The sequence below is a fragment of the Chlorocebus sabaeus genome, chromosome 13, assembly GCF_047675955.1.
Source record: "Chlorocebus sabaeus isolate Y175 chromosome 13, mChlSab1.0.hap1, whole genome shotgun sequence".
In the NCBI taxonomy this organism is placed as follows: Eukaryota; Metazoa; Chordata; class Mammalia; order Primates; family Cercopithecidae; genus Chlorocebus; species Chlorocebus sabaeus.
This window is the reverse complement of record NC_132916.1, coordinates 51,927,111-53,080,543: the sequence shown is the minus strand read 5'-3', so window position 1 is coordinate 53,080,543 and position 1,153,433 is coordinate 51,927,111. Positions and strand designations below refer to the sequence as shown.

Genomic DNA, 1,153,433 nt, shown 5'->3' with positions numbered 1-1,153,433 from the left:
TTCTCACAGCTCCACTAGGCAGTGCCCCAGTGGGGGCTCTGTGTGGAGGCTCCAACCCCACATTTCCCTTTCACATTGTCCTAACAGAGGTTCTCCATGAGGGCTCTACCCTTACAGCACACCTCTGCCTGCACATCCAGGGTTTTCTGTACATCCTCTGAAATCTAGGTGGTGATTCCCAAGCCTCAATTCTTGACTTCTGTGCACCTGCAGGCCCACAAGTAAGCTGCCAAGTCCTGGGGCTTGTGCCCCTGAAGAAATGGCCCAAGCTGTACTTTGGTTCCTTTGAGCCACGGCTGGAACTGACACAGCTGGGCTACAGGGCACCATGTCCCAAGGCTGCTGGGGGGCAGGGCGGGGGGTGCTTGGACCTGGCCCACAAAACCCTTTTTCTCTCCTAGGCCTCTGGGTCTGTGAAGCAAGGGGCTGCTGTGAAGATCTCCGACATGCCCTGGTGACATTTTCCTCATTGTCTTGGTGATTAACATTTGGTTCCTTGTTACTTATGAAAATTTCTGCAGCAGGCTTGAATTCCCAGAAAATTGGTTTTTCTTTTCGATTGCATCATAAGGCTGCAAATTTTCCAAACATTTAAGCTCTGCTTCTTCTTGAATGCTTTGCTGCTTAGAAATTCCTTCCATCGAATACTCTAAATCATCTCTCTCTCAAGTTCAATGTTCCACAGATTTCTAGGGCAGGGGTAAAATGTTGCCAGTGTCTTTGCTAAAGCATAGCAAGAATGACCTTTGCTCCAGTTCCTAATAAGTTCCTCATCTCCGTCTGAGTCCACCTTCATTGTCCATATCACTATCAGCATTTTGGTCAAAGCCATTCAACAAGTCTCTAAGAAGTTCCTAATTTTCCCACATATTCCTGTCTTCTGAGCCCTCCAAGTCTCCAGGAAGTTCCGAACTTTCCCGTATTTTCCTTTCTTTTCCTGAGTTCTCCCAACTGTTTCAACTTCTGCCTGCTACTCAGTTCCAAAACCACTTCCACATTTTCAAGTATCGTTATAGTAGCACATCACTCTCTGTGGTGCCAATTTACTGCATTAGTCTGTTCTTATGCTACTATGACAAAATACCTGAGACTGGGTAATTTATCAATAATAGAAGTTTAATTGACTCACACAGTTCCACATAGCTGGACAGGCCTCAGGAAACTTATAATCATGGTGGAAGGCAACTTTTCACAGGGCAGCAGGAGAGAGAATAAATGATAGCAGGGGAAATGCAAGATGCTTATAAAACCATCAGATCTCATGAGAACTCACTCACTATCGCAAGAACAGCATGGGGGAAACCGCCCCCATGATTCAATTACCCTCATCCAGTCCCTCCCACAACACATGGAATTACAATTCAAGATGAGATTTGGGTGGGCACACAGCCAAACCTTATCAAACATTGTACCTTTGTGAGACTACCGTGTTCCTCAACAATCTAATGGCCAAAAGTTCTAACCTCTGTCCATGTTCTTGCCTAATCAAATGTTATACTGGAGCTGCAACAGTGATTATTAAATAGACATGTTTTCCCTACATTTATTAGTCTCTCATTTTTTTGGAATATCTCTGTTGACTCATTTGTTTGTTTGTTTGTTTATTCGAATGTTTTGTGATCCTCAATTTGACTGTTATTTATTCTCTATTTTTTATGTTCAAATTTTTCCAGATTAGACCAGCAGTGGCTCCTTCAATGTGATTTCTGAGTCGTTTTAACATGACTCCCTCCATTAGGCTCTGAGTACTTCCTTGTTTCTAACGCCACAAAATAATTCAGATTTGATTGTTTTTTCTTGGCCACAACCTGTAATCAGCCATTTCTCCAAGGACTCTTGGTTCTTTTTAGAAATGACCTTCAAAAACCCAGATCTGGACTCTAGGTGTTTGACACTGGAATGTTATCACTTCCAGGACACTACTTCTTTATTAAAGGAGAAAGACAAAAATAAAGGAATTTAGTATCCACCTTAAAGAATTAGAAAATATATAGTAATGATATTACAAATATTTCAAGACTAGGAATCATAAAATTTAAAAATTCTTGTAGTAAGGGAGATCAAAGCAAAACCAATGGTCAAACAATACAACTGGAAGAAATATTTGCAATTCAAATGACAAAACCCAGTATCTATAACTCTGAATATATTTATATTCTGAAAAAATAGACAAAACACCCACAGGAAAAATTAACAATTGAGCAAATTCAGTCAACTAGCAAACATATGAAAATACCCAAATTTGCTAGTCATGATAGGAATGCAAATGCCCAGTCACATTCTACCTTCTTAAAGGCAAACCTTTGAAAATGGATAGCTCCCTGACTTAACATGGATATGGGAGAAAGGATGCCCACACATTTGAGAGAAAAGTGAATTATCACATACATTTCAGAAAGCAATCTGGTAACATAAATCAAAATAAAACCATATAAGCCTTTGAGCCAAAAATTTTACTCCTGGGCTTGAAACTGTAGAAATAAAAAGCACCCATAAAGGATCTATAAATGGGTACAAATGTGGTTATTGTTTTACTGGCTGTTGGGGGTGTGGAATAAACCTAGAAACAAATTGAATGCTCATCAATGGGGGAATGCATACCATGAAAGAGTATGCAGCCATTAAAAATAATGATATGAATTATGGATGAATTTCTATGAAGTAATGTTGAATTAGAAAATCAAGATGCTGAAAAGTATATAGAGTCAGTTCCATTTTAATAAAATAAAAAAGACAAAACAAAACTCCTACATTGTTTATGTTTGTGGATACATATGTTTACACAAGCATGGCTTTTAAAGACACCATTAAGATAAAGGAAAAACAAGCCTCAGGATGGGACAAAATACATGCCAATCATATCTAGGAAATGGCTTGTATTCGGAATTTAAAAAGAACTTTTACAATCCAAGAGGACAATAACCCAATTTAAAAATGAGCAAAAGACATGGATATTTCATTGGAAAAGATATGCAAAAGCATATAAAAATATGTTCAACATACGGAACTATTGGGAAAATGGGTATTGAACCACAAGGTGACACCACAACACACCAACTAGAGTGGTTATAATCAAAACAACTGACAATATCAAGTGTTGCTAAGAGTGTAGAAAAACAAACCCTTTTACATTGCTGGTGGCAATGCACAATGGTACGTACACATTGGAAAAGTAGTAGCTTCGTAGTTTCTTTAAAAGTTAAGAATATGCTTATCATATAACCCAGAAATTTTATTCCTAGGTATCTACCCAAGAGAAATAAAAGCATATGTTTACATAACACTTGTGTGTGAGAAATCATTATTCATAATTGCTTGTTCAGAACAATTCATAATAGGCAAATATTAAAAACAATCCAAACATCTATCAACTGATGACTGAACAAAATATGTCCAAACATGGAATGCTACTCATCAATAAAAGGAACAAAGTACTAATACATGTGGCAAGTTAATAGTTCAAAAACATACAAATATAATTAGACACAAAAGACTGCATACTGTATAGTTCCCTTTATACAAAATTTCTAGAAAAGGCAAAATCATAGAGACAGAAAAGTTAGTGGCTGCTGTTAGGGCTGCAGTGGGAGCAGGAATTAACTGCAAAGGCGCATGAGGGAAACTTCTTGGTAACTGAAATGTTATATAACTGGATTGTGGTGATGGTTGCACAATTATAAAAATTTACTAAATTTCATTGAACTGTACACTTTAAATGGGTGCATTTTATAATATGTAAATTATACCTCAAGAAAGCTTTTTAAAATATGAGAGAATACATAAACTACTGGGTAATAAGGTGGGCATTTAGTGATGCTGGTAAATTGAGGGGAAGAAGGGTTGGAATAGCAATTATAAAAAGAAAACTTGGAGATGACAAAATACATATCTTTAAAAATGAAGTGTTATAGCATACAAGTTTCTTAAATATTTATCTGGGTTCATCAAATATTTTTGTTGGTGTTGATTGCTAACAAAAACTATGTGAATAATAGACATTTCATTAAGCAAAAATATATCATTAAAACTGAAAATATTAGTTTTTGAAATTCTCCCATTAAAGTGGACATTAACCTGATACTAACTTTGTTACACTACAATTATTATAACCTTTCTGGGGGGAATCTCAGCATTAACTAAAAGGAAATGCTACCCTCTTTAATGCGAAAAAAAATAAAGACACTCCCAGGCTGGTTATGGAAAGTATGTCCTGATGTGGAGGCAGGGCTAGATTACTCTAACCATCCTCACTTTCTTCAGAGGTTCACACTGGATTTAGGGTTCCTTACAGATTATCCCTGCTACCACCATGCTAACTAGGAGGGGGTCTTTCTTTGATCAAATGTTGAATACATTATCCATTTCTTCTTTTCCCATTGCACCATTGTGACGCAAGTAGAAAGTTCACAGAAAATATAAAAGAAAAGACAGGGACCATATTTTATTCATTTGTGCATTCCTAGAATGGATAACAGTGATTGGCATATATGGTGCTCAGGAAGGATAAATTAATGTAACTGAACAACCATAACCTATAAAACCCCAAAATGTGTACCTTTACTTAAATATATATATGTTTTTTGTTTTTTTTTTTTTTCTTTAGGGACAGAGGCCTATTGAATTCAAGTAGAATCCTCATACAAAGACAAGATTTTACCTAAGTCTCTCTTTGTAGTCTTTGGCCCATCTCCATATGGTATATCCCCACCACCAAGAAGTTTTTTTTGATATAGATACTTCAAAGATCAAAAGAGGGAAATAGAGTTATTGCTTCAGTCTATTCGGGTCTGCATCTGCAGTTCATTTCTTGTAAGAATCACCTTTTCTCCAGTGTATAGATACCAGAAGTTACCTTCTCTATTAAAAGGTTGTTTTAATAGAGAACATGTTAATCTAATCTCCATGTAGACTCTTAACATTCATAAAAGTAATAGATATAATCGGTAACTAAAAAGGACTTGGGGAGGAAGATGTTTCTTCCCATCCAAATAATAACCAAGCTGGACCGTGCTTAGCCCCTGAGATCAGACAGTATCAGCGTGTTCAGAGTTGAATGGCCACAGACAAGGTTGTTTCTGTACATTAAATTTTGGATTTTTACTACTGTCTTTCCCTGCCTATCTCACATCATCTTTCTACACTGTCAGACTCAATGAGTTTCCAGGCATTGTCACTGTAATAGCACAATCGTTTTCCATTCATGCTTTCCCTGCCTTTGTTAACTCCTCAAATCATTATCTTGCTTTTTAAAAGTATTGTCGTCAGTTCACTAGAATTCTAAAATAAAAGAAAACATAATGAATAAAGTATTAATTACCCAGTATTAAATGCACATCTGGGTTTGTCTCCTTGCTTCATGCCTTCTTCCCTCCTTTGAAATCCATCTACCAGAATAAAGCATGGCTCTTTTTGAGTCACTTCACTTTTTCAAAACCTTAAATTTTCACTGAAATCAAATATAGCAAAAATGGAATTACATAGAGAACATCAAAATGGTCCTGCGGAACAGCTAAACCACATTTAAAAATAAATAAATGAGGCTGAGCATGGTGGCTCACTCCTGTAATCCCAGCACTTTGGGAGGTCAAGGCAGGTGGATCACTTGAAGTCAGGAGTTCGAGATCAGCCCGGACAACATGTCGAAACCCTGTCTCTACTAAGTACACATACACAAAAAAATTAGCTGGGTGTGGTGGCAGGTGCCTATAATCCCAGCTACTCAGGAGGCTGAGGCAGGAGAATTGCCTGAAGCCGGAAGGTGGAGGTTGCACTGAGCTGAGATTGCGCCACTGCACTCCACCCTGGAAAACAGAGCAAGACTCCATCTCAAAATAAATACATACATACAGATACATATATACATGCAGGAATTTATAAGCTAACAGATACATTCTTCAATAGATGTGCATGAGTCATAATATGAAATTTCAACTTTTCAGACTCCTTCCTATGCAGAACTCTTTTTATAAGCAACTACTATACAAGCATTTCCCAAGTCATATTCCCCATACATAACAATGAGAATCCTAGACTGGCACCTTGAGGAGTGCTTAATAAAGGATTTTTGCAAATGTGTAGGAAGTTTCCCAAAGAGGGATCATGCAGCAGCATACAGCTCACAATAGATGAGGAGCTTGCCAGCTTTAGATAGAAGAGATAAGGAGAGGGAGCAGTTATAAGGACCCAGACAGGGTAGCTCTATAAGAAAGAGCATCTGAAAGGAGTGTGGCTTCAGTGGAGGGATGCAACAAGTCTGCGGTGACCTGGCTATTTGGAGGAGGGAGTTGAGGGACAAAATGTCCCAAACCCTCTCTCCCCTCACCCTCTCATCTCCTGTAAATGTCCCTGTTGGGCCAAACACAATCAACAACCAAACACAGGGATACTCAGCATAAAGTTTCTGAAGATCAGTATCCTGAGCCTGGAAGAGCACGGTGAAGGGTCCAGAGTGAGTCTGGAAGGGGAGCTATCCAATACATCATGGTTTGCTAATAGTTATTATAAAAAAGGAAATTAAAAGTACACTGCCAAAAGAAATGCTGGCTGAAATAAAGGCAAACTGATACACAAAACAAGATTGTATATAGTTCCAAGGTGTGGAGAAGTATGTAGTGCATACTCTTTCCAAAATTTATTTTTAATTGAACTCTTTATAAAGACACAGTAGAATTGGTGTTTGACAGATATCACTTTATTCACACAGTGGGAGGTTTATCTGACTGTCTCCAACTAAATTGCAAACTTTACAGCAGGATCTATATCTTCTATCTCTCTGTCCCCATTGCCTGAGATATAAATGTTTATTGAATGACTCACAGTGCATAAGTGATTCAATGAGTCAGCTCTGTAGTCTAATCTAATAATCAAGGCTATCTTAAAGCATTTGCAACGTTACCTTCAAGGTCTACTTCTTCCTAGCTATTCCTGATATACATCCTGTACTTTCTCCATCTGGTGCCTTGATAGTTCTGTGTTTTCCCACAAGAGCAGACTTCCTCAAGCTCAGTCTTATTGATATTTAGGGCTGGATAATTCTCTGTTGTGGTGGGCTGTCCTGTGTTTCATAGGATGTTTAGTAGCTTCCCACTAGATGCAAGTAGCACTTCCATAGTTGTGACAACCAAAAATATTTCCAGAAATTGATAAATGTCCCAGGAATGGGGGATAGGGGACTATTGCCCTTGTTGAGAATCACTGTTCTAGAATACCACTACTGCCTTCTTTCCTATTAAATATAAGGTACATCTAGGATATCACCTACACAAAAATTGAGTGCTTCCCAAAAGCACATCTGATGCCTCTCTTTGTAATGTTTCAGCCTTTGCTATTCTGACTTTTGAACTATATTACACCAATCACTTTCCACCTTGAATTTAATTACTTGATTCTTTCATTGGATAAAAATTTATGCAAGTGACATATTACTATATTTTCCAGTTTACCAAGGGGTATGTCTTTTGTAAGCTGTAGCATTTGCTAAATAAATGTTTAAATGGATGAATAATCTTGTGTTGTCCATATGCAGAATTGTTATCAGAGATGACACTTTGTCTTTGCATTAAGTAAAGGGCTTCAGAAAAATAAAAATCTTATTAGCTTTAACATGGCAAACCCCTTTTTGTAATAATGAGCTGGGAGCAATACTTGCTCATTCAGTGGTATTTGAGAGAGGTGTATAAACATGAAAAAAACTAAATTCAGAAAAAAATCTTACCCATGATTTCACAAGTGAAGCATCAAGATTGAAAGCAGAATTTCATATCTGTTTCCTAAGTGTTGTTTTTAACTTTTTAAATTAACACACGGATCCGAATAGAGCATTTAAAAACAAGTTTAAAAGACTAAATGAAGGACTTGGCTGGTTAATATTTACCATAAAAAAATTACCTTTAATAATGAGGCCTATAAAATTGTTTTCATCTTCAAAGTACTTTAAAGCTTTAATTAATTATTGCAAGACTCCTGTGCAATAAATAATTAGGTATTATTATTGCTCCATTTATTGATGGGAAAATTAAAGATAATTGTTTAAGAACTTTCTCCAATTTATTTAGGTCAGCTACAATGTCAAATATCTAATTCCTTTCAGAATAATTTTTTAAAAATGTATAACCTGAGTTAAGAATCATTTTTATGAAATATATTTTGTGAAGTTTGGTAACAGAAACCTCAAGTAATTTCTAACATCAGAGCTACAAATAATAAACTCTCCTGTTTCCACCAAATATTAAATCATACTTCAATCTTCAGTATTCCAGTTCACAAACTATAAAACTTTAAAAAGCGGTAAGTGATTTCTAGAAATTACATTTCCATTCCTTCAGCATCATTATTAGTAACTGGATGAACATATTCTGCAAAAAAAACATGTAATCTTTTAAAATTCTAGCTCAAAAAGAAATAAAGTTCAAAATATAATTTGATGATATTCTAGGATTTAGAAACCTAGCACTTCCCTTGGGAAATAAAATGACAAGAAATTTACTATGTTCTGTCACATTTTCCAATGTATTCAGAAGTAAACTGTCGGAAAAGTTTTACATATTTCTGTCAATTTTGTGTTTGTGAATTTGCTGTTTCTGATTAATTATAGGGTATGCTCACAGATTTAGGGAAACAAATTTCTTGTCCTCTTACTTTCATAAAGTATGGACTTGTCTTTGAATTTCCACCGCTTACTTGTAATACAGATATTCAAAATGATGTCTGCAGCAGTATACTCAACTTAAATGAATCCGTATCTCCTTGAGGGTCTCAGTCATTTCTGTGCCCCTTTTCCTAATTGGTCAGTTAAGTAGCAACTTCTCACCAAACACCCAGTTTATACAATCATAAGTTGCCCTCTACTGAGGAGTATGTACTTCTATGTAATAGGTCAACCTACAACAGTTTCACTTCTTAAGAAAACATAAACATAAACTGATTTATCACTAGCTGCAGAGGGTTACATAGCAGGAAGCATTTAAGAAAGGAAGGAAGCAGGGTGAACAGTGATAGAAGAACTGGGTTAGTACCTAACACTTCAAATAAAAGTTGTTCACTCAGTGTAAAAAAGGTGAGGGGAAGGAATTGACAAGATGGGAAACACTAGGAGATTCTATAGTAGCAGACAGGAGAATATTTGGAGGCAGTCACTGTCAGTGTTGGTTTTTTTTTTTTTTTCACTAATGGGATGGCTCTTGACTAGAGACCATCACCAAGGTCACCAGCCTCTGGCAGGAGAGAGATATGGTTTGCCCCCATGCAATAGCCACTTCCAAATGCTGCCCTGAAACAGCCTCTTTCTTACAATTTCTACGTTTTTAGACATCTACATGCTTGCCACTACTAGGACATTAGTCAGACTGAGTGGGTAAGTGAAGTCAACATGGGAAAGACAAAACACACCTGAGGTGATACAGAAAACAGTCAATGCTAACATATCCCCTAAGATCACACTAAGATGCCAATATAAGAACACTCACAGTCAGAAACATTTTGCTTGCTCTTTTATTTTTTCTTTCAGAGGCAAACTGAGCCTTCAGCGATTGAATAAAAATTTGGCAAAATGTGACTTAAGAGGTACAGGAATTTTAAGCCTTAGATTATGACAATGTCATCTCTATTAAACAACAAACATGTTATTTTGGAGAAATAAAGGGAAAGAGGGCAGGTTGGGAGGATTGAGACAGAAAAAGTATATTGACCACCTACCTACTCTTTAATGTACACCCGCTTTCCATTTTTATATGTGAAATTAGTCATGGGGTTATACCCTACTATAAAGAAGGGTATACAACAGTCTTTTAGTTAGGCAAAAAATCAGAGTTTTATTATAAAGGAAGAAAAAAAATGGAAATTAAGAGGTAACTACAAGTCCACACCACAACAAGCTTCTATCATTGTCCCTCATTGTAAAAACCATTCTTCAAATCCTGTTTTTAATCATTTGTTATTCTCTTTCTTTAGGCGATGGGTTTTATTATCCAATATCCAACTAATCAGCTGTATATCCTTGTCATTGACTTCAGAGGCTAGACTTATCATTCAGCCCTAACTCCTAATTTCCCAATTTCTTTATTACACTATAGAATATCCAATCTCTACTTGGATATGGATATTCTATAGTGTAATAAAGAAAATGGTATGCATTCACAAGCCCATTTTATTTTTGGGAAGGTACACAGGAAGATGACATTTCCCAGGCTATCCTTGCTGTTAAGTTGAAGCCACATGTGATATAGTCCTAAAAGTCTCATTTGATAGTTCATTCTTTCTCTCTTCTATAGCTGAGGCAGGAAGTGATGGACTTAAAGATGGCAGAGCCACAAAATTGAAAAAAGCCTACATACTTTTGTCATTGCTTAGAGGTAAGCCCCCTAGGAAAGCACCCACCCAAACCTACATCAGACTTCATGTTAAGCCCATGAGATTTACAGCATTACTTGTTCCATAGTAAGCCTTAGTTACCCTGATTAATGCAGGTATCAATAACTTGAGGCATCACTATACTGAATTCTCTAGTGAATCAAATACAGTTCATACTAGATTAGTTTTGTAAACAGGACAAATCATGTTTGGAATGACAGGTTTTATTTATATGAATCAGATAGATTGAAATTCAATGATAATTAAAATATGAAGATTAGAGAAATTACATGTAATAGAATGAAGGAGAATATCACATTCAAGAAAAATTCTGGTCAGGCACAGTGGCTCATACCTGTAGTCCCAGCACTTTGGGAGGTTGAGGACAGAGGATTGCTTGAGCCCTGGAGTTTGAGACCAGCCTGGGCAACAGAGTGAGACTATGTTTCTGCAAAAAATTAAAAAATAAAAAAATGAGCTGGTATGGTGGTGCATGCCTATAGTCCTAGCTACTAGAAAGGTTGAGGTTGAAGGATTGCTTGAGCCCAGGAGGTTGAGGAGGCTCCGGTGAGCCATGATTGTGCCACTGCACTCCAGTCTGGGTACAGACTAAGACCCTGTTTAAAAAAAAGAAAAGAAAAGAAAAGAAAAGAAAAGAAAAGAAAAGAAAAAGAAAAGAAAAGAAAAGAGGAAGGAAGGAAGGAAGGAAGGAAGGAAGGAAGGGAAAAAGAAAAAAAGAAAAAAAGAAAAATTAGGGGAAACTCTTCAAGTACTACACAACTTAGATACCATCAAACATTCCTTCATTGTTGTGCACACCTACCATCTACACTAATGACTACACAACTTAGATACCATCAAACATTCCTTCACTGTTGTGCACATCTACCATCTACACTACTAGTTATAGCATCCTTGTGAGTAGAGTTATCATCTAATCTCCGCTTATAATACAAACACATAACATCTTATTTTGTATGGAGTGTGTGTTCAATGATGATGACCATGTTGATAAAGATGACAATGATGATGATGGTTTTAATAGTTGGGGGAAATGTAGACCAGCATTATATTATGGAGATTATGCACAGCACTTCCAAAGAAGGAATTTGGATTTAATTAAAGCTATTTTCCCTTTATTTCATGTTTTTCCACTCCCAGTATAGAATTTCTAACAATGCCAAATTAAGTTTCATTTTCTTTTTCTTTTTTTCATTTTTCATCTTCTAAAAACTTGTGGTGCTTTCATCTCTTACATAGGTATCAAGATTTATCATCTGATCATTTTCACAAAAGCCTTTACTTTTGAGCTTTCCTCTAACATTGTTATTGTGAAAATGAAATAATACATATAAAATCCTAATTGGCATTATCCTTTTTTTGATGTAACAATGTGCCTCTTTCAGAAATGCAAATGTCAACACTTGTCACCTCACTTTTTTCCAGCTGATATGTGAATAATTAATCTTTCAATGTGTCCACACCCTGAAGGAAGTCACAAGAAGGACTCCCTACTCAGATAAAGAAGAGTTCGAGTACATAAGTGATAGTGCTGAGATAAGTCTCCAAGTCCATTTTCAGCACTTAAACACGAATGGCAATACATATACAGTAAGTGGTTTGGTTTGGTTTTGTTGATGGAAATTATAAGGACAAAGTCTTGTTCACTCTGTCATCTGTGCAGAAATAACAGAGATATCTATTCTAGTTGTTCTGGCAGATAACACATTAAAGCCATATAGAAAATGGGATGACTGGAAGAATGAAAAACTTTACACAAATATTATACGCCTCCTTTTAAAATTAGCTTTAGAAAAAACAGAAAACTTGTAATGTTAACTAAGAAAGCAAGTATAAAAGAGAAGAAAGAAAAGGTTAAAAAAAAAACATATCTAGAAGTGAGGTAAAATCATGGACAAAGGTTATTTTTTGTTTTAAATGTAGTGGAGAAAAGAGACCAAAAAATGACGAGATATAACAAAGAACTCAAAGTAATTCAGGCATGTCCTGCTTTACTTTATTCCAATTTTCCATTGAATAAATGGTCATGAAAACAGAAGAGGGGCAGGGTTATCTCAGATGGGAAACAAGCACATAGAGTGAGAGCACAGCATGAACTACAGAAAAGATGGTTGCAAGTACAAAGGAGAAAATATCCTGCCTTAGTTGGTGAAGGACCACTCCCCCTTCAAATTTGTTTCAAAAATTTTTCATGTTTGAATAGAAATACAGCCAGGTGATACAAAATTAAAGGCCTGAAAGGGCCTTTTTGTTGTGCATGTGCACTTATGTTTATTTCCTTGTCCCCACCCCCTACCCATTCACCCCACTCCCACCCTTCTTCCCAGCCTGAGCTCTCACCTTACAGACAGTGCCTGGCACAGGGGAAACTATCATTAAATGTCTGAAGAAATGTTATAGAACTGGAGGTGTTCCTCTACAGAAAGCTTCAAAAAGCTGTTCTTCTGCACAACGATGTCCTATGTTTTGGAAACTGAATTTCTCATGTACGTTTATGTACTTGATTTTCATATATTTGATGAAAATTCTTCTCATATCTTGGAATGTATCTTTAATTTGTCCAAGGTTGCAATATAGTAAAGGACATAATGGAGCAGGAGAAAAGGAGCTAACCAGGAAACAAATTAATTCAGCCAAATCTTCCTTAGTAATTAACAGGCTGACAGATGTCAATGCCAAATCATCCTTATGTCCGCAGAATCGACTTAAGTGTTGCTTTTCAGGAGATGTGCTGCTGCTAACAAAAATATATTAAAGAACCAATTTAGATGTTCATAATACAATGATTTTTGACCTGCTGAGAATGAGGTACAGGCACGAAATAAATATCACAGTTGGCAATTCTACCAAAAGAACCTATCAATTCTGTAGGATGTGTTCCTTAAAAAGCTACAATATCAGAGAGGGTGATTATTTAACATAAAGGAAAATAAGAGGGAGCTCTAGGTTTTTTTTTTACTTCCTGAAATAGATTATGTAAAACATTCAATATCAAATGTGGTTTCAGTGTGCCAAGGAGTTAGACTGAAGAAAGCACAAGGTCAACGGAATGTAATCTTTAAAGTTTACCTGTAGAACAATATGTGGACGAAATAAGTTAGGAAAATATTCAGAAAAAAAAAAAATGAAAGGAATAGATAACAGTACAGAGTACTCTGAAAAAGGAAGAAGGAGAGCAACCCTTTCAGATATGACCTAAACCTACAATACCCCAGGCATACGTCCTTAGGGAATTTTCTGCCTATTTAGCTTACAATTACCCACTGGAGAGATAAGACATTTCTGGCCACTCTCTTAGAAAGAGAGCTTGAGGGGAATAATTTCTCCCTAAGGAAACAGATCAGAACCCAAAGCTTTTTTCTTTTTGAGATGGAGTCTTGCTCTGTTGCCAGGCTGGAGCGCAGTAGTGCGATCTCGGCTCATTGCAACATCCACCTCCCAGGTTCAAGTGATTCTCCTGCCTCAGTCTCCTGAGTAGCTGGGATTGTAGGGACCCACCACCACGCCCAGCTAATTTTTGTATTTTTAGTAGAGACGGGGTTTCACCATGTTGGCCAGGATAGTCTCGATCTCTTGACCTTGTGATCCACCCAACGGCCTCCCAAAGTGCTGGGATTACAGGCGTGTGCCACCGCGCCCATCTGCATGTGCCTTTTCTAAAGGAATTGAAGACTTCCACTTCTGGCCCCACCTCGTGTTTCTTCCTTCCCTCTGATTTTCTCCTGAAATCACTGAAATCTGTTTTCTGCGTCTAGCATTCTACTAACTCTATTCTTACAAGTTAACCAAAACCTCTGTCTACAAAGGATTATCTCTGCCTCAGTATTTTTAGCAATTACCATAAAACTCTATACAACTTACATTTGTATAATGCTTTCCATCTTCCAAGGCTCCTTCATTTATGTTAATTTGCTTTGTGAGAAAAGATGAATATAGCTCTTCCTGCTTTTGAAGATGACGAAATTGAAGCACAAAAGGCTACACAACTAAATCTAAGTATAGAACATACCTCCTGGTTCCTAGTTAATTAATAATATACAGAACTGAAATTCTCTATCCTTGATATACTCCACCCCTGACCCAGCTGTCCACTTCAACCACAATAGTTAATCTAGTTTGTAATTAAACATTAATGAGACCTTTTAATTAATACATTACCATTCAAGAATAAACGCCAAAAGTCTATTTTGTTCACCATCATAACACCTGTACAAAGCATGATCCACGGCACATTAGAGATGGCCAATGAATAGTTGTTGCTCAGATGATGGATGATTTTCTTTTAATCACATAGTGTTTAACTTTTGTCCCTTGCACCTCAGCTATAACTACCTCAACTGTATTACCCACATCTAATTGTACCTCAACTATATCACCTGTAGCTCATTACGTGTAGGTATCTCTGCATGTATGATCGATTTCCTTCCACTAGTCTTTAGTAGTAGACTTAAAGAAAAGTCATAATTACTCATTGGAGAGACAAGACATTTCTGTCCACTCTCTTTGGAGCTTGAGGGGAATAATTCCCTAAGGAAAGCGATTGGAAACCAAAACGAGTTTTTTTTGTTTTTTTTTTAAACGGAATCTTACTCTGTTGCCAGGCTTGAGTGCAGTAGTGCGATCTCAGCCAAGCTCCGCCTCCCGGGTTCAAGAGATTCTCCCCCCTCAGCCTCCTGAGTAGCTGGGACTATAGGTTCTTTTGGTAGAATTGCAAACTCTGTTATCTACTAGTCTGTAGTAGTAGAAGAAAATGCAGACATATCTACACGTAATAAGCTACAGGTGATATAGTTGAGGTACAGTACAGTTAAGGAAACTATAGATAGTTAAGGAAACTTCTTATCTATAAACATCAATAACCTAGTACAGGCCCATGTTCTGTGGTGGTACTCAATAAATATTTGAGAAAATGAAGTTCTTCTCCCCGCAGCCTAGGAAGCTGTTATTAAGGGAATGATGTTTGAAGTTCTGTGATCACTTCTTATAGACAATCCAACCACATGGTAAACCCTTAATGAATTTCAGGACATCATTTCCTTTACCAAAGACATTTTCTGAGTGAGCGAATAATTTTCACTTGACCAGAGGCCATGCCACACACGATAAGAAATATTGCTTCCACCTTTCAATTCAGGTGAGGTCACAGCTTTTCTTAAAAAGAGAACCTTCTAAAGCCATGATTACTGAGCAAGTAAAGGAAAAAGTGAACACTCAGACTGGCCATTTGAACTCTGACATTTCTTGCCAACATAATATTGCCTGTAATTGCTCTCGTCTGGGTACTGAATTCCCTAAAACAAGTGGAGACTTTTTGTGAGTTTCACTTCCTGTATCTACATGAGCATCAAGCCCTTACACCTGAATGTGAGAAATGCCACTGATTAAAAAAAAAATTGACCTAACATTCTATACAAGTATAAGTTACACATTACAAAACTAGAGACTGAACATTTTCAAAAGATTTCCTCCACACCTCAAAGGGAAAAGTGACATTTTCAGTTCTTGCTTCTCAATCAGGAATAAAGTTCTCCCAATTTAAGAATGGAAAACAGCAGTAACTCAGAGACATTGTAAAGGTCAGTAATATATGACACAAAACTGAAGTTTGTGAAGAAAATCGTTACTTAAGAAGAGTAAAACTATCCACTCGACCTTCAAATACACTAATTAAAATGATATCTTCCTTAAAAAATGCTAAGTCAGATACTTCACAAAATAACAGCCTAGTTTCACTGAAATTCAATTTCATATAACCAAGAGGTTCTTAAATGCCATTCAAACCCCTACACAAATGATATCAATAGTGACATAAAGAGAGACCTTTTATTGGTCATATGATTCAAATTTCTGAATTTCCTTACTCCCAAGCTTTATTTATTAAGGGTTAAACTTTGTATTTCTTACATGTCTATCTGAAGGAAGGGTTAAGGATCACCAACTCCTTTTAAATTCCAGACAGACTGCGTTTATTTTTATATCTAAAGAATAGCTGCCGGCCCAATCCATCATTTTTTATTTCAATCACTTGCTTTAGGTCTTTGTGTTTTTGCTCTCAGCAGTCATAAAAATAAGGAAGATGACTTAATTGTTAGCTATTAAATCTTAGCTTAGAACCTACATGTCAATTTCTTAAAATTATTTTAATTTAAAAAAAAATTCTCAACTCATTTATCCACTTCAGATTTGCTGTAATGATGCTTAAAATTTGGTTTTACTATAGACATAAAAATTATGATTTGTAAAAATATCTTAGCTAAAAACTACCTTCCCATCTGCTTTAGCTCCTAGAGAGTACAAAATGTACCCATAAGCCTGAACAAAAGGCTCAAGCCCAACTTCTGAGAACACAAGAGTTGGGTAATTCACGTACCAGGAAGGATGCTGAAGAGGAGCAGAATATGCCACCCCAAAAATATTCCATATTGGCATAAGGATCATTTTGAGCTGAAGGAAATTGAGAAGCAGCAGGAAGAATTCTCTGGTGTCAACTTTCTGCCTAAAATCACAGGATAAATTTTCCTTTGTAAAAGTGACATAAGTTTCCATTTTCAAAGGTGTTCTCTCCTGTACCTGGAAGAGGTAAACAACTCCTATCTGTATGACAAATCATACTAAACAGGCTTTATCTACTATACTAGTCACATTTTCACAATTTACTGTCCCTAGGAGCCCAAATCCCTTTTTTTATTGCTGATTTCTTCTCTGCAATGCATTGCCCTTCATTAAAGTGGTATATAGGCCTCTGGGTCTAACTGCCTTTTGGGGTTTTCACTTCTTTTTCTGAGGCCTCAAGCATATAAAATATTAATATCAATAAAGCAACATATGGGGAAATGAGATCAGCAATATGGTGGAATAGATGGTTCCAGCCCTTGTCATCGCACAGAAATGAATTTAACAAACATCCATGGGCAAAACATCTTGATAAGAACTCTGGAATCCAGGTGAAAGGCTGCAACACACAAACAGAGCACAGAAATTAGAAAAGGCACAATAAGCAGAGTAGAAAGGATGGTTTCACTTCCACATCAGTATTTCCCTAGCCCACTTAATGAAGTGCCCAAAGAGATCTTACTGGCCCAGGAGTTCACCTGTGGAAGAAAGGAAGAGGAAAGTGTATATTAAACTTTATCATGACCCCAAAACCAGACCTACTCCAGTGGAAACCAGAGCCAGGCCTGCTCCCAGAAACCCAGGTTACAGGCTACCTTCCCAAAGACAACAGCAGTCCTGCCCCCACCTGACCAACCAGCTCACCCAGAATCTCTGACTGGACTGATTAGTCTGTAAAGACTGGAAACATGATGTTTTCAAATGAATAGACATGAAGACAAGGTCCAAAATTCACAAAGAATCAGGGAAACACGACACTACCAAAGGAACAACATAAAATGGCAGTAACCAACTGTAAAGAAATGAAGATCTATGAACTGCCTGATAAGAATTCAAAATAATCATCTTAAGTTCAATGAGCCACAAGCGAACACAGATAGACAAATAAACAAATCAGGAAAATGATACAGGAGCAAAACAAGAAGTTCCTCAAAGAGATAGAAATCATAAAAGAGAACCAAACAGAAATTCTACCACCAAAGAAAATAACTGAATTCAAAATTTGTATAGAGAGTTTCAACAGCAGACTGTCATGCAGAAAAATGAATTTATTAGTTCAAATACAGGTCATTTAAAATTATCTACTCAGAGGAATGAAAAGATAAAAAATGAAAAAGAGTGAAGAAAGCCTACAGGACTTATAGAACACCATCCTGCAAATAAATATTTACTTTATGGGTGCCTCAGGAAAAAATAAAAATAAAAGAGAAAGGGGCAAAATCCTTACTTAAAGAAATAATGGGTAAAAATTTCCCAAATCTGAAAAGGGAAATGAACATCCAGATTTATGAAGCCCCCAAAACCCCAGGTGGAACTTAAAGAATAAAGAGATCTATAGTAAGACACATTATCACTAAATTGCTAAAAGTCAAAGAGAGAATTTTAAAAGCTGTAAGAAAAATGTGACTCATCACATAGGAAGGATCCCTATGAAACTATTAACGAATTTTTCAGCAGAAACTTTCCAGGCTAGGAGAGAATAGGATAATATATTCAAAGTGCCGAAAGAAAGAAACTGTTAACCAATAATAATACATCTGGAAAATCTTTCCTCTAATTCCTCTAATAATGAACAAGACATAAAGGCTTTCCCAGAGAAACCAAAACTAAGGAGTTTATCACTATTAGACCTGCCATGCAAGAAGTGCTAAAAGGAGTTCTTCAAATTGAGATTAAAGAACACTAAACAGTAATATGAAAACATATGAAAGCATAACTCTCAATGGTACAGGTAAATATATACACAAATACAGAATAATGTAAAATAGTAATGAGGGTGCATAAATCACTCTTAACCCTAACATAGAGCTTAAAAGGCAAAACAATCAGAGAAACCATAACTACAGAAAGTTGGATAATGAATACATAGTATAAAAATAAGTTAATTCTGACGTTAATAAAATAAAGTGGGGCAGGGGAGTGCAAGTATAGTTTTTGTATGCAATTGAAGTTGTCATTTTAGTAAGTAATGAAAGCTGTGGCAGGGCAAGAATGGTTAGCTGGTTAATTCTTCAGTCCATTATACAAAAAATAACTCCTGTCCTTTTCATCCCTTCCATACTGCCATCATCACAAAGTAGAACTATGTCCTCTGGCCCTTCATGATAGCAAGATGGCTGCAACAGTTTCAAATATTACATCCTCACACAGTAATACTGAAAAGCCAGAACAGGGCATTTTCTCATCTTTCTGTCCTAAATAAGAATGGCTAAAACTGTCTCAGAGGCTACCCAACTGATTTTCCCTCATATCTTATTTGCCAAAATTCTGTCATCCTATGTCCATAACAGAATGAGTCACTTGACTATGGTATGGAATTACCATAAGTGGCCTGGACTAATCAAGCTTCACCTCTGAGGTTGGGGAAGAGACTAGATTCTCCCGATTCTCAAAATTCTAGGACAAAACATGAAGAAAATCAATTAAAGTTTGGATATAGACCACCAAACGACTTTGTGTGTTATGATTGTTAAACCTATCTCTTTGTTCTACTCATCCACAACTTTCCTCCTTTCATTACTTACTAAAAATACCAACTTATTTGCTTAATTCACAACCCCAAGTTTGTAGCATGAGCTTAAAGAGTTCCTACTAGATCACTTTGTGGCATGTCTTATAAATAGGCTAACATTCAGTTCTCAAAAGAAACACATACAAGAACATTAAGAAATGCAGTTCTTCACTAACCTTCCTACTCTTTCCAGATCAGCAATATTATTAACTCAAGACACCTGGAGGGCCGGAAGTAGCCACAACATCGTCCAGCCAATTCTATTACTTTGGTTCTCCAGACTCAAAGATCTTGATGTTTGTGGTATGTTACAAAATTCTCAAGAGTAAGACTCTCATCTCCCACAGGGATACATTAAAGGCAGATAATAAATATTTATTAGATAAATTAATACATTTGTGTTATTCATTTTGTGACTCTTTTACATTCTGACTCAATAAAGATTGCCTTTCAAAGCTCATTAAACATTCTATATCTATTTACACTCTGACTCTCCTTCACCCCAGGGAATCTAGATTCATCCTGAAAAATGACCACTTGTTTCGCATTAGACTACACCATCCTGTTTCACAACACTTCATAGATTTGTATTATATCTTGACATAATATGTTTAGGAATTATGACAGCATTATTTCTTTTAACATTACAGGACTCAAAGGACTGCACTTCAAAACACTTTACCTCGGGCTAATGTGCAAGACATTTCATGAGCTGCCCTTTGCCACACTTTGGGGTCATGGCTTTGACAACTCCATCAGCACTCTACTATTTAGTCTGCAATTTCCTTAGGATTCTCTACATCACTTTGGTGTATCTGCCTATATAGTTTCCTCTGCCTGAAATGCGCTTTCCTACCTGTTCTATCTTTAGGACTTATCCTGAGATTTACTCCTCTGGTCATGGCTTACCACATACCCCAAAACAGAATTAGGCACCCTTTTTTTCTGAGTTCCTTTAACCATGTTTCATTAAAGCTTTGATATGTTTGGTTTGACTTTTTAGCCTGATTGTTTCCATATGTGGATGGTGAAATTTCTGGAGACAAACCTGTTTTTTACTCTTCTATTTCCATTGTCTTTTACAGTCCCTTGAATATGAAAAGTACTCAATAAATATATATATATATATATATATATTTTTTTTTTTTGAGACGGAGTCTCGCTCTGTCGTCCAGGCTGGCGTGCAGTGGCCGGATCTCAGCTCACTGCAAGCTCCGCCTCCTGGGTTTACGCCATTCTCCTGCCTCAGCCTCCCGAGTAGCTGGAGCTACAGGCACCCGCCAGCTCGCCTGGCTAGATTTTGTATTTTTTAGTAGAGACGGGGTAATAAATATTTTTTAATGTAAAATTTTGAATAGTGTAGGACTGGTGATCTGTGTCAACTGTAGCACCGTCCTTTCAATTCTCAGTGCCTAGTAAGATTGTAACTAGTCAGCTTCAGTGACAGAAGCAGCCTAAAGCAAAGTATATTTCACAGTTATCAGGTTGGTGCAAACGTAATTGCAGTTTTTGCATTGTTGAAATTTGCTGTTTGATATCGAAATACATTCTTAAATAAGTGTTGTTATGCCATATATCATTTTAATGTGCATTTCTGGCTTTATGTTGTTTTGCTAATGACTTACTTGCTGTTTACTTTATATTTATTTTAGACTATGGAAATGATGTTAGCCAAACGCAAATTTGGACGATTTTCTTATTTGAGTTCAAAATGGGTCATCAAGCAGAGACAACTCGCAACATCAATAATGCATTTGGCCCAGGAACTGCTAATGAACATACTGTGCAGTGGCGGTTCAAGAAGTTTTGTAAAGGAGGTGAGAGTGTTGAAGATGTGAAGCATAGTGGCCAGCCATCAGAAGTCGACAATGACTAACTGAGAGCCATCATTGAAGCTGATCCTCCTACAACTACACAAGAAGTTGCAGAAGAACTCAACATTGACCATTCTATAGTCGTTTGGCATCTGAAGCAAATTGGAAAGGTGAAAAAGCTCAATAAGTGAGTGCCTCATGAGCTGACTGGAAAAAAAAAAAAAGTCATTTGGAAGTGTCATATTCTCTTATTCAACACAAAAACAACAAACCATTTCTAGATTGAATTGTGACATGCAATGAGAAGTGGATTTTGTACGACTTTCGATGACCAGCTCAGTGGTTGGATTCAGAAGACGCTCCAAAGCACTTTCCAAAGCCAAACTTGCACCCAAAATAGGTCATGATCAACATCACTAATTATCTGGGAAATGAAAATTCAAATCACAATGAGATACCAACTTACTCATTCAGAAATTGGCCATAATTGAAAAAAAAAATAGATGTTGGCTTGGATGTGGCGAAAAGAGATCACTTTTACACTGCTGGTCGAATGTAAACTAGTAAGCCATTATGGAAAACAGTATGAAGATTCCTTAAAGAACTAAGTCTACCATTTGATCCAGCAATCTCAATACTGGGTATTGCCCAGAGGAAAATAAGCCATTATATGAAAAAGACACTTGCACATGCATGTTTAGAGCAGCACAATTTGTAGTTCCAAAAATATGGAACCAGCCCAAATGCCCATCAATCAACAAGTGGATAAAGAAAATGTGGTGTGTGTGTGTGTGTGTGTGTGGTATGTGTGTGTATGTATCATGGGATACTACTCGGCCATAAAAACGAACAAAATAATGGCATTTGCAGCAGCCAGGATGGAGTTGGAGACCATTATTCTAAGTGAAGTAACTCAGGAATGGAAAACCAGACATCCTATGTTCCCACTTATAAATGGGAGCTAAGCTATGAGAACACAATGGCATCACAAGAATAATATCATGGACTTTGGGGACTCGGGGAAGAGTGGCAGGGGATGAGGAATAAAAGATTACACCTTGGGTACAGTGTACACTGCTTAGGTGATGGGTGCACCAAAATCTCAGAAATCACCACTAAAGAACTTATCTATGTAATAAACTACCACTTGTTCCCCCAAATCTATTGAAATGAAAAAAATGCTTTTATTCTTCTGAGCTATAGCAAAATCTATGCCACTCACAAACTAGATTGTATCTTTATGGTGTCTACTTCTTTTCTCTTCAACTAAATTATAAATTTCTGGAAAGTATAGACCAGGTCATGTGCATACATACATCCCCATGTAAGTAACACAGTGCCTTGATCAGAGCTTACAATTCTAAAAATCTTAAAAATCTGTAGTTTATTGAAGTCCATCTTAGAAATAATTTTCAGTATGATCAATGACAGCTAAGTTTATATACATTTGCAGCTTATGCAACATTCTGTGCTATTACTTATGCTTATGTATATAATTACATTTTTAAAAAATATCTGAATGATATTTCCTATATTCTAATTTGAGAAATTTAAATAGAACATTTGATAGTACTTTGATTAATTAGGAAGGGGAAAATGAAGCAAGTCACCACAAAATTTTGTGCCTCAGTTGCTGTATATTTTTACTTCATCTTATTTTTTCTTCTCTAAAATAAACATATATTACTATACGGAAACAAAGAGATATATCTGTTAGGTCATAATTGTAGTTAAATGCTTAAGTGCCAAAGTACAATAATGGGGTGGGGGATAGAGAACGGCCACAGAGAGGAGAGAGAAAGGATTTCCAGGAAGGAGAAAAAAAATTATGTCTTAAAAGTTTCACAGTAATATGTAGAGAAAATATTCTATAAATCCCTAAGTGGATTTATTTTATGTTATGAAATACTGTTCTCCAGAAGAAACTAAAATCCTTTCTCTATTATAACTTGTTTCTACAATTTTATCTCTGCTATTAAAAATATGAAATATTGTATCTTTTTAATATACAGCATTCAATTTGTAGATAATTCTCAGAATCAAAGATAAAACCAATTTCAAAGGAATAAGTAACCATATTAGGATTCTTCTGCAAGAATGTACTTGCTTCACTCAGATTCTCCAGAGGAAGTAAACACATTTTGAATATACAATGACCTATTCATCATTTTGTTAAAAGTATAAATAATCCACTGAAGGGAAATGTGGGGAGAAAAACGCAAGAGTAGTATGCGATTCTGGAATACAAAATTAGTTTGGACAAATCATTAGAAAACATACTGTAAAGAATAATCCTTCGCTACTCCCCACAGACTGAACAAAGTGACATAGAAAGAAATTTACATTTTTGTCATTAATAGAACTCTCCCCCTAGAATAACAGAAAATCTGAATCAACCTCTCAACAGGACAATCAACCATTTCTTAATCTGCATCATCCTAAAATTTCTACAAAATATCTTCATATTTTTAGGACTCTCCAAATGACTGCATCAGAGACTCAAATATTGAGTGAGACTTCCAAATGTCAAAAAGTCCTAGGTGCCACCCACAAAACATTTTGCAAACCACAAGGGCCAACAATTCATGAATGAGCAAAATACAGGTAACAGCCTCTGAACCAGCTCTAAAATCCTTTCAGGTCTTGTGTTTGACATGTTTCTTTGGAGTCTGAATTTATGTAGACTATGTGGTATGGTGTTCTCAGAAGCACCAAGATTTCTAACCCTGAATATTCTCAAGACTCCCAGAAAGAGAAGCTTGGTCCAATTTTACTAACTCTAGAGTGGTTTGGAATCTCAATAGTCCTTGTTCCCTAAAGCAGGAATTTGAAACTAGACCCTTTTAATACTTACCTGGCTGAGCTAACAATACATCTAGGCTAATTTAGCATGTTTGGGCAAGAATATGATAGATTGGCCTTGTAAAACTAGAAGAAATAAACTCTAGATCCACTCCATCCTTTACATACTGCAAGCTTTACTTCAAGTTCAAACATTATTATACATTTGTCTTTTGTTCCCTAAAATGATAGTGTTTACCATTTCTGTCATGAGCTACTCAACATACAGCCTTTATTACACACACACACACAGATATATACATATATATACACACACACATACACATATACACTTAACAACCATTTACTATTGGTCAGGTATTATTCTAAGCACTTTACAAATATTTCAATTAATGTTTATGGACATCTTTTGAGGTATGTGCTATTATTCTCCCCATTTTAAATATAAGAACACTGAGGTACAAAGAGGTTAAATAATTTGCCCAAAGTCACAAAGTTTGTAAATAGTGAAACTAGAATTTGAATTCAGGCAATCCAACTCCAAAGTACACGCTCTTAATCACTATGCTCTCTGAAATTGTCCTCGTTAGATACTATTTTGATTGCATGATAGCTATAATCTCCCCTCAAAACAACAACAGTAGCAGCTAACCAAACAATTTAAATTAATATTTTTGACAAAGGTTCACCCTGTTTGTCGATCCACACTATGGACCAAACAATGTTCACTGTTGAAGCCAAAGTGATTTGGTTTCTCTTAAAATGAATCTATCCTGTTTGATAGCCCAACACTGCTTGTGCCTCCCTTCTCATTGCCAATGCTCCTTTCAGCATCATGCAATTTTCCCTCATGAGGGCCTGCTAGAACTGTAGTTTGTTTATTATTTCCTTACTTGAGTCATCGTCTAATAGAACTTCCCCCTCTGCTAGCTTGAACATGACTTCTTGCCCTCCAGTGCTACTGTGCCTCTAAGACTCCTACCTAACTGGACTTTTGGACTTGCTCCTAAATGGTCCATTTTATCCTGATGTAGTTACTGCCCACTCTTGATGTCTTCCCTCCAACACTGCAGCCCTTTCCTTCTTCAAATATTGCTCAAAACTAACCTTAACAGTGTTTTAATCTAAGAAAGTTTTGCATTTGTTTGTACAGCAATGTATTTGTCACTACCTTAATACATTTTATACTCATTCAGTAATCTCTCAATAAATATTTGTGGAGGGAAAAGAGGCAAAAAGGAAGTAATAGAGATTGGACAAGGCAGAGGACAAGAGAGGGAGAATGACAGAAAAGAACTCTCCTGTAAGGTCTTATTTAAAAGGTTAACTGTAAAGCAAATTTCTATTTTTCTTACATTTAAAATATAGCAAGTTTCAATTGCTCATTCAATCTAAACTTTGACCTCCAAAGACAATTATAACGATTAACCCCTTAATTATATCTATGGCTTAACAGCCAAAATAATATATAACTTAGGATAATACATGCACTTTCCTCCCCCACAGAAATTTTTATCTAATAACCTTGAATTCCAATTTTAAAGCCCAATCTTTTAAGTAATGATTTTTTTTTTATCATTTCTAGAAATGTTACTCCAGGGGGAAAATGAGACCCAAAAAGATAAATGTTAGCAATTAAACTAGAATCTTCTATCTTATGCTAGATGGTGCATTTATAAAGCCACATAGAAAAATATGAATCATCTTTATGACAATTGTTACAAGAATCATTAGTACTAGTCTTGCATTAAGTAAGAAAATAAATTGCTTTGCTCAAAAGTTAATTCAACTATTCCTTTACATATTCGTTAAAATGAACAATATTTTCCATGCTAGAAGGACAGCTAAGGACCCTGAACTTCTTGCAGCAAACAATTAATATGCTTTACTATTACAAAATATCTAAATTTTGACAGTATAATGAGACTAAATATGGCATAGAGCCTTGATTGTTTTGATTGACCTGACTTGTCAAATCAAGTCAAAATCATCAAACAATATTTGACATGGACAAACAATTCCAGGCACAAGAATATTCTCTGTTTCATAATCTATCACAGTAGAGATTTTGAACAGTATAAACAAGACAGAATAAATAATAAAGGCATTATATATAACGGTAATAAAAATCCTCATAGCAAGAGTTACTACTTTCCAAAGTCGATGACATTTTGTCTTTTCAACTTTCGTTGTACAAGAATTAAATTGTCTTTTGTTGTGTTGCTCGTTTATGTACTTTTTTCACCTTTTCTTTTCAGTCAGCTGCCTTTTGAATCTTTTTCTAACAATTTACATTTGTTTTCTTTGCAGGAAGTGTCAGGTAAGGAAGGTAAAACAGATCAACTGCTTTTGCTTTTAGATGTCTTCAAACTCTTGGTAAAGGAGACATATTTATTTTCAAAAATAGTTGTTTTGGTTACAATGGAGTTCATTTATCAACCTCATGGACCTCTGTCAACCACATGGATGAATAGTAACTTGAACATATGAAAAACATTATTTTAAAAAGTATGAAGAAAAAAGAATGAAGATGTATTCAAATCATTATATAAACTATCTTGATGATAAACTGTCTTGTCGAAAATAAAAAATGCAAAAAATTAATTATAAACAATGTTGTCTAATCTTTATATATTTTATTGTAATCTAGCAGTAAAACCAATGCTAATTAGTTACATATAAGAGAGCTTTTCCTAGAAAAACCCATGGCTTCCTTTTCTGCTAAAAAGAAAAAAAATAGATCAGTATCATTTCTGTATAATTGGCACTGCTATCAATCTGTTCCTCTTTGGTACAACCTCCACAGTATAACTTGATAATCTCTTTATAAAAGCTCATAAATTGATGTCAATCTAATTGCTTTAAAATACAGGCTATCTCTCCATGCTTGCAGAATTATTCCTTATCTTGGCAATAATGCCCTTGATAACCTGACCTTGATGAGTTTGAAGCCCCTTACTCTACTTCTTCACCATCTTGTTTACCTTCCCAATCTTATGAACTTCAATTTCTTGGCTTTCCCTTAACTGACTATATCATTTCATACTATTCTTTTTGTTGGAATACTCTTCACCTCCAACTTTCATAGCAAGAGTTCCTACTTTCCAAAGTCAATGACATTTTCTCTTTCCAACTTTTGTTGTACAAGAATTAAATTGGACTAGATAAAATCCTATGCATTCCTTGTGTCCCAGTAAAAATATTAGTTTCTCTGTGAAATCATTACTATTCAAGGAAGAGTGAGTTGCATCCTCCTGTATTATCCAAACATATGCTTATTCATAACTATGACTATTACACCACACATCAAGTTGTGCCACAAATATAGCTTACGTGAGACATACTGCAGTATATTGATGATAGTTTATTATCTAGAATCAGCCCTAGTTACCTCACAGGAGTTTTATATCAGATGATACAGGTAAGTACCCAGCCTATTATATGTGTTTTGTTAAGTATTAAAGACTTCCACATCTATCTACATAAAGTGATAACCTAAAGATACACATCAAATATATAAAATATTTTGACTTTAGATTAAATCTTAAATACATAAGACTGGTTATATGATTCCTGTTTTATTTGCGTGTTCAAAGTTAATTCCTATAAAGTAGGATATATCCCATACACAGTATTTTTAATACTGCCACAGAAATTAAAGGTAGAGCATTTCATCCTTATTGGATCTAAAATAGTTTATTTTATGAATGCTGATAATGGACTTTATATTGGCAATCCTAAGTCTTTTTTAAAGTGTATTTTTGTTCTTTTTTACATTTTACATTTGTATCCAGTCTTTTTCTAGACCTGTGATTTTGAATAAAGGCAAGACAAGCCATAAAACTAATAAAATACGGTCTTAGCCAGAAGAATACTAGTTATGTCAAGGAGAAAACCCCACAGGTGGCATGTTAAAATGAACAATAAAAGAAGAATAAAAAGGGGGATAAAACAGAGGAGATAAAAACCAACCCCCACATTCTCTACTACTGGTAATGAATAAATAAATTATTCCAAAATAAACCTAAAAAAAGAAAACCTAAAGTAAGCCATGTAATAAGTGGATTGAGGGGTTGTGTGCAGATATTCCTACTAATTTAGATATCCAAGACCTTTGATTTCACAAATCCAGATTGCAATATAATAATTATGCAAATTCTTTGGAGGTATCTTTCCTAAACAATTTGGGAAGTTACTATTCTAATGGGGAGGATATGCAACTTGCATATGCAGGCTAAATACAACATTTTTCTTGTAAAGTGTACTTGGATTGGGGGTACATTATTAAAGCAATATCACTTGAAATAAATGTATCAGAAAGCAGATTTTGTTTTTTGCAATAATTTTACACTGACTGGAAAGCTACAGAGATTGAATCATAATTGCCAAGCCGTTCTGGCAAGAATAGCTGGACTCATTATCTAAGCACACAGGTCTAGATCAGCAGAGCTCAAACATCTTTCTGCCCGAGACTCTTGATAGGTCCTGTTCAGAAGGTAAATTTTCTGTATTATTCACAATGAAATGTCCTCAAAAACAATATTGTAAACAAGTACAAAATGAATGTACACTTACTGTGTGTATTCTCTATATATAGTGTTTAAAATTTATGACTTGCAAACCATTTAGAGAAAAACCTATATTACAATTCCAGATGGCTGCTTAATTTTATCATAAAATTTATTTCAAAATCTTTAAACATTTACCACTGATAAACTATATTGGCAAAGATATATGTGATTGATTAAAATTGATGTTTATAGCAGGTGGCCAAATTACACAAATCTGCTTTGCTGTGAAGCTGTATTAAAAACACCACTGGTAAAACTAATCTGCCATTTTAAGGAAACAGTTCAAGCCAATCCAGTAGCTGTTGCTTTTTAAAAATGTTGACCATTTAGCTGCCCATGCCCTACCAACACGCTAATATCCATCTGGGACATAATCCATTAAAATAATCCAAAGATGCAGAATGGAATGATGACCAGACTCTGTCACTTGTTCCTCAAAAATAGCAGGCTGAAAACAGTCCTAAAGCTTTATTTTCCTTACCTTTTTGTTTCAAAATTTACATTATGTTGGAAATTTATGAGCAAAATATCATGCTGACTACAAGAAATACCCAAGCTTTCTTTATATACTCAGATCTGTTACATGCTTGGGTAAGGTTGGTGATTATGTCCTCCATGCCATCTGTCCACTCTAGTTTCCAGAACCCAACAAACACTATTTATAGAGATTGTATCTAGGGGATAACCAAATTATGCAGACTGCAAGGGTCAGAAAATAATTGCCTTGCATTGCCCAGCTCATGCTTGGTAACAGTGTTGATGGTAACAGTAGAGAGATGAGACCAGAGATCAAGATATGTCATCTACATCTGGCTATTAATATGCTGACATCAGCTATACACATGAGCACAGCCAAGTAGACCATTTTGTAGAACTAATTACTTAAAAAATCAGAAAAAAACCCAAATGAAAACAAATAAAAATAACTAGTTTACATTTTTAAAATTATAGATCTGACTTCAGACAAGACATAAAATTTGAAATCCTATCAGGAAGTCTAATGAGCTGGCCAGGTGCAGTGGCTCATGCCTGTAATCCCAGCACTTTGGGAGGCCAAGCGGGGGTGGATCACTTGAGGTCAGGGGTTTGAGACCAGCCTGGCCAACATGGTGAAACCCTGTGTCTACTAAAAATACAAAAATTAGCCTGTAATCCTAGCTACTTGGGAGGCTGAGGCAGGAGAACTTCTTGAACCTGGGAGGCAGAGACTACAGTGAGCCGAGATCACACCACTGCACTCCAGCCTGGGTGACATAGCAAGACCCAGCCTCAAAAAAAAAAAAAAAGAAAAGAAAAGTCTAATGAGCTAATATTTTTTAAAGTTTAAAAGAAAATTTCATCACGTGGAATTTTTTAAACTTAGTAATTATGTGTGTGTATGTGTGTGTATAGTACTTACATAAAGTGTGTATAGATTTGTATAGCATTTTGGCATATATTTATATACATACACACACATAATCATATACAATAATATTTGGGTTTGATCACTCTAGCATTTGATATTGATCACTGTAGCATTTGGCATTGCCACAAATCTTGCTGACATAATTTAAAGCATTTAATGTCACCAAAAAAAGTGATGTTAGGCTTTGGGACAGATGGATTGGTTGTACTTTATAGGATCCTGAACCACCAGGTTTATATACAAGTATAAGATGTTTTGACATTTCATTATCATTTGATTAACTCATTCCACTGTCTGTGGGCAACTTCACATGAATTTAAACATGCACAATGTTAGGTGGGATTTTGTCTTTAAAGATAAAAGTTGTTTCAATTCCCATCTGTCTGAAAACTTGCAACTTTGCTCTGTCTATGAAAGGAATTCTAGCCTTTCTGGCCACAAAGAGAGAAATAACTTACATTTTCTAGTTACCTTCAAGACGAACACCCTCAGCTTCCATTAGGTATTCAAAGCTTTTTGTCCTTTGATTTATTCATTCCACATTTATTGAGTGTAAATGTGTTTATGACAATACAAAACTATCCATAACATGTCTAATTTTATGACTTGTACTTTATTTTATTTTACATTTGGTATATAAACACACAAACACATACGTACATACATAGCATTCAGCTGAACTGACTTGTCTACTCCTCCCCCAGATACACTATGCTCATTCCCATTATTGTGGCTTTCCACATACTATTTCAGGCAAGGGTGACGCTGAGCCAAAACCAACTTAGAATCTCTATCTTTAAGAAGACTGCAAGCTTCTAGATGTAAGGTCTTCTTTGTTAAACTCAGAAAATCACCCTCTCAACTCTTCTCAATAATTGCTTATTGCAAGGTTTGTAAGAAGCTAATATGATGTGTTGTATGTGTACTTTAGATGAATTCTGTATAATAAACCATGACACTGCTACATAAAATATTCTGACGGTTTTGTCCACTATAATATCCCTTATAAATCCAATTAAAACGACTGCTCTGGAAATTGCTAAATTTATAGATTCTCACTGTCAATGTTACTAAGATTATTATTTAATGAAAAGAACAAAATAATTTTTAAGGCAAATTCTTTAAATTTTTTTTAAATTTTATTTTTAACTGACAAAATAAGTGCATCTATTTGTGAGGTATAAGGTTGTTTCGATACATGTATACATGATGGAATGATCTGATAGGCTAATTAGCATATCCATCACCTCAAATATTTATCATTTCTTGTGGTAGGAACATTTAAAATCCTCTCTTTTAGCAATTTTGAAATATACAATACGTTACTATTAACTACAGTCACTGTGCTGTGCAATAGATCACCAGAACTTATGCCTAACTGAAACTAAATGGATACATCCATTAACCAACATCTCCCCTTTCTCCACCCACCATCACCACCCTCAGTTTCTGGTAACCACCATTCTAATCTCTACTTCTATGAGTTTGGCTTTTCTAAATTTCACATATGAGAGAGATCCTATGGCATTTGTCTCTCTGAAGGCATATTCTTTTAATTCTGAATTTGCTATGAGTGTTTGTATAATCCAGAGTTTCTAGTTTTAAACCAAATCATTTCTCCATGCTTCTGGAAGTCAAATCTCTCTCAATATCCCAGCATGATGAGTAACACTTACTAGTTTGAAGAGGGTGCATCTGCATTTTCAGTAGGTTCTGTTAATTACTATTAACTGTGGTAAATGGCCAAGAGATTACTTTAACTGGATGCAGAATATTACATTCTGAACCCCAGAACAGAAGCAGGACATTGCAATGACCATTATTCTTTTAAAGCAAATCATGTTTTCCCTCCAATTGATCCAACCTCCCAGGGCACAGGTTGGCCAGTGCTCTTGGGCTATCTTTTAGCCTGTTTGCTTGTGTTCACTTTTGGTTCCTCGAAGGAAAGTGGATCGGCCAAAAGAGATTTGCACTCCTTAGGGTAGAATCAAGAAAGATTAAGCAGGGCTTCAGAATAAAGTCGGAGACTTAAATTGGAACCCTTTAAATGACACTTTTCTTTCTTTCCCTTTTCACTTATTTAAAGAATAAACAGTGCAGGATAAGAGGGAGAAGGAAAGGACATGGCTGCCGTCCCCTTAACCCTTTCTCCCAGTGACTATCACAGACCAGCCAGGCACATCCTACATGAGCTGGGCACCCCCATGGCATCCTTACTCCATGTTATGTCAAAACATACTATATCACCAGACTACAAGATCTAAAACTTAACCTTAAAATGCTCCAGAGGAAATATGACAGGCATGGGCGGGTTCCTATGTGGTCTGGAGGAAAGTAGGTTTTGTTGCTAAAGATATTCATATAGTTTTAGGTTTAAAATCATCAATGGAATTTCCCTCACATCTCAAGGACATACTGCCTTTCAAAATCTCTGCCACTGACTAATTTACAGTGTTAGAAGTCAGTGTGGCAGTTCCCCTTGGTAGGGAATTGGCTAGACAGTAGCCGAATGGAGGATTTTGGGGAGCTAATCATGTAGTGTTTCTTAATTTGGGTGTTCATTACATTGATGTGTTCTCTTGGTGAGAATGTATCAAGTTGTCCACTTATGATTTGTGCAATTTTTCATTTTAAGTAATATATATATATATAATTTCCAAAAAATAATAAAATAAAATTTGGTTCCAAGTTGAAAACCCAACTCTTTCCCTACTGTCAAATGACTTAGAGCCTTCTCAACCTGACATTTCATCTGCCAGTACATAAATGGCCTTCATGCTAAGAAGTGAGAAGGAAAAAATGATGTAACTACTTGATAATTAATAAAGATTTTTTCTATCCTAGCATTATAAATTATGTATATCATTGAATATAATTAATATCCAGTATTATGAATTTATTTTTCTTTAAGCTGCCAAAATAGTCATAATATTCCAGTATCTCATAATAACATTGTCTTCCAGGGAAATAATTCTTCAGATATTGCAGATCATCCCTTTTCACTGGGGGCAGTTTCTTTCCTTTATCCAACTCTCCAAAGGTTATCAAGAACAAGTTACTAACGTCCGTGATCCTCTGTAACACCAGTCTTGCTAGATTCAAAAAAAAAAAAAAAAAGAAGACTACAAAGCAACAAATTCTATATTAAGATTCCACTTAGACAGCTTATAGAGTAGAGGTGCCATTTGTTCCTTTTTTTCTTACGTCCCCTTGGGCTCCACAAAGGGTATTAGTGGTGATTTCTCTTTAATAAATATTGGTGTTTCACTGCTATTCACTACAGAGGAAATTTCTATATAAAATAAAACTATTTTGTTCCCTAATAAGGGCAGGAGGTATTTATTTTTAAAGTGTCTGCACAAAAGAGATGAAACACGGCCGCCATTTGTGTAATGTGTCTGACGCTGCCTTCGTGGTCCTCTCCTCAGAAGGTAAAACAAGACAGAAGGGAACTGGATTCTGTGAAGAATTCTCAGCTTTGAAATATAGATGCTCCCAAGCCCCCTGGTGGGTGTGGAAGCAAAACTAACATTTTATTTCCTAGGACTAATTTGGTTGTAACAGAAAAATGCAAGTCATGGTGACTTATGGGAAATAAGGGAGGTAGGGTAATCTATAGGCTCAAGAAATGTTCAGAAGGCAGTAGACCGAGTGGTCAAGTGAGATCAGTAGGGATTTGGTCCCTTTCTTTCCCTCAGGTCTGCTTTCCTCTGTGTGGACTTTATTCAGTCAGGCTTAGCCCAGGGTGTGGCAAGATGGCTACTGGCAGCTCCAGGCAGCCCTTTACCTTCAAAAACCACAGTGGAAAGAGCTCCTCCTTTTCAAAAGTTCAAACCTAGAATTGCCTCTGAAAAGTGTGGATTTTTTCCTCCTCTCAACCATGCTTTGTAGGTATGGAAATCGAATAAGGTCATTGGGTGGGCCTGGACCACAGCTACATCTGGATCTAGGTTGGTGGTCTGCCTTTCCAAAACAAAAGCTCTAAAAGCTGGAACAGCATCCCTTTCCAAAAAAGGTGGGGAGGGAACAGTGTTGCACTTGAAGAAAAGGTAGTGGGTTCTGGGTGGGCAAAAGTAGCAGATATATTCAGATGGGTATTTTAAAATACAAAGTTAACTAACTAAGGACAGCAGAAAAATACAGATATTCCAATTTACAAGTCAGGTAGTCACAACTATGTTCAAAGTCCTGTTCTAATCTAGATGAATGTTCCCAGTTTTCCTGGTCCAGAATGTTCTCTGGCAAAGACACTGTTCTACATGTCCAAAAAGGCTGCTCCAAAGACAAAGTCCCAGCTTTGCCTCTTACTTCAGCAACTACCTCTCCAAGCCCTTTCATATCCATCTCAAATCTCAAATTCAACTTATTTCTACTACCCTTTAAATTATCTTTCCTCATTGTCTCTTCTAAACCTTGACTAAAGGCAAAGGGAGTGCTATGTAAAATACAAAAGAAATAAAATACATGATCTAGGTATAAGTTTACACTGTAGATAAAAATTAAGAAAGAAAATCTATATATAATCTCAAAGGAATAAATGAATTCTCCTCCTCCCAGGGACCTATTAAAGTACTAGAATGACATGATAATAACATGGGCTGTTGTCATCATGTGCTAGTACTGTACTAAGAAGAGACTTGCAAAAAAGCAGAATCTTTGATAATGTATCTAATAATAGCCCAGCAGTTAGATATTTCCACAGGGCTTCTAAGGGAAAGCTTGTGGCATCTCCTTCACAAAATATTTTTTGAGAACCAAAAGAGTAATGTTTTTACATAAGTTTGAATGCCGTACCTGGCCTATGATTCAGAGACAGCCAAACTACTCAATGATGGGATCATCTACAAACCAATTGCTATATGAGACAGTCAGGGATGGGCTAAGTTAAAAACTAAAAGACAAATTACAGGGTAAACTCCTGGACTGCTAGAAAACAGAGTATTTTATCCAATTTTGCCTGTTGTTTTTGCTATTTTACTAGTTGTTATATGGCACATTCTCTTTGGGAAAAAAATTACTTTCAGTGTCAACTATTGTGAAAATAAAATGCCCCATAATATCTATGGGATGCTCTCCTTATTTCTTTAGGGATCTGAATATTCTAAGCTTTTAGAGTTTTGTGTGGTTTTCTAACATTAACTCTTCTCTTTTAAAGCTTTGTTTCATGAAGATCTCGACTTTCTTTTTCTCCTGAGGTTTCAAATTTTTCTATCTGTTCTTTCTGCCTAACTTCTGTTTATTTCTGCATTTCTACTTTTACTTATTAAAGTTATAAGATAATTTCAGTGTCATTATTTAAAGATTTTCTGTTGCTTGCATTGTTATTGCATCGTGGTTTTCCTTTTGACTTGTTAGGAAACAAACCAAGGTATGTTTTTTTGTTTTTGCTTTTTTCTTCTTTTATTTGAAAAGACTTGGCAAAATTTCCAGACCAGAGAATGTCATTTAATTATTTTACTACTAGCTAATATTTTGATTTCCTACTTTATCCACTTGGGTTCCCTTGTTTTATACAAATTACATTGCCATGAAATTTTACAATACAAAAGCCACTATATGTATATATTGTTCTAAAAAAAAAAAAAACCTAGTACCTCCTCTGTGTTATCTCTTATCAGAAGTATTGTGATTGTTCACTTGATTTCTCAATTATTCTGTAGATATTTTGAAAGTAGCCACTGTCAAGCATGTTCACCGTGATATTTCAAGCTTCTAACATAGTCCCCAATACATAGTAAATACAGTATATCTTAAAGAAACTAATAAATGAATTAACTAATTAACAGATTACTCCAGTGCTTGGCATACAGTAAAATCTCAATCATTTTTCTAGCAAATGAATGTAGAATATGGAATCCACATTCAATTACTAGTATATGATATAAATATTGTGAGTGATATATGTGAGGTACCCATCAAGATTTAGATATTGCAAGTGAATAACAGTGAGGTACCTATCAAGATTTAGAAAATAAAAGAACAAAAATGCCACCTGAGAACAATCATAGGCTGGGATGTAGCCACTCTTCAAATGGTGTCTGCAGCTTCAGATGGGGAGGAAAAAACAATGATAAGATAGCCATTCAACACTTTCCAGAGTCTTCTGTAACAAATAATGGATACTCTGGTCAGATGTGGCCTTGAGGAATCTACTTCTATATGCATTTCCTGTGTGTTTGGTCAGTGCAAGTTCATTGCTTGAGATTGTTCTGATCTGCTTTTGCGGGTGTGATGGGTCAGGTGTCCGTACTTAAAAGGATGCAAGTTAGACCTGAACAGTGATTAATGTACTAAAGGAAATTCTGCCCTGTAGGTCAATAGTCTACAAGACATTCTTCTCCAAGCACAAGCCTCTGTGTCACCTTGAATTGGTCATCTTGTTATCAAAACACTATGTAGTTTGATTTTTGTAGCTGCTAATAAAGGTTGTACTGCTAACATTCCAAATACTTATTGAGTGTTAACTCTGCAACATTCAACTTAACTTTCTCCATATATATGTATATATATAGAATATGTATGTGTATATATACACAATATATATATATTTCATCAGCTCTGCTTCCTTCTTCTAACTTAAGGTTAACTGTGGTCTGCCTGAAACAGAAAAAGTGCTGTCTGTAGCAAATGTATCTTGAAGGACTGACGGCCACACCTCCTGTTGCTCTGTTCCTATTCTTACACTAGTTTCCCCTCCCATTAAAACTTTTACTTAGTGCTGGCTGCACATGTCACCATACTTCCACATACAAGGCATTGAAAAAAAATGTGTTGAATGCATTGTAAATGCCCCACACCCATCGTAAATTTTTAACACAAAATGCTGACACTATGAACACAGTGAAAGAGCCAAGCTTGACCTCACTACAAAGGGAGGGATATGTGGGGAAGGGAGTAGATTCAATTGCCATACTTATATACTTTTCCAATCTGAGAATAATGCAATATGAAGTAAAGACAGGACCAGGAGTATTTTCCCAGTGTAGCGGATATTTCTTCAATATTGGTTTGGAGATCCAGCCTTAAATGTTCTGTTGATAACTGAGTTAGGTTGAAAGTGGGAATTTTCCTCTATTGTTTTTCTCATCTTGGAAAATGAAGCTAAAATTCATGGAATTGCAATTTTGAAAAGTAACTATGTTTTTGCTCTAAATTAGGATGATTTAAAATTTACTTTGGTAAAGGGAACTCAAGAGAATATTCGATTTCTTGGAAACATACGGTAGATAAATAAATGCTAGTTAGATCAACTTCACCATACACTTTCCTTTAGCTGAATTATGAGGAAATAAGCCAATAAGAATCATGCACTGCTTACATACACACACATGCACACAAAATCCACCCCACTTCTTCCAGGCTCTCCTCTGATGTAATGGTATCATGGAAGGTGAACCAGTCATCACGAGAAGCTGTATTAAGAGAGACAATTCTTCCATTTGTTTGTGTCCTCTTTTATTTCACTGAGCAGTGGTTTGTAGTTCTCCTTAAAGAGGTCCTTTAAATCCCCTTGTAAGTTGGATTCCTAGGTATTTTATTCTCTTTGAAGCAATTGTGAATGGGACTTCCTTCATGATTTGGCTCTCTGTTTGTCTGTTACTGGTGTATAAGAATACGTGTGATTTTTGCACATCGATTTTGTGTCCTGAGACTTTGCTGAAGTTGCTTATCAGCTTAAGGAGATTTGGGGCTGAGACAACGGGGTTTTCTAAATATAAATCATGTCATCTGCAAACAGGGACAATTTGACTTCTTCTTTTCCTAACTGAATCCCCTTGATTTCTTTCTCTTGCCTGATTGCCCTAGCCAGAAATTTCAACACTGTGTTGAATAGGAGTGGTGAGAGAGGGCATCCCTGTCTTGTGCCAGTTTTCAAAGGGAATGCTTCCCGTTTTTGCCCATTCAGTATGATATTGGCTGTGGGTTTGTCATAAATAGCTCTTATTATTTTGAGATATGTTCCATCAATACCAAATTTATTGAGAGTTTCTAGCATGAAGGGCTGTTGAATTTTGTCAAAAGTCTTTTCTGCATCTATTGAGATAATCATGTGGTTTTTGTCTTTGTTTCGATTTATATGCTGGATTACGTTTATTGATTTGCATATGTTGAACCAGCCTTGCATTCCAGGGATGAAGCCCACTTGATCAAACAAATGGAAGAACATACCATGCTTACGGATAGGAAGAATCAATATTGTGAAAATGGCCGTACTGCCTAAGGTAATTTATAGATTCAATGCCATCCCCATTAAGCTAACAATGATTTTCTTCACAGAATTGGAAAAAACTGCTTTAAAGTTCATATGGAACCAAAAAAGAGCCCGCATCTCCAAGACAATCCTAAGTCAAAAGAACAAAGCTGGAGGCATCACGCTACCTGACTTCAAACTATACTACAAGGCTACAGTAACCAAAACAGCATGGTACTGCTACCAAAACAGAGATATAGACCAATGGAACAGAGCAGAGTCCTTAGAAATAATACCACACATCTACAGCCATCTGATCTTTGACAAACCTGAGAAAAACAAGAAATGGGGAAAGGATTCCCTATTTAATAAATGGTGCTGGGAAAATTGGCTAGCCATAAGTAGAAAGCTGAAACTGGATCCTTTCCTTACTCCTTATATGAAAATTAATTCAAGATGCATTAGAGACTTAAATGTTAGACCTAAAACCATAAAAACCCTAGAAAAAAACCTAGGTATTACCATTCAGGACATAGGCATGGGCAAGGACTTCCTGTCTAAAACACCAAAAGCAATGGCAACAAAAGCCAAAATTGACAAATGGGATTTCATTAAACTAAAGAGCTTCTGCGCAGCAAAAGAAACTACCATCAGAGTGAACAGGCAACCTACAGAATGGGAGAAAAATTTTGCAATCTACTCATCTGACAAAGGGCTAATATCCAGAACCTATAAAGAACTCAATCAAATTTACAAGAAAAAAAGCAAACAACCCCATCAAAAAGTGGGCAAAGGATATGAACAGACATTTCTCGAAATAAGACATTCATACAGCCAACAGACACATGAAAAAATGCTCATCATCACTGGCCATCAGAGAAATGCAAATCAAAACCACAATGAGATACCATCTCACACCAGTTAGAATGGCAATCATTAAAAAATCAGGAAACAACAGATGCTGGAGAGGATGTGGAGAAATAGGAACAGTTCTACACTGTTGGTGGGACTGTAAACTAGTTCAAGCATTGTGGAAAACAGTGTGGCGATTCCTCAAGGATCTAGAACTAGAAATACCATTTGACCCAGCCATCCCATTAGTGGGGATATACCCAAAGAATTACAAGTCATGCTGCTATAAAGACACATGCACATGTATGTTTATTGTGGCACTATTCACAATAGCAAAGACTTGGAATCAACCCAAATGTCCATCAGTGACAGACTGGATTAAGAAAATGTGGCACATATATACCATGGAATACTATGTAGCCATAAAAAGGATCAGTTCGTGTCCTTTGTAGGGACATGGGTGTAACTGGAAACCATCATTCTCAGCAAACTATCGCAAGAACAGAAAACCAAATACTACATGTTCTCACTCATTGGTGGGAATTGAACAATGAGATCACTTGGACACAGGAAGGGGAGTATCACACACTGGGTCCTATTGTGGGGAGGGGGTGGGAGGGAGGGATTTCATTAGGAGATATACTTAATGTAAATGATGAGTTAATGGGTGCAGCACACCAACATGGCACATGTATACATATGTAACAAACATGCACATTGTGCACATATACCCTAGAACTTAAAGTATAATTAAAAAAAAAAAGAGAGAGAGAGAGAGTGAATTCTTAAGGAAAGCTCCTTTAAAAAGATCTAACTAAGCCCTGATCAAATAACAGGACTACCACAGGTGGTAGCATATCCATTGTCTTCCAAGATGCTTGAAAACCTAGACTTTCTCTTCACCAGTCAGAAAAAATAATGTCCTACTATACTGAACCATGGTCTAGATGGAGATGTCAATACTATAGCAATATCAAGTAACCTATCAAAAGTCAGTGCTTTTCACAACTAGGAGTAGATTCCTGGAAGAGGGTAAGACTGGGAAAATAGGCACTCAATTAAAAAAAAAAAAAAAAAAAACCACTTCTTCTTTTTAAATAATTTGTTTATTTAGAAATGGAACTTATATATGATTTATACTAATGAGAGTTTTCTATTTATCTTATAGATACTTATGAAACTAGTGTAAGAATAGGAACAGAGCAACAGGAGGTGTAGCCATCAGTCCTTCCAGATACATTTGCTACAGACAGCACTTTTTCTGTTTCAGGCAGACCACAGTTAATCATAAACCCACTCAGTCCAACTCAGTCCCAACTGAGCGTTATTTCCTGTACTTGAAGCTCACACCTGAAATCTCACCACTTTGGAAAGCTGAGGCGGGTGCATCACCTGAGGTCAGGAGTTCAAGACCAGCCTGGCCAACATGAAGAAACCTCGTCTCTACTAAAAATACAAAATTAGCCGGGTATGGTGGCTCATGCCTGTTATCCCAGCTACTCGGGAGGCTGAGGCAGGAGAATCGTTTGAATCTAGGAGGTGAAGGTTGAGGTGAGCTGAGATCGTGCCATTGCACTCCAGCCTGGGCAAGAAGAGTGAAACTCCATCTCAAAAAAATAAAAAAATAAAAAATAACTTAATGATGGAAAGAAAAGAAACTAGATCAATATAAAATATTCAGTAACAAAACTTCTTGCTTAAGAGTATCAAATGTCCCAAACAAAATATGGTAAAAATAACAAAATAGTGTTTCAAACAATCAATTCATAAAAGATAAATAGAAAATTCTCATTAGTATAAAAGACATATAAGAAAAAAAGGCATAAATCTAAGATATCACAGGCAATTTATCTTTCCTCCAAAAATACACCTTTCTTTATTTCCTGGCTCTAATAAGAAAGAAGTTTCAGAGCAGACATTATGTTTATGGAGATGAACATTGTTTAAGGTTCTTCATGAAATTCAGGTCTTTTATGTAAACATTTTTCAGTAATGTGACATAATTTTCTTATATTTATAACATAGTTCCATTTCTAAAAATACTCATGAAAGAGGAATACAATCTTGAAATTCTATAAAATTGCTTGTTATTGATTTGATATAGAAAACAGAAAAAACGTTCAATGTCAATCTTAGCCCAGTACAATCATACACTCACAAATTTGTGAAACATGAGATTATAATATAAAGGAATCTCACTTCAATATTTTAATTTAAGATTGCTTTCATAGAACATCAACTTAAAGTAATCCTATTTCTGCCATCAATCTCCTTGGCTCGTCTATTTTTTCTGTACAATTGATGCCTCTTAATAGAGATGTGAATTTAATCAGCACTGTGGACTTCAGTCAAAGTCTATAAAATAATTGAAAGAAATTAAGTTTTTTGCTTGATTAGTTCAACTCATTTTATTTATGACTAATCTTTTCTGTTAATTTATCATTTTTCATTTCAATTAACTTCAATATATTATAAATGTGGTTATTGGTTATTTTTATCACCTCTAAAAATACATATAAGCTACACGGGCCCTTTACTAGTTTCTCTACTTACACATAAGCCATTCAGTAACTCTCTGAATTAATATTTATTATCTCTTTCTTACAGGTGACATAACCAAGACTGATGAAGTTAGGTGTTTTCTCTCTGATCTTCAAAGTGTGCTACTGTATTTGAGATTATAAAGCAGGGGTGTCAGTCTTTTGGCTTCCCTGGGTCACGATGGAAGAAGAACTGTCTTGGGTCACACATAAAATATGCTAACACTAATGATAGCTGATGAGCCAAAAAAACAAAAAATAAAAAAATCACAAAAAAACCCATAATTTTTTTTAATTTCTTCTTTAAAAAAAAAAAAAACAAAACAGGGTACATGTGCAGAACATGTGTGTTTGTTACATAGGTATACATGTGCCTTGGTGATTGGCTGCACCTACTAACCCATCCTCTAAGTTCTCTCCTCTCACCTCCCCACCCCGCAACAGGGCCTGGTGTGTGTTGTTCCCCTCTCTGTGTCCATGTGTTCTCAGTGTTGAACTCCCACTTATGAGTTAGAACATGCAGTGTTTGGTTTTCCCTTCTTGTATTAGTTTGCTGAAGATGATGGCTTCCAGCTTCATCTATGTCGCTGCAAAGGACATGATCTTATTTCCTTTTATGGCTGCATAGTATTCCATGGTGCATATGTACCACATTTTCTTTATCCAGTCTATCATTGATGGGCATTTGGGTTGGTTCCATGTCTGTGCTACTGTAATAGCGCTGCAATAAACATACGTATGCACATGTCCTTATAGTAGAATACTATTTTGGTATTTTGGGTATATACCCAGTGATGGGATTGCTGAGTCAAATGGTATTTCTGGTTCTGGATCCTTGAGGAATCGCCATTCTGTCTTCCACAATGGTTGAACTAATTTGCATTCCCACCAACGGTGTAAAAGCGTTCCTATTTCTCCACTGCCTCGCCAGCATCTATTGTTTCCTGACTTGTAAATTCTGGGTATTAGAACTTCGTCAGATTGGTAGATTGCAAAAATTTTCTCCCATTCTGTAGGTTGCCTGTTCACTCTGATGATAGTTTCTTTTGCTGTGCTGAATCTGTTTAGTTTAATTAGATCTCATTTGTCAATTCTGTGTTTTGTTGCAGTTGCTTTTGGCAAAACTCATAATGTTTTAAGAAGGTTTTAAAATTTGTGTTGGGCCGCATTCAAAGCCGTCCTGGGCTGTATGCGGTTTGTGCACTGCCGGTTGGATGAGCTTATTATAAAGCAAAACAATAAAAAAGTGAATGCATTTAAATGTGAGAGAAATCATCAATCAGATTAATTTAAGATAACTTTAAATTTCACTTGTTTCAAAAACGGTATTCCTTTTTGGGTGTCATATCCACTTGCTGTGTGTTTCTTCCTTCCCACTCCTCCTCACTTTTCTCATTTTTGGCACCTTTCTTTTTACAGTGACTTACACTTTGCTTCACCTTCTGTAATGCCATATTTTCAAAAACTCATCTTTATCTGTTCCAACCTGTCCTTTCAACTTGAACATCCTTCATCCTGAGACGCCAGATATTTTCCCACTGTAATTTATATACATCATTACTCAGACTTGACCCTACTTGTCACAACTGCCTTTGAATACATTTTTTTAAAAGAGGCCACAGGTAATATTCATGTTATAGTACTCTGTCACCAAGATAAAACAGTTGAGTTCAGACTTCTTTAAGTCTGGTGTTTGCAGTTTATGTTCCTGCAGTACTGTGTTCACATAACCGAAAATCAATAGGAAGTTAATGGAAAGCAAATACCATAGGGAGAATCAGGCACTACACAAAACATACTTACAGAGCAAGAGAGAAAACATTTCAAGCAAATGGGTAAAAACAAGTTTGGAAAGGTGAAGGAAAAAAAATGGATCGGTTGTTTTATATGATGCTTACCTTTAGGGAATCTATAATTTGGCCTTAGGTTCAATATGCTTTCACTTTCTCATATTATAAAAAATGTCTGTTTGGAATACCTTGAGGGAAACACCCTGATTAAGATAATTCACCAGGGTGTACTAGGAGGTTCATATATCTTCGTATTTTCAGAATTATAAGAAATAAACTCTCAAAAGCTTGAGTATATCTAAAATGATGAATGTAATGAACAGCTCAAATAGAATGTGCTAAGCTCAAAGTTGCTCCGGCCATGATGCCTCTACCCAGGGAGGTAGAATAACTCTGCCTTCCTGAATATTCCTATGGGCCAAAAAGCCACTCTTCAGAAAAGGACTTATAAGCATTTGCTGAGTACTTCATATGTGTTCCAAATCAGCACGGACTTGATGCTCCGTATTTCAATCATTAATTGAATTATTAATTTGTAAAAGAGGTTGTATAGCACAGTGGTTAAGACTGTGCATACTGGAGTCAGATAGAACTGAAAAATATATGTACGTAAAGTACTTAATTATTGACTTGGCCCACAATGTGTGGGCAATAAAAGTAATCTAATGTTCTTACCTGACAATATTAGTAAGCTTCTTGTTGCCACTTCAGATTCAGTGGCTTAAAACAAAACAGATTTGTTACCTTATAATTCCAGAGATAAGAAGTTCAAAATAGGTCCCACTAGACTAAAATCAAGGTGTTTTCTGTATCCTTTACTCAAAGCTTCAGAGGAGAATCTGTTTTCTTGCCTTTGCTTGCCGCTAGAGAACACCTGCTTGTGGTCTCCCAACATCTTCAAAGCCAGCAACAGACTGGCAAGTCTTTCTCACATTGAATAACTCTGACTCCAGTCTTTCTGCCTTCCTCTTCTGTATTTAAAGGCCTTTGTGGTTACATTACACCCATCTCAATAATACGGGAAAATATTCTTATTCTGAGGTCAATTGATCAGCAACCTTAATTTCCACCTACAACCTCACACCCCCTTGCCATGAGGTTATGCCAACACAACATCTTCACAGATTCAGGGATAAGGAGGTAGATATCTTTGTTGGCCATTATTCTGCCTACAACGTACTGAGTAGTTAAACAATATTATTTACTCTACTAATCTTAACATTTTAAAACTATGCATGATAGGAAAAAAAACTGACATTTACAAGGTCCTTTTCTAAATAGTGCAGTAATAGCAAGTAATAACAAAATAAACTCTACATGTCTTGTTCATTAAGCTAAACATATTTTTTTACAATTAAAAATTTATAAGAACAATTAAATCTGATTATAAATTATAGAAATGTAGAAATATAGGACAATATATACATTTTCCAAGTTTTCACTGATCCCCTGAAATCCACACAATAACTCCAGAGGTCCCTGGCCTTAGTGAGAAAGCTCTGTTCTGTTGGAGAATTCCATAAAGAGATCATTGAGAAGAATGGATTTCTAATGCTAAAGATGCAACCCAAAATGGCCAAGTATCTCCTATTGGACCTGGTACATAGCTCATACTTAAAATTTTCTAGTTTCCTTGTTATCTTTTCCTTCTTAGTGCCTGAAGGCTTCGAGAAAAGTCTGAGCATGTGAGTTAGGAGGCAGAAAAAAGAAAAACCTAAATGAAATGGTGTAAGGAGGTATCAAATAAAGTAGCATCAGGTTTATTTGATATTTAAAGCCTTTCCATTTAGAATGTTAGATTTCTTAGGCAAGATAATTCTTTGCATTCACTGCATGACTCTGACAAAGCTAGACAATGTGTATTATCCTCTGCATTTTAAGTCACAAGACTAACACTTATTTCAAGAAGAAAACTAATGTCAAAGGCATTAAAAAAAACCAAAATTTAAATCCATACACTTTTGCATTTCTGCCAATTTTTGTTACAAGTAATTATAAAGTGGTTTTTGTTGTTGTTGTTGTTGTTAAATCCACATGCCCACTGGAACAAGTCTACTCCTTTAAACATCTGGCCTAGAAAATACATGCAAAGATACTTTATTTCACTTTCTTAAAGAATCATTCCTTGTCACCCAGACCTGGTCAAGTTCCTTCAGCTTAAACTTTAATGGTTCTCCTTTAACAGTACTCATTACAGTAATAATGAATGAATAAATGTATACTTAATTATTTAATACCTTCCTTCTCCAACCCACAAGAATGTGAGCTCCATGATGGAAGGTCTGTGTCTGCCTTGGTTTCTGCTGTATATCCTAGTTTTGTCCAGTACCCTTTGCCTATACAGCTGCTAAATGAAAAAAATAAAGGATTAACTAAACTTATTAACCATGAGACTCTTTCTAGATTGACTCTGTATGGATTATCTAATTTTACTAAGTGTAACTTTCAGTCTTCTCTTATTACTCTTCCATTTTGCATCTGCCCCTTCTCCAGGTCTAGTGTTGATACTTAACCAGTCTCTCACATGGTTTTCTAACCTAGCTTAAGTTTAATCTCTTTTGTCTTAGAAATTATAAGAATTGATAGAAATATACATAACTAGCTTCTGCCTTGACCTCAGCCTCTTTCTTCTGTGATCTGCTTTCATATGCTGCCCAGAAGATGGTATCTAGTTCCTACTCTTAGGGTGAATGTTGGATACTCCATCTGACAGCTTACACCAAACTTGCTACAAAAAAGGAAAAAAGTTGAATTCTTTATTAGTTAAAACTTCTGAATTAGAAGTACTATAAACTAAATTTAGCTAAATTAAGTGAAAGAGAGAATTTATTATAAAGATATAAGTACATTTTATTAATGACCAAGAACAGGAATGCAGGCTGGCTTTAGAGAAACACTGGAACTAAGGAGCAGAAGACATAAAAATCTCAGAAAATTCCCTTTCTCCTCTCACTTCTGCTTCTTACTGAGCATTAAGTTCATTTATTCCCCTCTTTCTCTGAACACCCAGTGATGTGGTAACTGAGATACCTCTTCTATGGTGTCGTAAGATTACATCTTATTCATTCAAGTGATTCTCCTTGTTTTCAATTTACATTTTACAAACCCGATTTAAAGTCCCAGGAAAATAATGCTAATTAGGCCATCTTGAGTCAGATGGTCCCTGGGTTAAAATAAACTATCATCAAAGAGGAAGAATCAGATTGTGCCAACAGGGCTATTATGGACCCACCCCAATGCTGCTATGGGTTAGCCAAGTAATGAGGGGAGAGTCAGGAAGGAGAAAAATATGAGAGAGGGAACAGCACTCTAATATGTCTACAAAAATAAAATAGATACTCAAAAATCTACCAGAAAATAGAATTTAATGCTTTTCATGTCTCTAGATTAAATATTAATTCATTCACATGCATTAAAGAAAGAGAAGAAGCAATAAATGTAAAGATTTTATAGTTTTTACTATAATAGAATTTTAATTCTGTTCCAACCTGGGCAACATAGCAAGATTCCACTTCTACAAAAGAATTTTTTAAATTAGCCAGTCATAATGCATGTATAGAGTCCCAACTACTTGGGAGGCTGAACTAGGAGACTCTCTTGAGCCCAGGAGTTTGATGTTACAGTAAGCTATGATTGAGCCACTGCCCTCCAGCCTGGGCAAAAGAGCAAGACCCTGTTTGCCGCCGTCTTCCCTACTGACCAATCCACCATGAAAAAAATTATTTTAATTCTATAGACAATGAAATAGAACTAAAATAAGGACAAGATCAAACTAGAAAATATTAACAAATAAATGATACCCTAAAATCTAGATTATAAAGGAGCTCATACAAATAAGATAGAAGGTCCTAGCAAAGATTTCGTTTGAAATAGGAATATGTTCAAAAATTCTTAATTCACAGTAATTATAGTCACAACACTTATAGTTAAATTGATCTTTGAAGATAAAACTGGTAAAAATCAACACATAATTACTGAATTACTCATATATAAGAATGACTTATAGGACTATCAGTATTTGTGAATAAAGAGTTTTGGAAACCCCAGTGAGATGACTAATTAGCAAAGATTGTAATGTCACGGACTGAGAGAGCTACAAAGTTATCACAAAAGAAAGAGGGTTTATCAAGCAAGGGCATGTTGGCATGCAACAAAAGGAAAAGGAGATCAAGAGGGGTAGATTCATAGGGAGTCTCCACCATTATCCTGGAGAGAGGATGTCTAGTCAGCTGACATGAGCTTCCTTGTCTATGTGAGGGATATGTCTGACAATGAGGAAATGATGCCTTAAAATTGATTGATATCACCACAAAACATTTCATTTCCCTGGCTAACACCACGCAGGTGCCAGTATACTCTACTTCCTGACAAACTGCTCAAGTGTCTTTGGAGAAGGCTACATTTTGCTGGTCAGGGTACCAGAGAGGGGAAAGTTACACAGAGATTCAGAAATCTTCACAGGATCCTCCTTCCCTCAAGGCTTTGTCTGAGTATTAATCAGGGCATTTCTGTGAGGAAACTCTCTGAGGATGGAAAAAGAACAACCCAAAAGGATTAGAGGAGAAAATTTACAGAGTTTGCACAGGGGCAAGAATAGTTTCTCTACCCACTAGTCAGAATGGAAAATGGGGCACTGTGTAGTATATGCATAATGGCTTTTCTTCAGTAGCATGACAAAATTAGCTGCTCTAATCCCACCTAACAAAGATTAAATTCAAGACCTGAAAGAACCCATCTGTTTCCGAGTAACTTAACTATGTCCCAGAACAAAGCTCAACAACATTTATAGTAATACAAAAATGTCCATCAGTCAATGCAGTAAATTTCACAAAGCCTGCCATACAAACATAAAAAACCAGGAAAATAAGACTCATAACGAAGAGAAAAAATTAAATCAAAACTGACCCAGAAATTATGAAGATCATAGAATGTAAAAACAAGGACATTAAAACAGTTATTACAACTATATCCAGGTGTTCAAGAACGTAGAGGAAATATTAAGCATTTTAAATAGAGACATGGATGATATGAAGAAGACCTAACTCTAACCAGAGATAAAAATAACAAAGTAAAAATAAGCTTTAATGCTTAATTCAAATCATACATAAAAATTAACTTAAATCATAGCCCTGTGTGAAAAACTGTAAAACTTCTAGAATAAAATATAGTAGAAAATATTTGTGACCTTGGTATGCTATTTATATTGTTTTGTGTGTTATTTTTACATACTACATAGAAAGCATGAACATAAAAGAAAAACTGATGCTTGTACTCCATCAAGATTTAAAATGACTGCCCTTTGAAAGACATTTTTACAAAAATAAAAAGGCAAGCTAAAGTCTTGTACATTTACAGTACACATTTCTGACAAAGGATTAGTTTCCAGAATATGTAAAGACCTCTTACCACTCAATCATAAGAAAAACAATAAAATTTTAAATGGACAGAGAGTTGAACTCATGCATCACATAGAAAGATATATCAATTGCTAATAAGCATATGAAATATCATTAATCAAAAGAAAAATCAAAATTAAGTCCACCAAATGCCCGTTAGAAATTGCTAAAGTTAAAAGACTGACAATACAAAATATTGACAGAAATGTAAAACAGTGAGAACCCTACCATAATGCTGGTGGGAATAATCAACCACCATTTGGAAAATATTTTGTGCGTCCCCTATAAAGTAAAACATGAACAGAACATTCGAACCAGTCATTTCATTCTTATTTACCCAAGAAAATTAATAATACTTGTTTACAGAAAGAACTTGTACAAGTACATCCAACACGGTGATGGGTAAACAAATTGTGATATATTCAAACAATGGGATACTACTCAGCAGTGAAAAAGAGCTAATTATTGATATATGCAACAGCATGGATGAATTTCAGAAACATTATATAGTGAAATAAAACCGGGCATGAAAGACTATATACTGCATGATTCCACTTATATAAAAATCCAGAATAGGCAAAACCAATCTATAGTGATAAAAATCGATCGGTGTTTATTTGGGGCCAGGAATAAGTGCAGGTACTGACTGCAAAGAGGCACAGAATAATTTTTGAATGAAGGAAATGTTCTACATATTGGGTTTTGTGAAGGTCATACAGGGAGTACAACTGCCAAAGCTCATCAAATTATACACTTCAAATGAATGCATTTTGGTATATAAATTAAATCTCAATAAGATTGATTTAATTTTTTAGAGTGTATAGCAGCATTCCATTATCAGACTTAAGCGGCGTATGTGCAACTGAGCTCAATTAGTTCTGAAAACACAGGTGTGTTGCATTATAGAGAAAAATTCAGCAAGCTCACATAAGTTTGGCATTAGTTCCCCTTCATACCAGCCAGAGTAGAAACATGAGATATGGGGAAGAATTTGAACTGATGGCAAAATTTGAACTTTTGGCATCAAAAGCTTGCATTGACAACTATACCACACACCACATTTGGGACCTCAGGAGGAGTTCATGATCAAGTGACTGAGATAAAACAAATCAGTCCTGGTTTGTAGATATGTCCACACAACAGTCTTGTATCATGTAGCTTTCAGTCCCACTATATAATGGCCTTTAAGGATAGGGGAGAAAGGAAATCTTTCTAGTGGGCAGAACTGCATTCACTTTTTTTTCTTTTTTGGAAAATAGATGTCCTATCTACACTGGACAATGGAAAGTAGTTTTCTCATTTCTCTGGATTTCAAAAAAATAAAATAAAATACCGGATTGATAACACAAAGGTCTAAGTAAGAAGTGATAAACCTCTGGGAATGGTAAGAGTTTGAAATTTTTTGTGCCCCAAGTAATTGCTCACAAACAGGCTTCAACTGCAAGGCATTTTCCCAATAATAAAATAGAGAGAATGCTTTCTATGAATATTAGCCACCCTCTTCCCAGCCATTTGAGCTTGACCAATTGGCTCATAAATAAAATGGTCAAAGTGTCAGTGATAGAGACTATGCATGGGCTCAAAAGTGGGGTCTTCTCTTCAATAAGACTATTTTAGCTATCATAGTTGCTAAAAACCTAGTATTTTGCCAGCTGAGTTTGATGCTGATTTCCTTTTGTGGCACTATTATTGAGGGGATCTACTAGCCATGTTGACCATTTCCATCATGGAAGAAAGAGCAGCATGTTTTACCTGAATAAACACAGTAGATATGAATGTGCCATCCCTGTCTGCTCTGCTTTTGTAAAGTACCAGTATCCACAGACTAATGGAATACCTGATTCTCTTTAATGATACCCACATAACTTTGCTTCTGGCCAAAGAACACATTGACCAGCAAAGAATGAGGGAAATGTTCACATCTGTAGAATTTATTGGTCTTACTGTGTACCACATCACCTCAAATTGGCCTGTCTGACATAATAGTGGAATACGCTATTAAAAACCCATTTTGAGTGCTGGCTAAGTAATAATACCTTGTTTGGCTATGTGCTGTCCTGAAAGATTTCATATATGTTCTGAACTAGCAAAAAATATGACAACATGACACTGTCTTTTCCCATGGCCAGAAGACATGGATAAAGGAGCCAAGAAGTGGGAACGGGAGTGGTTCCTCTCTCTGTTGTTCTTAAAGACCCACAAAAGCTTTGGTTTTTATATTAGTCCATTTTCACACTGCTCTAAAGATACAACTTGAGACAGTGTAATTTATAAAGGAAAGAGGTTTAATTGACTCACAGTTCCACATGACTGGGGAGGCCTCAGGAAACTTACAATTATGGCAGAAGGCAAAGGGGATGTAAGGCACCTCTTACATGATAACAGGAGAGAGAGAATGGCGGGGGCCAGGGGGGGATGCCAAACACTTTTATAACCATCAGCTTTTGTGAGGACTCATTCACTTTCATAGGAACAGCATGGGGGATCCATCTCCATGATCCAATCACTTCCCACCAGGTCCCTCCTTCGACACCTGGAGATTACAATTCGAGATGAGATTTGGGTGGGTATACAGATCCAAACTATATCACTTCTCTTTACCAGTTTTTGACTCTGCAGGTTTAGAGGACTTAATTTCTAAAAAATGAATGCTTACACTAGTGGACCTAACACTGATTCTACTGAATGTGAAATTTAAACTATCACTTTGAATTCTTCATGCCACTAAGGCAACAGTCAAAGAAGGGCTGGCTGTACTAACTGGAGTGAATAATATTGATTGTCAAGGAGAAATAGAGTTGCTGCTGCATAATAAAGGCAAAGAGGATTCAAAGGATTCTCTGGATTGCCCCTTAGTACTTGTATATCTAGTGTAAAAGGTTAGCAAAGGAGTAGAGCACCCCAGAAAAGCAAGGCAACTGGTGGCTCTAGCCCTTCAAAAATGAGGTTTCGCATCATCCCATCGAGTAAAGAACCATGACCAGATAAGGCGCCCACTGAGAGCAAATCAAATGGATAGAGAGAGCGCGAAATTGTAAAGACCAATTATGGCCTCTTATTCACTTGTAGAAATGAAGCATGTGAAAGCTAAGCCTATTTCCTTTTCTGATTTATGATAGACATAGTTGCATATATTAACCAGATTTTTTGCCACCATCCTCATCTTTTATCTAATGCAAAGTGTATTAATAGAGATTTACCTTATAATTTGGACTATAAGTTAAGAGACACCAAAGGAGAATTGGAACTGAGTTAGAAAAAGAAGGAACATCACTTAAAAATAGCATAAGTGATTTATAGAACTTTGTGTCTACCCATGTAGGGAGAGAGTGTATACATATATGTATATGTATATATGGCTGGATAAGACATAGTTATATCATATCATGTGGAAGCATGAAGTTGGATGTTGTTTTTGAAGTTAGAATGTAGGTAGAAGAGTAAATACAAACGCTAGGTTGACAAAACATGGCTATGCCAGATTTGTCTTCAACTTGACATCATTACTGTGCCTGTTTTATCATTTTGTCTGCTTCAACAAAGAGAAACCCAAAACTCCCTTCCCCAGAACCCATTTAACTGGATGGCTACAGATTAGTCTGCAAATGACAAGCAAGCTTTTAGTAAAGGTATCAAAGAAGAAAAAAGCATTATTTTCTATCAACAATTAAGGAAATATGCACATGCAAGCATGAGCTTCTATGCGTGACAGCTTTCAAATCAGCCACTTTGAGTACCTCAGGCAGCAGGAATGTTGATTCTTAAGATTCACAGCAGCTTTCGGATGGACTTTTGAGAATGCTCTGTAGGTCTACTGAATCAACAGGGAGACTTTCCTGACCTTCGCTCTGCAGCCCTAACGATGATTATACCTACAATTACTGTATCGAAACCTTTTCTATCTGAATATCCAGAGTGGCTTCTGGTTTCCTGACTAAAACCTACCCATACAGGAAAATACCACAAGTTTGAAATGGCCAAAAACTGACTGATAAATAGTCCTTTAGACAATTTAAAAGGAAAAAAAATAAACAGCAGCAATAACAGCAAAAAAATACACCTCCATCAGTTCTGGTGAAGTCAAAGATCAGGAATTTTTGCTACATAATGATCTATCTGAAGCACTGCAGATATGGGAAATACAAGAGCTATTGGCTTAACTTTGCTTAGTGCTATTCTAAAGAAATAGCTGAGACTGGGTAATTTATAAAGAAATGAAATTTATTTAGTCCATAGTTTTGCTGACTGGAACTGGAAGATTCAAGATTGAGCATCTGGTGAGGGCCTCAGGCTACTTCCACTGGTTGGAAGGTGAAGGAAAGCCAGAGTGTGCAGAGATCACATGTACAGAGAAGAACCAAGACAAAGAAGGAGGAGGTGCTAAGCTCTTTTTAACAACCAGCTCTTATGCGAAATAATAAAGTGAAACCTCACTCAGCACCAAGAGAGAACATTAATCTGTTCATGCAGAATGTGCCCCATGACCCAAACATCTCCCCGAGGCCCCACCTCCCAACATTGCCACACTAGGAATTAAATTTCAACATGATATTTGCAGAGAACAAACATCCAAATGATAGCAACTATTGTCTTAATTTACTATAAGAAATATTTGAAAATACTATTTTGCTCTGGCTACACATTTTTTTGATAAGAAATAGAGGAAAAGTAGCCTACCACATGAGCATGAGCTCAAAGCTTTAGTCAAATGAATGAACCACCTTCATGGTTCTTACTCTCAAGGGAGGATAATCCTCCACAGGCATATCTCTCAACCAGATTTCACAGTTAGTCTCAGCAAATTCATTATTGGTGAGCTTGTGTTACTATACACAGCCTACCATATTTAATATCATAACAATATAATTAAAACATTTTATAAATTATTCATTTTAGATTGTTGAAAATATGGCATTTAATATCAGATGGCATTAAATGATGACTGAGTTAGTAAGAAACAAAAATAAATTTCTCTTCGCTGTTCCAAGAAACATTTCATGCCAGTGACTAAAAATTAGGTTTCTGTTTCAAAATTAATCATAAAATTGATGTTAATTTAGAAGAGATCCTTATGCATATAAAAATTAAGGAAACTACTTCTATGAGTCTTCTGAATAAAGGCTCACTTCTAAGTATAAAAAGTTCAAATTGAAAATGCTCTATGTTTATGATTTTATGTTTAGTTTTAAAAACATTACTCCCACTTAACAGAAAATACTTATGAGTGTCAAAAAGAAACGTTATGGTCGATTACTGCTCCTAGTAAGAGCATTTAAATATTTCATTGTTACAGAGAACCATCATTCAAATCACTGAATATTTATTCCCATTTCATGTGTTAAAAACAAGACTAAATTAAAGAAGTTATTAAAGATCTATTTACCTTGTAAGAAGTAAATGAAGCTTTTCCAACTAAAAATAATCCTGGCTTCTTGCTACATTTTTAGCAAGCTTTGAAATGACATACTGATATGGGAAGAGTTAGACAGCTATAGTGAACCCAGTGTGCCTTTTGGCATAGAGTCAAACGATGTTCTATCAAGCAACACTACTGTCTACTATATAATGTGACACCTAAATCTATCAGTTACTTCATATTCAGCTTCCAGATAAGTTTCACTGTTGACATGTTCCTCTTAGCAGTGACAAGAGAAAGTGTCCAGTAAAAAAGTTCTGAACTGCAGGCTCTCCAGAGGCATGACAACCTAATCTATGCTCAACTAAGCATTTTGGTTAACTGATAAAAATGTAACCAGTGACAACCAATTGTGGGAGAAGTTGATTCTAAGGCAATTGAACAGAGGGCAGAATACCTGAAGTGGTTCCAGAGCATGTTACCATCCAATCTGAAATGATGCATGAACAAGAGGAGCCAGAAAGTGATAATAGCAGAGCAGCTATAGCTGTCAAAGATGGAGCAGGGGAGAACATCTAAGTTTGAGAAAGACTGAACAAATCTACAATTTGCAAATGATCTCAAAGAAGTAGCATTTTCTAGAGGACAGAAAGGGCAAATGCTGAATATTTTCAGTCAGTATGGTTTAGTGTTTTGAAAATTTATGTGATTATATGAGAAAATAATAATTGCCATTTGTTGACAATGATATGTCGGGCATTTATCAAACCGACCTTTTATATCATTAACACATATAATCCCTGTAACATCACCTTAAGATAGTCATTATTATCCTTATTTTGTAAGTGACAAAACTAAATTTCAGAAGCTAAATGACTTTTCTAAGATCACATAGCTATGAAGTAGAAGTTGACATTTGATCCCAAATCTATAGGTCTCAAAGTCCAAGTCCCTTTCCTATTCAAAAATCGAGAACCCTATATGTATCAGAGAACATGTACATATATAAATGTGTTCTATATGAATACAGAATATACACATATTCTTAGATGATTATTCATACACATATCTTAGGACATTTTGATGACTATGCTCAACAGTATGGGGAGAACAAATGCTGTACTGGCCCTTTCTCTGCTCAACCTAGTCACTGCTGTGAAAAACTAAGAGGCATACAATTCCGAAAAAAATGGAGATGCATTTAAGAGAGAAATGGCATTAGGACAGATTAAGAGTAGGTTAAATGACTGTAGTTGCTCTTCTGAGATTTTCATAGTACTGAAACAGTCTTCCCTGGAGAAAGTAAATATTAAATATGGTTTTATTAGACAGAAATAAGTAAGGGATTTTTCACAAGGACTCTTTTAGAGGAAAAAACATCAGCATTTGGTGAAATTCTGGATATCTCTGAAAAAAATAAAAAGTTGTTTGATATTATTTGCCACAAAACAAGCAGCTTGCAGGAGTGATGCAAAGGCTAGATTGGAAGCATATAAAAACTAGCCAAAATGATTCAGAAACTAGAAGCTGATTTCCTAGAGAAAAAGCTAAAAATATACTCCTGTATTCAACAAAGAAAGTTCTGGAGAGTAATAAATACTCTATTGTTATTGTGTTTTTACCTCAAGTTTGAAAAAGGAACAGTGTTTTTTTCAATTTATTGAGGCTAATAATTCAATCATAAACACCTGTTCATTTGCTTTTACCTCAAGCAGCTGTCTTTAGAAGCCCTCTGCTATTTTTAAAATTTCTTTCCTTGCTTTGTTTTAGTCAACCTAGTAGGGGGTTCTGAATATCTAGGATGTGTTTCCCTGATAGCTCAACAGAAAAAAAAACAAAAACAAAAACAGGTGAACAAAATTATCTGTATCTGTAGGTAATATAAGAGGAAACCAGCATTGTTTTCTAACTAACTGAACAATCTTCAGTAACTCATAGCCTTGTAGCCCTGTTTGTGCCTCATCTTCCTCCACTATGAAATAAGGGAATTGGATTAGATGGCATCTACACATTTATCAGCCCTTATTTCTGTGATTTTGTACACCAAATAGTTAATTGTGGCTGACACCAAGAAGGGGATATCTCTGAGAATGTCGCCCTCCATACTGTACACTTTTATTACAGCTCTTGTTTAGTTTTTTAAATAACGAACATGTATTACTTTTTAAAACAGAAACATCAATATTGATTTTTTTATTCTATTATTTTATGGTAAGTGACAACAAAATTCTGTTGCCTTTGGTGCATACCATGGTAAATATATACTAAGCGTCCTCTAGAAATAATCATCTGTCTACATATTTTGAACAACAGGCGCAGTAATCTCTACTCCTTCTTTTACACTTAGAGGGGATCGGTTTCATTGGTCCTTTTAGCGAATAAATACCTCATTCTTTTCACTCTTTTCCTTTGTTTGCCAACTTTATATTATATACTCTCACAAGTGACTCGACTGGGCCCCTCACACTATCTGACCAAACTCAGCACGACTTGAACCTCTAAAAAGAAAATGCTTGCTTTTCCCTTTTGATCGTTTTAAGGGTATGTCAATCTCTGAATATCACTTTCTTGTTCTAGGAAGAATAAGTCTGGCCACCACTGCCAGGTCATTATCAAGTTTCTCTTGCTTTTGTGATAAGCGTTTGGGATTTCAACTAACTGAAGGAGGGCTCCCTGAAACTCTCGCTGGAGCTAGATTCCCTGAATGATCTTCATCTGGCCCACATCTCAGTGCATCAATGGAGCTAAGGCCTGACAGCTAGATTATAATGTTGCCTTTGTGTAACATGAAAAAGTTTCCTATTTGTCTGTCAAATGTAAATTTACTAGGTCTGGTATCTACAAGGGAGCTTTGAGGAAAGAATGCTTGTGGAGGTGGTCTAGTTTGAGTTTTGAAGCAGCAGGGATTTTTGTGTTTTTCTTTAAACTGTAATTTAAACCATTTCTTTACAAACAACTGTTCTTCAAGCCCCCAATAATTAATTTGGCAACTTTCCTTCTTTTGGTTTCCATCTTAATAAACTATGGCATAAACCTCTTTTTCCAGCAATGCACTGGGCATGGATTTGGATAAATAACCCCACAGAGTATCCTGACTCCAGCTCCCACTCAGTCTTGTAAATGGAACAATTTCATGTCATCCAGATGGCTAGGTCTGATGTGTCAACTAAAAGAGGGATTAGGGCACTCAGGAAAGTGACCCTTCCACTCTTCTTCTCCCCCCTTCACTCCCCAGGGCTCTTAAAATAGCAGATGCTATTGTGACCACCATACTCCCAGACACCTACCACCACTGCCTTCCTATGCTTTACAGCTGATTTCGCTTTCCACCATCTTACAGGTCCCCAACCAATCAGAATGAGGCTGTTCTCCCACACAAGAGTTATTTTATTCACTGTGTGTGTTTTCTAGGGCTGCCATAACAAATTACCCCAGATTTGCTAGCCAAAAAAAACAGGAATGTGTTCCCTCACTGCTCTGAAGGCATCAGCAGGACTACAGTCTCTCCAAAGGATCCAGGGAAGTATCTGCTCTTGCTTCTTCCACCTTTGGACAACTCCAAGTATTTCTTGTTTTGTGGCCATCACCCCAATTTTTGTCTGCATGGTCACATGGCCCACTCCTCTTCTGTTTGTCTCCTCCATGTGTCAGTGTGGAATCTCCCTCGGCCTCTATTTTTTGAGGACACTTTTGATGGTATTTAAGGCTCACCTGGGTCATCCAAGGAGAATCTATTCATTTCAAAATCCTTAACTTGGTCATACCTGCAAAGACCTTTTTTTTCAAAGAAGATAACATTTACAAATTCCAACAATTTGGACTTGATATTTTGGGGCAGCCATTGTTCACCTATGACAATCAGCCACAGAAGGTCGAGGCAATAAAAATTGTACCTCTTTGAAACTCTTGAAAAAACAATTTGCAATTTCCTTTGTTAAAGGACTGATATCGGTTATCTACATGTCCATTGATATCATATCACACTAAACTATTCTCTTAATTTTCCTTATTAACCCTGAATATCTGTCCCAAAACAGGGCACATGTTCCATCAATTTTCCCTGCCTCTGAATGATTTCCCTGCTTCCTTCATATGTCTTTTCCACCTCCTGTCTATTCTCTGAAAAATAATATTTATTCTTTTGATTAGTAAAAATATTATATTAAAGACCACCTTTGTCACCCCTAGTATTCTTTCCTTCATCAGATACTTCTTGAGTATCGCTAATGCTCCAAGGTCTCTGAGAGTAACTGACTTTTAATCCCAAAGTCCCATACCCTTAATTTACCCAGGAGTCCTAAGGACTTGCATGAAAACATTCTTGTAATCCATCTTGTCATGGAAGTCCTCAGTATAAACAGGCTTATTGGTAGAGAGGTGTAGCCAAGTTTCTGAGAGCTGAAGATGGCTAGATATCCCCCCTGGTCATCCCAAAATTTTAAGTACCTTTTGGGATACTTGATACATTCCTTGAGGTTTTACTAGCTTCACTAAAGCATGAAGCCAGCCAGTGTGGCAGTGAGCAACTAATGGTGGAATGGAATGGTTTAACCACCTCAACCTGAGGATGGCTTCATAAAAGGGTGGACACCAAAACCAGTAGTCAACTGTTGGTAGTGGATTACTAAGAGGTAGGAAACAAAATGCGCCAAAACCCAGAAGAAAACTGCTCTAGCCTGGAGATCCAAAAACTAGCACAAAGAAATATTCACATGAGCAGCGGTCCCACTGACAAGGAAGTTGGGCAGGAAGCTGTGTGAAGGGAATCTGTCTGTAGAGAAGCCAGGAATCCTTTTCAGCCAGAAAATATTTAAGCTTTTTTTTCAAATTATATACTTGATATAAACTTTTTGTAAAAAACTTGGAAAGTACAGAAATAAATTTTAAAAACTAAAATTATTCATAATTCCTATTACCCAGATATAACCACAATTGATATTTTGCTGTATCTCCTCTAAGTCTTTTTATAAAAGTTCTGAAGTTTATCGTTTTTTATATTTTTAAGTATTTTATATATACTATTTTGCGTGCTACTTTGTTTTTCTCTTAACATTGCATGGAGATCATCTTCCCATTAAGTATTCACTGCAAACATGATTTCAGTGACTGTATAATATCCTTTATGTAACTTTACCTAAGCATTCTTCACTGTTGGACATTTGTTTCAGACTTTATGCTATGTAAATAATGCTGAGGCAAACATTTTAGTGCATAATTCTTTATATGGGCCATTAATTATTACTCTAAGTTCCCAGATATAGAAATACTAGGTCAAGACCATTAATACTTTTTTTTTTTTTTTTGAGACAGAATCTTACTCTGTCACCCAGACTAGAGTGCAGTGGTACGATCTTGACTCACTTCCAGCTCCACCTCCCAGGTTCACTCCATTCTCCTGCCTCAGTCTCCCGAGTAGCTGAGACTACAGGTGCCCGCCACCACGCCCAACTAATTTTTTGTATTTTTCGTGGAGGTGGGGGTTTCACTGTGTTAGCCAGGATGGTCTCAATCTCCTGACCTCATGATCCGCCCATCTTGGCCTCCCAAAGTTCTGGGATTACAGGTGTGAGCCACCGCGCCTGACCCCATTAATAATTTTAAGACTTGTATTATAAATAATTTTAAAATTATAATTTGAAAAATTTAAATATTTTACACATAAAATAATTTAGTTATTAAATTATATATAAATAAATTAATATAGTTCCTGACATATAGAAAATACTAAATTAATGCTAGCTAATTCTTAATAATAATTTGCCATTCAAAAGGATTAAACCAATTGGTATTCCCATTGTCATATCCTTTTAAGTTCAATCTTATTAGAAACACTTCTCTGAATCCCTTTTGAAGACTGAGGATGGGTGTCAAATTCTGACCACCCACCAATACCAACTATCCACCCCCAGGTTCTGTACTGGTTTCAGATATGGCACTTGCTAAATTCAAATTTCTCTGGAATGAACATTCAGAAATGTTCCAATGCATTAGCAATCCCTGTCAACCTGATTCATTAGAGCCATGCCATATGTAGTTTACATTTTTGAAAATAATGGGGATAAAGCAGAAGGACTGACACTCAGAAATAAACAGACGGCACAACATCCACATTAAAATGCAAATTGTTCTACATGGTTTGGTATCCTCTAAGCACACCAAAGGAATAACTTTTTTATTTTATCTAAGCCTTGTCCACTGAGAAACTACCAAGGTTAATTTTCTATTTCATAAAACCCTTATCATACTGTTACTGTGAACATTTGCTTCTCTCTCTCATATTTTGAAAGGCATTTTTGATTTAATACATGGGCTTATGTTATAGTTGCCTTGCACTTGAACATGAGGATGATTTATAACGGTTTCTTACAAGTGTGTGCTGTGCAATCCAAAAGGGCTGACCTTTGGTCACTCTTAAAATTGGGAAGAAATTAGCTCATTAAAAGGCAATATCATATCCCTTATTCGGCTGTCATGAAGTTCAACTTGAAATATAACATATTTCAAGCCTAAACTTATATTCTATTGAAGCATGATTTTGATACCACATTCCATACTATTCTAACAGTAGTTCAATATGTTTTGTGTAATTCTATTAAATTTCACCCTAATATTTCTTATAATAGCAAGGATTCAGTTATACTGGAAGGAAAATCATGTTCTCTTAAAGTTTCATCATGAATTTCTCTCATTTTATCACTAAGTCTACATGTGGCCATTAGCCAAGTCTCTCAATACCGCCATTAGAAATGAGTTCTACCGTATAACATCGTTAGCTATACACACTACATCAATTAGGACATCCATTTCAGTTTGAAGGTCAGGAGTAGGGTTTCTGTCCAAAGGCCCATAACTTTTCTACAGCACGAGCCGTGTGTTCAGCATTAAATCCATATGTTAGATTGTGAACAAGTAAAACACTGCAAATGAGTACACAAGATATAATAAGTAAACACAGATATTAACCTGTGATCTCAACACACATATTCTGTAAACTCTGTTAAGGCAGGAGACACATCTTATTCATCATTATAAGTGCTTCAAACAATGTATGCAGTAGAGATTATTTTTGTAAAAGAAGGAAAATGAGAGAAGGAAGTTAAGGAAGGGAAGGAAGGGAAGGAGGGAGGAATAGGAAGAAGGAGGGAAAGAGAAAACAAGGAAGTAAGTGAGGGAGGAAGATCAGAGTAACACACCACACACGAAACCTTACTTGAGTCTTCCACTCAGCTGCTTTTGGACAGCCTGTCCTGAAACTTTTGTGCCAAGATTATTTGTGCTGACTCATGACCATTGTCATACCAGACCTTGACTTAGTCACCTGGCTTTATTTTCTTTCAGTGATGATTTTGGCTTAGTAATACAATCTTACTAGTTGGGTCTGTGATCTATAGGCCCAATTACTATACCTACTCTGCTGTTTAAATGGATTCTTTTTTTTTTTTCCCCCTCGGTTCTTCTCTATATACAATTGATTTGGTTTGGAATCTTCTAACCTAAGCATTGGTTAAATTTCCGATTTAAACAGGAAGAGCCAAATTCCTTTGTACTGAATATTAACCTCCTAACAATTTCAGCTGGACCAGCTATTTCAAAAGAATCTACACCTAGACCTCTCTGGATCTCTAACTTTTTAACTGCCTGAAGGTAATTATGAAGATCTTCATAGCTTTGCAATAGCAACCAGTAGAACTTAAAAATATCCTTATATGTAATGGGGAATGACTTTTGCAACTGTACAATCAGTAATTAGAGTGAAGGTAGCCTAATGTGAAGAACAGCCAAATGCAAGCTCTTTTCTCTGTGTCCCTCTGTGTGTGTGTGTGTGTGTGTGTGTGTGTGTGTCTTTGACTCTTTCTCCCCTCTCTCTCTCTCCCTGCCCCCCACTTCCCACATGCAAGTGTCTGAGTGTTTTTCTTTAAAGTAGTCTATCTTTGATCATGGAGGAAAGAATATAACCTTGTATTTCAAAACTGAGCTCTAATGTTTATAATTGTGTAACATTGGAATATGTATTTTTTAAATGATTGATACATTGCTTTTTTAAAAGATAAAGCTGAGATATACTCATTGTCAGAAATTTAGACTAAATAAACAAAAGAATGAAAATCATCTGTAACTCACTACCCTGATATAAGTGCTAAAACAACTTTTACCAGGTTTCTCTGTTTTAATGTGTTTTTTTGATTTTATGTGATTCTATGAGTACTGCGTTGTATGTATGTCTTTTATTTTTTAAAAAATAGATGTGTGTGTATACACACCCATATACATACATATAAATGGTTGTGTGTACTCTTTTTTAAATTTGGCAATATCTAGTAGGCATTTTATGATATCAAATAATAACATAATTGCTAATCTTTCATTGCCTTTTTTGCATTGTAACACATGAATGTACTACAATTTACTCAATCCATAAGCTTTGAGTCATTTAGGTTATTTGCAACTTAGTTACTTAACTTCTTGATACTTTATTTCTTCAACCGTATAAAAATGCACAAAAATTTGGCAACCTCAAAGGATAGTTGTGAAATTAAAGTATCTGACACAGTGGTTGGTATGTAATAGATACTGAATAAGAATTAGTTTCTCTTTTTCTTTTCCAAAGTGAGATTCCATTGTCTCCCATATTTCTCCAAAGAGAAATTAACCAAAGCTAAAATGGGATATGAGTAAATACAGTATGAATTGAATAGTACTGCAAATTTGGATAAATAAATAAGAAGAAGTTGTCTTCTCATATTATTACCAGGAACTACAAGCAAATTATAAATGGCTTACTAAACAGAATCAATCTGAATCTGAAATTGTGGTATAAGCATGTTTAGAAAAAACAAATTTAGAACATTTCTGAAAAGTGAAATTTACTTAATACTATATAATGGATTTTTAGAAATTAATTAGAAATTATAAAAGTAGAAACATTAGAAATTTTTAAATTAAAAAATTAGCCTTTCAGCCAGAACCACCATCTTTCAGTAATTCCATCATCTTTCAGTAATTCACCACAATGATGAACACACAGGGAAAGAGGACAGGCACTGATAGATGTTCTCTAGGCTTTTGGGAAAACAGGGAGTTGTTCATTTGGCCCTGTACATGCAAACTTAAGAAAGGTGTTACTGTAGACATCAAGGGAATGAGTCCTGTTCAAAAAGGAATGCCCCACAAGTGCTACCATGGCAAAATTGGAAGAGTCTACGATGTTACCCAGCATGCTGTTGGCATCATTGTAAACAAGTTAAGGGCAAGATTCTTGCCAAGGGAGTTCATGTGCATACTGAGCATATTAAGCACCGTAAGTGCTGAGACAGTTTCCTAAAACACATAAAGGAAAATGGTCAGAAAAAGAAGGAAGCCAAGAGAGACGTTCCTGGGTTCAACTGACGCACCAGCCTGTCCCACCCAGAGAAGCACATTTTGTGAGAATCAGTGGAAAGAAGCCTGAGCTGCTGGAACCTGTCTCCTATGCATTCATGGCATAATAGGTGTAAAAGAAGCAAAAGACCTCTGGACTGTAAAAACATTTCTTTTCCTTAAGTGGAAGTGTGGTGTTCCCTCCTCTAAAGAAATGTTTAAAGCAAATTTTAATTGTGTCCTAATTCATTGCGTAATGACTTTACTATTCACAGCTAATGTTTTTCTTGCAGAAGGATGTGAAGTGGCTTATTGTGCAACAAATTACTCAATTGGTTAGAAAAGAGGCAGATATTATTTATGAAATATTTGTACTGGTTTGATGATAGACCCTCTAAATCATCATGGAAGAAATAATTCACAAAAAAATAGAAGTATTTCAAAATTAAATTTATTTTACTTATTCAAATAATTCATTAAAAACATTATTTTCACACATATCTAAGTTTTTAAATGTGTAATTATATTATTCCTAATGTATTTTGAAGCTTCTATTCCATTCTTATTTTTTATTTCCTAAGAGCTATGATACAGACCATCCCAAAAATCCCATTTCCCCATATCCTTAAGAGCAGTTAATATCAGAGGATTTGAGGGCCACAGTGCTGCTTTCAGGAATTTCATCCCCTTTGATCTTGCAATTCCATGGAAATAAGTATGCATGCCCTTCAAATTTAAAGTAATCAATTAAAGACTTTTAATTTGACACTGAAGTTTTACTTGTGGATATTGGAAGTTAGAGCTAATTAGTAATCAAGAAGATAAAAAACACAAGTCTGAATGTTATGGGCTTCACTTTCCTATAGAAATCATTGCCAAAGCAGAAGCGTCCCTGACAAGACTTCAAATCACGTAAAGAGCAAGAGCTACCTGATGATAATCACATAAACGTAGGTACCCTGAAAAACCACCAGATGTATGTTCTTCTGTGCCATTTCCCTACCCACCTTGCCCTTTAATAAATGAACGAACAAACAAAAAACCGACCAACCAACCAAACAAAAAACAACTAAGAAGAATCTTACTAAAGATCATGCCAGGGTTGTGAGTCACTGAGAGGCAGGACTGGGACAGCCAAGAGCCATATGAAACTCCACACAGGGATGGAGTTCAAAATGAGAAGCAAAATTACTTTCAGAGGTTGGAAGTAGACAAAAGCTAAAGATTAAGATGAACTAAATAGTAGATTTAAAGTGCAAGGATAAGATGACCTTGAAATTGTAACAACTTTGATCTCCATAAGCAAACTTCTAAACATGTCTTGCTCTGTCCAGCAGGAACATGATCATTCTAGGACCCAATAATTGGAGGCAAGTGAGTCAAAAGAAAAATATGATAAATAAGTTATCGTGACAATAGTGAAAATGTGTTGACAAAAAAAAAGAACTAGTTTGTATTTGGGTTAGCATAATGCCTTCAAGTTTAAGCTCATTAGTATGCTGCTGATAAATATGTTTTTGGCCAAAGTATCTTCTATCTTTCAGAATCCTTTTACGTTTGCCTGCTTTCTTCTCTGTAAGTTAATTCCACTAAAAACAAGTTATTTGAACATGAGTTATCTACTTATCTCTATCTCTCTTGCTCTGTATCAATCTATCTATCTATCTATCAATCAATCAATCTATCTATCTATCTATCTACCTATCTACCTATCTAATATTGATCTAATGAGATAGAGAATACAAACCTGAAGAAGAAACTCTGCCTTCAAGGAAGTTACAAAATAGTGTGGCAAATGAACAAATTAAGCAAATAAATGTCACAAAGTGAAGAGTGAGATAGTTTGTGAGGTCAGAGGAAGGAGAGAGTATATTTGGTTGAAAAGATTCAGAAAAGGTTTCAGGAAGGAGATGACATTTCGGAAAGAATCTGAAAATGAGTCTGATTTTTGTCAGGGAGAGCTGGAGGGAGGGTTATTTGCTAATTAATATGCAGTCAGTGAATATTTTTGAACAAGTGGGGCAGGAGTTGGACTTCAGAAAGATAGATGTCACTCTCTGAAGGCAGGGTTTGACAACCAAGAGCTAAGGAATTGCCTTAGTGGCTCTGGTGGAAAATTGATTCATTCCAAGGAGAGAATTTGGTACTTTCGTGTTTCATTTGTTTCCAGCAACTCTCACATATATAAAATGGAAAACAAATTTTATGGAATAGTTAACTATTCCTATCATGTTTCGAAAGATCACAGAAATGTGAACAATCACCTATTCCTCATTGATAATGCCTGGTTAGCATTTGGTTAATCATCTTTCTAGAGAAGTATACTGCTTTTCCAAGCAACTTTTATATAGTTCTTTAAAAAATTCTCACATTTAGCAAGATGGAAATTATGGTATAGACATCAATATCAGGACTTGAACATTTTCCACAGCAGAGTTTAATCTCATATTTCCGAGTCATGTCCAGAATCAAATTTCCAAATCTTGTGTGTGTCCATGTCCGTATACTCATGTGGATATATATAGTGATTTTCTTCTTTTCCTTTTTTTTACAGTGTCTCACTCTGTCACCTAGGCTGGAATGTGCAAGGGTGCAGACATGGCTCACTGAAGCCTCGACATCCCAGGCTCAAGAGATCCTGGGAGATGGCTGAGTGTCTCAGCCTCCCGAGAAGGTGGGATCAGAGGCCCCGCCACCATACCCAGCTAAGTTTTGTATTTTTTGTAGAGATGAGGGTCTCACCATGTTGCCCAGGCTGGTCTGGAACTCCTGGGCTCAAGTGATCTACCTGCCTCAGTCTCCCAAAGTGCTGGGATTCCAGGCGTAAACTATCACACCCAACCTTGCAGTGATTTTCAAAGGTGTCTTAAATCAGACACACAATGCTAGATTATTGAAATATTTAGGTAAAAATTCTAATTGGTTTCCAGACTGAGACATTTTTAAATCAATAATCAAAGAAATTACTATTTCTAGACATGGCACCCTGGGGGATTTCTGGAATGTTTTTGTACACATAACTGTCTAGAGTGTCTAGAGTGTCCTCTGACTCTAAATAGACAAAAGTTCTTCCATCCCTCACAATCTGAATTAGAGGACATCAGAGATCTACTGAGATATACAGACATCGTTGCTCTGTGGATGTTCTAAGGCAGATGACTCCAGTCAGTTCTGCTAAACTTATTGAGAGAATAGAAATCTTCATCAGTCCTGTCTCTGTCCCTTGGGTTTTGCTGATCAAGGATATAAGAACATATCTACTTATTCACCAAGAAGACTCTGGCTTAGGGAGTGCTACATTTTCTGGAACTTTCTTTTGTTAATTGTAGACATATTGTATTCATCGAAAAATGTTTGCATTGACGTGCAATGAAATAAGCAACCAATTTAACTTCTCCAAAATTCCTAACCATCCACACTGCAGGTGCTATATATTTAGGAAATATAATTCATACAATCCTGTTTCAGAGAGTGGGTAGCCCTTTGGAACCATCACATTCTTGCCTAGGCCCAAAATGTAACTCTTGCTGACAATTTTTCAACGGTTCTCTCTCATCGATTTCATCTTGGCATCCAGTTCAGTGCTTTCTCTGCTCTCCTGTACTGCCCAAGGCTATTTTGAGCTTTTGTGATCACTTTACTTTGAAATAGAAGTTGGCCTGTTGTTCACAACACTGTTAAATAACACTGGTAAGTCTCTGTATTTCCCTTCTCTTTCCTGTCTTGCCACCAGATTCAAACTTCATATATGTTTCTTCCCATTTTTAAGGATCAAACTGGAAAACCTGCATCAGAGAGAAAAACCTCACTCTGGGAACAAATCTTCCTTGATGCTTTTCAATTTACTAATTACCCGAAACCTATAGCCCCTCTGCATAAAGGATGCTATAATTGTTTACTTTTTAAGCTATGTTCTCTCTTACCTTCTTCCAAAAGCATTAATATGGTATTAAATTTCACATTATAATCTTATATTATGAATCTAGAATTGCTAAGGCGATTCTAGAAAATGACATTCAGAATTATTATTTAAATTTATAAAAAGAAATACAAATACTGCCATAAAAAAAGAGAAATAGATAAGAGGGGCACATTTTGTCATTTTGAATATATGGATTTACTAAAATCTATAATTGGCTTAAATAATAAGGATGTTAATGCCATAAATAAAATGCTCCATCTCCCTCTCCTTTCTCTTCAACCAAAAGACTAAAGTGTCTTATTACATTTATACAGATAAGTAAAGGAAATGCTTTTATGCTATTAGTATTTTTTGGTTTGGCTTGGTTTTATCTCTTCTAGAGAAATTATTTTGCTTAATAAAATTATTAAAATGCCACCTGAATTTTTACAAATGAGGTAATCTGGCTTCCAAATGTGTGTGCCTGTGTCTTTGGAGTTAAAAAAAAAAAAGTAACTCCAAATTGAATCAACATTTGTAGATCCTCATCTTACTTGACCTCTCCGTCACTTTTGACATTATGATTATTTCTTCTAGCATCTTCCAAGATTTTGCCGTCTTGGTTTAATTCCTATGTCAATGGTTGCTCTTTGTCAGTTTTTTTCAGGTTTTAGCTTCCTCTTTCTTCTTTGAAATATGGGAGTTTTCGCCAAAGTTTCCTGATTTGTACTCTTCTGATTCCAGTAAACTCTCTGTCCTGGAACATCATGGCCAAACCTGTAACTTGAACTATCTGTTCAGTAATGAGTTTCAAATTCATAACTGCTTAGCAGATATCTCTTCTGAGCTCCAACCCATATCTCCATATGCCTATTACACATTATTTATCTCTAAGTCAATAGAACTGAACTGAACTCACCATCTTTTCTACCTCTTTTCCATACTCCTTCAAAATACTGTGATATGTGTCACCATCCACCCAATAGGTTGAGCCAGAAACTGGGCAGTCAACTTCAACCATTCCGTCTTTCCATCCCCCATTCAATCTACCACCAAGTCTCACTGATGCAACCTCCATAGTATCTCTCATACCAATCCTATTCTCTCAGTTCCTACCACTGCTATGTCAGCACAGGCACACATCACTCTTACCTGCAATACCCGATAGCCTGCTAACAGATCTCCCCAGTTCATTCTGAGATTTCTTTATCCACATTCCACACTGATCCTAAATCTGTTATTCTCAACTGAGTGACTGCAAGGAAATCATATAATAATCCCATCTAAGGGTTGGGGAAGGGGTAGGGCGAAAGAAAGGAGACTTCTTTAATTAAATCATATGACAGAGTAATTCAGAAAATCTTATCAAAGATTATAATTGCTTTAGCCTTAAAAAAATCATTATTTTGTACTTCAAAAATTTTTAAAGGAAGACATGTTATTTATATATATATTGAAGGACAGCCTGTAGTCTAAAAGAAAAAAAGGCTATTCTGTGTAAAAGTTGTTAGTGGATCCACATTATTCTTAGAATAAAGAGCCATTTGTTTAGCATGTTTTACAGGTGTCTTCATGATCTGTCTCCTGTTTACCTCCCCCAACTTTCCATCAATGGTTATTAAACCTTTAGGTTTAGTACAGAATTAAAAGTGAGACATTGCTATTTGATGCCATAATGTCTTTGCACATGCTTTGCACATACTTGAAATACCCAAAGTACTACCTCTCTCTGTCTCTCCCTCTCTCATTTGTGTGTGTGTGTGTGCACATGTGTTTCCTCCTGGCTGATACCTTCTTTTCCTTCAAGAAACTCATTAAGTTTAGTTGCCTATTGAAAATCTTCTTTGACAACAAAGTCAATTTTTAGGTTAAAAAATATGCCTCTATTCTCTGCTCTCATCTTTAAATATTGTGTGAATTCCTCTGTTATATTACTCATCACACTGTAATGAAACCCTTGGATTCCTTATCTATATTCCCAATACACAGTGAACTTAAGATTACATTTTCATCACTATATCCTCAACATCTAGCCTGGTATTTGAATAAATGTTTTCTAAAACTATTGAGACTTTTTAATGTTTTATCAAATAAGAAGTAAAAACAAATTCTTTAATACAGGTTTATATTGAACATTTCATATTTGATATTGTTTAGAGGAGCTTATAGCTTTATAACATATCTATTATATACAGAAGATAAATATGGATGTATTAGTTAAATTATTAACTCAATTCTAAAAATTATATAATGGGGCATTGAAGTCTAATGTACTAAAAGGAAAGTCATTAAAGACAAAGTAAGACATAAAATTCCATATATTTTTTATTCTGTAAAAGTTCTTAGTTAAATAAATTAGCAGAGTTAATTTGGTTATTTTCTTTCTTTAATTGGCTTTAAAACTCAAATTTATAAGCCTATGAAGAAAAGATAAATTGCTTCTAGTAGACAGTACGTAAAGAAATTTGGTGAACATAAACTAGCCTAAATAAATTACGTTGCAAATTGTTTGGAAAAAAAATAGCCCACTTAAGGAAGATAAGCTTGCTATTATTAGCTAAGATGGTCCTTTAATGTCTTTATTATGTGTATTAATTACACAACCAACCAATTCGATAGGTCAGCTTGGATTTGTTCCTATTGAACATACAATTAAAAGTTACCATAAATTTTAAGGAATTACAACAATGATATCTTAATGACTATCCTGAAAATATTTTTAAAACACTTGACTTTCTGCCAGGTTGTGTATCATCCTTATGCTAAAGAATTGCACAGGAAGTTTAAGAAATGAAAACAGCCTTTGTTTAATGCTCACCTGGACTGTTACATAATTACTGTATACATAGTATGTAATCAGAATCCAGAATAAGATAACAACTTGCTGCTACCAACACAATCAGAGAAAAGAGTCACCTTCAGGTCTCACAATGCTTGCTGGTCATGGTCAATACCTGGGCACTCGGGGCCGTTGGTACCCAACAGGCTATAAATCAGGGCACAGAGCATAAAACCTTTAGTCTATTATTCACTGTCAACTCTTTGGACTCTCTGTGGCATCTTTGGACTATTTCCTCAACTGTCTAAGCCTCTATCTACTAGACTCATTCATTCTTTAATTCATTTATTCTTTCATAAAAATAAATTGAATACTCACCTTGTGCAGGCTCCATGCATCATACACAGTATATGGGAGATTCAAGATGAGGAAAATGGGTAATGATCTTGCCCTTGTGGATCTCATAGTTTATTTGGGGAAATAAGGCATTCTTCAAAGACTCACTTACATATATATAATTCTAAATTTACCAAGTGCTACATAAGGGAAAAACATATAAAATGATAAAAATGTCTGGTGGGGAAGTGAGAAAGGATTCTCTTCCTCATTTTATTACATTACCTTTCTTAATTCCTCTTAGTTGTATATACTTCCACACTCAGAAATCTTTCAGTAGATGCCATTGACTAAAACCTTGTTTCTCAAACATCTTCATAACTTTCAGGTATGCTGGCTCTGACCATTTCACTATCATTGAGACCTGTTATGAGAATAATTGTCTTCCGTGATGTTTACAAATGGTGACAACACTGCTCAGATGTATCTAAAATGTTTTTTTAAACGTGTATATTTTCAGCTCATGCAGTTTCTGGCAGAAATGACACCATTAGTTTATTGTTCATTTTGTAAATGCAGAGAAGAGAAACTTTTGGTCAGTGAATGGATTAAAGGCAGTTTTGGGGCCTATTCCAAATGCTGAAGCTCTAACAGAGTTGTACAAAACTTATGGGGAAAATGAAATTTTAGTTAAGCCTCTTCTCTGTGAGAATTTGTGACTGGAACTTGACAGGAGAGAAAAAGAATAGTTTTTAAAAGCCCATAGTTCCCTTGAGGGATAATAATAAAGTTATCTCGTGAGAGGTACTTAATGACTGTGCACTAAAAGTAGCCCAGTGCTTATCCTACCACAATTCTATGCCAAGGTAAGGTTCAGTTATACTAGGATGGTATTTAAAGCATCAGAAAGTGTAAAACCAATGTCCATTGTTTAAAACTTGAGCCTGACTGGTTTCACATACGGAGCAAATTCTGTATAAATATTAATTTGACAACTGTCAGTTCCACATATTCAGAGTTAGTGTTATATAAACTGTCAACCCGCAGCCAGGTTGAAGAGGCGGTGGATATACTCTGGGGAACCCATCTTATCAGTCTGCCCCACATTGCCTTTTTAAGTAAACGAGCTGACAGAGTCAAGGGCAAAGAAAGGAGAGCTGCAGATTTCATGGATTCACTCGGGTTAGGATTTTACTGCTTAAGGACAGATGCATCCTTGGCTTTAAGATTCTCCTCTTTTCCTAGCACAAATTTCACTTTTTCTAACACCAGGGAATGATTTTACCAGGGAGGACAAAGGTCAATAACAAGTTCTAATTCAGAATCAGAAGACTTTTCCTAGGGAACTAAGAATATGATATTTTTTCCAGGTAACAGGGCTTTTCTCAACTTTTTGAACCTCTTAGACCTGCAAATTCTATCCCACAGGGAAGCAGAAAAGGCAAAGAACAACAGAGCAGCCCTTAGCCAAAAAGAACTGAGGCCACGCAACTACTAAGTCACCAGTTCATGGTGCTCTTGCTATGCCTGCCTCTGCCCTACCTGTCTGGCCTACTTGACGTTGTGCCAGTTCAAGTATTTCAGATCAAACCACCTTCTTAGTTCCTCCCTAGGACCTTGATCTAGACTGAATGCAGCTTCTCAGCCCCAGGCAAGAGGCTAGGTCAGCTCTTTAGCAGGTACTGGGGTGCCCTGGCTAGTCCAATGCTCCCTGGATGACTCATGCTCGTTCCTACCCATCAGATGCTATAAAAGCCACCGGCACAGTAGCTAGTTCTGGCTTTGAAAACCATAAACATACACCCGGTCAATGCTTTCTGCAGAGCCTTACCCTGAGCATGCAGCTCCACTTTATACTCAGTTGGATCAGCTTAAAACTTTTCTTGAAAGGAGCTCCAAATATGTACTTTATGCTTGTTCTGCTTTCTGCAAAGATTATTTTTCAGCGGCATCTTGTTGTACTGTACCATTTTTTTTAATTGCCACTCTCTTGGTAAAGGTTTTCTACCTCAACCCCACAGAATAGCTACTTAGATATCCTAAAAGTATTAATTATCTATATACATCCTGCCTAACAAAATTGTGCTGCAATAGCATGGTTTATTTGCCAAAGAGTTCTGAGACTATTACCTTGATTATCATTTGTTGGTTAATATTAATTATGGTTTTGAGATGACAGTGATAAGAAATGTGGCATATTCAGCAGATACAGCTTCCTAAAATATCTATAAGATTGGAAAGTACTGTACTATCCAGCGTAAAGTGTTACTTCCCTGTATGAGTGGCTATTTGCAAAGCTGATTTACAATGTGGCAAATAAGAAAACGGGATGATAAACAGCAGCAGAGATGCTGCAAGAATTGCCATGCAGGCACTGTTCCCCAACACCACCTACCATAAATTCTTACAAGATAAAGTGTATACCAGAGTAAGCAGGGAACCATTTTCTTTACATTCCTTCCATTCTGCCAGAACTCTGAAATTAAAATAGGAGAGAGTGAACAGGAGCCACTATTTTGAAAATCAGAGTAGACAGCACTAGACGAAGAGCAGATCTGTGACTGGTCCCAGCTCGTGTGAGCATACGTGACCTTCGGCAAGACTGAATCTCAATATTCTCAGTTGCTTTCTATTCTTTGTTTTATTTTTTAAGGAAAAACAAATACCTTCTCTGACAGTGTGAGGATAATATGAAATAATATATAATTGTCCTGTGTCACTAAAAATGATATAGATACCTGTGTGTGTAATAAAATTACCTAATTTGACAGGTGATTGATAAAGAATACACATAAAATAATAAGATGAATGAAATATAGTAGTTGCATATATCTCAATACTAGATATGCTCAGGGCAAGTTTGAGACTAATCTAATTCCCAATATCGCGAACTCCCCAATTACATGATTTTTTTTTTTTTTTTGAGATGGAGTCTTGCTCTGTGGCACAAGCTGGAGTGCAGTGGCGCGATCTCGGCTCACTGCAAGCTCCGCCTCCCAGGTTCACGCCATTCTCCTGCCTCCTGAGTAGCTGAGACCACAGGTGCCCGCCACCACTCCTGGCTAATTTTTTTGTATTTTTAGTAAGAGACGGGGTTTCACTGTGTTAGCCAGGATGGTCTCGATCTCCTGACCTCATGATCCACCCACCTCAGCCTCCCAAAGTGCTGGGATTACAGGCATGAGCCACCGTGCCCAGCCGGAAATTTCAATGACAGTAGATAGGTAAGCAAATTTGTTATCTTCCATATACCTTATGAAGGGAAATAAGTTTTAAGTTACATGTTCAACTGGCAATATTGAGTGGGATTTAAAAACCAGTAATTTGAAAATAGACTTGAAACCAGTAACAACATACAAGACAATGGAAAGGCATAGAAATCCAATATTATAGAGTCAGTTACTCTTCAGATGTCCCTGAAATGATCTTGACAGAAGAAACAACCAAATGATATTTTCTTAACCTAAACTTGTGAACTGGTGGTAACATAAACTATCAATACTAAACATGTTGGTAAATTTTGATGCTTATTTATATTTTAAATTTTATTATTGTAAAAATATAAATAATCCTGAATATTGAGTGAGATTTCATTTTTTAAAAAATCCCTAGGCCTGGGGCGGTGGCTCACACCTGTAATCCCAGCACTTTGGGAGGCCTGTGGATCACGAAGTCAGGAGTTTGAGACCAGCCTGGTCAATATGGTGAAACCTCGTATCTCTACTAAAAAATACGAAAATCAGATGGGCATGGTGGTGCACGCCTGTAGTCCCAGCTACTTGGGAGACTTAGGCTGGAAAATTGCTTGAACCCAGGAGGCAGAGGTTGCAGTGAGCCAAGTAGCACTGCACTCCAGCCTGGACAACAGACTCTGCCTCAAAAATAAAAAAAAAAAGAAAAAAGAAAAAAGAAAAAAGAATCCCTGGACAACCATTCTTATAGCAACATTTCAAACAAATCCCTCAAAACTTTTTCAGAATGTTTTGCAACTGAAAAGAAATCACAAATAGAACAATACAATAAAAAGGCAAAATCAATTAAACTAAAAATTACTTCAGGCTTTCTTCAAGGTCAGTGAAGCTTGACATGTCAAAAGCATATTTTAGGAGTAAATTATCTGTGAAAGTCCTATGCTGCAATCATTCAACAAATACTAAATGCCCAATATATATAGTACCAGGCAAAATGCTAGGTGTGGAGGATGCATTAGTTAGAAAGATAGACTAAGTTTCTACCTTAGAGCTTATACCAGCAGAAAATATGCAAACTAAACAGGTACTTACAAGAGTTGAATAAATAATTGCAAGAATACAAAGTGCTGCCAAGTGAGTGTTTGAAATAGACACAGAACCACCACCAAAAAATAAAAAATAAAATAAAATTTCTACTGGATGAAGAGAGTTACTAATAGGGACTATGAGTCACTTGAGATGATGATGATGATGATGATGATTGTTATTATTTTGAGATAGAATCTCACTCTATTTCCTCAGCCAGAGTGCAGTGGTACAATCTTGGCTCACTGCAATCTCCGCCTCCTGTATTCAAGTGATTCTCCTGCCTCAGTCTCCCCAGTAGCTGGGATTACAGGCATGCGCCATCATGCTCTGCTAATTTTTGTATTTTTAGTAGAGATGGGGTTTCACCATGTTGGCCAGACTGGTCTCGAACTCCTGTCTTCAGGTGATCCACCTGCCTTGTCCTTGAGATTCTTGATTCGTGAGATGAGAATTATACCATTAGCGGGGGATAAAAAAGGTCAGCATCAGTTGAATTAAGTGAGACTGGTCAGTGGATGTGGAGGCCTTTTCAATTCAGGCAGCATTTGAGGGTTTCTTTTCAGCAAGACTTGTCAAACACCCAGAAGCATGGAGAAAGGGAGCTGTTACCATTTGTATTCCCAGATCTATGAAATTCAGTGATTACAAGCCAGAACAGAGCAATTTCCTAGATGCTGAGCCTTATACGTTGAGTCAGTTCTCTTTAGTCAACACAATTTTCTGAAATTGATAAACTCAATGCAATTGCATCCCTTAAGGCAGAAATAGATTATTTTTTCCTAATGGCAAATTAAACCCAATTTTTGCATTTTAATCATTATATAGGGGGTGAAATAAAAATTCAAGTGGGTTTTAAAGTACAAGAAGAAATTTCAAAGAAACAACACTGCCAGAACAACTTCCTCAAATACATGCATGCATATACGATTTGCAGGGGGACATGGCTATACTCTCTTTTGACTTTAAAAAAACTGGAAGGAAAAGTGTTGGGGGAAGTAACTTTGCAGTTTACGTCCTAGTTTTGCAATAAGTGGCTTTACTTATTGCAAGTTACTTAATGATTTTTAGTCTCAGAATCTTTATTTGTAAACTGGAGTGAATAATGCCTCTGACACAGATTTGTGACATTCTACCTGTGAAATGTAAATCCGTAGCTAACACAGTAGAAACCAAATGAATTTCCTAGGCTCTTTCTCAATCCCCTAATCTTCCCACTTTACTAGAACCAAACGAAGGAAGGAAAGAAGGAAGGGAGGAAAGAAGGAAAGAAGGAAAGAAGGAAGGAAGGAAGGAAGGAAGGAAGGAAGGAAGGAAGGAAGGAAGGAAGGAAGGAAGGAAGGATAAACTTTATATTCTAAAATAAAATAAATTTTATTATTGTAAAAATATAAATAATCCTGAATATTGAGTGAGATTTCGTTTTTTAAAAATCCCTAAGCCTGGGGTGGTGGCTCACACCTGTAATCCCAGCACTTTGGGAGGCCTGTGGATCATGAAGCCAGGAGTTCGAGACCAGCCTGGTCTCGAAAGACCAGGAAAGAAGGAAGGAAAGAAGGAAAGAAGGAAAGAAGGAAAGAAGGAAAGAAGGAAGGAAGGAAGGAAGGAAGGAAGGAAGGAAGGAAGGAAGGAAGGAAGGAAGGAAGGAAGGAGAGAGAGAGAGAGAGAGAGAGAAAGAAAGAAAGAAAGAAAGAAAGAAAGAAAGAAAGAAAGAAAGAAAGAAAGAAAGAAAGAGAAAGAAAGAAAGAGAGAGAGAGAAAGAAAGAAAGAGAAAGAAAGAAAGAAAGAAAGAAAGAAAGAAAGAAAGAAAGAAAGAAAGAAAGAAAGAAAGAAAGAAAGAAAGAAAGAAAGAAGGAAGGGATCAAAGAAGGAAGGAAGGAAGGAGGGAAGGAAACAAAGAAGAAAGGAAGGAAGGAAGGAAGGAAGGGGAAAGAAAGAGAGAGAAAAGAGAGAAGAGAAAAGAGGACAAAACTTGCCTCTCTTTCTAATAGAACGAGAGTCAGAATAAGAGAGGCCTTCCAGTCACAAATAAATTAGTAAAAACAAATTTGCATTTTAGCTATCAAGTGGTGATGCTGTGGACTCTAATTCAGTGACAAATACGAAATGTGTACTTCATAAATATTGGATTAATTGAATGTAACGAAAAGAACGACTAAAGTGAATACCTGAACAGAATAAATAAATGAATGAATGACACCCATCTTAAAGGGTCTTTGAACCTCTACACGAATTACTTTTTTTCATCCTATTTCCTTTTAGGTTATTGGTTTTCAGCTCTGACTACATAATAGAACGTCATGGGTAACTTTTAAAATCACTATGCCCAGGACAACTTGCATCAGAATTTGAGTGGTAGGTGGGGGTGGGGATCAGTATTTTTTAAATTCCCCAGGTGATTCCAATGTACTGTCAAGGGAGATTCATTTTTTCTATACTAGTCGTGTCTCACCTCGTGTATATTCACTTGATGACATTCCTTTTATCCCTACTCTCAGTGCCTTTGAGATAACAATTACTTAATTACTCTATTTTGTCCTAGTTTACTAATAGATGAGAATTAAATAATGCAGCCCTTGTTTGCTCTTGTTTCCTCTGGTTTCTAAGCACAATGTGGAATCATTTGTAATGACAAACATTTTAGATAGATTTGAAATGAATTATAATTGTAGCTGAACAAACCTGAGAGGGTAAATTTCTCACTCTCTCTGCCTCAGAAAACCAGCCACACTTCTTATACCAATTCAATCAGAATCTCTGGAATGAAAACCTGGGCATCAGAATTTTTTGGTAAACTTAAAAATTGATACCTTCAGTTAGGTAGGAATTGTTCATATTCCTATACATAGGTGGCTACCTGCCATAACCTTCAAAGCAATTAGTTCCAGTGGTCAATGGAGAAAGCAAAGCAGAGTAATGAGACCCTCCCCGCCTTTTTTTTTCTTTTTGAGACAGAGTCTTACTCTGTTGCCCAGGTTGGAGTGCGGTGGCACAATCTCAGCTCACTGCAACCTCTGCCTCCCACGTTGAAGCCATTCTCCTGCCTCAGCCTCCTGAGTAGCTGGGATTACAGGCGCATGCCACCACGCCTGGCTAAGTTTTTGTATTTTTAGTAGAGACGAGGTTTCACCATGTTGGCCTGACTGGTCTTGAACTCCTGACCTCAGGTGATCCACCTGCTTCAGCCTCTCAAAGTGCTGGGATTACAGGCGTGAGCGCCCAGTTGAGACCCCCCCATTTAAATATAATCTTGCTGCTTCATTTTGAAATTGGTAACCCTCCAGCCATCACTACTATTTCCTAGACAAGGTAAGGTCAGCATCTTGCCTATGCCCTCTCTGATCTGCAAGATACAAGAGTAGCCTAGACAAAATACACCATTTTAAAATCCAACTTTTCCATATAATTGTACATTTTTTGAACTCATATTCTGGTAGATTAAGGTTGTTCATTAATAGGACTTTTTGCATTTATAATTAAGCCTATTATTAAATATCAGTTTTCTCTTCTAAAAAGCATAAGACTAGCAGAATACTAATTTACATAAATGCATAAATGAGACCACCATACGTTAGACATTTTGTTTTTTTGTTTCAAGACAGTGTCTCACTCTGTCACTTAGGCTAGAGTGCGGTGGCATGATCTCAGCTCACTGCAACCTCCACCTTCTGTGTTCAAGAAGCAATACTCCTACTTTAGCCTCCCAAGTAGTGGGGTTCTACAGGCTCATACCACCATGCCCTGCTAATTTTTATATTTTTTGTAAAGATGGAGCTTTGCCATCTTTCCCAGGCTGGTCTCAAACTCCTGGCTCAAGTGATGTGCCTGCCTAGGCCTCCCAAACATTTTGTTTCTTCTTTTGCAGTCTGTTATCACTGTTTATTTTTCTCTATTCTTGATTCTACTTGCCCCCCCACCCCACATTATAATATTTATTTGATTTTTCCTCCCCATATTTAATATATTCCAACATTTTAAAAATGTAGTAACTATTCCACCATATTTCAGCATATACATGCAAAAATGTATACTTTTACAATTATTTACAACATAAAAATAAAATCTTATATACACTTGTTTGTCAGTCTTTTGTTAGATATACAGTTTGTGAACATTTTCTCCCACTCTGTGGGTTGTCTATTTACTCTGCTGATTATTTCTTTTGCTGTGCAGAAGGCTTTTCTTTTAATTAGTTCCCGTTTATTTTTTGGTTTGTTGCATTTGCTTTTGGGTTCTTAGTCATGAATTCTTTGCTTAAGCCAATGTCTAGAAAAGTTTTTCTGATGTTATCTTCTAAAATTTTTATGGTTTCAGGTCTTAGATTTAAGCCTTTGATCCATCTTGAGTTGACTTTTTGTATAAGGTGAGAGATGAGGATCCAGTTTCATTCTCCTACATGTGGCTTGCCAGTTAACCTAGCATCATTTATTGAATAGGGTGTCCTTTCCCCACTTTATGATTTTGTATGCTTTTTCGAAGATCAGTTGGTTCTAACTATTTGGCTCTATTTCTGGGTTCTCTATTCTGTTCCATTGATCTACGTGCCTATTATACCAATGCTGTTTTGGTAACTGTAGCCTTGTAGTATAGTTTGAAGTTGGGTAATGTGATGCCTCCAGATTTGTTCTTTTTGTTTAGTATTGCTTTGGCTATGCAGGCTCTTTTTTGGATCCATATGAATTTTAGAATTGTTTTTTCTAGTTATGTGAAGAATGATGATGGTATTTTGATGGGAATTACATTAAATCTGTGATTGCTTTTGGTAGTATAGTCATTTTCACAATATTGACTCTACCCATCCATGAGCATGGGATGTTTCCATTTGTTTGTGTCATCTGTGATTTTTTTTCAGCAGTGTTTTGTAGTTTTCCTTGAGATCTTTCACCTGCTTGGTGAAGTATATTCCTAAGTATTCCGTTTTTTTGTTTGTTTGTTTTTTTGTTTTTTTGTTTTTTTTGTTTTTTTGTTTTTTGGCAGCTGTTGTAAAAGGGATTGAGTTCTTGATTTGATTCTCAGCTTGGTCATTTGTTGGTGTATAGCAGTGCTACTGATTTGTGTACACTGATTTTGTATCCTGAAACATTACTGAATTCATTTCTCAGATCTAGGAGCTCTTTGGATGAGTTTTCAGGGTTTTTCTAGGTATACAATCATATCATCAGCAAACAGTGACAAGTTTTAATAGCTGCAAAATAATTCATTATATGCAAGTACCATAAGTTAACCATTACAATGGATATTCATTTTCCTCCATTTTTTGCTAGAATGAGCAATCATTATTAAATTATTAAACATCCTTATACACTAATACTCACATACTGGTGCTTTAACTCTATAGCCTAAATACTTGGTTTGGGATTTCTGGACCAAAGGATATATTAGGGTTTAAAAAATTTTATTTTAATATTTACTGCTAAATGTTCTGTCCAAAAAAATATAATAACTCATATATCCACCAGCAATATTTGGAAATACTTTTCTCTATGCCACCACAAATAGTAGGAAGATATGGGTATTTTATTATTTTGGCCAGTCTAATTAAGTGCATAATAACATGTCATTTTCAATTTAATTCATATTTTCCTGACTCCCAGTGAGTTTGTGTATCATTTAATTAATTATTTGTTTGTTTATTTATTTAGAAATGGAGTTTCATTCTGTCACCCAGACTGGCATGCAGTGGTGTGATCTCAGCTCACTGCAACTTCTGCCTCCCGGGTTCACTCTACTCTGAATCCCAGTGAGTTTGCACATTCATTCATTCATTCATTCATTTAGAGGCAGAGTCTTGCTGTGTCAACCAGGCTGGAGTGCAGTGGTGCGATCTTGGCTCACTGAAACCTCTGCCTCCTGGGCTCAAGTTATTCTCCTGCTTCAGTCTGCCATGTAGCTGGGATTACAGGCATGCACCACCACGTCTAGCTAATTGTTGTATTTTTAGTAGAGACGGGGTTTTGCCATGTTGGCCAGGCTGGTCTCAAACTCTTGACCTCAAGTGATCCGCCCACCTCAGCTTCCGAAAGTGCTGAGATTACAGGGATAAGCCCTGCATCAGGCCTATTTGCACATCATTTTATATATTTGTTGCCCTTTTGGATTTGGGGCCCTGTGAATTGCCCATTCATGTCCTTTGTCCATTTTTTCAGGAAACTATACCCTCAATTATTTTTAAGTATTTTTAGTATTTCATCACTTACAAAAGAAAAAAAGTTCAGCTGTGTTTTTGGTAAATGGTCTTTTTGTTTTTTCTAATTCAAGTTTTGTTAGAAATTCCTGATACATTTTTAAAATGTCATTTTCATCATCTGCTGTTATGATCACATGATTATTCTCTTTAAGTTTAACATTAAATTTTGTATTAAATTCTGGTGACTCGATTTTCTTCTGGGGTTTTTATAGTTTTGGGTTTTACATTTAAGTCTTCATTCTATCTTACTTTTTGTATAAGGCGTAAGAAAGGTGTCTACTTTCAATTTTTTGCAATATGGCTAGCCAGTTCTCCCAGCACCATTTATTAAATAGATAATCTATTCCCTATCACTTGTTTTTGTCAGGTTTGTTGAAGATCACATCGCATGTTCTCACTTATCAGTGGGAGCCGAACGATGAGAACACATGGACACATGGTGGGGGAACAACACTCAGTGAGGCCTGTCGGGGAGTAGGGACAGGGAGAGCACCAGGAAGCTAATGGATGCTGGGCTTAATACCTAGGTGATGGGTTAATAGGTGCAGCAAACCACCATGGCAAACGTTTACCTAGGTGACAAACCTGTACATCCTGCATATGTACCACAGAACTTAAAAGCTGATGAAAAAACATTCTGGTGACAAACTTCCTGATAATGAACCACCATTCATTTCTAAAATAAAAACTTTATCATACTATATGAAGTGACTGATAAACTCTAAGATTCTTCTAATATTTATTTTTTTACCTATATGTTAAAATCTAGGACTAAGCTATATTTTCTTTACTTAAGGGCTATAAAATGTTATATTTATGTTCATATTCATGTATGTATGTGTGTTGTATATGTGTTTGTCTAATATTGTTTTATTTAAAGCATCTCTTAAAATTTTTTTTCTACTGGACAATGTTGAAATTTAAAGTGGTATTCTAAAGTTTCATTATATTAAATAGACTTTAATTTAATTTCTAATATATTTTAGTTCATATGCTTAGTTGCTATATTTGGTGCACAAAAGTTTATTAAAGTGTATCTCTTTCATTAATAGTAATTTTATTATATAATGTCTTTATCCTGATTATTGCTATTATTATTAAATTTCAGCCTCTCTGATATTTATACCACACTTGCTTTATTTTGTTTCCATTTGGCATATAGCTCTGCTCATCTCTTGTTATTATGTATTTCCTGTAAAGGCAGTACGTAGTTGTGCTTTTTTACTTCAATCTGATGGTCTTGTAAAGTGAGATTTCAGTCAATTAACCCTTACTATAATGACAGAAATAAGTTTTTATTCCTTTTTAAACTTTTTTATCACAGTCATTTCTGCTATAGCACTTGTTTCAAGACATGAATTTCCAACATGATTGACATACAAGGGAATGATTTCAGCATAAAATCAATTTTGTATCTCCTTATGAATCATTACCACTTCAGAAACACTAGATAAAGGCAGAAAACTGCATGGTTAGATGGAGCCATACAGAAATTAGTACACAAAACATGTACACGCTCAGACTTGAGCCATCTACCAGTTACCTCAGTCCACAGCATGTGTTAGCCTACATTGTTTTTCCATTCTTTTGAACTCATGAACTTTTCAATACAAAAAACACACTCTTTTAATTAATCTCTCAAACATATCTAAGCATCTGTGTTCAAAACCAGCAAGCCATGCATGTAAAAGAAAATCTTTAGGTATTGATGATATTGAAGATCATCTTGAACTAAAGCGTTTTGAAAGAAAGGAGGGAATATGTATTATCTCCAGAGCAACAAGCATAAAGGAATCCACATGGTGGACCATCAGACACAACTCTGCAAAAATACATGGCTATGTCTTGAATGACTTCAAGCGCTGTGAAATCAATAAGAACAAGGACGAAAGAAATACAAGAAATTGAAATATTGTTGAGCATATGAAGACCAAATAGTGCAATGATCAAAAACAACCTTTCTCACAATCAAAGAGAAAACTTAATCAAAGAGAAAGCACTATCTCTATACAAAGACCATTATCACCAAATCCTGCATAATTTTCTCCTTTCAGTGCTACTAGAGGGTGGTTTGGTGGTTTCAAACACCACTACAACTCCTAAAGCCTTCATATCAGTAAAGCTTTGAGTGTAGAAGAGGAAGTCACAGATTTCCAGAAGGGATACGGAAGTTAATTGAATAACAAGGCTATGCATTGGATCAAATTTTAAATATTTATGACATAGGTATCTATTATAGACATATGCTTCCAAAGAACTGCATCTCAAAGGGAAAACAAACATGTTCCAGGTTTTAAGGCTGCAAAAAGACTGCAGATTTTGACAACCCTCCTTTCACTACTATATAGTAACTCACAAGCTGCAATCCTTCCAACTCTCATTTTCACGAGCAAACTGTAGACTATTTCAAGGTAAATTGTCAAATGTATTGTAACCATTGATGTATTTTTTAACGATTTAACATGTATAAAACTGTTCTATTTTTATTAGGCTCTTACCTTGTATTAATAATATTTAACTAATGAAGTTTTTGAGCGTCCTACTAATCCTGAATAACAGTGACATTTTTGTTCTCTATGATTTTAACAATCATTCACTATAATTAAAGTAGCTTGAAAATCTTATTTACCTGGGAACAAAGCAAATGTTTAGAAAAAACTAAATGAGTGATTATTTTTGGCATGAAGAACAGAGACCAGTTGCCCTTTTGCTGCCTTCACAACTCATTCTTACATCCAAAGCAAGGTTTGATAATTTAGGGGAAAAGAAACAAGTATAAAAGGAATTCTATGAGACTATCTCTTTTTATTACCAATTTAAAACTTCACTTCTAAAGGCCCAGTGACTACTGTATTTATTATTCACTGAATTTGTAATTTCTAACAATGCGTCCAAATTTATAAGGCAGGCCACTTGTTTTTCCCAGGAAGCTTGCCATAATGAAATTACCTTTCAAATTACACTGTTATTATTCAATAGTACTAAAACTCTCCTACTGTGAGCACTAATTTGCACAAACTACCATTGCACTTGGCACCGATAAAAATACAAATATATTTTAGAATGACATTTGAATTTGGAAATATGCCCAATATCGCTCTTTACTCTGAATGGAAAGAACTGCTTGTGGTTCTGGGTAAAAATATGACTGCTTATACCTAATATACTTTCTAATAAGATAATTTCATGTGCAAAAAATCTAGTTACCTATAATCGTGAGGTCAATTTTTTTGTGAATCTTATTTAGGGCTGGGCACAGTGACTCATGTCTGTAATCCAAGCAATTTGGGAGGCCAAGTCAGGCAGATCTCTTGAGTCCAGGAGTTTGAGCCCAGCCTGGGCAACATGGTGAAACTCCGCCTCTACAAAAAATATAAAAATTAACCAGGCATAGTGGTGCATGCCTGTGGTCCCTGCTACTTGGGAGGCTGAGGTGGGAGAATCACCTGAGCCCAGGAGGTCAAGGCTGTAATGATCCAAGATGGCATCGCTGCACTCCAGCCTGGGCAATAGAGTGAGACTTTGTCTCAAATATAAGTAATAATAATAGTAATAATGATAATAATATGAGGCGTAATTTTAGAAGATGGGATGGCAGAGTAGGAAGAACCAGAAATCTATCTCCCTACCTAAAATCTATCTGCCTACTACAATTGTACTAACAGAATTTATCTGATGTAACTATTTTGGAACTGTGGATCCTATTGAAGGCTTGCACCTTCCAAAGGAAGGCTTGTTTAGTGAATTGCTATTACTTTTGTCAACTTTAGTTTGCACAGGAGGAGCTCCCCATCCCCCACACCCAGTTCCTTGGTAGGTAGCAATGCACATGTTCCTGGAGCAGCTAGAATGCAGCTCATGGAAATCAGTGTGACAAAAAGAACTCTGTCCTCCAAATATCAAGATCTGAGCTTTGATTACTGATTGTTGTTTTTGATCTCGGAGGTGCAAAGAAACAGGCAGCTATTGTTTTGTACCTTCTCACATTGCTGCTAGTCCCTTCTACCCCCAAATGAATTGACTTTCAGGGAATTTTAAAGGCCACTGCCTCTTCCCTCTCCCCTTAATTTTTTTTCTTTTTGCCTTTTTGGGAGCCAGACATTAAAGTCTGGGACATTCGAAAGCAGCTGTATATGTGAGGAAAATTAGAAAGTGGTCACTGTTAAAGCAAACTAAATATGGCCTGAGAAGGACTCCGTACTTCTATACTTGAGTCCTTGTGGATGACCTGTAACCTAGCTTAATAGTCATACAAGATTGAAAACCTAATTTAAGAGTATGCAGCTGTAACAATAACTGTCTTGGGCAATCCCAGCGGCCATAGTTCAACCACTCATAGACTGCTAAGTGTTCAAACTGTGTTCAAATAAGGCAAACACCAACCTGTAACCAATCCAGCTGTTTCTGTACCTCACCGCCAATTTCTGTAGGTCATTTCCCTTTTTTTGTCTATAAATCTTCTTCCACTACATGGCTGTGCTGGAGTCTCTGTGAATCTGCTGCGATTCTGGGAGCTGCCCAATTTGCAAAATATTCATTGCTCAATTAAACTCCTTTAAATGTAATTCAGCTGAAGTTTTTCTTTTATCACCACACAAGCCCATGGGAAGGCACAGACTCAGAAAATACCTGAGAAGACCTTAAGTATATATCTCATTCTGATCCTTGACACAGAGATAGCTTAGAACACTCAAAAAAAAAAAAAAAAAAAAAAAATCAATAAACAATGAAATGTAACCAAGAAACAGCAAACACAGGGAAAGGGAGGAGAATCTGGCTTCTAGAGTTACCACTTTATTAGGTTCAAATATGCAAATTTTCAAAAAAAAATCACAGGGCATTCAAAGAAATGGAAACTATGGCTCAAAGGAAAAAATAAATAAATCAACCAAAATTGTCCCTGAGTAACACAGATGGAAGATCCACTAGACAAAGTCTTTAAAACAATTGCCTTAAATATATTTTAAAAACTAAAGGAAGATGTAAAAAATAAAAATCAAGAAAATGATAAATGAACAAAATAGAAATATAAAGATATCAAAACCTAAAAAAAAACCAAAAATAAATTCTGGAGATGGTAAGTACTCTAACTGAAAAAAACAATTCCCTAGAGAGATTCAAAGGCAGTTTTGAACAGGCAAAAGAATCAGTGACACTTGAAGAGAAGACAATGGAAATTATTGAGTTTAAGGAACAGAAAGAAAAAAATATTGAAGAAAAGTAAACAGAGCCTAAGGGATCTGTAGCATATCATCAAGCAGACCAACATACACACTGTGGAAGTTTTAGAAGGAGAAGAGCGAAAGGGGTAGAGAGAATATTTGGAAAAATAATGGCTGAAAAACTTCTGACACTGGATGAAAGACATGAATATAAACATCCAAGAAACTCAAGAAAATCCAAATATGATGAACTCAAGGAGACCCACACTGTGATACATTATAATCAAACCTTTGATTGAACAAAGACAGACTCACTACATACAAGAGATTTTCAATAAGATCATAAGCAGATTTTTCATTAGAAACTTTGGAGGCCAAAAGCCATTGGGCCAATATAGTCCAAGTGCAAAACAAACAAACAACCCACCCCCCAAAAAAATTACTAACCAAAAATTCTATCTCTGGCCAAACTGTCCTTCTAAAATGAGAAACTAAGACATATTCCCATATGGCTGGGCATAGTGATTCACACCTGTAATCCTGGCACTCTGGGAGCCTGAAGCAGGAGGATTGCTTAGGCCAAGCATTCAAAACCAAGATGGGAAACACAGTGAGACCTCATCCTTACAGAAAATAGTAATTAAAAAAGATTAGCTGGGCATGGTAGTGCATGCCTGTAGTCCTGGCTACTTGGGAGGCTGAAACGGTAGGATTACTTGAGCCCAGGAGTTGGAGGCTACAGTGAGCTACAGTTGTGCCACTGCACTCCAGCCTGAGTGACAGACCAAGATCTTGCCTTTAAAAAAAAAAAAAAAGATATTCCCAAATTAAAAAACTGAGGGAGTTCATTACCACTAAAGCTGCCCCAAAAGAAATGCTCAAAGGAAGCCTGCAGCATGAAATGAAAGGACTCTGGACAGTAAATCAAAGACATATGAAAAAATAACCATCTCAGTAAAGGTAAATACCTGTGCAATCATAACATCAAATATTATTGTAATAATGATTTACAACTCCACTTTTTGTTTTCTACATGATTTAAGAGAAAAATACATTTAAAAAATTATTACTCAAAAAACTAATTATTGTAACTTTGGTTGGTAGCTTCACATTTCATTTTCTATATAATTTAAAAGACTAATGTATTTAAAAGAACTATGAGTTTATGTTTTGGGATGCATAATATATAAAGATGTAATTTTATGACATCAGCTGCTGAAATAAGTGGGGATGAAGCTATAACAGAGTAAACTTTTTGTATAGTATTAAAGTTAAGCTGGTACAAATTTAAATTAGAGTGTTATTACTTCAAGATGTTAAATGTAATCCTCATGACAACCATAAAAAAAATAACTACAGAATATATACAAGGAAATGAGAAATAAATATAAACACTTTCCTACAAAAAATCAACTAAACACAAAAGATGAAAATAATGCAGGAACTGAGGGATAACAAAGTATAAGGCATATAGAAAACAAATAGCAAACTGACAGAAGTAAGTCTCTCCTTATCAGTAATTACTTTAAATAAATGTGGAGTAAAACTCTCCACCCAAGAATTACATATTGGCAGAATAGATTTAAAAATACATGATCCAACTAAATGCTGTCTACAATAGACTCATTTTAGATTTAAAAATACAAACAGATGGAAAGTGAAGAGATGGAATGATAGATCAGGCATGGTGGCTCGTGCTTGTAATCCCAGCACTTTGGGAGGCTGAGGCAGGTGGATCACCTGAGATCAGGAGTTTGAGACCAGCCGGCCAACATGGTGAAACCCTATCTTTACTAAAACTATAAAAAATTAGCTGGGGTGGTGGGGCATGCCTGTAATCTCGGCTACTCAGGAGGCTGAGGCAGGAGAATCACTTGAACCTGGGAGGTGGAGGTTGCAGTGAGCCAAGATTGAGCCATTGCACCCCAGCCTGGGCAACAAGAGCAAAACTCCGTCTCAAAAAAAAAAAAAAAAAAAAGATGGAATGATAGAAAAAGCTACACTGGCGGGGTGCAGTGGTTCACACCTATAATCCTAGCACTTGGGAGGAGGTGGGCAGATTACCTGAGGTCAGGAGTTCAAGAGCAGCCTGGGCAACATGGTAAAACCATGTCTCTATTAAAATACAAAAAAATTAGCCAGGGGTGGTGGTGTGCACCTGAGAATTTCTTGAACCTGGGAGGCAGAGGTTGCAGTGAGCTGAGATTGCACCACAGCATTCCAGACTGGACAACAGAGAGATTCTATCTCTTACCAAAAAAAAAAAAAAAAAAAAAAAAAAAAAAAAGTGTGTTTATTAAAAAAAAGAAAAGAAAAAGAAAAAGCTATTCCATGCAAATAGTAACCAAAAGAGAGCAGCAGTGGCTATACCAATATCAGACAAAATATACTTTAAATTCAAAAAATGAAAAAGACATAAAGAAGGACATTATAAATTAAAATGTTCAATACAGCAAGAAGATATAAAAACTATAAACATTCATGCATCTAATAACTGACCATCAAAACATACCAGGCAAAATCTGACATAAATGAAGGGAGAAATATAGTTCTACAATAACAAAGATTTCAGTACTCCCCTCTCAATAATTAAGACACCAATCAGACAGAAGATAAGAAAGGAAATAGAAGACAACACAAACCAACTAGATCTAACAGACATATACAGAGCATTACCCAACATCAACAGCATACACATTCTTCTCAAGTACACATGGAATATTTTCCAAGATATATCATATGGAGAGGTGAAGTCAGCTGCACTTTCTGGGGCCAGTAGGCACTTGGAGAACTTTTCTGTCTTACAAAGGGTTTGTAAAATGCACCAATCAGTGCTCTGTAAAAATGTACCAATCAGCGCTCTGTAGCTAGCTAGAGGTTTGTACAATGCACCAATCAGTGCTCTGTAAAAACACACCAATCAGTGCTCTGTAGCTAGAGGTTTGTAAAATGAACCAATCAGCACACTCTAAAATGGACCAGTCAGTGTTCTGTAAAGTGAACCAATCAGCACTCTGTAAAGTGGGTCAATCAGCACTCTGTAAAGTGGGCCAATCAGCACTCTGTAAAGTGGATCAATCAGCACTCTGTAAAATGGACTAATCAGCCAGATATGGGCACGGACAAATAAGGGAATGAAAGTTGGGCACCCCAGTCAGCAGTGGCAACCTGCTCAGGTCCCCTGCCATGCTATGAAAGCTTTGTTCTTTTGCTCTTCAGAATAAATCTTACTACTGCTCACTCTGGGTCCGTGCCATCTTTAAGAGCTGTAACACTCACTGTGAAGGTCGACAGCTCCATTCGTTTTGTTTCGTTTTGTTTTTGTTTTTGTTTTTGAGACGGAGTCTTGCTCTGTCGCCCGGGCTGGAGTGCAGTGGCCGGATCTCAGCTCACTGAAAGCTCCGCCTCCTGGGTTTACGCCATTCTCCTGCCTCAGCCTCCCGAGTAGCTGGGACTACAGGCGCTCGCCACCTCGCCCGGCTAGTTTTTTTTTTTTAATATTTTTTAGTAGAGACGGGGTTTCACCACGTTAGCCAGGATGGTCTCCATTGGCAGCTCCATTTTTGAAGTCAGCTAGACCACAAACCCAGCGGGAGGAACCAACTCCCAACACAATATGTTAAGTCACAAATTCTCGATAGATTATAAAAGGTAAATATTATGCAAATTGTCTTCTCTGATCACAACAGGATGAAATTAGAACTCAATAACACAAGTAAAACTAGAAACTTCACAAATTTGTGGAAACCGCACAGCCCACTCCTTTTTCCTTTTTTTCATGTCAGACAAGTAATGTGCCTATGTTGTAACACCAGGTTTGAGGGAGGTGCATTTCATCCAAGTGCATGAAACCCAATCATCAGGCTTGTGAACTACAAAAGGATCATACAGCACAGTCTTCAACAACCAATGGGTCAAAGAAATCACAAAAGAAATTAGAAAATAATTAGAGACAAAAGGAAATGAAACTACATCATACCAAAACTTATGGTACACAGCAAAAGTGGTACTAAAGGAAAAAAACTATAGCTATAAACAGTTAATGTTAAAAAACAAAAAAGGTCTCAAATCAACTACCTCATTTTATAACTTAAGGAACTAGAAAAAGAACCAAATTCAAAACTGGCAGAAAGAAGGAAATAAAGATTAGAGTGAAGATAAAGTAGAGAATAGAAAAATAATAGAGAAAAATCAATAAAACCAAAAGTTGAATCCTCAAGATCAGCAAAATTGATGAAATTTTAGCTAGATGAACTAAGAAAAAAGAGAAAAATTTAAATTAATAAAATCAAAAATGAAAGTGGAGATAATGATTCCACATAAATAAAAAGAATTATAATTGGCTGGGTAAAGTGGCTCATGCCTGCAATCCCAGCACTTTGGGAGGCCAAGGCAGGCACGTCAGTTGAGGTCAGGAGTTTAAGACCAACCTGGCCAAAATGGTGAAACCCTGTCTCTACTAAAAACACAAAAATTAGCCAGGCATGATAGCCTATGCCTGCAATCCCAGCTGTTCAGGAGGCTGAAACAGAATAATCGCTTGAACCCAGGAGGCAGAAATTGCAGTGAGCCAAGATCACACCACTGCACTCCAGCCTGAGCAACAGAGCAAGACTCCGTCTCAAAAAAGATAAAAAATTATAAGACAGTTCTAAGAACAAGTGTATGCCAACCACTAGGTAGCCTACATAAAATGTAAAAAAATTCCAGAAACACAAAACCTGCAAAACTAAACCCTGAAGAAATAGAAAATATGAGTAGACTTATAACTGGCAAGAAGATTAAATCAAAGGTAAGAAGATTGAATCAAAAATCAAAAAATATCCTGAAGAAAAGCCATGGACCTGATGGCTTCCTTAGTGAATTCTACCAAACATTTAAAGAACTAATACTAATCCTTCTCGAACTCTTCCAGAAAATTGAAGAAATATGATGGTAGAGCTAAATAAGCATTGACTATATAAAACAACAATAATAACAACGTCTAAGTGATAGATTTAGCAAAAATAAGAAGGAAAGAAATGTAATACGGGAGAGGTTGATTCAAGTTAGGTTTCTAAGTTTCTTGTATATTTGGGATAAGAACAAACGTAGATAAACTTTAAACATTAAATATGCATATTTACATTTCTAGATTGATCATGACATGTGTAAATGCCAAACTAGTAGAGGAGGAACATAGAATGAGAAATTTTTGTACCTGTTCTCCATCCAAGTCGTCAACATCTTTCTCACCATGGTTACCCTACAGAGCAAAGGAAAAGCAGAATGTTGAGAGAGGAGAGGAACAGGTGAATGTGGACATTTCTTTTATGTTAATTTCCTGGTTTATATTTTGTTCAGTTAATAGTAGAATTTAGACTTTACAAAACAACATTTATATACTGTATCCAATTATTATAAACAATGATACATTTATTTCTGAAATAGTTATTAGGGATATATTATATACTGTTTTTCCTGACAGTTTCCAGTGCTAAAGAGAAAATGATTTAAAAAAAAAAAAAAAAACCTTCAACTTTTGAATAAATAAAAAGACTTTCTTTTAAACATTTGCACTGGAAACAAGTAACTTACAAGAGTGAATGAAACATTTCCCAATGGTTGTCCACATGATGGTTCTTTTGTCATTGACTTTAATTTAAAAAGACTAGCAAATATACATGGATTAATCTATATAATAGAAACCTGGAAGATCACAGATTAAGAAGAAATTAAGTGAGTATGTGTACATGTGTGGGCACTTATAGTATTTTTAAAAACCTGAAAAACAGATAAGGTGACAAGAATAAAAACAGGCAGCCGCATAATGTGTCAAATGTTCCATCTCTTTTTAATTATGGGCCCTTCATTTTCCCAACTATCTTAAAATAATAGTTAGTATATACATCATAAAGCATATTCTGAAGAAAAACATTGAGAGTTTTACAGGGAGAATAAAATGTACTTTATAAGTGTGGAATAGTTGATTTAATATCCATACAAACTTACCAAGTTTCAGGCACTTTTTTAAAACAAGTACAGCTGAATGAGTACCTGAAAATAAATATACTAAGCTCATGGACTAGAATTACACAATACATTTGCTACAGGCCACAGGAGGTAAATTGTGATACCAAAAAACATACATGAGGAAGCCCCATGAGCCCTTGTCTGTCTTGCTCATCATTTTGTAATAACTCCCTGGGATAATATGGGTAACAAAGTGGGCACCTAATAAATATTTCTGAATGAAAATGAAATACATAGGAATTAACCAAGGAAGTTAAAGACATGTATAAGAAAAACTATAAAATATTGCTGAAAGAAATTAAAGACATAAAAAATAGAAACTCATCCTATGTTTACAGAGTAGAAGACAATATTTTTAGGATAGCAATACTGCCCAAAGTGATCTACAGATTCAATACAATCCTATCAAAATCCTGATGATACTCTTTATGGAAATAGAAAAATTCATCCTAAAATTCATATAGAATATCAAAGTTCCCTGAATAGCCGGAACAGTCTTGAAAAAGGAACAAATCTGGAGGAGTCACAGTTTCTCACTTTAAAATTTACCACAAAGCTACAGTAATCAAAACAGTGTAGTACTGTCATAAACATAGATAGAGACCAATGGAAGATATAGACCAATGGAATAGAATAGATAATTCAGAAATAAACCCTCATATATATGGTAAATGATTTTCGCAAGAGAGCTAAGACGATTCAATGAGGAAAAGAGTCTTTGCAACAACTGGTGCTGGGAAAACTGGATATCTACATGCAAAATAATGAAGTTGGACCCTTGTCTAACACTATATACAAAAATTTATTTAAATGGATCAAAGATCTACATTTAAAACCTTAAGAAACAGTAAAACTCTTAAGAAAAAACATACGGCAAAAGCTTTATGACATTGGATTTGGCAGTGATTTCTTGGATGTGATTCTAAGGACACAGGCTACAAACCAGAAAACAGAAAAATTGAACTTTATGGAAAGGAAAAAAAATTTGTGAATAATTATGTGAGGCAATGGATATGTCAATTAACACGATTTAATCATTTCATACTGTATGCATACATCAAAATATGTTGCCAACCACAAATATATATAACTTATTTGTCGATAATAAGTTGAGTAGAATTTTTTAATATATATTTTTAAAGACAATATCAGCAGAGTAAAAAGGCAACCTACAGAATAAAATAAAATATTTGCAAATCATATATCTGATAAGATATTAATATATAGAGAACTCCTAAAACTCAACAATGAAAAATGAACAATTTGATTTAAAAGTAGGCAAAGGACATGAGTAGACACTTCTCTAAAGAAGATGTGTAAATGGCCAATAAGTACATGAAAGGTGTTCAGCATCACTAATCATTAGGGAAATACAAACGAAAACTTACATTGAGCTATCACCCCACACTTGGTAAGAGGGATACTACACATTTTTTTTTTTTTTTTTTTTTTTTTTTTTGAGACAGAGTCCCACACTGTCGCCTCAGCTGCAGTGCAGTGGCATGATCTGGGTTCACTACAACTTCCGCCTCCCAGGTTCAAGCAATTCTCCTGCCTAAGACTCCCAAGTAGCTGGGATTACAGGCCCTGCCACCACACCCAGCTAATTTTTGTTGTTGTTGTTTGTTTTTTGTACTTTTAGTAGAGACAGGGTTTCACTATGTTGGCCAGGCTGGTCTTGAATAACTGACCTCGTGATCCACCCACCTCGGCCTCTCAAAGTGCTGGGATTACAGGAAAACTTCTTAAAAAACATAAAAAATATGTTGACAAGAATGTGGAGACATTGAAACTCTTCTGCACTGTTGCTGGAATACAAAATGTTATAACCACTGTGGAAAACAGTATGGCAAGTCCTCAAAAATTAAAAATAGAATTACCATATGATCCAGAATTTCCAATTCTTGGTATATACCCCAAAGAATTGAAAACAGAATCTTGAAGAGATATTTATACACCCATGTTACAATAACATTATTCACAATAGCTAAAACATAGAAGTAACTCAAGTGTTCACCAATGGGATGAATGGAAAAGCAAAATGTGGTACATGCCTGTAGTCACAACTCCTAGGGAGGCTGAGGTGGGAAGACTACTTGAGCCCAGAAGTTCAAGGTCCCCCTAGGCAACATAGTGAGACCTCATCTCTAAAAACATTTAAAGAAAAATTTAAAAAGGAAATATTGATATATGCTACGACATGGATGAACTTTGAAGGTGTTATGCTAGATGAAGTAAACCAGTCACAATAATACATATACCGTATGATTCCACTTACATGAGCTAATTAGAGTAGGCAAAATCATAGAGAAAGAAAGTAGAATAGCAGAGGAGGCAATAGGTAATTGTTTCATGAGTATTGAGTTTCAGTTTTACAAGATGAGAAGAGTTATAGAGATGAATGGTGGTAATAGTTGCATAAGATTATGGATATACTTAATACCACTAAACTGTACACTTAAAAAATGGTTAAGATGGTAAATTTTATGTTATATGTATTTTATCACAATAAAATAATTGGAAAACATTTCCCAGAAATAAACAAACTTGAGAAAAAGATAATAGATTAAATTTTGGCACACTCATAGAATTTAGGGTTAATGTTTGTAAAACACATATTTTGTAGCAGATACTGGGAATATTGATATACACAAAGTCTATGGAACAGGCATAGTCTGGTGGAGCAATAGCCATATCTGCAGATTATTACAATCTAATATAATAAATTATGATAGAGGTGCATACAAGATGCATTGAGAGCTGCATAGAGGTGCATACAAGATGCAATGAGAGCTGCATTAGTTAAGATTACGTGAGCGGCTATAATAGATAAATTCTGAAATCTGTGGTTTAACACAATAAAGGTTTATTTCCCACTCTCACAATGGTCCTATGCAGGAGTTACTGGTTGAGCAGCTCTCTTCTAAGGAGACTCAGGGGGCCTGGGCTCCTTTCTCTAACAGCTCTACCCTCTTCAACATGTGGTTCCTGAGACCTCGTTGAGAGGGTTCTTTAGATCAGCCACCTGAATGTGGAAAACAACAGGGAAAATCACAACTGGGAGGAATTTACCCTCCAAGCCTGAGAGTGTACACATTGTTTCCATTCACCTTCTGTGGCCATTTCAAACAACAAATGAGGCTGGGAAATGTTTTGCTCTGTGCCAAAAAGGAGAAGAAATGTGTTTGGTATTCTGCAGCACAGTCTGCACAAAAGTAGAGAAACAAAGGGAAATTTCACAGGGGCATAAATTCTTCTAGCTCTTGAAAGATAAGGTCCATTTTCCAGGTGAACAATGCATATCAGAGCATTTCAGGCAGAAGTAAGAGAGTGTGAAAAGACAAGGAAACACATACAATGACAAAAGAACAGTCTGGAGTATCGCTGGGAGAGTTGGTTGTTTAGTATGGTTGGAGTGTAAAATTCAAGGGTGGTAGGTCGAGAAACTTGAAAACTAGCAACAGGATCATTTAGCTCAACTCCAAAAAACTTACTGAATACTATGTTCAAACATTTTAAGGGTTTGAAATGAGGGAAAACATTAATAAGTGTCATTTCCAAGGAGCTTCCAGTTTAATGGAGATCACAAAAAAAGAGAATCTTGTTTTTAAGAAAAAAAAAAAAAAAGGGTGAAGACTCTATGTATTTTTAAAAAATATATAGAATTTGTAGGATTTTGTGTCTGATTGGATGGGAAGTGGCAGGAAAGATAAGAAGAATAGAGAGACGTACAAAATGACTTTCATAGTTATTTCAGAGACTGGGTAGCTAGGAGAGGGGATACAAGAATAGAATTCTGAGGGTGGGTAGGATCAATTAGTGAATGAAATTAATTGTAAAAGATTTGAGCTCCAAAAACTTATGGAACATTCACCTTAAGACCAGCAAGTCTTAAAATTCACATACATAGGTGTGATTAAATTTGCTGAATCAATCTCAACTGGAATCAGGCTCCATCAGCTGTTTCTGTGTCTTCATTCTATTTGTAGCATCTCATGTTTGAACTTCTTCCCAGTTGGACAATAAAACATTTTCTAATTCTATAACTTAAAAAAGCAACCCTCCTTAAAACTTCGTTTAGTTGTCATTCCGTTAAACAAAAGACTTAAAAATTAAAAAATATTTTAAAAAGACATCCTCACCTCCTCTATTATACATTTCTGCCCTATCACAAGAGTGAAACTGCTTTCATTGTATGTCATTATATTTTAATTGATGAAATTCATTGATTATTTTCACTAAGTCTATTAGATTTATCTGGGAATATGGCACTGATCATTCTTTGAGACTTAAAAAATTAACCAGGCACAGTGGTGAGCACCTATAGTCCCAGCTGCTAGCGAGACTGAAGCAGGAGTACTGCTTGAGCCCAGGAGATTGCAACTGCAGTAAGCTGTGATCCCATCACTGCACTCCAGCTGGTCAACAGGACAAAATTTCATCTCTAAAATTAAAAAATAATAATATAAATAAAAAGATAACACTATCTCCTACTTTGACTTGGGTGAAATTGCTCTCTCCTACTGTTTTTGCTGATTCTTCTCAGTTTCTTTGGATGGCTCTTCTCCCCACTTCCATAATTGGCCACCTGTTCTTCTGTTTCCAAATGGCAACCTCACATCTCTGGCCTCAGCATGAACTTTGTCAAGGACTCTATCACCCTTAAGCAGACTCAGTGCTCAGATTCCTCCAGAGGGGAAGCCAGTGACCCAAACAAATGGGGAATAGGTATGCACACATACTGAATGAAGAATTGGAATCCTGGCCAAAGTAGCTGCTCCTCAGTTCCATTTGATATTTGTTGTGTCAAGCAAATTTATTCTTTAAAACTCAATTTTTTTATTTGTATATAATATGTTAAAGTAGCCCATTTATTAAGATCTATTTAGGAGGGAAAAAATACACAATCCATTTTTGCATAACATCATGGATATATTTTATACTACATAACAAATCTCTGACATAAACAAATGACTCTTCAATTAACGTTTATTATCCTGACTTCTGTCATGACCTCTGTACAGAATCAGAGTTCCAGCTATAAACTGGATATATCCATTTTGTTACCACATAGGTACGTCAAATTCTACACACTCAGGCTGGGCGCAGTGGCTCACGCCTGTAATCCCAGCACTTTGGGAGGCCAAGGCACATGGATCACGAGGTCAGGAGATTGAGACTATCCTGGCCAACATGGTGAAACCCATCTCTACTAAAAATACAAAAATTAGTCAGGTGTGGTGGTGTGCACCTCTAGTCCCAGCTACTCAGGAGACTGAGGCAGGAGAATTGCTTGAACCCTGGAGACCGAGGTTGCAGTGAGCCAAGATTGTGCCATTGCACTCCAGCCTGGTGACAGAGCGAGACTCCATCTCAAATTTTTAAAAAAATAAAAAAATAAAAAAATTCCGCACACTCAGCATTGAGATATGTGGAATCTGGCAAGTCCAGTTTCTAGTCTCTTCCTGAAATTTGTTTTAGGACATATTTGAAAAACGTATTTCAAATCTTTCATACCCATCACTTTCATCTATATATCAATAATAAAGTCTAAAGGTAATAATTAAGCTAAATTCAAATCTCCAAATGACAGATGAAATTAGATCATTTCAGTGTATTGAACCATCCATACATAAGAATAAATAGTAATAGTATATGTAGTAAGAACAATAGTAGGCAGTTATCTTCTATTACTATTACTATGTTAGACATTGTATTAAAAGTTTTGCATGTGCCGGGTGCAGTAGCTCACACCTGTAATCCCTACACTTTGGGAGGCTGAGGCGGGTGGATCACCTGAGGTCAGGAGTTCCAGACTAGCCTAACCAACATGGTAAAACCACGTCTCTACTAAATACAAAACATTAGCTGGGCATGCTGGCGTATGCCTGTAATCCCAGCTACTTGGGACGCTGAAGCAGGAGAATCGCTTGAACCCGGGAGGCAGAGGTTGCAGTGAGCCGAGAATGCACCACTGCACTCCAGCCTGGGCAACAAGAGTGAAACTCCATCTCAAGAAGAAAAAAAAAAAAAAAAAAGTTTTGCATGAATTAATGAAAGAATCCTCACAACAAGTACAGCAGAAAAATAATTATCCCCAATATATACATGAGCAAGTAAAGACTCACATAACTTCCCAGTTTGGTCTTAGTGATAAATGAATAAGTTCTGATGTTATTATTTGACTTCATATATCCAGCCATGCCTAAACCTAGGAAACCCCTGTAACTTTTATTTGAGGACACACCATTTTGTTTTTTTTTAATGAGTTCAGATTGGAATTATGTCACTTCAAATTAAGAGAGGCCTAAGAAATACACCTTGGAAAAATAGGTACCTTTTACAGAGTACCTGAAGTAGCCGGACATGAGATATTGATAAACTTATGAATCAGTCACAGGTTAGGAAACACCAAGTGATCATTGCCCCCATGGAAACCATTCTAAGACACGTTGCTTATAGTGTGTTACAGATGAGGTAACCACCACCCTCCAGAATATTTTCCTATATAGAACTTTAGTTCCAAGGGATAAGGGAGACAGCAGTGGGTAAGTGGCAGGGAGAAAAAGTGGATAATCCTTGTTGATTACTTGAGAACAACTTAAATTCCTCCACCAACTTTTCTACCAGACACCGCCAACATACCCATTTTAATATGTCAGACACAAAAGGGCATGTACAAACAATTCACAAAAGAGAAAATAATTGCATAACCTCTCTCGTAATGTAAATGCCAAATAAGGCTAGTTGCCATTTTTCAGTTATAAAACTTATAAAATCATGTAGCAATCCTAGTGCTGATCACAAAGTGTTGTCTAGCTTTCTTCCTTTTTGGTACATGGTGGATTTGCACTTCCAGGCAACTTATAAGTGGGTGAAGCCAGATGACTTGTTATGACTAATGGGATTGTGAACTAAGTGATATTTTTTACTTCTGGAAAAGAACATTGAATAGCAGATGCAAAACCTTATACAGCTCTCCTGCGTGGGATTCCAGAGAAAGGATGATAGAGAACAGAGCACCCATCTAGCTTGCAAAAAAATATGTAGTTTGAGCAAGGTATACATCTAAGTTGTTTTAAGCCAATGAAGTTCTGAGGCTGCTTGATACTGTGGATGACCATAGCCTATTTTGACTGAAATTAAATATAAAAAGTGACAACAGCTTATTTTTAAATACATTTTAATTTAAATACGTTTTAATCCAAGGTGGATTAAAATGTGCATACTTATGTCCCCTTACTGGCAGGATAAATTGGGGGAAACTTTTTGGAGTATACTTTTGCAGGATGTCCTAACAGATAATTTTTTTTTCTCTTGGTAATATATCTCAATATAAAAAGGAAAAAGGAAAGAAGTATTAGCACTGATAACAAAAGTTCTGTTTTCAAGGAAGTTCAGAGACAAATTTATCTTAATAAATTTCCAGTATATTCTAAGTTAAGAGAACCCACTCTGAGATCAAGCCCTTGATTATGAATCCATTCTCCACATCTTTTTGGCTGTCATCTCACAATATTGGGACTCACAAAAAATGGGGCTCACAATATTACCAAAATTAATTGGACAGAATAAACACTTAATAAATATTAGCCACTAATATGATTATTATGTAAGACCTTATATTCTGTCCCCCAGCTTGTTCAAGGCTGCATGCTCTGTCTTAATTCATATATTCATTACTGATACTTCATTTATTTATATTGGTACATCATTACAAATTTATTTTAATTCTATCCAGTCATTTAGGAAATAGAGCCGAATACTGCTGAAAGCATTGTTGAAAAACAATCTTTCCTCCATGTTCAACTTTGGGATAACATCAAAATATACCTTACTACTAACAAAAGTGACAAAAGGTATATTACTAACAAAATACACTTTTTTACTAACAAAAGCGATTGGAGACTATGACTTAGACACTGGCAGCGTGAACTTGTTAAGACTTCACCTCTGAAATGAACAAATTTTCCCCTTCCCTTCTGTCCATAAGTACAGCGAGAAAGCAGCAGACCCACCACACTGTAGCAGGGTCCGTATCAAACGGTAAACAGCATACAATACATCCCTTCTCCCAGCACGCAGACTCAAGGAAAAGAGAAGAATGGGCTGCATTGATTATATCTAACTAATCCTAAATCCACCAATCAGGTAACTTTCTCCTTCTCCTAAGAGTAGGTGGATATGAGGGCTGGATCGAGACTAAGGATGTGACCCCAGTGTAAATCCTTGCAAAACTACTGTTGTATGCTGACAGAAGTATCTCACTTAAAGACCAAAATGGGTTTTGAGTTTCCTCAGCAGCTGTAGACCTGGATTTTTTATTACTGGATGCATGTGGTTTATCATTCATATTGATAATTCTAAAGAATTAAAAGAATTACACAAGCAAATCAACACATGTTCCCATTAACTTGTTTCTTAATACATCCTGTTTATTCTCAACCTAATGTAGGGCTCTCACCACTTTCAGTACTTAATCTCCCTCCCTCCCTCCCTCTCTGCCTCCCTCTCTCACTCCCTGTCTCCCTCCTTGGCCATTTGTTTTTCGAACATGCTGTTTAGATCTCTGGAGTGAGCACACGAAGTCAATGAGTTCTTTATGTTCAAAATCATTCATAGCTGTTCACATTCACTGCCCTAAATTAGATAATTCCTCCAAAACAATAACTAACCCTGGCTTGAATTTGATGCTCTGCCTGGTTCTCTTGAAATATGCTTCCATTAGTTTATGCCTATCTTTGAAGTTCCGATTTTCTCATTTTTTGAGCATTTTTATTCAGGACACAGGATTTTCTGTGGTGACTCTTCACCAGTAATAGCTTTGTCACCTCTAAACCCATATAGCAATTCTTTGAAGAATTTATGATGCTCTTCCCCTCTCAAACCTATTCATATTTTCTGTAACCATTTGGTGTAGCTGCCTGATCATCAAGGCGTGGTCCACCAGGTGCTCCTCCTATATATATATATAGGAGAGAAGAGAAAGTAAATGGATCCCAAGACCCATTCCTGCCCAGAGGATGATATTAGTGATGTAGGACAACCCCAAATTTGCTTAAACTTTCAGTTGTCTCTCTTCCATCAAAGATCTAATCCGAATCAGTGTGGAATCCTCAATCACATATCAAATTCTATTTTATGTAGAATTGGGAGATTTTTACATCTATCAATTTGAGCCTTAGGGCATTTCATTAGTTAGCAGATGGCATGCAACATGATAGAAAGTGCATTAGATAAAAAGTAGAATTGACAATTATGAGAGCTTTGTGTCATGTTGTGCTTTTTATTTGATTGTTAGAGGCATTCATTATTTGTTCAAAAGACCCAAAGCCTTTAGATTTCAAGGCTATTAGAAGAAACTCTGATTTACTAGTTTAAATTAAAATGTTTTTCAAAGGCAAATATAGTAAATCATCTTTATTTATTGAAATCAGGTGGTAGTTCATTATATTAGCCTATGTATTTTTGAATGTTTGAAATATTTTATAACAAAAATAGGTTGTTTTTTAATTCCAAACTTGAACACAGTCAACCAACAAGATGTTAGGTATCAAGGAGATAATTATACCCTTTTCCCCTCCCTAGTTCAGAAACAATTGGGAAATCGATGCAGAAATCAGATGAAGATTCTAGTGTCATCTTTATTACTTGTGAAAACAGCTTGGAAAATGTTGCGTTAGCTCTTTGACCAAATGGCCCTGCCAACCCTGACTCCCAAAATTGACTCTCATATCCAGATCCAGGCACAGGAGCACTTGCAGAAGAAAAGCTCTTCCACATGAGAGAGAAGGGCCTAAGTGAACCCTCTCTGCAGGGAAACAGATCTGAAAATATGGGCACAGACTGCTAACGTGAGTAGGAAGGGGCAGGAGAGAGGTTTCTGGGGTACTGGAAATGTTTTATTTCTTGATCCGGAGTGATTTCATGGGTTTATAAACATGTAGAAACCCATCAAGCTGTATACTTAAGATTTGTGTATTTTTGTGTATTTCCCCATATGTATTAACCTACTAGCATTGCAATAACAAAATGTCATAGACTAGGAGGCTTCAACAACAAATTAATTTTCTCACAATTCTGGAAGCTGTAATTCCAAGATCAACATGTCAACAGGTTTGGTTTGTCCTGAGGTCTCTGACTACCTTCTCACTGCATCCTCACATGGCCTTTATTTATACATATCCCTGTGTCACTTCCTTCTCTTATAAGGGTATAAGTCATCTTGAATTAAGGTCCCACCCTATAGGCCTTAATTAACTTTAATTATCTTTTTAAAGGCCCTATATCCAAATACAGTCACATTGTGAGTTAAGGCTTCAACGTATGAATTTTGAGACAGAGTTCAGTCCACGACACCATTTATATGGTAAACTGTACTTCAATAACAAAAATTTTTTAAAAAGCAAATGTTCATAAAGAGTTCATTTACATTTAATGTAAATGACGAGACTGAATTTACTATATGATAATGCATTAGTCCATTCTCACACTGCTGTAAAGCTACTACCTGAGACTGGGTAATTTATAAACAAAAGAGATTTGTGTTGACTCACAGTTCCACATGGCTTGGGAAGGCCTCAGGAAACTTACAATCGTGGCGGAAGACAAGGAGGAGCAAGGACCTTCTTCACATGGTGGTAGGAGAGAGAAGCAAGCGGGAGCAGGGAAACTGCCTTATAAAACCACCAGATCTCATGAGAACTCACTTACTATCACAAGAACAGTGTGGGGGAAACCACCCTCATGATCAAATCAACTCTCTCCCTCAACACGTGGTGATTACAATTGAAGATGAGATTTGGGTGGAGACATAGAGCCAAACCATATCAGATGACTTTAAGAAAACTCATTCTTTCCTGAGAAAACTGTGGGAAAAGAGTACAAGAGAACTGGAAGCCTATGCAAAAGAAGGAAGGTGCCAGAGGGACAAGGGAGGGTCAGTGAGAAGGGTAGATCTGGAAGCAGGGAGTAGCTTTTCCTGCTTTACAAGTAGGATTTAGTTTGGAATAGGCCAAAATCCCCTGTCTGGGGCCAGCTGGTGGACCCAGATGGGGCCCATCACTTTCAGTAATAGAGAGGGAGAGAGAGAAGAGAGAGGAGAGAAGTGGAAAGTGGGTGTGGGCTTGAGGGGAAAGATTGGGGGCAGGTGTGAAAGAGTAGTAGAAAAATGGTAAGAAAGAGAGAGGGAGAGAAAGAGAAGAGGAAAGAAGAGGAAAGAAAAGGAATAAATATGACTCTACAAGAGGTAAACACATGGCTTAAAGTTAAAGGAAAAAAACTCTGGATGCCAGATCCCTGGGTTCATGTCCCACCTCAGCTATTTAAGAGCTACGTGACCATGGTAACATCACTTAATCTTTCCATGCCTCAGTCTCTTAATCTGTCAAATGAAGTAAAGAATACTACCTGAATTATATGATCATTTACAGACACAAAAGAGCTAATATATGTACAGTTAGCAAATGTCTACTATTATTATCACTCAAGTTCAAGGTTTCCATCTAGGATTCAAGAAATAAGAAATGACAACCTGCCTCTGTGAAGATTCAGCAAATGTGTACAGCCTGGGAAATAGTCTGTTCCTTTTTCACTCCCTTGTTTGCTTTTCCAGCTGGGCTTAGGGTGTGTATAGTTACGGCCAACTCTGAACATAGCAACCCTAGAAAGATTGCTCAGCGTAGCTGTGCCGAGGTGACTGGTATATATATATATACAGCAGTTCTCATGTGATTTTACTTAAGCCTGTTAGCTCCCACCATAGACCTAATTTTCCATCTAGGAAATGTTGATATCCTGCTGTTCCATGATAAGGCTAAGTGAGAAGTCTGCAGTCCTCAAATGTAATTTTTCTACATGAGTTATCTTGCTTGATTTTTTCATTGAGGCAGCCAAAAAAAACAAATCCAGCAAAGACCATTTTATTCCCCTCCACTTCACTGTGATGCAGGTTGATAGACCACACTAACCCCTAAGGAGGATCATTTCTGAAATGTGAGAATGCAGGTGTTTTGCTTATTTTCTACATGGGCACTTTTCTCTCTGCCAGTGCCTGTCTCCAGAGATGACAGCACTGCAAAGAAACGGGGAGCTGAAAAACCACAGGTAATGTTTACTGTGTGCATTTATTAAAAGGTGTTAACAACTAATTGCATAGCATCACCCACTTAAACACATTGCAAAAAGTATTATTACCATGAGTCTGAAGAATGCTTCCCTGGCATAGATTTTTAATAGCTTTTAAAAATAATATGGCCCTATAGGAAATGCCAAATTTGTGGCCTCATCCAGTGCATTTGGGAGACGGGATGTGGTTCAGCAGTTATGGGGGCTGCCGTGAGTCATCTGTGGAGACAAAAGTTTCCATGGTGACCTTCCCCATTCATTCAGTGTGAGGCCTCCATATACTCATGAGGATTAATGACATGGCATTAACACTGATCATCATAATGAAGAGAGTTGTCTGAGACTGGGGCAGCCCAACCCTGACATTTTCAAGGAAATAGGATGGAAGAATTTAACCAATGTGTAGAGGAAGAAAATATTGAACTACAAGGAGAGGAAATCCATTTCTTCCTTTTTTTATAGAATAATCTTCCTGCCAGAATAGAGTCTGCTGCTGACAGACTTCTATACTCTCCCCTCTGAGAATTCTCTTAATATTACGACAGAGTGGGGGTGGAAATAAATAACCCCAAAAATATTTCACTGTACGTCAAAAGAACCAGGACTAGAGAATAAGGGAAAGGCACAGACTTAAATTCTACTCAGTTGTCTTATTTGTTTGTTTATTTAAACACCTTAAGATGTTCCTTAGGAAATCCTTTTAGGGAAACTCGTTTTACTGAGAGACGTGCCTATTCTATAGCTTCATGGCACTACTTTTTTTCCTTTCAGGGAAAAAAAAACCATTCTTTTCACATTGTGCTAATAGCAACATTTTATTTTAGCTCACAGAGATGTGGGGCATTGTACAAACTGATAAAGTGAAATGTTAGGAGCCTACGATCTAATTCAGATGCCAGCCTGGGTACAATTGCAGACACAAAAAGAGATTATTACACTTTCCCAGAGCAGGATGCAGATACTCATAGGCTCACAGAGGATTGTGCCTTGTGATTTAGTTAGTTGTTTGCATGGTTATGTCTTTTATTAAATTTCAAGATTCCGTAGAGCAGGAACTTTATCTTATTCACCTTTGGCATAGCCAGCTCTACCCCTAACACACACACATAAAAATATACACAGGCACACATATACACAAACATACCTACACACACACATACCCGTAGCATCTTACTTTACACCCCACACACTGCGTTACTACCTACCTCTTAAATGAGTGGATTTCATCAGCAATGTAAAACCTCAAATGAGACAATTAAGCACTTGTACATGAAGTTTTAGAAACTCATATAGTAAAATTATAATGGTTTTTAAAACTATGTAACACTGTTTTGCTTTTTTAAATGTTTAGACAAGTGGATTGGACACAAATGCAATAAAGCCTGAGAGGCAGTAAATGAAAAAAAAAAATCATGAAAAAAAAATCAAGAGACTCTAAAGCAGCTGGACTATTCGGGTTGATTAAATAATGTCTGCAGAATGCTGATGACTGGACCTACTCTGGCATTTGTTAATCCAGCAAATATTTACTGAGTACCTATTTTAATAGTTATTTGTTCTGTGCCAAACACTATCCCAAGTGCTTATGCATATTAACTTATTTAATCTCTCCTAAGAGGTAAACACTATTATGAAAATATCTATTTTTTAGGAAAGTAAACTGAAGTAGGAGTAATGTCAGTAGCTTGCCTAAATTCACGTAAATAGTATGGAGTGGAGTTGTAAGCTGAACCAAGCAGGCTGGCTCCAGATCACAAGCTCTTAACCGCTAAGTGATAATGCCAACCCCTGGTCTAGAAACTGGTAATATAACAATAGTCAAACGGTACATACATCTTCTTGCTTTTCATAAAGCTTGGAGTTTTGAAGTGGAGACATGCTTAAAACCACCAGTTGCAATCACAAATGGCAAAGTGCCACAAGAGACAAGGAAGGGACTCTAGGAACAGGTTAGTGCAAGTCATTCTAACCTAATGATTATGAGGCTAGTTATAATAGGACAGTGAGATAGGCAAGCACCACTTTCGTACTGACCTTGTTTTCTATTTGTCTTTGATGAGGAGGTATGCATAACTCGGCCAGAGATATTGAAGGAAGGAATCTTTCCAAATGGTTTCTCAGGTCAGCTGATGAACTTTGAGAGACATACCTCTGGGAAGCAGAAAGTTAACATCTGACTAGAGAGACGCGATCACACCAGCTTGAAACTGTCAGCATGGACTGTTGGGAGGGACAGTGTTTGCAAGAGGCCAAAAGTACAGAGAGAACAGCACAGTCAACAGAAGATCCTGATAACCTTTGCTAAGGTTATAGTGAGTGCCATGGATATGAGAAACTTTGGGGGAACTGGGTACCTGCTAAGAAGGTGTCTCTAAAAGTCAGTTTAAATCTCGGTGATTAATTAAACATTTTTATGCCTCATTATAGTAGTTAAGTAGTTTCTATGTACCAAACTCTATGGTAAGTCTTGGGAGAAAAAAATTATTGTTATTATTGTTATCCTGATCAAAGTTATGACATGAAAGAGCTGGCATAGGAACCAAAACCTAACTTATTCCAAAGCCAGTTCTTATGGTACTGTGGCTTGTGACCAAAATTCTTGCTGGGGTTTGCAAATGAAGCAAGTTAATACCCGTTCATAAGTAGGAACTAGTGACTCATTGGATCTGAGTAGAGAGCTTGACACAGAATTATCCTGCAACTCTCAGAAGTAATTTGTCACTTAATGCCACTGATGCCCCTGTACAGAGGGTGAGAGTCAAATCTATGAGGACACACTAGAAACAAATGTAAGATTTTGTTCCCATTTCAAAGTCTGTATGAATTTCGAGTCTTAGTTGATTAGATTATTTCATTCAATATTAATTATGGCAGAATATCTAGGGACAGGGCAAAGTAGTAATCAGGAGAAGATCTAAAACTGAGGAGAAACACATTTTAAAATGTCAGGGAAATGGATACACACAGATATCAAGAGAATGGACATAAATATTGCAAGCTGGGAGTTGTAGAGGCCCCAGCAAACAGCTTCTGGATGATCAATAAAAATGCAAGGGGAAAAGCAAAATGTGTGCTCAAACAGGGAAGCTATGAGAAATTGTCAGGAGAGTCAAAGAAATGGAGAAAGTGGAGAGGAGACAAGGCAAGACCTATAGCTGGGTCTGAACCCTGGCCTGAGGCAACTTGCTCTTGCGCTGCTAGTTCTTGAGTTCCTTTTCCCCTTGCTGAGAATGAATGAGCCATGGCAGGGTACCATACATGCTAAGAACACAGGGCAGTAACCAGGAATGAATCAGTGGGTGAGGGCAGGAGATGATACAGCTGAGTTCATCAAAATGGTTAGTGGGGATACAAAAGTGCTGTTGCAGTATTTTTTGCAAGTCCACCTCAAGAGGCCAAAATATTTTCGATGAAAATGCCGTTGGTTTTTACAAAATGATGACTGAAAAATTATTCTTAAAATATTTTGAGGACAAAGAGACCCATTTGCAAGCCCAAAACATTAAAGCTTTCTAGGACTTTCCTTCTACAGCTTTGCAACTGCCTTAGGACTTGCTTTCTGAATCATTTCCTGACCATCACTCGTTTCATGCTCCTTTAACAGACCAAAAATGTGGCATATTTGGGCATCATCTGAAGTATATATTGGATTAGGCATCTATAGGTACATTACCCATTTCCTAAATTGTACCTTTATGTTTGATTACAATTACTTTGTGGCTTATCTATTAATCTATCCTGCATCACAGCTAGGATTGCTAAATAGAGGGAAAAGGGATTCTAACATCCTTTATAAAATATGGCAATGCTTAACTAAGTATATTTTCAGTTCCAGGCACAAGTCTATTTAATTATACTATTCCTTTTGTAAGTTAGGTTGAACATAATGTTATTTTACTCAAACAATGTACTTAACTACTTTGAAAATCTATACCTCAATGAGTTTCTAGAAGAGCTCTCTAAAACTAACCAGTTCACTAATAATGTGGTACAAAAATAACTTCCTTATCTTAAAAAGAGGAAGTATTTTTGTCACCTCTAGTAACTTGGGTGGTGCTTTTGGGAATTCTTACGAAGTAAGAATTTCTTTCCCTACGTGCAAACCTCTATCTGCAGGTTACTGCCCTTGTCCTTGGGGCTTCTGGCTGGCTTATTACAGATTCGACGTGTTGTCTTTTGCCCTTTTGGTTCCTGTCACTGTCTTCTCTTTTCCATTCTTTTTCATGGTATCTACTTGGTTCTGGAATATCTTTTTGGTTGGTTTTTCCCCTTTGTACAAAATGTTGTCTCGTTTTTTCAGCATTTCAAAAGCCCTCCCCGGTGACTTGAATTTAAAGAAAGCTGCAGAGTGGTAGCTCAGTGGAAAGCTTAGAATGACAGTGAAATCCCTAAACGGGACTATTCTTTCTGAATAGGGAAACCTACAAATAAAAGCTGTCTGCAGCTGGGACTGTGTGCCAAGACAACTATCACTGAAATGCAGAGGAAATCAAAAACATAAATAAAAAACAACCTTGGTAGAAAGGACTCAAGTGTTAAATTGGTGCCAAGGTAGAAACCTGGAAAAGGCCAGCTTCATGGTAGTTGGTTTATCATCCACAGGTAGTTTGATGTGGTGGAAGTTTGCTTTGTCCCAGAAATGTCATCCCCATGAATGCAAGGATGCTCAGCAAGAAGCTCTAGGCCAGCTTAACTTCCTGAAAAGAACTGAAGGTCCCTAGGCATCTCTCTTTGATTTTCTTCTTTGTATACAAGGATGCTTGATTTTTTATTGGCAGAGTTTTTTCACCAGCAAGTCTTTGGAGTAGTCAGTTTCAATTCCGAATTTCTCCCCCTCCTCTTCTCATTCTTTCATGGACCACAACTTCACAGAATCCCCACTTTTTGCTCCTTTAATCCCACTCTACCTGCTATTTCAGCAAATTTTGACCTCCAATTGAATTCTGCCTGACATACTTGCATAGTTTCTCTCTTTTTCTCTTTAGTTTACGCCATACCATGGGTTATTACTTGTTTGCAAGACTGGGCAAATCCCAAATCTAAATTTAGTAGCTACACCCAGGCTGCCAAAAACATTTGAATAAAAACTTTAAAAAACACTCTACAAATGCATGGCTAATGCTGTTAAAAATTCATGTTCACCTCCTCAGCAGGACCATCCATGCTGCTGGGCAATTCTTCTATGTGTTCCTCTTTTAGCTCCCTCAACTATGAGGCACGGATGTTATTTCAACTTTTTGCAAAGCTTTGCAATCCTCTTTATCCATCTATGCCCTATTTTTTTCTTAGAATATGCCTTTGTATAAAGAAAAGTGAGGTTCTCTGTAGCACACTAGACTACAAATTATTTCTATCTACATGGTACATCACCTCCTTTCTGCCAGCCTCAGTGAAAAAGCACTCTTTCTAGTGCATTTTATTCGGTCACCCAGTTTCTGGCTTTCCTTCAGATCACACTACCATGCTTATTTCTCTTAATTTAGCAGGAAAAACAGTCTCTCAAACATAGATTCCTTTTTAACTACTTTCTCTGTTTTCTCCTTTATTTTGCTGTTAAAAAAAAATAGGCTTTACTTGCCATCTTCATTTCCCCACTCACTTCTTTAAATTCATATTAAATGTAATCTTTAATCATCATTAAAGGAATGAATGCACCTATTTTAAAATATCTACATTGGAAAATACCAATTTCCAGACATATCTCTGCACACTCTCCCATTTTGCTACTCTTTGCCCCCTCTTTTTAACTCTTAGGCCAACAGAACACTGTCATTTTAATGTTTCTCTCCACTACTGGATGCATTTTTTATTGCCTCTTTTGCATAAGGTTGATTCTCCAGTTTCTGATAGAGGGAATGGGCACTCTGAGTTCTCATATATCTGAAAATGTTGCTGTTTTACCCTCAGGCTTGATTGAAAGGTGATCAGGGTATGCTTCAGTGATGAACAGCAGTTGCCCCTAGAATTCTGAAGGCATTACTCCACAATCTCTAGCATCTAATGTTACTACTGAGAATTTCAATGGTATTTCAATGGTATTCATTTACATGGTCAATTTTGAAGTTGATTTTTGTATAAAAATTTTCCAACGTACTCAAAAGTTGCACAAACAGCAGAAAGAATTTTTTTCCTGAACTATCTGAGAATAAATTATCAACCTAAAACCTCAATACCTGACTACTTTAGTGTGTATTTCCTATGAATAAAGACATTTAACATTCTTTTACAGTAATAAAATGCAGCCATCAAAACCAGAAGATCAACACTGATGCAATACTATCACTTAACTCTTTTAACTCTTTAGGCCACCTCTTTGAATCCTATTCAAGTTTGACCAGTTGTTCCAACAAGACTTATATTTAAAAGCTCCAGTTCAGAATCACCCTTTGCAAGTCTCTTTAGTTTTCTTCATCTGGAACAACTTCTTCGACTTTTCCTTGACTTTCATAACCTTGACACTATTGTAGAAGACAGGTCAGTCATTTCGTGGGGTTTCGCTCACCTTGGATTGTCTGATGTTTCCCCATGATTAGATTCAAGATACATATTTTTGGCAGGAATACCACAGAAATGGTGCTGCAGCCTTCTTAGTATATCATAATAGTTTTAAAATGCATGGTACATGTATTCCAATTCTTTTATTTTTAAGTATTTCTGGATCATTACATTAAGAGTGTATCTCATGTAGACAACACATAGTTGCTGTTGAACTATGAAGATAAATCTGTGATCATCCTTACATACCTGTGTTTCCTCTGGCTAGTAGGGCTTAACACATTTGTTAAGCAAATAATAGTCCTTTGTTATCTATAGGCCAATCTTTAAAAATAATTGTTTTACATATTTGGTCCAGTTTTCTAATAATTTACAGAAAGGGGGCAATTCTATGTTAGTTACTTCCTCATGAAAGAATGAATTTGCCATTCCATTTCTCAAATTCTTATATGTTGTACTTTCTTTATCATTCACTTCAAAATGTTTTTAAATATTTCTTCTGATTTCACCTTTGACCCATATATTAATATTATTTAGAGTTGGTTATTTAATTTTCAAATATTCCAGACTTTCCTAGACAATGTATTTTTTTCTAATTTACACCCATTGTGGCTAGAGATTATAGTCAGCAATACTGCAAGATTTTAAAATTTATTTAGACATGTTTAGCACATCAACTACATTGGTGAATGTTCTATGTTCACTTAAAAAGAATGTATATTCTGCAGTTGTTGGATGTATTCTGTTGATGTTAGTTAGACGAAAGTATCTGATAGTTTTGTTTTGATATTCCATACAGTTACTGTTTTCTTTGCCTGGTTGTTCCACATTCATGAGAGAAAAGTGATATAATTATTGGAATTGCCTATTTCTATTTTTGGTTCTGTCAAATTTTGTGGGTTTTTTTTTTTTTCATTGAATTTGAAGCTCTGTTATTAGTACATACACATATATAATTGGTTTTAATTTTTTAAAAAATTTTGTGGGTACATAGTAGGTGTATATATTTATGGAGTACATGAGACGTTTTGATACAGGCATGCAATGTGAAATAAGCGCATCATGGAGAATGGGTAATCCATCCCCTCAGGCATTGATCCTTTGAGTTACAAATAATCCAATTATACTGTTTTTATTTTAAAATGCACAACTAAGTTAGTACGGACTATAATCACCCTGTTGTGCTATCAAATAGCAGGTCTTATTCATTCTACCAGCAATTTTTATACCCATTATTCATCTGCACCTCCCTTCCCAGTCTCGTGCCACTCATTCCAGCCTCTGGTAACCATTCTTCTACTCTCTATGTTAATAAGTTCAATTGTTTTGATTTTCATATCCCATAAATTAGTGAAAACATGTGATGTCTGTCTTTCTGTGCCTGGTTTATTTCACTTAACCTAATTATCTCTAGTTCTATCCATGTTGTTGCAAATGACTGAATCTCATTCTTTTTATGGCTGAATAGTAGTACTTTGATGTCTATATGTACCACATTTTCTTTATCCATTCATTGTTGATTGACACTTAGGTTGCTTCCAAATCTTACCTATTGTAAACAGTGCTGCAATAAACATAGGAGTGTAAATATCTTTGGTATACTGACATCCTTTATTTTGGCTATGTACTCAGCAGTGGGATTGCCAGATGATATGGTAGCTCAATATATATACATTTTTTTGAGGAACCTCCAAACTGTTCTCTATAGTGGTTGGACTAATTTACATTCCCACCAACGGTGTACAAGGGTTCCCTTTTCTCTACATCGTTGCCAGCATTCATTATTGCCTGTCTTTTGGATAAAAACCATTTTAACTGGGGTGAGATGATGTCTCACTGCAGTTTTGATTTGCATTTCTCTGATGATCAATGATGTTGAGCATTTTTTTATATGCCTGTTTGCCATTGGTATGTCTTCTTTTGAGAAACATCTAAGCAAATCTTTTGCCCATTTTTTTTTTTTTTTTATCGGATTATTAGATTTTTTTCCTGTAGAGTTGCTTGAGCTCCTTATATATTCTGGTTGTTAATCCTTTGTCAGATGGGAAGTGTGCAAATAGTTTCTCTCATTCCATGGGTTATTTCTTCACTTTCTTGATTGTATGCTTAGCTGTGTGAAAGTTTTCTAACTTAATGTCATTCCATTTGTCTCATTTTGCTTTGGTTACCTATGCTTCTGGGGTATCGGTCAAGACATTTTTGCCCAAACCAATGTCCTGGAGATTTTCCCCAAAGTTTTCCTGTAGTACTTACAGAGTTTGAGGTCTTAAATTTAAGTGTTTAATCCATTTTGACTTGATTTTTATATATGGTGAGAAATAGAGGTCTAGTTTCAATTTTCTGCCTGTAAAGATCCAGCTTTCCCAGCACCATTTATTGAAGACACTGTCCTTTCCTCAGGGTAAGTTATTGACATTTTGTCAAAAATGAGTTCACTGTAGGTGTGTGGGTTTGTTTCTGGGTTCTCTATTCTGTTCCATTGGTTTATGCATCTGTTCTTATGCCAGCACCATGCTGTTTTGATTACTATAGCTCTATAGTATAATTTGAAGTCAGGTAATGTGATTCCTCCAGTTTTATTCTTTTTGCTTAGGATAGAATTGGCCATTCTGCATGTTCTGTGGTTCCATATAAATTTTAGGATTTTTTTTTCTATTTCTGTAAAGAATATTATTGGTATTTTGATAGGGATTGCATTTAATCTGTAGATTGATTTGAATAGTGTGGCCATTTTAACAATATTAATTCTTCTAATCCACGAATATGAAATATTTTTCCATTTTTTGTGTCCTCTTCAATTTCTTTTATCAGTGTTTTATAGTTTACAGAGCTATTTCACTTCTTCAGTTAACTCCTAGGTATTTAATTATATGTGTAGCTATTGCAAATGGGGTTGCATTTTTATTTCTTTTTCACATTGTTCACTATTGGTATATGGAAATGCTATTCATTTTTGTATGTTGATTTTGTATCCTGCAATATCACTGAATTAGCTTATCAGTTTTAATAGTTTTCTTGTGGAGTCTGTAGATTTTTCCAAATATAAGATTATATAATGCCAAACAAGAATAATTTGACTTCTTCTTTTCCCACTTGGATGCCCTTTATGTCTTTCTCTTGTCTGATTGCTCTAGCTAGGACTTCCAATACTATGTTGAGGAACAGTGGTGACAGCGGGCATCCTTGTCGTGTTCAGATCTTAGGGGAAAGATTTTCAGTTTTTCCCCATTCAGTATGATACTAGCTGTGGGTCTGATGTATATGGCTTTATTATGTTGACGTATGTTCCTTCCATCCCCAGGTTTTTTTAAGAGTTTTTATCATGTGGTGATGTTTAATTTTATTAAATGTTTTTTCAGCATCAATTGAAATGATCATATGGTTTTCCTCCTTCATTTTGTTGATATGATGTATCACATTGATTGGTTTGCATATGTTGAACCATTCTTGTATCTCAGGGATAAATCTCACTTGGACATGGTGAATGATCTTTCTTATGTATTGTTGAATTCTGTTTGCTAGTATTTTGTTGAAGATTTTTGTATCAATATTCATCAGACATATGGACCTGTAGTTTTCTTTTTTTTAATGTGTTTTTGTCTGATTTTGGTCTCAGGGTAACCACTGACCTTGTAGAATGAGTTTGGAAGTGGTCCCTCCTCCTATATTTTTCAGAATATTAATAAGAGTATGAGTAGAATTGGTATTAGTTCTTTAAATGTTTGATAGAATTCAGATATGAAGCCATCAGGTCTGAGGCTTCTCTTTACTGTGAGAATTTTTATTACAGCTTTAATTTCATTATTTGTTATTGGTCTGTTCAGGTTTTGGATTTCTTCATGGTTCAATCTTGCTAGGTTGAATGTGTCCAGGAATTTGTCCGTTTCTTCTAAATTTTTAAATTTATGGGCATATAGTTGCTCATTGTAACCACTAATGGTCCTTTGAATTTCTGGAGTATCAGTTGTAATGTCTTCTTTTCCAATTCTGATTTTATTTATTTGGATCCTCTGTCCTTTTTTTCTTAGTCTGACTAAAGGCTTGCCAATTTTAACTTTTTAAAAAGCCAACTTCTTGTTTCATTGATGTTTTGTATTTTTTTCACTTCAATTTCCTTTATTTCTGCTCTGATATTTATTATTTCTTTTTTTCTACTCATTTTGGGTTTGGTTTGTTGTTGCTTCTGTAGTTCTTTAGGATACCTTATTAGATTGTTTTCTGAAGCTTTTCCTCTTTTTTTGATGTAGGCACTTATAGCAATAAACTTGCCTCTTAGTATTGCTTTTGCTGTGTCTCATAGGTTATGGTATGTTGTGTTCCTATTATAATTCATTTCAAGACATTTTTAAATTTCCTTCTTAATTTCTTTATTGACCCACTGGTCATTCAGCAGCATATTGCTTAATTTCCTTGTATTAGTATAGTTTCCAAAATTCTTCTTGTTATTAATTTCTAGTTTTGTTCCATTATGGTCACAGAAGATGCTTGATATTATTTCAATTTTTTAAATATTTTAAGATTTATTTTGTGATGTAACATATGGTCTATCCTTGAGAATAATCCATGTGCTGAGGAAAAGAATGTGTATTCTGCAGCCATTGGATTACATGTTCTATAAATATCCACTAGATACATTTGGTCTATAGTTCAGATTAAGTCTGATGTTTCTTTGTTGATTTTCTGTCTGGAAGATATGTCCAATCTGAAAGTGGGGTGTTGAAGTCTCCTGCTATTATTATATTGGATTCTATATCTCTCTTTAGCTCCAGCACTTACCTTATATATCTGGGTACTCCAGTGTTCATTGCATATATATTTAAAATTATTACATTTTTTGCTGAATTGACCCCTTTATCATTATATAGTGATCTTCTTTGTCTCTTCTCAAAGTTTGGGTCTTGAAATCTATTTTGTTTGATATATGTATAATGACTCCTACTTTTTTATGGTTTCCATCAACATGGAATATCTTTTTCCATCCCTTTATTTTGAGTCTATTTTTTGTAGGTGATGTGTGTTTCTTGTAGGCAAAAGACCAATGGGTCTTGTTCCTTCCATTCAGCCAGTCTATGTCTTTTGATTGGAGAATTAAGTCCATTTACATTCAATGTTATTATTGACAAGTAAGGACTTACTCCTGCCATTTTGTTAATTGTTTTCTGGTTGTTTTGTGATCTTCTCTTCCTTCTTTCATTCCTTCCCATCTTCCTTTAGTGAAGGTGATTTTCTTTGGTGTTATGATTTAGTTTCTTGCTTTTTATTTTTTGTGTCTCCATTGTATGTTTTTTGGCTTGAGGTAACCATGAAGCTTGCAAATGCTATCTTATAACCCATTATTTTAAGCTGATAACAACTTAACACCATTTGCATAAACAAAGACACAAGCAAAAAGAAAATAAATAAAAAATCTATGCCTTAACTTCATTGCCCACCCCATTTTTAAACCTTTTGTTGTTTCTATTTATATATTATTGTACTGACTATGTCTTGGGAAGTTGCCATAGTTATTATTTTTGATTGGTTCTTCATTGAGTCTTTTTACTTAGGATAAGAGTAGCTTACACACCACAGCTACAGTGTTATAAAATTCTGTTTTTCGATATATTTATTAATACCAGTGAGTTTTATACCTTCAGGTGATTACTTATTGGTCACTGATGTCTTTTTCTTTCGATTGAAGTACTCCTTTTAGCCCTTCTTGTAGGACAAGTCTGGTATTGATGAAATCCCTCGGGTTTTGTTTGTCTGAGAAAGTATTTATTTCTCCTTTGTGTTTGAAGGACATCTTCACCAGATATAGTATTCTAGGGTACAAGTTGTTTTCCTTCAGCACTTTAAATATGGCACACCACTCTCTCCTGGACTGCAAAATTTCCACTGAAAAGTCTGCTGCCAGACCTATTGGAGCTCCATCATATGTTATTTGTTTCTTTTTTTCTTGCTGCTTTTAGGATTCTTTCTTTCCCCTTGACCATTGAGAGTTTCATTATTAAATGCCTTGAGGTAGTCTTTGGATTAAATCTGCTTGGTGTTCTATAACCTTCATGTACTTGAATATTTATATATTTTTCTAGGTTTGGGAACTCTCTGTAATTATTCCTTTGAATAAAACTTCTACCCCTACCTCTTTCTCTACCCCCTCTTTAAGGCCAATAACTCTTAGATTTACCCTTTTGAAGCTATTTTCTAAATTCTGTAAGCACGCTTCATTGTTTTTTATTCTGTTTTTCTTTTATCTCCTCTGACTGTTTATTTTTTAATAGCCTGTCTTCAAGCTCACTAATTCTTTCTTCTGCTTGATGACATCTGCTATTAAGAGACTTTGATGTATTCTTCAGTATGCCAACTGCATTTTTCAGCTTCAGAATTTCCGCTTGATTATTTTAAATTATTTCATTCTCTTTGTTAAATTTATCTGATAGAATTTATCTGAATTCCTTCTCTGTCTTTTTGTGAATCTCTTTTTAATTTCCTCAGTCCAGCTATTTTGAATGCTCTGTCTGAAAGGTCACATATCTCTGTTTCTCCAGGATTGGTCCCTGCTGCTTTATTTAGTTCATTTGGTGAGGTCATATTTTCCTGGATAGTGTTGATGCTGTCATATGTTCTCTGGTGTCTGGGCATTGAAGAACTCAGTATTTATTGTAGTCTTCACTGTCTGGGCATATTTGTACCTGTCCTTCTTGGGAAGGCTTTCCAGATATTTCAAAGGGCTTAGGTTTTATGATCTAAGCTGTATCTGATTTAGGAGTTGCCTCAAGCCCAGTAACACTGTGGTTCTTGCAGACTCATAGAAGTACTGCCTTGATGGTCTTGGACAAGATCCAGGAGCATTCTCTGGATAACCAGGCAGAGGCTCTTGTTCTCTTTCCTTAATTTCTACCAAACGAACATAGTCTCTATGTCCAAGCCACCTAAAGTTGGAGTAGCACAAGCACCTCTGCGGCCACCACTACTGTGACTGCACTGGGTGAGACCTGAAGTTAGCACAGCACTGGGCCTCGCCCAAGGCCTACTGTAACTACTCCCTGGCTACTGCCTATGTTCACTCGATGCCCTGGGGCTACACAGTCAGCCAGTGGCAAAGCCAACCAGGCCCGTGTCCTTTTCTTCAGGGTGGCAAGGTCCCCTAGGACCCATGTGGGTCCAGAGTTGCAGTCCGGTAGTTCAGGGACTAGAGTCAAAAATCGTAGAAGTCTGCCTGGTGTTCTATTGTACTGTGGCCGAGCTGGCACTCAAACCACAAGATGCAGTCCTTCCCGTAATTTCTCCCCTTTCCAAAGGCAGAGGAGCTTCACCCCATAGCCACCACCACCCCAGGCTACAAGCAGTACTGACAGACTATCTCCAACGTTCCCTTACAGCCCAAGGGCACTAAGTCAGCCTGTGGTGAATGCTACCTTGCCTGGGACTTACCCTTCAGGGTAGTGAGCTCCTCTGTGGCCCAGGGAAGGTCCAGAAATGCCATCCAAGAGTCAAGTGCTAGAATCAGGGACCCCAAGAGACCACTTGGTGCTCTACCCCCCTGTGGCGGTGCTTGTACCTAAGGTGCAAGACTTTACTTTTCCCTCTGCTTTTGTCAAGCAGGAGTTTTGACCCATAGCCATCCAAGCTAGTAAGATGATGAGTTTCACCTGAAGTCAGAAAGTCTCAGAGACTCACCCAAGGCCCAAGACATAGTACCTGTGTATCACTAATGGTCATTCAGGGCTCAAAGGCTCTTCAGTTAGCAAATAATGAATACTGCCAGGACTGGATCCTCTCCTTTAAGGCAGTGGGTTCCCTTTGGGCCCAAGGTATGTCTAGAAATGTCTGGGACCTAGGGCCTAGAACAAGGGACTCTTGACTCTGGCCTTGACTCTATCCTGCTGTGGCTGAACTGATATCCGCATTGCAAGACAAAATCCTCCCCGCTCTGTCCTCTCCTCTCCTTCAAGTGGAAGAAAGGGGTCTCTTTTGGAGAGACTTGTGCAGCCTAGGGTTAAGGGAGAGCTGGTGGTGTCTGGCTCAGGGAGTGCTAGCATTACTCTACCCTGTACAGCCCTGCCCCAGCTGGTGTCTCAGTATGTACTGCACCCACCCAGTCCACTGTTCTGGGCCTAGTTCAGCACTAGGACTTGCCTAAAAGTTGCCTAGACTGCCTTTCAAGTTTATTTGGAGACATAGAGCATTGTAGCCCTTGATGTCAAGGTTTGCAGGAACTCAGGTTTCAACCGTTGGGATCAGCAATTCCCCTCTGGCTGGGGCTGGTTTAAATGCTCCCTATGTGGATGGACATCAGCTAAGTTTGATGTGATATTCCTTTCTGCTCTAACAGAACAGCACTGAGTTCAATGCCTCACAATTGCTGTATTCTCCTCCCTGAGCACTGAGAGATGCTCCCCACACCACACTGCCAGTTTCTGTGGGTAGGGAGGAAGGCATTGGGATGCGGGACTGTGTTTTCTATTTCTTCAGCGTCTCTTTCAGCAATAAAGTTAAAACCAGATACTGAGTTGCTCACCTGATTTTTCATTCTTCTGAAGATTTTTTTTTCTGTGTAGATAGGTGTTAATTTGGTGTCGTTGCAGGGTAGTGGGACAATCGTTAGAGCCTTCTATTCTGCCATCTTGCTCTACCTTCCCACATATATAATTGTTATACTTCCTTAATAAATCAGCAGTTTATTATTATGGAATATTCTTCTTTATATCTGATAATACTCTTTGCGTTGAAGTCTATTTTTTTCTGGTATTAAAATAGGCACCTCATATTGCCTAAGTTTATTGAATGCATGCTATAATTTTTTCCATTATTTTCTTTCAATCAATCTGTATTTTCTTAACAAAAAGTTTTTCTCTTATAGACAGGGTATAATGGGGCCATACATTTTTATCCAGACTAAAAATCTATATATTTTAATATGGCTTAAGCCCAACTTAATTAATAACTATATTTGTTATAAATAGATTTCTTCTCCCCATTAAAAGATGGAAATCCTTAGCCCAGATTTTAAAAATCAAGACCCAACTATAACTTGCTATTTCTTTTCTGTTTGTCTCACCTGTATTTTTGTTCCTGTCTTCCTTATTTTCTGTCTTCTTTTAGGTTAACTGATGTTGTTATAAAATATTCCTTTGAATTCCTCTGTTGGCATTTTAAATATACATTTTTTACATTATTTTTAGTGTATGCCGTAGGGTTTACAATATTTATTATTAAGTACCACAAATCTACTTACGGTTAATTTTATAATGTTTCTAATAAAGTGCAAGAATTTTGAAAAATAAGACTTCTGTTTATTTACCCCTGTCCTTTTTGCTATTGTTGTCATATATATCATTTCTACAAATATTTCCTCAATCATAGAGTTTTGGTCACTGTCATATAGCTTTCAAAAAAAATTAATTAAGGGCCAGGCATGGTGGATCACACCTGTAATCCCAGCACTTTGGGAGGCCGAGGCGAGTGTATCATCTGAGGTCAGGAGTTCAAGACCAGCCTGGGCAACATGGCGAAGCCCTGTCTCTACTAAAAATACAAAAAATTAGCTAGGCATGGTGGCGGTTGCCTGTAATCCCAGCTGCTTGGGAGGCCGAGGCAGGAGAATCGCTTGAACCCGGGAAGCGGAGGTTGCAGTGAGTTGAGATCGCACTACGGCACTCCAGCCTGGGCAACAAGAGTGAAACTCTGTCTCAAGAAATAATAATACTAATAATTAATTAATTGAATACAATTTTTTATTTAACCACATATTTACCAAGCATTGGTGAAAAGGACTGGAAATATGGGGACTGAAGCACAGATCCTGAACTCTGTAATCTACCCTTTTTCTTTTCTTTTTTTGATTTCTAAGGCTAGTCAAGTGGAGCAACGGGGGTAGAGAAAGAACAAAGAAATCTGTAACTGGTTGTGATCAGTTAGTTGTAAACATTACTGTACTTGGGTGAGCCTCATCTACCCTTCTTGTCATCCCATGCAGAAACACAGTTTCTCTCTCTGTGTTGCATGCTTCCATTTTTATTCCGTCTTAGTGAAGACTTTGTCAATGAGAAGCAAAAGCTAGATTCTGAAATGTTTTATTTCTATTGCTTTAAATATTCAGTGCATTCTGTCTACATGAAAAAATATATATCATATTATTGTTCTTGCTTAATTTTGCTGATTCTTCCCCTGACCATATTTTGGGGTCTGAAATCCAAACCCTCTGTCTTGTTATTATCCATTAACTGGTCCCTGCCTCACTGATATGCCTTTCTGCTTTAGCCAGACTGTACTACTTGTCATTTTCCCCGAATTCATCCTTCAGTTTCCGGCCCTCTGGTTCTCCCTCTGTAGGGAAAGCACCTTAATCGGTTAGACTATCTGGCAAAAAGCACCTGTGAACCCTCAGTTCAAGCATCATCTGCACCTATAAGCCTTCTGGTTCACCACCTGCCTCCCAGATAGGAAAATTCCTACCTTCCACTGGGCCTCTAGCATGTCCTGCATATTTTCTTGTCTTTGTTCTCTTAACATTTAAATGCACTTATTTGTTTACCTGACCTTTATGAGCATTTTTAGATCATAGAACATACTCTTTCCTCTTTTTATTCCATGTTTCTAGCACAGTGCTGGCACTGGAAGATACTGAATGAACAAATGACTGATTGGCTGCACATATGAAGGAAGGAAGGAAGGAAGGAAGGAAGGAAGGAAGGAAGGAAGGAAAGAAGGAAGGAAGGAAGGAATAAATATAAAAGCTTGTATATATTAAATTGTAGTGGATAATTTTAAGGTGATAAATATTTTAATAAGGAAGCAACATCTTAAACGGGATGAGTTAAATTGAGATAAAAATGTAGGGATTATCATGAAAATGGAGTAAGAATTGACCAAAGATCCTGAGATTTCTAAATATAAACTGAACCCTATGTACATATTTTTCTTATTTTTCTTAGGAAATATAGATTAGCATGTAATCTATAGATGTTCAGCACAGAATTTCCACGGACAGTTGACCAAGCAGAAGAGGCCAGAATGAGAGAGTTCAAGGGAAGGAATATCTTCTCTAGACACATAAAATGCAAATGTGCTTAATCATTTCAGAAACTGGTAGAGAAAGATTTAAATTCCTAAAAAATATAAGTCCAAGACAGAGGGAAAACAAAATAGTCTTTTAGAAATCAGTGTTTTAATGATGAATAATTTTGACCAATTAAAGTTTAGACTAATTGCTATGGTGATTTTGGAAAAGAATGAAGCTAATGAGTTTCTGAATGTCAACTGCAATTTTTGAGTACTTTTAATGTGCAATCTTTTTATCTAATGGACAAAGCACTGAAGACTCCCTCTAAATGTATTCAAACTGCATATTGGTTTTTACAGCTGTATTTTAGTATAGGAATTATATTTTACTATAATATCCACTCCGTTTTTTGGAAGTAAAGTCTTAGAAGGTCTCCTTTAGGAGTGTCAAATCATACGATCTCTCAGATTCCAAAAATAACTGTGCTCCACATTGCACAGGATAAGCATCTTGTCTGATATACTAATCCTACAATCTCGAGGAAAATAGTTGACCGATTGCTTGACCTAGCAAGTCATTCAGATAACTCTGCTAGGAGCATTGGCCCTGACATTTTTTTTTAACATAAATTTTTGATTCATATCAATTTTCACTGAAAGAAACTTTGAGGAGAATGCCTAAAGATTCTGAATTCACTATAGTTTCAATGTCTGTCTCAGGTAGATAGAAGGCAATCCTTTTATTTCTTCGTTTTTGCAGAGGCAAGTAGGCAAAATAATAATAGTGATATTTTGTCTTTTCCTTCTTGCTTTTCTAGATATTAATTACTATAAATGTAAAAGTATAGCACAACTACCTATATGTAAATCTACTTCTGTCTAGACATTTACCTGAAGATCAATAGTTAGAAATCCATACAAATGATGTGCATACATAAATAATTAGTGTTCATCCTCACACTTTAGGATTTTTGCAGTTCATTTGTTAGTATTGATGTCTACAGAGAAAGGAGTGAAATGACACTACAAAGTCTAATGCACCAATCACATGAGCCCAATCATACATGGGAGAGAAGTAACAAGCTGATTCTCCTCGTTTTCCTGCCTGCATTTTCCCTTCTTGATTTTTTTAGTACCAAGGTAATATTTGATATTGGAGGGAAACGCACCAAAATATAAACATGAAGAGGAAAAAAAAAAAAAAAAAGGGCATCAAAACAAGGGTGACTCTCTGTGTCTGCATTTCAGATTCACCCTGCCAATTATTTCAGGCCCAGGAAACTCAGAGACACAAAGTTCGCCTACTTCTACATTATTTTCCCTTTAGTTGTCAGGATGTCAGACAACATGAAAATAAACACTATATATATATATATATATATATATATATATATATATATGCAATATTTTATTTAGTTAATGTTTTATTTGTTCAACATTTGCTAAATCAAACTGCTGTAGAAAAATACTTGCCTTGTGATTTCGCTTTCTTTCTCTACCCTGCAGCTGAAAAACTAATGAGAAATACTACTAGTTCTGAGGCTTTTAGTTAACATACTTTGGTGAACTGGTTTAAGAGCTTTGACCTTTTCCTGCCTAGCCCAGGGGTACTGATCTATAAAATCAACTGTGCTTAATATATACACATACACAATACAATTAGTTTAGCTGAGTGCTAGAGCGCATTAAATTTAACAAATGATATGTAGATAATGGTCCATATTATCTACAAATCTATTAAGATCAATTATATCTAATTGTCTGTCTTTTACTATAAAGATTCATGTACTTTTTCCTCCATCAGTATTTGAGGGGAATACACAAATTTTAAGGAAGAAACACTAGCCCTCTCCAGTAATAGCTGGTCATCAGAGCAACAGTACGCTGAAGTGATAGCACTGAAATTTCTCAACATAGCAGCTCAGTATATAGAAAAATATTCAAAACATTTTTCTGTACACATTTAAAGAATTTTTAAATATTATACCACGAGTATCTGAATGATAATTTTATACTTTAGAAACCGAAGAACTTTAAAGATTTTACAGGCAAGCCTCTTCCTTTGACATAAGAGAAACAAGGCTCTGAGAGATGAAATGACCTGTCCAAGGTCAAACCTTGAGCTCCTGAAGGAGCCAGAAATAGAAAACAAAGACTTCTGGTATGAGATGGATTCATCAGGCTAACTCCTGTTGAGATGTCAGAATGTTTTCATTGTCTTTTAAAAATCTTACTTTATTCCCAGCAGTTTATGTTTATAAAAGCAGTCTTTAATGGATTATTTCCTCACCAACTCTCTGAAATACAAACTTTTCTTTTCAAACTGCAGGATTTTCTTTTCAATAAAAAAGGTACTTTCTGTTGAAGACTTACGGGTTTTGCACATTATGAAAGAGTAACTTCGCCCTTAGGCGTCCCGCGTCCACCGATTCCTCATCTCTGGTAGCCGCATGGTTGGTTGGAGTCAGAAAAATAGCTACAAACTTCCTAGTACATGAGAAGATCTGGCTCGACAAATTCAAATATGAAGATGCAGAAAGGAAATTCTACGAGCAGATGAATGGGCCTGTGGCCAGCACCTCCCGCCAGAGCTCGGCCCTGGGGCCTCCAGCGGCTCCAGCCGAGACCACAGCGAGCTCTTCCTTCAGATCGTCAGCCTGAAAGTGGAGAACCAGAGCCTGCGCGGCGTGGTGCAGGAGCTGCAGAGGGCCATCTCCAAGCTGGAGGCCCGGCTGAACGTGCTGGAGAAGACAGAAGAGCTCGCCCGGCCACGGTCCACAGCCCCGCAGACCCAGCACATGTCTCCCATGCACCAAGTGGAGCTCTCCCCGCCCCCCACTACACCCCAAGCCAGGCAGCAGAGGATAACGAGAATGATGACATTGATCTGTTGGCAGCGACAATAAGGAGGAAGACAAGGAGGCAAGGCGGCTGTGGGAGGAGCGGCTGCGGCAGTACACCAAGAAGGCAAAGAATCCCTCGCTGGTGGCCGAGTCCTCCATCCTGCTGGACATCAAGCGTTGGGACGATGAGACGGACGTGACCCAGGTGGAGGCATGTGTGCGCTCCATTCAAGCTGGATGGGCTGGTTAGCCGGGCCTCCAAGCTGGTGCCCGTGGGCTACGGTATCCGGAAGCTGCATATTCAGTGTGTGGTGGAGGACAAGGTGGGGATAGACTTGCTGGAGGAGGAGATCACCAAGTTTGAGGAGCATGTGCAGAGTGTCGACATCGCAGCTTTCAACAAGATCTGAACCCTGAATGTGTGTGTGAGGCCCTACCACAATTAAAAACAGACTGGCAAAAAAAAAAAAAAAAAGAAAAAAAAAAAAAAAAAAAAGAGAGAGAGAGAAAAGAAAAAAAAGAAAAAAAAAGAAAAGAAAAAAGAAAGAAAGAATAACTTCAAATTCGGAAATTTATTTTAGAAACTTAGAAATACTTGTTGACTTATATGTCACTTGAAACTTAATTTGCCATTCAAGATGTTCATTCATCAATGATTTAGGAGCACTTCATTAATTTCAGAAGTTTAGCCAGGTGCAATGTGTAATCGCAGCACTTTGGGAGGCTGAGGTGGGTGGATCACTTGAGCCCAGGAGTTAAGAGACCAGCTTGGGCAACTTGGACCCTCTCTCTACTAAAAATAGAAAAAATCTAGCCAGGTGTGGTGGCTGCACCTGTAGTCCCAATTACTTGGGAGGTTGAGGTGGGAGGATGACTTGAGCTGGGAGGTGAAGGTTGCAGTGAGTGAGCTGAGATCGTTCCACTGCACTCCGGCTTAGGTGACAGAGTGAGACCCTGCTTCAAAAAAAAAAAAAGAAAAAGAAAAAGAAAAAGAAAAACCAAAAAACCAAAGTTTACATTCACAAATGAAACATTGGTGTTTGTTTTTCCCCCTCTCCTTTTAAAGTCCAGTTGGTATTTGGTAACAAATAGAAGATTAAAAACTTAGTTAGGGGAACAGATCTTTTAAAAATAAGAAAGCAAATGACTATTCATATTCTTCAGGTGTTTTTTTAAAAGATTTAGAGAAGGAGTCCAAAATATGTATTCTGTCAACTGACTGGGGCTCACTGGCTTGATTTGCGCAGTAGTGTTTTTTTTTTTCTTTTTTTGAGAGGGAGTCTCGCTCTGTTGCCCAGGCTGGAGTTCAGTGGCGTGATGCGCCACCTCGCCCGGCTAGTTTTTTGTGTTTTTTAGTAGAGACAGGGTTTCACCGTGTTAGCCAGGATGGTCTCAAACTCCTGACCTCGTGATCTGCCCGTCTCGGCCTCCCAAAGTGCTGGGATTACAGGCGTGATCCACCGCACCCGGCCACATCTTAACAAATACTATTAGTTTAATTTTGGAAGAGTATTTTGTTGATTATGTAGGACATTTTGTCTAGTGATTTATCAGACACTAAGCAAATAATGCAAGTTAATTGAGAATATTGTCTGACACATTTTAGTGCTACAAAATTTATAATTTGATATTTTAAAATGCATTTATAGGTGCAAATGCCTTACAATGTACTGAGAGTCTGTAATGAATCTAATAAACACTATAAATTTAAAGATTAAACCATAGGCGATCAACAAGGCCGTCAAAAGGCCCTCAATTAACAAACATATTAATTGATCTTCCTGTATGACCCAATTTAATTGGTATTCTCTCTGTTATAGAGTAAGCAGTGAGTTACACACACACACACACACAAACTAGCCTGGTGTTCTCTATTGAGATATATGCACAAGTGATTGATGTAAACTGAGTAATTGTCAGCCCCTTCCCTATGTAGAGTGTCTCTAGCCATTGTTCAGTAGCTGCTCTCCATGGGATACAGCTTTGTATGGAAACCTCTAGTCTAACAGTTATCATGATGCCTTTTATTACGATCACAAAGCATTTAATTGCACAGAGCAACGTAGAAAACAGAGTTTAGTTCAAGACAGATCATAATCTAAGAGAGCACTGATGTGGGAAACAGAACTTATGCAAGCAACAAAATAATAAGCAATGAATCATTATAAAGATAAAACTTAGTAGTTTCATTGTATTCCTGTTCAGGGTAAATGCGTTTTGGACAACTCACCTTTGATTGCTAAATGCTTCATAGGGCCATCAGGTGATATCATCTCCTCACTGAACTTTAATTACTCCAGAGATTATACTTTCTTCGCACTGCATCATTGGAAAAAGAGGTGTGATGGAATGGAGAATGCACTGAAAAATAAGGAAATACAAGAGTTCTTTCTGTACATGAACAGTACATATACACAGCTAATTACCAAAGAACTTCTCCCCCTTTATACAGTAAGGATGACTATAATCAACAAGCATTTCTTGATTTCTTTAAAGAGCTAATTAAAAATATAAGAACAAAAATCTTTTGGAAAAGGACAAATAACACAAAGAAATATATACTCAAGGAAACAGTAATAGCAATGATGATACTAATAATAAACAGTCTTTCCTTTTAAATCTTACTGTGATGCCCAACTTCTCGTGTTTTTGTAAAAATCCTTTGGCACTTATCAACAAATCTGTGTTCCAAGAAGAAAATAATAATCTGGGCAATTTTCAGGTATTTGTATATTACTATGACAATAGTTTATCAAAGAGAGAGGAAACTAGGTAGGAATTTAACTTTTTTCTTGGGATGTTTTCTGAAAAAGACTAATATATTTTAGTACTTAAAGCCCAGAATGACAGAGTCAAACAAAATATATCAATATGAAAACTGGTAAACATTTTAAAGGCTATTATTCTGTGATAGTGAACACCTTAGATTTGTGTGTGTGTGTTTGTGTGTGTGCTACTTAAGAGGAAACAAAATAATTGTAATTATCCAATGAAAAGTTTGCCCTGAAATAAGGATTGTAACGGTTATAAGCTGCTAAGTTTTACTCAAATTAGTCTCAATTCTGCTTTAGTGCAACATAGGGTTTGCTAAAAATCTCTGTGCAATGCAAAAGAACACAATAAAAATCGTAGGCCTTGGAGGATAATACTGAAAACATTTGTCAGTGGAACATTTATAGAAAGAAGGAGCTAATACATGTTAGCATAGTTTTACATTCATTAAATGATTAAAAAATACATACATACTGCAAGAAATATGGCACTTTATCTTGAAAACCACCTGAAGTTTGTTTGTGGAAGAGTTGCAGCTTGTATTAATAATAGTGAAGCGGTGGAAATGGACAAGAAGTTGTAATAGTAGATGTGCATGGCCTGGGCCACTGATTGTCCTTGTGAGGTGTGCGTGTGTTTTGTGTGTTCTTATGAGACTCAGTTCAGCTGTGAATGGTTTCTTGCATTCACCTAGTTGGTCTAGCAGATGAAGTAGTGCACAAATAAATGCAAATTTTGCCTTACGCTAAATTTGTTTCCCAATATATTAATTGCATTGAAACAGATTCCCATTTTAAAAATCATTATAGCAGAACTGACTGTCTTATGTTGGTCGTATTCAAAGTTGTATTGGTATTTACCAGAATATAGTAAGAAAATAATTTATCTGAGGCTCAGTTGTTTGACCAGACAAAATCTCAAATAGTAAGTAAACAAAAGTAAATGGGCCTGTCAAACCCATATGTAAACCATAGTATAATAGTGCAAATAAACATCAGACCAGTGGTTTCTAAACTTCAGCATGATCAGAATCAATGGCAGTGTTCATTAAAACTCAGATTTGCCCCATCCCCAGAGTTTCCGTTTCAATATTTGCATTTCTAAACATTTCCAGGAGATGCTGATGCTGCTGGCCTGGGAGAAAGAGCCACTGATTAGAACTGATTGAGAACCACTCGGTAAAACCATACTAACTACTGCTGAAAGCAGTTTATGACACTGTCTCGGACTCACACAAGCAAGAAAATAAGTTTTCATCATGGTTACCAATGAGAATGTGATTTTCTCTTCAAAATGATCCCAATAACCTTCCTCCAACTTTCTCTGCTCCATTGCTAGTAGTAAAACAGACAACAAAAAAATAAAGACAAATTTAATATTTAGGATCAGTGAAATGTGGTGGGCATTTTGATTACCTCCAAACAAGTCTTTGTCACTGTTCATTGTGTAGAAACCGTGCATTTGTTGGAAGAGTTGACCTCTTCCAGGGGTGCACCTTGATTAGAATAAATCAGGTTAATCTCATTTACCCTAAGCATCCATGATTGATTCCTTCAGAGAAATATTTAGAACTTCAATTCAATGGCTTGAGTAGCAATTCTCTCTTTCTTTTCTATACACCTGAATGGAGAAACAGGTCACTTCAAAAGTTGCTGGCAGCCGTTTTATAACCATAGAACAAGCCAGACTTAGGGCAAAGCTACAACTGCAAAACCAGAGCCAAAAGAATAGCAGGGAAATAGAGCCAGATTCTTCATTGATCAAAAGCTGAAGCCCATAATACCACGAAAACTTTAATCATTTTCACTTTTTAAGCCAATTTGAGTTGGGTTCTCTGTTGCTTTAACCAAAAACAAAACAAAGAGAAAACAAACTCCTACTTAAAAAGGCAGAGATAAAGCCAAGAAGAGATGAGAGCTAATAAATAAATCAAGCAACAAGCATATTGGAAGGATCCACAGTCTCCATAGAAATCCATTGATAAGCTTTCTACTTAAAGTGAACTTTAGCTATTTGTAGATGCAAGGACTAACCAAGATCTTGCTAATAAGAATTCTGAAACCAAGTATCAGCAGTTCCAGGTAGTAAAGCCTGGATAAGCCACCAAAGGGATCAAAAGACTCAAAACTGTGAGGCTGCAAAGCATTTAGAACAATTACATATGAAAACTAATCCCATAACCCCCTAGTAAGACCTCCAGTATCTATACAGAGAATGAATGTAGTCTCTATTCCTAAGTGCAATTAGTCATTCTTTTTTTTTTTTTTTTTTTTTTTTTAAGATGGAGCCTCACTCTGTTACCCAGGCTGGAGTGCTGTGGTGCAATCTCGGCTCACTACAATCTCCACCTCCCAGGTTCAAGTGATTCTCATGCCTCAGCCTCCTGAGTAGCTGGGAATATAGGTGTATGCCACCACGCCTGATTAATTTTTGTATTTTTTAGGAGAGACAGGATTTCTTCATGTTAGCCAGGCGGGTCTCAAACTCCTGGCCTCAAGTGATCTGCCTGCCTTCACCCCTGAAAGTACCAGGATTATAGGTGTGAGCCACCACGCCCAGTCCAGTTAGTTATTCTTAATGTCTTTTGGTCAACTTCATAAAGCCTCAAGTACAAGAATCTTTCTAACCTATTATCACACACAGACACCTGGACTGAGCATATCCTACCTATCACAATGGAGATTTGGGACAAAGAGTGGACCAAATTAGTCAGACACTTAACTTCCTCCCAACTTTCAAAATCCCACCTTAACCAGAGTTACTTTTGACTGAATGTGCTCTATTCTCACCAATAGAAAACAAACAAAAAGCAGAGTCATGGGAAGTAAAAGACTTTTCAAAAACATAGATTTGATTTGTCAGTTTGCCTATCAGAAGAGAAACTCTTTCGTTGTCATTTGGTCTCAGTGCAAATTAATCCCGGTTAACCAAATGCTAAGTAGAAAGAGCATGATCTTGGGAGTGAGATAAAACTGAATTTGAAATCCCACCTCTGTTATTTGCCTTTCAGCAAATATTATCTTTCTTGAGTAGCAGATTGCTCATCTGCAAAATGGGGATAATATATAATTTATAGAGAGTTTTTGTGTGACAATTAAAAAAGATAGCATGCGGAAAGCACCTCAGTGCCTGCTACATAATACATTCACAATATATGAAAATTTCCTATCTATCCCTTACCCTAAATACCTCAATGACCCCCTAGAACAAAATACAAAAAGCTATATTTAGGCTATATTTAGGTCAGGCTTTTGGTGGAAGAAGACACTCTGAATCCTATTGGCCATAGGAGCTTTGCAGTCATTCCTGTATTGGAGGGGTTGTCATCTTGAGAGTATCCCAAGCAGTACTGGGCAGAGCACCCTTCACTGAGAATCCCCTGGCAAAGAAAACCATAATAATAGCTGGGACAAGGTTCAGGTATATACAAAAGGAATAGCAATGAGTTCTCTAGAAAGCAGATTCCTACACAAAGTGTTTCCTATTAACAAAAAGGTAGAAGCTTTTGATAGGCCACTTGAGCCCGTTGATTTCTGACAAACAGCTTTCACATTTGGCAGCAGGACATGAAACCTGAGGGCAGAGTGTGTCCATGAAAAGTAAGTCATCAAACAATGAAGCTGCAGGAAAATTATATGGCATTCTAGGACTCATTTATCAGCACTGTCTCCTGGAATACTTCTACGAGGCTGTTGAAATTGTGGTCCAATTTACTCCTGCTTGCCAAATAGTAATAATCACAAACTGCTGAGTTTAAGAAAAGGGAGACCTTAACAGCTTTTGCATATACCATTCCTGCTGTCTTTTATGTAATAAAACCCTCACTATTGAAAGCTCTATCTGTCAAAAATAATGTACATTTCCAGCTCTATATTTACAAGGTATGTATTAATGGAGGGGTGCTAGAGCTCTGTTTTGTTTTGTTTTTCTAGTTGTTTTAACCTTATTTTGGAGGCTGAAATGTACTTTTTAAAACCTTGTCTGAATGATGGGTTGACTTAAGAAAATTGTAGAAAATACACTGAAAAGCAGAATGGGTCAGGTAATAGTTTTATGATTTTACTGCCTGCCACTGTCACTTCATTGTTCAAACTGTATACCTGGGTATTATTTAGAATATGTAATGTTATGAGAAAAATTAACTTCATGGGAAATTAATTTCTAAAGCATTTAAAAATCTCTATTTACAATAAATTTTTAAAATTCCATTCACCTATAAGAATATAGAAAGATTAAAGAAAACATTTGTGTTTGGCATCCACAGTTGATTTTTCCAATGAACATAGTTGGATTTTCAGTTGGATTTACCAACTAGATAAATCTGGGCAGATAATGCAACAATTCCACATCATCAGGTATGAAGATTAGAGAAGAATCAGTAATTACCACACAGATCATTTTGAAGAACAAATAAAATAATAAATATAAAAATATTTTCCAAATTTAAAAGTACTAAGGTAGTTTTGGAATTTTTGAATATTCTAAACTCAAGCATTAGCTCTGCTACTTATACCAGTGGGATCTTGAGAAGTAATTTACTCTGTCTAAACCCAAGTTCTGCATCTGCACACTACAAAAAAAAAAAAACAAAAAACAATAATAATGCCTATCTTATGTATCTTACAAGTTACTATGAAATTCCAGCAAAATTGTATTCTCTAAAAGAGCATTGTCAACTGTAAAATCTTATAAAATCCTTAATGAATAGGCATTCTTGTTATTATGAAATACACTTTGAAAAAGCCCTGGGGCCAGGCACGGTGGCTCATGCCTGTAATCCCAGCAGTTTGGGAGGCCAAGGCAGGTGGATCACCTGAGATCAGGAATTCAAGACCAGCCTGACCAACATGGTGAAACCATGTCTCCACTAAAAATACAAAAATTAGCTGGACATGGTGACTGGCACCTGTAATCCCAGTTACTCAGGAGGCTGAGGCAGGAAAATCACTTGAGCCCAGGAGGTGGAGGTTGCAGTGAACCAAGATGGTGCCATTGGACTCCAGCCTGGGTGACAAGAGCAAAACTCCATAAAAAAAGAGAGAGAGGGAGAGAGACAAATAAAGATAAAGAAAGAAAGAGAGAGAGAAAGAGGGAAGGACAGAGAGGAAGAGAGAAAGAGAGAAAGAGAGAGAGAGAAAGAGAGAAATAACCCTCTCAATTACACTAACACAAATTCTTGATAGAGAGACACTTCAGTTGTATGTACTGTATTATAAACTCTGTGAAGTTAGGGATTCAGACTTTTGCTTATTGATGCACCTTTAACTCTTAGAACAATGTCTGATACAAAGCAGGTATTCGATGAATATTTATTCAATAAATGATAGTGTAAATATATAGAAAATATATTGAAGTTGATATGTTAATAGTGACAGGTTGGAAAAAGAGATAATGATCTGAATGTTACTGAGAAATCAACTGACAAGGAGAGAGGAATTTTTCTGGAGGGCAAGAAAATAATTTGAGAGAAGGCTGTGGATTTTTATTCCATGATTTACATTGGGAAAGAATAGCCATATTACACTTCCCTAGGGACCAAGTAATACATTGGTTTTCTTCCACATATGTGAGACAGGAAACTAACCAATGAAAATAAACTAGAAGCAAGCATTCAGCAAATGAGATCATCTCAAGAAAGAATATGTGATGCGCTTGCTCATGTTGCTACCCACTGGCCCTATACCCTACATCTTCCTCTGCCTCAATACCTAAAGTTCACTTAAGTAATCATTGTTCATACTAATTATTGAATTCTCAAAGAAAAGGTAAATTATATTCAGTTTTGTCATTATTAATACAGAAAAGCATGGCATAAAATGTTTTCTAAATACTCCCTACAAAAAAGAATCATTTCTTTTTTTTTTTTTAAAGATTGGACCTTGCTCTGTCACCCAGGCTGGATTACAGTGGCATGACCATAGCTTACCACAGCCTCCATTTCTGAGGCTAGAGCAATCCTCCTGCCTCAGTTTCCTGAGTATCTGTGACTACAGGAATGAGCCACTGTGCCTGGGTACTTTTTATTTTTATTCTTTTATTTTTTGTAGACACGAGGTGTCACTTTGTTGCCCAGGCTGGTCTCAAATTCCTAGGCTCAAGCGATCCTCCCATCTCAGCCTCCCATAATGCTGAGATTACAGGCACGAGCCGCTGTGCCCAGCCAAATCATTACTTTTTAAAGTTGTGACATTTACATCTCCTTTCTTTCAAACATATTAGTTAAGCATCTATTATATGTTAGGAAATGTATACAATTCAAAGAAGAAATAAATATTCTCCATATTGTAATGGACTTTCAGTGAGAAAGATTAAACCTCTTTTTCAAAATTCTTTTATCCAGTTCATCTGTATTTCTAGACCACCAATACTTGTGTATCAGGTTCACTTCCTGTAAAACTAAAAACAGCCAAGTTGTATTCATGAATTCTTTTCTAGTAGCTTCCAGTGCACATTTTAACCAAAATATTATAATTTTTCATTTACTTTTCTTTTTCCCCAACAACTACACTGTGAGTTTATTAGAAAATAAACATATGCTTTGTTTGACTTTGTTTCTCGAATATGCAGCATGGTTTCTGGTTATAGACATTAAATAAATGCGGAAGAAAGGAAGGAAGTTATGAGGGAAGGGAGGAAGAAAGGAAGAAAAGAAAAAAGGGAGCAAGGAAGGTGGGAAAGAAAGGAGGGAGGGAGATCAAATCCGCGCAAATATGTGTCACAGTCTACCCAAAATGACCACATGAACTGAACCTGGAGAATTTTTAATAGAACTAAATAAATTGATTGCAAACTTCACGAGAGATGTAAGAGCATACAAAAGGAAAAGAAACAAGGCAATGGAGGTAAGTTTTGAACTGGGAATTGGATCGTGTCTATCTCTATGCTCAAGTTAACCTCATGTATTTTCTGTCACAGCCTACTGAGCTGGACAGAGTCTACGTTCCTAGCACAAGTCACAGCCAGGAGAACTCAGATTTCCGTTGCCAAACCAAAGCAGAACCCTGTGGTTGTTACCTCAGTAGCACAAGCAGGAGGTGGGCAGCGCTAAACCGTCCTCTCTTTGTGTTTACCTTTTGGCCTGAACTATCTGGATAACTGGCTTAACCTTTCATTTTGCCTAGAATGTGAGGAACTGGTAGGTCTGTAAATAGAAATGTGCCCAGTGTTAACCCACAGGGCCAATATCTTTATTATAACTCACCTCCACATTCTAAATAAACAATAACCACTAGATAATGACTGGGAAAAGTTCTGCCGAAATTACACGCCTGCTGCTTCCAGACTTGAGAAACAGAAACTCAAAAGTGATTTACAGGAAAACAAAAGCACACATAAAAAAATGTAGCCTAGTGCAGTCCTACAGAGCAGGTTTTACTGGTGTCGCTGCAATCTTACTACTACATCATGTTAGTGCTCTGAGGTTCTGCACCAAGGGCATGCCCCTCTGGAACTGGGGTGACTTCTCTCCACTGTCCTGTCCCAAGGGAGCATTTCACATTAGTATCTGTTAGGACAGCTGGAAAGACATCATTTTACCAAAATAAACTTTTGTTATTAAAAGTTATGATTGTGCCTTCAGTACAGCTCGGTATGTGGTGTGTCAGCTTTGCTGTGCATGATTTTCCTATTACTATTCCAGGAAAGCTCTCTGTCAGGTGACTGCCTGCAGGGTAGGAAAAAAAAAGTGTAAAAGGAGCATTCTAACTTATAACCCAGAAGATTAAAACAAGAAGAGGAAGAAAAGATTAAAAAAAGAAAACAGCAAGGAAAACCTGAGATCCCATGTCTTCCTGCCCCTTAGGAAAAGGTAATGTCTACCTGATTGTGTGGCTTAGTTTACATATGCAACACTTATTTTAAAGCCCACATGAAAATAAATTGCTGCACCCAAAGAAAATTTAAATGTACTTAAAATGTGGATGCTTATTGCCAAATTGCACTCCAAGAAAATGCTTTACTTTTATGACCCCTTCAGTCTTCACCAAACTGCATGTGAGTCATCCTCCACACTGGCTGGTGTGCATCTCTGGAATGCTCTTTCTACCCCCACCACCCTCTCCTGGCCACACCCTTTGTCTCCCTAAAGACTTAGCTTAAAAGGTCATTACTCAGAGAGACCTTCCTTGAACTTTCTGCTTGAAATATCTTTCTGCCCTCCTGGGGATCCCTATGTGATTTCTTCATCAAAATTATTACATATTGTAACTACTTAATTTAATTCCTTGCTTCCCTCTATTTCCTTCAGTAAAATTTAACCTCCCAGGAGAAACATATCTTCTGTCTTGTTAATCATTGCCTTTTCAATACCTACCTCACTGCTTGACACATATTAAGTGACTAAATTATTTTGTTGAATGAGTGAACGATACGCACTAGTGTTAAACAGAATACAGTTCATTTATGGGCCTTGCCATTTATATTAGTCCATTTTCACACTGCTGATAAAGGCATACCTGAGACAGGGTGATTTATAAAGAAAAGAGGCTTAATGGACTCACAATTCCACATGGCTGGAAAGACCTCACAATCACGGCCAAAAGTGAAAGGCACATTTTACATGGTAGCAGACAAGAGAGAAAATGAGAGCCAAGCAAAAGAGGAAAACCCCTATAAAACAATCAGGTCCCCTAACACTTATTCACTACCACAAGAACAGTATAGGGAAACCACCCCCATGATCTAATTATCTCCTACAGGCCCTCCCACAACATGTGGAATTATGGGAGCTACAATTCAAGATGAAATTTGGGTGGGGACACAGCCAAATGATATCACCCTTTGTTTACTGCATTATCTCGAGAGAGTTATTTACATCCCTTAATTATTTTGTGTTCTTTCATTTGTAAAGTAATAGTATTTCTAACCACATAGAAATTCTGTGAGCATTAGATGAAATAACGTTAAAAAGCATTATGTCTAACAAAAAAGAATTGACAATAGCAATCTATGATTATTATTGCCTAAACCAGGAAGAGGGCAGGAGGATGAAGTGCGTGAGTGAATCCATCTAGGTTCTTGCTGGGACTTGTATATGGGAAGTGAGGCAACTTGAGTTATTGATTGCCAGTTTCTTGGAAGCAGAAGACCACCACCTACCCAGCCATGATTTGCCTATAGAAAGAAGAAATTGCTGAGAATACTTCTCCCTGAAGATATTTAAGGGATAAGATTTCCATAAATTATCTTTATTTAACTCTTTCTGAATCCTGTAGTGTCTTCTTTCTGTAGCATGTGCCTGCAAGGAAGCAACTATAAAACAGTCATGAAAGGAATAAGCATTTGTGTCCAACTCCATCCTACCACCACTTTTCCTCCCATTGCTACATAGCTAGAGAAGTGTAAAGGTTGGGAGAAAAATTCTGAAGCAGAGTAATGAGTTGCTCTATTGTCTTTAGGAAGGGAGCCAAGAAATCTGATGGAGGCTCGTATTTGACTCAGGGATATAAGTACTCCATTGGAAAATGTAGAGAATTAAAAAAAAAATTAAACCTAAAACTTTCTTTTTTTTTTTTTTTGGGAAAGAGTCTCCCTCTGTCACCCAGGTTGGAGCGTAGTGGTGCGACCTCGGCTCACTGCAGCCTCCACCTCCCGGGCTCAAGTGATCCTCCTGCCTCAGTCTCCCTCCAAGTAGCTGGGACTATAGGCACATGCCACCACATCCATTAATTTTTGTATTTTTAGTAGAGGCAGGGTTTCATCATATTGGCCAGGCCGATCTCAAACTCCTGACCTCAAATGATTCAACCACTTCGGCCTCCCAAAGTGCTGGGATTATAGACATGAGCCACTGTGCCCAGCCAAAAACTTTTAATTTATATGTAAACTACCATCATATAATTAAAGAATCTTTTGGTGATGAATTCCATTATAAATCATCTAAGCAGAAATTAAGTGTCACAAGAAGAATGTAAATTTTATTTTAATTTTGAAAAGGTATGCTCATTATCATTTAGTAACCAAAATAAAGTTAACACAAATTTTTAATTTTTATTTAGCAAAACTTTTAAAATAGACCATTTTTATTGAAATTGTCCAGGAATTTGCTTCATTTTCCACTGTTGTTCTGTGGAGCTCTTATCAAACTATGGTGGGTAAGCTCTATTTCATATTCTACTCACAGGTCTACAAGGTTCTTGATAGAACTCAGATAATTAAATGACATACTAAGGTCAATATTTCCACTGACAGTAGCTCTGGGTCTGCCTGAATATCCAAAGTATTTGGAGGTGGGGGTAGGCAGTGTTTGCACAGTTCTTTATGGACAGAGTACTTTGATTTTCCTTGAAGAGGTTTCTCTTATAGTCCAAGGAGTCAACTTTCAGCTTCTACTAAGGGTCCTCTCAGTCATAGCATATCCAACACTCCTTTTTTATTATACTTATTTTGTTACACTCCTTTTATGACCCTGAGATAAAACGGATGATTAATGCAACCTACCAACACACATAATTTCAAGAAAGGAAGCAAGGAAGGAGGAAAGGAGGGAGGGAGGATGCCCTAACTATACAATTTTAGAGCTGTAACAGGAAAATAATTTAAAATAATTTACATTTCATCATGTAAGGACTTGTGTACACCAGAAGATGTATAAAAGTTTCAAATGCATGTGCCTACAGGAAATGAATAAGATATAATTTGTGACAAGTGAGGTGAACTCATTTTGTAGAAGCCTAGGGAAATGAAACAGCAAACATGGGCATGAACACTAGAACAACAACTTGTTAGAAAAGATATATTATAGGTAGAATAATGCCCCTACCAAAAAATATCCACACCTTAATCCTTGGAACATGTGAATATATTATGTTACCTGGTAAAGATAATTTAAGGTTGCACAGGTGGAATTAAGATTATTAATTGGCTAACCTTAAAAAGAAAGATTCTTCTGGATTGTCTGGGTGGGCTCCATGTAATCATGAGGGTCATTAAAAGTTGAAGAAAGACTCAGAGCCAGAGAAAGAAATGTGGAGAGAGAAGCCAGGTGAGAGTGCTGCAGATGAGAGAGGGGGACGGCTCACCTTTGCTGGCTTTGTGGATGGAGGAGGCCACGCATTAAGGAATGCTGGCAGCCTCTAGAGGAAACACAGGAAACAGATGCATCCCTAGAGCCTCTGGAAAGGAACAGTGTCCTGTCAAAACCTTGATTTTTGCCCAGTGAGACCTGTGTCAGACTTCTAACCTGTAGAACTATCAGGTAATAAATGTGTGTTGTTTTAAGCCAAGTTTGTGAAGATTTGTTACAGCAGCAGTAAAAAAAAAAAATTGATGCAATAAGTAAAACAGACTAGTATTAATTCTATGATAAAAGAAAGAGGGACATAACCTTAATTGAAGTACGGATGATAAGTCAAGACAAATGACAAATTAACATAAGGGAGGAAAAGAAAATATAATACCCTCACAAATGAGCTGAGCTTTATAAAGTCAAAATATTTCCTTATATCACTGCATGGAATGAGACAGTGACGTATCATGACAGAAGGCACAGCTCATCTCTGGAAAGCCTACTATATGTCAAAGCATATATTAGGCTTTGGTGCTTAAATCTTGAAGTATATCTAATGAAGATGGGGAATAAAGGATGAATTAAGAGGAAATATAAAATACACAAACAGCCCACCTATAAAATAAGAATCTATAGAGAAATTGTAAAATTATCCTCCAGGACATTTAGCTGAGTCAGTTTGAAGAAGATTGTCAACCCCAAATTATAGAAATAATTTCACTGTGCTCTGTGCACAGCAGATTAATTTATCAATGGATTCCAGAATAAATAAAAAATACATAAGTTAAAAAATATGAAATATTTTGAAGGTTACCTTTACTACTGAGATGTAACAGCATCCTTGACATTGCTGTTTCACTGTTAATTTAATGATATTCTAAATCTGTTAAAAATGAGCCACAAATCTCCTATTTAATATATTTATATGTAACAGCTACAAATGTAGACCAACACAAGTGACTTGTTGAGATGACTCAAATACCAGCGCCAGAACTAGGGTAAACCTAGGAAGCTCCTGGGACAAAAAAATGTAAAGAGGTATTTACATGATTCCATGGGTGGTTGATTCCTTGAATTTTGCACTTTGGTTGCCTCACTTGCCTCACCCTAATTCACGTACTGTTAACATAGTTAATGTGACATTGTGATGTCATTTTCCAAAATGGTGAAACACTGTTTATAAAATTTGAAACAAAACATGCTTTATTTGCACTGAAGCTACACTCGTAGAAAATTCTTGAAATGTTCTTAATTTCTAGTAATGTATTGTTTTTGTTACCAATTTCTAACTTAATTGTCTTGTGAAACAGCATGGCTTTTTAAGGGCCTATTATATGCTTTCTGTGTCTCCAATAGAACAATGTGTATTCTGCATTTGTGGTATGCAGAATTCTATACGTGTTGATTAAGTCAACTTTGTTGATTTTATTTTCATCTCTTTTATATACTGGCTTTTATTTTCTTCACTTTGACCAACTAAATATTAAAGGGGTGTATTAAAATTTCTCATTTTGATGTTGGATTTATCAGTTTATTTCTATAGCATTTTTATGGACTTTTGCTTCATATAATTGTAAACTATTGCATTAAGTATAGGCATGTTTTAAAAGCCTATATCATTGTGGAGTGCTCCTCTCTATCTCTAATGATTCAATGTTATTTTATCTGGTCCTAACATACCTACACCTGCTTTTCTTAATCGACATTATGTCCAAACTTTGATTGTTATTATGTTTTAGCTGAACCTTTTTCTACCTTATTACAGCCTACTTCCAGCAATATTTTACCACTTCACATATAACACTCTTATGCTCTTATATCTCCATGTGTTTCCTCTCCACCTTTATGCAATTGATGACATGCATTTTAATTATGGCTAAGTTATAAATCCCCCAAAAGCATTGTATAACTTTTTTAACCATCGATTATCTTTTGAAGAGGTTTTGATGAGAAGAAAACTTATTTTTTAGGTACCTACAGTGTTATTTGTGGTTTTCTTCATTCTTGTGCCTAGATAATCTGAAAAATCTGTATTTTCACATTATTTTTGAAATATATTTTTGCTAATCATAGAACACCTGGTGCACACGTTTGTTTTTTCCCATAATTCTTTAGAAATGCTACTCTACTATCCTCTCAGATTTGCCAATGCGAAGTCTCGTAGCATCCCTATCTTTGTTTCTCAGTTGTAATATCTACTTTTTCTTTGCTCTGATTTCTTTTAAGATTTTCTCTTTATCACTTACTTTAAACAAGTTGATTATACGTAGGTTTATGCTTTTTTTTTTTTTTTTTTTTTTGAGATAGAGTCTTACTCTGTCATCCAGGCTGGAGTGCAGTGGCACGATCTTGGCTCACTGCAACCTCCACCTCCCGGGTTCGAGCAATTCTCCTGCCTCAGCCTCCCGAGTAGCAGGGATTACAGCTGCCACCAGTCCCTGCAAATTTTTGTATTTTAGTAGAGATGAGGTTTCACCATGTTTGTGAGGCTGGTCTCAAACTCCTGACCTCAAATGATCCACCCCCCTCGTCCTCCCAAAGTACTGGAATTGCAGGTGTGAGCCACTGTGCCCTGCCAGGTTTATGTCTCTTATACTTTGAGTTCATTGCTTTTCTTTGAGCTTGTGGGTTTGCAGCTTTCATCAGATTTGGGAAATTTTTGGCCATTATTTCTTCAACCATTTCTCTGTTCCTGCTCCTTCAGAGACTACAATTACAAGTGCATTAGAAAACTTGAAATTGTCTCAGAGCTAACTAGCACATGGTTCATTTTCTTTTTAAGTCTTTTTTTCTACTTCTTTCATTTTGGATAATTTATATTGCTAAGCCTATAAATTCACTAAACTTTTGTTTTTTTCTTCAGTGCTTGGTCTGCTGTTAATACCACTTAGTGTGTGTTTCGTCTCTGACACTGTAGTTTTCATCCCTAAAAGTTCTATTTGGTTCTCTTACATCTTCCAATTCTCTTAATATCATGTTCAATCTTCTGCTATTTTTAGCATGTAGAGTTTAAGTATTTTAATATTCTTGTCTGGTAATTACTACATCTTTATCCATTCTGATTGGTTTATCAGTTCTGATTGACTGATCAATTTTGATGAACTGATTTTTTTTTTTGAAATGGAGTCTCACTCTGTTGCCCAGGCTGGAGTGCAGTGGCGCGATCTTGGCTCACTGCAAGTTCCGCCTCCCGGGTTCACGCTATTAGATGCCAGGAGCTGTTAATTGCACCTTGTTGGATGTTGAATATTTTGTATTCTGAAAGTATCATGAGCTTTTTCTGAGATGCAATTAAGTTACTTGAAACAGTTTGACCATTTGGTGTCCTGCTTTTAAGACTTATTAAGCAAGAACAGCACCATGTTTGGTCTAGGGTTAATTATTCCCCACTGCCAAGACAAGATCCCTTACCCAAAGCCCTGTGAATTGTGTGGTTTACCAGCCTGCCTCGTGGGGAACAAGCACTTCCTCCCATTCTGGGTGAGTGCTGAGTCCTGTTCCCTTTCATCATTTTGGGTAGTTGATAATTGATCACTCAATTATGATTGAGATTTTTTTCTTCAAATACATGCACTGATCGGTAATTTGCTGAATATTAAAGGGCAATTTTTCTGTAGTTGTCCAGTTTTATCTGTGTGTGGCTATCTCTCCTTTGGTGCTTGAGTTGCCATGTTAACCTTTTTTTTTTTTTTTTTTTTTTTTTTTTTTATTTATTATTATTAAACTTCAAGTGGTAGGGTACATGTGCACAACGTGCAGGTTTGCTACATATGTATACTTGTGCCATGTTGGTGTGCTGCACCCATCAACTCGTCATTTACATCAGGTATAACTCCCAATGCAATCCCTCCCCCCTCCCCCCTCCCCATGATAGGCCCCGGTGTGTGATGTTCCCCTTCCCGAGTCCAAGTGATCTCATTGTTCAGTTCCCGCCTATGAGTGAGAACATGCGGTGTTTGGTTTTCTGTTCTTGTGATAGTTTGCTGAGAATGATGGTTTCCAGCTGCATCCATGTCCCTACAAAGGACACAAACTCATCCTTTTTTATGGCTGCATAGTATTCCATGGTGTATATGTGCCACATTTTCTTAATCCAATCTGTCACTGATGGACATTTGGGTTGATTCCAAGTCTTTGCTATTGTGAATAGTGCTGCAATAAACATATGCGTGCATGTGTCTTTATAGCAGCATAATTTATAATCCTTTGGGTATATACCTAGTAATGGGATGGCTGGGTCATATGGTACATCTAATTCTAGATCCTTGAGGAATCGCCATACTGTTTTCCATAATGGTTGAACTAGTTTACAATCCCACCAACAGTGTAAAAGTGTTCCTATTTCTCCACATCCTCTCCAGCACCTGTTGTTTCCTGACTTTTGAATGATCGCCATTCTAACTGGTGTGAGATGGTATCTCATTGTGGTTTTGATTTGTATTTCTCTGATGGCCAGTGATGATGAGCATTTTTTCATGTGTCTGTTGGCTGTATGAATGTCTTCTTTTGAGAAATGTCTGTTCATATCCTTTGCCCACTTTTTGATGGGGTTGTTTGTTTTTTTCTTGTAAATTTGTTTGAGTTCTTTGTAGGTTCTGGATATTAGCCCTTTGTCAGATGAGTAGATTGCAAAAATTTTCTCCCATTCTGTAGGTTGCCTGTTCACTCTGATGGTAGTTTCTTTTGCTGTGCAGAAGCTCTTTAGTTTAATGAGATCCCATTTGTCAATTTTGGCTTTTGCTGCCGTTGCTTTTGGTGTTTTAGACATGAAGTCTTTGCCCATGCCTATGTCCTGAATGGTACTACCTAGGTTTTCCTCTAGGATTTTTATGGTATTAGGTCTAACATTTAAGTCTCTAATCCATCTTGAATTAATTTTCGTATAAGGAGTAAGGAAAGGATCCAGTTTCAGCTTTCTACTTATGGCTAGCCAATTTTCCCAGCACCATTTATTAAATAGGGAATCCTTTCCCCATTTCTTGTTTCTCTCAGGTTTGTCAAAGATCAGATGGCTGTAGATGTGTGGTATTATTTCTGAGGACTCTGTTCTGTTCCATTGGTCTATATCTCTGTTTTGGTACCAGTACCATGTTGTTTTGGTTACTGTAGCCTTGTAGTATAGTTTGAAGTCAGGTAGCGTGATGCCTCCAGCTTTGTTCTTTTGACTTAGGATTGTCTTGGAGATGTGGGCTCTTTTTTGGTTCCATATGAACTTTAAAGCAGTTTTTTTCCAATTCTGTGAAGAAGCTCATTGGTAGCTTGATGGGGATGGCATTGAATCTATAAATTACCTTGGGCAGTATGGCCATTTTCACGATATTGATTCTTCCTATCCATGAGCATGGTATGTTCTTCCATTTGTTTGTGTCCTCTTTGATTTCACTGAGCAGTGGTTTGTAGTTCTCCTTGAAGAGGTCCTTTACATCCCTTGTAAGTTGGATTCCTAGGTATTTTATTCTCTTTGAAGCAATTGTGAATGGAAGTTCATTCCTGATTTGGCTCTCTGTTTGACTGTCACTGGTGTATAAGAATGCTTGTGATTTTTGAACATTAATTTTGTATCCTGAGACTTTGCTGAAGTTGCTTATCAGCTTAAGGAGATTTTGGGCTGAGACAATGGGGTTTTCTAAATATACAATCATGTCATCTGCAAACAGGGACAATTTGACTTCTTCTTTTCCTAACTGAATCCCCTTGATTTCTTTCTCTTGCCTGATTGCCCTAGCCAGAACTTCCAACACTATGTTGAATAGGAGTGGTGAGAGAGGGCATCCCTGTCTTGTGCCAGTTTTCAAAGGGAATTTTTCCAGTTTTTGCCCATTCAGTATGATATTGGCTGTGGGTTTGTCATAAATAGCTCTTATTATTTTGAGGTACGTTCCATCAATACCGAATTTATTGAGCGTTTTTAGCATGAAGGGCTGTTGAATTTTGTCAAAAGCCTTTTCTGCATCTATTGAGATAATGATGTGGTTCTTGTCTTTGGTTCTGTTTATATGCTGGATTATGTTTATTGATTTGCGAATGTTGAACCAGCCTTGCATCCCAGGGATGAAGCCCACTTGATCATGGTGGATAAGCTTTTTGATGTGCTGCTGAATCCGGTTTGCCAGTATTTTATTGAGGATTTTTGCATCGATGTTCATCAGGGATATTGGTCTAAAATTCTCTTTTTTTGTTGTGTCTCTGCCAGGCTTTGGTATCAGGATGATGTTGGCCTCATAAAATGAGTTAGGGAGGATTCCCTCTTTTTCTATTGATTGGAATAGTTTCAGAAGGAATGGTACCAGCTCCTCCTTGTACCTCTGGTAGAATTCAGCTGTGAATCCATCTGGTCCTGGACTTTTTTTGGTTGGTAGGCTATTAATTATTGCCTCAATTTCAGAGCCTACTATTGGTCTATTCAGGGATTCAACTTCTTCCTGGTTTAGTCTTGGAAGAGTGTAAGTGTCCAGGAAATTATCCATTTCTTCTAGATTTTCCAGTTTATTTGCGTAGAGGTGTTTATAGTATTCTCTGATGGTAGTTTGTATTTCTGTGGGGTCAGTGGTGATATCCCCTTTATCATTTTTAATTGCGTCGATTTGATTCTTCTCTCTTTTCTTCTTTATTAGTCTTGCTAGTGGTCTGTCAATTTTGTTGATCTTTTCAAAAAACCAACTCCTGGATTCATTGATTTTTTGGAGGGTTTTTTGTGTCTCTATCTCCTTCAGTTCTGCTCTGATCTTAGTTATTTCTTGCCTTCTGCTAGCTTTCGAATGTGTTTGCTCTTGCTTCTCTAGTTCTTTTAATTGCGATGTTAGAGTGTCAATTTTAGATCTTTCCTGCTTTCTCTTGTGGGCATTTAGTGCTATAAATTTCCCTCTACACACTGCTTTAAATGTGTCCCTGAGATTCTGGTATGTTGTATCTTTGTTCTCATTGGTTTCAAAGAACATCTTTATTTCTGCCTTCATTTCGTGATGTACCCAGTAGTCATTCAGGAGCAGGTTGTTCAGTTTCCATGTAGTTGAGCGGTTTTGATTGAGTTTCTTAGTCCTGAGTTCTAATTTGATTGCACTGTGGTCTGAGAGACAGTTTGTTATAATTTCTGTTCTTGTACATTTGCTGAGGAGTGCTTTACTTCCAATTACGTGGTCAATTTTGAAGTAAGTACGATGTGGTGCTGAGAAGAATGTATATTCTGTTGATTTGGGGTGGAGAGTTCTATAGATGTCTATTAGGTCTGCTTGCTGCAGAGATGAGTTCAATTCCTGGATATCCTTGTTAAATTTCTGTCTCGTTGATCTGTCTAATGTTGACAGTGGAGTGTTGAAGTCTCCCATTATTATTGTATGGGAGTCTAAGTCTCTTTGTAAGTCTCTAAGGACTTGCTTTATGAATCTGGGTGCTCCTGTATTGGGTGCATATATATTTAGGATAGTTAGCTCTTCCTGTTGAATTGATCCCTTTACCATTATGTAATGGCCTTCTTTGTCTCTTTTGATCTTTGATGGTTTAAAGTCTGTTTTATCAGAGACTAGTATTGCAACCCCTGCTTTTTTGTGTTGTCTGTTTGCTTGGTAAATCTTCCTCCATCCCTTTATTTTGAGCCTATGTATGTCTCTGCGTGTGAGATGGGTCTCCTGAATACAGCAGACTGATGGGTCTTGACTCTTTATCCAGTTTGCCAGTCTGTGTCTTTTAATTGGAGCATTTAGTCCATTTACATTTAAGGTTAAGATTGTTATGTGTGAACTTGATCCTGCCATTATGATATTAACTGGTTATTTTGCTCGTTAGTTGATGCAGTTTCTTCCTAGCCTTGATGGTCTTTACATTTTGGCATGTTTTTGCAATGGCTGGTACCGGTTGTTCCTTTCCATGTTTAGTGCTTCCTTCAGGGTCTCTTGTAAGGCAGGCCTAGTGGTGACAAAATCTCTAAGCATTTGCTTATCTGTAAAGGATTTTATTTCTCCTTCACTTATGAAACTTAGTTTGGCTGGATATAAAATTCTGGGTTTAAAATTCTTTTCTTTAAGAATGTTGAATATTGGCCCCCACTCTCTTCTGGCTTGAAGAGTTTCTGCCGAGAGATCTGCTGTTAGTCTGATGGGCTTCCCTTTGTGGGTAACCCGACCTTTCTCTCTGGCTGCCCTTAAGATTTTTTCCTTCATTTCAACTTTGGTGAATCTGGCAATTATGTGTCTTGGAGTTGCTCTTCTCGAGGAGTATCTTTGTGGCGTTCTCTGTATTTCCTGGATTTGAATGTTGGCCTGCCCTACTAGGTTGGGGAAGTTCTCCTGGATGATATCCTGAAGAGTGTTTTCCAACTTGGTTCCATTTTCCCCCTCACTTTCAGGCACCCCAATCAGACGTAGATTTGGTCTTTTTACATAATCCCATACTTCTTGTAGGCTTTGTTCATTTCTTTTTCTTCTTTTTTCTTTTGGTTTCTCTTCTCGCTTCATTTCATTCATTTGATCCTCAATCGCTGACATTCTTTCTTCCAGTTGATCGAGTCGGTTACTGAAGCTTGTGCATTTGTCACATATTTCTCGTGCCATGGTTTTCGTCTCTTTCATTTCGTTTGCGAGCTTCTCTGCATTAATTACTCTAGCCATCAATTCTTCCACTTTTTTTTCAAGATTTTTAGTTTCTTTGCGCTGGGTACGTAATTCCTCCCTTAGCTCTGAGAAATTTGATGGACTGAAGCCTTCTTCTCTCATCTCGTCGAAGTCATTCTCCGTCCAGCTTTGATGCGTTTCTGGCGATGAGCTGTGCTCCTTTGCCGGGGGAGATGCACTCTTATTTTTTGAATTTCCAGCTTTTCTGCCCTGCTTTTTCCCCATCTTTGTGGTTTTATCTGCCTCTGGTCTTTGATGATGGTGATGTACTGATGGGGTTTTGGTGTAGGTGTCCTTCCTGTTTGATAGCTTTCCTTCTAACAGTCAGGATCCTCAGCTGTAGGTTGTAGCTGTAGGAGATTGCTTGAGGTCCACTCCAGACCCTGTTTGCCTGGGTATCAGCAGCAGAGGCTGCAGAAGATAGAATATTTCTTAACAGCAAGTGTACCTGTCTGATTCTTGCTTTGGAAGCTTCCTCTCAGGGGCGTACTCCACCCTGTGAGGTGTGGGGTGTCAGACTGCCCCTAGTGGGGTATGTCTCCCAGTTAGGCTACTCAGGGGTCAGGGACCCACTTGAGCAGGGAGTCTGTCCCTTCTCAGATCTCAACCTCCGTGTTGGGAGATCCACTGCTCTCTTCAAAGCTGTCAGACAGAGTCGTTTGCGTCTGCAGAGCTGCTGCGTTTGTTATTGTTTACAGTGCCCTGTCCCCAGAGGTGGAGTCTACAGAGACAGGCAGGTTTCCTTGAGCTGCTGTGAGCTCCACCCAGTTCGAGCTTCCCAGCAGCTTTGTTTACCTACTTAAGCCTCAGCAATGGCGGGCGCCCCTCCCCCAGTCTCGCTGCTGCCTTGCCGGTAGATCACAGACTGCTGTGCTAGCAATGAGGGAGGCTCCGTGGGTGTGGGACCCTCTCGGCCAGGTGTGGGATATGATCTCCTGGTGTGCCTGTTTGCTTAAAGCGCAGTATTGGGGTGGGAGTTACCCGATTTTCCAGGTGTTGTGTGTCTCAGTTCCCCTGGCTAGGAAAAGGGATTCCCTTCCCCCTTGCGCTTTCCAGGTGAGGCAATGCCTCGCCCTGCTTCAGCTCTCGCTGGTCGGGCTGCAGCAGCTGACCAGCACCGATCGTCTGGCACTCCCCAGTGAGATGAACCCAGTACCTCAGTTGAAAATGCAGAAATCACCGGTCTTCTGTGTCGCTCGCGCTGGGAGTTGGAGACTGGAGCTGTTCCTATTCGGCCATCCTGCTCCGAGTTGCCATGTTAACCTTAGCTGCATTCCTCTTCCTGGATTCTTAGCTTCATCTCCTTCACTCAGGAAGTCCACTGGTCTCCATTTGCGTTTCCCCTTCTGATGGCCTGGAAATTATCTTGAGGAAAATCAGAGGTCTCACCTCATTTGTTTCCTGTCTACCAGGGATCACGGTTCTGTGTTGTTTGATGCCAATGCCTTGAAAACTGTTCTTCCCTATATTTATCTGGTTTTTCAGTTGTTTCAGATGTAAGGGTAAATCTGTTTCTGCTGCTCCATGTTGGGCACAAGTGAAGTCCACATACTTTTTAAACAATACGTATCTGGCTTTTTTTAATACTTAGTTTTTCAATAATGAACTTTACAATAGCAAATCTAGTCTATTTACATTAATCATTATTACTGGTATATTTGGACATGTTTCTCCAACCTTAACTGATTTTTTGGTTATGTTTACTTTTTCTATCTCTTTTTAATGCTTTCTCCTAAAAAAACAAAAGTTACTCCCTATTAAGGCAAGAAATTGGCAAATTCTTAAGTTCCTTAGTTCTCCACAAAAATCTCCATGACTTTTTTTCCTAGACTTTTAATTCTGAATTATTATTAATATTTTTCCTCTTTTTATTTGACTTTAAATAAAGGGCCAAGACAAGAACAAACTTTGCCAATCTATTCAATAACCTTTTATTCAAATATCTTTTGCAGCATCTCTTGAATTTTTCTTTCCACTAACTTTATCCAAAACTGTTGTCTATGTGAGTCTCCGCATGGCAAACCTGTTGAGGCTTTCCATGCTTCCAAATATTTTTATTATGCTGACATCTTTGAAGACAATTTGGCTTGATAGGAAATTCTATATTTTAAATTATTTTCCTTCAGAACTTATAAAATATCCCTTCATTATCTTCTTGCGTATAGTATTTACTGTTGAAAAACCTAATGTCTGTCTTACTTTAGATTCTTTGTTGGTCTTCTGACCTGGAAACCTTTATATGTATATATGGCATGAATTTGGCTATTCACTCCTTTTTTGTAATCTTTCAAATATCTTCCTTAGTTTTAAATTCACAATCTGTCTTACTATTTCTGCTATATGGATAGCTGTAATACAGAATATTGTTTAGAAATGGCTGCGCTCCTTAAATGTTCTGTTGTATTGTTCTACGAGCTCTTTTTCACCGGGACTGGGTCCCAAGCTTTGCTGCTCATTAGAATAAGCTGCACAACTTTCTTAAAATCCTAAAGCCAGGTCCCACTCCATAGAAATTAAATCAGCATGTCTAGGAGTAGGAGCCAGGTATCAGTGTTTGTTAAAGATGTCCAAGTGATTCCAATTGGCTGTAAAATTTAGAAACTGCTTCTCTAGGAGTATCAGCCACATTGTCAGGCAATGTGTATGTTCGAATGTGTCAGCCCAATGTGTCTGACAGTGCAAGTAGGGGATTGATGACTCTTAAGATGAAGAGCCAGAAACACCAAAATATCCTTTTTCTTCCCCACCCCCAAAACCGCAGGTCAAGTCTTCACTTTCCACTCTTCACTGCCCTAAATAGAATCAGCATTTGGAGGACATATACCTTAGATTATAATTCCCTATTCCTAGGTTGTGAGAGAACCACTTCAGAATCACCAGGCCACACCCTAAAGCAATTAAATCAGAAGCCGTTAGAATGAGACCTAGGCATTAGCATTTCTTAAAGTTCCATTGGTAATTTCACTGTTCAATAAGATTGAGTAACACTGTCCCAAGAATTTGGAGAATGAGGGGCAGAGACACACGTGCTTGAGGTCAGATTGTCTCTATCTGTTTTTCATAGCTCCTCAGAAGGAAAGAACCCCTTTAGTGCCCAGAATTTACTCCTGAGATACTGGGTTAAGAATTCGGAGTGGGGATTTGGAGTGGGCACTGTTTGTCACAAGATAATGGGGGTAAGAAGAGCAGGAACAGGACTCCAACTGTACTCTTTCTATTTTATTCTCTGTTTTATGGGGTGGCATCCTATCCAAGCAAAAGTCACCTTCACACACACACTCATATCCTAAAAAGTTGTTGAGAGGGCAATAGTGTGGGAATACCCTGGGTTTTTATCACAATGCTCTTCACTGACCTATTCTACTTCCTAAAGTTTAAAAATAGAAGATGGATCTAGCAGTTGGGTGAGGACTTAGTTGGGTTGAAATTAGCATCAAAATCAGTGCATATTAAAACGTTTCCAAAAAATAAATAAAATCAAAGCTTTGTACATTATAATAAACAGAGTTGAGCTCTGAGTTCAGATGAGATTTTCATGTCTTTGAATATTTTGTGGGGCATTTGAAAGTCATGTAAAATGTGGGACAAATAATTTTGTTATATAGAACTGCCCTGCACACTGTAGGAAATTAATCAGCCCTGGTTCCTGCCCTTCCCCTAAATAATAATAATATATTGTGTCAAAATGTAAAGAGTGTCTAAAGCTCTGATAAATGTGAACCCTTTTCTAAAAGCCACTGAAAGATGTTAAAGATTTTTAAAGAAGAAAGATGCAAGGTTCTATTGAACAGTAGTAAATGGGACTATGCTATCAGTTTCTTAAGGGACGCAACATTTGGTATGAGTCTACTATTACCAGAAATTAATGAGGAACATGGAAAATAGTAGACAATAAATACACGGGTAGACAGGTGATGAGTGGAGAGAAAGAGAGAGAGAATATAGGTGGCAGGAATACCATTTGGGGGCAAATATAATTATTAAGTTAATTGTTAAATAAGGCCCAAACTAAAGTAATAATAGTAGAATAATGAGAACAGGACAGGTGAGAAATTTTTTTAAAAAAATAATCAATAAATCCTGTGAAATAGTGCAATGCTGTAGCTAGAACATTAATTCTGTTGCCCAGATAATCACTGACTTAGGCAATAATTCCTTAAGCAGAAAGAAGGCACAGTAATACAAGAAGTTCAAATATAAAGCTACTAAATTCTTTGTACAAGGTATTCATAGTTTCTCAAACATGTCTCTGTCTTTTTGTTGTTGTTGTTTGTTTGTTTGTTTTGTTTTGTTCTGTTTTGAGATGGAGTCTCACTCTGCCTCCCTGACTGGAGTGCAGTGGTGCGATCTCAGCTCATTGCAAGCTCTGCCTCCTGGGTTAATGCCAGTCTCTGCCTCAGCCTCCCAAGTAGCTGGGACTACAGGCACCCGCCACCACGCCCAGCTAATTTTTTGTATTTTTAGTAGAGACGGGGTTTCACCCTGCTAGCCAGGACGATCTGGATCTCCTGACCTCGTGATCCGCCCACCTCCCCCTCCGAAAGAGCTGGGATTACAGGCGTGAGCATGCGTCTGTTTTTACATTACACAGGAGCACACTCACATATATAATAAAACATTAATAATTACCTGCTCAATTTGTATACATAAACAAGACTTTATCTCATTCACATAATCAAGCTACTAAAATCCTCAACACTTGCAGTTTCAACAATGAGTCTGTTAGCTGTTATTGAATGAGCAGTATGTGTTGTATATTTATAACAATTGTAAGTTGTTTTCCTAATTGTACACTTTACAGATGTAGATTTTGCCAATTCTCTTTAGAATGATCGTGCTTTAAAAACAGGCACTGCTGGGCAGAGTGCCTCATGCCTGAGTCCCAGCTACTTGGGAGGCTGAGTTAGGAAGATCGCTTGAGCTCCAAGATTGGAGGCCACAGTGATTTTTGATGGTGCCACAAAACTCCAACCTTCATGACAGAGTGAGACCCCGTCTCAAAAACAAAAAACAAAAAACAAACAATAGGGGCACATATACATTGTTAATTACCAAAATCAATAATATGTATATTTAAAGGAAAGTTTAGGATGTGGCAAAAGAGTTTGAAGGATTTTAGATATAAAGGATATTTCTTCATAATGTAGAATAATGTAGAAATGATTTGAGTAAATGTAACAGTTTGAGATAACAAAAATCATTGGAGAATGGGAGATTAGTGGATTAGGAAAAAAGAAGAAAACAGTCAAGAAAATTAAAGACAAGGAGGTGATAGATATCAAAGCAAAGAAGAGGAAACTCTTAACAATCACTGAGAGCCAAGGGAGAAGACTGGGTGTAGTTTAGAAAGAAAAGCAGAGAGGATTATAGGCAGCTTGAAAAAAAAAAAAAAAAAGAGAGAGAGAGAAACAAGAATGAACAGAAGGCTGGTCTTGATTGCTGGTAATTTGAACACCTGGTAGAAGGATGTAAAGAATATGGGCTTACTGAGGAAAAGAAAAAAAAATAAACATAAAAAAATTAGTGAAAAGAAAATAAGTAACCAAAGAGATGTTAGTAAATTTAACGTTTTTCTGTAGAAGTTATTGAGGAAGGCAACGGAATAGGTGGTGTGCTAGAGAAATGATAACTGAACTCTGAAAAATAAAATAAATCACTTAGAGAATTCAAAGTACAACAAAACTCAAAAGGAGGACATAAATCCTTATGACACGTTTTCATATCGCATTTCCAATTAGCAAATTTATTTAATATATCTGAATCCAGAACGAATATAGGCTTTCAGCAGTGTCAGAACAAAAGTACCTGACCCTGACATGAAACAGGGGAACCTCTGCCTGTGCTCACAAATCAGATGGAAAAAACTAAATGATAGCAACAGGTGGGAAATAAACATTAATATTAAGGAAACTGTGGCAAAGAGTTGGATAATGGGACATTTCCAGCACATTTGCTTGGCAGGGTCATCAAAATGTGGCATTTTGACCTTAGCACCACCCACCTCACCTTCCTTCCCTTTGAGGCCCTCTAACCTCCCAGGTTCGCTGCATTCTAAGAGCTCTATCTCTTTTCCCCAACGCTTGCACTTGGAGTGATCTTCATAGATAATCTCCATTAAAATATTAGTTGACAAGAGATTAATATGTTTTGCATTTAAACAGAAAATAGTTGTTCAAACCCTTTTAGAAACTAGACAAATGCATCAAGTACTGGTGTTCAAAAAAGCAGCTGAAAGGATTTAACAATGTCAAAGATGCTGGCCTTGGCCAGCCCCTTTCATGCCTATCTTTAAAAAAAAAAAATAGAGTGTGGCGGCTCAGACCTGTAATCCCAGCAATCTGGGAGGCCAAGGCAGGTGGATCACTTGAACCCAGGATTTCAAGACCAGCGTGGCAACATGGCAAAACCCCATCTCTACAAAAAATAAAGAAAAAAATTAGCCAGCCATGGTGTCATGTGCCTGTAGTCCCAGTTACTTGGGAGGCTGAGTTAGGAGGATCATTTCAGCTGGGGAGGCTGAGGCTGCAGTGAGCTGTGATCGTGCCACTACAGCCTGGGAGACAGAGTGAGACCCTGTCTCAAAAAAAAAAAAAAAAAAAAGAAAGAAAAAAATATAATATATGCCATGCCCTTCCAAAGGAATATTTTATATCCCTATAAGGTAGGGTAATTTGAGGAGATTTTAATTAAATCTAAGATTTCTCATCCCTCATCACCCCACATTCCTGATTTGTTTATCATAAAATTAAGGCATCTGCCCTTACCTTATGGAATTATACACAGCAGGAAGAATTCTGACATGATGGACAGTTTTCTAGGAAATAGGAAATAAATGACTAAAAGAAGGAGATGAGGTAGAATAGATCAATGTGGGTACAGAGAATATACATTTTCCAGGCTAACAGCATTTTAGAAACTAAATTATTTTGAGGGTTTAGTTAACTGTCAAAATGTAGAAAATGGAAAATAATTGGAACAAAGGGGAAAACAGCCTCAGTGGTAGAAAAGCAAACAGAGATGAAATGGTATTGTAATAATAATGTTTATGTTGTTTTAAAATAACTACTGACAGCAGAAACTGTAAAATATTTCTTCCACTCCGTTCTCCTCTTGCATACTTTGTGCCTTTTATCTGTTCACAATGGCAGATAAGCTTGTTCCCATCACATGAGTAATTGAGTGTGAACATTATTTGAGCAAATAAGGCTTTCTGCAAAAAAAGGTGCCGTATTGCTTATCGGTGGATACTATCACACATACACATACACACACGCACGGCACATACACAAAATTCAGATAATAGTTTGTGAAATTGATTAGAATATTTTATAAACACCCTTGAGTTAAGTATCACAGAAGCTCCTCCTAACAACATCTAAAGAGAAACAACATAGTGAACCTACAAATCCTGAGATTTGACAAGTATATGTAAAACACTGATTTCAAATAGTGTTGTGACCTCTAAACATTGATTCTCCTCTATTTTATATCTCTCCAATAACACATCTGATTTTAAAAAATAAATTACATATACATAATTATTAAATTGTTTGGAATTAAATGATCACTTTCTTAAAGATATTTGTGAAGTTATAATCCTATATATTATTCTAAAATATTGCTCTTAAATGCAGTTTAGGTTGATTTTTTTTTCTACTACTAATATAGTTTCGATCTCTCCTATTTTTCCAGGACACTGCTTCTGATACTTTCTTTCTTCTGCTTTTTTTCCAATGTTGATTCCCTCTCCTTGAAGTAGTGTACCATCTTTTAATTGCAAGGTTTTGTTTCTATCTTCTTTCCCTATTCTCTCGGTCTAATCCATGATCCGCTCTGGATCATCTATGTTTTGCTCTCTGAATATTAGGGAATTCCTAGTAGTTATAAGTAGGTTACCGCAAAAGTAATTGTGGTTTTTGCCATTAAAAGCAATGACAAAACCGCGACTACTTTTGCACTAATGTGATAACATTGCAAGCTGATTCTGGATTGTAATAGGCTGGGGTGAGAATGCAAAAGAGCAACCACTAGGGAAAAAGGCCAAGTGGGTTAATAAGTTAACAGGATTGGTACTAAGATCTCCAGCCCTAAAATTATGTGAAGCTTTCACTCAATGGTCTGTTTTATATTTGATGATTCTCTGCTTTGATAATTTCTCAAAGAATGCTTTTAAAAGAGAACACCAGCTGTACTAAGTAGTTGATAAGGTGATTGTGTTAGTCTGTTTGCATTGCCAAGGAATATCTAAGACTGGATAATTTATAAAGAGAAGAGGTTTATTTGGCTTATGGTTCTGCAGGTTGTGCAAGCATGGCACCAGCATCTGCCTGGCTTCTGGTGAGGCCCAGAAAGCTTTTACTCATAGTTGAAGGCCAAGGGGAAGCAGATGTGTCACATGGGAAGAGAGGGAGCAAGAGAAATACCAAACAACCAGCTCTCACCTGAACTCATTACCAAAGGGAGGACACCAAGCCATTCATGAGGAATCTGCTCCCAAAACCCTAAAACCTCCCTCTAGGCCCATCTCCAACAATGGAGATCATATTTCAATAAGAGATTTGAAGGGGACACACATCCAAACCATATCAGTGATGATGCACATGTTGCAATTTGTCTTTTCTGAACCTCAGTATTTGAGGAAAGTCAGAATGAACCCTTTTATTGTAGTACCATTTATTAACTTTAATAATTGGGTGCTGGGTAATTATCCTCTTGAATCTTATACAAAAGTAGTTGATATGCCTCTTCTAAAACAGACTGTTCTCTCAGCATTGCCTGCACTCCCAGCCAAACTGTGTAGTATTAGGGCTCTAAGGACCTTAATACATAACAGAATCTTTCTTGAGTAGGAATAATCTCACTTGACCAGAGGATACTTTACTAGTTTTCTAGTTATTCCATAACGAATACCACAAATTTTGTGGCTTAAAACAACAGAAATTCATTGTCTCATAGCTCTGGAGGCTGGAAGTCTAAAATCAAGAAGTCAGCAGGGCCATGCTCCCTCTGAAGGCTCTAGGGGAGGGTCCTTTCTTGCCCCTTCCTAGATTCTGGTTGTAGTGGACTATCCTTCAGTTTCCTGGGCTTGTGGTAAAATAACTCTAATCTCTGTTTCTGTCTTCTCATAGCCTTATTCCTATGTCTCTGTGTCTCTGTTTTTTTATACTTATAAGGACTCTAGCATTGGAATCAGGGACTCCTCATATCCAATGCAACCTCCTCTTAACTTGATTACATCTGCAAAGATCCTATTTCTAAATAAGGTCACATTAGTAGGTATCAAGGTTAGGACTTCAACATATCTTTTTTGGTGACACAATTCAATTCATGACAAATTTCTTTCCTTTTTATTTCATTTGAAATCACAGTGATGAATTATCTAATACGATGTTATGTACACCGTTGATGTTTAATTCACAGCATTTGATTTCAGTTGCTGTACTTATAATGCTTTTTAATATTAGTCATTTTGGTAATAATGGTAATAATAATCATCAGAGAGAAAGGGTATTCTGCTTTCATCTGTAAAACACAAGTTGAAATACATGTTTTAGTAATGAGGTCTTATATGTTGCTCAAATAATAATTTCACTTTTATTTTAAATATATTTTTCGAAACACAACAACCCATATAGGAATGTTACTTACAAAAAGTTACATCGAACTCTGCTAAAATATCTGGGAGTTAGTTGAGTTACTATCTTCAAATGAATTAACACTGCTTTGAAACAAAGTAATGTAACTCAAATTTCCCTTGAATGGAGAGCAGATGTAAGATCTGAATATTCAATAACCAATGAGCAGAAAGGGTAAACCTCTCTTTTATTTGCTTCCGTTAATTGTGCTAATTAAAGTTAGAACTCCCACCATTAAAATGACCTGCAGCTGTATTGTGCTTGTTGCTGTTGTTGGTGTACACTGAAAATACTCCAACAGAGGGCACCAAGAATTGCTTGTGATCAGCACGCCCACTCAGTTCTGTCACTTTGGAAGATTGCAGACAGCATAACTAATAAAGTTACTGTGCTCTTGTGTAAGAATAATAACATGTTTGAAGGCAGTGTATTAACCCTGTTGTAAAGTATTGATTGTACTCCACAGTAAAGGAAATGAAAGAACAAAGATAAAGTGTTTTTAATTCTTACCCTGTTTGCTCTTGCTTGTTTTATTCCATTTCAATTTACACCTTTATTCAAGAACACTAAAAATGTATCACCCTGCCTCAGAGGCAGTTTTATTTTTTATACACAGTTTTGTAACAATTTGATGCTTTGAAGAATAGATGTATAATCTAACTTAGAAAGTGATGAATAAGAAAGATCGTCCAATCTCAAATAGCTGTGAACTCCATTTGCTGTGTTTACTATTACAGAAAAAAAAAGAAGGGAAGGAGAAGGAAGATGGGAGGAAGAGAAGAGGGAGAGAAAGACAGAAAAGGAAGAGAAGAGAGAAAACCAGTAATGGGGAACATTGTTATTCCGTTTTACTGTTTGTTAAGATTTTTATTTATTGTGCCATAACTGTACTAAGTTACAACTCTGATTGTAAACTCCTAGAGAATATAGGAATAAACAAACAATAAATACTTCCAAAATCCCAAGTTTGAAGTTAGACGTTTTTATGTACTAATCCTCATCAAGGACTATTAATGCTAATAATATGTTCATGAATATGAATATTGGTGCAAACCAGTACTCCTTGTATATAAGGAGAAAGTTCTTTGAAAGGTGGGTAGTATGAGAAACAGGAGTAATGAAACTTATTTGGATTTTTATAATTGAAAATGGGAAATTTTTGAAATTTATGTTTCAAACTGTGGAATTTAAATTTATAACACTACTCTACTCCCTTGTTACCTTGTTACATATAAAAATGAAATATACCTGAAAATAAATAATATGTACATATTAAGTGCCTCTATATTCAACATGTCTGCAGAGTATAGCTCAAGAGTGTTGATGTGTAAAAATAAATTGAATTCCTGGTAAATGTAAAGAATGCACACACTTTAAAACTGCAAAGTTTTTTTAATGAAAAAATTATGACAGGATAATGCACCACATAGGCAGATGATGGATATTTCACCCATTATTTATTAGACATAAACTAATCTTTTAAAGTCAGATAAAATTATCCTTCATTGCTAATGAACATCACTTAAAATCATCCTTATATGGTGATCTAGTAAGTGTAAAATCACTCACCTTTTCTGAACCACTTCTTTTAAAAGCAGAGTTTCTGTAATTGCATTCCCATATCTTTCTCTTTTCTCTCACTCTCTTTCTTTCTATCTCTTGTCCTTCTCTCTCTCTCTTTGAAGACATATCTGTAAAGACACTTGGCATCTCATCAGCAAAAACAGCAGCTGGAGAAAGGCCTTCCTACGTGCTCTGCCAAAGGAATTGCAAGTTTAGGTGGGGTTTTAATAGAAATCAAGGATTTACTGACATAACGTAGATTGCATGCTTTCATTCTATCTGTTATCTGTGCCTTTCTCTTTTAATAGAAATGAAATCAATTATAGAGCAGAAAAGATCAAGGTTTTCATTGAAATTCCTGTATTATAGTCCATGAAGAGGTAAAAACTGCCAAATACATATATAAGACAGGCATTTACACCTCAGATGACAGTAGTTCCACTTAATTTCTCTTTTTAAATTTTGTAGGAAACAAAGTAATGCAACTCAGGCTCTGTGAAAGCTGACCCAAGCTAACAAATCAGCAACATCATACATAGATCGGGGATTTTTCAAAACAATTATTATTACAATTAACATTTTCTTGGAACTACTAATAGTTACCTGCTTTTTTACATTTCTTTTCTTTCTTTCCTTCTTTCTTTCTTTCTTTCTTTCTTTCTTTCTTTCTTTCTTTCTTTCTTTCTTTCTTTCTTTCTTTCTTTCTTTCCTTTCTTTCTTTCCTTTCTTTCATCTTCTCTCTCTCTTTCTCTTTCTTTCTTTTTCTTTCTTTTTGAAACAAGGTCTCACTCTCTCACGCAGGCTGAACTGCAGTGGCATTCTCACAGCTCACAGCAGCCTGGCAGTCTTGGCTCAAGTGATTCTCCTACCTTGGCCTTCCAAACAACTGGGATTACAGGCATGAGCCACTGCTCCTGGCTTTTACATTTCTAATTTGGTTAATAAGGTATTGATTTCATACATACCTCCATAATTTGGACTTTAAAAAATACAAACTAAACAAACATCCCCTGAATCTAGCCCTGAAGATTTCTTTCCCAAGGTGCTGACAGTTCCTCAATGTGCAAGTACTCTATAGACATCCTGTATGCACCAAATATAAACAACAGTTCAGCACATCAAGAATCAAACCTATAACCAGAAAGAGAACTGTAAAAATATCACACTTGGTAGAGCTCTGTTGAATATATGGGATGTGGGCATTATAAAGCAATCAATTTACTCTGTGTTTTATTCAGGACTAATTATAGGATCATAAAAATACATAGAGAGAGCTTGTCTTATCTGTCAAAGTCAGCATTCATATTAAAATAACTTTTTAAAATTTCAAATTAAATCATATTCCTTACGGTAATTTTAGGAAACAGGTTTCACTCAAGCATGGTAGATTGAACTCTTCCATTTACTTCCACTCCCCCTAGAAATGGAAGTAATAGAAAATAATGCTAATAAAGAATAAAAGCGCAAGGACAAGAGAATTAGAGAGAAGATAACAGTGGACAAGAGATTTGAACAAATTTTAACATTTTCTTAGAACTACTGGTAGTTATCTGGCAAGAGATGTGAAAAGTAGATGGAAGAGTGGTAATCAAATTGTCGGAGCAAGATGAAATCTAAGACCTACAAAGGAGAATACTAAAAAGGAGCTACCTGATTCACCCTTCCAAATCCCAGAAAGACTAGGAACATTGAGGGCTGCAGTACTGGTGCAGTCCACGGTATGCCATGGAACCCGCTGGCACTCAGATTACTGCCTCCATGGCAGCAGAAAACCTTAGGTTTGGTCATTGAAATGAAGGCATTGGATGAAAAATGAAATCAATTAAGTGAAAGGCTAAACATTGAATAGTTCTAACTCCCACCTCACTAACCACCAATTGTTCCATTGCCAGTGTCCAAGAACACCAGCATTAAATCTCAACACATCTGAGGAAAAACCTCCAACATTTAACACAGAGAACAAAACACAACGTTTGACCATTTACCCTCTCACCAGGAGCATATGGTAATTGCTCCTGTTTTTGGAGCAATTATGGGCCTGTTTTTGCCCGTGCCCTCTTCACTTTTGGATATTTGTAATTATTTAAAACGTTTGTCTTTCAAGAGTTGAAAAATATTTTATTTCGTAAATATTAATTTCATAGATTATTAATGACATGAGGCATTTTTTGTTTTTATTATTTGTATTTCTTACCCCCTATTTGCTTTTTAAATGCTCTTTGTCCCTTTTTACAAGTGGCTTAGTCATCTTTCCAATAGATTTCCAATAGATTTGAGAATTCTATAATGGGTATACTTGGTATATCCTTCATAATAAAAATCCTAGTATCAAAAACTAACTCCTACATTGTCCTACAAAGTATTCTTACTATCAGTTTTTTAGAACAAGAATTGAGGCAGAGTCTTTATCTGGATGATTTATCAATCATCCAAAGCCTAATAAGCAATAAAGTGGCACTGGTGGGATCTGAACCCAGTTGGTTTGACTCCAGCCTCTGCTTTTAGTACCTTGTATTCTCTGAAATGTGAGTTATTCATCTTATTCTCCAATCTGTTGTTTATTTTCTGAACTTCGATATTGGCAAACTAGCTGGTTTATTGCTGTTTGGACAACTAATTTTTTGGTATTCAAATTTGTCCATCAAATGGCTGAAGTTGTTTTCCTTATGGGTACTGCTTAATGGGAAAAAAAAAATAGCAATTTTCCACACCAACACTATATCAAATATTTTCTTATATTCCTCCCAATAATGTTATAATTTGATGCTTTTTAAATTTACTCTTTATATATTTTATTTTCTAATATAGCCCATTTTCAATATCATTTATTAGATAATTTAGCACTTCCTCATTGGGCTTAAAATGTTTTTTTTTCCTATGTTCTATATAAATGTTTACTTATATTTTCACATTTGGTCTCAGTGAAAATAATTTTCAAACTCAGGAGGTTAAAACCTACAAACCTTGTAAGAAGAAAATTCAACAAGCCTGTATTCCTGTGAACATGACAAATAGTAGAATTTAAACTTACTGTCTCTATCTTTTAAAAACTTTTTAAAATTTTGAAATAATTATGGATTCACAGGAAGTTGCAAAGAGAGTACAGACAGATCCCGTGCAGGTTCACACAATTTCCTCAGTGGTTACTTCTAACACAACGGTAGTACAATATCAACTAGGAACGTGACATTGGTGTAAAGTGTGTGTACATGTCTATGCCATTTTATTGTATATGTAGATTCATGTAATTACCATTTAATCAAGATACAGAACTACTTCTTCACTTTAAAGACTTCCCTCCTGCTATCCCTTAATAGTCACATTCACTCCCTTCTCCTCACCATCCGTAGGCCTTCGTAACCATTAATTTACTTTTTATTTCTGTAATTCTTCATTTTGAGAATGTTAGATAAATGGGACCATATGCTATGTGACCTTTGAGTTTGGTTTTTAAACTCAGCATAATACTTCTGGGACTCATCTGGGGTGTCATATGCATCTATGGTTCATTCGTTTTTATTTCTGAGGACTATTCTGTGGAATGGACATACCACAGTGTGTTTAACCATTCAACTATTGAGAGACATTGTGGCTGTTTCCAGTTTGCAGTTATTACAAATAAAGCTGCTATAAACAATCATGTACAGGTTCTATGTGCACATAACTTTCATTTCTTTGGGATAAATGCCCAGGAGTGCAATTACTAGGATATATGATAAGTGTATATAGTTTTTCAAGAAGCTGACAAACTTTTTTTTGACGATGCTCTAGTAACATTTGTGAAAAAGACTATCCTTCCTTCATTTAATTGTTTTTGCGTTTTTATAAAAAATCATTTGGCCATACTTGTTAGGCTATCCATGGATTCTCAATTCTATGCTATTGATGCGTATGTCTATCCCTCCACTAACACTACACAGTCTCGATTAATTTAGTTATACATATCTTGAAATTGGGAAAAGATATTTCTCCCGTTTCATTCTTTTTTTAAAAAATTGTTTTAGCTTCTTTGCCTTTCGATATGAATTTAGAATAATCTTGTCTTTAAAAGCAAATCTTGATAAGATAGGATTTTGACAAGAATTGTGTTGTATTAGAACATTGGTTTGGCAGAATTAATGTCTATTCTGTGTTAAGACTCTCAATCCATGAACACATTATATCTCTCCATTTATTTAGAACTTTTAAAATTTCTTCTCTTCATTTTGTAGTTTTTGGCATACAAGTCCTGTACATGTTTTATTATGTTTGTACCTAATATTTTTAGTGATTGTAAATAATGGATTTCTAATTTCGGTGTCCATATAGTTATCATTTTATGTAGAACATCATAGCATCACTAATATTAAAACATTTATTTATTTATCTTTTATTTGTATGTTTTAATGTTTTAAATTTCCTTTTCTTTTCCTTTTTCTTTTTCTTTTTTCTTTTTTTTTTTTTTTTTTTTTTTTGAGACTGAGTCTCGCTCTGTCGCCCAGGCTAGAGTGCAGTGACGCGATCTCGGCTCACTGCGAACTCTGCCTCCCGGGTTCACGCCATTCTCCTGCCTCAGCCTTCTGAGTAGCTGGGACTACACGCGCCCTTCACCACGACTGGCTAATTTTTTTGTATTTTTAGTAGAGCCGAGGTTTCCCCTTGTTAGCCACGATGATCTGGATCTCCTGACCTCGAGATCCACTTGCCTTGGCCTCCCAAAGTGCTGGGATTACAGGAGTGAGCCCTTAAATTTCCTTTTCTTAATGTATTGACCTGGCTAGAACTTCCAGCCCCATATTCAATAGCAATGGTGAGAGCAGACATAATTGCCTTGTTGTTAATTTTAGGAGAAAAGCATTCAGTTTTTCACCCACTAAATATGATGTTTGTTATAGGTTTTCTGTGGGTGTCTTTTTATCAATTTGAAGATGTTCCCTTGTATGCTAACTTTCCAGACACTTTTCATAATGAATAGGTGTTGAATGTTGTTAAATATTTACTGTATCAGTTGATAAAATTGCATGATATTTCTTCTTTAGCCTGTAAATATTGTTAAATGGATTGCTCTCTTCAAATAACTAGATTTTTCTGCACTTTTTTTTTTATTTTTGTGTTTTTAATTTCGTTGGCTTATGTTCTTCTCATTATTATTTTTTATTTTTTCTTATTTCCTTCCTTTTGCTTGCTTTGAGCATATTTTTTCTTGTTTTTCTAGGTGCTTGAGGTAGAAGTTTAGATTGTTAATTTGAGGTTTTTTCTTTTCTTTCTTTCTTTTTTTTTTTTTTTTTTTTTGAGACAGAGTCTCGCTCTGTTGCCCAGGCTGGAGTGCAGTGGCACAATCTTGGCTCACTGCAACCTCTGCCTCCTGGATTCACACCATTCTCCTGCCTCAGCCTCCCAAGTAGTGGGACTACCACGCCCGGCTAATTTTTTGTATCTTTAGTAGAGTCGGGGTTTCGCCATGTTAGCCAGGATGGTCTCAGTCTCCTGACCTCATGATCTGCCCACCTTGGCCTCCCAAAGTGCTGGGATTACAGGTGTGAGCCACCACACCCGGCCTCTTTTTTCTAATACCATCATCACTAAGTATCAATGGGGGATTGTTTCCAGGACCCCCTGCAGATACCCAAATCCACAGATACTCCAGTCCCTTTTATAAAATGGTATAGTATTTGCATTAACATGCACATTCTCCCAAATCCTTTAAATCATTTATAGATTACTGACAATACAAAATATAATGTAAATGCTATGTTGCTATGTTAATGTTATACTGTATTGTTTAGGAAATAATGACAAGAAAAAAAAGATCTGTACATGTTCAGTACAGATACAACCATCCTTTTCTTCTGCCACAAATAGTTTGGATCCAAGGTTGGTTGAATCCATAGATTTGGAACCCATTAATATGAAGGGCAGGCTGTACTCGCATAAACATTTATTGCTATAAATTTCTCTCTTACTACTGATTTACCTGTGCCCCACACCTTTTCAAATGCTGTTTTTCATTTTCATTCAGTTCAATGTATTTTTTATTTCCCATGAGACTTCTTTAACTCATGAATTATTTAGAATGTGCGTTGTTTAGTTTCAAGTTTTTGAATGTTTTCTTATAATCTCTTTTGTAATCAGTTTCTAGTTTGAGTTGATTTTTGTCAGAGAACATACTGTATATGATTTCAATTATTTTTAATTTGTTGAGATTTGTTTTATGACCCAGGATATGGTATATTTTGGTGTATGTTTTGTGGCATTTGTAAAAAGTGTATATTCTGCTGTTGTTGGGTAGAATGACCTATAAATCTCAATTTGATCTTACTGATTGGGTGTGTTGTCGAGTTTTTCCAAATCTCATCTAGTTTTTCTATAAGTTATTGATAGAGGAGGTCAAAAACTCCAAATTTGATTATGGTTATGTATATCATTTCAGTTCTATGAGTATTTGCTTCACATATTTTGCAGCTCACTCTCCAGTAGCATTAAGATTCCTGTGTCTTTTGGTGGATTGACCATTTTATCATTACATAATGTCCTCCTCCATCTCTAATAACTTTCTTTGCTCTGAAGTCTATCTGATGTTAATACAGCTACTCTTGCTTTTTAACAAATTGATTTATATGGTGTCTTTTTTCTATCTTTTTTTTTCAACCCACCTATATCATTGTATTTGAAATGAGTTTCTTGTAGACAGTATAGTTAGGCCATATCTTTTTATGTATTCTGTCAATATCTGTCCTCTGTATGTGTATATAATTTAAATTTCATGTAATTATCAATATAATAGAGTTTAACCCTGCCATTTTAGTTTTTGTTTTCTGTTTGTTGTCTCTCTTTTTCATTTCTCTGTTTTCTTTGCCTATTTCTGTAGATAACTTGAACATTTTTAAAACATCTATTTTGATTTATGTATGATATTTTTCAGTGTATTTCTTTATACATTTTCCTTAGTGACCATGCTAGGTATCACATTATACATCCATAACTTATCACTGCTTACTAGTGTTGATATTTTATTTGATTGAGTGAAGGGTAGAAACTTTACCTCTCTTAACAACCCTTCACCCATTTATAATATACTGTCTTAAATATTTTCTCTACATAAATTTAGAACCACATCAGGCAGTATAATAATTATTGCTTCACCTGTCAAACACAATTTAAAAACTCAAGAGAAGAAAAATTATTACAATTAAACATTATCTGTATGCTGTTCTTTCTTCCTTGCTGATATTTCAAGATTTGTCATTTCTCATTTCCTTCCTGTTAGGAAAGTTCCGTTAGCCATTATTTGGGCATAAGTCTCCTGGAAAAAAATTCTTAGTTTTTCTTTACCTGAGCATGACTTTGTTTCCACTTTATCCTTGAAGGATATTTTTGCTCAGTACAGAATTTCTGGTCGACAATTCTCTTCTTTAACACTTGAAAAATGTTGTGCTACTTCCTGTGGTTTTCATGGTTTCTGAAGATAAATCTACTCTTGTTTGAATTTTTTTCCCTACGGTTAAGCCTTCAAAAATTTTTCTTTTTCTGTAGTTCTCCTATATTTGACACTGATGTGATTTTGTCTGAATTTCTTTGAGTTTGTCCTGATCAGATTTGACTCATGTTCTTGAGTCATCTAAGTCTACTTTAAAAATTAAATGTATAGTCAAAAACTTTCTGACAAAGAAAGCACAAGTCCTTGATGACTTCACTGGTGAATTCCATCAAACCTTTAATGAAGACATAATATTAATTGTCAGAAGAATAGCTAATAGATGGTGGACTTAATACCTAAGTGATGGGATAATATATGCAGCAAACCACCATGGCACACATTTACCTATGTAACAAACCCGTATATCCTGTACATGTACCTTTGAACTTACCTTTGTACATGTATCCTTACCTTTGCACATATATTCTGTACATGTACCTTTGAACCTTCTTCACAAAAGCAAAGAAACAAAATCAATTGTCCACAGAATCTCCTAGAAAATTGAAGAAGAAGGAATACTTTCCAAGTCATTCTATTTTAACAATACTATGTAAATAACAAAGCCCAATAAATATTTATGAGAGACATAGATAAAATAATTCTTAATAAATGTTAGTGAAACTGAAATCAGTAACATGTAAATAAATTAACGTAATTCACTATATTAACAAACTAAAAATGAAAAACTCTGTGAACATCTCAATAAATACAAAAACAGCATTTGCCAAAATCCAACATCCATTCCTGACAAAACCTCTCAATTAACTTGAAATAGCAGGAAAAGTTTTACTGGGGACAGTAATACAGGCCTGTAGTCCCAGCTACTTGAGAGGTTAAGGCAGGAGGATCGCTTGAGCCCAGGAGTTTGAGACTAGCCTGGGCAACATAAGGAGACTCTGTTCCTCACCCCCAAAAAGAGAAAAATCATCTAATGAGGGCCACAACATACAATTAACCTACAGCTACTTAAAGTAAAACACTGAATGCTTTCAGATTAAAATACAAAATGATAACACTACACTAAATGGAGAAAGACAGAATACTTTCTCCCTAAGATCAGAAACAAGGCTATGATGTTTCTTCTCATTGCTACTCTTCAACATTATACTGAAAGTTTTAGTTAGCACAGTAATGCACAAAAAATTAAAGGCATCCAGAGTGGAAAGGAAAAAGTACAATTATCTGTATACTCAGGTGATGTGGTCATATAGAAGAAATATTTTGAAATTTATTCTAAAAATTACTAGAACTAATAAATTAGATTAACAAGTATTTAGTATACAAGCTCAATGTACATAAACAATTGTTTTTCTACATGCGATAATGAACAATCAAAAGTTGAAGTTGTAAAATACCATGTACAATAGGATGAAATATAAAAAAGAAAAAGGAATAAATTTGACAAAAGTCATGCAAGAGCTGTACACTGAAAACTTCAAAATATTGCTAAGTGAAATTAGAGACCTAAACAAATGAAAATATATACTATGTTCATGGATCAGAAGCTTAACATTATTAAGCTGTCAATACTCACCACATCTAGATGTAGATTCATTGCAATTCTAATAAAAGGTACAACAATATTCACTTTGTAGAAATTGACAAATTGATTCTAAAATTTATCTGGAAATTCACAGAACCTGGAATAGTCAAAACAATTTTGAGAAAGAAGAACAAAGTTGGGTGAATTATATCACCTGATTTCCAGATAATATAAAGATATAATAATCAAGACAGTGAGATAAAGATAGAAAAATAGATCAAAGGAAGAAAATACAGAGTCTGCAAATAAATACACATAGATATAACCAATTGTGTTTTGGCAAACATGCAGAAGGAATTTACTGGAGAAAGCATACACTAGTCCCCCTTTTTCCACAGGAGATATATTTCAAGACTCCAAGTGGATGCCTAAATCCATGGATAGTGCCGAACCAAATGTATACTGTTTTTTCATACACACACACACACACACACACACACACACACACACACACACACACACATATATATATACCTACAATGAAGTTTTAATTTATAAATTAGGCAGAGTAAGAAACTAACAGCAATAATGAATAATAACATAGAACAATTATAACAATATACTGTAATGAAATTTATGTGAATGTGGTCTCTATCTCTCTCTCTCAAAATATCCTATTATACCATACTCACCTCTTTTTGGAACTTGGTTTACCATGGGTAACTTAAACCTCAGAAAACAAAAGTGTGGATAAGGGGGTATTACTGTACTCTCTTCATCAAATGGTGTTGAAAAAATTGGATAACCATGTAATATTATAAGTTAACCTCAATCCACACCTCATTCCATATATGAAAAGAAAATCATGGGCCTAAATATAAAACCCAAAATTACAAAAATTCTAACAAGACATGGTAGAAAATTTGTGACAATGGGCTAGACAAAGATTTCTAAGATTCAACACTGAAAGTACCATCCATAAAGCAAAACAGAAAAATTAAAAATGGGAGTTTATCAAATTAAAAACTTCTGCTCTTCAAATGGCACTGTTAAGAGAATGAAAAGAAAAACCAAAGACTTCAAGAAAATATATGCATATTATATATTTAATAAAGGGCTTCTATATACAATTTATAAAGAGTCATCAAATCTCATAAATAAGGAAAAAACAACCATATTAAAAATAGATATAAGCAAAATAAGGCTGGAACATCTTTTATGAAAGAAAGCAAGGAGGTGCTCTAAAACAAAACACAATCCTTTATTGATGGAATTGTGTCAAAGAAATACAGGAACCAACTGAAAGAGTACCCACTAGTCAAAGCTGGATCAATTTGAGCATTAACAACAACAACAACTTAGATTACTTACAGATATATAATCCAGAGTGTAAAATAAAATTTTGTCTATCAGTTTCTATTGATATGAATAAATGATCAAATAAATAATAGAGGGAAAGAGATGATAACTCTCCTGGGCAGAAGAATTCCAAATAATGTATGTAATTACTTCACCCTCAGGGAGGGTGAGCATAACTTCCCATTCATTAGGTGTAGGATGCACACAGTGACTTATTTTCAAGAAGAACATTATGGAAATAGAAAAAGAGAAGGGTAACTTTACAGTGGACAAACTTGACAAATACTACCTTAATTGAGTGATCAAGGTTCGTATTGACAGTGATAAGTCAAATAGATAGTATAAATTCTTAATATGATATGATGCAAATGGAACTTTGTCATTGTGCTCTTCCTCCCAAACAACTGTAATCCCAGTATAACTATTAGAAAAATACCAAACAAACTCAATTAGAGAAGCATTCTACAAACCACCTGATCTGTACTTCTCAAAACTTGCTAGGGCCATCAACATCAAAAACAGAGTCTGGGAAGTTGTTACAGACAAGGGGAGCCTACGGAGAAACAACTAAGTATAATATGGTATCCTAGATGGGATCCTGAAAACAATATAGAAAATCAGGTAAAAACTAAATAAATATGAATAGAGTATAGATTTTAACTAATGATAAAATATCAATATTGATTCATTAATTAGAACAAAGGTACCATAGTAATGTAAGATGTTAAAGGAAGCTAGGTACAGGATATATGAAAACTCTTTGTACTGTATTTTCAGTTTTTCTGTAAGTCTAAAACTATTCTAAAAAATAAAATGTATTTTTAAGGAATGGATATAAAATTTGAATAGTTGTATCTCCAGAAAGATATATAGATGAAAAACCACCACATAAAAAGATCCACACATCATTAGTCATTAGAAAAACATAAATAAAAACTATAATTAGATACTACTATATACTTATTTGAATGTCCTCAAATAAAAGGCTGACCATACCAAGTGCTGTTGAAGATGTAGACTAACTGGAAGTTTCATAGACTACTCATGGGAATGTAAAATGGTCTAACTGCTTTGAAAAGCAGTGTGACAAGTTCTTGGAAAGTTAAATATACACCTACCATATAATACATGTATTCTACTCCAAGATATTTACTGAAACGTATGTCCTTATATAGAAATGTTCACAGTAGTTTTATTTGTAATGTCAAAAACTGGAATAAACCCTAACTGATTCATGAATAAGTACATGGATAAAGAAATTGTGTCATATCCATACGATGTAATACCACCCAGCATGACAAAGAAATAAATTTCCAGTGCACTCAATGCATGGATGGATCTCAAAATGATTATACCAAATGAAGTCAGTAAAAAAACAGAAGTATACAGTGTATGATTGCATTTATTTAAAATTCTAGAAAAAGCAAATATTCTATAGTGACAGAAAGCAGATGAGTAGCTGCCTGGGGACAGGATGTGGAAAACAACCAGGAGGGATGGGAGAAAGGGCTGACAGAATTTTGAAGAAACTTTTGGGGGTGATAAGTATGTTCATGATCTTGATTGTGTTGATGTTTTCACAGGTGTATACATATGTCAACATTTCTGAAATTGCTAACTTTAAATTTGTGCAGTTTATTGAGCAATATTTTATCATTTCTCTGAGTTAATCTGGAGATTATACCAAGATAGAAAAGTTCTCTTTTAAATTCGTATTTTTTCCATCCATACCAAATGTCATTAACACATGATCTCCATTTGCTTAATTGATATAATCATATTATCACTTGATACACAGCTATTCTCATTGCATTTCCATAATAAAGATAAAAGTTCATTACAACTGTTTTAAATAGGGCAATATTTATGTATGTTTAACTACCATGTGGGAAAAAAGCATTGTGTTTCAAGAGAAGGGCTCCATATGCATCTAAGTTCCTTAAAGATAATATTCATTTGAAGGAAGGAAGGGAGAATGAAAGGGAAGGAGGGAGGGAAAGAAGGTGAGAGGAAGGAAGGAAGGAACGAAGGAAGGGAGGGAAGGAGGGAGGGAGGAAGGAAAGCTCTAATATAGATCAAAAAATGTACTTTATTGCAGTAATAACCTGACTTCTGAAATCCCATACGTAGAAAATATAAAATGTTTTCTTTTATGATCAAAGAAAGGAAATATAAATGCTCTAGATATGTATGAGGTATGGTCCTAAATAGGAGTTAAATGGACCAGGACAGTAAACAATTACATGATTCACAGAGCAGGGTGGCAGAGCAGTAAGGGCCATCTATAAAAAACTTCAAAAACAGCTGGATTATGGTAGAAAATCACAGGACTTTTAGCAGTTCTTATACAGTGACAGGCATCTGCTGTTTGAGATGTGTTGATAAAATAAAACTCGTACATTTAGCATTTTGTTTCCTTCAGTAATAAGGAATCGTATCTTTTCAAATGGATACTCCTGTTTGCTCTCTGGTGTTTGCCCCTCCTCTCTAACAGAAATAACTTCAATTCTACTTGTAATAATTCACAAGATGTCCTGCATTATTAATTCCTGATCAATTTCTAAGCACAGCTGACCTTTAATGAAATTCAAATTACTGAATCTTTAAAAATAGAAATAAAGAAAAAAAGTTGAGTTGAAACAAGAGCAATTCTAAAGAAAATCCAAGTCTATAATCTCTCCTGAACTCCATGGGTCTAGATGTGTGTCAAAGTTAAGAACTTTTAGAATTTTAAAACAGTGTTGTAGTACACATACTATAGATTATATATATGCACCATGATGAAAGACATGTTAATTTTTGCATGGAAATGTAGGATTACCCATAACTGTGCAAAATAAGAGGTTAGAAGTAACCTACTGTTTAGCCATGGCAGATTTGCCATCAAATGAGCTTCAGAAAAACTTCTAGTATTCACATCATTCTGGATTTCAGATTTGCAGATAAGGCTTTGTGAACCTATAATTTTAACACCTTAAGAAGAGAAGAAAGTCATAACATAAAGCGGGAGAAGTTTAAACCTTTTTTGAAAATGCATGCATTTTCACAGATTCCCTTAACTTTAAAAGTTCTAATAATATAGAATTACAGCTAAGAGTTTCACTATCATGTTTCAATTTTGTTTTTCCAGGGTTTTTCCAGAATGGCCCTGTAGTTTCTGAAAAGTGTAGCCATGGATTTATGAAACCAATGTGCATATTTTGTATATTTTATTATTTATTATTATTTATTTTTTAGAGACATGGTCTGACTATGTTGCCCAGGCTGGCATCAAACTCCTGGGCTCAAATAATCCCCCTGTTTCAGTCTCACAAGTAGTTGGGACTACGGGCATATGCCACCATTCCTGGTTACTTTGTGCATTTTAAACTAACAATTATAATCAAATAACAGCTGGCCTAGTTAGTGGTTTGAAGGGGAACCAGACAACAAAGAATATAGATGAATAAGTGTCTGTCTACCAGTGCTGCTATTTTTACAGAAAACCTTTCAAGAATTATAAATGGTGGTGTGTTAGGCAGAATTGCAAGAAATGTAATATAACATTTCAGATAGTATATTTAAGAATACTTTTATGTATACTTGCTACACTATATTTAAGATACCTTACTATGTTTCCTTTACATTGGAACCTATTTTTGATGCTGTGATTAGGGTCTGTGTAGGACAACCTTACAGATAAGACTATAATACTGAAATCTTTTAGGTCTAAAACTTAGTACATTGTATTGAGGCCCAACTGCCTGCTATTCCGTCAGAAACTTGTTAATAAAATAAATAAGAAAGAAATCCAAGTGTTTTTCATTCTGATCAATAACGTACTAGACATTTCTTTTTTTTCTTTTCCTTTTTTTGTTTTCTTATACTTTAAGTTCTAGGGTACATGTGCACCACGTGCAGGTTTGTTACATATGTATACATGTGCCATGTTGGTGTGCTGCACTCATTAACTTGTCATTTACATTAGGTTTATCTCCTAATGCTATCCCTCCCTGCTCCCCTGACCCCACAACAGGACCAGATGTGTGATGTTCCCGTTCCTATGTCCAAGTGTTCTCATTGTTCAGTTCCCACCTATGAGTGAGAACATGCGGTGTTTGGTTTTCTGTTTTTGCCATAGTTTGCTGAGAATGATGGTTTCCAGATGCATCCATGTCTCTACAAAGGACATGAACTCATCCTTTTTCATGGCTGCATAGTATTCTATGGTGTATATGTGCCACATTTTCTTAATCCAGTCTGTCATTGATGGACATTTGGATTGGTTTTCTTTTTTTTTTCTTTTTGAGACATAATCTCACGCTGTGGCCAGGCTGGAGTGCAGTGGTGTAATCTTCACTCACTGCAAGCTCCGCTTCCCGGGTTCACACCATTCTCCTGCCTCAGCCTCCCGAGTAGCTGGGACTACAGGTGCCTGCCACCACGCCCAGCTAATTTTTTGTATTTTTAGTAGAGACGGGATTTCACCATGTTAGCCAGGATGGCTCCATCTCCTGACCTGGTGATCCGCCCGCCTCAGCCTCCCAAAATGCTGGGATTACAGGTGTGAGCCTCCACACCCAGCCAATGTACTAGACATTTCTATGTGTGATGGTAGAAATTGTTAGCCCAAGTTTCCCTTAAATTAAAATATGCACCTATTTTTTCAATAGTTTGACTTAATTTTAGCATGGTTTTCATACGTAACTAAAAAAAATTGATAAAAAAGAAATACTCGGTACACAAAGTAGTTTGAGTGTCCAGGCATGGTGCCTTACACCTGTAATCCCAGCACTTTGAGAGGTCGAAGAGGGTGGATCACTTGAGGCCAGGAGTTTGAGACCAGCCTGGTCAACATGGTAAAACCCAGTCTCTACTAAAAATACAAAAATTAGCTGGGCATGGTGGCGCAGGCCTGTAATCCCAGCTATTCGGGTGGCTGAGGCATAAGAATCGCGTGAACCCGGGAGGCAGAGGTTGCAGTGAGCCAGAGATGGGGTATTTGTAAAAGTAAGGTATTTTCAGAATGTTGCGTTCCTATTCCTACTTCTCAGTAAATAAGAACTCATGATATCCTGTGAATCATCTAAAGAGCAGATCTTTCTCTTCGTTTTGTTAACATTCTTTCCCTCCAACTTCAAAATATTTACCCATATGAAGAAACAAAATAATTATGATTAACTTCAAAATGTAGTAGACAAAGAGCTTTCTCTCAAGCATCATTACCTAAGTATTAATAGTTGGGGTGGAGAAAGGAAGAGAGGAGCCAGGCTCAGTGGCTCACACCTGTAGGCCCAGCACTTTTGGAGGCCTAGGTGGGCGGATCACCTGAGGTCAGGAGTTCGAGACCAGCCTAACCAACATGGAGAAACCCCGTCTCTACTAAAAATACGAAATTAGCTGGGTGTGGTGACACATGCCTGTGGTCCCAGCTACTTGGGAAGGTGAGGCAGGGAGAGTTGCTTGAACCTGGGAGGCGGAGGTTGTGGTGAGCCGAGATCATGCCATTGCACTCCAGCCTGGGCAAAAAGAGCGAAACCCTGTCTCAAGGAAAAAAAAATTTAAAAAGGAAGGATTACTATTAAAACCACAGCAACAATAAAACCACTCTGTTCCAGGCCCCATGTGAAGTTGTTTCACATACTATTATTTAATCTTCATCACCATTCCTCAGATATGTCCTCTTAAATATTTTGCAGATAAGTTTAAGAAATGTAGCCAGGTTACAGTCATGCACTGTTTCTCTGTCTCTGGATTGGTAGCTTTTTCTTTGTATCAAACTGCTTTCTTTTTTCTTTATTCTGTAAAATATTAAGGGTGTAGAGTCATCTAGATATTTTTCTTAGGCGTTGGTAGAATTCTCAACTAAATTCTCCGCTAAAAGCTCAAAGTATACAGATACTCCCTAAAAGTGTCAGACAACAAGCCTATCTGATTATTCCAGAGCTGTACGAAGTAGAGTATAGGAAGTTGAATGAGGAGCTCAAACACTTCATCTGTGCGATTATCTACACACAGCCAGTCTTCTAAGTGGATTTTAGCTTTAAATATAATCTAATCTACAATCTGGGGTTCTTGATGCCCATCATCTTTCTGTCTCCCTGTTAGTCTTGGGCTTTCTGAGACTGAATGAAGTTGGTAGTGCTTAGGAAGCAGAGTCTCTGAAATATTATTATGCCCTATTGCAACCTATATTTCTGTCTCTTTGACCAGAATGTTCAGGCAACTGCAAGTAGTGCCCAGATGTTTTGGGACATTTGATTAGCAAGAGTTATTCCTCAGAAAGTGTGAGGGATTTATTTTGAGATGTCTGCTGTTACTCTGACTGCTGCTGTAAAGCTGTGGGTTGTTCTTTCCTTTTTGCCATAGGAGTACTTTATAATTTCAGTAAGATTCTCTCTGCATGAAATAATGGACTTTAATGTAGATTTCCTGCAGCAATCCTCAAATACTTCTCTGTGGGATTTTACGTTTCAACCCATTCAATGTACTCATATCACTTTTAAATTCATTTTTACTTACATTTTTATAATGTTCACCCTGACTAGTAATTTCAGCCTTACCGTAGATATTTTTTGTCATGTTCTCTCTAAATCTTAAAGCCCTAGAACTCTGAACCATAAGGCAGAAAGTACTCTTCTTCTTGGACCCTAATTCTAATATGGAATGACAAGTCTTAGATCATAAAATATTAAATCAAAATGAAAATTTTCTTCAATGTTAACATGATTAGATTGGCTTAAAAATCAAACAGACTACTTTTTGCTAACTTGCATTACAGTCTGGCTGGAGGTGGAACAATATTCTGATTTCGGTATAAGCTACATACATATATTTTTCCAATTCCTGGACTGGTTCTTTCGGTTTAAGCTTTTAAATTCTAATTCCCATTTCAATAAACTTTATTGGCATGGCAAGGAATGCAAGCATGGCTAGAATCCATAAATTATGTTTGTGACTTTAGGGCAGCAGGCTTCACAGAGGTAATAGGATTTTTTTTCTTGCCTCTTCATTTTCCAATAAGTAAGGGAAATGGAAGAGAATATTTTAGTCCTAGAAAGACAGGGCAGAAGAGAGAAAAAATGGATTTCTCAGTGGGGCTGCTTTTTGAAGTGAGCCATGAGCAGGAAACAAACATTGTCTTTAAAGAAATAAAGAAAATCGCAATTCAATATTTCATTTCAAAATAAAATGTATATATAGGAGAATATCCAGGTTCTGTGAGGTCTGAAATTTATACAAATTTGTGGATCCTTTTTAAGAAAAAGAAGTTAAAGTTACAAATTCAAAATGAGATTAATAGTATTTAAATTCATAAAAGAAATGACAATAAATTAAACATTTTTTAAAGCTGACAAAATGAACATTACAAAAAATCAAGAATAATATAATTTTTTAATTAATTCATTGCCTAATATACTTCTTTAATACTTTTTCGATGGCGTTTTTGGTTGCATACTGTTGGTCACTTTATTATATGACAATCCTGTATTTTCTATAGCAGCAAAAGAAAGATAATTCAGTCTGTCTTCTAGCCTGATAGATCAAAATATGTTTTAAACAAATGATAGTTTAGAAAACTTTCTTGCAGCTTCACAATCCATTTTCAGTAATATCACATCAAGACTCGTCTATATTGTTGGCATGCATAAAATATGTAACTTTAAAAACAGACATGTATGGTGTTCAATGTACTGCTATAGATTTGTACCCTATCATCGCAAGAGTTCTATACATTCTATTTTGCATAGTTCCCATCTCAAAAAAGAGAAAAAAATGTGGTTCATTTATAATTGTACCTGCTGCATTTTCCTGACAGAAGAGGACTTCTATAAAGGGAAGAGTAGTCATCTTCCCTTTAATTTCACATGTTTAATGTTTGGAAAACACTGACTAGGTCCTGGCTCATTTCAAACCTTTCTCCATCACCTTTAGACCTCTAGTGCTAATTACTGTAGAGCACGTGCATATAATGATACAGTCTCTGGTCTTCTATCTTCAGATCATCACATTGGATAACTCAGCACAGAGTATTTCTGGTAAACATTTCTGTATCCAGACAACCAGAAACTTAAGTGTACCTAAAATTGCAAACCATTAAAATTCTTTCCATTAAACTGAGGTTTCTCAACCTGAAACTACTGACCTTTGAGGCCAGAGAATTCTTTGTTGAAGGAGGAGTCATTCTGTGAATTCCAGGATGTTTTGCCGCCTCCCTGTCCTCTACCCAATAGAAGCGAGTAGCTCTCCTGACCACTGCCCTGGTTGTGATACCCCAAAATTTCTCCAGACATTGCTAAATGTCTCCCAGGGGGCAAAATCACCTTCAGTTGAGAACTACTGTTTAAACAAATCTCACTACAGTCCCACCTCATCTTATTAATTAAATACCAAAAATGCCCACCACTATTCTTATACCTAAATATGGCACAGGAGAAGTTAATGAGGAAAGAGACAAAGTCTTTCTGCAGGTACAATATCTTTATTTGCAAATTTTACCAAAAGTATATGATCATACAAATACATTGTTAGGGCTTCCCCAGAGTTTTGGAAAAGGGTCCAAAAGCCAAGACCAACTTTCTTTCTCCTCCAGCTCTTTCATACTGACAGGTCTTGCTGCCTCTAAAGATACTGCTGCCTCTAAAGATACTCACTTCAAGTTTCCTGGTCTAGACAATTTTATCTTCCCCTTTAGGAAACAACTGAAAATTGTAGTCATAACATTATCAAATTTTAAGTTCTCTGGCACAGTAAAGTGAAACTTGAGGAGGTAAACTTTGAGCCAATGAATTAAATTCTTGTGACAAACAATAATTGAGTATCCTGAAATAAAAAGTGGTGATCTACTGGACAGTGGTTACAGCCCGCACTGAAGTGGAGGAAGGCAGTTGGTGTAATGTCAGACTCCCCAAATTGCAGGTACAGAATATAGTAACCTCCTCTGATCTCTTCTACACACTGCCATCACACTAATTTTCTTAACACTAACCTGCTTTGAGACAAGTTTGATGACTTCCTGTTGTGTAACAGCCAAGTCAACACTTCTTGTCTTGGAATTTAAAGCAGTTAAGATCCTCCTGCAATCTGGTACCTTTCTCCCATAATTAATATTAATGATGTATTAACATCATTCACCCTATTTTACAGACAAGGAGTCTGAAGCTCATGCAGTTAGGAAAAATATTGCCCTGTGAGACATTTTTACAGATTTACATCTGGCTCAGCAACCTGTAATCACCCTTGAATTAAAGGTAAACAGTAACTTTATTTTGGTCTTCAGATCCTTCCTTTCAGGCCACAATAACTCCAAGCCATGGAGTCAAATCTGTAAAAGATCTTACTCAAGTGATGCTGTATTTTTTCATTATCTCTGTATTGTTGGTGGGAAGTGGGGAAGATTTTCAAGTCCTTCATAACCAACTTCATGCTTCTAGGAAAAAAAAGGAATTTTCACTGTCAAATAAGAAATAAATGTTAAACTGAGAAAACATGTTTCTTTCCTGCAGTGTTATGTTTCCCAAACATAGTTGGCAATGGACTCTTTTTTTCATGGAACAATGTATCACTCGATACTAGTATTATTTGGAAAACAGTTCAGTGAATGCTGGTATAGTGGTAAACACATGAGATTTGGCACCAGGCAGTTTTGTGGTCAAATCTTGGTTGAGATCTTTACTAGTACTGTAGTTGTAATAAAGTCAATTAACCTCTCTAAGCCACTGAATCTTATCTGTAAAACTGGGATCAAAAAACCTGCTCTAGAGTATTATTATGAGGTTCAAGTCAGCACATAGAAAGTACCTTGTACAGTGCGTTGTACATACTCCATAATTCCCCTCCTATTAATGTTTGAGTGTGTTATTTGAAAGGGCCTTAGGAGGCATAAATCGGAAGCCACAGGGAAGACATTTATACTGAGTTGTAATTCTATTCATTTTTACTTAATGTGTGTTGATTGACTTTGTAGGGAGAAAGAAATCTGCCTAGATTCGTTGAACCCCATGAAATCTTCAATAGCTATTTGTGTGAAAATTACTTGGCTCTATAATAAGCAAACAAACAACCTTTTTCTAGTAGAGAGTAATTTGCCAGTATTTAATACAATCTTACATGAAATAATAATCTTCTTAGTAAGGTTATATACCAAGTATTAACCGCGGTTGTGTCTGAGTGGGTAGGAGTTGTGATGTTTTACAATTTTATTTTCTAATTTTTCTAATGAACATGTATTATTTTTATAATAAGAAAAAGAGTTATTTAAAAAATTTCCAATAATAAAACCCTGAGTTTTTTAATGTCAATGCTCTGGTACTGCTTAGGCTTCTAGTAGAAGGAGATAGTATCTATTTAGAAAGTACAATACACACTGCAATGCTTCCAAAATACAAAAATAATAATAATCTTTAGAACTAAAAGAGATCTTAAGGATCATCTTTTCTGGTGCTTTCCTGTGAAATATGCAAACTGGATTGCTGGGTGTTTAGGATACCTGTGAGCAGTTAGTTAATGATAGAACCAGGACTCCTGTGCTTTTCAATATGTTTATGTGTAACAAATACAGACCTGAGGGACTGGGAGAAGGAATTGATTAAAAGGAATGTTGACAATTCATGCATTGTCAGTTTCATTATTCATACTCTAATTCCATCAGATTTATCCTACTAATCTGATCCTAACTGCCTTGTTACTTTGCTTCTTAAAACAAGTTCTTAACGGCAAAAATTTGAAATGTTATAGTCCGTCTTACAATTCTCCCATATCCCATTCTCTCTTTAAAATTTTCTTCCAAATACTAAATCTACCTCTTCTCCGCTATCCATAATGTCTTATACTATTCTTGGTTGCTTGAAATCTCTACCTCAGCTCTCACTCAAACTCTTTCCATTTCAGCGTGTTCATAATTCTAGTTATTTTTCCCTGCTTCCCTTGCTCTGGCCAACTCCAAATTACACTTCAAGATTTACTTAAAATCTTGGTCCTCTTTTAAGCCTTTACCCAATGCCCGGGGCAGTGTTGGCGGTTCCTCCATGCAATTATCACTTATTAAAATTACAATTGTATTTCTTCCCCCAACCGGCATATGAGTCAGACAAGTCTTATTCATTTTAGAAACAAGTTAACATATAACAGGATGCTAAGTAGATAGTGGCTGAAGAGTGAATTAGCCTCCCCAGGGTAGCTCATCTCTGCTAGTTATTTAAAGCAAAATGATATGATGAAATAATTTTAACTGAGATGTAAATGACTGATGGACCTTCTGCTTTGTCCTCACGGGGTCATTTGGATGTCCAAGACACATAAAATGTTGGCATTTTAGGCAAAGTGACTCTGGAGAGTGCCTCTAAACTCATAATACATAGGCAAACAGGCCATCTTGGTACACAGACAGGTCTATACTCAAAGTATAAGGCAGCTAGAATAGCCTGGTACAAGAAACTAGTGAGTTAGCAGAAGGAAAACACTGGGCAATCCTGGGAAGGGATTGGGAAGTTGGGGGAGAGAGGGAGAAATCAGAAAACCTGGCTGAAAACAATTCGTATTGGAGTCCTAAAGCAGTAACTGACAACAGGGATGTAGGATGGTTGTGTCTTGTAGAGAATTGGTCACTAAACTGCTCATTCACTATATTAAGTTAAATACAGCAGCTTCTGTGGTTGACATCAGAATAAATTTCATCCTCCAGTTTCACATTTCAGTAGCAGAAACTGACAACCCAGATCCCAAATTGTCCCCATTAGAAGTGAGAGAAACAGATGGGAGGGGAATAAGCAGAGTGAAGATATTTGTCACCCACTCTTGCTAGAAAATGACAGGAATTAATTGCCTCTTCATCTGTGTTTTCACAGCAGGTTGTTTGTACCTCCATTGTGCCTATCATTTTTGCATTTATTCTTATTTTTATTTTTATTTTTTACATAGCATTCTCCGTGTTTGCTGTACTCACCATTAGACGGTAACTTATGCTTTTGGAGGATGATATCCTGCATGCTATCTTGGTATGGGGGGTACAGGCATTGCCCAATATAGAGCATTATAAATAGGATGGAAGGGATGGCAGATGCAGAGAGGAACTGCCATACTAGAAAGGTATGGGTTAGCACAATGTTAGTGGAAGTGGGGGTAGGGGGAAAGTGGGTAATTGGATAAGCTGGAGTATGGGAAACTGGAGGTTGAGGGTTAAGAGAAAAGAAAAGGAGATGATGATGTCAGACCATTTGCAAAACCTGGTTTCAAATTTACTCACATTTTCTGTGATTATTGCCGAGAGTTTTGCAGAATCTGGTGTTTCAATTTGTATTGAAGTCGTTAGGGCCAACTTTTCAATTTATTCCGCTGCTAAATAATTAATCTGCCCCTTGGGCTCTTTAGTAAACTGATCAGCAGCTGGGTTGCTACTGGACAAAATATCTCTGTGATGGGTCTTGTCACTTACCACCAACTCAGATATCATTTTTCTTTGAAAAATCATACCTTTGGATTTAAATCACATAGTTAATATCTTTTAAATGCAGGAGTATGCTACAATAATTTAAAGACATTTCTGATGGCATACCTAGTCTCCTCAAGCATGTCCATGTGCTATGATTTATAGATTCTGTGCCTACATTTATTCTTATTCACAGTTTTGGTAAAAATTTGGAGAACCCAGTTGGTCATTCTAAACTCTTTCTCTCATCAAAACTCAAAGATAAACGGCAGAATGTCACATAGAACTGAGAGAAACTTAAAAGCTAGTTTCATTTTATGATTTAGAGATGAATAACCTTTGATTACATTTTAACCAATAGCCTTCAAAATGCAGAAAACACTCTTGCTCCCATTTCACCCTAAGTTGTTAATTCGCCACTTGTTTAACAGGTAGTTAATAAGCCATGCTTAAGGATTCCCTCTGAAATCTTGGATAAGACACCCTACCCTCCTGTGACCTGGCATTTTTCAGCCAAAAAGATTTAAGTAGGAAGGCAGAATCTCTTGATTCATTCTGTGAATGTATAAAACTGAAGTACCAGCCGGGCTTGGTGACTTAAGCCCGTAATCCCAGCACTTTGGGAAGCCGAGGCGGGTGAATCACAATGTCAGGAGTTCGAGAACGGCCTGGCCAACATGGTGAAACCCCGTCTCTACTAAAAATACAAAAAATTAGCTGGGCGTGGTGGTGTGTGCCTGTAATCCCAACTACTCCGGAGGCTGACTAGGAGAATTGCTTGAATTCGTGAGGCACAGGTTGCAGCGAGCCATCGCGCCACTGCACTCCAGCCTGGGGGACAGAGCCAGACTCTGTTTCAAAACAAAAACCTGAAGTACCTGTTTACTTGGGATAGTTTTCATTATTGGTCTGTAGACTTAGTTCTTGGTTAACAAAAATGAAATCAATACATTACAATACAAATAAATAGAGAAATTAAAGCGAAAGAAAAACGAGGGTAGAATAGTAAGATAATACCATTGGAAGTTCAGTATATAACAATGCAGACCAGTAAGTCGTGCACAATCACTGTGACTACAAATTTAGATCTCAGTTTCCTAACAGCCAAAGTGAAAAAGGAAACCCAGATAGCTACACTATAATTTATAAAATATAAACACCCAGGATTTTGGAGAGAGAGAGAGAGAGATTTTTTGAGATGGAGTCTAGCTCTGTTGCCTAGGCTGGAGTGCAGTGACGCAGTCTCTGCTCATTGCAAGCTCTGCCTCCCAGATTCACACCGTTCTCCTGCCTCAGCCTCCCGAGTAGCTGAGACTGCAGGCGCCCGCCACCACGCCCGGCTTATTTGTTTTGTATTTTTAGTAGAGACGGGGTTTCACCGTGTTAGCCAGGATGGTCTCGATCTCCTGCCTCGTGATCCACCTGCCTCGGCCTCCCAAAGTGCTGGGATTATAGGTGTGAGCCGCCGCGCCCGGCCGAAAAATTTTTTTTTTAATGTATGAATAACACATTCTTTTTTTATACTGAGTTAAAATGTTACTTTTGATAACATTGTTACATTGAATCTAATCTTGGTTTGGGAGCAAATACAATAAAAATCCCTCTTTTTGCTGATATTTTTCAGATATTGCATTATTAATTATAACAATAGCAATTATTCTTTCTAGACCATTTATAGGCTTTACTTGTTTGTTTATTGTCTGTCTCCCTCCACTAAAATGTAACTGTGGGCAAAGATTTTTGCCTACGTGGTGCCCTGTTATATAAGCAGTATCTAGAATAGTACCTGGCACCTATGAGGCACATAGTGAATATTTACCAAATAAATGAAGAAATAAGGTTGTGTGGGGCAGGCTGGCAGGAGACATATCTTAGTCAAACCACGCTGAAATAAGAGTGTATAACCAGTAACTGAATCCTAGGGCCATCAATCTGATCATGATTTGTTTACTAAGGTATTTTACGTTGAAAGACAGCATAGTGAATAAGAGATGTGAACTTAGCTTTCCCTTCTTGAAGCTGTCTAGGAAAGGGGAAACCTCAAATACTCTGAGATCTAAGATGACTTACACCACCCTAAACTGTTTTAGTATGCAATCTCACTTTATCCTAGATGCCTTGGATTTATTTATTTGTCATGTATTTATGTATTTATTATGGAGACAGGATCTCTCTCACTGTGTCACCCAGGCTGTAGTGCCGTGGTGCAATCTTGGCTCACTGTAGTCTCTACCTCCCTGGCTCAAGTAATCTTCCCACCTCGGCCTCCCAAGTAGCTGGAACTATAACCATGCCTGGCTAGTTTTCGTATTTCTATTTATTTATTTATTTTGATAGAGATAGGGTTTTGCCGTGTTTCCCAGGCTGGTCCCAAACTCCTGGGCTCCAGCAATCTGCCCAGCTTGGCCTCTCAAAGTGCTGGGATTACAGACATAAGCCACCGCGCCTAGCCCCTGACGCCATGGATTTAGATACAAAGCTCTCAATCTTCCAGCAGGTACTGAGTTCTGAGTATCACACAATAATTTATGAAAATAAGTCTTCAATATCTCTAGATGTAAATGTATGATGTTAACGGCTGTTTGTTATGCATAAATGATAATATTTCCTATTCAGACAGAAGAATACAAAAAGAAGGAAACCAGTAAGTCTGCTTTCTTGATCAGTATTAGAGCCATAAACAAGAAAAATATTAGAAATAGAATAAAGGAAAAGATGGACTTCAGCATCTTGAATCAGAACAATACTTTTAAACTATTCAAATGGCCATAGAAATTAAGATTTTCTTTCTCTGTTCAATCATTCTTAAGCCTTCTTTCAAGGGATTTCTTCCTTCATTTTCTTAAAATTCAACATCTTCTCCTGCCAGATTTCTCCAAAGCTACTTTAGAAAGTCTGCTCATGCATTCATTTCTCAACTACATTTAATTGAACAACTATATGACCACTGTTTTATGGGCAGGGATATAATGATAAACAATACAGAATCCTTAACTTCCATGACATTAGAATGACAGTCCAGGAACCAATGAAACAAAAGTTTGATTCTTAAAGAGGCAATGATCCTCACATTAATGACCAACAGACTCATCATGACCTACACATGCAAACATGCACATGGGATGACATGGGCTTGGTCCTTGTAGAACATAGAGGAAATACAGTCTCAGCTTTCTAACAGCTTACAGTCTGTAGAAGACATCATAATGAGAGTTATGACAGGAAAAATGCCAAATGTAAATGATGACTAATCATCAAGGTAACTACTGACAAAGGTTATCTCCTAGTTTATGTCTTCCTCTGATGAAGTAATACAATGTCAAACTAATATATGATTGCTAGCATTCATAGTAAAGGAACTGTAATAGAATGTTAAGAATTGTTTTCACTGTGAATACAGAGAGGACTGAAAATATATTCAATATGGTTTTTATAAATTTGCTATCACAGTTTACCTTTGTGGAGTAATACAATATATTCTAACCATTCTAAATTAGTGTTTTTGGAAACAGTGTATTTTTTTGAGGGTACAGACTCTGGAGTCAGAGTACCTGGATTTGTAGTTTAGCTCCATCATTTACTTAAGCAAACTGCTTAACCTATTTGAGCAACAGTTTTCACATCTGTAAAGTGGTTATAACATTTTAAGGATCAAATGAGGTGATCCATAATACGTATTAGCTTTGGATTGCCATTGTAACAAATTACTGCAAATTTAGTAGCTTAAAACTACACAAATTTATTGTCTTTCAGTTCTGGAGGTCAGAAGTCAGAAATGGATTTCGCTAGACTACAGTCAAGGAGTCAGCAGGGCTGTGTTCCATCTGGAGGCTCTAGGGGAGAATCCACTCTCTTGACTTATCCACCTTGTGAAAAACACTTGTATTCCCTGGCTTATGGCCCCCTTCTCCATTTTTCAAATAAGCAGTGTAGCATTTCTTCTCTTCTATCCTTACATCTTCTCTCTCTAACTCCAACTCTGTTGCCTCCCTCTTGTAAGGACTCTTGTGGATTACACTGAACTCATGCAAATAGTACAGGAAAATATTGCAATTGTGAGATTCTTAACTTGATAACATCTGCAAAGTTTCTTTGGCCTGTAATGTGACATATTCACAGCTTCCAGGGATTACATCACCAATATCTTTTTGAGAGTGGAGGTGGGGAATGTTGTTATTCTGCCTACCACCCCCTGGAAAGTATTTTTAAATATTAGCTAATATTATTTATTATGTATATTCACATTGTTCACCAAGCTTCTCTAAGGTGTATACGAAATAGTTAAGTGGCTATTATACATCAGGTGGAAACTGAAATAAAACTATGTTTTGACCAATTCAGCCTCTGATTCTTTTCCCAGACTGTTTTAACTTGTTGTTCTTTGACTTTCTGCTCAGATCAGTGGACCATTAGTTTATATCAGCTGTAGTTGTCAACAAGTAAAAAAGTTAATTGACTGTTTCATTATGGCCCCAGAGAAATTGTATGTGATTTTAATACTCCACTGTGCTCATGCAGCTATTTCTTAATGAACTCTTCTCTGGGCTTATTTAGACAGTTGCGAAGCTTTAAATGCTTATAAACTGATGTTATGAGAAATCTGTTGTGTACTTTATGCATCTTCCAACAAGGCTTCTTAGGTGATTAAAAAAAATTATCAATAAAATTGAGAATTCATCCCTAGGATGGACAAGTGTTCAGTCAATGAGAGGCACACCTTAGTCAGATACTAACAGCCAGCTACTTCCCAGAAAGCCTGTTTAAGGAAGAAGTTCAAGCTTCACAAAGCGGTTTACCCCTCAGGCCTTTTTTTTTTTTTTTTTTTTTTTTTTTCCTGCCTGCAACAACTATCACTTTCTTTCAAATCTAGCTCAAAACTAGCCATATCCCAAAGTAGTTTCTTCCTTCAGTTGCACTTCACCATGACTTAATGCTTTGTTTTCTACTCCTTCACATTTAGGGTACATATATATGCACACACGCATATACATACATACATATACATACATATATACATATTTATTTATTTATTTATTTATTCATCTTCCTCTTCCCTCAGGTGGTTTGTTGTCTCTTATTTTTATATTTTTATTTTTGCCTGTTAAACTGAGATGTAAACTACTAATTCTCCTGTATCCCCCACAGAGTAACTAGCACTGTGCTGTGCACTTAATAAACGCTTGCAAATGACAAAATGAAGTTTTGGCTTTGGTTAGAGATGACTTCAGCGTGGAAATGAGCCCCTATGTTTGTGTGTGGGTTTTAATGGTTCATTTTCTTGTCAGACTTCCCCTGGTTATGAATGCTGTGGCAGCATCAGCAGTATAAAGGGAGGATTTTATTGGAGAACATTTGGAGGATTAGAAAAATCTCCAAAGCTTTGGGAGCACCGCATCTTGTGTTCAGACTTCTATTTCTTTCTGTCTCAAGACCACAATAAGCAGAGAAGAAAGATGGCAAGATCCACAGGGTTCCATATGTGAAGCCAGCCCCCCAGCCCCACTCAGAAGTAGGTGGGAGGAGGAAAGGAGCATAATCATTAGAGAATTTATTATTCAGCTGTGTTAATTCTCATCAGGCTGCAACTTTGCATATGAGCTCTTAACCCCACAAGATGTATTTATTATTGAATGCATGATGTATTTAATTAGTTTTAAGTTATCCTCTTTCCTGGTTTTTACCAAAATAACAACAACAAAAATTCCCCATGATAATTTATGCATTTAGAGCAAAAGAATTCGAACAGGATTCAATGGGAGGCTGTATAGCCAGTACCTTTATACCTCTTTACCTATAGTGAGCCATGAAAAACATAACACATTTTGGTGGGTATAGAAAATACTAACTAGTATAAAGGGAGAATAAGGCACCATTTATTGTCCCAGAAAAAATAATTTGTCAAACACATCCTGGGTTACTGTGAAGACCAGGCATTTTTTCCCTCAGAGTTTATTCTTCTATTAACATCATTAGACTAGGTTTTTTGAAAACGGGGAGAGGCTCACCAGTGGGAACCTACCAGCTCTGGAAGTGACTGTCACCGTCCCTTCCCTCCACCTCAATCTAATTCACACTTTTATGATTGGCTTCCTTTTTGACCCATGCTTGTTAATTATATCCAGCTGTAGGCAAATTGCTCTTCCAAATTGGCAATACTGAGCTCTCAAGCTGCTCACATTTTCTGCTTCCCTTGATAAAACCTTTGGAGCATGCATTTTCTTGACTAGTGTTTCTGAACTAATCCTCAGTTATGGATATTTTAAGGGTTCAAGGGACTTGCAAAATAACTCTGGTTGTGAATACAGTGTATGTCTTTCCATCTGATCAGAAATTACCTAAGACCATAGAGGAGAATTTCCTGAGAAATGCAGGCAAGTGGCATCACTATTCCTCTTTTTCCTGCATACTCTGTTGTCAAGGTCTAAGAGCCTAGCTAACTGGACAGGTCACAGTGCAACTCCAGGGAGGAGTCAGGCTTTGTTCTACAGTCCAAGGTTACAATGCCCATCCAAGGTGATAGCTTTTAAGGGTATGACAAGCACATTTTTCCACTCTGGAAGTCCCTGCTCCATTCATGGGCTTTATTGTCAGAAATTCCCTGCCCTCTTGTCCCCGGGGATTCTTTTGACAACACACACACCCATGCAAGAAGTTTCCTGTAAGAAAGTGCTTATAGGTGTGTTTTTCTTCTTTCAAAGAGAAAATAGAAGCTTATTTCTACCTACCAGGTCAAGAGGCTCTGCAAGAAGAATTGGCTTGAGGATTTTGACACCTGACTCAAAAAAAATTTTTAGAGATAAGAATTAGGTACATAGGAATGGGAAGAAAATGAGATTTAGAATCTGAAGACCCAGGTCAGAGTTACAGTCCTGCTATTAGCCAGCAGCATAACCTTGGGCAAGTATTTTAATCGCTTTAAGCTTTGGTTTTCCTTCTCAGTTAAGTGAAATTAATCATACCTGTCTTGCCTCCTTCACAGAGTTGGAGTGAGGATAGATCATGATCTATCATATTCATGTGGGTGAATATGCTTTACAAACTAAAAAGCATAATATAAGCAATTAGTTATTATTAATAAGCTGAGAATATTATCTAATTGCTTATAAATACATGCTGTGTGTACACTCATGATCTGCCACCGGGTAAATAAAAAAACCTTACTTCCGCTCAATGCAAGTTTGTGCGCAGTCCTTCAGTGAACAAAGAAAATAACATTTAGCAGCTATTATCAACCAGGCCCTTTCATGTCTATACTTTTTTTTTTTTTTCTTGAGATGGAGTCTCACTCTGTTGCCAGGCTGGAGTGCAGTGGCACGATCTCGGCTCACTGCAACCTCCATCTCCTGGGTTCAAGTGATTCTCCTGCCTCAGCCTCCTGAGTAGCTGGGACTACAGGTGTGTGCCACCACGCCCAGTTAATTTTTGTATTTTTAGTAGAGACGGGGTTTCACCATGTTGGCCAGGATGGTTTTGATCCCCTGACCTCGTGATCTACCCACCTCAGCCTCCCAAAGTGCTGGGATTACAGTTGTGAGCCACCGTGCCTGGCCTGATGTCTATACTTACAAGCAAATCTGCAGCAGTACAAGTATATATATATATATATATATATATCTCATTTAAACCTCTAAAAATATTATTACTTCATTTTCACATGAAGGAAATTAAGATACGGTGGTACTAAATGTTGTTTAAGGCAATGTTCCAAAATTCTGTTCCCTGGAACCCTGGTCCTGAGACCTACACCTCTATTAAAGGGTTCTGTGGTCCAAAACTGAGAAACAATGCATTTTTTTCCTTCCCCAATAGACTTATAATGCACAATACCATATTGGAAACCATGGGAAAGATCCTACAATAAAGAAGCTTGCTATATTGAAGAAATCTGTTAAACTTTGCTCAGTCCAGAGTTCTCCAAGCTAATTTAATCTTGAGGCTGTATTTTTGAATTATACTTATTTAAATCTGATAGAACTGGGATTCTTCAGAAAACACTCGCCAAACGCAGATCTAAGGTTATGATTGGAGTTAGCGTGTGGTAGATCTGCAATCAGAACACAAAGCTGTCCTCTTTCAAAAGGAATACTGTAACCATATGCCAAAACAATAAGAAAATAGAGAAGAGCTGCCATAAAATGTTAGTATACTACATCTATTGCTAATTATATTAATACTATGTTCTGAAATTTTTTCAGCGTTCTTTCTTTCTTGGTCCTAGTACACAGACTTTTGTCTTCTGCTTTTGTTTATTGTCATAAAATATACATAGCATAAACTTTATCATTTTACCAATTTTTGAGTAGTTTGGTGGCATTGAGTCCATTCACGTTGTTAGGCAACCATTACCACCAGCCCTTTCCAGAACTTTTTTATCTTTCTAAACTGAAACTGTAATGTCTTCTGATTATTTTACCCAACATTTGATCATAATCATTTTTCCATCTTGCAATTTACTTTTTTGTCATAACTTTCATTTCTAGTGGCTATGAGATATTCTACTATATAATGCTTATGAATCTGTCTATTGTAGAATATTTATATTCTCCACTTTTTTGTAAATGATAAAAATCTTACTGTAAATAACATTTTTCATATTTTGGATTATTTACTTGCAATAGCTTCTAGATTAAAGAATGTGAAGATTTTAGTGATTTTTAATGCAGGCTGACTTTTTTTTCTAAAAGTTTAACCAAATTTATACTTCCATTGATTCATGTATTCATTTATTCTTTCAAATAAGCAAAAATCTACTGATTCCTAATATTTGCCAAGCACTTAGCTATGTAGAAGACCCACAAGGTTTCTACTCAAGCGATTTCAATCCATACTGGCAGCATTAGTTAGGCACAAAAGGAATAATGTACTCACCTAAAAGTTTTATTGCATTCTTTTGATTTTTAGTGAGAAAGCATCTGTGTTGGTTTGCTGATTTCTTTTGAGAACTTCCTTTCTTCTCTTTGCATTGCCTCCCCCACTTCTCACTTAAGTATATGCCTTTGGGTAAGTTTACTTAATATATAACCTTGTTTCCTTATTTGTCGAATGAGAATAATAATTGTACCAAAGTCTTCAGAATTGTTGTCTGAACTCAATGAAACACTGAAAATCTTGATGTCTCAATGTGACATTGTATATCCTAAGACTAGAGCCTAGAACATTTGAAGAACTTTCTAAACATTACCTACTATTATTATTACTTCCATGATAGAGAAAGTAATAAAGTTTCAAGAAATGAATCTTCTACCAGCTGTCCCCCAAAATGGGCAAGGTAAGAATTGTGTGTACTTTGTCCTGGCACTGTGTGAAAATCTTTAAAGAAGTTTTTTGTTTGTGTGTTTAAACAAACAAATTACCACGTCATAAACTTCTTTTACATTTCTTACAAGAGTAGAACAGATGAATTAGTATATAGACGGTAGGATTTTGTTTTTTTTTACTGGGGCAAATTGCTGCTAAATTTTAGGAAGTTCTACTGTCCTCAAAAAGAAAAATATGTCCCTCAGTTTTTTGTTACTTGGGATCTAGGAATGTTCTCTAATTAAAGAAATGGAATGGTGATGGTGTGCTGAAAGGTATAGGTTAATTAGTTAAAAAAATATCCACATTGTACCCTAAGGAAGGATGAACTTAACTGTGTTGAACTCAATTGACAAGTGTTGGGCTAAGTCAGTGTGCTAATGAGCAGGCTACTACTCTCACAGAATTTTTAAAAGTCTCTTCTGCCTGATATGTATGTGTGTATAATATGTATGTATACATGTATATATTTGTGTGTATATTTATTACGTTTTTATTTCCACAGGCTCTGTCATAAGTCTGCTCATTAATAGCATATATTTGATTAAAAGAATATGGGGCTTGGTAAATTATGTGAATGTTATATTAAAATGAATTTCACATTGTCTTGATTTACAAAGGCTAAGATGTCTGAGAAACTGACAGATGTCAATCAACAGACTATTGTTTTAGCAATTGTACATAACACATAAGAATTCTGAATCAAAGTTATTATGTTATTCAATTGTGACCATACCTATTTTTTTGTGATATTTTACCAAAATGAATAAAGTATGTACCATACAGTCTTACCACAGAAAGTAAGGCAGGGTGGCATATGGCGAAACCACTTCAAGCTGCTGAAGTAGTTAACTGTGAAATATTTTACTGTCATAATATAGCATTATTTTCTGCCAGATGAATCATTTCAAAGAAGCTGTTTTCATGGTCAGTGTAAAAGTCCTTTTGTTAAATACTTATGCCTTAACTAGCTACTAGATATAAAATAATAATAATAATAATAAAACCACACACAAACACACACACACACCCTTTCCTACAGACCTAGGTGCAGGGAAGGGATAATAAGCCCGGATGCAGTTCTTAGGTGAGAAGTGGAAAGGCGCCGGAAGGTTTCAGAACAACAAGCAAAGTCAGTGAAGCAGAGTAAATCCAAATACTTGGCAAATGACAAATAAACCAGAAAGGAGACACGCCAGCCGTTCACGCTGGAAAGTTACCGATTGTTTATTCTGGTTCAAGTTTTATTTATTCTATGAATAAGGGACAAGTTTTCGATGGGGGTGGGGTGTCTTATTCCCTATTACAAGAATAAGGAAAGGGGAGTTTTCAAGGCGGGCGGGTGTTTCCTCAGGGCACTTCCACACTCCCCTATCGGCAACCGCTCGGGGGGACCTCCACCTTGGGGACGGAACCACAGGACGCCTCTCCTCGGACGGCAGGGGTTTCTCTGCGCGCGTCGTCGGTCGTCTGGCCGCACGGCTTACCGAACTCTCGCCTCTCAAACTCTGATTTCTGGCACAGGGCAGCGAGCTGCGCCGGGTCCCCTTTCCCGCCCGCATCCCCCCCACCACCCTGCGAGCGGCGGCTGGCGGCCGGGCCCAGGCAGCGAACAAAGGCGGCGCGGGGCGCGGGGCGCGGGGCGCGCGGCCGGCGCTGGCGCGCGTCCCTCCGGCAGGAGGCGGCGGCGCCGCCGCGCCCGAGCCCGCATTCCTCAGAAGCGCCCGGAGCCCGCGGGGCGACGTCACCCCCGGCTCCGCCCCCGTCCCTCCCCGAGCAAAGTAACTCTTGACTAACAGGAGCAGCCTCCGCCGAGCATGGAGAGCTGCCGCCGCGGCCGGCCGGCGACGCTGGCGACGCTTTCGCCCCAGAGGTAGTTTGGCGACCGCGAAGAAGGAAAAAGTGCGGGCGGGCGGCTGTCCTCTCCCCGTCCTCAGCCCGCGAGGCCCGGCCCGCGTCTCCGTCGTGGATTTCGCGGCGATCCCCCCGGCAGCTCTTTGCAAAGCTGCTTGAAACTTCTCCCAAACTCGGCATGGATACGGCGGCGGCGGCGCTGCCTGCTTTTGTGGCGCTCTTGTTCCTCTCCCCTTGGCCTCTTCTGGGGTCGGCCCACGGCCAGTTCTCCGCAGGTGAGTGGCCGGGGGGCGTCCCCGACTAACTCCCGGAGTCCTGGGCTCACGAGGGGTGAGCCAGGTCCCCGCCAGGACTGGGGACAAGGATCGTGGGGAGCTCTCGCGGTCCGTCGGGGGTGGGGCATACAGGGTACAAGGAGGGCTGTCCCCAGAGTTCGTGCCAGGTGGGACGTGGGGCACCCATTGTTCCTCGCCGAAGCTCGCTCGGGGCGCACGCTGGCACGGTCGAGCCGGAGACTGTGGGGACCTGCTGGCTTCGGCATCTCGCGTGGCCTGCGCCGGGCTAGTGGGGAAGAGAGAAAGAAAAAGTAGTTACGACTCCGGTGACGGCGCTCTGTTGCTTGTGCTGCGGGCTTGTTGCTGTCTGCCACTTGGGTGTTTAAACAAATTCCCCGGGAAGCCATTGTCAGAAATGTGGAGATTCGAAGGGACTGACCTCGGCGCGCTTTGCCAGGTGCTTTTTGTCCCGGGAATAACCTCCCCTGACTATTGTCTAACTACTTCCCCGTCCCTCTCCGAGTCCCATTTCTCCTCCCCCAGCGCTGGGTTGCTCCTGGGCTTGCCCTGTCTGGGCACTGCCTGGAGCATGTTCTGTGTGTGTGTTGGCGGAGCCCTGTAAGATGTGTTGAAATGCGGTTCTAAGGACCCACTCCGAGCGTTCATGGGGATCGAGGTCTGGGCGCCCGGCGGAGGGAGCCTGACTCGCGCTTGGGAGCCCGCTCCTCGGGCAAAACCACCGGCAGGCTGGCCCCGCGCCCCCCGGATCCGGCCAGGCGCTGGAAGCGGACTGTAAATGACTGCCTTCCGCCGGCGGAACCCAAAAGGAGACATGTGGAGCGTCTCGCAGTAGCCCTGGGCGTTCTCAGTCAAGCCGCTCAAAGAAGTATGTGAACCCCGGGTCTCCTGGTCCCGCCCTCTGTTCCCCTCCAGTTTTGTTATCCTTCATGTAGGTTGGTTGCTTCTTTCGTTCTCTCCTCTGGGGGCTCTGAAGTTTCACCAGGTGGACGCTGGGGAGCGGGCTCCCGAGCACTTGTCTACCTCCCGCCTGTCCTGACAACTTTTCTGGCCAACCTACCCAGCTTAGCTTGGCTGGCAAGCGCATCCGCTGCTGGGGTTCGCGGTGCAGATGGAGACGCAGAGGTGGCCAGAGGGTGATGGAGAAGACGGGAAAAGCGACAGCCGCGCTCCTGGCTGAAGCCGCAGGACGCAAAGAACTTACTTTGTACCTGACAGTTTATCACGTTGTTGTGGCTGCCCTGTTTCCTGGAAATAAACTCAAATTGTTGTTTTCTGAAGTAATCGTTTATTTCTCTTCCATTTCCCTCTTATCCCCGCCCCCTTTAGAACTCTGTAAAGGGAGTTAAACAACAGATTCAGGTGGCAGCGTGTGTCGTACATTCAGGCAGAGATTATGAAATGGCAGCATGCAGAGGAAAAGCCCTGTATATAGGTGATGCACGCAGAGGGTAACAGCTCTGTGCAAAGAATGATCCGACGATTTAATTGAATTCTTTCTGGAGTAAGCATTACTGCATGCATCTCTGACATATAATGCCCGTTAGTATTGAAACCGTGCTTGATGTAACTCATTATATGCAGGCAAGTTGGAGTGAGTATTGATTTCTGAACAGTATTTGTCACTGCACCGAGAGCCTACGCTTGAAAAGGCTTGTAGTTTGTTAATTGAAAGTTTGAACTCTACCAGTTGCATGATTAAACTTACATGTATTTAAGAGTTGCAACTATTAATGTCGCCACAGCTGATGGATATATTTTCAGCAGTAAAGAAACTTTTCTTTTTCTCTTTTTAAATGTTATTTGCCCTTTAATTAACAAGTAAATATTATGTTTCCTCCAGCTGAATGTGCAAATGAGCTTTTCTGATACCTGGAGTTTAGAATGTACAATAAACAATTGTGTTCTTAGATATCTAGTTCTAAGTACTTTAACTAAATATGCCTGGCTTTTCTTTAGTGACAAGCGTAACATTTGACATTATGTTGTATATTTAATTAATATAATGTGCATTCCTGAAAAGTATAGTAATCACACGATTGCATCTCAAGATTTTGCCCGTTAGGAATGTATGCCCAGAAATGAATGTCTTTTATTCCCAGAGTTTAAAGTCAGATTGCGGATTTGCCTTTCTTCACAAATTATAAGTTTGTTTTGTTAATACTTCCTTTTTTCTGGCTATCATAAATCATTTGATTTTTTTTGTCATAAAATTCTATGGCAGTCAGATTTGTTGCAGACATAGATTAGAGATATATTGGAGATTGGAGGTGTATTCTATTTTTCTGTTTTTTCTTATATGTTACTTTAAATAGTGAACTTCTATTCCTTTTGAGAAATTTAAATAAATACACTTTAAAAGTTCAGGACAAATACATGTTGAGAATTTAAAAATATCTTAAGTATGTCTTTCAAATCATATTCATTGAGATCAGTTTACTTTCTGATATCATGTGGTCCCTAATGTAGTAAGCTTCAAAAGCAAATTTTGAAAGGCTGAGCATTGAAAGTATATGACATATGTCATATACTTACTCAGTTTTCTTTGTTTAAACCAAAAATGCAAGAGTGTTTTCATTATTGTGACTTTTTTCTTAGCTTTTGCAGTTAAAGTGTAAAACTGCTGCACTGTGAGCCTCTTTAAAACCAGAACTTTCTGTAAATCTCAACTCATATATTCTTTCAGTTTCATCTCTCACTTAAAATGACCCCCATGTCATATCTGAGGAAACCGAGGCATAGAAGAATAAAGAAGTATTAAAGTTTATTCACTGGGTTGTATAGCTATGATATCTTGATATCATAATGTAAGAAAGTTTTCTATAGGACTTAGATGACTGATGAAACCAGATGCAGGTAAGGTGATTTGGAAACTCAGCTTTCTCTTCTGTAAAATGGGGATAATAATACCCGACTTGACCTTTCCACATGGTTTTTATGATTAAATGAAGTAATTTATGGGAACTAGCACTGTAAATCACAAAGCATTGTGCAGCTATCTGGGGTGTAATCATCATTAAGTGCCTTAATTTCGGCTTTTTACTGCTTCCAAATTCTCTCTCCAGTAAGTGCAGGCTGTTCAGGATTTGTGTGTGTGCGTGCGCGCACGCGTCTGTGTGTTTTCACTCAGCTAGTCGTTCATCTTAATTGTTGTTAAACATAATTATTGTTAAACGTAAACATACTAGATTGGCCAAACCATAATTTTATCTGCACAATGATTGATTATCCTTAATTTTTTTTTTAACTTACCTTGTATAAATCCTTACTTGAGTTAGACCCGTGGAAGAGTCACTATTAACATTCCTAGTGTTTCTAACTACAGAAAAAAATATTTTTAGTCAGTTTCTTTAGCTGTTTGTTTAACTGTTGGTTCAGCTTTTCAACTGTGTGTTGAGAATAATATGTAGCTTTTTAGATGCAGTCTTATCAATGACCTAGAGAGGGACCATTGTCTCTCTTGTATGATAGGAGCCTGGAAATACAGCTCGAGATCCTGCTTTGTCTATAGTTCCTGACATGTCACCCTGTTGATGTGCACTCACCTGATGCTTAGGACCCTGTAACTCATCTAAGCAGCACCTGAGCAATAGCTGACTTCTTGTTGTCTCTTTATGTGAAATTAATTTCTCTTATACTTTTTACCTGCTCAGAAGATATATTGGAGCCAGCTCGCTTTAAGGTTTGCCTGTTAGTTTTTTCGGTTTGGATTGGCTAAATATCCCTCAGTCCTTCAATTCATTAAAACTCCACATTCTAATCACTAGCAATCATATGTAGCTGGACATTTCCAGAACTGTTTTTTCTCTCTCTAGTCCCCTTGTATCTGACTCTTGATTTTCCTAGATCGCGAGATGTAGTTTTGTGTCTGGCCTACCCAGATGGAAAGAGGCGAGTCTGGCTGCTGTTTGGACATTGGCATGTGTACTGCTGACAGCTCTCTCTTTGTGTTCATAAATGTGAATTTGAAAAATAAATCAACCGCTCTGCCACTCTGCCCCCTCCCACACTCCCTCCTACTCTTCTCTAGCAAAAACAGAGCCCCACATACATATACACAAGATCACAGCCCTTTTGGTTTTGCCAAATATATTTTAGTGCTGTACATGTCCTTAAGAACTGGAAATATGACTCATCCACTAACCAAAGCTAATGCCAGCATTCCCACCAACTCTCATATTTCTAGCAATGATGGTTTGTTACAGGTTTTTCTGGCCTTTAAAGGAATATTTAATTCATGTGATATGATTCCATATAGAAAAAGTGTGTTGGCTACTAATATTTTTAAAGTGCAGTGTACCAGGTCTACTCAAACTGGTATTAAAAACAGTGTAAATCATGCTAAATAGGGATCTATGCTGCTCCCATTTCCCCTACTTGCTTTTCATGGAGGGCAGGAAGAGAGATGCTGGAAGATTGAGAGCAGGAAGCATCAAGAGAGTTTATAGATTGTTCTTAAGGACAAAACAAAGAACACAGGGATTCTGTGTGTGTGCATGTGTGTGTGTGTGTGAGAGTATGTGTGTGTATGTGTCTTTGATCTTTTACTTAATTTTTAGAAGAGGAAAAATAGTCCTATTTTTGGCTTGTTTATTGAAATCAGCCTTTGCCTTTGCCCAAACACATTTATTTCTAGTTCTGTCAATGTAAAAATTTCCCTCTGTGTATTCCTCTCAGTCTTTATGCTTTGATCATATGTATCTGGTCTGTGTTCCTTTATCAAATGGTGTTTCTTTTTGCCTAAAAAGATGTAATTGCTTTTGAACATGACTTGTTTTTTTAATCAAAACTCATGCTGTTTGTCATAGTACTAAAAAAAAAGCACAAGACACCAATTCATGATAGGTCTTAAAATAGTATTTGATAACAAAGTAAGTGAATAATACATTAATCAGGCTAATTTTTATTTCAATTGAAGCAAAAAGCAAATGTGCGTATCCATGAACTAATCTTTTAATGTCACAGAACGTTCATTTGTTGCTGTCTCTGAAAGTCTTTGAGTTCCCTTTTATAAATGGGGATAGACAATTTCAGAACCATATTGCTTGATATTTTGAGATAAGTGAGATGAGTTACATACAACTATGCTTTGGAAAACATGTTATGATGTTTGACGTCATTGTGAACTCTGAATAGTCTATAAACTTCACACTCCACATTAGTGCAAATGTGTTTTGTGAAAATACTCCTAAAGAAATGTAGTTTCACATAAAAGGTTTTTAAAGTTTCATGAAGATTCTGTTGCGGGAAGTATGTTTATTTTCCTTTTGTATTCTTGTGGGAATTCTTTTGATCTGTATTTAATATTTTAATAATGAAAACTAAGTGTATGTAATTTTAAAACTTAGTTTTGTGAGGTTTTTTTTTTAGATTGTTGAGGTTCTGGAAAACACTGGGCCCGGGATCTAAAGATCACATTGATCCTCTTGTGGAACATTGCCATTTCCCCACTTAACTCTGGTTGAATTTTTTGGCATTCTCTTTTGTGTGTTGATAATCCCTAAAAATTACAAGTGGCTTATTTTGTCACTTAACAGTTGTTTTAGGATCAAATTAAGTTGTCCTAAATGGAATAATCCGTGTTTCCACTTAATATGATTATTGAGCTCTGATAATGAAAATGATGAACAGAGCAATGCTGGCTGAATCCTCCAACAGGTGTCATTCTAGGAATTGTTTTAATAAGGGAAATTCAGAAACAAGGCCAAATAAAATAGTGTGTAGTGGAGTTATTGTTTGTCTTTATTTTGTTGGGAAATGTGAAAGATGTAAGTATGTAGTCCCGTGTGTGAATACATACACACACACACACAAACACACCCCTCTTAACAATGCTAGGACTTAGTTGTAGAAACATTTAGGTTAGAAGGAAGGTAAGGGCATCTAGAGATGGTATCAAAACTCCATACTTACATTTTTGGAAAGAGTAGTGACAATAGATCATTACTTTATTTCATAGATGTAGAAACAAGAGGAAAATAAGCTGTATATAATCTATACTGTATACTATACTATACTGTTATACTTTAAGGATAAAATAATAAATCTTTCTCCAGATTGGTGTCTATATATATAAACCCTTCCCAGTGCAGCCTGTTCCTTAACCAGCTGCTCATAGGCTGATTCTCCAAATGTTGTTCAAGGCTGCAGCTGACCAGCCACAGAAATTCCCCTAATCCTTGTTGGACAGTGGAGGTGACCTAGCAGCTGCTTAAGTGGCAGACTGGCAACAGTTTCTTGATGTGATTTTTCTTAGGTCATTCAGTAAATTCAAGAGTAGAGAGGAAGGCTTTCTGGGGTCCTCACTACCCACCCAGGGATTGATGCCTGATTGCTTCATGGTCATTGTATTCCTCGCTGCAAGGTGTCCTGGGATTTTGTGATTCATGGACCAATATAATTAGCGTCATCTGGAAACTTGTGATGATCTGTGATCATCTCTCAGAGCCACCCCAGATTTACTGAATCAGAATCTGCATTTTAATTAAATCCCCAGGTGATTTGATAGAAGATTTAATTCTGAGAAACACTGCTCTAGGACAAAGGAAGCTCAGCTTATAAAGATTGTCACATGCACTTTACTGTAGAATTTCAAGAGGATTGCAAAAGGATTAATTATAACCTGTAATACATTTCCTTGGATTTTATATTTCTTTTTCCTTTCTTTGTCTCTTTCTTTTCTTTTGTTTTCATGGAGATGGAGTGTCGTCCTGTCACCCAAGCTGGAGTGCAGTGGAACGATCTCGGCTCACTGCAACTTCTGCCTTCTGGGTTCAAGAGATTCTCCTGCCACAGTCTTCCAAGTAGCTGGGATTACAGGTGCGCCACCATGCCCAGCTAATTTTTGTACTTTTAGTAGAGATGGGGTTTTACCATGTTGCTCAGACTGGTCATGAACTCCTGAGCTGAAGTGATATTCCTATTTCAGCCTTCCAAAGTGCTGGGATTACAGGTGTGAACCACTATGCCCGGCCCTCGGAGTTATATTTCTGATCAGTATTTGCTTGAGTATTATTTAACATTCCAGACACATCAAAACAACACTACTATAGAAGTTTTTTTAAAGAATGCTCAGACGATTTTGAAAAAATATTTTCATAAGAGACTAAAAATAAGACTAGTTTTGGTTATGAATATTTTGTATAAGAATATTTAAAGATAAACATACTCTTTAAGGAACCAAACATGCTATATGCAAATCATTTTTAGCATAATGTTATGTTGATACAGGAAATACTATTCCCTCTGATATTACTAGTAACAGTCTCTTGCTTTATAATTCTCTTTTTCATCTAAGTGTAATTTAAGATCTTTGTAATAAGGAGCTCATTTATAGGACAGTCAAATTTAATGAATGGGAGTTAGTAGGTAGAATGCATTAAATATAACTGGTGTTCTTTTTATTATCTTTTGTGCTCATATTTAAGAACAAATTCTTGTCAGTTTTCTCAAGAGAAAAATTATGATGTAATAGACAGTGTACACTATTCATGTCAAAACACAATTTTACTTGCATTTTATAGCTTGCTTTAGCATTCTTTTAGAAAATGAATTTTCCCAGAAGACCTAATTGCCTTCTTATTAATGAGCCTGTAAGTGTTTTTTGTTATCCATTTACTATTCTAAGTGTGTCTACTTGTGCTAACTGTTTCAACAGTGATGTCTCTGATTAAATCACAACTGCTATATTTTTTTTCCATTCACTACTGGTTCAGAAAACACTGGCATAATGACATGGTTATGGCAGAGACTAATAAAAAACACGAAGTAAAAATTAATAATCACCCATTACGGTTGGCTTTATCATGAGATCAGAAGCTGGAGTTTGGGATAATAGCAACATTCTCTACATTTTTGATACTGTAAATAAAAGTCTGCCTAACCTATATTGTCTTAAACATAAAATATATAATTTATTGAATTAACTGTAAATCAGTATGATTTCCGTATGTACTTAATTTAGATGCTGATGTTTAAAGAAAGAGGTTTAATAGGAGACTGATCACTGTTAGAGGAGAAGTAGTGATGGAGAAACTCTGAGAGGGCACTTTCATATATCTTCAAGAGTTTTACAGTTACTTTTTCTAATTTTACTCCAAATTCTAGAACTTGTCTTTTTTACTAGTCCTGCTTTTATTCTTATGAGCAATAATTAAGTTCATTTATTTTCTTACATGTTGGAGAAGAGAGCTTTTCCCAAAGCAATTGCCAAAATAGCAATATGAGCTGCCATTTACTGAGAGCCCATGACCTGCTAGGGCCTGTGATCAGTGTTTTACATAATTTTAAATCCTCACAATATCCTTTAAGATGAGGATCATCTCCATTTTACAAACTAAGGCCTAGAGGGGTTAAGTAATAACTTGTCCCAAGTGGCTATATGAGTCACTGGCAGAGTCAAGATTCGTTAATGAATGTACACAAATGTTAAAAGATTAGGCATTTCTTTAGTTGCATCTTGGCAAAAAATGTAACCCAGACTGGTTGCAACAAAAGGTGAATTTGTCTCTCCTAACTACAATTCAGGTGGAGCTTGATTTAGAAGTTCACATAATTCCAGAGACATGATGTTTCTCTGCCTGTTCAGTTTAGTTCTAGGGTATTCCAGGAGCTTTTTAGGCTACATATAGAGGCATGATGACTGTGGCAGCTCCCACCCAACAAGATCCCAGGTTCAAGTCCCTTAAGGAAATGTGAATTATCTGCTGGTTGCAACTGATAAGACTCTAAGGTTTACAGTGATTGAATCCAGTAGATTATGTATCCAACCATTTAATCTAAGGCTCTGACTGAGGGGAAGTTAGTGGTTGATTGGCTTAGCCCAGGGTTTATAAACTTTCTGATGGGGAAGAAAGAAGGTGGGAGATGATGGGGAAGAGACAGTGGGATCAGATGGTTCCCTGTTGTGGACTACTAGTTGATCTCTAAGTGGGAAAGGGTAGAAGAGAAAGAGAGGAAAGAGGCAATTTGTGTCTGGCAGGCTTGTATATATTTACAGATCACCTATTTCTAATCTGAGAGTATTTGTTGGCTTTCCTTTTAAGGACTACTTTAAAGCATGAATTTATATTATTTCTGTTATTTTATTTTCCTTGCCTCAGTATTGAATTAGTCTAATGTTAAAAATTTGTAGAATGTGGTGTTAAAAACGACCTTAGAAATTAATGACTCCTTCATTTGACATAACTTGCCCAAAGTCACACAGGTAGGAAGAACTTGAGCTCAAATTAAAGATTTTAATATATAGGTTAGTGTTCTTACTATATATATATATATCATATACCAATGTATTCTTTCTCTTTCTCTCTCTCTCTATATATATACACACATATAATTTTCCTTAAGCGTAATCTATATAGATAATTCTCATTTAAGATAAAAAAATTTTGGTTTGTATTCTAAATTTCTGAAACAATATTCCAAATATAAACCTGACTTAATGATTGGATTTGAATAGTAATCTGAATATAAGGTGATAATATGTCTGTGAATGCAGGAGACCATCTTGGATAACTGCTTGGTTTTCAGATGTCATGACAGAATTTATACATGTATGCATGTATAGGTGTTTGCTTGTATGCATTTATTTATTTTTAATAGAAAGCAAAGGGTAAAGTAAGCTATAGTAAATGATATTGACACAGACAAAACTTACTAACTCTACTATTTTTGAAAAGCTCAAGAGATGATGGTGATTTTATTTTTAATTTTGATCTTCTAACCTCTGCTGCCTAACTTTATTATGTATATTTGAGCAACATGGGATTATTAGGAAGAGTTCCTATAAGAAATATCTTGGGGTACTGAGTAATGAATAAAATATAGAGAAGTAGCAGCTGTTTGCCTAGCTACCTCCTCTCCTAATGAGAGATTTACCCAGGCTGTTTTAATCACATGTTAGTGCTAGTGGATTTGACTGAGGACCATGGCTGTGCCAGTTGAGGCCAGGGGATAGTCCCCAGGCACTTTAAAGGTCTGTAATGGCCCTTCAGTGGTCAGGGCAGCTGGCCTGGCACATAGGGGTGAAGGCAGTGGTTGAGAAGGAAGGTTTACTGACTTCATCATACTTCCCTCTGTCACTGGAGGCTTGTTTTCATACACTTTTGTCTATTATCATAAATAACTTATTGTAATAACTTACGACTCTTTTTCTGTCTTATTTATGTCCTTATGTGATGACTGTCAGTCCTAAATGATGAAGTTTGTAATAATTTGCCCTAACCACCTGGTCGGTTGGAGCAGATTGCTATCTAGTGTTGACTCATTATGCCCCTTTATCTAAACCAACACTTAAATGCTCAGGAAATATATGAATGAGGTGAAGGAGCTGGCAGCAACCTACTTCAGAGCCAAAGCCTTTGGAGATCTATGCAGGAGGCTGTTGAATGCCCAGAGCGTTGGCCTTGCTACAGGATGACTTTTGTTCCAGTCTTAAGCTCTGTCACTTTCTGAGATTTGGGAGCAGTCCTTTCTGCTTGATCCCTCATTTCTTTATCACCAAAATGAGAATATTACAATGAAGAATGACTTTAATGTCTTGTCTAGTCTACTGAACCAGACACTTTTAAGGTTAAAATGAATAATATATGTGAAAGTAGTTTTACATTTGTAAACTACCATAAAAATGTAAATTTTGTTAGGAATAGAAACTTTGACGATAAGGAAAGTATTGCCGAAGGCACAAAAAGTATATATGCTGAAGAATGGAAATGAAAACAATAAATGCTTCATATATTTGCATGTTTAAGTGATACATTGCCTCTCAATGTTGGGGAAAGTGGTATAATAAAGAAGAGTGAGCATGGTTCTTGTGAATAATGGATGATTTTGCAATCATGTATCAAAAAGTGCAGTCTCCCCCCCAACTTTTTTCACATATATGTACTTCCTATGTATGTATAAATAAACTTTAATGCTACCAAGTAGTTCAGTAGCCCTTCCGTATCTCTGGGGGATACATTCCAAGGTGACCAGTAGATGTCTGAAACTCATATAGAACCCACCCTTATATATATAATACTATGTTGTTTCAATTGACAGTGGAAATGGCTACTGAGTGACTAACAGGTAAGTGGCCTGTACAATATGGACACATTAGACAAAGGGATGATTCACGTCCCGGGTAGGATGGAGTGAGACAGCATGTGATTTCATCACGCTACTCAGAATGGTGTGTAATTTAAAAGTTATTTATGTCTGAAAATTTTTTGTTTTCTTTAGACGGAGTTTCGCTTTTATTGCTCAGGCTGGAGTGCAGTGGCATGATATTGGCTCACTGCAACCTTTGCCTCCTGGGTTCAAGTGATTCTCCTGCCTCAGCCTCCCAAGTAGCTGGGATTACAGGCACCCACCTCCACCATTCCTGGCTAATTTTTGTGTTTTTAGTAGAGATGGGGTTTTGCCATGTTGGCCAGGCTGATCTTGAACTCCTGACCTAAGGTGACCTGCCCGCCTCAGCCTCCCAAAGTGCTGGGATTACAGGTGTGAACCACAGAGCCCTGCCTGAAATTTTTCATTTAATATTTTTGGACCACCGTTGACCAAGGGCAGCTGAAACCACAGAAAGTGAAACTTTGGGTAAGGGGGTCTACTGTATTTGTATTTCCTCCAGATATTCAATATAGATTATGTGATTATAAAATGAGTTGTTAAAGAAATGTAAACATGTTTTAAGTACTTATATATGTCATATATAGAAAGCTGTGTGTATACTTTTTTCCTTTTAAAATTTTTCATGATGAGCTAGAACATGCTCTTGTCATCAGAGCTGTTCTGCACATGATTCTGATGAGGTTTATATTCTTTGATTTATTCTTTCACTTCATGTATCTTTGAACACCTTACTATGTGCCCATGCTGTGCCAGGTTTTGAGTGTGCTGGCAAGTAAGCCAGCAGTAACTTGTCCCAGTGCCTGTGAAGCATTTGTAATGTTAATGACTTTTAAGGCATGGTAATATTTGCATCGCTCCCCACTTCTAGTGATTCAGAAATGAAGTGTGGGGCTTTTTTGGTAACTGACCATATATTTTGTATCTGACCATACTCCTGAGATGTGGCAAGTATCAAAGCTCTGTCTGTCTCAGTTTGCTGATTCACTTCAGAACTTGCCTAGGATAATTCCAGTCCATCTGTAGTCTTTCCATGGTCTTGAAACTACTCAAACAAGTAAAAGCCTACCGAAAAAGAATTACAAAAACATTTCCACAATGATAGTAAAATTCCACCAAGTGGAATTTCCCGAAAGTTGAGTAATCCGAAATGTAAACAAAGTCAGGCAGAGGAGAGAGCACATTTGTTTTCTGGAGGTTTGCTGTCACTAACTCTCCCTCTGGAAGCAGGATCGGGAAAATTGGTGGACAGCCTCTTAGACTACGGCGTATGTCAGTGTGCATTTACAACCTGAACATTCACGTGCAGAATCCTTGGTGGTTTGGCTGCAGAATCCTATTTGCTCTGACCTGTAGCTGCTTATGAACTGCCTCTGTTGCCTGGACTTTGATCAGCCCTCTCTCTGCTATTGCTTCTGTAGCCCATTGCCCTGTGTAGTAGGCAGTGACAAGAGAGGGAGGCCAGTGGCTGGCAGAGTCCTCTCAGCCAGGAATGAGGGTGGGCTATGACCATCACCTAATTGCCCTGGCACCTGCATCCCATAAGGCACTTTTTGGTCATCCATTATGAAGGGGACAACAGTAGTTATTTAAATACACTCATGGTCTTACCAGGAAATGGGGATTTTGAACTTCAGTCTTAAAGGAGGCCCACATGGTCTCTAGTGTGTGAATTAAGGAGAAAAAAGCAATTTTGGAGAAGTGTAAATTTTTTCTAAGCCAAATTAAAATTACCAAATTACATATACCCAAGGTTCAAATATAGAAATTTAAAAAACTATTTTGTGTTAGTTAAGTCACTGATATTTTATGCCCATTTTATGTTTAAGTAAAAGAATACTTATCAAATACTGATCTCCACACATAGTATAGAGCATAGTGTTTAAGAACGCGGACATTGGAACTTGACCGCTTGAGTGAGAATATACGTTCCAACATGTTATTACTACATGATCTGACCACTTTCCTTCAGTTTCCACATCTTCAAAATGGGAAAGTACCCATTGCAGATAGAAGTTTTGAGAAATATTGAGTTACAGTGCTTAAATGAGTGCCTGACACACTAATCAAATTTGTCCGTTTTTGTTATTATTATTGTTAATGAAATTGCCAGTGTTTGCAGAATATCTAATCTCATGCTGTTCTCTTTTAAAATATCTAACTACATTATCTTTTACTTTAAAATAAAACTACCAGAGAATAGATAATAGGAAGCCTGAAGTAAATCAACTCAATATGCTGATAGCAAAGACCACAAGCATCACTTTATAGAATATAATCCAGTGTTTGTGAAAACAAGAGGTAAATTTATTCTTTTACTCTGTCATCCAGGCTGGGATGCAGTGGCGTGAACATAGCTCTCTGCGGCCTCAACCTCCTGGGCTCAAGCAGTCCTCTTGCCTCAGCCTTCAGAGTAGCTGGGACCACAGGCGTGCGCCACCATACCTGGCTAATTTTTAAAAATTTTTTTGTAGAGATCAGATTCTCACCATGTATAAAAACCTACCCAACATCTTTGGAAAATGCATTTAAAATTCTCTAGGTAGGTTGAGGGGGGTGGGAAGTTTTTGACCTACAATTTCTTACCTTCTAGAACGATTTAATCTCAGATGATAAAATATGAAAATACTAAATTGGAAATAAGGTTAAAATAAGAATTGACCAGAAAGTGGAGGAATGAAATCTCTGCCACTCCAAGCAGTGCCCATCCCGGTAAGTATTATGTCCTATCTGGGAGTAGCACTCAGATTTAGAATGAGATAATTAGAATTAATCATCAAGATAAGAGGGATCTCTTTAATGCCTAAGAATGTTGGTATATTGTTTCCCCAATGGTTATAGAATGAGGAAGGAATATCAGCATTGCTTCTGTTTGCATTTGACACATATGCTAAACAAATGCACTGGCCTTTAGAACATGTGTTTATGAATTCTATATAACATTTTTCTTTTTGAAGGTTGTCTAGCTGTTTAATTTTCCTTAGTTCACAAAGCAATGAGGTAGTTTCAAATCTATTTGAACCCCAAGACTTTTTCAAGCTGCTGTCCTCTGAGTAAAGCCACTTAGTCCTGGCACATGTGGTGGAAAGGTCTGGCTAAAGTTTTGACAATTATTAGCTCATTTGCAGAATTGCTCTTTGGCCTGTCAACACAGAGGAAAGCCTTTCCAAACTTTGAGAAGGATTTTATGTTTGACTCGAGCTTTAGATTTCTTTTATTTTTCCAACTTTTTAACGCTATCTTTTCTAGCTTTAATTGACACAAACTTCTCTTTTCCTTGTGTAACACTTGTGCAGTCCAGATATTAGAAACCCCTGTTAACTTTCTCACCAGAGAAGCTCTTTGCACTGCAGGCTGGAATCTCACTGAGATAATGTCCTTACAATGTCCTTACAGTATTTGCAACTTTGTATTCTGACTGGATGCTCCTACTAACCTAGGTCTTCTTTGTGATTGTGGTGGCAGCAACTGTCTGCATAAACTCATCTTCAGTTATTTTTTATTTTGTGTATTCGTTTATCTTTTTTGAGACAAAGTTTCGCTGTTGTTGCCCTGGCTGGAGTGCAATGGCATGATCTCGGTTTATTGCAATCGCCACCTCCCAGGTTCAAGTGATTCTCCTGCCTCAGCCTCCCGAGTAGCCTCCCAAAGTTCTGGGATTGCAGGCGTGTGCCACCACGCATGGCTAATTTTGTATTTTTAGTAGAGATGGGGTTTCTTCCTGTTGGTCACGCAGGTCTTGAGCTCCCGACCTTAAGTGATCGGCCTGCCTCGGCCTCCCAAAGTGTTGGGATTATAGGCGTGAACCACCGCCCGGCTACTCATCTTCATTTAAAAATTAAATTTCTTAGGCCGGGAGTGGTGGCTCACGCCTGTAATCCCAGAACTTTGGGAGGCTGAGGTGGGTGGATCATGAGGCCAGGAAATCTAGACCATCTGGCCAACATGGTGAAACCCCATCTCTACTAAAAGTACAAAATTTAGTTGGGCGTGGTGGCGCACACCTGTAGTCCCAGCTACTCAGGAGGCTGAGGCAGGAGAATCGCTTGAACCTGGGAGGCAGAAGTTGCAGTAAGCCGACATTGCGCCACTGCCCTCCAGCCTGGTGACAGAGTAAGACTCCATCGCAAAAAAAATAAAAAAAAAGTAAACTTCTTAAGTTGTTATTTTGGTGTACTGTTTGAGCAGATTCAGTCTTAATAAAAGGAGCATTAATAAAACTTCACAAATTCTATGGCACATCTAAATTTAAATATGAAACAGTTCTAAAAATAGGGATATATACATGCTTGTCCTGGACCCCAGAATCATGGCTCACTTATTATTTGGAAAGCAGGCTGCTACATATGTTCATCAAAATAATACCTAAAGGATACTGAATCAGAAAATGAGTAACTGAGAATGGGAGATCTATATAATGAAAACACTAGATAGTAGTATGCTTAAATATGATAATGTACATGAGAAGCCATAAATTTTAACCAGTGTGATTCAGGCTCTGACTTTCAATCTATTTGCACTAGGGTATTGGACAAACCCACAACCAGGAAAGGTGAGCGCCGAGATCGCCAGAAGAACCCAGGTGCTCTGATTGCTTACTCCTTAGGCAACATTTCAGATTTTGCAAAGTACATTGTGCCCTTTCCCAGCTAGTTCTTATCAGGAATACAGATCCCAGGTGAAGCCTGCTAATTGCTTTGAGGGCTGTTATTTTTACCTTTAATTTAGGTTCAGGAGTCTGTAGGGCAATCCTTTGAATTTCTCAGTTACTTACTGTTCACTGAAGTATCCATTTGAGATCTTTCCTGGACTCCACAGTTTGTTCACAATTTGGCACACCATTGGCTGAAAGTACTCTATCCTTGCTCCTTGCTCATTGACAGTTATACTACAGGCTGCTTCCAGTTGCCAACACATTTTAGAAAAGCATATAATTTTGTTAAGAGTTTTTCCTGTTGCTTTCAAATGTAGTCAAGTAAAGGGTAGGGGACAGAGAAGGGGCAGGATGTCGTATCAGCATTTACCTTTCCAGAGCCTAATGCTTTGAAAGAATAAGAGGTGTCCTTTTAGGTCAAGACTCTTATTGTTCTTGTGACCTGATTTATTGGCATTACAGTTGCATCACATGTTGTCTTTTATGTGAGCAATGACAAAAAGGATATATCTATTCTGTACACTTTTGCATTTATGACAGAATGTCAAATATAAGATCCTTCAAAGCTTGTTAAAACAAGTGATATCAGTCTGAGTTGTTAATATGATCTTGTTGGCAACACCTTATTGGGGCAGGAACCATTGATTTGTGCATTTATAGGATTGATTACTATCCCTAATAAAGTTAGTCTGGTAGGCAAAAATAGCAAGCCCTTGTCTCTACACACACAAAAAAATAATAATAACCAGGCAAAGTGGTGCATGCTTGTAGTCCCAGCTATTTTGGATGCTGAGGCTGGAGGATTGCTTGAGCTCAGTAGTTAAAGGCTGCAGTGAGTGATGATTGGGTACTGCACTCTAGCTTGCGCAACGGAGAAAGACCTTGTCTGTAAAAAAAAAAAAAAATACATAAAGTTAGGCTGGTGAGCTAGTGGTCTCTTCATTCAACAAAATATGTATGACAGAGTTTATCTGATTTCTTTCATGTTAGTTGGGTTAAGTTAATCAAATAGTAAATGCATGCTCATTGTGCCAGGCAGTGTGTATAGCACAGAGGGCAAGATGATGTAGTTGACTAAGTCCCTGCACTTAATGACCTTACAGACTATTTAGAAGATCTAGAAATAAGTAAGATATAATTAAGAGTGGGAGGTATAAAAAGTACCATCAGGCCATCAATTGGCAAAATCCTTATGAATGGGCACAAAACGTACTTGGGAAAATGAGGAAGTAATAGTCATGGTGGTAATGTTTAATAATCTGCTCTGAAGCCAAAAAGTTCAGGTTTTTGTTTGTTTGTTTTGAGATGGAGTCTTGCTCTGTCACCCAGGCTGGAGTGCAGTGGCACGATCTCAGTTCATCGCAACCTCTGCCTCCCGGCTTCAAGTGATTCTCCTGTCTCAGCCTCCTGAGTAGTTGGGATTACAGGCATGTGCCATTATGCCCAGCTAATTTTTGTATTTTTAGTAGAGATGGGGTTTCACCACGTTGGCCAGGCTAGTCTCGAACTCCTGACCTCATGATCTGCCTGCCTCAGCCTCCCAAAGTGCTGGGATTACAGGCGTGAACCACCATGCCTGGCCAAAGTTCAGGTTTTAGCACTTGTCAGTTTCCATGGTATAAATACTGCCACCATGGCTGAATTCAAAGGACCAATGTGACATCACTGAACACAAAATTAGGAAGAGATGCATAGTAACACACTCTTATTTAGTATCTCCACCATACGGATAAAAGAGAAGTAAATATCCTGCAAATATAATTAATAGTAATATAATTAGAAAGAGATAAGTTTTGATTTATTACCTCTGTTTTTAATATAATTCATTTAAATGTAAGTTTATACAATTTAATTTTAAATAACAGTTGTGACTAATAATTGACCCACAAAATTCCTGAACATTTTAGCAACTGACTTTCAGGAGCTGGTGTAGGCTGGTTTCAGCCCACTACTCCATGCCTTATAATTTGGGATATGGGTGTGAGGAATCCAGTGAGATAATCCTCTTTAATTATGGGATCTTTCTGTAACACTTTCCTAATTGAACAGTTTAGTGTAAGAAAACCTGGTCCATTGTGAAATTACTGGTGGGGGTTTGGTTATCAAGAAACTTTAGGTTCATTGATATAAAATGTTGATGTCAGAAGGCTTTGGTGCATCCACTGTGGAGCTTAATCTCAGGAATAAGTCCCCAAGAAGAAGACTGTTTTTCTGTTTAACTCAGATTTCCCCACTGTACAGGATTGACTGTCCTTGGTCTCAGGTATTGATGTGACTATTCAAGCTATCTTTAAGGACTGTTACCTTAAGCACTGCTAGGACTATGTAAAAGATAAACTTTTCAATGTCTTTGAATTATGGACATTTTTCATGCTAAACACCATATTTCCCAAATACTACACAGTAGGTAGCGCGTTTTCAGCAAATGTTGCTTGTAAGTTACTACATAATCTTTGTACTAACAAACCTCTTGTGGCTCACAAGAGCACCCAATATTTAAGTTATTCAGAAATATTGGAAGAATCAACATGTCAGTAAAAGTAGGTAGATTTTCATCCAATTCTGATATACATTGCCACTTTGATGGAATTTTATTCTGGGTGTATGTATGTGAAATTGTTAACATCTACAAAATATATATTATTAAATATAAAGCATGTTTTTTATCTTAATACTGCATTTGAGCTTTTGATTTAATTGTCTTTTATCATTATTTTCTACTGAATTATCAGTTACTTGTAAGCAGTTATTACTATTTATTAGCTAAAGTTACTTTTGATTATTTCACTTAAATTTTAAAATTCTTTCATTATTTAATCTCTATCAGTGTTAGAAAAGTGGAATGTTGTTTTAATATACGCTCTTATAATATTTGTTTATGTAGGACAAAAATATTTCATGTTCCAAAAAATGTCATGTAAGATTAATGTAGCGCTAAATGGAAATTCCTGTGCTCCACATGCTTTGTTAGGCTCTGCCCACAAAAAACCTAGTGTCTAAAACTAAGATACTCACATGTTAAGGTATATTGTAAAAAAATTCTTGAAATTGGCAGGTTGTGAATATGTTGTATATGTATTTTTTTTCCCTTTTAATGGGAAGGGTGTGTGTGTGTGTTTGTGCGTGTGTGTTTTGAGTTTAGTAATATATGACAAAGTGCTGACAGTCCCCAAGTGACTTATTACTTATTTTGGGAAAATGGATTTTCTCCATATGATTTCTCTTTGTATATCTTATATAAAATCTTTTATCTTGTAGTTGGAAAAAAATTTACTTTGCCTTATATATGAACAATTTCAAGAATTTGGAAGCATTCCAAACTTTACAGTTTAAACATAGATTTCAGACTGGGCCCGGTGGCTCACGCCTGTAATCCCAGCACTTTGGAAGGCTGAGGCAGGTGGATCATTTGAGGTCAGGAGTTTGAGACCAGCCTGGCCAATGTGGTGAAACCCTGTCTCTATGAAAAATAAAAAATTAGCTGGGTGTGGTGGCACGCACCTGTAGTCTCAGCCTATGTGGGAGGCTGAGGCAGGAGGATCGCTTGAGCCCAAGAGGCGGAGGTTGCAATGAGTCAAGATTATGCCACTGCACTTATCCCAGGCAACAGGGTATAGATTTCACAACAAATATTTCCCAGACTGTGCAAAACAATATGTAGATTTTTAACTCTTCTCAGTTAGTATAGTCCTTCTCCTTGAGGAAACTGAGTGGGAGAAGACATAGAGACAAATCATTTTCAGAATTAATAAAGGTATAGTACTAAGTTGATTGGAAGCTTTGTTTTCTGCACTTAAATGGTTATATAATAGGAAAAAGACATGTGTTCATATAAACTCTCAGGGACTTATTTTTAAAAATCAATCTCTACTGTATGACCTGGGGTCAGTAGATGTTAAACTCAATCTCTTACCTTTATGCCTATAATACTTTAACAATTAATTGATATTCAGAGTGATGGCTGAATTAGCTAAGCATAATCAAAGATGTAATTATGCTAGGTAAATTGTAATTCATAAGGCTGGAAAGCTTACCAGTGGTGGCCACAGTGATTGAAATGAGACTCCCCCATCAACATCCCCCCCAAATTTTCAGTTAATCACATGATTATATTAACAAGGATGACCCATTTTAGAGCATCTGTTTTTGACAGACAACTTCTAATTTGTTTTACTCTGTATTTCAACATTCTGTTTATTCAGCAGGGCCTGATAAAGATTTTTAGTTCATTTCTCACTATATTTAGCCACTCCTTCACTGCAGCCTGATGACATAATGACAATACATGAGCATCAGGATTTTACCTGCCTCTGCATCAGACATTGAAGCCATTGGTATATGTTTCTCTAGGCTGTTTACATGTCTTGCATGAGTATTTCAGAGGTAAACATTGTATCCCTTTTGAATGTTTTGAGTCCACCAACCTATAGGGACATAACTTTAAAAATTATTTTCAATAACTACCATTTCAGTGTTTACTGGTCCTAGCATTGAGCTAAGTATCAGCTCATTATTTTCAAATTGTATGTAACCACCCATTTGGTGAGTACTGAATTCAATTCAGTAAGTAGCAACCAGCTTAAGGAAAAAAACAGACCAACCATGAAATAGAATATAATATAACAAAAACAATAAAAAAGATAATCATACATTTCCTAGAGGAAGAGAAAAGTATTGTTTCATGAAACTTTGGTTTTAATGGAATAGATTTATATATCTTTATGTGTCTGTGTACTGAGTCACAACGCAAAGAGAATTTCTAATTGTGGGTCCACCCAAAAATGTGGGAAAGCTACTATACTTGTTTCATACAGTGTTCACTATAAATCCTATTCACACAACTTTATAAGCACCAAGTTTATTCTCTTAACTATTATGTCGTGGCATTTCCTGGTACAGTGCAAAGAGCACAGAGTTTGCGTAATTTGGTAAATGAGTAATTTAACTTGTATTGCCTGTTTCCTTATCCTCAATTCATGTGTAATTTGTAGATGTTCACAGGGTTGTGAGAATCCAACTGGGTAATTTATGTTGGATATTCTTTTCCAAATTGAGCTACACATAAGTAAGTTACTATGATTGTAATGCCTTGCTCTTTGGCTCTTCAAATACTAATTGACTCCCAGGTTTGACTTGAGAAGGCTAGATTGTCTTTTAAAATATTTTTCGAACCTGAAGATTTACAATTCAGTGTTTCACGTGTAGAGATCAGTCCTGTTGAGTACTTTTTACATAGTCTTTTGTTTCTTCTTTATGACAAGATGTTGTGAATAAAGCTAAGGTTTTTTTATTTTTTATTTTTTATATTTACTTTTCCTATTTTGGTGTTACTCTTGACAAAAACAATGGAAGGCAAATGTACTTTGGACATACCTGTATGAACTCATTATTCACATTTGTCTTCAAATAAAGCTGCATATTGATTTTAAAACAAAATAATACTACGTAAATAAAACTTGATTTAAAATTTATGTTGAAATACCCATGGTGATACTCAATGGAACATCGAAATAATTTTGATGAATAAAAATATATCCAAGACTTAAAAACAACAACAACAAAGGAACAAAAAAGATACACAAAACCTCCAATCAACTGTAAAACTTGTGAGTAGAGCTATTTCAGTAATTGAAAATAGCTAGCAGAGTAGCTGTCTGCTGCCTGTCTTCTCTCTCTCTGCCATTCATTCTATTTATCTATCTATGTGTGGGCATCCAGCTGAGTTTTTTGTCAAGATAATATGATTTTATTCCATATTTATTCTGTGGCCTAATTCCAGAATATAATTATAAAAATATATATTTTGCATTTTATATATCAGTGTGGCATAACCTTGTAATTCAGTATATATCCTGAAAACTTTGAGTTATGCACATTGTCATACTTAGATATATTTCTCAACCTTTAGAGGATCAGACAGTTATCTGGACAGAGGAGCATTGATGCCACTGTTCTCCAGCATTCCCTTAGCCTCATCTTGCTAAAAGCAGAGGAGGACATTGGGATGCAAATAAAGTAGAGGAAGGGCTCTTTGCCAAGTGCTGTTTATTGAACTGAGTAAATGTCTCCCCCATGGGTTGGAGGGAGCTGGTTCGTTTAAGTGGGCAAGAAAAGCCAGTATTCTTCCCAGTGATGAGGTTTCTTAAATAAATATTTCAAATGTAGATTCTCTGGGCTGTATCAGTGAGAGGCAGGCCTGAAAAGTCCCCTCAGTATCCAGGAACCCAGGATGGGAAGGGCTCTGTTTTGAAAGTGCAAACTGTCCATAGTTTGGATGGGAGAGTGCTTGTAATGGAAGCTAGGCTATGATTTGTCTTTTTAACATTGTTGACAGAAAAAGAGTGTTAAGGAAGCAGGATGACTACAGTTTCAGGGGATTTATTTACAGCTCCTAAGAAAATTGTTATTTTTTTTTTTACAATTCAGACATAAACAGTATGCTAATAGCAAAGTATCTAAATCTCCTCTTGAGAAAAATCCTTTAGGACGTATTTTAGTCAACATGTTGTTAAAACTACTTATTGTTAAAAATACTTCATAATATACACAACATATTATTTTAAAATGTTCTACAATTCAGATTTTAAAGTGATTTTTAGTCTTCTCACTCCACCTCCAGTTACTGAGATTTTACTGTTTATTTGTTAGCTACATCTAATAGAAAGGAAAAAAAAAACAAACAAACACCTTTTTGATAGGTGATAATTACTTAAAATTTGGATCCAAATTAAGAGGACAGAGCTCATCAAAATAGGGATGTATTAATACTGGGATGTGTAATAATGGGAGAGAAGGTATAAGAATGACAGAGTAAGAAATTTTAAAAGAGGGGAAATAGGATGAATTCAGTCAAAACAAGGAAGCCAAGGTGTTTAAATGGGTGACCCTCTCATTTTAATGTTTATCTGATTGAAATTTGACATTTTCTATTTACTCATTTCAAACCAAGATAAAAATCTCAAGTATTTAGAGCAACCTATTTTCAGTCTAGTTTGTGTTCAAATTATTATTATTATTATTATTATTATTACTATTATTATTAAAGACAGAGTCTCCCTATGTTGCCCAGGCTGGTCTCAAACTCCTGGGCTCAAGGGATCATCCTGACTCAGCCTCCAGAGTAGCTGGTATATTAAGTGTGAACCACCAAGCTCAGCGTAAAATGGTTATTTTTAAAGTATATATAGCCAGGCATAATTAAATTAAAAATAGTTTAAAAGTGAGCTTAATGTTACTTATTTCCTCCTCTTCCTGGGATCATAAAATGATTAATGTTGAAATTAGTGTTCTGCTACTGACTGGATCATACATGTTTACTTTTTCCCTCTAATGTGAATACTTGCTGGTAGTATAGCATATAGCCATCTTCAATTCTGACAGTTGACATAAGGCAATTTTATAAGTGATTAATCACATACTATTGTGCATGTGGGAGGGTTTTGGCTTAGAGTTATTGTGGTGTACTTTTTGGATGTTATTTATTTTGTAAGTAACTTTATGTTTGTTACCTGTAATGTTTTACTGATTCCAGAACCACTTGGCCTTCTTTGGTTTATGTAATGCCAAGCACAATTATATTTTGAGTAAGATTTTGTGAGAAAAATTATATTCTTCTTGGTTTATAAATAATTGTATTAGGAGACTAATTCTAAAAGCCACACCTGAAAATGTCACATTAGTTTATTATATACATCATTAGTTTATTTATAACATCATTAGTTTATTATAGCTTTGTAACACTTTTGCTTTTCGTAAACCAAGAAGCAGTTAGAGTTGGCTTATACAATATTTGTTTAGAAGATAATAAATCTTACAGGATGCTAATAATTTTAAAAGCTGCATATGTTGTTACTAATGATCAAGCTGAAAGAAATTATATGATTTCAAACATGACTGTCTTTCTGATCGTTCAGGACAGGACCATGTAAGGACAACATCTGGACCTGATCTCACATTTCAAGGTCTTAAAGTTGTCACTTCACTTTGGTTTAATATTTTATCTTAAAAATAGTTGTTCATCAAATATTCATTAAATGCTAACCATATTTACAACATTCTGTGAGGAACCTTAGGGTTACAAAGTGTATGACAAATTCCTTAGATATAGTATATAATAATCAGAGGAGGAATTTTATAATTAATATTCTCTATTCTCTACTTTAGTACTGGACTGGGTTTTAGGACTAGCCCCCATTCCGCTCTACTTTTCTACCTTAAGATTTAGGAAAATGTTTTTTCTGATAATCACGTTGCTGAAATCTAAGATGGACTTCCTCATCAAGTTTACCTTTTTCCCTCGAGATTTTGAAGGACACTGTCAGTCTTCAGCTGGATATTGAGCAACTTCACTGTGGCATGCCTTAGGGATTGAGGTCATAGTCCTTTTCATTGTGGACTTTTCTTCCTGGACTTTTACAGTCTAGGGTAGATGGATGTGAAACATATACTTGTCAATATGTAATCCTAAGTTTGGAAAGTCCAGAAAAAAAAATAGGGGTTTTAGAAGAATGTGTCTTACCCAAGGAGTGCATAGGAATTTTGACATTAGGAAAGCTTGGCAGGAGATACAAGCAAAGAGTCCCACCTGTGTGGAGACTGGAGCGAATGCAGTGCATTGCAGCAACTGAGAGAAGCCCACCCACCGTGGCTGGGGAAGAGTCTGGTGGGAGTGGCCAAGGCTTCAGGTAAAAGCCAGAACATGCAGGACCTTATAAATAATGGTGACGACTTTAAGGAAAAGACATGATCAAATTTTCATTTTGTAAGTATTGCCCTTAGCATAGTGTGATATAAAGGGTTTGGAGGGGTCACGTGGATTTTGGTGAAACCAGTTAGGAGGACATTGTTGCAGTCTAAGTGATTGTAGGGTGAGAGAAGTGTCCAGGTAAAGGTATTTTGAAGGTGGGAGTGATGGAGCTTGCTGGTAGATTTGTGGGGACTTAGTGAGAGGGAAGGATGAGAGATGCTGCCTGAGTATTTGGTTTGAAATGTAACATTTAAGGAACATTTTATTTTAGGCCCTTGCCTCCACGAGGATTTAAAAACAAATTTGTGTATTACCTTTTCCTTACAGTTTACATAATTCCTTTTTTAGGCAACATGGCTATACATTCTTTTATCTTTTCCCCAAAATTACTTCTCTTTATATTACGATTTACGGTATGTGTCTATGTACATATGCATTTGTTTAAAATGTAGTCATTTAAAATTCAGTTCTAAACAACTGGGTCCTTACCCCAGGCACCTTTCTATATTGATTCTTCTTTAACTTCCTTGAGTGATAAGCTTTGCTGTTTTTGAAGTTCTTTGCCTATTCACTTTCTCTTCTTTAGACTGTGTATGAATGGATAGATACACACACTCACCCACACAGATAGTTTGTTTTGAATTGCACAGCGTTGATGTATAAGGAAGAAATATTTTAAAAATTGTTATATTTTCTTTAATGGTTTGTCTTAGAAAATGAACACATACCTGAGAGTTGAGAACTGAGTTTTTTTTTTTTTTTTTTTTGGGAGCATCCAAAGGCTTTACAGTGTGACTGCTTACTAATGTCAGAAAAATAGCAATTCAGCTCTTACTTTCTCCCCTATACTTTCAGGACGTTATGACAGTTTTAATGTGAGTTGTAAAATGTAGGGAGGTATACTTTAATTCTCTTTCACGCACATAAATCAAGTTTCAGTCTCTTTTGGAAATGTTTACTAGAGAAAACATCATGGGCAGATTTTAAAATGCTTTTGGATTGCATGACGGCGTGGTGCCACTTCCATTGAAGTCTTGTAATATTTTATTTTCCTTCCCAAAGAGTCAAGATAAATCCTGTAAACACTTTTTCTCCTTTTGTTGTTTTGGTTGTACTATTGTGTTTGGCTCTAGCCTTTTGCCCCTGGGGAAATAGAAGTGTTTTTTTACTTCAGTGCTCCTGCTGAGTTCTCCAGCTGTTGGGCAGCAGTTTCAAAGTTGTTCCCTATTTACACACTGCAAGTCTGGCCAATCACAAAGCTTCCTACATCTTATCTGAAGTATAGTGTACTAATTTCAGGGATATATTTTGGAGGAAAAATATTATCAAAATTTACTAGAATGTAGCTTCTTTTATCTTTTAAATTTAAAATCTAATTTAGCTAAAACATTATATCCTTAAAAAATGGTTATGGTGAACGTCAGCATAACACATAATCTTATAGAAACTAAAGCAAATTTATCAATTAGCAGGTTCAAGTAACTACACTTTTTTTTTTTTTTTTAAAAGATAAATGGTCTTGCTACATTGCCCAGGCTGGAGTGCAGTGGCTATTCACAGTTGAGGTCATGGCTCACTGCAGCCTCAAACTCCTGGGCTTAAGTGATCCTCCTGCCTCAGACTTCCACAGACACCTGTTCTAGTAACTACTCTTTATCTATTTAACGCTAACCAATGTGGTAAACCACTAGTGTGTACCAGGCACTCTGTTACACTTTGCTTAGGTTTTGCTCTCTAGGAGCTTCAGTCTGTTTGGAGAAATGGACATGTTGGTAAATGTTATAACTCACATAGGAATGAAGTGCTTAGAGAAGACAGATGACAGAGTTACTGACTGTATCTGGAGAAGTTGGATAAAGCATCATAGATGAGGGGACAGTTACCTTTGGAGTTTCCAGATGAAGAGATGGAGGAAAAGTGCCTTGATGACACCAAGTCACCCATTGTGCTTGGTTACCACGTGGTTAAAATAAATCATTTGCATTTGGTGATTTCTAAACTCTCTTGCTGGTAGATTTTTTTTGAAATCTATGAATTGACCACAGTGTTCAATGAATTGACCACAGTGTAAGTATAGTTGTTTCTCTGTGTGTGTGTGTGTATGTGTATGTGTGTGTATGTGTGTGTGTGTGTATGTGTATGTGTATGTGTGTGTGTGCGCATATGTGTGTAGGGGGCGGGGGGTACTTCTAACTGGGCTTGAGACATTCATATGTGATAAATTTTTAAAAAGTGCAGTTTTAATTTCCAGTTTTCAGTGAATTTTGGTCAATAGAATTTGATCTTGGGAAAAAGTAAAGGAGGTGAATGCTGACTTTCTTTTGTAATAGAAACAGCCAACTCATTCATTCATTTAACATCTATTGTTGAGTGCCTACCATGTGCTAGATATTGTTAGAGAGCAATAAAAATACATATTCCAGCTTCTAAAATACTTACATTTGGGTGGCATGTGGGACACTACACTCTGGATTGGGGGAAAATATGGGGTATGGGTTGCCACAAAAATTAGCAAACATCAGTCTCTCCTGCCCTTTCCAAAAAGTACGAGGGGGTTGTCCAAGAGAAGGGAGAAAGCAGGTCTAGGCTTGGAAAGGCTAGGTGGAAAGTGTGACACTAGCAGGGGGTTTTTGGAAGGCAAGGGTTTCCATATGCAAAGATTGGGAGATGGGGCATTTCAGCTGAAGAGAAAACTTAAGACTATTTTTAGGCCAAACAGTCCAACTTGAAGAGTGGGTTATATTCAATAGAGTAGTAGGGGATGAATTAGATACTGAGCATGAAAATAACGGCTATGAACTTGTCCTCATGCCAGCTGCTGTGGCAAGTGTATTTACTTATTAAATCTTTCAAAAATGCCGTAAAATAAATATTATTGTCTCCATGTTCCAGCTTCTTTAGGGCCCACGTGAGTTCAAACTCAGGTCTGTCTGATACAGAAATACTTGATCTCAACCACCATAATGTATTAGAATTTTCATTTTTGGATGGTTAGGCTGCAAGGTTCTGTTGAAAATTTTGAGTAGGCAATCGCTTAAATATGTACAGTGTAACAGTATGATAAATCCCATAATAGTGTTAGATTTGGGGTATTCTGGGAACATGCTGAAGAGGCAAACTACTCAGTTGGGGGTGGATGGATGGGATTTGCTTAGGAAGGTATATCAGCATTGAGACCAAAGACATACAGCAGTTATCAGAGCCAATGAGGAGGGTTTTCTTGGTAGAGAGGGCAGCATGTGAAGGGCCCAGAAGTAAAGCACTGGGAACTGCTACTGGTGTCTTTGAAGATTCTGTAATAGAGATGAATGTGGCAATTTGTTGGGGCTAGATCACGAAACCCGTGGGTGTGATGCAAGGGAATGATGACTTTATCTTGGAGGCAACCTGATGATGTGGAAGGGTTTTAGGCAGATAGGCAGGGGAGTGATAGGATCAGACTGCCACAATTAGAAGATTATGTTAAATTCATTTAAGCAAATGTGAACAGTAGTGAATCAGTTCCCAGGGGAGCTTTCATTGCCAAGTATTCTTCCTGCCTTGAAGATTAGCCTGTTAGTTACCAAGCAGCTTTCGTTTTTAGTGTCTGTGCTGTGGTCGGTAACTTTTGCTGCTGTTGTTCTGCTGCTGTCCGCCATTCCATTCTCCATCTATCACGCACACAGAACCCTGACCAGGATCATGAAGGGCGATTGAAAAGGTAACAAGAGAAAAAAAATGATAGATTAATGTAAGCCTGATGTTTGTTTTAGTGGCAGATTTTGGTGTTCACATGAGTACCTGAGCCTGTCTAAATTAATCTTATGTTCTCATCACAGTCTTCTAGCTCGAGAATTGGCCGCAGGTAAAAATAATTGGAAATTATTGGTGTAGCCGAAACTGCATTACAGCTGCCAAGTGTGGATACGCGGGAGCCAAGCTGCTTTTGTCTGCTTCCTCATAAACATTCTTTCCGCATTCTTTATCAGCACATAATCCTGAGACACAAAAAGCCTTTGTGTCCCACTGGGAATGTGAGAAAATCAAAGCTATCTATTGGTTTTGCTCCTGGTTAGGAACCACTAACACTTCTATATTAACCACCCAGGTTTTGAATCAAGATAGATGTTATCAGCAAGATGTGTCCTTCATTTTCTCTAAAGATATCATTATTCCAATACAAGAAATCTTAAAGACAGACTGCAAATGTCTGTTTTCATCCACCTGATGCTGTGATTTGTGGATACTTGTTAGACATGTAAATTTAATGGAGCATAGCCTAATAGTAAGCATTTATATAGAACTTCCCATGTGCCAGGCACTTGATGTATATTAATACATCCAATCATCACCACAGTCATATGACGTAGCTATTATTATTTTATACTGTTCGTTATACATTGAATTGTATTCCCCAAAATTCATATGTTGAAGCCATAACCCCCAGTGTGATTGTATTTGGAGAGAGGGCCTTTAAAGAGGTCATTAAGGTTAAATGATGACATAAAAGTGGGCCCTAATCTACTATGACCGATGTCCTTATAGAAAGAGGAAGAGACTCCAAGAGTGTGTGTTCATAGAAATAAAGACAGAAGAGCAGAAGGTGGCTATCCAGAAATCGAGGAGAGTCCTCAGAAGAAACCAGCCTTGTTGGTATCTTGATCTTGGACTTCCAGCTTCTGGAACTATGGGAAAATTAATTAATTATTTAAGCCTTCAAGTCTGTGGTATTTTGCTATGTTGGCCCTAGTATACTAATACATACACATTTTACTATGTGGGAAAATGAAGGCACAGAGAGGTTGAGCGACTGGCCTAAGGTCACACGGCTATAAAATGACAGATTAGGATTCACACCTGGGGAGTGTGATTATGGAATCAATGCTGTTAATCACCATGCTGTGCTGCTTCTCATGAAGATAGAACTTCCCAGTATTGGGGCCTGGGTGGTATGACCATATACTGCCTCTGGCATTTTTCCTCCACTTATTTTCTGTACCCAGCTCTCTGCGTTCTAGTGTATAATACTCATGGACTGTTCACCTTGGGCTATACTGTGTAGGAATGATGCATCTGCAGAATCCTTTACTCTTGTCATGGTTGGCAGTTTGCTCTGGCTTGAGCAATTTCATGGCTCAGAATGAGTAGGGTCAGCAAACACTGTTAACATTTTTCTTGTCATGAATTAACTTTTCAAATAACAGCAAAACTCAGCTTCATTTTTTCCCCCAGCTTTAGTCTCATCGATTCAGTTGAAGAATGCTTTTGTAGTCTGTTCTTGACTGTCATCTTTTGGAAAAGATTTTTTTTTTTTTTTTTTTTTTTTGGTGAAAGAACAGGGAGAAGGAAAGAGGAGAGAAGAGCAGTTGTTTGAGTTAAAGTGGCCATGTTAACACCTATGATTGGTCTGATGAATTGAGCACTTTTTAATTACTTAAATATGTTTAGTATGTTACATGTTTTAAAATAGTCTTTAAAATGTAGTAGTGTTTTTTTGGTAAACAGTTAAGCTTCAGCATACCCGCAGAAATGATACAGATGTAAAAATGCAATACAATGACCATTGAGGGTGAGTAAGTGTGGGAAGCCTTCCTGAAAATGCAGATGCAGAATGGATTATACTGTATACATATCTACGTTGGGGTTGACCTGGGAAATTATAAAAAGTTTATTTTTGAGCTCATGAAACATTTCCTACAAATTTACAATTGTGTCAGTTGTATAGGAAAACAAAACTTACAATGAATACATGGACTCTTTTCCTGATCCTCCTTTTAATGAGGTAATTAAATGAAGAACAGACAATGTGTATGTGGCCATGTGACTTTCATATAGTATAATTTAATGCAGATACATGGGCACACATGAAAAGAATAAAATTAGATTCTATTGATTTTATATTTTCCTTAATTTTATATGACTGAGAGAGTTATATGACAAGTATTGTTTAATTTCTGAAACCACGTTACCATCACTTTCGTTATTATGATTCAGGCCTGAGCATATGCATCATTTCCAAGTGAAGTTTGTTCCAGCTCATGGATCAACCCATTATCTGCTCTGCTTGCATGACTCTTACCAGGATAAGAAGAAACAGGAGAATGCATTGAGCTTTACTCTTAACTGTGAAAATAAACATAAACTGCCTTTGGAACAATTTATGCAGTTTTTCTCCATCATGAAACCAATTTGTTATCTATTTCTGCATATCAGTAAAAATGTGTTCCATATTCAAAATATTTCTCTTTATATATTACTTTATTCAATACCTGAAAGTGCACTCCTCAACTTATGGCACTAATATTGGTTGCTGTGGCAATGTTTTCAGAAGTTTATGATTTGTGGAAAGTGTACTAGAGAATGACATGAATTATTAATTAATTATTTTTTAAGTATGTTTTTTTCTCCTATTAATGGTAAAAATAAAGACATGTAAATTATGAGGAAAAGAGATTATTTTAATATACAGTAGAGATTTTTTCTTTCCCATTAGAGATCAGTGGCTTTGTAGTTTTTTGGTTTTTTTTTTGAGTAAACTTATCCTACTTTTAAAAGACTCTATTTATTGGTACAAGCTGAAAAAATATTTATTGCATTTTCTTCATAGTTGAAATTTACTTTTAAGAATTCCCTTTAGGTTTCAAAGAATTAAATGACATTTAAATTTATTTATTGCAAAATTTCAGTACCATTATGCCAACTTATGTATGACACTTTTCTTCTTGAACCATATACCTTTACTACTTACTGCCAGAAATGCTGAATACGGGCTTATTGGCAAAACTAACCATAAATATGGAGGTTTTGCTGTGAGCGCTCCAGTAAGCAGTTTTAGTGTGTCATTATCCAGCATATTCAACAAGAAAGGTGAGGTGGAACCCTTATTTCAAAGAAAATTATCTGCTGTTGTTTATGTTAGAAACAGCGTATTCTATTGGCTCTTAGGAAGTAGGCATCTGGCTTGTGAATGCCCGGTATCTACTCTCCATTCTGATAACAGCATCCAGATTTTGCTTTGGGAATTGTGATGGTTAATATCTAGTGGCAGCTTGATTGGATTGAAGGATACAAAGTATCCTTCAATATGTGTCTTTGAGGGTGTTGCCAAAGCGTATTAACATTTGAGTCAGTGGATTGGGAGAAGCAGACCCTATATCTGGGTGGACACCATCTAACCAGCTGCCAGCGCAGCTAGAATGGAATTAGCAGACTTGCTGAATTTTCTGGCTTCATCTTTCTCCTGTGCTGGATGCTTCCTGCCCTTGAACATCAGACTCCAAGTTCTTCAGCTTTTGGACTCTTGGACCTATACCAGTGATTTGCCAGGGGCTCTCAGACCTGTGGCCACAGACTACAGGCTGCACTCTCAGCTTCCTTACTCTTGAGGTTTTGGGACTTGGACTAGCTTCCTTGCTTCTCAGCTTGTAGATGGCCTATTGTGGAACTTCATCTTGTGACTGTGTGAATGAATACTCCTTAGTAAACTCCCCTTCAAGTATACAACTATCCTATTAGTTCTGTCCCTCTAGAGAACCCTGAGTAATACAGGAATCTACACCTCATTGAATGCAGTTTTGGGGGCAGAAAGGTTTGATACCTTTTCTTATTGGTGATAAGGGTCTCATCCGACCACTCTTGTTACAAAAGACAGGTTAACAAGAGAAAAGCATAACAAATTTATTTAATCAAGTTTTATGTGACCTGGGAGTCTTATGAAATGAAGACCCAAAGACCCAGGGAAAACTCTATTTTTATGCTTAGGATTGATGAAGAATAGACACTCCCCATCACTCTGTTACTATTAGATCATTCCCTTTTGTGAACACCTGTCTGTTCATTCTTCTTGGCCTTTCTGTGGTATTGCTTTCTCTTGGGTATGCTGCAGGACTCCCCCCTGGAATGAGGCTCTTTAGGGAAGGATGGAGAAGGGAGAGGGTGACCTTTCTAGGTTTTATGGCCTGTTTTGGAGGAAAGGAGTTGCCTTGGGGAAAACAAATTTTGTTTTCTGTGGCTTGCTTCAGGGGAGATAGAGGGATAAGAGACAGAAGGGTAGCAGAAAGTCAGAACAAGGCTTTGTTTCTGAGGCTGTTTTTGAGGCCTTCCCAATTTCCCAGTGTACTACAGTGCCATACTTCTGTGTCATTTTCTGAAGCCCAACACAGTCTTGGAGGGACTTTCAGTCAAGTTGTCCTGCCTTCCTTTATCCAGGAGGTGGGTTCCTGAGCTACATCAGGAAAATAGGAGTCCTACTTCAGAAAGCCATCCTCTCACAGGTAGTGAACATTGCAAAATTTAAAATGTGAGTGGGCATGCAGCTTTCCTGCCTTGTGAAGCAAGCAGTATAAGCGAATTAGAGAGAGGAACTGGAGTGCTCTGTCATGTTAAAAATCCCTGGTTCAGTTGTTGTTGAGAGCTAGCTTCTTTCTTGTGTATCCTGCAGTTTAATTATTCAACAGTTCCTTTGATTCCACAAAATACATTTTTTCTTTTTTCTGAGCTAGTTTGAGTTGAATTTCTGTCACAATCAAAGTGATCTCTATGTCAATTAAAGATTTTTTCTGTGTTCACATTCACAAATCCTCCCTCCCTCCCTCCCTCCCTCCCTTCCTTCCTTCCTTCCTTCCTTCCTTCCTTCCTTCCTTCCTTCCTTCCTTCCTTCCCTCTCTGTCTCTCTCTTTCTTTCTTTTCTTTCTTTCTTTCTTTCTTTCTTTCTTTCTTTCTTTCTTTCTTTCTTTCTTTCTTTCTTTCTTTCTTTCTTTCTTTCTTTCTTTCTTCTCTCTCTCTCTCTCTCTCTCTCTCTCTCTCTCTCTCTCTCTCTCTCGACAGGATCTGGCTCTGTCACTCAGGCTGGAGTGCAGTGGCACGATCTCAGTTCACTGCCACCTCCACCTCAGCCTCCCCAGTAGCTGGATGCTACAGGCACATGCCTCCACGCCTGGCTAATTTTTGTATTTTTTTGTAGACAGGGTTTCACCATGTTGCCCAGGCTGGTCTTGAACTCATGAGCTCAAGCAATTCTTCAGTCTTGGCCTCTCAAAGTGCTGGGATTACAGGCATGAACCACCTTGCCTGGCCATATTAATAAATTATTTCAATAATTATAAACAGAGTATAGATATAATTTTGTTTTCTGCCTTTTTGAAGTAATGTGATTTTTTCCCCTAAACTTTTTCTTCATGTTTGTCATAAAAAGTCTGTATAATATATTAATAGTGTCATAGTTTCCCACTCTACCCATGTTACTAATAAATACTTGGGATTTCCAAGCAGGAGAGGGATGTTGACAAGGTCCAAGAATAAACAGAATGGTGCTTCTGCTGAAACTATGTTATTAGGTAATAAATTAATAATAATCAGACAAGCACCCCCTTTTTATTAGTTTTTTGAACTAATTTAACTAAAAAGCTGTCACCCCCTTTTTATTATTATTATTTTTAAAACAACTAATAACAGAATTTTGTGCATTTTTAGTAGTATTCTGTGGGTTAATTTCTAACAGCTGGATTATTGAGAAAAGATGAAACTAATGAACATACATTTTAGAATTCAAATAAAATTGAACACAAATGTAAACTCTGCCAGTCACTACTTAAGTGGCATTAATTAAACAATTGTTTGCTTCTTGGTCAAAATGAGGATAGCTTGTCTTCAGAGTTCGTTATAAAAATGAAAAGATGGTATATAGATTTTAAAAAATGTATTTATCAAGAAAGACTGCTGATTATTCTTTGTTTCTACAAGTATTTTTCATAGAATCAGACATTGCTTGTCTGATTATTATTGATTTATTACTTAATAACATATTTCCAGCAGAAGCACCATTCTATTTATTCTTGGACCTTGTCAACATCCCTCTTCTTCTTTGAAATCCTTTCTTTGGTGGTGATTACCTTCAATCTTGGTCTTTAGAAGAGCTACTCCATCGCTCTTCCACGGGCTCTTCCTTCATTCACTAGCATTCCTCATGGGGACAGCAACTTATCTCTGTGTCTCTTCATGACTGGGAACTTGCCTTTGTAATAACAGTGATTGTTAGGTATTAGGCATGATCTGTGTGTGTGTGTGTGCGCGCACATGCATTTTCAATGAATGATTTACTAGGTAAAACATTTTAATGATATAGATCTATAGAAGGTTACATTGGTATGGGATGCCAGGAAATTTTTCCATTCACTCTGTTTTCTTCCCAGTGAAAGAAATGGTTGAAAATCTGATGGCAGCAGAACTACATGAAGACTAAATAGCACAATAGCTGGTTACTTGCTTAGAACCTGATGATAAATTTGTGATGTGTACTAATATAACCAATTGTTCTAAATTTAGAATGTCATTACTTAAGTGATTTTAAAAGTGATTATGGGTTGATTGCCACAAAGTCATAGGTTAACATTTTTAGAGGCAACTAGGTATTTCTGATAATTTTCCTAATCATACAGTTGAATTGTAATTATATAGCTTGTATTTATTTGCAGGTAGCATTAAAACTTCATATAATTTACGTTTTATATATGGACCTCATTCTTCCTTTTCATTGTGGGTTCAGAGACCTCAGTCTAATGCATTTGATCCCATGTGCCTCCTGTTAAGACTGTCTGCTTGTTAAAATGAAAATTTAATTTTTATGATGTTTGTATGTGTTTTGAAGCAAATTAAAATTATAGTAGTTAGAGTTGTGGATTTGATTTGCATTTTCTGAAAGGAAAGGAAACTATTGAGTTTAAAAATGTGATTTGATTTGAACAAACTATGCTAATTAAATTTATTTTCGAGGACACTATTAGCAGAAAAAATATAAATTGATGCAATTTTCCATTGCCTCATTTTGTATTTCAGGAGTATAATTCAATATTTTTTCAACACTTTGTTTTTAAAATAAAGCATTAACAAAATTTCAAGTGACTTATTTGTGTTTTAAAAGTTTACTTTATAAAAGATTAGTTAGGAAATAGTTTCTTCCCTAGTTTACTTGTAACCATGGGAACAAATATATGTAAGTATTATCACTTGATAACTGGCTCAACAACAATGAAATTAGCATCACAAACTTAGACTTATTCAAATTTGTTGAAACTAGTATAAAGCCTGTAGGTAGAAATTTATTGAAGGTTAATAATTTACTTTAAAAGTTAAGATTACAAACAGGATTGAAATTAACCTGTAGCAAGCATTACGTTTTCAAAATAGTTGTAATTTTACTGTTAGGAGTTTAAAGTCTTGCTAAGCATTTATCATTAAGGCTTCTAGAGAAGGAAGTAAAAAGAAGGGTTAGTGGTACTGAAACCTACTATTTTTGAGAAAACATAGGTTTGTGAGAAGATCACTGTACTTTAGTCTGTCTTCAGCATAATTTAGGACCAACGGTGATGAATAAGTCCATTAATACCAAATGAGAAAAAAAGGGGGATTTTTGTTTGTTTTATTTGATAAACATGGTAACCATAATATGGTGTCTATCTAGGATTTATCAGTTAATTATATTTGAAGGGCACTTTGGTCAGTAGCTAGGATATGTTTCTGAGGAATTAAGGGAAACCAGGGATGCATAACAGAACCACGAAGAGGGGAAAATACTTTGGAAAGGAAATGACTGACCCTGGAAATTATTAGGACATCCTGCCCAGGATGTCATTACTAAATCTGTGTTCCATTATTTTTATAAAAAGATATCATCTATACACACCAGAGGACAATGGCAAGTAGACATAATTGGGCTGTGAACATTTCATATCACGTTAGCCCAGTACTTTTAATTAGAGTTTCAGTTTAATTATAGTATAATTCTAAACTAGTTGCAGGCACTGACAATCTGATGAGGGAGTGCAGAGATTTTATTTAGGACAGCTTGGTTTTTCATATCAAAGGATAGCCATGATTGGGTGCAAAATGACATTGAATGCATTGTGTAATGTCTGTGATCTGAGATTAGGGAAATGTGTGAGTTCCTTTAGTCACATTAGAGTTCCATTACTATGTTTTGTACCTTCCCTTGTTCACCTTCTGAATACATAACTCAGGTTCAATATTACTACACTTAACCTATGCAAATTTATAATATCAGAGGGAGAAGAAGATGAAAAGGAAATGAAAAATCAAAATTAATATTATTTTTGAGTTAAATTATTTTTATAAGAAATGTGCTGCTTTTTGCTTTTAAACACAAAGTAGCAGATGTAAATGAATTAATAGGATAAAGCAAGTTGCTAGAAAAAAAATACTTCTCATAGGAAGTAAAATCAGAATTATGTTATTGAATTAAATTATTTTAATGAAAGACATGCTGCTTTTTTGCTTTTAAACATTTGGAGTGGTAGAAACAAGATATAAATTAATTTGTTGGATAAAAAAAGTTGTAGAAAAAATATGACTTTTTCGGCCTTGATAATGTAATAAGGTACTACTTTGCTCAAACTTTTGAAAATAAATAGATAAATTGCTGGGCCCGGTGTTGGTGGCATTACTACACTGTTGAGCACTTATGTCTAAATATTTAAGAGACATTCAGATTGGTATAATTTTATTTCATTAAGAATCATGCAGCTAAGGAAGTTAGCCCTTAGTTGGCCCAGCTAAGAAAAAAGGACAATGTTGATGCATCAAGTGGTTTTATGAGCAGGATACCACCTGGTTCCGTGCTCTGACTTCATTTGTTGTTGTCTGGAATAATGAGAACTCTTCATTGGCTTAATGCCTTTGCTTGTAAGAGACAGATGCTATCTGATCCCTCCTGTCAGAAGAATTCCCAGAATAAGCCATTCAACCAAGAACAATTGGTGTCTTGTTGATTGCAAACAGTAGAAGAGGGAATTCTCTGTATTTCCTAGCACCTTGCTTTTTTGGTTGGTGTGTGTTCATCAGTAGCAGAAACTGTTCACTGACCAACGAACTGAAGTGGCACATGGGTGGCTTTTGAGGCACTTTTCTGTGATTTGGCTGTTATTACTTTGAGTTAACTGCTCACTATCTAAGATGTCCACATTGCTACTTTACTTTTAGCCTTTCCATTGAGTCTGTTTCTTAAAGTGTGTTTCTATTCACCTCTTCTGGTGTATACATTTTATTTTAAACAGGTCTCTGTTTCTTGTCCTGCTTTTCTTTCTCCACCTCCTTTTCCTCCCATGTCTCATGACCACATCTCATTCACAGGCAGGGTTTTCTTTAAGGCTGCTCCCATTTCAGAGTAGCTTACGCAATACATTGTGACTAAGAACAAATATATTACGGTGCCATATGGACTATGAGAAAATATAAACAGAGACGCAACTTTGAGATATATTTCCAAATTCACTGTAGGCTTGGGGGGATATTACAGCCCTGTCTATTTCACCTGTACTTCACGTCTTAAAAGATCTGGGGAATGTTTTCCAACATCATTCAGCACAGTTCTAGGTCTCATTAGGGCCAGCAGAGTCAGTGTTCTTGTTTGAAATGCTAGGGGCAAGTCCTAAAAACAAACGACAAAAAAGAAACAGTGTAAATTGCTAATTTGTGTTAATGTCTGAAATCCATGCAAGCAGGATTCATTCATTAGTTCTTATTTATTTATTTTTGGGTTAGCATATTTGGTTAGAACAAAATTCAGTTCTGAGAAGAAAATGTACAGTGGCCAAACAGTTCATTTTAGAACCCCCCTTCATTTGGTTAGCAAACCTTTGTAGTGTGCTTGTTTTCTGCAAAATGCTATCTATATAGTCCTGGAAAAGATAAAATAACTCTAAGACCCAGTTCTTTGAAGTATGTAAGTCTTGTTGGATACTCTTAAAATGTATATTCATGAAAATTCTTGGTAGAGGATGAAGACTACCTATCAACAAGTTAACAATATTATAATTATAATATTTTAAATCAGAATATCTCCAAGGCAACTGAGGAATGATACTGAATGAGGTCAAGAAAGAGGGAGGTAGATTTATAACTGGAGGAGAAAAAGATGTGGAAGGGATTCTTAATGAATTAGGAGGTATTGATACCACAATCCCTGCAATACAGTGTTACAGTATTGCATGGGGAAACACATCATTATAATAGGAAAATAATCAATCAGTTGGTCACTTAAAGAGTGAGTTTCCGTTCATTTATCTCATCTTAGTTCATCATCTCAAAATCTGCATTGGTTAGTCTCTTGGGGAGTTTTGCAAATTGTAAACATCCATCAATGTAAAGCAATTAAAATGCAGAGGATTTGGTATGCAACATTGCAAATATGAAAAAAGATATAAAATTTCATATTCTAAATCTTGGCAATGAGGTAAGGTAAGTGGCCAGTTAACAGTTGAACCTAAATAATTGGCTATGTATTTCATGTTAACAGCTGAATAAAATTAAGGACTTTGTATGAATGAAGAAAATACATTTTTAAAATTCCTTCAAAAGATAAGGGGTAATTTGAACTTTTATTTTTTTTTCTCTCTGAAATGAGAATTGAAAATGCAAACCTGTTTGGCTCTTTATGGGTCTTACAGCTTGTTCTCTGGGCTGTAATATGTATAAAAGTAGAAGACTGTCCAGGGTATGGTGTGTGTATCAATCTAGTAGTGGGGTTAAGTTACGTTGGTAAGAGCGTGTCAGAGAATGACTTAGGGAAGAGGGGTTATAGCACTGAGTAATGAGAAGTGAATCTGGAGAAGCAGTGAAAGTATTTTTAATGGCTTGAATAGTACAGTGGAAGATTTTAGGTTTTGTTCCCTGTGATGTATGAAGACTCAGAGTGGACCTTGGCCATGGGTGACTGATGTGGTATTGGAAGCATTCTGATAAAATGGGCAGAACACTGGACTGGAAGTCATGAACTCTGGGTTTTGTAGCCCTGGCTTCACGTCCAACTATGTATATGAACTTGTGGAAGTTAATTCACCTTTTTGAGCCTTAGCGTTTCATCAGGAAAATGAGGGTGTTAAACTGCTTTGTAAGATGCCTTACCTGTTGTGTGAGGTTATTCTGTTAATTCAGTACTGAGAAGAAACTGAAGGTGTGTGGGTGAGCTAGGGACTAACTAATTCATATGTGAGGAATAAGGACATAAGCTGGAACCACATCTAAAATTGAGGAGGAATGGATAGAGTAGGGAGATATAGTGGAGGTGGAAATGGTAGTTTGTTAGGGTGAATGTTGATAAAGAAGAGAGAGTCACAAATAACTTTAAATTTATGAGCCTAGGGGTTTGGGAGGACAAAAGTAACACTAGGGAGTTTAAGAACACTTGCTTATTGTTGGGGGAAGAAGAGCTCAGGTTTTCACATGTCCAGGTTTAGTTGACATGTGAGTGAGATGTCCTGCAGGCATCTGGAAGAACAAGTGTGAAAGGGGAATGAGAGAGGTCAGGCCTGGTGATGACTCCTGGGTTTCAGCCATAGTCAGGCTGTCATTAGAACAGAAAGCGAATGAGATCAATGAGCTCACTGAGGAAGGAATCGGAAAAAAGAATATTGGCATAAGGTGTGGTATTGGAGTGGTAGTGGGGGCAATGCTTTCGTGTAATTCAGAGCCAACATGTGTGAAGTTGGAAGTCAAGGGCAAACAGTTAGAGAAATGGGAAAGGCAAAGGGTATCTGAGAGATTGAGAAAGCCACTGAGTTTGGTTATGAGATATAGTAAGTGGATTCTGAGCAACTGCCTTGAGCTTTGAGCTATTTCTTGAATATTGAAGTGAAAGAAATAATTTTGTGGAGGAAATGAAGATTATAAGAATAGAGTCCTTATTTTATCCAAAAACAAGAAGTTAGACATTCTAGCAAGTAGGAAAATAGTGTTAAGTAAAATTCAAGACACTTAATTTGTTTGCTGTGAGAAAAGAAAAGCTTTTCCCCCCTTTTAATCCTGCTTTCAACGAGCAATTAACTATCCCCTCTAATTATTTCTCTTTCAAATCCTACCTATACTGCTTTACCATCTATCCAAGTGAAGCATCTCTCTTAGGAAGGCAGAGAGAGAAAACCTATGTGTGAAACAATTGAACACTGTTTCTTCTTTCTGTCCTATGAAAAAAGATGGCTTTTAATTATGATCTTTTTAAAATCAGGTTGGTTTTTTACTAATGAAAATAATTGTCAGTGTTTAAATTGTATATTTGAACATTTTCTCTCTACATTTTTTAAAATCACAAATATCAGCTACATGTTACACAGTTTTTCATTTCTTAGTCTTTTTGAATGAACTAAGTAGTCGTCTTTTCTTTGGTGCTTTTAAATACTATTAGTTGAAACATGGAGGTTATTCTTCTTGAAGTTTAGCTTTTGAACTTCATTTATAGGGTACAGAAAAGAAATTGCAACTTTGTGGTAAATGTTGACTGCAACCATGAAAACAATGTTACCTTTCTTCAAGATCTCTTGCCTAGCTATAATACATCTGCTAGTTACTAAGTGTAACTGTGTATATTTTCTTTAATAGACTTTGTTAGCTTCCCGAAATAAAATTAGCTTGCTTTATTTGTCATAAATTTGTTACTTTTTCTAAAATTCAGTTCAGGGTAATTTCACATCAAACTGGGTAAACATTTTTATCCTTCTTGGCTTTCATGATTGCTCTGACTTCTTCATAAAATTTGGAAATCACGTTTTAACTTTTTATTGCCTCTTTATTAAGTGCTTGGAAAACACATGGAAGCCCTTTTATTTTACAAACTGTGGTAACGTCCTAGTAAGATTTTATTCTTTTTCACTCTCAATATTGATTTTTTCTTTTAGAAAAGCAATTTAGAAAGTACCCATACTTGTTGAAATTAGTCATCATCTAGATCTTAATATCACATATCTTAAGTTCCCCACTAACTATTCGCAGATTTCCAGGACTTAAATATGTGCTAAACCTGAAAACTATGAATGTGTTTGCTAAATCAAACCAAAATGAAATTGTTTTCTTGACTATGAATGAGACTAAATACGTTTAAAACACTACTCAACCACTGTAAAAAGAGTGTTGAAATAAAACTAAATATATATATGGTATACACTTACTGAACTAAGCCTACTTTATTAAAATGACTTTATGATTCTCCAGTGTATTGTTTATACATATTCTTTCTAAAGATTCATGCTTAGTTGATAATTCATACTGCTTACATATTTTTGGATTGGTTGACCTCAGACAACAAGGATGGTTTCTAGCACACAAGACATTCTGAACATATCATGAGCAAGATGCTACGCAAGATGTTTTCTTTGTTTTCTTAAATATTTAACCAACAAATAAAAAGAATATATATTCAAGGTACGAATATGATGATTTGATATACATATACATGTCTAATGATTACCACAATCAAATCAATTAACATATCTATCTTCATCCAGAGTTACCATTTGTGTGTGTGTCCCAAGATATTATTGAGGGTCTGATTATATGACTCCAGTAAAAATGATGGAGATAGGCTCTTGATATGAGGGGAAAAGTGCTGTAAACACAAAGACGACCTCATGGGGTGAGGGTGTAGTTCTTGGGCAGCAGAAGTGAATCTGTACTGTGAATGTCCTCTTTGGAGAATTACAGAGTGACATGATGACTTACCTATAATGGAAAACTTGTTTTGGTAAGATATCCTTTCTAAATGTTTTTTAAGTAAAAGAATTCTAAGTGCTGAGTTCGAAGACTTAGTAGAATGCTATCGATAGAAGGATTTTAGTGTCAGTATTAAATACTGCACAGATACTTGACACTGAACATCATGTATAATGGATATGGCCATATACTGTCTTTTTTAAGGAAGTGCCATCTGTTTTTTTCCTCCGAAATAAACTTAACATATTTTTCTCATTAGTGAAATGATGGCTCTCAAATAAACATCCCAGCCCAGTCCTTTATGCTTCAGCCCAGCCTGTGCTTCAGATTTATCTAAGACCATAACCCACAGTGATGCCCAGGAGTACCTCAATCTCAGCATACTTAAAAGCAGTTGTATCATTTGTGCCCAAGATTATTTCTTATGAATTTTGCAGAGTTTTAGTTACCTAAGCCTGAAACTTGCTGGTTGACCTTGGTTCTTCCTACCTTCCTTACATCAAATCTTGCACTGTCTCTTTAAAATCTCTCGTACCTGCGCCTCCTGCATTTTCCAGTACTGCTGTAGTTAAGATCTTCAGAGTGTCATTCCTAGACTGTGGCAGTAGTCTCCTGTCTTCCGCTTTGGTTGCACAAATAACCTCCTCTAACCAATCTATCTTTCACTGTTGTCTCAAAGTGATCTATCTGAAATAAAAATCTAATCATGGGAGTCTTGTCTTAAGTGTTCACTGCCTCCCTATTGCCAATAGAAAGTAGCTTTACCTCTTAAATATTTTCTATGTGCAAGGCACTCTTTAAAAATATTATATTGTATAATCTTCACAGCAACTAAATAAGGTACTTACCTTTATTATCACCATTTTACACATGAGGAAACAAATACAGAGAAAATAAGTACCTGGCCCAAGGTCACATAGCTGATAATAACAGGGCCAGGATTTGGCCCAAGCAGTCTGATGGTAGATGCCCTGTGTGTAAACACTGTGTAATGATGCTTCTAATTTCTTAGCTTCCCATAAAGGCAGGGTTTGAAATTCAAAAGTGAACCAAGAGAGGATGGGCCCATTTTATATCATCCTATACCAATGAATGTGGTCTACCTTGCCACATTGTGTAACGGAGATTGTTTCACATTTTATGGTATAAACTTAATGCTGAAAGGCAGTAGTTCTTATCTCCTGAGTTGGTACAAGTACTAATAGTTCTTAAGCTATTTATTACATTGTATGGCTTCGGTTTCAGTTGAGACATTGGGTGTTTTTAGATGTATTCGCAACACTCATACGTGATCTTTTCCTTTTAGCAGCATCTTTTCCTGCCCTTGTGTTGTTGACAGTTTGGGGCATACATTTTGCTGCAGAGAAAAAGATAATGACAGTGAGCATTGGTATGAAGTTATTTCCCTTCTTGTTTCTGCCTGAGGCAGTTGTGAGTTTTCAGTTGCAGAAGTTCAAAAAACTTATATTTTGATGAACAGAGCCATTGAAAACTTTATTTCTTGAAGTTAAGTTTGATTTGAGAAAAGGAGTATACAGATACTTATATAGCCTTATTTTGCCAACTCCTTGCCATTTATTCAGTCCACAGATTGTTCTAAGCATTTATTTTATTTTCTGAGGTCATTGTTTTTTTCTCCTAGGATCAGGTGAGTTAGGAAGATCATTTTTTTTTTTTTCCATTGAAGAATGTAGTGTTTTCTAGGACATAGTTCAAACTCTTGTGAATGTCTTAAGTCAATTTCTAATGTTTCTTTCATATGAGAACCCTTCTTCTATTTGATGACAGCTATCATGTCCCATGATGTCACCTCTGCTTTAAATAAACATTCATGTTTCTCTTACAACATGACTTTCAGGATTTTTTTTTTTTTTCCCCCCCACCATCCTGCTCTCTCTTTGAATTAGGAGACTCAAGGGTATAATTGAATATGGTTTAGTGTTACCTAGCAAAACACTGGCAGTGATGTTACAAATAATTTAGTTATCAGTCCCTACACCTTGTTTTATTATTTCTTGAGCCTAAGACAGTGGTTATTGCGTGATGATCTGTGGCCCTCTTAGGTTAAATGGAAAGGAGTGATTCATGATCAGACTAAAAATTCAGATTATACAAAATATGTCAGGTTTTGTTTATGTTTTACTTTGTCTTTAATGTTTGTTTTCTACTTTGTATTATAGAAATTGATGCTCATTCTAGAATGAAAACAATGAAGTTTCAAAAATGTAGCTTTTTAACACAGTAGTAGCTTTACAAGATAGGTTTTGTATGCTGATGAGCAGGAGATGCTGGTTATCTGAGTCTTGAGAACATTTGTTCAGGCATTTTGTACTCTGAGAGGCTAAGATCATGGAAATTAAGAGTTTTGAAAGTTCTCAAGTTCTCTAAAGGATCCTTGAAAAATAACTGGGAGGTGAGTCATTTAATATTTCTGAACATCTGATTTCTGATCATAAAAATGAATTAGGAAAATTACCACTTAGCATCCATTATAGTAAACATTGATTTGGAAAAGAGTCATCATTGGATATTAAATTGGAGGTAGTAGAAATTTGACAGAGAGCAGGATATTTGCATGGTCTTAAAGCACCTCCCTACAGACATTTTATTAATTGCAAGCCAAAAGAAATGGTAACCATATAGTGGAAAAACTGAGTGTCAAAATTAATATCACTGAGGGGAGGCAGACAGATATCATGTGCCTTCAGGTATGATGCTGTAAGAACACAAAACCACTTTTGTAGCATTCCGACAAAATGCATTACCTGAATCTCATCATGAGGAAATATCAGACAAATCCAAATAGAGAAATTGTCTAAAAAAATGCCGGGCCTATATTCTTGAAGATGGCAGTATCATGAAACACAACAAAGGCTGAAGAACTGTTTTGCATTAAAGGAGATTTAGAGATGTGAGTTGCAACTAAATGCCATTCAGGATCCTGGGTTGAATCCTAGACTGGAAATTATACTTAAGAAGGACGTTATTGAGAAAATTGGCAGTTGAATATGGACTGTGAATTATATCAGGTGTCTGAAAAATTTTAAAATAAAATAACAAATAAATATTTTAGAATTTGCAGGAAATACTGTTGTCTCATGCAACAACTACTCAGTTCTGCTGTTGTTCACACTGTTGCCACAAATAATGCAGTAAAGAAGGGGCATGATTTTGTCCCAGTAAAACTGAATAGATAAAATCAGGTGGCAGACTAGATTTGCTTCACAGGTTTGCCAAACTCTGGATTGTATAATTGTAGTGTATCAATGTTAAGTTTTCTTAATTTGGTATCAATATTGTGATTATGTAAGAGAATATTGTTACAGTTTGGAAATACATATTATTGAATTATTGGGAATTAAAGAGCAAGTTGTATGCAACCACTCTCAAGTTGTTTTGAAAATATGTAGAATTATATGTAATAAATGGTAAATAGATGTAAAGATGGGAAATACATAATAGAAGATGCTGAAAATTGGTGAACTTGGGTAAGGGATATTCAGGAATTCTTTGTGTTATTCTTGCAACTTTTCTGTAAGTTTGAAATTATTGCAAAATAAAAAGATAACAAATTCAGGGAGTTCCCTAAACTAAATGAGGGGGGTGTCAAAAATTCAGGGAGTTCCTTAAACTAAATTGGGGGGGGTGTCAAAAAACAAAACAAACGAGCAACACACAAGTGCACACACTCACGTGCCGCATTTAGCTCGGGTGCACCCACCTGTGACATCACGAACCATGTGAATAAACAGAAGCAGCACAACCAGGCTTCTGCGGCACTGTTCAAATAAAACACAGGAGTTCATGAGGAGAAAACCTCAGAGAAACAAAGAACAGATTAGAAGCAAAAGTTCAGCAGAATCACCTGATTTCACTTGGCTTTATCCTCTCTGGAGGGAAGAAGCAGCCTTGGAGAGATGGCAAGGTGTGGCTGTGTTGCTGTCAACTTCTACTTTGCCCTATTGAACTGTCTCCTTCATCTCCCCATTCTCCAGCCTCTCCTCCTCCCCCTCTCGTATCCTCTCTCTCTCTCTTTTGTTACTGCAACTGCCTTTTTTCAGTCTTCTTATTTCTTTGGCTATGTTTTATCACCTGCTCATAAGCTGGCACACAGACTTATTTGCTTCTGCTATGTTCTTGTTATACATTAGCTCAGTTAAAATAATTGAAGAGAAACCATAATTGGTATGACGATATTCAACTCATTTGAAACCCAGCCGGAAATACAGTATGAAAATACCCAGTGTTAACCTCATACACACCCCACATATACCTGTTGGGCCACTAGTTTGTGATTAAAAATAAAAAGGAATGTATTTTATCAGTGAGTCCATTTGCCTGGTCCATTTCACAGCCAGGACACATTCTCTTTATTGATTGACCTGATTTTGTTGTGGTTTTTTTTAAAAAGGTTGTTTTGTATCTAGTGAATGCATTTCTGATTTAAATTTTTCATTACTTTATAATTGCTTTCCTTTAAGACTTCTCTTTTCTCCTCTGTAATATCCCTGTCCATCTCTATTGCCCCAAACTCTTCCTGGAAAGTTTCTATCATTATTAGATTTTTTCTGGAACAGGATTGTTTAGCCTTTTATTCTCATCTTCCCTAATAGCTAGAATCTTCTGCCTGTTCACTTCCCCCCATTCATTTCCTGCCTCAGTTTCTACTTCCAAATGTCTTGAAAAGTAAAATTTTATTTTGTCGACTAAATGTAAAAAGAATCTCAGAGTACTTATATCAGAAAACTGGATGCCCTGTACATGCCTTGACATGTGGCATATTTATAACAGTGGTTGGGAAAATGTTGAATACATATATTTTCTGACTGTTTTCAACTATTGGCCATGACTGTCATTTACTCCCAGGAGTATTAAATTCATTTAAAGCCCAGAGAACATTGTTGCATAAAATTAACTTTTAAATTATGTCTTTCAGTGATATTTATTGAAGGCGTTATCATATACTCTAAGAATATTTTGATTCTCTAACTTATAGAAGGCAACCTAGCTCTTAAGGGTAATGTGATTTTAACGTTCCTTGTCTGGTTTATTTTCAGTTTGGTGACTTACTCTCTCCTGAAAGAAAGAAAAGAAAGAAAGAAAGAAAGAAAGAGAAAGAAATTCACTACATGGTTAAATGCAGTGAAAATGTGTACTATAGTTTCTTTTTCTTTCTTTCTTTTTAACTGTAGATGTTAAGCTGTATATCACAGACTTGTAATAGTTTACAGGAAAGGCTTCTTAGCCATAAAAAAAGAGATATATTGTTTCTTCATCTAGATAATGCCTCATTGAACCTGTAAAATCTGTATGTTAAGACTTACTTAAAAGAAAAATTCTGCACAATATTGATTTCTTTTTTTGTCTTCCCTCTTCTGAAATAGAAAAAAGCTGCAGGCAAATATTAACTGAAACATTCTCTAACTTGCAACACCAAGTTCTCTTACTTGAACTTAAGTGTTTTTGAAAGACGACAGAAGTGCTGTAGTAAAGCAGAAACTTTGTTAGAGACCTAAAGTGAAAGGCACTAGGTTATTATGAATAGTTTTGTGAACTTACATTGAATGGATTTTAACATGACTACTTTTTTTTTTTTTTTTTAAAGGCTCATTAGAGGTTAAGAAAACAATTTCATAGAAAAAGTCAAAGCTCAAACAACACTTCATAATTAGCATTCAGGATGCAAAAACCCTTGAGAATTCTAGAAAACCTTAGAACATTCCAATAAACTCATATATATATATCTCTATATATATTTATGAATATATATATTCATATGTATATATATATTTATGAAAACTGAGACCCAAGGATGAATAGCTCATTGTTTTAATGGGGTCTGAAATAAACCATGAGTTCCCCCTCCCCAACTACAAGTTATATAAGATGGTTAGTTTGTTATTCTGCTTAGGAATAACAGGATGTATAATGTTTTCATTGTTGTTAGTTTGTTGTTTTGTTAGTTGTTGAAGTATGTATTATACTAGTTTTCTATGGCTGCTGCAACAAATTGCAACAAAGTTAGTAGCTTAAAACAACACAAATTTATTCTGTTACATTTCTGGAGCTCAGAAGTCAGGTGAGTCTCACTGAGCCCATAAAAAGGTCTGCAGGGCTAGGTTCCTTCTGGAGTCTCTAGGGGAAGATTCATTTCCTTGCCTTTTCTAGTTTCTAGAAGTCACCTGTCTTTCTTGGCTCATGACCCTTTTTCTCTCTCTTTAAAGCCCACACTGTCATCTCTTTTCTTTTCTGCCCCCCTCTTCCACATTTAAAGACACTTGTGATTGTATTGGGTCCACCTTGGTAATCCAGGACACTCTCCCCATCTCAACGTTAGCTGATTGTCAACCTTAATTCCCCTTTGCCATATAACCTAACTTATTCAAAGTCCCAGTGATTAGGATATAGACACTTATGTGTGTGGGGCATTATTCAGCCTACCACAAGTCTAATCTAAATATTCACATTAAAATAAAAATATGACTTGAAGCAGCCAAAGTCTTATTTGTTTGGAGGCATAGGTATCAAGTTAACTTGATCGTTTTGCTCTTCTGTTTCTTCTCCTATCCTCAACCCTCTTGCTAGAATATCTCTTTAAAGCTACTCCAGGGTGTTAGTAAATAACAATAATATAGGAAATGGCCAGCATTTTGTTTCATTGGATTTGAAATGGATCTCTGTGTTGGAATACATATTATTTTGGAGGTATTTTTAGGTTATTGGAAGCTGAGTGCATCAAACATGCTCTCTTTGTGTGCATTCTTACTTTATTAATTTGTAACAGCAGCTTCCTTTGGCATACATCTACAGCTAAGTACACAAGATAACCTTTTGTTTCTTGATAGATGGCTTAATATATGCTTTCTAGCTAGATAAAATAAATGGAGGAAAGCACTTCCTTATAGTAGTCATTTCTGTTTCTTCAAGGTTAGATACTGGTTTGTTTTTGCTCATCTGGCCATGGATATAGTGATCTTTTTTTCCTACAAATGTGAAGAGTACATTTATCATTGCTATCAACTAAATACTTTGTTTCAAAAAGTTGTGAGATTTCTTTATCGATGGGAACTTCTGTGGAAAAGAAACTTACCCTATGTTGGTGAAATAGAATACACTAAGTTTTTTTTTTTTTTTGAAAAGGTGTTTAATGTGCATATTGAATTTCCCTGGCTTAGGGCAGTGTTTTCATTTGGTACAGAGATTTCAGGAAATTATTTCTGGTTGAAATAGAAACATTGGAATTTGTCAAAGGGTTAGAGAAATCTCTGACTAAAGCAAAGTGCCAAATACTAGTTAGGTTAGACTTAATTTAGGAGAAAATAAAACAGAACCAATAGAAATTTGCTTCTTGGGTGGGTGGACATGTATAAAAATGAATTACCAACAAGGAGGCAAACTTTGGGTGCTCTCCCCAGAAGTCATGGAATTGCTGGAGGTTTTGGTGGGAAATTCTTTTTTGCAAATCTATTTTAGAAAAAGTTTTCTACTCATGAAAATTTATATCAGATAATATTTAACAGTAGTATAAACTTGAGAACAGAAAAACAAAATCAGTCTAAACAGGGGCAAGTTGCTTGAAAATAAACATTACTGGTAAGAAATGTTATTGTATTGTATTTTTAGACTCTTAAATGAAGGCCCTGATAAGCTTCCATTGAAGAGTTTAGTTAACTAAATACTTGAAATTCAGGATTTGTGTGATGCTGCCAGACTGCAATTTTGTCTAAGATTGTGTGTGTGTATGCGTACATGTTTAGTAACATATGCATATCAGCCTGTTAACATTCCTACAAAATGTGAGCCTCAAATTAGTTTGTATTGATGGCTCAATCAGCAGTTGAAGTGTTGCCCTCTCCATTGTCAACTAAGATTTCTCTAATCAGAATAGTCTTTATTTATTTATTTGATAAGAATTTGTGTGTCCACTAATTGCCATGCATTATGCTAGATGTTAGATGTAGGATACTGAATATAAGCAAATGTGGTCCTTAACCTCATGGAGTTTATAGTGACACACAAGTCAAGAAATCAATTAGGTAGTTGGATATATAGGTGTAGAGGGCAAAGGATTATGTCTAGATTATGGACTTCTAAGAATTTTAATGGGACAGTTACATTTGCCTGTAATTGAAGCTATTGATACTAAGGAAAAATTTCAACATTTAATGGCCAATGAGAGGACTATGAATTTGCAAAGGAAACCTACGAGTGGCCAGAAAGGTTGGAAGAAACTAGTAGGTTTACATAATGGAAGCCAAGAATGTGAGAAGTAAGTGATCACCGTTATTGAATTTTGCTGAAATATCAAGAAGAGTGAGGACAGAAAACATGCATCGCGTTGGTGATATGAAAGTCATCAGTGACCTTAGACAAATTGGCTCCAATGACACAGATCTGTAAGTTTTCTTACGGATGGGATGTAATTCTTCTGGGAGCTGATATCTAAACTTACTGGAAGTGAATATTTGCTGTTTTGTAGAATTCTCGTCTATATGCAGGGTTTACTTTCTTCTTTTTGTATGTGATATTTATCTTACCCTCTCAACATCAAACTGAGTGACATTAGCAAAATAGGATTTGCCACTGTTAACACTGTACTGGGCCAGTTCAGTCACTCCTGCTTATAATTTTAGCACTTTGGGAGGCTGAGGCAAGAAGTTTGAGATCAGCCTGGGCGACGTGGCAGAATCCCGTCTATACAAAAAACACAAAAAAATTAGCCAGGCGTGGTGGTGCTCACCTGTAGTCACAGCTACTTGGGAGACTGAGGTGGAAGGATCACCCTGGGATGTCAAGGCTCTGCAGTGAGCTGTGACTGTACCACTGCAGAGCCTGGAAGACAGAGTGAGGCTCTGCCTCAAACAGACCAACAAAATGCAGTTTACTGTCTGCCCTGATATGAGCATAATTTTCTTTAATCCTCATGTCCAAAATATAATAGCAAAAGCTTCTTTTGTTATTTTTAGTATCATTCAGTTTTAGTTGAATCTCAACTTCAGTCTCTGATATTTTCTAAGGGTTTATTCATTTGTGTATTATTATTCTCTTACATTTCATTTAAAATTTGGGTATATTAAATGCCTTAGATGAAAAATATTCTGTGCATTGCTTTGAAGCATACTCTGCCTTTTCTGTTGATTCATTTTCATTGTATAGTCAATTAAAATGAGCCATATTGTGTATTGTATGCAATATTGTATATTGTAAAATGAGTACTCACAAAATCAGTTTTTCTCATCCCAAATTAAACTAATTTATTTTTAAATGTCTAAATATCTGGCCATCCCTACTATCCCCCTTTCTATTTTATTAGGAACCTAATTGTCTTGTGTTTCTAGACTCTGCCATTTCAAAGACCTGAAATGCATCTACTCACAATTGTTACCCTGTGCCTGTAGGAGGCTCTTGTACATTATGCATAGAAAGTGCTTCAACTGTAATTGCTTTATTTTCTAGATTAAGAAAATCTATTTGTTAGAATATTCATCTTTGACATTCTTGCCTATGCTATTGTCTTCTTTAAGCTTCAGAACTAATTTGCTTTGCACTTAGTATGGATTGTCTGACACATGAATTAACAGGTAAAATATTGTATATCCAGTGTGTTTTTTCTTCTATTAGATTTCTTTATCTGTAATTGTGGCATTGACAAAGACTTGGCAGTAGATACTATGAAGACAGATTCAGCCAAGTAAACTGACAGTAGTTGCTACAAGAAAACATTCAGGAAAAAAACATATAGTAATTTTTTCCCTTAGTCTGAGTAACAACTGTCAGGACTTGCTTCATAGGCAGGCAAGCAGTGCAGTGACACAGGATCCCAAATTCAGACGAGGGTCCACATTTGGGGTTTAATATCCTGTTATTGCTGTCTTGAAATTTTTATTAATTTTATCTTTGATTTTGGTTTTATAAATGAAGCCCCATGAGACAATGGGCCAAGAGCTTGAGGCTTGGACCCTCTGCTCACATATGATCTGTCTCCCATGCCTCTTGCCTTCCTGGGGTGGGTTCTTGGCTACCCTATCTACTTTCCCCACCCATCCCAGGGACTATCTACCCTCTGCTCCTAGTGGGAGCTTGGGCACAGGTGTGGGGATGGTTGAGTTTGGTAAGTGTTTACTGAATTATGATACAGGGCCCCAGGCACCTGTGAGGGTCTATAGTCACCTCATGGATAGTCCCATGCCCAAGAGAGCTTGTCATTCAATAACAAATAAAAAATAATGTGACAAGTTGAGAGAGACACCTGGGAAGAAAGATAAAGGAATTATTTTTCCTGGTGTTTGAATAAAAGGCTTGCATTTTCATTTTGTTCTGGACAAGTGACAAAGTGGGCCCTGACAATTGTTAATAGTGAACTAGTGCCTGGAAACAAACTACACCTTCGGAACTTATTGATTGGTTTCCATAATTTTTACATTTTTTTAAACATAGTATATGAATAGATTTGGTTGTACTTAGAACTCTAAGGAATTCCCAAATATTTTATAATAAGAATTGTCTTTCCAGAGATTACATTGTTTGAAATTGAGCTATTTGTATCTTTATAGTGGTAACAAAAGGAATTTGAATTTAAAATACGGATTTGCAAAATTAATATCAAAGTTTTACAATTATTTTTACCCTGAAATTGTTGAAAAAACACAACTTGTTTAATTAAAATTCTTCGTGATCTTTTAAAATTTTCATGTTATTTCATGAGTTAGTATGTGAAGACTTTTTTTACATAAAGCTTTTCTATATCTTCACTGCCTTTCCCTGGGTCCCACATTCATTTCAGCCTTGCCTTTACCCTCAGTTGGTTTAATTTACCGAACTGCTCTTGTTGGAAATGATACATTTTATTTGACTGCTTTATTGTAGGACATATTTGCATTGCATCAGGACTTTGAATACATCAGAGTCGTGCAGGGTTGTCCTTGGCAAAATCCCAAACCTTTATTCAGAGCAAAAAACAAACCCAAGAGAGAGAGAGCAAATTGTCTTTAATCTTTCCATCCATAGCCTTTGTGACCTCTGTTATTCCCACTCCTGTAGACCTGCAGTGTTTTTGTTGTGTTGTTATTGTCTTTTTTTTTTTTTTTTTTTTTTTGTAAACTCAGTGATCTTATTTTCTGCTAAATTAAAAAAAAAAATAACATTGGTGTTCCGGCTCGAATCTTCTCCTTTGTCACAAGTTGGAAGAGTTGGTTGTGGTGGTGTTGCAGGTACTCACTGGGGAATGTGCTGGAGCTGTTGTGTGACCATCTGTTGTATTTTTTTAAAAACTAAAATAAAGCCTTTAGAGGGCTCCTGGTGAAATACATAATAACATGTTAAAATTCTTAATTTATGACTTTTGATGTAGTGTTCTATTAGCACAGCAGATTTCAGAGATCTACTTTGTTGATTTTTTCCAAATTAACATTTTCCTTCCTTTTATATCTCCTAAGGCAGATCATACAAATGGATATTTTGGGTTGTTAATGCACTCTTTTCTTACCCAAAAGTCCTAGGGACCTTAAGTAATTTACTTTGCCTTCTGTGCCAGCTTTCATCTAGTTTATGACTTCATATTTTCTTTCCATCTAGAGACTAGGCTGCCTGTTTGACTTAATAGTTGAATTTATGACTTTTTACTTGACTTCACAGTTGAAGCAACTGTTTAGCTATATAAAGAGATTTTTTTTGGTGTATTTTTTATAATTTGGCTCATTGCCTAAAATATTATGCAATAGTGAGTAGGTGCTTTGCATTCCAGGCATAATTTAGTTTATCTAAAAGTTTGTCATGTAATTCATGGAGGAATCATTTATTTAAAAGTAAAGTTTGGCCGGGTGTGGTGACTCATGCCTGTAATCCTGGCATTTTGGGACGCTGAGGCAGGTGGATCGCCTGAGGTCAGGAGTTTGAGACCAGCCTGGTCAACATGGTGAAACCTGTCTCTCCTAAAAAAAATACAAAAATTAGCCAAATGTGGTGGCAGGCGCCTGTAATCACAGCTACTCGGGAGGCTGAGGCAGGAGAATTGCTTGAACCCTGGAGGTGGAGGTTGCAGAGAGCCAAGATTGCGCCACTGCACTCCAGCCTGGGTGACAAGAGCGAAACTCTGTCTCAAAAAAAAGAAAAAAAGTAAAGATTGACTTTTATGGAGAAGGCTGAGTTATTTTGCAGAAACTAAATAAAATTTGAATAAAATACTTCAATTTCTCACTTTCTAATAGCTATATTAATTTTATGTTACCTAGAAAGGTGCATATCTTTAAAGTATGAATTTGTTTTATATAAAACTACTTAATATAAAATACCAATGTTACAGAGCTAAATGCTGATAGGGGGCCTTGAATGGTTGGTAAACATTGGATAGATGTGGCATCAAGGTGCATTTCACAGGTAAATTGAAGCCTTTGTGGTTTGAAGAAGTGAATGTACATCACAGGCATTCAACATGTGTAAGCAGAGACCCCCAGTTCTAAACAGGTTATTAACCCTGGGAATAGCACATTGGAGGCTGCCATGTGATCCAAACACTAGCATCAAACAGACTTAATTTTAACTGTTGTAAGAGAGATGGTGGATAGTATAAACAAGCAGAGAGAATATAGGACAAACTTGGAAGGGCAGTGCTTGACTTTTCTAGTTGTGAATAAATTCTGAAACTTTTCTTCCACACTTTATCTGCATTTGTCATATAGGGGGCATCACTTTCTAATGTATAGTTTTTTAAATGTTTTACCTTTTGTGATGATATGTTTATTGAGGACAGGCATATATTGTTCCTTTTTTATAGTCCTCTAAATAACCCAATTAATTAATTTTCCAAGTGTCATGCACGGTGTGATAGATGTTTTTGGTGCAGCTAGATGTGGGACTAAAACATATTTAATGTAGAAATTAAAATTTACCTATTTTTGACTGGGCACAGTGGCTCCCATGTCTGTAATCCCAGCACTTTAGGAGGCCAAGGTGGGCAGATCACCTAAGGTCAGGAGTTCAACCCAGCCTGGCCAACATGGTGAAACCCTGTCTCTACGAAAAATACAAAAATTAGCTGAGTGTGGTGGTAGGTGCCTCTAATCCCAGCTACTTGGGAGGCTGAGGCAGGAGAATCGCTTGAACCCAGGAGGTAGAGGTTACAGTGAGCCGAGATCATGCTATTATACTCCAGCCTGGGCAACAAGAGCAAAACTCCATCTTAAATAAATAAATAAATGAATAAATAAATAAATATACCTATTTTTTTCCCTGATAGTCTTCCATATTCTATTCTGTTTTCACTTCATATTCCTCATCCTTTCTAGCCTTTCTCATCTTTCTCTGATGTCCCTGCACTCTCTAGATCTATTTAGAGCCATTAAAATATGGGTAGTCTGAATTGAGATCTGTAATAAACGTTAAGTTACATCATGGGTGTAAGAACAAAGGAGTGTTACTATCTCATTAATTTTTATATTACTTACATATTGAAGATAATATTTTGGCCATATTAGATTACATAAGTATTATCATTAATTACACATGATTTTTCCTTTCTAAAATACAACTTACTAGCAAATTTAAAATTATGTAGATTTAATTATATTTTTATTGGAGAATGCTAGAGTCTTTATTGATTTTTTTTCTACTAACTCTCTTAGGACACCTTTTTGCCTATTCTTTTCTGCTCAAAAAATATTTTCATGGGTGCCTGAAATTAGAAGACTGACAAATCTAGTCAAGCACAGTGGCTCACACCTGTAGCCTTGGCTACTTGGGAGGCTGAGGCAGGAGCATTGCTCGAGCGCAGGAGCTGGAGTATAGCCTGGGCAACATCGCAAGACCCTGTCTCTTAAAAAACAAAGAAAAGAAAAAAATACCAACAAATCTTCTGAAAATTGTCTTCAAAAATGATAGATGTAATATGAAAATGTTAGATGTGATATTATTCATCAATGATGCACTGATAAATGCAATCACAAACATGCCAAAATAAACAAGTCAAAATAGACCTTATTCTATATAATTCCAGTTACACATGAAATGTCTAGAACAGGTAAATCTGTAGAGCTGGGAAGTGGTTGCCTAGGAGAGCAGGGAAGAGGAAGTGAGAAATGACTGCTAGTAGGCACTAGGTTTCTTTTAGGAGAGAGAAATGTAAAATCAGAGAGTGGTAATTGTTGTACAACTCTGAATATGTTAAAAGCCTCTGAATTGTACATTTTAAAAGGATGAATTTTGTGGTATGTGAATTATATCTTAATAGCAGTTAAAACAAATTTGCCTTATCCTTTATTAAAATCAATTTAACTTTCCTAGAATTTAAGTGTATGTTTTTGCTAATGTCAATAGTGGCCAGGTGCTTTCATCTCAAAAAATGAAAAAAATAGGTCAATGTGTGCTGAAACTTTTGTAAGCAGTTAATTCCTTTTTAAAATTGGTGTGTGTGCAAAATTTATTTCAATGCAATTTTTCCCCCAAGGGTACTTGTTAGGCAAATGTATTTAAGTGTCCTTTTAATGCATTTTATAGCTTTAGTTTATTCCTTTATTCCTCAGTGATGTTCCAACATCTGATGAATCATGGCTTTTCATTAGGACATCTGGATTTCACACAGACATACACACACGCAAATTACAAAAGATAAAACATTTTTCACAAGGTGGTTATATATATCTATACTACAAGTATATAAATATGTATTTTTTTCCTAACAAATCTTGACAATACAGGGGTTGGTGTGCTGAAGAGAAACGCTTTGATTAAATTGATCCATTTTAAGAAATGAAAAGAGGTGAATGTAAAGGAGTATTTTAAAAAATAATTTCTTTTCAGCTTAATTTTTTTCTTCTACTATTCTTCCTTAAAGATGGCTGTAAACTGGAGTATCTTAAGTTAATATTGTTTTTATATTTACACTTCTAAGTGTTCATTATTTTATATCTGTCCTTCATTTTGAGATGGCTGATTTTAACCTTCAAAATAAATATATAAATAAACCAATGTAAAACTAATATAAACTTCGATCAGCTTGACCTTAACTAAGCAAATAGTGGAGAAGTGAAAGTTTCTTACAGAAGTTTAATGTCTTAAAATGAGGAGAAGCCTTTTGCTTTCACCTGCTCCATAGCTACACTGGGACAGCAGTTGTGTCTCCATTAAATTAGGTGTGGTTTGATTCTCCAAAGTAAAGAATTTTGTAGACACTTGACTTATGTCAGTGACTTAATAGGGAAGGAACACCCCCAAATTGGCAACTCTATTTGTCTTTAGTGATTACTTCTTTTGGAAGGAAAAGGGCATTCTTTCCTTTTTTTTTTTTTTTTAAAGACAGGTCTCACTTTGTCACCTAGGCTGGAGTGCAGTGGTATCATCACAGCTGCTCACTCACTGCAGCCTCAACCTCCTGAGCTGAAGTGATCCTCCCACCTCAGCCTCTTGAATAGCTGGGACTTCAGGCATGCATCACCATGCCCTGCTAATTTTTTATTTTTATTTTTAGTAGAGATGAGATCTCACTGTGTTATTAGGCTGGTCTCCACTTCCTGAGCTCAAGCAATCCTCCCACCTTGACCTTCCAAATGCTGGGATTGCAGGTGTGAGTCCCCATGCCCGGCTGGAAAAGGGCCTTCTTGATGATTTTCAAACCACACCTGGGACATGCAATGAATCTATAATCAATAATGTATTATGACTCTCCACTATTGATATGGTTTGGATCGATGTCCCCACCCAAATCTCATGTTCAAATGTAATCCCCAGTGCTGGAGGTGGGGCCTGGTGGGCAGTGATTGGATCATGGGGGAGTTTTCTCATGAATGGTTTAGCACCATCCCCCTAGTACTGTTCTCCTGGTAGAGTTCTCATGAGATCTGATTGTTAAAATTGTGTGGTACCTCCCCCACTCTTTCTCTTGCTCCTGCTCCTGCCATGTGAGATGCTGAGTTCCCTCTTTGTCTTCTGCATGATTGAAAACTCCCTGAGCCCTCCCCAGAAGCAGATGCTACTATGTTTCCTTCCTACTAAGCTTGTGGAATCCTGAGCTAATTAAACCTCTTTTCTTTATAAATTACCCAGTTTCAGGTATTTCTTTATAGTAATGCAAGAACAGACTAATACAACCTCTTTGAATTTTTTCCCATTAATTATTGACAACTGTTATCTTCATTGTAATGTTATTATCCTGATAGATAAGTACCATGATTGCCTTGTTTATTAGAAATGGCATCCCATGAAGGTTTATTACTTGAAGGAATGTGAAGAATGATAGCAACAGACTGTGAGCATCTTCTTGCAGTCTACAGAGGACAGGGCCAGACTTCTGGCCTGTGCTGTTTCACTGGTTCAAATGACTACATTTGTGGTTGCTGTGGGTGTCTGTGTTTTAGTAGCAACTTGGGGTACAAAGCTGTCAAAGCCATTACTTCAGAATTCACAGGTGATCCGCAGAGATCCAGGTGGTGGGAGAATGGCTTTCAAGGTGAAACTTGGTGAGGTGGAAAAAGGGGCCCTGGTGGTTGTGGGTTTCTTGCTTGTCTTCCTTTTTTCTTTTGTCCCGTTGTAAGCAGTGGGCATAAAAGCTATGGGCTATACTTTGCCAAGTTTTGGTACCATGCCCTGACCATTATAGAAGCCCGGTATATTAATTTAGTGTGATCATATAACTATAAGAAGATGTTTTTGATTTATTGGATATTAAAACTTGAAGGAACATAGAGATAATGAAATTTATCCTACTCATTTTCCAGATGAGGAATCTGCCAAAGATTCCCAACACACTTACCATTAATATTTTTCTTCCTTTGCAATAGATTCCAGATACTTTCAACGTATAGTACACATATTTAAGCGTTCCAATTTTCAAGCCATGAAGATGACTTTTAAAGTGTGTATATAATTTTAGTGTCAATGCATGTATTTCCAAAATTCTGTGAGCTTTAATAATAGAAAGAATATTTGAATGGCCATGAGAAATGTTAATTGTTTTGTGTGAGTGACTTTTTACTGGTGACAGAGATGAGTATAAGGAGAAGAATAAGGAGAAGAGCAGAATGGATTTCTTTCACGTACGTAAGCAAACAAATACACTGAAAAATGCTCTGTTGTTCTCTCAAATGGTACGGTTTCCTTTTTATTCCTCTAGCTTTATTGAATTTTAATTGACCAATACAAATTGTATATAGTCAAGGTGTACAACATCATGATTTAATGTATGTATACATTGTGTAGTGATTTCTACAATCAAATTAATATACGGTTCACCACACAGTTGCCATTTTGTGTGTGTGCGCGCGTGTGTGCGCGTGTGTGCGCACATAAAAAGGACACTTAAAATCTGCTTCAAATGGCGTGGTTTCTTATTATTAGCAATTAAATGTGGTAGACATTTATTTCAAGTCATATTATACAAATGTGTAGTTTATACTCTTCTGAGATTATATTTTAAATCTTTTAGTCTAGAGTTATCTTCCATACATTCTGGATTTATGGCTGCATACTCATATTTGTAAGGAGAGTGTCATCTTTTTATTAACTTATATTATAATAAAGTGAATAAACCAGCTGGCTTAATCTTAAGAATAAGCAATCCCTGTCAGATGATTGACTCTTCATCTGCTCTGTGTGTACTGGCCCTGTTTCCTTTTTTTGCCCCAAACATTTATGTATTTCCTGATTTTTAGTTTGGATGGAGGTGGGTGGGGAGATCGATTTTGTTCTTGCTATTCATCTTGACGGTTTGTACCACTAAAGTAAGAGATGGAAAGAAATTTTCTGAATGCTCAAGTCCCTATGGAGACCATAGTGTTGACTCAGTAGAGAAAGTTGAGAATACAAATCGGGAGACTGATTTTCTTGCCTTCTCTACTATTTGTACATTTGACAGTATAAGGTGTTTGAGGGCAGTACATGTGGAAATGTTAAGGAGTTAACATTAATAGTACTGTGTCTAAACAGATGGCGTAATTAGCCCGCAATGGGGAAGAACAATGTTTTCGTGTTTGGATAAAAAGGGCACACTGTAGGGGGTAGAATAAGAGGTTCCAAATGACAGTACCTTATGAAGATCAGGCAAGTGACAGTTTTCATGATTTAATCACATATCTGTGCATACGTGAACATATATATAATCTCCAGACCTACTTTTATCTAAGTAAACTCTTGTCATTTTTAGGAAAAAAATTATCTGTATGTGAATGCGTAAACGACTATTAATTCAGCTTAGTTAGGGAGACGTGGCTAAGTATTGTGGAGGATGCAGAAAAGAATTTGGTCTTTGTATTCAAGTAGTCAGTTTTCTGGGACAAATTCATAAGCACAATGGCGAATATAGGACCTGGCAAAAATGTATTGCAAGTGATTAGCTATATGATTACTTAGCCAACTCCAGTATTCTTCATAAGGGAAATATTTTTAGTAAGACAGAGAAAGGAGTTGATGGACTAAGTGTGTCTGTCTCTTCAACTTATTCAATATTGTTACCTACTTCTCTATGTGGAATGAGGTTTGCTTTTGTCAAATCTGATTTATTCTGAACTTGGTTATAGATTTTTATGCAGCACAAAAAGTGATGCAACAAGCAAGAAAACATAATCAAGTAAATAAAAGAATATGGTAAACCTTCCTGTTTGTATACTTTGAAAGTATTTTCCATAGTAAATTTGGAAGTTGAAATTGGTTGTATTGTGTGCTATTTAGATAGATATGACTCAGATTTTTATAGTAATGTAAATTTTGAATATTACCTCATATTTTGGCTAATTATTAGAGAGATATTTGCAGATTTTCCCCCTTGTCAGCCCATCTGCTCCTATGGTACAGTCATAATGCAGAAACATTGACATCTCAATTATTTCCATGGCAACAAATTGATGTCAGGATCCTACATTTGACTTCACTGCAGGACCAAATAGGATTTGGATTACAGGGGTGGGTTGGGAGTTGTTATTGAAACACAAGTCTTTAAGAAAGGGAAACAGAAACATTTTGGGAAATGTATTTTTCAAATTTAGACTTACCTTTAAAGAGGAAATTATAAAACCACACATGAAGTGAATAAATGAATGATCGTCTCTCTTTCTATATGTAAAAAGACAATGAAGGACATTTGCTTTCTCTGTGACAGTTGCAAGTAAAACTTTGAATCTGATCTAATGTTTGCTTAAAAACCGAAAAGACCCAGGCAGTTGTCCATAGTCCAAGTTCAGAACTATCATACTTTTAGTTAAGTAATGTATATGAATAAAAGTATGTGGTACCTCAACCTTAAATTATGTAATCTCTGTGTCTTTTGTTTAGAATATGATAATTATAGTTATCTTCCATACTTGAGGAACTGCATAACTTCAGAGTGTTTTGGTACTTTGCCTTCCTTTTTTTATGTCATTTTTGCTGCATTGAAGAGTATCTAGTATTTTATTAGTTACTCCTGATATGGTTTTACTAATTTTTTATTACTCAGGGTAAACAATTAAATTTGATTCCTACTAACAAACTTTGTTGAATCTACAAATATTTCTGATACTCTTTTGTTCTGTAACCCTTGGTGTGTAACTTGTCATATGGCTGGTCTCATATTCAAGTGCATTTGGGCTTCTGCCTCCCTGGTTAGGATATGAAGACAGGAAGTGTGTCTTTGTTATACTCATAGTGCCTGGCACATAGTGGGTACTTTAAGTTTATTTGTTGAAAAATAGTTATGATCTCATAACAAGAGTTTGTCAGGGCAGATTTTTAGAGTATCGATGATGTCACCCCATTCCACTACTGGATCTTGAATTTTGCAGGGTTAACATTTTGATTTATCTGTTTTGAGGAGCCTGATTCATGATAAAACAAACTGAAAAGAGACTGACTTATCATGAATAATTGGTGATAATTCCCTGATTCTATTAACTTCTTTCGATGACTGATTTCACTCTGGGGGATCACATTGTAGATTATATGGCTCTTAGATGAACCAGTCTTAGAATTAGGTGTTCCTAAATTACGTGTTCAAAAGTGTTGTGGTTGCTGTACAAATTGTCTCTGGACAATTTTTCTGTCCGGGTACCTGATAGCCATCTCTAGGAGGAAAGTGTTTTCTAACTCTTAACTGTGCTGGACAAATACCACCAAAAATTATGTCCTTTCCTCTTCTAAAATGACTTGTATATCTTCACCCTCCCATTAATTATTAAAGACATTAGAGTGTGAATATTGTAAATTTATTTATGACTGTTGGTCTCCCTATTAAAACAAGAGGGAAGGAGAGGTAGAGAAATGTGCACTAACTTGCTTCAAATCATTCTCTGAAATAAGTGGAGGAGCTGGGATTTGAATCTGATTCTGGAGTCAGGTCACTTGCTATTGGGCTCATATATAGATTGATAGAACATTTTTGAAGTAGGATATGCTGCTTATGCTTTAATTTTAACTGCTTTTAGTATTAAAAGGGGAGCATCTTTCCAAATTCAGAGCATATCTCACTGTAGCCCCTAAGTGGGAATGGTAGTTTTCTACCTGCAGTATACCTGCTTTCAAGGTCAGGAAGGCAGAGAATTAACATGAGACTAAGAAGAAAATGAGTGTATTTAATGATAAGAATTTTTAATGAGATTTCAGATCAGCAAATGTGCCCATTTTGGATCTGTTTAATTTTTTTTTTCTGTGCAACTTAATAGCATTGCAGTAAAAACTTGCTAATTTAGATGACTTATGGGCAGCACCTGTTTGAATTAACTGACAGTCTGAATCACATAATAATTTTATATAAAACAAGTTTTATTATTTTTGTGATACTTAATTAACATCATTTAGGATCTAGAAAAACTAAACTTCTGGGTTACTTAGAATAGTTTGTTTTATATGCTGTTAATTAACTTTTAAAGTATTTAATATTTTCTACTTAGAGATTGACTCTTTGCAAAAGGCTTTTATGTACAGCCCTACATTTAATCCCCACAGGAAACCTTATTGTTCAGATTAGTCAATTTGGCGTAAAACGAGAACAGTAAAATAATTTCTTCAGGACCAGATGGCTGGTTATATAATTCTATATCAAGTTAATATAGCTTTCAAAAAGTAAAGCAACATAGCTGAGTAAACTTGTCATAAGCAGACCCACATTTCAAGAAATATTCAAGGGTTTCCTTCAGGCAGAAGGTAAATGATACCAGGTAGAAATATGGATCTACAAAAAAGAACAGTGCTGAGATACCTATATTAGTAAATGTAACATTTTTATTAGGTATATGTCTTTAAAGGATAATTAGTGACTCCTTACAGGTATGGGGTTTCTTTTTGGGATGATGAAAATGTTCTGGAGTTAGACAATAATGATGATTGTATAACCTTATAAATCCACTAAAATCCACTGCATTGTACACTTGAAAATGATGAATTTTATGGTATGTAAATCATATCACAATACAAATAAATAACAAATGTTTTAAAATAATGTATTGATAAAGCAAAAAGATGGCTGGTTGGCATTAGCCTGGCCTAAAGCCTGTGCATTTGGGATGTTTCATTATTACATCAAAAATCTTTGCTGTTTAGATAACTCTTTTTAAATTTTCATCAAAGTTTGCTTAGCAGCATCTGAACTGTCTTAGTCTGCTCAGGCTGCTATAACAGAATACCATAGGCTGGGTAACTGATCAACAACAGAAATGTATTTCTCACAGTTCTGGAGGCTGGGAGATCAAAGGTCAAGGTGCCAGTAGATTTGGTATCTGGTGAGGGCCCTTTTTGTGGTTCATAGAAGCTGTCTTCTGGCTATGTCCTCACATGACTGAAGGGGCAAGGGAGCTCTCTGGGGTCTCTTAAAACTAAAGGTTTTGCCCTTCATTGAAGACCGTTGCTGTTGCTTTATTCCATTAAGGGTTGCAAAATGGGGGTTTTCTTATTATATATCCATATATTACTGTGTTTTGTGTCTTTGTCTTATTCTTCCTTATCCATAGAGTATCTGGAATTATTTTCTATATAAGAACTTTGCTTTACCTGCCAGGGCTATTTGGTTACCTGGAATCACAGTTTATACTGGCAAGGTGGAATAATTTTCTTTCTTATGTATCAGTTTTCAGCATACTAAGTTGGTGCCCTGCATGCATCATAGTTTTCAGTTTCTCCATGTGATTCTTACATGCAGCTTGGGTAGAATAGCACCAATATAGAGCTTGGATACATCCCAAATTCCAAAGTTTTATTACTTCTTATAAAAGCACATTTACAGGGTGGCTATTTAGTTTTTTGCCACATTATATATCCTCTTGCCAAACTTTATTAGAGTATATGGATTTCTTTCGAAGCATTTCTGTAGGAGTGTTTTGGGAGGTGCTTCCTTATATTTGTTCATCTACAAACTAAGGTAAATGAATTGTAGAAGAAACACTCCAAAGGCAACCAAAAAATAATGTTAACATTTGTTCAGGATTTATTTTGTGCCAGGCTTTGAGCTTGGCCCTTTACAATCGTTAGCTTATTTACCCTCATAACACCTCATGAGATAGGTAATCTAATTCCTCATGCAACAGAAGCTAAAATTTATCTACTCATCTAAAGTTATGGGTCCAGCAAAGGGCTGGGTTGGAGCTAAGGGGTGCAGGGTTTGGGGCTAAGGGGTGCAGGGGTTGGGAGATCCAGAGCCTATGCAGTGAGTCCCAATTCTCTGCTCTTCTCAGAGTGGGATATTTCACATATCGAATCCCATAACCTCTGTAGATTTATCTATTTCCATTCTGAGATAAAGAAATGGAATGACTGTTTATAATATTCAGATTCTGCCATAGGAAAATGTAAGTATATACAGTTGCCTACAGTAGTGGTATTTTGATTACACCAATATAGCTAGCATTTTCAAAATGGTTATAAGGTGATGGACACAATGCTATTTACGTACCTTCATGATAGCATTTAATCACTAAATCTGCGGGTTAGCTGTTATTAACTCTGAGGAAATAGGCTTAAGGAAATTGAGTGCTCAATGTGACACAGTGAACTTGGAACCAAAGTTCCTCTGACTATGTAGATCTTTATTCTTAATCACATTATGCTGACTAGGCAGAGGAAGAGTTCATAGGAATTGAGAGTGTTTGGAGAGTAGCCATCTCCAGAAGCCAGTTTAAGGTTGTTTTCCATCCAAAACAGAGACCTATATAGCAATAACAACACAAATTTTATACAATACGACCCAATTACCTCGATATGAAAACATGGTCATATCTCTATAGTGTGCTTGTTTTCATTTTTCAGTTCCTCCCTGGTGTTGGACAGTGAAGGAGTAAGGTGTTAACTAATCATGATCAGTTCGGAATTTTGCTGTGATTTTTCAATAGGTGTTGCTCATTATTTGGAAATGAACACTCAATAAAATTCCTTGCTGTGTCTTGCATGATTTGCCTCATTATACTTGTAGAATGTGAATTTAAGAAAAGTAAGCTTGGATTATTTTCCCCAGCGATTGAAGCTTAGGTTGTATAGGTATATAATTTTACCATATCAAAATATTTGATAATTAAAAGCTTATAAAGAGAATGTAATGCATCCCTAAAAACCTCTTTGGAAGTGAAGACACAGTCAATAACCAGCAATTTATTAACTGGGGAAAAAGTACCAAATGGACTTGTGTATATTTTAAGTGAAAAGAAGAGAGGACTCAGATGGATGACCATGTTTAGTTACAGGGGAGGGTGACCTTTTATATGCGAATTGGGAAATACAGAGAAAGTGAAAGGGGACCAAAATGAAAACACAGGAACTAAGATGAGCAGAGATGAATGGTGGCACTGGAACTGTAAGAAGCGTTTGAACAGGTAGAGTAGTGCTGGAGACTTTAGGAGAGGGCTCAAGCTGCCATGTGACCTGTCCTCAAATAGTTCTAGAATGACTAGCATATATTTTTACAAGACTATAAGCAACTTGAGGGCAAAAATAAAGTGTATATATCTTGCATCATGAAGAATAAACATGGTGCTTGGCATTTGCTAGGTTCTCTTTATGTGTATATGTGAAAAGCATATTTTCATCTTATTAGAGGACTGTGGTAAAAATTCTATTGAAAACCATGCTATAATGTAGACAGCTAGACTTAGTTTGGTGGTTTCCCAACTTTTTGGTCCAAGTACCCATTTATGCTCCTAAAATTATTACTGACAGTCTAAAATAACTTCTGTTTATGTGGATTATGTCTATCAATATTTACCATATAAGAAATTAAAACTGAGAGATTAGAAAACTAATAATTAAATATCCATTACATATTAGCATAGAATGAATTTTTACAGGAAATAAAACCCCTACATTTCCAAAATAGCAACAAACGAAAAAATTTGCTGAGAAGGCTTTTTAAAACATATTTTGCAAGTCTTCAATTTCTACCTTATTAGAAGACTAAATTTTTGTATCTCCGCTGCATTCAACCTCGTAATATTTTGTTTTGTTTGAATATATTAAAAAAAAAGCTCACCTTACACAGATATGTGGTTGGATAAAGGAGGTGTGTTTTATAGCCTTTTCAAATAATTGTGTATATCCTTCTTTGATGCTATACCAAAACTCTGCAGATTATAATTTCTTAAGAGTTTGAATCAGACTCTAAAACTTTGTCAGTGAGCAATTTGTACTGTTTTGTTAAAATACATTGGTGTTTTTTGTAGTTTGGATGGATCTTTTACCTATGCATGATTTGGTAACATCATGTATTGGTCAACTGGAAAATATCAACTCACTAAGTTATTTAGATGTTCCCCACATTGGCATATTTCGTTATGTATCAAACAATCAGATTTTTAATATCAAAGCAGTTTGAGAGTTGGAAAGCTGTCAAGCTCAGGATGGTGGATTAAATTTTTTAGTATATCGTTTTTGGCTTAAAAGCTCAAATTTTATCATTGGCAACAGACATTGTCAGTTATTTTTCTTGTGGTGACAGGCTTACTCCTTTTCTCATAAATGTTGGTCATGACCACTTGGGAAGAGTTTGTCTTCAGTGCATCAGTCAAGTAAAAATGGTGTGTCATGAAAAGAGTGGCTAGTTCAGCTCGTATCTCAGTCTCTTAAGTGCTTTCCTTGAGATAACCAACCCATCTTATTTTGATATGCAACAGAAATGCTTTATGTATATTTTCCTTCATCATACAGAATATTAAAATGACATACACAATGATTGTGATTTTAAAAATTGATCTTACAGGTTTATCAAAGATGTTATCAAGTGAAACTGCATTCTATTTACTATGATTGCATGCCAGTGAAGAGTAAAATGACTGCCAGTAAAATTTGTTGCCCTTGTCTTGATTCTTGCTAAAGGAATCAACAGTTTTACCCACCAAGAGTTTCATTGCACCATCAGTGGAAAAGGTAAATAGTGTTTTAATATGACATGGAAATAGTTTTGACCTCACAGACCCCTAGAAGGGCCCTGAGAAACCCTCACTTTGAGTATCCTTGGTTTGGGGCAGGGGAGGTTATTGTGTACGATAAAGCAATTATACTTGTATGTAAAAAAATCTCTTTTGGTATATATTTCTAAGAGTAGAATTTCTTCCATGCATTAGAACAAGTGGTTTTGTTTAATTGATTCATTAACAGCTTTGAAAAATTAAATTGCTATTACAGAGAAGAGGATAATTTGTTTTTAATTTTCAAGTAAATTAAGTACAATAATGCCTCACAGTGAATTTCTTAATAGTGATCTTGTTCATCGTCATAACTGTGTGCACATCCTTAGACACAAATATGGTTTAAGCAGGTGGCATATTTCTCTCCACTGTCAAAGTATTAATATCGTTTCTCTGCTTATACAGTTATTTATTTATTTTTGTTGTTGTTGTTGTTGAGACAGAGTCTTGCTTTGTTACCCAGGCTGGAGTGAAATGGCGTGATCTTAGCTCACTGCAACCTCCGCCTCCGCCCCAAGCCGGGGTTCAAGTGATTCTGGTGCCTCAGCCTCCTGAATAACTGAAATGACAGCTATTCATAGTGTGCCACTATGCCCGACTACTTTTTTTTTTTTTTTTTTTTTCATTTTTGGTAAAGATGGGCCTTCACCATGTTGGCCAGGCTGGTCTCAAACTCCTGTCCTCAAGTAATTCTTCTGCCTAGGCCTCCCAAAGCACTGGAATTATAGGCATGAGCCACCACACCCAGCCAACTTACAGAGTTCTCTGTCTGATTTTTGTGCTACTATAGTTTTATCTCACAAAGTAAGCATTTGGGCAAAAATAGCCTCAGTGTGAATGTGTTAGACTTTTCAGTTACTGAGTTAACATAGCACCTAATTCACATGCAAGTATTAGATATTTATTCCTACCCTTGGTTAATAGTCAATTAAAAAAATTACACCTTAGGAAAAAAACATCATTGTTTTTACCTAGAGAGCAGAGATGAGATTATTTTCTTAGAATTTCTGCTGGGACTTTCTACTGTTGTATTTTCCTCTTCGTTTTTTTATCCAGGTTTCCCTTTGGAGAAAAAAGCAACATTTAAGAATGAGGTAGAGCCCTGAAAAAAAAGTGCCCTTCAAGATGTGTTAAGAATGGTTATAGAGATTGATATCAGACACCATGAGTGAGCAAAATAGTAAATTCTCATAAAATCATACATGAGTATAGGTATTGAGCTCTTTTAAATAATATCAAGTGATATAGATGAAGGAAGAAAATGTTAAAAGAGTTTTAAATAAGACTGTTTTTCAGTGGTATACAGTATGAGATTTGTGAAGCCCTTTCCAGATGCATGTGTGTTTGCTTATGTTTAAAAAATCACTTAAGTGCAAACATTTAAACACATTTTATAAAACTGGTGGGCCGGGCACGGTGGCTCACGCCTGTCATCCAAGCAGTTTCAGAGGCCGAGGTGGGCGGATCATGAGGTCAGGAGTTCGAGACCAGTCTGACCAACATGGTGAATCCCCGTCTCTACCGAAAAAAAAAAATTAACCAGGTGTGGTGGTGGGTGCTTGTAATCCCAGCTGCTAAGGAGGCTGAGGCAGGAGAATCGCTTGAACTCAGGAGGTGGAAGTTGCAGGGAGCCGAGATCGCGCCATTGTGCTCTAGCCTGGGTGACAAAGCGAGACTCCGTCTCAAAAAAACAAAAACAAAAACAAAAACAAACAAACAAACAAACAAAAAACCTGGCCTGGCATTGGACAGTAACACATAAGAAGGCTGATTTCATCTTTGCCACTTAGAGAAGACAAAATATTTTGTTAGGTAACCCCTCTTAAATGCTCTGCTTGGCTAGTACTTTTTGTGCTTGGTCCGTGATTAGAGTTTAAGTTGTAAATGGTATTCATAATTTCTTGTCTCTATCTCATCCCAGATTAGAAAATCTTTGATTCCTGTTGGCAAGGAGCCAGCATCTTATTAATACAAAGCCTTGTGCATAAATTATTTCCAGTAATTATTTAGTGCCTAATATGTGGCATGCTTTGTGCTGAGTGCTGAGGATAAAAGAGGAATAAGGTAAGATCTGTATAGTTTAGCAGAGGAGGATGTGAGTGGGCAGAAAAATGTTATGAGTTCTATAATAGGAATATGTATAGGGGAACTTGGTTACAGTTCAGCTTGAGAGAGGGTGTGAAATGAAAAGACCAAACATTCTTGGCAGAACAGCTAAACAGTTGGAATTATAAACTCAGATGAGTTAATAATTATAAGTAGCCATCATTTATTATCTCTCCAGAACTCCAGAACGAAGGTTATAAAAAATGAATAGTTCTTTATTTAGTTCAGAAGCATTTGTGAAGTATCTATAGCATCTGTAACATGGCAGGCCCTAGGGACGCTGGCATGAATAGTGGGCCATCATCTACTGGGAGAGTCAGTATAGCGTGTACATGCGTTAGAGGTGAAATGCATAAAGGGGTATCTAACATGGCTGGTGACTGGCCATGTGAACAAGATGTTTGCTTTTGCCACAACATAAAGAAGGATATTTCTGAGTCATGGAGTATTTTATTATGTTTATTTGGCCCCAATATTTCCAAATAAAAAGAGGCCTTTGCTTTTGGGCTACAGGCGTTTCTTATCTTTAGGAGGCATGGGCCGGGTGCGGTGGCTCATGCCTGTAATCCCAGCACTTTGTGAGGCCAAGGCAGGTGGATCACAAGGTCAGGTGTTTGAGACCAGCCTGACCAATATGGTGAAACCCCATCTCTACTAAAAATACAAAAATTAACTGGGCTTGGTGACGCATGCCTGTAGTCCCAGCTACTCAGGAGGCTGAGGCAGGAGAATTGCTTGAACCTGGGAGGCAGAGGTTGTAGTGAGCCAAGATTGCACCATTGCACTCCAGCCTGGGTGACAGAGTGAGATTCCATCTAAAAAAACAAACAAAAAAAAGGTATGATTTTGAATTTGCACACTGAAAAATGGCAACAGCTTTCCCCCTACTTTAATCACTCATAATAGATTAAGCATGGGTCAGATCTCACTGCTCATTAGCTATTGGGTCCGACCACTAATTATTTAGTGGGTCTCTAGATCAGTTATGTAACATCTCTAAATCTTACTTTCTTTTACTGTAAATTAGAGCTAAAAAAAGTAGCCAACTCCTAGTGGTTTTGTGAGCATTTAATGAGATGATCTATGTAAAGTGCTTAGCATGGTGCCTGACATATGGTAGAGACTTGTTATATGTTAGCTATTATTATTTTCCCTTAAAGTACTTTAATAAACTGCATATCATTTAATCCTCAAAATAACTCCAAAATATGATTTTTCTTATTTCACAGGTCAGGTAGAAATCTTGGCATTCTTGCAGGGCTCTTCACTACCAACCAAGATAACAGCTTGCTTATTCAAAGGAGGAGCTGCTTTTAGTGTTGGTAATGATCTCATAGAGAGTGAGGCTATCTTTTTTTCATTAGAGTGGGATAATAAACATTTTCTAACCCCCTCACCATGTGCAAAGCACCGTGCTAAGTATTTTAGAAATAAGAAACTTGAAACTGGAATCATCCTTGTCCTTAAGAAGCTTACACTTTAGTATGATACATAAGGTAAATATTTAAGTAACTGTGCAGAATATACTGTATAGTTTTGGAGAAAAAAAAAAAGTGTTCCTTAGCTTTGTCTTATTTAAGCTTTAGATATTCTGAGGGGTAAAAAAGCACAAGATTGCCGTTGTTAGAAAAGACCTTTGTTAAAAAGCTGTTTTGAGCATTTTTCCCCTACTGTTTTCCTTAGTTTTATTTGCAAGCTGGAGCAGGTATTAAAGATGAAGTGTTCTTGTGGGAGCGGTAGCCCAGAGCGCTTGAAGCATTGCTAATTTCAAACCTTGTAATTTAGTTAAATTGAAACATAACTGCATTTAGATGAATGGGCTGCTAGTTTTCCTTCCCAAAGCAAACATGCCAACCTCTCATTACTTCTTGTCTGTGCTACGGCTTCTGTGCTATTCAGATCTGCTCGTTTACACATAATTGACATGTAACAGTGTCACAGATTTTTTATTTTGCAAAACGAATTTTTTAAAAATTAGGAATGCTTTCCATAGCATGCCATATCAATTATTCTACATTTTGAAGTGAGAATGAGAGAGTGATCCAGAAACTTGGTGTTTTTGTGGAAAGTGGTTTGTACAGTACTTGGCTCATGCTTTTACAGACCTGGGAGTAAGTGACACAGTAGGTCTGATTACAAATACAGTTTATCTTCATTTGGAATCCATGACTTCTATTAAATTTAATTACTTCCCCCGTGGCTTCTATTAAATTTAATTAATTCCCCCTGCAGCTGGCATGGTAGAGGTGCTGCTGCTAAATGAAGGTGATTGCTAATTGAGGGAGTTTTCTGAAAGAGGTTTTACCCTTTCTCTTGTTTATCTGGAAATCGCTTATCCAGTCAGACATCTCAGAACATTAGTGAGATGTGCAGGTTGCAAAGTCATAGGTGAGTTCATCACCATTACTTAGAGAATGGTAGATTTTTTTTTTTTCTTTTTCTCTTGGATCTAATTCTGCAATTAACATGCCTTTTGGTGGGAGGCCAGTGTAGGATTCTAAGTGAAGAAAACTGGCCCAGTCTTAACTTGTACAAGATGGAACATGTTAGGCCTTCATACACATGGAATTTTCTAGCAACTCTGTCGAGGTTAACTGTTGCTCAGTTTCAAAAACATAAGAAAACAGGCAAAAGAATTCAACGTCGTGAGCAGTTTATTACCCATCCAATAGTCATTAGTTGGTGCACTCCATCAATGACAGTAAGCAGTCTTATTGTTAATATGGTTTATCTGGTCATACAGCTATAATGATAATGTAAATATCAGTATTCATTCCTAAGGCAAAACAAGAAAACTCAAAACATTAAAAAAAAATCAAATATATAATTGCCATTGCTTTGCTTCTAAAAGTTGGTCAAATGTTAGGAAGAAAAATGTATACTATAATTAGAACTACATGCATTTAATGCATTTTTATTCTCATCCTTTTATATATATATGTAAGTATATATATGCATATATACTTTATGTGTAAGTATATATATATACTTTATATAAATTACCAAGTCTCAGGGAAGCTCTTTAGAGCAGTGTCAAAAGGGACTAATACAATAGATGATGCCTAAAGCTGAAAAGTCACGAAGCAGCTATATAAGCAAATTATACACATACTTTATATGTAAGTGTATTATATATATACTTTCATATATATGTAAGAAAGGATGAGAATAAATACTATTATATAGTATTTATATAATATACTATTATATATAGTATCTATACTATTTATATATATAAAACAGCAAGAACCCATCTCTACTATTTTATATATATAAATTCCCCTCTATTTATATATAAATACATATATTTTATATATGCACACACACACACACATATATATATAATAGAAGAGATGGGGTCTTGCTGTTTTGCCCAGCTGGTCTCCAACTCCTGGGCTCAGGCTTTCCTCCAACGAAAATGCTGGGATTACGTGCCTGAGCTACCGCACCTGGCCCTTTTATTCTGTAATAGCAAGGAGCTCTCATTTTTTTGAGCATTAGTGTGTGCCAGAAATTATATGTATACTATACACACATACTTTATATGTAAGTATATTTATGGTATTGTATATAAATGTCGAATATATGTACATTAATTTTTCTAGCAGTGAAATGAAGTATTTTATACCTGAAGAGTTGAGATTCAAATTCTTATCTTTTCCCTCAATAATTTCACCTGCTCATGTAAGTGGTGTGTGAAAATCCTGGCTTTGGAGGAAGATCTATTGTTCTTTGAACAGACAATAGATACTCTTTTGGCAACAAGCTCCTTAGGAAGCTACTTCCCTTTTCTTCATAATTTCATTTCTGTTTTTTTTTTTTTTTTCCTACCTTTCTGGACACTCTTGTTGGCTCAACCTGGGAAGTCATTATCTCTTACTTACCATCTATAAACTCATTTGTTACTCTAAATTTATTACTCCAGTCCTGAGCTCTCTTTGAGCCTGTTAAAGAAAACCACAGCTGGACAGTAGTTGAAGCAATAAAAAACAGATTTTATTCAGGAACTATTGCAATAGAGGGAAAGAGAGCTCAGCATATAAGTGGGCTTACTTCTGAATACAGCATGGACAAGTGGGGATTTATAGCCACAGAATCAGCATCGGGGTTAGTGAATGGAAAATTACTAAGAGGAAATCTCAGAGGAAAAAGGGGATTCTGGTTTGACAGACCTAACAGGATTCTTACTAAAGGCAAGCCAGAGTGATGAGAAATCACCTGGGGTTGGGAGTGGGGGGAATGAGGAATTTGATTAGATATATAATAGGTTGGAGGACTCTCACTAAACTGATAGGCAGGATTTTGCTAACATTGTGCTATTCAAGTCTGGCATACTTGGGGTCTAGTTGAGAAACGGGCTTAGAAGAGCCTGAATAAATTCTGGTCTAGGAAGGCCGAGAGAGGTGGCTCACTCCTGTAATCCCAGCACTTTGGGAGGCCGAGGTGAGTGGATCACAAGGTCACGAGTTCAAGAACAGCCTGGCCAATGGTGAAACCCCATGTCTACTAAAAATACAAAAATTAGCTAGGTGTGGTGGCACGTGCCTGTAGTCCCAGCTACTCGTGAGTCTGAGGCAGGAGAATTGCTTGAACCTGGGAGGCGGAGGTTGCAGTGAACCAAGACTGTGCCATTGCACTCCAGCTTGGGCAACAGAGTGAGACTCTGTCTCAAAAAAAAAAAAAAAAAAAAAAAAAAAGAAAAAAAAATATCTGGTCTAGGATAATGTCTCTGTCAAGCCCCAGAACCTTTCACTGATTCCATATCTCCATTTGCTTATTTCCCAGGCATAGCAAATTGAAATCATTACATTCCTGTACAAATCTGTATTTTCTTCCTCCAGCCTTACCTGCCAGCTTTGACTCAGTTAGTGATTGATATCAGAAACCTGGGAGTCATAATTCCTTCTCTCTCTCTGCCTCACCTTCAAGTATTAAGCTTTATTTAGTTTAATAACAGATCTTTCTACTTTATTGCATTTCACCCCAACCTCACCGTTTTAGTCTGTGCCACTTAGATGACTATACTTGCTCCCTAATTTAGTGTTCCCTCAAATCCAGGCTCCAGATAACGTGTACCTTTGGATTATAATTGTGATAATTTTACTTTTCTTTTCCCACTTCGTTCCTCTTCCTCTTTCCCCTTTCCTCTCTTCTTTCCTCCCCTATTTTTCTAGTCTCCGCATCCATCATTCCCTCCTTCTTTTCTTTTCTCCATTCACTTCCTCACCCCTCTTCCCTCGTCTCCTTCTTACCTCTCCCTCCTCCAGGTACCTTGCAGATAGAATCATAAAGACTTGTGTATTTCAGTAAACTGTGTTGCTTATTACTGATTTAGACTGAGCATATTTACAGACGGTGTACTAATAACCATGTGAAATTCCAAGAAAATTATGTTTTTCAGAATGACCTCAATGTTCCTGCCTGCTACCATTTAAATAATTAATCTTATTTTTTAATCTTTGTGAAGTGTACTGTGTTATCATATTATTTTAACGTGATTTGTCAGCTTTATTTTAAGATGGTAACCAATTACTAACGTTCTGAACTTTACAGTTCTGATAAAAGTGCACGTATGTTTGTGCTTCACCAATGCTATACAAAATCAAATTCCTTTTACAATAAATCTTAGTTTTTCTTCTCAATTAGTCATTAAGTTTCCTGATTATTCTTTAGCTGATACTGTATTAATGTACTGGCTATGTTAATTACAGCCATGAAGATGCAAGGGTCCATCGGTGAATGAATTAGACTTTTTTCCTTAACCCTTTATATGCCTCTGACTGTCCTCAGTTGTTCTGCTCAGGACATAGTAGAGGCTGCATAGTACAGATTGTACTACCATTTTTGTACAAGTTTAGTTTGAAGATACTTTTCATTATGTATGAGGACACACTTTTATTCTTTGGAAGCTCATCACTGTGTGGGAAAAACGAGATAGGTGTTTGGTAGAGTACAAGTATACAGGGCCAGAAATAATTAGGTATATTTTATGGGCACTGGTGGCCAGTTTCCTACATAGGAGGGCTTATGGGTGGCCATATAGTTGTAGGTGGGAGGGCCGTGGACTTGTTTTGAAGCTGCATTTGATTACATGCAAATGTTTACCTATTTGAAATGTAGTTTACCTGAGGTGAGTATGGGGTCTAGGGGGAGGTTAGAAGTTGGACCGTAGATCTCTAATCAATGCTGATCCCACCACCATTGAAGGAAAAGAAGGAGGACAGAGATAAAATGATGAAAGAGGGAGCTACAAAAGGAGGTAGGCAATGTATTGAAAAATGAGATGACTGGTCCCAAAGCTAGAAGGATTTAACCTGACAGAGTGGAGGGAATTCAGGGAGGAAAGTCTACCAGCTTTACTTCATTCCAGAACTCTTTTGCATATTTAAACTTTAAACAAATGTACAGCTCTATTCAGAATTTTGTAAAGAACATTATGAAGTGTTTTGAAGACATGTCTACCAGTATTCGTCTTTACTTGTCTTTTCTGATATTTATTCAAATATGGAGTTAACGCCTGAGATCTGACTTTTGATGACTCCTAGGTCGGTCTGAGTTTGGAAGTCAGAGGTCTCTGGAGATTTAGTTTTGCTTGTTATTTACATGTTGGGCTTGTAGCTACTGAGTGTTGGTGTCCGCTGTGGTCTCTTCTGAACTGTTTTTCTAGGCTTTCTTTTCTGATGGCTTCTCTTTAGAATGAGAGTGCAGACCATTTGTGCCTTCCTAATCTTTTGTTATTACTGCAGTAGTGACCAAAACCAGCTGTCTATCTCTCTTTCATGTGTAAACCATTCTGTATATATCCTCTTAAATTGCTAATCTTGTGGTTGACTCTTAGAAGTGAATCTTGTGAATCCTTGTTTGCGGACTGTGTTATACTTTTGCTAGTTTCATGGAAGATAGATCTGACTCCCAAGCTTATGTTTATTAGCCTTTGTCTGCACTATTTAGAAGAGAGACTAGCTGGGAAAGAATGAAGGGCCTTAATGTCAGGCCTAGGGGAGAGGGGCCTTGAGGGCGGGCCCTGGTCCTTGACATGAAAACCAATGCTGTTTGCCAATTGTTTTAATTTTCTAATCTTTGGGTTTTTTTGTTTTTTTTTTTGATTAATAAAAGAGCACTTCAAAGACATTTAGACCAGGCTAAACTATCTCTTTATTGGTTACTTTTGCCTAGTAGAATGTTCTCCCCACAACTGCCCAAAGTTTTCATTTCACATCATGTTTTTTCAAATAGCGCTATTTACAGACTAATTTGGGTGATTAAGTCTCCTTAGAAAACATGGAATGCTTTGCAGAGGTTTAAGTGGGTACCCAAACCATTTATAGAAAAGGAAATATAAACCTTTAAGCAGATTTTTAAAATAAAGCTTAATAATCCTTATAACAAAGAAATGCAAATTAGAATAATAAGAAATATCATTTTTTCACCTCTAAGATTGGCAAATATCCAGAAATTTGATGTAGGTCTTTATTAGTATAGGTTTTGGAAACAGTAATTCTTATATGCTATTGTTTGGTGTGTAAGTTGGAACACACAATGTAGGGGGTAATTTAGCACCATCCATCAAATACAGATGGGTGTATCTAACAACACCGTCTCTGGGAATTTATTCAAAATGTCTACGTACAAGATGCTCATTGCAATATTTTTTTTTTAATAGTAAAAGATTGAAAAGCCACTAAATGTCCATCAGCATGGAACTACTTAAATCAATTGTAGTCCATTTATACAGTGGAATACTCTCCAGCTGTTAAAAAATTTAAAATAATGAGGCAGTTCTTTCTTTATATACTGACATGAAAGGTCAAGGCATTTTATTAAAGATAAAAAATAAAGATGTCTGACAGCACATATAATGTACTACCTTCTATTAAGAAGGAGAGAAATGACATATATTTCTACTTGCTTGTGTACATACATACATGCTTACAGATATACGTAGAAATTTAGGATGGATTCACAGAATACTAAAGGCAGCAGTTCCTTGCAGAATGGGAAAATTTCACTATATTGCATTTAGTATGTTAAAACAATTTTTTGAAACATACAAATATATTTTAAAAATTAGATTTAAAAATCATACTTTAGCATGAGTTAATTACAGTGTTTCCTTTCTAACACTCATCTGAAATCAGGCAGAAAGACTTTTGATTGAGAAAGAAAGAGGATCTAACCAATTGCAGAGCATTGAATCCTTAGGTGAGGCAAGCTCTCATCCATAACCTACCATGAAGACAGTTTGGAACCCTTGAGAGACAAGAAATTAAGTAGCAGGAGCTTCGCAAGACAATGGAGGTGAAAGGATGCCAAAGGCTAATTTACACCACAGTTGTCTCTGGGTAAATATGGGGATTTGTTCCAGAACCCCTTTGCCTATACCAAAATCCATGTATACTCAAGTTCTACAGCTGGTCCCATGATATCCACATATATAAACAGTTGGCCCTCTGGATATGCAGGTTTTGAGTCTCACAAATACTGTATTTTCTCTCTGGTTTGGTCGAAAAAAAAAATCTACATATTTGGACCTGTGCAATTCCAGCTCTGTTGTTCAAGGCTCAATGGTACTTTGAATATTTTCTACAGGAAGCTAACTCAAAGAAAAGGAAAAGATAGGATGGGATATTCTTCTTTCTTATCTATTCTTCTGCTTCTAGTATGAATCAGAATGTAAATCACAATCAGAATGTGAATGTGAAATAATAGCTTGGAAATAGCACATGGTTGAGGTCCATTAAAGACCAAGTATATTTAATTATCTACTCTGGGAACCATTCAGATATTTAGAAGTCCATCTATCTATTTGCAACTGCATTTTCACTTCTCAAACTTTTGGAAGACTAATTAGGGGCAGCGTATAATTATCCTCAAGGTCACAGATTGTCATTCATAGTAATTGGTAGGCTTTACTCCTTGGTGTTTTCCTGATACTTTCTCTTTACCCCAAAGCACAGATTTTGAAATCTAAAACCATAGCAGAAATCATGAATAAAACATTTTGAAGGAGATTCTATTATCTGAAACCTACTGTAATTTTTTCATGCTTGAATTAGTTCTATGTACAAAGGATTATTGTTTCAAATTACATTAGTGGAAATAGTTTTCCATTTTTCTTAATGAATTATTTTATATAAAAAATATATTGACCAGACTCTGTTTTTGACTGGGGACTCAATGGTGAATCAAAGTTTCTGCACTCATTGTATTATTTGTCGTCTTTTTGGATACAGGTGTTATCTACCGTGCTCATTCATATCCCCCCAACCCCTTTAGTAATTTCATTGTAAAATATGTGAAGCAGGAAGGGGAAGGGGAAATGTATAACTGTTCAATCAATTTTGCTCCTTAATGTTTGATTCCCGTCTAATAAAGAACTTATGACCATTTAGTGGAATCCTGATCTTCTAAGGAATTTTTCCATTTTTTAAAAGCAATTCTTTGATCACTCCAAAGTACTTTCTAAGCAAATTTCAGTGTTTCCTTGGTATTATTCCACTATGTAATGGAAAGAACCTAAGTTTGGAGTTCTGATTGGAATACTGATCCATCACTGAATAATTATATGGTCACTTTTTTTCCTCTAAACTTCTGTTTCAATGGGAAAGCAAAACTAGTTCCCAGAGTTCATGCAGATATTGGAAGTATCTTTTTTGTACCAGGAATACTAGGAGCTCTCTGTAAATGCTGACCATTATTTGGTGATTAATTCAGAAGCAGCTGATCAGTAAGAGCTTTAGTGGTACTGTATTCGGCAGTGTGTTCAGGTTTCAGTCTTGCAGCCTGAACTCCTTTGTCTTTAGGCCTTTCTCAGCCTAACTTGGCACCTGGGGCAGCTCTAGTTCACTGTTTGTATCTTTTTGTAAGTTGATACTCCATTGCATCTGAGGTGCATAACAGCTCTTTGATTCGATCCCCAAATCAAAAGAGGTAAGATGAAGGCAGATGAAGAGAGCTAGAAGTAGTTAGTTGGACAGAAGAAGAGAGATGAATGCTGACTGGCTCTCTCTTCTCCATTTCCTGCCTGTGGCAAGCAGCCAGCTGTTTCCTTAATTCAAAATTCTGTGTGCCCTGGCAGTGATAAAGTAGATTCTTCTTACAGAATTCCCTACTGGCGATTGCCATTTCAAAGAAGAAACTTACAGTAGAATTATTATGGTTTAGAGTGTTACTGTGTGTATAAGAGTAGGTAGAATGAAGAGCCAAGGGTTGGCATCCATTCAAAAGTGGCACGCAGAATCTTCATTTATTCCTTTACTCCTTGGCAGAGGTAGAGATGTCAGTGGAGGTCACCTACCGACAAGACTCTCTTTCAGAAACCTCTGTGATGTTAGGTGGGTTTGATTGAGTCAGCCCCAATGTATGCACAGTCGACCCTTGAACAACACGGGCTTGAACTGCATAGGGCTGTTTATATGCAGATATTTTTTCATGCAAATGGTGATTGAAATTGCAGTCTCCTGGGATGGGAAACCCGTATATGGGGAGAAGCAACTTTTCAGATGTTCAGGTTCTTCAGGGCTGACTGTGGGACTTTAGTATGTGCGGATTTGGGTATAAGCTGGGATCCTGGAACTGATCTCTCCTGCGTATGCGAGGCATGACTGAGTCCTCTTGAACCCTGACCTTCTGGGAATTGTGACAGCTTCTGGCCGAAGGTGGGAGCTGTTTCAAGTTCCATGTATTCATGCTCCTCATGGTCCATTTGCTATGCTATACCTCAGTACACCCTTCATCAGCCCTGCCCATGCTTTTATTTTGGGTGTGCCTTCATTATTTCTCTGCCTGCTACTCATTTAGTTTTGTCTCATTCTATTCTTTCTAGCAAGAATATCTTTATTCTATACTCTCCTCTTGCTTTGGGTCAGCTTAATTATGACCTAAATAATGGCTAAGCTTTAATTATGACCTAAATAATGGCTAAGGCTTTGAAGTCCACCTGTTTGTTTAAAAATATATTTAATTATGTAATTTATTTTTATTTATTGTGGTAATGTCACTGGAAGTGTTCATATCCCAGACCCCAAAAGTGGGTTCCTGGATCTCTCAAGAATTCACGGTGAGTGGCACAGTATAGTATAGTGAAGGTAAAATAGTTTATTAGAGACTACTTAATTGCAGAGTAGGGTGTCCTCAGAATGCAAGAGGAGGCACACCACCATTTCAAATACAGTGTTTGCTTATGTGGATAGGTTTTTATGTACTCTTTTATGATGGTTTGTGATTAGCTTGTGGCAGGCTATTAGTATTGTTACTTTCTTATGTTACTCTTATCTTTAAAGCAAACCCTATTCTCAAACTAAGAATGGTTTTTGTTCTTAAAGTACTAGGGCATTTCCATAAGTTCTGGATCTTATACAGTTAGTTAACACTATTAACTCAGTCCCTCAACCATGAATATCTTGTGACCAAGAGTGCTGAACCCCAGGGAATGTAACCCAGCAGATTTGACTTTTTCCCATCTTTATTCAAGATGGAGTCACTCTAGTTAGGATGCCTCTGATAGTAGGAACACTTAACCATCATAAATTAAAAACACAAGATTTCCCTCTTAAACAATTTCTAAGTGTACAATACAGTATCGTTAACTATAGGCACAACGTTGTACAGCAGATCTCTGGGCCTTATTCATCCTGCGTAACTGAGGCTTTATACCCACTGAACAGCAGCTCTTGTTTCCCCTCTCTTCAGACACTGGCAGCCACCATTCCATTTTCTGTTCCTATGAGTTTGACTATTTAGATAATTCAAAGCAAAATCATATCAGTCACAGAAGGACAAATACTGCCTGGGTTTTAATCCCTTTCCTATCTGGTGATCTTGGCAAGTTACCTGGTACTCTGTGCCTTTGTTTCCTATAAAATGGGAGGCTAAAATAAAATAATGCATGTGAAGTTCTCAGCATATCAGTTTAGAAAAAAAAAAAATCACTCAACAGTGATTGTTAGCTCTTATTATTTAGCTGCCACTGCATCTTTTAATTTAAGTCCCATAAATAATCTCAATTGATGAAATTAGTGTCAGTATATACTCAAAGCATGGAAAAGAAAAGTTGTTTTAGAGAAAGTAGCTTTACACCAATTTCTAAAGTAAGCGACAATGTCAAAAGTTGTCTTGAGAAACTATATGTGTCTCTGAATATTCCTCCTCCACAAAACTTTCAAATCTGATTTTCTTTAAGCTCCAGTAGGTGAAATGTATTGTAAAAGTTTCCTTCAGTTGGATTATTTTACTTGTTAGTATAGTTTTAATTGCTAGTATGGTTAATTTATTATTTTCCAATCTTAATACAAAAATTTAAAACTGCAATTTAAAATGAAATTTAAACTACTTACCAGTCTTTTGGGGGCTACCTTGAGATTTTAAAACAGTGCTTTGGAAAAATGTTGGTTGAGACCCAAACAGCAACAAATTATCTTTTTTGATTGAAAAAAGGGATTGATTTTTTTCATATCTTTTGTTGCTTTACCTGGGATGCTCACAAACTTTTAAGAGGTAAAATTGTTGTGCTATATATATATATATATATATATATATATATATATATATATAAAAAATACATATATATATAAAGATATATATATAATACATATATATATATATATTTTTTTTTTCCTCATTCTCATTTTGGCCAGTTGACTGAATAATTTGGTCAATTAGTTGAATTCTTTAATTAAACTACGTCCTGTTATAATGCCAAAATGTTTATTTCTAGTGTGGTTTATTTGAGAACTCACTTTTTTATTAGAACACCTTTGATAGCTAGAAAGCACACAACAACTTACTTTCATTATAATTTCTGAGTTGGGGCTTTTCTGAAAAGTTTTGTCCAGCTTCACCCAGGGGCCAAGCTGTTATAGTCATGCCTTGCTCTCCCGCCCTTTATTCATCATCTCTTTGTGACTGGTCCCTTAAGAGAAGTCTCCAACAGTTCTTTGGGTTAGCATTTTTCTTTCAAGTAACAGATAAGGAACTGCTTTAAAACCATACACCAGAAAGATAGAAAACTATCATTTTCTTCTCCTTTCATCAGCTGACCCACATTGTTCTGTGCGACTCTTGGTCTATGCCCAGCCTCTTCCTGGGTGCTGTAGTAAATTCAGATTTAAACCACTGGTTAGTTATGTTGAGATGAATTCCACATCAAGAAAAAAGTTTATTTTTTAAATTAAAAAAGTAATTCCACATTATTTTTTTCATCCCCAAAAGATCAACTAGTTTAGGGGAAGCTGTTTAATTACACATTCATTTGACTTACAGTTTTAGACTGTCAGGATGTCCCTTGCAAACTAAGATTTTGAAAATCATGAAGTTTGAAATTGTTTTAAAAAATTGTAGAACCTATTTGGGAGCATATCCAACATTGCATTTTCTTGATTTTTGTTATAAAGAGAGCAGACTGTGGAGGCTCACATATGAGGAACATTTAAGCCAGGCTCCCTCCCTCCCTCCCTCCCTCCCTCCCTCCCTCCCTTCCTTCCTTCCTTTCTTCCTCTGTCTGCTTACCTGCTTGCAACCTTGACCTCCTAGGTTCAAGTGTTCCTCCCACCTCAGCCTCCTGAGTAGTTGGGGACTACAGGCATGTACCACCATGCTCAACTATTTTTTTTTTTTTTTCTTATTTTTTTGTAGAGACAGGGAACAGTGGCTGACAAAATAGCCTTGCTATTTTGCCAAGGCTGGTGTTGAACTCCTAGCCTCAAGTGATCCTCCCACCTTGGCCTTTCAAAGTGCTGGCATGAGCCACTGTGCCCAGCTAAATTCCTTTCCTGAAGTGAAATAATTCTATTTATTCGAGTTTATTCTGGAATGGACCAGCATAAAAAAGATTCCAGTACTTTAATTTTGATGCTTAGGTTTTTTTTTTAAAAACTAATTATATTTATTGAGTTCTTTGAGTGCCAGACACACTCCACATTTGTGGTCTCATTTAATACTTCAACAATAATATATGAGGCGAATTCTATGACTGAGTCATATAGTGAGTAAATAAACTGAGATTTCAGAAGGGTAAGCAGTTTGTTCCAAGTCATATGGCTATTTAGTGTTGGGATCTGCTCTGCTATTATTCACAGCTATATTCAGTTGCCCTGGGTGTTGTGTATCTTTCCAAAAACGTTGAAACGGAGATTCAGAAGTATTCAGTTATTCGTATTATGAGTCATTTTGAAACGGAGTAGAAAGATCATTTAGGAAAGTCCCATATGCCTTCTTGTCTGTCTATGGCTGGTTTGCTCAGGAGAAAAGTCCACAATTATACAATTGTACTCAGAGATCATATTGTTTGTATATCTACCTGCCTCATCAGAGACGTTGTGAATTGTCCCAGAGACAAGATAATCTTTTTGTTTCCATTCACCTGGGCTGTTTTGAAGGCTAGCTTGTTATCCTCCTGCAGGAGTAATTTTATCCATGTAGTTCCTAGACTGCTGTCTAAATGGAAACAAGATGGATTTGTCAGCCACTGTTGCCTAATGATGGTTTTAGGATAAAGTATCTTATCCCATATTAGCCTAAGAGATCTCTGACTTGGGATTTGGGGTGATTTAATACAAAATCATTCAAAGATTTCTTTTTGTCTTTTCTTTATGGCTTTTGGACTGTGTACCTATGACTTTCTCTCCTGTGCTCAAGTATCTTCTTAGTATCTGTAAGTAAAAGTTACTTATAAATGTCTGTTAAAAAAAACTCTTAGAGGCTGGGCATGGTAGCTCACCCCTGTAATCCCAGCACTTTGGGAGGCTGAGGCAGGAGGATTGTTTGAGCTCACGGGTTCGAGACCAGCCTGGGCAACATGACGAAACCCTGTCTCTATCAAAAATAAAAAAAACTAACCGGGTATGGTGGTGTGCACCTGTGATCCCAGCTACTTGGGAGGCTGAGGTGGGAGGATCACTTGAGCCTGGGAGGCAGAGGTTGCAAGGTGCTGAAATCTGAGATTGAGCCACTGCAGTCTAGCCTGGGTGACAGAGCAAAACCCTGCCTCAGAAACAAACAAACAAAGAAACAAAACACAAAAAACCTCTTAGAAATGTCCTGGAATAAAAAGAATGAAATCCTGTCATTTGCAACAGAATGGATAGACGTGGAGTTCACTGTGGTAAATGAAATATGCGAGACACAGAAAAACAATATCACATGTGGGAGTTTCCAAAGTTGATCTCATGGAAGTGGAGAGTAGAATGTTAATTACCAGAGGCTGGGAAGGGTGTGTGTGGGTTGGCGGGGTGGGGAGAGGGGATGAAGAGAGGTTGGTTGATCGGTACAAACATACAGTTAGATAGAAAGGACATGTTCTCGTGTTTGATAGCACAGTAGGGTGACTATAGTTAACAACAATGTATTGTATATTTCAAAATAGCTAGAAGATTTGAAATGTTCCTAGCACAAATCATGGTAAATGTTTGAGTAGACAAATATCTTAAATACTTTGATTTGATCAACACATGTTGTATACATGTATCTAAATATCACATGTACCACAAATATGTACAAACATTATGTATTAATACAAATAGTTCAAGGAAATATGATGAAAATTGAATAATAAAGAATAAAGGATAAAATATCTAAAATAATATTAAAATCAGGGTAAAATAAACTATAGCTGCAAAATCGTAAGACAATTACATGAATATATCTGGATTAAGGAAATAAAATTTAATATAATAAAACTACTGAATAAAAATTAATAATAAAAATGTAAAAATAAAATTGAATAAACTACATTGAGTTAGGGGTGTGTGTGTGTGTGTGTGTGTGTGTGTGTATTTGTGAACACAACATGCCTGTATGGTAGGGGTAACATTGGTTTAGATTCATTTTGTACTTCATACCTGTGTTCAAAAGACTCAGCCGAGCCCTCTGTGAGGATATTTTGACTTTGAAAATCTGGAATTGATGACTCACTTAAAATAGTTTTATCTTGGGACTGAAACAGGGACATAGGCATATTTTTGTATGATTCACATCAGAGCTGATAATCTTAATGGTTTGTAATGGGCTTAAATGATTCTACAATTTTATATAAAGCATGTTAAATTGTCAAGGCTCATTACTACATAACTATAAATGGACAGAGTTTTATAATAAGAAAAATGTACATTTGTTTAGCCATTGTCTCCTAGGAACTTCTTTCTATTATTACATTATTGCATTTGCAAAGACACCAAAGGTGCAGTTTGATTTATATATTTCAGTAGTAATTCCTAAAAGATTTAATTTATATCAGGTTTTTAAACTTGAAAATGGAATCTATTCAAAATATATCCGAGTATTCGTACAATAAGAAGTTATCACAGTCTACCTATTTTGTAAACGAGGAGCAGTGTTTATTTTTCATTGGGGTTTTTTATTTTCTGTTTTGAGCATTTAAAACAAAATCCTTTGAAAATAGTAGTTGGTGATCGCAATGGTTTATGACAATTTTAACAAATTGTATTAGAAAACTCTAAGGAGCTGTGTTTTCAACCGTACTTTTTCTCCTCCTGTCTTCCCTCCCTTTTTTTCCTCCTCTTCCTTCCTTTCTTCCTTTTTACATTGGGATAAGAACATAAATTATATTACATCTTTCCACTATGTCTAAAAGAGTTGGAGGTGGAGAACAGTACATTTTCCATGAAAATGTCAGCCTGCCACATAGCTCTGCCTAGTAGCCAAACTGTTATTCATTTGGATTCTCTCTTGGCTTTACATTTGGAAACAGTTTTAGTGTTAGGTACTTATGATTGAAAAGGAGATCTCATGCTGAGCTTTTATTGTGTTGGATGCACTTAAAGGAAGTTTTGTAAAAGACCATTGCTTCATTAAGAAAGGAAGAAAGAAAGACAAACAATTAGATCCAGCAAATGGTAGGATTTTTGATAGTTTAATATGACCATGTCTTGGGCATTTTCAGTTCATAATGAGGCTTGCCCTAACTAAAATGGCATTTCATTTCTGTTGATATGCTCTTGACATTATTGGTGACATCTGCTAATAGTTTACATATATATGTACATATATATAGTATACACATATATAGTTTATATATATATGTATATATTAAATTGATTTCATTCTTACATCATCAGCTATGACGACCAGTTGAGCTGCAGAGATTGGAATCTAGTGTTTTATTTATTAAAAAAGACATTTTCAGACTGCTTAGCTTACAAAGATATTTTGTATTCTTTTTCAAAATATATTTTATTTATCATGGATGCTTGTATTTTTAAGGCTGCATATTTATTTAAAACTTATGAAGAACCCTGGAAAACATTCCCAACACAATACAAAGTCCGCACATTTGCAAATAATTAAGAATATTTGGCCGGGCGCGGTGGCTCAAGCCTGTAATCCCAGCACTTTGGGAGGCCGAGACGGGCGGATCACGAGGTCAGGAGATCGAGACTATCCTGGCTTATACGGTGAAACCCCGTCTCTACTACAAAATACAAAAAACTAGCCGGGCGAGGTGGCGGGTGCCTGTAGTCCCAGCTACTCGGGAGGCTGAGGCAGGAGAATGGCGTGAACCCGGGAGGCAGAGCTTGCAGTGAGCCGAGATCCGGCCACTGCACTCCAGCCTGGGCGACAGAGCAAGACTCCGTCTCAAAAAAAAAAAAAAAAAAAAAAAAAAAAAAAGAATATTTGGCCGAGCACGGTGGCTCATGCTTGTAATTCCATCTCTTTAGGAGGCTGAGGCGAGTGAATCACTTGAGGTCAGGAGTTAGAGACCAGATTGGCTAACATGGTGAAACCCTGTCTCTACTAAAAATACAAAAATTAGCCATGCATGATGGTGGGTGCCCGTAATCCCAGTACTCAGGTGGCTGAGGCAGGACAATTGCTTGAACCTGAGAGGCGGAGGTTGCAGTGAGCCGAGATCACACCACGGCACTCCAGCCTGGGTGACACAGCAAGACTCCATCTCAAAAAAAAAAAAAAAAAAAAAAAAAAAAAAGGAAATAAAATTTTAAAAATCACGCATTGACTAATAAAGATTTCTCTAAATGTTTGTATGTGGGATGTGCTTTTTCTTTTTGGAAGACACCAGGTATGTTCACGTCTCCAGGTTTCTGCCTGGGCGTGCGTGGTGCCAGTTCAGAATCTAGCACACAGTAGGCTTCCAAATCCAAATTTTCCTGAATTAATGTCTCATTTTTCCTTATGTGGCTTGTTTTTTGCGAGGACAAATTCCTGCTTATATTTCAACGTCAAATCTTAAAGTCACCGTTTCGTGACTTTTCTTGTTCATTATTTTTTTAAAGCAGAATTAAATTTCTGTATGTGTGTTTTATACACTCTCATGCCAGCGCATAAGCTGCTTCATTAGTTATCGTGTCCTCTCTGTCTTTTCTGCTATTATTAAAGGTAGGTATTATATTTTAGTCTCATCGTATCATTAGTACTTAATATATTCTCTGATATAGAATGAACACTTGATAAATGCTTGTTCAATCAAGTAAAGTCAAAGACTTCAAAAGATGACTTGGGAGGACAACTAGCATCTATTGATTTCATAAAATATGTTAGTATCTTAATTAGTTACTTTATAATTCAATGCCCATATAATCTTTTAAATAATCTTTGGAGAAAGGAGACACTGTTTCTATTTACGGTCGAGGAAACTAAGGAGCTAAAAAGTACAGAATTAGGCTTTCTCCGCATCTGTCTCCTGTCAAAGCTGTATTAAGCTGCTTCCTGAGATTTTGAATTTCTACGGTTTTAGAGCCATTTCTTTCTTAACTCATTGGTAAGTGACTTGGTGGAGGGTACAATTTTCAAAACCAAGTTTCTTCCCTTAAATTCCTCATATTATATAAGCATACTCATTCAATATTCATCCATCAAGGTGATTCTATTATTCCCACAAGGAACCATTTCATCATCACAATTCCACCTAAGATCTCTTACAAACTGCTGAAATTTTCATTCTGATCTTTTATAAATAAAATTTCATGCCGAATAAGTGAATTCAAAAATGATAAAATGCCTATAGTTTAAAATTAACTTTATATTGCATTGATGATTATACAAATATATCTCATTATGGTTGATGTTCTCAGTCTATTTGATCTTTATTGTAAGTCTCTCAAGGTAGAAATTATCTACTTAATAATGCACACCTCACTGAATAGAGTAAGTTTACATTCTGAGTCACTAAGACAAACTTCTAGAAGAGCCTCTAGAATTTTCTTTTTTAAACATAAATGCCCCTTTACAACATTTCTCTGCTCCCATGGCTTGCCACTGGAATGCAATGGAATGAATTGTAAAAAGATATATATTTTATGGATTAGATGATGGTGAAGTTTTTAGTTGTCAGATTTTACTTTGCTGTAACTTTGGAAGTGGGACTATTACCTTTGTTTATTGTAGTCTAATTAATAGGACAAGACCAGGAAGTATGAATCTTTATTTTTATCAAAAAACCAAGAAAGTTTTTATATTGGCTATTAGCTCAGTTGCTTGGAATAATGTATTAGTCACTTGGAGGTTGTAGGCTTATCACCTGGTGGACCATAGCTTGAATTCTTTCTTGAGCACATCTTTGACATAGCCCCTGTCAGCTCTGTCACCAGGGAGGTAGGGCAAGGCTATAAGGATGGAAGTATACATTAATTAGCTACTTTGGAAAAGCAACTCGAAGTTCAGACTTCATGACCATAGAATTCTAAGAATTTCCAGTTGGAAGATACCTTAGGGTCATATGTTCCTGTCCCTCCTTTTAAGGATAATGAAATTGACATGCACAGAAGCTAAGTGACTTACCCTAGTTTGCTAATAGCATAGGTTGGATTTAAGGTCTTAAATTTTCTTAACAAATGTGCAGATCCTTCTTGATTTATGAAGGGATAATATCTTGATAAACCTATCATAAATGAAAAATATTGTAAGTTGAAATACATTTAATACACCTAACATAATGAAAATTACAATCTAGCTTAGTCCACCTTAAATATGCTGAGAACGTTTACATTGGCTTACAGTTGGGCAAAGTCATCTGACACAAAGCCTATTTTATAATAAAGTGTTGAATATCTCATGCAATGTATTGAATACTGTATTGAAAGTGAAAAGCAGGATGGCTGTATGATGGCTGTATGTGTACTCTAAGGACAGTTCGTACTGAATATATATCACTTTTGCACCATTGTTAAGTAGAAAATTTGCAAGTCAACCCATCATAGGTTGGGGACCCTCTGAACTCTAGTCAGGGTAGATAATTGAAATTCATTCTGAGTATTCAGTTGTTTGTAGGTTAGTTAACTTGTTGGTGTAACTTGTACTTGCTGTTAGTTTGTCTGGAATGACTATTTACCACAGATCTTCACATTGACATGTTTCTTCCAGTCATCCCAGTTCCTCCTCCCCTCTAGCACTCTGTATGACATTCCTAGATCTAACTGACATTGCTTGTGGAACATAGACTCCATGAACATTTCATTGTTTTTGCTGAACTCAGTATACTTAGAACAGTGTCTACATTTACTATATATTTATTGAACAAGTTGAAAGAATGGACAACGATAGGCTTTAGACCTTACTAGTCTACTAATGATACGCATCTTTAGATTGCTATAATTGCTTTCTCCTAAGCTGGGGTACAATGCTTAGCCATGGAATCCTGCTATAATTCTGAGCAGCTAATTCTTCAGTTGAAGAATGGACTCAGTCTTATCCCTGAGTGAATAACTCCATTGAATTCTTAGGAAGCAGACTTGTCATTTCACAGTGTCCACAGATTCTCATATGATTTCTTTTTTCACTGTGCATGGAAAGGATGATGCCACATGTTTTTTTGTTTGTTTGTTTTTTTGTGTTATTTTATTTTATTTTTTTGAGACGGAGTCTCTCTCTGTCACCAGGCTGGAGTGAAGTGGCGTGATCTTGGCTCACTGCAATCTCTGCCTCCCGGGTTCAAGTAATTCCCCTGCCTCAGCCTCCCGAGTAGCTACCAAGCGCGCACCACCACGCCAAGCTAATTTTTTGTATTTTTTAGTAGAGATGGGGTTTCACCATGTTGGCCAGGATGGTCTCGATCTCCTGACCTCGTGATCTACCTGTCTCAGCCTCCCATAGTGCTGGGATTACAGGCTGAGCCACCGTGCCCGGTACAAACATTTTGTTTTATATTGTCTTGCTGATGGTTGTGGTTGGTCGTGGCTGGTTGTGGCTGTGTGGAGGTTACATGGAGGGAGGGCTTAAGGAGAAGGGACTACTTCTGGTGTGGCAGTCATCCAGGAATTGAAGACGATATCTAACTTTACTTTGAGGAATACAGAAGTAATTAATCCATTCATTAAATGTATTTAAATGTATTTAATGAATGGATTAATTAAATCATAAAAAATAAAAATAATGTTCATATGTTACATTGTCTTTCTCCAGGAGGACATACTTCATTTGTCTGGGAAGGAGCACAGACATTATTGCTTTCTGATGTTGTGACATACCTTCTGTTTGTCAGCAATGGCACAAAGAAATGTGCTTACTGATAGGGTTGATAGGAATGACTCTTCAGCCATGAATGTAACTACACCGTATTTCCTGTGTTCCTAAATAGAAGGCAGGCAAGGGAGTGGTGTGGCTTAGAGTTTGGGATCTGGAGTCGGACTGCCTCAGTTAAAATTTTGGAACTATCATTACTGGCTGTGTGAACTTGGCTAAATTACATAACACCTCTTAAAGTATTCTTATTTGTGGAGGTAATTATGGTGCTTTCTTTAAAGAGTTGTTGTGAGGGTTAAAAGAGATAATGCACACAAAGCACATAAGCACTCTCTGGCACATAGAGTGGCACCGAGTGTTCGCTATTACTGTTACTATTAATAAATCAATGCTAGCTCTACACCTTTAACAAGTGCCTATTCAGTACTAATGCACATTAGAACACATGATGGGGAACTACATTAAAGGAAGATCATAATCTTTCAACTTACTCGTGTGTTATGTTTTGAAAAGGGAACTTATGCCTCACCAGTTGCAGTGTTGGCTGTGTGGAAGATTTCATTATCGAAAGACTGAAATTGAGGAGTACCAGGAAAAGTCAAGGCCCTGAAATCTTAAGTCTTATCAGTTTTTTGAAAAAGTGTTCCTTGATAGTTTTTACTTGAGTAGGGACATTATATATTTAATTTCAGGCAAATCAAGGAAAAAACCTTTATAAGTCGGCTTTATGCAGAAACAAATGTTTTTGTTTCACTTTTCCCACCAAAACATGGGTTATAGAAAAGCCATTTTAATTACAAATGACAAGATGAGTGGCAAGATGTTCAGTAAAATGTTAGAAATACAGTGTTTTTCATTGAAAATGTTACATCTTGTTCCTGTATGATTTTAAAGATTTTAAAGATTTCATTCATTGTTTTCAAAGCAAAGAGCATTTGAAGGAGCTTGGTTTGTGAAGGGGTCCTAAGAGAGTTAGAAGAAGTTATAAGGATTAAACTGTATTTGAATTTTTCTGTTGGGTGCTGAAAAGAATAAAATGATAAGGTCCAGATGATGCTTTCAAAGGGATTATAGGGATTGAATAAAATACTGTAAAAATAGCTTTAATAGAACAGTAGAAAGTGTTAGATAATGAAAGAAAAATAGAGTCAGTATTCTCTGGGAGATGTTACTTCCAGCGGCAGACCTCAAGGGGAGCTTTTAAAATGAACTGATATTTGAACTAGGCCTAGGAAAAAAGTGAAGCTGATAAATACTGATATGAATTGGAGGCACATGAGGGAAAGGCATCCTCAACAAGTGACTTGAATGTGCGAGGACTAGAAATCAGAGGAGTAATTATGGGAAGAAATCAGAAGAATAATTGTGGGAAGCAGAAAGTCATGGTTTATTTCACCAAGAATACTAGTCCCAAGAGATAACATGCGCACAGAGGTTTCTATGGTGATATTAGTTTTGGAAACATTGGGTACTCTATCTGCCTCCTGGAAAGTTTTCAAACATTACAGATTAAAGATTCTGAACAGTCTTCTAGTAAGAAAATGTATGTAATGTTATTTATGCTAGTTTATTTAATTATGAAACCCTCTTTTTAAGCAAAATACATAAAAATGCTATGAAACAATTTCTTGCCGATGCTTATTGCGAAGTGTTAGCCTATAAAGGTAGATGGAGTCAAGGTGGTAGAGTGCCTGAACGTCAGAGTGAAGAGTCAGTGGGTGGATCTGTGGACGCTTTCTCATGAAAGCTTCCCAGATTTGTGGATGAGCCATGATCTGGTGTGCTTTTTAAGGAGGGTTAATCTGGAGACTGTGTGTGAGATGGGATGGATCAGAGACTTGGAGGAGATTTGTAGGGATGCATCCAACCGTAAGTCTTTTTTAGTAGACTAGGCTTGAGGTAATGTTGGTTTAACCTGGGATAGTTGTGATAGTAGTAGAAAGAAAGTTATGAAAGGAAAGGAGTAGATGGAATTGGAAACTATTGTTCTAAGTGAAGTAACTCAGGAATGGAAAACCAAACATCATATGTTCTCATTTTTATGTGGGAGCTAAGCTATGAGGATGCAAAGGCATAAGAATGATACATTAGCCTTTGGGGACTCGCGGAAAAGGGTAAAGGGTCGCGAGGGATAAAAGACTACACATTAGGGCCAGGCACTGTGGTTCATGCCTGTAATCCCAGCACTTTGGGAGACTGAGGCAGACGGATCACCAGGTCAGGAGATCGAGACCATCCTGGCTAACATGGTGAAACCACGTCTGTACTAAAAATACAAAAAATTAGCTGTGCGTGGTGACGCATGCCTGTAGTCCCAGCTACTCGGGACTTGAGACAGGAGAATCGCTTGAACCCGAGACGTGGAGGTTGCAATGAGCCGAGATCGTGCCACTACACTCTAGCCCGGTGACAGAGCAAGACTCTGTCTCAAATAAATAAATAAATAAATAAATAAATAAATAAATAAATAAATAATTTTTTAAAAAAGACTACACATTGGGCACAGTGTACACTGCTTAGGTGATGGCTGCATCAAAATCTCGGAAATCACCACTAAAGAATTTATTCATGTAACCAAATACCACCTGTTCCCCAAAAACCTATGGAAATAAAAAGAAAGAAGAAAAGAAAAAAAAAAAAGAAAAGGAAAGGATAACTGGTAGTTCTTTCATGTTAGTTGTATGTGACTGATACATGGTTTTTAGATTCTTAAATGCATTTTTTTTCACATTTTAACATATCTAAAATCAAGAAGTTTCTTAGCATTAGTCACTGTTTAATTGTCAGCGTCCTTCATTCTTAATGGTACATAAAGTCAGATTTACTGAAATACTGTTGTTAAGGATGTTTTTGAGGTAAAGCAATGCAATAGTCTGAGAGTGACTTGGGGCTTAGCAGTTTCTAACTGCTGTTCTCTTTTCTGGAAGAGAAGTGACACCACAAGAGTATCCTCCACCTTTTGGGCCAAACGAGATGCTGATTTGGATCAGAGAAAAAGGGTGAATGAACATTAGAACCAGAATTCCCTCATGACTTTTGCTGTTCTTCATAGGCTTTTTGACCTGTCAGTAAAAGAGAAGGAATCCTTCTGAACTTCCACATCTCACTTATTTTCTTACTAGCCTGATTTTATACAGCTGTGAATAGTGTAATTTTAAGCAAAATGCTACTTTCTTGAGAGTTGTGGGCTTCAACCTTCATCTTCCAGATATTAACTTGACCAGATAAGCGAGCCTGAACTTCCTGTCTCAAAATGACTTTTCCACAACCAATATTCTTTCTCTGCACTATATCTTTGTCTGTAGCTATAAAAATTAACCTTAAAATTTTTTTTTATTTATTAATGTTTTAAGAGACAGGGTCTCACTCTGTCACCCAGTCTGGAGTGTAGTGTTGTGATCATAGCTCACTGCAGCCTTGAACTCCAGGGCTCATGTGATCCTCCCACCTCAGCCTCCCAAGTAGCTGGGACTGCAGGCACCTGCCAGCATGCCTGCCTTTTCTTTTTTCTTTCTTTTTTTTACTTTATGTAGGGACTAGGTGTCTCTCTGTGTTGACCAGGCTGGTCTTGAACTCCTGGCCTCAAGCAATCCTCCTGCTTTGGTCTCCCAAAGTGCTGGGTTTACAGGTGTAAGCCACCGCACCCAGCCGTAATAAACCTTTTTTTTTGGCACCACACATTATTTGCTATAGTTCTCTTAAGAGTCAATTAATCTGTTATTTTTTAATTTTTTATTTATTTTATATTATTCATTTCTTTCTCGAAACAGACTTTCGTTCTGTCACCCAGGCTGGAGTGCAGTGGCGTGATCTTGGCTCACTGCTGCCTCCGCCTCCTAGGTTCAAGTGATTCTCCTGCCTCAGTCTCACGAGTAGCTGGGATTACAGGCAGGTGCCACCACTTCTGGCTAAGTATTGTATTTTTAGTAGAGATGGGGTTTCACTGTCTTGGTCAGGTTGGTCTCGAGCTCCCGACCTCATGATCTGTCCGCCTCTGCCTCCCAAAGTGCTGGGACTACAGGCGTGAACCACTGCACCTGGCCAATCTGTGTTACTTCTTAAAAAAGATTCAGATAAATTGAAATATGTGTTTACTATTATACATTATGTTCTTATGGTCTAAAGAACTCAAGAAATAGTTTTAAAATCGAGAACACACACGCTCATACACACACATAAAACCTAAAACAAAACTCCCCAAAACAAATATAGATTCAACAAAATACTATAAAAAACAATAAAGCATATTCAGTATAAAATTCTTAAATTGTTCTGACATATACATTGTTTGTATACCTGCGCAAATGTTACTGTCATTAAACTAATGATCCTATTTTCTTCTTCTCAAAAAAAGTCCTAGAAGTCTGCTTGTGATGGCTTGATGAAGTTTAGTCACTTTATAGAAGGTCAAGCTTTTAGGAACTTTTCCTTTTTTATTTTTAGATTGTTAATGTGGCTAGGTCATGAGAAAACTCAAAATAGTTTTTCTTCATTATTAATCACAGTTGTTGCATTACTAACCAGTGGTCAGATCCTGCACTAAGAACGAGAGACTAAAATTACACATAGTTTCTTCTTTTTTAAATCAGAGATGCTGGACTTCCCAAATTTTTGTCAGGCAGATATATTCATTTGATTTTAGGTACTTAGAAAAAGTTTATTCATGGACAGAGTTTATAATTGCTAGAGATAGCGGAACCTGTTTTAAGATGACTGTATGCCCATTTTGAGTTTGAACCACATAGATTAGGGAGCGAAGAAGAGTCATTTTGAAAATTTTAGTGTTAGCTCAGTACCGGTAACTGACCAGGTTATTACATTAGACATTTCAACCTCTTCTATTTTTTAATATTTCTAAACATCAGAAATGCTCATTTTTTAAATATATATCCATGAAATGTTGAAAACTATTTTGAGTTCTTTGGGAAAAAAGCATTCTCCCATGCTGTAACAAATGGAACCAATAATGTGAATCTTTTGATTATAAACAAAGATCAGACTATTTGGAAGGGAAAAAGGAGTATATTGGAAAGGTACATGGGAATCTAATGAAGTCCAAAGATGAAGTGAATAGTAAACAAGAAGCCATGGAGAGCTCAGGAATGCAGGCTGACCTTTGGAACAACTAGAAATGGGACACAGACCTCAATGATATCTTCATCTCACTTCCCTATTTCTCTTTGTGTGTTGGGTTCATTGTTTTTTTCTTTTTCTCCATGCGGTAGTATGACCATTGAGTTTCCTAGTGATTCAGCTTTTCACAGTAGAGTTATATTTGTTGGGAGAAGGTGGACGAGAGTGAGTTTTTACTGATTAAAGATAGCGAAATCAATTTACACATACCCATGCATGTGCACACATGCAGAAACTAAAATATTAAATTCATACCTGAAATAACATACTAAAAATGTGTGCATGAGGAAAAATAACGCATCATGAAAAATTAAAACATAACCTTTCAACAACACAGTTTGAAAATATACAACACAAAAATACAGTTGTAGGCAGAGGGATCTCCCTGAAGAAATACAAAGCAGCTCTGTTGGCTCCTGGTTGCTGGCCAGGGCTCTTAGGTGGATGAGCCTTTGTATGTTGTTTAGCAATGTGTGTTTCTTACTTGAATGGGCCTAGCCCCATGAATCATGAATTGTCAGTTTATTAGAGTAACGTGTTCTTATGAGTCGAATCAAAACATTAACAAAACTCAAACGCTATTTACACCAGAAGGATTTTAAGAACACAATTTTAGCTTCTTTTAGATTGATTGTGGAACTCGAAGAAATATTATTTCATGATAATTCCATCATTTATAATTAACTCCTCTCTGCCATTTGTATGCTGATCCTTGTAATTCTGGGTAAAAGAGAAGAGCAGTACATTTTGGGTATATTGTGTAAGGTGGGAAGTGGAGAGGTGCTCTCTTGGGGAGTTACTGAGTCCTTCCTTCCGGAAATGAATTCTAATTCTGGAAAAGTGAATACTCATGAAGAGTCATCTTGAATGATTTGTGAAAAATCTTGTTCTTATATTCAATGAATTTTGAATCTTTGTCAGAGGAGTATTACCATTAGATTGAAAAAAGGAAAATAAACAAATAATAAACACTTAAAAAATCTCCCTATTCTCTTATTCTCACTTTTAGGAAAAGAGACTGACTAATGTCTTCTGCCACAAATACCAATGTTCTTAAAAATATTTATGGGACTGCTTTTGGCAACCAGCCCTATTTTTTATTTTCATATCCCTTTTTGCTCCCATCTTTCCAAACTCATAAACTCCCAAATTGTATTTTCCAATTTTATTCCATGTGGTAAGATTTTTTCCCCCAAAACTTTATTGCTTTATAATTTTAAGATAAAATATTCTAATACATTTCTTTACCAATTGATGTCCTAAAAATACAGTGAATTTTTACTTGTTTATAAATGACATTAGGAAAAATATACCTGTCAGATTTGATCAATGTTGATTTTAAACAATATGGAAAAGAAAGATTGTGTTTTTTATAAGCAACTAGAAGCTAATGTAGGAAAGATGATATTGATGTTTAAGACATGCTGGCAAACCGTAACATATAAATATCAAGTAGGCTATTTTACCGGGGCACAGAAGGTCTCCTCCAAATACCAAAATTGAATTTCGTCATTTTATCCAGAGTTGAAATTGATTATACTGAGAATAACTGCTTAATTTCTATCTTTATCTCTGCCACTGTTTTTTGGTTCAAATCTAAGCTTCATGTTACACTGTTCTCCAGATACACTGTGTGGCTTTTTGTCTATACTGTCCCCACCACTAGAATGTCCTTCTTCAGCTTTAGTTGACAAAATCTTGTATGTTTATTCTTACTACTGTCATTTTCATAAGTTCTTCCTGACCGTAAATGGCAAATGTAAAATTCCTGCTGCTCTCTAAATGCTCACATCACTTGGCTTGTACTTTCTGTTGTATTAATAATTACCACGAGTTGCTTGGGTTGTCATTATTTATTTCTATGCCCAGGCTTCTCCAGGAAGCTCTAAGGATTCTGAGGGCAATGGTAAAATCTCATTCATCAAAGCATGTTCCATATACCTAAAGTAAGGTCTGGGATTTAGTAGGTAGTAATTAAACACTTATTGATTGAAAACCAACAGTTGAGTCACAGATTAAAAAAGGAAAAATAGATATTTTAGTTTTCTGCTTGCAAGAATTTCAGGCAAAATTGTGCAAATAATTCAGTTTAGAGCTTTGGGTTTATTTTATTGATTAATTTCCCTATGCATAGAGAAAAGGATCATTCCAAGAATTTTAACCTCATTGAGACAATTTATATTTTTTCTTTCAATTTGATTCAGTTATTTGGGATGACTATTTTTCTCGACACACTTTATAGCCAAAGACAATGTTCTCGTTCCTTTTTGGGGGAGAACAGGTAATACATTTTAAACAAAGTGCAAGGTAGGCTGAATACACTCGAAAAAAGTTTGGAAAGGTAGTGGTCTAAACTCACAACATAGTAGATCTTATACATTTTCAATGCTTTACAGAGCTAGAGGGGATCATTACAGTAAAGTATTTCTGAGCAGGGATAGGCATAAAAAATAGGGATGGAAAAAAAGAATGATGTAGACAAGAAGGTGGTTGAGATAAGTTCAGAGACACCTAAGCAACATTTAAAATTTGGTGGAGGTGTGATTTGTTCCTCAGTTTCCCCCTTGCTGCTTTTAGTAGTGTTCTGGTGCTGAGGAGGAGGCTCAGGATCTGGATACAGTGGATGGATATGGTAGATGCTTTAGGATAGTGGTCCACAACATTTCTGGAACCAGGAACTGGCTTCATGGAAGATAGTTTTTCCCCGGAAGAGGGTGAGGGGTTGGGGGCTGGTTTGGGGAGGATACCGTTCCACCTCAGGTCATCAGGCATTAGTTAGATTCTCATAAGGAGCTCGCAACCTAGATCCCTCACATGTGCACTTCATAATAGGCTTCACACTTTTCTCCAAATCTAATGCCTCAGCTGATCTGACACATGAGGCAGAGTCCAGGCAGTAATGTTCATTCGGCCAGTGCTCACTTGCTGTGCGGCTCTGTGACCTGGGGATTGGGGACCTCTGCTTTAGGACATGCAGAACAAGTTTGTAATGAGGACTGGGACCTCTAGTTCAAACCACATTTTTCCTAAAGGTAACATTTTATTTGGGGTATTTGGAATTTTGAGGAGAGGAGTGCGGGGGGTGGGGTGGTTCGAAGGAACTGTGATTATGTTACAAATTAAACCTAATGGATTTTAGATGGTTAGACTTTTATGATGAATGGAATTCATAAAGCCTAGCATTGGTAAAGATACATGTCAACTTTTTGATGAGATACAGTGTCTAATAGAATGTTAGCATCCATCTTTGCATCTAAAAATAATTTAAAAACAAATAAATTCACTTGCACCTAGGCATTTTTACTTTCTCTTTCATCTCTCTGTATATAGGTGGGAAGTAATGTGATACATTGCCCAGAATGTCAAGAGTGTGAGAGGAACACACACAAAGTGGTTGCTGAGAATGTATCTGGGAATTAGACATGAAAAGGATCACGTTCCTTTTTCTTCTCATACCATGTAAGAAAGATTCCCTGTGGAATTCTGCTTGTTTCTCAGGGAGGAAAAGCAAACTCTGAGTTCCTGGCAATATTATTAGCAATGAGAAAATTAAGGAAGAGGTACTGAGTGACAACAATACCATGATGATCAAAGACATTTTCTTGTTATTAAGCAAATCGAAATGGAAGGCCCAGCTTTATTGCCTAATTATTACGTTAGTGAAGTCAGAATGATTTATAATAGTGATAGACCCAGAAAGAACCTTTAATGACATGCCAACACATTAGTTTTCTTGTATTAAAGTGATCTGTACCTGTTGACATTATTAAATGACTCCCATGCTTTCCATTCTAACATGATTGCTTTTGAATTTGCGTTATTAACCATTATATTTTTTCTATGTACAAATAGTGTATAAACTTCTCTTTGGAGGTTCTGATATTTAATGGTCTATTCTTGGGAAAGGTTGCAGTGAGAATATTATGATCCATAGGGCAATTCTGAAATTACAGTTAGTGCTCTATTGTCTTCCTAGGCATGACTTTCATAGTGGCTTATCTTGTCCTGGTCTTTTAACTTCTTGGCTCTCTTATTCCTCACACATACCATGTATCTTTAATACTTGACCACTTGTTAAAACTAATGAGATTGTTTTGAAAATGTAAATGTTAGCCCAAGAAAAAAAAGGAATTACTTTCCATGGCATGTAAGAGTAGTATACAAAAAAAGGGGAAAATATAGATTTTAGATAAAATGTCCTACTTTACAGTATATATATACACATAAAATTATATGGGTAATTATCTGAGGTAATTATAATAATATAGTGATATTACCTATATAATTATATAATTATTATATCTATGTAATTTTATTATATATAATTATTATATTTTTTATGTGTATAGCACAACACCAACAGTAGATCTGGTTTTAAACCTGAGTTAGTTTAGCTCTTTAACAACTCTTACCCAGACTATTGCTATCATATCTTTAAGTTTTGTCTTTGTCCCTGTGGATGGCCTTCTACAATCTATCCTGTATACTATTTTTAATGTGTTAAAACAAGAATCTCACTGATGTACCTCACTACAAGGCAATCCAGGATACTCAGCATGGTATAAAAGCCAGTTGTTTACCTCTCCAGTTCTTATCTTAGTATTCCACTCTTCAACTTGATCCTGCTCATCAACAAAGTTAATGCTGCATTAATCGTTAATCATGCTGCTTTTGTACTTGTGTGTGTGTGTGTGTGTGTGTGTGTGTGTGTGTGTGTGTGTGGTGGTCGCCATTCTTCTTGCAAAAATTAGTTAATATGTCAGATCTTCTGTGAAGTCTTTGTTGACCATCCACCCAAGTATAAGTGCTTATTAACTATGTATCCTATTGCTGCCTGTACATATGGCATGTATTTCTCATACTGTAATTATTTACTTCTATTTCTCTAGTCCTGTTTAGGACAGCCACTTTTCATCTCTGTGTTCCCCAAATTGAGTGTAGTATTGATACTTTGCTAAATGTTTATTGAATTAAATTATTTCCCTTAACTAGATTTAGTGAGCTCTGATGTCACCTACAAATATATTATCAGCCCCAAACATTTAATCTCAACCATCAAAAATTTTGCACAACCACCATTTTTATCATGTATATAGGAATGGAATTTTTTTTTTTAATTTTCAGTTATTTTGAATAGTAATTTATTTAAGCCTTCCTATGTGTCATGGACCCTGCTGGTTTCAAACAGATTACTGTGATTGAGTGAATAAACATCAAGAATCTTTTATAGAGGGATTTAATATTATTGCAATCATAACTCTGGTTGGATTAGGGTTTGTTTATCATGCCATTATCTTCAACAAGGCTCATCCGCTGCCTCTTGGGTTCAGGTGCTGCTCAGTGGCTCCAGCCTGTTCTCTCTGAAGAGAGGAGAACTTAACAAATGGACATTATCCTCAAGAGTCATCTCTGCCAGAGGGCTTGGTGGAAGTGATTTGTGAGAATAATGTGTGTGTGTGTGTTTTTTCTCACTACATATCTCAAATGGCATGTTTTTCACCACTGAAAATAGGAAGATGGTTCTTTTGTGTTTTTTAAAAATAATAGCTAACTTATTCATTAAAAGAACAAGCATTCTTAATTGTGGCAATGGTTTTGTGGCCTTGGACGTTAAGAACAAGTGATATTTTTATATGCTTCCTCATCCAGATTTTTCTCAAGATTAAAAACTAAGATTCCTAGAGAAAAACCTTTTTTTCTTTCAATTTTCACAAGAAGCCTTGCCATTGGAGAATTCTGAGATCGTTGGGAGGAGCTTTGTACAGTGATCTGTAGACAATAGCTCGACTGTGTTTTCTGCCAGATTGTGCCAAACCTTGAATCATATGAGCAAGTGAGTGCGAATTAAAGAAATTTTATCAAAAAAAACCACACAAGATTACCTGATTTTGTAATACTTCCCTAATCTAGACTTATGCTTCTGAAAAGTCCCTGCCATTTCTTCATTCCGCGATGTCATCAAGACCCCTGTTACTTTTGTTTGAAAAGTACACAAGTTTTGGAATCAGATAACACGTTTCAGTTCACCAATTAATAGCTATCTGACCTCCAAATCACTGAACTGTTCTTTAAAGCAGTTTTCTGAGGTGTAAAATGAGAACTTTTTCATTGACCTTGTTTGTAAATATTAAATGAAATTGAATGTTTATATTAAATAAAATGTTAATGTTTTATATGAAGTGAAAAAATGGAAATTAATATTCATAAATATTAAATAATATATAACTTAAATGAAACATTTGTAAATATTAAGTGAAAGTACCACCTACAGTCTGAACACATAATATGTGACTTAATAAAACTGTTTAGGTTACTTTATGAAACAAGCGTTTGGTTTCACATATTCTGTGTATCACACTTAGTAAAACTTAGAAATGGCATTGTTACATTAGATCAACTGGACAGAACAATAAAAGAACAAGTCTCCAGAAGATAAGGTTTTACAAATAAGTAGTGGCAAGGCAATCCAACTTCTCACCTATTTGACTCATTTTTTTAAAAAATTAGGTGAATGATACACAATAGCGGCTCTCTTTAAGTTTTTTTCACTCTGAGGTTATTTCATTTGTGCATACTAGCAAAAAATGTTTAAAAAATCAAATCGGTTGACAGAGGGAACTTGAATAGTTAAACATTGCAGGGTGGTGTGGTGTGCAACAGGGAAAGAACTGCCGCATTAGGAAGAAGGGGTCCCACGATGGAGACACTCATTTACTATGAGTCTGAGAAAGTCAGTTCACCTTAGACAGTCTGGGGTGTGAAAGGGGGCTGTGATACCTTTCCTACCTGGAGATAGGGAGCTGATTCAGGTAAAATCTTGACATTCCTTCTGGTTCTGAAACTTTAATACTAGGAGTTAGAGAAAATGCGGACTTTTTCTATATCTATTTATTTACTATTATAAGTATATTTAGAATGAATAGGATCTTGCCTTAGAATTTGGAGAGTATCACATGGAATTTGTTACTCTATTCAGTCCTTCTTAAGGACTGAATGAATCTACTTTTATTTTTCTCCCAGTTGTGACCCATGAGCTATCAGAATCCCAGTACTATAGTTTCTCTTTTCTTTTAGTGATGTATTAACTACTGTTAGTCTTTTTTTAAATAGGGTTATTAAGGTCAATTAAGTAGTAAAGAAAGAAAATTTAGAAGTAGACATTGGTTTGAGTAAGAAAAAGGCAACAAAAATAAAACCATGTTTTGAAAAGTTGGATCAGTATAGAAAGGTAATCCTCATAAAATGATCATTCTAGGTAAGCATCACATACATACACCCATGGACTTCTTACTAAACTGACCTAGGTTGTGGTGAGCTGTGCTTAAATGATTCTTAAAGTCATTTTCAATTCTGATTTCTAGTGGTTATGTTACATTCAATAGGGTGTAGCCTTTGGAAAGATCTCATATCTCAAACGTGCTGTGCCATTCCATCTGAATAGTCCAGTGATTTCAAAGACACCGTGGAGGAATACCATTGATATCAGAGAAGTCCTGCCCTTTCTTAAGATGAAGAGTATGAAAAATATCCAGGCAGATGCAGAGAGGCCATCTGTCTTGAGACTCTAGAGGACATTCCTATACTGGGTGGAGAATTGTACTAAGTGGGCTTGGGAATCTTTCGCAACTCCTCACATTTTTTTTTATTATTATTTAAAATAAATGATCATTTAGAATAAGTAGAGCTCCATGTTTTCCTTGAAAACTAGGATGGAATTCATGAAAGAAGGGGACCAGTGAATGTTCTCTTCTGCAGTGGTCTGTGCAGTACTCCATGCAGACAAACACTTGACAGATACCCTTGATATTTCCTTTCTCTTCCTTTGTGGGATTGCTTTGAACTGTACAGGAGACAGTTTAGAATATCATTGCCTTGTCCTGCTTTAGGGATATGTAGGCGGGCTTAAATACAGATACCATTCTCAAATAGCTGGTTCTAGTAAACTAAATGCCCTTCCTGAGGAAATATATGGGTTGTAGATGCTGAAATAAACTAGGTTAAAAATATTTATTACACAAAAGAGATGCTAACTGAAAGAGGCACGCATCCTTGTTCTCCCAACAGTTTCTCACTTGTAAATGGCATCTCTAAAGGGTTGTCCAAATTCCTAGTGTGGGCATGTAGAGTAGACAGCTGAGTCACAGCTGCTAAAATGAGACCATGCGTCCCTCCCGCTCATGAAGGGAAGAAATAGGGAGAAAGGAGTGAAAGAGAATTGGTGCCAACAGCTTACTTAAAATTCACTGGGTTGAGAAGCCTGTGAGATTCCTAGGCCAACAGGAAGCCATTACTCTATTATGTGGAGTGTCTAAAGCATGAAATCTGCCTTTCCTTAGAGAACTCTTATCATTGGCCATAGTTTGTACAAAAATGTATCTTCTTTCTCCAGAGATCTTTCCTGTATTGCAGGAATGCCAGTGTTCTCTGGCATATGATATGAGGCTGCTGGCCTACCATTCTAGTTTGCATTTTTGACTTGGTAATACCTGGCCTGCTTGTTGACTTTCTCCTGAAGTTTGATGTTTCTCTTCCCCTCGCAGTACGTATTTCCATGCATCTGAAAAGAAGTTTGGAAATGCCAGCTTTGCTTGGGTTTGAACTATGGCTTGGTGCCTTACTAGCAATGAGACCTTAAACAAATTACTCAAGTTCTCTCTACCTTAGTTTCCTCATCAATAAAATGGGAATGATAATAATGCCCAACTTTTTAGGTTGTTGTGGGGATTAAATACATCGTTTCATATTAATGTACCCCCTACTAAGGTGTGGGGATTAAATGAATTGTTTAGTTTGCTTAGAACATTGCCTGGCATGTCACCACTCTGCCATCAGTGGCTGCTGAATATCCTGTATTGGAAGTAGCATTGAAGATGGTTGGAAAGAGATATTAGTTTACCAACAAATTAACACTCCGTCTCATAGGAAGAGCACTAATAAATTAAGATCTGCTCCATATCACCATTACTAATATTGTTTTAGAAATTTTTATGGATTTAAGTAATTTTACACATATACAGAGGAAAACAAACAGTATTATTTAGACATTATGAATTTATACTTAGAAGGCCCAGTAGCATCAATTGTAAAATTACTAGATTTAGATCATTAGCAAAATGATTAGAGACTGCAAATTTTCAAAAAGAGGTGACTTTTCCAAATATCATTAATAAACAATAAGAAAGTATAATGTGGGAAAGGCTAGAAATAAATAGAAACCAAAATATTAGCACTCACTGCTTCTGGTTTTTGGGAATATATGTGATCTTTTAAATAAATTTAAAAAGCCCTATTGTTTACTTAGTACTTACTATGTGCTGTGAACTGTGTTAAATACTTTTTGTATTTTAAAAATAACTATTGGTTTTACACTTCATTTGTGTTTTGACCAAATATTTTCATTAATCCCCTTTGAGATCCATAAAGCTTTCTGAGTTTTGTAAATTGTAGTGCAGCTAAAGATTGTAATTGTAAAACTGCATTCCAAATGGCACGTATTGTAATTTGCTGCTACTTATAGCTGCTCGAGGCTGTCAATATGTAGAGAATAGATTTGATCATAGGACTGAAGTAAAACTGCTCTCAATTTAGGAGTGAAAAATGTAAAGTCCCCACCTACTTTCTCTGTGGGAAAAGATGTTTCTATTTTCTGTGTGTGTTGATATTTTCTGTATTTAATGTAGATAGTAATGTTGACTAGTTTACATCTAACTCTTATTCCAGGTAACATTGAGATTTAGAAAAAATACAATATGGCTGGCACCCTGAGTTTTTGGAGAGCTTAACTTTGTGTCCGAAATGCTTAAGAAGAAGAGTCTGTTCATTTGGTGTGGTTGTGATTATGATTATAAACTTAAGGCTGGTAGGCTGAGCATGGTGATTCATGCCTGTAATCCCAGTACTTTGAGAGGCTGAGGTGGGTGGATTGCATGAGCTCAGAAGTTCGAGACTAGTCTGGGCAGCATGGCAGCACCCTATCTCTACAAAAAATACAAAAATTAGCCAGGTGTCGTGGCATCCACCTGTAGTCCCAGCTACTCAGGAGTCTGAGGCAGGAGGATCACTTGAGCTCCAGAGGTTGAGGCTGCAGTGAGCCAGATTGTGTCACTGCACTTCAGTCTGGGCTACAGAGCAAGACCTTGTCTCAAAAAGAAAATAAACAAGCAAACTTAAGGCAGATAAGGAAGTCTTGCCACTGAAGGCCCAGCCTCAGCCAAGTTAATGACTGGGCAGGAAGTCAGCTCTCACCCTCACTTACCCTGCAGTTCCCCTCCCCTGTGACTTCTACACCCATATTTTATAGTACTATAAAGTTTTCTTTGACTCACACAGTTTTCACTTCACCCTTGGAGATGCAATTAATGCCGTTGAGTCAGATTCAGTAGACTTTCACTCATTGCGCTGTTAGGGTCTTTAAAGAAATCACAAATACTCCAATTTAGGACTGCCTGTTGTGGAGGTTACCACAGCCCGATGCAAGGCCACATGAGAAATCATTCTTAGCGATTTTTAATGTTTTGGTAGAAATAATATTTCTTGAAAACATGACTATGTTATTGCCAGTATCTTCCCAGCAAAAAGTAGTTTTTGTCTCTTTTACAATATGCTCAGAATATATGAAAAATCTTCATATGAAACATAGTCAATCCCTTTTATAGATTACTAAAGGGAACTGAGGGTGAACTGCAGAATCCTATAAATGGATGATGCTCGTTTTGGGGGTACATTTACTTGTTGACCTGATCACAGCAGGGAGAGGGTACACACATTTCCTTCTAGATGCAGCAGTCTTTCACTGGTTGGAGGTTAAAAGCTGTTGAATAATAACCTAAATGCATTTCATGAAAGAATCTTAGACAAATACAGTTACTTGGAATATCAGCTAATTGCTTGCTCTATACATGATTTTCATGTCTTACTTCCTCCAGTGTGACTTCCTCCATGTACCTTCTCGATCTGAGTAAAATCTATGGTAATAACCAAATTGTAGACTAAAATTAATCATAATGGTTAGGGCTAAAAGGAGGGGTTAGGAAAGGACTTGACCTTGGATGGTATTTTCTTATTTTTCTTAGTACATTTAACATGTGTATTAGTGTATTATCACACCGCTGATAAAGACATACCTGAGACTGGGCAATTTACAAAAGAAAGATGTTTAATGGACTTACAGTTCCACATGGCTAGGGAGGCCTCATAATCATGGCGTAAGGCAAGGAGGAGCAAGTCACATCTTACGTGGAATGGCAGGGGGCAAAAAGAGCTTGTGCAGGAAAATGCTTCCTTTTAATAACGACCAGATCTCATGAGACTTACTCAGTATCACTACAACAGCATGGGAAAATCCTGCCCCCATGATTCAGTTACCTGCCATCGGCTCCCTCCCACAACACCTGAGAATTCAAGATGAGATTCGGGTGGGGACACAGCCAAACCATATCAACATGTGACTTTACAAGTTGATTGTATTGTAGGCCACTAATTGAAAATGCTATTTCTAGGAACAGATTTTATTTTACTAATGTCAGGCTATGAGTAAAAATATTGAATTAAATAATGTTATGAGTAATAGTAGCTAGGTAGTCACAGTCATAGTTCAAACATTTCATAATGAAAAAATATATATTTACATCTTGTGGCAAAGTTATAAACCCATCCCTTCCAGATAAAGCAGCATCAGAAATACTTATGATGTGTCTACCTCGATTACACATAATCTATTTTGCATTCTGATTTTATCTTCAGAGAAGGCCTGCAGTTACTGAAATGATAAGTGAAAGGGAGCTAAGTTATGTAATTAGATGTCAGGAGAATACTAGGAAGTTATACTTATAGACATTTTTTAGATAAGTTTATTGTTGGCCGACTTAAAAGGCTATTGGTGTAATCAATCTTATCTTGGATAGCTTATCACAAAATGTTACTTCCCATAAGTAGTTTCCCTGTGTTTATTTTCTTAATCCACTAAATTGCTAGCTGAAATAGTTCATGGCTAGGAAGGGATACTTTTATGTCACAGATCTCCCATGGCACTTTCTTCTTTCCACTTTCGTCACTGATTCAACATCTCTTTACCTCTGTAACATCTTTGGATCTTTTTATTCTGTCAGTAGTTTGGCCAGATAATTGCCAGATCCTATGTTATTTCTTAAAATACGCTTTGTCTTAATCAATTGATAATGTTGAATATTCAGAGTCTCCACACGAATTATTATGAGATCTTACTGTTACTCATTAGTCCAAAGTTTGAGGGTATATTTGCAAGCCATTTTGCTCTCAGTGCCCTTTAAGTTTGTTCTTTCAATTTTTCGCTCTAGCCATTGGGTTCATTAACAAGACCGATAGACATTTTGCTTTTGTTTCTCTCAGTGTTGATAGCCTTAGCTTGTGTCTATAGGACTCAGGACTAAACATATGCCAACATTTATGTAGGGTAGAAGTGAAAGTGCTGGATTATAGGGCAAGCATATTAACAACTTTGCTAAATGAAACCAAGTTGCCCTCAAACAAAGAAAGTACCAGTTGTCCTTCTGTTGTTATCTCCTCTATGATCAATACTACATATTATCAATCCTTTGCTTTTTTGCAAATGATGTGGACAAACTCTTCATTTTCATTGCAATTTGCCCTTACTCGAATAGTGAAGTTGAGAGATTTTTTTCCTAAGTTTATTGGAACCTTAATTGGGGTAGTGTTTTTTTTTTTTTTTTTTTTGAGACAGTCTCACTCGGTCACCCAGGCTGGAGTGCAATGGCATGATCTCGGCTCACTGCAACCTCTGCCTCCTGGGTTCAAGCTATTCTCCTACCTCAGCCTCCTGAGTAGCTGAGATTACAGGCACCTGCCACCATGCCCAGCTAATTCTTGTATTTTTAGTAGAGATGGGGTTTCACCATGTTGGCCAGGCTGGTCTCGAACTCCTGACCTCAGGTGATCCACCTACCTCAGCCTCCCAAAATGCTGGGATTACAGGCGTGAGCCACTGCACCCGGCCGGGCAGTTTTATTTTTAATAATTACTGGCCAGGATGTCCTTGTCAGAAACACATTGTAATAATTTATTTTATCTATTTTTAGTGACTTGAATATTTCAAAATATAAGGTGTGACTTGAGATGAGAAGTGAGTCATGAAAGCTATAATACTGCAGAGAAGATACCAGACTTCAAATGCTATCTTCATACTGCTAGTGCTTTTAATCTATTATGCAAATCTTATTTGCCAGCTTTCCTCCCCCATACTTGAAATTTAAAAACTTCTTGCTTTTTAGATTTTATTCTGAAGGACCGTGTTCACCTTTTTCAATAAACTTTGCAATTTGATAGATTTAAACTTGGTCATTATGTTTTGGAGCAAGGGCTGGAGGGAAAATTAAAAGAAGTTGAATAAAAGAGTTTTATAATACTTCAGTGAATCATTTTTTCTTCTTCTTCTTTTCTTTTCTTTTGACATGGTCTTGCTCTATCAATCAGGCTGGAGTACAGTGGCGCAATAGCTAACTGCAGTCTCAAATTGCTGGGCTCAAGAGATCTTCCCGCCTCAGCCTCCCAAGTAGCTGGGACTACAGGTGTATGCCTCTCCTCCTGGCTAATTTTTAAAAATTGTTGTAGACGTGGGGGTCTCGCTTTGTTGCCCAGGCTGGTTTTGAACTCTTAGGCTCAAGCAATCTAACCCCTCGTCTTCCCAAAGTGCTGGGATTACTGGTGTGAGCCACTGTGCCTGGCCCCAGTCATCTAACTCTGATGAGATCAGGATATTTCAAGTCTGGAGATCTTTTCATACATACTGTTCTTAGGAACCACGAACTTCTGATATACTAGAGTTTGAAACAAAAGAAGGTTAACTTCTTATCTCCATTAAATTGTTGCCTATGAGTTGGACAAGCTTGATCTAGATGTTTTCCTAACTAAGATACTAACTAATGATGACTTAAATGTGCATAACACTTAGCTTCTAATATCATAGGATATTGTGGAGAAATTTTCAAATTAATTGACACACGTTTCTAAGTAGTAGTTGGAAGTAGAAATCAGAAGGTCAGTCCAAATAGTTTCTTTGGTGGTATAGAAATGAGAAAATGAAAACACGCACAAACCTGAATCTTGGTGAGATCCAATGTAAAATTGTATTCACTATTCCCCCCTTTAACACTGTCTTCGTTGGGTTAGAATGGCCATTGACTTACATGTCACTTAAATGTCTGCACAAAGCAGTGGTTTTTGCTGCTTGAGAAATCTTTATGTGGTGATTCCACTAAATGGTAACTATATGCACTCTCCTGAGGGAGGAAATTTGAGGAGAGTTACTGTGATTCAGGTTTCAGCATTGATTTGGTCAGAAGTTGGCAGTTTTAAAGATTATCTTAAAAGTTTCACTAAAACTCCCTTTAAAGCCCAGAGTACTGTCTTTATGAGAAAGGGAGCAAAGGTCCTCTACATCCAGGGTTCTGATGTCAGTCAACGTTAACAAAATGATTTGCTTATGTTTGTGTGAGTGGCTTGTTTGTTCTGGACCAGACAGAAGGCTAAACTGACATTAAATTATGCTTAGAATGAGAATAACTGGTTAATGCATCCAGTAGCAATAGTTAATATACTGGTTGTAATGAGGATGATATCCAATTATCTATTCTAACTGAAGAAAATGGCAGAAAAAACCATCATTCTTTACTCTTAAGAATTGTGTTTTAAGAAGTTTGAAAAACCCAAACACTGGCCCATACACCTTCTATGTTAACCTAGTCTAGAAACATTTTGATACGCAAGGGGTTTTATATTAATGAAAAATATGGGAAGATAAAGTTTTATTTATATATATATATATATATGGAATTATTATTTTTGAGATGGGGTCTCACTCTGTCACCCAGCCTGGAGTGCAGTGGTGTGATCATGGCTTACTGCAGCCTCACCCTCCCAGGCTCAAGTAATCAGTCTCCCGATAGCTGAGACTACAGTCACGCTCCACCATGCTTGGCTAATTTTTTTAAATTTATTTTTTGTAGAGGTGGGGTCTCCCTATGTTGCCCAGGATAGTCTCCAACTCTGGGCTCAAGTGAGCCTCTTTAAAAAAGTGTTCTTTTTTTTTTTTTTTAATTTCAAGATGCATTTTAATTATTTATATAAATTAACTGGTTTTCTATTTTCTTGAAGTGTACTTCAAAGTCCTACAAAACTTAATTGTTGACCTCCTTAAAATGTAGGTGAGTGTATTTAAATTTCCTTTGCCAGTCTGAAGTAAAACTTTAAATTCAACCCCTCAAAGCAGGCCTTTGCCCTTCCTCTAGGAGGTTGGGTCATGGAATTCTGTTTTACATCCCTTCATAAAAGAAAAATGATCTGTCTCCCATCATACTTGAACTAAGTCAGGAGCAACTACTGAAATAAGCTAGTGTGTGTCTCATATGGGTGAAGTGGAGCCCACCAGTAATCAATAATCTCTCCAGGAGAAACAAAACAAAACAAAGATATGTTTAAATGTGAGCTTGGGTGGTTTTCAATTTTACCAAAATGTAAATATGGCTTCAGTTGAGAATTTTATTTTTCACTACATTTAGTCTGTATTACTTTGTTCAATGAGTTTCTCTATTGTGTATCTAACACTAAGCGAAAAAGACCTTTTGCTGGAATAGTTAAAAGTATAAAAAGTAGGAAAAGAAACTTGGGTAAATATACTCACTAATGATCTTTGGGAAAACACCTGGTTTATTATCCTACAGTTTGTGCAAGGGCTGCTGCAAAAATAGAACAAAATTGCTTTTAATGTTTTTAAAGATAGAAAATTCACTGGTTTATACATGTTTTAGGGGGAGGTGAGGTGAAAAGTGAAGGTTCCCAAGCAAGAGTGATAGGACAGTGTTAATGATCATATAAATTTTCAGCCTTAAGTCACCCTATTTAAATACAATTATTTGTAGAAATTTTAATTAGCTAGACTTTTATAGCTTTTTCCAATAAAGACCCTTTCCTGTTTGTGATATCAGAGATGTCTGAGAGAGGTTGACATATTATATGGTTCAAAATTTACCACATTTTTATTCTCATAGGATGCAGCACCAACATGATACCAAATGGGTGGAATGGGGAATACCTTCTCTTGAGGTTGTGCCCATTGGAGGCAACTGTACTGGATAATTCTAAAAATGGCTAATCCTGCCTCACTTTTAGGAGACACTTAATGTAGTGTTTAAGAGTAAAGAACCCATAGTGCCTAAGTTCAGCCCCTGGCTCTGGTACTTTCTTGCTCTGTGACTCTTGGCAAGTTTTATTTTTTCTGCTTTGGGGTACTTTTCACTAACATGTTCCTTTTACATTTTCAAAAACTCTTTTCATCTGTGAAATCATTTCTATGGGTATTTGGCATGTAATTAATTACCCATTAGCTCCATAATGAGGTTGGATGAAGTCACATACATACTGGCAAAGCTGCCCAGGTCTCAGAGGCTTATTTTTGAATTCCAACTTGTACCTGAGACCTAAAAATTAGGTAAGATTTGGATTGATCACACTTCGGGATCCCCTGCTACAATGGATGTGTGGTTACCTGTATTTAAAACAAAGGACTGCTGACCTTTTTCCTTTTAATAGCTGCTTCCTTGATTTACCTAACTATTCTTCATTTTATTTCATTTATAGAAAGAGCACCGAACTAGTGAAGCATAGTAGGAGATAACTCGCATGCATGTATACATGTATATGCTAGGGCATGAGGTATTTCCTATTGTGGTCTTACAAGCTGGAAGCATTTGGACTGGAGGCCCTTGAAAGTGTCTCTAGTTCTCACTTTTTCTAATTTCACTTTATTACTCATACTGCTTGCCAGCCAGACAACTGATTTGGTTTCAGATGTAGCACTATCATTCTCCATTTCTGGTTCTGTTGCTTGGCTGTGGCTCACCACTACTCTTAACATGTGAGAAAGAAAATATGGAGGTGATGCGGAAGTTAAAGGTTCTTGGTTGTAAGCTTTTAAGCAGACTATATTCTGCCTACGGTTTAAGATCACAGTGATCTAAACCAGGGGTTGGTGAACTTTGGGCCAAATTCAGAATGTGGCCTGTTTTGTGAATAGAATTTTAATCAAGTACAGCCATAGCTATGCCCATTTGTTAGGTATTCTTTGTGGCTTCTTGATATGATGACAAGAGTTTTGTAGTTATGACAAAAATGGCATGGCCCACAAAACTGGAAATATTTACTACCTTGCTTTTTGTACATGAAGTTTGCTGATTCCTATGCTAAAGGAGGGTATTTACTGACTGTTTGAAAGTATATATGATGAGTGTTCAGGTAAAACTGATTTTAGCAATATGGTAATATTGCCTTTATATAAACTATCTTTAGTTTTTCTGTGTATATTAGATGGAAACCATATTTCTCTTTTTGTTAAGGGCTTAGCTGTTAACTGTGTGCATCTGTATAGCATATACAGAATAAACTGGGAAGAATAAAACATGAAAAAATAAGGATGCTTTTTTAACCAAAAAAAAAAACTGTTGGGTGTTAAGAGTTTGACATGCATTATGACTAATCTAACACCACTGTGCTATAACTGTTATTATTTTGATTGCACTGGGGAGGAAATTGAAGCTCAAAGAAGTAAAATATGAAAGCTATATATGTATTTAGCCATTACTCCAGGCTGTGTTTAGATATATTGTCTCTCTTCTATCACTTGTGTGGATGATGTATGACCCATACTTAAAATTCTTTCAGCCTTATTAATAGAGATATAAGGGATTTTAATGTTGTTTCTCTGTAAAGATGAAGGGGGTGGAATTGAACTTGTTATTACACTCTGGTTAGTTCAGTGAAGATTATTTAGTTGGAGTAGAGCATCTGCTTCGAATAATATACAATTTGAATGGAAGTCTTACTAGCTAAAGAATCTTGGATTATATAAACATATATATTCTTGGCTAGAGATGGAACTCTAGGGATGAACAATTAGATAATTAACAATTGTGTTTGAAGTGAGTTCTCTCATCATTAAGAGCTATTTCTACCTATCAATAAATAATGGGTCTGGATTTCCTGAAATGTATCTCTAGTTCTTTTTCCTTAATGAAGGAGTTAGACCTAAATAATATTTTCACACCCTCATTAACTACAAGCAGGGCAAAGGATACTTTCAGGAGCTCAAGTGATTATTATTTAAATAACTCCTATTCATACATTTTCTGTTTTCTTCTAGTAGATCCTCTTTGGTAATGAACCAGAGCAATGTGTTATGACCAGTGACTCATAAATATGCCCTTAAAACTATTTGTTACTTGTATCGACTTGGAATTGTTCCTGTTTTAATTTCAGTACTTAAATTGGAAAACAAAACTGTTGCTTGTCATTACAGCAGGTATAAAGTACCTAAATATTTATCTTGGTATGCCAGTTTTTGTTTTGTACCTTCAGTATTCCCAGAAGTGTAGAGTTAAAAGGAAAAAAAAAACTATTCAGATATGCCAATATATTTCAGAGGAAAGATGAACTTTATTTAAGACTATTAATTTCTGGCTGGGCACAGTGGCTCACGCCTGTAATCCCAGCACATTGGGAGGCTGAGACGGGCGAATCATGAGGTCAAGAGATTGAGACCATCCTAGCCAACATGGTGAAACCCTGTTTCTACTAAAAATACAAAAATAATGGGCATGGTGGCATGAGTCCCAGTTACTCGGGAAGCTCAGGCAGGAGAATCGCTTAAACCTGGAAGGCGGAGGTTGCAGCCAGTCCAGATCGTGCCTCTGTACTCCAGCCTGGTGACAGAGCGAGACTCCGTCTCAAAAACAAACACAAAAACAAAACCCACTGATTTCTGTACTTCTGTAAGGTGTTTTTCTGGGAATAAACTATATTACCCAGATTATCAATAGAACTGCATTTAAGATATTTAGTAATTTTCATTCTTTTAAAATTTTTGTGAAAAATATTGGCTTTTTTTGTAATGAATTTTGGAGATCATACCGACAAATTTATATGATGGTTTCTGATTAGCATAAATAGATGACAAAGTTAGTTTAACTCAGTATTGCATGTGTCCTAATGTGACATGTAATTAATCTTTCTCTGTGTCCTAAATGGAAGAAAGATCATTCCAAGTTGATAATCACTTACGTGAGCAAAGTTATGTATCACAGCTTCATTCACTATTGCAGAAGGTTAATTTGTCCATTTTTGAGGATCATCAAGCAACTTTACCAAGGGGATATTGTATTTGACAACATATTTTGTTTTGGGCTTTCTTTCTACTTGAAAAAACTACATATATTCCAAAAATTTAAGAAAATACTTTGTATCTTCAGCTAAATAAAACTTGTTCTTTACAAACAGTAAAGAACCATGAAAGATAATTCTATTTTGTTTCTTGCTACTGTACTCAGTCAGAAAATTAAGAATCTAGAGGTGCCATGAAGGGGAAAATGTGGAAGATCCTAGACAATCTTTTAAAAGAATGTCCTTCACAGCTCTCCAGTGATCTACTGACTTCTCATTTTTCTTCAGTTCAACTTCGTTTAAATTAAGTTGAACCCAGGTTTTATTGAAAAGTTTGACTTCAGAAAGGACTTAAATTTAGTATTCATTTTTTTCCTGATTCTGCAGAAAATGTCTCTAGTTCCATGTTCTCTCACAGAACTTTTACCCTCTCTTTAAATAAGCACTGAAGAATCTAAATGCCAGATGTTTAGGCAATATAGTTTTGGGGCCGGAGTACTTGCTTTTCTTTACTTTTTATGTTTAATCTTTTTGGTGTCTAATACTACTTAGTACCACATTTTTCACTGAGCAGTTTAGGAATAAAATGAAATTCTGGCAAGTTCAAATCAGCTTGATTTTTATTTTCAGATGAACAGGTTGCCAACCCCTTAAGTGGCTTGCTATCACAGAAGCAGACCATTTTGGTGATAGATCTGTCCCTTAGTTGATTGATTGGAGTAGAGGAATTAGCAATCTGTGACATGCTCTTCAGAAATAATTTTCCTCCAAAGGTCAGGGAACTGTGGTCACCATTTCTCTGGCATGATTTGCAGCTACTCATTGTAGCCTTATCACCAGTAGCAAATGCAACAGCAGAAAATGGAACATTTCCGTGCTCATTTTTCTTTCCCTCTGCCTCACTAAATTTCTTGAACACCAATTTGGTATTACCTCTTTCTGTTCTGCCATCTACCATCCAGCTCAGTGAAACTTTAAATTCATAAGGTATGTTTTAATTTATGAATTAGGCCTTTCCTATGACATTTCTCTTTTAAATAGATTTATGTAATACTATACATAAAGATGTCTTGAACTCAAGAATGTGTATCGAGGACTATGTATAATAGAGGACTTGGTGTTGAGACCTTTCTAGTGAGTCCTAAATGGTCAATAGGAACTGTATATGTTTGAATTAGTTCAGGATATGTTATGTGCTGTTCTCTGTTACAAGGTTGAAACAAATTATTTTCCTCTGTTTCCCTCCATTCCTGTTTTAACTCTACATGGGTTATTACCTTTTTTTTTTAAATGTGTCTTGAATTGCCTCATACTCTTTGATAAAATCTTTTAAAGATTTTAATACAGCTGTAGAACAAACTCTAAACTCCTTTTGCTGACATCTGAAATTTTTCATATTTACTTGTTTCTTCCTAGTTTCCTACATATTCTGGATGCTCATTATACAGAATTATTTGAGATTTCACAACATATGATGTTCCCTTAGACATATGCTGCTGCTCTTGCTTTTCCTCTACTTTTAATCCCATTTCCATTCTGGGTTGCCTCTGTTTGGTATATCCTTCCTCATATTCACTACGAGTAACTCAATGAAACCTTCCCTAAGCAACCCTAGTGTGGGTAGCCAATTCTTTTGTGTTCTTTGGAATTTTCATCATATTATTATCCCACATAACAAATTGTACTTATTTTAATATACATGTCTCCCATAGTTTGTCTCATTTATCAGTCCAGTATTATTATTTTTGTATTTCCTATCGTCTACTCCAGTATACTGTATTTGCCCTTAACCTTGAAATACGAAATTATTTACAAAAAGATTTGCGAAAGATTTATTAGTATGCTATATTTTACACCACTTGGATTATACCTTGTTGTAAATTAGAAATTAAAAATTATTTTGAAAGTTTTCTTGTTACTCAAGTCAAGTAGACCAGTAATAATTTTCAAGACTCCTTTGACAAATTTCAGATAGGGAAGGGATGTACAACAAATAGCAAGGGTTGACCCACTTATTTTGTATAGCTACTCCTAGTTGTTATTGCTAATCAGAATCCTGTAGTCTAAAATTAACAGTGGCTATGAAGGAGAGCAATTAAGGCCATTTGTCTTTCAAATGAGTCAATATGGGTCCTGCTGGTAGTTTAAATTTATATACAAAGGGCACTCACACTATTATAAAGGGTAATGGGGGCCCTGAAGGCCTGTGTTACAAAGCAGTAAATTATTTTAGAGTTTGATAGCAAATTATATTTTGAGAAAAACATTCCCCTTGCTATGTGAAGATACATTTCCTAGCAACCTATTTTCATTGATTAATTTTAAATTAAAAAGTACATCTTTTTTAATGAGAGCATTTATAAAAAGTCTATTTTAAGCATATTTAAAAGACAATATGAAGCTTTTGAGTTCTCGAGTTGGGTTGTTTTATAGGATTTCTGTAGTCATAAGAGTGATTCAAGAATACGCTCAACATATTCTCCTTTTGGAAAAGATTTTAGAGTTTATAGTGCCAACATGACATCTCTGATGTTTCCTGCTTTGCTGTGACACTCACCCCTCTCTGTCGTTGGTGAGGAGTGTAACTTTCACTCATACTCAGATTACCAAACTTTTGATGAGGAAAGTAAATTCCTTTTTTTACAGGGAATTTACAGCATTGGGGTTTACTACTCCTTAGTCTGTTGCTTGGTCAGAGAATTCACTGAGTTTCTTCGCAGAGATCCCCATGGAAACTAAACAAATAAGCTATTTGAAAGGAGACAGGTTATTGGTTTTTCTCATTAAACCCACTGCTGGATTTTCATTAGTTCTAATGCATTTCTTTCAAGATGAGACATATAGGCCAGTTCTTATTTTCATGATTTGAATAAACTAAATATGTTGAGTCGTGTGTGCCTGTACACATCAGCTAAGAAGCAAAAATAATCCTTCTACTTTTGCAATACAATTACCCTTGAAAATTAAGCCAGAAAAACCATGACTGATGCAAAGGGGAAATGCTACCCCCATTTAAAAAGACTAAGTTATTAAATAAAGTAGGAACGGTGAAAGTGATTATAGGCTAATCTGATTGGTTTTATGCTTGAGTCACCCCCTACCTTTTAAATCATAATTGTGTATGAAAGTAATCTAAATAAAGCATGGAAGATATCACAGACCTCAAGCACTTTAGACCCTAAAAAGCTTTATGTTTCATTGGCTATTATGAGATTTCAAATAGTTCTTTTAAAGCAAAGATGTTGGTAAAATTTAAATTATTTCACCTTTTTAAATTTGCATTGTAGAGGAAGACAACTTTCACTCTTGTTCTTCCTCTGCTTCTCACCGCTAAAGTTATTAAAAATGATTTAGGCTCTAGGTGGTTTGTGAGGCAGGAGAATAGGGTCTGGAGGCAGGGAACCTAAGGCTGATTCACCTGACGTCCTAGAACTAAATAGAAAGGAAAACCCCAACTTTCCAGTTTCCCTTTGCAAACTTCCTCCTTTTCTGAGTGGTGATCGAAAATTGAAAGTACCTCTGATTGGTTGCAGAAAGTACTGTAAAGTGTTGATTGTGGGCCACCACTTCATTTATATGAGGTGAACACCAAGTGGCCAATCAGAAGCCTCTGGGGAGGTATTTGGACCCCAGAAGATTCCGTATCCGGGCCCTTGAGCCGCTGCTCGTGCACTCCCACACTGTGGAGTATATTTTCATTTTCAGTAAATGTCTGCTTTCGTTACTTCATTCTTTCCTTGCTTTGTTGTGGGTTTTGTCCAATTCTTTGTTCAAGACGCCAAGGACCTGGGCAAGTTGCAGTGAAGACCCTCTACCAGTAACACTTTGTATATTTCAAGAAAGCCTGACTTATGCATGTATCTTCTATTATTTTTAATGATTCAAAATCAAGGTTATGAGTAACATACTATATATATCAATATAACATTTCCTTCTCCGGAGCTTTCATTATGTTTGGAAAATCTGTGTAGAATGTAACAGTAGTCCTCTTTTCTCCTAGGTGGCTGTACTTTTGATGATGGTCCAGGGGCCTGTGATTACCACCAGGATCTGTATGATGACTTTGAGTGGGTGCATGTTAGTGCTCAAGAGCCTCATTATCTACCACCCGAGATGCCTCAAGGTGAGAGTCACTCTGTTTAGTCAATGTTAGGGGAACAGTTTTGGAGTGTCTAGGATTTTCTTATTTTAGGTGTAACAACAATAATTTAATGGTTATAATAAGCTAAATTGCTATGCTACTGGATCACATCTAAGAGCCTTAAAGTATTCTCTGCCTTTCCCTTAATAACTTTCTGTAATTCTGTATTCCTCAAGAATCCTCACTATACCTTTGTTATTTCTGTCTTTGGAAAAAAAAAAAAAAAGATAAGTATTAGTGTTTTTTTTTCTATTTAATAAAAACCCAAGTTACAAACCAAAAATCAAAAAATAAAACAGAATAAACAAAAAAAAATCCTTTCCAAAAAAATCTTAAATGTGGGATCAGCTCTTTTCATCGTTATTCAATTAAATTACATAGGTTGGATCCAGTCAAACTAAAGGGAAAGAATTTTATTACATTGTAGGGAGAGAGGTTGTGTCTTTCTCCCAGTGGTCATGAGCATGCCAGTGACTCTGAGGGGAGGCAGCATGGAGACAAAAGTATCTAATGGAGATCTTTTATGTGGGAATTGTAGAGAAATAGAGGAAAAATCTGTTCTTTTTGTTCGTTTGTTTGTTTGTGTTTTGAGATGGAGTCTCACTCTGTCACCCAGGCTGAAGTGCAGTGGCCTGATCTCAGCTCACTGCAACCTCTGCCTCCCGGGTTCAAGTAATTCCCCTGCCTCAGCTTCCTGAGTAGCTGGGACTGCAGGTATGCACCACCACGCCCAGCTAATTTTTGTATTTTTAGTAGAGACAGGGTTTCACCATGTTGGTCAGGCTGGTCTCAAACTCCTGACCTTGTGATCTGCCCGCCTCGGCCTCCCAAACTGTTGGGATTACAAGCGTCAGCCATCGCGCCCAGCATCTTTTCGTTTTTTAGCTTACTTTGTTATATCCTTTGATTTTGGGTTTTGTGAGATAATATAATTTATAATTGTTTAAGCCAGTGTGCAGTGTGTTTCATCTTTCTTAGGAAAAACACACGATTAACATAGGATGTCAATATTTACATACCATTTCATACAATATTGGACTAATAGTTGTGCTTTTCAGTTCTGCATGTTAATCTGGAGCAAATTCCAAGTTCTATGCATATATGCTTAGCAATAACATTAAATTGTAACATTGAAAATATAAACAGGAATTTAAAAATACAACATCAAAGAGAACAAACTCTTTTCCTTCCAATATTTAGAAAGAAACAAGAATAGTACATGGTACATAATTATATATTATATATAGTCATGTATATATAATATATATCATTATGCTATTATAATATATAATATAATGTGCTGATTACTTAGTACTAGTAATTTAGGTTTCAGAGTGTATTTTAGTATTTTTATTATGATTAAAAATGGTTTAGAATTAATTTTTCTACAAAATGAGTAACTCCTTCTTGAGTGTGAATTTTAGATGCGACAATTTTAAACATAGCCATTAGAAGTGAAAATGTCAGTTCTGGTTATTGAAGAGTGAAAATTCTATCAGCAGCGTCCCTGAACTTGCTGATTAATATGATTTAAAAAACCAAAAAGTGAAAACATCAACAATAAACAATTTATCATAATCATGCAAAGCAAATAAAACAAAGCCTAACAGTTACATTTCTAAATGTAATTATTGGTTTGTAAATGAATATGGTAAATATTTACTTGAAAAAATGTTTATTGGTTCCCCCATGATGTGTACTTTTATAGGAGAACGAATTAAATTTGCTTTTTACTCTGAATTGTCACCTTCTGCGACTGAGTAGGCAAATGGTTATTTTTGAGGCTGAACTGAGCCATAATTTCCTTTGCAGAGGGAAAATTGGAACTGTGTGGTTGACACTCTTTGCTTCTTATATTTCACCCCTACTTTGTCAGCAGACTCATTTAATTTTGTGCATAGATTTGTATTTTTTCTTTCAAAGGTATGTAACCTTATTTTCCTGGTGCATTTTAATTAAACTACTGTAATTTTTTACCTGCATTTTCTCTGTGGTATATTTAGACTGAACTTTTCATATAAAATTAAAGGGGGTGGGCTGGGATGCACACATTTTGAATGTTTATCATCATAGAATAATAAGAAAGATGTTGATTTATGGAAATGTTACCATTGCTAATTACCATTGATGGTGGGTAATGAATAGTTGAAGAATTACTGCTCAGATGACCTTGTTGGCTCACCTTTGATGAACAGCTTAATCGGTGGTTACAGTACAGGATGATATGCACAGAAAATGAAAGCATTTGAAATTCAGCCATATCTTCCAATTAATAGTACATTAAGTAATTAATCATGCAGAGGAGGGAAAAAGGTCACGGCCACTTTGCCGAATGAAACTGTGTTTAGTCTTCAGAGAGGTGAGAGAAAGCACTCATGTATATTCTTCTTTTAGTCATCTCTTTTTATAATAGATGCTATTGTTTTCATTTTCCTTCTGATATTCCTTTAAAGCGCTGACTGAACATTCCTTGCTCATAAATTGGCATAAAGGAGACATTTAGATTTATCATACTAAAATGTTACGATCTTTTTATTGTCATATAAATTAACAAGCATGCTTATTTTCTTTATGTACTTTAAAAACACACACAAAAACAAAACAAACAAAAAAACCCAAATGTTTGGCAACTCTATAAAAGCTGGCTCTCCAAACCTAACTTGTTATTGAACTGTGTGATACTTGGTGCTGTTAACTGGCTTCTGTTTATTGACCTTTTTGGACTAAAAGCCAAGAGTGAGTGAAAAAAGACAGGATGAATAAATAGAATGAAAGAAGGTTGAAGATGGATAGTAGAGAATAATAGACAAAAAGAAAATTGTTTCTATTCATGACGAGATACAGTACCATCAATCATTGCTTAAAATGTTCTGCAGCAGTTCATACTTACTACTTACCACACAGTCCCACATACTAGTTTGGTCAGATTACAATGATGATGACTGAAAGGTCTGCCAAATAGAATAAAAAATAGCATACAAAAGAATAAGTACTTCGTAAGACAGTTCTAATATCCCCAAATCATATGAAACTATGGGCACCTACTTAACTCAGTCGTCAAGGAAATGCATATTTAAAACACAGTGAGAAACTACTGTAAAATCAGTGGAAAAGTGAAAATTTTAATTCCAAATGTTGGTAAGAATGTAGAGTAAGTAAAACCCTCTGATACCACTGTTGGAGCATAAATCTGTACTACCTTATGACCAACAAATCCATTCTTGGGTATAAGCCCAGCAGGACTAAGTATACATGTTCCCCAAAAGACATGTGCAAGAATGTTGATAGCATCAGCATTCATAATAGTTCCAAGCTGAAAACAACCCAAGTGTCTGTTAGCAGTGCAATGTATAAATAAATGATGGCATATTCATAAGGTGGAATATTGTACTGCAAATAAATGAAAGAACCATTGCTTTATACAATAATATGAATGAATTTCACAAACACAATCTTAACGGAAAAAAAACCAGATGCAAGAGAGTATATATTGTTTACATTTATATAAATTATGTAAGTTTCGGAAACAGGCAAAACTAATCAATGATGTTAGAAATCAGCATATTATTTACTTGAAGGAGGGTTTGGGTAATGATAGTTAGTGCTTGTCAGGTGGCATGAAGGAGTCTTCCAGATGCTGGTGATATTCTATTTCTTCATCTGGATGGCATTTTACAGTTTGAGGTGTGGTGAAATCTGTAAAAAGTCATTGAGCTGTGCAATGATGAGTTGTGTACTTTTCTTTATGTATCTATCTGATATGTCAATGTAAATTGAGAAAAAATAAATAAAACCAGTACACACAAGCCTGGGAAACTAAAATAATAAATAAAATGTCATGGATTAGAACAAAAGATATAAAATAGAAATCCTCAAATGGGTCCAAACTTCTTGTTTTCCTACCATACTGGATTCTCTCCTCCCTACTAAAAAAACACTGTGTTCGTTGATATCTTTGTATGGGCCTTGTGTTGTTCTCTTCCCTCTGCTGAAATATTTCTGTGTCTACTTATCCATTCATCAATCTCTTACCCATTCTTACTGTGTCTACTCATGTTCTACTAGCTTTGTGAAGATCTTCCTGACTGGCTTGAAAGTCTATTTCTTCTATCCTCATATCAGAATATGCAGCCCACTGTACTATGTACTACTTAAATTGTAACTATTTTTATAGTGTATTTCTTACATGTCCTTCTGTCCATTAGACTATAAGGTCCTTATGAACGGCCGGGCATGGTGGCTCATGCCTCTAATCCCAGCACTTTGAGATATCGAGGTGAGTGGATTACGAGGTCAGGAGTTTGAGACAAGTTTGAGCAACATGGTGAACCCCCGTCTCTACTTAAAATACAAAAATTAGCCAGATGTGGTGACAGTGCCTGTAATCCCAGCTACTCAGGAGGCTGAGGCAGGAGAATTGCTTGAACCTGAGAGGTGGAGGTTGCTGTGAGTTGAGATCAAGCCTGGGTGACAGAGAAAGACTGTCTTTTTAAAAAAAACAAAAAAAAAACCCTTATGAACATAGACCATTTTTTTTTGTCTTTTATTTCTCAAAAAAAAAAAAAAAATTTAATTTTTCTTAGACAAAAATGTCAACTTCTGTAATGTAAGTTTTAAAATATTTTTGTCAAGAATTAAACAAGCTCCTCTTGTTAGAAAATTAATTGAATTAAAAAATACCCCATTTACCAAACATTATATTGAGTTGAGATTTTTATGTAATTAGACCTTCACATAAAATTATTAAGCTTTGACCTTTGTCTTTATGAATATTACTTATCTATTTTGGATACACTTAAATGTTGTTAATTCTACCAAAAATTAACTTTTTTTTTCATCTTTTTGTGTACTCTTTTCATATTTCTTTGTCTCTTTTTGTTTTTGACTTTTGCTGGCCAAATCCCGATCTTTTGTTCCTCAAAAATCTATTGTATATGTATTTTCAGAACCCATAGAGAATAAGAGCTGTTGCATGGAACTAGAAATCGTTCTTTGATCTCAAAGACATGTGCATTCTTGACCTTGTTTGTCAATATTTTTTATGCTTATGACCTCATGAAGCAAACATATTTGACCATTTTACTATATGTTCTGTCCTAGATCTGAGAGTAGGGATTGTGATTGACATCTCAATACATTTATCTTTGACTGTAATTACAACTGCTTTTTATTTTTAACAGGTTTTTGTAAAATGGCTAATTGAATTTTAGTTTAGAGTCTCTAGAGAACTTATTTGATAGTATTTAAAATTATGACTGAATTGTATCCTACCTTCAGTCTAGTGTTTTCACTGATAATAATGAAAATAATTGTACAGAGTTCTTTATTTAAAATGCACACACACTATATATATAGTAAAAAATGAAAGCCCTTTGTCATTAAATTACTCTGAAGATTGAAGTAAGGAACCATTCCTCCTCCCTTATGAAACTGAGTGAGTTCTGATTCAGTAGGTTAGGGCCATATGTCTCTTAAGTGTTTTTCGGAGAAGCCACCCTGATGGAGCCAGGGTGGTATAGAGAAAGGGGTAGGGGTGAGAATGTAGGGGATTATAAAACAGATAATTCTAGTACCATTCTTCAATTATTTATTTGGAGAGATTTAGTGCGCTTTTTTATTCAGTGGGGAGCATGCATGAGTCATATGATTTTGAACCTGGCTTTCTTCTGATAGTGTGATTAAGTGAAAATTAAATAAGACATTGGTGTCCATAATTTGATTCATACAATAAAAGGTATAGGTAACATTATTTCAGCTAAGTTTTCTAAGTAATGATATTAGTTTCTTAGTTTTATAGAAGATTTAGTAATAATTTAATTTAGTAATAATTTGTTAAAACAATGTTATATATGCCATGTAACACATTTTAATACATCTGAGAAGAAATTTCAAGGAAGTTCTTATGTTAACTTATACTTTCTTTCTCTCTGGGAACAGTGATCAGTTACCAAAAGTAGTGGATCACTGTGACTAATATTTTCATCCTCCATTATAGATGATTAATGAAAAAGCATAGGTTTTTTACAACGTTATAACGGCCAAAAATCTCACACAGCTGAATTAACAGAATTATTTGACAGTATATCTGCCAGAGAGAAAACGTGGCAGAGAGTGGTAGGATAAAGTTCTGTGCATGTAGTACTGGCAACGAATATTGACTTGCAATATTATGGCTAGTTTTGTATTAGAAGTTTGGCCACAATGTTGGTTTACTTTCTTTTTGTCATCTACTTAGCATTGTCTGTTAACACAACCAAAGAGAGTGTGTCTGTGAACATGTGCAAGTGTCCTAAGGGGAACTGAGAGATTTGGTGGTAGTGGGGAGAGGAAGGGCTTAACAAGAGGCCATTAACACAGATGGGAAAACCTCCAAAAGTACTGGATATAGGTGTTAGATTCTAAGGAGCCTGAAAACTGCAGAGGTTTACAGCTGGAAGGTTATGCATCATTCAATGATTTCAGATTTTTTTTTTAAGTAATAGAATTCTTTTTTTAAAAAAATAATATTTTCTACCGCTTTAATATTTAAAATCAATCACAAGGAATGAATGGTCCTGGAACTTACTTGTTTTATAATCCCCTACATACTCACCATCTACGCCTTTCTCTGTACCACCCCGGCTCCATCAAGGTGGCTTCTCTGAAAAACGCCTAGAGACATATGGCTCCAAAGGGCAGTTTGAAAACAATGATGTTGCAAACTCAAGCACTTTTAGATAAGCATCTCTGAGATTAAAGTACTTACTACTATTAGCTACCATTTACTAGTCCCTTACTGAGTTTTACTATACTAGGGACATGACATGTCTCTTTTAATCCTCACAAGAGCCTTATAAAATTGTAGTGGAGTGAATATCTTAACAGCATATCTACCAGAGACAAAACATGGCAGAGAGTGATAGAATAATTGTCACCTAGGGACAGAATTGGAACTTAGATCTGTCTGTCTAATATAAAAGTTACTCTTGTTCCAGTACCACTGTGCTTCATCATTGTAGTTGAGTTGACAAATTTCCTTGACTTGGGCATGGGCATTTATTTAAATCCACTATATAATGAGCTATATAATTTATTTCATTTAATCCAGAATGATCTTCTACCACTTTATTTAAAATATTTCTTTCCACAAATTGAAAGTTTTAAATGACTGTTTCTTACCCTTCGTGGGAAATGGAATCTGAGACTTGCTGTTGTTTGGAATTGCTGCCAAACTTCAGGATTTTCTCTATGATATTCTCATCCCTTGGGGAGACGTTTTGCCCTTCCTTTGGTTTACCTGTATGTTATTTTTAGTTATTTGATAAACACTTGCTGCATGTCTGTTTAAGCAAACCTTTAGAAACACACATATTATCTGCTGTCTCATTAAAGCATGTATGGTAAAAGAAAAAATCGTGGACGAAAGGAATCAGACTAAAGTCTAGGGTTTGAAAATAATTTTAAGTCTTTGTTTGCAGTGAGGTATTTTAGGATGAGAATTATGGGCTTATTTTGATGTGCTCTTCCAAACCATGTTATCATCTGGCTATTGATGCTTTTGCCCTCTGCACAGAGGAGATAGTTTGCCACATTTGAGTTGCTTATTAAAAACAGTGGGAGTTGGAAGCAGTGCAAGGTGAGAGAATGAAAGGCTGTAATGGACTACTTGAAGGGTGAGCCACTTAATGAAGGCTGGTTTTTAATGTAAGGACTATTACCCTAGCGGACATAAATGCAACATGAAAAATGTCTAAATTACAGTGGACAGAAATGGCATGCTGAGACTGGAATTTTTTCTTGATATTTCAGGCACATAATGCATCTAAGTTAGATACGTCCTAATATATTTCAGGAGAAAATAACAGCCTAGAATTAAAAAAAAGAAAAAAAAATAATATAGGTGTCAGTGCTAGATAATTTCCAACCTCCTAGATGAATTAAGATAAGAATACACAGCAATTTCAAAGACTATATAGTCACCTTTAACATATACCTTAAAATCAATAGATAGTCCAAAGACTCAAAATTACTTTTCCTTGGTAGCAGTGTGACTGAAAATAACAGTTATGACCTTATACTTCTCCTCTCCAAAAATAAACTTGACTCAAGATAGCTAGGTACTATCTCAGTTTAAAAGCTTATTATCTTTCAAACACAAGAAGAATGCCAGGGAAATACATACACACACACACACACACACACACACATACACCAAAAAAAAAAAAAAAAAAGCAAAACCCAAGAGAAGGTAAGTAACTAGGAATTATTAAAAATATATATGATATTAATTATCTCATATAGTTAATGTGAAAATATGGAGTTATGGTTATATATTAGATTATCATTACATATAAAAGATGCTTTAAAATCTTGGAAGAATGTTAGTTTTCCAACCTAGTTCCTGCCAAGAGTACTATAGTATGTTTTAAAGACCTCTACTCCCTCCCCAAAGAGGAAATTATTGGCTGAGATATATTTTTCAATGAAAAGTGCACATCTTCTAAATTTACAACATATGACAACTTAGAAATGCTCACAGCATCATGAAATCTCCACCTAGCAATGCTGATTGAAAAGATGCTGGCTTGCTTTTTCTAGGTTTATGAGAATAAAATTAAATAGGACAGTTTTACAAACTTCATCAGGCTGGTTATGTATTTCTGTATGTTCCTCCCACCTCAGTTATTTAAGAGTTGGAGATTAAATAGGAAAGTAGGGTGGCAAATTTCAGTATTCAAAAGTTATGTTTTGAGTGTGTGATTTTTATCCATGTTAGGTCAGACTTATTGGATACTTAAAAAATGTTTCTCTGACTCCTTCTGTGTAATCCCAAGCATTTAAAATATGTTATTTCACTTAATTCTCCCAAAATGCCTTTGGAATATGTATTCACATCATTCTGTAGATGAAGGAACTGAAGTCAGGTGAGCTTAAGTAAATTCCCAAAGGTTTTATGTCTTAGGAAAGGCAAGGCTAGGAATCCAGATATGTAGAGATCTAGGAGAAGGATTTAACCTTTGAACTTTATAAAACAAGTATATGTAGAGATCCTTCTTTAGAGACTGCAGCAAAAAGAATCAGGGCTGACTTGAAGGGGTGGCAGAAGTTGTATCTCTTATGCTTTTTCCAGTGCAAGTAATGGGAAGCACAACTAGAAATGTGTTTCAACCATAAAGAAGGCTACTTTCACATAACAAAAGGTCCAGAGTTGGCTTATTCAGTGGCTCAGTGATTTCATCAACAATTCAGATTTTTTCTTCTCTCTTTCCTTCTCCATTCCAGTAGGTCATCTTTTTACCTCAGGCTATCTCCCTTTAAAGGTCTAAAATCTATGGCTATTCCAGGTACAAAATTCAGACACAACAGTATCCTGAAGAAAAAGAGGTTCTTAGTTGTCTCCTCCTTATGTTTTATACGTATCAATAAACAAACACAAAAAACGTTTCTGGGATACTCTGATACAGATATGGTAGTATAGATCTGTAGGCAGTATTTCAAAGCTGTGGGATTTAGAAGAATGCACAAATAAAGCATTTATTAAAACAACATTGTATTCTCTAATGCGCAAGCTTGTCTAACCCGTGGGCTACATGCTGGCTTTGCATATGGCCCAACACAAATTTGTAAACTTTCTTCAAACATTATGAGATTTTTTGCCCCTTTTTTTTTTTTGTAAGCTCATCAGCTGTCATTAGTGTTAGTGTATTCTTCTCCTTCCAGGGTGGCCCAGGGAAGCCAAAGGATAGGACACCCCTGCTCTAATGCGTTGTTTAGCCTAGCATCAGGTTTCCCTTAATTTCACACATTTACTGCATCTGTACCATGAAAAGCAGAAAATCTTCCTACCCCTAGTAAGCTTACCTTACCTTTCTAACCTGCCATTGTTACTCACAAGAATTTTTCATTCTCTCTTGTTTTCCTTATGATTTTTATGACATGGAATAAATACGGGAACATACTGTATTTAAAAAACTCCAAAACTAAGAAAGAGTCAAGCGTTATACAGTGTGTATGTGAATGAATATATGCTAAAGATAGATTAATTTATTATTGGGGTAACCAGCAGGCTAGTACAACTGGTTCAAAAGATTATAGGAATAAGGGAAACATAATCAGTGAAAGAAAAAATTGTGGAATAAGATTCCTAAATTTTATACTAAATGTCCAATAAGACAATCAAAATGAAACCATGAGGCTATTTTTACTAACAGACAAATCATTTTCCTCTGTACTAGACAAAATTTGTTTGCATTATTATAATGTATCATTTGTGTTGCTATAAATGTTCTACAAGTTAAGTCTTTTTTCACAGAGTTGTAAAATATCTTAATCAGTGGTAATTAGTGACTCCGATGAAGTGACATACTTTTAAATATTAGCTAATCCTTTGGTGAAGGATATATAGTCATTCTTGTGCTGGGTCCTAAGTTTTGAACGTTTTTTCTTAAAACTTCCGCCTTAGGATCATAAATATTATCCAAGGATGATTCTTGTTAAAAACAACAAAAAAGTGGTCTCCTTTAGTTTTTGTCTTATTTATTTATTTATTTATTTATTTATTTATTTATTTATTGAGACAGAATCTCACTCTGTCACCCAGGCTGGAATGCAGTGGTGTGATCTTGCCTCACTGCAACATTCGGCTCCTGGGTTCAAACGATTCTCCTGCCTCAGCCACCTGAGTCACTGGGATTACAGGCATGCACCACCATGCTCAGCTAATTTTTGTATTTTTAGTAGAGGTGGAGTTTCACCATGTTGGCCAGTCTGGTCTCAAACTCCTGATGTCATATGCTCTGGCTGCCTCGGCCTCCCAACGTGCTGGGATTACAGGCATGAGCAACTGCACCCAGCCTGTTTCCTTTAGATAGGTGCAGCAAGAAGTGTTTATTGACATAAACCTTGTAGTAGGATTGAAATATCCAGTGCTATGCAATATTAAACAATTAGTAAGAGTGGAAAATTAACATCTATTTGAAGATTTCATTAGAAATCTAGAATTGTGTTTTCAGTAGCCTTTATTACTTCAGAGTATTTTAAAAAACAAATCTTGGTTTTTTCTTCTTTTCAGAAGCTTAGGAACCAATTCAAAATAGCCATCTCCTTTAGGAGTATTTCCCTTGAAGTATTTATAAATGTGGGTGAATTCCTTCCTCTTTTATGTCTCCCAAATCAGCTGAGCTTCCTGGCTTGCCAGGGATTAACCATGTCCTCTCAGGCTGGGACCCTATAAACTCAGACTAGGCAGATTAGGTAACAGACCCAGTTACTGGGAGGGTTCTATAGGTATTGATTGGTTCCACGTATGAAATATACAGCCTTTGTCTCTTTGGTAAGCTTATCATATGTGTTTTAGTAAAAAAGTTCTTAATCAAACAATTTGTACAGTTGATTTGTCAAACTATATTCTGTTTAAAAAAAAGGCCTCTTCTTAGTTATTTATCCAGTTAACTGCCATTGAAAGAAAAGTAGAAAAAATGTATTACTGAATATCTTAGATGTAATTAGAAGCGGATATCAATTAAAAAACCTTTATTAAGTCAAGGATTAAAGTTAAATCAAGATAAATGAAAAGCTTTATTTTTATACATACCAATCAAAAACACAGAACATTAAAAATATACTGAAAATCTCCCAAATAATCCAAAATTGATTCACCTCATGAGTTCATTAAGTTATATTTAATTATTTATTTGTTGAATTTGGGGATTACAGTTTATTTCATGAAGTCATCAATCCCAGAAATTCTGGCTAAGTAACCTGGTATATTCTAGCTGATGTGTAGGTAATGTCAGCTCTGAAGCTTATACCTTTGAGGCTGGTCCTTGAAGACATCAAAGTTAGAAGTACCTGATCTAGTACTTTCTATTGAGGCCAGTATTCAAGGACTTAATTTGTGGAGCCTATAGTTGATAGCAGAGCCTTCAGGCAAATATGGGAGGAATGCAGAAACCACCTGCTGAATGACGGAATGATTGTGATTAATTTATTATGGTAATCAACTGTATCACACTAGAAAAGAGAACAATTCTCTATCAGGGTATGACTTACTATTTAATAAGTATTTGGTTAACAGCTCCTCTGAAAGTAGCAATATATGTACAGTGATTTTATTAACAGCTTGCCATGTTCTTCCTGTAAATTGAATTATTTTGGACAAAGATTTTATATTACCTGAAAAAAATTAATTCACAGAAAGTTGAACTTCTCTGATTTGAAGTTCTTTTTTATGCAAGCCTTATAATGTTGTTGAGCTAATTAAAAAATATGGAACATAACAAACAAATTTAATTATTTTTATTGTTGCTAATCTTATAAGGCAAGGAAATGAATCCCTGTGGTTGTCCAAAGACCTATAGGAAATCACAAAGGCAGATTAGAAGAAAAGTCTTCTTGAAATTTTTATTTTTTCTGAATTTATTGTTTTATCATGCAAGGAAGAATCAGAAGAGTTATCACAGGAGATTGGTCACTTGATTAAGACAGGTGCCTAAAAATAAGGAATAATACCAGTATTTTAAAATTATTAATGTTTATGATAATATTAATTATATTAATATAGTAATTAATTTTAATATTTAAAAATAAAATAGAAGGTAACACAATGATAAGGAAACTCAGCTCTTCCAAGAAATAAAGTTGTCTTTGTTTTTAATCATCAAAAACGTAATAAAATCAACTTAATGTGTATAATAATATCCTGGAGAGATACCCAATCTTTCCTCAGATTAAACACAAGATTAGGAATAATTTTTTGTGACCTCTTTTTAAGAAGACACTGAAAATACTAAGATCAACTTGTTATTTTAACAGAGAGAAAACCTAATTCCAGTGTGGCATTAATATAATATTTGACGGTGAAAGCTTTAAAAAAATAAAAAAATTTTTTTTTCTGGTCACCAAACATTTGTTTCATGATTGCCTTGTATTCAATGCATTTCTTTAAATTCATTATGTTCTGCACACATGCCATTTGTAGTCACTCTACGCTTTTGAAAATACCTGTACTATTCTGATGTTTTACTAACTGTTGTATTTGAATGTAACTCACAACAAACTCTTTCCACTGGTAGTTTAATTTACATCAAGCTTATTCAACCCATGGCCCACCAGCCACATGTGGCCCAGGATAGTTTTGAATGTGGCCAAACACCAGTGTGGCCTAGGGCAGCCAAAAGGTTGGACACCCCTGATTTACATGTTATATAGAGTTTTTGAGTCGTAAGTAAAAATAATTTCTCAGGAAAAAAATAGAAATATTGTCCAAAAATCTTTGTATTGAGATGTATCTCTATTAACTTACATGTTGAGAGGTATCTCCATTAAATTTGGTTTGTAAACCAAGAAAAGGTTTTTATTGATGAAAATATGGACAAGGGCAACATTTTTTAGGTTATCGTGCATATGGAACATATCAACTAGAAGTCCACCTTCAACCGGTTGTCAAAGTGAATCTTGAATGAGAAGGAATATTTATTAGGAAGGGAAAAGTTAATGTGAAATTGTGTTTTTGATTTAATTGTTGGTAATGAGCAAGCCTAAAAGGGTAGGAATTTATTTCCTAAATTAGCATCCAAAGCAACAAAAATATTATCCTTCTGAAAAGTTTAAGAAGTAAATTCAATAGTAGCTGTATAAAACAGTTGGGTATTTAATTTTTCTCATGTTTCTAGTATATTACTTTATATAGGGCTAAGATATAATTTAACTTAACATTTTATAGAAAATAAAAATGTGTTTAAACTGTCAATATTTTTTCTGAATGTAATCTACTAATGATTTTGACTTATTACTTTTGTGGCTACAAACAATGATACTTAAAACAATGTTAAAAGGTATGCTATTGTTCATGAAACAACACTGTTCTTGACAATAGAATTAAGAAATTGATGCTTAAAATTAAGAATAAGGTGAAACAATACTACCATTCAGTGTTGTGCAGTTTAGCACTGTGTTTGGCACATGGACCTATGATAAATAACTGTTTTATGAATAGCTCAAAAGCTTAAAAATATAAATATGCTTTTCTCAACTTTCTTCTTGAAAGCATATCTTAACTATGTTGGAACTCAAGTTATTTTTGAATGAATACATAAATGGAATGATAAATTTACATGAAGGAAAAAGGAATATTTTAGAAAATGATTTGAATTTAACTGCTCTTAATGTACTATACTATTGCAAAGTGGCCTTTTGAAGCTTTTTAATGTAGATGAATGATGGGATGAATCTGGTCAAGTGGATTCACTGAGTGGGTTTAATTCCAGCCCTGTATAACACTATAATAATATTCTACTGTTGATGTTTATGTTTTTTTTCCTGCATGTTGTATGAAATATTTGGAAGTTTAGATCTTTGCCCCAGTATTGGAAGATTATATTTCTCATGTTAGGTCTTAGAGTTAAACTTTGCTATTAAGGATGTTATTGTGACAAGAACATCTTGCTTTATGTAATAGGCATTGATTTTGATTTTTTTAAACTGGATTATTCAGGCATATTCATTGCCATTGGAACTAAGAAACAGACTCTTCTTAGGTTAGTAGTGGTGACTATTTCTTCTGTTCTCTTTGACTCAAAATTAAAGTCAATGAAGAAAAGCCAGTGGGAAGAGCTGACTGTTACCATATGTCACATTCCTTATCATAAAGTCTAACTTTCTCCCTCATAATAAAATTTATATAAACCCTTTAAAAAATAGGATGGCATTTATGTTACTTTCTTATTTTTGCAGGCTGAACAGTTTTTTTTTTTTTCTTTTTTACTGAACCAGTAGCAGTGGTACAAAAGTTGTTTTGAAATTTCAAATACTCTACATCTATGTTTAGGAAATGGACACCTATAGGTCCCAAGAAATCATTAGAGTGGAAGAAATAAAGATAAATGGATGGTCAATAAAAACAATTTATAATATTTGCCTGGGTGTGGTGACTAACACCTGTAATCCCAGCACTTTGGGAGGCTGAGGTGGGAGAATCACTTGAGGCTAGGAGTTTGAGACCAGACTGGCCAACATAATAAAACCCCATCTCACTAAAAATACAAAAAAACCCAAAAAACAAACAAAAACAGTAGCCAGGCATGTTGGTGTGCACCTGTAATCCTAGCTACTTGGGAGACTGAGGCAGGAGAATCTCTTGAACCCAGGAGACAGAGGTTGCAGTTAGCTGAGATCACGCCGATGCGCTCCAGCCTGGGTGACAGAGCGAGACTCTGTTTAAAAAAAAAAAGAAAAAAAAAAAAAAAGATAATTTTCATATAGGTTTTCTTTATGCTGCTTTTTAAAATATTTACCGTCCATTTTAAAAAAGATTTAAAAGGACATGATTATATATAGTTGAAAAGATAGTATTTTATAATAGAAGTCGTAGTTATTTGTGCTCAATTTTCCTAGTATTTTTACACACAAAATCTCCAAACTCAGCTATAAACCATTTTGGTACTAGCACCATTATAATACTTTTAACATTACTGAAATTGATGTTTTCTTTTCTTTTCTTTTTTTTTTTTTTTTTTTTGAGATAGGGTGTTGCTCTGTTGCCCAGGCTTGAGTGCAGTGTCATAGTCATGGCAATCCTCCTACCTCAGCCTTCCTAGCAGGTGGGACTACAGGTGCATGCCACCACACCTGGCTAATTCTTGCATTTTTTGTGGAGATGGGGTTTTGCCATGTTGCTGAAGCTCGTCTTACACTCCTGGGCTCAAGTGATCCACATCAGCCTCCTAAAGTTCTGAGATTACAGGCATGAGCCGCCATGCCTGGTCTGAAATTAATTTCTGTTAAATCTTAAAGAGACCCCAGAGATTATCTCTAGACTAAACTTTCATTTTACAAATAAAGAATAGTGTGGAAATAGGCAAAGTGACACAGGAACCTGAGTAACCTGAATTTAAATCTGGGTTTTATTGCTCGAGATTTGGTCATGACATATAACCTTTCTGAGCTTCCATTTTCCCATCAGTAAATTATGAATAATGACAGTTCTCTCTCTCTCTCTGTAAATGTTGTTGTACCAGTGAAATGAAATACAGTGTGCAGCATCTGGTAGTATCTGGGATGTAGCTGATGGTGAATGAATACCATTTGCCTCCTTCCCTCTGGCCCAAGGTGACATGGCTGGTTAGTAATCTCATTAATCTATAAGAAATTGATCTGAATTCCTTTCACTTTTTTTTAAAAGCGAGGAATAAATTGCATTTTCTCATCACAATTTTTCAGTAGCTCATTAGGAATTATTTTATATCCAATTCTGAAAATTACCTTTGTTATATGATTGCTCACTGAGTACAGTTGCTTTGCACTCTAACACATAATGGTATCTAGAAATGATTTTTACAACAAAGATATAACAATGAGGTATGGAAATAGTTTGGGAAAAAGTTTATTATTTCTCAAGTCTTAAGACTGTTTTTATGTAGTTATTCCATGTGGGTTATTGAATTACTTTGTGATCATTCTAATTAAAAAATTTTCTAATGAAATACAACCTTTTACCTTGAATTTTAGTTAATGTTGACAGCAGCTGCAGTCTATGGTGTCATAAGGCAGAGGAAGAAGTTATGCAACAACATTTAAAGCTGAGACACTGGAAAAATTGTTAGAAGTATCTCACACTGCAAAATCACAAGCAAGCACCAGCAAATATCTAGATTTGGAAAAAAAAATGGGTCTCAAACTGTCTGATAGAGTTTGTCATATTTTTAAAAATCTGGATATTCTATTGCACAGATTTTGGTTTTATGTCTTACAGTAGAACATGTAAAGATACTTACTTGGATTCTACATATTTGAGTAATTTTTTAACCTGTTTTCAGATGTTTGGGCTGTGCCCAGATTGTTAGCTGTGAATTCTTATTCTAAAATGAGAAACCTGATTAGGTTGTCTGTCTTACCTATGCCTTGGTTACCTCTTCTGAAGAATGAGAGAAGACTGAGTACTCTCTGCTTTTTGTAGGTCTCTTTTACATAGTATGATAATTAATGTGTTTTCAGTTACTTTATATGTCAAATGCAGATTCTTTTAAACCTGCAGCTCCAGAGATGTGTTTGGAGAGTGTATAAACCCTTTAAAATTGTAATATTGTGTGTGTGTGTGTGTGTGTGTGTGTATGTGTGTATACTTGGAATATTATGCTTGGAAATAATATATGCTTGGAAAACCACATACCTTCCTACACAAAACCATATACAAATACCCACACATACATATATTAGACACAGAGTATCAGAATAATCACACAGAATAGTAGCACAATTCTATAGAGTACAACACTGAACAGGTCCCTAAGGCACTGTGGAGGGGGTAGGGGGTTACATTTATAAAGGAAAACAAAACTCCCACTTTGCTCATCTCCTAGTCTCGTGTCTTGTGCTGATGCAATCAAAGATGATACTTTTTTCTACAAAGTCTCCTCTGCACCCTTTTAGTTTTGTTTTCATCCTTTCAAGGAGAGTTAACTGTATCTAGAGTTTAAAGGATTTAAAATTCTTTATTCTCAAAGAATTATAGTGTGAATTTTTTTTTCTCCTAGGACTAATATCTGTAGGTTTTTCCTGTTATTGATAAACGCATCTGTTTTATGTCCCACTTGCTATACTATTGGGATGAAAGCCCGTTTGCTAGGGTTTACATCCAGGCTGAATAGGATTTGGAAAATCACCTTCATCCTTTTTCTTCCATATACTTACCTATTGTCCATGGGAATGCTTACATAAATTACTTTGAGTATTATGTGTCTCATTTCCTGCAACTTAATGTTGATTATTACAAATACAACCATAAGTAAAAACAAACCAATGAGCACACAAATATTATTAAACAACAAAATATTAGATAGCAAATATTATTAAATAACAAAATAAACACTGAGAGAGTTTGCCGTCCATTCCTAAAGTGAATGCCCTGGAAGATCGAGGCTTTTTCCCTCTGTCTAGCCAACTGGTGTTAGAAAGGAACATGTGACTTACCAAATATTTCGTAAGTCTGAGAGTATGTACAACTTGTAAAGGATTTGATATTTTGGGGAATGTAAAATTTTGTTCCTTTTCTTCAATATCTTATGAAGTAAAATAAGGCAACTGAGGCATTTCTACCAAAGAACTTCTTATTTTGGAAGACTCAGGCTCTAGACTCTAGCACTTACACCACATGATGTGGACAGATTGTCCTCTCTTTCTTAAAGGTAAAATCAAGACTTTCCTATTTGTCCTTCTTTTCCCAGAAAGTAGTTGTAAGGACCAAAATAATATATGATTGTGAACAAACTTTGAAAACAGTGAAAGTATGTTTTTATAATCCCATGAAGTAACAAGAGTACTGTGTAAATAGGTTGATACTTGGATCTTTAATTATTCCATGTCATTTTACTAGTCAGCACTTCAAAGAATGAGACTCAATCACATGGTTCATGGCAGTGCATCATATAACATTTATTCGATTCATAATATTTTATCCCATGACTATAGGTAGTAATGGCAGAGTATAGAGATAGAGGAGAAAGGAAGAACCAGGTAAACTGGAGTATGAGCAAATAAAGTAGCTGAAATTGGGGTCACCAGTTTCCAAAAAGAACAGGGAATAGGACATTTAGTCAGAAACTAGACAGACTAGTAGGAAGATACCAGGAAGATGAGACAAGTGGCAAATAATTAGGTACCCTTTCCTTTCCTTTCCTTTCCTTTCCTTTCCTTTCCTTTCCTTTCCTTTCCTTTCCTTTCCTTTCCTTTCCTTTCCTTTCCTTTCCTTTCCTTTCCTCTCCTCTCCTCTCCTCTCCTCTCCTCTCCTCTCCTCTCCTCTCCTCTCCTTTCCTCTCCTTTCCTTCCCTTTCCTTTCCTTTCCCTCTTTTCTTTTCTTTTCTTTTCTTTTTTCTTTTCTTTTCTTTTCTTTTCTTCTTTCTTTCTTTCTTTCTTTCTTTCTTTCTTTCTTTCTTTCTTTCTTTCTTTCTTTCTTTCTTTCTTTTCTTAGTAGTGTCTTGAATAGTACTTTACTGTGATGGACATTCAGTAATTAAAATAGCTTCTTAAAGTTTAATCTCTAAGGTCATTTTAACCATAGCAAGTAACTCATTTTGTTATTTTCAATCTTACTTGAACTTTGCATAGGGTAACAATTATATTGAAGTGGAGATAAAAGTAGAAGATATTTATGCATACTTGTAAAAACAGCATTTATAAGAAGAAAATAGATGAAAGCAGGAAGTGACAAAATTCTGCCTGTAAAATTTATCCAAAAATGAGATACGTATATATTTTCAATTACATGGCATATTTCACATAGTATTATTTGGACTTCTTTGAAAGATTATGCATATACATTAGCAGTAATCATTTTAGAATCTAATATTTATAGTCAGATTCCTGAAAGGTGTTTTTCTCAAGACTCTATTTGTATTTTCAGTGGAAAGATTTTTCATGCTTATTTTTTTATTTTAACATTTGTACATGTATATGAATGAAGTGAAAATGAATTAGAAAACATGAAAATTACACATGTCTCATAACCAAGAGAAAATCAACATCAATCTTTTGATGTCATTTTTTGTTACCTCTAAGTCTATGTTTGTGTGCGTTGTTGTTTGTATGTACATCTCTGTGTGTGTCTGTGTATATTTATATATGAAATCATGACCAGATAGCAGGCCTAACTTATGTTTTACTTGATTATATTTGTTTTCTAGTTCATAAATGTAATAACTTCTTAATTACATTAGAGATGAAAGTAACTTATGGTTTATGTTTATTGAAATATAACTTTCACCTTAATATTTGTGGTTAAATTCATTCTATTTTTGTGAAGATATGTGAAACACAGCCTACAAAGCAAACCGTGATCACAGATTACTTCTGAAATATAATGCTTGACTATTTGGAGTTAAGCAGAGCAAAGAAACATGTGCTCTTTTTCAACATTAAGAAAGAAAGAATTTTAATGTGTTTAAAATTCAACCTAATTTATATGCTTGTAACAGTTCTGAAGTTGATTAAAGTCTGTAGAGTGAATGAAAATTACATGTAGTTCTCATTTTAGTTGACCTTCCATGTTAATTAGGACATGTTTTTTTCATTTATTTTGTAGTTAAGAACATTTTCTTTATCTAGTAAACTTTGATTCTGGTTTTTTTTTTTTTTTTTTTTTTTTTGGTTGCTTCTTGCTTTAATGAAGTTGATCACTTTCATATCCCTTTTAACTTTTCTCAAGTTGCTGAATATGATTTTGAAATACAAATCAAAGTACTATGGTGTAGAAGATTTAGGCATTTCCAGTTATCTATTACTTACAAGTCAGTCATATATTCATTTAACAAATATATGTTTAATGGCACATGATATGGTTTGGCTCTGTGTCCCCACCCAAATCTCATCTTGTAGCTTCCATAATTTTCATGTGTTGTGGGAGGGACCTGGTGGGAGATGATTGAATCAAGGGGTTGGGTCTTTCCCATGCTATTCTTGTGATAGTGAATGGGTCTTACGAGATCTGATGGTTTTAAAAAAGGGAGAATTTCCCTGCATAATCTCTCTTTGATTGCTGCCATCTATGTAAGATGTGACTTGCTCTTCCTTGCCTTCCACCATAATTGTGAGGCCTCCCCGGCTACATGGAACTGTAAGTCCATTAAACCCTTTTTCCTGCATAAATTACCCAATCTCAGGTATGTTACGTCTTTATTAGCAACGTGAAAATGGACTAATACAGTAAATTGGTACCAGGAGTCGTGTGCTGCTGAATAGATACCCGATTTGGAAATGCTTTGGAACTGGGTAACAGGCAGAGGTTGGGATAGTTTAGAGGGTTCAAAAGAAGACAGGAAAATGTGGGAATGTGTGGAACTCCCTAGAGACATGTTGAATGGCTTTGACCAAAATGCTGATAATGATATTGACAATGAAATCCAGACTGAGTTGGTCTCAGATGGAGATGAGGAACTTGTTGGGAATTGGAGCAAAATTGACTCTTGTCATGTATTAGCAAAAGACTGGTGGCATTATGCCCCTGCCCTAGATATTTGTGGAACTTTGAACTTGAGAGAGGTGATTTAGGTTATTTGGTGAAAGAAATTTCTGAGCAGCAAAGCATTCGAGAGTGACATGGGTGCTGTTAAAGGCATTCCATTTAAAAAGGGAAACAGAGCATAAAAGTTTGGAAAATTTGCAGCCTGACAATATGATAGAAAAGAAAATCCCATTTTCTGAGGAGAAATTCAAGCCTGCTGCAGAAATTTGCATAGGTAATGAGAAGCCGAATGTTAATCACCAAGACAATGGGGAAAATGGCTCAGGGTATATTAGATGTCTTCATGACAGCCCCTCCCATCACAGGCTCAGAGGGCTAGGAGAAAAAGATGGTTTTGTGAGTCAGACCCCGGGTTCCCCTGCTCTGTGCAGCCTGGGGACCTGGTACCCTGTGTTTTAGTTGTGCCAGCCATGGCTGAAAGGGGCTAAGGTGTAGCTCTGGCTGTTGCTTTAGAGGGTGGAAACCGCAAACCTTGGCAGCTTCCACGTGGTGTTGAGCCTGCAGGTACATGGAAGTCAAGAATTAAAGTTTGGGACCTCTGGCTAGATGACCACAGAGGATGTATGGAAATGCCTGGATACCCAGGAAGAAGATTGCTGAAGGGGCGAGGCCCTCATGGGGAACCTCTGCTAGGAAAGTGTGGAAGGGAAATGTGGGGTTGGCATCCCCACAATGAGTCCCTACTGGGACACCACCTAGTGGAGCTGTGAGAAGAGGGCCACTATCTTTCAGACCCCATAATGGTAGATCCACTGACAGCTTGCATTGTGTGGCTGGAAAAGCCACAGACACTCAATGCCAGCCCATGAAAACAGCCAAGAGTGGGGCTGTAGCTTGTAAAGCCACAGAGGTGGAACTGCCCAAGACCATGGGAACCCATAGCTTCCATCAACATGACCTGGATGTGAGACATGGAGTCAAAGGAGCTCATTTTGGAATTTTAAGATTTGACTACCCTGCTGGATTTTGGACTTTCATGGGTCCTGTAGTCTCTTTGTTTTGGACAATTTCTCCTATTTGAAAGGTTGCATTTACCCAATGCCTGTACTCCCATTGTATCTAGGAAGTAACTAACTTCCTTTTGATTTTACAGGCTTATAGGTGGAAGGGACTTCCCTTGTCTCAGATGAGTCTTTTGGTCTTTTGAGTTAATGCTGAAATTAGCTGAGACTTTGGGGGACTATTTGGAAGGCATGATTGGCTTTGAAATGTGAAGTTATGAGATTTGGAAGGGGCTGGGGATGGAATGTTATGATCTGACTCTGTCCCCACCCAAATCTCATCTTGTAGCTCCCGCTCCCATAATTCCCACGTGTTGTGGGAGGGACCCAGTGGGAGATGACTGAATCATGGGGGCAGGTCTTTTCCATGCTATTCTCATGATAGTGAATAGGTCTCATGAGATCTGACTTTCTTTTTTTAAAAGGTTGTTTCCCTGCACAAGCTCTCTTTGCCTGCTGCCATCCATGTAAGACATGACTTGCTTCTCCTTGCCTTCTGCCATAATTATGAGGCCTCCCTAGCCACATGGAACTGTGTGTCCATTGAACCCCTTTTCCTGCATAATTTACCCAGCCTCAGGTACATCTTTATCAGCAGCATGAAAACGAACTAGTAGAGTATGTGTGCCAGGTATTCTTCCAGGCATTTGGGCTAAATCCATGAACAAAATAGACAAAATTCTTTGCCCTGAAGAAGCTCATACCTTGATGGGGAAGAAGATAATAAAACAGTTATCAGTAAAATATGCAGTGTTTCTAAGTACCGTGGAGAAAATTAAAGACTTAAAAAATGTGGAGGAGTATCCATGCAGTTATCTAGGGGAAAAGCATTCCAGGCATAGGGATCAGCAAGTGGAAAGTCCCTGAACTAGGAGCATGGCTGGCATTTGAGGAAGAATAAGATGACCAGTTTGGTTTAAAGAAAGAGTGGAAGGTGTCATCATAGAAGATAAAGTCAGAGTAGTAATAGGGGACTGATTGTATATGGCTATTATCAGGACTTCACAAGGTTCTAAATGGAGTGACATGATTTTATCTTGACAGGGTTATACTGAGTGCAGGATGTGGAGAGTAGACATTGGGATGGGGCAAGGATGGAATCAGGTAAACCAGCTATTAAGCAGTTGTGATAATCCAAGTCAGAGAAGATTATAACTTGGGGCCACGATATAATCAGAGATGGTTATTATGTATTAGGGTAAATTGAATTTGCTGATGGATTGGATTTCTGATATGAGAGAAAGACAGGAGTCATGGATGAGTAAATATTGTTTTAGCCTGAGCACTTGGAAGGACATAATAGTCATGAACTGACATGGGGATGAATGTGAGAGGGGCAGATGTTTTGGAAGAACAGGAGTTAGGTTTTAGAGATGTTAAGTTTGAAATACTTAATTGATATGCATGTCTGATTATTAGGGGAGAGGACCATGCTTGGGATGCACACTTGGGAGTCTTTATTGTATAGATGGTGTTTGAAACCATGAGACTGGATGAGATCACAATGGTATAGGTACAAATAGAGAGCAGAAGAGTTGCAAGGACTAACACATGCATATTACTCCACTGTTTAGAGTTCAAAGATTTAGAGAAATATACAAAGGAAACTAAGCAGTAATGGACTGTGCCATAAAAGGAATATGAACTATATTGGCAAATATATCAATAAATTTTGAGAATGATTCAGGTGAACTTAAGAGTAGAATGATTAAACATCTGTCTACCTTTCTATCTTTATCAGTGAAAGAAGGAAAATTAACAAACAAGATGTGAGATTAATATTAAAATGCATGCTGGAAAGCGACTGGAAAATCAGAGGATGGGGGCTACATCTGTATTTCTGAGACCTTTTTCCCCTTTCTTGTTTTATATAGTAAGAAAAATAGAATATAATTAATTGCAATGTAAGATAAAAGATAATCAAATATTAATAGAAACAATTTTGTTGCTCAGGATAATAACTACTGCTAGTACTGAGACTAAAGGGTACTCATAGGCAGGCAAAGATTTGTGTCATAAACAGAAATTTAGAGTGATCACTACCGTAAGGGTGAATGAATGATAGAGAAGCCTGCATTCTGGACCACTGTGCATAGATACATATTGATCGTATAGTTACCTTTAGCACTTTGCAATGTTATCTGTTATTATTAGCATAATGAAAAATCAGAATACTAGGCCTAGAAGAAAAGATAATTTCAAGCAACTTTGAGGCAATGTTGTAAGATAGTTATGAAACACTTGTTCTCAAAGCTGACTGCTTTTTAGAAAAACCGGACATTCTTTATAATGGACTAATGCCACACCCCCAGAAACTTTTGCATGTTTGGTTTGAGTAAGGGCTAGTATTTAAAGTCCCCTGGTTAATTTTAATGTACAACTAATGATAAACATCAACGTAATGGAAGCCAAGGCAGTGTGTGTGCTTTGTGTCTACCATTTGTAGCACTTTGTGTTGCAATAGGTTATCCTGATTTTGTTTGTAGATTATTGCATATGCATTTGTGTCTAATTGGTATCTGTGTGCTGCACATCAAAATGTGAACTAACACAGCTTTGCAAAGAATCAAGTCGAAGGACTAAACCTTGCAATTGTATTTAAATAGTATATAGAAAAATTCTAAAAAGAGTATGTGACCACTAGGAATAAATCTAATTGGTTGGTTAGCAGTTTTAGCACAATATCTTTGATAGGACCTTACATGTGCCACATAGACTTTGTGCTTTTACTGGGAAATGCTAACTAAAAAATATATTGGAATGTTTCCAGTCTTAGGTCACCATGTTTTTTTCTTTTTTTAATTACCTTCCTCATTAGTTCCCAGTATTACAGTGTATGGTACATTCACATATACACACACATACTCATATATACCAGAGTACTCTGTTCTGTTCATTTCCTCATTCCATTTTTCTCTTCAAAATGTGGCAGGGCAGAATGAAAAAACTCAGGACACTGACTTACCAGAAATGTGTTTGTGATGTGCCAAAAAGTTAGACACTTTTCTGAGAGCTAGGTAGGGTTCTTGTCCATATACTGTGGAGTAGCCATTTATACCAGTTATTCATGCCTGTAAGAGTATCAGGTGTGGGCACTTAAAATACAACATAATGAAAAAATAACTGTCCTTATTATCATTATCTGTCCTCAACAACCTAAAATCAAGTATTAATAGGAAAGACCAACTACAGGTATTGACCTTATTTACCCTTAGGTTTCTGGCCTGCTTTTCAACTCTTTGGAAATTCTTCTTGAAGATTAAATGAACAATGTATACAATGTGCCTAATGTACCTCTGTCGCTTTATCTTTGGTTTTTCTGATACATTGAATGTTGGAATAAACTGAATCCTAATTTTTGACTTGATTCTTTTGTTCCTGAGTGTTCTTGTGGATGAACATGATTTTAATTACCATACCCAAAACATTACAAAACATTTCCTTTCTACAGATTCTCCCTCAATTCTACTTCTTCACTTCTAATTTATTTTTATCACCATTTCCTGGTATTCTTGTGCCATGCTTTTGAGGTCCATTCCTTTGTTATGCTATAGGCAACTGCTAGCAGACCTATTTCTGAAAAGCACTATTTGACAATTTAAAATAAAAGTCTTACAGTCAGAACTTGGAAATAGAACGAGAATTTGGGCTTATAGCTAGGGAAATCACTAAGTTGATATGAGAGAAAAAGGACTAACTGGAAAGGACCAAAATAATGGACAAATATGGGTCAACTAGGCAAATGTTTATTTCATGCTGTTGTGTGCCTCAGAGCTCCTAAATGTCTAAGCAGCTTTTCTTGTAGTAAAATGCCATTGAATTTATAGCTTAAGCAGAGTAATTAAAAAGTTGAGAAATTGGTGATGAAGAATGAAGTCTGGAGTGGCTTTTCTCTCTGTTTCTCTCTTTTTTTTTTTGAGACGGGGTCTTACTCTGCCACTAGGGCTGGAGTGCAGTGACACAATCTTGGATCACTGCAGCCTTGACCTCCGAGGTTCAAGCAATCCTCCCGCCTCCCCTGCCCTCAGTAGCTGGAACTACAGGTGTGCCTCATAGTGCCTGGCTGCCTTTGGCCTTGCTTTCTTGAGATTAATACATTCATTTGTTTTTCAGGAAAGATAAAGATGGTGGTTGGTTTGGTGAGTTAGTAGTTAGGGTGCTTTCAGTATCTTAGAGTTGACTCTACAACCATGGTTGGAAGGAAGGAGGCTGTTTAACCAAGGTATGAACTACAGTTGAAATATGCTGATGAAGTGTGAGAATGATAGCAGCAGATTATAATGGATTTTGAAGTGTTCCAGGTTTTAATAGTAACTGATAGTAGAACTATAGTTCAAAATCATAATGACAACATTGGAACTGTAGTCAAAATACTAAATCTAGATTGCATTAAAACCTTTTATGAGAATATGTAACATTAACATATGCTAACAAGCTATCAATTTGAGTTAGAAATGCTTGGCAGTAAAAGTGTTGTTTCATTTGATTGATACTGAAGTAGCCGTTTGTTTTCTACTAACTTCACATTATGGTACAGATAGAGGCCACACGGATGAAACAGATGAAACTAATAAAATGAATTGGCAGTATAATAATTGTAAAGGGAAAGAATCGAAGACAAAGCAAGTGTTTTTTGAGTTTTTTTGCTGATTGGCTGGTGAGAGTGGAAGAACGTGGGAAGGCATGGTATAATTCTTAGACAAATCCTAGTATTTCTGTGTATTCAGTTTCATTTCACTGAGTTGTCTGATTGTAATTGAGTTGTTCATATTGTTCTCTTGAAATGTTTTGAGGCAAATGACATCTTCTAAGAATTCAATTATAGTGAAACAATAGCCACAAGACATAGTAAACTTATTGCTGATGTTAACAAAGGACAAAAAGGGAAAACATGATTTGTCTTTAGTAGTGTTGGTGCTATTGCTTGGAACCAAATATTTAAAATTATTTGCAAGGCAAACAGATTTGACTTTAATGATGAATTTTGGTAATAAATCATGAAGGGAATCTTTTAATCTTTGAAGTAATAAGCTAAGCGTGCTTTTTTGAGAGGTGAATTGACTTTAAAGAATGGTAATAACAAAAGTCTAAAACAAATTTATAATTGATGATTTTTGATAGGACTTTTATATAAAAATTTGAATTATTGTGTGATAATCTTGAATTTAAAATCTAACAGTTTTACTGGTAGAAATTTTTTTATGAGAAAAGTAATGCCCATTAAAAATGCTAACATGATATGATGAATTATCTTGATGTTAAAAAGGCACTGCTTCATGAATAATATTACTATGAAAAAATACTTGAGACCCTAAAGGCCTATAAAGGAGAAATATTTTATTTAGGAAATGAAAAAATATATATCAGGGGCTATAGCTTAGGGAACCCTAGTTCTATTCCCTATTTTACTGTTTATTCTGTAGCTGTGAGCAAGTAATTTAACCTTCCAAAATATTTTCCTCATTTGGGTAAGGAATGAATAATACTTTCCAGCTACATCAATAACAGGGATGCCCTGGTGGATGATGATGTTTATAATTTAGTATATTAAGCTCTGTGGGTGGAAGGCAAGCACTACAGTATGAACACAAGCTGTTATTGTCGAACCACTTTTTGTTTTAATACTTGTTTTAAAAATATTTATTTTGATTCTGTTGTGTGCAAGGGAACAAATGATATGTCCTTTCTGTAGACTCTAAGCCTCTGAAATGCAGCTTTCATTTTTTGCTCATTATTGTATCCTGTCCATTAAAACTTTGCTTTTAATCTTCTACATCGTAAAAAGTTAACAAATATGGCCGGGCGCGGGGGCTCACGCCTGTAATCCCAGCACTTTGGGAGGCCGAGGCGGGCAGATCACGAGGTCAGGAGATCGAGACCATCCTGGCTAACACGGTGAAACTCCGTCTCCACTAAAAATATAAAAAATTAGCCGGGCAAAGTGGCCGGCGCCTGTAGTCCCAGCTACTCGGGAGGCTGAAGCAGGAGAATGGCGTGAACCCGGCAGGTGGAGCTTGCAGTGAGCCGAGATCGCGCCACTGCACTCCAGCCCGGGCGACAGAGCCAGACTCCGTTTCAAAAAAACAAAAACAAAAACAAAAACAAACAAACAAACAAACAAAATTAACAAATGTTTCTTTATACCATAAATATTTTGAATAGTTTCAATGTTTGAATGGTTTCTCTTACAAGACTGTCAGCTTTAGAAGAAAGGAACTTCTGTTTGCTACTGTCCTCTTACCTCCCATCATTAGAACAAAGTGCTCAGTTCTGGAACAGATTTCTTCACAAGCATAGCTATAGAATATTCTCCAGAAACATGGCACTCACATCTTTGTGGCATATGCCATGAGAGCATTTATTAAAATATGAGAGAAAGGATATAAACTAAATAAATTTCTAAAGCTTTTTAAAAATTGTTCAACTTTCATAATCCAGCTTCTCAATACATGTGAGTTCAGAAGACAGTAATTTCTATAAATATATTAACATTTAACCTACTAAATATAATTCTTTGAACATGGAATACAGCTAAATTTCTTTACATATTCTTTTGTATGTCAGGAATTTAAGAATAAAGAATAGTCAGTTTTCACATGCAGTATTTTGTTTTACAAGGTAAGAAGCTAAATTAAACTCCTGTTTATCAGACTGGGGTCTGATATATTTTTAATGTCTTGTAAAATGTCTATATTGTTTTTGTAAAATGTCTATGTATATTGTTCTTATATCTGAGGTTTTACCTAGGGTTCCCTGCCTTTAAATGTTATTTACATATGGAATATTTTCATTTTCTCTTCAAAGCTCTTCAAAGTTAAACTGTACTTTGGAAAAGAGCTCACTCTCTATAATCATTACTGCACTTCTCAAAACTACCACCTTTTCTTCAGGAATATAGAAGTGGGAAATGATTCAGTAAAACTTCAAGGAAAGAGTGGTGGGACAGTAATGGGGAAATATCAGTATATAAATGTACTTTCAGGATAACTTCTTTCCCTTGGTAAAATGTGTAGTATCTCTTTTAAAGGCAGGAAACTTGACTTGTGAAGTGATGGTAGAATTTAAATTGCATGCACAGCCAAGACGCTTTAAAAGAGCGTGAATGTGGATTAAGTCAACTATGTAGTTTAGCTCTTGGATGATTTTGTTGTTATTGCTGTGTGTGGTTTGTTTTTTTTTTTAAAGAGTGAAGTGTTTTATTCTTCTATAGACTCTGAATAATGGAAAGACTTCCTGGTGCCTGAATTTTAAGGACCATTATTGTAGTCTATAAGTGTATTGTACTTTGGAACTAGAGAGTACTGTAGAAACCTAGTCCAAATGCCTTACTTTACAGACATGGAAACTTAGTTGCAGAGAGGTAGCAGTACTTGCTTGGGGGACAGCACATAGCTACTTGGAGTTAAGTTGACAATTGTCATGGCTCACCCCTCACTCTAGGTTTTGTGGTCCTAAAGAGTTAAAGGAAAATAATTTCTGACTCAGATACTCCTCATTCCAGTTAGTTGCAATCTTGAGTTAGTAGCATTTATTTTGTGTTAAAAATAAATTGGAAGTGAGTTGACAGGAATGATAAAGCTTCATTGGGGGAAAATCAGTATTATTCAAAGGAAGCTCCAAGTAATCAGAGGAAGCAACCGGTAAAAAGCAGGATCTTGGTCATTGGCCTTGTCACAGATTTGTCTGCACTTTGACTTTTTTTTTCTTTTTTAACAGAGTAGTTTATTGTTAAGACATCTCTCCTTTTATTAGAATTCCTCTTACATGAATTGATTTTGTTTTGTTTGTTTAAATAGAGTGAATGCTGAATATGGCTCTATCCCTTTCTTTTTATCTCTGTTCCTTCTTCAGTTTATATTCTCTGCTCTCTGTCACCCTAAGTTTATTCTTTAAATTTAGTTTCTGCTTTCTGTTGTCCCTGTGTGTGAACCTTTGCTTTTCATGTCTATATTTCAGTGAAATTGGGACCTGTTAATTTTCTGACACCTGTAGATTTAAATCCAGTGACTTACAAAATAAACTCAGCAGTTTTGGAATGAGAGGACATCTGTGCATTTTGCCTTATTTTTATTGTGACCATGGGAAGGGTATGTATGCACATTAGAGAGTCAAATTTCAAAAATTAAGTACTGGATTTGCTTCATTTAATTTTTTTATAAAATTGAACTAACATTGCAAATCATTAAAGTGAGAATATTTTTTTCCCGAAGGCTCTCTCAAACTCTCAAGTAGGATATTACTGTGTAATTTTTGTAGTAGTTAATGGTTTCCATTTTGGTACTGCTATTATGTGCTAAGAAACCTGTGTTTGATGTAGGCACCTAGTATTAATGAGGCCCAAGTTAGTGGTTTGATTTATATATGAAACAATTTAGAAGGAGAAATGCTCTCTATCGCCATACTTAATATTGTCTTGTATTGTAATGTTGGCTTTCTGCCAACACTTGACTAGGAGATTAGTCAAAGGTCAGAGGTGATCAAACTTGACCGTTTAGATCATTTTGGAAGCTAAAAAAGCAAACTGTGCGAGGCCCGTCCTGAGACCACTTAAATTTAAATGAGGGCCAGAGTATTGGTGTTTTTAAAAGTGCTCCAGGTTATGTCAGGTTGGATAATATTGGATACATTAGGTTAAGTCACTGAATTTGTCAATAGTTGGTTTTGAGGCTTCTACTACTTTGGGCCCAAGTGGGTATTCTAATGGCTAGTTTTACATATTCCTTGGATTCTAGAATCCTGTGATATTGGAAATATCTCTTTAAGTAAATGCTGACAAACTAGTTAGAATTAAATGGGGAGGGTTTGGGATGGAGTCCTGGATAATTCAGGATCGCCAATTGTCTATGTTGGAAAACTAGCATGCAGAATATAGTAGAACTACATTTAAATTAACCATGCATCAACAGATATTTATTAAGGGCCTACCATATACCAGGCATAGGGGTTAGAGAAGTCAACAGAGTAGTAAAATATTCTTCCCTTATGGAGTTTACATCCTTAAGGTGGCACATAGAGACCAAGGTAATATAATGTAGTAGGTCCAACCCAGCTTGCTTCCCTGCAGCACTGGGATTGCTGAGCATCAAATGAGAAGTGTGCTTGGTGTTGGGAGCCTATTTCTAGGAAGACATCTATCTTCTAACACCGGAGTCATCCTCTGAATCCAAAGAAGTGAATACTGTGAGAGGTGAGAGGGAAGTAACATGATGAAGGGAATAGTAGATCTGTGTTTGCAATCTGACTTGCATGCTCATTAAATCTAAAAGCAGGCAAACTGTCACCGTGATTCTAATTCACTCTCTTTTCTGTTTCATGAACCCACGCAGTTGGTTTTATATATGTTCAATGCACACTTGACATGCCTGTACATCCTCATTGTGTATTAATGCTGTAAATACGTAAGGCATTGTTGTCACAGTCTCTGGGATCATAGACCTGATTCATTTCTCAACTCTGTATCCCGAGGTGGATAAATTACCTTAATATTAAGTGTTTCTTTACTCAGCCATAAAATGGATACTGTGATATCCACTTCATAGTGGTCTTTTGCATGTTTGAGATGTGTAACCCTTTTATCCAGTACTTGATAGAAATAGATGCTTAGTAAATGGAGATGTTTTTGTTAGTATACAAAGAGCCACAATTTTTATTTAATACTTAAAATTGAAAAATAGAGAAATTATTAAAACTTTAACATACTGTAATAGAAGAGATGCAAAACATGTTTTTGTACATTCTTTCATTTAGGGTTTAAAGGTTTTAATTAAATCTGTTGTATTAGTTGAAACTTTCTTGGATAACTACAGTGTTTTTCCTTAAGCGATCCAAGTTTTCTATTTTGCTGTTTTCCAAAAGTATCATCTAACACCTACAATTTAGTACCTAAAGAGCTAGTTAGAGTGGCATAGTACTCCCAAAAGTATCTAAGGCTCGCTTCATGTTTGTGCTTACCTTGAACTTCTTTGTGTGACCCTTTACTGACAAGTTTTCCTAATGGTCATGGCTAGTTCCTCAGGAATATTCTGTGGAAAGGCTTCTCTGTCTTCTACTAAAATAGTTCATTCCCTGTGACTTATCTGAACTTAGAGGAAATCTGGCTCAGTTGTCACCTAATGTTTGCAGAAAGATTCAGAGATTAGTAAAACATGAGTCTGTGTTGCTTGAGACTGTGTCACAAGTATTACATCCATAGCACTTCTGGGAGCATTTAATGAGCATAGTCAAGAATACCTTAGCATTTGGATGTCAAACCTGATTAGGTTTTAAACCAGTCTTATCAGGGTTTCCTTGTTACTGATTTAACTTAAACATTGCATAAGATCATTGGCTTGGAAACCATTCAACTCTCCAGCCAGGAGAGGTACCTGTTTTCTGTGTTCTAAAAGTTCAAAGACAAGGCTGATATTGATAACAAATTATGTAACAAACTCATAAATCCAGTTGAAAATGCTATCATTAGCTGAAGCTATGCACACCATGGCTGGTGGGCGTATAAGATTGAGGAACTTATGGCATGTTAGTATGAATGTTCACTTGACTAGAAAAAAATAATCCCACCTCCACTTCATATCAATTATAAAAGACTTTGGAAGGCCTTTTATAATCTAATTTTTTATTCTCTGGAGGTATTTTTATTATACCACTTCATTTCTTTTCAGTTAAATATTACCTCAGCCTTTCTTTCTCTTATCTCTTATTCAAATGATATCAAATCTCAAATGACATTTCAGGCACTTAAACTTTAAACTCAGAAATGACTTTTAAACTGACCAAATGACTTTGATTGTTTGTGTCTATAAAGATATACATATGATTGCTAGGAAAATTGAATATACAGACAGTACCCCTAACAAGAGCCTGAATTTGGCCTATGATGTTTACAAGTTTACAAGTATTTATTCACATCTACTTTGTGTTGTATATTGTGCTAGATTCTGTAGGACACTTCCAAGAAATTAGAAGAGTTTGAATCACAGTGCTCATTAGACATTCTTTGCCATTTTCAAAATATATCTAATGCAGATATATGCAGATATAGTCTACTTTGCAAACCTATTCTTAAATTTACTATGAATAATACAGAAATGTAGCTTATCAAACTCATACCGTAACTGGGAAAAGATGAAGTCATTGATTATATTACAGCACTGTTTATAGCAGTACTGTTTAATAAGCTCAGATTTAGATAGACAAGATGACAGGAAAAGGAAAGTTTTAAAAACTTGATTGACAATATTAAACACTTCATGGGCCTTTGAGTTACCCTACTAGGAAAACCAGTGTGCAGGAGAAAGGTTGTTGTGACTATTCATTACTATATTTTTCTTAAAAATGTACAAGTTTAGGCTGTGTTTATATACGTGAAATCCTAGGTAAGGTTAATAATTATCCATATACTTTAAAATACCCAAGCATTGCTGCTTAGGAGGAGGTTATTTATTTATTTGTTTGTTTGTCCGTTTCATTTGTTTGGAAGTAGTCAATGATCATTACTGTTAGTAAAGCTTACTTAATGCCTCATTAAGGCCTCTGCTTTCCTTTGTGAATGTTACCAATAGCTTAGCAAGACTTGGGAGATATTCATGACAATAAACTGAAGTGTTTGCAATCAGATTTCAGATCAATTATATGTTTCTAAGTATATGTTTTTATATATAAAAATTATTCAGTAAATGTAATGCAAACTTCTGTAACTAACTGGCAAGTTTAGGTAGGGATCATATGTCCCCCATAATGGGACAAGATAGAAAACATAATTGTTCCAATGCCATTTGCTTTTAAGAAATATATTAAAATTTAAACTTAAAGTTGAGAATGTATAAGAAAAATTATGCCTTGAAGAAACTCATCAAGACTCAGAATCACAATTTCGTTAGAAGTTTGTTATATATCACAGGGTAAAAAAACGTTTTCATGTTGGGTAATATAATTTTATAAAAATTGAATTATAAAATTTGAGTATGGTCTTTTTTTTGGATAAATGGCTATGTAACAGAATTTTAATAATAACACCCAAAAGTTCAGGTTTTGGCTGTGCTAATTACTAACTCTGTGGTTTTAGTTCTCTCAGCTATGAAAAAATGAGACAGTAGAATATCTATGCCTTCTACTTTTGAAATGTAGCATCGACTGATATGGTGACTAACTGTGGATATACGTATAGAAATGCCATTTGGAAGAGCGTCTTCTGTCAAAAGCAACAAGTAAAAAGAGAGTGCTATAAATCTAAATTCTGGGCCTGAAAGTAAACACACAGAAAATTTCTCCAAATAGATTTACAAAGAGGGCCTTCCTTTTTGATGGGTTTTAAAAAACTGTTTGAGTTGTTTTGAGAATGTTTTTACTTTGCCATGATTTGATTTGTCATTAGTGGTAAACCTAGTAGATAGAAATGAGTGATCAGCAAACTGATTCCCAGATGAAACAGGAATGATGTTTATGTCTGTTTCCAGTGAGACTGCCATTTATGAGCCAAGACATAGGGGTGTGAAGGAGGTTTCCAGACATGCAATATGAATGGAAGCAGGTACTGTTTTATCGAGTAGTTTAGAATAGACCGTTGATAGGACCAACTCTTTGATTTTGAAAGGTATTCAAGTCAACTTAGGTTAAATTATATTGTAGTTCCTAATTAACCGCGGCATTCAGAGACAATGACAATTTATTATTTATGTTATGTGCATAGCAAGTCATTGGGGGACGTGTACTGTGTAGTTACCCACAAACTCATGTTGACTGAGGCTCTACATTTTGTGGTTGCACCATTTGGAACACAGAACTTTATATTAGTGGCAAGAAAAGATGGTGACTGGAGAACCTTCATGGGTGTTCTGAAGCCTTATATAAGGAAGTAACACATGTCACAGCTCATGGTCACAAGTGACATTATACCATCTAACTGCAAGCAGGATGAGAAATGTGGGCAGCAGATGAGTGCATCATCATGTGTAACACAAAATAAATGTTACAAAAGAGGGTTTCCTACCTCTTTCTACCATTTTAAGTTTATAGAGTTAAGATAATTAAAGCCAATATGACTTACATTACTGTATTTGCAATGATTCTTTTTCTTCCTAGTTTGGCTTCTCTGTTTTGGTAGAACTTCAGTTCATGAGGACCTATTTCATAATAGTCAAAAATGCATCAAATTCTAATTTATACTGTGTCATTGGCACATAGACATCTCTCTTTCGGGGAAAGTATTTGTACCAGGCTCTCTTTGTTGAGAAAATTTACACATATTTATATTTATATTCTGTACTCTTTTCTCTTTGCAATTTATTAAAGGTATCTATGCCTCCATTCACCAATGCTATTTTATTTTATATGAGCCCTTTTCAAATTTTAATCTAACATTCAAATTTCATTTCAGCAAACTGGAAATTCAGGGGTCCCTCATCTGTCTTTTTAAAGGTAAAAACTAGAATTTCTTTTGTGCTTTAGCAAAAAGCTGTGGAGCCAATAATTCTATTTGTTGGTAAATGAGGAATCAAGGGTTGTATTTAGAATTCACTTTTCCTTGTTTTGAAATCCTCTACAGAATAGTATATACTTAAAATGATCTTATTATGTCTGTGTGTCATAGATTGAAAGACAAATTGAGTACACAAATTCATATAATTTGGATATATATCCCTGCCAAACCTCGTGTTGAATAGTAATCCCCAGTCTTGGTGATGGGGTCTGGGTGGGAGATGATTGTTCATGGAGACAGATCTCTCATGAAGGGTTTAATACAATTCCCTTGGTGCTGTCCTCACAATTGTGAGAGAGTTTAAAAATATGTAGCACCTTCCTCCTTCCTCTCTTGCTCCCACTTTCACCATGTAAAATGCCTGCTCCCCCGTTACTTTCTCCCATGAGTAAAAGCTCTTTGAGGCCTCCCCAGAAGCCCAGCAGACGTGCTCAGCACCATGCTTCCAGTATTGCTTGCAGAACTGTGAACCAGTTAAACCCCTTTTCTTTATAAATTACCCAGATTCAGGTATTTCTTTATAATAATGCAAGAATGGCCTAACACATAAAGTGTTCCTTTTTGTGCTGTAAGATATGAAAGATAAATTTATATCAGTGCAAATCTGGTTTGTATCATACTCTGTTAACTTGTTGAGATAGTATATGATTGGGTAAGAATAAGCTGGAAACTGTGGAATGTGGTATTTGCACAACATTTGATTGACAAAAATGCCTTTATTTAGATGAACTAAAGAGCTTTTAAAATATATTACTTAAATGTAGTCATGTGCCACATAATGATGTTTTGGTCAATGATAGACTGCATATATACAATCCCGTAAGATTATACTACTATATTTTTATAGTACCTTTTCTATTTTTAGATCTATTTAGATCTAAAAATATCATTGTGATGCAGCTGCCTACAGTATTCAGTATAGCACTATGCTGTGCAGGTTTATATTGTAGGAGCAATAGACTATATCATATGTAATAGACTATACCTATTGTATAGGTTTGTGTGAGTAACACTCTATGATGTTTATGTAATTAACACCCTATGATGTTTACACAACTACACAACTACAGTGACATTCTTAGAAGCTATCCTCATCATTAAGCAACTCATGACGTATATGCATTTAGTTGTATTAACTGAAATTTATACATTTTATCATTTAAAGGATCATCCGGTGTGCTTGCATAGAGTCACACCTGTGCTATGAAAAATTATAAACAAAGTAACAAAAAGTAACTGAATACTGTTTGTTTTTTAAATATAGAAAGGGAAGTTTAGTTACACTGAAGAAAACAGGTAACTATTCATAGGCACAAACTTAAAATGAGGAGAACAGATTCTCTCATAGGTGAATATTTTTCTTTCCTGAGATAGTTATTTTATATGTATGGTTTTGCCTAGGGACTACCCAAGTATAGAGTTTGTAAATTGAATGGTTGCAGTAATTTCTGGAATCCCCACAAACTGTGCTAAATATGAAACGTTCTAAATGGCTGGAAAGCTAGTCCTTATAAATTTAGATACTCAATACTTAGACATATTTATTTCAAGTTAGTTAATGATTCTTAATTTGCTCTGAATTCTTAAGTGTAAGAAAGCTATAATGGGGCAGTGGGAGACCTACATTCCATTTTCAGTATTTCAAAACAATGAAATATAAAGTAATTGAAATTATATTATTTCTGAATTATGACACAGGTTATTTCATGTTACTCAGGAGCTCTGTTTGGTAGTATTTACATAACTAAAACTAAAAGGAATTTTAATGCTAGCGGTGCAATGTTGAAAACAAACTAAGGCTAGTTTTGGTTGTATAGGGTGTGGAATAACATTGTCACCTTGCCCTTTTTAGTTTCCTAACTATTAATTTCATCAATGTTTATTTAAAAGCATATAAAAGTTTAATTGATGCCCATATCAACATGAAGGGAGTCACATATTGGGTCCTGGATTATGAACATTTTGCAAAATTAGTCTAGGAATTCTGCTAAGGAAAGTAGAAGACATGGAAGAATGGGTTTGGAGGTGAATTACTGGCTTCATATTCACCATACTTATTAGATTAATACTCTTTATATGCTTCTCAAATGCTAATTAGCAGTTTACCTTCACATTATGTAATAGCAGCTATCATCACATCTCAATGTTTTGTGACTACTTTTTTGGCTCCAGTTGATGAAGTTTCAAAGAGATGGTGTTCAGTGTGGAAAAGTGTTGGAAATCTGTGCTCCATACTGGCCCATGATTTTAAGAACGTTAATGTCTCATCTGAAATACAGAGATTAAATGAGGATTAAGTGAAATGATAATGTGTCAAGGTTTTAGTACTCTGGCCTTATAAATATTAGGTCAGTTGTTACTTGTTTTTCTCACTTACAGTGAACAGGTCCTGGGAAATAGGAGGAGTTAAAGTTTCTTAAACTTTTTTGTTAGAATGTTGTAATTTTATGAAATGATCTCTTAAGTACTGTCATTCTCAAAAGATCATGGGATGTCTTAAGTGCTTTTTTCTGTTACAAAAGCTTGATAAAATTCAACTCTGAGCAACAACAAATATAAAATTGCCTATAAAGAGAACTAGTTTTTATTTTGAAATAGATGTTAATTGATGAAGGCCTTCTAACTTGCACCACTCAAGAAGCAGTGAATTGAACTAATGCAGTGCAAAATGCCTGTGAAAAAGACCAGCGTTCCTTTGACTCTAGACCAAAGGATAATCTCACCTGAGCAAGCTACTGAATTATTGCCATGCACCCTATGGCTAATTATTCACTTATTAATTGAGCTAGTAGGCAAACGCTCTTTCACAGATGTGTTATGGATTTTATTTTATTTTATTTTATTTTATTTTATTTTGCTTTACTTTACTTTACTTTACTTTACTTTATTTTATTTTATGAGATGGAGTTTCACTCTTGTTGCCCAGGCTGAAGTGCAATGGCACGATCTCTGCTCACAGCAACCTCTGCCTCCCAGGTTCTAGTGATTCTCCTGTCTCAGCCTCCCAAGTAGCTGGGATTACAGGTGCCCGCCACCACACCTGGCTAATTTTTGTATTTTTAGTAGAGACTGGGTTTCATCATATTGGTCAGGCTGGTCTTGAACTCCTAACCTCAGGTGATCCGTCTACCTTGGCCTCCAAAGTGCTGGGATTACAGGCGTGGGACACTGCATCTGTCTGTGCACCTTTTATCGAACTACAAAAACAAAAAGATAATTTTCATTTTTGGATTACTATTAAATGTTGTCAGACTTTAGGGAAAATGGAAGTATACCACTATACAGAGAATAACTTTATGTTATACTAAAAGATAGAAAATACTGCCTTTTCTATCTTTTATGGCTCACGCCTGTAATCCCAGACCGGGTTTTGCCATGTTGGCCAGGCTTGTCTTGAACTCCTAACCTCAGGTGATCCACCCGCTTCAGCCCCCAAAGTGCTGGGATTACAGGTGTGAGCCACCGGGCCTGGCGGAAGTTATCCTTTATAACAGTCAACTATTGGGTTGTATGGTTGCCCTTCAGAGATCCTATGCTACATTTGAGTGCCAGTATCCTGGAGGAGTCTGTATCTTAGTGAAAGCAAGGGCAAATAAGGTATTATCTACAGTATACATCCTATTTAACTGGCTGTCATGATAGAAACAGGGAGCAATAAGTATCACATAAGTAAAAGCTGTTATCACCATATATATCATTCTCCCCACTTTTCTCCTTCTGCCTTCAAATCTGAGCAGTCTATTATAATTTTAGGAGCTGCTCTTCCTAACTGAAATATATTGCTGCTTTCCAGCTGCTGCCTGCAGATACTTAAAAATTGAAACAACCCTTTCATTTCCTATTATCTTTCTACCAATCCGTGTGCTGAGATAATGCACTGGATGTTTTTGTCATTCAGCTGAGCAAGGGTTGCATGATTTATCAAGATAATTATTTGCTTTGAAACGGCAGACTTAGAAAGACATCTCTCTTCTAGGTATTCTGCTACTGAAGATGGCACTGCATTATTAAGTTATTGTACTATACTGTCCAGTGAGAATTTTTGGTAGACAAAACCTCCCAGTATTTGGAAAATACTCAGAGCTCTGCTAAAGGTTCTCCTTTTCATGTTTTTCCTCTTATTGTACTGTGTCTGAAACTTTGGGATGCATGACCCCATCTATTAAAATTTCACTGTGGTTGGAGCAGTGTTTTCATTCAGCTGCCCACCGTTGGGTTACTCTGAATAGATAGCAGATATTGAACTCTTCAACTGCCACAAACCCCATGGCCCATGGTGAACTGAAAGCAAGGGGGTCTGTATGCAGAAGGGAGTGCAGGAGCACTGCCATCCCTCACCACTGATGGTGTCTGAATGGGATTGTGCAGCCTGGCCTGAATATGCCCTCTCCTTCAGGGCCAAGGACCATTATAGTAAATTGTGGTTATTATAAGTCAAATGGAATTGGGTCTCTGGTTTATCATAATTGTTTTGAATTTCATTTGACTGTTCTGACCTCTCTAACTTGTGAAGGAGGTAGCCAATTTTGATGTATTTTAGTATTAAAGTTATAAAAATATATCGAATTTAACTTTGGGATAAGCTCACAGATCTGAAGTAGAATTGTCATTGATACAGCTTTGTTGAGTGGGCCTATCCTGGGTAGATGCTAATGTTTTTCATGGAAATTTGCTGTGTGAGTAGGGATAGCAAAAGGGGTGATTGAATGATATAATGTCTATATAGCATCACTACCACTTACTATTAAAATACAGCAGCATGTTATCTATTTACAAAGGTGAAGCTGTGTCAAGTTTCTAGAAAGGATGCATTGATAAAAGCAATAGTGCTAGGAATGGAAACACTGTAGCTTTCATATTTCTATCATTTTGAAAAACAAAGACAGTTGCTCTTGACTATGAATATTTATAATTATTTGGGTGGTGTTGATTTCTTCTGGCTACAAAGAGCTAACTAGTCTATAAATATAAATAGACTGAGGCTGGGAACAGCGTGTACAGTGACAGTGGCCAGAAATGCTAAATCCTTAAGACTTATAGTGGCGCTAGATGTCTGGGATCTGGGGTCCCCGCCTAGGCCTAAAATGTAGGTCTCCTTCCCGTGTCTCTCTCCTGCTCTTGCCTTTCTTGCCCTCTCAGGAAAGTGACTATTTCCTATATCATGTTATACAACTTGTAAAAGGCAGTTGGTAATCAGAGGTCTATGATCTCTGTATTTGTTTCTTCCCTGTGCTTAATATTGTGATATCATATGAAACTATTAAAATCTGAACTCTGATCTATGGCTGATTAAACGGTTCCCGAGATATACCTACCGAGTGAGCTGGCTTGAAACCCAGATTTAAAATAAGCATAATAGTAGCTAAATGTCATTATTTCACTAGGTAATTGAAAATACAGGCCAAAGAAAAGGTGAAAGAGAAAAATTTTTTCTGTTTCTTAGTTTAGGAAGGATGGATCCCTGTGCTCTGTCTTATCTTAATGGACTTCCAGCCTCCATCCTCATTCTTAAATTGTGTCTAGAAATTCTCTTTTCTACCTCTCTTAAGCTTCCCCAGTATTCAAGCCCCAGCTCCACCATGGAGTTCTGTCTTTGTGTCAAGTTTTGGAGTTTATATTTCTTCTACTACTTCTTTGAAACAGCATTGCTACAATTGTAGAACTAGAGAAGCTATATGCTATGTTAGAAAAAGCATAGGACTAAAAGTGGACTCAGGGGCATGGCTTACAATTTCAACTCTGATCCTGGTTGTCTCAGTGACATAGAATGAATAAAATAATTCCAGACCCCTGTTTTTCATACTAGTTTGGAAAGTGATCTGAAGTAGAAATGTAAATTTATGCATCATCAGAATGAATTGATGGCTGAAGCATGAGGTGTGAAAAATTGTCCATGAAACGTTGCAATTTATGATATGAGAAAGAAAAGAAACCTAAATGAAAGCCATTACTTGAAGGATGGACAAAGGAAGAGACGTTCATAAGGAAGTTGAAGAGGATCATCAGAGAAGTAACAGGAAAAAGAACAATAGTTGTTTCGTGAAGGGCATGGGGGAGGATTTCAAGAAGGCAGAAGAATTGCCAATAGTTCTCGTTGCTTTGGAAAGATACAGTAGGATGAGAAATGAAAAATGTCGGATAGATTCATTAATTAAGGGCTCATTGGTGACTTTGGCGACACTAGTTTCAGCTGTCGAAAGGGGCAAGAATAAAGTTGCAGTGATGTGAACTTGCCATGCAAATGAGGAAGTCCATTGATTATACCTTCAATAAGCTTAATTAAAGAAGAGGGAAAGAGTAGATCTGGACTTGAATTTTTGTTGTTGCTGTTGTTGTTAAGGTGGAGGAGATTCTATGCAGGGGCCAGATTAGTCAAGGGGGTAGAGTAAAGAAACAGGAGAGGAGGGGGATAATTGATGTGGGGAGAGGGACTGGAAGAAGATAAAAGGAAATGAAACCTTGCAAATAGACAGAAGGGTTAGCCTTAAACAGGACAAGTAACACCTGGGACCTAGACGTGTCTCTTTTTGGCTTAAGTTAAATATGTTGTGTATAGACTGATTTTCCATTTACTTACTTTCCCCAAAGCTATTTGCTTTTTAGTTGTCTCACTAGTTTTTAACAATTTCAGAGAAGGATGACTACAGGAAAACTGCACTCAGCAGCATTCTTAAATTGTGAAATTCTAGTAGAAAATATGTTTATGTGTAGAAAAATTGGGAACTTTGGTAAATAATATTTTTTGAAAAATTTACTTGAATCTTCTTCTTCGTTCCCCAGTTTCTAGAATTTTACAGTGTCTATGATACATGCACATATACCCACATGCATGTGTGTGTATATTATTATTATTCAGTAAAGAGAGGCTATTTGACACACAATAGGCCCTCTACAAATATGTATTGAATGTGTGTTAAAGGCACAAAAAACATTTTTTTCTCTGCATAAGGAAGGAAAAGGAAATTAAAGGACTGACTTAATGTCAAATCTTAAGTATTTTTATTCTACTATTTTAAATTTCAAATAATTTAGATAGCATGGATAGGAATTTATTTTTTGGTAATCTTTGATAAAATGGTTTGCTAGGCAGCTTCACCCTTTATTCTCACTTTTGGACATTGCATAATTACTGAACTCAGTTGTTCTGCATGTAGGTGTAAGAAAACTTTCATCTTCACATCAGAATATTTGGATTGTGAACCACATTTAAAGAATGTTTAAGTGCTGTAAAACAATGAAGTCAATATACCCTTAAGAATTTTAGAGTTAGCTGTTACCATAAGGGAAACCAGCTTTTGGTTTCTGCGAATATAATTGTAACTCTCCAGTAAAGTGTTAACATTCATTAAAATTTTTACTAGATGAGTGCTGATTTCTGTAAAATATTTGCTGATGAAATAATTTCCTTTAAAAACAGGCTATAATTTGCATGTAATTAGTTCAGTGTGACCTTAAACAGATAAGGGCTGACCACTGGAGGCTGAAAGCATGTGTGATTAAAAGTTAGTCTAGATGAAAGTGGCCTAGGCTTGAATGTGAGCTTCATCATGTATTAGCTGTGTAATCTTAAGCAAGTTAGTTTATATTCCTAGGCTTCATAGTCCATGTAAAACAGGAATAATACTAGTGCCCTCATACTGTCATAAGAATTGGATGAGTTAATACTTATAAAATGCTTAGCACATTGCCTTACTCTTTCTAATCATGTTAGCCATTCTTATTGCCAGTTATATGGATGCTTATGTTAGGTGGTTAAAGATACATGAATAAAAATACAACAAATTTAGAATGTGTTTTGTAAAGAAATGCAATTTATAAGAATGAGTATTTTAGGAATACAATTTTGTTTGTGGGGAAAAGAGTATTTCCATATATAGAAAAAATAAATATGTTAAAATATAAACATTTTTTCTCTGGGTGATGTGATTTTGAATGCTTTTAATTTTCTTATGGTATTTTTCCTTTTTTTGTATTTTCTGTAAGGAATGCATGTTACCCTTGTTAAGTATATGTATCAAATGTTATAAAATGATACAGATCTTCCCATATATGAAATATTTGGACACTAAAAGCAAAGTAAGGAGAATAGGTCTTTTTACATTTCACATGCAATTCCTTTCTAATAAACTGAAGCAATTTCTGGATTTAATCAATGAGCATAGTAATTAAATGGGCATTTTTAGCAGATTTTACATTCTGAGATAACATTCTTTTACCGTAACATTTTTTGCCCCTCTGCAGTACAATTTTGAGATGGCTCATCCTGATATCTGTAGGTTCAAGGAGTGAAAGCCAGAATTTTAGCATGGAAATTGCTGAGTAAAGAAGAATAAAATAAAAATCATAAAACAAACCACACCATGTATAAATGAAATTATTTCTGGAGGGTTTTTTGTTTGTTTGCTGTTCTTTTGTTATTAACCATAGATAATCATGGAATGATTTTAAACTCCAGCATTTCTTTGTGTAGTATTTTTTCACTAGAGTTCAGTATTAACATGATTATTAATACCAGTGTGATTGTGTTCTTTTCAGGCTTATTTTTATATTTATTTATTTGTTTATTTTGAGACAGAGTCTCTCTCTGTCGCTCAGGCTGGAGTGCAGTGGCGCCATCTCGGCTATCTGCAAGTTCTGCCTCCCAGGTTCACGCCATTCTCCTGCCTCAGCCTCCTGAGTAGCTGGGACTACAGGCGCCCACCAACACACCCAGCTAACTTTTTGTATTTTTAGTAGAGTCAGGGTTTCACCGTGTTAGCCAGGATGGTCTCGATCTCCTGACCTCGTGATCTGCCCGCCTCGGCTTCCCAAAGTGCTGGGATTGCAGGCATGAGCCACCATGCCTGGTTATGAGAGTGCAAATATATCACAAACACTCATCAAAGTCTCTCTAGTTATTTACATAGGAGGAAATAGGGAGGGTAGGAGGAAGAACTTTTTCCTGTGAATGTTGATATGTACTAATATATGATCCCCCAGAAAATCAAGAGATCATATACTAGTAGCTATATGAAATAAGGACACACATGTGTTCTTCACTTGTGCTGTTTCATTGAGTCATACCAGTCCCCTAACAACACAGTCCAACTTTTAGTTACCATGATATGTTAACTGTGAGTAATTGCATGAAGGACTAACCTTATTCTTAGGTCTTCAGCCCAAAAATCACTACATAAATAACAGATGTACAATCATGATCAGCGACTAATCACATAACTTCCTGCAATCTGTTAGTGAATGGTCACTGCCCATTTGTTGTTCGGGTCAGGCGCAGACAACAACCATTTACTTGTGTTACCTCTGTCTCTCAGTGATAAGCTTACATGAAATTTTATAAATATGGGTAATTTACAAAGGAATTGGTTGACAAAGATGAAAGTGAAACAAACACAAGTGATAACTTTGGAGGTAAAATTTGAATCCAACCAAAATGGACTTACAGAAGAGTTTGCTGACTAAGGAAATGTTGACTATCCTGCCATTCAAGAGACTGTATGTATGTGGCCAGAGAAACCTAGTTAAGGTGAACTTATTCACATAAAGAAGGAAAGTGGTTGTGACAAAGGGGAAAAGATGTCCCAGAAGAAGCAACACTAGTAAAATATTCAAATTAACCTGTAGAGATATTTCACAACATTAAACATGTAAAGGATTAAATGCTAGAGGCTTATTACAACTTAGTAAGGAATATGACAATTTTCTGAGGCCTAAAATATATGCTAGCTTCCTTATGGTAAATTTAACCAAGAAAACAAGGGTAGCATTATTCAAATTACTCTTAATTTTTAAATTCAATTTTTATTTCTGAGATAATTATAAATTCACATGCAGTTATAAGAAAGAATACAGGGAGTTTTTGTGCACCTTTATCCATTTTCCCTCAAATATTTTATATTTTGCATTAACTGTAGTACATTATCACAACTTGGAAATTGATATTGATAAAATATGACCTTATTCAGAATTCATCAGTTTTATATGCAGTCACGTGTATGTGTATTATTTCCAGTTTTATCATGTGTAGATTCATAGTAACTACCACCATGATCAAGATATATAGTAGAATTTTTTTTGTTACCCCAAGGATCCCTTGGGCTACCTTTTCGTAGACACAGCCCCCTCCCCTTGTTCCTTCAGAACCACTCATCATTACTTCTCTGTAATGTCGCAATTTAAGATTGTTATATAAATGGAATATATATGCGTGTAGATGTATGTATGTATACTGAATGTATGTACTATGTACCTTTTGGGTTAACTTTTTTCAATCTAGATGATTCCCTTAGGATCCGTGGAAGTTGTTATGCATATTAATAGTTCCTTTATTCTGCTGAATAGTATACCACTGTATGCAATTATTGGTTTAACTGTTTTCTCATTGAGGGACATTATTGTTTCCTTTTTGGCTATTACAAATAAAGCTATTAAAACACTCGTCTATATGTTTTTGTGTGAACAAATATTTTTATTTCTTTGCAATAAATGTACAAGAGTACAGTTGCTATCTAGCATGGTAAATACTTGTTTAGTTTCATAAAATACTGTCAAGCTGTTTTTCCTAGTGGCTGTACCATTTTATATTCCCATCAGCAATGTATGAGTAATCCATATTCTCGGCATCTTCGCCAGCATTTGGTGCTAGCACTGTGTTTTATTTTAGCTGTTTCAATAGTTGTTCAGTGATCCCATTGAAATTTTAGTTTGCATTTATCTAATGACTAATAATCTCAAATATGTTTTCATGTGCTTGCTAAACAACTGTGAAATGTCTTTAGTGAAATATCTGCATTTGCTAAATAAATAGTTTTTTTTTAAGTATTGCATGTTCTTTTATTGATAATTTTCAATATTTTTAATGTTGTGTATTTCAGTATGGTAAATAACTGAGTTTCATTGTGTACCTCATTTCTGTATACATTTGCAAAAAATGACAGTTTTTTAGTGTTTTGACAAAAATTTTCAAAGGACATTGAACAATCTATTTTATTGCTTATTATAAAGATTTATTTGCACAGTTTCAACTGGCATATCATTTCATATTCCTACACTACTGAGCAAAGTGAAGACTGTTTGCAGTCATTATAAGATGTTATATCTGCTTTGTTAGGGGGTACTGCTGTGGAAATTCATAGCCTTTGAGAATTTGATGTCTCATTTGGGATCTGTATATGAATAAGAGTTGTCCAGGCAGAGACAGAGGGGAGAGTGGTCCTCCATTCAGAGGGAACTGCATGTGCAAAGACTTGGAGGAATGAGAGCACGTGGCACTTTAGAGGAAATAAAAAAGTTCAGTATGGCTGCAGCATAGACCAAGAAGGTCAGTAGATAAGCTTTGAAGATAGGAGGGGCAAGTCATAAAGACATAATCTATGTTAAATACCTTATCTTTATACTAGGGCCAAGGAAGAGGCAATCAAATCGGGACTGTACAGTGATCCCTCTAGCTGCAGAATGGAAAATAAATTATAGGATAGTGCAACTAAAGCACTTAATATGTTATGGTAGTGTTTTACATTTAAAGTTGTTTTAGTGTTTATGTTTGTTTTAAAGTTTCTGTTATTTTTACTAATGGAATATTTCTTTTTTTTGTTTTTTTGAGACGGAGTCTCGCCTGTCGCCCAGGCTGGAGTGCAGTGGTGCGATCTCTGCTCACTGCAACCTTCGCCTCCCGGGTACAAGTGATTATCCTGCCCCAGCCCCTTAGTGGCTGGGATTACAGGTGTGCACCACCACACCCAGCTAATTTTTGTATTTTTAGTAGAGACAGGTTTCACCATGTTGACCAGACTGGTGTCGAACTCCTGACCTCGTGATCCACCTGCCTTGGCCTTCCAAAGTGCTGGGATTAAAGAATTGAGCCACCATGCCAGGCCTACTAATAGAATATTTCAAATGATTATATACTAATCAGAAGGCCCAATACAAAAATGTAAAACTAACTGGAGTTGAGCTACATTGAAGAAAATTGAGATGGATGACCTGGACCCCAGAAATCTGATTCCCTCTTTCAACATCCAACCAGACCTTGACCCTATCCCTCTAAACCCCTACTACCATGTTCCTGGCAGGCTAGAGTGGACTGCAAGGAGACCCTTTGTCATTTCAACTATGACATTTAGCTTTTATTTGTTTCATGTAAGTTTCATTGCACAATTTCATTTTTGAAAAGATTCTCCATGAACAAAATGTTTGAAAGTTTTTGCCCTTAGGGTTTTGGGAGTTCAGACTGGTAAATTCTAATTTCAAGAAGGGGAATTTTAAACTCTGGGGTACATTTTTAGTAAGAACTAGGTGAGAAATTGAACTATCAGGAACATTCATTTAATCAATTTACTTGTGAAAATTACGTGAGAAGCTGATGATCTATACTTTAGGATATTTTTTCTTTATTTTTGAAGCTGAAGTTCTTTAACCTTTTCAGTTATCTATCAAATATTCCTTCAGATATTTAAGGAATTATAGTGATGATTTTCTCTCTCTTCGTTTGTCTGAACATGTCCTGTTTAAATTCGCAGTTCATTTCCTACCACATAATACACACTAACCTCCCTGCCTCTATAAAATAAGAATACTGTTGATGTGGATTTGCAGATGTCCTTCTCCTGTATTTATATCACTACCACTTATTTTGACACAATAATGCCACCTTTTATTTACTTAAAGTGCCAAGATTAGGTTTAAAATCTCATTCATCAGGCCCTTGCACTTCAGAGTAGAAGGTGGTCGAAGTTAGAACTCCAAGACTGAATGAGTCTTGTAGACTGGGGCTGTCTCTTTTAGATTCCTGGCTAATTTCAGGCTTTGTCTCACTGTTATGGTTCAGCACCTAGCGAAGTATCAGACATACTTGTTTGTAGAGTTACTTAGAAATTGAAGAAGAGTTGAAGTAAACTTTCATCACTGTTTTTTTTTTTTTTTTTTTTTTCTCAGCTTCTTTTAGGTTAGAGGACTAAGAGTGTGACATTAAACTGGAGATAGACTCATTTACTTGCTCTAAAGAAGTTAATATGGTTTGCACATTTAAAGATCTACTAGCTAACAGGTAATAGAAGCTTGCTTAGTGATAATTTTTCATTTTAAGAGTAAATATTAAATGGTGTTCAAATCCCACATATTTTGGCCTCATGGAAGTATAGGCCCAGTGTTTGCATTACTTTAAGTTATTCTAGAGTAACTAGAAATGCCAATTGTTATGTTGAATTTTTCTTTAAAAAAATCAGCTTAAATATTTACAAAGCACTGTGTAGGTCAAACAAAACATATCTGGGGGCAGATTGCACCTTTCATCTATCTGTTTGGAGGCCGTGATCTAGCATACACATTACTGGATTCTATCAGTGGTACTGGATTGATGAATACCTTTCTGTACACTGTACACTCTACCCTCTGTTTTCTTTTCCCTTTTCCTTTAAGGGCATTTGATGCTGTTGATAAGTCTCCTGTCCTTCAACTTTAACAACATTACCTTCCTCTACTTCTTCTACTTTTGCACTCCAACATATATAATACCTGCTGATTGCTTCTTACAAAACACTGAAACTTTTAAAATTAAGAACACTTTCATATCTGACCCTAATTGCTACCTTTAATACCTTCTACCTTGCTGTGAGCTAACCCATGGGTGCCCTGTAAAAATCTAGTGTCTTTGATCCTCCAACTCCTTTTTCTGGCCTGTTATTTCTGGCTCTCATCCTGTTACTTGGAGTTTTTATTTCTCTCATCCTGCCTTCCCCATCAAGTGAATGCATGTATCAGTCCATAGACATGGACTTAGTACATAGTTTTGTTAGTATGGATTGCCTCTCAGTGCAGCTCCACATTCAAAAACTAGTGGGTGGATTGCCCATATGTGCTAATTTTCCTGGGACAGTAATGGTTCATACCTGTAGCCTGGGAATATTTATTAATAGTGCCCTATTTCTCTGTGCAAAACTCTGTGTTTTGCTTTGGAGGAAGACTTATGTGGTCATCTGACCCATGAGTCTTCTATAATCATTAAAGAGTTTCCACAGTTGGCAACCTTGCCCAAATCCCAATGCTTAAGTAGATTTTAAATGCTTAAAATGTCCTTATTACCCAAGTAAAACAGAATAAATAGACTCTAATGCCTATGCCCTTTCAACAGCACTTCTTTTCATCACAATTTTTCATGTATTTTACAAATAAAACCCACGATAATTACTTTTTATTCTTTTTTTTTTTTGAACAGTGTGAATATACTTCTGTCTTTCTCTCCCCTATAACAGAATCAGCTTCTGAGGATATGCTGGCTTGTTTTTAACTAAGGTGGTAAGACAGCAGCAGCTCTTTACCTAAAATGTTGCAGTGGGCATGTCTCACCTCACATTTCATTTGCTCAATTATTTATATTTGGTACAATAAAAGAAAAGAGAAGGCAGAGATCACGAAAGCATTAAACTACAATGAATTTCTGTGTTTTCCTGTTGATATAATCTCTCATTCATCTGCAATTGTATGTTCAATTATAAATCACTATCCAGGGAGTTTTAGTTCTTGAAAAAAAAATCTACTAGGGAATATTTATGGGCAAATATATTTCAGTGTTTTATTTCCTGCTTACACTTGATTAAATGAATATGCAGAAGAGGTGAGGAATAGTAACACTCCATGATTTTAGGTTTGCTATAGTTTATTTTCCGTTGCTCTAGGTTGACAGTGAAGTGTTGTTCATGTTTCTGGACATCAGATTTCAGTTCTTTAGGATTCTCTTGGGAATTTTGTCTTATGCCTTATTCATACTTCTTTTTGTGATTTTACCTTCATTTCTTTCTTTTCTGGTAATTGCCTTCTTATGTGGAATAAGGGAGGGCAAGTATAGTATGGAAATCTCTGTTTGCAAAAGCCCTTAGCAATTACTAACATTCTTAGATAGGTGAATTTTTATTTGCTTTCTTATTTAATAAGGATGCAATCATTTCTATGCTGTGGTGCCTACATATTTTTATTCATCGGTAGCCAAATTAGTGATGATTTTGCTTATCAGTGTTCAACAGGAAGTTTGATTTTGTCCACCTCCAATTTAGAAGTTAAACAAATTGTCATAGAGCTTTCAAGTTTTCATACATATCTTATTAAAGAAATAGCTAAAAATACTTAATAAGTAACTGAAAAGTAATTCTCTTCAATTTGACCATTATATTGGATTATATTTCCAGTAAAACTTCTCAAAGAATGGAAAAAGGGAAAAATAAAAATCGATCATATGTTTGTTAACAAATTAGAATATTTCAGTTTACAAAAGGAAACTTGGATTGTCATTCTTACAGAAATTTTTTTTTTTTTGTAAACTTATGGCTTTAGTATTCACTATGAATAAAATACAATAAACTTAGTTTTTAAGTGCAAATATGTTTTAAAGATTTGGGGAAGGGTTTTTGATATGCTACTATAATGAAAAGAAATTATTTTAATATATCTAACAACCATTATATTTGCAAGTGAAAGACACTTTTTATTGGCCTAGAGATGGTAGATATTGAATTCGAAACTTCATCTAGTAGTCTCCATCCAGATTTGACTAAAATAGCTCATTTTTGTCAGAATTTTACATTTTGGGGCTTTGCTTAATCAGATTTGTTCCTTAATATTGCATTCTTTCACATACTGAATTGATTAATTGGGAAATTTATTTGTGTTTTACATAAATAGGTACATACTTGGAAATAATGTAGCCTCATTTCATGTTTCTATAATAATAATACATTAATGACTTTTGAATATTATTATTCTCCACAGCTTTTTATAAAAGTATATGTGTTGTGTCAAAGCTGCAATAGATAATCTATACTTGAAAGTCATATCTTAACTTTTTTTGTCATATCCTTGAGGTAATTGACATAATCTGATTCCCATAGGTATTGTATTTCTGGTAAAGCAGGATTTCAAGAACTTAGAATAAACTTTATGAACAAAAAAATCAACGTATTGGTGTTGGTATTTTATGGAATATTATGATGGTTGTACTTTAAAATTTTGATTACAATGTAGAGATTGGAGTGTTATAAATATATAAAATATAGGAAATTTTTAGATTTCTTAAAAAGTTTGTTTCCAGATAATTTAACTTAGTAGCTCAATTTGTAATGGGTTGGATATTAATGTCTTTCTCTCTTTTAAAACCATATTTTACACAAGGAAAAGAACAGTAAGTGAGCTTTAAAAATATCTGAGATATTAGATTGCTTTACCTTGGATTTATCTACTACTGTCCCCTTCCCCTCATACACACACTCACATGGGGACTTCTACAGTTTAAATGAAAGACATAAAGGTCCCTGGTATAGGTATGACTTTCCTGCTTCTTAAAAACATATAAACAAACAAATGAAAAAAAATCAACATAGCACATTGACCCTTCTTCACTGTAAATTCATCTCCAGTTTCTGCAAGTTTAGAGGACCCTAGGATCCTGCAATTAATTTAGTCAATTCTTTCATTGCCTGAATTAGCAGGATTTGTGTGATGCCATATGATAAGAGAGAAGATATAAATAGTCCTATGATAATATTCTCACAGTCCCAAGGGTATAGAAGTTCCCTGAGTTAGCATGTTTCCAAGGCCCCTCTTCTCACCTCTCTTCCCCGTGTTCCCTCTGATGCCGTCAAGCTTGCTGGTGAATCACACAGGTTTCTTTCGCAGTTAGAGATCAAGGTTAAAATATAAATTTTTATTATTGTTTCTAGTGAGATAACATATTATTCATTTATTAGGAGCTTTATATACTGGTGTAGAATCTCAATCCAAAACATTTTATAAAATAATATGAAATAGAATGGTTTTCCTTTTCTTTTGCTGGCAATACAATGCAGATTCCATGTCTCTCAGTAAACAGGCAAATCTTAGTGTTTTTAGTATTTTAATCAGTTAAAGTATTGTCACTTAAGATCAGACTTTTGTTGCATGTAAATTATGTTTTCATTCCTTTCCTATTTTTATAGGGATGGCAAGCATGAGATTGTCATTTGTTATAGACTTCCTATGTGTCAAGTCTTACGTTTAGTGCTTTGCTGATGTTTTCCAATATATTCCTGATGGTAATCCTGTGAGGCAGGCTGTATTATCTCTGTTTGACAGATGAAGGGGCTTTCTTTCAGATGGGGAAACAACTTGTTCAAGAGTGCACGTTTGACAAGGAAGGGTCCAGTAATTAAACTGGTTTGGTCTTACTCCGTTTGTATTGAAGGGAACATTTACAAGCTGTGTAAATGTTTTGTCTTTCTTTGAGATCTGTCTGTTTACTGAGAGAAATAGAACTTTCACTGGATTAATTTGTTAGGCAACTAAAAATTAAAGTAATTCTATTTCATGTAATGTATAAAATATTTTAGATTGGGGATTTATATCAGACTGTTAGTAAAGTTTTATTATACTATAGAAAATTGGCTGAAAACTTCAACTTTTAAAAATGACAGGATTACTTAAGATCGCACAAAAATAAAAGTCTGCTTCTCAATTTTCATCTTTATCAGTTTCCTTCTTTAAATTTCCTTTCTTTAATATTAATATTTTTTCTACATGTCACTTACATTCTGTGCTTTTCAGATTTTTAATCTATAAAATGTATGGCACAATCAAATGATCTCCCAGGTCACTAAAAATCATAGAATTCTGTGAGATTGTGGCCGGCCACTCAGAGCATGGCAGAGAAGACATCAGTAATATAATATTCTTGTATCCTTCTTTTCTTTCCTGCTTCTGATTGTTATTCATTGGAAATTTTTTCAGAAAGCAACTGTATACCAAGGTGAAAGGAGTTTCTTTCTTGCAAGATAAATAAGACATTTACAGCCTGAAATATATACCTTTTAAAATATAACTTAAAAAAATGGATACAAGAGGTATTAAGAAAAAACACCTACCACTTTCCTTTGTAGTTAAAGAAGATTGAGTGCTTCTATTTTGAGGATTGGACATATTTAATTCTAATGGAAATAAGTCTTATACATTTAGATTCATTATCTCACAGCATTTGGTATAACAGGCAAGGTTTCATTAAACACCTTAATGGGGAACAAGATGTATCAGTGAGAAGGGATACAAATGCATGTAGTATATATTCTCCTTGTATGGTGATTAGCGCGTATATTCTCTCTCCAGCCTGAGTTATGTACTGAAGAGGAATTCTGGGCTGCACTGGAGGAGAAATAAATTGGAAAATATTCTTGCTTCTCTTGAAGCTAAGCTTCACATCATAACTTAATTATTTGTGTCTCAGATGTTGGGATTTTCTCAAATGTCAGTGATTCAATTAGCTGATACTTATTGATCCCTGACCCTGTCTTTAGTACAATGCTAGATGCTGTGGTTTGAAGTAGTACAGGGTATTGCCGTCAGCAAGATGACTTGTCTTCTTGAGGAGATCGTGAACATACTCAGAATAATTAAACAGATGACAGGATGAGAGCAGCTACTGTTTGTTTGATTCTTACATTATGCCACTCTCAGAGATTTTGTTTAATATATGTAGTGGGAACAAAAGTGCATCTTTTTGCCTGCATCTAAATGTGTAATTCCCTTTGGTGTCATATCAAAAAAAGCATATATATTCCATATTAAAAAGTGCTTAAAATAGCATTCACTGAAGACTCCCTCAGATGTATGTGTATGAATGCATGTATCTATGAATTTATATTTGAATATATGTATGATATATAATAAGTGGAAAAACTTGCTTTAAAAAACTCTGACTTCTCAGAGTTCTACATCACATAGTAGTTACTCTGATTTTGTGCATCTCCACTAAAAAACAAACAAACAAACAAAACTCGCTTGGCTTTTATTGAGACCTACTTTTCCCCCCTATTCTCCTACATTTAGGATAATTTTCTTCTGTTCCCCAAGTAACTTTTTGCCTTTTATCATATAATCAAATTGTTTTTTCTAGATTAATTAAAAAAATTTCTCACCATTTTTTCTTCTTTCTACAGAGGTACCAACAAAAGCTGAGCAGTGCAGACAAAAGTCCTCTTTAGAAGTGAGGGGTAGGCCAGGCGCAGTGGCTCATGCCTGTAATCTTAGCACTTTGGGAGGCTGAGGCAGGCAGATGACTTTAGCTTGGGAGTTCCAGACCAGCCTGGGCAAATGTCAAAACCCCATCTTTTCCAAAAATACAAAAAAATTTGTCAGTATGATAGTGCATGCCTGTAGTCCCAGCTACTTGGGAGACTGAGTTGGGAGGATCAACTGAACCTGGGAGGTCAAGGCTGCAGTCAGCCATGATCACCATGATCTGCCAGGACAACAGAGGGAGACCTTTTAAAAAAAAAAACCATGAGGAGTGATTGGAGAGGGTGGATAAAAGACTGAATAATCATAGTCTAATTTTGTTGAATCAGGCTGCAGACAGCCTACATTTTAGGGTATCATCTTATGTTTTACACTATTTTGATAAACACAGATCTCCAATTGTTAGCGAATTCAGCATAAGAATCCTGATGTGACTTGAGTTGACCTTTGAAAGATGAGTATGATTTCATTGACTAAATGGTGATGGGAGGGTTTCTGAGAGTGGGAGCAGTATTAGGTGGATGGTGAGAGGATGGCATAAGAAACATATTCACCTTGGTGCTGTTGATCAGGATATAGCCATTTACCAATTTAGAATAGAGAATCCATGTGAGGAAGTTTAGCTTCGTTTTGGGTGAGAAGACCAAGGCAGTATTGCTGAGATATTAGAAGCCAAAGCACATTCTATCAAATGTTTGGAACACTTGATGGAATAAACATGTTCTATGTATGGCCCCAACATTCCTATAAGGCAGATAGTATTATCTCTCTTTTACAAATAAAGAGCCCAAGTCTATAAACAGGGAAGTGTTATGAAAATCACTTAACTTATAAGTTATGGTACCAGGATCTGAACCAAGGTTGATCTGACCCCAGAGTTCATCCTCTTAGCTATAGGCTTAGAAAAACATACAAAATTGCAGATGTTTCTTAGCTTAAGATCTGTCCTGTTTATTTCAGCTGGACTTGGGAGATATAAGGACTTTGGCTTTGTATATTTTGTCAAGCAGCGAAAAATGCAAACAACTCTGGTTCACATAATTTATGAAATGTTTTTGGATAAAGCATTTAACAGCTGACTTTCTATTTAAATTCCTCATTCAAATGGAGTTTGTTAATAGAACTTTGTGCTATAGAGTTAACCTTTATGAATAATTTTTTATTTAAATTTATTAATCTTCTAGTTCTTTATTTTTGTCTTTAAATGCTAGAAAGCCTTATGATACTCTTATTAATGATAACAAACTATCTATTGATTCTTTTTTTCTTTTCCTTGTCTTTGAAATGGAGTTTCACTCTTGTTGCCCAGGCTGGAGTACAATGGTGCGATCTTGGCTCACTGCAACTTCTGCCTTCTGGGTTCAAGCGATTCTCCTGCCTCAGCTTCCAGAGTAGCTGGTATTACAGGTGCCCGCTGCCACACCCAGCTAATTTTTGTATTTTTAGTAGAGACAGAGTCTCACTATGTTGGCCAGGCTGGTCTTGAACTCCTGACCTCGGGTGATCCATCTGCCTTGGCCTCCCAAAGTGCTAGGATTACAGGTGTGAGCCACCATGCCCAGCTGATTCTTTTTTATTTTCATATAGACATATATATATCATCTGTCTTACTACATTACGATATCCAGAACAACATTAAATAAAAAGATAGTAGACATCTTTTGTACATTCTTGATTCTAAAAGAAATGTTTGTGAATTTTCACCAATGAAAATGTTAACTAATACAGTTTTTGGTAGCTATACTTTTTCAGAATAAGAAAGATTTAATTCAGACAGTCTCTACCCACCCCACCCAAAAAAGTTTCTTCTTTGAAAATTTTCTGTAATAAGCCTGTTCTTTAATTTTTAAATTGTTTTTTAGAAATAAGGCCTTGCTATGTTGCCTAGGCTGGATTCAAACTCCTGGGCTCAAGTGATCCTCCTGCCTCAGGCTGTTAAGTAGCTGAGACTACAGTTGTGTGCTACTATGCATGACTTAAAACTGTTCTTTTTTTAAAAAAAAATAATTTGTAGATATTTCTTTTGAATTTATAATACGTTTTCCCTTGGCTCTACCCTTTTAATTTTGTTCACAATATAGATTTTCTATTTTGTTCTAAAAGTGAGAATCAATTTACAATACATTTTTATATAATTTATGAACACGCATTAGAGAGCCAGCACACAGCTATTCAGGGTGGTGATGGGACGGAGGTATGACTACATAATAAGCCTTTTTTTTTTGGTCATAACTGTGTTTAGTTTAAATGCTTCAATACTGAGATAAATAACCAGTACCTGGCTTTAATCCTCCTTGGATCTGGCTTAGCAGGCAATTACAATTGACCAACTCTATTCACAATTTTATGTATAATTGGCTTTCGGGGCTTTGGTGAGGTAGAGTAGGCACTTACAGAAACCTTGGTCTTTGTAATAAGTAGAAGCTACCTTCATGTTAATTATTATTATTTAATTTCTAGAACTTAAAAATAAATTTTTTTTGGTGCTGAAACCTGGGATCTATATCTCTCCTCCCCTCCCCTCCCCTCCTCTCCTCTCCTCTTTTTTGAGATGGAGTGTCACTCTGTCACCCAGGCTTGAGTGCAGTGGTAAGATCTTGGCTCACTGCAACCTCTGCCTCCCGGGCTCAGATGATTTGTCTGCCTCAGCCTCCTGAGTAGCTGGGATTACCAGCGTGTGCCACCATGCCCAGCTAATTTTTGTATTTTTAGTAGAGACGGAGTTTCACCATATTGTTCAGGCTGGTCTCGAACTCCTGACCTCAGGTGATCCACCAGCCTCGGCCTCCTAAAGTGTTGGGATTACAGGTGTGAGCCATGATACCCTGCGGTATATACCTTTTTATGCCTTTCATTGTTATACAAATAATTCAAAGTTACTTATCACAAAGATAATTGGCCACATAGCAAAGAGAAATAAGGAAAAATGACTCTTGAGCTGTAGGAATGCAAATATAGTTATAAAATCAAGTCCATGACAAATAAACCTATATTCTCTAGGCAGTAAGTCCTACATTGCTGTTCTAGGTGAACTTAAATGAGATACTAAGCTTCCTGGTAATCAACTTGAAAAGGAATCATATAATTAGTTATTTAATTTTCACTTTACTATTTTAAGGGAAGGAAAGCCTTTCCTAGCATCAAGTTGTAAAGCTGCAGGTAAAGAGAAAGGCACAGAAAATAAAGTGATGATTCTTCACATGTTTTAAGGAGGTTAATCCCTTGAAGCATCTTTTTGAAAAAATGTTTTTCTCCAGAAAAATTAAAGAAAGTTATGGATTTTCTTTCACAAAAACTAATTTAGGCCTGTATAGACATAATTTTATTCCAATGTGCCTTTTGGACTTACTCTTTTCTTAATCTACAGTTATTGGTATTGTATGTGACAAATTTTCTTTGAGTCTATTACTAAGTGAGTGAAGGCAATGCTTTTCAAACTACAGTGTGAATGCAGAATTATCTGAGTTATATGAAGCTTTATAAAAAAGTTACATATTTTTACTTTATGAGTCTAAAATTAATATACATATACTTAAGATAATCATTTCTTAATCATTGAGAAATACTTCAGAGGCATTATTTGCATTTGTGTTTACGTTACATTTTCTAAGTGAAAGGACGAATTGTATCACATTTCAGAGTACATATAGAAAAAAAAAAACAACCATGTGGCAGTTAACACATACCATAAGCATGCAAAATTTATAATAAGCTGTGAAATACCAGTTGACATCATATTGACTTTTTTAAAGCACAGATATTGTGCAGTTCCTGATTTTGTACATATTAACTTGGAAAAGTTTACTAACAAATATAGTAAATATACAGAGAACTGTTTTTATTAAGCAGATTTAAACTTTTCCTATTATTTTAGAATGTACTATTAAATTTATTAGTCTATCAAAAGCATGAATCAGTGGCTAAAAATTAGTATTAAAGAAAAATAACAAAAATTATGATGACATTAACTCAAATGATGTTTCATTATGATTAAAACCAAAAGAATCAAACCTAAAAGTGAAATGTAAAATATAAAACAAAGAAGTACCTATTTTCTACTCTTAAATCTATTTGCATTTTTGGTTCCACAAAGCATCACTTTATATTAAATAACAAAGGATACTAATTTAAACTGTATTGATTTTATACATTTGTTGTATGAGTAAACTTATGGTATGTTAATACTCAGATATTTATCTGTGCAAAGTTCAACTTAACACTGCAGTCTGTGAGAAAGTTTTCTTTTTCAAAGCTTGAGATTTTACTCATGTTTGAGAAACACTGAATCAGGAGTTTACCCTTAAACTCTAAACTCTTTCCTGAAAGCCCATAGGGAATTAACAGAGCACGCTTTCTTGTACATTTAGAGGTTGTTAAGGTAAAACTAATAATGCTTACCCAGTTGCTGGGTCTGCTAGAATGGGGGGATTCCATAAGGAAATCAGTTTACTGGGACTGGTGTCTGAAAGAAATGTTCATCAACGGAGAAAGTCTTGACGCCCTGTCTGGTTGCCATGTTTATGCTATGGGCCATATGGTTATATTCTGAGAGTTTGGACCAGTGAACTCTTAGCTATTTTTAAAAATTTGATAGAGATCCAAGAAATAGTTTACACTTACACGAAGTGACTTGTTGTAGGAGGCTGTTTTAGCCAGCCTCCTAAAATCCAATGCTTCTTGAAGTTTTCAATAAATCTTTTAAGTTTATCTAAGAATCAGATTCCTCAGACTTCTGCATCTTCTTTTTGCTTAGCTCTTTAGCAGCTTGCCCCTCTTTCACCACCACTCTCTTTTACTGGTTTTATTTTGGATGGGGTGGGGTGACGGTAGTAATTTTGACCTTTGGATTTTAGTCCAAATATTGATTCTGGGCAACTAGAACAGTGGCCAAAACTACCTCCCTTACTAGCCCTAAAAAACTTGGTTGTGGAACTGCTGCTACCTATAAAAGAAGAATCAGATGTCCTATGGTATTATTGATGTCCCTTGTGGGACCTTTTCTAAGTCTCAATAAGTCCTTAGGGTCAAGCTGTTTCTGGAAGCCTGGCAGAAAGTTTATCTGCAGCAATTTGTCACCATGAACTTACTTGTTAGATTCTCATTTATTTACTTATGTTCATTTTCTTAGGTACAGAAAGATTTTTTTTTTCTGTGTTCCAGGAAGCAATTTTTGCCAAAGCTACTGTGGAGAGGAAAATTATGATTGTGTTTCAATCACAATTAGTTCCAATTTTGCCTCTCCAGACACATATGTCAGCTTGTCAGTTTTTCTTCCCCCAAACACATTGTCTTTTAAATTGAATGCTCATCCGGATAAATATATAATACACTCAAAGGGGAATTTTGGTCTTATATTTGGGAAAAATACATTAGTAGATGGCTACTCAGATTCAAGATGTGTTTAGTGAGGGTCGAGAGGTGAACATGCTTCAGATACCTGAATTAGTTACACGGGCTTGTTAGTGCTAGATTAAATGGCTTTAATTTAACAGCTGATAGATTCTGTTGTGGGTTCCTGGAAGTCACCCAAATTGTTAATCACTATTGAAATAACATTTTGGTAAAAAATAGGAAAATTTATGATTGTAAAAGTTAGCTGTGTAAGTTAGAAGTTTAGAATGAATTTCATTTCCCTTGTCCTCTGTAGCATTTTAGTGAAAAAAGGTTTGTAATCAGATTGCTACATTCCATGCTCCATAATAAAATACAGAGCAGCATTATTTTGATAAAGTAAATTTACTGTTATATTTTATTTATAAAATATTTAAGATTTTTTTGAAAACTTCAAAAGCATAAAACATAATAGCATTATGGGATTTATATGTGTAAATGCATCTGTAGATGATTTACAAATACGTTTGTAGCATCTTTGCTGGGATGTCTCAACAAAATTAATTCCTCCCTTCATTAGAGTGTATTTGTTATTTTTGTTCATGGCAGTTTTTCCTATATTTGGTGAATCTCTTGCCTTACATAAGTTTTTATGGCCCCAGAAAGAAGTAAAAAGCTGACCTTTTCAGACATCTTTAACTAGGATATCAATAGATGACCAAATCACAATTCAGAATACCTATAAGAACATTGATTAGGAAGCTATTTAGTAGGAGGAGACATCATAAAGATTTCATTCTGCAGAGAGGGGAAGCATAGACTTCTAGGGATGGCAAAGCACAAGACCCAACCTGAGTGCTGTTGGGGGGGTTGGGATATACTTGGGTTATTATTTGGGCTTCCTAATGTTCTTTAATACTTTTTTTTGGTTGTTTTTGTTGAAAGTGATACAGTGGATTCTGCTGTTTACATTGAAGAACTTGAACTGATCTTTCTCCCAGACTTGATCTTCATCCAATGTACCATGGCTCAGGGAATGGCACACTATTTATTTGGTTGTAGTAACAAGAAATATAGTTGTACATTCTGGATACCTGTCTCTTGTATATCCTACGCATCACCAATTTTGCTGTTTTTACCTCCTATATAGGTCTTGATTGACTGCTTCACATCACCTCCATTATCTATTACTGTATTTAAAAACATTTTTCCTCTATTGACTGCCGCAGCTACTATCTTCCTGGTCTCCCATACCTACTTTGCTCACCATCCTATCACTCATCTGTTTTATACATTGTGGCCAGAGTAATTCGCCAAAGTGAAAATCTGACTTGTGATAGCAACCTTCATCTCATTCTTTTCTGTGTTTAACTATAACTTTTAAGATAAAGACAAAACTGTTTATCGTTGCCTGCAAGTCCTGCTTGGTCTGTTTACTTCTTTCATCTCTATCGTCATCTTCCCCATTTTCTCCTCTGCAGCCAAACTTTCAGTCTCTTATACTTGGCCCTCTTCTAGGTCTTTTGCACAAGTGGTTTATTCTGCCTGAAATGATCTTCCTAATAACTCTCTTTCATTCTTCAGGTCACAGCTCAGACATCACTTTTTCAGAGAGACTTTCTCACCTTCCTGATGAGGTCATATCTCCCCATTATATGATTTCATAGCCAGACTGTCTTGTGTAGAGGTCATCATAGTTTTATTTGACACACACTTTGTTGATGCTTTGATTACTTGTGTGATGCTGCATCCGTGCAGAAGAAGCCCCATGAAGGAAAAGTACTGAAATGGTATCTGTTAGAGTACTTCAGATTCATCCTCATGGGTTTTCTATGCGATTTAAACAATCCTTTTGCCAATGAACTACTTGTTCACTTTGATAGGTGGCACAGTATAGGAGCTAAGGAAGATAAGTTTAATGTTAGATTCAAATTGAGATCTGAGCAGGTTACTTAACCCTTTTCCACTTCACATTTTCCTGTACAATATTTAGCACTTTACATATTCAGTAACTTTCTCACTGGAGGATTGGTTGAATTAAATATTTTTACTGTCTTAAGCTATTCTTTTAATGATTTATATGCCAGTAAGTCACCATCAACACTTCCATTGATGGAGTATCAGCTTTCTGTAGATCACTGCACAGAAAGGCCTAATAAGAGGTAATAGCCTTTAAGAAGTTTACTGCTGAGCTTGGAAAATTCTACACATTCTAACAAATACAAAGTGGGAAATGTAAAGTTTGTTAATTAACTAAAAAGTTGTATAATTGGACATAAGAGCTTATGAAGAAGGTAGAAATAAAGGTTCTTAGGGGAGAAAAGAGAATACAAGCTTTGCAAGACGGAGGGGCAAGCCAGGCAAAAATGCTTATTTTCTTCTTATTATAAACCATGAACTGTTATGAGCTATGAGTTCATGCTGGTGGTTCATGGCAAGTTAACATGGCATGGTTTTTATGGACCAAGTTTGTGAGGATTTTTGAGCATCAGATGGAATGTGTGGTTCTTACCTGTGCTTGAGCATGCAGTTAATTGCTTCAACTAATAGAATTGTGTTGTTACTGGTGAATGTGTGTCACCATCACTGAAGCAAGCACTACTAGTTCATAGTATTTGCAGAGTTTAATCGCTGCTTGTAGGATCACTGTAAAGCAAAAGAAGTTTTTGTTTGTTTGTTTGTTTAGTTACATAAACAGTTCTTAGGGAGATACTTGATAATATTGTAGTTAGAAGAAGAAAATGTTTGAGATATATTCTTGCTCATGGTTATTCTCAAGGGAGAGAAATTTGATCCTGTCTGTGTACTTGAGTTGCATCCATTTAGCTTATAAATGTTAATGAAAACCTGAAAGTATATCTCAATAATAGATTGAACGATGTGACAGTGAAATTTTTGAAACTATTGAAAGTTTATTCTTCCCTCCTGTAAGAGAAAAATTACCTCCCATTTTCCCAGTGCCTTGGGGTGGGGGAAGGACACCTGTGCTTGATTGTTGGTCTGAGATCTAACTGTTACTTGTTTTGGCTGAAGTTGTTTTTTATTTTAGTTTCTACAGTACACCCCAGAGGGAAGCTTTAAAAAATTAGTGTGGGAACTAAAACTCTACAATTTCTCAATGTTTGTGTTTACCCATTGAGCCTTAAGTTAGCATTTATGAAAACATTAAAGTACAATTCTCAGTTGCTCTCAGGGCAAACAAAACAAAACAAATCAAAACAAAAACACTGTTGGAATGGAGGTCACTTGCATCCTGCAGCTTTTCTGATTATGTTTAAAAGGAATGTTTTGTTGAAGGAATATCTTCGGGTGATTGTATTTGCTAAGATGAAGTTGAATTACTTGTGTACAATAATCATAGAAGCATTTGCGTGCTCTTCCTTTCCTCACCGTTGTTCAATGTGGGATTTCAAAATTGACCAGGTGTGTTTTGGCTATTTTTTAAATTTTGTTTTTCAAAATAATAACTGCATTGCTAGCACTGGAAGTAGAATAGCTTATCCCAGAGACCTGAGATATGATTTAATATTATACTTTGCTCAATTATTGGGGACCATTAAATAATTCATTAAAGCTGATTTAAGTTAATGTAGATTCAGGGGACTTTACAAGGGTTTCAGGTTTTTTTTTTTTTTCTTTAAATATGTATTTTATACTAAAACCTTGAGGTATAGGAGATTATCTTGTGACCAAAAGCACCAGTCTCAAAATTTGAGGAGATGACACCATTCGCTTTTACTTTTTTATATCCTAGGACCTCAGTTTCTTTTATTATATTTGTATGGTTTGTGAAGCTACTGGTGAGATGAAAAGTAAAATAACCCTGTTTTCTCTACCGCTCTGTTCTCCTCTTTTTTCTCTTATCTTCCCAGACTTAACATTTTAAAGTGTAAGCACTTATTTCATCTCCTTCCTTCTACTACTTGAGCTCTTTTCTTCATTTTGCTATGCTCAGTCTTTCCTTTTTGTTGTTGTTGTTGTTGTTGTTATCATTCCCTTTTGCTTTTATTTTCCTTTTCTCGTTTTAGAACCTCTAAGGCAGAACTGTTTCAAACAAGCAGACCGATTTTTGGTTTAGGTGATACTACTTTGTAAATAAAAAAACAAAAAGATGTTTTTCCTTTGACAGTTCCCACTTCTGTAATCCTCACAACAATCCTCTCAAACAGTGCTTTTATTATATCTCGACATTTATCTGTTCCAAGCCTCCAATTTTCATCAGTAAAATGGTAGAGAGGAGATGTGGTGGAAAGGGACAGAATGTGGCTGTTAATTTAGGCCTCTGACTTCAGAGCCTGCATTCTTAACCATTTCTTTTGTTTGTTTGTTTGTTTGTTTGTTTGTTTTTGAGACACTGTCTCACTCTGTCTCCCAGGCTGAAGTGCAGTGGCGTGGCCTTGGCTCACTGCAACCTCTGCCTCCCGGGTTCAAGCGATTCTCCTACCTCAGCCTCCCAGGTAGCTAGGATTACCGGTGCACGCCACCATGCCCAGCTAAGTTTTGTATTTTTAGTAGAGACAGGATTTCACCGTGTTGGCCAGGATGGTCTCGAACTCCTGACCTCGTGAACAGCCCTCCTCAGCCTCCCAAAATGCTGGGATTACAGGCGTGAGCCACCGCGCCCGGCCTTAACCATTTAATAAACAGGTATCTGCTTTCATTTGGATAATGGGGGAGATTATATTTTTCCTTCCTTTTGAATATTTCATGGAGTGTCTTTTATTATAATTAAGAACTTTAGTGGACTTAAAGTTTAATAAAGGAAGAAACTTCTTTGGTGGCCAGTTGAACTGCCCCTGTGACCTGATTATCCTTGTTCCTGAGAACTGAGTTGAAAAACTTTGTTCAATCTGAATTCTTCTCTAATTGATCATTACTTGCCATTTACTTACTTAGGAGCAGTGACCATTGTTACAGTTATAAAATTGAATAGTTACAATTGTTATTAGTTTTGAGTCACAGTAAGGTCTAGTTGTTCTTCATGTACTTCTTGTACTAAAAGTACTTTAGTTCTTCTAGGTTATAGTTGTCTGAAAGGTGGGAACTTTCAGAATAATAGACTAGTTGAGTTGGAAGGAAACTTACATCATTCAGTACAACTACAGGCATACATTGTTTTATTGAGCTTTGCATCATTATACTTTGCAGATATTGCATGTTTCACAAATTGAACATTTTGGTAATTCTCACAGTATTTCATTTTGTGTAACAAAATGTAACATTTTGGTAATTCTCACAATATTACATACTTTATTATTAGTATTGTATCTGTTATGGTGATCTGTGATCAGTGATCTTTGATATTACTGTTGTAATTTTTTCATGCACCACGACCAGCTCCTGTATAAGATGGTGAGCTTAACTGATAAATGTTGTATGTATTCTGACTGTTCCACCTATGGCTGTTCCTGTCTTTCTTCCTCTCCTCAGCCCTCCGTGTTCTTGAGACACAACAATATTGAAATTAAGCAAATTAATAACCCTACAGTGGCCTGTCAATGATCAACTTAACGGAATAACTGCAGGTCTCTCACTTTTTTTTTTTTTTTGAGACGGAGTCTGGCTCTGTCGCCCAGGCTGACTGCAAGCTCCACCTCCCAGGTTCACGCTGTTCTCCTGACTCAGACTCCCAAGTAGCTGGGACTACAGGCACCCGCCACCAGGCTCGGCTAATTTTTCTAATTTTATTAGCGACGGGGTTTCACCATGCTAGCCAGGATGGTCTCGATCTCCTGACTTTGTGATCCACCCGCCTCGGCCTCCCAAAGTGCTGGGGTTACAGGCATGAGCCATCATGCCTGGCCGCAGGTCTCTCACTTTAAATCAAAAACTAAAAATGATTAACCTTAGTGAGGAAGGCGTATCAAAGCTGAGACAGACCGGTAGCTGGGCCTCTTGTGCCTGTTAGCCAAGTTTCGAATGCAAAGGAAAAGTTATTGAAGGAAATTGGAAGTGCTACTCCAGTGAACACCCAGATGATAAGAAAGTGAAACAGCCTTATTGCTGACGTGGATAAAGTTTCAGTAGTCTGGATAGAAGATTAAACCAGCCACAGCATTCCCTTAAGCCAAAGCCTAATCCAGAGCACGGCCCTCAGCATTGAGGCAAGACCCTCTACTAGCAAAAAAATAACGACTTGCTGAAGGCTCAGATGATCGTTAGTATTTTTTTTTTAAGCAATAAACTATTCTAAAATTAAGATATATATTTTATATACCTTATATACCTTTTTTTAGACATGCTATTGCACACTTAATAGACTATCATATTGTGTAAACATAACTTTAATATGCACTGGGAAACAAAAAATAAAAATTTGGTACATTCAGACATAATGCGACTACTTAGTAGAATGTTTTGACTTTGATAATATTCATTTATGTGGAAATCATAGACGTGTTGTGCCCTCATTCTCTTTAGACCTTCAGTTCTGGTCTTTAATGTTTAACAGTGTTGAAGTGTATCCAGACCAGGTGGGAATTGTTAGCATGATTTTTAGTCTTCAGGCAGTTTCCAGGGGCCACAGGCCACACTACCTTCTCTTACCTTTAGTTGTTCATTTCAATCTTGGATATTTTGAAAAGGTGAGTGATGATTACAAAATTGGCCACAGGACAAAGACTTTATTGCCTTTTGGGGTCATGTTAGATTATTTTCTCTTAAGTTGCTTTTCATTTTAACAACTGCTTCTCAAAACTTTTCACTACCATGTAACATAAAAGTTATGCAGGTTGGATAGCTGTTAGGAGAGTGCCGTGATTTCAGAATTTGGAGAAATCTTGAAACAAGAGTTCTTAAACGTAGATCTATGAGTCCTTTAAAATTGTTGGTGAAGTAAGTGTATGTGTTTCTGGGAGTGGGCGTTGAGGCAACAATACTTTAAATTTACTTCAGATTTCAAAGAAAGAGTGAGAGAGGGAGGGTTAGAGAGGAATAGGAAGGATAGGACTGAGAAAGAGGACTGACTCACATTGGGATGAAAGGGATAGGTAGAGTTGTGAAGGGAAGGGTTAAGAAAGATTATGAAGGTTAAGTGCCATTAAGTTGGAAGTTTTTAAAAGTACCATCCTTTAACATTGTCATCTCGTTTTTAAACTTTGGAAGTGTTCTCTTCATACATTTTCTAGTTTTATTTTCTTTACTGTTTGTTGGAGGAAGGAATGAATATGTCTAAAGGAACGAGTATTGAGGACCCATCTATTCCTCTTGTCAGTGTGCCTTGGCACATCATGGAGGCAGTCTTGTTTAGTCTGCACACTGGACCTCAGTGGGGTGGGCACTTCAAGATGAGGAAACAAGACAGAGAGAGGTTAAATTATTAGCCCAGGATAGACAAGTAAATAGATGTGTAGGAAGTAGGGAAAACTGGAGTACTGGAAGGTGCTGGAAAGGAACTCAAAGCCTATTATAAAATTAGCCACTTTGAAATAGGAAACAGATGGCACTAATCCTTTTAACAATTTATGACATAGTTTTGCTGTGTCATAAAGATGAAACTGGCAATTTTCTTTGTCAAAGTAATGGCCAAGTACTTGCTTTTTGTCTCTCTAAAATGTAGTAGGGGAAGGGGATTAAACTATAGAACAATGCTTGGCCAAGTGTCTAAATCTTAATGTGTAGCAGGTAAATTCCATGAGGACACCCACTTCCTAAGAAGGAGAAATGTGCTACTTTCTACTGAAACTTTCATTTTAGTTTTTCTGTGTTGCCTGAAGGTTTTTAGAAGCTATTGTCTGAAATCCATACACTTTTCTGTTTTCAAATGTAAGCTGGCTACCTAGAACAAATACAAAGCACTTCTTCAGAGATCAAGAGACATTTTATCCTTCGGACTATGAAGGAAACAGGTTTATATTTTTACAAGGCAATGGGAGGGACATTTTAAGGAGACTAAAGTTGTTGAAAGTAGACTCCTACAAAGATGCAAATTCAGTTCATTTGTTTTGGAGTTTGGGGGGAAAGTCTACTTTTTCTTTTTCTGACATTTTGTAATATTTGCCTCATACTGTCTTAGAAACGAATTGTATGATGTAGGGGATAGACTTCATTAGAAGAGAAACATCCATCTTAAGAAATAATAGAATGTAAAAGCTTGAAGAATTAAAAATAGACTATACAAAAAGTGATGACACTGATGCCCGTTTAACCAAATTAATGGAATGTTTTAGGGTTATTCTTAAGATTGAGAGCTTTGCTTATTATCATTTCAAATTTTACCTTTTTTTTCTCTTTAACTATCTTTGAATAAAAAATACTTAAAAAAATATTTTTGCTTACCTTCAGTGGAGCTTGCCAAGTTTACAGATTACACAGCCCCTCTGTTAGGGGCTGGCGGGGCCAAAGAGGTTTCTAATCTTAAAAAGCTTGTACTAGGGTTCTGGGAATGCACAGACAGATATGGTACATTTTGTACATAAAAGAGCATTATGTAAGTGCTATGGGAATGCAGTGCAGGAAACACAAATAGATAGTTGTCCGACTTTTTTATAAAACATTCAACTTCAAACTGAAAACTCCAGAACTTGTTCTAGATTTTTGGATGAACAACATACATGAAATCCCACCTTTTCATAGAGTTTTTCAATTAAGTAAACAAATTCAGTAAGTGGCAAGTGCTATAAAGGATGTAATAAAAAGTGATATGTTAGAAAGAAGCTTGGAAGGAACTACTTTTTTTAACCGACCTAGGAATGCTTCACCAATAGATGAATGATGAAAATCAACCAGCTGAGGACAGAACATTTCAAACAGAGGAAGGTCCAGTGCATGGAGACTGAGACAAGCATAAGCTTAGTTGGGTTTTTTTTTTTTTTTTTTTTTTTTTTTTAAGAAAAAGCCCGTTGTATCAGGAACATCTTATGTAAGGGAAGAGAGGTGTAAGAAATAATGTTGGAGAGGAAGGCAGGCACTAGATCATATTGAAGCTGAGGGGTGGGGCTAGAGTTTGGATCTTATTCTCAATGCAATGTGAGGATGAGAAAGATTTAAAAAAATTAACCTGGCTGCCTTTCAGAAACGATTGTAGGGCTAGTAGTGTGGAAATCATAAAACTTGCTAGGATTCCATTCTATTTGTCCTCCTGAGAGGTAATAGGAGTTTGGTAAAACTAGTGATTATGAAGAGACATGAATGGATTGAGGAGAGAGCTTGGAAGTAGAAACAATGAGACTTGCTAGTTAATTAAAAGAGGGGAAAAATCAAACTGCTTCCTAGTTTGATTACTGAGTCCTTAGTTTTAATAATTGATTATATTTGTTGCCACTTAATCAGATGAAAAAAAATGGTGGTGGGAGAAGAGGCTTGAAAAAAGAAATGAAAAGATGAAAGATATGAAAAGGAGGGTAATGGCATTGCCTTCAGCACAAAGGTAATAGTAACAGAAGTACTTAGAGACATTAATTTTATAACAGAAAAAAAAAAAAAAAAATCCCAGATGGGCTGAGACCCAAATAGTGATTTCACTTGTCACTCTTCTTTCTACTTAGAGATCCTGATTATTGCTTCTTAAGCTGTCTGGGCATGAAGCAATATTATTGTATAATGTCTTTAGTTTTTTTACACCAACAGTTTCTGGCATGTTCTTTGTTACTACTGGGAAAATCTCACTCAATGCCAAGAGCTAGCTGTTTTGCACAGTGCGTTGGTGCTTTGGTAGCTATTCAAAATGGTCTTCAGAACACATAAAAATACTTTTCTTATGAGGATAGAATATTACTTAGTCCTCTGTACTCTTCTGCTCATACGTAACAATCTGATTCTCTGATGGTGGGAGACTAGAGTGGAAGAAAGCCCTTTGTGATGGTTGATTTATGTGTCAGACTCAGCGATATTAGCTTAAACATTATTTCTAGGGGTGTGTGTGTGAGTGTGTGTGTGTGTGTGTATGTTTCTGGATGTGATTAACATTTGAAAGGTACACTGAGTAAAGCAGATAACCCTCCCCAATGTGAGTGGGCCTCATCCAATCGCTTGAAGTACTGAGTTGAATAAGGAGTAAGAATTCCCCCGTGTCTGACTGTCTACAAGCTGGGACATCAGTCTCCTGCCTTTGGACTTGGACTCAGATTGGAACTTACACCATAGGCTCTCCCGGTTATTGGACTCAGACTTGGACTTGAACTGGAATTTATACCATTGACTCTTCTGTTTCTCAGACCTTTGGGCTCGGATTGGAATTATACCATCAGCTTTCCTGTCCTGAGACTGGACTTCTCAGCTTCCACAATCATATGAGCCTATTCCTTATAATAAATCTCCTGATATATATATATATATATATATATATATATATATATATATATATATATATAGTGTGTGTGTGTGTGTGTGTGTGTGTGTGTGTGTATCTATATACTCCTTTTCTCTGGAGAACCCTGACTAATATATCCTTTGTACTAGGGTAGAAAGTTTCAGCTTTTTTCATCTTCATTCTTCAGGCATCCAACACTCCGGTGAAGGATTTTGTTTTCTGATTTTATAGAGTACATCTTTATACCCTGCAGAGACTGAGTGAGTGAAGTAGATTCAACATAAATAAAAGCACTAATAATGTTCTCATTAGAGCAGAGTGATAAAAAGGTTTATGTATATTAAAATATAGGGTTCTCTACATGTGATCCAAAGATCTCTGTAGACCCTCATACTCTTTCAGGTGATCCATGAGGTCAAAATTGCTTATCAATAACACTGAGATACAGTTTTCCTTTTTTCTCTTTTATTGTCTCATGAATGAATAGAAGAATTTCCCAGAGGTTACATGATGCATGATACTACAACAGATTGAAAGATTAAGTAAAAATGAGAATCTAATTGTCTTCTATTGAGACAGACACTAAAGAGATTTGTAAAAAGTAAAACAATGCTTATCTTCTTGCTATCTTTTTAAATTTATTTCGGGAAATGGTTATTTTTCATGAAAATATGATAGTAAATTATGAGATCATTGCTAATCTTAAACAAATTATTATTTTTGAATTTTTTCCATTTTAATTTCTAATATGGTCAATATTGATATAACTCAGAAACAAAAGCTGCTTGATATCCTTAATATCACAAGTATAAAGGGGCCCTGAGACTAAAACATTTGAGAACGTTTGTTTAATAGAAGATTTCTTATGTATACCAGCGTGGCTCTGACAAATACATTAAACATGTACTTCCAAACATTATACTTTTTCATTAAATCCTAATGTTTGAAAGCAACTTAAACTAGTTTTATTTGTTTTTCTTTTTGTTGTTGTTTTGACATTTTCTGGTTATACATCTCACATATAGTTAGAGCTACTGCTGCCTCAATTGTTCACGTTATTAAATAGTGTCTTTGCCTCCTCTTTCAATTGGTAATCTAATCAAGTAACAAGTGTTTAGTAGACTTCTACTGTATGCAAAGCCCTTGTTAGATAGGGTGCCAGTTATCAATTTATTGCCCCGGAGCTTAAAATTTATCCTTCATTACCTGCTCTGTGATAGCAGCACTTGACCCTGTAAAGCGGTTCTGCTTTACAACTGGCGCAGTGTTAAGCTTTGTCAGTAGAGGGCACTGGAGAGACACTTAAGAAAGAAGGAACATCTATTCTTGGTTGAATTGTCATCCTAGGGTTGTTTTTTCTTGGTGGTACTGTATGGTGGACAGAGCTGTGTGCATGTAGCAGACATAGTCGCTCAGTGAGCTTGTCACCAGACCTGGCCTGGTGACTGCCTTGCTGTGGTACACACATACCCCAGGCCTCATGCCACTCTGTTGCAGGGAGAATGTGGCCTGTTTCCCTTGCTTCCCTAGAGCGGGACCGGCTCTGGCCTGAGTGACCCAGCAGACTTTATCATTCCGGGAGCTGCAACGGCACCTTCTTTAAGGAAATCTGATTCTCAGCAACCTCCCCTGTCTACATTGGTTTCTTTCTTGGTTTGATTATTCTTTAAGGTTTTCTTCATAGCTTTAAAGTTTCTACCTTCTTATAGGTAGTAATTCTTCATATTACATTTTCACTGTTAAATTTACTGTGTGGCTTCTCTCTTCTGATTGGACTCTGAATAAGTCAGATGCTTTCTAAGAGAACATAATTACCCTTCTGAGGTTGACAAATGATATCCGTATAAATCATTTAAAATTGGCACAAAAGCAGTGTATAATTGGGGGCCAGAATTAGACATTTAGAAACTGTGAGACAGTTTGAGGAAAGAAAACTGGCATGATGTGTGGAGAAAATAGTGAGGGGTCTGTCGGACTGGAGAAGGTGGTTTGTGAAGAGAAGTGGGAGGTAAAATGACCAAAGTTACTTTGGGATAAGATCATGGAAAGTTGTGAATACTAAGCAGAGAAGTTGAAATTTTTCTTTTAGTTTATAGGGCACATTCAACAGATTTTGAATAATAACTGACAATACAAATATTATGTTAGTGTACTAAAGTATACCAACACATACATATTTAAAGGAGTTTTAGAAGAAAGTATGGAAATCTATTTATAATTATTTTATTTATTATTAATCGAATTTCCCATATAAATACCTTATTCATAGAAGTGTAGCTTAATGATAAAAAATCACTAATATATAAAATCCATAGGGCATTATATATTCATCTAGATACAAGATTATATTATTTTCCTTGGCCATTCTTTTTAGTAAAAACTGCCATTTGTTTTAAGTCTTCTCTGCCTATTTTTTAGTGAATTGGAATAAGAAGTACTCAATTTTTGTATTGTGTTTTTTGAATGCCAAGATGCTGTTAATCTGTAGGATACAAATAGGATTTATTTTTAAAAGACTAAAAATACCCACCTGTGTTTATTTACTAAGTATTTATCATTATTCATTTGATTATCCTCTTGTACGATAGTATTCATGTAGTCTGTTTTAATAAAAAAGTGCAAATCTAATTCCTATTCATTATAGAACTCTCAGAAACTGTACATATGCAAAAACTTATTTGAAAACCTAGAAGACAATTACAGCCCACCAGATAATATGCCATTAAGATTTTGCTATATATTTTTCTAGTCATATGTACAAGTTTATGTGTGTGCATATGCGAATATACACACATTTATACGGATGTATTTATTTAACTTAAATATGTTCCATAAAATGTTTTAAAATAATATAATTCTTAATGACTGCATTATTGTTCATTAAATTGATTTGCAATAATTTTGCAAATTACTGATTATTGAATATTAAGAATACTTAATTTTTCTCTATTTTAAATAGTGTAATGAGTTAGGCATCTTTTAAACCTGTATCTTTTACACATACCTGATGGTTTAATATACATTTGTAGACATGGAATTCCCAGACCAGAAGGCATATATCTCTTTTTTTTTTTTTAATATATTTTAAGTTCTGAGATACATATACAGAACCTGCAGTTTTGTTACATAAGTATACATGTGCCATGGTGGTTTGCTGCATTGGGTATTTCTCCTAATGCTATCCCTCCTCCTGCTCCCCAACAGGCCCTGGTGTGTGATGTTCCCCTCTCTGTGCCATATGTTCTCATTGTTCAACTCCCACTTATGAGTGAGAAAATGTGATGTTTTGTTTTCTGTTCTTGTGATAGTTTGCTGAAAACTATGGTTTCCAGCTCCATGCATGTCCCTGCAAAGGATGTGAACTCATTCTTTTTTATGGCTGCATAGTTTTCCATGGTGTATATGTGCTACGTTTTCTTTATCCAGGCTATCATTGATGGGCATTTGGGTTGGTTCCAAGTCTTTGCTATTGTGAATAGTGCTGCAGTAAACATACGTGTGCCTGTGTCTTTATAGTAAAATGATTTGTAATCCTTTGGGTATATACGTAGTAATGGGATAGCTGGGTCAAATGGTATTTCTAGTTCTAGATCCTTGAGGAATCGCCACACTGTCTTCAACAATGGTCGAACTAATTTACACTGCCACCTACAGTGTAAAAACATTTCTATTTCTCCATGTCCTCTCCAGCATCTGTTTTTTCCTGACTTTTTAATGATTGCCATTCTAACTGGTGTGAGATGGTATCTCATTGTGGTTTTGATTTGCATTTCTCTAATGACAAGTGATGATGAGCTTTTTTTTCATGTTTGTTGGCCGCATAAATGTCTTCTTTTGAAAAGTGTCTGTTCATATCTTTCACCCGTTTTTTTTTTTTTTTTTTTTAGTTTTTTTTTTTTTTTTTTTTTTTTTTTTTTTTTAAATTTATTTATTATTATTAAACTTCAAGTTGTAGGGTACATGTGCACAACGTGCAGGTTTGCTACATATGTATACTTGTGCCATGTTGGTGTGCTGCACCCATCAACTCGTCATTTACATCAGGTATAACTCCCAATGCAATCCCTCCCCCCTCCCCCCTCCCCATGATAGGCCCCGGTGTGTGATGTTCCCCTTCCCGAGTCCAAGTGATCTCATTGTTCAGTTCCCACCTACGAGTGAGAACATGCGGTGTTTGGTTTTCTGTTCTTGTGATAGTTTGCTAAGAATGATGGTTTCCAGCTGCATCCATGTCCCTACAAAGGACACAAACTCATCCTTTTTTATGGCTGCATAGTATTCCATGGTGTATATGTGCCACATTTTCTTAATCCAATCTGTCACTGATGGACATTTGGGTTGATTCCAAGTCTTTGCTATTGTGAATAGTGCTGCAATAAACATACGTGTGCATGTGTCCTTATAGCAGCATAATTTATAATCCTTTGGGTATATACCCAGTAATGGGATGGCTGGGTCATATGGTACATCTAGTTCTAGATCCTTGAGGAATCGCCATACTGTTTTCCATAATGGTTGAACTAGTTTACAATCCCACCAACAGTGTAAAAGTGTTCCTATTTCTCCACATCCTCTCCAGCACCTGTTGTTTCCTGACTTTTGAATGATCGCCATTCTAACTGGTGTGAGATGGTATCTCATTGTGGTTTTGATTTGCATTTCTCTGATGGCCAGTGATGATGAGCCTTTTTTCATGTGTCTGTTGGCTGTATGAATGTCTTCTTTTGAGAAATGTCTGTTCATATCCTTTGCCCACTTTTGGATGGGGTTGTTTGTTTTTTTCTTGTAAATTTGTTTGAGTTCTTTGTAGATTCTGGATATTAGCCCTTTGTCAGATGAGTAGATTGCAAAAATTTTCTCCCATTCTGTAGGTTGCCTGCTCACTCTGATGGTAGTTTCTTTTGCTGTGCAGAAGCTCTTTAGTTTGATGAGATCCCATTTGTCAATTTTGGCTTTTGCTGCCGTTGCTTTTGGTGTTTTAGACATGAAGTCTTTGCCCATGCCTATGTCCTGAATGGTACTACCTAGGTTTTCCTCTAGGATTTTTATGGTATTAGGTCTAACATTTAAGTCTCTAATCCATCTTGAATTAATTTTCGTATAAGGAGTAAGGAAAGGATCCAGTTTCAGCTTTCTACTTATGGCTAGCCAGTTTTCCCAGCACCATTTATTAAATAGGGAATCCTTTCCCCATTTCTTGTTTCTCTCAGGTTTGTCAAAGATCAGATGGCTGTAGATGTGTGGTATTATTTCTGAGAACTCTGTTCTGTTCCATTGGTCTATATCTCTGTTTTGGTACCAGTACCATGCTGTTTTGGTTACTGTAGCCTTGTAGTATAGTTTGAAGTCAGGTAGCGTGATGCCTCCAGCTTTGTTCTTTTGACTTAGGATTGTCTTGGAGATGCGGGCTCTTTTTTGGTTCCATATGAACTTTAAAGCAGTTTTTTCCAATTCTGTGAAGAAGCTCATTGGTAGCTTGATGGGGATGGCATTGAATCTATAAATTACCTTGGGCAGTATGGCCATTTTCACGATATTGATTCTTCCTATCCATGAGCATGGTATGTTCTTCCATTTGTTTGTGTCCTCTTTGATTTCACTGAGCAGTGGTTTGTAGTTCTCCTTGAAGAGGTCCTTTACATCCCTTGTAAGTTGGATTCCTAGGTATTTTATTCTCTTTGAAGCAATTGTGAATGGAAGTTCATTCCTGATTTGGCTCTCTGTTTGACTGTCACTGGTGTATAAGAATGCTTGTGATTTTTGCACATTAATTTTGTATCCTGAGACTTTGCTGAAGTTGCTGATCAGCTTAAGGAGATTTTGGGCTGAGACAATGGGGTTTTCTAAATATACAATCATGTCGTCTGCAAACAGGGACAATTTGACTTCTTCTTTTCCTAACTGAATCCCCTTGATTTCTTTCTCTTGCCTGATTGCCCTAGCCAGAACTTCCAACACTATGTTGAATAGGAGTGGTGAGAGAGGGCATCCCTGTCTTGTGCCAGTTTTCAAAGGGAATTTTTCCAGTTTTTGCCCATTCAGTATGATATTGGCTGTGGGTTTGTCATAAATAGCTCTTATGATTTTGAGGTACGTTCCATCAATACCGAATTTATTGAGCGTTTTTAGCATGAAGGGCTGTTGAATTTTGTCAAAAGCCTTTTCTGCATCTATTGAGATAATGATGTGGTTCTTGTCTTTGGTTCTGTTTATATGCTGGATTATGTTTATTGATTTGCGAATGTTGAACCAGCCTTGCATCCCAGGGATGAAGCCCACTTGATCATGGTGGATAAGCTTTTTGATGTGCTGCTGAATCCGGTTTGCCAGTATTTTATTGAGGATTTTTGCATCGATGTTCATCAGGGATATTGGTCTAAAATTCTCTTTTTTTGTTGTGTCTCTGCCAGGCTTTGGTATCAGGATGATGTTGGCCTCATAAAATGAGTTAGGGAGGATTCCCTCTTTTTCTATTGATTGGAATAGTTTCAGAAGGAATGGTACCAGCTCCTCCTTGTACCTCTGGTAGAATTCAGCTGTGAATCCATCTGGTCCTGGACTTTTTTTGGTTGGTAGGCTATTAATTATTGCCTCAATTTCAGAGCCTACTATTGGTCTATTCAGGGATTCAACTTCTTCCTGCTTTAGTCTTGGAAGAGTGTAAGTGTCCAGGAAATTATCCATTTCTTCTAGATTTTCCAGTTTATTTGCGTAGAGGTGTTTATAGTATTCTCTGATGGTAGTTTGTATTTCTGCAGGGTCAGTGGTGATATCCCCTTTATCATTTTTAATTGCGTTGATTTGATTCTTCTCTCTTTTCTTCTTTATTAGTCTTGCTAGCGGTCTGTCAATTTTGTTGATCTTTTCAAAAAACCAACTCCTGGATTCATTGATTTTTTGGAGGGTTTTTTGTGTCTCTATCTCCTTCCGTTCTGCTCTGATCTTAGTTATCTTGCCTTCTGCTAGCTTTTGAATGTGTTTCCAATGAACACTTACTAAGTCAAAGGGAATGGAGTAGATTGGTGATTTTCAACTGGGTTTCTTGTAGCTCTACAAGAGTGTAGAGACTATTACAGAACTGGGGCCAATAGTAGTGGTGATTAGCTGACACCTTAGTTGGTGAGACTCCAAATGAGGAAATCTACTATGTCCTGATCCTCAGCTCTAGGGAATTTTTTTTTTTTTTTTTTTTTTTTTTTTTGAGACGGAGTCTTGCTTTGTCGCCCAGGCTGGAGTGCAGTGGCGCGATCTCGGCTCACTGCAAATTCCGCCTCCCGGGTTCACGCCATTCTCCTGCCTCAGCCTCCGAGTAGCTGGGACTACAGGCGTGCACCACCACGCCCGGCTAATTTTTTGTATTTTTGGTAGAGACGGGGTTTCACCGTGTTAGCCAGGAGGATGGTCTCGATCTCCTGACCTCGTGATCCACCCGCCTCGGCCTCCCAAAGTGCTGGGATTACAGGCGTGCGCCACTGTGCACGGCCAGCTCTATGCATTTTTAACTTTAGCCCTCATACTGACACTACAAACTGTCCTCATTCCCTGAACTGAGGTTCAAAATTAGTATGTTACAAGTGATCCCATAACTTGTATAAATGATGATCTTCCAATATGAAATTAGAAATGATTCCATTATCTGCACTCTAAGCACATCTCCCTGCAATAATATTCTGGATAATGAAAAATAAAGGTGTACCCTCTATGTAAACCAGGCCAATAAAGTATCACTTTTGTGTATGTGTGTGTATATGTTGTGTGTGTGTGTGTGTGTATATATATATAATATAATATTAAAAGACTTGTGTCCAGTAATACCAGAGATTTAGAGTGAGATCTGGATTTGAACTCAGCTTTGAGTGTTACTAACTGTGCCTCAATTTCCTAATTTGTAAAATAGGATAACAACAGGTTGTTGTGGAGATTAAATGAATTAATACATAATGTGTACTTTGAATGCTGTCTGTTACCTGGTAGGAATTCAGTTCATCTACTTAATTGATTGCTATATTTCTATGGCTGTGTTCTGGAAAACAGTCTTTTTAAGTTAAATTTAATGTTCAGAATGGATTGGCTTATTTTTGTTGTTATATGTTCCCTTTGCTTATGTATCTCTTTAGCATTATTATTTGTAATGTCATTTCAGGTTCCTATATGATAGTGGACTCTTCAGATCACGACCCTGGAGAAAAGGCCAGACTTCAGCTGCCTACAATGAAGGAGAACGACACTCACTGCATTGATTTCAGTTACCTATTATATAGCCAGAAAGGACTGAATCCTGGCACTTTGAACATATTAGTTAGGGTGAATAAAGGACCGCTTGCCAATCCAATTTGGAATGTGACTGGATTCACGGGTAGAGATTGGCTTCGGGCTGAGCTAGCAGTGAGCACCTTTTGGCCCAATGAATATCAGGTAATCATCTGTACTTTTCTGGTGTATATTTTGATGTCATCAGATCTCACTATATGTGTAATACATCAATGTAAATATGCATCTCATGGTCATGAGAGATTTCCCTCTTGCCTTCCCCACCCCCATTGTTGGGGAAGTGTCATACATAGATATAAATATGCATCCCGTGGTAATGAGAGATTGCTCCTCTTTCTTCCCCACCCTGTTGATGAGGAAGTGTTTGGAGACATTGGCACAAAACCTTTAAACTAGGGAAAATATTTCTACATGTTAAAAAAATCAAGTTTAGGTCCAGAATTTGTTGGTAGTTTGACAAAGAGCTACTTATTGACGGATTCTTTTCTATAGCTTTGTTCAGGAAGAAATAGCATTTTTGATTTTATTGTAATCTTCAGACTGGACTGATTTACTGACTTTTTGAAAGTAACATTTGGGAAATAAATGTGATATAGAGTTTCATGAACTATGTTAAGGGGGAGGCATTTTCATTAATTATTTTAATTTTGATTAATTGAATAATGAATTAAATTTTGTCAATTAAATGACATGTAAATATAAGCCAAAAAGGATAAGTTATTCACAAACCTTGGATGTTTATTTCAGAAATGATTCATTGAATTATGATTAAATCAGATAATCAATAGTGTCAGTACCTACTTTACGTTTCTGTGACTGAGTTTATATACTCTTAATAAAAAGGTTCATTTACTAGTTTGGAGAGTTTGTTCAGTAATCCTACTATGAGGTTCAGTCCCTGGATATTGTTATTTCTTTAAAAGGTCAATTTGGTGTTAGACCTTGAGATTTAAACTTTTAAAGGACTTGTTTATTTGTAGCTTGTTATAAAGCCTAATGAGAATACATTTATGTAAAAGTATATTTTATGATGGTCAGCAAGCAGTATCTAAACTAATAGTTTTATTTCTGCCTTTTAAAAATGAATTATTTAAGTGAAGTTTGTCTTTATTCTTGAAGAGGAAAAAAGAAATGCTTTGCTTTAATTGCTGTATTTTGAGTTGAGTTTTCTGTTTTATTAAAAGCCTCCTACATTGTAGGCATAGTTCCACAGGTAAGATTTTCAGTTCAAGGTTATCTGTTTATTGAGTTTTCAATGGATTTTCATTAGGTACTAGTTGATTCTGTTATTCCGGAGCGTAGGGATGTTTCTCTTCAGTCTGGGAGAGCCATCTGCTTTTTCAGGGTCCACAGCCCCAGGAGGGCTGCATATATGATATGGTAGGTAGGTGGATGGGAGTGTGTAAAACGAATGCTAGAGCACTTGTTGCAAGATCAGTGGGCTCAACTCTGACAAAAGTGGGTTGATGGCTGTCATCGCCAGGTCACTCTCACAATGCATTATCATTATACTGCTTTCATGAGAATCTGTCATAGGAGCTTAGCATAGCACTAGAAAGAAATTCTGATTCACAGAATAAAATTAACAACAGAGTCAGCTTTCACAAACAAATTAAAACCTCCAATAAAAATTAATCTAGCAGACTCTTTAAAAATGTAGATTTTGAAGTCAGATTGCCTGTATTCAACCCTGTTCACAACTTGTTTCCTGTGTAGATAGTTCTTTAAGGAATCAGACTGTCAGTTGTACTTTAAAACAACAACAATAACAACATAGAAGTAACTGTTGATAAATCCAGCAAGTAATATATCTATGATATATTTCTTTTTCCTGGTAGCTAAGAAATAACATACATGTAGTTATTTTTTCTAAGTTGTTAAAGATCTATCTTTGAATCATTGATGTTAATAACATTATTTTCTTATGGCACAAATTACTGCAGTGTTAATTCTACTGTTAAGTTACAGTACTTTGTACAGGATTAATAATTCTTTATTCAGTCTCATTTTGCATGACAAAACCCCCTTCATTATATGTGCTTGTGGTATATTTAAGCAAGAAGTGCAAAAAGTGCCTGGGTGAGTTTCAGCTGGGCTAGTGACATCATTTTGGAGATGTGTTGTCAGACAAAATGATGACTAAATAAATACATGGAAACTATGGGTAAATGTCTCATTGTTGCAGATTAAAATTTGAGCCATAGATAATTTCTTAAGTGATTAGTTTGCTCTCACATATTTGTCCTTAACCTGCAAAGCTTAATCAATGAGAGCAAACAACAGAGTACTTTTTATTCATGTGCTTAGTGCTCAGTAAATTACTTGATTGATGTTTTCATCAATTTAATCATTTAGATTATTAGTTGTACCTGTACATTAGTTATTAGAAAACAACCAACATAACATAAAGTATATTTATGTGCTTTTTTTGCTCTTGGAAAGTAACAAGAAAAACATTAAATCTCCCATACATTTTGTTAGCTTACAAAGTCAAATCCTGTCAAATGTTTGGTAAGTACTGGTTTGCTGGCAAAACATGGTAGAATTTTTTGATGGGTGTTTTAGGTGCTGATGTCTCTATATTTAAAGAGAAACTCAACTGCTTTAAATACCAGATATCGGAGGCCAGTTTTGAGATTCCATCAGGGAAATTTGGAGGCTTGATTTCTCTTCTTGTGTAAGAAAGAAACCACCTCCTATGTATACAGAGGTATGTGTCAGACTTGCTTTTTGGGGACAAACTTAACCATTTGAAGTTCCTTTTCTCTCTTATTAAGCCAGTTCAAATAGCTGGATAAATTTTCAGAGATATTTCATATAATTTTTGTTAAATTTCTAAGTAAAAACGTATTAAATAAAATAATGTTATCCTTAGTGAAGAAACAAAACCATCCGACTGCCTTGACCATAAAACAATGTAGCTGTGACCCCTGTGAAACAACTAACTTCATGTGTTGAACATCTTATTAGACTTGCCCAAATGAATTAACTTCAGAATGTGGTCAGACTTAACCATGAATTAATACATTGAATTTCATTATTTAGTATTTCATACTTTAACTTTGTTTTTATCATGATTTATGGAGATCTGTTTGTTCGTAAAATAATTGTTCTTCTTCAAGGCTTTTCCAACTCAGGAATGGGTGAGAATACTGGCTCTGTCGAATAGCAGATTGTGTTTTTCATTCCAGCCATCTTTTAGTAAGTCAAGGGCATTCTTTGCCTTGACAACATTTTCACAGAGGGATATGTTCAGTTGTAAATTATTCTTTGCTTTATCAATTCTAGGACTTGCCTCAATAAATTTCTCAATAATTAAAAGGCACGTTTATTCTTAAGATTGGGAGAAAATTATGACAAAATGCAAATTCTGAAGTACTGCTTGCTTAGAAAGTCTACCGGGTAAACTTCATGATATTGAAGTATGTGATGTATTATATTAAGTAATATATGTTAAAAATACCTAGTTAAAAAAAGAATAGCTTTCAAAGGTCACTGTTATTATTGCTTTATGTTCTTTATTTTCGTAAGCTGTAGTCATTTTATTTTGTTCTTAGCCTTGATTGCATGGTGCTGTGGAAAAAAAATAATAAATAAGTGCTATATTTTAGTAGAGAAGCACAGATAAACCCTTTTGGAAGTTTAGAGAATAGAGAGATTGTTCTTCTGTCCAGGAGAATAAAAGAAGAAACAAAAATCTGATGGAGGTTTGATATTTGAATCTTCTCTTGAAGATTGATGAGGAAGGATCAATGTACACAGGGTGAAGACTTTGCACAGAAAATCACAAAGGCAAAGTAATTTGAAATTGTAGTAATTGTTGGGAGTCATTGACACGTTTAGTTTAGTTTTTCCTTTTTGTCACAGTAGTGATATAATCTTGGTCTGCTTAACAAATTTGCTAGTCATTGTCCATTTGTATTTTTTGTTTAACTTCTTCTTTTGAAATTTTTGGATCATTCCCTAACTTGTTGGTATTAATTAGCTTAGTGTGGTTCTTAAAGAGTATCCCCATTTTCTTTTATTTTGAAAGCATGGCATTCTTTTCAAGTTTTTTATTTATTGTAACATCTACTATTAGACACATACTGTGAGGTCACATCATGCTAACTCCTGGGGGTACACAAGCAAATCCCTTTTCTCATGAAGTTTGCAGTCTAGCTTTGCACTGTAGAAGATAAAAATGTAAATCAGATGTTTACTCTGCTCTTAAGGAGGCTAGTCCAGATGGGAAATGTGAGATATACATAGATATAACTTGAAATACCATAGCGATGGTTAAATGGCATGAGAGAGGTAAATATAAAATGTAGTGGGGAGAGCAAAAACAAAAGATAGTTTAGTTTCTAAAGTAATTTGAAGTGGAAATGAGACTAGAATTCTTTTCTGTCGATTCCTCTATTCCTAGATGCTTTCCACTGTACTGTGTATTTTTTTTTGTAAATTACAATTACTTAGAACCAGCAAATGTAAATTTTGCTTTTTGACATAATCATTGCAGTGATCCACTAACATATAAGGAACAAACTGTTTTTCACCTATGTTTTCAGAACAATCAATGTCTTTTCAGCTTAGTATACTAATTTAGAAATTATCGTATTACATTTGTTTTAGTTGCTATAGTTGAAAGATGCTATTCTATGTATTTTATGAACCACAAATAAGTACTGTAGATTCTTATATTGATTGCTAAATAGAAGTAAATAGGGAACCCCGCAAATCCTTAGGTATCATCTCCATGTTAAATTTCCGCTGAAGATCAGCATACCTCTAAAAGCATAATTTTCTCCATTCTGGAAATCTGACCTGTCTTGTAGTCATAAAACTAAGTTCTGCTTTGGGATTAAATCCATACTTTCTTACTGAACAGTGAGGTTGTTACTAAATGAGGCAGGCAGACGTACGTAACTTGCAAAACTATTAGTGGAAACCTAATCTGCTGTTTTCCATTAACTGGGTGCACATCATTAATCACAAAAATGATGCGTGATGAAAACTACAGGGGTTTGGCCAGAAATTGGAATGTGATAATAGAGCAGAAAGTGCCTTTTTCTCCCCCAATACATGGAGAAACAAACACAACTTTTGCAATGCATTTTCTTCTTAACATTTTTCCATCAGTTTGAAAAAAACGTAAGAATTGACAGGCACGAGATCTTCTGTTTTTGTCTCCTTTTAAAAGGGTTATATTAATGTATATTATATTGATATTTTGGCAGTAGAAAGATTGTTATACTCCAGATTCTACTGGCTTTGGATCTGAAAAGATTGGGGTTAAACCAAGTGACCATTTTTACTTGAATAAAAAGCCTCTAAAAGATTGATCTTCAGGCGCAATAGCCTATGTAAGCAGAACATACTCATGAACCATCCATGCAAAAAGTAAAAACCATCCATGCAAAGAGTAAAAAGAGGGGATGCCCCCCTCTGTCATAGCTCTCAGAACTCTTCCAATTTTTTTTTGCTGATCTGCATTCATCCGCATAGAGACCCACTTTAGAAAGGCAAGCAGCAGGATTTTTTTTCCTCTGGATATATCATATAGAGGTAACTTCCTGCATAAGCATTGTAAGTGACTCTGCTCATCATCTTGTATAGCAGTGTTGCGGATATTGTTTGTTGTCTATTTATTAGTCATTCTCCTCGCTTTCTTTCATAGTGGCAGGAGTTCCAACCAGCTTACTTGCTTTCCCAGCTTTTTTGTAGGTAAGGATGGCTATATGTGACACAGTTCTGGTCAATTAGTTAGGAAAGAAAGTCTGCCAGGAAACTTCTGGGAATGATGTTACTCCCTGATCATAAAGAGAGTGCTGTTGTATGAGAACATGGCTCTTGGTGCCATTGTGGTCATTTTGTAACTGTGAGGAAGGAAATAGCTGACAAACTGAGGGTGACAGAAGAAGGCTTTCAAGGAGCCTGGGTCCTATTCTCAAAGTAATAATATTAATAATAATAATAATATTAATATTATTAATAATAATGATAAAAAACTATTATTTAAAGAATTTTTAGATGAATATTCTCCTGCGCAGCCAAAAGCAATGTTATACTTCATGTTGTGTCTTAAGCTTTCGAGCAATACTACTTGTCAGCACATACTGTTTGTGGGTAGCACATGTAAGACATATGGTAGAATTAAAAAAATATGTATCTATCAATGAATGAAGCAATTTTTATTTTTCAATCTAGTTGGAGAGAGAAGACACACTTAAATACTTGAAAATGTAAATAGGTCGGTAAGACAGTGGATCACTGACTAAAGGGGCTAGAAAGGAAGGAAGGAAAGATGATCTATTGGGTATCTACTGTGTGTGGGATACTAGGCTAGAAACTTTCGTGTTTGTCATCTTTTATTTGTATTAATATTTGAACGTGTGCTAAGTAAATGTTTCTTACCTTCATGCACAGTTGAAATTGTGCTTATTTAGTGGTGCAGCAATATTATTTCTCATTTTTTGTCTTTAGTAAAATAGTATGATTTTTATGAGTTTGGTCTTTAGCTATATCAGTGACTTCTGAAGTTAGCCCCAACTAGATAGACTTATTTTAGTTACGGCAACAGGATTTACCTAACATGGTCATTGTGGCTTATTTTTACACTGACAAAATACCTTTTATTTGATATACAATTTTTTTTTATTTGTATATATACAAATTATTTTTTTTTATTTGTATATATACAAATATATACAATTCTCTTTGTTGCAAATAGAGTACCCCAAATGGGTTGAGAAGGCCCTCATATTATTATAGTTATTGTTTTCTTAAGACTTAGAACCCTGTGAAGGTGACTTGTCTCTGGTTCCTGATGGTGATTTGCTTTTATTACAAAATGTCTGCTCTACTTTGACCTTAAATGGTTATTGTTGATTCATTGATGAAACTTATGGTTGTGTAAATAAATTTTAACTGATGAACAAAAGAGTCCTGATAGTTAACAGAACAATTACTGTAAATATGTAATAAGCCTCTTTTTATTCTGCTCAGTCATACTGCTTTTATATAGGGTGGTGGGAGCTGCCACAGTACCTTTCATTGTTTCTTTTGAGAAACATTTCCATAAATTAGTTCAATTCCCTTTTAGTAACTGAAAAATAATGAGCGGTCAGGAGAAATAAGCATTGTTTGTTCAATGCATGATTTTTTCTTACTTAGGAGTTTGTCTTATCTAAGGGGAATGAGGAAGACAAATGCTAAAAGGAGCAGTGGAAGAGATGCCAGTTCTTTGCTTATGTACTCAACTAGCACTCACTTCGGTTTGCTGAATCTGAAAAAATACATTTCTGATTTCTTGTTTTGCATACTTCTTTATTAATTATTTAGCATACATTGATCAGGCAGATAAATGTGAGAACCGTTTCCTTCTAATCAGTTTAATGCTGTTTCTGACAATGCTATACCATTTCATATAATACATGACAAATAGACAACAATTTAAAATTAATTTTTTCTTCAATTATGTTGTCTGCTGACTTCAATAATTAATTGGAATTGGTCTAGTTTTAGGGCTTTCCAGTTTTTGAACAACTTGAATTTCTGTGTGAACTCTTTGTCCATTTTCATTTCAAAGACTGATTTTTCTTCACTTTAGTCTATATATAATATGTGAACAAAATATTGGTGTTATAAAGGAAAAACAAAAATGAATATTTTTTTATTTAAAAACATTTTATCTAAAAACTTTTGTGCTGTGATGATTTCAGTTTCAATTCTTAGAAAATAAATACATTTTTTTAATTTGAGAGAATGTGGGAAGAAGGAAATGTACAGCAAATGTCAGACATTTGTAGTCTTTTCAATTTTGTTATTCTTTACATAATATTACCTAGAATCTAATTATTCTGTTAGTAGGGTTAGAATATGAAGGAAAACAAACTTTGGACACTAAATTTTACTTATATAATCTAGTGGACAATTTATAGTTAATTTTAGCTGTCTTGATTTTCAAAAGGTGTTCTTAAAACTGCCATTATAAAACTAGCTACTACATGTTATTTCTGCATTTAATTATAAATAGTCATTGCACACACCACTGGAATTCCCTTATGAGAATTAGATTCTTAATATTCTTTGAATGATCTGTTAAAAGATCATTCTTCTCAGTCCTCTGGAAGCAGTAAATCAATTCTCATTTTATGTTTAAAAATAAGGTCTATAGTCAAATTTTTACCAAGTAATAATTCAATAAAATAATAAAGAACAAAAAATTTCTAGAACCTAGAGACAAAGTTTAGTGCAAGCTTAAATATCTTTAGATACTGACATTTTGCAACAACATCACAAATATAATAATTAAAAACAGCGTGGTTCTCTGGGCTTATATTTATTAAAAGACACTTTTGGTTTGCTTGTAAACTTTAGTAATATAAGACTTACAAAGAGATGAAGTCAGTTTAGCTCCATAAACACCAAGATGAATTTCTGTGTTTTGTTTTTGGTGGTGGTTTGTTTGTTTTTTCTTTCATTTAGTCCCCTCTTTCTATGTCTTGTGGGGATGGAATGAGACCCACTGTAAGCAGAACAATAAAGATAACCAAATAATTGTTTTTCTGGTACATATATTAGACATTGTGACATGATGTGTGAGAATTAGAAGTAGAAGGTCTCCTTTTCTTTTCTTTTTTTTTTTTTTTTTTTTTTTAATGGTGTTGGAGAAAAACGTAGAGGCCATTTTGTATACTGGGTAAAGGTTTGGATTAGTTGTCATGTGACCTGTGTTTACTATCCATTGTCACATGTTCATGTCCATTCTGTCAAGGCCTCCTTGCTCATTGAGTGACTATGTTGTGGGACTTCTTGAATTTCAGTCCCTGCAATATGGGATGATAGCTAGTCTACTGTGATTTATTAGGTTCACAGAGTTGTCTATTTAAAGCTCTTATTTAAAAATTACAGACACCAACTAGACCTAGTTAAGTAGAAAAGAGACAGAATTGAAAAGATTTGGGAATCACTCACAGCATTTAAGGGAAGAGGAATTCCCAGCCGAAAGAAGGCACAGGACCCAATTAGATCTGAATAAAACAGAAACACTTTCTCTCTGAAGGACTGCTGTACTGACTTATTTATTTTATCCATTTGGTGAGTGGATATTGAGCAACCTAATCCATGCCAGGCACCCTTCTGGGTGCTGGGGTTGGACAGTGCTGAATAAGTCTCAAGGATCCTATAGTCCCAGGAATTCTACTCTAGGGGTCAGAGCTAGTGGGGGAGAAAATCTGGATAAATAAATGAGAAAAAGATTAGAATACAGTAAGTACTAAAGAAATAATTAAAATTAAAAAAATATGAGAGCAGAAGTCTTAGAAACTGCATTAGACCAGGTGGTCTAGAAAGAACTGTCACCTGGAGATCTGAATGAGAAAAACGAACTAGGCATGCAGAGATCAGGGGAAATATGTTAGAGACAGAAAAAAACCAAGGGCCTAAATATGGAAGGAAATTGGCATTGCAGAGGGACGGAGATTGGTACAAAGGTCAAAGGTTACCTGTTTCAAGATGAGATGGGCAGATTCCAGTTATGTGGAGCTTTGCAATCTGAGGAAAGAATCCTAATGCTTTCAGATAATTTTTATCAAGGGACCCTATTTACTCATTCGTAGTCTTATCTTGTACGTGCTTCCCATTTATATTTTTCTTTAGTCTTTTTTAATTATTTACTCTGCTCCCAGCTCTGATTGTGTCTGGTCTTGATAACGGTAATTTCCTATTTTCTCTCACCTTAAAATCTATTATAAGTCAATTACTTGTTGGGGGATGCTAATTTGCTGATATTGAGCTCCTCAGATTTTGCCAGTGTTTCCTTTAAAGTCAAAACACTCAGCCTTCGTTTGAGGTCCTTCATCATTTAGCATCAGACAACTACTCCAATCTTTCTACCATTCTTTTTTTTGTAGGATGTAATGTATGTGTGTCCTGAAATGGCTTTGTTTCTTCCTTTCCCTTGTCCAAGTTCTGTTTGTCCTTTAAGACCCAACTTTATGTCTACTTCTACCATGTAGTCTTTGCTTAACACCTCCACACTCAGTGGTCACTCCCTTCTCCTTGGATGTGTGTGGCCTGCATTGCTCATTAGACATTTTGTTTGTTATATATATTTCAGGTATTTTTCCTCCAATAGTATTATCGGCCCTCTTTTAAAAAGATCTGGGTGTCCCATAAAGGCAAAATGACAATTAGGTGCTTTGCATTTCAGAAAGCAATTGTATAAATTTAAAAAAATCATTCTTACAATAGCACTGTGGGGTCACTGGGAAAAGTACAACTATTTTTATTTTAGAGATAAGGGCTGAGAGAGGATAAGTGACTTGCTTAAGGTCATGTTTCTAGTGAGAATAGAGCTAGCTCTCCTCTCTCCTGTGAAATTCTAGTCCCTCTCTCCTGTGCCAGGCTGTATATTGGTGATGATTTTCCAGTCTTGGTGTCAAAAGAAAATTGGCTTGCTGATTAAGTATTCAATGATGGTATAAGAGTAAAGTTAGAATTATTTTATATCCATACACTTTCTCAGGAGACTTATTCTTTCATATTATTTGTTAATGTTTCTTTAAGAACACTGAATGGTTTCATGGGTTGTGTATCCAAGAATTGATTGAATGTAGCTGAATACTTCATGGAATGCTCAGAACTTTGGTGAACTGAAGTTCAATTCATTTCCACAACCACATGCTGAGTTTTTACTACACGCTTAGCACTAGTCTGGGTTTGGGGACAAAACCAGCAAAAAGGTATGAAAACAATTTTATACTTTTCCTTAGGGAATATAAAATCCACTAAGACAATTGCCCATAAATCGATAATTTTTAATGGAAAATGATGGTTAAATAAGACTTGGTTATACTATTATCGCTAACTCATAATATTTGAAAATGCCATAATTAAACAATGAGGGGAAGAAAGACTTCTGAGAGAGATAAAACATCCACACTGGCAGCCTTGTATTTTGTTTCATTAAATGTCCAAAGAGTTGTTAGGGCTCAGAAAACAATCTCCAAAATGAAAGCCTCCGGAGCAGTTTCAGAAATAAAAGTTTTTCTCTGACCTTCTCCTTCCCTCCTGTCTCTCACTTCTACTCCCCCAAGGCTAGCCACTGAAACTATAGTTGGCTTCTACAGGAACCTCTTCCCCATGGCAGAGCATAGAAACCAGAACCTCTCTTTTTCTTCAAAGCCAGCCGTAACACCTGAAAACAATTGCTCTAACTTTCACCTGCCTTTCTGTGAAATAACTGGCCACGAAGAAATTATCTGACCTATCTTGTTTGCATGTAGGTCAAAAGACCCAAATACTAGAAAGGGTCCTGCCCTGTACCCAGAAGGAAGAAATGCTGCACAAAGTGGCCAAGAAGAATGTGGACAGGCCTTGCTGGGTTTCCCCACCTCAGTCTACTAGCATTGATTAGATCCTACTCTTCATATGAAATCATATTTCTACATGGGTGTCCATACAACATTGAAACTAAGCATAAAAACTGATTTTTTGCCATATTTTTGGGTTTTCCTTCTGAAGTCTCCTGTGTTGTGTAAACTATGATCAAATAAATTTGTTATGTTTTCCTCCTGTTAACCTGTTTTTTTGTGATAGGAGTGTTGGTCATGACCCTTAGATGGGAAGGAAAAGGATTAAAATATTAATATTGCAGAGAAAACAGTACTAATAAGGGAGCTCCAAGAAGAAAGAAACATGTGGGCTCTGGGATCCGATAAAAATTGATCTGGTACTTGAGAGGCTGAGGCAGGAGGATTGCTTGAATCAGCCTGGGCAACATAGCAAGACCCTGTCTCTTACAAAATTGAGCTACTGTGGTGGGCATAAAAATGGTGGGTGTGTAAAGGCAGGAGTAAAAGGCACTTGAGGTTTCCCAATTATAAGGCATAGATAGCAGTCTCAGGCAGTCAGAAATGAGAACGATCATACTGTGTAAGGGGACAGCCATACTGCTCTCTCTGGCCCGCATGGAGGGTCTTGAAATGAGGAGGGAAGGGGTATGCTGAATAAGTTGTACCTTGTTGAGAAGTTTCCAAATCTGGGTTGGGAGATTTGTCTGACTCCTCGGTGCTTGGACCACTCAGAAGACGCTAATCAGCAGAACAATGTGATGACAGTGATGATTTTTATAAGTCAATCTGACGACTGAATTTAGCAGATCAAAGGGGGCCCATAACACAGCATTTACTGGACATCTACACACTGTACAATTCAAACCCTCTCTGTACAAACTAGACCCATGAAGTTGCACTGTTCACATTTTTAGGTGATGACCTGTGCAGGGCAAGTCATATTTTTGTTACTTAGTTCCCTTTCTCTTGGGTAGAGAATTATTTATTTTGTTATGAAAGGTCATCAGGTTTTTGGCATACAAACTAATATTTTTTAAAAGTCTGTTCAAAGATGATTTTGTCAACAGAATTGCTACATTTTGTTCAAGTTTTGTTCTTTCTGCTGGGATCCCGGGGGAACTTTCCCTTACAATAAAGGCTGAAGGATGTCCAGATTATGCTCTTCTCCTCCATCTGCCTGTTAAATCCTTAATCTCCTACACCTGGATGTTCTAATCCTTTATTTGCTTTAAGTACCAAGTGGTTCCAAGTCGGACAAGTTCTATGTCCAGTATGCCAAGTAAGATTCATTGTGCCATAGAAGGGCATGCTACTCCCCAAGATCTCCTGGAAAATAAAGTGGGTTGCTGTTCACAAATGGACCTGCTGGTTTTAATGCAGCCCAGTTAATAAATGGCATTCACTCAGTGTACAGCCAAGAGTACCCCATTGATTGGCAGCAGGAAGCTCCTTGTTCATGTCGAGAGTTCCTTTTTGCGGTGCCGCTTGCCTCTGAGAATTGTCAGTGGGCTGCCTTCACAGTGCAGCAAAAGGTCCTTTCTGCTTTTGCATTGCCATTTGCTTCCCAATTTGGAGCCAGTTGAGTTATTTAGTTATGGGCCTGAGTTGTGTAAGGTACAGCATTTTTAAATGAGTTTGTTTCTGGATCTTCCTTGTTCAGAGTTCTTTTTTTTGGAAAAACATCAAGTAAAGGATACAGAAGGCAACGTTATCCTCTGCTTTTTAGCTATCACTCTGCTAACTGAAATTTAGTGGACTACCCTTGTCAAGAGGTTATGCCCTGTATTGAGTTTCAGCCTTGGGTCTCACTCTAGTTCAGAGAGAGCTCATGTTGCAGAAACAATCCTCTCACCTCAGCTAATAAATCCTCCTAACAAATCATCTCTACACCCGTTGAGACCATGTATGTCTATCAGCTATCTTATGGAGTGACCAGAAATCAGAGAGAAAGAGGGCACAATCTACTTCCCCTGTTATCTAAGTCAAAACTTGGTCATCTATAACTGACTGAATAAAGCATGTGCTTGTTGGGTGAAGACAGAGTAGCTCACTAAGCTTACAAAAGAAAGATGTAAGAGAAAGGCTGTTCATTGTCCAGTACCTTTGCATTTCTGATTAGCCTTCATACAAATGGATGGCATTTTTTTTTGTAGGCACCGAGACTGGAACTTTTCATATTATTTTTCAATCTTATTACCTCTACTAGAAAGAGAGTGGATTAGGGAGATTATTTAAACCATTATTTGTGATCATATTGTTGGGAGGGTGTGAACTGGTACCAAGGAGAATTGGAAATTTTCTATAAAAATGGTGTTAATTTGTTAACCATGAGGAGGAGAAATTTAAAAACCTGAATATTTTAACTCAGAGGGAATGGTTTGGAAAATATGAATTAGAGTGGCATTTACACTTCTTATTACAACCTGGCCACACATCATTATTTAATTCTTAAGTGTTTTTAAGGTTCTCTCCTTCTGTAATATAAAACAAAGAGGCTGATGTGAAGTTATTTCAGCTGCTGATGTAACAGACTTCGGCGGCAGTAACTCCAGCGAGGGGAGGTCAGCAAGCTGCTTTATGTAGCAGCTACCACACTTCAGCATGGCCATTGCCTTGTGTAGGGTCCGAACTGTGGTTGCAGACCAGGACTCCTGTGTCTGGTCTCTAATGCTTCCCTACTGTCTAGATGATCTGCATTGATTTTTGATTACTCCTGGACTCTCGGCTCTCCCACCCCTCTCTGCCTTCAGCTTTGTTCCAGGAAATCCCATTTACACCCTAACTTTCACTTCCCACTCCTCTTCCAAGAGGAACCATGTCCCTATTAGGAAAAGATTTTGTTCTTGCACCAGAGGTTAAGAGAATTGGAAAGTAGGAGAGGTGATGCCTGTACCATGTCCTTTAGTTGGTCTCAGTTTTTAAAAAGGTCTAGTGAATGCTCAGTTGGATTAGACTGTGTGGTAAGTGAAAAAAGAATGAGAAATGTTAAATCTTTGAACTAAGAAGTTGTTCTCTAGCAGGGTTGTAATTGATAACCTATTGGCTTGACTATTGAGTGGTGAAGCATTTAATGTAGAGAATAGCAACCCTATCATTTACAATATTATTTATTTAAAAGTGGCATGTAAACTTAACAATGATCTGCCTTCTCCGGCATCTTTGATTCTTTTCTCCAGGCCTACTCCAGTGTACACCGTGTGTCCACTGATTCCTACCTGTCTCTCTGCAAATATGTAAAGGTTTCATTCAGCTGCAAAACTTGTTGAAAGTTTATGAAACTTATGAAGAATTGATGTCCAGAAGGACAATGAAAAACTTTGTCCTGTCTTTCTGGACATGTGTTCTTCATAGCTAGACTTCGTGGGGTGGTTTTTACTTAACGCTTCTAGTTCATTTCCAATTATTGTCTTGTAACTTGGTTGCTGTTCCTTTCACACACCTGAAAATTTCTGTCTTCTGATGAGATATCTCTGACTTTTCCCAAGTCTTTATTCCCCTTGTCTTCCATGTAATGTTTGAGATTATTGGACTCTCCTTCTTTCCTTAGATCTAAAAGCCTGTACTACCCTTTATTTTTTGGTAAACTTTTTTGATCATTTTCTCTTTTTTCTCCTTTTTAAAAAACTTTCCTCTAAATGCAAGCAGTTCATGTGTTCAGTTTTCCTTTATTAATATTTATTTTTGGTGAAATATTTTATAATACATGACTAATCAGGAAATATAAAAAATAATATTTATGTATGTTTTATGGAAATCAACTTAATCTCATCAGAACTTCCTAAAAGTTTCTCTCCATTAAAACTTTCCTTCTATACCAAGGAATGTAGTATTTTGAATTTTTTTTCATCATTTTGTTTCTTTTTTCTTTAATTTACTTTAAACAAATATTTTGTTTTATACAATTAACAAATGCTTTATAAATGATATCATGATTTGTATATTTTTTTGGCTACTCAATTTTTTTTCCCAGTCAACATCCAGGATTTTTATGTAGTGGTAATCATTTTTTCAGTGTTGTATAGCATTCTGTTTTTGAATAAGCTAAAATTGATTATTCAGTCATTTGTCTATGGATATTTGGGTTGTTTCCTGGTTTTCTAGTGGTAATATTTTAAAAAATATTGTTATGAGCATTCATGTACATGTGTATGATATTGCTAAGTAGTGATATTGCTAAGTCATGTGGTTTATGTATTCAACTTGATAAGTTGATTCTAAGTTGTTTGCCAAAATGATTGAACAATTGGCATTCCAGTTGGCACTATGCATTTCTATTGATGCGTATGCTGAGTAACCCTTGGTATTTATTTGCACATTTTCAGATTGTTTTTCCTATTAGGTAAGGATAATATTGTGGTCCAAATTTGAATTTTTTCTGACTGTCATTGAGGTTGAGCATGTTTTCAAATATTTATTGTTTGTGTTTCTACTCCTGTCAGATTTTCATTTATGTCTTTTGCTCAGTTATCTATTGGTTTATCTATTTCTTATCAATTTGGAAGCCTTCTTTTCTAGTCTAGATAGTAATCATTTGACAATAATACATGCTCGTCTTAGCTTGGGCTTATTTTTTCACTTTCTTATAGTTCTTTGGACAAAAAGCCTTAATTTTAATGTTGATGATTTTATTGATTTGTTTTTACTTTACAAATACAGAAAAAGTGACTTTGTTAAGAAGCCCTTCCTAACACTGAGTTTATTTTATTCTATATTTCTTCTAAAAGTTTTATGATTTGCCTTTCAAATTTAAATATTTGATGACTTTGGGTTTGATTTGATATATAGCCTAAAGTAGGGTCTTTTATGATACTCTTCCTTAGTGCTGGATTCATGCATATACATTTTTTCTGTGTCTTTTTCTTCGTCTTTCTGTGTCTCTGTCTTGTATGTGTGTGTCTATGTGTGCATGTGTGGGTGTGTATATATATGTATATATGTGTATATATATATTTTTTTTCTTCTGAGCTCTGAGCCCTGTATCTGCCTGCTAGAAATTTCCATGTTGATGTACATCACCTTAAACTCATCATATCTAAAACAGAACCAATTTCTCACACTTTCTTACTCCCCTTACATTTAACTGGCATCCAGATTCTTTAAACATGTCTGTTGAAATGAGTTTTTATCTGATAGTTTTTTATTCCTACTACCACCCTATTTCATGCCATGTGACCTGAACCTCAGACCTCTGAAGTGTTTCAAATATACTTCTTGCACGTCTGTTTTCCCCACACAGATCATGTATAACTGACACCATATTAGTATTAATTTTTCTGAAGTAAAACTTTGATTCTTTTAATTTTTTTTTCTTTTGAGACAAAGTATCACTCTATTGCCCTGGCTGGAATGCAGTGGTGCAGCCATAGCTCACTGCAGTCTCCATCTCCTGAGCTCAAGTGATCCTTCCTTCGTCAGCCTCCCAAGTGGCTGGGACTACAGGCACATGCCACCACACACGGCTAATTTTTAAAATATTTTTGCAGAGATGGGGTGTGCCTATGTTGACCAGGCTGGCTTTGAACTCCTGGCCTCAAGTGATACTCTTGCTTCAGCCTCCCAAAGTGTTGGGATTACATGCATGAGCCACCACACCTGGCTGATTCTCTCAAATGAAAATAACATTATTAACTCCTCTTTGTCATGATAAAGTGGCTGATCCCTAAGGCTCTCTCTGTTTCTTGTCTAGCCCCAGTTCTGTTTTATAACATCTGTCTTCTTAGTTTCTCTTTAAATTATCTTGTGTTTTTGTTTTCACTTACTAGCTTATTCCAATGTATCCATTGCTCTACTTCCTGGCAAATGGAAATCCAATCCATTCTATCATTCTTTTGGCATTCATGATTCTTTGAGTTATAACCTTCTTGAATGTTTTTGGTGAAATAAAGGTACAGATTCTTATATTGTCCTTTATTGCCTGATATGGTTAGGCTCTGTGTCACCACCCAATTCTCGTCTTGAATTGTAGTCCCCATAATCTCCACATGCCAAGGGCGGAATAGGCGAAGATAATTGAATCATGGGGATGGTTTCCCCCACGCTGTTCTTGTGAGAGTGAGTGAGTTCTCAGGAGATCTGATGGTTTTGTAAGAGGCTTCCCCCTTCACTTTGTTCTGCCGCCCTGTGAAGAAGACACCTGCTTCCCCTTCGCCTTCTGGCGTGATTGTAAATTACCCAGTCTTGGGTATTTCTTCATAGCAGGGTGAGAACAAACTAATACATACTCTATAGCATCCATCATAATACCTAGTACATAACAGATAACTAATAAATACTGAGAGATTGATTAGTAGAAGGATACTAGTCTTATTCAATGAAATTTTATTTGGGTTCTTCTGGGTGAATTCTTTTAATAACAATTCATTTGTGTAGTTAGAGTTTAAAATATGCTATTAATTTTATTATGGCAGAAATGAAACATTTGAGTTTTGCTTAGCATAATTGACAGATTCTATATCTTTCTGAAAGATCCAATTTTCAACCTGCTTGGAGAGCCTGTCTTTCCTAAATTACTTGATTTTTAGATGTTAACTATAAATATTTCATTTCTATAGGTTTTCTTGATTTCGTTTCTTTTTGTATGTTTCTTGACTTTCTCAGCCCGAGAAAAGTAATGCTACCATAGCAATAATACATTTAGGTTCTAATAGACTTGTTTTCTTACATTTCCATTTTATAAAAACAAGGCAAGTCAAAGTACCTAGACTAACTATTCAAGCCTGGTGTGTTTATGGACTCTTTGTAGAAAAAAGGAAACTTTAAATCCTCTAAGCTACTAATGATGTAGAAGGAGAATCCAATATTATTTGGTGATTCATGTAAAGAAGAAAAATAAAGGAAGGAGAAAAATCTGGTTAAAGTCACTTCCATTAGTCAATGTTATTTCAGATATTAATTGATCTGCACTAAAATGACAGTGATAAACCAATGAAATGCTGACTTTGAAAAGGGAATTCTTCAAAAATCTAGTAAAAAGCATATCGACTCTTTCTTGTCTTCTTTTTCAAACTTATTGTTTAGGTCATCTTTATAGCATTCAAGGAAAGAATACTTGGGTAGAATAAAGAGTTATTTTTATCTTCAGGAAAAAATTATTTAAGAAATATGGAAGTAACAAAATAGGCATGACAGAGAACTGCCATTTGCCAATGCTTTTTGAGCAGCATGCTGGTATATAATCTATTTCTTCTTCTTCTTCTTCTTCTTCTTCTTCTTCTTCTTCCTTCTTCCTTCTTCCTTCTTCCTTCTTCCTTCTTCCTTCTTCCTTCTTCCTTCTTCCTTCTTCCTTCTTCCTTCTTCCTTCTTCCTTCTTCCTTCTTCCTTCTTCCTTCTTCCTTCTTCCTTCTTTCTTCTTTCTTCTTTCTTCTTTCTTCTTTTTGTTTTTTTTTGAGATGGAGTCTCGCTCTGTCGCCCAGGCTGGAGCACAGTGATGCGATCTCCGCTCACTTCAAGCTCCGCCTCCTGGGCTCATGCCATTCTCCTGCCTCAGCCTTCTGAGTAGCTGGGACCACAGGCGCCCGCCACTGAGCCGGGCTAACTTTTTGTATTTTTTTTTAGTGGAGATGGGTTTCACCATGTTATCCAGGATGGTCTGGATCTCCTGACTTCTTGATCCACCCACCTTGGCCTCCCAAAGTGCTGGGATCACAGACGTGAACCACCGCGCCTGGCCTATAATCTATTTCTTAAACTGCCATGGTGAGTTGGAGTGCCTTGTTTCTCACAAGTTTTGTTTTATTAAAAAAAAAAAAAAAAAGTTTCTTGTCTCTTTTCTCTTCTAGGTTTTATCAGTCTGTTATTGTCTTCCTAGCAGGACTAGGGAGCATATGCTGATAGTATGTGAAAATGAAGTCCTTGGGAATTTAGCATTCTTCTGAATTATCTGCAACAAATAAATCTGGAGATGCTTTTCTTTGTGCACAGTTGCATTTCTTTAAGCAGGTAATACCGGTTATTAAACTTAGCAATTAGTAGAGTTATATATGTTTTAATCTGAAGGGTTTTAATGATTATTTTCTCTAACAACCTGATTTTAGAGACTCCTAAGAAGCCAATTAATTCTGTGTGTATCACACACAGAAAGGGTTCTTAGTGAGCCTTTCCATTCAACTACTTTCAAAAAAACTTAAATGTTTTATGCATTTTACAAATAACTTTTTCTCCTAAAGTCCAACCAAAGGGGTGTTTTGTATTTATTTATCATTTACATCCATTGAAATTACTTATTCTTTATGATATAATGAAAAATGGGTAGTTATTTAAGCTAAAATATAGTTGGTAAAGTTGGGCCTCCCTGATGTTAAATGCTACCACCTTCAGTGGTGACATTAATGAAAGAAAACTTGTTAATTTGTGAGTTATTCTAAAATACTTTCTCTCATAAAGAAGTTGTATTTCTCCTTCTAACTAGTATACCTAGGTTTTGCTTGGCAAGACTATGTGGAAAGAGGTCTTATGTCACCCCAGCTTAACAGTGAAGAACAGAAGGCACTGGTGCGGCTGTCTTGGTCTTTTTAGGTAAACCACAGGCAAAATATGGAGCACATTTAGAATAATGTTAATGCTCCAAAATTGCATAAGTCATGGGCTCCAAAATTGCTTAAGTCGTGGGGCTGTGGCACAACCATCTTATTCCATGATTGTTTTTCAGTCTGACTGCAGTGTTGCTTTTGTCTTCATAAGGTAAACTCCTCTGTTGTTTCAACAGGTATCTAGACTTCACATAATTGTTAAATGAGTGTTGTAATTAAGGTAATCAGCCCTTGGAACTGCAGTCATTGTGAAAATTGTAGGTTCTTTAAATTCTGTGTAAAAATAGTGTAAGTGTTTTAAAGAAAAATGTTTCATTTTAAAAACAGAAATTTGCTTGTACAACTTATTTTAATGGAATAAAATTAAGCAACAAATCTTCATTCCACAGTTTTAACAAGTCTTGTAGCTTAAGATAATCAACTGTAGCAGGTATTATTTTAAGATATTGAGGTAGCAAAGAGTCCTATCTACTTAGAGAATGTATGATTTATAACAGAATACCATGCACTAATATTGAACAGCGTCAACCCATATGACATCATTTCATTACAAAGGTAACCTAGGCAGTAGAATGGAAGGGAACTGATGAGAAATATAGTAGGACTAATACACTAATGGATATGATCTCCAAGTGTTTATTCTCTGTCTTGCTTCTCACCTATAAGGCCGCTTTCACTCCCTAAGGGCTTCTCAAAGACTGACAGAGACCTCAACTCCTTAAAGCAATGCCAGTACTATGGATTCATAGGAAAACTTCCCAGAGAGTATAAGGGGTAGAGTTTAGTGGAATAAAAAGGACGACCAGCTTTGGAAGCTGTAGTTAGGAATGGGAGACAATAGGCAGAGCTGGAGTTAACCTGCTGATTTAGAGACTATAGGTTAGAGACGGGGATGGAAGACCTGAAATACTGGTGATGTAGACTGAGTGAAGTCAGTTGATTTCAGAAATGGCTTGGATATGGAACTGATAGGAGTAGAAAGTTATTGGAGTGTGAGTTTAGGGAAGGAAGGAAGAGATGTTGTTTGGTTTTCTAATTGTACAAGTGTAGTAAATAATGATGTCATCCATTGATACATGAGTTATTTGAGAGGAGACAGATTATGTAAGTGTGTGTTTTTTGTATGTGTATGTGTGTGTGTGTACACTGTGAGTTGTGGGGTTGAAGATGCTGGTTTAGGTGACTAGGGGCCAGCCATGTGCCATTGACTCAAAGTTTGACTATCTTAAGGGTTAGGAGAAAGATCATAACTAAGGAGCCATTAGCATAAAGATACTGATAGAAGTGAGAAGGAGCTAGTATTGCCTAGGAAGAATAAATAGAGTATGAAAAGGGCTCAAGAATATCAACATTTATGATAGTTTATAGAAGAGCCAGAAAATTGAGCCTTCAAAAGGGGCCAGAGAAGCAAGACATAACGAGTTAAGTACAAACCACAATATTGAGTGGAGTGACAGGAAATTTAAAGGAAGAGAATGTTTCAAGAAAGGAACAGGTAAGACTGACAAATCCTACAGAAATCTCAAAGAAGTTAAAATTTAAAAGATTTATTGACTTTAGCCTAGAAGACTGGTTTTAACTTCTTCCAAATGCATGTTTTGGGTAAATAAACAGAGCAAAGGAAATATAGCTAGTTCTGACGCAGATGATATTCTGTTTCTTTCCTGGCTTTTTTTTTTTTTCTTCTTCTTTGAGAAAGAGTCTTCCTCTGTTGCCCAGGCTGGAGTGCAGCGGCTCACTGCAAGCTCCGCCTCCTGGGTTCATGCCATTCTCATGCCTCAGCCTGGGACTAGGTGCCTGCCAGCACGCTTAGCTAATTTTGTTTTTGTATTTTTAGTACAGACAGGGTTTCAACATGTTAGCCAGTATGGTCTCGATCTCCTGACCTCGTGATCCACCCACTCCAACCTCCCAAAGTGTTGGGATCACAGACGTGAGCCACCTCACCTGGCCCCTTTCCTGGCTTTTTATGATGAGCTTTTCTGGTTTGTCTTTGGTTAGCTTTTTTGTTTCTTTATTTGTAATTTAGTATCAGGAGCTTACAATAAAGTTATCTGTATTATATGCTATTCTTAACAGAAGGCCAGTTTTTGAATGTGCTACAAAATAACCTACCTAAAGCAGGCAAGACAATGTAAATCATTTTATTTTCGCTTGTATAGATCCAGAACGTAAATCACTGAGGTAATATCCTCATCCTAAAAGGAAAAGTAAAGTAACATAGTCTTCCAGCGTGGAAGAAAGGCAGTCTAGTTATCAAATAATATATCAGCAATGATGATCTCCAACTCTAAAGTAAACTCAAACAGTGTGTGTAGTCAGATGAATTAAAACCATATGTTCATTTACTATATGTGATAATTAGATGTGCATTTATAGAATTGCTTTCTTCTGAAAAGGAAAAAAAGACTCTTTTTATAATGTAAGTAAATTAATGTTATTTTAATAATGAAGATACTATATGCCTGAAATTTTAATGTACTTTAAAAATTGATTGGATCATAGTGTGAAATCACATGTTAGTGATTAATATTAATGCACATGCTTAACAGTTATCTCAGCTTCTTACATGTTATCTCATATTTTAAAGCAAGTAACAAGTGCAATGTAAAATTTACCAACACTCCAATGTGATACATACTTTTACCTATTTTTTTTTTAAAAAATTAAGAGAATATTGAAAAAATATCATTTTGGTTTAAGCATTTGAGCAAACAAAATAAAATTTCTGATTTTAAGATTTAAAATAGATAATGTATGAGTAAAAACATTATTTTGGGAAAAAATGAATTGTATTAAAAGAAATACTGATTTTTTTTTACAGTTGGACAAATTACTATATTTTTGTGGCTTTATTAAAAATAGAAATAGTGATATCCACCCTCCATTAAGGAAAACTTTCACTTGTTTATTCAAGAAATATTTTTCAAGTGTCTTCTTCAGGCCAGGCACTATTTTCAGTACTTAAAATGTAACAATGGATCAAAGAAACAAGTCTTGACTCTGAAAAAGCTCTTCTGTTGGGGAAGGTGGTTACAAACCAAGAGCAGTTAACATTGTAAGTAAGACTAGATGGTAGTACAGCTGTGGAAAAGAAGATAGAGCAGTGTGGCAGGGATGGGGGGTATGTGTTGAAATCTGGGAGGTAAGAACCGATTGTAATTTTAAATTGAGTAGTCTGAGTGGGCTTCATTGAGTTGATTCTTGAGCAAAGATATAAAGAAGACGAGGGTGTATTCTGAATAGATATCTACTAGAAGAGCCAGGGCAAAGGCCCTGTGGTGGAAGCATGCCTGTCCATGGGTTGCAAGGAATCACTGTGGCTAGATGGGAGCAAGAAGGGGAGAGGAGAAAGAGGAGAAAGAGGTTAAGTCAGGGAGGGAATTGAGCCAGGTCACTTGGAAACTTGTTTTGCTTCGAAGGACTTGTCCTTGACTCAGAGGCCATGGAGAGTCATTGGAAGCTTTTGAGTAGAGAGACTTGCTAGGAACTTGATTTCAGTGATGTTAATCGTTTTTTATGTTCTTTAGAGCACACTCTGTAAGGATGTAAGTCTAAACTTTTCTTTTCTTAGCCTTTGCAACAGTAAGCTATACAGTTACAGTGTAGCCTACTGGCCATGAATAGAATTGCTATGTGACTTTATAGTGTCCTGAAGTTTAAGGAGTATTAGCTCTGCATATGTCCTGTTTCCAGAATCTTAAAAATTTAATTTTGGAGAATCAAGGTTTATTTAAAATAATCACCGTAATATGTAGATGTGGAAAACTAACTTGCCTAAGGTTACTGAACTGGATTTACGAGAGGTAGAGTTAGGGTTTGGGTCTCCTGATTATAAATGAGAATGAGAAGCAAGAACCAAAAAATATCAACCCTGATCAGATTTGTATTTGCTGCTTTACTTATTTTGTACCAATCAAGGCTCAATTTTCCCCACTTAAATGACATTGCTGCATCTTTTACACATTCCTTTGGCCAGTTGTGAGTAGATCATTGCTTTTATTACTTAGTGTTACTTTTTAATTACTCTGTAAAAAAATCCATCCTCCTTTTCCTTCTTAGTACCAATTTAAAAAAAATCTTGCTTTGTACTCACCTGAGAAATACTTATAGTCCATTTCCAGCCCATGGTTTTTCCATATCCTGTAACAAAGTTTGGCAAATTACCACCAGCAGGTCAAATCTGTCTTGTGGCTTGTTCCTATCTCATGATCCAATAATGGTTTTTACACTTTTAAGTGGTTAGAGGGGTAGGAAAGAGAAGAATCATACTTTATGACCCATTAAAATTGTATGAAATTTAATTTTGGTGTTCATAAATGAGGTTTTATTCGCACATAGCCGTCCTCAGTCCTTTACCTATTGGTTGTGTTGTTTGTGGTGCTGTCGGGCTACAATGACAGAACTCAGTACTTGTGACAGAGAGCGTATGGCCTGAAAAGCCGTAACTATTTTCTATTAGGCTTTTAAGGAAAAAGTTTGTCAACCGCAGTTGTCCTAGAGCAATGCTTCTCAAGCTTTACTATGCATAGATTGCCCAGGAGACGTGTTAAAACTCACATGCCTAGACATCACTTCCAGATACTCTGATTTCATCAATATAGGATGGAGCCTGAGACAATGCATGCTACCAAACTTTAATTCACAGATGATGCAGAGCCTACCTGATGCAGACTGAGCACTGCCCTGATGTGAGCTTTCTGGAACTTCTTGTCTATCTTAGCTTATCTTGCCCCATCTTATAGTAATTCATTGATTTTGAAGGAAGAAGGTCAAAAGGTTTTCTCTGAATTAACCTTATAGAAATCGAGTCCAAGCAGTGAACTTAGTCCCAGCATACTGAATCTTAGAAATTTGTTCTGATTATATATTATATTTAACATATATCTGAGTGTATTTGAATATAAAAATATCCATTCTTCCTTTTCCAATCTTTCCTTCCTACGTAAAATCTACTTGATGCTCTTGTTTATCCTGTAACTTAGGCGTCTTTGAAGAAACCTTCCTGTTTTATACAAACGATGGTTAGTCACATTAATCATGTTTTACACATTAATTTTCTCAGTGATCTCTTCCTTATCTAGGGAAGCTTTTTTTTTTTCTTTTTAACAGTTAGAACAGCTGATACTATCAAGTTTTTTAAAAATTATTTTAAATTTGAAGGACAATAGTTTGAAAGTATTCATATGTTGACACAGTTTATTGCATAGTTTGTATTTCAAATGTAAGTTAATCATATAGTTAAATTTTGAAAGAGAATCACATATTACTGACTTAAGGATTTCCAAACCATATAATGGAATCACATATACAATTATGTATCTGTTTATGTGGAAACAGATATGTTTATCTGTTTCCTTTTTCATACTGTAATTCTAACCATATGTATTTTTTAATTACTCTGGCTTTGTTCCTAAAAGTCTATGGTTTCTTTTTGAGTTGGTCAGCCCTCTGTTCTTTACTCATATTTACAAGCTTATCATTATGTCTACATTCATAAGTTATTTAATAAAACTTATTTGAATTTGTGATAAAGCAGAAGTGGAATGTATATTATACACATACTATGAAAACTTTTCACTTAGCATGCCTTAAGTCATTATAGTGGATAAAAAAGCAAAAATTGCCTTTTTAGCCAATGTGAAATTTAAGTAAATCTTAAACTTTTGTTGGTTACTGCAGATATATTTTTAGTTATTATCAGATATACCCTCTGTCTACCAAAATGAGAGAGATGAAGTGCAGTAAAGTTTGCATCTTGTCTTGAAACTGTAATGTGGTAAATTAACTTAATAAAAATTTAGTATGCAAAATGCAGGCAAACATTTCCAGAATTCACTAATTGTAAATGGAAACAAGATGCTAGAGTCTGTGAAGCCCAAGAGGACTCTAAAGAATACCAGCTTGGTAATTCAGGTGACAGAAGAGAAATCGACATCAAATAGCATTTCTACTTCAGGGTACACTGGAGAAAAAAAAAAGAAGGACTCCTTTATGCATCACTCCAAGAGAAATAGGGAGTAGAAAACTGTTTGGAGGAAAGGCTGTGATTTTATCAATACTGGCCACCTTCGAAAGACTGATTCTTAGCACCAGGGTTAGGAATAACAAAATAATCTGCTCATAGAAGGCAGAGCAAACATTGATTTCTTCTTTTTAAGAATATTTGTTTATATGATCAAATTCACTCAAATAAACCATAATCACAGTGTGCACTGAAATAATGTACTTAGTTTACTAATATATCAAATATAAACATTTTTAATTGTCCTTGTGGAAAAATATGTAATATGATGGAGACGGGGAAGCATAAAAAAAGCAAAGATTAAAAGAAAAAAGAATCATCGATAACTATAAGCACAAAGGCTCCATCCCAGGGATATCAAGCAGGTTTCCATCTGATCACAATGTATGTGCAAGGAAATGAGTCTATGATATGATTGTGTGTCTCTTTTGTGCTTTTGCACCTGAGTTGTCTGTACTAGAGAGTTGCAAAACAAGATTGAAATGAGTTGTACCTCTTTTCCTCAGATAGCTTTATTGGTATTGTTATTTAATTATAATAAACCTAAGAACCTGTAATTCAGATAATTCCTGGAAAAGTATGTTAATTGGGCATATTGGTTTGGAATAGGTCTGAGCTTTGCAGTCTCTAAAATGTTATAACATGTTTTACTTACTTCATGAGATAGACTGGTAAATGATGTTTGGTATTTCTGGTAAGGTCTTATAAATCTCAGTCCAGTTAAACAATAACAGAGTAAAGGTTTATGGAGGTGTACAGTAGAGGATCATTATTGCTGTGGTTTGAATGTATCCTTTCCAAAATTTTGGTGTTGCCAATGTGATAGTATTAAGAGGGAGGACATTTAAGAGATGATTAAGTCAGGAGGGCACCTGCCTACACAAATAGGTTTAAAGCCCTTATAAAAGGTGTTGGCTTATGGGATTTTGTGTTGTTTTGTTTTGCCATTCACCACATGAAAACACAGCATTTCTCCTCTCTGAGAATGCAGCAACAAGTCAACATCTTGGAAGCAGAGAGCAGCCTTGACCAGATAACCAAACCTGCTAGAAATACATTTGTTTTAAATTACCCAGTCTCAGGTATTTTGTTATAGCAGCATAAAATGAACTATGACAAAATGGTGGCTACCTCCACTTATTCTGTACTGATGTATGTATTGCATTATCTACTTTGACTTTCATAACAATTGGATGAAGTGAAATATGTTCATTTTATGAAGAAAAAAGCTAAAAGTCTTGGTGAAATTTTCTTAACTGGGGTCACAAAGCTAATAAACACCATTTGACTGTTGAACCCCAAACCATCTCACTATTTGGGTATTCTTTGACCACCAAGACACTTTTCTTTCTTTAACAAAGGTTATCAAAGTTCTGTTTGCAAGATAAGCGTTCATTTAGGTGCTGGAATAAAAATATAAATTACCCACAGCTGTTGCCCTTGTCTAGGTTCTGTCTTGTAGGGGGTTCAAATAATTATAAATAATTAGTCAACAAATAATTACATTAAAATTCAAATACTATAATGGATATATGTCAATGTACTAGTTAACACAGAGTAGGATTGTCTATTACCTGTGACTAGCAAAGGAAGAATTCATAGCACAGATGCCCTATGGACTGCATCCTGTTTTTAGGAAAAGAGGAGGAAGGTCATGACAGAGAAAATAACATATAGAAATCCACGGAGTTCTGAGAAATGTTCTGGAAGTTATATTTCTTTGTGTCTCGTGCCTGGGGAAAATAAATGTAAAATAGTATCTGAAATAGAAAACAGTATTTCCAAAGGGAAAATACGTTAAGCTCTAATTTATTCACATATTAATTTTTAGTTTTGATAAAATTGCAATTAGGATAGCAACGAGATTGTTATTTAATATATTTTAAAAATATTCTGTTCTTCATCTAGGTCAGTATTCTTCAAAGTCTTTTTTAAAAATGCATTTGGATTTTTCTAAATAAATACTATGAGAAGATTTATGTTTACAATATATGGCATAATTTCCATGAGAAATGTGTGGAATATAATCAGGAAGTCAGCAATACAGAATTATCTAAAACTTATTCATATATATATTACTGATATTTGTTTTATTTTTCTATGAGCAAAATAATTTTTCTTTGGGTATCCTCAATTGCTTTTTACAAGTCCATATAATATATAGTAATCTATCTTATTGATACCTATGGATTTATTTAATTAAAATAGTTTTTTTAAGTTTTTTATTAGTAGCCAATGATACCTTCTGCAAAGAATGCCATTTTTATCTTTTCATTTCTAACAGTGGCATAGTTTATTTCTCTTTCATGATATATTGCATTAGCGCTAACTTCTAAAACCATAGGTTTTTCTTCAAGTGGTTGAAGGAGTTAAAAGTTATGGTAAGAGAACTTTGACCTTTTTCAACAACAAGAGTAGTTAAAAACAAATGCCTACCAGGGCCACACTGTAGCATAAATATGTGAACAGAGACAGCTGTGAGAACATACAAAATGACAGAGCAAGAGAAATTGAGAGTATATTGTGTTAAAACGCCACGCCAAACAAACACAACATAAGCTTGCATCTGTAAGCTTGATGCAGGTAAAGGACTGATGGAGGCAATCCCAGTTGAGAAAGGGCATAGTACTCCTGAAGAGATTGCTTATTATAACCACGACAGTGGGAGTAATATCGCTGCACTGTAACAGCTGCTAAATTATTTGGTATCAATGGGTATTGCTTGCAAAACAACATGGCCCAATGAAAGAACAGGGATTTTGAATTAGTTCAAATTATAGCTCAGTTCCTTACTAGTATTGTGATCTTGGACACATAACTTATAGTATTAGTTTTCTAATTTATCCCATAACAAATTGCCAAAAACTTAGTGGTTTAAAATTACCACATTTATAATCTTTCAGTTCTAGGTCAGTAGTCTGACATGGGTCTCATTGGTCTAAAACCAAGGTGTTGGCAGGAATGTGTTCCCTTTTAGAGGCTCCAGGAAAGAATCTTGCCTTTTCCAGCCTCAGAAGGCCATCTACCCACCTTCTGTCTTCAAGACCAGCAACAGTAGGTTTGAGCCCTTCTCCCATTGAATCCCTCTGACCTCTTCTCTAGTTGCATTGCTTCTGAGTCTCATTTTTTCTCTTTTACTTTTAAAGACTCTAAAGATTACATTGGACCCACCTGGGCAATCCAAGATTATTGTCACATTTCAAGGTCACCTGATTGGTAACCTTAATTCCTCTTTGCCATATAACAGCATTCCCACATTCTGGAGATTCACATGTAAGCATTTTTCAAGAAGCCATTGTGTCTACTGCACTGATCTTTTAATTTGTTTCCTTATTTATAAAGTGAGACTTTTCTGAAGATTAACAGCAAAAAAAGGTAAAAGTAAATGCCTTGTTTAATGCCTGGCATATAGGCAGAATTCAATAAGTATTATCTGATGTTGTTTCTTGCATTGCTTTTCCTATTACACTCTTAGTTTTCGGCTTATAGTTATCCTCTGTTTTAAAAATCAATCTTCAGATATTTTTCAGTGATTAAGAGTTTCATTCAGTATGTTGCTTTTACATTAACAAACATACAGAGTATAAGTTTGAATAAGTTAGAAATTTTGAGAGCTTAAAAAATTAAATTGCTAATATGTAGAATCCTTAAGCAGCACCATTTCTCTGTCCTAGAGAACTGACTCCTGTTCCCCTAATCTCTACACCAGCGTTTCCCAAGTCTGAGGAGATATTCTGAGTACTTGGTAAACTGAAATCTCTGTGTCCCATACCAAGGGTTTCTGACTCGATAGGGCTGAGGAAGGACCCGAGAATCTGCATTTCTAACAAGTCATCAGTATATGTCATCAGTGGATACTGATGCCTTTGGTCTGTGACCACAGTTTGAGAACCAGTGCTATAGAAATAATGGGGTTAATTTGGCTTTCTTCACATGTGCAGTTAAGCGTGTCTTTGTTTTTTGTTTGTTTGTTTGTTTGTTTTTTTGACTGCTAGCTCTCCAAATACTGACAAAGTCTACTTGAGAAAGCCTCAAGTAGAGTTTTAGAGATTTGAGTGAAGAAGCCATATCTCAGTGGGATGACAAGTCAGTTGGAGATGATAAAAAATAGAAAGTAGGTAGGGAGTAGAAATTTGAATAAGAAGAGAATGTTTGGACAGTAGCCACAGGATAATCATGATCAGAAGGCTTTTTAAAAAATGAAAGAAACTTCTTGAGCATATTTATAAAAGGCTAATGGAAAGGAGTAAATAGAAAGGGGATGTTAAAGATACAGAAGAAATTGATGACAGATGGAATGAGATCCAGGAAAAGCAAATAGTCAAATGCATAGAGTTGGCCATGAACAACTAATGTCAGCTCATCTTCCAAGAATGACGGAAAGGAAGTAACAATAGAGAGGATGCACAGAAGTTTTTAGCTTGGTGAAAAGAAGTTAAGGGCAATGGTGTCTGCTTTTGATGGTTTGTCTTGATGAAGTTTGAAACAAGAAAGTGGCTATATTGTGGTTTGTGATGTTGAGTTTACAGGTAAGAGAGGAATTTAGATGATCAACGGTAGGGTTGAAGGTAGATAAAAGTTTGGAAGTCCCTCTGAGGTGAAAGAGCAGAGAGTGAAAGGAGGTTTTGGATTATCATGCTTGGGAGAAACTTCTTTTGCTCATGAAAGATTAACTGCTGCAGTTGTCTTTCTGAGCAAGAGTTTTCGGACACTGGTCTTCAGGAAACACAATACTGCTATTCCTGATAGATGAGAAAAAAATGAGGTGCCCCCTATGTTTGTCCCAATTTATAGGCTCTTGGTAGTATCTGGGCCTGACAGAGGGAGAGGAACCTAAATAGGATCTAGCACTTTCACTTGACGGAAGGAGACTGAGATCAGAGCTGGGGAGGTTGATGCAGTGAGATGTTGTAGGGCAGGGAGCTGGAGAGAAAGAAGATGCACAGAAAGAAAGACCTCCAGAGATTAACAGAGGGGTCATTTCAAATTGGAATATATATCAGGTAAAACTTTAAGAGGCAGGATAGAAATTCACTGAAAAGCAGTAAGGCAAACAATTCTCAAAATTCACCTAGATCTGGGAACTAGTTGGCATTCCCACCAGCCAGGCTGGAAAACCGTCATAATACACAAAGTATTGGATAGAGTATTCAAAAAGATATTGCCTTATTAGTGGGACCAAATTGGCTTTACTCCGAAGGCCACACTAATAAAGCTTTAAATTAATCTTTATGAGAATTACATTAATTTACACATAACAGTGTGCACCCCTCAAAAACTTGTTATTCCTTAAAGGAATACAACAATATATAGCATCAAACAATATAAAATCTGCATGCAAAGAAGCAGAATAACATGAACTGTAACTAGTAGTGGGAAACAATCAATGGAAACATACTTGCGAAAGGTGGCGTTGACTAGATTAGCAAAGGTGTTAAACAGCTATTAAAAATATGTGCCGTGTGCTCAGGAGAGAGGAAAATATGAACATAATAAGGAGAGAAATGGAAGGTACACAAATGAACCAAATGGAACTTCTAGAGGTAGTTCCTATACAAGTCATAGCAGTAGAAATTATTGAAAATGAAACTCAAACAGAAAAAAATGTGAAAAAAAGATTCATATAATCTCAGTGCTCTGTGGGGCAGTATCAAATAGTCTGACGTGTAATTGGGCTTCACAGCAAAAGGGAAGGAGAACAAAAATATTTGGAAAAGTCATGGCCAAATATTTTCTAAATTTGATGAAAACTATAAATGCACAGGTTGAAGAGCACAATGAACTCCAAGCAGAGTGAATGTAAAGAAAACAACACCATGACATCACCTAATAGAGTGGCTGAATACTGGTGTAAGGAGAAAATTTTAAAAGCAGTTAGAGAAAAAAGACAGGGTCGCCACTCACTGCTGTGGGAAGGGAAGGTACATAATAGAGGCAGGGCAGGAGCCCAGTCTTCAACCTGAGTTTGGTTTAGAGAGACAACAGCTTTTAAAAGTAGGTGACTCTGGGTCCTGTATAGAGAAGGATTTAACAACAGTAGGATCTTCCAGAGGGCATGTCGATCAGGGTTGGAACAGGGCAGGAAAAGGAGTCATAAGATTAAGTAAAACTTTCTGGTGCCTCAGATTAAGGATTGAGGTCATAAAAAATGACCTCAATATTTCTAACTTTCCTGTGACCGACCTTCCTTCCTTCCTTCCTTCCTTCCTTCCTTCCTTCCTTCCTTCCTTCCTTCCTCTCTCTCTCTCTCTCTCTCTCTCTTTCTTTCTTTCTTTCTTTCTTTCTTTCTTTCTTTCTTTCTTTCTTTCTTTCTTTCTTTCTTTTCCTTCTCTCTTTCTAGAATTTTTTTTGAGACAGCATCTTACTCTGTTGCCCAGGCTGGAGCGCAGTGTCACTATCTTGGCTCACTGCGACTTCTGCCTCCTGTGTTCAAGCAGTTCTCCTGTCTAGGCCTCCCAAGCAGCTGGGACAACAGGCACATGCCACCATGCTCAGCTATTTTTGTATTTTTAGTAAAGATGGGATTTCACTATATTGGTGAGGCTGGTCTCCAACTCCTGAACTCGTGATCCACTTGCCTTGGCCTCCCAAAGTGCTAGGATTACAGGCGTGAGCCACTACACCCTACTTTTTTTTTTTTTTTTTTTTTTTTTTTTTTTTTTTTTTAGACAGAATCTTGCTCTGTCACCCATACTGGAGTGCGGTGGTGCAATCTCAGTTCACTGCAAACTCCTCCTCCCAGGTTCAAGTGATTCTCCTGTCTCAGCCTCCCGAGTAGCTGGGATTACAGGTGCCAGCCACCGTACCCGGCTAATTTTTGTATTTTTAGTAGAGACAGGGTTTCACCATGTTGGCCAGGCTGGTCTCAAACTCCTGACCTCAGGTGATCCGCCCTCCTTGGCCTCCCAAAATGCTGGAATTATAGGTGCGAACCACCACGCCCGGCCTCCTATGACATTTCAATATAACTGGCTCAGATTTTCAGATCATGACCAGTGTGGCCTGAGAACATTAGAATTTGCTACAACATTTGCACAGGGATGGCAAAAGTCAGTTTTTATCTGTTCTTGTGAAATTTGGGTATGAAGACAACAGTATTCCTCTTAGTATATTTTGTGTGTATGGGAGAGTATTGGTATGTAAACTGAGAATAAGGTCTCCATTTGTTTCATTCAACTTTATATTCTTTTCGTGTAACACAATGCCTAGCCCATAACTTGGGACTTAAGATATTTCATGAACTTCTCTATACTGTTTTAATTGATGGCAGTTCTTTAATACCAGAAACAAATTAAAATTTTTAAAGTTGACAACAGACCCCACATACTTCCCAGTCAAGCATAGTAAGAATGGCAAAAACTTTTATTAAATAATTGTATAGTAGAGCCCTACAGAAATTTGCACTCTAGTTTCCTTAGCTTTACAGGGAAGGTGATGCTTCTGACCTACTTTGTATGCATTATGAACAATAATTATAAAACATCATGTACTTTAAAAAATATCCTATAAGTACATCTTTTCTGTAAGTATCATGCAGATTTTAAAAAGGAGGTCATCTTGTTTTTGTCTTTTCAAACTCTAGTGAAACAGAGAATAACCTTTAGGAGTTTTGTTGCAAAGTAGAAACATTCATTCTTGCACTGGACACTTTTCATTGATTGAACATTTGAAGCGGGGTACCATATGAGACCGAGTTGTAGAAGAGAGAATTTCTGTCCTCTCAGAACAAACACACATTGGTCAGTATCTATAAATAAATCAGTATGTGAAAAGTATCATGTGATTAGTTCGGGACATGTGCCCTGATTGTGAAGGGTGGGTGGGGCCAGGGTGCTGAGCATGGAAGTGGAAATCAAATCTACGTAATGTGGAAAAGATGACCAGGATGAAAGGCATTCGAATTGTTAGTATTTACCCTGGTGACAGCAGGAGAGAGACATCATAGTCACAGGCATTGGCTTTAAAAGGTGCTTTGGGATTTGAGAGATGGGCGTTTTTTGTGAATTACAGAAGTCCAAATTAAGTAGGAGTTGGGCTTTGTTTTGGAACAGAAATTGAGAACATAAGAGGCTGAATGGAGCCAGATTGTGAAGAGCTGTGAATGCCAGCCTAATAAGTTTGAGCTGTATCCAGTTTTTGAAAAAGAGAGAAACAGAGAGAACCTCAAATTTTAACTTGCAATGAATACCTTCAGAGTCTTGCTTCAGGGAAATTTAATTTTTTTGCCATATGTAGGCCACATGGAGTCAGGTAGACTTATTAGTGGGTCATTGTGGTAGTCTAGGTATAGTGAGCTAATGGCCTAAAGGTGAAATACAATGCAAAAGAAAAATGAAGGATAGATACCAGAAATAGTCTTAGAAACTGGTGATACCATACTAAAAATTGAGTGGATCTTTGGCTAAATTGCTGCTTTGTGGCTTCTTTCAAGGGCAGTTTAATTATCTCTAACTATTAAACCTATTTTCTTGATATAATAAATGCTCGTGATTTTAATTTTTGTGTGAATATGTACATTGCTTCTATTTATATTATTTTTCAGTCTATATACTTGTATCTGAAAATGACAGCTTAGGAATGGTTATATTTTATAGGTTGGGACATTGCAAATTATTTAATTTATCAGACAATGTTTAGGAATTTATAGTGGTAATGATTTACATATAAAAGTGCATGCTTTTTAAAAAGCCCTCTCTTTCCCCCAGCATTATTACTCCTGAGATATGAGAAGGAAGAATTACCTTATATGTGGCTTTATAACTGAGACATTCTTCTCATAAATCAAAATGTACTAATTGTATTTTGAGCTCTCCTAAATCACTTTTGCTCCTTGGTTAATATATATTTCTGAGTCTTGTTTGTTGACTAGAATGGGCTGTATTTCAGAGACTTCTGCTTTTTGTTTCTGTGTCACCTTGTCATTTTCTAAATTGATTGGGGCACCCTTGGAGGAAATGGTCTGTGAAGGACAAGTGTGCACCAAAGACTCTGTAGGCAGGGCAGGTAAGGAGGGAGCCTTGGCGGTGAGCACAAGTCAAACACAAGCTGGGTTCTTCCTGTCCTCACCTTCCTGGAGAAATCAGGACACTTTGCTGCCGGAAAACATGACCTGTTTTAACCCTTTGTGGTGGGGGTGTTTTGTTGCAATACTGCTGCGGGAAGGCACCACCCTTTCCTGTATTCTACGTAGGACTCATACGTTCATATTTTTTACACTTATTCTGCCCTCTAATCTCTTTTTTTTTTTTTTTTTTTTTTTGAGACGGAGTCTCACTCTGTCGCCCAGGCTGGAGTGTAGTGGCCGGATCTCAGCTCACTGCAAGCTCCGCCTCCCGGGTTTACGCCATTCTCCTGCCTCAGCCTCCCGAGTAGCTGGGACTACAGGCGCCCGCCACCTCGCCCGGCTAGTTTTTTGTATTTTTTAGTAGAGACGGGGTTTCACTGTGTTAGCCAGGATGGTTTCAATCTCCTGACCTCGTGATCCGCCTGTCAGCTGTCCCATTCATTTTCATCCCAACTACCATTCCTTTTTTTTACACTTATAGCTATATTATTGCCTCTTTCTTTATTTCACAAGTTGTGGTATGATAAATAAGTGATGTTTGTACACTGTTTTTGCAAAAAAGCTCATAGTGCTTTCTGGAGGTATCTACTAATTAATCTTCACAGAATCCCTATGAGGTAGCTAGGGCTGGATAGGGTATTCAGCACACAATTCACTAGACCATGCTGCCTCTCTATTATGATAAAGGATTATTATTATGTTAAAATGTTTATACACTGAATACATACATTTGTAGAGATTGATGTAAACCAAATCTCTTGGCAAAAATGTGAACATGCCTGTAGAATAAAATTGCAAATGTAAAGCAGGTTTTATCAACTTCTGGTGTTTAAAGAATTATTACAGATCTGCACATTAAACCTCTGTTGGATACCTTGTTTTCGTTATCTTGCCTCTTCGGGAGTGACAGGGAGCAATGACCTACTGAACTTCTGGGATTTCAGCAAGTGACAAACTCAGATTCTTGATAGCATTATTTAAAAATTACAGCAAGCTCCTCTGGCTTGTGTGTGACTCATCTACATGTATATAATAGCTTAATTGACTTATATAATTAGTATTTTTATGTTTATACACTGATAGTATTTGTGGAAACCTAGTCAGGTATTTTATGCTTTAGTAGAGTTTGGTGTGGATTAGCTGCATTACCTTTTCTACAAAAGCAAATACCCTGAAGAGTTGTCTCCCTTAGGGAGGGAGCTTCACTCTGTTCAGTCGACAGCCATGTATAGTCCTAAGATGCTTTAGTAGTGTTTCCCCCACTGTAGCATATGAATTCACTGGGGAAAAACACAAATAAACCAGGCAGCAGAAAAGAAAAGCTAGAGAATCAGTTCTTTGCTAATCTTATGCTATCACTTCCCTTTTTTTTTTTTCCCTCACCAAATGAGTCCATGTTGCCTTTCTCTCTTTACCTTCCCGTTCATTTCTTTTAGCTATTGAACATGTTGAAAACTGCAGCTGCTCATGGACTCCAATTTCCGCTAAATTTTCAAAGATAGAAGATGAATTCTGATAGGGCTTCTTGGAAATTGAAAGAAACTTGAGTTTGTGTATAAGTATATGGCCACTGGCCTGCACCTCTCTGCCTTCTATTAGGATTCCAAGAGAGAATTTGGGTTTGGAATTGGTGAGATGGTAAGTGCAGAGATAGGGGGTATTCATTAGTAGGCACAGGGCCTCCAGGAAGATAGGAAGTTCTCTAATCACCAAGGTAGAGTGCTGCTTCCAGGGAAGGATTTGTGGAAAGTAACAAAATATATATGTAGTCCCTGATTCTAGGCATAGGGGTGTTCTTGGAGGTTTCTAAGATGGAGAATAGGGTGATAAAAGTGAAACAAAGGGAAAACTAACTTATCAACTTAACCTCAGAGGCTTCCTGTTTGACTCCTGAACCCTATATCTTCAACCTTTGCCCCTTTCACATTCATTTGGAAGGAATATTTGAGGGGAGAAAAAGGAGTGGGGGAAGGATAATTATATTCTTCATAAAACACGCGTAAGATACAAGTCATTTTTGGATAAGTGAAACCTAAAGATCGTTTTCTTTACCATTAGATCCTAAAGCTCAGTCAGCACCTCCTGCCTTCACTTTATTTGGAGAAGTCCACATCTGGCTGTCCATGTTCTCAGATACTGGCCTTGCCTCCTTGGCCTTGGCCTGCCCTTTGATTCCTGACCAGCTCTGCAGGGTTCAGCAGAGTGGATCATGTTACGGGGGTCAGCAGGATATCAAACTGCCTTTCTGTACTGATGTAGAGAAATAGTTGCTGCTTTGTGCTATAATATCACCCAATGTTTGCAAATACAGATTTCTTTTTCCTCCTATAATCCTCTTAAAGGGTCAAGATAAGAAATCACTATCACCTAGATTTTTTTTCCTAAAAAGTTTGATTCGATTAATTAGGAAAATATTTTTTGAAAATAATTACTCAAAGAATATGCTACAAAAGTATAAAAATAGACTTTAAAAATATTTGAAGTCCCAAACATCTAACTACAATTAATTTATTAGCGTTTTCCAGATTTTTCTAAGTATATGTTTCACATACTGTGTGTACTCTAACATATTCTGTTTGGAAATTTAAATGTTTTAATTAAATAATGTTTTCCTACCTTATTTTGAAATGGTTTTTGTGATCATAATTTTCAAAGCCTGGAACATATGTGTAAGAAATTATTATAGTTGACCAAGTTATTCTCCTAATTATTCCATGTTTTTTTCTCTTAAATTTTACATATATCTTTAAAACACATTTTATATTATTTCCATAAACTCCCCAAAGTTGCCTTTTGAACTCAGAAAGTATGGCCAATGGGCTGCATTGTTAAGTTGCTTTCTGAAAGCATCATGATGCCACAAGTTACTTTTTAAGCTTCTGCTTTATTAGATAATAGTATTTTCTTTGATAAAATTTCCTGACAGGATGGTCACAAGGAGGGGAAGGATGGTGATAATTTTCTGACTACTGAGATCATATAGGAACAGTCTTTTACAATGTATTCACTGACATTGAGAAGCTACTAGGACCTCATTATTGTGTCGAGTGCCAGCCTCCCAGGGATGAATATGCAAAACTCTGTCCCTAACTTTGCAGGTCCAGAGGAGACTCTGGCATAGGATACCTGGTTACCAAGAAGCTTGCTAAGTGCTGTCCTGGAGTTTTGAGTTGAGAGCTGGAGGAGGAGATAATAAATTTGATAAGGAAATAGAGTAGTTTAACTCAAGCTGTGTTTTCAGATTACGAGATGGGGAAGAGGTTAATTTTGTTTCTGTTGATATTATTCATACATGCATGAATTAAAAAAATGATGCTAATAAAGGAAAACATCAAAAACTCTTAACACAACTCATATACATACATGCATGCTCAATGGGTCTGTTCCAGTAAGTCAGTGATTAACAAAGACTTTACTGCCTGATGATGGGCTTTTCCAGGCTGATGGCAACTAATATTTATAAATATGCTGTCATTGAGATGGAAAATGCCTTGGGATGGAATGTGATAAGTTGTTAATAATAAATGCATTAGCTTTGATCCACAAATATTTTCTTCCACTCATTACATTAAAATTTTAGAGGTAAACATGTAGCAAAAATTGTGTGGCTGTTTTTGTCAAAATTAAAATAGATAATATTTTAATCTTCATTTTGGGGATGCATTTTTTGCATTCCCCATTATGCCTAACTTTCTGAAATAATGCTTCAAAAGGCATTTGGTAAAAGTGTTTTCTTCCAGTGGCTTCAAGTTAAAAAAGGGAAAAAAGAATGGCTCTTTGGTTAACGTCTGGAGTATATGTCTACTTGGCTTCCAACTTCATTGATCCCTGTTGAAGTGGCTGTTGCCATAACAGATTTACCTGATAAGCAATTCTGCAGTTAGCTGAGGAAAACAGTTCACTGGGGAATGAGTCCCGTTACTTTGTTTTTAATTAAAGGTATCTAATGCTGGAGTGCCTGTTGTTTTCCCATTTTCTTAAACATCACAAATCAATATTTTTTTAAACTTCTCTTAATCTAGGGGCTAACCTATGTTAATTTTTTGTTGTTGTTAATTAGAATCAAGCTATAACACATTCATAGAACAGACATACATGGTAAACAATTTTTCCAGGCATTGTTTTTTTTTTTTTTAATTTACCCTCAGTAGAAATTTGGGGGACTTGTCCCTCCAGGGATTTGTCTGAGTTCCAGCTCTGTTACATCTGTTACAGTCAACTTCTAATGGCTCACACTCTGAGCTTCTATATAAATGCTTAAGCTATAATTCAGAGTGATTAATGACTGAGTAGGAAAGCTAAACACACAGCACTTTGTGAACTAAATACCAGATCAAACCAGTCTGGGTTCTACCCCTATCCCTGGCTTCTTTGTTCAGGACCCCATCCTGGACTGTTTTTACTGATTAAAAGTCATCTCTCTTTTGATGTCTGCATGTGTTGGAGTGTAACAAGAGCACTGACCTGAGAAATGAGGAGTTTGGTATTTGAACCGAACTTGAACATTGTCTCTAATACATTTTATCTCATTGGATGTATCTCATTATCATAGCCTGTTAAGAATTTTTTATACTAAGTTTTTCAGCCAGTGCATTAGACGTTTTTTATAGTCTTGTGTGTTTCAGAAGTATTAGTTATGTTTACTTTTAAGTGTTTGATAATAATATTAAATAATAAGTAGACTAAATCTAAAGACCAAGCCCAGTGGGACTTGTGCAGGATGGCATCTTCCTAGTTGATAACAATGCATTAGTCAATTCTTTTCCAGTATAGAGGTTAGACTAGTCATAAAGTGACATTACTTTGTTATTATCCAGTTCTCATTTCTACACCTTGCCCATAAGTGGAGGGCAAGAGATTCTTTTAAATGCTTTATTGAAATGTAGACATATTAAGACCTGGCAGGGTGCAGTGGCTCACTCCTGTAATCTCAGCACTTTGGGGGGCCAAGGTGGGCAGATCACGAGGTCAGGAGTTCAAGACTAGTCTGGCCAATATAGTGAAATCCTGTCTCTACTAAAAATACAAAAAATTAGCTGGGTGTGGTGGTGCGCACTTGTAATGCCAGCTACTCAGGAAACTGAGGCAGGAAAATCGCATGAACCCAGGAAGCGGAGGTTGCAGGAAGCTGATGTCGCATCGTTGTACTCCAACCTGGGCTACAGTGTGAAACTCCGTCTCAGAAAACAACCAAAAAAAAAAAAAAAAAAAAAAAAGACCTGCATTGTTTCTTTTACTTATTATTATGGTACTACTAGCATTTTGGGGAAAAGAGCCAGAAAGTATTCATTTAAATTGTCAATAGAATTTCACCGATAATTTAGAAACACTGATTTGTGGGCTTTTTCTTTTTAAACAAACTCAATTTATTCCATTTAAAAAATATTGGGGCTGTATTTGTTCTCATGTTCTCATATCATGTCCATTTTTGTCAGTGTTAGCAAATAGTAAATTAGGTTATTCAGCCCCTCATTCAACAAACAGTTTTAAGTACCTCGGATGGGCCAGGTACTTCTGCAAATTTTCTCCATACTATAGAATATTCTTTGTTTAGACTAGAAGACTGGAATTAATTCAAGACAGCTATTAATTCAAACCTAAGCCTTTTGCTGAGGTCGATTCATAAATCATGTTAAAATGTTAGTCTAACTTCACATAAATTAATATGTGTCCTTTCCCCAACCTTCACTTCTTTGGTCAGGAGACCAAAACTCAACATGGACTTCCCACCCCAGGTATTGATCTCCTTTCAGAATCTGCCTCCGTATTACTGTTTCTAGAGTCAGGGTCAGCAGGAATATTGTTTTGAGAGAACAGGTCACATATTGCATTAGAGTAACATATGATTATTTTCTGATCTCTCTTCTTTTTAACTTAATCTCAGTGTTTTGACAGAGCTCTTGCATGCCTGTTCCCTAATAGAGGACAAAAGACAATCATTCTCTTATGACAGTTTCGTATTTTATCTCAATCTAACAGTGGCTTGAATTGACAACTACTTGTACAAGTAATATTATTTTATTTGGTTCATTGTACTATGACTGACTTTTATTTAAAAGACCCATTCTGCAAATTACCTTGGTTTATACTTAATAGGTAGTTTTTATAAGCTTAGCTCCAAGTTAAACGTTCACTGTGTGTTTTGTTGAATTACTTTCTATATTAACTTGAGTAGACAACTGTTTTCACATTAGTGAGACTTTGTTTTTTTTTTTTTCAAACTGACATTGTGGTGCCAAGCTATAAGGAGTAGATTCTTCAGTTAGAGGTCACTCATTTTCTTTCAGTTAGAGATTTAGAAAAACTTTTCCAAGCTAGTGCTCCTGTGGTATTGCATGCTACAAAGTGGGGAGGCCCTTTGGGACATGGTCAAGTCTTTTTTTCAAATTCTCAATTTTTGAAAGAGTATATATATCTCATATACACAGTTTCTTAAAATTTAGGGTTTGTTGAGACACATGGAAAAAATTTAAATGCCACTGATGAGTAATTTTATGCTGTATACTTTTTCAGGAAATAGTCTTGCACTCATTGGTGCCCACAGCTTAGAGAAATAATATTTGGGGAAGATTATTTGAAAGATATGCAGCTCCTTCTATGTTTCTTCATTATCTAAAAATCTATCCCCAAATCAAGCCAGATCTGCAGAGACTGGCACAAGGAAGACATCAGTTTACCTCCCAATGGAATTGTTTTACTGAATCGCATTACACTGGGAGCTGCTTGCTGCATTCATTGCCAGAAAGCTTAGAGCCAGTTTATGGCTCTCTAATAAGAAGTATATAAATGTTTATGGTAAACATATTTGAGCTTTATTTCTGGCTCTAATTGATGGCTTTATTCCCATTTTTTTCTTTCTTCTTTCTGTCCAGTTTTACACTTCTGGAATTTTCTTGTGGTTAATATATCCTTTCAGCTTCCTTTAATGTTTTCTAGAATGGAAGCAGAATCTAAATAAACAAATACAAAACATCTGTAGTAGAAAAGGATAATGAGAAAAAAGTGATATTTTTGAACTTCTGTGGTCAAAGACAGTATTTCTGCTTTCTTAAATAAAGTGGTCTGGTAAATGCTATTAGTAGACAAGTAAAGAAATTTGTATTTAAATTACTTACAGATACCACAAAACTTTATATATGTTGCCTCAAGTAGAATCTTAAGCTCTTGTTACTGAATAATTTAGTAAATTGGCATTTATAGACATCCTATTTTAACATGATTTTAATAGTCAATCACTTAATATTTAATTAGTTAATGTTCTCTTATGTGCATACTTAAAATTTTTTTTAAAGTTTACATATATCATCATACTGATGTGAAAATTCTATAAAGTAGGCATGGTTTATATATTGCCCCCATTTAAAAGGTGTGATTGTGTTATGACTTGCCAAAAAACAAAAGGCAAAAAATATATCATGTGGCAAAGAAAAATAAGACATTAAATTTTGAAAGAACCTTACGAGTCAGACATAATTCATCAAGTAGTTTGCCTTTTAGTTTTATGAAATATTAATACTGAAAGGGACCTTAGAAAGTATTTTGTCCAGCCTTCTCATTTTATGAGTGAAAACAACCAACTAATTTTAGAACATTCAAATAAGTATTAGAACTCCTCAGTGGAACCATATTTATCCCCTGTATAAGTTCAGAGTTAAGTAGTCTAATGTATATTCTCAAATACTACCATTAAGAACTTTAACACCTGGTTCAATGTTTTGACCCCTTTAACCTCTCATTACTGTAACCATTATTAAAACGAAACTAAACATTACTGTAACCATTATTAAAACGAAACTAATCAGTTAGCAATTGATTAGCTCTTTTTTCTTTACAGCCAAATAGACCCCAAATGAAAATCTTGTCACAGGCCCTTGAACTCTCAAATGAAAATCTTGCCACAGGCCTTTGAACTCTTTCTTTTACTCTTTCCATGTAATATTATGGAATTTGCCTGCTGGTTATAAATAGATAAATAAACAAAAACACAGCCAAACAAATAAATGTAAATAGATTAACATATCAGGGCTCTGAACACTCAGCTTCACATAGAAAAAGGTAAGCAAACATAGAGAAGTAATACTTGCAGCATTGTGTACAACATAAGAGCTTGAGTCAGAATCCTTTGAGTTCAAATCCTCGTTCTCTGTCATTTCCTCTAAGCTTGTGAGTCAATAACTGTAGCTTTGTGTCTTCATCTGTAAAATAGGGATGAAACTTATATCATAAGTGTTTTGTTATGATTAAAATGAAAGTGTGCATTGTACAGTGCTAGTGAAGTATAAGGAAATATGCATGGTAAGTGTTCATTCTAGCATTTGGTATATTGCAATTGCACAGATTTATTTTTTCTTCTCTTTGGAAACAGGAACATAACTTGCTTATCCTATAATTGAGTTATAGTATTATAAGATGTTTTCAAACAGGATTCTATTGATGATTTTAGTTTTCAGAACTCATCAGCACCAAAACGTCCATTTTAATTTATATTGTTTTTTTTTTTTTTTTTGGTTAGCTGAGGCCAGAAATTTGTCTTTTGAATTTTTTCTTGATAATCTAAAATGGTTCAAACAGATATTAATTTTAGCCAGATTTTCACCATTTCAGTTTATACTCTCCTGTAATCTGGCATACAAATTTAATATTGAGACAACATACTTGTCACTTTTTGGAGGCATTTCTAAACCATTTGTTTGGATACAGAGAAAAAATGCTTTTAAGTTTATTTATATAGTGATCAATGGAACAACCTCAGTTTTTAAATCTGGGTGTAAATGCTGATGATTGCTTCTGTAGATCATCTGCTCAAGGAGCTGTGATGTAATTTTAAATTTAATTCGTGAAATTGTAGATCCCAGAAAGTAGTTTATTATGAGATGCATAGTAAATTTTAAAATGCCCTCAATAGTATTTTCACAGTATGTTTTCAATAATTACTAACTTGTTTTCATAGCTCCATAATAGACTTATGAAAACACTGGTTTATAGTTGTAGTTTTCTGAATTTTAGAGAATGTGAGGGTTTTTCAGTGCTGGAAAATGGAATTTAATTTGTCAGGGAAAATTCTAGGCAGAGCAAGTAAACCCTGTATTCTGTGTTGCAGGAATGCAGTTCTTCCAGGAAATTTGAGGCAGTAACAACAAAACAACAACAATTTAGGGTTATAATTTTAAAACCTATTGTTTCTTTGAAGTGGTGGATCATTATTTAGACTTGCTATTCTATTAGCAAATACTCATTTTAATCATATTGTAAAGGTATAATTTAAATATTTTGAAGAGGAAAAATCTGTACCTTGCATAAAAGAGTCTTGATCATTTAGTTAATCTAGTAGACTCTGTTGTTTTCACTCTTACCATATTAATAAATTCAATGAAATATATTCATTAATAATAAAAAGGCACATTGCTTATCCCTATATGTATGTATTTGGTGAAAAGGGGGAGTATAACTTTTTATAAGAGTTTTTATTTTGCTTGCTGAACAACTGTTTGATTTTGACAGTGAGGAGGAAGCATGTAAAATTCACACTATTCAGGTGCTTTTGAGACATTACAGTGATAAATTACGACTTATGTATTGACTAATTTTCCATATGTCCTTTACTGGAATGTTTCTTATTAGGAAGTTCATGAGTGTACTCAATGGAGATGACCCTAGAAATTTCATTCCTGAATCTGAAATGGAAGGACTCTTGGCCCAGGACACTTAGACATGTTTTGGTATGGAGTTCAATCTTCAGGTGATTGTAGTAGAAGATGTTGCATCTTAGACTGTATGTCTGATGGAGTTTTAGAGATTCGGGTTCATAATGTGGGGACAGTGGATCTCAGTAGGTTGTTTAGTTTTGAGCTTCAAAGTCTTGTAAACTCAATTTTACATAGGAAGAAGGATAGATGCTTTTCATAGAATGGGTATAGGACTTTGCAAAGATTAAATATGACTGCTTTCTGTAAACAGTTGATAGTTATACAAAATAAAGTCCATCTATTGTTTTTTTTCTTTTTTTTATTATACTTTAAGTTCTAGAGTACGTGTGCACAATGTACAGGTTTGTTACATATGCATACATGTGCCATGTTGGTGTGCTGCACCCATTAACTCGTCATTTACATTAGGTATTTCTCCTAATGCTCTCCCTCCCCCCTCCCCCCACCCCATGACAGGCCCTGGTGTGTGATGTTCCCCACCCTGTGTCCAAGTGTTCCCATTGTTCAGCTCCCACCTGTGAGTGAGAACATGTGGTGTTTGGTTTTCTGTCCTTGCAATAGTTTGCTCAGAATGATGGTTTCTAGCTTCATCCATGTCCCTACAAAGGACATGAACTCATCCTTTTTATGACTGCATAGTATTCCATGGTGTATATGTGCCACATTTTCTTAATCCAGTCTGTCACTGATTCCAAGTTTTTGCTATTGTGAACAGTGCTGCAATAAACATATGTGTGGATGTGTCTTTATAGCAGCATGATTTATAATCCTTTGGGTATATACCCAGTAATGGGATGGATGGGTCAAATGGTATTTCTAGTTCTAGATCGCTGAGGAATCACCACACTGTTTTCCACAATGGTTGGAACTAGTTTACAGTCTCACCAACAGTGCAAAATTGTTCCTGTTTCTCTACATCCTCTCCAGCACCTGTTGTTTCCTGACTTTTTAATGATTGCCATTCTAACTGGTGTGAGATGGTATCTCACTGTGGTTTTGATTTGCATTTCTCTGATGGCCAGTGATGACGAGCATTTTTTCATGTGTCTGTTGGCTGCATAAATGTCTTCTTTTGAGCAGTGTCTGTTCATATCCTTTGCCCACTTTTTGATGGGGTTCTTTGTATTTTTCTTGTAAATTTGTTTGAGTTCTTTGTAGGTTCTGGATATTAGCCCTTCGTCAGATGAGTAGATTGAAAAAATTTTCTCCCATTCTTGTAGGTTGCCTGTTCACTTTGATGGTAGTTTCTTTTGCTGTGCAGAAGCTCTTTAGTTTAATTAGACCCCATTTGTCAATTTTGGCTTTTGTTGCCGTTGCTTTTGGTGTTTTAGTTATGAAGTCCTTGCCCATGCCTATGGCCTGAATGCTATTGCCTAGGTTTTCTTCTCGGGTTTTTTATGGTTTTCGGTCTAACATTTAAGTCTTTAATCCATCTTTAATTAATTTTTGTATAAGGTGTAAGGAAGGGATCCAGTTTCAGCTGTCTACATGTGACTAGCCAGTTTTCCCAGCTCCATTTATTCAATAGGGAATCGTTTCCCCGTTTCTTGTTTGTGTCAGGTTTGTCAAAGATCAGATGATTGTATTGGTTTTAACCTACATTTTAATGACTAATGGATGTGTGGATAAATCCGTTACAATCACTCATGCAAAGCTTCATTATAGTTAACACTAAGATCCTTGCTTTAGGAAATTGAATTATTATATAATAACAAGTACTATTCATATGATAATTCTTTTAATTTTCTTGATAAACTACACATTAAACCATTCAGTTCAATGTTGATTTTAAATGTACTTGTTCCAACTCTTCGAAGTAAAGTAAATAAACCAGTCAAATGTGCTAAAGGCACAAGCAGAAGAATTGGCCAGAGATTATGCATCTATAGTCTTGGAGGAGAACCAAAGATACTATAATCACAATTTGCCAAGTCTGACTAATGACTCCTTTAAAGTTGAGAACAGCAGTGTGCTGCTAGTGTTTTGTGAATGCTTTAAACTTTGATTGAGAAGGGGGTCTTCTGAGGTTAGGCCAGGCTGCCAGTAGGGATTTGCACCTGATCAGACCTTTCTTTTTTTGAGTACTTAATAGCTGCTTCTGCCAGAAAACCAGATCAAAGAATAGCAGGGGAGATTAGTACATTGGTTTTATCAGCCATTTTCCAGCTACAGCTCTTATAAAGCTGATAACAGGATGGGGTGAATAAAATCATCTGCTTTCAACCTCCCTGCAGTGCTTTCATCTTGATTTAAGAACCAAGGAGGACCATGTCTACAATGGACACCTGGTCGGTCCCCTCTCCATCCCTGTCAGAGTTTAAAGCACTTAACTGGTAATCACTGCTCTGATTCTGGAGTAGTCAGGTACCATGTTTCCTTTGCTTTTGACTTGGCAACTGCTGTGGCTCCTTCAGCACCTGGTCCTCTGCCAGCCATCTCAGTTACCTTGGATTGATTCCAGAAGACTTTTTTGAGGTTTGTATTTCTCCTGGTCTTATGAAGGCAAACGGTTGCAGCCTCTATCCCCTCCCTCAGTAGATGACAGAACACACATAGCCTTTTGTCTATCCTTTTTTTTTTTTTTTTTTTTAATACCTTCAAGGCTACTCTTGATGTTAAGGACCTAAACAAAACAAATCTTACTTGCCCAAAGTGGACAATTGAAGTAGTCGGAGTCACAGCTTTTTAAGATTTTTTTTTTTTAAGACCTTAGCTATCCAGTTCTGCCCTCTCCTTTTATATAGCATATGTGCAGCTAAAAAACAAAGCAAGAGTTAGAATCTTGGTCTCTTAGTGCCTGATTGATACACAGATTTCTCCATAACCAAGTGATATGCTTGGTATATTTAAACAGAATGATTCCTGGGATGGTTTTAGCTGAGAAATAAATTAAAATTTTCTGAATAGCATTTTGAAGAAATGTATACTATCTGAAAAATTTGCAAAAATACATTCTAAAAGTTAAGACTACTGGGTGCTGCGTATTGTACATTCTCTAAAGACACATATGTAATTGATGTTTCTTACATTGCTAGTATCTGTGTTGTGTTGTATATGGAAAATGCTTGGAATTGAATATGGTAGAATTGCAGTTTTAATGGAATATGCTTACTTTGTAATACATTGACTCTCCTATTATATTCAATGTGTACTAATTATTTATGGCCACTGTATGTGCCTTTGTAATGTTAGGGGTTGAAGTATAATAAATTGTAAAATACCTTGACCTTTGAACTAGTAGAACTCAGTTAAATTTTTATTTGTCTCTAATTTAATGAAACATTTGGAATGCTATTTAAGCTATATGTGTCACTTTTCTCATCCCGGAAAATGTGTCTATCCATTTTAGATACTTTCTAAGGTTTCCTCAGTTTGAAAATCCTAAGAGAGGACTTAGAATATAATCTTACTGCTCAAAATGATTATATTTATGCTGACTACATATTTGCATTTTTCTTTTATTTTAATAATACATGGTTGATATTGTTGTAATTTATTGATGTCAAAAACTCCACCAAAATTATAATATAACTATGAGAAAGTACAATCCCTTTTACAGCTATCTTGTTTTATGAAGTGGTTTCCAGGAAATGATCTTAGCCCAAAAGCTAGAACTGCCTATTATGGGATAAGGATAATCGAGTAGCAGGTACAATCAGCAGAAAGGAAAGTGAATTTACTTGGTTTGAAGCCTTTCTTGCAGTCACAGAAAATGCTAAATTGATTTTGTTTTTCTCCATAGAAAAACTGCAGCATGTTATATAAGAGGAGTTGCTTTTGGAGACTATAATACCTTTTACAGACTAACCAGTGATTTTAGGAAACATTTTTGTTGGAATTAGCTGGAAACTTTGTAGTTGGAATTGACTCACCTTTCATCACAATCTGTCTCTCCTCCTTTTTTTTTTTTTTTTTTTTTTTTTTTTTTTTTTTTTTTTTTTTTTTTTTTTTTTTTTTTTTGAGACAGAGTCTCGCTCTGTCGCCCAGGCTGGAGCGCAGTGGCGCGATCTCGGCTCACTGCAAGCTCCGCCTCCCGGGTTTACGCCATTCTCCTGCCTCAGCCTCCCGAGTAGCTGGGACTACAGGCACCCGCCACATCGCCCTGGCTAGTTTTTTGTATTTTTTTTAGTAGAGACGGGGTTTCACCGTGTTCGCCAGGATGGTCTCGATCTCCTGACCTCGTGATCCACCCGTCTCGGCCTCCCAAAGTGCTGGGATTACAGACTTGAGCCACCGCGCCCGGCCTCCTCCTTTTTTTCATATTAAAATCAGTTGATGAATTACATTGTCTTTGTAATGTGTTTCATATCCAGTAACCGTCTCTATTTCCACCAGCATATGGATTTCTATATGCCATTCTCCCAATTAAGTGCCCTCCCCTTTCATCAACATCCAAATGTAGGGCACCCTGCAAGCTGACGTTAAATGCATTTTCTTTAAACACTTCAGCTGACTTTGGAGAATCAAAATCTTTTTCCTGATTTTAAAGCCTCTCTAATTATACCTTTTAAAATTTTATTATTATTTTTTACCCATCCTGTTAGTTCAGTTGCCACCCTCTTTTGGGCCTCTCCAGCTTCACCTGACAGTCTCTCCTCTGTGTTTCAGCAGATTTATGTAGATATCTCTGTCATAGGCCATATGATGTCCTCTTGTAGCTACCTTTATTCTATCTAGTCTCTGGCTTTTTGGCTGCTGGGATTGTCTTTATTTTAGCTTTGTAACCCATTGCCCTGCAGCAGTGCCTGACACATTACAGATGCTTTCTAACAGAATTTATCTTCTCTTGATGGCAGGATCCATGTATTCTACTCTGTCCTGCCTTCTACACACTGCCTTGCACAGTATTGGGCGTAAAATTTGGTGCTAAAATTAAGAATTGCCCCTTAAACTCTTATCACAATTTAAGTACTTAGGTATTCTTGATTTATGCTATGTGTTGTTTTTTGTTTCACCAATATTTACCTGTTTAATTATTAGTATTATTACTTAAAATATCCTATAACTTTTCTTATAAATGTAATTTTGAAAACTTAGTATTTCTTCATGGTTTTCACTGACAGATTTACAGCATTTACTTGTGGTTTTTGGCGTGCAATTAGGCAATTTAATCCCTATTTTAATAATAGAAGCGTTAATAAATATAATGAATGAAATAGTTATATTTTTGCAGGATATATAGATGCTAATTCTCTTTTTACATAAGATTGGTAAACTCTGGAGTTTTAGAACTGAATTTTAGAAACCGTTTCATTAAACTGCCTTTATTTTATTGAAGAGAATAAATTCCTGCTCTCTGGTACTTTGCTAGAACTAATTAACCCTTAGCATGTGAGATATGAGACACTCATTACCAGATTGTTCTCTCTTGATTTTTACTTGACAAGGATATTATTGATTGATGTGATCTCCCTTTCTGTATGTGACATCAGAGTGATAGCTTATTGCATATTATTTCACCTGGATCATTTCTTTCGATGGGAGTAATAGTACAGGAAATGATTGAATAAAATCATATAATAGATGAACAGTCACAAGTCATCTTCATTAAGAGTTCATATTTACAATTTATTCGTGGAAAGCCAATGGTAAGACTAATAATTATTCCCTTCAGGAATGTTAACCATACAGTTTCTGGTTTCCTACCAAGGTAAGAAAAAAGCTTGAAAAGTGTCTCTCAATTGAATATTTAAATCCTCTGTGTTTGTTGGTAAACTCATCAAGAAACACTTTAGTTATCTTAGTTTATCTTAAGAGAATATATAGCTAGCAAAGAATAAAATGGTAAGAATAGATTCAATATATTGAAAGTATTTTACTTTAGATGGCTATATTTAAAGGGGACTTAGTACTCCAGATAAAGGACTGATTTAGAGGTAGGTGATCAAGTGATAGTACAGTAATTTTACTAGAGCTATTGTATTTTAGAGATTATAAAACAAATGAATTGTTCAAAGTAATTTTACTGTTCACTGGGGCACAATGATTATTACAGAATAATGACTTTTTGTTGACAAGGCAGTTGGAGAAATATAAGTAAACCATTTTACATTTTTCGTCTGTCTTTGATGCTTTGTCTTTCTGAATATGGACCCCATTCCCAAGAAAGGCTGAAATCATAAGCATTTCTAATGGCTCTGTCTTCTTTCATATAAAGTTTAAAGAATGGTTCTCTCACTTTTTCTGCATTTTATGTTTCCTCTCACGTAGAAAATATGTCTTTTTGTGCTCAATAATTGATGACCCTTGGAGTTTAGTGACAAATGTGGGTTAATTTAAGTCATCACCATCAATTTAACAAGCACCTTTGGTAATACGTTTTTCACTTTAAAAAAATTGTATCATGAAGCAAAATGTGTTTCTCTGGGAAACAGCAATGATTATAAGATAATCACACACCTCTAGGGCATAAGAATGGGAAAGGTTCAGGTAAATGTATCTATTCATTTGACATAATGATTATTTCACAATAACTGAATGCTTCCATTTCAGCCTTTCCCACCACCACTGTCCCATTCCTCCCCATTCTCTTAGTCTGGGAGAGGAATAATATAAATTTTCTTGTGTGCTAAAATATGATACTGGTAGTTTTATGATGGTTCAGTATATATTTTAGCTGAAATGTGCATTTTCTTATAATCACTAGAAAATAAGAATGGTCTCTTCGCTCTAGTAGTTGATGTAATAGTGAAAAGAGATGTATCTTGAACTCTTTTGTTCAAGCCTTTCCTGATAAATCTTATCAGATCTCCTTTTTCCAGAAGTCTCCAATTTAAACTCATATTCTGCTCCTGCTTATAATTTTGATGTACATTCATGTGTTTGTAGGTTTTTGCTATTTGTAGAATATTTAAGCTAATAATTAACATTGTATTCAATATTTCAAAGACTGTTAAGTAGCCACAGTTCCAGGATCAGAGACAAGGGATTATATATGTTGTTATAAATATACAATGTTATGTTATATATTTACAACACATATACTATATATTGTATTATGAACTGTATTAATTACAATAATTGTCTTATGAACAAGAACTGTGGTGTCTTGTGGCTTGTTTAGTCAATTACTCAATATAAATTTTTTGAGGCCGTTTTTTGGGAATTATTGGTAATAGCCAAATATTGGAGAAGGAGTTACACAGTTTTAAAGAGCATTGGCTTTAAGATCAAATCCAGTTAGAATAAAATCTCAGTGCAATCGCTTGCCATCTCTTTCCTTGTACAGCTTATTTATTGTTTCTGGACTCAACTTTGTTCAAAAGTGCGTAAGGCAATGTCTGACGGATAAGTGCTCAATAAATAGTAGTAGTTTGTTTTTTCATTTTCATGTTTGCCATTGTGTACTTAAATTTTTTTGGAGTATGTGTGTTGGGTGGATGGTTGAATAGAGGTGGTTATTAATAGCTTTGTATAAGAAATAGGAATAAGCACACCCAGGCTTTGCTTCTAAATTCTCAGAATAATAGGAGAGACTCAAATTTCTTTATCTAGGTCAGTATAAGTGTTTCTTTTCAATAGACTGAAAGTCTTTGCTGAGAGCTGTCATGTGTAGGAACCCTTACTAAAGATATGACCTTCATAACAGGGACTTAATAGATAAGAATTGATTGAATGACTACTCCATGGTAGAATAGATCGCTTGTTACCGCATGACCCCCTCTGAATAGCCCTATGTTTCAGAGAATGAAGAGGGTCTGTGGGAGGCTGAAGCAATGTTCTTAGACTTATACATTAAGTGGAGACCCTGGGTCTTAGTCCAGGTTGGTCAAGGATGAATGATAAACTAAGTAAGGAACCCAGGCTTCCTTTACAAAGTCAATTTTAATCATGTTAGAAGATAATATCATGTTTATCAAGTTACATAATTGGGGCTATTTTGGGTTAGTATGTTTTACATATATGTGTCCATGTGTTTTTATTCTCTATTTTTTTTATGGATATAAGGTACAAAAATAAAAGAGAGATATTTCCCCCCAAGGGATACATGGGTTTTAAATGATACAGCAGTCAATAGGTTTTGGTGAAATAATAAATAAGATAGAAGAAATAAGATAGAAGAACTAAAAGAGAGGACATAAAATAATTCATATTTTGTTGACTCATCTAGTGGTTTCTCTTCTTGGTAAATTGGTTGAAAAAATGAGTTATATTTTCGCCTGTTCAAAGATGCATTTATGGCAGGTAGATAAATCACAGACTTTATCCTTTTTTCCATTTACTTTATACTGACTCATCACTGATGCACACCCAGGAAAATAACAAATGAGCATTAATATATGAGCCTTTTTGTTTCTGCTTATTTGTGAAAAACTTAAATATCAAATTAACATTGAATTAGCTATGTGATTTCATATTTTTATGAGATGAATATAATGTTCAATATCATAATAAACAAGTTTCCTTACAGTTGATGATTTCTAGAATAAAGTGAGATATAATTTTCACTCAGATTGTTCAGAATTTTTGTTTTTCAGAAATTACTCTTTGCTATATTCCTCCTTCACACCCCACATCAGTTTTGGACGTTTACTTCCATACACAAGCCCGGTTGGTTAGGCTAGCTTGGAAACATTGTTTTCAGGAAGCACACAAAAGCTTCTGAGTTGAGAGCTGGTTCAGCACCAGTTTGTTTTTAATTCTGACTCGCTGTGAGCTTTGCTTGGATTCTTCCCTTTGGCATTGTGTGTGCTTAGATGTGTATTCAGTATTCTGCACTTTTGGACATATTGCCTTCCACTGTTGGTGTTATAGTCTTATGATTCTATTCTAGGAAAGACCTTAGATTTTGTGGTCCAAAGATGAAAATTGATAGAAGAAGGAATTGTGGTCTGGAGAGAGTAGATAGCATAATCAAGATTCAAACTCAGGCTTGACCTCTAAATTCAGTGTTCCTCATCTAATTGCATGCAACCTTATTCTTTTAAAACTGCGTAATCCAGTGCTTTTCAGACTTTTCCACATTGGTATACTGAGCCTCATCTGTCTGGGTCCCCAGTCACTGCCAGACCACTGGAAAGTGAAGGGAAACATACATTTGGTAGGCATTTGCTATGTGCCACTGTGAAGCATTTAGTGATATTGTCAAAAATTCAAGCAAGAGCACTTACTTCTGTGTCCTTTCCCAGCCTCAGGACCTTTTGCTCTTCTAGTAGTTTTAGCCTTGTTTGATTCTTGTTCTGTATCCACAACCTACTGCTGTCCTTTCTGCAAGAAAATGTGTGTGCTAGCTTAGTCACTTCATTCAGCTCTAACAAAATGCCATCAACAGGATGGCTTGTAAACAACAGAAATTGATTTCTCATTGTCCTGGAGGATGGGGAGTCCAAAATCAAGGCACCAACAGACTTGGTGTCTAATGAGGGTCCATTTTCTTGTTCATAGACAGTGCCTTCTCATTGTGTTCTCACAGTGCAGAAGAGGCAAGGGTCTCTCATGAATAAGGGCACTAATCCCATTCACAAAGGTGGAGCCCTCATGACCCGATCGCCTCCCAGAAACCTCACTTCCTAATACCATCACTTTGGGGATTCAAATTTTAATGTAAGAGTTTTGGAGGGACACAGATATTTAGACCATAGCATGTATGAATTTTCAAATTTTTTATGTCTCTAAAATACCCTAAAAAGGAATTAAATTTTGTACCACCTTAGAGATTTAAGTACATTCAAATTTAAATTTGTAGTTCAGAACACAATTTTGAAAGATAATTCCATTTGATGAGTTAACTTATATATGACCCTGCATAGTAAGCAAAGTGCAAGAACTGTGGCACCAGACTATCTGGGTTAGAATCTGGTGCTGCCACTGAATAGCTGTGTGACCTTGGGAAAGATACTTACCTGTCTTTGTTTCTATGTCTTCATCAGTAGTATTGGCCGCTACCTCACAGGGTTGTTACAAGAACCAAATGAATTAATATTTTAAAGCAGTTGGAAGTTTCTAGTACATGATCACTATTATCTATGTGTTTGTTAATAAATGACTAATTAAAAAGTTATTTATATTTATAATAAGTTTTCTTTACATTGAAAGATGAGTCTGTTTTAAAAATTAATTATTCATCTTAGTAGACTGTATGTATATTTGCCACCTCATTTATAATAATAAAATCAGTCCTAAATCATTTAGTTTTTGTGGTGATAAAATGATATACAGAGTAGGACAAGGCGTATCAGATAATTGTGTAGATCTTTGAGTGTATTCAAAGTTTGGCTTTTAAGTGAGCTTGTCAGTTCGTTTCTCTCAGCTTCATTTTTAGTATCTATAAGATGTGACTATTAAAAGCTGTTCTACACACCTGTGTTAGTTTTCACACTGCTGGTAAAGACACCTGAGACTGGGAAATTTTTAAAAGAAAATGCTTTAATGGACTTACAGTTCCAGTTGGCTGGGGAAGTCTCACAATCATGGCTGAAGGCAAGGAGGAGCAAGTCACATCTTACATGGATGGCAGCAGGCAAAGAGAGAGCTTGTGCAGGGAAATTCCCGTTTTTAAAATCATCAGATCTCGTGAGACTTATTCGCTATCACAAGAACAGTACGAGTAATACCTGCCCCCTGTGATTCAATGACCTCCTATCAGGTTCCTCCCAGGACACATGGGAATTGTGGAGTTACAATTGAAGATGAGATTTGGGTGGGGACACAGCCAAACCACCTAGCAAGTGTTTTATGGGGATCAAATGAAATAATGTTCATGAATATACTCTGTGAGCCAAGTATGGTGGTGCATGCCTGTAGTCCCAGTTATTCACTGAAGTGGGAAGATTGCTTGAGCCCAGGAGCTTAAGTTTGTAGTGCACTATGATCATGCCTGTGAATAGCCACTGCACTCCAGCCTGGACAACATAGCAAGACCCTATCTCTAAAAACATAATAAAAATAAAAAAATATTTTGTAAGCTGTAAAGATCTATCCAAAGTACAGTTCTTTGCATTTGCTGTAAATCTATGATGGGAAATGCCTACATAGAAATAGCAGAACTACATGTATCACTGTTTATCTGATATCAATATTTAAAATAGTGGACTGTTTTTCTTTAAAGAAAAACTTATCTTTGCTTATTTTTAATTTCCTTGTTAGCAGTGGGTGCTTAGTACAATACTCCAAATAATATCACTCCTGAGTTTGGAACAGACATAAGGGAGGCAGGTATCTTCTTCCTTAACTGGACCTACATCAGATGTGGGGAGGACCCCTGATCTTCCTCTGATTTTTCTTCTTTTGTAATGTTTTAGTTTTGCTGCAAATCTCCACTAATGGGTATGGTTTTTTTCTTGTTGTTATCAGGGTAGTTTGCTTGATCTGGTAGTCTGCTTCATACCAACCTCCTCTATCCTCAAGGACCTCCTTGGAAAGAAATAGCTGTGCTTCTTCCAGAGCAAAGTGATTCACTACTCTGGCCTTTCCACCAGTGGTGGTCTCTAACTTTGATGCTGCCTAGGAAATCCTTAGGGTCCCAGTGCCACCTTCACAAGGTGCTCTTTCATGTGAAGACAGGAGAACCTCTTCTGTGTCCTCATGACAGCAGAGAAACTCCCACCCACTTATCAGGCACACCAGTGGTGTGCAAGAGAGGCTTGTACTGACTCTCAAGTGTTAACTGTTAAATTTTTTTGAAGTTATGATCTTGTTGTTAACACAGTAATTACTAATTATATTATGTAAGTGATTAATCCAATAAATTGTTTTGGAAAATGTACTAAATATTTAAAACATCACTTTCTTATTATTTTGCTGCATTTTATTATTACCTGTGCTCTTGATATTGCTTTATATCTGCTGTATTTTTATGGTAGATAATACTGTATAATGGTGTGCTACTGCACATCTCTCCCCACTCCACATTCTTTAACTTCATGCTAGTAGCCTGAAATTGGCCATGGTGAGATCATTTCTACCTCGGAAATCAACAAGTTCCACAAACCGTGATCTATCTTTCCCCGCCATTTGTTGAACATTTACCAGCAGACCACTGGGCTTGCTGTATTCTGATCTCTTCTCGTTCTACTGCTCAGGCTACAATAGCAAGTGTTCCCTCATTAATAGTCTCTATAATGAGAAAGAAATTGCCTCTTCTTTCTTAGGACTTTCTACCAAGTCCTCCTAAGAACTCTTTCATGAAATATTTATCCAGAAGTCAGTTGCCAACCTCCTCTTCTCATAGGCACCTCAGTCTTGACTGATTCTTCTGGAATCTTCCCTGTGTTTGACCCAGGGAACGTTCCTGTGGGGTAAGCACTCGCTTCCCTTCCTTCATTGAGGCAAGGAAGCTCATCACTATCAGTACTGGACTTCTCTGCCTAGTCCTCAGGGCTCAGTTCGGATTGCTGGGTGTATGAAGGTGAAGGACTGTGGTAGGCCTAGGTCTGCCACCTCCCAGCAAACACTCAAGGAATATTGGCCCAGTTTTTTATGAATTATCTAGAATGTAAAGCAATTTATTTATTTATTTATTTATTTAGTCATTGGTTTTAGTCCCACTTAAAAATTCTTGGGGGGGTGGGGGGAAAGAAGTATTATTTAAATTTGTATTATAAAAAGACTGGAAGAGTATTTCATTTACAAAATTTATTTCACAAAATAGACTTTTCATATGAATGCATCACATTAAACAGAAAGGTAGGAATTCCTGATGTCTAAGTCTTTAGTCCTAAAGTAATTTTCCAAAGCAACTGAGAGTTTAGTTGGTTTTGGAGACAATGTCTGTCATTCTCTCCCTCTCCCTCCTTCTTTACTTTGCCCCCTCTATAGCTCTGTAGTTGGGTCTAGTTTAGGGTTTACCTATATGAAAGATAAAGTAAGTAAACACTCTGTTCTTTTCTTTGGGAAGTTAGTGTTGTTTTAGTGTTTCTAGAAAACAAAAAGAAAAGGCCAAAAATTTAGGATAAGATAACAGATATTGATGATCAGTGATTACATCTTAAGTTTCTCAATGTGATTCTCTTGAGATAAAACATCTTTTTTTTTTTTTTAAAGAGAGTATAGTTCATAATATATTTCACTTCCGTGAACGTATTTGTTTTAATAATTTAATGTTGAGGCTGTCTCACATTTTGAATCTAGGGAGAAAACAGGTTGGAAACTACACACAATTGGTGTATCAACAGTTTTGAGTTGCAGTATAACTTTTCATTATGTGGTTTAATTTGTCATCCATAAAATTGGGGTGAATCCAAACCTGGAAAGTAATATTTGACTGTAATAGCAAGCCATACAGCATTGCTTGATCCACATAAAGCACACTTGATCAGTTTTGTCATTTGCACATGTGGAGAGAGTTTTCTCAGGCTGAGTAACTCCCGGTATTGGATTCTAGGCGTAATCATGTCATTCTTGCTTGTTGGTGAAATGAAATAATTAACCCACCATGTAAGGGCCCAACTTGGCGCTGTGCTTAAGAGTAGAGCCTGCATTCTTGATTCTTGTGGAATTTATGTCTTATATGGAAATTTTCTTGACCTACCAGTTACTTCTTTTTGCTTTTGATTTAACTGTTAATATATCTCCAAAAGCTATTGCCCAAATTGGTCAAAATTCATATTTAAAAGTTCTGCTGTTCAATGAGCTAGCCACTAGCCAGATGCAATTATTTAAATTTAAATTTAAATGAAAAATATATTTATTCACTTGCACTACCCACATTTCAAGTGCTTGATGCTTGCAGGTGGCTGGTTAGTGGTTACTATATAGACAGATATAGAACATTTTTATTGTGGCAGACAGTTTTGTTGGACAGTTTTGCTCTAGACAGAAGCTCTGCACATAGTACTTCCCCTTTAATAACTATAGACATCTGGTCAGTTTTTACTGTGTTAAAAACATGTTGCTAATTCAAATTTGGAGACAATGGGTTTCATAAAGAAATTGTAATAAAATATACCTGTCAATGTGCAATGTAGTGTTTCACCTATGTTATGTAATAAAATACCTTAAATGCTAGCTTGTTAAATTTGCTGTTTTTTGTTATAGTGTTTTTTAACATTTTTTGCCCTCTGGAACATTATTCTCAAATTTTAAATCCATATAACTATTGGAAAATCTGTATGAGTATTGATTTCTTCTTTTACGTCTTTAATCATATGAACCAAAAGAAATACAAAAATGAATCATCTAATATATTTGAATAAAAATTGAAGGGTTTTTCTTTTTTGAAAGTTTTATTTGGAGCACTGAGGTTGGACTATAAAATAAATAAAGACAACATGGAATTTAAATTTGGATGGGTAAAATAGAAAATGAAGTTTAGAGGCTTGACAGATTGACAGATCAAGAGGGGTAAAAAAGAAACGATTGCTATATAAGCTCAGGATGAAACACTAAGTAGAGACCTCAGCGTCTACCTAAAAAGAGATGGAAAAACTAAGAAAATGCAAATCAGTTTTGCAATTAAAATTTTTATTTTCAGATCTTAGAGGACAACTATATCATTAAATGTTAAGCTTACTAAAGCAGTATTTTTAAGGTGTCTTTAAAGTAACTTACTACAACTTCATATATTTTTGCAGCATCTTCTAATGTACATGAAAGTTCTGTGACCACATGCTTTAATACTGGAGTTGAACTGAGAACTAAGTTTGTTTTGAAATAATTTTTGTTGTACCTGCTTCCAAATTTGTTGTGGTAGTGATTATGTGAGTCTTTAATTTATTAGGCGATTAGGAAACTGCTTTCATAAATGGACAGTATACAAGCATCTTCAAGAAGAATGTTCCGCTTCTCCAGCTCCAATTGGAAAAGTGGTAATCTCCCTCCCAGCCTTCCGGATGGCTGGCATCTCTTCCTAACTTTCTTACCTGAACACCTCTTTATAGGAGGCTTACCTACACGCCATTTGCTATGCTAGATATTGTGGGTAGCAATGATAAAGGCCATTTTCTCCATTTTATTTTTGGGCATCCACATGGTTAATGCCATCATCATTTCCTTCAATAACTGCAGTGATCTCCTTAATATTGTCTCTGCTTCTGGATCTTGCTCTCCCACAAACCTCTTCTCACAGTCCTCTGCTTATTCAGATCTTAATTCAGATTATGTCACTCCTCTGCTATAAGCCGGTTCTATTACATTTAGAATAAAATCCAATCTTTTAAAAAATAGAATTAAAAATTATATATTTTAGGAAGCCATGTCATCAGAAGTGTAATCCAGAGAATAATATACTCTCTAGGTCTAAAAAAAGATTTTCTAAATTATACAATTATATTTCGATAAATACTTATAAATATTCAAATTTCAGACATTAGTAAAATGAAAAGTGAACTCATTTCACCCATTTCATCCAATTTCTCCCCCAAGGTGACTACTGTTAATTGGGTCTATATAGTTTAAGGCCTTTCCTATGAAATTACAACCATGTTGTACATTTGCTTTACATATGTTATGGACTGGAAAATGAAAGCAATTGTGTGGAAGGGTTCTTATGTTACAGAAGGAAGTCACTTTTTTTTTTTTTTTTTTTAGTTTCCTTTTAGCTTTCTTTAAATGAAAAGGAAAGAATGTTTTAAGTTATATCTTCCACTGCTAGAAAAGTAGTATACTTAGAATTTTTTATGGTCCTTTCCTAGGGATTTATGATTTTCACATAAAAGAATGAAAATTGAACACACGCTGAATTATACTTCTAAAACATACTTGAAATTATTTGCCTGTCTCTATTACTGTTACTAAACCAGTGCAAACTTACTATAAGTAATGAAATCAATGGAGAAATACCCAGAAAGTGAAAGTAATCCATAATCTCACACTCTTTGCTTTCTAGAGATGACTCCTAATATTTTGACGGGTGGGACATACATGTGCATGTATGTATGTGCATATATGTACATGCATATATGTGTGTGCATATGCATATTAAACTTGGTATTCAATGAACTCATAATACATAATGTTTTGGTTTCTTTAACTGGAATATTGTGAAGAGCTTTTCTCTTCATATTCTATTTTTAAGCAACCTGTCCCACTCTGACCACTTCTCACTCTTAGTTTAGTGGTTTTGAGCCGTGGCCTACTAGTGTTCCCTGGCAGTGGTATTACAGGTATTACAGCTTATAGGGCGGAGCCTGGAGCTATGAACAATTGCCCATTTACTTTAAGGTGACACACAGATGTTGTCATTTCCTGTTTGTTTTTCATAATATAAAAGCATTTTGGAAGCACTGCTAAAAATCCTTGCTTTCCCAGTCTCTCACCTCAAACATGGACTTCTCCATACTTCTGCCAGCTTCCCTTGTTACCTCTTTGAGGCTCTTCTCACAGCAGACTGATCTTTTGAAAACACATGTCAGATATCAGGAAATTAGGAACTCTACCCCAAATCCTCCACTGGCTTCTCAATGGAGTCAGCAAAATCCAAATCCAATTGTCGACTAGCTCCACATTAAATTGTTTTCTGCTCTCTGCCTCCCTCATTCAGCTTTCTGATTCTGGAATGCTCCAAGATCATTTGTGTCTCAAAGTCTTTGTGCCTATCATTCTCTCCGCCTGGAATGGCATTCCCTTCATCTTCCCATTCTGGTCTCTACTCATACTTTACCTTCTCAGAGGCTGACCTAATTACCCTGTCTCTACCCGTCTGTTCGTTAACTCCTTTGCCTACTTGCCTTAGCACTTTGGTCACTGTTCCATATGCTTGTGTAGTGTCTTTCTTCCATACTAGCCTGTTCTCCATGAAGGCATCAACTTTGTTTTATGTTGTTCATCTCTTGTACATATCAGGTGCTTGAGAAATAGTTATCTAATGAAAAAGTACGTACACAATGAAAAAAGTGCACAGTGAAACTAACATTTTTATTCCATATTTGTTTCCTTTATTTCATTTTCTCAGTGCCTTGGATTTTTCTAGTCAGTTATCTCTAATGTTAGCATGAGCACTTCCAGAAGAGGTAAGGGAGAGATATTAGCTGGTTAAACCACACATGATTACTCTGTCATATCAGTGAGTATGCAACATATTTTTATCTTTTTAACATACTCAAATGGATGTTTTAATACCTTGCTTGATTTAACATTATATTTTGGTCTTTATTATAGAAATTTTAAGGAATTTCACATAACTACTATTTTCTTATAGAAGAATATAGGGACAAACAGAATGGTGATTTTCCTAAACGCCTTATTTCTTAAAAAGAGTAAAATTTAGTTTATGTGTAAAGAAAATGATTTTATTTCCAGACACTTTCCTCCCCCTGTGCATCTCTTCAAATTATCACATTTAAATAATTCTCAGTGATCCTAATTGATTTCTGAATGAAATATATTCTGGCCATTTTTCTTTCTCCCAGGATTTATTATGAGCCATGACAATAAAGTTTATGTCCATTTACAAATCAAAGAACCTTCATATTTTTAAGAACTGAAACTTTGAATGAGATTAGTTGAGTAAATCATGTTTTTTTTTTTTTTTTTTTTTTTTTGGTGACACACAATATAGAGAAAATTAAAAATGAATTTCCATCACTCTCCTATCTGTGAAAACTGAATTTAGCTTAAATTGAAAGGGGTGAAAAGTTGGCATTTTATTACATCATTTCACTTATAAATCTTAGAGTGAAGAAAATGTTTATAACATTATTTTAAGTCTGAAATTAAATTTAAGTGAAGCCTTTCTGAGACTTTTATTTATTTTAAACACTTGTTTTGTTGTTGTATTTTGGATTAAAAAATTACATACACACATTTGTTTTCCTGAATATATAATGTGTTTGATCTCTGCATAAATATATATGTTAATATAGCACTACAATCTAAATCTTTCCACATTATTGTACAAGTAGGTATGCAATAAATATTTCTTGATTGGTTGACTAATATCCAAGCATGTGTAGGTATACTGTTACATGTTTAGGTCTTTCTGATGAGATTCCAATTCTTGGATCTGGTTGTTGTTACCACACTAACCTTTATAAGGTGCAAATCACGTTATCCCTCATGTAAAACCCTTTAAAGGCATTACAACACCTTCCAAAAAAAAAAAAGGCAGACTTCTTTCTGTGGCATAGAAGTCCATGCAAGATAAGGTCCCAGCTTCCTATCTCCCAGGTGTTTATTGCTTTTTTTTTTTTTTTTTTTTTTTTTTTTGTCTTTGACGGAGATTCCCTCTGTCTCCCAGGCTAGAGTGCAATGGCGCAATCTGGGCTCTCCATAGCCTCTGCCTCCCAGGTTCAAGCAATTCTCCTGTCTCAGCCTCCCTAGTAGCTGGGATTACAGGCATGTGCCACCACGCCTGGCTAATTTTTTATGTTTCGTAGAGACGGGGTTTCTCCTTGTTGGTCAGTCTGGTCTCAAACTCCTGACCTCAGGTGATCCCCCTGCCTCGGCCTCCCAAAGTGTTGGGATTACAGGCATGAGCCATGCCATCTCCCAGGTTTTATATCTTCTGTTCTGTTCTTCCTAACTAGATGTTCTATAAAATTGCTTGTGCCAATAGTTCATTATGTTTCCTCTTGTCAATCTTTTGCAAATACACCTTATTTGGTCTGTAATGCCCTCTTTTTTTTTTTTTTTTTTTTTTTTTTTGCAGTAACTGCTTGGAATCTTTTTTATTTATTTTTATTTTTATTTTTTTGAATCATCATCTGCTTTCCCAGATAGAAAATAATTTGCCTAGGGCTGGGCGCGGTTGCTCACACCTGTAATCTCAGCACTTTGGGAGGCTGAGGCGGGCAGATCACGATGTAAGGAGATTGAGACCATCCGGCCAACATGGTGAAACCCCGTCTCTACTAAAAATACAAAAATTAGCCGGGCGTGGTGGCGGGCACCTGTAATCCCAACTACTCCGGAGGCTGAGGCAGGAGAATCGCTTGAACTCGGGAGTCGGAGGTTGCAGTGAGCCAAGATCGCCACTGCACTCCAGCCTGGCGACAGAACGAGACCCCGTCTCAAAAAAAGAAAAAAAAGAAAAAAGAAAAAAAAAAAGAAAATAGTTTGCCTACTCTTTGTCTTGTTCTACGTTATTGCTCTACATATGTCATAGATGTTTACCTTCTAAAAGGTGTGGCTCTGCCTTTTATCCATCTTCGTATCCCTAGCGGCTAGAATATTTAGTGTGTGCTCACTAAGTGCTGGGTGAATGAAAGATGTTTCAAAGGTTGCTTTCTCTGAAGTCTTGCTATTTTCCCAGATGGATTAATTTTCTCTCTCCCCTGAACTCTCTTAGTGTTCTAACTCTGCTTTATCACAAATAACTGTGCTATAGTTATTTCCTACCATGCTTATCTCTGCTGCCACATTGTGACTCTCTTGAGGACAGGGACCAAAAATTAGGTATTTCTTTCTGTCAGATGTTAGTCCAGCAAATATTAGACACTCTATAAATTTCTTTTTGTTGAATAAACACATGGCTAATTGTTCAAATTTTTAAAAATTGGTATTTTATACAGGCTTATACTTTTGTTTTAGCTGGCTATCTGCTAAAGAAAACCTAAGAATGTACTTACGGATTTTTTTTTTTTTTTTTCTTGAAAAAGAGAATGTTCTGAAGGAAGAAAACCTATAGGATTGAAACTGTCAAGTAGCTTTTAGCTCAGTTTGGAGATCAGCCTAGATGAGTGGTTCTCACATTTTAGCCTGCATCAGTATCACCTGTAGGAGCTGTGAAAACATGGATCAGTGGGTCCCACCCACAGAGTTTTTAAGAAGTTTCCAGGTTTTGTTGATGCTGTTGGTGCCAGGACCGTGTTTTGATAACTTTTGACCTGATCTGTCTTAGCAGTATTTTTCAGCCTTCAGCATCTTGATAATTTGTTCGTACTTTAATGCTAATATGTGGAGTCAGTACAAAGGTTAAACAGGTTAAATATCTCCTGATGTCTTTGGCAAAGGCCTTCTGTTTTCATAGACAACATCTAAAATCATTTGAGTGGCTCTTTCAGTACTCCTAAATCATTTTAGGTTAGTTTTTATTCTATACACTATTAAAGTAGGCACTTGGTCATTATAATGTCTAGTGCTTTCCCTCTCTTATGACTAAATATTGCCAATAAAATTAATGCTTTCCCTCGTCTTTTTCATCATCTCCCATATTGTGTTCTCAATGAAGATGAGTTTCTCTCTCTCTATCAATCCTTAAAATCTGATTTAGGGCCGGGCGCGGTGGCTCACGCCTATAATCTCAGCACTTTGGGAGGCCGAGGAGGGTGGATCACGAGGTCAGGAGATGGAGCCCATCCTGGCCAACAAGGTGAAACTCCGTCTCTACTAAAAATACAAAAATTGGCAGGGTGTGGTGGCGTGCGCCTGTAATCCCAGCTACTCAGGAGGCTGAGGCAGGAGAATCACTTGAACCCGGGAGTTGGAGGTTGCAGTGCACTGAGATCGCACCACTGCACTCCAGCCTGGGCGATAAAGCGAGACTCCGTCTCAAGAAAAACAAAACCAAACCCTAATTTTATTCCACTTATATTGTTTTATATGGGTAACAAAATTGGTCTATGAATCAGGCCTATTTTAAAAGTATAGTTTCAAGCCATTGTAATTGTACAAAAAGTTCCAAGGATTTATTTCTCCCTAGTATTAAATTCTCTGCTTCAGCCCATTTTTACTGATTGCTGGACACCCAGAGAGGTTATAGGTATTCTTCAAAAAGTTGGTGATATCAAAAGGACATCATTTCTTTCTTTTTTTGACTAACTTGTGAATAATCTCTGAGTATTCTAGATGAAAATATTTTGCCTTACAATTTTTAGCAAGATTCTTAAAGTCTTACAAACTTCATCTTTTGCTGATTCATGACACATGAATATTTTCTTAAGCATATTGGCAAAAATTTGAGTTCATCTTCTGCAAAGAATTAAGTGAATGATATACTTTTAGTGTCTTCATCTTAAATATATGTTTTAAGAAAGAAAGACATATATATATATGCATAGTTATGTGTATGCACCCATTATTTTTAGTTGTTCTGGGGTATCTTCTAAAGTTCCCCATTATTTTCTCCTGTTGAACCTGACCGTCAAACGTATTGTTTGTAACATCTGTTCATAATTGTTTTTCAATTTCAGCTATGCTTTTACTAGCTAAAAGCATTAACATCATAAATTATATAATAATATGTAATTATATTTGTACTATTTAAATATTATATAACTAAAGATATCACTGTTCTTGACTATTTGTCTTGTAAAATAAAACAGAAAATAAAAGTTCACAGGTTTTCTATCCCTAAATTAAACTAAGAGTGTGCAAAATAGTTAATCTTACAAACTTTATGTCAAAACCTTTCCCCTCTGCCCTCCAACCATAACTGTTTTTTTTCAGTAGGGAAAGTTCATGGTACTTTTGAAATTACTTAATTCCTGAATCAATATTATGTAAGTAGAGAGTTCTCTTACTACAAGAGGTTTAAACAAAATAATTACTTATTAATATATTTGAATTTGTGATGTGAAAACTCAAGTTTAGCATCTGGCTGAACTTTGCCTGGATGTAGACACATCCATTTATCTTATCTCTTCACGCAAAATTAATCATCTGGTTTACTAAAAGGTTGCTTTTCTTTGTAAGTGCATAGTGTCATCAGATTTCCTATGTTAATAGATATTTAGTATGATGGTACATGTAGTCTGAACTACTAATTTTAATTTTCTTGAGTTTCATAAGTGTAAATTAAAGCTCTTGAGAGTCGTTTAAATTTGTTAAGAACAGACTTACTCTGTTAGTTTGAAAGCATTTTTTTTCAGATATAGTTGTGCAGGTGAAGTGATGTACTTGTGCTATGTGTAAGATTGGACTGTTGGTGCTAAAATTTAAAAGGTTCTGCTTGTGGATTGTAGGAAGACAAATGGCACATCTCTGGAAGCAAGGAAAAATAGTACTGTAATTCAGTGTCATGTTGATAGAAATAGAAACCTTAACCAGTCATCTTTTATTTTTGTCCCAGACAACTAACTATAAAATATAACCCAGATGGTGGAGCTATGATAGTAAAGATACAGAAATGACATTTTGCTAATGAATTTTCTGCTGCTCTTTGCTTCCCCACTTTCAGTTTTATACCAGATCTTTTATGGTGTAAGTTGCTTGCTTATGTATCTAAGGACAGATCCATAGGATGAAAAATGTGTTTAAGGGCATTTTTAGATCTTGAATTATTTCAGTAAACTTTCATTTTCCTCTTATAATTGCCTTTTTGGTTTTTCCTCTCTTTTTGCTAAACTCATATTCTAACATAAATTAGACTGAGCCATGAATAGTGGGTCCTATTTCAATTTTTTATTTCTGAGTTTCATATTTAAGGCATTTGGAATGTATTATTATGCTCTGCCTGTCTGTCTGCCTATACTGGAATTGGGAAGCCTCAAAAAGAGCAGGAGGTTGGCATACCTTATACTGTGGTCTCTAGTCTCTGGCAGCTTCACCACAGGCAGGCCCTGAATTGAACTGGCAAAGGGGTCATGGAAAGGGGCTTTAGTGATAGGGATGTCAGACATTAGGAATGAGCAAGGTAGTGAGTTTGTGGTGCTGCTTTTATAGCACAGAAGAGCTAAAAGGTATATCTGTGTTGAATTAGTTTCTGGCAAAGGTCAGGAAAGGGGCTGACATTTATGAGAAACCTCCTAATTTGTGTGTAATGTGTTTTAATCCTTGCAATGACCTCTTGAGATCAGAACTGGGACCTCAGTTGAGATCTGTGGCTCAGAGTTGGGGCTCTGCTGCTGGGAACTCTGGTGTGCACTGTATTGACTGGGTGTATGTATATGTGTGTCTCTGTCTTACCTTGAGGGTCTATATCAAAACCTTTTTGAGAAAGCAAGTATATAATCCCTTCTACCCCCAGAGCCATTTTAATGTTACAGATAATATGCAGAGAACACAAGAACTTTTTGTGGGTTTATATTGTTAAAGTTATTCATTCTCAGTTCAGGTTTTGGGTTTGTTTTCAGACGTGAGAAGTCTGTCTTAGTCACTTTAAGACTAAGAAGTCATGTGTTTTTGATACGTATAAACCTGCATCAACATCTATTCTAATTAAAAACACCGTTGATAATCATTTACAAGTGCAAGATTTCAGGAATGCAGAATTAATTTAAATAACTAGTGGACTATTACTATAACTTCAACATTCTAGCATATGCTCTGAAATGATTATTGTTCATTCATTTGTTTAGATCTTCTAGATACTTTTAGTGATTATATTAGGGATAGTTAATTCCCTGGGCTAATTTGAAACATAGGAATGTACTATGCTTGCATATTCATTTCAGTATGGAACTTTCTGAAAATCTCCTTCTTTGGGTTTTTCTTTTATACAGCCTACTTTGGTATGAAGTCTCTTAGGTTTTATTTTCTCCTTTCGATCTGTGGTCCTGACTTTTTACAGTTACATGGACACTGCCATGTGCTTTGACTGATGTTCTGTTGTTTAGTAGGCAAAATACAGTATCATTCTTGAAAGGGTTGCAGTTGGGTGGTGCTGCAGCTGCTTTTCAAGCCACTGCACTGTGGTTATACCTGATGTCGTTCCTATTAGATAATGTGGTAGTCCTTCTCATCATGTAGGCAATTGGTAATGCTAAACCTCAGGATATTTTTGTAATCAAAGCCCTTGTAATTGGATACGTTGATGTTTTATTAAAGAATACCTGGTAACATTACAGTGTTAGCATTCTAAAATTAATTTGTGACTGTAATATTAATTACATTGAAATATGGATACATAGAATTATGTGGACATGTGTGTGTATATGTGTGTGTGTGTATATATATATATATGAAAGTGAAAGAATATTTAAACCTGTACAGTAGCTCCTCCTGAGTGGCAGATGTTGTAACTATGCAAAAGGCCTGTATGTATTCAGGTAAGAGACTGTTGGTTTCTAGAATCTCTGGAGTCCTAATTACTCCCTGTAGACAGTAAAATCCTTATGTGAAGTCTTGATAGGACTAATCTTTCTAAGGATCCAGCCATTTTTAATCTCAGGACATCTTAAGGAAAATTATGCATCTGAGTCATAGAAGTGCTAAGGATAGCTAAAATCTAAAATTTCATAGGGGTTAGATGAAGAATCAATTTGGACTTGATTATATGTCTTAATTGCCTTCCATATTTAGTTGGCATATAATTAGAACCCCCTCATTACTTTCTCAAGTAACTCTAAAATCAAAGAGTTTACAAATAGTCAAATAGTTGACTTTAGCACCTCTAAACTCAAAGAGTATACACATATTTCCCTTGCTTACATATTTTATCTATGTATCTTTTTGTGATTGCAGGTATATATCTCCTTCGGGAACTAAATAAACAAGTAAACAACTGATAGGAAAAGGTTGATAAGAATTCAGCAGTTTCAGGGTCTGAAGGCCTTGACTAAAGGCCTTTTCACACTTTAGACTCTTAGAAGTAGACTATTACATGAGTCAATAGGCAAACCAGCCTGACTTGCAGGGGTCTGATGAAGAGAAGCTCCTTTTCTCTAATATTTTCTGCTGATTCTTAGTTGAGAAACCACAATTCCAAATTGACAGTGTCTATGAGAGGAGCTACAGTGAGTGACAGTAACTGCTAGTTGTACATTGCACTTTTGGTATCACCTGTCAGTTATGTGTATCTTGATCTTTATGTATGAATGAAAATAGAATATTCACATTTGAAAAGTAACTAGATTCTAGAATTTTAAGTTTTCATGTAGCTACTGGACTTACTCTGTAGAAAATCTTCTGGGGCCTATCAGCAGAAATTTATGCCTTAGAGCATTATTTAGCTGTTCAAGGGAGGTTTGTGTTTTCATGATTTCTAATATAGTTTGGGAAAATTATCTAGAACTTTCTCAAAGGAGTGTCATTGTATTATTTCAACACAATTTTGTGAGTTCAGTAAAAATGAGCTAAATGTCTATTCCCATATTTCCCTTTCAGGCAAAACAGTTAATCCATCTATTGTTTTCTGTGACATATTGGGACTCTTTGAGCCCTGACTCTCAACAGGATTCATATGGTTCAGTGATGTTGTGAGGAACATGACAAGCCATTGCCCTCAATGAGTTTATATTTTAGTAAAGGAGATAAACATCAAATGTTTACTTAGAGTTAATCATGTAATTATAATCATGATCTGTTCATGCCTATAGCCTACAGACACTTTTTCCCAAATGTTCTCTAAGAGAGAAGATATTAATTCCCAAGTAACTTAGGTCAATGGGTGGTGTATTAGACCATTTTCATGCTGCTGATAAAAACATACTTGAGACTGGGAAGAAAAGTAGGTTGAATAAATTCATAGTTCCATGTAGCTAAAGGCCTCACAATCATGGTGGAAGGTGAAAGGCACTTCTTATGTGCCTTGGCAAGAGAGAATGAGAATCAAGCAAAAGCAGAAACCTCAGATCTCCTGAAAACCATCAGATCTCGTGAGACTTGTTCACTACCATGAGAACAGGATGGGGGAAACCGCCTTCATGATTCAATGATCTCCCACCAGATCCCTCCCACAACATGTGGGAATTATAGGAGCTACAATGCAAGATGAGATTTGGGTGGGGGCGCAGCCAAACCATTTAATGTGGGAAATGTCTTTGTACCTTTTAGTTGTTTTTTTTTTTTTTTTTTTTTTTTCCCTTTCAACCACATCATCATCCTTATTATTAGCTTCCACTGGACCTGAAATCATTTTGTCTACTCATCATGAACTTGGGCACCAGCATAATTTAAGAGTTGCTATCTCCACTTTCGAGGCTCATCATCCTACTGACAACATCAGTATATGTGTGGAAAGCACCTGGATAGTTTTTTCACCTCACCACTTCCAAAGGTCACCCCTCTGTTTACTACTATGGTTACACGGATGTTGTAATATTGCACAACTGTTCTAACTTTATTCATATGTATCATACTTCCCAAGCATAAACCTATCTTCTTCTGCTATACTCATTTTGCTTAGATCATCCAGTAACTTCACGGAGAGCTCCAATCCATCAAACCATCTGTCTTTAGCTAGTTCATCAACTTAACTTGCTTATCATCAAATGAAATCAAAATTTGATTTCATTGTGATAACTTTTGTTATACAATTGCTGTTTCCATAAACTCTTTACTGACTTATTCTATCCACTTTTTCTGGGCTTAAATTTAAAAAAAAAAAAATACTGTTTTTTTTTTTAAATCACACCACCTGATAGATTTCGATCACTAGAAATTCAGGGTTATCAATTTCAATTGGGTTCAAATATAACTGGAAATTCTACCGCTATATTTTTCTGTTCAGTTCTCTTTGTTCTTCTACTCTGTATTTCAACTCCTTTCAATTTTCTCCAGACTTCAACCACTCTTTCTTTTCACCAGTCCATTACTTATAGCTAAGAAAATTGTAGCCATATAATGGAAACTTCCTTAGCTACCAGTCCTAGAAATTACATTTTTATGTATCTTCTCATTTCCTCTTACTATAAAAAAAGGCAGAGAGAGCCCCTCTTACAGCCTGTAATTTGGATTTTATCCTGCTTCACGCTAACAGTTATCACTTCTTTCATGTATGTATGCAAATATTCACTACCAAATTGAATTATCCTCATCAATATCTAAACATGTTTAAGTGTTTCTTACCTTAAGAGTAATAAGAAAAATTAAAAAAAAAAAAAAAAAAAACTAACCTTTCCTTGATCCTATATCTTCTTCTATCCTTAGTCAAATTTATCTTTATCCATTCAGACAAACTTCCCTATCAGCATTCTTAACCTTGCTGTCTCTGTGCCTTCACCGTGTTCTTCATTGCCCAGTATGGTTTCACTTCTATTCTTCATACAGACTGCTCTTTCTTTGGGCACTTCTGATCTCAATGGCACAAATAAGGGGCATTTTCAATAACCATTTTATGTAGTATTTGATCCACATTGGGTTCCTGACATCTCTTCTCCTTTAGACACGCTTTTATTAGCTTTTGTGATGCCATCTACTTCCATTTTCCTTTTGTAGTTCTACATACTTAAATATATATTTTTTCATTTCCCTCTGTCCTCATTGTAGCCTCATCTTCCTCAGTCTTGTCAGAGTTGAAAGTATAGAGCAAAGAGAGAAAAAGACTGAGGATACATCTTGTGGAACTACAATGTTTAAGTTTCACATGGTAGAATTCAATTATATGTAATGATGTTTTATATATATGCACATCTATGTAATGTGTATACACACACACACATATATACACACACATACACACATATATATAGTCCTGTTATCATTTGTTGAATGTCTACTTTTTGATAGACAGTATTTGAGCTTTGAGGACACAAAGTTAACTACAGTTCCTAAATTAGAGGTCGCACCTTGTTATGAGAGATGCAGATGCATGTGCTTTACTGGTACTCATAGGGTTGGATCTGTAGCGTTATTCTATCTTTGTGTGTGTTACAGATGCCTATTTTATTTGTTAATGAAATTTGGGCATCGATATTTAGAAACAGGTTTTGATTTGGGCACATTTTTTCCTTGAAGGCAGATGTGTGATTTATTTTGGATGTTACCAAAATTTAATGTTTAAATATTAAAGTAAAAAACAGGAATTTAAGGAGATTTATAGGAATCAAATACTAGTTTATTCGTGTGTTTCCAAACTGGGATTGGGGGGTTAGGTTTTTATTGGAAGGAGAAGGGAATGGAAGAAATATGATTTTAGTACATGTATCTTTTATGGCTATTTTCTGCTCATAACAGTGGTGCCCCTTAACATAGGATGTTTACTGTGTGTGAGGAGATGTGCTAAATGTTTTATGTGCATTAACTCATTTAATCTTCCCTATAAAATTTCCTTTATAGAAGAGGAAATTGAGGTTTACATTTTACATAAGCTAAAGTTACAGTTAAAGGGTATGAGCTAGGCTGGGTGTGGTGATTCATGCCTGTAATCCCAGCACTTTGAGAGGCTGAGGCAGGCAGATCACTTGAGGCTAGGAGTTCGAGACCAGCCTAGACAACATGTTGAAACACCGTCTCTACAAAAATACAAAAATTAGCCAGGCGTGGTGGCATGTGCCTATAATTCCAACTGGGGAGGCTAAGAATTGTTTGAACCTGGGAAGCAGAGGTTACAGTGAGCCCAGATCATGCTACTGCACTCCAGCCTGGGTGACAGACAAAGAGTCTGTCTCATTAAAAAAAAAAAAAGATGAATCAAATATGTATCTGACTTTGGAGCCTGGGCTCTTAACACTATGATAGATTGGAAGAATATTAAGGGGAGTTTTTTTTTCAGATTTTTCTAGTATCTGTAATATCTTATATTACATATTTCATGTATTATTTAATCATTTCACATATACCATTCAGTCTTCACAAGAAACCCGTGATGTAGGGAAAGGCAGTGTTGTCAAGATGAGACTACAGAGACCCAAGTTATTAATAACTTGTTTGGGTTACATGTGTTACTAGACCAACAACCAGACCCCAGGCGTCCGGACACCCAGTTCAGCTTTCCATTATAGGAGACATTTCTGGACTCATTCAGTTTGCTAGAGGAAAAAGTTGTCCTTGTTCTTTAGGATTTCCCATCTCCCCCAAGTGTAATTCAACTTTATGTCACTTATTTAGTTAATAATCCAAGACTGTTGCTGGAGTAGCAAAAATTTGATTAGAATCATCACCTTTGGTGTTTCAGGTAATGGAGTGAAGTAAAAACGGCTTGGAAAGCAGAGCCCGTTCATTCTGCTACCAGGCTGGCCTCCTGGTTGGTTTAAAGTTGACATCTGGTGTGGCTTTCATTGCTCTCTTCTTCTGGGAAGCCTGGTTGACTACTTGACATCAAGCATTAGATCTGACCTGAGCATTAGCCCAAGCTCGCTTTGCGTAATTAAGCTATTGAGATTTGTTTCCCCTGACTGGACAGAAGAGCCCTACAAGTTGAGGGCTCTGTTGAAGTGATAAAGCTGATTAGATCTTTAGCAGTAAAGGAATCTGATCTTAGAAATTTCTTCTAGCTCTCGTTAATGAGGCAAAGACAACGTTTAGCAGGGAAAATGAGGTCACTAAGAAGAGAAACTTTTTTTTTTTTTTAAATAAAAAACCAATTTTGCCTCCTTTAAAATCAAGGCCTCAATTTATTGTCCTGAATAAAGCTCAATTTAAATGAACACATACGAAACTTATTCTCAGGGGTGTAGTAATCTTGTTTAAAGTACGAGATTAAGGTACAACAATTCAAGAAAGTGAAGCTAAGATAGACCTAGAGGTTAAAATAATTTAATGAATACTGACAACAAAACAAATAACCAACAATGATGTGTATTTATTATTAGAATGTAATTTTTTTCAAAAATGATTTTTAAAAACTTTTTTTCTGTAACTTCTCTTTGCTTAAACCACTAATCAAACAAATAAAACTTATTTTCCTAAGATACATTTATACAGACTTCAGGTATTAACACTGTTGACAATCACACTTTTTAGTTTAGACAGCACCTTTCCGTATGCTATTATTTAATCCTTAGAAAAGTTTTTTTGAAAGCTGTATTATATTCACATTATGGGGCTAAGACTTAGCTCTAAAAGTTTCAAATCTCAAATTTATGTGAATCCTTAAGAATCTGTAAACAGGAGGGCTTGGAGTATAATACAGGTTTTTTTCACTCCTGAGAAAGTGGTCTATACCAGAGTTGTCTCAAGTTATACATTATTTAAAGTCTTTGATCCTATCCTCATTTCTTGCTAAGCTCTTGTTCCAGTATTTAGAAAATGACATAGGAATTACGTTCTCACCAAATACATTTATGTAAAATATAAATCATATGCATACACATATTGTGCACCCTCCTGTGTTCATAGATAGCCATCCTTCCATCATGAAGCATTCTGCTTACCACAAAGACCCCATCCTCCATCTCACTTTCATTTTATTCCAGTAAAACATCAGTTTTCACAAAGGGCAAGCTTGGAGTGGAAAAGAAGTAACACAGGTGGTTTATGATTGGGACAGTTGGAGGGGAGATGAGCCATCCATTCCGGCGGCTTACCTTGTCTCATTGTTACTGACTTTGGGGTGGTTGTAAGAGTATGGTGTGAGACTGGAAAGGGTTTAATGGAACCATACTGCTGTCTTGTCAATATAATGTCTAGTCAGTGTGCTAGTTAAAATGAAATTCATTTTTTGATTTTAAAATTTACTAAACATTTTAGACATTTAAAGGAAATTTAAACTCTAAAGTCTACTTAAATGAAATACTCTGTGTCTTCTTTTTCTTGAGAGGCAATGTAGTAAAGTTTTCAAAAACAACCTAGAGGCAGGATAGCTCGGGCCATTCCCGGCTTCACCACTTGTTAGCTTTTATGCCTTGGTTCAATTACTTTTCTTTAAAATGATCATGAAAATAATACCTACCTCATATGATTGTAATGAGGATTAAATCAATTTATGTGTATGTATGTGTGTGATTGTGTATAGCTTGGGACAGTCTACTTTACATAGTAAGTGCTTGACAAATGTTACTTATTATCAGCCCAGTTAATCAAGGTTCTCCTCCTCCACCAGAGTAAAAATGTCCTGGCAGAGTTTACCAGAGAATACCTAAGAGCTAACCCCAAGTGATGCTTACTAGTTTCGGTTTCTCTTGACCTCTTTCTTATATTAGATATTATTTGCCTTTACCTATGTCTTTTTGGAAAAGTCAGCCTCCCAAATTTTCAAGTTGCTGTTCTGTTTCTGCACAACTGCACCAAGCTTTCATGGTTTTCACCTCCTCCTACTAGAGGTTTTCACCACTTCCTAATAGAGATTTCCAGGCTGTACTAAGCTAGAACCATAGCCTGATCTCAGAATTGGCAAATACTCCCATGGGAAAGACTAAAATGGCTGGAGATTATTAGATAACATCAGAGAGGCTCTCACCTCCTAAAATGTGTGTGCGTCTGGATGCCATTGTTTACATACATATCTGAAATCTTTAAATTATTGTTATTGTAATATGCCTGGCCTTTTCTAAACCTTTTATTAGGAATGTTGACCTGCTTGAAACCTCCTGGTACCACCCTTCCTTTCTTAACCATTCGATGTTGACTTTATATCCGTTGGTGGCCTTTTCAGTCTTGACCTTTCATTTCCAGTAGTTTTCTTCTCTTATTTATCTACTTATGCCATCTTACTCACCAATCACTTTAACTTTCAAATCAGTAGCTTATTCCCTTCCATGGAGTTAACTGATATCCTTCATCAGATAACTTTGAAATTTATACCTTTATTTTACACTGATAATCTTCTCTTCTAAATCTATCTATCTAGTTATTACTTAAGCATTTTCCCCTGTGTGTATCATAGGCAAATCAAATTTGAAATGTTCTAAACATACTTCTTTACTTTCTCCCTTGTTTTGTTTCCCTTTCTGTATCAAGTTTCCTTGAAACTTCAGCTATTTAAAACTCAGATTATTTTATTAATGTGTTCAGTGGTTTGCATACTGCTTAGCACATAGTAGGTGCTCCATGTATGTTAAGTAAACAACAAAAATGGAGAAAGTCAATAGGCAAAAGTTTACTTTTAAAGAGATTTTCTATGTCTGCCTAGTCATTCTGTTCCTATATATTTCCTCTTCAGGAAATATAACAATACTTGATAATAGCTACTTAAAAAATGTAAGCTGTTTAACCTCTGTAATGTAATTGTTCTTCAAATTTTGTTTTTTGATTTGTTTACGTATACAAGATTTAGGAAATTACTTACATTAAAAGGTTACATTTTTAATTCTTACTGAACAAAAATTAGATTCACTTTTGCATATATTTAGCTATTCCCCTCCACTGTAGACATTCTTTGAAAATGATTGTTGTAAATCTTTTCTGTTTCTTTTTGACAGGTAATATTTGAAGCCGAAGTCTCAGGAGGGAGAAGTGGTTATATTGCCATTGATGACATCCAAGTACTGAGTTATCCTTGTGGTAGGTTGTGATTAAGAATTGTATTTTTCTGTGTCCTTTCAACACTTGCCTTATATTGGCAGTGATGACTGTTTGTGTATCACTTGGTTATTGCTGTCTCTCTTGTTATTGTTAGTCCTAGCCTTCTATTGAGTTTTAAAAGAAAACTGATATATTTCTAGAGTTTTTGAATTAAATATTTTTCAGACTTGTAACTAATTGTATACATATTAGGAGATTCTTTTAAATTATTTCATTACTGAGAACAAAATGTACATGCAAAGGCAGCTGTCAAGAGGCCTTGTTCATTTTTTTGGAACCATTAAATTGTCTAGGAAAACAGAGAAGAATAACAAATCAGTTCAACAGAAAGGAAAATATAAAGAAGCCTCATGAAGCTATTTGATCTGCTAAGTTGAGGGCTGGGTTGAAATTAAGAGAAATAATTAGTTCATCTTATTCCAAATTTAGGACTACTTTTTTTCCCCCTCTGTCATAATAAATACCTGGCTAACTCATGAGGTCAGGAGTTTGAGACCAGTCTGGCCAAAATGGTGAAACCCCATCTCTACCAAAAATAAAAAACATTAGCCAGGCGTGGTGGTGTGCACCTATAATCCCAGCTGCTCAGGAGGCTGAGGCGGGACAATCACTTGAACCTGGGAGGTAGAGGTTGCAGTGAGCTGAGATTGCACCATTGCACTCCAGCCTGGGCAACCAGAGCTAGACTCCGTGTCAAAAAAAGAAAAAAAGAAAGCAAACGAAACAAGAAACTCGGTTTATCAATACACAGTTTTGTTATGCCCTTAGATGCACATTGGTTGGCCTTCAGATGGTGTACCTAAATTTGTGTTTACATCACACTCCATGAAAAACAATTACTGCCTGCATTCAATAGAGCCAGAAAAAAAACAGCTGGCATAAATTCAGTCTTTGCTTGTATTTCCCAACAGCAGCATTTTATAGGGCCTGTGAATTCTGGATTATCTGTTCAGCAGTCCTCTCTGAGAAGCATCTCTAACACATTGTAAGCAGCAGGCAGGGGCCCCTTGTGAGGGCCAAGGCCTGTGCTCCTGCTGAGTGCTTGCCAGACTCTAGTGTGCTTCAGAATCACCTACAGCTGTGGTAAATCACGGATTGCTTGGCTCTTCCCCTGGTTCTGATTCAATAGGTCTGGGGTGGGGCCTGACAATTTGCATTTCTGATTCCAGTGCAGCTGATGTTGCTGGTCTAGAGTTCGTAAATTGAGAACTGCTGCTTTAGCTCATGTTCTAACTCAAGAATTCCTTATTTTAAATCTCTTCCTGAGAGGTAAGGCACTAGAGAAAGATGTAGCCAGTAAGGGTCAGATTATATATACCATGTGGTGGTTGGTAAGAAAAAAGAGAACAATGGTGGTTGGTAAATTCTAAGAAAAAAGAGAACAAAATCATCTCACTTAGAGTTCAGGTGGGTTTACTAAGTTCTTTCAGTCTGTAGTTTAAGGGAACTGTGCTTTTATCTACTGTTTATTTTTCACTTCTTGAATGATAGGTGTTAAGGAAAGGCTTTCATAAGTATGTAGAAAATTGTGAATTGAGCACAACAGCAGTTTTAGGGTGATATGGTCCTCCATGAGCTTTTCTTTTTACTCATGAGCATTAGCTTTGGCTGTTTATATAAATTTCCTTTCAATGGGAAACATGGATAAGGCTTCAGTTTTAAAAGGCAGTTTCAGAGAATACTTGATAGTCATGAATCTCACTTATATATTGACTGCAGTCATGATTTTTGTTAGTTTAATATGGGTATTTATTTTGGATTCATATACTATGGTTATAATGGAATAGGAATAAGCTTACCTGTTTCTATTTGCAAGACACAAAAATATTCCCTTGTTCTTTGAAATGCTAGAGGGTTATAACTACTGATTTTTTTTTTTATAAAGATGTAACTGCTTAAAATGTAGCCTAATAAGTTCAATGGCCGTGTAACTGTCAGTAGTTTAGAAATCATTATATGTTTTCATTATATCATTATATTAGGCTCTGATTTCATGTCAATTGGATCTCTATTGGTTGCTTTGACTTGTAAGCTTGTAACTGTTTTATTACCATCCCATCCGTATACAACATGCCATGACAGCAGTTCAGCAGCAGTTGTTGAGTGCTCACTCTGGAGAGAACAATACTCCAGCAATTATGAACAGTAAGTAACAGAGCTCCTGAGAAAAAGAGAACCATGAGAGTCACAGAGGAAATGGTGTCTTCCAGCACAAAAAAGCCCCTCAGTTTTCTCCTTTCTGGTGTTAGTCTTGACCAAAGGTAAAAACACTAGCGATAATATTCAGCTGCAGAAAAGTAACATGGCATGTTTTCTGCATGTGAAAACAAATACATTTTTTTTCCTCCCTTCACAGATAAATCTCCTCATTTCCTCCGTCTCGGGGATGTAGAGGTGAATGCAGGGCAAAACGCTACGTTTCAGTGCATTGCCACAGGGAGAGATGCTGTGCATAACAAGTTATGGCTCCAGGTAAGGCCAAGTTGGCAGCTGAGCTAAAGGGTATACTTTATGTTTTTAAAAAATTACAACAGGACTGTTTGTGGTCTCATCCTTTTGAGTGTGTGCGTGTGTGTGCGCGTGCACATGCACGCATGTAGGGGGACAGGCTGTCTGCATGAGTTTAATTCATGTTAGAGATTTCCTTTTCTGAAATAAAATACACAGGAAATAATAAGTATTTTCGTTATTATCTACTGAAACGTAATAATTCTCTCTGTTATATTCAAACTGCAAAGAAACTCTAGATCCATTTGAAATATGAATAAGAATGAGATATTTTCTTATTTAATAATATTCTTAAAACCAAATTTATAAGAGTTAAGTAGGAACTGTCATACTCTGATAAATTTTTTAAAGTGTTTTAAGAAACCCTTGGGAATACTTCAGGAAATATGAATTAGAAGAGAGCCAATTAAATTTTTGAGTTTGAAGGTTAATCCCAGATCTGAGGTGAAGACATTTGCCTTGCACATATTAAGTCCTTAATATATTTGTGTTTAATTATGATTTAACATACATGTTGGGGGAACTGCAAATGGTGCTTATAAGCAGATTTAAAAGAATCAGAGAGAACTAGAGACTAAGAAATATGCCTTGCCTTCAGGGAATTTATAGAAAGTCTACCTGTCAGTGCTAGAGTGCTGGGGGCTGGAAAAAGCTGAGAGCAGCTCTAAAGCCAGGAAACTGGGCCTAAAAGAGATGGCTATTGAGCTAAATATTTGAAGCTAGATGATATGTAAGTAATAATATTCTCTGAGCGCCTCTATTATTATTTTTTAAGTTCTCTGCATCAGAATGAGGAAAATGATTTAATTAGTTGTGAATTTTAAATTCATGGGAATGCCAATAGAGACCAAAAAAAAAAAAAAAAAAAAAATCCTGATAAGATGAGCTTAGTTTCTTTAACATAGACATCATGATTTATTTTACTACATCCTTTAGATAGGTGAAGGTAGTGTTGGGGATAATTATTAGTTTGCGGGTGGTTTTAATGAAGGTTATAATAAATGAATATTGAAATAATACCTTATAGTGTCTGATATTGTGCTGGGTGTTATATGTGTGTTATTTCATCAAGTTCTTACAGCATTCCAATTGGAGGTTACAACAGGTGTACTTCATATTAATCTAATTATTACTACTTTTATAACTTATTTGATTTTCAGATATCAGGATACCATATTTTGTGTCCAAATATGAAAAGGAAATGAGAGTCCTTTTTTTCTGTGATTATGGTAATTTCTCCTACAGAGATTGAAAAATAGGATTTTTCCTGGAAAGCGTATTATATGATGTGCAACCTGTCTTATCAACTAAATGTCAAGTCAGTTTTCTTATTTCTCTCTCTGTGCCTAAATAATAGTTTAAGAATAATTTTAGATATATGTTCTAATTGTTTTGCTGTGATTTTTTCATTTAGATGGGAACATTAGCTGGCATTTGGCTTTAGTTGTGAGCTATATGGTCTTTTCTTGGAGACTAGAGGCTCTGTAGGTCTGCCCTTGGTTTTATGCCTCAGGATTTAATGTGACATTGAAATGAAAAGGGTTTTGTATCCTCAGTCACCAGCTGCCTTATGGCAACAAAGACTTTCTGGACCCTGCTGGTCTGAGTGGGTGGTAGTCCAAACACTGCTCATTTTTTTTGTTTGTTTGCTTTCTATTTTGTAGATAGTCTATTTCATGATGGTTTTAAAAAAATTTTCCTCCTGCCATTTTTTCTAACAAAGATGAGAGGTAAAATATTCTATGAGACTTCTATGTTGCTTTCTCCCCTACCTCACCTCCTCACCTCTCTTTTTTTCTTTCTTTTTTCTTTCTTTTTTTTTTTTTTTTTGGTGTTTGCTACAGAACGGTGAATTTGTGTATTTCTCTTCCACTTTGACATGGACATTGCCTTGTTCTTCAGTAGTGTACATATTCACCTTAATTTATTCAAAAGCTATTTTACCTTTTTCAGTAATACCACATTAATTACCTTAACTTTTTCTTTTACGTCACTCTTCTCAATGTACAAGAAATATTGAAATCTATCAATTACTTACATAGGGTGTTTTCAAATTAAAATAAAAACTTTTACTATGAAATTATGTGAAAATGAACCAGATAAGAGTGGTCATTATATATCAATCAGTTAGAAGGTGGCAGTGACTTAAAAAACTTGCCCACCTTTTGCTGAAAGTAAAAAACATAATAAAGCAGGATCCAAAGTGAATCTACCAGCTAACTCATGCAAACAGATGTCAGATTATTTTCATTTCATGTAGAATAACAGCCTAGAGTTCAGGAAGCCCAGTTCTTAATTCTAACTTTAACTCTAACCCTCCTAAACCTTTTAACCCTGTTAATTGCAGTGGCCTTAGAGATTTCATTTATGTGTTCTGGGACTCAATTTGCTTATTTATAAAAGGAGATTCTGAGTAGACACTAAAATCCCTTCCAGCTGTAAGATGCTAAACGAAGTGTTTAGGTTATTTTTGGTGGCTTGAAACATGGCCTTGATAACCTTTTTGTGTGGAAGAATGAAAAAGTCTTGTTATTCGTTTTGCATGGGGAAAAATGGTACCTTAAATTAAGTATCATTGTGAGAACAAATGCTCAAAATATCTGCTGCTAGTACTGAGAATGAATGTACTTGGAACACTCAATGAAAGGTCATTGCCATCTATCACAGAGGTAATGGAATAATACAGCAGTTGTTACACCTGCCATGGTCAGGTAAAATACCAAATGGCAATCAACTTTGTATGTCCTCCAAATAACTTACATTATGTAGTATTGAGCTTCAATTGGCAAAATGTTGTCTAAATATGGGCTAAAGTAGCAAAGACTAGAAAAACAACCAATTTTCTATTTAAAAGGAAAAATGATACACTATAACTCTGTGAAAGGTGTACAGAATGTAATACTTGATCATATTTGATATTTAAAATAATTTATTGTGTAAAAACTGAATAATTTATCTTACTTGTGTATTCCTTCTAGGTTATAATTAATATATCAGTCATTGTTGTCTAAAATGATATATAAATTTAGTAAATTGAAAAATGCAGGGAAAAATGCAAACGATGAGTGGCCTGAATTAATCTAGGATAATTTCATAATGCACATTATGGTGGTTCTGAAAATGTCTATAGGAAATGATCTTTCTTGTAAGAATTGGATTATACAATTATAGAGTATTTGAAGTAGGTTTTCTGTATTTGTAGATATGTAGGAAACCATGACAAACTACATAAACCAGATCAACCTTCTTGTACATGCTAAATGAAGTAATGATACATAAAACAACATCAAATGTTTTTATAAGTCTGAGTGTCAGTAGACTAAAAATATGGTGAAATCATGAGGTTTTCTGGAACATAGTTTTTAAATGTATATTATACGTACATTTATGCACTAAAAGAAATTTAGAATAAAATCTTTAGTCGCCCTTAGAGAATTTCCAGATTATTTTTCAATTGAGAGCTCAGTGAAGTTGCATGTATTCTTGATATAAACATAATATTTTTTGGTTAATGATTTGTAAAATTTTCCACATGAACAGATATTTTTCAAATCTTAGTTGTAGAACTAAGCCATTTTAATTTTATAGTAGTGCTCTCCTATCCTTGGGGGATACATTCCAAAAAGCCCAATGGATGCCTGAAACCGCACATAGTACCAAACCCCACATATACTGTTTTCCTACTTATACATATGATCAAGTTTAATTAATAAATTAGACATATAACAACAATAATAAAATAGAGCAATTATAATGATATACGGTAATTAAAGTTATATGAATGTGATCTCTCTCAGCATCTGTCTTTGTACTTTACTCACCCTTCTTAGGACGAAGTAAAATGATAAAATAACTCACATAATGAGAATAAGTGAGGTGAATGATATAGGAAGTGTGATGTAGCATTAGGCTACTATTGACCTTCTGTCAATATGTCAGAAGGAGGTTTGCTTGGGGCTATCCTGGATCATTGAGCCATGATGATTTTGATGGTTGGGATATCAGAAACACGCAATGTCGATGACTGACAAGTGAGGGAAGGCACAAGATTTCATCACACTACTCAGAGTGGAGTGCAATTTAAAACCTATGAATGGTTTATTTCTGGAATTTTTCATTTAATATTTCAGACTGAGATTGACAGAAGGTAACTGCAACTGCCCAAAGTGCGACCTTGGATAAGGAAGAATTTCTGTATTTCTGAGAAACTTTCAATGATATGGAATTTGTGATTCATAACTTGAAGCTATGATAAAGCTCTACTTATGGGAAATAAAATCAAAAGTGAAATTATAACATGTAATTTACATTGGAATGAAATAATAAAAGCATCTGGTTATATTCCTGAGACATGTCAAATAATTTTCTTACAGGAAAAATAAAAATTAGATTGTACAGTTTTATAGGCTAGAAATGTTGGTTATTTATTTTTACAATTTGAATTTATTTTTGAATTATTTTCAATATTTATTGAAAATATTTAAAATTCAAAACTTTTCAAAAATATTCAACTATTTCAATATATGAATATTTTTAATATTTTTGAATTATTTTAAATTTTTAATATAAAATTATCAATACATACTAGTTGTACATATTTATGGGGTACATGTTATATTTTTGGAACAAGCATACAATGTGTAATGATCCAATTAGGGTAACTGGGGTATCCATAACCTCAAGTATTTATTATTTCTTTGTGTTAAAAACAGTCCAATTCCACTCTTTATTTTGAAATATATGATAAATTGTTTACTACAGTCACCCTATGGTGCTACTGAACACTAGATTGTAACTCTTACTATTATGAACACTGGATAAAGTGATTGCAGGCAAAAGCAAATATATAGGCAACAAATGAACATATGGTGTAGCAGTTCCATACCTAAGTATTTACCCAAGAGAAATTAAGACATGTTCCCACAAAAGGACTTGTACAAGGAAGCCTATAACAGGTTTATTAATAATAACTGATAATTAGAAAAAAACTAAATGTCCATGAACGGGATAATAGATAATTTGTCTCATTCGAACAATGAAATACTGCTTAGCAATAAAAGAATAAACTGCTGATAATGCAACAGCGTGAATGGATCTCAGCAACGTTAGGTTTTGGAAAGAGGATAGACACCAAAAGCTTATATACTTTATGATTTCATTTACATGAAGTTTCAGAAGAAACAAAACTAACCTATGGTGATAGAAATCAGAACACCTGTTGCCTGTGGGGAATAAGGATTGATTGGATGTGGGCAGGGGGAAATTCTCTAGGGTAATGTTAATGTCATATATATTGACTGGGGTCTTGGTCTATGAGTGTGCATACATTTGTCAAAGATTAAGATCTGTCCAATTTTCTCTCTCTCTCTCTCTATATATATATATATATAGTTTTTACCTGATTAAGACACAAATGAGAAAAAAGTGAATAAGTGACACATTTTATCAAATAACAAACTTACTGGCAGTGCTAATCAAGCCATAGATGGTAATAGCCTACAGGCATTACTTGCGTTTTTGTCCATCTTGTCTATTTCCAGTGATTTGATTAGGTTCAATGGTAATTTGTAATCATTAGTCTAACTTGAAATAAACATGTTCTGAGTTTCTGCTTTAAGAACACCGTATAACTTGAGGATATGAAAGGGTTGTAACTCGGGTTGGACTGAAAGTTTTGTATTAGTATTCTGTCATGAAGGTCCAGTATAAGTAGACACCTACATGGTAAATCAAATAGAGCCTATTGCTGCAACATCTGTCAGACCATATGCTTTGGCTTCAGGTTCAGTGTAGAAACTAAAATACTAATGACCCCATCCATCATTACAGCACTTGGCAGGCATGCATCATTGAATTGGGCAGAGAAATTCAACAGTGGAGTTATTGAAAGTAGGGAATTGTGTGGGTAGATTTGGTGGCACCATTTGTTTTGGTGAATTGAAATGAGGCTGTTTAATGTGTGACTGGTAATCCTATGCAGATTGCCATCAAAGCTGTGGCAATTGGGCCAATCTGTCAGTAATCGCCGCAGGTGCTGGCACTGTGCCTCCTCCATGGGCCTGCCAAAACAGGAGAGTCAGCCGCTGCTTCGCCCTTGGTGAGGCTCATCATTGCTAGAATAGTGTGATACAGCTAGTTGCTCAGCCAAAGGAAATGTCATTCCTTATGGAGCAACACATAATTTAAGCAATGGCTTGAGAGTACTAATTGGAGAGTGAAATCAGTAAAATGAGATGCAAATTGCTCTCAAAAACAACTAGAGAGAGGCTGACCCCCTACGGTACCAACCGTTGTCAGTGAAAGAGCAGTGAAAGTGGTTGGTCTAAAACTTCTGACCACATAGTGTGTTACCTGTTCAGGGAAACGCCGAAGCCTTGTTCCTGTACTCCATGCAAACATCATGACATAGTCGTGGGAATCTAAAGCATGATTTCTAAACAATTGAGTTAATTGGGAAGCACAGAAACTTTAGATGATGACAACATAGCACTACACCCTTTCGGAGGCCAAGTAGTTATGGCTCACAGTGCTCTTTCTGATGCCCCCATGCTGTAGCATTTTTCTGTGCTTATTTATATTGCCATTTGGCAGGCTCAGATGTTTGTAGCATATTTAATTTCTGCAAGAGATTTTACTATCCTGACACTATTTATTTTAGGAAAAAAATTGATAATTTTCCATTTAATATAATGAAGGTAAGCTTCCTGAAGAAATTATTGCATGCTTAGGAACTGCAGTTTACAGTGGGAAATTCTTTGGAAACTAATTTGAGAGGAGGTTTTTAAAATCAACTTGATTAAATACATAATATGTGATCAGCTCACACTAGGTAACATGCATAAAGAAAAAGCAATGCAATACAATACAGTAAAAGTTGCTCTAATGTCTGGACGTGGTCAAAGTTCTGATATTTTCTAGGTAAAAGACTTTAATAATGGCTGACACACTTCTAAAATATTAAAATAACAAAAGGTAGCATATAATTACAAAGAGAGTGAGTAAACTTGAAGAATGATGTCAGAATTGCTAAAGGCACATGGCACAAATATATCTTGAGATTTGTAGAAGACTACGTAAGTGACTTATTACCTTGTAATGTAAGGAATATACAAATGGATTTAATTTGCTCTTTATAGATCCTGAAGTATAATAATGACATGATTTGAAGCTTATGGTGAGAGCTATAAGCTGATTATAAGGGAGAACTTTGTAATTGTAGGGCTATTGGAAGCTACAATGAGCTGCTCCAGGAGGTAGTAAAATTACAATTAGTCCAAGTATCCAAGCATAATCTGGAGAAGCACATGCTAGAGATGTAGAAGACATGCAAACCTGAGGCTAACTACTTTTTAAGATATTTTTGGCCCTGACACGTGATTCTATAACTGCGTATGGGAAGTCTGTATAGAATCTAAGGACTGTACTATTTCAGAGATGAGCATGAGCAATGCAGACTGGAGTGTTTGGTGAAATCATTAGAGAAGACTTGATTGAAACTTTGAAGTGTACATAAGACTTGAATAAGCAAAGGTGGGCATGGTTACTACTGCAAATTCAGAAGGCAGAAAGAACACCATATGTATGTGTGGGGACGTGGGATAGGAACTGAAGGAGAAGGATCTTACTGTAGTGGAAGGTTCACCATGAGGAGTGGAGCTAAGCAGAGTTTGTGGAGAAGTTGATACTAGACTGTGCTGGAGACTGCTGGAAGAGGAAGAGGCTTCTGTTCTCAGTACAGTCATCAGGGAATGAGGGCCTGATTCTGGACAGTTTCAGTGGAACTGGAAAATCCATGAGTAGGAAAGGGGAGGACAAATTGAGAAACAAAACGGTTTGGGGCCTGGTTTGCACAATTTTATAGAATTTGGGAAGATGTGAGAGTGAAATAATAAAGACAGCTTTGTACATTTTCTTAAAAGTTTATTTTTAAAAGATAGTCAATAAGTTTGTTTTCTCAGTTTCTATTTTTGGAGCTCTTTTGTCTATTAGAACCAGGTTGTTTTACTTTTTACCTTTTTCTACTTTCATAATTTCATGTAAGTGATCCTCAGTAGGAGTGAAAAATGAGGAGACATTTCAATTCCTTTTGACTCTTTCTAGCTTTAATAAAAGTTTACCAAGACAATTTGAAGCTTGTGACCAACTTAAACCTCTGAGTGGCCCAGATGTCACTGAGGAGAATTAGTCTATGGGAAAACTGTTGGTGCCTTCAGCCTTGGCTGCTTCTGTAACTTCTGGCTCACAAGACAGGAGTGTGAGGAGTGCAAACCATGTCCCTTGTGCTTTCCTAGTTTCTTGTCACCTGGTCTAAACTTTAGCTGACAGATGAGTACTAACTTGTTAATTCTAATTTTCTCTGCTTATCTTTTGTTTAAGCAGTAGTGATTTTGCCATGTATATACTGGATTACAATTAATTCTGATCCACTTAAGAGACCATGTTCTCTTTGGTAGCTAAGGGCCAACACTCTTGGCAGTCCTGCTTTTCCTTGGGCCATCGGTATAGTCTAATTCACGGCATTCTCTTCCTTCTGCATAGCTTTATATAAAGAATTCTGCTTATAGGTCTTGAGATAAAGTCACCGATCTCATAACATGGATTATAAGGTTTTCCTTCTATTTTCTGGCATTTTGGATATGTAACGATGAGCATCAGAAAGTTTAATCATATTTAATTTTTAGAATTATTAAATACTCCTGAGGTCATTTTGGTTGATTTTGTGTGGCTTTCAACCATAAAGAGATCAATGCCTTGCAGATATAAAGCTTTCTTTTCCTTCTTTAATAATTTATAAACTCTGAATTTAATGTCTACAGATTATATAATTGATCATAAATGAATAATGTGTATACTATTCTTTACCTTCCTTATCTGTTCTCGGAACAGGACTATACAAGCCTGGCAGTCATGGAAGTTCAAGGATTGCTTTTTATCGATATCTAGAAATAATTTACTTCTCTTTCTGTGCAAGAACAATATGCTCTCCTACTGTTTGTAGAACTGCCCCTTCAGTGTGTTTCTAGGTGTGTCATGTCTAGCACTTTATAACTTTCCCGTTGAGCACCTGGGATCAGTGTTACAACATGAGCATTGGCAGGTCTGGTTTCTTCTTTATGAAAAGTAGTCTGCTAGAAAGATCTAAAATTTACAAAGTTATTTTATTGTAAAATAAAACAGAGGTATAGAAAACCACACAAAAATAAAAACTATTATGACTCACTATCGGGTAAACATCACACAGGACAAGAAAGAGAGCTTGCCAGCCATCCCAGAGGCACCTTCCATGTGCTCTGTGCCAGGCATAACAGAGCTGTCTCCCTGCCTCTACAAATAACCACTCTCATGAATTTTAACCCTTGCAGTTCTTTGCAGCTATGTATGCATCCCTAGACACCATAGTCTTATCAATTTTTAAAAATAGACATCTTTTTAAGTCACTTTTAATCTGTAGGTTTGTCCTTTATTCCTTTCCTCACAATTTATCTGTTGAGCCTAAGATGTTTGACTTCTAGCTTCCCCTGTCCACATTTTGCTGATTGCATACTAATGCCCTCTTCAGTTCCACATGTCCCTCTTTCCTCTCTATTTCCTGCAAATTGGCAGCCAGATCCAGGGTCAAGTTTGATCCTTTGGCAATGTCATAGGTGGTGCTTGGTATAATAACAGGAGGAACAAAATGTGTCATCTTTCTTTTTGTGGTCTTGGCAGTCTCTGATGATTAATGCCCATATTTATTCCTGGGGGTAGAAAATTGTGATAGTTTATCTTTTTTTGTTGTTTATTTCTTTTGTATTTGTTTAGTTGCTGAAAAGATACATACCTCCCCTAATCTACTATTTGGTTACCCAGTAACACAATTCATTAAGGAAAGGGTAAATACATTCTCCAATCTTTGCTATATTTATTAGTTTTTAATACGAGTTGGTTCCCTGTTATCCTGCAAATATGACTTATTTTTTTCTTCTAATATCATTATAAACTCATGGATTTAAACATATGTAATGGAGTTTAATTTGTTGCAATTATTATTTCTATTAAATTTTAAATTGTCCCATCTTTGCTTAGTGGGCACCTCTCCAGGTTTGCTCCTGATTCTTTTTGATATGATTATAGTAGGCTTTGAGAGCTTCCTTGGTACCTGGTACTGTGAGATGTTTCAAATATTCCTCTGGATGTGGGATCAGTCATTTTTCAGTGATGCCCTGTTTAGTTTTAGTAAGAAATCATATTTCAAGATCATGATGTGGGTTCTGAGGGATACTCATTTCTAGATCTTTTCAGTGAATAGAGCTAAAAAATATATACACGTATATTTAATGATAAAATACCTAATGAGTTCATAGGGATATTTCAAGTTGAAGCCTAAAGTTTTTTACTGAATGTTTATCCTATTACAACTTTTCAAATACATTTTATTTCCACACCGATATTCTTGGTTGTCAGTGACACAAGGGAAGATGGATTTAGAATATATCATAATTATACATTGGTTTTTATTTCATATTATTTTGAAACTTGTACTAAAGCTCCATTGTCAGCGTATAGCTATTGCATGGATAATATACTCTCTTCTACTTAGTTCTTATTTAGTCTTACTTCTAAATGTAACTATGTTTTTAATATTCAATATTAGTCCACCTGTCATATCTAGTAATTTTGAATGTCAGAGACACCTCTTCTGCATTTCAAATTTCTTAGGAACTGCTCATGGGAATAATATTCCCTGAGTTCTTAGAGGTTGATGATAGTTTTTTTTGTGCCCTGGATACTTAAGTCAATTTTGCAGTATATAAAATCTTTCATTCACTTTTTCTTAAGTAACTTAAATAATGTTACTTCATTTTCTTTTACAGACGCAATAGGTACAGTCAGTCACCATAAAGCCTTGGTGGCTGTCTGTACCTCTTTCTTCTAGATATGCAAATAATTTTTGTTTCTAATTAATCTTATCAGAATATGTATCACAGTAAGTCACTCTGAGTTACTGTCATCATGTATGTGGTATTTTCTTTACGTAGTTTATAAACTTTTTTTTTAATTTTAGAAGTTTTTTAAAAAATTATAATTTTTAGTACTTTATCTATTCCCTTGATCCTATAGAGACTTCTGTTTTCTCTGTGTTTGATCTTTGCCTATCATCATTGATCACTTTCAAATATTTTTATTCTCCTTATTCTAAACATTAAAAATTACTCCTTTTTTTGCTTTTGTCATTCTTCAGGAATCATCTGTTGAGTTTACTGTAGTTACTCATGATTTCATTTTTTTTTCTCTCTCTATTTCTTTTCTTTTCTTTTTTTTTTTAATTAGACTTTAAGTTCTGGGGTACGTGTGCAGAACATGCAGGTTTGTTACATAGGTATACACATGCCATGGTGGTTCACTGCACTCATCAGCCTGTCACCTACATTAGGTATTTCTCCTAATGTTATCCCTTCCCTAGCCCCCCACACCCTGACAGACCCCAGTGTGTGATGTTCCCCTCCCTATGTCCATGTATTCTTATTGTTCAACTCCCACTTATGAGTGAGAACTCATAATTTCTAAAATGATATTTCTTTAATTTCTAATTTTCCTGAATTGTCATTTCATTTCTGAGTTTTATTGTTTAAATTAATATTGTTTCATATCATGAATCATTTCCTTAATATGTTTTAGCTTATCTTGAAATATTATGTTGTGGTTTTGATCTGGTTTGTGGACATATTTTTCTGACTGACTTTCATTGACACTAAGGATCATACTCTGTTCCTTATTTTCTTTTAATCTTATAAAATCTTTATGTGGGTTTGATCTTGATACTTTTAAGTTATTCATTTTTATGTGAAATAAGTTTTCCTGAAGTTTTAAAATGAGGTGGAGTTCAGGAAACTTTAGCTGATTTTATAGATTTCCCTCCTCTGTTGCTTTGAGTTATGTTTTAAAATATGGCAGCTTGCCTTTTGGGATTTCTGGGATTTCCCATTTTTGTTTAGTCCTTCTATTTCCACACTCTCTTGTTAGTCTGTCTGTTTTTATGTGACAGGTTCAGAAAGATTAAAAAACTATGCTACTGCCATCAGCTTCTCAGAATCCCTCAAATCTGATGGTTTCATTGCATTTGTCTTCTGGCTTCACCCGCCTTCCCTCTCACTGTGAATTGCATGGTTTTATAGTTGTGGACTCATATGCTTCACATTTCTGCTTTCTACAGTGCAGTGTGAAGCAACCAGCCAATCCCATTATGTTTCTTTGTTTGACTAAAATGTTCTAAGGTAGCAAATACATGGTTACCAAAACGTTGCCTTCTATAGATACTTGATTAGGAATATATCTAATAGTGACATTTTACATGCCTCTACTGCTACATCATGTCATGGACTAGTAGTGTCTTCTTTGCCACTGGCAAGAAAGGTTATAGATACCTTTAATCAGATTGAAAAATAAATTTCAGTAAACCCAGAATCAGAACCAAATCAGAAAGTTCATCCATAAAAATCGGATTCTCTAGAAGCACTTCTGGTCCTAAAATCATCTCTATCCCTCAGGCTTCAAGAAAGTAAAGCAGAACACCAGTAGGAGATAGATATGATTGTATTAAAATATATATATGTGTGTGTGTGTGTGTGTGTATGTGTGTGTGTATATATATATCTACATAATTATAAGATTGTATATAGTAGGATTTTATTTACAAAGTTGAAGAGATTTACTGCACAGAATTGGTTTATGTGCTTGTGCAGATTGGCCAGGAAGTCTGTAGTCTGTAGGGCAAACCCTTGGGGAAGGCAGGCTAAAACATGCATGCTCATATTGAAGGTGTTGTTCATTAGTAGAATTTCTTCTACTTCAGAGAAGCTTCCCCTCTGATCTTAAAGCCTTTTAACTGATTTAATCCAGTCCACTCAGATTATCTAGGATAATCTAATTTACTAGATTTTGGATTTTAAGTCCATCCACAAAATGCCTTCACAGGGTCACCTAGTTTGGTGTTTAATGAAATAGCTAGAGATTGTAGCATAGGCAAGTTCACACATCAGAAGACTGACACAGTTATCAAACAGATTATTTGCTTAGATATTGTTTGGATTATCATCTTCATAAATTGTGATTATCAGTATTTGCTATGAATACTTTTACACAGTAATCTCATAAAGTTTTCTCATTGTCACTGTTGAATAAGCAGGTACAAATACATATCTCCAATGTTAGATGAAAAGGTAGAAATTTGAGAAGTAATGAGAAATTATTCAGCTCACAAACAGTTGCTTCAGGGCTAGAACCTGGATATCATCCCCAGCAGACATGGTTCTGTCTACTTACACGTGCTCTCTCTTTGTGGCTCCTCTTATTGGTCACCTTTTCTCCCTATTGCAAAGATACCCATGCTTCTTAGGGTGAAATTCCTTTTCTTGTTTAATGGCTGACTTTACATTTTGTTACACTTGATTAATAATTCTGATTCTAGTATTTGCTATCTCCAGCACATTTTTACCCTGCTTTATTTCAGAATTATAATATTCACCACCTCTTTCTATCTCTGTCAAATACCATTTACCTTCTTCCGTCCTTCCATTGCCAGAAAGTCAGTACTTTGATGTTATTATTGTCATTTCAGTGTATTATTTTCCAGGAGAAAACTATTTACTTACTCTACTGAAATAAGTATAATAATTTCTATGACCATAAATAAGAATAAGTGCTTCTCTCAAAATGATAGCATAGTATTTTTAATTTTAGAAATTTTTAAATTATTTTAAGTTTTCTATTAAATCCTTTCATGTTTTTCAAATTGTCTTCAAAATTATTTCATGATTTTAGAATTATAGAATTATTTTGTTCTTCAATAATAGTGACTGTGATGATGATAATATCTTTGTCATCCTGTGAGACTGAAAAAATTTCATACAAATCTTATAGAGCAGACAAACTCCAGTAAGGAACTCTCAGGTCCTTGGGATTAATTTGGCTGGAATATTGTAAATTTCATGTCAGCCTCAATTGGTCATAGTTGTGCAAATTTACTTTGGAATTAATTTTGACAACTCATATGCAGTCTTCTTGATGCTGTTCAACAGGGACCTAAATACCAAACATAAGAAAATAGGTTCTTTCTAAGTCTTACAATTTTAAGAAGATGAGAGAATCATATATCATTATGTTCCCAGGAAAGTCAACGAAGAAATAAACATATAAATAAATGTAATTTGATTATTTTCAAGTCAGTAGGCTTGAAATAATTTCGGCATGTATTGTCAGTGTGGCTCTTTTTGGTCTGAAATGAAACTGGATTAATTTTATTCCTCAAACTTTGAAAAGAGACTCTGAAGTAAAGTGTAGCGTATTTTAATTATATCATATTTCTTTTAGGATACCTTCAAGCTGAAAGTAATAGAAAACCAAATGTATTATTTCATTTAACAAAAAGTCCAAAGAAAAGTGGGCTGTAATAATTATTGGTGTCATTTCAGAGATCTAATCAATAACTTCCTCTGTCTCTCTACCTGATATGCCATCCTAAGTGCGTCAGCATATCCCTTAGATTGGACTGCCTCATGGTGATAAGTCAGCTCTTCCAGGTTTAGTCATGACAGTAAGCAAAAGCAAAGGGAATCCATTTCCTTGTATGTCTCCTTAGAAGTGAGGAAGCCTTTTTAGGATAACTTGACCAATTCTTATTATACCTCCTTGGCCAGAATATGGACACACACCCCATTTTTAAAACATGTCACTATTAATGGAAAGAAGACTCACGTTAACCTAGTGTTGATGGCCCAGTGTGTTTCCACGTGTAACATCTTGATGCATAACCTAGGGATCTTGTTAAAATGCAGATTTTGATACAGTATATCTAAAGTGATCTCTTTACTCTGCATTTGTAACAATCTGCCAGTTGATGCTGATGCTACTGTTCTGTAGACCACATGGCAAGGTGTTTGGCTAATACCCTGGCTGGTTGAAATAGATGTTGGAGAATCAACCGTTATTACCACTATATTCCACTAGGAATGGAACTTGTCAAATGAACACTGCATGCACTGTGCATGGTGAAGCTTGCTGTAGTTGAGGAGAGGAGTGATAACATTGAGGATTACAGTGACTTGCCCAGGGTTACTTGGTGAGTGACAAGTTTTATCCAGCAACTTGTATTGGAGAAAAAATAAATACAGAAGCCTGAGATGGATTGGGGGGCAGGGTGGGAAGGAGGGAAAAAAAGTAGTGCTACATTATAATCCCTTAGATCATATATTTGTGTGATTCATTTTTCAGTACTTCTCAGAGTTGGATATATATTTGCAATGGAGAAATCATATATAAAAACTCAAAGCAGAATAAAGAGCCTATAACTGAAAAACATAACAGAGGCAGAGAACTATATGCAAACATTGCTTCATAAGAGAGAAATTTACCATTACTTCTTACATTGTCCTTCACTAGCACTGCCTACTCTGATAAGTTGATGGTGTGTAATCAGGAAAAGACCTATTATTTTGGATTTTAAAAGGAAAAGTTATTTTTGACTTCTAGAATGTACATGTTTTAAATTGTTACCTTTAGCTCTAATGAATTATATTGGAAGCCAAGTAAAGAAAGCAATGTCTAATATAGATTATATTAGCCCATTGGAACAATGCCTTGATTAAACCTCAACACCAAATAATCAATTTGTTAGACAGGAACTGTAATCAAAATGAACATAACAGCTTTGGTTTAGTTTAGAGGAAGGTCTGCTGGATTCTAGGTCATCAGACCTAGTTTTGAGTTTTAGTCCTGCTAACAGGCTATGCATAACATTTCTAATCTTAACTTTAATTGGATATGACTGTATCACAAAAGTTCATGAGAGAGAAGCCACAGAACCAGTAACAGCTGACATAATATAAGGTACATGGAGGTGCTTATTAAATGACTATTGAAGATAAACCTGAATATTATGACTCTGTTAATTTTGTTAGTCATTTTATTTCAAGAAATAAATATTACATAAGTATTTCGTACTCATTAGTTGTATAATATACATCCTATATAAGCATATGTATTTATAGTTATATTAGTATATTAATACACACATATAAACATCATGTAACATATCAACTTGGTGATATCTTGACTGGATGAGCTTAAGTATACCCCTCAGCCTCTCTGAGTTGTGGTATAATTAATTACTTCTGAAATAGCTTGGTGTCAGTGATCCCTTGGTGTCCTTGAAATTCAATATTTTTGTAACCTCCCTTTATTATTAATTTGGATTGATGATTAATATGTATTTTATTGTAACTTATAAAAGCCTGAGGAAGATTTATGTGACTCTTGTCTCTAAAATGTTCAGTGAATTTAATTCATTTTAACAAAGTGCTTGAGCCACCCACTAAATAAAGATAATATATATTAAATCTTATGGAGGAAAAAAAAAAAATATATATATATATGAGACATGAAACCCTACCTTCAGAATGATTTCCGTATACAAACAGATGAAAAGACATTTATAAATATATCATAGTAGAAAAGATTTAAGATAGAAAAGCCAGTTAATAAGTTTTTATAATCTTTTATAGAGTTTTTGAGGCAGTATCCTTGACCCTGTCAGCAGGAGTAGAAAGGGAAGAGTATATATGAGCTGATGGAATGTGAACTTGGGGCAGAGGGGAAGGAGCTAGATACCATAGATCAGGTCACTGTGGAAATCAAGTAGGAATGTGTGCAAGTTTTTAATCTCCATTTTTGGATAACACAAACATTTTCCCTAAGAACAAATGACCAGTTTCTGCAAATGTCAGTAGTTTTAGAATAGTTGATAAGATAGTGCAAATTCAATATTGGCAATGCATACACAATAGAAAGTTGAAAGAATCTGGAGCCCTTTCAGGCTAGAGAATGTCTCTTTGAAATGGCTGCTGTAAAGTAAAGGGTCACAAAATAAGGTCTCACTGCCAATGTAGAGGATTGACGGAGTGAGAGACTGAATTGTACGGGCTGTTGTGTTTCGAGAGGAAACTCTCACAGAACAGGAACTTGGATGTTGTAAGGTTGTAAAGGAGGCTGTTGGGGATCACTGAGGCCAAAGTGAGTTTGAGGATCAATGAGAATATTCACAGGACTGGGTTAGGGAGGATAATTTGATCTGTGAATATTCCCACTGATGGGAATGATATGTGGGCATGCTGGGAATTCCCAAAGGTGAGAGTTGGTTGAGTGGGAAAGTGGAAGAGTTGTCTTCAAGTTAGGAACTAGGAAAACGGTGGCTCTTCCTGAAAGAAGGTGTAAGGTACTATAAAATGTACCCTGCTTTGAGATAGAAGTGGTGTGAGAGGAACGCCAATTATGGTGAAAAGATGGAATAATGATTATTGAGAAGGAAACATTAAAGATACTCAGAATCTCTTCACAAGAGAAGGGTTTTGAAAGGCATAGTGTGAAAAGACTTGAGTGGGTGTGGACATGTGCAAGAGAATTTGGAAGTCAGTGCAGGCAGTGGGAATTGGCTACTCTTGCAGAAGAACTGAGAAATACATATGGCAGGGAGCAAGGAGACAGTTTGAGAACACACCTGGTAAGATAAGCTAGAGGAAGCACAGATGAGGTTGTATAACAAAAGTAAGGAGCAGGGAGTCATGGTGGGCCTTCCAATTAGGAAGATTGTATGGAAATGATGTGCTAATTGAAAAAAAAAATACAGTCTGAGGTTTGCTTGTATAATGATTTTTTTTGGTGTATGTAGTTTGTAGGGAAAGAGTTTAGGCTGATTTTATGGATTTATATTGAAGAGCTTTTGAATATAAGCTGCTTTTCCAGTTCCTTATTATCCAAGGGAATGAGCAGGGTTCTTGCTGCAAAAATCATGAAATAGGTTGGTAAGCAGAGGAAAATTAGCAAAAGCACTGAATAAAATATAGCAAAATCCTCATTTGGATTTGATGTCCTTAGGTATTTTTGTATGCATATGCAGAAACATGTATGTATTTACTACATAATATGCATATGCATGATTTAAGATATGGAGAAGGGTATTTAAAGATATAGTGTATTTAGGATTTAGAAAATTATTAAAATAATACAGTATCCTCTTTATTATTTACTTTAAAAATATAAATAATTTCAATTGTACAAAAAATCATAGAAAACAATAAAACAGCAATTAATGTACCACCAAAGTAATTTAATAGAAATTAACAGTTTATATTCTTGTCTCATGTCATCTTATTCTTAAGGAATTTTTTAATTAACATTTAAACATGCATACGTGTAGTACTAATCAGTGGAATGCTGGAACCAATGAATACCAGAAATTTGTTAGGTTTTCAGGAACTTTGAATGATATGACACTGATAAACTGAAGTTGCTATAGTGGAATATTTACACCACAGAAATGGACAAATACTACAAAATGCCATTTCATGTTTCTTGTTGGAGAACTAACAGTTCCAAATTTTACCAATACATTGCTGGGTTTTCTTTGCCTAGTTTAACTGTCCCATCGTATTTTATTGAATGAATAAAATTCAGTTTATTTATTTGCTACTCAGAAATATTTGGATATTTTCCCTATTTCACAATCACAGATAATTTAGAGTTCAACATCTTGTACATATCTCCTTGATCCCATATACACTGGTGGTTCACATGTGGAAACCTAGAAGAATTGCCGGGTCCAGAGGTTTATGCGTCCTTAACTTTACTAGATAGTAACAAATCATTTAATAAAATCACTCTAGCAATTTACACTTCCAACAGGAATGTTACCATTTTTGTTTCCCATATACAGCCCTATGAAATGATATTTCAAGTAGTATGAAAGATACCAGAGGTAGTTAGCATTTCACCAACAAGAAACGAGATTGAGGATCATGACCAATTCTTTCTCAGGGTTATGGGTTTTCTTTGTCCTTTTTACTGTCTTTGACATATAGAAGTTTTAAAATTTAGATTGTCAATCTCATTTCATGGTTGTTAGACATACACATTTTCTCGTTTTTATACCTCATTCATTTTTTGATGGAGTTATCTTTTTTTTCTAATTGTACTATAGAAGATCTTTACATATTCTGGATATTTCTTTCTTTTTTTTTTATTATACTTTAAGTTCTAGGGTACATGTGCATAACGTGCAGGTTTGTTACATAGGTATACTTGTACCATGTTGGTGTGCTGCACCTATCAACTCGTCAGCACCCATCAACTCATCATTTACATCAGGTATAACTCCCAATGCAATCCCTCCCACCTCCCCCCGCCCCGTGATAGGCCCCGGTGTGTGATGTTCTCCTTCCCAAGTCCAAGTGATCTCATTGTTCAGTTCCCACCTATGAGTGAGAACATGCGGTGTTTGGTTTTCTGTTCTTGTGATAGTTTGCTAAGAATGATGGTTTCCAGCTGCATCCATGTCCCTACAAAGGACACAAACTCATCCTTTTTTATGGCTGCGTAGTATTCCATGGTGTGTATGTGCACATTTTATTAATCCAGTCTGTCACTGATGGACATTTGGGTTGATTCCAAGTCTTTGCTATGGTGAATAGTGTCGCAATAAACATATGTGTGCATGTGTCTTTATAGCAGCATGATTTATAATCCTTTGGGTATATACCCATGGCTGGGTCATATGGTACTTCTAGTTCTAGATCCTTGAGGAATCGCCATACTGTTTTCCATAATGATTGAACTAGTTTACAATCCCACCAACAGTGTAAAAGTGTTCCTATTTCTCCACATCCTCTCCAGCACCTGTTGTTTCCTGACTTTTTAATGATTGCCATTCTAACTGGTGTGAGATGGTATCTCATTGTGGTTTTGATTTGCATTTCCCTGATGGCCAATGATGACGAGCATTTTTTCATGTGTCTGTTGGCTGCATAAATGTCTTCTTTTGAGCAGTGTCTGTTCATATCCTTTGCCCACTTTTTGATGAGGTTGTTTGTTTTATTCTTGTAAATTTGTTTGAGTTCTTTGTAGGTTCTGGATATTAGCCCTTTGTCAGATGAGTAGATTGCAAAAATTTTCTCCCATTCTGTAGGTTGCCTGTTCACTCTGATGGTAGTTTCTTTTGCTGTGCAGAAGCTCTTTAGTTTAATTAGATTCCATTTGTCAATTTTGGCTTTTGCTGCCATTGCTTTTGGTGTTTTAGACATGAAGTCCTTGCCCGTGCCTATGTCCTGAATGGTACTACCTAGGTTTCCTTCTAGGGTTTTTATGGTATTAGGTCTAACATTTAAGTCTCTAATCCATCTTGAATTAATTTTCTTATAAGGAGTAAGGAAAGGATCCAGTTTCAGCTTTCTGCTTATGGCTAGCCAATTTTCCCAGCACCATTTATTAAATAGGGAATCCTTTCCCCATTTCTTGTTTTTCTCAGGTTTATCAAAGATCAGATGGCTGTAGATGTGTAGTATTATTTCTGAGGACTCTGTTCTGTTCCATTGGTCTATATCTCTGTTTTGGTACCAGTACCATGCTGTTTTGGTTACTGTAGCCTTGTAGTATAGTTTGAAGTCAGGTAGCGTGATGCCTCTGGCTTTGTTCTTTTGACTTAGGATTGTCTTGGAGATGCGGGTTCTTTTTTGGTTCCATATGAACTTTAAAGCAGTTTTTTCCAATTCTGTGAAGAAACTCATTGGTAGCTTGATGGGGATGGCATTGAATCTCTAAATTACCTTGGGCAGTATGGCCGTTTTCACGATACTGATTCTTCCTATCCATGAGCATGATATGTTCTTCCATTTGTTTATGTCCTCTTTTATTTCACTGGGCAGTGGTTTGTAGTTCTCCTTGAAGAGGTCCTTTACATCCCTTGTAAGTTGGATTCCTAGTTATTTTATTCTCTTTGAAGCAATTGTGAATGGAAGTTCATTCATGATTTGGCTGTCTGTTTGACTGTTACTGGTGTATAAGAATGCTTGTGATTTTTGCACATTAATTTTGTATCCTGAGACTTTGCTGAAGTTTCTTATCAGCTTAAGGAGATTTTGGGCTGAGACGATGGGGTTTTCTAAATATACAATCATGTCATCTGCAAACAGGGACAATTTGACTTCTTCTTTTCCTAACTGAATACCCCGATTTCTTTCTGTTGCCTGATTGCCCTAGCCAGAACTTCCAACACTATGTTGAATAGGAGTGGTGAGAGAGGGCATCCCTGTCTTGTGCCAGTTTTCAAAGGGAATTTTTCCAGTTTTTGCTCATTCAGTATGATATTGGCTGTGGGTTTGTCATAAATAGCTCTTATTATTTTGAGGTACGTTCCATCAATACCGAATTTATTGAGCATTTTTAGCATGAAGGGCTGTTGAATTTTGTCAAAGGCCTTTTCTGCATCTATTGAGATAATCATGTGATTTTTGTCTTTGGTTCTGTTTATATGCTGGATTACGTTTATTGATTTGTGTATGTTGAACCAGCCTTGCATCCCAGGGATGAAGCCCACTTGCTCATGGTGGATAAGCTTTTTGATGTGCTGCTGGATCCGTTTTGCCATTATTTTATTGAGGATTTTTGCATCAATGTTCATCAGGGATATTGGTCTAAAATTCTCTTTTTTTGTTGTGTCTCTGCCAGGCTTTGGTATCAGGATGATGTTGGCCTCATAAAATGAGTTAGAGAGGATTCCCTCTTTTCCTATTGATTGGAATAGTTTCAGAAGGAATGGTACCAGCTCCTCCTTGTACCTCTGGTAGAATTCAGCTGTGAATCCATCTGATCCTGGACTTTTTTTGGTTGGTAGGCTATTAATTATTGCCTCAATTTCAGAGCCTGCTATTGGTCTATTCAGGGATTCAGCTTCTTCCTGGTTTAGTCTTGGGAGAGTGTAAGTGTCCAGGAAATTATCCATTTCTTCTAGATGTTCTAGTTTATTTGCGTAGAGGGGTTTATAGTATTCTCTGATGGTAGTTTGTATTTCTGTGGGGTCGGTGGTGATATCCCCTTTATCATTTTTTACTGCATCTATTTGATTCTTCTCTCTTTTCTTCTTTATTAGTCTTGCTAGTGGTCTATCAATTCAGTTGATCTTTTCAAAAAAACAACTGCTGGATTCATTGATTTTTGGGAGGGATTTTTGTGTCTCTATCTCCTTCAGTTCTTCTCTGATCTTAGTTATTTCTTGCTTTCTGCTAACTTTTGAATGTGTTTGCTCTTGCTTCTCTAGTTCTTTTAATTGTGATGTTAGAGTGTCAATTTTAGATCTTTCCAGCTTTCTCTTATGGGCATTTAGTGCTATAAATTTCCCTCTACACACTGCTTTAAATGTGTCCCTGAGATTCTGGTATGTTGTATCTTTGTTCTCATTGGTTTCAAAGAACATCTTTATTTCTGCTTTCATTTCGTTGTGTACCCAGTAGTCATTCAGGAGCAGGTTATTCAGTTTCCATGTAGTTGAGCGGTTTTGATTGAGTTTCTTAGTCCTGAGTTCTTGTTTGATTGCACTGTGATCTGAGAGACAGTTTGTTATAATTTCTGTTCTTGTACATTTGCTGAGGAGTTCATTACTTCCAATTATGTGGTCAATTTTGGAATAAGTGTGATGCGGTGCTGAGTAGAATGTATATTCTGTTGATTTGGGGTGGAGAGTTCTGTAGATGTCTATTTGGTCTGCTTGCTGCAGAGATGAGTTCAATTCCTGGATATCCTTGTTAACTTTCTATCTCGTTGATCTGTCTAATGTTGACAGTGGAGTGTTGAAGTCTCCCATTATTATTGTATGGGAGTGTAAGTCTCTTTGTAAGTCTCTAAGGACTTGCTTTATGAATCTGGGTGCTCCTGTATTGGGTGCATATATATTCAGGATAGTTAGCTCTTCCTGTTGAATTGATCCCTTTACCATTATGTAATGGCCTTCTTTGTCTGTTTTTATCTTTGATGGTTTAAAGTCTGTTTTATCAGAGACTAGGATTGCAACCCCTGCTTTTTTTTTGTTCTCCATTTGCTTGGTAGATCTTCCTCCATCCCTTTAGTTTGAGCCTATGTATGTCTCTGCATGTGAGATGGGTCTCCCGAATACAGCAGACTGATGGGTCTTGAGTCTTTATCCAGTTTGCCAGTCTGTGTCTTTTAATTGGAGCGTTTAGTCCATTTACATTTAAGGTTAATATTGTTATGTGTGAACTTGATCCTGCCATTATGATATTAACTGGTTATTTAGCTCGTTAGTTGATGCAGTTTCTTCCTAGCCTCGATGGTCTTTACATTTTGGCTTGTTTTTGCAATGGCTGGTACCGGTTTTCCTTTCCATGTTTAATGCTTCCTTCAGGGTCTCTTGTAAGGCAGGCCTGGTGGTGACAAAATCTCTAAGCATTTGCTTATCTGTAAAGGATTTTATTTCTCCTTCACTTATGAAACTTAGTTTGGCTGGATATAAAATTCTGGGTTTAAAATTCTTTTCTTTAAGAATGTTGAATATTGGCCCCCACTCTCTTCTGGCTTGTAGAGTTTCTGCCGAGAGATCTGCTGTTAGTCTGATGGGCTTCCCTTTGTGGGTAACCCGACCTTTCTCTCTGGCTGCCCTTAAGATTTTTTTCCTTCATTTCAACTTTGGTGAATCTGGCAATTATGTGTCTTGGAGTTGCTCTTCTCGAGGAGTATCTTTGTGGCGTTCTCTGTATTTCCTGGATGTGAATGTTGGCCTGCCCTACTAGGTTGGGGAAGTTCTCCTGGATGATATCCTGAAGAGTGTTTTCCAACTTGGTTCCATTTTCCCCCTCACTTTCAGGCACCCCAATCAGATGTAGATTTGGTCTTTTTACATAATCCCATACTTCTTGCAGGCTTTGTTCATTTCTTTTTCTTCTTTTTTCTTTAGATTTCTCTTCTCGCTTCATTTCATTCATTTGATCCTCAATTGCTGATACTCTTTCTTCCAGTTGATCGAGTTGGTTACTGAAGCTTGTGCATTTTTTACGTATTTCTCATGTTATGGTTTTCATCTCTGTCCATTTGTTTATGGACTTCTCTGCATTAATTATTCTGGTCATCAATTCTTCCACTCTTTTTTCAAGATTTTTAGTTTCTTTGCGCTGGGTACGTAATTCCTCCTTTAGCTCTGAGAAGTTTGATGGACTGGAGCCTTCTTCTCTCATCTCGTCAAAATCATTCTCCGTCCAGCTTTGATCTGTTCCTGGCAATGAGCTGCGTTCCTTTGGAGGGGGAGATGCACTCTTATTTTTTGAATTTCCAGCTTTTCTGCCCTGTTTTTTCCCCCATCTTTGTGGTTTTTTCTGCCTCTGGTCTTTCATGATGTTGACGTACTGATGGGTTTTTGGTGTGGGTGTCCTTCCTGTTTGTTAGTTTTCCTTCTAACCATTAGGACCCTCAGCTGTAGGTCTGTTGGAGATTGCTTGAGGTCCAATCCAGACCCTGTTTGCCTGGGTATCAGCAGCAGAGGCTGCAGAAGATAGAATATTGCTGAACAGTGAGTGTACCTCTCTACTTCTTGCTATGGAAGCTTCCTCTCAGGGGTGTACTCCACCGTGTGAGGTGTGGGGTGTTGGTCTGCCCCTAGTGGGGAATGTCTCCCACTTAGGCTACTCATGGGTCAGGGACCCACTTGAGCAGGCAGTCTGTCCGTTCTCAGATCTCAACCTCCGTGTTGGGAGATCCACCGCTCTCTTCAAAGCTGTCAGAGTCTTTTGCGTCTGCAGAGGTTTCTACTGCTTTGTTGTTGTTGTTGTTGTTGTTTAGCTGTGCCCTGTCCCCAGAAGTGGAGTCTACAGAGACTGGCAGGCCTCCTTGAGCTGCTGTGAGCTTCACCCAGTTAGATCTTCCCAGGGCTTTGTTTACCTACTTAAGCCTCAGCAATGGCGGGCGCCCCTCCCCCAGCCTCGCTGCTGCCTTGCAGTTAGATAGCAGACTGCTGTGTTAGCAATGAGGAAGGCTCCCTGGGCGTGGGACCCTCCGGGCCAGGTGTGGGATATAATCTCCTGGTGTGCGCATTTGTTTAAAGCCCAGTATTGGGGTGGGAATTACCCGATTTTCCAGGTGTTGTGTGTCTCAGTTCCCCTGGCTAGGAAAAGGGATTCCCTTCCTCATTGCGCTTCCTAGGTGAGGCGATGCCTCGCCCTGCTTCAGTTCTCGCTGGTCGGGCTGCAACAGCTGACCAGCACCGATTGTCCGGCACTCCCCAGTGAGATGAACCCAGTACTTCAGTTGATAATGCAGAAATCACCTGTCTTCTGTGTCGCTTGCACTGGGAGCTAGAGACTGGAGCTGTTCCTATTCGGCCATCTTGCTCCGCCCCCCTGGATATTTGTTTCTTGATGGGCATTTCCTTGACAAATAACTTATCACTATTTGTGACTTGTTTTTTTCCCCTTTATATATGATGTCTTTGAACATATAGAAGTTACAAACTTTTTATAGTTGAATTTTTTTCGGTCATTTCCTATTAGTTTATGCTTATTACTCTTGTCTGGGATATGCTGATATCATAAATATGGTTTCCAATATTTCATTTTGAAATTTGACAGGTATACTTTTAAAGTTTAGGCTCTTTTGACTAATTCTCTAAAATGTATAAATTGGCTGTCATTCATGCCAAAGAGAGAGTTGTTTGCAAAGAGTACAGATTTTGGTTTGACTCTAAATTATTCATCATTAGTTTATTATCTGTGGCCAGCACATGCTACACATTTGGAATACAGAGATGCACAGGCAATGCTCTTCCTCTTCTGGTGGGGACAAACATACTACAGCACAGGCAGTACAGCTTAAGGGCTAAAAGAAGCTTGTATATATTACTCTGAGAGCATGGGGGCAATGAATCATTTGCCTTGGAACTATTAACTCTCCTGTTAATTCAGTTACTCTGGTGTAGTAGCAATTTATGGAGAACTGAGATTACTACCATAGTGTCAGCCCTACACCTTTTAGAGCAGGGGTCTCCAACCCCCAGGCTGCAAACTAGTACTGGTCTGTGGCCTGTCAGGAACAGGGCCACACAGCAGGAGTTGAGCAGTGGGTGCGCAAGCATTGCCACCTGAGCTCTGCCTCCTATCATATCAGCTGTGGCATTAGATTCTCATAGGAGCACGAACTCTACTGTGAACTGTGAATGCAAGGGATCTAGGTTGTGAGCGCCTTGTGGGAATCCAATGCTTGATGATTTGAGGTGGAACAGTTTCATCCCAAAATCATCTCCTCACTGTTCCATTAAAAAAAATTGTCTTCCAGGAAACTAGTCCTTTATGCCAAAAAGGTTGAGGACCACTGCTTTAGAGGATACCACTATTTACTTACATCCTTTTCCAGATTGAATGACAGTGGAAAAAATTTGTAGATCTTTTGCAACAAGAATAATTTATCCACAGATATTCCTTGCTAAGATGCTTTATAGATTTATGAAAAGGGTAACAACCTGTTTTTAAAGATTGGTTTCTGTTTGCAGAGACGAAATGGAGAAGATATACCAGTAGCCCAGACTAAAAACATCAATCATAGAAGGTTTGCCGCTTCCTTCAGATTGCAAGAAGTGACAAAAACTGACCAGGATTTGTATCGCTGTGTAACTCAGTCAGAACGAGGTTCCGGTGTTTCCAATTTTGCTCAACTTATTGTGAGAGGTAAGATAAAATTGTTTTCAATTTACAAAATTGCATGACTTTATTAAAACAAAAGCAACTCTGTAGCTATTTTGATTGATTTTTAAACCATAGTGTTTCTGATGTCAAGTCACTATAAAAATATATCATAAAATTTCTCAGAATGTGTGAAGGTAAAATTAAGACTGTAGTTTGTAAAATTTTTGAAGTTTCTAATAAGTGTTTGCCATTGAAAGAAATCTATTTTATAATGCTCTAAGTGGACTAAATATATCACATACCTTATTCCATATTGTCATCACCTCGTTTGTATTTTAACTTTAGATCTAGTTCTTCCTATTTAAAACAGTTCTGCAGATACTACCTTTCTTTGAAGCATTGCAGCAATGATGTCAAGGTCCAAGTTTCTATTTCCATGTAGTCCTACAAATTTTATTGGTATCAAAATCCAATCGTGAATTTTCACTGATGCATGTCTCTTATAGAATCTTAGAAAGTTAGAACTACCAAACAGTCCTCACTAATATTCTTGGATACTAAAGTTACTAGAAGAATGTCAAGGATTATGACATATCAGTATATATTTGTAGTGAATACTGGAAAAATACAAGTACAAAACACATATTACATTCATTTCAGATGTATAGAGTCCCTCTTATATTTTAAGCACTGTTCTAGGTTGTAGATATTAGAGATACGATTGTAAATGTAATACAACGTCCCTACCCACATGGAGCATCATATTGAGTTATGTTAGGCAGACTATATAGACAGGTGTTGAAAACGTAGTATCAAGTCACAGTATGTGCTGTGAAGGAAAAAGAGACACAAAAGGATGGAAATTGATATTTTAGTTAAGGCGTTCTGGAAAGCCACTCTGAGAAGGCAACAACTGAGCTGAAAGCTTAAAAAAAAAAAGGAGACTTCAGCCATATGAAAATCTAGAGGTAAAGCAGCTCCATTGAGTAGGATGTCAAGCATCAGTCAATATTGATACAAACGAAAATAATCATAACCTGTTTAAGTCTCTTCAAGGAGAAGTGTGAGACCTTAGCAAAAATATCTAAACTGGGGCTGAGACTGTAAACATACCATGAAAGGCATTTGCAAGTGAGTTTTCCTTGAGTAAGGATCTGAAGGTTCAGAGAAAGCTGCCCAGTTAGGAGTATGGATGTTGGGTCAGGGGCAAGAGAAAGAAACACCAGCAAGCAGAGAGCACAGCACATGCCGAGGCCTATGGGCTGGAAGGAAAATATGAGATATGTCCATATTCTAGTCAATATATTTTATAATGCTTGGCATCAAATATCATTTACATATATTATTCAATGTTGTCTTGTTTTTAATACTTTAACCTTTGATATTTTTAAAGAAAAGAAATTTGAAATTCAGACTTTAGAGCAAATTAAATCTAATGATTGACAGCCAGAATATAACCCATTGTTTCTTGATTCTTAGTGGTGAGCTTATTCTTTTCCACTACAGTTTTCCTTCGCATTAACATTATTGGATATTGCTATCAACCTCTTGTAAACTTCTGTCTTGGAAGACTCTATGGCTCATTTTTTTTAAAACTTTGTAGATTAAATATGACTATTTTCAGTGTACTTCTCTGATGTCTCCATAGTCAGCTCATATCACCTGTACAAGTTCATGAGATCACAGCTTCAATTAAGAAAATATGATAGTATTTGACTCCCATGTTTAGGCAGAGAAACAATTTATCACATGTTCACACATGTGTCTTTGTCAAGTCCCATTTCAGCATCTCTCTCACCTGAGCCTAATTTTGGAAGCCTGAAGGTGTCCTTGGGTAATCTTCAGGGTGATTAATATGCTATGGATACAAGAATGTGGGTGTGCTACTGAATTATCATGCTCACTGGATCTTCTTTACCATATATGCATTCACAATTTGCAACCAGTGAAGGAGATGGTACCTAAATAGTGTACCTAGAATGCTTTTGAATAAGTTATGTATAATACATAGTTATATGTGTTCTATATAGTTATCTATACATTTTTTTCCAGAAAAGTCACTACTGATGTATTTCTCAAAAGATTGTAGAAGACCTGTTGATGCTTTTATCCAGGTGCTCCCCTTTTATGTATAGTTCCTTCTTTCATGCAAACATTTTCTGCCTGTTTGTTTTAAAAGAGAATCATTTTGTCATTACTAGATCTCTTTTGTTTATCTTAATTGATAAGTAGATTTTATTATTTTATCAAAGCCTGGTTTTCTTTACCTGGAGACAACAACATTACAATGCTGTTCCAGCAGTATTACTTATTAAATTAATAATTATTTCAATAAAATTTATAAAAAAGAGGATCCTTAAATTTCATTGAAAAATTTGACCCATTTTTCTTTTTCTTTTTTCTTTTCTTTTCTTTTCTTTTTTTCTTTTTTTTTTCGAGACAGAATCTCACTGTCACCCAGGCTGGAGTGCGGTGGTGCAATCTCGGCTTACTGCCACCTCTGCCTCCTGGGTTCAAGCAATTATCGTGCCTCAACCTCCCACGTAGCTGAGACTACAGGTGCGTGCCACCGCACCCAGCTAATTTTTGTACTTTTAGTAGACAGGGGGTTTCTCCATGTTAGCCAGACTGGTCTTGAACTCCTGACCTTGTGATCCACCCGTCTCAGCCTCCCAAAGTGCTGGGATTACAGGCATAAGCCACTGCACCCAGCCTTATTTTTCCTGTTTTTAAAGACAGTCCTGCCATAAGTTTTGTGATTTTTATGTTGGAAAGGTTGAGTTTAAAGATGATGGCATTTTGAATTTGTTATCCAGAGTCTGCTATCATTTTAGAAATATGTTTTGTTAGTTTTGGCAATTTTATTTTTCTTTCAACACATTCTAGGTTATTCTATATTTAATACTTACAGGTGATACTTTGCTTGCTGTTTTATTTTGAAACCAATATAGAGGAATACGTTTTCTTGTTTGTAGAGATAACCACCAAATAAATATTGCTACCAAAAACATACCCTCAGGGGTCAGCTGTCCTGGTGTTGAAACAGTGCTGAGAATTAACTGTGCTGACAGGTCCTATCTCTCATTGGCACTTTTAAAGCTGACATCCTGTTACATGGATACAAAAGATGGTAATTTTAAAGGAAATTTTTGGGGCAGTGATATGAATAGTCTTTAATAAGAGCTGGCATGGTATTGCCTGTTGTCAAAGATGACCCAAGGGTAAGAGTTTATTAGTGCATTTTCTCCTAAACTGAAAGTGACAGGGCACGCTTAAGGCTCTTTTGTTGCTGTTTGTTACAAATGAAAATTTCACTGCAAAATTTTCATGCTGAAGAATATTGATCTATGTTTTCCTACAGCCAGAGGAATAAAAAAAAGTACGCAGAAACAGAATTTACTTTGTTATGATTTTAGCATTGCTTCCTGATCATTTTGAATAATGATAATGTCTTCAGCTTATGGAGACCAATCTTTATTGACCAAGAAGTTTTTATAGAGACGAGATGAAGAGCAGATATTTTTGCTCAGTGTTTTACAAACTTGAAGTGTAAAAAATTTGAAATACAAGTTGAAGTCATGTTTATAAGCTTCAAACTGAAAGCACCAACTTTGTAGTCTAATTATGCTACAGAATATTTTGCCGTTCCTCACCTCAGTTGTGATCTCCTCTGTCTGTTTCCATCTGTCTAAATCGAAGACCCACTTACATCTCAAACCAACTGACCTGAGTAAACTTCTATAAAATTCTCTGATTGCCACACCTCACACTCAATTTCTATTCCAAATTGTTTGTTATATTTTTATATCTATCATTTTTACCTGTGAAACTACAATTACATTTTAAGTACTTCAGTTTGAAAGCACAGTTTTTGGTTTGTCATTGTTAATGGCTTGAGCTTTAAATTGTAGTGTCAATTACTAGTCATTATCAAAATGCTCTGGATACAAAAGTATTTAGTTAGTATTTTAGTCTGTTCCTAATGAATAATAGTGACCGCTATAAATGGGGATTAGTATCAATCACATTACCTAACCTTACTCAGGGTAGTTATCCAATCTTATTCAGAGTTGGTGTTTAATATCATAAGAAATTCAGACAGATGTCATTACTTTCCGTTGTAAGACAATATAAACTAGCTTATACATAAGAATATTTACTAACTTTTGTGACTGAGTAATGCAGGATAGGCTTTGGGGTTTGTTGATCAAGTCATTAAAGATCTACGTTCTTTCCAGTTCTTCACTTTGTAGTCTAAGATTTTGGCTTCTATCCTAAGCCAGGCCCACCTCCTAGTCATAGGAGAGAAATATGACTACATGCTTCCTTGGTCTTATCCATTTAGGGGTAAAGAGGGCAGTACCTACCACAACTATCAAAAAAACAAACAAACAAAAAAGCAAATAACACATCACTGGTTATTGGATAAACAACTAGTATGTCCAGTAGACAGCTTTTGTATACAAGACTCCAGAGCATAAACAGTGTTACTCAGAGATAGTTCTTTATTTCACTCAGATAAGATAGTGACTGAGGAAATAATGTCAAGAGAAGGTACAACTTAATCTTGAAGGACATACAGAGTTTGGAATATCACACTATTGGAGAAGGGTGTTACCATACTAAGTCAAGTAACAGTATGAATCATAGGTAATCAGTAGGATCATAGCTTATTTGGTCAATGGTGAACTGTTCATGGAATCACTTGCTTTATATCAGTTATTTGCTATGCATATGGAGAAGGAAAGCAGTCAAAACCTATTAGAACTTTTCAGATTCTGCTTTTACTGTAATTGTAGATTATGTCCTATCAGAGCCTGTCTAGTTCATCTTTGTTTGCTTCAGCACCTAGCACAATATTTACATGAAGAAATTCAGTACTTTACTCAAAATCAACAAATAAAATTGTTTAGTTGAAACCAGAGGAGTGGGACTGACCCTGGCATATGTAGGGGATGAGCGATGAACCAGATATGTTTTCTCGCCTAGAGATGGAGTCAAGTTTGCTGGTATAAAGGAAGTGATGATGACAGTTGCTTTTTGTAGTATCTAAACCAGACTCTTTCCTTTCTCAAGTGGACTATTAAGGGTGACTTTTCAGTTTAGTGTAAATATTTTTTAACTTGAAAAATAATATTGATCTGACCAGTATTCTATTCCAGTATTCTAATCTTTTTGCACATAAAATTAAATCCTTTTTTTTTTTTTTGGTGTTTTTATATAAGAAGCCAGGTCATTTGGGAATTGGAAAACACTTTATGAATACTTTTGCTAGTTGGTGGCTAAAGGCCATGGAATTTCTAGCTTGAGACCTTCAGCAGACTGTTTAATATCATGCAGTATTGGTTTTTAACTAGTTTTCCTAGCACAGCTTTCAGGCTCATGAATTCATATAAAGATCCTTTTCCTTAATGGTGACTTGAGATCCCTTTTCTTCTATTGTGAAAACCGGTCATCTTGACAGGAAGTTTGGAGTTATCTTGGAGAATGTAATTTAAACGGCTATGTTTTCCTAAAAATTGAAATATAATGAACATTTCAGAACACACTGAATCACATACTAATTTTTCCCCCACCCCCAAACCCCTAAATATTTTTTAAAAAGCCTATGCAGCCAGTGGATACCAAATGTGTCAAATTTGGAGGAGTCTCCAAATCTATTTAAAAATTTTACTTTGCTCCCCTTGAGTATGATAAAAGAAACATTTGGAGTCTCCTCTCATTCATAGTACCTACTTATAATTCAGGTGATTCAGTGTTCAGGATGTCTGGTACATATTTAAATTCTAAATGAGCAAAAGAGTGCTAGATGTTCTTATTTCAGATAGTATATTGTGGTGCAACCGGAAACTGGATACTCATTTGAATTGTTCATGTAGTCCATTAAGACATACATTTTCAAAGCTGAAAAGCATTGAACAATGATAGTATCTATGTTTATTTAAGAATAGTAGAAAAATTATTGTTTTTAAATCTAATATGAATATTCACTGTGACTTCATATTATTACTGAAACTCTTCTTGATCCACTTCTGTACACCATTATGCCAAATACTTTTTTCTATTAATTTTCTCCTTTTCTGAGTTTCCTTATAGCTACTCTATAAGGATGGTAAAGTGCAGCAGTTGTTTTTGTCAGAGTGATTTTTTTCATTTTATTTATTTTTCTTTCAGTTTGTTTTTAAAATAAAAATGCGATGAGAGTTCTTTCCTTAAAGGTTTCTTAGTTTATTTTCTTAGGCAATTCGTGTATTGAGTGAGTAGGGTACTGGTCACTGCTCTTTGGAGTAAATCTTGGGGGAGTTTGCTTTTGATGGAGCTTTCATCTTAAGAATTTGAAAAGGATCAAGGAGGAAGCAGAATCATTTGCATAGTTAATAATTATTTCTATTGAACTCAAGAGAATTTTATTTCAGACTGCTGACAGTAGGCCTGTACACGTTTTCTAAGTTTCAATTCTTTTCTCTTGGAGTTTGTGATAAATGTAATTTGGGCACATTTCTGTGTACCAACGGACTTTAATCTACTACATGGACTGAGTGTCTTCATAGTTTATATTCCCCTACCTGTTAATCATTTTTTTTTCTCTCGCCCCAAACCAAAGATAAAGCAACAGTGTCCATTCGAACTAAGACTTTTTAGTCTTTCTGGGTTTATTTGCAACTTCATTGAAAAAATCAGCTAGCAGCCTTTATTGAGTTCTTAATGAGGTAATAGGCAAGTGTGTGTTACTATGTTAGTATTCAATAAAGACAAATGCCAAATAAATCACATACATAGTCTCAGTGCTTAAGAATCTCATAATTTAATTCTATAGGAAATGTAGAATTATTGAGTATCATGGCACAGAATTTTGACTTAGGTTTTGATCACATTCTAAACTCTGTAAGAATAAAAAATGTTTCCTAACAAATAAAAAGTAGTCTACCTATTTACTAACTTCAATGAAATAGCAACTATTTCATTGAAACCCCTTATTAAGCACCAATTTGGCTTAATAAAAGTTACACTGGGAGAGTCTTATAGAATGTTGATTGAACAGAAGCTCTATGGTTGACAAATTGGAATCAATCAGTGAGGGCAGAGAGATAAATCAGAGTGTTTAGTGGTATAATGTGTAAGGATGGCAATAGAAGTGTTGTAGTAGGACATTACTTCATTAGTTTGAGTTCTTGAGTCTCTCCCACTCTCCCCTCCACCTCATCTTCAAGAGAGTCATTAATAGCAGGCTTCCCTACCAGTAGATGACTTACAGGTGAGTTTTTGTGTTTAGCTTTGCAGTTAGCATAAATTATTTGCCACTTAAGCAGTACATCTTTTAAAAAGCTAGCTAATGTACATTCTGCTGACCAGTAAAGCATGATCAGGAACTAAGAATTAAACTGTTACTAAGAATTAAAATGTTTGTAAGAATATAAACAAGGAAATACACAGAAAACAAACAAAAATGCATAAAATGTTGTGTAGAAGCCTTACAAAGAAAGCAAATAATATGTAATTATTTATTAATGTGTCGATCAAAACCGGCTTGTTCCAAGTTTATGATAGTACCACAGAAATTGCCTCCTTTCCCATCTGTGTTAAGATAAATGATATTTTCCCTCTTTCTAGGAAATACTTAATCTGACAAAAATTAAAACCAAGTATAAGGTCAACACAAATGAATACAGATAAATAATCTTTGTTACTCCTCAGCATGGATTGTGTTTAGTTCATTATTATTAATTTTTAGAAAAAAAAGTGAAATATTGTAATATTTCAGTATTAAAAGTGAGAATTTGGGGACAGAGAGCGGGACAGAAATTAAATAATATGGCAGAAAATATGGCGGCTTTCCTCAACATATAAATGTACAACAATCTCTTCTTGTTCAGGCTTTACCTTAACTCTGATGTTTGTTTTTAGAGAAATTATGGCCTATAGATGTGTTCTTATCTCTTACAAGATATATAAACACGGCGACTTTTACACTTTAGGATATAATTTGTCTTAGTTACAGGCGTATAACTTTCTTTTCTCTCCAGTTTCTGCTGAGCCCTAAACTGAGAAAATATTTTGTTGTTTTTCTTTATTGTTGTTTGATTTGGAGTCATAGATTTAGCTATGATGACACAGAATCTGTCCTTGTGTTAGACAATGAAACAACAAATAGGTAATTACTTGTACCTTCATTAGGAAGAAATTTTACCCACCTGGTTATTTACATATTGCTGATTGCCCCTGGATTTTCATTAGTCTTTCTTATACATATGGAGGTACCATGGCTACTCTCATGTTGCCATGCTACCTCCTCCAATAGTTTCCCTTCACATTAAGGAAAAAAAAAAAAAAAAAAATCACAGTCCTTTTTTTTTTTCTAAGTGGCCTTAAATGAAATATCCCCTGGCTGCCACTCCAAATCTGTTCTTTATCACTCACCTCCTTCCTTGATCCACAGCAGGCAAAGCTGGCTCTTCCAAGTATACTTCTGTCTCTGGACTTTACACTTCCTGCTCTTTCCACCCTCACCTGTTTTTTCTTGAATAGATGCATGCTTTTAAATTCTTATTCCTTTCAGCTTTCTTCTCATTTCCGCCCCCCAAAATACCTAAAGGCCAAATGGCAATTATTTTCTAGTACAGAAGGGAATTCATTGATTTTATTTTACCATTTTTTTTTTCCTCCAGAGTTATTTAGGTCAAAGTTTTTGAAAGATCTTTATGTAATGCCTACTATCAGTAAGTATATGAAGAACAAGACAGTGGTCTCAAAGATTTTTGTGCTGTTGGAAATGCAGTGAATAGAAATCTGTATGTCTGAAATTGGTTTGTAATATGTATATAAATAGATTCCTTTATTCCTATTTTATTGCATTGCTTTCAAGTGCCCAGCACTTTTCTTTATTCTCACTGCCACCACTTGTCTCTGTCATCATCTTCTCTTTCGTGTACTTGTATAAAAACCTCCTTATTGATCTCCCTCGATGAGCACTTACCTCCTCCAAGGCAGTCTTCACACAGAAGCCAGAGTGACTGTATGACACAGTAAGTCAGAATATGCTCCCCCTGGCACTGGCAGCTTCCTGTTCATGCGGTATAAATTCCAGATGCCTCATGACAGCTCCAAGGCCCTGCTTGCTCATAGGCTTTTAGCTGTGCTCACCCCCTTCAGTCCTTCATAAGACTCTCCTTTGCTTACCAAACTGTAGCAACACTGGTTTTCTTTCACTTGCTTGAGCATACCATGATCTCTCGTGCCTTAGGGTCTTGGTTTTTTCTAATTGCTCTGCTCCTTCAAAATATAACTGCATTCATAACATCTGCCTCCTCCATGAGACTGATGTACTTAGGGACCCTTTCCTTTTGCACGCTCATGATTGGATCTCTGTAGCCAATACCATGATCGAGGTCTAGCAGATCTCATCAAATATTTATTCTCAAAGAAACAAAAATAGTGAGGTATAAAGTGCCATATGAATGACATGAATTTAATGTGTAGAATGAGGAGGGCAGCTACGTGGCTGCTTTCTAATGGTCAGGGAATGTGCTGAGGAGGAGAAGAAGTTCCAACTGACCCTTGATGGGTGGGTAGCATTTGGATAGTGGAAGATAGGTAAAGGCATTCTGGGCAGAGGGACTGGCACTGGAAAACATGTTCTTGTGGACTTAGCAGTAAATTTTGACCATAACACAATGTTTTCCAGTGAAAACATCTGAGATAATCCTGAAATTGTACTTTGAGCCCTTGCTGTGGAACAATTTGAGTGCCAGACTAAGAAATATAAATGGATTGTGTATTTAATTTGGGAAGCTTTAGGAGTTTTGAAGTAGGTTACTCACATGTTATCTGTCTCAAAAAACCTGGATAGCAGATGATTTGGAAAATGGTGCATTTTTAGGGAGTAAGTTAAGGGGACTCTTACAATTTTAAAAGCTATAGATGATAAATGTTCCTAGGGTAGGGTAGGGTTATGGTAGAAAGAATGAGTCAAGGATGAGAGATGAGGCAGCAATGTTGGTAAAGCATTGTGGAATGACAGTAGGAGGAGGAGTCAAAGGAGACTTCTAGATTTTTGTTTGGGATATTGGATAAAATATGGTATTATGGTCAGAGATTGGAAGCCTTGTAGAAGATGTCATTTGAGAGCATAGATGATAAGTTTAATTGTAAACTTTTGATTGGGGTGCTAGGAACATATCCAGTTTTAAAATCTTCAGGAATGTAAGCGTTAAACTAATCACAGGGCATTAAGTAAAGACTCAATACATGATGAAATGAATAATAGGTGCCTAGTGTATAGAAATCATTTGTATTCCCTAAGCTTCAATTTCATAGCCTTTAGCTTATACTGTTGAAATTTTTCATGTTGTTAAACTTTGGATGAAAGCAGAGGTTTTTAACTAAATGGAAAATTTACAAAGAGAAACCAGACAGAGTTTAATATGATGTCTTTTTTTATTGCTGACATTATCTGCATATAAAAACACATGTAAGATATATCACGTGTAAATGTTTCCCTCACTACTTCTTGTAGATTCCTGACTATATTTCTGGTTGTCTGTTAAGTAGAAATATTTTTCCTCTTCTTTGTAAAACTTTTTGCTTCATAGAAATAAAGTGAACTCTCTAAAGGCTTCTCTACTTTCTCTGCTCTTCAGAATTTTATTGCTCCTGATAATAATGCTCCTAGACCTGTCTCTTTCTTACATTAATGTTTTAAAGGGTTGGGAGAGGGAATATATATATATATTTTTTTTTGGGGGGGGGTAGGACTTTTGGCTAACAGCATTTCTCAAAGAATGTCATTCACTATAGTGAGTGGTTTGAAAATATTTACTTAAGGGTAGATAAAGAGTCCACACCTGACATAATCTTCCTATGTTAAAATCCCCACTCAATTTGACATTTCTGTGTACTGTGCAGGATTGCTAAAAAGTAGTTACCATGACCAGACTGGTTGATGCATGGTAATGATGTAAAGCAGGGTGTTTGGAATTCAACATGGATGGTGGAAATGCGAGATGTCAGAGAAACCATATATTAAAGAGATTTTGAATTGGAAACTGAATCCCAATCTGCCACTGAGAACATTTTGATCATTTTGATTTATTAAACTTTTATAACAGCATTCAGATGGAGCTGAATTAAAACCTTTAGTCTTGGATAGTTTATGGGATACCAACCACTGTGTTACTGGTATCATTTTGAAGCTTCTTTTAGCCTCAGTGAAAAGGGGAAAAAATGGGTGGGTAAGATACTTATTTTAAAAGGAAGTTTTCACTTATATTCTTGTATCTAACTTTAAATCCCTCTTTTGTTTGCATTGTGTCACTGTTAAACATATTTTATGATTTCAACATATTAGATACTTTAAGGTTTTGAATTTTACTATGAAACATTTTTGAAACTCTAATAATTTTCAGATTGAAACACTGCTTTTGTATATATGGTACAGGCTATCTTTTTAGTGTATATCTGTACACTCAGAGGCTTCTGTGTCTGTCTTTGTCTATGTTTGTGTTGCTGAGGTTTATAGATAAATATTCAAATAGAAATACTAATGAAATTCTGAAGCCTAACTTGCAAGTAAAAGAGTGCATTTTCCTACAACTATTGGAATTCTGTACATCGGATTTTTTAAAAAATCAGCCATCAGCATCAGCAATCATGGATAGTCTTTTCTGAACAGTAGCTCCATAATAAAGAGAAGTCAATTATTATTAGAGAAGCACTGTAGGTGAAAGGCAATATAGATTCACACTTGGTTTTGTAGCAGGGAGAGGGGACTTAGCTGTGAATCAGGTATGATGCAAAAGATGGATGAGACAGAGTTCAAGAAGCAGTAATGTGAGAGTCCAGGACAATCATTTCAAGCTGTCTCAGCAGTAATGATGGATGGTTTGGTGGCAAGAAGTAATAATACCAGATGATGAAAGATGCATCTCAGCACCTTGAGCCCGAGCACACCATCTACCTGTTGGGGTTCTGGGGTATGATGATTCCTGATTTGCAACTAAAGGGGTTTGCTGCACTTAGCAACCTAGATTTTTGGCGGCTGTGAAGGAAGCAAGTAGCATATCAAACACTCCTGCACATTGTAAATTTAATTACCTCATATTTATGCATAGTAGTTGTTGACAGGAACTTGTAAGCTATGCTAATATGGAAGGTAATTTGTTACCTCCAGAAATCACTTTCCATGTGTCTTCTGATCATTATCATGAAACATGATAAATGATCTAGCCCATGAGGTATAAACGAAAATGAAATGGATAATTGGATTCTATGTCTACATTGTGGCTGGAATAGTCACAGCAATTATAATTGAATTTACCTCATAAAAATGAGTTGGCAATACATCAGTGACCTTTCATCATTTTGAGCCTATGGTGTTATATGAAGCTACTTTTGAGATGATCACAAAAAAAATGTATCGTAATTCTTTTTAAAGAGTAATCTTTAACACTTAAATTTTCTATTTGCCTGCCTAAATATTTTTAAGTATCTAGTTTATCTACAGAGAGTTTTAACAATTAATACTGATAATTCTTTTTTATGTGGAGAGTAAAGTGCTTTGTTGTTACCAATGCCTTGACTGAATGAATGGCGTAGGAACAGTGTAAGACACTCTGAATTTTTTTTTTTTTTTTTTTTAATGAACACCTTTTATTATTACCAGCATGTATCTTTCTGCTCGGTGATGGAAGTGTGCCCTCTTGTTGAATGTGTGTGTTCTCTTTGATTCTTATAATGTGTTTCTGATATACCAAAATAAAAAGAGTTTGTTTTAAATATCACCAGATCTTTTTCTCTTTACCTTTTTTCTAAGTCCCTTTAAATAATATTATTTTATCATAGACATAAAAGTCCTATATATTCATTGATTTGATTACCATGTTTGAGGATCATCATGTGTTAATTATTGGATTTATTGCTAATAAAATGACTAAGATACACACTCTTTAGGGTGTTATAGTGCCATATGTAACTATGGTAATATCTAGTTTTAAAATTATAACATAATTTCTTTTTTCTCCACCAGGCTCTTTTCATGAGGGTCCAAGAAGCAAATAAAGCTTCTGTTTATGTTTTCATATTTCTAACTAAGAAAGTCTATTCCAGATTCAGTTACTAATGAGTATATGGAAAATGAGAAGCTGTCTGGAAATGTGACTTTTCTTTTGAATGAAATATGTCAACAAGCAGGACATGTCCCTAGGGACATTTTTCCCCTCTCTTATATTTTTTTAACTTGAAATTTCTTTCTTTCTTTTTTTTTTCTGTGACACAGAGTCTCACTCTGTTGCCCAGGCTGGAGTGCAGTGGCACAATCTCAGCTCACTGCAACCTCTGCCTCCCAGGTTCAAGCAACTCTCCTGCCTCTGCCTCTCAAGTAGCTGGGATTACAGGTGCCCCCCACCGCTCCCGGCTAATATTTTCGTATTTTTAGTAGAGGTGGGGTTTCACAATGTTGGCCACGGCTGGTCTCAAACTCCTGACCTCAGGTGATCCACCCGTCTTGGCCTCCCGGAATGCTGGGATTACAGGTGTGAGCCACCACGCCTGGCCTTTGCTTGAAATTTCTTCACTTTCTTTCCTTTTGTTTTTCTTCAACTTTTAAGTTCAGGGGTACATGTGCAGGATGTGCAAGTTTGTTACATACATAAATGTGTACCATGGTGGTTTGCTGCACAGATTGTCCCATCACCTAGGTATTGAGCCCAGAATTCATTAGCTATTCTTCCTGATGGTCTCCCTCCCCTGCATACCTCCATCCAACAGGCCCCAGTGTGTGTTGTTCCCCTCCGTGTATCCATGTGTTCTCATTATTCAGCTCTCACTTTTAAGTGAGGAATGTGGTGTTTGGTTTTCTGTTCTTGCATTAGTTTGCTGAGGATAATCGCTTCCAAGTCTCTCCATGTCCCTGCAAAGGACATGATCTAATTCATTTGTTTGGTTGCATAGTATTCCATGGTGTATATGTACCACATTTTCTTTATCCAGTGGGTCATTTATGGGCATCTAGGTTGATTGCATGTCTTTGCTATTGTGAATAGTGCTGCAATGAACACACACATGCACGTACCTTTATAAAAGAATGATTCCATTCTTTTGGGTGTATACCCAGTAGAGGGATTTCTGGGTCAAATGGTATTTCTGCCTCTAGGTCTCTGAGGAATTGCCACAATGTCTTCCACAAGAGTTAAGCTAATTTACATTCCAACAGTTTATAAGCATTCCTTTTTCTCCATAAGCTTGCCAGCATCTGTTGTTTTTGACTTTTTGATAATCACCATTCTGACTGATGTGAGATGGCATCTCTTTGTGGTTTTGATTTACATTACTCTAATGATCAGTGATGTCGACTTTTTTTTTTTTTTCATGTTTGTTGTCTGCGTATATGTCTTCTTTTGAGTAATGTCTGTTCATGTCCTTTGCCTACTTTTTAATGGGGTTGTTTTCTTCTTGTAAATTTGCTGAAGTTCCTTATAGACTATGGATATTAGACCTTTGTCAGAAGGATAGACTGCAAAATGTTTCTCCCGTTTTGTAAGTTGTTTGTTCACTTTGATGATAATTTCTTTTGCTGTGCAGAAGCTCTTTCGTTAGATCCCATTTGTCAATTTTTGCTTTTGTTGAGATTTCTTTTGGTGTCTTCATCATGAAACATTTGTCCATGCCTATGTCCTGAATGGTATTGCCTAGATTTCCTTCTAGGCTTTTTACAGTTTTCAGTTTTACATTTAAGTCTTTAACCATCTTGAGTTAATTTTTGTATATGTTGTAAGGAAGAGGTCCAGTTTCAATTTTCTGCATTTGGCTAGTCAGTTCTCCCAGCACCATTTATTAAATAGGGAATCCTCTTCCCATTGCTTGTTTTTTCAGGTTTGTCAAAGATCAGATGGTTGTAGGTGGACAGTCTTATTTTTGAATTCTCTGTTCTGTTCCACTGGTCTATGTGTTTGTTCTTGTATCAATACCATGCTGTCTTGGTTACTGCAGCCTTATAGCGTAGCTAGAAGTTGGGTAGTATGATGCCTCCTGCTTCGTTCATTTTGTTTGGATTATCTTGGCTATTTAGGATCTTTTTTGGTTCCATATTAATTTTAAAATAGTTTTTTTTTCTTTCTAATTTTGTGAAGAACATCAGTGGTAGTCTAATGGGAATTCTATTGAATCTGTAAATTACTTTAGGTAGTGTGGCCATTTTCATGACATTGATTCTTCCTGTCCATAAGCATGGAATGTTTCCCATTTGTTTGTGTCCTCTCTGATTTCTTGGAGCAGTGGTTTGTAGTTTTCCTTGAAGAGGTCCTTCACTTCCCTTGTTAGCTCTATTTCTAGGCATTTTATTCTCTTTGTAGCAGTTGTGAATAGGAGTTTACTCAGAATTTGGCTCTATTCTTGCCTGTTGTTGGGGTATAGGAATGCTAGCAGTTTTTTCACATTGATTATCCTGAGAATTTTCTGAAATTGCTTATCAGTTTAAGAAGCTTTCAGGCTGAGACAATGGGGTTTTCTAGGTATAGGATCATGTCATCTGCAAATAAAGATAATTTGACTTCTTCTCATCCTATTCAAATACTCTTTATTTCTTTCTCTTGCCTAATAACCCTGGTCAGAACTTTAAATACTATGTTGAATAGGAGTGGTAAGAGATGGCGACCTTTTCTTGTACTGGTTTTGAAGGAGAATACTTCTAGCTTTTGCCCAATCAGCATGATATTGCCGATATTGGCTGTGGGTTTGTCATATATGGCTCTTACTCTTTTGAAGTCTTTTCCATTAGTTTATTGAGAATTTTTAACATGAAGAGATGTTGAATTCCATTGAAGTCCTTTTCTTCATCTATTGAGATAATCATTTTGTGTGTGTGTGTTTAGTTCTGTTTATGTGATGAATCACATTTATTTATTTGTGTATATTGAACCAACCTCACATCCCAGGAAAGAAGCCAACTTGATCATGGTGGATAAGTTTTTTAATATGCTGCTGGACTCGGTTTAACAGTATTTTGTTGAGGATTTTTGCATCGATGTTCATTAAGGATGTTGGCCTGAAGTTTTATTTTGTCTGTTGTATCTCTGTCAAGTTTTGGTATTAGGATGATGCTGGCCTTACAGAACGAAGTGGGGAAGAATCCCTCCTTTTCCATTTTTTGGATTAGTTTCTGTAGAAATGGTACCAGCTCTTCTTTGTACCTCTGGTAGAATTCAGCTGTGAATCCATCTGATCCTGGGCTTTTTTTTTTTTTTTTTTTTTTTTTGGTTGGTAGGTTATTTATTACTGCCCCAGTTTCAGAATTTGTTATTGGTCTATCCAGGGATTCAATTTCAAATTGAATTTCTGAGTTGATTGAACCACAGAGATGGCAACCACCCCTTCCCTGGGGAGCTCTGTTCTTCTTAGGTGGACTCCAGCCTGTCACCACTGTCTGGCTGGAATTCCAAGCCACTTGGTCTTAACTTGTGAAGTACCCTGGAAGTGGGGTCTGCAGAACAACACCGCTTGGCTCGCTGGATTCAGCCCCTTTCCTAGGAGTATGTAGGGACCCTCTCCCACTTTGCTGGGAATCCTGGGACCAGAGTATATGAACTCCTAAATCTCTGTGTGTACTTAAGCGACTGTTCAGCTCCGTGTATTGGACCTAAGGCCCTAGTAGCCTGAACTTACAAGGGCATCTCCTGATCCTCAGATTGCAAGTATTTACGGGAGAAGCATGGTTTCCCGGGCAGGGTTACATAATTCCTCACCACATCACCTGGCTGGGAGTGGGGCTTCGTTTGGCTCCATGTCTCCCCCAAGTGGGCCATAGCCCCACCCTGCTTTTCTTCATTCTCCGTGGGTCGAGTTGTTTGCCTAGTCAGTCCCAGTGTGAGAACCTGGATATTTCAGTGGAAGGTGCTGAATTCACTCTCTGCCTTCATTCCTCTCCTTGAGTGCCACAGATGGCATCTGCTTTTATTTGTCCATTTTCCAGGGCCTATATATCAATTTCTTCACTTTTCATACTCATTGGTAGTGATATTCCAACTAATAAGATTATTATTAATTTTATTAATAATAATCTTGCTACTTGAAGCAAGTTTTACATAAATATGAGTAAGAAACACATTTGTGAGATTTACACCTTAAATTTCAATGATTCTTACTATTGTGTTACTGGGATCATTATCTTGTCTCTTTAGAAACAATGCATTTACTTTAAGTTGCTTGGCTGCTATTTTTAAGTGATTCCTGCCCTGACAAGTACCATGATAGTCATTACCTACCATTTTATTTTATATTTTTAACTTTTAAACTTTAATTTAATAAAAAAGTATATATATTTTAATAGAGATAGGGTCTCACTATGTTTCCCAGGCTGTTCATGAAATCCTGGCTTCAGGCGATCCTCCCATCTCAGCCTCCCAAAGTGCAGAGATTACAGGAATGAGCCGTCACGCCTGGCCAAACCTATCATTTTATAGCAGATTCTCAATACAGGAGCAGGAGATGTGTGTTCCTTTCTAAATCAAGTGTAGTTTATGTTTAAAACTAGCACTACCACACATGTCCTTTTTTTAGATTCTGATATACTACTATAAACATGCACACACTCGTGCACACTCACATGTGCATGGACGTGCTCTCAACCTTGATTTCATCATGCCTTTGTTAGAATCTAGGCAGAACCTGGCATAAGTGTGGTTTATGAAAAGTGAAGAAATTATTCTGCTATTCCTCCTGCATTTTTCTTCCCCTCTTCCCTGAACATTTTTCTTGGGTTTTAGGTCAAGAATTATGAATTGCCTTTGTAGATCTAAGAAAATTTTGGGAGTATTTTCAATGTCTTTAATAATATCATGAGATTCTTTGAATTTCTGCACTCCCCTGTTTGTAGAAAAAATAAATTACATAGAATTTAATAGCATATCCTGTTTTAAAGTCATAGTGCTTAGTAATCAAAGAAAGTCCATAAGCTCTTATTTTTAATTTAATATGAAAATTAAAAACACCTTCCAGGGTAGGTTCAGTAAGGTAGGTTTTTTTAATGTCCCAATTGTCTTCGATTAAGTACAAAGAAAATTTTGGACTCTCTGTCTTTCTTATTTCTGTTCTTTTCTTTTTCCCTTTCCTTTCCTTTCTCCTTTCCCCTTTCCCCTTTCCCCTTTCCCTTTTCCCATTTCCCTTTCCCTTTTCCCCTTTCCTCTTTCCCTCTTCCCTCGTTCCACTTCCTTCTCCCTTCTCCTGTCTCCCATCTCCCCTGTCCCCTCTCCCGTTTCCTCTCCTCTCCTCTCCTCTCCTCTCCTCTCCTCTCCTTTCCTTCTTTCAGACCACTCTATTGAATTCTCATTTTCAGACTGATAAAATAGGATTAGAAAACTTTTATTTATTTATTTATTTTATTTTATTTTATTTTATTTTATTTTATTTTATTTTATTTTATTTTATTTTCGAGACAGGGTCTCTCTCCGTCACCCAGACTGGTTCACTACAGCCTCAGCCTCCCAGATACAAGCAGTCTCACCTCAGCCTCCCAAGTAGCTAAAGCTGTAGCTGAGCACCACCACACTGGCTATTTTTATCTTTATATTTCATAGAGCCAGGAGACTTGCTATGTTGCCCAGGCTGGTCTTGAATGCCTGGCCTTAAGTGATCCTCCTGCCTCAGACCCTCAAATTGCTGTAATTATAGATGTGAGCCCGCTGCTTGGCCTAGAAACCTTTAAATGTATGCTGTGGAGCAAGTTTGCTCTATTTTTGTATCTTAAGTAGGGATGTAATCTAAATATCCTTTCTTGATAAAAGTCAAATCATGAGCTAAATCCCCTTGTCAAATGACTCATTTGTGGAGTAACTCCATTTCTACATTTGCTTACCTTACCTAGAGAGATGTTATTAGATGAGTTCAGAATTTTTCTCTGAACTAACAGTGGCAATGCAATCAGAGTACAAATAATATCAAGATATTAAAGACCTAATTTGGCATTATTCCAGTATAATGTTACATAAAGGAAATGTATTCTCATAATAGACAGATGCTCTGGGAAATGTATGAACTATCATATTTAGATGAATTCAAATAAATAATTCTAAAGAACTTATAGTTACAAAGCAGAAAAAAGTTTACTTGATGCCTTTATGTGGCATAATCACATCACAATATATGTAACATACAAAGATGGCTGTAGAACTCAACTGCTCCTTCTAACCTATACCTGATCCGTCTTATACGCAAAAACATTTGAATGCCTAAACTTTTGCAGATAGCTATTCTTCATGTTTCTTTTGATTTCGGGGATTCTTATGCTTTAGAAGCAAAAGATCTGGTGCAATGAAGCATTTAATGAAAAACATAGATGCCCATGTTTGTGATTGATTTAGGAATTTTCAAGAGGAATTTTGAAGGAATTAGATTTTGCCATATATGCTGATTTTAAATGTTAAATCTCAGGATGAGATTCCGCTTGTACTTAGTGGCTTTTGTAGGGGTTGGTGGATTTTCTGGTTAACAATTTAGTTTTTTTCCTCCCTTTCCCTACCCTTTCCCTACCCTTTCCGTACTCTTTCCCTCCCTCCCTCCCCCCCTCCCTCCCTCCCTCCCTCCCTCCCTTCCTTCCTTCCTTCCTTCCTTCCTTCCTTTCTTCCTTCCTTCCTTCCTTCCTTCTTTGGTATATTGTAGGCATATGGAAAAGTGTATATTAAATATATAGTTTGATAAATGTATAGCTAGTTGAATATTACCAGCACCCCAGAAGTGCTACCTCATTCCAGTTAATAACCTCCTCACCCAGAGTAACCACTGTTCTTGGCTTATAACATTAATAAGTAACAAGTATATGTCATCTTACATATGAATAGTTTATACTCTTATCTGGTTTCTCTTATTTATCATTAAGTTTGTGAAATCCATATTGCTGCATGTAGCTATGCATCATAGAATATCATTGTTATGAAATCTGTTGTGTGACTATGCCACAATTTATTCGTTTTTCTGATGATAGACATTTGGTTCTTTTTCACCTTGAGCTATTTACAATAGCAGTATATTAATATACTAGTATATGACTTTTCAGGAACAGAGAGGCTCATTTTGGGGTAGCATGTACCTCAAAGCGGAATTGCTAGGTCATAGAGTATGCTGATTTTCAGCTCAAGGAGGTACTGGCAAAAAAATTGCTTAATTTCTCATACAATTTATACTACACCTTGCAAACATAAAGTTTCACATCTTCACCAACAGTTGACATTATCCTGCTTTCTTCCATTTCTAATTATCTTCTTATGTTAATTCTTTTATTTGTTCATAAATGCATTCATTCAACAAATATTGATTGTACTCAAGACATAAATGTAATTCAAAGGGAAACAATTTACAGTCCTTGCCTCAAGAAAGTCAGTAAGTAAAGAAAGAGGCAAAAAATATAGGTAAATCTCTTACCAGAAAAAAGTGCATTTATTTCAGGCTGAAGAGAGTGTGGTAAGAAAGGTTTTCAGAGGCAGTAATAACTGAACTGAGATTTGAAGATAGATAATTTTGCTAAGTGTATAAATGGCAAAAAGATACTCTAGGAAGTATAGGGTAAAGGTGGGATTTTATTATTATTATTATTATTATTATTATTATACTTTAAGTTCTGGGGTACTTGCGCAGAATGTGCAGGTTTGTTACATAGGTATACACGTGCCATGGTGGTTTGCTGCACCCATCAACCCATCACCTACATTAGGTATTTCTCCTAATGCAATCCCTCCTCTAGCCCCCTAGCCTCCCCAACAGGGCCTGGTGTGTGATGTTCCCCTCCCTGTGTCCATGTGTTCTCATTGTTCAACTCAAGGTGGGATGATTTTAAGAGAAGAGTTTCCCATGGAAAACACAAGTTGTTAAATGTGAACATATAATTGGACTTGAAGAGTGGTAACATATGAGGTTGGACAGATGAGCAGGGGGCAGATCATGAAAGGGCAGTGCATTTTATTTTAGGAAGTTTGCATCTTTCTTGGAAGTTTACCTTTAGCTGCCTTAATAGGACATAGAATTCCATTTATCACCTATTGCATGATAAAACAACATAAAACTTAGTGGCATAAAACAATAACCATTTTATAATGCTCACAGCTTCTGTGGGCTGTAAATTTGGCTGATATGTATATATCACTCTAATATATTTGGGTCCCGAGGTGAGAAGTCTCAAATTGAACAGCTAAAGGTAATTTAAACTCCTGGAGGCTATAATCGTTGGGCACAAGTCTGGCACTGGAGTTGGGATAATGCCACTGGCTAATTGAAAATTGGAAATGGTGGCACCTAGAACAAGTGTTCTAGGTTCCAGTGAACAAAGGGAAAGTTACCTTTTTTTTTTTTTTTTTTTTTGACTAGCCTCAGAGGTCTCATTACATCACTTCCTCTGTGCTCTACTTGCTGAGCAGGCATAAGGTCTTTCTGGATTGAAGGGGATCCAGCCTCTCTATGCGAGTGCTATCAGCGAATTTGTAGCGTGTTTTCAGACCACTGCAGTGACTCATGTTATTTTGTGCCTTTATTCATGTTCTTTTTGTTATCTATTGTAATAGTCACAATATCTATCTAATATAGTTTGATTGTCCCCCCTCCCCAGCCGTTCTGACTGTAATTTGAATATCACTTAGGGGACACCTTGGTTTAGAGAGCACAGTCTTAACCATTGATCTTTTTCCTCACATAATTGACATTGGTTTTATAAAGAAGAAAATATACAACGAGTACATTTATGTCTCTGTTTCACATAGTTTGCATTTATACATTAAAATAAAATAACTTTTGAAAGTAGATTTTAAAATATTCAGGTACAAATTAGTGCCTTTATAGTTTAAGGAAATTATTATGCCGTATAGTAATGATACATCTGGTATACTTCTCTGATTAATTTCCAAGTTTAGTCTCTTGACATTTGTTCGATGTCAGACTTTTATTTTAAAATCTGGACATGGACATTTAAAGATAGCTAATGCATGAGGGGCTTAAAACCCAGATGACAGGTTGCTAGGTGTAGCAAAACATCATGGAACATGTATACCTATGTAACAAACCTGCAAGTTCTGCACATGTATCCCGAACTTAAAGTAAATTTTTTCAAGCAAAAAAAAAAAAAAAAAAAAAAAAAGAGAGAGAGAGGAAGAGATTTAAAAATGTAAAAAAATGTAATTATATGGCGCTGGAGCAGGAATTGATACCCTTCAGTTACAATATGAAGAGCTCTCAGCTATCAACTTACACTAGTGCATCATTTTACAAAATTTCATACCAAAGAAACATGGTACCTTCTTCTTTTTCCATAATATTTAAAATAGTAGCCTTCCTTTCTCAATTCTTTATTCATCTTACACCCACTGATTGAGAAAATATTTTCAAGAATCTTCAATATCTATGAAAATATTAGTGCCATTTTATGTCTTATGGTTCTTTTCTCCAGCAAACTTTCAGCTGATCTGGCTGAGTATGGAAAAGGATAGGGAATTTGAAATTCACAGAAAATAATATGTGAATAGTCTGGATTGGTAGCCATTTTATGTCCTTAGTTTTTAAAGGCATGGTATTCATCAAAGTAGACTAGGAAGCTCTCTTGCTACTTAGGAACAGTAGCTGTGAAAGAAGATCCCAACTCCCTAGCTGTGTAATTGCATTACTCGTGCTCTAGAAACTCTTTTACTAGTCTAGAAGCTTTCTTTTGCTGTGCAAGATGGATTATAGAACTAGGCTGCCTTCCAGTATTTCATATTTTGGATGATATGGCTTACTTTGATATTATGAAGGTGTGAAAGTGAGTGTGTTCGAGGGGAGTTGAAATAAAAGGTCTTTTGCTGGCTCAGCTGACACACTGGTATAAAATGCCTTTGAACAGGTAACTATTTACATGCTTAAGCATCTTAAAAATATTATTAACTTGTTATTTTGTCAGATGAGTCTGTAATTATTGCCTACCTTCAGCTTCCATCTATTTATAAAACTAGGTGTGGTGATTTTGATAGCACTTTGACTATTGAGGACAGGTATTTTTGGTCCCTAAAGGAATGCTAATGGAGTTAGATGATTAAAATAATTTTTCAGAAGTCTTTATAGTAACCGTATTGATATATCTGCTTTTACTGCATTCTCTTTTTTTCCCCCATCATTAAGTCTATATACTCTCCAATTATCCATGAAAACCTGCCTTTCTTAGTTGAAAGACTTATTGGAAGTACATAATAGCCTGTCCTCTGGTTCCCAGGTCACGTCTACCTGATGTTTTTATATCATTGCCACCAGGATAGCTTACCTAAAGTCAGTGACTCCATGTAATGAACTCATTTCTCCTGTAAAGTTTTTTCTCTCTTAATTTAATCCAATAAGACACATGGTTGTTTTTTGTTTAATTCCAAAACTGAGGCTATTTTTGACAATTGCTAATTTATGTCATTTGATGTCCCTGAGTAAATATATATTGGGAATTTTTATGTTATAAAACTTAGTTGGATCTATATAAGCTAATGACAAATTTTCTTTGCTATGAAGATCTTAAAGTCTCTGAAGATTTATGGTTTTTTGATCCAAAGAGAGGCTTATAATTATGACTGCTCTGGAGTTAGTAGTACATATATCAATCTTGTTATCTAGTGGAATTTTATATTGACTGAGGTCTTGTTCCATTAGTTTTACTATGTCATCACAATTCCTTTTTTATGAAAAAGTAAATATATTAGTAGTATGTACAGGGATGTGCCTGGACAAGTCATCGTGACTCTGTACCCCACATAGACATGTAGAAATAATAGGTAAATAATAATTCCCCTGATTAACTTAGGGTAAATAAAGTCTTGCATTTTACCTGACTGGAAGCCAGGGTCATTGAGTGGAGGATGCAAGTAGTGTGTCCTGTTTTACTGCAGGTCTGAGTCATTACATTTTAAAATGGTCATCAATTGTTGGTTTCATGTACTTAATATTGACTTCATTATTTGGTATTGACTTGAAATGATTACAAAGTGTGTATTTATAATGAACATATGCTTGTACATTGTATGTTACAAAGACAACACAATGGAGTGTTTAGACCTGGGGAGCAAGTTGGCAAACTTAGATTATGTTTGATTATAACTAAGTGTCACAAAAATCTTCTAATTATGTAGTTTTAAAATTTCTTAAAATTTGGAATTTAGGCTGATGACATTTTACAAATGTATTTATATTCTAGATGTGGAAGATTCAAGATAATTTTAATAATTTTTTTCATTATATATACATGTCACATATATTTACATATGTGTAGGTCTATATATGTATACTACACACACACATCTATAAGTAGAGATTATATTCTCATTATAGAGATTTTTGCAGTAGAATTTTTTTTAAATTGGTATCTCCTTGTTTACTGGATTCAGCCATTGTGTCTTAATATGTATTAACATAAAATGAATGTAAATAGTGTTATTGTACTCCAAACCCTTTTGCCTATAATCTAGAATGGAATAATAGCCAGTACTATATAATCTAGGCATATTCAACAAGTAACTGGGACATATATTGCCATTGACAAACACAGTTCCCTTCCTTTCTCTAACCATATTTTTAAATATGTCACCTTTTTTTTTTTTTTTTTTTTTTTTTGAAGAGTCACCTTTAACTCTAACACGCAATTTTTTAAAGAGTCACTTTTAACTGTTTAAGGTGACTGAAGATATGGTGAGGACATCACCTGTTTATGGCCCTAGACTTCAGTGACCTGAACAGAGTTAAAGGCTTTCCTGGTTTTATTGCTGACTTGATTGTTATTCCTGGAATCAACTGGATGTTCTTTTCTTGAAATACTATGAACAGTTTGAGCTCTGTCAAAGCTGAAATGAGGTATTAAATGGCCAAGAGAAAAATCTCTGTATTTATTAGCTTATGACTCATTCATAGGGATTCATAATTTTCATCATATCATGTTTTGCCACCATGTTAACTGTAGTACTGAGAGAGGCTTTTGTAAAGTTGTTAAAATTATTGTAATAATTTATAAATCTAAACCAATCACTACATGGATATTAATGAAGAAGAGAGTAGTTTTGGACAAAATGAGACACAATTTTTTAGTTTCCCTATAGTTTGATTATGAGCTAAAGGACAGATAAACTTCACTTTTTAAAATTCCATCACCTTTTCATCCACCCTAAATATGAACCTAACCTTGTTTTAGTTTCTGCTGACATCTAAAACAGTGTGCTGCAGCTGTGCCTTTTTATTTCAAGCAGGTAATAAAGTTATTGCAGCAATGTTTTCAAATCAAGGTGAATAAAACGCCATGGTAATGCATAGGATATAAAATTCAGTATGCAAAATTTGCAGTTTCATTGCCGAAATGATTCTTCTTACTTCAGCACTTTAGGGAGCAGGAAAAAGCCATGTCATAGACATTAAATACTGTAATTCTACAGATCTTGCATTTCAAAAACTGAATACATATCACACAGGGACTTGAGAGACAAAATCATTGTTGAATATGAAGAGCAGCATATTTAGCATCAGAATTTTCTCCTACCCTGAATTAAATTTTTGTTCAAGGGACACACACACACACACACAGACACATATACACACACACATGTATTAGTCCAATTATATACAATTTATTATGGATCTTGTATATTCAACTTAGTTTTAAAATACATAAATTGGAGTGTTTACTTCACATGGAAAATACTTAAAACATTTTAATTGATGTGACTTGTTGAAAAGGCGAAAAAAAATTAATGCTAGAATTGTAGCTGTGCCTTTTTTTTTTTTTTTTTTAAACAAGCTGGGTAAATCATTTGATTCCACTTGGTCACTAAGCAGTTGCTTAGAATGTGTTCTTTTGTTCCAGTCAACTAACTCATTTAATTAAACAGTAACAATTTGTAGGCGCTATGTATCAGTGTCAGGGCATTTGGCTTGCTACATGGTTCAAAGTGTGAGGTGTTAAATCTTACTTTTAAGGGCTTAATGTTAACACCTGAAAACTAAATAAGTACATAAATAAAGTTTTGGTATTGTGTTCTCCAAGTGTCCATTCTTACACTGAATTGTACGTTTTAAAATATGGAATAGGTAGAATTTATGTAGTATTTTTCCTTCCTTCCTTCCTTCCCTCCTTCACTCATTCCTCCTTCTCTCCTTCTCCCTTCCTCCCTTCCTCCTTTCCTCCCTTCCTTCCTCCCCTCCCTTCCTCCCTCCCCTCCCTTCCTCCCTCCCCTCCCTTCCTCCCTCCCTCCCCTCCCCTCCCTCCCTTCCCCTCCCCTCCCCTCCCCTCTTCTCTTCTGTTTTTCTGATATAGGGTCTCACTCTTGCCCACGATGGAGTGCAATAGCATGATCCTGACTCACTGCAGCCTCAACTTTCCCAGGCTCAGGTGATCTTCACATCTCAGCCTCTCGAGTAGCTGGGACCACAGCTGCCACCACACCTGGTTAATTTCTGTATTTTTTGTGAAGATGGGTTTTCACTATGTTGCCCAGGCTGGTCTCAAACTCCTGGGCTCAAGCGATTTTGCTCCTCTCAGCCTCCTAAAATGCTAGGATTACAGGCATGAGCCACTGCTCCCAGGTGATAAGTTTTTCTTACAGTGGCCTGGGTATTTGGGGGCATTGTTAAGGCAGTCATTCATTCTATAATAATAGTATTGAACTTTGTCAGGTGCTACAAGAAACACTGGGAATGTAACGATGAGAATGTTTTATGGGCACATAACAAATTGTATTGAAAAACAATGATAAAAGAAAAAGCTGTCACTCATGGTCCTGGAGTTCCCTGGTCACTGCTATTAACTTTTTGGTATATTTTCTTCTGTTTTTGGTAGTTGCTGATTTTGTTTTTTCGGGGATATACTTTTTATTTTTAAAACTGAAAACTAATGATATTTTTAAGTTGTTTTCTGTTGAGAAGTTACACCATGATTTACCTCCCATTTTCCCATCATTGATTATTTTGATCACGTTTTTACTTTACTTTTAAACAAAGACTGAAAGTATCTCCTTATGATAAATTTCACAAAGTGTTATTACTTTACACATGTTTATTTCTTGATATATAAATTATTTTCCAAAAATATTGTTATCAGTTCACTTGCCTATGAACAATTCATGTACTCACATGCCCATTTACATGTGTTTGCCTGGCCACAGTCAAGCCCATGTTAATAAATGATCACTTCCACAGCCACGGAGCTTGCACTCTCCTCAATATTCTGCTCCATTGCCCTTTTGAGAAATGGAAATATAAGTGATGTAGATTTAGGTAGGGATAAGTGGTGAATTTATTATTTTCAACATTGTTAAAATTATTTTCTATATTGTTGAACTGTTCAAGAGGAACCTATTACTGTTTTGGACTAGAGAATTTTTTTTTTTGCTTCAGATTTAGTAAGTTATAATTAACAAATAAAATTGAATATATTTAAGTTGTACAATGTGGTCTTTTGGTGTATGTATGCAATTTGAAATAATTATCAAGCTAATTAACATCTCACCATTTGTGGTGAGAATATTTAATATCTACTCTCATAGAAACGTTGAAGTATACAATACATTATTATTAATTATAGTTACCTATACTATAGTTATAGTAGATTTCCAAAATTTATTCGTCTGAACAAATTCCGTACGCTTTGAATGTTTCTCCGTTTCCCTAGAAACTCCCCGCCCTGCCCTGCCCTGGTCCCCATGGTAACCACCATTCTACTCTCTGCTTTTATGAGTTCAAGTTTTTTAGATATCACATATAAGTGAGATCATGCAGTATTTGTCTTTCTATGCCTGGCTTTTGAAAAATCGCCCCCAGTAGGGAGCCACTGGGAGAGAATGAAGAAACTCTGTTTAGCTAAATATAATTAATAGTAATAAAAATATAGCATAAACAAGCATATGTAATATCCCATTAAATGGACACTTTATTATTTGTAAATCTTTTTTCCCCTTTTATCTAAAATTTTCTACCTACTTACCATTGTGAAATCATATGTGCTTATTCGATGGTTCTCAGAAGTTATTTGTGTGTGAAATATTGTAAACATAGGTAGTGAGGCACAGTACACACTCTTTCCTTAGTTCGTCATAGCTATATGCAGACATCTATCTAATTTTCATAGAGATCGTAATACATAGTGGTAGCTCCTTCTGATTGATACCTACATAGGTGCTGGCATAGGGGCCTCAGGTCAGCCAACATCCAAACTTTGTGATGTCTTAGCATTAACTTTATTTGACCAGTACAAGCTTATGAGCCACCTGAGTAATATGATTTGAAAAACGTCTCCAGGCCAGGCCTGGTGGCTCACAACTGTAATCCCAGCACTTTGGGAGGCCGAGGTGGGCAGATCACCTGGGGTCAGGAGTTTGAGACCAGCCTGACCAACATGGTAAAACCCCATCTCTACTAAAAATACAAAAATTAGCTGGGCATGGTGGCATATACCTGTAATCCCAACCACTTAGGAGGCTGAAGTAGGAGAATTGCTTGACCCTGGGAGGCCAAGGTTGTGGTGAGCCAAGATCATACCACTGCACTCCAACCTGGAAAACAGACTAAGACTCTGTCAAAAAAAAAAAAAAAAAAAAAAAAAAAATCTATAACTTGAATTGATGGTTTAAAATATAGACTTTAATATAATAAAACAAATTTAAATTCTATTACTGTACAAATATATAAATAAAACTAAATAGTTGTTTATATTAAAAAATGTATAGAATTTGCTGACTACATTGTGAGCTAAAATATGAGCTAAATTTATGATGAGTTGTTTGAGTCCTAAGGAACTTGTGAGGATTGAAAATTTGAAGTATCAGAAAAATAACAGTGTGAAATCATGATAGAATTCTCATAAATATGTCTGGGTTGCAGTTTTTAAACTGGCATGGTAGGAGAAACCTTATTATATCTAAAAATTTTCAAATGTACGCTTCTTATTTTAACATCTAAGAAAAACTTAAAGTGTTATCGTACATATGATATTTAATGTTCAAATAAATTGCTTCTAAATATGAATAACCTGCTTTCTGTTTATTATGGGAGCAAAGGTCATCTTTCTATTCATCAGTGATATTAAGTTTCTTGAAATGCTCAAGAATTTATTGTGTTGCCAAGTTGTTGACAAATTAAAATCATTCAAAAATTATTGTAGTGTAGCCAATAAATGCCTGAATTCGATGGTCCAATGATGTCATTCTTCCTCCCCTTAACCTCCCTCATGTCCATTTTCTTGCACTTCCAGTAGGTAGTGGGAAAGAAAACTAAACAATGAGAAGCATTGTGAATTTGTTGTCTAACAGGAACCAGAACTGGATAAAAATTTTAGTGAGGTAAATTATAAAGAAACAGAGTAAAATTGACTTCAGAGTGATTCTTTCATTTAAGTAAACAAATGGTAGCAAATAAAAAATATTCCATCTCCATGGCAAACATTCTAGTGTTGAATGTGTTAATGGAGCAATAGACTCCTATAAAACATAATTTTCATCATCTCTGTTATTCCCTTTTACAATAAATAGTAAAAAGAAAAATATGGGCCGAGTGTGGTGGCTCACACCTGTAATCCCAGCACTTTGGGAGGCTGAGGTGGGCGAATCACGAGGTCAGGAGTTTGAGACCAGCCTGGCCAATACAGTGAAACCCCGTGTCTACTGAAAAATACAAAAACTAGCCAGGTGTGGTGGTGTGCACCTGTAGTCCTGGCTATTTGGGAGGCTGGGGCAGGAGAATAGCTTGAACCCAGGAGGCAGAGGTTGCAGTGAGCCGAGACTGCTCCATTGCACTCCAGCCTGGGTAACAAATGAGACTCCGTCTCAAAAAAAAAAAAAAAAAAAAAAAAAAAAAAAGAAAAAAGAAAAAAAAAAGAAATATGATATAGATAAATTATTAACTTTTAAATAATCTGCTACTCTGAACCCAGCTCAGAAACTTTCCTAGGTGAAGTATTTTCTGCTCACAAGTGTTCTACCAAACTGGAGAAAAAGTGGAGTTGAAATATCTGACAGGAGGAAGGATGAGATCATAGTCCATGTCTGTAGTAGGCTGAAAAATGCCCCCCAAGTAGATTCTAATCCTTGGAACCTGTGAATGTTCCTTATATGGAAAAATGATGTTTGCAGATGTGATTAAGTTAAGGATGTTGAAGTGGTGAGAAGATCCTGGATTATACATATGGGCCCTAACTGCAATCACAAGCATCTATATCCGTATGGAAGGCAGAGGGAGATGTGACTACAGACAGGAGAGGAGAAGGCAATGCGAACAAATGAAAGGAATTTGGAGGGATGTGGCCACAAGACAGGAATACCAGCTTCCACCAGAAGTTAGAAGACTCAATTAACTGATTTTTTCCTAGAGCCTTTGTAGGAAGTACGGCCTCTGACAGCTTGATTTTGATCGAGTGGTACTGATTTCAGATTTCTGGCTTCCAGGACTTGGAGAGAATTTCTGTTGTTTTAAGTCACCAAGTCTGTAGTAATTTGTTGCAGCAGCCATCGGAGAATAATGTAGTATCATTGCCTCCTTCTATAGTGGTAGGACTAATTCTAGGATACTTTATGTCAAGGCCCCATTGACAAATAAAACCCTTAGGAAGGAGGTAGGATTGAAAGGTATTTAATTTATCTAGTTGGGAAACTAAATGTAGAAGTGTTTTTTGCCTTGATATTTACTTTGTGCTGACTTTTTCTGGATTTGTAGCTTCTATTTCTTATTCTGCATTTTATTTATTAACTGAATTTTGGTAAGTGACACATGTGTTTGTAAAATAGCATTATATTAGGAATAATGGAATGGGAATATTCTTTCATAATGATTTGCTTGATTTCAAGACACTTTTAAAAATTATTTGAAATAAAAGCAAATAAAACCATTTGAATATATAATTGGGGTTTTATAATAGGTTCAGTTCTGGAATAATGAATGTAAGTCATTAATTGAAAGTTAATTGGTAACATCGGCAAAGTTTATCTTATAGTTTGGGGATTGCATGCTTCAGTTGATACCTCCTGTACAACTGGAATTTATTCGCACCACACCTCTGGGTCTGGTTGTGTATTAAGTTATGAAGAATATTAATGTTACTGTAGAACAATTACTTGTTCATTTGTGAACTGATTAAGATTCATGCATAATTTATGGAAATGAATAGAGATTTTATAAATAAGCCCCATTGTTCTCAAGGGCCTGAAAACAAAATACATATGCTAATATAAAGCTACTTTTTACCTCCAACATAAAAATTTAATATGTAGTGGTATATTAACCTCATTAATGCTAGATTTTACATCTGAAAATCATGCTATTAATCAATATATATGCTTTTAAGTCTCTCTTAACATTGCCACATTTCCAATGAGCAATTGCTTTGATTGCTGGACCGCCCCCATTTTTGACCTGACCATGGCAAGTAAGATGGAAAACTGGCCAGAGTGAACTACTACCCTTCTGACCAAGTCTTGACTGATTACATCGAACTCATTTCTTCATGTACAAACAACACTAGTGTTGAATATTAATTTTCAATGTTAAAATGTATATGCTATATGGCAAAACAGAACAAAGCAACCTAGCATCACACAGGGCTTGTTGGTGTATTTAGGAGTTGAGTCTAAAAATTCTTCAAATAATGCCTAGTGCACGAATGAGGAAATTATAATATGAAGAAGTTAAATAATATATTTAAGATTACACAGCTATTAATATGTAAGCATTTTTTCTAATTAGGTTTCCAGACTACAAATTTTTGTTTTCTTTTATATGTCACTTCTGTAAAAATAGAAATGTTGGAATTAATGTTATGCTTTACTTTTTCACTTATTTCTCTTCTTTCTTTCACTTGTTTCTTATGTCGTGGTATGGCTATTTTTTCTTTCCTTCCTCTCTCATCTTCTGCTCTCCTCTTAGGTTTTCTCCTTATTTTCCATAGCAATAGTGTGCAGGGTTTTGATTAGTGAGATTCAACATTTGATATACACACATAAGTTCAGTTTTCAGAATATCTATAAATTTATGATTAACCATGTTTTGTTATGTATAATTCACTTGGCACATTGTTTCTGTTTATTCTACCCCTACACTGGGGTAGAACCCTAGTGAGCTGTAAATTTAGCATTCTTTCCTACTTAAATTAGTTAGTATATGAGCCATCTGGAATGAAAACAAACATTGCACATATGAGGTAACTCAGTTTATTCACAAAATACAGACTGCTTCTTAAAATATGTGCAGCATTTAGGTAATCTCGGAAGACATTTACATTTTTTTCTATTATGTTCATTTCTCGATTCAGTTTCATTTTAGTTTAGGGTTTGAGAATACATCAACTTTCTCCCTGTCTATGAAAACTTTTTAAAACTCTGAGTATAAAAGTTGTTAGAGCAGCTGGTAAAATTTCATGGTATGAAATGTCTAGTTCTGTCTTTCTGTAGTTCATAAATGAAAATTCTAAACTGTTTATTTCATTCAAACTCTTTTCTTTTGTGAATAACTTCTCCATTGAATTCAGTTGTGAAAATGGAAAGAGTTCACCTGCTATGCAATTTTGACTACATATCGTTTAAACAATTTGCAAACCATCAGGAATGGATGTTCTAGTTAAAGTTTATAAATCATGTGTTAACCACTTTTCTATAGAAATTATAAATGTTTGCACTTCATATAGCATATGTTATCATCTTTGATCTTTGTTTTTGTTTTAAACATGAGCACAGTGAATCCCAAGGTCATGTGGTTCTACCAATAATTAGTTTAAAAGTTATTGCCATAATGAGCCATGAATACTTGTGAGGAGTAACTTATGTCCTTCAAGTGATTTTGGACAGAAAAGTATTGATATAACATTCGTGATTTATCAGTCTTTTTTTCTATATAAATTTCAGTTTGAAATAATGAATTCATTGATTTCTTTTTACAGTGTCTCCCCTACAATGTTATATGGATACCCAATGTGTAGGACTGCCTAACAATTAATAGCTACTCAATTAATGTTTGTCTATATGAATTTTGAAAGAATCTTCTTGAAAATTACTTTAGCCTGTGTAGCAGTACAGACCAGGTAATCTTATTCCTAATTTTAAGGTTGTTTGTAATTGAGAGGCTTTTAAGCTAGAAAACTATACTTTTATACAGTCAGGTTTAACAAGAAAATCCTGGTCTGCACCTGAACATTCTTGTTTCATTTAAAATGGCATACGAAGGTTAAACCTGTCTACAGGCCTTGTTTGCATTATATTTTTTTCATGCAATGCATTGCCACTGAAATAAAAAATCCGACTAGAAAGATATTGATTATGTGCTCATGACTTCCCTCTATTTGTGCCTTCTTCAGTCCACCCCATACCTGAAGTGGGTTGGGATGAGGGAGCATTTTGTGATTGTGTTTAATAGTTTAACTTTATGTGTTTTGCTCCAACTCTTAAACTTTTAAATCAATTTTTGAGCAATTACTACTTTATTAAGATTAACACTTTCTTTAGGTCTTTTGACTTTCCCAAGAAAAGTGAGAAGTGTTCCATGAATTCAGAGAACTTCTTGACTTATTACTCCTTTTGGAAAGACCATATGAACAGAGCTATAGCTGTTGAGTCCTTCATAAAGTTCAGTGTCTCATAAAGTTCAGTGTCTCATTTCAGTGACATTGTTCTAATGAAAGAAAAAACGTGCCTTAATATGTCATTCATAATTTCTGTAAATTCAAACATTGAAGTAATGTTTTCCAAAGTTTCTTTCAAGCAAAATATCTTAAGATATCAAAAATTAAATTATAGTGTGCCTTTGACATTTGAGTTTAATAGTTGGTGAATTGCCTTATCTTATGCTGCTCCCAAAAGCCAGTGATGTTTAGTGATTTGTGATTGTGCCTAGGTGTAAATTTAAGTTTGTCATACTGTGAGGCAGGTTTGTGGAAACAAGTTATCACCCGGCATCAGTTTCTGAGTTCAGTTATGCTATTCTTTCTTCCTTTACTCATCTGTAGAAACAGTGAAGAAGTAGCAAGGAAAGCAAACAGAAAAATACCTCTTGGTCATAGTTCATGAATGAAATAAATTGTGAAAGATCAACTCTACCCTCTTAGAAGCTAATTAGAGCTATCCATATCTAAATATTTTCTTTTTATTTCCTTTGTACACTGTGCCTTTACAAGTTTATCTCCTGAAAAAAAAATGTGTTTTCAATAAAAGAAAAATTATGTTAAAATGGTCATATGTACCTGCAAACTTATGTGTCCTGTCAAAGTACAATTGTCACATCATGCATGTTCTAGTTTTCTTTTAAGTATTTAGTATGCATTTCTAATAAATGATCTATTAAGCATTTAGGCCTTATTAGACATTAATATATCTGTGATTATTTTAAATTTTACTAATTGAAGTGCACACTCATCTCTCCTAGAACCACCAAGACCCATTGCTCCTCCTCAGCTGCTTGGTGTTGGGCCTACATATTTGCTGATCCAACTTAATGCCAACTCGATCATTGGTGATGGTCCTATCATCCTAAAAGAAGTAGAGTACCGAATGACATCAGGATCCTGGACAGAAACCCATGCAGTCAATGCTCCAACTTACAAATTATGGCATTTAGATCCAGATACCGAATATGAGATCCGAGTTCTACTTACAAGACCTGGTGAAGGTGGAACGGGGCTCCCAGGACCTCCACTAATCACCAGAACAAAATGCGCAGGTAAGACTGAGTAGCAGGCCTTTCTAACTTGTGAAGGAATCTAGCATAAGACACATTAATATATGCAGTATTGAAGGTTCTCCTTATTTGATATATGATATAGTCACACTAGTAAGAGTTCCAATGAATTAGGTAAATCATCACCTTCATTATGTCATAATTTGACTGATTTGAGAACATGGGAGTGCTTCTCTATTATCAATCCATGATTATTATGAATCTAGAGTCTTTTATTGGCATGGTAATTTTGGTGAGCCTGCTACATATTCAGTCCAAAAATCTCTGATAGCTGTAATTGAAAGTATTATTAGGAGAAAAGATCAATTTAGTTCAAGCAAATACCGAATACTTTTTTTACCATGTGGAAATTCTGTCCCTCAGTAATTTTGTTATAGTCAGCGTAAAGGCCACATCTTATTATATGGATAAGAAAAGTTAGTCTGGACGATGCCTCGGTGAGATAACTGTTTTCTTCAGAATATCCTGTTGTTGAGGACAACCTCGGGAGCTTGACACCCGGCTGCAGAACACAGGGAGATTTTCCTTACATTTTAAGCCTTTCTATTGCCTTCCTCATGACTAAAACTGAGTAGTGAAAATAATAGCATATGGAGAAAACACAAAAAATAAAAATTAAGAATTATATATAACCACACATCCTCGTTCTTTACCATGTTATAATGGGAGGAATTGTTAGCTATGAATTAAAAGCCAAGAGTTTAAATATCTAAGTTACTTGAGTACAGTTTTAGTGGTGTTTATTTTGTCTTTTGTTTCTTGAGCATCTGTTTATCATTGACAGTATCGTTGGGCTACCCACCAGGGGTACTGAGCTACAATCAAAGCAAAATCCATTCGGTTACCTGATGTATTAAAGAATAAAAATTCTTTAATCCAGAATAATACTTATATATCAAAAGCTCTTGCTGAAAGATATTCACTAATAGGAAATTTAACTTCTCAACTGTTAGCCTGAGACTTAGATGATAGAGAGTCCAATAATTTGCTGATTGCTGTATACATTTATCTGGTGGTTGAAAAGGAGCTTAAGATAGAAGATGTTGGGTAAATCTCCATGGCTCAGCCTAAATCTCACAATTTGCTTTTCAAATATTCTGTATGGCTATGTCCTTTCAATCGAGGTCATGTGACAAATTGTTTCTATGATAGAAGGTAAACTTTCCAAGGGAGAGGCAAGTTGACTCCATAATCTCAACTACTCAGAGAAATCATTTAAAGAGGAAGCAATTTGGAAACTAAAAAGTAGTTCACTCTCTATTCCAAAGTTAATATCCCATGCTAATATGCAAAATTGAATTATGGAGTCAATTTACTAAAAATATTGCATACATATATTTTCTAATAAAATTATACTTTTCTACATATACATAAATTTATAATGTATATATAAATTGTAACAATGTTGACAATTTGGTGTTCCATTGGTTTCTCTCTTGACTTCCTTTGCCCAAACTGCTTTCTTCTAAGTATTTCACCTGCTTTATTTTTTATTTTTGTCAAAATAGATCTTTAAAAAATTAGCATTACCACACAGTATATTGTTAATATAATGTAACTTTTGTTTAACTTAGGAATTATTTGAAATTGGTTCCAGATGTGAAAGCCGTGGAGATTGCATGTAAATAATGTTGTGTTTTAAAGCCAGTTATACTGTGTTAAGTGGATAAAACATGTTAATGAATATTGATTTATCCCTATGTTTATGTTCTGAGTGGACATTGGACTGTTTAAGTAAAAATATTATTATAAAGTGCTTTGAAGTATTTTATTCTGAGAATAGCCTTATCTATGTGAGAGGGGATAGAGGATAATTAACTTACACTCATAGCTGCTTTCTTGTCTCACTCGGTTGTCCAGGCTAGAGTGCAGTGGCGCGATCTTGGCTCACTGCAGCCTCTGTCTCCCTCACTGAAGCAATTCTCCTCTCTCAGCTTCCCGAGAAGCTGGGTTTACAGATACGCGCTACCATGCCTGACTAATTTTTGTATTTTTGTAGGGATGGGTTTCACCATGTTGGCCAGGCTGGTCTCGAACTCCTGATCTACAGTGATCCGCCCACCTTGGCCTCCCAAAGTGCTGGAAATACAGCTGTGAGCTACCGTGCCTGGCCCATAGCTGCTTTCTAACTTATAAATGCCTTGATATTTTGGAATTATACTAGTCTTTTTATCTGATTCCTTTTCGGAGAAACATTTAATTTGTGTATTCTTTGTGACATAAAATGCTTTCAGGCTCAGTCACTTGTAGTTTTACTCCCAATGGTATTAAGTTTGTTTTTAAAATTGTCTTTCACATGTAATGAGTCTTTATCACACATGTTTACTATTGCTAATTAATGTCCTCATAAAGTATGTCTGCAAGATTTTGGGGGAGGGAAGTACTTATAGACTAGATTTTTCTGCAAATTTGAGAGGAACCATGGTTACTATTTCATCAGGAATGTGTACTAATCTTGCTCTATTATTAGAAAAGAAAGAGAAGCTTATGTAAGTATATGTTGTATTAATTTTTAAACAGTCTATAAAAAGGAGACATGGAACATAATTGATGTATATAGTATAATTAAGTAAAAAGTCAATGTTAGTTAGCATTATGATGTATGTCCATCTACTTCCCTTCTTTAAGATCCATTTCTCTTTCCCCAAATTTCGGGTCCCCCAGACTTGAAATTACCAGTACCACTATTGGCCTCAGCCTAGAAGCTCGTATCAACGAATAGAACACAGTTTACATTAACTGTGATATTAACTGAATTTTACTACAGATTGCAGAAACTTTAAATGCTTCGTAATCTTGGGAAATACCTCTGAGACTCCAAACATAACCTTTGGAGGAAGTTACCATCTAATTCTGTTAAATTCTGCATGCCTAAATACTGGTTCTATAAGAGGAACTGAATACTAGATTTATAAACCATTCTTTTTAAATTAGGACTGGGACTATTCCATGTTACAGCTGTAGAATTTGCCATTTATATCATCTGAGTGAATAAATGTTGATTATTTTGAAGCAGCTATTTTAATAGTCTAAGCATGTTAGACTAGGTGGCTTTAAAAATAAGTACCAATCAAAAAGTAAATTACTTACAATTTACTGTTTTTAAAATTCCATTTTAAGGTATTTGAGGCATTGACCTTTTATTTCTGATAATAGTAAATGTTGTTTATCTGACGGAAATCTGTCAATACATAATTTTCCAGCAAGTCAATACAAAGGTTTTCCTTATTTATATTAATAAATTTTACCTTTTCAAATGAAAATGTAGATTTTTTTTGTGGCTAAGTATTGATTAATGCTACTGTAGAATCAACATATGAAATGAATCTATCATGATATTTTATTTTCACACCAATCCTGTGAGTTAGATATATTATTTTCTCACTTTTTAGTTGGTAAATTTAAGACCCAGGAAACAAAAACAAAACACTGACTTGTTCAATATCAGACAGATGGGCCTCAACTCCTTTCCTCAGACTTTAATGGCCTTAATACTTTTTCCTCTTATTCCTATCATAGGTGATTTCCTCCCTCTTATAATAGTATAGCATGAGTAAATAATAGCACAACAAGTAAGATCTGGAGGAGATGTACATTTTAAAAAATGGAGTCTGCATGGCTAACTTATTCTCTGAGAAAACATAGGTTAATATTTGCAACTTCAAATTTATTGAAAGCCCAATTGATTAGTGCTTAACTCTCAAATATATGCTGTGGTTTCAATACTTTAAACAGTTAAAGTATGGAAGTGTATTATTTTATCCTTTTCTGAAAATATCCTGTCTGGTTGCCAAAGCTGTTTTTTTTTTTTTTTTTCTTTCCAAAGTGCATTATAATCATTTGGTAACTACAATTAGTTGCTTCAGGGTCTCTGACTTAGGAGAGGTGGTAATTACAGCCTCCGAAGACTGAAGCCACTGAGGCCTACCACGTGCTTCTCTAGGAACTTGAGAGATATGATTATTTCACTGTTACTTTATACCCTGACCCATGCTATTGTTTACATAATGTTTCTTCAGGCACTTCAGAAATTTTTAAAAGGGTATAAATGCGAAGCTGTCTTAAAAGGGAAGTAATTTAAAAACTCCAGTGAATAATCAGAGAAAGTATGCTTGCTTTTTTTCGGTGTGTCTGTTTCCTCTGGGTATACCATCTGGTATAGAAGCTAGGCAAATACGGTTTCTCTTTCTCTTATTAAATGGAAATAAAATATGCCATCATCAGAAATTGTCTGTGTTGCATGCTTTGGCAATTGCATGTTAAAATTGCGCTTTTAAATTGCCTTCTGCTTCTGGGTAACCCATTGTGGAACTGTTTTATGATTAACTGACATTTTAGCAGCATCTCTCTCATAGGGAAGGTCAATAGTTCAGAGTGTCCAGAACATAATACATTTACGCGGTTGGGAAAACTACTCTCTACTCTTATATTGAAGTTCAATGCTCTTGGCAATTTTCAGTGAAGCATTTAGATCTATGAAGCAGTGAAAAGGAGAGTATCTTATTTTAAAAGTAAGCATTTACTAAAAATGCATTTTTTTTCTTGTCCTAAATCCAAAATGGAAGGAAAAACAAAACAAAATAATACTCAGGCATATATAAGAAACCACAAAGTGAGAAGTTAAATTTTAGCTTTTAGTCTATAGCACCATCAGCAAAACGGTACCATATATTGATTTTTGCTGTGGTTTAAGATAGTTATCAATCACAAAGACTAGTAACCGTTAACACTCAGCCTAGAGGTTAAAACAAAATAAACAACTCTTCCAAGAATTGGTTCGGTTTCACAATATAAGGATGACTTACTATTTGATTTAAATTGTTGGCTTATATCAATGCTTGCTTTAAATTGTTTTGAAATGTATGAACTGCTTATATATGATCTTTATATGGCTTTTTATTGTTTATGAGCAAGAAATTTAAAAGGCAATGCTATTATTATTATTGAAATAAAAAAAACTAAAGGTAAAAAGCCCTAGGAAAAGTAATGGAAGCAGTTCTTCAATTTTCTTAGGAATCTAAGAATAAAATCCCATTTTAGATTTCTTTTTTGTGAGTAAAAACCTAATTTTTGGTTTTTAGATTCTGTAGAGAATATTTCTGTTTGAAAAATATTTATTCAGAAAAGAACTTCTGTTGGCTTCTTTCTTTGTTAACAGTACTGTGTTAATTAATAGGTCTTCAAAGTTATACAACCAATGTCTCGCACTTAAGCTCCTAGGAGTCACTAGGGACCAGATCTATAAAAAGAGTAAATGCAAAGTGAAATGAACAAAATGAGAGCAAACTACATGTTTTTACCTCCTAGTAAACACTGGTGATATTTTTGGGTTTCTGAAAATAGATGGACAGGTGGATTACTGGCTAACTCTGCACTTGTGGTAGAACTGAGGCTGGCAGGAGAGCTGCAGCTAAGTATAACATAATCTACCTGTTGCCTAGTTGCTTGTATGATACAGACTGACATTACTAGATTTGTTTGTAAAAGGATCATCCCATCTCTGGAAGTTAAGGAAGGACTAGAAGCAGAGAGATCGTGAAAACATGCTTACATATATATAAATATAGTTGTAGTCTACTCCATAGCATCTTTTTCATTTCAAATCAGAAACAGGAAATCCATAAATTCCTAGAAAATATTATTCATAATAATCAGGAAGGTACTTTTATAAGGGGATTTTAAAGATATGTGATAAGTGAATAACTTCATTGTTTGAATTACTTTTTCAAATATGTGAATTGTGCAATATTAATACACATGAAAAAATGGTATAATACATTAGATTGGAAGGGAAAATCATGAGAGATTGGAGATAACTTCAAGAGCTACTGTGTATCAGATGGGATGTTTAATTATTTCACAAATTTTAGTGAGGGCCCAAGTTGTACACATTGCCACACACAGGACTGCCGAAGATAAAACATTGAGAAGACAACATTCCTACTCTTAAGGAATTGACAGGCTAGTGTTATAACCATAGCAAAAGATCAGATGTCTGTAGATGTGTGGTATTATTTCTGAGGACTCTGTTCTGTTCCATTGGTCTATATCTCTGTTTTGGTACCAGTACCATGCTGTTTTGGTTACCGTAGCCTTGTTGTATAGTTTGAAGTCAGGTAGCGTGATGTCTCCAGCTTTGTTCTTTTGACTTAAGATTGCCTTGGCAATGCAGGGTCTTTTTTGGTTCCATATGAACTTTAAAGCAGTTTTTTCCAATTCTGTGAAGAAACTCATTGGTAGCTTGATGGGGATGGTATTGAATCTATAAATTACCTTGGGCAGTGTGGCCATTTTCACGATATTGATTCTTCCTATCCATGAGCATGGAATGTTCTTCCATATGTTTGTGTCCTCTTTTATTTCACTGAGCAGTGATCTTTGACAAAGCTGAGAAAAACAAGAAATGGGGAAAGGATTCCCTATTTAATAAATGGTGCTGGGAAAATTGGCTAGCCATAAGTAGAAAGCTGAAACTGGATCCTTTCCTTACTCCTTATACGAAAATTAATTCAAGATGCATTAGAGACTTTAATGTTAGACCTAATAACATAAAAACCCTAGAAGAAAACCTAGGTAATACCATTCAGGACATAGGCATGGGCAAGGACTTTGTGTCTAAAACACCAAAAGCAATGGCAACAAAAGCCAAAATTGACAAATGGGATCTAATTAAACTAAAGAACTTCTGCACAGCAAAAGAAACTACCATCAGAGTGAACAGGCAACCTACAGAATGGGAGAAAATTTTTGCAATCTACTCATCTGACAAAGGGCTAATATCCAGAACCTACAAAGAACTCAAACAAATGTACAAGAATAAAACAAACAACCCCATCAAAAAGTGGGCAAAGGATATGAGCAGACATTTCTCAAAAGAAGAGATGCATACAGCCAACAAACACATGAAAAAATGCTTGTCATCACTGGCCATCAGAGAAATGCAAGTCAAAACCACAATGAGATACCATCTCACACCAGTTAGAATGGCAATCATTAAAAAGTCAGGAAACAACAGGTGCTGGAGAGGATGTGGAGAAATAGGAACACTGTTACACTGTTGGTGGGATTGTAAACTAGTTCAACCATTATGGAAAACAGTATGGCGATTCCTCAAGGATCTAGAACTTGAAGTACCATATGACCCAGCCATCTCATTACTGGGTATATACCCAAAGGATTATAAATCATGCTGCTATAAAGACACATGCACACATATGTTCATTGCGGTACTATTCACAATAGCAAAGACTTGGAATCAACCCAAATGTCCATCAGTGACAGATTGGATTAAGAAAATGTGGCACATATACACCATGGAATACTATGCAGCCAAAAAAAGGATGCGTTTGTGTCCTTTGTAGGGACATGGATGCAGCTGGAAACCATCATTCTTAGCAAACTATCGCAAGAACAGAAAACCAAACACCGCATGTTCTCACTCATAGGTGGGAACTGAACAATGAGATCTCTTGGACTCGGGAAGGAGAACATCACACCCTGGCGGCCTATTATGAGGAGGGGGAGGGGGGAAGGATTACATTGGGAGTTATATCTGATGTAAATGACGAGTTGATGGGTGCTGACGAGTTGATGGGTACAGCACACCAACATGGCACAAGTATACATAAGTAACAAACCTGCACGTTGTGCACATGTACCCTAGAACTTAAAGTATAATAATAAAAAACATAACAAAAATATAATAAATGATACAATAAAAATATAACAGTAATCCAAAGAATAGAGAGATAATTTCTGACCAAAAATAATTTTTCCCGAGCACTATTAATTTTTCTAAACAAAGTTGGTTTAATGTTTCCGTTGAACAAAGCCATGGCCTTATCCATAATTCCTTACTTGTGAAATAATGCCATAAAACAACGTCCAGGCAGTAGTCACCATAAGGATGGTTTGCCTTCCCTCTTTTCTTTCTACTCACAAGTAGGAAATCTATATGGACAGATGGAGGTATTAAAATGAAAGATATAGTTCATATTCTAATTTAAATCATCAAAGTTGTTTGTGTTGTTTTTAAACTTCTGGGGTTCATGGGAGTATAAAAATGTTATTCTAAATTTCTATGGAAATTGAGAGACAGAGACAGACAGACTGACTTATAAGGTAATCAACACCTGTACATTCTGCTAATGGTCTATTATGTAAGGAGTTCCCAGCATAAGAGTCATGAAAGTTGAACAAACATGAAATAGCTTTTCCCAGTACCTTTTGGGTTTTACCTCAGGAGTAGGTTGTACAGTTAGTCATACATTCCAATGCATGGCACATTTCCTTACAAGTGGTATCATCAGTAGCAATGTAATTATCTTTACTAATAGAGTTGGGTTGTTTTCAGCTTAAAATTGTGTCATCTGACTGACTTTTTGGTAAAAAGCATTTGGTAACCAGTGTTAATGACACCGTATTTATTTATTCATAGTACTGTACCACATGCTGAGTCTGTTAACTGTACCATTAAGTACTCTTTTTATTGGCTTCATTTGTTTTTATTGAATTCTGTATAACTACAATAAATCTTCAGGTGTAAATGATTTGAATAACAGCATCAGTCTCATGAAATGTTCTTTCCCCTCAAGTCGTGGTTTTTTATTTGATATCAGGAAGTAGAAATGGCTTTAAAAGTAAAATGGTGTATTTATAATATCTTGAATGATGATAACACCAGGAGGATATGATGAAGACAATGACCTAGATAGAATTTTAAAGATGTAGATCCAGGCATCAAACTGTAAGGGATGTGTTAGTCACAAAGACAGGTTCAAGAGATCCAGCCTGTGAGTTTGAGACTTTTCTTTGATGGTGCCATTGGGGTCACTATGAGGTATAGACTTGCTCTTGATTTTCTTTCTCTTTACCTAGATAATTTACTTCTGTCTTCAATTTTCACTCCTAATTCATATCTTTTGTTGAATTGTGATTTGTTTTCTTTGCTTTGAAATACGAACGAAATCTCTAAATCAGGTTCTGACAGAAATAAAATGCAGTCATATTTTCTTGGTAGAGGTTGTTGGGGGAGGAGGACAGCTTCATATTTATCTTTTGGTCTCACTTATCCATACCCATCCTAGGTATAATTAGCATTTTGGGGGGGGTATTGGTCATTCTGTGCCATTTATTGATGGAAAAAAATGACATATGGATGAATCTCATTATTTTCATCATTTAATTTGACTCATACCTACATGGAATCATCAGTTTAGGATCTCACTTTCTGGTCTTCATTGTCTTCCTACAAGATACGGCCTTATCATAGCTAATAATCACCAGAGGATAACTCTTCAATCCTCTTTTCTTTCCACCAACCTGAATGTAAACTGCAGAAGGAAAAAAACATATTCAAAGGAAAGAGAAAATGAGTGAATTCTAATCCCATGTCTTCTAATTTATAGTAGACTTTGTGAACCCAGTAAAAAATGAACTTCAAAGGGCAGAAATTCATGCCGTTTATGTCACCCTAAGCAAGATCTGTGCAAATTCAGCTGTCACTACATATGATATGGCCTAGAAATCATTGAGTGATGTCCATTTTAATTGTCTCAGCCAAACCATCTCAGTGAAGTTGAGTTTAAAGAACTCATCTTTCGTTCTTTGGCTATGTTATTATTTCCCACTTCTACATAGTCCCTCACTACAACAAAATCATAATAAGCAATCAGAAAACAGTGTATTATTACCTGTTGGTTAAATTATTTTAAGCAATTGCTATATTCTGTCTTGTTATTCAACCTACCCAAAATTTACTGAAAATCATATTTTTGTTACACATGAACTTATAAGACCTTTTGCTAATACAAGGAATATACACACATATGCATATATATATGTATATATCTGCATACACTCTCCTTTTAATAGTAATTAATTTTAAAAATTTAGATACCACCTTAAAATATTAGTGAAGAATATTAAAGCAGAGTCATTGTTCCAGAGTCCTCCTTCCTGCTTCTCCATCTCTCTCCTCCAGCAAATTTTGCATTTCATGCATGTGTGTGCATTATGCATGTTTGGATGTTGTACTTTTATTTGGGGTAGGGGGCAGATACTGATTTAGAGTTTTCTTTCTACAACAGCCAACTCCATTCTGTTTAGGTGGAGAAAATGTGACATGAGTGAACTAGCTATCCGTAAGCTTGATTTCTTTGGAGGGCCCTTGCTGGAAGTCCCATATTCTGTAAAGACTGCACAGAGTTTATGTACCCAAATTATGTATATGTTATGTATATATAAATTATGTATATATTAAAATAATGCAACAAATGTTGCAACTAGAATTTAGAAAAAAACTCATTATTTTAGAATGTTTACAAAACTATTATCATTTTTGTCAATGCACTATTATTTTTCTCTGTGCCTGAGAGTATTTTAGTTGTAAAGTACAAAGTATATACAGTTTTATATTCTGCTTATTGTAATTGCCATCATGCCAACCCATTTCCTGTGTTTCTACAGGACATTATCACCATCACTTTAAATGACTGCTTAATATTCTGTTGGATATACACATATATATCTGAATGTATATAACCATTCTTATGTCACTGAAAGTTTAGACTAACTCCCACGATTGGCCATTGTAAACACTGCGTGAAGATCATGAATGTACCTTTTTTCCACATAACTGAAAAGTTCTTGACAAATACTGTTTAACTACTTTTTGAAAGTATTGTATCAATGTGCTTTACTGACAACATCAAGGTCAGTCATATGGTTTTAGTGCAAGAAAGTGCTTTATAATTAATCAAGTCCAACTCCTTTATTAATCATCATTCTGGGCATTTAGTCTCAATAGGGAAGTGATTTGATCAATATCAAACAGCTATTGTATGAGAAAAACCAAGACTATCATTTGTATTGCATTTTTCAACTTTTCTTTTACATGAGTATCTCCTGTATTCCAGACTCTGTCTAAATTACTGGATATTCTAAGATGAAAACTCTGTTCTGTAGCTACTCAAAGTCTAGAGAATATGATTACAGTAGCTCACAAGTACTGAGTACTTGCTATGTGTCAGGCACTAATGTAAACTCATAAATGCAAACTGAGGCTGCCTGAATGCATTTCTATGTTGAGCTGCCCAGAAAGGTTAGAAGGTAGACATGCAAGTTAATAATTAAACCAATAAGCTGTATAATAGATGTGCTTTTAGGCTCTATGAGTGCACAAAACATCTCTAAAATATGAGTATAATTTCATGAAGCAGCCAATCAGTAAAATTGGTTATCTTAAGGTTTGAGAGCCAGTAAAGTCTAGGTTCAAATCTCGCTGTAATCCTTACTAATGTACAAATAATTTAATCTAATGTTTCACTTCTTCATCTATAAAATAAAAATCAATAACTGATCCTGTCCAATTTAATATTTTTGAGCTAGTTGGGCATGTACTAAAGCTTACAATGAATTCATTAAATTTACAGGAATTTTGTCAGCTGGTTTTAAAATGATTATTTTGAAATAAATTATATATATTTACAAGTATATTTTAAACAAAGGAACATGCACTTAAACCTCCTAGTTATTTTAATATATTACAGCATTATTTCTATTCTTGGGTTATTTATGTTTATTCTATCTGTACGTTGGAAATACTATATAATGATCCTCTAATTCTCACCTCTTCCTAGTTTTTACCATAGTGACAACATTACAGCACTGAAATTTTAAGTGCTACAAATGAGGGTTTCTTTTCCCTCCCACTCCCTTTTCTTTCTGGATAGCCACAAACATGTTTACAATATTAAACATTTTTCCTTTACGTCGATGGAGATGACTCCTGCAGAGTGCTTACTTAGCACAATGTATGACACATAAGAAGTCCATAGTAAATATTAGCCATTACTACATTAAAAGTCATTTCATTAAATATATTTTTTCTTTAATATTTTAAAAACTACAAACATGCAGAAATCTGAAGGAATTATACGGTGAACACTCAGACGTCCACCACTATAATTTACCTTTGCGGTATGTACTATATCACATGTTTATCTACCTTTACGTCTTTTTATTCATCTATCAGTTCATCTTAATTCTTAAATAATACATTAAAATATTTTATGTAAGGGAATACATTTTTTAAATAATGAATTGTTTGAATTTTTATTGGAATGCTTAGAATAATTTGTGTTTTATAAAGATTTCTCTAGTGATAGTTTAAGAAAAGGACTGAAAGGAGATTTCAGAGAGATTAGAAGGCTGCCACTTCAGTCTAAGCAAAAATTGATCAGTGCTTGAACTGAAGCAGAGGAGATACGAATTCCAATGAGGAGACAGGTGTTGAAAGAGATTTGATAGGTATCAGTAGAATTTGGTGACATATTGGAAGTGAATTCTGGCTTGGAACATTAAGATATAGTGACAGGTTTTAACTTGAAGGGCTCAAACATTGGGGAAAGTTTTAGAAGGAAAATCTCTGTGCTTATTTTTAGAAACGAGGCATTGGGTTAGGCAGTTATTTTTCTGGGTTTATGGTTCATAGAGAGGGCAGAGAGCAGGATATACAGATTTAAGTGTCATCATCATTTAATTCTTCTTGTGAGAGTCATGAGTATACTATAATTTCCTTGAATTGGAAGTTGAAGTAAGTTTCTTTCAACCACATTTTTAGAAATTATAATCTTGTAGGAAAAATTGCATTGTGTATGTTAGTATCTTATTGCATGAACTATTCTGATTACTCAAGCCTCCCTGCACAAGGGCAGAAACTGGTAATGATTTTACCCAGAGACAACTTAAAAATATGTGGCAGACTGTTTTGTGTTCACAAGTATTTAAATTTGTTCAATATGTGATTTATGAAGAGTGATCGATTTGTTGAATTGTGATTTCTGTAGCTGCATTTTAATTGTTCCCTAGAATGGGTAGCTCAGAGCATTATATTAAGGGCAGAATCAAATGTAGTTTACTGTTGGTTTTCATCATCCAATCCCAGGCATACTTGCAAGTAAACTAATGTGTGTTGAACACATTTCTATATTCTTCCCTTTGTTGCTCTCTTACTTCTCATTGTCCCTCACCCTAATGGTTCCTGGTGCTCATATGCTGTATATGCACTCTTCAGGTGTCTCCATAGGATGACAGGAGAAGGACCTGAGCATATGGCCCCATGATTAGTAGTGCTGGTGTGCCCATTCTTTGGAATATATTGGTATGCGTGTAGTGTGTGTGTGTGCATGTGTGTGTGTGTGTATATGTATCTATACTAGATATAGAATGTATGTGTACATATGTATGTACATGTTACATACATGTACATGTGTGCATATGTATGTGCACATCATATACATATATAGTATGTATATTGATATACATATATCTGTAGTATGTGCATATATATATATACACACACACACATACTAGATATATCTACATATCAGTATTATCTTGATATCTTACTACAACATCCAATTACAACAACTTATTTTTAACTTTTTTTTATCAAGTTCTACATGTGAGTGCTTTGGTAATGAGCCAAAATAATTACTCTGATTTTTTAAACACTTGAGTAAAAAGCCTCTGTAGGATGAACTTAAATATTTAGACTTTCCAAGGATTTTCAGTAGCACAGAGGAGATAAAGCACCTATCTCCCTTTCAGTGAAGAGAAGAAAATAAATGTTTCTATCCTTTCAGATTTTACTGGAATGTTACTATAAACTAAAAAGTAGGTCAGCAAGACAGTTGTTTTATTAAGAACAGCAGTACAAATATCATCTTAGGAAGATGACTGTACAACTGCCTGTTATTAAAACAAAGTAGGGAGAATTGTTAGTGATTCATTCCCTAAGTTGTTCAAGTCTTTGCGTATGATGCTAATTAACCTGGGTAGGTTAATTTGATTTCTACTTTTTTAGCTGATTTCCTTTTATCTCAGTTGTAACATTTTTATAATTATGGTTTTGTAAATAATCAGTAAGCCCATTTTTAAAACTCTGCCTAGTCAAATCAGCTATTAGTTGTATAGTGAAAAGATTTTCGAAACATACTCCAGAGTTGGTTGATCAGTCCCTTATTTTTTAAGAAGATGAGTTAGAAGTGCCTCAATTAAGAAATTGGCTCTAAGAGAGTCAAATTTGGAATTCTAAGCTTTTAGAAACATATTTTTGACAGAAACGTGTATACATATACTTGTAACAATAAAGTTAAAATTGGGTTAATGTTACCTTTATCTTAAATTTAACATCAAGAATTGATCTAATGAAGAAATTCATCCAGAATTAAAAATATTCTTCTATAAAACAATAGGGCATACTTATAGCCCTTTAATATACAAATCATCAGAAGTCTCTAAATAATAGAGAAATCAATGTCTACTTCGTGCAGCACAACAGCAAAACAGAGCTGCTCCCTTATTACAAACAGTACATAGTAGTTTAATTTTCATGGGACTAGTAACGCATTTGTTGTATTGTGGTTTTTAGTGAGGAATATTGTATATGTCCTTAGTTAAAAATATATTCTCAGCTTGGACAGGTGGCATTTAAAGAGTATGGAGTGAGAAATGATTTGGCAGAATAACAAGGCATATTACAAGTGCCTGCCTTGAAAGGGAAGAAAGAGAGTTAGACATTTTCCATTACTACCCACTGTTAAGGTGCTCGCATTATCCCCTAAACAACCTCATGCTTGTGGCAATAATCATGCACTGTCAGGTTTTTGTACTAATATGAAAGTGCAGTTCAATCTTTTTGACAAATACTGCATCATTTCTGGCTTGGCGAATTTTTGCCACTCAAACCTAGTTGATGTATTGGATCCACTGTATTGAAGAAAGTAAAATTTTACTTGAAGTGTTTCTTCTTTCCATTTCTCACTCTTCTCTCTACTCCCCCCAGACCTCATTCTTTCCCTGAGTTTAGATTCACCCTACTTCCTTTGTAAGGTACATCGTTATACATTATATGGGAGAAATGTCTTATGGTGAAACTGAAGGAAGCTTTTCCTGGAAATGATAATTTACTTCTTTTATTATTTTCTCAACTGTGTATTTGCATGTGTATCCATATGCATCACTGCACAATCTAAGTGTTAACAGTTTTTTTTTTTCTTTCTTTCTTACTAGGACTTATGTCTAAAAATGCTAGTTTGCAATATCTATAACCCTAGCACTTTAAAGTCATTCATAATCTGTCAATTGATATGAAATATAAACATTCTACCTGTTTACTTTTATTATTTTAGTGATAAGTTTTGTACTCCTTAAATGTTCTCTGCAATTCTGTGTGGTTTGGGAGGAATTGTTTTAATTTCTTCTTTAGTGACAACATGTGCGTCTATCATGGAAAAAAATGAAAGGTAACAACATTGTTAATTTAAGAGATGACCATGAATTCTCAGTGCTAGCTCCCAAAGTGGCACTCCTAAGAAAGAGGTCATTTCTCAAGTAAATAATATGCCAGGTAAGATCTGTTTGCATTTTAAATAAAGTGATTGATTTAGGAAATATTACATCTAGAAAGTGCAGGTTCAAATCAATAGGTTTTTTTAAGTCCCCCAAATAAGGTTATAAAGGAATTACCCATGTCATGAGTTTTTTTTGTTGTTGTTCTTGTTGTTGTTTTAATCATTCTTTCCTAGTAAAGTAGGCTGTGCTGAGTAAAAACATAGAAATAGACTTATCAATGCAGAAATGGATAGGTATAAATTAAACGTAGATGTAGAGACAAAGGTGTAGATATCTTCTCAGTCACTTATTTGTGGCCTGCAGGGGAGTTTAACTCATTCCCAACACTCAGGCTCCTACAGGCAGTATTCAGGATCTGCCTTGGTCATTTTGTGGTATTTGTTGCATGAAGTTTCTTATTAGGCTTTGTGTTATTCAAAATTAAAATTTTACATATGATAGTCCAACTAATAATTTAAGAAATCATATTGCCATTATTAAAACTTGCTCACAGTCTAATTTAAATAAAATTTGAGTAAAAAAAAAACACAAAAGGAAGATGCCTACTATAATTTGAAGATATTCATTCGCTAAGATTTCAACATTTGTTTTGTCACCATTAATTTATTTTGTTTTTCAAATAAAAAGTAAAATGTATTATCCCATATTGTTCTGGAAAGTGCCTGGTGTTTATCATAAAATTATATATATTATTTGTCTCCATTGTAATAGTGGCCTTAAAATAATACACACACACACACACACACACACAAACACACACACACGCTTTTGAAAATAACATGTTTAAGTGGGAATTGGAAAGAAATTAAATGCTTAAGAATAACGAGATGGTTTCATAAGTTCTGTTATGTCTATGCATTAAGCATTTTTTAGCCATTGAAGTTATTTGTATAATGTCTTAATCCAATAATGAACATAATACAATGTTAGAGAATCAAGGTATGGTGAAATAACGATTAAAAATACCCTATGTGATAATTGTTGAGATCAGGAAATAATTGTATGGATAATTTTCTCATTTATTAACTTTATTTAAAGTCATTCCATCAGTAAAAATAAATACTTTTGAAAGAGAAAATTTGCAGAAAGAAAGTAAGAGATTGATCTGTAGCAATAAGCATGAATTTAACTAACACATGGCTTACTCAAGCTTTGTTTTTTTCTTTTAAAGATAGGTTTTTCTAACTTAGGCTTGGGGCTGTTTTTTTTTCTATTGTATATGTTAAAATATACAATGTGTTTTGATATACATGTAGATGCTGAAATAATTACTACGGTCAAGCAAATTTGGATAGATCACCTTCAGTAGTTATCCTTTTGTGGGGTGTCAGAGTACTTGAAATCTTTTGCAGTGCTTTCAGTTTACAATAGGATATTATTAACTATAATCTTCATGCTGTACATTTTTGTCTCTCCACTTAATGTTCCTACCTAACTGCAGATGTATAGCCTGTAACAGATTTCTCCAGATTTTCTCCCCCTCCCTACTCTCTGTTTCTATTTATGTGACTTTAAGAAAAAAAGATTCCACATTTAAGTGAGGTCACAGTATTTTCTGCCTGTGTCTGGCTTATTTCACGTAGCATAGTGTCCTCCAGCTTTACCCACGATGTCACAAATGGCAGGATTGCCCTTTTTAGGGAAGAATTGTATAGATATATGTCACAATTTCTTTATCCATTTACCCATTGATGGACATTTAGCTTGTTTTCATATCTTGGCTATTGGGAATAGTGCTGTAGTGCAGCGGTCCCCAACCTTATTGGCACCAGGGACCGGTTTCATGGAAGACAGTATTTCCATGGACTGAGGAGGCGGTGGGGAATGGTTTCAGGGTGCAACGCTGCTACCTCAGATCATCAGGTGTTAGTTAGATTCTCATAAGGAGCACACAACCGATTTAAAACATTGTGCACAGTTCACAATGATGTTTGCGCTCCAATGAGAATCTAAGGCCGCCACTTATCTGGCAGGAGGTGGTGCTCAGGCGGTGATTCTCCCTTGCCTGCCGCTCACCTCCTGCTGTGCAGCCCAGTTTCTAACAGGCCTTGGACCAGTACCAGTCTGTCACTAGGGGTTTGGGGACCTCTGCTGCAGTGAACAAGGGAGTACAGATATCTCCACAAGGTGCCAATTGCTGAGTCATATGATAGTTATACTTTTCGTTTTTTTGTAGCACCTCCATGCTGTTTTTATAATGGTTTTATGAATTTACATTTCCGCCTGCAAAAGAGAACAAGGGTCCCTTTTCTCTACCACCTCACCAACACTTACGGCTGTTTATATTTGGAGCAAAATCCTTTTTCACTTTCATTTCAATCAAAATGCTTGAAAGAATTAAATTGAGCTGCTGCTTATTTGGGAGATGTCACAAGATTTACTTCCTAAGACTTTGTGAGAAGAACACATTTTCTGGCATTTGCTGTTCATCCAGACGCATTTTCATTCCAGTGACTTCGTCTGGAGATTTTAACTTCTGAGTACTACTCTTATTTTGCTCAGCTTTTAGGATAATGTTTTAAATAAGATTTTTAAAGTTTCTCAAAACTGAAAACATTTTTACCTCACACTAGAACTGAGTTAAATTTTTATTTAAAAGTAGGTTTTTGGTAACAGTAAAAGTTTTTACAAGTTTTTACTTAATAGTTAATAAAATGCTACCAGGTCAGGTGCGGGAGGTAAAATTGGTCCTAAATTGAATTTGAGGAAGGCATATAAGTAGAAGTAATATTAAGAAGGTGAGTCATCAGTTGTGTGATAGACCTATTACTAATAAATACAACTATGTTGTAATTACAAGAATCAAGTTCATGAAATGTCTATTCAACTGTAAAATCGTACCCTACTAGAGCAATGATAGGGAACCTTACTGCAGTTGGACTGCCTGGTATGCAATTTAACTTAAAATTATCTAGGAATTATTTTTATAGGAAATTTTGCTATAATCCACCTAGTTATATGAACTGTATTACTCGTGAGCAGCAACCAAGTAATTCAAACTGCAATTTAACCCTAGTAATGGAGGGAAGTAATATGGAAATACTAAAATTGACATTTTACAAAGTCGATCCCAATATATCTCAGATGAAAAAAAACTAGAATAATGCATGAGAAAACAATTTTATATATTCTTTTTGTTCAATTTAGATATAAGTCATTACAGATATTCTGCATGGCAAATATTAATGCAATTAACTTTTTTAACTTCTGAGATTATTTTTAATTTAAATTTGTATGTTTAAGATTTATTTTGTTTGTTTAGAGTGCTTGCCAGCAAACGCTGTGTTAAGGTCATCTTAACTATTAAAATTGGATTTTTTTTTTCTGGCTGTGTACATATTTCTGTCATTTTGCTTTCTCATCAACCAGTTAAAATATTTTTTTTCTGTTCATGTGAGTTTTTCATTTATATTTCTGTATAAGTCATAGCACAGGCTGTGTTTCAAGTAAAACATCAGACCGATTTTAAGGAAGTTTTTTTTTGTTTCTATCATTTTTAATCATTTTGAGGGAAGTTGAATATTTTTCCACAAGTGCTATACTTTATTCCTAATACTTTCCAGATGATATTGATAACTCCAGGAACCCCAAGTAAAAGAAAACATAATATCAATGTTAATTTTATAGAATATAAAATGTAATTCAACTAGCCTTTATTTTGTTTACATATTTACATAGTAATACGTGTTTAATTTACACCCTTCCTAATTTCAAGAATAATTCTAAGCTATTTGCTAAAACACGAAAGGATTTAACAGAAGAATACTAAGTTGATAAGTAATTTTGGGAACAACGTGATACTAAAGGTAAAATATAAAATAAATGAACTTGGGGGATAATGAGAGTAAACAAAAATTTATGTTTTTAGAGTTTTGTTACTAGAAGAGAGTCTTATGTTATTAGAAGACACCATAGATTTGATGCTAAATTTACAATAATAAAAGCAAAATCTGTATCAATTACTACTCTATTTATTATTTATAATATAGCAGCTAATGCTTACCAGTCACTCATAACATTCTAAAAACTTTTTCCAGCATTTGATACGATTATCTTATTTAGTTATTGCAAAGACCCTGAAAAGTCCTGATGTTGTTATATTTTACATTTGCAGAAACAGAATCTCAAAGAAGTTAAGTGCCTTTCCTGAAATCACACAGCTATTAGCTGGTTGAGCTGGGAAGTCTGAGTCCAAAATCCCTGCTCTTATTACAGAATAAACATTTTTAAGGGGATGAAATATTAATAAATCAGAAAAGCATACCTTGTCTTAATTCTAAGGATAAGAAAAAAAAAAAAAAAAGTCTGTGGGGATTTTGCTTGGTTCAAGGATAAAATGGAGCCTATCTAAGGGAATGTCTGTAATGCATAACCTTCAGGCAATCCTCGTGAAGATATCTTTGCTCTTTGGTGTTACCAAATTATTTTGTCTTAAGGCTACGAGCAAATTGACTTTCTAAAAGCTGTGTCCCCTATGAACAGTTAATACTAGAGCTAAGGGGAAGACTTACTGGTCAGAATTATAGTAACTTTATCCTTACATGTATCTAGAAGAAATACTCTTGTAACTGAGAGCTAAATCTAGAAATTCTTCTATAATGCAGAATTTTGATAAATGTCCAATGCTATTTTTAGTTTTAAATATTTTTTACATGTATGTTTTACTTTCATATAATCTTTCACTTAACTATTGAACTACAGTTGTTCTGTGATATAAACTATTTTTTTTTTTTTTTTTTTTTTTGAGACGGAGTCTTGCTCTGTTGCCCGGGCTGGAGTGCAGTGGCCGGATCTCAGCTCACTGCAAGCTCCGCCTCCCGGGTTTACGCCATTCTCCTGCCTCAGCCTCCCGAGTAGCGGGGACTACAGGCGCCCGCCACCTCGCCCGGCTAGTTTTTTGTGTTTTTAGTAGAGACGGGGTTTCACTGTGTTAGCCAGGATGGTCTCGATCTCCTGACCTCGTGATCCGCCCGTCTCGGCCTCCCAAAGTGCTGGGATTACAGGCTTGAGCCACCGCGCCCGGCCGTGATATAAACTATTACAAAGAATATAGATTTGGCATTAGTTTCATTAATTTTTAATAAATGCTTGAGTATGATAAATTTATTACAGATTTATTCAGGCAGAGACATATTTGAAAATTTGTAGGAAAAAATCATGTTATGAACAGCTCCATAATTTTACTGTCCTAATTGTATATACCTTTTGAGTCTACTTTATATTATGTTTATATTGGTAATTACACATTCATATAAATACCTATTATAAATTTATATAGGAATAGTGCAAAGCCATGGTTAACTTCATAATCCAGGGACACAGGCTTACCAAAAGACTGAGATCTCATCATAGGATAGAATGATTTTCCTCCTCCCGATATAAAAAGTAAAAGAAAATAACCAAAACCTCTATCATGTAAAAAGAAAACATTATTAACTTTTGGTGAAATTCATACCTTTCTTCCTGTGTGCATACTGTATGTAAAGAGGAAAAAGGGGAAGAATTAATGATTGGATAAAATTAATGTACATAATATACTTTATATGTACTACTTCCTAATAAAAATTATTTCTTTTTTATGTAACAAAATTGGAAACTAAAGTAAAACTGAAATAATTACCGTGGATTAGGGAAAATTTTCCCATCACATGTGTTTCTGTCATTTCTTTTGTTTCTTCCTTGATTTAAGTTTTTTAAATGCAGTAGGCCAAAGTCTTGGGTGATTTGATAGTAGTTTTAGTATAATTTGCACACATAGAATTCACAGGAGATATAATTTTATGCAAACCTGTAAACTTTCAACTGTGAAATTTCTATGAAGGACTGTTATTTTTCTTATAATACGGGGAGACCACTTTAGTCAATGTGGTCTTTGTACTTCCATTGTGATAATTTAGATAGCTTTTATTTTCTGAAATGTGTTTGAAAATGTGGAAAATATTTGAATATTTCCCTGTTTTTTTTTCCCAGCAAATTTCATGTCTCTATATATATACATTCTAATGTATATTACATTCCATATAATGTATATTTTCTGCCATTTTTCAAATGTTCTTTTCCTCTGGCCTTTCTTCTACCCTCCAATAATTTGTTAAATGTTTTTAATCCCCCCCCCAACCTGTATTTTAATTTTGTGCATTTTAAAGCAGTACTGGTTATATGTACTTCAGCAAACCCGTTTATGCCAGCTAAAGATTGAAAAGGAGAAATTAATTTAAGATTTAGTTCTGTGTTTTTTAAAACCTTTTTAAAGATGAAGATATTAATCTTGTGTTACTAGTATTGAAGCAAACTCATATTGTTTAGTTCCTTATAAGTTAGAGGTGTTGGAGAGTTAAAGTTTTTTTTGTTTTGTTTTGTTTTGTTTTTTTGAGATGGAGTCTCGCTCTGTCGCCCAGGCTGTAGTGCAGTGGCAGGATCTCCACTCACTGCAAGCTCCGCCTCCCGGGTTCACGCCATTTTCCTGCCTCAGCCTCCCGTGTAGCTGGGACTACAGGCGCCCGCCACCGCACCCGGCCGATTTTTGTGTTTTTGGTAGAGACAGGGTTTCACCATGTTAGCCAGAATGGTCTTGAGCTCCTGACCTCGTGATCCGCCCGTCTTGGCCTCCCAAAGTGCTGGGATTACAGGCGTGAGCCATCGCGCCCGGCCGGAGGGTTAAAGTTTTACCAAAGTAAATCATAATAGAATTGGACAATTTAATAGTAATGTCATATACAAAAGCCCAATTAATAACCCTATACGACCAGTAGGTGAAAATTTTATTTTCTTAATAAAGCATCTGAAAATGAACAGAGGGTCATACTTTTAAGAACTAGGATTATAGGGTCATGCTTTATTCATGAACAGTAGACATATTTTCTCTATAGTGAACTAAGCTATACTTCTGAACTTGAACGATTGTATTGGTGTTACCTATATCTCTAATTCATCATTCATGTTCCTTTTCAAATATCTTTACCTTTGTATAGATATTTATGTGTAAACACAATACTTGCTATGTAATAGTTTCCATTTAGCCATTAATTGGAGATGCATAATTAGAGTGGTGATGGGATATCTTCTAGAAGAAAATGAGAAGGAGTGAGGGATTTGGGTGTGTCGAAGGAAGATGATAGAGAGGACTGGAAATAATTCTTCTAAAATGAGAATTCTTAACATGCATTTCCATGAATTGTATTTAGGCCACAGGAGAACTTGTACAAGAAAGTAAAATATATCCCATTTCACTACTCTCTAATTTAGCATTTCCTTTAATCGCGAATAGTCCACAAACTATAGTAGTGTTAGTAGCAACAATGACTTCATCTCCAACAAACATTGCAGATATTTTTAGGTCACATTACAGATGTTTCAGATAGCTTGGAATATGATTTATTGTTCACTACTTTAAAATTACAGTATTTATTAGACTTTCCTCTATTTAATGCATTGATAAAGTAATATAGTTATGCATTATAGTTTCTGTTGGAATTCTCTGCATTTTAAGCATTTTTTAACCTTATTCTCACGAAGGGACTAAGCTTCAGTAGACTGCCAAAGGGATCCATGGTATAAAAAATATAAAACCGTTGCCCTAAGAAGTAAGCTAATTCAGTTTGTTATTAACCTTTATTCTATTCCAAATGTGACAACATTTCTCCATTTTATCTGCCATCATGCATAAAGTTATAAGGGAAATTGCAAAATATTTTTCTACCAAGCCGTTTAATCATGCATTTGTCTTTTTATAGAATAAATCTACCCAACAGAAGGGGGAAAATGAAAAATTGTTAACTCATTTAAGCACATCCCAGTCCAAAAACAGTTGAAACATCACAATGAAGCAAAGGTAGAATGATAACTGCATTTACAAATATTTCTTGATAGGAAAAAAGTATTTTATTCTAATAAATAGAAACATATTAAGCATAATGTTATTTATATTAATAATGAATATTAAACATATTAACATTAAGTATTATATAAAAACATTAACATATTAAACATAATAAATAAGAAGTTAGGTTTCGTTTTGATCTTAGTAATTTAAGAGTAACAACTGGCACAGTGTTCAAGTAATAAGTAGCACCTAGTATTGTGCTAATCACATAGAAAAACAGAAAAACAGAAGGCACAAAAGCCTGTCAGTGTTGATGTCCACATTGCTGTTTTCAGAGGATTTGATTACTATCTCTAAGCAAGATTCTGTACAGATCTTATCAGTATTTGTGGCTTCCTGCAATTTGTTTTACTACTCAAAGTTCACGATTAATGGACCTCTCCCTAATAGATTTAACTAAGTATGTCTACTCTTTCTTTCGTTAATTGAGCACATGAAGTATGTGGCCCATTCTTAAGTTGAAATACAGCCTTCAGCAAGGATTTGGCAATCAATTATTTCTAAATACATTTGGATTTATTGCTTTCACCTCAGACTCTTTCTGTATATGTGAAAAGTGTTAAGACAGTTTTAGGGAATGTATGAGCTGTACCCACATTCTGGCTTTCCCAACACATACAGACATGGGAAGGCCAAAAAAGAGCTCAGTGTCCTCTCTTTTTCTCTTTCATGCACAAACGTATAAACACACACAAAGATACAGAGGACAAAACAAGATAAAATGGAGTAAATTTAGATTTAAAAAAAAAATGTAAGATTCAGTTCACTGGTAGCTGTATTATATATCATATATTTTTAGTCACACATGTAAGATTTATGTCTCGAATATAAAAAAGTTCATTTGCTTGTAAAATGTAAGTCTTATAGTTCAACATAATAGATAAACATCAAAACTAGTATCCTCATTAGGTTGTATAATGGTATATTGGCACTTACTGTTATTTAAATGTCATCCCCATTTCCTTTTTGTAGTGCTGATGTTAACCTTGTAAGCTCTAAATTGTCTGGAAGTTAATGGTCTGTTATATGAGTTTAATAGTTCTTAGTGAAAGAATATTAGATTATATTATGCAGTTTGAAATGTAACTTGATCTCTACCTCATAATCATAAGTAATGACATAGTCTTGGTTGAAATTAGGGATGTTTGGTTTATTTTCTGCTGATGCTGTCCATAGTATAAATGGTAATTTGTATTTTTTTTTGTTTTAAATTGACAAATATGTTTATTTGCCCATTCATTACACCCAAGTTTATGAGGGTTAGAAAAGAGAACAAATATGAGCATATAAGAGTACAGTGTTCTTTTTGAAAATCAAACTTTGAAATTTATCTTATTAAAGTTGGTAAATTCACAAGCATTATATTCTGTCAGGACCCACATATACCCTTGTCTGGCTTTGAGAGAGTTTTATTTTTTTAATTTTATAAGCGTTAGATTTGAATTGGAGCTAATGTAACTGACAAGAGGGAAATAGAAGCAATTGGCTTGCACTAAACAAGTTTGAATGGTTGTTAATGTGAATGACTTTCAGGCAGTGAATGTCAGAGAACAGTAGATTACTTTCTTTACCTCAGGCATTTTAAACCATCTCCTGTGGTAGGACTGACATAATTTCTCTCTCTCTCTTTCTTGAATCTAGGAAGCAAAGTAATTGGAGTCTGGTAATTTTGGCCTGTGGGTGATGAAGATAAATCATAACGAGCTGTGGAATACACACTGACAATTCACATAGGGCTACTAGAACATGAAACTTTCAGTAATGCATTAATCAAATATTGTTTCTTTCTGATTTATATTCAAGAAAGCCACGGAACTGTTAATTATGAATGCAGTTATCATTTGTTATTTTTGACTAAATTCACATGCAAAACAAATTGTTTCAAAATATAAGCCATTTTGTTCTTAAACATGGGCTAAGAAGTTTTATCTTTTCTATTATATGATCTTGAGTGAGCTTATTTGTTTAACCGAAATTATTTGAGGTTTTAAAATAATAGAGGTGGAAGAGAATAAAAGACCATCTGGTCTAGCCCCTCTCCTTAAGGCTTATAAATGTATAAATCATCTTGAGCAGATGGAGGCATACTCACCTAAAATTTTATAAAAATAGAGGTTCTACAGCTTTATTCAATATCTTATTCTTGAATTTTGCCACTAAAGTGTTAAAGGATCCTATTTTATATTCAGTTTATTTTAGTATTAAGTTCATCTTCTAACATGTTTTAGACTTTGGAAGATTAACTTTAATGTTTTTATTTGTCAATATAAATTTATATTAAAATACATATTAATACTTATTTCTAACATATTATTTTCAGTGCACTGTGCTAAGGATTCACCTCCATTATTGCATTCAGGTCAACAACCTGATGAGCTTCGGTTTGGTTATCTCCATTACAGATTTAGGAAAGCAAGATTAAGGATAGTTAAGTAATGCGGCCAAGCACATGGCTAATGAAAAGAGTTGCTGTAACTTAAATTTTTTTACTAAACTTTTTCCTTCTGACCTACCTCCTCAGTGTTAGAGTACAAACTCTTTCTCTCTTAGGGCAAAATTTCCATCACTTTGTTGTTCTTCCACTTTGTATCATCTTGTAGTCCTCTTTTCTCAGGTAATGGGAGTATATCTTGTGTTTTTCAAACTTTCGTCCATTATCATCTATACCAGCCATTTTAGAATTTGTTTCCTAATTTCTTCTGATGAAATTTCTATACCACAAATATGCTGTGTATCTGTTTATGTATGTGTGTAAAAAGAGTAATATTTTTTTGTCCCCTTTAAGCATCAGTTACCCCCTTGGTACTGATATTGCTCCCATTTAGAATGAATGTAGTGTATCACTATTACTCTACCTTTTTGATTGCATAAGTATACAATTCTTTTACTTAATATGAAATGTTAATTTGCTAAGAGTATGAAGAATATTAAAATATCAATAGTAATTATCCTATTTTTAAGTTACGTGAGCTATCCAATGGCCTGAAATAAGAATAATTTTGAAGAAGTATATAGATATCAAGATATAAATGAAGTTTAATTATTTTATAATAATATATACTTTTTGCTACTAAAAAAACCTCAGGATGTAAGTAAACATAATCCTGCCCATTTTACCTGATTTTAGATCTTCTGCTAAATTTTGTATTTATCCAAATGTATCCCATCTTACAATAAATCTGTATTGCTCTCTGTTTTGACATCACAATCTATTGCCATGGAAGTGATTGATGGCTTACATTTATCTTCATGTCTTCAGAGTAGGTTCATAAGGAGACTATCAGGAAGAAATAGACTTCATTGGTGCCAGCACCAGCAGACTTCGAAAGATCATGTACAAGTTTTTACGTCCATCTTTATTTTTTTTTAAATACAAGAGTTGCAAATTGGCACCTTAGACTTTGCTTTTCATTCTGTAATTTCCTTCAAAACCATATTTGATTATGATTCTTTTTAAAATATTCAAATAATGGGTTTTCCACAACTTTCATACTTTAAGTATAAAACGAGCTTACAACCCAGGCAGGAGTAGGAACTGGCAACTGATAGGTTCTTCTACTGGGAAAGAAACCAGAAGATGATGAAAATCACTTGGCACTTATATATGTAGTTTGTAGAAAGTTCCTAGTCTGGGACTCTGATTTACTTCTTTGTATCAAAACATGATAAATTGAATCTAGAAACTTGCTATATCCTTTTGGAATTACACCTAATATTGAATTATTCATATAGAAGAAATTGATCATTTAGGTTTTATAATTTCTTTTTTTCTATAATGGTTCCAGTTTCTTTTTTTTCATGAAGTTTTTTTGTTGTTCTATACTGAGTTTTGCAACCCTTCAGATATAAAAGAGACATTTCTATAGTGTCTCTTGTCACTCAAAACTAATTTTGATTTCAATGACTACCCAATATATGTTCAGAAATTAAAATAATTTCTATATAGTCAAGTAATTAAGGGAAGAGTTTTTGAGCCCTAAAATGATTTTGATCTGTATTCATCTTGAGGAGGTAAGAACTTCAAAAATTATTACCCATGAGGGAGTCCATGCCAACCATCACGTTTTCTAGGTACATGTAGAAAAGAATGATACTGAATATAGGAGTAGAGGAATTAAACAAGCTTCCTATTCAAGTGAAGATTTTTAAAAAGCTGTAACTATTAACTATTTGATAAAGGTTTTGAAAGGAAATGTGAAGTGGCCACTGTGCAGCTATGGTTTGAGTGACTTAATGGATCACGTATTTGGCAGCAGTAATGCTTCATGTGGTTTTTATATGAAGGAAAAAAATGAAAAATAGGAACAGAAACCAGAAGTTTATGTAGACCTACAGAAATTAACTCTTCAGTTATTTATTTTATTTTGAAGTGTCTTTGTATTGTGGATGAAGCAAGCATTCAGACTTTCTTCCAGGGCTCTTGACCCTCCTCTATTAAATGTGTGTCTTGTTTCCTTTCCAGAGTACATACAGCCTACTCAGTAGGAACTAGAGAGAGAAGCCATTCACTTAAAAAGTTGTCATTTCCTTATAGATACTTTACATATTATTTTCTTGAGTATTTATATTTAACACGCTTGGAAAGGAAATAAAATTAGAAATTTAAATGTCCGTGGAATGTTTTTAACCATTCACAAGATGTATAATAATCTATAATAATCCAAAACAAATATCAAGTCACTTTAGTAGTTAATGTTATTCTTTATAGATTTGTGGTTATTTAGTCAACTGTGATGTGCTTCATAATATTGATATATATTAACAGAAGATAATAAAAATCATTTATATGTTTTAAGAAATGAGAGAATCCTGAGATTCTTGAAGTATCTTTCCCATTTAAGAAAAAAGTGGCAGCAAGTATTGAAAGGATGCAGTAGTGTTTAAAGACATTTTATGAAAATCAATAGCCTATGCTCAGACATGAAAGATTATTAATTCTCTAGTGGAGTCTAGAACAGCTTCCTGTGATCAGATACATTACTATCCCTGAAGCAAAAGCAAGAGGGATTATTAAATACTATAAAGTGCCTCATCACAGTTCAGAATTTGAATACATTTTTGGTCTTCAGAGCTTTTATTCCTGATGTCGGACAAATCATGATGGGCCTGTGTTGACTCACTTGCGATATGTTATTATTATACCCATTTTAAAGTTATAGAACCCCAAAGAAAAAGGAGTTAGGTAACTTCTTTTGGGCCACACAGTTATTAAAATGATTCAGACAGTCTGACTTTACAATTTGTGTTCTTAAACATGATGCTACACTGCCCGTAGGACAGAGATGCATGTACATATACATATAGACACATGTATAAATAAGCATTTAGAACTATTTAGAAGTGGATCCCAAAAATTCTATACATTTATATAATTTCTTTAAATAAAGGTTATTTTCTTTTTTTTTTTTTTTAATTTATTTATTATTATTAAACTTCAAGTTGTAGGGTACATGTGCACAACGTGCAGGTTTGCTACATATGTATACTTGTGCCATGTTGGTGTGCTGCACCCATCAACTCGTCATTTACATCAGGTATAACTCCCAATGCAATCCCTCCCCCCTCCCCCCTCCCCATGATAGGCCCCGGTGTGTGATGTTCCCCTTCCCGAGTCCAAGTGATCTCATTGTTCAGTTCCCACCTACGAGTGAGAACATGCGGTGTTTGGTTTTCTGTTCTTGTGATAGTTTGCTAAGAATGATGGTTTCCAGCTGCATCCATGTCCCTACAAAGGACACAAACTCATCCTTTTTTATGGCTGCATAGTATTCCATGGTGTATATGTGCCACATTTTCTTAATCCAATCTGTCACTGATGGACATTTGGGTTGATTCCAAGTCTTTGCTATTGTGAATAGTGCTGCAATAAACATACGTGTGCATGTGTCCTTATAGCAGCATAATTTATAATCCTTTGGGTATATACCCAGTAATGGGATGGCTGGGTCATATGGTACATCTAGTTCTAGATCCTTGAGGAATCGCCATACTGTTTTCCATAATGGTTGAACTAGTTTACAATCCCACCAACAGTGTAAAAGTGTTCCTATTTCTCCACATCCTCTCCAGCACCTGTTGTTTCCTGACTTTTGAATGATCGCCATTCTAACTGGTGTGAGATGGTATCTCATTGTGGTTTTGATTTGCATTTCTCTGATGGCCAGTGATGATGAGCATTTTTTCATGTGTCTGTTGGCTGTATGAATGTCTTCTTTTGAGAAATGTCTGTTCATATCCTTTGCCCACTTTTGGATGGGGTTGTTTGTTTTTTTCTTGTAAATTTGTTTGAGTTCTTTGTAGGTTCTGGATATTAGCCCTTTGTCAGATGAGTAGATTGCAAAAATTTTCTCCCATTCTGTAGGTTGCCTGCTCACTCTGATGGTAGTTTCTTTTGCTGTGCAGAAGCTCTTTAGTTTGATGAGATCCCATTTGTCAATTTTGGCTTTTGCTGCCGTTGCTTTTGGTGCTTTAGACATGAAGTCTTTGCCCATGCCTATGTCCTGAATGGTACTACCTAGGTTTTCCTCTAGGATTTTTATGGTATTAGGTCTAACATTTAAGTCTCTAATCCATCTTGAATTAATTTTCGTATAAGGAGTAAGGAAAGGATCCAGTTTCAGCTTTCTACTTATGGCTAGCCAGTTTTCCCAGCACCATTTATTAAATAGGGAATCCTTTCCCCATTTCTTGTTTCTCTCAGGTTTGTCAAAGATCAGATGGCTGTAGATGTGTGGTATTATTTCTGAGGACTCTGTTCTGTTCCATTGGTCTATATCTCTGTTTTGGTACCAGTACCATGCTGTTTTGGTTACTGTAGCCTTGTAGTATAGTTTGAAGTCAGGTAGCGTGATGCCTCCAGCTTTGTTCTTTTGACTTAGGATTGTCTTGGAGATGCGGGCTCTTTTTTGGTTCCATATGAACTTTAAAGCAGTTTTTTCCAATTCTGTGAAGAAGCTCATTGGTAGCTTGATGGGGATGGCATTGAATCTATAAATTACCTTGGGCAGTATGGCCATTTTCACGATATTGATTCTTCCTATCCATGAGCATGGTATGTTCTTCCATTTGTTTGTGTCCTCTTTGATTTCACTGAGCAGTGGTTTGTAGTTCTCCTTGAAGAGGTCCTTTACATCCCTTGTAAGTTGGATTCCTAGGTATTTTATTCTCTTTGAAGCAATTGTGAATGGAAGTTCATTCCTGATTTGGCTCTCTGTTTGACTGTCACTGGTGTATAAGAATGCTTGCGATTTTTGCACATTAATTTTGTATCCTGAGACTTTGCTGAAGTTGCTGATCAGCTTAAGGAGATTTTGGGCTGAGACAATGGGGTTTTCTAAATATACAATCATGTCGTCTGCAAACAGGGACAATTTGACTTCTTCTTTTCCTAACTGAATCCCCTTGATTTCTTTCTCTTGCCTGATTGCCCTAGCCAGAACTTCCAACACTATGTTGAATAGGAGTGGTGAGAGAGGGCATCCCTGTCTTGTGCCAGTTTTCAAAGGGAATTTTTCCAGTTTTTGCCCATTCAGTATGATATTGGCTGTGGGTTTGTCATAAATAGCTCTTATGATTTTGAGGTACGTTCCATCAATACCGAATTTATTGAGCGTTTTTAGCATGAAGGGCTGTTGAATTTTGTCAAAAGCCTTTTCTGCATCTATTGAGATAATGATGTGGTTCTTGTCTTTGGTTCTGTTTATATGCTGGATTATGTTTATTGATTTGCGAATGTTGAACCAGCCTTGCATCCCAGGGATGAAGCCCACTTGATCATGGTGGATAAGCTTTTTGATGTGCTGCTGAATCCGGTTTGCCAGTATTTTATTGAGGATTTTTGCATCGATGTTCATCAGGGATATTGGTTTAAAATTCTCTTTTTTTGTTGTGTCTCTGCCAGGCTTTGGTATCAGGATGATGTTGGCCTCATAAAATGAGTTAGGGAGGATTCCCTCTTTTTCTATTGATTGGAATAGTTTCAGAAGGAATGGTACCAGCTCCTCCTTGTACCTCTGGTAGAATTCAGCTGTGAATCCATCTGGTCCTGGACTTTTTTTGGTTGGGAGGCTATTAATTATTGCCTCAATTTCAGAGCCTACTATTGGTCTAATCAGGGATTCAACTTCTTCCTGGTTTAGTCTTGGAAGAGTGTAAGTGTCCAGGAAATTATCCATTTCTTCTAGATTTTCCAGTTTATTTGCGTAGAGGTGTTTATAGTATTCTCTGATGGTAGTTTGTATTTCTGTGGGGTCGGTGGTGATATCCCCTTTATCATTTTTAATTGTGTTGATTTGATTCTTCTCTCTTTTCTTCTTTATTAGTCTTGCTAGTGGTCTGTCAATTTTGTTGATCTTTTCAAAAAACAACTCCTGGATTCATTGATTTTTTTGGAGGGTTTTTTGTGTCTCTATCTCCTTCAGTTCTGCTCTGATCTTAGTTATTTCTTGCCTTCTGCTAGCTTTCAAATGTGTTTGCTCTTGCTTCTCTAGTTCTTTTAATTGCGATGTTAGAGTGTCAATTTTAGATCTTTCCTGCTTTCTCTTGTGGGCATTTAGTGCTATAAATTTCCCTCTACACACTGCTTTAAATGTGTCCCAGAGATTCTGGTATGTTGTATCTTTGTTCTCATTGGTTTCAAAGAACATCTTTATTTCTGCCTTCATTTCGTTATGTACCCAGTAGTCATTCAGGAGCAGGTTGTTCAGTTTCCATGTAGTTGAGCGGTTTTGATTGAGTTTCTTAGTCCTGAGTTCTAATTTGATTGCACTGTGGTCTGAGAGACAGTTTGTTATAATTTCTGTTCTTGTACATTTGCTGAGGAGTGCTTTACTTCCAATTACGTGGTCAATTTTGGAGTAAGTACGATGTGGTGCTGAGAAGAATGTATATTCTGTTGATTTGGGGTGGAGAGTTCTATAGATGTCTATTAGGTCTGCTTGCTGCAGAGATGAGTTCAATTCCTGGATATCCTTGTTAACTTTCTGTCTCGTTGATCTGTCTAATGTTGACAGTGGAGTGTTGAAGTCTCCCATGATTATTGTATGGGAGTCTAAGTCTCTTTGTAAGTCTCTAAGGACTTGCTTTATGAATCTGGGTGCTCCTGTATTGGGTGCATATATATTTAGGATAGTTAGCTCTTCCTGTTGAATTGATCCCTTTACCATTATGTAATGGCCTTCTTTGTCTCTTTTGATCTTTGGTGGTTTAAAGTCTGTTTTATCAGAGACTAGTATTGCAACCCCCGCTTTTTTGTGTTCTCCATTTGCTTGGTAAATCTTCCTCCATCCCTTTATTTTGAGCCTATGTATGTCTCTGCGTGTGAGATGGGTCTCCTGAATACAGCAGACTGTTGGGTCTTGACTCTTTATCCAGTTTGCCAGTCTGTGTCTTTTAATTGGAGCATTTAGTCCATTTACATTTAAGGTTAATATTGTTATGTGTGAACTTGATCCTGCCATGATGATATTAACTGGTTATTTTGCTCGTTAGTTGATGCAGTTTCTTCCTAGCCTCGATGGTCTTTACATTTTGGCATGTTTTTGCAATGGCTGGTACCGGTTGTTCCTTTCCATGTTTAGTGCTTCCTTCAGGGTCTCTTGTAAGGCAGGCCTAGTGGTGACAAAATCTCTAAGCATTTGCTTATCTGTAAAGGATTTTATTTCTCCTTCACTTATGAAACTTAGTTTGGCTGGATATAAAATTCTGGGTTTAAAATTCTTTTCTTTAAGAATGTTGAATATTGGCCCCCACTCTCTTCTGGCTTGAAGAGTTTCTGCCGAGAGATCTGCTGTTAGTCTGATGGGCTTCCCTTTGTGGGTAACCCGACCTTTCTCTCTGGCTGCCCTTAAGATTTTTTCCTTCATTTCAACTTTGGTGAATCTGGCAATTATGTGTCTTGGAGTTGCTCTTCTCGAGGAGTATCTTTGTGGCGTTCTCTGTATTTCCTGGATTTGAATGTTGGCCTGCCCTACTAGGTTGGGGAAGTTCTCCTGGATGATATCCTGAAGAGTGTTTTCCAACTTGGTTCCATTTTCCCCCTCACTTTCAGGCACCCCAATCAGACGTAGATTTGGTCTTTTTACATAATCCCATACTTCTTGCAGGCTTTGTTCATTTCTTTTTCTTCTTTTTTCTTTTGGTTTCTCTTCTCGCTTCATTTCATTCATTTGATCCTCCATCGCTGACATTCTTTCTTCCAGTTGATCGAGACGGTTACTGAAGCTTGTGCATTTGTCACGTATTTCTCGTGCCATGGTTTTCGTCTCTTTCATTTCGTTTGTGAGCTTCTCTGCATTAATTACTCTAGCCATCAATTCTTCCACTTTTTTTTCAAGATTTTTAGTTTCTTTGCGCTGGGTACGTAATTCCACCTTTAGCTCTGAGAAATTTGATGGACTGAAGCCTTCTTCTCTCATCTCGTCGAAGTCATTCTCCGTCCAGCTTTGATGCGTTGCTGGCGATGAGCTGCGCTCCTTTGCCGGGGGAGATGCGCTCTTATTTTTTGAATTTCCAGCTTTTCTGCCCTGCTTTTTCCCCATCTTTGTGGTTTTATCTGCCTCTGGTCTTTGATGATGGTGATGTACTGATGGGGTTTTGGTGTAGGTGTCCTTCCTGTTTGATAGCTTTCCTTCTAACAGTCAGGATCCTCAGCTGTAGGTTGTAGCTGTAGGAGATTGCTTGAGGTCCACTCCAGACCCTGTTTGCCTGGGTATCAGCAGCAGAGGCTGCAGAAGATAGAATATTTCTGAACAGCGAGTGTACCTGTCTGATTCTTGCTTTGGAATCTTCCTCTCAGGGGTGTACTCCACCCTGTGAGGTGTGGGGTGTCAGACTGCCCCTAGTGGGGGATGTCTCCCAGTTAGGCTACTCAGGGGTCAGGGACCCACTTGAGCAGGGAGTCTGTCCCTTCTCAGATCTCAACCTCCGTGTTGGGAGATCCACTGCTCTCTTCAAAGCTGTCAGACAGAGTCGTTTGCGTCTGCAGAGCTGCTGTGTTTGTTATTATTTACTGTGCCCTGTCCCCAGAGGTGGAGTCTACAGAGACAGGCAGGTTTCCTTGAGCTGCTGTGAGCTCCACCCAGTTCGAGCTTCCCAGCAGCTTTGTTTACCTACTTAAGCCTCAGCAATGGCGGGCGCCCCTCCCCCAGCCTCGCTGCTGCCTTGCCGGTAGATCACAGACTGCTGTGCTAGCAATGAGGGAGGCTCCGTGGGTGTGGGACACTCCCGGCCAGGTGTGGGATATGATCTCCTGGTGTGCCTGTCTGCTTAAAGCGCAGTATTGGGTTGGGAGTTACCTGATTTTCCAGGTGTTGTGTGTCTCAGTTCCCCTGGCTAGGAAAAGGGATTCCCTTCCCCCTTGTGCTTTCCAGGTGAGGCAATGCCTCGCCCTGCTTCAGCTCTCGCTGGTCGGGCTGCAGCAGCTGACCAGCACCGATCGTCTGGCACTCTCCAGTGAGATGAACCCAGTACCTCAGTTGAAAATGCAGAAATCGCGCCAGTCTTCTGTGTCGCTCGCGCTGGGAGTTGGAGAAAAGGTTATTTTCTTAAATAACTATTGTATATTACTCTTATCTTTTTGTCGCCAGTGTGACATGGTTTGGCTGTATGTCCTCACCAAAATCTCATTGTGAATTGTAATCCCCACGTGGGAGGAAGGGCCTGGTGGGAGTTGATTGAATCATGGGGGTGGACTTCCCCATTGCTGTTCTTGTGATAGTAAGTTCTCAGAATATCTGGTTGCTTTTAAGTGCATGGCACTTCCACCTTCACTCTCTCTCACTCCTGCTCCACCATGGTAAGATGTGCTTGCTTCCCCTTCACCTTCTACCATGATTATAAGTTTCCTGAGGCCTCCAAGCCATGCTTCCTGCTAAGCCTACGCAACTGTGAGTCCATTACACTCTTTCTTGATTAGATAGTTCAGGTAGTCTCAGGTAGTCCTTTACAGCAATGTGAGAACGAATGAATAGCCAATAGGGAATATGTTTTTTATTCTCCAGATTATTATCAAAGCTTGTATTTAGCTGGATATTTAAGAAATTCCATGTTTTTTTTTTTTTTAAATTTCAGGTCTAATTTATAAAATATTAGCTTATATTGGGAATATCAACTTTATGACATATAGATTAAAGAAGAATACATAGATAATGAAACACAAACACTCATGGTAAATCATGAGAAAAAAATTAGTCAAAACTATAAAATTTAAGTTGTAAAAAACTTATTAGTTGCCACATCAGTACAGAACTTGTGTTTCTTACACTTGGTGTTTATACCCTGGAATGGATAGGTGGACAGCAGAATTATGTTTACTGGTGTCCACCACAGTAGTTAGGAATGCTTCCCAATATTTTTAGTACTGATCTTGCACTTTTTAATTTATCAAAACTTTTGTGACACTTTGGAGCAATGACTGATATCACGTCTGAACCAGGTATATACTGGAGCTTGGAATATCTCATAACACTAGAAAATAAGGAAGGTTTCAAATATCACTAAAGTTCTGTCACATGAATTGAGGAGCCAGCTTGAAATTACTACCACTAGCCAGTCTAAGGTAAAATAAAAAGATTGAAACAAAGGAAGAAACTGTAATGGATTGAATCACATAAAAATATGTTTTAAAATTCTTAATATTAGGTTGGTGCAAAATATTAGGTTGGTGCATTCATTGAACTTAATGGCAAAACCCACAATTACTTTTGCACCAACCTATAGAGTATAAAATTGATATCACTGATAATCTTTGGAAGATTGTAGGAAACCAACATATTCTGAAACCTATAGAGAAAGAAATATTTAACCTGCCTTTCCTAAATTAACCATAACTCAAGATAACTAAATAGCTGAAGAGTGAAGGCTCCATTTTTAGATTTATTCCAACTAATGAATAAAGACAAAATGGTAGAATTATAATATTTCCACTAAGCAAAACTTAATAAAATGGATTTAGGTGATCATTAATGGTTGTTAATATTCCAAAAAAGGGAACACTGAACATTCTGAGCCTCCTGGTAGAAGTATACAACACCTATGAAATATTTTTGCCAAAAATATTCAATCCTGAATCTTATCAAACTTCTAATATAACCACCAGTTTACAGGATATTCTGGGCACTGAGAGATGTGTAAATAATACTAAGCAAAGAAATCTAGAATGTAGGAATCTCTGTTATATAATGTATAAATATTACTAGGATGTACTAATACTCTAATACTAATACTCATGCTTCTTTAATCACTAAAGTGCTATATGAGAATGAGGGAGGAGAGAAAGGACTTACAGATTAAAAGAGACTTAAAAGGCTTATCAATTAAAATGCAATGTATGTACATTATTCAGATCCAAATTTGAACAAATTAACTAATATATTTAATGAATCTAGGTACATGTGGGTTTGTTACATTCTTCTATCTACTTTTCTGTATGCTTAACATTTTCCAAAATAAACATAAAAATGAAATATAACTTGGTACCTCTACCTGTATTTTCATCTTGCATCACTATGCAATTAACAAATTATGTGAATTTATAACAGCTGGAAATTGGGTTATCATTTTCATTATTTTTGAAATTATCTCTAATTGCATTTTATTTCCTCTTTGATGAAGTAATTCCTTACATGAGCCATTAAAAAAAAATCTCCCATTGGTTTTGATTATTGTATTACATGTGATCAAAAAATGAGGTAGTGTCATTTGTACGTTTTTGAAAAATTTTAAACCTCACTAACCAGGTTCATGTTGATATTTTTTGTTGTTTACAAAGATATAGACACTATTAAAGAAGAAATTCTTATGTAAAATATAATTGTTTACCATCAGTAAACCTTCTTTGTCATTTTATTATTAAAGTCAGCGAGATCATTTTAGGTTGCAGTGATTATTTTAGAGATACTAATGGTTGACGTCAATAAAACTGAATGTTGCTCATTTTTTTTCCTAATATTTTTTACTATTGACATTTGGATGCTGTATGCTTCAATAGAGATTCATACTTGTTATACCTTCATTATGAATTGGATTTTCTCTTTTGTCAATATACAAATTCTCAATTTTAATTATTAATATATATCAATTATTTATTAACAAATACCTAGATAAGATGTGACATGCAACTGAGATCACTACATTATTCACAACAATTAATAACTCTTAATATTAAGTCTTAGGAAATAAACCTGTCTTAGCTTTTTCTATCCTTCTTCTTTAATTCTTCTATCACAATCATGGCCTGCTCTAATCATAAATCTGTTCTTAGCTAAAGAATACATGCTTCTGAATTCCTAAGCTTCCATCATTATTATTGATAGTATTTGTGGAGTTTTACTTTTTTCTTGGGACCATAGAGAGTGAAGCACATTTTGATAAATGGGAAATCCGACCTATACCTTTATACTGGATAGTATAAAAGCCTTTTTAGCTGTTTTAATATTTCGAGGGAAAAGGCCATTTTGTCTTGGGAATATTGAATGTATAAATTTCCGTAAAACAAAATGATTAACAAAGTCTTGCCCAATTTCATGCTTTTTATTTAGCAGGTATTGTATCTAAAACATTGTCATTGTCTGTCAGAACAGTGTTATAATGCCTTTATCTTAAATTCTTTATAAACTAGCTGATTCTTGAAGGGGAGAACAGTATATTTACTTACATTCATTGTTAACTTGAAAGACGGATTTCAAACTGTAGAGCTGCCGTGAAAACGTAATGCTACTTGTAATTTGAAAAGACCAGACACCTCCTGAAAGTACACTTTTACACCCAAGTAATTTAAATCAAATTCTGGAAAACACTTTTTTTTTCTTTTGATAGCATATATGTAATATGCCTTAACTAATAGGAAAACCCGCATGCTGGAGAATGATGAACATGATTAAATAGATTAAATTACTTTTCTTATACTATGTATTAATAACTTTCTCAACCATGTCCCAGTGGCTGCAGCACATGTGCTATACCTTACTGAGGAAATTGCCTGCTTTTTTTTTTTTTTCTTTTTTCTTTTTTTTTAGTCAGTCTTCACTATCTTGCCATTTTTTACCATTATCATCTTAACTTAGTGAAATCCTGATTTTCTCATGTGTTGGTCTTACTTGATTTTGATTTCACATATCATACACATCAGTTATTTCTATTTTGTCTTGTTAATCCACTAATTTCTTCACATAGTTTATTTTTCTTCCCAAACACATTCTTGTTCACCTTGAAGGCAAAAATTGTCCTAGGTTCTGGATCATTTTCCTCATGGCTCTCAGTTGTAGAGAGATGGAAGATACGTGACAAATTCTAGTTAAACTGAATTCTGTAATTTAAAAAAAGAGGTGTTACCGAGTCAGTCCTACAGATGTTTGAGTTCCAGACCATTCCAGACAGGTCACCAGGTACTGCCTCTAGACTTAGATGATGTCCCCTGATAATTCTGTCACTCTTCTTCTGCAAGTTGCTCCACCTTTGTGAGTCACATCATATAAATGCTATTATTTTAATACTTCCTCTATCACGATCCATCCACTGTAAGCAGACCTTATTTATTTTTAATCACCCTTTTGCCACGTGGGTCTGCTTTTTCCCATTACTTTTCACTTTATCACTGTCTTAAGGAACTTAAGTAGCCAAATGGATAACCCATTTTCTTGTTTTTCTGTTTTCATGAGCACCCATGCACTGTTCAGACCCTTTGATTTCTAGCGTTAAACTTACCAATTCAAACTCTTCCTCCTCACTACACTGATTTTTTTTTTTTTTTTTTTTTTTTTTGGCTACCCAGCCTCATTGTAAAACCCAACTCCTCAGTCTCTCTAAGGTTTTCTCCTCCCCACCCTGTCAGGATCTGTTCTTGGAGTATTTCACCAGTGTACTCACTCCAGCTAGGGCACCTCTCTGCTGATATCCCTCCTTTTGTCAGACTTCATTGAATAAATCCCACAATCAATGGGACCTGAAGTCCTGTCACTGTGCTGATTGGTTCTAGTAGACATCTAGTTTACCATCAGTCCTTTGACTCATCTCTTTCCACTTCTTATTTCTGAGAGCAGCTGGTGGCTCTAACAATTCCCCATTCTTTAAAGCATCTAACCACTCTCTTAACTCTCAGCTACAAATCTTTCCTTTGATTTTAGTGAGAAAAATCAAAGGCATTTAATGTCAACTCCACAATGACTGTTTCTTTCCTCAACAAAACATTTTTTAGAATGTCCTCCCTTCTACCTTCTTCCTGACTCTGTGGCACTTATATCCTGTGCCTTTTCAGAGATAATAGCCCCTTCCTAGGCCTCCTTAATCTTTGGTGCTCTGGTCTCTGCAGGGACCTTTTCCATCAAACAATTCATCTTAGATATTTCTCTTCATTAAAGCAGCCACAAATATTCATGTTCTTAAATCTCGTCAAGGAAAAAAAAACCTCTGACCCCAGTTTTCCCTGATTGTACTCTATTTTATTTTTCCTTCATTAATAAAAGTTTCAAAGAATTGCCTTTTTATCATTCTTGCCTCTATAGTATTTACTCATTAATTGTCTGTTATTCTGTTTCCTTGATCACTCCATTCAAACTTTGTTTTTAGAAGTTTGTGATAACCTTCTCGTAGGGAAATCTAATTTTTCTTAGATACCACCTTCTCTACAGTGGAAGCCTTTGTGTAACGTACAAGAAGCATAGATTTATAGAATCTAATTTATTTGAATGTTACTTATATTTATGCTACCTTCTGACAAATAGGCGCGTATTTGTGTGTGCGTGTGTGCTTTTTTTTTTTTTTTTTTTTTTTTTTTTTTAAGAACTATCTGATCTGCAGTTTTCATCTATGAAGAATTTATGGTCTTTCCTACTACTTCTTGCAGTTGTATGTTTAACTGTGTATGGGCTCTTTTACCATTTATATCTCCTCATATTTAGTGATCATCTACTAAAGAGATGTTTAAAGCTACATAGATTAGGATTAAGGACTATCTTTAAGAATGCCTTAATTTTTCTCCACCTTTCTCTCCTACCCTTGGCTTAATTTTTTGTGGCTGTATACATTCATAAAATAAAATCTGATAGAGCAATCATGTAGGATTTTTTTGATATAGTTCCAAGTACATTGCACATAGACAAAAGGAAAGCTGAAATCCATAAAATGGGGTAAAAAATACTCCTCCTCCCTATTTTGAATTTTTAAATTTTTTATTTGTCTTGAAATTCTGGTTTAATTTGCAACAGATCTAGAAATTCAAGTCAATTTAACAGACATTTGTTGAATTCGGTAAGGCTTCACAGCCTGACATCTCAATCAAAATTACTTTTTTACTTCATATTCCTTTAATATTTTGTTTTTGTCCTACAATCCCCTTATAACATGATATGCTATATTTGAGTTATTGTCAATAATAATAACTGACATTTTAAGCCATAATTGTCTTTGCCAAATACTATGCATGCTAATCACCTTACATACTTTATGACTAATCTTTTATAAAAACCTAAAACCCAAAACAAATGTTTTCATCCTCCTATAATGATGAGTAAACACAGAAAGTTTAAATAAATTTCCCCAATTCTGTAGCTAGAGCCAGGATTTGACATTAAATGTGTGTTTTTCATAGTGTTGCCCTTCCCTTCTTCAGTAATTTATACTTAAACAATTGGGACTCCTCAATGAAAATGCAATATCCAGGAGGAAAGGGATAAACAGATGTTTATATAATGTTATAACAGGGCACATTTTCAAAGCATGAATAGCAGTCAGCTGTTTGAAAGCATCAAGGAAGCAGAGAAGTCTTGACAGAAGGCGTAACATTTGGAATGCCTCTAGAAAGATGAGCAGGGAAGGCCGGAGAGGGAAAAGGTGGTATATTCCTGAGTAAGGGGACGATGAGTTCAAAGTATGGGCCCTTCAGGGTCCAATGAGGCTAGAATGTAGGACATATACCAGTTACTAGGTTTTACTTGTTTGCTTCATAAACAATGGAAGAGTTATATAGTTCCTCTCTTGAATCCAGTTTTGTTGGAACTGTTCATTTATTTGACCTATTGCCTACTATGTATTTGTGTAAGTCAAAAGGAATAAAATCAGAAATAATTTTATGTGATATTAAAAGCTTTAAAAAGCAACACTAAGCCCAGTGCAGTAATTATAGATCTGTTACCCCACCCCTACTCTTACCCCTGGAGTTTTGACTCTTTGGCTTACTGATGTATTGATTGTAGCTAAAATCACAGCCAAATCCACTAAACTTCTGGCATTCATTTTAACCCAAATTGATACTAATGAATGTCTTAAGACTACATTGTGCTTCTATCTCATGAGCAGACATTATATCTGTTTCATCTTCCAGTAGAATAAGATTCACTTAGGTTTATTGAGGAAGATTCCGTAATTGTAATGAAATCCTGGCATGTTATAATTCCCAGAACACTATTCCCCATAGTGAACATCTACAGTTAGTTGGAAGTAATCTCAGTTCTAAAGGCCTTCAGCAATGACTACCTCTTACCTATCATTTACATGCACACAAATACAGTGCTGATTTAGTTTGGCAGGAACAAGGAGGAAGAGAGGAGTGATGAGAGCAATATGAATGGGCATCCATATATCAAATTAGTTATATTACAAACATTATATACAGCTTCAATTTATTGAGACCTTACCAAGTACTAGGTTCTTTACCAAATACTCTGCATGCAGACCTTATCTATTTTAATTCTCACAACTACCCTGTGATGTATGTATTATTAAGCCCATTTAAAATAAATGAAGAAATAACCTTAGCAAGATTAGGTGTCACACAGTGACTACTAGATTAGAACTGGACTATATGCCTATCTAATTCCAAAGCTATCTACTGCATATTTGCAACATTACAATGTGACTGCAATATAACAACTATTCAAAAGTTAAAATATTAATTAAGTTAGACAAATCTAAAGCACCATTTTAGTACATTTCAGGTTTAGTATATTTATTCTATTTTGGAATTATTATCAATATTATTATTGTTTCATTAACCATCATATGCCATATTTTATTATTATTATTATTATTATACTTTAAGTTGTAGGGTACATGTACACAGCATGCAGATTTGTTACATATGTATACATGTGCCATGTTGGTGTGCTGCACCTGTTAACTCGTCATTTACATTAGGTATATCTCCTAATGCTATCCCTCCCCTCTCCCCCCACCCCACAACAGGCCCCAGTGTGTGATGTTCCCCAACCCTGTGTCCAAGTGTTCTCATAAAGATTTTCTTATTCAGTGACAGTCTACACCTTTATATCAAGCAGACTGATTTGGTTCATGGTTCTCTTTGATGAAAACGTATCAGTCATTTATGTAAGATATGGTCGATGAATTCCGCTTTAAATCATGGAAACAAGTAATTAAATTCTGTCATTTTCCCAAACCTTGGCTTTGTTCTTTCCTTGGAAAGACATAACATGATCGTAGAGTAAACCAAGTTTCATTCCTCCAAAGCTAATGAACATGCAGATAAATTTTCTATACACTAGTGATTGTTTTTACTAAGTACATCATTGTAGCTGGACACATAATTTTTAAGCAGAACTTTTTTTTATTTTTATGTTTTGATAACTCTAAAATGTTTTAAAAGTTTGCAAAGGTAAGAAAAGAAAGGCTAATGTATTCTTTTTGGGCAATCAGCCAATCCTTGAGTTCTGCTCTGATTGGTATATTGAAGAAATGCTAATAGTGTATCTGTAACCTGTTAAAGAATATTCAGGTCTCTTCAGGAAAGGAATAATAAAATGCTAATGATCAACATTAACCATTTGAATTGGAAAGTATTATAGAGGAACGTTTCTGTCCTTTCCCTGTCAAAAGAGGATCACCTTCTACGGTAATCCCAATACAGCAATTACTCATACCTTCCAAATTCATGCTTTAGTAGACATTCTTTGAGGGAAGAAGTATATATTATTACTATCTGGAATTTCATAATGCTTTGCATAGCATTTTATGTAATATATGCTGAAGACATTTTTCAGTGAATATTTTAAAATTCCAATAATCAGGAATTCTCTACCTCACAAAGCAACCCTTTTTATCTTTAGGCAGCATCTACCTACTTAAGTAAAATGTATTCTCCTCATCCTTCTGGTACTAAATACCAAAACCCTGCTTCTTCTACCATGATGGCTCAACACATACTCATCGTTCAAATAAATTCATCAGTGCCCCTCTTAAAATATGACATGGACAAGTGAACTTCACATGCTGTGGTTCAGCCAAATATGGACTATGATTGCTTTTCACCTCCCATTTTCTGGTCACTAAGATTACATTCTTGCCAGCCCTATCTTAGCTCAAGTTTAGCAGTCAACTCAAATTCTTTTGTGGTTTTTTTTTCTCCATCACATTGCTATCATACAAATTTACCTTTGAACCTTCTCCACAATAACAAAGAATCTGTACATTTGAAGATTACTGAAACAGGGGAGAAAATAGAGCAGGCAGAAAAGCCTTTGCTTTATTGGTTGGAGAGAAGGAAAGGAGACACTTGTAAACTTATGTTAATCATTTTTGGTCCATCAGATATTTTATTTTGTTCCTCGCTTCAGTTTTTATTGTTTTATCCTGTGTTGTTTTCATATGATCTATTGTTGAGCCAGGATATCCTCACATGTACTTGTATGATAGAGTTTTAAAAACATTTGCAGCAATCTGCGGCCAACCCTCATGTTAATGATATGCTGCTGATAGGAAGAAGTCTCTGTATGAGTATTGAAAATTATTGAGATTTACTTATTGGATTCATTTTATTTATTCAGTTTGATTCTTATTTTAATGATATTAATTTTTTTTATTTTATAATTTAAGGGTAAAAAATGTATAAATATTTGGAAGTAGCTACATCCATGGTAGAGAGACACTGATGAATGAGTTTGAATATGAATATCTGACTGTCTGTCCTGAAAGGAGAATTAAAGTTTTGCTATTTACTACCAAAGATGATGAATGGCTTTTCTGAAACCATAAAATGCTACTAGTTTCTTGTAATTCCAACTAAAAAAACTCTGTAGAAAGTTATTGTAGCTATTTAGCTTTAAGCAGATTATTATTTTACCAGAATATTTTGCATTTCTAAATATTATCATCTTTATTCATAAATGTTTCCAATATCTGTTCATATAATCTCTGTATAAATTTCACATACTATACAGCATGCATTTATATATGGTAACTAATAACATTTACTACTTAGAACACAGTTAGAAATGAATGCAATATTCATTTTATACAAAGACAATATCTCAGAAGATAACAGGAGAGCAAACTGAGGTAGAAGAATGAGCTAATTAGATTGGAATAAGAGAAACGTTCCCACTTTAGTTTTCTAGTGCCTGTTTTACAGGCTATTCATTTGTATTAAAACATGTTCCTAAGTGAAACAATTATATGATACTTGTAGATTTTGCAAACAGGATGTGAAATTGTTGAGTATTATACACTGCTCCACGGAATGATTTTAAATTATTAATTTTGTACCTTGACATGGTGTCTTATGTGATATTTGGAGATTAGAATGCAAACAAGAATGATTTACCAAATTGGGGTGTGTGTGTGTGTGTGTGTGTGAGTGTGTGTGTGTATATATATATATATACTGTATATATATATACAGTTTTAAAACAGTATGTAGACTGGGCATGGTGGCTCACGCCTGTAATCCTGGCCCTTTGGGAGGCTGAGGTGGGCAGATCACGAGGTCAGGAGATTGAGACAATCCTGGCCAACATGGTGAAACCCCATCTCTACTAAAACTACAAAAATTATCTGGGCGTGGTGGCATGTGCCTGTAATCCGAGCTATTCAGGAGGCTGAGGCAGGAGAATCACTTGAACCCAGGAAGCAGAGGTTGCAGTGAGCCGAGGTCATGCCACAGCACTCCAGCCTAGCAACCGGGCGAGACTCTATCTCAAAACACACACACACACACACACACACACACACACACACAGACACACACACACAGAGTATGGTAAAATACAATACCAACAAGCAACAAATTATTTAAAGAACTACATTGGAGTTTTGAATTTTAAAATCAGGTTTATTGAAATATATAGAGTAAAATTGATCTTGTTAGTATATAAATGAGTTTTTGTAAATACAGAACATTTTCATTACCCCAAAAAATATTCCTTCATGCCCCTTTGTAGCCAAATATCAGTGTCACTAGCCTTTTTCTCTCCCATCCTGCAGTGCCACTGTCAGAAAGGGATTGAACCACTAACCCTGGATCTGCTGAAAGGCCCTGATTTGGCTGATCTAGGGAAAGGGCTACTTCTAGACCCTTCAACCCCACTTAGCAGGCTGGGGTACCACACCTGACCCAGCTGTAGGTGAGATTGCATTTCTACAGAGAAAGATGGAGCTGCCATCAGACTAATGGAGGAAGAAACATTTTCCAGAATACGGCTGTTGTTCTCTAAGCAGAGTCTTGGAGTGCTGGGAACATGAAGTAATGGGTGCCCACATTATACTAATTTGATAAAAATCAGTTAATAACTTTCAATGAGATAGTTAAAAATCATTTTTTAAGATAGAAATGACTTCTTAATATGCTAACTGTAAGATATGTATGTTGCAAGATAATAGAATACATACTATGCCTAATGGAATAGAAAATATTCAAGGCATAAATATAATCTGAAAAAGCTTATGGTTAATTTTTTTTAATAAAAGTAATCTTTTTTGATGATTTTTATTTCCTCAAAACAATACATTTTGCATTCCGGTGTTTTAAATCTCAAGAATAAGAACTCAATTATTTCTTCAATTTTTTTTCTTCATATTCTGAATTTCACCTATATATATATATTTATTTTTTATGGGGGAGTACACAGTAATTCAGTTTTGAACTAAATTAAAATAAACTCAGGTCCCTTTGTAAATGAAGGAGCATTAACGTTTTTATTAAACTGCGTTATTGAGGCAAGACTGACATGTAATAGCTGTATATTTTTAATATATACAACTTTTTGAGTTTGGACATAAGAATATACTCATGTACCCATCACCACAATTATACCATAAATCTTTCCATCAACTCCACAAGTTTTCCCTCACCATTTATATTATTATTATTATTATTACGTGTGTGTGTGTGTGTGTGATAGGAACATAAGAACTACCCCCTTAACAAATTTTTAAGGAACAGTAATATTACAAATTCACCTGTAGCTTTCTTGAAAAGCAGTGCCTTTTAATTGTTCATACCTTCATTTCATTAGGAGTTTCTTCTGTCTAAAAGCTTATTCCGATTGATTTTTCCCTAAGCGCCTTAAACAATTGAAAAATCTTGTTATTGTGTAGCTGTTGGGAAGTCAACTTTATTTTAAACAGCATATATGATGGTTAAAATTTAGCCCCTACCACCACAGTATTGCCCTTCCTGAGAGAGAGCTGTTGTTGATTTTCCCCCTAATTTTGGGACACATGGTAGAGAATCATTGAACATATGTTATTGTGACAAAATCCACACATGGATATTTATGAAACCATAGAAACCTTTTGCAGTTCTCCAGAAACCTGTGATAATGACATTCTAGTTATCTTTGGTTATATTTTTGGTGCAATATATGCATTTATTCAGCACTATTAAATACCTACTTTGCAGCAAGTATAATTTAAATCCTGAGAACTCAGTAGTAAACAAAGTCCTTGTCTTCATAGAATTTATATTGGAGAACAAGCACTACACAATAATTATATAAGAATGCCATGTGAATTTTAAGTGCTATGGAGAAAAATAGTGCTAGGTGAGGAAATGGAAAATGATGGCAAGATCTTATTTTGAGAAAGACGATAAGGTGGTCAGAAAGATCAGTCCTCTCTTAGGGGATTACTGAAGTGAAAAAGATAAGAAACAAGCCATGTGACTCTGTGGGAGGAATGTTCCAGCAGAGCAAACAACATGCCTTAGACCTGCCGTGGGCAATATTTGATGAAGTAGGGCAGGGCTACCCGAAGTGTGCTCACCATGTTGATCATTTATTACAAATACACAAAAGATTTAAAGCAATTTAATGTAATATTTGTATACATTGAACTGGCAATTGATACAAGTTGCATTTCTTACTTTTTTATTTCATTATTTGGTAAGTTATTGTTATTCTATTTTACAAAAGTTTAGGCTCACACTCAATTTAGGGAGGGGGCTTGTCCTTCACTATAGAGAATCTGAGAAGCATCATGTTTGAGGAAGAGAAGAGGGCCACCTGGGTGAGTTAGGAGAGAGAAGACCTTAGTTCACTTAGCTGTGGTGGGACAGTGAGGATATTCTCTTCTCAATGCAAAAAGAATCAAGCTGGGCTGCTAAGAGTGAAAATGGGATGAAAAATAAGAAGAGAGGAGATATAAAATAGAGTCAATAGTTCAAGGAAGTAGAGTTCTTGACTGTGAAGAGCACCCACCTCAGTCTAGTCAAAAATTGACTACTCGGGTGTAGTCAAAAATTGAATGTGAACTAGTCATTATACTCTTGTCATTGTTATGAAATCCAGCCACTTTCAGCTGTTTTATTACAAGTGCAGAGTAGGCAGAGGATAAGATTTAACTCAGATTTGAGTTTCTCCAGCAAAATATTAAGAGGGGAAAAAATAGCTGAGAGCTTATGAAAGGATGTGATTAGATTGATTCGCTTGGAATCTAAGCTGGGTAAAGAGCGAAGTGAGGGCAGGGGATGGCCAATGAAAGGCCAGCGGACTAGAAGTGCCAATGAGGCCAGTGAATCCCTGAATGGGAGCACTGGAGTCCATGAACTGGAAGGTAAGGGCAATAACTCTGTGAGAGGAATGCCTAAATTGGTGTTTGGAAATGGTGCAATTATTGGTAATGACGGGGATGGAAAAGAAGTCATCTCATTGTGGTAATATTCTAAAACACTAATAGGAAGCCTCATTTTCAGACTTATGTAGGTCAGAGTAGCATTATTAGAGTACCATGTTTTAGATGAAATCAGTTACCACTTGAAATAAAACATTCATGTATTATGATATTTAGCATTTCAAATCAGATAATTACAAAGGTTTTCATCAAGTCTTTTTCTTAAGTGAATGTATAGTTCCCTTCCTTTTCTGTATATGATGAGAGGTGAACTTATTTGGAGAGGAACATGTGGAGATGAGTCAAAGTACTGGGAGAATGGAAAGGGTGGGGAGTTGCTGAGTTATTATATTAGTGTCTGCTATCTTGTAGTTCAGTGTCAATCTCTTGCTGTTGCCTTTAACCTCTCTTCTGCCTGGAAGGTGAAAAAAGGCATTTATGGAGAGATCTACATTACAGAAGAGAAAAGGGAGAAGTGTAATAAGTCTCAGGACCAATCAACTTTAGACAAACTGTTGAATATTTCAGTTCCTTTAACATGGATGAATTTTGAAAAGTATTTGAGAAATAAGTCAATATTTTAGATCAAATACCATAAATATCTTAGTTATATTACAATAATTTGAAATTATGTGAAGAAGCAATGTATCAAATTGTCTCTACTTGGTTTTGGTTTAAAATATAGCATGCCCTATATGTGATAGTACCAAAGTTTTCTTTTGTGTGTAGAAATGCATTTTATATACATGACACCAGGATACTTAGATGATAAGGCATTGCATGACTAGAAGGACAATCACTCCTTATTAAAATTAATCTTTATTTCTGTTGAAATGTAAGACTTACTGGTATTTTTTTTTCTGTATACATTCTAATTTTCTTGAGTCCACTTCTTTATTTAAAAAACTTTTTGCTTTAAATATTTACCTGTAAGAATATGTTTGCATTTGGAGGAGATATGTCTGTGGAAACTACACATATGTGTGTGTTTATAATATATATATTTTATACACACACACGCACACACACATACACGGGAGTATTTATTGTCTTAACTTCCAATGGAAGGCTATAGGGTACTTCCAATGTTTGACTTGTCTAGCTGAAAGTTATGATGGATTTCTTCATCCTAGATGGTATGTATTCCCTTTACTTCATTACACTTAATCTATCTGTGCAAAATCTTACGGCCTGTGGTAGACTTTATACTCTACAAGACAGCTTCTCAGTTTCTTTGCAGGCCTCTCAATTTGAATTTTAAAGTAAAAATGAATAAATTTGTGTTGCTTGTTTATACTTTGTTCTGAAAGAATTCTGCTCTCTGGTTCTAGGGTGATAACTAGAAAAAGCAAGGTCATAGATTGTCATTTACAATGACTGTATTGTATCTATGTGGTCTGTGTATATATATACATATATGCATATAATGATAATATATAACTAAATACACATATACATTAAAGTATAATATGTGTTTATGGAGTAAGAGAGGAGAGTTGGTTGTTGATTATCAGAAATAATTTGATGTTTGGAAGGAAGAAATATTTATCTTAATTTAGATGGGCAATATATTGTACCATCTGCTGCTTAAAAACGAACAGTCTTTTAAAATTGAAAGCAAAACCAGAAAATAATTTAAATATTCTTCTGGCTTCTATATGATGTGAGGATTGAACACATTGCTAAATTCATCCCAGTGGGTCAAAAGGGCAGTTTGAGAAACCCAAGCTCAAGATGAAATGGAACAATTCTATAAACAAAGCAAATAAATACAAAATGCTTTTGCTATCAAAATTGAGTTAATACATCTCTAGCTGCTCAAAACAGTTGCTTTAACATATAGTGAAGCTGTTTAAAAGATAGTCAAAATGCTATTCCTCAGGTTTGCACTCAGATCAATATTTTTTTATATTCCTTTTGCTGTTGGAGGACTCCATACTCCAAATCTCAACAGGATTTTAGGTGAGGAGTTTTGTTTTGTTTTGTTTATGCTTTCATTTTTCTTTCCAAGTTATATGTGAATGACTAAAGTATTCTAAAATCTCCTCACATATTTATGTCTTTTAGAAGAGCTTATTTCACAGTGTTCTTTGTAACTTTTATGAAGGTAGGGATATAACAATTTGTTCCGCGTTAATCTGTAATATATATTTTTTCCAGTGTTTGTTAAAAGATATTATTATTTGTCAATAATTTGTACTGAAATTTTATGTTTCTTGGTCAAGACTATTCCCCTGATCTTTAAGGAAATTTGTATTACTATAACAGAATAAATTTTTAGTTATACATTTACAAGGTTTCATTTACAGTACAATAATTCTGAACACTTTAATAAAATATCAAGTAAAATAAAATAATCTAGATCTTCCTTTGTACTTCAGTTCCATCAAGAATCAACTCTTGCTGTGCATAAATTTTTCTCACCAATAAAGAAATCAAGTTGTGTTTAATAGGTAATCAAAATTCATTATGTATAAAGGTACAAGTTACTAGGTTTACCAGAAGAAAAGAGAGATATAGAGATAGTCTTGAAGCCATAGAAATAATTCTTCCTTATACGTGGCACTGAACAAAGTCTTCTGCTTTTGGGTAAAAGCAAAATACTGTAGTTCTCCTTCATCTTTGGATGACTAATCCTCTACATTTAAGGGATATTAAGGATATTAAGGATAAGGGATATCCTGCCAATATAAACAATTTATCTAAAATGAAAACTAGGCCGTTGTGTGAATTTAAAAGTATTGTCTAGTGTGAAAACTGAGGAAAAATTAAGTCTGAAAAGTCAACTGCCTATATCTACTTTCTTTATTTTGATCTGGCCTTTTCTTCTGAAAATGTTTATCTATAAAATGGGCATCCTGGTGACGGCAATGATGATGACGATAATTCTGATCATAAATCCAATAGCTCAAATAATTCATCCTTTCTTGAAAGAAATATTTTTCTATAAATTGTTTGGGAATTACCTATGTATAAATCAGTGGTTAATGTATTCAAATCAATTTTGTTGCAAGAATAAGGGAACTAAAGTCACTATAACAGCAATTCAAGCTAGGGATGGGCCTGGTAAAGTGAAGGTGTTGTAGACAAGTTCCTGACATTTATTATGAGATATTTGACTACTAAAAAAGCATACTTCGAGGTATTTATTTTAAAGGTAATGCTTCAGAGTAAAGGGAAAAATTATTGTTTATATATTCTTTAATTTTCAAAGGCCACTTGTACAAATTCTATTTTACCCCTATAGGATTTTAAATATATTCTCCTCAATTTGTTGAGCTGACTGTAAATAATGCCTTAGGCTTAGGATTATTCTTCAGAGAAATGTAAAATAACATGTTTAGCTGTCATAAATGTTATCCATATAGGTTGCCAGGTATAGAATGAATTCTAAACAATGTGAGTGCTAAGGAGTCTGGAAGCAATGTTGCAACTTGTGTATCTGGATGCAAGATAGGGGTGCAATAGCATTTTATACAGGAGATGAGCAAACATCTTTCTCCAGTGCAGAGGAGGAGATTGGATGACAGCATCTGAGTAGTCCAACAGTGTTCCCAGCATTTGTTGGCACCCTGCTTTCTGGTGTCTCAATTTTCTTTTTAATTAATCAATGCCAGTGATTTGGATTTTAAAAAATGTTGCTAGCGAAGTAAAAGCAAAACCTTGGCACTGTTAAGTATATAATTGAAACCAAGTTATTAGTATCTGACACTGTTTAGATTTGGAGAAGTAGAATAGAGTCTATTCTCATGGACTCTTCAGTACTGCGTGGTTTACTCAGAGCTCCTGGATGTTGATTCTGAAGTCCAGACGACTCATCAGAAACTGGCAATGAAGGACAACCTGGATTTAGATATGTTTGTACATTCAGATTAGTGTTAAAGAGAGACAGAGATTGATGGAGAGAAAAGGGGAAAGGAGAGAAGAGATTTATTGACTTCATTGACTATAATTAAAAGGAACCCTGATCATTCAAAAGAACTTCCTCAAAGTTTCACACTTCTTTGTTCGTGTTAAAACCTGTTTTTGTATCTAGGTTCTCAGTAGGGTACCTTTAAGCAAAAAGAAGAGAGGAGCCCCTTAAACTATAGTTTCATGAAATTTCACTCATTTTATATTAGTGACTTTGTGTATGTGACATTTTATTCTTAAAATGTCTGAGATAGCTTTTAGCTATTGGGCTCTCATCACCTCACAGATGGACTATTGCAGCTACTTTTTAAATACTGTTTTTAACATTCTTGATTCCCATACTCTAAACCTGCAGAGGTTTACCACTGCTTGCAGGAAGTTCAAATTCTTCATCCAGTGTTTAAGATTCTCCATAATGTTGTTGTCTTCTGTCCATCTAATTTTACCTCCCATTGTTTTCTGACCAGATCATAAACTCCTGCTAGACACATTCTCTTTCATTCCTCACTGTCCTCTGACCTCATGCTGTTTTTCTCCAGGATGCTTTAGCTCACATTGTTCCCCCCTTCTCTGAACTTTCACTGATAGATTCCACTGTGTGTATTCCTTTATGGCCTATACACCATACCTCATTTTATTCACCCCTCTTGGGGGTGCGTAGGCCTCCTGATTTTTCTTTGTATTTCCCACGTGACTTGTATGGTGAGGAGTGCTGTCTGCCGAGAGAGCGCTCAAGTGATTATAGAACATGTCCATTAAGTTTCCCAAATAGAAGACTCTTCATATCCTATTATGCTGCCACTCTGAAAACTAAACAGAGGTTGTGAAAGGCTCAATATTGCTGATGCTATAAAGACAGGACACCTAGTTGCTTGAAGTCCCAGATGATTGATAGAAATAGTTTTTGAATAAAAAAGTGAAATTGATTGGCAAATGAAATAGAAATAAAGACAAGTGAGGGTGATTTAACTTAATTGAAGAAGAGATCAGAAAAATCAGAGCTGTTTTTTTTTGAAAAATAAGACTAAAAAATCAATATGGTGAACACACCAAGGAGAATTTCAGAGGAAGATTTAGATAAGTCCATAGGACAATAATCTTTAAGGTGTAGCAGAAACATTGAACCTTCTTGAATAAGGAATGAAATTATGGAATTGTCACACACATAAATCAGAGTTCATGAGGATTACCCCATCCTTGTTGATCACTGCTCAGTAAGCCAGGTTGCACATCTGTTTTTTCCTGTTGTGAGGCAGGAAATAATTAAAAAGAGAAATAATCAGATTTGTAACTTAATATGGTTTGTATAACTACTTTATATTCATCTGGGGCTGGCCAGAAAAACATCTCTACTAGACATCCTGAAATTATTCTGACCATTCTCCAGTATTTATAGTGAAAATACATGTTCAATATAATATATCTTTTGTTTCATAATGTTTAAACAAGAACATGTGGATTATTTCCAGCTTTAATTTGGGGACCAGGTATATATTACCTCTTTTAAGGAAATGTCATTTGGCACAGGTCCAAATACACAACCTCCCTTGATAATAATAAGCCTTTGGTTTTATAAAGCTGTATGTTTTGTAAATCAAATATCTGTGTCTTTCTAAATATGTGCCAGGTGTTTATATTTCAAATGGGCAAGAAAAATACTTGATGTGGGATATACCTGTTTTGTGGGATGATCTTCATTTATTTATTTTTATTAATACTTGCCATTATTTGAAATAATTCATAAGAGCTATATAAGCTCTACCTTTACTGCTTGGAATGTTTCATATGACCTACTAAATTTTGTATTACTATATTATTTTAGCTAGTGGGAACATTTAATATAATTACTTTGGCTATTCTTTATTAGATTATGAGCCTCCCATTACTTCTAAAAGACTATTTTGGATGCTGTTTGAGTTCAGTAAATAACTATGTATTGCTGCGAAGATGTACTGAGATTTCTGTTTTAAGTGGTGTCTGGATAGCAGCCCTGGACACAGCCTTCCAAAAATTTCCAGTAAATTGACTATGAAGACACGCAAAGAAGTATCTGTTCATAGTATGGAAAATATAGACTGATTGTCGGCTTACTGCCAGAATTTGGGAGGAATTCTGAAATTGTTTTCCTACATTTAGTTACATAAAATTTCAAAACTATAGCAATTAAGATAATCTTGTAGTGGACACTTGCATACCCACCACCTGTACGTTACTATTATCATTTTATTCTACATGCTTGTCTCCCACTCTATTGATGGAACTAGATTTTCAAGTGCAATTGATGGCTTACCAATGTACACTTTTGGAAATAGAACTAAGTTTGCCCTAAAATGCTGTAAAATGCTGCATGGCTCAAAATAAAAGGTTTATTTAAACTGGGAACTGGAAGCTACTCATATATTGTATAAATTTTACTTTTCAAAGCAAACCCCTTCTGCAAGTACCTATCTGTTTTCATATGTATTCAGAAAGTGATTAAATGATAAATAGGGAAGAGAGAACATGGTTATATTTTGTCCCCTGCAGAGCATAGCTCTCACAAGTGGAACCCTACAAACAAAACATATAGGAAGAGGCTAGGTAGTGGTTTATGCAGCAGTATCTAGTTTTGTACTCATTCCAGCAGTTCTGAACATTAGTGCACTGAACTACTGGAGAACAGTAAGGTCCACTTTAGAACTGTGGATGATCCCTAGAGGATAGATTCTGGGGTTTGGATAGAAACCATGTACGTGGACTAGCCATCCAGCTCTGAGCAATGGATTCGGACATCACAGAAGGGCATATAAAGTGGGGCAAAGAGCAAAGAATGCATTTTCTTTGTTGACTATCACCCAAGTTCAGTATAGCTCCACCCTTATCTAGAAATACAGAAACAGAAAGAAATAAGATAGGGGTTTTTTAAAAATACAAATACTTCAGAATTATGCTACAACAGTAAAATCCTAAAGAAAATACAACTGCATCTACAGTGTTTTGCAGTCAGATACCTAGCCAAGAATTTTGTACCACATTAAATAAGTCTTCACATGAGAAGGCAACAAAAAGGCATTTTTTAAAAAGCTAAAGTTGAGGAAATATACCCTTATGCAACTTCATAAAAAAATACTTGAATCAAAAGTAAGAGCCTAAGGATGCCATTTTATTAAATGAATTGTGCATCTTCCCTTACACATTCTGATCCTAGATCACAAAAACATAGAGGGGATGTGTGTTTGATCAGTAGATAGTGCAGCTCAAGGAAGCACCTTAATCCCTGTATGTAATGCTTTTCTTAGATGTTTTATTTCTTCATTTTTTGATGTCATATGTATTTGTCTACCTAGGATGCCATAACAAAATAGTACAAACTGGGTGGCTTAAACACCATAGTTCTGGAGGCTGGAAGTCTGTGTGGTTCCTCTTAGGCCTCTCTCCTTGGCTTGCAGATGGCCACTTTATCACTGTGTCCTCACAGTGTTCTTTGCTAAGCATATTCACATCCCAGATATCTCTTTCTCTTCTTATGGGACACTAGCAATATTAGAATAGGATCCCACCCTCAAATCCTCATTTAACTTTAGTATCTCCAAATGAAGTCACATTCAGAGGTACTAGGAGTTAGGTTACAGCTTCAACATACGAATTTTGGGGAGACATAGTTCAGTTCATAACATCATATTCATTGGTATATCAGATGACTTCTTAAAACTCTACCAGATGCTATTTTTTTTTCTTTTTTTTTTTTTTTTTTTTTTTGAGTACTTGATTACAATGGCCCAACCTCTAAATGTAAACGTGATTGTGGCACTCAGGGTAAATCCAGTGCACATCTCATAGACTTAGTTTCACTGTTATAAATCAACAGCATTTGGAATTAGCAGCATTTTGAGGCTCAGAGGACACAGGGATATTGTAGTGCAGGATTTAGCTAAGAAGGCCTTGTTTCTAAAACAGAGTGAATGGAGCAAAGTCCATGAGAATGCAATGGAGCAGCCTGGCTATACACCTTTCAGGCTCACTCCCTAGGCTGAATCCCAACCACATTGAAAAACAGTTCTGGGAATCCCCAAGTTTCATGTACTTGTGATAACAAGCCAACAGTGAACAGGCATTTCTGTTGTACAGGCAGCATAAAGTTGCTTAGACACAGCAACTCTTATATCTAAGGGAGCCAAAGTGAAATGTGGATCATGGCACAGTGGCTTTACCAAACCAACAGGGAAGAGCACCCCTGCTCTTGGGTCCAGCCCTATCCTCCAGCCAGTCCTCCAGCTGGTCAAGAAACAGAGTTCAACAGTAGTTCAAGGAACAGTGAGAGTGGAAAAAAGGAAACCCCCACATATTCACTATTTTTTTTGTGAACACACATCAATCATGGTTAGACCTTGCCTTATCTGAGATTAATAGAGAAGAAAACAAAATATGGTGATATATTAAGGTCCTCCAGAGAAATAGAACTAAATTATTAGGAGGGATGTGTGTGTGTGTGCGTGTGTGTGTGTGTGTGATTGAATGATTAATTTTAAATTGGTTCACAAGATTATGAAAGCTGGTAAATCTGAAATCTGCAGGGCGTGCCAGAAATTCTTACAATAGTGGATGTTGCAATCTTGAGTCTGAAGGCAGTCTAGAGGCAGATTTCTTCCTCTACTGGGGACCTTGTCTTTTCTCTTAAGGCCTTCAACTTATTGGATGAGGTTCACCCATATTATGGAGGGGAATCTGTTAACTCAAAGTCTACTGATTAAGTGGTTGATTTGTTTATTTGTTGGTTGGTTTTAAGATAGGGTCTTACTTTGTCACCCAGGCTGGAGTGCAGTGGTACAGTCACAGCTCACTGCAGCCTCAACCTCTTGGGCTCACCTACTTCAGCCTCTCGAATAGCTGCGAGTATAGGTGTGCACCACCGTGCCTGGCTAATGGTGGTATATTTTGTAGGGATGGGATTTTGTCATATTGCCCAGGCTGGTCTTGAACCCCTGAGTTCAAGTGGTCGGCCTGCCTTAGCCTCCCTAAGTGCTGGGATTACAGACATGATGAGCCACTGTGCCTGGCTCTGCTTAAGTGTTAATCACATCTACGAAATACCTTCATTGCACACCTAGTCTAATGTTTGACCAAACCCTGGTCACCATAGCCTAGTCAAGTTGACACATAAAACTGACTATCACAGGTGACTATAAAATGTTCTGAAATTTAAGTTTTGAAAAATACAGTTATCACAAAGCAGAGTAGAACAAGATGTTTAACAAATCTCTCTAGAAAAGATCATTTTTATATCATCAGTAGAATTCAAAAAATACAGGCTCTGAGACAAGAGATAAGACAGACCAAGGAGCAGTTCAAGCACACGAATAATTTTTAAATATATGCATGTCCTAAGAAAAGCTATAAATATACAAGTATGTTTGTTTTGTATTATGTAGATGCATTTGACTATGGAAATAGAAATATATCCTTCCTCACAAATATTTCCTCTATTGCTAATTATCGGTAAATATATTTATTTGATATTGCAATAACAGTATTATTAGACCCACTTAGGGCCAATTACAAGAAAAAAAGCTCATAGGTTGTCAAAACTGTTTTGTCACTTTGGTTGCAAGGGGCAGAATTTTAATCTTAAAATGTTGGAATTTTATATTGTTCTTATAAATTTGGGGGAAATAAAAGATAAGGAGTTGACACAAATATTTGAGGGCCCACAACATCAATGTATTTCTTGTTGTTGTTTAAAATCTTTCTTTAGGGTAGGTGTGGTGGCTGATGCCTGTAATCCTAGCACTTTGGAAAGCAAGATGAGAAGATCATTTGAGTCCAGGAGTTCAAGACCAGCCTGAGCAACATAGCAAGACCCCTTCTCAGGGAGAGAGAGAAAAAAAAGTCTTTCTTTAGTTATTATTTCATTCAGATAGTTATGAAAGTATTTTTGGTTTTTGCTTGCTTGTAGCTTTTCTGTTTTCTACCACACAATAAAACCCAATTTTAATTTTGGCTTTGTGAAATGTGTTTTACCAAAACATAAGTCATATTTCTTATCTTCCAAAAAATTTAAAAATATTAGCTCAGATGTAATTTTGATCATAAATGATTAACATGTAAACTTAAGTTGAATGTAACCACTTCGTATGGATGTTTCAAGGTAAAAAAATGAAGTCTAAAATATCTGTACACTTTTAAAATTTTGTCCATAAAAATGAGAAATACCAAGATTCCTTATATTCTCAAATTTATTTCATCATTTATATGTCATATATGAAGATGTGTTCGTTTTGATATTTACTTTAGATATCAAACTAATACAAATTTTAAAGCTGGAATAAATCTTAGAGATCCATTGTCAGGATTGTATCTTATAAGTTACATCATTCTGTTCATCTTGTCTAGACCAATATTATTATATAGCATAACACAAGAAAAAAATCGTAGTATAAATTACATGTCAAAGTTCTGTTTGTTTTTCAACATACAATTTTAAATAGATGTTATTTATCTCTTTCTGTATAAATACCCTAAGCAGAAATTGTCAGCATGCATGTATCTTTTTTCTGGTGGAACTTTTGACTAATGAGTTTTTGTTAGAAATGTAGCAGTTCTACTTCTTTTTATAGTTGAGGTGTTCATGTGAGTCAGTATCAGTAATTTTTGAGTGTCTTTCTGTAGAAAGTTGCTCTCTTACTAGAATGGAAGATGTTGACACCTAGATGTTTAAATGGGGCTGATGGAAAAAAATCAGGACAATTTTGTATTTTACGTGGCAACAGGGCATTATAAAAGGACATGAAAGATGGCTTGTCATATCCATTAGTTTTTGCCGTTTTATCTATTAGACTTGCAGTAGCATATGTAGAACACAGGTTGTGTGTGGTGGGAATAGTTTGTGGAGGATATTATGAGTATGATATTCACATGCTAAATGAAAGTCAAGTATGCCATAAATTTCACTAATGCCACTTATGTTTTCTTCACACAGTAGTAGTGTCATTTGTGTAATACAGGAAAGATTTACAGTACAGCCCAACATGACTACTGTTCTCTAGTGTGGGCCCCGGTTGGGGAAAGGGAGAATCAAAGGAAGAGACTGTTACTGATGGCACTGGTTTTCATTTTTAAAACACACAGCCTGTAACTATTTGACCTTTTGTCTTATATAGTATTTCAGTGTGCTTTTATTTCATTTTATTTTATTTCATTTTACTGAGCATTTTATTTCATAGCTCTAAGTACAAATGTGGAAATTTTAGGAGCAAAGCGGTTTGTAATTATTTGTCTGAAAAAAAAATTGATTTGACCTTTAAAGACATAGTTTTTGTGCATCAATGGGGCTATTGTTTAAATAATTTATAAACAAATTATTAACTAGTATGATGTTTTTCTTAAAGAGATCAGAGCCAAGAACAATAACAAAAAAGTGATGACTCACTTTTCAGCTTCCAATTTATGTTACAAAATATTATCACAGCATTCATTGGCTCTAATTTGACATTAAAGAAACACAGTGAATAAAACAATCTTTGAAAAGTTATTCATGCTTCCTTATAAACAGAGAGATGGTGGTTTGGAGATACCCCTTTTAAAACTGAGCCTTATTAATTTAAAACAAGCACAATGATACAACTGTACTTGACTTGAAGGAGGGCATATTGTTCTGCAGGCGTCCTAATTTTATTTCTGGTCAGAGGGACACTGGAAGATTTTCAGCCAGAACTGCAGTGGGAGATGAATTTTTGTTATATGCTGAGATGCTCAGATGCCTGGAAATAGGAAAGAACTAATCTTACTGTTGAAAAGTAGTTAATAGGCTACCTGTTTCCAAATATGCACCTGCCATCCCTGACCACCACCACCACCCCAAGTAGATGCAGACTAGAGCATTCATAGTGGTCGCTCATCTGATGTGACTTCCCATAGATTTTTATTGAATCAGGCATGGTTTTTGTAGCCCTCCCCACCCCTCTCATGTTTTGCTACCAGAGAAGTAGTTTTTCAAGCAACACACAGCTTGTATTTGGAAGATTTCCAAAGTCACAATTGCTTCTTTGTCTTCCAGTGACTTTGAAAGAAAGCCATGGCATGAATAGAATGCTCAAAGCTCTGTCCCTGCACAATCTGTAGTCCTTTATTTCAGCTATGCTTTTTCCTGCTTCTTGGGAATTGATTTTACTTTTCAATGTACCACACCCCTTTCAATTCTCTCTCCGTAAAATGGAAAAGAGAAAGAAAATGGTGCACAAGGTGTCTGAGAAGTAAAGCAAAAAGTAGCCATGCGTAAATCCATAAGGATATGAAATGGATGGAAAGTATAAGACACAAGACAAACGTTACTCATTCATGCAACAATAAATTATATAATTTTAGAGAGGAGGCACTAGCCCAGAACTTTGCAGCATTCAGACCAAATTCCTTAGACTATAACTCAGTTGTTCGACTTTTTTTTATATCGGTACTTCCTTATTCCTTAATGTGTCTGTTTTCAGAGCCTTGAGTATCTAAATCAGAGGTGAAATCTCTCCATTTCTATTCCAAAACGATTCCATTTTTTGGACAAATAGTCCCTGAGTGTTTAATGTGATTGCCAAATGAATGTTCAAAATGTGCCTTGAAGATTTACAATAAAACATGTTCAAGGCTCACAAGTCTTACGGTGATCAGGATTTATTTGTTTAACCAGCATTTCCTAAATAAAACCCTTTTACTCCATAATACCTATTTTTATCTCACTACTTTGGATTAATGTGTAGATAGAGGATTGTACATATTCAAAAATAAAGGGAAAAAATTGTTGGACTCGGTGAGAGAGGAATATAGGGTTAGGTGAGCAAGGCTTCTAGGTTTCTAGCTCGTAACTCAGTGGGCCCATTCACTGAGATGAGACACCAGAGTATGTTTTTAGGACTTTCATATATGCCCTGGCAACAAAATATGTCTCGTATTCTTGATTTGAAGAAAGACAGGCTTTCTGTTCATTGCAAGATTTATTATTGAGGGCCTATCCTTTGAGAAAATATAATGTTTGCAGAAATATATTTGATATTCTAGCCATGTAAGGAAATGAAACTTTAAAATATGAGATAGAAAAATTATAACCAGAATAATTAGAACAAATTACATTCCACATCAAGATGCCTTACTGTTTAGACTTAAGCAATTATTTAATGTCTGCAATATTGTTATCAGAAATCATTCTATAACTTAGAGAAAATATACCATATCGTAACTCTAAGTGTATTCTTATATCTTTTTGCCAAGCAATACAAGCAGAGTAGTACATTCAGAACTGGCAAGATGATTGTCTGAATGTGACATTATCTGATGACACTCAGAAAGCCTTTAAACATAAAAGATATAGAGAAATGCTTCATTGCTTTCCTTGGATGGCATTTTTTCCTTTCAGCCTAAACAAGATTAATGTTCTCAACTGACATGATGACATATCTAGCCGTGAAATGACAATAAAGTATATACAAAATGGGAGTAGGGACATGCTTAATAAAATACAATACCTTAATTTTTTTCTAAATACTGTTAGTTTGAGATCATTCTGAAGGTAATGATGTTCAACTTGTAAATGTGTTGCATATGCCATTGTGTTTATACATTTGTGTGTATACACTGTTTTTATTAGGAGTGATATATCACCTCACTTTTGCTTGCCTCCCATATCTCAGAAAAGTGATGGCATTTCTTATTCTCTTCAGTTCTATTTAGCAGATGTTTACTGAGTATTTTGTTGTTGTTGAAGGTACTGTGCAATATGTTTCTAATATGAATGTAACAGAAAGAACCTAAGAACATCAATGAAATTTAGGTGAATACTTAATTCCTGGTGATCAAAGCTAATTGGTGATCTGATAAAAAAAAAAAAAAGTCTAGCACTATCATGGAATAACAGTAGAATCTGATGTAATAAAGCAAGACATAGTTTTATTTTTTAGACAAGTCACATTATTAATGAAAACATGCACCACACATGAGTAACATTGGTGAATATTACCTCTTTCTTGAATAGCAGTGATGAGATAGATGGCTTACTCTGAGAGGTACAGAAAAATCAATTGAGGAGATTATTGAGTTTAAGTATGTAATAGATTGAAAAGAAATAAATACATGTAGTCAGAATTACAAGCCAACTTAAATAGATAATTGATAAGTCAAGGCAAATTGTATAATATTCAAAGCAAGAAAGAAGATCTAGAATAGTCAAGATCTCTATCTGTGCAAATCATGGTTCACATAAGCAGTATGTGCAATTAGTGGAAATATGTCCTGATGAAATCAATAAGCCCCTGTTGGCCTTACTTTTCAAAATGGGCACTAGTAGCATCTTTGATAGAAAGAATTCTTGTTGCAGTACATTGAAGTATTGGCTCATGTCATTTCTGTGCAACACTCATTTATCATCTATTTCAAATACATCTTTTTGGTACTTCATATTAGCTTGTGAACATACAAAAGTATCCTTCCCATCAAGTAACTCTAGCATTAGAAAAGAATGACTGCCTCTGGAGAGTTGAGTGTATAGCTTGATTTCTTCATCTGTAACAGAAAAATCCTTTCAAAAGTATTTACTGTATCTTAAAATGTTGTTGGAATTCTGTATTCTTTCTTCTAGCATCTTATTGTTATTTCTGCCTTAACTGTTTAGAATCCAGAAGAGGTTCAGCAAAGTTTTCTTGTGGTTTCTCCTTTCTCCTCTGAATACACAAGTACTTTCTTTTAGAAGCACAGTATTTTGCAGATTTTGCTCGCAATGAATTCGCCATGAGGTGCCAAAATGATGTTCACCCAAAGTATTCTGGGAATCAAGGGAAGAGAATTCATACTGTGCCTGTGTCCATTTGAAGGGCAATTTGGATAGGAGTGGTTTTGGTAAACCAAGGAGGAAAAAGAGGAGGATCTTCTAAGCTGAACCACAGTGCCTGTACTTGTATAAGCAGTGAGCTGGAGGGTGGGGTGAAATTCTAAAGAAGAAGATGGAAAGATAACTCGAGATCACCTTGTCTGACCTGCTATGCAAACTATAGATTTTGATCCTCATGTATTACATTACTGATTCTTTAACATTGAAAGCTGCTTTAAAAAATGAAATTAGTATGAAAGTTCAATAAATACGTTATAAATATATAATTATCTTAAAAGTTTATAAAATTTCCTTATAAGCCAATAAGTGAAAGAGTATTTTGATAAAAGCAAAAACTAAATCTCATTGGTTTTAGATGACAGCAGCCATCATATATTGGCCTCAACTTCTCATTAATTTCTACATTTTGTTTTGGTTTCATGGTGTCTGGAAAATCCTTAGTATAAATAATACACATAATTTTAACAGGGTATATTGATAGTTTATTTTGAAATCACAGGACAGTCTCTTAGTAAGCTGATCCACAGGCTTGAAAGAGGAATAATTGGAAATTATTTTAATGCTGAGTCATTAAGAAAATTTAACTGCTGCTTACCATGCTTACCAGGCAAAGAGTTTAATTTAGATGGAGTATGCCAATCATTATTAAAAGATAATATTTTGAAGTAATCTCAGATATTTCAATATTCTGCTCAGACATTCAGAGTTTGTAAACAGCCATTTTTCCTTTAGTTTGCATGCTGAGTCTGAAATGCAAGTTCTAATTTCATCAACGACACTTTCCCTACAGGTAACATTGTGACCTTGCATCAAGAAAGTGAGCTTGGTTGGCTACATAAAATCCTAGGTCATAAGCAGGCCAAGACATTGCATCCCTGTTGTAGTTGTTTAGGTATAAAGCTAATATAGTACATATCCAGTCTATATGGGGAAAACTATAAAACACTGAAGAAAGAAATAAGAACACACTTAAATAAATGAAGAAGAGATATTCTGTGTTCATGGAATAGAAGATTCAATGTTGTTAAGACATAAGTTCTTCCTAACTTCATCTTAAGATTCAACAAAATCTCAGTCTAAGTCCCAGTGTCTATTTTGTAGATAATCAATAAACTGATTCTAAAGTTTATATAGAAAGGCAAAAGACCTATAATAACCAACATAGTAGTACTGAAGAAGGAAAACAAGAAGTTGGAATACTACAACTAGCCAATTTCAGGAATAACTGTTAGACTACAGTAGTTAGGATAATGTGGTATTGGAGAAATACTAGACATATAGACCAATGAAATGTATCAGAAAACCCAGAATAGACGCATACAACTATAGTTTACTGCTCTGTGATAAAGACATAAAGATGATCCAATGAAGAAAGTAGTGTCTTTTCAACATTGCAAATTAGCAAAACATCATACCACTCTAAACCTATTAGAATGACTAATATCCACCAAAAAAAAAAAAGAAAAAAAAAATGAAAGTACCAGTTGCTAACATGGATGTGACACAAACAGGAATTTTCATTTATTGCTAGTGGCAATGCAAGTTCGTACAGTTACTTTGACATTTCTTACAAAATTAAACGTAGTCTTAAGATACTATCTAGCAATCACATTCTTACCTAATTGATTCAAAATCTTATTTCTGGGCCGAGTGCCATGGGTCACCCATGTAACCTCAGCACTTTGGGAGGCCAAGATGGGAGCATTGCTTGGGCCCAGAAGTTTGAGACCAGCTTGGGCAATATAATGAGACACTGACTCTCCAGATTTTTTTTTTTTTTTTTTTTTAATTAGCCAAGTGTGGAGCTGCACACATGTGGTTCCAGCTACTTGGGAGGCTGAGGTGGGAGAATCGCTTGAACCCAGGCGGTCAAGGCTGCAGTGAGCCATGATCATGCCACTGCACTCTAACCTAGGCCACAGAGGGAGACTCCATATCAAGAAAAACAGAAACAAAAGCACTTATTTCTGCAGAAAAACCTGCATACAAATATGTATAAGCAGCTTTATACAAAATCACCAAAAACTGGAAGCAACCCAAACGCCCTTTGGTAGGCAAATGAAGACAGAAATGGTGGTATATGCACACAGTGGAATACTATTCAGTAATAAAAAGGAATAAAAAGAAATGAGCTGTTGCTTGTCTCACTCATATGTGAACAATGAAAGCATATGGACATAGGGAGGGGAACATCACATGCTGGGGCCTATTGGAGGGTTGGGGGGCAACGGGAGGGAGATCACTAGGACAAATACCTCATGCATGCGGGACTTAAACCCTAGATGACGAGTTGATGGGTGCAGCCAACTGCCATGGCACATGTATACCTATGTAACAAACCTGCATGTTCTGCACATGTATCCCAGAACTTAAAGTGAAAAAAAAAAAGGCCTTAAAATAGGAAAAAAAGAAATGAGCTATCACACTATACATAAGCATGGTTGAGTCTTAAATATATGTGGCTCAGTGAAAGGAGTCAGTCTGAAAACACTAAATATTGTATGATTCAAATTATATAACTATTTTTTAAAACCCCAAAGGCAGGCAGGCACATTGGCTCATGCTTGTAATCCCAGCACTTTGGGAGGCCGAAGTGGGTGGATCACAAGGTCAGGAGTTCAAGACCAGTCTGGCCAACATGTTGAAACCCCATCTCTACTAAAAATACAAAAGTTAGCCTGGGATGGTGGTGCATCCGAGTGATCACAGGAGGACGAGGCAGAAGAATCGCTTGAACCCGGGAGACGGAGGTTGCAGTGAGCCAAGATTGAGACATTGCACTCCAGCCTAGAGGACAGAGTGAGACTTCATCTCCAAAAAAAAAAAAAAAAAAAAAAAAAAACCAAAGGCAAGTGTATTTGTCTGTTTTTGCATTGCTATAAAGAAGTACTCGAGACTGGGTAATTTATAACGAAAAATGGTTTAATTGGCTCACAGTTCCATGGGCTGTACTGGAAGTATAGTGACTTCTGCTTTGGGGGAGGCTTCAGGAAGGTTCCAATCATGGCAGAAGGCAAAGGGGAAGCAGGTGTCTTACATGGCAGGAGCAGGTTAGGGGAAGGTGCTATATACATTTAAACAACCAGATCTCATGAGAACTTACTATCATGACAATATCACAGGTTATGGTGCTAAACTATTCCTGAGAAACCACCACCATGATCCAGTCCCCTCCCACCAGGTCCCGCCTCCAACATTGAGGATTACCATTTAACATGAGATTTGAGTGGGGACACAAATTCAAGCTATATCACCAAGTCTGAAGAATTATATGACATTTTTTAAAAGGTAAAACTATAGAGACAATGTGTGAGTTAGGATTGTACAGAAAAATTGAAACAATAGAATGTTTCCATTTGTGGAAAGGGATTAATTATAGAAAGCGGCTCATGAAATTATGTCTGCTGGTAAATCCAAAATCTGCAGTTTAGCAGGTTTGAGAACCAAGGGAGTCAATGGTGGCTCTAGTTAGAAGGCTGGCAACCTGGAGACCCAGGAGAGCTGATGGTGCAGTTTCAGTTCAAAGGCCAGCAGGCTCATGACTTATGGAGGAGCCAGTGTTGCAAATGAATTTTTAAGGGCAAAAGTTGCAGATAAAATCTGAAGGCAGTCTGCTGGAGAATTTCTTTTTGTTGCAGGAGGCTGGTCTTTTTGTTCTATTCAGGTCTCCAGCTGATTGGATAAGGCCTATCCACATTATGGAGGGCAAAATGATTACTTAAGCATATTTTAAATGTTAGTATCATCCACAAACAACTTTTAAACTTTTAAGTTGACAGAAAAAAAAAATAATAACCCCAGAAGGTAAAGGGATCAGTGGTTGCCTGAGGTTTGTGGAGGAGAAGATGTTTGAATAGGTGAGGCACCGAGGGATTTTTAAGGACCATGAAACAATGATACTGTAATTGTGGTGTAGTGGATTGACTGATGACCCCCAAAAGGATATGTCCACATCCTAATTCCTAGATAATGTAATTACGTTACATGGCAGAAATGTGAATATCACCTTATGTAATATCTAATGTGTTAGATGGATATGTTTATATGATTAAGGACTAAGGACAGATGTGATTAAGAATGAATGAAGAAGACCTGACGTGGTGGCTCACGCCTGTAATCCCAGCAGTTTGGGAGGCCATGCGTGGGTGGATCACCTGAAGTAGGTCAGGTGTTTGAGACCAGCCTGGTTAATGTGGCGAAACCCTGTCTCTACTAAAAATACAAAAATTAACTACTCAGGAAGCTGAGACAGGAGAATCGCTTGAACCTGGGAGGCGGAGGTTGCAGTGAGCCGAGATGGCACCATTGAACTTCAGCCTGGGCGACAGAGTGATACTCTGTCTCAAGGGGGGAAAGAAAGTTTTAATGAAGGGGTTATTTGAAACTATCTGGGTGGGCTCTGAAGGACTAATTCAGCCAGGTAATGAAAGTCAGCATCCACAGTGATAAGTTATGTTGTTAGTATATGCTCTTGCTGTGGTATGATGAAAATGGCACTTTACCTCTCTGGTTTCCCTCCCCAAAATTCATAGACTCAGTTTATAATCACGAAAAAAATTCAGACAAATTCCAATAGAGGGACATTCTGCAGAATACCTAATGACTATTTCTCATCAAAACTGTTAAGGTCCTATAAACATGGAAAGTCTGGGAAACTCACAGAACTGAGAAGATGAAGGAGATATGATGTAATTAATTTTCTTGGTTGGGAACCTGGAACAGAAGAAGGACATTAAGTAAAAACTAAGTAAATCTAAATAAGTCTGAATAAAATGAGGAGTTTAGTTAGTAATGATGTACCAATATTGATTCATTAATTTTGACAAAGGTACCATGTTAATGTAAAATGCTAGTAAGAGGAAATGCTGTATGGATATATGGGAACTTTGTACTATTTTTGGAAATTTCCTGTAAATGAGTAACTATTCTAAAAATTTATTTTTACAAAAGTAATGTTCTTCCTTGAGCAATGTTATTGGAGTGTACATGCAGGCCTGACCTTTAAAAAAAAAAAAAAAAAAAAAAAAACTACAAATTTCCTCCTAAGCTGTGTATTAGTTTCCTACAACTGTTTATCAAAGTACCACAAACTGAGTGAATTGAAATAACCTAAACTTGTTCTCTCACAGTTCTGGAGACCAGAAGCTCAAAAATCAATGTGTCTGCAGTGCCACGCTCTCTCTAAAGGTTCCAGGGACAATGCTTCCTTGCCTTTTTCAGCCTCTGGTGACTCCTGGCTTTCCTGGGCATTTTTGGGCTTCCAGATGCATCACTCTAATCTCTACTTTCATCTTCTCATGTTCATCTTTCCTGTATTTCTGTTTTCTCCTTTTCAGATTCTTAAAAGGATGTTCATCATTGAATTTAGGGCCCATCCAAATCTAGTATGATTTTAAGATCCTCGATTACCTCTGCAAAGAGCCTTATTCCAAATAAAGTCCCATTCTGAAGTTCCAGGTGTCGACATCTGTTTCAGGACCCACTATTCCACCCACTCACACAATGCCATATCTATAAAGTGTTCAACTCTGCATAAACTGGGCAAAAGAAGCCTGCAGAAAAATAATCTACAGTGCAATTGAGTGTATTATTGGTGTTAGAATAATAATGTTAGAATTTTCTTAAAATGATTATAATAATAGGTAATAATTTTTGAACTCTTACTATATGGTATTCACTGATAAGCATGCTCTATATATATTCTCTTTTAATTTTCATACTGCAGTTATCCTTCATTTGTAGGTGATAAAACCAAAGCACTGAGTAGTGAACAAACTAGCCTAAAGTCATACAGCTGGTAAATTTCTTCCCAGTGTTAACAGCATTTATTGTCATTAAAACTGCAAATAAAATGTATATCAAACATTTGCAGAAATTCAGAATCCTTCTGTGGAACCTGAGGATTCTACTTGAAGGTTTAAAGTCATGAAAGAGAGATTTTTCAGCTTTTGGTATGAAGTTTTGTCAGTCTCTTTTGCTGAGGGGTTCTTATGATAGAACTCAATAGTGCCTTTTTAATTTATAGGGTTTCAGGTAAGAGTCCACCTCTGTTATCCAGCTATCTTCTAATATACTCTTATCTTCTCTATTAAATGTTTCTCTCTGAAAATGATTACTTTCTTATTCAGGCTTCCTCCTCAGTAGCATAACCCCAAACTCCACCCCACCACTATACATGCACACATGTGCTATTTTATTCATTTAACTTGTGTCTTCCCCCAAAGACTTAAAAATTCCTTCTTAATAATGTAAAAACTTACAAACTCTGCTACAAGCAGATGTAGCATTTCTAGAGGCTATTAAAAATATGTAGATGTCAGGTAAATGTATATGATGAAGTAAGTGATTCAAATAGAACAATTAACATATGGCAGTAACAATTATATGTTCATATTCCTGGCCAACAGCATTTGGTAGATATAATTACCTTACAGGTGTTAACTGCCCTTTCTGGAATGAGACATCTCTGAACACTAGAGAAACACAGTTAAATGACTGATGGTCACAAATTGGTAAAACTTCTATTGACTCATTTTTTAGACAAGAATCAGAAAACTAAATTCAGTTTTTGGAGTATAGTGCTAAGTTCAGAAAAAGTAAAACTTAAACAGGAGAGCAGGTGTGGTGTAATCTTCAAGTTGATTGCTGGGATGGGAAAAAAAAAAAAAAAAAAACCCCTCACATTAAAAGACATTTAAAATTCACTCAACATTTGGAAGGTGCGAAGTCCAAAAAGGCAATCATTTAGGGAGAAGGAAGCAGCTGTTATGACTTACTCCTTTGAGTTTCTTTAAATTACCTTAGTTTCATATGCAAAAGAGTATTACCATGCTTTTTTCAAAAACAAAAAGTTTTCTGTGCAGATAAGTTTGTACTTATGTTTCTTTATAGCCTTTAGATTATTATACTAGAATGAAGATAAATATAATTTTAATGTTACTGTTTATAATGTTTCAATCATTTGACCAGAAATATTTGAGAACCTAGATAGCCACCCACACACATACACAAATTATGTCATTCAGGTGTTGTCATATTATTTTATCAGGTGTTTATTTCCTACTGTGAACAGTAAATGTTTGTTACTTCCGTTTAACATTTGTATCGCTTGCAGCTATCTGTCCAGGGAAATGTTAAATGACTCTCAGTCCCTACTGGGAATGATATTGTCTGATTAAAACTGTAAATTTCCTGCCTCTATTCTACATTGGAGTCATCTCTAAATCTCTGAATTTGAGCTATGCACAGCACTATAATTTAAGGCTTATGTATGTTACCTTTATTTTTTTATGTTATGTTTTCAAAGTTTTTGATTTTATTGTTTTATATAGTAATAGTTTTACAACTATTTTGTAAAGTTCTTGAAAACAAGCATGCCTCTTCTCAAATACCTTATTTATTGCTGAATAGTAGTGATTACTCAATAAATATTTTGATTGATTAATAACATATTTCAAATAACTATTTTCTAAATTTTTTTTCTTTTCCAATTCTGAAGGAAATAAAAGATAATACACAGAAGCGGATTGTTATGGGGAAACATGTTTATTGTGCTATAGTCCTCTTTTCCCCTGTAATGAAAAGTTAGGTTTTTAGTAGTAGAAATGTCATTTTAGTGAAATATGCCATAATTTTCCTTTAGCATTATATTCCCTAAAATAATTGAAATTAAGTACATGTTAAAATACTTTCTTAAAAAAATTTGAACTGGAATGTAAGTTTTGACTTCTTTGAGATATTCTCCAACAAACTTGATGTTTCATTTTCTTCTTTTTCTTGAGCAGTTAAGAATATTATGCTTTTCTGCCTTTATCATGATTAATATTCAATAAGTAAAGAAATTTTTCCATAAGCAATACATACATAAAATACAACCATCAGCAAACACTTTTAATCTTCCCTGGTTTCTGGCTTATGAGTTCAGTAATTCCTTATCATTTAATGTTTGTCACAAATTGCCACATGGCAGTGTGTATGCATTGTCTTTTTGATAGATTTCCAGTAGTGGGATTACTATATTCAAAATAAATAAAGAGCCTCAAATTGAGATAAAGATTTATGTTTCATGATACTCTCATTTTAGATTGGAAACATTCAGAAGTTTCGGAGGTGGGAATTGTTAAAGAAAAGAAAAAAGTTGTCCTTCTACATAGAATACCTTTAAGAAAAAAATTTTACATATTATTTGAAACATCAAAATTAATATTAGTAATATAATATCAATTCTAACCATGTCTATAAGAATAGATTTGCATAGGAAAAACTAGAACTGACATGCAAAAAATTAATATTAGTCATGCTTGAAAGTAGGATTAAGTTTAAAATTATATAATGACAAAATATTATCAAATTGAAAAGTTACAGGAAAATTAGTTAACAATGTTTATTTCAGTTAACTTTTTTTCAGATGTCATTGGATTACAAAGGAATACTGAAGAATCAGACTTCTTCCTGAAACACAGACTGGAAAAAATATCTAAACTTATTTTTAATACAAAGAGGATAGGAAATATTTTGTGTGATTGTTGTAGGAACCAAAGAAAATGACACATAAAGCACCTAAATAATTGCCTGGTATATAGCTGTTGCTGAATACATCCAAACTTAATTTTTAAAATATGTCCATTGGTTCATTTGAAAATACAGAATATCTAGCATAAATATTTTAGAAGCTGTTCTCATAAGCATTGCAGTTACTGGTTTACTGTTACACTTAATCTCATCATGATATCCTGGAGTTAACGTGGAAGGAGAAGTAACCATGATTGAGAAAACTATATAAAACAGAAATCTTTCTCTTTTGCGATAAAGTCAATTTGGTCCTTGAGTAAATTTATTTTTTTTAGCTATTATTTTATCAGAGACAGTTTTAGCTTACCTCCTGGAAATAACTGTCAAAGTCAGCAGCTCTATTACAAATAAATCCTTTGAGAAAATATTTTCAAGTTTCTATTATATAGTTTTGAATTTTTCATTATACCTAAAGTAGTTTGTGAAATATATTTTAGCAAGAAGGTTAATATTCAAAACCTTTTATATTTTAGGAGATGTTTGCATTCTTCATTGGAGAGTAAAGTTAAGACTTAAGTAACAATATCTAAAACAATTCATTTTGATCTTTGAAATTTAATGTAAAGAAACAGGAATCAAAGGAATGTAAGGTTTTTTTTTTTTTTTGGTTGTTTTTTTGTTTGTTTTTAGTTTTTTTAACACTTCCATGGCTTGTGTTGTTTGTTGTTTGTTTTGTTACATTTAAGTTTTTTAAGTATGTTTTTATTACTGAAGAGATTCAAGACCCTGTGAATATACTTTACTAGCTTAGATTTCATTTAATTATGTTAGTCTAGCCAATAGGTGAAATTTAAATTTCTGCATGTCACTTAATATATTCACCTGGCTTTTTAGAAACAGCTGATTTATGCTATTAGAGTATTTAAATAATGTTTCTGACTGTTCTTTTCAAGACTAAATAGAACCTCACTTGAGAGAAATCCATTAAATGAAGTCAATTGGCAGATGTTCTATGGGAAAGAAAATTCTATTGCAGTTCAGACTTCCAGTGTTCAGAACTTCCAAAAAAGGTTTTACAAGATAAAGCTAAGGAAAGCCGATAACCAAGGATTAAGAGGAAAACATTCTTCTCAGATTAAGACAATAGAATAAATAAGAAGCAGCTGAGGAATATGTGGCAGATTTCTCAAGTGGAAAAAGGTTAATGTTGGGGGTCTTCTCAGGATGAATTTTAATACTGGTAGCATGAAATCTATTAATGAGTCAGAAGACAAACTGGAGATATTTTGCTGATGTCATCATTTTGTCTCGCATACCAATAACAAAGATAGATTAAGAACATGGCTAAAAGAAAAACCATATTTTTTTTTAAGTTCAGAGGTCATTATAAACATCAAACTCAAAACAGTCCTTTCCAAACATGTGGCTTTCCTTGTTCATGGTTCAAAGGAAATTGATAAGGGAAAACTTCTTTAGCTTTACTGTTAATATAAAAAGTGGTGTAAAATTCAGCATTATTCCCGTTTTTCTGAATTCTATGTCCTGTATTTGTCAAGCAGAAGTGGCCATATTAGAGAAAAACTATATGCATGCGTAGTTTCTTCCAAAATTGGGACTGAATGGCTAAGGCAGGTGCCAGGGTATTTGTGCAACACAGACACACCACCGTAAGTCCACGGTGACCTAGCTTTGTTCCCATTAGGTGCAAATCATGCTATAGATCCCTTTTTAAAAACTCTGATGGATAGAAGAGCAAATGAAGTTTTGAATCATGGGTCACTATGACTCTTATGTATTGGTATTTTTGTTGTTTGCCTATGAGCATTTCATAATCAAAGAATCTTTGGATAATGAGTGGATTTCTTGTGTCTTCCATAATGTGGATGACTTCTTGTTGAGTTTGTGCATTTATTGGTTCTTGGATCGTATTACCCTGTCACAAATAAATAAATTATAAAATACAAGAATTTTTAACATAATATGGGCCGAGTGCGGTGGCTCAAGCCTATAATCCCAACACTTTGGCCAATGTGGGTGGATCGACCTCAGGAGTTCGAGACCAGCCTGACCAACATGGCAGAACCCCATCTCTGCTAAAAATGCAAAAATTAGCTGGGCGTGGTGGTGGGCGCCTGTAATCCCAGCTACTCAGGAGGCTGAGGCAGGAGAATCACTTGAACCCAGAAGGCAGAGGTTGCAGTGAGCTGAGATCATGCCACTGCACTCCAGCCTGGGTGACAGAGTAGGACTCTGTCAAATAAATAAATAAATAAATAAATAAATAAAATGAATATTTATATCCTGAAAACTAGATTGCATAAAACAAAAGCTGTGTAAATCTTAATTGATAAAAATGAATTAAGCTGCAAACTAAAAAATACAGAAAACTCTAGCATTTAAATATAGCAGATTATAAAATGTTGTATTAGGGGAACAACTATTTCTGTTGCCAATGGATTCAAACTTACTAATTTGAGATTCTTCTAAAGTTTATGTCATGCAATTGTAAATGTTATACTCCTTGTGGAAGCGTTACCTAATCAATTTGATTTGCCCCATTGTTATTGAATATATGTTGGTTAGCCCTCCAAATTATAATCTCTCTAACACTAACATAGGAAAATGGCTTTCAAAGTGGATTTTACAGAACTTATTTCTTCTTAGAGGAGCTTTAGGGGATATTGAATGCTGTAATCCATAAATCTGGAATTGGCATATCTTTGTTCATCAACATAGCTTTGCTATTCCCATTAATTAGTTTATATATTAATGGGAATATTTTGTAATTAGGTTTCAGTAATGAGAATTTTATCTCTTCATAAATGATTGCTCAACACAAGATCTTTTCTCTACCTGCATTTTACAGACGAATGAATTGAGGCTTGGAAAGATGACATATCTTGCCAATGTTCACCTGGTTTATTCGTGGATCCAGATTGGAATCCGACAAATTCCACAACTCTTCTCTTATCCATTGCACCGTACAGTTGATTGTTGGTATAGGTATAGGGATGTGGATTTCCTTTGCAGTCTTAGAAAGAATAAATTATTTTTACCCAAGCTTTGGATTCTTGCTTCTTTGGTTGCACCATATCTTATCTGCCAATTCTTATCTGTCCCTCTTTGGTTGTGACACATCTTATCTGTTTAAAAGATTTTGTGAAGACATCTGATTTTTCCAGAGATATATAGTTATCAGTACATTCACATGTATCTGTAGCATGACCTTTTCATAATCCAAGAATAAATCAAATGGCCTGATATTTCAGATAAGGGTCAGATTATATCTGTACTACATTTCAAAGATTAAGTATAGATACAACTAATTAATTCTAAATTAAAAAAAGATAAGAAGCATAGAAAATTCATTTCAAAGAGGTTGTAGGTCATAAATCTAAATTTAGATAATACTGTGTCCCTGTTAACCTTAATCCATCCCTGACCAGAAATTGATATTGTAAATAAAAGACAGATTAGACCATCAAGTATAGAAGATACAATTAGAAGCATCAAGTGTAACAGAAGTAGAAGAAATCTTGTAAAATGTGATAAATGATTGAGACAAGCTGTGATTTTCACATATATTAACAATAGTCTGTGATTCGTTTTGGGGAGGAATGTTGAGGAGGGCTTTAGTGAGGATTCAGAGTGAAGTGAAGAGGTGTTTACTTGTGACTGTATACCACTCTGTGTGTTGATTTTGCAGATAAGAAACACATTTTCAAGTTAGTGACTCGTATGCATTAAATATGGGAGAGTAAAAGAAGGATGTATTTAATAGGAAATTCACTTATTTCCCATCTGTATCTGACTATCTTAAAATAAGACTTGTTCACTATAATACTATGTGAACATTAACATTCAGATTTTAATTATAAGTTATAGACTAATAATAAACTGTATATCATACATTACTTTTTGAAATCCCTTTTATATCTGTTATTCTAAGTCATACTCATTTTAACCTTGAAAGCTTGTAATATACGGATTAGCATTCCCATTTTATTGATGGTAAAAAGCATCTATAAAACTTTAGTGTGAAATTTATCTCTTCACTCTCTTAATTACTCTTATATGGCTTTTATTATATACCAGGTGCTTCCTAATTTTATTTTTATGATCAACTTTTTAAAATAAAATCATTACTCTTGTAGCTGTATACCTATCTGTATGTTTTTGGCATTCTGTACATTTTTACCGAAGTGTGTGTTTCAGTTGTACCAAGGAGACATGTGGGAAAGTGGAGAAAGGGTGAGCACTTCCAATTTTATATGTGACTATAGAAGGTACATTTCCTAGAACGCTTGCTACAGGAAGTGGGACCTTGGTTCTGAATGTCCTACATGTTTGAGCCAGAGGATCCTAGGGGACAAGTGTGTTTGACTTAGAAACCAAGACTAAATGACTGTGTCCAGTCAGGGATGCTGAGCTGTTCAGGCTGGCTGGAGACCTGTATGATTGTGGGGTACGGTGCAGGTGCAGTCCAGTAGCTGGAAGTTGGCCAGAATGCTGAGTGCTTGGTATACGTCCTGGGATGATTGACATTATCTTGAATGTGACAGAGAGTAGAGAAGTGACATAATGGGATTGCATTTTAGGAATATCATTCTGGGGTACTGTGTTTTGGTTTAGTTTTTTTTTTAATCACAGATTAAGACACATGTATAAACAGAGGAATGACTGAAGATGAACAAAGTCTGTGATACTTACATATATGGCACAAGTTGACATAAATGCCACTTGTACCTGCCTTTCTTTTTGCTCCTGACATGCCTTTATTTCAGTGGCCCCTCTGACATGCCTTTATTTCAGTGGCCCCTCTGGGTCTGCTCTGCCTCTGGGTCTTTACTCTGAGCTATATACCTATGATATGTTTTGCTCTGTGTCCCCACCCAAATCTCATCTTGAATCGTAATCCTCACATGTCGAGGGAGGGACCTGGTGGGAGGTGATTGGTTCATGGGGGTGGTTTCCCATAGGCTGTTTTTGTCATAGTGAGTGAGTTCTCGCTAGAGCTATTTTTTTCTTTTTTTCCTTTGACACTGAGTCTTAGTCACCCAGGCTGGAGTTCTGTGGCATGACCTTGGCACATTGCAACCTCCACCTCCTCCCGGGTTCAAGTGATTGTCCTGCCTCATCCTTCCAAGTAGCTGGGATTACAAGTGCATGCCAACAGCCAACATGCCTGACTAATTGTTTTGTATTTTTACTAGAGACAGGATTTCACCATGTTGGCTAGGCTGGTTTTGAACTCCTGACCTTAGGTCATCCACCCACCTCGGCCTCTGAAAGTGCTGGGATTACCGGCATGAGCTACCACACCCAGCCGAGCTGATGGTTTTAAATTGTGGCACTTCCCCCCTCACTTGCTCTCTCCTGCTGCCATGTAAGACATGCCTTGACTCCCCTTCCCCTTCCGCCATAACTGTCAGTTTCCTGAGGCCTTACCACCCATGCAGAATTATGAGTCAATTAGACCTTTTTTCTTCGTAAACTACCCAGCCTCAAGTAGTTCTTTATAGCTGTGTGGAAAAGCACTAATATAACCTGGAACACACCCCACAAACCTCTAAGTAATCAACTCCTGCCTCTCAGACTTCAAAATGCAACTCAAATGATCTTTCTTCAAGGAAGCCTTTCTTGATGCCTTATTATCAATAAAGATTTTCTTGTTATATGTCGTCATAGTTTCTTACAGTTTTCTTTAATAACATTAATCACAATTTTACTCAAACACTGTTGGATACCATAAAGATACATTCTGTTATATATGTGTGTGTGCACTTATGTATATATGTGTGCATGTGTGTATACTTTGTATGTACTTAGAGGACTGTGACTTCTTCCCTGTGAGGTATTTTTTAAGTACACAGAAGCATTTGTTTACTGAGATTTGAAAATCATCTTGCCAAGGCAGGAGAATTGGTATTTATATTTACAACTGTCTTTCAATATACACAAGGAATTCGTTCTAGGACCCCCATGGATAACAAAATCTGCAGATGCTCAAGTCTGTTACACAAAATGGTGTAATATTTTCATATAACCTGAACATATCTTCCTATATACTTTAAATTTTGTCTAGATTATTTATAATACTTATAAAATGTAAATGCTATGTAAATAGTTGTTATACTGTATTTTTATTTGTATTTTTTAAATTTTGTTCCAAATGTTTTCAATCCATGGTTGGTTGAATCTGTAGATGCAGAACCTGCAGATATTGAGAGCTGACTATATATATGTTATTTTGTATATATATATATAATTACTTATATATATTTATGTAATTTATAATACTAGAAATTATGTATGTGCACAAAACAACAGCTAACACTGTTAACACTGGTATAATTCTTTCAAGTTTTTTTCTTCTGTGTACATATGTGTATTCTATCTGTATATAGTTACTTGGCACAACACCATAGATACATTTTGTGTCCATCTTTATGTAACTAATATGCTAAGTATTTTCTGGTGTAATTAGAAACAAGGGGAAGGCTGATAGAACTGGAGGTGAAGAGATTAGTTAGGAGGCTGTTTCATTCCTCTTCATGAGATCTCAGAATTGTGAGGATGGATGATTTCAGAGTAACAAATGGCAAGATTTGGAGTTTTATTTGATGTAAATGTATGGGAGAGGGGAACAACTAGCATATGCAGGATGACTTTCAGGTTTGAGTGAGTAGGTGACTGTAGAAGGAAGAATCCTTTGGAAAAAGAGATAGGAAAGATGACTTCAGTTGCTGACATGAGTTTGAGTTGCCTGTAAGAAATCAAACTGCATTTACCCAGTTAATCAGGCTATTCTAATTCACCAACGAAGTGAAAGCAAAAGAATATGGCCTCTGAACTCTATGTGCTAAACTATATTTAGCTTCCATGCTAGGAAAGCTTAGTGAATTATTAAGGAGGATTATGATTCCTCTTCCCCTGGAGATATTTTGTAAGTACACACAAGCATTTTTGTCTGCTGTTTTGAAAATGAACTTGCCAACGCAGGGCAATTGCCAGCCCAGATAACCTGTCAAGAGCTCTTCCAGACATCTGAACCTGTGATACTCAGATTTATGTTTCCTCTGTCACATGCTTTTAGTGTACCACAGTTTTCATAAGTGTGTTCCCTTTGCTGAGCCAATAAGAATTCATCATAATTTACTAAATTATGTTCTCTCCATCCTAAAATCAAATGCTGAGATCTCATATTCACATAAAAAGTCCTAATGATTCAATACCTCATTTTTCTTTTTAATGTGTTTCCATCCAAGAAAGTTATAATATTCACTTAAAGAAACTCTATCATATGTACTAGCCCATGCATGCAGTTTTTACATATTTTTACTTATTTTTTTCCATTCTCTTTACTAAATTTCTCTTCAGTGTGATTCAAAGTAAGTGCTGAAATAAATGTTCAGTGTCATTAAAATAAAATACACATTAAGAATGCTATAGGAAAAAGTTTGGATACTAAGTAAAAGTCAGTTTCTAAAATTAACATATTTGTTGAGCAAATCTGTAATTAGCCCTCACAACCAGCTCTCTGTCTTATCAAGATTTACTTCACTATTCATGCTCAGACGTGGATAGTAAGAGTAGTAATAACATTAGAAGAATAAATTCATTAAAGCTATAAAATCTTTTTCAGCCCCCTCCCCTCCATCCTCACAGGTGAAATTGAGCATTCATTCAATCATAAGTCATTCACAGGTACACCTGTTATGTGTTAGCTATCATGCTAGGTTCTGGAAATATAAAAATAGAAAAGAAATGAGAAGTGCCCTCACTCCAGTAGTAGGGACAAGCATATAAACTGATCATCTAATAATGCAAGATCCATACCCATATCACAAAGCCTTATAAAGGCGTCTAACTGAGCATGGAGAAGATATGGAATCAAATAAAGAATCCTGGAGAACACCTGAGCTGAGCGATATTAAAGGATAATTAAGAAGAGTTAGCCAGATAGGGTGGTTGGGTGAGAGAGAGGAACTCTCATAGAGGGAGGTGTGTTCCTGTGACTTAGAAAACCCAGTTGTAGGTACATTTTAAGTGAACATAAAACTGTATTTCAAGATAAAAGTGATATTTGTCTCCTATCAGAAAAATGATGTTTTCACGGTCATTTGTATGCAGATTGAAGAGGAATATTCTGAGATACAGTTTAAGTTTTACAGCTAGTCTGTTTTTTCTCTGATTCCTTATTTCCTCTAACTTAGTAACTATTTCCATAATTGCAGGTCACTAAGAATGATCTCTAGCAGATATTTAATTACTGGTAGTTCTGGATGTTTGGATCTAAGGTTAAACCAGAAATAGTGAAGATATGTTTTACTGGAAATCACTTTTGGCAAACAGTCAGCATCTAAGTTAGCAAGCATGTCTGACTCAAAAGCTTGAGGGTTAAATTTATTAGGCTATAATGATAAATAGATTTTTACATGGTCTTTGTTTGCATTCAGGAGTTGAAAATTTTTTTGATACTTGGCTATAGCATTGGATGCATTTTTAAATATGCCTACCAATAGGACATCACTTTCTTTCTCAAAAATACAGAAAACTATTGTGATGTTGATATAGGTTAAACTTGCAAGAATTGTGTCATTTGAACTGGTGATCCTCACCATCAAACATGGTGATATATAGGTCCTGACATTCAGTAAACTGAAAATATTGCTGAATTGGACTATTTGGACACACCACCTGAAACAATTCGAATGGTCTTAAATAGCATTTGTGTCAGCAAGAAATGTGTTCATCTCAGCCTTCATTTTGAAAACCCATGTGAGCTTGTTTCCACTTGATAGTCAACATACTTTAGTTTGGCAAGGCAACCTTGCATTCATTGCCTATTTTTTTCACTCAATACACTGAAAATACATGGTTAGATTCACTGTTTTTCATCACTTCCTTCAACACTGAATCAAGATCAGATAGTACTGTGCTTGACTCTTGGCTCTTCTCAAATGAATGAAATATCTGTATTGACATTTTTTAAAAATTTAATTCTATCTTCAAAGTGCCAACTTTCCCTTCTGCATAAATATCTGTGCTCCTCTAGTGTTGAATCCACTGCCTCTTTCCTGCATATGTAGTCCTGGTTCTATGGGATGACTGGTACCAAAAGACATGGAGCCTTTTGCCCTCAAGCTGATTCTACACATCTATCAAGAGCATATCCTCTGCACATCAGTGGCTTGTTCAACTGTTAAATGATATGTCGGCTACTACTTCCAAAAGACAGGGATTGATTACTTTTCCACATTGTATGGCTCCTCCACCTTGACATTAGACAATGTCTAGCATTGTTCATTGATGTAGATGTTTTGTCAATAGCGTGTCTTGATTCTTTGAGTGCATAATATTTATCATTAATTTTCTCAGGGGCCAACTCAAAAGTAGTGTTGATAGGTTGGGCATGGTGGCTCACACCTGTAATCCTAGCATTTTGGGAGGCCAAGATGGGAGGATTGCTCAAGGCCAGAAGTTTAAGACCAGTCTGAACAATGTAGTGAAGCCCTGTCTCCGCAAAAAAATAAAAATAAAAATAAGTTGCCTGAAAAAATAAAATAAAACAAATTGGCATGGCGATGCATGCCTGTAGTATTAGATACTTAGGAGGCTGTAGCAGGAGGATTGTTCAAGCCCAGTAGTTCTAGATTAAGGTGAGCTATGATTGAGCCACTGCTTTCCAGCTAGGGCAACAGAGCAAGACCTTGTCTCTCCAAAAAAAAAAAAAAAAAAAAAAAAAAAAAACAAAAACAAAACAAAAAAAACATATATATATATATAGTATATACACTTGCTTTACTTATGAGAGAATCAATTGAAGTCTCTGTTTTTCATCCTTTCTCATTTTGGGGGACTAAAATTATCCATTATATCATGGAAAATTTTTTGTTCTTTTTCTATAAACAGTTGTTTGCTTTACTACAGAGGTTACTGGGCTTGTTTTGAAAATGGTGAAAAAGTCAATAGATTTAACCCATTATTTCAAAATATTTTATTACAAACAGTTCACTGAGCTTCAGGTATGAATGGATCACCAGTATAAGAAAAATCCAAGTTTTCAAGTATTTAAGTTGTGCTTGCTTTCTTGTCTATCGCTGCTTGTTCTAGCACAAAGAGATTCACATTATATTTTGACACTTGACTCTGTCGTTATAGTAAGGAGCTAGCTTACGTTCATTACCATTGTTAGTCTCTGATGAACCAATTCTGAGACACTGATACCTTTTTAAATTGTCATATAGCAAGAAAAGAGTAATAAGTTTAAAAAGACATTTAGTGTATGTAAATAATGAATACAACTTAAAAATAAGATAAGACAACTGGACCAGAACAATCCTTGTGGCAGGTGTCAGCCATTAATAATGTAACAGTTATTAATAATGTATGTGGGTTACATTGAAAATCATAATTAATCTTACACTTCAAACTTTTGAAACGTGTAAAAGGGCAAGTATGACAAGCATGGGGCTCATTTAGAAGGCTGATTAGGCTGTTCATTTGCATTTTGTTACTCTAATATTGTTTTAAAAGCTATTTTAACAATATAAATTAAATATAATCATTGACACATAGTAGTTGTTATTTGTAATATTTTTGGAAATTATAATTCTGTTCTGTGTATTATGAGGTAAATGTTTATGTTCTCCCAAAATCCATATGTTGAAGCCCTCTACCCCATTGAGATGGCATTTGGAGGTCAGGGTTTGGGGAAGCAATTAGGTTTAAATGTAGTATAAGGATGCAGCACCTGTGATATTAGTGTCCTTCTCAGAGAAGGAGATGTGAACTAGCTCATTCTCTGTCATGTAAGGATAAAAATAGAAGGTAGCTGACTGTAACCTGGAAGAGGTACCTCACCAGAACCCGCCTTGCTATCACCCCAATCGCAGATTCCCAGCCTCCAGAACTGTGAGATATATATTTCTGCTCTGGAAACTACCCAGACTATGATAGTTTATGTAAGCCCAAGCAGACTAAGACACTGGAAAATTCTTCATATATCGTTACTTACATTTTCCAGATTTTTTAATGTAAACTCTGTACAGTGTTAAAGAGAACATTGTTTTTGCATCTGTCAAAATTGAATTTGAATTCTGGCCAGGTGAGGACAGGTTATGGCAAGGTACCTCACCAAAGGTACTATCAAGAAATTATTCAATCCCCTATCAGTAAGTTACTCAATTTCCTCTTTTGTAAAATTTAGCAAGGGAAATCTGCCATTTAGAGTTCTTATGGGAATTAAATGAAATAATATATATATAAAGCGTTTTCCATGGCACATAGTACGTACTTTGTTGCCTCTACTCTCTTTTTCTGCACGAGGTACAATCAAAAGTCAATTTTTTTCTTCTTTTGTTATTTTATTGCATTTTAATTGACAATGCCTTACCTATTTTTTATTCATTAAAATAACTGTATTAGCTTGTTATTTTAGCTTTATATGAGGGAAACACTAAACTTAGTATGATTTTTAAAAAGTCAATACGGACACTAAAACAATGTTGGCACTTAAAGAATGTGCTTTAGAAATAACTAATTCTGAGTAAAATTGTGTGTGTGTGTGTGTGTGTGTGTGTGTGTGTGTGTGTGTGTTTGCTATTTACGGATTTGGTTTGTTTTTGGCATGGCCTGGGACATAATCAAATGGTTGAGAGATCACTTTCTGATCCATGTAAAATTAAAAGCAAACTGTAATGATGAGATGGTTGACAAATGAAAAGAAATATGATTATGTCAAGGAGAAAATAGAGGCCTCTCGTGACACAGTCCTTGGCATGTCCCCATGTAGGGGACTGCTGTCCTGCTCATCAGGAGGTGCCATCTCAATTATGCCTCTCCATGTGAATCCTTGTCCAGTGATGCAGATACACACTGAGAGAATCAGGTTTTCTATTGGAGACACCTGAAAATCCTCATCTCTCAAAGTGTCACAAGTATTATGATTTAATACAGATATTTTTGTTACATTTTTAAAAGAAGTTTGATGAAATAGTGTGTATGTAACTTAAGGCAAATTGATATACAAACACTTTTTCTTTAACTTTGATGAAATAACTGATCATTCTTTTACTTAAAATTATATTGTTTTACTCATATACAAATAATTTTAAAGATCTTGAAGAAATACAATTTATTTCTCCATCATTTTGTACATTTTACAGCTTTGGGCTAGAGGAATTAATACATTCTTCTGCTTTAGGGGAAGTGTTTCAAAATATTTTTTAAATATGTATTTCTGCTATACATTATTCCTTGGTGAGTCAGAGAATTGAATTACAGTTTTCCTTAGAAAATGTATACAAAAATGTATTCTCAAAGCATGTAAAAGAAGTAAAGGAAAAGAGATGAAACTGTCATACTGTAATTGCTGAGTATTACATTTTCATGATTTTCTTAAGGCCCTCCATTTATGCCATAAAATTTTTCTAAAAACAGACAATTTATATACTTATATATGATATAATACTATATGAGATAAGCATATATACTAACGAATTATGAGTAACCTCAGTTGTTGAAGTATAATTACATGGATTGATTAATTTGGGTTATTTATCAGAATGCATTAGTAAATGTCTAGCTATGTTGTCCTGTATTTAAGATAAATCATTATAATTTCAAAACAATCTAAAAATTAGCCATATGGATATTTCTTTAAACTCAGTTTTGAAGAATTTATAGTAAAGTACCTCTGTTAGACCCTCAGATCATTTATACTTACAAAACTCTTTTTTATTTACCTTTACAAAAAATATACTAAAATATTCCAAGAAAGAATTAAAGTATATCGGAATGTTATAAACAGCTACAGTTTGATCATGACATTTGGGTGCTAGAAATGTTCTTGAGCTCTCATTTATATTGAAGATAAATAAGCAACTAAATTTTTAAAACAATTCTCCCTATAGTTTTACATTCAAAAGAATTATTGAAATATTCAGTAGTAATGTTTAATGATATATTGAAAATTTCACATGTAGATAAAAAGACAGTTTGCATTCATGTATGAAAATGAGTGGGTAGGCCCAAGAGATTTGGTTTAGAGGAAAAGCTTTGTGTTCAGCAGCATTGTCTATTCTTTTGTATGGTTTTCTATATGTTAGATTTCTATTAGATTTTAGGGTTTTTTTTTTTTTTTTTTCCGGTTAGCTGTTTTTCCTGCCACCTTACACACACATTTTTTCAACCACCTGAAAATGGGCAAAGTAATCCAGAAATCATGCTTTTTTCCCAAAATTATTTAGCTTGACATTTTGAAAATTAAAACTCTATGCTTTTATTTTCTACAGAGGGAGTAGAAGATGGATAAACATCCAGACACTTAATTGGGTTTGGAGAAAGAAAAATAAACAACAACAAAAAACTAAACAATTCTTCCCAAAACTCTCCGGCGTTTTATTCTTATAAGTGATAATGCTAGTAGACCACTAATATATAACTACAATAAAGTTAATAACCACATTTTATTCATAAAGTTTGCCGGATAATTTTCTATGTACTCTGCATTGTAGCATCTTATTTTATCCTTAATTCAACTCTATAAGGTAGATACTTGTTTTTTGTTTTTTGTTTTTCTCATTTCATAGATTTGGGAAGGATATCTGGATGTTAAGTAACTTGCACTAAGTTACCTGTAGTCTGATTCCACAGCCTACTCACTAAGGCATTTCATAAACATGTATGACCTTTTAAGCATGGAGGAAAACACATAGAAGCCGGGAAATACTCTTGTGAAACTTGTTCTGGGCTATTATCATAATCAGGTTGGTAAAATTAAAAGCAGTGTACAATGGGACTTGATCTCCGGAATGATAGAACTTAAGTGACATTAAACTCAAGGTAAATGGTAATGACTCAGGCTCTAAAGAACTAACTCCTTAGGTCTCCATGTGAATGAAAAAGATGTTTAATGTGCATTTAATGGCAGCATCTGTTCTACACTGTAACCTGAAACAAAATCAGTTGTTTATGAATTAAACTTAATTTATGCAGGGCATCTAATTTTTAAATGGGAATATCAAGTAATCTAAGACACCAAAGATCTGTTCTTCCTATGCTATGAAAGTAACATCCATTGATTTCAAGAATTTTCTTTCTCTATCTTCATGAGGTTTATTTTGATATTTTATGCTCAAAGCCCTTAGATTTCATAACACCTCCTTTAGGGTAAAATTGTTTAAAGTTAATATATTCATTGCTTTCTTACTCTACGCTTAGCACTGAATAAGAAATAGTGAGGCAATAAATATGTGTCTTGCCCTGGAGAAACTTGCTTTCTAGTTGAGAAATCAAGAAAAGTATTTGAAAGATCAAGAAACAATAAAAGGCAGTTAAAAACGAATATCATTAAACTAGTCTAATATTCATGATAAATAAAATGTTTTAAGTACTCTTCAAATTTTCATCTTTATGTGTAAACTTTCTTCTGTCCAATATTTTTCACCTTTGAAAAATGTCAAAGTTTCTCGATGACCTTTTCCTCTTCTGTCAGTTGATCTCACCAAGTAATTTGACATTTTTGTTATTCTAATTAATATTTTTACTTTGCTTCTTTAACATTAAAACATGTTAAGGCTTTTTCTAGAGCATTACCCTGGTCAGTTGTTTAAATCTCATTTTATAACGACATTGAGACATAAGCTTTTTTTGATGGCTTTTCTGTTACCAAAAAGTAACCTTCAATCAATAAAAACGTGTAGGTCACTTATATGCCAGGAACTTACTGACTGAAGAATACACAATGATCCGTTCTATTTATTCAGTCAGTTATTTATCAGCCCAAATATATATTGAGCAATGATTTTGTACCAAGTATTTTAGTGTGGAAAGACAGAATATAGGCCTGGCGCGGTGGCTCACACATGATCCCAGCACTTCGGGCGGCCGAGGCAGGCGGATCACGAGGTCAGGAGATCGAGACCATCCTGGTTAACATGGTGAAACCCCGTCTTTACTAAAAATACAAAAAATTACCCGGGTGAGGTGGTGGAGGCCTGTAGTCCCAGCTACTCGGGAGGCTGAGGCAGGAGAATGGCGTGAACCTGGGAGGCGGAGTTTGCAGTGAGCTGAGATCGCACCACTGCACTCCATCCTGGGAGACAGAGTGAGACTCTGTCTCGAAAAGAAACAAGAAAAATAAAGACAGAATATAATGAAGGTAAGTAAAATATAAATGATTTTAGATGGAGATAAGTGCTTGGGAGAAAAATGAAGAAGTAAATGGATATCGAGGAAAGCTTCATTAAGAAGATGACATTTGAATAAAGCCCTACAGGAGGCGAGGAAAGGAGACACATGAATATCTGGTAGAGTAACATTCTAGGCAGAGAGAAAAGCATGTGCAAAGGTCCTACTTGGGGCAAGAAGCATAGCTGGCATGTTTGAATGGAGCGAGCAAGGCTGAGTACTAGGTGATGAGGTCAGTGAAGGTGAGATGGGGTGGGGAGAAACAATCTGCAGGACCTAGCCTTCCACTCTTACTGCCATTCAGATGGGAAGTCACTGGGGGCTTTTTCAGGATCCCTGTAAAAAAACTGTGGGAAGACAGGTCAAAGAGGAAGCAGGGTTCATTTGATATGGTATGGAGAGTTTCACTGATTGCAGCCCCAGGTGATAATGGCTAAAATGAAATAAATAGCATTGGTGGAAGTCATGATCAAGTGGACAGATTGTAATCTAAACATGATGCAAGGGGAAAAAAAAGAATTGACTGATGAAATGGATGTGATGTGTCAGATTGAAATGGGAGAGCTCTCTGACCCCTATTGCAGGATGTGCAACAGGGGTGTGGCTCAGCTGTTCAGCTGAAACCCCTTATAGGAGGGGGAACGTGCAGATGGGCAGCTGCAGGAACCAGGGCGAGCATTTTTGGGCTCCAGCCCCACGGTAGCAGCTAGGGTGTGTGCCTGTGACTCCTGAAGCCCCAGTAGGTATGTTACTATGCTCCTTTAGCTCTGCTATCTGCAGACAGCTTAAGTGTTAACCAGCTCAGTGCCTTCTTGATACCCGGGTCTTTGTCTGGTGTCCAGGAAGAAGCAGGTCACACAAGGACTTGAAGTATGGTGAATGAGGGGGTTTTATTGAGTGGTAGTGGCTCTCAGTGGGATGTATGGGGAGCTGAAAAGGGGATGTAGTGGGAAGATGATCGTCCCCTGGAGTTTGGCTGTTTCATGGCTGATCTCCACTCCAGCCTTCCACAGCCAAACTCCTCAATGTTCAGACACTCCTTGTCTTCTCTCCTTCTCTGCTGCTCCACTCTTCTGTTCCTCTGTTCTTCTGCTCATCTGTTCATCTGCTCATCTGCTCAAGGAACCTGGGGTTTGGGGTTAATATGGGAACAGGATAGGGGGGCAGGGCAGGCCAAAAGGCAACATTTTGGTGCGAAAACAGGAATACCTGTTAACATTTAGGGCCACATGTTTCCAGGCTTGAGGGTGGGGCCTTTGCTGGGGAACTGCCCTCTTCTACCCAGTATTTCCCTGCCTCTTTTCTATATCAAGATGAAGGAAGGCCTTTGGAGGTTTCTCAGGTTTTTGAACTGAAAAACTGGAGTGATTTTACTCAGATAGGAAAACCTGGCCAGGGGACATGCTATGGAATCACATTAGCTTGGATTTAGAGATTTTGTTTGAGATACTCATTAGACAAATAAGTTGAAATATTTGGTAGGTAATCAAATACATGAGTCTGGAGTTCAGGAAGAGGTTTAGCTGGAGGTTAACATTAAAAAGTATTTTCCTTCCCCATGCACACTTTCTTCCACCTGGAACGAATGAATATAGTAGTAGAGAAATACGGCAATTTGAATAGAAGTTCTTTCCTGTCTAAAATGGCCGGGAGGATTTTCTGCAACCTTATTATTTCTGAAGGTCCTTCGTACCCCCTCACTTTACAATGAAAGCATGTGGTCATGTTTTGGAAAAGAGCTGATTGGTAACTCCCGTGGGGAAATGCCCTATTTTTCCTGTCTTTTAAATTTTTATTTACTTCTTTTTTCCAATAGTTTTTTGACTTTATTGCATAAAAATACAATTTACCTGCCTGTGAGCCTTCACTTTTATCACATAGGGAGTTACATAAGAAAAGGAGTCATGTCTTATTCATCTTTGAATCCTAAGCAAATGATCTGGTCTCTGTAATTTCTTGCTAATTACTTGATAAAGATACTTGTTCTTGACATTATATGGCTACTAGGCAACTGATCTTGGAGTTTGTTCTATTTTTTAAAATCTGCTGTATATTGCAAGCATATTAGCTGCTTATTTTAACATTTACTGAGCTCTATTTCTTCAAGATTCAGTTTACATAAACCATTTATCTCTAGATAGGGCATACCTGTTAATATAGGAGACCCAAACACCCAAATGAATGGAAGACATGATGCATTAAATGCTTTAATAGAGGTACAGATTAAAACGTTGTTTATCACATTGTTACTTTGTCAGACTTCCTGACCAATCTTTCACTGAAAGAATAGTATATTCTAACTGGACACTGAAGTTTTTCAATAGGGAGATCAATAATGGGGAATGTATTCTGATTAGATGGAATGAAATAGATAATGGTATATGTTGGACAGTGCTACATTAGTTTGGTAGCAGATGAATACATTGGCAGGAGTGCAGGGCACTGGGAGAATACATGAGATAAAGTGGTACTGTGTGTTAGAAAATCTTTGGGCTGTAGGGCAAAGGAACTTTACTGTATTTTGTTCATCCTGGGAAATCTCTAACAATTGTTTGGATGTGCACAGGTTATTAGAATTGTACTTTCAAAGGTCTAGATGAAGAAGACACTACAAATATTGATGGTAGCAAGATTCCCTAATAGTTCAGGTGAGAGAAAGTTAGGACCTGAATTAAAGAAAAAGACATAGAATTGCTAGTTATTCTATTAAAGGATGTATTAAGTAGATTTGGTAACAGATGAGGGACTATGTGGGAAACAGAGGAGCCAATGGTGTCTTTAAGGTTTTAGTCTGGAAACTGACATCCTTAATAGAAGCAGGAAGGTTAGAATGAGGTGCTTGTGAAAGACGATGATGAATCTTGTTTTAAACAGTATGTTAGCATCCAGATGGAAATCCACAGGCAGTTTGAAATTCAGAGCCAGAATTCAAGAGCTAGGTTGGAACTGGTAATATAGATTTGGATATAGAAAAAAATGTGAATACTAAGTATATTCATAGAACAAACATGAAATAATCCCCTAGTTCTTTTACACTTTTACACACTTCCATCTTTGTTTACTGTTCTTCTGTGAATATTTATACAGATTAGAACCTTCTACATAACACTTCAAAATGTAGTCCTACCAGGACATATTTATGGAAACAAAGGAAACCAGTCTTCTAGGTTGTCATTTCTATGTGTTGTTAACATTTTATGATTTCCTGTGGAATGGAACCCTTTGAAGACAGTAGTAGATTTTAATAGAAAATATCTTCATTAAATACCTCGTATAAAGTATTTGATACATAAATTGCTTTTTTACTTTTACAATTTAAGGGGATTTTATTTTCTTTTAAGGCCAGTATAAAACACACTGGAACATTTGACCAATTCTATAGACTGGCTTGAGCCAGTCCATGCTCTAACATTTATTTTTGAATACCTTTTCCAAAGTAAAGAAATGAATTATTTAGGTATATATCAAGAGGAATTTCCTTTTATTTATTTATATTTTATATGTCATCATATATAGGAGTTATTCAGCTCTGACATATAATCAATTAGAATAATGAAAGAGATTTCATAAGGAACGAAGGTCAACTAATGTTCAAAAAATTACAAACATGAAAAGGGAAAGGTGAAATTTTGACACTGGAAAATATTAGGCTCCTCTAATGTTTCAGTGTATGGATGTTTATTAAAATGTTTATTAAAATTTTTCTGGACAACCTCAGACCTTAAAATTACTGGACATAAAATACATAGCAGTACTATAAAAGCTTTTAAAGTGAGAATATTCATAAGGCTGAGTTTGCTATGATTGTAAATAGTCCCTAAGTTATTTGCTAACTTTCAAATGACTATATTTATTCTAGTAATTAAAAAAAATTTGTCTTCATTCCATTATCTCAAAAAAGATCATGAATCTTCCATTTTAATATGTGCTCAGATTTTCCAGGTAGAAGTTAAGGAGTTCATTATTCCTATCTCTGTCAATTTCCTAATTTACAAATGAGCTGAAGCAATTAATCCTTGCAAGTCGCCTGTATTAATTATAGTCTAAGGCAGGTTTATTTGCAGTTTTGTAATTCTTTTTGTCACATTTTCACTGTGTTTACTATCTCAGCTTGATGCTTGTTGACATGCTGATTCATGTTTTAGTGCACTAGATAGGTTTTATTCATCTAGAGGAATGAGTATAAAGAGGTCACACCTTATAATCACACTAACATTTCTAGTATGTGCAGGCCATATATCTCCTTTTAATTTAATCTCTGAAAAATGTACAGGGATTTCTGCAGCTAAGCTGTACAAATCAATAAAATTTATAATCAAGGCTGTCTAATCTCTAAACCTAATATAGGACTTCACAACTATTGATTATAGGTGAAGGATCCGCAAGCTGTTAATCATGCATGAAGGCATAGAATAAATGGTGACTTCAGAAAAGGAAATGGACAAATAATCATCAACCCTGCAGTCCTTATCTGTCTTTCTATTCCCTGAAGCAAGCATGTTACCACTTACATTTTATAAAATCAAATGAGGTATAAAAGTGTGTATCCATAGTCATGCTGACTTTTGTATACTATATCCTGTTTCTGTTATAATTTACAATTGTCCTCTTTATCTTCCAGATGTGTAATCAAAAGCAAATCAGTCTTTTTAATAAGTTTCTAGAAGGAAAGAAGGACCTACGTTGACATATTAAAATCATAATCTTAGGAACAAAATGAGAAGTACATACTTGGAATATCATTATAATGTAATTTTAATGGTTTATTTGGGGGTGAGGAGAGGAGCTCCATGTCACAAGATAGTCTCACTTAAAACTGGGCCCTCTTAGCATTTTATTAACTAATATACTTCATGATGATTTTCCTAGACTGAATTGACTGACCAATTCAAGGGGAGATATAAAATATTTACAAGGGAATTATGTAGTTGAAAAAAACATGTACTATTTCTGTACCTCAGCAGTATTAGAGGGATTTGGAGATATATATATATATATGTATTCTGTCCTATTCAAGAATGAAGAAATTCCAATTATATTACAGATTTTCTTATGTATACCTGCAAAATCATATTGATGTAAAAAATTTAAAAATTTAATAAATGTTATGTTGTAGTGCTGGAGGAGTAAGTTACTGGTAACCTACTATAGTTTGTAATAAAGTATTGATATGTCTTATTATTTATAGGATTATTATTATTCCAATATTTAGTTTATTATTCTCTGTGGGAGCATAGTGAGGAAATTAACCCCTCCTCAAAGAGCATACAGCAAACAAAGACAAAAATATATCCATTAAAAGTCATTTTAAGGTATATACCATACTACCATGATATCTGGGATATTTAAGCACTTAATAAGTGTTTTCTATTATTAAAAACAGGATACTACTTAAGTTGAGCACAACATATTAGTAGAGAAATGCAATTCTTATATTACTGTACTGTTTTATTGTAGATACCACTGATAGAATCTTCACATAAATATTAAGCTAATTTACCAAATAAAGATATTAGAAATAATGCCTGTATTAAAATGTTGAGTAACAACTAACCACAAACTATTATCAGTGGCACGGAGCACGCATGTATTAATTATACTTATAGGATGGTTGACTAGTAGCCTCTGATGATCTTGACTGGCTTACGTATCCACTGATGGACTGGCTATTGACTGATACAGGTTGACTTATGCTGGTACGACTCGGGCAACTTGGCTCTGTTCCACATGTATCTCATATTCTAGAAGAGGTATGAGCAAGCAGGAGAACAGGGGACTTTTTGAGATATAGGCTGACAACTAGCACACCCACACTTTTGCCTTATTCCGCTGACCAAAATAAGTCACACAGCAAGGCCAAAATCAAAGCATGGGGAAGGAGACCCCATTTGGTGTGAGCAGTTGCAAAGTCACATGGCAAACAGTGTGACTACAAGAAGAAATGAATAATTGGAGTTATTTCAACTGCCACAGAGAACTGGGTTTTTAGGTTTCATTTTCATTAGCTTTTAAGTTTGAAACATATTGAAATTACCTGCTTTATTGTTCGGAAAATAAAAATTTCCAAACATATACTATGGATCAACCACTATACTTGGCATGCAAAATATTACCTCATTTTTCAGAATAACCTATGAGATAGGTAATTTATCTTCTTTTAGGGATAAAGGAAGCACTGAAAATCCCTCTTAGAATTTTGTCATTGCTATGTACAGCTCCTCTAAAGTCACTTTACTTTTTACACTGTGTATTATGAAGCAGTGTTTTCCATATTACATTTTTTTAGGGTTGTACACAAATCACTCTATCTTTTTATGTCTATGATTTATACTGTTGCTAAAAAAAATTTGTGAAAAATAAAGCTTGATCTTACAAAAGTAGATTATTCTCTTCTTATTTTCTTCTATAAACTAAGAAAATATATTTTTTATTTTATATTTTCTCCAAGTATGGACAGTTACCTATTTTTAAGATTTATTTAAATAACATATGAATGTGATGTGCAATATCAGAGATGAATCAAAGTGGATTCATTGGTTGTAGTTACATATTTTTCCACAGTCTAATAACATTACCAAAAAATGTTAAGTGAAAAACATAAAAGGGTCTCCAAATTTTCAGTCACCCTCATTTTGGGAATTAGGTCTGATGATAAGCTATTTAGTGGAATTTATCTGTCTATTGGTAAAAGAATTATCTTTGCCTTTTTTTCCATGTCACTTGGGTAATATTGTCCTTTAAAATCAAACAATTTCCTTGGCATTAATGCAGAGAGAATCCAAGTGTTAATTTTATTAGAATTAGCTGATAAACTTCAGTAAGAGTGTTGAAAGCAGTGGTGATGTCCTGTTTTGTTTTAAATTGATGATGTGCTTAGTGTGGTTCTGATGGCACTGGGTAAATATTACTGTGATTCTGCAGGAAAGCTGAGTGAGCCATCCACCCTCTGTCGCTTTATATCCCTCGAGTCCAAGCATGTCATTTCAGCAACACAGCCAGAAAGCCTAAAGAGCTGACAGTTGGCTTGTGATTATTCCTGGACCTGAGGCTCCCTCATGTTACAGTACTAATCAAGTCATCTCACCGACTTATCATTAACTCAATTTGACCCATGGGAGCAGAGATGAAATCTTTTTGGCAAGACTAATGTTGCTGTAACATTGAAAAGATGTGAAATGTAAAACCTTGATTATCCTCAACCCTTACCATGAGGAAAAGAATAAAAATTGCAAAGCACCTAAAGGTAAGAGTAAAGCACATTGTCTTTTGAAGACCTTAAGTTTTCCTTCCCCAAGGTGCAGCACTGTTTTCTTTGCTTTTATTTTCCCTTTTTTTTTAATTTCACCTTTGTCCAGAAATTTCATCTCAATTCTTTTTTATCTACACTAACAAATATTTTCTCTGGCAGTCAGAAAATTCACTTTTATTGTATTTGTTTTGATAAATGGAATGAAAGTTGTATTTTGCAGGCAGCTTCTAAGATTTCTGATGAAAAGGCAGCCAGGAGCACGAAGCTCCTGTCATGCTTCAGCGTTCTTAGTTTGTGTACATCTTTGACAAGATCTTTCTCTTTTTTTTTTTCCTTGGCATGAGCTTTGGGACATCTTCTATTTTTCTCTGACTGACAGCTGCATAATAAGTTTTATCATTAAAAACTGATTCTAGGAAAATATGATCCCTGCCTTCCATTCTCTTAAAGATGCTAAAGCTTTTGTTTTCACAACTCTTTCAGAATAACTAGAAATTATCGCTACAAAAGGACAGGGATATTGACCTGACATGTCCTGAGTTGTTTAGCACGTGCCAAAAACAAAATTAAATTCCCTTTTATCTGTTATCTAGAACCATATATTAAATCATCTTGCTCTTGAGAGGTGACTCAAAGTCAACAGGTTCTGTTTCTTCATGTTGTCTTTACTTTTATTAACCTTTAGAGAATTATTAGGTAGTTCTTCATTTTAGCCTATCAAGTTGGGTTAAACATTTAACACATAAATTATTACAGGCATAAATACCATACTTGATCTATTTAGAATTTAAGTGAGGGCAGTGATATGTTACTTCTTTATTTACTTGCTAATTATGTAATACTGGTCAACGACTCAATATATAAATTTTCTGCCATTTCTTTATATTTCATCTTGATTTCCTATAGCCTTTCTCACTGTAACAATTAAGAATTAGTTGGACAATAAAAGGCGAAAAAGAAGTGGGAAAGGTTAGTAAACCTTGCTGATCAACATTTGACAGGGAAGATAAAGAAAACCAGGTAATGTTGACAGTTCCTATTGAATATATGTATTTTTAATTTAATAGTTAACTGTTCCTTGGACGTACTGGAAATGAAATAATGGAAGAGAGCCTTATGCCTTTTGTTTGTAGATAAGAGCACATAATAAAATAAGTCAAGATTCATCAGCTAAAGAGTATAATGGGAAGAGCACTGGATTTTACTTCTAGTTCCAGTCCTTTTACCAGCTTCTTAATGTTCTATCTGCACTCCCCCTAGCCCCTGATTTTGTTCTTCAAGTATATGAAAACACACAGGACCTTCAGCCGCCTTAATTCCTCTGCTCAGGCCTGTGTCATAGCTTTTACCCAGTCTTCACTCCATGATTGATGGGGTGTCCAAGGGAAATAAACAATCATGTCGTGAGTTATTAGTTTCTGTTTCTGGTTGGGCCAATAAACCCCTTCCTCTTCCCTCTTTTCCACTTATCACTAGAAATGGAAACTAAAAACCATGGCTTCAGGCTGCTAAAAGCCTAAAGCAAAACAGAACAGAACAATAACAACAAAATGAGGCAGGTTAGACAAGCTTGAGTACACTGAACACAAATTTCAAAAAATGAAATGTAGAATGACCTGAAAAACTGACATCATGGTGTTTCTATTTTAAAGTTATAAGTCAGGCCGGGAGCGGTGGCTCAAGCCTGTAATCCCAGCACTTTGGGAGGCTGAGACGGGCGGATCACAAGGTCAGGAAATCGAGACCATCCTGGCTAACACGGTGAAACCCCGTCTCTACTAAAAAATACAAAACACTAGCCGGGCGAGGTGGCGGGTGCCTGTAGTCCCAGCTACTCAGGAGGCTGAGGCAGGAGAATGGCGTAAACCCGGGAGGCGGAGCTTGCAGTGAGCCGAGATCCGGCCACTGCACTCCAGCCTGGGCGACAGAGCGAGACTCCGTCTCAAAAATAAATAAATAAATAAAATAAAAAATAAAGTTATAAGTTGACAATTTATAAATGTATAAATGTATGGGATACAAAGTGTGTTAAAATTTACGAATACAACAGGAATAGCAAAGTCAAGCTACTTATCCATCACCTCAAACACTTAATATTTTGTGTGGTGAGATCTGGTTTCTGGTACTCACCTCTGCTTTTGACTTAGTGGGTCTTTTTAGAAAAGTCAACTTACCTTCATTCCAATTCCTTTTTTTTTTTTTTCCCCCTGAAAAAATGGGGCAGACACTAGATTTTATGCAATTCTCTTTGGTCTCTCTTGTGAATGAATTTGTAACATATGTGCTTACTACCACCTTCCCTTCAAGCTCACCTGCCCCCTGTCATGCTCACTAGCACACGCTCATCTCTGTCTCTGTTCTGTTTCCTTCTTTCTCCCTCTCTTTCGGAGCATCCTCTTCTCTCCATTTCTCCTCTGCCCTCTCCTTTTTCTTCTCTCTTTTCTCTTGCCCTATCCTTATCTGTTACCTTCTCTCTTGTTCTTCCTCTTATCTCTGAAAGGATAGGAGTATCCCAACTCCTGACTTAGGTGAACTGATGCCTCCACTTAGACCTCTTTCTCTTTTTAATGCTCTCCAAGTTATCTAAAACACATATATCAGTTCAAGTGTTGCTTGTATGCCTTGCTTCCCAGTCAGGGACATTGTCAAATTGATCTTTGCCTCCTTAGTTTCTAGTATACTTTTTGGCCAACAGAAAGTAATAAATAAGCAGTAAGAAATTGTTGGATCATTTTACCCCCCAATCTGTGTCTCTTCTTGAACTTTCTCTGTTCATTTAAGAGAACCTTAATTTTCTTTGTCATGTGGTATGAACACATTAGCTATATTGTATCCATTCACATAATTCAAATCCAAGTAAGCACCAAGTTTTTCTATTGTCCTTCCACATCAGTAGCCCCTATCCTGAGTGTTCCTGCTGTCCACCTCCTTGCTCTCTGCTAACACATCACATTCTTTTGATTTCTCTACATTTAATGTCTCCACAGTTGACACAGCTTCCAAATTTATCTTGTTAATGTTATTTTACTATGTTAACTTCCTGCTCAGAAGCCCTAGTGACTTCTTATGGTCTATTAGCTAAGTTCGCCTCTTACCATGACATCCAAAGTTTACCCCTTCTTTTCCCAACCAAGCTTTCCTGCATTATCTCCTATATGATTCTTCAGCAACCAAGTGGGATTACAAATTTTCCCCAACTGTGTTCTATATTGTTATTCATCTCATTTCTTCCATTTTTTGTATTATTTAGCCAAATGAAGTCTAAAGATCTTGCTTCTATCCATTGAGACCTAACGCAAATGTCTACTCCATTTGAAAGGTGGAAGTTATTTATCCCTCTCGAATTCCTACAGCATTTTATTCTACTTATATGCCACTTATAAATACACTGTTTATCTTTTTTTTTTCCTTAGCTTATTTTAATAAACAAAGGGAAGCTCCTTGAGGTCTAATATTGTGCTTTATTTACTTTAGTACCTTCCAGAATACTTAATACTTAGGATAGTACACTGTATATAGTAATAAAGTCTCTTGTTTCCTTATAGACGGATGACTTGATCTAAACATTTAAATGTAACCACTCATTGCATGAAGATCACTCTATTACTGTGTTTCTTTTTTCTTTTTTCCTTTTTTTTTTTTTTTTTTTTTTTTGAAAAGGAGTCTCTTGCTCTGTCACCCAGGCTGGAGTGCAGTGGTGTGATCTTGGCTCACTGCAAACTCTGCCTCCACGGTTCAAGTGATTCTTCTGCCCCAGCCTCCCGAGTAACCAGGACTACAGGCATGCACCACCATACCTGGCTAATTTTTTGTATTTTTAGTAGAGACGAGGTTTCACTATGTTGCTCAGGGTGGTCTCGAACTCCTGAGCTCAGGCCATCTGCCCACCTCAGCCTCCCAACGTGCTAGCATTACAGGGGTGAGCCACCACGCCCAGCATTGCTTTGTTTCTTTCCAAGTTTTAGATAAAATTTTGTCCTACAGCCTTTTCCAGTTCTTTCTTTTTACTAGAAATGCAAAAAAAAAAAAAAGTAATAATAATAATTAATTTAAAAAAAAGAAATATATAAAATTACAATATATGGAGTACCCAATAAAGATTTGAAAAAAGAAAGTCAAAAAATTGAGGAGGAAGAACATGTAGCATATTCCAAAACAATTGACAGATAATGAATTCATGACTGTGTTCTCCATTGTTTCACCACCATTATGGTTTTTTATTTGTTATAAATACGATTTACTATAGTACCTCTATGAGTGACTGACCCTGCTAGGTCATATCTTGAAGTTATTTAATACTTATAGTAGCCCTTATGGCCAGCTCGTAAATATCAGTTGTTTCCAAACAATATCTTTTTGCTTTCAGTTATTCTATGGCAATTCAAGTAATTATTTTGATTTTAAATGTTAAATTTTTATTTATGTATTTATACCTCAGAAATTCAATGCAGTTGTTGGTTAAGCATGAGAAATAATGGATTAAGGTCAATAATTTAGGCAATTTTATTGTTGGATTCTTTGAGAAAAATTTCTTTGAATAGATTTTGTAGTAGTAGAACCATCTCAAGTCACTGCTGTTTATAAATATTCTAATATAAAGATGCATATACATATAGTTATCAACACATGTCTAAGTGAATAGTATTCAGAGAAGTTTGTGTGGTATACACATTTCATATGTATGTGTATACACACACATAGAGATATACATGTATGTATTGCATATGTGTATATTTATATGTGTGTATGTATACACACAACCCTGAGAAGTTTCCAACACAATAAAAACTGAAAAAATTTAAGGTGCATGCCAATTAAGAAAAAAATACAGTTATTCAATAACTCCCTCTGAGTTATTAATTCCACACAGCTCAAAACAATCAAGTTTTGATTTTCAGTCTGTGTGTGTGTGTGTTTACTTTGGTTGTGTATATGTTTCTGAAAACTATCCTAAAGTGAGTGCAGAATTATGTCTAAGTCACTATTTTATCAACAACAGGGCCCTTTAAAGCATACGTTCAAACTGCGGAAAAAAATGTCAATTTCAAATAACATATTGACTTTGTCAATTCTTAGAAAGCTGTTTCTTTCCACAACTCTTTGTTTTTCTATATCAGTTAATAAAGTATTGGTCACTGAAATTATGATTGTGCTTTATATACATTGTGTAGGACTAATAAAGCTACTCTATCCCGATTTTAAATGAGTTTTTAATAAAATGAGTGCCAAAGTAAGCAGCATTTAAAGACACCAAAATAAAATTCTCACTTAAAGTAAATCCTATGCATTTTCTGCATAGCACACAATAAATAAATCATTTGCTCACTCTTAGATATGTAAGAATTGAGGATGCAGAGCTACTCTGTCTTCTTTACAGTATGTAAGATGTCTAGGCATGCTTTCAAAATGGTATTAAAATGCAGAGTAAGTGCAGACTAAATAGACAAAATAAAAAGAACTGACGAGAGAGAGTGATGACTTAGAAACAGAGAAATTTATAAAAGGGGAAAATGTCTGATTTAAAATGAGGGATATGTTAAAACAAGTGTATAAGTGCTAGACCTGAAAAAATAAAAAATTAAAAAACTAGGGGATTAAATATTAGTGGTGTTTTCTCTCATTGCTATATAGGCATTATTTGTTCATATACTCTGGGTATTTTCATGGGAAATCTTATTTTCTCATTCTGTATAATTTTACAACAAGGTATGGCTGAATCTGGCCATCACTACTAAATAGTATCTAGTTGCTACCTAGGAGGAGCAAGATGTCAGTTTATCTGGGAATTTTTAGGGTGATCCTAGTTCTCATTGCCTGGTTAGCTGGTGGGCAGTCATAGCAAAGACTGTGTTTTCAGTCTAACTAGACTAAATTGAAAGTATCATCACTTTACTCTTGTGTCTTGTGGGGAAAATCTTAGCATAGAGCTAAACATATAAAACGATTTTTAAAATAATTAGAAAGTCACGTCTTTCTTCCAGGCTGTGAAAATGTCTGAAATGAAATTTCAGGTAACGTCTGAAATGAAAACGGTAAAGTTGGGAGGCTGGATACTGTGAATAGTCATAAGACTGGCAAATAACATTTAAAACCTAAGCATTAGATTCTACCGAAGATTAATTTGCATATATGTAGATTTTTGTAATCTACGATTTTAAATTAAATGGCCACCAGAGTTCATTTCAGATTGCACATTAAATACATTGAACTAGAATCCCAGTTTGGGCTTGCCATCTGTGTAGCATGCTGATTATTTTTACAGAACTGTGATTTTAATCTCAAAAACAAAAATTTATAAAAGCCCCCAAGTCAGACTTTTTTTGTTATTTTCCCTACTGATTTCCATTTAGCAAGAATTTGACTATCTTTAATGAGTTAAGAGAGGCATCGGAAATGCCTTGACTTTTTTCCTTTTGTTAAATCAATGAATTAAAGTTTTTGTTATGCATTAGTTTCTTTACTGTGTAGATGTTGCCATGGCCATGACTTTCATAGAGTACTTATGTTCATTAAGTTAGATGATTAAAGTTAGTCTTGAATGAGGAAAGAATACACTTGGGAAACAGTGAAGGACGGATTCTAGTCTTTGGAGTGTTCAGTTCTGCCAGTATTTTCCAGCTGAATGGAAAATTCACCTCCCAGTTTGGTTTGGGTGACAGTGAATGCATTGTCAGACCTGAATATTTTCTAGAAAAAGAAAGAGATCAATAAGGAAAGAAGACAATGTGAATATCTACATATGTTCTTGTAATTTTTCTCCATTGTTTTTTGCTTTGATGAATAACATCACTATGGAAATAATTAATGTTAATTAATATGTGTGTCATTTCTTGTAAATGGTAGTATATTATTGCTACAATTAGAATAATTAGTATACAGCATAGCTTAGTGACATGATAAATCACAAAGTAGAATGTATTGACTCTTATCCATTTTGATATATTAGCTAATTCACTTGCTCAATAAAGACAAAAGAAAGGCAGAGAATTGTGTAGTAACAACAGAAACAACTATAAAGGCATGGTGGCTACATTTTCAGGTTTTTATTTTTCTGACAAGTTCCTGAGTACTGTGGGTTGTTGACGTTTTATATTTCTTTTCTTCTCCTGTTGTTAAATCTTAATCCCTGATTGAAACCTTCAAGAATAGGATCATGACTAAATAAAGCAAATGAAAATCAAACATGACTTCCACATTTTTCTAGATTTGCATGTGCTATATTATACTTGGTGTTTTACTTTTCCAAGATTATTCATGATATAATTGACAGCTGTCTGCCACTTTGATTTATTTTTCAGAACCTATGCGAACCCCAAAGACATTAAAGATTGCTGAAATACAGGCAAGACGGATTGCTGTGGACTGGGAATCCTTGGGTTACAACATTACGCGTTGCCACACTTTTAATGTCACTATCTGCTACCATTACTTCCGTGGTCACAACGAGAGCAAGGCAGACTGTTTGGACATGGACCCCAAAGCCCCTCAGCATGTTGTGAACCATCTGCCACCTTATACAAATGTCAGCCTCAAGATGATCCTAACCAATCCAGAGGGAAGGAAGGAGAGTGAAGAGACAATTATTCAAACTGATGAAGATGGTATGCGCATACTTTGCTGTTTAAAAGGGGGGAATTCTCTAACAAGAATAATGTGATTGCTTACAATTTACCTAAGATTGCCCAATACTGAATTGGTTTCTGAAATCATGTAAATGTTATTAATGAGGTCAACTTTGGAAAAAAATTGCCTTTTACAAAACCTAATATTCTTCAGACAAGCATCCAAATACTCAATGAAATGTACTTCTGTTGTCCTCTCTTCTTATACAGAAGTGGCAACTACACTAAAAACTTAAATGAAGGAGTTTTTTAAATCAAATGTTCAAAAATAACTTTTACTATCCATGGCACTATATCAATTGCCTATTGGTAAAATGCACTTGATAAAAAACTTAAGGTTTTTGTATTTTATAAACCAATAGTAGCTGTTTTTATTTTTCTCATATTTGAAAACAACACTGTTGGGCTGGACGTAGTGGCTCACACCTGTAATCCAAGCACTTTGGGAGGCCGAGGCAGGTGAATCACCTGAGGTCAAGAGTTCAAGACCAGCCTGGCCAACATGAAGGAACCTCGTTTCTACTAAAAATACAAAAAATTACCTGGGTGTGGTGGTGGGTGCCTGCAATCTCAGCTACTCAGGAGGCCAAGGCAGGAGAATCACTTGAACCCGGGGGCAGAGGTTGCAGAGAGCTGAGATTGCACCATTACACTCCAGCCTGGGCAACAAGAGCAAAACTCCATCTCAAAGAAAAAAAGAAAAAAGAAAAAGAAAACACTGTTTATACTGTTTACCCTTTCTATTCATTTTAGATGGTTTTATGTGAGTATAAATATAAAAGAAAGCAACAGTTCATTTCTGTAAGTCTAATATAATGGCCTTTATTAGACATTAGCAAGCTGTTCTTTATATATCTTGTTGCCATCCAAGTAACTAAACTGTACTTTGTCTAATTTCTGTGTGTTACTTCTTAATAAATATGAACAAATATTTATATTAGTATTTCAATGTTCACATACCTGTTATAGCACTACAGTATATTATAATTTGAATGAGAATATATTTCCTAATTTAGCAAAAACATATAGAAATTCTGCAAATGATAATCTAATAATAACAATAAGTCACTCTTTAGATGTAAGATATTTCCTTTCAAAATTTCCTTTTAAGAATTAAGGCACGTAGAAATAAAAGTGTGCCATATGGTAAACTAAGGAAAAGCTAAATTAGGTGTTGGTTCTCATCTTTAAATGAAGGGCTTTAAGTGATCTGAGGTTCCATCCCCTTCTAAACTCTAAACTTCTCCTTAAGTAGCTTGACATTAGGGATATATATATTTGTTGTTGTTTGTTTGTTTGTTTTTGTTTTTGGGAGACAGTCTCACTCTGTCCCCCAGGCTAGAGTGCAGTGACTTGACTAGGCTCACTGCAGTCTCCACCTCCCAGGTTCAAGCAATTCTCCAGCTTCAGCCTCCCAAGTAGCTGGGATTACAGGCACCCGCCACCATGCCCAGTTAACTTTTGTATTTTTAGTAGGGATGGGGTTTCACCATCTTGGCCAGGCTGGTCTTGAACTCCTGACCTCAAGAGATCCACCCGCCTCGGTCTCCCAAAGTTCTGTGATTACAGGTGTGAGCCAACGTGTCCGGCTGGACTACATTTTTATTTGGGTTTCATAAAACAGGATATATTTTATAACCACGTATTCCCAAGGTCCCTCAAGTTCTGAATTTTAGATCAGGTGTGTCTTTTTAGCTTTCCATAAAATAGGTTATTATGCTATAGTTTCTACAAATACTTATAATTTCAAACTCTCCCACTCTGAAAGTGGAAATGACCATCATTTCATTTGCCTTGCTGTTTTTGTTGCAATAAGAGAAGTGAGAGCCCTTTAACGACATTTAGCTCAAAATTTGAAGGAAACAATATAGTTCGGAAATGATACATGGAGTTACTCATGTTCCTAAAATTTCTGAGAATAAACCTAAGACTTACTTATGATGAATGTACTTTTGTCATGTTTGAGGTAACCAAACATAATTACTTTAGACACTATGTTTGAACTGGCACCTAATTGAAGCAGCAACAGCATTTAGACAACACCCCTTTCCTAATTTATAAACACACAAACATCCTTGTATGTTACTCCTGCCACACGCACACAACTCAATGCGTATTTATGCAAGAAAGAATGATTAGGGATAATTGTTTCATAGGCACATGATAAAAATGAGAAGTCTAAGTACAGATTCAAAAGCTCCAAAAAATCTCTATCTTTTCTTTTAAAATGGGATAAATGTTACAAGGTCTCTGTCACACTATGCACTTTGTAGTCCATGTTTTCAGTTATTAAAGTATGTTCACATGTTTTATTGCCTACCCTTAAAAAAAAAAAATCATGTCCTAATTGGTAATGGTAGACTCAGTTACATAGTTTTGTGCTGCTTTAGCCAGTCACTCTCTAGTAATACAATTCATTTTGATGGTATTTTTTGATATGGTTTGTTAGTTTACCCTTCTTTCCCACAAACAAAAGAATGCAGCCAGGCTTATATAATCTTTTTCATATTGCATTAAATTTTTAAATGCATTTTTCAGTATGTATATGACTAGACTAATAATCAAGGAATGAGTTGCTTTGGAATTTTAAATTATGCCCTACATTAATCAAACTCATGACTATAGTATTTATTTTATCTAAAATAGTTTTGTAAAAATGCAATGGCATTAACTATTTTTCAAAATATTTTGAATTCTAATTTTAATATCATTTTCAATCCTAGTTTTATTTTAATCTCTGATTTGAAGAATTTTTTACCAGTTTTAATGATATTAAGTTTCATATTGTTATTTCATAGTATTGTCACAAACTAGTCCCTTCTACTATGAGCGTAATTTTTTCTTTTTGTTTTATATATAATATTTAATGATTGATATGTAAACTCTTCCACGAAGTATTTGCAAGTAACTCCGTCTTCAGATCAGCGCGTGAGCTTCACTTTCTACATAGAATAGTTGACTTGACGTGTCTTAATGTTCCTGAGCGGGGAAAGAAAACCTAAATCATAGTCTGTTGTTGCAAAGATCGATGGATTATGATGATCTGATTAAGTCAGTGTTACTAAATTATTGCTGCCCTATATACATAGAAATAGAATAAATTATCAACCAACTAATAAGAGGACATAATTTTATAAAAAGAATTCTAGGGACATCCATAAATCATGAGAGCAAAACTAGAACCATTTCCCACCAGAGCCCTAAGGTAGAATTTATATTTAATTTATTGCATACATTTTTTAATGCATGAGTTTTTGTTTTCATTTTTTATTCCAGCATTCATAAAAATCAATATTATGAAGTTAGCTCAGCAGAAAAGCCTGGTTTGGGGACATTTTTTTGAGACTACAAAGCTATTTTTAAACGTACATTTATTACATGTTAAAGGCTATAATGCTTATCTAATATAATCTTGCCCCACCCATATTTTATTTCCCCCTCTCTTTTCCATTTTGAGAGTTATATTATAAAAGACTTCCAAAAAAAGTAGCTGAAACAGCTGTCATAAATCTCTCAGGCAGGGAAACAAAAGTCAGCATTCTGTTTCCATTAAAAGTTGTTGATGTGGAAATGTGAAGTGACATTCCTTGCAATCAGTAGACTGCCATGATAATGGTTTTAGTAACTTCATATAGTATTTACACAAATCATAGCTACAGACAGACATTTTCTGTCTATAATTGTACATATGGTCTTCCTTCAAATGTAGAAAGTTACTGAATCTAATTTGTTTGTGCTCACACCTCACCTCACCTGTTTATGTGTGTTTTTTAGTTCATCTAAGTGTAGTTCCTTCTCTCATCTACTATGCTCATCCAAGTACACAACAAGTAGTATGACACTCTCTTGTCCACAACTTTCCCATGAACTTTTCTCTTACAAATGCAACCTATAGGTACTTGTAGTGAATTCTATTGTCAAAACAGAAAAAGTGTAAGAGCATAGAAATACAAAACTTCTTGGGAAGATACTTTCCCATTCTACCCCTTTTTCAATGCAGAATTATACAAATATTTTAAACCATCCCTATTATTGAACATTGTTCAGTAAAATAAATCCATGCCATTTTATAGTATTTGTAGGCTAAATTGTGTTAGGTAAACATAGGCAGTTATTATAATTACAATGCCATCAAATCAACATTTACTCATTAATTGGATATTTTACTCCTTTTTCCCTCCATTAGCCACCTTCTGTGAGAGAAATGTAAGGATGAAGAAATATCTTTTCCTTCAATATAATCATAAGTGTATGTCATTTGCATATAATGGAAACAACAGGTACTCCTGCAAGACAAACCAATACCCATGGCATCCTTAGCAGTAGCCACAGATGTGCAGAGGGGCTCTCACTGACCCTCTGCCTGGATCAGCAGCACAGCCTTGCTGATACTGTGGAACAGGGAGGGAACGGATGCCACCTTCTGTTAACTTCTGAGTCTTCAGCTGACAATGGCTTGAACATATCCTCTGAAGTTTAGTGCTGGCATCTTTTCTGTTTACTGTGGGTTCCTTTCCTCAATGTATCACATTATGTTGCCTGTCTCAGAGGTCATAATATCATTCATAGTCTCCTTGTAGATTGAAATAAATCCTGCTCTCATGATATATCATTCAGAATTTCTTGATGCTCCTAGTCACAATGCAATGTATTTCCCTTGATCCAGTGATTTTTAATTTATTTCAATCCTCACAAAATTGCTATATACTTTGAAACCACATTTCTAGATAATGTCATGTGTGAAGTTCACTGAAACGTTAGATTAAGGGAAAATATTAATTAAAAAGTATGCTTTGCTTGCCCAACATTCAGTTGACATTTTCAAAAAGAAACACATTTTTGAGCCAAGTGGGATAGATAGTATATATTTTAAAACATCAGAACTAGAAATGGGGTATTTTTGTGAATAAATAGCAGCTAAGTATTTAAATAAAACATATAAAAGAAAACAACATGATAACAAATAATTTTTTATCTGGTATTTTGTCAATAGATGCTGGTGCATCATTCAGTGTTGCCGTTGGGTATGGCCAGGTATATGACATTTGCAAATAAGGACTGAAGCGAAGGTTCTGCAAATATGGTCATAGCTGGGGACACTTCAAAAGTAGTTGTGCAGATTGTTGCGTTCTAAACAAGTCTGACATTATAAACTAGTTAATTCTTAGCTTTGAAAAAGTGAATTTCCTTTAAAAGGCTAAAGCAGTGACGTTTGAACCTATCAATCTGTAATAACTCTTTAAATATGGTAATAATCAACACTGCCTTTTTAAAATTGCAGAACATTTAATAAGTATAGCTATAAAAGTAAGGTTGGCTATTAATGGACATTTCAATTCATTGCTATGTGATTCGGCTTTCCAGACCAAAGAGTGCTAATTTTATCATAGTTTTTTTATTTTATCAACTTTGTTTATGGAGAATCTTTGGGGCATTCACATAATTTTCAAAAAAATCTTTCAGGGAAATACAGCTCTGTTCTTGAAACAAATTACAAATAAGATCTTCATGTCATTAGAGGTATACAACAGAGAAAATTAGACTACATAATTTATGCAGCTCTCTAAGGTGATAGAATATTCTTTTGAATAAAAATAACTTTGCATTTCTACATTTTCTGCATCAGAACCTTATAGATTTGCTTTAAATTCCCATATATCAAAGTAAAATCAGAGAACTAGTCATATAGTTTATTTTGTTTCTAAGGACACATTTTAATTTATTTTTCTTTATAATTATTTTTAATCCTGTTTATCTAGCTTATTTAATTTACTTTTTCTGTTTCTCATGTAAGCATTTTCATAACAAAAAATTCATGTGTTTTGTAGTGCCTGGCCCCGTACCGGTAAAATCTCTTCAAGGAACATCCTTTGAAAATAAGATCTTCTTGAACTGGAAAGAACCTTTGGATCCAAATGGAATCATCACTCAATATGAGGTATTGGGAGAACAAGGAAGTTAACTGAAATGTGAATTGAAGGAATAAAAGGGAGAAAGAAACGAAAAGTTAGAGAGAAATATGGAAAAGACATAAATGCGGATTAGGGGATTAAAATCATTTTTCTCCTTTGTTTTAATTTACAAATTATTTGATTCCAAAATTAAGCATCAAAATAAATAAATATTTTGTAAGGCATCTAGAATTTTCAAATTCTAAAAAAATGCATATTTTTTGTTGCTGTTTTGTTGATTTAGGGAAGCAGGATAGTCATTATCAGATATGATGGTTATAGTAATAAATAATCACATATTAAAAAACCCTCATTTTCCTTTTTATAAAATTAAGAAACTCATATTGTGATTTAGGAGAAGCCATTGAATTTCACTTGTTTCAGAGTAAGGAATAATCTCCAAAAAGCAAAATAGATATTAAAGCTGACTTTTCCAGAGCTTTATTTCAGCTGTGAATATAAATCATTATCTTTTCAAATATGAGAAACTAAAAAAGAAGAAATGAAAGAATCATTTAAATTACACGAATGTGTAGTTCCGTTCCTACATAACGTTGATTAGAGCATAAATGCTTAAATTTCTAATGGCTACAGAGTGAATTATGGAAATGAGAATCACTAGTGCAATGTTATATTTTGCAACTGTGTTCGCATATTTGAGTACTATTTACATGAAATTTGTTATATAATTTGAACAAAGTATAGAATGTATTAATAATAAGAATTTGTTGAACACTTTCTGGTGTTTCATATGCATTCAAGTATATAGCTATAAGATTTTTTATGTACGCATAACTTATTGAGGTTTTTTTTTGGTGGAAGAAAATAGGTGTATATTGGTTTGGTCAGATATAACTCCAGGTGTATCTGTAGATAGGTAGACGATTGATTGATATACAGATAGAACTTGAGCATGACAGAAATAACAATCTCAACATGAGAAAGAAAAGAAAAAATTACCATTGACTCCACATGGATGCCCTTGCATACTGCCTTATTTATAGAGAGTTTATTTACAATTTCTTATGATGGATACCAGATCAGTAATACATGTATTTCTTAAAACAGATCAGCTATAGCAGTATAAGATCGTTTGATCCTGCAGTTCCAGTGGCTGGGCCTCCCCAGACTGTATCAAATTTATGGAACAGTACACATCATGTCTTTATGCATCTCCACCCTGGAACCACGTACCAGTTTTTCATAAGAGCCAGCACAGTCAAAGGCTTTGGACCAGCCACAGCCATCAATGTCACCACCAATATCTCAGGTATGCAAATGAATAAATTACAAATAGGATTGATTATGGCATTGGTTTGTAATGGTGCATCCTGGAGAATCACATACAAACCAAGTGTAGTCCATCTTGATTGTCAAACCTTTAATATAGTTATGCATAATTGAAAGCACTGGAAAGAATTATTTGAATATGAATTATGTGTCCAAACCAAAACGCATCTGAAATAGTCACTTTTGATTGACAGTGGTCTTAAAAAAATTATGCTAAATCTGTATTAAAAATCTTTTAAAATTCATTATAAATCCTAATAGATCTTATGATACTTTTGAGGAGTTGATAATTATTATGGTGTCAGACCTTTACTCTAAATGAATGTTATCAAAGAAATGGTAGAAGATCCTTTCTCTAGCATTATAGTACTATATACCTTGTTTCTGTTTCATTTTCCCTGACACTGTGATAATTTTAAACAAATATGGGCTTTTCTTTCACACTTAGAAATCTTACATAAATATATGTAAGTTTCAGAATGGGAACATACAGGAGAATTTTAGGTTGATAAACAAATTAAAGTTTACATTCTATTGTATTCACAGTTGCATAGTTTGTATTTGACTAGATTGTTTACAGAGCTTATTTCTCCTTCAGTCCGATCATCAGCTAAACCTGATTAAATTCTTGCAAGGAATTAGCTTTGTAATATGGCCTAAATCTACTAAAGCTTATATAATGTTTTTTCTTATTTAAGATTACTAAAATAAATACATATTGTATATGTAACTGAAGAGTTAAATTTGAAAAATAAATTATTTAAAGGTCAGCCACACAATGTAGAAAAGCACAAATTTTTGATTTTGTAAATTCTTTTTGCTCATTTATGTTCATTTTTATTATAGTTCTACATGGCAAATATTAATGATACATCATTAATACCCATAAAATATATCTTTAATTTTTTTAATTTATACCATTTGCATCAAAAAGAAGACATGTACTTTCCAAATTATTTTGAATCTAAAATGTTATTTGCAGATGTGTTGAATATAATACAAACTTTAAAAATGTATATCATGCATAAAATTAGCTATTCCATTATAAGTTATAATTCCTTGGAAGAACATTTTGTTTATCTTAATATTCCAATAAAAAAACATTTAAAATATCATCCATTATATTATAAAATAATAATGTTTTAAAATTGCAATTTTCTTTCCTGAGAACAATTACAAATCATGAATTTAAAGTGTGTATTGAATCACTTTACCAGAAAATAGGACTTGGTGATGTTACGATGTACTGAGATAGGTTTTCTACCCTCTGGAATTAGCAGTAGTGCTATAATTGAGTAAGATCTTTCAAGAGAGACAGCTACAAAATTTGCATAAACTTATAAAACTGAGAATAAATGTAAATTTTTGAGAACCATGAATGTGTTTGTGTGTGTGTATGTATGTCTCTCAAGGCTCAGAAACTGTGTTTGTGTTGAACATAAAGTTTATAAAAAGGACCAGAACATTCATCTAGTTTTTTCATTTAATTATTCAACTTCAGTTTCACTTGTATTAACCCAAGTGCAATAAGTACTTGATCGTACTTTAAAAACTTGGTTGCAATCACGTTATGTTGAGAACAATTATTAATCACATTAAGATTAATAAAATTTATGGTTAGTGTGATTCTCAGCATTACTTGAACGTTTCAGATAATTTATTGTTAAATTTATTCCCTGAGTCCAGTAATTACATTGCTCAGTATTTTAAAAAAAAGTAATTTAAATGACAGTGAAATCAAGTTATTGGAGGCATAGTGGTTGGGGGAATTATTGATATACACACATACATTCACATACACATATATACACACATACATACTACATATTGTGCATGTATTAAATTAATATTTGTTGGTTTTGCTTCCTAAAAAAAACTGTCAGATAATAATCAATCTCTTTCTAATGTCACTGCTCCTTTTCTTCCATCTGGACAATATTTTAAACAGATTATTGAAATATCTTTCTAAGTGGTATCCCTACCTTCAGATGTATCCATCTTCACTGTATTTCTATATCTATTTTTAATCCACAGATATTTCCTTCTTAAATATTTTCACAGTCTTGTATCTTATAATCAGCAGGACGAAGTCTAATGATCCACTCGGTGTTGGCATTCAGGGTCCTTCTTTGCATGACTCCTCCCATCCTCCACTTCTCCCCATGAAGCCAAAGTTCCCAGCACAGCCAACAGCTTATAGCTATTTAAACATACCATGCCCTTTCATATTTTGTTATCTTCAGACATTCTGTTTCCTCTCTCAGAATTTTAGTTCATCCTTTCTCTTCCTGATGAGTTTTTACCCTTCTTTTTAATATTTGGCTTAAACATCATTAGACACCCTAAGCATTCTGATTTCATCATCCCACTGCCAATACTAATGTAAAAAGTGTGACCCCCCACCCCCAGACCATCATCATCAACATCACCAGAGAAGTGTCTATAAATAAACATTGCCAGGTCCCTCCCAAGAAATACTGAATCAGAAACTCTAGGAGAGAGGGGCTATAATCTGTGTGTTAGGAAGCCCTCTAGGTGCTTCTGATCTTACAAGTTTGAGAACCACTGTTTTGGCAAATGGTCTTCCACTTTTGGCCCCTAACATTTTGCTATAATTTTTTGGTTTTAAGACTCTTTTCATAAAATGTGAATTCCTACTTTTAATTCTATAAATATCAGAGACATGCTTTGTCTTTATATTCATAGCATTTCTCATAAAACTTGGCACATAGTATATATTCAGTAAATGTTCAACGAATGGATAGAGATAATGCATACATTTCATTGAGTATATACTCCTTAAACAGCTTTCTACATGGAAGCCATCCAAAGCTATTTGAAGTAACTCTCCCCCTCAAGATCCCAGTCCCCAATTAAGATTATCAAATATTGTAAAAATTTATAAATTTATTCTTTTCAAGAATCTGGCACCTAATATCTCCGATGAACAAAAACTAAGATTTCCATTCTCATTCACCACCCTTCTTGATATGTTTCTCTTGTGACCAGAGTTGTGAAAAACATTAGGATAAGAATACTGGGTCTTTCTACACTATAAGATCATTAATGACACTGTTTAACCAGGCAGCCCTTGACCTCAGCTCCTGCTGTTCATAGCTCCTGATCTCCATTATGTGACTCCATAATCACTGCTTCCGAGTCTTCTCGGTTACTACCTTCCCTCCCTCCCATCATTACTCACTTGAAGGTCTCAGGAAACTACAAGGAGAGCATCTTCACAAAATATTTGGAATCTGTGTCATAAATTGCCAGATTATTATTTAAATTTCCACAACAAATCTTGATTTTCTACCTTTTGATGTTTTAAGTTCCCAGAGTTGAAATTCATTTGTTATGTTACCCTATAAAACAAGATACATTGTAGATAATTAGGTGAATTGTTTTTTTTTTTCCTAACTTAAGATCGTCTCTTCATTCTGACCTATAATATATTACTGTAAATTAATTGAACCTTTTTTTGTCTCATTCATCACTCATCAGCTCCAACTTTACCTGACTATGAAGGAGTTGATGCCTCTCTCAATGAAACTGCCACCACAATAACTGTATTGTTGAGACCAGCACAAGCCAAAGGTGCTCCTATCAGGTAAGAGGAGAAAACTGCAATAGTTCTGCCTTATCCACAGGTATATACTCGCAAGATGCCCAAGTATGCCTAAAACCAGAGAAAATAACAAACCCTATACAGACTGTACTATGTTTTCTTCTATATGTGCAAACCTGTGATAAAATTTAATTTATAAATTCGACACAATAAAAGATTCACAACAACCAATAATAATAAAATAAAACAACTATATAATAAAAGTGAGATGATTGTGTTCTCTCTCTCTCTCAAAATATCTTATTGTACTTACCTATCTTTGGATGAGTTTGACTGTAGGTGATTGAAACACAGGTAACTGAAACTGAAATATAAGAAACTGGGCGGGGCGGGGAGGGATTTTTCGTTTTCTGTAAGAGTTAAAGAAAAAGGAGTCAGGGGGAGAAATGTTTTCTCAAGGTTGCTTAGCAGCTAATAAAGTGGCTCATTTCTAAGAGACATTCATTGGAGAATTTCTGTCAGAAAGTTTTATTTTTGTTTAGTTTAGTTTGGTTTGCTTTGGTTTGCTAGTTTTTCATTTGGACAAAGCCTGCTGATAGACCTGTAGTTAAGAGCAGAATTCTAAGGGCATTTTTTAGATATTCATGCACTGAACCATTCACCTCTCTGTGCAGTTTGACTTAAGAGCATTGCCCTTTTTCCCCCGTCTAGTCCCATTTCATTTCACTTCCTCTCTTGGTATCTGTGTTGTAAGAGCTTTGAAGATATTTGTCAGAAATAGGATGAGAAAATAACTCCTGTCCAATGCAGTAAATCAGTTATGAATAATTTCATATGAATGATTGAAAAATAAAAAGCTTTGAGGAAATAAAAGCAAAATAGTTATAACACATGAAGCCTATGGGACCTTTTAATTCCTGAATTGTTCCTTATCAAGCATTCCATAGTAAACTGAATGTTCAGTTTGCCATTTTCTTTATCTTGTCAACAGTAAAGACTCATATTATCTAACATCCCCATCTTTCAGAAAATTGTGAGCCATGTGCTTTTTAGGAACTGAATCAAATTGTTTCGACCATTTTAATTTCTGCACATTTGTGATTAGATGAATATCCAAAACTTAAACAAGTTTCCATTAGAAACATGTGATTTTGTGGGCATTTCATTATCAAACTTCTAATGAGAAACAAATAAAGGCACAGAAATCCATGTAGGCACTTCATAATTGGTTTATATCAAGTCATTTGCACATTCACTTGAAAATAAAACTAATCTTTGTTCTTTGTGTAAAAGGTATACATTTGACTTCATGAGCACATATTAGCCATTCAAATAACTAAAAATAATCTTATGTCACTGGAAATGAAGAAATATTTTTCTTAATTTAAAATAATGAATGTATTGATAAAATAATACAAGTCATAAAGGAAACTCTTGAGTCTTATCTGGCTAAAAATCATGAGAACACTATACCAGAGAAAAAGAGATGGCTGAGGGTGTACTTATAATATAAACACTTATGAAACACTGGCTACTTGAAAATTCAAAGTAAGTATATAGTGCTGTTCATGAATCAGTGATCTGTGAGTGAATCTGATTGCTGATCCAAAGTAGAAAGAGAAAATGCCTGCACTTATCTTTTTCTATTGACAAGTAATCAGGGTCATTCACATGTTCTTACCTGGGACAAAATTTACTTTTTAGGTGTTCAGTTATGTTACTGGTGCTTAAATCAGCTACCAGCTATTTGCATTTATCTTTTAAAAGTTAGATATTTGGGTGAATTCAACTTTGTTTTGCATAAGTTGCAAACACAGCATATTTTTTATTATTTTTGCATAACTGTACGATATAGTGTAACTTGCATTAACTATTTATTCATTTAATCAATTTTTTTCACAAACATTGATGATCATTTATTATGCCAGTCACTGTGCAAGGTATTGTAAATCAAAAATAAAATGACCACAGCAAAACGCAGAATCTTTGCCCAGGTTTGTCATAGACTATCAGATGTGACTGCAGCCTTGTAAATCCTTTGCTCATAGCTCATGTTCAAGAATTTTGTGAACTCAATATGTTATTGATACATGTTTGTAAATTTAAAGTCTTTTACTTTATTACCTTTATATAATTTCTAATGACCAATTAGAAACACTCCTCTTTGTATTTGTTGGCAAGATTTTTGAAATTTTCTGGAATTGAGCCAGTGGCTGAGAACTTCAAATTATACATTGTTGGAGATTAGTGCTCAGAAAAATAAATTTAAATCCTGGAATATTACAAGAAGTAGTCATTTAATCATATATAAACAAATAACAGATTTTTTTGAAGTGAATTTTACCACCAGGAAAATAAAATCTGCTTTCTGACTGATATGCTAATCCCACCAAGTCCATCTTTAGTTTTTGTAATGACTCGCCCAGTTCACCCACAGGTGGGTGACAGGTGATGGGACCAGACAGGTCTAGTCAAGTAATCTGACTTCAGATGAGCCCTGCCTCCTTTACCCTCCGAATCCTTCAGTCAGGTAGTGCTGTCTTCCTTTCCTCTGACCACATTCCTACTTTCCGTCTCCCTACCAGCAACTGTAACCTTATCGTGAGGCTTATCTAATCCAGTGCCTTAATTTTTTGAAAATGAGGATTCAGTTTGATATAATCAATTTTCCTACCATTGAATTTATGGCCTGGTATCTCAAATCTTTGATTGGATTCCCATCACTCACTTCAAATGTACTTGAAGCAATTTTACTTTCCAGTCAATTTTTTCTTTGTTTATGTCAGTCTATCAAAATTGCTTCTCTGCTAATGCTCGATGCTATTCTACTCTGTGACCCTTCCCCCTGCCACCCCTGTTGCCTTCCCAAATAAACCAGAACTACATATTACCCAACTAAATCTTCTGAGAGCATCCAGGAGTTAGCTTACTGGCTGTCATAGAACCTAAATACTGTCCTTCCCTAATTATAGCATTACTAGCCTCTGCCATTTTGCATTTCACCATCTATTCATCCTACCTCCAGTGGAAATATGTATTCCTTCTGCTTGGTCTTCCTAATAGCAAACAAACTCCAGTTCTACGATCCTCTGACATAGCAACTAGGAAATCTTGGTATACAGAGTTAGTTTTATTAGGAAAGCTGAAATCGGCAATGGTTTCTATAAATTTGTTGATTTAATAGCATTCTATATGTGCCAGGAGCTGAGCTGCATACTTGAAATAGATATCTTACAGCGAATAGTATGTGCACCCATGTGAGTGGTAGACTCCTAAATTAATGACTGGTAACAATGATGTATGGTAAGTGCAATCATAGGAGCTAGAAAATGTGGTGCTAGAGCTGAATTTGTGAGGAGAGGAAGAAATGAGCATGGCCAAGGGTCACTTGATGCATTTACGAATTGCAAATAGCTTAGGTCATTGAGAGTGAAGGGTCTGTGGGAGAACTGACAGCAGCTGAAGCTGGAGAGGTGAACAGGGAGCAAAGGGAGAGGCTGTTTAGTGCCAGCCCCAAAACTGAAGGTAGGCACAGAAGGACCGTAAGCAGAAATGACCATGGACAGTTTTACATTTTTAGAAAGCCCCCTCTGATAGAAACATAGAGAATGGACTGGGGATAATCCAGAAGGCTGGAGTAGTCCCTGTGAGAAGTGCTAATGGGCCGTATCAAGAAAGTAGCAATGGAAATGCAGGAAAGGCTGTGCCTCCTACATAAGGTTTTAGATCAGTAGAATGTGAAAAGCTTCGTGGGAAGAGAGTTTAAGTGGAGACTTTAGGTGAGAGAAGATGGTAGCTTTTATATTTGAAGTGATAGCAGAGCAAAAAGACATCTCAGAATTCAAGGTTTTGTTTTTTGAGGTTATTAAATGATAACAAATACTTTAGTATTGCTACCCAAATCAAAAAAGTAATGATCTCTCTATGAAAAGAGGGGTTATTTCGTAAATTTTGTCTGCCTCACCAATATTTTCACCAAGTTTTAATCTCTAAGAGATCATGGTGTTTACATAAGAAGTAATGACCACAGTGAAAAATCCCATTCTGCAAAATGCAGCACTAAGTTTCACAAACCACGTTGTCCTTCTGTTACCCATTACTGCCTCCCTATGCTAATGTAGAACGTGTGCAATGCAGTGCTGGCAAGTATGGTTCTTTGACAAAATTAATTTTTGATTTTATAATCCTTCTAAAAACTGAACATTGTTGCCTAACTTAAGTAGAACTTTGAATCTCCTTACCAACTTTTTGAGATCTATCCTTACAACTGTCATCACTTGACAATCATCACTGTATTCAAAATGAATATTGTCTACATTTAGAATCAATTCCCTAGAATACATAATTCTTTTTCTTTTTTTCTAAAAGGTTTCTTCAAAAATGAATTAAAATTCTAACCTGGGGAAATATAATTACAAATTATAATGCATAGAACGTCCCATTTATTAAAAGATTGACCCAATGTAGCTGTGTTTTCAAAGAATGAAAATAACAACAGCATACTGTGAAAACACAGTTTCTCTGTGGTGAGGCTGTTCATTGTAAAGTTAATAAATGAATATGTATTGTATTTCAGCATTTTCCAAATAGAAACGCTACCAATTTTGAGCTGCAGGAAGCTACTCATTCTAGGGTTACTTTGATTTATGGAGAACATCTAATTTGCATTTCATAACATTAAGCACTACCTATTTAGTTTGATAATTAAAATATAGTCATGAAATAAAGTCAACACCACCATTTTTTCCACAGTTAAATTAGGAAAAGAAATTGTCCGATATTCTAAGTTCACTGACAGCTTAACAGACAAATGTATGTTAGGGTTGTATGTCTTCCTTGGGTCACATAGCTTTAAAATTTGGGGCCATCCTCATCCACCTGCAGAATAGTCTGTTTCATTACATACATTTAAATATATCAAATAGTTCTGATTTTCCTAACCACTATCCTAACCTAGAGCTTACCTGAATTCCAAATAAAACCATCTTGAAATTTAACCAGAGATTGAAATAATCTTTTTGCCCTCTTTTATGGGCATAAAGGTCATATGGTCCAATTAGATCAAATAGATGTTATTTTAATTTTATGTTTATTCTCTAGAATCATAGTAGGTAGAATCGTTAGAATTTTTCTAACCAAAAATAGGAGTAGGTATGCCCTTCTTGTTAAATCTTCTTTCCTGTCTCTAGAATTCCATAGTCCCAACCCACAGCTTGCTTATGACCTTATGAGAAGCCCTGGGCCAGACCCATCCTAGCTTAGCAACTCTTGAATTCCTGACCCACTGAAGCTGTGAGAGAATAAATGTTCATTGCTTTGAGCTACAGAATTTTATAGTAATATGTTATGCAGGAAAAGATAATACATGTACCCACGTAGTATAAATATTTTCTTTCTTCAGATTTCTGCCCAATGGATACTTTATCACATAGGGATTTCTTGACCAACCCATATAAAGTAGCACTCTGCATTACCATCGTTTCCTCTTTCCTTTAGCCTGATGTATCTTTCTTTAGAGCACTTATCCCTTCTTGATATGTGTTGGTTTTCTGAATTTAATTTTTTATTTGTATCTCCCCACTAGCATGTAAACTTCGTGAGAACAGAGACTTTCACTACTATCTTCATTATTTTAACCTCAGTACTTAAAATAATGCATGACATGTAACAGATACTCAGTAAATATTTGGTGATCGAATGAACTGGAGCTAAAAATGTAACAGCTACATTATGTAGTAAGCTTATAATCTGCTAAAGAAAAGACATATACCTAAAAAACTATTTATAACAGTATAATATCAAACATATTTGTAATGTACCATGTTGGTACTTGTAATGTGCCACATTCACATACTGATGTATCATATAAGCAATAAATATTATAAGACGGCAATGCTAGGCCTTTTGTTTTTTCCACCCCAGAGTTTTTGAAAATACCATATATGGTTCTGATCAATGGATCTTTTTCATTATAATTGTTGTCATTGTGTTAGGAACAAGATTAAACATGCATCCATGTGATTATGACTTCTACCCCCATGTCACCCTTCAATCATCCTCGCTTCAAAAATTACTCCATTGTCTTTAGAAGACAGAGTACTGAGGAATGAGATAGTTCAAGAAGGCTTCATGGCAGAAGTAGAAAAACTAGACAAGAAAGTTAGAAATTCTTGACTGTATGTTTAGTATATTTGGGTAAAAATGGTCACACCAGCTTCAAATGGAAAATAAATATCAGGAGATAAAACAAGAATGGAGATATAAGGTAAGGAATGTGGTAATTTATCAACCCCAGTATAAAAAGTACAGTTTGACTTATGAAGGAATGGAAGAAATGAGGATAGAGAGAAATAGTATATTAAAAGGCATTATTAAGAAAAATTACAGGGAGATAGAACTTGGTTAAAGATAGGAATTATTAAAGTTAATGCCGGGATTTTGCGCTGTGTTTATTTGGTAACTGTTAGTTCCTTTTACAGGGAGATTAGTCATGAGAGAAGTGACTTACGTGTTTCAGGTGTGTAAAGGTAAAAAACAGGGATTGGAAAGACAATCAGGGATGACAGTTAAATCTTTACCCCCTGGGGCACTAAAATATTGGCAGTAGAAGCAACCATAGCTTTGGGACATTGAGAAGATTGTTTGTAAGAGAAACAGTAAAATATTGGAGCTAGATAATTTCTCCTAAAGCCTTAAGAAGACATTTTAGATTAAATTTGAGGTTGTTTATATACCACTGTATAACTTGTTATTTTGCTATCACCAAGAGGTTGTGCAAGCTAAAACTATAACCATGTTCACAGAGTATTTACTTAGTAATGGGTTTTTTAAAAAATCTATGGCAGGCCATTATAGGTAATTTGGGGTTCAGCCTCATACTTTGTAAGCATTAAATTAAGAATACTGTCTACCGTATGTATCACATAGTCTCTTTTTGAGTTAACGGCAAAATCCCCTTATCCATTTTCTTTCTTAGTCTTACAACTAAGGGGAAATTATATGACGAGAAGTCATTATTTGGCCTATCTAAAACCAAAAAAAAAAAAATGACTACATACCAATGTTTAATCAAATTAGATTACAAATGATGCTCAACTTTGGATGGTTCAATCTATGATTTTTCTTTAAAATGATGATGCAAAACCACTGAAATTTGAATGTACTTCAAATTTTGAATGTTGATATTATACTGGGCTAGTGATATGTAATACATGAGATATCAAACACTTTATTATAAAACAGGTTTTGTATTAGATGATTTTGCCAACTGTAAGGTAATGTAAATGTTCTGAGCACATTTAAGGTAGGCTAGGCTAAGCTATGATGTTCAGTAGGTTAGGTGTATTATATGCATTTCAATTTACAATATTTTCAACTCGTAATGGGTTTATTGGGACATAACCCCATCATAAGTTGAGAAACATCCATATAATGTAGTAAAATACATCATTTTAATTTTTAAAGAAATAAAGAAGTCATATTTTGTGTAATGAATGAAGATTCCTGAACCCATATATTGATTTAACATAATTTAAATTTAACAGAAATATTTTTGAAGTTTATTAAAAGGAATGGGGAATATATGAACTATGCATAGAGTGATTAAAAATATTATGATGACTTTGGAATATTTTTAATTACTAAAGTACTGAGCTCACATAATATTTAGATCTAGCTAGAGTTTAGTACCATTAGGTAATTAGACAACCAAAAGAATGAAGAAGCACAAGCCCATTTCATGTAATTAGTCAACTCACTTCTAATGCGATTTCTCATTTCTTATTTCTGTCTTTTAATAAATTTGTATTGATAAATAAGAAAATAACAAGGACAGAAACAGATTTAAAAATTGGAAATGTGATTAGAGAACAACCTCTCAGATTGAACAATGAAGTAAAGATAGTTTCTTTTAAACATGGACTATTGTGACTTTTTGTTATTTTTATAGCTGTTTTTCACTAAATGTAAATACTTCTTAAAGATTCACCATGATTACAATTGATCTCTGTATGAGTTATAAAAATGCCTCTTCAATGGGCATGAAAAAAGGTAGAAATAGATACACAAAGTGATGCATTTAGAAAGACACCTACTAAAGACTGAGCTCAACTAAGGAGAGTAAAATTCCAATAGAGGATTTTGAGGGATACTGGTACAAGGAAAGGTACTTTTCATATTTTCAGTATCCTGAAAAGGTAGCATGCTGAGGAGGTCCAGAACGGAAAGATAGCAGTACAGCAGACAGGTGTGTATCAAGATTTTAAACTGAAAGGGGTATTTCTGGGTGATGTTATAGAAAAGTAGTACAATTTCAGTTTGGTTTGGGTATAATAGCAAAAGAGAGTATGAGAGATGACTTTAAAAGACTCTGAAGTTCTACCTCTGGGTAGCTGTCTCAGTCATTTTAAAAGCTTACCATGGACAGTCACAGGTTCATAAGTGGACAGAGTTTAAAAGAAAGTATATAATTTAGTTTTGTTTTTGTTTTAAACTGTATCAAACTTGAGAGGGGCAGAAAGCATTCTAAAAATGGTAGAACACTAGAAATTTCAATAAATAAAAGTGAATATAAGGTCCGTGAAAACCAGGTTTTTTTTTTTTTTAACCTCTCTGTCCTCAGAGCCTGTGTGATAACTATTAAATATATAATTGTTGAATGAAAATGAATTAATGGATACAATGTCACAGGAAGAAAGGTAATTGAGAAAATTCTTACTCTTCAAATAATGTTCAGGATTTTTCAGGTGAAAAATGTACTTTCATGAAGAAAGAAAAAAAATATATTGGAAATGTCCTAAGCAAAAATATCAACAGAAAAGGCAAAAGCGGTGTATTCATTTCACAAACACTTAAATGCCTATTATCCTATTTGAAACTATATGTTCAAGTGTGGTTTCAAATAGGATAATGGGCATTTGAGTAAGTATGACATGTGAAAATGTAATGGCTATTGTATCAGCTTTTGGAGTTAAACATATCTGAGGTTAAAAAATATCTAGAAACTGAGGTGAATGTTATATCATGAAGACGTTTCTCCTGGTATAGGTGGTGGTAGAGTGGAAGAGGTAGAGTGGGATGATCAGGTTATCTCCAACTAGCTTTCCATCTAATGTCACTCATCATGCAAAGAATGTTTTAGAAAGTATGCTTGGAAGCCAATTCTCAGAAGTCTTTTTGTATATATATGTCTTAATCTGCTGAGGCTGCTATTACAAAGTATTAGGTGGCTTAAACAAGAACTCTTTCTCACAGTTCTGGAGGCTGGGAAGTCCAACATCCAGGTGCTCTCGGATCTGGTTTTTGATGAGGGCCCCTCTTCTAAATCTAATTATTTTCCAAAGGCCCCATCTCCAAATACTATCACTTTGAGAACTAGGGTTTTAACATGAATTCTGGGGGAATGGGGCACAAATATTCAGTTGGTAACACTATAGTATAAAGTAGAGAATGAACAAAGTGAGGCTCCTGGTTTAAGTTTTAATGGAGCTGAATTTCTCTGCTTCAGTTTCAGTAGTAACAAAAATATAATACTTCATTTCCGTAATGACCATTCAAAGAATAAATGCATAATATTGGTAGAGAAAAGATACATAAGATTAAAGTGCATTGCACTGTAATTTATATTTGTATATATGTGGAAATCGTTTTCTTAATTTATTCTTTATGAAACAAGCATGTCACTTGTATTTTAGAACTTATAAAATTGAAATAATTTATCTTTCATTTCATTGAGAATAGGGCCAAATCTGAAAGTTCAACCCAAGGCGTTGATCTTTATTTTCTATGGCACCATACTTAAGGCTCTTTCCCAAGGAACCTATTGCACCTTTTCTTCCTTCACTCTTCTCCAACACTGGCAGTTTACTTTGCTCCTCATAGATCTGAATAGACAAGCTGTCTTGCATGAAGTATCCTTAATTTGTTATGTAGAATCTCTGTCAATGTAATAGAATTAGTTAAGATTGAACATTCATTAGATTTTCTGTTTTGTTTTTTTTTTTTCTAAAGGTATGGGATAATTAATGAGGAATCTATTTTTAAGGATTAGATTAATGATTAACAAGGATAGGTAATTATCATTATTATTCTTTAGGGCAAGAATATAAGGTTACATTTGTTTGGAGAGCATGTATGAGGCAGTTTATATGCATATGTGGGTACATCCACAGGACAGGCAAATTTATAATATACAAATATGAATTATAAATTTAAAATAAAACGTAGCATATGTCAGCTATGATCATTCTCTTCTTTCTCCAGGGCTATGCTTATGTATTTTCTATATCTTAAAATTGACAAGCGCCTGCTCCATGGATGCCTCAGAGACCATGCATCTTGTCGGTAGCATACTTAGAAGCTTAGCAACCCAACTTGGCAGAGGTATAGGGAATGATGCAGCACATATAATTTGAAATAACATAGACTTCTGCCTTGCTTGCTCAAATCTGAATTTGTGACACTAATACAAGTTCTGTTCACTTTTTATAGGAAACGAGATGGATAACAACCTACTGATTTATTAGCAATATTTTAATGGAAAATGGGAGCTTGAATAATTAGGAAGAAAAGAAAATCTTTATCAATTAAATTATGATTTAACTCTTTCTTTTGATGTCCTTTTGTTTAATCTATGAAGATCTTTTATTTGCAGGTATAAGAGTTTATATTAAATTAGAATTTTATACCAGAGTCTAAACTGTTTTAATTTTCATAGACACATGTTCAATGTATCTCTCTCTCTCTCTCGCTCTCTCTCTCTCTCTATATATATATATTTCTCCATTCCCCTCTCCTTCCCACTCCTCTACCTACCCACCTCTTTCTTTTTCATGGAAATCTTTTGAAGAATATATTCTATTCCTCCTGGAGATCCACTGAATATCAATGTGCAGCCCTACATACAGTTTATGTTCAACTTACATGAGCTACCACATATATTTTTCCAGAATTTTAGGAATTTTAAAACATTTTAAAATATATTTATAATATATAAAATATAATTATGTCAACTTTCATGGTAATATTTTACCTGAAAAAATTGTAACCTAAAGAATTTTCTACTAAAAAAGAATATTATTAATATACCAGTTTCAGAGTTGTTAAAACATATTGGTAAAGATCAGGGGGATCTTTATTTTAAATTTGCCTTTTGGTTGTTGTTGTTGTTGTGTTTTTTGTTTTGTTTTGTTTTGTTTTCTCTCTCCTCTGTAAAGTAATTGCAATTATAGAAAAGTTTTAAGACTTAAAGATATCAGAAGGTTTAGGTTAGAGCTTTAATAGGCCAAATGCCATCTGTTTCTACAATTTGTAACATTTTATTATTAACAACTCCAGAAGAAGGAGGCGGTCTATTTCAGTTGTGAGGACAGATTTCTGTCCATCTGTGCTCGTATTGCCGCATGTCACTTGTATTTTAGATCTACATAGCTCTGAGCCAATGTAGATGCCATGGCAAGGTCAAGAGGTGGAGAAGCCTGTCAGTACATTCTGTCTCTATGGCTGTGACAACCACAAATGGGTGCTTCTAGCACCGCCCTGAGGCAGTCATTCTGTTAGACCTTGGAGCTGGACTTTCTGTACTCTCATTTCAAGGGAAAATGTTAACTTTAAACATTTAAAAATATCAGACAAAGAACTGAATCTATGATGTGTCTCTGGTTAATGTCAGAATCCTTATTAGGGTGGCTCATTCCTCAACATTTAAAAATGTTGAAAGTCCTAAGGTGATTGTTCTTATTTTTATCAGTTTCTTTGTAACTACGGTGATGTTAGGGACAGCAGCATCTATGTGAATTTTTTATTTTATTGCGAAATAGCTGAAAAGAGTGTAGCAGGTTAAGACTGACTTTAAATACTTTGAAATGTTGTATGTTAATAGTCAACCCCTTAAACCCCTTGTTCCTTAAAAAAAAAAAAAAAAAACTTAGTATCTCAAATCTCTAAATATGTCTGTATATATGTGTTGATATGTTATTGTTTTTTTTTTTCTTTTCTCCAAAGTGCTTATCAGATTGTTGTGGAAGAACTGCACCCACACCGAACCAAGAGAGAAGCAGGAGCCATGGAATGTTACCAGGTTCCTGTCACATACCAAAATGCCATGAGTGGGGGTGCACCCTATTACTTTGCTGCAGAACTCCCCCCAGGAAACCTGCCTGAGCCTGCCCCATTCACTGTGGGTGACAATCGGACCTACCAAGGCTTTTGGAACCCTCCTTTGGCTCCACGCAAAGGATACAACATCTATTTCCAGGCAATGAGCAGTGTGGAGAAGGTGAGCTTCCTCCAGGATTTGTTTTTTCCCTGCTTTGAAGAAAAGCTGAAGTCAAATTTTATAAATACTCAGTAGCATCTGTCAAGAAAAAAAAGAAAGAAAGAAAAAGAAAATTTGCATGTAGGGGGTTTTGTTCTCAACAGTGTGCACAGTTTGGGGCCTCCTGTAGGGCTGAGGCCGCACGCCAGTTCCATTTCACAGGGTTCCTGTTTCCTAGTAACTGCTTCTACTGGAGGCTTCCTCAGGAAAGCCCACAATAGCAATTGAGAGTAAAATGATTTGAAAAGGTGGGTGTGCTGCTTCCGGGACTCCACCCCCAGTAACGATCCGGCATTGTGTTGTCTTCCTTGCTCAGTGGTGGCACACTTGAAGAGATTAAATTTACTGCAGGATAAACAGAATGTGTGTTCCACAGCAGGCTAATAAAACCTTATAAACTTTTCAGGGTTTTCAAGCCAAATAGTAAATAACAAGTAACAATCCTCTGATTACAAAGTAATAGGGCGCCTGTGGTATATCTGACGGAACCTAAACAAAAGGCAGCCTGGCGATGACTGGCTGCTGAGCCATTACAGAAGGCTTCTCTCTGTTTCCCTGGTTGCCCCTCCTTTTCCCATTTTGGACACAGTTGTTTTTGAACACTGCCGCTGATCCCAAATGAATATTGAAAAGGAAAACACAACAGGACATTAGAAACGACCAGCAGTTCTGTATGTGAGAAAACAACCTGGCCTTTCATGCCTCATGCTGTTCTCTTTGGAAAATTTTCTTTCCTAAAACTTACTGTTATGTATTTATTTATTATTTATTTATTTATTGGCAGACAGAGATAGAGGGAAAACAAATGTTGAGGATAGAAATATTCACTATTCAAAATTCAATAGAATGGTGACATTTTAATGGACTTGAAGCCGTATAGGAAATTGCTGGGTTTCTGTAATTGAGTCCCTAAGGTGAGCACCTGGGAGTGCTACATGATATACAATTGCATCAGTATATTATATCTTGGAAGAGCTTAATTGGAAGACATAACAATCCGTTTGCATTTATGCAGGGGCTGTGAGAGCTTTGGGTATTGATTAGCTGCTTTTGAATGAAAGCTTTGTTGTTTGCTTGCCTATATGGTTGGCTTGTAGGTAGCAAAGAAAAAGGTCACAGCATCTTCTAAGATGTGCTCCAAAGTCAGAGGCTGTTCACGGTTGAAGATACTCTTCTCCTCTTCTGGTTTACCTCTAAAGAACAGGAGTCTTTAGAGAGTAGTCCAGTGTCCACTTCCTGCCCATGCATCATTCCGTACCACTGTTACAACTGAGCTGCTCTAAAAGCAGAACACTACGCAAGTTATTAGTCCATTCTGGGTATAATGTAGCATTGAGCAGGAAGCATAGTTTTGTCTGAGGGTGTTCATCTTTAGAGAGCTTCCAAATTAACTTTGGTTATTTGGTCTGTTATACCAGAGGGGTGTTAATGAATGTCTGTTACTTATAAAGGATTTTCTCTGCATTCTTTAAAAGCTTCTTGATATGAATTTTCTCTTCCAATTGTTAATATATCTACATTGTGGTTTAGTCAAAGTACAGAATAGCAACAATATATTTCACAGTTATCTTAGCAAATAGTTTTTTTTTGAGACGGAGTCTGACTCTGTCGCCCAGGCTGGAGTGCAGTGGTGCGATCTCAGCTGACTGCAGCTGCCTCCCAAGTTCTCACCATTCTCCTGCCTCAGCCTCCCAAGTGGCTGGGACTACAGGCGCCCGCCATCACGACTGGCTACTTTTCTTGTATTTTCAGTAGAGACAGGGTTTCACCATGTTAACCAGGATGGTCTTGACCTCCTGACCTGTGACCCACCTGCCTCGGCCTCCCAAAGTGCTGGGATTACAGGCATGAGCCACCGAGTCCGGCAGCAAAGAGTTTTAAAGTTGATGTGGCTTCTACCAACAAAGATTGGTAATGCCGATAGAAAGTTAACAGCAATTGCTTTTAGGAAATGAAAATCCTTTTGGGCCTTTATGGCAATGTGAAATAATCTCTTGTAGGTTACCATGAAGGTCTCAGGCCACAAGTAATAGAAGTGCAAAATTTTATTTTTAATTACTAACTCCCCCCTCACTGCTTTATTTTAATTTAAAAATAATTTTAAAAAATGCTTAAGTGGAAATTGTAAACTCTTTTATAAATTATCAACATATAGAACTACTCAAGATGGAGTTATAAATGCATCTTGCAAACAGATCACCTCTGTTTTGTTTACTGGCTTCGATACCTTTTCTCACCTCTTGTATATTCAAGGATGTACACTGATTCAACTAAGTCCTAAAGGAGGAAGAGTGGGGCCAAAAGTAGCTGGTGGGGACATGTGTCTCCTACTGTCACCCTACAGCATTAAAAATAATAATGACATTTTTTCTTGTCCTTTCCTATTGCTTCTACTTTGTATATCCACTCTGTCTAGCAAGAGGAGGAAAATTATCTATGCTGAGAAACGTTTAACTCCTAATAGCTAAATTAAAATAAGAAAGAAGAGATAAATTACACCGCAACTATGATGCAATGTTTTGATAATCTTTCTAACTGCTATCATTTAGCTCTTTAGTCATGCTGAGATCCAAATGAAAGTATGTAATGTTCAGCTTTGGTCTGAGTCTACAGTTCTCAGATGAAAATTAAATTTATATTTGGACCTGATTTTTATTACTTTTGCAAATACATTTTTCTTTCTGATAGTTTACAAAGTACTGTATATGAAAATAGAATGCTATACTACTTGTCACAAACTAACCTGTTTCATTGCGAGGTAAAAACAGATATTTACATCTCTATAAAAACTAAAATATTTTTCAAAATTTCTGTTTTATATTTTTAAGTATCCCTAGGGAGGCATATTTTTAAAAGTTTTCTTAATATTAAAATTCTGTTGTTTATAATCCCTTTTTATGACCCCAGATGGATCTTTATAATAATTATAGTTTATGAAACAGGAAACATTATCTATACATTGACTCTTTTTTTTTTTCATTTTTCCTCTATCAGGAAACTAAAACCCAGTGTGTACGCATTGCTACAAAAGGTAAGAGGTTTGTGTTTTTTGCTTGTTTTAACTACACTCACCACCTTTCTAAAATGGAAGGACTTTGTTCCCTGCTTCAGGGCTAATTAAATATGGCATTTCTATTACAGTTAGTTCTGTGACTCACTTGGGTGTCTTTAACAAGTATTGGCGTGCTACTTCCCATCCTCTAGTACTTGACTGAAGGAATCTTGTTATGATAATAGGAAAGATCTAGAAAACCTTAGAAGGACTTATTTCTGCCATTTAGTGTCTGATGGTCTTGTGCTGCTGATCAACCAATATCTTAGGAAAAGGTCAGCAATAGCAGATGAAAATAGCAAGTCACTTGTTTAAAAACCTCTATTACTTTCCATCGTAGGCAATCAAATGTAAAACCAAGCTAATTCATGCTTATATAAGATTATAGGGATAGAGACTGGTCCATATCTTCATCAGTAGTACAGTTAGATTGAAGATTATTTACGGCCGGGCGCTGGTGGCTCACGCCTGTAATCCCTGCACTTTGGGAGGCCGAGGCGGGCGGATCACGAGGTCAGGAGATCGAGACCATCCTGGCTAACACGGTGAAACCCCGTCTCTACTAAAATACAAAAAATTAGCCGGGCACGGTGGCGGGCGCCTGTAGTCCCAGCTACTCGGGAGGCTGAGGCAGGAGAATGGCACGAACCCGGGAGCGGAGCTTGCAGTGAGCCGAGATGGTGCCACTGCACTCCAGCCTGGGCGACAGAGTGAAGACTCTGCCTCAAAAAAAAAAAAAAAAAAAAAGAAGATTATTTACTTTTTTTTGAAACTTACTGTGAGAAATCAGATCTGTGATGGCTAGCTAATAGTCAGGGCAATTCCTCCTGACCAGGCATATTATGACTTAGCTGTTTAGTTTCTTTGACAAGAGAAAACATTTGCATCTTTGAATGAGTATTTAGAGTTCCAAGTGGGGGAAAGTCTCCTGCATTCTCTGTGTTTTTGATTCTTCGTTTAAGAGTTACTTGATTATGCCAACAAAGGAGAAATTGCTACTTGGTGTGTTCTAGCAAGAGAAACATGAAAAAGTTGTCTGCATGCAGACGTGGGCCTCCTCAGAGGCTTGGTTCTTTGGTGTTTGTTGCCAGAATTAGTAGCACATCCACATTTGCGACTAGTAGTTGATTCATTTGGGGTAAAAATGAATGGCAATATTCTGTTTATACTGGCAACTTTCCTTTCATTATTTTTCTCCATCTAATCATCAGTCTGCTCAATCAGCATTTGTGCTTTACTCCTGATTTGTAAGGCAATAAAGAAAGACTTTCTCCTTAACTCTTGCGAGTAATAAAGCAGCTTTGTGGAAGAGAAAATATATACCTTTTTCAATTCACATATGAAGATTCCTTTTGATAGTTTTATTTTAAAAAGCAATTATTAAAGAGAATATACACAGATATATATGATGTATAAGGATTTTACTTTAGCTTACGGATTAGGAACGAGAGTTGAAATTTTTGAAAGATAATAGAAGAAGGCATTTAGGTCTATATCACCTGTGTTTTTCCAGATTTAAAGTGGAACCAAAATTGTCAAAGGGTCCCACATTGACCTCTGAAGTTCTTTAGACATGTCATGCTATGTTTCTGTAACTGAGAAATGATAGCTAGATATTATCCTAACATAACTTTTTTATTCAGTTATTTCATTATTTGCTCTTGCCTGAGATGTCTGTGTTCTTTTCTCTCTCTCAATACAAATTAAAAAAATGACAAATATCATATGATATTTAAACTATAGGAGGATTGAGATCCTGGAAACAGTCTTACCATGTGGCATAAAATAATTGCCAGAAACTTTGAAGTGGTAAAAAACATAGTTCATTATTTGTCTAATAATCTAGCTCTGCTACACTTCTGGGTCTCAGTAATGCAGTGTGATGTACTGAGTAAGAGAAAGGACTCTGGCCTTGTACTATCTGATTTCAAATATTGACTGTGTCCCTTAGGAGTTTTTTAGTATTGAGAAAATTATGTAAACCTTCATTCCAAAAATTAAATATTAGAGTACCTACACCTTCTTATTGTTGTGAGGATTAAAATAACACATATAGGCCAGACACGGTGGCTCCTGGCACTTTGCAACACCAAAGTGGGAGGATAGCTTGAAGCCAACAGTTTGATACCAGCGTGGGCAACATAGCAAGACCCTGTTTCTACTGAAAATAAAATAAAATAAATACTAGCCGGGCTTGCTGGAGCTCGCCTGTGGTCCCAGGTATTTGGAAGGCTGAAGTGGGAGCATCACTTAAGCCCAGAAGTTTCAGTGTGCGGTGAGCTATGACTGTGCCACTGTACTCCAACCTGGGTGACAGAGTGAGACCCTGTCTCTAAAATAAAAAAATAAAATATATATGAAGTGCTTAAATAGTGCTTAGCATATTATAAATAGTACATGTGTTAACTATCTTATTATACTAATAATTTTATACTTAAGTGGAACATAATATAGGTTAGACAGTTATGAATGAAATATGTATAAAAACAAAACTAAATGTTCATGATTGAGATTGCGACAACAGGAGAGAAACTGAGGGGTTTTTGTTGGTTTGTTTTTTAATGTTTCTGACCAGATCTAATATATTTTCTTCTCTGAACAGTTAGCATTTTTTCCACATATGAAAAGCCAACCCTGTTTCTACAAAAACTAAAAAAAAAAAATTAGCCAGGCATGGTGACATGCACCTGTAGCTCCAGCTACTTGGAAGACGGGAGGATTGCTTCAGCCTAGGAATTTGAGGCTTCAGTGAGCTATGATTGCACCATTGTCCTCCAGTCTGGGTGACAGTGTGAGACTCTGTCTCAAAAGGAAACAAACAAACAAAAAGAAATGAAATGAAATGAAAACAGAAAACTACTGCATTTATTAAAGTAGCATCAACTTATTGCCTGACTACATTTTAAACTAACATGCAAGTATGGTCAGCTTTGGTGTGAAATTTTTCAATATGAAAATAAAAAGTTTTCTGACAGGACATTTTCAAGACACATTTAAGAGTCAAAATAGCATAATCATATGACTGGGAAGAGGCATGAAAGAACCCTCTGGTGAAGGAACGATTCAGTATTTCACAGGTGCATATGTAGGTAAAAATCTGTTGAACTGTATGTTTAAAATGTGTGCACTTTACTCTTATAAATTTGTGTGTGGATATGTAGGTAGATAAGTAAGGTATTTCTCAGTATTAAAAAATGAATTAAACATTAAAAATTGCATGACCAGAGTTAGAAACAGCACTGAGTATATTATAGGGGAGTCTGGAGTTTGAAAGGCTCCCCTTGCTAGCTTCAGTGAAAGTTTCCTCTATGGGACAAGGTGCATTTTCAGTACATAAGCCACTTTCAATGAGAAGGACAACCCTGCCCAGGAATCCCTGGGCTGAATGGAAAGGGTGTAGAAAGGACCTTTCTTCATCCTGGATGACTCCTACGGGCAAGTCTTGTGTTCCACCTGTCCTACAGTCAGACCCTCTCCTGCCGTGCCCCTGACCCTCTTTCCAGTGTCAGTTGTGCATACTGAAGAGCTGGAACCTTGCTTTCCTAATATTCTTTGTATTTAGATCAGTTTTGCTGAAAAGAACCTAGTTCTGGTGTCCCTCCATAAGACATTCCAGTTTGCAGTGTGACCTTTTACCACACAAATTTTCTGTTCAGGCCATATGCAATAGTCTGTTGCTTTTTTCTCATTTTTTTGAAAACTTAAAATGAATACTTATAAACATTCCAAATGTAGTCTGGGACAAAGTACCTTGAACGAAATGCGTGTCTCTCTTGCTCACTCTCTCTTTCTCTGGAAATTGTTTTTCTAACCCCTTTATTTAGAAAAAGTTGTATTTTATATGGAGAAACCAGAGTTCATTGTTACATATTCATATCATCTTTATAGAAAATAAAACATTTTACTAAAACAAAAAGAAAATGCTTATTTAGCCAAGTTTGAAGCTCTCTCTCTCTATACATATGTATACATCACTATATGCCGGGGACAAGTATAGAGTGAGAGTCGTATTAGATACAATAAATATTTGTTGAGTTGATAATTGAATTTGAACAAAATGTAAGGTAGATGCTTCAGCTTTCATGTTTAATCAAACAAGTTACAGTACTGTCTGCAATTATGAAAAGTGTTTATATGTGAGTTAAGACAAATTTATTAACTAACTAGAGTTGTTTTTATTTCTTTAACTGTGAATTTATATTGTGATATATATGTCATATTCTAATATAGAATACTTTTGCCAAAGCTAAGACTTTATTTTAGTAACAAAGCAGTTAAAAATATTATCTATAAACTAATGTGAATTAAATGAAATTGAGTCCTAGTCTGTGTCTATATCGGTTTTATTCAAATGAGTTTTCTTCTGCTGAATTCTGTGATAGGAAGACAGTTTAGCTCAAATTGTCTTTTCATTGTAATCACTGCTATTCTTATAACTATATTCTATAGCTTCTTTGCTTTCCTGGTACTCACATTTCAGTGTGAAGGACCTATTCAAGTGAGTTAACCAGAATGAATGAGTTGATGTATTAGAGCACAGGGGAACCCTCCCCTAATATTTCAATGTAGGTTCTTTCTATTTCCCATAAGTGTTGGCTGGCTGAGAAATAAAGAGAAAGAGTACAGACTGGACATGGTGGCTCACACCTGTAATCTCAGCACTTTGGGAGGCTGAGGCAGGCGGATCATGAGATCAGGAGATTGAGACCATCCTGGCTAACCCAGTGAAACCCCATCTCTACTAAAAAGACAAAAAAATTAACTGGGCATGGTGGGGGGTGCCTATAGTCCCAGCTACTTGGGAGGCTGAGGCAGAATGGCGTGAACCCGGGAGGCGAAGCTTGCAGTGAGCCGAGATCGCACCGCTGCACTCCAGCCTGGGTAACAGAGGGAGACTCCATCTGAAAAAACAAAAGAGAGAAAGAATACAAAGAGAGGAATTTTACAGCTGGGCCTCCAGGGTCACATCACATATCGATAGGACCATGATGCCCACCTGAGCCTTAAAGCCAGCAAGTTTTATTAAGGATTTCAAAAGGGGAGAGAGTGCAAGAACAGGGAGTAGGTCACAAGATCACATGCTTCAAAGGACAAAAAGGAGAACAAAGATCGCATGCTTCTAAGGGCAAAATCTCAAACTCCTGATAAGGGTCCAACAAAGATCACAAGGCAAGGGGCAAAAGCAAAGATCACAAGACAAAGGGCAGAAGCAGAATTACTGATAAGGGTCTATGTTCAGGGGTACACCTCTTGTCTTGATAAACATCTTAGACAACAGAAAATAGGGTTCAAGAGCAGAGAACTGGTCTGACGTCAAATTTACCAGGGCAGGGTTTTACCCCATCCTAGTAAGCCTGAGGGTACTGCAGGAGATCAGGGCATATTTCAGTCCTTATCTCAACTGCATAGGACAAACACTCCCAGAGCGGCCGTTTATACACCTCCCCCTAGGAATGCATGCCTTTCCCAGAGCATTAATACTTGCTAGGAAAAGAATTTAGTGATGTCTTCCCTACTTGCACGTCCATTTATAGGCTGCCTCCAAGAAGAAAAATATGGCTCTATTTTTCCCAACCCCGCAGGCAGTCAGACCTTATGGTTGTTTTCCCTTGTTCCCTAAAATCGCTGTTTTACTGTTCTTTTTCAAGGTGCACTGATTTCATATTGTTCAAACACATCTTTTAAAATCAATTTGTATAGTTAACACAATTATCATAGTGGCCTTGAGGTGACGTACATCCTCAGCTTATAAAGATAACAGGATTAAGAGATTAAAGTAAGACAGGCATAAGAAATTATGAAAGTATTATTTGGGAACTGGTAAATGTCCATGAAGTCTTCACAATTTATGTTCGTCGGCCGCAGCTCCAGCCGGTCCCTCCATTCGGGGTCCCTGACTTTCTGCAACAACAGAGTCCAAAGGGAATCTAGCTATTATTACCTCTTATTACTTAAATTTGAGATGCAGGACATTATGATGAGAGATTAAAATTCTATCAAGTGTCATAAGGATGGACATAACTAAGTAGCATAAGAATGTACCATGTTTTGCTAATGAGGAACCCTGACTTCACTGGTGGATGTCTTTAAATTTTACAGTCAAAGTAGAAATAATAGTTCTGAATATTTTTATAGTTCTCAAACGTAGATCATTTTGAATTCTTTTTTTTTTTTTTTTTTTTTTGAGACGGAGTTTCCCTCTGTCGCCCAGGCTGGAGTGCAGTGGCCGGATCTCAGCTTACTGCAAGCTCCGCCTCCCAGGTTTATGCCATTCTCCTGCCTCAGCCTCTGGAGTAGCTGGGACTACAGGTGCCGCCACCTCACCCGACCAATTTTTTTGTATTTTTTAGTAGAGACGGGGTTTCACCGTGTTAGCAAGGATGGTCTCGATCTCCTGACCTCATAATCCGCCCGTCTCGGCCTCCCAAAGTGCTGGGATTACAGCCTTGAGCCACCACGCCCGGCCAACATTTTGAATTCTCAAAGTTGGTGACAGTTCGCCCATTACTACTGTATATCTGGAATACACTGTGTCTGACTGGTTTCATCTTAATTCACTTCAAGTTGGACCCTGGAACCTCTCTTTCTGCTCTCATTGCTAGTATAAGTAGACTCTTCTCCACCATGTTCCTAGAGAAATAACCAAGTCACTGAAACAGAAAAGATATGAGGTGAGGACCTTCAAAGGTTCATGATCACTATTTTCATCCCAACCCCAAGTTAGATGGAAGTTAAATATTTCTTTGCTTTAAAAGTAGCAAACTATTATTGTTTGCATATGAAATATTACTAGTCTAATTATTTTTGACAGAATGATAGTAACTGGGATGCTAGGATAAAGAGAGAAATGGAAAAAAATAGAACTGACCTGAAGATGATTCAAGCATTTTGCTATTATAGAAATTAAACTGTTTTATGAGATTTCTGACCTATTACCCTCTCTTTCCTGAGAAGCCTGTTGCAGGTGCCTTACATTTATGGCCACATCTACAGGAGAGAAGCGATGACATTCATTCATAAACTGATCAAACTGTCACTGTTAACTGTGAAAAGGATAGAGTTTCTAACTGAATTTATAATGCTGTAATCACATACTTAGAAGAGACTGGAAAAACATAAATTGGTACAACCTAAAGGAAATAATTTATAATCCATTTCAGAAGAAAAATTCACTAAGGTGGGTGGTTATATCATCAATATTCAAAAATCAGTAGCGAAGCAGCAACAAAACAGTATTTTAAGATGATGCCATTTATAATGTATCTTTAAAAATTAGAGTAGGAATATGTCTGGTGAAAGATAGGTTACACCTCTGCACTGAATGCTACAAAACCTTATTGAGAGAAATTAAACAATACCTAAATTAATGGGAAGACACACCATGTTCATGGATTAGAAGATTCAATATTGGCAAAATGTCAGTTCTCCTACATTAATGTGTAGATTTAAAGCATTCAAAATCCCAATTTTGTTAAAAAAAAATTGACAATCTGATTCTAAAGACAAAATGCAAATGCAAAGGAATAAGAATATGCAAGGCTACTCTTAAATCTAAATACAGTTCCTGGATGTTATCAAGGCCGATGATAAAGTTATAGTAATTAAGACAGTGTAGTAATAGCATAAGAATAAAAATTCTGACCAGTGAAAGAGAAACTCTAGTAATAGATGCACACACACACGTTCACCATTTTTTATGGCAAAGGTAAAACTGTAGGGAAGAGGGGAAAGGATACTCTTTTCAATAAATGGTACTTTTTCCATATCTATATGGAAGACATTATATCTTGACCCCAACTCACACTATATAAAAAATATACGGCTACATGTAAGAGTTATAACAATATAGCTTTTAGAAGAATATAGGAGAACATCTTTTATGATGTTACAACAGGCAAAGATTGATGCCTGCATCCTCCACCAAAAAAAAAATAAAAATTTCAACAATTTTTTTAAAAACATAATAGGCAAAAATTTCTTAGATAGAAGACAGAAATATGCTGAACAAAAGGAATAAATGATAAATTCTACTTAAGACCTCTTTCTTGTCGAAAGATACCATTATGAGAGTAAAACAGAATTTACAGAGGAGAAAATATACTTATAATAAATATATCTGAAATAGGGCATATCAAAAACGTATTGAAAAAGTATTAAAACTAGTGCGAGACAAGAGACAACCCACTAGAAAATGGAGAAAACACTTGAGCAGACACTTAAGAGAAAAGGAAATACAAAATGATCAATTAACCTATGAGATGGTGTTCAACAAGAAAATACAAATTGGAACCACAATGTGATTCCAGTACACCTATACTAAAATTAGTAAAATGAAAAATGGCAGAAAATACCAAGCCTTAAGAAGGATGTAAAATAACTGGAAATCTCATACCATCCTGCTGGTGGGGGTATAAATTTGTACAACCACTTTGGAAAACTGTCTAGCAAAACGGACTGAAAGTAAACTAACCTATGTCCTAACAATTCCATTCCTGGGATACTCACCAAAGCAATATGTATGTCGATACACCCAAAAACATGTAGTACAAAATTTATAGCAGCACTATTTATAAAAGCAACAAACTAGAAACAGCCCAGCAACAACCAGTAGTAGACTGGATAAATAAGTTGGGTATATTCACATAATGCCATGCTCTAAAGCAAAGAATACAAACTATGACTACACAAAATAATATATATAAATATAACAAACATTATTTGAGTGAAAGCCAGACAACAAAGAATATACACTGTATTGTTTAATTTGTAAAAAAGAGATAAAATAACTAATAAAAGTTAAAAGGTATATGCAGTAACTATATAGATGTATTATGATTTAAATATTATATTATCTAGAAAGGTATCTGTCTCAGGGGTTCCCGAGACTACCCTCAGATTTGGTGATTCACAAGGAGGACTCAGTCATCCTGTGAGTTGTCCTGTTCTTATGGCTATGACTTATTACAGGGAAAGGATACAAAGCAGAATAAGGACAGGGAGAAGTCACATGGACAAAGTTCAGAGGAAGCCTCTTCCTATGGAATCATACACGACATGCTTAATTTCTCCAGGAAGGAACTGGGACAGCACATGTGAAATGTTGTCTATCAAGGAAGCTTATTAGAGACTCAGTTCCTAAGGTTTTTAGTGGGGACTAGTCACATGAACCCCTTCTTGCTAGCATCTGCCAAGATTTCCTACTCCCAGAAGGAAACTAGACTTTTAGCATAAAGCACAATTTAGGCACAATGAACCACTCTTCTCAGGGAATGATGGGAACCCTTCCAAATCCGAGTTCCCGGACATCAGGCCAAGGTCAACTTTGCAAGCAGCCCTTTCCAAGAATTTCAGTCTTAGTCCTGCTACGTTAACTCTTTTCTGTACAATATCTATATCAAGTGTCTCAAGGGCTAGTTAAAAGAATATTTGAAGAAATTAGAGAAAATCCCAAAAATTATACATACAATTAAGGAAGTAGAAAATTTGGATGTATGAAAAATAATTATAAAATTAATTATTGACACTAAGAGAGAAATCTGAGTGATGATTTAAGGACCTCCTTTAGATGAAGAGTTATAACATAGGATAAAGTCACCCATAGCCTTTATCTCCCCCTCTAAGTAGAGAATATGGGCCTACTTTATTTGAACACTTCTGAATAGGATTTCTTGAAAACAATCTTTAGAACCTTCTAAGAAATGACAGCTCATTTAGTCATTTGCCATTCAGATTGTATACCAGCTTATATAATACCTTGATTAATTCATTATTTGCTGAACAATCCTAAAAATTATGTTTATGCATTCATAATTTTACTTTCTACACCCAATATGTATGCAGTTCAGGTTTTCAAACTCTTGAGTAAATAAGAACAGGTATTTAAAAACATATATCTGGCCAGGTGCCGTGGCTCACACCTGTAATCCCAGGACCGCCAAGGCGGGCGGATCACAAGGTCAGGAGTTCGAGACCAGCCTGGCCAACATAGTGAAACCCCGTCTCTACTAAAAATACAAAAAATTAGCTGGGTGTGGTGGTGGGCACCTGTAATCCCAGCTACTTATGAGGCGGAGACAGGAGAATCGCTTGAACCTGGGAGACAGAAGTTACATTGAGCGAAGATTGTGCCATTGTACTCCAGCCCAGGCAATAGTGTGAGACTCCATCTCAAAAAAAAAAAAAAAAAAAAAAAAGCGTATTTCAGGTATGTTCAGGTATGGATAAAGAAAACAACAGAAAGATTAAGGAATAAAAATACATGATGACATAAAGTCTGTGAATTGTGGTGGTAAGTAGATATAGCATTGAACAGAATTTTAAGGAAATGTAGAAATCTGACCTTAGGCCCCTTAAAAACCTGACCTTAGGCTCTTCTCATTGACTACTCCTTAACCATTAGCTATGTGCTGAAAAAAAGCTGGGAAACCAGAGAAATTAAAGGGGAAAGAGGGAGGGAAAAACAAAGTGGAAATATCACAGAGGCATCCACTGGTCATTCCAAAACTGCAGTATTATGCTCACTATTAGCGACAATCTAAATGAAGAAAAAGAGAAGAAAGGAAAAGAAAGACCACATTGCTGGGGCTTACACAAGTCTAATTCCAAGATTAAAAAAAAAAAAAAAAGGAAGGTGGGGGGCTTATGTCCTGAATAATGGACACTTCTGGTAAAGGAGCCAGAAAAACTTTAAAGACACTTTAACCATGGCCAGATATGGTGGCTCATGCCTGTAATCCCAGTGCTTTGGGAAGCTGTGGCAAGAGATCCCTTCAGGCCAGGAGTTGAGATCAACTTATGCAACACAGTGAGACCCAATCTCTACAAAATAACGTTTAAAATTAACCAGGCACGGTGGCACACACCTATAGTCACAACTGCTTGGGAGACTGAAGCAGGATGATCACTTGAGCCCAGGAGTTTGAGGCAGCAGTGAGCCATGATCACTCCACTGCACTCCAGCTTGGGCAACAGAGCAAGACCCTGTCTCTAAAAACAAAACAAAACAAAGCAAAAAACAAAAAGCAATGCAGGAAATGTTTAGGCAACAATCATGGCAAATACAAAGACGTTACGAAAATGAAGAGGAGATAGGAAAAAAACCATGTATAAATGGAAAAGGACACTGCTAAGGAATTTAGTAATCCCAAATTCATGAATGGTTATAATCCAATAGAAAAAATATATCCAACTCTATACCCATTACTTAGGTCTTAAGCCATATTTAAATTATAAATATGAAACCAAGTATCACAGGGCCAGTTCATTTATATATATTAGTTGTAGATCATTTTCAGGTTAAAATACCCCTTTTTAATTGTTGCTATTATTTTAGTATGTTTTTCTTATTCTTTGAGTCCTATAGAAAGTGCTTTCAGGGCTGTTTACTGGACAAAGTGAATTCAAATTGTTCTTTGTCAAAATAAACGTTGTACCTTTTCAGTTCTCTAAAGATAATGATCAAATTTGACTTTTAATGAAATAGTTTATTAAAATTGAAAGTGCCAACTTTTAAATATATGGAAAGAGAAAGATGGACGTGATAGGATTTTTTTTTTACTCTCTTATGTTTAAAGTTATTATTTATTAAATCAAACAACTCAGGGATTTAATTTGAATAGAGATAAAAGTCATACAGTCTTACCACCACAACCTTTTAGAAACAAGAATCCTAGGATCAGGGAAGTTAAGTGTCTATTTAAAGTATCATTTCATATCCCCGTGACCTTTGGCAAAGCAGGATTATAAGCTGGTCCTCCTGACCCCCTAGTCTATGGTTCATTCTTCTCTGTGCTAAGGGTTCTCCATGGTCAAGGCTGTCTGATGGTAGGGATATGAAATTAAACATGAATGAACCTGTCCTCAAGGAGCTTTTATTCTTTTAAGTAATATGTGAAACAAGTAAAGTATGATACAAACGTGCTATGTTCAAAATAAAAAAGACAAAGTGCCTGGAAAAGTGTAGTGAGCAATGCTTGTGTCCCACTGCAAATAGCATTAGCCTTGGATTCAGACTAGAATCTAGATTCAGATCCCCCCTCTGCTGTTTATTGACTGTTAAGATTTGAACAAGTCATCTGAACTCTCCGTGCTGATGTTTTGTTATTGTATATAAAATAAAATTGGAGTTGAAAATTATTAATTTTCAGAACTAACAAAAGAGCAGGAATAATAGATGTGAAATTTCTAGTAAAGTACATGTGAGACATTTTTAATACAACTCATTGCTATTAATACTATTATTCATAATTGCTTTTGGTGGAGAAGCTAAGAGAAGAATTTTATGGAGGAAGTAACATTAAATCTTACTTTCCAAGATGGATGTTATTTTGACAATTGGAAATGAAAGGGAAGATAATCCAATTAGCAGTAATTAGGTAGAACAAAAGCTATAGGACTAGAAAACATGCTTTACATCTAAAGAATAGAAGTTTTCTGTCTCATTCATATCAATGCAGGGAAATAAAAGCTGGAAAGTTTATGTTCATACTGGACAGCACCTTGAATTTAAATTGCATTGCAAAGGCAACAGTAAATCACTGAAAGCTTTTGAAGTGAAAGCAGTTTAATCCCAGCTATATGTAACATTTTGGGTTAAAAAAATCTCAATGGCATATATGTTAGATTGATGTAGTGAAATAGTAGAGGTAAAGAAACAAGCTGAAAGTCTGGTGTAGCTCTTTTTTTCTCAGCCTTTTCTCTTTTCTCTTTTTTCCTTGACAATTCATCTCATAACCATTGTGGTGGGGCAGAGCATGGTAGGACCTATACCAGTGGGAGAGGGGAGAAGCAGCAGTGGCCCTACAGACCTTGTCAGAGCCTGAGCTAGATGGAGGAGGCAGTCTCACAAAGTATCAGCCTCGTGTGGCATCTCAGAAATCAATCAGATTCAGAAGCTTGTCTTCATGGGGACGGTGGGTGGCACGACTCCGTGTGGGAAGTAAGAGCTTCAGCAGGGAGAAGAGTGTCCACATGTGGAGGTGAACTGCTAGGGTTTTGGAGCCCAACTAGGGCGAGTGAAATATCAACACACTAGGCAATCCACCTTGGGAAATGAGAGCCCAAGTGTAGTGAAAAGGGGACCTGTCAGGGACACATGGCATGGTGTGAGGTGTCAGAGTCCAAACAAGATGAAAAGCTTGGGGGTGGGGAGTCAGACTCTGAGGGAGGTTAAGAGGGTGACCACGCAAGACGGTGGCCCATGCAGCATATCAGAGCCTTCTCGGTCTAGGTGTGTGAACTTCCAGGAAGAGGTTGGTCATGTGCAGGGTGCCTGAGTCTGCATGGAGTGAGGACCACAGCCACACAGGGAAGGAGGTGAAAGCAGAGATGGAAGAGATTATGTGTGTGGCAGGGCAGGCGTGGGAGGGAGAATGTTCAACAAAAAACACAGGTGAAACTGTGTGTATAGGTGTCTGTGTGTGTTTGTGTGTGTTCCATACACATAGTCCACTGAGAGAGCCTGGGAGCAACAACATATTGGTGGTAAATATGCCTAACATCCAGATTTTGGTGTCTGAATACCATTATCCAATAAAAGTAACTGGGGCTCTTTGGATAAACGGCTCATTCCAGGACTGGAACAAGAAAAGTACAGCATAAAACTAGATTTTTTTTTTTTTTCCCATAAAGCGCTAAAAAAAAAATGAGGGCATATCAAGAGGACACAATTGCCAACCTCAAGGTGCCCCCTCATTGGCTGAACCAGAGGCCTATTACTTGAGAATCAAAATGAAGATTGTGATTGATTATAACACTGAATAAAACAGGAGAGCACAAGTTCTTAGTGATATAAATAAATATATAGAGAAAGATGGATGAGAAACTAGATATTTACATAGTTTCAAAGTAGCTCCCAAAAACTTAATATTTATAAAAGGGAACAGATTAACCTCACATTGGAAGAGCCTAGCAGATGCTTTGACCAAATGATGAAGGTGAACAGTATCCATGTTGGGAAAGTAATTGTGGTTTCCCACTAGGATGCAAGAAAAGTACAGCATCACTCTTGTGATATTCAGGGCAAAGATGCATATCCTTAATCTAAACATTAAAAAAGCAGACAAATCCAAATTGAGGACATTCTACAACATAACTGAGCTATAATTTTCAAAAATGTAAAGCCTCGAAAGTGAAGGGAAGGCTGAACTGTGAAGGCTGAATGGGACCAAAGAGATATAACAACTAAATATAACACGTGATTCTGATTAGATCATTTAGATACAAAGGACATCATTAAGACAATTGCAAAATTTGAATAGGATCTGAAGTTTAGACAGTAATTTTTCTTAAGTTTGAACATCATTTTGTGCTCTGTAGGAAAATGTTTTTGTTTATGAGAAATACTAAAGTATTCTGGATAATGGAGGCATCTGCGCAATAACTTACTCTTCATGTTTAGTAAAGTGAAAATAAAAAGAGTAGTGTATTTGCAAATTTTCTGTAAGTTTGTGTGTTTTTCCAACAAAATGTTGGAATTTTAAAGCTGTTGTACTAAAATATGGAGAGGAGGTGAGTGATTTCGTTAAAAAATAAGCAGTAAGGCTACGGAGGATGTGATGGTGGAGTACAAGTTAACATGTCTCGGTGTGTATCTATTGGAACAAGGAAGCTGAAGACTTAAATAAGATGCTGGACTTCTGTCCTCAACCAACCACACTAGGAAGAAGTGATATCAGTCACAGAGACAGAAAAGACTAGAAACAAGGGCTGAGATTTAAAAGAAAAAATCATTTATTCCATTTTGGAAAAGCCAAGTGTAAAGTACCAAAGAACAGCTAAGATAAATGCAATTGGAAAAACAGAAATAAAAGTTTGGACAATGTCTGGAACTAGAGAACTCAGACTGGGAGCTTTGGGAGAGGTAAAAACATATAAACAAGATAATATAGAAAAACGAGGAGAGCTCCTTGGAGGACACCTATGTTGAGACAGTAGGAGGAAGAAAATGAGGTAGGAGAGAAGCTAGAATGGAAGTGACCGGATTGAAAGGTGCATAAACAGTGGAGTGCCTTGTCACAACACTGAGGAAAGGAAGATATACCAAGAAGAGGCTTATAAATGATAGTTAATAGTTTTAAGCAGCATAGAAAGCTCAAATAAAATAGGATGAGAAGAGGCAACTGGGTTTGCAAATTGTAATATCTATGAGTTTAGAAAAGGGAGCATTCAATTAGAGTGGGCGAAAAGATAGCAGATAGAAGCAAGACTTTAGCATGACTAGGAGCTGAGAAAATAAAGTGGTTGGGGAGACTTTCCTTTCCAGAAGTGCATTACTGATAGAAAGGAGATTCTTTAATTTAGAAAAGAATTATTAAGCATGGTAGAGACTTGAGCATATTTTATTTATCAGAGGAAACCTACCAATGGAGAAAAAAATATTGACTATATATAAGAAAGAATAACTTTCTAGACGAAGTAAGCAGTGATAGAATTGGACGAATGCAGAAACATATCTTTTAAAACAATTGGGAATTATTGAACCTGTGAGAGCAAATGGACAAATGACACCAACAGAAAACATTGAGAAGTGTGTTGGATGATCCATTTAAACAAATTAAATGAGGTCCTGTGTGGAGAATACAAGTATCAGATGTGGAACAAGAGACCAGGAAATGTCTAAAAGTTTGAAAATTCTTGAAGGACAATGTGAAAGAATTTAAATCTAAGAACAATTAGCATACATCCTGAAATAACATCATTTTGAAAATTTTTGAGCATGTGAGAATCATTCTAAAAAATTCTCAGTATAGGCTGTATGCCGTGACTCATGCCTGTAATCCCAATACTTTGGGAGGTGGAGGCAGGAGGATTGCTTGAGCCCAGGAGTTCAAGACCAGCCTGGGCAATATAGCAAGACCCATTTCTATAAAAAAATTAAATTAAAAATTAAAAATGCTTTGTGTAATACTTTGTTTCCTGGCTTCTTGAAATTTGTATCTCTGGTGGCAGCCAGTACCTAAAGAGAATAAAGACATTGGCTTGACTATTAAAGAAACATGTTAATTAAATAATCAGTATCATAATGTTTAAAATAAATAGTCATGTGGTTACATATTTTGATGCAAGAGAAGAGATATTCTGGGAGTTATGTTCATTGCAGTTGAGACAAGTGGTTCTACCTGTTGATTCTTTTAGGCAAGAAGTCACTGAGAAGATATGCTTCAAGAATGGAGTAGAAGGGTTTATCTAAATTGTACTAAAAATCAAGAAAGGCTTTCCATTTATAACATAGTCTGTTCAAAACCAGGATTATTTTAACATGTGAAAGGGAATTTGGTTAGCTGCATATTTGAAAGCAAAAAGGAGGATAAGTCTCAGGAAAAGTGTTTGTGATACATTAAGAACATGGAGCAACACTAGAGAGTCACTTGTACAATGAGACAGGATCATTGTGCAACTTGCATGCTCATTGTCTTTAGGTTCAGTTCTCTCTACTGAAAAAATACTGTTTGAGATTGTTTGATGTTGATTTGCTCTATCTTTTTTTTTTTTTTTCTTGAGACGGAGTTTCACTCTTGTTGCCCAGGCTGGAGTGCAATGCCATGATCTCAGCTCAGCGCAACCTCCGCCTCCCGGGTTCAAGCGATTCTCCTGCCTCAGCCTCTGAAGTAGCTGGGATTACAGGCATGCGCCACGATGCCCGTCTAATTTTGTATTTTTAGTAGAGATGGGGTTTCTCCATGTTGGTCAGACTGGTCTTGAACTCCCGACCTCAGGTGACCCACCCGCTTTGGCCTCCCAAAGTGCTGGGATTACAGGCGTGAGCCACCGCACCCAGCCTATCTTTGTATATGTAATTTATATGGTGCCCTAATTCATTACACACTCATGCACACACACAATTATTTGTAAATTAGCAGCTAAGGATTTTTTGCATGATGCCATCAAGAATTTATACTGCAATTATTTTTTTCTTAAGCAAACGATCTTAACAAGTAACATTTTTGTGGCTGGATTTAAATGTGCTGAATCATGCAAATATATAAATTATATTAAAATTTACTTAAAGGATCTTCAAAAGTATTTCACTAGAATACTTTTTGCTGGGCCTCAGCTCCACAGTTTCTAAATCACTGGGCCTGTGAAGAGGCCCATTTGCATTTCTAACAAGTTTACCCCGACACTGCTAGTCAAGTCAATAGCTGGTCTAAGCAAGTCCCATTCACCCACTGCCAGTGATGGGTTTAGCGTTGTAGATGTAATCCAGTCTTGCCATGAGAGATCTAAGGCTACATCTTCTTAGAATGTAAGCCTTCAAAGAAATGTTTTCCTTCCTGATTTATAAACAGAGAAGTGGTAAGGACAGTCCCCAACTTTTCCTTTTTACGTAGGGGCATTGTTTATCAGGATATGGTGTTCAGAAAGTTGAGCAAAATTGTCTAAACAAATTAGCCAACTCAGAGCCCTAACAACCATGAAGTTCTGAGATCTCCATTGCTGGACTTCCTTAACTTTATATATCTGTATTTAGAAAAAAAAAAAAATCATGGAAATCACTGCTAGTAGGTAATCTGTTATTTGCAACATATAATGTCTGAACTGATATTAGGAATTTTAGTAAAAATAGTGGCTCATTTCCAATATGAAGTGTAAAGATTCAGGTATTTCACAAATGATATCAAGAAAGCACTTACAGTTCATGTAACCTAATCATTACCATGATATTTTTTAAATAGTGAATCTCCTTCTTGGTGTCAGTCTAGAATACCAGAAACACTTTGGCTGCCTTGCCATAGGTACTTTGGTAGAACTTATCCTCACTGGCACCAGATATAGCTGGAAATCAGTAACACAGACAGTACCCCTAGAAGGCATGGAAAGAAAAAATTCCAAAAGCTAAGGCATACATGTGTGCATTCATTTTTCATTTAATATCAGTTTATTCATTCATTTGATAAACCTAAAGTTGATGTATAATTACTGAAGATTCATATAGTCTGGAGTTTACCTCTTCATTTTGTATATTTATATCCTGGGACTGTCTAAGTCAGATTATTATTTATTCAGAATATTACTTATGGTAAGCAATGATGATAAGTCCTTCCTCACTCCCTCTAAAAATCTTTGACTTCAGTGCTAGCTTGCATTTTAAACATGTATTCCAATATTAAGAAAAAAATCACTTGTTACAAAAGAGTAGAAGTACATGGAAGATTTTATCCAAATACATAAGACATACCCGCACTGATCATGTTTTGTCTAATTTATCCATTCTTCTTTCTTTTGTGGTCTATTCACTAATTACTTGATGAAGAATTTGTTTTTTCAAAAGCATTTTCTTCATAATCTTAATTTTGTCTGATGCTACTTCTGTCAAATCTTTCACTGGTGCCCTTTTCTCTGTGCAGATGGATGAAATGCTTTTATAAGTGACAGACATTCAAAAATAACAAACCTGAGAAGAAAAAGAACAGTCTATCTGTCAAGAAGTTACAGTAAAACTGTGGAAACTCCATTTGGTTGTACTCCATGTGTTTAGAAATTGTTTGACTGAATTCATTCCCATCATAGTCACCACTGGTGAACTTGAGAAACTCCACAATCTCCACTCTTAAATTGTACTCCTGTGTTTCATTCCTCACAGAATTTGCAAAAGTAGAGGGTGGTTTAAAAGCAAGGGTTAAAAAGTAATAATAATAATACATATTTAAATGGGTTTCAGGGTCTGAAATCCTTAATTTCTTAAATTGTACTAAGATGCTTTATTTTTAAACTACTGCATGTTGAAGGAAATAGGAAAGCATTAACAATAAATTTTCAGATACTTTTTTACCACTTTTTTTTTTTAAAGGGATGGAAGTTAGGATTAACTGTGGTAGGTTAGCCTAGCCATTCAGAAACTTTGGGCAGGTGTGTGGCTTTTCTTGGTCCCTAGGATGGAATTAGCTTGGGAAAAGCTGCTAGCCCTTCTGAAAACTTCTCATCAATGAGCAGAATTTTGTAGTTTTTCCTCTGAGTGCCTGAGCACTCTTGCTGACAATCACACTCTTTTCTCCTGCAAGGGAACAAGTGTGTATCATTCTTCCTGCCTGTTGGATCTATGCACAAGTTGTCAAAAATTAATCTGATTTAAAGTTTTTCTTTTCCTGAACTCAGAAGGGAGGAAATTACAGAAAAGTATATTAGTAATAGACTACAGCCCGAGGGAAATGAAAGCATATCTAAGCAAAGCCAAGCCAGGAACAAGTACAATTTTAATGACATTTAAATCAATGTTCATGAATTAGAACTGACTTTTGTTAGGCACTAATATTTCCTGCTTTTCTGTCAACATCCTTATCATTATAAATTCTTTTTTCTTTAAATATAAAGGTACTACAAAGCTAATAGCTAATAGATTTTTTTCAACCTGTTTGAAAGGCTAAATTCTCTCTTTGCCTTTGAAAAACTGGAGTAGAATAAAAATGTTGTATTGCCACAATGGATTCAAAGGCTGATGAGTGGTCAAATTGTTAATTATTCAGGAATTTCTTACTGAAATGAAGAACTGTCTAGATGGACTGTAAAGTTCATGAAGGTATCAACCTCCTTATAATTGTCTGTGCCTGATATTTAAGATATGTATTCATCTCTTTGGACTGGCTTAATTAATTAATATTGTTATTCAGAATATTATTTACTACAATAATTCATAATTATTCTTTTCAGTGCCCTGAAGATGTATCAGTGTTTTTTTCTGCTATGTTTTAATTTTATTGGCATAATTTAGAAACAATGTGGAGTGGTCATTTTTCTTTTAATCTAATACAGAAAAAGAGAAAATGTTTATGAATAGAAAGAAGTTCTGCCTTTGCTTTTGCTTCTGCACCCCCATACCCTCTTAGAATGGACAAAATACAGAAAGAAACCTTTTGCCTGAGTTCTTAATTTCATTACATCTTATATTAATTTTCACCTTTTTTGTGAGAAAAATAGGTTTAAAAAGTAGTTGATTTTTTACCTTGCCTCTACCTACTGGATAAAGAGTAGTGTGATTACTGTAAATAGAGGAAAGAAGTGATATAGAAGCCCATGACTTCAGGAAGCTCATGGTCCAACTCATGACACATAAATAGATCTGAAAAAAACCAAAGTCTAGAAAAAAAACCCTCAAAAATGTGTGTATGTAATATAAGGATGTATACTATATGTAAGTATTCTACTAAAGAGATAGCAAGTTTTCAAGAACAGCGATGATGACTTGTGGAAAATTTCTGGGAAGTCATTAAATCTCATCTACATCTTAAGAGGTCAGTTTAACTTTCAACTGGGACTGGGCATAAGCAGAGGCAGAAAGGTTGTAACAAACAGGCTGTATGAGGATTTCCCCCAACAAATTTATTCATTTATTCAACAAAAATTTTTAAACACTCCCTGTGTACCAGACATGGTTCTAGATGACAGCATTAAAATGGTAAACAAGACGTATCACTTCGAGGAGCCTATATTTCAGATGGGGAAACCAACTACATATATATGTATACACACACACACACATACACGCCCACACACCCACATATACAAATTAAGTAATCAAGATAGTTTTGAAGTTTTGATACATAATTCAGTGAAGAAAAAAAGAGCAGTATAATGTGATTTTGAGTGAGTTTCCTGAGTAAAACTAATTTTGAAAGGATTTCAGATAAATCTTCACTGAGTTGATGTTTCAGCTGAGACTTAAATGAGAAAAAAAAAAAAAAAAAAAATAGCCTGTCATATAAGTTGCCAGAAGAGCTTACCAAGGAGAAGGAAGAGCAGATGCGAAGGACTTGATACAGGAACAAACTTTGGATATTCAAGGAATAAAGAGGATCATGAAGGCCTGGTAAACCATGATAGAGCATTTATATTTTAAGTGTGAAGGAGAGCCACTAGAGCATATAAACAGGGAATCATGATTTGATTTGTGCTTTTAAGGATCACTCTGGATACTCCATGGAGAAGAGATTGTAAGCTCGTCAGAGTGTATTTAGAGCACATACTACTACAATGGTGGCTAGGACTAAGGGAGTGGCAGTGGCATGAGAGAGAAATGGGCGTATTTAATACTTTTAGATACAGATACATAGTACTTGTTGATAGATTAAATGTAATGTAGGAAGGAAAGTAAAATGAAGAATGATAGGTTTTTCTCATGTACGACTAAGTGGATGAGTTTGCTATTTCATTTGGTTTTGTGACATTGTGCAAAAAATAAGCTGTTTGAAATCTAAGTAAGTTGAAATCTATGAGTTCTTTCATGGATAGGATGAGGATTGAAAATGTTGGATTTGGTATAGTATCAAAATCAATAGTCATTAGAAAATAGAATTATTGAATTTTCAAATTTGAGTTACTTAGCATTATATATTCCAAATATTTTCCTAGTTTCTTTTGCAGGTGTTTTAGGGACTTCAAGAGCACTTGCCCTACTTTTGTAATAAACTATTTTTAAAATTAAAAGCAATGCTTAAATATACAAATGTGTCATATACAGAATACTAACAAATATGTTCCCTTAAATTTTGCCATAAAGTTTCTTTATTCCTAAACAGATGTAAAAAAAAAAAAAAAAAGTTTTTTTTTTCTTCTCCCTCTGTTATACATATAACTTGAAACTACAATGTCAGTTACTAAGATGATAGTATGTAATATATTTAGATTCCATATATTGATAACATGCAACCAAATCAAATATTAAATAGTTTCTATAATATCACAGCTATCATTCTCTTTTTTTGCCCCCTCAAGCAACAAAATGTGTTATTTTTAACCCTATGCAACCATCTTTCTTAACCCTTGGTTTCAAATTTAGAACACTTCTTTTCACTGATTGGCTTTATAGTAGGAAATGCAAATGGTATTGGTCATAAGTAAGTTTAAACTTATAAACTTATTAATAAAATAGTTATACTCCATTTAGTATTTATTTTTCAAAATGATTTCATATTAAAAAGTTTGGATTCCCTGACCTAAGTCAATGCCCTCTTGCTATGGATGAGAAGACTGATGTTTATTGATGATTTGATTTCTGAGGCAGGACAGACAGTTGAAAGTATAGGAACAGAAATCAATTCCCTGTACTTTTTTCAGTGCACTACATTTATTTCACACTGTCCATGTAGAATCATCAGTTAAAACTCATATATGTTCAACCCCTATTTTCGTATCAAGAGTAATATGAGTATATAAGTACCAGAGGTCTATCATAATAATTTCTCTAATGTGATTAAAGAACAAGCCAGATATTTTTATTTGATAGAGTATACTGATAGCATCGAACTGAGGATGTCATTTGTTTATTAGGGAGAATTTTATAATTTAGGGTTTTGTTCAAATAATATCAACGGTAAAGTCTAAATTACTTATTGCCTTTAATTCTAGGAATGTTGCATTGAGTGACTAATGAAACAGAAATAACTACTACCCATGTAAGATCTTCATATACATTTATGTCAGAGCAAAGATGGCAAAATACTTGATGAGATTATCCTCCCTCACAACCTTTATTTTAATGCTGTCAATCAAAACTGAGCCAGTTAACATTTCTACAGAATCATATTGTATCAAATAGATAAGTTATTTGTAATAATGATAATTCTTGGTTGGGGCTTCTGCGATAGGCTGAATAATGTCCTCCCACAAAGATGTCTACATCTAATCCTCAGATGCTGTAAAGATGTTAAGTTCCATGGAAAAAGAGAATTCCCAGTTGTGATTAAGTTAAGGATCTTGAGATGGAAAAGTTATTCTGCATTTTCCAGGTAGAATGAGTGTAATCACAAGAGTGCTGATACATATGAGGTAGCAGAATCAACAGCAGAGAAGGGATGTGATGACAGAAGCAAAAGTGGGAATGACCTGCTTTGAAGAAGATTGGGGCCATGAGCCAAGGAATGCAGGCAGCTTCTAGAAAGTGGAAAAATCAAGAAAACAGATTTTCTCCCTTGAGTCTGTAGAAAAACAAAGCCCTGCTAACACCTTGATTTTAGTCCCATAAGACTCATTTACGACTTCTCTTTATGTATCTCTCAGATATATAAAATGATGAATTTGTGTTGTTTTAACCCATAAATTTGCTGTAACTTTTTATAGCACTTATGCCTAATGAATACAAATTCTGGCACCTGCAAGTGTGGTCTTACTGTAATTGATATCTAAAAACATGAAAATGACTTTGGAATCAGACAGTGGGCAGAAGCTTGGAAAAATTTTGAGGCACATGATACACAGCCTAGGTTGCCTTCAACAGAATGTTAGAAATATGAATGTTAAAGTCTGTGTGGCAAAGATGCAGAAGAAAATAAAGAACATATTGAAACCTGAGGAGAGGGTATTCTTGTTAGGTGGCCGAAATTTAGCTGAATTGTGCAGTTCTGGGGAAAGCCAAATTTATAAATTATGAATTTGTATATGAAGTAAGGTGATTTCCAAGCAATGTTGAAGGTGTAAACTTTCCAGACACACACACAAATGTATATTACATATACATACTTTTATAAAACTATATATATAGCTATATATACACAGACATTAATACACAAATGTGTATTACATATATACCCACTTTTATAAAACTATAGACATATAAAACTATATATACACATACACATTCACACATATACACACACATATACACACACATATATATTATATATAATTTGTTGATACTATTATCTTTATGTAGTGGCAGTTCAACCTTCACTTTGATTATGAAGCAGGCAAATGCTACAGAAAAGTCTTAAGTATTTCTATCCTTAGCAATTAAAAACAGGCCTTTATACTGAATCTCTATATGAAAAGGATTACATTAGCTTTATTGCAGTATTATGGTGACATGATTTCTGCCTCTCTTTTTTCTATATTTATCCAGTTGCAGGGAAAAAGTATTAAAATCCAGTTTGGCCTCACTGAAGCACATTTGCAGAGTGTTATAGAGCATTGGTTTATGATTATTGCTCTATAATAGACAAAGTATTCTTTATCCTCTATCAGTTTAGTGACTGAAATTATGAATTCTATTCAGTTTTTAATGAAATGTGGATTACTTCAAAGATTATCTATCTGATTTAATAAATGCACTAGAGTAGAAAGTTAATTGGATCTTTCTTGAATGAATGGTGACCACTATGTGTGATTGATGGGAGTGAAAGATAGAATATTATATTCTTTGAGTTTGTTTTATGTGTTTAAAACTTTTAGATTAGAAAATTAATTTTTGTGTGATCAGTTTTCTCAAAAAAATTACATAGCTCCTATTGAAGTTACAAAAATCATGGATAAATTTTAATTCATTTTAAAATAAAAATATCTTAAATTTTGTAAAAATGGGTTATAAAAAATGCCACATACTGGAACACATGTTTAGTTTATTGTGTTTTTAGTTTGCAGGCAGAGAAAATGAATTTTACTCCAAACATCTGCATAGTTCTAGATTTGTCACCTCCTGTTTTTGATACAGATCTCAACTGAGCTTCTAATTTTGGAATCTTGCTCCAGTTCTTGTATTTCCTGTTCAGTATTCAACAGCTCATTCTGTATTAACTGGTAAAGAGGTTATCATTTCGGCTTGGTTTATATAGACACTCTATATTCTTCATTGTTTAACAAAATGTAGAGATTCAGGTGCTTGCAAATATGATGGTAGAGGTGACAAAGTGATCCTCATCACATTTTGTATATCGTTAGTAATGGCAGTAAGAGGTTTACAGTATGAGTATTACTAACCCTTATGGACAAATACAGATTATCTTTTAGTTAACAATGTTACTCTTCCTGAGCAATGTTCATGTGTGCAGGTGTGCCTTCCATATTTTCAATTCAGACAATGTTGTAATTGCTGACTGCAGCTGTTATTTACAGCACCTGGCTTTGCATCTGTGCCTCTTACAATTCCAATCTTGCCCTTTGTTTGAGGATAATTCCCAGTTCTTGTATACCTCCTGCTATTTGCTGCTATTTCCCAGGTGAAAACCCAACTGGGCTATGCTTCTAAGGTAGGGATAGTTTCAGTGTCCTAGTAAATCTTTCCTCTGTTCACTCTGATGACCATCATCTTGGTTTTGACTCTTTTATTTAAAAAAAAAAAAAAAAAAAAAAAAAAAGGTTGCTTTGTATTATGCAGCTATCATTTTTCTGACAAGTTCAGCCACTGTGGAGACAGTGTGAAGTAAATGTGACTCATTGTTGGTGGTCTAGCAATGTCTAAAGACTAGAGCAAATAAAATGTTAGTAAAGAGAAGGAAAACAGAGGATAAAAATTAAAGTTCCTAAGAAGTATGTAGCTAAAATTTCGCCTTATCTAATTGAGGCATTTTCTCTTGACTTTGCCAGCACAACACTTCTTAGCAATGGTAATAACAACAACCTCCTTATTAATTTGCTTTTTTTAAATTTAGAATTCACATCATCATGGTAACAACAGCAATCCCTTGAATATATCTTTGTTAGTTGCTTAATTTCCTACACCTAACTCTTCCACCAGCTGCTAAATATTGGGACTATTGGTCATGCATTCAGAAAGTATTATGTGCTTCCTGTCTATAAGGCACTAAATCAGATATTGTGCTCCAAATAAGAGGGTCGTAGGAGGGAAGGCATCCCACCTGTATGCAGTTACTACGCAGAGCAGGTTTGGGATAAAAATAGACATTGGCCACATCTTTGTTAAATCATGAGCTGTGACCCTTCTCGTGACAGTTCCCCAGTTCTGCCAAGATACGTTCTTTGGAAGAAGTTGCTTCACTTTTCATATGGGTAGAATATATACAGTCCAAGTTATAGATTTCCTATAACTTAGAATTTACTAACACTTCCTTTAAACAAGTACATGATTATCCAAAATGTATCTAGGCTGTTTTTGATCCCAGTTTTATAAAACAAATCACTAATCCAATGTTGTGTTTTAAATAGAAACTTTTCTGTTTGTAATTTCAGTTGGCATTCATTATATATTTACTTAATGTGGGCATCTCTTTTTAGACTTATTTACGGTCGTAGACCCTATCTATATTTCTACATCTACCTGAATATAGAAAAATACACTGTTTTTAAAATTGTTATCATCCTAAAATAGTGGTCTGAAGCTTGCATTTTTGAACTTAAAATAGTGTCTTTAACTTATTTTCAAGTATGAAATTATAAGCATTCCATAGCATGAGTGTATGAACATTTAGTTTATTCAATTTTATTCAAATTTCTTGGGATTACATGCAATGATGCAATGAACATCCTTGGCTAAGATCTTTATATTCTCTGTTATGGGATAAATTTCTAGAAGCAATATAGTCAGGTTATATAATATGTATATATTATAAATAATTACAGCCTCAAAATAATTATACACATTTACATTCCAAACAATGTGTTAGAATACTTATTTCTCCATATACTTATCACTACTAATTAGTGCCAATCTTTAAAAGTTTTGCTTGTGTGATGGGCAGATATGATTAACATTTTGTGATGTTTCATCGTAACATGATTCAGTTAATGATAACACTGCCTATTGTAAAATTGTTGCATGAAGAATGAAGAGACAGTCGTAAAATTGTTGCATGAAGAATGAAGAGACAAACACAGTTAACTATTCAACTTGTGTGGTGCATTTTGTTGCCCTTTGAAAAATGAAAAAAATCAAACATTTAAAGTTTTTTTATTGATGGTTGCTCCTTAAGAAAAGCCTGGAAATACTTTAGTTTGCTTTGGAATGTCTTTAAGTGCATAGTGGTTCTGTCGCATTTCCTGAGCTGCAGTAGATTCTAAATCATCTTGATTTAAGACAGGCTTTTTTGTAATCACTGGCAGTCTCTGATTTCAGATTTCTGCAGACATTGTCATTGAGTGGAGCAGTATCTCTAGAAGTTATAAGAACTGTACTTTTTTACTCTTAATAAAAGTAAAGTGTGTCAAAATAATCAAAGTGGAAGAAAGCATGAGTAGCCATACAAATAAATTAGATTCATTAGATAAGCTAGTTGGTAGAGGCAAATGTGAAGAATATTTTTAAGTTCACTACTAAGATAAATTTTTTAAAAAATGTTAACTTAAAGTTGCTGTTTTTAAAATTTGCATAATGCTTTGAATGACAGTAAGACAAATGTCATTACAATCATAAAAAATGTATATAAAGTACATTAGTATTTTAAATTTCTCCTGGAAAAAAAAATTGCCACATCTCTTCCAAGATATATAACCAAGTTAGAAAAACAAGTTAGATAAATATGCATATTACCAGTTAAGTTCAGTTCTACTTCTGCTTACCAGATGTTTTGATAGAAGTCTTTTTCAGTGTTCAATATGATGCCTGTTTCTCACATTGCTGTGAAACATCTAAGCTCTATATTCTGTTTGTTGATAAATAACATATGGTTTTGAAAATCAGTGTTAAAACCACACAAAAATTTTTAAAGTGAAAAAATTAAGTTTTACCCTCAATATAATAATTGTTTTAAAAATCTTTAAAAAATAATGTTAAATTTCACTATGATATATACAACTGTCTAAGAAGTTTATTACAGAGACAAACAGAAGAATGTTATACATTGCTGAACTCAGGATTACTTCCTTTTTTTAGTTTTAGAAGAATTCAGTTTTAGATTTAACCAAATAACCAGTAACGTATATATCTCCCTGATCTGTTGTCATGAGCATGAAATTTATTTACTGACATGATGCTGAGAGGTTTTCTACAGATATTCCAAATCTGACTGGGTTTTGCTCCATTTTTCTTTTGCTAATCAAGACTTCATTGAAATAAATACATAGTAAAATTCTAATAATGCTAGAGTCATTTCCCAAATGTCTTGATGTTAAGTGAATAATAAACTCCAAATCTGATTTTGTAAATATTATTTTAAGATATGCATTCTTAAATCTTGATAGGCAGATGTTCTAGGAGGCTCCAAGAGAGCCCAGTTGGGTAACTCTCTCAGAGGACTGACTTGCTCCGTATTTGCATCATGCTTTTGTTTGGTTTCATTCACAGGCACAGTTGCCCATCATGCAGGGTATCACAAAATGACCTAAATTAACTTTTCTGCAGGAAGTAGAAGAATCTCAGGAGAGGAGAATCCAGTTTTAAATTCTCTTAATCTGGGATGACTTAAATGACTTAGTATATAATGTCTCTTGTTTCTCTAAAAGAGAGTCTATCAATGACAGAGGCCTAAGTCTAGAGATCAAGTATATAGTCCTGTTGACTGAGAAGAGGCAGAAAAATCTGATTAACCCAAAGGAGAAAGGGGAGGGAGGTGGCAGCACAGTGAACAAGATTTGCACTCAAGCACAACTAAAAGAATAAGTTAAGGAGGGCTGGGTGTGGGGTCCCAGTACTTTGGGAGGCCAAGGCACTCAGATCACCTGAGGTCAGGAGTTCGAGAGCATTCTGGCCAAGGTGGTGAAACCCTGTCTGTACTAAAGATACAAAAATTAGCTGGCCATGGTGGTGCGTGCCAGTAATCCCAGCTACTCGGGAGGCTGAGGCAGGAGAATGGCGTGAACCCGGGAGGCAGAGCTTGCAGTGAGCTGAGATCCGGCCACTGCACTCCAGCCTGGGCGACAGAGCGAGACTCCATCTCAAATAAATAAATAAATAAATAAATAAGCAAATAAATAAATAAATAAATAAAAAATAAAAAAGAACGAGTTAGGGAGGAGATGGAAAGAAATCGGTTCATTTATTTTCAAAATGATCAAGGATGAGTGAGTGGCAGGTTCCTTTAGAATTTTTGATGTATCTATTTTTTACCAACTCTTTATTTTCTACATTTATTTCAGTATTTTAGTTTATTAAATACTTGCAATGTTATTAAACATAGAGAGACTGAAGAATAGAAATATGAGTAAGATATGTGTATTAATTTTAGGGCACTCACATCCTAGTACTTTTCTATGTTCCTTTTTTTTTTGCCTTTTTCCATTGATGAAGGTTATCTTCTCTCTTACTCATGGCTAGTAATTTTCACTTTTTCTCTTAAAATTATTTCATTGTTGTTGTTATCTTTTCTTGCCTACAAAGTTACTATTCTCTGTACAACTCTGTTGCTAGCAACCATCTTATAATTCGGTTGTATCTTATCAGTAAGACCAAATTTGGTTTCTAAAACATCTCCTGGGTGTAGCTGCTCCCATGAAGATGACATAGCCACAGTGAAGTATGAAACCATATAAAACTCAGTAGTTTATTGGGCTTATTCTCTCACAGCCGTGGGAGAGGCTTTGGTTGCCTGTGTCTCTTTCTCATATTTTGAGGCATGCTTACATTATATAAAATATCTCATATCTTGAGGTTGGGAACAGAGGTTTCCCAACCCTATCAGATCCCAAATACAACAACTGTTTGTAAGACCCTCTGTACTATGAAAAAGCAAAAATCCATTGCATTCCATTTACCAATGTACATCATTTCAAAAGATAACTAAATTTACCTAACTTTTAATATTAAAAGAGTCAAAGAAAATAAAATATATGCTTATTGCCTAAACTACTGAACACAACCACGTTAGAAGACATAAAGAATACTCTGATGTTTGCCGCTATTCTGAGAATCACAGAATGAAACTCCTAATTATGCAGACTGTCCTGCAGATCTCAGGATGTCTATCAGCCCTGCTCTTTCCCAATAAACATTATAGAGCCTTACTCTAATTGGGAGACCTAAGTGTTCCTACACATTTCCTAGATGACTCCAGAAGGCACTATCTGCTATACTGAGAACCATTGCTATAGAACTTTACCTTCCATACCTCTTCTTATTTGTAACATCTGTCCCTGGTAGCTCTGAAGAAGATTTTGCTCTCAGTCTTCCATGAGCACATAGAAACTTGGAATATTTTTTTCTGTTTCCTAAAATAGAACATAGATATGCTCACACTTGGGAATATGATATATTTTTATGAGTATATCTTCAAGTGGCAGATCATAACATGAAATCCCAACTTGCCTCATGTTGTATCATTACCATGTTGTCATTTCGTGTCCAGATGACATTGGCAGTAAGCAATGAAGGATTCAGTATTGTTTTGATAGAAAGAGTATTAATGTAATTTTTAATTTTATTTTATATTTTATTTTTGAGATGGAGTTTTGCTCTGGTCACCCAGGCTGGAGTGCAATAGTGCATTCTCTACTCACTGCAACCCCTGCCTCCTGGTTTCAAGTGATTCTCCCACCTCAGCCTACCCGGTAGCTGGGATTACAGGCACACACTACCACACCTGGATAATTTTGTACTTTTTGTAGAGCCGGGGTTTCAACATATTGGCCAGGCTGATCTTGAACTCCTGACCTCAGGTGATCTGCCCACCTTGGCCTGTCAAAGTGCTGTCAGGCATGAGCCACCATGCCCAGCCAATATAATTGTTTTTAACACGCAACATCTTTTGAATAGAAAAACATTTGAAACATCAGAAAACGACCACTCCCTAAATTTTCTTTAACCAGCATAAATGGATGTAAACTAAGTAGCTTGCAAATTTTCATGTCTGTCTCACTTTCATCTTTCTCCTTGATAATATGTTTTCTGACATTGCTGTGAAACATTTAATATGACTTAAATGTGTATCTTTAACAGATTTTTCACTTTTCAGTTTAAACATTTCACTCAATCCACAAGTATTTACTGAGGACTTACATATTTCACAGAACACCATTTGTTGTTTCAATCATCAAATCTTGAACACCTACTTCTGATTGCCTAACACTTCTTCTTCAAATTAACAACAAAACAAACCAAAAAGACTGTCCCATACAACTACTACATTCTCCAAAGAGAAGTTGTAAATTATAAAACTTTAACAGTCTTATTTTTTCTTTGATGGCCTACTTAATAAATCTAAAGGGACTATAGGTTTACAACCTTGGAGTGCTTGCTTTTGATTTTTCTTTCCCCTGTATCATTCCCTAAACCAAAACATTTACAGCACTGTGTATATTTAATAATTTTGTACTACCTACATGAAGATATAAATGTGTGAATGAATACAGCTTGTTAAACATGAAAGTATATTTCTTCAAAGAATATTTTACAGATTCTTTTTCCTTAGCAAAGGGAAGTTGCATTAAACCTTGTGATGGTTGAAATGCTACTAATCAAAAATTGGTCATCGATTTGAATACATCTTATAGTTTTTCCATTATGTTGTTGCTTTATTTCTGAAAACACAAGGGAGAAGTTGATTGGGCTGCCTTAGCTGCCTTTTTCTATAGTGAGAGGCATGTAGACTTTAATCCCTCTAACTGTGCACGTAGATGTTTCTGGTGAAAAGAATGTACTGCCCTTTGTATAAAAAACATAATAATGTAAGTTTGAGAATGGTTTAGTCTACACAGTTAATGACAACAGACACAGCTTGTACTGGAGGACCAGTTTGGATTTAAGAAGATGGTCTTAAGTGTACAGAAGTGTATCTTTTCATATAAAGATATAAAGAATAGAAATATGAGTGATACCTGAGGTGTCCACATCCTCTTTGGCACTCAGAGGACTCTAATCAAACCCAGTGTTGTAAACCAGTACTAAACTATTCCTGACTTGTGAAATTCATCTTTTATCCCCTATTTTTTTTTTTCTTGAGACAAGGTCTCATTCTGTTACCCAGGCTAGAGTGCAGTGGCACTGTTATAGCTCACTGCAGCTTCCACCTGGGCTCAAGTGATCCTCCCCCGTCGGTCTCTCAGGTAGCTGGAACCACAGACACAAGCCACCACACTCAGCTAATTAAATAATTTTATTTTTTATAAAAACGAGATCTCTCCACTTAACCCAGGCTGGTCTCAAACTCCTGGGCTCAAGCAATCCTCTCATCTTGGCCCCTCAAAGTGCTGGGATCACAGGCATGCACCACTGTGCTCAGCTATGCCAGTTTTACCTTTTAAACACAAAAGCTTTCATTAAATGTAAAGCCACCATTTCATTTCACTTCCAAATCCATGTATCAGTAAAATAAAAATTTATTTGAATGCAGTAATAGCAGACATATGCTGTTCTAAAATCCTCAGAAATCTGGCAGTGAAAACTGTGAAGATAGTTATGATCTCGTGAAGTTTGAATATAGTGCTAAACTCTTTGGAATGAGAGATTTGTCAGCTGAATTTTCATGCTCTAAATCTGACTTCAACAACTTTCACTTTCTGCCAAGATGTATCCTTTATACCTCAGTATCTCCTGATATTCCCTAACAAAATCCACTGTCACGCGGATGGATCATGAGGTCAGGAGATCGAGACCATCCTGGCTAACACAGTGAAACCCCATTTCTACTGAAAATACAAAAAATTAGCCAGGCGTGGTGGGTGGGGGGGGGGCTCCTGTAGTCCCAGCTACTTGGGAGGCTGAGGCAGGAGAATGGCGTGAACCCGGGAGGCAGAGCTTGCAGTGAGCAGAGATCGTGCCACTGCACTCGAGACTGGGTGACAGAGCAAGACTCTGTCTCAAAAAAAAAAAAAAAAAAAAAAAAAAAAACCACTTAGGTCTGTAATTTGTGCCAGGCCCCAAGTGCTACCCTTATATTCCAAAATCAGTAGTGCTTTTTCCAAGTTATTACTCAGGGAGTATAACCAACTAGAAAAAAAATTTAGAAATACTAGAAGCATGTTCTCCTAGATTTCCCACATCTATCCTTACCAACTTCCCAAAGAGCCCTTCACCTACCTTCCTATCAGCTATTCAGACATAAAAACAGCTTCTTTCTTCCTGGGAAGATTACATAATTTAGAACTGGCTTGGGGTATACCTCTGGGTTATCAAAAATGATTTTTAAAAAGTATCTGTCATTCAAGAAAATAAGATCTGGGGTCAGGTCCAGGCAGTGTTGTCCTGAGGGTGCTTTTCTTCTTCATGTGGCTGATGTTCCCACAGTAACATGTGATATAATATACACTAAGCTGATATTGCTTCAGTAACCATGTCTATGTCTGTGACAGGTGCTACTGACTCCTTTCTTCATGTTATTGATCTAAAATATTTTTTAAAATGTAGAATCTACAAAACCTTGGAGGCCTTTCATCCTTGGTAGCTGGAATTACTGCATCTTTTCATCCTTCTTAAAGAGGGGAATTTTTCACCCTTACGGTTAAGTTGACTGTTCATATGCGATGTTTACTTGACTTTATATATCTAGTTACAATCAATGTATAGGCTGTTAACACATAATAAATACTGACTCATAAATTTGATTTAAAATTTCCTGGATTATCTAAAATCAGAGTTTAGACACACTCCTAGAAGTGTGTCAAGCTGAAGCTATTAGAGCTGTGGCCTTTACAATCCTTTAACAGAATAACCCATCTCCTGTTGTTGATCTGGATCGCATAACTGGCAAAACTAGTGCAGGCAGCATGATTCTTCACACAGAACCAGACGCCAGAAAGAAGAAAACCACAAAGGGGCTGAAAAATACAGCACAGAGCCCAGCAGCAAGAGGGTAAGGTGGAAACCAACCAGCAGTGATTGGAAGGGAAGATTAAGTCAGGAGGCAGGGCTCTGAGGGCATCTGAAGGTGAGAGGCGGCAGCCGGAGGATGCCACAGGAGTCTGCATTGTACAAGAAGCTGGACATTAGAGATAGGTCACAGGTCAAAATCAGATAGATTTTTGAGATCAGAGCAGACACAGCAAACCAGAAACACTTGAACTGTTCAAATAGTACCTGCCTTCCACAGGAAGTCCTTGCTGTTGTGACTGCGACTACACTGGTCCACTGAAACCTGTGACACTTGCAGCTTCAGAGCTTATGACAGCCGGAGGACCCTGATACCGGGTGAGGGTGCAGGAAAGACAGGACATGAGACTGAGGATGCTGACTCAGACAGGTCACTGGATCGTTCCAGTGTTTTTCTTACAGGGAAAGAGTATAGGAGGCAATGCATCTCTTTGTCTTTGTCACTTAAATTTTAGTGTTCTCTAAACTGTTCTAAATTAGTTCAAGATCTACAAATTGAAAGCTAAAGAAGGGGGATAAGTAAAGTCCAGCTCAAGCAGTTTTGATTGTAGAAATATTTGGAGGTATTTGGGTTGTTAGGGGAAAGGAGCATAGTTAATTTTAAAACATGGATTTGGAGTTTGGTTATTTGTCATTTACTCATTAGTTACTTTCCTCCCCAACAATAACAACAAAAGATAATTACCATAGTCTGTTCTTACATGGAACACTGAGAAATTTTATGTAGACGTCGAAATTACTTCATCAGTTTCTTCTGTGAATGATTCATTTCACATTTCCCAGTCTTATGTAAATCACTCTGCAGCATTTATATAGCATTAGTGTCACACAATTTGTATCATTATTGAACATTTATTTTCTTTTCAAACAAAGTGCAAAGTGCCAGAGGACGGGAAATATATCTTTAGCTGCAGTTTGAAAGAAAATGTACCAAGCTTGGTGTCGGATGACCTGGGTTCTACACAGCAGTTGTGTACTCTTAGCCAAATCACCTGTTCAAATCTAGGTTGCCCAAACTGTAAATACACTTGAATGAGTGATTTTCAAGAATATGAGGCGAAATGAAGTCAGAGCATTCAAGGCTGAGGTGTCTTATTTCTGTTTCAGCTACTGTGTCTGTGCTCTCAGTGTTTCATATATCGGGTTCCTATGTGTATCATTTTTAAAAAAATTTCTACTGCTAATAAAGGTTTCACAGATATGCAGTTTCATTTGATTTAATCATTTTCTCTATCATGTCATTTAGTGTATTTTTTTGAATGTAGTAAGTGTCTAATAAATATTTGTTGGGGAAAAAATGAATGCTATGGTTCAATCATGCAATATTCAGATGTGCATAACCACTTCCATGTGAAAAGTTTAGTATAGGCTGTAGAGAATGACATTTTAGGCTTTTGAGGAGAATTATTTTTATGTCAGCTTGAAATTCTTCTTGAACTTGATTTCTGACTTGGGGGCAAAAAAGCAAGCCTGATGTGCACAAGCTTTATACGGAGAATCAACTGCTTTTAAAAGAACAATCCAGCTGCAATCTGATTAGCCAGGTAGGGCTTGTTCTGTGGAAATGAAGAAGGCCTCCTTTTTCAGTTAGAGTCACGCATATAAAGGCTTTGATAAGATTAAAATAATCCAAGAAAGCAATTTCAAGATGCACAGCTAGAAACAGGAACTAAGAAATATCTATATCTTACAGGACACAGCTAAGGGAAGAATCTGGTTTTAAGGACCATCTACAGATAATGTCAAGATGTACAGATAAATATGAGCAACTGCTGATTGAGCTAGAAGCACTGCTGGTTAAGTTATAAATCTTGTGATTTTTACCCTTCAAAATGCCTCTTTTCTTGCCGCTTTATATTTTTTTAAAGAGATGATTATGTTGTCACTTGGAGGTTGTGATTTCCTGTGACTTTAGTCACCTTTGGTGCCCTGTCCAGATCCCTTTTACCAAGTCTGTAAAACCCCCAGTTTCCGTCAGTGTTAGCTGCTAATGGCTCACAGCCCCCACTTCTCTTCAGAATCACCTGTGGCTGAAAAACATTTACTTTGCCCAAACCTTATGCACCCACCTCCCAACACTATTAGCTCATATCTGATGACTAACTGCCATGGAGAATACAAAAGGCCAAGGCCCTCACTTCATGATTAGGTCAACTCTGGGGCAATTCATGCTCTAGAGCTCCCCATGACATCAGGCGGACGTTAGACTTACACTAATACCACATTCTCACTTAGCTGCTTTCCCTTTCCTACCCTACTTTCCTCTCTCCTTTTCACCTGACAACACTTCCTTAATAAATCATGTGCATCCAAATCCTTGTCTCAGGCTCTGCTTCTAGGAAACCTAACCTAACACAGTGATATTTTTGAGAATAGATTCTTCCTTCTTTTATCTTTCATCTTCAATCTCCAGCACATCTGGATCATGATCCTTTACAAGTATTTTGAAGAGTAAGCAAAGTAGGAAATTTGGCTTTCATTTGGTGTGTTAGTTGGTCCTTGCATTGTTATAAAGCAATATGTGAGACTGGATTATTATTATTATTATTATTATTATTATTATTATTATTATTATTTTGAGATGGAATCTCACTCTGTCACCCAGGCTGGAGTGTAGTGGAACTACAACCTCTGCCTCTTAGGTTCAAGTGATTCTTCTGCCTCGCCTCCCCAGTAGCTGGGATTACAGGTGCCCACCACCACGCCCAGCTAATTTTTGTATTTTTAGTAGAGATCGGGTTTCACCTTGTTAGCCAAGCTGGTCTTGAACTCCTGACCTCAAGTGATCCACCTGCCTCGGCCTCCCAGAGTACTAGGATTACAGGTGTGAGCCACTGCACCCAGTCAGAGACTGGGTAATTTATAAAGAAAAGAGGTTTAAATGGCTCATGGTTCTGCAGGTTGTGAGGAAGTGTAGTGCTGGCATCTGCTTTTGGTGAGGGCCTCAGGGAGCTTACAATCATGGCAGAAGGTGAAGGGGAGCCATGTATCACATGGCAAGAGAGAGAGACAGGAGGGGGAAGGTCCTCACTCTTTAAACAACCAGATCTCACAAGAACACTCATTACTGTGAGGATGGCACCAAGGCCTTCATGAGAGAGCCAACCCCAAAAACCAAAAACCTCCCACCAAGTCCCATCTCCAGCATTGCGGAATACATCTCAACATGAGATTTGGAGGGGACAAACACCCAAACTATATCCGTTGACCAAGAGCTGATCATGGAAGATGGATAGTTGAAGTCACAAGCAGTCCAGCACAATTCTAACTTTACCATGAATCTGAATTCTTAGCTCACTAAAGACTTAGGAGCATGGCAGAATGGGGGGTAGAATTATGGTCATGTAAAAATGGAGTCCGTTTAACATCCTAACCTTACATCAGAAACCATCAGAGCATCGTATCAAACAAAAAAAATTGTTTTCACTTATGAAAAATACGAATATTAAATCAACACAATTTTGTTGCACACTTACTCTCTGCCTAGGCTAGGCATTGAGAAAATATTAAAAATATGTAGGATATGTTCTATACTCTCAAGAAGTTGTGAATAGTGAAAGAACCTGATAGATGAAGTAATAATTTCATGCAGTGTGCCTAAACATGAAATAGAATTCCATACAAAGTGACATTTAAATGGGTAGAAGAACTGGAGACCATATCCACACTGGTAACAGCATGGGCAGAGGTATGCAGTTAGACATGAAAATTAATGCAGTGTTCAAGAATATATTGAGGAGTTAGTAAGAAATTAGGCTAAAATGTATGTTGATACAGATATGAGAAAGGGCTGTAAGACTCAAGATTGACTTTATCTTGAGAGCAGGGTGGCAGCTATCAACAGTGCTAATGCACTTTCTCTTCTACTTTAAAAATTAAAACAGGATAGTAACCTTAAAAGGTGTTCTGAAACAATATTCTAAACAACTGTTATCACTTTTGCTTTTCCTTTTATCAAGTGCTTACTTAAATATTTCTCATTATTGCAATGATTGTGACTTGTAATTATTTGTAGTTACTAGTTTACCATGAGCTTTACCCACATTTTTATGTGTTTTAATTTTAAGCGGCTAAATATTATTATAAATAGTGTATGCACTATAATTTACATTCCTCATTTTCATTTTCTCTGAAATCTTTGTAGGCTATTAAGCAGAACAATGATAGGAACATATCGAAGTTTTAGAAAAATGACACCTTAAAAGCTGCAGGTAGATTAGGATGAGTAGGACTTGGAGTCAAACTTCAATAAGGAATGGCTACAATATAGACTAGGAAAGAAGTGATACCAACCTGTCCGTGTCCTCATTTGTAAAAGAAGATACAACTGGGTGCATTGGCTCATGCCTGTAATCCCAGCACTCTGGGAGGCCAAGGTGGGCAGATCACTTGAGGCCAGGAGTACAACACAAGCTTGGCCAACAGGGTGAAATTCCATCTCTATTGAAAACAAAAATTAGCCAGGCATGGTGGCACACACCTGTAGTCCCAGCTATTTGGGTGGCTGAGGTAGGAGAATTGCTTGAACCCAGGAGAAGGTTGCAGTAACCTGAGATTGCTCCACTGCACTCCAGCCTCGGTGACAGAGGGAGACTCTGTCTCAAAATAAATAAATAAATAAAAATACAGCAAGCCTCATAGGTGCTTGTGAAAGCTAATTGAAATAATATATTAAAAGAGTTTGGCATTTACAAAACTCTGAAATGATCATTCATTTAACAGAGGAAGCTATGAACATTTTTTTTTTAAAAGGTCAGTTTGACTTTTAGGCACCTGATTTCCTGAAGGACTCTTTGAACTCTTTGAATGTTGGTACTGTTTTATGCATTTTCATGTGATAACTAATGGCCTGACTTACGTTCTTGCCCAATATACATATTTCTTCAAATAATGAACTAATGAATTCCCAGGCAATAAATACCTTTTTGTTAAATGGACAAACAATTCTGTTCAGTGGGAAACTTGCTAGTAGAGTCTGCTTTTAAAGGAATTGCTGTATGCACTAAGAAATAATGAGGAATTAAAAAAAACTTTGATCATAATATGGTGATAGGTATTTTCTTCTCCGGCCAGTGAAAGTGTGCGTTAGCTATGTACATTATGGGGCCAAACTAGTGATTGTTGCTAATTAGGAGATATGTAGTTCGGTATATCAAGAATCCCAGTTTTCTGGGCACTGTGAGCTATAAGTCAAGTCATAAAAAAGAGTGAATTGTCTTTTTCATATATAGCACTGAAATTGACTGGAGTTAATTATTTGTTTAATGTCTACCACTCCTTCTAGACTACAGGCTGTGTCACACACCTCCCTCAGCATCTAGCACAAGTGGATTTAGTAATATTTATTGAATGGATTAAGAAATACAGAGTGAGTAAAATAGGACTCTGATTGGGAGTGTTGGGTCAACCACAATTTTGGTGTGATATATTCTACATATCACAGTGAGAAGGAAAATGATATAAAATTAATAGCCTCCTTAAAGTACTATACAAAAAGAATGCTTCTTATATATTTTCAAGCTGATGTAATCTTGTCAAATATATAATATGTTACATGCTAGTACTTTCTTAATCCCTAATAGTAATACCAGTAATTGTATATTAAGTTCCTGCTATATGCCAAATACTTCTAGTTACTTTAAATGTGTATTCAGTAAACTTCAGAGCAAGCCTAGAGAGCAGAATTTAGTTATTTTACTGTAAAGATGAGAAAAGTGGGTCTCAAAAGAAGCAGATAACTTCTCCCAGATCACACAGTACTTTTTCTTGGTACCTGGAGTGATTTTCATCCCTCTTTCAAATGCAACCCTTTGGCCATTAGGAAGTAGCTATCACAACTGTATTTTTTTTTAACTTAATGTAAGGGAAAGACCACTTTACACATATACAAATAGGAGAAAAGTAATGTTTGAACCAAGTTGCCAGGCCTTCTGCAGCTAGTGTTTACATGAGTGAGTAGAGAATTGTAAGAAGTTCTGGTAGCAGTAAAAACAAATAACAAACAACGGAACATGAAGAGAAGATGTTGTCTACCAACATCTGTCAAATATGGCAGATGATCATCTTTGTCTTATTTTGTTCAGTCTCCCTCACTATCATCACTTAGGCCTCTCTCTCTCTTGCCATTCATATCTCTTGGGATTCTCTTAATTTTTAAAACTTATACCTTGAAAAATTCTGTTTAAAAATACATTGGAAAGCATATGGATTTTAGTAGGCTGAATAATGGCTACTGGAAGATACCATGTCCTAATCCCAATAAGCTATAAATGTTACCTTTTAGGGAAAAGTGGTCTTTGCAAATGTGATTAAGTAAAGGATCTTGATGAGGTAGATTTTACTGGATTAACAGTGTGGGCCCTAAATCCAGTTCCATGTATCCTTACAAGAGCAAAGCAGAGGAAGATTTGACACACAGAGGAGGAGAAATCAGTGTGACCACGGAGGCAGAGACTGGAGTCATGTAACCCCAAGTCAAGGAATGCCAGCAGCACTGGTAACTGGAAAAGGCAAGGAATGAGTTCTCTTCTAGAGTCTCAACAGCAAGAGTAACCCTACTGACACCTTGATTTTGGCCCAGTAATACTGCTTTGGGCCCCTCTAGTTCCCAGAACTGTAAGAGAATAAATGTGTGTGGTTTTTAGCCATCAAGTTGTGGCAGTTTTCTGCAGTGGCCATGAGAAACGAATACAGACATAGAAAATTATTTTATGACTTTTTCTCTTACATGCAGTTGTTTAGTCAGCATTTGATCTTATTAGAGCTAGATAGAACCAGGGTTTTCTAATCTACAAACCATTGATTTTCATCTTGATTTAAATGTGTTTACTTATTCCTCCTCTATAAGGTAGGACAATTTTGCAAAAGACGTATAAGAATGTGTTGTCTCCTTTCAGGTTCAGCCTAAAAAATCTTGATATGACAAAAGTTAGAGAAAACAATCTGTCTGAACCAGAGACTTCGGAATATGAATTCATACAAACTAATGAAGGAATACAAAACTTGGCCTCACAGGGAGAAAGTAGTGTCTTATGCAAATCTGTGTTGTCAGCCGCATTCCAACATGCAGAATGCAAAAGCCATGTTTCAGTTTGTTGAGGATTTGGAAATAGCTTGAGATAATCTTAATTTAAAAGGACTGGCAAATTCTTTCAGCTTTGTAGAATTTATTCTACATATGTCAAAGACACACTTCTTGTACTGCAAATTAAACTAGTAGTGTGTGATCTTAGTTGAAAAGGTAAACATTACAATTTACATTCTATTCTCTCATATTCATTCTTTTGGCACATGTTAATAAATTGCAGAACTGTATTGCTGATCCTGAAAAATCTAATGATAAATTCTAGGAATTATCAGTGATTAAAAATAGGCCTAGTTTGTTGTTGTTGTTGTTGTTGTTGTTGTTTTTGAGATGGAATCTTGGTTTGTCGCCCAGGCTGGTGTGCAGTGGCACGATGTCGGCTCACTGCAACCTCCGCCTCCTGGGAGATTGCAATTCTTCTGTCTCAGCCTCCCAGGTAGCTGGGATTATAGGTGCCTGCCACCATGCCCAGCTAATTTTTTGTATTTTTAGTAGAAATGGGGGTTGGCCAGGCTTGTCTTGAACTTCTGACCTCAAGTGATCTGCCCACCTCAGCCTCTCAAAGTACTGGGATTACAAGCATGAGCCACTGCGCCTGGCCATAGGTCTGGTTTTGTACACTAAGAAAATGTCAAATTACTAATTTTCATGCTTAGTGCTAAATTTACATTTATCTTAAATGTAAACATGTAATAGGGAACCAGTAATTTTTTATTTTCCTTAAAAATGATCCTGGCAAATAAGATAATTGATTTGTAAGATCATGGTTTGTTGATGCCATTGCAACATAATCTTACACTGAGAACATCATCTGTTATAGTGCAAGTAGCTGTGGCCATGTGCTTAGAATAGACTTAGTTATTAAAGTACATTGTGATATGATAGAATAAGATTTCTCCAGATGTTTACAAAGCTCCTACAAGGAATTATTTTAGTCTGTTTCTAAATTATTTTAGTGTGTTCATCTGGATTGAAATGTTATGTGCTTAAAGGATTGAGTTACTGTGATGACTTGGAATATTTAAGTAGCTTTGAATTGTGCGGGTATGTTAAATGCCTGTTTGGGAAAGAAAAATAGTATGAGTGAACAGAGATTAAAATTTGTGAATTATCTGATTGCCCTAGAGATGTCTCTATTTGAGTTAAGAATAAGAGATTGGCTGGGTGTGGTGACTGACGCCTGTAATCCCAGCACTTTGGGAGGCCAAGGCACGTGGATTGCTTGAACCCAGGAGTTCAAGACGAACCTGGACAACATGGAGAAACCTCATCTCTACCAAAAAAAAAAAAAAAAAGAAAAAAGAAAAATAAAGAAAAGAAAAGAAAGAGAAAGAGAAAGAAAACATTAGCCAGGCATAGTGGAATGTCCCTATAGTCCCAGCTACTCCAGCGGCTGAGCTGGGAGGATCGCTTGAGCCCAGGAGGGTGAGGCTGCACCGAGCCAAGATAATTCCACTGAACTCTAGCCCGGGAGACAGAGTGAGACCCTGTCTCAAAAAAATAAAATAAAATAAGGGATCAAATAGTCCTGTTTTAAAATAGGCTAGGTGAGAAATGATTGTTTTTTTGTTTTAATCATATTGTTTAAAAGAATACTTCCCAGTAGTGTTTTATTGGGAAACCATACCAAAATAAGGAACATGCTGGGGGCAAATTAAGTGGTGAAGAGAATCTGAACATTAAGAAGAAAAACCAGGCAACACCAGCTCCAGGGCAAAAGGAGAGTTGAAAAAATTAGGAGGGGCTGACACTGCCAATGTAGCATCCAGAGAGGTTTGATGAAGAAAATTTGACTTTAGGGAGTTGTGAATTGAAGGTCAGAAGTGAGTTATGTGTAGAACAGGATTTTACATCAAAAAAACAGAGGAGTGGTATCTGAGGTCTGCTGCCCTCTAAAAAAGAGTGTTGGTTACTGCATCTCGTTTAGGCCACCCAAATTCCCAACAGACTGGTGACCACTGATCTCAGATAGAGGTGCTTTGCCTTCTTTCCATTCCTAAATTGTAACACGAATATGGCTAGGCACCCATTTGGCTCTTGCCCAGAACTGGGTCTTTTCACTCAGCTGTGCCGAATGAGCAGAAACTTTATTATTTCTGAGGCATGTTGCCTAGAAGACTAATCTTTATGCTTGCAAATCTGAAGGAATTATTATCTTGCAAAAAACTAATAAGAAAAACAGAATAAGGTCTGTCATTTCACCTGATTCTTGTAACTTCAGCTTGAAGTTTCTAATTTCAAGAAAATTAGAAATCACTCTTCAGCTAAGATTTGGGGAAAACTGTTAATAGTCACATGTGATGTTATTGACAATTTATTGGATAGCTTTATGGATCCTGTTTCTCAAATTATACTTGGTTTTACAGATTTTAGCCTTTGGTTTGACTCTTCTTTTGCCCCATTTTTCTTGGCTGCTCCAGCTCCACTGCTGAGTTCACTAAAGGTCAAAGAAGTGTTCAATATTTTTAAATCAGAAAATGCGGTGAGGATGGGATTTTGTAATTTAAGTTTTTAATCTCTGTATCTGAGCATTTTGGTTCATGCAGTGATCCCAAGTAGCTGAGGTGAGCCAGGCTGCAGTATCTTAACCTACTAAGTATGTGTAAACTTGATAGAGAACACAATTTTCCTTTAAATATCTTAGCTCTCTAGTCTCCCAAATTGTGAAAACATATTGGAGGCAGATTGTAAACGAAATATGTTCATAAAATATAAATTCAGTGATATCCATGGAAAGAGCAAACTCAGAGTGAGGCAGATGGAAGAGGAATAACTCGGATCATCCAGGTGGGTTAGGTGTTCCAGGAAATACCGAGGAGCCCCAGGCAGCTGTGTGCTCTGGCAATACTGGAGGACAGTGCCTCAGTGATCTCTTCAAAATCAATGAAGATTTTTCCTTTACTCCGTAAGCTAGGGGTCATTGACAGTAGTTGGATTCATTTGGAGTGAGGTGCATAGAAACTGGCTTTTAGGAATTCAAAACTCTACGTGGAATATGTGAACCACTTGGATTCAGTGCATTTGAAAATAATCGAAAAAGTAAATACACTAAAAGTCAAAGAAAAATGAAGTCACTTGCTTAAAGGTTGCTGAGTATTAGATTTTAAGAGAAGAAATGTAGGGGAACAAAAGTTTTCATGGCAAAAAGACAAAACAAGCACCACTCTGTCCCCCCACCTTCCAGCCCCTCTACCAACACACACAGTGTTTTATGAAGTGGTCGCAGGAGAATCTGAAGCAGCCATAAAAAAGAAAGGAGGGTGAGAGATCCAACTGTGCCACTAACAGGCACTTAATTTCTTCTGAGAACTAATTTATACCAACTACTCTAGCTTTTGAAATAGCAGGCAAAAGCCAATTTGCATTTACGTTGTAAAACTGTTTTCCAAACAGTGGCGTACAGAATGTTGGTGGTCCAATCTCTAATGTAAGCGAGGGATGTGGGGATTAAATATTTTCTGAATTCTTACTCTTTGCTAGAGAGTCAAGAAAGGTGCTGTTATGTACCCTCCAAGAGGAAATAAATGGAAAACACAAAGGAAACAAACCTTTATAAGCTTTCTTCGACATGATCTCATATAATCCTTAGAATATATATGAAAGAATATTACTACTCCATTTTATAGACAAAGAAACTGATATTCAAGTTATGTAACTTCCCCAAGTCTATACATTGGTGAATGGTGACTTCAGAAAGCCTTGCTCCTTCTAAAACTCCCGCCTACCTCTATTAGGCTGTGATTTAGAGTTCAAATGAGAAATACAGCCAACAAGTGCATAGAAATTCCGAAGACCCTTGGGGGATTGAGGGCTGGAAAAGGCTTTGTGGAAGAGATGAAACTTTCTTATTAAAAGGGTCCAATTTAGACAAGGGGAAGATGTTGAGTATAAAAAGGTTGATTATCTAGAATTGGACCACCTACAGCCCATTGAAGTATTTTGGATGTAAGCGTTTGTTAGATACTTTGAGAATTAGAAATTGTGAAATGTAGTTATTAGATAATTTTAGACACCCAAGAATCATTTAAAAATAAGGCTCCCATCTTTTCATTCACTCAAGGCCAAAAAACATTTTAGGATTAAAAACCAATCTCAAACTCTAAAATATTTATTAATAATTTAGACTTTATACTAAACTATCTTGGAAAAGCTAGAGCTCAACTAAAATCATTTTTAAAAATCTGGTTCATCTGTTTAATATTAAGGCAGTCTCTAATTTAGTAAATAAACACCTCTGAAAATTGCAGTGCAACCTCTATTAATGTGATTTAAACCATGTTGTATGTTCTCCTGAGATATGCCAGATTAATGAATTATCGAAGCCTTGGTGGAAAATGACCTGCTCAAAATGAAAATGGAATTCATAACTAAAAGCATCCCAAAAAACAGCTAGTCTTAACCCTTCATTTTGTAAATAAGATCAGTGGGAATAGGTTAAAAAGTAGACCATCTTTACTATTTTAGATCACATCACATTCTTATAATTTGAGCACTAGTAAAGGTTTTATTTGTTTTCTATTTCTTTCTTTAATATTCAAATGTGATTTTGTTCCTGTTTGTGCTTTGAATGGCATGTTTGGATGACTGGCCCAGATCTGGCATTCTGAGTTTGTGCCAACAAAAATGTCAAGTGCATTTGCCTTTTAATTACATACAGTGCCTGGATTTTAATATTTTAGATTTTTCCCTGAAGAAGAGACTTTTCTGGTCCTGTAGTTTGTGGAAGGGAAAAAATGTCACTGACATTATTATGAAGCTTTTTTCCCCTAACATCTCCATATATCCACATTTATCATTTCAGAACAATTTCACTTTGAGTCAGGTTTAGTTGTTCCGTAGCCTACTTTCCTATGAACACTATGTTTAGATATATAATTCCACACTGTTTGAACTTTTTTCTCTTAATTCCCATTAATGTTCAGCTCAGCTTGTTTTACTCTTAATAGGCCATTACTACTTGGATGTCACACATGTAATAATCAGTATGTAGAAGGTGTAGTTTCTTGTGATTTACACTCCTTTCCTTCCTTTACGTTTGGCATAAATGTGAACCAGCTCATTATTTTCCAGGGTATTTCTTTTTTACTTCCCCAAATAAAATTTTAATTTCATCCTATTGTTATTCTCTGACTTTTGTTATTTCAGGTGAGCAAAAAATTCTTATTTGTCAATTAAACAACTCCGTAATCTCTGAATTCCGTTTAGCACCCACTACATAGACAAGGCACTTAAAGCATTTTTGCTTTTGAGATGATACAGTTCCTCAACTTAGTAAAAAAAAAACACACACCACCTACCTCCGTGTCTTCTTCAGAAAGGTCTTCTCTCAGCTCCAAATCTAACACAGTCACCAAGACACTCTACCTTGTCCTTCTATTTTAATTCTCAGTATAGAACTCCTCACTATCAGGTGATCCTTGTTTACTTGTCTGTCATTTACTAAACAACACAGACATGTAAACTGCACAAGAGTGGAAATATTCTCTGTTTTGTTCAGCAATTCTTTAAACCCTAGAAGTGTGCCAGACACATGCCAGGGACACCAAATAATTTATTTAATTAATGAAAGGAAGGAAACAAAAAAAGTAAATGTTTTCTTTGTGGGTTTAAGATGGGGCATGGAACATTTTTTTTTTTTTTCTTTTTGCTTCTAAGGCTTCCTCTCAGAACCCTCCCAGGTTCCATTCATTCGTCTATCCATTTAAGTCTGCTTTTATTTCTCCCCAAAAGGATTTGATGTGACTGACTGCCAATTTATGTGTATTAATATCTCCCCAACCTTTCCTTTCTTTTTCTTAGGTAGTAGTTGAGGTTGACACCTCTATTGTATCCCCTACTTCACCCCCGTGTTTTGAAAAGGCAATGTTAAAAATTACTCCTAATATAGGTAGCTAATCACATTTCTCCCAAGTGAAAGTGCCAGATGGGAGTCAGGAAGCATGGGCTGTATTTTTAATTGTGTCAGAAGTTAATGCTAGAATTATGAAAAAACCACTTCCCTCTCCTGAGTTTGTCTTTCTTTATTTGAAAACCACAGTTGGACTTTTTTGTTGAATGATTCTAAGAAATGTCTTAGGATGTCAACAAATCAGATACAAATTCATCCCCCTATGGAGGAGCCTTATCTGTGCCTCTTCTGTAATACTAGTAGCAATGGTATATATTGCAGTATTCTGCTAATAAGTACAGTCATTTGAGTAATTACCATGTTCTTCTAGTTTATACAATCTCTAAAGTAAGAACACTTGTTCATCTTTCTGGTTTTTTAGCCTAGTACAGTGTTTTATACCCATCAGATATTCAACAAATACCTACTAAATGATAAATAATAACAGATTCTTGTCTCTGTATTTTTAGAAAGTACACTTCCCTCCATCTAATGCTGCTTCTGTGATGCTATAATATTTATGGTGCAGAAATCCAGATTTAGAAAGAGAACTTTATCCGAATCTGTTTATACATTCCCTAATACTTACTGAGACTTTATAAAGTACCAGATATTGTCCTTAGCATTTTACATGTTTCAGTACATTTAATCTTTGAGTCAATCTAGAAGGTAGACTCAATCTCCATTTTACCAATAAGAAAAGTGAGGAGCAGTGGTTAACTTACCTAAGGTCAACTTGTGACAAATCTGGAATTCAAACTCTGATTGATGGTTTTGTTTTATCAAAAAAAAAAAAATTTAAGGCCACCTGACAAGAATGTTCACTATTAGTGTTTTTCCAGAGATGACTGAAGCTCTTTACCAATTGATGCTACAAAGAGCAGAATTTTTCTCTTTAAAGAATGCTGTAGATTTTATAAATTAGTTCAGTTAACCCTAGCATTAATGTATTTGTTTCAAAAAAAATTTTAAACTTTAAACAGTATATTATAGTTGATAGATGCTCTTATATAAGTAACATACTTTGACAAATTATGAGCATTTTTCATATTTTACCTACTCATTGGACAAATATATATTAAAAGTTAATAATATATTGGTAATTATGTAAAAATCATTAACCATAAAGACATGAATGAGATTATATCTTTGCCCTCGATTTGCTCCAGACTTAGTGTGAGTTGTAGACTTGCTGAGAAATACTTGCAATACAATTTTTATTTGGGTTACGGGAAAATAATTGACTGGTGTTTAGAGGTGAGAGGGTAATTAAGGGAAAGGTGTTAGGAAAACTAAAGAACATAAAAGCCCATGATCCATCTTCCCATTTTGGAAGTCTGGCAAATTAAGTTCTCAGAGGACCTCTGCAGAACAGTCCTACCCTGGATAGGACACATCCTTGGATACATTACTGAACTTACAGTGGCTGGTGGAGATATAGATAGATAGATAGATAGATAGATAGATAGATAGATAGATATAGATATAGATATAGATATATATAGAGAAAATATATATAATGTATATATATATGCACCAACCTCATTTAAATTATATCTTACCACTTTGTATTCTCAGCCTTCTTGATTTTTGTCACTTGAGCGGTAGTATATATATATATATATGTGTATATATATATATATATATATATATATGGAGAGAGAGAGAGAGAGAGAGAGAGAGAGAGAAGGAGAGAGAGAGAGCTGAAAACAGTGAGCAACAGGCAGAAAGAGAGGTTGGTAATCCCTGAAGGGGGATGCTAAAACTATATTGCCCTTGAGACTTTTATCTTCAGACTGGTAGTAAGAGTGTTGCCCAGCCTGGGACTCCCATATGGAGCTGGCAGAGTTGGTCTGAGGTATGGGACACCTCATGGCTACTGGTAGGAGATGTAAATTATCTTTGAGATGAAAGCATGATCAATTTAGGCCTGCAGGGTTCCCACAGACTAACATAAAGCAATTAGCTCACAATCAAAGGTCACCAAGCATTCTTGAAAGTAACTCACTGTGAGAGTTAGCAGAAACAACAGATGTAAATCCTCAAAAAAGCTGCAGGTATTGAGATTGTCAAATACAAATAGCCTTGTACAAAACCTCTAAAGAAATAAAGTGCAAATCATAAAGATTAACAAGGTGCTATCAGGAATAACTAAACACAGAGCTGTTTAACAAGAACCAAATGGAACTTGTAGGAAGGGAAAGCATAATTGTTCAAATTTAAAAGTAACTCTTTGGATAGACTTAATAGCAGATTGGGCAAAATGAAGAGATAATTTATTAGCAAGAGTTTAAATCTGAAGAAGTTACCCAGAACAAAACAGAAAAAAGGGCTAAGATGCTCAAGAAGAAGAGAACTAGGCCTGGGGATATCTCCATCATATATACAATATATTACAGAACTATAGTAATTGAAATCATGTACTTAAGCACAGAATAGTTTATTTCCTCTAAGAATATAATGGAAAATCCAGAAAGTGACTCATGTACTTATGTAATTTTGATATAAGACAGAAGTGGCTGTGTAGATCATTGGATCAATTCAAAAGTTATGCACAGGTAACTGGATATGTATGTAGGGAGGGAGGAGGACCTGAAACAGCTTTCTACTATACATCTTGGACTCTTTTAAAACTTTCAAATAAAAAAGAGGATTTTTTAAAAACTCAGGTTTGAAGGGGACTTCTTAAAGAATAGACCCTAACCATAAAAAAGATTGATATATTTGACTTCATTAAAATTAATAACTGTTATTCATACCATAAGTAAAGTGGGAAGAAAAGCAACTGATGGCTTTCAGGACACATTACCCCAAAATATGGCATCTTAGCATACTGAATATTTTAACCTGAAAAATATTTGAAAAAGTGACAGAAACAGGAAGATCTCTCTGACCTTCCCTTGAAACAGATCATAAGACCCGCATATGAGAAGTGTCCTCCTTATAACAACAGGAAAAAAAAAAAAAAAAAAAAAAAAAAAAGCACCCTTCTTTCCGAAGATAAGGGACACAGAGAAGAATCTGAACAAACAGGCCTTGCTAAGTTTTCTGCGGTTTACTGTACTAGCTCATACTCTTTACCCTGTCGTCGTCCTTTATAACGTCACCCTTCATCAAACCTACTAGAAAAACACTCGGGTTTAACTGTTGCATTAGTTCTTCATTTCCTTATGAAGTCTACCATGTCTTGTAAAACTTATATTAGTAAATTTGTATTTTTCTCTTCTTAATCTGTCTTTTGTAATAGAGGCCCTAGCCATGAACTCTTAACATCTTGAAAGGAAAAGATGGTTTTCATTCCTTATGCCGTCTGATAGGAGAAGATATTTGTAATACAAATTTCAGTCAAAGCTATATACTGAACATTTCAGAGAAAAAAACAGGTAGAGATATTTCAAGTATCTCAAAAAGTCATTTTAGTAGTAATCAAATATGTATTACATATCATTTTCTACTGCTCAAGTAGAAAATCAAGAAGGCTGAGAATACAAAGTGGTAAGATATAATTTAATATAATTTAAATGGGGTTGGCATACAATGCTGGTGGGTATATAAATTGGTAACAGTTTCGTGTATTATCTTGTAAAGTTTAATATTTACAATCTTTGTTTCATCAAAATGAGCTGGATACAACCCAAGGACCATAGTTTGCCAACTCCTAAAATGGAGTAAACAGTATTTGAGAAATGGTGGAAGGATTTTAATGATAAGAGTATATGAATGGAAGTGTCTCAGAAGACGAGGTTGAAAATGTTGATTGAAGCCTGCTTGTGAAAGGCCTTATGTGTCATAACTTTTGCCTTTTCCTCTTATGTAAAGCAATGTAGTCATTTCTTCACATTTACATTTTAGAAAACTCATCCAACTCGCAATATATATGACAAATCTGCGGTAGTCAACATGGGAAGCAGGAGGACTAGTGAAAAAACAAGATTGGGTCCTGAAGGCAGTCGATGGTGGGGTGGAGAATTCAGAACCAGTTTCAGAGAGAACTAAGGAGATAGAATCAACTGTGTTTAAGAAGTAAGACAGTACACTAACGCTGTATTTTACCTAATTGAATGAATTTAATGGGAAACTTGATGAAAAATTAATATGCACATTAAAATATTTCTTCTTCATTACTATGAAACAATAATATTTTACATGTTTTTTACCATTATATACATTCCTAAAACATACTTATTTTATTTCTTTCTTAAAACATATTTCTGTCACTTCAGAATTTTATATAGCATTTTGAGCTGTGTTTTTAAAACCAAAACTAATTTAGAGACTCTTAAGACTAGAAGATGCCTTTAGCAGTGTAAAATTAATTTCCAATATCTTCAATATTAATCTGTAATTTTATTTCTTAGTTGTTTAAAGTCTTCATAGACTTTTGCACTATTTTCCACATCGGAAATATTTGGGTCGCATCCATATCATTATTAAAGGAGAATAAATTATTTTCCAATTTACTGTTAAAGCACATGGCATTTAGCTGCTCTCTTTTCTCACCAATAAAATCTCTGGTAGACCCTGTTTTAGTCAGTGATCTAATACTGGGCAAGTTTCATAAGATCACATGCGATGAGGAAGCCAGATTACTTAAAAGGATCATTGAGTTAAATAATACATACTTCAAGACGCCCATAAGGTTTAGGCTTCCACTGTGGCAGCCTGTGATATAAATAACACGTGCTTTACACAACCTGTCATTGTATATTTATATAATAGGGAGCTAAGATTTTTTTAAAAGCTGTTTTTCGATAATTTCATTTTTCCTATTCATAGTTTTTCATTTCTATATAATAGACCCAAAGAACTGACATCTAGGTTATCTCTACCTAGAGCAGCAGCATCTACTCCTATTTCTACTATCCCATGTGTTTTAGTTTACAGAAACCTTTCACACCATTATGTTACTTGATAGTCCTAAAAGCTACACAAGATGGGTAATGTTATTAATTTTATTTTATAGATGAAGGCATTCACTCTAAAAGATTCTCACTTGCTCATTGTCACACAACAGATAAGAGAACGAGATAAGAATCAAAACGGGGTCTTGCTGATCCAATCCCTTGTGCTTTCGGTGACACTGGACTTTTCTTGCACATTGGTTTGGTGATAGGTGGTGACAGATGGTGGAAACGGTTAGCTCTATAAAGGAATGTAACAAAGGGCCTTGAAATTTCCAGAGACAACTCAAAAATGTTTGCGTCAAGTTTACCTTATGTTAATATTCACAACAGTAAGAGATTTGTCTGATCAGAGACATCCTTGTGTTTTTTAAGGAGATAACTGATTTTCTATATGCCAATACAACCTACCTTAGGCAGGCTTACTGGCATTCTTTCATTTATTCAACTAATATTTTCTGTTGTATTGCTCCTTTTTAGGTCCTACTAGAAATTCAATGGTGAGAAAAATAAATATGGTTTCTGCTTTCATGGGCTTTACCTTAACAGCAATGGGAAGCTATTGGAGGGCTCTAATCAGTGCAGTGATATGATACAGTTGAAATCCTAGAAAATACTTGTGCTACAATGTGGGTTTTGAGGTGGAATAGGCAAACAGTATATTCAGAGATTAAACATAGGTGGCTGCTGTGTGATCTGGCTGAGAGATGATACTGATCTGAGTGAAGGTAGTAGCAGTGGGGATGGGAAAAGTGAAGACAAAGAATATTTAGGACGTAGTAATTTTGTAACTAATTGTGTAAGAAAGTGACTGTGCATTCCAGTTTGCCCAAGGTAATTCCAGTTTTTGTTTTCCTTCAAAAACATCCCAATTTGAACGATAAATGTTAATCCTAGAGATAAGCAAAGTGGAGGATTCAAGAATGATGCATACATTTCTGGCTTGAAGAACTGTATGAATAGTTTTGCCATTTACTGAAAGTGGATACACTTGAAAAAGAACTGGCATGAGATAAGATTATGAGTTCAGGTTGGACATGGTGGCTTAAGGTGACTGTCATACATTGACCTGAAGACATATTAATCACATGACTCCTTGGGTCAGGAATTTGGGTTGCAACTTTCAGTCAGGGATACATCGATTAGAGAGTGATCAGGTATCAGGACGGTAACTAAAGAGATGAAAATGGATAAGATCACCAAGCCAAAAAGTATGGAACACAGTGTCAAGAGGCTTAAGTCCCTGAGGAACTCAAAGGGGCACCTATTTTTAAGGGATGAGCAAACAAAAATCTGGAGAGGAGAGACCAGAGTCCAAGAAAACTAGGAGGTACCCAAGTTCACGGAAGTCCCAGAAAAAGGGTATTGCAAGAAAGAAGGAGTAGACAGGAATGTCACATGCTATTAAGAGGTCACATAAAATAAGAATAGAAAAGTGCACATTGAATTCAGAAACTAGCAAGTCATTAGAAACATTGGTTGTGGTGGTTTGGTGTGGATGGGGACATAGCCTGCTGGTAGGATTTTAAAGAATGATTGGGACATGAGTGGGAACAGTTTCTCAGATCTATAACTGAGAAAGGAAGAAAGCGCTAATGAAATACCAGGAGTATTTGCAGAATTTGAGTGACATTAATATATCCGAAGACACCATAAGATTACTTAATACATTGTACTTAGAGGCTTCTATCTCTAATGTCCATTATGAAAGTAGAAGAATGAATTTGTCTAATCACAGCTATTAAAATAGTTATAATTTTTAAGGTAAATTTGTGTGACTTTAAAGCTATTTCATTTTTAAGTACTGGGAGCAAGGACACAATTGATGAAGTCACTTTAGCTATTTTTGCCCCCCAAAATGCATTCTAGAAATTTGCTCAATGAAAATAAAATTGTGCCTTAGTTTTTTTTTCTCACTGTACGAAGAATTATGCTGCTCTTGGCTTCTGAACCCGGGGGATTCCTTATATGTTCTGTGACAGATTAAAAAAAGGTAAAGATTTATGGTCAAAGAAAACGTGAAACAGGTGCTCCACATTGTCTTTATGTATGTGCATAAGTTACAAACAGAAATCAGGGGCCCCACCACTATTAATAGCTTTTTGCTCTCTTTGAAGAAAATGGAAAATACTCACTTAGGGGCTACTGGTTGTATTTCCTTTAATGAATCTTCTAAGCTTGAATGATTTTAAATAGGATATTTATGTTCCCCGATTATAGCAGGCCAAGAACTTTAAAAGATACATGTTATTAAAATATCCAAACTAATAAATCTATGCAGACATATTTAGTGAAAACTACTGTTCATGGTAGTAATAGTAATGATAATAATAAATGCCACCGCTAAAGACTTTGAGGAGAACTCACAATTAAGGAAAACAACCACCAAATCACATGTACTTGGAGAATTTGATTAGACTTCTATACTTCAGTTTAATAATTATGTTGAAGATTAGTGAACAACTCTTGGCACAAGAATTGTCATCATGACAGAAAGGCAGCCTTACCCAACTCAAATAAATAACTTAATGGGCTTTTTTTCCTTCATTAACCACATGGTAAATGTGAATTGAAGTCCAGTCTTTAACAAAGACATATAGACTATGACTTTAAAGTAATATCTCTGATTTGCATAATAGATTATGAAAGTCTCAATGCTTTGTACTCTTGGTACACTTGCAAGCGTTTTAGTATCTATCTATGTTAAAAAAGTTACTTTCAGATTTGGCTTTTTATTTCTGGAAATATGTTTACATGAATTCATTAACCTATCTGTATTACTTGTAAGACCTTAAAAATTTCTTCATCCCCTAACTTTGAAATTGTTTGACCCATCACCCTCATGTCAGTTTTGTTATTTTATTACTAAATCTAGGTAGTAGTATTAAAGCTACTGTTCTTACTTCATGATGATAGTTTATATTTGCACCTACATAATTATATATATTATATTTGTACCCATATACATTATCTGCTTCTGGTGGGGAAGAAGCATCTCTGAAGATTTTTGTAAAATGTAGCATATGCCACTCATAGTATAATATATTTAGAAAATTATACCGTAATAGCACATATTTTATTTTAACTGTTATGAAAAATGCTGACCTCATTAAGCAAGAACTGCTCTTCCAGAGAATTTTCAGAAACATTTGATTCTATAACTCAGATATGTCAGAAAATCACTAAGGGATCATTATCATTAGCCCCTGAAAGCCAAGTGTCTCACAGAACCTGAAGAAAGTAGTCTTTGATTAGTGAATAATGATGATTTGTTGCATGGACTAAGACTTTTTTTCTAGGGATTTCTACATCAAACATTCTGTTTCTCTTCCTATTTGAAGTAGTATCTCTGCCAAACCAATGTAATTTAAGATTTACAAGCAATGACTATATTCCTTTTAGGTTTTTTCATTTAACTTTGTAACATATTCCACCTGTGTTCAATAGCTACATATATAGAGATATAGACATATGTATTTATTTCTAAAGTTGCCCTGGAAAGGAAAAGATCTCTAACATATTTACTACATGTTTTGGTAAACTGAACCATAAAATAATTTGAAAGCCTTGAGGTACCTCTGTTCATAATTATGAGGTTAGAAATTCCCTACAGCCAGAATATATGGAAAGTGTCAAGTCAGAAAGGGAATCTTCCTTAGTTTCCCAAAATATACCAGCCAAAGGCTTGCTTTTTCAGCTTGAGAATAATAGTTACCAAATCTAGTCTATGGAGAAGTTTTCATGCAATTGAAATAAGATAAATTAAGACAGTTATAGTGAATTGTTTTACAAAGTTAACAGTTCTGATGCTTTTATTTGAACTATGTCTTTCTCACCGGTTTAGCTTTAAATTACCATTTTATATAACAATATTTACATTAGATCTATTTATTCTGTCAGATTTCTTACTTTGAGAAATTAATAGTTAACCTCAACAGTCTCCTTTTGGCAGAATCTGTGGCTGGTGGGAAAAGTGGAGCAGATACTTGGATGTATAGAACTATGGGTTGGGGGAGTATAGAGAAGCCAAGAGGAGAAAGTAAAGAAGAAAGGATCAGAATGTAGACAAATGGTTCATTTTTAAGAGCTAGTTAACAAATTGTCCATTGGAAAGATACGAGGTTAGGTTTAGAGATTTCTTTGTGTGTCTGTTCATGTGGACACCATCTCTTGACTCCAAGTGTAAGGCGCTGTGCTGGGTGCTTCAAGGCAGTTTCCCAAATGTGTCTAATCCTGCGAATCACCTGGACTCTTGTTACACCAATTTTTAGCAGTAGGAGCCATGGATCTGGAAACATTGAGAAATTGTGTGTTAAAAGACAGAAGATATATTAGATTTTTTCTTTGCTCTTGAGCAATTTATAAACTATCCTTATCTTTCTAAGCCTCAGTTCTTTTATCGATAAAGTGTAGGTAGTAATACTTTCCTTGTCAATTTTCAAGGTAAATGAGGTAAAAGGAAGATGTCCTCAGAGAGTTACTGGGGCTTGTAAAGGAGTTACAGTTTATTATTTTAATTCATTGTGTGTATGATGAGTAGTCAGATGGTTTTGAGGAAGAAAGGAAGTTAGGGCATACAAAGAAGTTTTTAAAAATAATCATCTTCTCCAAGTTGTTTCCCAAGTTTATTATCTGGGTTTTATTTAATAAAATAATTTGAAATATTCCTTGATGTGTCTGTTTTTCTTTGCCTATTCTTCTCTTGTGCCAACTCGACTATTCATCTCAAATTATATATATTAAATCATAAACTCATGCTTCTAGCAGTTATACTAGACATTTATTAAACCTAACCCTTCTGTCCTAGACAAGTGTCATTAATACTGCCTTAAAGCACCAAGCATACCACCAGGCATTTGAGTCAAGAAGCATTTGCTGAATCGACTGATAAACCTCTAAATCTGACCCCATTTCTTTCCAATGTACTAGTTGCTAGAAAACCTTATGTTCTGACTTTCAAGGACACTTGGGGAAAACTAGTTCATCATTCTCTTTGATATTTATTTTGGAGGTTTGTTTTATTTTTTGTATTAACAAAACCTCTTGTCAGAAAGATTTCCTTACCTCGACCCTAAATCTCATATTGTATTTTAGCATGCTTCTGTATTTACATTGTGAAATTATTTTTATTAATATACAGTAAACAAGTTGTGTTTATTGGGGGTGATTACTGGGAATAATTTTTTTCTGTGATTGTTAGCTTCTTTCAGTAACTGATTTTTTTTTTATTCATTTAGCAGCAGCAACAGAAGAACCAGAAGTGATCCCAGATCCCGCCAAGCAGACAGACAGAGTGGTGAAAATAGCAGGAATTAGTGCTGGAATTTTGGTGTTCATCCTCCTTCTCCTAGTTGTCATATTAATTGTAAAAAAGAGGTAAGGCCTAATATTGTCCGGTCCTGCTCACTTACCATTTATGTCACTGGTTTTAAAAACCTGTTTTTTTCAAGATCCTTTAAATTAGAACAAACAACAAGAAGAAACTTTTAATTTTAACAATGTTGTCAGCACCTGAGTCTATTGGACATGCTGTCTAATAAATTCTTATTTGGTTATTTGCAATTTAATTCTGGATATAAAACATATGCTTTTTGTTAAGTTGATCTAGAAATTAATATCTGAATTTAAATTTCTCAAATGCAAAGGTACTTGAGATAATTTATCTTGTATTTGAAGTGTTATTATTAACAATGGCAAAATATGGATTTATTGTGATACTTGGGCTGTGGTCTAGGAATTATTTTGTGCTCTTTTAATGTATTTTTCTACATCTTGGCTACAAATATAAATATTATTTAGTAAATATAAATAATATAAACATTATTTAGTAAAATTGTACATTAAATATTCGTTGACTAAAAATTTTAGCCTTTTAAAATAGAGAGTAAATTGTTTTAATTGAACATTAATTTTTTATACTATATCAACCAATATCACCATCTTCTGGAATTACTTGAAGATATTAAGACCTACTGGAATTTAAACTGAGCTTTGCTCTGGAGACCAAAGTATATTCCTGATGAAAAGCCTTTCAAAGTACACAGTTTTTGTAATTTCAGCTGTTTTACATTATATAAAATGTCATAAATCTGTAAGGCATTGTCTTGGAAACTAATATAGCACTCTAATCTTTCCCATTGTGTATTTGGGATAATGCTACAATTTGGAAAGACTTTAAAAAAATCTTTATAAGCAAAAGTACAGTCCTAAAATAGTTTGGTGTATAGAAGTGGTTGTAATCAATGAATTCTATTGAAAAATATAATAAATGATGTTGCTTATATTACATTAAATTATCCAGTTTACTATTATAGTTATTTTATACTTGAAATAAAGCATTAACATTATAGATAAGACTCATACTACATGTTTTAATGATTCCATCAGAGTTTATTTTAATATATTGCCTCTTTACGATTATCCCCTGGAGATATATATGTTGGAGAAGACACATCTGCATTAGAAACATTAGGTATGCATTATAGTGTTTTGTGTTAAATTAGCTACATACGTGCTTTCCCCAAATAGTGCTTTCTCTTGCTGTTGTCTCCCTCTGTGGTTGGAAAATACATCATATGTGAGGCAAAAGTTTTAAGTATTTTAGCAATAAAAATTTGCCAGTAAAGATCAATAAAAATCACCAAATGTAACCTTCAGACCTTATGTCTCTGTTTAGTTTAAATTTGTATTTGGAGACTTAAGTAAACAGTTTAGAGAGCAAATTTAACTAAACGTTGCTTAACAATGTTCTTCAGATTGTATATAAACATGAAAGTGACTTCTAATTATGTCCTCATATTCAGTTAGAATTGGGCTAAACTATTCAGTTTTATTTGAAAGCATTCATTTGTCTTGATAAACCTCCCTATCCAGGCCTCTGATTTAGCAATAATGAAAAAAAAATTGAAAAATAAACTTCCTAAAGTATGCTAAAACCATCACTAAGCAAGATTTTGGGGGAAGGTAAAATGATCTGACAGCTCTCTAAAATTGTATAATATGACAACTTGATTTTCTGGTTCATATATTAAATGGTTAAGTTAATGAGCCTCTCTATTAAAATATTTAACATTTGAGCTTTCATAATTATGCTTTGATTGTCTTTTGATAGAAAGTATGCTAGGGCTTTTGCTTCTGTTCCTCACCATCACCTTTATGTCCAGGAAAACCTACACTTTTATAGAGAGATCAGGTTTCATTATTTAGATATGTTACCTTCTAATATATAGTATCTATATCTACATTACTTGAATTTCTTACTTACCAAAGCAACTTTGTAATGACTTTTACTCATATGTACCGTGTGTCACACATGTAACATGTATGCTTTAATTACAAGTATGTTTATCATACATATAAAAAAGTATAGATATAGCAGCATTGCATTGGATATTATCATCAAGTACAGCTTAAAACTATTAATATAAAATGTTTCCCTTTTAATATATAAATTTATAATAAAAATAATGGAAAAACAAGTTACTTTAGTCTCTTATCTACATTTTAGTGGGATAGTGTTAAGTTTGACTTTATCCCTCACTGGGATGAATATATGTAGATATATTTCTTGTGGGGAAAACAGTTCCATGTCTTTTTGGTTGTTTTGCAAAAGGATGGTGTGTAATTCAATTGAGTAAAGTTTTACAGCTAAGGATATATATAAAGTAAGTTTTTAGGCTAAGAAAAGGGATATTGCATCTTTCAAAACGCAATGTCATTTTTTTAATTTAATCGCTATTCAATTATTTCCAAATGTATGCCATTTTTCATTGGTTGTGTATTATATTTTACATGCACAGCATGAACACATTAATAACTCAAACATAAATTTGAAATTATGTTTCAATACAGTAAATGTTTGTGTATATTATGTTCACATACATCTACTGTAGAAGTATCTTTGTGTATATATAGTATATGGTATATATGTATATTCACATAACATATGTATATACTTATGTACCATTAAGATATAATAACTTGTTTGTAGAAATTTAGGTGTTATTCTGTATATATGATATATTAATATGGTAAATCTTTATGTTTTGTATCTAAAGAAAAATAATCTATATAGTACACAAGTTCTATGCACAGCTGTTCCATCTGTCACATATTTAGATGGTAATGGATATTATGCTTAACTGCATGTTGAAAATACACAATCCATTTAATTTTTCAATTCTTTGGCAATAAGAAATATCAGCATGTTATTTTTTCCAAATTATGTATTTTAAATTTTATTTTTAATTGCATATCTGTCTGTTTAATTGCATGGCAAAAAAAAATCTAACAATGCATGAGCAAATTGAAATGCAAAGCAAAAAAAACATGAATTTTATTTTCTTTTCTTTTATTTTTTAACGCACATTTTTCTGCTTTATTGAATGTGACAGAGTCACGCTTTTCATTCACCATTGCTTCTCTTTTTCCACTGTCTGTGATTTGCTTGCCAGGAGGAGCTACTATTCTTACTCCTACTACCTGTAAGTAGAAAATGGGTGATGTACAACTTTACATGTGTTAAGGATGCAGTATCCCTTTTCAAAAACAAAACAGAATGTTTGCAATTTTGGTGACATTTAAAAAAAAGTTTTTTCAGACTCTAAAACTATAAACTTTATTACCTATTTTGCCAATCTTTTTAAAAAGGGATATTGTATTTCTGTTTGTCCAGCTACTTTTACTTTATTTATAATTTTCCATAAGTAGCTTTAGTCTAGAGCCAAAACATCATTTATTTACTAAAGTTAAACCTTTACCTTATCTTAGCAATATGACACTTCACTCATCTTGTAAAGAAGAGATAGTGGTTGTAACTCACAAATCACTATCTTTATGTAGCATCATTATGTCTGACAAAATGAGCCAAGTGGTGTATTTATGGAACACTCAAAATGCCTTCATAGGATGCAAATTAGTTCAGGTCTGCATGTGATAACATCTCTCTCTGTATTTCTAGGAATCCAGGATGGGTTATAACTTCAGAACATCTTTGATCTGGCCATTAAGGCAATCACTGTGCTTTTGTTAAAGAAAAAAAAAGTAGAAAAATCATGGTGTTGCAGCAACAAAGAAATAAAAATTATTTTTAGAGGAAAAAAAATGAGTTTATTGTAACTTAAGTAGGACAAATGTTTCCTAAAACTAGAGCCAAAAAAACCTTTGTCAACTAGAAACTAGGAACAGATATAGGCACCACATTGCTCCTTTTCTCTTCCAAAGTCTGTAACTCTTCCGAGACTCAAGCATGGTTTGTTCATTTGGATAAGGATGGAGAAGATGATCCATTCTATTTCCTGAGTCATTTTCAGCTTATCACCTAATATGCCAGAGTAGTTTTTCATCCAAATCAAGGGAACATTACAGCAAGGCATTCTTGGACTTTGCTTGACCAGTATTTGATCCACCACCTTTCAAGGTTTAAAGATTGAAATTAAGTATGTTTGGGGCACATATCCCACAGCATTTAAATCACTAGGTAAATTTAAGCTAGCTTTACAACAAAACCTTTGTAAGAGTCTCCATTCTCCATGACTATAACACAGTTCTGCCAACATTTTATATATTATAAAAGTTTTGCATCCTAAAATCTGCTAAACCAAGCAGCTGTACACTAGCAGTGCTCCTAACTTATTGTGATGAATCATAATATCCTTGTTAAATTATGTTTGATGAAGCCAGAGATAATCAACTGTACCGTTTCATACAATGATGGAGCACTTTCCCCCTTTATGGCCCACCCATACATCCACCTGCAGAAGTTTATGCTGTTGGCTGCTTTGATAATGAAAGTCATTTGCACATCTGTCAAACTCAAAGTAGTAGCAAAATGAATTGTTTAACTGTTTTGAAGTGCACATTATATATGCTAGTTGCTCAGGAGGAGACAAAGCATCAAACACACTGGAATCAATAAGTATTTCATTATGAGACTGTCAATAGCTTAACATTAACCATTGATGCAGCTCTGATGTTAAAATGGGATTCCCTTTTTTGATGGATAGACAATATTTCTGTGTTCCAGACAATGTAACAGGTTATACTAATATTATTGTAGTACATAGGGTTACTGGCAATTTTAATCATAACTACAGAGATTATCACAGAGATATGCTTTTAAAGGCTGCTTAACCATACCTAGTGATGCTTATCTGGATTAGAGGGGTTTTTAAAGATAAAAATAGATAAAAATCAGAGTAGAGCTTAAAAGAAAACCAGATGTGATCTTTGAGCTAATATTCATTGGCATTGTCATAGTAACTATCTGTTTTTGATCAAAACACTTAACACTGATGTTAATTTTTCTTTGTTTTAGAAGAACCTGAATGAAAGCCTACCTCACAGGGTTGTTGTGAGGATTAAGGTATAAAAACCAAGCTGATAATTCATGGCTGGCAGATATTAACAAAGGTTATATTCCCCCATAATTTGTCAACTAATCTAGGTTTGTGAATCTGACAACTTAAAGTCCTTCATTGCATGAAAATTTAAACCTGTCATGTATTTAACAAATTCATTACTTCTTGTTTTTCTCCAATCATGAAATACATATAAATTACACATATTTTAAAGTAAAGCCTCAGGGTTTAAATTTGTCTTTTCTATTGACTTTGATCTGCCCATCTTCAAAATTTTAACATTATTTTGAATCCAAATTTCAGTTTGTTTTTTATTTCAGTGCTATTTTTATTCAATTCAGTCTCTCATATTTTTGAGAAATGAATTTATTCTTCTTATCCTAGAAACAAAGATTGGAAGTTATTTCCTAAGGCAATTTTTGCTGTTTTAAAATTTACAAATGGCAGAATATTTTTTCTATGTATTTTGCTGAAATTTATAACAACTAGTGTTCAACTGCTAGAGTAAGTAGTGGTGTATATTAACTAGTGTTCAACTGCTAGAATAAGTAGTGCCACTTTGAAATGTGGCAATTTAAAAAGTGTAAGCAACCAGATACAGTGTAAGAGCTTAGGCTTTAGAACCAAGTCATTCTTCATTGCTTATTAGATAAATAACCTTGGGCAAGTTATTTAACTCCCCTGAGCCTCATTGAACTTATCTATACAATTAGAATCCTTGTGCCTTTTTCAGCAGATTGATCTGAGAATTGAGTTAACAAATGAAAAGTGCCAAGTATATAACAGGCCTAATTCATCAATTCAACAAGTATTTACTGAAGCCTGTTACATGCCAGACACAGAGTCAAGTGCCAAGGCTATGCAGATCATCCTTCTCTTTGTGGAGCACATAGTGGGGAAAACAATTGAAAGATATTCGCACTTTTCAATCAACAACACTCATTACAGGGGAAGAATGTGGTAGTATAGAAAATACCTAGCCTAACTTGAGAAAGGCTGTTTTAGAGTCAGTCATGTAAAACCTCCCTAATGAAGTGTCTGTTACACTGAGACAGAACAGATAGAAGTTAGCCAGATATTACAGGCAAAAAAATGTTGCAGGTTAAAGAACAAACATCCTGTATGATGGCCTAGCGGGAAGTTTGGAAAGTGAAAGTCCATAGGCTAAATGTGACCTTATGATGTTTCATGTGGCCCATACACTGTTTTAAAAAATAAAACCACTCGAAAAAATCAAGAAAATTAACATCAACAGTCAGATTCATCATGACTTGTCTTAAAAAATAAATAAATAAATAAATAAATAAATAAGCCAGAAGTTCAACACTGGGATCAAATACCAGTAGTCACTTAGGCAAGTTGCCCCTAAACTGCTTTCCGGTTCTTCATTACCCTTCCTTATGGTATCTTGCCACTGACAGCAGCACTCATTTGTTTTACCTGTCTGAAACCTACATATTCATAAAGAATTTTTACCCTCAAACCTAGAAAAAGATTAATAGCTCTTTGAATGTACAGCGTAAATGTTGCTAATAAATGATGGTGGTGATGGTGTAGTGGTAGTTGTGTTGGTGGTAGTGATAGTTCTTGTTACACTTTGTTGTTGTTTTCTTATTACCAATACTGTGATTCTGTGATTATCGTTATTTATTATTTCTAAAATAGCCATCTCCATCCTCAAATCTTAGCTTATGACTATCTTAAACAACATAGTGTCAGATCTGCTGTGTACACGTGTCGTGTGTGTTACGTATGTACCGCCTTGAGGCTAAGTACTATAATTCTCAGAGAAAAATATCCTACACTGGAGCAGTCCTCCAATTGCTAGATTTATGTTTTAAAGGAGAAGCCTTTATACATAAACTCAGTCTATTAAATGAGCCTTTGTAGTATTTGTAGTACATTTACTCTGGTTTGGATATTAATAAGAGGATCAGAAGAAAATGACTTAGATTATAATCTAGTGGAGGATTGGTGTTCTTAAAACAACTACAGAATATTTCCAAGGCAATATAAATTGCTGCCATAAACTTAGTAACACAATTTGCCTATTACAGGCTTTTAGAGTACTTTTATTTATATATAAATTTTCTTGTTAGTGTGATTTAAATATTTTATGTGCCTTTAATAGCCCTTTTCCTTGGATGTTTCATGTGTAACATTCACAAAGAACTAAAATATATTTTACATCCATGACATGTAAGATGAACATGCCAATATTTGAGTAGTTCATAATTCTAATGCTGTTATTAGCTAATCTCTTAAATCATATGCCTTTCTGCATTTATAAAGCATTGCTGTAGTTAGTTGATAGTATGTCATGTGGTTCTAATTAGAAAACACATTTTTAATATTTGACCATGTGAATATTCCAAGATGATAATTTGCGTATCTTTCCATACTATTTTTTAAAACTTTTCTCAGTACTTTTCTTACACAGTATATGATTTAATCCCATATATTCATGTGTACTTGAAATTTTCTAGCAGTGGTTTATTCTAAGTCTTCAGATTAGCTTCTGATAAATGCTGTAAATATATTGCTAAATATATTAATGCTACATATCACATTTTTAATAATAGCACAGAGAATGAAGAATGGGACATGTCTTTGTTTTAATTTGGTGGCTACAGTAAAACAGATTTGAAAAGTTAGTCATGTTATTTCTAAAAGGAACTAAAAGTTGGTCAAAAGAATTAATTACCCAGGAGGAATATCAAAACTTGGCTTTAGCTTAAATATTTATTGAATTACTCTAGTAAGGAGGTATTTATTTTGCTTTTAATAAATATAATTATATTTTATGATATTTAAGAGAATAAAATATAGGAAATGATGAGAGATTTGGGTTGACAGCTTGAATATTGAAATATGCATCTGACAAAATACTTTTATAGCAAGGAACAAATATAATTGTTTGAATGTCAAACTTAATTCCTGAAATTGTGACCAGTGCTTGGGGTTTCTAAACTATGTTTGTAACATTATCCTCGGGCTCACCTGAACTACTTATTGCTGGTGTTAACTCTCCTTCAAGCCTCAAACACTAAGGATTCCGTTTTGTATTTGCCTTGGCAGCAAACTTGCTAAAAAACGCAAAGATGCCATGGGGAATACCCGGCAGGAGATGACTCACATGGTGAATGCAATGGATCGAAGTTATGCTGATCAGAGCACTCTGCATGCAGAAGATCCTCTTTCCATCACCTTCATGGACCAACATAACTTTAGTCCAAGATGTAAGTTTTTCATTAAAGTTTTAATAAATGATGTTTACGGCTCATTAAGTTCACTTTGAATTCTGCACATTACCTTTTGAATAATGAGAGAGAGTAAGGAAGTGAGGGGAGAAGCAGCTAGAAAGAAGAGAAAGAGATGGAGGATATTATGGAATTTACAAGAAGGGTTCTCATGAGGATTGATACTGGATTTAGTTTAACTTCAAACTCTATGAATTTTATTACTGTATCACAAGAGATATTCCAAACATATACCACTCAGTCCATAGCACATGTCATTGCTTTAAGTGAAAATACATGATTGCCTACAAAAAGTTAGTTCATGTCAGAATTTATAATTCTTTTTCCATTTGCATCTTCCTTTGTGTAAGATGAAAGTCTCTTTTGAGATAAGAGGAAACGGTAATTCTGGGAATTATTGACATAGGTAAAATCATGCCGTTAAAGTAGTATATTGTAGACTCCTGGAGAATTGCAATACTGAAAAGTTAACTCAGGGAAACGTTAGTCTACATGCTCTTAAGTATCTGCTGTGAAGTCCAAAAGTATATTTGAATTGGGGGATTTGCAAGGAACAGTGAAATTCATCCATCCATCTGTCTTGAAAATTCCTAATGTTGGTCTATGAAGGCAAGGCTTTTAAACTATTTCCACTGAAGTACCGTTTAAAAGCAGATGACTTTAATAATTACCCCAGAATCAATATTACTGTTTATTTTCAAATTTCATATGAATGTTATATTCTGTTCTATAGTGCATCTGTTTAAGTTAATTAAGTTTAAGTGAAATTGCCTAACTTTGTTTCTTCAAATCCTCTAGTAAATTGATGCTTGAAGCAGGCAAATCAAGTATATCTCTTGAGTATACTGGCCTTGTATAACTTGGGCCTTATGACATTTGGCTCAGATCTCAGAGATATGCACACCCCAATTTGGAAAACATGGGTATAAGCAAAGAAACAATAGAAGTATTATCTCCTATACAAACTATGAACATATGTAGTAGTAAGATTGAAAACAAAGTATTTGTAGGTTGTATGCTTGTATGTCTTTTCAGAGAGGGAAGGTTTTTTTTTTTCTGAATTGTTCAGCTTGGTGAAATTTTTCAGTAACTATTGGATCTAAAATGAAGCCCATCATTTTCTATGTATATATGTATACCAAATTAGTAGTTAGGAATGCTATACATGAGTCATTTTGGAATTTAGTTATAATCATGAAAGGGCCTTTCAGATCTATTTTATTTTTATTCACTATAGATAAATGATGGAGAAAAATGTAAAATACTATTACTGTTGAAAGTAAGTTTTGCTGAAAATAAAGATGTATCATCTCCTTAACTAATTCATTTAATACTTAATCACTTAAGGGTTTGAAAACATTCATGCTTCCCAAACTTGTCTATCTATTGCCTATGTTAGGACCTTATTTGAAAGTTTGAATTGCGCAGTGTAACTATAAATATCCACTTACGAACTTAGAGAAAGGATTAAATCTATTTCCCACAGCTAACTGAAAAAAAATTATTTGGAATGAATATGAGATAATTATTTCTTTAAATACCTTACACTTGATAAATCTAAAATACATGTTTTTTTTCCTTAATTTTTGTAATGTCAGGTTGGATCTTCTGGCTTTTTAAATTAAACAGAGTTCTGAACTATAATTATAGATACACCTCTCGATGTTTAGATATAATGCAAACTGGGAGAGAAAATTTTACATTTGCAGAATACAGTAATCTGAGAAAATTTAATAATTATATTTCTTAAAAAAGCATAAATCTATTTTAAAGAAAAAAGATTTTAAAAAACAATTTTAGAGCAATATATTCCTTCATAAGCTTTGTTTTCCTGCAGTGCCCAATGATCCACTTGTACCGACTGCTGTGTTAGGTGAGGCCCTAAATCTTTATCATCTTTTCATTGCATGGATCACACCTCCTTGCATGGGTTTGCCCACATACAGATTATTTACAGTGCAGGAGGCAGCTTGATTTTGAATATAGCCATAGTATTATCAAAGAGAGCAACTGTGTTCAACCCAATATCAGATCTAGTGGATTTCAAATTAGCAAGGCATGCTATTTAATGTATTCTTTAATTCTTGATTGTTAGATTTGGAGCAGAAGTACAATGGCCCTTAATGTATAACTAATATTAACATGTCAAAATTAGTAGAATGAAGCCAAATGCATACATCTCAGGGTCCAGTGTTGCTTGAATAACTAGTTTATATGTAAAAGTCTACCTAATGGAAAGGAATGTTTCTAAATCCTCCTAATTTATAACCACAAAAGAACAAATTTACAAGTGAACATTAGGATTATGTGCATTTGCTTTAGCTTTTGTCTTTATTAAGACTATTTTAATGTAGGTAAAATTGCTAAAATCTTGATGTGGGGTTTGACATTCTACATGAACCTTATCTGATAAGTAATGTTACCTTTCAAGAAATTTAGAACAAGCTACTTGGGTTACCACTGTATAACATCTAATACAACTGCTATTGCTAATGACAATTAAGGCTTTTACAGATGTAAAATTATATTATTTTTTACATCTACCTATATATTTAAGAATGGAATGGGTTTCATTCCACTTTGTACCCTATTCCTTGACTAATTATACACCAATGATTAGTAACCAGCTTGCCTGTATGTTCACAGGTTCCATATCAATTTTACCAGGGTTTCTAGTTAAGCTTTAACCAAAGAAATATGGAAATTATCAGATAAATAGATCTTGTAAATTCCCAAATGTCATGTTTGTTATTTATATTTACTATTTCTTGTGAACATAAAACTTTAACTCATATTTTATGCTTGTATTTTTGTTATCCATACAATCAATGTTAAATTGAATTTTTAAAATATTTTGGAACAACACAACTAACTCAGGTAGAATATACCTCTCATTCACTAAAATAAATATTTAAAATTATAATTTTATAATTACTATGAAGGATATATATTCTTAAATAATCTGAAAAGTCAATGTTCTTCATCTCTACTTGCACTCTCCTTTTGATGTCCACCAATAATGGTTAAGAAGTGAACTGGGGATTTGCCCCAGGAAGTGATCTGATCACACAGGGAGGAGCCATAAATGGTGATCACTGGGGATCATTAAGGACACATCAGATGCCTCCAAAAATGTCGTCTTCTGCTAAGCACTGTAGAATGCTGTCAGTATAAAGTTAATAAATTTCACTTAAAATATTGATAACTAATTGGAAAAAATTAGTTGCTTCAATGCTAAGTTTCATTACAATAATTTTCTACACATATGTAAAGTCCAAGTCTCATTCCTCCTGTAGATTTACAATATGAACTCATAAAAATACCTTACATCTTTGTTTTCCCATCTGTAAAACAGTATAATAATTCCTACTATACCTTTTTCACAGGATTTTATTATAAAGAGAAAATTAGATCATGTGTATGAGTTTTATAAACCATAAATAATTATTATAATAATTTTTCCTGTGAAAAAGGATTTTCATGTTTAAGGAAGGTCAGATTTAACACAATAGAGTCATGAAGTCTAGTTATATAAACATTCATTATACATTTTATTTAATTTTGAAAGTCAAGCTGGTTTTAAAAATATATTGGCATTCTTTAAAAGCTAACTATCTCATTAATCATATTAGATGTAGAAATGATATGTTGTATTTTTCATCATTCTTAGGATTGTGGTCTTTAGAGTTTTGCATCCAATCGTTTTTGTATTTATAATGCAGTTTCTGAAATCACTTCAAATATTGTTTAATGCTAATGCTTACTGATTTAAAAGGGCTTAGAAACTTTTCATATTGACTCATATTTTTGGTTTTTGTGTTTTACTGCTTCATTGGGTTTAAGTTCCTATAACAGGTAAGTGTATTGCAAAGAACTCTAGAAAACCTTTCAATCAAGGATGTATTTCAAGTTATTATTCTTAAATGTATAATAAGAATAACGATTAGTACATGTACCATCACTACTAGTCACATTATTAGGTGGTTTAATGAGGTGGAAATGTATTGAGATTAATAATGCATATGTGATGATTTTAAAGACCTTACTGCTCATTGTACTACTGTATTAAACTTTAATGCAAAACAAAAGGCACTGTCTATTTTATATTAGGACACAATCATCTGTAAGATTTGGAATATGGGTGAATTCTGTGTTTCTCACTAAGCCTTTTTCAATTGTAAATATTCTGCTACTCCAGCAGGTAAAAGTGAGCTCTGGGGCTGCTCCACTGAGCCCTGGCTACCTTCCTCCAGCTTGAGTGATTGCATTTTGCCTCTCTGACGTTATCTGTTCTCTTTACTTTTTATCCTTAACTGTATATTCTGCAGCAGTGCCCAAATCAGTTGCTTCTGAATTTAATTTTTCTGGGGAGATGTATTTATTCTTTATGTCGGTCTGTTGATTGTAATATTTTAATAGAAGTAGATCCATTGACTTCGGTCTCATATTGAGAATAGGAAACTCATGAATCATGTTTATTAGCCAATGTTTTTGTGTAGAGGGGTGGGAAAAATCTGAGTAAAAGACATGAATTCACTTAGGTGGTTAGGTCACAACAGAATCTATCAGGGATTTTTTGATTCAATGTGGTATTTTTAGGAATGAATGCAAAAAATAAGCATTCAGCTTAATAAGAGGGAGTAAAGATAAATGCAATCAAGCTAAATTACAGAGGCACACAAATCTGATCGTAGGGTTCTTTTTTTTTTTTTTTTTTTTTTTTTTTCCCTTCTCCAGGAAGAAAAAATGTTTATCATGGGGACAACAATTCATTTTTTGCCATATCCTATTTGTAGAGTTGGTGATAGAACAGGCAAATGTACTAGCACTTGAAATATGTTTATCTGTTAATTAAATATCGTTCTCTACAGTATGCATTATCGTTAAAAAAAAAAAAAAGTTCCCCTAAGAGTGTATTTTCTTTTCTGTTAATGAATATGACGGTATAATGCTTTTCAAAGTAACACCCCTTAAAACATTTGTTTTTTTTTTTTTTTTAATTGGTAAGTTTAAATGTGATAAATATGAGCATGCTTCTCATTGTAATGTTTAGTACTTTGGTCATTAAAATACTGTTTATTCTTCATAGGCAAAAATGTTCTTGTTCTTTTCTTCTTATGACAGAAAAAGAATTTAAAGTTTCTTTTCTTTTAAAGCTAATGACACAATTGGGAAGGGACTTACACTTAATTGTGGGTGGTCAGGGATTCAGTTGACTTTTTAATTCATTCATTGGAATGTTTATTGAGTGATTTATGCATCAGGCACAAGGAATAGAAAGAAAAATATTCTGTCTCTGTACTCTGTGTTTGGAATTTAGTGAGGAAAATAGCCAAGTAAATAAATGATTAAAATATAGATTAAGTGAAATGACATGTAAAAATGAATAAGAGGTCATGGGAACATAAAGAAGGAGCATTGTAACTCAACCTGGAGGGGCCAGAAAAGACTTCCAGGGGAGGAACCCACATTTTGCTCCAGAAGCACACCCTGCTTTCTCTCACAGCGTGGCCAGGAGACTCAGAATATGTTTGCAATAAAAACAATAATAGTAATAAGTCAAGGTGGCAAAGGTTGAATATAATTGCACGTGTAGTCTGGCTAGCAGACAGAGTGGCATCAGGGGGTGATCATGTGGAATGCCCATGTTTCCTAGTGCAGAGTGTGCTATGGTAAGAAGCCTCAGAGAATAGGGCCACAAGAACAAGAATAGCAGCCCTTTGGGGATGGGCCACCTAGATAGGGTGTCTCTGAGGGAGGTTGGGATATGGGTGGGAAGGAGTTTGGTCAACTTAATCGACCATGAAAATACCCCTCCACTTGACAGCTGGGTCCTCTGGTCCCACTCTATACTGCTATGACTGCAGATACAAGAAAAAGAACTCAGCAAAATTTCCCACTTAAGCTTTTAAAAGAAGGTCTATCAGATGTCTCTCTGCATCTCACAGGATCTGTTTTCTTGCTGATCCACACATAATATACTCTCACCCCAAACCTTGAGTTTTGTCTTTGGGGATACTGCCTAGGCCTATAGTGTGTGATATTTCTTTCCCAGAATTCCTCTTATTATCAAAAAGATCTTAAGGTCTTAAAATCCTCATTGCATAAATATATATATTAAACAAGATAACTTTGTTTCTTTTTTAACTTCTGAAATCTGAAAAATGCCAGATGAGAACCACAGTGCTACAGCAGAGTCCAGTCGCCTTCTAGACGTACCTCGCTACCTCTGTGAGGGGACGGAATCCCCTTACCAGACAGGACAGCTGCATCCAGCCATCAGGGTAGCTGATTTACTGCAACACATTAATCTCATGAAGACATCAGACAGCTATGGGTTCAAAGAGGAATATGAGGTGAATAAGTTTCGATACTGTATTGAATTTGATTTTTAACTAGGATACTCAGTGGAATTTAATCTTTTTTCCCGTCCTTAACACAACAAGGAGGGGATTGCTCTGTAGGCTCTCTAATCTAGTGTTTATCATGGGAATGGGAAGGGAATGGGGAAAAAGCACTTCCCAGAGATATATCTGAGTCTAAATTTATTACAAGAATCTTTAATGTTGGATTCCATAATTTATTTTACTATGGTATTAAAAAACACTTTGTGTATCTTCTCATGCAAAAATCAAGTAGCAATACACTTCGGTTCCCATTGTTCCATTACAGATTCTATCATTTGAATGAATCAAGTAGCAGGTACTTCTCTGCCTCTCTGTTTGTTGACCTTATGATTGAGAAATCAAATGAAGCTTTGTGCTCTAAATGTACTACTTGCCACTCTCAGTTTAATTTTATGGATTATTGGTTGAGGGTGGCTGAGAAAAAAAATAGAGCACTGCAAATCTGGTAAACAACACTGAGAAGCTGAAAGAAGGCAGTGGGAAATATTTCTTCCAACCTTATTTCCCCTTCCTACTCAAACCAAAATACCAGGACTTATCTTACAAAGGCAGTGATTTAAAACCAAACATTCCAACTAATGTAATATAGCAAAAGGGAAATAGTTCCTTTGCCACCCTTCACTTACTGAGAAATACCAATCTGGGGCATGGAAGGAAGCCAGCCCACTCCCCATGAACACATCACAGTACGCACACATTTAAAGTGAAAGAATCCAAGTAATATTTTGCTTCGAAAAGATCATCCAAAATACATCCAATTTCATGAAGAATCTTTTAAACTCCATATTTTATCTATTGATTACTTGAATACCTTAAATTAGGAGTGTTAATTATCTCTGAATTTTGAAAGTTGATTTTAGATATATGCCAGAAACACTATGCCATGGTAACAAAATAAGTACAAGGAATTAGACTATTCTGTCAGAGCTGGTTCTTTTTGTTCATTTCATGTGTATTCCTGTGTACATTGCTTCAAAGACCATTGGCTCTTTGAAGACCCCATTTCCTGTGTTGAGCAAAGTTTAAGTTCTTTTGCAAAATGAAATTTACACCCATTTTAAATTGCTGTGTATGGTAATTAAACTAGTCAACAAATTCATCTGTTCCCAGATTCTTGGAAAAGGGGACTCTATTTTAATTTTTATATGGTCCCTTGTTGTAAAGACTCAGTCCTTTTCATGATCTTCAAAGAAACTCAAATGTGATGTATTGCACACAATTTAATGAATAATTATGGAGGGAAGCAGGTTTTCTTTCTACTGTTATAAATGCTAAATGATGCACATTTGAAAGATACTCACTAAAAGTTTTTTTTTTTTGCAGTTTTGATGCATTATCATTCAATATGTTTTGAAAAGAATGACACTTTTCTACTTCTACCTTTCGTTACAGTGATCTTAAATTTAAAATACTTTCAAGGTCCATTTTTTTTTCTCTAAAGTTATTTTTTTTGTCTTTAATTTGACCTCAATACAATTTAAGATGAACAAATATGAATCCAACAAAGCAGCTCTGAGGTCTGAGAATGAAACTTGTTTACTACTGTGGGATTCCTTTCCTCTCTGAGAAAGTGGTTTTTACTATTTGGGGCTTCCGAACAGATAACCTGATTTTTAAAAAGGAATTAAATTCGGTCTGCTTATTCATTTTGTTTTCCCAGAGCTTTTTTGAAGGACAGTCAGCATCTTGGGATGTAGCTAAAAAAGATCAAAATAGAGCAAAAAACCGATATGGAAACATTATAGCATGTAAGTTCCCATACAATTCTTGGTGAATGTAAATATTATATGCTTATATGGTTTTAAACCTTAAGAAAAATCCCAGAGAGTGGTGTGTCTGTTTATGAAGTAATCTATTTCATATTAAGATAGCATTTACAGTCAGGCTCAGGGGCTCATGCCTGTAATCCCAGCACTTTGGGAGGCCAAGGCGGACGTATCACCTGAGGTCAGGAGTTTGAGACCAACCTGGCCAACATGGCAAAACCCTATTTCTGCTAAAAATACAAAATTACCCAGCTTGGTGGTACATGCCTGTAATCCTACCTACTCAGGATGCTAAGGAAATAGAATTGCTTGAACCCAGGAGGTGGAGGTTGCAATGAACAGAGATTGCTACTGCACTCCAGCCTGGGCAACAAAGCGAGACTCCATCTCAAAAAACAACAACAAACAAAAACAACATTGGCTATTAGCAGTGATTCTGAAATTGTCATCATCCTAATTAATCAAATTGACTCAGCTGCTTCACCCTGTGGAGATAACTTGCTGTTTGATTTCATGTTTGTACATAAATGCATAGGGTGTTACTGAACAGCTAAGACTATCAGGATAATGAAAAAAATAAGATACTTTCAGTTATAAACTGTTTTAACACCCCCATCAAACATATTCAAGATTGGGGTGTTATTCTTTCCACATGCCTTTAATTCTTACTTGGAGGCACTGTCTAAACTCCAGTTGTTCGGTTATTATTTATCATTAGGGACTTCCTCCTGAGTAAGTCCTCAAGATATACACGGGATAATAAAGTCATTATCAGACAAAACCACAGATCAGTAAGGAAAGTAGCAGGTAGTTTAACTTGTAGCTGCTAATTTACCTAGACCACTGTATTCTGAATTTAAATTATTTTAAAGTATCTTATGAATAGCTCAAAATCTAACCTTGATTTTCAGGGAGTAAGAAACTCAAATTTCAGGAATTCAAAATTCACTTTTTAATTCTGTGGCTCATTTGCTGTAAAGTGCAGAAGAAAAGGATCCAACCCATTTAAAGTCATGACTAAGAAGCAAAATTAGAAGTTAAGTCTAGTTCAGTTATGTGGACAATTATATGACTCAAATGATTACTTACCAGACAATTTCATGTCTCCTAAACACCAACTATGAAGGTTCAAGTCAGTGAAGCTTTAGTCACAGAGTATTATAAATGTAATAGCAAGGCTCACTAAAGTTCTTATATTTCTTCAAAGGACTGATTTGGTAGTAATATACTATGGATAGACTATGGGCAACCACTGAATTCTTTAGTCTCAACCAATGACATTGCCTCAGAACAGGGAGAAAATTTAACAGCTTATATTTATTATTTAAAATTTTTAGATGATCACTCCAGAGTAATTTTGCAACCCGTAGAGGATGATCCTTCCTCAGATTATATTAATGCCAACTATATTGATGTAAGTATTTTTATAGTTAAGTATGTCTACTTTATTGACTGATATATATGAACCTTTTTGCCCATTACCTATAAAGCGATTGCTAGCTTTTTAAAATTTAAAAGTACAAACTGTACACTTTTCCTTGTTCTACGTCCTAGTACTTACTGACGTTGTTGTGCTTTCTTTCACACCTGACTTTGGTTTGGGCTGTAGATTTGGCTGTACAGGGATGTAAGTACCACTATATGTAAATAACAGCACCCTATTATAAATACAAACGTTCTTAATTACAGTTATTACTAATGCTCTCTTACTACTAGTTATTTCTGCATGCTTCACCTAATTAGCTTCATACAATGTATCTCTGTTCGTTTTTTTGTAATTCTTTCACATGCGTAAAGATCTATTTTACTTCCTTCCCTTTTCTTGTGTAGAAAAACAGGACCATTTTTAGCTTTGACAATTTATTATGTACTCGAGTTTTATTTGTTGATGATTTCTGTTTCTGGCTTTTATTCTTACCCTTCCCTAAACATATGTGAGAAGCTGGATAGTATGATGTGTATTAGTGTGACTGAAATTTTACTTTTTACATTTGACTTCTGATGTTAAAATGAGTAGGGAGACTATTTTGTGATGTGTTATATTGGCTTTTAAAGTAAGAAAATTACTCAGGCAAAATAATTACTAAATTTCAATTGTAAAATACACATATCACACATATATATCGAATCACAGAAATGAAAAAGTTTGCTTCGATCATATATTTCACTGTTAAATTTTGATTGCATATATATCTACATGCAAATTCTTTATTTAAAGGAAGTAATTATCAAACAAAATATAAAACATTCTTAAAGGGCAATATATTACATTACCTATAAGAAGGACAGGCTCCTTGTGTTACCGCCTGGTTCATAATCACACTGGGGAGCTTGAGAATGTTACTTCTCTCTCTGTACCTCAGTTTCCTTATCTTTGCAGTGGGGATAATAATAATAGTACTAACCTCATCACTTTGTTGTGAGAATTAAATGAAGTCATGCATGTTGAGCATTTTGCCCAATGCCTAGCACTCATTAAACTTCAACTTTTTTCTTTTTACAATTAAAATCTAGGTGTGCTGTAATTAAATTGATTCATAATATGTGTAATTATAAGACAATAGGTGGGGGTATTAAGTATGGCAGCATATGTATACTTTTAGAGACATAAAAGATATGAAACCTAGGACCCAACATTTTCTAATTTCCATAAATAGGAAATAATTTTCTTTACATTTATTAAGTTCACATTTTAGAGTTTATGTTATGAATTGTATGTATTTAGTTGAATTAATATATTTTATAAAGCATAGTATATGAGTATATGGGTTCAATTTCTGATCATAATCTTACTCTTATTCATTAAATTTATCAAACATGTCATTATGTAAAACTAAGCTAATGGTCTAATTTTTAGAATAAAATAATCAACAGTTCTATGAAAAATTTGTAATTGTTCTTACCTATTTACTTTAACCTGGGTTTTCTGCCAGGACATGTACACTGGAGCCTTGTGATAAAACTATTTCATGGTTCATACTGTAGGACTGTATTTTAAATAAGACTTGTTATCCGGTCTTTCTGTTAAGACCCCAGTGTATTTTGGTCTATTTCTATACAATTTCATAATTTTCCCTCTCCCATTAGTTCATTATATGTAAAACATATAAGTATATACTTCGGCAACTGGTATTTTTTTAAGAACTGCAAATACATATAAAGCTTGGAAAAATTTTTCCATAAAACATTGTGCTATTTTCCATAAAACATTGTGGTATATTAAAAAGTTGAAATCTTCCAAATTTGCAACGTCATACTCCTGCTATTAAATTTTAGGTTGGAGATCTCAGTTCACATGTATTTATATGTGTATTGAGTTGCCCACACCAATAAGTGGACAAATTGTACCACAGACTTTCACTAAGTCTCATTTGTAAATATGCAACAAATTCAGAACTTAGGATCATATCATCAACATTTTTGCAACTTATGCTCTGTTGGTATTCAAACCAATTGAGAGCGACTAACAATCTATTCCTCCTCAACAGAACTTTTAGCACACTGAAAAAAAATACTAAATTTTTACTCAAGATAAGATGCATTTTTAAAAACTCTTCTTTCCCTATATATATGTGTGTGTACCTATAATTATGTGTGTGTAAATTAACATTGTGAGCACGCACAAAATAGTTTTTGCATATCCCTGAATGTATTGTCGAAAAGGAATATTCTCTAAAAATCTCAGCAGGACTTTGATTGGATGCACACATGCATTGTCCAGCTCTAACATTGGAATGTTCTGTTATTTTTTTTATGGTTCTAATATGTCCTCGTCCATTTGTAATGCAGTGTGTTGTACTTTTGGATGATAAAATGAGAATTAATATTTTTAAACACTATTTTACCAGGAATGAATGACTAAACATTTACATGAAGGCATAAACATTTTAGTGAAACCAAACAAAATCTATGAGGTTATATTCCATGGCAAACAAAAATAAATTATACAACATATATTCTAATCAGAGCCTTTAAAATATTTAATTTTTGTTTCATGTTTACCTTTCAGATAATGTAGGTTTGAGAAGTGAACTATGTGTTCACTACTCATTTCTGGACTTTTTATTATAACTTAATCTTAACAGGTGGTTGTCTTCATCTTTTTATGCCTTCATTCATTTATTTCTGATATTGATGTAAAATGATAACTAATTTGTTCTCCTATTTTAGGGCTACCAGAGACCAAGTCATTACATTGCAACCCAAGGTAAAATTTTGCCTTGTTAAATGTTATAGAAAAAACAAACTTGCTTATTCATCTATATAGTGGTTTTTATTTTTTTTAGTTTTATCTTAGTAACAAAAAAATCAGCCCTTCTGATTAACACTGCTCCTTACTCTTTTGTACTGTACAAATTTGTTATGTGTGTAAAGCTTATATAAATTCAAGCTTGATTTACTTTTAATTAAAAGTAAAAGAAAAGCTGGTAGTGGTTATTATGATTTGATCCTTGTTATACAGATAGGTCAGAGCACTAGTCCATAGTGCCAGCCAGAGGAATTACTCATTTTTGAGAAAAGGAAAAAGAAGTCTCATATAAGAGGCCTGTCTTCTTGCAGCAAGTTTGTTAATAGTACCCGAGACCAATATTGTTATAATGAGCTATTATACTGAGCAATTTTTTGACAAGTCAAGACTGAGACAAAACAAAGAGATGGAATTTAGTCAAGTTAATTCTTCATGGAAAATAATAAGAAAGTAGAGAGATCTGGTTATACTGGTACACTGGGGAGTAAAAGTATCCAAACAAACAAAAAGCATCTGTAGTTATCTCTCTAAATTGACTGCTGGCCCTCAGAAGGGAAACCTGTACATCTATTTTATATAAAAGGAAAGTAAAACAAAAGCTAGGTTTACTCTTTTGACAAGGGTCATTTTTCTATGTTTTCACGTATGTTTGGAGTAATTGAGTTCAGTTGTATACTCTTTAAAGTTAGAAAGATCAACCATAGTATGAACAATATTCAGTTTTATGGTATTCAGTAGAGAATAGCCCAGCAGCACATGCTTTTGCAGTTTGGAGATTATATAATGATAAGATTAGGGTATGTCCTTACGTGTAAGGATATGTTTTTTATTGATCCCTAAACATGCACTATTTATAAATAGTGGGCACTTATTTAATTGGTAATATATGCTGTCTGGTTGATGGTGGTATAAGAGTTCTAGTTTTTACATATATTTGAAGATGTGTTAAAATGACTTAGTGACCGATATAAATACCCGAGAAACTAGTGATAATTTCTTCTAAATTGGGAAGTATAGAGGGCAAATTGAAAAAAAAAAAAAAGAAAAAAAAACTTACATATGCTTATGGTTTTGCCTATTGTGGGAATTTAGATATGAACTGGATTTAAGTATTTTCAGTGACATTTTGCGCTAGACTTTTTTTTTGGAATTATTTACTCTGCTTCTTATCTTAGCTAAACTTCTTACTAACTACAAAAGTCCTTTGATAACATAATATTCTAATTAATTTCTTCATAGGTCCCGTTCATGAAACAGTATATGATTTCTGGAGGATGATTTGGCAAGAACAATCTGCTTGCATTGTGATGGTTACAAATTTAGTTGAGGTTGGCCGGGTAAGAGGAAGAAAAAGAATTTTTTTGTCATAAAAATGAATCTAGTTGAGAGGCAGTATATAAGATACTCAAAATAGAATATCATCCAATTGTTTAAAAAAATTTATAGGCACAGCATTTTAATTGAGTACTTCTAAATAGACCTTGAATGGCTGAGAAATTATTTGATTTCTCATTGAGTAAACAATATAAGCTTTAATTTTGTACTAGAATCTAATTGCATTATCAGGCTTGTATATTTTTTGCGAGACTATATGAACTCTGTTTATTGTATAATAGATTTTTTTTTCTCATTTATAGATTTTTAACTGAGTTTTAATTGTGACCTAAAGAGTTATTGCTGGAATTAAATCACCTTGGCTAATTAGTAGTATGTATTCAGGTCTATCTATGTATTCTTTTTGTCACTTAGGTTAAATGCTATAAATATTGGCCTGATGATACTGAAGTTTATGGTGACTTCAAAGTAACTTGTGTAGAAATGGAACCACTTGCTGAATATGTAGTTAGGACATTCACCCTGGAAAGGGTAAGTACTCTAAAATTCTATTTTAAAAACTTATATCAAAACTGTTTTTTCTCTTAAAACCTTTGTCAAGTTCTGTTTTCATGATGCTATAAAATCCATTCATTCATGTATTCATTCCACAAATGTTTATTTAAGAGTTTACTATGTGCCAGACATGTTTCTAAACTTTGGGACACATGTTAAAATCTCCTCTTGTCGATCTTATAGCCGATTGAATTAAGACAGCAATAAAAATAAATAAATCAACTAATATACATCATGACAAGTGCTATAGAGAAAAATAATGTTAGGAAAGGAAGTAGGGAATATTATTGAGGCAGGGGGAAGAAATGGTTTACAATTTTGAAAGGATGATCAAAGAAGAACTCATTGTTAAGGAAGTAATATGAGTAGAGACCTGAAGTAAGTGAGGGAGTGACGGGTTATGTCCAGGGCAGTAATGTTTCTGACAGAAGGGAGAGTCATTTCAGAAGCCTGGAGGCATGTGTAAAGATGTTAGAATGCCAGACAGTCAGCAGGCCAAGATGTTCAGAGATCCATAAGTGAAGGGGAAAGGAATACAAAATGAAGGCAGAGAAATCACAAAATTGGATAAGTGGTGCTTTGTAGGCCATGATGATTTTAGTTCATACTAAAATTGAGTTAGGCTGCCATTGTAGGGTTTGTGAGCCCAGGGATAACATGGTCTGATTTTTATTTCTAACAGGATCACTCCAAGTGTCACATTGCAAAGAATAATGTGAGGTGGCTGGTGTAGTAGACTGAAGTGGAATATAGTAACAGTGAAATACATTTTGTGGTAAAGCTTGGTAGATTTGACCACATAAAATTGTGAAATTACCTGTGGCACAAAATTTTATCAAAGGTACATACACACAAAAGAACCTGGTGATTATTTATTAATGTCCTTAATTTATAATGTTAATACCGGTAGAAGAAAAAAACACTAGAATCTCTGAAGAAACACAATTGTTAACATGCCTATTAAAAATGTTTAACCTAGTGTACTGATATACCATTTTGTCCTTTCAAATCAGCTAGAACTTTAAAAAATAATCCTCATTGAGTGTTAGAATGTGTTGAAACATATTTTTATACGTTACTGATCAGAGTTAAATTACTACAAACCTTCTTTAAATCAATAAAACAGTGTATCTCCAGAGCTTTAAAATATTTATGTCCTTTGAGAAGTTAACTTTCATGAATCTTTCCTAAGGAGTTTATTTAAAATATAATGAATTCATTTATAGCATTAGAAACCTATAGATAACCATAAATGGCCAACAATAGAGAAATAGTTGAATAGTATTTTATAAAAATATTTGTGAGTTATCCCACCAACACGAAAAAATTAGGCAAAATATTAAGTTGAAAGTAGCATTATACAGAACAACATAATCATGATTATTGTAACTATAAAATATGTATGAAAATTTCTTAGATAAATCAAGTAGAATAAAATAAGCAATTGATATGGGAGATTTCACAGAGAACCATTAAGCTTGATTTAATGAATAACTAGATCATATTATTAAAAAGAAAATGTAGAATATACAGTCTCTTAAGTTCATACAAGTCTTATAAAAATCAATGATGAACTTAGTAATAAGGAAAATCTGAATATGTAACAAAAAGTTGAGATATTTCCAAAATCCAAGAGAAAGCAATAACAAACCACTGACCAATGACCCCAGAAATTAGCCTATTAGAAGTTACCAAATCCTCTTCTGAATAATCCCTGAATGATTTCCTCAAAACTACAATTACATTGTATAGATCAACAGTTTTACATCAAAATTTACCTCATTATTCTGTAAGAAAAATTTACACCCATAAGTGATTTCTGTTTTGAAATGTGCTCTGAAAAGTTGTAACATTGAAAAATCAGGAAAAGTAGAATAGAACAAAGGAAAAATTAAATATAAAAAAGAAACAAATGAGAAAAAAGAAATAAAAAGCTTGTTTATTGAAAAGATCAATAAAGTAACTAAACCACTATCAATTCTAAATGAGGTACAATGAAAACAAAATACGCAATATTAGGAAACACAGAGGGACATAGCCGTTATACCTGCTATTAGAAAAGCTATAGAAAATATTATGTATAAACCTAAAAATATAACTTTTAGTCTAGGACACTGATTTTCTAGCAAATGCTAATTCTCAAAAATTAGATCACGAAGAGTTAGAAGCACAAATAGATGGTGGAAGAAAATAGAATGATTGTTAAACTTTATCATTAAAATTGAGCTGTGATTTTAAAGTTAAAAGTTCCTTTATCCTTTAAGGAATAGCTAATGTCTATGTTTTAAAAGTTAGCATAACGTACTTGGAATCCTAGGCAACAGAATCATCCAAGCCCGGAAGGCAGAGGTTGCAGTGAGCCAAGATGGCGCCACTGCTCTCCAGCCTGGACAAGAGAGGGAGACACTCTCTCCAAAAAAAGAAAAAAAAAAAAAAAAAGAAGGTTAGCATAATGGTGATAACAGAATCAGATAACGATAGCATTCCCTGGAGCACTCATTCTCTCTTTCACAATCTCTTTCTTCTCTGTCTTCCCCATGCACACACACATTGCAGACCAGTTTCATTCAAGAACATGAAAACATTCAAAATAAAATATTGAAAATTCGGATCTAGGAGTGAATTAAGAAAATATCACTGCATGAGCTATTGTTTTTTCCCTAAGAATGCAAGAAGATTGCAACTGTAGTGGGAAATCTAACAGGATATTTCATTATGTCAGTACATTAAAGGACCAAAGCTGTATGACTTTATTAATAGATAAATGCATTTAATTTTATTTTCAAAATATTTATAGTAATACTCTAATTAGGGAAGTTAAGAGACATCCTAAACCATGATAAAGGTGATTCAACAATACCTAGTAGCAGCCATGTTAAGGAATGAAGAACTAAAGACTATTCGTTTATCATAAAAAACTAGTATAAAGATTATATTACTGCTTCTACAATCAAGAATGTTATGTGGATAATCAGTGTCGCTAATATTAAACATTTTTGGAAGTTTTAGCAAATGAAGTAAGGCAGCAAAAGGAATAAACTGTGTAACTACTAGAAAAGACAAATTATTTTAAGATGAAAGGATTTATACCAAGAAAACTACAGATAATATTTTTAAATGGGATGTCTAAACATTTATTTAAATGATTAAATCTGCATAAATAGTCATAAGTTATAGCTTATCTTTATATTAGCGATAAGCAGAAATAAGAAAATATTACTAAATAATTTTTAAAAATAAAAAGTGCCAAACTATCTCAGAATATATTTAATAAGAATGATACAGTTCCTGGTTGAATAAAAACACAACCGTGTACTTATGGATACACATAATATGTGAATGAGTGCAGACATGCACCGTGTTCCAGAATATAGGAGTACTTGATATTAATAACACTGTATGGATATAATACAATCCTATTTGGAAAATCGTTGGATTTTTTTTTTTCTTATTTAGAACAAGAAAAGGGGGGGGGTTAACCATATATTTGAAAATCACTCAAAAAAATTTTTAAAAAAGACGTTAGGGAAATAGGCGCTGACATATGAAAATGTACTAAAAAGAGCAAATCCTATAAATGTAATAGAAAGATAAAGGGAGCAAGGCCCATCCAGCAACTCTAATAAAAGAATTAATATAGAAGGAGTAAAATAATACCTAAAATCAGGCCTTGAAACAATTTTTGACCTTCTTCACTAGAGTTGAAAAGTAGCAAAAGGTGATTTTCCATTGGGGTGATTCCATGGTGATGCTTATCAATGTGATTGTTACAATTGTTTGTTCATCCCTGCTTTGTGTAGGGCATTGTGCTAGGAATTGGAATTAAGAAAACCTTTAAGAAATGATCACTAACTTCCAAGGTTTTGGTGATACTGGTCTGTGTAAGATTGAATCTAAAGATAAACTTTTCCTCAATTTTGTTTATTCCATGTAATGTGTCTACCTTTTCTGATTGAACAAGTGAGACTGAGAGTTTACAGATGGTTCACAGTAGAATTTGAATTATATAGATTATAGTGGGATTTTGTTTCCTTTTGCTACAAATGTGAGTTCTTAAAAATAAATTATGCAGTATTTAATCTATACTTTCCAAGCTATGCTACCTCAATCTACAGCCTTCAGGATTTCTACAGGAAGGAGAAAGCTTTGAAATGTGCATTTATGTAGGGTTCTCTTAAATCAACCCAATGGGAGAGCAGCACAACAGCAGATGCTTCACTTCTTTCATTTTGTATTTGTGTTACTATAATACTGTGCTGAATTATTTCACAGAGCTAAGAAAAATAGTTTGCCCAAAGAACAGTTTAGCTGCCTGTATATTTTCACAAGCCAATCTAGAGCAGCACTGTCCTGGAAAATCCCTACATGCTATGCTTCAAAACCATTTTCAACATGGATAAGCAAGGCATTAAAATCTCTTTGTGAGGTGAGAAGCTGGAAAGTTGCTTTTATACACCACTTGAGAACTCAATGTGTTGGGTCAACAGGGCTGCATTTTAGCTTTCCCATTTCCTTCTTTTCCCCTAATAATTTAATGTGTTGTCATTTCCAGCAGAAACAAGCTGTCAAAGTAAATAAAATTTACCCAGACTTTTAGAACTGAGCAAGACTTCTAATTTTCTTTCTTTGGCAGTTGTTTGACAATAAAGGTAAGCTCCTAGTCCATGTTAGGCCTTAATTTTTTTTTTTTTTTTTTTAATTTTAAGAAAAGGCATAGTCTTTGGTAAAGTTTGTATTGTTATCATTGTCAGTTGGGTCTGTACCCACAATTGTGTTTAATGGCTTTATTTTGGCCATTAAAATGGCTTTTGAAAACATTTATTTCCATCTTTGCACAGAGGGGCTACAATGAAATCCGTGAAGTTAAACAGTTCCATTTCACGGGCTGGCCTGACCATGGAGTGCCCTACCATGCTACAGGGCTGCTTTCCTTTATCCGGCGAGTCAAGTTATCCAACCCTCCCAGTGCGGGCCCCATCGTTGTACATTGCAGGTGAGTGGTGGTCCAAATGGTATTGACTTTAAGCAATCAGCTTTTTTTAGAGTGTCAAGACAAGGCTTTTGAGCACAAAAGCTAATGTGTGCTTACAAAGTTCCAGCTTGCTTGTATTATAGATAAAGTAAAACAGCAATAAAAAAAAAAGTTGTCTGTAAGTAGTCTATAAAACAGGAATTTAAGAAATACATACATTCATCCTAATGTGTGTAGTGTTATCCACAATTTAAAGTATAGAAACTCTGCCTTTTAGTGGCAACATCTGTGTTTTTTGTTTTTATCACTTTTGCAAATCCCATATTATATAGAATGCTAGGTTGAAATAGACATTTCTTGCCAATCTAGAAAATTCCCAATAGAATTCCAGCTTTTAAAACTAAATTTCAGACATACAGAGTTACTAAATGGTCTAAATTGCAAGGATTTGTGCTGCAAAACAGCTATTTAAAAAAAAAAAAAATCTAAAGACTTCACATTAGAGGACCTTGAAAACTGCATCAGTGAGATTCAGCAAATATGTGCCAAAAAACACGAACATTATATCCAGACTTTCTTCTGATTAGAAACTTCTCTTAAAACAAGCATTTATAGATACTAAAAGCAAATTACATGGCCTCATTTTGAGGTGTGACCAGAAAAATAAGTACTGAATCTGAAAAGCGTTTCCTAAATGATGCTGCATACCATTCTCAAATGCTCTTCCCTCCAAGCTTCATAATAGGTTGTACCTAATTATGTTTTGCTATCTGAAAATCCAACCTAGTCAGGGTTTAAATAACCGTGTGTAAAAGAGGGGGAAAAAAGTGAGAATGAAATAAAGGTAAAACATCCCATAGGATCAGATACTATGTACCCTGAAAACAAAAAAATAATCTTCCTTTCAATCCTCCTCATGAAATCTGATGTACTCTTAAATTACATTCCTGTCTCTAACTCTGGGAACAGTGATTGAGAAGATGGTAGGGGACAAAAATAAATAGAGATAGCCACAATATCTTTTGCTTAAATTTCTAAAAGAACAGTGAGTTTAAGAGAAGTGACCAAATCTGGATAACAATGAAATAATGTTACTAGGCTATCTAAGCACTTAGAAAATGAGATAAATGGGTTTTCAATGTAAGGATTTCTTGATTTATCAGAGAGGTTTACTTTCTTATGAATTGCTTGCTTCAGAAGTGCTCCAAGAGTCTCAGATACTCTCTTGAAACAGAAGTGTCATTTTCCACTTACACTGAAGTATCTCTGGACTACAAAGTGAATTTCCCATTCCCTCAAAAAATCTTTATTTTGTTTTCTCCATTGACTTCTATATATAAAATTGGAGAAACATTCCCCAGGGGCAAAATAATCACACTATATTATGATTAAAGGATACAAAATACAGTAAGATAGAGGAATACATTTTAGTGTTCTATACCACTGTAGGATAAGTCCGGTAAATGATAATGTTTAGTTGGAGAGAGCTAGAAGGAGGATACTGAATGTTCACAACACAAATGATACATGTTTGAGAGGATTCATATGCCCATCACCCTTTTCTGATCACTATACATTATATGTATTGAAATATCACTATGTACCGAAGAATATGTACATTATTATTTGCCAATTCAAGAATAAAATATAATTTTAAAAAATACCTTAGAATTAAGTATAGTAAGGTAGTGGCTAGCCTTGTGACTTGCTGGGAATCATATTCTACACTTAATAATTCATTTTCCTTTCTCTTCAGATCATGATTCAAATAGTCTTTACACTATTACTCTCCTCTCTTTATATAACTGTCATTCTCTTGCCCATCCCCACCATTTGCATTTCCTGTGAATCATGGCTCCTCAGATTTCCCATTTAAAGGTTTGGGAATTAATTTTCTTTTGCCTTGGTAGTTACAAGAGGCGAACACAGTGAGTGAGCCAACATTCTCACATTGTTGCCAGAGGACACACAGCTAGATGAATCTAAAAATATTCAATCTGGAGTTAAATTCTGAAGCATGAATCTGCCACTTGATCAATTCTATGAACTTGAAATTATGTGTATTAAATTAACATAAAATGAAAATTGTGAGAGAGGTATGGAATTTAAATAACGTTATTTTCAATTTGAAAATAATTTCGAACTCTTGTTCCAATCTTTAGTTTATACCAAAGCAGATACTCTGCATGAAGTTATTTGTACATTCACAAGCTTTTACACAGCATGGACAAGTGCTGTGCCTTGCACTTTGTTAAATCAATTTGATTATACCTATCTGACAGTGGAAAAGGTCCTTCTTTAGGGTTATGAAGACTAACATGCATCTTGCAATTTGTTAATTTTTTTCAGTGCTGGTGCTGGACGAACTGGCTGCTACATTGTGATTGACATCATGCTGGACATGGCTGAAAGAGAGGGTGTTGTTGATATCTACAATTGTGTCAAAGCCTTAAGATCTCGACGTATTAATATGGTCCAGACAGAGGTATGTAGATTTAGCTGTAGGGGCTTTTTTTTTTTTCTTTTTTTGCAAACAAAGAGTAGATGTCTCTCATATATACTCTACTCAACCGAAAGAGTAGATGTTTTTCATATGTAATCAATATTAGCTCAGTCATATAGAAAAATATTGGTGTTTTAATTCATATTTCCATATAGAGAACATTTTCTGTATTCCCTAACTTCGATGACAGAGAAGTGATACTAAAACTAGTACAAAATTTTCTTTTTCATTCTTTTGGTAGGAACAGTACATTTTTATTCATGATGCCATTTTAGAAGCCTGCTTATGTGGAGAAACTGCTATACCTGTCTGTGAATTTAAAGCTGCATATTTTGATATGATTAGAATAGACTCCCAGACTAACTCTTCACATCTCAAGGATGAATTTCAGGTATTAACTGTTTCTAAAACCTCTTTTATGACTTACTACAATTTGTTCTGGGCACTAGGAATCCTTTTAGAGAAAGTCTTTCAAGTCCCTTTGATCCTGTTTTAAATACAATACATATCTCTTTCATTATACGTATTATATAGTCATTTTTCTATTAATGAATTTGTATCTACTATATCCAAAGTGACAAATAAGTTCAGACTTAGGGAAGAACAAAGGGGAAAGTTATCATAAAAGTCAAAATTAGGCCAGGCACCATGGCTCACGCCTGTAATCTCAGCACTTTGGGAGGCCGAGGCGGGTGGATCAGGAGGTCAGGAGATCGAGACCATCCTGGCTAACACAGTGAAACCCCATCTCTACTAAAAATCCAAAAAAAGTAGCCGGGCATGGTGGCTGGCACCTGTAGTCCTAACTACTCAGGAGGCTGAGGCAGAAGAATGGTGTGAACCCGGGAGGCAGAGCTTGCAGTGAGCCGAGATCACATCACTGCACTCCAGCATCAGTGACAGAGAGACTCTGTCTCAAAATTTTAAAAAAGATCCAAATTAGTGGTGATTTGTGTGTATTTATAGCCTTTTTTCATGCAGCCATACAGATTTTGACATGGTCACTCACAGTGTGATGAGATCAAACACATTAATTACTACTGAGTCTGGGTTCAGTGGCGGCTCACACCTATAATACCAGCACTTTGGGAAGCCAAGGCAGGCAGATCTTGAGGTCAGCAGTTCGAGACTAGCCTGGCCAACATGGCAAAACCTCATCTCTACAAATAGTACAAAAGTGTGCCTGTAGTCCCAGCTACTCAGGAGGTTGAGATGGGAAGATTGCTTGACTCTGGAAGATTACTTAACCGTGGAAGGCTGTGGTGAGATAAGATATCACCACTGCACTCCAACCTGGGTAACAGAGCAAGACCCTGTCTCAATAATAATAATAATAATAAATGAAGTTTGTAGTAAATACTATTTAAAAACAGCCCTAAATGTTTTCACTGCCCTTAAAACATCTCTTAATGTGGGTGAAAATAAATTCAAGAGCAGAGACCAAATTATTTGATTGTTGGTCCAGTGCTCTTTCCAACATGCCATAGCTTATCTTCAAATATGGCAAGCCCAGATGTTACTACAAATGATACCGTTTCCCACTGTGATGAAGGGTCATCATCATCATGGACTTCCTGATTGTATTTTCTTTGGTTAAGGCAATGCATTTTGAAGGTAGCAGTGTTGTTTAGTGTCCCTTTTCCTTTTAAGAAGAGGAGCACAGAACAATGTGTGTCTTGTTTCTTTGTCCCTTCTCAGGTTTCATTAGCTTTAACTACAAAGTCTATCAGCCTGTCATAGAAGCAAATGCCATTGCCTTGCACAAATCCTTAACTTTCTACTTGGCCTTCTAAAAGCCTGATGGATCTGTGTTACACTGCTAAATGGGTCACACTATCTTTTAACCTGGGTTCTCTTTTCTTTTTAGACTCTGAATTCAGTCACCCCTCGACTACAAGCTGAAGACTGCAGTATAGCGTGCCTGCCAAGGAACCATGATAAGAATCGTTTCATGGACATGCTGCCACCTGACAGATGTCTGCCTTTTTTAATTACAATTGATGGGGAGAGCAGTAACTACATCAATGCTGCTCTTATGGACGTAAGAGACTGCCCTCTTTGTTAGTGTAGAGTGCTGTGTGAAAAACTACATAATGCAACTGAACACTGGCTAGTTTTCTTTTCGAGGAAATTAAAATAACCTAAAAAGGAAAAGTGGAAACTTTTATTGAAATATATTTTTTTGGAAAATGATGTTAGATTTTCCCTATAGGGATTCTTAAGAACTATCGTTATTATAGCCTTATTGTAGATTTGAAGCTTAATTGTCAGTTATTATATTCATATAGTAAATACTGCAGATTATAAATGTCATCTTAATTATTTTCAGAAAAGAAAATCATGCCTTATCTATTTTGAATATAATTAGAAATGAATGTTTTAAATCACAGCATGCCAAATCGTACAAAAATTGTGTTAATTTGGGAAATTTTTATTTCTGACATTTAATATTTCAGTAATTTACAATTAATTTGTTGGCCATTAATCAATAAAGACTATTATAAGTAACTAGAGAAGGGATGGATGGTATTAGGTTAACATATCCATCATAATGAAAGAACGATCTTGCCCCATTCAAAATCTTAAACTGCAGCGTGTTGTAGCCCATAGACAAAACAATATGGAAAGAAAGTTTTTGTTTTAGTTTTTTATGTTGTTGTTGTTGTTGTTGTTTTTGAGAGAGTCTCACTCTGTCACCCAGGCTGGAGTGCAGTGGCATGATCTCAGCTCACTGCAACCTCCGCCTCCCAGGTTCAAGCAATTCTCCTGCCTCAGACTCTTGAGTAACTTGGACTACAGGAGCGTGCCACCACACCTGGCTAATTTTTTTTGTTTATTGTTGTTTTTGAGACAGAGTTTCGCTCTTGTTGCTCAGGCTAGAGTGCAATGGCACGATCACCGCTCACTGCAACCTCCGCTTCCCATGTTCAAGCTATTCTGCTGCCTTTCCCTCCTAAGTAGTTGGGGCTACAGGCATGCACCACCACACCTAGCTAATTTTTTGTATATGGTAGAGACGGGGTTTCACCATGTTGGTGAGACTAGTCTTGAACTCCTGACCTCAGGTGATCCACCTGCCTTGGCCTCCCGAAGTGTTGAGATTACGCCCGGCCTTTTTTGTATTTTTAGTACAGAGGAGGTTTCATCATATTGTCTAGGCTGCTCTCGAACTCCTGACCTCATGATCCGCCCACCTCGGCCTCCCAAGGAAAGAAAGTTTTAAATTATGACTTTGGCCACTTTACTTTGATTACCTTAGAAAGAAGCAAGAAAGCTATCAAGGTTTAGAATCTTTTTAAACAGTTTACTGCCTTCATTTCCAGCTTTTGCCTTTTCTCCTATGAAACAATAGCAAGGAGAAATTAGAAGCCACGGTTCATTTCTTTCTGACTATAATCAGGCTTTCTAAGTTGTTGTTCCTATTAAGCCCAAATTCTATTTCTACGAGCAGTCTTCACCAGTTACTTTACTCTTTTTGGTGCCGCAAAGTGGAATAGTCTAAAGGCAGGCTCTCATCCTTGTTGTGACTGCTCTTGCCTGTGAAAAACTGTCATCCTTGCTGTGATCAGAGTCTTGCCTGGCCATTAATCACACCCACTGAAATCACATTAAATCCTAATTATACCTTTTATTTTTATATTAGATGTCTGGAAAGGCAAATATACTAAATACAGAGATGGCATACAATACTTTTTCATTTCTGCATCTAAATATGGAATGAAAAAAAGGATGTCTGAACAAGAAAAGGAGAAAATAATAATATTTAGAAAAGCATTGATGCCTTTGAATTTTTTGCCATTGGCATCTTTATCAAATTTTTCTCAAGTTCCAGATTGTCTCCTTTTCTTTGTTTTTGTTCTTTTTGAGACAAGGTCTCACTCTGTAGCACAGGCTGGAGTGTCATGCATGATCACAGCTGACTGCAGCCTCAATCTCCTGGGTTCAAGTGATCCTCTCTCCTCAGCCTACCAAGTAACTAGAACTGTAGGTGCATGCCACCATGCTCAGCTAATTTTTATTTTTTATTTTTTGTAAAGATAGGGTCTTGCTTTCTTGTCCAAGCTTGTCTTCTTTTCTGTATGAAGGTTGAACTTTGTAATCCACCTGCTCTTACTGTCTGGTTAATCCCCTGTGATTCAAAAAAGACATTTCATAATTAAAGATGTTCTAGGGATTTAGTGGTGCAAATGAACCTTCAGAGAAGCCCAGCTGTACCTTCGGAGAAGTAAAGCTGGTTTGATTTACAAGAATAGGGTTTATTGTTCAATACTTCCTCTTTCTCCCTACCCTTTATTCCCATCATTAGTGTGATATCTTTTTGCCAGGCCTATGAGGGATTAGGAGGTAAGGCCAAGGATTCTGTAATTTCAAAGCCTTACATATGTTCCTGCATTTAGAGATAAAAAGAAAAGGAAATTTTCGGTTGTCTTCTCTCTTGTCAGCTCCTCCTCATGCATGTCCCCTCCCCTGTGGCTCAAAAAATGAGTAGATAGCCATCAGTCTGCTTTGACTTACCTTTCCATAGAGCAGACATTTGATTGGAAAGAGAGCTTACTTTTTCTTAACTTTTCTCATTATATTAGTTCATTCTCACACTGCTAATAAAAACATACTTGAGACTGGATAATTTATAAAGGAAAGAGGTTTAATTGACTCACAGTTCCACAGGGCTGGGGAGACCTCAGGAACCCTGCAAGAATGGCAGAATGGGAAGCAAACCTGTCCTTCTTCTCATGGTGGCAGGAAGGGGAAGAAGTGCCAAGCAAAGGGGGAAGCCCCTTACAAAACCATCAGATCTCATGAGAACTCACTCACTATCTGGAGAACAGCATAGGGGAAACTGCCCCCCATGATTCAATTATCTCCACCTGTTCCTGCCCTTGACACGTGGGGTTTATTACAATTCTAGGTGAGATTTGGATGGGGACACAGAGCCAAACAATATCACTCATGAGCCTTCATACCTTTCTTAGGAGACCCTCATCCCAGCTGCATGTGTAACTTGGTAAGGTTTTGAGGTCATTTGGAAGTAGCCAGGTAAATTATTATTGTCATCTACCGAGATTTATCCTGCAGTCTTCAGCCAGTGCTGAATGCCATGTTTAGCAGCATTTCCCGAATGGTGGCAGCATCAGTGAAGTCCAAGAACCAGTTCCTGTTCTGATGTTAAGATTCTTGAAGGACTTAAATAGTAATGTGATACAAATGAGCTATAAGATCATTGAAATTTTTTGTCAGCATTAGGGAACTCTATAATCTACTAATTATTACTATTATTATTGCGTAATTAGTTTAATTCAAATAATTAGTTTAATCAAATGACATTGTCCAGGTCAGATAAATATTGTGTTTACTACTTCTCCCTTTGGAAACAGATAATATATTATGTTCTAATCAAGGAGCACTTGGTAAACAAGGAGCTATCTCCCTGCTTATGCGGGGACAGCAAGTGTATTGTTGTTACTCTTTGGTGCTTCAGTATCTTAAATGGTTGAAACTGTCATTATGACCTTTGATATATGTTAGAAATGCCCAGGAAACTGTGGAAGGTGGATTGCCTGCGAGATTTGCAGAATATCCTGGTAGTGTCCACATAATGTAAAAGCACAAGTGTTTGAGCTATTTTTCTTATTTGGAGTGATTTTACTTGCACGCACACATACTATCCACATACCCAGATGATTGATAGACATACCAGGGGTTTTGTGCTTACTTTGCCTTCAGCCTCTCAAAGACTGATTGCGTTTAGAAAATTGAAATTGCCCAACAGGTACCTTACAGAGGATGTTAACCTCAGAAGCTCTTTAGTTTCTTCTTTTGTGTTTGTCCTGTATTTACATCTTTCAGTAAAGCAAAAATTCAGGTATTGACTTGAATTGCTTGGAGGCATTGAAGTCTTCCACCAAATTGATTCATTACTGTACTACTTCAGTTCATTACAGTGGTCTGAATCTCTTTATTCATGGCTTAAGCATCACTCTGGTTCCCTCTGCATGTGAAGCTATTACATCATACTGGTCCTACATTGAAGTGTATTGTATCTATTTGTACAACTGATCATACATTTTAAGTTCTTATGTTTCTCTGTCTACCTTGTTTCTTCACAGAGCTACAGGCAACCAGCTGCTTTCATCGTCACACAATACCCTCTGCCAAACACTGTGAAAGACTTCTGGAGATTAGTGTATGATTATGGCTGTACCTCCATTGTGATGCTAAACGAAGTCGACTTGTCCCAGGTTAATTACAACTTAATAGCGTAGTAATGAAATGTTAAAATCTGCTTTATACTGTCCTAATTAGAAAAAATAATGCTTTTTTTTTTTTTTCTTTCAAAACATTCATCATTTAGGGCTGCCCTCAGTACTGGCCAGAGGAAGGGATGCTACGATATGGCCCCATCCAAGTGGAATGCATGTCTTGTTCAATGGATTGTGATGTGATCAACCGGATTTTTAGGATATGCAATCTAACAAGAGTGAGTCACTATTGGATCCTTTGAGCTGATCTAGAATAGGTTGATCATAACCAAGATGTGGTATGATTTTATTCAGACAACAGGGAAACTAGAATTAATAAGCACTATATCTTCCACCTCAAAGCTAGTAACCATCTTATGCCTTAGTACTCAAATAAAAACATAAGAAAGCAGAAATGCTGGAAGCTAGGTTTTTTGGTCAGTCACTAGAGTAACATATTCCCTCTGGAAATACAGATGCACTGGCTCAGTCAAGTTGGATAGCCTAGGCCTGGCCTCTGAGTGTATGTAGACTTATCTTAAGGATGACTGCATGTTTTATTAGTATTGACATCCAGCCCAGAAATGGCATGTCATAAAAAAAAATGAGAACATTGCAAAAACGATAATGACAGAGAAGCTGTACTGCAGGAGGAAAGAGACATGTTGGATCAACCGTTATAGAAGGGTTCCATGTCACTGTTCCAAGTTCATGATTGATTCTCCTACCTGCAGTTTCATCTCCCTAAATGTCTCAACCTCTGGCTCTACACAGATCTAAAGGTAGAATCAGTGCTGCTACCGCCATGCCTTTTCCCAGCAGCAAAGTAGTAACTGTATCGTCTTTCCCTCACTCCTCATCTGCTTTCCACTACATGACAAATAAAATCTGGGTGGGGAGGATCTTCAAAAAAAAAAAAAGTGCTAATAAAGGCCAGGCGCTGTGACTCACGCCTGTAATGCCAGCACTTTGGGAGGCCAAGGCGAACAGATCACAAGGTCAGGAGTTCAAGACCAGCCAGGCGAATGTGGTGAAACCCCGTCTCTACTAAAAATACAAAAATTAGCTGGGCGTGATGGTGCATGCCTGTAGTCCCAGCTACTCTGGAGGCTGGGGCAGCAGAATCATTTGAACCCGGGAGGCAGAGGTTGCAGTGAGCCAAGATCATACCACTGCACTCCAGCCTGGCGACAGAGCAAGACTTCATCTCAAAAAAAGAAAAAGAATTGGAAAAGAAAATATTAGTAACTTTCATGGAATTGAGCTCTTTTTAGAGAGAAAGATTACTCTGTTTTTTAAACCACCAGCTCTGTGGGTATGTATTATTTTAAGTGTGTGATTAGGATTGTCATGTTTCAGTGTCTCTCATATCAAAATGACTACATGTGTGTCTGGTTAATAAGTCTATATGTGTATAACTGTGAGCAGGGAATGTAATCATATCGACTCCTATTGCTCATTTCAGTGGCGGAAAAAAGGGTAACTTCAATCATTTCATAATATTCATGCATATCTTAGATGTTAATTTAAATGGAATCTCATTATGTCTGCACATCTGTTACATTATGGTTCTAGTAATATTTTAGTTGAAAAAAACAGAACTGCTGAAGACAGTAAGGCTTGTCTGTTAATTGAGCAGTTTATGTGAAAAATATTCTAGGAACAGGAACTGAAATGTTATATTTTTGTCAGCATATTTATTTATTTGTTTGCTTACTTATTGAACTGCCTCTGTGTTTGGTATTCTGGTCCTTATTAGTACATGATTTTTTTTTTTCTGTTCTCACTGTCAGCATTTAGTATATTTAATATATTTCACTGCATCAAATATTAAATATGTACCAACAAGAAGTTTGTAGAGTACCAAGTAGGGCTTCTCAGCTACCAAAAGATCCATGGGCCCTTGCCAATCTGATATGATTTACTCATATATTACTTGTTCTTCCCGATATTTTTATTTCAAGGTTTAAGGTTTTGATTCATTCTTTCAACAATACTACTTTTGGGGAAGTATTATGCAAAGTTCTACTGATACAGAGTGTAGGAAAAAAAGATTTCCGTGTACTTAAGGAATCTTAATTTTTTTCAGGAAGAAAAGCATTACGTGAAAATTGTATAATCCTTTTTGTATAAAAGTGATGCATTTTACAGCAAAAGAGTAAAGAATATAGAGTGTTTAACTGAGCGATCTGACATAAGTGTGTGATCAGAGATGACCTCTTTGAGAGAGTATTTAAGCCAAAATTTAATGAATCAATAGAAATTACTTGGGGGTTGAAGTAACCCACCATCCTGGTTTGTCCAGGGCAGGAGCTTTCCCAAGACACACAAGCTTCAGTGCTAAGACCAGAGAAATCCCAGGCCAACATGGGACAAGTTGGTCATTCTATTTGGGATTGAGAGGAGCAAGCAAGAAAGAAGTATTCAAGGCAAAGGGTACAGTATATGCAAAGTCCCCAAGTCAAGAAGTGACTTGATAAATGGATTAGAAGAAGACCAACAGAAAATTGAAGAAGGGGGTGGAGCCAGATCACATCAGTTGTTTTAAGACATGACAACAAGTTGGATTTTATGCTAAGATCATTTGAAAGTCATTAACCAGGATATGACAAGATTGTATTTGCAGTTCAAAATAATCATGATGCCTATAGTAAGAATGGACTGGAAGGAGATCAAAGTTTATTCAGGGAGCTCAACTAGGAAGTAATTATCAGAGCCTGTGACTGGTAGTGTATTGATGTCAGTGGTGATAGAGAGAAAGCAACGAATCTGAAAGTTATTTAGGAAATGTTATCATAGTAATGAATTACTGGATACATAGTGTGAGGGAGCAACAGGTGTAAAGGATGATTGCCATGTTTCCTGCTATTATCACTTGTAATGTTTTTGTAGTAGCATGTACAAATTGAGGATTTATATCAGCTAGACTCAATCCAGTGTAGATGCTATTTGTATTGTAAATTGTATGCACCTTTTACTTTTTTGTAAGAATTGTAGTCCCAGCTTATTTACATAAAAACACTTTTCCCTCTACAGCCACAGGAAGGTTATCTGATGGTGCAACAGTTTCAGTACCTAGGATGGGCTTCTCATCGAGAAGTGCCTGGATCCAAAAGGTCATTCTTGAAACTGATACTGCAGGTGGAAAAGTGGCAGGAGGAATGCGAGGAAGGCGAAGGTCGGACGATTATCCACTGCCTGTGAGTAGGGCAGTGCAGCCCGTCATTCATAGGGCCTTGGTGCTTATTTTCTCATTTTCAATGTTAAAGACTTTCCGACTTGCATCTTATGGACCTCCCATAGATGTTATTTTTAAACAGTCTTCCTGTCTCATGAGTCTATAATTAACTACTAAGTTTATTTTGTGTATTTTCTAAATATTGATTATTATGTAGTTATATTATTTAACTCTTTGGAACGCCACTCTTAACAACTTCAGATTTACACAGTTTACAAATATATCAGAATCTCAAAGTCTAGAATGCAGCAATCTATGTCTATAGCATATTCCTAAGTGTAAGTTACTGATCTAATTTCATCCTCAAGTTTCCTTGTACACTCTGCCTCTCTGCCTTGTACACATATAAAGCAAAATTAAGACACAAATGGAAAACAATTACAACTACAATGTCTTATTTTCTCAAACATATATGATAGTGTGACCTGTGGTCACTTGGTGCTGCTATCTAAAATTCTTGTGCTTTCTTTGCTTTCAGAAATGGTGGCGGACGAAGTGGCATGTTCTGTGCGATAGGTATCGTTGTTGAAATGGTGAAACGGCAAAACGTTGTCGATGTTTTCCATGCGGTAAAGACGCTAAGGAACAGCAAGCCAAACATGGTGGAAGCCCCGGTGAGTCACAGCATCTTTGACTTGGAAGGCATCTTAGAGATTAGTTAGTCATATACCTACTTATTGATTTGACTTCATACACACATAGGGAATCAGATGTGAAAATGAGACGTTGTGGGGACTTTCCTGCCTAATTAATAGATTGCTGAGCACCCCCCTCTACCCACAGACACTTAATCACATATCACATAAGTGAAACTATTTTCATTTCGTTTGGAAATTTGTAGGATTTTTTTTTTCTGTTATAGCCAAAAAATATTTGCTGCAGTAAACTTTGGTAAATGGTCCTATAAGAATAAATCCTGTATCAAGCTGTTTGTCTAAGGGATATAGGTTTCATAAGTACCTTAGACAGCCAGTATTTTTAAAGGGCAACTGAAATTTAGTTTTGTCAATATCTATAATTATTCATTTTCTGATCAAATTATAAATGGTTAAACTATCATTATTAAGTTTTCAGCTTTTACCAACTGTAGAGGGCAGTTCATATCATGCTACTTGAGCTTGTCAAGGCTCATGAAGTCAGAACATAGCTTACAAAATAAGAGCTGATAGGTGTGTGTGTGTGTGACAGTTCATCTAGGTGAAGCTGTATGCAGAGTAAGAAAGAAAGCTACACTTATCTAACACATTTTACTTCTAACGAGAGGTATCTGTGGGTTACACGTATGTATGTGCATGATGGGATCAGGTTGGGAGCAGCTGTGTAGTGTATGCTCACAGAGAAGTAAACCAGAAAAACCAAGGCATCATTGTTGCTTGCCCTACATTTATCAAGATGATCAGATAACTAGAATGAGCAATTCAATAAACCTTTAAAGTATTTCACCACTTCCTGCTCGTGGATTGCTCACACAAGAGTTGTGTTACTTCCTGAGACAAAATCTGAAGGCTTAGGTTTATACTGTTTCACTTTTGCAAGAGGTACTAGACTTCCACCCTTTCTACAGGTGCCCTCAAACTCCTTCTCTACACCGCCTCATTTCCCTGGGTTGCTGCAGCTGTCTACACAAGATTACATTGATTTCGATTGGGGTGCTGGCTGTGGAGATGAGAAAGGGGGATGAATCGGAGAGATTTTTGAGGGAGAACTCTCAGATTGTCTTAGCAACTGAATGAATAGTGGTTGTGTCTTTAAACTCTTTGCAGTTTGAAGATTTCTTGATGTAAACTGCCTCCATTTTTCAGATCAAGTCTTAAAGTCATCAGTGGGATCACTTCTGACTTCAGAATTCAACTTTTACCTTCAAATTTAACTGACTTCCCACCCTTTTTTAATAAAAATAAAAAAATCTATGTTTAAACTCTGCCATTCTGGAACCTTCCAAAAAGTTACTGTTTTCTTTTACATTTGTGTCTCATGAATCCTGAACACTCGCCCTCTGATTTGTGTTTAATCAGCGTTGATGATTAGTTTAGTGGGCTATGGAGCTGAGCTGACAAGTTTGGTGAGGAGATTTAGAGTGTAGACAAAATTGCTGGAAACTGCTTAAAGAGACATAACTATTTCTAGGCACATTTTGGTTCCTTGAATGCACTCGCCACAGTGGTAGGTGAATTTGAATCATACCTACTTGGTAAATAGTGTTGGAATGATAAAGACCTCTTAAGGAAAGTTTTATTACCCTAGTTTATTGCTGGAGACACCTGGAACTTCTCTTCCAAAATAATATGCCTTTTAGACTGTTATCCAGCCTGAATTTTACCCACTTGAATGAACTGAGTTGGGAATTTTTAAATGAATTGCATATTATAAGTAATAGTTTATTATATAGTCTCTGAATTTTTCTAAATTCTTATTATGGAGCAAGTCCATAGATGGGCTTAGAGTAAAGGCTGTTTTAACTCAAAAATTTTATTGCCAATATGTTGTCTTAAACATATAAAAGCAGCAGAAATAAATGTTCAGGTATAAGTAGGCTCAAAATTTAAGGACCACTAACCATTCTTGAAAAATTTGCTTAAATACTCTGATGGACAAAAACAGTGTCAAAAATTAAGAACTTGAAATTGCATAAATGGCTGTTTAAAATGGCTGACTTTTTTTTTCTCAAGGAAATCATCAGAAATATATGGAGAAAAACATTTGCAGTTGATCATTATAGCATTATAAAATAGAGAAAATAAGAAAAGCAACTTAATAGTCAAACAATACATATGTTTGATTTTTATGTGGTATTAAAAGATGTTAAATAACATGGAAAAAGAATTGCAACAGTGTTAAATTTTAAAAGTTACATTTAAAATTATATTTTGAAGTATATATAGTTATATTTATTCTAAAATAATTATTTCAACCATGCACAAAAAGAACTGAGGCAAACTAAGGTGATATTTTAACAATTTCTTCTGATGATAGAATTATAGCTCTTTTTCTCATTCTTTATACTTGTTCAGAATTTGTATATTCTTTAGATTTGTACAGAATTGTTCTGTAATGATCAAGTATTACTATTATAATCAGATAAAAAATTTTAGACATTTAAAAAATTGATGGAAAATATGAGTCTAAGATAAAATGTCTTTTTAATATAAATTTCCTTTTTCTTAAATGGATCATTAGACTCAAGTATAAAATATGTATGCCTAGATATTAATCTCATATATAGAAAAAATAAATTGTAATCCTTGAGTTATCTAAATTGGTTGTCAAGTTTCATTTGGTAACTGTTATTTAATGTTAGTCTCTTTCTTAACTGTTCTCACTGTTTGTGTTTTGACATCTTTCAGGAGCAATACCGTTTCTGCTATGATGTAGCTTTGGAGTACCTGGAATCATCTTAGTTGGGTGAGACTCTTTAACGTGCATCTATGAAGAAACCTGTTCATCTATTGAGCCAGCAACTGTTGTACCTGTTACACTTGTGCAGAAAGATTTTAATGTGGGGGGTGGGAGACTTTTACATTTGAGAGGTAAAAGTATTTTTCTTATGAAGTTGTGTATCTTAATAAAAAGGACTGAATTAGTTTTTATTACTATATTAAAGCATCAACATTTCATGCCACATAAATTATATTTAATAAGAACCAGATTGAAATGAGAACTTATTGGTGTTTGTGCAGTGAACATGCCACCTTTTTTCTCATGGTTTCAGTAGAACAGCTACCATATGTTGCATGAGTTCATACTTTCTACGTGGCATTTTTCTCCCTTTCTAAAATGAAAGCTGATGAATCTTAAAAGGAAGAAGAAAAGAAAAGCTGTGCAAATTCATAGTAAAGTTCATTTTTTATATGTTTCCAGTGTAGCAGATCTCTATATAAATATATAAATATATATAACTGGCTTATTTTCTTTTAATGTGCAATGATGGCTGGATCATTTAAAGTTCTTTTTAGAAAATAACATAAGCCAAAGACTCAAGTGTAAATATGTCTATATGGAGAAAGCACATTATATTTATTGGTTACTTACATTCCTTTTTTGATGGCTAAAATACTACCACCACACAATCATCTTTTTTTTCCTGAAAAAAGCTTTTTCTTTAGCTAAAATGAATTGTAAACGATTTTTGTAGATTATTTTTTGTATGTTTTAGTGTAAGTAGAGGATAAACTTTTTATTCATAAACCAGGAAGCAATGTTCTTTATAGTGATTCTCTTGTGTACATGCTTGTGAATTAAATTTGTGTAAAATCCCTTGGCAATTGGGTCTTTTAATATAGGACCAAATTAAAACATTTTACTGAAAATGTATAGTTTTTCACAATTTCATTAGGTAAATAATGGTTTGGTGATCATACATGAGAAATGTACACATTAAAAGGCCTTGCTGACAACTTACACAATGTTGAACACAGCCTTTAAGCATCGTTTAAATTTTAAAGGAATTGATTTTTTCAGCCTGTGGCCCAGCACTGGTCAGGAAAACAAGATGGCAACATATATGCTTTCAGGGTCAAATTTTAGCAAACTGTAAACTGTTAGGGTGATAAAATGTTTCTCTTGATGTTTACATGCACAAGCTTTGGATTCTGACTATAAAAAGTGTGAACAAATCAATGCCAGATTCCTGTTTTGCGCATTGTCATGGGATTCTTAAGTGAACATTTCTAAATGTGGTCTTGTTCACATGCTCCATGTAGCTGTAACTTCACGTCATCAGCTTGCAGTTTGTAATTGACTAAAGCATTCCAGTGTCCTCTTTCTAGATTGCCAGCTCATGACATGGTGCTTATAAAGATTTAATTAAAGTAAGAATGAAATAAAGTTTTTATAATTATAATAGTTATTGTTTGCACATCATTTTTTCCTCTTAATGTTCATGCATTCACTACTAAATGAGTAGCTTATTCCTACACTCGTTGATACAAATAGGCCACAACAACTCTACTCAAAGTAAAACTAATTTCCAACCTCTAGTTTCTTTTATTTTTATTTACTTAATTGAATGCCAAAATGTCCAGTAGCTGGAGGTGGAAAAGGCAGGGAGATTGACATCATTTTTTCTTTGTTTGTTTCTATATTTATCCATGTATGTAACATTTCCATTTATGTATGTCACTATCCATTTATGTATGTCACTATCCATTTATGTAATACACATCTTACTTTTTTCTTATAACCAACTTGACAAATGGTACTTATCATACCTATTTTACAGATGATGAAATGGAAGCTAATGAGAAGGTACATGATTTGTCAACAGATTCATTCTTACTTAACAGCTATGTCTTTACTGCTAAACACATTGTTTCCCAAATGTCACAAAGATAGACAAAAAAAAGAAAATATGTGGCTTTTAAAACAATTCAGGTAAAGCAACCTTTTCCTAGGAAAGCTGATTTTCATTTAAACATGGAGGCATTGAACAAAAAAAATCCACAAACTCGCCCAAGATTTTTTTTTTTTTATCCAGTAATGTTTATTATGTTATCCTATAGAAGATTCTGTTTCACTGTGTGACCCTGACTTCATTTCTACTCGTGATTGCACCACACACCAGCAAAATTATCATGAGCACAACTGTCCACAAAGCTCAGAGGTCTATGCAGCCTCTGAAATTCAAAGAACAAGCGTTCTCTTTCTTTGTAACAGGAAATTGAAATATCATGCTTGCTATTGTTTGGGCACCACAGAAGCCACTTTATCAGGAGACAGTGGGAGAGGGGTTGCCTGTTGCTCTCAAAACTCATATTCAAAAGTTCATATCTTATACCCTTAAGGGGCTCTGTAAGTAGTCTTGTGCATGACTCTGTTCTCCGACACCCCTGGCTGTGTCCCTCTGGGCAGATGTCCTGGTGCTGGCTGGGGATGGGGTCCCCTTCCACTGGCAGAGCTCTACATGCTTTTCATAGTTTAGGGCTTCCTAGTCCTTATTTAGTTATTCCTTAAATGACTGTCATGTCATTGAATTTTACAGACCCCCATCTATAATTATTACTAAGGAAATGTTGGAAGTGTTTGGGCCAGAGACACACACACCAGCAACTGGGAATTTTTGAGTTTTAAAACCGTTCTTGAAAATAAGTGTTAGCTCTCTTAGAGCTGTCTCCTAGCCTTTTCTAATACTTAGGCTTCGGAGTCTGTATTCGGGTTCTCTAGAGAGACAGAACTAATAGGATAAATATATAAAGGAGTTTATTAAATATAAGCTTACATGATCACAAGGTCCCACAATCGACTGCAAGCTTGAGGAGCAGAAGAGCCAGTCTGAGTCTCAAAACGGAAGAACTTGGAGTACGATGTTCAAGCGCAGGAAGCATCCAGCACAGGATAAAGATGTAGGCAGGGAGGTTAGGCCAGTCTTGTCTTTTCACGTTTTTCTGCCTGCTTTATATTTGCTGGTAGCTAATTAGATTGTCCCCACCAGGTTAAGAGCGGATCTGCCTTCCCCAGCCCACTGACTCAAATGTTAATCTCTTTTGGTAACACCTTTACAGACATACCGAGGATTAATACTTTGTATCCTTCAATCCAATCCAGTTGACACTCAGTACTAACCATCAGAATCTTTAGATAAAGGTGTTGCTGTGTTGCAGCCAAATGATCTCACATTTAAAGATAAACAAAACGGGAGATATTTTTTGCCTGGACATGGAGAGGCCACATGTTTATCTCCACACTGATGTGCTGATGTGCTGATGTGCTCATTCAGTCTTCATCTTACCACAAGAATCTCTTGAGTTCCAGGCATTCATGTCGTAAACTTGGAATTCAGACACCAACAGCTGCTCCTTCTCATATCTACTCTGTTCCCAGAAAATGGTGTAAAGGAAGAGGTTCTTGGCATCTGAATTTAATAGATACCAGTAAATACTAAAATGCAGAAGAGCAGCGGCTGGTTGTAGCTCAACTGAAAATATGAGATGGGTAGTCTACTAGCTTTGGAAGACCACCTTTGACATTTGCTTTTTTTTTTTTTTTTTTTTTTTGAGATGAAGTTTTGCTCTTGTCGCCCAGGATGGAGTGCAATGGTGCGATCTTGGCTCACTACAACCTCAATCTCCCATGTTCAGGTGATTCTCCTGCCCCAGCCTCCCAAGTAGCTGGGATTACAGGCACCTGCCACCACGCCCCACTAATTTTTGTATTTTTAGCGGAGACGGGGGTTTGCCATGTTGACCAGGCTGGTCTCGAACTCCTGACATCAGGGGATCCACCCGCCTTAGCCTCCCAAAGTGCTGGGATTACAGGCGTCAGCCACCATGCCCAGAGATTTGCCTAACTTTCATAGGGGAGTGACAATTGAGCATTTATATTTAATTTCTGTGCACTTTGGCAAGCATTCTTTTTAATAACAAAATAGCCAGAAATCAATAATCCATCACATATCCTGGATATAATATGTAATATTTACCGTATACAATGTTTTCATAGGCAGAGACTCCACATCCTTCCTAGACTTATTTCAGTGTTTTAGTAAGCACCCCTATTTAATGTGGAGTCTTGTGTGCCATTTCATTCAACACTAAGTGAAGATAGAAGGCAGCTGGCTGTGCCTCCCTTAATCATTTCTACTCACATATTACTTCATAGTCTCACAGGTTAGGGAGGTTTGGAGTAAAAGACATATCTGAATTTGTTCACACCTCCTGTCTATTCAAGCAGTCTGCAGAGTATTTGAGTATTATTATATCTCTCTGAAACTAAAAGGAAAAGCTCTGTCTTGGGATCTACTTTAAGTAAGCTATTAGTGGCTTTTGGAATATAAATTCTCCAAAAATCAATGGAAATGTGGTAGATATATATGACACTTCTGAACTTCCAGCTTCCTCCAAAGTGAATTGAAATGCTAACCTGGAAGATAACGAACAACGCAGAGACCCTGTTGTTACCAAATCCAGAAAGACACCAATAGAGAGTTTCTAAACCACTGAAGCAAACATAGGTCACTATGGAATATCTGAAAGCTCCCTCTTTAATGTTAAGACTATGTTGAAACTAATCAACTACATCAGAATAAATCAGCACTCAATTTTCTGTGTTAGATGTTAAGTATTCTCAATCATTTAATACAATTGGCAAGTCCATCATCATGAGATATTATCTGTCATAAAATGCCTTCCACCTCATGTTCTTTGGGCAGATTTGATTAGTCTTTTAGGTTGTATTAGTCTTGATTCAGTCAGGAATATGTAGCACTTAGGCCATAAGAATCAAACCCTTGGTATTTAGATGTAATCTATGCAGTCTATTCACATATAGAATATGAAGAACAGGAGTATCTAAATTGGGTCACCAATGACTTCTTATTTTGTTTTTATATTTATTTTATTTTAATTCATTTTATTTCTTGAGATGAAGTCTCACTCCATCTCCCAGGCTGGAGTGCAGTGGCATGATCTTGGCTCACTGCAACCTCTGCCTCTTGAGTTCAAGTGATTCTTCTGCCTCAGCCTCCCAAGTAGCTGGGATTACAGGTGCACACCACCATGCCTGGCTAATTTTTGTATTTTTAGTAGAGACGGGGTTTCACCTTGTTGGCCAGCCTGGTCTCAAACTCCTGACCTCGTGATCCGCCTGCCTTGGCCTCCCAAAGTGCTGGGATTACAGGCGTGAGCCACCATGCCCGGCCTCTTTTCTTAAATAGAAATTAGAATGTACAGATAGGCAAAGGCCATGCATTTAGACGATGCTGCATGGTTGAGGAGACAAAGTGTAACTGAGAAAGTAGAGAAAAATATGAATGTCATGGCATCCACCTACTATTTGTTGAGAAAGCAGCGGGAAATTCATGCCTGCAAGACCAGCAGGGACCGTGAGTGTGGGAAGTGGGCCATGTATATTTAAGAATGGTCACTCAGGTCATATTATTACAATGAACGTCCTTAGCTTGTGTGTTTCCTAATAAGGAATATTTTTCATCTCTACAAAATATTCTGCCTCCTGGTTTTATTAAAACACATGTTCCTATTGATTAAGCTTACATTTTCCCACTAAATGGATACTAGATATTCTGCCACATTCAGCTGTACTGAAAGAAACACAAAAAATGTGAGTGATGGTAAATGGTACCTGCTGTTTGACATGGGGACAAAAGGGAGCAATGTGGGGAGGGCTGCCCCCACTGGGACTCGAAAGCACATTGAACACCTGCAGCAGCACTACCTTCCAGCAGCCTTTGCTGTACAGGGATATGGACCCAAACATGGCCCAGTTCCCAAGAGAATATAGAAATCAAAATGTTTAGATTAATTTAGAAAGTTCTCGAATGTAGGTAACCAATTAAGTTTAGAAATATAGACGAAAACAAACCTCTGGTCCAACTCTGTGTAGGACAAACAAACCCTCTCTGAAGGCTACACTTGCTGTGGTTGTGTAAGAGCTTCATGCTCCCAGTCTGTGACCTCCGTCATGGAATAACTGGTTTTACTGTTTTGACATTTTTAAAACATTGAAAAGAAATATGAGTTTTAGCTGTCTTAAAATAGCTATCATAACCATTTTCCATACATGTTCTTTTTTCCTATTTGCCTTGTTTCCTCACGTATTTTTCTGTTTTAAAAATGCATGTGGATGAATCTTGACTCCTAAGATAAAAAAAAAAAAACAACAATAACAAAAACAAGATCAGCTTCTCTTTCTGCTCCTTTGTACCTGGACTAACCTCAGAAAAGCATATTTCAGAAAATAATTCACACATTTTACCTAGTAAGCACTCCCCAAAATGATGAGTAGGAGATAATTCTTCTGGAAATAATAATACTGAGAACTCAAAAGGGGAGCAGTTGTTCTGTGAGCCGTGGGATGGCCAGAACCATTTTAGTCACAAGTGCAGAATAGCATCTGTGGAAGCATCACATTTCCAGATTGTGATGATGCCTGGTGACTTCCATGGCAGGTGTAAAGCAGTGTGGGCTCTTGCCAGCTCACAATGGGAACCTGAACTCTAGTTCTATAAATCTAATTACCTGAAGCACAGTCAGCAGACTGAAATTGATTTCTCTTCACTTTCATGTTATATTCTTGGAATGATAAAGTGAGTATGTATTCATTAATTACTTATTTTTCAATGTCAAGTTTTTTATTGCCTGTGATCAAATGTGGTCATTGAGGAAAAAGAATCTCATTTTCTCATAAGAAATTAGAGGATTGGCTTTTTTCTCATGAAATTGTAGAACATCAGAGGTATCTAGAAATTATCTAATCCCATGCCCTTGTTGTTAAGGTTAAGAAATTAAAACCTAGTGAAGTCATATGTCTATCTAAAGAGGGCCATCTAATAAATAGTTTAAGCTTTGCAGGCTATTGGCTTATGTTACCTTGTTGCCAGGAGACCTTCCCTTGAAGATTTGCTGAAGAAGTTCTTCAAACAGGAAGTAAATGATAGAAGAAGGAGTTTTCAAGTATCAGGAAAGGAGAAAGAACAATGGATAGTAGAATTATGGGTACCTACAAAAACATTATTTACATTTATTTATCTCATAAGTCATTTTTGATGATTGAAACAAAAAAATTCCAACACCATCTGAGACTCAATAAAATGATAGTTAAAAGTAGGAAAATAAAGACATCTAAGTAGAAGTAAGATTTTTATACTTCATTGGACATAGTAAAATATTGATACCACTAGATTGTAATACATCACATGTTACAGTATAATCATCAAAAACAAACACTGACAAAAGTATATGAAAAAATATGCTCAAATGCACTATAAATGAATCAAGATGGAAGCCCCTACATGTTCACATAACCCACAGGAAGGTAAGGAAAGAGAAACAAATGAATAAGAACGAGAGAAAATAAACAGAAAACAAATAAATGACAATTGTTAAAATATCAATAATTACTTTAATTTTTCTTTAAAAGCCAATAAAACATAATTTGACAGACTGGATAAAAGCCAACTATAAAGAACATGACCCACCTATATAATACATACAAGAATCTCAGTTCATATTCAATGAAATGGGTAGGTTGAGAGTAAAGGGAAGGAAAATGGTGTACACCATGCAAACAGTGAATTTAAAAAATTATGAGTGACTATAGTAACATCTGTTAAAGTAGACTCATGCAAAAAAAAAAAAAATTACTACAAACGTAGAGGGTGATTAATGAGAAAAGGATCAATCCACAAGGAAGACACAATGGTGCTAACTATACACACCAAAACACAGAGTCCCCAAATGAATCAAAAACTGATAAAGAGGAAATTAGAGAAATCTACAATTGTAGTTGGAAATTTCAAATGCCCGCTTTCTGCAACTGGTAGAATTACTAGACAGAAAATCAATAAAAATACAGAAATCTACAGTACAATCAATCACCAGATCTAATTGATGAAATATAGAATACTCAGCAACAGCAAAATATACTTTATTCAAGTTCCTATGGAACATTTAACAAGATACATTATATCATGGACCATAACATAAACCTCAACAAAACATTTTTAAAATAATTCTATAGAGTATGGTCTTTGGCCATAAAGGTATCAAACTAGAATTAAATAACAGAAAGACAGTAGGAAAGTCTCTCAATACATGGTAATTAAGCTATACTCTCCTAAGTAATTCATGAGTTAAGGAAAAAGTTTCAAAGAAAACTTTTTAAGGACAGAACTGGAAGAACTGTAAGTATCAAAATTTCTGAGAGACAGCTGAAGTAGTCCTGAGCAGGAAATTTATAGCATTAAATGCTTATGTTTGAAATGATGGAAGCTCTCAAATCAATTACCTAAGAACCTATCTCAAGAAAACACAAAAAGAAGGAAAACAAAAGCAAACAGAAGGAAGGAAATAATAAAGATAAGAGCAGAAATCAAAGGCAATGAAAATAATAAAACATTAGAGAATATCAATGAAAAAAATATTCCAAAAATATTGATGAAATTGATAAATCTCTAACAAGACAGACAAAAATTAAAATTAAAAAATAAATATCAAGATTGAAACAGAACATCATTACAGATACTGCACACATTAAAAAGATAGTTGAGGCCGGGTGCGGTGGCTCACGCCTGTAATCCCAGCACTTTGGGAGGCCGAGGTGGGCGGATCACGAGATCAAGAGGTCGAGACCATCCTGGCTAACATGGTGAAACCCCGTCTCTACTAAAAATACCAAAAAAAAAAAAAAAAAATAGCCGGGCGTGGTGGCGGGCGCCTGTAGTCACAGTTTCTGGGGAGGCTGAGGCAGGAGAATGGCGTGAACCCGGGAGGCGGAGCTTGCAGTGAGCCGAGATGGCGCCACTGCACTCCAGCCTGGGCAACAGCGCAAGACTCCATCTCAAAAAAAAAAAAAAAAGATAGTTGAGCCAGCAATCCCATTACATCAATCCCATTACAGCAATCCCATTATACCCAAAAGAGAATAAATCATTCTGCCAAAAAGACACATGCACTTGTATGTTCATTCATATGCTGTTCACAATAGCAAAGACATGAAATCAACCAAGGGGCCCATCAATGATAGCTTGGATAAAGAAAATGTGGTAGAGACACACGATGGAATACCATGCAGCCATAAAATAAAGGATGAAATTATGTCCTTTGCAGCAATACGAATAGAGCTGAAGGCCATAATTCTAAGCAAATTAATGCAGGAACAGAAGACCAAATACCACATGTTCTCACTCATAAATGGGAGCTAAACATAGAGTACACATGGACATAAATATGAGAAGAATAGACACTGTGGAGTACTATAGAATGGGCAGGACATTACAAAACTATCAGGTACTATGCTCACTTTTGTGGTGACAGGAGCTGTACTCCAAACTTCAGCACCACACAATATTCCCATTTAATAAACCTGCACATATACCTACTGTATCTAAAATAAAAGTTGAAATTTAAAAAAAGAGAATACTGAAAAAAAACTTTATATTAACAAACTGGACAATTTACAAAAAAATGGGCAAATTTCTGAAACACTGCTAACTGTTAAAACTCAACTAAGATAAAGCTGATATTCTGGAAAATATATAAAATAAAAGCAACCCAATAAAAGCAGTACAATTAAAGAAATTGAGTTTATAATTTACAAATCACAAAAAAGAAATACCTGAGCTTAGACTGTTTCATTGGAAATTTCTATTAAACATGTAAAGATTTAGCACTAATTCTACACAATCTTTTCCAATAAAACAGAAGAGGAGAAAAACTTTTGAACTTCCAAGATCTGGACAGGAAAGCACACAGATTACAGCTTTGCAGAGGACCCAGTTAAGGTATGCCTAGACTTCCTATCCGCAGAAACTATGAGATCATATATGTATATTGTTTTTAAGTCTTTGAGTTTGTGTTAATTCATTACATTGCATGGAAAACTAATACAAGAGGAAGCGAAAGCAGAAAAAAATATAATTAATATATATATAAATATACACTACAAACAATGAAAGAAATACACATAGCTCCTATAATCCTCATTTCTGTAACGGGCCATAAACCCATGGTTAGTATTTATGGTTTCCCTTCTATGGGATACAGGCCCATTGCCCCATTGCCCTCAACTAGCACGTGAGGGTGGGGGTAACCGAAATCTTAATATCTGAAGCATCTAGAACTGCTTTTATTGGGCTGCTTTTATTTCCTGTTAACCATTAGTACTGGACATGAAAATACCGAGAGGTTTCTTCAGTTTCCTGTGGTTACTATAACAAGTTACCACAAACTTGGTGGCTTCAAACAATGAAACTTTATCCTCTCACAGTTCTGGAGGCCAGAAATCAGACATCACGGTATTGGCATAGTTGATTCCTTTTTGAAGCTCCTAAGGAAAATCTGTCCCATGTTTCTCTCCAAGACTTTTTGGCTGCCGGTGGCCTTGGACATTCCTAGGATCTTTAACATTCTTGACTTGTAGACATATAACTCTAATCTCTGCCTCCAGCTTCTCATGGACTACTCTTCTGCATTTCTCCCCTTCTGATCCATGTCTTCTTCAAGGACACCCGTCATCAGATTTAGGGCTCACCCTGGTAATTCAGGATGATCTCATTTCAAGATCCTTACCTTAATTAAAAGTGAAAAAGAAAACAAAACAAAACATAAAAAACTCTTTTTCCAAATAATATTACATTCACAAGTCTAGATAGCCATACCTTTTCGGGGTAGGGGGTGGGGAGCACCTTTCAAGCCACAACAGAGGTGTTCCAGAAAAGCCCGTAAATTCTAAACAGTCATCCTGGCCCCAGGAACAGTATACTTGACAATTAGTATCAATCACCCAATCAGTACAAAAACCCGACAGCCCTGTCCACTCCCATGTCTATTGTTTAACTCAAAAGGAGCCTTGAAGCCCAGGCAGCAGAGTCAACTTCCAGGTCAATGAAACCATTATTGGGTCCTCTGAGAAATAAAATTCCAAGATCAATAAAGCCAAAATGTCAAAGATGGAAAGCAGAAAACTGTGATTGCTTCATTGGTTGTAATATTGAAAAGAACCTCTTCTACTTTCATTCCTTGTTTCAGCTGCCTGTATCACGGATCCAGTCAAACAGGGCCAGGAAGCACAGGCACAGCCATGTGAGGGACCGATCTGGATTCAGGAAGTCACCATTTCTAGGAGGCCAGGGATACATGTGCACAAGTGTGTGTATGTTCGGATACACGCTTCTAACATGTTTCCAAAGATATGCCCTACAACATTTATGACCTACCAGATCATCCAACGATATCCAATATAAAATCACAAAATTTTTGGACCACCCTCCAGTAGTAGATGATCCAAATAAACAAATCCTATGTATTGAATCTAGAGAAAAAAATATTATGTAACCTTTAATCCCTGAGTCCATAATCTCTTTTTCAAATGGAAAAAATACCCTTTGGCATATAGTCCTTTTCTTACTGTTGGGGTATTAAGTTAGTGCAAAAGTAATTGTGGTTTTGGACCATGAATTTTAAACCAGGCTCAAATACATCTTTATTAATCAAATTCAGAACCATTATAATCAACACATTTTTGCCAACGATAAGTTTGTTTATTCCTGTAGTGTAAAAATTTGTAGTGGAAAGCATTTTCTGCATCCTGCTAGTTGTGGAAGTGTTTTCCCTGTATAATGTTGTTGAGATATTTGAAGAAGAGGTAGTCAGTTGGCAAAGGTCAGGTGAATATGGCGGATGAGGCAAAACTTTGTAGCCCAATTCATTCAACTTTGGAAGCACTGGTTGTGTAACGTGCAGTAGGGCATTGCCATGAGAATTTGACCCTTTCTGTTGACCAATGCTAGCTGCAGGCATTGCAGTTTTCGGTGCATCTAATTGATTTGCTGAGCATACTTCTCAGATGTAATGGTTTTGCTGGGACTCCAAAAGCTGTAGTGAATCAGACTGGCAGCAGGCCACCAAACAGTGCCCATGACCTTTTTTTGGTGGAAGAAGTTTTGGAGTTTCTTTTTGGTCCAACCACTGAGCTGGGCTTCTCCGGTTGTCATATACTATACACTTTTTATCACATGTCACAATCCGATCAAGAAATGGTTCATTGTTGTTGCATAGAATAAGAGAAGATGACACTTCAAAACGACGATTTTTTTTTCACTCAGCTCATGAGGCACCCACTTATTGAGCTTTTTCACCTTTCCAATTTGCTTCAAATGCCAACGACTGTAGAATGGCCAATATTGAGTTATTCGGCAACTTCCCATGTAGTCGTAAAAGGATCTGCTTCAATGATTTCTCCCAGTTAGTGGATGTCAACTTCCAATGGCCAGCTACTACACTCCTCATCTCCAAGGCTCTCTTCTCCTTTGCAAAACTTCTTGAACCCCCACTGCGCTGTACGTTCATTAGCAGTTCCTGAACCAAATACGTTGTGGATGCTGCAAGTTGTCTCCACTGCTTTATGACCAGTATTGAACCCGAATAAGAAAATCGCTCAAATTTGCTTTTTGTCTAACATCATTTACATAGTCTAAAACAAACAGCAAGTAACAAGTCATTAGCAAAAAAAAAAAAAGCACATAAAGCCAGAAATACCCATTAAAATGATATATGGCATAACCACATTTATTTAAGAATGTATTCCAATATCAAATGGCAAATTCCAACAATGCATAAACCTCATTACGTTTGCACCAACCTAACAGAAGTACGCAAAGGAAAAGGAATATGAAACAGTGTTTAAATCAAAATCTTGTGCTGTCTAAAATAATGCCCATGGAAATAAAACCAGAGAAGGAAAGCAGAAAGATCAACAAAATATATACATGAAATAAACAAGACAAATGTTGGATAGTGATATGTGCTAAGCAGAGTGATTTCAAAAAGGGTGATGTTTCGACAAGTAACCTGGATCTCCAAAAAGAGTAAGGGAAAGGATCCTTTCAATCCACAGCCCTAAAATAGGAAGAGGTTGGATGTGTACAAGAAAGAGCAAGTGGCTAGTAAGGCTGGTGCACACTGACAGTAGTACATGAGGTCAGTGAAAGTGGTCCACAGTGCCCGGAGCTTTGTAAGTCAAAGACAGGATTTTGAATATATTATTCATAACTGTCTTCCATTCTCTACATCCTCACACTGCATAATCCAGAGCTTAATTTATTGCATTGCAAATGGTAAGTTTCAATAAATGTTTATTAGATATAATTTAAGCCAGGCCTAGAATCCAGGCTTCCTTCTTCTCCTGTGTTTTCCCTACTACATCATACAGTGTTTTTACTTCTAAAAAATCAGACAAATAAATGAAACCCCAAGGCATCGGCTCCCGGGAACTTTCCAGGATTATCCTTTGAGTACACTGGATAGCTCATTCCCCTAAGTACTTTGGCACTTCATTTATAGTATTTCTGAATTCAATGAGTTCTTTAGTAAGTAAATTGACTCAGGACCATGAGAAACAAAAAATAAATCTGGGCCTAAGGAGACTATGGCATGTATCCAGTTCAATATCACGGATTGAACATAAACAAAATCTTCTTCCATTCCAGTCCAAACTCATAAATGATAGCAACACACAAACATATTTTATAAATATAGAGCCTACTGTGAAAACTAGAAAGATAAATCTCATAAGTCAGAAATAGAGAGGCTTTTCCAAAAAGAAAAATGGAGAAAGCCATAGCAGTGAGCAGGGGCTGAAACTGTGTGACCTGGGGGGTGCCAGAGAAGATGGGAGAGAATAGAGCCAAACTGTGTCTGCACAGCTGGGGCCTGAAGCACACCAGCCAGGAAACAAACAGATGCCCTTTACTGAAAGATCAAGATGGACTGAGTCATCCATCTGTACCCATCAGAGCCAGATAGCCTCGAAGCATGTCACTCATCTTGCGTTAAGAGTACTGAAAGTTTACTAGACTTCCAGCACTGCCATTACAACGTATTGCAGAGTGGGTGGCTTAAAACAACAGAAATTTATTTTTTTAGTTCTTAGAGGCTAGAAGTTTGACATCAAGGCATTGGCAAGGCCATTTTCCCTCCGAAACCTGTAGGGGAAGAATCTTTCCTTGCCTCTTCCTAGCTTCCAATCGTTGGCATTCCTGGCTTGTAGTCACGCCACTCCAATCTCTACTCCCATCTTTACATGCTGTTCTCCCAGTGTCTCTTCTCCTCTTATGATATTAGTCATACTGGATACTGACATAAGTCACACATAGTATCACCTTGTTTTAACTTAACTAATAGTATATGGAATGACTCTATTTCCAAATAAGGTCACCTTCTAAGGTATTGAGGATTCAGACAACTTATATTTTTGGAGGACACAGCCCAACCCACAAAAGACAGCAATATAAAACACACCCAGCCAAATTATTCAAGTTGTGAGAATAGAATGGGGATATTTTCAGACATATTCAACCCATAACACTAATGTATACAGAACCGCATTCCCAGCTGCAAGAATATCTTTTTCTTCCATATTTAAATATCCATAAAATATGGTTTTATTGGATTGTAAATGTTATATAAATGTTAGACTGTGGGTATCCTGATGCTGCTTGCTGTTTTTCTCAATATGTTTTTGAGATTTATTTACATTGGAAATCTAGTTCATTTTAAAAAATTAATGTATAATAATTGATTGTAGAGATATAACCTGTTTTATCAAAACTTTCTCTTATGGATGAATTCTCTATTTGCCTCGTAAGCATCAGTCTCTGCCCTTCTCTACTTGGCTCTCTGTCATAAGAGGCTAACTTCTTGGATCTGCATCACCTGGGGTCCCTTGCTCTCTGCCTTAGAGGAGTTGGTTTGGCCAAGGCAAGGCACCAACAAAAGATCAACTGGTGGGGGGAAAGAGACATGGTACATTCTCCATACTGGTCCATATTTTTTTTATAATGGCTGCAATTCCTCTACCAATGTCCTGGGAGGCAGTCATTTGCTGCATAGCCTCAGCTCTCCAGGTTCCAGTAACACTGCTTTATTCTTGTCTCCATTCAGGCCCAGGGATGATAACAACTTATAGCTTTTGTTACTTTCTGGTTCTTTTACCAACCCTTATTGGTCCCCCAGCCTTTCTAGTACTACTGTAAATGGTCTTTTTTAAAAAAAAAATAATAATAATAACATATCCCTCAATTAACTATTTGAGTATACCATCAATTTCCTGCTGAACTCTTGACTTGTACTGTAATTGGTTCCAGAAGTTCCCCTAAAACACAGTTCATCAAATCTTATATGGAGTTGAGTCACTTATATATTGGATGAGTTGCATAGACAGACTTTTTGCCCTGGGGAAATTGAAACCTGGAAATCTGAGGCAAGAAATGGCTGGTACCTTTACTAAAACACATCAGCCTCTGGCATGCATTGTGAACCTACTGACCTAGCAAATGCTTTCTTTTTAGTTTCCATCAGCAAATATAACCCAGAACATCTCACATTTGCCCAGAGGGTCAGCAGTATAGCTTTGCTGTCTTTTATCAAGACAATATCTGATCTCTGTCATGTTGAGGTCTAGACTAGAGCAGTGATCCTTAAAGTGTCATCTGTGAACTGGTTTCTGGTCCATGTTTCTTATTTGTCCCCAATGAATTAGGAAGTTTGCACCAGAATGTGAACTAGACCACTAAGCACACTGGCTTAGCTGGCAATTTTTTTCTTACAAAGATTTTTTTGATGAAGGAGTAGTGCATTGATTTATATTCTGGTGGAAGCTCCTTACCTCATTGTCGCAGGCACGTAATTTGGTCTAGAGGGATCTTGATTGTCTCAATATCCAATAGAATACCATGTTGGAGCATATTAACTTTACCATGTCATCAGGAAGAAACTAACAACCTGATGCCTTAGGAAGACAAACACATGACCAGGGAAGGGAGACAAACCACATGAAATTTCATAGACTTGTGATCATATGAGGTTTCTAGTGTGACAATGCTGTGAAAATGACAGAATATTCCTTTTCAAATGAGGGACAAGTTGTCTCACTTTGCACAACCCACAGAAGAAAGAGCTCTAGCATTCAGTATGTTTCACTGAAATTGGGACACAACAAATTCCATATTTGGGTATACTACTCTGGCCCATCCACCAGGTAATCTGTTCCAAGGGTTATTTAGAGCAAGGTGGGGTTATGCAGCAGGTCCAGGCTTCTGCGTAAGCTGACCCATCACTTAGACCTGTGACCTAGAAGAGTGAATTGTACTTGAAGTATTTGTGGCAGAAAGGGATAAAATCTGTTGCCAGCAACAATGACATCACAATGTAGACCCCTGAGGTTTTAGAATAAGGCTAATTCCTCTTTTGCAAACTACTATCCTCCATTAGTAAGGTTGCTTTTAATTTGCTACTTGGCCATGGTAGAGAAGGAGCAGCTGACTATGATATGGAACATCAGTGACTATAGGAACAGAGCTACCATCAAGAACTGAGTGCTATCTGACCCATAGAATTATAAAGTGGGATGTGTGCAGCAGTTTTTCATGATTAAATGTAATTGATATATATTAATATAAGACTGAGTCTAAGAAGGTCAAGAAACCATAAGTAAATTTCAGGATTGGTAGCTCAGATTTCTCTAGCATCTGCTCCTGCTCTTCACCTTCTCTTCTTGAACTTATATCTATGACATCGCTGAGATGCTAAAACAATTGTAGTTTTGTTAGCTACAAGATGAGCGACATGTCAGTACCACTTCCACCCTTCTTGTTTTGCAGGGTCTAGAGCAGTGGTTGGTAAACAACTCCCCATGGGCCAAATCTAACCTGCCACCTGTTTGTTCTGCTCACAAGTGAAGAATAATGTTTACATTTTAAAATGGTTTAGCAGGGCCAGGTGCAGTGGCTCACACCTGTAATCCCAGTACTTTGGGAGGCCAAGGCAGGTGGATTGCCTGAGATCAGGAGTTCAAGACCTATCTGGCCAACATGGTGAAACCCTGTCTCTACTGAAAATACAAAAAAATAGCTAGGCATGATGGCAGGCACCTGTAATCTTAGCTATTCAGGAGGCTGAGAATTGCTTGAACCTGAGAGGTGGAGGTTGCAGTAAGCCGAGATCATGCCACTGCACTCAGCCTGGGCATCAGAGCAAGACTCTGTCTCAAAAAAAAAAATTAGTTTGGGGGAAGATCAAATGAAAAATAGGAGTTTGTAATGTATAATCATTATCCAAAACTCAAATTTTAGTTTGGTTGCTTTCTATACTACAATAGCTAAAGCCTAAAATATTGACTATCTGGCTTTTTATAGAAATGTTTGTCAAATCTGTTCTTGAAGCCTCCGAACTACATTGCCTAAAATGCTTACCAGCAGATTAGATTCTGGTAATGAGAGGGGATTGCAAGAGCTTTAGAAGGGAGAAAAGAAGCAGAAGGTAGTTATCTCCTATGGCGTGTAAGAGAACTGCATGCGCTTTGGCAGATGGCTCATAGGAGATTTTGCCAGCAGCTTCTAGGTATTAGCTTGCAAATTCACCACAGAAGCTCAGCCCAGATCACAAGTGACTCCCGCACTTTATGGGCTCCTGAATTCTGGTATCAGTTTCCGCCCAGGCTTTGCTCTTCCCGCCTTCCAAAGTCTTGTGTAAGCCTCACATTCCTATATTTAGTCCCTTCCTCCTCGACATACCTAGAGTGGCTATGTCTTTTTTTGTTTTGCTCTGTTTTTGAGATGGAGTCTTGCTCTGTTGCCAAGCTAGAGTGCAGTAACGTGATCTCGGCTCACTGCAACCTCCACTTCCTGGGTTCAAGCAATTCCCCTGCCTCAGCCTCCTGAGTAGCTGGGACTACTGACCCATGCCACCACGTCCAGTTAATTTTTTGTATTTCAGTAGAGACGGGGTTTTGCCATGTTGGCCAGAATGGTCTCGATCTCCTGGCCTCGTGATCCACCCGCCTCGGCCTCCCAAAGTGCTGGGATTACAGGTGTGAGCCACCATGCCCGGCCTAAAGTGGGTATGTCTTATTTATGTATTTATTTATTTTTGAGATATGGTCTCACTCTGTTGTCCAGGCTGGAGTGCAGTGGCATGAACATGGCTCACTACAGCATCGACCTCCTGTGCTCAAACAATCCTCCCAACTCAGCCTCCTGAGTAACTGGGACCACAGGCGCAGGCCACCATGCCCCACTAATTTTTTGTATTATTTGTAGAGATGGGGTTTCGCCATGTTGCCCAAGTTGGTCTCACATTCCTGGGTTCAAGCGATCCACCTGCCTCGGCCTCCTAAAGTGCTGGGATTACAGGTGTGAGCCACCATGACTGGCCTAAAGTGCCTATTTCTGATTTTCTACCCAAACCTTGAATAAGTCAATAAGAAAACCACTAAATAAGAAATATAGGGTAACTAGTACGTAGCTACAGCTATAAGAAGAACTGTGTGTTCTGTGAGAGCACATAATGGAATTCTTACCTATTCTGGGAAATAAGGTAAAGTTCCCCTGAGGAAGTGAAAACTGATATTAGATCTGAAAGAATATGAGGAAGCTCTTGCAAAAGACTAGCACTTCCAGGACAGAAGCAATGTTAGAAGTATGAGGAAAGGCATGCAAATAACGCTTTGGCAGGAAGAACGTCGGTTCTATAAAGAGAAAAATGTGAATGGGACTGAAACTCAGAAAGCAACGTGCCAGAGAAAGCTGGAGCTAGACAGAGAAGCTGTCCCATACAGGACCTTCCAAGCTGTGGGAGGGATTATGGTCTTTCTCCCATAAGCAATGGGGGCCCACGACTCTGTTTTTCTCTCTGTTGGTCACACAAAACTTCATCACAGATGATATAAGAGATGAGGCTTGACTAATGGGTAGAAGAGTTGTGAGAGAGGAGAGTACTACAAAAAAGGCACAAGATAGAAATTGTATACAAATTCGTTTAGCAGGATCGGCGTGGAGATTCCTTTAAAAACAAAGCACAAAGGACCTAACATTGACAGGAGTTTGGACTTTATTTTGTTGTCAATGAAAAGTTATCCAGGCAACCAAAAAGGGCACTTTTCTGGAGACTTTTTTCTCTGGTAGAAGTTAAACTGAAACATCAAATTTGAATTAAGGTTGAGAAATACTGTTGGCGTTTGTTAATGATTGTGTTTTGTGGTTCTTGAAGTGAGACAAAGGCTTAAAAGTACAGGAAATTGGTGGCTTTGGTAAAGTAAAAACTGAGTTGTTTCATATTAAAAGGGGCCATCGCAAGGTTTGTCTTTATGCCATTACTGTAGCAATAGAGGAACTAGATCATGGCACTTTTGAACAGTAGATGAGAAAATGCCAAGTCTCCTCAGCTGTGCCTGCAGGTACCCAGGTCTGGCAATCTTAGGAAAAAGGCAAAGGAAAGAAGGCTCAGCGGAATTTGACACCAGGCCTTCAGGAGACATCAAAGAATCATTTAAATGTGAGTTTAAAAGTACTATTTATTGTCCGAGAAAGAATAACATCATGTATACACTTATAATGACTAGGTAAGAAAAAAAGGAAGTATTATTCTAGCAGACTTGGTGAATATTGCAGGTTAGTTTCCCCAAAAAGAGACCCGGAAACGGAGATTAGCATGCAGGCGGTGTATTGTGTAATGTTCCTGAGAACTACACATATGCCAGTTGAGGGAAGCAGGATTGAGCAGAAAGAGTTTAATCACCAGGCAGTTCTAACAGGGCTTGGATGCCTCTTCAGGCTTGCCTCCACTGGGGCAGAGGCCAGGCCTTTGTGTCGCTCCATGAACTGGTCATTGGCTGCAGGGCTACCCAGAGGCAAAGGACAGAACCTTAAGTGAGGAAGCTTCCAAAAACCATAGGTGATATCTGGAGGGGCTTTCAGCTAAGTGTGGTCAATAGTCAACAATTCTGGCAGCTGAGTGATGGGTGCATGGCTTTAAAGAAAGTTCTGGGTATAACGCTATAGCATTCACTACAGTTCACTCCTGTGTGTCTGGATTCTTTTACTTCATATAATATAGTGAATTCACCCTATCTGGAGGTAGCTCCTACAAGATTATGGTTGGTCTCTACCCCCAGGGACATATACAAGAGGAAGATTAACAGTACAAACTACAAACTCCAGTGCTGTGGTTAATTTCAAGGATATTTATCATTTTAAATTTGCTTCACCTTAACTAGCTCCTCTGCTTGTCTTGACGGCTCCTGTGGTTGAGTGATGCAGACCTTCATCCACGAGGAGTGAGAGCTCCTAAACGCCATGTATTTCTCAAGCACGGCTGCTCTACTTGACTATTTCCTGTTAATAGTGGGCACCAACAGACACCCCAGTGCATCACTTGGATGCCCAGTGAATCTTTCCCTGCCCGGATTGTATACCATCAGCCTTGTCTCCCCCTGAAGATCAGGATCAATTATACCTGCAAGGATGTTGACACCATTCTTTCCTCACTGAGCTCTAGGTATAAAGAGACTAAAGTGACCTGAGGTCAACTTTGACTTAATATTTAATGGGACTCTCACTGTGTCCTTTGGTGGGAGGGAGTGTTCCTAAATCTCTAAAGCCAAAAGAGCCTAGAGTTAAAGGTACAGAATGCAAACTTCCAAGTAAGTCACTCCGCTTGATATCATTGAGGCCACTCTTACTTCCACCCCTTGGTTCCTGTCGCAGTGTATTTACATATTGGGAGCGCAACACAATATAATGAATATCAATGTGTTAAGTGTCACAACATGAAAGATAGTTCCCTATTATCCAAGCTGGTGCTTTGTTTGTACATCCAAACTGGTGTTGCATCTGTACTTTTAATAAGTTACTCTATCACTCCATTAAGCTGGTGGTTTCTGGGTAGTATAGAAGGTAAGAGGACCAGTGAATCCCATGACCATGAGCTTACTGATGAACTTCCTTTGCTTTTAAATGGTTCCATTGGTTTTATTTACTGTTATGTGGGATCCATATTGGTGGATCAAAACTCTATAAACCTTTGGAGAATGGTACTGGTTAAAGCCCCTCAAGCAGAAAAGGTAACCCATACCCAGAATAACTGTTGATTCCAATCAGCATAAATCACTGGTTATTCCAGCACAGATGAAATCCAATATACTCAATTTGCAACCACCTGTCAGTGGCTGTCACCCCAGCCATTTAGCACTGACTAAGAACAAAAGCTGTGTAACCATCAGTTAGCTATATAATTCTGTCCACTTGGTTTCAGTGGACATTCTCTAGCATTAATATGCAATATAAGGATTGTCACACTCTATGCTTTCTCTGATAATTCTACCCACAGATATATTCCCCAAATCTCCTTGTCTGCAATCTTACAATTTTTTTTCATTCCAAGGCCTCAAACAAAGATCCCAGCCACTGGTCATTATCCTTGAATACATGCATATATGGCTACTTATATTTTCATGCGAAGTACATGGCCAGAGGCACTGCCCAAAACTTTACTGAGTGCTATAATTTCCTCTAGCCACTGTCTTTCAAGGCTGCCACTAAGTTGGCCTGCAGTAGAATAGCAGTCTATTGTCAACGTGCACCCATGTGCTGAACCAACCAATTTATGAACTTTGCTTGGCCCTCTGCCTCCTGTGTCAGCTGGCCATGAGAGACTTTTCATTTACTATAGCCATTTAATGAGAGAAGGGTACTGGTGCAACAGTTTTGGATGGCACAGATTTCTGAACTATCTGATTGTGCAGTTAACTTCACTACTATTGCTTGCTCCAAGTGATACCAATTTCATTTTACAATGGATAGATTACTGCTAGGTCTGCTTGACTTTATGACTTGGTGGGTCTGAAATAATCCAACTCAAGGTGGGTAGCTCTGTCACTGTGCATCCAGGTTCAGGTGCTCCATTTCTACCAGGACCCAGTGAAAAACCACCATCTATTTTTAGAATGATGCTCAATCATCTAAACATCAGACAATATGGAATTGCTCCAGAACCCATACTGTTACTCTTCTATTTGGAGGTACCCTAAATGCCATATGGCATCTTTCCCACCACAGATAACTTTAATATAAGAGGGTCTGCTAGATCGCAGGGCCCAAGCAGCAGGAATGCTTGTATGCACTGCAGCTTGGAACTATTGCAGTGCCCTTTCCTGCTCTGGACCCCATTTAAAGTCAGCAACCTTCCTTATTGGTAAACGGGATGATATAGTTTTCCCAAGCATGGCATATATATTGCCTCCAGAATTGGGAGAGTTCTGCTAGGCATTACACGTCCTTCTACTTTAGCGGCTCAAAATGCAATTCTTAGTTCTCTAATTTGGACAGTTCTTTGTTCTTTATATTTGTATGTCTCAGTCTGACCTACTATTAAACTCTTTTTTTCTTTTTCTTCAAATTGATGGTCATGACAGGATTCCAACCAATCCCTGCCTCTTTTTTTCTTTGAGACGGCGTCTGGCTCTGTCGCCAGGCTGGAGTACAGTGGCCCAATCTTGGCTCATTGCAACCTCCACCTTCCAGGTTCAAGTGATTCTCCTGCCTCAGCCTCCTGAGTAGCTGGGAATACAGGCACCAGCCACCACATCTGGCTAATTTTTGTATTTTTAGTAGAGACGGGGTTTCATCACGTTGGCCAGGATGGTCTCTATCTCTTGACCTCATAATCCACCTGCCTTGGCCTCTCAAATTGCTGGGATTACAGGCGTGAGCCACTGCGCCTGGCCTGCCTCTTAAACTCTTAAAATCTTTACTGATGTGGCATGTCACTGAATCTTTGTAGAGTTTCTCTGCTGCCATCAGAAGTGATTGTTTCTTATCAAAGCCTGCAGTGTATTTGCCATTTCTTGTTCATCAGGTCTAATTAGCATTTTTTCATTAAATTGAATTGAACGAATTTGTTTTTTTTTTTTTTTGAAATGTCCAAATGTGCAGGTTTCTTCCAGCTATATTACAACAGAGTGTCAGAAATACTGCAGCTCTAGGGCAAGATCACAAATATATGCTATTGCTTATCTCAAGTGAATATGAACTACTTTAGGTCCTCTTCCCTGATAGACATGAAAATAACAAATTTGCTAGGTCAATGGCTATATACCATGTTCCCAAGTCCATGTTAATTTGTGCTAGTAAAGATAATATATCTGAAATGCCAATTTTAATTGAGGTTGCTACTTAATTGAGTTTGCAGTAACCACTGTTACCTAGAGGATACATCTGGTTTCTCTAGGTGCCAGATTGGTAAATGAAATAGAGATATGATAAGGTGCATCTTCTAGGTGTCTAAAGGTAACATTACTGTATGCCATTTCCCCAAATTGCAATTTTAAACATTTTAATGAGATATAATTAACATATCATACCATTCACGTATTTAAACTGCATAATTTAATGTGTTTTACTACGCTCACTGAGTTGGGCAATATTAGTCTTGACTTACTCTCTTGTGAGGAAGTTTCAGATAAATCCCCTTGATTTCCCCCACTACACATAGTTCTTATCTCACAGATCAAGAAACCAATGTGGAGCTTTTTCCAGCCACCAAGATATCCATTGAATCAAACATTTGGAGACTAGAGAAATGACTACAGGATGTGTCCATGGAATAAGTGATCTCACTGTGAGTTGGATCTGGGACAGGACTACACTTAACATATTACTCCCATATCCATCAATCTAATGAGGGTAGGGAATGTGGATACTTCCTACAGTCCTCTAATTATTTTGAGTATTCTCATTTTTCTGATGTACAGGTACTTGAGTAAATGGTAGTGGTTCCCTTTGGAGAGGGACCAGGGAAACTATTATCTATATACCTGCCATGGTGCTGCAGGTTCCTTTCTTATGGTCAATCAGTCTTTCCTTCAGTCAGTGGTTTCAGACCTAAGAACTAGCTCAGGTCTGGAAACTGAGTAGTGAATTGTGACTTGCTATCAGGGTAGACTATGAACTCTAACATGGTACTTTTCAGCTCTTTAATTATTTCATTCACCATTCATTCTGACAGTTTCCATTTGACTTAGTGTGAGTCATCACTTTTTCCAAGCATCCAAGCATCCTAGGGCCAGTCTAGCTGTATAACAGTACCATCTTCCAGGGTTCCTGCCGGTGTATTAAATCTTATGTTGGAGAGTGATCCCATATGATAAACGTGTCCTTGCCCAGTTTTGCATTCCATCCCTCTTGTTATAGCACTGTCAAGATTCAGGCTCATATGTAATCTCCCAACTACAACCCATACATGTTGCCTAGGTCCTTTGGTACCTTTGGTATATAATGACTTTCTTCCTTTAGAAGGCCTTGCACTTTCCTGGCCTAGTTATGGCTAGGGATTATGGCTTGGGTTATAACCCAATCCCAGTTATTTTCTAGCAGTCAGTAGAATAAGTGGTGCTATATCTTGAGTAGAGAAACTGGGCTTTCAATTAAAAATCTATACATTGTCTTCAAAATAAGGGGAGAGTGATGGTTATTAAGGGTGAGAAGTGAGACATTTCCGCCTTCTATGGGTTCAGAGAATTACTGAAATTCAGGATCCTTAATATATTGTCCCAGGATTTCACATTCCAAGTTTCAGGGTCCCCCTGTTTCTCAATCAGTGCTTTGACCTTGGCATATCAGACCTGACAGGGTTGAGAATGCAACCTACTTTGGAGTAGGTTCTCTTATAATTAATTCCTGGGTCTCGTGCTCAGCCTTTTCTACTCTGTAGCTGATGGAAATGAGATCCTCTATGTGATATCAAGGAAAGTCTTGGACTTTACCATTTTACCTTCTGTTGGTGATTAATCACCTTCATCTTTCCACTGTTTTTCCAATATGTCATTTGTCTCATCAGAAACTGTCTGATCCTATCATTCTTATAATTATTACTTCCCCCAAATATCTAAAAATCCTAAGCTATTACACCTGCCAGTGCATTACATTTCACAAGTATCTCATCCCCATTCATCACTGGTATAAGTTTTAATTGTACTGAAAATATGTGCCAGGGGCTGTGAGTGCTTCTTCTACCTCCAGTTATGGTATCCTTATTACCATATGACCCACAGCGAATCTAGCTCTAAAATCACATTTATGGGGTTTGCTTCCTATGAACATTCCCAGAACCAACTCTCTTATATTGGATTCCCCAGAAAACAGACTCCACGACTCTGGGATTTAAGTGCAGATTTATTTTCAGTGCATTTACTAGAGACTAACACAAGTAAGGGATGAGGGAGGCAAGATTGGGCAGAAGATAAAATTGAACTGCAATGAATTGCACCAGAGGCTTCAACCAATCCTGTGGAGCTTCCTGTAACTGGGATATCCCTTCATGATTGTCTCTGTTGAGTCAGGGGATCAAGATCTTTGTACCACAACTCTGACTACTCGTTAAATTCAAGCAGCCTTCAAGGAACTGTTTTAATCTTGACTGAGGCAACTTCTTTCAACCAAGGACAATTCCTAGAGATAAACTCAACTGGGAGCCATTGGCACTAACAGTCCTAGCAGCTTAGGGAATTAATGCATTAGTTCTGAACACTTAACATTTATATCAATTGGTGTGTTACTAAATAATCAAAAACATGACACAATGTATATTCAATGTTTTAGATAAGAAAAATATGCAGAAACATGTATTCTTGTAAAATTGGTATTACTAGAAGTAAGTGTAAAGATAAAAGAACAGAAACACCAAATCTTTGGGGCCAGTCCAACTTTAATGATTAATATTTTCCCTGCAGCTAAATTTGACTTTAAAGGAATCCCTGCCCACCATACTGTGTTTGAAAACCCAGAGGAGACAGGCATTGAGAATTTTATAATAATGTTATAATCAACTTTGGGCATAGGAAATTTTTCAAAACTGACACCTCTGGCATTAGGAGTCTTGGGCTCTTATGGTAACACAAGGGAGTAACTCTCTTATAATTTCATCTCAACTTTTGAAGAATTTGGGCTAGTTTTGTTTGGCCACTTAAGACATCTCATTTACATAAATATAAGAGGAAGCATAGACTAAATCCTGTCTGCCACCTACTAGCTGATAATTTTCTTAATCGCTTCCTTCCTCAGTTTCCTCTTCTGTAAAATAGGATTAATAATGAACCTACCTCATGAGTTTGTTTTGAGAATTAAAAAGTTAAACACAATATTTTTTTACTAGACTGGCATAACTCTGTCAATGATAGTGGTCATTATTTTGTATTTATGGAGATGTTTCACTGTACCTTCATATACAATCTTGGTAATTTTATGGTCTCTTAGCAGATACATATGATATTAACTACGTCTTCTCTGTTAAGTTGTTCTTTACTGTATATTTCGGATTTCACATATAACTATTGAAGCAGATATAAAATTGAGATTAAGTGTGGAGTCTGTGTCCAAAATAGTTCATTTGTGCCAGGACTGACACCAGAAATCTAGACCCTTGGTATCAAGCTAGAAAACTGGACTTCCCAGCTCAGATTTTGCAATATCTTGGTGTTTTTAAAGATCATGAGGATTATTTTATATTCCTTTGTAATTATTTATTGCATAATGCATTGAAGTCTATATAGTATGAACATCATCATTATAACTTGTTTATAGAGTGATTTAATCTTAGGGTAAAAGTGAGAAAAATTTTCTGCTTGCTTTTAACATGTTTGTTTTGATCTTGCCTTCTTCATCCCTTGATTATATAATATCTGGACCAAACAGCTTGGATTTCTGATAACTGTCAATTAAAAGAATTTTTTAAAAGAGCTGTATACCTTTCAGAAGAGACTGCAAAAACATGATTTAAATATTAATTTAGTTAAAAGCAACTATCTTCTCTATCCCACCTCATGCTGACTGTGGGGCTTGTGGCCTTGTACTGGTGGAGGACCCATTCATTTATCTTCCCTCCTTCCTACGTGACTTAAAGGAAATCCGAAGCAGCACAATGGAGAGAAGAGATTAGAAACAAGCGTGTAGATGTTTTATTTACTTTTACTTCTTTGGTCTTGCTCTTTTATTTTCCTTTGGCTACCAACATCCAATAGACTGTCGATGCCTGCTTTGGGGCAGACATCCAGATGCCAGCTTGTATCACATTTAGATCCTTGGAGGACTTGTGGGGACTTCTACACAGCACAGTTTTCTGATATTGATGATTTCTTCTCTGACTGACTTCTGGTCATGCCTAACTCAGATCCAGCACCTGGGAGTTTTTCCCATGGTCTCTACCTGCTGACCTTCCATTGACCCAGAAGTCCACCTTAATAAACAGAGGCCTTCAAAATGGATTAATCCTGGCTCTGTCATGGCAAATTGTTGAAAGTGGTAGCCAAGTATGGCTCCCTGTCTTCAAGTTCTGCCATCAGGGGCCGCTTCAGCTATCAGTTTAACTCCAGCATTATGCAGTGCAAGGCAGATGTCTCATTCTACGGTCATGCATGCTCCCAAGCTTCACAGGGTACCAGTGAAGCTACTGAGAATTCTCTCACTGCACTTCATCTTAGTGCAGCCAGCCAGAGCTTGTCTGTGAGTTTCTGAAGCTCAGCAAGTATAAGAGACAGATGTGTCATCTCTGGATTGTTCTCTTGGGCAGCATGACTCTTGGAAGGGGATTGGGGGAAGGAATAGGGAAGATGAGAAAAGGCAAAAGCCACAGTCCCCTTTACCAATCTACTAATGACTACCTGAAAAGACAACACAGCACTTTACTTTCCAAATTCCTAGCTTCCCTTTATATACTTTGGATGTAGGTGATGGTCTGATGACAGTGATATGGTTTGGCTGTGTCCCCACCCAAATCTCATCTTGAATTCTCACTTGTTATGGGAGGGGCCAGGTGGGAGATAATTGAATCATGGGGTCAAGTCTTTTCCATGCTGTTCTTGTGATAGTGATGAGTCTCACGAGATCTGATAGTTTTAAAAAGGGGAGTTTCCCTGCGCAAGCTCTCTCTCTTTGCCTGTTTCCATCCATGTAAGATGTGACTTTTGCTCCTCCTTGCCTTCCACCGTGATCATGAGGCCTCCCCAGCCACGTTGAACTATAAGTCCATTGACACTCTTTCTTTTGTAAATTTCCCAGTCCCAGGTATGTCTTTATCAGCAGTGTGGAAACGGACTAATAAAGATGGTAAGACTGATATACTTTCCGAAAAGTTTTACAGAGATGTGTATATTGGCCCTGCTTTAGAATGAGTGGGTTCCTATTATTTATAGTTTATAACTTTGAAAATTGTATTGGAAATTTAGCCATAATTATGAGAAATCAAGAAAGGTCCAGTTTATCTGTGGAGGACATTGGATAATTTAACCTTTTTCTTTAAATTTCTCATTTTTTAAAAAAGGAACACTAGTAGTTCCTACAGTTGTTTTGAAGCTTAAACAAAGTAATCCATGCAAACCTATAGTTTTTCAGCACAGTTTTACAACATAATAAGAATTCAATGTTAGCTACCATTATATAATATCATATATCTAAACATAACTTTGATAAATATACATATATATTAATTCATCTAGTTAGCATAGATTTACAAAACTAACTGTTGTAAGAACTTTGGGAGGAGTAATGAATTTAAAGAGAGAGTTCCGTGAAACTTACATTTTAGAGGAGAGAGTCAATTAATAAACCATAATGTTAGAATATGATATATCAAACAAAGACACAGGCTACGGAGAAAAGTAAAGCAGGGAGCGTGAGTCAAAAGTTTGGAGAAGTGCTGCTATTTTAAGTGATGGAAGAACTCACTGATGAGGTGACATTTGTGCAGAGATGGGAGGTAGAGAATATTATTCAGCACATCAGCAGAAAACATATTCATTAAATTCAGTAGTACAGCCTCCAAAAGTTAAGTACTATTTATAAGTCAAACAGGTAACTAAGCCTTATACCCAATGAAGAAAAGTTATCTTAAGTTGGGTAAATTAATTCACTGTTTCAGGAGATGGTTTACACTATATACATAACTTAACACATAACATAACAATACATAACATAATTTTCTTGCTTCTTAGCATGCTTTGTGATATTTTGTTGAAAGTCAAATATGAAGTAATAGAAACTGAGGGAAATAGGACTTTAATGTGAGACTCTCTGTTAATCTGGCTAGGAATCGAGCTGTGTTTAATGTTTGCTCTAGTTATAGGTGCCACACATTTAGATTCCTCCCGTGTCCTTGTTTTCATATTTCTGTTGTTTCTGAGCCTCCCTAAGAGCTCTTCCTTAGACAGAAGCTGCACATTGCAGCTCTGTCTGCTGTTATCTGTTGTGACTATACTGAAGTTCTGTTGGTGTGGCAGTAAGGTGTGAGCGAAGGGAGGTGGACTATAATCTTATGATTAAATCTCAGTTTTTCAAACTGTGTCCCTGGGCTTTGACCTTCGCAAATGTTTCTTGGCTTTCTTCTTTTCCACTGACGTGGAACAGGAAGACTAGAAGGAGCTAGAGTCAGATGAATTCCCTTCCTCTTAGCTGGGATAAGGCTCTGGTAAAGTCTTTCCCCTTGGTGGGGAGTATGTCTTTGTTAAAAAGAATAGCCTAAGTGTATTTTTTAATTTTTTTATGTTTTTTGAGACAGAGTCTCGCTATGTTTCCCAGGCTGCAGTGCAGTGGCGCGATCTCGGCTCACTGCAACCTCCACCTCCCAGGTTCATGCCATTCTCCTGCCTCAGCCTCCACCACGCCCGGCTAACTTTTTGTATTTTTAGCAGAGACGGGGTTTCACCGTGTTAGCCAGGATGGTCTCGGTCTCCTGACCTCATGATCCGCCCACCTTGGCCTCCCAAAGTGCTGGGATTACAGGTGTGAGCCACTGCACCCGGCCCCTATGTTTATTTCTAATGGCTACATTTTTTCCTCCCCATATCAGAACCAGGATGGAATATTTTTTGGCTCTTCACTGTAGAAACCCAATAAAGTTTCTGGAGGTAAAACCCATTAAACTATAGGGGCAAGATCTTAGTTGTAAAGTAATTATTACTTAAAGTATAGTTTACATATAGATATTTAGAAATTGTAAATGTATACCTCAATAAATTTCATGAAAAAAACAAAAAACAAAAAACCGTGTAATGAGCAACGTGATGAAAAAGTAGAATGTTTGCAACATCCCAGAACTTCATTCACGACCACTTCTAGTCATTACCCTCTCCAAGTTAACTATTATCCTAATTTCTAACAGCGTAGCTTACTTTTGCCTGTTTTGAGCTTTATATAAATAAAATAAAATAGGAGAAATTCCTTTTTGTTGGCTTCTTTCAATCAACATAATGTTGGTGAAGGTAACCTGTGCTGTTGCATCTTGAAATAGTTCATTCCTCCTCATTACTGCATAGGATTTCATTGGATAAATATAATACAATTTGTCCATTCTATTGTGATGAACATTTGGATCGTTTTTAGTTTTTTATCTATTAAGAATAGTATTGCTATGCACTAGAATACAGGCCTTTTCATAAGCGTGTGTAGTTGTTTCTGCTAAGGATTACACTGAGTATACACCTAGGAGTGGTATATACATGCTTGCCATTAATAAATAATGAGGGCCAAACAGAATTGCAAAGTGGCTGTAATACTTCAAACACCCCTGAGCAGCATGTGAGTTTCAGTCACCTGCGCACTCACCAATACTTGGTGTTGTGTCTTTTTCAGTTTAGCCATTGTGATGTGGAAAAAGCTGTTAACACAATTAAAAACCTGTTAATTGTAAGTGTTAGTTCCAGGCAGTCCTGAACTCCAAATTTTGTCTCTCTAGCACTTTGGTATTTTCAAAAGTGTTTTAGGTTCTCCGCCTCCTCCCAGATGGCCTCTCATTGTGCTCTAAAATTTGGCAAATGCCCTGAAGGAAATATCTGTTTTCTTTCTTTCCAGTATCTCAGATCCTCAAGTTCTATGTGTCTTAGCAGTTCTCCAGAGCCTTCAAAAAATATGTTACTTATTTATTTAATGCAGATGATTGTAGTTGTTCTCAGTGGAAGAACTGGTCTGCCCTAAGCTGAGCTATCACACAGCTTGTGTATGTGACAGAAGTGAACACGGAAGTCTTATTTGATGATCTTTATTTATTTGTTCCTAGAAAAACTTACAATGGCTTTTCTGAAAGAAAGAAGTTACTATGATCTTGTTTGCTTTGTTTTTTAGAGAGAAAATTCTAACCATAATAATCTCCAAAGATTATACTTCTTCTAAAGTAGAATCAATATAGAATTAAGGTATTCCAAGATGTATATATTTCCCAGTCTAAAAAAAGTATGATTAATTCATACTTTTAGCTTTCGGTATAACCCATTCTCAGAAGAGTTGAGAACCGCACTTATAATCTACAGTATACATCAAATACTCTGAGTCCCTCTACAATTTAGTAGAAAGGCAGATGGATAAATGCTTTGACATTGTTTTGCCATCCACAAGCATATCACTAAATGTATTTCTGAAAGTGTTGAAAAGAGCAGAGCACACTGTAATTTTATGAATTGTAACTACTGTATTTGTGTTGAAAGCTGATGGGGGAAAAGAAGAAAATAAACAGCTGTAAATGTGCTTTAACCAGGAGGCTGTGGGGTTTAAAAAAAAAAAAAAAAAAAAAAAAAAAAAAAAAAAAAAAAAAAGCCAAACCCAAAAACCATGAGAGTTAGTTGCCTTAGGATCACAACACTCATAGAAATAGTGAGTCAGCAAAATGAAAACAAGATGACTCATCAGGAGGAAGGAAATAATGAACAGATATAGGATACTTTTTGTTTTTCTAGTTTTACATTTTTCCAAATACTTTGGAATTTAAACAAATAAAATCTACTCAAAGGGTAAAGATATCTTCTATATCTCTTAAAAATATCAAATGTCACACATTGCTATTCTATTATTAAATTTCTGTTTCTAACCATAATTAGAAGTTGCTGAAAATTTAAAACATACTATACTAAAACATAAAATAATCTATAGGTTTCACAATTTAAGAAGAAAAAAAGGATCTGGTACTGCAAAGAACTTGTAGGGGTTTTGTCCTTTTTTCCTTGATCAAAATGTTACATATAGGAGACATTCATTATCAGTGGTCCATAGGAAAATTGTTCCCCTCTCTTGACCCTGGCAATGCTCCTCTTTTTGCCCTTCATAAAAAAAGTACCTCTGCTCCTTATGGAATAAATATTTAGTGCTACTATTTATTTTTCTGTGCCTGCATCATTGGGTGAGGAGTATCTGTTACACATGGGGATGTGATTAAAACTTAATGGTTAACAGGTGCCAACCCTTGCCAAGAACTCTCTTTATGTGCCCAGGAATCTTTGTGTGTAGCCATCCTGTGCACTCCCAGATCTCAGAGCTGGTACTTAGACCCAAGTGCATATTCTGAAGTTGGGGAATGACCTGTACCTACCACATTGTCAGTTTCTAAGGCACTCTGGCACTTTTTAGATCACTAGGCCTGAGAATTGGTATCAGAAACAGAGGGAAGGCTTTCCTCCTACATCCCAGGAGAGATGGGTCTTCAAAAAGAGAAATGCCCTCCAACTTCCTCAGTATGGAATCAGGGAAGTTCCAAGGCCAAAACTGTTTTAGACTCAAAAGGCTAAAGCATTTTTAAAATTATAATACTAAAGCACTGTTATTGCATAATATGTGGTGTACAGTGAAAAATAGGTGATAGTAACAGTGAGCATTTGAGTGCCTTAGCTTGTACAACAGACATGACATAGGAATCATTATTAACCCCATTTTGCAGATGAGAAAATGGGGACACAGAGATATTAAGTAAATTGTGTAAGATCATAGAAGGCAGAAGAATTGCTCATAGTAAATAATTACCATTACTGATGGTCAAGTTCAGAGAGTGGTTGGATTAACCAATTTCTGCTATTCTGATGGCTGCTAGTGCAGATATTTCCAGCATCACGAGAAGGGATAAGTCCACCCCTCCAGAGACAGTCTGTCAAAGAACTCCATGCAAAAACTGGCCAGGGCTGTGAGCTCTTTAGGTGCATTTACTCTCCCAGAATGCGAGTCTGTTCTTGGTCAGCTCTCGTTCCAGTTTTTCCAGTTCACAGATCAAAAACTATGTTCTTTTCCTCCAGGCTAAATAATCTTGTGATTATTTTATTTTAGAGACTCGATTGCCCTTCCCTGTGACAAAACCTTAAGCAGGGCTTTCTTTGCCTTTTCCAAAAGTTTTTCTTATTTTATAATTTTCTCACTGAATGGAATTCAAAAGATGATACAGTGAGCAACTAGATGTAACATGATAATGATGATGATGATGATGATGACAGGGATGATGATGATGGTGGTGATGGTGATGTTGATGATGATTTCTGCTACAATAGAATTTTGAACCAATTCATAGTATTTAACATTCCAGATATAATAGTATCAGTCTCTTCTCTCTGTTTTGAGCTGTAACTCAATAAAATAGTAGTAAACATAATTACATGGAGCTTGGATAGATGAATTTGAAGTTTATTCTGGTTGTAGAAGAAAGAAGAGTGTTAATTTCTAAGTTACCAAAGAGCTACACAAAGCTCTTGTTGCTTCATATTTGCTGCACACACCATGTGTTAAATGTTTTCTTGCCACACAAATCTTCCCTGCTCAAGTACTCCTAAGAACACTTGGCGGTTGTTTTCATTCCATGGGCATTTTTTGAGTGCCCGTGTGTGTTATATATAGTGTTGGGAGACACAAATGTGAATAAAGCAGAGTCTCCAAGGAGCACTTTTGATCTGTCTGGGTATTAGTCTGTGAGTCTGTGGGTGGGAGATGTCTAATAAAGAACAAGATCCCTTCCTTAACTAAATTTCATCTAACAAATGAAGACATACATACCAAAAAGTGAGATCCCTGATTTTCAATATTTAGCAAAAAAGCATCTAGGTTTAATAGCTAAAAATATTTTGAGATGTAGAGTTGCCAAATAAATACAAGATATCTAGTTAAATTTGAATTTCATATAAACAATGAACAATTTTTATTTTACTTTATTTTATTTTGTTTTTGAGACAGAGTCTCACTCTGGTGCCCAGACTGGAGTGCAATGGCATGATCTCGGCTCACTGCAACCTCTGCCTCCTGGGTTCAAGCCTTTCTCCTGCCTCGGCTTCCCAAGTAACTGCGACTACAGGCATGCACCACCACACCCAGCTAAGTTTTGTATTTTTAATAGAAATGGGGTTTCACTCAGTTGGCCCAGTTGGTGTTGAACTCCTGACCTCAAGTGATCCACCTGCCTTGGCCTCCCAAAGTGCTGGGATTACAGGCATGAGCCATGGAACCCAGACAACAATTTTTATTTTTACTTACCAAATTTGCCCAGCCTAATAAGGTGAATTTGTGTGCTATTTTCTGTTTATGTTAAATTGTATTGTTTTTGAAGCAGCAATGACACAGTAGAAAAGGAATGGGGTTTGGAATGAACCAGATATGAGTTAAATCTGACTTTATCAGTTATTTGCCAGGTGGCAATGGAAAAGTAATTTAGCTGTCTCTGAAGCTCATTTTTTTAATATATATAAATGGTAACAATTACACTTGAGGGTGGTTGAAATGGCTTATTAATAATATATAAAAATGACCAGCATGTTTCCCGAACTGTATGACTTCTACTGGCCAGTGGTAATAATCATTAATGATGATAATAATGACTAACATTTATTTAACACTGCATCTTAAGGAGTGTAAACGTATTATCCATTTCATTCTCCCTATGACTTCTTAAGTTAGATAAATATTTTATTCATTGAAGATGGGATAGGATTTGAACCCACTCATAATGTCTCCCTCTACATACTATTTAGAAACATAGTCTGCATATTATAGACCAGATATGCTATATATATGTTACATATTATAGACCAGATAACTATAGTCATAGTCTAGATATTATAATATAAAATATATGTAAGTAATAAGCAGACATGAGCTAGGGCCTCGCTTTTCAGACTAATACATTGGAAAAGAGCTCTCTAGAAAAATTTGATAGACGTAATGGCTCTTGGCACTGCCTTTGGGCCAAATTAGCATATTCTTGTTTGCTGTTTTCATCCAAATATTTATTCTCCATTCAACAGGGTTTACCTTTGAAAAGTGTAAATTAATTTTTAATTTTTTCCTTTCCCTAAATGCTGAAAGTGATTGTAGTCCTCGGCTTCCATTTTATTTTTAGGACATCTACATCATAGGTAGAATGATCCTATTATTTTTCCTCTTAGCCATCATAACCAGAACAAGTTTCCCTGAATTCTGATATCTTCATCAATGCTTCCGTCTCAGACTCTCACTTATCCCCATCCCAGAGAAATTACTTTTTAAAAATCACAAAAATTATTTAAACCTTCTCACTGCTTCCTAGTGAGGAGTGGAGGGAAATTTGGGACATGAACAGGGGCATAATGAGAGTATAGAAACCACCAGGACTTTAAATGTTAAAATCAACAAAATATGCAAAATGCCTTGAGGCAATGTAATATCACTGTCTCACAGAAGGCACAAAATTACTAAGAGAAATTTAAATGATGTGCTGGAGAATGTCAACTACATTTGGAATGGAGCTTTGGATTTTTATAGGAATGGAATACACATTTCAGTCATTAAAATGAAACACTCTGAAATTGTTTCAGATTGAACTTTACATAGGCCGAGGAAGAAATTACAATTAAATATATAATGCCTAGTTTATAATTTATGACATGAACCATGGGGCTTTCTGAGAAAGGAAGTCAAATACAAAGTTTGTCTCTAGAACCCCTTCCATTCCTAGGGTATCAAAGTTTTGTACCACAATTGCCCCTCCATAGCCACCCCTTTAAAATCTTATGGGGATGATGTGGGGATGATCTTCACAGGCTTCTAGAAGGTGAAGTATAACCGAAAGCAAACAGATACTAACTCTTTGCAGGGGTCTGGTTTTGGGTGTTCTTCCTTACTTGCCCGGAAACAAAAATCATGATCCCTCTGCTTCACCACACCCTCACTGCTGGGGTTACCTCGAGCTTCACTTGGTTACCACATTCTGCTTTTCTACTTCTGATCTTATTGTGTTTCTCTTTTACTGATTATACTTCCCTTCAGATAGAGGTATTTTGTTTCTAACTTAAGCCCATTTCTTTGCTTCTTTAAGTGATGATTTGAATGTGGCATTCTTGACCTTGGTTGAACCACCCAAACAGTTAGCGAGAGGGGCCTAGACCCTTTCTGGGGAGTCTCATGAGACATCCACACACGAACTGGGCCTCTGTAGCTCCTGTTTAGAGATGCATAGTGTCTCAAAGACAAACAAACAGCAGGATTCATCACCTCCTTTTGCCCTGCAGATAGTAAGGGCCTCAAGCTTGACAAACAAGAATAATTCAGCAAACCCCATTTGCTACCTCCAAATATCTCTAGATTCTAATCTTCATGTTTTTTCGTATCATGTTTAATAATACAACACACAACAATTAGAGTTTTTCTTTAACTGTGGAAAGTGACTACTTCCTTCAGTTTTAAAAAAAAAGCATACCTGCTCTCATAATTATCATATTAGAATCTGGGTAAATGAGACAATGGCCTTACTTCTGAATAAACTTAGTCTTTTCTATGCCTCTTCCTTTTTTACAATCCTGCCATTCTCTTCTCACACCTCTGAGACTCAGTATATTCATTTATCATTGCTTTGCTCCGATAGGGAGAATTGGAATATTATATCAAAATAATTTAACAACATAGGAATTCACATGATGCAACTGGTATAGCAACTCTATGATATCAATAGGACCACGTTCCTTCCATAATTGCTTTTCTATTAAATACATTTTTAATTTTAGAATAGTTTTAGTTTTGCAGAAAAATTGCAAAGATAGCACAGAGGATGCTCATATGTTTCACATCCAATTCCTCCTGTTGTTAATGTATTATGTTAGTGTGCACATTTGTCACAACTAACAAAAATATTGATACATTATTTTTTTTTTCAGATTATCTTAGTTGTTTCCTAATGTCTTATTAGAGTTCCAGGATACCATATTTTACTTACTTTGTTATGTTTTCTTAGATTTACCTTATTTTTGATGATCTTGAAAGTTTTGAGGAGCACTGGTCAGGAATTTTGTAGATTGTGCCTCAATCTACAAAAGTGATTTGTCTGATGTTCTTCTCGTTATTAGACTGGAGTTATGGAATTTTGGGAGGAAGACTACAGAGGTAAAGTGCTATTCACATAATATCATATTGATAGTCGCAGGAGGCAGACAAATGTGTAGGCAGATAGGGTTGGGTCCCCAGTGAACCTTGACCTTCAAGCTGAAGACAGTTTAAAGCCTGAAAGTCAAGCCGTGAGTCAAATCCACAGACCAGATTGAGAGCCTCTCTTCCCATTTGGCTTGCTTTCCTCTGATTGATCTTCACCCTTCACTTATTTTATATGTATCTACTTTTCCCTAATTAGTTTTTTACACTGTCATGGCCACTTTTGAATGGCACCTTTGCTTTAGCCTTTTTTGCACACTCACAAACCAATCAGTATACACTTCCCATCTGAGCCCACAAAAGCCCTGGCCCAGGCACAAGGAGAGTGAGACCACCCAACTTCGGGTTGGGGCCACCCTCATATCCTCTCTCTACTGAGAGCTGTTTTGGTCCTCAATAAAACTATTCTCCATCTTCCTCACCTTTTAATTGTTAGTGTAACCTTATTCTTCTTGGACACGGGACAAGAACTTGGGACCAGTCAAATGCAGGAGGATGAGTGTGCAGTTACAGTGGCCATGGGATTTACACTAGAGTGCAAGCCAGGTGCAGCCCAGTGACCTGAGTAGACCGGGCATCTCCAGCAATGAAACTGGGTCCGAGGAGGGCCTGGCCAGAGGTGTTGCTGGCTGGAGGTCTCCAGAAGGGAAAGTGGCCAAGAAAAATCCTGTGTCAATATTGAGGGTACATGCTATCCACGTGACTTATCACTTTTTGATGTTGACTTTGATTACCTGATTAAGGTAGTGTTTGCTAAGCTTCTCAACTGGAAAGCTAAACTTTTCCCACCTTTCCATACTGTACTCTTTGGAAGGAAGTCATTATGCACATGTCACATGTAAAGTCTGAGGAATTATGGTCCATCTCCTTGAAGGAGTCAATATCTATGTAAAATATTTGAAATTCTCCTGCCTAGGATATTCGTCTATTTTCCCTCATTTATTTATTCAGTCATTTCTTTATATTAGTATGGACTCATGAATATTTTGTATGTAGGGTTATAATCTAATACTACGTTATTAAGTTTTTGCCCAAATTTTTCCAGATTTGGCCACTGACACTCTTTCAGTTGGGTCCTATGTCCTGTTCACATACCCAATCAATATTTCTGTGTGCTTTGTTTTATTCGTTTTTTCAAATATTTCCTTTCTGGCACTACAGAATACTCCAGGTTTCTTGTATATTTTTTATACTAGTTCTAAAAGCAACCATTTCTCCAAGGAACCCTTGTTCTTTTGGAGAATGGTGTAATCAAGATCTGAGTCCTATATGTGCTCATTGTTATTGGGGTGTTCTTGCTTGTAGGCCTTTTCAAATGTCAGGGCAAAAATATATATATGCATATATAGCATCCCATATGCCCAAACACATTTATAAATATTTTTATGCATATCTGCATATATTAAGCTAAACATGAGTCCATAAGGATATTACCACATGAAGCATTATAGTTTTCTCCCCTTGCTTATCTCTAGCTTCCTACTCTAATATTGAGAAACCGGGTTCCTACCATCTGCCATCTATTTACTTAATTGTTCAATACCAGTATACATGTGTAACAATAACAGATTTGTTAAGTAATACCTCTATGGGAAACAACTTTACCTTCAAGAGTACAGTGCTTATATGCAGTTCCTTTCGCTTTTAGTCTTACAGAATCCACTCATTTTCGAAGTTATTTAAGTCAACACGTCTGCTCCCTTCAGTGAGGTTTGTTTTGTATCATTATTCCTTTTTGCCATCCTTAGCGTGTGAGTGTGTATTTATGGCTGCAGGATGGTTGTTCCATTTCCTGGTCTTACGTTACTTATTCTTGTCAAGAACAAGGAGTGAAAAACTAGAAAGTTTTTGTCACAGAAATTTTATCTTTAAAAAAGTTTTCTAAGAATTGCATGTGATATTATCCACTTACCTCACATTGTCTAGAGTTGGGTCATGTGGCTACCTGCAGAGCAATCATTGAGAAATAGGCAGGAAGTAAGATTTTCTTAATTGGTTTAGGGTCAGCCAATTAGCAGTGTCTGCTACTGTTACTCTAAAAGAATGGAGGTCATGGGAATAACATTCACTCCTTCCTTCACTTAACAGATAATGTGTCTCAACTATATGCTAGGCAATATTCTAAGTGGCATGTAGAAGAGAAAATATTTTTTCATGACACATATAATCCAATTTAGGAGGAGACCAAAAATGAAGTGAACAAATTAATAATTTCAAATTGTCATGCATACTATGAAGAAAACAAAATGCAGTAATTAAACAGTGACTGAGGTGGATGTGAGATATGAGCAGATGACATTAAAGAGTGGTCAGAGAAGGTCTTTTTAAGAAGATACCCTTTGAATTTAGTACTGAATGATAAGGAGAAGTCAACAACAGGAGAATCTACATGAAGACATTTCCATTCCAAAGGGAAAATTCATGAAAACTCCCAAGCTAGGGAAGCATTTGGCTGGTTCAAAAAACAGAAACTAGTTGAATAAAGCTAGATAAGCGTGAACAAGGAAGAGAACGAGATGATTTGGGGTTACAGTGTGACTCAGAGCCAGATCATGTAACAACTTTAGACCATGAAAAAGAATTAAGATTTTATTTCAACTGCAAGGCAAAAAATTAGAAAGTTTTATGCAGGAAGATAAGTGACATAATTTACATTCTAAATGATTACTCTGTGGACTGTATGAAGAATAGATTTTATGGAGGCAAGCATGGAAGCTGGGAGAATAGATAGGAATTTTCCAGAGAAAAGATCATAGTGATGTGGACTAAGGAAGTAGGAGAGAAAATGAAAACTATTGGGCTTCAGTTTATGTTTTAGAAGTTGAATGGACTGTATTTTCTAATGCTTTGCATGTAGAGTAAGAACTAACTTGGTGGGTAATGTTTTTGCGATAAGGAAGGCTGAGTAGTCGGGTATCTGTTGCTACCAAAAAGTGTGACTTTCAACTACTACTTTATTATCTCATATTGTTTCTGTGGGACAGAAATTCATGAAGGCCTTGAAGGGTATGTCCTGGCTCAGGGTGTTTCATGTAGTTGTATGCGATCAAATGGTGGCTGGAGCTAAAGCAGTTGAGACCAACTAGCTCTCTCTCTCTCTCTCTTTCCATAAGTCCTTAGGAATTCTCCATGTGATCTCTCTGTGTGGGCTAGTTTGGACTTCCCCCCCATATGGCAACCCAAGTATACTCAACCTGCTTCATAGAAGAGTCTATGGCTTCAACGAACAGGATTGAAGCTAAAAACATTGTATCACTACAAGGTTCTGAGTGTATCACCTACACTCAGAAGTCACTCAATATCATTTCTACATCATTCTATTGGTTTTAAGTGAGTTTGTGAGTCACAAGCCCACCTAGATTCACAAGAAGAGACATCAGACCTCCCCTCTTGATGGAAGAGTGGTAGGATTGTATAAGGGCAAATGGAATGAAATATATCCTTGCAGTCATCTTTGGAAATATAGTCTGCCACAGAGTGACCTCTGACCTCTATTTACATCTCTCCTACATGCAAAATACACTCATCCTCCCACCCGAGACCTGCCAAAATTCTCATCCCATTACAGCATCAGGCTTCGGTTCAAAGGTCAGGATCTCTTCATTTAAATCAGGTCCACTGGCAATTAAAGGTTGTCAGGTGTTTGGATTTGGTCCCTTAAATACTGCTCTCCACCTGAAAACAAATGAGCCAAAGAGAGGTCTTCTCTTCCCCACGTAGACCCAATGTACAGTGGTGGAACAGGTGTACAAGAGCTGCAATGGACACTCTCACTCAAAAAGGGGGCAAAAGGGAGGCACACAACTGTCACAGATCTGTGGCAATTCTGGAATCTAGCCAGACACACAATTACAGCTCTTTGATTAGATTTTATTTCTACCTCCTGTGAGTTGTTCTCTATGTGGCTTGGTCCTCTCCCTAGGCTCCTGTTTTCTATCTTTGGAGTCATCTTTCCTTTTCTAATTAAAGTCTCTTGTGTTTGCTGTTGATTAGTTTTCTCTTCCTGCTTTCTGCCTTTAGAAGTTTCAGAGTCCAATGACCTCTTTTAATTTTGAATTTTCTCTAATACAATTCTTAAAATTGTGTAGGTTTTTTGTGCATTAATTTATGATTTACCTCATTTGACAAAAGCCATACCCACATATCTCTTTCAGATACACCCTTTTCTGTTTTGGGTTTACCTGTGAGGCTGCTGAGGGGCAATGCTTTTATGATTCTTAGAAACTCTTTTGTTTAATTGAAAAGATCCATGAGGCATACCCTTAAGGCACTTTAGAACCTTTTTGTCTGTCTGAAAAGTGTCTTGAGGGTACGCCTTAACTCTTTCTGATAATCTCATAGTCACATTTTGGATTTGATCTTTGGCCTGAGACACATTCTTATTTTGGAAACTTTTGCGAGCTGAAAAGACTACTTTTGGGATCTTTGTAAATTATTCAAATTTCAGTTCAAACTCTGAATAATTTGTTTTTTAGTTCATGTCTTTCTCTTCATTTTATTATAAGTGGCTGGAAGAAACTAGGCAGGCATCTCAACATTGCCTGGAAATCTCCTTAGATAGATCACCCAGTTCATTACATACATTTTCTATTTTCCATGTTACCTCAGATGACAGTTGTGTTTAGGTTTCTGTTGCTGCATGAAAGGATATCTTTTCCTTAACCTTCTGATAATGTTCTCACTTTCCTCCGGGTTTTGATTGACAGCCTCCTTGAGACCTTTTAAAATTCCGTTAAGTTTTTCTCCAGGCCCTTTAGGCTTTTGTTAATAGTTCACAGGGTTCTTCCAACTTTTGTCTGATCCCAAACCCAAAGTCACATATTTCTGAAACATATTATGGCACTCCACTTTCAGTTCCAGTTATCTATATCTACATAACAATTTATGCATCAAAAACGATAATAATTATTTTATTACCTCATAGTTTCAGCCACTCCGGAATTGGGGAAGAATTTGACTATGTAGTTCTAGCTGTGAGTTTCATAAGTTGCAGTCAGACGGCGACAGAAGCTGGAACAGAGGGCTGCACCTCTCTCTGGCTCTTCATGCAGTCTTAGTGTTTCTCTATTGGTCTCCTTGTGTGCTTTAGTCTGGGCTTTCTTGCAGCGTGGTGACTGCAGGGCAGTTGAACTGCTGCAATTGCAGTTCAGAGATTCAATGTGGGAGTTCAAGCAAGTGAGAAAGAAGATGAATTAATTGCTTGTAATCATTGAGCCTCAGAAGTTGTCTAGCATTATATCTGCTACATTTGATTGATATCAAGTGTGTCATAAGTCTACATAGATTCAAGGAGAGGAAAATTATATTTCATCCCTTGACGGAGAAGGGAAAGGGCATAAAGGGACAATTTCATTTGGTACATCTGTGATTAGCACAAGAAGTCTTTGTTGGCCAGGCATGGTGGCTCATGCCTGTAATCCTGGCACTTTGGGAGGCTGAGGCGGGCGGATCACCTAAGATCAGGAGTTCAAGACGAGCCTGGCCAACGTGTCAAAACCCTGTCTCTACTAAAAATACAAAACTTAGCTGGGCGTGTTGACGCATGCCTATAATCTCAGCTACTCAGGAGGCTGGGCTGGAGAGTTGCCTGAACCTGGGAGGTGGAGGTTCCTATGTTTCCTATGGCCTTCCTATGCAGTGAGCCAAGATCGCGTCACTGCACTTCAGCCTGGGCGACAGAGCAAGATTCCGTCTCAAAAAAAAAAAAAAAAAAAAAAAAAAAAAAAAAAAAAAAAAGTCTTTGTTAGCATGCAAAGATACAGAGGTGGTGGAGCTTCTGAAAGGGGCAGCTCAGGGTCCTCTGAGAAGACAACCTCTCTGCTACCTGGGAATACACATTAGAGATAATTTCTGTAGTAAAATATAGATAGCATAACATTTCCCATTTAAATGTACAATTCAGTGGTATTTTATATTCACAATGTTGTCCAACGACCACCACTCTCCAACAGTTAATTATTTTGGGGGAGGACCAGGTTCAGGAAGAGCTGAACCATATTCAACCACAGAAAGAAACCACAGCTCCCATAGAGAAACTGGAATAAGATGGGGAAACGATTTGGGACTGGGGGCCTGCCCTTAGTGCAGGGTTGGGGAGGGCTTGTTCTGGCCACTATGCATTGATAAGGAACCCTGCCCTTAGCAGCCACAATGGCACGATAACGCCAGGCCATCCCTGTGCAGTGGGAAAGCATCGATTGCTGGGATCAGGACCAATTTTTCACAGTGACGCTTTACAGCAGAAGCCAAAATAATGAAGATCATGGGCTGTTTAAACTTCTCAGTTCTCTTTGAGTACAAAGGTTGGCCTTCCTATGCTTAAGTAAACAGTTTTGTTGCTGAGACTAAGTCATATGAAACAAAACGGGCTTCTCTCTAATCAAGTGATGATCAGTTGAAAAAATAAAGTGAATATGACCACATTTCCTGTAATGTTGTATAACTAATCATACTGGATGCTTGTAATTAGGAATGAGTATACTGATCTTCAAAAACTAGAGAAATTTGACTTTGAATTTACCTTTCAATTTAACATATTCTGAATAACTGTGTTACTGGGATGGGGTTATTACATTTCTGACTCCCAGTAACTCAGACATTAGAAGAGATAAGGAAAGTGACAAACCCGTTTTTATTCTACTATTATTATAATTCTTTGCTGTCAGGAAAGCCAGGTTGTTTTGCTTCCTTTCTGTAAGAAATTGTCAGTTGATAGGCAAAACTTCAAGAATAATTAAAGAAATAGGATAGGTACATTCCCTTGGGAAAATCAATCTTCCGCAAATGTATTCAAATGAATTCAGTATCCTTTCCTTTTAATAGTGCTTATCTAGGTGAAAACATTTATTTTAGATTTTGTTATGGCGCCCAGAAAACTATGATGCCTCTTTAAAAATAAATTATAGGGTAAAAGTCACAGAGGAGGATGATTGAAAATAGAAAGTCTCAGGAACATTCCCTGTGTGTCTCCCTCTGTCTTCTGTGCACTCAAAGCGTGGCAAATCAATCTCAGAACACTTCCTGTTACCTGAGACTCTCTTGAAGTGTCTTCGTAAATGTTTAATGCATCCCTGTCTCTTATTCAGTATACCAGGAGGAGAGAGATTTGTTTTTGGCAGGGGTTGGCTTTGGTAAATGCCATAGGTTAAATAAGCAGGTGCTATTGCATCTGTGTAAATTGGGAAGATTTGACAGCTGCCCCCAGAATACTGGCCGTTCTCTTTGGGAAGCCAGACTTTGACACTTGGATTAAGGCAAAATGAATGTCAATTTGTCTGTTTACCTCACCTCGTCCTCCACAAAAACACTAAAAGATTGTTTTTATCAATATAAAGATCCCTGCTTTGAGAATCCTCAAAGCTGTAGTGTATGTGTTTTGAACTGGAGATGGGATGGCAGAGTTGTTTAGAGGACTGACATAAGAATAGTGATACTGATAGCTACTACCCTGCAAAGGTTTACCATAGACTGGTGCACTTTGGATGTATGCTATCTCATTTAACTCTCACAGCATTCATAAGCATTTGTAAATTTTCATTCGTAAATTGTATCTCCCCTGGGGGACAAACAATTACTATTTTTTTTTAAAGATGAGAAAGCCAAGACTTGGAGAATTTATTAGTATTGTTTTATTCTTTTGAAAAACAGCTTTATTGAGACATAATTCATGTATCACACAATTCATCCATCTAAAGTGTATAATCAATGATTCTTCTTATGTTCGCAGAGCTGTGCAAGCATCACCATGATCAATTTGAGAACATTTTCATCACAGGAAAAAGAAACACTATAACCATTAGTGGTGATCCCTCCCTCCCCATCTATCCTCTTCTCCCTACCCCATCCTACACACTTACCCCAGGCAATCACTTATCTACTTCTTACCTCTATAAATTTGCCTATTCTGGACACATTTAAAAATATTCCTCCTACTTAACTGTAATTATATATCTTTTGACCAACCCCATCCCTGCTGCCTTTTAGCCACCCATACCTCTGGGAAGCATCTTCTACCCTCTAATTCTGAGAGCAACTTTTTTAGATTCCACATATGAATGAGATCATGCAGTATTTGTTTTTCTGTGCCTGCTTTATTTATCTTAGCACAATATTCTGACCTGGAGAGTTTAAATGACTTGCTGAAGCTCTGCCTAGTGGGGTGCAGAGCTGGGACTATATGGCTTCATCGTCTAGGACTCTACCTACTACAACATATCATGTTGTAAAACAAGCAGACAGGAGGGATAATGGAATGGGTGAGCTTTCGTGCAGCTACTCATCAACCTTATTTAGTACCTATTTATTTGGAGCAATTTACCATTTAGTAAAACATGGAAGGAGTTAGATTTGCATAGCTGATTTTATATAGTTGCCCCCCAAGGTGGAGAGTAAAGGAAAGTAGAAATTGCTCAACACTAAAGTCCAAAGGTTTGGATTTCAGTTTCAGCTCTATTACAAGCTAGTTAAGTGAACGTGGGTGAGCTACTTAGGCTCTTTCATGACACACAGAGAAAACAAAAAAGAAAGATGGAGACAGCATACTTCAAGTTCCAGAAGGCTTTCAATTTGTGGTTCCAGTTTTTACCTGATCCACAACAGCATACTTGCCTTTAACCTAGTCTGAACTCTTTTTTTTTTTAATTGTCTGATAATCTTTTTTTAAATTATTATTATACTTTAAGTTCTAGGGTACATGTGCATAACATGCAGGTTTGTTACATATGTATACTTGTGCCATGTTGGTGTGCTGCACCCATCAACTCGTCAGCACCCATCAACTCGTCATTTACATCAGGTATAACTCCTAATGCAATCCCTCCCCCCTCCCCCCTCCCCGTGATAGGCCCCGGTGTGTGATGTTCCCCTTCCCAAATCCAGGTGATCTCATTGTTCAGTTCCCACCTATGAGTGAGAACATGCGGTGTTTGGTTTTCTGTTCTTGTGATAGTTTGCTGAGAATGATGGTTTCCAGCTGCATCCATGTCCCTACAAAGGACACAAACTCATCCTTTTTTATGGCTGCATAGTGTTCCATGGTGTATATGTGCCACATTTTCTTAATCCAGTCTGTCACTGAGGGACATTTGGGTTGATTCCAAGTCTTTGCTATTGTGAATAGTGCCGCAATAAACATACATGTGCATGTGTCTTTATAGCAACATGATTTATAATCCTTTGGGTATATACCCAGTAATGGGATGACTGGATCATATGGTACTTCTGGTTCTAGATCCTTGAGGAATCGCCATACTGTTTTCCATAATGGTTGAACTAGTTTACAATCCCACCAATAGTGTAAAAGTGTTCCTATTTCTCCACATCCTCTCCAGCACCTGTTGTTTCCTGACTTTTTAATGATTGCCATTCTAACTGGTGTGAGATGGTATCTCATTGTGGTTTTGATTTGCATTTCTCTGATGGCTAGTGATGATGAGCATTTTTTCATGTGTCTGTTGGCTGTATGAATGTCTTCTTTTGAGAAATGTCTGTTCATATCCTTTGCCCAATTTTTGATGGGGTTGTTTGTTTTTTTCTTGTAAATTTGTTTGAGTTCTTTGTAGGTTCTGGATATTAGCTCTTTGTCTGATGAGTAGATTGCAAAAATTTTCTCCCATTCTGTAGGTTGCCTGTTCACTCTGATGGTAGTTTCTTTTGCTGTGCAGAAGCTCTTTGTAATAATTTTAATCTTTAGGTTAATCTAACTGGAATTGGTTGCTGTTATTTCCAGCTAGCACAGCAGGAAATACTCAATCTGGTACAATATGGGTTTAACCACATCAAAATTTAGAAGCTCCACCCACTTTGTAGACACAACAGGTTCACAAATAGAGTGTTCTGCAGACTCAAGGTTTATACTTACATTTATGAGATTTATATTTACATTAGTCTCTTTGGCTGGTGGGTGGGGGTGAGATGCTCTTCCTGGATTCCTTATTTTCTACAGGAGAGGAGGAAAACACTTGGGATGCTCCAATGCTCTTACGCAGATAATGATCATTAACTTCAGCCTCTCTGATCAAAGGTACAGCTCTTTGTGGGATAATACCTCTTGCATAAGATTTTATGGGCCACGGTTATCACTAATTATGTATATACTCTCAGGGTTTTCTTGCTTTAAATGGTCAGTTATAAAGACCTAGTCTAGAAGAAAATTTCTCTGAAAAATATTAGTTACCAGCAGGGTCAAGTTGATAATCCTTAAATTATCTTTCTTTAGGATTAGAATGCTAATTGCAGGCATGCGTTACACCTGGGTTTGTTTATTTTTAACGTGGCAAGTCTGTGCCTTGGAGCCTTCGGTGTTTTGTTATTAACGGGCCACTCTCTATGCTGGGATTAGGATCTATCCAAGAATATACCTAAAGAAAAATGGCTTCCGAATTTACTCTAATTGTACATGATTCTCAAAAATCAATACTTATCCTTGCAATGAGGACTTTCACTAGTGTATTGATTAGAGGTCTCTCAAGTAAGAGTGAAATAAGCTGACACATGCAAATGTAAGTAGTAGAAAGGAGAAATGTATTAGAAACCTATTATAATATCTCATGGAATCCAAGGAAATGCTGAACCACTAGACTCTTAGAATGAGGAAGTCAGGGAAAGTAGCAGCTTCCTCAGAAGCAGGAATTTGTGGCTAGTTTTATCTTTAACGACACAATTGATGATTTCCAGTATATCTTTTAGTTCAAATCCTAAATTCCTGGGAAAGAGAATGTGATTGGCCCAGCTTGTTTCAGGTGTTGGTCTCTATTCAACTAACCATGGTCTTGAAAGTGATCAGATGATATAAATGTGGCTGAAAGGGACATCCCTGCTGATTACTACAAGAGAAGGAGAATTCTCATGACTAGGAGCTGGGCAGATAGATTAAAAGTACCTAAAACAAAGGTCATAAAGAGGAACTTTGACACAGGGAAGCACTTCTCACTGCTGATTTTGGAGTTAATGTGAAAGACTAGGTTCAGTACTCACACATTCCAGATTCTACTGCCCTGGTTCCTGTCCTGTTTTCAGCATCCTATCAATTCTATATATCTTATTCTTCCAATAAATTCCCCATATTTCTTTAATTATTGTTGGTTTATGTTGCTTGCAACCAAAGGATCCTAACTGATATAGAAGTTGGTACTAGAAGCACTTATTGCCTGCCTACAGACCCAAAATGTAACTGGGGGACTGACTCCATTCTGCTCTCTTTGACTTCCACCTACATCTCAGATAGTGTTGAAGACCAATCCATTTTATAATCTTTCTCTTATAGTTTGTGAGACTTGGGAAGACCTTAGCAACTGAAAATCCAGTACTTTGTCAAGCTTAGTTTTCTGTGGAAATACAACTCCTAAAAACTTTTTTGGTTTGTTTTTCTCCATTCTCTTTTTCTAGACCCTATATACTGAATTTTAACATCAATGCTTTTGCAGAAGCAAAATCTTTGATTCTAGTCCTTGTCTTGAGGTTTCTGATGCTTCTCAGTGGACTTGAGCCTAAGTGTACTGTCCATTAATATAATTGTTTCTATTAGGTTGGTGCAAAAGTAATTGCGGTTTTGCCATTACTGTTAATGTGTTTTAAAAACTACAATAACTTTTGAACCAGCCTAATAACTTGTCCTATGACTCAAAGCAATAAGAAATAATTCCCTGGTAGTACATTATTTGAGGTCCTTGGCTGCGAGCAACGGAAACCGACTCTGGCTTAAGCAAAAGGAAATTTATTTTATGGATATTAGAGAGTTCACTGGCTCTGCCAGAATGTGGAAGTATGAAATTTAGAATCTAACAGCACAGCAAGCAGTAATTCACTATTTTGTCTGATCATTGTCAGCCACTGAAATGAATAAATTCTATCCATTTCATTTTTCTTACTCTCTTTGTCTTACTGTACTCAATATTTAAGTTTCCCACAGAGAGGATACAGTTCTAGCTTTGATCAAACCCCTCTTAAGCCATGCGGAAGGACCTCTGTATCAACCACTGCAGTGAACAGAGGTTGAGATAGGAAGGTACCATTAATCGTCTTCACCTTATCCCAGGCAGAATTCCAGTTGCCTCTCTGCCATGACAGGAGGAACCACAAACAGAAATTGGGGTTTGATGGAGGACAGTGGTGGGGACTGGGTAGGCAGTGATTTTTTATTGTCATATAACCATAATTGTTTTCAATATAAGTATTTTATTATAAATGTATATGTGTATATATGCATATATATACATATCTATATAATTATTTCTAACTCATTCTCTAGGTTTAATTTTTATAGAGGTATTTAATTATAATATAAAAAAATTAATTTTTTTCTAACTCTCTAGATTTCATAACATAAAATCATATTTTTAGTTAAACAAATATAGGGCTAATTTTATAACTTTGAGTAGACTTGCATTACCCAAAAAATAGAAAGTTCTGACATCTAGTTTTAAGGGGAAAAACCAAATTTGCTCATTCTTTTTTCTTTTATTATTACTTTTGAGATGGTGTGTTGCTCTGTCACCCAGGCTGGAGTGCAGTGGCACAATCTCAGCTCACTGCAACCTCTGCCTCCTAGGTTCAAACAATTCTCCTGCCTCAGCCTCCTGAGTAGCTGGGATTACAGGCATGTGCCACCACACCTAGCTAATTTTTGTAATTTTAGTAGAGATGTGGTTTCACCATGTTGGGCGACTGGTCTTGAACTCCTGACCTCTGGTGATCCACCCACCTTGGCCTCCCAAAGTGCTGGGATTACAGGCATGAGCCACCGCACCCAGCTGCTCGTTCTGTTTTCTTGTGTGCTTCTACCTGAGAAGTTTCTTTTCTGGCACAATTGCTATAAAGGTTGATGTGTAGCTCAAGTTTCTCTCTCTCTCTCTCTCTCTCTCTCTCTCTCTCTCTCTCTCTCTCTTTCTCTCTTTCTCTCTGACCCTCTCTCTCCCCACCCCTAACTCCCTCCTGCCCCAAGCAGAATATAGAGCCCATCATCTTTATTTGCCCTGCCTTTACCTAGTAAGCATGACCAAATCAGGGCCCAACAACAATAGGCCTGAAAAAGGCCTGTGAAGTCTGTGAATGTTCCTAAGTGTAGAATCTGGAACTTCATCTCTTTCTACTGTCCATACCAAGCCACAAACTTAGGGGATAGTGGTTGGAAGCTCCAATTTTAGCCCATGATTACGCATATGGTCTTTAGCCCATGATTACATGTATGTCCTTTAGCGTAGTTGTACCCAAACAAACAAACAACAACAAAATGATACTATACTGTAATCGTTTTGCTTTTATGTCTGTTTTCAATTTTGTTTTTTTCCAAAGGGGAAGTATGATAAACCTCCTTCCACACCCCAGTAAAAGCTTCAAAAGTGTTTTCTGTGGTTCTTTTAAAAGTAAATTTACTAAAAATAGGACAAAAATGGATCATCAGTGAAGAACAGTTACAATGGGACCTCAGTCTGTATAAGATTAAAATTATATAAACTTGATTCTAAAAAAGGTTCAATATCAATAATTAGCAGCTTTTCAGATTCACTAGTAATATGTAAAATCAGGTCAAAGTGTGTTTCTATTCAATTACTCTTGTGATAACCATAGCATGTACACATAAAATATTTTACTTGGCACTTTATCTGTAATATTACTTTGTTTCAAACAAAAGAGAACTTTATGAAGATTATATAGTTACCTCCTGGCTCTACTGTAGAAAAGTATGTAACTTTACTATAAAGTGGGAACAAAGGAGGCAAATGGCATTTACATACATTTGAAAGTTCCTTTCATTCCTTATATTAATGTTTTGGTCAAATGGACTACATATGTGATGGTAGTCCCTTAAGATTATAATACCATGTTTATACTGTGCTTTTTTCTATGTTTGGATATGTCTAGACACACAAATAGCACTGTGTTACAGTTGCCTACAGCATTCAGACAGTAACGCACTATACAGGTTTGTAGCCTAGGAGCAATAGGCTGTACCTGATGGCCTAGGTGTGTAGTAAAAGTACACACCTAGGTTTGTGTAAGCACACTCTGTGATTCACACAACAATGAAATTACCTGAGGCTGCATTTCTCAGAACATATCTCTTCATTAAGTGACACATGACTATGTTTCATAATGAATTCATCCCTTAGGAATTTACAAAGTGGCAAGAAAAAAAATCTATGTTTTTCTTAGTATCTTCATAGACATGCCTTTCCAGGAGAGCTATACAGGTTGAGCATTTCTGATCTGGAAATCCAAAAATCCAAAATGCTCCAAAATCTGAAACTTTTTGAGCACCAACATGACAAAACAGTGGAAAATTACACGTCTAGCCTCACACTGCAGTCAAAACTGAGTCAAAACTTTGTTTCATGCACAAAATTATTAAAAATATTGTATAAAATTACATTCAGGTTATGTGTGTAAGGTGTCTATAAAACACAAATAAACTTTGTTTTTAAACTTGGACCCCATCCCCAAGATATTTTATTATGTATATGAAAATATTCCCAAATCTGAAAAGAATCTGAAACACTTTTTGTCCCAAGCATATCAGATAAATTTTCAACCTGTATGAGACTTGGCCTCCACCATTTTATGCGCTGTTTGCTAAGGAGTTTAGGAGCAATATTTTCTTCCAATTAAGTTCTAGCAAACACACAGTCCTTGATCATCGTTACCAATCAATACTGGTATTCTGAAATAGAGTACTTGTGATTGAATTCTAATGCATGAACTATAAAATGTTACACAGGAGAAAAATATTCAGCTTCTTTATGAGGTCGATATTTACTTCACATACAGATTAAATAATGCTGTGGTGATTAAAAGCCTGAATTTATAGTTTACTTCAACAGAGAAATCTCTCAGTGAGACAAACACTCTAGCACTGGCCTGTGTCCAGGTCTGGTCATGATTCTATTCTGTCATCTTGGGGAAGAGAAGGTAAGAATGTAGGTAGAATTTAACCTGGTTTGGTTTCACATTATTCAATTAAATACAACAAATATGTGAAGGCCATTCATTTGTTTTTTGTTGTTGTTGTTGTTTTTTAAAAACAACAACAACAACAACAAAACAGATTTGTTAGCATAGTGCTGGTGAAGGTATTTGGAGCTATTGAGTGCATCCAACCCAAGTAGACCCAAATCTCCTTCACCTAAATGTAGAATTCAGGAACTGAGGATAAAGCGTGCAAATGGACATATAATAAACATTCAGCAAATGGAAACTCTGAAAAAGAAGAGAGAATTTTGAAAATAAAGATTAGAAAAGGCTTCATGGAGGTAAAGGAACTAGAACTTAAACGATGAGTATAAGACATTTTTTTTCCATCCAGTATCTATTTCCCCTTTTATGAGGAATTACTTGATGCGCCGCTCTGTGTCTAAACATTTCATGTCCAATGTCATAATGGTCCTGTGACCTAATCTGGCCAGCAGAGCGTTACATTCACTTGGCCACTGATGTCATTCAGGCATGGAAAAATATCCTAGTCAGACCCCTGAGAAAAGTAATTAATAACAATCTTTTCTCACTGCATTAGGGATACAGATCTGGAAGAGCAAGTCATCTACTTTACTTAGACAAGAAGATTCATGGTAGAAGCATTGGAATTCAGGCTAAGATCTGGAGGTTTTAACTTCAACATTAAAGCAGTTGGACTTTGTAAGGCAAAACAAACAGCATTTGGCCTACAGGCACTATTATAAAATACAAACAGGTATATAAAATCTGTCATATTTACAGGAAGATTATAGATTTTCCTCTTATATTTGCTTAACACCTTAAAACTTTTTTCAGTTGTGTATTATGTGTATTAATAATTTAAGTTAGGCCATAGAAGTAGGTCATATTCCAGATTAAGAGGTTTGAGAATTCTCAAAGAGAGGTTTGGGTTTCTGGTGGCACTTCTCAGACCAATTCTGGATACAAGGCATCCCTGGGTCTAAGATAATATGGAAGCTTGGAAATAACAAAGTAACTTACACAGCTCTTCAATTATCTCAGCCTATGTATGTGACTCAGAACTTGAGTAAGATGTAGACTGACTTCCAAAAGTTCCTCCCAAAGTTAACTCAGCCTATTCCCAGGAATGAACAATGACAGCTTGGAGGTTAGAAGCAAGATAGAGGTGGTGAAATCTCTTTCACTGTCTCAGTTACAATTTTGCAATGGCAATTTCAGCCTCATCTGAAACAAGACAAGTTCCCTCCACTTATGAGCCGTAAAATCTAAAGCAATTTAGTTACTTCCTAGAAACAATGGGAGTAGAAACATTGGGTAAATACACCTATTTTAAATGGGAGAAATTGGCCAAAACAAAGGGGTTACAGACTTCATGCAAGTCTGAAATCCAATAAGGCAGTCATTAAACCTTAAAGTTCCAAAATGATTTCCTTTGACACCATGTCTCACATCCAGGTCATGCTGACGCAAGAGGTGGGTTCCTATAGCCTTGGGTAGCTCTGCCCCTTGGCTTTGCAGGGTACTGCCCATCTTCTGGCTGCTTTCACTGGCTACCATTGAGTGTCTGTGGCTTTTCCAGGTGTGTGGTGCAAGCTATCGGTGGATCTACCATTCTGGGGTCTGAAGGACGATGGCCCCCTTCTTATAATTCCACTAGGCAGTGCCCCAGTGGAAACTCTGTGTAGGGGCTCCGACCCCATATTTCCCTCCTACATTTCCCTAGCAAAGGTTCTCCATAGGCTTCTGCCTCCATGGTTAACTTCTGCCTGAACATCCAGGCATTTCCATACATCCTTTGAAATGTAGGCAGAGGTTCCCAAACCCCACAACTGGAGTGGAAGGATAGAAATAAGCAGAGGAGGAAGGCTAGAATGAACCATGAAGTATTGGATTAGAGTAGGCAATATCAGTGTGAACTTAAGTTTACATTCTTATATAAATACAGACGAAGACATGTAGAAATATTTTATGTGTGTATACAGTGATCAAAGCTGAAACAATTTGAGCACTAAATAAGTTTTAAAAGTTGTGTTAGATTATAACTTAAAGTATAAAATATATATCCATGAACCCATGCTGATATAAATAAAATCATGATTAAATAAATACATAAATGAAGGAGAAGACAGAAAAATCTCCTGTAAAATTCTCCAAATTATTTATGTAGATATTCTTCCCTCAGGGAGCTACAGTGTAAGTTCCTACCCTTTAAGTGTAGGCTACACTTAATGACTTGCTTTCATGGAGAACAGTGTGAAAAGAGGGGAAAGGTAACAATACTGTGGAGAAACTTGGTAAACACTAACTTAGATAAAGTTAACATTATCAGTAATAAATTATGTTGAGAGTCTATAACTTTGATATGACAGAATGAGAACTGTAATTTACCTCTGTGGTCTTCCTCCCCAAACCCATAACCCAAGGTGAACCATGAGAAAAACATCAGACAAACTGAAATTGAGGCACATTCTACAAAATGCCTGACCAGTATCTCTCAAATTGTCAAGGTCATCGGAAACAAGGAATGTTTGAGAAACTGCCCCAGCTCCCAAGAGCCTAGGGAGACAAAATGGCCAAAGGCAATGGGATATACTGAATGGGATCCTAAAAAGGAAAACTGACATTAGCAAAAAACTAATAAAATTTTAGTGAAGTATGAAGTTTAGCTAATAATAACATCTCAATATTGGCTTCTATGTTGTGACAAATGCATCATCATAATCTAAAGTGTTAAAACAAAGGCGACAGTTGTTTGTATGGGTATACAGAAAATCTCTGTACTATCTCTGCAACTTTTCTATGATTCTATAACCTATTCTCAAATTAAATAATTATCTTAAAAAATTATGGTTGCTGTATTTTATAAACTCCATTTCAAATGTACAGTCATCTAATTATCTTCCCTAAGGCATGGTGATAGTAGAAACAGATTCTCCAATTCCTTGCTCTATTCAGACAGCTTTATTCTGGAAATAACATTGTGGGAATGGATAAACATATTCAATTACTTTTGAATACGTGCTATCAGAAAACAATACTTACGTAATAAGATTGTAACTGTTTATAGCAAGAATTTTCTTCCCTAATAACAAATTCTTGAGGATAAATATGTAATTCCTAAGAATGAAATAAATACATCTTCTAAGACAATGAGCTTACAAAATGATGAGGCTTATTGCAAGGCTCTCAGAGTTTAATTGGAAAACAGAGACACTGAGAAGGTAGTCTGAACTATGACTATAATTCTTCATAAAAAATCATTATCTATAACAAGTCTTTTACTTAATTTAGTCTTAGCTAGTTTATATATTTAAAAAAGGAAATTAGATGCACTAGAAAGTAATGAAAGCTAAAGTTATTATTTTTCTATAAAGTGAATCTATAAATCTCTTCTGTTGTTACCTTTCCAATACCTTTGAGATTTTTTTTTAAATTTTTTTACTGAGAGTTTCTCAAGATATTAAATTTTGTGGGTAAGTGTAATAGTCCCTGCTCAGATTTTTCTGTTACTGGATCTATGACTTTTCCAACTTTGAAAATTATCTTAGACAAATTGTGTATCTTTATCTTAGTTTGTAAAAGAGGAGCACTTTTGAGAAACAAAATGTCCTCAACCATGTATTGCTGACCTATCAAGTGAACAAAGTAGATTCTTCAGGTTTTTAAAACACCTTGGAAATAAGAATCCTGACCAACCTGCATCCATCACCATTCTCCCTTGTGTGTGTAGTTGTTGTTTTATGTTTGTGTGTTTGTGTTTGTTGTCATCTCTGTAACTTTTCCCCATAATCCATTTGACTGGGACAGTTAAATATGCCGTTAATATTACAAAACTTTGATTACCTAGTGCATTAGTCTGTTCTCATGCCACTATAAAGATACCCAAGACTGGGTAATTTATAAAGGAAAGAGGTTTAATTGACTCACAGTTCTGCAGGACTGAGGAAGCCTTGGAAAACTTACAATCATGGTGGAAGGCAAAGCAAACATGTCTTTCTTCACATGGCAGCAGGAAGGAGAATGAGTGCCAAGTGAAGGGGGAAGCCCCTTATAAAACCATCAGGTCTCGTGAGAACTCACTCACTATCACGAGAACAGCATGATGAAACTGCCCCCATGATTCAACTGTCTCTACCTGGTCCCACCTTTGATATGTGGGTATTATTACAGTTCAAGGTGAGATTTAGGTGGGGACACAGAATCAAACCATATCACCTAGTAACTTCAATAAACTAAATGATTAAAGAAATATATATCCTAAGTTGAATTTACTAAACTAGATAATTTGTATTTAATGCATATTTTAATATTTTATTTTTATAATATATACTTAATATATTATTTAATTTTTAGATCTGAAATCTAAAAGGAAACTTGATTTTTTTGTAAACATTTGGCAACTTATCAGTGCTTAATTTATAATAGATAACTATTTTAAATGTTTTAAACTCTATTTTTAATAATGCAGGACTGAATTGTTTCCGTGAGGTTCTAAAATGTTATCACATCAAAACGCAAATGACATCTTTAAGTTTCTCTCGGTTATAAGAGATAACAAACGTGCAAAAAAAAAAAAAAAAAAAAAAAAAAAAGAGAGAAAAGAGCTGTTAAAGTGGGCATACCCTTTCTACAGGCATATTGCAGTTAAGTTTTTCACAAATGCTGTATAAAAGTCAGAGGAAAATGTTAGAGTTACATCACAGGACCTCCACCATTTAAAGAGAAAAACTAGAAAATCTCTTATGAATATAAGGGCTTCATTTTTTATTTCATGGTTCTGAGGAAAGGTTGAGTCCTACAGCAAGGGAAAATGTCAGGGCAGAATTCATACGGTAACACCAACATTCACATTGCACTTTGCAAGATATTTCAACCTGTGCTCCTGTTCCGTGGCACCAAGCAATAGGCAGAACCTAGTGTAAAAAATACACAGATCCACTCATTTGAGTAAAGTCTTCTCATGGTGAGCAGGCTCATCTACCTGACTGCTTTTTACCCTTTAAGATTCATCTGAGGAACACTCTTCCTGGGGAGACTGCTTCCTAATTCTTGTAGTTCCTGAACAGTATACATTGGATTGTGATTCTTAACTTGTGGGCATGGTCGGCTAAAATGTAATGTCTCTAAGGGCTTATTTATATTCTCAGGGCCTTGTATAATGACAAGTGTAGAGGAAGAGTTCAGTGGTTTACTGAAAGAACAATTAAACATTAATTTAGACAAAAGGATGATCAGAAAAATAAACTGACATGGGAAGAAACATGAATCCTATATTGAGCTTCATTCAAAAGGAAACTAAAAGTGCTGGGAGGCAGGAGCTTCTTTGAAAACCAGGTGGGGGCCGGGCGCGGTGGCTCACGCCTGTAATCCCAGCACTTTGGGAGGCCGAGGCGGGCGGATCACAAGGTCAGGAGATCGAGACCATGGTGAAACCCCGTCTCTACTAAAAATAGAAAAAATTAGCCGGGCGCAGTGGCGGGCGCCTGTAGTCCCAGCTACTCGGGAGGCTGAGGCAGGAGAACGGCGTGAACCCGGGAGGCGGAGCTTGCAGTGAGCCGAGATTGCGCCACAGCACTCCAGCCTGGGCGACAGAGACTCCGTCTCAAAAAAAAAAAAAAAAAAAAAAAAGAAAACCAGGTGGTGATGAATGAACACGCTCATAGGCTGTTGAATTTTGACAAAACAAACTGTTGTGTTATTGTAGGATTTTATTTTTTTCAAGGTTATGAAAATCATTCATATTCATTCTTATAAATTAAGAATGAAACCCTGTCTTTACTAAAAATATAAAAAAAATTAGCTGGATGTGGCACCAGAGCAAGACTCCATGTCAAAAAAAAAAGAAGAATGTACAGATGGTTGGAGACAGAAGAGAATAGTGATCAAGGTATTTCAAATGGAAGCCATTTATGGCATTGGAAACATTGATGGTGGGTGTACTATGATTTCGTTAATCACACATCCTTTCCTTCTCTTTTGGGTAATTAGCTTACTTATTTTCTTTGAGATATTTCCTCTTTCAACTCTTTTTGTGATTTAGCTGAGATAACTGCCTAATAAAATCCAAAGTAGAGCCCATGAACCTGAAATTATGGCAAATTAGTGTATTTCATTTTCTAGTCATGATGATTGGTTGAGACATATACCTGTGAGCCAAGTTGGATCAATCAGAGCTTATCCTGGGACTTTTCCCAGTATGACTAGGAGAAAGTAGTCTCTTCCATTGCACTTGAATTTATGAGATACAAATCTTGAGCTGCCAGGTGTCACACAACAGCAGGATCTCCCCAAAATGTTGCTCATGCAAAAACAAAGCCGAGCCTAATGCCCTAATGATATTGTATGTTTCCCCAGAACAAGTTTATTCTGTAGGTAGAAATGCTGTAAACCTTTCAATGATGAACCAATAAATGGCACATTTTGGTTAATCCAAAATCACAGGAATGATTCCTATAAGCTTATTTTTTTCTTCTTTAGAAATAAACAATGAAAAGAAAGTTTCAGAGAATGGATGATTTAGATACCAGTTAGAATAACCTCTAACGTTTCTTCTTCTTTCTTTTTCTTTTCTTTTTTTCTGATACTATCTACTTGGAGATAAGGGTTTACTCTTTACTCAGAGAAATATTACATTACACTCAGATATTATAATATAGTTTTAAGCCTCTACTGTTGAAGTTTTTTTCTCTGCTTGTGATTTTTTTTTCTTTTTTTTCTTTTTTTTTTTTTTTTGACATTCAACCAGTTCTGCTTACTTTTTAGGAAAGCAGCTATAGATAATTTAGCAAAGGAACTGGTATCTTATGTAAAGTTTGCTTTGAGCCATTTTTCTTTTTCTTTTCAACAATACTTCTCTTGGGATAGAAATCATTGGCACTAATGATGCTAACCATAACTTAATCATCATTTGATAGTCAAGTCCATCTCTATTCTTTAGTAGAAATTTTAAGAAGGTGCATTAAGCAAGCCTGGTGTGAGGACAAGATTTTTTTTTTCAATAGGAACTTCCCTGTTTGAATTATTAGGGTAATGTGAAATACATTTTCTTTTCTTTTCTCCTCCTTTTTTTGGTCATTAAAGTAATAAATGCTTCAGTTGATGGTATAAATAAATCTTTGTGTGTATCTGATTATATCTAAATGTGAAATTGCTACATCAAATTGATTTCAAGATAGATCACAACAGTTTGTAGTACATATGAGTGACTAAATATTGCACTATTAACAGTATGAATTTTATGAATTAAATATTTGCTTTTTCTGTCAGGTTGTTTTTTACTCTGATTCCATTCATTTGGTTAATTTTGCTTTAGATATTTTGAAGCTATATTATTTAAAGCTGTGAATTTTCTTCAAGAATTGGTCAGCTTTTCATTATTAAACAAATAACCTTATTATCTTTTATAATCCTTTTTTTAAATCTAATTTATCTAATATTGATGTAGTTTCATGAGCTTTCTTTTACTTAATGTTTTATGATATATATTTTCCCATTTTTCATCTTTAGACTTTCTATAAACTTGTAATTAAATTGTATATTTTAAGTAAATTTATGTGTTTAAATGTTATCTGCCAACATTAGTTTATTACTTGAACTATTAAACTATTTACTTTTTATTTGTATATTTATTTCATTTCAATTATTTTAAGAGTATAATTGAGTTTATGTATACCATCACACTATCTGCTAGCAATTTTGAGGTTCTTTTTCTTTTCTTTCTCGTCTTTTTTGGATTAATTTTATCATCAATTTACTACATTTTAGTGGCTTTCCTAGAAATTACATGTGTTTTTATTCATTTAACTCTGGTATTAAACATTACTTTTGCAATTTCTCTAGAAGTCTAGTGCTTTAGAATATTTTAACTTCATTATCAGTTTTGCTTTTGCATTACTGCTATGTTTTACAATATATTGCATGAATTATATATAGTGCAAATATATTCTGAACTCCACAAGCCATTAATCATTGTTTTGGGAACTCAATATATTCAATTCACTGACATATTCACCCTCTTCATTCCTTCCTGTGGTCTTGACTTTCTATCTGAGATCATTTTACTTTCGCGTGAAGAACACCTTTTATAGCATCGCTTTTAGTGAGAGTTTACTGGTGATGAATTTTCTTAGTTTTTGTTTGTCTGAAAATGTCTTTATTTTGCTGTTGCTTTCATGCTCCTCTGGATTTAGAATATCGAGTTGGTAGTTATTTTCTTTCAGCATTTTAATGATACTATTCCACTGTTTTCTACCCTTATTGGTTTTTGTTAGTAAGTCAGCTATCATCTTATTGGTGATACTTTGAAAGTGATGATTTCTTTTCTTCAGAGTGCATTTAAGATATTCTCTTTGACTTTGGCTTTTTGACGTTTTAGTATGATGTTCCTTAGTGTGCCTTCTTTTGCATTTATCCTCCTTGGTGGTGCTGGCAGGTCTTGAATCTGTGGATTGATGCCTTTTCAGCTTTGGAAAATCTTCAGCTATTATATCTTAAAATATTTCTTCTCCCACTATTATTTCTCCTCTCATGTTGGGACTCAGTTTACATGTAAGATCTTTCCACTATGGCTGAAATATCTCTCTGGAGAGAGAGAGAGAGAGAGAAAGAAAGAGAGAGAGAGCAGATCTTTCCTATGCTCCCGTTTCCAGTTCAACAATCCTCTCTTACTGTATGTCCCATTTGCTGTTAAAACCAATTATTGAATTTTTAATTTCAGTTACTGTATTTTTTAACTCTAGAATTTTCATCTGATACTTTCTATAGATGGCGGTTCTTTTCTCTTTCTTGTCTTCTAGTTTTGAACATGTTTATCAAAATTATCTTAAATTGCAGGAGTAATAATTCCAATATCAGAATCACCCCATGAGCTTGTCTCTGTGGTCTCCCTTCCCTCTGTCTTTCTTTGTCCTATCTTTTGGCATTTCTATTCATTTCATACTTAATTATAGATGTTGTATTTTTAAATATTATGGAAGTTCTGGCTGCTTTTCTTCAACAGGAGGATTTACATTTGCCTCTATCTGGCAGCGAGAGTAGGGGCAGACCACTTTAATCCAATGAGGGATTGAGCTAATTTTAGTCTAAGCTTCAGTTTTTGTAAAGCTTGTTCTATTTATAGGCAACCCTTTCTCTTAGGAAGCAGCCTTCAGGAGCCCCAACGGAGAACATAAGCATTCTCCTACTTATACTGCTCCCTCCTTGGCTGACCCTGGCTTCCCGGTTCTGCAAGACTGCTGAAAGCATTCCTTGGCTTCTTCAACTTCATACCAATCATGCTCTTGTTTGTGTCTCACACAATCAACCCTGTAGTGCTTTCAATGGGCAAAAAATTTTTAAGGGGAAAAGGTGGTGCTAAGCAACACATTTCTCTGACTTTGCCTGGAGGACTTGCTAAGTCCCAAAGTCCAATTTATTTTGGTCTCTTTTGCTGTGTGAAACTGCCAAAAACTCAACTCAGGTTCTCTCCTCCTGAGCCACCGGTTTTTGCTCTGCTTCTCAGACTCTCTCAGTGCCAATTACTAACTCATAAAAGCTTTGAGGGAAAAGAAGTGCAGAATATGGAGTTCCTCTAATGGTTCTGCTCTGCTTTACAGGATCTTGGCCTCTCATGTTCTGTACCCTGACAGCTCTCTTGTTTCTTAAAACAGTTTTTTAAAAAAGTATACAGCTCTTCCACGTGCTTTTAGTAGGAAACGTGATCAGATACAAGCTCATAGCCAGAAGTAGAAGTCTTTGAATATTTTTATTTTGCATATTGACTAATAAGTGACCTTTACACACCTAAACCGTTATTTATTTGAAGTATATGCTTTTTTTTCTATTTTGTTGAAACTCCTTTTTGATTTACAGGAGTATTTCATAAGGTAGTTTTCAAATATATTATTAGTTTTTTCCTTGAAGACTTCAATTAGTACTCAAAAATAGTTATTTTCTTACCCTTTTCCAGCCATTTTCCTATTTTTCCCCCCTGGTTTATTTTTATTTAAATTTAATTTTAAAATTTATCTAACTTTAATTTTGCTGCACGGAAAGTTAGGAAAAAAATTTCCCCCAATTATTTAACAACCGTTTGTTGAAGAAAACATTCTTCCCCACTGCGTTGGAATTTTACCTTTTTCAAATAGTAAATTATTATATACAGTCCGGTTTTTTTTTTTTTTGAATTCTCGTTAATCTATTATTATACCTATAATGTGCTGTTCTAATGATGGAACTTCAATAATTCATTTTACTATCTGATGCTTCAAGTACCTTCTCATTGCTCTTCTTTGTCAACCTTGTCTTGGCTGCTCAAATCAGGATGTTTTTGCCTGAGTGTCAGAAGTGATTACGATCTGGTCTAAAGCAGTAGCAGTAGGGATATAGAGCAAAGACAGAGTGAGTGGTACTGAGTATTGTCATCTATAGGGCCTGATGGACTTAACGGGTAGAGAAAAAAAAATGGCATCTCACATGATTCTAAGCCTTCCGGCTTGGGAAACTAAGAGAATAGTAATGTCATTAATTAAGATCGAGAATACAAAGAAGATGATTATCACAGAGGGAGTGTCATCTGTTGCGAGAGCAGAAGCAGATGGAGCCTAGGTAATTGTAAGAGATTGCTGATACGAAATGGCTGTTTGGCTAGTAGGATAGAAACTTGACTTGGGAATATTAAAAAAAAAAAGTGAAATCCAGCTTGCATTAGATATCAAATGAAATTTATTGTGGTATCAATTCTAACAGATTCATGATTTTTAAGGAGCAGTCCACAGAAGCCTCTTTCATATATTCATCCACATGAAATACACTACTAGGCTGTAAACTGTGGGGAGGGATATGGAAGGCAGACAGATCAAGGGTAGGAAATTTTTGGACAAAAAGGTTGCAAGTGAGGAATTTGAATCTAACGATAGTAAGCCTGTTGATGTGGTCAATCGTACATTCTACTTTTATAAAGAAAGAAATAAATCTGGACAGATTATTGAAAATGTCAAATAGGATTATGAAGAGTTGAAACAGCTTTATAAGCTCCATATCAAAACTAGGCAGTATTTATCTTTCTAGGTCATTTACCTGATGGCCATGGTAGAACTGAGATGTCCCCTGACCCTCTGTATCTGGCTATGCTCTCTGCAGCCTAAGGCCAAAACAGTTTATAGACAAGAGCCTGGAGTTTAGTTACTAAAGAGAATGTGTAGCTTCCTGACATCTTTCAAGTGTATACATACCAACCAGTATTCTTTTTTTTTTTTTTTTTTTTTTTTTTTTAAGATAGGGTCTTGCTCTGTCATTTAGCCTGGAATACAGTAGCATGTTTACAGCTCACTGTAGCCTCAAACTCCTGGGTTCAAGTGATCCTCCTTCCTCATCCTCCTCACAGCTAGGACTACAGGCATGTGCCACCATGCCTGGCTAATTTTTAAAATTTTTTCGTAGAGACAAAGTCTCGCTATGTTGCCCAGGCTAGTTTTGAACTCTTGGGCTCAAGCAATTCTCCTACCTCAGCCTCCTAAAGTGCTGGGACTACAGGTATGAACCACTGTACCCAGCCTCAACCAATATTCTTTGACTTTACCTTAAAGAGACTTAGGAACTACCACCTTTAATTGTACATATTCTAAATATTGTTTCAGTTACATGCAAAAAATAGAGAGGAACAGGATTTTGAAGAGATCGATATTCATGAGGTTTCTCCTGCTTCCTTTGATGCTGGTAATTTCTCCTCCTAAATTTCAACAAGATCAGAATTGTGGAATTGTGAACTTGGAAGAAATTACAAAATTGATTGGACTCTTCTACTTCATTTCCATTTAGTAAATAAAACAAATGAAAATCAGAGAAGACAAGGCTGAAGTTAGCCTGTAAATCAAAAGCAGAACTAAACCCAGAAAACCCAGGTTTCCTGACAAGTAATTTTAATACTTTCTACTATAGTGTAGAGATTAGAAAAATCATTTTAACATACTTTGTTAACTTACTGTATCACTTTGCATATTCTATCCCTACCCTACCCTCCTTTAAGATTCAGCAAAATTTTTAATGTGGAAGAATAAAAAGTGGTTTCGATACTCTCTCCAGAGTATACTATCAGAATTCTAAAAAGAGCTGACACAAAGCACTTTTATTACCAATTTTAATGTAAAGGCACTGACAGTATGCAAATAAGGCACAAAGTCAAGCTTTAGAAATGAACTAGAGAGATAATGAATTCACACGGTGCCATTTTTAAGATTAGACTTTAGTCCTATGTTCCTGTTCTTTGTTGGTGGGCAAGTCACAAGCAACTCTGACCTCAGTTTTGCTGCCATAGTAGATGCGCACCTGGATTAACAACGGGCAGAATGAGTTACTTAGCACGTCTCATTTTTTGGGCAGTGTCTGTTCACCCCACCCCCATCCTGTTCAACTTCAATGTCAGAAGGAAATGAAGCCACAATGTGAACAAAAAGAGCTGTAACATTTTTTGTCTCCTGCCTCCTCCCTCCCTCTTCACTGTCCTCCCTATATAGAGCTACTCCACCCCACTCTGACTGTAGTGTGATATTCCTGCCTGCCTGAGGAAGAAATGGTGAGCGGGGGCTGTAATTGCAGACAAGTGTCACCCAGAAGCCACAAGTTTCTGTGAGCACCAGGTCTACAAACTACCCAAAGCATAGCAATGGCATTATCACTGGAAGAATTCGTCCACTCTCTTGACCCCAGGACCCTACCCAGGGTTCTAGAAATCCAGGCAGGCATCTATTTTGAAGGTAAGCACTCTTCAATACCTTTACTGGCTAGAACATTCTTGTAAAGTATGCACTCTTGAAAATTGGAGGGGGGGAGTTTTAACAGCAAATATATGAGTTCTGGTAAAGGAAAGGCGATCACAAAAGAGAGAAAGTAATGAACTGACCAATGAATGGTCAAAAGCCAATGGTGTTGGAGAGGGGAGAAACTAGACAGGACTGTGGGATAGACAGAAATAAGAAACTGAGTGAAGCTTCTTGAGCTTTCTGTAGGCCTTGAATGGTGAACTATTTCTGCGTTTGCTTTGAAATTGGTTGCAATCAAGAATAATAAATTTAGTTATCAATATTTATGTTTCTATAATATAAAAAATAAAATTGAGCTTGCTAAAACAAAAGCAACTCTCAAAGGCACAGTGTTTCGGAAGAAGTATTTCCCAAACTTTTAGCTTCTAAATGTTGCTTATACCAATGTTTTTCTCACTCTGTAGTGGCCTAACTCTGAATTCCTTAAATAATGAACATTTTAATTTGAAGGTATAGAAATTATTGCTACAAGATAATTTTTTAAAAATTGATGTTGAAAGCTCAGAGTTCAATTAACTTATTGAATAAGATAGTGAGTTTTGGTGTAACTTACTATGTTAATTCAGGTAAAAGAACATTAAAATCTCCAATATACAACCTAGAATCTTTACATGGTTAGTTTGAATACACAGAATACAATGAATAATTTGCAGGTGTACTTCTGGCCTCAAGAGTGGTACAATTGAAGTAATTGTAGAATCAGATCAAGACAAAACTACCAGGAAAATAGTTTTGGTAGGCAGGCCTTTCCTGTTCATAGACAAAATAATGTATTACATATTATGTTGCAAAGTGAAAGAAAGATTAACATGTCAGCTCCAGTTTAAATATATATATACAGACACACACACACACACACACACACACACACACACACACACACTTGCAGGTGATGAATTGATATGGGTTGTTACCAGCTTAGCATACAGTTTTATTTAACTAATTTGTAAGTTGATTTTTGGAATCAGACTATGTTTTGCCATGTGTAATCATATTTTCAGTGTCTCTATTTCTAAGCCAGCCCCAAATCATTTTTTGTCTCATGGTTCGTGTTTTTTAGGCTTTATTTAAAAAGTCTTTCTTTATGTCTACTTTAAAAAGATATTTTCCTATATTGTTTTTATCAACTTTACAATTTTATATTTTGCATTTAGTTTTCAGTCTATTTGGAGGACACCTATCAATTGTACAGGGATCAAATTTTAGTTTTCTTTATACAGTTCACCTGATTCCCAGGTACCATTTGCTAAGCTGATAATCTTTCCGCCATCGATTTTTGTTGCCTCCTTTAAATCATATTATATGTTCACCTCTGTATCAGTCTGTCTCTAAAATATCTCTTCTATTCTTTTAGTGTATTTTGTACTTAATTGCCCCCAAACACACTATTTTTGTAACTATGGCCTTGGAATACGTGTTAATATAGAAATGATGTATAGACTGATCCCTGTTTTCAATCCTTTTTTCCTAAACTGGCTTAGATATTCAAAAATTTTAAAAATGTTTTTATAGATACATAATATATATACATATTTATGGGATACATGTGATATTTTGATACAGTGTATAATGATCAAGTCAGAGTAATGGGGATATTACTCATCACCTCAAACATTTACAATTTCTTCATGTTAGGAACATTCCAATTCCACTACTCTAGTTATTTTAAAATATACAGTAAATTATTTTTAGCTATAGTCACCCTATTGTACTAACAAACACTAGATCTTATTCCTTTTAACTGTGTTTTTGTTCCCATTAATCAACCAACCCATCTCTATCCCCCTCCCACTACCCTTTCCAGCACTTGGTAGCCATCATTCTTCTCTCTGTCTCCATGAGAGCAGTGTTTGTTTTTTTTTTTTTTTTTAGCTCCCACAAATGAATGAGAGCATGTGATATTTGTCTTTCTGTGCCTGGCTTATTTCACTTAACCTAATGTCCTTCTATCCATGTTGTTGCAAATGACAGGATTTCCTTCTTTTTTATGGCTGAATACTATTCTACATTTTCTTTGTCTATTCATCCCGTTGATGGACATTTCAGTTGATTTCATATTTTGGCTATTGTGAAAACATGTGGATACAGATATCTCTTTAATATACTGCTGTCTTTTCTTTTGGAAATATACCTAGCAGTGGGATTACTGAGTTGTGAGTAGTTCTATTTTTTTTTTTTTTTTTTTTGGTGGAAACTTCACATGGTTTCTCATAGTGACTGTACTGATTTACATTCCCAACATCGGGTATAAACGTTCCCTTTTCTCCACATCCTCTCCAACATCCATTATTTTTTATCTTTTTGATAAAAGCTGTTTTAACTGAAGTGAAATAACATCTCATGACTTATTAAATGAGTTTTTATTAAATCAATTGATTCTGTAAGAAATCTAAATGGGATTTTTATTGGATTTATTGATTTGGTAGATTAAGCTGGAAGGAATTGACATTTTATGTTGTTTTAAGAAAGAACATAGTATGTCCCTCTGTGTGTCCAGACTGTCTTCTTCATACCTTATTATTTTACTACTATGTTGTACTTCAATTAAGAGGGGAAAAAAAGTAAATACCTTGATAATTCTCACAATGTAAACACATTCATATAACCAACACCCTGGTCCAGAAATAGAAAATTCAAAGTATTCCAGAAGCCCTATCCTGTGCTCTTTCTCAGTCATTGTCTACTATCTCCCTCAAGGGTAACCATCATCATTACTTTTGTCCATTTATGACCCTTACATAAATGGAAAATTACAGTATGTATTCTTTTCTGGTTGGTATATCTATTTAACATTATATTTGTGAAACTAATCCATGCTGTTTCATATAGTTCATTCATTTTCAGTATGTGTGTTATTCAGTATGTATGTTAACAATTTAAATATTAATTCTACTGCTAATAGGCATTTGGATTACTTCTGGCTTGGAGTTTCCAGTAATTTTGTCATGAAAATTCTTGTACATGTGCGCCTACATGTATATGTATTAAATAGGGCATAAAAGTAAATAGGATTGCTATGACATATTGTATGTGTACATAAAGCCTTGGAAGGTAATGAAAAACAAGTTTCTTAAGTAATCCAATTTACTTTCCTACAAGCAGTATATGTGTGTTCCAATTAACTCATTTGCTTAGTAACACGACGTTATCCGTCTTCTTAATCTTAGTCATTCTGGCAAGAGTATAGTGGTAGCTCATGGTTTTAGTTTTTATCTCCCAGATGACTAATAAGATTGAGCACCTTTTCATATATTTCTTGGATTTTTGGAGATACTCTTTTTTGCAGAGGTGGTTTATATCTCTTGCTCATTTTTCTGTTGAATTTTATACATTTTTGTTACTGATTTGATGAAGTTTATGTCTATATATATTTGGGACACTTAATCCTTGTCAGTTTTCTGTGTTGCAAATTACTTTCTGAATCTATAGCTTCATCTTTTATTTTCAAAATTGTGTCTTTTAATGGATGAAAGTTTTCCACTTTAGTGTTAGTGTAGTCAATTTGTATTTTCCTTTTTCTGTGTTGTCAACAATTTTTTTCTTTACCCTGAGTTCATGAAAATATCTATTATCTTCTAGAAATCCTATTGTTTACCCTCACTTTTAGATCTGCAGTCTACCTGGGTTTATGTTTTTGTACATGGTTTGAAGTTGAGAGCAATATTTATTTTTCTCTTCTATAGAGTCAAGTGGTGCAGTGATATTTATTGAAAAGCTGCCTTTTTTCTATCATCTTACTCTGTTAACCTTACTCAGAAATAGTGTCCGTACATGCCTGGGTCTTTTCCCTTTTTTGCTGTTCTATTAATCTACTGCTATCCTTACATCAATTTTTCCTGTCTTAAGTAATGTGGATATGCAATATCTAATATATATTTTCTATTAGATTATATATTATAATATGCTACAGAGCCATGGTTCTGAAACTTGGTTGTGCATTAAAAATACCTGGATTGATTTTAAAATATAAATGCCTAGGTTTCTCCTCAAGAGATAAAGATTTAATTGTGTAAAAGGTAAGGCATCACCATTAGGTTTTTGAAAATCTACCTGATGATTATAACACACAGTCAAATTTGATAACTACTACTTTAGAATAAGTTTTCTTGATTTATTATTCCCTTTTAAGTTTGGCACTTTGAATTTTCACATACATTTTAGAATTAACTTATCAACTTCCTCAAAATTCCTCCTGGAATTTTGATTAGCTGTGCATTGGTTTAGAGAAAATTGGCATCATTTTAAATTAAGTCTTCTGCCCCCACTAATCTGGTACAGCTTTCTAGTTATTTAAGGCTATTTCATTTCTGTCGATAACATTTTATAATTTTTGTGCAGATCTTGTATTTTTTCAGATTTATTCTTAGTACTTTGATTTTTTCATGCCATTTTAAATGATATCTTTAAAATCATTCATTTTCTCTTTGTTGTACTTATCGAATTTTAAGAATATATCTTTAACTTATTTTCGATATGTTATGTGTACATTTGTGTTGTCTGTGAATACTGATGGATTTTGCTTCTAGTATAATACTGAATAGAGGTAATAATAATAAAAAAATCTCTGTATTTCATTCATGACCACTGAGAGCAATTTTCAGTAATTCACCGTTAAATATGTTTGTTTTAGGTTAAATTAGTTCTAGTTTTCTAACAGGTTTTAAAATCTTGAATATATGTTTGACATTTATCAAATATTCTCTTTGTAACTTTTATGATAATCACATGGGTTTTTTACATTTAAAAAGTGTTAAACAAGCTTTTAATTGTGGAATACAACCAATTGGGTCATATTTCACTGAATTTGGCTTACTATTTTTTTTGTGGTTGTTGTTAGAATGTTTGTATCTCTTTTAGGGAATGATATTGGCTTACAGTTTTGATTTTTTGTAATATCCTAGCCAGGCTTTATTATCAAGTTAGTTGAACTTATGGAAATTCTTGGTTAGTCTTTTGTTATTTTCCTAAAGATTTTATGTAACTTTGGTGTTATTTCTTATTTAAATATTTAGTAGAATTTTCAATGAAAGCCTCCTGAGCTGAGATTTCTAATATAGAAATGTTTTAAATTATGACTTCAATTTTTTAATAGTAAAGTATTTTCGTCCATGAGCATAGTTTATCTCTTATTTAAAAAAGAGAATAAAATATCTTCTACGTAATTTATCACAGTTTAAAAAATTGTCTCTATAGAGTTCTAATGTATGCTAGGCTAGTTCCTAGAATGCACACACACATACTTATATCATGTGTGTATATATATTGCTATATTGAGATCATATTTTGTCTGTTTTCCCATTGGTTGTCACTAAAATGAAGAAGTGCAGTTCAATATGATTCGTAATATTTATAAATTCCCTTGTTAATTCTATCAGTCTATTTTTTTTCCACTGGTTTTCTTAAATAGATATTAATATCAGAAACATCAAGTTGTGTCTCTTTCATACCACAAATGTTTTTTTCTTACCTTTTTTATTATAGACTAGAGCCTTCAGTATTATATCAAGCAATAGTGGAAATCTTTGTCTTTTTCCTAGGCATAAAGAAAATCATCTAAAGTTTCTTGTTAATATATTATGTACTAAATTTTGGTGTTTAACCTTTACTCAATTAAGGAAGTTTCCAACTATTCTTTGCTTTCTAGGTGTTTTCATAATAAATAGGTATTGAACTTAATCAATGCTATTCCATCATTGATTAAGATAATAATGTGATTTACTTTCTTTAGTGTGTTTATGTGAGTTAACTTTAAAGATTTTTCAAATGTTGGAGGATCCTTTCATATAAATATATATATTTTCATATAAATATATAATATTTGAATATATATTTTCATATAAATATATAATATATGAATATACATATATTTTCATATAAATATATATATATTTTCAAAAACCATATACTTTTTGAAATACAATGTACGAATTTGACATTATATTTAGGATTTTTACATTTAATCATAATTAAAATGAGCCCATAGACTTATTCATTTTAGATTTTAAGATAACATTAGCTTCCGAAAATGAGTTACATAAATTTTGTTATTTCTATTTTCTGAGATAATTTTCTAAAAATAAGTTTAACAATCTTTTTAAAAATTTGTTAGAGTGCTCCTGGATGACCTACTAAACATGGAATATTTTTGGAAAGAAGCCAGAATTTGATTTTGTTAATACTCTTTATGTCTTGTATCTTTTATTATTTCTGATTCAGTCTCATTTGTTTTCTCGTTTGTTTGTTTTCCCTCTTGCTCCTTTTCCAGCCTCTTATGTTGAATCGGCAGCCATGTTTAATACCTTGTTTGCCTCTTGATAAGTGTTTACATCTATAATTTTTCTCTAAGTATTTTTAAACTGTTTCCTATAAATTTTGCCATGTAGCATTTTCATTATTCCTCAGTTCTAATTATAATGTATTTCTTTTTAAATCCAATAGCTATGAATTTTGCTTATTTAGTGATCAGATAAGATTTTGTTTGCTATCCTTTTGCTTTTAATTAATAATTTTATTGTATTTTGTTGGAGATCGATAGTCTTTCTTTGGAATTGATTGTGGTTTCCTTTACTTTGTGGTATGAAACATGTTCTACTTTGGAAATACTTCCTGTGTGCTCAAAAATAGTATGATTTGTTTTTTGGTATAACACCTCTCTTTATATGCCAAATAGCTTGAGTTTTTATTTGTTTTGTTCAGATCATTTCTCTCCCTGCTTAGTTTTCATATGCTTAGTCTGTCATTTACTTTATCAGTTGTACATCTGTCTAGTTCACTCTTCATTTCTGTCTTTTATTTCATCAGATTTTTTTTGAGGTTCAGTTGTTCCATGTGTTAGAGAGTTACATCTTTTTACTACATTATCATCCTTTTTCCTTGATGATTTTTTTTTCTTTAGGTTCTATTTTGTTAGACAACGTTACTACTTCAACTATCTTTTGGTATATCATTTTCTAAGCATTTGTTTCCAATATTTTGGGGTTTTACTTTTTGTTTTATGTGCAAGGAAACATATTATTTGTCCTCTTTCTGCCTTTTGTGTCAGTTCAGGCAATGGAGCCAGGTACCAACCATCCTGTGGTGATGGTGACTCTGTGACACATTTTGGGGGATGGGAGGTTTGAGGGAATTTGAAAAAGGCTGATGTCAAATCATGTGAGGTTCTCTGGTATTGGATTGAATACTCCCCATTGACAACCACAGTGGTAATAGGGAGAATGTTCTTCTCAAGAACATGTTGCTCAAGCATTTATTATTTTAAGAGCCCTATTGATGTTAAGCATTTATGTCCTATTGATGTGAAGCACAGAATTGTGGGTTATAAACTCAGGACTCTGCCTCCTGGATAAGTTATAAATGAGAGGTGATTCCATGGTCAACTTAAAACATTGAACATTTGTCCTCTGTTACGAAAAATGGGTTTTATTATAACCTTGAGGTAGGATGTGAAGATTAATTGAGCCATGGTATATAAAGAATTTAGCAAAATGACTGGCCCAGAGTAATCTTCCAGTAAATCGTAACTATTATTATTATTACCTTAATGCTGGCATATTGTAAAGAAACTGGGTAATTATTTCAAAAATTAAAACAAAACTGATTTGAATTTGTCTGCTGCTGCATACACCAACATAAATTAAATGTGAAGAAAAATAGTAAAAAGTAAAACATAACAATGAAACCAATTAAAGAAACCACATAAAAATGTGAGACTGAAATTTTAAAAAGTGAAAAAATTAAATTTATAAAATAAAAAACTTCCTTATTCCAAAAAAAAAAAAAAAACCCAAAATACATAAATGTGGAAGAAAGACTAACTCTACACTAGGGGAATATTTACGTAATATAGAGCAGACAGACTATAAATATCCTAAATGTATAAGGAGTTACTAACAATAAACAAAAGTGAATATAAAGATGTAAAAGGCAGTTCACATAACACACTAATATTAAAAAATTCAAATTTACTATCAAAAATGCAATGAAACAATAAATCATTATTTCTTTTTCAGGTCACAGGTATTAAAAGATTCACAAAAGTCATTGTAGACGTGAATGTGTGAAAAAGAGCCAAGGCACACTTGGTAAAGTGTAAACAGTTACAGACTTTCTAGGTTGCAACTGGGTAATATGTATCTACAGAGAAAAATGTTTATAAACATCCAACCTTTAGAAATTAATTTTAAATATAATTACAAAAAGCAAAATAATGATTATATTAGAATGCTCATAGAAGCATGTTTTATAGAAAAACATTAAGCAAGCCTAGAATGGAATAGCTTACGTACATTCTAATAATGCAATATCAGGCATTGTCAAGGGTCTAGAATTATAGTTGGGAAAAAAAGTAAAGCCCTCCCCTCTTGGAGCTTATATTCTAGTGAATGGGACAAATGACAAACCAATGATAGATTTAGAATATATACAAGTGTCACGAAGCACCGACTGGAGAGTAAAGCAAGGTGAGGTGAAAGGTGATCTTTTGATAGGGTGACCAGGGCAGATTATCTCTGATGAGATGAAATTTGAGCAGGGACCTGAATAAACTGAGGAAATAAACCCTGCCCACATCTGGAAGAATTCCCTGCTGAGGACAGAACAAGTGCAAACTACTGAAGAGCTTGCTTTGTCTGAATAGGAAACAAGGAGCAGTCAAGTGGTGCTGAAGGCAAGAACTTGGGGGAAGGCTGGTAGGAGAAAGACTGAGGCGTGGGCAGGCCCAGACCTTGTAGGCCTTGAAGGCTAGAGTAACACTGAATGTGGTGCACAGTGGGGCTGGGAAACAGGTAGGACCCGTAAGATAATGTGGTCAGGGAAGGCCACTCTGAAGAAATGATTTTGGAGCAGAGACTTGAATATTGAGAAGGAATCAGCCAAGGAAAGATCTAGGTTCTGGAGTGTTCCAGAGTGAACAGACAGTGCAGACCTCTGGGGACTAAAAGGAGCTTCGTCTGTTTGAGGAAGAGAAAACATATCCCTGTACCTTGAGCATGTATAAAGCAGGGAGAAGATCATATGAGAAGAAGTTTAAGGAGTGGGCAAGAGCATTTCAAGGAGTTTGGGTTTTATGAGATGCTAATGACCAGTTTGAGGCAGCAGACTGACAAGACCTGTTTGCCATTTGAGGAAGATCATTGGCTACTTTGGGGAGAACAGGCAATAGGTAGGCAAAAGTGGAATGACATATTAGGAGACTGCAATAATCTAGACGAGAGGTGATGGTGCCTTGATTTAGTGTAAAGAGAAAGGAACAGCTCAAGAGATGCTTTGGAGGTAGAAATGTCAGAACTTTCTTTATCTTTTCTTTTTTTTTTTTTCTTTTTAAGATGGAGTCTGTCTATCACACAGGCTGGAGTGTAGTGGCACAATCTCAGCTCACTGCAACCTCTGCCTCCCGGATTCAAGCAATTCTCCTGTCTCAGCCTTGCGACTAGCTGGGACTACAGGTGCCCGCCACTAGGCCTGGCTAATTATTATTTTATATTTTTAGTAGGGATGGGGTTTCACTATATTGATCAGGCTGGTCTTGAACTCCTAACCTGGGGGGATCCATCTACCTTGGCCTCCCAAACTGCTGGGATTACAGGTGTGAGCCACCGTGCCCGGCTGAAATGTCAGGATTTTCCAATGGATTTGAAATTGAGGTGAGAACATAAAAAGACTAAAGGATGAATTCAAGATTTTGACTTTAACCACTGGGTAAATGTTTGTGTATTTGAAAGAGTCATGAAGACCAGGGGAAGATGAGGTTTTAGTGAGAAAAACGAAAGTTCTGTTTTGGACATATTAAATATAAATATATATTACTCAGCCAAGTGGATATTTCAAGTTAGGCAATTAAAAATCCGGTTTGGGCACAGAGGATGCTTGTGGTTGGAATGCCCCATCCATTACTTAATTGATCAGTACTTTATTTGATCAAAAACCTCATCAATTTAAAAAAAGAGGATGCAGCTTTCCATATGTGTATTTCTCTATTGATATTTATATTCATTCCAAAGCATACATAGTAATACAATTATAAAAAAGATAAAATTGATAATATCTTATACAATTTTAATTTTTGTTAATAATATACACTATTTTTCTCACAAAAGCTATTAACTCTATTATAACAATTAACTAGTTTTAAAATTAATATATAATAATTGTACATATTTATGGGGTACACTTAATATTTTGATTCATGCATACAATATGATCAAATTAGGATAGTTAGGATACCGTTCACCTTAAACATTGATCATTTCTTTGTGTTGGGAGTATTCCAAATTTTTTCTTACTGTTATTTTGAAATAAACAATAAGTTATTATTCACTATAGTCACCCTACTGTGCTACTGAACACTAGGCTTCATTCCTTCTATCTAACTGTATTTTTGTATCCATTAACTAACCTCACTTCACCCTCTTCTCCTCTCTATGTTTTCTAGCCTTTGGTAACCACCATTCTACTCTCTTCCCTCCATGAGATCAGTATTTTTAGCTGCCATACATGAATGAGAATAAAACATATTAACTATTAATCTATTTTTAGTGGAAGTCATATTATTGGAAATGTTACATATTTTTATTGCTGAATATTGTTTTGGAAAAGGCTGATTAGCGTGTGACACAGTGATTCAAATGGTTCTAATTAATTTATTTTAGTTTTTGTTTTGAATGACAGCTATTGCAGATACCTCATCAAGGTCCAATATACATTATATGTAATCTACTCATAGAGCAGGTTTTTCATTAATATTTGTGGCTATCACTCTATATATGAACTAATCTTTATAAATTTCATGTTATGAAATAATCTTCCTGAATCTGATTTTGGCAGTTTCGTTAGATAGCAATTGTACACAGACAACGACAAGATTGTGCTAATAGAAGACATGTCACTCTGTCATTTTCTTCTTGATAGGGCCTGCAATCTTCAATTCTCAAATGTCTGTTTTGGCATCTTGTGACGTTATGTCTATTTTGTGAGAGTGAGTATAGATAAAATTAGATTATAACAATTCTTAAATCAACTTAACTTCAACTGCATTATGTTGTAGTATATTGAAAGTAAATGAGTGAATTAAAACATTTCTTTTAACTCATTTTTTGAAATTCCCAATCTGTCTCAGTATGTGACTTACCATACATGTCATATGACTATCTGATGCAAAGATAAACTAGGATTTTTAATATCAAATACTAGCAACTTTGAAATTAAGTAATAGTAAATCTTTCTGTTAAATATTAGTATAGTTTAGTTTTCTTATTTCTTTTATGTAGAAATGAATACGAAGTTCTAATATTTTCTACTTTAACCTCACATCTTGTAATACTCTATGGAATATATGGCCCAATTTAGAGATCCCTGCAAGGAGCTAACACAATTGCTGTCATGAGTCCCTCTCAGATTAAAACTCTGGGTAATTATATATGACCTATGTCACAGATAAATTGACTTGTGCTATCTTGTCCTCTTCAGTTCTTTAAGCGAGCAGTTTATAACCAAAGAACAAATTTGAGGAAAAAAATGGTGTTCATCTATTCCACTTTTCCACCTCTTTTGAGTACATGGTATGCTTGTACTTCCCAACCCTTTTGTGGTCACATGATCACATGACTTGTACTGGCGAATGTACTGAGAACAAAAATAATATGCATAATTTGGTACAGATGCTTTAAGAACCAGTTCATAATTAAACATATTTCATCATGGTAGACTATGTCAAAATGAAATCTTCAATAGCCTGTGTTGCTAAGTGACTGCAATTAGCAGAGGTCATGTCCTCACCCACCTGTATTGGACATGTAGTGAAATAAGAAATACACTTTATTGTTTAATCTCTAAGATTTTGAGGTTGTTATCTTAATGTAAGCTACACTTCTCTCACTGATACAATAAACTATTTTTATTATGACTGGAACTGAAGTTATTATCAATTTTAAAAAATTAGAAACCAAGCATGTTTTAAAGAGAGTCATATAATGTCAGGGAAGTTACTTGGGTAATAATGCTACCACATGTTCATAAGAAAGTGATTTTATCACTCTATTCAGGAAGCATCTGTTGCTTCTTTAACTACGCTTCATATTGCAAACGTTACCATTTACCACTGTTGACTTTGTACATGCACCCATTTTGGTGTTGATTTAAAAATTTGGCAAAAAACACAATTGGTTTGCATTATGAACTTTTTTGATGAGTTGGATATTAATTTTTTTTTTTTTGCTTTAGAAAAACACATGTGCATGGTTGGTAATTTTATAAATGCAAAAATGCAAAATTACCCATAATGCCACCTAACAGAGAGAAATATGGTTAACATTTTGATGTATTCTCTTGTAATTTTTATAAAAATATGAATTAACTTTCAAGAAAAGAAAATTGATGCCCAAATCCCTTTTCCCCGTGCTTTATAGGGAACCTCATCATTTCCCACAACTTCCATTTAACCCCTTAGTTCAAGCCATCATAATTTACTGCTAGGATTATCAAAATCTCCTAAATGCTCTTCTTTCTTTCATGTCTAAAATCTATTCTCAACATAGCATCTATAGTCATGGATGTCAGATTGTGTCACTCCTCTGTTAAAAACCCTCTATTTTTTCTCAAAATAAAAACCTTATATGGGTAATAAGGCTCTACATTGTCTCTGTGTTGCATTATTTATCTGACTTTATTGCTTATTAATCTGCTTCTCCTCCTAGCCACACTAGCCACTTCACTGTTCCTCAAATTTGGAGATATTCTCCTGCCTTAAAGCTTTGTTCACACTCTTCATCTGGAAAATTCTTCTTCAGGACATTGACTTGACTAACTCCCTTCTCTATGAGGTTTACCCCAGCTACCTCTTTATTCTTGCAATTTTTCTAATCCCCTTTCCCTGGATTCCCTGTCTTCTATATTCTGGTCTTCATTTTCTTCTGTACTGAAGCACCTGGCTCTTTCTTACGTGTAAGTTATGTATAGCATGTTTTTATGTCCTCTCTTATTAGATTTTTCTTACAGTTTTATCGAGGTATAATTTATATACCATAAAATTCAACCACTGTAAGTATGCAACTGAATGGTTTTAAGTAAATTGATAGAGTTGTATAATCATCATCAATTTAAGATCATTTTCATCATCTTAAAGAATTAGCCTGGGTTCTTTGCCATTAATCTCTATGGGCATTTCCATCTCCAGGCAAACACTGATCTGCTTTCTTTCTATAAATTTGCCTTCTATAGACATTTCATATAAAGTAAGTCATACAATATGCAGTTTTTTTTTAAAATCTGGCTTCTCTCACTTAGTATGTGTTTATGGTTCATCTATATTGTATCATACATCAGTATTTTGTTCCTTTTTATTGGTAAAGAGTATTTTATTGTTTGGATATACCACATTTTGTTTATCTAACACCAGTCGATGGACACTCAGATTGTTTCATGATTGGAAGTATTATGAATAATATGTCATTTTACATTTCTACTATTAATGTATAAGGATCCCAGTTTCTCAATATCCACACTAAGACTTGGTATTTTCTCCTTTTACAGCCAGTGGTATCTCATTGTAGTTTTAATTTGTATTTCCTTAATGACAACTAATGTTGAGCACTTTTTCTTATGCTTATTAGCACTTTATTTGTCTTCTTTGATCAAATGTCTCTTCGAATCATTCACCCATTTTTAATTGCATTGTCTTCCTTTTATTGAGTTATAAGAATTCTTTTTGTATTCTGGATATCTGATTTGCAAATATATTAGATATACAATTTGCACTTATTTTCTTTCCTTGGTGGCTTGTGGTTTCATTTTGTTTATGTTGCCTTTTGAAGCAAAAAGTTTTACATTTTGATGAAATCCAATTTATTTTTGGGGAGATTGGGGGGGCATGATTTTGGTATCACGTTACCTAACCTAAGAGCACAAAACTTTTCTCCTCTGTTTTTCTGTTGGGGGTGCCCAAGATGACCCTCACTAACTCTCTAGAAGGACTCGAACTACATAAGCTATTATACTCATGGTTATGGTTTATTACAGGGAAAAGATAGTCAACAAAGGAAAACGGCAGTATAGGGCAGAGTTCAGGAGAAACCAAACATGAGCTGTCAGTTATCCTCTCCCAGTGGAGACATATGGACAGTGCTTAATTCTCTTAATGATGATGCATGACAACATCTACAAAGTGGTTCCAACCAGAGAACTTCATCTGTGCTTTCACGTCCAAGGATTTTTGTGTGGAAAGTCTCATAAACATGGAGTGCCCACAGGACTGACCTCAGCTACTCAGTCTTCAGCCCCTACAAAGGTCAAACTTGTACAGTGTGGTCCAGAACCCCAAGTGAACAAAAACAGGAATTTACCAGAAGTCATGTTGTTAGCATAAACTTTCCGGTGTGGCCCAATGTTCCAGATACACAAAAACACTTTTATGCTCCAAGGACTGTCAAGAGCTAATTCTTTCTTTGGAATATATGGGGGTTGAGTACTCCAAGTCCAGGGAGTTAACCCTTTGCTACATGGTTTTATTTTGAGAGGGTTTTATCTCTTATCTTTGGGTCTATAATACATTTTGAGTTAGCCTGAATTTTCTTCATCTGTAAATCCAACTGATGGAAAAACTAACCCAACTATTAATCCATTTACAAAGCATGCTGGGAATGACTCAGGAAGAAAAGGCTATCTCTAATTGGGAGAAGTGATGGAGTTAACCAAAGAAATATCTGGGTGGATGGTGTTTCAAGTTGAGGGAAACATCTTTAGCAAAACGTTATGGTAGGAAGGTGTTGGGATGTTATAGGAAAAGTGAGAAACCAATGAGCCTGGAAGGAGGGGGAGAGTGATCAGAAATGATATGAGAGACGAAATGTTGGAGAAGCACATATGGCTCTTTTGGACACTGTAATGTCCAATGGGGAAGCTGTAGATACCAAAGTAAATCAGCCAAAACCACCTAATCCAGTGGTAGAACTCTTTTCTTAACTATGAATTTAGAGAGCATAAGCCACTTATTTTTACTGTTTATTAAAAAGAAAAATGTTGATGAAGCCATACACACATTTGTAAAAGTCAAAGCATAGTTGTGTTTAACTCAGCCCAAAAGTATGATACTCCAAAGTGTTTCTTGTAACAATTTGTGAATGCCAAGAAGTTGTCATTTCCCTCTTCAGAGTTAAGATTTTTAAGTACTGTATTTTGCATGTATTAAATGTTAACAATTTCTTGTTTCAGCAAAAAAATGTTAAAATCTTGGAAATTATTCCCTAATACTGTTTATCTCCCTTCATTTCTTTCTTCTTTTCTTTCTTCTTCTTTCCCTCTTTAGTTTCTTCTAGAAAATGAATAAAGCAAGATCTTTACCCTTAAAAATTCCAATGACTAGTGAAAGTAGATAGTTGTTTTTTATTTTTTATCAGTATTAATAATACAATGTGAAAGGTGCTCTGTCATAAACTGTTTGAGAACACTGGGGAGAGTACAACTCACCACTCAGAAAAGTCAGAGAAAGCTTAACAAGAAGTGGTGATAATTCTGCTAGGACTTGAAGCCCAAATAGAAGATAACCTGGTAACTAAGAAACTTTCAGAATGAGAGAAAATTGTTTAGAAGGTTATGCAAGTTTTAAAGTTCAAAAGGGGGTTCAAAAACTTCTCAGGGAATAGTAGAAAATCAGGTCATTTATGGTCATATTTTAAATGGCCCTTGAATAATAATGAGGATTTTGAATTTCTAATCAATAGGCAACTACAAAAATACATTATTTCTATAATACATGTTACAGACTGAATGTATTCTCTTCCACTCCAATTTATATGTTGAAACCCTAGTGCGACTACATTAGGAGATGGGGTCTCTAAGGAAATGATTAGGTTAAAGGAGGTAACACAGGTGAGGCCCTGATCTTATAGGACTAGTGTCCTTATAAGAAGAGACGCAGAAAGTTCTCTGTAAACATGCACACATGCATGTACACACACACACAGACACACATACACAGTCAATGAGGAAAAGCCATGTGAGGTCACGTGAGCACAGACAGAAGGCAGCCAGTATGCATGCCAAGAAGAGAGGCCTCACCAGAAACTGAACCAATGAGAACCTTGATCTTGGACTTCTGGTCTCCAAAATTACGAGAAAATAAATTCCTGTTATTTAAACTACCTAGTCTATGGTATTTTGTTATGGCAGCACAAGGCAAAAAATCATCTCAGATGAGTATGTTAGACATCCACTGTAGTAGACGTTTACTAGAAGGGTGTGAGAAAGAGATAATAGCAAGGAGTTAATAGCAGCTGTGGAGACAGAAACCATGTTCCCTTTGGGTAGAATATTCTGAACTTGACAGTTTATGAAAGGCAGTGAGCAAGAGGGGGATTTGAAGAGTCTAGACTAGTAGTATGGCAGATGATAAAAACATTAATTGAAAGAGTAACTAAAAGAGGGGGTGCATAATTCAGTTGTATTCCAATGAGTTTGAGGCCTTTATATGACATTCACATGCAAATGAACCTTAGCTGAAAATGCTCATCTAAAGTAAAAGGAATGTAGAGTTGTCAGGGCTGACATTATGGATTTGTAAATGAGTGAAAGAAGTCTTGTGACTTTAGGAATTGTCCTATTGTCCATGTGCCACATCAGAAGAAATACTTGGGTCCCAAAGAACACTGACATGGGAGGTGTGGATAAAGTGCAGCCTGTAACGCAAAACGAACAAACCAAACAATCGGTCTCTGTGTTGGAAGAGAGGCAGCAGAGAGTAGGGTAGTTTGTTGATGAAAAGAAATGGCAGAGAGCACCAGATAGAGAGAATGTCAGGAATAAATGTTTGGTTTTAGCAGGTGATTTGTAGTAGGGTATTAATGATAATTAAAGCTGTATATATTGAAGGCTTACTATGCGCCAGGGAGTGTGCCATGTTCTTTGTTAATATACATTTGGGTGTGTAAGCACATATCTTATATATATATATATATATAACACAGATGCTCCTCAATTTATGATGGTGTTATGTCTTGCAACTGTAAACTGAAAATATCATTGTAAACTGAAAATATCATAAATCAAACCTGCATTGAACACACCTAACCTACTAAACATTATAACTTAGCCTAGCCTACCTTAAATGTGCTCAGAGCCCTCACATTAGCTTACAGTTGGGCAAAATAATTGAGCACAAACCTTATTTTATAATAAAAAGTTGAATATCTCATGTAACGCATTGATACTGTACTGAAAATGAAAAACAGAATGGTTCTATTGGGTACTTAAAGTATGGTTTCTACTGAATATGTACTACTTTCAAATCATCATAAAGTCAAAAAATTGGTAAGTCAAACCAAGTATGGGAGTGCCTGTATATATATTTTATATGTGTATGCCTATACATAAATATGTGAATCTATATAATGCAACATATGTAATTAAATAATGTATATGTTTGTCTACATGTAAATTTAGTGTTCATATATATATATACACACATATATATTTACTCTTATTTAAGTTAGTTAATTTATATGTTTATAAATATATTTAGCCCTTAAAGATCTCTTGTGAGATTATTAATATTATTTGCATTTTTTTAGGGTCTCCTGTTTTTCATATCACCTACCTCTGCCATAGGGATAAAACTTACAGTAAAGTTCATTATTGCTCTGCTCTACTGAAGAGTTTGAATGAGAAATCCTATAGGAAATGCTATCATCATAGAACCAAAAATGTTTTCTAAGATATTTTAGGACAATTTATTGATGGCAATTTGGCTACACAAATTTAGTTGCTGAAGTAAACACGCATAAGAAATAACTAGTAGTAACTACATTTGTCTTGTCTTTTAATAACATTACTAATTGCAATTTGATAAATATGACATTGAAGAATTAACTCTACAACTGATTGAATAAGTATATTGAATAATGATACTTAGTGAATTATGAATTATATGAACATGACTTTTATGGATCTGATGCATCTGAGAGTTTATTGCCTACTTTAATGCTCATATACTTATTTTATGGCTAAATGAATTTAATGTTTTCGGGCTCAATTAAACCAAGCAGTGATGCTGTAGTAAAATCACGGCAAATTTGAAAATCACAGTATTATATTCTACTCGTGTGTATTCATATTTCACAGGTCTTAAATACTTAGACAAAACAAAAGCTTTTTTAAAAACTTCTTAAAATTTACAACATTGATATTGTTTCATATAGATTCAAGTGGAATGAAATTATATAGAGTCTAATGAAGTCTGGTCTATCATATTTAAAAAATTAATTTCAACTAAATGAAAAGAGAGCACCAGTATTTTTCTACATGAGCTTGTATTTGTAAAGATTCATTGAAGACAAACATTACATTTCTAAAGTAGAATTTTTTTTTTTACATGTTTAAGATAGGCAGGACGACCTAAACTCACACATGTTGGAAACTGTAAACTTTTTATATCTAAGGTTGTAAAGTACATAAAATTTATTATATCCTGAAACTTACAACACTTTATTAAATAATTTTAAATTTGCTCTATTTGTGTCAATTTTGTATGGTTGGACACTAAAATGACTGTCAGAATAGAATTTGGAAACCTTAAATGTTCAATTTCAGTTACATGCAAAAATAGTAATTTTAGCTACATACTTAAAAAGATAATCTTGTTTCAAGGGACTTTTTTCCTTTAAAAACTTTGAGACCACTTTTTTTTGCTGTATAAGACGACACTTCAGCTACTGTATAACTTGTGTACTGGAATCCCTTCAAGCAATATATACTAGAAGTCAATAAAAAGTTAACTTTTTAGTGTGGACATTGTATTTTTAAAAATAAAAATAAAAATCTGAAGTTTAAGAATGCAAATTTGAAGTTTAAAAGTTTAGTGCATTTTTGTGTATGTGCTTGAATGGAACACATTTCTCCCTAAAATTTAGCTTAAGCTTAAGCAGGCCTTATTGTAGAGAAAAGCCCTAAAACAGGTGCTTTAAAAACAAGCAAACAAGCAAATAAGCTTAGATAAAAGCAATTCCAGTTGTATTATTTTCAAAAGCTGTAGAGGAAAATACTTTTTGTGTTATTTACTTAAGTGAAGATGTGCCAAAATGTGGACATTTTTGTACAATGGAGTATGTGACGTACATTTATAATAGAGTGTTCATACTTAAAGATACCTAAGTTCTTTGTTGTTAAGCACCAACTTTGACCATGCAATACAAAGCTACAAATTGGAGTACTGGAAAATGTTTTCTCCTGTAATCCTATAAATATAAATTATATATGTGCATCCTTCATTTTGTAAGTATAAACAAATAATGAGGAAAAGATTAAGTAAAATTTTATTTTTTATTTTCTGCTAGACTTTCAAATGCTGTGAAATGAAAATTTTGGTTCATTTTTAACAAGTACAAATTATTGGTCAATTATTTAACATTAAAACATTTACTAAAGAGAAATCAAAAGCAAGACTTGCTTTAAGATTCGTAGTTTTATGGTTTTCTGTATTATGATACTGGTAGATTTTGTTAGGCATTGCTAAATGACTAGTGAATAAGTGTTGAGATGGGAAAGAAAATGACTTCAAGTTAGCATGCAAAAAAAAGATGATAAAATCTGGGGTTTAGAAATGTCTGCTTTGATGCAATGTTTAAGCTCTTGAATTTAAAAACTTTACATTTTAGTTGGAACATCTAATTTGTTTCACGCTCAATAAGTACTTGGAATCATTGCATCTTTTAAAACCAAAATTTTAAGAAAAGTTGTGAAATGAAATGTCTTTAGATGAAATACTTTTTCACAGGAAATAAAACTTTTTACATGGAAATGGTCAGTCATTATTTAAAAATACATTTTGTTATTATTTTTAAAAATAACTTACTAGAAAAAGTTTTTATGGGAGGCAATTTTCAACTACTCTATATAAACAGATTAGCTCTCTGATTTCGTAGTTCTTACAAAAAATAAATAGGACTCCAGAAGGTTTTTGCCTACATTAGAAGGGTTGGTTTTAGTGATTCAGCATTTATGTCAGTTAAGGAAGGAACACCTGCCCCATCAGCTATGTGTGAATTCTAATCTTCTAACCACAGACCAAGTGCTTTTTTTTTTTTTTTTTTTTTTTTTTTTTTTTTTTTTTTAAAAAAAAAGAAACTTGTCTTTTGGCATCAGGAAAAGCTTAAAACATATTCAGAAAAGTATTTTTTTTTCCCCTCGGGACCTGAAATCAAATCATGTGAGTTTAGAAATAACCGTTCATGAGCAGAAACCACCTTGATTTTTAAAATTACTGACAGTTGTCCTAACTCTTCTACCTAAACACAGCATATGTATTTATTCCAGTATTTTAAATAAAAATCAGCATCTATTTGGCTTCCTCAAAGAGTTTGTTGAATTTTTAAATAATGGTAATCTGAACTAATCTTAGATCAGATACAGTCTTGCCCTCCTTTTCTCCCTCCCTTCCGTCCTCCTTTTTACTTTAGACAAATGAGAATGGATAATTTTAACGTATTCTGACGCAGATTTACTTTGAGTACCTGCTGTGTGCTGTGGTGAAACATGATACATGGAAAAGGGGAACATATAAAATAAAACTCCCAGCCATCAAATTTTTCATTCAAAGACAAGACACATAATAAAATTAAGAGGATAATAGAGATGGTACCTAAAAATGGCAGATCAACTGTACCTGCATTGCATGCCTTAAAAATTGAGGAAAACTAGGTGACTGGGCTATACCGGGTGGAGGAGTCTGGGCAGGGTGGGCTCCGCAGGTGGGAGGAAGTCAGGTGCCTGAAGAGGGTTAATGGGGGTTAAGGGTGGGCTCCGCAGCTGGGAGGAAGTCAGGTGCCCGAGGAGGGTTAATGGGAAAATACCGAACTGTAGAAGTGGCCTAGGCAAGGCCGGGTTGTAAATAGTTGAAGACCAGCTCAGTGAGACCTCGGGTTAGGATCCAGTCCAGCAGCTCCAGCTGGTGGAAGACCAGAAGCAACTTCTCCACCCTTCTTCCCCAACTGCACTAAGTCTTCGTTTTCTTTTTCTTTCTTTCTCTACACCCTGCTCGCGAATAATTTGCTGATTTTTAAAAAAAGTAATGTTCTACATTTCTAGTAAATCTGTTTATTTTTTTTTTTTCAGAGCGACACAGCATTCTAGATCACTGAAACTAATCTCATTTTACAAAGGCATTTACACACATTTTTAGAAAATTATTCCATTCAGCCATTATCAATAAAGAGAAGATTAAAACTTTATTTTCATATTAACAGGATCAACAATTATCTTTCTTCATGATACTTCAATATGAGGAAACAGATAATCACTGAGTAAATGAGTGTCCAAGAATATTCATTTATCCAGCTGACACTCTTTGAGTGGCTACCTAATACCTGTCAGGATGCTGAATTTGGAGCAATAAAGACCACACAATCATCATGGCCCTAACTCTCAAAAAGTCCAAGCCTCCATTGTAGAGTTAGACATAAGAGTTACAAAGGCATTTTTAAGATATGCTATTTGTTAACCTACGCTCAATAGGTTAGAGAGTCGTTCCTGAATTGATATTGTTTCTGTTAACAATAATTAGATCACCTAAATTTTTATGTAATATACCTCAGAGAACATTTTCCTCTGTGCATTAGAAATAGTATTCTTTTGAAAAAGATTTTTTTTTCCTAAGCTGACATCTAGCAAATTACTTCTTATTGTAATGGAGGCTTTACGTTTAAATGAGTATTTTAATTCACAAAGATATAAACAAGAATACAATTTTTAATTTCTGCTGTTCAGAATGTTCTCGTCTTCTGACTGGGAAAAAGAAGCAATTCATTAAAAACCTGACAGTGCAGATTAACTACTGATAGATGCCATTCATCTGACAAGTGACCTATAGCATTGCATTTTTACTGCTGGGCTTCATGCTAGTTGCTTTTCTAATTCAGATCCCTTTGAAAGACAAAGCAAAATTGTTCCAAAATCATCATGTTTTTATAAAACCACAGGCTTGCTGCTCAGTAGTATTCAGAAATTTCCATTTATTAAAGTAATTTATTGAGAATTATTAATCTCATCTTATTTATTAAGAGTCACTAGAAAAAAATTCATGCCAGACTTTCTGGAGAAAATGACTTTTGGTTCAAACTGACCAGAATCCATTTTGTCATTCACCCTAATTTGGTTATTTTTGGTCGATACCGATAGCCTTCAGTTCTTGAAAGTAGATGATAGCTATCAGTCTCTTATCCCACAAACTTGAAGGCCTAGTACAACCAAAAAACAAATGCCTAACATCAAATTTTGCCAAATGTAAAAAGCATTTTTTTCTTTTTTGCAAATAGACTTAATAACAGCTATATGGCCATGTGTCAGCTTGATGTAGTTAGTCCCAGCTGTCTTTTGAAGCTCTCTGACAGTACCTTGCCTAAAAAGTTCATAAGAGACTTCTGCAACTGTGTTTCAGCAGCAGGATTCAGCTACCCTTCTAGTTAGAATCAGGTAACAAAACTGTTTTGAATCGGCTGCTGAGCTGGAACTGTAGAGCATAGGGCCCATGTTGGGTTCTCAAGATTCTTATACCTCTTTGCAAGAACAGGAATGCCTATGTTATATTTGCAACTAATGAACACATTTTGAACACCATTGATTTCACCCATGAAGTAGCCTTACTAATAACCATTATTCTAATTAACAAAGCCTGTATTAATAGGAAACAAAAGCCTGTGATATCTCCACTAGTTGTTTTAAGAGCATGGACCTCTGATTAGTCTTTGCATGTTGTCTAGCCACCCTGGATTTTATTTCTGATTGGTGTATCTCAGATGTGAACTAGTATTTTCCTGATCCTTTCCCTGTGGTTAAAACTCTTGAACAGATACATACAGGCATACTTCTCTTTTTTGTGCTTCACAAATATATATAAACAAGTTGAAGGATTGTGGCAAACCTGTATTGAGCAATTCTATTGGCACCATTTTTCCAACAATGTGTTCTCCTTTTGTGTCTCTGTGTCACATTTTGATAATTCTTGCAATATTTCAAACTTTATCATTATTATATTTGTTGTAATGATCTGTAATCAATGATCTTTGATATTCCTATTGTTATTGTTTTGGGGCACCACAAACCATGAGCATATAAGATGGCAAACTTAATAAATGTTGTGTGTCTGACTGCTCCCTTGACCAGCCATTTGTTCCCCATCTCTTGCTCTCCTTGTGTCTGCCTATTCCCTGAGACACGACAATATAAAAATTAGGCAAATTAATAACCCTAAACTGGCCTCTTAAATGTTCAAGTGAAAGGAAGAGTCATACTCTCTCACTTTCAATCAAAAGCTAGAAATGATTAAGCTTAGTGTGGAAGGAACGTCAAAAGCCAATCTAGGCTGAAGGCAGGGCTTCTTGTGCTAAGCAGTTAGCCAAGCTGTTATTGTAAAGGAAAAGTTCTTGAAGGAAATTAAAGGTACTACTCCAGTGAATACATGAATGATAAGAAAGAAAAACAGCCTTATTGCTGATATGAAGAAAGTTTTAGTGGTGTGAATAGAAGATCACATCAGTCACAGCATTCTCTTAGCCAAATCCTAATTCAGATCAAGGCCCTCAACATTAAGGCAAGACCCTCTACCAGCAAAAAGATTATTACTCTCTGAAGACTCAGAGGATTGTTAGAAATTGTTAGCAGTTTTTAGCAATACATTGTTTTCAAATTAAGGTACATACATTATTTTTTAGACATAGTTCTACTGGATACTTAATAGACTACAGTATACTGTAAATATAACTTTTATATGCACTGAGAAACCAAAAAATCTGTGTGACTTGCCTTATTGTAATACTCATTTATTGCAGTGGTCTAGAACCAAATCTGCAATATCTCTGAGATATGCCTGAATGTATCTCATTATCTAGCTGAAGTGTTTTAAGTAAATTATAAGGGTATTATAATAATCTTAAACATTTATTTCCACATATGTCCAAGATGCTCTATTGTCACTCTGAGTGGAGGCAGATCTAGCCATAGTTAATTGTTTTCATTTAGTTTTGTTTTCACACTATAGCTTTAACTAACTCCTAAATCCATACGCTATTCCAAGTTGATTTATGTTGTCTCCTGACTCCTTTACCTGCTTAATGTGCTACAATATTTGCAAACCTAACCAAACTTCACAATTTACGAAGGAACTTTAAAATATTACATATTCGTGGGTTTCACCATGGAGAATCTGGTTGAGAATTTTGGAAGATAACCCAAGAAGCTGTATTTTAAAACTTTCTCCAATTGATTCCAAGGCAGTCTGTATGCAAACAATTGTTGAAAAGGAACTAGACAGGACCGTCTCTGCTTAAGGATGACCATTTGATACAAGAAACAATATATCAAGAACTGAACTCTGTGCTTCCTTCCCTATTTTTCTGCATCAATGATTCTTAGTGCCCTATCATTCTCCTAATACCCCAGCACCTCGATCTGGAAGTCAGTTTGATCTAATTTTTTTCACTTGAAATTCACCAGTGCCTGGTGGTGGATCGTTTTGATATTTGCAGCTGTCATCTTATTTAGACACTGTGCATGCCTGGTTCACTCTGTAACACATCTCATTGCCTCTAGTGTCTCTTGTACTCTGTGACAACTCAGGAAAAATTTCTTACAACAATAATGTTGTATTGCCTGCATTTCCAATATATTCTTCTTGGGTTTTCTCCAACCACTGAATTTTTATTTTGTAATCAGATCATGTAGGAAAACATTGGATGTCAGATAATATTTTAGCACATTAATTTGTTCAAATCTTAAAAGTGGTATTTTTACCTTCTGGAATGCCCTTTCTATCAATATTAATAGGCAAACATCCAGACTGACCTCATTTAGCTATAATCACATGTCAACTATGTAGAGGATTATACTTCGATTTGTTTGTTGCTAACTTCATTGGCATGAGAGGACAATCAAGGTGACACATGACACATAGATGATCAAATTACCAAAGCTCTGAAACAGTCTACCAATTGCAAAACTGCAGCTCTCATTTTTGTTTTTAATCTTTTCATAGCACTGTGCTGTTCACTACAGTAGTCGCTAGTCATATGTGGCTGTTTAAGTTTAAATTAAGTGAAAGTAAATGCATTTAAAACTTGAGTTCCTCCATAACATTAGTTACATTTAAGTGCTCAAGAGCCTCACGTGGCTATTAGCTGCAGTATTGGGCAGCTCAGATTATATTTCCAACATTGTAGAAAGTTTTACTGGACAGTTCCATTGTGGAGTCCCTCTAGAAGTCTCAAGGTGGGAAGAGGCTCACATTTCCAATATCAATAAAACCTATTTGCATCTCTTGCTGCTGTGTTGACTTCCCTAATGGTTTTCTGCAGTTTTGGGGTTTCTACATTGTGCTGAGGCTTCTTCTACTACTTCACCTTATATGCACATGCTTCTGTGTTTGACAAAGACTTTCTCTATCACTAGTGTCAAAAGTTGCACACATACACACATCTATTTAATTTAAACAAATAAAATAAATTCTTTATTTTGAGATGAATGCAGATTCATATGCAGTTGTAAGAAATAATACAAAGAGATCCCATGTATCCATGACTCCAGTGGTTCCCAAATTTTTTGGCACCCGGGACCGGTTTCATGGAAGACAATTTTTCCGTGGATTGCAGGGGTAGAGGTTTTTGGGATGTTTCAGGTACACACTATGTTTATCATCAGATTATTAGATTCTCATAAGGAGCACACAACCTAGATCCCTTGCATGCACAGTTCACAACAGGTTTTCTGCTCCTAAGAGAATCTAATGCCTACTGATCTGACAAAAGGTGAAGCTCAGCTTTGTTGGCTCTTTAGCTGCTCACCTCCTGCTGCGTGGCCAGCACCAGTCTGTGGCCCAGGGGTTGCGGACCCCTGCTTTACTCAATTTCCCTCAATGGTAAGGTCTTACAAAACTATAATACAATATTATGACTAGGGTATTGACATTGTTATAGTCAAGAGACACAATATTTATATCATCACATCACTCGTTGCTTTTTTATAGCCATATCTACTTCTTTCCCACTTTCCCACCTTCTTCTTAACTCCTTTCAAATTTAAATTCATAATCCATTTTGAGTCAATATTTGCGTGTGTATAATGTGAAGTTCAGTACACTTAACTCTTGAACAAAGAGGTTTGAATTTCATGGGTCCACTTATATGCAGATTTAAAAATATATATATAGGAGATTTTTCTGGAGATTTGAAACAATTCGAAAAGAACTCACAAACCACGTAGCCTAGAAATACCTAAGATAAAAAACTAAGAAAATTAGGTATGTCATGAATCCATACAATATATGTAGCTACTAATTTATTTTATCATATACTACCATAAAATACACACAAATCTATTATAAAAAGGTAACAGTTTTCACAACTTGCACATGCCTTTACAGACCGTATATGGTGCTAGTCACAGTTGAGACAAAGGTAAACACATGTAACAGATGCAGTGTTAAATCACAACTACATAAAATTAACTATAGTAATATTGTTCTACCATAATAACTTTGTAGCCCTGTTCTGTTGCTGTTGTGGTGAGCTCAAGCCTTGGAAGTGTCTGATTAAAACACCCTGTCACTCTAATCATCTCCTTTTGAGTACTCATTCTCTCTTACAAATTGTGAATTGCAGTAAAAAGTGAGCTCATTCTCGTGTACGTTCCATCATAGTGCTATACCGTAAACCTTGAAAAACAGCATGACACCTACAAAGTGCTATTAGTGATACTATTGGTACTCCCAAAAAGTAGAGAAAAGTCGTAACATTGCAAGAAAAAGTTGAATTCCTTGATATGTACCATAGATTGAGGTCTGCAGTCGTGGCTGCTCACCATTTCAGACAGATGTTATAAACAAAAGATGTAAACTTATGATATCAATAAATGCAATATTATGAATGCATTTTCTATTCCTTATGATTTTCTTAGTGACATTTTCTTTTTGCTAGCTTATTTTATTGTAAAAATGCCTTATGTAATACATGTAACATACAAAATATGTGTTAATTGACTTAACATTACTGGGAATGCTTCCAGTAGCCTATTGGTAGTTAAGTTTTGGGAAAGTCAAACGTTGTAACATGGATTTTTGACTGCACAAGGCCAGGGCCCTTAACTCCATACATTGTTTAAGGGTAACCTGTACTAGGTTAATTATTTTAATTTTATGGATATCCAGTTTTTCCACCACTTTGTTGTTGTTCTTTAAAAAGCTTGCTTTTGAATTGCTTTTGTAGCTTTGTCAAAAATCAGATGGGCTTATTTCTGTGGTGCTGTTTTTGGGGAGTACATTTTGTTCCCTTAATACGTGTATCTATTCTCTGCCACTAACTATACAGTTCTGATTACTGTAGTTAAATATAAGTCTTGACTTGGGTAGTTGAATTCCTACCTCCTTTATTTTTCTTTTACAAAATTGTCTAGTTCCTTTGTCTTTCCATATTCAATTCAGAATGATCTCATCTACATTTACAAAAAATTTACAAAAATGTTGATAATAATTGTATTAACCTGTATATCAATTTGAGGACAATTGACATCTTTACATTGTTGAGACTTTCAATGAATGAAAACAGTATGTCTCTCCATTTGTTAAGATCGTTAATTTCTCATTCAACATTTTTTTAGTTTTCAGCATACAAGTTCTGTACGTGTTTTATTACATCCACGACTAAGTATTTCATTTTTTGAGCAATCACAAATATTTTATTTTGAATTTCATTGTCCACATGTTCATAGCTAGTTTTAGAAATAAAACTGATTTTTGAATGTTATCCTAGTATCCTACAACTTTGGTGAACTCACTTAATTGTTCTAATAGTGTTTGTTGTTTTTAGATTCCTTTGGATTTTCTGTGTAGATAATTATGTCATTTGGAAATAGGGACTGTTTTATTTTTTCCTTTCCAAGGTGTATGACTTTTATTTTATTTTCTTGCTTGATTTCACTGGCTAAAATTTCTAGGACTGTTTGCGTAAGAGTGGTTAGAGCAGATAGCCTGGACTTGTTTCTGATCTTAGGGAGAAAACATTCAGGTTTTGACCACCAAGTATAATTTTATCGGTAAGGTTTTTGTTTTTGTTTTATTTGTCCGTTTTATAGATTCTTGTTACCAATCAGAGCAATTTCTCTGTACTGCTAGTTTTTCTGAGAGTTTTTTTTTTTTTTTTTTTTTTTTTTGAGACAAATTCTCACTCTGTCACCCAGGCTGGAGTGCAGTAGCACAAACTCGGCTCACTGCAAGCTCCGTCTCCGGGGTTTTCCTGCCTCAGCCTCCCAAGTAACTGGGATTACAGGTGTCTGCCACCGTGCCCGGCTAATTTTTGTCTTTTTAGTAGAGATGGAGTTTCACCATGTTGGCAAGGCTGGTCTCAGACTCCTGGCTTCAAGCGATCCACCCGCTTCAGTCTCCCAAAGTGCTGGGATTACAGGCATGAGTCACCACTCCTGGCGTGAGAGTTTTGTTTTTTAAATAAATAGGTGTAAAATTTTGTCTAATGATTTTTCTGCATCAACTGAAATTATCATTTGTGCTCCCCCACCACGCTTTTTTTAGCCTGTTAATATAGTAGATTACATTGATTGCTTTGTTGATATTGAGCAAGTCTTGTATTCCTGGCATTAACCATACTTGGTCATGGTGTATAATTCTTTTTATATATTGCTAGATTGAATTTATTAAATTTCTCTGAAGAATTTTTGTCGATATTAATGAATTGGTTTATAGGATTTTTTTTTCTTTTTCTTTTTAATGAGTGCTGTTTGTTTGGTTTGGGTATAATGGCAATACTAGCTTCATTAGCTAAATTGGTGAGTATTCTCCCATCTAGAATTGTTGAAAATATTTCCTTAGAAATTTGGCTGATTGTCTCCACTGAAACAGTCAGGGCCTGGACATTACTTTTTTGGGAGTTTTATAACATGAATTAAATTTCCTTAATAGTTATTGGACTGAACAAGTTATCTATTTCATACTGGATGAGATGTAGTATTTTTTATTTTATTTTTTTGTGGAACTGGTTTATTTCAACTAAATTGTCAAGTGATGTGGTAAAGTTGATTCCCTTATTACATTTTTGATGTCTGAAGGTTTTGTAGTGGTACTCTCTTATTGATAACTTGTGTCTTTTCTCATTTTTTTCTTTTTCAGAATTGCTAGTGTTTTGTCAATTTTATTGATATTTTCAAAGAATCTTCTCTTTGTTTCATTGATTTTATTTTTTTTCTGTTTCTTTTTCCCTATTCTTGAATTATGAGCTTAGATTGCTCATTTGAGGCTACTGCTCTTTTCCAATATAACTATTCAGTGCTAAAAATTATCCTCTCAGTACTGCCTTAGTTATTTCCCACAATTTTGATATGTTGTATTTTCATTTTTATTAAGTTCAGTGTGTGTGTATATAAATATATGTATGTGTATGTATATGCATATCGATATAAATATGTATTATATGCATATATAAATTTTTTTTTTCTTAAAGTTTCTTTTTCCCTCATGGATTATTTGAAGGTATTGTGTTTAGTTTTCAAATGTTTGGGGAATTTCTTGGTATCTTTCTGTTACTGATTTTTAGTTTAATTCATTGTGGTCATAGAATATTATGATTCAATTATTTTAAATTTTTTAAATTTGTTGAGATTTGTTTTACGGCACAGGATATCTCAGTATACGTTATTGTGGGTATTTGAAACCAATGTGTATTTTACTGTTGTTAGGTAAACTGTTCTATAAATGAAGATTTGATTCTCTTGTTTGATGATGTTGTGGAGTTCTTCTATATCCTTACAGGTGATCTGTCTAGTTTTTCTATCAATTATTGAAAGAGGAGTGTTGAAAGATCCCACTGTAATTGTGGATTTGTCTATTTCTCCTTTTAGTTAGAACAGTTTCTCTTTCACATGTTTTTCAGCCCTGTTCTTTGGTTGGTGTATACGTACTTGGGATTCTTTATCTTCCTGGTAAATTGACACTTTTATTATTATGTAATGTTTTTCTTTGTCTCTAGTAATTTCATTTTTTCTAAATTTTACTTTATTTGGTATTAATATTGCTGCTTCTGCTTTCTGTTGATAAATATTCACATGATATTCATTTTCCATCCATCTTCTTTCAATCTGCCTATTTCATTTGAAGTGAGTCATAGCATGTCTTTGGGTTATGTTTTTTAATTCATTCTACCAATCTCTGTTTTTTAAAAAAAGGATTTAAGTTGTGTACATTTAATGTAACTATTGATGTGGCAAGGCTTACATCTCCTGTTTTATTTTTAATTTTCTGTTTGTTCTCTGTTTTTTGTTTCTTTGACACTGTTACAGCAGGAAGCAGTGTCTCATTATTGCCAAGTGGATTAGAAATCCCAGGTTTCTCCTTCAGCTCTATGACACCTTAGGAAGACAGGATCCTCATTATTATGTGGAGTGGGAGTGCTGACCCCCCACTATGGCTTCATTGACACTACCCATGTTGGGAGGGGTACGAGCATTGCCTTATTACTCGGCACTTGGCCACCCTTTACATCATGCGGTAGGGAAGCTGCTGATTGTGCTGGGCACAAGGCCCTGATTTTTCAGTAGACATCCTCTGACATCACCTCAGTGGGAAGGAGAAAGGACGTATCAGTGCTTCTGAGTGGGAGTGGAAGTCCAGGCTCTCCTCCTGGTTTCCCTGACAGTGGTTGAGGAACTGTTATTGCCTTGAAAAGATATAAGACCCAGCTCTCTACTCTGCCTTTTCTGACACCACCCAAGAAAAAATGGGGGAGTGCCTTGTTACAGCCTGGCAAAGAGCGAAGCCTCACTTCTCTATTCAGCCCTTATTGGTGTGGGTGAGCACAGAGACAATGTTTTTCTCTTTTTTTTTCCTGTGATGTTTGGGTAGAGTAGAATGGTTGTTGTTTAACAGGTTTTCTGTTGTTGTATAGGATGTTCCTTTCCTATAATTCTTTAAGATTTTCCCTCTAGAAGAAAGAAAGGAACAGTCTTTAGAAAAGAGTACCTATATCTCCTTTTCTATAGCACAGAAAACTTTTTTTTCTTTCTTGGCTACTGAGTTCTATCAAAAGTAAAAAATAAATAAATAAATAAATAAATAAAATAAACATAAAAATCTTAGTAGCCTTAGTCAAAGCTCTTTGTGCCTGACATTAGTGTCTACTAGCTTATTTGTTTTTGTTTTTTTATATATTTGTGTGTGTCTTCTTTCTCCAGCTACCTAGAATGTAAGTTTCTCAAGAAAAGGGATCTTTTGGCTTTTATAGGTTATTTCTTTGTGTGTATATCTTTTGATAATATCTGGTTTTGTACTCTTAATTGGATGATATTAGATCCTCAGTAGATGATAAAAATTGTTCAATAAGAGGGAGTATTGAGTATTTTTAAATATTATATCTCTCAGTTCAATTTGTTATGAAACTTTATGCATTGGTTTCAAACGTACAGAAATATGGGGAGAGAGAGCTCATCCACCAAAGGGCAATTTAATTTTTTAGAATCTTTAGAATTTATTTATTTTAAAATTTCTCAGTGACTTTTTTGAGTAAAACATTTTAAAATATTTGTCTTTCTTCAAAGTAAATGATAATGAAATTCTATCTGTTTTCCACTTGATCTGCTAAGAAAAACATTCAAAGAGAAAATTTGACTGCAAAAATAAACTACTAAGTAACATAACTATAAAATTATGTTCATCACTATTTATTTTAGAATTTTTAGTTATTGAATAAAACTATAGACACTATGTGTAGGTAGCTTATAGTTAATAGTGCACTTTATAAATGAATATGGTAAAATTTAATGTATTTTTAAAAACAAGCTAAATTATTAATCTATCTTTATTCTTTCAATTAAAGAATCTTCAATAAATCAGAAAACTAGGGAAGAAAAAGCAGAGCTAAAAAAGATATGAGGAAGAAAATCTAAAGTATAAGTCAAGTACAATGTTCTACAAATAACAGGAGTGTGAGTTACATCACTGCATTTCCACTCAAATGTAAATATTGGAGATTTTCCTTATATTATCAATGCCTTTCTGGGACTCAAGGATCCCACTCTGTTACAAATGACGAAACTTATTGAAAAGAACATTCAAATGCTGTGCAACTAATATGAGACTGATAAAATTTTTTCACTTAATTAAAAACTTCACTGCCAAATAAACGTAAAATGAATGTGCAAATAATTTTAACTCATTAAATGAGGGAATCAGTGAGATGTTAAATCCAGTTCAAACACACATACATACACACAAGCAAAAGTAAAATCAGAAATGCCAAAATGAATTACAGTATAGTCAAACCTGATTATCAACCTTAAACATGGAACGTTAGTGTACCTTTTCTACAAGGCATAGATCAATTACATATTTACTGGAAAAGATCATTTTATTACAGTGGAAAGTAATCATTTATGTTACTATGGATAAGAATAATTTACATTTCTATCAATTTTCTACAAGGCAGTACAAGCTGTATACCTCTGTAGAATCAGATAATTCCCAAAAAGGTCTGCTAGACAATATTTAGCTCTGCACTGAGAGGATATGTAGTAATCTTTTTTGTACTTTTCAAGTCTTGGACAACTTTTTTCCTGAAAAGTTTTAACAAAGTCTTGAAACATGGTATTTAGTAAAGGGTTAACTCAGCAGGCTTTGGGTGTTCAAACTTTATGTACATTCCAAAGAAAGGACTGGTCTTGACTGGCTCCTTAGAGATACCTTATAAACCTTTGGATCATCCTGCACGATGAGTGTTTTGTATACTTTGGATGTTTGACCACTCTAACATCTGTTAGCATGGATAGCTCATGCTAACAAGGTGATTTTTGATGAATATCTGCTTTTTTTAGTTTTGTTTGTTTTGGTTTTCACCTGAGGTCCTTGGCCACACTGTTTGAGTTTCACTTCTGAGGGAGTGCTGCATATTTAGTAGTTAAGGTCAGTTGTGTGTGCACTCCATGCTTCTGTGATCGACCTCCAGTAAAATCCCAAGACTCCAAGGATCAGGTAAACTTTCCTTGTTAGCAACTGTTTGTAGATGTTGTCACCCATCATTGCTGGGAGAATGATGCTCTGTGCATGTGACTCCACCTGGAGAGGACAATTGGAAACCTGTGCCTGGTTTTTCTTGGGCTCTGCCCCATGCACCTTTTTCATTGGCTCATTTTAATCTGTATTCTTTCTCTGAATAAATTGTAACCACGAGTGTAACAGCTTTTCTAACTTCTATGAGTCCTAATCAATCATTAACCTGAGAGTGTATATGCAGACATCCATATGATATGCAGACATCCATATATGCAGACGTCCATATGTACATGATACATATGGATAAACATAATTTTGCTGGACGTTCAAGTAAGTGTTGATGGAGGCCTTCAACAAACAGAACTGAGAGGCTGAGACACTGGTCTTGTTTCTTCAGGTTGATTTAGTATTTGTTAGGATGGTCATTTGTCAAAATCTACAGTGACAGCTTCCTGAATCTGATCACAGGGGATGCTGAGTAGGGTGTTTATAGAAATCTCTGGACTTCTGCACATGACGTCTTCAAATCAGACCCAGCTCATTTTCTCCAAGATGCCTCTCTATTGAAATCACCTCTCTGCTCCTTGGTACTCTCCCAGAAGATAGTCTAAGATTCTTTTATTCCCTTTCAAACTAACTGCAAAGCATAAATTCTATGACCTTCCTCAAGACCTGGCTTTTACTTCTCTCAATAAGAAACAGCTCTTGTAAATCAAAAGCTTTGATTTTAAAAGTCTTTTTTTTCCTGATCTGGCACAAAGAGTAGATTTTGGAAATAAAACATAGTATTCTTTATTTTTTCTCTTTGTACTAAAAAAAAATCCCCAATTTTTTTCAGCAGGGTGGTAAATTCCTTTATGTCATGCACTGTGCTCCCCTTGGTCTATAATCTACTATAGATCATCTTTCATTATTTGACTCTTATATTCATATGAAAAGATTTTGACAATTGTGAAAAATATTGTTCAATTTCAATAAAGCCTATCTTGTCAAGACAATTATCTCCCTAAGTATTCAAAATGTCTTTGAATCTCAGGGCTAAACAATGACTAAAACTTTCTTTCTTCCGTGGGGAAATAATCCTTATGTCTTGGCTTTAATGGTAGAAGGGACACAGGGGAAGAATCTAGCTATTGATGAAGTATTATTTCCCTACATTTGCTGCTCAGCTTTAAGACATTTGTACTTTTTCTACTGTAGGTATTACTTTGACCATTGATTGGCAAAGTCAAATGTTGCTAATATGAAATGGCTGGTTTTTCCTCACACAAATATTTTTAGTTTTCTGGCAGGAAACTTCCTTTGGACATCTCTGAGTGCTACTATTTAGTCATTCCTGGAACACTTAAGTACATATATTTTTGAGAAGTAGGATTCCATGTCCCACAACTCCAAGGATGCCATTCACTTCCATGTAAGTTGTGGTTCAAGCAGTTTTATAATGGGCAACCTATGCAGTAAGCAGTGGCCCTGAATATACTCCAATTGTTTGACAGCTTTGTTTGTTAGAAAGAACAGCTGTCTTCAAATATGTTAAGGCTTCTACGTAGAAGAGTTAAGATAATTGTTTTCTGTATGATTTCAAAGGCTAAAAAACTGTTTGAGTGTGTATATCCCAGATAAGCACAGATAAAGGTTAATAAAATGAAGAAATTTTTAACAGTAAGAGCTGCTCAAAAGTAAAACAGATCACCTTAAAATAATGGAATTCCATCACTGAAGATGTTCAAATAAAATCTGGACACCTGCCTGGTACAGATACTGTATAGGGACTCAGTTATCATAATACATTAACAGGATAAAAGAATATTTAAATTTTCCTGTCTGAGATGCAATGATTCGCGAGATCATTAAAGCTGCTAGCCCTCAGAAATGTAAATGAAATTTAAACTCATTCTACAACTGCCATTGGGTTGTATACAATTGTGATTATTATCAAGTTAGAGTTTTATGCCTCAATTCAGACAACTGACCTGGAATAAATGATTGAATGAAGAGTTCTGTATTCTTCTGCCAGATTTCATTAGACCAAGCCTTTGGGAGTAAATTAGCCCAATTTGAGGATTAAAGTCTTTAAAAATATTAGCCAAGGGGCTTAAAGAAAGCAAGATGAGCCATAGTGCAGGACTGGGCTGGGCAAAATTAATACCTGGCAACTGATGGATAGTCAACTGATGGATAGTCACCTAGAACTTGATGTTAAGGATTATTAGGTCATATCTAGAGTCAGCTCAAAATATACCTTGGATGATTAGTGATGGGAGGGACAAATGGTAGAATATACTGCACATATTTGCTGTCTCTCTCATGGAGACTACTTGGCCTGTTATTTAGGTAGAAGGCATAGAATTCATCTCCTGGGGCTGGGCAGGGTGGTTGACACCTGTAATCCCAGCACTTTGGGAGGCCGAGGAGGGTGGATCACTTGATGTCAGGAGTTCAAGACTAGCCTGGCCAACATGGTGAAACCCTGTCTCTACTGAAAATACAAAAATTATCTGGGCATGATGGTGAGTGCCTGTAATCCCAGCTATTTGGTAGGGTGAGGTAGGAGAATCACTTGAATGTAGGAGGCGGAGGTTGCAATGAGCTGAGATTGTGCCACTGGACTCCAGCCTGGGCAACAGAGTGAAAAAAAAAGAAAAAAAAAAAAGAATTTACTTCCTAGGAGATTTCACCTGCTTATGGCTTTAGAACTGAGCTGTGTAGGTTCAGCAACCCAAAGCATCCATGGTCAATTAGGATCAGCATTAACTCATACAACTCAGAAGAATATAAGGTAGAAATCAGAATGCCAGTCCAATAACTTGCAATTAGGATTATTACTCTCAAATTGATTAAAATTCCTGTGTCTTTTAACTAGGACACTCAGGCTGCTATGTCATTGAGATAGATGAGTTAATAACACTGATTAAGACTTTATGTATTAGGTTATAACTTTCCTTTTTCAGGATATTGAAATTTACTCTAACTTTCTAACTCCTTGAGATTACATCCTTGTTTCCTGCCTTGACTGTGGTCATATGTTTGCACTTAATTCCTTCTGGAAGCGTTTCCAAAACTATCTGTGGTGAAGACCTAACTCATTTTCCTTTTCTGATCCATCATGAATTAGTACTTTGATAAAATGCAATAAAATGAGTTATAAAAATAAAATTAAATACTGCAAAATATAAGCATAATTTCAATGAATGACCTCCAAAATTTATTTAAAAAGTTAAGCCTTTACTGTTTCTTTTCTTTGCTTTGCCTTGCCTTGCTTTCCTTTCCTTTCCTTTCCTTTCCTTTCCTTTCCTTTCCTTTCCTTTCCTTTCCTCTCCTCTCCTCTCCTCTCCTCTCCTCTCCTCTCCTCTCCTCTCCTCTCCTCTCCTTTCCTTTCTTTCTTTGGAGTCTTACTCTGTCATGCAGGCTGGAGTGCAGTGGTACAATCTCAACTCACTGCAACCTTCACCTCCTGGGTTCCAGTGATTCTCCTGCCTCAGCCTCCCAGGTAGCTGGGATTACAGGCACCCGCCACCATGCCCAGCTAATTTTTATATTTTTAGTAGAGACAGGTTTCGCCACATTGACTAGGCTGGTCTTGAACTCCTAAACTCAGGTGATCCACCCACCTCAGCCGCCCAAAGTGCTGGGCTTACAGGTATGAGCCACTGTGCCCAGTCTTTATTCTCAATTTCTAAACTAAAATTTGCAAGCAGAATAGTTAATGGAGTGTTTAATTAATGCTAACAACGTTAGGGAAATATATAATAGCATGAAGCTTTATTTTGTATGTATTGTGCGAACACACTATACCCCATTAGGGTCCCTGTGTAATCAATGCAATCAGTACATTTGTATTCATTAAATGGAAATACAGAAGAAGTTTATAATTTTAAATGACTATAGATGTCTATATTAAATTTATTTAACATTTAAGATATAAAATGTAGGCAGAGATGTTGATGTGTATAACATGTACTTGAAACCAAGTCCTTCCTAAAACAATAAGCCAACTTGCAATGCAATACTGTTTATATATAAAATTATGATATCATTTATGTCATTTTGAGGCTTAAAATTTGGGTGAAATATGGGAAATATTTGATCAATAATAGTGTCAGAAGATATACAATCACTGATTTGTTCCACAATCATAGACAAATGTTTTGTGAATACACAGGAGGGATATTTATTTCATACACATACCCTCAAATCCCTTTGCTCTGATAATGTTGACTCAATGAGCCACAATGATGACTTCTATCATGACAACCACTTGTAAGCCCTCTTAGTACAGTTTTATTTAATCTATTAAATTAATAAATTTGCCATTAAACAAACACATTTTTAGCTAGTGCATGCTAGTTTCAGCTATCACTGAAACTTAGTCATTTGAATTTCTTGCACATCACTCAGAGTGATTGAAATGTTGTGCTTTTCTGGGTTTTGACCCTAGTACTATTTTAATCTGATTTTATTTATTTATTTATTTATTTATTTATTTATTTATTTATGGCCCTCAAGCCCCAGCATTTCCAATTTGTAGGAACTTTTATTGCTTCCCCGTGTTGAGATGTTTTAAGTAAGACTCACCAACATTTACTACAGTCTTTTGCATATTTCAGTCTTTAGGTTTGACTTCCTGGATAATACTTAAACCCCCAATTCACAAGAAAAATCCTGTATTCTTAGAGGTTAGAGATATTTTACCTTAGTTCTTAACACAGCCATAACTTTTCTTATTATGTAATCCCAATGTTTTGCCATCTTAATACTGATGTTTTGGGGATGAGAGAATCTCTATGGTCTGGAAGGATCATTCCCTAGCATTACTCAGATGTACCTCTTAGTGGTGTATCTAGTGTCCAACTAGAAGAATCCACCCTTAGTAAAGCTGAAAGTTTGCTTTTTCATATCTACTTATATGTACATTGCATTAAAATATCATGCTCACTTATTTTTAGACACATTCTTCATAGAGTGGGAATGACATTGTCTCTGCCTTACAGAAAATGCAGACCATCTCTTTATGGAAGACTGGCCACATAAATGTCTATTGCAACCTTGGCCTCTTTTGAACTTCATTCCTGTGGCTGCTTATCTAGAGGTTCATTTGGAAAACTGAATTTATCACTATAATGGTCGCAATGTCATATCAACTTCCATGTCTAGGTACACAATTGCCAATAAAATAGTTTTACACTTAAACATTTCCTTTAGAGGGATGCTCCTTCTTGATAATTTGTGCTATCCTGAAGCAAAAAATAATCACATCTATTTATAATGAGCAACGATGCATCTCCACTGGCAACCCCACTGGATATGGTTCTGTCAGACACTATCAGCCATACTTTGCAGTTATAATTTCCTAACTTATAAAAACATATCTCAGAAGATCACATGAGCTCCCTCTTTATGCAAACTTAACAAGTAGAGATTCATATTATAGAACCACTACCCTCATTACTCCTTGTCTAGGGAATTCACAATGTGGCCAGCTTGTATATACTTTGCTTGTATATTAGATATCAAACATACCAAATAAAGATATAATCCATTCAAAAACCTTTGACTTGACCATGCCTTTAAACTGCTTATGTAGAAGGACCACTATTATATTCACAAAAATTGTCATTTTACAGTGAAACAAAATTATAACAACATTCACTAATGATCTAATAAGTGATAAAAACTGTTTTACTAGCTGTGGGGAAGGTATACATATAGTTAAGATAATATCTCTTCTCTAGGAAATCATAATAATTCCAAAATATACATAACACTCCAATTGAAGCAGTGATAATAATCACATAAGGGCTATAATGGAGATACGCATGAAGTGCTATCAGAGCACAGAGGACAGAATTAATTCTTACTTACGTGTAGGAATCATGGAAGGCTTTGAAGAAAATGATGAATATGGGCTGAAACTTTGGAATTGGTTGGACTTTGAAAAGTTGATGAGGATGTAAAGGGATGGGTGGCCTGGTATAGTGGCAGGGGGTGGGAGGGCAGGCAGTAGTGGAGGGAGAATGCATTTGAGTAAAGGGGAGAAACATCCAATGTAGTTTCCTCTTTGCTGACTGTCATACATTTTTAACTTTGGAGGGAAGGTGGAAGAAAATCTATTGAACCAATTGTTTTGGCTGCTCTGATGTGATCACAACATTGCTTATATGGATTGTCAAACAAGGGATGAGCTCATAAAAGGATATTAATGTGTCATTTTTATTGAGCAAAGTAGCATTACAGAAAAGGTGATTTCAAAGGCACATGGCTCTTTCATTACAGCCTTCAGGGGCAATGTTTGATCACTGAAAACAGGCTGCTTTGTTCCAGCTTTCTCTGATGTTTGGCATTATCCTGAATACATATGCTCTGACTTGGAAAGAATCAGTCTGTAAAGATTTAATAGATTTGAGATTTGCATATTCAAAATACATGTTTTATGGTTAAAATGAAATGAAAGCCATTTTAATATGTATGTCTATATATACACAGATATATTTCAGAAACACATCTCAGCAATTTTTTAAAAGCAATTACACATATTATGTGTTTGCTTTGAGATAATGAAAGTTAGCTATTTTTAAACTCACCATTTTAATTTATCATGAAGGAAAAAATATATTTTAAGACACATTATATTAGTGTTAACAAAGTACAAGATTTCCAGTTTTAGGGACTTGAGCTTTGCTATATGTCCCTGTCACCTATCATAGACATAACTTTCTAGTGCTGGATGTCTCTGAACACTTTCTTTATTAAAAATGAGTTAACAGCTTTCTTGGTTGAAGAAAATTGGAAGTCACAAAATATTAAAGAGAAATTATAAAAGATTAGCATTTACAAGATGTTCTTTTCCTTATGTGACTGAAATGAGTGACCTTTTTTCTTCCAAAAGGAAAGACTTGCTTGGAAAAAGACCTGCAGAGTCAAAAGCTTTTCTTGTGGTGACCAAGGCTCATGAAATTTGTTTTTATAGAATTCTCTGGCTTCTGTTCCATGTGAATTGGTATGAAATCTCACACAAATTTATCTTTTTATTTTGAATTACAATTGAACCTTTAAAAGAAAGATGACATTCCAACTCAGCCAATTTGATATACATTACATTTACAATTAGATAACCATTGCACTGAAATTAAGCCCGACAGACTTCAGCTGAGATAGGCTAGGTTAAATTATGTTCCATTTAATGTGACAAAGAAAAATTTTACCTCTTGCTCCTTTACTTAAAATCCTTCCCTTTCCCTCTCTCCACTTATAACATCCTGTAACTCAATGACGCCCAGTGTTTTCTCTGCTTAACACATTCTCCCCTCTCTGTTAGTTTTGCAACAATTTCAAAACAGAGACTATTTTGTTATCCATTTGTTGCCTAGGCCAACGTTTGCAAACCTTAATGTACTTATAAATCATCTAGGGATCTTGTTAAAAACACAGGTTCTGATTCAGCAGGTCTGGGGTCTAAGATTCTAACAAGCTCTCAGGTGATGCAGTGGACCAAGGTTTGTATAGCAAACACTTAGAGTACAAATGACCTGTCTTTAAATGTGTTCTTGGACCATGATAACTGGAATTGTAGATTATCTGACTTTGAGGTTGCTTCAGACTTTGAATTGCTTTTTTATTTATTGATAATGAATAAATAATGAATGCTCTGAACCATCTGGACTCCCTCTACTTCTCTAGTCTCTGTTTTTACCACTTCCTCTTTCTTACTTTACATTTTAGACATAACAAAGAATTTGAAGTTTCCAGAATGTATCAGGCTCTTTCACACGTCAGTACCTTTTCAAATACTATTTCCTCTGCCTGTCCTGGTGTCCTCTGACTCTTCCTTTAAAACTCAAATCTGCCGCCATCTCCTCCATAAATCCTTCTGTAGTCTCTTTTTCATGTAATTGCATGATTAAATGCCTTCAGTATACTCCCACAATGCCCTGTATTTCCTTTATTACACTTTTCTCATAATCTGTCGCAATTGTCTCCTTAATTGTTCTTTCCCTTCAAGACAATGCTTCTGGGGGGAAGCAATTTTTATCTCTGATTCCTTTTGCCAATAAACAACATAGTAGGTTTTTTTTTTTTTTTTTTTAATCAAAGTTTGTTGAATGAATGAAGAGGGGAAGTTGATGTGTTGTAGTCATACAAGAATGTAATGCGATATTTCATCTCATGAAGTTTAAAATTGAATTGGGAGTCATAAAAACAAACATAAAAAGTTAAGTACAGGCTGAGATAATACTAAAGATATAAAATGTTAGTATGTGATTAATTGCCAAATGAGGATCATAGCAAATAACCATTCAGAGTCAATTGGAGGAAAATGTTACTGTGGATTTATTAGTATTTTTAATATCTCAATTTGTTCCACAAAGGACTTGAGCCTGCTGATAACACTATGTATTAAAGTTAATGAAAATACGAGCACATGTGTAGTTAAGGGAATAGTATGAGACAAGGAGAGGGTTATGGAAATATGTACTCAAAGCTTGAGGAATGGATAGATTATCTTTAAGATGTATTCTTTAGATGTATTCTTCTTGTCTGCAAAAGTACTTCTTGCTAAGATATGGACAGTAATGTGGGTGTGCTGGATTTTCATACCCACTCTGCCTGGGAGACTGACTTCTGTGGGGACATTAGCAGCTCGCTTGTCCTCTGGCTTCTGGCAGAATTTGGTTAATGGGATGCCTTTGGAGAAGAGTGAGGTCAGGACATTTGTTTCCTTTGGTTGCTTAGAACTGTCTGTGCCACTTTTTAAAGATGGCCCCTATGATAAGCCTCCTGAAATTATTCTAATTTGAGTGTGCCCTGTCACCTACTGGGACTCTGGTATGACCTCAGAGTTGATGTTAGATCTACATTGGATGTCAGGCTTAATGACTTTTCTGACAACCATTAATGCCATAAAAACGTTTTAGGTGCATGCTGTATATCAGGAACAATTCTATGAGGAGGTGGTTCAATACAGAAAAATTCAGAAAACAAATTAGCAAACCTAAAATGCTGTGCTCATATACTTTACATTTAGTATGGCAAAGGCAACGCAAACCATTTTGGAGGTCAGGAACAATTGATATATATAAAAGCTCACAGCTCTATATACCAGCCTTAAGTTTAGTGTTGAATTGTAAAGCAATAATATGCCAGAGATGTCGTTTTTAGGTTGTTTCCTTTTCACTGGGGGTAGATTATCCAGAATTTTTGCCTCTGCTCTTGCCTGTTGCTCATCTGCTGGTTATTTTACTACTCACTGTCCTTCCGTCAGGGAATATTAAAGGAAAATAAGTGAATGAAAACTTAGCTGTAGCACCTATGATAAAAATTTTGTCAAGAAGGAGACTGAAATCCTAAAATGAAGCTTTTCAGTTTCTCTGGGTTGGTCTGCCCCCTATCGCCATAAAGATATTCAGAATGGTTTCTAGCTTGTCAAAAACCAACAGATAAATATGGGCAAAAAGTTTTACTTTCATGCTAATGAAGAGAACCAGATCTAATAAATAAATATGATCCTGTTAATATGAAGCCCTAGTGTGCAACCCTCTGTCTTTTCATATCCGATTGTATGACAACCTTGTTTGCAGTTGTTACTTAGATCATTGTTGAGTCATATAAGCTTAATTTTGTGACCCAGTAAAAACAGATCAATAATCTCAGTAGTGGGAGATATGTTTGTAGTTTGACCATGGTAAGATGAGCTAAGGGTGCTGAGGAAACCATAAATTCAATTTACAAAAATAAAGAAAATAAGATTATTTATACTTGGCCCAGTGGAAAAAGTGAAAATCTAATATTTTTCTGGTCTATGCTGTCCATTTTGCCAAGCTTGATTAGATTCCTGTTTAGTAGGTAGCTAAGACAGGAACTGAATTAAAACACTTTATATTAAGCTTTTGAGTCTACTTTGTTTTTCACTGTTTTCTTTTTAAAAAGCTGTTTTAACTTTTCTTTCCTTTTAGGCTCTATTTATGAAATGTTTGGAAATGAATGCTGTTTTTCAACAGGAGAAGTGATTAAAATTACTGGTCTCAAAATTAAGAAGATCATAGCTGAAATTTGTGAGCAGATGGAAGGTTGTGAGTCTTTACAGCCATTTGAACTGCCTATGAATTTTCCAGGTACAGCATATTGCAACCACTTATCATTTGTACAACTCTATTGTTAATATGATGCATATATACACAACTGAAAACAAGAAAAAAATGGTCTTTTTTTCACTCTAGGACAATGGGTGAAAAAAATCCAGAATTGTTATAGTTTGATCATTTTAAGAACAAATGGAAGGCAACTATTTTCTCCTTTTTTAAAGTGAAAGATGTTTATCTTGTACTTAAGAAGTAATCTTTTTGGTTAACAAACATTTAGTGAGTTCCAAATCTATACACACCGCTAGTTGTGCTAAATAATGAGAACCAAGAAATCAAAGATATATTTTCATAAATTCTGTAGAACTAAGTAATATCATTTAAGCATATCCACCCTGTTTGCTATTCTTACTGTCATTACTCTGGCTCCTTGGATCACCGTTGACCTTGCCTGTGTAATATTACTGAAAAGTCTCCCTGGTCTTTTTTTATCTAATTGACTCTACTCAGCCTTCCAAAACTAACTCAAGTATCATGCCATCTAGAAGACTTTTGCTGACCCTCTAACCTAATCTAGATTTCTCTTTTATGTTCCCACAGTATCTTGGGCCTCATAGCATACACCTCATTGGATAGTCATTGATGACTTCCTCATTTGTCATATTTTTTACACTAGGAGTTGGCAAACATTTTTTTATAAAGAGCCAGATAGTAAATCTTTTAGACTTTGTGGCCAGAGGGTCTCTGTCACACCTATTTCACTATGCTATTTGTGTTGTAGCACGAAAGCAGCTCTGGATAATACATAAACCAATGAGCACAGCTATGGCTCCATAAATCTTTATTTACAAAAACAAGTGGCAAGCAGGATTTGACTCATCAACTGTAGTTTGCTGAACTCTGCTCTAGACTAAAACTCCTTGACATGAAATATGAACATGTGATTTTGTATTTCTGATTCAAAAACCAAGCATAATTTTTGGCAAAATTGAGTGTGTGCTCAGTAATTGTTAACTGGAGGAATGAATGAATGACTAGTAGAAGAGAAAAATCTCACAAACCTTTACAATATAATATGTTTCATGGTGCGATGGAAGTATACTCTGTCCTTTGTGGGGCTTGAAAAGGAATATCAGACTATAGTTGGTTGTGTTTCAGAACAGGGATTCTGGAGCCATTGTACTTGAATCCCAGCTCTGCTACTTCTTAGCTGGATAACTTTGACAAGTTATTTACCTTCCTTTCATGTAAAATGGGAATAATAATACTATCTATCTCCTAGCATTATTGGGAGGGCTACGTATTGACATATATTTAGTGCTTAGAATGGTACATGACATACTGCAAGGTGCATTAAAAAGTGTCAGTGCATTAAAAAGTTTTACTACCATTTTTAAGATATTATGACTATCATTGGAGGAGTCAGGAAAAGCTTTTTAGGGATGTTTTAATTGAGCTGAAGTTGGAAGAATGAAAATATATTAGTTATATTGAAGTGAGGATTTTTTCAAGTGCTCTAGTATCCAGTTCCCTTTCAAGTGAAACTTTACACGTTGTTCAATTCTATGTCTTTCTTACTTGTCTTTTATAACAATGATTCTCAAATTTGGCTGCACATTAGAATCACCCAGGAAGCTTTAAAAAATTCTGATGTTCAGGCCACTTACATGAGATATTCTGATTTGTTTGCTCTGTGGCAAAGTCTGGTCATCAAGGTTTCTGAAAGCTCCCAGTGTGATACTAATGAGCAGCCAGTGTTGAGAACCATTACTTTATAAGATGCCTCTCTTAAGTACTCTAATTAGATGTAACAATTCCCTTTTTAAGTCACTATAGTCTTTCGTGCCTTAATCATTGCATTTGTCACATTTTGCATGTAATTGAGGTTATTTGTGTACTTGTCTGACTACCACCATTTGTCTAATAGATCACAGGGTTGCTGAGGGCAGAATCTGAATCTTATTTATTGCAATAATCCCCAAGGTATTTAGAAAAAGATGAACATAATAAATAGTAAGTTAAAATGACTAGAATCTTTTGGTAGAAAGAGTTTTTCTTATTAGAATGGTGCAAACACTTAGTTTTTGGCTAACAGTTTAACTTGGGGAGTTGCCATTTAGAATATTCTTTTGAACTTCCAATTGGCATGATAATCTTGCATCTATTAAGTAACAATTTGAAAATGATGTTTATAAAACAATTTTATTGAAAAGAATAGGGTGAAAATGGAAGGGTAAAATGATTGGCACTGGTTAGGGTATAGTTTCTTTTTTCAAAGAGAACTCCTAGATAATGACGAAAGGGATCCCAGATACAGGGATAATTCTTCTACATGGGCACTAGTGAGAAAGATAGAAATCAAGGACACTAATATTATTCAAAAATTTTAATAGCCGCATCTCTTATTTATGCTATATTTAAAACTATTTAAGTTTCCAATTAGATTTTCAACTTAAAAAGTCAAATAGTATTTTAAAACATTCTTCCTTATTTGTGAATTTCCCAAATTTCCTTTTGATATTGATTTCTAATTTTATTGTATTATGGTCAGATGACATATTTTGTATGACTCAGTCCTTTTAAATTTAGTGAGACTTTTTTTTTAGACTAATATATGATCTAGAGAATGTTCTGTATTCACTTGAGAAGAAAGTATATTCTATTTTTGTTGGGTAAGTGTTCTACAGATGTCTGTTGGTTTATGTGTGTTGTTCAAGTCTTCTATTTCTTTGTGTATCTTCTATCTAGTTTTAGTCGTTATTGAAAGTGAAGTGTTGATGTTTCCATCTACTATTGTTGAATTGTTTATTTTCCCTTCAATTCTGTCAGCTTTTGCTTCATGTATTTGGGGGCTCTGATGATAGGGGTATATGTATTTGTAATTCTTATCTCTTCTTGATAGAGTGATCCTTTTACCATTATATAATATCTTTTGGCTCTAGTAGCAATTTTTGTTTTAAAGTCTATTTTATCTGGTATTAATATAGTCATTCCAGTTTTCTTTCAGTTAATATTTGCAAGATCTCTCATCTTTCATTCTTTTACTTTCAAACTACAGACAGTCCCCGACTTATGATGACATGATTATATTTTTTCAAGTTTACAATGATGCAAAAGCAATATGCATTCCATAGAAAGCATACATCAAATTTTGAATTTTGCTTTTACTAACTGCAGGCTAATGTAAGTGTTCTGAGCACATTTAAGGTAGGTTATGTTTTGAACTCCTTTGGGTAAATACCAAGGAGTGTGATTGCTGGACTGTATAGTAAGAGTATGTTTAGTTTAAAGAAACTGCCAAACTATATTCCAAAGTAGCTGTACTATTTTGCATTCCCCCAAAAAATAAATGAGAGTTTATTTTGTTCCACATCCTCACTGCTATTTGACTTTGTCAATATTTTGGATTTGGGACATTTTATAAGGAGACACTTATGGTATCATTGTTTTAATTTGCAATGCCCTGATGGCATGTATTCAGGATGTGCTTTTCATATGCTTGTTTGCTATCAGTACATCTTTGGTGTTCAAGTCTTTTGCTCTTTTTTTTTCTTTTTTTTTCTTTTTTTTTTTTTTTGGTGAATTTAGCATTTTCTGCACCTCTTTATTTTTCCAATATCTTAAACTTTTTTTTTTAAATTATACTTTAGGTTCCTTTTGCTTATTTTTTTTAAATTGGGTTCTTGTTTTTCTTGTTATGTTTCAATAATTCTTTGCATATTTTGGGTAACAGTCTTTATCAGATTTGCCTCTTGCAAATATTTTCTCCCATTCTGTGGCTTGTCTTCTCATGCTTTTGAGAGTATCATTAGCAGAGAAGTTTTTAGTTTTAATGAAGTCTAGGTTATCAATTCTTTCTTTCATGGATTGTGCCTTTGGTGTTGAATCTAAAAGTCACCACTAAATCCAAGGTTATCTAGGTTTTCTCCTATGTTATTGTCTAAGAATTCTGCATTTTACATTTAGGACTGTGATTCATTTTGAGTTAATTTTTATTAAGGGCATAAACTATGTGCCTGGATTCATTTCTTTGCATATGGGCATCCACTTGTTCTAGCATCGTCTGTTCAAAAGAGTATCTTTACTTCTATTGTATTTCCTTTTCCTTTGTCATAAACCAGTTAACCATATTAGCATGAGACTACTCCTGGGCTCTCCATTCTGTTGCATTAATCTCTTTGTTTATTCTTTCACCAATACCACACTGCCTTGATCACTGTTGCTTGGTAGTAAGTCTTGACATCAGGTAGTGCCAGTCCTTTAAACTTGTTTTTCTCCTTCAAAATGGTGTTGGCTATTCTGTGGCTTTTGCATCTCCATATAGATTAGAGAATTAGTTAATATCCACAAAATAATTTGCTGGGATTTTTACTGAGATTGTATTTAATCTATAGATCTAGTTTGGAATAACTAACATCTTGACAATGTTGAATCTTTCTATGGATGAACATAAAATATCTCTTCATTATTTCAGTTTTCGATGTTTCTCATCAGAATGTTACAGTCTTCCTCATGTTGAACTTGTACATATTTTGCTAGATTTATATCTAAGTATTTTATTGGGGGGGATGATAATGTAAATGGTTTTTTTTTTTTTTTTTTTTTTTTTTGAGACAGAGCCTCGCTCTGTTGCCCAGGCTGGAATGCAGTGCTGCAATCTCGTTCACTGCAACCTCCACCTCCTGGGTTCAAGTAATTCTCCTGCCTCAGCCTCCCAAGTAGCTGGGACTACTGGCGCCTGCCACCACAACCAACTAATTTTTGTATGTTTAGTAAAGATGAGGTTTCATCATGTTGGCCAGGCTGATCTCGAACTCCTGACCTCGTGATCCACCCACCTTGGCCTCCCAAAGTGCTGGGATTACAGGCGTGAATCATGATGCCCGGCAGTATTGCATTTTAAATTTCAAATTTTCTTCTTTATTGCTGGCATATAGGAAAATGACTTCTGTATCAAACTTATGTCTTGTAAACTTGCTTTACTTTATCATTTATTCCAAGTGTAACTTTGCTATAATTACTTACTACTTCTAGGAGGTTTTTAATGATTTTTTTCAGATTTTCTACATAGACAATCATTTTACCTGTGAACAAAGACAATTTTATTTTATCCTTCCCAATCAATATCCCTTTCATTTCCTTTTCTTGTCTTATTCCATTTGTTAGGACTTCTAGTACAATATTAAAAAGGAGTGGTAAGAGGCGCCATGCTAGCTTTGTTCCTGATCTTAGCTGAAAAGTTCTAACTTCTCAACATGAAGTAAGATGTCAACTATATGATTTTTTTAAAAGATGTTATTTATCAAATTGAGGAAACTTTTATTTCTAATTTGCTGAGAGGTTTTTTTAAAATCATGAATGGATGTTGAATTTTGTCAAATAATTTTTATGCATATATTGATATGATCGGGTGATTATTTTTTTCTTTTGCCTGTTGATGTGATGAATTACATTAATTAATTTTTGAATGTTAAGCCATCCTTACACAAATATGGATAAAACCCACTTAACTGTGGTGTATAATTTTTTCTATGTATCCTTGGCTTTGATTTGATACTACTTGGTTGAGAGTTTTTCCATTTATGTTAATGAGAGATGTTTTCTTATAACACATGTGCCTGGTTTTGGTATTAGGATAATGCTGGCCTCATAGAATGAGTTAGGGACTATTCCCTCTGTTAATATTTTCCAGAAGACGTTGTAAAAATGTGTGTAATTTCTTCCCTAAATATTTGTTAGAATTTACCAGGGAATCCATATAGGCCTGGTGTGTTTTGTTGTGGGAGGTTATTAATTATTTATTCAATTTATTTAATAGGAATAGTCCTATTCAAATTGTGTATTTCTTCTTGTGTGAGTTTTAGCAGATTGTATCTTTTGAGGAGTTGGCTTATTTCATACAGGTTATCAAACTTGCGGGCATAGAGTTGCCCCTGGTATTCCTTTATTATCCTTTTAATGTCCATTGGATTTGTAATGATGCCCCCTTTCGTTTTTGATTTAAAAATTTGTGTCTACGCTCCTTTTAGCTTAGTTAGCCTGGCAAGAAGCACATCTATTTTATTGATCTTTTCAAATAAACAGCTTGAAGTTTTGTTGATTTTCTTTGTTGGTTCGCTGCTTTCAGTTGCATTATTACTGCTCTAATTTTTATTTTTATTTTTTCTGCTTACTTAGGATGTAATTTGCTCTTGTTTTTCAAGTTTCTTAAGGTGGAAGTTTAGATTATTGATTTTTACATATTTTTTTCTTTTCTAGTATATACATTTGATGCTATAGATTTCCCTCTAAGCACAGCCTTCTCTGTTTTCCACACATTTTGATGTTATATTTTTATTCTCAGTGAGTTTAAAACATTTTAAACATTTCTCTTGAGATTTTGTCTTTAATCAATGGTTTATTGAGAAGTATGTTGTTTAAAATTTCCAACTATAAGTGTGCTTTATGGCTTAGAATGTGGTCTATCTTGGTGAATATCCAGGTGAGCCTGAGAAGAAAGTGTAATCTGGTGTGGTTGGTTGGATGACGTCATCTATAGATGTCCATTATATCCAGTTCATTGGTGTTTCTGTTGAGTTCAACTGTACCCTTAGTTTTTCTGCCTGCTGGATCTTTTCATGTCTATAACGGGATGTTAAAGTCTCCAGTTACAATAGTGGATTCACGTATTTCTCTTTACTGTTCTCTAAGTTTTTGTTCTATTGACAGATGTGTTGTGCCCATAAACATAGATTTGTAATTGTTATTTATGCAATTTTAAATCAGGTAGGACAAAAGATTTTCAAACAAGACTATGTATTTAAACTGTCTTTTATATTTACCTCTGTAGTTATCTTTATTAATATTCTTTATTTCTTCATATGGAAGAGAGTTCTGTCTTGTGTCCTTTTATTTCAGCCTGAATGATTTGCTTTACTATTTCTTGTAGGGAAGGTTTGACAGTGTCACACTTTCTCAGTTTTTATTTATCTAGAAATTTCTTAATTTCTCCTTAAGTTTTAGAGGACAGTTTTCTTGAATAGAGAATTCTTGGTTGATAGGCTTTTTCTTTCAGCATTCTAAATATCTCATCCTACTGCTTTTGGCCTCCATAGTTTCTGAGTAAAAATTGGCTTTTAATCTTATTGAGGATATCTTGTACATGATGAATGGTTTCTATTTTGCTATATTCAAAGTTTTTCATTTGCATTTGATTTTTGTTTTCCTTTTTTTAAAATTTAATTTTTTTTCTTTTTAAGTTCTGGTATACACGTGCGGGACATGTAGGTTTGTTACATAGGTAAACGTGTTCCATGGCAGTTTGCTGCATCTATCAACCCATCACCTAGGTATTAAGCCCAACATGCATTAGCTATTTATCCTGATGTTTTTCCTCCCCCAATACCCCCAATACCCCCAAAAGCCCCCAGTGTGTGTTGCTGCCCTCTCTGTGTCCATGTGGTCTCATTGCTCAGTTCCCACTTATAAGCGAGAACATCTGGTGTTTGGTTTTCTGTTCCTGTGTTAGTTTGTTAAGGATAATGGCTTCCAGCTCTATCTATGACCCTGCAAAGTGATCTTGTTATTTTTTATGACTGCATAGTATTCCATGGTATGTATGTACCACATTTTCTTTATTCAGTCTATCATTGGTGGGCATTTGGGTTGATTCCAAGGCTGTCTTTGATTTTCAACCATTTGATCATCTTGTGGTCTAGGCATGAATCTCTGGGTTTAGTCTACTTGAAGTATATGAAGTTTCTTGAACGTGTAGATTGTTTTTCATCAAATTTTGAAAATTTTTGTCATTAGTTTTTTTATATATTCTTTCTATACCTCTCTCTCTCCTCTCGCCTTTTAGGAATCCTATTATTCATATATTCTTATGCTTTATGGTGATCCATAGGTCTTTGAGACTCTGTTCTTTTCTTTATACTTTTTATTCTGCCTCTGAAGGTATAATCTCGATTGAATTTTCTTCACATTTGATTTAGATTAACTATTTGGTAAGACATAATTTTCATACTTTTGTTCTAGTTATGTAGACGTGATTTTTTTTTTAGTTCTTTGCATATATTTAAAATAGCTAATTTAAGTTTTTCTTCTCTAGTAAGTCTGATATCTGGGCTTCCTTAGAGATGGTTTATGTTATTATTATTATTATTATTGTTATTTCCATAGATTTGGGAGTACAAGTAGTTTTTGATAACATGGAGAAGTTCTTTAGTGGTGACTTCTGAGATTTTAGTGCACCCGTCAACAAAGCAGTGAACACTGTACCCAATATGTAGTCTTTTAATCCTTCACCCCCTCCCAACCTTCCCTGCTAAGTCCCCAAAGTCCATTTATCACTCTTATGCCTTTGTGTCCTTGTAGCTTAGCTCCTATTTATAAGTGAGAACATATGATATTTGTTTTTTCATTCCTGAGTTATTGCAGTTAGACTAATTGCATCCAACTCCATCCAAGTTGCTGCAAAAGACATTATTTCATTTCTTTTTAAGGATGAGTAGTATTCCATGGTGGGTATCAACTACATTTTTAAATCCACTTGTTGGTTGATGGACAGTTAGGTCAGTTCCATATCTTTGCAATTGTGAATTGTGCTGTTATAAGCATGTGTATGCATGTGTCTTTTTCATATAATGACTTTCTTCCTTTGAGTAGATACGTAGTAATGGAATTGCCGGATTGTTCTACTTTTAGTTCTTTAAGGAATCTCCATACTATTATCCACAGTGATTTTACTAATTTACATTCTCATCAGCAGTGTAAAAGTGTTCCCTTTTCACTAGATTTATGCCAAAATCTATCATTTATTTTTTTTTTGATTTTTTAATTATGGCCTTTCTTTCAGGAGTAAGGTGGTATTTCATTGTGGTTTTAATTTGCATTTCCTTGATTATTAGTTATGTTGGGCATTTTTCATATGTTTGTTGTTCATATGTGTATAGTCTTTTGAGAAATGTCTATTCATGTCATTTGCCTACTTTTTGGTGGGGTTATTAGTTTACTTCTTGCTTATTTGTTTGAGTTCTTTGTAGATTCTAGATATTAGTCCTTGGTTGGATGCATAGTTTGCAAATATTTTCTCCCACTCTGGGGGTTGTCTGTTTACTCTGCTGCTTATTTCTTTTGCTGTGTGGAAGTTCTTCAGTTTAATTTGGTCCCATTTATTTATTTTGGTGGCATTTTCTTTTGGTGTCTTAGTCATGAATTATTTGCCTAAGCTCATGTCCAGAAGAATTTTTCTGATGTTATCTTCTAGAATTTTTATGGTTTCAGGTCGTAGATTTAAATCTTTGATCCATCTTGAGTTGATTTTTGTATAATGTGAGAAATGGGGATCCAGTTTCATTCTCATACATATGGATTGCCAGTATTTCCAGCGCCATTTATTGAATAGGGTGTCCTTTCCCTAATTTATGTTTTTGTATGCTTTGTTGATGATCACTTGACTGTGAGTGGCTTTATTTTTGGATTCTGTATTCTGTTCCATTGGTCTATGTGAATATTTTCATACAAGTACCATGTTGTTTTGGTGACTATAGTCTTGTAGTATAATTTGAAATTGAGTAATGTGATGCCTCCATATTTGTTATTTTTGGTTAGTATTGCTTTGGCTATGTGGGCTCTTTTTTGGTTCCATATTAATTTTAGGATTGCTTTTTCTAGTTCTGTGAAGAACGATAGTAGTATTTTGTTGGGAATTGCATTGAATCTGTAGATTCCTTTGGGCAGTTTGATCATTTTAACAATATTGACTCTTCCCATCTGTGAACATGGGCTGTGTTTCCATTTGTTTGTGTTATCTATGATTTCTTTTAACAGTGTGTTTTAGTTTTCTTTGTACAGTTCTTTCACCTCCTTGGTTAAAATGTAAGGTTGGTTTTTGTTTTTGTTTTGGTTCCTTTTGCAGCCATTGTAAAGGGATTGAGCTCTTGGTTTGATTCTCAGCTTTGTCATTGATGGTATAAAGCAGTGCTACTGACTTGTATACATTGATTTTGTAACCTGAGACTTCGCTAAATTTGTTTATCAGATCTAGGAGCTTTTTGGATGAGTCTTTAGGTTTTTCTGGATGTGCAATCATATCATTGGCAAATAGCAACAGTTTGCCTTCCTCTTTTCCAATTTGGATGACCTTTATTTCTTTCTCTTGTCTAATTGTTCTGGCTAGGACTTCCAATACTATGTTAAAGAGAAGTGGTGAAAGTTGGCAACCTTGTCTTGTTCCAGTTCTCAGTGGGAGTACTTTCAACTTTTCCCCATTCAGTGTGATGTTGGCTGTGAGTTTGTCATATACGGCTTTTATTATATTCAGTTAAGTCCCTTCTATGCCTATTTTATTGAGGGTTTTTATCATAAAGGGATGCTGAATTTTATCAAATGCTTTTTCCACATCTATTGAGACGATTATGTGATTTATGTTTTTAATTCTGTCTATGTGATGTGTCACATTTGTTTACTTTTGTATGTTAAACTGTCTCTGTATCCCTGGGATGAAACCCATATGATAATGATGTATTATCTTTTTGATATGCTTAGATTTGGTTAGCTAATATTTAGTTGAGAATTTTTGCATCTATATTCAGGGATTTTTATCTGTAGCTTTCTTTTTTTGTTATGGCCTTTCCTGGTTTTGGTGTTGGGGTGATACTGATTTCATAGAATGCTTAGGGAGGATTCCATCTTTCTCTATTTTTTGGAGTAGTTTCAGTAGGATCGGTTGTAATTCTTCTTGGAACATCTGGTAGAATTCAGCTGTGAATCTCTCTGGCCCTGGACTTTTTTGGGTTGGCAGTTTTTAAATTACAGGTTCAATCTCACTGCTTGTTATTGATCTGCTCAGGGTTTCTATTTCTTTGTGATTTAATCTAAGAGGATTGTATATTTCCAGGTATTTATCCAATTCCTCTGGATTTTTCTAGTTCATGCATGTAAAGGTGTTCATAGTAGCTTTGAATGATCTTTTGTATTTATGTGGTATCGGTTGTAATATCTCCAATTTCATTTTTAATTGAGCTTATTTAAATCTTCTCTCTTCTTTTCTTGGTGAACCTCGCTCTGCAGGGACAGCTTCTATTGATTACTTGCCCTCCCCCACTGTGTACAGGTCATACTTTCTTGTTCCTTTGCATTCTCATAATTTTTGTTTGAAACTGGATATTTTAAATGATATCATGTGGCAATTGTATAATCAAATTGTTTCCTTTTCCCAGGACTTGCTGCTATTAGTAGTTGTTTGTTTAGTGAATTTTCTTAACTAAATCTGTAAAGTCTGCATTCTCCATCATGTGTGGCCACAGAAGTCCCTGCTTAGTTAGCTTAGTGGACAACTGATGTCTGAACAGAGATTAACTTACACAATTGAAACAATGTTTTCAGTATGTGTTGAAGGACTCTGTTGTTCATTTGGGACCATTCTGTCAGCATTCAGTCAGGCAATTGAAAATTCTAGCTTAGCCTTGAATTTGGGCTCAGGAAGAGCTGCAGTCAGCCAGAATTGAGAGGTAAGGGCTTGCGTGGGTCTTTCTTGAGTATGCAAACAGTCCTGGGCATGTGTTTAAAATTACTGATGTGACTTCTGGATTCTTAGGAGTATGTTGGAAATTTTCAATGTCCTTATGGACATCTCATTTCCCAGATATTCTTTTTAAGCTTTTGGGTTAGCCTATTATTTTTTTCCCCACCAGTGCAGGTAGCCACAAAAGTTAAACAATTTTCTTTTATTATTTTTGGCAACTGCTCTGAGGAAAAGCCTTTCCCCAATAATGAGTTCAAACTGAGATCAAAGAGACAACAATGCAAGTATGATCTTCCAGAGAGCCACCAGATATGTTGAATAATAACAATTCTCTGGGATTGAGCTTTGAAGATACTTCAGTCTCTTACTATTTTCTCCTGTGACTGTCAGGATTATGATTTTTTCATGATTATAGGTTGTTAGTTTTCAAGGTTACTGTGGACCTGAGTGTGGGGGAGGAGAGAATGAGAATACAAGTTAAAGTGCCACAAACTTTGCTGTTCTTACCAAGATTCAGCCATTTTTCTTCAATAAATGCTTCCCAGATTGCTCCAATTCTTGGGTTAGTTTTTAGAGTTTTGAAAAAGATTGACCTGCTCTTCTGTATTAAAGTATATAAACTCATATATCCTCAATTTTATGATAATTTAAAAGTATTGAAGATGAAAATACTTTGGCAAGAGTGCACAGAATTACTTCTTTGTAAAAAAAGAAAATCTACTGAGGAAAGATACCCAGCCTTTGACCAATAAACATAGCTTTGTAGATGCAGTTTCAGCAAATGAAAGCTCAAGAAAATGTCAAGAAGGTAAAGGTTTTCAGAGTTTGACAAGCACACTTTCAGGGGACAAACTGGAGGCTTTATTTATTTATTTATTTATTTATTTATTTTAACTAAAATGCGAATGGGGAACTACACTCCAAATATATACACCACTGGTTGCATCCTATATTAATATTTTATTTCCATATGTCTCTTTTGTCACCTCAAAAATGTTTAAATATTTTAAAATAATAAGCAATCATTTCAGTAATGAACGAAACAAAACATACTGCTTTAGAAGCACAACTTGTTCTTTTAGAAAACAGCCCTTCTAGCTGTTCATTTTATGAGCTAGAAAACATGCCAATCTGGCCAAACAACAAAAATATATCCTATTCGGTAGTTGATTGCATTACCTGCATAGATTGGTAAATCATGTCATGTGTGGTTTACAGTGAAGTTCCAAATTTCTGGATTACCTCCTGGAAAGACTTGTCCCCCTTTCAGAGTGTTATGAAGCATGAATAATACATGTATTCTCTTAGTCATGAGAAATAGCCTGAGAGTGTTTCAATACTATTTTTATGATGAACACGGATTTTTTTTTTTTTTTCCCCCAAAGAGCAAGTTCACTTTTGTCTCTAAATGATATGGTCAAGGAAGACTGTAGTTGCATCTATAAAACCACCCTTAAAATTACAAGGCCGGATAAAGACATTTTTCTGTTTTAATATTTAGACCATACTCTATGAATTTTGTTGCTGTGTAGGAATTTTGTTTCAGGAGGTAGCACACGTGAAGAAATACTTGAGATGGAACATCCTCTACTACCCTTTACCCTATCCTGTCCATAACACACACTCAAATGAAGATATAAATGATGTGCCAGACATTGTTCTTAATACTTTTACATATAAAACTTTTCTAAATACTTTTATGTATATATAAATACTAATTGAATTCAGACTTTACAGATGAGAAAACAGAATCACCAAGTAATTTGCCCAAAATCACATAGCAAGTGGTTATGCTGAGTCTGCCCTAGCACTGTCTAATAAAAATATAATATGAACCTCATATGTGATTTTAAATGTTCAATATCCACATTTACTACTTATGTAAATGTTCATAATAAGTTGTGTCTAAATTCAGAAACTTAAAGCAATGAACATTTATTATCTCACATAATTTATGAGGGTGAGGAATCGGGAGTGCTTTAGATGCTGTAGTTCTGCCTCAGGGTCTTTCATGAAGTTGTAGTGAAGCTGTAGGCAGGGAATGGAGTCTTTGTAAACTTGACTGTGATTTGGAGATCCATTTCCAAGTTCATTCACATGACTGTTCTGGGAGGCTTCAGTTTTTACCACATGGTCCTCTCCATACGGTTCTCACTAACTTAGTGTTCTAAGAGTGAGAGCAAGCCCAAGACTGAAACCAGTCTTCTATGGCCTAATCTCACAAGTGACATACCATCACTTCTACTATACTCTTTTGATCAGACAGTTCAATGCTAGTACAGTCTGGGAGGGGACTGAACAAGGGTGTGACTACCAGGAGGGAGAAATAACTGGGTACCATCTTGGAGGCTACCTAGCACAGAAATCTTTAAAAGTTAAAAAAGAAAGGTGACATTAATTTTAATATGTTTTATTTAAAAATGTGTATCTAGGATATTATACTTTCAACAACTTATTGATATAAAATTATTGAGATATTTTATATTCTTTTCATGCGAACCCTTTAAAATCTGATATATATTTTCCACTTATAGTACATCTCAATTTAGACTGTCCTAATTCAAGTAGCCACATTTCAAATGCTCAGCACAATGGCTACATTAACGGTACTCTATTGGAAATAACAGATCTGAACAGTATGTATAGATCCAGGTTTGTGTTCTGAAGCACTTCTTGCTTAATCATAAAAAAAAAGAGGTGATATTTTTGTCAATTAACATCAATGCCATAATAAGGAATTTTTCTACTGTATATAGTAGGATTGTAATGTTAAAAAGATTTGAACTAATATCACTGCTAGAACAAGAGGAAACAGAAATTTTTAGATGAATGTTAGAAAATTTACTAAATTCACTAAATATAAAATTTCTTTCATATGTTTCATGGATTTAAACCATGTATTAAAAACAAGCTTCGGGCCGTGCTTCCTACTTAAATTAATTTCTACCAGATACAAGGATTTTATCTATCAAGTTGTCAAGAAACTCTTAAGCAGCCAGGCAGCTACTAGACTAATACCACTCTTCCACGAATTACATCACTAAGGAGACAGTGAGCCCGAGGTGCACAGCAGGCAGCATAAGCTTCATATCTCAGAGGTTGACTTTGACCCCCAAGACCCCCAAGGTGACACAGGGGATTGCTGAACATGTAATTGGGGAACCCTGAACTTACAAGCCCCAAACATACAAGGGGTTGCTGGCAAACTACCAACCTTTGCCCACCATGAAAAATTATATTTATTACCCTGGAATGTAAAATAATTCCTTTGAGGCGAGGAGAAAGACTTTACTATCCTAGAATGTCTCTGGGGAGGGAGATAGTCTCTTTCATTTTTATACTAGTTGAAAAGAAGCCTGCTCCTCTAGCTCCCGAGGCGTATAGAAATGCCACGGAGAATTCTCTTCCAATATGACTATATCCCTTAAGCCGTAAGACTTAAAAAAAATCATCTTTATTATACATGTGAAAAATTCAGAAAAGTATTAAAATAACTTATGACAGAAATTGAATGAATAGAATTGTTTCTGTAAGAAATTAATTAAGGATAAATGGCTAAAATTTATAAAGTCTGTTCCTTATGCCCAGGTAATATGTAATATATTAACATTGTTAATTGTAACACGTTAACAATGACCATTGTTTCATTTGGAGAATTATATACTGCATTAACAGAAAATATGTATTACATTCAATCATCATTCATTGTATTTTCATCTACTATTGAAATGATCAATCTTTCATCCTTAACTATTTTATGACTGTAGCTGATTTTTTTATTTGACTAAAACACAAGTTTTAAAGGACCTGATAGGAAAATTATTACGCAAAAAAAATATACATTTCCTAACTTTAAATAACCTTTAAACCTTCTGTTTTTTAGGGACTTTTGTTAAAAGAAGCAGGGAATGTAAGTCAGAAGTTGCTACTGTTTTTCCATCTGGATATTATGATAAAACATGACTCAGAGCAGCTCTAAATAAAGCTCCCTGCCTTTTAGATAAATCACTATCCAAGGAATCAGGGGCTGCTTTTCCAAATTTTCTGGGTCAAGTTCCCTTAAGGTACCTATTTCCCACTGTGCTCACTTAAGCAAAGTAAACTCAGCTGTGTCTACCTTACAACATCTTTTCCTTGACAAAAAGGAGTATTTTGTATAAACTATGCAAGAAAATGAATTAATCAGTGTGCAAAATAAATTCAGGTTTTTAAAGTAATTTTAAGGTCTGTTTCTTGGCCTAATATTTTTTATCTTGCTTTTTAGTACATGATCAGATTATTTCTCTGAATCCTTGGTCTTTGGATAACTACCATATATATTAGCCAAAAGACAAACAGATTTTGCAGTTCTAGGCTGAAATTATTCTGTTACTCACCTATGTGCATTTTAATATCAGATCAGAATTCTGTCAGAAAGATCATTTTAAAGGAGACTGTTCCACAGCTGGTGCTGTTCTATAAATTTTCCTGGTATTAATGTTTTATTTCCATCTTCTAAAATCTATCTCATCTCTCCTGGTCCTTACCATCCCTCTTTCTTACAGGCACAATTCTAAAAGCTTTTTATGATGTTACCGTAACAGTACCAGCAGGGAAGGACTCTCATGAGAGGAACCAGATTGCCCTTAAACAATTGGATCTTCTGTTTCTTGCATCTTAACTGAACATTGGTAGAGCACATTTCTATAACTATACACAGTCATATTTTGGGTATTTAGAGTTTCTGCCATTGGAATGTAAGCAGAGTTTCCCTATACTTCCTGACCTCCAATGCACCATGCATGGCAGCCTCCCCCACCACCAACACGCAACACTAGAGTGGTACACTTGTTGTAAGTGTGAACCTTCATTGACACATCAAAGTTTTATATTTGGGTTCACTTTTGGTGTTGTACATTAGATGGGTTTTGATAAACGTAGAATGACACGTATCTACTTTGATAGAACCCACCCTAAAAATCCTTTGTGCTTTGCCTACTCATTCCCCTCTCTTCTCGAACCCCTGGTAACTACTGATGCTTTTCCTGTCTCCATATTTTGCCTTTTTCAGAGCATCATATAGTTGGAATCATATAGTGTGTAGCCTTTAAAGATTGACTTCTTTCACTTACTAATATGTATTTAAGGTTCTTACATGGCTTTTCATGATGTAATAAGTCATTTCTTTTTAGCGTCAAGTAATATTTCATTGTCTGGATATGCCACAGTTTATCCATTCACCTACTGAAGGACATCGTGATTACTTCCAAGCTTTGGCAATTATGAATAAGGCTGCTATAAACATTCATGTGCAGGATTTTGTGTGAAGATAAAGAACCCAAGTTCTAAAGCTATAAGATGTATTTGTTTTTGTGTTTTACGAGTAACACGTGCATCTTGTAGACAATTAGAAAATGGGAGAAAATGCAGGGAAGTATATAAAACTCACTATAATATCATCACCAGAGTCATCCAGCATTAATGTTAGATACATTTATTTCTGTTGTTTTCCAGTGCATTGTACACGTGCATACATATAGACACATGTTTTAGTATAATGGGGAAAAGAATCTTATTCTGAGGACTTGCCTGTGTCATTAAATATTCTTCAAAGCATAATTTTTATTTTCTAGATAATAGTCCCTCATATGCATATTCTGTAATTTATTCAATCCATCCTGAACATGGCCATTTATACAATTTGTACTGTGATGAACAGCCTTTTAAACTAAAATTTTGTCTGCATTTCTGACTATTACAATAATCTTATATACATAGAAGGAAAAATGCTTTTAAAGATCTGATACATATTGTCAATCACATTTCATAAAGGCTCTGCTAATTTGCATTCCAACCAGGAACTTTTGAGAGGGCCAATCTAACTGCTTTTTTGAGGGTGTGACTTAATTGTTTGTGTTTCCCATCTCATTTTTTTGAGTTAATAGCATTATAACAATTTCCACATAACAACATTCACCTGTTTAAAATATACAATTCAATGGCTTTTAGTATCCCTGTCTCCATTTTTTTAGAAACATGAAATTTTAAATCTTCAGCATCCTTGAAAATGACAGGGCCTGACAGACCTAGCAGAGGGTCACACTGTCAACGATGCCCTGTAGTTAGGTAGGGGAACCAAGATGTGCTGTGCTTAGGTGAGTGATGAAAGGGAAGAGTTGTTCTTATAAAGGTGTTTGTTTTGACCTATGTAACTTCTTTCTAGAATTGTAAGTAAATATGGCCAGAAATGAATGAATTTAAAAACTTTTAGAAATGAGTTGTTAATTGGTTGGGCATAGTGGCTCATGCCTGTAATCCCAGCTCTTTGAAAGGCTTAGGTGGGAGGATGGCATGAACCCAGGAGTTTGAGGCTGCAGTGATCTATGACTCCACCACTACACTCCAGCCTGGGTGAAAGCAAGACTCTCCCTCAAACAAATTGAAAATTTAAAAGAAGAGGTGATAATAATTATTTGCAAATAGTAACATTACCCAGGAAAACAGAGTATCAAATGAGACAAAATATTGAAACTTGGTAACACGACATGATGAACAAATACGTAAAACAACTGTAGGTACGTAAAGGAATATATTCTTCCTTATAAGAATACATATAGTATTAATTTCCCATTTATAAGCACTTAGAATATATAAGGGTAACATATTTTATAACTTTAACTCATTTATTTATTTAAAAAGTATTACGCAAGTTTATTTATTAAAAATAAACAGACTTATGTGCTTGAATCAGAAAACTGAATATTATAAATATATCAATTGCACGTGAATTAATTTATATTCAACATATTGCAGAATAAACTTTCCATATTATAATCATCATTATTATTATGTTGCCTCTTGAGAGAGTAATTGTAAAAATCACTTGGGAGAATAAACAAGTGAAGATATTCAAGCAAATATTTTAAAAATAAGATAAAGAGGGAGTACTTGTCCTGCCAACATTAATGCCTGATACAAAATTAAAATAAATGGTACTATATGTTGGTTAAGAAAATCAAAAACCGCATTAATAAATTACTTTAACAACAATTGTACTAGTAGTTGTAGAAGTGTCATAGCAATGTTTTTAATTTGACTCCAGTGCCATGCACTTAAGCATTTGTTTATAGCCCAGAAACAGACTTTAATGTAGAGTATTATTTTCTGTTTGATAAAGTTTTTACCACACAGTTGGGTTTAAAGGAAGAATTATTTAGTACATTGTTCTAGTACAGTTAATAATGTAACAAACAATAGATCAAATTGGATCATCAACATTATACCAGATAGCAAAAGAAATTTGAAATAGATGAAAACATTAAATTTTGAGGAAAACTATCTTATGTCTATATTTGAAACAACTTTCAAGTTGTAAATATAAAACCATAAAGTAACAATATATTTGAATACATAAAATGAAATTTTCTGTCATAAAGGAAGAAATGTTTAATAACAAAGGAAAATAACTCAATTTTTAAGACTAAATGTCACTAAAATGAAAAACAAAAATCAATAAAAATTCTGGTAGAACACTAATAGGAAAATGAACAGAGCTTAGAAGAAATTCAAATGTTTATAATTATGTAGATATCAGTTTGTACTAACACAATAACAAGTTTTCCACCTATATAGCTAGCTAAGCTTTTGCAATAATGAAGTTGGGAAAATATTATCAAAGGATCACTCTTAAACCTAACTGAGGAGTGTATCCTTCCTGAAAATAAATTTGATAATAGATTGAGTAGCTTCTTTGAAAATATATGTAATATATTTTGAATTCCATCTACATCTTAAGCATGTACAGAAATAATGATTAATGACACAGGTACACTTAGTCTTGGTTCTGCCATCCTGGAACCAGTACTCTGCTGAGAAAAGAGCCTTTATAATGTTTAAAGCTTTAACTCAGTGCTTCAATTTGTCAGAATTAACTCCAAAGAAATAATCATTTTAGAATCATTTATAATAGTAAAATAATAGAATCAACTTAAATGCCCAACAGTGAGGAATCAGGTAAATTATGATATATTCCTTACAACATATTCATCTATTAACAACTATATTTGTGAAAAATATTCTAAAGCATGGGGTTTATTTGGGATTCAGTATTAAATGAGACAAGTAGGATTCAAATGAAGTGTCTATAGTAAAGTTTTTGACATTGCTTAAAACATTTTTATCTCTCTCTATATTTATCAAGTTAAAAAGTTCAGAATTTTAAAAGCAGCTGTTTCAGTCCAGTGAGAATGAGTGATTTTAATTTTATTTTAAATTTGTTAAATTTTTTTCAGAATATATGTAAATATATGCATACATATATACATACACTACACACATACACACAGAGAAACACAAACACACAAATAAAAATTTAGGCTGGGTTCCTTGGTGTGTTTCGGTGCTTTGATTTAACAATTTTCTCATTTATAAAGTAGGGAAAACATTAATAGTATTTACCTCACAAAATTCTTCAGAGGATCAAATAAATTAAATAAGGAAATTAGCTTACTACAGACCATGGCACATAACACAATAACAGTGTTAACATTGTTTTTCTCATTATTATAATCTTTTAAAAATTTGGAGGAGCTCCTCTTTTCATGAGCCCCAGCATGGGTAGGCCTTGAATTTTCTCATTGCAGCTCTATTCTCCTTATTAGGAAGTAACTTCCTTCTGGCATTTTGCAGTAGTTGGTCTATTATTCTTAGTTTTTGATGATGTGATAAGTTTTCATCATTTTCTATCATTTTTGGTGTCTTTTTGTGTATACTTTATAATGGAAGATCAGGGACGGCCATGTCCAGGGCTGCTAGACAGCCAGCATTTAAGCCCCTCTTAATCAAACACAAACCTTGGAAAACTCCAATTTGTTTATCTTCAATGTCTAAAGTGATCAACAATAGCAGCTCCAAACGCTGTGATTTTTCCTGGAAGCGACTGTCTGGGCCCATCTCTGAATAGTTTTGAGGCAGTTCCACAGGAGTTACCCACACAAGATCCCCCAGTGCTCTGAAGAAATTCATTTCAGAGCTATTCAGGAGTTCCTGCGGACCAGGTACCAGGTCAAAGCTTCCAGAGAGGACTGTCAGGGGCCAGTAAGCTCCTTTCCAAGTCAAATCCACTGGGATAGTGGTGGGTTAGCCAGTTCAGGAGCCCACTGCCGATTTTAGGCGGCATTTTCAAATTCATGCTATTGAAATTAGTTTTTATTGCCTAGTAATATGGAACCAAAATAATGTGCTTAGAGAGAAAATGTTCCTTCTTCTTATGCTGGTGAATTTAGAATAACAAAAATTTAGTTTTCTTTATTGTGCAAATCAAAATCTATTTAAATCCTAAGCCCTGATGTTCATTTAATACTTATGGTTACATCGGGAAATTATACCTTTTCCTAATTTGAATTTAATGTAAACTGATTTTTAATTGTTTTGTATAACCATGGGTAACAGATTTTTTGAACACTGCATGGTAAAAATCAGCAAATATGTCAGACAAAGCACAATGTTACAAGGAAACACCATAGCATATGTTGACAGTTATAGAAGAATTGCTGCTGTTTTCACCCTTCACACCAGAATAATTTTTTCAATATTTACCTCCCATGTGTAGAGAGAGAAACATATGGGGCTTTACATAATCATGAGCATAAACAGGTGGCTACTTAGGTACATTTAATTTGCAGGCAACATCAATACTGAACAACACAATCAGCTCCACATGGCTCCCAAACTCTTTCTAATAACATTCCATTAACAAAATTAAGATCATTAAAACAGAGGGAGGGTATAGTACTCCCTTAGTTGGCTTCAGCTACCTTTCAGAGTCATGGATAAAATACATTTTCAAAAATGCCTTGGCATTTTGCTGTTTCCTTTGTTCAAGGGAACTTCAGTAACTGTGTATAATGTATACTTTGTGAATAACAACAAGCAGCATAATATTTGCATTTAAAATGTGCTTACATCTTTTATTCTCCCTATAATCTGCTCATTATGGGCATAAAATTATGATGGTTAAATCCTAAGTAATTTATCAAAGCATGGGGTCAGACAAGCTCCTCAAAGCAACCTGGAAATATTTCTCCAAAGGCAGTCCACCTAAAGTGGTCACCTGAAGCTCATTTCCATATTCAAACATGCTGGTGAAATCTGTGGAAATTATCATTGCTGGAAATTTTTGTTCAATCTGTGCCAGATGCTGAGCTGTAGATTCCATATATTTTGTTATCTCGATTTTGATCCAGACTAGAATATCTCGTTTGTCCTCGCTGGCATTGAACTTCCTTAGGTACTAATTTTTCTGACCTTATAACCATCCTACAATGGCTTAGAATCCAAGAGTAAAGGCAAATGAGGAGATTTAATAAACACTATGTTTTTAATCATTTGGTGCTTACTAGGTGTTAAGTACTATCTAATCATGTTACCTATATTAGCTTATTTAATCATCACAATGACTTTATGTGATAAGTGATAGAATTTTTCTCATTTTATGAAAAAGGAAATTGTAGCCATGAGACTTTGAATTCCGAAGTTTACACATGAAGGAAGCGACTGAGGCCAGAATTAAAACCCAGGCTAATAGGAATTGGAAAGCCATAATCTTAACCACCGCACTCTAGTTGTGTTCCCTTTATCCTGAAAGTTCTACACTGCCCAAAAGCACCTAGGGCCAGGAATCCTGAAAATTCTACTACCTAAAATCACCTAGGGCTAGAAACAGCAAATATGTGTTATTCTGAAAATCTTCTTAACAACGCTTTGTGAGAGGTTTGGGGGTGCCTAAGGTCTGTGGAGTTTCTTTCTAGCCCTCATACCTCTATGTGTCTTCTCAAAACCCGAGGAGGAGTGCTCTGCAGAACTAATGAGCATCCAGGGAGCTGTGTTGCCAGCAAGGTTATGAAAATAACAATTTCTCACATTCTCTCTCCTCATCCTAGGTCTATTACTCTCTCTTCCTGGGAGAGAGGAAGTTTTAACATGAACAAGTATGTGCATGATGTGTGGCACATTTATTAATAAGCTATGATTATAATAAAGCTTTAGGCCTAGATATCAGATTATATCATTTGATCTTAAGAGCTAACATTATTAATACATTATTTGTTAAGTATCCCAAATGTGTTAGGTTTTGCAGTCATTCCTTTCAAGGAGTTTAAATGTTACTAGGAAAATTTGTTTGTTTTCCCCATGCAATGGTTGAACCAAAGAGGTAAAAATGAATTGAAAGATTTTACAATATATTCTTTTACCTCTGCAGGTAAAATAAATATGAAAACCTATTAGTAGCTATTGCAGATAGTTTCAATTCAATTATTATCATTATTACTATTCTTATTTTGAGATGGAGTCTCACTCTGTTGCCCAGGCTGGAGTGCAGTGACATGATCTCAGCTCACAGCAACCTTTGTCTTCTAGGTTCAAGCAATTCTCCTGCCTCGGTCTCCCTAGCAGCTGGGACTACAGGCACGCACCACACACCCAGTTATTTTTATTTTATTTTTTTTTTTGTATTTTTAGTGGAGACGGGGTTTCACCATATTGGCCAGGCTGGCCTTGAACTCTTGACCTGAAATTATTTGCCCTCCTTGGTCTCCCAAAGTGCCGGGATTACAGGTGAGACCCACCACGCCTGGCCCCAAATCAGTTATTAATGTAAAGACATGTGAACATAAGCATTCTATAGTTTCACTTAGTTTCCCTCAACATTTTAAGAAACTTCATCACCATGTTTGACATATGTTCTGCCCTCCCAAATACTGTTAAGTTACTGTGTATCATTTCTTTATCACAAACTTTGACTTCCCCCACACTGCTTATTTCTGCTCTTGAAGACTCTTCTATGAAAACAGTTGGAGTCACTCATTAGTTGATGATGTTCAATGATCTATAATTGACATCAAAATCTGGAGACTCTTCTCAGTTCAGACATTGTTATTTTATATTCCAATACTTTGAGGGTTTTGAACGTTTTGCTTTGATGGATTTGTGGAATATACCGACCTGAACATCCTTGTTATTATATATTTGTCATATATAATTCTCATTTCACATGTTTCTGTGGCTTTTCTATCATTGCGTTACATTCCCAAGACAATTTTTAGGTTGGTATATTCTACAAATGTATCTTTTTCAAGATTACCCCAAATCCAGTGTTTCCATTAGAAGTTCTAGCTCAAGTATCTCTATTCATCTTTAGATTGAAATGGTGTGCATGAAATAACCCATCAAAGCCTTCAAAGTAGGATGAGGAGATCATTATTGTTCTTCTCACACTGTGGCATCTGGGGAAGGCTGATCCATATAAAGAGAGGGCTGGTTGGTAAGACCTATAAACATGTTCTTCTCATGAGCAATGTCCTTGTAAGTCATACATGCAACAGGGAGGCAAGTCTGGCTTGTGGCAGGATGCAAAACTTGGATGTCAAAGTTCAGATTGAGATTCCAGAGCTATGACTACCAGTTGTAAAAATTGCAACTATTTTCATATCCCCCTATAGTAATAATATTTCTTTGATTGTCCTCAAAAGATTATTGTAAGGATAAATGATGCATATGAAAAAGTTTTCAAACTTGTAAATTTCTAAACAAATTTCAATTGTTGTAATTACTGTTAATAACAACTGCAAATCATTAAGAATGGGTTAAAAATATAAACTCCCTCAAAACCTAAGATTCAAGGAAAAGACTTGAAAGAATACCTCCATTTATTAATTAATTTTTAACTGCTCAATCTATTGCATTTCCCATGATTTTGTTAGTTAAGTGACATGTTTTTTAAGAGCAATGTCTCCTAATTCAAAAATAACAATAAAATTCCTTTTAAGAACTAACAGGCCAGGTGCAGTGGCTCACACCTGTAATCCCAGCACTTTGGGAGGCTGAGGCGGGCAGATTACCTGAGGTCAGGAGTTCAAGACCAGCCTGGCCAACATGGCTAAACCCTATCTCTATTAAAAATACAAAAATTAACTGGGTATGGTGGTGCACACCTGTAATCCCAGCTACTTGGGAGGTTGAGGCAGAAGAATCGCTTGAACCCGGGAGGTGGAGGTTGCAGTGAGCTGAGATCGCGCCATTGCACTCCAGCCTGGGAGACAGAGCAAGACTCCATCTCAAAAAAAAAAAAAAAAAAAAAAAAAAAAAAAAAAAAAAAAAGAGAGAGAGAGATTTGACAATCCAAGGTGGAAATAGATATCTATTTTCATCTGTTAACTTGTTTTATAAAGGTTGCATATTGGCTTATTTTAATAACTTGATTACTTAACTCTTAGAATGTGTCTTGTCTTTATTTGGAAGAATAACAAAGCATATTTTTCCAAGTATAAAACTATTGTACACTTTGAGAAAAAAATGAAAAAAAATGGTCACACATTTAGATCTAATCAGTCCCAATGGTGCTTTAGTTTATATTTAACTTTCTTCATTGTGAAACTGAAGTTCCAATATGGCATCATATTAAGACAACAACAACAACATGCCCTAGTTTTATGGCTTTCAATGGCTGTTTTAAAAAAGAATTATTTGGATTGGCTGCAATAGTATATGAAGAGATAAGTTAATCAAATATTTTTCCTATATTGTGCCACTTCAATATGCTAAACTGTGTACTTCATCATCTTTCAAGGAAAAGCACACAGATTCACAGACACATTTTTCTTGCAATAGAAACATCCAGCAAGACAGCTCTGAATAGCGTGATTAACTGAAATAATGGTGGCCCTTAGGGTTTTAGTCTTTTCCTACTTCATAATATTTTAGGTGTGTTATTACCTTAGGTGAGCTCTATTCCCCAAGAAAGATGACGCCAAATTAATTCTCTGTGACTTATGTCATCGATACAGCTAGGATAAAAATAAAACTCTGTGTCTCTATCCTTTATGAGATTTTAGGTAAGTATTTTTTTTTTAAAACTTATTTCACAAAAACTGCTGAATTTTCTATACCCTGATAATGATTGTGGACTCTTAGATATAAATCTTCACACACAGACAAATGAGATTAAACACACTCAGGCACAGACACACACGCAAATTCATTTACCGTGGTGAATTCAAGAACACTATTTTATTGAATTCTCCCTGATACAAGATGTAATAAAATGAGAAATTCCTTCAAAGTAAATGTGTTTTTCCCTTACTTCAGTCAAGCATACCATGCAGTGAATGATCACTGTTCCATTTCTAAGTTTTTAGGATAGGTTGCATTTGCTACCTTGCTCATTCCTGCCAAGATTCCATCAGTCACAGTTTTTCAGGAAGTTTATGTCTAAAAATCACCAAAATTCCTTTTGTTTGTATGAGTAAAAACGACTTCAAAGATAACAGATTAAAATAATCTTTGAACAGTAGCCAAAAATATACAAAAATGACACTATAATCTGGCTAAAAATGATTTGATACATAGATGAATTTCATTGGAATACACTTGTTGATGAAATAATAAAAGATTTTTTGAAGCTATATAATTTTACTAAGTTTTTAAAAATATACTATCTTCTTAGAGCATGCTAGTGTACAATATTCTTAATTACTTTTGGTTAAGAAAGCAATTAACTAATTTCTGCTTTGTTCTCATTTTCTCTGGAATTTATTAAAATCTATTCAATAAATGCATTTCTGAAAGTGATACAAAGCAGATGTGCCCATAAAATAAAAATAAAATAAATCAAATGGAACCACTTAGACATACATTATACAAAAAGCTGTATCTTAAGCAGTAAAATTTTATTGTAGTAGTTGATTATCCTGATAGAGAAAACATTTTAAATACTGAAATTGGTGAAATAGATATCAATGAAATAGTGAAAATAGTGCAATTTTCTAATGGAAAAATTAGAGAAGTAATGAGAGAAAATGAGAAGAACAATTGAAATATAGTCAAGAGCAGTCAGTCCAGAACAACTGCAGAACCTGGTGTTTTCAAAGAGGGTTATGTGATGTAGTATGTTGTGATTTATTAATGTGTGTTTTCCACAAAGGTTTTATAATCAAAGAAATTTGGGAAATTCTGCATCTCATATTCTTCTCTTGAGAGTCACAGTGTATTTAAAGTTTCTAAGAAGTCTTACATTATTTGGACCTGTGCACATACTTTTCATTGTGGTAAAATACACGTAACATGAACTTTACCATTTTAAAGTGTACAGTTTGGTGGCTTTAAGTACATTTAGAATATTGTGCAACCATCACTGCTATTTATCTAGTCCAAGCTATATAGCTTTATTTTATTTTATTTTATTTTATTTTATTTTATTTTATTTTTTGAGAGACAGAGTCTCACTCTGTTGCCTAGGCTGGAGTGCAGTGGAGTGATCGTGGCTCCCTACAACCTCTACCTCCCGAGCTCAATCAATCCTCTCACCTCAGCCTCCCAAGTAACTGGGACTAAAGGTGCATGCCACTATGCCCAGCTAATTTTTGTATTTTTTATAGAGATGGGGTTTTGCCATGTTGCCGAGGTTGGTCTCAAACTCCTGGCCTCAAGTGATCCTCCCACCTCAGCCTCCCAAAGTGCTGGGATTACAGGCCCAGATATATAGTTTTTTGATCATTAATATGACTACAAATCCATTCCCTTTGGGAATATCTTTTAATTTTAGTGTGTCTAGAGCATATATTCATAAAAAAGCTGACCAAATCCAATCTTCTCATTTTAAAAATAAAAAAATTAAAATATGACTGAGAAGTAAGATGTCTTGCTTGAGATCACAAAGTAGTTGGAACAGAGCCAGTGTCATCCAGATTTCCCATTTCCAAGAACAGGGTCTTTTCTATTTCAAGGTATTTTCCCCTTATCTCCATTTGTATTGTCTGGTCTAATGATCTAGTGATCTAAAAGCAATACTTCATGATTTTACCTAGAAGAACTCTGGATAAAAACAAGCATCTTTTATCTTTAAAAAGGTATCACTTTAAAAATGTACACAGTATTTGTGTTATAACTCTCTCATTGCGATTTTCTTATGAGAATTTTCATTGTAAGAATTCTCTTTTTAATTCACATAATTCTGTTCTTAGGTCTTTTTAAGATCATGGCTGATAAAACTCCGTACCTTACTATGGAAGAAATCACAAGGACCATTCATATTGGACCAAGTAGACTAGGGCATCCTTGCTTCTATCATCAGAAGGATATAAAACTAGAGAACTTCATCATAGAGCAGGGTGAGCAAATCATGCTCAACTCAGTTGAAGAGATTGATGGAGAAATAATGGTGAGCTGTACAGTAGTAAGGAATCATCAAAATCACTCATTTAATTTGCCTTTGTCACAAGAAGGAAAATTCTACGAATGTGAAGATGAACGTATTTATACTCTAAAGGAGATTGTTGAATGGAAGATTCCTAAGAACAGAACAAGAACTGTAAAACTTACAGATTTTTCAAATAAGTGGGACTCAACGAATCCGTTTCCTAAAGACTTTTATGGTACCCTGATTCTCAAGCCTGTTTATGAAATTCAAGGTGTGATGAAATGTGAGTATCCACTGAGAATGGTGTTCTATGAGCATGAACATTGTGGAGTTTGGGAAAGAAAGGTTTTAAAGGATGAAGAATGAGAGTCTGTCTTTATTTCAACTATTAAACCTCTGAGAGTTAGATTCCTCATCGACCAATAAGCAAACCATATATCCATTCCAAGGATCAAATTGAATAATGAATATACAAGTATATTGTAAATTGTACGGTACTATTCACATGTGAGGTGCTATAACTATCAGGAACAGACAGATCAAACTACTAATTTATTTTTGTTACTGCCAGTTAAATATGACTAGAAAAGAGCTACTTTTAAAAGATAGAACATATTTAGTGAGAATGAGGCTTTCTTGTATGGAGGTGGTCAAAAAAGAGTAAATATGGAAAGTTTCCTTAATGCATCCCTTACTTCTATTTTTCTGACAGTCTTTTTTTTTTGTTCCATCCATCCATTATTGACTATAAATCTCTACTATCCCAGAGCTCCTCTGTCTTAAGAGAAAATGATTTGATAAATTAATTCACATATAGGCATGGTGGTTTTTTTTTTTTTTTTTGTGACGGAGTCTCGCTTTGTTGCCAGGCTGGAGTGCAGTGATTCTCCTGCCTCAGCCTCGCAAGTAGCTGGAACTACAGGTGCCCGCCACCACGTTCAGCTAATTTTTTTTTTTGTATTTTTAGTAGAGATGGGGTTTCACCATGTTAACCAGGATGGTCTCGATCTCTTGACCTTGTGATTGACCCACCTCAGCCTCCCAAAGTGCTGGGATTACAGGTGTGAGCCACCACGCCCGGCCCAGTGTGTTTTAATATGCAATCTTCATAGAATTATTTGCATTTTGAAATAGGAATATCTGGAGAGAGCGTTGTTACTTCAAAGGTGTTAATACCTTGAGTTTTCAGGATTATGACACATGAGTAGGATGGATAATAAAGAGTTCTGAACTTGGAGTCCTAGATTCTAATTCTGGATCAGTAACTTAATAGGTGTTGGTTTTCAGTGCACCATTTAGACTCCCTGTTTATGCAAAGAAAATGGTGATACTCTTTTGCCTACCTTTTAAAGTAGTGTTGAGAGAGAAATTAAGGTTTTATTAAGGTACTATTATATTATACACTTGAGAACAGAAAACAGTATATAAAAATGTTTGTTCAAAAGGTCCTCCTTAGGTATCTTTTAAAAAATCTATTTTTCTCTGGACTCATTAATACTGTTGGCCACATACAATTATTGAAAAATCAATATGAATATTTTGGCAAGTATTAGAATTGTTCCTAAATTCTGTCACAAACAAATATTTAATCAGAAATTAATCAATTCAATTTGAACTGAAGGTATAGGCAAGGAATTCCACTTAATGAATGCTAAAAATGAGTATTTTTAGTATTACAAAAAATTGAGGCAACGGCAAATTGTAGACCCCACATTAATGTTCTGTTAGCGATCCCTAAATGTGCAGTTGAGATGAGTAATTGAGATTTCTTTGATTTTTATCAGTAACAGTGTTTTCCCATTTTAAAATGTGTTACTTTCTAAAACTATTGGCATCTCCTGCCTATTGCATAGTTACAAATGAGGGTAAACCTACAACCTAAGCAGCACATGGATAAAGTGATTACAATATTTATTAAATTAGGAAGCAAGAAAGCCTACTTTGCAGAAATGGCATTTAAATGAAGCCTCAAAAGATGCATAGGAGGTAATCAGGCAAAGAAGTAGGGGACAAGGTTGGAGAATTCCAACCTTGTCATTAAGTGGACAAGCGGTGGTATGGGGGCAGCAGATGAGAAAGGGATGGGAGCACTGGTGTACCTGGTGTGAGAAAAAAACGGAGAGGGCAGGTTGAAACAAATATGAACACATGAAATGGGGAGTGGAATCAATCATGGAGGGTCTTGAAGTATATACTAAGAGGCTAAAATGTGTCATAAGGGCAAATCAGTAAAGGGCTTTAAGCAGGGAAAGACAAGAACAGAGGAGAGTAGTGAGGCCAGTTGAGTGCCAGGGTACAGGAAATTTATACAACAGAGACAACAGTGGGAAAGACAGAGAATCATAGTTGGGCTTTATGGGTATTTAAGAAGTACAATGAGCAAAATGTGAAGGTCTGTTGGAAGGAGAAAGACGCCAAACTTCTTCCCAGCTTCTTGTCTTGATGCACTGGATGGAAGTGCAGTCTATTGAATGTCATCATCAGAAGATCAGGGGATATTAACGTATTTGTTTAGGTAGGACTTAACTGTGAATTTATGTTAACCAAGACCCAGAAGAAAGCCCTTGGTTGAAATAATACTGTTTACAAATTGTTTTAGTCTAATTCCCATTATTTAACACTATTTAAACTAAATTCTCATTTTAATTATACTGGATATTTAATTTCATAGGGATTATTTTAAACATTAGTTCTTATTGTATAGCAATTTCAGCACAAAAACTGCATGAGACTGGTTGCATGTGTATTGACTGCAGAATATTTCCTGGAAATAGAGGATGGGTGTCTTATCACAAATACCTAATTTAAAATATTTTTATTGTTGTAGGCATTTTTGCCCTGAATATAAAATATAGACCATGTTTTGAATCCATTGTGGTTTTGTTTTACATGATTCTTTCTTAACTTGAAGATTCAAACTTTCCTTGAGGTCAAGGAATGTTACTAAATTGCTTTCCACAGGCCTTGAGTGTCAGTCCAAACCCTTCTTGGCTAGAATGCTTCCTTTCCAAAGTGACAAGAAAAAGAGTAGGTGTGAGCAGGGAATTCGAAGTTTTACAGAAACCTTAGGGGAAAGAGCAAGATGAAAAATAGTGAGAACTACAGAGAGCCATGAAATACTGATTTGCTGAAAAGAGAACATAACAAATATGTAGAGATAAGAGAAAATATAAGATATTCTACTCTTATTGCTAGTTTTTTATTATTTATGTGAAATTTTGAGTTTCATAAAAAATAAAAGTGTTTAAATAAAGTATTTGTTTCTGAAAACTTGGCCAAAATCTGTTATAGATCTGAAAGTCCCTAACCCTCATCACACATTTAATGATTTAGAAAAAAATATCCTTCTTCGGAAAATAGATACACATAACAGTGTAAACTTCAAACTACTAGTCTTACATAAGTCACTTCACGATGTGTATTGTGCCTTTCTCAGGAAGATGAAATTCATATTAGCATATTAAATGGAATACATAATATTTGCAAATGAAAAAATTGAGTGAGCTATTTAAATTTGCCTCTGAAAGAGAGAGGTCTTGACCATTAAAACTTTTAAAATAGTGTCGTGTTTTGACATATAGATTGATAATTATTTCTTCCCTAAGTGAAAATTTCAGAGTTGTGTAGCTTTCTTTTATGAAAAAACCTCAATACCTGTCAAATTTGGGGGGAATGGTTTTAGCCCAGATATGAAAAAAGTTAATTCATTTTATGAGCAGAGGGCTGAAATCACACAAGTGAAAAGTGGTATCAGAAAGGTTGTGTCTGCATATTGTATAATCAGTGATACGTGAATAGCAGAAAAATAACACTTTGGTCTTTAGAATACTAAGACTTCTTCTTTCTCTCATTTAATTTTTAAAAATAATTTTAATGTTTATCAAAGTCGAAAAAGTCAAACAGTAAAAGGAATTATAACAACGTTATCAGCAAAACTTTGTGCCCTTGACACGAGGGCCAAGTTTTCCTCATATTCTGTTCTTCTGAGGTAGTGCCTTTAAATATTTTTCCTCTACTTTCTGGCACACTTCTAAATAATAAAGGAATATTGCTCTTTTTCAAGTCATCAAGTTTAAGATAGTAACTATTGACTTTCACATATGACAATGAAGACTTAATTCTCTTATATTCTTACTTCCCCTTCCGTATATTTTCAGTACAAGTTATGGCTAAACATTAATATTTTCATTATTGTGACAATTCACTGCTCAACCAAGTGGTGTATAATGACTATAATTCCATTTCTCCATCACTGTTTTTCTGTGATGATGACTTTATCGTTTTCTTTGCTTGATTTTCTTCAATTTTATCCTAATTCTTACAGCATTCTTCAACTCTATAAAAAAAGGCCACTCAGTGTAATTTTCCAAAGAGCCCAAACTGTCAGGAAGGTTACCTTTTCTATTAATTTGTTTTCCTGAATGTATTCCTTTGTAACTCTTCATTCTCATGTTCCAATTGGAATTGCTTACTCTTGAGACCAACTGCACAGGTGCTGTCCTGGGAATTCCATTTAAAATCATCCTGGTGATTGACTGTTGACTTGTGTTTCTGTTGACTAACTGTTTCTGAAATCAAATAACTAACTCCTTCTTGACTTTCTTCCAATTTTGATGGAGACCAACCTTCACTTGCTTCCTGAGAACAGTGCATGGAATATCAAGTACTTAGAAAGCCTGAATGTTTGAAAAATATTCTATACACATATAAGACTGATAGTTTGGCTACTTACAGAATTCCAGGTTGAAAATAAATTCCCCTCAGAATTTTGAAAACTTTACTCCCTTATCTTCCACTATCCCATATCGTCTTGGAGAGATTATATGTGGTATTCTGAAGTTTCACAGTAATGTGACTTCTGGTGGGTCTGTTCTTTCTTTGTGATGACAGTTTTCAATCTGAATATTTACGTGCTTTTTGTCTGGAATAATTTCTCTCATAATGTCCGCTCAATTGTATTTTCTCTTCTCTCTGTCTTTAATTTCAAATCTCATACTGAAATTCCCATACCGATCTTCTAGGCCCTTTTTTCTTTTTCTGTTTTACATCTTTTTGTCCTTTGTTTATCTTCAGGGAACATTTTCTTAACTACATTTCCAACTGTTTTAATGAATTTTTAATTTTAGTTATATTTTTAATTTCCAAGAGTTAAAATTTTAATTTCCAAGAGTTATTTCTTACATCATTGTACATATTTTACTCTGTTCTTGTTTTTAAAATACAACATTTTATCTCTCTGAGAATATTTTAGATAATTTTTTTTTTTTTTTTTTTTTTTTTGTACGGAGTCTCCCTCTGTCGCTCAGGCTGGAGTGCAGTGGCGCGATCTCGGCTCACTGCAAGCTCCGCCTCGCGGGTTCACGCCATTCTCCTGCCTCAGCCTCCCAAGTAGCTGGGACTACAGACGCCCGCCACCCCGTGACTCACGCCTATAATCCCAGCACTTTGGGAGGCCGAGGCAGGCGGATCACGAGGTCGGGAAATCGAGACTATCCTGGCTAACACAGTGAAACCCCATCTCTACTAAAAATATTTTAGATAGTTTTTTTAAGTTTTCAATAGTTCACTGCATTTTATCTCCCTTCTTTTGGGCTCCTTTTTTTTTTTTTTTTTTTTTTTTTTTAAGTTTTGGTGTATCATTTCTTGTTAAATGTTTTTATCAAATGCTTTGTGATTTCTTGTCATATGTTCATGTTTACAGGGGTCAGTTGAAACAAAAATGTACAAGTAAGGCACTGTTTCTATATAAGCTCTATGTTTATGAATTTTAGATATTATCATGCCAGCCTTTTCACTGCAGCGGTCCTCAAATTTAGGTTTTGTGAGTCTTTCCTTTTTGAGTTCAGTTTCACCTGAGAAGAATCTTTGTGGTGTCTTCTGGGGATTATGAGACTTGGAGCTAAGTGGGGACGGAGCTAACAATCTCACCACTCCCACTTACAGATTTATAATTAACTACTTCACTTTCAGTCCCACGCTTCCCTCCTGCTCACCTATGTCTGGTTGCTGAGGTTCTGAGATCCTGTATATACTTTTTACTGCAGAGAGAGAGGTGGAAGGGGTGGTCACCTATCTTCCCTAAAGTAGAGTGGAGACCTGGGTTTAACCATTTTTCAGATATCTGAATAATCCCTGTGTTTTTAGGCCCCTGGCTTCACTTTGCTTTCCAGGAGCCGTATGTCTCCAAATTCTGTCTTTGGAGGTCTCATGGGACAACAATGGTTCACTTTTTTTGGATTTTGCCTCCTCAGGTGCATAGGCATTTCTTTTTCTATTCTGTCAAGTCATTTATCATTCTTCCCTCTGATTTCTGTCTTCATTTAGATTAAGGATTGCAGATATCTTTTAGATTCATTGAACCTTTTTAAAAAAAACTTCCTTTTTTGACCTTTTACCCCTGTGGTAAATTTGATGGGAGAAAGGATTGAAAAGGTATAATTTTAGCCATAAATCTCACTACCTAATTAAATTAGTTCTAGCCCAGAGTTTTGCCTGGATCTATTATAATCTCTCAAAGGACTGGTTGCTACTCCTGCTAAATGATAACAAGTATAATTTATAAATTTAATATATTTAGTAAAATGCAATTTTCAGTAATTTATAAAAATATCACATTAATTTCTTATGTATGTATTTTATTTTCTCAGTGCTTGAGATAGAGTAAATGTTCCATAAGCATTCAGTAAATCAAGTGAATGAAAGAATGAATTAAGCGACTAACACATTGTTTATGCATGCATATTTATGTTTCACAGTACAAAGCTCCTCTTTAGGTAACAAGGGGGTTTTCTCACTAACCATATCCAGATTTGATTTATTAGGATGACATATTTATGGGTTCAATAGCTAAGGAAAATATGAACTTCATGGTACCAAAGTTTATATCATCTATATTTGTATAACAGGTTCAATTTTTGTTAGTGATGCTTTTCGTAATGTATCCACGAAACTACTATGACGTGATATTTAGAACCAGTGGATACGCTAGTCAGCTCCCATTTCATTTTGTTCCTTTAGGCTGCAGTCTTATTGCTAATAGAAATATCATGCAGCAAGCAGAGAAAGGTACCTATTTTGTATTAGGTATATATTTGTTTTTACATTACCAACTATTAATGCCTTATTAGGATTTTCCAGAGAAACAGAATATATATGTGTGCTAAATATACCTAATTATACATTAATATATACAGTGTTATTTATTTTAAGGAATTTGTTCATGCGAGTATGGGAGTTGATAAGATCTAAACCTGTAGGACAAGCTGCAGAGGCTCAAAACTCAGGTATGAGTTAATGCTGCAGTCTTGAGGCAGAATTTCCTTTTCTCTGGGAAATCTCAGTTTTTGCTCTTAAGACCTCCAACTGATTAGTCAGCGCCCACCTGAATCATGGAGGGTAACATCCTTTAAAGTCAACTGAGTGTAGATGACAGCTGCATGTACGAAATACCTTCAAAACCTCACCTAGGTTAGTGTTTGATTAAGTAACTAGGTAATATAGCCTAATCAAGTTGATACGTAAAAGTAACCATTACAAACATCAATGGAATACATGTTAAAAGTATCTAAAAAAGTGTTTATTTGCTTTTCTTAGATTTTTGGACTAAATTAAAATGTAAAAGGCAAAGTAGTGTTATGAATAAACTCATATAAAATGCAAGTGTATTCATTTTAAATAACTCTCAATTTCTCAGTGAGGTTTATGATAATTTTTTCTAATACAAAAGTTACAGAACCATTCAAAAGGCTCTCTTTGTTTAGAAATATGGACAACAGATGAACCAGAGGAGAACCAGCTAAGAAAATAGAAATTCACAGTATAGCTTCTCTTAAGTTGAAATGAAGTTAAATAAATTTAAAAAAATTAATTCACAGAATATCCATAAAGAAAATTGAGATCAAATGAATGAACTGTAAAGCAAATTTTAATTTAAAAGTCTGGAACAAGCAGAGCTCAGAAATTATTAGTAAATCTAATTATTGCCCTATAATAAAAATTGGAATGCAACGCAAATATGTAACTAAACAGTTCATTGAGTGGATGAGAGATGAAGATGAAGTTCATACTTTTGAGAAAAACAACTGTAGTCTTAGAAAGTAAATGACAAAGATTAGACAGTAAAAATGTCTAACAAATATACAGGTTATTATCATTAAATAATAATATAGGAGGAACTAGAAGTTGGGAGAAACTGTAGCGCTAGGATTTATAAAATTTCTTTGGAGAAAAATATGTAGAAACAATCATCTTGTCTTCAAGTCTTGAATAAGAGTGTCTCAGCGGATTTCCATCCCTCTACTAATTTAGGTCCAATCGCAAAGGATTGGTTCTCACTTCGTGAGTTGAGACCAAGGGTATTCTAGAATTGAATATTAAATATCCAGGGAAACATATGTTGCCCATCACCAACCAAGTTTAAAGGTAACTCTTTATTTTCTCTTTAAAGGAAATTTTAGTGGCATCCCCCAAATTCAAACTTAGTTAAGAGGGTTGTTACAGTGGGGAATATAGAAAAGCACCACATTATGATTAACATTCACCCTGTGTAGGGACTTTTCTGCAAAGAACTTAGTGAAACTACTCAGCAGCATACAGAAGTAACCTGTTACCATTTCAGAAAAAAATGGAATGGAAATTGTTTTTCGCAGGAGCTCGCTTTGGATAGCAAGAAAACATACCCAGCAAGGATAATTCATGTTCACTCAGGAAGAAATTCTGGGAAGTCTAAACTAAAGTTGGATAAGTACATAACGTTTTCACTTTGGTTTAGTTTGGAACAGAAAAACTTGTAATATAAACCTCCAGGAATGTTTCTAGTTCTCATGCTCTCAGGTGTTGCCTTCTTATCTATTATTTTAGAGTCAAAAAGAACTTTTTTGGAAAATGACATTTTCTAATTTAGCTTGTACTGTTTGGTCTTTTTGGGGGGAGGAAATTCCATTTTCCCAATTGTAAAATAACAAATGCTTCTTTAAAAACATTCTCTCTCTCTCTCTCTCACACACGCACACAGACACACACACACACAAGATTAGAGCTATATATACCACAACATAAGCAATGGTAATCTAAAATTTTATAAATCTGTAAAGGATTCTAATTGTTTTTCCTGTCTTATATTTTATAATATTTCTATAAAAACATACAACTTTTTGTTTTATAAGAGAGCAACACTATAAGTGTTGGTGTCTTTATCTTTCTCTAGAAGAGATTTGTAGATATAATATTTGCCATAAAAATTAATGAAACCTATTTCAGTTTAAAAACTTGAGGATGTCATTGCCAAATTCTAGGTAACCTTAAGCAAATAATGAGTTTTTATTTTAACTTTTGACTATGTAAAACTTAAAACATATGCAAAAATCAACAGAACAGTAAATAATAAAGGTTTCATTTTAATGTTTTAACAGACATGAGAGAATAATATAACAATTCAAAGTTGATGTAAAAGTAATGAGGCTGACTGAGTTGCCAGTAAATTGTATGTCTATGGGCTTCATGGCACTTAGTATAGAAAGAAAGGTAGACTCCTTGGTTTCAGTCTCCCCTCCCGTTGATTTATCAGATAATCTGCCAAATTGCTAATTGTAATTTCATCTTTCTTGATCTGAAATATTTTGGATTTCCTCCTGAAGTAGTTATACATTCCTCAGTTTGGCATTCAAAGTGTCAATTCATTTTCATGGTGTTTCTTTCAGTGAGTCTCCTGTCCAGCCCCTGTGCTCTAATTTAAAATCCTGAGATGCTGGATATCTTGTTAATTACTAACAATTCTCAAGTTCCCTTCTTATCATTGATCACAGTGTCCTTGCCATCTGGATTATACCCTCTCCTATTCTATCTTAGCCTGTAATTTCTTTTCATTCTTAAAGTCTCGTGTTGTGGCCATGCCTTTCATAAAATGTCTTTATCCTCATCCTCAAATTAAATGTGCTATTTTTCCCCTTCTTTGCCTGCCTACTGTAGTTTTAATTGAGGCTTTTATATGATTCCACTTTCTCTTTTCTCTTAGCATATAAATTATACTGTAAAAAGCATTTTTAGTTGTTACCCTAGAGTTTGTAATATATATTTACAACTAATATATGTCACTTTCAAATAACACAAATAACTTCATGAGTACTGCAGTTACCTTATATGAAAGTATTCCTCATTCCTCCCTCCTGTCTCTTAAAACAGTACTGTCATTCATTTCACTTATCTATGAGCTATAATCATCCAAACTATTGCTACAATTATTATTTTTAACAGACTGCTTTCTGTTAGATCAATTAAGAATAAGAAAAATAAAACATTTTATTTTGCCTTCAATTATTTCTTCTCCAGCACTCGTCCTTTCTGTGTGTACATCTGAATTTCTGACCTTTATCATTTTTCTTTTCTCTGAAGAATTTAAAAATTCTTCATCTTGCAAGGCAGGTGAACTGGTGACAAATTCCCTGAATTGTTACTCATATTAGTAAGTCTTTATTTCTCCTTTACTTTTGAAGGATGATTTCACTGGATACAGAATTCTAGATTGGTGGGTTTTTTCCAACTCTTTAAATTTGTCCCTCTATTCTCTTCTTGCTTGCATGGTTTCCAAAGAAAAGCCCATTGTAAATCTCTTCCGTTTTCCTGTGTTGGTAAGGTGTTTTTACCCCTCTGGTTCAAGTTTTTGCTTTGTCTTTGATTTGATGAAGTCTGATTATGATACTCTTCAATGCATTTTTTTTTTTTTTTTGCATTTATCCTGCTCAGTGTTTTGAAACTGCATTAATTTTGGAAAATTCTCAGTCTGGTTACTGCAAATATTTTTTCTGTTTCATGACCACTGTATCCTCCTTCTGGTATACCCAGGACATACATGTTACATCTTCTGCAGTTGTCTCACATTTCTTGGGTATTATATTATGTTCTGTTGTTTTTTCGTTTCTCTTTCTTTTTGGTTTGGGAAGTTTTTAATTGACATATATTCAAGCCCATTGATTCTTTCCTCAGCAGTGTGCAGTATAATTAGAAACCCACCAAAGACTTTATTTCTGTTTCTGTGTTTTTAATTTCTTTCTTTGTTTTCTTTCTCTCTCTCTCTCTCTCTCTCTCTCTCTCTCTCTCTCTCTCTCTCTCTCTCCCTCCCCTTTCTTTTTCTTTCGACAGAGTCTTGCTGTGCCACCCAGGCTAGAGTGCAGTGGCATGATCTCACATCACTCCAACCTCTGCCTCCCAGGTTCAGGCGATTCTCCTGCCTCAGACTCTGTAGCACCTGAAACTACAGGCACATGCCTCCATGCCAGGTTAATTTTTTTGTATTTTTATTAGAGACAGGGTTTCACTGTGTTAGTCAGGATGGTCTCAATCTCCTGACTTCGTGATCTGCCTGCCTCAGCCTCCCAAAGTCCTGGGATTACAGGCGTGAGCCACCGTGCCTGGCCTTGTGTTTTCAATTTCTATCATTGCCTTTCGGTTTTCCCCTAGAGTTTCCATTTCTCTGCTTACATCACCCATCTTTCCCTGCATGTTGTCCCCTTTTTCCATTATACTCCTTAGTGTTATTATTAAATTTTAAGTTCCTGGTCTGATAATTCTCAAATATGGGCTATATCTGAATCTGGCTTTGATGCTTGATTTGTCTCTTCAGAGTGTGCTTTTTTGCCTTACAATATATGTTGCAGTTTTTTTTTTTTTTTTTTGAAAGCCAGACATGATGTATCAGTTAAAAGAAACTGATAAATTGTCTTTTAATGTGATATTTTCTGTTTATCTATCTAGAAGTTAGGCTGTGTTTATAGTTTACTCTAATGGTAGGTGTCAGAGACTACATTGTCATGTAGTGCTCTTGCTTTTGTCTGCCCTATTGACTTTAGTCTCTAGAGACTCCTTCTTAAATACAGTCTTAAATGCCATTCTTTGAGTCGTAGTTTCCTGTTATTATACAGTAGCACTGTTGATGTGGTCCTATGGTATGGAGGGGGGATTTCTATAATTTTATAATTAGGTTTCAGTTATTAGTGAGCCTGTGTCTCTAGGCTGTGACCTTCACAAATGTTTCTCAGCTTTTTTGTATGCTTTGGGAGAGACAGAATGGCTAATGGAGGCTTGAGTTGGGTATTTCCCTTCCTTTATGTGGAAGTATAGAGGAGGTTGGAGTTGGGTATTGCTTTTTTCCTACATAGAATATTAGAGGTGGTTTGGTTGGGTAATTCCCTTCCCCCATGACAGTTAGGCTCTGGTAAAGCACAAGTTGGTTGGGTTGTGCTAAAATAGTTTTCCTTGAGGACAGGCATTTTTAAAGAACAGAATGCTCTGGGTATATTTCAGAATGGTTGCTTCTTCTCTCACCCTGCCAGAAGCACAAGGAAATTTTTCTCATCTTCATCCCGAGAATCTGGATGGGCCCCTGAAAGTAAGACTCAGAAAAGTGTGGGAGGTCCTCCTGAACATGCTCCCCCCACCCTGGGAGTTTTATCTCTTAAATGATTCTACTGTTAGTCCCCAGTTACCCTTGTATTTTTCCAGGTGCTGGCTCCAGCAGTGGTTTTTGCCCCCAGTGAGCTATGACTGTTTGTATTCGCCTACCTGTCTAGTTTTTGGGGTCGTGGTTTGCCCTGTGACCTCAATTCTCTGGTGAATGTAAGAAGAGTTGTTGATTTTCACTGCTTGTGCTATTTCCTTGTACTGAATCTTCTCTTTAGGCGTATACATCATGATTTTGCCTAATCTTTTTAATTAAAAAAACTCGGATGAAAATATTCTACTTTGCCCATATATTTATACCTCAATCTCTCTATTGTATTGAAGACATTAAAAACAAGTATTTACTACATTGAACAGGCCATTGATTAAGTTAAACCGTAACCTTAAGAGACATGTCTTAAATAAAATATACAATAGCTGCTATGAATAGTAGCAGGAATTTTAACATTGAAAACTTTTTTTCTCCAGTGAAATTTTATATAGAATTTATTTACTGAATTGCTTCCTTTAGTACTCACTCATGTACTTTGTTCTGGCAATTATTTTTTATTCATTAATTCATTTATTGAGTATCTACTATGTGCCAGGAGCCATTCTAGACATTCTAGACATTGATGAAGAAAACAATGAAAGACTATTGCCTCTGGGAAGGCATATGTTTCAGTTTAGGGAAACAAACAATGGAAAATGATCATAATATAAATAAGCAAGTAATATGGAATGATAGAAGGTGAAGGGTGACATGAAATAGAGAAACAGAAAAGGGCAAATGGAAGAGAAGCTTGCAATTTTAAATGGAGCATTTAGAGTAGATCTCACTGCCAAGATGATATTTAAGCAGACTTGAAGAAGAAGAGAAGTTGGCTGTGAACATATCTGGCTGAAGAATGTAACAGGCAGAGGAAAGAGGCTGTGCAAAGATCTGACTGACAATGAGGAGGTCTGGGAGGCAGTGGGGAGTTAGAGTGACACAAAGGAGTAGCAGATGAGACCCAGGTGGTGCCAGGGGTCAGGTAAAGACTTTGGTTTTTATATTGAGTGAAAGGAGTGACACCGTAGGCTTATAAACAGAAGACAGACATAATTTATTTAGCATCTAAAAATAATGTTTGGCTTCCCTATTGAGATTTGACTGCAAGGATACTGGTTAGAAAGCCATTGCAACAAGCCAGGCAAGAGATAATGTGGCTTAGATCAGGATAGTCCTGACGTAAGATATGTCAGGTGTTAAAAAAGAGAAAAGCTAAGGATGTCTCTGAGATTTATGGACTGAACTGAAAGAAAAGAGTTTCCAATAGCTGAGTTTGGGAAGACAGCCTGTAGCTTAGGTTTTGGGGGAGATTAGATTTCAGTTTAAGCATGTTAATTTTGAGACATCTATTAGATGTCCAAGTGGAGATCTGAAGTAGACATACAGCATTCAGGAAGATGTTTTGGCTAGAGCTATACTTTGGGTAGTCATCAGCATAAAGATGATATTTAAAGACATGAGACCATTTAAGATCAGAGTAGGCGTTAGTGTAGATAGAGGGAAAAAGAGAACCAAGACACCCTGAAAGGTGTGTGTGAGGGGTGGGTGGTGTATAGGGAGAAAAAACCAGCAAAACTGAGAAGAATCACAAGTGAGATAAGAGGAAAATAAGTGAGAAAAATGTATCAAAGAGGAGGGAGTCTAATCTACTTTGTCAAATGCTGCTGAGAGCTTAAGTAAAATAAGATAGGCTAATATTATTTCAGTGGATTTAGGCACAAAAGTACTGAAGATAGGCCAGTAATTGAATACAAAAAAAATTAAGAGTTTAGATAACATGGCCCGTAGACTTTCTCCAGCAGCAATGCCGTCCTCCAATGCATTAAAGCTATTCTTAGCCCACAGCACCCACCATGTACAAAGAAAGACTGGGATCTAGCCTGCATTGAAACTGATGTTCTGAGTTCCCAGGAAGTCCTTGATGGCATTTATTCTACTAATCTCTAGCTGTTCCCTAGACTTGAGGAATAGCATGAGCCTATCTAGAGCTAGCTCCAGGATTCTTAAACCTAGCTCATTTTGAGTCAAACAACCAGAATTTTAGTTTCTAAACTTACCTTGAGGTTCAGAGAAGCCAGTAGGTATAATGTCAAAAGTTAGTGTGTGCTAAACTTTATAAAATAACTTATTAATGTAAGAAGTGCTCTTTAAACCCTCTTTTTTTCCTAAAAATTAAAAATCTTTACAATTTTGCAGACCTTCAGCCTATAGGCAACCACTGATTTTTTGTTTTTTTACAAGAAGATAATACTTTTTCATTGCTGCATCTTCAGAAATTCTATGATTACACAGGGTATATAAATAATATTACATAAATCACACAGGTTTTTTGATGCAGTTAATAATATAAAAAGTAATATATATGTAATGTTTTATAAGAGGATATTCTGTCTTCCAAATCTTCCAAATTGTTCATTTTCAAAAGCATGGAAGGAAGAAAAAAATGACGGAAGGGTGGCTGGAGATATTGAAAATCAATGCCATATCATGAAAATGCTGTAAAATTTATGTTAGTAAGTTATCAAGAAAATATAGACTATTATAATACCCTGTTAATATTAACACATAACTTTATTTTTTTTTTATTTTTATGTTTTGAGACAGGGTCTCACTCTGTCACCCAAGCTGAAATGCAGTGGGTATGATCATGACTCACTGCAACCTTTGCTTCTCAGGTTCAAGTGATCTTCCCACCTCAATCTCCTGAGTAGCTGGGACATGCCACCAGGTTCAGCTAATTTTTTTCTAATTTTTGTACAGAGACAAAGTCTCACTATATTGCCCAGGCTAGCCTTGAACTCCTGGGCTGAAGCAGTCCTCCCACCTCGGCCTCCCAAAATGCTGGGATTATAGGAATGAGATACAGTTCCTGGCCAATAGGTAAGTTTATTCAGGACCATTTATAATGATACTATGTTGGGTAGTATATGAGGAACAGGTAAATAAATGCAGGACAATATTTTAAGCATCTCTGCAGTCTCAAAGGAAGACTCATGAGACAGTGGATGGTTGGAAAAAATACAGATATCCATTAACCCCAGTGACACATGAGACAATTAATACATTGCTGAGCACCCACCAGCATACCTAGGGCTCCTGAATGGCTCCTCTGATTGTGACCCACTCTGCACCACTCCTTTGGTAGGTAGGTATAATATAACACCAGTGGAGAAAGAAATAATTTTGACATTGGAAAAATACTGCATCTTGGTGTTTATTTGCACATATTAATCTCAAGTAGCTTGTATCTCATGATTTTGCAATATTGTTTCATCTCACAGGATAAGATTTGGTATAAAGAATGTATGTTTTGGCTCAAAACTTTCTTCTATGATCATTTGATGTATAAAGTCTGGCCCTCAAGAATGTGACTTAAAATGGCCTAATAATTTATAAACCTTCGTATAAAATTTATGAACACATTTACATACATATTCACACACATAGCTATATTCATGTATGTTATGAATGATAAAAGTATAAACACAGGAATATTTAACATGAGAATCAGGAGAATGATTGTACGTCAGTAGAAGTGAGGATGTGATTTTGAGGAGGTTCCCTAGAGCTCCAAGGTACTGGCTAATGTCCACTTCTTCAACTGAGTATGGGCTTATGAGTGTTGGTTTTATATTCAATCTCTTTCATCTTAAAAGTTGAGAAAAGGAAAATCACACATAAGAAATGATATATGATGATCATCTGAGTTCTTTATTTTGTAAAATAAGTTTATTTATGGCATCAGGAGAGTATCTTGCAGCAAACATTTTGAAGTACAAAATACCATAGTGATTTTTTTTTCTTTTCAGTTCGAAAGGATATAGTCCGCATCCTCCCCAGTCTAGATGTCGAAGTCAAAGACATCACTGATTCTTATGATGCTAACTGGTTTCTTCAGCTGTTATCAACAGAAGATCTTTTTGAAATGACCAGTAAAGAGTTCCCCATAGTAACTGAAGTCATAGAAGCACCTCAAGGAAATCACCTGCCCCAAAGCATTTTACAGCCTGGGAAAACAATTGTGATCCACAAAAAGTACCAGGCATCAAGAATCTTAGCTTCAGAAATTAGAAGCAATTTTCCTAAAAGACACTTCTTGATCCCCACTAGCTATAAAGGCAAGTTCAAGCGGCGACCGAGGGAGTTCCCAACAGCCTATGACCTAGAGATCGCTAAGAGTGAAAAGGAGCCTCTTCACGTGGTGGCCACCAAAGCCTTTCATTCCCCTCATAACAAGCTGTCATCTGTATCTGTTGGGGACCAGTTTCTGGTGCATCACTCAGAGACAACTGAAGTCCTCTGTGAGGGAATAAAAAAAGTAGTGAATGTTCTGGCCTGTGAAAAAATCCTCAAAAAGTCCTATGAGGCAGCACTGCTCCCTTTGTACATGGAAGGAGGTTTTGTAGAGGTGATTCATGATAAGAAACAGTACCCGATTTCTGAGCTCTGTAAACAGTTCCGCTTGCCCTTCAATGTGAAGGTGTCTGTCAGGGATCTTTCCTTTGAAGAGGATGTGTTGGCTGCCACACCAGGACTGCAGTTGGAGGAAGACATCACAGACTCTTACCTACTCATAAGTGACTTTGCCAACCCTACGGAGTGCTGGGAAATTCCTGTGGGTCGCTTGAATATGACTGTTCAGTTAGTTAGTAATTTCTCTAGGGATGCAGGACCATTTCTAGTCAGGACTCTGGTAGAAGAGATCACTGAAGAGCAGTATTACATGATGCGGAGATATGAAAGCTCAGCCTCACATCCCCCACCTCGCCCTCCCAAACACCCCTCAGTAGAGGAAACAAAGTTAACCCTGCTAACCTTAGCAGAAGAAAGGAAGGTGGACCTGCCCAAGTCTCCCAAGGTAAGGCTATGGTTTTGCAATCTTTCCTCTGGACTGTGTTCCTTGAGGCAGTTTGTTTCAAGTCTTTTCTGAGTGTGTTTTGCTTACTTTTCTTTCTTTCATGCCATATTTGCAATGAGCTTTTCTGATGTGCAGTAGATGAATTAACATCAACAGTACGTAAGCTGTTGCAGCGTTTTATATTTTGATGTGGCATGAAGTTTAATACTGAAGTGGAAATAACAGAGATGACATTTGAAAATAATGACCCAAATTGCCTTTTCAATGGGTTTGGGTAATTAAGAATATTTTATAAACTGCCTTGGAAGCAAACCCCTTTTATTTTAGAAGTTCTGTTAATTTTTTTCTAAGTAAAATTTAATACCTCATCCAGGATATTAACATAGAGTAAACTCCCTTCTTATGGGGATAGGGGATTACTGGTAGCATGCATCTATAGCACATGTCTTCATTTTGTTTTATGTGCAGAAAGATGTAAAAATATCTTGGCAGAACAGTGAGTGAGATTGTGAGCATCTGTCCACATTCTGCTTATCTTAGAATCGTAATCTTTAACAGTTCTATTGAAAAACAAAATCAATAAAATTGCAGACACTATGAAATCATTACAGAATCAACAACTCCATAACCACTCTAAAGATTTTGGAGGGTGATTCAGCTTCATTTCCACTTGAAGTCTTTGCCTCTTGAAAACTGCCTTCTGGCTGCCTGCAAAGCGCTTGCCCTTATACCATGATGTGTAGGTCGTTTATCCAGCCGTGGTTCTTTGGTGTGTGGAAGGAGTGCATTCTGGTCTGGCAGATGTTGTACTTGCAGCTTAGGGAAACAAAGCAATTAGTAAAACAAAGAGATGCTGTGTTCACTCTCTATGCTTAGAAATAATAGCAGCCTTAGGCTTCAAGTATATGGATATGGAAATACTTTTATTTCTACATCTCAGAGATTGCATTCTGATGATAGCTGGGGAAATCCAGTAAGGATCTTCAAAAACGTCTTTAGAAAAAGATAAAACCAGCAGAAATTTTCTTCCCAGAAAAACAGCTTTGAAAGAGTCATTTGATATAATACAATGGTTTCCAAATAATGTTGATTAACGTGTTGCTATTATTTTGAAAGGTATCTTTGGCTTCTCCCATTTAACGCATTTTTATTACTGAACTGAATAATGAGAAATGAAATGAGAAATGAAATGTCATCTTTGTTTTTTAGTGGTAGGCAGAATAATTCCCCCCTCACTCAAATATTTATATACCTAAATTCCCAGAACCTATGAATATGTTACTTTGCATGGCAAAAGAGACTTTGCACATGTGCTTAAAATTAAGGACATCGAGATGAGGAGATTATTCTGAATTATCCAGGTGGGTCCAATTTAATCACGAGAGTCCTTACAACAACCTTTCCAAATAAGATCAGGGTTAGAGGGACATGTAACTACATAAGAATGGTCAGAGATCCAATATTACTGAATTTGAAGATGGAGGAAGGGAATCATGAAGTAAGAAACAGAGATGGCCTCTAGAAGCCAGAGAAGACAAGGAATCAGATTCTTTCCCAGGGTGTCCAGGAAGGAGTGCAGTTGACAATACTGGTTTTAGCTAGTGGGACCCACATCAGCTACTAACCTATAGGACTGTAAAATAATAAATTTGTATTATTTAAGCCACTAAGTTGATGATAATTTATTATAGTAACAATAGAAAGATAATATAAGATATCAAGTTGAGAAAGAGGAATACTTAAAAACCATAGACAGTAAAATGTATATGCAAGTCACTACTTGTTTTGCCGGAAAAGTGTTTTTGTTTTTTTGTTGTTGTTGTGTTTTTTTTTTTTAATGAATTTATTAGCTCATGTACCCATGGACAACCTAAGGGTATAGCTAAGCTTCAGGAATAATTGGAACCAGGATCTTGAAAACGGCCTAAGTTGTTTTTACTTTTCGTTACATATTGGCTTTCTTTTCCCAGGCTAACTGTCTCAGGTTTTTTTTCCAGCCTACTGCTAAGAGTTCCTGCATCTCACATCTCATTGTTTCATCTCTAGAGAAGAAGATAATCTCTTTGGCTCAAAATTTAAAGCCGAAAGGGCCTTGGTTGGATTAATGCCATCTCCTGACTCAACCAATTTATTACTTACTCCAACTAGAGGCATGATTGGAGGGTATCTGTTTGTGCTATTATAACATAATACCACAGACTCGGTAATTCATAAACAAGAGACATTTATTATTTTAGAGTTCTGGAGGATGGAAAGTCAAGATCAAAATGCCAGTAGGCTCTGTCTCTGGTTCCAAGATGGCCTCTTATTGTTCCATTCACTGGAGAGAAGGAATGTTGTGTTGTCACATAGCAAAAGTGGGGGAACCCTTTCCACAAGCACTTTTCTTAGCAGCATTAATCCATTAATGAGGGCTCTGCCCACATAATAAAAACACATCTCATTAGGACACACCTTCCAACAATGTTGTGTTGGTGATTAAGTTTCCAGCATGTGAATTTTGGAGGGAATAAAACAATTTAAACCATAGCAGTTGGGAGGAGAATGAGGTGTGATTGCCTCTAGTATCTAGCAATATAGAATTGCAGGATTTGAAGACATGGAGATACAAATAATAGATGTCCACTACCATCAGAAAGAAAGGATTAAGAAAAAATACCAAATCACAAAAAAGCACTCATAAGAAAAATAAAAGGTTAAAATTTTTAAAAATTGTTCTTTGCCAGACATTAGATGAAAATGATCTAAGTGTTTTATTAAGAGAGAAACTCACAAAACAACATTACGCCTAGACTACTAAACTGAAGTGAATGCAATCTTTGACTAAACCCGTACATGTAGGATTCCAGATACTTAATAATTCCTATTTTTTACTGGTCAGACCCCACATGGATTCTTGGTGTTCAATCTGAGTCCCACTCTAGAGACTATTAACCGGAGTTTGTAAAGAGCCGTTAAAGATGTTAAGATGTTCTGGAGCCATTTTCATTTGAGGAATAGTTGAAGACATTGAGTGATAATCTAAAATTGGAAGACTTGATACTAGATGATATTAGTTATTTTATACATTTAAATAGTTGCTTTGTGGTAGAGTGTAGACTTATATTCCATTACAACATCTTCAACACTGAGTGAAAGTTAAAGGAAGGACAAATTTGGTGTAATATGTTGGAACACGTTTTTCTTCTCCCAAAAATGTTTATAGCAGAAGATAGAAAATCATATCAGTGATGTTGTCAGGGAATCCCTGCTCTGGTTGAGATTTTATCAGACAGTTGAGAAGAGTCTACAATTATTTGTTTATGAATAGTTCCTTTAATTCTAATGTGATAGATAAAACATTATATTTTCTCTGAAATCACTTTAAAATGTCAGAGGATGCTATAATCTACCTGTATTTAGACCTACTGACCTCTTTATTTTCAGCAATTATTTTTCACCATGAAGGCAGGAATCTGTTTAGTACATTGTTTATAGAATGTACACAGAAACTCTCTTAGTTTCTCCATAATCTACTCCAAAATAGTAATATTAGTACTATTTCTTATTCTCACAAAGTCATCCTTTCATATATTCCTTTCATGTTTCTTCTGATATTTACATTAAGCCTGTTCTATCATGTGTGTTTTTGAGGAACATTTTTTATATTTCATAGGTAGAAAGCAGCCATTGAAAACCAGCCTCTAAGACTATGGATTATATATGAAATATTGCTTTAAATTTGGATAACAAATAGTAAGGGTTATTCAGAGTTTAAATATTCAAACTCATTTAGCTCATTAAAATGCTGTTTTACATGCACAGAGAAGACTCCTAGATGCTTCATTATATGAATTTACTTTTGCCTTCCCAATGGATCATTAACTTTCCTAAATCATTTCTTGCATTGTTAAGTAACAGACAGATGTATGGGCAGTCTAAGAGAAAGAATCTAAAATTCACTCTGCATTAGCCAAATTAACCTACAGGAGGTATCTGTTGTTGGTTATGAACACTACAAGCTCATCTAAAATGTTTTAAAATTAAGAATATATGAGGACAGGTTACAGGAACTAGGAGAAATAGAATTATTTTCCAAAGTAAGATTGGCAACAGTTCTCCAGCTTTAGCAATACCTAAAAAGAAAAAAAAATAGATTGGTGTAGAAACTTTATAATTATAATTCAGTTTGGGCAGGGACAAGGGATGGTTACAAACAGGATTACAGCCTATTTCAAGACCTATGAGGTTTTACGTGAAATAATATTATAGTTGTTCTTTAAATGTGCTAGTTAACTGTTTGTAAGAATAATGTATGGGATCTAAACAAAGGAGTGGGAATAGGCCAGGGGAATCCTCAAAATTTCCTTTAGGTTTTTAACATAATGTGGAAATAATGTCGTTAGGATCTGTGCATCTGAATTTTTAATCTGATGGAAACAGCATTATAAAATGACTAAATAAATGAAGCTGGACCTGAAATTGTGTTCTAAATAGAAATGTTGTCAGGTAGATTCTCCTTCCTTGAAGGTTGGTTTCTATGTTAGAAGTGGTTTCAGATAGTTTAGAAGAACATATACTCACTGGGGTTTTGCCTGTCATGGATATATATAGCTATGACTTCTGAGTGCCACATAGGAGAAATGTAACTTCTGTATTCTGATGAAAGGGCCTATAACCAGACAGAAAAACAAACCTTTGGTTGAAAGATGAGATATTCCATGTCTTCAGAGACTGCAGCTGGGACCAGAAATCTTGTATTTCACTAACTCTGTTTGGCCATTTAATGCCCAAGTGTCTGCTTTGCTGCCTGAATTTCTAGATTTCTGTCGGACAAGGACACCCATAGGAGACATTAAGGCAAAGAGCAAGGGAGGCAGTAATGGCAAGGTACTGTGAAATGAGCAGAAAAATATCCTGCACTAGAATTAGAGTGAGGGCTGAAAAAGGCAGAAGGAAAGCAATGGTTCCTGGGGAGTGCAGAGAGAACGTTTCAGCAGCTGCTGCTGGTGCTAAATTGTCACTTCTGATGTGGTGTGACAGTTACAGTGGCTGAAACATGTTAGAGAAACCCACGTTACTGGACTAAATGTAGATCATTAGAGAGCAGTATTATACCCACTTGTTTGTTATCAACAGGGTTTGGTCACAAACGATGTGATTTGTTTTTGTTTTTGTTAATCTGATGTAGTATAAATACATTAAGAGTGTTTGAATTTGTAGCTGACACTGAGTTTCTGAACACTCCCACCTTTCTACTCATGGTAGGTCCTTTTCGTGTAACATAGAAGCTGTAACTCTGATTTCCCTCTGAATAGGGAAGATTACTGTTATAGCGTTTTTCAAAGACCCAACACAATGAAGATGGAATATGGACATATTTAAATATTGGGTTTTTGAATCTGAAAATAGGAAAAATAAAGGAAACCTTTGAACTTCCTTTAAAAAATTGACAAATTTTGACTGTGAGATACAATTTTAGCTTTTTTTTTTTTTAAGTCTCACTCAGTTGCCCAGGCTGGAGTGCAATGCTGTGATCTTGGCTCACTGCAACCTCTGCCTCCCAGGTGTAAACAATTCTCTGCCTCAGCCTCCCAAGTAGCTGGGATTACAGGTACCTGCCACCATGTCCAGGTAATTTTTGTAATTTTAGTAGAGATGGGGTTTCACCATCTTGGCCAGGCAGGTCTTGAACTCCTGACCTTGTGATCCGTCCACCTGGGCCTTCCAAAGTGCTGGGATTACAGGCATGAGCCACTGCATCCAGCCAATTTTAGCATTTTTTTTAGTAGCTATTTGAGCTTTCCTTAAGGTGAGACATGTACAGATAATAAATCATGATTTTTGAGTTGCTTGAGGTCTGTTGTCTAGTAAATGGCATGGACTATAAACAGACAACTAAGGAAGTTAAAAAGATGGGAGAAGAGGGCAAAGGATGAATAAAGGAAGTGCTGGGTTGAAAGTCAGCCAAACTTGAGTTATAGCTGAAACCTCGAAGGTACAAATCTGTGCCAAATGGCATATGCAGAATATTTATAAGCTCTTTTTGTGCTTCTGGAATGGGAGAGGAGTGATCTGAATTTTAGTTTTGCTCTGGTCATGACATGTAGTGTGTTGATACTTCCATCTGGATAGCTGAATTGGTATAATTGAGTTTTAAATGAAAAAGAATTGGTTAAACTAAAATATTTGCAAATATCACCTGATTTTAGGGAAATTTCAAGAAACAATAAACAAGTCATCAGACTAATAATAAAATACTGATTTTCTCTGGATAATTTATGGCTAAAGAACATGCTTTTCATTATGGCATTGAAATAATGATTGAAGTACACTTCCAATGGGAAATATTTGAATAAACTAAAATTTTTGCCCTCTGTGAACTTTCTAACAACTGAAAATGTTCTCATCTGGGGGGCAATGATGAAAAACATTAGTTAATACTGTTCCCCCACTCCTTACCTATAGTGTCAGGAACAAAAATACCACCAAATATGTGATGTCATATTTTCAGTGTTACTGAATATCACTTTTTTAGCAGGAAAAAAATTTGAATTTATAAAATTTATTTATTTTCTCAATAGATTACCAAAAGGCTTGAGCAAAATTTGGACTAAATAACTTTGCATTAGATTTCTGGCCTTTAAGAAAATTAGAATAGTTTTCACTTACTTAAATGCCTACTACATGGAAATTCCTTTTTGAAATGGTAGCAATAACAGAAAAAATGATCAGTTCATTACATAGTATGTATTAAGTGAGGGCATTTGAATTGCCAACTTTCTATAATCTCTATAGAAATTTTAGTGCCTGTAATCACTAAGTTGAGTGTGGGCTCACTAGATATTTATGTTCCTTTCTTTGAGCTTATTACCTTCAGTTTTTCTTAAAAAAAAAAAAAAAAATCAAAAGAGCAGTTGAAGAAAAGTGGAGGAGATAAGTTCCAGTTGGCTATGCAGTTTTGAAACAGATTTATCTGAATTTTCCATTACTATATTTGTCAGTTGTGAATTTATTTTAGAATAAAAGCCTTGCCTAAAAATAAATTGATAAGACATAAGCTATATATTTGAGCAAATAAGTTTTACTACAACTCCCCAGTTTCTTGCAAGCTAACCATTACTTTTAATCTTTGGTGATGTTTTCATTGATATCAGACCTACATCAACAAATATATTTTAGGTTTGCTTCCCAAACCAAATTTTGCTGGATAAATATTAGGACAGAAAATGAGCACAAGATGGCTATGAAAGAATGCATAAAAATAGGCTTCCAAAAATCAGTATTTTTTTCCAAATTTTGAAAAGTAAAAAAAGTAAGAAGAAAAAGATTTGTCTTAGAAATAGAAAAGAGTGGAAAGTGAAAATGAACTTTAAGAGACCAGAGGGCCCATAGATACTCTAAAAATTCATAGACAAAGAAAATATTTGTGCATGCATTATTTAAGGAAGAACTCTCAGTAAACATTTTATAGCCCTAAACTTTTTCATGTACTTTGTCCAGAATCTAACTTCAATATAATCATGATGTCTTAGAAACTTTCCAAGCAATACTCAATTAAGATACACTTCTAATAGGACAAGTTGCTTTTAGCCTCTTTGTAAGAGGCTAAAATATCTCCAATGCTCTCATTTGAGATATTTACCATTGCTCTCCTTTGAGATATTTACCATGAGCCAATTACACAGATGATTTTAGATCTGATGAGAACAAAATAAGAGGGAATTCTGTAAAATCAGAAGGCGATTGACTACAAAATTAGACAAACAAGAATCAAATTGTACATTAAAGACCACAAGAAATGTATAATAAATCCACTGTTATTTATGAAGGCACACACAAAATTGAAAAGGACTGATTATAAAATTATGAAGTCATACAATATATAAAAGGAATAAATATTTGTTATTTTAGTGTAACTGAAAAGATACAAATATTATTCTGACTTGTGACTTTATGCTCATTCAGATCACTAAACTTTACATACCATTCGTCCTTAATAAAAGTTTGTTGTTGTTATCAAATGCTTTTAAAAAATGTAATTAATGTCTTAAAAGTGTGCAATTGCCAGTTGTGAAATAGGATAAAACACAAAGTCATGTAAGATGTGTTTTCTCAATTGTTATCCAAGGCTGAGAACTACCCTATCCGAGCCATTGTTCTCTTCATTGGTTCTGGTTTCGGCTTTTCTCCTGAGGTAAAATCATTTCTGTATTTTCCATTCATACTAGACTCTGCTCCAACCAAATTCTCACAAGGTTGTCAGACATCCTGTGTTCAATAATAAAATATCCGAAGGTCTGTGATCCAGACTGATCTCAATCTTCTGCAATAAAAACACCAGCTGCTCATTACTGAGCTGGCACTATACCAGGTGCTTACATGTATTAATCTCTTATTTAATCTTCCACATTCCTACATGAGATGGATGCTGTGATTATCTCTATTTTGCAGATAAGGTAATTTAGGTTGAGGAGTATATAAGGTGTGTCATGGTTACCAATGATACTCAGGTTGCCAGATTTTATGGTCAATCCTCAGTCCTCACATTAGACGAATACTAGGTAGTATGTGGCACAGTTGAACACTACCTACTTTTTAAAATCCTTTCATAGAATTCTGGAATATTATGCCTTCCTGATTTTTTTATACTGCAGTGGTTGTATTTTTCTCTCGTCTTTTTTGGTGGCTCTTCTCCAATCTCCGTTAACTCTTAATGTTCAAGTGCCTTTGAGCTCAGTCTTTGGTCTCTTTTCTATCTATGCCTACTTTTAAAATTCCTATCCACACTCACAAATTTCTTATTTTATGCATATAAAATGGCTGTCATTATAATTATTTATGTATATGGATTCATTAAGGAAAGCAACCGGAAATGGTGTCATATTTTTCTGTTAAAATCTGCTTAAATATGTGTAAATGCCATTTTTTTGTAAGGAGAGTTCAGCTCCTGGGGGATACTAGCTGTATCACTGTGTCTGTTCTGTAGCAGTTTGACTATACCTTTGGAAGAGATCAAAGGTCAGGGAAAATGATCAGGTAAGGAAAGAGACTTCCTACTGACATGCTATTCTTTTGAATGTAGGCTTATCATGCTTAGGACTTTTCTTTCCTGATCCAGTGATGAGAAGAAAGTTGAGAATATCTTGAACTCTCTAAGGGACATTACAATTTTAGCTGATGAACTTTGGCATCACAAAAACTCTTTAGTAACAATTTAGGATTTAGCTGAAATAAGCTTCAGGAAGTAGAACTAAGAACAGGAGTAGAACTTAGAACTATTAATTTGAATACCATATTGAGTAGGTGATAATATAAGATCCAGAGAGAATATGAAGTCTTCTCTTCATTAAGGTAGACAGGGATATATAACAGGAAAAAATTAATAAAGGGTTAATGTGTTCAGGAGCACAGAATAATGAACACTTTCATAATAAGCAAAGAAAAATTTAGAAAATTTTTATTTTACTGCAATTGTAGGGTTCTAGTTTTACATCCAGTGATGGTGGTTACATAGAGGAAAACTAGAACTATGTAATTACAGTAAAATACTGAGGTAGTTAGTACAGACAGAAAGCAGATCAGTGTTTTCCTAGAGAGATAAGTAGGCATAACACTGCTTACTTAACGACAAACAGACATGAGGAACGTTTTTTGGGTGATGAAAAGGTTTTAAAACTGGATTATGGTAATGGCTGCACAGATCTATAGATGTATTAAAATCATTGCATTGTACACTTAAAATCATCAATCATACCTGAATGCAGCTATTAAGATACTCTAATTATAGTACAGATAATCAATTCAAACAGAGGCAGAGAGACAAGTTAGGAAACTAAAACAATAAGATAAGAGAGAGGATGCCTGCCTCTGAATGGAAGACCCACATGCAAGAAAATTTTAGCATACGGTAGGTGTAGGATGTATGGTTGATAAATTGTAGAAAATAAAAAGGTGTGAGATAAGGAAAGTATCCAGATTTCTAACATAAGCATCAGAATGGCTGGTGGTGAAATTGATTAAAACACATTCAGAAAATTCGTTAAAATAAAAAAACACAGAACATAGGTAGAAGAATAGCGTATTATTCAGGGTTCTCTAGAGGGACAGAACATTTCCCTTTCCACAATGCAGAGTTACCCAGGTTAAAGGCTAGAGGTCTCCTTGGGGAAGGATGGCAGAAAGATTCACTGCATAAATTGTCAGTAATGTAGTAGGGTCCTTCCTCAAGGGGTCCTGCCTCCTTTTCATTCAAGGGGTTCTGGCTCTGTAAACTGGCTCAAGTCAGGAAATTTATTGAGGGACTGTGATTCTCCATTTTTTATAATTCAAGTTAGTCTTTTGCCCATTCAACCTATAAATTTTCTGTTTGTATAATTTAAGTAGGAATGCAGTAGGCTTCCTATCAATTTCACTTCTAGGAACACTGTGATTAGCCATGCCAGTGCTGCCAGTGCTCTACACAAGTCTGACTATTCTGATTGTCTCTTTGCCTCTGCTGTCCATTATGCTAGCTACACTCATCTTTCCTTTGATGATTGAGTGCTGCCACTTGGCCCCTACCACCTCAGGATCCAATTATTCCCACTATATTTAAATTTTGTAGTTGAGTGACTGTGGTTCCCCCATTAGATCTGACATACAGAGAAGAACAATTACAGGGCTCTTCAAATATGCAGGTGCTGCCCTCATAAATCTATTTTGCAAGGCATTGGTCAAGAGTATATCTTCTGAACTCTCCCAGCTGGGATGAGTTGTTTTCAAGTGACCAATCTACTCCACCATCCCAATCTCCCTAGGCCTTTTGATCCTTTCCTTTACATTAAACCAAGGGAGATCAGGCATTTCCAGTTTGCTCACAGTGGGCCATCTTTTAGTCTATATTTCAGCTAACCAAGCAAATAAACTATTAGAACCTTTTTTTAACTCCCCGAGCTGGAACATTAAATGCAGAGTTCCTACTTAGTGGGCCCAAATCAACAAATTATGCCTGATCCAACTCTATGTCCTTCCACTATTATCCCACACCCTTAATATCCATTCCCATGCCTGTTCTCCAGATTTCTGCTTATATAAATTAGAGAGCTCAAGCACTTCTTTTCAAGTGTAGTGCACCTCCTCATGGGTCACACTCTCAACCTCACCTCTAGGGTCCACTGGTAATTTAGTCTTGTTATAGGTCTGGAAGCAAAAGGAGGTGTTGAGCATAGCTTCTGAGGAGAATCAACATTATCTTGCCTGGCAATTGCCTCAGGGGAGGGCATCACTGTTGCCTCAGGCAGCGCAGTGTTTGTCTTCTTAGACGAAGGTGGAAAGGCTGATTGCAGCATGGGTGGAGGAGGGGATACTGTCACTACTGGGGATGGGGAAGCTATTTCTCCTGGCAAAAAAGTAAAAAAGATTCATGAGAGTTTACAAACAGTGTCTCCAGCTTTTTCAGGGTCCTCCCACTTATCCTTATTCCAAGTTGCAGGGTCCCATTCTTTTCCAATCAATGCCCTCACTTTAACAGTAGACTCCTGGCAAGGTTGTGCATGTACCTTTCATTGCAGGTCAGCCACTCACATGATAAGATCTTGTGTCTGGTTTTCCACAATTTCAACTCTTTCTGTACAGGAGACTCAAGGCAATCTTAGCAGATTTGAGGCCTAGCATGTACTTCTGAGGCCAGGAGATAGAATCTTAGATTTCATTAGTCACTTTGCCTACTGAACTGAGGAGCAATCAAGGAGCTTCATTATATTCTCCACATATGGTCAAAGGTTCCTTGGTTCTTCACATATGGTCAAAGGTATTATACACAGAGTCACTAAACTCTTTGCCTCTCATGAGTGTGTTATCAGGAATGTCAAATGCATTTATTTTGCATAACTCTCTAAACAGTTCATGCCAAGGACTATCAGTGTTCTCCACACTATTAGAAGTAGAGTCCTTAGCATTTTTGGATCTAATCGTATTATGCAGTCAACTCCTGAAACCCCAAAACCAATGGAAGAACTCCATCCTTAATATTCTGTTCCTCTTCCCCTAGAACCACTCCTGGTACCAAAATCTGTATTAGCCAGAGTTCTTTAGAGGGACAGAACTAATGGAATATAGGTCCCACAATAGGCCATCTTCAGGCTGAGGAACAAGAAGAGCCAGTCCAATTCCAAAACTGAAGAACTTGGAGTTTGACGTTCAAAGGGCAGGAAGTATCCAGCACAGGAGAAAGACGTAGGCTCAGAGGCTAGGTCAGTCTTGCCTTTCCCATTTTTCTGCCTCCTTGTATTCTGCTGCACTCTAAGCTGATTAAATTGTGCCATCTAGATTAAGGGTGTGTCTGCCTTTCCCAGCCCATTGACTCAAATGTTAATCTCCTTTGACAGCACCCTCACAGACACACCCAAAATCAACACTTTGTATCCTTCAATCCAATCAAGTTAACAGTCAATATTAACCATCACAGATGGTTTTACAGAAGCAAGGTTACAGTTTAGTTTAGTTTGAAATTTCTGAGCTGAGATGCCTAGTATGATGTTTACCATGGGTCTGTACTTTAGGAAAGAAATCTAAACTAAGGACGATGATTCAAGTGTCAACAAATATGTGATAAATAATGTTCTTTGAGAAGGTGAGATGAAGCTAGAGTGAGTGGCCCATGAGAGAAGAAGATGGAATTTTTTTTCTGAGAAAGTCCAAAATATAAGGAACGAATGAAATATACTAAAAACTTTAAAAGGTAAGAACCAGAGGGCTTTATTAGCTGAGTGCTAACAATGAATCAGTCACTATTCTGTTTTCTATATGCATCAACTCATTTAGACCTCATACAAAACTAGTGAAATTAATTCCATAATTATTATTATCCCAATTTTACAGGTGAGACAAAGCTCATCAACAATGGATAACTTTCCAAGACCACATGCAATGTACCATTGCTTTTCAGATATAAATAATGAACAACATTTTAAGGGACTCAGTACTATGAAGAAGATTTGTGACTTTAGAATCAAAATTCAAGTCATGGCTAATTGATGCTTTTTTTTCCCCTAATAAAAATTATGGACATCATTATGACTAAATTGGTCACTTAAGATTTCATGGATCTATAACTTGTCAAAGAAAAATTTTCTGAAATACATTGTCCTCAATTAGCTCCTTCTTCTGGAATTGACTTGTTATCATGGTATGGTAAAGGACGGTGGAGAATCACAAACTACTAATAATGCACAAATGTGAGATCTCTATCTCTATCAATTGCACTTATTTAATTGGCCAGAAAAATTCAGAGTCCATGTCTATGCTCGAGTGTGAAAGTGTAACCTTCCCTTAAGCCTGAAAGTAGAGGGAAACTGGGTGCTATTGAACAATATAAGAACTATTACACAGTCCAAAAAAAAAAGAAAAAAGAAAGAAAAAGAAAACAAAAAACAAACAAAAAAGATTAACAATGGGATGGTAATCTTCCTTCTCTTATTTCTTATCTTTGCAAATGCCACCACCATCTATTGACTTGCCTAAACCAAATATTTAGGAACAGTCCTTCCTTTTTTGTTCCTGTTTCCATTTGTCAATCATCAAATCCTGTAGATTCCATTTCTTTGATATCTCTTGAATATATACACCTACTTACTTAGATCTTCATGATTTCTTGTCTGGATTTTTGAGACCATCTCTTAACTAGTCTTTTTGTTTTTGATCACCACTCTTAAATCTATTATCCACATTACAGACAATTTGATCATTCTAAAAAGAAAATCTTACCATGTACCTCTCTTGCTGAGAACCTGTTGTGGCTTTCTTTTCAATAGTTTATCATCCATCTATTATTTATTTCTCAAGCTTTCCTGTCTCCATACCTTGCCTCATGTTTATACATTTAGTATTTGGCTATATTAAACATTTGCAGCCTGCAAATACTTTATTCTCTTCTGAGTCCTTAATTTTTCAATTGAAATTTTGTTACTTCTTTAAACAACCATTTATTGGGGGCTCACTAATATTTAAGTAACTAAATAATTCTCATTCAATTCTTTCCATATCCCTATGAGTGTTATTAATATTCCCAAGAGATGAACACTGAAGCTCAGAGAGTAATTATGAATCTTATTTTAAATGTATGATTTTAGTTCATGAAAGATCTGAGGAAAGAGAACTACTACTCAGAGTGCGAGCTAGAATTCAAAACCATCCTTTATTTAGACCACTCTTTGTTGTTACTTGTTCTAGAAAATTTCCCAGGTGCTCATCTGCCTCTCAACCCACGGCTTGCAAGTCTGATTTTGGTGTTCTTAATGTGGGTTTTCATTCCAGGCCTTACAAATTACTACCATAGCTCTTACTATAAAATGTTATAGTGGGCTATTCAAAACAGTCACACATTGCTTAACGATGGGAATACCTCAGAGATATGCATCTTTAGGTGTTATCTGAACATTATAGAATGTAGTGTATTTACAAAAACCTCGATAGTATAACCTGCACTACACCTAGGCCATAGGGTATAGCATGTGGCTTATAGGCTACAAACCTGTACAGCATGTTCCTACACTGAATAGTGTTACATGGTACAATTATAGGCAATTGTAACACAATAGTAGTGCTTGTGTATCTAAAAATAGAAAACATACAGTAAAAATATACACCTGTATAGGGCACTTATCATGAATGGAGCTTGCAGGACTGGAATTTGCTCTGAGTGAGTCAGTGAGTGAGTGGTGAGTGAAGGTGAAGGCCTAGGACATTACTGTATGCTACTGAAGACTTTATAAATACTATACTCTTAGCCTACACTCAATTTATAAAAAACTTATTCTTTCTTCACTAATAACTTGACCTTTGTTTATTGTAAAATTTTTAGTTTATAAACTTTTTAATGTTTTAAACTTTTTGTTTTGATGCTTTTGATAACACTTAGCTTAAAACAAACCCTTGCACAGATATAAATAAAATAATTTTTCTTTTTTTAATTCTATAAACTTTTTTCTATTTTAAGGTTGTTTTTTTAATTTTTTGCTTTTTAGGCTAAAACTAAGACACAAACACACACACATTAGCCTAAGCCTACACAGGGTCAAGATCATCAATATCACTGTCTTCCACCTCCATGTCTTGTTCCACTGGAAGGTCTTCAGGGGCAAAATCACCATAACGCTGTCTCCTGTGATAACAATGCCTTCTTCTGGAAGACATTTTCAAGGACCTGCCCGAGGCTTTTAAACTTTTAACTGTAAAAGTTTTACAGTTAACTTTTTTTTTCAATAAGTAGAAGTACACTTAAATGTGATTAAAAAGTATAGTAGAGTAAATACATAAACCAATAATGGTCATTTATTATCATGATCAAATATTATACATACTTGTATGTTCTATACTTTTATATGACTGGCAGTACAGTAGGTTCGTTTACACCAGCATTACTACAAAACAGTAAGTAGTGTTAGTTACATGACAACATTATGACAGCTATGACATCATTAATATAGGAATTTTTCAGCTTCTTTATAACCGTATGGAACCATAGTTGTATATGTAATCGGTCCTTGATGGAAATGTTGTCATGAAGCACATGGCTATATTTGCATTTCCTTCCTCGGTGTTTTGTAAAGTTTCTGGTACGTAGCAGTCACTCAGTAAATGTTTGTAGGAAGAAGAGATAACGTTATAATTTCTTTTATTTTTTTCCAATTCAATTCTTTCACAGACCATATATTAAAAAGAGTCTGAAAATTTGTCACATTTTGGGATATTTCCAGAAAACTTGATCTTTTCCACTTAGTCACATGGAAGTATTAAATTTTTGTGCACCTTTTCACTTGTGCTTGCTTCTAAATTGCTTTTAAACTTATCTTCATTCCAGTGAATAACATGTGCATCACATATATTTATTTCTGGTTTTTAAATAATTTATCTATATATACACACACACACATATATATACATATCCAGACCATAGGCATACACATGCATATATACACATATATATGTGTGTGTGTATATATACACACACACTTACACATTCATATAGAGCATATATGTATATGTGTGTACCATTATATACTGTTGAACTCATCTGGTATTTATGAAAGTGATTCCAAAATATCTCAATATCACTTATTAAATGATTCTTCTCAATTTTCTGATGCTTTTTTTTTTTTTTTTTTTTTTGTTGAGACGGAGTCTCACTCTGTTGCCCAGGCTAGAGTACAGTGGCCGGATCTCGGCTCACTGCAAGCTCTGCCTCCCGGGTTCACGCCATTCTCCTGCCTCAGCCTCCCGAGTAGCTGGGACTACAGACGCTCGCCACCTCGCCCGGCTATTTTTTTGTATTTTTTTTACTAGAGACGGAGTTTCACTGGGTTAGCCAGGATGGTCTTGATCTCCTGACCTCGTGATCCGCCCGTCTCGGCCTCCCAAAGTGCTGGGATTACAGGCTTGAGCCACCGCGCCCGGCCTTCTGATGCTTTTTTAATCACATAAAAAAACTTCTTTATATAAAAGTCTGTTTCTTAACTACTTAGTCATTTCCAGCGATCTTTTATTTTTTTTAACTAATATCACAACTTTAAAATAAGATCCACTGTTATATGTTTGTATATAAATATACACTTTTGTGGTTTTAAGAGTAAGGCATGCTATTTTAGAAAAGAGAAAAAAATGAAAGAAGAAAATAAAATCAGGAGCAATTTCATCTTATTAATATTTTGTACTATCAATATTATATTTCCATTATTCGTACACATCTATACTCAGACACACATATGTGCATGATTCTGTATTCATCTGTGTCTGTGATAAAGTGACATATGAACACATTTGCATATGTACACATGTGTGTAGTCTAACAGATTGTTTCACTGACTCTTCATCCTGGGAGCCCAAAGCCTGAGAACCCAAAGCCTGAGAACAAAAATGCAGGCCTGTGAATCCCCACATTTTAAAGTGAGCTGCAGAATTGTGTATGCAGGACTTGGAAGGTGAAGGTCCTATAATCGATGCCAGCAGTATTAGCTAGTTTCCCATCTTGGAAGCAAGGAGTGAGTGTTCTTTAAGTGCTAGGGCTTTTCTTTCACCTCAGGTCAAATAAGAGAAACATTGAGAAGTTAGAAAAATGGAGAGAGAAGATTATTTGACAGATGGTTGTTAACCATATCCTGTGAATTTTTAGTCCCTGGCATTATGGGTTAGAGAAGTTGGGTTCCTCTCCCTCACTTCAAGTTATGTGATGGGATCTTCAAGTGATCCATTTGGAGGTCTTGACAATGGGCTGTGGGAGTTGGAAGAAAATAGGAGCTGGCCGTTGACCCATATCTGCAAAATATAAAGGTGAGAGGCTGTGACTAGAGCTTTCTTTTGCCTGGGGTAAGTTATATTGAAAGAAAACTGCACTTCTGTCGATAGCAGAATGAAGGTGTGGGTTCTCCGAAGACAAGGTGTGAACTTGAGAGACGGAAAGGGACCTTGACTAGTGGATATATTTCCTGAAATAGAAGCACTGAGGGTGGTAGTGGTACATTCTTAGCCTTAGTCAAAGAAACTTGTGTGGTTCCCAATGGGATGGTTTCCCATTAATCTGAAGAAGTGGCCTATGAATAAAAGGGTTAGGTTTTGACTCCTGCTGTTTCAACATTACAAAGATGTTAGTGATTCAAGAGTGTGTATCCTTTCTTCTTATTCCACTTTCTCCCAAGGCCCTAAGCTAGAGAAGTCAAAAAAGAAAAGTTAGTGCGTGGATGCAGGAGTTGAAGAGAGCCCATCATTAAGCAGCCAAACATACTTGCTTCTCTTCTGTAGACTTAAAAATCTCAAGTGGGATTAAGCTACAGCAGGAAGATGTCTTGACTTAGAGAAGGATTCTGAGTTTTGTTAGCATGCTAAACTGAGCTGGAGTCAAGTAGATTTTTATGAACCATGTGCTCACTAAAGACTATGGGATTTCCCCACGATTTTATGCAGAGTTACAATAAACACTAGTTCACAGAGATTTGAAAGGATATAAAAGAGTGAGAATCAAGGTGGCTCTTGTATATACATTATCAAGTTCAGCTTACTCAATAAGTTGCTGATGAGTATGCATACATATGTGTTCTGCACACCAAACATGGGTATATACTATCTATACCCATATATTTATGTGTATCTATATATATTAGTGTTTATGTGTATGTATGTGTGATGCAGTTATCTCCAGTCATTCTTTGAATGTCAAATTTTGCTTTAGTGTCTAAATAAAATCAAATAAGCTTTCATTTTCATATAATTTTGGCAATGCTTCCTTTATTATTTCCAAAAAGTTATGTAGGATCTTTATGTTTTCTCTTTTTGTCTCATTTGCTTTCTTGCTGTTTACTCTTCTCTAGTTTTCAGTCACCTGTGATCATTTCAATACAGGCATTCCAACTGCGTAAGTTTGCTCTGGTCTTTAGTACCTCAAACTGTCAATTAAATTTGTCCTTTTTATTTTTTAAGGAACCACTAAAAATGCACTTGTAGGTGAACATAAATTTGGTGAAGGTTTGGTGATAATAGCTAGGAACAGGAAGTAGAAGTTCTAATCCCTAATGACTGATGGCCCTTAACTCTAAATCTTAACCTTCTTCAAGGTTTTTCATCTCACAAAATCAATGCTTTTCCATCCAGGATCAACCCACATTGGTTTTTTGCTTAATAATGATGATAATACTAATAAAACAAATGCATTAAAATGCTCATTCTCATATTTAGTTCCATACTTCTAATCTTAGAAAGCTTTACTTGCCTTGAAATCAGATCCACTATAATGTATTCTAAATTTTTATTTTCTTCTTTAACTTTTTATCTGTGAAAACATTTGTTTTGCATATAGTATGAGGTGAGGATCAAACTGTTTTCACAAATGGTTAATATATTTCCCCAGTACCACATATTGACTAAACAATTCTTTACCTGTCTTTTCTGGAAGCAGTTTCTCAACTTTCTACTCTGTGCCTTTGATTTACCTAATTGTCCTAAACCGATATCAGTTACTCACAATGTAGGACTTTCTAGTACATTCTAATATGCATATGTATTAGGTTGGCGCAAAAGCAATTTCAATGTCAAGAACTGCAATTACTTTTGCACCAACTTAATTTTTTTCTTCTTCTCCTTGGTATTAATCTTTTTTATCAGTAATTACTTAGATTCTCAGCTTCCTGTTCTTTCAAATGAGCCTGTAAAACACTTTAACTTCTAAAAAAATCTGGTGAGATATTTGATTGAAATTATATTAAGCATATTAATTTGGGAGAATTTGAATTTTTATGATATTTGGTTTTCCCATCTTTGCAAATGGTTTTGTATTCTATTTAGCTAAATCTTCTCATGAAAGCCATGTGTATGTTTTCTAACAATTTCTGGTGTACTTCTGACATATCTATAAATGCATGTTGGAGATATCAGGTCATTTTCTTGAGCATTAGGAACTTTCAATGCTGTGGAAATGTCTATGGTACAGAATTTATATTCTCACATCTGAATAAAACCAAATATTATGTTTTATAACATGATGAGAATCTGCTTTCAGTCAAGTCTTTCTTCCTGCAAATATCTGTTGGTTATTATATTTTACATACTGTTTTTTTGTGTTACATTGTCATCAGTAACAAAACTCCTCAGTAAATGGTTTGATACTCCTCTTAATGTTTACCTTTACTTGGAAGTAAATGATACAGGTAAATGATCAGGTAAATGTTAGAGCATTAAGAGTACTATAAAAATAGAGCAAAAGGAGAAGGACTAAGAGTTTGAGGGGTGCAGAATAATTTCTGGAAGAATGTCAAGGTGTACCTTACTGAGAAGATGACGTTTGTACAAAGACATGAATGGGTAAGATGAAACATGCATAGTGAGAGGAAATGTTCCAGACAGAGGAAAGAGATAATAAACACATTAAGGCAGGACTGTGTCTAATGTGTTCAAGACAGGCAGAACCAGGCATAGTGGCACAGTCCCAGCTACTCAGGGTGCTGAAGTAGAAGACCATCATGGACAACATACTAAGACCCTGTATTAAATAAAAATGATTCAGCCAGCAGGTCAGAAGGCTGAAATATTGTGACTGAAATGGATCAAAGGAGATGACACCAGAGAGGAAATTGGGGAAGCAGATTGTTTAGGTCTTGAGGTTGTTGTAGTAATCTTGGCTTAATTTTTCATGAAACATGAAACAATTAAGAGAATTGAGTGGAGAAATGACATAAACTGACTTACATCTTGGAGGGCTCATCTTGGCTTTTGTGTTGAGGTTAGGCACTAGTGGAGCAAGAATGGGAACAGAAAGACCAGTTAGAAGGACATTGCCATCTTGATACTGCCATGGGCTAGGAGGATAGCAATGGAGATAATAAGAAATGGTTAATTCTACATCTGCTTTGAGTGCAAAGCCAAAAATGTTTCTTTCTGGTTGCATTTTCCCTCTTATTCTCCTGAAGTAATCTTCATTTTATAACTTCTCCAACTCTGACTTAAAATTTAGCTTATTTCTACCTGGGTCCTGTTTTGGGCTTTAAATATGATACCTTTTTGGGAGAAAAATGTTGAAAGTTTAATCTGAAATTAGATAACTATAGTGGGAAAGCCAACAACTTTATCTGGAAATTTGGAGAATATGGTTCTCGTCCTGGCTCTGTAAATAGTTTGCTCTGTGGTCTGGGATAATCTTAGTGTCCTTGCTTATAAAATGAGTTTAGAGTAAATGATCAGTACTATTTCTTCTAGCTAAATATTCTGCCAATCTGTGATTCTGTACTTATGCACTGGCCAGTTAAGAGTTGAATAATACATTTTAAACAAAAAATTTCAGTTGAGTTCCTTGAAATATCAACAGGTTGCTTTTTCATAGCTGAAAAATTTTAAAGACAAGAAACAGGAAGGACCCCAAGTGAACCTGTGGTATTTTGGGGAATGGTAGTCTTCTTGGTGACATTCCCTGTTAAGTTTCTTTGTCCTTGGCACCCAAATAGGAGCCTTATCTGTAATGCTTGATTTAATGGGGCCTGCTTTCGCTTCTTAATCCTGCATGTAGTAAAAACTTGCTTCCTGTTTTCATCTTTTCTTACCTTCTCTGGGAGGATTTTCCCAGGAACTGCCTCTGTTCAGAATCACAACTCCTCCACTTTAGTCCTGCATTTCCAAAACCTGATTTACTGTGGTTGTGTTATTCTATTAGATATGCACGTGGAGGTTCCCCACCAGCTTTTTAATCCATGTGATCTTAAAGTTTTCCTTTGTTTGTCACTCTTGTTGAGATTCCTCTTCATGGCTGCCAAATCCATCCCAGTGTTTCCCCAACTGGGACCCATTGTCTGCATGTAGCTTGTCCCTGTTCTCTCCAGGATCACACAATGCTTTTGATTTTGTGCAATAATGCAGGCTATTCCTTCTTGAAACTAACTCAATTTGTTTTCAAACAAATATCACAATACTGTTTCCCCTATCTCAAGGGGTTACATTTGTGACTCTATTTGCCATTGAGAAATGAAAATTTAGATGTTGAGAGGCTGTGGAATGAAAGGCGGAAATGGCTTGTTTTTGTAAATGGAAAGAAATCTACCCTCATTGAGCTAAAAGCACAACACTTTTCTAATCAAGCATTTGACATCATGACCAGGCTTGGGAAAAAGTGTACCTGTTCACTTATAATTGGTTCTGCTCACAGAAGCGCTTTCTCATTGTCTGTGCAGCTACAGGAAATACGGTTAGTAAAAGCACATGTCAGCCTGATTGAAGCTGTTCTTTAAAGCCCCGTCAGACCATGCTGCAAAAGTGTTATTTCCTATTATGAAAACTAAATCTCGAATCATGGTTAAAAGGTAATCAGTTTTAGGGAGAGTCGCCTGTATAGGCAGGCAGTAATTCAGATTTGATTGGCAACATGAGTTTTTCAGGGAATGGTTAAAAATAAGGAGCATTTTGAAGGCCAGAAACACAATCCAAAATGATGATTCTCAGAATTTTCCTAACATCAAGTTATTGGTAAACTGTATTACAAAATTTTAAAATCATGTCTTTCCCAGAAACTATAATAATAAAACATAGTGGTTTTATGTATTTCTTATTTGACCCATGTAACATAACCTGTGAGATAGGTATCATTATCACCATTTTTATAGCGAGTAAACTCACCTAAGATTCCAAGGTTTACAGTGTCATGGCCATCCTGTCTCTCTGGTCTCCTGCCAACAGAACACGGGTACTTATGGTCTTATGATGCCTACTGTAAAAGCTGTTTAAGAGTGTCTTTTTCAACTTCACTCTGCATTTGTTCCTTATGTGAACACTATGTTTATTGTTTCTGTCATTGACAGAGCAATACTGATGACAGCGGCGGACCACCTGGAGTGGCTGCTGCCATGACACTGGCTACAATAGGGGAGGCACAGCCAGGGCTGAGTGCTCCATAAAACTGTTGGGAGCTGGGAACAGGTGGAAACCATGCCCCCTTCCAAGTTGGAGAAGCTGGAACCCTGCCCTCCCAGGCACAGCTGTAGCAGAGCAGCCAGCTGTGGACCCAGGTATCTCTGCACTCTCAGGGCCCCAGGAAACACCCTTGCCCCTGCAGGCTGGAAAGTGCCTGCTGTCGCTGCCTGGCCTCTCCCCACTCCCAGTGCCCACTCCAATTTCAGAGCAAAGTTGTGGCCAAGCCTGGGCACTGTCATGACCCAGCCAGGTGTGTGCATGCTAGGGGCAGCACTGAAACACCAGCCCCCATCACCTCGGCCCCCTCCAGATTTTGGGTGCCCACAAGCATGGGAGGGAGGGTGAAGTGGGGACTAAGGGTGGCTTGGTGCAGTCCTGCAGGCACCCCTTGGCACAAACAGCCAGAGTGCCATAGGCACCACGGACAGCAGGTTAATGGTGGTAAGATGCAAACAGGCTCCTGGGCAGAAAGGAATGGGTCCCCAGTAAAGCCCCACCTTCAGGCCAGGGATTGCTGAAGCCTGCGGGAGGGTTGCCATGGAGTGAGAACTTAACAGAGCTTTCTCTGGGGCCTCCGGTGACTGCTCATGGGCCAATCAGCACCTACTTTCTCCCCTCTTAAGCCCATAAAAACCTTGGACTCAGCCAAACTTGGGCAGATGATGGGATGACCTGCCTGCAGAAAGGAAATACCTATTGTGGGTCTCCTCTCTGCTGAGAGCTGAGTGAGCAATGGGCAATCAGCCTGCAGAAAGGAGTTACCCACTATGGGTCTCCTTTCTGCTGAGAGCTGAACAGACGTTGGGATGATCTGCCTATGGAGAGGAGATAACCACTGTGGGTCTCCTCTGAGCTATTCTGTTGCTCAATAAAGCACCTCTTTACCTTGCTCACCCTCTACTTGTCTGCATGACTCATTCTTCCTGCATGCAGGACAAGAACTTGGGACCTGCCAAATGGTGGGGCTGAAAGAACCGTAACGCAAACAGGGCTGAAATACAATCCCTCCTTGCCACGTTGCAGGCAACAAGAAAAAGAGAAGAAAGAAGGAGAGAAGAGTTTCAGCCCTTCAGACAACCCAGACCTGGGAGCACCCCTGAGCCAGGGCTGTGACACCCTTTTTGGGGTTCTGTGGGTCCTGGCATCTGCAAGTTTCTGGGTACCACCACGTTCCCTAGTGCCAGCCATGGAAGCTGCTTGCAGTACGCATCATCCAGCCACAGTCTTGCAGGGAATCGTTGCCTAGAGCTGCCCGCCCTGCTGCAGTCAGAGTGCCTGGCTGTGGGCAGTGTCTGGACCCCATGCTTGCTCACTCACACACCCCTCACCGCTCTGTGCTTACCCTTGGCAGGCATGGGATCCAGGTTTGTAGCACAAGCTGAGTGCAACCTGCCCGGCTGAGTGGGCACATCAAGCCCAGTGGGCCAAAGCAAATTCAGACAAAGGCACCACCGGCCACAGAGGTTTCTGGTCATAAAAGAGACACCTGAAGAATCCTATGAGAAGAGCATCTTCCTTACAGAATGCTTATAAAGACAAAATTGGCAGAAATAATATATGTCAAAAAAATATATCAAAAGAAAATTAAGATTACCTCACATAAAAGATAATTTAATTTTCGTGTTTCATATGAAAATGTCATGATTTAAAATAAAGTTATTTCTTCTACGTGAAAGGTATTGTGATCAGGTACATCAATAAAAAGTTTAGAAACAAGTATATTTTTATTTTCATTCAAAAGCTGTGTTGCTGACACTGTTGGAGAGACAGAGGTTTGTTTTATACTAGTTTCCTAGTTGTCTCTATAGTTCTGTATGCTAACCAGCTAAACCAAGACTGAGCATTAAGCAAGTACATCTGGATTCTATGGTGACATTGCTATCAACTTATTTTTTAATTTCGTAAAATTAACATAACTCATATCTTCCCTATCTTCCTCTAAGCAGATTTAGGTTTCTGGATATTCCTTATTTTACTCATGAGAATTTTCCTATTTAGATCAAGTGATCTTGACCACCATTGGCTGGAATTTGTTAGCATTTAATTATTTCTTTTGATGCTTTATTTGGTATATTAATAATTATGTTCATGTCATATCTCTTTCCTAGACTGGGATATTCTGTACACCTAATACGATGTTTTCAATGCATGCCTGACTATCTTCAAAATCCTTAAGTCTATCCTTAAATAGTCTTTGTCTAGTGTTGAACAAGATAACACATTTTCACACTTGAAAAATCTCCCAGTGAAAACATTTGAATTATATATAGAATTCATCCAGTTTCAGTGCAAAGCTAAAAAGCTTTAAGACTTCTAAGCTACATGCGAATTGTACTCAATTGTTTATCAAATGATCTTTCAGTTGGTTGGAATATGTAGATGTAACAAAACAAAACCATCAAAAACACCAGTTGTTACCCAGGACAGGTAAGCCATGTAGGATATTATATGACACTGAAAAGACTCTGATTTTTTTCTAGATGCATATGGAAAACCATCAAAGGACTTCGGGCATAAATGTGACAGGATATGATTTATATTTTAAAAGCATCACTATGGCTCCAAGAGGGTCCTAAAGGATTAAGATCCGTGTTGGTTAGGATACTGAAGGTTTGTTCCTACAATGTGATCTAAATATTCAGGCCATTTTGTTTTGGTTTTGAAATTTACTTGAAAATATATATATTTATTGTACTTTAAGTTCTGGGATACATGTGCAGAACGTGCAGGTTTGTTACATAGGTATACACCTGCCATGGTGGTTTGCTGCACCCATCAACCCGTCATCTACATTAGGCATTACTCCTGATGCTGTCCATCCCCTACCTCCCCACCCCACAACAGGTCCCAGTGTGTGATGTTCCCCTCCCTGTGTCCATGTGTTCTCATTGCTCAACTCCCACTTATGAGTAAGAACATGCAGTGTTAGTTTGCTGAGAATGATAGTTTCCAGCTTCATCCATGGCCCTACAAAGCACATGAATTCATCCTTTTTTTATGGCTGCATAGTGTTCCATCATGTATATGTGCCACATTTTCTTTATCCAGTCTATCATTGATGGGCAATTGGGTTGGTTCCAAGTCTTTGCTATTGTGAACAGTGCTGCAATAAACATACATGCGCATGTGCCTTTATAGTAGAATGATTTATAATCCTTTGGTTATATACTCAGTAATGGGATTGCTGGGTCAAATGGTATTTCTGGATCCTTGAGGAATTGCCACACTGTCTTCCACAATGGTTGAACTAATTTACACTCCCATCAGCAGTGTAAAAGTGTTCTTATTTCCCCACATACTCTCCAGCATCTGTTTTTTCCTGACTTTTTAATGATCGCCATTCTAACTGGCATGAGATGGTATCTCATTGTGGTTTTGATTTGCATTTCTCTAATGACCAGTGATGATGAGCTTTTTTTCATATGTTTGTTGGCCTCATGTCTTCTTTTGGAAGTATCTGTTCGTATCCTTTACCCGCTTTTTGATGGGGTTGTTTTTTTCTTGTCAATTTGTTTAAGTTCCTTGTAGATTCTGGACATTAGCTCTTTGCCAGATGGATAGACTGCAACAATTTTCTCCCATTCTGTAGGTTGCCTGTTCACTCTAATGATAGTGTCTTTTGCTGTGCAAAAGCTCTTTAGTTTAATTAGATCCCATTTGTCAATTTTGGCTTTTGTTGCCATTGCTTTTGGTGTTTTAGTCATGAAGTCTTTGTCCATGCCTATGTCCTCAATGGTATTGCCTAGGTTTTCCTCTAGGGTTTTTATAGTTTTAGGTCTTATGTTTAAGTCTTTAATCCATCTTGAATTAATTTTTGTATAAAGTATAAGGAAGGGATTCAGTTTCAGTTTGCTGCATATGGCTAGCCAGTTTTTTCAACACCATTTATTAAATAGGTAATCCTTTCCCTATTGCTTGTTTTTGTCAGACTTATCAAAGATCAGATGGTTGTAGATGTGTGGCGTTATTTCTAAGGCCTCTGTTCTGTTCCATTGGTCTGTATAATCTGTTTTGGTCCTAATACCATCCTGTTTTGGTTATTGTAGCCTTGTATTATACTTTGAAGTCAGATCGTGTGATGCCTCTAGCTTTGTTATTTTTGCTTAGTATTGTCTTGGCTAAATGGGCTCTTTTTTGGTTCTACAAAATTTAAAGTAGTTTTTTTCTAATTCTGTGAAGAAAGTTAATGGTAGCTTGATGGGGGTAGCATTGAATCTATAAATTACTTTGTACAGTATGGCCATGTTCACGATATTGAGTCTTCCTATCCAGGAGCATGGAATGCTTTTCCATTTGTTTGTGTCCTCTCATTTCCTTGAGCAGCGGGTTGTAGTTCTTGAAGAGGTCTTTCACATCACTTGCAGGTTTTTTTCCTAGGTATTTTATTCTCTTTGTAGCAATTTTGAATGGGAGTTCACTCATGATTTGACTCTCTATTTGTCTATAATTGGTATATAAGAATGCTTGTGATTTTTGCACATTGATTTTGTATCCTGAGACTTTGCTGAAGTTACTTATCAGCTTAAAGAGATTTTGGGCTGAGATAATGGGGTTTTCTAAATATACAATCATGTCATCTGCAATCAGAGACAATTTGACTTCCTCTCTTTCTATTTGAATACCCTTTATTTCTTTCTCTTGCCTGATTGCCCTGGCCAGAACTTCCAATACTATGTTGAATAGGAGTGGTGAGAGAGGGCATCCTTGTCTTGTGCTGGAGGGAATGCTTCTAGCTTTTGCCCATTCAGTATGATATTGGCTGTGGGTTTGTCATAAATAGCTCTTATGATTTTGAGATATGTTCCATCAATACCTCATTTATTGAGAGTTTTTAGCATGAAGTTGTGTTGAATTATATCAAAGGCCTTTTTTACATCTGCTGAGATAATCGTGTGGTTTTTGTCATTGGTTCCATTTATGTGATGGATTACATTTATTGATTTGCATATGTTGAACCAGCCTTGCATCCCAGGGATGAAGCTGACTTGATTGTGGTGGATAAGGTTTTCGATGTGCTACTGGATTCAGTTTGCCAATATTTTATTGAGGATTTTTGCATCGATGTTCATCAGGAATATTAGCCTGAAATTTTCTTTTTTTGTTGTGTCTCTGACAGGTTTTGGTATCAGGATGATGGTGGTCTCTTAAAATGAGTTAGGAAGGAGTCCCTCTTTTTCTATTGTTTGGAATAGTTTCAGAAAGAATGGTACCAGCTCCTCTTTGTACCCCTAGTAAAATTCAGCCGTGAATCTGTCTGGTGCTGGGCTTTTTTTTTTTTTTTTTTTTTGGTTGGTAGGCTATTAATTACTGCCTTATTTCAGAACCTATTATTGTCTATTCAGGGATCCAACTTCTTCCTGGTTTAGTCTTGGGAGGGTGTATGTGTCCAGGAATTTATCCATTTCTTCTAGATTTTCTAGTTTATTTCTATGGAGGTGCTTATAGTATTCTCTGATGGTAGTTTGTATTTTTATGGGATGAGTGGAGATATCTCTTTCATCATTTTTAATTGTGTCTATTTGATTCTTCTCTATTTTCTTCTTTATTAGTCTGGCTAGTGGTCTATCTATTTTGTTAATCTTTTCAAAAAATCAGCTCCTGGATTCATTGATTTTTTTAAGGGTTTTTCATGTCTCTATCTCTTTCAATTCTGCTCTGATCTTAGTTGTTTCTTGTCTTATGCTAGCTTTTGAACTTGTTTGTTCGTGCTTCTCTAGTTCTTTCAATTGTGATATTATAGTGTCGATTTTACATCTTTTTTGCTTTCTCCTATGGATATTTAGTGCTATAAATTTCCCTCTAAACACTACTTTAGCTGTGTCCCAGAGATTACAGTATGTTTTTACTATATTAAGGTAAATAAGTTAATTGTATTTCTGTAATATTTTGTCTTCTTAGAGAATAGGGAGGGGTTAGTGAGGATTAAGTGAAATAGCCTTGTCTGAGTAGAATTTATACACTATAATAATGTATTGCCTCTCTAATGATAAAAGAAATAATTTCTGCTGATGTGATCATTTTTGTTGTGCATTTTCAAGAAAATATGTGGGACTAAAATGTTAAAATAACTTGTTTTCAAGTAGAGTACTATAATCTGAAAATATAATTGAGTACCCTCTTACTGTCAGGAATTGAATACTCTCAAAAATTCTGGTAGTTTGAATTAAGGTAATAATTATGAATTTGATTCATATGTTTAATGAAAATGTCAATATTGGGAAATAAAGCATTTTAATTTTTTTCCTGTGGGATGGGAAGCTTCCTTTGTAGTAGTCCTTTAACTTTCCATTATTCAATAACCAAAAGCTGTAGAATAAGTCAGGAAAAGTCACTAGGCTGGTGTCAACCCCTGGATCTGATTATTGAGAGGCAATTCTCCATGAATACTTTCAGATTACCACATAGTCCAATCTTTTTGAAGAAAGACCACTGGCAAACTTGGTTAAAGTATGGTTGAATAGCAAATATGTCTTGGAAGATAGAGATAGTAGGTTACTTCAGAGAGGTTTAGAGACATCTCTCCTGTCAACATTTGCTAACATCTCAGAATAAAGGACTCTCCCTCACCTGAGGAGAGGACGGGTCAATGTGCCAGCCAAACTCCAAGTGTCATAGTTTTGTGGGTCCATGGTGGTATGCTTACTCTTTTTGTACAGGATAACATTAGGCTGTCATAGCTTCCTCAGTGCTAAGATGCTCTGTGAATATTCACCTATCTGTTTTCTAATCTAGAGACTTTGTGTTTATTGCCAGAATAGTATCTATCTATCTATCTATCTATCTATCTATCTATCTATCTATCAATCATCTATCTGTCTACCTATCTACCTATCTATCACTGTAGCAGGCTGACATTTTAGCTTGTAGAGTTGGTATTTAGACTTAATTTTAGATAATACAGATGTCATTCCTTTATTAACCTCATGCCATGCTGTTGTTTGTAATGATGAGAAATGAGAATCATTTTATGGTATCCATTGTCAAAATATTCTGTATATCATGTGTTCTCTATGATATATTCAAAAAACAGATCACAGTAATAATATGTGTACAGTAAAGAGTTCTTTACACACACATACTTGCAGGACAGTTGAGATAGAGAGATAGAAGCATTTCCTTGGTGGCAGTGGTAGGTTTGAATTTCTTTGAAACATATCAAGATAAGGTGATGTCATGCAAAGAACATGGTGACATGGGTGCAGCAGGGTGTCAGCTAGGAGCAAACTAGATTCATCTTGGCAGACCTAGTGGACTAGTGATCTCTGATGCCTTTTATGTGCATGAGTAGATCTATGCAAGTTTTCCGGCTAAAGGAAGAAGGTTGTGTGTGCATGTGTTTGTGTATGTGTGTGTGTGCACGCGCGCGTGTGCCTGCACATGTGCAGGCAAGGGTGCTGGAAAAAGACAAAGATAAACAGGAAAGTTGGGAAAATTTTGGACATGAAAAAATAACTTATATTCTTGTTTGCCACAATTATATCACAGCCTCTGGAAGATGCAATGGTTAATAATTGCTGCTCATTCTTTGATATGGCTTTTCCTGGGGACAGTATGGAGTCAGCTCAAGTAAAGACAAGTCCTAGAAAGGGTGCTTTTTCAGGGAGATTCCTAACAGTTAACATAGTGTCAATGCTCTTGGAATCAAGGTTTTTGAGGAGCTCCAAACCCAGTGTCCCCTCTTTGCTGGTTGCAAAGTTGCTTTTTCTCACAGCTACTGTGATTGTCAGGCTGCTGATTTTCAAGGCTGTCATGGAGCTGAGAAGAATTGCTATAGGACAATTCAAAACATCACAAAGCTCACATTCTTGTCAAGATTTAGTCACTTTTCTTTAAAAAAAAAATTCTTTTTAGTTAATTTCTAGAGTTCTGCACAAGTTGATTCTGACAAATTTTGCTAGTGGTCATTGCTTTTATGCTGAAATAGATTGTCAGAAGTCCTTAGCCTGCCATTTCTAACGGTTGGTCTTGGGCAAATTATTTAATCTCCCTTTTTCTCAATTTTCTAATTCATAAAACAAGCATAGTAACGTGCCTCAGAGAATTGTTTGAGGCTTAAGAAAGCTCATTCAAGAAAAGCACTTAGAATAGTACCTGGTACATAATGAATATTCAAACAACACTGGCCGTCAGTATCAGTATATTCATTTTAAATACTTAAGTTTAGATATAAACAAACCTACCCTTTATTTCCCCCAAATTTTGGTTTTATATTCACTTTTTATTTTTTTGAGTTGGTTTATCTGGTTACAAAGTTTTACAGATTCTATTCCACAGCATTTCAGACCATAGCAGTTGATAATGTTTTACATTCCATTACACAGAATATTCCCTCAAGCTTTTTGGAACAATAGCAGATGGCCAAGCTGTTGAAGATATTATGATTTTACTTACTGTTCAAATATGTAGGCTCGAACAGGGTAATTTTGTTTTCTGTTACCTGAGAAAAATAAGAATGTCACATTTATTTATGTACTTTTATCCATGTGGTTTATAAAATTTCACTTTTTGAGAGGATTGTCCCAGCGTCCAAATAGTGCAAAATATCTTATTAAATACCTAGAGCTATCAAAGTCATTAATGTTTTATAAAATATTTAAGCTTTTAATAATAAATAAAGCTTCTTCCTAAAACAATCTCCTACTAAAAGAGAGTACGTACGAGAAGATGAGGTACATTCAGTGCCTTAAATATCAGCAAACTTGAGCCTGTCAGAAAAAGAAAATGAGAATTTCATAAATTGGTATAATATGTAGTTACAATGGCCAATTCAAAATATTTAACAATAGTTAATTATGAGAAATAAGTAGTTTTTTCCCTCTCTTCTAAAGGATATTAATATTATTTATGATAACATTAAGCATGGTACTGATATGATGAGTCACTTCCTTAAAGATATTCTTAGGTTTTTTGTCTATATTTGTAATATTCTTAAGGCTCTGACTTTTGAATAAGCAGGAAAAGATGGCTAACCTGGTTCACCAGTTGTTCTTTAACTTTAAAAGTGAACTGAGATATTTTAATGATTATATTTTTATAATCCTTTTATATGGTAGAGATTAAACCAAATAAGATCTAAAGAAGAGAAATATACTCCATGCAAAACTCTCTAGTTAAATGTATCAATCTGGAGAAAGTATTCTTTCTTAAGGACCAAAATTCAATTTTATGCAATTGTTCCTGTATACCATGGATATCAGATAAATATAAAGATAGACAGACAGACAGATGACAGGTAGATAGGTGATAATTAGATAGATGATAGATCAATAGATAGATAGATAGATAGATAGATAGATAGATGGATATGGATAGATAGATAGATGCATAGATAATAGCTACATAGGTAGAGAATAGATTAGGTAGGTAGATAATAGGTAGGTAGATAGATGATAGGTAGGTAGGTAGATAAATAGATAGATGATAGACAGGTAGATATATATAGATAAGTAGGTAGGTAAGTAGGTAGGTAGATAGACAGATAGATAGACAGACAGAGTGACTGCCTTTGCTATCTGAAGATTTGGAATTAGAATGACTGTATAGATAAACCTTCTGAAAGTTAAATCTCTTTCAGTTGTTATAGAAATATCCTCTCAAACAGGCCTCAGATTTTTAAAAAGGTACGTATGTGTACATATAATCTGAGAAGTCCAGGGGTTGAGCTCTTTCAGAAGTGCTGGATTAAAGAGCTCATCACAGACTCCATCTCAGCTCTACCTCATCTGGGTAGTTCCATTCACAGTTCCATTACAGTACTCAGTATCTTCAGAGCCATGACATTAAAAAACAAAAGAAACATTTCTGCTTCAGCAGTGACTCAAACAGAAGCCACAGAACTGAGTTTTGTTCCCCCGATTGGCCTGTTTTGGGTCATGAATCCCTATGTGTATGAGAGGATTTAAGGTGCTGATGGACCAGTCAAGATTACACATTCTGCTCTGGAGATAGGTGTGTACTTCATTCACTTCAGGTGGACTGAGAAGCAAGAGGGATATAGTCTAAATGAGAGTCTGGACTTTGCTGGAAGAAAGGGAAATGGATTTTGGGGAGATAAACTTTTTTTTACATATACTTTAAGTTCTGGGATACATCTGCAGAACATGCAGGTTTGTTACATAGGTATACACGTGCTGTGGTGGTCTGCTGCACCCATCAGCCCATCATCTATAGTAGGCATTCTCTTAATGCTATACCTCCCCTAGCCCTCCACCCCACAACAGGCCCCGGTGTATGACGTTCCCCTCCCTGTGTCCATGTGTTCTCATTGTTCAGCTCCCACTTATGAGTGACAATATGCAGTGTTCGGTTTTCTTTTCCTGTATTAGTTTGCTGAGAATGATGGTTTCCAGCTTCATCCATGTCCCTGCAAAGGACATGAACTCATCCTTTTGTATGGCTGCATAGTATTCCACAGTGTATATGTGCTACATTTTCTTTATCCAGTCTACCATCGATGGGCATTTGGGTTGGTTCCAAGTCTTTGTTGTTGTGAATAGTGCTGCAATAAACATACATGTACATGTGTCTTTATAGCAGAATGATTTATAATCCTTTGGGTATATACCCAGTAGTGGGATTGTATTTCAGGTTCTAGATCCTTGAGAAATAGCCACACTGTCTTCCACAATGGTTGAACTAATTTACACTCCCAAAAACTGTGTAACAGTGTTCCTATTTCTCCACATCCTCTGCAGCATCTGCTGTTTCCTCACTTTTTAATAATTGCCATTCTAACTGGCGTGAGATGGTATCTCATTGTGGTTTTGATTTGCATTTCTCTAATGACCAGTGATGATGAGCTTTTATTCATATGTTTTTTTGGCCGCATAAATGTCTTCTTTTGAGAAGTGTCTGTTCATATCCTCTGCCCACTTCTTGATGGGGTTGTTTGATTTTTCTTGTAAATTTGTTTAAGTTCCTTGTGTATTCTGGATATTAGCCCTTTGTCAGATGGATAGATTGCAACAATTTTCTCCCATTCTGTAGGTTAACTGCTCACTCTAATGATAGTTTCTTTTGATCTTCAGAAGCTCTTTAGTTTAATTAGATCCCATTTGTCAATTTTGGCTTTTGTTGCCATTGCTTTTGGTATTTTAGTCATGAAGTCTTTGTCTCATGCTTATGTCTTCAATGGTAATGCCTAGCTTTTCTTCTAACGTTTTTATGGTTTTAGGTCTTGTGTTTAAGTCTTTAATCCATCTTGAGTTAATTTTTGTGTAAAGTGTAAGGAAGGGGTCCAGTTTCAATTTTCTGCATATGGCTAGCCAGTTTTCCCAACACCATTTATTAAATAGGTTTATTAAATAGGTTATTCCCCATTGCTTATTTTTGTCAGGTTTGTCAAAGATCAGATGGTTGCAGATGTGTGGCATTATTTCTGAGGCCTCTGTTCTGTTCCATTTGTCTATATACCTGTTTTGGTCCTAGTACCATGCTCTTTTGGTTACTGTAGCCTTGTACTACACTTTGAAGTCAGGTAGCATCATACCTCCAGCTTTTTTCTTTTTGCTTAGGATTGTTTTGGCTATGCAGGCTCTTTTTTGGTTCCATATGAAATTTAAAGTAGTTTTTTCTAATTCTGTGAAGAAAGTCCATGGTAGCTTGATGAGAGTAGCATTGGGTCTATAAATCACTTTGGGCAGTATGGCCATTTGTACGATATTGATTCTTCCTATCCATGAGCATGGAAGAGGAGGTGTAGTATGGCTAAATAGGAACAGCTCAAGTCTGCAGCTCCTAAGGAAATCAATGCAGAAGGTGGGTGATTTCTGCATTTCCAACTGAGGTACCTGCTCATCTAATTGGGACTGGTTAGACAGTGGGTGCAGCCCATAGAGGGCAAGTCAAAGTAGGGTGTGGCATTGCCTCACCAGGGAAGCACAAGGGGTCAGGGAACTCCTTCCTATAGCCATGGGAAGCTGTGAGGGACTGTGTCATGAGGAATGGTGCATTCCAGCCCAGATACTATGCTTTTCCCATGGTCTTCGCAATCTACAGACCAGACTATTCCCTTGGGTGCCTACACTACTAGGGCCTTGGCTTTCAAGCACAAAACTGGGCAGCCGTTTGGGCAGACACTAAGCTAGCTGCAGGAATTTTTTTTTCATACCCCAGTGGCACCTGGAATGCCAGTGAGACAGAATTGTTCGCTCCCCTGGAATAAAGGCTGAAGCCAGGGAGCCAAGTGGTCTAGCTCAGCGGATTCCACCCTCATGGAGCCCAACAAGCTAATATCCACTGACTTGAAATTCTTGCTACCAGCACGGCAGTCTAAAGTTGACTTGGGACCCTTGTGCTTGGTGTGGGGAAGGGTGTCCGCCATTACCAAGGCTTTAGTAGGCAATGTTCCCCTCACAGTTAAACAAAGCCACTGGGAAGTTCGAATTGGGTGGAGCCCACTGCAGCTTGGCAAAGCTGCTGTATCCAGACTGCCTCTCTAGATTCTTTCTCTCTTGACAGAGCTTCAGCAGACTTAAACGTTCCTGCTTGCTGGCTCTGAAGAGAGTAGCAGATCTCCCAACACATCTCTTGAGCTCTGCTAAGGGACAGACTGCCTCCTCAAGTGGGTCCCTGATCCTGGTGCCACCTTACTTGGAAACAGCTCCCAGGAGGGGTTGACAGACACCTCATACAGGAGAGCTCCAGTTGGCATCTGGCTGGTGCCCCTCTGGGACGAAGCTTCCAGAGGAAGAATAGGCAGCAATCTTTGCTGTTCTGCAGCCTCTACTGGTGATACCCAGGCAAACAGGGTCTAGAGGGGACCTCCAACAAACTCTAGCAGACCTGCAGCAGAGGGGCCTGACTGTTAGAAGGACAAATAACAAATAGAAAGGCATAGCATCAACATCAACAAAAAGGACATCCAGACACAGAAACCCCATCCAAAGGTCACCACCATCAAAGACCAAAGGTAAATAAATCCACAAAGATGGGGAGAAATCAGCACAAAAAGGCGGAAAATTCCAAAAACCAGAACACCTCTTCTTCTTGAAAGGATCACAACTCCTCACCAGCAAGGGAACAAAACTGGACGGATAATGAGTTTGACAAATTGACAGAAGTAGGCTTCAGAAGGTGGGTAATAAACTCTTCTGTGCTAAAGGAGTGTGTTCTGACCCAATGCAAGGAAGCTAAGAATCTTGAAAAAAGGTAAGATGGACTGCTAACTAGAATAACCAGTTTAGAGAAGAACATGATGACCTAATAGAGCTGAAAAACACAGCACGAGAACTTTGTGAAGCATACACAAGTATCAATAACCGAATCGATCAAGCAGAAGTAAGGATATCAGATATTGAAGATTAACTTAATGAAATAAATCATGAAGATAAGATTAGAGAAAAAGAATGAGAGGGACCACACAAAACCTCCAAGAAATATGGGACTATGTGAAAAGACCAAACCTACATTTGATTGGTGTATCTGAAAGTGACGGGGAGAAGGGAACCAAGTTGGAAAACACTCTTCAGGACATTATTCAGGAGAACTTCCCTAACCAAGCAAGACAGGGCAACATTCAAATTCAGGAAATACAGAGAACACCACAAAGATAGTCCTTGAGAAGAGCAACCCCAAGACATAATTGCCAGACTCACCAAGGTTGAAATGAAGGAAAAAATGTTAAGGTCAACCAGAAAGAAAGGTTGGGTTACCCATAAAGAGAAGCCCCTCAGATTAACAGTGGATTTCTCTGCAGAAACCCTACAAGCCAGAGGAGAGCGGGGGTCAATATTCAACATTCTTAAAGGTAATAATTTTCAACCCATAATTTCACATCCAGCCAAACTAAGCTTCATAAGTGAATGAGAAATAAAATCCTTTACAGACAAGCAAATGCTGAGAGATTTTATCACCACCAGGCTTGCCTTACAAGAGCTCCTGACAGAAGTACTAAATATGGGAAGGAAAAACTGGTACCAGCCACTGCAAAAACATACCAAATTGTAAAGACTTTTGACACTGTGAAGAAGCTGCATCAACTAACAGGCAAAATAACCAGCTAGCATCATAATTACAGGATGAAATTTGCACATAACAATATTAATCTTAAATATAAATGGGCTAAATGCCGCAATTAAAAGACACAGACTGGCCAGTTGGGTAGAGTCAAGACCCATCGGTGTGCTGTATTCAGGAGACCCATCTCACTTGCAAAGACACAGGTAGGCTCAAAATAAAGGGATGGCGGAATATTTACCTAACAAAGAGAAAGGAAAAAAAAAAAAAAAAAAAGCAGGGGCTGCTATCATAGTCTCTGATAAAACAGAATTTAAACCAACAAAGATCAAAAAAGACAAAGAAAGGCATTACTTAATGGTAAAGCAATCAATGCAACAAAAAGAGCTACTATCCTAAATACATATGCACCCAACACAGGAGCACCCAGATTCATAAAGCAAGTTCTCAGAGACCTACAAAAAGACTTAGACTCCCACACAATAATATTGGCAGACTTTAACACCCCACTGTCAATATTAGACAGATCTACATGACAGAAAATTAACAAGGATACGCAGGGGAGATAAATTTTTGATAGAAAAGTTATCATGGAGTAAATATCCCTTTAAAGCTGTTCTTTATGAAACAGAAATTTTTGAACTATTAGGAAAATTGAAGCTATATATTACAGTATAATTAGTACATTAAGCTTTACAGGTGATCTCTTCTAAATGTCTCTTACTGGTGGAGCAACTAAAGGCCAGAGAGGTTATGAAATTTTTCCTGTATTTCACAGCTTTAACTCATTTGATTTGCAGATTGATAAGCTCCACTATTTTTGATAAAAATGAATTTTGAGCTTCAATTCATACCAATATTATAGCACTTACTACACCACATTAGAAATACTATTTTTCATTGGAACTCTTCAATTCAGGGAGAGTATTTTATTCTGTGCAATATAGTATATTTTTCAGTGACTTAAAATTTTGTTTGGTAAATGAATGAGCAAAATAAAATGAGTGAAGTAATGAGTGATGATTAACCCTATATATATGGTTGGCAAATCCAGAAGACTATGTTAATCTAATTATCTCTTCTCCAATATTGACTTGAAAAAGCTACTTGTATGTCTCTGTCTCTAGAAAATAATGCATAAATTCAAACTTGACATTAAGTCACTACAGATCGGAAAAGGGTGTGATGTTAAAGGGAATGTATCTAAAGTTAAACTCTAAAGATACAGCTTATTATTGTTTAATGCCTAAGGAAGGATCAGTCAGGGAGAAGGCTTTTAATTCCTTCTGAAAGATGATAAAGTCAAAAGTAAGTGACATCAGCCACTTAGAGGAATATGTTGAACCCCGAATGTGCTCAGTAACTATCTTTTTGACCAGATTGACTGATCATCACATGTAGACAGTCTGTAGTTTCAGTCTTCTGCAGAAATTTTCCTTCGTGGGATCTTTGCCTATTTTTCTCAGGAGAGAGAGAATGTTGTAATAACTCAGTATGTACATCCTGCAGATATAACATATGAAGTTGCTCCTGAGTTAGATGAATCTGCTTCTGTGCAGTATAATAAAATTAGCATCATAAAATGAAAACTTGGGTTCAAGCAACCCAATAGGTATTATTTCTTTATTTGCCAATTCCTTCAATTTTTTTAGCAAAAAAAAAAAAAAAAAAAAATCCACTTGAATGACTTTTAGGACTAAACTTTAATAAACACTTCAATATAGTCGAACTGGATGAAGTACTGGCATATATAACTTACTAAAAATGAAATACAAAACTGCACACATAAGGAAAATGAAACATTATGCCCTGGGAACTTCCTTTTAATGAACACATGGCTTATATATGACAAAAAAAGATCACTGTTATGGTAAACCTTAGGATGTCTGCCTGCTCTAAATGGGCTGGCAAATTTAAAAGAGTTAAACATGAGAAATGTTCCAGTGTATCCAATAAGTGGATTCCCTGAAAGAGGCGGCGTCTATAATCACATTAAATGTAAATGGGTAAGCACTTCAATAAAAGGCAGAAATTGTTAGACTGAATAAAAGGAATTAAGACCCAACTACATGTTGTCTACAGATAATGTATTTTAATTATAAAAACACATGTTGATAGTAAAAAATGGAAACAGATGTTCGTTGATTATATATAAATCTACGATTGAGAACGAGGAAAACTAGCTCATTTAAAAAATCTAATTCAGTTCCAAATTCATTTCCTATATTCTGTGCTATAGGGAAGATTGTCAGAAGGCATCTTTCTTTTTATATTTGCTTCTGTTTGTTAGATAGTACTGACTGATTTGCTACTTCTGAGCATTGGTTTTGAAATATACATACACATACATATAATTATTTCTTCACTGAATAATTCCTCCAGCATTTACTCAAAAATTCCTTCAGCACTGAGACTGCATTGAGATTTCTACACTCAGTTTAGGTATATCCTCAATTAACCAAATTCTGGAAACCAACCCTGTAGTGTTTTTGCATTTGTACATTTGTCAAGTTCCAACTTTTGTAAGAGTAAGTAGAACAGCACTCCTACACTCTTGATTGCGCAAAGAGTAGATTCTTGTGATTCATATATTGGGGAACCTAGTCACTCCTCTGGAAACAATTATAGAACTCTGGATGTCTGTGGCCTTTCCACATGTACTCTAAGATGAAAAAGCAATCTTTAGAAAATCATTCTATTCAGAGAACCCAAATGGTGTTTTAAAAATAATAAATAACCACTCTTTTAATCATATAAATAATTCTTAATTAAATATGGAAGCCTGGAAGAATGTAAAGGTAACGGAGCACAGTGGTGTTTGTCCATTATCTGGTAAGCAGCCCTTGCTTTCCAGCTCTCAGTCCAGCACTAAAAACAGTTTTCATAGTCTAAAAGAGTAATTAGCATGCTATTCCCAGATAGCCAAAATTGTCTTTTTAATTAACAATATAATTGTTTGAATAAAGACTTAGTCCTTATTAGGCTATGTAGTCATATGACAAATGTTTTCTCTGTCTCATATTTTCAGGCCTGGAAATTTTCATTGAAAAATGTGCTTTCCTGAATGTAATGTCTCAGGTATTATTATGAAGAATGGCCTATATATCAAAGTGGCATAATATTATTTGAAACATCTCTGCCACAAATTACAAATCAATATTATAAACCTAAAGCAACCTCTAAAAGTAGATAAATGAGGTAAAGCTAATAAGATAGTTGGGTAGATAAAACAAAATCTGAAAATATTTGCAATTAATGTAAGGCAGGAAATCAGCAGAAAAGTAAAAATGAAACAAACGTAAAAAATACCCAAGGTGTTAAATTTAAACTCAAACACATCAATAACCACTTTAATGTAAATGGGTAAGTACTCCAATTTAAAAGCAGAAATTTTCAGTGTAAATAAAAAGTACTCAACTATATGCTGTCTACAGAAAATGTATTGCAAATATAAAAATGCAGAAAGGTTAAAAGTAAAAGAATGGGAAAATATATATATAATTGTAACATTATTCAAAAGAAAGCTGGAGAGCCTATATAAAATGGACTTTAGGGCAAGGAATATTACCAGATATAAAGGTGGAAATTTTATAACAATGATGATCAATTTATCAAGAAGATATCACATTTCTTATATATGCATGCAACTAATAAGAGAGTGTTAAAATACATGAAATAAAAACCTATTAATGTAAAAAAAACAGGGAAATTCACAATTACAGTTGAAAATTTCAACATTCCTCTAACAGTAATTGACAGAAAAAGAAAGTAAGAAAAAAGAAGTTAGCATATGGAATAATTGAACAAACTCTCATCTGAATTGACCTAATTGATTTTATGAAATACTGCACTCAAAAAGAATTAAAAAAAACACATTCCTTACAAGTAACAGAACATTCACCAAGAGGTATAACCAATATCTATGTTAGTTATCTATTGTTGCATAACAAATTTTGCCAAAACTTAATAAATATAAACAACAAACATTCATTGTGGCACAGTTTCTGTGAGTCAAGAATCTGGGAACAGCTTAGCTCGGTTGTTCTGGCTATGGGTCTTTTATGGTGCTACTGCAGTCAATGTGTCAACTGGGGCTACGTTCATCAAAATTGCTGACTCAGAGGGGTTCTGCTTTCAAGGTAGTTCATCTGCCTTGGGGCAGACCCCAGATTCTCTGATCCAGGGTCAGTCACATGAGCCTCTGCACAGAACTGTCTCTCAAAATGGCAGCTGGCTTCCCCCCAGAATGAGAAGTCCAAGAAAGAGTATCTAAGACAGAAACTGTAGTCATTTTATAACCTAATTTCAGAGGTGAGATTTCATCACATCTGCCTTATTCTATTTCCTAGAAGCTAGTCGCTAAATCCGCCTACAATCAAAATCAGGGGTTACACAAGGACCTGGATGCAGGAGCCAGTGATTACGAGTGGATCATCTTAAAAGTTGCCTACCACAGAATATATCCTGGAGCATAAAAAAGTCTTGACAAATTTAGAAGCGTAGACAAATTATGGAGGTACACTCATTGACAAATGAATTGATTAGAAATAAATAACAGAAAGTTATACAGAAAAATCCCCCATTATTTGGCATTTGTTCAATACACTTTTAAAGAATACATGGGTCAAAGACAAAAATCACAAGGAAAATTAGAAAATAATTTAAACCAATTGGAAAAGCACAATATTCTATTGAAAATGAAAACAAAGGTGCCAATCTGAGAGAAAATGTTAGAGATACATATATTTGGCAAAGTGCTTGTATTTGTAATACACTAAAAAACCCCTTGACAGCTTGACAATAAGACAAACAAACGATTAAAAATAGAGAGAAAGGTTTGACCAACCATTTTACAAAAAAAGCATAAATGACTCTGAAAAGCATTTTGCTTAGCCAAAGAAGCCAGATATTAAAGAGTAAATACTGTGTCATTTCATTTATATTAAATTATAGAAAGGCAAAACAGATCATTTGTTGCCAGGGGTGGGGATCATTAACTGCAAAAAAAAGGCATGAAATAATTTTTGGGGGTGATGGGAAAAAATTCAGGGAATGAGGTCAAACCCAGGGTACTGCCAGTAAAATCTGTGGCCTCAGGCTCACAATCAAACCAAAGCTATGGTTGTAATTTGGTTGAGATTTCAGGAAATTGTGGAAGAGTGTCTCATTTTCCTCTCAGTAAAAATTGCTTCTAAGAATTTTAAGGACAAGACTCTTTCACCCCCTCTGCTGTGAGGGTATTCACAAGTAACCCCAAATAGAGGAAGACTCCATTCAGAGAAATAGGTGGATGCCACTGTTGTCTAATGAATTCGATTATAATTTGTACACAACAAGCCCATATATTTTAAAAGGAATTTTAATAGCTTGGACTGAAAGGAACAGACACTGCTCAAAACATAAAAATGATTTTGCGTCCCCAACTTCCTAGGGGCAGGAAGCAGGATAAGAACATTATGCAGCTGCAAACATGTGTCATTAAAGAGTTCATGGTGTGCGGCCAGGAGTCAAGAAGAACCACCCCAGGAAACATATATGGGTTCTAATCAACATATGCCCTGCCTCCTGAGCAAGGTGAAATGGTAGCTCGTTCTTACTGGATCTCAGAATTTTCTCATCCCAGTGACCGCAATGTCACTCAGATTGTCCTGCCTCTTTTTAAGTGATGGTATGTATTGTGGTTCTCTTGATCATGTCTCCTCATTGTAAGGTGGAAATGTGGGGGCGTATAGTTGGTTTCTTTATTTCATGGTCTTCTGATCAAGAGGAAGTTCCACCCTCACCCTACTAGCCTCATTCTATTTGCTTTAGAAGCCAGTTGCTAAATACAGCAGCTTGACTTGATTTACATGATGAGATTCTGAACTTAAAGTATATGATGGTGATGAGACTTTGGGGGTTTAGGGAGATTGGTAAGTGTATTTTGAAAGTGAGAAGAAAACGCATCATCCTTGGCCAGAGGACTAAGTGTGATAGCTACTCTCCCAAAATGACCTCAGTGGACCAGCTCTCCTGGTCTAAGTTGTACCATAGTACATACGTGCTATCTTTGTGATTTGCTTTAAGCAACTAGATGTAGTACAAGTGTCTCTGGACCAGTTTCTGGAGTAAGCCATAAGAAGACCTGGCAGGTTCTGGCTTGGCGCAGTGGCTGACGCCTGTAATCTCAGCACTTTGGGAGGCCGAGATGGGTGGATTACTAGGTCAGGAGATAGAGACCATCCTGGCTAACACGGTGAAACCCTGTCTCTACTAAAACCACAAAAAATTAGCCCGGTGTGGTAGTGGGTGCCTGTAGTCCCAGCTACTCGGGAGGCTGAGGCAGGAGAATGGCATGAACCCGGTGCACCACTGCACTCCAGCCTGGGCGACAGAGTGAGACTCTGTCTCAAAAAATAATAATAATAAAAATTAAAACATTAAGAAGGCCTGGTAGGTTCTGCTTTGCTTTTCAGGATAGTTCCATGCCACCATGTAAAAATATTGGCTATTTTGTTGGAGAGTCAATTTGGAGATGCAGTTGTCACAGCACCCCAACAGCTGAGCTGAGATACTCAGCTTTCTTCACCAAAGTGCCAGGCGTGTAGTGAGCCATCTTGGATATAGCAGACCCAGTTGGCATCACATGGAGCTGGGCCTAGTTGATTCACAGAATAGTGGAGATAATAAAATGATGTCTTTTTAAGCTACTAAGTTTTGTGGTGATTTTTTATTCAGCAATAGATAACCAGGCCCCTAATATAAGCCATTAACTGTATGAGACCATAAGATTATGCTAAATACAAATGAATAAATTTGCTAATTTTGATTTTCTCACTTTGAATTTTAGCTAACCTTAAATTTTTTTCTCTGACATAAATTTATTATCAGTAGCCACCAATATTAGAGTTTCGTACAGTTCTTGTTATATTGATTATTATTATTTAGGTTTTTTGGCTTCTTTATTAAGGTTGCTTTTTTCAAAGTTAAGTGACAGTTTAAGCCATTTATAGATCTTGGCAAGAAAGAAGATACCAGATGTCACATATGTGATGAAAATATCCACAATCTTCTTGTTGTCATGAAAATATATTTTTAAAATCCTTTAGCGGAAGTTTAGATATGTAGTGGTTTATCAGTCATAGGAAAACAGATAATTTTTAAAATACATAAAGTATTTTTAAGATTTCTAAACATTTTTAACAGTGTTCTAATTTTAATGGTAAAAATTGGATAGAAAGATTCAAATACTCTCTAAAAATGTAAATTCTTCTTTTGGAAGTTTCTAGCATTAAAATTTGGCATATTAGCCATGCTGAAATATATCTGGAGTCTTTGTGATGATCAAAAAGAGTGATTCTTTAATAAGCTGGTACTCTAAAAACTTTCTGATAGGTCTCAACGCTTCCATATCAGTTTAATTATATGAGACTATTATAAAGAGCTACATTCTTTGTCTTACTCCCAAAGGAAGTACATTCCAGGGCATAATTCTATTCTCTTATCAGCAAAATCTTGGGATTATCTCTTGCTTCTTAATTATTTTTCTATCCTCAAAATCATGCAAAAAGTTACTTAGAAGCTTTAGGTACTTAGTTTGAGTCAGCATATCTTTGTATGCATACAGACATTGCATTCTGGAACTTATCCAGTGCTATCAAGTTGATTTAACATAACTTCATTTTTATGCTAAGTAGGTCATGACTGGCAGAGCCAAGAGAAGTCTAATAAACAAACGTTAACTTTCTAGAGTAAGAATTCTTTCAAGACTGAGCTGCCCCCCCCCCCGAGACGCCCTCAAAATGAAAAGAATAAACCTCTAAATTATCCACCAGAATTTCTTACATTTTCAGACTTCTCTGGGAGTATAAACATCATAATAATATCAGATTTGAAAGGTATTACTTTTCTTTTAAGGGAAGAGCCATCAGAATTAGAATCTGTTTGCAAGCATACCTATTAAATAGGTTGACTGTGTGTGTAGTCTTTGGCAAGACAGAAACAAGAAGATATATGAGTGATTCTGGCTGTACAAAAATGAAGCATCACATCCAAATTCTTCCTAGAGGATAACACCAAGACCTTGATTTTTAAGCAATTAAACTTGAAAGGAAATGCTTTTTTTAGCTCTAGATACTAGAACTTTTCCTTAAACATTCTTGGTGAACGGATGAAGATTCTGAAAAGTGGACAAATGATCCTGTTTCCCCATCATATGTTGGGGAGAAATATACAACAAATAGAAAATTTATAGAAATCTGACCAATAAATACACAAAGCCCTACCTAATCTCATAAAATTCAAGAATATTCAAAATTTAAAGTAAGACATTTTAATTCACCAGGGACAAAAATGAAAATTTTTTTTTTTTTTTTTTTTTTTTTTTTTTTTTTTTTTTTTTTTTTTTTTTTTTGAGACGGAGTCTCTCTGTCGCCCAGGCTGGAGTGCAGTGGCCGGATCTCAGCTCACTGCAAGCTCCGCCTCCCGGGTTCACGGCATTCTCCTGCCTCAGCCTCCCAAGTAGCTGGGACTACAGGCGCCCGCCACCTCGCCCGGCTAGTTTTTTTGTATTTTTTAGTAGAGACGGGGTTTCACCGTGTTAGCCAGGATGGTCTCGATCTCCTGACCTCGTGATCCGCCCGTCTCGGCCTCCCAAAGTGCTGGGATTACAGGCTTGAGCCACCGCGCCCGGCCGAAAAATTTTTTTTAATCAAGCAGAGAGTGTGAGAAAAAATTATCTTGTGCCTTGTTTGTGTACTTTTTGACCTAGCAATTCCACTTAACATTATCTGTCTTATTAAAAAAACAAACATATGTGCACTCATGAGAATAATCATTGTTGTGCTATCTAACATAATGAGCACATGGAAGCAATCTAGATATCTATTAATAGGAGAATGATTAAATAAATCAGAAAAATCCATATTATAAAGCATTTTAGAGGATGTGGCAGAGACAGATTTACATATACTGAAATAAAGGTGCCCAAGATATATTATTAAATAAAAAAGCAAGTTGCAAAACAAAATACAGTCTTCTTCCATTTTTTAAAAACATAAAACTAAATCATACATTTCCATATGATCATATATGCCTTATGATACATGTATATGGTGTGATGCACATGTACCATACTGATTGCAGTAACCCTTGGGGAAGGAAGAGGAAGATATAGCGGGGTAAGGGCTATGCATATACTAACTTTGTAATTATGGAGAAGTAAAAAGATGGGGGAAATTTCATGGTGTAACTTGAAATAATTCCATCGTTGGTTTTAAACAATCAATGCTTAAGTGAATTTTAATTAATTGTTTTCACAGTTCTAACTTCCAACTTGACATTGGTATTTGCTATAGAATATAAAGGTAATTTTTCAAAGATCAGGATGTTGTAGATGTGTAGTGTTATTTTTGAGGCCTCTGTTCTGTTCCATTGGTCTATATCTCTGTTTTGGTACAAGTATCATGCTGTTTTGGTTACTGTAGCCTTGTAGTATACTTTGACGTCAGGTAGAGTGATGCCTCCAGTTTTCTTCTTTTTGCTTAGGATTGTCTTGGCAACTCAGGCTCTTTTTTTGTTCCATATGAACTTTAGTTTTTTCCAATTCTGTGGAGAAAGTCGTTGGTAGCTTGATGGGGATGGCATTGAATCTATAAATTACCTTGGACAGTATGGCCGTTTTCATGATATTGATTCTTCCTATCCATGAGCATGGAATGTTCTTCCATTTGTTTGTGTCCTCTTATTTTGTTGAGCAGTGGTTTGTAGTTCTCCTTGAAGAGGCCCTTCACATCCCTTGTAAGTTGGATTCCTAGGTATTTTATTCTCTTTGTAGCAATTGTGAATGGGAGTTCACTCATGATTTGGCTCTCTGTCTGTTATTGGTGTGTAAGAATTCTTGTGATTTTTGCACATTGATTTTGTATCCTGAGACTTTGCTGAAGTTGCTTATGAGCTTAAAGAGATTTTGAGCTGAAATGATGGGGTATTTTAAATATACAATAATGCCATCTGCAAACAGGGACAATTTGACTTCCTCTTTTCCTAACTGAATACCGTTTGTTTCTTTCTCTTGCCTGATTGCCCTGATCTTTGACAAACCTGACAAAAACAAGAAATGGGGAAAGGATTCCCTATTTAATAAATGGCGCTGGGAAAACTGGCTAGCCATATGTAGAAAGCTGAAACTGGATCCTTTCCTTACACCTTAAACAAAAATTAATTCAAGATGGATTAAAGACTTAAATGTTAGACCTAAAACCATAAAAACCCTAGAAGAAAACCTAGGAAACACCATTCAGGACATAGGCATGGGCAAGGACTTCATGAGTAAAATACCAAAAGCAATGGCGCAAAAGCCAGAATTGACAAATGGGATCTAATTAAACTAAATTTTGCAGAGCAAAATAAGTTATCATTGGAGTGAACAGGCAACCTACAGAAAGGGAGAAAATTTTTGCAATCTACCCGTCTGACAAAGGGCTAATATCCAGAATCTACAAAGAACTCAAGCAAATTTACAAGAAAAAATCACACAACCCCATCAAAAAGTGGACAAAAGTTATGAACAGACACTTTCCAAAAAAAGACATTTATGTAGCCAACAGACACATGAAAAAATGCTCATCATCACTGGTCATCAGAGACTGCAAATCAAAACCACAATGAGATGCCATCTCACACCAGTTAGAACGGTGATCATTAAAATGTCAGGAAACAACAGGTGCTGGAGAGGATGTGGAGAAATAGGAATGCTTTTTACACTGTTGTTGAGTATAAACTACTTCAACCATTGTGGAAGACAGTGTGGCGATTCCTCAAGGATCGAGAACCAGAAATATCATTTAACTCAGTGATCCCATTACTGCGTATATACCCAAAGGATTATAAATCATGCTGCTATAAAGACACATGCACACATATGTTTATTGCAGCACTATTCACAATAGCAAAGACTTGAGACCAACCCAAATGTCCATCAATGATAGACTGGATTAAGAAAATGTGGCACATATACAACATGGAATACTTTGTGGCTATAAAAATGGATGAGTTAATGTCCTTTGCAGGGACATGGATGGAGCTGGAAACCATCAGTCTAAGCAAACTATCGCAAGGACAGAAAACCAAACACCGCATGTTCTCACTCATAGGTGGGAATTGAGCAATGAGAATACTTGGACACAAGGCGGGGAACATCACACACCAGGGCCTGTCGTGGGGTGGGGGAATGGGGGAGGGATAGCATTAGGAGAATTACCTAATGTAAATGACGGGTTAATGAGTGCAGCAAAACAACATGGCACACGTATACATACGTAACAAACCTGCACGTTGTGCACGTGTACCCTAGAACTTAAAGCATAATTATATATATATATATATATGTATTTTTTTAAAAAGAAAAGAATATAAAGGTAATTTTTAAGGGCCTTTGTCTAACGGAGCAGAAATAAAACTTTCATAAGACAGAACAACAAGCATGATTGGCTGTAGAGAAAGTGCCTGACTGCTTAAGCTTTGTGACTTTTAGCATGTTGCTTCATCTGTGCCACTCTCTCCTCACTTGTAAAATGAGGGATGAAATGTATTTAGTAAGTTCCTGGGAAAAAGCAAAGAGCATATTGTAGGACAATACTTCATACACTGCCAAGCAAGATACTAACAACAACAACAACAACAACAACGAAACTGGTCTATTATCATTTGTTCACAATAAATACAACAATCTTAGAAGTTTAAAGCAATTCCTTCGATGACTGACTAGAACAATATGAAGAAAGCCAAGGAGAACCAATTCAAATGACTTACCCAATTAAATGGCATCCTAAAAATGTTTGATTGTAGTCTGTTTCTTTCTTCTTCACGTCTTTCATATGAAGTGTGGATTTAAGAAATCAAAAAAATCGACCCAAGTATAATTAATGTTTCATATTCCTGCAAAGTCCAAAGTTAACCAGAATCCAGACAGCCAGCCAGCAAAGGAAGTTTGCAAAGTAAATAGGAAATGAACATTGTCTTTTGGTGATATGTTTGAAAAGCTGCAACATTTGCATTTTAGATTAAGCTCAACGTTATGTTTTCTCAGGTTGTAAGATCTTCAGTGTTGATCTTCAGGATAAACAAGAAAGATTGATTATGTGCACTGAGAGCTAAGAATAGGGATGCCAAAAGAATTAGAACCTGTTAATAGAAAGCAAAGCTAATATTTAAAAGGTGATACTCTTGCATACATCATCCAGCTACATCAAGGTAACTGTACAAATGATGAGAGGAACTTGGGAACTTCTGTTTACAAACATTTTAATTTTTGGAAAATATTAAATACCTGATCTAAATAACTGTCTGAATGCATAAGTAAATCAGCTAATTGCGCTGTCTGATTTCAATAACTTGAATTTTAAAAATATAATTAATAATATTTGAAGGTCTGTTTCACATGTTGCCTTTATTCTTTTATAAAAGAAATCTTCCTTTTTATTTTTGGAGGAAAAGGCATACATATTTTAAAAGGAAACATTGATTAGCATCTCTATTCTATTGTTTTTGTTGCAAAGTATGGTTTCTTTTTAGGTAAGCCAACTCTCCCTTCAGACTAGAAAACTGATGATGAAGCAAAAATATTTACACTTTGAAGTCAGAAGGAACAGCTTGCAGGGTTGACAGAGGCAAGGGGAGGGAAATGTGCTTGGAGTTGTTAACGAATCCAGAAACACAGCGTGGCATTTCAGTTAGTTAGAAGGGAGGGAAGCTGAATCCCTGAAATACAAATAAGGTTAGTTAATATTTATTTTACTCTGAAAGTACACTTCTTCAATTAAAGAAATATTGCGTTGTGCATTGATTTATAATCTGTGTGAATTTAAAATTATTAAATATCTAGGCTCAGAGGTAGAGTAAATTGTGTGTTTGTGTGCATGTGGGTGTGTAGTTCAGAGAAAGTGATTGTAAGAAGAAAGGGGAACATGTATTAATGAATATTTTGGAGGGCCTCCATCATAAATCATCAATAGCTACTCACGAAAGATTGTATCAGACTCACTGAACAAATAGCCAACATGCTCCATAAGGACTTTAGATCAACTATGGACCACATATATACATGGTCTCATAAGATTATAATGATGCTGAAAATCTTGTATCACCTAGTGAGGTTGTAGCTGTCATAACTTTGTAGTGCAACACATTACTCACTTGTTTGTGGTGGTGCTGGTGTAAATAAACCTACTGCATTGGTGGTTGTATAAAAGTATGTACATACAATTATCTACAGTATGTAAAACTTGATAATAAATGACAATATCACTGGTTTATGATATACATTTTATCATTATTCTAGAGTGTATTCCTTCTACTTATTAAAAAATGTTAATTGTCAAACTGTCTCAGGTAGGTCCTTTTGGAAGTATTCCAGACAAAGGCATTGTTACCAAAGGAGTTGACGGCTTCATTGAAGCCCTTCCAGTAGGATGAGATGTAGAGATAGAAGACAGTGATATTGATGACCACGACCCTGTGTAGGCCTACGTTTATGTGTGCTCTTGTGTCTTAGTTAAATAGTAAAAGTAAAAATAAAAATAAAAATTTTAAACATTGAAAAGAAAGCTTATAGAACAAGGATATAAAGAATATATTTGGCCTGGTATGGTGGCTCACGTCTGTAATCCCAGTACTTTGGGAGGCCGAGTCTGGCAGATCACTTGAGGTCAGGAGTTTGAGACCAGTCGGACCAAAGTGGTGAAACTGTGTCTTTACTAAAATACAAAACATTAGTCAGCTGTGGTGGTGCACACTTGTAATCCCAGCTACTTGGGAAGTTGAGGCAGGAGAATCACTTGAACCTGGGAGGTGGAGGTTGCAGTGAGTCGAGATCGTGCCACTGCACTCCAGCCTGGGTGACAAAGTGAGACTCCGTGTCAAAAAAAAAAAAAAAGAAAATATTCTGGTAAATCTGTACAGCGTATTTTAAGTTATGTTATTAACAAGAGTCGAAAACTTAAAACATGTATAAAATAATAATTTTATAGTAAGCTAAGTTTAATTTATTATTGAAGAAAGAAAATTGTTTAATAAACTGAATGTAGCCAAAGTTTATAGTGTTTACAAAGCCTATAGTAGAATATGGTAATGTCCTAGGCCTTCATAGTCACTCACACTATTCACTCACTGACTCATGCAAAGCAACTTCTAGTCTTTCAAGTTTCATTCATAGTAAGTGCCTTATATTGATGTACAATTTTTAATATTTTATATTTTTACTGTATATTTTCTATGTTTATATATATTTAGATACAAAAATACTTACCATTGTGTTACCACTGCCTACAGTATTCAGTACAGGAACATACTACACATACAGGTTTGTAGCCCAGGAACAATAGGCTATCCCATATAACGTAGGTGTGTAGTAAGCTGTACCATCAATGTTTCCCTAAGTATACTCTGTGGTGCTTGCACAATGACAAAATTGACTAATGATGCATTTCTCAGAATGTATTCCAGTCATTCAGTGATGTGTGACTGTATTTTACATTTTTACTTACCTGAGGAAGAAAATTATGTTGTATAGAAGTAGAATACAAAGGAGGTTAACTCTAATAAATCATTATTTGTATCAAAAGTATCACCAAATTAAACATTTAAAAAACAAAGATTTTCAAATGCTCCTTAATAGTTCATGCTTCATGTTTCATTCAACAAAACTGTTGGTTACAACATCAAACAGACAAAAAAGATACATGGAATGTTTGAAATTCTCTTTGGGGATTTCTGGTATGCATTAAAAAGATATAAAGATATAAGCAAGTATTAAAGGAGTAAGACTGCAATATAATGGACATGACTAATGATGATTGAGAGTTTGTTAGAATTGTGATATTAAGGCACCATGGACAGAGAATATTAGACCGCAATTTCAAGCAGATGCTTTGAATTTGGGGTGCTAAATTTTGATCTGTTTGCTTCTACATTAGCCACTAGCCACTCGATAAAGTCTTGCTCTAGGTTGAGTATCAATAAAAATTTAAGAAAAATTGAACATTTTTCCAAGGAATGTTGTATTGATCAACTAGCATTCAAATACATCTATGCACCAATTATTGACTATGATATGTTCTGAGAAATGCATCATTAGGCAATTTTATTGTGTAAATATTATAGAGTGTACTTAAGCAAACTTAAGATGGTATAGCCTACTACACATCTAGGCTATATGGTATAACCTATTGCTTCTAAGCTACAAACCTGTATATTATGTTATTGTACTGAATACTGGAGGCAATTGTAACACAATGGTAAGTATTGTGTATCTAAACTTATCTAAACATAAAAAGGCACATTAAAAATATAGTAGTATAATCTTATGGAATCACCATTGTATATGTGGTTCTTAGAAATGTAATGTGGCACATGACTGTATACTCAGTCAATTCAATTTTGATTAAATAGCTTGGGTAGTAGCTCCTTACATTTGGCATTACAAACTTCTTTTCATTGTTTACAAACAGTCTTCATTTGCAATAACTTGTAATAATTCATAATTTACCACAACTGAAATTGAATCTCTGCTTCACAGCTAGTGAACTGGTGTCAGCTTCCTCATCCATTTTTTCTCGTTTAAATTCATCCCAATTTGGGCTTTTATTGTTTTCTCTTTATCATCTTCCATACAGCTACATCCATGACATAATGAAAACTTTGTTGCATTGTGAAATACTTCCTAGACAATAGTCAACCAATAAAGTTGATGAGCATTAAAGAGGTGGAAGAAAATAACAATTCTTATCTCTCAAATAACTTTATACACAATTTTGGCTTTGTGTTTTTAGAACCATTGAGAGTCTGAAGAGACCTCTTATACATTTTTTATTCTGCATTACTGAATTTTTAAGAAAGAAATTATGTACTATGATAGTGTTCTTGACTTTGAGAATTCTTGAAAGTCTCAATAGGTATCTCTGGAGAATGTAAGGGTCTCCTGTAACAAGATTAGATTTATGAGACACTTGTAGTTCATATGAAGCTTTCAAATTCACAGTTAATGAGGTTTCCCTGGTGGTGGCCCATACAAATGAAGATGTCAGAACAAAATGAAGCATAAACACCTACTGCAATTGGGGCGGGCGGAGGGGTCTAATTTCATGATAATGTGGAAAGAGAGAGAGAGAGAGAGCAAAACATGTAACAACATTTATATTAATCTTCAGGAAAAGCAGAGTTAAAATAACTTCTAGATATTTTAAGTAATAGATAAGGAAATAAAGATACTCCAAAATCTAATGATAGATAGGGAAAAGTAATGGGAGTACAATACACAAACTGTTCTTGAGCCACAGCCTAATTATCAAATGATTACCGCTGTTTTAGGGTAATGCTGGCATGCAACACCTGTCTTGGATCAATGTTATTACCAACTGCATTATTTTAGAAAATAAGGCCTGAAATAGTCAAGGAGTGGATAAGGAGACGTGTTTGTAGCCTAGTGTCCCATTTAGGCCTTCTCTGTGGCTGTGATATCTCTGTATAAACTTAAGAAACATTTTCTTTTATATTTTTTTATTATTGATTACAGCAGTCTGCTGCAGACATGAGTTTCATAGCCACTTTTCCTTTTTAATGTTTTAATGTTTCTTTAGTATTAATTCTATATCAAAATTAAATGGAAGTTACTAGAGTTAAAAACAAAAAAACTCAAGATTATAGACTTCAACCAAATGGAAGAGAAAGAGAGGCTAAATGTTGGAAAACGACTGTGGAAAAAAATATAGAAAATGGGTTTCACCTTATTTAGTCTCTATATCATAGGGGTTTTATAAGTATTAAATGGGATAAAGTATGTGAAATGTCAGGTACCTAGTAAACACTAAGTAAATATTACCAATCAGAAAGCCTTCTATTACTGACTTTCTGATACAAAATATCTTGCACACTTTCCTGTGTCTTTCTAAACTTGGGATAAATCTCATGATACTCTCATTTGTTCCTCCCTCAATTACATCTAATTAAACCAGATTTTAGGAATCTGTAAGTTATATGCCCTCTCTGAATGATCTATTAAATAATAATATATTGTGAGCCACAATTTTGAGTCATATATGTAATTAAAATTTTCCTATTAACTCTATCAAAAAAGCAAAAAGAAACAGGGAAAAACTTATTTGAGTGATATACTTTAGCATGATATTTACAAAATATCAGTTTCATTGACTTACATGTAATCAATGTAAAATTATTAGACAAAATTTACCCTTCAAAATATCAGTTTCATTGACTTACATGTAATCAATGTAAAATTCTTAGACAAAATTTACCCTTTTACATTTTAAAACTCTAGTACATATATTGTACACATCTCAGTTCAGACTACCCACATTTTAATAATTCAATAGCTACCTGGACAGTGTAGATTCATATGAAGAGAAAATGAAGTTTATAGTAAAGAAAATTATCTCTAGTTGTGTATTTTCAATCATTTGCAAGTGGATAAGGTAATTTTTTTCATGGATCACGATAAGTAAGGAGAGTAGCAAACCTAGGACAAAGACCTTTTTTTGGGTTTGTTTTTGTCTTAAATTGCTTCTAATTATAACCTACTTTATTATGCAGAAGTCTAGAGTTGGTCTTTTGACTTAGGATTGTCTTGGAGATGCGGGCTGTTTTTTGGTTCCATATGAACTTTAAAGCAGTTTTTTCCAATTCTGTGAAGAAACTCATTGGTAGCTTGATGGGGATGGCATTGAATCTATAAATTACCTTGGGCAGTATGGCCATTTTCATGATATTGATTCTTCCTATCCATGAGCACGGTATGTTCTTCCATTTGTTCATGTCCTCTTTTATTTCACTGAGCAGTGGTTTGTAGTTCTCCTTGAGGAGGTCCATTACATCCCTTGTAAGTTGGATTCCTAGGTATTTTATTCTCTTTGAAGCAATTGTGAATGGAAGTTCATTCCTGATTTGGCTCTCTGTTTGTCTGTTACTGGTGTATAAGAATTCTTGTGATTTTTGCACATTAATTTTGCATCCTGAGACTTTGCTGAAGTTGCTTATCAGCTTAAGGAGATTTTGGGCTGAGACAATGGGGTTTTCTAAATATACAATTATGTCATCTGCAAACAGGGACAATTTGACTTCTTCTTTTCCTAACTGAATACCCTGTATTTCTTTCTCTTGCCTGATTGCCCTAGCCAGAACTTCCAACACTATGTTGAATAGGAGTGGTGAGAGAGGGCATCCCTGTCTTGTGCCAGTTTTCAAAGGGAATTTTTCCAGCTTTTGCCCATTCAGTATGATATTGACTGTGGGTTTGTCATAAATAGCTCTTATGATTTTGAGATACGTTCCATCAATACCGAATTTATTGAGAGTTTTTAGCATGAAGGGCTGTTGAATTTTGTCAAAGGCCTTTTCTGCATCTATTGAGATAATAATATCGTTTTTGTCTTTGGTTCTGTTTATATGCTGGATTACGTTTATTGATTTGCGTATGTTGAACCAGCCTTGCATCCCAGGGATGAAGCCAACTTGATCATGGTAGATAAGCTTTTTGATGTGCTACTGGATCCGGTTTGTCATTATTTTATTGAGGATTTTTGCATCGATGTTCATCAGGGATATTGGTCTAAAATTCTCTTTTTTTGTTGTGTCTCTGCCAGGCTTTGGTATCAGGATGATGTTGGCCTCATAAAATGAGTTAGGGAGGATTCCCTCTTTTTCTATTGATTGGAATAGTTTCAGAAGGAATGGTACCAGCTCCTCCTTGTACCTCTGGTAGAATTCAGCTGTGAATCCATCTGGTCCTGGACTCTTTTTGGTTGATAGGCTATTAATTATTGCCTCAATTTCAGAGCCTGCTATTAGTCTATTCAGGGGTTCAGCTTCTTCCTGGTTTAGTCTTGGGAGAGTGTAAGTGTCCAGGAAATTATCCATTTCTTCTAGATTTTCTAGTTTATTTGCGTAGAGGTGTTTATAGTATTCTCTGATGGTAGTTTGTATTTCTGTGGGGTCGGTGGTGACATCCCCTTTATCATTTTTTATTGTGTCTATTTGATTCTTCTCTCTTTTCTTCTTTATTAGTCTTGCTAGCGGTCTATCAATTTTGTTGATCTTTTCAAAAAACCAACTCCTGTATTCATTGATTTTTTGGAGGGTTTTTGTGTCTCTATCTCCTTCAGTTCTGCTCTGATCTTAGTTATTTCTTGCCTTCTGCTAGCTTTTGAATGTATTTGCTCTTGCTTCTCTAGTTCCTTTAATTGCTGGAGGCATCACGCTACCTGACTTCAAACTATACTACAAAGCTACAGTAACCAAAACAGCATGGTACTGGTACCAAAACAGAGATATAGACCAATGGAACAGAAGAGTCCTCAGAAATAATACCACACATCCACAGCCATCTGATCTTTGATAAACCTGAGAAAAACAAGAAATGGGGAAAAGATTCCCTATTTAATAAATGGTGCTGGGATAATTGGCTAGCCATAAGTAGAAAGCTGAAACTGGATCCTTTCCTTACTCCTTATACGAAAATTAATTCAAGATGGATTAGAGACTTAAATGTTAGACCTAATACCATAAAAACCCTAGAAGAAAACCTAGGTAATCCCATTCAGGACATAGGCATGGGCAAGGACTTCGTGTCTAAAACACCAAAAGCAATGGCAACAAAAGCCAAAATTGACAAATGGGATCTAATTAAACTAAAGAGCTTCTGCACAGCAAAAGAAACTACCATCAGAGTGAACAGGCAACCTACAGAATGGGAGAAAATTTTTGCAATCTACTCATCAGACAAAAGGCTAATATCCAGAACCTACAAAGAACTCAAACAAATTTACAAGAAAAAAGCAAACAACCCCATCAAAAAGTGGGCAAAGGATATGAACAGATATTTCTCAAAAGAGGACATTCATACAGCCAACAGACACATGAAAAAATGCTCATCATCACTAGCCATCAGAGAAATGCAAATCAAAACCACAATGAGATACCATTCACACCAGTTAGAATGGCAATCATTAAAAAGTCAGGAAACAACGGGTGCTGGAGAGGATGTGGAGAAATAGGAACACTTTTACACTGTTGGTGGGATTGTAAACTAGTTCAACCGTTATGGAAAACAGTGTGGCGATTCCTCAAGGATCTAGAACTCGAAGTAACATATGACCCAGCCATCCCATTACTGGGTATATACCCAAAGGATTATAAATCATGCTGCTCTAAATACACATGCACACGTATGTTTATTGTGGCACTATTCACAATAGCAAAGACTTGGAATCAACCCAAATGTCCCTCAGTGACAGACTGGATTAAGAAAATGTGGCACATATACCCCATGGAATACTATGCAGCCATAAAAAAGGATGCATTTGTGTCCTTGTAGGGACATGGATGCAGCTGGAAACCATCATTCTCAGCAAACTATCACAAGAACAGAAAACCAAACACCACATATTCTCACTCATAGGTGGGAACTGAACAATGAGATCACTTGGACTCGGGATGGGAACATCACACACCAGGGTCTATCACAAAGAGGGGGGAGGGGGGAGGGATTGCATTTGGAGTTATACCTGATGTAAATGATGAGTTGATGGGTGCTGACGAATTGATGGGTGCAACACACCAACATGGCACAAGTATACATATGTAACAAACCCGCACGTTATGCACATGTACCCTAGAACTTAAAGTATTAAAAAAAAAAAAAAAAGAAATCTAGAGTTGGGCAGAAACACCTGTCTCAAACAGCCATCAATTCTTTGGAGTATTCAAAATTAACTTATGTTTAGGATGATGTTAGTTGGTTGATCCAGTCATAACCGCCATACAAATCTTGATTTTTGATGATTCAATGAGATAATGTACGCAAAAGCGTTCTGTAAGTTATAAAGCGCTATAAATGCATAGTGAAAATCAAGACTATTTTAATCACGTAGAGAATTCATTGGTAAGTGCACCTAAATTAAAATATAATTCTTTCCCTTTCCTTTCTAAATTGACTTTCCCTGTACAAGTTATTCATGGAAACCAGACACATTCTTTCCTTTCTTAAATTCTTAGGTCTCGAGTTAATAGGTTAGAGAATAAACCCTGGTTGGGATTAATTTTTCAAAAGGAATACTTAAAAGCACGCCCTTTGTCTTTCCTTTCATTTCCCCAATCCAATTATTTCATACTTATATGATGGTTGTATGAGTCTCCAATTATCTACCTTTTTTTCAGTGCAGATAAACAGCTGATTAAATCTTTCTTTGATTTTTATGACATTTAGTAGCTTGGTAGACAACACTGAATGTATTACTTCTGTGTACGTAGCCTAGAAATACTTAGAACAATGGCAGCAACAACAGATGATGCAGGGGAGATGGTAGAAATGAGAAATTAAAGCAAGGCCAATGCCAATTCCATAGGCTAATTATAGTTTTCAGTGCATTATGAGTATTGAAAACAGTTTAGTTTGAGTAGAAGAAATAATGGGGATGGTGACAGTTATTTTAATAAATTAGAGTGGCCAGGGAATGAAGTGAGCAAGACAATCATATCTGCTTCTGAGAGAAGAACCTTTCCAGGTGGAGGGGACTGACAATGCAAAGGCCTTGATGTAATAAGTTTCTTGTCATGGCTGGAATAGAGATGAGTGGTAGTATATTTTATCTGAGAGCTGGCAGAGAGCCAGAGTGCATAAGGAATGATAAGCGCTTTAGAATTCTTTTCTGAGTAAGACAGGATGCCAATAGAGGATTCGTTTTTGTTTTTGTTATTGTTTCAGTTCTGGTAAGAAGACATGAGATCTATCATTATAACAAATTTTTGCCAGTACCATATAATATTGTTGAATATAGGTACAATATTGTATAGGATATCTTTAGAGCTTATTCATCTTCCTTGACTGAAACTTAATACATCTCTCCTCAATTCACTGTCTTCCCACCTGACAACCACCATTCCATTCTTGAATTCTATGAATTTGCCTAGTTTTAGATATGTCATATAATAGAATCATGATATATTTATCTTTCTATAACTGGCATATTTCAGTTAGCATAATGTCTTCCAGTTCATACATGTTGTGACATATTGCAGAATTTCCTTCTTTTTTAAAATATCTGAATAGCATCCCCTTGTATGTAGAGAGTACATTTTCTTTATCCATTGATTTATCAGTAGACATTTAGGGTGTTTCCACATCTTGATTATTGTGATTACAATTGCAACGAATATGGAAGTATTCCTATCAATTTGAGATACTGATTTCAGTTCTTTTGGATAACAAACTCAGAAGTAGGACTGCTGGATCATATGGTATTCTATTTTTAATTTTTTAAGAGTCTCCATACTGTTTTCCATAATGGCTGTGCTGTTGGCACCTTGGGTTCTTGTAATCTCCCAGTATAGAAATGAAGAGACGTCACCAGACATAGCAGCAAAGAGAAAGATTTATTTCACTTGTGCACAAGGAAGTCAGAACTGCAAAAAGAAAAGAGTGGGCTGCTCCCTGAGAGTAGTATGTGCACTAGTTTTATAGGTCCTTTCTATAGGGAACTGTTTCATCAGGTCCTATATAGCAGGGGTTTCTCTAGTGCTTGTTCAGTGGCCTTATGTACTTCTTAATACATTGCATGGAACATATGCATTTTAAATCTCCACCCCTGGGCGTGATTTTCAGCATTAAAATGAGGAAGGCGTAACTGTGAGTTGAAGTTCGAGTCTATCTGCACATGTGGAGCCCAAGGGAAGTCCCTAGCCCCCTAATACAGAAACCTGTAATAAATAGCTTCTTGGGTCTTTATTTGATGATTGACTCAACTTAGGTCAGCTATAGCTTGAGAGGCATTTTTTCCTTTTCTCTAAACCACGTCAAAACCGGAAGCCTGCCAGCTTGCCTGTCTTAGCTGTACCTTTGCATTTCCACCAAGAGTGTTCTAGTGTTCCCTTTTCTTCACATCCTTCCCAACACTTGTCTTTTGATTTTTTTTGGTAATAACCATCCCGACAGGTGTGAGGTATTATCTCATTGTGGTTATAATTTGCATTTCCTAGTATGTTTTATTGGGAGAAGTGTCTCCTTAAGTCCTTAGTCCATTTTTAATCAGTTTTTTAAATATTAACCCTTATCAAGTTTATGATTTGCAAACATTTTCTCTCATTTCATAGTTCGTCTTATTATTTTGTCAATTGTTTTCTTTGTTGTGCAGAAGTTTTTTTTAGTTTGATGTAGACCCATTTATTTTTGTTTTTGTCGCCTGTACTTTTGGTGTCATATACATGAAATAATTACTAAGACCAATGTCAATAAGCTTTTCTAATATGTTTTATTCTAGGAGTTTTACAACTTCAGGTCTTACATTTATGTCTAGAAGAATTTTCTTTTCTTTTCTTTTTTTTTTTTTTCTCCCTCTCTTTTAAGAGACAGGGTCTCACTCTGTTACACAGGATGGAGTGCAGTGGCATGATCATAGGATCATAGCTCACTGCAACCTTTAACTCCTGGGTCCAAACGATCCTCTGGGCCTCAGTCGCTAGAGTACCTAGGACTATAGGGATGCACCACCATGCCTGGCTGGTTTTAATTTTTTGTAGCAATAGAGTATTCCTATGTTTCCTTGGCTGTTCTTGAACTCCTAGCCTCAAGTAATCCTCTCAGAGTGCTGGGATTACAGATGGAGCCACTATGCTGAGCTTGGAAGATTTTAAATTGTTAAAATATTCATACTACCCAAAATGAAATATAGATTTAATGTAATACCTATCAAAATTTCAATGGGAGTTTGTACAGAAATAGAAAAAATAATTCTCAAAGTAATTTGAAACCATGAAGGCCATGAATAGGGAAATCACTATTGAGAAAGAATAAAGCTGGATGCACCATATTTCCTGATTTCAAAATATATTACAAAACTACAATAATCAAAACAGTATGGTACTGTTATAAAGGCAGACATATAGCCCCATGGAACAGAATACAAAGCCCAAAAGTAAATCTACACATATATGGTCAATGTATCTTTGATAAGGATGACAAGAATACATAATAAGGAAGAATTATCTGTTCAAAAAATAGTATTGAGAAAACTAGAAATCCATCTGCAAAAAAAAAAAAAAAAGAGATTTGATATTTAGCTTACAGTATACATAAATATTGTCTCGAATGAGAAACTTAGACAAAAGACTTGACACTGTAAAAAATCATAGGGTTTTCAATTGGGAAGTTACATAATATAATTTACTTTTCAAAATGATCCCTTTGGTTGCCTTATAAACAACAGATTATGAAGGTATTGAAAGGAAGGAAGGAAGGAAGGAAGGAAGGAAGGAAGGAAGGAAGGAAGGAAGGAAGGAAGGAGAAGGACGGAGGGAGGGAAGGAAGGAGGAGGGAAGGAAGGAAAGGAAAGGGAGGGAGGAAGGGAGGGAAGGAAGAGAAATAACATGTGAAAAACCTTTTAAATAATGCTGTGAAGAGGGAGTAGGGATGTAGGGATGTAGGGATAAATGAGATGAGATATGGTTACATGCTGGATGTGCTTGAAGACAGAGTCAACATAATTCAGTGATGAACATATGTGAGATAAAGTGTTAAGGTTGATTCCAAGGTTACTAACATGTGTAGCTGGAAGAACAAATTTTCCACTTACTACGATGGGGAAGACTGGTATGGAAATATGTTTGAGGAGAAGTGAATAATTAAGTTTTGGAAATATTAAATTTGAAATTAAACGTTCATACCCTTTGAACACCCAACTTCACCCCTTGGAGGGTAGTTGAATATATTCAATTTATATGAGTCCAGTGATTAGGGAAGAGGTTACAGTTAGAGATGTAGATTTTGGTGTCATCAGCCTACATATTTGTGACTATGCTCTGAGCAAACTTCAAAATTTACCTATGCTATTCTTTGATTAATTTGCTTAACATTTTTGAGAGCATTGTGCTGTGTTCTAAAAGTTTAGTATATGAAATTTTCTTATAATCAAGCCTCTTTATTTAAAAGTATTACTTCATTTCCCTGTATAAATTTATGCTTAAATAGCACACTCGTCCTCTTTACTAATTAAAATAAAGGTACTCTTCTTGAGTTCTGAAAACACAACAAATTTCTGTATGTAATACACAGCCATTTCAAAATAGAATATCTAATATGACTGTCTTGTAGTATAATTCTTTCCATACTTCTTGACATATCTAGCATTGAATTCTTTTGTGGGTTAATTATTTTGTAAGTTCATAAATTATACATAATACTGCACCAATTACCTAAGTATCTGGCTTAAATTACACAATTTTGGATTCAAAAGTCTTGTAAACTTTCATTATAATTCTGATTGTGTTACTTGCCCAATAAAGAAACAGATTCTTTTTCACAAAATGATCCAATAATTATTTCTTTCTTTCATGAGTGATTACCTGTATCACCTGTAGTTCATTCATTCTTCTATATACTCTAAACATTTTTGTATTAAATCACACAATTAGAAATCTTGATAGGCATACACATATTTATATAGTTGCCTTCTTGCAAACGATCTTTTACTTTTTTCAACTTTAGTGTTACACCTTTAGCTTACATTAAATCACTTTTTTATCTTTCTGCTATAGGAATTTGACATTTCTGCCTTTCTTTTTTTCATTCAAGACATATTTCATTCAAGAAATATTCATTGGGCACCTATGAGGCATTAGGGCTATTCTTTTACTGTAGTATTAAATATTTATAATATATTTAATACGTATGTAACATATAATATATTACATATATAATATATATTTATTATAAGGTAATTGTTAAAGAATGGGTTTTTCATTATTACAAGGTATTTTCATAAATTGTTCCAGTTAAGCCATGTTTCTTCATGTTTGTGGGTTATGATTAATGTAAATGTAGAAATTGATTATATATTTCCTCTTTTGGGATACTAGGAAGCTCAGACTCCAATTTACAGTCCAACTCTATCAACTGTAAAAGATCTTATGATTTGTTATTTGTATACTCCCTTCTTTTAAATTACATCTTATTTTTATTTTATTCTTAATTCTTTATTTTTGTAATCTGTTAATTTTATGTATAATTATTAACCAGTTCAAATCTCTTTTGTTATGAACATGTATAAGTACATAAACATATATACTATTATATACATATATGTGTATTTATATATAATATATATCTATGTGCGTATATATATACACATATATATATTCGTAGGTGAATATAATTTATCTATCTGTATGTATGTATGTATGTACCTATCAATCTATAGAGAATAATTATTGTCTAAATATTTACTGCCCTTTATTACCTGATCACTCTCTACCAGGTAATTCCTGAAGATAATATTCTTAGCTATACTGATATCAGACTTGTCTATATGACTTGACTTGGCCAATAAAATGTGACATATGGGCCGGGCACAGTGGCTCACGCCTGTACTCCCAGCACTTTGGGAGGCCGAGGCGGGCGGATCACGAGGTCAGGAGATCGAGATCATTCTGGCTAACACGGTGAAACTCTGTCACTACTAAAAAATGCAAAAAATTAGCCGGGTGTAGTGGTGGGCGCCTGTAGTCCCAGCTAGTCGGGAAGTTGAGGCAGGAGAATGGTGTGAACCTGGGAGGCAGAGCTTGCAGTGAGCTGAGATAGAGCCACTGCACTCCATCCTGGGTGACAGAACGAAACATTGTCTCAAAAAAAAAAAAAAGTGACATACGTTACATATGTCACTTTCACTTAAGTACTTATATATGTAAATATATTTCTACGTCTATAGCTATCTGCCATTAATCTATGCATGGGTGAATTAAATTCTTTTTACACATAAAGTACTTAAATATATTAGTATCTCTAGAGATTATCACATTTTAAGTACATTTTTGTCTATTCAAGAAAAAATTTATATATTTATCCAAGGCTTAGCTATATTGTCAGTACTTCAACAATACTTGCAGAAATCCATGGTATAATACACTGTAGATTATGACTAATATCACCACGAGCCACCTGGGGCTTTTAAAATTTAAATTAGCTAAAATTAAAATTTTATTTACTTATTTGACCTGGTCACATTTAAAGAGTTTAATGACCATATGTGGCTAGTGTAATGGAGAACACAGATATAGAACATTTTTATCACCAGAGAAAGTTCTATTGAAAAACTTTATTATGGAATAAAAGAATTGTTTTTTTACTGGAAGTACAGATATTTTTGATTTTCTACTTTTCTTCTAAAATAAGGAGATTTTTAAATGCACAATACTGATTTATTATTGTTGCCACAAAATCACAAATTGACAGAAATGTTCTAATGAGAAAATACATAAATTGAAAAGTCATAAGTTGTCCATTGATCAGAAAAAAAATCCCAGATTAATTGTGGTAGCATTTTTTATTAGGATATAAATAATTGGGTGGCAAACTAGTTGCATTTTGGAGTTTAAATTGACATTACTGCAGCCTCGTAAAAGCTAAGCAATGAACCACTCTGATGAAACCCACTTTTGGAATTAATTTGACCTGCATATTAAAATACTAGAAAGACGTAATCTCTCTAGGCTGTATTTCTTCAGCTAAGTACAGTAGCTATCATATTTGTAAACAGCTAATAATTAGTGAAAAGTAATAGATGATGCAGTTGAGTGATAGAGGACTTAGAGGAAAGAAACAAAAGCTTCAGTTCAAAGTGCCAAAATGGTTTCTGTAATGGTTTTTTACATTGATCATTTTCATCACTTTATGTTTATTATTATCTTATCAAAAGTAGCCATTAGAGGAAACAGGAATACAGCCACCTTGAATAAAACTGAATTTGGTCATGGAAGCATTCTGTTAGAGACTATCATACAAACTATTGTTTCCATCTTTTGTGCTGCTGCAAAAGAAGTGAAATTGATTAGAAATGACATTAGGTATAGTAAAATTGACCCATGATTTCATAGTTACATTTGTGGCATTGATCTACAGATGAAGGAGATGTTTGTGTTCTACCTTTTTTTATCCTACAGTCTTGTATAGTCTTGTATAATTATACTTGTAATATAACGCAAATGAGTACTTACTTGCATACCAATACTTCTACATGTAGATTTTTAGAAAATTAAACAGTGTTATAATAAAATTTCTGTTTTTTTTGGTTTTGGATTTTTTTTTTTTTTTTTTTTTTTTTTTAGATGGAGTCTCACTCTGTGGCCCAGGCTGGAGTGCAGTGGCGCGATCTCAGCTGACTGCAATTTCCACCTCCCGGGTTCAAGCAATTCTTCTTTCTCAGTTTCCTGAGTAGCTGGGACTACAGCCATGCACCACCATGCCGGGCTAATTTTTGTATTTTTAGTAGAGACAGGGTTTCACAATTTTGGCCAGGCTGGTCTTGAACTCCTGACATCAAGTGATCTGCCCGCCTCCCAAAGTGCTGGTATTACAAGTGTGAGCCACTGCGCTCAACTGTAATTCCTAATTTTTTAAAGACCATGATGATAAACCCTTTTTTTGTGAAAACAAAAAGGTTGCTTAATGACACACTTTGATTACATGGATCCTCTTTTGTGCTTGAATGGGTTAGGGTTGAATATTAATTGCTAAAGTATGGAGAATGAGAATGTTGCTATTTTCTACTGTTACTTTAATTGTGCAAAATGTTTATACAACACAGAATTAAAACTTATAGTAAGTCGATAGCAAACTGAAAAGAATCTTTAAAAATGATGCCTTGATATGCCAGATGGTTACTTCAAGCATTCTGTAAGGTAATTAAAAAAAATGTATATTTTGGATCAAAATGTGAAATGTTAAGCATTTTATTGGAAGCTTCATAATTCTTGTTCATTGACTTTTCTGTTGTTTTCTCAGTAGAAATCCAAAACTTCTTTAGGCTGGGAAGCCAAACTAACCAGTCCCCAACAAGAACTTCTAATTTAAAAGTATTTAAGTATTTTTTAAATTTAGGGATTCAATGCCTAACATGGGCTGTAGCCACCAATTTTGTCTTCAAATCTAATCGATGATAATGACACTAAAGCTAGATACAGTGCAAGAGCATTATATTATTTTGGAACACGTGTTCTGTAGATGCTGTTCTGTAGATGCTGGCAGTTTTCAAAAAAGGATGTCTTGCATACAGCAGACCAAGATTTTTATTTAAAGAATTTACCCTAATAATAAGGAGCCAAATAGTTTTTAAAGGGGGGTTTAAAAAAAAAAAAAGAATGAATGAATGTGACGGAGCTTTATGCTAATTCTTGCCTGATTTCTTGGGAAAGTTCTCCAATGAGTTGCAATAATTTCTAGAAATTCCACCTTCTATACATATTCTGTGTGAATATTATGAATATCCATTAAATGATGAACAGATAATTTATAGACAGTTTACTAATTTGAACCATTGCTACCATTCACCCTTTGCTCATCTGTTTTTATTGTCTCCATTACTATCCCCAAATCTCTTTGTAGTCTGATACCCAGAATACATTTGCTGTCCCTCTTTTTCCTTATATAAACTCCTCTTTTTTATACCTCTATCATGACTCTTAGGGTTATTTTGTCATTAATTTAAGGCAATTTCCTAACAACTATTATTAGTCTGAAGATGAGCACATGATCTAAGTTTGCCCTGTGAGACCGAATGGAGAAAATTGTATTATTTCATCAAGAGAGTTTCCCTGTGTTCCAGTGTATATGAACAAAGAAGCATTTTGCTCAGTTGTTTCTGGTAGCAGTTTTGTGATGATGAGAGGAATTGACCAATGGACAAAACTGGGATGCCAAGAATGGCAGAGTGGTGAGAGAGTAAGAATCCGGGTCCATCACAGCAGCATCAGGTCACAGCAGCCTGAGTTTCAACTGTATACACATTTCACAATTTTACCATGAGAATTATCTACTAAATATGAGTTCGTTTGAAAATAATATTTGTATTAAAGCTCAGTTACATTAAAGTAACAGTTGTGGAAGAGGCTGGGTTGAGAATGCTTTGTAGAAAAATTCTCCAAAAGCCCTTTATCCAAATGTAGAAATGGAACCCTTTTGTAAGTTGTGACTACTTGTATACTGTATGTTTTGTAAAGCACTTAAAACATGTGAGATAAATATTAAGCAACTTTTTTAAGATAACAATTTATTGAGGTATGATTGACATGTAAAAATCTGCACATATTCAATGTATACAACTCAATGAGTTGAGGATAAGTATAAACCCATAAAACCATCACCACCATTAAGGCCATAGATATATATTTGTCACTTCCCAAAGTTTCTTCTGGCCTCTTTTTTATTATTATTATTCTTATCATCATCATCATCATCATTTATTGTTGTTATTATTATAAGATCTATCCTCTTAGAAATTTTTAAGTATAAGAATACAGTGTTGTTAGCTGTAGGCACTATGCTGTACAGTAGACCTTCAGAACATAACTTGCAAAATGAACCTTTGTACCCTTTGACCACTGCCTCCCCACTTCACCCTCCCATCAGTCCCTGGCAATCAACATTCTATTATAGTCTATATTCTATTATATTCCAAAACATATATGTTAAGATGTTTTGTTAACAGCTTTGTTTTTCTTTTTCAAGATTGATTTAGCTATTCAGGGTCATTTGTGCTTCCATATAAATTTTAGGATTGCTTTTTTTTCTATTTCTGTGACGACTTTCTTCTATTTCTTCTAATACATGAATGTAGACATCTTTTAATTTATTTTTGCCTTCATCAATTTCTTTCAATAGTGCTTTATAGATTTTAGTGTACAGATATTTCACATACTTGGTTAATTTTATTCTTAAGTATTTTTATTATTTTTGATGCTATTGTAAGAGGAATTGTTTTATTAATTTCTATTTCAGAAAGCTCATTGCTAGTGTATAGAAATGAGACTGATTTTCATATGTTGATTTTTGTATCCACATATTTACTGAACTTTTTTACTATTTCTAACAACGTTTTACTGGAGTCTTTACATTCCCTGTTCTTGATCTTAGAAGAAAAGCTTTCAGCTTTTTACCCTTGAGTATGATGTTGGCTGTGGGCTTGTCATATGTGATCTGTACTATATTGAGGTATGTTCCTTTTACACCTAATAAATTAGTTTTTTTTTTTTTAATCATTATGGGAAGTTAGATTTTGGCAAATGCTTTTCTGAATCTATGGAGATGATTATGTGATTTTTAATCATCATTCCATTCATGTGGTGTATCATATTTATTGATTTGCATATGTTGAACCATCCTTGCATTCCAGGGGAAAATCTTGCTCATAGTTAAGGATTTTAAAAATGTTATTGAATTCAGTTTGCTAATATTTTGTTGAGAATTTTGCATTTATCAGGTATATTGCCCTGTGCTTTTCTATTTTTTGGGTCCTTGTCTGACTTTGGTAACAGAGTAATACTGGTCTTGTAAAATAAATTTGAAAATATTTATTCCTCTTTAATTTTTTAGAAGAGTTTGAGAAAAATTAGTGTTAATTTTTCTTTAAATGTTTGGTAGAATTCACCAGTAAAGCCATCAGGTCTTAGACTTTTCTTTGTTGAGAGGTTTTGATTACTAATTCAATCTTCTTACTCATAATTGGTTGGCTCAAGTTTTCTATTTTCTTCAAGATTGGGTCCTGGTAGTTTGTATGTTTCTAGGAGGGTAACCATACATTTGCTGTTTCTAGGAATAAATCTCTTTATCCTTGGTTTACCAATATGTTGGTGTATATTTGTTCATCACAGTCCATTGTGATCTTTTGTATTTCTGTGGTATCACTTGTAATGCTCTCTCTTTAATTTATATTTATTTTTCTTTGAGTCTTCTTTTTTCTTAGTTACTCTAGCTAAAGTAACTAAGTTACTCTAGCTAAAGGTTTGCTAATTTTAATTATTTTTCTTAAAAAAAAAACTGGATCCTTTCCTTACTCCTTATACGAAAATTAATTCAAGATGGATTAGAGACTTAAATGTTAGACCTAATACCATAAAAATCCTAGAGGAAAACCTAGGTAGTACCATTCAGGACATAGGCATGGGCAAAGACTTCATGTCTAAAACACCAAAAGCAACGGCAGCAAAAGCCAAAATTGACAAATGGGATCTCATTAAACTAAAGAGCTTCTGCACAGCAAAAGAAACTACCATCAGAGTGAATAGGCAACCTACAGAATGGGAGAAAATTTTTGCAATCTACTCATCTGACAAAGGGCTAATATCCAGAACCTACAAAGAACTCAAACAAATTTACAAGAAAAAAGCAAACAACCCCATCAAAAAGTGGGCAAAGGATATGAACAGACATTTCTCAAAAGAAGACATTCATACAGCCAACAGACACATGAAAAAATGCTCATCATCACTAGCCATCAGAGAAATGCAAATCAAAACCACAATGAGATACCATCTCACACCAGTTAGAATGGCGATCATTCAAAAGTCAGGAAACAACAGGTGCTGGAGAGGATGTGGAGAAATAGGAACACTTTTACACTGTTGGTGGGATTGTAAACTAGTTCAACCATTATGGAAAACAGTATGGCGATTCCTCAAGGATCTAGAACTAGATGTACCATATGACCCAGCCATCCCATTACTAGGTATATACCCAAAGGATTATAAATTATGCTGCTATAAAGACACATGCACACGTATGTTTATTGCAGCACTATTCACAATAGCAAAGACTTGGAATCAACCCAAATGTCCATCAGTGACAGGTTGGATTAAGAAAATGTGGCACATATACACCATGGAATACTATGCAGCCATAAAAAAGGATGAGTTTGTGTCCTTTGTAGGGACATGGATGCAGCTGGAAACCATCATTCTCAGCAAACTATCACAAGAACAGAAAACCAAACACCGTATGTTCTCACTCATAGGTGGGAACTGAACAATGAGATCACTTGGACTTGGGAGGGGGAACATCACACACCGGGGCCTATCATGGGGAGGGGGGAGGGGGGAGGGATTGCATTGGGAGTTATACCTTATGTAAATGACGAGTTGATGGGTGCAGCACACCAACATGGCACAAGTATACATATGTAGCAAACCTGCACGTTGTGCACATGTACCCTACAACTTGAAGTTTAATAATAATAAATAAATTTTAAAAAAATAATAATAAAATAAATAAATAAATAAATAAATAAAGGAAACCTATACACAAAACAAAAACAAAAAACAAAACAAAAACCTCTTAACTTCATTACTCTTTCCTACTTTTTTAGTCTCTATTTTATTTATTTCTGTTCTAATTCATTTCCTCCCCTCTGTTAACTTTGTGCTTACCTTATTCTTCTTTTCTAGCTCCTCAAGGTATAAATTTAGGTTGTATACTCAAATCTTTCTCTTTTTTTTTTAATATAGGTATTTACTGTGGTAACTTTTCCTTTTAGAACGACTTTTGCTGCATCCTATAAGTTTGGATATGTTGTGTTTTCATTTTTGTTTGTCCCAAGACACGTTTTGATATCCCTTTTAATTTCTTTTCTTACCTATTGGCGATTCCATAGTGGTGCATTTAATTTTCTTCTTGTTTCTAATTTCATACCATTGTGGTTAAAGAAGATACCTGATATTATGTCAGTCTTCTTAAATTTATTATGACTTGTTTTGTGGTCTAGCATATGACCTATTTTGGAGAATGATACATGTATGAATGTGAAAAATACACATTCTGCTGCCATTGGATGGAAGGTTCTGAATATTACTCTTAGATCCTTTTGGTCTATAGTTGTTTCAGTTCACTATTCTCTTATTGATTTTCTGGCTGAAAATAAATTCATTGTTGAAGGTATAGTATTGGAGTCCCCTAACATTAGTGTATTGCTGTCTATTTATCCCTTCAGTTCTGTTAGTATTTGTTTTATATAGTTAGGTGTTCAGATGTTGGGTGCATATATATTTGCAGTTGTTATAATCTCTCAATAAATTTACACTTTTATTTTTATTGATGGTCTTCTTTGTCTCCTGTGATAATTTTTGACCTGAAGTCTAATTTGTCTCATATAAAGTATTGTCACCACTTCTACATTCTTTTGGTTACTGTTTGCAAGGAATATCTCTCTTTGATTACTTCGCTTTGTCCTTAAAGCTGAAGCGAGTTCTTCTGTTCCTTTCATCTGTCTTTCTTTGTGATTATTTTTATAGTGAGATGCTTTCCTTCCTTTCTCTTTATTTTTTTTTTTTTTGTATCTGCTAAAGGTTTTTCTTTGTTATTACTACGAGACTTACATAAAAGATCTTGTAGTTATAACAGTCTATTTTATGCTGATTACAATGAACTATGATCACAAAGAAAACCTCTACAATTTTACTTCTTGCCCCGACACACACTTTGTTATTGATGTCACTGTTTATGACTTTGATTCTGTGTTTCTATTAACAATTTATTATAGCTATATTTATTTTCAATCCTTTTGTTTTTTAACTTTTATACAAGAGTTAAAAGTTATTTATGTACCTCCACTGTAACTTAAGTATTTTAGACTTGACTATACCCTTACCTTTACCAGTGAGTTTCATACTGTCATCTTTTCATGTTGCTTATTAGCATTCTTTCATTTCACCTCGAATACTTCCCTCCAGTACGTCTTGTAAGCTCGAGAGATAATAAGATCTTTCAACTTTGTTTGCCTGGGAAAGTATTTCCTTTTTTCCTGAAGGGCAGCTATGCCTGGTGAAGTATTCTTGGCTAACAATTTTTTCAGCACTTTGAATATGTAATCTTATTCTCCTGGCCTGTAGGGTTTCTGCTAAGAAATCCACTGATGGTCTTATGAATGTTCTTTTATATGTCACAAGGATTTTCTCTTGTTTAAGCAGCTTCTTTATTCTAGTTTAATGTTCTCATAAATTTTATTAACTTAAAATTGCATCAGCAACTATGTAGTCAATGTTAAAATAAGCAGATTTTTCCTGTCTTAAATCAGATAAAAAGATTTAGTTTGACTATGTTTTGTGCCATTGTTATGGAAATCCAAATACATAGCTTTACTAAAATAATAGCTCTTGTATTGATAATGCATTGACTTCCTGGCTTCAAATTTATGATCAGGCATGAATTAAACTGTGCCTATAATTAGTAAGTTGGTTTGTGTTTTCTTTTTTCTTTTTCAAATTGATCATATAAAATATTATATGAGGTATGTATAAAAATAAATAAAATCAGTGCTTGTAATGTCTATATGAGGGGACACTTTACTTATAGGCCAAGACTATAAAAAAAAAAAGAAAGAAAGAAAACATGCCTGACTCAATAAAATGAAATACAAGCCATATCATTTTCTTCTTCTTCTTTTTTTTTTTTCACTCAAGGGAAAATATCTTTTCTCAGCCACAGATGACCAGAATATGTTATTAGAGTAGAAATATCAGTAATTTTTCTCTCTTCTGTAAGGATAGCCTTCTCATTACAACCTTGGTCCAATAAACTTAGCTGATTGAGATCTGGACAGAGGTGTGATAATACCTCCATAATAACAATGATTGTAATGAATCCATTAGCATTAACTGTTAAAGCATGTCTGATAAGCCTTTCTAATTGATCTAGGATGCAGTATCCCCATTCTATACAGAAATGAGCAGTGGTTAGGAATGACTTTTCATTAATGCCTGAGAAAAGATTAAACGAAGTGCCTGCCTATTAGTACCTTGTTCTACTCAAAACTCCAAATCAACTCCTATATTCTATAAAACTCATGACGTGGTGTTTTTGTGGTCAATGGAGCTAGCAGTAATTCTGTATGATGTATTTTGCTCTAATAAACTTTCAGTTCAGCTATATGTCCACAGTATAAGGCCTGTTTTATGGCTTAAACTTCGTCTTCAATCTAGTAGGGTCCAGAAACACTTAACCCTATGATCCAGTAATGCTTTGTCAGGGTCTTGTAGAATAAGATTATTTAATTGGGGTCTTCACCACCTTTCACAAATTCTCCAAAAAGTCACTGGCCCTGTCATAGCATCTATTTCTGACTTACCTGTAAGTTTACTGTTACATTAGGGGTGCCACATCCTACGAAGGCATATAGCACACACAGCAAAAATGGTAAGGGAGAAATGAAAATGTGATAGAACATTTTAAAAAATAGATATGACCATTCCTTTCTGCTCCAAATGTTCTTTCAAAATAAGCTGCTGATGTGCAACACTGCATATCTGGTTTCATGAAGACTTTCCTTCCCCGCTAACTCGACATAGAAAACATCAATCCTGGAGTTTTAATAAATATTGAGCTCATTTGCTTTGCTTACATTCAGTTAATCACCACATATCTTTATGCTCTTGTCAGCTTTGAAAAATGTATACAAAGGAAGTTATACTCTGAAGGCCACAGCCATAACAATAAGAGACTTTTTCAGATAAAAGAAAAATAGCTTTCACCATATAAAGAGCTCTAGATCCAAAAGGCATAATATCCTCATGGCTGGGTCAAGTTTTACTATGAGATTTTTGCCAAAGGCAATATTCTGGCATATAAAATTGTTGTAGAGGCCATATATGAAGAATTGTGGAAAGTTAACCTGAATGGAACCTTATCCTACTTAAGTTTGTCTTATCCCACTCCCTCATTTATAGATATACTGTGAATTCCTGACACACTGTCTAATGTAATATCAATAAAAGTTCAGAGTGGAACTGAGATGGGTGCTTACATCCAGGGCTGCTTTCACTATTAAATAATTTGAAATGTGGATATCAGATTTTAACTCAATAAAGCATCTAAATAGTATATAATTATATTATTATAGGTTAATCTGGAAATTGAGTTTCTGAGAGATTGTAACTTTCTCAAGGTTTTGTAGTAGTGGTAACATAACTGAGATTAAAAACTTTAAAGTCTTGGTTTTTTATTTCCATTTTGTTGCAGTATCCATGACACCTCAGTTTGGCTATCAGATCTTGAGTGTGTGTGTTGGTAAAGCAGAGCCTTTGTTACGGTTTGACTGTCTCCTCCAGTATTCATGTGTTGGAAATTTCATCTCTGGTGTGATGGTATTAGGAGGTGGAGACTTTAAGAGGTGATTAGGTCATTAAGAGGAATTAACACTGCTCTTGCAGGACTGGGTTAATTTTCTTAAGAGTGAGTGAGTTCTTGCTGTCATGGGACTGGATTAGTTACTGTGAGAGTGGGTTGTTAGAAAGTGAGACTACCCCTGGTATTTTGTCCCTTTTTACACGTGCCCACTTCCCCCTTTTCACTTCTTCTCCATGTTTTGCCACAGCATGAAACCATCACCAGAAGTTGACCAGATGCAGCCCCTCATTTTTAGACTTCCCAGACTCCTGAACCATAAGCCAGAATAAAACTCTCTCCTTTCTAAATTATTCAGTCTCAGGTACTGTTATAGCAACAGAAAATGGCATTCCTCAAGTGAATAAACCCAAATGGATGTAACCTACCTAACAGAGGCAAGCTGTTGTCCTAACAGCAGCAGATCTGCCAGCCATTAGCTCCACTTCAGCATCATTACTAATTGCAAAAAACAAAGTGGAAAAATTGAGTGTCATCTTGTATGTGCTATCTTCATAACATGTAACATTTTTTGAGACCATTTTCATTTTCAACAGTTGTTATGATTTCCTTGGAAGTTTACTCTTTTTATTCCTTTCTTCATTTACAGTTAACTTGCTGTAAAAGTGTATGTGTGTGTTGTAAGGATGTTCAGAAAAAAAAGAAATGTCTAAAAGAGAATGGGAGAAAATCAGGGAAACACACATAATAAATGAAAGTAAGATACAGATTTATTATGTCAGTTAAGTATCCTTTGGCTGGCCTGTGAAGAATATTTAGTGTGAATTATGAACAGTATCTTCTTTTGATGCAAACATTACATATTATCCCAATATATTTTTAAAAATAACTTTATCATATGAGTAGTCTTTTGTGCAAAAATGATTATCATGGGGAAAGATTTTTTTAAAAGAGATAAACAAACATGAACATAAACTTCCCTGTAATTCAACAGATGGCTAATTACCTTAGTAATTTTGATGAATCTTCTTTCAGTTTCTTTCCCTCTGCTCAATCTGATTTGCAATTCACTCTTTTCAATTATTTTAATATAAATTTAACATTGTCTAGGCATAATATATTTGCCTAGATATGCTGTAAATATATCTATAATTTATATCTACATCTATAATATATATTGTATATCTATAATTGTATCTATATATTATATATAGATATATAGATATTTATAATTATATACTGCTAACATATAGATAGCTATAGTATCCATATAATATGCAGATATAATAGATATCTAATTATAAATAGCTATATATAATTATATATAATATAATTATAGATTTCTACAATATATAATAAAATATATGTACAGTAAATCTATAATATATCTATAATATATTTAATATATATAATCAGTCTCGGTCTTTTATTGTTTCTAATTTAAATTTTTAGTATTAAAAACAATAACGATGTACAATGTACCATTGTTAAATCTTTTAGCACATCTTTGATTTGTTAGTTAATATAAATAATTAGATCATATTACCAAATTTGTGATTGAATAATCTTAACTCAGTTGAATTAAATTTTAAAGGTAATATTAATTAAATATTTCTTGTGCACTTATTTAGTGCAAAGCACTGTGCTAGATACTATAGGAATATAGTGAAAAGCAGTGTCTGTGTGGCAGATTGCTAATAGTTTCCTAATTGTTCTTTGCTTCCTCCTTAGTAGTATAGAATCCCTGATTTTTAGGATATGGCTTCTAGCGTAAATACTGTCTTTCACAGCATCCCTTGTAGCCTACCCTGGACAACCTACCTCTATTGTATTTTTCTGTGAAACAGAAATAGAATATCTTCATTAAGCCATTAATATTTTGGGTTTTCTTTCAAACTTAGTGATATTTAATAGATAATTATTTCTTGAAAGTAGAACAAGTCAAAGAAATACTTGGGAAGAAATGGAGAAATAGCTGGGTGTAAACTGAGTTGGAAACAAATAGTTTCAATGTTCTAAACATGCATATTAATATCAAATATTTTATGCCTCTAAAGCTTATTCTAATAGTATGAATAATCTTTGAGAATTGTACTCATATTTATAAATCAAGGAGAATAGGTTTAAACAATAAGTTAAAAACTTTTCCCTTTAAGTAAACATAATGTGTTAAATTCTTCAATGCAAGAGAATTCACAGGTAAGATTCTCACCTTAATAGAAACCAAGCAGGTCTTTTTTGAGTGTACATATTCTGTGGAGTAACCAAATTTTTGCACATCTATAGCAGTTAGCTAATTATCTATGTTCCACAACTATAGAACTAAAACAAAAACAAAAATACAGACTAACAACAGAAGATTGAACTGGTGTGGATATTATTTAACTCATGTTTCTGTGAGGAAACAACCTGTAGTCTCACTAATTTTTTTCCATTGCCCTAAAGAGAACATAGTTGAATATGTTGAAATAAAACTGGACCCCAAATTCACCCACAGGGCATCATACCAATATATTATGTTGATAGCAACAGACCAGTACTTGTAGTTTGACATAGTAGTACAGGTACATTGTACAGCCATACCCATACTGTTATTTGCTTTTTACATGTAAAATTTTAGCATAAAGATATTTACATGTAAAATCGTAGCATAAAGATATTTATAAACATCATATGTCATCTTTTTTGATGACTTTAAATATCTACCTTATGAATTCACCACAATTTCCCTAGTTATTCTGCATTATTTGGGTATTTTGGTTGTCAATTGAATGATTGTTTCTAATTTTTCTCTATAAGGCATTTTAAATGTAAGATTAATTACTTAGGCATATTTTCTGCAAGTAGAATTATTGGTCAAGGGTTCAGTCATATTAAAGTCTTTGAGGCACATTTTCAAAATGCTTTCCATGAGTGTTGGAAAATAATTTAAGCTCCTCAAAGTTAGATTTGTATCAGCATGGCTGAATGTTTTGTGGCATTAGAGAGTATTATTTAAATATTTCTAAGCTCAGGAGCCATGTTGACATAAATTCCATTGTTTCATTTCTTTTTTCTTTTGGCAGCTTTTTTGAGGCATAATTGATATACAATCAAACTATATATTTAATATATATAATTTGATGAGCCTGGTTAGATTAATAAACACCCATGATATTGTAATTATACCTCAATCAAGGTGAGAAACGTATTATTCACCTCCAAAAGTCCTCATGCATCTTTTTGATTATGTGCATGTGTGCATGTGTGTGTGCATGTGTGTGTGCGCATGTGTGCATGTGTGTGTGCATGTGTGTGCGCATGTGTGCATGCATGTGTGCATGTGTGCGTGTGCGCGTGTGTGTGCGCGCGTGTGTGTGTGCGTGTGTGTGCGTGTGTGCGTGTGTGCATGTGTGTGCGTGTGTGTGCATGTGTGTGCACACGTGCATGTGTGTGCGCATGTGTGTGTGCGCGTGTGTGTGCATGTGCGTGTGTGCGTGTGTGCGTGTGTGTGCGTGTGTTTGTGCATGTGTGTGTGCGTGTGTGTGTGCGTGTGTGTGTGCATGTGCGTGTGTGTGCATGTGTGTGCATGTGTGTGTGCATGTGTATGTGTGTGTGTGCATGTGTGTGCGTGTGTGTGCATGTGGGTTAAAAGCACTTGACATGAGATCTACCCTTTTAAATCTGTAAATGCACAGCATTGTATTGTTAACCATAGGCACTATGTTGTACAGCATATGTCTAGAACTTACCCATCTACTATGACTGTAACTTTATATCAATTGAACAAGAACACCTCATGTCTCCTCTTATCCCCTTGCAATCAGTATTCTTTTTCCTGTTTTCACAAGTTTGACCATTTTAGATACCTCATGTAAGTGGAATCATGCAGTGTTTGTCCTTCTGTGACTGACTTATTTCATTAAGCATGATGCCCTTCCAGGTCCATCCGTGTTGTCACAAATGATATGACTTGCTTCTTTTTAAAGGCTGAATAATATTTCACTGTACGAATATATCACATTTTCTTTCTTAATTCATCTGTCGATGGATATATGGATTGTCCCCCAGTGTGACTATTGTGAATAATGCTGCAATGAACATGGAAGTGCAGATGTCCACTGTTAGTCTTCACTGTCATTCTTTTCAATTGTACATTTCTTGGAGGTGATGGATCATGAAGAGCCTGGGGGTAACATAAGAATATTAAGAGAGACGGAGGAATTGACAGAGACAAAATGATCAAGAAGAGACTATAAAAGACACATGTTGTTTCCACCAAAAATTTCCAAAAAGTAAATCCCTCTTTAACATCCTGAACAAAATGACCAGATTCTGGTAAACCCAATAAAGACACTAGAAGTTGCTGCAACTCATTGGAGAACGATTTCCTGGTGCACTCAATAAACAGTCTGTCCTAGGGTCAACACTAATCCTTGTACCTGATATGAGATGTTGAAAAGTTGCTCAGTTTTAATATTTAATAAAAGTCATTTCCAGATTTCAGTTTTTGTCTTTACTATCTACTTTTTCTGGACCAAAAACGTTTTAAAAGATAATATATTTTATTGTTCAAAGTAAATCTAGTGAGTTGCTCTTTAACCTAAGGAAATACCTGTAGTGATAATATAGAAATGACTAGAAAAATGTAGAAAAACAGGCTTGCTTTTTACTATTTATGTATTGTATTCAACAGAAATAATTCTAAATAAAGGATTTGCATTTATGATGCATTGTATACCTGAGGAATTTGGGATAAGATTTGTAAAATGATTTGTTTTAATCGTCATCCTTTTCATCATCACACATATGCGAAGCAGTCTGGGGCACAATAAGATGTCTACAATTTTGTCTGAATTCAGCATCTGCCTGCAAAGCTAATACCATAGCAACTAAAAAAACACTGGTACATTTTCCTTAAGAGACTCTATCCTAAGGAACCTTTTATACTCCCATTACATTTAAGGACTGAATGGTGTATTCTCTGAACATCACCATTCTGTCTTACTCTTTTTCCAGAGACCTCATTCTCTTACTCCCCTTAAACACCAGTCGTATTTCTAAATGAACTTTTTCCCTTCATTTATTTCATTCACATCTATACATTTCTAAATGTCAAGTCAACATGTTCATTTAACTTGGCTTTGGGTGGGAGACAAATTGAGGGTGATGGCATTTTCCTAGGCTTAGGCTTCATATCCGGCATGATTTATGCCCAGAAGAGTAGCAGTCAAGTGATAAAATAAGGGACTCTAATACAAAACCATCACTGGATCTGAGATATCATTATTTTAACCAGAAGAAGGCAGTCACCTAGTGATGATTTTGCCTTTTAGTGTTCTTTGGACCCACTACTTATTAGCTTGCTTGCCCTCCTCAGGAGAATAACCCATTTTCTCTCTCATTTTCCTTTAATGAATCACCTTTTACGTGCTATATACTATTTCTAAAATAATTTCTTCTTCTATATGTCGGTCTTTTAATAAATTATTTTTGCAAAATCCAAGAAGAAATATTCTTCATATTCTTTTTTATTCATGGTAAAATATACATAACACAAATTTTTACCATTTTAACAATGTTTAAATGTGTACAGTTTCAGTGTATTAAGGACATTCACATTGTTATGGAACCATCACCACCATCTCCATCTCCAGAACATTTTTATCTTCCCAAACTAAAATCTGTACCCCTTAAATAATAACTTTTTATTTCTCCCCCACCCGCAGCCCCTGACAACCACCATTCTACTTCCATCTCTATGAATTTGACTACTCTAGTATCTCATGTAAGGGACATCGTAGCAATCTTTGACCTTTTGTGTCTGATGTATTTCACTTACTCTAATGTCTTTAGGGTTCATTCATGTTGTAGCATGTGCTAGAATTACCTTCCTTTTTAAGTCTGAATAATATTCCATTGTATCTATGTAAAATATTTTGTTTATCCATTCATCCATGGATGGTCATTTGGGTTGCTTCTCCATTTTAGCTGTTGTGAATAATACTACTGTGAACATTAGTTACAAATATCTGTTAGAGTCTCTGCTTTCAGGTTTTTTTTTTTTTTTTTTTTTTTTTTTTTTTTTTTTTTTTTGTAATACATAAGCAGAAGCAGAATTACTGCATCATTTGGTGATTCTATCTTTGTTTGTTTGTTTGTTTGTTTGTTTTGAAATAGAGTCTCGCTCTGTCACTCAGGCTGGAGTACAGTGGCATGATCTTGGCTCACTGCAACCTCTGCCTCCTGGGTTCAAGTGATTCTCTTGCCTCAGCCTCCCAAGTAGCTGGGACTACAGGCACACACCACCATGCCCGGCTAATTTTTTTGCATTTTTTGATAGAGACAGGGTTTCACCATGTTGGCCAGACTGACATCAGGTGATCCGCCTGCCTCAACCTCTCAAATTGCTGGGATTACCGGTGTGAGCCACCATGCTCAGCCTGGTGATTCTGTGTTAAATTTCTTGACAGACCTTCATACTGTTTTCCACAATGGCTCATATCCTCCTTGCCCACTCTCCCTGTATTTAATGTGATCCTCTTGACTGTCCCACCTAGAACATGTTTAAATTGTCTTCACTTGTTCTGCAGCAACATCTTTTATCATTTTGGCTACTGCCAGTTGCTTGGGACCAACTGTCCCCTAATGGATTTTAATGGTTCCTTCTTTAATATCTAGCCTGAGCAGCCTCATGTAACCTTGACCCATTATTTTGGCCAGCCAGTAGCTGTTGCTCTTATATTGCAGATTAAGAAATTAATTCGATCCCCGTTAAGAGAATGAGCTGGTGCAGCAAAGGATTAACTGAAAGGCAGTGTAACCATAAATGACTTCCACAGATTACTTAGAGAACTGAAGAAATCAAAGTTTCTAAATACCTAGTTGAACACTTTCTGCTGTTCGTCTGGATTTTTGTGTGCTTCAAACCTTAATAATTCATTCTGAAGTTGTCATATACCTTAGTTGGTTTATTCTCCTTCTTCGGTTTATTTTTGCATCTTTATTTTGTTACGGAGTTTGCGACATAATATATCTAGCGAATTTTTCCTCCTTCTATGATTCTAAGTCTATAATATTGCAAATAAAATTTGATAAGCAACATCAAACAATGCTGTTCTATCAGCTATTTTCAAGATCAGAAAAGATATCAAGAAAAATAAAAATAATTATTTAATTTTAAATGATATACACACCATTATTTGACCCTTAAAAGGTATTGAAAATGCACCAGAAAACTTAACAGCAAGTTTAAAGGGAATGGTAAGCTTACTCATAGGTTTATAACTTAGGAGTTGTGAACTGCTAGCTTTTGCTGCTTCTGTGCCTATAAACCACATGTTTGCTGAGAAATAGTAAAGTTGGGTACTATGTTTGCAGATTTAAAACAGAATTTCCCACAGAGCTACAGTATTTGTAGGGTTTTACTGGGTTCTAATAGATGTTATCTATAAAATTTAAGTACTTTTCAGGTATGGGGAAGCAAATGTGCAAACGTTTCTCTGCATACGATGGAGGGTAAGAAAGAAGTGGAAATATTTTCAAACATTGTTACAAAAACAAAATTTTTAAAAAGCTTTTTGAATTTTAGAGCACTTGTTGGTAATATAAAACATGCATGTCACAAAGTGTCCCCTAAATTTTTATTTATTTTTACTTAAGAAAATAAAAGATAGTAGTAAGTGGTTTATAGTTTAGATAGTGGAGTTCTAGTAACTCATAAATGCTCTCTGGAGGTGTAATGCTATGTTCCTCACAGATTGCTTCAATATATAAATTATCTTCTTCTCCACAGCCATTTGTAAGCACATACTAGCTTTATTTTCAGATAGTTAAAGAAAAAAATGGCCGTTATGTATGTTCTCATGCCATCCAAAGCAGGTCAGCAAAACAAGCCTGGACTTATATATGGTCACCCTTTTTGATGACATTGGGAAGTTTCAGGCCAGTTAAGAACCACTTTCAGGAGAACCAGTTGGACTGACTATGCAGTTGAGTTTGATTAAATCACACTTGTTGCGTTTTAAAAATAATCACTGGGATATGACTATGAACAGTTTGAATTTTACATCCAATAAAGTTTTTTTTAGCAACATTCAAATCCACTAGAGGCTATCTACCAAGGCTCACAAACTGGTAACTGCAGCTGTAGAATCAGTCACAAATATGATCCTTACTTTTTTTTCCATTCTCTATCTTGAGTCCTGCCTTATGGGTTCTGAAGGTGTTTGAGTTTGCAGCACTTAATTTCACAGGGATTTTAAATGATTCTAAATGTCCTTTTTTCCCACCTGCCCAGAAAAGACCTACAAAGCAGGGAAAAAAAAAAAAATCAATTAGGTTCCTGTTGCCACTGCTCTAATTAATTTCCTACTTATTTCCCTAGAGGAATCAGGGGAGAATTATTTCTACCTCAAGGTCCAGGTCTCTCTTCTCCAATGGCTCTTTTCCAACCCTGTCCTTACATGCCCATGGGTACAGCCGGAGACGATCCTGGAGAAAATTGACATGGGCACTGGCCAATCAGAGCCCGTGTTATTGAGAATGGATGCATGTCTGCTCTGCAACAGTGCACACCAACGAATGTCAGCCCTGTAGTTAATGATGTTAAGAACCACTCTGTGCTTTGAGTATTCATATAATGGAATCTTAGAGTCCTGGAATATCAGAAAAGTAGCAAATTGCTGATTCATACCAAATCTCATTTAAGTGACATGCTTGCCACGATTTATTAGGGTAACAGCATTAAATAGGCGACCTAGGCCACCTGTGTTTCACATGATCACCTCCTCCTCCCAACTGGTTGGTTCTTCATTTATTCTGAGCCCTCAAAGGCAGCTGGAAATAATTTCTTTTTTTCTTTTTTTTTCTTTTCTTTCTTTCTTTTATTTTATTTTGTTTTATTTTTTTTGAGACGGAGTCTCGCTCTGTCGCCCAGGCTGGGGTTCGGTGGCACAATCTTGGCTCACTGCAAGTTCCGCCTCCCGAGTTCACGCCATTCTCCTGCCTCAGCCTCCCGAGTAGCTGGGACTACAGGTGCCCACCATGGTGCCCAGCTAATTTTTTTGTATTTTTGGTAGAGATGATCTACTTTAGCCAGGATGGTCTCAATCTCCTGACCTCGTGATCCACCTGCCTTGGCCTCCCAAAGTGCTGGGATTACAGGCGTGAGCCACCACGCCCAGCCTGGAAATAATTTCTTATTTTTTTCCCCATAATTTGTTCACTCTTGCTCTCTGTCTCTCTCTTAACTCTTTTGCTCCTTGGAATTGAAATTCATTTTTTATCTTGGACTTCTTATTCACCTTCTGACCTAGTTCCCAAATGCTTCTCTTTTGACTCTTCTTGATTATTCTCTTATATGGTAAAACATGTGATTAAGGATCTTGAGAAGGGGTGTTTGTCATGGAGTGGTGGGTGGACTGTAAAATGCCATCACAGTGTTCTCATAAGAGAGAGGATGAGGGAGGTTAGACACACACAAGCACAGAAAAGCCAATGTGAAGATGAAGACAGGAGTTGCAATGGTGCAGCCATGAGCAAAGGAATACCAAACTTCCGACCTCCAGAACTGTTAGATAATATATATATTTTTAATTAGGCCACCCTATTTGTGGTAATTGGCTATAACAGCCCTAGGAAATTAATATAATACACAGGACTTACCAAGGAATTAGCTTGGAATTATCAGCTATGAACATAACAGTTCATATCAATATGAATATATATATACACACACACACACACACCCCACACACACACATATATGTGCGTATATATTTTTTTCCAGGCATTTTGAAATTCTACAGAAATGTCTTAGACAGAAACCCTTTCATGAGTTACTTAACTGATTAATTCACCACATATGTATCAAGGGCTCAATGGAAATTTCCAAGGTGAACAAGTAGAAAGACTTCCAAGAGCACAGGATCTAGCAGGACAGACTTGAAAATAAGCAAAGTCAGGGCTTACTCAGGGAATTACAAAGCAAAGCGTAGAAGGGGAAGCATGAAATGGGGTTGCACAATAATTGTCAAGGTCATAGGTAGTAGTTTGGAATTTACAGTGTGGGCAATAGAATTGGAGTTATAGAGGAGTTAGAGAAGTTAAATTGACAACTCTAATTGTATATGAAAAACCCTATAACTCTTTGCTATTGAAATAAGATAGAACTGTCTCAGTTTCAACTGCCCTAAACCACACTAAGGCCCTTCCATGTTGCTTTGTTTACCTAAATAATTTGGCCTCAAAATCTTCAGCCATAGAAAATTTTCTATGCATGATTGTATCCATGTATGCTACATTATTTGGCAATTGGATTACAGTCTGATTCTCTGTGGATCACAGTGAATTTAGTTCTAGGTAATGAGTATTTTTTACTTAAATTTATACTGAATTCTTGCTTTATATTATGCATATTAAAATGGCTTATATCCTGTAGAATTACAGTATACTATATTATTGAGTGGGAGTGAAGGGAGTGAGACCTTAGACCAGAGTAGGATTTACCCGGAGCTTTGTTCAATAGCTTACGTTTCTATTAGTTGTAAGTAGAGCAAAACCAAGGTGAGAAGGATAGAGGCCCACCTCAGATGTATCTCCCAGAGTCACCGTCATGCCCTCCCTTGAAGTCTCTTTCCCTAAAGCCCCACCCTTTTCCCTGCACAAGCACCTTGTATAAAGTATAAACAGTATCTAAGATTGTGTGAATTCCTGTCTTGAAAACACCATCCACTAGTACTGATCCATGTCAGGGGTATGAATTTGTTAGAGGTACATATTACAAATAAGTAAGTCAAAAAACACATTAAGGTTCTCTCTAACAGTAAAGAGAGTTGATTAATTCTCAGTTGCTTATGACTTCTGAATCCAAATGTCAATGATCATTGTGATAAGACTTTTATTCTGGAATTAGTTTATGATATATTTGTGCCCATGTAGTTAGTGAGTAAAATCCTCGAATCTAACACATTAGGCAAGATCTCAGGGAAATATGTATTAAGAAAGGTAAAATTAAATGTATTTACATAGCTCTTTGCCAAGAAAATGAAAATGTTTTAAGTAAATATTCCAGGAGCTAAGATTAGATGAGAATACTTGAGATATGGGTGGCATTTGAATACTTACTTGGCTCTGCTTTAAGAAACACAATACTCTGAAACATTCACTAGTGCATTTACCAGTCTCTTGGAGCCCTGAACATCAAGAAAAGATGCCAACTGTGATCTTGAGAGGCTCAACTTAAGCCTAGAGTTTATGTAAATAGCCTTTGTCCTGAAGGTATATGTATGACTTGAAAAAATAAAAACCTCTGCCCATGGAAGTCTCTTTTCAAATGAGAGACATTTAATCCTAGAGCCATGGATTCCTGGCAGATTTCCCATATTCAAACTCACTGCACAGATATGACACTGCTTCCTCAGCGAGGAATAGCTACACTCTGAAAGGTAGTTGCCAAGAGCCAGGGAAGACTGCCATCTGGTGGGAATTTAAAACTACTACCAAAACACAAGTCACAACCTCCTGGTTGCTTTGTTAAGGTATTTGTTTACAGCCTAACTTTAAAGGCAAGAGTGAAATGAAAATTTAAACCAAACACTACAGGCATCAAATGAACAACATTTTAACTCATAAATAATAGTTATTATTGTTTTAGAAGTTTTATCTATTTTTTGTTATTTTATCTTTTCTATGCCATGTCAAGGAGAGGCTGACAAATATTTTTCTTTTTTTTTTTTTGGATCATTTGGTTTTTCTTTACTTATATCATAGTTTTCAAAAACTGGGTTAATCGCTCTTGTTATAAAAAGGGCAATATGATACACAACTCAGACTACATTAGGGGATAGAAGAATATGGAGAAATTAATTAAGTGGCAAATAATGAAAGTAATCCAAACATAGGTCTGAAAATGATGAGTCTTTAGCCTAGACTCTAATTTGATTTGCATTTGAGGATATTGTTTAATCCTCTTGTACTTGATAGATTTATAGTTCCTCTGTGAGCTGGGTATCACCTTGGCAAATGATAATGCTAGATCACATACTTGCATAGAGATTTTAATGTACTTAAACTGCTTATGTGATCTGGGGGCTAGATCTGGGTGTTAGAAAACCATATCAATAAATTCTCATCTCTTAAATATCCCCTATTATCAATTTTATTCCCTATTTTACTAAATTTCACTCCCTTCACAGTGAATGTGGGAGTGGGTTGAAACATTTTCTGCAGAGTTTCAGGTGCTATACATGTGTTTGTGTTTGTCTGTGTGAGAGAGAGACAACTATACTTCATATTAAATATTTTCTCAGTATAAATTTGTCTCTCTACTGAATTTATAAATTATATATAATAAAAACAATTTTCTCTCAATATGCAATTCTAAACATGTATCACTGAAACCCCAAAAGAGAAACGAAATGTCTAAATGTTTTGTTCTTGACTAAGTGATAATTTCAGATATAGGTAAAAAAGACAACTGGGCCAAACATCCTTCACTCTGTCACTCCCTATAATTCACCAAGCACAAAATCCATGACGGATGGTAAACGTGGCCACACTGAAACACATGGTCAGTGTTAGTGCCCATTGGCAAATCCTTCCAGGTTCATATGACTGGATTTACTTATGATGATTTGCTTAACAAAAATAATTTATGTAGTTTCATGAATGCTTTTAGGATTTGGAGCTGAAAATTCTCAAGAAGAGCATACACTAGCTGATTTCCCTGATGTTCCTTGGCAGAATCATTGATCATCATTAAATAAATAAATATACCTGTTCCAATATCTTGTAGCAAGTGGCACCGCGTTGACCATGTGTGAAACACATGCATCACCCCCTAATGCTGACCCGCGAATTCAGAAGAACTGCCCTGGCAACTGTCATTCCAGGGCTTTCTGAAGTTGTAAACATACATGGCAGATTGTTCCTGGTCTATAGTACCCGGGCTTCTAGATGGCAGTGTCAGCTGATTCAGAAGTTGTTCTTCCAGGCTCCTCTCATGATCCACAATGTTGACTTTGAAAACACCATGTATTCTCTAATTAAAGGCTACAAATCCCAAACATATAACCCCAATATGCAATCACTATTAAATAAAAATCATGTGTATCCAAATCATCTGCTAACTATGGATTATCCTTTCACTGAAAGTCATTGCTCCCTTCAGATATAGTATGAAGTTCAGGAAAGCTGAAGTTGCTACAAAGGATACAGACTAATGCTTTCTTTTCTCTCAACACACACACACACACACCCTTATTTGTAACAGATTTAGTGTTTAATTATCAAGATGTTTCTGAGTGCAAGTTACAAAGGTTAAAGGCCCCACATTCATTTGCTCAGTTTTGTTGTTAGATTGGGCCCTTAGTCCTTGTCTATTCCTTGCAATAATGTCTAAACTATAGCTTCTGTTTTAGCTTCTGGAGTAGTACAGAATCAAGTCTCTAAAATTCTCATCTGCTGAGACTATAGATCTAACAATACCATCCTAATCTAGTAATGATCTTCAATTTTGACTTTAGAAGGGAGAGATTATTTAAGAAACAATATCTTAATTCCTGAACTCCAGTATAAGTGTGTGTGTGTGTGTGTGTTGTGTGTGTGTGTGCTGTGTGTGTGTGTGTGTGTGTGTGTGTATATATATATTATATTTTTTTTTTTTTGAGACAGAGTCTTGCTCTGTCACCCAGGCTGGAATGCAGTGACATGATCTTGGCTCACTGCAACCTCCGCCTCTCAGGTTCAAGCGATACTCCTGCCTCAGCCTCCTGAGTAGCTAGGACTACAGGCGCATGCCACCACACCTAGCTAAATTTTGTATTTTTAGTAGAGACAGGTTTTCACCGTGTTAGCCAGGATGATCTTGATCTCCTGGTCTTGTAATCTGCCTGCCTTGGTCTCCCAAAGTGCTAGGATTACAGGCATGAGCCACATGCGCCCTTACGTCATACACAAGCAAATTACTGTCTTGATTTCAAGCCTCAGACCAAACGTTGTCTTACAAAAAATTCCAAGAATACACAAAAAGCAGGAGAATAGCATAATAAACCTCCAGATACCCATTACCTGACTTCCTCAACCATTAACTCAAGATCAATTTTACTTCATCCATATTCCTCATTCTTCACCCCGGCTGGATTTTTCGGAAAAAGCAAAACAAGACAAAACAAAACAGATACCATTTCACATAATTTAATCAGCAAATTCTTCAGTAGATAACTCTAAAATGTAAGGATTCTTTAAAACAATATAGTGTCACACCTGAAAACTTATCAAGTAAAGATTCAAATTTGTATGGTTGTCTCATAAATGTTTTCTTACAGTTTCTATCAGGATCTATGTAAGGTGCATAGGTTGCAATTGTTGATCTTTTAAAATCTTCTTTAATCTGTAAGTTTCCCCCTATTTTTTCTCAATTTGTTGGAAAAACTATTTGTTTTATAGAGTTTGCCACAGCATGAATGTTGCAGAGTGTATTCTTATGGATGCAAGTGAAGAGGAGTAGAAATGATTTTCTTTTTGCCAGTTACATACAGCCACTCATGCAGAAACTGGAATCAACTGGTGATATTTTAATGTCCTTTGTTGTTTTCCAAACATCTCCTGTTACTAGATTCCTTACACTTTACAGGATTTTCTTATATATCAGTTTCTTTTCTGTTTACTACGTGTCATATATACTAGACATAGTCTTTTCTAGACATCGTATATTCTAGGATTGTTTTGTCTGTGAGTGGGCTTCCTCCCAAAACGTTCTTCTGTCTTATTTTCCTGAGAATTGACAGCTAAATGTTGAGGCTTGATAGATTCAGATTTGATACTTTAGGAAGATTACTCCATAGACAGTGTGATGTATTTTCATCAGGAGTTACATAAAGTCTGGTTGTTTCTTTCTTTCTCATGAAGCTGGTAGTTGTTTATAATCATTTTAACTCAAAGTTAATGGGCAGTTGTAGCTACTGGATCTTGTTTTTAGTTTCCAGAGACTGAGGGTCTCTGAGGCTGGAACCCCCACCTAGGGGTGCACAGTGGCACCCTTGATGTCAGGGAATTGTTAGGCTGCAGATTCAAGGAACCTGGTTAAGTTCTTTGAACAGTGTATTCACTAGTTTAAACAAAACCAAATCTCACAAGATGGACAAGCAAGTTTTAGAATTACTGAAAACAACCTGCGGATTAAAGATTACTAGAAACAACATTAATGAAGTGAAAACACAAGCTACAAAGCAGGAGAAGCTATTTGCAAAATAGATACAGGATACCAAAAAGAATTTGTATTCAGAATATGTAAAGAAATGTTATCAGTCAATATAAAAATACAAATAGAACAATAGACAAAGTGGGCAAAAACTCAAATAGTTACTTCACAAAGTAGGCATTTCACAATAAGTACTTCCAATGAGCAATACAACATTGAAAAGTTATTTAATCTCACCAGTCATCTGGGAAATGCAAATCAAACCAATGAGGAGATAACACGAACACCAGCAAATCCACTAGAATGGTTAAATAGATTGAGAGTATCAAGCCTTAGCAAGAATATGGAGAAACTGCTACTTCACATACCCATATAGAGAGTGTATTACTCTGGGAAACTGTCTGCAGGCTCTACTAAAACTGTCATGTGACCCAGCACTGACCTGTCTACAGCAACATATTCATATGTGCTCCCAATAGAAATGTGTGACATGTGCACAAAAAGACACGAACAGGAATATTCACAACAGCATTATTTGTAACAACTAATACTTGGAAATTACTCAAATATTCTTCAGTAGTAGAGTAAGCAAATGCATTTTGGTTTATCCATACAATGGAATGATGCTATGAATCTAAAGAAGGAAGCCAGACACCAAAGAATATGTTATATGACTCAAAGCATATAAAGTTCCCAAACAGGGGAGAAAATTAGACTATGATACTAGGTGTCAGGATAAAGATTAGCTTTGGAGGAAAAGCACTGGAAATGTGACTAGGTTGAGGCATGAAGGAGCTGCTGGGATTATTAATATTCTATTTCCAGATCTGTGTAATGGTTACATGGAACATTCAATTTATATCAAGTTATTGAGCTGTGTCCTTATTATTTGTGCATTTCATGAAAGTATTATATACTATTGTAAATAAAATATTGTACTTATGAGCAAAAGAGAATCGTTTAAAAAAACCTGACAGTTTTCACACTTCTAGTATTAGGAGGTATAAAAAGCAGATGAACGAACCATACCCATCAAGATGTAAGCCAAAAATTTGAAATCATAAAAATGATTGAAATGAACATTTATAAACACTCATAGTGACAACAAACTTCACCATGTTATGCGATATTAGCCACTGGAAAAATGAAACCATAATGATTAACAATATACTTTTTAAAACTCAGAAAACAGGTATTGGAAGATACTTGCCTATAGTTTTTCAGCACTGTATAAAATTATGGTATACTCAACCCAATACTGCATAACATTTAAGATTCACCAAAATTAATATTAACCCTTATGAGTTTAAAGAAAAAAAAAAATGGCCTGGCGAGGTGGCTCACGCTTGTAATCCCAGCACTTTAGGAGGCCGAGGTGGGTGAATCATGAGGTCAGGAGATTGAGACCCTCCTGGCTAGCAGGGTGAAACCCCATCTCTACTAAAAAAAAAAAAAAAAAAAAAATACAAAAAATTAGCCGAGCATGGTGACATGCACCTGTAATCCCAGCTAGTTGGGAACCTGAGGCAGGAGAATCGCTTGAACCTGGGAGGCAGAGGTTGTAGTGAGCCAAGATCGTGCCACTGCACTCTAGCCTGGGTGACAGAGCAAGACTCTATCTCAAAAAAAAATAAAAGAAAAAGAAAAAAGAAAAAAAAGTACCAATAAAGAAAAAGCAACATATCATGGAAGTACATTGGTTCTTCCTAAATATGGCGAAAATCACATAAAGAAACAGTATGGTGACAAATTAGAACTTTTTTTTTTTTTTTTTTTTTTTTTTTTTTTTTTCTGAAAATGCCCTTGACAAATGCTTAGGAAAAAAATGCTGAAGATTTCAATACACTAATACACATAACAGTTTAGAATAATGCCTGACACTTAGCACAAAATAAATGTTAGCTGTTACTATAGTTTGTATGAACAAATGACTCAGTTAAGGGAGATTTTTCTATAAGTTGCATGAGAATTCTGTTTTTTTCCCTGACGTATCTGTTTATTATATTTACATGATTGTGTTTCAATAATGAAATACACAAAGAAGTATTTCTTATGCATTGGAGAATCCATTATTCTATCCCTTAATGACTTCTTTAGTGAAAGCATTTCTTTATGGATAAGTTGAGTAAGTACAACCACTGATACAGTAGCTGCATTGCCCAGAATTTTTAAAGTGTTTATGAAAAAGCCTGGAGAAATAAATTCACATATGAAATCCCCAGTGTCATTATAGACATGTTATTGCAGCAAAGAAATTATAACCAGAGGTTTACCAAATTCTGCCGGATGTACTAAATATGTTTAATTTATAGAAGCAAAGGTTTAAAAATACGGTAGAACCCTCATGATATTCTGTGAGAAGGGGAATGACTATGGCATTGTTTTGCATCATCTAAAAACTTGCCAATAATCTCATGAAAGAACGCTTTTTACAAAATTAAGGACGTATTAGTATTAAGTTTTATTTTACAAAATGGTGAGCATTCAAATTTGCCTACCTCATCCAGGATAAGTGCCAGGAACACACATGTATACACTTGAGCTGGCCGTTTAGTTAAAAGATAAAAATGTAACTTTAATAAAAGAATCATTCTATGGAGAATATTTTGAAAATTGATTGTTTTGGAATATTTTTGATGTTATATGCTGTCACTGCTGAAAACAATGTACAACCTGTAAAGACTGTCATATTGTAAACCTTAAAAACATGGAAGGAAATTTTCTAATCTTTGATAAAATCTTCCAAAGAATTGCAGTGGATTTTAAACTCAATAATAAAAATATTAAATGATTAAATATTATTATCTCAAATCCTCCTTCCTTCCTTCCTTCCTTCCTTCCTTCCTTCCCTCTTTCTTCCTTCCTTTGTCCCTCCCTCCCTTCCTCTTCTTCCTCTTCATCTCTTTCTTTCTTTCTTTCTTTCTTTCTTTCTTTCTTTCTTTCTTTCTTTCTTTCTTTCTTTCTTTCTTTCTTTCTTTCTTTCTTTCTCTTTCATTCTTTCTTTCATTGGTTGTTTCTTTCTTTCTCTTTCTTCTCTCTCTCCCTCCCTCCCTTTCTTCTTTCCATCCTTTTGTTTTCTTTCTTTCCTTTACTTTTTTCTTTTTTTTTTCTCTCTTTCTCTCTTTTCTTTTCTTTTTTCTTTCCTATAGAGACAGGGTCTCTCTCTGTTGCCCAGACCTGCAGTGCAGTGGCACAATCATAGCTTACTATAGCCTTGACCTCCTGGACTAAAGCCATCCTCCGGCCTCAGCTTCCTGAGTAGCTGGGACTGCAGGCACCCACCACCACTCCTGGCTTTTTATTTATTTTTTAGAAACAGGTCCTCACTATATTGCTCAGGCTTGTCTCAAACTCCTGGCCTGAAGTGATTCTCCTGCCTCAACCTCCCAAAATGCAGGGATTACAGACATAAGCCAACATGCTCAGCCAGTTTATCGTTTAAAAATAATTTGACATCAAGGTGGGTAAAACTTTATTAGCCATTTTTAACAAATATTTGCACAATTGGTAGATAATTTTTAAACATATTCATCATGACTTAGAGTGATTAACAATATACTTTTCCTGCTTGGATCCACATGGCTTTGTGGAGCTTCATTTTCAGTGGTGACAGCCATGAAAACTCAGTACACAAATGAACTTAATTATAAAGCAAACAATTGAATCGCTGTATCATAAAGTGTTAAATCAAAATTTTAAAAAGTATTAAAACCATTCCATTGTTTTCTCAATATATTATTAATAAATGAAATAAAATTTTGCCTTAAATATTTTTTAAAAAATTTGCATTAAACAAAATATTTTATTTCAACTTTACCTCTCTGAAATTTCTACTTTGAGTTTGTTTTATAATACACATACTATATTAGTACAGCAAATGTATACAACTACATATGTTAAATACATGTGTATAACTTTATGTTTATATACATGTATCATATTTATGTTTTACACTTAAAATTTTTATTAATAACATGCAATCAGAATGGTTTAGAGATCACTAATTTAGAAGTTGTTAGGGAAGAGAAAAGGTAGTAAAGAGATGAGTGCATAAGGATCCCGGAGATGGAATACTGGAGGCTGAGGGGAAAATGCCTTTAAAAAACAGTGAGTTGGTTAACAGAGTTATATGCAGTAGAAGACCTAGGAACGACAAGGTCTGAAAAAGCACTTTGGGATTTATGACTTATGACTAGAAAGTGGTTGGTGAAAGTATTGTTGGTCAAGTTGTAGGAACAGAAACCAGATTCTATTCTGTAAATACCCAGATAAGTGAGTGAGAGGGAACAAAAGGAGCAGTAAGCGGATTGCTCTTGTTAAAGCTTGGCAGAAAAATGAACGAGGCAATGGAGGAGGAGAGTCAGAAAATACATGAGAGGTTGGAAGAATGATTGATTAAGTATGTCACGGGAAGAGGGGAAGAGAAAGTGTCATATTCCAAGGGGAAGCCATGCACGTTGGAAAAGGACTGGACATTTTGTGAGTCAGTAAGAAACAGAAGAAATCAAGTGTTGTTTCTAAGGAAAGAGAAGGAGAGGTATGGGCATTGATTTCAGATGGCCACCATATCAACGAATTAAGTGATTAACATTCTAAAATGAGGAATGTCGAATTTCCATTGTGAACTTTGATAAAAGAGAAAAAGGCTTGAAATATCTTCCACAGACCTCTCAAAAGGAAGGGAAGCAGAGATCCTCCAAAAAACTGAGCAACACTGAGGACGCACATGTCACCAGGTAACATGAATGCATGTCAGAAACAAATAGAAAATTTCAAGTTTTTTTTCTTTTAAACCAGCAATGAGCTTGCTACTTCTGGGTATGAGTGCGAGAGAGAGAGAGAGAAAGAGAGATAGAGAGAGAAGAAATTGGCAAAGCGGGTAGAATGGAAATTGAGGATGTGATATCTGATAGTCACAGTAAGAAAGTTTTTAATATGAAGGTTTTAAAGCCCCTTGGGTAGGGAAACAGTGAGGCAAGGAAGAAGTCAATAGGTAAAAATAAATGAAAGAGTGATAGGGGGTTCAAGTGTATTTGAAGATACAAATGTAATCAAATGAAAAAATATTTTAAATTCAGATCTTTGCTCAAATATAATGAAAGCTCTTCTCATTCAAATCTTTGCTCAAATGTCAAACTCTCTAAAATTGCAACCTTGTTGCCCTACTCTACATTGTCTATCCACTTCTCTGTTTCATTTTTTCCCATTGAACTCATTCTATATATTTTCCTGATGTATTTGTTATTGGCTCTTCCTCCCTGCCACCTCATCCCAAATCCCAACTCACACACACAGGATGTAAACACAAGGAGGGCAGGGAATTCTTTGCCTCTTCTTTCTTAGTACTATATCCCCAATACCTTTGCATAGTTGTTGCTCATTATATACTTGCTGAATGAATGAATGAATGATCATACAACAATGGAAAGGGAATGAATTGGTATAAATTAACTAAATCTTTATCTTTTATGTTAATATTTGAAAGTTAGTAATTTAAGCTGATAAGTTACAATGTGTAAAGTAAATGTTACAGATGTAGACTCCAGCAAAACCAAAAAGCAGAAATAGTAAGAAAGAAGTTGCTTTGAGGGATTGGAAATGTTGGGATAGGAGGCTTTTGCTTTCCCTTCTAACTCTTCTGCACTGTTTGATTGATTACAACATGAATGTATTGCTTTGATGAAAAATAAAGCTAAAACAACACCAGAAAAAAGAAAATAAGACCAAGAGGGAAGAGCAGTGTTAGTAGCAGCAAGTGAGAGCACAGAGGAGAGTGTTGGAATCCAAGATCGTGAGGATGGAGATATTCTGATGAACAATGAGGTCCATGTTCTGATTGTACTTACAAGAGTCTAAAAAAGACTAAAAGGAAGTTCAACAGTGGTGCAAACATTAAGATCTGTTGATGTCATGTTTGGAGAGGGAGAGCAAAGAGGAGAACATGAGCTAGAGGCCATTCTGAACAAAATGGAGAAGGATCCTGAAGATGAAGGGCCATGCCTGGAATCTATAGAAATTTCAAAAAGGTGCTGGGTGGTGGTGCCAGACAATGCCTTAAAAGGGGAATCAGAAATAGGGCTTGTGAATTAGAGGAGGTCGGAAGAGCAGCCTTTATGGGAAGAGATTTCAAAGAAATGTTGCCAGGCTTAAGTTGAGCTGAGCAGATAGAAAGCAGGCTCCAAGGACCACATCCTATACAGGGCACCTATTCACAACAGCACATGCATTTTGTATTTTAGCAACACTTTGGTAGCAAGAATGCCATTCAATAGTTTATATATAGTAATTTGAAGGCTTCAAGAAATAGTGAGATGAGTCATACTCATCAAAATCATTTCTAGCTCAAATAATAATACAACAATGTTTTAAATCAGATTGCCAGGACATATACTTTTTAAAGACTCATGTGAAAACCTGCATTTTAATACCCAGAAGGCTAAGATGATTTCAAAGGTAATTTTTAAGAAATGAATTGAGAATAATTTTCCTAGATACAGACAGACCTATTATAAAGTATACCACAGTTTCCATCTGCCATCTGCAGCAACTGTCACCCTGCTGGACACTGTTCAAATGCTATTCATATGTCCACTAATTCAAAACTAATTTCACCAAAATCTCATCTAACAAAAAATGTGTCACATCGTTGATTCCACTGTAATTTCTGTTTTCATAATTTAAAATAAGATTAATCTTCCTGCCCTTTGGCCACAGATTACACTCACAGACTCTAAGAGTTATGATTTCCCGTTAAAATAGGAGCTTTGAAAGTTATGACAATAATCATGCAAATTAATTACTTCCAAATTTTCAGGAAGACAAAATAAGGAAGAAGATTTATCACTACACAAAGAGCTGCTCCAGTGTGCATTACATCAGCATTTTGAGTAAGCCAACTTTGGCAATTTGAAGAGGAGGGACTTGCCACAGAGTCTCTAAAATAGCAAATTCTTTTGCATGATTGTCCAATATCTGGAGTGACAAGGCTAACATCTTTGAGGGTAGAAGGAATTTTTATTTATCTCCTTAAGAATAATAATTGTACAGATTAGCTGTCTACTCAGATCTCATTTTAAAGTAAGAAGTGTTGGCTAAGCCTTGCTTCAAATCTTCATTTCATCTTTGGCTAAATTCACAGAATGTTAGAGTAGCAAGAAGCACATTGATTTGAGCTTGATGGAAGTATGTGAAGAGGTTCTCCACCTAAGTATTGTAGATGAAAATACTTCAACTCATTTCAATCAAAGTATGTGATTATATTGAGTTCTTCCCGCATCCATGAACTAGGATTTGATTTTTTCCAAGAGGATGATTAAATCAACGTAAACCAAGATCGTGGGACTTCTAGATATCAAATTACCTAGATCCCAGTTTTCATCAGGGAAAATAGAGGACGATGCAAGTGAAATCTATATCTGAAATATGAGTACTGTTAATCTCTTACTTTAATGCTTGATATAGTCTTGAAACATATTTTGAAAGTGAAGTATAAAATAATATTAATAGTAATGAAGAACTTCTTTCCCAGAGGATACAGTAAGATATTTGATGTATGATATGTGAGATGATTTCTAATCAGTTACAGCAAGGATGGTTTTTCTTGGGTCTGGTCCCAGCCAGTCCAAGAAGAAGAGGTCTTTGTAGGATTCAGATGGGGTGCTGTCTTCTCTTATTAGAGCAACTAGGGAAATAGATTCAGGCATCTTTCTTTTCTGTAGGCTTACTGTCTGTCCTCCAACCCAAGAAAAGGTCAGGGTAGACACCAACTTTATCAAATGTCTGACTTTCTGGAGGTACTTGAAATAAGCACAGAAGGAAAAGTCTGTTCTTCTTGTTAACCACTATTGGGCCCAAGGATGTCTCAGTGTCAAGCCACATGCAAACACCTGTGACTGCTGGTGAAGTTCCTGATCAACTGCCAGCCCAGACCTAGCCAGCAAGGTCACATTTGAATAAGAAGGTGTGAAGGGTCCAGTGAGGAGGATCACACTCAAGGAGGGTAAGTGATGCCAGCAAGGAATCTCACCTGGGAAGGTCGCAGCCTAAAGCTCCAGGAGGAGCAGAAAAGGGGAAATGAGCTTCTGATGAGCTGATGAACCACGGCCTGCCAAACACAGGCTTGAGCAAACCCTCTGTAAACAACATAAGGTTGCAAGGGACAGGAAATGGTCAAAAGATAGCATGTCTTTGGGATAGGGTTGAACAAGCTCAGAAGGATCTCTTTGAATTGGTGTAAAGAAGACATTCTGTGAAGAAAGGGCAGTTTGAGTATATATGAATCATTGTAGGAAACCTCAGAATATTGCCCAAAAGAGATGACTGTCTATATGGATGGTCAGTTTTAGATTATGTTTCAGTTTATATTCTTGCTTTTTTTAAAAAAAATTTGCCTCTATTATATTATGGACCTTTATAATACACAATGAGAAATTAATTAGTTTTTATATAAAACACTTAATTATCTTCTAAATTATTTATGGTGATTCAACTAGGTAATAAACAGAAGAGAACACACACAGAGACACACACGCACAGACACACACACATACACAGTAGGAGACAGATTACATACAGAATGCTTTTATAGAATGATCATTTGCATATCCCCAGCAAACCTATATTCTCTTTTATTTATGTATAGTCTCTGAATTATTGCCATTGTTCTTATTTTAAGTAGAATTTAATTATCTGGAAGAAAGTTAGTTAATGAGAGATTTCTTCTCAAATATCACTTGAAATTTCTTCACTTAAATGTACTTTCTGAAGTGAAAAAGTACAGGCAGTGGAAAGTAGCAGTGTTTATATAAGCAGAGAGGGAGGTTGCTTTTTATAGTCGGCAGAGGATTGATTTTTTTACAAAGTAAAAAGTAAAGTACTTTATCTAGGATACTTCATGTTGCTTTAAATATGAATGATATACAGTCCCTGGTGAAGACAGGTCTTTTGTACCTCTCTAAGGAAAAACATGGCCATTTGCCCTTGGGGAGAAGGGGCACAAATAAATACAATCATGAACTAGGAATCTCAATAAATTGAAAAAGTATGATTTTACTCAACGGCATGGCCTTAGTTATGAGATGAAAGATTTGAAGAGCTCTTTCCATTTTTTTTTTCGTGGACATCTTGGTTAACTTTTTGGTAATATTTAATTGTTCCTTTCTTTGTGAGACAAATATTCAGTACCTTATAATTGCGTCATTACCTTTAGCAGGAATATTAAAAACAATGTGCAAACTACAAGCCAAGAAATACATAAAAATAATTTAATAGTCATTTCAAATTAGCAGACAGGATTGTAATGATTCATTTCTAATAACAAGTTAAATGGAAATTACATAGAATAAACAGAACCTTATTTTTGAAGTACAACTACAGCGTGGTCACAGAGGCCTGATGCATGGCAGTTCAAATTTATCTATGTTCCTCTCCATTCTTTGCAGACATTTTAATTTTCTCATTTTCCTCTGGACCCAACCTTCAGGTTGAAGACTTGACATCACAGAAGCAGGACCTGACAGAGGGTTTTATTTCTCCAGTTGTTGTCAGACCACATTCTCACACCTAGGGTATAGAGGCTGCTGTGTTTACATACTTAGTTCTCAATTCTCACTTTCTCTAACATAACAATTCTCAGATTTATAACTTCCATAGATGGTTGACCAATGTAATTTGATTCAGAGCTATATGGGATACTGTATATAGTTCTGCATGATTTCAGTAATGAGTTTATTTAAAAGCACAGGATTTGGAATATGTGTTTTTTATAGATAAAACAAGGTAAAATGTAATTGCATTTTATCTACCAATATATAATGATAAGCAGTACTGTTAGGAGTGATGATATACACAAACTTGCTTATGCATAGGAGTGTGACTATACAGTGGCTATTGATAACTGGCTAAAGAAAAAGTCACACAAATTAAGTCATGTTTTATTCATGAATTTGCCTATTTATTTAATGTGTAGTTATTTAATGCCTACTATATTTAAAACCCTGAGATAAGAGCTCGGGACAGTGAACAGGGCATGCATAGTTTTTACTTCCAGGGAGTTTTATTTTAGCCAGGGAGATAGACATTAAACATGAAAACAGCTATTATTTGATTGTAATTATAAAAATTGCATTATAGTAGAAGTACAAGGTGCACAAAGACTAGAAAATAGGGCACTGGCTAAGGTTTGTACAGTGAGTGATACTTGCAGGAACCCAAGCCTTCGTAATATTAAGGGGGAAATTTTACTAAGAATGTCCTAGGCAAACAGAATAGCCAAGCCTTCAGACAGGAAGGAAGTGTGATGAGATTGTGGACCTGAAAGGATGTTAGAATTAGAGTCCAGAGTGCTTACTAAGGCATACAAGCTCCTGCCTCTCTACACCTCATCTCATTTCATAAATCTCTACCTCCCCACTGGAGTCATAAACGTACAGGTGGTAGATCAAACCACATGATTGCTGAAATTATCTAGGAATGGTAAAAAGAAAACTGGGAGAATAACAGAACCTTGAGACCTCTTGACACTCGATGTTTAGTTAAGAAGGATACTCCAGCAAAGGAGACTAAGAATAAGCACTCAGAGTGGTAGGAGGAACATCAGAAGCCAAAAGAAGGAGGTGACCAGACATGTCAGATGCTGCTGAGAGGTAAAACAAGTTGAAGTCTGGCCGGTTATTGGCCAGATTGAAGTTACTGAACAGAAATGGATGCTGGGTAGAGAAGAAAGGAAAAAGAGCAAGGGGGTGATGGATATAGAGAAAGTAAAGGGATTAGTGGATCTCAGATCCCAGTGAAGTCCACGAATAGCCTTGGCAGAAATTGTGGAAAAAGCAGTCTTGGAGAAGGCGATTTGGCTGGAGTGAAGGGAATAAACTTGAGGATAGGAGAAGAAGTGAAAGAGAAACATACTTAATATTGGAGGTGGAAACATTTCAGCTGATGATAGACTTCAAATGTGATCTTGGGACTGAAAGCATGAGTTAGAAAAAATGAGAAGTTCATTTGTAATAAGGAGATCTGGGGATGAATAAGATAGAATATTCATGTAGATGTGGATATTGTCCAAGATCATGGCGATGCTGAGGCTACATCAGATGCTGGACAACAGTCCAGGTGCCAAAGACTTCTTTTGAAAGATGCATAGAGATGAGTAGATAGATGATACCAACAAGAAGAGAGATGGGGCATAGCTAGACGACAGGAATATCAAAGCAGCAGGCACATTTGCAAGGAGGTAAGGTGTAATGGACAACACTCAGGGAAGGGGATCCTCCACTTGAGGGTAATAGGGATGAGGAAGAATAAGCAGCCAGTATCATTCACAGAGGAAGTGGTGTTTTCAAAGAAGAATGAGATTTTAGTCAGGGTAAGAAGGTAGAGACAATGTTCAGAAAAGAAGTTGAATATGTAGTGAAGTTTGCAAACTATGAAGCAAAGTTATCAAGGCACGGTGGAAGAATTTGAGAGATAGGAAAGGGAGGAGGGAAGAGAGAATTGAGGGTTAGGGAGGGCAGTTGGGTAATTAAGAATGAAACACTGCAGGAATTTTATTGTAGCAGAAAAGAGATGCCAGGGCATAATGTGCAGACCCGGGGAACTAGATGGAGGGGCTAAATAAACAAGGAAGAGGGAGTATGGCAGGGTCAATAACTTAAGAGACACCTACCTCCCTTTACGTTAGGACCTGGGAACAGCAGCTTGGCTATAATATGTAACGTAAAAGAGAAGTTGGAAAATCTGACAGGGCTTACTTAAGAAGAGACTCCACTGTGGGAACTGTTTCCAGGAAAATGAGGCTCTTAATTACTGAAACACTAATATGTTTATAAAATGTCCAGTCTGCCAGAGGTTTGCACCAGGAAGCACAGGAGCTTTACAATTCAGAACCTATTCTGATCAAGGGGTTATTTTCTCTCTCAGGCTTTCACAAAAATCCTTTCATGAGTAAATAAGCTCAGCATTTCTTTTATTTTCAGTGTGGAATATATTAGAATATACATAACTTGCATGAATTCTTAACTTTCCCTCAATGTTTTAATATTTTCAATTGAATTTGGTATGAACAAACATGAAGCTTATTCCTTCTTTAATCTATTGCATTGCTCAGTTCTGAGAAACTATGATTTAATACTCATGTCATAACTTGAAATAATAATATACTTTTCAAAGGTGTCTAATTCAGAATCAGGAAAGTAGTTGGATACTGAAATCTGCTTCTTTCCAAAAACTACGTGATAATAGAGGCCTGACAATAAATTTTAAAAATTACAGTGATGGACTTATTTTTTGTGGGCTGTGGAGGAGCTAAAAATAAACAAGCATGATGGTTTAGTTCTAGTCAATACCAACATCCAAACTGATCTTGTGAGCTGTCTTTTATAGTATCGCTAGGATCCCTTCCTTTGCCATTAGAAAAGGAATTTGAGAAATATCTGCAAATGACTTACCACACTCTATTTTAATTATCTGCATAAACAATGTAAGAAATTGTGTTTTAATAATTTGGAGTCTGAGAGAATGTCATGTTATGTTTGTATTCTCACACCACATCCATTATCTGGGATACTATAGATAGATGGTGGTTGAATGTACCAGTTGTCTATCAGCATACAATGCTGCATAACCACCAGAAAAACATAATGGCATACAACCAAAATCACATTCATTTTGCTCATGAAGCTGTGGAATTCAGCTGACTTGAGCTGGTCTCAGATGATCTAGACTGGTTTCACCCAAATGTCTGGGGCTTCTCTGGCTGTTGTTTGCTTCAGCTTGGACAACTGGGGTGACCTAACTCTCCATCTCATGTTCAATCTGTGGCCAGCTAGTCTAGGCATAGTCTCATGGCATAGTGGAAGTTAAGGAATGAGCAAAAACAATTGTGCAAGCCTCTTTTGAGCCTCTGTGTCAATATCCTGTTGGGCCAGAAGAAGCCACATTAATAGGCCAAAAGTCAGAATAGGAGGGTACTGCAAAATTCTGTAGTAAAGGACATGGATATAGAGAGGAGTGAAGAGTGAGGGCTACCTGGGCATCCAGTCCCCTGCATTAAAAATCTCAAGAAATCAATCATGAAGAACACTGTCCGAGGTTCAGGATTCATATCATAAGACTCAGCACTGTTCATTTTGTTAACTCAAGTGAATTATTTAATCGTTCTAAAGCCTAATTTCCTTATTGGCCTTTCTCAAGCTTTAAGAGAGGCTGATTTTATAAAATCAAGCTTTCAACGAATTTCATGCAATATATGGTCTATAGGAGAAACTTTACAGGAAAGGTATCCATTATACTATCCTTTAGTAGCCAACATGGCTAGTCTGAATGGCCACAGTTGACACGATAATATTGACTCTAAGAATCTTCACATATTCTGTAATCTTATTCAAATTGATAAACTTCCAATCTGGACTTGGGTATGAATTAATTAAGTGCTGGAAGTTTAATTTCCAATTGAAGTTTTCACTTTTTGCTCCCATCTGATGATTCTTTTGAAGCATACAGTGTGTCAGTATAATGTCAAATGCTGTGACATCTCTTACATGTGAGATGAGTTATAGGGACCATTGATGCCGTGCCTTAATAATTCATTGTTATGATGAATTATTACTCTGAAATTGACTAGAGGAGCTTTGTCAAATTTGCATAATGCTGATAAAAAATGTGGGTTAATTTATAGTAGATGTTATGATATGTTTTATATAAAGAGTATGATGATACATAAATGAAATCTGCTTTTGATCATATAATATGAAATTATGTAATATATAATGAAGTGCTGGGTTAGTTAACTATAAGAATAAAAACTAAATAAAAATGTTCTAAATGAAAAATATATTTTACAAGCTTCACAAGAAGAAAATAATATACACAAATGGTCTTTGAAGATGGTTTTCTATGCCTAAAATTATTTCTTATTCTAGTTACTTAGATTGCTTCAAAAATTGTACACCTTGATTTCCAAAATATATTGATGAACATATAATTTGTAACTTGCTTCGACATGTCAAATGTTCTGTTTCAGACATACAGAAATGAATTGCCATGTGATAAATCTTTCATATTTCTCCGAAGCATTTATTTTGGACTGACAATTTACTTGTGAAATCAGTCACTCTGACTTGTGTCATTTCAGCGTCATCACGTAGACATAACCAAGAAACTTCACCCAAATCAAGCTGGCCTGGATTCGAAAGTACCGGTTGGTAGTCAGAATGATTTGGTGGATGAAGAGAAAGAGAGGAGCAACCGTGGGGCCACGGCAGTAGCAGGTACTGATGTGACTATAGGTTAGTTAAGCCACGGTAGTTTGACTGTCCACGTGACAAAGGTACAATGGACAGATTCTTACTGTTATTTTGTTTGGAATATATGACTCAGCCAAAGTAATCACCCTGCTCTGCAGATCACATTGAAATGAAGTTTTACGTGAAGCATGATGTTGAACACTCACAATAATAATAGTCATGTTTATTGTTTTCCATTATTAGATTTTTCACCTCCTTTATGGCTTTCATGGCCAATAAAATATTTTAAGATTGCTTGTACTTTTTTGATAATAATATTTTGATATTTTTGCTAGAACAATGAACAAGAAGAATTACTGTCTTGAAAAGAGGTTAAAATAATTGAGATGTTTTAAATTTAAAGAAGTGTCAGATAAGTCATTGAATGCAAGCTTGAATTATGATGGTTCAGTTTATAGAGATTGTGATCTGATATTTTTCATCTCCACTGAGTGCAAAACAAAAGCAAATGGACTTGTGGAGGAGTTGATAGCATTCAATTAAGCTACCCAGACTAACTTCCATATGGCGGAAATTTGGGATGAGCTAGCAAGGGAAATAAGAAGTTTGTTTCTTGCCAATATTTTAGACACACCAAACCCTCTCAATTTCTATTACACTTTATCTTTGAAACTTCACATGTATTTCGTATGAAAATTGAAACTGTAATTATTCTTAAGCATACGGTTTCCTCCTTTCTCATCCTTATTTGGTTTTGTAGCTAGCATGCTTTCTTCTCCAAGGACATGTAAAAGTCAAAATACTAGATATAAAGTCTCTGAAGTGTTTCTGCTCCAAACGCTGTCTGCACGATCTGGGTTCTTTCATGTAGTTAGCTTACTGGCTTCTGACACTCCTATAAAAACGTCCCAGAGAGCTTTTCTTATTACCTTTTCATTGACTCTCTCCTAGTGAGAAAAATGAAATTCTGTAAAGGGCTTTGAAAACCATGCATATTGCAATTCCTCCACATTTCTAATACTAATCAAGTGTGACTATAAAAGAAACAACCACGGCAGTGAAAATTGCTGTAGCGCATTGAGTCTCAAGCCATTATTAATTCATAGGAACCTGTTTTTTTTTTTTTTCTTTAAGATTGTGGATTTTAAAAAGTACCAGATAACACAATTCCTGAGATCAAAGTTTTTGTTTCAATCAGAAGGAAACGTTATCTAATCTTCTCTTGTATGTGAATCTTTCTGGGATGGTACAGCAGTAGTCCCAGCTTTGTGCCCTGAGTGAGTAGTACAGCGTATGTTACAGACCAGAGCAGTACCAGCTTTGAACATATTACTTGTAAGTGATGATTTTAGGGACAAAAATGACCTGGAATTAAAGCAGTGGTTCTAGGCAAGTGAGACTCCCTAACTTCATTCAAGAGAGTAAAATGGAATCTCCTTTCCTAGATAAATTTGATTTTAACATCCATTTATTTAGAAATTACCCAGTATGAACATCTTGGCAATATTTTTATTTGCTTTCCCATTTGTAAATGCAATAATTACAGTCTTTCTTCCTTATGGATTATAATTGTGTGATAATTCTATATATAAAAATACAAAAGTAGAGTAGAGCAAAAATATAATCTTTCAAACTTTATTTTTATCTTATATCATATAGTATATGTTCTTCATTTCCAAAAAAAAAGACTCATTGGAGCCATACTTAACATTTACCATACTGCACATGGATAGCTCATAGAATATGTTGTAGCCTTCTTTGAGTTCAGGATGGGTAGATTAGGCCTTTTCTGAGCTTTCTCCTCTTTCTAATGCTTAGACATAAGTCAGTCATGTCCTAAATTATCTTTGATGAGAGTAACAGTAGCAGAGACTTTGTAGCATATCACAGACTTAAAAAAAAAAAAAAAAAAAAAAAAGCCTAATTAAGATAGGGGTGCTGCTTTGCTTTTCTAGTGTTGCTCTTTTGGGATACCCAGACCTAATTCTTTCAGTTAAATGGGGTGGAACCTTTTCAAATATGTATCTAATAATTGTACTAAGGAAATTATTTATCTTGGTATTCAATGTCAACAACTAAAATTTTGCTGTGAATGACTGAACATGAATTGTGTAATAAGACTCTATTCCAGCCAAGAGTACAGTAAATCCTCACTTAGGAGCAGTGCTGCCAGCCACTGACATCTTCACTAAGAAATTGATGAAAACATTTCACCAGATTCTAGATAACTTTGTTCTGTGGGTCCTTGATTCAATCTGGTTGCTTGGTGATGCCCATGCCTTATTTTAAGAACATTATTATTAATTCTACATGTTATTTTATCCATAAATTACTAAAATATGTTATCTGAAAGTAGGATGATTAAGTGATAGAATGATAAAGCACAGACCTTTAGAGGCTGAACTGAGAAGTCTGGGTTAACATTTTGGTTTCCCCATTAGGTAGCTATGTACCATGAGCAATTTGTTATTTAAGACTATTCCTTTATTTGTAAAATTGAGTTACTAGTAGTGCTATACCATGGGCTTTTTTTTTTTTTTTTTTGAAGATTATATTAGATCAAATAGGTAAAAGTATAGTACATAGTAAACTACAATGAAGTCAAGCTATAATAATTAACTACTGAATCTTTACGAATTGATTGCTAAGGAAAACTTTGTTTTCCTACGATATGCTCTGTAAATTGCTGGCTGTGGCCACTTGATGTTATGGATCTTTTAGTCTCTAAGTTTCTGTCTGCATTTTTTGCCTTTGAGAACAGTATGCTCTTGGAGATGTTATGGCCTTTGCGAATGCTATGAACATTGGAGGGGATGAGAAACCCTCTTTGATAATGTCACTGATTCCTCACAGTAAGAGAAACACTCCAATTGTGTAGAGACATGGATGCCCTGATTCTCCCTAATGGACTCTTTCCCCATCTTACTTCAGCAGCAATAGCCGAGGAGGAACATAGGGCTTCAATGTTTATTCAGCTTAAGGTCTATTTTTAGTAATAACATGTGTTAAGTGGAAATGTTTTCATTGTACTATTTGCTGCATCCAGTTCCCTGCCCTGATTTACATGTGGAAAGTTGATTGGGAAGTGCTCTCAGGAACAGCACTTGAGGCAGAGTCCCAGAAGCAGATCTGGGCAGAGGGAAAAATTGAATCATGATATAGTCACAACAAAGACCTCAACTGATCCCATAGAGAGCTCTGGAGTTGGCATGGTTCTTCAGGGTTGTCCTGAATTAGTGGGTGGGGAACAGACTTTTATACCCCCTGCATCAAACAATCATTGGATGCAGCTGTCCCTGAGGAGAGTCTGTGGTTATGGGCAATGTGGCTTTTTTCAGCCAAGGGCACAGCCATTTGGTACAAGAGGATGATTACTCAGTTCTGAGGAGGATCTGATTATTATGTGGGTCACTCATTAATTGCTGCCATTGCTTCCGGTTATCTTCCGGGCTAAACAGGGGGCCATTTTCCTTTTTCCTCCTTATGTCTCTCTGGAAACTCAAATCATTGCCAGGAAGGATGACCTTTTAAATATGCTTATTTGTTTTTGCCCTACATAAACATAAATGTTTTCTAATAAGCAAATGTTACACTCTCCTGATCCATATTTTCCAATGTGATTTTCTTCCTTTTGTAACTTCAACTGTGGTCTTTGAATTTTCCCTACAACTTTAGACTAAATCTGTGCTACTGTTTGTCCTTCATAAATTAGACTAGTCAGGTAGTAAGACAAACCCTGGGCTAGAAAATGAAACCCAGGCACTCCAAGTTTGTGTCCCAGTTCTACCACAACCTGGATTCTTAGCCTTTCAGAAGCCATTTCATTTCTCTGAGCTTGACTTTCTCCATCAAAATAGTGGGTATACCAGATAATCTGTATGCCCTATCAGTTCTGAAAGCCTGTGATCCTATGGCTTACTCTGAGTTAGTCCAAATTGTTGGACTCAAATGGTCTTATCTCTAAGTGAGACTCACATACAGGTAATTCACCACATCTAAGATCTTACTTAATTTGGAAATTTAAACAGGTCAGAAAAAAACAAACTCCCTGGGAAAGCTCTCCACTTAGGCCAAGGTCGAAGCTAGAGATTAAAGAATGATTCTGTAGCTTTAGTTTAACATAAATGCTTAACATAAACTTCAGATCCTATTTGTATCATGGAAAATAAAACATAAGTAGTTTCCTATCGGGACCATTTTGAGGATTAGACAAGTTGGGGGTTCTATATTAAAGACCTTAATTGAAAGACTGATTATATGGGATCAAGAAGTAGGTAGTTTAGATCATAAAACACATTGATGTCTCTTAATTTTAAAGAAGAAACACCTCAAATTCAGGTTTATTCTAAGTAGTGTTCTAAGTGCAAAAATTACTTTTATTCCAAAGTCTAGAAAATCTGTTATTTAAAATATTGTATGATTTTCAACCAATGATTTAAAAATTGTCCCTTCATCTTTATATTTAACATCAATGCAGATATTTAATAATATAAACAAAATAATTATATTAGTAGAATTTATTTTACATTTCTAGATAAGGCTATTTTAGTTTGGAAATACTGACACCCTAAAGAAAAATGTTATAAGATTGCTCTTCATTTTATAGCAACCTATCTCCCTCTTCTCAGACTATTTAAATGTTTAAGAATGTGCTGCAAGGACAACCCATAGCCATTTCATTCTTTGAACAATTCTGAAATATCATTTCCTATTAGGAAGTTGTGTGAGCACTGACAACCTCGCCCCTCTTCTTCCCTAGAGATTAATTTATTTCCTGCAGTGCTTGCTTTTCATGGAAATCTTACTCGTAAGCCTTCACCAATGGGAGATCTCATCAGCAGAATGCTAATTATAAAACAAAACCGTGTACCATATTGAGAGGGAAAAACAGTTCTCTAGGCAAAACAAGCTTTTTGTTTTCTTTTTACTCTGCTCTGTGCTCCATCTATGGTTGAACAGAAATATTAACCCCTGGGAAAATATTCCACAAGGTGCTGGGGGATGGTAGAGAGTGCAAGTTTTGTAATGAGACAGACCCAAGACTAAGCTCTAATTCAAAGAACGTCACATTTGTTTGTGATTTTGTTTTCTTATCTTTAAAATTAGAATAAAAATACTTATCTTACACGGAATTTCTTGTGTTTTAAAATATTGCTTAATGTGTATGCTAAAAATATATATTCTTGGGATCTATTCTCTAGAGCAGAGTTGGAAAAGCATCATGGCCTATGGATAAAATATTAATGGGTCCCATTGCCTGATTTTTATGGCTGGGGAGCCAGGAATGTTTAATTTTTCATTTTCAAATGTTAAAGAATATTTTAAAATAATATTTTTGACAAGTAAAAATTTTATAAAATTCAAATTTTAATGTCTATGAATAAAGTTTTATTGGAACACATCTACATTTATTTAAACATTGTCTATGACTGCATTAGTGCTCTATCAGCACCGTCAAGTAATGGTAACAGATATTTACTGTCTGGCCCTTTAGAGAAAAAGTATGATTCAGGTATACCACGGGGATGTATTTCAGTGTATCTCAGGTGAGTCTGCTGTAGAGGTCCTATGGATCACATTTTGAAAAATAATGCACTAGAAGAATTGTGAACAACCTTCACTTCTTCTCACTTATCACACCCACTCTACCAGAAGTCTGGTTGGCTTTATCTTCAAACAACATCTAGAATACGCCCATTTTTTTTTTTCCATGGCTAATGCTACCAACCAAGTCTAAATTATCTGCTGCTATCAACCACTGTCTCTCATCTGGATTCCTCCACTTGTTTTCTGACTAGTCTATTTGCTCCTGCACATAGCCCATAGTGTCCATTCCCAACACAACAGCCAGAGTAAGTATAATAATCTTAAGTCAGATTGTGTAACTCCTCTCCTCAATGTCTTCCAGTGGCCTCTCTACTTCTCCTTTCTCACTACTCTGGATATGTTGGCCTCATAGCTGTTTCTCAAAAACCCTAGGAGAGCTCCATCCTCCAGGCTGTCACAGACTATTTTATCTAAATGGCATAATCTTTCCCCAGAGATCCATGTGGCTTTCAGATTTGCTTCCTTTTGGTCTTTATTCAACAGTTACCTTCTTGGCGATCACCTTATTTTAAAACTATAACCCTCCTGTCTGGCACTATCTGCCTCCTTTATGCTCTCTAACATGTTTTGCAGTGTCCTTTTTATTTTGGTTATTGGTCACCTACTCCACATAAGGTCACTACGAAGGCAGGGGTTTTTATCAGTTTGCTCTATCCTCAGGTTATAGGAAAGTGTCTGGCTCATAAGAGATTCACAGTAAGTATTTCTTGAATACAGAAATGAACCCCAGACTCCTATCTTGTGCTTGACAGATTATGTGTGGATTCTATCAAACATTTTCTGTATTCAAAAACGGTTGCCAGGAGTACAAATAGAAGACTTATCTCTGAAACAAGATGCAATACTCAATCACTTCAAATGAGAGGGGAAATAAAGCAGCTATTAACTTGTATTATTTGTTTGTTCAGTCTCAGCCCACAAGTTGATTATAAAAGATACTAAGGAAAGGGAAGTTAATTGTGGGTACCAATATGAAAACATGAATGAAAATCCAGTTGAAACTGTTCAGAAGAGACTCCAAGAAAGCACAATCAAGTTGCATCCTAAAAGAGAAAGAAGGTTCATGGCAGGTTTCAGTGTTCACCATCACATTGAGCAATTTCAGGGGACGGCACTCAAAGTTCCCCAAAAGAAAAGTGAAAAGGGAATAGCTTTCCTTCAAATTAACACTTTAGGAAACATCAGGTTTATAAGAGAATGTAAATTACTTTTAAACATATTTCAGCTTGATTCCTCCAAAATATGAGGAAATTGAAATTTTTTTTCACTTTAACCTTCTTATTCCAATAATTACCCATGTAATTTTATGCTTATAACTTTATTTTGTAGGTTATTCTTAAAAAGATATAATTCTGACCATTGAAGGACACTTCTTTAGCCTGTATTTTTGAGAGAGAAAAACAAAATTAAACTCCATTCTATGTCTACTCTTCTATGAATGAAATACTTTACTTGATCTACAAGGAAACTTGTCTACATGATTCCAAATACCTCAGTTAGTCTGATCAACTGAGTAACTGGTTCAGTGAATATTCATTTCAACATGAGAATCATTACCTCCTTATTGACCTTGTGACATTTCCAAAAGGAATGGGTGATGAATGCCAAAAAGATAAAGACTTTAAATCAATTTGGATTTTAAAACCTAAATTATTGTCAGAAAAAAAAAAACAGTTATTGCACAATTTGAGATTTCTTGAAAGTTAGTATGCAAGAAACACAATTTCTATTCAGTGTGGAATCTCCTGCTCTGTCAACTAGAGCTTGCCACCAGAGCATAGATGTAATTTAGAGGACCACTGCACTGGGTAAAGATTGGGTTAGATCAGACAGGGTGAGCTGACCTCTAAGGTCCCTTCTAAAACTAAGATTGTTTAAATCCCAGTCTTTTATTTGGAAAAAAATCTAATTATTTTAATTACCTCAACTCCCATTTTTCTGCTTAACTGTGTACTATCTTAAATCCGCTTATTGACAAGGGAAAGTTAGACTAATAACTGTCAAGATGACAGATTGAATTTTCAAACTGCATGCTTATAATAGTTTTATGTGACTCTGAGATGGCAATGGCAAGTAATATTTCTGTAGCACTTTACAGTTTACAAAGCACTTGCAAGCTCATTATTTCATTTGATAGTTCCTCAATTCTCTATGATTCAGTTATTTTATTTTATTTTATTTTATTTTATTTTATTTTATTTTTTGAGACAGAGTCTCGTTCTGTCGCCCAGGCTGGAGTGCAGTGGCGCAATCTTGGCTCACTGCAAGCTCCGCCTCCCGGGTTTACGCCATTCTCCTGCCTCAGCCTCCCGAGTAGCTGGGACTACAGGATCCCGGCACCACGCCCGGCTAATTTTTTGTATTTTTTTTCAGTAGAGACGAGGTTTCACAGTGTTAGCCAGGATGGTCTCGATCTCCTGACCTCGTGATCCGCCCTCCTCGGCCTCCCAAAGTGCTGGGATTACAGGCGTGAGCCACCGCGCCTGGCAGATTCAGTTATTATAATGAAAACGTATTCACTGATAAGGAAATGGAATTCAGAGAGTCCTCAAGACACACAGCCAGTTAAGTTGTAGACGCAGGAATCAGACCTAGGTCTTCAGATTCCAGTTCTCTGTACTACAATTCATTTACTGCATTTTCCTTCATCCCATCCCCCTGCTCCCTAAGAAAAGCAGCACTGCAAGGAAGAAATATTGCTGTTATTCCTTTTTATAGATAAAGTCACAAAGATAGTAAATGATAGAAGTAGGAATTAAATCTGGGCATACTGCCTAAAATTCTTGTGTTCTTATATCTAAAATGTATATTCTACAGTGTGTGGTTTTATTACTGTTTGTCATATAAGAAAGATCTAAAAATGTAAAGGCAGCCGTTGAGGACAGTGGATCATGAGGAGAGGGAAGGAATTCTAGGAGAGCATGCAGTCCAGGTTCTCTTCTGCATCAACCCACTGACCACTCCACCTCCCAGTCCCAGTTAGTACTGATGGGAATGTTGACAGAGGAAAGTGAATTCAGACCATTAGGGGAATTAACATGGTATGTGGAGAAATTCCTCTTCCTTCTCCTTTGACATTACCTTTCTTCTTTCTCAATTAGTCTGTGACCTCCTCAGGAGCCACAAAACTGCATATTTTGTTTCTGTGTTTCACACACATCATGAAAATCACTAAGAGATGGTGAGATAATTTTAGTCTTTTTACATTTATTGACATATTCTATCTTTGCAACTATTCCATTCAATGGGCATTATTATCCCCCTTCTCCTTCTCCTTAAAAAAATGAGAAAATGAGACATATAAAGGTTAGGTAAATTACTTTAGGTTATACGGCTAGTGTGACAGAAAAATAATTCAAAGAAGAAAAGAAGAGAGGAAGCAGGAAGAAAAAAAGAAGAAAGTGAGGGAAAGTGGGAGAGGGGAAGAAGGGAAGGAAAACAAATGGAAAGAAGGAAGGAAGGAAGGAAGGAAGGAAGGAAGGAAGGAGAAAAGGAGAGAGGGAGGCAGGGAGGGAGGCAATTATAGGCTATTGAGTGCTCAGAAGGAAGACCAACAAAGACCAGAGACTCTCTCCAGGTCCAGGCAGCTAGCGCTTAACTAACCTCTAGTACAATAGAGGCAGGGGAGGGTCACAGAGACTTCTGGTTTTCTCTTCCTCTTGACCACTTGTAGTGCTTACTTTTAGGGCTTCTTTTAATCACCCATCCATCATGCTCCATAAAGGCATAGTAAAAAGGAATAAAGTGTCTTACTGGAAGACAGGCACAATTCCTATTCATAGCATAGCTTGCTTTATTTGAGAGCCTGATGTGATTTTGTGTTAATGCCAGGTCTGTGTATATGTTAACTAGGAACTTTAGATAGTACAACTTATGCTGGAAACCTGTTGATTTTTCTTCAGTTTAACAATTATTAGGCACCCTTTTCCTCCTCTGTAGTTCTTAGAACTCCACTATACTTGCATTCTATTCTGTAGGCATAGTGCCACAGCCAAAGACTGTTGAGTCTGGAAACAGACACTTTTAGACATAATCAGCTTCATCTTCTTACTAGCTGTGTGATTGCTGGGGAGGTCTCAACTTCACTGAGGTCTCAATTTTCTACCTTACATTACCCATATGATAGAGTTGTTATAAGGATGAACTGAAAGGCAAACAAAAGCATTTTGTCCATGGAAAAACACTTTATACATCTAAGCTATTATCTCCTACCTCATACAAGTATCTACCTTGTTTCTGAAGAGTGAAGAGCTTACTTTTTCGGGGTTTTTTTTTTGTTGTTGTTGTTGTTTGTTTGTTTTGTTTTCATTTTATTTTGTTGACTCTTTCTGCTTTGCTTCCAACCATTTCTCAAAAACCATACATGCATGTGAGTGTTAACAGTATTTGAAAGCAGGCAGTTTCCTTTCTGGTTATTTTCAATACATATTTCTGATAAACACTTCTTTTTTTTTATTTATAGAAACATTCAAGAATGAAAAACGTCAAAAATAACAATATGTGACAGAAGCCACTTAGGAAACAAACATAAATGTTGGAGGGAAAAAAGAAGCTAGCCTTCTAGCTGAAAAACAAATATTCCCCAATGGACTCCAGAAGAAACTTGACTTATCGCTGCAAAGGAGAGAACAACCTTAAAACTTTTAACAGATAAAACTTAGAGAAACCTAAGATATAAAATTCGTATAGTCTATTCTGTTGTGTCTAAATCTGTATGTATTGTTTTGTTGTTTTTTAGGACATATTTATTTAACGTGCACATTTTTTTCAGGTTCTTATTTCTACTACCAACAACTAAGTAATTGAGAAATAATTTTGTATTTCAGTTTCTGAGTAAAACCAGTCTGAAATAGGATAAAAGCTCACCAAATATTTTCTTTTTTTCCCAGAATTTGTTTTGCCATTTTTTTTAGTGCTATCATCATTCCTAACAAGACTAACTTACAGAAAAATAATTATATCTGAGTGATTTAAAATGTCCAGGTTTCTTATCCAAATCCCTTGGAACTGGGATCCCTACCTATCAAGGGTGGAAGGGAGTTTGACTTCACATTCACAGTGTATTTACAAAATACACTTTGTAATAAATATGTTTGAATTCCAACAGCCAAAGCCATTGAGAGTCATAGGAGTTTTCCATAACCTCTTCTACGACCCAACAAGAAGTTCATGACTGAAATTTCACCGGATTTCTGAGAAGATGCCTTAGTATTTTATGTACTGTATACCACACAATTCTTTAGATGAATGTTTCTTAGGACTGTAGGAAAATTATCTAGTTAATCATAATATTTAATGTAAAGAAAAAGGCAATAAAATTGTAATGTGATATAATAAATTTGGCTGACAATAAACCAAAGTGATTCTTAATTAGTGTACATTAGAATGATGCTCTTATAGTTGCATCACCTATAAAAATTACTTTAAGAGCTCTCACATTTTGATAATTTATCTTATTATGTATTAAGTATACAGGAACAATATTATTTTTCCTCTAACAAAATGAAGAGACAGGCTATCTGGTTAATGTTACACAGGAATTTAATAGTAACACTTAAACTTCATCCATAGATCATACTCTGTACAAAATCTGTTAGCTAACATCCTATCTCATAATTATTTTATGTTACTTGGAGAAATTTGTTGATTTTGTACCAAAGTGTTTCTGAAGACAATAAATTGTGAGTCAGTTTTTGAACAAAAAAAATTACAGTTAGAGTTTTTTCAATGTTTATATTCTGATTAAGCTCACATTACCTTACTTTTTTCTAAGTGACAATTAATCCTGATTTATAATGTCCTAAATATTGCTTAGTGATTTGATTGTGGTAATATAATTTCTTATCTACAATGTTTAAACTTTTATGGGATAGTTTTACTTTTATTAATTTTGCCTGTTTGTGCAGATTAGAGCAGAAACTTTTCTAAGCCCCACATTTGGTTATTGAAGGCCACAGCGAATCTTAACCTGACAACCTTGGCAAACTGCACCATAGGTAATTTTAGACTCATATAATTTGTTATTTTTCAAGTAATAGTGAACAATTAATATTTCCATTTGGAATATGAGAATGATTAAATTTCTACTTTTGATAAGTACCATTCTTTGATTAGAAAATTAAGAGAATGCATATCTTCCTTTGGCCGTAAATTATCAAGGGCTTTCTAATGGAAATCATATATAACATTTCTAAATATAAGTCCTTTCATATACTGCATTTCCAGTTGTCTTGATATTGAAAAGTGTAATAAACTTCATGCTCACTTATTGGAGATTTGGGAAGGTTGAAAATAAATTTCCTAATTTTTATTTGTATGTGTTCTCTTCTATGTTTAACTCTAGGATAACTATCTTCCTGTAACGATTAGGTTAAAATAGTCTTTAACTAGAATTGAAATAAATTGTTCACTAAGGAAGGGATTGCTTGTGCTAAAAAAAAAAAAAAAAAAAAAAAGCCAGGAGGAGAGAGATTTCCTTCCTGCCCTATGGACTTACAGTGCTGAGCTCAATCATAATGACCAAATTTCACAGCATGGTCAAGTTGCATAGACAGGGGCCAAGACTATGAATTGTTAATACTGGCTTCTTCCTAATTGAATCAGCCAAGCAATTTTGGAAAAGGCTGTCAGAAAGGAGTGAGAAATGGAAAGAGGAAAATGTGATTGTTGAGATAGGCTAGTTCAACTCTTGCGTCCGGGATTTTAATATAAAAACTGTTTGTTTTAAGATCAGAGTCAACATGTAATGAGACTTTTAGGTGTTTATCCAATGGTTCTTGGTTCAAGTTGCCTCTAAAAGGAAAAAAAATGTGTAAAACGCTGGGGGAAGTCAGAATTAGGATCTAATTATAACCCCGGTAGGCTGGAATACTAAAAATGAAATCCAATAGAATAAAACTATTATTTTGATCTTACCATGAAAATATTTCCACAATTGTAAAACTTCTGACTGCTTCTACTTCTACTGCTGTGGTCCAAACTCAGTCATCTCTGTTGGATTATTGCAAAAATCCTGTAACAATTCTTCCCGTTCCTGCCCTTCCTACCTATCAATCTATTCTGATTGTGAGAACCAGAATGATCTTATTAAAATATATGCTATTATTACACACCACAGTCATGTCCTACCTCATTCAGACTAAAAACCAAAATTCCTAAAACGATCCACAAAGGTGTACCCAATCTATTCCCATTCTCTCTCTGGACTCTTCCTATTCATTTTGCTCAAGTCATACTGATCTTCCCATTTGATGTGGTTTGACTGTGTCCCCATCTAAATCTCGTCTTGAATTGTAGTTCTCATAATCCCCACATGTCATGGGAGGGACCCGGTGGAAGGTAATTGAGTCATGGGGGCAGTTTCCCCCATGCTGTTCTCCTGATAGTGAGTGAGTTCTCATGAGATCTGCTGGCTTTTATAGAGGCTTTTTCCACTTTTGCTTGGCACTTCTTGCTGCCACCATGTGAAGAAGGATGTGTTTGCTTCCCCTTCTGCCATGATTATAAATTTTCTGAGGCCTCCCCAGCCATGCTGAACTGTGAGTCAATTAAACCTATTTCCTTTATAAATAACCCAGTCTTGGGTATGTCTTTATTAGCCATGTGAGAATGGACTAATACACCATTATTTATCAACTGTGCCAGGACTAGTCCTACCCTGAGGCCTTTGCATTTGCTGTTCTCCCTGCCTGGAACACAGTTTGCTCTCCTCTCCACAGAGGTCACTCCCTTACTTGCTTCAGGCTTTATCCACATATTATCTTCTCAGTGTGGCCTGCTCTGGCCACCCTATCTCAAACTGCAGCCTCAACTCTTATTAGTCTTTCTATCTCCTTTCCTGCCTTAATTTTCTCCATAATAGTTTATTCTGTCTAACAAGTTATGTCTTTTACATATCTTGTTTCTTTTCTGTCTCCTTTGCACTAGACTGTAAACCCCTTGAAGGCAAGATTTCTTATTGGTTTCTGCTCTACACACAGGCACTTAGAATAGTATCTGGCATATATCTGGCACTCAGTATATGTTTGCTGAATGAATTGACTAAAGTTAGGAATGTGAGAACTCAGACCAGACTGCCCAGGTCTGAATACTGATTCCCTGTTTACTGGGATGCCTTGGGTAGGTGTGTGAACCTCCTTCTGCCTCAAATTCCTACATATATATAAAATAGGACTAAAATAGAATCTACATTGTAGAGTTGTTGTGATACTTTGATGAATGAATATATGTAAAGTGCTTAGAGCTTTGTCTGTCAAAAAGCAAGTCCTCAATACATTTATCTGTTACTATTTTATTATATATATATATATATATATATGTTCTAAATTATATATAAAATGTTAGATCAAGGATTTTTAGTTTTGGAGTTTTGCATCTTTTCCTCTTTGAGTTTTCTTTCTTTCCCACTTCCACTTTTATGTGCCATGACAAATACTCATCTAGTCCTTATTATCTTAGCTCAGGTTCCCTAGAAGCACAGGTTAAGGGGGAAGATACTCATTCAGTGGTTTATTGGAGTGTTTTTAGGATAAATCTGTATGGAAGTGGAAGAAGCAGAACCAGGACAGCAGAATGATCCAGATAAATATACGGTTTCATAAGAACTCCAACCTAATCTTTCCAGCCTGATCCTAAGGGTACCCCAGAGCATGGATTATACTACTGTGCTGATTCCTCAGCTGAACCTTCAAAAATTTGTTCCAAATCCACGAGGCCAGCAGGTTTCAAATTCTGTACCATACGACAGGACAAATGAGTCCCATAGGTATATCCCACTGTTGCATCTCCCTTGTGACAAATTGAGTCACTTGATCTGAGATGATATTACACGGTATCATGTTGGGAGAACAGAAATCCTGTGACCCCTCTGTGGCAGTGCTGGCTGAGGCACTGTGGAAAGGAAAAGTAAACTGATACCTGGAGTATGTTTCGATTTCAGTTATGAGAAAGCATAGATTCTTCTTGGGTGAAAGGGATTCAATGTAATAAAATTCTTACCAACTGACTAGGTTGTCTCTTCAACGGATGGTAACTTATCAGGGAGAGGGACAAACACCATTGGTCTTTGTGGCAGGCAAGTTGAAACTTCAACAATAACAGTAACTAGGTCAGCCTTTGTGAGAAACAGTTCATGCTATTGGCCCAGGACTTATAGTAATATGTGCCATCACGGTTACTCCGCTCATGAGTCCATTGTGCAAGTACCGGGGTGACTAAGGACAGAGGCTAGTTGATATCTACTGATTGAGTCAACTTATCTAATTGATTTTATAGTACAGATGCTCTCTGTTGAACACTAATTTGCTATACAAAATTTTCACACCTTTTCCCAATTTTCATAGTCATCCTCTTCTTCAGATATTTTTATCCACCATATTCAGCTCTATCTGTATCCAGGTATTGAACTAATCAGCTAAGCCATTTGCTATTAAAGCCACTTCCCAAGGAGTTTATGTTTATCCTGATTGCAGGCCATTTTCTGTTGACACACAACGTGGACAACCAGATGCATGCAACTCTGTCCACTGGGAGGATTTCACTTCACCATTGTCTTTCAGACCCACTCCTATGTAGGGCTCTAGTGCAACAGTAATCCATTTGGGCCTCTGCTAATACACCAAGTTGACACATCCATGAACGGATCCACTTCATTTTATTAGTTGTTTACAGAGAACCGCACCCTGAGCTCTGGAAGTGTAAGCTGAATAAAAAGTGCAGGTACAACAATGTGGGTGAGTGATTTGAGGGTCTCATCAGTCACTCATTGGCACGTCTCATTTGTATCATCTGGACCTGCTTCACCCCAGTCCTGTATGTGCTGCTTCTGTCTTGCAAAGTGCTGCTGCTGGGTTTACTTAATCTTATGAATTCCTGTGTCTGATAGCAATCAGTCCAAGAGAGCAGTTTCAGTCATATGATTATACAATGTTCTATTGTCATATATCAGTCTCCTACTTGGTAAAGTAGCATGGTGACAGCTGCTTTTCAAATGTTGTATAGGTCTGTGATAAAATGTCATGGCTGTGTTCCAAGGATTGCACAGTAATTCTCCTATTAGAGCTTGCCAGCGATTTTATACACTATATCTATTAGATACTCATCAGCTATATATCTAGATACCCACAGTACCACAGATCTTTCAAGTAATATGGCAGAGATGCAAGTCTGCTGTAACCACAGACTTGACCTGCTGTATCACCCCTCTTTCCTCTGGACCACATACAAAACTGTCAGTCATTTGCGTCATCTCATACATGATTCAGAGCAGCATACTCAAGTGTGGTATGTACTGCCTATCCAACCCCCAAAGACTTACTACTTTCTTAGTGGAAAGAGGTGTAAAGGACATGCTGTGGTCTAAATGTTGGTGTCTTCCAAAATTCATATGTTGGAAACCAATACCCAGTGTGATAATATTAAAATATGGGCCTTTTAAGAAGTAATTATGTCATGATGGCTCTACTCTCAGGAATGGGATTGGTTCTCTTACGAAAGAAGCTGAAGGGAGTGTCCTTGCTCCCCTCTGCCATGTAAGGATGCAGCAAGAGGTGCCATCTTTGAAACAAAGTAAGCCCTCACCAGACCTCAAATCTTCTGGTACCTTGATCTTAGACTTCTTAGCCTACAGAATGGTGAGCAATAAATTTCTATTCTTTATAAATTACCCAGTCTAAAGTATTTTGTTATAGCAGCCCAGAACAAATAAAGATAGTGCCAGAAACTGTTCTTTGTCTGAGGAGATATCCTAGCTTCCTTAGCTCAAGGGAATCCTAAAATTTTTATCCATATGGCAGCATCTTGAATTTCTGCAAGGTTTAGTTTATTCTGTTGTTAATGGGCCAAGGTGTTACTAAAGAATGGGAGCTAGATACATACCCTTTTAGGTGACTAGCAAGGTACTTAAGCTATGGGACCCTAGTCCCTGTGGCTTATGTTTGCTCATGTGACCCTCATTCAACATACTCTTGTCATTTCTTGAGAACAGTGCAATGGTTGGGCACGTCGGAAGCTGCAGCTTGGTGTCTGAGCCCTCCAGGATTTTCTTGCCCCACATAGTACTTGCTATCTGCTTCATACCCTTTATTAAAGCTAAGTAAACTTAGTGCTTGGTGTACTTATTGTTTCTTGTATCTTTGATTGACAATATGAAATGGTCTTGTTTTTGCAAGAATACAAAATAAAAATAAAATACTAGAAATAATAAATATGGTTTGGCTGTGCCCCTACCCAAATCTCATCTTGAATTCCCATGTGTTTTGTATGTTGAATCATGGGGGCAGGTCTTTCCTGTGCTGTTCTCATGAGAGTAAATAAATCTCACAAGATCCGATGGTTTTAAAAAGTGGAGATTCCCTGCGCAAACTCTCTTCTCTTCTCTGCCACCATGTGACATGTGCCTTTCTCCTTCTGCCATGATTGTGAAGTCTCCCCAGTCACATGGAACTGTAAATCCAATAAACCACTTTCTTTTGTAAATTACCCAGTCTTGGGTATGTCTTTATCAGCAGCGTGAAAATAGACAAATACAATGATGATTATGACAGCTAAAAAAGGAAAAAAAAAAAATGCAGGTTAGGCACAACAGAAGAGAAAGTTGCTGAGATGGTAGACCTTAATTAATTACCCAGAATGTAGCAAGGAAAGACAAGACAGTGGAAAAGAGGTGTTAAAAAACACTGAGAAGAGTTTAAGAAGGCAGAATGTTTACTTAATTAGAGTGAGAGTACAAGAAATTCAGAGAGTGATGCAAGGCAGAAGTGAAGTAATATTCAAAGAGATGATGTCTGAGAACTTTCCAGGAATAATAAATAATACAAAACTTGAGATTTAGGAAATACAGCAGCGTATTTCAAGAAGAATAAAGAAGTAATTTCCTTACAACTCATAGTGAAATTTCAGAAGGAGGATATAAAATAGAACTGGGACATCAATTGGACAAACAGTTGACTTTTCCAAGCCTAGTACAACAGCTGGAAGATGGGATGCCAACGGAAAAAGCTCTCCAGTGAGAACTGCTAATCCAGTTAAAATATTTTCAAAAATAAGAATAACATATTTCTTACAGATAAACAAAAACAGGGGGCTTACAGTCAATTAAATTCTTGGTAAAAGGATATCTAAAGGGTATACTCTAAGAAATAAAATAAGTCCAGAAAAAAAAAATCTGAGAATCAAGAATGAGTAGGATATTAAAAAATAATTACAGACTGGAAGATATTTGCAATATATATGTCCAATAAAAAAATGGTATCCAGAATGTATAAAAGCCTCCTTCAAATCATTAAGTAAAATGCAGACAAGTTAATTTTAAGAAAGGGTAAAGAACTTAAGCAGGTACTTCATAAAAGAGGATATTCGAAAGGATAATGAACATAAAAATCTGCTCAAAATCACAGCAATCTTTAGGCAAATGCAAATTAAAATTACAACAAGATATATCATTATAAACCTACCAGATGGCTAAAAGTTTTTTTCAAAAAATGAAAAGAACAAGTTTTGAAGAAAGTGTGGAGCAGCCAGAACTCTCACATGTTACTGGTAGGAGTTTAAATTGACAGATCTATTTGGAAAACTGTTTGGCACTGTCTCCTAAAGCTAAACATACACCTACCCTATGACCCAGAATTCCTATTTGTGTAAATCCAACAAAATTAAATGTAAACTAATTTAGCTACCAATAAGACATGTACAATGATGTTCCTAATGACTTTATTCAAAGTAGTTTCAAACTGGAAACAACCCGTGCCCAGGAGTAGTAGAATAGGCAAACACATTGTAGGGTAACCATGCAATGGAAACTGATGTAGCAATGAAAAAAGATAAACTACACAAAAATGCAACAGCATGGATGAACCAGAATCATCAAAATTAGACACAAAATAGTATTTACCACAGGAATCATCAAAATTAGACACAAAATAGTTTTTACTGTATGATTCTGTTTATATAAATATTAAGAAAAGGCAACAGTGCTTTATAGTAATAGAAAGAAGTATGATGTTTGCATTTAGTTTGGTTATGACTGGCTGGAGAGGCACACAAGAGGTCTCCGGAGGGCTGAGAATGTTCCATATATTAATCTGTGTTATGGTTACATTGAAATATACATAGGTTTAAATTAATGAAGGTTTGCGCTGTAGAATTACGCACTTCACTGCCTATGTGTAATAAAGCAACAGAATGGTAAGCACAAGTTTCAGAATAGTACTTACCCCTGGGGTAAAGGTTGAGGAGAGATTAGGGATGAGAGCCTAAGGGACTTAAAGTGTATTCACAGTGTTATATTTCTTATTGTATATGTAGTATATGTTTTGTACATATAAATATTTTACATATGCAAAAACAAATGGAGGAAAAAATGATATAAGGGAAACATTACTATTTGTTCTGGCCGACAAAGAATGCAGATATTCAGCAAACCTTCCATAAAATACATATTAGAATCCCCTGTGTGCAGTTTATTTCATCAAATGTAATGTTGTTAGGCACATACTTTAGCTCTGCTATCTTGCTAGAATGCATTTTTCCATTGGGATGATCTCATAAATATTTTCTTATATTTATCTCACATGCTAATAAAAGATAAGAGGTACATTTTCTTCAGCATGTTCCTTGAAATGTCCCAAATCATTTTGTTAAAAATAAATGCTTTTTACATTGTATGTCAATTTCTTATCTTCTGTAGTATTCAGAGTAAAATCTGAACTCTTTAGTCCGTGTTATCAAGTACTTGAAGTACTTAATATATATGATATTTATACTTTTTTAGACATAACCCTGACATTTAATTTTTTTTTTTTTTTTTTTTTTTTTTTTGCTTTTGTGCATTCTGAGGAAACCTCAAGTTGGGCTGAATATTTCCAATTCATGGAAAGATACACAAAGTGTTCTTATTTCTAAGTTAGAGATTAGTAGTGAAATACTAGCAAAAATATTTATTTATAGTGCTCATAGGCTAATTAGACTAAATAGGACACTATTAGAGAAAGCCTACTCTAATGTTTTCCTTCTCTCATTACATGAAAATAATTAACTTTGTCTAAATAATTCTCATTTAGAATAGGTTTTCATTTTTATTATGATTGAAACTTGAGTCATAAACATGTATGTAAATATTAAATACAAGTTCTTCATCAGAAATGTGATTTGCAAATATTTTTACTTGATCTGTGTTTTATCTTTTCATTTTCTTAAAATAGTCTGTTAAAACACAGTTCTTAATTTTAATGAGTTTTGATTTATAATTTTATTTTATGGATCACATTTGTGTGTCATATTTAAAAAAATATTTGCCTAACACAAGTCATAAAGAGTTTTACTGTATATTCTTCTAGAATTTTTAGATTTTACATTTAGGTATGTGATCTGTTTGAGTTAATATTTATATATGATATGAGGAGGGATGGTTGTAAAGATGCTTTTTTTCTTCTTCTTTCCTGCCTTTATTTCTTCCTTCCTTTTTTCCCCAAATAGATATTTAAGTTTTCCACCACTATTTGTTAAACAGACTTCTTTTTTCTGTTGAATGGCTTTTGCAAGTTGTTTGAAATCCAATTAATCATGTATATTTCAGTCTATTTCTGCTATCTCTGTTCTATCAATGTCTTTTCTAGCCATGTGGACTAATTCTTGCAACTTTTTAGGCTTTTTAGACTTAAGAAGAGTGAAGAGAGTAGGGAATGTTTAGTGGAAGGACATATCCTGTGAAATTCAGGAGCCACACCATCTAGTAAGTACAATGTACTTTTCCCCCTAGCTTTTAATTATTTACTTTTTTCAAAAATGTTCAATGAAGTGTTTTGAAATATTACATCTGAGATGTCACTTAATTAAATAATGTATGGAAGAAGAGTGGCCCACACTTGGTGAGAAGTTATACAAACATAGCAACCACACACAGCCAAAAAAGGTGGTTATGACACTACAAAATGTGACCAGTAAAAGATCTGAAGTAGCAGACAGATTTACTATGATGAGAAATAAATTAGATAAATTTGTGGATCACACAGGCACTTTTTAGGACAGCTCTTCCTCCCAAAGACTTGGGGAGGGAGACCTTGAAAGAGACTAGATTTCCTATTGATCCTGTGAGATGAGAAGTCTAACTCTTTTTATTGGATTATAATAAGGAAGGAATATCCTAGAAATATGAAGAGAGTGGAGATACTAGGTTTGTACCAAACTTTGGCCTTTGTTTTTTTGTGTTTTGTTTTTGTTTTTTGTTTTGTTTTGTTTTTTGTTTTTGTTTGTTTTTAAGGTATTATCTGCAAAACTTAAGGCTGTGGAATTTTTAGACTCTAAAATTATCTCCTTAAATTTTAATTAATTCTCCAGATAAAAGTGAAAAATTAACAGTATAGCAACTAGTCATAATACTTTTAAAATTATCTGGCATGATATTTTAAGCCATATAATTTAGGAACTCACAAAATGAAGAAATAAATTTCCAAATTAATAACTTAGTAGAAAAATTTCTTTCGATTTTCTGGGCCTAGGTAGGGAGTTTTACCCATTAGAAATTTTGTTGTATCTTTTGAGTCAATATGTAGTATGTAGCTTCTGGGAAATATGTCAGACCATACCCACAACAGGAGAATAGGCCCTGTATGATTGTTTCATCTGAGTGAATGTGCTGTTGCTTGTTCACAGTCAATTGAATTAAGGACGGACATTATAATAGGAGGGGAAAACTCCTATTATTATTATTATTATTATTATTATTATTATTATACTTTGAGTTCTAGGGTACATGTGCATAACGTGCAGGTTTGTTACATATGTATACTTGTGCCATGTTGGTGTGCTGCACCCATCAACTCATCAGCACCCATCAACTCGTCATTTACATCAGGTATAACTCCCAGTGCAATCCCTCCCCCCTTCCCTCTCCCCATGATAGGCCCCGGTGTGTGATGTTCCCCTTCCCAAGTCCAGGTGATCTCATTGTTCAGTTCCCACCTATGAGTAAGAACATGTGGTGTTTGGTTTTCTGTTTTTGTGATAGTTTGCTAAGAATGATGGTTTCCAGCTGCATCCATGTCCCTACAAAGGACACAAACTCATCCTTTTTTATGGCTGCATAGTATTCCATGGTGTATATGTGCCACATTTTCTTAATCCAGTCTGTCACTGATGGACATTTGGGTTGATTCCAAGTCTTTGCTATTGTGAATAGTGCCACAATAAACATACATGTGCATGTGTCTTTAGAGCAACATGATTTATAATCCTTTGGGTATATACCCAGTAATGGGATGGCTGGGTCATATGGTACATCTAGTTCTAGATCCTTGAGGAATCGCCGTACTGTTTTCCATAATGGTTGAACTAGTTTACAATCCCACCAACAGTGTAAAAGTGTTCCTATTTCTCCACATCCTCTCCAGCACCTGTTGTTTCCTGACTTTTTAATGATCGCCATTCTGACTGGTGTGAGATGGTACCTCATTGTGGTTTTGATTTGCATTTCTCTGATGGCCAGTGATGATGAGCATTTTTTCATGTGTCTGTTGGCTGTATGAATGTCTTCTTTTAAGAAATGTCTGTTCATATCCTTTGCCCACTTTTTGATGGGGTTGTTTGCTTTTTTCTTGTAAATTTGTTTGAGTTCTTTGTAGGTTCTGGATATTAGCCCTTTGTCAGATGAGTAGATTGCAAAAATTTTCTCCCATTCTGTAGGTTGCCTGTTCACTCTGATGGTAGTTTCTTTTGCTGTGCAGAAGCTCTTTAGTTTAATGAGATCCCATTTTTTTCAGCCAGAAAGAGTAACCTTCCTTATAGACTTGGGTAATATACTAAAATTTTAATATGGCCTCTGAAACAATGGATATAAAGAAAAGAGGGAACATTCTCCTATTGTCCTTACATTCTTCCTAAAAGACAGCAAACCTGGCCTTGACCTCACAGTTGTATGGACCAACATTCTTATCTTGTCCAAATGTAGTTCAAAGATTATATGAACTGCTGTTACAAAAGTCTGGTGAGTCAGGTGGTGTACTCTATTTTCCATATCAATATTAAAAGTTTTAAAAATGTAAACATTGTTAAAAAATCACCTAAACATAATTTTAAAAGGTTTTGCCTATTCATAGCAGGTTGTTAAAGACTATCATTAAAAATTTCATAAGATCAAGTTATTAATAGTAACCATAAATTATTCAATTAAGTTGAATGGCTATTTTTAAATTTTCTCAGAAATTTATAATTATCTCACAAAATCTCTATCATTACTGATTATGAAAGCCAAATCATTAATTGGCAAGTTGTATAGAGCAACATTAATTTAAATTGTAAAAGGTCAGATAATAGCATTCCACCAAACATACATAAGCCCAGGATACTAAACATGGAAGACTAACTTGATTTTGATAAAGTTAGTTTTAAATCTACTGTTTCTTGATAACTTATAAAATAAACAAATAAAATATATAGTAGAATGAATATTGATAATTTTTAAGGAGAAACATTAATACAGGGAAGGGGTTCTAGAAGTGGCAGTGCTAATCAGATATGCAGTAAAAGCCTCAAGGAGAAGGAAATTTCAGTAAAATCCTGAGGAAGTGATCACACTGGTCATATGAACATCTGGAGAGATAGCACCAAGACATTGAGATTAACAAGTGCAAAAGACTTGAGGTCAAAACATACATGACATGTTCAGTGTAACCAAAGGGTTCTTGAATTGGAGAATAGCTAGGGAAAGAAGTAAGAAAAGTAAGAAAACCAGAAAATATAGAGCCTTGGAGGTAACATTAAGGAATTTAGCTTTTCACTGAATGAGATGGGAGTCACTGGAGGGTTTTGAGAAAGTGATGATTTCTTATTTTCCTAGAACTGTTATGCTTCTTGTTTGAGGGTACAATATATGTGAGGAAGAGCAGAGGCAGTATTATCAGTAGGTGGGCTAATGCAACAGTCCTCCAGAGATGACAGTTGCTGGAATCCAGGTGGTAAGAATGAGAATCAAATTTTGTACATAGTTTGGAAAGGTAGAGCTATTAGAATTTGTGGAAAGCATGGCTATAGTTGTGGGAAATAGAGAGGAGTCAAGGATGACCTGAAGAATTTTGGCCCCTTCAAATGGAGTTACCATTGACTATAATAAGGAATAGTGCAGAAAGTGCTGATTTGGGAATGATTCTCAGAGGCTCAGTTTTGGACACATTAATTTTTGTACCCCTTTTAGCCCTCACACAATTGCATATATGAGTCGGGAGAGAGTTCCAGGTTGTAGACACCAATTTTATAGTAGTATACATATACATGTACATGTGTGTGTGTTATCATATATTTTGATTTGAATTGTGCCTCCCCAAAAATCATACATTGAAGCCTTCACACACAGTGCCTCAGAATGTGACTGTATTTGGGATAGACGTAATTAAGGTAAAAAGGGTCAGATGGGCCCAATCCAATAGATTGGAGTCTTTATAAGAAGAGGAAATTTGGACATTAGACATACACATGCACAGAGGAAAGACTATGTAAAGACAAAGAGAAAGCTATCTACAGTCTATGGAGGGCAGCCTTAAAAATAAAAAATAAAAAACAGAACAAAACAAAACAAATCACAAAACTTTGCTGACACTGTGATCTCAGACTCCTTGCCTCCAGAACTCTGAGAAAATAAATTTCTATTATTTAACCCTCCAGTAAATGGTATTTATTTTTTGTTATGATAGCCCTAGCAATCTAATACAGATTTGGATACTGGGAGTGGGATACCAACTGTAAAAATAACTATAAATGTGGAAGTGGCTTTGGAAATAGGTAACAAATAGAGGCTGGAAGACTGATGAGGCCATGTTAGAAAAAGCTTAGCTTGCCTTGAAGAAATTGTTGGTGGAAATATAGACATTAAAAGTGCTACTGTGGGGCTGGGTGCAGTGGCTCACGCCTGTAATCCCAGCACTTTAAGAGGCCGAGGTGAGTGGTTCTCTTGAGGTCAAGAGTTCAAGACCAGCTTGGCCAACAAGGCAAAATCCCGTCTCTACTAAAAATACAAAAATTAGCTGGGCATAGTGGTGCATGTCTGTAATCCCAGCTACTTGGGAGTTTGAGGCAGGAGAATTTGCAGTGGTAGAAGTTGCAGTGAGCCGAGATCACACCACTGTACCCCAGCCTGGGCAACGCAGCAAGACTCTGTCTCAAAAATAAAAAAATAAAAACAAAAAAACAAAAAGCAAAAGACAAAAAACACACAAAATTTAAAAAGTGCTACTGTGAAACCTTAGATGGAAATGAGAAATATGTTTTGGATCCTGGAGCAAAGGCAATACCTACTATAGAGTGGGAAAGAACATCACTGAATTGTGCTCTAGTGTTTTATGGAAGGTACAACATGTAAGTGATTATTAACCCAGGGATTTAGCTGAGGTGATTTCTAAGCAAACGTTTGAAAGTGTGGCCAGGTTTCTTTTTGATGCTTATAGTAAAATACAAGAGAAGAGAGATATATCAAAGGATCATTAAGAATAAAGGAGTCAGAACTTGAGATTTAGAAAATTATCAGTTTATTCATATGGCCAAAAAATGAGAAAACTCGTTCTGAACAGAAGACAAGGGTGTGACTGGTCATTCATTTCATAAAGAAATTATGAATGTGACTCATGGATTGAATCAATGATCTCAGCAGAAGCCAAGAATACAGATGTGATCATCCAGAAAAGATCTGTGGAGGGTGCTCTTGTCTGATGGCTTGGATCCCTATGAAGTCAATAAAGTTATTTTTGAGAATTTTATATCAGCAGAAAAACTACCAGCTTGGAATAAAAGGGACAGTGATGGGAGAGAGTGAAGGAAAGCCATCAGAATTCTGAAATTCCATAGGATGAACCAGTTGGGGTATCAAGCTAAAAATCTGTACTATTTTTCAAGAAAAGAGAAAAATGACTCCAAAGATGCTACTGTCACTATTATTATGGGCTCAGAGTCTCAGGTCTGGGTGGCAGGGAGGTCTCTTCCCCAGTTTCAGAGGGTGGGGCCACCTCCTTGGTTTCAGCAGGCTAGGCTGCCATTATCCAGGGCCAAGGGAGCAAAACAGCCACCCTGTGGTCCTGGAGGGCAGGGTCACCTCCCCAGTGGGTTCTGAAGACAAAGAATTGAGACAAAAGGGATTTATTCTTGAGCCTAAAGTATACTGGAATTTGCCCTGGTAGGTTTTGGACTGGACTGGGACCTCTGACCCCTTTCTTCTTTCTGATTTATCCCTTTTGGAAATGGGATGTTTATTGTATGTCAGCCCTACCATTGCATTTAGTAAGTTGATAACTTTTGCAGTTCTATAGTTTCATGCTGGAGAGGAATTTTGCCTGAGGATAATCATATCTTGAGTCTCACTATGCCTGATTTAGATGATCTTTAGATGAACTTTTAGACTTGGATTCGATACTGGAATGGGTTAAATATTTTGAGCTATTGGGAAAGAACTCATATTTTGCATGTGAAGAGGACATGAAAGTTGGAGGGTTTTGTGTTGAATTGTGGCCATCCAAAATCAACAGGTTAAAGTGCTAAACTCCAGTACTTTAGAATGTGACTGTATTTGGAGAAACGTCCAGTACTTTAGCATGTGACTGTATTTGGAGAAACGTCCTTTAAAGAGGTAGTTAAAGTGAGGTTATATGGAGGGCTACAATCCAATACGATTAGTGTCCTTATAAGAAGAGGAAATTTGGTCATGGGAATATGTGCACACAGAGGAAAATCCATGCGAAGACAGAGGGAGAAGATGGTCATCCACGAAGCAAAAAGAAAGGCCTCAAAGAAACCGTCTCTGCCAACACCTTGATTTCAACTTCCTGTCTCCAGAACTGTGAGAAAATAAATTTCTGTTGTTTAAGCCATTCAGTATGTGTACTTTGTTATGGCAGCACTAATAAACTAATACAATGTATACGTACATATGGTATTGAAATAAATACACACGTATGTATGTGTGTACAGATAGTCCTTGCCTTGCACAGCTCCAATATGTACAGATTTCAATTACCATGGTTTAGTTAAATAATACCAAATAATAATAATTCCCCAACAACACAGTTCAAATTTTAGTTTTCACAGTATATTAACTGAGTAACGGAGTAAAGTACAAATGTTGCTGTTGGCTCTTCAGACCGCAAATCCTTATGTAAATAACATGGATACATTGTGACCAGTGGCCAATGATGTCACTTCTTTTAAAGTTTGCTACTGATTGTTCACTGCACATCTGTAATTCAGTTCCCACAGACAGCAAAGCATTTTGTTGTGTTGCTTCCTGGTCTCCTACTGATAAACCTGCCTGACATTTTATAAAAGTGAATAATCCAAAGAGGGAATCAAAGAAGTCAACATACATAAAAGTACAGCAAAAAAAAAAAAAAAAAAAAAAAAAAAAAAAAAAAAAGTTATAACACCAGCAGTGAAATGTGAATCACACATGAATGGAGTTATGGGAAAATAGCTGCCATGAGAGACTCTAATTACACAGCCCGAGGAACTTAGTGAAGGTCCCACTTAATGACATGAATAAGGAAAGTGGTTCTGACAAAAAGGACAAAGATGTTAAAGAACAGGTGGTAACAGCACAAATACTTCACTTGAAAGAAACTCTCTAAGATACTTCACATCATTGGAAGATACAATGTTGGCAGCTGCTACAAACTTAGAAAGGAGTATGACAATTCTTCCTCTGTATTGTAAGATACATGATGTAGATATGCAGATATATCGGCATACATATATATGAATGATGGTTAAAATTTAAACTACATAGTCAGGTTTTAAAATATTATAGTTAAAATATAAAAGTTAATCAAATTGACATTTAAGTACCATATTTTATCTATCATAGAAGCACAGACTTAAAGCTTTCCTAAACTGAGTGTGAGTGTGCAGAAAAAAGAACTTAATGTGTTTTTTGGTGAGAATATAAAGTAAAACAAAATTGTTGAGTGCAATCTGACAATATAGATTAAAAATTATTTATCTTTTAACTCAGCCATTTCATTTTCAGGAATTTACTCTAAGCTATCATCACAAATTAGGCCATGAAAAATAAACACAGACGGGCCCTGTTTTAAATACTGCAGAATTGCAAACAACCTAAATAACGATTAATATGTGGTACTATCAGACACACAAACATGAGACAGATGGATAAATGAGGGACAGTGGAGTTGCGAGTAGTATGTTCTCATTTATTAAGTGTGTGTGTGTGCGCCTGTGTGTGTGTGTGTGTGTAAGCTTATGTATCAAAAAGTATAAAAGTGCCCTTTCTTGTTGTGGGCCTAAAGTATGGAGGTGTATATATTTTAACTTGTTGACAATAGATACACTTTCAGAAAGAACTAAGGAATAATGTTATAACTATATTAAATAGTATTGCCAAAATAGGAAATGTATAATTATTGACCATCTGAGAAGGCTTCAAGGAAAGGGAATGTGTCAGTTTAGATCAGTTAGTATGCCAGACACAGTCAACAACTTCTCATCTTACCTATTTGGGGAGGATGTATTATTCTATCATCATGATAAGTTACTACCCTTAATGTATTATTGCCTTTAAATATCTCTCAAATTCATCTACTTCTCTCCATCTGTTTCTTTTTTTTTTTTTTTTTTTTTTTTTTTTTTGAGACGGAGTCTTGCTCTGTTGCCCGGGCTGGAGTGCAGTGGCCGGATCTCAGCTCACTGCAAGCTCCGCCTCCCGGGTTTACGCCATTCTCCTGCCTCAGCCTCCCGAGTAGCGGGGACTACAGGCGCCCGCCACCTCGCCCGGCTAGTTTTTTGTGTTTTTAGTAGAGACGGGGTTTCACTGTGTTAGCCAGGATGGTCTCGATCTCCTGACCTCGTGATCAGCCCGTCTCGGCCTCCCAAAGTGCTGGGATTACAGGCTTGAATCTGTTTCTTGCCTTTATGTGGACTCCTCTGTCATTGTCTTTTGTTCCATCTTAATCTGGATAGTAAATGACAGAGTTTGAACATCTCCTTTGTAAACTCTGCAAGTTACATCAAAACAGACACCATCATTCCTTCTTCTCCTCTACCACTATAGTATATATTGTACACTAATGTATCTTCAGTATTGTTAATAATGGTTTGCATATATTTTTACTGAGTTCTTGGTGTTTAGGCTGTTTTACATCATCTGTTTGGTATCAACAGTGCCACATAGTAGGTGCACAATGTATGATTTTTGAATTAATACATCTCTAATGCTATATACATTTAATTTGTAATTCCACTTCTAACTTAGATTTCTATCTTAAGCCTTATTTTTAATTGTGGAGGTTTCAAAACATTTCCAAGTATTGTGTATTTGCTCCTTTCATGTTTAGCACAGTTGTATTACCTTTGAAACCTGTTATATCTTTCCCAACTAGACCATAAGATCCATGAAAGCAATGTCCACCTGTTTAGTTCTCCAGTCCTACAAGTACCTGAGAAAATAGTTGAATAAATGTTTAAAATGAAAAGTGTTGTTTACTGACGAGCAAGAGTCATGCTTCACCAGTGGAGCATCTTTCAAGATAACAGATGACACTTGTAGGGAGCCAGAGGTCACCTCCAACCCCCCTTTTAACTCTTAATGGGTTCTTCTGCTGGATGCAGAAACCAGATTGATATCAGGAAGGTTGATAAGAGAAAGGTATACAAATTTTATTAGTTTTACATGCACATGGGGTTCTTCACAAGAGAGGGAAGTCAAAAGAAGTGGCCAAAGCAAGATGCCTTGATACTTTGTAGACATAGAGTGATAAATTTGAGAAGAAATGATAGGACAAAGAAAATCTAGCTACTGTGGTAAAATTTTCTAGGGGAGTCACTAGGAAATACATAGGAAACTGTAAAACAGGTGAAGGATGAGCATTACTTCATTAATTATGTTTATTTAGGTCCACTGTAGTCTTCAATTTCAAGTCTCTGGTGATAAGGGCTATTTTCTCACACTCATATGGAGAAAGTACCCCTTCCCGAGGAATCTATCATTTGCTACAGGCAGAAAGAGAAAAATCAACTCAGCCTTTCTGAAATTATTTCTCTAATGTTTTTAACTCAAAATAATCAACATACCAATTAGGCATATTTGAGGATGACACATTGTTCACTGCTTTACACTGAAGTTACGTGCTTTTTTTTTCAGGACTTGCAAAACAATATCGAGACTAAAAAAATGCTGACACTCTATTAAAAACTTTTTTCCCAGACTATAGATTTTGTGTATATTATGAGTTGATAAACTCTGAGAACATCAATTTTGTAGTCAGATTTGGTGAAATTCAAATTTACCTTTCTCACTTACTTCTTGTGTGATAACAGGAGTAGGACTCCATTCCTTTACCTATAAGATGGGGGACAAAGACGCCTGCCTCTAGAATTGTCATGCAGATGAAGGATAATGATGGATGCACATGAAGCACAACCCAGTGCCTGGCACTTGAAAGGTGCATAAACAACATTAGTCTCTTTCTTCCATTTCCGCTCCTGCCTTTTCGTTTATAGTCCTTGTGTTTTCAGTATCCATATAACATACTATTGGTATGCGAAATAAATAATTTTTAGAGCATTTGAATTATGTTAGTAGAAATCACCCATTTCCTGACAGTTTTTAATCTGTATTCAACTTTTGATTATTTGCAGATTGGTCATGAGAATCACAAAAACTCCTGGCTACCTTTCTTTTGCCACAGAGTAATTATTACCTATTATCATTTTTAAACATATGTATAAACCTCACTGTCATGTGCTTTCAAGGATGCAAGACTATTGTGCTTATAACTCAATTTCAAACAGATGAATAAAATAAATAATGATTCAAAATCCATGCCAATATTATAAGTTAAAATAGTACAGTTCTCCATAAGAGTTCCAAAATATCAACTGAACATTTAGTATTAAAATTGGTAAAATTAAGTCCAGTCCCCTGAATGTGGCAAAATCACAACCCTTCTTAAGACAAATAAAGCAGCTGAACACTCTCTTAGATAAGTTTTATTCAATGTATTAAATTCTATCAGAAACTGAACACAATTATAAACAACACTATATTATGTGTTATATGTTTACAACACATATACATTGAAACTGATGTTTAGTTTAAGTTTTTTGTTTTTTTCACATGTGGATTTTACTTAATTCAAAATATCTGCCAAGTCTTGTAATGCAAGTTAATTCCAAGCAACAATGAAAGAGAAGACAGGGGTTGATCATGAGCATGACCACTAGATGTTGCTAGTTGTCTAGTATATAAATCCAAGCAGTTGCATTTCTCAAAAGCTTGCTTCTCCCTTTTTCTCACCAGTGTTTTCTAAACACAATATAGAATTCAATTCTAAGGTTCAGTTAAGTTGGAGAATATAGAAAGTTAACATTTGTTAATATTTAAGTTAAAAAAAATACTTCTAACTTCACTCAATCTCTTTTTCTTTACATCCTAAAAGGTAGTATCATCCAAGTCTAAAATATAGCTATGTCACAAAAATAACCAAATCTTCTTGTAATTACATTATTATTATAATCCGCTGCCATCAGATTTTTTAACAATGGGCAATTTAACTCTTGTCGTTCACAGACAGTTAATTGTTTTACTTTGATTCTTCTCTGAAAGTGTTTGTAATCAGCTACAGTTCAAAATTGCCTTATCTTCAAGGACATTCATGAAAAAGACTCTGACAGGTACTCTGAAATACAGATTTCTGCTGATAACTTTGTGATCTTATCATTGGAGTCGGTAAGAATTTTTAAAACTCTAATGAAAAACCTAATGGCTTCATGCAACAGCAATAACAAGATCAAGCAAAACAAGAATTGCATGATGCTTATTCTGCTGAGGATAATGTTTTTTGACTTTCTATTCAAAATTTTGGAGATTCTTTGCTTTAATGTTTTATTTTCCTGAACTAAGAAAATTTTTAATTTTTTTCTCTTAACTTATCTGTAGCACATTGGTAACATACAGCTGTATCCCTTCCTTAAACCATATACAAAATCAAATCAAGATGGATTAAAGACTTAAATGTAAAACCCAAAATTATAAAAATCTTGGAAGACAACCAAGGCAATACCATCCTGGACATAGGAATGGGCAAAGATTTTATAACAAAGGCACTGCAAACAGTCTTAACAAAACCAAAAATTGACAAATGGGATCTAAGTAAACTTAAGAGCTTCTACACAACAAAAGAAATGATTAAGAGAGTAAACAGCTAATCTACAAAATGGGATAAAATATTTGCAAACTATGCATCTGACAAAGGTTTAATATCCAGCATTTATAAGAACCGTAATCGAATTTACAAGAAAAGCAACCCCATTAAAAAGTGAGCAAAGGACATGAACAGACATTTCTCAAAATAAGACATACATGTGGCTGACAAGCTTATGAAAAACAGCTCAATATCACTGAGAATTAGAGAAATGCAAATCAAAGCCACAGTGAGATACCATCTCACACCAGTCAGAATGGCTATTAGTAGAAAGTCATAAAATAACAGATGCTGGTGAGGTTGTGGAGAAAAGGAAACACTTACATACTGATGATGGGAGTGTGAATTCCAACCATTGTGGAAAGGAGAATGTGATTCTTCAAAGAGCTAAAAGCAGAACTACCATTAAACCCAGCAATCCTTTTACTGGGTATATACCCAGAGGAATATAAATCATTCTACCATAAAGGCACATGCACGTGAATGCTCACTGCAGTACTATTCACAATTGCAAAGACGTGGAATCAACCTATATGTCCATCAATGACAGATTGGATAAAGAAAATGTGGTACATATAACCCACAGAATACTACACAGCCATAAAAAAGAACAAGATCATATTTTGAAGGAGCATAGATGAAGTGGGAGGCTATTATCTTTAGCAAGTTAACACAGGAATAGGATACCAAACAACGCACATTCTCACTTATAAGTAGGAGCTGAATGATGAGAACTCATGAACACAAAGAAGGGAAAAACAGACCCTGGGGTCTACTTGAGGGTGGAAGGTGAGAAGAGGGAGAGGAGCAGAAAAAGTAACTGTTGGGTACTAGGCTTAATACCTGGCTCATGAAATAATCTGTACAACAAACCCCTGTGACACAAGTTTACTTATATAGCATGTGCCCCTAAATCTAAAATAAGTTTTAAAGAAAAATAAGGATTTGCTTCGTAGTCATATTAGAAATTTTCAACGTGAAAAAGGAGCCTATATTGTCATCACTATTTTTGCTGTGCTTATATAATCAGGAAAAGTATGATGAGAGTAAATTTATTTTTGTAAACAAATTAGTCTTACTTTGATTAACTTAGGTAGAAATTGGGGTGACTGTAGAGATAAAAATTATGTTTCAGAAAAACAATATAGTATACTTGTTATTGGATTATAGCTCTATTCATTGTTTGTGTGTTTGTTTGTTTGTTTGTTTGTTTTGAGAAGGAGTCTCACTCTGTTGCCCAGGCTGGAGTGGAGTGGTGCCATCTCAGCTCACTGCAACCTCCACCTCCTGGATTCGAGCAATTTGCTTACTTCAGCTCCCCGAGTAGCTGGGATTACAGGTGCCCACCACCACACCCAGCTAATTTTTGTATTTTTAGAAGAGATGGAGTGTTGCCATGTTGGCCAGGCTGGTCTTAAACTCCTGAGCTCAGGTGATCTGCTCATCTCAGACTCCCAAAGTGCTGGGATGACAGGCGTGAGCCACCAAGCCCAGCTGTTTTTGAGTTTTTATCATCTACCTGTAGATTGGACTGGATCCTCAAACTTTTCTTGTTCCCTGCAATATCTGTCTTCCACTAATGACAAGAACAGTTCTGCTCTTGAAGCCCCATAATCTGGAGCCTGACCAATCAACATAAATTTCTAGGAGCAACTTTGTGCCTTGAGAGTTCACTGAAATGTGAAATGTCATAACCAGAAACCTTCATACTGCAAAAAGGATGAGAAGTTGACAACTTCAAGTTGTGGACAACTTTTCCCAAGACATAAGAATAAAACTCTAAAGCAGTTTTTTCCAATTCTGTGAAGAAACTCATTGGTAGCTTGATGGGGATGGCATTGAATCTATAAATTACTTTGGGCAGTATGGCCATTTTCACGATATTGATTCTTCCTATCCATGAGCATGGTATGTTCTTCCATTTGTTTGTGTCCTCTTTTATTTCACTGAGCAGTGGTTTGTAGTTCTCCTTGAAGTGGTCCTTTATATCCCTTGTAAGTTGGATTCCTAGGTATTTTATTCTCTTTGAAGCAATTGTGAATGGAAGTTCATTCATGATTTGGCTCTCTGTTTGTCTGTCACTGGTGTATAAGAATGCTTGTGATTTTTGCACATTAATTTTGTATCCTGACACTTTGCTGAAGTTGCTTATCAGCTTAAGGAGATTTTGGGCTGAGACAATGGGGTTTTCTAAATATACAATCATGTCATCTGCAAACAGGGACAATTTGACTTCTTCTTTTCCTAATTGAATACCCTTTATTTCTTTCTCTTGCCTGATTGCCCTAGCCAGAACTTCCAACACTATGTTGAATAGGAGTGGTGAGAGAGGGCATCCCTGTCTTGTGCCAGTTTTCAAAGGGAATTTTTCCAGTTTTTTCCCATTCAGTATGATATTGGCTGTGGGTTTGTCATAAATAGCTCTTATTATTTTGAGGTACATTCCATCAATACCGAATTTATTGAGCATTTTTAGCATGAAAGGCTGTTGAATTTTGTCAAAGGCCTTTTCTGCATCTATTGAGATAATCATGTGGTTCTTGTCTTTGGTTCTGTTTATATGCTGGATTATGTTTATTGATTTGTGAATGTTGAACCAGCCTTGCATCCCAGGGATGAAGTCCACTTGATCATGGTGGATAAGCTTTTTGATGTGCTGCTGAATCCAGTTTGCCAGTATTTTATTAAGGATTTTTGCATCGATGTTCATCAGGGATATTGGTCTAAAATTCTCTTTTTTTGTTGTGTCTCTGCCAGGCTTTGGTATCAGGATGATGTTGGCCTCATAAAATGAGTTAGGGAGGATTCCCTCTTTTTCTATTGATTGGAATAGTTTCAGAAGGAATGGTACCAGCTCCTCCTTGTACCTCTGGTATAATTCAGCTATGGAACCAAAAAAGAGCCCGCATCTCCAAGGCAATCCTAAGTCAAAAAAACAAAGCTGGAGGCATCATGCTACCTGACTTCAAACTATACTACAAGGCTACAGTAACCAAAACAGCATGGTACTGGTACCAAAACAGAGATATAGACCAATGGAACAGAACAGAGTCCTCAGAAATAATACCACACATCTACAGCCATCTGATCTTTTACAAACCTGAAAAAAACAAGAAATGGGGAAAGGATTCCCTATTTAATAAATGGTGCTGGGAAAATTGGCTAGCCATAAGTAGAAAGCTGAAACTGGATCCTTTCCTTACTCCTTATATGAAAATTAATCCAAGATGGATTAGAGACTTAAATGTTAGACCTAATACCATAAAAACCCTAGAAGAAAACCTAGGTAATACCATTCAGGGCATAGGCATAGGCAAGGACTTCATGTCTGAAACACCAAAAGCAATGGCAACAAAAGCCAAATTTGACAAATGGGATCTAATTAAACTGAAGAGCTTCTGCACAGCAAAAGAAACTACCATCAGAGTGAACAGGCAACCTACAGAATGGGAGAAAATTTTTGCAATCTACTCATCTGACAAAGGGCTAATATCCAGAACCTACAAAGAACTCAAACAAATTTACAAGAAAAAAACAAACAACCCCATCAAAAAGTGGGCAAAGGATATGAACAGACATTTCTCAAAAGAGGACATTCATACAGCCAACAGACACATGAAAAAATGCTCATCATCACTGGCCATCAGAGAAATGCAAATCAAAACCACAATGAGGTACCATCTCACACCAGTCAGAATGGCGATCATTAAAAAGTCAGGAAACAACAGGTGCTGGAGAGGATGTGGAGAAATAGGAACACTTTTACACTGTTGGTGGGATTGTAAACTAGTTCAACCATTATGGAAAACAGTACGGCGATTCCTCAAGGATCTAGAACTAGATGTACCATATGACCCAGCCATCCCATTACTGGGTATATACCCAAAGGATTATAAATCATGTTACTATAAAGACACATGCACACGCATGTTTATTGCGGCACTATTCACAATAGCAAAGACTTGGAATCAACCCAAATGTCCCTCAGTGACAGACTGGATTAAGAAAATGTGGCACATATACACCATGGAATACTATGCAGCCATAAAAAACGATGAGTTTGTGTCCTTTGTAGGGACATGGATGCAGCTGGAAACCATCATTCTTAGCAAACTATCACAAGAACAGAAAACCAAACACAGCATGTTCTCACTCATAGGTGGGAACTGAACAATGAGATCACTTGGACTCGGGAAGGGGAACATCACACACTGGGGCCTATCATGGGGAGAGGGGAGGGGAGAGGGATTGCATTGGGAGTTACACCTGATGTAAATGACGAGTTGATGGGTGCTGACGAGTTGATGGGTGCAGCACACCAACATGGCACAAGTATACATATGTAACAAACCTGCATGTTATGCACATGTACCCTAGAACTTAAAGTATAATAATAATAATAAATAAATTAATTAATTAAAAAGAATAAAACTCATCATCATGAGACTCTTACCCCTCTTAATTTTTTGATTTTCTTATGTTTCCCTCTTTTGCAGGGAAGTATAATACTGTCATTAGAATCTTACAATTAGTAGCTTCTGTGGGTAACTTGAGGGAGTGTTGAATCTCTCATGCTGAACCCAAATCCTCACATTATGTAAGAGATCCTTTAGTCCGCCCATCAGCTCACTTTAGCAACATTCCTAACAAAATCGTTTGCTCAAATTGCACTACTGGTCCCTTTTATGGAATCAGATTCTAGACCCACTTGTTCTCAATCTCTGTTTTAAGTTAACCTAGTCATGGAATACTAAATAATACTTTCCTGAAATTAGCATATTTGCAACAAACAATTAGAAAGGGCCTAGTTGACCTAAGCCAGTGTAATTAAGAAGTCCTCTTTGCTTTAACCCTTAAAAGCAACCTGAAGTAACCTGATGTTAGCCAATCTGTTTTTGTTTATTATTCCATTTACTTGTTCCAACTTTATAATATCAACAGTGCTGCCATGCCCAGAGCAGAACTTTATTTTATGGAATGAGATGCTATAAGGAATGAGAACTCAGAAAGAACACTCATAAAGTTGTTTATAAACTTCTGGGCTGACTTCAACCTGCATATGCATGGATCTGGTTCTAGTTAGCATACCAAAGACTTTGGAGAACTGAACTAATGAATAGGTTCTTATATAGGTCCCAGACTGACAACTGAGTAGTGTACACAAGGGACAAATCCAAACAGTACTGAGCCACTGCAAAAACTTTAAAACTGAACTGAATTAGTAACTGTAGCCTATAGAAGATGGGCAGAAATTTGCAGCCTGAACTTTTGTTTTGACAAGTAGATTGTCGCGAAACCAAAAATATCAACATTTTCCATAGGATTTAAGTAAAACCCAGAGTCTTATAACATAATAATCAAAATATCTAGGATACAATAGAAAATATATATATAAAGGGAGATGAAAATGTCAACTTTGATGGGAAAATACAATCAACAGATGCCTACAATCAGATGATACAGATATTGGAATTATCTGACAGGGACATTAAAGCAGCTATTTTAAAATTGCTCAAATGCATAATCATAAACATTTTTAACAAATAAAAATAAAATATATAAATTGAAATTATAAAATGGATATATATATAGTGATAGAAGTAACATACTTGAAGAATAAACTTAATAGCAGAATGGAATTGACTGAAGAAAGAGCAAATAAATTATCCGTATGAAAAATAGAAAGAAAAACTCAAAAATGCTATACATCTCTTTCAGAAAACAGAAAACAGGCAAACATTTACCAACCTATTTTATGAGTCTAACATTACCCTGATGCTAAAACCAGACCAAAAAAAAGCAAACCAACAAATCCACAGACCAATATGCCTCATGAATTTTTGATTTTAAAGATTCTCAATCAGGTATTATCAAATAAAATTCAGCAATATATAAGAGGAATAATACATCACTACAGAGGGAGGTTTTGTGAGTATACAAAGCTGGTTTGATATTTAAAATTAGTCAATATAATTCACATTATTAAAATAGACATTCCATAAGATTACATAAATTAATGTAGATTAAGCATTTGATAAAATGCAAACTCTATTTATCACGTAGAAACTTTCAGCAAACTAGGAATAGAAGGAAACTTTGTCAACTTGATTAGAAGGCATTATAAAAACCCTACAGTTAACATTATACTTACTGTTGAAAGACTGAATGGTTTCCTCCTATAATCAGAATACAGTAGGGAAAAGACCTACAGAGAAACAGAAATCACAGACAACCTGACTGTCTACACAGAAAATCTCAGTTTTCCATTAAGAAAATGTATCTACAAACTATGACTACCACTGCACACCTGTTAGAATGGCTAAAATATTGAAATATCAAATGTTGACAAGGATGTGGAAGATCTGGAACTCTCATACATAGCAGCAGGAATGCAAACTGATAGAGCAATTGTTTTGGGTTGAATCGTGTGCACCCCCCCAAAATTTTATACTTTGAAATCCTAGTCCCTAATACCTCTGAATGTGACTGTATTTGGAAATGAAGTCATTGCAAATGTAATTAGTTAAGACGAGATCACACTGGAGCACAATTAGTCCTTAATCCAATACAGCTAATCTCCTTACAAAGAGGAGAGATGTCAACACAATTCATGTCTTTATAGGTAAATGAGCCTATAGTTGGGTCTTTTCTTTTAAATCAATTCAACCACTTTATGTCTTTTCGTTGGAGACTTTAACTTTGATATGTTTACATTCAAAGTTATTATTGATAAGTAAGGACTTCCTACTGTCATTTTGTTAATTGTTTTCTGGATGTTTTGTAGATCCTTTCTTCCTTTTTCCTTCTCTTACAGTTTTCCTTTGTGGTTAAGTGATTTTCTCTAGTAGTATGCTTTGATTCTGTGCTATTTATTTTTAGTGTATCTACTGTAGGTTTTTGCTTTGTTGTTATCATGAGGCTTACAAAAATCATCTTATAGTTAGAACAGGCTATTTTAAGCTGAATAACATCTTTAGTTGCAAGAAAAGAAAAGAAACAAAAACAAACTCTACACTTCAACATCATTTCTCCCCCTCATTTTGACTTTTTGAGATCTCATCATCATTTTATATTTCCTATCCCTTAATGAATTGCAGTTATTATTGTTATTAATAGTTTTTTGGTAGTTTTCATACTAAAGACATACGTGGTTTACATACCACAAATTCAGTATTAGAATATTTGAATTTGTCCTTATACTTTTACTAGTGAGTTTTAGACCTTCAGATGTTTTCTTGTTACATATTAGCACCCTTTTCTTTCAAACTGAGGAACTCCTTTTATGATTTATTATAAGACAGATCTGGTTTTGATCAATTCCCTCAAATTTGTTTGCCTGAAAATATCTTTCTCTCTCCTTTGTGTTTGAAGAATAGCTTTGCTGGGCATGGCATTTTAGTTTGCAATTTTAGTTTGCAATATTTCCTTCAGCACTGTGAATGTATTGTCCCACTCTCTCCTGGCCCTGAGGGTTTATGAGAAATCTGCTGAAAACTCCATTGGTTCTCTGTTGAATATAGTATGTTTCTTTTTTATTGCCACTTTCAATATTCTTTTTTGTCTCTGATTTTTAATAATTTTATTATGATGTGCCTTGGGGAATTTCCCTTTGGGTTGAGTTTTATTGGTGACTTCTGAGCATCTTGTACCTGAATGCTGTCGTCTTCTTCCAGATTTGAGAATTTTCAGCTGTTTTTTCTTCTCAAATATGCTTTATAGGCCTTTTTCTTTCTTTTATCTTTTGGGAACTCCTATTATGTGAAGTTTAGTTTGCTTGATGGTGTCCAATAAGTCCCATAAGCCTTCTTCACTTTTTAAAATTCTTTCTTTTTGCTCCTCTGATTAGATAATTTCATATGTTCTGTCTTTGACTTCACTGATTCTTTGTTCTGTTTGATCAAGTCTGTTTTTTTGAAGCTTTCTATTAAGTTTTCAGTACAGTTATTGTATTATTTATTTCTGGGGTTTATATTTGTTTTTTAAAATTGTTTTTATTTCTTTGTCAATTTCTCATTTTCTTGTCTCAATATATCTTGTCACCTTCAATTTTGGGGGGTTGGTTGCTGGAGCTTTATTGGTTTCTTTTGGTGGTGTCATTTTTCTGATTTTTCACAACCCTGTGTCCTTATATTGGTATCTATGCATTTGAGGACATGGTCACCTCTTCAGCTTTTGCAGGTGTTCTTTGAGTGTTAGACGTTTAATACTTAATATCAGAATTTAATTGCTGGCCTGTTGTTGCCCTGTTCTGGGGAGAATGTACAGTTCACACCACAAGTTAATTGCTGCATTGCAACTTAAACACAAAGCTGCAGTGGTTTCTGGGTCTGAGAAAGACTTAAGCAAGCACCAGAGCTTAATTGTAACATTTTAAATGTTTCTTGGTCAGGAAAAGGCTCCATAGGAGCACCTGAGCTAATTGGGGAATCTGGCCAGAGACTTAACCTTTCCCATGAATAATGCCCTAACAGTGCTATGGCATGACCAGTCTCCTCTGCATGACAGCTCCACTAATTGGAGCACAGAGTAGCCACCATGATCTGTGGGATGGTCACTATGATCAGCATCCTATTCCTTGTCTCATTTTTACTCCAAGTGGTTCAGCTCTTCCATGGGACAGGGCCAAAGTGGGCTTTCTGTGAAGACTGCCAGAGCAAGGGGGAGGAGACCAGACTTTCACCTCCAATTCCCTCCTCCCACCTTGGAATCCTGCGTTCAGAAAATTCTCTGTGAGTGGTATTTTGCTGCTCTGAGGGAGGGAGTGGCAGAGTCTAAAATGACCATTTCCTCTTGAGGTCACAGTTTTTCTTGACTCTGTGGGCCCGGTGTTCTCCTCCAAGTTACAGTGAATTCAGAATGCCATTCTTGTCTTTTAATAGTTGTTAATTGTACATCTCTGTGTTTGAGTGATCCCAGGATATTTTATTCCCCTGACTTTCTGTTGTCACTTCTTGGTTACTCTTAATGCTCTCCTTTTATGATAAATGCTTTATCAGAATTTAAAAAACCTTTAGTGATTTTTGTAGATAATGTATTCTATCTTCACATATAAGTTTATAAAGAAATTCAATGAAACAGAAACAGGAACTATAAACCAAAAGAAAAAAAAATTGATAATGAAATATGCATAAAATGCTTTGCACAACAATTTAAAAATGATATTAAGGCAGATACTTGCACTTGTAAGTCAAATCCCATGACTGAAAATTATAAATAAATTCTAACAAATTCTTGTTTCTTACCAATAGAAATAATGTGGACAGCATTTCTTTGGTGATATTATTTATCAAAATAATGAAAAACAATAGAATTTTAAACAAAATTATACAGAAATTTTCTTTGAAGTAGATGGTAATTATACTTACAGAAAATTAAATAATAAAATAATCTTTCAGTATGCTTGGTGAATTGGTTCCAGGACCCCCCATATATACCAAACTCCATGCTTACTCAAAACCCAGTCTGACCAGCTAAATCTGTGTATACAAAAAGCTGATCCTCCATACATGAAGATTCACATTCTGTGAATAATGTATTTTCAATTACCTTTGGATGAAAAAAATCGTCATATAAGTAAGTCCACTCCATTCAAACCCATGTTTTTCAAGGGTTAACTGCATATTTAACATGCAAAAGTATTATATATACATATACAGTTTTTTTAAAAAAACTATGCATGTCCAGTAGGTATTCTTTTGCAACTCACAGAGTGTGTAGAAAAATTATTTTTGTTTTATGGGAGAGGACTTTGTATTGCGTTTATTGCATCATTTCATCCCTCCATATCCCAAATTTCATTAGTACCCTTCAGTTATTTGCAATTTTATTTTTGCCTCCTCCAGGCCATAAAAATTTATAGACAGTGGAAATATTTCAATCTTTTCCTACCCTTTTCTAGCCTCCTGATTTTATTCATGTTCTCCTGTCTGAGGAGCTCATGATTAAGTGAACCTGTTGATTGTTAGGTTTTCTAAGTTATCTAGAACAACTAAGGGTGTAACACATTCCTGAACTCTGAATCAAATTTCTGTTTGTATTTTTTGAGGTTTAGAAAAATAATTATAGCAGTCAACCTGGCTCTAGAGAAGGATTCAAATTCATCCTCTCCGGACCTGAATTATATATTTGTAATTGTATGACTATTAATAAAATCTTGAGGATAAGATAAATTCTTGAGAGACAAAGAAAAGTACCATAAAAAATAGGAGTGTAAACTGCTTATGAAGATAAAGAGCAAATAGAAAAGGGTTTCCTTTCAAAAACATTTAGAATAAAATAGACAGTTTTTTAGAGAGATTATTTTGAACTCATCATCAGCTGACTGTTATTGTTGAATATGTTTCATTATTTTTCTAGAGTCCCTTGTGTCCATTTTGGAAAACCAGATATTTTCCCAATTTAGGCCTTGTTAGCATAAATATATAGTTTTAACTTTGTCATTTGCTTATCAGGGCTCTGCTTCTATCTTTTTCCCATGGACAGCTAATATGTTGAAAAAAAAAATACAGAACAATCTAGGGCAAAACAAAAAACACTCATATCATTATTTTTTATATTTAGATGAAAGAAAGTGAAAACAAAACAAATGATTAAAAAAAAAAAAGTAAGCAGCAAACTACTTAACAGATGATGTACCCCCAAACCAAAATTTCTAATTACTTATATAAAAATCTGGGTCTTATAAAATATTTACCATAAGTAATATTTTGGAAGTATACTTCCAAATCAAAAGGTGTAGTTACTTTAAATATGAACCTATTAGGTTACAAATCCTAGGAAAACTTAAGTTTGGCAATAAGAACTCAATTAAACTAGCCAGATCTCAAATCATTATTGAGACAGACACAGGAGAAAGCAGGTCTGAAGGACAAATGGAATTAGAACGAAATTTTCTTTCCTTGGTAACAAAGCTCTTGGTAATCTGACTCCCACTTCCTTTCTACAACCAAATTTTATAAATTCTCAGTTGCCCTAAAGGTACTAACTCTTTCCTAGACCTACAAATTTGTTTGTTTATTACATAGTTGTGAACGCTATTAAACAAAAGTCTCTTTTTTAAAAATATACTTTAAGTTCTGGGATACGTGTGCAGAACGTGCAGGTTTGTTAGATGGTGGTTTGCTGCACCCATCAACCCGTCATCTACATTAGGTATTTCTCCAAATATTATCCCTCCCCAAGTGTCCCACCCTCTGACCAACAAAAAAGTCTCTTGTAAAAATAGTTTTAGGAATGTGAAGGGAGGCAAGATGGCCAACTAGATGCAGCCAGTAGGTATATCTCCCACTGAGGGACTGGGACATCGGGAAGACTGGCACAATTCAAGCAAATTTTTGGAGAGAAGGCACCAAGAGTGGATGGAGAGAGGATACAGATGCTGGGCTGACAGAGGAGGAAGCAGGAACCCCACCCAGGGCTACTGCCCACCAGGGCAGTAGTAATGAAGGTACTCAATGTAAAGAGATGAAGAGAAATCTACCCAGCAAATAGAAATCAGAAAAAAACAGGGATTGCTATTTTAATTTCAGACAAAACAGACTTTAAACCAGCAAAGATAAAAAAAGACAAGGAAGGGCATTACATAATGGTAAATGGTTCACTTCAATGAAAATACGAATTATCCTAAATATATATGCCCCCAACACAAGATCACCCAGATTCATAAAGCAAGTTCTTACATACCAATGAAGAGACTTAGATAAATACACAATAATAGTGGAAGACTTCAACAACTCTTTGAGAATGTTAGACAGATCACAGGGGCAGAAAACTAACAAAGATATTTAGGAACTCAACACTTGACCAAATGGGCCTAACAATTATCTATGGAACTCTCCATCTCAAAACAACAGAATATACATTCTTCTCATCTGCACATGGATCATACTCTAAAATTGACCACATAATCAAACACAAAACAATCCTCAGCATCAGCAAATTCAAAAAACTAAAATCATACCAACCACACTCTTGGTCCACAGCACAGTAAAATAGAGATCAATAATAAGAAAATTGCTCAAAGTCATACAGTTACATGGAAACTAAACAACCTGCTCCTGAATGATTTCTGGGTGAATAATGAAATTAAGGCACAAATTAAGAAATATTTTGGAAAAATGAGAACAAAGATACAACATATAAGAATCTCTGTAACACAGCTAAAGTGGTATTAAGAGATAAATGTATAGCACTAAACATTCATATCAAAGGTTAAAAAGATCTCAAATTAACAACCCAACATCACAACTAGAGGAACTAGAGAAACAAGAGTATACCAATGCCAAAGCTAACAGAAGACAAGAAATCATCAAAGTCAGAGCTGAATTGAAGGACATTGAGAAACAATAAAACCACACAAAAGATCAATGAATCCATGAGTTGGTTTTCTGAAAGAATTAATAAGATAGATTAATAGCTAGACTAATAAAGAAAATAAGAGAGAAGATCCAAATAAACACAATCAGAAATGACAAAGGAGATGTTACTACTCACCCCACAGAAATACAAAAATCCATCAGATGCAACTAGGAACAACTCTATGCACATAAGCTAGAAAACCTAAAAGAAATAGATACATTCCTGGAAGCATACAACCTCCCAAGATGGAACCAGGAAGAAATTAAATCCCCAAAAAGACTAATAATGATATTGGTATTTTCAGGGATCTGAAATTGAATTAATAATAAATAGCCTGCCAACCAAAAGCAATAAAAAAAAAAAAAATCCCCAGAACCAGAAAGATTCACAGCTGAATTATACCAGTTATACAAAGAAGAGCTGGTATCATTCCTACTGAAACTATTCAAAAAAATTGAGGGGGAGGAATTCCTCTGTAACTTATTCTATAAAGCTAGCATCATCCTGACGGCAAAACCTGACAGAGACACAACAAAAGCAGAAAACTTCAGGCAAATATTATTGATGAACATAGATGCAAAAACCCCAACAAAATACTAGCAAACCAAATCCAGCAGCCTGTAAAAAAATCCACAACGATCAAGTAGCCTTTATCCCTGGGAAACAAAGTTGGTTCAACATACACCAATCAATAAATGTGATATGTCACAGAAATAGAACCAAAACAAAAAACAAACAAAAAAACATGACTTGTTCAAGAAATGCAGAAAAGATTTTTAATACAATTCCATATTCCTTCATATTAAAAACTTTCGACAAACTAAGCATTGAAGAAATATTCTTCAAAATAATAAGAGCCATCTATGATAAACCTATCACCATCATACTGAATGGACAAAAGCTGGCTGCATTCCCCTTGAGAACTGGAACAATACCAGGAAGTCCAGTCTCACCATTTCTATTTAACATAGTACCACTTCTATTTAACTGTAGCAAACTTTTGGGATACAAAATAAATGTATGACAATCAGTAGCAATCCTATACACCAACAACATCCAAGCTGAGAGCCAAATCAAGATCACAATCCCATTCACAATAGCCACAGAAGGATAAAATACCTAGGAATACCGATAACCAGGGAAGTTAAAGGTCTCTAGAATGAGAATTACAAAACACTGCCGGAAGAAATCAAAGATGAAAAAAATATATATATAAATATTCCAATGTTATGGATAGGAAGAATCAATATTATTAAAATGCCCATACTACCCAAAGCAATTTACATATTAAATGCTATTACTATCAAACTACCAATGACATTCTTCACAAAATTAGAATGAACTATTTAAAAATCACTGGAACTGAAAAAGAGCTCAAATACTCATGACAATCCTCAGCAAAATGAACAAATCTAGAGGCATTACATTACCTGACTTCAAACTATACTACAAGGTTACAGTAACCAAAACAGCAAGATACTGGTACAAAAACAGACACATAGGCCAAAGGAACAAAGTAGAGAGCCCAGAAATATTGTTGCACCCCTACAATCATCTGATCTTCAACAAAGTAGACAAAAACAAGCAATTTGGAAAGGACTCACTATTCAATAAATGATGCTGATGATTCAATAAATGAAAACTGGCTAGCCATATGCAGAAGATTGAAACTGGACCCCTCTCTTACACTATATACAAAAATCAACTCAAGATGAATTTAAAACTTAAATGTGAAACCCAAAACTATAAGAACCCTGGAAAATATCCTAGTATATACCATTCTGGACATAAGGTTTGGCAAATATTTCATGATGCCACTGCCAAAAGCAATTGCAACAAAAAAAAATTGACAAATGGGACCTAATTCAACTGAAGAGTTTCTGCACAGCAAAAGAAACTATCAACAGAGTAAATGTACAATGTATAGAATGGGAGAAAATATTTGCAAACTATGCATCCAACAAAGTTCTGATATCCAGAATCTATTAGGAACTTAAACAAGTTAGCAATCAAAAAAACAACAACCTCATTAAAAAAGATATGAAGAGACACTTCTCAAAAGAACGCTACACACAGCTAACAAGCATACGAAGAAAGAGTTCAGCATCAAAAATCATCAGAGAAATGCGACTCAAAACCACAGTGAGAAACCATCTCACCCAGTCAGAATGACTATCAACAAAGTCAAAAAATGACAGATGTTGGTGAGTTTGCAGAGAAAATGGAATACTTACACACTGCTGGTGGGAATGTAAATTACTTCAGCCATTGTGTAAACCGATGTGGTGATTTCTCAAAGAACTTAAAATAGAATTACCATTCAACTTAGCGATCACATTATTGGATATATACCCAAAAGAGAGAAATCATTCTGCCATAAAGACACATGCACACATGTGTTCATCAAAACTCTATTCACAGTAACAAAGACATGGAATTAACCTAAATGGCTATCAACAGTAGACTGCATTGAAAAATTGTGGTCTATTACCCCATGGAATACCACACAACCATAACAAAGAACAAGATCATGTTCTTTGCAGGAACATGAATGGAGCTACAGGCCATTATCCTAAGCGAACTAACACATGAACAGAAAAGCAGATACTGTATGTTCTTACTTATAAGTGGGAGCCTAACACTGAGTACACATGGGCACAGAGAAGGGAAAAACAGACACTAAAGGCTACTTGAGGTTGCATGAGGGGTGAGGGTGAGAATTGGAAAACTACCTATCTGGTACTAAGTTTATTACATGGATGGTGAAATAATCTGCACACCAAACCCCATGACACACAGTTTACCAAAAACAAACCCACACATGTATTCTTGACCCTATAAGTAAAAAAAAATTACAGTTACTTTTATCATGAAGTAAAATTCTTATAAACTACCTACATACAATTTAAAATAAATTAATAAAATCATTTAATGGAAACATGGAAAAGAAATCAAAACAGAAACAAAATGTAATGTGTATTTTTAACATGTTATTGCTGAAGCACAACCACACAGGCCAAGACATGATAAGACATATTTATGCCTAATAAGTAAGGTCACATAACTATAACAGCTGCAAATGCAGAATCATATAAGCATACTTTTACTGAAAATCATATACAAAGTATGCTTTTACTGGAGTTAAAAATGCCATCAATGGCTTTTCTACTGGGGATATCTTTTTTCCAAAATGATAAAAACTCATTATCGAACAAAATATTGTAATGATCTTCCCTTAAATTACCTCATATTGTTACTTATACAAAATCAAATGAATATTAAAAGTATAAAAGATAATTTTAGTTTAATGGAATTAAAAATAAGACTCAGATAATTACCTATTTGCACCTGCATGAGTGCTTAGGTGAACATGAATAAGTGACAATTTTATTTGTCTGACTTCTTTGTGTATCTCTAGATCTTTCACCTTAACCCCCACACTAAATATCAGTAGTGTCTCATCCTATGGAAGAGCAGAACTCTAAGAGAACATCCCTTCTCTGCAAGCCTATATGGGATCTGAACTGGAAAATGCTACTTTACTTTCCTCCCCTACTACTCTTATTGTGTCACCAGACTATCCTGTATTCACCTGCATGGAAGCATTTATCACATAAGCCATGTTCACTTATATTTTAGTTTCTTAAACTGGATAGAGCTTTACTTGAAACCAACCAAATACTCCCATAGACTGTTCTTTTGGATAAACATAGATATTAACCCTTCTGCTGTTGAAGCTTGAAACTTGTATTTATTTTATCTGAGTTCCTTCCACAGGAAAAGGCCTTCAGGCCTCTCAAAAAAAAAGTATTAAAGAACTGAAGCTCACCAAATCACAGCACCAGATGCCTTTTTGCCCCTCCATAGTTCCAGTTTTATTACACATTGTTACATTTCTTCCATGCCATATAAACCCCTTGTTTTAGTCAGTCAGGGAGATGGATTTGAGACTCAGCTCCTATCTCCTTGGCTGCAGCACCTGATTAAAGAGTTCTTTGGCAATACTTGTCATCTCAGTGTCTCAGTGATTAGCTTTCTGTGCGGTAAGCAGCAGGACCTAGACCAAACCCCTGGTGTTTTGGTAACACACTTAGTAGTACTATGTATTTTTCATTTTTATATTATCTGACACAGTGCCTACCTATCTTATAATAAGCAATCAATACATGTTGGCTCAATTATTGAAACAGTATTATTAAGCAAGTGGAGGCATTTAAAAGGCAATGCAATAGAGGTAAATTTGCCAGTTCCTCAACCAAGGACTTTCCAGCTAATTCATCATGTCCAGGATCTGGTATTCTTTATGACAAATGGTTTTGTTTTTGTGCACAGTATTGATAGAACTTGAGCAACTGGTTCACATTGAGAAGTCAAAAAACAAACACACATAAAAATGCCACCTAATTTTAAACAGAGAACAAATTATTTATTTACTATAGTGAAGTCAATGTGGCTGTACACTCATGTCTTCTGGACAGGGCATTTTGTGCCTGTAAAGAAATCTACTGCAAAAGCCAATTTTTTTCTATGAACATAGAATTGGAAAAAGCAAATTGAGCTTCTGGCTTGTGTCATGCAGCTCAGGTTTGAGTGTTATTGGTTATTTAAAGATACTTTAATAAGAAGATTATCACATTTCTCTGGCTTATTCAGAATAAGAAACACTGATTTTTTTAATATTCTATGCATAGTTTCTTTTTTGTTACCACAAAAACCATCCAACTATAATGTTTTCTTTTTATTTCTGGAATAGGGTATATAATTAATTGTATATTATATAGTGTTGAGGTGGTGAGACTTTCTATTAAGATAATTTTGCCAAATAGAGAATGGGTAGTTTGGGTATGTGTGAATTTTACCATTGAGTTTTAGGATACATTTTCAATCACATTTTTTACTCTCAACGTTGTTTACTAAATCACCAAAAATTATTTGGTCACTAATAGTATGTGAGGTGCTCTACTAAATGCTTTCATTTTCCTCCAACAGTCTCTTACATGTTAGAGCTCAACGATATTGGTGCAGAAATATTTCCTCAAGAAAATCTGAATGATTTTAACACCAGAATGCTTGGTTGGAGAAGACTTTGGCATTTTGGTCATTTGTAGCCAAGAGAAGACAGAGCTGATACGGTCATTTGGAAATCCTATTGTATCAGAGATAATTAATTTTATATACTATTTTCTCTTTGATGAATAATAGGTCCCAAGAAGCACACTTTTATTAAGTGTGATTTTCCAGGTAAAATTGGTAATAATAGAAATTTTAAAAATTACAATTCTCTGTATTTTTTTAATGTTTACTAATTATCTTTGGTCAGATAAGCATTTAGAAAAAATAAGATGGCATCACACATTTCTTGCCAGTGTCATTTTAATGCCTTTTTATTACAGTTGAAATAAATATATTACACCAGTGAGACTGTAAAACTTGTAATTCATGTATAAAACTGTTTAAGAAGACTCCATCTCTGGGGACAGGGCATAGCTAAACAAAAAGCAGTAGAAATCTTGACAGAGGTAAATGACCCCGTCTGATAGCTTTGAAGAGAGCAGTGGATCTCCCAGCACAGAGGTTGAGATCTGAGAACAGACAGACTGCCTGCTCAAGTGGGTCCCTAACCCCTGAGTAGCCTAACTGGGAAACATACCCCACTAGGTGCAGACCAACACCTCACACCTCACACAGTGGGGTACACGCTGGAGACGAAGCTTCCAGAGCAAGAATCAGACAGCAACACTTGCTGTTCAGCAATATTCTATCTTTTGCAGCCCCTGCGGCTGATACCCAGGCAAACAGGGTCTGGAATGGAACTCAAGGAATCTCCAACAGACCTACAGCTGAGGGTCCTGACTGTTAGAAGGAAAACTAACAAACAGAAAGGACACCACACCAAACCCCATCAGTTTGTCACCGTCATCAAAGACCAAAGGCAGATAAAACCACAAAGATGGGAAAAAAGCAGGGCAGAAAAGCTGGAAATTCAAAAAATAAGAGCGCATCTCCCCCTCCAAAGGAACGCAGCTCATCGCCAGCAACAGATCAAAGCTGGACAGAGAATGACTTTGATGAGTTGAGAGAAGAAGGCCTCAGTCCATCAAACTTCTCAGAGCTAAAGGAGAAACTATGTAACCAGTGCAAAGAAACTAAAAATCTTGAAAAAAGAATGGAAGAAAGGATAACTAGAATAATCAATGCAGAGAAGGCCATAAACGAACTGACAGACATAAAAACCATGACACGAGAAATACATGAGAAATGCACAAGTTTCAGTAACCGACTCGATCAACTGGAAGAAAGAGTATCAGCGATTGAGGATCAAATGAATGAAATGAAGCGAGAAGAGAAACCAAAAGAAAAAAGAGGAGAAAGAAATGAACAAAGCCTTCAAAAAGTATGGGATTATGTGAAATGATCAAATCTACGTCTGATTGGGGTGCCTGAAAGTGAGGGGGAAAATGGAACCAAGTTGGAAAACACTCTTCAGGATATCATCCAGGAGAACTTCCCCAACCTAGTAGGGCAGGCCAACATTCAAATTCAGGATATACAGAGAACGCCACAAAGATATTCCTCGAGAAAAGCAACTCCAAGACACATAATTGCCAGATTCACCAAAGTCGAAATGAAGGAAAAAAATGTTAAGGGCAGCCAGAGAGAAAGTTCTGGTTACACACAAAGGGAAATCCATCAGACTAACAGCAGATCTCTCGGCAGAAACGCTACAAGCCAGAAGAGAGTGGGGGCCAATATTCAACATTCTTAAAAAAAAGAATTTTCAACCCAAAATTTCATATCCAGCCAAACTAAGTTTCATAAGTGAAGGAGAAATAAAATCCTTTACAGACAAGCAAATGCTTAGAGATTTTGTCACCACCAGGCCTGCCCTACAAGAGACCCTGAAGGAAGCATTAAACATGGAAAGGAACAACCAGTACCATCCATTGCAAAAACATGCCAAAATGTAAAGACCATCGATACTAGGAAAAAACTGCATCAACTAATGAGAAAAAACTAGCTAATATCACAATGACAGGATCAAGATCACAGACAACAATATTAATCTTAAATGTCAATGGACTAAATGGTCCAATTAAAAGACACAGACTGGCAAATTGGATAGTCAGGACCCATCAGTTTGTTGTATTCAGGAGACTCATCTCATGTGCAGAGACACACATAGGCTCAAAATAAAGGGATGGAGGAAGCTCTACCAAGCAAATAGAGAACAAAAAAAGCAGGGGTTGTAATCCTAGTCTCTGATAAAACAGACTTTAAATCATCAAAGATCAAAAGAGACAAGGCCATTACATAATGGTAAAGGGATCAATTCAACAGGAAGAGCTAACTATCCTAAATACATATGCACCCAATACAGGAGCACCCAGATTCATAAAGCAAGTCCTTAGAGACTTATGAAGGGACTTAGACTCCCATACAATAATAATGGGAGACTTCAACACCCCACTGTCAACATTAGACAGATCAACAAGCCAGAAAGTTAACAAGGATATCCAGGAATTGAACTCATCTCTGCAGCAAGCAGATCTAATAGACATTTACAGAACTCTCCACCCCAAATCAACAGAATGTATATTCTTCTCAGCACCACATGACACTTATTTCAAAATTGACCACATAGTTGGAAGTAAAGCACTCCTCAGCAAATGTACAAGAACAGAAATTATAACAAACTATCTCTCAGACCACAGTGCAATCAAACTAGAACTCAGGACTAAGAAACTCAATCAAAACCACTCAACTACATGGAAACTGAACAACTGGCTCCTGAATGACTACTGGGTACATAACGAAATGAAGGCAGAAATAAAGATGTTCTTTGAAACCAATGAGAACAAAGATACAACATACCAGAATCTCTGGGACATATTTAAAGCAGTGTGTAGAGGAAAATTTATAGCACTAAATGTCCACAAGAGAAAGTTGGAAAGATCTAAAATTGACACTCTACATCACAATTAAAAGAACTAGGGGAAGCAAGAGCAAACACATTCAAAAGCTAGCAGAAGGCAAGAAATAACTAAGATCAGAGCAGAACTGAAGGAGATAGAGACAAAAAAAAAAAAAAACCCTTCAAAAAAATCAATGAATCCAGGAGCTGGTTTTTTGAAAAGATCAACAAAATTGATAGACCACTAGCAAGACTAATAAAGAAGAAAAGAGAGAAGAATCAAATAGATGTAATAAAAAATAATAAAGGGGATATCACCACCGACCCCACAGAAATATAAACTACCATCAGAGAATACTGTAAACATCTCTATGCAAATAAACTAGAAAACCTAGAAGAAATGGATAATTTCCTGGAAACTTACACTCTCCCAAGACTAAACCAGGAAGAAGTTGAATCCCTGAATAGACCAATAGTAGGCTCTGAAATTGAGGCAATAATTAATAGCCTACCAACCAAAAAGAGTCCAGGACCAGATGGATTCACAGCTGAATTCTACCAGAGGTACAAGGAGGAGCTGGTACCATTCCTTCTGAAGCTATTCCAATCAATAGAAAAAGAGGGAATCCTCCCTAACTCATTTTATGAGGCCATCATCCTGATACCAAAACCTGGCAGAGACACAACAAAAAAAGAGAATTTTAGACCAATATCCCTGATGAACATTGATGCAAAAATCCTCAATAAAATATTGGCAAACAAATCCAGTAGCACATCATAAAGCTTATCCACCATGATCAAGTGGGCTTCATCCCTGGGATGCAAGGCTGGTTCAACATACACAAGTCAATAAACGTAATCCAGCATATAAACGAAACCAAAGACAAAAACCACATGACTATCTCAATAGATACAGAAAAGGCCTTTGATAAAATTCAACAGCCCTTCATGCAAAAAATTCTCAATAAATTTGATATTGATGGAACATATCTCAAAACAATAAGAGCTATTTATGACAAACCCACAGCCAATGTCATACTGAATGGGCAAAAACTGGAAGCATTCCCTTTGAAAACTGGCACAAGGCAGGGATGCCCTCTCTCACCACTCCTATTTAACATAGTGTTGGAAGTTCTGGCTAGGGCAATCAGGCAACAGAAAGAAATAAAGGTATTCAGTTAGGAAAAGAAGAAGTCAAATTGTCCCTTTTTGCAGATGACATGATTATATATTTAGAAAACCCCATCATCTCAGCCCAAAATCTCCTTAAGCTGATAAGCAACTTCAGCAAAGTCTCAGGATACAAAATTAATGTGCAAAAATCACAAGCATTCTTATACACCAGTAATAGACAAACAGAGAGCCAAATCATGAATGAACATAAATGAACATGAATGAACATGAATTAAGCTGATAAGCAACTTCAGCAAAGTCTCAGGATATAAAATTAATGTGCAAAAATCACCAGCATTCTTATACACCAGTAACAGACAAACAGAGAGCCAAATCATGAATGAGCTTCCATTCACAATTGCTTCAAAGAGAACAAAATACCTAGGAATCCAACTTACAAGAGATGTAAAGGACCTCTTCAAGGAGAACTACAAACCACTGCTCAGTGAAATAAAAGAAGACACAAACAAATGGAAGAACATACCACGCTCATGGATAGGAAGAATCAGTATCGTGAAAATGGCCATACTGCCTAAGATAATTTATAGATTCAATGCCATCCCCATCAAGCTACCAATGACTTTCTTCACAGAATTGGAAAAAAACTGCTTTAAAGTTCATATGGAACCAAAAAAGAGCCCGCATTGCCAAGACAATCCTAAGTCAAAAGAACAAAGCTGGAGGCATCATGCTACCTGACTTCAAACTATACTACCAGGCTACAGTTAACCAAAATAGCATGGTACTGGTACCAAATCAGAGATATAGACCAATGGAACAGAACAGAGTCCTCAGAAATAATACCACACATCTACAGCCATTTGATCTTTGACAAACCTGAGAAAAACAAGAAATGGGGAAAGGATTCCCTATTTAATAAAGGGTGCTGGGAAAATTGGCTAGCCATCAGTAGAAAGCTGAAACTGGATCCTTTCCTTACTCCTTATACGAAAATTAATTCAAGGTGTATTAGAGACTTAAATGTTAGACCTACTACCATAAAAACCCTAGAAGAAAACCTAGGTAATACCATTCAAGACATAGGCATGGGCAAGGACTTCATGTCTGAAACACCAAAAGCAATGGCAACGAAAGCCAAAATAGACACATGGGATCTAATTAAACTAAAGAGCTTCTGCACAGCAAAAGAAACTACCATCAGAGTGAACAGGCAACCTACAGAATGGGAGAAAATTTTTGCAATCTACTCCTCTGACAAAGGACTAATATCCAGAATCTACAAGGAAGTTAAACAAATTTACAAGAAAAAAATCAAACAAAAAGTGGGCAAAGGATAGGAACAGACACTTCTCAAAAGAAAATATTTATGTAGCCAACAGACACATGAAAAAATGCTCATCATCACTGGCCATCAGGGAAATGCAAATCAAAACCACAATGAGATACCACCTCAGGCCAGTTAGAATGGCGATAATTAAAAAGTCAGGAAGCAACAGATGCTGGAGAGGATGTGGGGAAATAGGAACACTTTTACACTGTTGGTGGGAGTGTAAACTAGTTCAACCATTGTGGAAGACAGTGTGGCAATTCCTCAAGGATCTAGGAATACCATTTGACCCACTGATCCCATGACTGAGTATATACCCAAAGGATTATAAACCATGCTACTATAAAGACACATGCACATATATGTTTATTGTGGCACTATTCACAATAGCAAAGACTTGGAATCAACCCAAATGTCCATCAATGATAGACTAGATTAAGAAAATATGGCACATATACACCATGGAATACTATTCAGCCATTAAAAAGGAAGAGTTCATGTCTTCTGCAGGGACATGGATAATGGTGGAAACCATCATTCTCAGCAAACTATCACAAGGACAGAAAACCAAACACTGCAAGTTCTCAGTCATAGGTGGGAATTGAACAATGAGAACATTTGGACGTAGGGTGAAGAACATCACACACCGGGGCCTGTAGGGAGATGGGGGGCTGAGGGAGGGATAGCATTAGGAGAAATACCTAATGTAAATGATGGGTTGATGAGTGCAGCAAACCAAGATGGCACATGTATGTCGATGCAACAAACCTACACACTGTGCACATGTACCCTAGAAAGTAAAGTATAATGAAAAGAAAAGTGGAACTTTTGGTTAAAAAAATAAAATGTCTCATAATTTATTTAGAGTAAATGAATCCCTTAAGAAAATTTCATTGTTCTAACCAATTTAGTGTGTAAGTGTTTTTTTACATCAAGCCCTATCTCTAAAAAGATGATTATAATTTCCCTTTAATTAATAGACAAGTTAATCCTATAAAAGTTTTTTTTTAATTCTCTTGTGACTTACACATATCATTAATGACATGTTTGGACTTACTCATTCATCGTGAACACCCCTCTTTCTTAAACAACTAGTCACTTTAATCTGGAAATAAATCTACCATACAATATTCTTTCTCATATAAAATTATTTCCCTTTATGCTTTCTTAAAATAAATCTCTATTGCTATAACTTTCTTTACATCTCTCTTTTCTTTTTTTTTACATTGATTTATATGTAGCCTTTAAATAATATTATATGTAATTGACAATTAAATTCATTTTACTTTCCATCTAGCATAACACATATTTTCTCTCCATACCTTATGATGTAAATTTTGCTATTTGATTTTCACCTGAGTTTTTTTAAATATCAAATATAAGGCTATTTAGCTGACCACTGTGTGGGGTAGTAAAACAGGTTATCAAGAATTTGAAAGTCTAAGGTAAGAAAAAAAAGTTCTTTATGAATCTATAAGATGTACTTCCACTGGCATGTCCACTATGTCCATGTATTTATATGTTGTGTACACGAGGTTTAAATAGTAAAAATATATAAAACAGCTCTAATTAATTGGCTTAAGAAAACATAAATGCTTGAGTAAAAACTTTATCAGGAAAAAAGAATGGACTAGTCAAATGCTTTTTTCAGTTTATGTGACTTAAGTAAAATATTTAATATCTAAGCTAGCTTTAAAATTATTGGCAAAGTATAATATTAGTAATGTCTTAAGAATTGCCAGCCTACGTTTTTGCTTGCATTTATTAATCAAGCAATTTCATACTTATCACTGCCAAATACTACAAAGTGTCAAATTTGGCATAGGGGTTATAAAACTATAAACCCAGGCCAAAACAGAATGACCTTTGCTTGTGTAATCTTTAATGAATAAGACATTGATATTGGTTTAATGAAAATAGCTTCATATTGAATTATATACTAAAATTACCATAACTTCTAACCTGTGACTTTAGGCAGTTTAGTCCACAGGCAGTAAGGAAGTTTATTTTGGGAAAGCACTGTTACAGAAAGTATAAAGTCTTTGTAAATATATATAAGCACTCATATATACACACACAAAAAGATTCTATAGCTTTTACTTCAGAATTTTAGACATGAGATAAATACAAATTTATCAGCTTGAAAAAAGAACCTGTTAGATCAAAAAGGTAGTTTTTAATATTGGTTTTGTTTTTTTGGGTTTTTTTTTGTTTTTTTTTTTTTGAAACAGAGTCTCACTCTGTCACCCAGGCTAGAGTGTAGTGACACAATCTCAGCTCACTGCAACCTCTGCCTCCTGGGTTCAAGCAATTCTCATGCCTCAGCCTTCTGAGTAGCTAGGACTGAAGGTGACCATCACCACTCCCAGCCAATTTATGTATTTTTAGTAGAAACAGGGTTTCACCATGTTGATCAAGCTAGTCTTGAACTGACCTCAAATAGTCCACCCACATTGGCCTCCCAAAGCACTGGGATTACAGGCATAAGCCATGTGCCTCATCTGGTTTTTAATCTTAATGGAAAAATAACAACTGATTTAAAGCAGGCAGAAAAGAAAAATTGAGAAAAAGAGAACTTAGGAACTCTGTGGTTTGCAGGTTGACCTTAGGGTTTTTTTTCCTTAATGTATATGTGCACAAAGACCACATTACTTCCATTTCACATAAACTCTGGCAAGTAGATGTACCATAAAACCTACAGGGTGCTCGAAAGGGGGTCATTCTCCTTGTTTTCTCCTCGTTCCCACTTTTTTTTTCCCCGCTTTTTTTCTTAGAAGGAGGAACTGACCTGTAGCCTAGGGTTTTTGTGTAATGGATCAATGTGTCCTGCTTGTTGTCAGACTCCACAGTGTGTCACTACTCAGTCATTTCCACCCTCGTACAAGTCTTAGTTTCTCTCTCCAGAGGTCTGTGACCTCTGAGAGGGCTCAAAATACTGAGTGATCAGCTCTTATATGCATTTCCTGGATGAGTCTTTTTTAAAATTAATTTTTGTTGTGGATTTCCTGTAGGTCCACAACAGTAAGGGTCACTGCATGCTATGGCTGTTCAACTTCCCAGACACTCCCATGAGGTCCCTGGTTACCAAGGGATACCTTTTATACTGGGATGAACAAATTCGCATTTTCTTCAAGCTGAGAAAACTCAGTCTCTCATTTACCTATGAAAACAACAGTTCAGTTCCTCAGACAAGCCAAATCAAGATTAATTTTGGGGAAAAAAAAGCAATAGAAAAAAACCCTATACAGAATGAATCTCTGAACTAGAATTAGGATCCTTAAACAACATATTTCTAGTAGAAAAAAAAAAAAACAGTCAAGATCACTTCCTGTAAATGGTGCTCCACACTTTGTAGCACTCATCCCCCTTTGTACATGCCAAATTTAAATCCTCTCACAGAACAATGTCATTTTTGTTACTTCCAAAGCCAAAGAGGTCAGGTCATACAATACAGGAAAACAGAGCTTTAGACATCAGAGGAATCTGCCCATTACTCTCAAAACTACACAAAGAAAACAGAACACCCTAAGAAAGGTGAATGACACCTTTTTTCTGCATTCTTTAAAGGGATTCAAGTCATTAGAAGCATTCTCTAGATTATTTTTTTGTACTGGAGATGGAAAGGGAGAAGGAGGTATAGAGTGGAAGAAAAGTAAATGAAAGAACTTTTTTTTAAAGACAAGAGGCAAACACAGAAATCAAGCACATAGTTTTTTTGGAGGCGAGGGGACAACGGGTTTTTTTCCCCTTTGTAGCTTTGAGGAATTTTAGCCAAAATAGAGAGTGTTTTTTACTCACAATTTGGAATTTGCCTGTGGATTTCATCAAGTCAAGCAGCGTTGGTCAAATCAGATGTCAGAAAGATGGGACCAAACAACAACAAAAAACCCCCAACAATATGATCATTGAGCACTGTCATGGTAAGAAGAAATTAAGACCAGCAGTTTGTTAAACTTTAGCCAAGACAAAACCTCAATTCAGCCTCTTATAAAGTGTTGGGTCTCCAGGCTGAAAACTTTCCATCATCCTAGAAACAGGAAAAGAAAAACTTGGGAGTGAGCTCATCTTCCCTACTGGGAGTGAGCTCAAACTCCATAAAATTGGTACCTACCTTCCATTGTAATGGAAACAGAAAATCTTACCCTCCCTGTTGATATCAAGTAAAACTCCAAAAAGAAAGTTGTACAGTAAAATAAACTTTAGATCTTGACAAAATTTTGGGAGATCAGAGATTCTCTGGAGGCAGTGCTCCCAGAACTCAGCAAATCATCCTATTGGTTTGAGCCATAAAGTTATTTCATGTTGCTACCAAGCACTGATAGGAGATTTGTTTAAAGTCAGGAGTTCCTTCACTCAGAATCCCTTCATGATTGCCAAAATGTGAACCTTGAAAGTCAAAGACTGTTTTCAGTTAATTTAGAAAGTTAATTTTCTCAAGGTTGATGACATGTATCCATGACACAGCCTCAGGAGGTCCTCACAACATGTGTCCAAGGTGGTCAGAGAACAGTTTGGTTTTTATGTTTTGAGAGACATGGAACATCAATCAACATATGTAAGATGGACATTGGTTTGGCCCAGAAAAGACAGGACAACTCAAAGCAAAGGCAGGACAACTCAAAGTGGGGAGAAGCCTTCAATGTCATAGGTAGATAAGAGACAAATGGTTGCATTCTTTTGAGTTTCTGATTAACCTTTCCACAGGACACAATCAGATACGCATTTATACTAGTGAGCAGATGGGTAACAGAATAAAATGGGAGGCGGGTTTGCTCTAAGCAGTTCCCAGGTTGACTTTTCCCTTTAACTTAGTGATATTGGGGCCCTAAGATTTATTTTCCTTTCAAAGATGTTAATAACTTTAATTAAAAATATTTTTTAATCTCAGTTTTTTGCTAAACAAAACAAAACTTAATAATAATTGCATAGGATTTGCTTTGATAAAACATAAAATGTCTTAGACCAGTTACAAAAAGGCAAAAGGAAAGACCTTCTGCATTGTACAGAATATTATGTTGAAAGAAAATGTTTCCTTTAAACCTTTAAGAAAACATTATTAGCACCAGGCCACAACAAACAATTCAAGGAAAAAACATATGAACTGAAAATGAGTTTAGGAAGAATGTTACTATTTCATGCCTTTTAAAAGGGGAGAGAAATCGAAAATGGCAAGATGCAATAAAAGTTGAACTTTGGGTTAAATAAATTAAAATCTCTTATAATTTATTAAGAGCAAATCAATTCCTAAGAAAATTTTATTGTTCTAATAAATTCTTTAGTGTGTAAGTGTATTTTTTTACATCAAGCTCAATCTCTAAAAAGAACATTATAATTTCCCTCTAATTATAAACAACTTGATCATATAAAAGTCTTTTTGTTGTTGTGTGTTTGTTTTTATAAATCCTTTTATGGTGACTTACACAGTCCATTCATGCTTGGACTTTCTGTTTTTTCCTCAATATCCTTCTTTCTTACACAACCAGTCATTTTATTCTAGGACTAAATTTACTACATAAAATTCCTTCTCAGTCAAAATTATTTTATTTTAAGCATTTTTACTAATTATTATACTCGACCAATAATTTTATTTTATTTATTTTTTTTTTATTTTTTTTATTTTTTTTATTTTTTATTTTTTTATTTTTTAATTTATTTATTAATATTAAACTTCAAGTTGTAGGGTACATGTGCACAACGTGCAGGTTTGCTACATATGTATACTTGTGCCATGTTGGTGTGCTGCACCCATCAACTCGTCATTTACATCAGGTATAACTCCCAATGCAATCCCTCCCCCCTCCCCCCTCCCCATGATAGGCCCCGGTGTGTGATGTACCCCTTCCCGAGTCCAAGTGATCTCATTGTTCAGTTCCCACCTATGAGTGAGAACATGCGGTGTTTGGTTTTCTGTTCTTGTGATAGTTTGCTAAGAATGATGGTTTCCAGCTGCATCCATGTCCCTACAAAGGACACAAACTCATCCTTTTTTATGGCTGCATAGTATTCCATGGTGTATATGTGCCACATTTTCTTAATCCAATCTGTCACTGATGGACATTTGGGTTGATTCCAAGTCTTTGCTATTGTGAATAGTGCTGCAATAAACATACGTGTGCATGTGTCCTTATAGCAGCATAATTTATAATCCTTTGGGTATATACCCAGTAATGGGATGGCTGGGTCATATGGTACATCTAGTTCTAGATTACCAATAATTTTAAAGCTAGTCTATTTGTCAAAGATTTTCTTAAGTTATGTAAACCTGAAAATGAATTTGACTTTTCTTTTTGTTAGAAAGTATTCTATTCAAATGCTTTTATTTTTCTGTAAGCAAATTAACTAGACCTATTTTATATATTTTTAGTAGTGAAACCTTGTGTACATGACACATAAATTCATAGATGTATTAGGCATGCCAATAGAAGTACAACTTATGTATTCAAAAAGACCTTTTTTTTCTATCTTAGACTTTCAAATTCTTGATAACCTGTTTTATGACCCTACACAGTGGTCAGATAAATAGCCTTAAATTTGCATATTAAGGGAAACAACTCAGGTAAAAATAAAATAGCAGAATTTACATCATAAGGTACAGAGAAAAAAGTTTGGTGTGCTAGAAGGAAAGTAAAATGGATTTAATTGCCAATTAAATATTAAATTATAGAGGCATTTTAAGTACATATACACATACCCACAAAGATCCTATAGCTTTTACTTCAGAATTTTAGCCATGAGATAAATACAAATTTATCAGCTTGCAAGAAGAACCTGTTGGATTCAAACAGTGGTTTTTAATTTTAATAGAAAAATAAGAGCTGATTTAAAGCAGGAAGGAAATAAAAATGGAGAAAAAGAGAACTTAAAAACTCTATAGTTTGCAGGTCAACCTTAAGGCACTTTTCCCTAATGTAAATGCACACAAAGACCATATTATTTCCATTTTACGTAATCTCTGGTTACTAGAGTTTCCATAAAACCTATGAAGTGCTTGAAAGAGGGTAACTTTAAATGATGACTATTGTACTTTTCATAAATAATCAAGGTAAATAATTAAAATTAAATAATTAGGTAAATGCAATGTGATAAATACTTGTAGATAAACTTGTTATAATTTAGATTAAAGTTATATTAAATTTAATAATAGATATTTTATTTGGATTTTTTCCAATAAAAATATATTGTAGGAAAATATTCTTTCTAAAAAAAGTGTCCTTTATAAAAAAGTGAACAACTTTTGTCTAATTCAAAGCTTTATTAAAACCCCCCTTTATTAAAAGGGGGTAACAGTACTTTTTCCAAAACAAATCTCCTTACTGCCTGTGGACTAGACTGCCTAAAGCCACAAGAGTAGAAGTTATGGTAATTTTACTAAATAATTCAAGATTTAGCTATTTTCATTAAAGAAATATCAATGTATTACTTATTAAAGATTACACAAGCAAAGATCATCTTATTTTGGGCTGAGTTTATAGTTTTGTAACCCCTATGCTAAATTTTGACACCTTATAGTATTTGGCAGGGATAAATATGAAATTGCTTCACCAATAAATTCAAACAAAAATGTTTGCTGGCAATTATTAAGACATTTCTAATATTATTACACTCTACCAATATTTTTAAAGCCTGCTCATTTATTAAAGATTTTACCTAAGTCACATAAGCTTGAAAAAGCATTTCACTAGTCTTTTCTTTTTCCTGATAAGGTATTTGATGTAGGTTCTTTTATTTGACTTTAAGCCAATTAATTAGAGCTCTTTTATATATTTTTTGTAGTGAAACACTATGTATACAATACATAAATACATAGACATATTAGGCAAACTGATAAAGATACATCTTAAAGATTCCTGAGATCTCTTTTTTTCCTATCTTAGACTTGCAAACTCTTAATAACCTGTTTCATCACCCTGGCAGTTGTCACCTAAATAGTCTTAAATCTGCACATTGAAGGAAACAACCATTATATGAAAAATCAGATAGCAAAATTTACATCTCAAGTTATATAGAGAAAAAAAATCTGGTTGTGCTAGAGGGAGATTAAAGATGGATGCCAAATCAAACATAAAATTATAAAAATCTATCATAGGATCATATGAGGACACTAATATTATTTAGATAGGGACTACCTATTTTTTCACTGGATTTCCAAGCTCTAGGAAGAAAACACACTGAGTCCTCAGTCTCCAAAAAGGGAGATTTTTTATGAGGCTAGGCCACATGATGCTTTCACAGTGCACTTAAGAAAAACATTTTTAAACAAAGACAAAAACATTTCTAAGTGTTTAAACTACACCTTTCCTTAGAAACCTAAGAGTAGTCTCTGTGAAAATAACTATTTTAGTCAATAAATCAGGTAACGCAACACAAAAGCAAGCAGTTTAAAAGCTGATATGAACTTGTCTGTTTACACTCTTGGGGTTACATAAGGAAAAACAGGTTTCTCTGCCCAAGGGAGGGTGGCACCTTCTCCATTTAGTTTAAGGAATCCCAGGCTATTATAAACTATTTTAGGTCCCTCATTCAGTAGAGGGTGGAAGAGAAAGGAGGGACAAGAGAAATAAATGAAGAAAACAGAATTCAGTCAACTGAGAGAAAATGACTTTTACAAAAACAAACAAACAACCCAACAAGTTCCTAGGAGAAAAAACAAACCAACAAAACCATGAAGGTCTTTTAAATACAAACACACAAACATGAACACATATACAGCACATGTTAGTGATGTTAGGGATGTTAGTGTCTAATTAAACTGACTTTTAGCCATTGAGCTCCTTTAAAAAAACTTTTAAATTTCACTGCCATATTTCAGCTGGAACAAATTGCAGCTATTTCAGGAGCACCAAGTATCAAACTATAAAGAGTTTGATTTAGGAACTAAACCTAGGCTGTCATAGAAAAAAAGAAGGTAGAACTCTTAGTTATTGAATTGCAGTGTGGGGTGACAGCCGCTACTATGTCAGTTTGGCCTGGTCACCAAAAAGGTGGCCTTTTTATGTAAATAAAGCCCCTTAAGTAGTCAAAATCAAAACTCTTTTCTTTTATGTTCCTTTTGCTGGCCATTTTTCTCTCCCAACCACACAACTTTTTCTTTTCTTAATTAATTAATTAATTAATTAATTTGTGTGTGTGTGGGAATGTAGCCACTTCAGAGGCATTGTTTCCCCCAAATTTGGAACATTCCTTCATATTTGATCAAGTTGGATAGAGTTGATCAAACCCAATGGGAAAAAACCAAAACAACAATAAAAACACAAACAAACAAACATCAACAACAAAAACAGGTAAGCAAACAAATGATGGCACAACATATACGATTACTGAGCGCTCTAATGGTAAGGAGAAATTAAGACCAACTGGTTGTTAATCTTAACTTTAGCCAAGACAAACCCCAATTCAGTTACTTACCCAGGGTTGGGTCTCAGGCTGAAGATTCCTCTCTACCAACCTAGAAGCAGGAAAAAACTCAAATTCATCTTCCCTGTTGGAAGTGAGCTCAAACTCCCTGAAAGAGTTACCTGCCAGCCAGGCACAGTGGCTCCTACCTGTAATCCCAGCACTTTGGGAGGCCAAGGCAGGTGGATCACCTGAGGTCAAGAGTTCAAGAACAGCCTGGCCAACATTGTGAAACCCCGTCTCTACTAAAAATACAATAAATTAGCCAGGCGCGGTGGTGGGCACCTGTAATCCCAGCTACTGGGGAGGCTGAGGCATAAGAATTTCTTGAACACAGAAGGCAGAGGTTGGCAGTGAGCCGAGACCACACAAGTGCACTCCAGCCTGGGTGACAGAGCGAGACTCTGTCTCAATAATAACAAAAAAAAAAAAAAAAAAAAGAAAAGAAAAGAAAAAAAAAGAAAAGAAGGAAAATAGTTACCTGCCTTGCATCTTCATGGATGCAGGAAAATCTTGCCTTCATTTCATTGAAAGTAAGTAAAACTCCAAAACGAGGAGTTGTACAGCAAAGTACACTTTAGACCTCAACCAAAATCTTGGAGATCAGTGATTCTCTGGAGGGGTTTCTTCCAAGCCTGGTTTGGTTCTGTGTTCCCACCCAAATCTCTTCTCAAATTGTAATCCCCACACATCAAGCAAGGGACCTACTGAGAGGTGATTTGATCATGGGCGTGTTTTGCCCTATGCTGTTCTCATGATAGTGAGTGAATTCTCATGAGATCTACTGGTTGTGTAAGTGTTTGGCAGTTCCTCCTTAGCTCATGCTCTCTCATCTGCTGCCCTGTAAGATGTGCCTCCTTTCACTTCCGCCATTAAGTTTCCTGAGGCATCCCCAGTCATGCAGAACTGTAAGTCAATTAAGCTTCTTTCCTTTATAAATTACCCAGTCTCGGGTATTTCTTTATAGCAGTATGAAAATGAACTAATACAGTACATTGGTACTGCAGAAAGTGGGGCACTGCTATAAAGTTACTTGAAAATGTGCAAGCAACTTTGGAATGCGTAGTGGGCAGAGGTTGTAACTGTTTGGAGGGATCAGAAGAAGATGGGAAGATGTGGGAAAGTTTGGAACTTCCTAGAGAGAGATTTGTTAAAGGTTTTGACCAAAATTCAGATAGTGATATGGGAAATGAAATCTAGGCTGACACACTCTCAGATGGAGATAAAGAACTTATTGGAGGCCAGGTGCGGTGGCTCATGCCTGTAATCTCAGCACTTTGGGAGGCTGAGGCAGGCGGATCACGAGATCAGGAAATTGAGACCATCCTGGCTAAGGTGGTGAAACCTCATCTCTACTAAAAATACAAAAGATTAGCTGGGTGTGGTGGCTGGCACCTGTAGTCCCAGCTACTTGGGAGGCTGAGGCAGGAGAATGGCATGAACCTGGGAGGTAGAGCTCCAGTGAGCCAAGATCACGCCACTGCACTCCAACCTGGTTGATAGTGTGAGACTCTGTCTCAAACAAACAAACAAACAAACAAACAAAAATAAGAACTTATTGGAAACTGGAGCAAAGATCACTCTTTCTATGCTTTAGCAAAGACACTTGCATCATTTTGCCCCTACTCTACAGATCTGTGGAACTTTGAACTTGAGAGAGATGATTTGAAATTTGAATTTAGGTATAAAAGGGAAGCAGAGCATAAAAGTTTGGAAAATTGCACCCTGAACATGTGGTAGAAAAGAGGAAAAAAAAAAAAAAGGCATTTTCCAGGGTGACATTCAAGCCAGCTGCATAAATTTGCATTGGGAATTGGAGCTGAACATTAATCACTATGACAATGGGGAAAATGTATCCAGAGAAAGCCAGAGATTTTCAGGGTAGCCCCTCTCATCACCGGCCCAAAGGCCTAGGAGGAAAAAATCATTTCCTGGACCAGGCCCAGAGCCCCACTGTTCTATGCAGCCTTAGGACTTGGTGCCCTGCATCCCAGCCACTCTAGCTCCAGCCTTGGCTTAAATGGGCTAAAGTACAGCTCCAGCCATTGCTTCAGAGGGCACAAGGCCCAAGCCTTGATGGCTTCCATGTGGGTTCACAGAAGAGAAGAATTGAGCTTTGGGATCTTCTGCCTAGATTTCAGAGGATGTATGGAAATGCCTGGATATCCAGGCCAAAGTCTGCTGCAGGGGCAAAACCATCATAGAGAACCTTCTAGCGCAGTGCAGAAGTTAAATGTGGGGTCGGAGGCCCTACATAGAGTCCCCACTGTGCCACTGCCTAGTGGAACTGTGAGAAGAGGGCCACCATCCTCCAGACCCCAGAATGGTAGATCCACTAATAGCTTGCACCATGCGCCTGGAAAAGCTGCAGGCAATCAATGCCAACCCATGAGGACAGCCTCAGGGGCTGAAACCTGCACCACCACCTGGGTAGAACTTCCCAAGGCCTCAGGACCCCAGCCTTTGCATCAGCATGCCCTGGATGTGGGGCACGAAGTCAAAGGAGATCATTTCAGAGCTTTAAGATTTCTTCTGTCTGTGTTTCATTCTATGATTATGTCTTCAAATTCATTCATATTTTTGCAATGTCTATTCTTTTGTCCATGTGGTTTTAAGCATTTTACAGTTAGTGCACTGTACTTTTTACATCTAAAGTTTTATTTTTCATCCTTGGAAAATCAACCGTGTCCATTCTGACTTATTGAACACCTAGATTGTCTTTATAAATGTTTCACTGTCCTCGTCTGCTAATTCTAACATATTTTTCATTTCTGTGTTGTCTTTTGTTGATTGATTGATTTTCTAATATGGATCAGATTTTACTACCTTGCCACATAGAAAATTTTTAATTGGATGGTAGACAAGGTAAATTTTATAATTTTGAGTGTTTGGTATTTGTGTGTGTGCACATGTGTATATATATACACACACACATATATATACATATATGTACACACATACATACACATATGTGTATATACACACATATATATGTGAATATATATGTGTATTTATTATAATGCATATGTATATTATTAATGGGAGGCAGTAAAATTAAAATGATTTTAAATTGTCAAGTTTCATTTCCAAGATTTGTTAATCAAATACTCACTTGGGCAAGACCCTTCTGTGCGCTATACATAATGCTCTTTGAATTATGATGTTTGCAATATTGCATTTCAGGCACAGACACAATTTATATCCCTGTGTAAGCACCACATAGTTGTGCATTTTTATATTCTTTAAAGTAGTTATGATAATGTATATCTTATAGAATTACTGTGAAATTACATTAAATAATACCTTAAAAGTACCTAGACAGCAAACAAAGGTAAAAAAAAAATGCTAGTTCTCTTTTTACTCTATTACTAGATTGCCAAACCAGCAAAGAAGACACATTATAAACAATAGTGGATCATAGAAAATATTTTGTTCTATATTTTAATTTTTTCCCTAGAAAAATTGTTTTTTTTTCTTCTCTGCTCTTTCCTTCCTTCTCTTTCTTTATTTTTCTATTTAATGTTAGCAGAGAGATTGCTTTCACAAAATAATAAAAATATTCATTGAGTTAAATGAACAGTTAACACATTGTTTATAAAAATCTCAAAATTGGGGGGGCAATTTCAGGATCATGGCAGATGGGAGGCAGAACTAGATTGCAGCATTGCAGCTCCAGACAGAGCAGCATGCAGAGGCTTGCAATGTGAATTGTAGGTCCAGATTGACTGCAAGAACAAACCAACAATCCTGAGAGGACCCACAGACTCTCTGAAGAAAGTGTACTGCTCCTGCAGGACCCAGGAGACACCCTAAATAGTGAGAGTGCCCCAACTGCAGAAATGGGAAAGGGAGATCCTCGTCTCCCGAACACATACACCCACTAGAGAAGCTGAAGGTCTATTTGAGGGAGAAGTTTCTGACTTTACCGGCAACTGAGTCAAGTTACATAGCTGAGCTGAGTGAAATACAAGGGTAGAGGAAGCAGCAGAAATATCCGGGGAACTTGCTCTGTCCCCAAGCAGCCCATTCCTGTCTGGCACCACAGGGATCCATCAGGAGGGTGGCCAGAGGAGCAGGGGGGAAACCTCCACAGGGAGAAAGAATTCTCTAGCTGAGCTTTGTAACAATTTGAACAGGGCAAGAAGCCTCCTGGCCAGAACGCATGGGAGGGTGCAAATCTGTCTTACAGACTTCACAGGCAAGGGAAGAACTAAAGCCCTTTTCTTTTGCAGCTGGGAGGCAGAAATTCTTGGGCAAGATTTCAAGCCCATCTCACCCTCTGCCTGAAAACAGACTTGGGGCCATCGCGGCGGGCACCATGGGAATGAGACTGGCCCTTCAGTCTGCATGGGAGCTGGGTGAGGCCTGTGACTGCCAGTTTTCCTCCACTTCCCTAACAATCTGCATGACTCAGCAGAAGCAGCCGTAATCCTTCCAGAACACAACTCCAGTGACCAGGGAATCTCACCCCCATCCCCTACAGCAGCCACAGCAAGATCCGCCCAAGGAGAGTCTGAGCTCAGACACACCTAGTCCTAGCCCCACCTGATAGTCCTTCCCTACACACCCTGGTAGCAGAAGACAAAGGGCACATAATCTTGGGAGTTCTAGGACTCCACCCACCACTGGTCCCTCACCACATTACTACAGCTGATTCTTTCTGGAAAGTGCCACCTCCTCACAGGAGGCCAACCAGTACAGAAATAGAAAATTAAACCACCAAATCTAAAGACCCTCACAGAGTCCATTGCATGCTCTGCCACCTCCACCAGAACAGGCACTGGTATCCATGACTGAAAGACACACAGATGGTTTACATCACAGAACTCTGTGCAGACAACCCCCCAGTACCAGCCCAAAGCTAGGTAGACAAGTTGGATGGCTAGACCTAGAAGAGACAGCAATCACTGCAGTTCAGCTCACAGGGAGTCACATTCACAGAAAGAGGGGAAGAGTACTATATCAAGGGGACACCCTGTCAGACAAAAAAGTCTGAACAACACCCTTCAACCCTAGACCTTCCCTCTGACAGAGCCTACCCAAATGAGAAGGAACAAGAAAGCCACCCCTGGTAATATGACAAAACAAGGGTCTTCAACACCCCTCAAAATCACACTAGTTCACCAGCAATGGATCCAAACCAAGAAGAAATCCCTGATTTACCTGAAAAATAATTTAGGAGGTTAGTTATTAAGCTAATCAGGGAGGGACCAGAGAAAGGCAAAGCCCAATGCAAGGAAATCCAAAAAAAGATACAAGAAGTGATGGGAGAAATATTCAAGGAAATAGATAGCTTAGAGAAAAAACAATCAAGAATACAGGAAACTATGGACAGACTTTTAGAAATGCTAAATGTTCTGGAAAGTCTCAGCAATAGAATTGAACAAATTGAAGAAAGAAATTCAGAGTTAATTCAAAAACAATGTTTTTAAATTAACCCAATCCAACAAAGACAAAGAAAAAATAACAAGAAAATATGAGCAAAGCCTCCAAGCAGTCTGGGATTATGTTAAATGATCAAAGCTAAGAATAATCCATGTTCCTGAGGAAGAAGACAATTCTAAAAGCTTGGAAAACGTATTTGAGGGAATCATCAAAGAAAACTTCCCCACCCTTGCTAGAGACCTAGACATGCAAATACAAGTAGCATAAAGAACACCTGGGATATTCATCACAAAAAGATCTTCCCCTAGTCACATTTTCATCAGGTTATCCAGAGATAAGATGAAGGAAAGAATCTTAAGTGCTGTCAGATAGAAGCACCAGGTAACCCTCAAAGGAAAATCTATCATATTAACAGCAGATTTCTCAGCAGAAACACTACAAGCTAGAAGGGATAGAAGCCCTATCTTCAGCATCCTCAAAACAATTACCAGTCAAGAATTGTGTATCCAGCAAAATTAAGCATCATATATGAAGGAACAAATCAGTCATTTACAGACAAACAAATGTTGAGAGAATTCATCATTACCAAGCCACCACTACAAGAACTGCTAAAAGGAGCTCTAAGCATTGAAACAAATACTGGAAACACATGAAAACAGAACTGCTTTAAAGCACATATCACACAGGACCTGTAAAACAAAAATACAAGTTAAAAAGTGAAACAAAAACACAAAACAAAGTATACAGGCAACAAAGAGCATGATGAATACAATGATATCTCACATTTCAATACTAACACTGAATATAAATGGCCTAAATGATCCACTTAAAAGATACAGAAATGCAGAATGGATAAGAACTCACCAACCAACTATCTTCTGCCTTCAGGAGACTCACCTAACACATAAGGACTCACATTAACTTAAAGTAAAGGGGTGGAAAAAGGCATTTCATGCCAATGGACACCAAAAGTGAACAGGGGTAGCTATTCTTATATCAGACAAACCAAACTTTAAAGCAAGAGTGGTTAAAAGAGACAAAGAGGGACATTATATACTGGTAAAAAGCCTTGTCCAACAGGAAAGTATCACAATCCTAAACATGTATGCACCTAATACTGGAACTCTCAAATTAAAAAAAAAAAAATACTGATAGATCTACGAAATGAGATAGACAGCAACACAATAATAGTGGGGGACTTCAATACTCCACCGAGAGCACTAGACAGGTCTTCAAGACAGAAAGTCAACAAAGAAACAATGGATTTAAACTATACCTTCAAACAAATGGACTTAACAGATATATACTGAACATTTCATCCAACAACCACAGAATACACATTCTATTCAGGAGTGCATGGAACTTTCTCCAAGATAGACCATACAATAGGCCATAAAATGAGCCTCAAGAAATTTAAGAAAATTGAAATTATATCAAGCATTCTCTCAGACCACAGTGGAATAAAATTCAAAATCAAAAGGAAACTTCAAAATCATGCAAATACATGGAGCACTGGGTCAAAAATGAAATCACAATGAAAATTTAAATATTCTTTAAATTGAATGACAATAATGACACAGTCAAAACCTCTGGGATATAGCTAGGTGGTGCTAAGAAGAAAGTTCATATCTGTAAATACCTACATCAAAAAGTCTGAAAGAGCACAAAGAGACAATCTAAGTTCACACCTCAAGGAACTAGAGAAACAAGAACAAACCAAACCCAAACCTAGTGGAAGAAAGGAAATAACCAAGATCAGAGCAAAATTAAATGGAATTGAACAATGACAACAAAAAAATACAAAAGGTAAATGAAACCAAAACTTGTTCTTTGGAAAGATAAATAAAATTGAATTGACAGACCATTAGCAAGATTAACCAAGCAAAGAGAGAAAATCCAAATTACCTTACTAAGAAATGAAACAGGAGATATTACAGCTGACACCACTGAAATACAAAAGATCAATCAAGGCTATTTACAAACAACTTTACATACAAAAACTAGAAAACCTAGAGGAGATGGATAAATTCCTGGAAACATACAACCCTCCTAGCTTAAATCAGGAAGTATTAGGTACCCTGAACAGACCAATAACAAAAAGCAAGATTGAGATGGTAATTTTAAAATTACCAATAAAAAAAGTCAAGGACCAGACAGATGCACAGCAGAATTCTACCAAACATTCAAAGAAGAATTGGTACCAAATTTTTGACACTATTCCACAAAATAGAGAAAGAAGAAAACCTCCCTAATTCATTCTAGGAAGCCAGTGTCACCTTAATATCAAAACCAGGAAAGGACACAACCAAAAAAGAAAACTGCAGACTGATATCCCTGATGGACATAGATGTTAAAATCCTTAATAAAATACTAGCTAACCCAATCCAACAACATATCAAAAAGATAATCCACCACGATCAGGGGGGTTTCGTACCAGGAATGCAGGGATGATTTAACCTACACAAGTCAATAAATGTGAAACACCACATATGCAGAATTCAAAACAAATGTCACATGATCATCTCAATAGATGCAGAAAAAGCATTCAACAAAATCCAGCATTCCTTTATGATTAAAACCCTTACCAAAATTGGCTTATTAGGGACATACTTAATGTAATAAAAGCCATCTATGACAAACTCACAGCCAACATAATACTGAATGGGGAAAAGTTGAAAGTGTTCCCTCTGAGAATGGGAACTAGAAAAGGATGCTCACTCTTTACCACTCCCTTTCAGCATAGTACTGGGAGTCCTAGTCCAAGCAATCAGACAAGAGAAAGAAATAAAGGGCATCCAAATCAGTAAAGAGGAAGTCAAATTGTCCCTGCTTGCTGATGATATGATCATTTACCTTGAAAACAAGAATGAGTCCTCCAGAAATCTCCTAGAACTGAAAGAGAATTCAGCAGTTACTGGATATAAGATTAATGTACATAACTCAGTAGCTCTTCTATACACCAACAGCAACCAAGCAGAGAATCAAATCAAGAGCTCGACCCCTTTTACAATAACTGCAAGAAATTAAAATACTTAGGAATATACCTCACAAAGGAGTCGAAAGACCTCTACCGTAAAGAAATACAAAACACAGCTGAAAGAAAACATAGGCAACACAAAAAAATAGAAACACATCCCATGCTCATGGATGGGTAGAATAAATATTGTGAAAATGAACATGCTACCAAAAGCAATCTACAAATTCAAGACAATTCCCATCAAAATTCCACCACCAGTCTTCAAAGAGTTAGAAAAAAAATCCTAAATTTCATATGGAACCAAAAAAGAGTTCGCATAGCCAAAGCAATACTAAGCAAAAAGAACAAATCTGGAGGCATTACACTACCTGATTTGAAACTATACCATCAGGCCATAGTCACCCAAGAGTGTAGTACTGGTATAAAAATAGGTACATAGACCAATGGAACAGAATAGAGAATCCAGAAGTAAACCCAAATACTTACAACCAACTGACCTCCAACAAAGCAAACAAAAACATAAAGTGGGGAAAGGACACCCTTTTCAACAAATGGTCCTGTTATAATTGACTAGTCACATGTAGGAGAAAAAAAATCTGGATCCTCATCTCTTGCCTTATAAAAAATCATCTCAAGATGGATTAAGGACTTAAACCTAAGACATGAAACTATGAAAATTCCGGGAGATAACATTAGAAAAACCTTTCTAGACATTGGCTTAGGCAAGGATTTCATGACCAAGAACCCAAAAGCAAATGCAATAAAAACAAAGGTAAATAGCTGGGACCTAATTAAAATAAAGAGCTTCTGCATGGCAAAAGGAACAGTCAGCAGAGTAAACAGATAACATACAGAGTGGGAGAAAATCTTCACAATCTATACATCTGACAAAGGACTAATATCCAGAAGCTACAATGACCTCAAACATATCAGTAAGAAAGAAACAAACAATTCTATCAAAGAGTGGGCTAAGGACATGAATACAAGTTTCTGAAAAGAAAATATACAAACGACCAACAAACATATGAAAAATTGCTCAACATCACTAATAATCAGGGAAATGCAAACCAAAAACCAGAGTGCGATAACACTTTACTCCTGCAAGAGTGGCCATAATAAAAAAATTTTTAAAAAGTAGATGTCGTCATGGATGTGGTGAAGAGGGAACACTTATGCACTGCTGGTGGGAATGTAAACTAACACAACCACTATGGAAAACAATGTGGAGATTCCTTAAAGAACTAAAAGTAGAAAAACATTTTGATCCAGCAATCCCACTACTGGGTATCTTCCCAGAGGAAAAGAAGTCATTATATGAAAAAGACACTGACACACACGTTTATAACAGCACAATTTGCAATTGCAAAAATGTGGAACCAACTCAAATGCCCATCAATCAATGAGTGGATAAATCAGCTGTGTATATAATATATAAAATATAATATATAAATAAACTGTGTGTGTATATATATATAATATATATACACATATATTATGGAATACTACTCAGCCATAAAAAGGAATGAATGAATGGCATTCACAGCGACCTCGAGGAGATTTGAGACTATTATTCTAAGTGAAGTAACTCAGGAATGGGAGACCAAGCATCATATGTTCTCACTAGTAAGTGAGAGCTAGGCTCTGAGGGTGCAAAGGCATAAGAATGACTAAATGGACTTTGAGGACTCAGGGGGAAAGTGTGAGGAGGAGGCGAGGAATACAGGACTACAAATTGGGTGCCGTATGTAGCACTTGGGTGATGGGTGCACCAAAATCTCACACATCACCACTAAAGAACTTACTCACGTAACTAAACACCACCTGTTCCCCAGTAACCTTTGGAAATAAAAAAGAATTGCTATTACTAAGAAGCCAAAAAATAACAGACATTGGTGAGGCTGTGAAGAAAAAGTAAATGCTTATACAGTGCTTGTGGGAATATAAATTATTTCAGTCACTATGGAAGACACTTTAGAGCTTTCTCAAGGAACCAAAGCAAATGTCCATCAATCAATGAGTGCATTATATACATATACATATGCACACACACATATATACACCACAGTATATCTGTATATTTTATATATATATATATGATGAAATACTGCTCAGCCATAAAAAGGAATGAATTAATGGCATTTGCAGTGACCTGGATGAGATTAGAGATTATTATTCTAAACAAAGTAACTCAGGAATGGAAAACCAAACATCGTATGTTCTCATTGCTATGTGGGAGCTAAACTATGAGGATGCAAAGACACAAAAATGATACAATGGACTTTGGGGACTTGGGGGGAAGAGTGGGAGAGGGACAAGGAATAAAAGACCACAAATATAGTGCAGTGCATACTACTCGGGTGATGGGTTCACCAAAATCTTACACATCACCACTAAAGAACTTTCTCATGTAACCAAATACCAATTGTACCCCAATAACTTATGAAAAAATAAAATAAAATAATAAAAATTTAAAAACCCAAACAAACCAAAAATAAAAAATAAAAACAAAAAACTCAAAATATTCAGGTAACTTAAACTACAGGAAATAATTGACCATTTGGCTATTTGCAGTAAATTATCTACTTGAGACAGTTTGCAATAGTCAAATCTATGTTGACAGATGCCCATTTATTTGCTCATTGTATCTATGCAGGTGCTCTTCGGTCAGTGTATTACCTGCTTAGAGAATTACCACTCTCTAACTGCCAAAAGGATTGTTTGGCTACTGTCTCTATATAATTTGCTCCTGTTTGAGACTTACGCTTATCCACAATGCACAGTGAGAAGCTGTGTTCTTCTTTGATGATCCCCACTTTTCTATTCCTGAGCTTCTTTTCGGGAGGATTGACCCAAAACCCAGGGTCAGCCCCAGATGAAAATGGCAACTACCCAACTTTTTGGGACAAGATTAGTGGGGACATAACAGAATTCTCAGTACAGAATAACAAAATAATTATTGATGTTTGGAACTATTTGGATCTACTAAAAATGTGTAAGATACTTATAATAGAATCAAACAAATATTTTGCTTAGTTTGGACAAAACAATACTGGCAATGTACTGTGGGCACTCACTTTATTTTATGGAACGTTATATAAAACAGGTATGTACATTTTAATTATTCCCAAGGGAGTTTGTTATTTTATTTTTTTCATTGCTAAGAGTGTCATTATAGCTAATGAGTTTAAATATTAGTTTGAATGTTCCTGGAGTGTACAGTCAATATCATTATTTCTCTTCCAGTGTTAAGAACTTCTATTGGCCTAACCAATGACCTCCTTCTGTTGGTAAAATTATTTGGCATACTTTCCCTTTACATTTTACAGACTTTCTAGTCAAAGAACAATTGCGGGTTTTAAAATGAATTTCTGTGAGCTGCAAAACCATATTGCTTGAAGGAGAAATGTCTTCCTCTAAGTTAAAAGTCCTCAGTTCCTGAGATCATCATCTTAAAAGCCTGACAGTCTTCCCAGTGAAAAGTGGTACTACGAATACCTTTGTCTCATGAGGTGAAATTATTAAGAAAATATGACAAATCTTTCAATTATAAAGCCCAACATGAAAATTTACACAAAATACGGTAAAGAATATACTTTTTCTTAAAAGTCTGGGCTTTGCTCCATAGAATGTTAATGAAAAGAGAATCTAAGATAGAGTGTTGACTACACAGTGTTTTTTCTATCAGTTATTGGATTCATGCAGAAGAAAGGAATGAAAAGAGGATGATCAGTGCTAGTAACTAGGACTAGACCACTCTCTTTTCATATCAAAACAAGTAGGATGAAGAAACTGAGTAGAGATGTGGTGCTTCAGTTTGGAACTTGCCTTTTCTAGAAAGATCTTCCCTACTTACCTCTGTTTAATTTCTCCATCTGGCTTTTATTCTTTCTAGCCCTTGAACCAATTTTATTACTGAGATTTCCTACATACATGGAGTATTGGTATTTTGAGGTTTGACTTTTGTATATCTTAATAATCTTACTTTTTTTTTTTTCTCAGCAAGGCAATTTACTTCTATAGAAGGATGTGTCTCATAGATGGAGTCATGGTGAGAGCACACCTGAACAAGGAAGGGGAAGGGGTTCTTATCCCTGACACAGGTAGCACCTACTGCTGTGTCATTCCCCTATTGGCTAGGATAGGACTACATAGTCTAAGCTAATTCTAATTGGTGATTTTTAAGAGAGCAAGGTTATGAGCCAGAGTGGTGAGGTGAGTAGTTTGACAGGAAGGATGGTTACAGAACAGGTCACTCTGGATGACTCAGATCAGAGCAGGTGACCAGGGATGACTCAGGACAGAGCAGGTGACTGGAGGTTACTCAGGACAGAGTAGGTGATAGAGGCCAGGAGGGTGTTGTTTACTGAAACTAGGGGCAAGGAGATGAAGAGAAGGAGGAAGTTAAACTTTAAAATGAACAACAAAGAAGAGGGGAGCTGAACATACTGATACACTTGTTATTTGGAGAGGATCTCAGAACTCATTGTACTTAACAATTTACAGGCTAAAACTGTGAGGAAAAATTTATTATAATCCATAATTTCCCCCCTTTCAATTTTCATAGTACTTCCTCTTCAAATTTTTAAAACATGCCTTGGCGTTACTGCTCGACTTAATCCTCTAAAAGAAAAAGCTTATCTGAATAAGGTGGAGAAGAGTTAAGGAAAGTTTTACTAAGTGCTGCTTTTATAAGTCTTTGCACTAGCCCATGGATGCATGGTATGACACAACACCTAAAAAGAATGAGTACACCTATTACAGCTGCAAGAAAAGTAAGAATCGAGGCTATGATTTCTTTCCATTTACTTAACCAACTTTCTAGCCACCCTGAGAAAGGATTATCAACTTCAGAATTTTTAGCTAACTCATTGGATAAAGTGGTAAGTCTTTGTAAGGCCCTTGTTATGCTCCCAGTGGGGGCAATGTTGTTTGGGATAAAGGTACAACACTGAGTTTTAATCATAACACGAACACCACCTTTTTCAGATAATATCATATCTAGGGCCATTCTATTTTTCCAGGCCATCTGGCTAGTGAGCCCCAATTGTTCTCCTGTCACTTTGACAGCATCCCTGGTGTAATTAATAAACTACTGCTGATTATAATAGATGCAATTTATTCAATCTACATTTTTATTAATTGTCACCCATGAAAATATTGACTCAAATCCTGCACTATTTGATCTTGGGCTTTAAATTTATCTGGTATTCCTTATGGGACTCCAATTGCATCTAAATAAACGTGGGAGTCAAAAGACCCATAAGGGGCTTCCCTTGTTTTACAATGTTATATTTTTCCTCTCTCTGGTTGATGAAATGCCAGAGGGAAAGGGATAGCCAACTGGACTACAGCACAAGTGCCGCTCCAGCTACTTGGCAGAGTGTCCAGTAAAGGTCAACCACAATACCACCATACATCTACTGGGGCCAACTGATTGCTAAGCTCTTGAAAAGTTTTAAGTTCACTGTATCCTTTCAGGTCTTCAAGGAATGCTAAGTTTCCTCCTTGTCATGAGAGACATGAAGTTAACTTGTATCAGGAGACAGAGGCTGGATGGCTCTCAGGGACTGACCTGCAGAGTGTTGAACTTTGGGATATAGCAGAGAGATTTGTTACCCCAGGCTGTGGAATCCTGGAAAAGAGTTACCATACAGCCCATGCCTGGTCAACTGGAGGACCATCGTAGTGGAAAGGGGACAATCTGGGCCTGCCATGCGCACAAGCATAACAATTGCTTTTGTTTAATGTGCGGACAGAATATTGGATCCACTTCAACCAGGTATTTGCATCTTGATATCCTGTCTCAATTGCCAAGGTTTGTTTTAGGTCTTTAACTTCTACAATAGCTACCTTGGTCTTGTCATTAGATGAAGGAGGAACAACCGTTTCGTTGTGAGAGATTTTGGAAGAAGGCTTAGGGAAAGGTGTAGGCAGTGGGGGATCAATGAAATGTATTTCAAAGGATCCAATAGGGTCTGTTCTTGAAACTTCAGCCCCCACACCATAAAACCTGCTTAAAGAAGGGAACCAGCTTAGAGAAAGGGAAGAACTATGAGGGTTTGAGATAATAACTTGTATTGAATTGCACTAGTTTAGCTGATAGTTAGAGGAAGCTGTTTCTTTAGTAAAATGAATGTATAGTTTTCAGAAATTACAACTACTGGTTGAGGCAGTCCATTCTTGCTCTTTAGTGGTCCACAGAATGTTGGACCAACTATGGCATAAAAGCTCCGTATTGAGGGGGCAGGGCAAGACTCCCAGTTGATGCTGGGGTCTTCAATGAAATCTTCCCAGACTAAATGTTCCCAATTCACTAATGTCAAGTCTGAGAACCAGGAAGGACAGAGGTACTTTTCTGTAGTGGAGAGCTGTTTTTCACTTGACAAGTCTCCACAGGGTATGACAAGGCAAGCATCAAATGTAACAGTTTGAGGCAAAATTGACTTGGTTACATTAATAACTAGGTGGTCAGCAATAGAGCAAGGAAAGAAGGAGGAGTATAGAATAGATGAAAGAGAGTTAAATTTTTCTTAGCTTTAGTTCGGTAGGATTTTCCCCGGGACTATGGCCCATAACTCTGGAGGGGGTGGTGCTTTCTTGACTCGAGTGTGATGGGTCCATCTTTTTTCTGCTGTCCAGACTGTGGTTTCAGTAGTTAGGAGCACTAGGGAAGGTCCTTCCCAGGCCGGTTCGAGCTTTTCCTTCACTCCAACTTTTGACAAGGATGTGGTCCCCAGGCTGATGTTGGTGTACTGGAAACTCTAGGGATGGCACCTGTGCTAAAAGACCTTTAGTTCTGAGGGAAGAGAAAATGGTAGATAAACGTAGTATATAATTTGTGAGAAACTGATCTTTTGTTTCAAATGTAGGGAGATCAGTAGTAGAATGTACCTAAAGCAATCCATAAAGCATCTCATAAGGGGATAGGCCTGTGTATTTTCAGGAATGGTTCAAACTCTCAACAGGGTAATAGGTTTTTCTACTTTTCCTGATTAAGGTGGGTGCCAGGGAATATGATATTCCCATGTTATATCTAGTACCTGGGCTAATTTCTTACTGATATGTGCAGTGAAATGAGTCCTATTATCTGAATCAATGTTTTCTATTAATCTAAACCTGTGTATAATATTTTCAACTAATGCCTTTGTGTCTGGAATGTATTCCTTCTTATGGGTTCTTAGTCTCACTGTCTTCAAGAATGAAGCCGCAGACCCTCGCGGCAAGTGTCACAGCTCTTTTTTTCTTTTTTTAATTTTTAATTTTTAATTTTTGTGGGTACATAGTAAGTATATATATTTATGGGATACATGAAGTGTTTTGATACAGGCATGCAATGCGTAATAATCACATCATGGAGAATGGCGTATCCAGCCCCTTGAGCATTTATCCCTGAGTTTGTTCCTTCAGATGTGTCCGGAGTTTCTTCCTTCTGGTGGGTTTATGGTCTTGCTGACTTCAGGAGTGAAGCTGCAGACCTTCGCAGAGAGTGTTACAGCTCTTAAAAGTGGGGCAGACCCAAAGAGTGAGCAGCAGCAAGATTTATTGTTAAGAGTGAAAGAACAAAGCTTCCACAGTGTGGAAGGGGACCCAAGCCAGTTGCCCTTGCTGGCTTGGGTGGTCAGTTTTCATTCCCTTATTTGGCCCTGCCCACATCCTGCTGATTGGTCCATTTTACAGAGTGCTGATTGGTGCATTTACAATCCTTTAGCTAGACACAGAGTGCTGATTGGTGCATTTACATTCCTTTAGCTAGACACAAAAGTTCTCCAAGTCCCCACCCAACCCAGAAGCCCAGCTGGCTTCACCTCTAACCTTGACTACATTATTAGCAGTTGTACTTGAAAAGGGAAAAGCTTCTACCCAATGAGTAAGGTGATCTACTGTTACTAATAGATACTTTAGACGACCAATTGGAGGCATCTCTGTGTAATAAATCTGGATACTTTGGGATGGCCTTAGGCCTGGACTCCTTCCCCCAAGGGGTAATCTTTTACTAAGCAACTGTCTGTAACCTGTTTGGCCATGGTATAAATTCTTATGTACCCATAAACTCTTAGGACTGCATCACACATGCCTTGGGGTCCCCAGTGGGTCCCTTGATGCAGCTGGAACAAGATTTCCTACATACGAGGTTTAGATAACATTTCTGTCTGGTCGGGCAATATCCATTTTCCTTCTGAATTCTCTTTAGCCCTTGGTTTTATTAGTTTTTAGACCAAAGAAACCAAACACCATTTTATATTTGACAATGCTTCCTGTAAGATTTTATGCCAGATAAACTAAATTTCACCTTCATATTAGTGTGCTATTAATGTTAAACTCAATTTTAATTAAACCTTGTAGACATATTTAACCAATATTAATGTCTGAACTTAAGGTGAGATTTTTATAGACTCTTTTTAACCCTGTATAATTTTTGTTAAAGAACAGGTTAGTGCTTTACAAATAACCCATTGTGCTTTCATTTTAATGTCCAGTTTACAGAAAAACTGGATGATACCCCTTTACCTTTAGCCAATATGTTTACATAGAGAATTTTCTTTACAATTAATGTTTCAAAACCTGCTTAAACCTTCAAAACAATTTTTTTAACCTTTTAATGTAGGTAGAAATCCACATTCTTATGCCTCTTTATAATTCTTCTTGCTGGGAAAAACAATGAATCAGAATGTGAGAGTTTCAAAATTGCTTCAGGGCAAATTCTTTAGTCTCATATATATCTGAGAAAGGATATTGAGAACATAATCTCAATTACTTCTCTACAGCAACAGGATGACTCATAGTCCTTGGCATAAGAAGCCATTTTATAAGTATTTATTGGATGATTGAAGATAACTTTGAAAAATACTAAAAAGCATGCAATTTTCTGTGGCTTTGCCTGAAAGTATGTCAAGAATTCCTGCCAGATCCCTGAAACATGAATCAGTAGACGGTATATCACAGGGTTCTCTATTTCACATGTATCTTACACATTATCCTTTTGACCTCTCAAACATTGCAACTAGAATTAAAGGATTCTCCAAAATTTTCTGTGAGATTATATTTTATTATCACAGTCTAATATTATTTTTAATCATATTTTAATACCCCCTTGCAACATATTCCTCAGGCATATTATTATAATTCTAGTAAAGCAACCTCTACAATCTTTGGGCCACAAAAGCAGACTTACTGTAACTGTCAGCCATCAAAACCTATATTATTCAAAAAGAAATTTAAATTTTCTTAAAACAATCCATTAAGCATGAACATAGCATTTATAAGTATTCTTATATTTGTTTACTGGTTGAATTATTCTTTTGAGCCCATTACCCCTGGTTAATTGCCCTTTTTCAATGTGCTGATAAAGACACTGCATATCTAACTTTTCCAGAGTAAGTCTACTTCTTTCTCTACTTAGTCTATTGTTGTTATACCAGTTTGGCTATTTTAGGTTGTTTTCCCAAAATATCTATTTGTCTTTATATGTTTAATTTGGTAAAATTATAAATTCTATTTTATACCATATAGCAGTAGCAGACAAATTAATATAATTATTATATTACACCATGTATCAGTTAATATTATCATGCTATTTTCCTATATGTTTCACAAAAATATACTTTCTCCAAATATACCATATGTTTCCTCTTAAGAAGGTAGTCACCTGAGACTACTGCTTAGTAAACTCTGTTTTCATTCGGCCTAAGACTATACTGATACCCTAGGCACTAAGAAACACACTTTCACCAACATAGCTACTTTTGTGTCATTGGGAAACACAATCCATTTGCTGCTCCTGGGGACAATACATGCCAGTTCTGGGTCAGAACAACATGTTTCTGCTACCATAGGTTATATAAGTTCCTTTCAAACGTATGGTACTTTGGAAATGAGGGAGCAGTAGTTATACTGGCAAATGTATCATTACACTGGCATTTGCATCATTGGAAAATGGTACATTTTTATGAAATTTAAATCATCCCTAGTGTTCTCTAAAATGCAGTCTTCTAGTCAGATTCTCCAACACATTTGGCCACTGTCCTTTAACTATCAAAGATTCTACTGCAATTATAATGTCGATAAGTTCTTTTACCATGTGAGCTTATCCTGTGATAAGCTGAAGAATGACCTCCAAAATATGTTCACGTCTGTTATGGGTTGAATTATCCCCTTCAAAATTCATATTTTAAGATCTTAACCCTCAGTGCTTCAGAGTGCGACTTTTTTCGGAGATAGTGTCTTTACAAAAGTAATAATTAAAATAAAAGAATAAAACCATTGGCCAAATATACTTAGCATTATCAACAATAAGATCAGAAATATAACCAGAAGATGAGATTAAAAGATATTTCCATAATGACTGAAATTAAAAGGTAATGGTTAACAAAAATAACAATGTACAAAACCCCAAAATTCAATAATGCCATCTGGCAGAGTTTGGATTCTGTCCAGCCCCTAAATTCACACATTGAAATTCTAATCCCCTGTACCTGAGACTGTGACTTTAAATGAAGATAAGGTCTTTAAACAGGTAATGAAGATAAAGTCATCTAACATCACATCAAAAAGATGATACAACATGATCAAGTGGGATTTATCCCAGGAATGCAAAGATGGTTCAACATATACAAATCAATAAATACACATTGCATCAATAGAATGAAGGAAAAAACCATATGATTATCTCATTAGATACAGAAAAAGCATTTAATAAAATTCAGCATCTCTTCATGATAAAAATCCTTACCAAACTAGGCACAAAAGAAACATAGTTCAACATTTTAAATGATGTATATGACAAATCCATAGCTAACATCACACAGAATGCAGAAAGCCTATTCTCTAAGAACTTGAACAAGACAAGTAGGTCCACTCTTCCCACTGTTATTCAACACCACTTAATGTCCTAACCAGAGAACTTACAAAAAAGAAAGAAAGAAGAGGCATCCAAATTGGAAAGGAGGAAGTCAAATTCTCACAGTTTGTTGACAACATGATCTTATGTAGAGAAAAACATAAAGACTTTATCCAAAAAAACTCTTAGAACTAATAAATTCAGTAAAGTTACAAGATACTAAATCAACATACAAAATCAAGTTGTATTTCTATACACAAACAATGAACTAGCTGAAAAAGAAATCAAGAAGCCAATCTGTTTACAACATGTACAATAAAATACTTAGAAATAAATTTAACCAAGAAACTGAAAGATATCTACAAAGAAAACTACAAAACACTGATAAAGGAAATTGAAGAGGATATAAACAAATAGAAAGTCATCTCATGGACAACTCATGAATTGAAATAATTAATATTGTTAAAATGACAAAGCTTCACAAAGCAATTTACAGATTTAATGCACCTTTATCATAATACCAGTGACATCCTTCACAGAAATAAGAAAAAAAAAAAAACCATAAAATTTATATGGAACCACAAAAGGCCCCAAATAGCCAAAACAATCCCAAACAAAAAGAACAAAGCTGGAGGCATTACACCACCGACTTCAACACATGCAACAAACCTACAATACCAAAACAGCATACATGATATTGGTATAAAAAGAGGCACAAAGACCAGTGTAACAGAATAGGGAGCCAAGAAATTATCCTACACAGAAGAATTAAACTAGACCCCATCTCTTACCTTATACAAAATTCAACTCAAAATTGATCAAAGAAAACTGATCAATGTAAAACCCTAAACTATAACACTATTAGAAGAAAACAATAATATAGAGGAAATGCCTCAATACATTAATCTGAGAAAATATTTTATGAATAATACCTCAAAAACAGAGACAACAAAACCACGAAAAACTGATAAGATTATACCAAACTACAAAATTTCTGCACAGTAAATGAAACAACCAACAAAGTAAAAAAACAACCTGATGAGTGGAAGGAAATATTTGCAAACTACTCATCCAACAGAAGGTTCATATTCAGAATACACAAAAACTCAAACATCTCAATAGCAAAAATAAAAATTGATCTAAAATGGGTAAATGATTTGAAAAGACATTTCTTAAAAGAAGACATACATATGGCCAAGAAATACATAAAAAATTCTCAACGTCACTCATCATCAGGGAAATGAAAATCAAAACCACAATGAGGTACCATTTCACCCCAGTTCCAATTGGCCATTATCAAGGAGATAAAAAAATAAATGCTGGGGAGGATGAAGAGAAAGCATACACTGTGGGTGGTAATGTAAAATAGTACAGCCACTAGGGAGAAGGGTATGAATGTTCCACAAAAAGATATAAATAGAACTAGCACATGATCCATCAATCCCTTTACTGGGCACTTATCTAAAGGAAGGAAAATCAGTACATCAAAGAGACATTTGCACCCCCATATTTACTAGAGATATATTCGCTATTACCAAGATATGAACTCAACCTAGGTGTTCCACAATAAGCGAACAGATATACAAAATGTGGTACATATACATGATGGAATACTATTCTACCATATAAAAAAGAATAAAATGTTGTCACTCACAACAACATGAATGTAACTGGAGGATATTATACTAAGTGAAATGAGCCAGGAATAGAAAGTTAACACCAGATGGTCTCATTTATATATGGAAGCTGAAAAGTACTTGATTCCATCAAAGCAAAAAGTAAAATAGGGTATACTAGAGGATCTAACGGGTAGAAGGAAGGAATGGATAGAAAAAGATTTGTTAAAGGCCAAAAAATTACAGCTAGATAAACTGGGTGTGGTGGCTCAGGCCTATAATTCCAGCACTTTCGGAGGCCACTTAAGGTCAAGATCTAGTGTTCTATAACACTGTAGAATGACTATAGTTAACAACAGTACATTATATAGTTTTAAATAATGGAAAGAAAGATATTGAATATTACCAGGGCACAGAAATGATAAATGTGATCACTATACATTATATGTATAGAAATATCACTATGTACCCCATAAATATGTACCATGCATGATTGTGTCAATTAAATTTTTTAAATATTTTACAATGAAGTCATTAAGGTGTGCCATAAATCAATATAACTGGTGTCTTTTTATATAAAGGAAATTTGGAACAGACACACATCCAAGGAGAATGCCACATGAAGATGAAGGCAAAGATTGAGTGATGTTTCTACCAGCCAAGGAGTGTGAAAATTTCCACCAGGTCCTGGGAGAGGCATGGAATAGAATCTTCCTCGCAACTCTCAGAAAGAACCAGTCCTGCCAAGACTTTGATCTTGGACTTCAAGCTTCAGAAAAATGAAATAATAAATTTCCATGGTTTAAACCACTGTTTATGGTACTTTGTTATAACACCTCTAACAACCAAATACAACATCCTAATACCCAGAATCTGAAGATACATTACTTTGATAACATAAGGTATTCAGCAGATGTAATAAATTAACAATCTTGAGATAGAGAAATTGTTCTAAATTATCTAGGTAGACCCAATGTAATCACAAGAGTCCTCATAAGAGGAATGTGGAAGGATTAAAGTCAATACTAGTTGGTGTGATGGCAGAAGCAGAGATTAGGGTGGCATGAAGAAGGGTCCCAAACTAAGGAAGGCAGGTGATCTCTATAAATTGTAAAAGACAAGGAAACAGATTATCCCTTCAGAACCTGCAGAAGGAATCAGTCTGCTGACATCTTGAATTTAGCCCAGTGAGAGCAGTATTTAAACTTCTAACTCTGGAACTATAAGATAATACATTTGTGCATTTTAAGTCACTATGTTTGTCATAATTTGTTACAGCAGCAGAAGGAAACAAATACCCTTGCCTTGGCACAGAGTTGGTGATAATCATGATGCTTCATCAGTTTAGTAATGGGCAGAGTCTATTTGCCTATGGTTTCATCATCTTTCTAGGAATAAAGTTACTTGTTGATTACTTAGAAGGAAATCCCTGTATTGTCTCTGGGTTAATTAGCTAGCTCTTCTCTTAACATATCACATCCAGTTCCCAAGTCCACCAAGTCCCTTTCGTATACTAGGAAGAGTGGAGTAAAAGCCACCCTAAGTATTATTTTTACTGAATATTACATCTCCAGAAGATATTACTCTACTCTCCTACTCTCTGTCTCATCCCCTACTAGCAAACCAAAACAAAACACACACAAAAATGTTTCCTCAAACAGCCTTGGTACAAATGGATTCAGGATTTAAAGTTATAGAACAAAACAACTTCCACATGAAGGTTAGTAACTCTGTTGTTTTCTGAAGAGCAATGTGTATGTTCCAAGTTTGATATTTAAGTAACTAAAAGGTACGATTTAAATATTTTCCTAAAAAAAAGTAGTAGCCTGCCTCAAAGGTGAATTGGAAATTTTAAATTGACAGATAAAATTGTATGTATTTATCTGTGCTAACATGATGTTTTAATGTAAATATATATTGTGATTTTAAAAACTAATTAAAAAACAAAGAAATAAAAGAGAAAATGATTACTATGTGAGGTGATGGATATAATAATTAGTTTCATTGAACTAAATATTTCACAACATAAACACATTTCAAATAGTGATTTTGTACACCTTAAATATTTATCATTTCTGTCAACTACACTTCAATAAAACTGGACACATTTAAAGCAAGAAAAAATATTCCCTCCAGAGAGATGTGCCTGCTAATTTGGATAGCTGCTCACTTTTACCAACAAGGTTGCTATCCATTCACAGGTTATATATACTTATATACGTGTGTGTGTGTGTGTGTGTGTGTGTGTGTATTCAGTGCCTACCACTGTGTATAAACTGTTCTCAATATTACTGATATGTTGGAAATTATATATACCCTACAAAAATTGATTACACAAATTGGGTCTTTTTTGGCATACCCAATTTAATCATAGTCATGAGGCCAGGGGAAAAAGCACTCAGTGTATATAACACTGATTAAAGAATGTAATTCTCTGCAAGCCTGGCTTTTGAAACTGCTGTAACCTAAAACCAGTTTTATCTGACGGCTACTGAAACAACCTTCTGTGACTCTAAGACTAGTTTTATCCACCCACTGTCAGCTCCTCAAAACTTAGCTAGTGCCGATGAACTTTCCTACAAATCAATATGTGACATTTGTCCTTTGTATGAAACCTTCAATCTTGTCTTTTTCTTTGGGCATACCAAAGACCAGCCAGTCTCTGTGAATGCCCCAAATTGCAATTCTAGTTTCACAAATAAAACATTTTAAATTTAGAGATTCTTACTTGTTTGAAAATCTCAGAGTAAAATTCTGTTAATGAATCCCTACGCTAAAATCCCTCTCTAGACAGCCCTTTTTCTTCATGTCTCATTTCTCCATTGATAAACTTGCTCCTCAGTCTCATCAAGGCCTTTTGAATCTTAATTACATATCTAGGAAGCTTTCGTGGTGGCGTTTTCTTTATTATCTACTCTGGACCTTGAATTAAACTTCCACCAGTATTTTTCACTTTATTGCATGTTAACTTTTCAGTGAAATTAACCTACAGCTTTTTATTATAAAATAATTCTACAAAATATTTCCACTTCTAAATACCAGTAGCAATAAGTTACTGGAGAATATAGCACAAAGTTATAGTTGGTGTCACCATAAATCTTAATTTCTATTTTCAAGGTGGCTCTCAATAGTATAATTTTCATTGCTTTCCTTCTAATATCTCTCAAAATTATTTCATATCTTTGTTACCTTCTTCAAGTATCTTACTCAGTTCCTGTCCTCATACTCAAAAATAACCTTGTTTCTCTATTCATCCGAAATGAATCATGCATAAATTTTCTAAACCCTGTATTGTAGGAAATTGTTCTTAGATAAGCCATGTAGTTTCTTCCCTTTTGGTCTTCAAGGTAGCCAAGGAGTGTTATCAGGGACTCCAACACATGTTACCATTAGGTGCTGCCTTGGTGAAACACTTGTCCTTCATAAGTCTCATAATAGAAATTGGTTATTCGTTTGTATACAGTATAAATTGGACCAAAATAGGGATGGTGGTTAGCCTGTTTAGTGCTAAAGTTCAGTGTTACCTAGCATAATCCTAACATATAGCAGATGTTCAATAAATATTTATTCAATGAATACATAAATATTTCACTTTTCCATCTATGGTATAATTTCCATAATCTCCCATAATTTGCTCTTGCTTAAAGGATAAAAAACACCCTATTCCTTAAAGCTAACATTTGTATCTAAGTTGTTATCTTTCTATTGCCTTAGACCAGTGTAGGACCTTGATTCATCTATTACTCTTTCCTGTCTCCCATATTTATCTAACTCTTTCATCTTCACTTTCTCTAGGTCTGAATGTACAAGGATGTATAAATGTCTTCCTTATCTAAAATCCTCCCCTTCTTATATATTTTTTCTAGTTATCTTTCTATTTTTTCCATACTTTCACTAACTCCAGCCATGCTAAAATTAGTAATAATAGTAAAATCTACTGTAGTTTTCTTCATTCATTTTTCCTATACTCCTTAATTTACAGAATCCTACCACTTTGATGACATTGCTCACATAAAATCTCCAGTGTTTCTTTAAAAATCCAATGGATCGTTCTTTAGTCCTTTCATTTCTTAATTCCTCTAAAAAAGGTTTCACTGCAAATAAATTCATGATACTCATTTTTCATGATATTCTTTTTTACCTTAGCCATTGTCCTACTCTACTTCCTTTGTCTTGTACCTGCCTGACCATTACTTCTTAACATTCTTTTTATGTGCTCCTATTTGTCTTCCTCTTAAGTGCTGACATCATTCAGGGTCCATTCCCAAGGAACCAGGTTTCTGCTGTTGTCACTCCAACATTCTTTAGCTAAATGATCAATTTCTTTCTCATGGCTTTAGTTACCATCTATATTTCATTGATTCCCAAATATGTAACTTAATCTGTGATTTATTTGTGGAGCTCTAGATCACATAGCCTACTGGACACCTCCATTTAGGTGTCTGCGGAATACATCACACCCCGTATGTCCAAAGTGAAATGAATTATTTCAAAGCACACTTGTTCCATGCTCATTTTCCTCTTTCGCTTGTAATTTTCCTTGTTTCATATATAGGGTTGATCTGAGTAATCCAAACTTCTAAGTCAAAAAACTTGGCAGAAACCCTGTACTCCTTATCTTTACTCTCTCATTTGACAAATCCAGGCCTGCCAATTTTACTGTAAATTCTTTTTCATATTCCTCCTCTCTTCTCTACCTGTAGTGTTTCATATCTCTCAGAATACCTCTTACCTCACTAGCCACTCTGCTCCCTTTCAACATAGTCCATTTCCTACAATGTTGATAGCTTGAAAAGTCTCTAGAATTTAAAGCCGTTTTAAGGCTAGTTTCTAGGGTACGCATAATAAAGTGAAATCTATGACATAAAGTATTGCCTTTGACTTTCATCCAGCAACCCATCTTTATTATCCTCCACTTTCAAGGCACCTTACATTTTTTCCCTTTCTTTTTGGATGATACCTACGTCTGAAATCTACTTCTTATGTAATGATTTCTATTTGTCATTCTCTAAACTTCTTTCTTGCCAGTTTTTTTTTTTTTACAAGAAGCCTCTCTAATACCTCTGTTACCTTATATATTCTTCCCCTGTAATATCATAATTCCCCATATTGTATCAAGATTATCGTATTACTTGTCTGTAACAGCCAGTTGACCATGAGCTCTTTTATGTTTTATTTATAAATACTGGCCAAAGTAAGTATCCAATAACTATTTGTTGAACTAAAACAAATATGTTCATTATGCTATAGATTCTTTGTTACCAATGATTTTGAATCCAAACAACGAAAAAGTAAAGCAGAAAATTTTGCACTCATACATTTCTGCTAAAAACACACAGGGATTTAAGAATTCACAAAATCCTTAGGATGTACTTTTCATTATACATAACATTTCTAAATGTAGTGTTTTATTTCTTATACTGAAAACCTTGGCTAGAAAATAAATTGCAGTACTATGACACTTTGAGGTTGAAATAGTTAATCTTAGGCTCATAAAAATATTCAGATCATATAATGATTATATTATTTTTAGTTTCATTATTACAATGTTTTATAGATTTCTGAGATTAAGGGAAATAAGAATTTCCTGCTAAAGATATTAAAATTCCATACATATTCTTTTTTTTTTTTTTTTGAGACAGAGTCTCACTCTGTCACCCAAGTTGGAGTGCAGTGGCACAGTCTACGTTCACTGCAACCTCCACCTCCCAGGTTCAAGTGATTCTCATTCCTCAATCTCCTGAGGCGTAGCTGGGATCACAGGCATGGCCACAACGCCTGGCTAATTTTTGTATTTTTAGTAGAGACACGGTTTCTCCATTTGGTCAGGTTGGTCTCGAACCTCAGGTAATCTGTCCACCTTGGCCTCCCAAAGTGCTGGGATTACAGGCGCGAGCCACTGCACAAGCCTATAAAGTCATTCCAATGTGAGATAAATCCCCAAAAGATATTGCCTATATTTATGTACAAACTTGGACAAAAACCTGTCTTTTTTTCCAGGGTATTTACATATTCCAAAAATAACTCTGACATCAATTATAATTTTTATTCTACAGAGCCTCAGAGCCTTCTATGTTTTTACGACCCTTGTCTCACTGAGGTGGGTAGGCAGCTCCCTGCCCGAGACTGATGCCGGTTTGGGGCCAACTCTGCCAAAGTAATCCCAGGATCAGCTTCAAAGAAATGTACAACTCCTAGCCCATTGAGCTGAACTCCAAGATTTAATATGAAGCAATATAGTTAAGTGAATGAAAGGATTTTGTCATAACACAATCTTTCTCAGAAAATTGATTTCTTTAACAGTACAAACTAGTGACAAAATATAGTTGGAGCAAGAAGAGATTGGTTGTCAGAAAATTTTGGAGTCATGATTTGATATAGCTAAAAGGTGAGAAGTAAATGAAAATGGTCAAATGATAATGTAAGTGTGTGTTATTCCTTTGCTTGTGGTTAACATCAGAGTGAATTCACTAGTTATTCTATGTTTTTCATAAAATAATAGTCATTCTACCAAATAAGCCAATATCATTGATACTGTCATCATAAAAATATTGATACATGTTCTGTTCTGGTATTGTATATATTCTTGTTTCACTAACCTAATGCTATTCTTACAATTGAGTCTTTTATCCCTTAAGTCTTTGCAGATAAGTTTGAAGCTGATTTACAGGGATAGTTTGGCTTCATGAATGTATGATTCCCTCGGTGTAAACCAAGAAATCCTAAAAAATCAAACTGTATGTAGAAGACAAAAAAAAAAAAAAAGATAAGTATCAGGAAAATGAAATATGATTGGGATGGGGTGGGTTGTGGGAAGAATGACAAATGATTTTTACCAGAACACTAATACATGAAATGCACCATGCCATTCTTACTAATAGTATTTTATAATAAATGCTTAACTATTAAACTCAAGTTTTTGGTATGATCTTTGGAAGTCCAAATATGCCACCACTGCTCACAACTCTCACTGTGTTATAAACTCATTGAGAAACACATGAAGAATATTTCACCTGTGCATAAGATTACCTCTCCTGCCAATCATAGGCACATCTGTTCAACAGCATGCCTTCCCCTAAAGAGGTAGGACAGTTATGACCGGGTGCAGTGGCTCACGCCTGTAATCCCAGCACTTTGGGAGGCTGAGTTGGGAGGATCACGAGGTCAGGCTTTCGAGACTAGCCTGGTCAACATGGTGAAACCCTGTCTCTACTAAAAATATAAAAATTAGCCAGGTGTGGTGGCATATGCCTGCAATCCCAGCTACTCAGGAGGCTGAGGCAGGAGAATCGCTTGAACCTGGGAGGCGGAGGTTGCAGTGAGCCGAGATTGTGCCACTGCACTCCAGCCTGGGTGACAGAGTGAGACTCCGTCTCGGGAAAAAAAAAAAAAAAAGTAGGATGCTTATACCATAGAGGAAAACATATATGTCCTCAGAAGAAGACTACCAGCTAAGAAAGAAATAAAGAGAGTTGAAGTCTCACTTTTGTACACACGACTTTAGTCTCACCTGTTAAGTCCTTTTTACTCAAAGCAGCAAGGTAATCCAGGATCAAGAGCATCAACATTACCTGGGAATTGGCTAGAAATTCGGAATCCCAAGACCTACCCCAGATCCACCGTATCAGAGTTTTCCTTTCTAACAAGATCTCCAGGTGATGCACTTTAAAGTTTGGAAAGCGCTAAAAGTCACTCCTCTTCTTTTGGGGAAGAGTGAGCGCTTTTGAGCAGTGATTCTCAAATGTGGCATCAAGGGCTCTTTTTAAAATACAGCTTCTAGGGCCCTGCTTTTGAAAAAATTGATATGAATGTCTCTGGTCAGGCCTAGGCAAAATAAGTTTTTAAAGTCCCTCAGATTATTCTAATGTGAAGATGGTATTGAAAACTTCTAATTAGCGAGACTAGTAGAAGCTGCTCTTCAGAAAAGGGGATATTTATACTTTATGAGTCAATAGAGAAATTCCAAAAGGAAAAGTGCCTTTCCTCTAATAACTATTTTATACATAGATTATTTTTATAAATATACATTGTGAAAATAATTTTATAAATATACATTGTGAACATCTATAAATATAATAACTATATAATTCTAATACAACGTTGTTTTTCACTTAATCATCAGACTTAAAAATTCTACTTAATTTTAATGAGGATTTGAATTGCATCCTTGGAGGAGGAGACTAAGATCAGTCAGGGTCATTATGCTTCTATCTTCTTGAACCCATTTCCCCAGGACTATCGCTGGGAAGTGTAGTCCCAGAAAGCTCTAAAAGGAGTCCAAATAAGACATGAGGCAAAAGAATTCAAAGCCCACATTGTACCCTAGGCTGAAATTCACTAACCTATTATACCTATTATATCATTTCCAGATTTATTGGCCAGGATAGCTCACCAGAGACTATATTAAAAAAAAAATCAAAGGGAAGCATAAAATAGAATCCTCAGTTATAAATAATGCTGTATTTCAAAACTCACCTAGTATTACTCCAGAAACTTTCTACTAACCTATGCAGAATTCCCTTGACATTCTTCAACACTTCTCTGGCAAGTATTTAGTGTTCCAGGAATAAGAGACCATTCATTAAAGAGGCTCTATCTGAAGCTCTAAGAGTGTGCCTATCAATAATTTAAACGATAAAAACTTTCCACTGGTAGTCAATCTAGTTTGCTTCTGAACTCCTATCTCCTTTCTTAGATTTGTGGACTGTGGTAACATCTCTGAAAAAAGTAGTTAAATTATTTGATCCAAGTTTAATATGACATGAGATTTCATATCACCCACTTAATCTCTATCTAGAATACACTTTATGAGCACCCTTCTTCTTTTAGGCAGGCATCAGAATGTCAACTTTGCCTAAGATACTCTTTTTCTTAAGGTCAGAAATGATCTGAAAAAGAAAAATTTAGGAAAAATATGTTTTCCTTGCTCTCCATGTGAGAGTTACTGACTTCTCTTTCTCTGAAGAATTCAGACTAACACAGATGTAAAGCCTGAATTTTCAACCAGGCTTTGTGAATATATCTTCTGGAAAGGTGAGACTGAACGGCTCAAGGGCTTCTTTCCAGGGGTAGTAGGCTAAGAGGATGTGTCATTAACTGTAGGAAGGAATAAAGGGAAAAAGTAGAAAAGAAGAGTAATAAAAAAAAAAAGATGAAAAGATAAGCTTGAATGGGAGAAATTAATATTAATAGTGCTCTTCTGTAGGCCATAGACAGCAGCTCTAAAATTACTGGTTGTAATAGGATATAAACTGGAAAATAGAGTAAACCCTTAATGAATTTTAAAAGTGATCTCATGTTCCAACTAGCAAAATTGACATCAGTCTTGTGTAATACAATTTAAGAATATAGTTAATCATGAGCCAAACCTTTTGAAGACTAATCAATCAAAGCTATGATCTTCATTTCCAAAGATAAAAGATGACAGAATAGATGGTTACCATACTTATGAAGATTCCTTAGTGAAAATTGTTGCAAATGTACTTTATTAATAAAAGAAAAAGTTATTTTCTGAAATACTGTAGAAATCATTCAAATCCAAATTCGACAGCTGAAACTGACAGAGAGAAATGCACAATTAATCTCATACTTGAGATACATTTTCTTACATGTCACTGAACCTTGACATTCCAGCATCAATGTTTGCTCCATGTTCTTTGTATAGTAAAGGTGTGCATCCTCATCTGCTTGTACACAGACATGTCTATAATATTGATAACTTTTTAATTACAAATACCTAAGTATAACTAATATGATGTTGAGAATAGATGTTAAAATAAAATTACAATACATGTAGTTGCTAACCTTATCCATTCCTTAGATTATTGTGTATAATTATTTTGATTGCTTGTCCAAAAATAAGTCTATTCTTAAAATATTTGTTTTGACACCTGACAAGGAATTTTTGTTCACATATTCACATTACAAATTAATCAGGCTTGAGTTAAAGAATTTGCAATTATGAGGTCAGATATAATTTGTTTCTCATCTCAACATTCGTAATAAGTAGTTAACTGTACAAGTTAATCATTGGTCAGAATCATTGAAGGGTACCCAGTACAAATATTGCTGGAAATTAAGGGATCTAAATTATAGCTTACAGTCACAGATATTGAAAATATACAAAGGCCATAGACAGCAGCTCTAAGTGGATTTTTAAATATTCAATACAGAGGAATTCATGTTGTAGTGCATTCCAGTCATCTAAAATAATCACAGTGCTCTATCTGAAAACACTTTTTGGACATATTCATAGTTTATTGGAGGGATGCATAGCTTTCCTCTATAGATTAATAGAAGACAAGTCTATACTCTGAAGGTGGTAAATTGTCTCAGTAGGAAATTCCTGAAAAATACAGAATCAAGTACATCAAAGCATTGTATAAAAATTAAAACTTAGAAGTGGGCTATCAAAGATCTTTTTTTGCTATTTAAATTAAAGGACTGGGTAAAATGAAGAATTTTGCAAGTACAATTAACTTATTCGTCAAGCAAGTGAATTGAATACATTAAATATGGGAAAGTATAAAGTATTAAGAGAGCCAGAAATTTTTCTAAATCAAGGCTGTAGTTTGGATGCAGATACACACACATGATTCAAAGTTCGATATCAGAAGCATACAAACCTATCTACTTGCAGATCAAATATTAATCATGTACTAGATCTGTTTCCCATTCAGACAGGAAATTCAGAAGATGGTTCTCACACGTGGAGTAGTTTATCTAACAATTAAGTCATCCTGTAATCAATAGTCAATAAATGGCCCTTAGGTTTCTGATATTGGTATATCTGAAGAGCTTAACTAATTTTGAACTAACATCTTGTTCTGCATTATCAGATTCTTTGAAGATTATGACTTCTTTTCCAAATAGTTTACATAATATTTCCAAGATTTGTAACTTACTGTATACACTTTATCATTTTTCAGCTGACCACTGTCCTTTGAACTACATGCTTAGTTTTGGTCTAAAATTCTTTAGTTGGCTCTTTTTCTATGTATCTATGCCCTACCATTTCTGGTTCCTCCTAGGCATGGATTATTCTTGGATCTACCTGTTTCTTTTTCTTCTGAAGAATAGTGTTGGCTGTCTAGGTTGTAATTCTATGCCTTCTGTCAATTATTCTTTGCCTTCTGTGCTCCTAGGTCAACTGTCAGAAAAGAGTTGTGATGATCAATCCTGCCATCAAGGAGAAGCTGAAGTATCCATTGATACAAAATGTTAGGTTGAGGACACACAAGCTAGTTAAGACTTTAAAGGAATGCTCATCTATCATTCATAAAGCTGGTAAAGCACTAGGAAAGTCAAAGTAATGAAATACCAGAGGACATTGCTAAGGAATGCAAACCTAACTCATAGACGTCAATTGGCTTCAGCCAGGAAATTCCCAGTACACATCTACTTGAAACAAGATATGCTTTCAGGCCTCTGGCAAGTGAAAATATTAATCACTATAAATTTAGGCTATCTGGGCTCTACTTATTCTTTAATTTCATATGAAGACCATCAAACTCAGTAAATAGTTGTGGTAAATTTGGACAAGTATGATCAAATGACTGAATCGGAAAAAATGTTTTTTGACTGGGCAATTAATTCAAGATAAATAAAGAGTTTGTGAGTGTAGACATGCATTAAAAGACCTATTGCTTGAACAAAGAGGACATTGACCACAAAAGCAGCTCCCCTCCTCTGCTTACCTGGGTCCCTGTTCCTTGAATAACCATCCTTTTGCATTGTCCACAGTAAATACTCCAGTCTTTCTTCAGTCTCAATCACTCATGTTTGTCTCATGTTTATCAGATGCCTTCAATTCCAACTACCTGGAGACACAGAGAGTATCAGAAGGAAGCACCCTCATTTGGTCCCCATCCACCACCAAGGCACAAGAGAACACCTCTGCCTTCTTCCTCCTGGAGGAAGAGATGTAGCTCGTTACCTCAGGGCTCTTGATCACAGACTGGTGCATCCTCAGTCTCTCTTTTTCTCCTCCCTTTTTTCTTTAAGCCTACAAACATGCTCAGATTTTTACAATTCAATATAAACAGTCTCGTTAATTGTGACTAATATATGATCACATTGTCATTCTGGAACGTGTTGAAGTACATAGTGAAAGCACTGTCATCCACATCAAGTATCTAAAATCAAAACCAGGTTTTACCACTCACTGGTTGTTTGACTTTGATCAATATACCCCCAATAAGCCTCAATTTCATTACCTATATAAATAAGAGCAATAATTGTCCATTTCATAAAGTAGATTAATTATTTGTAAAGCATCTAATATTGTGTTCCAAACATACAAACACCATCCTCTTCAACCCAAACAACATTCGACTTGAAATGAAAACAGAATTGTGGCTACATTAAAAAATCATAACATAGTATGCATTCTCTCTATCTTTATCTCTCTCTCTCTCTCTCTCTCTCTCTCTCTCTCTCTGTGTGTGTGTGTGTGTGTGTGTCTTTTTCTTTGAAAAAAATGAAACACGATGAAGTTCAGTGACTTGACCTGTTTATCAATTAGGAAAAGGTTCACCAGCTCAAAGGAGTTTGAAAAATATTGTTTTAAACAAAATAGAATCTTCTATTACTAAAATAAGTTCCCAAGTAGGCAGTCCATAGCTCTAGAAATTTCTTGGGCTCAGGTTACTTCTATTTTGCTGCTCTGATACATTTATTTTTGCCAACTCATGATCCAAGATAGGACCAGTTGGATTTCTCCATACAATGTTTTCTTTCTAATGACCAAGGAGAAAGAAGGAGCAAAGAAGAGCAAAGAGTTCTTTCCAAGGAGGTTTCAGAAGCTTCCAGCCAAGACTTATGCTTACATTTTATTGGACAGCATTTAGATCATAACCTTGGTTACCTGCAAACTAGACTTAATAATATAATCTTTATTCCAGGCTTTCACACTCATGTTAAAAATTCAGAATGAGATTACCAAGAAAGAAGGGGATGGTAGAGATTAGGATAAGTAGGAGAAATCTATACCACAGTCAGTATGACATGTGAATTATTTTAAATTATTCTTTTAAAGATTGCTTTGGAAGTTCTAATTTATTTCTTTATGACCCTAAGTAACTACTTAGAAATACATGCAGTGTTGGTGTTTTGAGTTTTGACATTTGTGATAACTTAATTATCTTAGTTTACTTTTAAGCTGTTATGTTTCCATTTTTTTATAGAGATTCCAAAGAAAACTAAGAAGAAATAGTCCTACATATTGCACTAAATGTTCACTTGTATTTGGATTCTTCCCCTGAATGTTTTCTTCTATTTTACTACTTGTATTCTTTCCTAATACCACATCACAGAAAATAGTGAGGCTTTATAATATGCTTTAAAATAGGTTAGATCAGACTTCTCATTTCCTTCATCTTCAGAGTTTTCCTATTCTTACTTATCTTTCCAGACAAAATGTAAAATCTGCTTGAAAAAAAATCATGCTCTAAAAAATCCCATTGGTATACTTATGGAGACTATATTACATTTTAGATACTCCTGGGAGGGGTAATATTTTGATGATGTCTCCCTATCAAGAGCTTGTTGTAATTTTCGATTCATTTTTATATTCTGTTTAGGTTTATTCCTCAATATTTTAACTTTTGTGTTAGTATTATAAGCTTAATTCCATTATATCTTAATATTTCCTAATAGGTCATTAATGTTATATAGGGGAAGTGTTCATTTCTCCATAGTGATTTAGTCTAAATAATTTACCTGTATTTTCTTTGTTGGTGAGATAGTTTTAATTTGTTTTTCCTGGATATCCCATACATACAATCATATCACGGATTAATAATGATAATCTAACCTCTTCCTTCCAGTTTTATTCCAATGTTTTATCTCATGTAATTTAACTGGTTAGTATCACCAAATCAATGCTAAACTAAAGAGCAGATAACTCTTCATATAATTCTGATTTAAATATACTCCTGAATTAACAGAAAATGTATTTTCTTGATTCAAAGTATAAGAGCATTATCTAACCCTTTCTTTTAGATTGAGATATCTGAGAAATTGAATTCATATATAGCAGGTTATTGGGTAAACACTGTGATACACTCAAAACATTAGAATTCCCTTGACAGATATTTCATGTGGAGTGTGTCAGGAGCTCAGCAGTTTTCCTAGTCAGCTATGAAACATAGATTTTTCAAGTAAGGATATTAGTGCTTTCAGAATATATTACACATTAGTGAGGAAACTGGTTTGGTTGTTTGTTAAGAGGGATTCAAAATAACAATGTTTTAAACAAGATAGAAGATTTTTTCTCCCTCAGGTAAAAGTCATAGGTAGAAAATCAGCCATCACTCTTGGTTCCACAACTTTCTGGGAGCCATGCAACCTCCAGCTGTCCTCTCTGCCTAAGTCCCAAATGATGTCCTCAGTCCCAAAATGATGGCCTTTTCATTAGGGTAAAGAGAGAGTTTCAATCATCACACCCACAATCTAAGCCATCACTCTGATAGACTGACTTCGTCCAGTATAAGCAGAAACCAATAATGGTTTTGTATTACTTATATTCCTAAAGAGTCTTCTGTCACTACACCAATTGTCTCATTTTCTTTCTTTCTTTTTCTTTCTTTTTTTCTTTTTTTTTTTTTTTTTTTTTTGTAGCAGAACTGTCTTTATTTATTTATTTTATTATACTTTAATTTCTAGGGTACATATGCACAATGTGCAGGCTTGTTACATAGGTATACATGTGCCATGTTGGTTTGCTGCACCCATCAACTCATCATTTATATTAGGTATTTCTCCTATGCTATCCCTCCTCTATCCCCTCAACCCCCGACAGGCCCTGGTGTGTGATGTTCCCCACCCTGTGTCCATGCATTCTCATTGTTCAACTCCCATCTATGACTGAATACATCTGGCGTTTGGTTTTCTTTCCTTGGGATAGTTTGCTTAGAATGATGGTTTCCAGCTTCATCCACATCCCTGCAAAGGACATGAACTCATCCTTTCTTATGACTGCATAGTATTCCATGGTGTGTATGTGCCATATTTTCTTAATTGATGGACATTTGGGTTGGTTCCAAGTATTTGCTCTTGTGAATCATGCCACCATAAACATACATGTGCATGTGTCTTTATAGTAGCATGATTTATAATCCTTTGGATATGTACCGAGTAATGGGATCACTGGGTCAAATGGTATTTCTAGTTCTAGATCTTTGAAGAATTGCCACATTTCTTCCACAATGGTTGAACTAATTTACACTCCCACCAACAGTGCAAAAGCTTTCCTATTTCTCCACATTCTCTCCAGTATCTGTTGTTTCCTGACTTTTTAATGACTGCTGTTCTAACTGGTGTGAGATGGTACCTTATTGTAGTTTTGATTTGCATTTCTCTGATGACCAGTGATGATAAGCATTTTTTTCATATGTCTGTTGACTGCATAAAGGTTTTCTTTTGAGAAGGTGTCAGTTCATATCCTTTGCTCACTTTTTGATGGGGTTGTTTGTTTCTTGTAAATTTGTTTAAATTCCTTATACATTCTGGATATTAGCCCTTTGTCAGATGGGTAGATTGCAAAACTTTTCTCCCATTCTGCAGGCTGCCTGTTCACTCTGATGATAGTTTATTTTGCTGTGTGGAAGCTCTTTAGTTTGATTAGATCCCACTTGTCTATTTTGGCTTTTGTTGCTATTGCTTTTGGTGTTTTAGTCATGAAGTCGTTGCCCATGCCTATGTGCTGAATGGTATTGCCTCGGTTTTCTTCAGGGTTTTTATTGTGTTAGCTCTCACATTTAAGTCTTTAATCCATCTTAAGTTAATTTATGTATACAGTGTAAGAAAGGCATCCAGTTTCAGCTTTCTACATATGGCTAGCCAGTTTTCCCAGCAGCATGTATTAAATAGGGAATCCTTTCCCCATTTCTTGTTTTTGTCAGGTTTGTCAAAGATCAGATAGTTGTAGATGTGTGGTGTTATTTCTGAGGTCTCTGTTCTGTTCCATTGGTCTATATATCTGTTCTGGTACCAGTACCATGCTGCTTTGGTTACTGTAGCCTTGTAGTATACTTTGAAGTCAGGTAGCGTGATGCCTCCAGCTTTGTTCTTTTGACTTAGGATTGTCTTGGCAATGTGGGCTCTTTTTTGGTTCCATATGAACTTTAAAGTAGTTTTCTCCAATTCTGTGAAGACAGTCATTGGTAGCTTGACGAGGATAGCACTGAATCTATAAATTACCTTGGTCAGTATGGCCATTTTCACGATATTGATTCTTCCTATCCAGGAGCATGGTATGTTCTTCCATTTGTTTGTATCCTCTTTTATTTCGTTGAGCAGTGGTTTGTAGTTCTCCTTGAAGAGGTCCTTCACATCCCTTGTAAGTTGGATTCCTAGGTATTTTTTTCTCTTTGTAGCAATTGTGAATGCGAGTTCACTCATGGTTTGGCTCTCTGTTTGTCTGTTATTGGTGTATAGGAATGTTTGTGATTTTTGCACATTGATTTTGTATCCTGAGACTTTGCTGAAGCTGCTTATCAGCTTAAGGAGAATTTGGGCTGAGATGATGGGGTTTTCTAAATATACGATTATGTCATCTGCACACAGGGACAATTTGACTTTCTCTTTTCCTAATTGAATACCCTGTATTTCTTTCTCTTGCCTGATTGCCCTAGCCAGAACTTCCAACACTATCTTGAATAGGAGTGGTGAGAGAGGGCATTCCTGTCTTGTGCTGGTTTTCAAAAGGAATACTTTCAATTTTTGCCCATTCAATATGATATTGGCTGTGGGTTTGTCATAAATAGCTCTTATTATTTTGAGATATGTTCCCTCAATACCTGGTTTATTCAGAGTTTTTAGCATGAAGGGCTGTGGAATTTTGTCAAAGGCCTTTTTTGCCTCTATTCAGATAATCATGTGGTTTTTGTCGTTGGTTCTGTTTAGTGATGGATTATGTTTATTGATTTGCATATGTTGAACTAGCCTTGCATCCCAGGGATGAAGTTATCTTGATTGTGGTGGATAAGCTTTTTGATGTGCTGCTGGATTCGGTTTGCCAGTACTTTATGGAGGATTTTTGCATCGATGTTCATCAGGGATATTGGCTTAAAATTCTCTTTTGTTGTTGTGTCTCTACCAGACTTTGGTATCAGGATGATGCTAGCCTCATAAAATGAGTTAGGGAGGATTTCCCCTTTTTCTATTGATTGAAATAGTTTTGGAAGGAATGGTACCAGGTCCTCTTTCTATCTCTGGTAGAATTCAGCTGTAAATCTGTCTGCTCCTGGACTTTTTTTGGTTGGTAGGCCATTAATTATTGCTTCAATTTCAGAGCCTGTTATTGGTCTATGCAGAGATTCAACTTCTTCTTGGTTTAGTCTTGGGAGGGTGTCTGCATCCAGGAATTTATTCATCTCTTCTAGATTTTCTAGTTTATTTGCATAGATGTGTTTATAGTATTTTCTGATGGCAGTTTGTATTTCTGTGGGATGAATGGTGATATCCCCTTTATCATGTTTTATTGTGTCTACTTGACTCTTCTCTATTTTCTTCTTTATTAGTCTTGCTAGTGGCCTATCCATTTTGTCGATCTTTTCAAAAAACCAGTTCCTGAATTCATTAATTTTTTGAAGAGTTTTTTGTGTCTCTATCTCCTTCACTTCTGCTCTGATCTTAGTTATTTCTTGCCTTTTGCTAGCTTTTGAATTTGTTTGCTCTTGCTTCCCTAGTTCTTTTAATTGTGATGTTAGGGTGTCAATTTTAGATCTTTCCTACTTTCTCTGGTGGGCATTTAGTGCTATAAATTTCCCTCTACACAATGCTTTAAATGTGTCCCAGAGATTCTGTTACTTTGTGTCTTTGTTCTCATTGGTTTCAAAGAACATGTTTACTTCTGCTTTCATTTCATTATGTACCCAGTAGTCATTCAGGAGCAGATTGTTCAGTTTCCATGAGTTGTGTGGTTTTGAGTGAGTTTATTAATTCTGAGTTCTAATTTGATTGCACTGTGGTCTGAGAGACAGTTTGTTGTGATTTCTGTTCTTTTACATTTGCTGAGGGATGTTTCACTACCAATTATTTGGTCAATTTTAGAATACGTGTGATATGGTGCTGAGAAGAATGTATATTCTGTTGATTTGGGTTGTAGAGTTCTGTAGATGTCTATTCGGTCTGATTGGTCCAGAGCTGAATTCAGGTCCTGGATATCCTTGTTAACTTTCTATCTCATTGATCTGTCTAATATTGACAGTGGAGTGTTAGAGTCTCCCCATTGTTATTGTGTTGGAGTCTAAGTCTTTTTGTAGTCTCTAAGGACTTGCTTCATTAACCTGGGTGCTCCTGTATTGGGAGCACATATATTTAGGATAATTAGCTCTTCTTATTGAATTGTTCCCCTTACTATTATGTAGTGGCCTTCTTTGTCTCTTTTGCTCTTTGTTGGTTTAAAATCTGTTTTATCAGAGACCAGGACTGAAACCCTGCTTTTTTTTTTTTTCCTTTTTTTTTTTTTTTTCTCTCTCCATTTGCTTTGTAGATCTTCCTCCATCCTTTTGACTCTATGTATGTCTTTGCACATGAGATGGGTCTCCTGAATACAGCACACTGATGGGTCTTGGCTCCTTATCCAATTTGCCAATCTGTGTCTTTTAATTGGGGCATTAAGCCCATTTACATTTAAAGTTAATATTGTTATGTTTGAATTTGATCCTGTCATTATGATGTTAGCTTGTTATTTTCCCCATTAATTGATGCACTTTCTTCATTGCATCGATGGTCTTTACTATTTGGCATGTTTCTGCAGTGTCTGGTACCGGTTGTTCTTTTCCATGTTTAGTGCTTCCTTCAGGAGGTCTTGTAAGGCAGGCTTGTTGGTGACAAAATCTCTCAGCATTTGCTTGTCTGTAAAGGATTTTATTTCTCCTTCACTTGCGAAGCTAGTTTGGCTGGATGTGAGATTCTGGGTTGAAAATTCTTTTCTTAAGAATGTTGGATATTGGTCCCCACTCTCTTCTGACTTGTAGGGTTTCTGCAGAGAGATTCGCTGTTAGTCTGATGGGCTTCCCTTTGTGGGTAACCCGATCTTCCTCTCGGGCTGCCCTTAACATTTTCTCCTTCATTTCAACCTTGGTGAATCTGACAATTATGTGTCTTGGGGTTTGCTCTTCTCGGGGAGTATCTTTGTGGTATCCTCTGTATTTCCTGAATTTGAATGTTGGCCTGCCTTAAAAGGTTAGGGAAGTTCTCCTGGATAATATCTTGAAGAGTGTGTTCTAACTTGGTTCCATTCTCCCCATCACTTTCTGGTATGCCAATCAAACATATGTTTGGTCTTTTTACATAGTCCCATATTTATTGGAGGCTTTGTTCATTTTTTTCACTTTTTTTTCTCTAATCTTATCTTCTCACTTTATTTCATTAATTTGATTTTCAATCACTGATACCCTTTCTTCCACTTCATTGAAGTGGCTATTGAAGCTTGTGCATGTGTCACAGTCTTCATACCATGATTTTCAGCTCCATCAGGTCATTTAAGGCCTTCTCTAAACTGTTTATCCTAGTTAGCCATTCGTCTAACCTTTTTTCAAGGTTTTTAGCTTCTTTGCAACAGGTTAGAACATGCTCCTTTAGCTGGGGGAAGTTCGTTATTACCGACATTCTGAAGCTTCTGTTAACTCGTCAAACTCATTCTCCATCCAGTCTTCTTCTCTTGCTGGCGAGTAGCTGCAATCCTTTGGAGGAGAAAAGGTGCTCTGTTTTTTGGAATGTTCAGCTTTTCTGCTCTGGTTTCTCCCTATCTTTGTGGTTTTTCTACCTTTGGTCTTTGATGTTGGTGATCTACAGATGGGGTTTTGGTGTGGATGTCCTTTTTGTTGATGTTGATGCTATTCCTTTCTGTTTGTTAGTTTTCCTTCTAACAGTCAGACCCCTTAGCTGCATGTCTGTTGGAGTTTGTTGGAGGTCCACTCCAGACCCTGTTCGCCTGGGTATCACCAGCAGAGGCTGCAGAACAGCAAATATTGCTGTCTGATCCTTCCTTGGGAAGCTTTGCCTATATGAAATATCTGTTAGTCCCTACTGGGAGGTGTTTCCCAGCCAGGCTACACAGGGGTTAGGGACCCACTTGAGGAGACAGTCTGTCTGTTCTCCGAACTCGAACGCAGCGCTGAGAGAACCACTGTTCTCTCAGAGCTGTCAGACAGGGATGTTTAAGTCTGCAGAAGCTGTCTATTGCCTTTTGTTCTACTATGCCTTGCCCCCAGAGGTGGAATCTAGAGAGGCAGTAGGCTTTGCTGAACTGCAGTGGGTTCCACCCAGTTCCTGCTTCCTGGCCTCTTTGTTTACACTGTGAGCTACTCAAGCCTCAGCAATGGCAGATGGCCCTCCCCATCAAGATGCAATCTGGCTGCGAGCTGCAGACTGGAGCTGTTCCCATCAGCCATCTTGGAAGCGATTCCATCCCAGTTGTCTCATTTTCAAACCACATTCATGCATTATTATCAATCCAAGTACCCAAATCATCCATTCATTTCATATTTTCCCAAATTGTATTCTGACGTCATGATAAGATTTAAGTAGCCTAACTGGTAGACTATCTATGAATACCAATATGGCTAGAACACTCTCGATAAGATGTTATTAATTATGATTTTCACCCATATTGTAACATTTGAAATACTGTCCTTACATTTTAAGTTATGTAGCATCATAAAGTCTTTGGCACATGCAGTCCTCTTTGTTTTTTCAAATTTAACAAGTTTTAGTCAATTTACAAATGCCCTCTCTAGTAAGTTTCAACCAGTAATTCCACAGCTTCTGTTTGAACCTTGTTAATTATTGGAAATTTGACTTTCAGAGGTAGTCCATTCCATTCTAATAGAATTTGTTCCATCCCACTGCAATTCTAAATACCAGTTATTTTAAAGTCCCTTGAGGAGAAGTAAACAAATTGATTTTTGAAATATTTTCATAGACTAAATAGAGAAAATAAACCTTGCTTGTATGCTTCTTTGTGAAACAAAATTCAGTAGCTCTCTCTTAATCTCTTCCTTCTCACTTTCACATACAAACACACACATAAACCCACATGAGACAGAAAGATAGATAGATAGATAGATAGATAGATAGATAGATATTTCAAATACACATATATTTCATATTTGTAGATGGATAACATTAAGGAACATATACACGAATATTGACACGATTAAATACTTTGAAAGTTCTTAAAAATATTTATTTATATAGTCTTAAAATTTTATAACATGTCTGTCTCAAGTCATGTGACTACAATCCCAGATTGGCAACTTTATACTGCAAAGTAGGTACTATAGTTTCATTGATAAGGTATTTCCATCTCCATCCTATTAGGAAAAGAAATGCAAAACTTCAATTGGCAAGAATATAAAAAGAATTATGACTCTCTCCTCCATTTCCCAATAAAAGCTGTGCCATAATCTTAGTCCCCAGCTCCGGCGCCTTAGGTTTCTACCTTTCCTGGGTCTGACCTGGTTGCATTTCTGCTTCTTTAGCCAGATCACTCAATAATTCAGATTTATATTCCCGTCTGTGGCAGCAGAGTCCTGGTCAGTTCAGCCACAGCAGGGTAGAGAATGGAGGTATATTATTGATCTCTGATTATATCCTCAGAGAATGGCGCTGTATAGAATTCTAGTGAACCAGTCAAGTATTTTGAGAATTTTGCACACATAAATAAACAAAATGTTTCATGAGGATTGCTTCTACAGCATGGCTAGCAACATCATATAGGCAATAATGACTCTTTTCATTTTAATGCATTTGCAATATAATAAAAATTAATGAAGATGTCAGATTTTCAAAAACCGATAATGTTCTCTCTACACAGTTTCATCATCTTTCCATCTCGTCCTTCTCTCATGTCTCCTAATTTGTCAGCCCATTCTTCTGGATCAAATATTTATGGATTAACCCTCATGTATAAAATGTTTTGCTCAGCCCTTACGAATAGAACTTTCTTCCTGGATGAATATCATATATGTACATTTTCCAGTATGGTAGCAGTAGCCACAGGCAGCTATTGAGAACATAAAATGGTGCAAGCATGACTAAGGTAATGAATTTTTAATTTGTTTATTAAATTAAATTAAATGTACAAGGCCCAACTGCCTATTTACTACTGTACTGGACAGCTCTGTACTAGACAATGGGCATTCACTAAGGCAAAACACATGGTCTCCAGCCCCTAAAGAGTTAGACCTAGTTCATTCAATAATCAGCAGCAATTAATTGAATTCACATGATGTGCCAACATCAATTCTCAGCACTGTGGATGCAACAAGGAGCAAAACAGTAAGGCTATGTGCATTACCTGCATATGGCTCTGGAAGATTAGTGTGCTGTATCTGAAAATCTCTGATTGGGTTGACAAAGGTTGTCTTCTCCTTGAAAATTTTGTTAGCATTCAAGAATTAAATTGGAGGTTTGTTGAAACCAAAATTATCATAAGCCTAAAGTTACCTTTGTTCCGGCTAACAAAAGTAATTTAAAAGGTAAGTGACAAGAACCACTGAGAAAGTTCATATTATTATTTTGAAAAAGATTTGAAGGAAATTCTGCAAGGTTTGACTAGGATCGAGAACTTGCCCAATAATTAAGTTTACTAAATGTTTCTTCTTTGATTAGTAGAGGATTTTTAAAAAACAACTTCTTAGAAGTTATAACTGATATAAAATAAACTGCACACATTGGTCAGCTCAATCAAGATAATGAACATATCTATTACCACCCCCCCAAACTAACTTTACATCTTTTTGCAATTCTTTTCTTCTGTTATTTTATTTTATTTTATTTTATTTTATTTTATTTTATTTGCAGCTACTATTAATGGGATTACTTTTTAAATTTGTTTTTCAGATTGTTCACCATTGGCATATAGAAAAGCTACTAATTTTTGTATGTTGATTTTGTACCCTAAAACTTTACTGAATTTGTTTATGAGTTCTAATATTTTTAGTGGAATTTTTAGATTTGTACATCTTAGATATAAGATGACATCAGTGCAGACAAGGATAATTTGACTTATCTTCCAATTTGGATGTTCTTTATTTCTTTCTCTTATCTGATTGCTCTAGCTAAGACTTCCAGTGGTACATTTAATAACACTGGCAAAAGTGGGTATCTTTATCTTATTTCACATCTTAGAGAAAAGGTTTTCAGATTTTCCCCTTTCAGTATATTCCTTCTATATCCAGTTTTTTGTGGTTTTTGTCATGAAGAGATGTTACATCTTATCAAATGCTTTCCAGTATCAACTCAAATGATCATATTTTTGTCCCTTATTCTGTTGATCTGATCACATGACTTTTGTCCTTTATTCTGCTGATCTGGATCATATGATTTTTGTTCTTTATTTTGTTGATCTGATGTATCACGTTGACTGATTCGCGTGTATGGAACCACTCTTATATCCCTGGGATAAATCCCACTTGTATATAATGAATTATCTTTTCAATGTGTTGTTGAATTTGGTTTACTAGTATTTTGCTGAGGATTTTTGCATTAATGTTCATCAGAGACATTGGCCTTTAGGTTTTTTTTTTTTTCTTTGTTATGTCTATGTTTAGGTTTTGGTATCAGAGTAATACTGGCCTCACAGAATGAGTTTTGAAATATTCCTTCCTCCCCAACTTTTTGCGATGGATTGAGTAGGATTGGTATTTGTTGTTTAAATGATGATTAAATTTAAGAGTGAAGCAAGCCATCAGTTCCTGAGCTTTTCTTTGATGGGAGACCTTTTATTATGGCTTCAATTTTATTATGGCTTCAACCTGTTATTGCTCTATATGGGTTTCTTTTCAGATATGATAAGTTTGATATATTTATTTACTTTTTATTTTCTCAACCTTTATTACAGGTTCGGGGTCACATGTGCAGACTTGTTACATGGGTAAATTGCACGTCACTGGGATTTGGTGTATAGATGACTTTATCACCTAGGTAATGAGCATAGTACCTAATCATTTTTGGACCCTCACTCTCCTCCTACACTCCCCTCTCAATTAGGGCCCCGGTGACAATTGTTCTCATATTTGTGTCCATGTGTGCTCAATGTTTGGCTCCCCACTTATAAATGAGAAAATACAGTTTTTGGTTTTCTGTTCCTGTGTTAATTGAGTTAGGATAATGGCCTTCAACTCAATTCATGTTGCTGAAAATGACATAATCTTGTCTTTTATGGCTGCATAGTATTCCATGGTATATTTGTACCACATTTTGTCTATCCAGTCTAGAGCAGATGAGTATCTAGATTGATTCCATGTTTTTGCTATTGTAATTGGTACTGCAATGAGCATACACATACATGTGTATTTGTGGTAGAATTATTTATATTCCTTTGCATATATACACAGCTGTGTGATTACTGAATTGAATTGTCTTCCATAATGACTGAAATAATTTACATTCACATCAGCAGTGTATAAGCATTTCCTTTTCTCTGCAACCTCACCAACAGCCGTTATCGTTCAGCTTTTTAATAATAGTAATTCTGACTAGTGTGAAATGGAATATCATTGTGGTGTTGATTTGCATTTCTCTAATGATTAGTGAAGTTGAACACTTTTTCATATGCATGTTGGCTGCCTGTATGTCTTCTTTTGAGAAAGGTGTTAATATTCTTTGCCCAATTTTTCATGGGGTTGTTTGGTTTTTGTTTGTTGATTTGAGTTCCCAATAGATTCTATTCTTAGTAGCCATGAAAAGAATAAAATACTTAGAAATATAGCTAACCACGGAGGTGAAAGATCTCTACAATGAGAACTAGAAAATACTGCTGAAAGAAATCAGAAACTATACAAATGGAAAAACAGTCCATGCTCATGGATTGGATGAATCAATATTGTTAAAATAGTCACATTGCCCAAAGTAGTTTACAGACTTTATGTTATTCCATTCAAACTACCAATGTCATTTTTCACAGAATTGGAAAACTTATTCTAAAATTCATATGGAAACCAAAAAGAGCCTGAATAGCCAAAACAATTCTATGCAAAAAGAACAAAGCTGGAGGCATCACATTAGCCAATTTCAAATTACACTACAAAACTACAGTAAGTAAAACATCATTGTACTGGTACAAAAATAGACACACAGATCAATGCAACAGCACAGAAGACCCAGAAATAACGCTGCGCCACAACAGCCATCTGAACTTTGACAAAGTAAGCGATAACAAGAAATGGTAAAAGGACTCCCTAGTCAATAAATAGTGCTGGGATAAACGGTCTAGCTATATGCAAAAAACTAAAACTAGACCCCCTCCTTACACCATGTACAATAATCAACTCAAAATGTAATAAAACTTTCATGTAAGGCCTAAACTCTAGAAGAAAACCTAGGAAATAGCACTCTGGACATAGGCTTTGGCAAAGTTTTTGTGACAAACTTTCCAACAGAAATTGCAACAAAAACAAAACTAAAGTTAGGCATAATTAAACCAAAGAACTTCTGCATAGAAAAAGAAGCTATCAACAGAATTGACTCCTTTATCATTATATAGTGACCTTCTTTTTCTCTTCTTATATTTCTGAAATAAATATAGCTACTGTTGCTGTTTTTTGTTTCTAATGGAATGAAATATATTTCTCCAACTTTTGTTTTCAGTCTATGTGTGTCTTCATATGTGAAGTGTAGGCAACAGATTAATGGGTCTTGTTTTTTTCATCCATTCAGCCACTCTGTGTCTTCTAAGAGTTTAGTCCATTTACATCCAATTTTTTTTTTTTTTTTTTTTTTTTTTTTTTTTTTTTTGAGACGGAGTCTCGTTTTGTCACCCAGGCTGGAGTGCAGTGGCACCATCTCAGTTCACTGCAAGCTCCACCTTCCGGGTTCACGCCATTCTCCTGCCTCAGCCTCCAAGTAGCTGGGACTACAGGTGTGCACCACCACGCCCAGCTAATTTTTTATTTTTGTATTTTTAGTAGAGACGGGGTTTCACCATGTTAGCCAGGATGGTTTTGATCTCCTGACCTCGTGATCCGCCTGCCTCGGCCTCCCAAAGTGCTGGGATTATAGGCATGAGCCACTGCGCCCGGCCAATGTTGTTTTTGATAAGTAAGGACTTACTCTTGATATTTTGTAATTTATTTTCTGGTTGTTTTGAGGCCTTCTCTTCCTTCTTTCTTTCCTTTCTATCTTCCTTTAGTGAAGGTTATTTTCTCTGGTGATATGATATGATTTGGTTTCTTGCTTTTTATGTTTTGTGTGTCCACTGTATATTTTTTTTTTGGTTGGAGGTTACTATGAGGCTTAAAAATACTATCTTGTAACCCATTATTTTAATCTGATAACAACTTTACACTCCATAAACAAACAAAAATAAAACTTATAAAAGCTCTGTGACTTAACTTTATACACCCACTTAACTTTTTGTTGTTCCTATTTATATCTTATTGTACTGACTGTGTCTTGAAAAGTTATAGTTATTATTTTTTTATTGGTTCATTGTTTATTCTTTCTACATAGGAAGAGAGTAGTTTGCACACTGTAGTTAGAGTGTTATGATAGTCTGTGTTTTTCTTTGTACTTACTATTACCAGTGATTTTTGTACCTTCAGATGATTTCTTATTGCTCATTAATGTCATTTTTTAAGTGTGCTTCAAATACTCCCTTTATGGTTTCTTCCAGGACAGGTCTGGTGTTGATGAACTCCTTTAGCTTTTGTTTGTCTGGAAAAGTCTTTATTTCTCCTTCATGTTTGAAGAATATTTTCACTGGATATACTATTCTAGGGTAAAAGGTTTTTCTCTTCATTGCTTTAAATATGTCATGGCACTCTCTCCTGGCCTGTAAGATTTCTACTGCAAAATTTGCAGCCAGATAAAAAAGGAATCCTTGTACACCGTTGGTGGGAATGCAAATTAGTACAACCACTAAGGAGAACGGTTTGGAGGTTCCTCAAAAAACTAAAAATAGAGCTACCATATGATCTAGCCATCCCACTGCTGGGTATATACCCAAAAGAAAGGAAATCAGTATATTAAAGAGATATGTGCACTCCCATGTTTGTTGCAGCACTGTTCACAATAGCTAAGATTTGGAAGCGACCTAAGTGTCCATCAGCAGATGAATGGATCAAGGAAATATAGTCTTATTTGGGTGAAATCTGTTTGGTGTTCTATAACTTTCTTGTACTTGGTTATTGGTATCCTCCAGGTTTGGGAAGTTCTGTTATTATCCTCTTGGATATCTACTCCTATCTCTTTCTCTACATCCTTTTTAAGGCCAATAACTTTTAGATTTGAAGCTATTTTCTAGATCCCGTAGGCATGCTTCATTGTTTTTACTCTTTTCTTTTATCTCCTCTGACTGTGTAGTTTCAAATAGTCTATCTTCAAGCTCACTAAGACTTTCTTCTGATTGATCAATTCTGCTATCAAAAGACTCTGATGTATTCTTCAATATGCCAATTGTATTTTTCAGTTCAGAATTTCTGCTTGATTCTTTTTAATAATTTCAATCTCTTTGCTAAATTTGTCTGATAGGATACTGAATTCCTTTTCTGTGTTATCTTGAATCTATTTGAGTTTCCTCAACACGGCTATTTTAAATTCTCTATGTGAAAGGTCACATATCTCTGTTTCTACAGGATTGATCACCAGTGTCTTATTTAGTTCATTTGGTGACGTCATGTTTTCCTGGAAGGTGTTGATGCTAGTACACGCTCTTTGATTTCTGGTCATTGAAAAGTTTGGTATTTACTATAGTCTTCACTGTCTTGGATTATTCATATTCTTCCTTCTTGGGAAGGTTTTCCAGATATTTGAAAGACTTGCATGTTGTGATCTTAGCTGTATCTACTTTAAGAGTCACCCCAAGCACAGTAATGCTGTGGTTCTTCCAGACTCATAAAGGTACCACTTTGATGGTCTTGGACAAGATCTGAGGGAATTCTCCAGATTACCAGGCAGATACTCTTGTTCTCATCTCTTACTTTCTCCCAAACAGTCTCTGTCTCTCCATTCTGAGCCACCTAAACCTGGGGGTAGATTGACACAAGCACCCCGGTAGCCACCACCACTATGACTGCACTGGGTCAGACCTTAAGCCAGCATAGCACTGGGTCTTGCCCAAGCCCAGCTGTAAACACTTCCTGGTCACTGTTTATATTTGCTGAAGGCCCTGGGACTCTACAAATATCAGATGGCAAAGCCAGCTAGGCCTGTGTCCTTCCCCTCAGGGCAGAAAGGTCCTCCAGGTCCTGGGTGGGTCCATAGATGCCATTAGGGGGTCAGGGACTAGAGTCAAAAACTTTAGAAGTCTACCTGATGTTCTGTTATACAGTGGCTGAGCTGGCACTCAAGCCACAAGACACAGTCCTTCACATGCTTCCTTTCTTTTACCAAAGGCAGAGGAGCCTCATCTTGTAGGTGTCACTACCACAGGTCACAGAACGTACTGCTAGACTATTAATAATGTTCCCTTAAGGTCCAAGCACATCTGTTCAGTCAGCTTATGATGAATGCTGACTAGCCTGGGACTCACCCTTCAGGGCAGTGGGCTCCCCTCTGGCCCAGGGAAGGTTGAGAAATACTGTCCAAGAATCAAGTCCTGGAACTGGTGACCCTAAGACCCCACATGGTGCTCTATCACTCTGTGACTGTGCTGGAACCTAAGGTGCAAGACAAGCCCCCTTTACTTTTCCTTCTGCTTTTCTCAAGCAGAAGGATTTTCACTCTGTAGCCACCACAGCTGGTAATGTGCTGAGCTCACCTGAAGACAGCAAGTCTCAGGGGCACACCTGGGCCCTTGATGTAGTACCTAGGTATCACTGTCCAAATTGTATTCAGTGTCCAAAGTGTTCTTCAGTTAGCAGTGATAAATTCCGTGAGGAGTAGGTCCTTCCCTTCAAGGCAGCAGGTTGACCTCTGGCCCAGAGTGTGTCTAGAAATGTCATCCAGGAACTAGGGCCTGAAATGGGCCTTATGACTCTGACAAGTGCCCTGTCCAGCTGGGGCTGAGCTGGTATCCAAGATGCAAGACAAAGTCCTCCTCACTCTTTCCTCTTCCTCTCCTCAAGTGATAGGAAGGGATCTCTTTTGGAACCGGGAGTTGTGCACCCTGGGGTTAGGGGAGGGGTAATGGCAGCACCCACTTAGCCACCGTAGCTGGTGTCTCAGTAGGTTGCCTGCCCTCCCCACCCCCAGTCCACTGTCTCTGGGTCTAGTTCAGCACTAGGACTCACCTAAGATTTTCAGTTCTTATGACCTTGACTGCCTTTCAAGTTTACTTGGAAGCACAGAGCACTGTAGCTATCAGCTGTGACGTTTTTGGAAACTCATCTTATTGCCTGTGGGACAGGCAATTTCCACTCTGACTAGGGCCAGTTTAAATGCTCGCTCCATGGGTGGATGTCAGCTGAGTTTGGTCTGGTTTTTCTTTCTGTTCAAACAGGACAGAGCTGAGTTCAATGTCTCATAATTACCATGTTTTTCCTCTCCCAGTACCCAGAAATTCTCTCCATACTATGCCATCACTGCCTGGGGTGGGAAAGTGGTGGCGTCTGTGATTCAAGGCTGTTTTCTCTGCCTCTTCAGTACCATTTTCAGCAATACAAAGTTATCACCAGGTACTACGAGAGCTCACTTAATTTCTGGTTCTTATGAAGGAGTTTCCTTTTTGTGTAGACTGTTGTTAAATTTGTGTCCTTGCAGCAGGGATGATTGGTGGAGCCTTCCACTCTGCCACCTTCAGCTATAGATACTTTGTAAATGCTCTTCATCAAGTTGAGAAAGTTGCTCTCTTTTCCTAGCCTGCTGAAAGATTTTTATCTTTTTTGGATATTAAATTTTGTCTAATAGTTTTTGCGCCAATTGGTATAATTATATGATTTTTCTACTTTGGTCTGTTTATGTTATGGGTTATATTGATTGATTTAAAAATATTGAGCCAATCTTGCATACCTGGAATAAACCTCACTTGGTCATAATGCAAAGTTATTTTGTATATTGTTCGGTTCAGTGTGCTAATCATTTGTTGAGAATTTATGCACTGAAATTTAAGATATATGAGTCTTTAGTGTTCTTTCTGTAGTTTATTTCCTTTTTTTTTTTTTTTTTTACTGTGGTCATCAAAATTTGATATAAATATTGGAAAGTGTTCTTTCATATTCTATTTTCTGGAAGAGATTATACAGAATTAGAACTAGTTCTTCTTTAAAGGTTTAATATATTTCTACAGTAAAGCAATAGACCTGGAGATTTGTTTTTCAAGATCTTTTAAATTATGAGTTTAATTTCTTATATAGTTTAGGACTGCCAAGATTATATGTTTTGTGTTCAGTGAGTTTTGTCAGTTTGTGCTTTTTTGAAGAATTATTTTATTTCTTCTAACTTAAAATTTATAAGCATATAATTATTCATAGCATTCCCTTATTATTCTTTTGCTCTTTATAGAGTTTGTAGAAATATTTCATTCCTTATTTCCAATATTGGGAATTTGTGTCTTCTCTTTTTTTAATCGTTGTTAATTTTGCCACATCAATTGTATTGATCTTTTGAGAGGACCAGCATTTTGTTGTATCTATTTCTCAATTTGTTTTGTCATTTATAATTTCACTGATTTCTGCTCTTATCTTTGTTATTCTTTTTTTCTGCTGGCTTTGGATTTCCTTTGCTTTTTTTTTTTTTTTTTTTTTTTTCATTTAGCTCAGTCAGGCTAATTCCTTTGAGAGTTCCTCTTCAAAACATGTTTGAGAACTTCCCTATTACCTCTGTGTCATTGATTTCTAGTTTAGTTCCATTATTATACTAAATTAATTACATGTGAAATAAGCTCTGTATACTTTTAATTATTTTGAAGTTTTTGTATTTGTTTATGACTCAGAATATGGTCTTTATTGGTGAATGTTCCATGGTTATTTGGAAACAATGTGTATTTTGCTATGGTTCGGTGGAATAATCTATTGTTCAATTAGATTCTGTTGGTTGATGATGTTGTTTAGTTCTTCTGTTTCTTTGGTGATGTTAGTTATTCTGAATCTTTTGCTTAATTATTATATCAATTACTAAAAGAGGAGTATTTAATTTTCCAAATGCAATTGCAGCAGCCCATCATTGAATTATGACTTTTTATCCATTTTACCAATATCTGTCTTTTAGTTGGTTAGAGCATTTATATTTAAAGTAATCATTGATATGTTAAGACTTATGCCTTTTTTTTTTTTTTTTTTTTTTTTTTTTTTTTTTTTGCTTGTTCCTTCTATTTTTCACTCTTTTAATTATTTTCTTGTCTTTCTCTGGGATACATGAGTATTTTTAGAAGCCCATTTTTATTTATTTATAGTTTTGTTTAGCATATCTTTTTGTATAGTTTTTCTTAATGATTGCTATAGGAATTACAGTACACCAAAGTAAGTTGAATTGTGTACTGATAATAACATTTTACCATTTCAAATGAGGTCTAGAAACCTTGCTTCCATTTAGGGCCCCTGTGTCTTCCTCACTTTTTAAAATGTAATTGTCTTAAGTATAACATTCACATAGAGTAAACCTAAGATACTGTTATAATTTTTGCTTCAACCATTAAATATGATTTAAACACACATGAATAATCTATTATATTTAACCCCGTGTTGCCTATTCCATTGCTTTCTGTTTTCTGAAGTTCCCAGTCTCATTCTGTTTTTAGCTTCCCTCTACTTGAATTTCTCTGGCCAGTCTTCAATTATAAGCCTATTGGATAAACATTTTCTTAGTTTACCTTTATCTAAGCAAGTCTTTATTTTCTCTTTATTCCTGAAAAATATTTCTTTCAGCACTGAAAAATATTGTGTCAATTTATGCTGGTTTTAATTATTTCAGATGAAAAATTTGTTGTTATTTGAAATATTGCTTCCCTATAAGAAATGTGTTATTTCTCTCCAACTCCTGCACCAAACTTCCTAGCGAACAACAACAAAAAAGAAAAACAGCATTATGGCTGCTGCTACATTTCTACTTTCCCAGTCTCATACAAAAATTTCTCCTTTGGTACATTCTAACTAGATTGATACAGTGAAGAAAATCTTGAAAAAAGCACTTCTGCCTAGCCAATTTGGCATACTACAAAACCATCACAATTTGCCCTTTGTCAACTTGGCATTATAAACCTCTCTAAATCACACTTATCCTCAACATAAAGGCAACAGAACCATCATGTTTCTGTCTAATATAATGCAAATAGGCCTCACACCACTGAAAATGCAAATCAAAATAATGAAGAAAAACTCAAAACTATTTCAATGCTAGTTTTTTTCAACAAGTCTTATCACCATTAGTTAGTATTTATAACTAATTTTTTAGACTACCCATTTCATGTCCTCTTTGCCTTCACTCAGCAGGCACTTCAGCGTCTTACGTATTTTTGCCTGGTGGTGACTCAGACCTTCAATTCTGAAAGGTCTGGGGACTCTTAAGCAGGGATGCCTACATTGGACTGCTATACTTTTTTATTGACTTAACACAAGACGTGAGAGTATTAAGAGCACTCTAGTTGTTTGTTTCTCACAAGAATATATTGTAGCATTTCTGAAACTAGGTTGAACCAAAAAGTTGAATTAACTTTTAGGTAATATGAGTCAGGATTACCATCATCAGAGAAAGAAGAAAGAAGTAAGTACAGGGGTGCGGTGAGGTTGGAGGAAGGCTACAAAGCACCCTGTGGAGCTGGCTTAGAGTCAGAGTTACCAGTATAAACTCATGTATCATGCATGTACAAATTGATAGAGAAATAAATGTAGATATGTGTGTATATATGAGTTAGTATACACATACAGGCAAAGTAAAAAGCTGACAAAATGGGAGAAAACAATTATTAAAAAGTCACGGCTGCGCGGTCGCCGCTGCAGGCGCAGCCGCCCAGAGCCTCGCGAGCTCATTTGTGCCTGGCTGGTCCCCATCCCTCTCTCCCCAGTGTTTATTGTCTGAGCCATTGGCTGCCCCGAAAGTTTTGGCTCTTTCCCTTAGTAACAGCTTTTACCTTCTTCCTCAATTCCTCTTCCCACTCACGCCCTTCCCACGCGCGCCGCCTCCCCGCGCCGCCGGCCGCTTGCGCCCCCGCCCCTCCCACCGCGGCGGGAGCACCTCCGCTCGCCACCTGAGGATCCGCGCCATGCTCCCAGGCCAGCCCGCGCGGCGCCCATCCCCGCGCCCTCCGCTTGCTGGGGTTATGATTGCCTCTCACCCCCACGGAGGGGTTATTTTGGAGTGGTTGGAGGCGGCGGCGGTGGCGACGATGGGAATTTCCTTGTGCCTCCATTCCCGGGAGCGGGAAGCGGCGTTGGAGGCCACCGTTTCCAGAATCAGTAACAGCAACTTGTGATTGGCGATGACCGGATATTCCCTTGCACATCCCCTCAGCAATGCACTGCCAATGGGTTATATCCTGTGTTGTGACCTCATGATTTAAGTGAGAATAAAGATGAGTTTAATAAGCAGTGATGAAGTCAACTTCGTGGTATACAGATACTTGCAAGAGTCAGGATTTTCTCATTCAGCATTTACCTTTGCTATAGAAAGCCATATCAGTCAGTCCAATATAAATGGTGCCCACGTCCCACCTACTGCATTGATTTCTATCATCCAGAAAGGTCTACAGTATATAGAAGCAGAAGTTCGTATTAATGAGGATGGCACCTTTATTGATGGTCGACCAATAGAGTTTGTGCCTGATAGATGCCGTAATGCCTGATGTAGTGCAGACAAGACAACAAGCTTATAGAGATAAGCTTGAATCGCAACAGGCAGCAGCTGCCGCAACTGCAGCCAACCAACAAGGATCTGGAAAAAAAAAAAAAAAGGAGAAACCACAGCAAATGGGGAGGAGAATGGAGCACATACTATAGCAAATAATCATACTGATAGGATGGAAGTGGATGGGGACGTTGAAATCTCTCCTAATAAAGCAATTGTGTTATGGGGCCATGAATCTGAAGTTTTCATCTGTGCCTGGAACTCTGTTAGTGATCTCCTAGCATTAGGGTCTGGAGACTCAACAGCAAGAATAGGGAACTTAGTGAAAACAGCACTAGTGGCTCTACAGAGTTAGTATTTAGACATTGTATAGGAGAAGGAGGGCAAGATGTTCCAAGCAACAAAGATGTAACATCTCTAGATTGGAATAGTGAAGGTACGCTTCTAACAACTGGTTCCTATGATGGGTTTGCCAGAACATGGACTAAATAAAGATGGTAACCTTGCTAGTACCTTAGGGCAACATAAAGCCAATATTTGCATTAAATAGAATAAGAAAAGAAATTTCTTCCTAAGTGCTGGAGTAAACAAAGACTACAATTATTTGGGAGGCACATACCAGTGACGCCAAGCAACAGTTTCCTTTTCATTCAGCACCAGCATTAGATGTTGATTGGCAGAGCAACAACACCTTTGCTTCTCGTAGTACAGATCTGTGCATTCGTATCTGTAAATTAGGACAAGACAGACCTATTGAAACATTCCAAGGACATACGAATGAAGTAAATGCTATCAAATGGGACCCAACTGGCAATCTCCTGGCCTCCTGTTCTGATGACATGACTTTAAAGATATGGAGTATGAAATAAGACAATTGTGTCCATGATTTGCAAGCACATAATAAAGAAATTTATACTATCAAATGGAGTCCAACAGGACCAAGGACTAATAATCAAAATGTCAACCTTATGTTAGCAAGTGCATCCTTTGATTCTACTCTTAGGTTATAGGATGTAGACTGAGGGATATGCATCCATACCTTGGCAAAACACTAAGAGCCTGTGTACAGTGTAGCTTTCAGTCCTGATGGCTGGTATCTCACTAGTGGTTCTTTTGACAAATGTGTACGCATCTGGAACACACAGACAGGTGATCTAGTTCACAGCTATAGGGGAACAGACGGAATTTTTGAAGTTTGCTGGAATGCAGCAGGAGACAAATTTGGAGCCAGTGCATCAGATGGTTCAGCTTGTGTATTAGACTTTTGGAAATAGCACTATTAGTTGGAAGCCGTGGACCAACTGTGAATCTGTACATAGCCAGAATGACTGTCCCTGACCCACGTACTGCTATAGTCCCACTTGAACCATGGCCAGTCGACTACAGCCAAATCTAAAAGAAATATGGGCCAGGCGCAGAGACTCATGCTTGTAATCCCAGCACTTTGGGAGGTCAAAGCAGAAGGATCAAGGATCAGGAGTTCGAGACCAGCCTGGCCAGTATGGTGAAACCTTGTCTCTTCTGAAAATACAAAAATAGCTGGACATGGTGGTGTGCGCCTGTAGTCCCAACTACTCAGGAGGCTGAGGCAGAATCGCTTGAGCCCGGGAGGCGGAGGTTTCAGTGAGCAGAGATTGTGCCACTGCACTCCAGACTAGGCAACAGAGCAAGACTTCTTCTCAAAAAAAAAAAAAAAAAAAAAAACAAAAAAAAGGAAAGAAATATACACATACAATGTATATAAACAAAATTGCACCCTGAAAATGACAGAGTTTTGTCACAGCTTGTGAATTCTGTTCACCAAGTGCTAGAATCTAATCTGCTGTGCTGCTAAAATAGCATTTAGAAGTTTTGGATATGAAAAACAGAAGAGAGAAAAATACACATATAAAAGCAGAACATACATGTGCCAGGTTTTGGATACTAAATGACAGCCTCATTTTTCCCCCTTGAATCAGCAAACACCATGGATTATATTCTTTTTTTCCCTTCAGTAGTGAGCAGTTTGTATGTACAGAGAAAATGGGCACAAAAACTTGCAGCGGTAGTTTGTTCTTGCTTTAAAATTTTGTTTTTGGTTTAGATTATGGATGTATGAAGTAAGGGAGTGAACCAGTTTCTTGTTTATATTTTTTCACGTTTTAAACAACAAAAAAATTCTTTAAAATATTTTAATGCATTCGTTTGACGAGGTAGATATTTGGTACGTTTTATGGCTCCCAGCATATATTCAGTTGGTGCATGTTGTGGAAGGGGGAATTGGAAATTAAATGAAAACATATGACTTTGGTCATGTCAGTCTGTAAGATGCATCAGTAAGAGATGTATTATATACTCTGTTGGTTTTGGTTTTTGGTTTTGCTTTTTTTGTTTGTTTGTTTTTTGTTTTTTGGTGATGTGGCATAAATGCAATAGTTTCCTTTTTGGGACATATTTCTACCAATTAAAGACTAGAAGGGCACAAATTTTTTTTTTTTTTTTAATTACCGTAGAGAAAATACATTTAAAAAAATTGGCTGGGTGCAGTGGCTCACACCTGTAATCCCAGCACGTTGGGAGGCCAAGGCGGGTGGATCACCTGAGGTCAGGAGTTCTTGACCAGCCTGGCCAAGATGGTGAAACCCCGTCTCTACCAAAAATACAAAAATTAGCCAGGTACAGTGGTGGGTGCCTGTAATCCCAGCTACTCGGGAGGCTGAGGCAGGAGAATCACTTGAACCTAAGAGGAGGAGGTTGCAGTGAGCCTAGATCGCGCCACTGCACTCCAGCCTGGGCGATAGAGTGAGAATCCATCCAAAAAAAAAAAAAAAAAAAAAAAAAACTTCTGATGTTTTGCAGCCATAAATGAATTATGGTAGAAATGTGCACTATTGTGAAAAGGGGCAAAGTAGTTTTGGGTTTTTTTGTTGTTTGTTTTGCTTTGTTTTTTTAAGAGATTAAAATGTTTCTGGATAAGAATTCACTTCTCCAATTGTCTATCATTCTGTGTACAAGCTTAAATATGTAATGTAATCAAACTCCAGTATTAAAAATCTCTCATGTTTTTTCTTTATACTAAGCAAGATAATGGCATATAGCACTGCTATTACATGGCAAAATGTTTGCTACCTTAGTTTAAAAACCAATCTCTAAAACAGAAGACTTGCTTCAAGGTGTTTTTAAACAGCAGTGATTTCGATTTTTTTTATAAAAGTATAATTACACTAACCTTCTGCCTGCTGCTCTGATTCTACATTTGTGGTAATTGTGACTACGTGTTTTTCAAATATAGATAGATTTAAGCCGCTAATTTTTTTCTAGTATCACTACTATATCATGTCTTTTACTCTATTTATAATAGTATTTTCTTAAAGATATAGATATTAAATTAAACCTCTTGTTCTCATGCAGCTAAAAGTAACATATACAGACAAACAATGGTTTGAAGCCATGTTTATATGTGTGACTAATAAGGCTTGTCATGATTAACATAATCCAGGTATGTCATTTCTGAAGAGAAAGGTCGTCAAATTTATATCTCAAATATTTTAATTGAAGAATTCCTTATTGTTGAGCTTAGTAAATTAATAACACTATTTCTGTCATGAATTATTTTGAGGCCTTTTAGTACTAAAATTTTAACTTTTAAGTTTGAGTAGAAACTGATTTAACCCAAGTAATGCAGCTTTGATTTTCAGCTTTCGTTGCTTTGCTGTTTTTACAAAACAGCATTGATTGAAACAAATCTTGGTTTCACTAAGGTAGGGTAGCAATTGCTTTTGGTAGAGAGTATAAATACACTTAATTTCACAATACATTGTTATATGTATCCCAGTTGTTAGTGGGGACTATGAGACTATAATAATATTTTTAAAAATTTACATACAGGCCAGGTGCGGTCGTTCAGGCCTGTAATCTCAGCACTTTGGAAGGCCGAGGTGGGCGGATTATGAGGTCAGGTATAGTGAAACCCTGTCTCTGCTAAAAGTACAAAAATTAGCCGGGTGTGGTGGCATGTGACTGTAGTCCTAGCTACTCAGGAAGCTGAGGCAGGAGAATCGCTTTAACCTGGGCAGCAGAGGTTGCAGTGAGCTGAGACCATGCCATTGCACTCCAGCCTGGGTGACAGAGTGAGAGTTCATCTCAAAAAAAAAAAAAAAAAAATTACATCGGAAGAGGCAGTCATTCACGATGGTTTTGTGCCAGCTCTTTTTAGGGTTTTGAATTTAGGTTTTGAATTAGAGATATTTAGAACTTATTAACCTGTGACTTCTGTAGGAAACCTAATATGCTGAGTACCTGGCACTTTAATTCCTGCTTTTATTGCAAGAGGTCCACATCTGTGGTTGGTCTCTGTTATTGTTTAAAAATAAAAATAAAAATTATAAAAAGTCTGTGCAATAATTTTAAAATGTGCTCCCAGGAATAGACACAAATGTTTAGAGTATCTTTTAAGTTGCATTTTCCTTTAGCCATGCATTTGTCAATTGCACTGAATTTAAACCTGAAAGTCAGGGATGATTATTGATGTTACTTTTATATTTTTATATGGACAATTTATTCATTTGCATATACTTACTTTTTTGCAGCTGATTAAAAGCTAGTCAAGAAATTCTGCAATGCAGCTGCCAAAATAGACAGCTATATTTTTATGATATTGTCATCTTTTCTGTTTTTTTTTTTTTTCCTGTAGCTATTTTACTTAAGCGTAGTAACCACAATAGGACATACAAAAGGACATATAAAAGACTATAAATACAGAGCTTTATTATCCTGATGTCTTGGGTCTTTTAAGTATACACTTTCGAAAGGCATCCATTTTGTAGGCTTGGGTTCTTCATGAGCATGTGATTGTTTATTTTTGCTGCTGTTCTCAACATCATCATTGCCTGTTCATGTGCCAAGATGCTGCTCCAATAGATAGAAATAAGATTATCTCTAATTTGAGCAGTAACATGATTGCAAGAGACCAAGTTTCACATCTTGTAAAGTTCTGTATTTGGGATTCTTGCTCATTTTTCCGCCTGTGTTTTCCTGAGAACTTATTCCTGATGATCAATTGAATCCAGTAGTTTTACTATGCTATTCATTGTTGTATAAGCGACTGTAAGGAACTTATCATAAGGAAAAATAGAAGGGAAAACTTGAATGAATACTCATTGATTAAAATGGAATAAAGAAAGAGCAGCTGCTACTTTTAAGCCATATAAAGGAATGTCTTTCTTGGCCTCCATGTAGGAAATCCCGTAGGTTCTTATGTTTGTTCCAATCCCTATTTCTTGCCATTGACCAGGTAACATCATGGCTTTCAAAAGACTTTTAGAAGTGGTAACTCTTGAAATCCCATTTGACCCAGCCATCCCATTACTGGGTATATGCCCAAAGGATTATAAATCATGCTGCTATAAAGACACATGCACACGTATGTTTATTGCGGCACTATTCTCAATAGCAAAGACTTGGAACCAACCCAAATGTCCATCAATGACAGACTGGATTAAGAAAATGTGGCACATATACACCATGGAATACTATGCAACCATAAAAAAGGATGAGTTCATGTCTTTTGTAGGAACATGGATGTAGCTGGAAACCATCATTCTCAGCAAACTATGGCAAGAACAGAAAACTAAACACCGCATGTTCTTACTCATAGGTGGGAATTGAACAACGAGAACACTTGGACACGGGAATGGGAACATCATACACCAGGGCCTGTTGTGGGGTGGGGGGAGGGGGGAGGGATAGCATTAGGAGATATACCTAATGTAAGTGACGAGTTAATGGGTGCAGCACACCAACATGGCGCATGTATACATGTGTAATAAACCTGCACGTTGTGCACATGTACCCTAGAACATAAAGTGTGTGTGTGTGTATATATATATATATATATATAGTCAAGCCAGAAAAAAGAAGTCAAGCCAGAAAAAAAAAGAAAAAAAGAAGTGGTAACTCTTAATTTCCTAATAGATATTAGAGTGTACTGAATTCTGTTTTAATTATTGTCTCGGTAAGCATGTTTTAGGATTAAATACCTTTTACGGATACTGAAAGTGACTCCTCTTGTGGTGTGCAAAACAAATTACGGTGCAAAAAGTAATCACCAGATTGAATTACATGAAGGCTTTTTTGCTTTTTGGCATATGAAAATGTCAAGAGAAAGGCCAAAGATTTGTACTTTTTCACTTATAAAACACCTCTGTTTTCCTTAAACTTCTTTCTGTCAAATTAGATTTCATAAGAGAGTACTCTTTTTAAGGAGCTATCTGTTTATGTAGAATGATTTTATTAAGAGTAATGTAAACTCTTATTGAGTGGAGGCCTAAAGAGGACTGTGCATTTTTGCTGTTTAAAGGAATCACAAATGTTCATAATTAGGTGAGCAAAAATGACAAGTTTTACTACATAAGTAGAGAAACAAATCTCAAATGCAGTGCTACAATTTTCATTATCTTGAGTACATTGTACATTTCTATAGAACCTGTTATTATTCTCATATGCTAAGGATGGCACTTGCATACGGTGAATTCCTGTTGACAGTTTCCACAGAAATCCTATTTCAGTGGACCAACATTGTGGCATGGGAGCAAATGTCAACATTTTGTGGCATAGCAGCAAATCTACAAGACACCCTGGTTGGTTGGTTTTCTGTTTTGTTTTCTTTGTTTTTTCCCCCTTCTCCTGAATCAGCAGAGATGGTAGGAGGGTAGGCAAGTTGTGAGTCACTTTTTCCAGTAGTATGTCTGAAATGTCACATTTAATAACAATTTTTTAAAACATGATTCTAGTTAAATGTAGAAGAGAGAAAAAAGAGGAAATGTTCACTTTTTTAATACACTGATTTAGAAATTTGATGTCTTATATCAGTAGTTCTGAGCTTTCTTTATTTCTGCCTTTACGTTGACAGTGTTGAAGCAGGGTAAATAACTAGGGAATTTTTTTTTTCTCTAGTGAGCTGTTTCGTGATGTTTTCTTTGGAGTTTCTGGGTAAGTTCAGGAAAACATTCTGCATGTTTTATCTAGTCTGATGTACTTATCCATCTCATTACAAACAAAAACACGCAGACTGCATTTTGTAGCTCTGTAATCCTTGAATACAGAAGTAAATTTTCTTCTTTACTGACTTTGATTTTGTAGCTATACTGTTTTCATTTTTATTTTTACAAATCCTTTGAGTCTAATTCTGTGAGCCTACCTACAGCACTGGATTAAAATGTCTGCATCATTTCTTTAGTTATGCAGTTAACTTTAAAACTGTTGTAAAAGTTTAAACCAGTCCATGACAGTTTTCTGTACATGTTAAAGAACTTCATTGATTGGTTTTCATGATTATTGTATCAGGAAGAGTGATAGATGTTCTATGCTGTCCTGGACCACGTTAATTACACTTATGATGTATTTTGGTTCCACATCACAATGATTTGTCCCCAGGGACCCTTTTTATCCTTTCTAGACACATTTTTGTTGTTGTTGTTGTATTGTTGCAGTTTCCCTTTGAGAAAGAAAATCTTAAAAATCAACTGAAACAGAAAAGTCCCAATTTTAAAAATAGGCAAAGACATGAAAAGGAAATTTGTAAAATAGATACTCAAGTGCTACTTTAACATGAAAAAATGCTTGACTTTATTGTTTTACAATACATGACAATGCACATAGGCTATCATCAACCAGGGAAGCACACTCAAGCCCAGGTGTCCAGAGTTTCTATTGGAGGTAAGTCAAATAGGCCTGATTAACTTCCTGGGTGCTTAACCTGAGCCTCTGGCCCCTTCAGAGATCTGGTTGGTACTGCATGAACCAAGGCCCACTCCATAAATTATATTGTTCACACAGACCGTATGGGGTGCCCAAGGCCCCAAGTAAACAAAGACAGTCTTATCAGGCACGATATTCCAAGGGCTTAGATGTTGCCTCTTAATAGTCAGGTGTAAATAAAAATAAAATTTCAACACCCTCTAATTTTTTTTTTTACTTTTAAGTTCGGGGTACATATGTAGGATGCACAGGTTTGTTACATAGGTAAACATGTGTCGTGGGAGTCTGTCATATAGATTATTTCATCACCCCGGTATTAAGCCTAGTATCTTTTAGTTACTTTAATGATCTTCTCCCTCCCATACCTCTCCTCCCTCTGGTAGGCCCCAATGTGTATTGTTCTTCTCCATGTGTCCATGTGTTCTCATCATTTAGCTCTCACTTACAAGTGAAAACATGCGGTATTTGGTTTTTCTTCCTGCATTAGTTTGCTGAGGATAATTGCCTCCAGCTCCTTCCATGTTCCTGCAAAGGACATGATCTCATTCATTGTTATGGCTGCAAAGTATTCTGTAGTTATATGTATCACATTTTCCTTATCCAGTCCACCACTGATGGGCATTTAGGTTGATTCCATGTCTTTACTATTGTGAATAGTGCTGCAATGAACATACACATACATTTGTCTTTATAATAGAATGATTTATATTCCTTTGGGTATATACCCAGCGTATTAGTTCGTTTTCATGTTGCTGATAAAGACATACCCAAGATGGGAAGAAAAAAAGGTTTAATTGGACATACAGTTCCATGTGGTTGGGGAGGCCTCAGAATCATGGTGGGGAGTGAAAGGCACTTCTTACACTGTGGCAGTAAGAAAAAATGAGGAAGAAACAAAAGCAGAAAACCATTTATCTGATGGATAAATCCATCAGATCTCATGAGACATATTCACTATCATGAGAATAGTATGACAAAGACCAGCCCTCATGATTCAATTACCTCCCCCTGGGTCCTTCTCACACATGGGAATTCTGAGAGATACAATTCAAGTTGAGATTTGAATGGGAACACAGCCAAACCGTATCACCCAGTAATGGAATTGCTGGGTCCAACGGTATTTCTATCTTTAGGTCTTTGAGGAATCTCAAACTGTCTTCAATGATGGTTGAACTAATTTAATTTATACTTCCACCAACAGTGTATGTGTTCTTTTCCTCCACAACCTCCCCAGCATCTGTTATTTTTTGACTTTTTAATAATAGCCATCTGACTGGTGTGAGACGGTATCTCATGGTGGTTTTGATTTACATTTCTCTAATAATCAGTGATGTTGAGCTTTGTTTACATAATTATTGGCTCCATGTATATCTTCTTTTGAAAAGTGTCTATTCATGTGTTTTGCCCACTTTTTAATAGGGTTGTTTGATTTTCTCTTGTAGATTTGTTTGAGGTCCTTAAAGATACTGGATATTAGACCTTTGTCAGATGCATAGTTTGCAAATATTTTCTCCCATTTTGTAGGTTGCCTGTTTACTCTGTTAGTCATTTTTTTTGCTGTGCAGAAGCTCTTTAGTTAAATTAGATCCCATTTGTCAATTTTTGCTCTTGTTGAGATTGCACCAGGTGTCTTTGTCATAAAATCTTTTCCCATTCTTATGTCCAGGATGGCATTACCTAGGTTGTCTTCCAGGATTGTTATAGTTTGGGGTTTTACATTTAAGTCTTTAATCCATCTTTAGTTGATTTTTGTATATGGTGTAAGAAAGGGGTCCAGCTTCAATCCTTTGTATATGGCAAGCCTGTTATCCCAGCACTATTTATTGAATAGGAAGTCTTCACTCCACTGCTTGTTTTTGTCAGTTTTTTTAAAGATCAGATGGTTGTAGGTGTCTGGCCTTATTTCTGGGTTCTCTATTCTGTTCTATTGGTCTATGAGCCTGTCCTTGTACCAATACCATGCTGTTTTGGTTACTGTAGCCCTATAGTATAGTCTGAAGTCAAGTAGTGTGATGCCTCCAGCTTTGTTCCTTTTGCTTAGGATTGTCTTGGCTAACTGTATTCCTTGGAAGGAAATTAACAGAGACTTGTGCTTCATCCCTCCCTAAGCAGAATGTCCACGGTAATTATTAACTTAGACCAGATTTCTTTACATGTAGGTTAACAACCTATATCAGATCTCCTACTAAACAAGTGGTTGAATAACAGAGACTCACTCTATAAAAATGCTTTTTATTCAGATGGCATGTACCAGGTCAGTTATTGCAAATAAACATAACACTTACAGATTTCTGGGGCAGAGCTGGTGATGGGAGTTAATCATGTAGGCATTTCTTTATCTGTGTAAGTAACAAAGCATAAAGCTGGGGAGCCCCAAAACTGAAATTGATGTCTTTGAAATCAATGTATTTGCATATATTGTTCAGAAATGTCTGTTAATCCAAGTTGAAATTGCACATTACTTTAGGGAAAAAAAGGATAATTAGGATGCAGTGTATGAATAACGCCCTGCCGTTTAAAAATAAATTCTGTCCATGTCTGCTTCTTGCTTGAATCCTTAAAATCATCAGTTAAGATTGAAGTTGGAAATTTTTATGATTCATGTGAATTTGTTTTGACATTGTGTTAACATATTCATGATAAGAGAAATGCAAATGAATACTGGATACCATTTCTCTGCTCTAAAATTAGCAAAAAGCTGGACAACTTAAAAGCTTTACTACTGGTGCAGAGAAAAATATTACAACCCTTATAGGAGACTTCAGCCTTATATAACAAAACAACATATGACCTCACTTTTTAAACTTATTTTTTCAATAATTATAGATGTATAGTAAAGTGAAAAGAAATAATACAAGGAGTTCACATGTACCCTTTCACCTAAACTTTCCCAATATCACCATTTTACATTATCAACATCAGGCTGTTGACATTGGTTCACTACCAAAATCAAGATATTAAATACTTAAACCATCCATTACTACGAGACTCCCTTATCCTACTTACTTATATCCATACCCACCCTATACCCCACCCTGAGCCCTGGCAATAACTAATATGTACTTCATGGCAATACTTAAGCTATTACACAAGTGTTATGTAAATGAAAACATGCAACCTGTTTCCTTTTGACATTAACTTTTATTCCCATTAGAAACAATTCCCTTAAGGTTCATTCAAGTTGCTGCATGTATTAATGGTTCATTCCTTTTTATTGCTTTATGGCATAAAGGTGGTTTATGCCATAGATATAACACCTTTGCTTAATTATTCATTCACTGAAGCACATTTGGGCTTTTGACTACTATAAATAAAGGTGCTGTGAATATCTATACATAATTTTCTGAAGGAAAATAAGTTATTTCTCTGAGATGTATGCCTAAGAGTGTAATTGCCAGGTCATATGGTAGGTCCATTTTAGTTTATGAATAACCACCAAATTATTCCTCAGAGCTGATGTACCATGTATGAGTGACATTCTCCTCACATCCACACTAGTGTTTGTGTTATCACTATTTCTTTTATTTTAGCCATTCTGATGAGCATTAGTCATATCTCACTGTGGTTTTAGTTTTTATTTCTTCATTGACCAATGATATTACACATCTTTGCGTGTGCTTATTTGGCATCAGTATCTCTTCTATGAAATGTCTGTTTATGTCTTTTTCCCATCTTCTAATTGGATTGCTTATTGCCGACTTTTGAGAAATCTTGATATATTCTAGATACAAGACTTTTGTTGGATATATGGTTTGCAAATATTTTCTCACAGTCCGCAGGTTATCTTTCCATTTTTTTAAACGAACTCTTTCACAGAGTGAATTTTTTAAATTTTGCAGATGTCCGATCAATTTTCCTCCTACATATTATACTTTTGGAGTCATATCTAAGACCTCTTCACCTCGTTCTAGGTGCCGAAGATTTTTACTTATTTATTTTCTGGAATTTCATAGTTTTATATTTTATATTTACATTCTTTATCTACTTTGAGTTAGTTCTTGTAGACGATATATAGAGTTAGTTAAGATTCTTTTTGCCTAAGGATGTCTAATTGCTCCAGCACCATTTATTTAAAAAGCAATTTCTCTTCTATTAAATTACTCTTGCAACTTGGTCAAAAACTCATTGAACATATTTGTGAGGATATATTTCTGGTTTTTCTATTCCGTTCCATTTATCTATGTGTTTATTACTCCAATAGTACCACACTATCTGGATTACTGTGTCTATATGGTATGTAAGAAGAATGATTTCTCTCACTTTATCCCCCTAGAATAGATGTATTCTAGGGTCTTTCATTTTCACATAAATTTTATAAGATTGCTTTTAAAAGAAAAACCGTTACTGAAATATGGATAGAAGAAATATGTTAAATCTATAGATAAATTAAAATAATTGATATCCTTATGATATTGAGTGTTTCAAACTATAAATATGGTGTCTAGAAATATTTATGTTTTCTTTAATTTGTCATCAACCTTTTGTAGTTGTCATCATCAAGATCCTTTGTATGTTTTCTAAGATTTTTTTGTTTTTTATTTTTTCTGGAACCTGTTTATTTATTTATTTATTTATTTATTTATTCATTTATTATATTGATTCATGATATATGTACATATTTTGGAGGTATATGTGATATTTTGATACATTTGCATAATATACAATTTTCAAATAAGAGTAATTGTTATATCCATCACATTAAACATTTAACTTTCCTTTATGCTGAAAACATACAAATTATTTTCTTCTAGCTGTTCTGAAATATATAATAAATTAGTGTTTCCTATAGTCACTCTACTTATTTATCAAATAATAGATCTTATTTCTTCTATCTAACTGAATTTTTGTACCCAAAAATCAGCTTCTTTTGAATCCCCCAACTCCCTACCCTTCCTAACCTATGGTAACCACCAATCTACCCTCTGTCTTCACGTGATTCACTTTTTAAGCTCTTGCATGTGAGTGTGAAATATGATGTTCATCTTCCTGTTCCTGTTTTATTTCACTTAAAGTTCCTCCTGTTCCATCCATGTTGCTGGAAATTATAAGATTTCATTTTTCTTATAGCTGAATAATATTGTATTGTGTATTGATATGGATTGGCTGTGTGTAACTGTCCAAATCTCATCTCAATTTGTATCCCTACATGTCAAGGAAGGGTACGGGTGGGAGATGATTGGATCATGGGAGCTGTATTAGTCCATTCTCATACTGCTATAAAGCCATACCTGAGACTAAGGAATTTATAAAGGAAAGAAGTTTAACTGACTCAGTTCCATAGGGCTGGGGAGGCCTCAGGAAACTTATAATCATGACAGAAGCAGAAGCAACACGTCCCTCTTTACAAGGTGGCAGGAGAGAGAATAATGGGAACCAAGGAAACAGGGATGCCCCTCATGAAACCATCAGATCTCATGAGAATTTACTCACTATCGTGAGAATAGCATGGGAGAAACCACCCCCATTATTCAATTACCTCCCACTGGGTTCCTCCCATGACATGTGGGGATTATGAAAATTACAATTCAAGATGAGATTTGTGTAGGGACACAGCCAAACTATATCGGGGTGGATCTCCCCCTTGCTGTTCTCATGATAGTGTGTTCTCACAAGATCTGATGGTTCAAAAGTGTGTGACTTCTCTCTCCTTCTCACTCTCTCTGTGCTTGCTTCCCCTTTGCTTTCCATCATGATTGCCAGTTTCTGAGAACTCTCAGCCATGCTTTCTGTTAAGTCTGTTGAACTGTGGGTAAATTAAACTTCTCTTCTTCATAAATTACCCAGTCTCAGATAGTTATTTATAGCAGTGTGAGAACAGACTGATACATGTATATATACCACATTTTCTCTATCTGTTCATTTACTTATGGGTACTAGGTTGATTCCATATTTTGGTTATTTGAATAGTGTCACAATAAACATTGGAGTGGATATATCTCTTTGATATATTTATTTCCTTTCTTTTAGATATATATCTGGTAGTGGAATTGTTGTATCCTATGGTAGTTCTATATTTAATTTTTTGAGTAACTTTCATACTGTTTTCTATAACAACTGTACTAGTTTATATTCCCACCAATCATATAAAAAGGTTCCCTTCTTTCCATATCCTTGCCAGCATTTGTTATTGCCTATCTTTTTGATAAAAGCAATTTTGACTGAGGTGAGATGACATTTCATTGTGATTTTGATTTTTATTTCTCAGACTATTAGTGATGCTGAACCCTTTTTCATATATCCGTCTGCCATTTGCATGTCTTCTGAGAAATGTCTATACTGACCTTTCATTTGTATTAAAATTGAATTATTGGTTATTTTGCTACTGAGTTGTTTGGGTTCTTTTTATATTCTGATAATTTATCCCTTGTCATATGGGTAATTTGCAAATGTTTTCTCCCATTCTGTGGGTTACCTCTTCATTTTGTTGTTTCCTTTGATGTGCAGATGCTTTTCAGATTGATGTAATCTTATTTACATCTTATTTACAAATCTTATTTTTGCTTTTGTTACCTGTGATTTTGAGGTCTTACTCAAAATATCTTTACGCAGACTAATGAGCTAGGACATTTCCACAGTGTTTTCTTTTACTACTTTTATAGTTTCCAGTCTTAGATTTAAGTCTTTAATCAATTTTTATTTGATTTTTGTTTATGGTGATAGATAAGTTTCTATTTTTTACTGTAGCTTGGTAGTATATTTTGAAGTCAGGCAGTGTGATGCCTCCAACTTTGTTCTTTTTTCAGGATTGAAGGCTTTAGTGACTCCATGTAAATTTTAGAATTATTTTTTCTATTTCTGTGAAGAATGGCAATGGTATTTTGACAGAGATTGTGTTGAATTTGCTTTAATATTGACATTTTAACAATATTAATTCTTAAAGTCCACGAGCATGAAATGTCTTTCCCTTTTCCTTTGTCTTCTTCATTTCTTTCATCAATGTTTTATAGTTTCCATGTAAAGATCTTTCATTTCTTTGGTTAAATTTATTCCTAAGTAGTTTATGTTTTTTCACTATTGTAAATGGAATTGTTTTCTTAATTTCTTTTTCAGCTGCAGATGTATATAAATGCTACTGATTTTTGTATGTTAATTTTATATCCTCCAACTTTACTGAATTTATTCAACGACTCTAACAGTGTTAGGTGATGTATTAAGAATTCTCTAAATATAGTGTCATCTGTGAACAAGGATCTTTTAACTTCTTCTTTTCCAGCTTTGATGCCCTTTATTTGTTTGCATTGCTTGATTGCTCTGACTAGGACTTATAGTATTATGTTGAATAAACATGGTGAAAGTAAATAGCCTTATCTTGTTCCAGAGCTTAGACGCAAGGCTTTAGATATTTCCCCATTCAGTATGATGTTAGCTGTGGGGTTGTCATATATGCCTTTATTGTTTTGATGTATATTCCTTCTATATCCATTTTGCTGAGTACTTTTTATCATAAAGAGATGTTGAGTTTTATCAAATGCTTTTTCAGCACCTATTGGAATAATTATATGGTTTTTGTTCTTGGTTCTGTTAATGTAATATGTCGTGTTTATTAATTTGATACATTGAACCATTCTTGCATCTTTGGAATGAATCCCACTTGCTTATGATAAATGATCTTTTTAATGTGTTGTTGAATTCAGTTTGCTAGTATTTTGTTGAGAATAGTTGCATCTATGTTCATCTGGGATATTGGTCTGTAGTTTTCCTTTTTCTTTGTGACCTTGTCTGGTTTTGGTATTGGGGTAATTTTGCCTTTTGGAATGAGTTTGAAAGTATTGTCACTTCTTCAATTTTTTCAAATTGTTTCAGTAGAATTGATATTAATTCTTTTTTAAGTGTTTAACAGAATTCAGCAGTGAAACTATCAGGTTCTAAGCTTATCTTTGATGAGAAAATTTTTTACTGATTCAATCTTGTAAGTCACATTTGGTCTGTTTTCTATTTCTTCTTGATTAAATCTTGATATTTTGTATGTGTGCAAGAATTTATTCATTGATTCTAGGTTTTCCAAAGTGTTAGTGTGTAGTTGTTCTTAATAGCCTCTAAAGATTCTTTGTATTTATGTGGTATCTGTTGTTTTGCTTGCTTTTTTATTCCTGATCTTACTTATTTGAATCTTCTCTTTCTTTCTTAGTCTAGAAAAAGGTTTGTCTATGTTGTATATCTTTTCAAAAACCCAACTTTTTGTTTTGTTGATTTGGGGGGTTATTTTAGCTGAAAGTTCATTTATTTTTGCTCTAGTATTTATTATTTCTTCCCTTCGACTATCATTGGGGTTAGTTTTTGTTTTTCTAGTTCCTTGAGGTATATCATTAGGTGCTTTATTTGAAAACTTACTACTATTTTATGTAGGCACATATTGATATAAACTTCCCTCTTCCCTATTCTGTATCCCATAGATTTTGGTATATTGTATTTCTATATTCATTTGTTTCAAGAATTTTTTTAATTTTTAAATTAACGTATTCATTTATCCATTGGTCCTTCAGGAGCATGTTGTTTAATTTCCATGTGATTGTGTAGTTTACAACATTTCTCTTGTTACTGATGTCTAATTTTATTCCATTGTGGTCTGAGAAGATAATTGATATAATTTTGCCTTTTTTGAATTCATTGAGACTTGTTTTGTGACCAAACATCCTGTCTGTTCTAAAGCATGTTTCATGTGCTGATGAGAAGACTGCATATTCTACAATAATTGAATGAAATGTTCTGAAAATGTCAGTTAGGCCCATTTGGTCTACTATGTAGTTTAATTCTGATGCTTCTTTGTCGATTTTTCTGTTTGGATAATTTGTCCATTAATGAGAGCGGGGTGTTGAAGTCTCAACCATTATTGTATTACAACTCATCTTTCTCTTTAGATCAATTAATGCTCATCTTATATACTTGAGAGTTACTGTGTTGGGTGTGTAGATATTTCTAGTTGTTATATCCTCTTGCTGAATTGACCTCTTTTGAAAAAAAGTGTTCTTTGTTTGTTTGTTCATTTTTGCAGTCTTTGATTTGTTGTCCATTTTATCTTATATAAATATAACTACTCCTGTTTTTTTTTTTCCATTTGCATAGAATATCTTTTCCATTCCTTCAAGTTCAGTCTATGTGTATTTTTATAGGTGAAGTGGGCTTCTTATAGGCAACATATAGTTGGATCTTTTTTCTTTATGCATTCATTTACTCTATATCTTTTCATTAGAGCATTTATTTCTTTTATATCACTGTTAATATTGATAAGTAAGGACTTACTACTGTCATTTGTGACATGTTTTCTAGTTGTTTTATAATTCCTCTTTTCTTTTCTTACTGTCATCCTTTGTGATTATGTGATTTTCTTTGGTAGTATGTTTTAATTAATGGTTTTTATTTTTAGTGCATTCATTATAGGTTTTAGCTTTGTGGTAGCCATCAGGCTTGCAAAAATCTTATAATTATAACAAGTTATTTTAAAGAGATGACAACTTATCTTTTATCACAAAGAAAGTAATAGAAATAAAGGGAAAATGACAAACTCTACACTTTAACTTCAACCCCCCTCATTTTTACTTTTGTTGTTTCAATTGATGTGTTTTTATCCTGAGTATCTCTTAACAGGTTGCTGTAGCTCCTATTACTTTTGGTAGATTTGTCTTTTAGTCTTCATACTAGAGTTCATTGGATTACATATCAAAATCTTGTTATAGTATTCTGAGCTTGTCTTTGTACTTATTTTATGAGTGGGTTTTATGCCTTTTTATGTTTTACTTTTGCATGTCAGTATTTTTCCTTTCAAACTGAAAAATTCTCTTTATGATTTCTAGTAATACAGCTCTGTTGCGATGAATTTTCTTAGTTTTTGTTCATTTTGAAAAAACTATATTTCTTCTTCAGGTTTGAAAGATAAATTTTCAGGGTATATTCTCAGTTGGCCTTTTTTTTTTTTTTTTTTTTTTACTGTTTTGAATATGTCATCCTCCTCCCTCCTGGCCTATATGATTTTTACTGAAAAATCCATTGCCAAATAAATTGGAGCCTCTATACATTTACGCTTATTTTCTTTTGCTCTCTTTAGTATACATTTATGCTTATTTTCTTTTGCTGTCTTTGGTATACATTTATGCTTATTTTCTTTTGCTGTCTTTAGGATCCCTTTTGCCCTTGCCCTTTGAGAATTTTATTATTACATGACTTGGAGTAGTCTTATTTGGGCTTAATCTGTTTGGTGATTTCTGACCTTTGCATACCTGAATATTTATATCTTCCTCAAGTTTTGGAAAGTTTTATATTATTACTTCTTTGAATATGCTTTCTATCTTTTTCTTTTGCTCAGATTCCCCTTGAATACCATTAATTTTTAGATTTTCTTTTAAGGTAGTTTTTTATATCTTGTGGGTGACAGAGCAGGAGCACCATCATTTCATACAAACACCACCATTTTCAGTTCCAGCTCCCTTTCTAGCTTCATTCATTTCAAGGAAGTCACTTCTCTTCCAACTACAAGCAGCCAGAAAGAGCAGACAGTAAAACACAGATAAGGTTGCTTGGGCACAGAGGGAGATGTGGGGAATGTCTCTTGGGTAACTGTGAAACCTCACCCTCATACAATGGGCCCCAGTAAAACAGTGGGCCTTAATAAGCACATTCTTTTCCCTTTAGGTGTACTAAGACAGAAAAGCTAAAAGCAGACTCCACGAGTGTGCCTTCAGCTTCAGGGATATATGGGAACAGATACACAACTCTCCCTCCCAGATAAGCACAACAAAGAGACAAAAGAGACACAGAAGCAGTCCAAGCCTCTGATAAACTCCCCCACCCTAAATCCTTAAAAACTCTTAGTCTGTAAGAGAGTGGGCATGACCTAACTCAGCCAGTAGCTTATCTCAGGTTTGTTTTCTCTAAAATAAACCTTTCCTTGACTGTATAGCAACTTTTTGTTTTTCTTTCCTCTTTCTTTAATTCTTACAGTGGGCATTTTTCATTCCTTTTCATTCTTTTTTGCTTTTCTCTCTCTCACACAGTGTGTTTTCCAATTGCCTGTCTTTGACTTCACTGATTCTTTTCTCTGCTTCATTTATTCTACTGTTAAAAGCCTCTAATGAACTTTTTAGTTAAGCAAATATACCTCTAAGTTCTAGGATTTCTGTTTGATTTTTAAAAACTGTTTCAAATTCTTTGTTGAATTACTCTGATAAATTTTTGAATTGCTTGTTTGTATTATTTTGGGGATTTTTGAATTTCCTTAAAACTGCTATTTTGAATTCCTGATTGGAGAGTCTACCAATTGCCTTCTCGATGAGGTTGATCACTGGCTCCTTTCTTTGCCTGTTTTAGGAGGTCATGGTTCACCGTTTGCTAATGTTGTTTCTTGCAGATATATATCTATGTCTTTGCATTGAAGAATTAGTTACTAATTCTAGCCTATCTGGCTTGTTTGGGTTTTCACTGAGTATGTCTGCTTAGGTATTTATTTGCAATGTAGCTGTTCAATATCTTTTTGCTGGGTCACTACCTCCTTTTTGGCACTAGACGGCATTTTAGCCCAGATTTGCCTTTTCAGCACTAACAAAGTTCAGAGAGCTGCCTGTCCTGGATGGGGAAGGTCCCGAAGAGACTACCCTGGCATCCTGGCAGTGTGGAAAGGTTGGCCAAAGTTCATGCTCAGGAGACCCCAGTGTACCCCCTAAAGTACTGTGTTGCTGAACAGCCACTCTGATTTGGCATCTCCTTTGGCCTCGATATAGAGCAGTGTTTTTCACCTGTGGATGCCAGTCCCATCTCTCTGCTTTGTTTCTAGCTGTCCTCAGGAACTTTTCTCCCTTTGGGCACTTGTGATGTTTCCAGCGGGTTGAGGAGGGACAAGTCTTCTGCCAGGAAACCCAAGATGGTGGGAAAGCTGGTTTCCCACCTGGATCTCCCTTCTTCCTGTATAGTAATCATGCGTCAGGGAGAAATTTTCCTTGGGTTTTGTGCCTGGCAGACTAGGGAGCAGGAGTCTCAAATGTAAATGTCTGATTTTTTTTTTACCCTCTGTACAGAATTTTTTCACTTCTCTATGGACCCAGGAACTGTCTCATTTTCATATTTGAGTTCTGGAATATTGCTGATGATAATCTTAGTGTTATATTTTTGTTTTAGGTTTTCTGTCGCGGGAAAGTGAAGCCAACTTCCTTCTACTCTGCCATTTTGGTGACATCACTCCTGTTTTATAAGATTTAAATCTAAGTATTTCATTTTTTAAAAAATTACTAAAACAGTCCTATTTTTAAAATGTTAATATCCTTTTGTCAGTGTATGGAAATGCAATTAATGTTTTTTCATTTTGTATCCTGAGGAGTTTCATGTTGATTTCTGGCTTACTTCATTGTGGTCAGAGATTTTACTCTTTATGATTTTAATTTTTAAGGTCTGTTAAGGTATGTCTTATTGTTCAGGATATACTCTATCTTTGTGAATGTTCTGTGGACACTTAAAACAATTTTGTATTCAGATGTTGTTGGGTGAAGTGCTCTATAAATGTCCTTTAGATATTGAAGCATTTTTAAGACGGCTGTTTTAAAATCCTTAGCGGATAATTTCAACATCTGATTCATCTTCATATTGACATCTGTTGATGGTCATCTCTTACTCAAATTGTGATTTGTCTCACTTTTAGTATGCCAAATGATTTTGATTGTATCTTGGACATTTTGGTTATCATGCTTGATCCTATATAAATCCCTTGACCCTACGTAAATTTTTTATTATAGTATACTGTAGCCCTGTTTAGCATATAGGTTCTGGTACACTTTTGTGGGATTCAATTCCAATGACAGTTTAGTTTTCTCAGCTCTTACAACATTATTCTGTTCTGGTTCTTCTAATGTTATTGAGCTCTCACTCAGTGTCTCCTGGAGCCATCTATGGGGACAGAAGTCACTTCTGTGGGTCACCTGTTGTCACTCATTGACCTTCTAGTGGGGTGAAATTTACAGGTATGGAGGGCAGAGAATGAAGGTCACGCACACTACTGACCTGTAAGCAGATGGCACCACTCTCTGATATCTAGGTTGCAGAGTAGAAGTTAGAATGGCCTAGGGTTTCCTTCTGTGCTGCTGTCACTCCTGCCAATGCATTAGACTGCCTACAGGTGCTCAGACTGTGGAATTGGAGCTGGGTTCCCTACTAGTTCTCTGCTGATCTTCCACTTTCCTGTCCTTTGGTCAGGGAGAGTAATTTTTCTTAGTGTTCTTATGTATTCCTATTGACAGTTCCAGGTTGCAGACCTCTCTGGTGCCCAATGAAGGATTACATTAGAGATAAAAGAAAACCCAGAGAACCCTTGATGATGACATTTCTAAAATCTTGAGGTCTCTAGCCAGTCTTTATGTATCTATTTCTCCTCATTCAGAGTCATATCATCACTATAGAATAGTCTCTAGGGTATGTAGTTGCATTTAAAGAGGAAAAGCAGAGAAATGTGAGTCTAGACCATTTTATTTCAGAACTACACATCCTATGCAATCATCTTTTGAACCAGCAATCCCTCATCTGGGAATTCACCTTAAAAATACATCTGCTATGAAATATTGGGGGGGGGAACGATTATTCATTGTGATATTATTTGTATTTGAAATCTTTGGATAATTTTGAATGGCCACGCATGGAGTATTGGTTGCATTAACTACTGAACATCCACACAGAGGAATGCTATGTAGTTAGCAAAAAGAAACAAACAAAAACTTAAAGATGACAAATATCTCTAAGAGGACATACATAGTAATTTCCGAGGAAAAGGAAATAAGTGAAAAATAATCTGAGTACCAAGGAATATATATAGTATTCTACCTTTTTTGGAAGAAATTAGGAACCAATAAGGAATAAATAAATATGGAGATACAGGTAGAGTAAATATAAATGTAGATATACTTATTTTTAAAAAGCAGACACAACAATCCAACAAACTGCAGGATGGATTAACGAGGAACTATTTAATTAGTTGCCCATCAGTGTGAGTGAAAATGGGTTGGGAAGGGATAGGGAAAGGAATGAAATTGCGTATTTTTTCATACAACTCTGCATTTGAAATGTTAATATTTTACATAAAAAATGTACTTATATAAAAATAGGTTAAAAAGCAAAAAATTGAGATTGCCTTTGACAGAAGATTTCACCATTAGTAGTAGTTTCATAACTGTGTTTACATTATCTTTATTTGATTTTATAGCAGACATTACAACCAAAGTGAAAGAAGCTTTGTGCCTGCATTGTATGATACGCTCAACCATTTCA

General features: G+C 35.7%; 2 protein-coding genes, 1 non-coding gene and 2 pseudogenes across 8 annotated transcripts; 4 read left to right on the top strand and 1 right to left on the bottom strand.

Moving 5' to 3' along the window:
- The first annotated feature begins 72,914 nt into the window (after positions 1 to 72,914).
- On the top strand, positions 72,915 to 125,097 carry LOC103241006 (elongation factor 1-delta-like; annotated as a pseudogene).
- On the bottom strand, positions 89,991 to 90,095 carry LOC119625557 (small nucleolar RNA U13). Its single transcript, XR_005241747.1, has one exon. It is a non-coding gene; the product is annotated as a small nucleolar RNA U13 (small nucleolar RNA).
- Positions 125,098 to 192,046: 66,949 nt separating the features above from the next.
- On the top strand, positions 192,047 to 758,903 carry PTPRK (protein tyrosine phosphatase receptor type K). 4 transcript variants are annotated; one of them, XM_038000559.2, is made up of 32 exons: positions 192,068 to 192,384; positions 311,598 to 311,720; positions 389,955 to 390,226; positions 466,518 to 466,599; positions 468,977 to 469,092; positions 495,479 to 495,653; positions 529,968 to 530,261; positions 631,418 to 631,720; positions 637,570 to 637,679; positions 638,761 to 638,962; positions 642,484 to 642,589; positions 654,548 to 654,821; positions 657,855 to 657,891; positions 714,419 to 714,557; positions 722,618 to 722,778; positions 724,637 to 724,672; positions 726,643 to 726,654; positions 728,971 to 729,155; positions 730,867 to 730,954; positions 732,310 to 732,386; positions 735,143 to 735,179; positions 736,461 to 736,558; positions 736,971 to 737,087; positions 741,950 to 742,104; positions 744,433 to 744,568; positions 744,828 to 744,977; positions 746,454 to 746,627; positions 750,694 to 750,825; positions 750,939 to 751,064; positions 753,862 to 754,025; positions 754,542 to 754,677; positions 757,408 to 758,903. In XM_038000559.2, exons 1-32 carry the CDS (start codon positions 192,288 to 192,290, stop codon positions 757,459 to 757,461), a joined length of 4,368 nt encoding a protein of 1,455 aa, XP_037856487.2. In that variant the 5' UTR covers positions 192,068 to 192,287; the 3' UTR covers positions 757,462 to 758,903. The 4 variants fall into 4 exon arrangements, with proteins under 4 accessions (XP_008005299.3, XP_008005298.3, XP_037856487.2 ...); XM_008007108.3 differs by lacking the exons at positions 724,637 to 724,672; positions 726,643 to 726,654 and having other exon boundaries at positions 192,047 to 192,384; positions 714,422 to 714,557; XM_008007107.3 differs by lacking the exons at positions 724,637 to 724,672; positions 726,643 to 726,654 and having other exon boundaries at positions 192,047 to 192,384.
- Positions 758,904 to 821,854: 62,951 nt separating this feature from the next.
- Positions 821,855 to 1,032,436, top strand: THEMIS (thymocyte selection associated). Of its 3 annotated transcripts, XM_008007111.3 has the most exons (6): positions 821,860 to 822,187; positions 865,217 to 865,375; positions 892,847 to 893,305; positions 909,316 to 910,364; positions 1,012,947 to 1,013,082; positions 1,023,128 to 1,032,436. In XM_008007111.3, exons 1-6 carry the CDS (start codon positions 822,097 to 822,099, stop codon positions 1,023,157 to 1,023,159), a joined length of 1,926 nt encoding a protein of 641 aa, XP_008005302.2. In that variant the 5' UTR covers positions 821,860 to 822,096; the 3' UTR covers positions 1,023,160 to 1,032,436. The 3 variants fall into 3 exon arrangements, with proteins under 3 accessions (XP_072878552.1, XP_008005302.2, XP_072878553.1); XM_073022451.1 differs by lacking the exon at positions 865,217 to 865,375 and having other exon boundaries at positions 821,855 to 822,187; XM_073022452.1 differs by lacking the exons at positions 821,860 to 822,187; positions 865,217 to 865,375 and adding an exon at positions 869,965 to 888,443.
- A 98,750-nt stretch (positions 1,032,437 to 1,131,186) lies between these two features.
- LOC103240399 (F-box-like/WD repeat-containing protein TBL1XR1 pseudogene) lies at positions 1,131,187 to 1,132,732 on the top strand (annotated as a pseudogene).
- Positions 1,132,733 to 1,153,433: the final 20,701 nt, after the last annotated feature.

Bases quoted from the DNA above. Each gene is read 5' to 3' on its own strand.
- PTPRK (XM_038000559.2), top strand. From the start codon at position 192,288: ATGGATACGGCGGCGGCGGCGCTGCCTGCTTTTGTGGCGCTCTTGTTC. The intron at 742,105-744,432 runs GTGAGTGGTGGT...AATTTTTTTCAG, and splicing joins CCCATCGTTGTACATTGCAG to TGCTGGTGCTGGACGAACTG. The intron at 754,678-757,407 runs GTGAGTCACAGC...GACATCTTTCAG, and splicing joins CAAACATGGTGGAAGCCCCG to GAGCAATACCGTTTCTGCTA.
- THEMIS (XM_008007111.3), top strand. From the start codon at position 822,097: ATGGCATTATCACTGGAAGAATTCGTCCACTCTCTTGACCCCAGGACC. The intron at 822,188-865,216 runs GTAAGCACTCTT...CTTTCCTTTTAG, and splicing joins GGCAGGCATCTATTTTGAAG to GCTCTATTTATGAAATGTTT. The intron at 910,365-1,012,946 runs GTAAGGCTATGG...GTGTCATTTCAG, and splicing joins ACCTGCCCAAGTCTCCCAAG to CGTCATCACGTAGACATAAC.